At 35.5% G+C, this 1153433-nt stretch overlaps 1 protein-coding gene, 1 long non-coding RNA gene and 2 pseudogenes across 17 annotated transcripts; 2 read left to right on the top strand and 2 right to left on the bottom strand.

Annotated features, from left to right (window-relative positions):
* Positions 1–255755: 255755 nt before the first annotated feature.
* On the bottom strand, positions 255756–1026052 carry ADGRL3 (adhesion G protein-coupled receptor L3). Of its 16 annotated transcripts, none has more exons than XM_053655018.1 (26): positions 1024651–1026052; positions 1024215–1024324; positions 848984–849052; positions 752963–753172; positions 731562–731765; positions 664340–664553; positions 586377–586486; positions 540637–541437; positions 486318–486398; positions 413682–413984; positions 411561–411664; positions 403198–403383; positions 400183–400221; positions 379116–379299; positions 378100–378222; positions 371365–371573; positions 370502–370678; positions 348824–349033; positions 346004–346224; positions 333631–333697; positions 331979–332070; positions 303410–303578; positions 294942–295067; positions 290331–290427; positions 287912–287953; positions 255756–263874 (listed from the first exon to the last, which is right to left on the bottom strand). In XM_053655018.1, the coding sequence occupies exons 4-26, from the start codon at positions 753015–753017 to the stop codon at positions 263075–263077; spliced, it is 4614 nt and encodes a 1537-aa protein (XP_053510993.1). In that variant the 5' UTR covers positions 753018–753172; positions 848984–849052; positions 1024215–1024324; positions 1024651–1026052; the 3' UTR covers positions 255756–263074. The 16 variants fall into 16 exon arrangements, with proteins under 16 accessions (XP_053510993.1, XP_053511009.1, XP_053510992.1 ...); XM_053655034.1 differs by lacking the exons at positions 287912–287953; positions 1024215–1024324 and adding exons at positions 265760–265777; positions 270591–270719 and having other exon boundaries at positions 413682–413969; XM_053655017.1 differs by lacking the exons at positions 1024215–1024324; positions 1024651–1026052 and adding exons at positions 961755–961819; positions 961957–962056.
* Positions 386292–387224, top strand: LOC119041020 (heterogeneous nuclear ribonucleoprotein A1-like; annotated as a pseudogene).
* LOC119036507 (uncharacterized) lies at positions 976205–979474 on the top strand. The gene is made up of 3 exons (XR_005080008.2): positions 976205–976243; positions 977451–977921; positions 978942–979474. It is a non-coding gene; the product is annotated as an uncharacterized LOC119036507 (long non-coding RNA).
* A 96881-nt stretch (positions 1026053–1122933) lies between the features above and the next one.
* On the bottom strand, positions 1122934–1123528 carry LOC119036506 (high mobility group protein B1-like; annotated as a pseudogene).
* Between the last annotated feature and the right edge of the window lie 29905 nt (positions 1123529–1153433).

Raw genomic sequence — 1153433 nt, 5'->3', positions numbered from 1 at the left:
ATCGTCTTCCCTATGATCCACAAGATAAAATTCAAATTGCTTAACATGTTTATGTCAACTAGCTCTCCTCGTCTCATTTCTCACTAGACTGGCTATATGCCACCCACAAAAGCCCACTTGCTTTTTCTCAAACGAATGTCTGTTGCTCAGGATGCTCTGACTTTATGCATTCTCTCTGGTAACATTCCTCATCCTCTTGCTCATTACTCTTTATTACTTGGTCTCAGGAAAAAAATCACCATACATAAGAACTTATCTCTGATTAAGAAGTACAAATAGGTAATTACAGAATAGCCGTGGGGATGTAAAGTGCAGTACAGGAAATGGAGTAGCCAAAGAACTTATATGCATGACCCATGGACATGAACGATGGTGGGGGCACTGCTTGAGGTAGGGGGCTGCTGGATGGAGGAGTGCAAAGGGGGAAAATCAGGACAACTATAATAGCATAATCAATAAAATGTAATTTTTAAAAAAGAACCTATATCTGATCTACTGTGCTAGGATGGTGTTCCTCTAGGATTATGTTCCCAAAATTTAACAAACACAACCAAGTATTTTACAATACTTGTTATTCAGTGGTTTAACTTTTAATATTCTTATCAATATCCTTTATGGAAAATTTTTGAGACATTAAATGTCTTTGTCCTTGTTTATACTAGGCTAAGTAATTGACCAATCTTAAATATGTCAATTTATGGAGAAAAATATTTTAGTCTACAATAAAAACATATAGAAATATTAAATTAGCCCTGGCTGGTGTAGCTCAGTGGATTGAGCATGGGCCTGTGAACCAAGGGATCATGGTTTGATTCCCAGTCAGGGCACATGCCTGAGTTGCAGGCCAGTTCCTAGCAGAGACCCATGAGAGGCAACTGTACATTAACGTTTCTCTCCCTCTCTCTTTCCCTTCCCCTCTAAAGATAAATAAAGTATTTTTAAAAAATCATAAAAAAAGGAAAAAGAAATATTACATTAATCACAGATTGGTGTTTGAATAACAAAACCAAAATGCTATTTATTACTCAGTATAATAAAACTAAATAATTACTGGCAAACATTCAATCTTTGAGGAGGAATGTTGAGACCCCAAACATTTACAGGCAAGATATTCTTCAGCCTCTAAAGAAGGGATATTCTTCAGTAAACTCCTTTGATAAGTACAAAGAAAATAATAGAAAAAAAACAGAATTTCTCGAATGAGAAGCCAAGAGCCATGGCAAACAATTGGTTGAGAGCTAGAGCAGGTGCAGAAATGTGACCTAAACAAGGAATGTTTTTTTATTTTCATGGTGGAGGTACAACTTAATAATTTTTACCCAGAGGAATTTGGGAATTACTACTGTAATTCTTCCACCACATTATTCATATGAATAATGTTCATATGAATACCATTTTCAATGTGATAGTTGTCAAATAAGCTGCTGTTGTTAAGATAATGTTTAATCATAATAATGGGGAAATTGCTTATTTATCTTTAGTAGTCAGATTGTCCTTTAAAAATATGAAATAATGATAAGAATGGAAATATATTTTGATGGATATAAAGTTACATATGATTTTCCTTAAAATGCAGTAATTTCTGGGTCATACTAGTTACAGTGGATATATGCACATGTGTGACTTGCATGAGGGAGTGAGTGTCAAGGTCTGTTTAATTAGTAACTGCTGATAATGAAATAGTTTTACAAAGCAGAGTGATATTTTTAAATAAGAAATGCTATAAATGTATATATTAATACAAAAAACCACAATTGTACCATTTGCTGAGTCCCTTCAATTCTACCAAGAATTCTGCAAGAGAGAATTGTCAGCTTGATTGAATAAATGAAGAACTCCGGGTTTTGTTCTGGTATATAATATATGCTTTCCAAACATAACCATAAAACTAATGTAAAAGATAATCAAACCAAAATGACTTGTGTGAAATTTTCCCTGGTAAATATAAAAAGCAAATAGATGCATACCTATAATTATATTCCATATGTGGATATCATAGCTCATTCTAATCTATGCACAGATTCAATATACCTGAAATGGTGTCACTTACTGAATTTTAGGGGATTTATGATATAATTTTTATATTAAAAAGTAATTGGCAACATTTAATTTTTGTTGTTTTTCTTACTACTGCTTTGGGCTAATTTCAAGAGGGTAAACTTTGGGGTTCTTTGGCTTCCTCTTTGAACCTCTCTAAGTAAGTCTAGTGTAAATCTTTCATCATAGCCCAGAAGTTTCTAACTCTTCCAGGACAAGATTAGATGCCTGATTGATTTATAAACACAAGGACCTCGAGAACCAACCTAAACTCTAAGCACCTAGAGTAGAAGATTTAAAAGCTTATCACATCCATTAAAAATATATCAACAAAATATATGTGTCAGGAGTTAGGCAAAGAGTAGGAGATATTCTCATTTCTGGAGATCACGGGCTCTTCTAAATAAATACTAACATAACTGAATTAAAAGAGTAAACTTGCAAATTAAGTGTCAGTGAAAAAATGTATTCATATACTTGAAGAAATGTATTTAGGTCTTAGAATATAAAATAATGCGCATCGTATTTATAATCTTATAGCTGTCCACTCTATCCAAAATTATTTCAGCAAAAAATGTTTTCTCTAAATATATGTTAATGCTTTTCATGCCACAGATTTCTAAAAGTAAAATACTATGAACTATAAAGTAAGTCCCTCTATAGTTCTACTCAAAACAAAAATATATTAGCAAAGGAGTTCTTTGCCAGGGCATTTATTGAAATTGTTTTACTTAAATTCTGTAAATAATGAATCAAATGTAATATTCCTCAAGGCAGAAACATGCTTTCCAAGGTTTTATCCTTTCTATGACATCATACGTGGTCGGAACTGTCTGAACTGTAACTAGAGGTGAACAACTGTTTCCCATTTAGAGCTGGCTACAGCAGAAACTTCAGATTGAACCTTGTCCTAGAAACACGCTATGGGCAAGAGCTCAACAAAAGCCTATAAAAGAGGCACCTGTGGTTCTCAAATTAAGCCCATTTGCTGTAATTAGCCAGCTTTATTTTTCATAAGTCCACTTTTATCATTGTTTTTTAAACCATCCCAGTGGTGGTCATAAACACCATGCAGTTTTAATGGGAGAGGATTTTGTTTCTTAAAATCCCAAGTGACTTGAAATCAAATCAGTCAGGCCTCTGCCAAAGGGGGAAAAAATTGAGGGCTCTGCTTAATTCAGATCTAGTTGTAAGAAAGTCAATCCAAATAAAATGCACTGGCATTAGCACAGTTCCGCCTTGTACAGCCTCAGCAGATTTACCTTTCTCTTGGAGGTTAGCTCCCAGCATGAGTATTCTTGAGTCACAGCTTACTTTTTTGCATAGTTAACTCTAAAAATAAGTGCATCCAAAGGGAAAGATATTTTGAAATAACACCTCAGGGAATTTTATAGAAAATATGTGGTTATTAAAAAAAACTTTAAAAATATTTTAAGAATAACCAACGCCATTTAAAATCAATACAAAAATTGTATATTTGATATATATTTAAGGACCTTTTAGAATTGAGCTTTCATTTTTTTCAGGTATACTTGGATATTGGTATCCCTAAAAATTCACCTAGAAATGAGATTATTTGTATAAACATATTTTACATCTAGTGTTTTGCTTGGCTCTGGTCATAAAAACAGAAAATCTTGACTCTTCTGTGCACCAGAATAAAACTCTAGGACTTTTTAACATAAGAGTTTTTTCTTTAACAAAAAATAATCTCAGAAATCATGCACAATTAAAATAAAGGGTTTTCAGACTAACATAATTTCAATGTTCCAAGGAAAAATTAAATAAAAAAAGCATTTATACTATTTTGGAAAATTGCGAAACACTTCTGTTTATAAGAAGTAGCTGCCATACAAAAGAAAACATATAAATAGTATTCTTGATTCTGCCAAATCTATTTCTTCTTTGATGCTATTATACAGAAATAAAATGATGTAATTTATTGATTTTTAGGGAGAGAGAGGGAGAGACAAAGAAAGGAAGAAGGAAACAAAGAGGAAGAATTTGTTGTTCCAATTATTTATGCATTCATTGGTTACTTCTTGTATGCATCCTGATGGAGAATCAAACCTGCAATCTTTGCATATCCAGCCAACTCCCTAATCCACTGACCTAGCCAGCCAGGGCACAACAGACTTTCAAATAACAGTACTACACTTTACAAGGTGGCTTAGGTATTTGCAAAGTGTTATGAAAAATAACATACTTAATATAAACATATAAAGATACTGGGAGCCACCTTGCCTGGTTTCAGGAGCTGTAACCCCCCTTCACAAAGCTAAGGCTGAGTGAGTGACTTTCAGACCATAAGCCACTAAGGAGACAAAGCTTATCTCCCTGGCAGGAGTGCCACTTTGGCTCCTTTTTTCATAAATGGCCCCCAATGCTTGATCAGTTAGCCAATGATGGGTAAGATTCCCTAAGGGGGGAACCACCTAAGATAGACATGATCCCATAGAGGCCACAGGGAAAGACTTGGGGGGCTATGGAGAAAGGGGGTGATGGACCCTCGCCCTTCGGCTTCACTGGCGAAGCCTGAGTCCTCATTTCTCCTAAAATTCCTTGGCTATCTGCCTCCACTACCTGACTTAAGCCTGAAACAATGACAGAGGGCAGTGCAGCCCTGTGCTGGAAAGGGCGGGCTCCCCAGTGATGAGGCCTGAGAAAGGAGATGTAAAATCCTGTGAAGCCTACTTTGCTAAGAATGCTCTTAGTTAAATGATAAAGGCCCAAGCAGAAAATGAGTTTGTTTCCCAAAGTGTGTAGCCTTGTAGCTGATAGACCCTGACTCAGAAGAAGCCCTAATAGTTCTTTGTATGCTACTACTGTCTGATCCTTACTGCCTGACAATGATTAATGAGCTGTACCTGTATTCCTGTGCAAATTAAACCCAGTAAAAGCCTGTCTAGGCAAGGGCCAGCGCACTCTCCCCTTGAGAGAGGGGCCAGGATGCTCTGAGGTGCTGCCCCCTTGAGGGAGTAGCCGTGCCACCCCTTTTCCTCCACAGGACTTGGTAGTCTGTGTGAATTTGTCTCTTATCTCATCCATGAAGCCGAGAGCACTGCAGGTCAGTGTCTGCATCAGGATATTTGCAAAGCGTTATGAAAAATAACATACTTAAATATAAACATATCAAGAACCACAAAAACAATCAAATTTTGATCAAAGAATTCAAAAATCTGGGAACTGATTATAAAGAAAAAATAGAAAATTTGACATAGTGGCTAAAGGAGAACTTCTAGGCAAAATGGCAGCATAGGTAAATGTGGGACTCAGTTCCTCCCACAACCACACCAAAATTATGACTGTTGACTGTTCTACAGAACAACTATCATTCAGAACCACCTGAAATCTGGCTGAATGAGAGTCCTACAACTAGAACATTAAAAAAGAGCCACAGGAGACTGGTAGGAGGGACAGAAATGCATAGCAGGGCTGGTCCCACACACGTAATCTGACAGGTAAAAATTGGGATGGGCCCTGGCTGATGTGGCTCACTGGAATGAGCACTGGCCTGTGAGCCAAAGGGCTGCAGGTTCCATTCTCATTTGGGGCACATGCCTGCATTGCGGGACAGGTCCTCAGTGAGGGACACACAAGAAGCAACCACACATTGAAGTTTCTCTCCCTCTCTTTTTCCCTCCCTTCCTTTCTGCCTAAAATAAACAAAATCTTTAAAAAATAAAATGAAAAAATAAAAATTAGGAGGGATATCTTGGCTGCAGAGTTCCCCTTAGCCACAAGGGGACCCAGCCCCATAGCACATCCCCCAGCCCAGGGTTCCAGTGCCAAAAAGAGAAATTCCTATAACTTCTGGCTGTAAAAATCAGCTGGGATTGAGACTGAGGGAGACAGAGAGCTTATGCAGTCCCAGGCAGTTCCTTTGAAATGGCTCATGCATAGACTTACTGGGACTCCCTCTCTCTCAGCATTGGGGTAACTGAGGTCCCTGACCTGGCATTTCTTGGACTAACAAAAAGGAAGATCTTGTGATAAGAAGGACATACAATATATTCATTTTCTCTCAAAATGTAGCCCATTAATATGCATAACATGTCTTTAAAAAGCACCTCCCCAAAATATTAACACTATGTGGATAGAGTTGTTATAAGTGACTTGTATTACCTTTTTATATATGTTTTCCCTAACTTTTTTAGATTAATAATATATTAGCCTTATAACCAGGTTATAAATAATAAATACATTTATAAAATCTAAAAATCTGAATAACTATTTAGTACTAGTATATATATTTAGTATATCTGTGTACATTTGCATTCTATTAGTTTAAACTGTGGAATCACAATAAAGAGGCCCTACCTGCAGTGAACACTGGGGATTTGTAAACCATTTGTTCTGAAATAGAACAATTAAATGGAATACAAATTATTTATTTAAGCTATTTTTTAATTGAAACACTGCAGTAATCAATGGTATAGGTTCTGGAATCAAAATGAAATAAAACACACATATTAAAACATGAGAGCTATTCTCAAAAGAAATTAGATAAACATAACCTGAATCATCAGAATTCAGCTCACCCCAACGATCTCTGTGACTCTTTTTTACTTAAGATTAAGCACGTAGCATTTTAAATTGTACATTCCTTTAGTGCCAAGTAATTTTAGCAGCTTGATCAATAAAAGACATTTCTATTTAACAGCTTCAGTTATTTGACTATCACAACAACAAAAATAGCTAATCAACAAAAAGTATTTAAATTCAATCAGCCAAAGATAATACAGCCTCTGCCTTGAGCTCAGTAGGATTGTTGGTTATTTTCCTAAATTTCTGACAAAAATTTGTCTAGGATAAAATGGTCCTTTCAGATAAATTTTGCACATTTGATGTTGAAGAATAATTATCTAAAAATTAAGTGTTTTTTTACCTTCATAGACATAAAACTAAACAGATTACTACTGGTAAGAGGAGAAGAGATGAAGTTATTAACTTGAGTATTATCTTTAATTAAGCAGTTGTTTTCAGTCCTCACAAACAGATCCACATGAGGGCAGTAGACTATGACAAAGCCTGAAATGAGAAACATAACACAGAGATACACCCAGAGGAAAAGCATATTTAAATCTGCAAGTTTTTTCTTGGCAAGAGGCATAAACATCATGTTTCAGAAACCACAACTAATTTACGTTACCAATAATTTTCTCATTACAAATAACTTTTTCTTTTTATATTTCAACACACAAGTAAGCAAGACTGTTTTCTCTCACCCCTCCATATAAAAATCCATAAAATATCTAATCATATAGAATTCTCAAAGTAAAACACTATTCTTGTTCCACTGTTTTCCTGGAAGTATTGACTAAAATTTTTTAAAAATCCCAGTTAAATAAAAACTCATGCTATGCAGAGAGGAAAATTTAGAAAGAAAGTCTACTCAATTAACCATTTTTAAAAGCACCTTGAGAAATAATGACTTTAGTTAAAAACCTGGATAGAAAAATTGGTAAGGACAATTTTTAATGAGTCTCCATAGTAATCTGAGAAAAAGATTTTTGGATTTATACATGAGTTCTGTCCAGAGGTATCCAGCCATGTAACATAAAAAATAGATACATTTATGAAGAATATACAAGAAACATTGTACACAGGGCAACGATGCCTCAGTCCTCTTCAAAGGAGGCACCTTGGGACCTCACACAGTTCTCCCAATTGACATCAGCTGCCCTATGATATTTTCCTGAACCTCATCAATAGTCTGAAATCTCTTCCTTTTCAAAGGTGATTTTAGTTTTGGGAAAAGCCAGAAGTCACAAGGCACCACATCTGGGCTGTAGAGGGGCTGAGTGACCAGGGTAGTTTGATGTTTGCCCCCAAACCTTGTATGAGACATGATGCATGAATAAGTATGTTGTCATGATGAAGCTGCCAACCACTAGTTGCCCATAGCTGCAGCCTTCTGAATCATCAGAATGGTTTCTGTGGAGGAATGTTCAAGCTTAATGCAAAATTTGATGCAGATTCATTACTGTATCAGCTCAGTTATTTTGAATGCTCACTCAATTCATCCACAGCCCCCACTGATTAGCAGAGTAAAGTCTTCGTTGCTCATACATACACATTCCAATCCACCCTTGTTGGCTGCCAGGTTACATTGATGTTGTACAAACTGTTCTAGTTATATTAACAATGGCTAGACTTTTTCTGGACAGACCTCATATACCCATTGTTATCAGGATTTGATAGAAGTTTTACCACTATTTACCCTTCCTTGCCTCCCCCACAGTCCAAATATAATCTCCTACATGTTAGCTGTATTCATTTTCTACCACTGTCATAACACATTGCCACAAACTTGGTAAATTATAAAACTCACAAGGTTTAGCTCAGAAATCTGAGATGGGTTTCACTGGAGAGAACCAAGGTGTTCACAGGGCTGTGTTCCTTATTGTAAATCCTGGAGAAAAAGCCACTCAGCCGATTTACATTGTTGGCACATTTCTGTTCCATTAAAACTTGTAGAATTTGTTCCCTTTCTTGGCTTGCTGTGAGCCAGGGATACTTGAACTCTTAGATGCCTCTTTCCAGTCCTTACATGTTACGTCTCGTAATCAGCAACAGCATGTAGAGTTGCTTTCAGGCCTGGGGCCTATTTTCCTTCTGTGGCAACTCCTCTGCCATCTGCTGCTTTGCATGCTCCAGATTCCAGCCAGAGTTAAGGGCTCAAGGGATGACATTGAGCCCATCCAAATAATCCAGGATAATCTGCCTATTTTGAAGTTTCTAATGTAAATTACATCTGCAAAGTCCTCGCTGCCATGTAACTTAACCTATTCAAATGTTCCAAGCTTTGGGACGTGGACATCTTTAAGGAGTCCTTATTAGGCATGTCACATCATTTAACTGCAGGAGGCTCTGAGGGGACTAGAAAAGCATGCAGACAACAAAGAACAGGAATAAACAAAACATACATACAAACTTTACTTTTTCTGAGACCACTTTTATCCATGTTTTAAAATTCCATATGTCTTGTATGCTCATTCCTGCACTGGTGCCTTTTCCTCATGCTCTTTGTCTTTTGCAAATGCACACTCTCCTTTAGGTTCTGCTTGTCAAAAGCATAATGTTTTCAGTCCTGACTAGTGTGGCCCCGTTGGTTTGATCATCATCCAGCCAATGGTCAGGGCACATTCTTAGGTTGTAGGTTTGGTCTCTGGTCAGGTCAGAGTGTGTGTGGGAAGCAACTGATCAATGTTTCTCAACCTCTCTTTTCCCTCCTTTTCATCTCTCTCGCTAGTATATATATATATATATATACTAGAAACATTATAGAACAAACAAACATATATAAATATTTATTTATTTATTATAGAACAAACATACACAAATAAATAAATTTATTTATTTATTTCTATTTTTTAATATTTTATTAATTTTTAGACAGGGGAAGGGAAGGAGAAAGAGAGGGAGTGAAACATCAGTGTGTGGTTGGTTGCCCATCATGTGCCTCCAACTGGGGACCTGGCCTGCAACCCAGGCATGTGCCCTGACTGGGAATCGAACAAGCAACCCTTTGGTTTGCAGGCCCACACTCAATCCACTGAGCTATACCAGCCAGGGCAAAAAAACAAACAAACAAATATTTTTAAAAAAACATAATGTATTCAGGTTTCTAGGAAGATCCCTCTTCCTACAAGAAACCACTAATATTTATTCAAAACAGTATTGATTTTTTTTATTTCTCAGAATCTCTAAGCACATAAGAACAGAACCACCAGCACTTACAAATGATTTACTAATACAAATCTCACCTTCCCCAAGCCATTTACATGCTTAAGAGCATGGAACTGACAGCAGTGCCTAGATCTATCCCAGATTATGTCTCAGACCTGCCACTTACTAGCTGTGTGTCGTTAAGCAAGTTAATCAGCCTCCCTGTGTCTCAGTTTCCCCCTTTGCAAAATAAAATCAGTAAGAGTAATGTAATTGGTTCAAGTGATTTAATGTTCATATGGTGCTCAGAACAGGGTCTAGCACAAGGTAGATGCTCCATAAATGTTAACTTTGATTATTATTGTTAATAACTGTTTAAGTGATTTGAGAATATACCTTATTCTTTATATTAAATTCAATATGACTACAAATTCATTAGTTGTATCTAATTTCCCCTATATCATTTTGTGTATGTGCCAATAAAAATAGGTGAAAATTAACAAAGACCCACATATATATTGATATTCTGAGTCATTATTAAATATACTGAATTTTATGTTAATAAAATTTTCTACGCACATTAATTATACCTTGAGAAGCTATATTTACCTAGTTCTTTTAAAGTAAGGGAATTATCCTCAGAAAATTAAAAATGGATCTGCCTTTTGACCCAGCAATTCCAATGCTAAGATTATATTCTAAGAACCCTGAAATACCAACCCAAAAAAACCTATGTACCCCAATGTTCACAGCAGCACAATTTACAATAGCCAAGTGTTGGAATAAACCTAGATGCCCATCAGTAAATGAATGGATCCAAAAACGACGGTACATTTACACAATGGAATTCTATGCAGCAGAAAGAAAGAAGGAGCTACTACACTTTGTAACAGCATGGATGGAACTGGAAAGCATTTTCCTGACTGAAATAAGCCAGGTGGTGAAAGACAAATACCATATGATCTCAACTTTAACAGGAACCTAATCAAAAAAACAAACAAAAAAGCAAAATATAACCAAAGACACTGAAATAGAGAACAGGCTGATAGTGACTAGAGGGCAGAGGGGAGGGAATTTCAGGGGAAAGAAGGAAGGATTTGCAGGAACAAGTGTAAAGGACACAGGGACAAAAACAAGGAGGGGGATGGAAATAGGAGGGAGGTGGGGAGGGCTGGGAAGGTGGGATGGGAGTAAAAGGCAGAAAACTGTACTTGAACAACTATTAAAATAAAAAAATAAAGTAAGGAAATTGTATTTGATCATCCTAGACTACTATTTTCAAACAAACATAAATTTCACTTGGGTCTAAATGGTTGAAGTGAAAGATACATTATTAGTGTTGCAGTATCATTCAGAGTAGAAAATCCACAAGAAAATAAATGAAGCATCAATGTTATCTGTCCAAGGGCCTTCAGTTCATGAACATTTCAACAACCTTCTTTAAATGCTTTAAAATTCTAATGCCTTAAATTTCTAATAAGTGGTTTTTAAGCGATGTCTTCTAAAATGAATTGTGCTCCATTCTCCTTAGGGAACTAAACTTTAGATAAAATATACCATTATTAGTACCAATGAGAAAATCTACCACCTGCTCATTCATTCAGCTATTATTTATTGAGGTTAGAGATAATGCTTAAATAATAAATGAGAGCATTAATCTCCAATCTTTGAAGCAATATTAGAGGTAGAGATCACTCTAACCTCACTTTGCAGAGACTGAGAAAGCTTGCTCTGGCAATGCCAGATTAATGTTCTGTTCTGCAAACTTCCTAGTCCCATGGGATTTTAGAACAAAATGCTTAACTATCATTAACTAGCCTAACTTGTTTAGTATCTGCCCCCATCCAGTACCTAGTCTGTTTTGTTTCGCTTTTATATCTGAAAAACATGTGTTGAATAAAGGTATAAATGAAACATATCAATTATTAAATTTAAGCATTTTAGAGTATTATTTCTTTTTTTCTCATTTAGGACCTCCCCCCAAAAGAATTTAATGCAATCGTACATTTAAATATAGCTATAGCTTTAAAATGTTTTTAGCTACAAGTAATAGCATACCTACTATCCAGTTGCTTAAACATGTGGTTATATTAATAAATCCTGAATGACAAGAAGTTCACAGGTTAATTCAGCAGTTCAACCATGTCAGGCCTTTCTGTCATTTATGATTCTCTGGACTCTTCCCTCATGATTGCCAGAAGCTGCTGCAAACTCCAGTAGTTGCATATAACTGTGTTTGAAGGCAAAGTTGGGAAGGGAGTGAGTGAAGGACCAGCTCTTTTAATCAGACAGGAAACATTTTCCCTCTAAGTCACTCAACAGTGTTACTGTTATATCATTTTAGCTGGAACAAGATCACATGCTTAATCCTAAACCAGGTAAAACAAACAAACAAACAAAAAACATGATTAATTTAATTGACCAACCTCTCACTATTTGTACCCTGTGCAGAGTATATCTTGCCTCAAATGTGAACAAAATCAGAATTCTGTTTGCACAACTGAAAGAGGGGATGACTGATTGCTAGGCAACAAGCAGCAGCAGGTGCTGTTTCTTCAGTACTCTCTCTGCCCAAGAGATGTTCTCTCTTTGAACATCTTAGAGATGCAACACACTGTCAATAATGTATACAATTGCTCGTTTAGACATCGTGAGACAAATGCATGATGGTGTTAATACTAATTCACACAAGCCAATGCAATGGGTATTTTTGGTTTTCCCATTGCTGGATGCTGAAAATAAGATTTAGAGAATGTAATTACCTTGCCCAATATAGGGAATCTCAGCCATCTCAGCAAAGACCCTGAGTGCAACTGAGACTCAGGCTCATGTGTCTCTGACCCCAACACTGGTGTTCTTAATGACCAACATACATGCCCTAAACGTCACTGGAGGACTGTCATTTAGACTAACTGAGATACATTCTTCTTCCATGTCATTTCCCTTCTCTACTCTCTAACAGTTTTAGTATCGACTACTGTTCCTTTGGAATCAAAATGAATATCTATAAGAACACGATACTCTTAAAAGTATCACATGTAAACACAAAAATATAGTGTCTGCCTTCTTGGAGACAGCAGACTAGCATGAAAATGCAGCCTGGTTTGAGGGGCTGAAAGGAGGGGTTATTTTGAAAGTCAAAATAATATGAACAATAAAATTCTCTCCCCTCCATTCATTCTTTCTCTCTCTTTTCCTCTCTGCCTCTCTCTCTCTCTTCCTGTTTCTGTCTCCTTCTCTCATTCACCCACCCCCCCCACACACACACATACTTGACCTTGACCAACAGACAGCTATTGTACAAACTAAATATAATGTCTGATCCATTGTGTTAGGAATGAATAAACACCTGTCTCTCCAGGCTACAACTCTGAATATACGAGTGTTATTAATGACTGTGAATGTCTAGAAAATGTCTAATAAAACCAAGGTATCTTTCAACCAATGATAGATTAATTGAATTTAATATGGTGGGATTGGAAAAGTCGCTGTAACTAATTGCCTTACAAGCAGTGAATGCCTCTAAGTGTGATATATAGTATCACACTTCAGTATTTTAGTTAAGGGTCTTGTTATTAAATTACCTTGAAACATCAATGTTGGAGGGTATAGAGCTCATTTACTATTTATATATGTTCTAAGAAGGAAGGTCACCTTTTCTTTTAACATTTAGTTCTTATATTTTGCCTGTGCCTGTGGCTAATATCACTCTTAAAATAATGCAACAGTGATACCTAATGGAACAATAGCCATCAATCCCTACAAATATCAGGATTTTTTAATTGATTGATTGCCTAAACTACATTTTGTCACCCAATAGCTTGTAAGCATAATTTGACTGGATGGTGAGTGCAATCTATCATTTCTTTTCTGATATCAAATTTTGCAGCCCCAGAAGGAGCATTGTTTATTTGTTTGCAAAATGTCACTGACACTACATTAGCCCTTACGGTGAAATAAAATAAAAATCTGTCTTCTAAAAGCTGTGTGACTCTCACAGAGGTTTAGTGTTTACCATCTTTCCCCTGAAAGCACTTCTAATATTGAAGAACCATGAGTCTTTCACACACACATATGTACACCTGTGTAATTCTCCCCATGACAGTTCATTGTTGAGTCAATATAAAGTCAACTGGTAGAGATGTTAAAGCTTCACAAATATCTTATTGTTTTTAGGAATGAACACAAGAAGGACACAACTGAAAGAACTATAAAGCATTCTTAATACATACAAAGTACTGTCATTCTAGACTCTTTGATAAAGTCTATGTTACAGGTGAGAGCCTCCCTTAGTAGCAGCGGTGAGGATGGTGGTAATGACTTAAAGTGTTGAAGAGAAATACAAATAATTACAATAAAAATACTTATATAATTATTGAGTGTCTATCATGTGTTAAGCATAGGTAGTCCACAAGTATGCTATCATCTCAAAGCCTTACGAAGATCATACAAAGGCAGTTGATATCTAAATTTGTCTGAATTGGATTCTCCTAGGTGCAGAATATTAGCCAGTTACTTCACATTGGCTATGTAAATGTTAAAATCAAATTTTGCTTTAGCTCTGTAACTTTATTCTCAATTGTTTTATCAATCAGAAAGAAATTAAACTGAAACCAAAAAAGCAGCATTCTCTTTAACTTCTGAAGCATGATTATAATTTTAAATTATATGTTCCAACATACAGTTAGAGTTTTATTTCCCAATTCTCTTCCTTTTTTAAGCCATTTTCCATGTAGAGATTTTACTTCTGTGTTTATATACATTTGTATTTTCCAAAAATAAATAAATAAATAAATAAATAAATAAATAAATAAATAAGAATTGTATCTGTATTAACAAAAACATTCAGAGAGGGTACAGCCATCACCTTGAAACCAGTTGTCCTGTGCAGTGATGCTGTCAGTACTCAGAACGTAATCAATAACATTAGTGCTTGGTACATAGTAATCACCCTTTTGATCTCTTACACCCTGAAACCCACAACTTTCATTTGTGAGTTTTCTTTTAAGATTTTATTTTATTTTTTTAGAGAGGGGAAAGGAGAGAGAAAGACAGGGAGAGAAACATTAATGTATGGTTGCCTCTAGCACGCCCCCTACTGGGGACCTGGTCCACAACCCAAGCATGTGCTCTAGATTGGGAATGGAACCAGCAACCCTTTAATTCGCAAGCAGCACTCAACCGCTGATCCACAGCAGGCAGGGTTCATTTGTGACTTTTAATTAGTACAAGTGTGGAAAAAAAATAATCAATATGCCAAAATCCCCACCCCACCAACAGAGGTGCATATTCTGAGTGATGGCTTAACATGAGTCCACAAACTCGCTTTGTAAGAAGCCAGATGGTCAATACTTTAGACTTGTGGCTGTTCATATGTTCTTTGTCTCATCTCTATTCTGCCATTAGGAGGAAGGCAGTTAGTAAATGCAGAAGCACATAGGTGTGGCTGTGTTCTAAAAACTAGGCAGCAGACAAGTTTTCTTACATTCCATTTTCATTTTCAGGGAGTTTGAAATATTATATAAATTTCTATGTGATTCCTCCCTTGACCTACAGACTACTGAGAATTGTATTATTTAACTTCTAAATGTTTTTGAGGTTTTCCTAGACATCTTACAGTTATGGATTTCTATTTAATTTCTCTCTGTATCAGAGAACATACTCTATATCATTTTAAATATTTTATTTGGTGAGACTAGTTTGATAATTCAGCACATATTTTGTCTTGGTAGAAAAAATGTGTATTTTTCAACTATTATGTGTAATTTCTTATAAACATGAATTAGGTCAAGGTAAAGTGTTATTCAGATCATATGTTTGTTTTAGCAATTAATTATTCTTTTCGTGGGTGACATTTTATTTCTCTTTAACTCTCTTAATTTTTGCTTTGTATTTTGAAGCTTTGTTATTAGATGTGCCCACAATTTTTATAATAAGGCCTTCCTATTAATTGATCCTTTTGTCATTATGAAGTGTTTCTCTATATTTCATAATACTCTATCTTAAAATGTATTTTATCTCACATTAATATAGCCATCCAACATTTTAGTGCTGTCTGTTGCAAGTCTTCATTTTGCCTTCATTTATAAAGTATATTTTCATTGGTTTTAAAAGTCTGGTTTGACAAAGGTTTTTTTTTTTCAGTATAAAGATATTATGCCATCCATCATCATGGTTTCTGAAGAGAAGTTAATGACCATTTGAAATTTGAATTGCTGTTCCTCTGTTTGTAATGTTATTTTCATTAGAGTATCTTAATCTAAGTTTTCAAGATTATCTTTTGGTTTTTGGTTTTAGCTGTCTGACCTGAATGTGTGTATGATTTTCTGTATATATTTTTCTTGTTCAGGCTTTGCTCAGCATTAAAAAAAAATGTAGTGTCAGCATGTAGAAAAGTGCAAAGATATAGTAGGTAATTAGTAAACAACTTTTGAAAAATAAACATATTTCTTAGAAAAAATAAAATAGGCTATAAAATAATATATACCATATATAGATGTGCATTTAATTTATGCATATTTACGTGTGTATATGTATAAATGCATGCACATGTGTATACACTACTCTGTTATAGTTAGGATAGAATAGATTATGCTACTGTAACAGAAATCCCCTAAATAAAACAAATCATTTTCAAAATGGATTAAATTCCTGGAATTTTTTAATAAGGAAATCTCCATAGGTGACTTGAGTTTTATTCAGCAAACGTATCTACATGGGAATTGGAAGGCAAAAGGTTAACGTAAGTCAATCACAAGTGGCTCTTTTGATGAACACTGTGGAGAGGCAATTAATTATTTTGCAGCAGTTGCACAGAGGTGCTTTTGTCCTTGTGACCTTTTCATTTTCCCTCTATTTTATGAGTCCCTGAAGGCAAGCAGTAATAACGAGATTTTGTCTGGATAATCAATCACATGACAGTTGGATGCTTTCTGGAGTCTACCATGCTCCCATACTATGAAAACTTGGGTCCTTGATCCTCCTAGAGATTCTGTCAGGTAACTCATGCTTTCTGGTGAGTACCTACTTGCAAAACTAGCTGCAGTGGATACAGTTGCCCGCTAGTAAAATCAGAGGCCAAGAAGACAATAAGGAACAAAACTGATTGCCAGCAACAGATCAAGCAATGAGGAAACCTGAATTATTTCTAACCCAGATGAGTTTGAAGATACTTTGGATCCAGCTGACATTAGAAGATGGAACTCAACAATGGTATGCAAAAAGGTCATTTAATGTCATTAAAACTGTGGGCACATGGTAATAAAAGACTTATAGTAATGCTCTGGCAAACCAAAAGCCTGTCATAACAAACAACTAAGAGAAACTTGAAGAATTCAAAAACCTGAAAGAGGCAGTTCTTGAGGAACCCTATTATAAATGAAATGGAGTTGCCTATTTGTCTAAAAATTTCCATAGATGTAGTGACATGGAACTGTTGGAACAGATTTGTCATGAATACACACAAAGAGCCCTTAACCTTGTCTCAGGGAGGATGTGCTATGGTTGAATGTTTGTGACCCCAAAATTCATACATTGAAGTCCTTTTTAAAAATATATTTTAAGTATATTTTGTTGATTATGCTATTATAGTTGTCCTACTTTTTTTCTACCCTTTATCCCCCCTCCACCCCATACTCCTCTAACCTCCAACATCCCCTCAACCCAGTTCATGTCCATGGGTTGTACATGTAAGTTCTTTGGCTTCTCTGTCTCCTATACTATTCTTAACCTCTCCCTGTCTATTTTATGCTGTCCAATTAGGCTTCTTATTCCCTGTACCTTTTCCCCCCTTCTTCCCCTCCTCCTCCCCAGTGATAACCCTCCGTGTGATCTCCATTTCTGTGATTCTGTTCCTGTTCTACTTATTTGCTTAGTTCTTGTCTTTGCTTTTTAGGTTAAATTGTTGATAGGTGTTTTATCATTTTACTATTCATAGCTTTTGATCTCCAATTTCTTAGATAAGTCCCTTTAACATTTTATATAATAAGGGCTTAGTGATGATGAACTCCTTTAACTTTGACCTATCTGGAAAACACCTTGCCTGCCCTTCCATTCTAAATGATAGCTTTGCTGGATAGTGTTATCTTGGATGTAGGTCCTTGCCTTTCATGACTTCAAATAAGTCTTTCCACCAACTTCTTGCCTATAAGGTCTGTTTTGAGAAATCAGCTGATAGTCTTATGGGCACTCCTTTGTAGGTAACTCTCTCCTTTCCTCATGCTGCTTTTAAGATTTTCTCCTTAGCTTTAATCTTTGGTAACTTAATGATGTGTTCCTTCTTGGTGTGTTCCTTCTTGGGTCTAATTTCTTTGAGACTCTCTAGGCTTCCTAGAAGTCTATTTCCTTCACCAGCTTGGGGAAGTTTTCCTTTATTATTTGTTCAAGTACGTTTTTAATTTATTGCTCTTGTTCTTCTCCTTCTGGCACCCCTATGCTTCAGATGTTGGAGTGCTTGAGATTGTCCCAGAAGTTCCTGAGCTTCTTCTCAATTTTTCTGAATCCTTGTTTCTTCATTCTGTTTTGGTGGGATGTTTATTTCTTCCTTTTGTTCCAAATTGATATGAGTACTAGTTTCCTTCCCTTCACTCTTGGTTCCCTGTATATTTTGCTTTATTTCATTTTGTGTAGCCTTCATTTCTTCCTTCATTTTGTGACCGAGCTCCATCAATTCTGTGAGTACCCTGACTACCAGTGTTTAGAACACTGAATCAGATAGGTTGTTTATCTCCTTATTGCTTAGCTCTTTTTCTGGAGCTTTGATCTGTTCTTTCATTTGGGCCATATTACTTTTTTCTCTGAGCACCTGTTAAGTTGTTAGGTGGCAGTGCCTTAGGTATTCACCAGGGTGGGGCAACCCTCTTTCCTGTGCTTTGGTGCTGTCTGTGGGGGAGCAGTCAGAGAGGGCACAATGCTGCTGGCTTGCTTTACTCCAGCCCCACTTTCCAATGAACTCTCCTGTGAGACTGGGAGTTTCTCTCACCATCGCAACCCCCACAGTTTTTTACAACTAGAGGTGGTGAGTCTTTAGTTTCCCATTCAGCCTGCCCCATCTTGCCCCACATACTCTCTGCTCAGCTGCCCATCTCCACCCCTCCTACTAGTTTGGACGAATGTTTCTTTAACTCCTTGGTTATCGGAGTTCAATGTAGTTTGATTTTTCTGGTGCTTTGGGTTGTTTACCATTTCTAAATTTGTTGTTATCCTTTTGGTTGTGTGAGGAAGTAAAGCTTTTCTACTATGCCTCCATCTTGGATGAAACTCATGTCCATAAGTTGAAGTCCTATCTCCCTGGTAATGATGGTAAGAAGTGGAGCCTCTGTGAGGTAATTAGGTTTAGATGAGGTCATGACGGTGGGATCTTCATAATGGGATTAGTTTCATTGTAAGAAAAAACCAGAGTATGGTACCATTTTCTCTCTCTGTCTCTTCATGTGCATGCACTTGTGCATAGGTGCTGCTTCAGGATACAGTAATAGGACAGCTACCTGCAAGCCAGGGAAAGAACTCTCCCCAGACACTGCATTTGTCAGCAGCTTGATCTTGGATTTCCCAGCCCCCAGAACAGTGAGAAATAAGCATTTGTTGTTTCAGCCACTCAGTTTTTAGTATTTTACTATAGTAGCCTAATCTCACTAAGGCTGCATAAGACCTTATACCTCACTTCATAAAGTCATTAAGAATTACATTGGTGGCACTTTTAAAAAGGACCATGGTGACTTCCTGGAGTAGATGAAGATGGGAAAGGGTGTCATTGAAATGAATTCCAGGAGGATCACAGGCTCCAAGGATGATGCCAAGTAGCAGCACTTACCTGTGGAGGTAAGGAGAGTGCTGGTACTGCCATAAACACTAAGGACAGAGTATTGACAGAATTGTTTGACATGAATGCACATCTTCTGGTCTCTAAGGTCAGTCTAGATAAGAAAAGCCCAACAAGGACCACTATTTTAGTGTATGTGGAAAACGTCTAGTTCAGATGAATAATGCCTGACTTGAGCAACCAAAATATAGAATTAAAGCCCCTAAATCAGTCTGAAGACCCAGAACTCTGTGAATGAAGAGGAGAATGGGTACCCATGAGAAAAAAATAAACAGCATCATAAGTTCTTGCTATACATTTTCTTTTACAAAAGAACTTGCCAATATTAACCAAGCTAACCGCACATTGGGAAAAGAGAAACGTCTAGACTTTCCAGGATTTATGTGACATGAGCTCTGTATTTGTTTTCTATTGCTGCTGTAACAAATTACACAAACTCAAAGCTCTGAAAGTCGGGAGTCTGAAATGGGTCTCACTGGGCTGAAATCAAAATACCACGTGGTCACATTTATATGTGAAATCTAAAAAGTAAAACAAACAAAACAAAAACAAATTCATAAGTAAACAAACTCAGAAACAAATTGATGGTTGCCTAGAAGGTGGATGAGGGAATGGACAAAAAAGTTGAAGAGGGCTAAAAAGTGTGAATTACTAGTTACAGAATAAATCATGTGGGTATATTGTGCAATGTAGGAAATATGATTAGTAACATTGTATACCTTATCGTGTTGATCACTTCATAAGGTACGTAAATGTCTGATCACTGTATGTACACTTGAAACTAATATAATATTGAATTCAATATAATTTTTAAATTTACATGTGTATATAGTAACAAAATAAAATAAATATGTGAGTGGGACTTTATTTCTTGAGTCTCTAGGAAAGAATCTGATTTCCTGATTTTCCAGCTTCTAGAAGCTTCCCACACTTCTTGGTTCCTGGCCCAGTTCTGTCTTCAAAGCCAACAGTGCGTGGTCAAGTCTTTCTCACATCACATCATTCTGATGCATCATCTGCCTCCCTCTTCCACTTCACAGGGAAGCTTGTGATATACTGGGCCCACCTGAATAATACACTGTCTTTTCTCGTCCCAAAGTCAGGTAATTAGCAACATTTATTCTATCTATGTACTTAATTCTCTGATGTATTCACAGGTTCTGGAGAGTACCGTATGGGCACATATGGGGGGAGCATTATTCAGCCTACCACTGGGCTCTAACCTAAAAGCAATTAATTTCTGGCCACATGAGGTATTTTGGTGATTCAGCAGGGAAAGTGCAAATTTATGAGGGTCAAATAATCAATGCCATTCGGTCTGTTATGTTCTCTTGGTGCTCTTAGTAGGCCGTCAATATAATCATATTGGTTGCCTAACCCATGAAGTGTAGGTTATTTTCAAAGAAAAAGGCAAGTATGAGCTTCTGAAACCACACTTCTATGCCAAAGTAATAAAGCACAAACAATATCTGGGAAAACTGCAAAGATTAAGAATAACATCAAAGAGCTGAAAGAAGCATAGGTAAAAATACCTATTACCTCCTTTAACTTTTAACTTCTTCGGCTTAAGGGAAGGATAGGGGGTCTTGCAGTTATTTGAAATTTCAGTCTCTTTACTAAAACAAAGTAACATATTCTATTCTTTGATTCAATTAAACCACACATACTCACACAATGCACACATTTTTACATACATATTTACATTTATATAATAATTATTGTAAGCACAAATTATTATAATATACAGAATATACACATTTTTCTTTCCCTTTCTTCTTTTGTTGTTAATGGTAGTAGCTGTTATAGTTTAGTACTAGATTATGAGGATGGAATTCACAATTCTTTCCCTCTTTAGTTACCACCCATTTTAAGTAGAAGATTTAAATCCAAAGCAAAATAATTCCTTAGAGTTCTGAATACATTGGATAGGAGGATTTGACTCTCTGTGCTAGCTACAGGATGAAGGTGGACCTAACTCAGTTTTTTTACTTTCACCACTGGTTCTAGGAGACTCCTGGGGACATTAGTGGTGGAAGAATGCCCACTCATAGTGGAAATATATGTATAAATTATTAGTTATGTATATTTTAACTCCTCTTCCATGTAAGATTTTTTTGAAGTCAAACCATCTTATAGCTAATAGAAATTAATAATTGACTTCACAACTTGGGCTACTGAGATGAACAACTCATGATGTGAGCATTTTCCTTGCAACATTTGATAACACAGTCCCTACAATGAAATTAAGAACATTTGTCAATGACTTGCTTGAGACTATTCTACCTTTTATGCATAACAAAAATGGAAACAATAGTAGCACTGTAGGGCAAAACACAGCTTGATACAAACAGTTTAATGTGATCACATTTTTAGTCATTATTAATACAACTGTTATGGTATCATATAAGCAAAGACATGATACCAAACACAAGTAGATTATTACAATAATACTTAATACCTTCCTGGGGCTAAAATAAAGCAATATAAAATGATAGGTTTATTTGTTTTCCAAACATCAACTGCCAGAGGATGTTTACCAAAAAAAGTCCTTCCTTGAATCCTGAACTTGCAGAACAAATAAACCCCCAGGATGACAGCACCGGCTTGTTTCAGGTATGCAGCCTGACAGGTATGCAGTCTTTAGAGATTTCTTTGTAAAACTTGTGAGTGTCTAACATAAATATTTCAGTATTTCTCACCTTATACTGTTTTTCTTTTCCCTTAAACTTTGTTATAGATGATGGTGTAATTGAGATGTTACCTTTAAAACAAATGTTTCATTTCAGAAGACAAGCCATGAAAGTCATGACTCAGAGTAACAAACAGCTGAGAGTAGACAAGAGCATATTATCACAACATCCTTTCAACTTGAGATTTGTAATTGCATATACATTTTTTTATTTTAAATCTGAGTCTGCAAAGGCAAGTTTAAACTTTGCAAACTTATTTTGGTGACACTAAAATTATAATTACATTTATCTAAACAAAAGTTGTGAAAAGCAGTAACACTGCTTTTGTTTGCTGTACGTGTGTCTTGGTATGAAATTAACTTTTGGCAATATAAGTAATATATATCCTAGAGAAACACATATTATGCTGTTGAGGAAGATTAAGATAAACAGGAACTCATCCCAGATGGTAAGGTTCACCTTCATCACTTAGAGTAGCCAGAGGGTTAAAATGTACGGTTATTACCCAGAACCACTCAAACGTTTATACTGTTTGTCAGTAGTAACCCCTCACACCATTCCCACTGCTGAACACCAAGCTTTAGGCTGAGTAGTGACAGTTCTGAGCCTGCTATGAACAGACTGTAAGTGACTTGTTTCCAACTGGGTGCAGGGCCCAGAAAAACTTGCCTCTGTGACTAAAGGCAAGTTCGGAAAAGTCAGAAAATTCACAAAAATGAAATATATAGCCAAAGATGAGACTGAAGACTTTGCCTGACTCCAAAGAGTACTTCCTAAGTATGTGTACTTCAGGTCTTTTGTTTTATTAGCACCAACAGGCTGAGCCTCTTTTTCTCCTCTGTTTCCCATCACTACCAGAAAACTAAAACAGTATCTTCTTTATCATCCCCAAACTGAATTTGTAGCCTGAGATAATAATACAGTTTCTCCAAGAATTTTCTTTGGCCAGCTTGAAAAAATGAGAAACCTCTTTTATAATTTGGATCTGGACAAGTCACTTAAACTCCTGAAACTTGGGTTTCTCATTTGAACAGATAATACTTACCTAAAGATTAGAATGATGAGTGCCATCAGCCTAGCACTGTGCCAGATATACCAGGGTTCCATATAAGGGAACTATTTTTATCACCCACACGCACATACATTTTTATGAAAACAGTGGCACCCCTGTTGTCCAGGCATACCTTTAGTGATAACTCATCGTAATCAAATTAAGACTTCTACAGCACTCAATCTTAGAGCAAATACACTAAGCACTGTAGTTACACTACAAAAAAGAAAAACAAGAAAGTTTAATCTTCTAACTGATATCATAAATACTGCAGCTATTCCAAAAATTCCTGTTTGGATGATATAAGAATCCAACAGTTTGCTCTCTTTCTCCTGAGGGCACTGTACTCCCCAGGTATTTGGTTATTTTGGTTTGTAACAATATAGTTGCCCAGGGCATGAATTATTTGGAAGGAAGCAGAGGAAGAGGAGGGAAGAAGAAAAGGAAGGAAGGAGGGAGGGAGGGAAGGAGGAAAGGAAGAAGGGTTTCTCTTGTGAATAAATAGAGGAGGACTATCAGGAAAAGAATATAAATTCACTAAGCAAAACCATTATAGCTTTAGGGGCCTCAAAATCTGATTTTAACTAATAATCTGCCTGAGAATAGGTTTCTTTGGCCCATGGAGTCAGAAATTCAGCACTTGGGTGCTTGTAAGGATACGTGGCTAAGGAATTGTGGCTAAGATCCCTAGATCTAACTGAGTCCCTATAATATCTAATCACTCTGCAAAAGAAAAAAAATAAATTTCCAGAATAATTTTACTTTCAGTAATGATTGTCTAGAAAGTTTTGACCAATGCTCTGAGTTTACAAGTTGGACAAATTGAATATAAAAATTCTTAGCTGTGCTATAAAAGAGTTTATTCATAAGAATTAGCAGAGTGAGCCCCATACTTAGGGCTGCTTTTGCTCCAACGTCATTTCTTTTCCAGAAGACAAGATTGGGAGATTGAGCTGCAAATTTTAGCCTCACAGCGTTAAGGGGACAAAAACCTTGATCTAATTGGCCTCTATCATCCACTGCATTCTATGGAAGCTGCATCTCATAACAAACCTTTCTACATTTCCTAATTCTTCCCGAGTTTTCTATTTTCTAGTTTTTTGTTCCACATTTCCAGCTTTTCCTGTTTGAAATATGCTTTTCTGTTAAATGTTTTTTTTTCCCAGGGAAATCTTATGAACCTTTGTTTTTTTCTTTATTCCATGTACTATAAGGTCTCACTCATTCCTATAGATTTAGTTAATATCCAAATGTTAGCGACTCTCATAAACATAATGCCAACCCAAGAAACTCACACACAATCACCTAAATCAAACATTTGCTTCTCACTCAGCTTGTAGCATCTTTCATAATCTTCTGCTCTAGTGATTTCTGTATCATTCAAGGGCACCACAACAGTGTTCCCACCTACCTATAGTGATATTCAACTTATTACTCTTAATTCTTTTTACCCCTTCACCATCTACCTTACCCAGTTAATCACCAAATTGATTGTCAAAACTATCCCTGATAGTTGTCAGTACTATCCCTGAAATCTATGACATCTGCCAATTTCTCTCATCTGTTACACCCTTATTTAGGTGTAATTGGAGTACCAAAAGCTCCCCCTGCTGCCATCTGCACCTCCATTTAACCCATTCTCCACAATGATTCAACATAATCTCCCTAAAACTCAAGTATCATTGTGCCTAGTCTTCAATAACTACTAACAGGATCTATAATAAAATCCTAATATCAAATATTAAAATCATTTCATGATTTACCAGCAATATATTTCTGACCACTCTCATTGCCTGCCTTCAGATTCCTTCAAAGCAAACTTCTTTTAAGTACTAAGCATATTATCCTTATTACAGGTCTTTGCACATACTTTTAACTCTAAGGGGACTTGAACACAGTCATCCCTCTTATCCTCCCTGCTCATTTAGCTTAACTTTCACTTCCAGTTCTTCACTTAGTTCTCTTTCCCCCCACCCCCCAAAACAAGCATATTCTTACTCTCAGGCCTGAGTTAGTAAATTTCTTACATGTTTCCATAATACTTGGTAATTCCCCTGAAGTATTCTTAGCACAAAGTACTATAATTAGCAGTGGGCTCAACTGTCTTAATCACTTCTATATCTCCAGTGCTTCATACAGATCCAGGCACTTGTAATATTTAATTAGTAGATTAATGAGGTCAAAACTTTTGTGAGACCACAATTGAGAACCATCTGGATAATAAAGAGAAATGTGAAACCACTTATTTTTCTTCTAAAACACTTCTTTAAAAAAGTGATTCTCAATTAAGATCTCCCTTGCCATCAATAAAAAAGCATTGATTTAATTTTTCCCCACTTTTTTATTCTAGGTGTTTTATAAAGGATACGTGTACTAAGATTAACAATATTCTAGCCATGGCTACCAGCAATATTATGAAATTCTATATACTTCTATTAACATTAATTGGCAATGATTGCCATGATGGACAAGTTATTACCTGCATTAGCCCTGGTTGTGTCATTTTGAATGCTTACCTTTATCCCACTGTTAGAGCCAAAAGCTTTTCTATCGCTGTCTTCCTGAGAGGGTGATTTATTTGATTGCTTGCTTGCAAACACAATTTCTTCCCAAATTATCCTGTCCATTCCATTATTCCCTTTCTATTATCTTGAGACTCCAAAAGACTAAGTAAAAAGATGAGGTGCCAAATTCACTGTAAGTTTCAGAAACAGAGAGAGAGACTGTTGAATCTTTTGTGGAAATTTTGGGAACGTGTCCCTGTCTTTCCAATTAACTTTGATTTATGAGTAGTTGATGAAGAATGGTAGGGAGACTTGGTCAAAGAAGTTTCATACCATACATGTGTGAATATTTAAGATATGTCACTTGAAATGCTCTGGCAAAAATCTCAAAGTTTATCTTCTGCATTGCTTTCTAACATGAGTAGCACTGTATGAAGTGACTCTACAACTTTAGGACTGAAAGAGAAATGTATAAACGCTCCGTATAATCAGAGCACAATGGAGCAGTTGGTTTTGGTTAGAGAGAAACCAAACATTCAATGGTTAAGGAAGTCAAATATATGATATGTAAGGGTTTCGATAAGTTTAATGAGCTCTTTGAAATTAAATGCATTCCAGTGTGTACAGGAATCAATGATCTACTACGGTTTATACCTTTATATTTTACTTTAATTATTTCTATTCTGAAAGCCCAATTTGGTACTTTCCATAATGTTTTTTTTCTTTATTCAGTATATTAAGGACATTTTGTCTAAACTTAGTCTCTGAAACTGTTAATGGTTTCCAAAATGTTTTTGACCCTTTTTGAATTTCAGTTACGTATCAGCATTGTTTTTATTCACATATTAGTTACATTCAATTTTTAATATATTGTCTGTGCTGACCACTACATAATTTAATTGGCCTACTTCCATTTGGGAGTTGAAGTAATAGGTGCAAATTCTATAATTCTCTCAACCCTCAAAACTAATATGCTAATATTACAAAGGGAAAATATACCAGGTTATATTTTAAAAGATCACTGAAAAATTGACTTGATTAATGTTATCAGATTTTATCCTGAGATATTTACTGCTCATATTCAATATTGAATCTCCAGCTCGTGAAACCAGATATCTTAAACCTAAATAAACATTGTAAATTAGTTTGAGATATGACAATAATCCAATTTTCCAAGTCTGTTGGAATGCAGTCTTCACAGCACAATATATATTTCTGACAACAACCCCAAAACATTCTGAGTCAATAACCTAGAGAAACCTATATTTTTTTAATGTTTCCATAGAAATATATACATATTTGTCCATTTTAGTAACTGTTACATATATAAATACACTAAACTATATGCAAATTACTAGAGTCTACTCTTCGATGGTCAGAATCAAAATACAAATAAAGCATACCTACGTAAGTAGGACATATGCCAATATTTTAATGGTGACCTCTGGTGAGGGTAAAAATGGAATGGGATGGGGACAAGAAATTCTTTAATTCTTCTAGAATAAGAAATTCTTCTAACTACAGTATTGTTTTCCTTTATAAAAAAGGGGGTTAAAGAAAATATGTTAATTTAAAATATGTTAACATTTGTCAAATTTTGATATACACATTACTGTGCTTTTATATTATTTTTATATATTTAAAATATGTTGTAATATTTAAAAATACTTTCCCCAGATAATTCAAATCACTATCTAGGTTTGGGAACTTTTGGAGTAATAGCTGGAGAAAGGAATTTATCATTCCACACTGGGACATAGTTGAGATAAAGACGGTGTTACAGAACAACAAGGCCCCTCCCAAAGAGGGTATACTAATACTGTCCCAACCACCTACTGGACTTGTCTGTCTGCTGCCAGAGGAAAGACATCTCTCAATGCCAGATACTTGTGAAAAGGAAAGGAAAAATTTATTTATTTATTTATTTTGGGGGGGGGAATTAAATGCATACAATCTTTATTTTTAATTGAAACTTAAAAACTGCACTTAATGCATATATATGCAGTGTTATATTCACATTTTGTAATGAGATAAGAACTAAATGTCCAGTTTAATACTCCAAAGAGAATTAATTGGTTGGTGTTCTTGTAGAAAAGAGATCAAAAGGAAAGAAGTAGCCAGTTCCCTTTTTGGTGTATTCATCTATTCAAGCTCAAATAATGAAGACCTTTAAATTCAATGCTGACTATGTCTAATTTAAACAGAAAATAAAGGTTTTATCCTCACTTTTTCTTACTCTACTTCCTGCTAGAATCATAAGTAAGAAGAGTCACATTCTACAGGTCTTGAATATACATGGATATTCCAAGAGCCGAACTACTTTTTTTTTTCTCATGCCAACCATTTCTTCTCTAATAACCGGGGAACTAATGCTTCATCTCCTTTGTCATTACATGCACTGAACCACCAAATATATACAGAAAATTATAAATCATACAGTGTTTGAAAATATTACTTCCTTTTCACAATTATGTAGTAGACTATGCTTACCGTAATCAGCCAACAGAAAAATTTTTAAAATAGAAAAGGAAAAATTTATTTAAAGCTATACAGACTTAAAGTAGTGGCCCACTGTCCCCATTAAAATATCAAAGTCTTTCAAGATAACCGCAGATGCCCACAGCACTCCCTTCTCTCCCTGACCTACTTTGGGGTACCGTAACTTAGGAAAAGAGCATACGTCTGTGTTTGAGGCTGCTGGCACTGTTAGCTGTGTCACCATCCAAGCAGGATCTCTAATTAATCCACAGCCATGTGGCACCTTCTCATGGTCCTCTAGCAAGAGTTCTTTGTAGCCATTTTCTAGGCAAAGACCATTCTCCTGCTTCCTAGGCCATGTGGCCAAAGGGAGCACCGTAAAGTTGAATGGTCCTCTTCTACCAAAGCTGCAAGGGTCCCCACTCTGGCAAAGCCATGTGGTTCTCTCTGCTAAAGCTACATGGTGATTCGATTCTCTCTCATGTGGCTGTGGGAGTCCCCATTCTGGCTGAAAGCACGTGGTTCTCTCTTCAATGGCTGCCATGGCTGCCATTTTTAAATCCCCGCACCAATCTTCCTCTGCAGCCCCATTTCCGACTCCTCCCACAATAGGCTACACTCAACGAGATTCCCATATGTTCCAAGTTTACTGGGCTGCCATAGTGAGTCTGGCCAGGCCTGTCCCCATGGTGTGGAGCTAATCATCTCCAAGCTCTCACACAGGTGCTGTAATGGGGGCTGGGACTTGACTCCCCATTACCTTCTTGGGTGGAAGTCACTCCTTTCTCCCCTGGCTCAAATCATGGCCACAGCTATTTAACGTATCCATGAAACCAGTTAAGGATTATGTTAAATGACCATGCCAGAGGTTAGCTGCAAAGCTGTTGCTTGCAAAACTGTTGTCAATGGCCCTGCTCCATTTGTCTTTTTCCCCAACTCACACCTGAGGCAGAGAAGGGATGAGGAAATCTTATACGTCTTTCTAATATTTCCTGAACACCCTGAGTCCTGGGCCCTATTCCAAATCCCTTTTTGGGCCCCCCTCTTAGCTGCACCCTGTTACAACAGTGCTATTAATAATTTCACCAGCATAAAAGACAACCTAGAAATGCATGGTCACCCTAGGAATAAACTATTTTAATCCACTTAATGCATGAACTTCTTAACAGGAGAATTTCTATCATTTCCTCTAATCTCTTTCTTATAATTTATCATAGATGGAGGTTATTGATCTAATTTGCCCAATTTACTATCCATTTTTTAGCTGAGACACTTTAGGTAATATATAATTTTCAAAAGAGACATAAAATAAATAATGGAAATGCAGGAAAATTTTGAAGTTATAATATTTCTGTCTAAGATGCAGTAAGGTTTGGTTAGTCAGTCAACAACACTATTGAACATTTGTAATTCAAAGCAACAAACACATCAAGTGATACGAAGTTTAAAACATGTATGTGGTCTCTAACCTCAAGAAATTTCTCTTTTAACTAACTCTGAAGACAATTTATAAAACGAACCAAGAAATACAGATTCTATAACTTTATAAGAGCAAAATTAAAAGTAATCACTCTTTTAAAGCCAAGTATCAATGGACAGTAAAGTAAAACACAGTAAGTGGTATAAAGACTAGTGCTCATTCTGAGAGCTCAGGGTTTTTTCCACATGTATGTTCTTGCTATCAACACAGGCTTTGTCTGGACTCTTGCTTCTCCTGATTTCCGATTACCCACCAGGCAATAGGAATGATAACTGTTTTGTGCTGTTTGGACCAAGACAGAGGCTCAATCTTGTTTCAGTTAGATATTATATAACTAAAGCAGAAAAGCCTTCTCAAATGCAGTAAGTGAAAAAAAATTAGCTTAATCTAGGGCTCAAGTGACATGATCAGGACTCACTTCACTTTCCTGTGTTTTTAGTTCCTTTTCCAGTGTTGGTTTCAATCTCAACCCATCTTTCCTCATAGCCACTAAATTACTTCTAGTGACCTCCAAACTATTATCCTGAAGAATCACATACAGAGGAAAAATAAATTGACTGTTTCCTAGATCTTCCAAACAGAAATCCTAGAATTTTAAGCAAAAGTTACAACTGTGACCCATCTGACTTGAGTCAAGTGCATCACCCTGAATCAGCTGTGGCTGAGGATAAAATGTGTGGATGTGTGGATTGGTTGGCCCTAAGTCCTATGCTCTACTGAATGACTTCATCCTAAGTAGACAGGCTATTAGTACATGCAGGTGGTTCCCCAAAACAAACGGGACATTCTATAGCAATAGAAGATGAGAATAAAATTTGGATGGGATAAAAAGAAGGAAAGAAAGGAGATGACAGTGAAAGAAAGGGAGGAAGTGAAAGAAGGAAGAGATTAGCAAAATGAGAAAGGAAAAAGAAGAGAGGGAAAGAGGGAGGAAGGAAAGGAAGACAGAAATAGAAAATAACCCAGTAGGACAGTCGCATTCAGTTAAATGTTTGACAAGCAGCTCTCTAAACAAACAAACAAACAAACAAACAAACAATCTACTGTTTCTCTGTAATCCTTGATGATTTTCATGCTATAAATTCTTGCACTGATTAATTTCTGTGTATCAGTACACAGAATGCAGAGTTGAAGCGATGAGCTATTCTGCACCATTTCTACATGTGCGTAGAGACACAATTGACGATAATAACCACAAAAACAATGATAATAGTACTAGATGATGGTAAAAATGATGGTAAAGAATTAGAAAATGATATATTTTCAATTTTGTTTTCAATCTGATTTACTTGCTTATATGTTTATATTATTTAATTTTTAATGATTGCTGTCTCAGAAAACCCTTGAAAATTTACAAACTGGTTCTTTCGTTCTAGTACAGTCTGGCTCCAGCATATTCCTGGAAGAGCATCTTTTTAAATTTCTTCAAAAAATCACATGCACAAAGCAAACTCTGTTTGTACAATAGTTTCCACTAAAGATTTGGTGGAGAAAGGAGAGGGTTTTTTTTCTTTAATTAAAACAACACAAACACTTCAAGTTGACCATATATATTACTGTTCTTTATCCCCTGCACTGCTATAAATTTCACAATTTTTTACAATTCATTTGACCTCAGGAAGCACTCCTACTTTTCACATTCTGAGATTTCTTTCTTCTCACATTTGTTTCTCCACAAATATGTTCCCACAGCCCCTATCCACTCTACCCAACAGTTCTTCTCACTCACTTATGAAGAACAATTTAACTTGTTCAACCTTTATACCCAAATACAACTGCAGGCCTATTATTATATTTTAAAAACCAAATGTGACAGAGTTTATAAAACCATGATCTTTGGACTATCTGCTTAAGAAACAATGAGTGTTGTTTAAAATGATGACACCTCAATCCTGATACAGATCTAATTGAATATTTGGGGAGAAGATCGAGATACCTTCTTGTTTATTAAGCACTTCAAGTGCTTTGTGTAACCCCATCTGTAGAGGCCCAACAGAACTAATCGCGTATTTAAAAGACAATCCCTATTTGTACATACTGTTTTTAATCCATTATGTGGCCCACAATGTCTTTCACCCCAAGGCCTCGTGACCACCTGTGTAGCCTACACACCCTTGAAGACTCAACTCTAAGAGTGCTTTTTAGAAGCTCTTTCACCCCTATTTAGCCTCAAGACTTGTCTTGACCTTCACTTAACCCTCTCCATTTAAATTTAGTTGTTGTAGCACTTAGCCCATCACCTCAGTGCTTTAGTGATTGTTTTTCCTTCTACTTCACTTAATAGACTGAAATCTCCTTGAAATCCAAGACTGTTTCCTGTACATCTATGAATCCCCAGTTCTTAACATAGTGCTAAACAAACAGTATGTGTTTCATATCCTTTTCTTTTAACTGAGGAAGCAAATGAAAAAGAGAAAGTAAGGACTAGGGAATAAAGAAAAGAAATGTGGGAGAGACTTTAAAAAAGTAGAAAAGAAACTGAGGAAAGAAAACAAAATGGAGGCATTATGAAATTAAATTCTCATTCAGGCTTCAATCCCTGCTTCTTTGAATAATATGTTATTTTGAATTTAGGAAATTCAGAGCTCTAAAAACAAAAGACTATGAACTTTATTAGACTAGAAATTTCTATTATTTCAGATATCCATCAAGATATCAGATTATATATATATATATATAATAAATTTTAAATGCCTGCTCAACAAACCCATTTTTCACATTTTCATATGTATCCCAGGAAATATTTTATGTCAAATGAGCATAAAGTTAACAAATCAGGTTCAATAAAGTACAAAAAAAGTGGAAATGAATAATCGAATTCCAAGCTGGCCGGTATTACACATAGCTTCTCTGGAGCAAATAATAGAGCCCTGTTCCTTGTCTTCTATGGAGACATTTACCCTGTATTTTTATTTAAAAGAGAATTAAGAAAAACAAGTGAAGCTATTTCTTTGCCTTTAAAGAGCCCACACCTTAAGTCATTGCCTACCAGTTGGTGCACAGGTCAAGTTAAGAGGGTGGGCCCTGTATGTCTGTCTAGGTTGAAATCTTGACTATGCTGCACATTAACTGTGGCAGAGACTTGTCAGATGTTCGCCAATCCATTTCCTCCTGTGAGTCCATAGAACAGCTACATTTTCCATGTTCCTTTAATATAAGTTTGAACCATGTGACTGATATGGACAATGGATATAAGGAAAGAGATGTTTGTCCTTTCCAGGTCTGGTCATAGTCCTCCTGAGCTATTCCTTACTCTTCCTAACCCTTCCATGAAGACCTTAAAAAATAGGCATTCCTGATATTGTAGCTACAGTACTATAGCTACAAGATGAAAGCACCTGGACCCCTGAAGCACCACACTAAGAAAGGCTTCCCAAACCATCTGAGACTAGAACATGAGGAAGAAATAGACCCAATACACTTTATTCTGTTAAGCTCTCAGGTGCCTTACATTTCTTGGCTATAGAATCATGGCCTCAACTCTTCTGGCTAACAGAATAATCACACAGCCCTGTACAAGTTAACCTCAGTGATCAGTGTCACACATTTGTCAATCATAAAGCTAGAATAGGTGCAAGAATCAAATGAGGTAATTCACATAAACCTCTAAGAACAATACCTGATGCTGAGTAAGCATTATCATAGGTCTTTCTCCTTCCTCTATTACCATCCATTGAACTTGATGTCTTTGTCTATAATGAGCGGTAAAATAGTTTGCCTTGTCAATGAATCCAGTATCTGTACAAAACTGAAAGTCCTATCAAGTTCATCTCTGGGCTGTCTTTAATTTATATTAGTGTTCTGGCTTCATAACAATTATTGAGAATTTACTGCAGCAAACATACATAGAAAAAGTATTGTTTTCCATACTCTCATTTTTTTCCTCTGGATCTTCTTTTTCTCTATTGTTCTCTACTTTCAAGCATTTAAAAGTATCAATCTACATTTCATAAGTCATTAAGTAGAAATTATTCAATTAAATTACATACCTTAAATTAACTCTCTTTATATACATAGAATGGGTCTCTCTGACATCTATAGGATTATTCTCAAGTAATAAAATAGGAGAAATGCAAAATCTAAGTTTTATACAATCAGAACCTGAACAATTCTAATGAATCCTATTATTAGTCAGTTAGTGTAGAAAAAGATGACCTTATGAGAATTAACCTTTCCTTTGCCTCAACCTCACAGACCTACAATGTGGTTATCTGTCCTACAGCTAAAATGGGATGCATCCAGCTCTTCATTATGCAGGGATGCATCTTCCTGTCAGCTGCTACCCCTGCTCTCCTCTGGGAACTGCTCTTTTGCTTATTTACATATTAACACCTACACCTGGTGCTTAGGGACACAATTCAATGATACCCTATTAATACTTCTAGCAATTGACTTAATCAAGAAGGAAACTGAATTATTGAATAAATATATTAATTCATCTGTGGATTTCAAATATGCATACCACCATCACAGTTTCCACTGCAAGTTGAGTTGAGAATATCAGATGAATGACCTGAGATGTGAGGTGAGGGGAATATTTAAATTAATAGGATAGCAAGATTTTGCTCAAGTGTTCGGACAAGAATCACAAATACTGCAGTCTTTTTTGCAAGGAAAGGATAGAAAAATCAAAATACCAAGCTATTAAATTGCCAAATTTACCAACAAATCCACAAACTTTCTCAACTACACTCAAACATCCATAAGGAGTACCTTTCTTGGAAGCATCTTTTATAAACAATTAACTGTGTGTTTCTTGATAATAGTTGCAAGTGAACTGATGAATAGGGACACTTAATGATTTCCACTTATACTCATACTGGAAAATGACAAAAGTATACAGCAAATACAAATTCCTATTTTGCAGCACCTGTTTGAAAAAGTAAAAGAAATAAACAAATAGGTAGAAGAGACGATAAAGGGTTCCAGAATGGTCAGATTATGCTCAATTTTAAGTATTCTCTTTAAAAACTATCTCTTCTTAAAATGTTTTTTTTCCTTCAACTCAATTCTAATTTTAACTTTAATGTTAAGAAGAAATTGTCAAAAATACCTGCCCTGGCTGGTGTGGCTCAGTGGATTGAGCACCAGCCTGCAAACCAAAGGGTCACTGGTTCAATTCCCATTCAGGGCACATACCTGGGATGCAAACTAAGTCCGACCCCCAGGAGGGGGTGCATGAGAGGTAACCACACATTGATGTTTCTCTCCCTTTCTCCTTCCCTTCCCCTCACTCTAAAAATAAATAAATAAAATATTTAAAAAGAAATTGCCAAATACAAACAGAAGTATTTTTGTATGGGTGTTCGGGAAGACCATACTAATATAAATCTATTTGCTATAAAACATTTATCAAAAGGCAGGTTGATTTTTATTTTTCTGAGAAAATTCTATACTTTAACAGGAAGCTAAACAACAAAACAAACAAGCAAGCAGAAAAAAAACACTGAAATAGAGAACAAGGGGACAGTGACCAGAGGGGAGAGGGAAGGGAATTTAAGGGGAAAAAGGGGGGAGGGATTTGGGGGAACAAATAGGAAGGACACAGGGACGAGAACTAAGGGGGGTGGAAATGGGAGGGAGGTGGGGAGCAAGGGGAGGGGGAGGCTGGAATGGGAGAAATAGACAAAAAACAGTACTTGAAAAATAACTAAATAAAATTACAATAAATAAATAAAATAAATAAATAAAACATTTATCAGAGAAGCATTTAAATAATTGAAGATAATTTTTCTTCATTTGTTTTTCTTGCTAATATTAACCTACTATTACTGGGCACTGGGGAGGGGTAGTGTGGTAAAAAATACACAGGAAGATGTTAGATATTCCAATCTGGTAAATTTAGTCTCATCTAATAATGGAATCACTGTGGGTAACTCAGTCTTCTTTGTTTCCCTTGATATATGTTTACTTGTTAGGGTTTTCTTTCCCTCTGTGCAGCCTTACCAGTTAGCATTTGTCACATATATAAAAAGTAAGTAACTTCCTATGCAGGGAGCGTCTATGTGGCAAGTCTACATAAAAGAGAATTTGTACCATTCTCTGGCTCCTCTGATTTCCATGATGATACTCATTTGGCCACTGAGTGTGACAAGGGCATCCAAAGCTGAGATCCAAGACAGGTTAACAAGTGGGGTAAATCTTAGGTGGCTCAGAACAAGTTCTTACCATTCCTCTGAATCGCCCCTTGATTCAATACTTGCTGGCACAGACTACTGGAGTACTGGCTGTGATTTTCATTTTTACCCGAGGAAAACTGATCATCCCTACAGACCTCCACAGTAGGAGTACTCCCCACCTCTCAATGGTTCCCTCTGGCTATTAACCCAGTGAGACATAGCAACTGCCTCATCCCCTTTCAGGGCACAGAGGAGTTTCTGACTGTCTTCACACTGCCTGAAATCCAAGGGCAGCCCAGGCGCACTAACCTGCTCTGCCTGAATGCCAGTTGACTGACACAGTGTCCCAGGTTCTGCCAGGGACACTGAGGGTAGGTGGTTTCTCCACAGAGGCCCCCCCACCCGTGGGAAGTGAAATTTGACTTGGAGCAGGATTATTGCAAAAAAAAGTCTCACTAGGTACTTCCCTGCCCTCTACCCTCAGTTATCAGACGGTCAAATGGTGCGGGTTCTCTGCTGCAGTCTCCCCCGCAGCCCAGACTTCTTCCTTCCAGTGGTGGCGTATACATATGCTTGTACTGTGTACACATATGCTTTACAGACAGAAGGGCTTTCCACTACCCAACTTTCTAAGAAAATAATACAAAGTACATTTAAAAAATATTTATAATATTGAACCACTCATATTTCATCACCCATACAAAATCAGGGTATTTTTTTAAAGACTACTCTGGATCTGTTTTTACTCTTTATCAGCTGTCTCTCCTCTCAAATACCAGGCCAAGACCATTGCTAAATACTGAGGTAGGAACACAAAATTAATAAAACCTTTGATTAATAATAGAACTTTCTATTCATTAATAAATGGGGCTTTTACCTCACCCAATAACACTCAACACTTGGAAATCGAAATAAAGAAATGAACTGGGGCACAATGTGATGCAGGCACTTACATGAAAATGCCGCCTTTAAAAACCAAACGTTGGTACACATGCAGCATCCCCTGGGAGACTGGTGCTTTCTTTTCTCTGTTTTTACTTAAATAGTAAAATCCATAAAATGGTAGCCACTGTACCTTTTATGATTTTTTGCCACATTATTTGATTGACACAACGAATACTTTTATAAACATTACAGCAGTTTATGAGATTAAAATTTAACTAATGACAAGAGGAAGTTAGAACGCTAGGAGCAGCTCCACTTAGATGCTTGCTAGTCACACTCATATCTCATCCTATCAGTTACACAGTAGTCTAATCTACCTCTGTATATTTGGAGGGAAAAATTAAAATTGGGTAATTTCTATCGAAATATCCATAGGAAGAGATAAGATTTGTTTATGCAGAATCATTTCTTTATATTCCAGACTGTTTTGGTTAAGATTGTGCAGCACTTTCTATGTAAGAAAGGGAAGATGAAGTTTAGTGTTAGCCCAACCCCACCCGTGTGGTAACATTTTACTTAGTGGAAGTCGAGAAGTAGAAACAGGTGCCCTTTCAGGGATGCAGAGGGCCCACTACACTATCCAGCACCAACACTCGTGATTCTACAGGACTTCTAAATGCACTCTGGAATTCGGCTTAGCATTTAGAGTCATCAAAAGTACAGACTAACCTGCATTTACTTTTAAACTGATTCCTTTAATATGATTCCAGGAAATTATTCATCAGTCCCTGTGCTATATGATAACAGTTTATCAAAATATTCTATGAATCAGCCTATCTTATTGCCCAAATATTTTAAATAAATGTAAGTCTAATCTGTTTTAAAATATTTAAAATGTTGCCCTGGCTGGTGTAGCTCAGTGGATTGAGCACGAGCCTGCGAACCAGACAAGCGCGGTTCGATTCCCAGTCAGGGCATATGCCTGGGTTGCAGACCAGTTCCCTGCAGGCCAATTCCCAGCAGGGGACACATGAAAGGCAACCATACATTGATGTTTCTCTCCCTCTCTCCTTCCCTTCATTTCTAAAGATAAATAAATAAAATTTTTTAAAAAATAAAATAAAATATTTAAAATGTTTACACTGTAAAAATTATTTTGGGTTTTTAATATTTTATTAATATGGTGGATATAACTTACATGAGTAATTGAACTATTTCAAAAATTAAAAAAAATAAATTTAAAGCTACCATGACATAAAAAACCGTAGAGTTACATGTATGTGGATTTTTAAAGATTACAATCAAATTGTTTTAAAATAGAAATAAATTTAACTATATGATAAATGCTCATTTAATTAAATAAATACTTTGGTTTCAATTCTGCATTCAGTAAGTGTATTTAGTACATATGAGGTACCAGGGTTTCAGTGGTAAACTAATTTACTACTCTCATGAAATTTATAATCTGATGCAAGCCACAGACCACAACAAGCAGACAAATCAATAAATAACCTCATATAATGATAGCCTATATGAAGAAAATAGAACCAGTTGATGAAGTAGAGAAGGATAGAGTGGACTCACAGAGGACAGGCATAAAGAGTCACATTTAAATTATGAGATCGGAGAAGGCCTAACTGCTGAAGGATGGTCTGTACCGTGATCTGCACTTTTCGAGGAAACAGCCATAAAATCTGGGACAAGATCATTTCAGGTTGGAGAAACAGTGCTCTCTGACAGAAGTGAGACTGGAATATTCTAAAAATCAAAAGTAAGGCAAGATGTTTGAAGAACAGGGGTTAGAGAGATGAATGCAAGAAAACATGTCAGTGAATTGGGCAACAGCCAAACATATAGATCCCGTATGCTATGGTCAAGAGACTAAATTTTATTCTAAAGGCATTAAGAGGCAATTGGAGGGTTTTAAGCAGGGACTTGTCACAGTCTAATTTGAGCTTTTTAAAATATGGCTGCTGTATGGGAAACGGATTGAAAAAGAGACAAATTGTGTCTATAAATTCTAAGAAAACAATTTGGATAACAAAATTTCCTGTAACTGGCATGTTGGAATACCTGATTCATGAGATGAGATCAACACACTGATTTCTCTTTTTGACCCTCTTTAAAACTTTGTCCAGTAGGGGTAATCTGTCCCTCACCATGGGTGCATATTTAGTCATATCCCATGAATTTCTTCATTCATTTTAGTCAACAGACTTTTTTTCTACTTGCAATACAACTTAGCTATTATTCAAATGTTTTAAATGCTAATTCTACTCAGAATTAGAATTTTCAACACTTTCCAGGCTAAGATGTATAGGAGATGTTGCCTGCATTTGGGGAAAGGGATAAGGTGATAATTTATACTCTCTCCTTGACCTACTGTGTTACCTCTTCCTAGCCAGTGCTATTAACCTTGGCTAAAGCTAAAAGAAGCATGGAAGGGAAGGTGGTGGGGAGAGTAAAGGGGGCAGGATGCTAATAAAAGATATACAAAGGCAATTCTTCATCCCCATCATTTTACCTGAATAAATGGCTTTACGCTCTGTGGGCTCAGAGGATGTTTAAAGCTGACACCCTCTCCTGTGGGCTTCCTTGGGTCCTTCAGAGAGTTCCATGTTTAGGGGTTCTCTGTCATTCCTTAACCTTGGTACAAGGATCTTTAATTCTTAATAACTGTGACTCTTTTCTAAGCTCCTAGGAATATGTGTTCCTCTCTAGAATGAAAATTGCTGAGAATGTAAGTCACTCTCAAGTCTATAATTTTTATCGGCTGTCATTCTGCTGCCCCGCAGACTTTGGATTCCCTGGGCTGAGTTAATCCCACTTTTATGTCTCTTCCATACTCAAACTGATCTGATTTGTGTTCCTGTCTGAGCTTTAGAGACATAAATGAGGTAAGAGGTCAAGGAACCAGTAGAATAACAACTTACCTTAAAGAAATAATTTCACAAAGTCCCCCTGCCTTTCCTACAGTCTAACCAGCCTTCCTTCCTTCCTTCCTTCCTTTCTTTTCTTTCTTTCTTTCTTTCTTTCTTTCTTTCTTTCTTTCTTTCTTTCTTTCTTTCTTTCTTTCTTTCTTTCTTTCTTTCTTCCTTCCTTCCTTCCTTCCTTCCTTCCTTCCTTCCTTCCTTCCTTCCTTCCTTCCTTCCTTCCTTCCTTCCTTCCTTCCTTTCTTTCTTTCTTTCTTTCTTTCTTTCTTTCTTTCTTTCTTTCTTTCTTTCTTCTTTCTTTATTCTTTTTTGGAGGGGGATCCTGGATACAGGCAAAGGGTCAAAAGATGTCCACAATTCCCTTTTGTAAATTCTGTGTATGTTGTTTATGTCACATTTACTTTGGAATCTGATATGTATCGTTATTGACATTTCATTTAAAATAAAGCAGAAACTATGATATCATTACATGCCTGATTTTTTTCTAAGAACGTTACTCTCTGATAACATTTTGTTTTGACCATCATGAGCCCACTGTTTTATTTCTACTATTTCATCAAGAAACACAAAGTTGTTCATATTTTGCGCTAAGGATGCAGCTATGAAACAAAGACTGTGGGGGGTTCTTTGTCCTAAGGAAGCATACTTCCTCATGGGGAAAACAGACTCACTCTGAGTAAATAAGTAAGCAAAGTAATTTAGCAACATAATGTGGATGCTGAGGAAATAAAGTGTGTGTTATGATAAAGAGCAGTGGACCACGGATGAAAAGTGTGATGAGAAAACCTGCCATATATGAATGGCCTGAAATAGCTTCTTTTAGGAGAGTGAGCCATAGGAGAAACAAGAATATGGTGTTCCAGGCCCAATGGAACAGGAAGTGCAAAGGCCTTAAGATGAAAAGTCCTGAAGGGATCAAGGAACTTAGAAGGCTAGCTTGACCAAAAATCACAAACAGCGAGGAAGGAAGAGACTAGTTCAGGATGAGACAGTGTTCTAGAATCATCTACCACTGCAAACTATTTGGAAGGTATGTAATATTCCTTAATAAAATCTAGATTGACAGTGTGTCTCCTCTGATATGCACATTAATGCATATAAAATATGTTAATTTCAATATGAGAGCTAATTAGTGTCTAGCTTGATTTGTCAATGATCATTTAAACTAAACCTTGAAAGAAATAGATCCACTTTCAGGAATATAATTCAATTCTTTGCTGAACAAAGAAACTCCCAAAACCCTCAGGGTATAGAACTGTTTCTCTAATTCAGCACGCTGAAGAAAGCCCACTGTGCTCAGAGTGAATTTAGCTGCCAAAACCCTGCAACAAAAATGCTTTGTGATTTGCTGAAGCAAAGATTCTACTATGAAAATTTCAAATGGAAAAACTGCATGGCTCACAGTTTAAAGCACTTAAAAAGACTCTTCTAAAAACTCTGCACATTTAATCAGACAAATAGTCATATATTATGATTATAAAATAAAAATCTATCTGGGGGAAAGAGATTTTTTTAAAGACAACTCCTCAGACTAGGAGGGATCTCAATGCATATTAGGTTTCACTATAAAATTGAATCCCCCCTTAAGTTTGCAAATATTTTGGAACCGAGCCTAGAACAAGTTCCACCTAAGCCCCAAGGTGGAGCTTCACACATCTCTTTAAATTTCTCTCTAACTACAGCAATTGCTCTTCTGGGCCAAATTTCTGGGCAAGAAGTAGGCATCTGGAGCATCAGTGAACCTCTGTTAGATTCAGGTGAAATGATTCACTTCCTACTCTCAGGTCCCTTGACAGTTTGTAAGTATCTGTTACTTTGCTTCTCCTGTTGCAGTCTAGTTACTTGACCTTATGTCTGCCCCTTGTCTTCATTTCCTTTTTTTAAAATTTTTACTATAAGGTATGTGCTCAGTAGGTTTTTAAGGACTTTTTCTGTTTGAAATTCAGTGTGATGTTTAAATTCATGTATCAACTTGGCTAGACTAAGGGGGCCCAGATGTTTGATTAAATGCCAGATTTGATGTTGCTCTGAAGGTAATAGTTTAGATGTGATTGATATTTAAAACAATAGACTTTGAGTAAAGCAGATTACCTTCCATAATGATGGTGAGCCTTGTCCAATCAGTTGAAGGTATTAAGTGAAAGAGACTGACATCTCTCGAGGAAGAAGGAATTCTGCATCTAGATTATCTTCACATTTGAGCCACAATGTCACCTCTTCTCTGGGTCTCCAGCCTGTCAGGATGCCAAAAAAAAAAAAAAAATCAGCCTTGCCAGCTCCCAGAATTGCATAATTCCTTAAAATCCATCTCTCTCTCTCTCTCCTTAACCTCTCTGCCTTTCTCTGCGCATGTGTCTTGAGAACGCTGTCTAATAAAATAAGTAAATTTTAAACTAATGAAAAAATACACAAATGAATGAATCAGTAAGTCAATCATTAATCTAATAAAACACTGGTGCTATGAATTAAAGAACAATTTATAAAGAATATATTATGCAAACCTTTGCAATTTCAGATTGCTCCAAACACCAAAAATTAAAGAAAACAATTATTCACTAAGTCTAAAATTTAAACAAAAATTCCTGTGCTTTGTTTTTAACCATGATGTTTTCCATGGAGCACTGCATTCTTTTGTAGTGTTTGGTTGGGGAGAGGTGATGTGTTTGGGAAAGTCGGTTCTCATCATCAAGGGAACCCAGCCAGGGGTCAGGTCTCAGCAGGGCCCGTGTGAGTGAGTGGCTAAGGAGAAGCAGGTACAAACAGCACAATGATCTGACAGCACCCAGGTTTCACTTTACACATGTCCTCTACTTCTGTGGTTTTAATAACTGTCTTGTCACCATATTACCTCTAAAGTGTTGATATGTGGCACTTCTGGGGAAGGTGCTCAGGAGAAGAACTCATCAGTTCTGCTTTATCTGTCATTGAGACTGGATGTGACTGGGCAAGACTCTTGTTTCATGAATCTGTGTTTCGATATTTCCCTTTTTCCTTCTCCCTGTCCATTTAGTATTGGAGCACCTAGTGAGGGTACCTGAGCTCCAGGAGAGGCAAATTGTGGACACCCCAACACCTCTAGGTCATCTTAACACCCACCTAAGCTGAGACTGTGACTGTGATGCCTCCAGGAAGAAAGGATTCCATTTGCTTAAAAATAGTGTATACAGCTAAACTAGAATATCAGTAATATATATATATATATATACTTTTTTGATGTTAGAAAAATGCAAGATTCATGGTAAATCATTCTAACTGGAAAAAAAGCATAGTTCAGAATGATAATCTATTCAAATACACAGTTATTCCCCAATTTCTCCAAATTAAATTTAACAATCAGTACATTATTGACCCTCTAATTATTCATATGCACTAAATTTAAAAATAGCACACACAGTTAAATTTTTATTCAAATGGTCGAGTGGAATTGATCAATTTATGATGAAATTATTTGTTAACTTATATTTACAGAGTGAATTTTTAAAATAAGAGGTGCGAAGTTAGGGGCACAGAATATGTTTATAATGATATTAATATTTTTAAAACATTTTACACTTTTTAAATTATTTACATTTACTCCAATTGTCTTTTATTTCCACATCCCTTGTATTAAATGTCTCTTCAACATTACAATGGTCGAAATCTACTGTCTGTAAACATTTGAACAATGTATAAATCAGTAGCTGTTCTAGAATTCCCGCTCCACTCTCTCAATAACAAATAGTAACAGACTGATATGTTTCTTTCTATAACACTAATTCTCTGTCTCTCTCTCAGGATTTTGTTGCTGTTTTATTAAAATGCAATAACTGCTTTTCAAATTATTCCAAAATTGATGGTTGTTTACTCTTTATTATACATAGATTATATATATACTTAAAATACAGCAGGTCAAAAATTACAGGGCCACCTCTTTTTTTGGTAATATTCTCATGCTATGTAATATTTTTACACCACAAAAAATGATTTTATCTTGGTAAATATTAATAAACATTCATTTTTTGCCAATATCTTTTCAGAAAACCAAGGCTGATTAAATATATTATATATAATATATATTTATATAAAAGGTGTATCTAAGATATATATATTTATATATATCTTTCATTCAACCTCTCTTTCCCAATCCCTTCTCTCTCAGTCTATCCTGTGTGTCATGTATGTTCTCATTTATTTACATGGCATATATTCCCCAAAACAGGAATTCTAGGAAAAAGTGTAGGTGGTAGGCTTATTGTTTCATAATGTTACAGGTAGAGGCAATTTACATTTCATAAAGGTTGTAGACATTATTATTTTTATTAACAATGTATGATAATTATTTCCACACATTTCACTAAAATTAGAGGCTGCAGTTCTATTTTTTCCTAAATGATGGTAAAATAAAATAAACTATACTTCATTGTTATAGATGGTGTACAAAAATGGTTTAGGTTCTTATCATAAAGTTTAAATATTAGATTTCCTTCTAATTCAAAGTGATCACTGAAATATTTTGCCAATTTGGGGAGGGATATATCATTTTTCATCACTTTGAGGTATTCTGTGTACTAGGGATACTAACTCTCTGTCATATACATTTTAAATATTTATTGTATTACTTGCTATATAACATTTTATGGGACTTGTTTTCCATGTTAAATCAAATAAAATATTTGTGTGGAACAGAGTAGCTCTCTTGCTGTGATCTATTGAAAATCAGCCCTGGAAAAAGGGTTTGTTAAAAACAAAAAGAATAAAATAATATAATATAACTAGTTCTGTGTAATTAACTATGTCTACTTTTCCAAAATTAGATTGCTTTTAGTTTTTTAATATATCCTGTCACTCACCAAAATCATACAAATTTTCCTCCGTTAGTCTAGTGCTTAATATTTTATAGTTAAATTTTTAATCAAATGAATGTAAAATATTTTATTTCAAAAGTATACAAATTGAACATAAGCTGTATTATCAATATTAAAGATGTGCAACATGTTAAATTGATTAAAAACATTTTTAAATATATCCATTTTGACTCTAGAGCTAATTCCAGCTTAAAGTTACAATGATAGATTACATATTAGACTTTAATATTTTTATATAAAAATAACATTTATTATATGATTTATAGCTATAAGTGCATTTAGGGTGATAAGGATTTTCTTGTATTTGCATAAATCTGCATTATTTATTGGTGAATGAGTCACAAGTAAAGTAGAGAATTATGCTTAAAATTGTTCTGGAAATTAGAGCAAATTAGAATGAAAATAGATACAATCTTCATATCATTCTGCATTATGGAAAATACCACCTATTACTGGATTTTCCCCTCTATAGATGTATTACAGAGTAGGAAACACACAATCTTTTGAATTGTTTTTTAAAGAGATGCTTATCAAATCCTCCCTATCACAAATACTTCTGACTCCTCCATTTTCCCCAGATTTCTTATTAATGCACTCTCTTCACCTCTTTTTGGCTGTTTAAGGCTCACCTTCCTTCACTCTCTGCTGCCTCTGAGCCACCCTAGAACATTATTCATCTTTATAGAAAGGAAACATTTGAAAACCACTAGTCTAATTACATTACCCCCCAGACTTCTTTTCAATGTAGAAAAACTGTGGAAGTTAGGAATATGATAGCTATTAAATAATTCTGTAGTGAAAAAAAGGGGGGTGGATTTTTAAACCCTGTATCTTGAAGCCATAAAAAACAGGAAGAAATTTAGCTGCATAAAAATTAAAAGTGTATACATGGTAAGGATATATATATAAAGAATAAGTCAAAAATAAATGAAAGAGTAGAGAAATATTATTTGTAACACATACAATGAGAAAGAATAAATTTCTTTAATATAAAAGAAGCCTTTACAAATAAAATTTTAAAGAAAAAATAGGAAAGTGTAGGGCATAAATATGAAACTTATAGAAAAACAGATAATAAATGTATGAATTTTTGCTCTATTTCATGCATATAAAATAAATAGAAATATAAACAACTACTCAGATGCCATAATAGAAAAAATAGTTCTATACATTATTGTCATGAGAATAAATTAGTGATCATTCTGGACAGTATCTTGGAAATATCTATAAAATTTTTAAAGTGCGAAAATATTCAGCTTAGCAATTTTTTTATACAATTACCTTAGGGATAAATTAGACAAATATGCAAAAATATAGCTACAGATATTTCCATTGAAAACTTATTGTAAGTACAGAAGTCTAGAAACAACCTATTGCTCATTGATAGGTTAAATAAATAATGATTTATGGAGGTCTATAAAGAAACCTAGTAAGTAGTTAGGTTCCCAACTTTTTCCCCAGGTCATATCTAAACAGATTAATATTTGAGTGCAATAGTGTTATCATTAACTTCAATAAAGAGAGACTTAGGATACATAGCCTAATTGGAGATTGGATATTCAATCTATCAGTGAATCTCAGTGTTAGACAGACATAATTAGTCAACCACCGGATAATTGGTCTCAAGCAGACTTTCCCACGAGGGTATAACAGCTGACCTGAGAAGACCTAGAACATGAAGTAGAAGCTAACTCATGTTCCCTGGAGACCTGATAAGTGTTTCCAAGTTTCCCTATCACATAGGTAGTTTTTCTCTTGGGACAATAGGCAGGAGTAGTATTACAAAGCAGAGGTCCAAGGCGGGGCAATATTTGGCCCACCCAGGGATGCCAAAAAAAAACTGTTAAAGAACAAATACACTGGGGCCCCGAACTCTAGAGGATGGTATACTAATACCATCCAGACCCCCTTACTGGACCTGATCATCTGTCACCAATTGAAAAGACATCTCTCAATGCCAGAGATTTGTGAAAAGGAAACAAAATGTTTATTCAATGCTATTCAGGCCTAATGCCTTCATTGAAATATAAAAGTCCTTTAGGGTATACCCCTACACACACACACATACACACACACAGCACTCCCTTCTCCCCCTGTCCCAACTCCGGGTCTGTAAATCAAGAAAAGAGCACACGTCCATTTTTCCAGGCCACTGGTATTGTCAGCTGTGTTGAGGTCCAGGCAGGATCTCCAGTTAATCCAAAGTCATGCAGCACCTTCCACTGGCAAGAGTTCCTTGTACCAATTTTTCCAGTCAAAGTCTCTCCTGCTTCCCAGGCCATGCGGCCAAAAGGAGCACCCCAAAGCCACGCGGGCCTCTTCTACCAAAGCTGCAGGGGTCCGCACTCCATCAAAAGCACTTGTCTTTCTTCTTCACCTGACTGCAGGGATCTCCATTCTGGCAAAGCTGCATGGTTTTCCCTTTCACCTGGGAAAGAGGGGGTCTGCACTCTGCCAAAACCGCATGGCTCTCTCTTTTACCTCGCCAAGAGGGGGTTCTCACTCTGCTAAAACCATGTGGCTCTCCCCCAATGGCTGCCATGTCATGTCTGGGTTTAAATCCCTGAGCCAATCTTTCTCTGTACCCTTATTTCCAACTCCTCCCACAATCAGTTACACCTGCCAGGATTTCTGTTATTGCAAGTTTACTGGGCTGCCATTGTGAGTCTAGGCAGGTATGGCCCCATGTCCTAGAGCCAATCTTCTCCAAGCACCCACGCAGGCACTGTAACTCTGGGGACCTGCCCCCAGTTACATCTTGGGGGAAGTGACTTCATCCCCCTAGCTCCAAGCCTGGCCACAGCCATTTAACATATCCAAATGACCTGTTAAAGGCTATATATATGTTAAATGACCATGCTGTGGATTAACTGCAAGGCTGTGGCTATACAAAACAGCCCTGCATGTTGCTATTCCATGTGTCCCTTCCCCCAACTCACACCTTTGGGGAAAGGGGTGAGGACATCTTATATGTCTCTCCAATATTCCTATATACTTTGAGTTCTGGACACCATTCCAAATCTCCCCCCCCCACCCTTGGCTGCACCCTATATCGGTAGGAAGAAGGGAGAGAGAGAAAGATTAGAATGTAGTTAGGTCATTTTAGGAAAAAATATCTCATCAAAATAAAAATTGTGGAAGATGAATGAGTATTTTTTTAAGTTTGTATTTAATGATAACAAATATAATTTGTTAAAACAAGTAATTTACTGAGTAGAATGGAATGTTTTGCACTTCAAAAAGAAATAGGGAAACAAATACAAAAGTTTGTGCATGAGATGTATTTATATTTGTATAAGCATGAAGATATTTGGAAAGAGCCTTGTGAAAATGATACAGAGGTTATTGGTAGGAAGAAAAATTATGCAGGAGATGAATATGATTAAGATAAAACACAGTCTATGGTTAATTGTGATAGAAAAAAAACTAGTTGGAAATAAAATAAGTTAAAGAGAATATCAAAACTTAAAGCAAATGGATGTATATTATAACAGTATTGAAATAGATGTCTGAAAATTAATATTTTAAATTATTTATTTATCCCTTGTCAATAATAAACCAAAAATGAATATAAATAAAAAGTTAAAGGCATTTGTATTACAGTCCATCTTCCACAAATCCTAATAAAAATTATATTGATTGATAATTAGGTTTACTAGAAAAATGACCTTACATTGCATTAATTATTGGGTTCTTAAATAAAAGGTGAATTTTTAGAAATATGTGTGCCTAAGAGCAAAATCTTATCATTTTCTCATATGCTTAAATAATAGCCATTTTAAGTGGTTGTGACTTTGTATTTTTCATCCAGTCATGTATTCTTTACACTTAGTCTGCCATGTAGTTAAAATATTAGAAATATTCGATGCAAACTGACAACACAAAAGATCAGATTGTTAAATCCCACTCACAGGAATCAGACAGCTAACCCAGTAATATAGCTATATATTAGCTATATATCAATGGTTTTGATGATATAAGTTGTAGGGGCAACTTTCCTTGCAAGTCCCCCCATGTGCCACAGATGAGAGTAAACATGACTGAGACATGATGTGATCTGCTTGGGGAGGAGAGGTGGCCAGTTTTCCAGAGGAAAAAGGCATTGAGCCCCTTCCTCTAAGGGCTTTTCTTGAGTTGTAATACACAGGAATACAGGGTGGCAAGGATCAAACAGTAGATAACATTACAAAGAGATCTGAGGGCTTAGTCTGAGTCAGAGTCTGTCAGGAACAAAGTTTTAGGGTTTCCTGTTGGAACCCTTAACATATGAATGAAAGCACCCTTAGAGCAGATTTCACAGGTTTATCAGGAAGTCTTTGTGATGTCAGATTGTTCCCCAGGACACACTCTAGCAAGGCAAGGAGTTGCACATCTCCCCGTCAGGTATTCAGGCTTAAGGGGATTAGAGCTAGGAAGCACTTCTCGGACATGGGGACTCTGGCTATTTCAAAGCTGGGGGGCGAGAGTCCATTGCTCTTTGTTGCAGTCCCCCAAGTCTTTCCATGAAGGCCTCCCAAGTGATCCAGTCTGGCTTAGGTTGCCCCCACTGTGAGGGGCCTTACGCGTCATTGACTTCTGACCAAGCTTTGGGGGCAGGGAGGAAACTGAGGCAGCATTTGCTACCACAGACAAGCTTTGTCTCCTGCAGCTCGCATTCCAGAGGTCCTTAGCCACAGGGGGTAGACTTACAATTCCTAAAACCAGGCAGAGCAGTCCACAACAATAAATAATTTCAAGGCACAAGCTAACAAAGAAAGAGCCAATATAATGCAAGCATCTGTCTCTCCGTATGATAGAGCCTTGTCTGGGCCATAAAACCTCTGTCCCTTCTATTCTGATAGATAGCTTATAGGACATTTTCCAGAGAGCTGTCCCATAAATACAGAGGTTTTGTTTGTTTGGTTTGTTTTTTGCTTTTTTTTGCCCAAATTGGTTGACAGAACTTTTTAATTATCAGTATCTTAAATACATATACTTGTTAATTTATAAATTTGTTTCATCTTCTACCTTCACCTTCTACCCCAGTCATGTTTACTGGGGTCATAACCAAGGGCAAAAGAGCAAAGATCTAATGTATGTTAATTAATAATAGTCATGTGAGACAGAGTTCAGTTTCAGGATTGATACAAGTATATAACTGAATAAATCTGTAATTTTTTCTGCTCACATTTCTGTTTGGCCTAGGACTACAAAACTATGCTAATAGTATAAATCTGTGCGCAAGACTAAAATAACCATTAAACAAAGCAAATATAGACAGACAACAGCATATTATTGTCAATTAATGTAGTTAATGTGGTAAATATAGTAAGGTGTGAATATAATTTAAGCATTTCGTACTCATTTTATAGGATATTGTTTACACTATAGATGTATACCTATTTTATCATGCTGCTATAATTATATACATCTTCTTTGATGTATCTCAATATAATAGTAAGAAAACCTCTGACAGTAGAATTGTTCATACAATATTTGTTGAAAGTCAGTAAAAAGAAATAGACTTTTGAATAACTTTCAAAATCCAGATGTCAAAACCCAATGATATTTTAAAAAAACTAAAATATTGCCATGCCTCTGACCAAGACAGCTCATTTCAGCTGCTAACCCACCAAAAGGAATATCCAGTAGAGCATGCTAGATGAAAGTCCCATTTCCTTAAAATGTGTTCTTTAACAATTTTTAATATATCATATTTTATGCTCAGCCTGCTCTATTCTTTTATTTTTATTTATTGATTTTAGAGAGAGAGAAGAAGGGCGGGTGGAGAGAGGGGGGAGGAAACATCAGTTTATTGTTCCACTTATTTATGCCTTCACTTGTTGCTTCTCGTACTTGAATGTGCCCGGACTGGAGACCAAACCCACACCCTTGGTACATCTAAATGACAGTCTAGCCAGCTAAGCTACCCAGCCAAGGCTTGTGCATATTCTCATTAAAGGACTTAGCCTAACTGTTTTCTTTTCTTTTTTTTTTAAATTAGGGTCACACAGATTAACAAAATTATACACGTTTCAGATGCCCAATTCCACAGTACCTCATCTATACACTGTATTGTGTGGTCACTACCCCAAGTCAAGTCTCCTTTCATCACCATTTATCCCTCCAGCAGCTCCCTTTACCCACCTTCCCTTGGAAATCGCCACACTATTGTCCATGTCCAGGAGTTTGTTCTCTTTCTTCTTGTTTTCTCATTCCTTCCACCCCCAAAACTCAGCACGCTAACCCCCACCCCAACAGCTGCCATCCTGCTTTCCATCTATGAGTTTGTCTCTATTTTACTTCCTAGTTCATTGTTTTCATTAGATTCCACATATGAGTGAAATCATATGATATTTGTCTTTTTCTGACTGGCTTATTTCACTTAGCATAATGTTCTTCAGGTCCATTTATGCTGTCACAAGTGTAAGATTTCCTTCTTTGTTACAGCTGAGTAGTTGGTGGGAATGAGCAGACACTGTGGAAAACAGTATGGAGTTAACACTAAAAAATTAAGAATGTAGCCCTGGCTGGTATAGCTCAGTGGATTGAGTGTGGGCCTGTGAACCAAAAGGCTTCCTGTTCGATCCCAGTCAGGGCACATGCCTGGCTTGCGGGCCAGGTCCCTAGTGGGGGACACCAGAGAGGCAGCCACGCATTGATGTTTCTCTCACTCTCTTTCTTCCACCCATCCCCTCTCTCTAAAAATAAGTAAATACAATCTTTAAAAAAATTAGGAATGCAACTGTCTTGTGGCCACTTCTGGGAATATATCCAAAGAAACCCAAAACACTAACTTGAAAGAACATATGCACCCCTATGTTTACTGCAGCATTATTTACAACAGCCAAGACATGGAAACAGTCTAAGTGTCCACCAGTAGATGAGTGGATAAAAACACTGTGGTACATTTACACAGTGTAATACTACTCAGCCACATTTTATCTGTCTTCGAAAGTGTGATTATATAATGTTTACCACTTAACTAAAACCAGGATGAAATTGGACAGTTTTTGAAATGAATTAACTCTTGTTTAGCCCAACAGTTTTTTTTATATTTCACACAGACTTAAATTGAACTGTCACGTGATTCTTTACTAATTTAACATATTACATTTAAATATAAGCTAATGATCACTTTGCCAATTAGTAAAATATATGTGGGCTTTAAAAATTGACTGAATTATCTTAATTTACATGTAATCTGTTAAGTAAAAACTGCTATTCTAATTAGTGATAATGTAACAAATCAAGATATAAAATTTGATTGGTTCCTTGAAATTTAACTTAATTGGTAATTGCTAATCTAATTAGCAAAAGCCATAAACTTCGTGAAGTGTTTCATCTGAGAAAAGAGAAAAGTGCAATAATACCAACTTAAAGGAAGAATAATAAATAATTTAAATTGTAGCCACCTCATTACCTAACACTTGATGTTATGAACAGGGAGCTCTCTCTAATACTTAATTTAACTTATGTAACTCTAACATCATTTTGTTATTTAAAGAACCCACCAGATGTACATGTCTGTGTTTGATAGTAATAATAATTTTGAAGGTTTGTTAATAAAAAGAAAGAACAGCCTGGAGAACAGCCATTCCTCAATAGGGAATAGGTGCCAGGAAACCCTCTAAAAAATTCCTAATACAAGTCTTAAAAGTCCTAGCAACACCATTACCTCACAACATATGGCATTTATAGTCTGTGTCTATGATGTTAAAATATAGCAGCTTATGTGTGCTCTTTCCAAGAGATATGTTGCATATCTGCAAGGAAGGAAGAGAGAAAAATGAGTCGTCTACAAACGCTTTGTTAAAGGCTCCTTTATTTAAAAATCAGGCTTGATTACTTGCTCTTTGATCTAGAAAGTAATCCCAATTTATCAGAGAGTAAATTATCTGAGTCTCAATGTCCACAGAATTGGGAAGATAAAGTATCCACAGCACAAAAGCATTTAGTCATCCGTGCACTTATTTATTGACTGCGTGCTATCAACAAGACAGTGCAAAAGTTGCTGGGGATGCAACACCAAGCAAGACAGACAGGGTCCCTGCCTTCTATGACCCTATGTGGTATTGGGGAAGGAATACAATAAACAAAAAGCCAATTATGTCAAAAGGGGACAGATACAGGAGAAAAATAAGAGTGGGAATGTTACTACTTTAGATAGGACTGTCCTGGTAAGCATTTTTTTTTTTTTATGGAGCAGAAACCTTGGTGACATGAGGGAGAGAACAATATGAATTTCTGGGAAGAACTTTGATTTGTTATCGGGACAGTAAGATCAATGTTCCTATAACAGAGTAAGGCAGAAGAAGAGTGGTGGATAATAAGGTTGGAAAAGTAGTGTGAATGAAAAACAGGAGTTCTAGGAAAAGTAACCTTGCAGGGTAATTTGATCATAAATTCCTAACTGGGCAGGTCATGATGGGTAGTCATGCCTCAAGTATAACTTTTTTAGTGGAAGGTTTTAAACAAGACCTGTCTGTTGTTCTTGTGTTTCTGCATCTAGGTTAACGCACCTTTGAAATACCAGAAGTAATACCCCTCCAGGGTGGTGTTAACCTTCAAGAGAGCACATAATCTTGTTAAATATTCTGTAATCCAATCCCTACCTTGCTTTCTCCAATCTTCTTTACATCCTCTACTTAATTTCAAATGCCTAAAAGAAGCTGCCAAACTGTTATTCTGCTGAGCATTTGAGCTCTTGCTTTCTGGCATATGTCATCAATTTGGCTCAAATACACTTCATAAAATTCTCTACAGGTGTGGGTGGTTTTCATGTGGACAGTAGCTGGGAGCCAATCACATGAATTGTTTAAGTCTTACTAAGGGTTTGCAAGTTTTGTTTTGTTCTGCTAGGTGTGGTAGGGAAACAGGAGTGTTTTGAACAGCAGAATTATGATTTGCATTTTTAAGGGAGCATATTTTAGTTGTGAGAAGAGACTGTTAGGACTGGAAAATACAATATAAAGAGTGAACTTGTTTGGAATCCATTGCAATGATCAAGGTGAGAGATTTGGGTGATTTTGCTCCAGAGCAGTAGGTCTGGAGGTGATTAGAAGTAGTAAATCTTGTTGCTCGCTGGGATTCAAGACTGATAAGTAAGAATTACTTATCAGTGTGATGTCCTTAAGAAGTCAAGTGAAGAGCTTCTGTTTTTTTTGCTTGAGCAACAAAAAGAATAGATTGTCCCTTACTGGTATAGGGAAGACTTGGGGAGGATAAGATTTCTGTTGTGTAGGTATGGAAGATTATCAACAGTTTAATTTTGGATCTGTTAATTTTGATTTGCCTCTTGGTCAAGCAAGATAACATAGTAATTAGAAGTTTAGGTATATCAGCCTATACGTCAGGTGGGGGTGGAACTGAAACTGGAGAAATGCATTTGAATATGATCTGTATTTAAGCATAAGATAATGTTTGAACCATAGAACTGGATAGATTAGATCGGGAGTGCGTGCAGATAACAAGGAAAAGAGTATTTGTTTCTGACAACTTATACAAACAAAAAAAAATCTCTACTTGTTGACATCCACTAAGATTATAAATGGAAAATAAAGCTTTTTAAATGATTTGACTTTCTATGATAAAGAAGCTAGAGAATAAAAGCAGCCAGGAGAAAAAGACACACTTTATGCAGAATAAGACTGACTCATCAGAAATAATGTACAGATTTCCGTAAAGTGTGCCAACACAGGCTTCCACATCCGATGCAACTGATGCTAAGAGCAAAACATTTTGAGATAAAAACTGCAAAAAATACAGGGTCCAGCAAAATTAACACCTATTTTTATTAAAAAATATTTATTACAAGATCATAAGCATGTAATTCTCTAACAAAACAATATCACATTTGAGCCTATCGTTGTCATTTTAGGTGAAATGTTCAAATTAAAACTGTAAATTATTACACGCATTTTATTACCTTACCAACCACACTCAATTAAGCAGGTGTTACTTCTGCTGGACCCTCTATATTGCCAAAAGATCACAATTAAATGAATATAAATGCTAAAAAAGGCTGTCAAATAAAACAAAAAAATACAAGAAATATAAATATGTAGGTAAATATAATTTTTCTTTTAATTCATTTAGAACCGCATTTTTAAAAAACAATAACATTATATTATATTGTTATACAGCACATACAAGTAAAATGTATGATGTAAATAACAAAAATATTAAAAGATGAAAATGAAATTGTAGTAGGTAGTTAGGCATGAGTAGAAAAGACAGGCCAGGTGCAGGGGTTCACCAGGTAGAGAGTCCCAGGTGCCCTTGCCTAGACCACTCACTTAAGCATTAACCCCTGGAGATGACATTTAGGCTTTAGCTGTGTTTCTGCTCCAAGCCCAGAGAAGAAGCAAATTCAGAGGGAACAACAACATGGTTGACCTCAGGACTAGTTGCTCTGGCCCTGGTCATATAACTAGTAATCCGATGCCCTGGCACTGGCCGGCCAGAGGAGACACAACCCTGAGAGGGTAAGCTGATGAATATTCTTTTGAGATCTTCCCCTGAGACCTCCAGACAGAAGCCCTTCTAAGCTCCAAAGGCCCTTCTTTTTTTGCCTCCATGTTTCCTGACCCCATTTCTTCTATAGCTCGCTCACTTCTACCTCTGTGCCTTTTAACATAAACTTCCTCTTATAGTTTGAGTCTTGGATCTGCATTCTTTCTCAGCCAGAACTTAACTACCATGGTTCCTGAAACAAGGCCTTATACCTGGTACAGTTTCACCGCCAACAAAATTATACTTTTATAAGATTCTTACATTTCACATGAAGTGGTCCAATATTCACTAAAAGTAGACTCTAGCATGCTAAAGATGCAATTATAATAACTAGAACAATTACTAGAACAAAGAAATTTAGGAGTTACAGTTATAAAGAGTTGAAATAAACAAAATGTTTAGTTAACTCAAAATTATGAACACAGAAAGAAAGGAATGGAGAATAAACAACACAATTAAAATCTTTTAAAAATAGAAAATAAATACCAACATGATATATTCAAACCCAGTAATATAAATCAATAATTACATTAAATATAAGTCTATTAAACACTACAGCTATAAGAGATTGTCATATTGTCAAAAAAGACCCCAAATATTGTTATCAATAAATGTATTTAAAATATGTGCTAAAGAAGTATTAAGAGAAAGAGATACACCATCCTCTTTGTTCAGCTAAATTAGTACCAAGGTACACTTTTAAGCTGGAGTATTTTCAGAGATGAGTAAGTATATTTCAAACAACAAAAGGAAACTATTATCAAAAAACCATACAATATTCTAAGTATATGGGTCAAAATATCAGAGCTTCAAAATACTTGAAGAAGAAGCTAACAGAACTAGAGGAAAATAAGAAAATCTAAAATCCTAATGGGCATTAACATCAATTTCTAATTATAGGTAGAGTAACTAGACAAAAAAATAGGAAGAGCATAGGAGATTTGAATTATTAACCAACTTGAACAAATTAATATTTATAAAACATGATACCCTACAACCTCAGGACATGCATTCACATTTTACCAGCACATGTGAAATTCACCAAAGCAAACCATACAATGAGCCATAAAAAGGGCCTAAATATACTTCAAAAGACTGAAAATGTGCACAGTATATTTTGTGACCATAACTAAATTATATTCAAATTCAGCTATGGCCAGGTGGTTTAGTTGGTTGGGGCACCATTCAAACAAAAGTTTGTGGGTTTAATCCCTAGGTAGAGCATGTATAGGAGGCAACTGATCTATGTTTCTGTCTCACATCGATCTTTCCCTCTTTCTCTCTCTCTCAAGTCAACAAAACATATCCTCAGGTGAGGATTAAAAAACACTAAAAATAAATTATATTAAAAAATCAGTAGTAGTCATTTATCTTTTAAAAAATCCCCATGTTCTGAAAATAATAAACAACACACTAAAATGACCCAAAAGACACAAGCAAAATTTTTTCAGAGTAAATGATAATAAAAACATGACATATAAAAATAAATTTAAAGAAGTACTAAGTGTATATTTAAAGCTTTAAATGCTTCTATTAGGAAAATAATGAGGTATAAAATCTGTATTCTAAACTTCCAACTAAAAATCTAGAAAAAAACAGAAAAACTAAACTCAAACTAAGTACAATAATAAAATATTTAAGAGAAGAGCAGAAATCAATGACACAAAAAACCAAAAATATGGAAAATAATGAAAGGAAAGCCACAGAAATGGGAAAAATGATTGGTAACAACTATGTCTGATATCTGCATGCATATATAATGTATACAGTTGAAAATGCATGTATTTGACAAGGAATTATATCTTTGTATATATGTATAAAAACGTCTAGATAAATATAACAAAATGACCCTATAAGGTAAAAATGTAACAACAAAAAAAAATCTTGTTCAGGCCCCGGCTGGTGTAGCTCAGTGGATTGAGCGCGGGCCTGCGAACCAGACAATCGCTGTTCGATTCCCAGTCAGGGCACATGCCTGGGTTGCAGGCCGGTTCCCTGCAGGCCAGTTCCCAGCAGGGGACACACAAAAGGCAACCATACATTGATGTTTCTCTCCCTCTCTCCTTCCCTTCCCTTCTAAAGATAAATAAATAAAATCTTAAAAAAAAAAATCTTGTTCAGACACCCTACCAAAGAGGAATAAACACACACAGACACACACACACAGTAATAAGCTTATAAAAAGATCCCAAATCATTGGTTTTTAAGGAAATGCAAATTGAAACTATGATGAGATATCATTTCAAGCCCAGAAGAATGGCTAAAGTTAAAAGACACAACAATGGCTTTGGCCAGGTAGTTCACTTGGTTAGAATGTCCTCTCAATACACCAAGGTGGTGGGTTTGATCCTGGGGAAGGGCACTTAAAATCAGCAGCCAATAAATGAATAAATAAATGGGAAAACAAACTGATCTCTCTCTCTCTCTCAGGTGATTTTTTTAAAGGACTGACAACAACGTATATTGGGGAGAATTTTGATAAAGCACAACTCATACATTGCTATTGCTAGCAAAACTGTAAAATGGTACAACTACTTTGGGAAAGAGTTTGTTAGTTTTTTTATAAACTTAAACATGCACTCTATGACACAGTAATTCAAATTCAACTATTTATCAAAAATAAAGGACAACATGTGCCCACAAAAAGAATTATTAAAAATGTCCAGAGCAGTTTAATTCACTAGAGCTCCAACTGGAAACAACCCAAACACTCACCAAAATGAGAATGGAAAAACAAATTTTCAGTAATACTCATCCATGGTTATTTTTCAATAATAAAAAGAATGGAACATTAATAAATGCAAATTGCATAAGTCTCAATGACATGTTAATCAAAAGTGGCAGACATAAGCTATGATTTTATTTACATGAAAATCAAGTGTTGGCAAAACTAATCTATGGTGTGGAATATCGATCATCTTTGGCTTTGGGAGTGAAGATGGACTGCAAAGGTATAATATTCAACATCGTTATTGGGATATTAGTTACACAGGTGGATACATTTGCCAAACTCAAAAAACAAATTTCATTCTATGTGAAACTTCAATATAAATAGTAAACATACACACACATCTATACTTCATCTGACGACCTATGTAAAATAGTCACTACTTCCAGCACGCTATAGTCTTCTTTTGGGGGGTTCTGTTTTGTTTTATTTCTATTGTTTATGATGTTTCAGTTGTTCCCACTTTTTCTCCCTTTCCCCACTTCCTCCCAGTCCCACCCTTTCTCCAGCCCAGCCAATACCCATATTGCTATCTGTGTCCACCAGTTATGCACAAATGTTCTTTAGTTAATCCCTTTACCATCTTTCATCCTAACCCCCACTTTTTCCAGTAACTGTCAGTCTGTTTTATGTATCCAAGCTTCAGTTACTAGTTTATTCATTACTGTGTTCGTTAGATTTGACATATAAGTGAGATCATATGGTATTTTTCTTTCACTTAGCATAATTTTCTCCAGGTCCATCCATGCCGTTGCAAAATGTTAAGAGTTTCTTCTTTTTTTTACTTCTGGATAGTACCCCATTGTGTAAATGTACCATAGTTTTTTTTAGCCACTCATCTACTGATGGACACTTAGGTTGTTTCTAAAATAGTGCTGCTCTAAACACAGGGGCATGTATATATTTTGTATTGGTGTTTCCATATCGTTGGGGTATATTCCAGGAAGTAGAAACACTGGATCAAAAGGGAGTTCCATTTTTAATTCTTTGAAGATACTCCATACTTTTTTCAGAGTGACTACACCAAATTACATCCCCACCAATAGTGCCCTGGGGTTCCCTCTTCTCCACGTCTTTGGCCACTCTTGTTTTATGTTGCTTTATTGATGGTAGACATTCTGACAGGTGTAAGGTGACATCTCATTGAGGGTTTAATTTGCATTTCCCCAATGATTAATGATGTTCAACATTTTTTCATATATCTATAGGCCCTCTATATGTCCTCTTTGGAGAAGTGTCTATTCATATATTTTGCCTATTTCTTAATTGAGTTGTTTGCCTTCCTGGCATTGAGTTGTATTAGTTCTTTGTATATCTTTGAGAGTAAATCCTTGTCAGCTGTATTATTAGCAGAAATGTTCTCCCATACAGTGGGTTCTCTGTTCATCTTGCTGATATTTTCTTCAGCTGTACAGAGCCTGTTTTAATTTGATGCAGTTCCATAAGTGGAAGCAAAAAAACCTGTGCACAGCTCCTGTTGCACTGAGTCCAGATAGAAATAATTTTCTTTTTTAGTTAACAGCAACTTGTTGTTACTTAGTATAATGTTAAGTATCCATTATTTTATTTGTTTACAGGCTGGCTGTCCCATAAGAATATAAATTGTCAGAGAAGAAATGTTTTCTTGTTCAACACTCAATCAACAATACCTAGAACACTGCCTGGAATGACGTAGGCACTTAATAGATGGGTGCTAATGAATGTGAGTTGCTTTAGCATTCAGTATGCAGGTAATGTGACATTCTCTTGTCCCCAAATAATCAAGATCTGTATATCAGCCCTCCACTTACTAAAGTCATTGTAAGTTTTTTGCTTTTAAGTGATCCAGAACTCTGTAGTTTTCAGTCTAGAAAATACATTATACTGTATGTGGCCTCCACTTACTAATCCCTCTTAGTTGCTGCTGATGCTATTCATTGTCCACATGACATATTCAGAGGGAACTAGTTCTAGTAGGAAATATACTCCCTTCCAGGCTCCTCCTTCCAAATCATTCAAACACAATTTTTATAGACATAGGGCTTACTGCACTATTCTTCCTAAGAATAGTGCTACACAGTCTTCTCCACCTTGAGGAATTTCTTTTCCCTAATGGATAATTATAAAGTCAATTTCTTCTCCAGGTTGATTTTTTTCTCCAAGAATCAAAAATTACATAGTCATGTTTCCACTTATTTATTATTCATCCCTTCAATGGTGGTGCAAAAAGACATCAAATTGAAATAGCTGCTTGATCCATCAAGTTACCAGGGACAAGGGCAGCCCTGTGAAGAACAGAGGGACCTCACTTCTAGCTGAAAAAGGGAAAGTGTCAAGAAGAGAGGAACAAAAGATACTGCACTGAAATTTCCAGGTGTGTGGTTATATGACTACAAACCACTTATTTCCTGTGAATCCCCAAGCCTCAGACTGTGACACTGTCCCAGGGAGAGCTGTGCAAACCTCAGGAGGTACAAAGTTTAAGTTTTTTATCAACTTGTTAGCACTGAAACTCAGATTTATAATTTAAATTATATTTATGTGTGTACATATATCATGCATATATTACCTACATATACCTATTAACACACAAATACATGTATGTGTATATGTACATGTAATATCAGTCATAGTTGCTACAAAAGAATGAAATAGATCTTCTCCCAACAATTAGTAATACACAATTTAATTCTTCTACAGCCAAAGAAAATAATAATACAATACATGCTTAAGCCTCTCCTATATTAAATTTTCATATCCTATGGATTGCACTAAAATTTAAGCCACTGAATATATGTTTTGCCATATTTATATGTTATAATACCAAAGCATAGTATAAAACCTAATTTAATAAAAAATATTTTTAAAAATATAAAAATATATAGGTGCATCTTATTTACATACAGCACAGTTAGATGTCCAGTTATGTTTGTTGATCAAACCCAGACATTGGAAAACACTAGCAATATATTTTTCAGAAGTCCTGACATCATTTTGGAAAAACTTGAGTCAAAAATAAAAAAAGAGGTTATATATGACTTAAGATCATCTAAAGATTAAAGGTCTATTCAAAATATTCAATTATTTTAATTGAATTAAATTCTGGGATTGGCATACTATCATATAATGAAGCCACAGCTTTTAAAAATCAATTATTTGATTTCTATTTTACTCTTGAGGTAGCCAATGCTCCAATTACAAATATATGTGTAAAGACTGAGTCTCTGGGTTTTGGTGATGGAGAATCAGAAGACAACACTTCCTGATTAAAAAAAAAAACTTTTATTTTTATAGTTGATGCTGTTACCATTGTTCCAGCTTTGCCTCCCTTTCTCCACCTCCACCGAGCTTTATCTTTCTGCCTTCTTGCCTCCCCAAGCCAATCCCACATTTTTGTCTGTGTGCATGTGTTCTGCATAAATGTTCTTTGGTTAATCTCTTCATCTCAGAACTCTTTACCTCCAATTCAGATAACTCAAATGGTTCCATCATTAATTCATATATTTCAGTTTCTGAGCACATAACTCAGAATTTTAGCATGCTTAATCAATTAATTTTCCTAACACAATTGATTTTGGATCTACCCCATTGGCCTTTGCTTTCTATCGTCTACCTTTCTTATCTTCACTTACTTATCCTTTGTCATTTTGCCCACCTACCTTAAAAATACCAAAAGCATCTTATTTATCCGAGTGCCCACCTCCCCAGGTCTCTGGGCATCATTGGAGAACAGCATAACCAGAAACATTGGTACTTGCTTCTCATACTCTGCTGGACACCCAATAACCCTGGCAATGCAATAACCTTTTTTCTGGTCTTTCATTTTCCCATTTTCTGCAAGAATGATTTCAAAGCTTTTCTACTTTCCTCAACCCTTGACAAGCTTTCTTCATTTTCACCCTAGGTAAATGACCTTGCTGGCTATTTGATATAGAAACTAGACGTTACCAGATCCAAACAATCCTTAACCTCATATCTGTATTTGCAGCTGTTCCTTGTTACTTTTGTCATGTTACAGTGGAGTAAATACACAGTCTCTCCAGCTGTGCCTGATCTAATTTCTTTAAAGAAAATAATATTTTCAATTATCTTTCTCTCCTATGTTATTAACCTCTCCCTGTCTACTGTCCCCTTTATATTTTAATGTGTATATTCTTAAATACTGTCCTTTTCTATTCCTCTACACTTTGTTAAAAGTTTAGGTATAAGGTTTATTTGGAATTACATGGTGTTCAGAGCAGGAACCCAGAATTGTTTAAATATTATTCTATCTATTAACATTCTGCATTAGGGTCTCAACAGAGAGACCTGAATACAAGAAACTGTGACAAAATGAATCAGCAGATAACTTTATTAGGGGTATATAGGAATCTGGTTACCTAACTAACTCATGCTGCAAACTGGTTTGGAGAATTAGTTGTTTCTTAAGGTCTGTGTGAAGCCATGTTGTTCTTATCTGCTGAGTAAGAAAGAAACAGGTTTGGAGAACAGGCACTGGTCTCACTCATACCCATTTTTCAGATAGTCAGAATATAGAGAACAAATTAAGACTGAGCACTATTTGCTGTAGTACATATTCCATACCTAAGACTGAGTAGGTCTATCACATAAAATATCACCTAATTAATGTCCTGGGCTTCAACCAATCATACTAATGGCCACTCTTTTCTTGGAGGTGGAGAGAGAGAAAGTAGTCAAGAGGTAGATAGAGGCAGAATAAGGGAAGAGAGATGCATTTGACTAAGCTAACTTTTTTCTTGTCTACATGTCTACTCTTTCTACCACTCCTCAATTTTTGTCAATATAAAGAAAAAATGAATTTTTCCACAACAGAAACTTTTTAGTGTCTCTTGAGGTCTCCATGTCAGCCTGTCTAATCGTCATCTTTCAGACTTTATTTTACCCCACCCCACTCTATCCCTGGTTTCACTTGATAGGGCTCATCACTAGCTAATTCTCTAGCTACACATCCTTTCTTTAGCTTTAATAACAACATATATCCTTAAGTTTTCTCTTGTCTTTCTTGCTGTTCCTTCTGAGAAATGTTTGACAACTCAATGGTAATAAATAGTAATTAATATTATCTTTAATTAGTAATTAATGTTCCTCCACAGAATTCAGAATCATTTACCTGAAATTTCTTATTCCACTTTTTTTCTGTGTCAGTAAGTGTCCATGCTGTCTGCCATGTTCCTCAATTTAGAACCCAATTATTGGATTATTATCTTTGACTTTTTACTCGCCAATGTTCCAATGTCTTCTAACCTTAGCGCAACTCATAAACGTACTACTTAATTTCATCCATTTCTTTCCATCCCCATTACTTCTTGTCAGGAGTGTCCTTATTTCTTACCTAGCATGTAATCCTTTATGGCTTTTATAAATCCACTTTGACCCAGTCTAATTCATTCTGATTACCTTTAGATTAAACTTCCTGAATGACATATCTGATTTTGTCACTCCCTTCACTAAATTATCTTTTGGTCGAGTCCCACAGCCAACAAGGTCCTACATTCTCTGGATGTTACTTTTTCCCCTCTCACACAATTTTACTTTTGTTCTTTATGCTCCAGTCACATTTTGTTTAATGAATGGTAATGAATTATTTAGACCAGAGCCATATTTAGTTACTAATTACATATTGTTAAAAAAAACAGAAATTAATTTTTTCACAGTTCTGAATTGAAAATCTAAGCTCAAAAAGTCAGCAGGTTGATTCTCCTGAGGTGCTGCTCCCTTGCTTTCACGGGATCTTCTTCTGGTGTCTATTTGTTCAAGTTTCCTCTCTTTAGAAGTACACCAGTCATATCAGATTAGAGCCCACCCTAAAGATCACATTTTAACTTAATTACACCTTTAAAAATCTTATCTCCAAATATGGTTACAGTGTGAGGTTAAAACTTCAAATTATGAATTTTGGAGGGACACAGTTCAACTCATAATAAACCTCATAATGCTTTCCAAAGTTCAAAGTTTTGAACTCTTGATTTTGAAGATTTGTTTTTCTCTTATCAAGAAAGGTAATTCTATGATACCCACATGGTATAATTTTCCACTCAGTTTATATAGTCACAGTTAAAAATACAAATATTTGGGGCTGAAAATGACCTACCTGCTAGAATATAAAGTATAAAGAAATGTGTATGTGGAAGGAAAATGAAATCTTTTGTCAGAGCCTCAAGGCTTTAGAAGATTTTTATTTCCAAAATTAACTCATATTCTCCAGTTTTATTAGTGAATGAAGTATTTTTATTATTGATATTTTACTTGCTCCCCCGAGAACTGTTTTAATAGTATTTTAATAAAATAAAATGTAGACAATATGTTCTTCCAACTATCATTCATAACAATACCCTAGAGTATATGTCAAAGGTATTTTTTAATGAATACATAGACTATGTTTAATAGGCAATGACATTATAAAATATTACCTATGTAATACAAATGAGAACATTTGTACAATTTAAAGATAAGTATTGGAATAATTATAATTGTTACTCCATATTCAGAAATTACTTTCTGATGTTGGAAATGTTTTTGTTTAGAACAATAGCTGAGCTTTGAAAAATATGTATTATATCATATATTACATACTCAATAACTTTCTACTACATTTCTGTCTTTCTCAAAATCTTAATGTCTAAGGTATCATACTCTGCCAAGTTATCAAGCTTCCAAACAGTTGCTAAATCAAACAGTTTCTGGTGCCATCTTTCATATTTGGGCAATTACATTTTTCAAGTCTTATCTACATACTGCCACACACCAAGATCAAGAAGACTACAGTGATGTCTGTTGTTTGTGTTGCCCAGCCCTTTCTGATAACCACATCCTGATTTTCTTCTCATTCCATTTGCTTCTGTGAGAGCCAAATCCATCTTCCAATACTGTGTGACTTAGCCCTGGAAACGCAGAAGTTTGCATTTGCCTGGCCACAGTGATAGTCAAGGATTGAACAGATAACCCAAACTGAGCTTATGCTATGAAAGGACATTTTGCTCTCATTTCCGGAAAAGATATTCCTGCCCTTTCCTGTGAGGCTCGAGGTTATGTAAGAACTGAAGATTCTATAATCATCTTGTTACCATTTGGATCCAAGTATATGAAAACAAGCCAGGAAATGGCGAAATGTTTTAATGACATGGTTTGAATAGTGAAGCAATTGGACTTCCTAGTTATGGGATCCAATAAATTTAATTTTGCTTAAACCAGTTTTGATTAGAATTATGTCATGTACAACGTTTAGTCTTGACTGATAATATGGAGAAAGATGCTCTTTTAACTAAAAAAATGTACAAGAGTTGTGCCAGAAAATACATGTGCTCTTGGTTATACATGTAACAGAAAATAATTCTATGACATACAGATGCAGACTCAGAAGCTGTGAGAAAGTTGTTCAGTCTCAGAATATAATTTTAGCAGATGAATGCAAGAAGTTTCATGTTTTAACTGTTAAAATTCTTGCTGATAGGCAATGTAAAGTCTGGAGCCATAACCAGGAATGCTAAGGCTATGTACAGAAACATCTTTATGTATTTACAAACGAGTCCACAGTGTCACCTGACCGGGTCTGGGCTCAGAGTGGGTCTGCCTCACACCTGCTAGCATTGTGTGGATTCTTCATTAAGAAAGATTTCTCAACAGGAATCCATGTGAGTTGGGGAGTACATTCACTAAAGCTGGAGACAATAAAGCAAAGGGAGGGCTTAAAGTTGAAGAAGCAACTAGAGAGAGAAATAGCAAAAGGAGGACTTGGAGACAGGTTCAAAGGCTTGAGCCTGGGATTAGTTGCCACTGTCCACTGTTCCCCTGGTAGCAAGTAACCTGGGGTCTCTTAAGAGTTTGGGAGATGTACGCTTGTGGGGGAAGAACTGAGAGAAAGGAAAAATGTAGGCCTGTTCCTGGGAGGGAGCATGTGCAGCTGATTATTTGTCTTGAATCTTTTTATTTTTCTTTGGCCTTTGGCCAGAATACTTAGGGAGGTCTTAAGGGAACATCTTAACAGAATATTCATTAGCTTTTTCAGATGTGTCCTTCAGTATGTTGATTCATCAAATTGTGTGTATAAATGGATCAAGATTATTCTGGCTAGTTTTATTTTTAAAGAATGTTATTGAAGAGGGACTAGGACCAAGGCCAGTCTGCCCCAGAACAGTCTGGAATGTGTAAGACATTTGCTCCTAAGTGTCCTTGGTTAGGAAAGATAAAATCTTGTGATTCATTAGCTGGCTGCAGATTGCTTAAATTGTTTGGCCTTGTTTGATTACTTTGTCTCAGCTTTCCTTTTTCAACTCGTCAAGGAATTTTTCTAGCCTCTCACTATTTTGCTTCAACAGGAGAATGTATGCCACCTCACAATTGGGCAAAAACTTTGACATATGCAACAGATAGTAAGAGTGGAAGATGGTAATGAGTCTAGAAACCAGAGAATATAGGTTCTGTGGAGCACTGGTTGAGATGGCACATTTTATTTCTCAACACTTGCCTGGTGCAAGCCCTCTTTGGTAGAACATATTAAAGGAACAAAGTCTGGGCTTTGAATGAAATTAATGTATCTTAAGGGAGAAAAGCAATTAGAAATCCATGACCACTGCAATAAGATGAGTACATTCAAAGGATGATGTATAAAATAGACAATTTACAAAGCAAAGTAATAAATGACAGCTTCACATAGATGGCTAACCTAAACCGAGCAAGCTAAGTGTGTAGGGGTGATAGAAACTCCCTTCTGTGCAATAAGCTGTGGATAAAGCGAGTTCATTTTTCTTTGCTATGAAGTGAGGGGGTGGTTGTGTTGGCAACTTTCCTCGCAAGTCCCCCCGTGTACCACAGATGAGAGTAAACATGACAGAAATATGATGCGATGTGCTTGGGGAGGAGAGGTGGTCATTTTCCCAGAGGAAATAGGCCATGAGCAGTGGCCAGTTTCTCAGGGGAAAAAGGCATTGAGCCCCCTCCTCCAAGTGCTTTTATTGGGTTGTAATACAGGATGGCAAGGATCAAACAGTAGATAACATTTCAAAGAAATCTGAGGGCTTAATATGAGTCAGAGTCTGTCAAGAACAGAGTTTTAGGGTTTCCTGCTAGAACCCTTAACATATGAATGAAAGCACTCTTAGCAGAGCAGATTTCACAGATTTATCAGGAAGTTTTTGTGATGCCAGATTTTTCCCTAGGACATGCTCTAGCAAGGCAAGGAGCTGCACCTCTCCCCAACAGGTATTCAGGCTTAAGGGGATTAGAGCCAGGAAGTGCTTCTCACAGAAGACATGGGGACTCTGGCTATTTCAAAGCTGGGGGATGAGAGTCCATTGCTCTCTGTTGCAGCCCCCCGAGTCCCTTCCATGAAGGCCTCCCAAGTGATCAAGTCTGGCTCAGGTTGCCCCCCACTGTGAGGGGTCTTACCTGTCATTGACTTCTGACCAAGCTTTGGGGGCAAGGAGAGGAACTGAGGCAGCGTTTGCTACCAGAAAGAAGCTTTGTCTCCTGTGGCTCGAATTCCAGAGGTCATTGCTAGCCCTTAGCTACAGGGGGTCAAGATACAATTCCTAGAACCAGGCAGAGCGGTCTATAACAGGTGGTAAATCCTGAGGGCTTCCTCCAGGGCAAGAGACAGTGGTGCACTGTTTGGTCCACTGCCCTCTTCTTGGGCAACAGAAGGAGAAAGACATCATTTTCACATCCTAGAGGCAAAATGAGAGCAGCAATATTCTAGACGATGAAAAAACTTTGACCCTTTATTTACTCTACTCTGAATTCTGAATCCAGTCCATGGTCAGAGAATTATTTTCAGCCTGCCACCACCACCCCCTACTGCCTTTAACCAGCAACAGAAGTAGAGGTCCCAGAGTGACTAAATATAGACACAGACCACAGAGGGGCCAGAAGAAGTAGCCTGTCAATAAGACAGAAAATAATTTAAGTGGGCTGAGAATTAATAAGAGAAGTCCTGGAAAGAAGGGTCTATGCTCACTGGGAAGGTGTGGCCAAGTGGGTCTTCAAAGTGGAGAATCAATTACCTAAATCTTTGGTAATGGGCCTGGTGGGGGTGGATGGTCTTATGACAGGGATGAGTACTCCCAGATCTCCAACGCTCTGTGAGCTCTGTGAATAATATTTCCTCATTTGAGCCTAAAATAAAGGAATGTTTTTTTTTTTTATCCAAGAGTCCCCCTTAACATTCATTTTCAATTGTTTACTATCCTTATTTAAAAAGTATTCTTTCAGTTGGGTGTTTTTCATGAATTTTCTTATCTGCCTGGATTAGTTCTATTTAGTTCAAATTCTTTGTTTCCAGAAGCTAGAAATGTTTGTCATATAACTTATATTGTACAGATCCTAAGATTGTGATATATAAGGGTGCTCTTCAGGCTAATTTTGATAAAAATTGATGTACAAGGTAAAAGTTCTTATACCTTCAGGACAAGAGTAATGATCCTTCTCTAAAAGAAGGGAAAAGACATAAGAATTAGTCTGATAAGAGTAGTATAAAATATAATTTCCTTTTCATTTCACCTTACTAAAAATTTATCATCAGATAAATTCTAGTGAAAAACCATGTCTGCTTAGTATTTTAGGTACTTGGTGAGGCAAGCTGTCATAAACAGATTGTGTTCCAGCTATTGTTATTTCTGGTGTCTTGTAAAATCAAACTCTATAAAGCATAAGATTTTATATCATCATATTCTGAATAAGGAACAATGTGTTTCTTCAGTATTCACTGAATTGGACTAAATAATTAAGATTTTGAGTATTTTGCATAAAAAATAATAGCATTTATATTTGTATAATGTATTACAGCTAACAAAAACACTTATGCATATAAACAACAAGGTTATTTTGAGTGAATTTTAACCCCAAGGTTCTAAAATCATTGGTGAAATGAGACAGAAAGGAAATTAAACTATGTCTTATCAGCCCACAGGATAAGACTGCTCATGTTCTATGTATGGTACTGTTTATACTGATGCTGTACTATTATGTTATGTTGCTTTGTTAAGGCCATAGAAATAGATCATAAAACTATGAATAATGAAGGAAAATGGACATGCTCTCTATCATTCAGGTTTCAGAAAGTAATCAAAACTCAAGATGCAAACCTTGTAAATTGTGCTACTGTGAACATTGGAGTACATAGGTTCTTTTGGATTGGTGTTTCAGGATTTTTAGGATATAATCCCAGCAGTGGAATTGCCAGGTCAAAAGGTGGACCCATTTTTAGTTTTCTGAGAAAAATCCCATAATGTTTTCCACAGTGGTTGCACCAGTCTGCAATCCCACCAACAGTGCACTAGGGTTCCCTTTTCTCCACAAACTCTCCAACACTTGTTTGTTGTTTTATTTATGATGGCCATTCTCACCAGGTACTGGAAGCAACCTAAGTGCTCAGCAGTAAATGAATGGATCAAGAAACTATGTTACAGCCATGGCTGGTGTGGCTCAGTGGATCGAGTGCTTGCTTGTGAACCAAAAGGTCACTGGTTTGATTCCCAGTCAGGGCATATGCCTGAGTTGTGGGCCAGGTCCCCTGTTGGGGGCGTGTGAGAGGGCAATTGACTCATACATCAATGTTTCTCTTTCTCCTTCCCTTTTCTCTAAAAAATAAAATAAAATAATAAATAATAATAAATAATTCAAAAAGTAAACTTAAAAAAAACTATGGTACATTTACACAATGGAATTCCATGCAGCAGAAAGAAAGAAGGAGCTCCTACCCTTTTCAACAGCATGGATGGAACCAGAGAACATTATGCTAAGTGAAATAAGCGAGGTGGTAAAGGACAAATATCATATGATCTCACCTTTAACAGGAACCTAATCAACAAAACAAAGAAGCAAAATATAACCAAAGACACTGAAATTGAGAACAGGCTGATGGTGACCAGAGGGAAGAGAGGAGGGGATTATAGAGGAAAAGGGTGAAGGATTTGTAGGAACTAGTATAAAGGACACATGGACAATGAGATGGAAGGGGTGGTAGAAACAGGGGAAAGAGGTGGGGAGGTCTGGGGTGGGGGGGAGGGGCGGGGGGGGGAGGCAGAAAACTGTACTTGAACAAAAATTTTAAAAATGTAAAAAAAAAAGATGCAAAGCTTAATTTGGACTGAGAGAAAAATCTTCCTTTGCTCTCTAGAGCTGAAGGGAGATTTAGTCTTCATTTAAGGTGTCATGATACTGAAAAATTACATTGTGGAAGTTCAGGTACTCCCGACCACACAAAAAGCAGTGGTCAATGAGGCAGGATAAGGAACTCTAGAATGATATGCAATCCACAAATTATTGTATATTAATTTCTGTGTTTTATTTCACTGGAACCTGGTTCCCTGGATCTTTTGAAAAATACCCTTAAAAGTTACGGCCTCGTCTCAGCTGTGCTTTAGAGAAATAGGATCCCCAAATCATATGCTCTCCCACACCTCTCCTACAGCAGCAGATAGCTGAGTGGTAGAACAGAGGGCTCTCCTTACAGCCAGGAAGGTAATAGCAGCTACCAATCCAGCAGAGGACCAGTGTGTTCAAAGACTGGAGACTGCAAAATGATATAGAAAACAGGCAGGCATAGGGTCTCGTGGCAGAGGGACAGAACTGAAGGACTTCCAGGACTTGACCTTGAGCACACAAGCAGCAGCAGCCTGCAAAATCCTGGACTAAAAAGACCTTTTTTGAAAAAAAATTTTATTTAGTTATTTTTCAAGTACAGTTTTTTTCTATTTCTCCCAACCCAGCACCCCCTGCCCCATGCTCCCCACCTCCCTCCCATATCCACTCCCCTAGTCCTCATCCCTGTGTCCTTCCTATTTGTTCCTCCAAATCCCTCCCCCTTTTTTCCCCTTAAATTCCCTTCCCTCTCCCCTCTGGTCACTGTCCCCTTTTTCTCTATTTCAGTATCTTTGTTTTTATTCTGCTTACTTGTTTGTTTTGTTGTTTAGCTTCCTGTTAAAGGTGAGATCATGTGGTATTTGTCTTCCAACACCTGGCCTATTTCACTTTACAATAGCCAAGAGTTGGAAGCAACCTAGGTGCCCATCAGCAAATGAATGGATCAAAAAATTGTGGTACATATACACAATGGAATTCTATGCAGTAAAAAGACCTTTTGAACAGGATGAATTGTTAACAATTAGACCAGTGAACCCTCAACCTATGATAATCTGGCTATTAAAAATAATTTTGTAACTATAAGCTGGCAAGGTCTGGAAAAATTAATAAATTTTTTCAGCCACATTTAATTAGTTTCCAAATGCCATTGAGGCTATTTCATTAAACCCTCAGATCTCTGCATTTTATTTCATCCAATACCATTGTCTTAGCTCAGCCATTATTATCTCTTGCTTAGGTTATCATAACAACTACCTAAATTGAATCTCTGCCCACTTCATATAATGTAGCCAACTGACCTTTACAAAATGCGAAGTTAATTGTGCCAATGTCCCTTTAAAATTCTTCATATTCCATAGGCTCTGCGGAGATACGGCATGGTTTATAGAGACTTTACTGTTTTGGTTGCTGTTTACAGATTCATAATCTCTCAAAATTCTGCCTTTGCTTCAATTAGCACATCAATTCCTTGTCGTACCTTAATGCTTAATGCTCTTTCTTGCCTCCATGTTTTGCACGTTACTCATTCTACTCAGAATGCCCCACCCGCCACTCACATCCATTATAGAATGTTTCTTCCTGCTTTAGTTGCATCTTTCTTTCAATACAACACCTCTCTGGGACGTCATCCCTAATTGTTGACCACAAATATGCACACAAAGTGAGTTATGTGCTCCATTTACCCCCAGCAGTAGCGCTACTGGAATTGCCTATTATTTCTTAAGGGAAATGCCTTGTTCACTTGTTCTCTAGCTTCTAGCATCATACCAAACACATAGTAGGTGCTCAAAAATGATCAGTTTAACGTATATATTTTTGTTAGTAACACAACTCTGTGAGTTAAAAGTAATTAGCATTCCACTTTGCAACCAGGATGACTGAGTATAAAAAAATACTAAATGATTTTTCTAATGTAGTAAAGATAGTTCATGACCCAGACAGGATTCAAAATCATAGCTTTTACTATAAACCCAGTACTTTTTCTGCTATATTGCACTGCCTGATAGTCAGGTGTCATATACTATAGAATTTCTCTATAAAAATGTCATTTTGCTAGAGAGATATAATCCATATGTGAAAATTCAACATTGCTAGTACAGAAGAAAGAGTACATATTTGAATAGGGTATGTCTGTCCATGTGTTTTCACACTTTATTATACATCAGAATTTCCTGGGAGACCTGAGTACACAGGTTGCCTGAAGATGGAAAAGGAAGTTACAGGGGGACTGATTGAGCTCTGTCACTCTATAACTCCATTTATGGAAGACCGTAAGAGAGTGTTCCGTACATGTTTTTAATTTTTTAAAACATGTGTTTCTGTATTTTCCTTGTACAGTAAACTAGTGATAAGAAGGTGATTCTGAATCAACTGGGTACACAGAAAACTGGTCCAAACAAGGCCCAAACCTAGGTCTGGTGGGAACCCATATACCATCACACCATTGCCAAGTTAATTCTGGCAATCCAAAGTCTCTGCAAGTGTGGGAGCCATGGGCATGGCCACGAGGACCACACTGTGGGCTTTGCTACATTCCCTTGACATCTTGAATATTAAACGTCCAGAATCCTAGAATGAATGGCAATACTCCCTGACATTCTGGCACAAGTGACATCTACATTGGGGAGAAACTCAGAGTTGGAAACGTAAAAGTTTTTATGCTGATCACAGATAACTACAAAATTATATTTGCCAAGAAAACAAATGGACAATACTCTGCCACACCAGATATCCCAATTTAGGGCCATGATTCCTTTTTACTTCATTTTTTTAATGTAAAAATTCTTATTCCAAATGTTTGTTTTGCTCATTTTGTTTTCTTTTATGCATCTGTTCATTTGTTTACGTAAAATAATCTATTTTTTGCTTCTGTTTCCTCTAGTTAGAATGTCACATCTGCTTACCATATTTATTTTTAATTGATTTGTGATACATAACAATTTTATTTTCAATTTGTTAGCTTACAGTTTAGAATTAGTATATATAAACCAAAAGCTAAATTTTACCCTCCTGCATTAAACTAGGATTCTAGAGTCAAAAAAATTAGATTTTTGTCACATGTGTGTCTTTCTTCTTTTGGATTAGGTTACCAACTAGGAAATTTATATTGTTTATCTGCCGCCTAGCCTAGTATAGACCTTCAATATGAGCGTGAAAAGTAGTTTTAATAGTGTAGTAGGCTGGTATGTGTAGCCTAACTTGGAAGAGCCTGGCCACAGTGGATTAGAAGAAAATTTTCTTAAAATTAATAAAAGGGTTAAAAAATGCTGTGTTTTGCATCAGGCAAATCATAGCTAATACAGTACCCCATTTAGCAAATATTTCCCAAAGTTGTCCCCAAAGAATTCTTTCCAAATGAGCATTAGAATCAACAATTCCCTCATGGTCAGCTAAAAACTCTCTGCTGAGTGTGGTTTTGTAACCAAATGCAGGCCCCGCTGCAGCAAAAGCCAGACTGGTAAGACAGGTGCTGGTGAGGAGGAAAGGGGTTTATTCAAGTGTTGGCATCTCAAGGATACGGGGAAGTCTTATCTCAAAGTCCATCTTAATATCTCACTGTGAGCAGAGGTTTTTATAAGGAGAGAGAGAGAAAGCAGAATAGATCAAAGGAAAGGGGTGGGAAAGTTCTCTATGTGCAGAGCAGTACAGTCCATTCTGATAAGGACCTCAAACTTGGTCAAGTGGTGGTCTAGCATGAGTATCCTGTTTTTCATCCTCCTGGTTTTATGTTATCCTGAGTTTATAATGGAAGGTCAGCAAATCTTCCAGAGCTGGGATGACTGAAGGTCAGAGCCTGTACCTTTTGAAGTTAGTTTTTAGGATTCTTATACAAACATGCTATTTATCTACAAGCTACACAGTAGTCAGTCAGCATTTATAGAAATGATGTCAAAAGAATGGTGGGTGGGTTACAATTCCCTACAGTTGCAATTCCTCACTGTTCAGCTCTCTCTGAACCATCTCATGCTCTCCCCAGTGACATTAACCACACTTTCTCTCCACGAATATGCTTCTCTGCTGGGGTCCCTAACTAAACGGATTCTCTCAATCTCAGTTATCTGACAGCTTCATGTGTCAACATAAGAAATATCCAAACCTGCAGAGAATTTTTAAGAGGTTTTTTTTGTTGTTGTTGTTGTTGAGACAAACTGATGTATGTGCCAGGGAGCAAGATCTCAAATGCTCTGGAGAATAACAGTTTTGCAGCTTCTTTTATGCATTTGAAACTAAGGGAGATTATAAGGGGAGTGCAGAAAAGCAAGCGGGGTTTGGATTACAGAATAGTGAGAAAGATTATGTACTCTCCTGAGGGTGCTTATGGCTTACTTCAAAGGTGTGTTAACCCAGATGCACAGATATGCACAGATATAATGAACAGGGCCTACTTAAGGTAAAAATAAACCTTTTAATGAAGAGTTTATAGTAATATAACAAATATGCCTGGGGCAAGACTACCCACCTTGTCCTGCCCAAATAGGAACTTATGATCAGATCGCCCTGTGAGGTTATTTTCCATAGCTACCCTTTTTTCATAGTCACACATAGATATTAAATGTAAAGGAGGTCCCCTACTGTTCCTCTTGATCTAGCCTATGACTGCCACGCCTTCAGGGAAGTGTCATCAGAACAATAAATGCCAAGTTGAAACTTCCCAACTTTAATACACATTTTACTCTCTAACTTTCAAATGCATATGTCATATCATAGGGAAACAGACATGACATAGTACAAGGAAGAGGGGGGAGTTTCACTCTTGTGTGCATCAAAATCACCTGGAGACTTGTTAATAGATATTGCTGGGCCTCATTCCCAAAGATTCTGATCCAAAAGATTTGGATTAGAGCCAGAAAAAAAAAAGCAAAACTTGCTTTTTTTTTCATGTGATATCAATGTTGCTGGGCAGAGGACCACACTTGAAAAATCACTGTTGTAGGAGAAATGTTGGCAGCAAAAAAACACCTATTATTAGAACAGCAGAGAAGGACTTTGGTACTTGAGTTCTGGCTAAGAAAGGTTTCAGAGCCAAGACTCAAAAGTATCAAAGTGTATTTAGAAAGTCACAGAGGTAGAAGAAGTGAGCCATAGGAAAAATGGGCTCTGAAAACAAGTTACACAGGCAAAAGCAGGAGTCTTGGAGCTTAGGGGGAAGAGAGAGGCAAGAAAAAAATACCTGGGGAAAGGAATGAGGAAAGACTGGGGTATGTTTCCTAGACAGAGACACACTGGGCCCTCCATCCTAAAAGTTCTTCTTTCCATCTGGAAGTCTCAGAGGAGAATCTCAATAGAATATTTATGTTTTCCACATGTATAGCCTCAGGGTCCTGGTCTCCACTGATTAGTCAGCACCAGAGCAGGCAGTCATTAGTCACTGCAACCAATCCTGATGTTGGCCATAGCATCCTTGTCTGGTTTTTCTGTTTTTCTGGGACTGGAGCTGAAAACACAGCTGAAACCTAGATGTCACCTCCAGGGGTTAATGTTTAAGAGAGTGGTTGTGCAAGGGCTTGTAGTTTTACCCACTGATAAGCACCAGGGCTCTCTGTCCTGGTGAACCTTGGCACCTGGTCTATTGTTCCTACTCTGCTTATGCCTGTCCACTTACTAAAAAGAAATACCAATTTTAGAAGCAGGGGCTTGACTTTGAATTGTGTTATTTACTAGCTGTGTGACGTAAATAACGTGAGCAAAGATAGTGTCTGAAATCCTCAGAATCCTCACTTGTATATATCAAAGATGGCAATCAACACTACTATGGTCATATTGCGGTCAATTAAATTTAGAAACATACACATTAGCCCTGTATATGACTAAACTGTTCTCTTTCTCCCCTTTTTCTCTGGATAAGGGAGGAATCGTCTTGAAGCTAGCTCAGCTGGTCTCTCCACAATAAGCTACCTTTCCACTCTGAGCTACAGCAAAGACAGTATCATGAACTCAATCCCACTCTACATTCTCTTTCTCTTAAGTACAGAATTAGTAATCCTTCCCTAAATAAATCTGGCTAGTTTCTCTAAGAGCTGTCAAAGAACTCTGGGTGCCTCCCAATTGCTCCTGTTATTTTCTCTGTGAAAAGAGCCAAATGACAAAGATATCTAATAACAAACACTGATCACAGGCTATAAACTCATTTGGAGGTGGGTTAAAAGTCTGCTCAAACTCTGCCTATCTTCAAAAGCCTTCCTAAATAACACACAATTAACTTGAGCAGAAGAAAAGAGTGGTTAATTATCAGCAAAGGCTAAGGTAGGCAAGCGAGTCTTTCTCTTAGTGTTTTATTTTCTTCCTTTTGAGAGTAGTTCTAAATTGAATTAAGTACAGATATATAAAGCAACAGAATTATACTTTTTTCAAACTTTTCCTCAGATTTCCAAATTTTTATATTTAGTTCAAATTTGATTTCATGTTAGCCATGAATACATTATACTTGAACAGTAGGAATAGCAAGCAGTAAGGCTAGAGTGGGGATAGATGAGAATACCTATGAACAATGTCACTCCTACTGAGCACTCACTTTGTACAGACGTTATGCTGAGACAATTTGTATATATTCTCTGCTTTGATCTCACAATAATCCTGTCAGGCAGAACAGTATTCCATTCCCATTTTACATATGATGAAACTGACGATATAAGAGGTAAAGCAGTTTTGTGCACCTAGTAAACAGCAAGGTGAGGATTTAGACTTGGTTCTGTACTGATTTTGGTCTTAATCATTACATCTAAATCTCTCTGGTTACCAGCACTCTTCATTTCTCATCTACGCAGTAGCTCCTTTCTTTCAGCCTTGCTTCCTCCAGGATCTTCCCCAGATTTTAGGGAAGGACACAAAATTCAACCTATAGTGGTCAGGAACTTCAGGGTGGTTTACCAGGGTAACTTTTCAAGGTTTCTACAAGGCTACATTTAAGGTGTCAGCATGAGTACTGTCTCATCTGAAGACTTGAATGTGGGAGGGTCTTCTTCTAAGCTCATTTCTTTGGCAGACCTCAGTTCCTCCCAGCTTGTTGGGCTGAGGGCCTATAATTCCTTGATGACTATTGGTCAGAGGTCTCCCCTTGCTCCTTGCCACATTGAGCACCTGTATAGGGCAACTTGTGACATGGAAATTTATTCCCGCAGAGCTAGTGAGAGAGCAAGAATGAGAAAGAGCAAGAGAGAACATAACGCCAAAGTCATGGTCTTTTTGTAACTTAATCTCAGAGGCGAAATCCTATTAGGCTTGTCATATACTATTCATTAGTTGTGAGTGACTAGGTCCAGACTGCCTTCAAGGGGAAGTGGTTACACAAAGGCATGAATGCCAGAAGGCAGGGATCTGCCTTAAAAAAAATCTTTAAATGAATAGTAAAAGGCTAAAACAGAAATTAAGGCACTAGGACCAAGGGAATAGAAAAAAACAATAGCAGACAAGAAATCAAGAAAGTAAATGGCCTAAGAGCATATGGTTTAATAGCTCAGGAAAAGCTAAAAACGTAAACCCTTAAAAGATAAAGCCAAACAGAGGCTAAACAATTCATAACTCAGAAATTTTCTTCAGAAACTAGTGGTGAATGTACTCACCAAAATGAAGGAGAAAACAGGAGTTCAAAAAACAATAAGATACTAGTCAAAAAAAAAAAAAAGAGAGAGAGATTTAGAGGACAACAGAGGAGAAATGAGCTAAAGAGCAAACAGTCCACTAGAGCAGGAGAACAAAATGTGCTGACAGTACTTTATGGTAAAAGAACATTAAATGGATAGAATATCTAATGACCATTTCTAAGACTTATTTTCAATTCTATTAGAGAATTTAGGAATAAATTATTGATAAAATGGATAGAAAGCTAAGCAAATGAAAAACAAAGTGTTATTGACTATATTAAAAATCTGATATGCAAAGTTAAAAGGAAACCATCATAGCACATGGTATATATCTCAGCTATAAAAAACAAGCACAGTGTTTTTAAGGACTATTTCACCAAAAACTGTGGTGTAGGTATATTGGAATAATGGAATGTGAAGTTGTACATATGAAGGAGAGAGAGTAAAAGATACATTTCATTTTGCATTAGAGGACATTCGTTTCTAAACCTATTTTTAAATCTTAAATAAACTTTTAACAAATATCGTGAACCATGTAGACAAATTATTCAAACTATTCTGAAATCTACTGTGCAACCTAATCCCAAAGACTTAATGTTCTATGTAAATCATGAAAGCAAAGTAAATTTCAAATAAATCAACACAGAATGGATCATTTAGATTTTTTTTTTACACAGGAATTCATTATTAGATGCAACATACTCTAGTTATAAATTTATATAGGATTTTACCATGAAATGCCAATGCAATTATTGTCCTACAGAAAAAAAAAACAGAACAATATTGACATAGTTTTCCTAGTTTATCATATTGGCTTTCATTTGCTTTGTGTAGAAAACTGCCTGACTTTATTTAAAAGTTTTGTAACTTCTCTAAGATAAGGTAGGGGAATATGTATCTCAAACCTAGTGAAATATTTTTGAAACATGACAAAAAATCAAATGTATGAATTTTTTAAAAAAGAACTATTTGTATATACATATATTTTAGAAATATGAAGATAAATACTAAAAGAAACACCAAAAAGTAGAAGCATCTCGGTGGAATTAGGGTCCACTGTTATACTTTTACAACACTTAAAAAGAATTTTACTTTTAAAACTTGATATACATATTAATAGAGACAATACTTAAAACTGTTTAAAGATCCTTCAGAATTAAACCCATTATATGAAAAAATGGCTTTGATAATCTTTTCATACTTGATCTCTTCTGACTTCCCATCATGCACCAATGTCCCAGCAACACTAAAACCTGCCTTCTTCTGTCTTTGTGGCTTTTCCCAGGCCATTTCACCCCCTGTGGGTTCTCACCCTCCCTCTACCCTGTGGGTTCGCCTTTGAATTCTGTCCCCCTGGCTGGATGCAGCTCAGATTTCACTCCCTTGAACTTTGAACTGGGTAGTGGACCTATTGTCCTACTTGTTTACTGTGCACGCCACAACGGAAATATGTATCACATTATGTTGAATTCTTTCAACTTTTATTAGTAATTTTTCACCTTGGTCAGAAAGATACTGGCAATTTCTCTTGATGTGTTTTTAATTTATTGTAATTCACTTATGAAGTGATTCTTCAAACGTTTTCACTGATACTTATTTCAATTTTACTCCATTGAACCATAAAAAAAAAACCCTAGGTAACAATTCTTAGTAAAATAAGGTTTCTATCACCCCTGTTCTTCAGTATTTCTCTTTCTTTTTATGTATCTTGATAATCTCTTACATTTTGCATTGTAGCTCATTGTTTCATAAGAGATACAATGTGCTTATGGACTGTACTATTTATAAATATGAATAGCCATCTTTTTTCAATTTAATGTTTTCTACTTTGAATTGTACAATATTTTGCCTCATAAGAATATATTAATACTTGCATTTGAACTTGTTTACTTTTTATTTTGGATTTGCTTTATGAATTCTTTGAATTTTAGCTTTCTGTGTCATCGTAAATGCAGCCCTATACACATCATATAGATGATTTTTGCTTTGAGACCCATTCCAAGGAACTTTTTGTTGTTGCGTAAAGTTTAACTGTTTACATTTGTTGTCAAAGCTAACATGTTTCTTCTTTTGTATTTTATTTAGTAGTATATTTTGCACCTCTTTGCTATTCAATGTATGTTTTTCCCTGTGCACAATGTTTCTTGTTTTTTTAATCCTTGTAACTACATAAAATACATGCTATTTTTATCTTTATGAGGACTGATGTTTAAGTATTAAATTTGTGTTTAGACTTACAATTCTCAAATAATCATCACAGTGAAAGAGTATCCTGATTCTCTGTGAATTATGAAGAAATTAATAGCAACTCCACATTCTTGTGTGTATTATTGAAATTTTATTAATATCTTTATAATTCATGCATTTTTCTCTGAAAAACTAGCTTTTGAAAATTTAGTTTTTATCAGATGTATTTTTTCTCAACACAATGATATATGAAAATGATATTTGAAAAATATCTTTATAACTGGAAATAGTCTGTACTTCAAAACCCCATTTTCTGTGTTTACAAAAAACTGAACCTAGATACTTTCAGGAAAACTCAGTAATTTTTGAAGTTTACTGATAATTTCAACTTGAAAAATCTGTTACTAGAGAATTGCCCCTTCCTCTTCCTTTTCCTTGTGATGGCACTAGAGGTAGCATGTAAGGAGTGCAATAGGCTTGTATAGTGCCCTTGCATTAAGAACAAGCTGGCTTGCCCTGGCTGGTGTGGCTCAGTGGATTGAGCATGTGCTGCAAACCAAAGATTCCCTGGTTTGATTTCCAGTCAGGGCACATGCCTCAGTTGTGGGCCAGCTCCTGGCTGTGGGGCATGTGAGAGGCAACCGCACATTGATGTTTCTTTACCTCTCTTTCTCCCTCCCTTACCCTCTCTCTAAAAATAAATAAATAAAACCTTAAAAAAATAAAAGATATTCTCTCTGATTCTTTGAGAGTCTTTCAAATCCATTATTTGTTGTTATGAGGACTTTTCTATCTAGAAACCACATGCTACAATTTTTTTTCTTCTGGGGGCACCAGGCTAGAGCAATGTAATGCAATTCCGAGAAGGCTGGTCACGTTTTGGGCACCACCTGAGAGGTGAGAAGGTATTTCCCTTGTGTTCTCAAATCCCCACCATCTCAAAAAGTTTCCATCGCATACCCCAGGGCCTGGCCTGGTTGAGGATAACATTTCTAATGAATGCCATCTCTCAGATCTGTTCCCTTTATTTTGTATACAGCAGAAAATCTTCTATCACAGTACATTTCCCCCAAATGTATTATAGTATATACCTTGACTCTGAATACTCTAAAGTTAAGCTATTATCTATGCCAAACATTTCAGAAGTCCATTTTAAAAGGCATAGTCTCAAAACTTTTAGTGGTCTGCTTTTTTCACAAACATTTCTGTCACCAAAGGCCTAGGTGCTCAAGTTTTCAGAAAGTATGATACAAGTAACACATGGAAATGTAAATAGCAGAAGCAAAACTATAAAATAAAAAAATTAACTCACTTTTCTAATAATATATTTTTAATGTATTGATTTAAGTCTACTTAAGTGTTCAGAATTTAATGCAAGTCCTTTTGTACAAATATCACTACTTTTGTTTGTGTCTCACTGATTTCTTTCAGATGATATGAGTACTATGTTAGACTTATGTGAGAAATTATCATAAACTATTTTTTCTGCTGTATTCACCCCTGACATCTTTATAGTCTTCTTATTCTGCCTTCTAGAATTACACATGCCAAGAAGTCAACATCTGAAAACCAAATACAGTGTCAGAAAAAGTGAGCAGCAGTCCTATATGTTTCTTGCATATGTAGTCCAAATTAAAAGGATAATTTATTTAAAAGTACATTGGATAATTGTTAAGAAAAACCAAAAGACAAAAATCTCTTATACAGTGTCCTTTTATTAAGCTTGAAGTACTCTTAATGGTCACATATATTAAAAATGTTTTTCTGTCTAATAAAAAATATTAAAATGCAAATTTTGACTATTAAATTTTCAAGTTAGTTTCACTTAGATCCATGTACACATTTAAATTTCACATTATTGTAAAATTATAAAACTTCCAAAGTCCATAGTGAAATTTTGTGCAAATATTTTTCTTATAACTTAATGAAAATTATTTAGTATGGCTCCATGTACAATGTTGTAAATAACCAATAGACATAGACTTGCCCATCAACCTGCCCTAAATGGAGTCGTGGAGTTATGATTGACTGCTCCCACCACTATCATTTTCAAAGATGTATCAAGCTCTTTCCTTTATTCGAAGGACACAGTTGTAAGCAAAAAACATTTTGTCTGCCTCCATAAAGGTGAGAGCCCCAGATTTGCTCAAATGTATAGAAGAGAACCAAAAGGAAAAGAAAAATCTTCACAGAGGACTGAAACGTGCTGATAATGTTTCAGTGCCTTTAACACTGTTTCTGATGGAGAATTATCGGTCTACCCCATAGTTCATTAATTGAGAAAATAATGCTCATTGTCCCATAATCACAACACATGAAAATATTTTTGCAAAATTAAACCCATGAATAGATTCATTAGGTAGTTCTAAGTGTTATTATAGGTTATTTTTTATTTCAGTCTTACTGATCATTTTCACAGGAAACTCACACAGGAAATTAGACATTTGTTATCATTTTAACTTCTTACAAGGAAATTTATTTATTTACTTATTTATAGTCACAGAATTTTCATTTAAATTTTTATGTTTGTTTTGAGTTAAGAAAAACGTGACAAGTATTCAGAAAGAAAATGGCCTTACCACTATTTCTCACCATCACTAGGCTTCACTGAAGCCTTAAGTGTGCACACAGGTGTGTGACAAAGTGATTTTCACTGGAAAACTCACTTGAGTGTATGGGGTTTACACTTGACGTATTATGCAAATTCTATTCTTTTATATGATTTGACAAATTGATTTTAAAAGGTGTTCATTGTTATATATCTCCTGGAGGGCATACGATGTTCATTTCTTGTAGGTTATTATATCATATTCAAAAAATATTTTAGCAAATAACCTGTTACTCAAAATAACTAATGGGGCCCATGTTTGAATTAGAAATGTGATTGTTGCAATGATGGCATAATCTACTCACAAATAACTAAATATTTATTATAACTAACAGGAAGTCTACATCTAGGTATTTCCAAAGACAGTTTAATGTCTCAATTTCACCAAGATCCAGAGTCTTCCTATACCATTGTTCTTAGAAAACCAGCTTGTGTTTTTAGACCTTGGCTTCATGATTGCAAATCATAATATTGAATTTCTTTGTATAACATCCTCAAATTTCAGTGTCCAAAGAAGAAAAGAAGTGAAGGTTCTACCCTCAAAGCACTACCTGTTCTAACAAGGAGAATATCAGATGCCATGTGTGTGTATACGCACTGATTTGACACACACACACACACACACAGTTCTGCTTTATCTTTTTGGCTGGAACTGTGGCCTAGCCTTACTGCAAGACAGGCTGGAAAGTGGTAAGTTGACATTCAGCCTTTGTAATGAGAAGACAACATTGGCAGGAAATAAAAAGAGAAAAGGAAATTGTAAGACTGTCAAGGCACAGTGTCTGGCACTTCATTATTGCATTGAATTTCAGCATCGAACCAATTTTTAAAGTTGATATATCCAAGAATTGAATTGATTAAGTATTGAACTATCAAAATATAATACTGTGCATTTTTAAATTTATTTTTAATTTATTTGGAAGACAATAGTTAATTTTCAGAAAATAAAAACAAAATCTTCAAAATCATATGTAAATACTCATATTATCTACAGGATTATTCTTAATAACATTAACATTTTATTTACAGTTGAGGTGTAAAATATATTAACTGTTATATTCCCCAAAAGACCATAAAATTCTGTTATTAGGACAAAGCTCTACTTATTAGCATTTTGGCTATAAGGGAGAACACCACTTTGACAGAGTCTTAATGGCATCTTGGAAGAAGGAGATCAAGAAAAGCTACTTACAAAGTTTGGGAGACCCGGTTCAAGGTTGAAGACAAGAAATTGAATGGTATTGAGCATAGTTTGTGACATAACAGTTTAGAATTGGTGGGCATAGCAAGGTGAGGGTTTTGATGAGTGAAATCTTATATGACATGTGCACTCTTTGCACTAGTGATCATTCTATTTTCCAGAGAGAAGAGCTATTTTGCCCAGAGGAGCAAACTGTTTGCCCAGATAAATTGGTTTACAGCAATTTCCTGAAGTAAACAGTAAAGTATTTTCTTTTTGTTATGTTTTTGGTTTTGGTGGCGGTGGGTCTGGTTTACACTCTTAGCTTCCTGGAAAGTAAATTTTTGGAACAAAAAATGTGTCATATTATCATCGGTAGCCACAGTTCTCTATCCTCCCTTGCAATTAGTTCTATCCCTGGTCTGGACAACAAACCAGCATCATCTGGGGACATGATCACTCCAGTTCTGATCAACTCTTTTTGGAGCACGATCACGTAACAGGTTTCTGGTCGTGGTCATTTCAGTCTCTATAAAGTTTAGGTTTTCCTATTATTTTTGTTGTATGACTGATTAGGGGAAATGGCTGTAAAATAGCATTGAAGACTAAGGAGCTCACGCATTTGAATACTATGACATAGCAAATACTAAGAGAAGATTATCAAAGTTTTTAGCTTTTATCTAGCCCAGGAGTTAAGTGTGCCCGAATTAAACCAAGAGAACAGATCCTTCCATCAACTTAAAAAGTTTGTAGAATGAAATATTGAGGATTAACCAAACCAAATTCATCATCTTGTGTATGTGTATAGGTCTGTATACATAAATATATATGTATGCATGTTATGAGCTGAATTGTGTCTCCCCAAAATTCATATGTTGAAGTCCTATCTGCTATTACCTCAAAATGTGGCTGTATTTGGAGATAGGGCCTTTAAAGTGGTAATTAAATAAAAATGAGGTCATTAGAGTGAACCCTAATCAAACATGGCCAGTGTCCTTAAGAGAAGAGGAGATTCAAACACAGACACAGAGTGAAGACTGTGTCAACACACAGAGAGAAGGTAGCCACCTACAAACAAGGAGAAAGACCCAGAAAGTGTCAGCTGTCTTGATACCTTAACTGTGGACTCGTAGCCTCCAGAATAGTGAGAAATTAAATTTATGTTACTTAAACCACCCAGTCTCTGGTATTTTGCTATGGCAGGCCTGACAAATATATTAATACTTTTCTATAACTTTTGAACCAAGTATTATCTAATAGTTTATTTTAATTACTAATTTTATCTAAAGTAACAAAGTTTTTGTTTTTCCAAACTCAAGATAAAGGTAGAAATCTAACATTTTTTATAAGCAGGAATCTATTAGATTAATACATTTTAAGGTAGATCTTTTAAATGCAATTGCATATACTTTTATTATACAGATGTTCTATAATACATAAAAATAAAAATGGATCAATATAGACAATGATTATTAACCAGTGTTGCACAGTTTTCCTCTAGAAATTGACAAGGTATCCAAAGATTAGAGTATTAACTCAATAAAATATTGCACTAAGACCTAAAAGTTAAGTAATGACCAGTTGAAAAATTAAAGTTAAATGAATGTATCATCTATATAATTGGTAATATTTTAAGTACTCATAGACTTAAACATTTAACAGTTATTCATTATTACAAGTTCGTTTAGTTAAGTAAAATTGTATATTTTCTAATATTGAATCAATTTGTGAAAACACTGATAACCTATATTTATATACACTATGTATAATTTAAAAATGAAATACATAACACAATTTTTGAAAGTCTGTCTTATAAAAAATTAGACTCAGTCATGTACTAATTAAAATATTGTACTAAAATATGGTGATAAAATCAAAGAAGCAATTTAAAGCTTTTTCTAAGTTAAAATAATATTAAGAGTTCTCTCTCGTGTGGAATATTACATGGGCTCAAGATTTTATAGTCCCACCAGCAATGTATGAGAGATCGAGTTTCTCTGCAGTCCCATCAGCATTTGCTATGGTCATTGTTTTTAATTTTACCTCTTCTAGTAATTATCTAGGGATATGTCATTTTGTTTAAAATTTGGCTTAGGGCTAGTGATATTGAATTTTTTTATGTACTTATTTGCCAACCCTATATTCTTTTGACTGAAATGCTGCCTTGTTTCCTCACATTCTTTGCCTAGTTTCTAATTGGAGTGGTTATTTTGTTTTGTTTTTGTTTACTACTGAGTTTTAAGAGGTCTTTGTACATTCTAGATATGCATCTTTGCAAATATTTTCTCAGTCTGTAGCCTGTCTTTTAACCCTCTTACCAAACTCCAAATAGTTTTAATCTCTTAAAAATTTTACTCAATTGTTTAAAATTTATTTTTATTATTATTACTCTTTTCAACATAATTTATCCCCCATATGCCCTCTTCCACCTCCATACACACCCCTCACTGCCACTCCACCCCCTGCAATCACAACTGCTGTTTGTGTCCATGAGTTCTTTCTCTCTTTGTTCTTTTTTGATCAACCCTTTCACCCCAAGCACCACACCCAGAGATGCCAGTCTGCTCTCTGTTTATGAGTGTGTCTTTATGTTGTTAGTTCAGTTTGTTCAGTATATTTCCTACATGAGTAATCATATGGTAGTTCTCTTTATCTGACAGGCTTATTTCATTCACTTAGAGTAATATTCTCCAAATCAATCTATGCTGTTGCAAAGGATACAATTTTCTTCTTTTTCATGGCCAAGAAGTATTCCATTGTGTAAATTTACTCCCTGGGTCACAACATGGTTCTATTTTAAATTTTTTTGAGGAAACCCCAGACTCTACATTTTTATGTTCATCGATAATTTTATTGATTTGCATATTTTGAATATGTCAGCTATCTCCTGTGTGGTATACCATTGGTTGTTCTTAATTAATGTCTTGATTTGATTACTACCAACTTCAACTCATGTACCTGACCTTGGAGCAACATCCAGTGAGAAATCTCTAGGATGAAACTTTGCAAGCCACTTTTGACAGTTCCAATCAGTCACAGCACCTCCTTCATATGCTGCACAAAAGTTTTCATTTTTTTACATTTTAGTTGTTTTGTACCTTTCTTAAAATAATAAAGCATAATATGCCAAAAATGTTGTGTATTTTTCCAATCTTCAATCTTAAAATAGCTATACAAAACAACATCAATTTTGGTAAGTTTTTTTAATACATGCTGTTAAAACAGTGGTTACAACGCAACCTAACAAAATTGTTTTGAATGAAGTTAAAGACAGCAAACTTTCACTAGAGCCATATTTGAAAAAAACAACATGAGCCTTTTTTGGCCAACCAAATATTTGGGGTTTTTTGTGATTCCATATACATTTTTGGAATATATCTTCTAGTTCTGTGAAACACACCATTGTTATCTTGATAGGAATTGCATTGAATATGTAGATATCTTTGTGTGATATGGTCATTTTATCTGTTACTTCTTTCTATCCATAGACACAGTATATGCTTCTGCCTATTTGTATCTTCTTCAATTTCTTTCTTCATCCTCTTATAATTTTCTAAGTATAGGTCCTTTACATTCTTGGTTAAATTTATTTTTTGGTATTTTATTCTTTTTGAAGCAATTGTGAGTGACATTTTTTTTTTAGTTTCCCTTTCTGATAGTTCATTATTGGCATATAAAAATTCAACTGAGTTCAGGATATTAATTTTGTCCCAGCTACTTTACTGAATTTATTTATCAGTTCCAGCAGTTTATCTGTGGAATCACTAGTGTTGTCTATGTACAGTATCATGCCACCTGCAAATAATGACAGTTTTACTTCTTCCTTTTCAATTTGGATGCCTTTTATTTCTTCTTCTTGCCTGATTGCTGTGGCTAGGACTTCCAGTACTATGTTGAAAAAGAGTGACGAAAGAGGACACCACTGTATTTTTTCCGGATCCTAAGCATAATGCTTTAAGTTTTGCTCATTAAGTATGACATTGGATATGAGTTTGTCATATATGGCCATTATTATGTTGAAGTGTATTTGTTTTTTCCCACTTTGCTGAGAGTCTTTATCATAAATGGGTGCTGGATTTTATCTAATGCTTTTTCTGCATTTATTGATATGATTATGTGGTTTTTATCTTTCACTTTCTTATGTGGTATGTCACTTTTATTGATTTGTAATATTGTACCAACCTTGTATCACTAATATGTGATGTATGATTTTTTTTATGTATTGCTGTATTTCATTTCTAATATTTTGTGGATAATTTTAGAATCTGTGTTCATCAGGGATATTGACCTATAATGTTCTTTCTCTGTAATGTCTTTATCTAGTTTTAAATTATGATAAATCTGGCCTTGAAAATGACCTTGGGAATCTTTCCTCTTCTTGAATTTTTTGGAATAGGTTGGGAAGATAGGTGTTAGTTATTCTCTGATTCTTTGGTAAAATTCACCTGTGAAGCCATCCAGTCCAAGGTGTTTGTTTGTTGGGAGATTTGTTTTTTACTACGCTTTAATTTCAAGAGTTGTAATCTGTCTATTAAGATTGTCTGATTCATTCTAATTTAGCTTTAGGGCATTTTATGTTTGTAGGAATTTATCCATTTCATCCAGACTGTAGCATTTGTTGGCCCACCGTTTTTCATAACATTATTTTACAATCCTTCATATTTCCTGGTGTCAATTGTTACTTCTCCTCTTTTATGTTTGATTTTACTTATTTGGGTCCTTTCTCTTTTTTTTCTTGATGAATACGGTTAAAGATTTTTCAATCCTTTTTATCTTTTTAAAGAACTAGCTCTTGGTTTTATTTATTTATTTATTTTTTAGACTCAACTCAGTTTTTTTTTTGTTTTTGCCCTGATGTTTATTATTTCTTTTCTTCTCCTCACTTTAGGCTTCATTTTTTCCCCTCAAATTCTTTTCACAAGTTCAGGAAGCACAGGAGGTCCCAATCAAGATGAACCCAAAGAGGCCTACTCTGAGACACATCATAATTAAAATTACAAAATTTAAAGAAAGATAATCTTAAAGGCAGCAAGGGAGAAACAGCTAATAACATACAAGGGAGCTATGATAAAGCTATCAGCTGATTTCTCAACAGAAACTTTATCAGCCGGAAAATATTCATGATACCATAAAAGTCCTAGAGGAAGATATATGCAGTATAATTTCAGTCAACCAATGTAGCAATATTTTTGCTGATATATCTCCTATGGCAAAGGAAATAAAGGGAAAAAAACAAATGGGACTACATCAAATTAAAAAGTTTCTGCATGGGTAAAAAATCATCATCAAAATGAAAAGAAAACTGAGACTATGGAAGAACATATTTGCCAATGATACATCAAACAAATGTTTTATCTCCAAAATATAAAAAATAAAACTCATATGACTCAACAGGAGGAAGATAAATATCCTAATTAAAAAATGGGCAAAGGACCTGAATAGACACTTTTCCAAGGAGGACATGCAGAGGGCACATATGCACAAGAAAAAATGCTCAACACGATTAGCCATCAAAGAGATGCAAATTAAAACCACAATAAGATATCATCTCACACTTGTTAGAATGGCTCCCATCAATAAATCAGCAAGTGCTGCTGAAGATGTAAAGAAAAGGTATTTTCTCTACGAATGCATTATTGGTGGGAATGCAGACTTATACAGCTGCTGTGGAAAGCAGTATGGAAATTCCTCAAAAATTAAAAACTGCCTTATGACCCAGCAATTCCATTTCAGGAAATATGCCCTAAGAATCCTGAAACACCAATTCAAAAGAACTTATGCACTTCTGTGTTCATAGCAGTGCTATGTACTATAGGTAAGTGTTGGAAATAGCTGAAGTGCCCATCAGGAGATGAGTGTATTAAAAAACTGTGGTACATTTGCACAATAGAATATTAAGCAGCAGAAAGAAAGGAGGAACACCTACCTTTTGCAATAGCATGTATGTAACTGGAGACTACAATGCTAAATTAAATAAGCCAGTTGGCAAAAGATAAAAAATACATGACCTCACTTATAAGTAGAATCTAATGAACAAAATAAACTAATGAGAAAAATAGAACCAGAGACCTGCATACATGGAACAGACTGATAGCTATAGTTGAGGAGGAGTGGAGAGGGGAAATGGTGGAAGAGAAAGGAAGAGACTAGTCAAAGAACATGTATGAATAACTCATGGACATGGACGATGGAGAAGGGGTTGACTGTGGGTGAGAGGGGCAAAAGGGAGAAACATTGGCAAAACTATAATAGAACAAACAATAAAAAATTCCTTTCAGTGTAAATTGCTTATTTGAGCTTTTTCTTTCTTCTTGTGTCAAGCTGGTAATGCTATGAATTTCCCTCTCAGGACTTTTTTCCCCATGTCCCACAAATTTTGGGTTGTTGTGGTCTCATTTTCATTTGTTTCAGTGTATATTTGATTTTTTTCTTGATCTCATTGTTAACCCATTTATTATTTAGTATTACGTATTTAGCCTCCATGTCTTTGAGTGCTTTTCCATTTTCTTCTTGTGATTGATTTTTAGTTTCATAGCATGATGATCAGAGAAAATGCTTGATAAAATTTATTAAATTTATCGAGATTTGTTTTGTGTCCTAACATGTGGTCTTAGAAAATAATTCACATGTACTTAAAAACAAAACTGTGTATTCTGCTGCTTTGGGATGAAACCCTCTCAAGTTATCCATTAAATCCATTTCATCTAATGTGTCATTTACAGTCACCATCTCCTTGTTGATTCTCTGCCTGGAAGATCTATCCAGTGATGACAATGAAGTGTTAAAATCCCCTATTATGACTGTATTAATTTCAATCTTTCCGTTTATGTCCAGCACAATTTTCTTTACTTATTTAGGTGCTCCTATGTAGGGTTCATAAATGTTTACAAGAGTTACATCCTATTGTTGGATGATTCCCTCTATCATAATGTAGGGTCTGTCCTTCTTTGTCTCTTACTATAGACTTAGTTTTAAAGTCAATTTTGTCAGATCTAAGTATTGCTTTCCCTACTTGTTTCTTTTAATTTGCATGAAATATATATTTTTTAATTCCTTTACTTTTAGTTTGTGTGTATCTTTTGTTCTGAAGTAGATGTGTTGAGGACAGTATGTATATGAATCATGTTATCTTATCCATTCAGCTATTTTATGTCTTTTGATTAGAGCATTTAAACCATGCACATTGAAAGTGATTATTGACAGGTATGTATTAATTGTCATTCTATTTTTTAACTATGTTTATCTGTTTGTTTTTCTTTTGCTTTTTACATCAAGCCCTTTAACATGTCTTATTCTATTGGTTTTGGTGGTAACATACTTTTTTTTTTAGCTTTTTCTTGTCTGGGAAGCTTTTTATTTCTCCTTCAAATTTAAATAACAGCTTTACTGGGTAAAGTAGATTGCTTGTATGTCCCTGACTTTTATCATTTTGAATACTGAGTGCCAATATCTTTCACTCTGATATGCTTCTGTTGGGAAATCAACTGACGGTCTTATGGGAGTTCTTTTGTAGGTGACTAACTGCCTTTCTCTTGTATTTTTTTAAATTGTCTCTTTGTATGTAAATTTTACCATTTGAATTATATGTTTTGGTGCAGGCTTTCTTCAGGTTCATCTTTTTTGGGACTTCCTGTATTTCCTGGGCTTATGTATCTTTTTCCTTCACCAAGTTAGGAAAGTTTTTGGTTATTATTTCTTCAAATAGGTTCCCTATTCCTTGTTCTCTCTCTTCCCCTTTTGGTATCTCTATGATGCAGATGTTGTTTTACTACTTATTGTCCCAAAAGTCCCTTAAACTAGTCTCATTTTAAAATCCTTTTTCTTTTTACTGCTCAGATTGAGTGGGCTGTTTTATTTTTCTGTTTTGTTTTTGTTTTTTTACCTTCTCTTCTAAATCAGTCATTTGATCATCTGCTTCATTTAACCTATTTTTTATTCTTTCTAGTGAAGTCTTTATTGTAGATATTGCATTTTTTTGTTTCTGATTAGCTCTTTTCATAGTTTCTATGTCCTTCTTTGTCTTCTATGACTCCCAGTCTTGGTAGGGTAGTCTTATGCATATGTCTCCTATAGTCCCAGTGGTACTGTCTCTGTGATCAACTGAGATGAGTGCTCTAGGAATGTCCCTTGTGCACATTATGTAGTCACTTGTAGTCTAATTGAGTCTTGATCGCTATTAGCCCATTCATGCATGATATTGACACTCAGGCTGGTGACTGCAAGGCTTAACCCCCAACATAGGGTACAAGCTGCTGTGCAGGTACTAATCACATGAAGCAGAATTCATCTCAGCATGGTTTGCTGAGATCTCCCTGTAGATATGCTGCTTGTGAAGCATATTGAATCTTGTCCTGTTGTTGTCTGAAGCTGCCCAGTAGATAGATGTATTGGTTCTGGGCCTCTTTGGAGGAACTCTGGTGTAGATCTATGTCAGATGCTGCCTGTGACTGACCTTCGGCAACCTGATTGGAACTATCAGTGAATCACAGCTTGTGGTTCCCTCTGTTGGGTCTGGGTTTATGAAGAAAGAATCAAGCAACCAGGTTTAATTTTTATAAATTCCAAAATATTAACTTTTTATGGAACATGTTTTCATTTTCATGTTTAAGAACATTTTACCAAGCCCTAGTTTTTCTTCTATGTTAATTTCTCCAAGTATTATAGTTTTGAATTGTTTACTTTGAGTTAGTCTTCAAATAAAGTGTAAAATGTTGATCAAGGTTCATTTTTTATGGATGATTACTTACTTCTTTATTTGAATGGGTGTATTTCTGGGTTTAAACTGCATTTAACTAAATTACTAGAATTTCTTACATTAATTTTCCACTAGTTTTGTTGCTCTGGTGTAAGGTTGTAGTATACATTTTTTGTTCATAGAATCCTAAAGACGAGTAAACTGACCTGAATCTTGTAGCTCAGTTGGTTGAACATCATGTCAAAAAAGTGAAAGGTCATTGCTTCAATTCTTGGTCAGGGCACATGCCTACGATGTGACCCAGTCCCTGACCAGGGTGTAGTGAGAGAGTGTATGAGAAGAAACTGATTAATGTTATCTCTCACACATCAGTATTTCTCTCCCTCTGTTTCTCCCTTCCTTCCCATCTCTATAAGAATAAATAAACACAATATTTTCAAAAAAGATTAGTCCAACTACAAAGTTTACAATTGTTTTCTAATATAACCTATTTTACATTGTTTTAAATGTTTATTTACACATTTATTTCTTAATCATTCTTTCATCTTCATTCAAGTAATAAATAGAAATTATATCCTACCACATTAGATTATATTCACAACATAAAATATCTGTTCTCTAATTAGATGAAATATTCAAAACAGTGATTGGGAAAGCTTTCCTATTGTACTGGATATCATTTGGAACATGATGCAATTAGATACTAGAAATGAGCTATTGCTGAATTGAGAATACTGTCTAAATGAATAATCTTTACTTTCACAATCTTCACAATGTTTAAATATTGTCCAGAAAATTTTGGCTTTGTAAAAATGATCTGAAATGTAATGTCTTCCCATTGAATTCTCCATACAGAATGAAACTAAGAGGAAAGAGAAATTGTTTCATTGGTGATCAACATAGGGCACCTTTAACTGAATTACTCTGGAGAAACAACCACTAGTTCCATTTAAATCATCAAGAGTTATCTCCACTCCCCAGCAGTTTATAGAGGGTGCTGTCTAATTCTCTACAAAGGAGAAAAGAGATAGAGACCAGATGAGTTAAGAACCGGCCTTCTCTTTTCCATCTAGTAAATTTTCTGAATTGATTGTTTAACTGATGCCCAGGTTTAAGACTGGTCCTTTTCAATGTTCTTCATTTCATTCTTATAGTTCAGATTAAACAAGACTTGTGCAACTTAGTAAATGGAGAGTCGCTTATACTCTTTTAGGTAAAGTCAGAACAAAGATACATTACTAGTATATAAATTACATGATTCCTTCATTTTGTATATGTTTGGATTACAAATATAAAATAGTAGAATTCCTCCAATTATTACCATATTCCTTATGATAGTTAATTTTATGTGTTACCTTGATTGGCCATGAGCCCTGGCTGGTGTAGCTTAGTGGATTGAGCTTGGGCCTGTGAATCAAATGGTCACCAGTTCAATTCCGAGTCAGGGCACATGCCTGGGTTGCAGGTCAGATCCCCAGCAGGGGGCATGTGAGAGACAACCAAACATTTATGCTTCTCTCTCTTCTTTCCTTCCCCTCTCTCTAAAAATAAATAAATAAAATACTTAGAAGGAAAGAAACCATATTTTAAAAAAACTTGATGGGCCATGAAGTACCTCGATTAAACATAATATCTGGTGTGTCTGTGAGACTGTGTCTGAATGAGAATAACATTTGAATCTACAGACTTAATAAAATAGGTTGCCTTCTTCAATGTGAGTGGACATAATCCAATTCATTGAAGACCTGAATAGAACAAGCAGTGGAGGAAAGAGGAATTGCTCTTTTTTTCTGATCACTGTTGAGCTTGGACAACTCATCTTCCCTGCCCTGGGACAGGGACTTACAAACTTCAGCTCCCCTGATTTTCATGCCTTGAGACTCCAGCCGAATTATACCACTGACTTTCTTTGGCTTCTAGCTTACACATGGTAGATCATGGGAATTCTCAACATGCATAATCATACTATACAATTTCTCATAATCTCCCTGTCCTTTCTCTCAACTTGGTTCTCTTGACAACCCTGAAAAACACATTCTCAAATCACCTCCAACTACTGCAAGTTGCAAGTGGTCCTGTAAACTACTCTTTAATATAAATGCATATGATAGCAAAACAATACAAGTGCATCAAGAGCTCATACTGTTCAGTATTATATGGCTAAAGGAACCCTCAGTTTCTTCTCTTCAACAGAGATGATTAATAGAATTATAAAAGTAGGAGGATCTCAGCTACCTTATTACAATTTTGGTCATATTAACTGTGGTAGGCATTATCCTACACCCTTTACATTTCTTATCTTTACAAGATACGAAATGGAGTACCCGAGATCACACTTTTAACAAATGGCAAAGCCAATTTAGTTCTAGCAGCCCATCTCAAGGACTCATATCTTCAAACCATATGCCTAGGATGCCTAAAACTGTACAACCTCTAGTGGAAAATTCTTTCATAGATATGAACCAACCCTTATAGAATTTTTAATGTTTTATAACAGAATTTGCAAGTATTAATGTCAAATAATCTACATTTTATAATCTCCACTTAGCATGCTGGTTAAAACATTTTTTAGTAATTTGTTTTATAATTATAATTAAAATGTTAGAGTTTGATATTCTTATTTTATAAGGCTCAACTATCACTTAGGTCAGAATGATAACTTATAGTCTAAAAGTTACTATAAATCAAAATGTGCAATTATTTGAAATCATTCCAATGCTTTATGGATGGATATATATACTCTGCTCCAGACCATATATTATATATGAGGATGGGTAGATGGATAGATGCTCCTTGACATACGGTGCGGTTACAGCTGAATAAACTCATTGTAAGCAGAAAGTCCATTTAACATGCCTAATTTACCAAACATCAGAGCTTAGGCTAGTCCACCTTAAATGTATGCAGAACACTTCCATTAACCTACAGTTGGGCATAATCAGTTATACTCACAATCAGTGCACAGTTGTACTCACAATTAATATACACAGTTAAAAACACACTGACACACATATGGGCATTTCATAGACATGATGGGGTGCAAAAATAAAAAGCACATTATCTAAAAAAAAGCACTGGCAACAGAGTACATTGTGGATTATTGGTGTTTACCTGCATGATTGCATAGCTGACTGGGAGCTGTGGCTTGCTGCTGCCCAGAATCAGAAGAGAGCATAATGACACATATCACCAAACCTGGAAAAGATAAAAATTTGAACTACAGTTTTTATGAATGCATATTGATTTTACACCACTGTAAAATTTAAAGATCATAAATTAGCAGAAAAATCATAAATTGACATGTTGTAAGTTAGGGACTGTTTCTACACACACACATACACATATACCATTGACATCATTGTATCTATCCTTCCAGTTATGCTATACATGTATGAGTACATGTGTACACATACCTATATGTGTGTGAATGTATGTGTATGTATGTATGTATGTATATACATTTATATATATCCAGAAGTTATCTAGTCATGTAATATAAAAAACAGGGACATTTATTATAGAAGATACAAGATGAAAGAAACATTGTATGTAGGACAATGATGCCTCAGTTCCCTTTAAAGTAGGCAGCTTGGGACTGCACAGATTTCTCCCACTCACCATCAGCTACCCTACTATATTTTTCTAAATATCATCAATGGTCTGAAATCTCCTCTCTTTCAAAGGCATTTTTAATTTTGAGAAAAGCCAGAAGTTGCGGGGAGCAAAACATGGGCTGTAGGGCAGCTGAGTCAACTGGCTGATTTGATGTTTAACAAAAACTCTGCATGAGACATAATGCATGAGTGGGCACAATGTCATGACAAAGCTGACAATAACCCATTGCACATAGATGCAGCTTTCTGAATCATCTAAATAGTTTCTGCAAAAGAATGTTCAAGCTTAATGCAAAGTTTAATGAAGATTTGTCTACTCAGTCAATTTGAATGCAATGGCCATGCAGTACACACACTCACTCAACAGCGTCTACTGTCCCCAGTGACTAGTACAGTGAAGTCATCACTGTTCACACATGTGCATTCCAGTCCACTCTCCTTGTCTGCCAGGTTACATTGTTGTTGTGCAAACCATTCTATTTATGTTAATAATGGTTAAACTTTCTGTGGACAGACTGGAATATATATACATATACATATGTACACATACATAAACACATATATATGCACATAAATGGAAAGAGAGTACCATTAATGGCATTATTTCTAAGATGGTAATAAATATGAAATGTATAAATGCTCCTATTTCCTTTTCATGTTGATGCTTATGTAATTTTGTCTCTCTATATAGTCAAATGTACTAAAGAAATTAAAAATATTTGAACAGTTTTCTTTCTCTCATTTTAGACAAAATTATTTAATTGGCATGTGTGGCAAACCCAATTGAGGTATGTTTTCCAAAGAGAATTGCTAGCTCTGTAAATATAGCACTTAAATCTTAATAGTCTGTGATTAACCTTAAGCTCAGTGGTCTGTAAACTTGAGACCTAAAATTTCCTCCAAGCCCTAAAACTAGCAGTAACTAAATGGGAGATTCTCAGTAGGTAGACTGAACTTGGTTATTATTAAAGTGTTCTTCTAATTTTTTATATTGCTTCTTAATAAAACATGTTTTATGTCAAAGTTATAAATTATTGATGATGTTTTATAGCTAAGATGGGCTTTAAAGATAAATCCCCACATCATGTAAATGAACAAACTCTAACCTCTAGATAGTACATAATTTATTCTGGAAGCAGAGCTAATTAATGGCATAGAAATGATTGCATAGCTGGAAAAGTGTTTATTCCTGTAAGCAAATTTTCACCTAACAAGAAAAACAATAATATATATGTGCTTAGACCCTTAGCAGGATGATCAGGGAGGATTTTCTACACATGACCTTAGGAAATGACCTGGGAATGTTAGAAAGTGAAGATAAGATGTATGTTATTACGGGGACAAATCAAAGGTGGGGGTTATTATATTGGTTTGGTCAAAAAGCCATCTGTGTGTTTTTTCCACAAAATAAAAGACACATTTTTTTATTTTCACCAATAACTTTATCAATTTGGATATTTTGAGTATGTTGGCAATCTCCCATGTGGTATAATATTGATTGTTCTCATTTAGTGTAATTATTTGATCACTATTAACTTCAACTGGTCTACCCAACCTTGGAACATTATTCAGCAAGAAACCTCCAGAACAAAATTTTAAATGACTTGGCCAACTAGATCAGTCACAGCACCTTCTTCACACACAGCGCAAATCTTGTTTGTGTGTTTTTACCTTTTTCGAAATAATAAACCACAGTACACTAAGTGTTGTTTACTTTCTTCCATCTTCAGTATTAAAATGGCTGCATAAAAATTTACCAATTTTGATAAGTTTTTAAAAAAATATACACTGATACAACAGCAATCACAATACGAGCTAACAAAATAGGTTCAAATACAGTTCAAGAGAAGTAGACATCTACTAAAACCATTGCACAGAAAAAAAACTAAATGGACTATTTGGCTAACCCAATATTTTATTCTTTATGAAAGGATAATTCCATATTTGTATCATTATCAGAGAACAAGCTGGTATTGGTTGCTTGAGACTAACATTGGTTAACAAAGAGTTATTTTGTTATAAGAATTCCTGAAGTTCAGCTAGATCAAGATGTAGTAGTAAACAGTTCTTGTTAATAGCAAAGGTTTGAAGCAAGCATATCTGTACAGTGTTCAGCTAATGATGAGCCAAAAAAGGTAGCTGGTTAATTTTATAGAGACAAATATACTCCATTTATCTTACTGCACAATCATTTTAACAAATAAGCCTGTATCAGCTATTCATTCTGGTACTAATAATGGCAGTATGTTCAATAGTCAGTGGCCACTTGTGGCTATTTACGCTAAAATTCATATTAAAGTTAAATAAAATTAAATTGTTTTGTTGCACTAGCCACATTCCAAGTACTCAATGTACACATGTATCTAATGGCTACTTATTGGATGGCGCAGATACAAAATGTACCCTTGTGAGAAGGAAATACAACTAGATATTTCTCCTATAGAGAGTTCCCAGCAACAAAGTACTATAGCAAGGGTGTCAAACTCATTTTCACCTGGGGCCACATCAGCCTCACGGTTGCCTTCAAAGGGCTGAATGTAATTTTAGGACTGTGTAAATGTAGCTACCCCTTAACAGTTAAGCGAGAGCCTGGTGCTGCCATAAGCACTTATGAATAAAGGTGTAGAAACAAGGTGCCAGTCCAGATTTAAAAAGGTGGAGGGCTGGATTCAGGCCGTGGGCCTTATGTTTGCCACCTGTGTACTATAGGACTTGTCAGATACTTCCATCTTGAAACTGGCCTAACAGCTTAATATTATTTACTCCATTTTGGTGTTAATAACTTCAGTTGCAAATTATAAATCAGAGAGTAATAGCTATTTGGGTAAAGAGTGTACTTCTTTCTTTTTCTTTTAAACATACAGCATTTTATTTATAACTCTTTATAATCATTTCTATTTTGTGTATTCATATATATGTGTATTTTAACAGATATGCATATTTTTACAGGCCAAGATGAGGAAATTCTTGAATCTCCTTTTAAGAGAGATTTTAAATCTTTCCCATCTCAGCTCATGAAATTCCAAAATCAATGGAATCAACTTTAAGGGCTTTTTTTGTATTACAGATTCTCTCTTCAGCAAATATTGTTAACCCTGTCTCCAAAAGATATCCTGTGTCACAAAGCTCACTGTGAATCAAGCTGAAATAATATTCTTTCATTTGATTTTTGAGTTGTCATTTATATATGGTCAAGTATGTAAATCTTAAGTTAACAGCATCAATAATATTTATGTATGTGTAAATTATATATAAATCTATATAAATAATTTACATAAATTCTACATAAAATATAAATCTATATGAAATTTGCATAAATATATAAATACATATATAAATACATTCAAATTAAGATATAGCACATTTCTAACACCTCAGTAGGCTGCCTCATGGACCACTCGCTCAATGTATCTCCCAAGGTAGTATCCATTCTATAATATTTGGCTTGTTCTTGAATTAAATATAACTTTGGTCATACAACATGGACACGTATAACTAGCTCTTTTTGCTCAACCTTAGATCCGTAAGATTTATCCATGTTGGTATGTGTTATGGTATTTCATATTTTTTTCATTTCACTCTAAAATGGAAAACACGAAAAACAAGTATACTCTGAACTTCTAGTTTGAAAATATACCTCAATTCATTAATCTTTTCCATTGCTGGGTGGTTGGGTGATTTCCAGTTTGAAAGCACTTAGGAATAAAGCTGCTCTTAGCTTTCTCATACATAAGTTTTGATGTTCAAATACACTCCTTTTTCTTGGGTAGGTCAGTGAAAGTGGAGTGGCTGAGTCCTATCACACACATATATTCTGCTTTAGTAAATACCGTTGAGAGTTTTCCAAACGGGTCCTAGCAGTTCACAGTCACCGTCCATGTGCATGCGTGTCTGTGTGAGACAGCCACAGTAGTCTGCCTGAATGACTGTGACAGTCTTCACACCGGTCTCCCTTCCTCAACCCTGGGATTTCTGTCATCTGTTTTGCTGTACGACACTCAGAAAAATGATGATCTACATGAGAAATTAATATTTGAACAGAGACATCAACGAAGAGAAAAGTAAACTGTGTGAATAATGGGTAGATAGAAAAACAAACGTGAAGAGCCTGCGAGGCCATCTCGTGACCAACACACTTGACGAAGACCAGGAGGCCTTTGAGGCTGGAGGGACGTGGGGACCACAGCAAAGGTGTGAGAGATGAGAACACAGTGGTAACCAAGGACCCAAATGTAGGTCATATTGAGAAACTGGGAGTATTTCTGAATGTGATGGGAAGCCAATGGAGACTACTTTTTCAATGACATTCCTTTTAACCCCAAAGACCATGCTTTTTAAATGCATTCAAAAAAATCATTTTATATCTGCTGTGGTTTCCTCACCCATGCAAGTTAAATAAGCTAACATTTTCAACTTATCATTATGAATCAATAGTCCTTTAAAAATTGAAGAAATGAAAAAAAGATTGTGGGTATGGAAAATTACTCTGAATAGCTTATTAAAAGGATAAACTTTTGTATTTTTCTCACATATCAAGCTGGGCAATTAATACAGCTATGGCTGCTCAATTTTAGTGTAGTTTATTAAAATTTTAAAATTCCTAAAATAACTATCCTAAAGTACATTTTTAAAATAGTAATCAACCTGTGGATTACAAATAATTATTTAATGATAGTGTGAATTTGCAATTCCACAGATTTCAGTGACCTTTCTCTAAACTTTCAGAATATACCCACCCTTTAAATTTCCACCTGTTCTCTTAGCCAGTGATTATTAAAATTTACTGTTTCCAAAGTCAATCAGGGAATTCTTAAAAATAATGCAGAGTTTAAAAAGTTTGTCCTAAAGTTCACATGGAAAGAAAAGCATGCAAAAATAACCAGGAAAATACATTATTTTTAAATGAGAGAAGGTGACTAGCTCTGCCATAAATTAAAGTATGCCATAAGACATCTACAATTACAACAGTGTGGTAATGAAGTACAAATAGAAGATAGACTGTTGTAATTAAATGGAAGTCTCAGAAACAAACTCGAGTTCATATGAAGATTAGATATATGGTAAAGCTGCCATCTCCAATTTATTGGGTCAAAAGATAAACTTATACAAATAATAATACAAATGATTTCCAATTGCCCCTCCATATCTGAAACACTCTTACTCTCTAGAGAGTGGGGATCTACTATCTTTAAAGCTCTTCAACCAGTAGCCTGACATGGATCCTATGTTGGTTTCCAATAACTATTATAACAAATTACCACAAATTTAGGGGCTTAAAACAATAAAAATGCATTAACTTATTGTTCTGGTAGCCAGGACTTTGAAATGGGTGGTCAGATGTCTAGTGGTCAAAGGTTCTCAACTCTTGGCCAAACCACTTTGGCCTATGATCCCATCCTCACATCTTCAAGGCTCACCCTCCCGACTCCCTCTTATTAGGACCCTTGTAGATGTGTTGGAGGCACTTGAATAATCTCCCCATCTCCAAATCCTTAAATTAATCCACTGGAGGTAAAACACCCACAGATTTCAAGGACCGGGATAAATATTTAGCAGATGTGAAATGCGATGTGCTGTCTTGGCTAAAGCATGTACAGAAAATTTGACATCACACAAATATATAGTTAGGAAAGGGAGACTACCCTCCCTACCACAAGACATCCTTGGACTACAGTTAGAAATTCACTGGTGTAGAGGAAATTCACATATAATTAAGATCAGCAATTAAGGATTGCCTTCATTTAGAAGGGAAAAATACAAAAGCAGGAGGAGACAAAAAGAGGATAATAGGAGAAAATAAAGAAGAGAAAAACAGATAATCAGAAAAAAAGGAAGAGAAAGTAAAAGTGGAAGAATAGGCTAACAGCAGGAAAAAAGTAAAGACAGAAACATCATGTGGAAAAAGAGAGAAAAGGGGGAAAAAAGAAGGAAGAACAAAGAGAAGTGGTAGATACCAGAGGAGAAAATAACAACTGTGTAAGCTACACTAGAGGAGTGATTTTCAACCTTTTTCATCTCATGGAACACAGAGACTAAATTCTGCAAAATACCAAAAACATATTTTTTGTCCATCTGACAAAAAAACAGGTATGATTTTGATTCATTCACACCAGATGGCTATGGTTGTGTTGGCTGTTTTCATTAATTTTTATTTGATAATCTAAGGGGAAAAGGTCAGTGTCCCTGATAAAATAGTCAGATATCGCATGTTTTAAAAATTCTGGTGGCACACCAGTTTTTTGAAAATTGCTGCACTAGAGATATTGAAGAATAAGTATAATGTTGTAGAACTATAATAAAGTAATGGTGAGAGTTACAATAATATTTCAGCAGTATTAAATGCTAGAGAAAACAAGTGATTTTAGAAAAGAGTAATTGATTTGGTGGCAATTATTATAATAATTATTATAATCAATATAATCAGTGACCCTAACACATATGTTCCTAAAATGAAATCAAAATAATAGAAAAATAAAATGGCATTTTGCAGAGTTAAGATATAAGCACAGATTTTAAGCTATATTTAATTAGATTCTCATTCATTTAAATTTTTAGTTTCAGTTAAAGAATTATAGATTGCAATTGCCCAGTGAGTTAACTGAAAATAATTTGGCACAACTTCAATATCCAATAGTATGGGTTTAATTGAGGAGTAAAATTAAATGTCTAACAAGAGGGAATTAATTGGAACATAGTAAATGTTCTTCACACCTAAGCATAAAATGAAAACACAGTCAAATGAGCAGAAGGGAAATAATTGGTTTATAATGAATTGTAATCTTGAAGTATAAACACCAAGATTCCCCCAAACTCACTTATTTTCCCTTTATAATAAACTTTGTTTTTACATTAACTCTAAGCTTTCCTTATCATAAATGCAATACTTAGTTCAGAATAATTAAGATGTAAATATGTGGGAAAAGTCTTAGAAAAATCACATATACCCAGATACCATCATGAATCCAGATGCTACAACTGACACAACTTTGATGTTAAATTTCCAAATCCTACTCAGTGCTTAAGAAGTTTTATTTATTTTGGATACACTTAGCCTTCCATAAATTTTGGAAACTTTAAAATGTTCCACCAAATAAATAAATAATAATAAAATAAACAAAACATTAAAAAATAATATTAAGCCCTGGCTGGCGTAGCTCAGTGGATTGAGTGGGGGCCTGCAAACAAAAGGATCGCGGTTCAATTTCCAGTCAGGGCACATGCCTGGGTTGCAAGCTAGTTCCCAGCAGGGAATGCACAAGAGGCAACCATACATAGATATTTCTCTCTCTCTCTCCTTCCCTTCCCCCTCTAAAGATAAATAAATAAAATCTAAAAAAATTTTTTGAAAAAAATAATATTAAATAAAAAATAAAGTGTTCTCTACCCAAGAGACTATTGTTAACATTGCTCCACCCAGTATACTAGAGATAGATATTTTGGGGTTTCCAACTCATATCTTACTGTTTAGTATTAAAGTTTTTTATGTTATAAATGGTATATGTATAACTGACTTAAAATTGATTAGAAAAAAGTACAAAGTCTAAGTAAGTTTAAAAAATAAAGTAAAATAGAGATCCATAAAAATTTGCAAAAAAACACAACATAATACATCAAAATTGCAAATGCTCAAAACACTGGTAAGGGGAACTCAGTTCTCAACAAAAAATATTGTGATCAATTTGTTTTCTCTTAAATTATTTCAGGCACTCAGCAAGGGAAAGGCTTGGGAAGCTGGAAAAAGAACAAAAGTTAACTTCGCAAAGCTTTTCTCTTCTGAGAACTGAAATAAATGATTTCCCCAGGTACTAGTTGGATAAGAAAATAAGTCATTCCCAAGATTTTGTTATTTTTAGCTTATGGGGTTAACAATTAACCCTTAATAATAAAAACTGGGGTGTGGCTGTGCCCCTGGATGGAGGAGGTCATTGCTGTCTCAGGTTAGTCCTACTCTCCCTAATATAATTGCCCTATACCAAATACATGAGTTTTTAAATATCACTCTGGGACCACTAGATGCGGGGTTAGCATTTGTCTAAAGAACATATTAGGTTAAGTCAATATACTATGCAAAATTAATTTCAAGTCCACACTACTGTCACATGCATATAAAGTAAAATAAGCTAAAACTGTTTCTTAGAATTATTCCTACCTAAATATACAGCATGTCACAAAAACTGGTGCAACTTACTTAAAATTTGCTCATCAACTCCATGATAGCAGAAGTATACCTCAAAGAACACTTTCATTCATTTCTCTCCTCTTTATCAAAGTTCAGGAAAAAAAATAAAGTCCAAAATTTAATTCCATTTCAAAATTACTAAAATTTCAGGAAATAAATCCCACAATTACCATTCTCAATTTCTTTCTCTGCTCACACATTGCCAGAAGAGTCTCATGGAATCCAGATAATTATCCTTTTGATTGGTTGTCTCAGGAATAAAAAAAAAAAGCTTTTTTAGTCTTTAAGCTTGAATTAATTAAACTCTATTTATATTTTGCATTATAAATAAAGATCTTAAAACAGTGCCTGGCACATATTAAGAATAATTAATGCAATTATTATTACTATATGTATGCACTGTTGCATCTAAAGAATCTTTTAATAACTACAAAGACATACCATTGTGACTTCTGGCCAAGATGGAGGCGTAGGTGGAAACATTGTGCCTCTTTGCACAACTAACTTTAAAGACAACAAAGTTTTAGTAGAAAAACGCAACCAAAACACAAGAAGTTGAACTGTACAGAAGTCCCACAACAACAAACCTTCCATATAGACCGGTAAGAGGGGCGGAGTCAGCAGCAGAGCGGGGTCCGCAGGAGGGATCAGCCGGACTGACCTGGGAGCTCAGGCGCTCAGGGGGCAGTTGGTGGATCCCAGGCGTGGGGTGGCAAAGGACGAACCCCGTGAGGGCGCAAGGCGGCTGGCTGACCGTGGTCACACATTCTCGCGCAGATAAACCAGGCGAAGGAGCTAGCAGTGAAACAGACCTCTCAGGCTAGGGCCCCAGTGACAGGAATTAGAGCCTGAAAGCACCAATTGGAAAGACTTTTGGGGTCAAGGTGCTGGGAGAAGCTCCCAGGCTCACAGAGAGTTCGTTGGAGAGACCCACAGGGTCCTGGAGGATGCACAGGCCCACACACCCAGGAACCAGCACCAGGGGGCCGGGTTTGCTTCTGGGAAGCAACAGAGGGGACCAAGGTCTGAGAGACAGCAGAACGAAAGCCATTGCCCCTCTCTGACCCTGCCCCCACATACAGTGTCACAACCCAGCCACTGGCTTGCCCCACCCTGGTGAAGACCTAAGGCTCTGCCCCTTGTATGTAACAGGCACAAACAGACCATAACATTATGGCTCATGCAAAACACCTCAAAGCCCCAAAGCCAATACTTCTAAGCAACCAAGAGACAGCCAACCTATCAGATTCAGAGTTCAAAACACTGGTGATCAGGATGCTCATAGAACTGGTTGATTTTAGTCACAAATTAGAGGAATATATGAAGGATAAACTAATAGAAATGAAGGGAATTGCACAGGAAACCAATAGTGATGGAAAGGAAACTGAGACTCAAATCAAGGGAGTGGACCAGAAGGAAGAAAAAAATGACCAAACAGAAAAGGATGAAAAAACAAAAATTCAAAAAAAATGAGGAGAGGCTTAGGAACCTCCAGGACATCTTTAAATGCTCCAACATCTGAATTATAGGGGTACCAAAAGGGGAAGAGTAACAGACATGAGTGGAAAACTTATTTGAACAACTAATAAAGGAGAACTTCCCCAATCTGGCAAAGGAAATAGACTTCCAGGAAATCCAGGAAGCTCTGAGAGTCCCAAAGAAGTTGGACTCAAGAAGGAACACACCAAGGCACATCATCATTATATTAGCCAAGATTAAAATGAAGGAGAGAATCCTAGAAGCAGCAAGAGATAAGGGGACAGTCACCTACAAAGGACTTCCCATCAGACTGTCAACAGATTTCTTGAAAGAGACCTTACAGGCAAGAAGGGGATGGAAAGAAGTATTCCAAGTCATGAAATCCAAAGATCTTCAACCAAGATTGCTCTACCCAGCAAAACTTTCATTTAGAATGGAAGGACAGATAAAGTGCTTCTCAGATAAGGTCAAACTCAAGGAGGTCATCATTACCAAGCCCTTATTATATGAAATGTTAAAGGGACTTATCTACGAAAAAGATAAAAAATATGAACAGTGAAAGGACAGCAAACTCACAGTTATTAACAACCACACCTAAAAGAAAGCAAACTAAGAGGACAGCTAGATCAGGAGCAGAACCATAGAAATGGAGATCACATGGAGGGTTAGCAACAGGGGAGTGGGAGAAGAAGGGGGGAGAAGGTACAGAGAATAAGTAGCATAGATGGTAGGTAGAAAATAGATAGGGGTAGGGCAAGAATAGTAGAGGAAATATAGAATCTAAAGAACTTGAGACACGTGGACATAAACTAAAGGGGGAATGGTGAGGGAGGAAGTTTGCAGGGTGGAGGGGAATGAAGGGGGAAATGGGACAACTGTAATGGCATAATCAATAAAATATATAAAAATAAAAATAAAAGAATGGTATAAGAGATGGAAAGGCCAAAGAACTTATATGGTATGACCCACGGACATGACCTAAGATGGGGGATGCTGGATGGGATGGGGGCACTGGGTAGAGGAGGATAAAGGAAGAGAAAAAATGGGACAACTGTAATAGCATAATTAATAAAATATACTTTTAAAAAAGACATACCATTGCTATACGAGACTTATAAAATTTAAAGAAAACAAGAAATTCCTAAATATCTATAAGTGATATTACATTCTCAGTGTTATCTGTACTTTGTTCTAAAGTTACCAAAGGTTTCTGTTGTTGAAGGAAAGTTCAGAGCATCAAGGTGCTACAAATAAAGGAAAAATCTTCTTGGTTTCACATCAGCAGGGTGCCAGTTAGCCTGCACAGACTGATGGTGTGTACAATCTATAAGTTTAATATCAATGGATAAAACAAGTGGTTAATTATGTCACCAAGTTTACTTTATATCAGGAGGTGAGGAATGATGTCTTTCCTTTGAGTTCTAATGACATATATTTCCCTGGTGTGCTATTTAAGGATGTAATCATATTGAAACTAATCTAAAAATAAGATGTGTCAATATTATCTTCTTAGGCTCCTTTCAAATATATCCTAATTTCTTTTTCTTATCATGTTAATGTGCTCCGTTCCTCAATAAATGATTAGCCCAAAAGCTTTAATTATTGATTTCATGTCTGAAATTTAACAGGGAACCCCTCAGTACTTCCTCAGTATTTTCTCTCAGTACTTCTCCAGGGCATCACTCCAGGTTATTCCATTAGGCCACACCTCTTCTTTTCTGTTAGGTTTCACTAGCTCAAGCCAACCTAGTAATAACTTATACATTGTTGCCTTTAGACCATTTTAAGAGCAGTAAGTTCTCAGTAAATCTGCTAGAACATGAGCTCTATAAAGGGCAGGGATTTTTGTCTTCCTTTTTTTCTTTGATGCATTGAAAAGTGCTTAAGAAAGCATTTTTAAATGAATAAATAAATCTATATTTTTATCCTGTCATATAGATCATACAGATCTAATTTGGCTTCAGCGACCTTGCTCCCTTTTAAGTATGCTCCTCCCTTACTACCTGACACTTCCCCAGTGTGCTCGCTGCTGTTTCTAGACTTAAAATAGTGTATGGAGCTTTATTCCTGTGACATCTTAAAGTTTATCTGGTTTTCAAAGTTCTTATACTCTTTTGGTGCCAACAGATTCTCTACAATAAAACACCCCACATGCGAAGCTTTCTTTACTGGCTTTGACCTTGAGATGTGGGGTAATCTCATTTTTCTCCTCCTTTAAAATGAAAGCAATATTTTCATAGAAATAGAGAACCCTTTCTATTTATGTATTCATTAATAAGTATTTACAACTCCTGCATGATTGAATATGCTGACTGGCTCCTGGAGGCAATATCCACGGTCAGAGCTTATATAATTAATAAATCAGACATGATTTGAAACCACGTGTTAGGAGAGAGGTAGGGATGGCCGTCCAACTGACGACAGGCCACATAAATACAGTCAGTTATCTACTTTGGTCCTAAATACATCTAATGACAAGATTAAAAGGAACACTGATTTTGGCTACTGATTTAATATACTAATGAATGTTCAACACTGAAATTATACTCTAATGCTCTGTACTCATGTGACACATAGCTCATCTCCGAGTCCCTATGCTTTATCGAGGAAATACAGGGAGGAAAACGCCCCCCAGCAGCCAGTGTATGCCAAACCCATATACGGTTCCCTTTGAGGTAGACTCCAGGGAAACTGAAAGGCTCTCTTTTCTTGTTTCTCTAATCCCTGGCTTGGTGGTACCTACTTAGGTTACCTCTCTTATTCAAGGTCAGCCACAGAGGCATGGATAATCATGTTAGCTAAAACAACCATTTTTTCTCCCTTTTAGAAATAAACGCCTTGAAGCTTATTACTAAGTCCTTAGAAATGCTGAATGTATTTATTTATCAAACTGATATTTATGAACACAAACTAAATGACTGAAAATACTTTAGGTGCTAGAAATGCAGTTGTTCCCAAAAACCACATGTCTTTCCATCTAGCCATAAGGCAGATGTTAAAAGGGTGTTAATAAATAATGACACAAACAATTATTATATATAGTATATTATCAATCTTAAAATATATATCTTGCCCTTGGCTGGTAGTTCAGTTGGTTAGAGCATTGCTCCCAGACTCCAAGGTTGCGGGCTTGATCCCTGGTCAGGGCACATACGGAGTCAACCGATGAGTGCACAAATAAGTGGGACAACAAATCCCTCTCTCTCTCCCCCTTCCTCTCTCTAAAGTCAATAAATAGGTTTTTAAAAAACAAACATATTTTTCACATGTTATTGCACTTTATCATTCTAATGTGTCTTAACAATCGATGATGTTCCCCGATCTCTCAACACCAGCCAGGCAGTATTCTTCATACAACTGTCATCACCCACATGTGACTGAGCTGCCCATTGTTGTCAATGGATTTGAATTCTGGGCATCGTTTAAAACACACTGGTGAGTTTCAGTGGCATTTTAAATGTCTCCAAAAGATAACAATGTGCACAATATTTTCTTTAAATACCATTAAAAAAATGGTATTTTTATACAAAAAAAAAAACCAGGGCAGGTTTTGTTAAGTGTAGTGTGAGGGAAAAGGTAATTAATAGAGCCTGATGAAAGCCTTCAGACTATGTTAGTGAATTTTAGTTTTATCCTAAGTGTGATAGTGAACCATCAAAATATTTCAATCGGGTAAATAACTTGATCCAATTTGTATTCTAAGAGATCAGTCTGCCTGTATCGTGTAAGCTAATTGAGAAACAATACCAGACGGAGAGCCACTTAAAAACCTATTAATAATGTAGGATGGTGGAGTAGAGATCGGAAAAAGTATACAATTTGGAATACATTATGGAGTTAGAATCTGTAGGATTTGACAGTGAGCTGAATTTAGGGGGAGGATGCCTCACAGATTTCCAGACTGAATGATTGGCGTATGGTTTAATAAGGAGGTATATTTTATAAGATGATTAAGACTGGAGGAATGATTAAGGCTAGAGTCTACTTGAAAACCGAGGACAAGAATACCTGTAGAAAAATGTATTACTCACTCATTATGTCAGTCAAGGTAGTTAGGAGACAGAATCTACACTGCCTATTTGAAAAAAAAAAAAAGAAATTTCAGTATAAAGAATTGTTAACCAGTAAAACATTGTTAAGTACTAAAAGCAATAAGGGAACTTTAAAGGAACCCAGAAGCTGTAGGTGAGAGAAGGCAGCTACTTCCCCTAGAATGAGGAAGAAAAATGATGAGGAACAAAATGGAACTAAGACCTCCGAGACACATAGTTCAGCCAATGCCAAGGTGCAAACTTTTGCAAACAGAGTACATGGCTGCCACAGGGAAGCACAGCCTGTCAGTGATGAGGACACTTGTCAGAGAGCTTGGGCTGACTGACAGTAGTTTGTACAAACAATCAGCTTTCAGGATGTGAGCCTTTAGAAGAACTGCTGGTAGGGAGAACATGGCCTGAGGGTGCAGCTGGAGCTTGTCTGTGCTGGAGGTTGGAGTTTCAGGCTCAATAATAAGAATGGAGACCTTGAACCTGGAAAGAAAACCTTTTCCTACAGCTGTCACCTTGCACAGTCACTTCAGTGCCCTCTGTTGATGAATCATAGCATTCTGCCAGCTGGCAAGAGTTTACATATCCCAGCTCCATTATCACAAAGATAAACAAGCGTAAATTTGGAGCGGAAAGACAATGAATTCATCATTGGCACAGTAATTACATGTTAAATCTTTTGATAATACTTTATGGTAGATATATTAGTTACTTTATTTATTCTATCATACTTAGAGGACTGGCTGAATATAATACCATCATCAACTAACAATTACCAACAGATGTCAAGTAAAAACAACCCTGACATAATTACTAGAAGAATAAGTGGAGTGATCACATTATTAGGTGTGAAAATGTTGAATTACTATATTGTACACCTGAAACTAATATAACTAATAGAATATTGTATTCCAATCATATGTAAATTAAAACTCAATCCATTAATCAATCTATCAATCAACTAAAAAACTAACTCTGGACCTTGATAAGGAAAGACTTTATTAGAAGAAAATATTGCAAAAGAGAGAAAGGGACTACTGCAATAGGGCAGAGGATTATTGCATAAGGGGAGAGCTCCGGCTGTGAGATCCTGAAGTGCCTCAAAGGTCGGGCAGAAAATTTTTTTTGTTTTTTGTTTTAAATAAGGAGTAACTAAAGCCAAAATGGGTGGGGGTATAGGACTAAAGGAGAGTAGACAGTTGATCAGAAAATGTTTTATCCTGAGGCCTCAGCAAGAGCTTGGAAGAGGTTTTAGGAAAGGCTGTATGCTGCTTCCGGTTGAGGGTGTGTCAATGTCTGGGGGCCTGAGGGAAAGGGAAACTCAACCAAAGTTTGGTAAATGAGCATTTTGTTCAGACTGATTAGTGGACAAGCAGTTGAGCTAGTTATTTAGAAAGCAAAATATAGAGATCTGGAGGGTTTGTGTCTGGTCTTGCCATAGGTAAATGAAGAAGCATCCATGTATCTTGTCTAAGTCATGTGGGGAAAGATGGTTTTTCAAAGTAAGGCCATTTCGGATACACAGAAGCACTGGAGGTTTTTCTTTAACTTTCCCTATTCCAGGATTACATGGTTCGTTTAAAGTTTAACATTGTCCTGGCGGACCCAGCGAGGGTACAGGGCAGGAGGCTGACTGGGGTCACACATTTGAGCACAGATAGACCAGCAAAAAAGTGAGCAGTGAGATAGATCGAGCAGGCCCCAGCAGAGAAGCAGCAGAGGGGACTGCTATTGCCCTGCTCTGACCCCACCCCCACATACAGCATCACAAACCAGCAACCTGGGTGGCCCCGCCCTGGTGAACACCTAAGGCTCTGCTCCTTATACCTAACGGATGCAAACAGGCCAAAAATGGCTCAAGAATATCTCAAAGCTGCAGAGCCCATAACTCTAAGCGATGAAGAAATTTTCATATGCCCAGTTCAAAACACTGGTGATCAGGATGCTCACAGAACTGGTTGATTTTAGTCACAAATTAGAGGAATATATGAAGGCTAAACTAATTGAAATGAAGGGAATTGCACAGGAAACCAATAGTGATGGAAAGGAAATTGGGACTCAAATCAAGGGAGTGGACCAGAAGGAAGAAAAAAATGACCAAACAGAAAAGGATGAAGAAACAAGAATTCAAAAAAATGAGGAGAGGCTTAGGAACCTCCAGGACATCTTTAAATGCTCCAACATCCAAATTATAGGGGTACCAGAAGGGGGAAAGGAGCAGCCATGAGTGGAAAACTTATTTAAACAAATAATAAAGGAGAATTTCCCCAATCTGGCAAAGGAAATAGACTTCCAGGAAATCCAGGAAGCTCAGAGAGTCCCAAAGAAGTTGGACCCAAGAAAAAACACACCAAGGCACATCATCATTACATTAGCCAAGATTAAAATGAAGGAGAGAATTCTAGAGGCAGTAAGACATAAGAGGACAGTCACCTTCAAAGTAGTTCTCATCAGACTGTCAGCTGATTTCTCAAAAGAGACCTTGCAGACAAGAAGGGGCTGGAAAGAGGTATTCCAATTCATGAAAACCAAAGACCTACAACCAAGATTACTCTATCCAGCTAAGCTTTCATTTAGAATAGAAGGACAGATAAAGTGCTTCTCAGATAAGATCAAATTCAAGGAGGTCATCATTACCAAGCCCTTAAAGGGACTTATCTAAGAAAAAGAAGATAAAAAATATGAACAGTGAAAGGACAGCAAACTCACAGTTATTAACAATCACACCTAAAACAAAAGCAAACTAAAAGGACAGCTAGATCAAGAGCGGAAACATAGAAATGAAGATCTCATGGAGGATTAGCAACAGGGAAGTGGAAGAAGGAGAAGGGAGGAGAAGGTACAGAAAATAAGTAGCATAGACAGTAGATAGAAAATAGGTAGGGGGAGGGTAAGAATAGAATGGGAAATATAGAATCTAAAGAACTTGAGACACGAGGTCATAAACTAAAGGGGGGGAATGGTGGGGGAGGGAGTTTGCAGGGTGGAGGGGAATGAAGGGGGGAATAGAACAACTGTAATGGCATAATCAATAAAATCAAATAAAATTTAAAATAAAGATTAAAAAAAGTTTAACATTGTCACAATTGATCTTCATGTAAAGTAAATATTGTTCTTTTCAGGATGGTTTCTATAATAAACAAGTAAATCACCTTCTTATTACCTCCCAGTAAGCATGTACAATTCTGAAAGTTAGAACAAGCAAAAGGGCCTCTTTGAAATTACTTGAATCTTATAGTTGAAAAAACATAAGAGGAAAAAAGACCTAGAATGAAATTATACAATAAGACTTTTATATAAAAGCATCCTTTTGCACCAGATTTTAACTAAAAGGACTGAAAGCTGAAATTTTACGTAGAACTCAGTACAAATCTTGACACTGCTTATGCAAAACACTGTAAGAGCCCTGGCTAGTGTAGCTGAATGGATTGAGCATGGGCCTGTGAACCAAAGGGTTGCTGGTTTGATTCCCAATCAGGGCACATGCCTGGGTTGAGGGCCAGGTTCCCAGCAGGGGGCGCATGAGAGGCAACTGCACATTGATGCTCTCTCCCTCTCTTTCTCCTTCTATTCCCCTCTTTCTAAAAATAAATAAATAAAATCTTAAAAATATATATATAAGAAAATAAATTTGTAATTAGAGCTAAGAGAAAGGAAGAAGATAAGAAAATAAAGTGCAGAGTTCAACAAGGAGCTACGCTACTTATTGCTTCCCTAGCTAAAGTTCTGAAAGACCAAGGAATGCCTGTGCTTTTAATTTCCATGCCTCCCTTTTTGCTGTGTTTTCACATGTAGACCAGAACACAGAAAGCCTGAACTGTGACTATTTAGAACTATTTATTCAGCATATGCTGTTAGTATCTGGAGCGTGTCATTGAGGATATTTCAATATGCAATGCCAACATGACTACTGCAATAACGATGAAGTGTTGATGAAAATAATGCTGTTAAAAATGATGAGGAGTGTCCTGAAGCAACTGAAGGCCAGGCAGGTTCCCACAAAATTTGGGCAGACAGAAGAAAATTGACGGAGCCATGGGGATGTCAAACCTGCCTTTATTCCAGGGCGGTGAGATCCATGTACCCAACAAGCTGTAAATCCTGCAGAGAGTCCTGACTCCCTTATATACCAAGTGCACACAATGCCAGCAAGGTGGGAATACTGACCTTCAGTTACATAACAGCTTCATTCTATGCATGTGGGCCCCTATTCAAGGTTATATGAACACTGCTAAATTGTGCTTTCCTGGACATCCCAGTGAGGGAGCCTAACTGACTCTACTTTCCCTACAAGGTGGATACAAAGGGTCTCTGCCTGAAGAAGGCCATAACCTTTAACAGAAAAGAAGAGGTTTTAACATCACGTCATGAGCCAGTATAATATTCATTCCTTTTTCTATGTTAACATTTATTTTAAATACATTTCAATTTTAACTGCCATTTATAGGAGGACAATATTTTTCTGCCCAAAACAGCCATTGCAAGGGAGAATTAACTTAATTTGTGAAGCCCTTTGTAATTTCAAGTTATCCTGAAATCGTCTCTTTCAACCATTCTAGTAAGAAAGTATGTCCAATGTCATGCTTTTAGAGACAATTAACTTTTAAAGTCAGGGAGATGCAAACTAGATGTGTACCTGCTCTGAAAGAATTTTGTTTTTTTGCTCTGCCTCACAGAAGTTTCCGAGGTTAGAATAAAAGGTACATCAAAATATATTGAAAGTCACAAACTATAAATTAGCCAGAAAAATGATAGTACTATTTGCATCTCCTTGTCTAATTCTCAGTAAGAGGCTTTTATTCTGTGTTACTGCAAACCATAAAGAACTTTCCTTCAGTTCCTTTATCACTGCAATTAGGCACATAAACCCACATGTACCAATTAATCAGAAGCACAGACAGTTCCATAGTGCCCGGAACATGGTCAGTCCTCAGTGACTGGACCTCTGTATAACTCTGCACTCATTCAAATACTCAAACAAGAGTACTGCTGGGTCCAATGTTTGAGAATCTTATTACCTTCTATACTTCTTTTACTGGTTATTCTGGAGCACATTTTAATAACTTCTCTTGCTTTACTATTCTTTTCAAATAGGTAGTACTTAATTTCTTAACACTTTCTTCCACTATTCTGTGAGATTACTGCTGAATAATATCTGTCTTTCATAAATGTTTAGTTTATTTTCCCATTCTCATTTATGACTAATCCAGGCCCACACAGCAACAACTCACCATGAAATTATTTTTAATTAGAAATCCATCTTGGTTTGGGTACAAAGACTAGTGTACGGTAACTTTTCATACTGGACACATATAGAGAAATTCATTTTTTAACAAGAAAGTGAGTGAAAAGAATAGGGAGCTACTATTAGGGAGCATGGAATACTGAAGTGTTCATCTTAGAAAAGTTGAATTTTGTAAATATAGGAACAAAGTTCCTGAAAATAACTTGCAACAGTTTTGATTTGATGAAGGGAAACTTACAAAAACAATACAGAATGGAAGTTCTCATATTTCTGACTGAGAAAGGTTAAATGAAGAGAATTTGGGGCAAGAAAAAGAAAATGGTCAGGTGACTGGCAATGAAGGTGTGAAGTAACGGCTGTGAGACAAGAAGTAGAGCTGAGGGAAGGCAAAGCTGCCTCGCACTGTCTTCCACGCAGTGCTGGCCTCCGCAGACCCCAGACTGTTGGATGTGCACATTGAGCCACTCCGATGTGGTCTGACTGACTCAAATGGGTCGTCCATTCTTTTACATTTCTTGCCTAAATGATCTATACCAAGCTTTACTGAGCAAACGCAACGATTCATCATGAAAACAATTTCAGACAAAGGAGAGAATATACTACGCTTTCATGAGTATAGGAGTCACAATTGTTAAGTACCTAGTAATCTGTTCAGATGAAAGGTACTATACTGTTGGGGACTGCTCTGCCTGGTTTTAGGAATTGTAACTCGACCCCCTGTGGCTAAGGGCGAGGGACACCTCTGTAATGTGAGCCGAAGGAGACAAAGCTTGTCTCTGGTAATAAACGCTGCCTCAGTTTCCTTTCCCTGACCCCAAAGCTTGGTCAGAAGTCACTGACGGGTAAGACCCCTCACAGTGGGGAGCAACCTAAGCCAGACTCAATCACTGGGGAGGCCTTCATGGAAGAACTCGTGGGGCTGCAACAAAGAGCGATGGACTCTCGGCCCCCCTGGCTTTGACCTAGCCCGAGTCCCTGAGTTCTCTGGGAGAAGTGCTTCCTGGCTCTAATCCCCTTAAGCCTGAATACCTGTTGGGGAGAGGTGCAGCTCCTTGCCTTGCTAGAGCGTGTCTAGGGAAAAATCTGCCATTGCAAAGACTTCCTGATAAACCTTTGAAATCTGCTCTGCTGAGTGCTTTCATTCATATGTTAAGGGTTCAATCAGGAAACTCTAAAACTCTGTTCCTGACAGACTTTGACCCAGACTAAGTCCTCAGATCTCTTTGAAATGTTATCTACTGTTTGATCCTTGCCACCCTGTATTCCTGTGTATTACAACCCAATAAAAGCCCTTGGAGGAAGGGGCTCAACACATTTTTCCCCTGAGAAACTGTCCACTGCTCAAGGCCTTTTTCCCCTGAGAAACTGGCTATCTCTCCTCCCCAAGCAGATCTGTCTCAGTCATGTTTACTCTCATCAGTGGCACACAGGGGGACTTGCTAGGAAAATCACTCCCACACTATACAATGTAAGTCTAACATTTACATAAATAGATTATATCTACAATTGGTTTGCAAAAGTTTCTTAAGAGATTTCCACATCTTAATTATTTTCTCTGAGGTCCTTCTTGCAATAACCATTCATTATTGACAACATCCTAATGCAATTCTTTTTTCCCATACAGGGTTTTATTGATTTAACTAGCAAAACACTGTAACCCAGAGACCCATGGAGAAGCTTCCATAATGATAACGAATGATAAAGCAATGACAGCTAGGGAGGTGGGTTAAGGAATGAGGGTTAGAGCAAAAAGGAAAAGGACTCATGGCCATGGGCAACAGTGAACAGTGTGGTGGTTGCCAAGGGGAGGGAAGTAAAGGGGGACTAAATGGTAATGAGAAAAATACAAAATAAAAAGTAAGTCAAAAAATAAAAGAAAGATAAACAAGCAAAAAATAAAATACCCTTAGATAATGAAATACAAGTACCAGCAAATGATTGTGTATTCTCTTGTGTATTTTACACCGAAAGAAGGGTGTACTAAAGGTAGATAAAAAGGTGTTCATTTCAATTGCTCCTATATTTTCCTTCATTTTATCCTGAATGGCTCTTTAACAGAGATTGCAAACACTGCTGGGAGGAAAGATGCTTGGAAATAAAAAGCCTCGGTGGTACATGTTTGTGCACATGGACTGCAGCTCTGAGATTTTGAAGCATGGGGTTGTTGAGTCAAAAAGCTCTCCAAGAGTGTTATTGGGAAAATGACAACTCTTCTTGAACGAATCTCATTAATGGAGAAAGTCAAGCCTAGCAAACCACTTGTAGTAGGAGTGACAGACTCGGAAAAAAGGAGAGTAGGACATATTGATGACACTTGTTTTTGTTTTTATATGCCTTTAAAATTGGCTAGCTAGAACAAACACGATTTTTTGTTGATATTTCAAAGCTTTCTACAGTTTTTGTTGCCTTTCTAAGGATAAAATATTTTCTGTTTTATTCTTTTGCTATGAATATTCACTGCAAACAAGTAAAGAAGTGTGGGGAAAAGAATGATTTCTCCAAGAGAGTTAGATTAAGGAAACATAGTTTTCACTAAAGTGAGATATTCCCTGAAGTTTGCTGTTTATTTTAATTTTGTTTTTGCTTTGTAACAATACATAAGGTAAGACTTAACAGAACACTTAAAGATTTAAAGGAGGGCAAAATATAAATCTATTATTTTGTTTATTTAAATCTATCTCACTTATGCTGAGATTTTGTACTTAGTGTACCTACTGTTGCATAATTTCACTTCATAAGTTTTACTTCTATTGATCTTATCATAATAATTTGCCTCTTCTCTGTACTTGATTTTAGGACATTTAATTTGTAAACAGCATTCTGATGTTTAATGTTACCTAGGTACTACCTGAACACCAGAAAAAATAAAAAACATAGGCTATGTCTTACAGGACATGTGCATTTTGAGGTTAACAAAGCATGAGGAGATATTTTCTGCTGTTTCTGCTCAAAGGCACAAAATCTACAATAGCGCCAATATAGGAATTTAGGGCTCCCTCTGGAGTTTAAAATCATATGCCACATAAAAATGACCTACATGGCTTAATTGATTTTTACAACATGCAACACATTATAGCCAGTTACAATTTGCACAAGCTCAAAAGAAAGATAATTTTCTTCTCATCTAAAGATTGTTAAGCAAGAATTTGAATTTTCTTGTATTCTTTCTAACAGTGTAAATCACTAAAGAATCATCAGATTTTTGGCCTGAGAAGGAACTTTGGAAATGATCCAGTCTGCTCTTATTTTCTAAATGTGTAACACAAAGCCAGGAGAGACTGAGCAACTTGCCTGCTATCCAAGGAAGGAGTCAAAGTCAGGTCTCCCGACCACTAAATCCAGACTTCTTTCCACCAAATGTCTTGCCTTCTTAGCAAAATTATTGTTTTAATTTCAGTCCTGCTCCTCAATACTTTTTCTGCCTTTTGACAGTTTTATGCATATTTCTTTCACAGCCCATTATCACTGATGCATTTATTACCACACACCTTGATGTTTTATAGTCAGTCTCAAATATTTAAGGCAGATGCATTGTGTAATGTTTTACCAGTTTTACAGTACAGGAAGAGACAGCAGCTGAGGTACATACCTGTTCTATTAAAAACAGAACAGTGGGACTATCAAGTGTTAAACTGCTTTGATGGCTTATAATAGGAAGCCTTGTCAGAATAGCAGGAGCTCAAATTCTGATTGATTAGTGTGGTCTGGTACATCATAGCTGACTGCCTTAGACCGGGGCCCTTGTGTTCGTGCTATCTCTGGGTTACTGAATTCTGTGAAAATGCGATCACGGGACTGCTGTTCCCCTGCCACCATCACAAAAATAATGTGATAAATTTTGCAAGAGTTTCTCGGGGCACAACGTTTTTCAATAAAGAAAAAAATATGACAATGGCATGCAATATTTCAAGCATACTGTTCTGTTTGCCTACTTACTTTGTAAGCTATTGTCTTCTCATATGTTTCTACTTTCACTGCTTATCATTTTCTCCACCTCGGGGTCTACAACATGAGGGATGCTGAGGTTTAGTAAATGTGTTTTATTGTTTCGGTTGCCGTTTTGTTTCCAGGAAATATCTGATAAGGTGGAGAACAGACCACTGTACAATTTTTCCCCTGGGTTTCTTCCTCTCTAAATTTCAATATATTGTTTCCTTTTTAAAAGTTATGCAAAGTCTAATAAATAAAGAAAATCCTGTTGTATACATAGTATTTAGGATGCAGCTGAGTTACTCTAACCCCAAAAGTTACTTTATAAATTGTTTACACATATTTTTGCTTAATTAGTTCTTGTTTTCTTTACTTGTAGTTCTTATGGGGAGTTTAAAATACAGCAAATATCAAAGGTGCTGGGAAGGAGGCAACTGTTGCTTACAGTATATCCACTTACTAGATTATTTTCTGTGCTGACACCGATCCTACCTCCTCAGATCAATTCTATCAATGGTAAACTTTCATGAGTTCAACCAGGATCAATTAGGCCTTAGTGCAGGTACAGCTCATCCTTTCAAAGTATTTAACATTCATCAAATGAGATGCAAATCTCATTTATCATTTTTAAGGCTTTTACAAATGCACTTGCTTCCGGGGCAAAACTCATCTACCAGTTGTAATTAAGATCTCTACTTTAAAACATACACTTACAACCATGGAATGTATTCATATATTGACGCCAGGTGGAATTAAACCTCTTGGGGCCATTGTTCTGTAATACGTAAAGTGTGTACCTCATTTTGCCCAATTTAAGCATAAAAGTTTGATTGTAATAGAGAAATTTCACCTAAATCAAGAATTTTTAACTTAATCACCTTATGAGGACAAGGATTTACTGTCCTCATAATCTATAAGGAAACTTTAATAGATTATGGCTATTTAATATAGTATGTATATAGGTATGTGTGTGAAAGAGAGAGAATTCTCATATTCTTTTTCAGTTTCTCAATAAGGTAACCTATTGATCCTTAACTGGTGGTGTTAAGATTATTCTTTCTATTATTACTTAGTATGGACTTCTCTACTAATGCTTCAAGGCAAGCTATGATTTCAAACAGGTTATACTTTATCTCAGGCTGTTTGTATTAGGATATGTATTTATTACTTTAGGAAACATTACCATTTAAATTTGTATTTGTTGAAATTACAGAAATCAAGTGCCTGTTTTAAAAAGTTGATGTACCAAAGGGACTTATTGAGGACTGAAAGAGCATGCTATTCCCTCTGTCTCCTCTCTGTGAATTTCTACTAGCAGAGGATGAAGACAGGAAAGGAAGGGCAGGGCTGACATGACTGTGCCTCTGCAGAAAGGAATCAGGGGTACCGACTGCCATCCTTCAATGATGGCCAAGTGATATCTGTCTGATCTCCTGGGATGAGTGGCAGCAATATAGGCATCTCGGTGGAGTCTTCGGTTTAGCACATAGATTGCAGAGTGTATGAAGGTGATGTATGTGTCTGTTAAAAATTACAGAGGACCACAGGTTGCAATCTGACTGAAGAAACATTGTAAATATTTGTACATAGGACAATGATACCTCTGTTCCCTTTGCAGCAGGCACCTTAGGACCTCACACAATTCTCTCAATCACCATCAGCTGCCCCATCATATTTTTCTGAATCTCATTGATGGCCTGAAATATGCTCCTTTTCAAAGGTATTTTAGTTTTGGGAAAAACCAGAAGTTGCAAGGTACCAAATCTGGGCTGTAGGGAAGCTGAGTCAGCTAGGTGATTGGACGTTTCACCAAAAATCTCTGTATAGGACATGATGAATTAGGGAACACATTGTTGTGATAAAGCTGCCAATCACCAGTTGCTCATAGCTGCAGCCTTCTGAATCGTCCAAACAGTTTTGCAGAGGGATGTTCAAGCTTAATGCAGTTTGATGCATATTCATTGCTCTACTTGCTTAGTCATTTTGAATGTGATGTCCACACAGTACATACACATGCTCAGTCAATGACATCTGCTGCCCCCACTGACTAGTACAGAGAAGTAATCATTGTTCACATATGCACACTCCAGTCCATTCTACTTGGCTGCCAGGTTACATTGATGTAATGTAAACCATTCTCATTATATTAACAATGGCTGGAGTTTTTCCAGGCAGGCCTCATATACCTAGCTTAGACAGGGTGCAATGATTCGCCTTTAAAGGATCATTCTGGTTTCTTCTGGGAACTAGAACCTACTCAGACTTCCTGCATTACAGATAAAGGCTCAGTCATGGCCACATGTGGAAGTCATAACAGGAATGTAACAACTCAGAGAAACATGACAAGGTAAATCCACAAGAATATGGAAAGTAGACTTACTTATTACCTTTTCTGATAAAGATTTCTTGGACATTCAGGCAAGAAGAGAGCCCTACAAGAATATTACCATAATTTCAAAGGCTTGAGCAGAATTTAATTCCATTTAAGCATTAATTAAACAAATGAGACTCGCATGTAATTCAGAATCCAATATTATTCCTCCCTCCTCAATGCTCATCTAAACCCATCTGTATATCTGGTTCTTTCCTGTCCCTTAGTGAAATCTTGGATAGGCCTAAAAACTTATCTTCTGACTCATAGAAAATAAAAGTTCTCTCTTCACCTTTAGTTGCCAGCCTAATCTCATTCATGCAATTAAAATGTCCATTATTTATAACAGTCAAAAATCTGAATTATATTTTAATTATGTTTCTCCCCTTTCCTGAGTTGGACATGAATGCCTTACATGACTACTAGTGTCCTGAAAGTCATGGTTATGCTCCAGGCAGGATAGACATTTAAAGCTCCCTTTGTTTCATGGGGTTTTATGGTCCTCTGGGTCTCCCCCATTACTCAATTTGTCTTTTGCTCTTAGATAGAGTAAGATAACCCAAGACTGGCCTTCTCTTTGCATGAGGCCTATATTTGGTCAACGAGAAACATATAGCCTTGATCTATTGTATTGGGAGTGACAATGCAGTTAGTTTCCTAATGCAGCACTATATTCTGCTGTGACAGGCCATTTCCTGCAGCCTTTGACTCTGTTTTTTCTTTTTAAATAAAGAGAGCATGGGAGAGGAGGTGTTTAGATGTGCATCTGATGGCACAAAAGTCCTCTATGTTCCCAAACCGCATATACCATAAATCAAGACCCATATACAACTTGAACTGAGGTAAAGCATAGTCTCCATTATTTCTTTTTAAATAAATAGTGTGTGTTAAGCAATTTTCCCTCTAATTCCCAAGAACAACCTTTGAAATTGAGGTAGATCTTGAACTAAAGATTGAAAAATTGAGTTATGGTCTCTTCAGTTGCATGTAAAGCATAATTGTCTAGCACCTCGCTTTGGAATGCCAGCGTCCTTACCACCTGACATTTTATTCTTGGTCTTCTTGGTCACTTGGACATTCTAGTACATAGACACATAACTACATATAAGAGCACATACACCTTAAATTAGTAAACCTAGTCATACCAGTTTCTCTCCTTCCAATATGTTATCCAAAATTGTTGCTGCCATCGTAGTTAATTGAAAAGGACTGGGTATTTTAGCACTCATTCACCTCAGATTTCTTGTTTTGTTTGTGTTGATTATAAGCTACATTCTTTCTTTCCCAGTCAGTATTCTTATTATCATCACAGTATTGCCTACTGTGATGATGATAGAGATGTGTAAATTCCTTTGGCAGAAACATTACTGTCTTACTTGAGTCTGTTATAGGCTGAATTACATTCCCTAGAAATTTAAGTGTTGAAGTTCTAACCCTACAATATTTCAAAATGTGACTATATTTGGAGATAGAGTTTTTAAAGAGGTAATTAATGTTAAATGAGGCTGTGGGCTTTAGTCCACTGTAACTGGTGTTCTTATAAAAAGAAAAGACTTGGACACAGGTGCATAGAAAAGAGCATGTGAAAAGACACAGAGAGAAAATAGGTACCTACAAGCCAAGGAGGAAGGCCTCAGAATAAATCAACCTTGCTGACATCTTGATCTTGAACTTTTAGCCTTCAAAACTACAAGATAATCATTTCTGTTGTTGAAGTCATATAGTCTGCGGTACTTTGTTATGGCAACTCTGGCAAATTAATACAAGGTCCAAGCAGAAAACACATCCACGTTGGCCAGAAACAGGGACATCATGACATTGTTTTTGCGCAAGTCCATTAAAATAGCCTTGTTTCTTAGCCTTCACACCACAGCAACTCAGGAAGGATTTTTATTTCATCGTTCCAAATGCATTATCATATAGTTCTGACAGTTCATGCATCACAGAAGTGAGTATGATTGTATACCAATATCTTTCCTTAAAGAAAAAGGAATACATTTTATTATGAACCAGGTAGATTTGTGAAAAGACAAAAAGACTTATTAAAGTATCTGTTAAATTAGAATATTTGTGTAAAATGCATTTAATCTAGAAATGTGGAAGAAGAAAATAAAGGTTTAACTAACTGTTTAAATTTTGTATAATGTGTAAATATTAAGCTTAATGATTTTTTATTCCATATATTTGATTACTGATAAATATCTACACATATTATATAACTAATATATTTAAATATATTGCTTTGTGTGGACATAGTTCAGTTTTACTTTCAATAAATAAGATAATAATGTAAGTTGGGTTTTTGCCGCTCTTTTGATAGTAGTAAAGATAAACATAAATAAACAGTTCATGTCAACAAGTAATTCTCTTATCTGAAAGAAGAATTTCATTCCCTCATATGTTCAAAGATAATATATCCAGCAAAATGATCATTTTAGGTCTTGAATTAACACTAACCAAAATAAAGCCAATTGTTTATTTGAGTCAAGAAAAGTTTTATTAGTTTTTTCTTCCCAAGAACAAAGACAGCAATTCCTTTTAAAACAGCTCATACAATTTACCTAAAGACCTAGTATTGGCATGTAAAGCCTATTTGATGGATAATAATATGAAGTTAAAGATAAAAAACAATTACTACACTATCGATTTTCTCATATGTACTTCTGTATCGTCTTTGTGATAAAGACTTTTCATATTTGTAAAGGCAAACATATTATTAAAATTCAAAAAAAGCATTTCATGTTTTTTTCAAAGACAAGGTTTATCTTTTGGAGTTAGTGATCAATTGCTTGAATACCTGAGATCAATTGCTCTGTTAAGATAACATTTGAATAAAGTCAGCTCTTTTAAAGAACTATGAATATTCAATTTGAATTAAAGTAAGTTTTTTCCCAAAATGTAATGATTTCTAAGTAGCTAGCAGACATTGTATAGTAGTTGAAATAAAATATGTTCACTTAGGCACTCTAAGAATAAATAGGAAAAAAAGAACTGTAGAAACCTCTTGGATGGCAGAAGAGCAGTAAACTATATTAAGCAGAAATACACTATTGGGAAGAACATAGTAACAAAACTTGAGAGGTTATAAAATAGACAAACAGGTTTATACATATCATATTGTATAAGTGCTCCAGGACAATGTCCTGGGTTGATCTATTAGAACTTATGACTAAAGTCATGATTTAATATTATCCATGATGATGTAATTATGCACATTATAGATGTGTCCATCCGCAGAAAACCTATCAGTATAGTGTGAAAAAGTTGCCAGTTATAATAAGTCTTCTATGAGTAGAAACTGGGGGGGTTGTGTATGTTGTGGCTTAATTATTCTATACGATCAAGAAAACATTTCCCAGTTAATGACCTCTTGTACCCCACCACCCAGTGGCCAGGCTCCAGTCATGTCCTCATATTCTCTTTCTTATCTCTTTTATTTTAAAAATGTTCCTGGATTTTCAGCTGTTTTCTATGGTATTTTAACATTGAGAAAGTTTCAAAACTTTAATCTTGTAAATTTATTAGTCTTTTCATTTCCTTGTAATATAATTTTCAACCAAAAATTGTATTAAACATTAAGCCTCAAAATAAGCTAGTTAATAGAGTTTACTGGGTTTGTTAAATTAATTTGTTTCTTATTTGTTTGATTATGCATTTACTTTAATACTTTAATTCATCTGTAATTTTGGTGTTTTGGGTATGACAATGGTCTAACTTGATATTTGTTTTATAGACCACTTTTCCATATATTTGCTAAAAGTTTTACTTTACTCTTAATAGTTTGTAATGTCTTTATATGGACTAAATGTATGATAAGTAATACATATGTATATATATATAAACATATAAAAGTTTGTTTTATGAAAATTTGTTGTTTCTATGGATCTGGTTTCTAATCCTCATTATTTTTATAACTGCATTATTTTGTTTTTGATAACATGATAATGTTTTATATCTGGCAGGGTAAATCTATCCTTGTTACAGTTTTTAATATCTTATATTGTGTCCTTATACTTTAGAGATTAAGTTGAAGAGGAAATACACATTGGCATTTCATTGGCTTTAAACTAAACCAATGAATTAATTTGAGGATAACTGATTTTTAAAAACCATTCAAAGAAATTGGACCCAAGAAGGAACACACCAAGGCACATCATCATTACATTAGCCAAGATTAAAATGAAGGAGAGAATTCTAGAAGCAGCAAGACATAAGGGGACAGTCACCTATAAAGGAGTTCCCATCAGACTGTCAATTGATTTCTCAAAAGAGACCTTACAGGCAAGAGGTATTCCAAGTCATAAAATCCAAAGACCTACAACCAAGATTGCTCTATCCAGCTAAGCTTTCATTTAGAATGGAAGGACCGATAAAGTGCTTCTCAGATAAGATCAAATTCAAGGAGGTCATCATCACTAGGCCCTTATTATATGAAATGTTAAAGGGACTTATCTAAGAAAAAGAAGATAAAAATGATGAACAGTGAAAAGACAGGAAACTCACAGTTATTAACAACCACACCTAAAACAAAAGCAAACTAAAAGGACAGCTAGATCAGGAGTGGAAACATAGAAATGAAGATCTCATGGAGGGTTAGCAACAGGGGAGTGGGAGGAGGGGAAGGGGGGAGAAGGTGCAGAAAATAAGTAGCATAGACAGTAGGTAGAAAATAGGTAGGGGGAGGGTAAGAATAGAATGGGAAATATAGAATCTAAAGAACTTGAGACACGAGGTCATAAACTAAAGGGGGGAATGGTGGGGGCGGGGGGGTGCAGGGTGGAAGGGAATGAAGGGGGGAAATGGAACAACTGTAATGGCATAATCAGCAAAATAAAAAAAATTCTATTTTTCATCCAAAATATAGTATAGTCTCTAATTATTAAAACCTTTCTCTCAACAGAGTTGTGTAAGAACTTCAAATTAATACCACGCACTTCTTTTTAGAGTAATTTCTAAGTATTTATGATTGATATTTGATAATGCTTATTATTGTTTCCACATTTCAAATTCTGAGTGTAGTTGGCATATAACAATGAATTAGATGTTGTGTGTTTGTCTTAAACATAATCAACATATAAATGTTTAATTATATCAAGAATTTTCAGTTGCTTCACTTTGGTTTTCTCACATTAATTCAAAACAGGAACTACTTTTGTCCTACACAATGGTCCTTCTTATCTTCCTTACTAAGAGATTCCTGATTTTATTTGATGTATCAGTATGACTTTAAAAACTGCCTCACCCTGGCCCATGTAGCTCAGTTGGTTGGAACATCATCCCACAGACTGAAAGTTGCAGATTCGATCCCCAGTGAAGGCACATACCCAAGTTTCCAGTTCCACCCAATCAGGGCACATAAGAGAAGGCAGCCAGCCAATTGATGCTTCTCTCTCGCATCGATGTTTATCCTTCTTTTTCTTTGTCTCTCTTCCTTTTTCTCTAAAGCAATGCAAAAAATCTCCTTGGGTGAGGATAAAAATATTTTTAAAAAATAAATAAAAACTGTCTCTCAGCCTCACTTACAGAGTACAAATGATCATGGGGCATAGTTTCTGTAAGTAGACAATTTCAGGTGAACCTTAAAGGAAAAAGAATTAAATAACAGGACAGACTCACCTAGCCATGATCTTTTTCCCCCCATTAACATTTGCCCTGACCCTTCTTGCCTGGGATAGATAATGATAATTGGGGTCGAGAGCTATCTTGAAAACAACAATAATCTTGCCCTAAAGAAGATGAAGCAAAGAAGAGAAGGAGCTTCATTCTCTAACAATATTAGGAAACTCATACAGACACTAAACACCCTATCTCTAATACTATTTATGTGAAGAAATAATAACAACAACAACAACAATAATAAATTCTCCTTTTTGTAAGCCATATTTTTTCAGGAGCCTTAGCTGAGAAGCAATTTCGAACAAATGCAATAGCTATGTTGTTTTGATATGCTGACATTTCTTTTACCACTTACTGTGTACAATATTACTATACCACAGAACTTTACAGACCATGTTAAGTAATAATGGGGACAGTTTCTTGAATCTAGAACTCAGACAAAACACATTTTCTCTTATATTTGAGTCTTGCCTATCTATATATTAATCCTGAATATTTCATGTATTCCAGCTCCTATTCTGGTGGGCATTCTTACAATTAGCAGGTCCCTGTATTTGTTGCCATGGCTAATCCCAAAGCATTGGCTCTACCTTGCAGAGGTCACTATTCATTCATACTCATAGTGATTGCACTGATCCCACGTTGACTTTCCTTCCACTGGTAGCTACAGTCAGTGTGAAGAGAAGTAACACACAGGGGACCATGATGGAGAATGACGTGTTCCTCATAATAGCCTGATCAATGGTTTGGAAGCTACATAGAATTCTACTACTATTTGAAGTTTAAAAATAAGTTGCTGAAAGAAAATTAAAACCTGTGATCATAATGTGAAAAATTGTATCAAGTAAGTGAGATAAAAGCTAGCATTTAGCCTTTTATGAAAAGGCTTCAGGAAATTATATGTGGTCATGAAAAGATTAGGTTTCAAAAGACTCTTACAAAAGAATAGTACAAAACTATCTTTGGAGGCACTTTTGTGATTATGAAAGAAAATTATTCCCTGTAGAACAATGCACCTGGCATAGCTGAAATGGGAAAATCATTTTTTATACATAAGTGCTTTTATAATTATCAATGGAAGAAATATTAAAGTGCATAACACAGAAAAACCTCAATCAGATAATAAATCCATTGAGAACTATGGTCTAAAAACATGAATTTCAATTCAATATCTGATATACTGAAATTCTCAATCAATGCCATAGAAAAAATATAATAATTTTATTAACACTAAATAAATATGATAACATTGCAAGGACTAACCACAATTACATAAAACAGATTATATAGTGCATGAAGCCATTGTTTGTTTAGAGAAATAATGACTAAAGAGCTATCCATAATAAGTAATAATAATGACTAATTACATATATAGATATATGGAGTATTTATTTGTGGTGGTTAAAATTTGTATCATGAACTGGTTAATTTTCATCTCCATTAAATACACTTTTCCCGTCCCTCATAAGGACATTGAAGAAAAAGAATACTACATTGTGATCTCCAAGTATTAAAAGAATTCTGTACCTGGTGTCAGAAAGAAAGGAGAGAAATAAAGACCAGTGATCATACATGAGTTAAGAAAACTAATTTTCCCCTCTCAGCAAAGAAGAATTCAACTAAGCTGAAAGCTAATGAAAAGAGCTGTGATAACAAATAGGCGAGAGACCAGGCAGTGCTTGTCTTCTGCTCAGATCTACCCCACCCCACTACCACCCTCAACTCCTGCCAGGAAAGGAAGGCAAAAGAGAGCTGTATAAAGTGTGAGCCCAGGAAAGTTGTCTGCTGAGTACAGAGTGACAGAGTTGGAGTCTAATGATTTCGGAGACTTCATCTTTCCACCTAGCTATTTCTCAGTACTTTGGCTTTGTCTGCCATCTAGTTCCTCATGTGGTTGAAGATAACATCTACATTACCAGCCACCTTCAAGTGCCCTTTCAACACAACACCCACAGGAGACATGTGCCTGTTTTTCAGGAATTTCCAGTATACTTCCTCTCATATCTCAATAAGAGAACTGTTTCTTATGTCAAGTGCTAGTATTTTTCTTGTGCCCAGAATTTGTTATTGTATATGTAATCATCTCGAAGAATGATATCATTACACCAACAGGGCAAATGATACACTGAGCCAAGTCTCAGGGATGGGTTTTCGGTGTTTTTTTGTACTTTGTTTTTAATTAGATTCTAGTTAACAATAGAGTGACAGTAATATTTACTCTATTCTGTGCCTACCACCAAATTTTAAAATGATGCTTTGTCTTCCCATGTTATTTGCCTACAATGCATATAATGTATAGCTGTGCAACAGGAATGTCTTGGCCTTTCACAGTTACCTCACTCTAAGGTAATAAATTGGCTTGCTGATTTCATTAAAGAAAGGTGAAAGGAAGACAGTGTTACAGTCTAAAGTTGAAGCCAACTTTGTCATACAAGCTCCTCCAAGGACACTTCCCAGGATATTATTTATAAGGCAGGAATAGAATGTGAGAATAAGAGTGAGCTGATTAAGTAGGCCAGTATCTAATGCTTTCCAAAGAGAACTCTAATTAAAGGGTTGTGTAAAGATAATAAGTAATGCTAAAGTGAAGCTTCTCTCTAGCTCTAATTTCAAGTGAAAATACTGGGATTATATCATGTTTTGGTCAGCTCTGTGCTACAAAAAATTAGGTTTTGACAAGATCCTTAGGGAGAAATCATGAATGTCATCAATTATCTACTGTATAAATGCAGGAGTGTGTGTGTATGTGTGTGTGTGTGTGTGTGTGTGTGTGTATATATACATGTCATCAAATCTAAGAAGTCATTATTTTTTCAATAAACCATTATTTCAGTTACCACTAAATAAAATGAAGCTACAGTTAGAAAATAAAATTGCCAATTAATTCATGACATCATCATCAAAAACTATAAGGGACCTAAGATTTTACTTTATTTGGGACCTTTCCACAGTTTCATGCATGCTGGTAGAAGACATGAGACTCCTGGATGAGAGGTGAAGGACAGTTATTATTCACAACAATAGCAAGGTCCACAGTGTCAGCATTCTTGTGTTAATTCTCAAAGGACAACATGCATAGGGACATGTGACATCTGTTCACATAGTGGATTGCATTGCCTTAGAGGAACTCTGAGTTAATGGAAACTAAACCTTTTATAATGGGTGGTCAAGTACTTGGCAGCCAAATCAAATAGGTAATTTTCAGGCCTCATTACCAAAACTATGTGTAATTTATAATATCATGACAATAATTCCCAGCTCATCAGGTTATTTTGGTCCTTAAATAAAATAAAATGTATAAATGTATGTGCAAGGTAACTGGCACGCAACAATAGCATTTAATAAACATTACTTTTCTTTTGTTCTTTCATATTTTCACCTGTGAAATAGACATTCTCTAAATGCCACGCCAGCTCCCCAGATTCCGTGCCCACCAGCAACTTAAAATTTGACTTTCTCTTAACAGGGAATGATGTTGCATTCCAAAATTATAAATACTGTTCGTAAATAATTGCCTTATATAAAGTGATGAAAGAACAGCAGGAGAGGTGGTTTCGAGGAGGCAAATGAATCAGTAAATGAAGAGAATATGGACAAAAGGGGAAAAAACATTCAGAAAGTGAAACTAGAATCACAAAAGACAAATGTAGTTTATTTTTTTAATTTAGTGTTTAGATGAGCCCAAAGCAGTAACCACTCACATAACCCCATCTAAGCAATACATTTCTCTCCATATGGACTCTTTTACAAACTATGGCATGGGAAATTTGGCCCACATTCAATCAGGAGCAACTGGGTAATTCCTAAATCAGACTAAATACAGAAATTAATTCAATCAGCTAACCAAGAGCCTCTTACTAAGCACAATAAAAATCATAAATGAATGAAAGATTGAATAAATAAATAAACACAAACAGTCGAGTACAGTTTTGTCCTTTAGCCCATAAGTCTTTTGTCACAATTTGGAAGATATATTGTGTTTCTGTCTGAATGCTAGATATTTTTTTAGTTTTTCTATTTCCTATGTTTTATCAAGTCCAGCAGATTTGAAATAACTAGGTAACATTTGAAAGAAATATGAATTATTTGTGGTTAAATTTTAGTTTTTTAATTAAGTAGTTTTATTTATGTTATTATCTATATAACTTTGTAAATTTTCACCTCAAATTGATTGCATTTTGAATACCATGCTGACCTATTTCCAAGTCAGGAGCTTAAACTGAGAGCATAAGTTCAGCTGTTCATTTTATCCTCCTTTTAAATTTATATTTAGTGCAAACCAAAATATCATTGCTTAAGTTACCCTTGTCTACAATATCCTCTTGTTTATTTTTACTTTTTATTATTTTATTTTTTCATCTTTTTTTTAAAGTATTTGATTGTTTAGGCTATTATTCCCCCCTTTGTCCCCTCTATCCAAATCCCACTGTCAATCCCACAGCATTTTCCACATCCATAGGTCATTCATATATGTTTTCAACTAATCCCCTCACTTTCTTTCGGCCAGTCTACAACTCCTCCCTCCCCTCTTACAACTCTGTCAGTCTATTCCACGTTTCTATGTCTCTGGTTCCATTTTGCTCATAGTTTATTTTGTTCATCAGCTTATTTTGCTCATTAAATTTCACTTATAAGTGAGATCATATGGTATTTTTCTTTCACTGCCTGGCTTATTTTATTTAGCATAATTATCTCCAGTTTCATCCATGCTGTCACAAATGGTAAGAAATTCTTCTTGTTTGCTGTTGCATAGTATTCCATTGTGAAAAAATATGTATTCTTTGAACTGGTGTCTCTGGATTCTCAAGACATATTCCCAGCAGTGGAATCACTGGGTCCACAGGCAGTTCCATTTTTAATTTTTTGAGGAGATTCCATTCAATTTTCCACAGTGGCTACACCAGTCTTTTTTTCCACCACCAGAGCACTGCGGTTCCCTTTTCTCCGCATCCTTGCCAGCACTTGTTGTTTGTTGATTTACTAATGATGACTATTTTGGTAGGTGTGAGGTGATATTTCATTGTGGTTCTGATTTGCATTTCTCTGATGGCTAGTGATGTTGAACATTTTTTCATATGTCTAAGAGCCAAACATAAGAAAAAGCCCACAAATAAACCCACATCTTTATGGTCAATTAATATTTAACACAGCATGCTGGGCACATAATGAAAAGAAGACATTCTTTTCAATAAATTGTGTTGAAAAAAATAGAGTGGTACATGCAAAAAAAATGAAATCAGATCACCAACTTATACTATACACCACAATAAAATCAAAATGAATATAAGACTTAAATATAAGTCATGGTACCATAAAATTCTAAAAAAAAAAAAAACCAGAGGCAATAAAATCTCAGATATCTCACGTAGCAATATTTTGTCAATATACCTACCAGGACATGGGAAATAAAGGAAGAAAATTAAAGCAACAGGACTACATCAAAGTGAAAAGCTTATGCACAGCTAAAGAACTCATCATTAAAATGAAGAAGAACTGACTATATTTCTTATTTTTCTAATAAATTTTCTACTCTGTGTCACATAAATTAACTTTTTAAAATTGAATGACAGATGCATTTAGACTTTCAATGGTACACTTATAGAAATATGCCACAATAACATATCTCTAAACATACATAACATTATATACACATTGGGAAAAGATTTTAAGTAACTATTAACCCAACCTTCAGTATATCACTATGCTTCAGAGCAATGTTTAACAGAACTTTTAAGGAAGTCATTAATGGCCATAAAAAGTATCATTCATAACTATAGAAACTTTCAAATGCAAGATTATTTATTCTGAATAAAAATGGTACCCTCAGTTTCTTTTTTAAATTTAATTATTGTTCAAGTACAGTTTCCTATCTTTTACTCCCATCGCAGCCCACCCCCCCAGTGCTCCCCACCTCCCTCCCATTTCCACCCCCACTAGTTTTTGTCCATGTGTCCTTTATATCTGTTCCTGTCAGTTTTTATATGTCAGCTGTAGTCTTTGGCTGTGATTATGACCTTACCAGAAAATAAGAAGATGATGCCTTTAATTAAGGTTTTCTTTGCTACTTTGTAAATCAAAGCCCTACTATCTATGTATTTCAACATGTTTAATCTTCATAACACTTAGATATCCAGTCATTTACAATCTCTATCCCCTTTTCTTTTTTACCAGTGGCTTCCAGCTCTGTCTATGAATTATTCTCTAAAACAGCTATTTCAAAATGGATTTCTTTCTGTTTCAACATTGTGTGGTCCAGAAAAGCCCATTCCTGTCAATATGGCAATAAAAGAAGAGGAAGTAAAGGAGCAGAAAAATACACACACACACATGAAACACACAGGCATCCACACAACGTCACAAGCACACAAGACAATGCCAAAGGTAATCACAAGAAAAATTAGTTGTGTTACGTCCCCCTCTCCAATATTAAAATTGCCATACTTAGTTGCCTCCCTTCCACTAAGTAAACACCCCATGGAATAAAATGATCCTCAGGCAGAGGGCTTTTCAGATGGAGAAAATGATAAATTGACAGTCAGCTTCTAAAGCAAAGGGTGAGAGAAGGCTGTGTGTGTGTGCTGGCCTGAGGCAAATCAGCAACTCTTATGCCACCCCAAGTAGACATCCTCATGAAAATGTGCTTAAGGTGTCCCAGATGAAACCCAGACTAGCCTGATAAATCCCTGCTCTGAAAGCCACAGCCGGTGCAGTCTACAATTGCTGCTCACAATGTGGCTGCCTCATCTGTCTTGTCAGGAAGACAGCACTTCACTGAACACAGCCTTACTGAGTGCTACACTTGAGAGCAAAGGCGAGTGATGCCTTTACACCCAACTCCTTCAGGAAGCCATGGTGTTAAATATCTGGCTTCCTGTTCACCCAAAAAAATGAGTAGGATAATTTCTAATGGCACTAATGCTTAAAAAAATTAGAAGTGGGTGGTATGAAAGAAAGCATTTAAAAATAATTCTTACCCCAGTATCTCCACACATGCTGTTCCTTGCCTGGAAATGCCCTTTCTTTTCTTCGCCTTTTCTTCAGAGGTTATTTTAAAGCTCACACCCTGTATGAAGCCTTCCCCACATGTTTTTAACCATATCAATTTATCTCATCCTTGAACCTGGAATTATGGTCTACAGGGGGCATTTTATTACTCAGTCTTTTTCTAGTTATTCCACTCTCTAACAAAATTATAACTTGCTATGAAGAGAAAGAACTACCTTCTTATAAACTTTAAAATAAGTTTTTGCTTTAGATACTAGGGGTATAGATTTCAAGAAAAACAGGAACCACATGGAGGTTACTTTTTATTGGAAAGAAATAACATATGGTGGAATAAAATATATTCAGTTAGTCACAGTAACATGGAAATTAAAAAACATGTTGCTATGATAGAAGCGATGGAGGGGCGGTATCTTACACCAAGAGTTTAAGAAAAGCCTCTCAAAGGACGTGGTATCTGAGTATGAGCTGATTCCCAACGTGAGTAAGAGCTAAGCAGCAATTGATCTAGAAGAGTGTACTGGGCAGAAGAAAGAATAAGTTATTGATTTGTAAATTAAAATTTGTTTCTTTTGGAGAGGAAAACATTTAGCTTTCTCTTTACAATTCAATCCATGATGCTTCTGATCTCCTTAGTCCTATTCTTAGCTATCCAGTTTATTTTTTTAATCTCTCCAACTATGATTGCTTATCTTTTCCTCACCTCTAGGAGTGGGTAAGTAAGAGTGGGATTGAACTAATCTAAGGGGAAAAATCAGAAAAGGAGAGAACAGTGGAGAAAATGAATATGAATAAAAGTAATGCAAAATGAGAAAAGTGTAAAATCAAACAGATCTAACAAACAAGAGAAGTTTTCTATGAGTATGGAGGAACAAAATTATTTAAAGGAAGAAATGTCTGCCCCATTTAACACACCCTGTTCCTGGTGGCTCATTTAGTAGAAATACAGCAGAATGTTTAAATTATACTGTTATATACAGATCAGAGATTAGCTTGAACTTTTTTTTCTGTAAGAAAAACATTAAATTCTAATAGTAAAGACATCACCTAATGAATTAGGAGACAATTAAGGTTTGCTTTAAACATGTCTTGGTGGAAGCAGATTATCACATTTATATTCAATTAAGAGAAAAAAAGTAAAGGCCTAACTTCAATAATCTAGGGGTCGATTGGTCTGTTGGAATACTTATTATGCCATGGATTCATTAGAAGTATATTCTAATTAAGTTCATTAAACACTTGTGGTTCTTGTTCTCTTCTAACTCTCCTATGTTTCTGAGGTGGGAGAATTATTTAACAATATATTCACTTTCTTTTCTAAAAGCATTGGGACTACTTAGAATATATTGAGGTGATTTTAATTTTTTAAGGAACAAAGAAAAAACAAAAATGTCTTTAAATTTTTTAATAAAGTTTCATGTTAAAATAAGCCTGTTCATTAAGGCTAAATGCACAATTTAAAGAAAACATAATTTCCCCCATTATATTCTGAGATATCTTGATTTTGTTTAACTAGTTCTAAGAACCTGTCAAGTGGACAGAACTGAAGAGGGCATTTTGGATAAGGGATGAGTGGGCTTAAAAGCATAAACTCATGAAATAACTGAACTATCATGATAACAGCCTGATAGTTTGGACTTTTCCCTGTAGTTAACAGAAAGCCACTGCAAACAATTACTGGAGAAACATGATCAGATTTTACTTTAGGAAAAAAATTCTGGTGCTATAGTAGAAAACAGATTGTAGAAAGACAAAGCTGCGTGCAAAAAGTCTAGGAGGAAAATAAGAAATCTATGAGATTAGTGAGTGAAGATGATGTTGAGATTAGAGAAATGTTTAATAAATAGGATCAACAGAGAAAGAAATATAGGGACACTTCCAGGATTTGAGTCAGTTTTATTAAACAAGTATCTACTGGTCACATTTTAGTACCTACCAATATTTCCCCACAAGAACCTATTCACCAATGGATCTTATACATCATCAAGTGGATTTGTAATGTAGTAACATTATTTTACATAAGAAAGTATTCTAATAGATCATTGTCTCATTTTTTATAAGATAAAAAACACTATTATTTAAAGAGGTCTAAACAAAATGACAAAGTAGAAAAACCATGTTGTATGTTCTCATCATCTTCTTCCCACAATTATAAGGCTGCTAATGAAGAGATGTTCATTTATGCACCTCACCCAAGTTTGACCACCAGCTGCTGGCTAGTTAAAAGATGCCTGTCGCTAAGCTAAGCATCTCCTCCAATGGTTTTCTAGTTCTCTTAAATGCTTCATCCAATCTCTTTCTCTCTCTCTCTCTCTCTCTCATTCATAGATAGCTCCAGGAACATTTACAATGTGATAATGTGCATAATAGCATGCAAGGCAAATTCCAACCAGTGAAGTGTTTTATTTATTTATTTTTGTCTCTTAACCTGTTGGAAAGTACTGTGTGTCTCCTTTTCTCTTTCTTCCCTTCTTCCTTCCTTCCTTCTTTTTCCTTCCAAAAATATGTTTTATTATCTAAAGGAAATTATCAGTTCCTTTGAGAAATGCTGCATCTTTTGGTCTCCCACTGCACATCCATGATACATATAAGCCTATTAAAATCTAATATTCCTAAAAATAATACAATAAAATAAAATCTAATATTCCTGAGGAGACAAAATTTATCTCACTTTATTTAACCCAGCATTTTACAAATATACATGACCTGTGAAATTTTAGTATATAATGTCAACATCTAACTAAAACTAATCCAAGAAATAAACTTGGGGACTATGATCAGAGTCTCTAAAGATCATTTGCTTATGAAAATGCCTGAAGAAATAGCAGAATGTTGTTGTTAAATGATTTGTAAGGACAAAAGTGTGTGTATGTAGGTGATTAGATGACTTTCTGTTACCTATTTTAATGGCAACACAAAAATAGTTAAGGTATTTCTTATGTGCATTTTAATATAAGGTATTATCTGGCCCTGGCTGGTGTAGCTCAGTGGATTGAGCACCAGACTGTGAAGCAAAGGGTTGCTAGTTCAATTCCTAGTCAGGGCACATGCCTGGGTTGCAGGCCAGATTCCCAGTGCAGGGGTGAACAGGAGGCAATCACACATTGATGTTTCTCTTCCTCTCTTTCTCCTTCTCTTCCCCTTTCTCTAAAAATAAATAAGTAATCAAATATATATATATGTATATATATATATATATATATATATATAGGTATCATCTGTTATATAGTAAAAATTATTAGAATTATTATTCTACCTATTTTATTAACTATTATATAAGTATACACTGATTTTATTTGGAAATTTTTTATATTTGAGTGTACATTTATATATATTTGTCTGCACATATCTATATATAAGTGCACACTGAAGTTTACCTATGATAAAGTAGTAAAGTTAAAAATACCGAAGCTTCTATATAACATAAAGGCTGTAAAAGACTGGATGAAAGCTGAGACTTCAGGCTGCTGCTTTGAGTTGTGAAGGTGCTAGTTATATAAATAATGTTGAAAGATTTCTCCTCTTACACAAATAAAAGGATCAGTGATGATAGAGGTTCCCGGTACTAGAGCCATAACACAGCAAAGCCAAGACTGACAGATCGATGTCAATACCCTTTGAGCAATTAGAACCATAGTGATGTGTACGAACCAGAAGTATCACACTATGCTGTTCAAAGGGCATTAATGTTAGGGTGGAATGTGTGGACAAAAGTCATGAAGATCAAGGCCGATGTCTTCTGACCAGCCTGTCTACTGCTGCCTGTTTGAGGCAGTCCAATCTGTATAGAACTAAGTCTCCTCTGAGTGACCTTGCAAGAGGGCCAGAGCAGCCACTCTGACTAACCTGTATTAATTTTATTACTTTAGACTAAAGTTGGGCAAATTATTTAGGAAATTTACTTTTTAAGAGAACAAAGTTTTTAAATGAAATTTATGTACCTTAAACATATTTTATGTTCCTATTTGGCCATTTAATAGATTTGTCACAGTGCAAAATCACATTTCTTTTCAAGTTCATTATTTTTATTCTCTGGCTTATAGGAATGACAATTATTATAGTCTAGTTTGATTATACCTAGAAAATCAGGGAGGGATTTAAGAGACAGAGGAAAGAACTTTCAGTAATTAATAATATTGTCCTTAGGTAACATATCTCTAGTATGATATTCCTGTGATATTTTAGGATATGATATAATTGATATAATTTGATATAACAAACATTTATTATCCCATAGAATTTCAGGGTTAGATATTCAGGAGTAACTTAACTGGGGTCTTTTTTTGGCCTCAGTGTCTCTCACAAGACTACAGGGCCACCAGGGGTGGTAGCATCTCAGGAGTCAACTAGGGAGAATTGCTTCTGAGTTGGCATATGGCTCACAGTCCTCAGAAGATCAATGCCCAAACTCACTCCCATGGGTATTTGCAGGGCTCAAGAAATACACTCCCAAGTTCACTCATATGAGATCTTCCAAAGGGTTGCTGTAAGACATGGTAACTGACTTACCTGTCCCAGAACAAGCAATCAAATAGTGAGAGAGAGAACCCAAGACAGAAACCATAGACTTCTTATAAGATAATCTCAATAATGGCTACCTATCTCTTTTCCTCATACTCTATTCATCAGAAGTGAATCAAATTTAAGTACATCTCACAGTCAAAGAGACAGAATTACACATGGGTATGAATACTAGGTGAGGATCATTGGGGGCCATCTTAGTGGCTGCTGACTGCATAAGGAAAAAAAATTAACTTGGTCTTCAAAAAGTTATATGACTTGATCATTAGAACCCAGATCCCTTGATAAGTTTGCATTCAAGTGTCCATTTTTAGAAATAATATATGGCTGTTTAAAATTCTTGGTCTGTGATTTTGGGCCATAATCTTAAAACTAATTATAAGTAATATCTAAATAATGAAGAAGATTGGAAGTATTTGATATGATGAACACAAGATATGATTCTCTTGATTTCTTACAGTGAAAATTATAAGATTTATAATGTGAACAATAAATGTATTTTTTAGATTTTTTGCTACATAGTATAAGAAAGTCATGGTATTTTTATCCTATAAATAGTGGTAATTGAATGTATGTTATTTGTAACTTCTTTGGTACTAGCACCAATGGTTCAAAATTCTCCCATCAAAAGTCAAATAGACATTTTGGAGATCAACACTCTAGCACTGCAACAGACACTGAGTTCATCACTTTTACAATGTTTTTTGAGAACATCTGATTCAATTCCAGGTATTTCAATGCAACAAATTCTTGTAATTACAGAACCAAAGTCATAAAAGTGTTCTTAGAAATCTTTTGGTCATTAAATTTATCTTCTAGTGCCTGATCTGGGGGAAAGGGTAGGCTAGTCCTAGTAAATAGGAAATGCAAAAACCCTGCCGTAGAAGCATAATAGCATGTCTGTGCACATAGCAAAGATTCCCAGAAGCCAGCTAGACCAGAGCAGCAAGAGTAGATTGGAAAGGGATGAGACCAGAGAGATAGTAAGGAGAGGGGGCCAGCCTGTGTAGGGTGACATGAGGTACCATATGGGGCAGGTCATTTGGGGTGTATGGGATATTGAATACCATTAAAGAGTCACCAACACAGAAGTGACCTGGTTTTACTAACCTTTTTAAAAAGATCAATCCAGCTACTCTCTTGAGAATAGAGTATAGGATAACAAAGGCAGACAGTTGGGAGGTTATTGCAATAATATAGGTGAAAAGACAATAATGGTTTTGAACATGGTGATTAACTGTGAGGATAGTAGGAAATGTCAGACTTTTGAAACTAGAAGCTGAAAGACTTGTGTCAGATATGGGCTGTGAGAAAAATAAAGGAATAAAGGTGATTCTCATATTATTTAAGAAGCAAAATCTTTTCTTCAATTAAAACACCTTCAACAACTAGGAACAAGCTGATTGAAGCAGAGGTGTTACACTCGGAAACCTCACCCAAGATATCTTCTTGCCCCTGTTGCCACTCTAAGGACCTATAGGACTTCTCAGAGTGTGAACATACTTGTAGCAGGCACACATTTCTCAAGCTACATACATAACTTTAAAACTATATCCAACTTAGTTTGAACTTAGTTTCAAACTTTCATTCCAAGTGATTGCCAAAAATATAATCTTATTCAACCTCAAACAGTCATTTTAGTTTATAATCAATCAGTTTAGAACCTTCTACAGCCCCTTTAGCCTAGGGGTTTGAAAGTGCGGTAGTGACATGAGTGGATAAGAGTCATGATATTTGGTATTATTATTTACTGTTTCACCATATGTACTACTGCAATGTAAATTATTATACTACCATAGGTACATGTCTGTTTATCTAAATGCCCCAAGTTAAATGCAGTTAATTGACCAGGATACAGTAAAATGTGGCTACATTCTTATCCCAAACTAGTGCTTAGGAAACTAGTTTGGTAGGGCTACTTAAAACCCTATTTGCTACTTATAGCTAGAGTGATCGTCCCATTTATAATTCAAAATTGGGACATGGTATCTGAGACAAATACTATTGAAGAGCAAATGTAAGTCAGGACTGTTTTGGGCAAACTAGATGATGTGGTTATCCTATGACCAACTCTGATAATCATCTATCTTTCCTTATTTTCATGCCCTAATTATTCAGTGAACGTCTGCATGACTGAAGTTTTTCAGGTTTTACTGACAAATTTGGTGAAGATGGCTTCTTTAAAATCTCAGATACCAAACTTATCTGGTAATTTTATTATATCAAATGTGAATGCTTGCACTCAGGAGTTAAGGGGATAGAGCACAGATTCTCTTCCTTCACTAGGATCTACTCCTACTTTCTTTCATTGCCATGTCTAAAACTCAGCCCAGAAATTCAGCCTCTTCTCGTGTGGATACAATTCACCAACTACCTTAGAGTGAGTGTTCTGGCTACTATCTAACAAATATAGACTGGTGGCTATAAACAACAGATATTTATTTCTCACAGCTCTGGAGTCTACAAAGTCCAAGGTCAACGCATATTCTGTGTTTGGTGAGAGCCCACTTCTTGGTTCAGAGATGAACGCTTCAAGCTGTAACCTCACATGGCAGAAGGGCAAGGGAGCTTACTGGGACCTCTTTTATAAGGGCACTCATCCCATTCATGATACCTCAAAATACTATCACACTGAGAGGATTTGACATATGGATTTGTGGGGACACAAGCAATCTGTAGCATCCAGGAAGCAGTCTTCCAGATCTCTTAATTTTACCTGTGCACTGTTAGGAAAGTTAAGCATGTGCTGTTACTATTCACTGGCTTGACAACTGTGACCATGTAAGCAACTGTGACCTCATGACTAAAATGGGCTCATGTTTGGGAATAAAAGAAGAGTAGGGTCAAGTAGAAACACAGTTGAAATGTATACTACCATTCACTCAACAATCACATGTAATCATTTTATCGATGACATTACTTGTACTCCTCCAGATCACATAGCTAGTACGTAGCAGAGTTTGGTTGACAAATCAGTTTTCCTAATGCTTCCTCTATTGGACTTAGTTCTTTGATGATACCTTTATTTCTGATGCCAAACCAAATTTAAAACTTTCCTCAAGGTAATAAATCAAAATAAATATTGTTGTTCTTATTGTTGCCTCCAAACTCCCACCAAACAATATTGTTTCAAGGTTTTAAATCCCTAAACTTTATAATATGAATGACAATTAGAGATAACCTAAAACTGTCTACCTACTCTTTGTATGTGTCAACCTCTTAATTTAATGAGCTATATTTTAACTTATCTCACTGTGTTCTAAAGGCTACTATAAAATATGTAGTGAAATAAATCAGGCAATTAGATTAAGTGAAAAAAGGAAATATATGTTAATATTGCCATTGACCACAATGATTTCAGAAATGTGTTCAATACCAAAAATTACAGGGGTTTCATAACTTACAGGGTATAGTAAAATATATCCACCACCTGACACTGATTTTTGGAAGATTAAATACGCAAAACTTTGACATTCTTTAGATTGATGGCATCTTGGGAAAATTAAAGATTATACTGTTCCATTTACAAAATGAATGTTAACCAGTAGAAAACAATTAGGAACTTTTTTCCAAAATATAGATTAATGGTAGCATAAAGCTAGAATGTCCAAGATATAGATGATCAACATCAAAAGAGAATAACTCATTTTGTAAATGTGAAAAAAATAATCTAAGGATAAAACTAAATTAAATTTTTATTCATATAAACTCTTAAATTCTTAACAGTGCAATTAGAAAGTAAATAAAAATATTTCAAATTCATTTACTTAGTCATATATTTATCTAACGAAATTTTGTATTTTTTCAATTATATTTTATTGATCATACCATTATGGTTGCCCCAGTTTTTCCCCAGTTTTGGCCCTCGACTCAGCACCCCTCACCCCCTCAGGCAATCCCTCCACCATTATTCATGTCCATGGGCCATGCATATAAGTTCTGTGGGTATGTCATTCCCTATACTATACTATGTCATTTCCTATATTTTTCATCTTCATAGCTATTCTGTAACTATCTACTTGTACTTCTTAATCTCCTCACCCCTTCACCCATTTCCTTACACCCCACTCCCACCTCATAACTGTCAAAACACTCATCATAACCATGATTCTGTCTCTGTTCTTGTTTGCTTTGTTGTTGTTTTTTTAGATTCAATTACTGATAGGTATGTATTTATTACCCTTGTATTGTTCATAGTTTTGATCTTCTTTTTAAAAACTAAGTCCCTTTAACATTCCATATAATAATGGTATGTTAATGTGAACTTCTTCAGTTTTTTTTGTTGTTGTTTGTTTATTTTTGATCTGGGAAGCACTTTTTCTGTCCTTAGATTCTAAATGATAGCTTCACTGGGTAGGTCGCTGCTTTTCACGACTTTGAGTATTTTTTGCCAGTTCCTTCTAGCTTACAAAGTTTCTTTTGAGAAATCAACTGACATTCTTATGGGAATGCCTCTATAGATAAGTAACTGCTTTTCTCTTGCTGCTATTAAGATTCTCTTTTTAACTTCACCTTTGGCATCCTACAGATCACCTACTACATTAGGACATACTACCAAGACAGGAGTCATAGCAGCAAAATGAGGAGACAAAGAAACATGGCCCAAATGAAAGAACAGATTAAAACACCAGAAAAAGAACTTAAAAAATGGAAATAAGCAATCTATCAAATACAGAGGTCAAAACATCAGATACAGAGGTTATAAGATGGCTCAAAAACTTAATGAGGACCTCAACAGCATAAAAAAATCCAGTCCTAAATGAAAGATACACTAATTGAAATAAAGAACAACTTACTGGGAAACAACAGTAGAGTGAACGGAGCCAAGAATCAAGTCAATGATTTGGAACATAAGAAGTAAAAAAACAACAGATCCGAACAAGAAATAAAGTGAATTAAAAAAAAACCACAATGGTGTGAGCAGCCTATGGGACAATTTCAGGCATTCAAACATTCACATCACAGGGATGCCAGAAGGAGAAGAGAAAGAGCAAAACATTAGAAATTTATTTGAAAAAATAATGAAAGAAACTTCCCTAATTTGTTGAAGGAAATAGAATTGCAAGTCCAGGAAGCACGAAGAGCTCCAAACAAGATGTATGCAAAGAGATCCACTCCAAGATGAATTTTAGTTTTAGAATCTATTATTGTTTAAGTCATATCTTATCTGAGCTAAGTTAATAAACAGTACAAAATATCTGAATACAGAATAGCTTAGAATCTAATTAGAGAATTATTTAAATAAATCACTTAAACAAATCATAAAATAATTATTTACAAATATAAAGTGGTTTTGAAATATAAAATAAAATAAAAAGGGTGAGAGGGTGAAAAATAAAAGGTCACAGGGAGAGGAGAGTACCATTTTAAATGTGATAGGACTGGTTCCCTGAAGAAAAATTTAAGTTGGGATTGATGTTCAAGACTTATTGGGGAAGTGTTCTTAGGAGAAGGGAAGGACTCAAAGTGGATAGAGCAGAAGTAGAAAGCATAATGAACATGTGGTCTTGTTAGAGAAAAGGGCCAAGCGAGGTACGATATACCATTACCTAAAGGACCCCCGACTAGGTTCGAATTGTCCACCACCAGAGGAAAGACATCTCTCGATGCCAGAGATTTGTGAAAAGGAAAGGAAATGTTTATTTAAAGCTACATAGACTTAAAGTAGTAACCTAATATCTTCATTAAAATATCAAAGTCCTGCCCTGGCTGGTGTGTCTCAGTGGATTGAGTACTGGCCTGAAAATCAAAGAGTCACTGGTTCAATTCTCACTGAGGGCACATGCCTGGGTTGTGGGCCTGGTCCCCAGATGGGGGTGTGCAAGAGGCAACCACACAGTGATGTTTCTTTCCCTCTCTTTCTCCCTCCCTTCCCCTCTCTCTAAGAATAAATCAATAAAATCATTATATATATATATCAAAGTCCTTCAGGATACCCACAGATGCACACAGTCCTTCCTTCTCCCTCTGCCCTAATTTGGGGTAGCGCATCTCAGGAAAAGAAGTAGATTCAGGCTCCTGACACTATGAGCTATGTCATTTGCCAGGATCAAGCCATGTGGTTCTCCCTGGCAAAGCTGTGAGGGGGTCTCCACTCTGCCAAAGCCCCGTGGTTATCCTGTTAATGGCTGCCACGTCTGGGTTTAAATTACTGTGCCAATTTTCCTCTGCAGCCTCATTTTTTACTCCTCCCATAATCAGCTACACCTGCCAGCACTCCCATATCCTTCCAGCTTTACTGGGCTGCCATAGTGGGTCTGGGCAGGTGTGGCCCCGTGGTGTGGAGCCAACCATCTCCGAGTTCTCATGCAGGTGCTTTAACTAGGGAGAGTTGCCTCTCAGTTAAGTCTTGGGTGGAAGTCACTCCCTTCTCCCTGGCTTGAAGCATGGCCACAGCCTATTACATAGCTATGAAACCAGTTAAAGGTTATAGATATGTTAAATGACCATGCCAGAGGTTAGTTGCAAAGCTGTTGCTGTACAAAACTGTTCTCAATGTTCCTGCTCCATGTGTCCCTTCCCCCAACTCACACCTGTGGGGGGAAGGGGTGAGGATATCTTTTATATCGTTCTGATAGTTCCTGGATACCTTGAGTTCTGGACCCCATTCCAAATCCCTATTTGGGGCCCCCCTCTTGGCTGCACCCTGTTACAGTCTCAGCTAAATACTAGCTTCAGGCTAATCCCATGGGAAAATTGGAAGACAACAAAACACCCACAAACATGGCCTCATTTCTCTGCCAGTCAGAGAATGGCTAGTGCTTTTTGGCTTATTATCTTGAGACAAGGGTAAATTTCAAGAGCTTCCTCCTGGCCTTTTCTTCTGACTCTTACTATATAGGTCAAGGAAATAAATGAGGGTTGTGCCAATAGCTTAATATATCCATTTAAGTGCCAGAAAAATCAGCACAATCTGGATCAAGGTGGGTCCAGTGAACCTCCTGCAAGAGGAATCTGAGGTCTTTTTATTACCCAGCCTCATACTTGGGGACCATGAGAACACTTTGGATCCAAAATAATCAGTATCAACTGAGATCCTGCTTCCAAGAGTCCTCTAAAGATGGATTATTCTCCCTTTCCTAGTGTATAGTTACCCAAATCAATGACCATAGTGTAACAGGGCACAGCCAAGAGGGGGACCCAGGAAAAGGATTTGGGCTGGGGTCCAGAGCTCAGGGTGTCCAGAAAATATTAAGATGTCCTCACCCCCCCAGGGGGGAGGAACAAGTGGAGCAGGGCCATTGAGAGCTGTTTTGCATAACAACAGTTTTGCAGCTAACCTCTGGAATGGCCATTTAACATATCTATAACCTTTAACTGGTTTTATAGATATGTTAAATAGCTGTGGCCATGCTTTGAGCCAGGGAGAAGGGAGTGGCTTCTACCCAGGATGTAACTAAGGGCTGTGCCCCTAAGTGACAGCGCCTGCGTGAGAACTTGGAATTGATTGGCTCCACACCATGGGGCCATATCTTCCTAGACTAATGATGGCAGCCATGGTATAGAGAACCATGTGGTTTTGGCCAGAGTGAGGACCCCTGCAGCCATGTAGGAGAGAGCCACGCGGTTTCAGCAGAGTGAAAGAGTACCACTTGGCTTTGCCAGAATGGGGACCCCTGCAGCCAGATGAAAGGGAGAGCCATGCAGTTTCAGCAGAGTGAGGACCCCCTCTTGGTGAGGTTGAAAGAGGGAGCCATGTGGTTTTGGCAGGGTGTGGACCCCCTCTTTCCCAGGTGAAAGGGAAAAACCACACAGCTCTGCCAGAATGGAGATCCCTGCAGCCAGGTGAAGAAGAAAGCCACATGCTTTTGGTAGAGTGGGAACACCTGCAGCTTTGGTAGAAGAGGCCCACGCAGCTCTGGGGTGCCCCCTTTTGGCCGCGTGGCCTGGAAAGCAGGAGAGACTTTGACTGGAACTGGGTACAAAGGACTCTTGCCAGTGGACCATGAGAGGGTACCACAGTACTTTGGAGTAACTAGAGATCCTGCCTGACACAGCTGATGATACCAGCGGCCTGAAACACAGATGCCTGCTCCTTTTCCTGATTTACAGTACCCAGAGTTGGGACAGTGGGAGAAGGGAGTGCTGTGTGGGTGTAGGTGTATACCCTAAAGGACTTTGATATTTTAGTGGAGGCATTAGGCCTGAATAGCATTAAATAAACATTTTGTTTCCTTTTCACAAATCTCTGGCATTGAGAGATGTCTTTCCAATTGGCGGCGGACAGAAGAGCCCAGTAGATATTAGTATTCTGTCCTTGGGAGGGGCCCCTGTTGTTCTGTAGCAGTTTTTGGCATCCCTAGGTGGGCCAAATATGGCCCCACCCTTGGACCTCTTGTTCGGTAACAATAGGTCTTCTGAGAGGAGAACAGGTTACTGCTGTTCAATTCACAATTTCTGGGCTTTAGAATTGCTCTAGGAACTAAGCAAGTGATTATGACTTCACATTGGAGCAGTTGACTTCCACTTCTGTTTGCCCATTCATGATTTTCTAATCATGTATTAAGTAGTAATCTTTTACCTGCTTATCTGTCTTGTTCCAAGATAGATGCCTTCACATCTCAGCAAAGCCACATGTCATCTAAGCTAATTTCAGTAATTTTTTGTCACCAATACTACCTAATTAATGTTACTAAATGATACTCATGTGATAATTTCATTTCAACCTATTAATCAATACAAAATAAATAATTATCTTTAACATAAAAAATGAACATCTACCTTGTATGAAGCTCTGTGCTAGGCATAGAGTTGATTTAGAACTGGAAGGGTTCCATTTGACTTCTGTGACAGTTTTAGAGGACCAGAGAAAAATTCTTTTAGTCTTAGTTTTCCCAGTCTTCCCTATGGAAATAAAAATATTTGCCCTATATTATTTTTCTGTTTTGAAGTTTAAATTTAATATATTTTTTAAAAACATAAAGGCCCTATGTACATACACTACATAATTACCTTCAGTCGAGTGAACCTATCATGTGTTCTATCCCAGAATATGTATTTATATACATATGTGTACAAACATGCAAATAGAGAGAAATTAATACATAAACGATGGCATGAGTTAGAACATTAAAAGAATTTGGTAAACTGATAGTTTTCTACTAACAACTGTTTTGTTAGCTCATAAAGAATGTTGCTTTTCCCCTCTTTTAAAAATTTACTGTTCTGGTCCTAAAATAAGAAACTTTATAGTTGAAATGTAAAACTGGCCTTTCCAATATATGACTTTTCTTGCTTCTGAAACGGCCTCCTTATAAAAACTACAAAGGACTCTGACACTTCAAATAGTTCCCTCAGACATTTTGATAAGTGTAAATGAATTTTTTAATCTTGTGGCAGATTCATATGCCTCGCAGATGTGTCCCTGGCTAAGAAAATCACAAAGACGTCTATAAGAGGAATGCTGTCCACTAACAGCTGCTATATGGCTTCCACTGCCTAAAGTGCTGTTCCCAGCTGCCATTTCATTCTTCCTGGAGTGCTTTTATGTTGCAAACTTCAAGCTAGAAGAGCATCTCTTATTATGGCCATTCAAGAGTGTCTTCCTCCTGACAAACTCCACTGCATCTGACTTGGGACTTGAATGAGAAAACAGTTGTTGAGTTGCTTTAAAGGTAACTTATCAGGAAGTTTCCCTGGGGGCAAGAACCAGAGATGGAGAGGGGGAAAAGGGTTGAGAGAGGTTTACACAGAAGCAGCTTGTTTATGTTAGAGGTGGAATTTATTTTTTCACCCAGAAGCGTGTGTATCTAAGGAAATATTACTGAGGCATGTTTTTCAACAGTCTTTGCTCCAAGGAACCTGGAGGGTAGATGGGAAATGTAAGAATTCAATCTGAACATTGCCCGATAGTACAATTCAAAACTTCTCATCTATGAATCATATCCTCTCATGAATTCTGTTTACAGTATCAGATTTTTAAAGTTAACTCTAAGCAATCTGCAATGCTATAGTTCATTCATATGAACTAAAATGACATAATTATGTAAAACAAAAACATATCTTGAGTATGACATTTGCTATATCACGTTGGTTTGTCTTTTAATTTAATGAGACATGGATTAAAAAAGGTAAATTTTACAGGTTACCAGATCTCATTTGTTTTCTTTGAACATCAGGTATTTTATTTCAGTGTCTTGCATTTCAATTTCTTTTTTCTCATTACACAATGTATTCATTTTAAAGAACTTCTAGTTTAATAGGTATTCATTTTAGAGGGCTTTTCTGGAATGGGTTTTCCACCAGAAAGGTAATCTATCATATTGAGTACTGTCTCTCAAACTAAAAAGGAAATTGGTAAATAAACATTCTCAAAGCACTCTTAGTATTTGCAAGTACAGTCTTTCAAATAAGATGGATAGAGTTTAAGCAGTTTAAACAATGTGGGATACAGTGCCTCACACATGTGTACATTTAGTCCAAACTATTTTTTGAAAGTGGCTGATATTCTTGGCATACCGTAATAAAGCATTTGCAAGGTTTGAAACTTAGCCATGCTTTAAGATACCCAGAAGTGGTACTTTTATTTTATAACACATGTACTTATTACAAATACAGTCTATTTTCAGAAATCCAGCTTCCTAAATATTCACATATTTCTAAGAGTTTATTTATTTATTTTTAAAGAAAGGAGAAGAGAAGGAGAGAGGGAGAGAAACATCAATGTGTGGTTGCCTCTCGCACGCCCCCTACTGGGGACCCGGCCCACAGCCCAGGCATGTGCCCTGAGAGGGAATCCAACTGGCAACCCTTTGGTTCACAGGCCAGCACTCAATACACTGAGCCACACCAACCAGGGCATATTTACGCATTTTTATAAAAATAATATTTAAATGGTAAATATAAGCTCTATTTACAAAAATGTTCTATTTTTCAAAATGTTTTAATAAAATTCACTTTATAATGAAGGTTTTAGAAACTTTTTATGAGAAAAATTTTGAATTTCCTTAAAATTTGCATTTTTAAGGAAAGAATGTTAAGGATTTGTGTCTAATATGTAAGTTGATTAACCAATTAGCATTTAAATGGGTGTTTCAGTGTGGAAGCTTTATTTAAGGGCAATACATCTCTTCTTATGTCTAAGTGCCAAAATATATTTTGTAAACACACATTTAATGGGAGACTGGAAAAAACACTTCGCAGAGAATTTTGAAGGACTTGCTTAGTCTTCTTCACCATTCCGGGTTTTCAGAAACTACTGTGTCATGTGGGACTGTGGCACCATACGCTGAACTGCCAGTGCCTCTCCAGAACTTCATTCACTGATGAAACGTACTCGTCAAACACCTCCCACTGGCTATACTTATATGTAATGTGAATACAGTGGTTAACAGAATAGTCTTTCCCCCATGAAATTTCATCTTATGGAAATTTTTCTTTTTTCTTTTTTGTATGTTTCCTTAAAGTAAACAAATATTACAAATAGTGATATGTGTTATTTAAGCAATGGAAGAAGATAGAGAAAGATTTAGGGTAGTGGAGTGGGAAGTGACCGTTGAATATTAATGGTGAGAGAGAGCCTCGCTGAGCAAGGGAATATGAAGAGAGAAAGAAAGAGTAAGCCCATCAAGATCAGAAGAGTCCTGTTCCAAGCAAAATAAACATCCCAGTGAAGGCGGAGGAGATGGTAGGAGAAACCACAAACTTAGATCGCATAGGTTAGAATCCTGTAAACTATGGTTTCTAGTTTTAGTTTACTCCAGGTACAAAGGGAAAATGTGTCTTTGAATAGTTTAAGAAAGGAAATACATGATGAAAAAGAAAGAATAGCTTAGAATCTTTGTTTTTGCATCTCCATTGTCCAGCACATTCCTATATACCATGGAAATTACTTGATAGGTATAGGTTTAATTACTAATTTCAAAGTAATTATCAGGACGACCCACAGGAGGCAACCTTAGTTCTGCTCGTGGTGGTGTTCTAAGTCTTTGGAGAAAGTTTTAAACAGTTGATCTGTTACTTGTAGCTAGGCCAATATAGTCCCTAGTAAAGTGTATTTTGTTTACCAAAGATTTCCTGTTTGAGGAGTAAAATATCAGTAACAGTGCATCATCTCAATGCACATAGTCTAAAAGGCAAGCTTTCCTCTCAGGAACAGCAAGACAGTTTCTCTCTACTCACAGAAGCAGCATGATTCCTAAGTATGATTTTTAAACGCTTTCACTCACAGTCCACAGAGGACTTAATATGCTCTATGCACACTTTTTAAAAGGGATACAATAATAATACAAAGATTTCAGAAGAAATAAGCGTGCGTGAAACAAGGAAACAAAGAGTGTACAATGTTTTTACAGTAATGGTATAGTCAAAGTCTCTCTTTGAAGTAAAGGGTAATTTTACTCTGAAATTTGTTATTTGACTGAATGTTTACAAATGTGGACCCAGTTTCTGATGAAACGGATAGCATGTAGTTAGAAATGATAGGTTTGCAGCTCAGTCATTACACGCGCATTCTTTTTCCTGGGTGTATTTTGTATGAGTTCGTTTTTCAAGCTTCACTCACTTACAGTCACTTTTCGGTTTCATTATTTGGGAAATAAAGCTCTAATTCATCACCACATGCAATTTACAACACTGGTGTTTGGACAGACCTTTTTTTTTTTTTTTTCATTAAAACACACACACACACACACACACACACACACACACACACACACACACACACACAGCTTCAGGGCCTCCTGTCTTTCCAAAGCAATCTCATCATGAGAGCTACCCGCTCGGTTATCAGTCAGAAATTTGATGACAGCACCTCAGCTCCCTGAAGCATTTTCTCTGTCAGAGAGACTGTCCTTTCACTCTCTACCTCTTGGTTAATTTGGTCTCTGTGCTTCAGGTTTTCAATTTATCCCGGTTGTCACTTTATACAATAGATCAGCATCTTTCAAGTGTCTCTCTGTATCATGCAAGGTGAAAAAAAAAAATATGGGCAATGACCTGATTCTTGGGCTCAAAAATCAGAAAACTATACTGTATAGGAAATGATAGAAATGGAAGATGAAAATATTGAGGATAACAAAAGAAATATAATTAAGGAAAACTTGGGGATAATTTTCATTAATCTCTGACCTACTAAAAATTGATATATATGAGAAGGAGGAACGCCATGACCTAGTCATTTATTCGGTCACTTCAGCCTCCCTGGATGCCTACAATGTGCCATGCTCAACACTAGTGCTACATTTTGAGCGGTTAGCCTGATAAGCTTCCCATATCTTAAAAAGCTTATTTTTTGTTGTATGTGTACTGATAAAAAATGAATTCCAGTATAATGAGAGAAACATTATCATGGGAGAAATGTGGATTAAACACACACACACACAGAGTTTTCAGTGGCCCCTTAAAAGAGCACCACTTGCAGATTTGAAAGTCTTTCAAGGCTTCCTGAAAGAAGTAATATCTATACTGAGACCTTTATTGCGAATAAGATTCTGAGTTGAAGGGCTCCAGGCTAAAATGTCACCTTGTACAAAGTACCAGAGGTAAGAGGGAATATGGTCTTCCTCAAGAAATGCAAGCTTGGTCTGAATGAAGCCCAGAGTGTAAAGAGTGAGAAAGAGAAGGAAAGGATGGAGATGTAGACAGAAGACAGAAGTACAGAAGTAGACAGAAGTTATTTCAAATCATGCAGAGAATTTCATTTAATCCATGGTCCATAGGAAATTCTGAAGAGCTTATGCAAAGATCATTCTGGATGTTGAGTTGGGAATGGAATGAAAGGAGTTAAAATTGAGACGAATGGCAGAAATACTAATTTAAATTTTCCATAGTAATCTAGCTAAGATATAAATTAACATATTCATAATGCAACTGGAGAAAAGGTGATAGATTGGATGGATATTTAGGAGATAGAACAAATCTCATTTTCTCAGGTAAATTAATTAAATAGCAGAGTTAAGAGTTATGAATGATTCCTAGATTCTTGCCATTCTTGACAGGTAACACAAGTTACCAGTCAATATCAGACAAACCATCTTTTCATAAACTATGCTACTTCCCTAGTAACTCAGCATAGGTTTTTGTTTCTCATTGTTCAGCAACTTCAAACCCCTGTAACTCTGTTATGGATCGAATTGTGTTCCATTCTATGTGGTAAAGCCCTTTGCCAACAGGCTTTTGGAAGAGGTAATTATGGCTAAATAAAGGCATAAAATATGCCTTAATCCTGTAATTTCCTTATAAAAAATGGACATTGGATCCTACAGAGAGAGACTCCGTGGAGAAGACAGCCATTTGCAAACCAAGGAGAGAGGCTGAGGAGAAACCAAACCTTCTGACACCTCGATCTTGGACTTCCACCCTCCAGAACTGTGAGAAAATGAATTTTTAAGGTTTAGGCTACTCAGTCAGTGGCAGTTGTTACAGAATTTCTAGCAAACTTGTATACACCCCAAATCAGAATTCATCTAAAGAGCAAATTCACCATAAGTATATAGGAAATGCATCATATTTATCAGAGGTCATGCTGAAGTAGTATATATGTTATAAACAGTCTGATAAGGAAGAATAGCAAATGCTATTATACAAATATTCTTTCTCAGTTACTGCCATTACAAGTAATTTTAGTATTTGTTCAGGCCAGTGGATAATGTTCCAGGAAAGTAATCATAAGAAATTAAGTTATTTAACATAGTAAAACCTTCAATTGATGATGATATCATGCAGTGATTATGACATAGTTGGCTTGAGCATGGTGTCCCCTCCATCTCTATCAGCCACCTAGATTCCCCAATGCACCTAAACTATAAGAAAAAAATATTGAGCTTCCTAAATAAATATAAGTTCAAGGTAAGTCCACTGATCTATCTTCCAACCAGATTTCTGGCCCTAAGACTCTAGTTTATAAATCTCTAGTCCCACCATGAATCTCCTGCTAGCTTCAATTTTTTTTTCCTGGTAGCTGTAGCAGTTTAAATACCAATTGGTTTCTGAAATTATAAACAAATGATTTAGCATCTTATTTATAATGGTCACACTATTCTTCAATGGACTGAAATATTTTACACCAATAATTTTTACCTTCTAAATTTATAGTAATTTATGTGGGTTTAAAGCACATGCATCAGAATATTTTCTTTCAAAGAATTAAATACTATACCAGGCTTTTCGACAATGTTCGCACTATTTGCTAAAATCAAGTAAAACTAACAATTGTACCCTCTTTGGTCAAAAGCACCATATTTATAAATAGCTTTTCTTCAAGAATATTTTGAAATTAAAAATGTGGTGACAGAAAATTTTGTAGAAGGTGTCTTTAAAATAACTTGCCATACCAAAACCTCAAGTATTTTAGAGATATCCATGTATTATTATGTGGGAATAGAATAACGAACGAACAATGGCAAACCTCCCTTCTTTGTACTCCAACAGTGCATCTTACCATTTTTAGAATATTGTCTATGTTTTAATTTTAATACAGTTATTTGCAATTATCTTATGTTCCCTAATACATTATAGTAACATGAGAAAATTACCTAATATTGTTTTGTCTTTTCATGTCTTTTTATTCTTACATTGTATCATTCAGAATAGCTCACATACAATATATAATTCTAGATTGAATGAAAACAAATATACTCACATACTTGAAAATCATATTTTCTGTAGAGAGCCAAGGATTTCAGACAGACCACAGAAATGGACTCAGTATTATTCATACTGGTTCAAAAATGAACCACGAACTCCAACTAGTCTTCACCATCGATGTAAATCTTACCAAGTAGCTATTACTGAGAAATAAATTAAGCATAAATAACAATGAATAAAAGAATCTACAAAGAGTTTTTATTCTTTTTAAATTATTAGCATCAAAGGGCAAGTTCAATGGCATTAATCCAGGCTTGAAAGAAGGCGCACTACCTTTGAAAAAGATAGTTCCATGGAAATCACTTTATAAAACCACTGCAACTAAAAATTTAATAATATCCAGCAAGTCTAAAAAGCTAAAAACTGCTTGCATAAAATAATCTAATCTTTTTCCAAAGTAGTGGCGCAGGAGGCTCATAAAAAATAAATTTAGGGCTCCAAACTATTTAGTGGTGGTGGCAAGAATTTCTGTTCTATTTGCTACTGCGTCCTAAGGATGTTTCCCATGTCTAGCCCACTCAGTAATGTGTTGTGTGTATGTATGCATACACAAAATGGTGATGGAAATAAAAGTGGGTCACAGAACAAAAAGATGCAAAAAAATGTTTACTGTTAATGCAACAATTGTATTAAAACATGTTCAAAGTGCAGCATTTATAGACATTTTACATACAAACGACAATATAAACAGTATGTCAACTAAATCAGGAATTTATGAGTACTTGGGTTGATAGAATTTAGATCCTAAGATACTTGGTAGGTTCTCAAATATTGGTCTCTACACATTCAGGTATCTGGTTTATTTGGTCTGGCATAGTCACTTGAAGAGAGAAGGAAGCATGAACTAGAGCAAGGGGTGGAGGTTGCATGAATGAAGCACTAAAGGATAAAAAACAAATAAAGGATAAAAGACAAAAGACGGCAACTCACAGACCCAAACCATAAGAATCTTGAGATTCCACAGAGAAAGGGCATTCTAGTGACACTGTGCTACTCACTATTAAGGAAGGTATGGAAAAAATGTGACTAGGGGTCAGACTATGGAAAGCAAACTCAAGGTTATGGAATTTAGAAGACTACTCATGGGCAGCCAGGAAATAAATGGGTGATGTGGAATTTCAAATACCAAATTCCACCAGTTCCCAGAATACTGGACATTTTCTAAAGTCATTTTAACTTGCAGATTATTTTCTTGTAGCAATTCACAGAGGTTTTATATCATGTGAAATTTCTTTGCAGCTTTGTTTCTAACACCTCCTGCTTTGGGAACAACCAATGCACACAGGTCTCTTGTCAATGTTCACCCATTCAAATAATCAGGTATTACATCATACATAAAACTTTCCAACATCTAACTGTGCTATATTTCTTTCACTTCTATGAGTATCAGTAGCTCATAAGAACAGTGCCACACAAGCAAATGGTAACAGAAAACTTAATTCAGTGTGAGCAGTTGGTGCTCTAAGATAGGAGTATTAGAGATAGCTAATTAACCAGTGATTGAGTATTTAAGATGAGTCAGAATACATTCAGGCATAAAAACTAAACAGAACAATGGCATTCTTTTTTTACTTGTGCATATGTGTTCAATTTAGAACTGAAAGTATGACGATTGAGTTTTTACTAATTCAATTATGGGTTGTTTTGAGAAATCTAACAAAAAGACTCCTTGAAAAATACATCCCTAGTTTATAAAATTAAGATTTTAAAATAAGTTGTAATCCTTGAACTACCCAAACCCTTTTTGTTTGGCTACTACTACATAGCTGTACAATTGGCATAGATTTTTCTCAATGAAACATGGCACCATCACAGATGGAAGAGTTTAAGGGCTTGTCTTTGCACAGAGAGTAGGTGTGAGAATCACAGTACAGCAACATTTCTGCTAAGTGGCATGAGCTTTTCCTTCTTGCAAATAAACCAGGTGATAATTTGAAAATTTTGCACCTATTTTGGCACCTGCATCAGTATTTGTCACAAAGTTTAAATCACAATGTACTCCCAGGTTTTATCTCCCTAGCTTCCATGTAGTGCTTGTATCTGTGGTGCCTCATTTGTTATATCAGTAACAAAATCAGTGCAAGTTCTAGTGTACACACACCTAGTACGTAATAAGAAATATTTTTGTTCTCTTAAGTAGATGCTAAATTTCAGTTACTTTCACTAATGAGATTTTTTTTGCTTCAAAAATTCACAAAGGAGATTCACAGATGCTATCAACGTTGAAAATGATTCAGAGCATTTTTCTTCACAAGAAATTTCTGCACTTGAAATTTGCTTCCTAAATAATTGTCACTTGAGTTTTACTTCAGAAATTTGGACATTTTTTCTTCCCCAAATTATCGTTATTAAATTAAGAGAACCATTGGATTTTATGTGAATAATGGGATGTACCACTACAAATTCAACTCTAGAGTGAACAGAAAGCACAGATTTTTATCCTTTTTTTAAATGTTAGAACAATATACAATAGTATTGACATTTTATTAAATACTATAAACACCTATAACATCAACACACTAAATCCAAAAAACTGTAAACTTTTTGATATCTTTAACAAACTAAACTGACATTAAAATAGAAATTATCTTCATCAGTTCAAACATGCTTTTTATTACTCTGCAATGTCTACTATTGCTTTAGGCCAGTAAATTTACCTTGCTGTCATTAAAATAAATTATCTTCTACATCTGACCTTGACCAGTATTGCACTTCACTTTGGGAATCTCTTAACCACCCTTTCTACGTACTCAAACATCACACTTTTGATAACCCAGTCCTATCAGTGATTTGCTATTTCAATAAGAAGTAAATAAGTAAATATTTAAAAGAAAGATTAATAATGATACATGTTCTAATTATCCAATCTTTTTTATATTACATTTTTATAGAAAAATTAAAACTTTGCTAAATAAAATCTTGTATAGGTTCAAAGCCATTTAAAGAAATATCTCAGTAAAGAAAATTGTGAACATTTTACTCCATATATGTATATATTTTACTCTATACTGATATATGTTTGTAACTGTGAAAATCAAAAATTGAGCTGTAAAACAAAGCTTTGGGCAAAATGTAAACGCATGTATGTGCCTGTGTCATTATGACACTCATTTAGATTGATAGCTTCTCCGGGCTCAAGCTGTAGCCCGGGCACCAAAGGCCACCTCGGAATGAGAGCTCCCAACTCTGGGAGAGCTGGGCTCATCAGGATTCAGAATTTCTTGGCATGTTTATTCACCCTGAGAGAAGTCCTCAGAAAATTTCCTAAGGGCAGTTTTAGTGAACAATTATTACAGAACGTTTTTTATTTTGATCTTACTTCTTCCTTCCCTCAAATGAAAGATGAACTTGGAGAGTTGGTGGGGTTGCCACACAGGAGGTCCAAGAGAAATAGAACAGGTGGGAAAGAGCTTGCAGGAACCAAAAGCAGATACGAGGGAGAAGTGTGGCAGACTCCAGCCAGCAGAGTCTGCATGGCTGGTGGCTGAAGATGAGAGCAAATGCACACAGACTGTAGCAGTCCTGAGGAGAAAAAGAAACGGAGTGGGTACTCTCTTAAGATTAGTCCTGCGGCCACTTCTGTGAAGGGGAGAGCACCCCATCCCTTGCCTGGACAGGATTTTATTGTTTCTCTTGGGTTTACATCAAAGAAGGATTTATTATCTATTCCATAGAATGTTGTAGTCTACTTTTTAGGTACAATCAAGGAAACAAAAATAACAAATGCAGATGGGAAAGGTGGCAAGCTAATTACACTACATCCTTGGGAAAATTCATACAAGACTTTGGAAATTACCTTGAAGATAGGCAATAAACATAAACTGTTTCAGATGAGGGCAAGGGAGTTTTTGCAAGCCATAACAATCTGGATGCATTTTCTGGGCCTGGTTCCCACAGGGAAACCAGTCTGAGGGTCTGGTTCCCACCTCCCACTTCACTTCTGTTGGCTTTTCGATGAAGGGCTGAGCCACATTCCCCATTGCCAAGCAGACCAGTTCCCTACAATGAAGGGACCTGCAGTAGGAGTACCTAGCTGCAAAGATGGGTCAGAAAAAAAAAGGTGGGGGAAAGAAATCCAAAAGGAGAATGGAGTTGTTGCCTGATAACACACCAACTAAAACAACGGCAAATTTTGGACTTAAAAATAACATGGTATACCAGATTTAGAATAATGAAAGTGTTATCACAATCATAACTTAAGAAATAATTTTAAGAATCTGAAAACATAAGAAAATGGCTTGCTTAGTCTATGCTAACCTTGAAGAGATGGGACCTGAATAAGAGACCATTTCAAAGTCTCTTTCTTTTTAGGGGAGGAGAACTGAATCCCTATGCAAGTTGACAGGTTAGAGATTAAAAGACTTCTAGTTCAAAACCTCTGTGAATATATTGAATGTGCAGACCCTACAAACATTTAATTGCATTAATTAATTCAATATACCTTTATGTGTCAAACTCTGCTGGGTGCAGGAGCAATGGGATTGATTCTGGCTCGCACAGAGAGGAGCTTTACTGAGCATCCTTTTAAAAGTTCTTTGTATTGTATTTCTCTTCTATTGTTCCCAAGCCTTCAGTAAAATCTTGTTAAACATCACAACCTGTTCTCAGTGATTCCTGTGGGGAACTGAAAATCCAGCTTTCTGCCTAAGCTTAAAGCAGTTTGGACCTGAGAGAAGTTAATCTTAAGATAAAGGATGAGAAGACGATACAGAGCACATAGTAAACTGTGAGCAGTGTGGAGGTCAGGACCCTAGAGCCAGGTGGCTACTGAATGTGGTGAACAAGGACCCAAAAAGTATGCAGACAAACTTCACAGATGTTGTGGGTTCAGTTGAAGATCATGAAATAAAGCAAATATAGTTAGTCACACAAATAATTTTGGTTTCCCGGCACATGTCAAAGTTATGTTTATACTATATTGTAGTCTATTTAGTGTTATATAGCAGTTATGTCTTTTTTAAAAAGTACATACTTTAATTTAAAAATACCTCATTGCTAAAAAATGCCAACCATCATCTAGGTCTTCAGTGAATGTAATTTTTTTTGCTGGGGGTAGACCTTGCTTCAGAGTTGAGTTTGCTGATCAGGGTGGTGGTGGCTGAAGGTTGGGGTGGATGTGACAGCTTCTTAAAATATGAGAACAATGGACTTAGTCACATCAACTGACTATTTCTTTCATGGATGATTTCTCTGTAGCATGTGATGCTGTTTGATAGCGTTTTACTCACAGTAGAACTTCTTTCAAAATTGCAATCAATTCTTTCAAATCCCACCACTGCTTTATCAACCAAGTATATGCAATATTCTAATGCTTTGTTGTCATTTCAACAATTTTCATGAAGTCTTTACCAAGAATAGTTGTGATCTCAAGAAACTATTTTTTAAAAGATTTTATTTATTTATCTTTAGAGGGGGAGGGAAGGAGAGAGGGAGGAAAACATCAATGTATGGTTGCCTCTTGTGTGTCCCCTGCTGGGAACTGGCCTGCAACCCAGGCATGTGCCCTGACTGGGAATTGAACTGTGATCCTTTGGTTTGCAGGTTCGTGCTCAATCCACTGAGCTACACCAGCTGGGGCTCAAGAAACTATTTTCTTGCAACAATTCGATCATATCATACAGCTCCAATTCTAATTCTAGTTCTCTTGCTATTTCTGCACATCTTGAAGTTACTTCCTCCACTGAAGCCTTGAACCCCTCAGTCATCCATGAGAGTTGTAATCAACATCTTTCAAACTCCCGTTAATGTGGGCATTTTCACCTCTTCCCATGAACTGCAAATGTTCTTAATGATATCTAGAATGATGAATCATTTCCAGAAGCTTTTCAATTTACTTTGTCCAGCGGCATCACAAGAATCACTGTCTAAGACAGCTATAGCCTTACAAAATATATTTCTTGAACGATGACACTTGAAAGGCAAAAATATTCCTTGATCTATAAGCTGCAGAATGGATGTTTCAATAGCAGGCATGAATACAACATGAATCTCATTCTGTATCTCCATCAATGTTCTTGAATGACCAGGCTCATTGTCCACAAGCAGTAATATTTTGAAAGATTTTTTTCCAATCAGTAGGTGACAACAGTGAGCTTAAAATATTCATGTAACTACATTATAAACAGGCGTGCTATCATCTAGACTTTGTTGTTCTATTTCTAGAACATGGGCAGAGTAGCTTTAACATCATTCTTAAGGGCAGTAGGATTTTTAAATTTTAAATGGATATTGGCTTCAACTTAAAAGTCACCAGCTGTATTAGTCCCTAATATGAGACTCAGCATGTCCTTAGAAGCCAGGCATTGACTCCTCCAAACTGCAAAAGTCCTACATGGCATCTTCTTCCAATATAAGGCTGTTTTGTCTATATTGAAAATCAGTTTTGTGTTGTCATCTTCAGTAATTATCTTAGATAGAGCTTCTGGATAATTTGCTGTAGCTTTTACACTCAGCCCTTATTGCTTTACCTTGTACTTTTATGTTGTGGAGAGGGTTTCTTTCCTTAAACCTCATGAACCAACCTCTGCTAACTTCAACCTCTGCATCTGCAGCTTCCTCACCTCTGTCAACCTTCAGAGAATTGAAGAGAGTTAGACCCTTGCTCTAGAATAGGCTTTGGCTTCAGGGAATGTTGTGGCTGGTTTGACAGTGTACTCAGACCAGCAATGAAGCTCTTTCACTTTTTTATCATTTGTGTGCGCACTGGAGTAGCACTTTTAATTTCCCTCAAGAACTTTTCCTTTGTATTTATAACTTGGTTAACTGTTTGGCATAAGAGGTCTAGCTTTCAGCTTTTCTTGGTTTCTTTTTTTTAAAGCATTTTTTATTTAGTTATTTTTCAAGTATAGTTTTCTGCTTTTTACTCCCATCTCAGTTCACCCCCCAGTGCTCCCTACCTCCCTCCCATTTCCACCCCTGTTAGTTTTTGTCCATGAGTCCTTTATACTTGTTCCTGTGAATCCTGCCCCTTTTCCCCGAAATTCCCTCCCCTCTCCCCTCTGGTCCCTGTCAGTTTCAACATGACTTTCTTACTAAGTTTAATCATTTCTAGCTTTTGATTTAAAGTGAGAAATGTGTAACTATTCCCCTTACTTGAGCACTTAGAGGCCACTGTAAGGTTATTAATGGGTCTGATTTCAATATTGTGTTTCAGGGAATAGTGAGGCCCAAGGAGAGGGAGAGAGACCAGGGAACGACCATTTGGTGAAGCCGTAAAAGCACACACATTTATCACTTAAGTTCACCATCTCATGTGGATGTGGTTCATGGTGCCCCAAAATAACAAGAGTAACATTAAGTATAACAAATATGACATGTAGTATATAATATAAAATATGTATGACATCAAATATAATAACATAAGATACATAAAATATAATAAAGTAAATAATGTATGAATTTTTTGTCAAAGTGTAACACAGAGACACAAAGTGAGTAAATACTGTTGGAAAAATGACATCAATAGACTTGTTTGATGCAGTCTTGCCAAACCTTTACTTCTTAAATTGTACAATAACTACAAAGTGCCATAAAGTAAAATTCACTAAAATGAGGTCTGCCCGTGTATAGCAGAGTCCTCGGATTGCCAGAAGTTCTAAACTTCTGGTTTACCAGGATAACCTGGTAAAAGTCTGGACAAAGAGTATTCAAGTGGAATTCCAGCTATAGACTGTGCATTATAGGGAGAGCTCATGTGACTCATTATCAACTGCATTACCATTGGGTTATCAATTTCTGCACACAGCTATATGTTATGAATATTACTAACCACATGCATAATTGTATATACTATGAATAAGTTAGTATTTTTAAGAGCAAATGGGTCTGAGACTTATTTTTATTTTACAATTTTATATTCCATGGTGTAATAAAATTTAAAGGATATATTCATCTTAAACTAAGTAACTTTAATCCTGTATTCATTTATTCATTTCAAGTTATAAAGTCCTTTAACTCAGAGCTAATGCCTTTTTTCACTAAAATAACTAGAAAAATAAAAATCATTATACCCCAAATGCCTAAATGGTGTCCTGCCACTCAGTAGAAGTAAATGGATGCACTTTAGTAGCAATTCCAGAAAAAAATCTGACCATTATTCTTGGACTCTGTGTGAACCAGGGCTGTGCATAGGTGAGATGAGGCAAGGAGACCAGAAAAGAAAAAAAGAAATCAAACAAAGAAGAGTTTCCTGCATTTTAGACACAGTTGCAACTTCAGGCACATTTTAGTTATTAATGAACTACTCTACTGTGGACACTGTCAGATGCACATAGGAAATAAGTTAACATATTAAAGTTATAACACAAGTTATATGTTAAATAAGTTAACTTTATTATATTTATATGTAACTTTATTATATTTAACATATAATAAAGTTATATGTTAAATAAGTTAACACATAACACATTTAAAAAGAAGTTATGTCTTCTTGGACCTTAGTAGCTTACACATTACTCAAGAAGGATGAGAACTGAAAAGATATTTCATAGTTGTACTTAAGGGAAAAAGATAGAAGAATTTTTACCTAAAATTTTGGTGGTAAGGAGTATAACACCATGCATTTTTCTCTTGTTGGCTCTACAGTGTTTCAATAAAATAGAACATATTTAAAATAAAATATTATAATAACACCTTACCCCTATCATATATGTTTACTAATTTTGAGTTTTAAGGTACATTTTCTAAATTTATATTTTAGGAATCTTGCAAATCAATTATTCAAGAAATTAAAGACAGGGATATTTCTGTGCTTGGAAAATAAAAAAAATGATCTAATTATAATTGTTAATATGAATTAGAGTTGCTTCACAGATGCTAAAAGTAGAAATTGCTAGTGAATGTTTTAATAATTTCATAGCTATTACCATGTGTGTAGGTTCTGATAATGTGACAGATTTATCGCTATTTTAACTTAATAGAATAAAGTTTTATACTTATAAGACTATAAAGTTTTATTCTAACTTAAATTCTCTTTAAGATTCATTGTAACTATAATTTTTACCAGTGGTAGTATAAATTTTAAGACTTTAAAATATGTAGATTTTAACTTAAATCCTTCATTTTTTTCATCTAATTTAAGCAAGTCACAATGTAGTTAGGTAAATTTCCTGTCATTCACAAAGATTAAATCTGTTCAGAAAGAAGGATCCCGGTGGTGTTGAAAAGACATGAATTCAACAAATGTGGAGAATGACTGAATGAACAAGTGAATGAATAATGAATGAGTATTACTTCTAATTGACAGTAAGTTATTCCAAATACGCAGATATAAAAGCTTAATCTTTAAACTTATTGTGTTTATATTTTTCAGTGACATCTCAGTATTTCAATTCATACCTTTGTTGAAAATTAAAATTTATATTTTAAATCTACTTGTTGTTAAAATCCCCCTGATTCTTAATGTATAATTTCACAAATAGTTTACATATTAAACTGCCATTTACTAAAAATGTCCTCATTGTTCCTATATAATTTATTCTTTATGGATTTAAAATATTCATAAATATCCCACATTCTAGCTATGTGTTCCTTTGGTTAAGAAACAAAATATTATTTCCAACGTCCTTTAGTTAAAAAAAGCTTTTTACTGAATTTGATGTTTCAAAAAACAGTTTTATTGTTGTCAGTATAAAAGTTAACTCAAAAAAAAAAAAAGAAGCGAATGTCCTTTACTCTCAGAGACAAGGATATCTCATGTCTTGAACGCCATCACAGCCAGGAAATTGCTAGCACTCGTTTGAAACAGGGGTTTCAGGGAGGAAAGGAAAGGCTTCTTGACAAACTGCATTCTTTAAAAATTGTCCATCAATCAAAGAAGGAAAAAAATTCTTTAGAGTCAATGTTAACTTTTAACAGATTCATATGTTACATAAAGTTTCTTGCATACAAAAAAAATAGCCAAGGAATTGTAGTAATCAGAATGGCAAATTAAGTTGTATCCACTTTGTTTAATTACTGTTAGTTAAATCACATGTAATAAATTGAAACTATATGGAAATACACATGATAATTATAACTTTAAATTATGTTGATTAAACACCATGACAAAACATATAAAAAAAGCTGAAAATAAGTAACTTTGACTTTTTAAATTTTTTAAACACAATTGGAATTTATAATGCATATACCTAAATAAAATGTATGGGATAAATCACTGAAATAATTTAAAGATTACCCACTAGGAAAACAAATTTGGGATACTGTCTCCACATTTAATGTTACTGATGTCTGATCGAGGGTGAAGTCTCAATTGACTGGCAACTGATTATCCAGGTACTTTTGCTTCCAGAGCAACAAGATGTTTTATTGCAATTGCTTTTCTTTGCACCTTGCCATAGTCTTTTTTAAAAAATCCAGTTATACTGTTGCAAGCATGTTCAGCACATTTTGAGGAAGAAAAGTGTTCACTTTTCAATTGTCTTTGGGATTTGAAAAGAAAATTATTAAATGTATCATAGCATATTATAGATTGGAAAACTTCAATGCCATCATTTACATTTCTCAAAATATTACTACACTTTACAAAGGCAAAACTGATTTAAGAGACAACTCTTAGCCCATAAGGAATGAAATTAAAAAGTAGTTGCTCACAAATAAGTAGGATTTTATAAATAATCCTTGGTAACCCATCCTATATGAAAGTTATTGCAGAATCCATATATATTTCATGATAAAAAAGATATAAAGTAAAAAGACAGGGAAATAACTTTGTCTCTGAAATTAATAGAGTAAGAATATAGAGATTTAGGAAGCATTTGTATGTTTTGGACTCTTTGTAAGTGCGGTGTTAGATGAATTGGCTAACGAAGAGCCTATGCTTAAACCTGTAACTGAAGCGGAAAAATATTGTCACTAATGGAAAAAAGGGCAGAGGCTTTACATCTTTCCTGTATTCCATCTCACTGTGAAGTCAATGGGGCGAGAAATATAGGCAAGTACAAAGATTCATGACTGAGAACCTACTGAGAAACAGTTTAACATCTTAGAAAGAACAGAGAAGGCATCCCTAGTCATTAATTATAGAAATGTCACAATAAAAAGCATTGCATCCAGTCTGTTATCCACCAGACTGGTAGCTTTTAGCTGGAGGCAATATTATGTAGGACTCAGCTAAGATTTGCGTGTCAGACAACATAGGCTTTTCTCCCATTTCTGTCACTCCAATGTTTTGTAATCTTGGCAAACTCAATTAATCTTTCTTAGCCTTCATGTCTCCATATTGACAAATGGAACTAATAACGATAGCACTGAAGTATACCTATGCCTGCAAGTCAATTTCTGTGGCTTTACACTCTGCACTGTTGAACCTTGTATATTGACTTACAATAACTTCCTGCGAGTCATCAATAGATTAAAATCGCCATGGTACTCCATTAGTTAATGCTAGTCTCTTAAGATGTCAAAGTAAAGAAATGCTCAAAAGTGATAACACTGAAAGTTTTACAGTAAGTTAAAAGGTAGATACTTGCCAATTCTTCCAGATACAAGAAAGGAAATCCATGATTTGAGCAAAAAGAAAAAAAAAAAATCTTATCAGACAGCTACACTAGGGAAACAAGTTCAAACTGTGCAGGAAAGCTAATATAAAGAGTACACAGTATTTCCTTTTATATTCAAACAAGAATATTTTAATGGCATTAGCAGGAATTTCTTGCTCCATAGTACTGATAGAACTGTATATATAATTTTGGATATTTATATCTATAATAAGAGATATTTCTTATGAAAACAAGCCTCATTCTACATTTAGAACATGACTTGATTTTGCAATGAGTATCTAAGAATTATTCACAATTTTTCTAATTGTAATAATTCAAATAAAGAAAAAAGCTTAATGTAAAACAAAGCTATATTTTATTGTTATTTTTATTGTCAGTGAGTGCTGAAAAATTGAAAAGGCCAAACTGTTTATATAATTATAGTCGCACTTATTCTAGCAAATACATTAAAATCATAATACTAACTATTATGCTCTATGCCCCTCACATGCCCCTAGGACTTATTTCTATTCCACAAAAACCTCAAACAACGTCCCTCATTCTAATCTTTGCACTTGCTGTTACTTTGAATGGTATGTTCTTCCTATGAATGTTCAGGTAGTTGAACATTGTCATCTTTTACATCTTAACCAAAACACCACCTTTTCAGAGTCCTAGCCGACCACACTATTCGACATCCCTGCCCTAGTCTCATTCTATGAAATGACAGTGATTATGTGCTTTAGAGAATTCATGACACTCAGAAGTTACCTTTCTAAATTCCTAGTTACATAGTTACATCTGTCTCCAATACAGTCCAGCCAATATAGAAGACATGCTCCAAGATTAATGTCCAGGATTAGAGTGGGAAGAGTGGGAAGATTCTACACTTAATTGCTTGTGGCCTTCTTTAAAGATAAGGATGTTTAGAGCCCATTTATCTTTACCTTTTGACCTCATAGTCAATTCTGGAATGCCAGAAAAATTTCAAATAGCTTACATTTTCATTATTATTTAATAGAAATTACTCTGCGACCATGAACCGGTGAATTAGAGGTAAAGCACAAGACATAGTTTTCCTCACTTCACACCTGAGAAAAGACATCTCATTCCAATTGTATATTAATTTCTGTTTACAGAGTAAAAAATTGAACTAATGGCAGAGATTCAAATTTCAGATGAACTAAATCCAAAGACAAATGAATTTGTCTTAGTATCCTGTAATAGTTTATTTATCAAACTTTAATGTTCAATATTGTAAAAAATATATAAATAACTTTTTGTGTAGATATAACAAATTTCAAAAGCTTTCTCAACTCCCTAAGTATGTTAAACAAACTTTCCTATAATTTTTTCTCATCAGTAATTGGTAGAATTACTTGTATCTTCCATTTTCCCCTCAATATAATTAAGTTTATTGGCTTAGGTGTTTTATTGTTGTTTATATTTTATTTACTATTTTTTTTTGATGAGCAGAAACCCAAGTCTCAAGATGTGAGCAAACAGGTTTCAAGGGACCTGCACATGTTCTTTCCATCTCTCACATGTGCTTCTTTCTGATACTATGTTTAAACGATTTTTTCGACATTCCTGCTATCTCTGCTACTCAGGCCACATAAAAGGGAGAAGATGGCTACCAACAGTCCCTTAAAGTCACACAAAAAAGCTCTTGTTGCAAAGAGAGAAACACAATTTCAAACAAAATTTTAATCTCTATTTTTTCTCTCTCCATTTTTCTAGCCCAACTGTAAGTTAATCTTATACCTCCTGCCTCGCTCCCCCCATAAAAACAGGTCTCAGGCGGCCTTTTCATTGTGTACTGCCCATCCCTGGACCAATCATATGTTGCTACGATAGCTCAGTAGTGGACTCTCTTTACAGTTAGTTCTTCTGGAAACCAGGGAATTCTTCTGGTTTGTAGCGTAATCCCCAAAGATAGAGGGGGTCAAGATGGTGCACCTAGCATGCACCCCTGTGGCATCTGGACATTTAACAGGTGGTGATCTAGTGGCACTTAAGGTTTTCTCTGGAATCTGGAGATAACATATCTGTGTTTTGTAACAAAAATTAGGAAGAGGAAATAATAGTTTATAGAGATACCGATTGTGGACATAAGCACAGGTATCAGGGAGCTGTTTGAATAGTTCAGAACACAGATGTTGAGTTTCTAAGGTAAGTCAGTGTTGGTGAGGTCGTGATCAGAGAGGACAGATTTCAAGAAGATATTTCATGGAGAATCTTGACAAGGCTCAATAAATAATTAAAGTTAAGAGATGTTGCAAATGTTAAGGATGATTCTTGTTTACACTTTAGGTCATGAGTTAGGTGACATTTCCATGCCTTGATTCAGAGTCAGAGGAACAGATCTGGACTGCAAATAGGGTGAAGGCAATGAGTTGAGGAAAGAAATAATATTAAATAATAGATATAATAACGTAAAACTAGGCAGGCATGCTCTAGCTGTAAAACGGATTCATCACAAAGAAGCATGAATCTAACTCCTTACACAATGACTAATCAGAAGAGATTGAAAGTAAAGTGCAGGGATTTCACATTTGCGCTACCATACTGGTAAGCATTTGAAAAACTCCCTTTAGACCTGTATATTCCCACGTTTTGTTTTCAGGGTTTTCAAAGCCTCTCTTTCCTTCCACTTGTCCCAGTACCAGCACACTGTCACAAGGTTCACTCTTCACTGCGTTTCCTTCGTTCTCAATGCATTTCCAGCCATGACTTTGCAAAATGTCACCCATCATGTTAACTGTATTTCTTGAGGTGAGAATTTTGCCTAGAATTCTAGCAAGTAAAATCTTCTTTTTAAATTCGACAGTAATCAATATATGTAAATACCATAAGAAGTGATCAAATCAATGAAAAATACTAGAGAAAAGTTTACTGAATCTAGCTGGGTCTAATTTGGGAGGAAACACATAAGAACATAAATAGCAGGAGGCAAGGATCATTGGCAATTACCAAAATGGGCAAACTAGAGAAATCATTCTCAAAGATTAGAACTATGTTAAATTGAGTCTGAAGGGTCAATAAAGCAATGCTCCAATTCTTTAATTTAATTCCAATTCTTTACTGATTCTAATGAATGGAATATCTTTACAGGAAAGTAAAAGAATAGAAACAGGCAATTTAGAAAAAAGAAATAATGCGTGGTAGCATACTCTAGTAGAAGCTTCGAGAAATACAGAGCAAAATTAAGAATTGAAATCAGATAGGACAAGTGGAGCAACAGAGCAGAATAGAGATTCCAGAAACAGACTCATGGGGCGTATAAACAAGTACAAGTAATTTAGCACATTAATAAGTTGACCTTTAAAATCAGTAGAAAAATGCACAGCTTATTTAATAGGTTGGAAGTTGTTTATATTTTTAAAATACAGTGAAATGCTTATTTCACATTACCTTATATTATACCTAACAAAAAATTGAGTAGCTTAAAGAGCTGAATTTGTGAAAGATAGAAATGATTTATTTTAAATTAGTTTAGAGGTAACAAAGTCTTTCTAAGCAAAACACAAAACTTAGAATCCATAAAGAAAAATGATAGACCTATTGAGCTACATAAAAATGTAAAATGTGTAAAGTATAAAGAACATCATTAAAAAGTTAAAAGTCCAATGTCAAAATAAAGAAATTATTTTAATTTAGATAAGCAAGATTAATATTTTTAATATGAAGATTACTTATGAAAATCAAAAGGAAAATATAAATAATCCAATAGAAAAAATGGGCATTTATTAAGTTATTTCAAAGAAAAAAATGTATGTGGCCAGCTGCTAAACAAATGAAAATTTGCTCAAATATACTTAGTAATATTTTAAATAAATATCCATTTTCACTGCCCAAATAAATAAAAATGCAAGAGGTATATATGTATATATATATATATATATGTGTGTGTATACATATATATTTTATGTGTATATTTTATACATATATGTGTATATATGTGTGTGTGTTTGTGTGTGTGTATATATATATATTTTCCAATACAGTGAGTTGGTGGATTTGCTAGTAGTTACACTCAGGAGCTCCTGGGTAAGATCTGAAACTGACCCCTGCACATAGAGGGCAGGGAAAAACCTAAGATGTAGACAACTCCAGATTTGTAGGTGGCAGGTATCATACTTAAGGAAACTTACCTACCAGGCTTAGCCTGAATAGCAGCAATACAAGATTTCGCATGCCCATCAAGCCTTCAAAGCTTACATAGAGCCCTAACTGGTTCATTCATATATTCAGTCCACATGGTCTTAACATCTTACTGTGTCAGAACCGTCTTTGAAACAGTTCCCACTATAGGAATGTTTCCGCAGAAGGTCCATTCCAATAACAGTGGATGGGGCAAACAAACTTCCAGTCACCAGCATCCAGCTCATAAGGTCAATCAGCAGTCTTATCCACTGCTCTTAATGACTTCCTCCAACAATTTATTGAGTAAAAAATTGTAGAACCTTGATGAAAGACAAATTTCTAGTGTTTATTACCTCTAGGAATTTATTCTGAAAAATTCTAATATGTTTACAAAGATATGTACAAACTATCCACTCGTTTAAAGAAAATAAATTAGAAACAATATGTGTCCATCAAAATGCATAAATGGTTACAAATATTACAGTTTATATATAAAGCAATTTTATGTAGTAATTTTAAAGAGCAGAATAACTATTCTAAATACAAGAATTCCTCCACATGTAACAAGTTAAAAAATCAGATTGCAGGGAAAAAGGTGAAATTATTTATTTTTATCATTCATTTACAAATAAATGAATCAGACACAGCACTGTGTGTGAGAGAGGGAGGGTATGTATGTACATGGTTTTTTGTGGCTAAAACCATAGAGCTGTGTCTGAATGATTCACAAAAAACTGACAAAGGTTATAGATAGAATAAGGAAGAAAAGTGACTTGCTATTTTAATTGTTGCATCTAAATAATTCAAATTATTTATTTAAGATGTATTTGTAGCCCTGGCCTGTGATGCTCAGTGGGTTGGAGTGCCATCCTGTAACCAAAAGGTTGTGGGTTTGGTTCTAGGTCAGGGTACCCATCTAGGCTGCACATGTGATCCCCACTCCAGACGTGTCCAGAAGGTGGCCAGTCAATGCTTCTTTCTCACATCAATGTTTCTCTCCCTTCTTTTCTCCCTTCCTCTCTCTCTAAAAGCAGTAAAAAAGACACTGTCTTTTGATAAGTATGATAATATGTCTTTATAAATTCTTAATTAATTTAATAAACTTTATTTTAATATGGGCCAATGAAAATTTTGCTTTTGAACAAATAGGAAATCTCAAAATTTTTATTTCATTATATATAAAAGAGGTTGCATTACCTAGATATTCTAAAGATTCAAAAGACCTAGAATCAAGTTCACGTCTGGTACCACAGTGAAGATGAGTCTGAGACTGTTTCCACATGAGTAACTGGGATTAAAGGAAAGTGGCTAATTCACAGGGTCTCTGTGAAAAATCAAAACTCTGCAAAAAATTGCAAAAAGTCCAAAAAATTCAATGCATTATCATTATTACAGTACCATAATCCTATGATTCTGTCAGTGGTATATCATATTGCCTAAAGAATAATATAAATTATATATATGCATATATATGTGATATATATGCATATTTTACATGTAAGTGTATATAATTTTGTCTACTCTTACAATATTAACTTCTTTCTGACATATACTACTTTGTCTTTTGGTAAAACCAAGTACAACATCCTTACCTATAAAGAGTCCATACTGGTAGTATTTATAAATTATGTATTAAAATGAAGTTCTGTTTCAAAAGAAGTTTCATGTACTTTGAAATCACATTTTACCTTTATTTATAAGTAAAATGTACATTTTAACAGAAAGTACCGATTTCCCCCTTTTGAGAGAAAAAGAAAATAAAAAGCAACTTAATTTCTTAGAATGGCTTTCACACATCACGGAGTATTAAATAGATGCCAATTGATTTTTCCTCACTTGATTGTCTCCACGTCAAGGTAAGTCTAGCCAGCTTCACCTCTAACTTATTCATTCCCCGAAGCGCTAACAAACTGATTCTTCCTAATAGAACAATTATGCTCATGTAACGAAATCAATCACTCTTCATGAGGCATGGGCTTGCATTTACCTGTCTGGATGGAGAAGCCTAAGGGTAATGGGCCATTAAGAACTGTGCTTTCTTAGCCACAAAATATCATGAGATTTACTGGCAAAGAATGAATTTTTAGATAAGAATGAAAATCTTAAGAGGTCAATTTGCTTATAATGCGCTTGGAAGACTGCCCTTTCTTTTGAAGTCCCACAGTGAGAGTTCCTTATTTTTACTTCAGAACAATCATTTCAAATTAGGACTATACATTTATGGCAGCACAGACACTGGAACTTTCTTACTAAAAAACAAACAAAATCATCTCAACTTTAATATCAGATTAATAACTTAAAACTTTTTAAAGAAAGAAAATGTTCTTGTAAAAGTTCATGTTAATTGTATCCAAAGTCTGGAGAAAAGGGTAACTAAACATTTAGAGCACAATTCCTCTTCCCCAAACTAAGCAACATATTAGAGTTGATAATCTACTAAACAAACAAACAAAAAAGAACAGCCTTCACTCGCACTTGAACTCAGTCATTTGCAATAAAAAGCAGTAAGTACATAACTTTATAGTTTTAGAAAACTGCAAATGTGAAGATGTTTCTCCTCTGTAGAGGTTTGTCTCTAAGATCCCTTCTACCTATGAATTCCTATAAACAACGAACTTAAGATGACCACACTGCAGAGACATCAGAATAACTCACTGATGACTTATCAAGAGAATGAGATATGGGAGAACTCTCCTACTATTCTATGGAAGCACACAGAGATCAAGCCCTTTGTTTCCTCAGACCAGCACCACACTGCAGTCTGTTGTGATAGCCTGTTTGTGGAACACTTCCTCTTTAATTACTCTTTTCTTTTTTTCTGGCTCATACCACTCAGAGGTAGCAGCACAATACCTAGAAGCTCTTTTTCTGAGAGGATATTTATTTACGGAGAGGAGGGCTAACTATATTGATGGGTACAGTTGGCAGAAGTTTGCCTCTCACCTGAGCGTCTCACCTGAGCACATATTAGCCTGGTAGAACCAGGTTCTCCAACTGTCCTATACCTGACAAAGTGACCTGAGATTTGGCAGCCATCCCTTCAATTTAAACCCTCTAGCAAAAAGAAATGCCTTCTAAATACAATGCAAAAAAAAAGACATTTGAAGGTGCCAAAAAGTTAGCTTTCATTTTTCTTTTTATTGTAGTATATTGAAATTGATCTAGTTGAGGAGAATAAAGCATTGGATGAACTCAAGCGATTTAGAAGGCTTTCTGCTATTATTAATAAAGGGAATAGACAGCCTTTTCTATGGCTCATGATTTTTTAAAATTAATAATGATTCCTTTCAAAAGTCCCTAGCTAAGAGTTATTCTTTGTTAATGATTATTGTGGTGTGTAATAAACAGTGTCTTATCAAGAACTGCATTTCTAAGCCACAGATTCGTGGTTTTAAATTATTTTCAAAAATGTTTTTTACATTTCAATAAGCACTTTTTTATAATTTCATAAATATAAAGTGACACACAGATGGTAAATATAGGACCATGATTTTGTGGGTGAGAAAGCTAAAACTTGTGTGCAAATTAGGGATTTTAGAATCCCAGCTGTTGATTCAGCTGCCACAGCAAAATCTCCCAAATGTGGTGTTAGTGGCAGCTACTAGGTGCTGAGCTCACTCACCACTCCTGTTTCCAAGAGTGACCTGAGGTGACCCCAATTTAAAAACCAACTTATTAACCAAGTATCTGTTACCTAACGAACAGGACTACATCACCTCTTCAAACCTTGGTCCCACTCAAAACCTGGGCCAACGGTAAGGAAAAATCACTCTTCCAAGTCACACAAGAAGGCATCTAGCAAATACAACTTAAACTGAAATCTCTTAAGAATATAAGGTCCATGAGAGACAGGACTTGTCTGTTTTGTCTGATGTTTTATTCACTGTCTAGACCACAGGTTTCAAGCATAAGACCTGTGGGCCAAATCCCACCCTCCACCTGGTTTTATTCTGCCCAGCACTTTGTTTCTACCCGGAGACAACACTAAGCTCCCGCTTAACTGTGAAGGAGTAGTTACATTTATACAGTCCTAAAATTACATTGGGCCCTTTGAAGGCAACCACGAGTCTGATGTGGCCCCAGGTTAAAATGAGTTTGACACCCCTGGTGTAGATCAACAATGCCTTAAAAAATCTGTTTGCTAAAGGTGAGATCATAGGAAACTAAACAACAAAACAAACAAGCAAGCAAAATAAAAACAAAGACACTGAAATAGAGAACAAGGGGACAGTGACCAGAGGGGAGGGGGAAGGGAATTTCAGGGGAAAAGGGGAAGGATTTACAGGAACTAGTATAAAGGACACATGGACAAAAACTAAGGTGGGGGGGATGGGAGGGAGGTGGGGAGCACTGGGGAGGTGGGCTGGGATGGGAGTAAAAAACAGAAAACAGTACTTGAACAATGATTAAATAAATTGAAAAAAAAGAAATTATAAAAGGAGAGTTTTAGAAACCAAGTAGTTTTCTCCCATTAAAACCATTGATATTCCTTATTAAAAAATATTTGTTTGCAATTGGGAAGCTGGGAGATTTATTCAGAACACACTAAAGGAATTTTTGGTGCTGGGTTTTGGTTTGTTTCTGAATGTAGCATCTTCCTTGACTTGCTGCAGAAGCTGCAGGCTTAGTGCATGAGGATGATTATTCTTTTTTTTCTATTTTAAAGATTTTATTTATTTATTATTTTGGAGAAAGTAGAAGGAAAAGATGGAGAAAAACATCAGTGTGTGGTTGCCTCTGCTGCACCCCCTGGGGAACTTTCCCCCAACTTAGGCCCTTAGGAATCGAAATGGTGACCCTTTGGTTCACAGGCTGGCACTCAATCCACTGAGCCACACCAGCCAGGGCAGAAAGTTTATTCTTTATACTGATGAATAAAGCAGAAGAGAAAAGAACATTTTCCAAAAATTATAAATTATTTATAGCATTTTCATTTCTGAAAATTTATCACCTCTAACCAATCAATTGTGTCTGTTAAAATATTAAAAAAAATTAAAATATCAACAGGAAAAAACAGTTTGGCCACAAGAGTGGAAAGAAACAAGTATGATTCGGCTAGAAAAAGGGATTCTGCGTTTGGGGCATGATGTAGACAGGCCATCACACGGCAGGGGCAGGTTGCATCTTAATGGTAGAAAGGCCCTAAGTAATTAGATGTGCACTGTAGACAATCTTATGCAATACACTGCCCTTTTTAATTGCTCGCTTATTTAAGACATGCTGATACGGCAAATAAGTTTTTGCATATCTTTTAAGTAAAAATTAAAAGTTAATAAAAATATTTAATTGGAAGTAGGTCTTCTATGACTGAAAGAATTTGCATGCACCCATGGAGGCAAATCATACCCATCCTTCTCACTTTATCCAATTACTTGCAAAACTTTGTTCTAATGCACATGATTATTGTAATTCATTCTTACTAGATTTTGTGGATAACCTATAGTGTGTGAGGTGCTCAGCTACTCACTGGATACAGTGAATAATAAGATCTGTATCTTTTCCTACCCTAATAGAATTCGTGATATATAGGAATGAGAGACATCAAATACAAAACTGCATTGATAAGTGAGTGAGTGAATGAATACATAAATGAATGAATACTGTCAATTTTGATAAAACCATAAAGGAAAGTTAAAAAAGAAAAGTAAAATAGAAGGCCATGAAAGAAATAACAAGGAGAGTATAGCATCTGCAGGTAAGGAAGGCTTCCTAGCAAAAGTGAGATTTAACAAGGAACCCAAAGATGCATAGGGTCATCCAACTGAAGAGGTGAGAAAGACACTTTCCAGGAAGGGTAGACAGGTCAAGGGACAGAGGCCCAACTGAAGAAAAGTTACAAAGTTCACAAAAGAATGCCTTGTCCTTTCAGCATAGTTACATGTTTCAATTTGTAATTTTAATGTAAAGATGGGACTTACAAAGTTAAAATCTGGTGCTTGAACAACTCTGAATGGTCTTCAAACTCTGGAATCTGTTTTTCATATAATTTCTTAAGGAAAATGATTCAGATAAAAACAAAAACTGAAAACGAACATGAAAATAGCTTCTATCCACTATGGGGTGGCTAACCAAATGTGGTATTCTAAAGAGAACTATCTAAATACAAAGTCTCAAATTCTGGACTTTATCTGGGGAGTTGTAATTAATGCAAATGAATTTAGGATGGCTTTTTTTAGGACTGATATTGAAAATTATAAGCTGCTTTTAGAAAAAGAAAAGAGAAGCCACACAATATATACATACATAATTGTAGGACATAATTTGTAAGACAGACTTGATCAAATGAGTAATAGAAAAGATATCTCTATTTACTTTTCTACGTGTTGAAAAAGTCTGAGTTATAAACAATTCTGTGTTCTTGGAAAGATTATATTTATCCATTTGAAGTTTCTCTATATAGTGTATGTCTATTACCCGCCATACCTTATGCTTTGAACTGGAGCCAGAAAAAGGAATAAAACCATTACTAGCTTTCTGTTAGGAGACAGATGAACTATCTAAAAACACAAAAGCTTCTTGGAACACATTCGTGTTTTTATTGATGTAATTATTATTATAATTTTTCTACATGTGGGTAATCTAATATAGATTGTTAAAAGATATTATAAAGAAAAGCACAGAGGCAAAGAGGAGAACCTTCTATAAGATGTGGTATGATGTGTGTCAGGAGCCTAAAGAGGGATTACATGTTTTATGCAGAAAGAAGAGCATGCATGAGACCATGGTGGTGAGTAGAAAACGTGGAACATTAAGGTAAGAATAAGCCAAGGCAGGCAGCATCTATGTAACTAATATGGGAATGAAACTAGGCAATTATAATTCTTTACCAAGACATTGATGTGAAATGAATCACAGACACAATGTTCATAGAAACAATGTTACTTTTTAAGGCATTAATTCCATTTAGTATTATTTTGCAAACTTGAAAGGAGAGTTTTAAAGTGAAGCATAAAGTCTCCCTCCATGTGCCACAGGTATGTAGAGTCCCAAATCACAAATATTACCACTGTTAGTAGTTTGAGTGTCATTTAATTACATTAATTTAATCTTAGCCTTTTCAAGCCTTGTTTATAGGATGTTTCTAAGGTGGGGGAAGGGGAAAGAATGGGGGTTTAGGGCACAGGGCCTTGGCTACAACTCTTAATCTGAAAATCTGGATATACCGATTACATGCTTTGGAAGGGTACACAAGAGAATAGACATTGCCTTCAGATCAGTCTGATTCCAGACTAGTTCGAATTCAGGATTATTTAGTATTTTTCATGGAACAGATGTGTGCTACACATAACAGAGAGGTGTCTTAAATCTCATGCAAGAGGACCACCTGGGAGTGTGCTATTAACCTACAAAAAGAATATACGTGGAATAGACTGACAAAAGGTGGGGCTGTTGGCAGCTAGGGAAAAATGCATCAACCACATCACAGATGCACAATTTTTTTTCAATAAAGGGTTCTTCAAAATAGCTACAAAATTTCCTGCCATAGGAAGAGTTTTAAACATTTGTCAGTCACAAAGTATACAAACCATCTTTCCAGAGCATCATCAAAGTTATAATAATAATCATAGTAATTACAGTTAATACATAGAGAGGACTTAATATTTGCCAGACACTTTCACACATGCACACACACATACAGGGGTGCACATATCCTGTTTCATCAGTTTCAAGACGTCCACACGCTCACATGTAACCCTTCGGAAATCTGGCTGCATCTTACAATCAGTTCTATGATTCGCCAGTGGCGGTAAAGACACAATTGTCACTGTCTGTACATACTTTTATCTCATTGTCCCTCTGGCATGACTTGAGAACTGCCCCTCTAAAAAGCATTTTAAAAACATATGACTCCTAAATTTCCTTAAACCCCTTTTCCCCCCATAACATTTCACCAATGTAAAGGGATACATAAAGGTTTGTTTGAGGGGTGGGGAGTCTTTATCCTGCTTCCACTGTTCAAATCTATGTTTACCACCAGTCCCGATGTGCTTCTTTCTCAGGACCCAATGAACTCTTCCCTGAGGCCAAACTGAAACCTCTTTCCAGAACAGTGTCCTGGCTTGAGACTCAAGGGTAAAAGTCATTGCTGCCAGTCTATTTATTTACATGGAAAAGAAAGAGGCAGCCCTTGAATGAATCACGGCGCTGATTGCTCCCTGGCCCGCTCTCATCTGTACTTGCTGATTCTGACCTTGGAGTTTCCAGAGAAGATCTATGCTTATGTCTACTGTCCAGGGCCACCCTTTTCTTTCTCCTTCAGCATCATTACTTGATTTCTCATCTTTGGGAATCCCTTTAATCCTTTGTTGTTGTTTTTTTCTGGTAGAAAATTTCCTTGATCTCTAACAACAATATTCTTTACTTGGCAGAGGAGGGTTAAAGTTTTTCTGTAATTTCAGGAGAATCCTCACACAAGATGAAATAATTGCCTGATCGGAGTATTCTGAGATTCTCTTACATGGCTGGCTTCAGCCTGAGGTGTTTACTTGTTTTTCTAATAATTGCAGTAATTCATAATAATATATTAACTGGACTTATGGAAGAATTTGACTATTTTCTAGATTCAGCTAAAATAATTCAAATATTTTAGAATTTTACTTTTTTTGTACATAGATCATGGTGGAAAGAAATAAAGCTATTCTTCCATTTTCTAAGAATCAAAACAAAATTAAAAATGCCTTTTGAATCTATCACTTACTTGCCTTTTATACTTCTTTCAATAAAAGGAAGAAAGGAAACTCATGATTTGTGTGACCAAAGAATGGAGGAAAAAAAACAACCCAGGGCCACCGCCTCTGCCCCTTTTGAATGCCCTTTCTCTCAGACGAGACTTTTCTGTTTTCCCATAAGTTGTTTACCTGTGGCCTGGCTACCTCAGGCTCGACCTCTAGTACACTTGCCATTTGGTATATCACAGATAAAATCTAACTGTTTCTATATTATTTATTGTGTTTTCTTTTGTCTCCTGACAAAAGGCTAATAACGTGAGGTCAGAGGTAGTTGTGGCACAGTGGAGTGAATAATGGACCAAAAATCAGAAAAATCTCCGTTCAAGAACTAACTCAGATGCTCAGCCAGTCATTAACCTCCAAAACTTTTTCTTTCCCTGGGATATGTGATTAATAATAAATTTCATAGGGATAGGTTAGGATCCCATAAGTAAGAAAACAGATGGGGGAGATATTATAAAATATATATAAGGCTCGGTTCTTAACTGGAAAACACTATCTTTTATAATCACAGATGATGTAATTTGGCCAAAAACTTAATTGATAGAAATTACAAACATGAAAAAACGACATTTTTCTCTCAATTTCAATATAACAGAACACAATTCAGAATATACATTCATTGCCTTAGAAAAACACACCTGCCATTCTTTGAAATTGATGGTTCCACTTCCTCACTAGTAAGCTAAGAAAACAGGTGTGCAGGTCACATGTAACAGATACATATGTACTTGCATCTCCTGACCTGAGAAGGCATTTGATTTCTCTAGAACAGTCTTCAAACACTAAAAAATAAACTTGTTCAGAAGCTCAGAAGGCCAGTATAGCTAAGCACTCTCAAAATTTGGCAGTTGATCCACATGCTATTTAAACTTTTAGAACACATATAATTGTACAGAAAATCTCATTAATACCAGATCACTATCTGATATTATTTCCATGAATTTGCTTCTTGATATAAACATAACAGAGAACTACAAACATATGTAAAATTCATTCACAAAAATACCCACTTTTTTTTTAAATACAAGAAAAGACTCACTTCTGCCAAGATGGAGGCACAGGTGGAAACACTCTGCCTTCTCGCACAACCAAGTTTAAAAACAACAAAGTTTTAGCAACAAAAAAGCAGCCAAACCACAGAAAATTGAACTATATGGAAGTCTGAAAACAACGGACCATTCAGCCAAACCGGTAACAGGGGCAGAGCCAGCAGCAGAGTGGGGTCGGGCAGGAAAGATCCACTAGACCCGAACCAGGTATGCAGGCAGCCGTGGGCGGATCCCAGGTGTGGAGTAGCAGCCAGGGGACCCATTGAGGGCTGACTGCAGTCACACATTCGTGCTCAGATAAACCAGTGAAGGAATGAGCGGTGAGATGGACCACACAGGCCCCAGTGGCGGGAAGCAGTAGAGGGGACTGCTATTGTCCCTCTCTGACCCCGCCCCCACATACAGCATCACAACCCAGCGACCAGGGCAGCCCCTCCCTGGTGAACACCTAAGGCTCTGCTCCTCATACATAACAGGCATGAACAGAGCAAAACACTATGGCTCAAGAAGAACTCAAAGGCCCAGAGTCCATAACTGTAAGCAACGAAGAAACAGCCAAACTTTCAGATGTACAGTTCAAAACACTGGTGATCAGGATGCTCACAAAACTGGTTGATTTTAGTCACAAATTAGAGGAACATATGAAGGCTAAACTAATTGAAATGAAGGGAAATGCACAGGAAACCAATAGTAATGGAAAGGAAACTGGGGACTCAAATCAAGGGAGTGGACCAGAAGGAGGGAAAAAATGACCAAACAGAAAAGGATGAAGAAACAAGAATTCAAAAAATGAGAAGAGGCTTAGAAACCTTCAGGACATCTTTAAACATTCCAACATCCAAATTATAGGGGTACCAGAAGGGGAAGAGGAACAGCCACGAGTGGAACACTTATTTGAACAAATAATAAAGGAGAACTCCCCCAGTCTGGCAAAGGCAATAGACTTCTGGAAAATCCAGGAAGCTCAGAGAGTCCCAAAGAATTTGGACCCAAGAAGGAACACACCAAGGCACATCATTACATTAGCCAAGATTAAAATGAAGGAGAGAATCCTAGAAGCAGCAAGAGCTAAGGGGACAGTCACCTACAAAGGAGTTCCCATCAGACTGTCAATGGATTTCTCAAAAGAGACCTTACAGGCAAGAAGGGGATGGAAAGACGTATTCCAAGTCATGAAATCCAAAGACCTACAACCAAGATTGCTCTATCCAGCAAAGCTTTCATTTAGAATGGAAGGACAGATAAAGTACTTCTCAGATAAGATCAAATTTAAGGAGTTCATCATCACCAAGCCCTAATTATATGAAATGTTAAAGGGACTTATCTAAGAAAAAGAAGATAAAAAAGATTAACAGTGAAGGGACAGCAAACTCAGTTATCAACAACCACACCTAAAACAAAAGCAAATTAAGAGGACAGCTGGATCAGGAGTGAATCATAGAAATGAAGATCACATGGAGGGTTAGCAACAGGGGAGTGGAAGAAGGAGAAGGGAGGAGAAGGTACAGAAAATAAGTAGCATAGAGGATTGGTAGAAAATAGACAGGGGGAGGACAAGAATAGTATGGGAAATATAGAATCTAAAGAACTTGAGACACGTGGTCATAAACTAAAGGGGGGGAATGGTGTAGAAGGGGTTCTGCAGGGTGGAGGGGAACGAAGGGGGGAATAGAACAACTGTAATGGCATAATCAATAAAATATATTTAAATAAAAATACAGGAAAAGACTAAGAAGTTGGGCCATGCTCATATATAAAGTTCAAATTGTTTTAAATGTATTCCCATGCAGCAGTTCAAGGAGATAATACATGAATGAGTCAAGTAACAACTTTCTCCTACACAGAATTGTGAAAACAGATTAAAATGGCCAAGTAAGAAAAGCCACCAATATTTTTCACATATAATAAGAATTGTCATTCTCTATGTAAAATACACAAGAATACAGGGTGAGACAAAAGTAGGTTTACAGTTATTGGTACACAAAAGTTTATTTTTATATTGTTATTATCTATATGAACAACTGTAAACCTATTTTCGCCCCAGCCTGTAGACACATATATGCATGTGAAATACCAGTCTTCTTATAGCCTGATAGAGATTTACTTGGTCAAAGATTTAAAAGTCTTAAAAATAGAAATTTTCTTTTCATAAGATGTCGCCTAATTTGACTTTTATCTTTATTCAACTGAGAACAACAGGATTGCAAATGTAGGATATATAAATCTAATTCTCCCCTTTTCTAAAATAGTGGTCTACAGCTTAACTACACATCCCTATCAGTACTTTCATTTTACAACAGAAACAAGACCAGCATGACCTTCAAAACATCTAAAAAGAGCTCCCAATCCCTCTGCAAACCCTGAGAATTCTGTCTACTTCATATCCCAGAGGAAAGACAAAGAGGAAATAACATTCTCCGAGTGCCACTCTGCGTCAGGTTTTGTTTTCTCATATTTCATCGTCATGAGTCTATTCTTTGATAAAAGGGACTGTGGATCATGCATATAAGTGATACTGTTAAAACAGGTGGTAGAGAAAAACATGAATACCTCTCACACAGAACCTACAAGTTGAAGTCAAGCTTTATTTTCTTTCATGCAAAGTGTACTTTGGTATATGCATTCTAAGTCATACAGATATATACGTATGTATCTTCCCAGACCCCCAAAAGAGGGGATGAGTTGAGAAACAGACAGAGAGAGAGATTAACTCTTGCACTTTGTCCACTCCAATTTGCTTAGATAAATGTATTAGTATAAACAAACAAGTCTTACAGGGTTAAACAAACAGCTGTAATCTTTCTCACAGATACTCTAGGATGGGGATGGCAGCACCGTGGTCCAGCCATCAGGTCTCCAAGTTTCCTCTCCCTTTTGCTTCCAGGTCCTGGCTTCTGATCTTGAAGTAACATTATTCCTTGATATCCTAACAGTCTTACACACTAAAATTTCTTATTAAAAATGTCATTTTCAATAAATTAACATAGGTATATATCTAACTATTACCTTGTATTTTAAGGAGCTTTCATTACAAGTCAAGTTTCCAAGGTGTCATCCTGTATATTTTGATTACCAACTAATTCAATATTATTCTTTAAGCTGAAAACTGAAAGCAAGTCGCCTTGGAGTGTAGACTCACAAGGTACAACCCACAGGAAGACTCACAAGGTACTACCCACAGGAAGAAAGAACACCTGTGCTCTGTACTTCAGCTCTTTCGGCAGGCAGGTGGCAGGAACTATCTGACTCTTAAACATTTTGCTTCTGAATCATTTTTCACCACTCAGTCAAAATGTGTTATTTCTGCAATGAATTTAAAAATTCACACCTTTTTTATAGAAGAACAACAAATAAATAAAGAAACCCAGCAATTCCACTGCTAGGATTATATCCTAAGAATCCGAAAACATCAATTTCAAAGAACCTATGCACCCCAATGTTCATAGCAGCACAATTTACAATAGCCAGGAGTTGGAAGCAACCTAGGTGCCCAACAGTAAATGAATGGATCAAAAAATTGTGATACATATACACAGTGGAATTCTATGCAACAGAGAGAAAGAAGGAGCTACTACCCTTTGCAACAACATGGATGGAACTGGAAAGCATTATGCTGAGTGAAATAGGCCAGGTGTTGAAAGACAGATATCATATGATCTCACCTTTAACAGGAAGCTAAACAACAAAACAAACAAGCAAGCAGAATAAAAACCAAGACACTGAAATAGAGAACAAGGGGACAGTGACCAGGAGGGGAGAGGGAAGGGAATTTAAGGGGGAAAAGGAGAGGGATTTGGAGGAACAAGTATGAAGGGCACAGGGACGAGAACTAAGGGGGGTGGAAATGGAAGGGAGGTGGGGAGCACGGGGTGAGGAGGGCTGGGATGGGAGAAATGGACAAAAAACTGTACTTGAAAAATAATAAGAAAATAAAATAAAGAAACCCAAACTAGTTTTTCCAATATCATGTAAAATAAGAAACAAAATAATCACGTAACAGAAAAATAACCTCACCATTGTGGTCTCAATATAGAAAGCACTCTCCACCTACAAGACAACCTGCATGTGTTTAGAAATCTACCAGGGCATGTTCCTCAAGTTGTGTTTAAATGGGTATTTGGCCTGAAATTTATGTGTGCTACAAATCCAACTCCATTTAGTAATTCTTCACTGTTATTCCAACTGCCAAAGCCATTCATTTGAAGTTTATATTTATAAATTTATTTTAAGAAAAGGGGGATTATCTGATATTGTTATTCTTTGACTCATTGTAAATTTTAGATAAAATTGGCTGTCAATCTCTTAGAACTACCAAAAAGAACCCTGAGATTAGAAATAGTGGGTGCAGAGCCAGAACTAGCCCATAAAAGACTTAGAGAATCTTTCACCTGGAGGTACATGTTTACTCATATTAGTACCAAAAATGGCTGAATGTCATTTTGATTCTCCAGTAAATCTAATAGTCCCCCAAATGTCAAATATTATATTTGAAACCTCGCTGCAAGAGACAATGAGTTTTAGCTATTTACTATCATCTGCCATGGCTGGTGTAGCTCAGTGGATTGAGTGTGGGACTGTGAAGGGTCCCTGGTTCTATTCCCAGTCAGAGCATATGCCTGGGTTGCAGGCCAGGTCTCCAAAGGAGGCACATGAGAGGCAACCGCACATTGATGTTTCTCTCCCTCTCTTTCTCCGTCCCTCCCCTTCTCTCTAAAAATAAATAAAATCCTTTAAAAAAACCATCAATTCATCTTAAATCTTTCTCGATTACCTTAACTGTATTGTTTTCAAAATAAATTTTTTTTCTTAATTGACATAGTCTCTGAGGAAGGCATAAAATTCTTGCCCATCTTTATTCCAAAAACTAACTTTATACTGAATTTAAGTACAAAAGGTGAAAAAATATCTGGGAAATTATATAAGAAAAGTTATATTCTCTTTTAATTTTTTGATAATTGATGTCTTCTTTGCAGACTCCCTAGAAATCCTACTGCAGTGTAGGTCTTAAACCGACACCTGTCAGAGACAGGCAGCCCCTCCAATTAACAGCAAATCTTTATTGCTACTAAATCCCGGCAGCAGGCTCTTTTTCTGTGGAAAAAGAGCCTCCAGAAATCTCATGAATTGCTTTTTCCTCGGAGGGCAAGAGAAATGAACCTCTATATTAGCAGAAAGACAGCATTGAACAGCTGCTCACAAGTCTCTCTCCAAAAGCACTTGATTTCTATAATAAACAGAATTAAATTGTGTCCATTTCTGGTCCTAAACAACAGGGTTGGGCTTTAAAATGCAGGCCAGGCACATAAAACACCACTGTAAAACCTAGCCTCTATCATAAATAGGGCAGTCTAGGGAAATTCCAAATTGAAATTGTAAGCCAAAGCTTATTAACCAACCACTTTAAAAGGACACAGGCAAGTTTTGTTTTAATTATTGTTTCTTTATTCCTAGAAACCAAATTTTAAAACGAAACTTTGTGTTTGAAAAAACAACAGGATCTTCCTTCATTCCTTTCTTTCTTTTCTTTTTTTTTCTTTTTTGCTGTGCTAATTTGAAATGAAGATAAAATTAAAATCACCATTCTTGTATAAATGCCAACATGTCATTTGTGCCAAATGGCTTTATCCTGTGTACCAGCCCCATCCATTAAAATCCACAAATGGAAGGGAGCAGGGGATTTAGTGCTTTGCCTGTTGAGAAGACAATGAGCAGAGTAGAGAATTTATTTTCTTTTATATGCAATCCCTGCTGATGACATGAGTGTACACACACTCCTGTGAGAATAGCTGTATCATTTCCAGGTTCCTTACACCTGCCTGAAACCCTTGGAGGCCCAGTTGCCGTTTTGCTCTGTGTGCTCAGAAGACATCAGAACTGAGCTCTTGGATCTATACACCTAGGACATGATTCCTTTGGTCTATTTATTTTAAGTATTCCATCTTCAAATACTTGAGTGAAAGAAAGCACTAGAAGCCAGAAGAAATAAAGACAGAAAGCCCAGAAGAAATATTTGAATGTCAAGAGACCTAAAGAGTAGATATTTTGGAAGTGCTCTCTATTATTTGATTTTTCTTTCTCTTTAATTGTAAATAAAATACAACATAAACTGCAAGAAAATGCAACAGTACTTACGATTACAAACCTGCACAAACTTTATGCCTTTCAGATTCCTAACTCAGGTGTGAGGGCCTAACAAAGACAAAAGAAGATCTGTAAAATTAAAAAAAATTAAACCAATGATAGCACCAAAAAAAAAAGACTAAAGAAGAATAAGATCTTGCATGAGAACCTGGCCATTCAGAGACAAGTGCCAGACTGCAAAGTGGCCAGTTTATTAGCTTGGACCATTGGAACAAGTGAAAAGATTGCCTTTGATGGGATCTTGCTTAAATAGGACTTGATATGCAATGAGAAGAAATCATAGCAAACTTTTACATTTCTTATAAATTTATGTTTCTAAAATAAAATGCATCACTAAAATACAAAAAAGCAATAATAAGTACTGGGACTTATCAAATCACCGGGCACAGAATAAAGAAAGTAATCTCAAACCATTAAAATTATTTTAAATAAGAAATAATGTTCTAAAAGTCATATTTGTGATATACTTTTATATTATGTAGTGAAATAGAGAATCTTCTCTTGTTATTTTTAGATTAATGACTAGAAATACTTTGAAATTTAAAAAAATGTGACACTATTTCAAAAAGTTCAATTGGGTGATGTTGAGAATTTCCTAATCTTTTTTTCTATAATTAAGACATTTGGAAAATGAATAATTTATTTCACCAAATAACTATAAAAATTAAAAAGTATGAAAACTTACATGATAGACCTTCTAAAATATTCAAATTGAATTAATTAAATGACATACATATACATACCTGTGTGTGTATGTATATTATATATGTGTACATATATATGTAAATATATATGTTCTTCTGGATTACTTATTCTTTGAGTTCCACTATGTTTTGGAAGCATATTATAAATAAATAGACAATATGTAAAATATGTATTATGTGTGTGTCTAGATGCATGTACTTACATGCACACATACACATACAACACACACAGTATATGTTTATTTATATGTTATTAGTGAACATTTGGTTTACAGATCACTTTGCATAGACAGTGAGAGGTATTGCTTGAAATTATTTCCATTAGGATAGTTATTCTTCCTCACTATCTTTCAAGATATTCTTGAGTACTACTCTAATACTGTAGAAGCCCATGTTTCTGATCTACCACACAGAATAATCTCTGAAAAAAATCAAGCTCAATTTTTTCCTCCTCTTTTAATTACTCATTGAAAACTTCTTATAAGCTCTAAAAGTGGTGTGAATCAGTGGGTTGAGCATCCTCCTGAAAACCAAAAGATCACTGTTTCAATTCCTGATTGCAACATGGGAGAGGGCACATGCCAGAGGGCTGGGCTATGTCCCCTGTTGGAAGCACACAAGAGGCAACCCACAGATGTTTCTCTTGCACATCAATGTTTCCCTCTCTCTTTCTCCCTCCCTCCCCCTCTCTACAAGAATATACATAAAATGTTTTTAAAGATTCATATGAGACTATAAATACAAATTCACAAATGAATCAACACCACTGATGGTGGAGAGTTAAACTACATGCCTAAATTCACTGCTTAGTACATGAGGTAACAGTCAATATGTGATGGTAGCTCCTCTACAGAATCAAAATCTTAAGTAGATGGTTCTATTGGTAGAGCCTTCTAATTCCATAAACTAGTTGCAAGAAAAGCTGGGAAAAAAATCCTTGGACTCTTCTCTAAGCAGGTAGGTCTTAAAAGGAAGAAAAATTTTCCCTGCCTGGTGTGGCTTGGTTGGTTGGAGCATTGTCTCATAAACAGAAAGGTCAAGGGTTTAAGTCCCAGTCAAGGCACATGCCTAAGTTGCAGGTTGGGTAAAGAGTTGGAGCGAATACAAGAGGCAACCAGCTGATGTTTCTCTCTCACATCAGTATTTCTCTTTCCCTTAACCTCCCTTCTCCTCTCCCTAAAATCAATAAACATGTCCTCAGGTGAGGTTTTTTTTTAAAGGAAGAAAATTATCCCAAACGTGATGAATGTTCAAAATGTGGTGGATGGCTAATCAGTACAAAAAAATGGTCGTTATGACATAACCATAGATCCTGAATGTAAATGGAAATGGAATTCTAATTGAAGGTATTGGAGGTAAAATGTCAAATAAGAACACATTCCATACTTGTAAAAGATAGTAATAAACAAAACAAAACCTCAAATTGTTTGATCTATTTATAGCATATAACATGATTCCTTTATTGCTAAGCAATAAAAGTAGAACAGAGAGCTTGTATTCCAACAGGAAACCTTAAAGAATCACCTAATTTGAAGTTACATAAGGCTTTATGATGCAGACCTTCAATACATAGCCAAACATAAGCCAGTCCCAGCAACTGAGGCAGATCTGTTGTTGGCTGAATAAAAGTGAGCAATGACTGCAAAATTAGAGATAAAGATAATAAATAATAGAATGTAATTTAAAAATAATAAAATTTGATGTCATTATAAAAATATGCTTGTTCAGAAATGACTTCTATTGAGTGACCTTAATTTCTAATTCTGTCTAATAGTAGTTAATGAGTTTAAGGAGATTTCTTGGTCCTTTCTGGCCCCTAATGTTTTCTGTGCATTGCTCCAGCGTAGGCTAACAGTTAGAAAAGATAAAAATGACAGAGTCATCGATTTTCCGGTCAACATTTTAAGTTGACAAAGTATTTCCAGGTCAGGCTTCCAATGATGTTGTAAAACATTTTTCTGGCGGGAGTTTTTCAAACAAATACAATCACCATTTTACATATGTGTGTGTATATATGTATGTATGTGTGTATTTGCTTATGAACATTTTTTAATCAACTATATGGAAGGATGTAATTTATAAACAGTAAAAATCATCCAGTTTAGGTATACAGACAGTTCTACGAGGTTTTGCAAATGTACACATGCATTTAAGCACCACCAAAATCAAGATATAAAACATGTTCATCACCTTAAGGTAATCCTTTCTTCCCCTTTCTATTCAATGTTTCCCTGGACTCCTAGACATCTTTATTTTTATTTATAAAAGCTAATATTTGTATTCTAGAGGAAATTTTCTTTGACTCTGCTTCTCTCTAACCTTCTCATAAAAGCTTATAACAGCTTTCACAAGGTTAAACTCATTTTGCATTTGGCCAAACTTCATTATGCATATCAGGCTGTATGCTGTTGTTGACTCTGTACATGTACCTCTTTATGCCTGCCATAGGAATAATTCACTTAAATCCTCATATTCATATACATTAAGCAGTACCAAGAATTTGCTTTGTGCTGGGCATTATATTTAGCCCCAATCTCAGAGTTTGGTGTTTAAAAAATTAGATTCATTCCTTGTCTTCATGTATGTTACAAAGTGAATAAATTCACTCTAAACCAGACCCAATATAATTAATTCTACTCAATCTAATACATCATGTAGAGTTTTAATACTTCAAAAAATGCCCAAACTATTTCAGCTATACAGAAACTTGTATACAATTAAATATACATAATCAGTAAGTACTTATACAAATCATAATTGCATATTGAAGAAGTAAATTAATTTTCATATCTTATTTATTGACTTGAATATTTGGATGATTTAAAGAATTATATGATCAATGTATATACACACACAACAATTTGGAAAACTAATCCTAAGAAGCTTTTCTTTCATTAAAAATAATTAACAAAATTAATTATATGGCAGCAAAACTCTTCCACAACATTTGATTTTATTTTCAATATTTACCATTTTACTCATCAATTTGACAGTTGAAAGGATTTCTATACTCTTCTGTTACTTCTCACAATGTTATGACATTAAAAAAAAACTTTTAAAGACAAACTTTTTAAATGTCTTCTCTGAGTAAAAAAAAAAGTTAAAATCAATTCTATAGCAAAATATAGCAGTGGCTCAGCTGAACGTGTGCAAGCCAGGGAGCAACACAGGCACAGTCTGTGTTAAGTGTTACTCAATGAAATAGAAATGGGTGATGAAGTGAATGAGAAAAATATACAAGCAAATATGGAAGACAGCCAAAGAGCTAGTAAATGGAAGGTTGTAATTAAGCAGGCACCTAGTGGATTAGAGGAAATGAGACCACTGCTGCTTCATTTCTGCTGCCAGCACAGAATGCCTTTTAACTCAAAATAGTCAACAGCCTACCAAGAGGACTGTAATTATATATTTTTAATTTTATTTCATATGCAGTGATTGCAGGCAAAATAGAGTCAACAAAAATTGAGGAAACTGCCTACTATCAGTGATATTAAGTTTGATAAGAATGCCTCTGTGAAAAGAGTTATTAGATTTTAAGTTAAAAAGTTGGATTGCGTATTTGTTTCAATTCCAGTCATGCAGTACTCAGTCAAATCCTCCCAGATAGGAATCGAAAGGTAAATATGTGAAGAATTTCATTGCCAGCATTCTGCACAAGAAACATCTGGCATCATAATCCTAAAATAACATATAGAGAAAGCAAATGCCTTGAGCTGAATAAATAAATTCAAAGCATCTCCAGCTAGAGCATCTCCATTTTGAAGTAACCCAGTTTCCCTGGAAACTTTGATTAGGACCAGCTTTCAGGGAAAATATAACCTCAAAGGAAGTTTTCAGAGAACTTTTCTGTTACTTCTCTTTTTCCTTTATACATTGTCTTCTTCAAATCAACTCTGCTACCAGCCAACATATCGATAATTACCAATAAGTTTTCTACTGATCATGAGCTCTCCCAATTCTAGATGCCCATGCTATTCCTCGAAGTGGCTCTGGTTTACTAGTCTTGAAGCCAGACAGAAACAAATCTGACAACTTAAATTCCAAAAGTTAAATAAATAATGTTTTTATGTGCTACTTGTCCTAAAGAAGATCTACTTACAGCAAGTGATATTATTACTGAAGATTGAATAGTCAAAGATAACAAAGGCAAAGTCTTTAGGAGCCTGGGGAATTTTTTTCTGGAAATAATTGTTTTCTAGTATAATCTCTTCCTTTCTTCCCCTAGATTATGTTACAGATTTATTTTCTTCCTTTTCCACTGCTAATTCTAACACCAACTGTTGCAGATTAGTTGTTCTGACTCAGACTCTTTAAAAAGAGATAGATTCCCCGACCAGTGTAGCTCAATTGGTTGAGTGCCATCCCACAAAGCAAAATGTTGTCAGATTGATTCCCTATCAGGGCATATATTTAGGTTGCAGATTTGGTCCCCAGCGGGGCACATACAAGAGGCAACTGATTGATGTTTGTCTCCCTCTCTTTTTCTCTCCTTACCTCACTCTCTAATAAATAAATATATAAAAAAAGAATAGAGCGAGTCAGTCTATCATCATCAAATGGCCTTTGATCTACAGAGACTGTCAGGAATACCTGCAGCCAAGTACAGCTTTTGGATTAAATATTCACTTAGCATCTCATCAAATTTTTCAAAATTAAAAGTGTGAAAAGGTTTGCAATAAATACAATTGAGATGTAATATTATTCAACATAAAGGGTCAACTCAGTTACTCTGAAGTGTTTAGATGTGACTTTCTTCATTAAATCTAGAAGTAATTGATTATGAGCTAGTGAATAACCACTTTCAAAAAGGAAAAAAAAAGACTTGCTTTAGAAAATGGAAGTACTTGGGTCAACGAGAAGATCCAGGAGAAAACAAAAGACACTTTGAAACAAATGAAAATAAAGATACAACAATCCAACATCTGTGGGACACTGGGAAAGCAGTCCTTAAGAGGGAAATTGGTAGCATTACAGGCCTCTCTCAAACAACAAAAAGCTCAAGTAAACAATCTAACTTCATATTTAAAGGAGCTTAAAAAGGAACAACAAACAAAGCCGGATGTGAGTAGAAGGAAGGAATGATTATGATTAGAGCAGAAACAAATGAAATATAGTTGAAAAAAAGATACAAAAGATCAATGAATCCAAGAGCTGGTTCTTTGAAAAGATAAATAAGATTGAAAAACCTTTAACCAGATTTATTTTTAAAAAGGAGAAAGCACCCACATAAACAAAATCAGAAGTAAAAGAGAAGAAATACCAAATGGCACTGGGGAAATAGAAAAGATTGTAAGAAAATATTATGAATAATTATATGCCAACAAACTGGGCAACCTGGACAAAATGGATAAATTTCTAGAAACATACAGTCTTCCAAAAATAAATCAGGAAGAACCAGAGAATCTGAATAGACAGATTACACCAATGAAATTGAAGCAACAATCAAAAAATTCCCAACAAACAAAAGCCCTGGATCATATGGCTCCATGGGTGAATTTTACCAAACATTCTGAGAAAAACTAACATCTCTCCTTCTCAAACTGTTCCATAAAACTCAACAGGATGGAAGGCTCCAAAACTCATTTCATGGAGCCAACATTATCCTAATTCAAAAACTAGATAAAGACACTACAAAGAAAGAAAAGTATAGGCCAATGTCTTTGATGAACATAGATGATAAAATTCTCAGCAACCAAATACAGCATTGCATAAAAAAGATTATACACCATGATCAAGTAGGACTTATTTCAGGAATGCAAGGATGGTACAACATTCATAAATCAATCAATGTGATTCACCACATATACAAAATGAAGGATACAACCCACATGATTATATAAATAGGCACAGAAAAATCTTTTGATAAACTCTAGCACCCATTTATGATAAAAATTCTTAGCAAAGTGAGAATAGAAGGAACATACCTAAGCATGATACAGCCATATAGGACAAACCCACTGCCAGCATCATACTCAAAGAGCAAAAGCTACAAGTGTTCCCGTTAAGACTGGGAACAAGACAGGGATGTCTGCTGTCACCTGTCTTATTCAACATAGCACTGGAAGTCCTAGGCACAGCAATCAAACAAGAAGGAGTAAAAGGTATCTAAATTGGAAAAGAAGTAAAACTGTTTTTATTCACAGATGGCATGATACTGTACATAGAAAATCCCAAAGAGTCTATCAAGAAACTACTAGAACTGAAAAATAAATTCAGCAAAGTAGAATACAAAATTAATATTCAGAAATCAATAGCATTTTCATACACTAATAATGAACTATGAGAAAGAGAAATTAAGAAAACAATCCCATTTACACTGTACATCTTTAATCCCATTGTAACAAAAAAATAAAGTCTGTTAATATTTGATGAGGCAAGAACATACAATGAGGTAAAGACAGTCTACTTAATACATAATGTTAGGAGAATTGTACAGGTACATGCAAAAAATAAAAACTAGACCACCAGCTAACAGCATACACAAGAACACAAAATGGATTAAAGACTTAAATATAAGTCTGAAAACCAAAAACATTCCTAGAAAAAAAAATAAGCAATAAAATTTCAGATGTTTTGCATAGCCATATTTTTGCTAAACTATCTCCTTAGCAAGAGAGACAAAGGGAAAATAAACAAATAGTACTACATCAAACTAAAAAAGTCTTTGCACTACAAAAGAAACCACAGCAAAACAAAAAAAGAACCCTTGAGTGGTAGAACATATTTGCCAATGATTCATTGGATAAAGAGATAATTTCTAAATATAAAAGAACTTATACTACTCAACACCAAGGAGACAAACAAGCCAATTAAAAAATGGGCAAAGAATCCAGGTAGACACTTCCCCAGAAAGGACATACAGATAGTCAATAAACATATAAAAAATGCTTAACATAACTATTTATCAGAGAAATGCAAATTAAAACCACAATCAGATATCACCTTACTCCTGTCAGAATGGCTACCAACAATAAATCAAACAAGTGCTGGAGAGGATATGGAGAAAAGGGAACACTCGTGTACTTTCGATGAGAATGCAGAGTGGCATAGCCACTCTTGAAAAGAGTGCGGATCCGTGGCTGGTATGGCTCAGTGAATTGAGTGCTGGCCTGTGAACCAAAGCGTTGCTGGTTTGATTTCCAGTCGAGGCACATGTCTGGATTGTGGGCCAGGTCCTTAGTAGAGGGTACACAAAAGACAATCAAACATAAATGTTTTTCTCTCTTTCTCCCTTCATTCCCCTCTCTAAAAATAAATAAATAAAATCATTTTATAAAAAGAAAACAGTATGGAGTTTCATCAAAAAATTAAAACCAGGCACTTCCGGCCAAGATGGAGGCGTAGGGGGAAACATTGTGCCTCCTTGCAAAATCAAGTTTAAAAACAACAAGGTTTTAGTAACAAAAATGCAACCCAAACACAGAATATTGAACTATACAGAAGACCGACAACAACGAACCTTTCATCCAGACCTGTAAGAGGGGCAGAGCCAGTGACTACAGGAGTGGGGTTGCACAGGAAAAATCAGCCGGTCTGACCCAGGTGCGCTGGTGGAGGTTGGCAGATCCCAGGCGTGGAGTTGTGATGGGCAGACCCAGTGAGGGTGCAAGGCAAGCAGGCTGACCGTGGTCACACATTCATGCGCAGATAAACCAGGCAAAGGAGCGAGCAGTGAGATGGACCACGCAGGCCCCAGCAGTGGGAAGCAGCAGAGGGGACTGCTATTGACCCGCTCTGACCCCGCCCCCACATATAGCATCACAACCCAGTGACTGAGTTGTCCTGCCCTGGTGAACACCTAGGGTTCTGCCCCTCATATGTAACAGGGGGGAATGGTGGGGGAGGGGTGTGCAGGGTGGAGGGGAATGAAGCAGGGGAAATAGCATAATCAATAAAATATATTTTTAAAAATCACAAAAAATACCCAGAACTGCCTTATGACTCAGTGATCCCACTTTTGGAATATAGCTGAAGAAACCCGAAACACTAATAAAAAGAATATATGCACGCCTGTGTTCATTGCATCGTTATTCACAACAGTCATGATCTGGAAACAGTGCAAGTTCTGGACAAAAAAGCTGCAGTACATTAATAGAATGGAATATTACTGGACTGTTTAAGAAGAAAAGCAAAGAACATGTTACCTTTTGCAACAGCATGGATAGACCTGAAGTTTATTATGCTAAATGAAATAAGTCAGTCAGAGAAATACAAATACCATATGTATAATCGAATGAACAAAATAAACTGATGAACAAAATAAAAACAGGCATAGATACATGAAACAGACTGACAGTTGTCAGAGGGGAGGGCTTGTGGGGATGGATGATAACAAGTAAAGGCATTAAACAAACTAACAAAAAAAAAAAACATAGGCACAGACAACAGTATGGTTTTAGCCAGAAGGAAAGAGGGGTGGGGCTGGATGGAGGTGAGCAAAGGGTGGTAAATGGGGACAAAAAAGAAACTTTGCTTGGGGTGATGGGTGCACAATGAAGTACAGTTGTGCCAATGATGTTTTGTTAAGTTGCATGCTTAAAACCTATGTGGTTTTGTGAGCCAATGTCACCCCAATAAATGTAATTTTAAAAAATAAAAATGAGCCCTGGCTGGTATAGCTCAGTGGACTGAGTGCAGGTTTGCAAACCAAAGGATCGTGGTTTGATTCCCAGTCAGGGCACATGCGTGGGTTGCAGGCCAGTTCCCAGCAGGGGACGCAATGAGAAGCAACCATACATTGATATTTCTCTCCCTCCCCACTTTCCCTCTAAAAATAAATAAAAATAAAATATTTTTAAAAAGTATAATAAATAAATAAATAAAAATGAAAGTTTTTTTCCATACTGGTCATTCTACAGAAATGAAAATGGTTATTGAACAAATTTTTCATTCAAAACTAAAATAATTTAAACAAAAAAGTAAAATAATTTTATTAAGACTATGAGGGGAAAAAAGTATTTTCAATACATCATATTAGTAACAGAAGATATTTCTGAGGTGCATGATCACCAAACTTCACTATGTTGCATATACAACCAGAATATTCCAAAGTAATACAGCCTTCCTGAGTTAACCTTTATTAATAGCCTTATAAAATCAACTCAAGCCTCCACTGCATGAAATTGGAATGGGTTCATTCATCCTCTTACTATTTCTGAGCCTTTCTAAGATGCCACACAAAAGGGACATGAAGACACTTATAATCACCAGAATACATGACATTAAATCCTTGTTCCTTGTTCAGTTTTCAATTACCTAATGAAGTCAATTCTGCTATAGGTTACTCAAGTTCTCTATGTATTATTTTATCCCAAAAATTTTATTTAAATTTTTACTATGTTTTTTGCAGTGCAATAAGAACTTCGTGTGCATTAAGTGATTTAATCCTATAAACATCCCTATGAAGTAAGTATATTTTACTCTCATGTTGGAATGAGTTAAATGAACTCATTTAGTTCATTTAACTAAGTTAAATGAAGACAGAGAGGATGGTAATTACATGTTGGAGCTGGAATTTGAACCTAGGTAAGTCTGGCTGCAAAGACTGCATATTCAGGCATGTTCGTACTGCATTTTTTAAATTCTATTTCATTTCCCAAGGTATAACACAATGCTGTTGTATGGATGTTCTATGAAGTACTCATTAAACTGGGGGATGATGATTGAGGAGCAATAGTAAAGATTAAAAATTAAGTGGTAGCCATATTGTTTCCTTTTTTACTTTTTAATTAAATTTATTGGGATGACAGTTGACAAAATTATATAGGTTTCAGCTGTACAATTCTATAACACATCATCTGTATACTGTATTGTGTGTTCATCAGCCATTATTCCTCCTAAATTCCTATCTTTGCCACAAAAAATCTATAAACTGACTTTCTTTTCTTTATTTATCAATTTCTCACATTGTTGTTCCCCTTCTAGGGCCGCCCTTTCCAATTTCTCCTTGTTTTTTGAATCTTTGGAGACAAATCAAAGACCTTCATCCTGAGTCTTAATAGACAGAGGACAATTTGATTTTTCTTCTTATTTTATTTTTAAAGAAAAATTTTGGTCACTACTCCACAGTGGCCTGATCTTCATTCCCAAGGGGGCTATTATAATGAATTTCCCCTTTAAAAATTCAATTACTCCAGGTCAATTCTACTTTTCACCCTAAAATTAGGGTGTGTATTCTCCAAAATGAAACTATTGTTTTGGGAATTAGAAGAAATTATTCTAAAGTTATTAAGCTTGGTTTATACTTAATTAATTTCTAAAAGTATCAGTATAAAAATTAAAACTGTTTTCTTGACACTAAAAATGTAATTCAGTGATATGTTTTAAAAGGTCTTTTCTACATTTACTTCCTAAACATAAGAGAACTGTACCGCAAATCTAGGTCCACTCATGTCTGTTATGCTGTGGGGTATTAGGTGAATAATCAAAAAAATTCTACCCATGTTCATTATTATGATGTAAAAGTTAGAAACCATTATTATCATCTACTATGCAATCATCATTTCTGCTATTAAAAATTAATTATGTATGATTATTTAAGTTTTTTTCCTTTTTTGATTACTTAGAATTGCATAAAAATTATAGACTCTCTACAGAAAAAATACACATACACATATATGAAACGATTTTGTATAAAATAAGTTTATCCCAGAAGGGAATCCATTGATCTCATTCTAAATTATACAGTGTTATATTAAAATTATTTTTAAATGTATATTCTGTTTATTAACCTTATTTTTATTAATGAACATATTTTTCTAAATTTAAGACCTAATACCATATTCAATCAAATCTAATTTGCTTTCAATTGTATTTCATATTTCATGAAGGAAAAAATTATCTAATTTTAATTATTGGATGCCATTGATTATGATGCCTCCAGGTTTCAAAGACATTAAAAATGTGAAAAAGCACATGTTACAATCAATGAATTATGGTATTTTTTATTTTAGACATGAGAAATTTCTTTTATTTCAGGTATATGAACATATGAAATATTAGGTCTTGGAGTCTTTGGCATTTTTCTTTATTATTTTCCAAGAACTGAATTCACTTTCCTTCAGAAACTCATACACTTGTACCTAATTTTATCGTAGACCTATTACTTCCAAAAGATTATTTTAACATGTCTGACCTTATCCTGAAAGCTTCCAACCTTCTTGCTTAAAATGATATCTCAGGGCCTGAGTCTGCCCACTCTAAGAGGTAGTGAAAAACGGAGCAGAGGCCAAGCAGTCTGCAATTTCTAAAATCAGTCATACTCATTCTCTGATTCCTTAGATGTTGAATCCTACTTTCTGGTATATTTCCACTGGGCCTCTTCAAAGTCTAAACTGCGGTGTCCACCAGACCGCTTCTACCTGATGTGATTTTTTTGGTTCTCTCTCCCTCCTTCGACCTTATGTTAGTGTAAAAGCCTCTGCATCCTTGATCCAAGGCTTTGTGTCAACCCAGTCGTGTTTCTGGGCTCTGATCCACCTTTGCCAGAGGTGTCAACAATGCTAACACTGACTGTGGAGGCCGGCAAGATTTTCCATCTGCAACAAGGTTTTGGGATCTGATAGAGTTTCCCCCTCATTTCCTCCTGAGATGTAGCCCATGTCATTATCTCTGTGGACAAACCAAATGCCAAAAGTCAGTGTGCAAAGAGAAAGCTGAAAGAGACTGAAGATATTAAAGTACTCAGAGCACTAAGCCATACCAACGTTGTGCTATTTTCCCAGAAAGAACACACAGGTGGGAATGTTGACAGGAGTCAGGCTTATTTGTGTTTTAATATCTTGAATTTGCCAAATGCTTAGGAAACTCATTTTTCTGATGAGGTCTACCCAAATCATCAGATGTGGATACAAAGGAAAAACTTTAATTCATTCTGAAGTATCCTTGAAGAAACGAGAGCAATTAATTAGTTAGATAGTTACATTAAATTAGCTTAAAATCTGAAAATATTATACAAAATTTGGACACTAGGTTTTCATAATTAATACTTGAATATGGCTAAAGGATTTTGACATATCCAAGCAAAACTAAAACCCACAAATGATAAGCAAATTCATAGGTATTAAAGAGCTTTTCAAAGTGTGAGCAATTCAAACGGACAAATAAAGGACAAATACATAATTTCCCACATTATCACATTTATCTAATGATAGAAATATACTAAGAATTTTAAAGGTTAAAGGTGACAATACTAACACAAAATTCTTATATATGTTAAATCACTGACTTACATTAATTACTATGATTTCAGTTTTTATATACATGCATGTGCTTTGCAGATTTCAAAATCACAGTAGTAGTTGTTAATTCCACATACACAGGGTAAGGTAAAAGTGGATATACAATTGTATTTGAAACAAAGTATATTCTTGTATTCTTATGTATTTATTATTGTATTACTTCCCCTATGAACAACTGTAGACCTAATTTTGTCCAACCCTGCATCTGCATATGTATGTATATATATAGGGTCTACCCTCATGACCATATTTTATATTTGTATTCATCTACTCCCTAAAACTTGTTTGTTACCCCCAAATCAATACTCAGTGCACTTTTGCTGTCATCTGCAGGTGTACTCAAGCACAGAATAGTGACAAATTTCAGCTGCTGGACATTTACTTGTCAACAGAGATTGAACGAGGTAACACTCTGCCTTGTTTTAGCTCTCATACTATAAATGAGAGTCTTTTTCACAGTTTATTTCACACCACATTTTCTGCATTTTTGTGCTTTTTGTTGGTGGTTTTGCTATTTAAAATGTCCCCCACGCACAGTGTCATAGTGTGGTATAGTGCCCCTAAGGCAAGACGGCTGTGATGTGCCTTACTGAGAAAATACATGTGTTAAAGAACCTTCATTCGGGCATTAGTTATAGAGTTATTGACTGCGAGTTCATGTGAAAGAATAACAATATATATTAAATAGGGTGTCTTTAAACAGAAACACAAATAAAACCACATTATACATTGATTCTCTCACAGGAACTCAACCTTGTATTTTTCCCTAGTTACAAGCCTGAGTAGTTACTAATTCACTGTTTAAGGATACTTTTTAGAATGAAACTACCACAAATAACAAGAATCAAGTCTCTGTCTATTATGGAATGACAAGTTTAGAGGACATCTGTTTTTATTTAGCTTCCCATTAACCAAAGTTTCCTCTTACTTGCTGGAAGGTATTCTCCCCTTGTTTAAGTCTCAGCTGGAGTGTAAATTGGCAAACTGAAGGGTATCAGATACCACTTCTTTGTAATGCTGGCAGTAGGGTAGAGGTATCTAATCTAGGTTCAGTCAGTTGAACTAGGACACTGAATATTGAGCTTTAGATGTGAGGCCAAAACAAAGGCATGATTTTTAATGTCTTCTCAGGGGGGAAAATTTCAGAAGCCCCCAGTTTGCTCATGGAGACCAGACCAGGCAACTCTGCAATGTGACTATAACTGAGAATCCTGATGTTGATGCCTCGCTTGGTTCCTGTTACCTTAGACTCATCTACCAGTCTCCCCATCAAGCCAGTGAGTGGTGGTCTATACACTTCCAATAAATTCCTTTTCTGATAAGTGAGACAGAATTTGTTTTTGTGCCTTACAAATCAGAACCCAAACTGATATAACTATCATATGCCAAGTGTTATGCCAATACTGTCAAATTATATTGAAAACCCATATGAATTTTGGATTGTTTTAGACAATGGAAAAGATGTGAAATAAATATGTTTCACCCAAAGAACATATTGTTTTATGTCTACCCTTTATCTAAAATTTAATCTAAATTATAGTGGAGAGAACCAGACATTTTAAAATGTGTTTAGATATTTTAAAAGATTAATATGTACTCAATAAAACTATTTCAAAATATGTTAAATGCTTGGAGTTACTTAAAATTAGAATCCAGATTCTGAATCATTTCACTAATTAATTGATCAAAATATTTACTTCCTTAGAAAGATCTTTCAAGAATTTTTACCTCTCTACAATCCTCTGAATTTTAGGGGTTAACATTTTTCTCCTGTAGAAAAATCTTGTAATTATAAAACATAATTGAATTGTTTTTCAACTCCATCATAATGTGTAAAAATATATCCAATTAGGAATTAAAGGTTAAAAAGCCAAACACTGTTCTATAGATGTTTTACAGATATAAGTATAAGTAATTTGACCTATACTGCTTATCAGTTAGCTCCAGATAACTCGGTATCTACAGGGTTACATTCCTGGTAAGAAGCACGAAGCTTTTGCTTATACTCTTTTCTACATTGGCTGCATGTTAAGTATCTGGAGCTACCAAAAACATGCAGGCTTTTGTTAATTCTTCTATTTTATAAACATTCAGTCCCGTGGTACTTTGGGGTTTGTTCTGTTTATTTCATTTCCACATTTCAGAAGTGTTGAATAATAAAACTGTTTTCACAGATTATATTACCTAAAAATTCTTCAGATGCACTTGCAATTTCTCTCACTTCTTAAAAAAGAAAGTTCCTGGTCCCACATGTTGAAGTGTTGAAGGCCCCAGGGGGAAGAAATAAGAGCTTTGTTACTCCTAGATTAAGCCCATCACTGAAAACAATAAGAAACACTTCTTACAACTGTCAAGTCCTAGAAAGAACAACCGTCAACCCCACCTGAGAAGCACAGCTGAGACAGACCAGAAAGAGCCTCTTGGGTCCTGACTGTCTTGGCATCTTCTAAACACAACATTCCTGAATATTTGTAAGCCCACAAGCACACCAGGCCATTACAGAAATACGTAAGCACTCAAATAAAACTTATTAAAGTTAAAAAAGGAAAAGTTCCAATAGAAACACAGTGAACAACCAAACTGGCAAGGCTCTTTTTCATCCTGTTATCTATACTCTCCTGTTATCTGTCATCTAGATCAATTGGCCAAAATCTTCGTCTTTATAATCATGAGGTAGGGAAAGGCATGTTTATCACTATTTGATGCTTAAAAGTTGAAGAAAATCTTGTTTATCATTGTACGAGAAAAAGAAAGAAGAATGCATTCTTTTCTCTTTATTTTTTCAGGTTAATATCATTTGTTTCCAATTCAAAGTGTAAAAGGGTATTGCTTTCTATAAGATTACAAGAGACCAGGGTGAGATCAACCACAAAGCTAACATAGCTTCAACATCAGGGCCATCACTAGAACACATCCTTTCCAAAAACATCCCAGAGTTGTGTGTTTGTGATTTTTGTACTTCTTTAAAAGGACTCCCCAAATTTTACAAGCTCCAGGCACCACAAAATTTGTATCTACCGCCCACCTAAAAGTCTTCCATCTGGTGGACACAGAGTGAAATAAGTGTAAGTGAACCTACAAAGCACTACATATTATTAACTAATATTTGTTGAATAAATCAGCCCTCATAATAGAAAGATAATTGTTTATAGTTTGGCCTTTACTTTTTTTTTAACATGCTAATGGTTTTATTTTTTTCCACTTTCATTTTTTTTATTGTTGTGCAATTACAGTCACCTCCATTGGCCCCAGTTACTCTCCTCTGCCCTCCCCTTCCCTCCCCAATTCCCACATTCACTATCCCCCAGCCCATTGTCTTTGTCCTTGGGTTCTTTTTATAAAAATTATTTTTCAACTACAGTATTCTGTCTTTTACTCCCACCCCAGCCCATCCCCCATGCCCCCCACCTCCCTACCATTTCCACCCGCCTTAGTTGTTATCCATGTGTCCTTTATACTAGTTCCTGTAAATCCTTCCCCTTTTTTCCCTGAACTTCCCTCCCCTCTCCCCTCTGGTCGCTGTCCCCCTGTTCTCTATTTCAGTGTCGTTTTTATTTTGCTTGCTTGTTTGTTTTGTTGTTTAGGTTTTTGTTAAAGGTGAGCTCATATGGTATTTGTCTTTCACTGCCTGGCTTATTTCACTCAGCATAATGCTTTCCAGTTCCATCCAAGCTGTTGCAAAGGGTAGGAGCTCCTTCTTTCTTTCTGCTGCATAGAATTCTATTGTGTATATGTATCACAATTTTTTGATCCATTCATTTACTGTTGGGCACCTAGGTTGCTTCCAACTCTTGGCTATTGTAAATTGTGCTGCTATGAACATTGGGGTGCATAGGTTCTTTGAAATTGATGTTTTCGGATTCTTAGGATATAATCCTAGCAGTGGAATTGCTGGGTCATAAGGCAGGTCCATTTTTAGTTGTCTTAGAAAATTCCATACTGTTTTCCATAATGGTTGTACCAAGGGAAATGGACAAATTTCTAGAAAAAAATATAATCTTCCAAAACTCAATGAAAAAGAAGCAGAAAACCTGAACACACCAATAACAGCAAAAGAAATTGAAGCAGTAATCAAAAAACTCCCATCACACAAAAGCCCTGACCAGATGGTTTCACAGGAGAATTCTACAAAGCATTTAAGGAAGAGCTAACCCCTATTCTTCACAGACTATTCCAAAAAATCCAGAAGGATGGAAAACTCCCAAATTCTTTTTATGAAGCCAGCATAATCCTAATTCCAAAACCAGATAGAGACACGACAAAGAAAGAAAACTTCAGGCCAATATCGCTAATGAACATAGATGCACAAATCCTCAACAAAATATTGGCAAATTGCATCCAACAATATATCCAAAAGATTATACACCATGACCAAGTGGGATTCATCCCAGGGATTCAAGGATAGTTCAATATTCACAAATCAGTAAATGTAATACATCGCATAAACAAAAGCAAAGATAAAAACCACATGATCATATCAATAGACGCAGAAAAAGCTTTTGATAAGATACAAGACCAATTTATGACCTTTACTTTTTTGAACATGGAAGATAATGACTCTGGAATGGTAGTAAAAGAATAAAATTTATTATGAAGAAAATAAGAAACAAAACTGTAGGTTTATAGAAATTTCTAAATATTTTTTAGGATCAGTCTCTCATTTAAACTGATTATTTCCTTCTAAGTAGAAAACAACATGATTCAGTTACATGTTAACGGTATGTAGGTTTTGTAATTTGGTATATTGGCCTTCAATAATAAAGATTGGATATTAGCTCTTAAGAAGATTTTAAACTGGCATTTCTTTATGTGAACTTAATATTAGTTTTAGTTTATCTTTGACTAATCAAATAATATCTATGAATACCTATGTCTGCCAATTGCCTGCAAAGTATAGTAACTTATTTTATGGGGAACCTGTCATTTTGAGACAAAATATTATGTGAAACCTGAATTTGCCTGCTTTGTCTATAGTGATTTGTCATTCTTCGAGGTTCTCACCAACCCTCCCCCAACCAGCCCATAATTTTAAAAGTAGTAACAGGGACTAAAACAAAGTTTCACTAAATATTGGTCAGTTTTAGAAAAAGTACTCATAGTTTCAGGTGTGTAAGTTCTCTTTTTCTACACATTCTCCCAAACCCCAAATAATGAAGCAGAATTCAGTTTAACTCTGGCTCTTTTTTCCAAATAGTATCTGTCCCTGCATCTGTTTTTCTTTTCCAATTCCACACTTGTTAAATAAAGTACAATTTCAAGTTCAAAATGGAGAAAATATAATTCTTGTTTTGTGTGAAACTCTGGACCAGATAAGTAAACATCCTATCCACATAAGGAATTAAATAAATGTCTCTAAAGCATGTGCGTGATGGTGGCCCTTTCTATTCAGTTGTATTTTATTGTTTTACCTATTGACTTGAGCATACTAAAGCTCATGCAGTTAATTTCTTGCACAGATAAAAACATTAGGCTGAAAAGAATAAAACTAAAACCTACTTACACACATAAATTATAATAATGCCAGTCTCTCACTTTTTCCTCTCTCTCCATACAATTTTCCCCCTGGGGTTAAGAAAATAGCAATAGAAAGAAAATGTTATTAATAGGAAACACCACACATGTGTGGGCTTCTCCTTTGTCCTTGAAAGCATGTGAGACAGAAGCAAAAAGTAAGTTTCTTATTAGTCCCCATAGACCAACGTGATGAATAGAGCCGAAATACATCCTTTGCGTAGTGTTACAGATTTGCTGGCTCTCAGTTCAATCTTCTTTTTGACTATGAACAGACTAAATTTTTTTCTGTTTATTATTCAAGTTGTAAAAATAGTACTCTGAAATTTGAAGAAGATTTCACTGCTCATCAAATATGTCGCTGACCATTTTCAGTTCCATACATAGCTGTGTATTTTAAATGACAACATTTGTGTCTCTGATCTCTCAGGCTCTTTCTTTTGCAATGTATTTCTGTCTCTTTATTCTGCCCTCTGCAGAATCACTTAGAAATTTTAGTTTATAAAACTGAATTTGCTCAAAGCAGCAAAAAAAGATATTGGGAGAGATGGGCATATAAGATGTGTCATCTAAGCTATAAAACTTAATAAATAATATCAAAACTTAGTAGAGAGAAAGATTTGAGTCAGCTATCCTGGCAATTTATAGCACATTACCCACAATGCCCAGTACTTGAAACAGTATTTAAAGAGTCATCATGATTACACAGGAAAGAATAAAAAGAAAACCCTAACAAATATCCAATCAAAATTCTTGAATCAAATTTGTGGTAATCACCTATTAAATTGTGCTGGGAAGTGCCTTTCCATGTTGTTTGTAAATAATTTTTTTAAAAAGAAGATGAAAAAAAGGTAATTTCATCAAACAATAAGGGATTGCATTTCAGTGCAAAGGCAGGCCTCTGCAGAGCCATCAGACAGATTCCTGGAGTGGAATAATTAAGTTTGAGATTGCTGGAGGAGACTGCAATGGTATTTTAGTTTATAGCCTCAAAGCCAAGGGGAACCATTAAAATGAAATAAGTGAAATTGTGCTAGTTCCTTGTAGGCCAAGTACCTGAGTGACGTCACTACCATCAGGGCAACATACTTAAAGGATACCAGACTGCATTTAAAAACAGCAGAATTTCAGACAGCCTTTCTGCCACACTGAATAAAGAGTGGTCTGTGGAAAAAGACCTGACAAAAGTTGAGCCTTCGAAAGGAGGAACAGTTAATGAAAGAACCACTTGGGAGTTGAGAGAGCTGATAAACAGTCATGAGAAAGTCATTAAAATCTGATATTAAATGTGACATAGCTGAATTTGTTTGGGAGGTAATTTCACACTGTGACTTCCAGACAGTCTGTCTTTAAAAGTCAGAGTGTTGTCATCTCCAGTGGGAGATGTGGGGGGCATGGCAGTGTGGAGTCATGAGGTTTGACCCTGGATGACAAAGTCTCAGTAACATAAGTAGACCCAAATTTCTCTGAGAATCACAGTTTCAAAATGAACTATATTATAACCTGAAATAGTATGACACACACACATGAAGTATTAAGCATGTATGTTGTGAGCTTTTTAATAATAGAAATGATGGAGACTAAAGTATTTTTAGTTGTAATCTACTATGAGACTTCAACATCTCTTCACCAATAGCATGGTAAAAAAAAGATAGTACATTGCATTAAAAAAAGAGTCAGTTATCAATATGAATACTAATTGCCTGGATTCTATTTAAATAGCACATACAGTATGAGAACAAGGAGGAATTGACACATGAATAAACCAGCTTTCTTTTGCTCTCCCACCATTTCTTTTGATTTTCTTCAATAGAGACCATCTTCTTGTAGCCCTGAATGGAAGTTGAGCTAAGTCCTAAGACTTTTTTGCACATTTTTAGGGGATAGATCACAATAGGGTTACTCTGACTTGCAAATACTATTTCGGTTTGGTAATTAGAATATCCGCAGTAAGATAGTCAATGCATTCCAATTTTGATGTAGCTTTAAATATCTTCCTTTCCCACCCACCCCCCCAAAAAAAAGCTCAAGGATGGTGGATCACGATTTTGCCTAATGCTTTTGCTATCCACTACTGGCTCCTTGCTTCCTTTACTCGCAATTTGTTCTTTGGCTCTCTAGCAGATTTATTTGATTGGATATCTTTGTACTCTCTGGGCAAGATAGATCAGTGAACCTGGATGTCCTTAACTAAAGCTGAATCTCATAATCTTTATTTTATAATTTTTGAGATGGTTCCCTGTTCCTTCTCCTGACTGAAATTTGCTTGTTCTGGGTTGATCTGTCCCTACTACATGTGCACTCTTGTGACCCTTCCCTAATCTCAAAATGTACTTCCAGCCCTCGTTCCTTCTGCCCAACCCGCGCTCCAAACAAAACCCTGATAGCATGGCCTACATCTGGTTCACCAGAAACAATCACTCATCCCTTGTTTTGACAAGCTTGGAGAGGGCGGGTCAGTCCCAAAGCACCCACCAAAGTTGTCATTCACATCTTCTCCCTTTCTCTGGATTTCCTTAGGATGCATTTTGCGTTTCCATCTTTTGTTGTGACCAGGCATAAGTAAGGAATCAAAGTTCTGTGACTGAGAGAACCTAGAAGTCTGTCCTTTTCAGCTTGGGATTGGGAGGTAGCTTCCCTCTAAATGTCTCTCCATCAAAAGAGAATGGTTCAGCCAATAGGACAACAGTTCTCTCCAAAGGTATTCCAAATAAGTATCTGTATTAATCTCATTTATAAAATCCTTTCTTGAGACCACGATCTTCTTGTATATTCTCTAAGTACATGAAAGTGTTCAAGAAATAAAAGAATAGGTTCTTAATCAGTTTCTTTTAAAATTTCCATGGGTCAATTAGTCTCACAGAAATTTTTGGTATCTGATACCATCAAAATACTGTCTAGGCTGACACTGAAGTAAAAAGAATCCAGCTCTATTACATACCCTGGAGTCATAGAAATGTCATATTATCATTGACTAGAGATAAGCTTATTAAGCTTACTGAATTAAATCATTAGAATGAACAAATGAAATGCACAACTTTCAGGACTATCACTCGGATGGTATTCAAGGGCTTGGAAATGAACTGGAACTAGTCTTTATTTAGGCAGAGCCTATCAAAGCCAATGGTGCTAGTGCAGTCTAATGACCAAAGTAATGTATGGCCTCTATCAGTTAAAGGGCACGTTAATTCATTTATTCAGTGAAACATTTAAAATGAAGAAATTAATTTTATTTTATTGTAGAATGATACAGAGAGAGAAAACTGAGGTTTTAGGGAATTTTAAAATTTGGGGAGTGATGAACCCTCAAATTTTAGAATATGATAATACCTAATGGGTGACCCCACAAAAAATCACAAACATACAATATACACACACAACAGATGCTTAAAATATTGCATACAATTTCAGCCTTGACCTTTAAGTTAAGCACCCATGAGGGATATAATAGTTATAGGCTCCTTCAAGGCAGACTGTTGTTGCCTCATGGAGCAATTTGTATGTTATATAACACTGTGGTTAAATCCTCTGCCAAGCCAACCTTTGTTAGTGGATCCTCTTAATAATTATAATCCAAAATAGAAACACTTATGAACAACAATATGAAGACATTCCTTCTGAATTATAATTCTGCTCATATATAGGGTTTTATTTCAATTTCAAAATTTAGACATTACATCACAGAAATATAAAACTTTATGAAAGAAGCAAAAATAATATAAAAATATGAAAATGCAAAATGAGAAGAAAAGAGATACATAAACGCTTAAACTAAAAAGCAATTCATGTTACCAAACTCAATAAATGTAATTAAATTAAAAAATGTCAGTTTTTAAATGATAACATAAGGTAACTGTTTCTATAAATGCAGAATAATGAAGAGAGACAACAGGTGTAAATTTTGTCCTACACTCTCTATCCCTGTGAACATCTGTGCTGTCTCATGAGAGTATCAGGTGCTCCCACATTTGCAAAGTGAGAAAACTTTTAGTTTAAATTTTTGGTAGATATTCCTGTCTCATTTTGTTCAGTCTTATCACTTTTTTTCATTTGTATTTAAAGGGATTTAAAGAAATGAACAAAAGGAAGATTCATTTATAGATAAAAAGGAGAAAATAACTGAAAGGGGAAAGATCAGATAATTGGCTTCCTGCAATTTTATACCACCTATAATCTCTTTGGGGAAATTTTATGACAAGTGACACAATTATCTTACATAATGAGAATTTTCTCTGTAATATATACATATGTATATGATATTTGACCTCATTCTTTGAAACATCTATGAATAGCTCATTAATATTTTCACCTTTTCCAGCATGTGCTCACTAATTAGAAATTCATTTAGAAAGATAAAATATTTGAAAATTAAGTGGTACATTCTCTTTATAATGTTGAAAATTCTTTGCCATTTAACAATGAGTTTGTCCAATTTATTAGTTTGAATTTTAAAATCTCAATCTCATAAACATGTTAATCATGACAAAAATGACTTTGTATATATCTGAAAATATCCATAGAAAATATTTAGGGAGCTGTACTTCTCTTTTATTAAATATAGAGTTGAAAACTATATTTATTCAGCAAACCATCAAATGTACAGGTTCTCTGGCAGTTGGTCTCAGGTTAAAATTTTCAGTAGGCTGCAAGTAAGACTAGACTATTTTAGGGCCTTAGTGATTCAAAAGAAATACCATACATAGTCTTCCACTCAAAACAGCACAGTAAGTAAATGCTGTTACTTACTTGCCTCCTCCCACAGCCATATCAAAATTACAACTACATTAAAGGAAAACTATCATTGAAAATCATCTGAAGACTAGCTGAACTGAATTCCTATGACTAGCGATATAAAGAAGAAGGTTCATTGAAACTGGTAGGAAGGGTGGAAACATGGAAAGAGCAGGCCCCACAACCATAGTCCAGTAGATGAGATGGGGGAAGAGTACTGGTGTTGCAGAGGTCTCCCCTGAGGTGTTAAGGGTCCAAGCCCCACACCAGGCTCTCAGACCAGGCTCTGGGAAGAAAAGTTCCCATGACTTCTGCCTTTGACAATCAATGGGAATTTCAGCTGAGCGAGACAAAAGACAGCTGGAGCTCCAGGCATTCCTGAATAGGCTTGTATTCAGAAGCTCCAGCCTACAAGAGGAAACCATCACTTCCCACTTAAACAATGACTGGTCTTGTCCCTTAAGCTTTACCTCTAATTCCTTACGGAGAAAATTTTGGACCTGGAAGAGAGAGGTAGAGGATGTATTCTAGATCCAGCCTGTCCCAACCACTGCTGCTTTCAGGTCCTAGAGCCAGGAATCTGGTTTGCTCAATGTAGAGGTGATAAAATTAGATTTAAATAGAGTTTGATTTGTTTTGTTTTAATAGAGGACTCATAGGCATGGAAATGGGAGGGAGAGGGGTGTCATGGTCTAGGGGTAAGCAATGGGGAAAAGGCGGGACAACTGTAACTGAATAACAATAAATAAAAAAATAGAATTTGAGGTTTGGTTTTAAAATTGGACTATTTTAACATGTGGGTATAATTGGGAATAACAAATTTTCTCAGATATTTTTTAAGAAACCAGAAATGTAGATCTGGTACAGAACTAATTAGAGAAAAATGAAGAACTTCTGGACATAGATTTAAACTAGAATCTCCCTGGGTTTTATGTGGCTGGTTTTATGTGTTTTGCAAAAAATTCAGCTCAGAGCAGGAATCCTCCCAGCCCCAACAAATTGGGAACATTGTTAATAAAAACCTATTTCCTTCCCCACAAATCTCTGTGTTACGCAAGGTGGCAAGCTGATAGACCGCATGCCCAGTTACAATTCTAACAACTAATTTCTACATCTCCTACAGTGTCCTCTTTTGTCATTTTGAGCCTATCAATACTTACAGTCTTATTGTTAGGGGCTTCATAGAAAACTGGGCCAAATATACAACTGAAACTTATTTTTAGTTAAGTAACTAAGATTTCATGTTCACTGAACTAAATGAATGTTTTAAATTATAATATTTAATTATAATAAATTAAAATATTGGGGAGATAAACATTTTATATAGCCAGAAGCTCATATAATTTGGGTGACTGATAAGAAAAATAAGATTTTTTAAGAAGCTAACTATAGCACAAACATAAAATTGAAGGACAAAATTATTTGTGTTAGTTAACTGCCTGATACTTTTATACACATTTTTTGGTACATTTTGAAAACGATACAAAACTAAGGGAATTATGACCTACAAATCTCCTTGTAGGTTGCATTGACCTACACAGTTGTTGAATCAAGTCACTCTTATATTGTTTGAATGAAAACGGAATATGTCAACCAAGATATGCCTCTCTGGCATTAGCATTATACTGAGTTGAATATTTTGAGAAACAGAAGATGCAGAAGAAGCTCTGTGAACGAGGAGAAATTATTCTTTCAAAAGGGAAATGCACATTTATAAAGGAAATCTTTATTTGTAAGATTGTCTCTATCTCTGTTCCAGGAAGAGAAGCATGACTTTGATCACCAAGGAATCTTATCAATGGAGAGAACACTCATTTAAATCTGCATAACAAACTTTATCTTTGTCTACCCAGTTTTTACTTCTGACCTCCCCATAATTGGCCTTCCTTGCCCCCTCACTAAATGCACACCTGTCTTTCTTTTATCTTTAGCTGAAGATAGCATTTAAGCCTTAGTTCAAAGCTGCCTCACAGAATTGCTCACTTTCCATTGAGTATCTTCTATGTAAAAATGAGGTATGCATGTTAATAAACTTGTTTGTTTTCTCTTTTTTTATTATACAGGATCTCAGTCAAGATCTCAGAAGGGTGGAAGAAAAAAATGATTTTTTCTCCTTTGTATCTGTATTCTTCACATTTCTGCAATAATACATTGAAGTGTAACTGAGTTACAAACAAATTAGCAAAGGTCACAGTTGCCCACTTGTATGCAACATCTCCCTCTACCCATCCTCATTTCCAATATTCAGCAGAGTATGGTGGTATCAAAAGAGGCAGAGGTGACGAGGCAAGCACTCATGTCTTCATTCCAGTGGCATCTCCACTCTTCCAATGAATGAAGGAACGAATGTATCCCATTTAACATTTAATGATAGTCAACATATTCTAAGCACTTAGGCTGGATTCCCACAGTATTGAATTATTCTTTTGTATTACTCCAGAATTCCTTTCTCAGTCAAGATAGTCTGTTACTTAAGAGTCTTAACTGGTTTTTATGGTTTATTTGTAGCCCATTTCCTCACCTGGCACGATGCCTAGTGCATAGCAGATACTCAATGCTTTTGATAGATTGTTCCTTCAGCTACCCCTAAGAGCCCTTTAAAAGCTCAAAGATCATGGAAATAGTATATTTTTGTGATTACCTCTTATTCTTACATCATTTTTAGTGAACTCATGAGTTTAATATTATTAAAGACGTGAAACTGACAAAGATGACCTTAGACTCCCTCTTCCCACTATGAGCAGCCATGTGTGATGCTTTTACGCATGTTGAGTAAGGCTGAGATAGAGTAACAGGGTACAAAGTGTATCCCCCCACAATCCTTGATTGGAGGAAGGAGGGAGTGGATGACACATCATTCATGATACATTGCATAACAATGGCAAGATAATAGCTGTGCTTTCCTGAAAAGAAGAGGGCTGCCACCCCAGGAAAAATTGTTTATGTGACTGAGAACATTCAGGGACTAGTGACATAGCCAGGACATAGAACCTTCATGAGAGGCAAGGGGCAGATGCCTGCACAGGTGCCCGTGCATCACTGGAAACTTTTGTCCTGACTAGAGATGGAAGCCAAAAGATACAGGGGAACTGGCAAAAATGGCAGATACTAACACATCATAGGAGGGGCTAGATATAAAATCACACTGGAAGTACAAGCTGAGCATTTAAATGAGGGTGGACTAAAAGAGAAGAGAGAGAAAGCACGTGGTCTGGAGTAAGAGAAGGAAAGAAAAGCCATGTGGTCTGGAGTAAGAGAGAGGAGATCCAAAAGCCAGAAAGTTCAGAACCACCAGGGCTGGGGGTGCAGAGGGAAGGTGAAGGACCTGCCCAGCCACCCAGATTCAAGTCTGCTTGGAGAAGGCTGCGGCAGAGCTGATGGAGCTGCAGGGGACCAGCCTAGCCACCTGGATTAGTCAGTGAATCTTGCTGCTGAACCGTAACCAGGAACACTGATCTGCAGACTTCAGCTTTACTGAAAGACAGGACCTCTGCATGGTGCATTTGGAAACTGGCCTGGTTTGGCAAAGGGAGGCAGGATTATGTGTTTTGGGGTGTTTTAAAGGGAGTGGGATTTAACAGCAGAAATCTGCCATTATTCTAAATCTGTGTAACCTTTAAATAAATAACCCATTTCCTTTTTCATTCTTGCATGCTGCTTGGAGGAGGGCATTGGAACCCCACAGTTGTTCTAGAACAATACTAGTGGGCTCCTGTAACAATAGCACTAACAGAGGTATTTGAAATTATCAGAGACCTTTTGATATGTTGCCACATTTGAGCCACATTTTATTACCGAATCGCATGCATTGCCTGTATCCAACTATTTTTTTCATCCTCTTACATTTTTTGGTAGCCCACATACCTGCAAAGTATTCCTTATTTGACCCTTTCATTTCCTAGTTCAAGATTAAAGTAATCCTAAAAGAGGCATCATAAAAAGAAAATTTCATTTTATAAACATAAAATCTCAAGTCCAGGGCATTCTCCAAGTTTGATTATTTTTCCACATTAAAATGACAAGAAAGAGTATTATACTCAATATGCATAAATATTGAACAAACTGAACTCGCCTAATCCAACTGTGAATTTTAGTCAGTTTTAATGGGGACTCATGACAATGACACAGCTTCCTTATATGTCATAGACTTAAAATACTGCCAAGTGCACTTTTACTAAGTCTTTAAGTCAGGTGTTGAGAATATGAAGGTGAAGGATTCTATCAATTTTATTCCACTCTTCTTCTGCCTTCTACATTGCACATCTCTAAATAGATTTTTCAAATAATTTCACTGAGATCAGGACTCTCAGAGTACCCTCTGGCAGACCTGTAAATCACATACTTTAATAGTGACTTCTATTTTCTGGGCCTTCTCTGTTTTTTATTAGTTTGCACGTAAGATTTTGTTGTCTACCTCTCAACTTCCATAACATATAAAATTCCATCTGTAAGTACAGTGTTCTCATTTTCTTCTGGATCAGCTAATTTAGCTCTTTACTTTTCTCACGAGAGTAACAATAATTTATCTTGTACTTCTATCTGCTGCTGCTTCTGAACTTTCAAAATTTCTATTTCTCTTACAGACTGCATGTCCACAATACTAATGATCAAAAATCTTTCCTCTAAGCCTGCTAGCCAACAAAACAATTGTTAGGCCAAGGAATCAACTTATGATAAATGGTCAAGTGCTTTAGAGTTGTTGTCCACATAAAACAAAGAACTCTTCAGATGACCTTGTAGAGGCCTCAACACCAGCAAATGAATAAATAAATTTGATGGCCAAAGATCCACACTTAGGAAGATAAAGGGACAGAGGAGACTGAACCCATACAGATAAAACTGTAAACTTCACTTAGTCATTAGACTCAACCTTCTCCTGTTTCCACAATGAAGCTTCTGATACATAGTACATACAGCAGGCAAAAAGGGTTCTCTAAGAAAGACAGTGAGAGTAAAACAGTGGCAGGTACAGAGATTTCAGTTTAGAAACGTGGCAGAAACTTATTATTATGATTTTTTTAATTAATGAGAAAGATGTTAAAAGCAAATTTGAGCCAATCAACAGCAAAGGAAACACTTTTTGCAGAATGATATACTTGAGTCTATTTAAATATATGAAAATTAGAAATCTAAAAGAATATCATCTGCAGACTCTCTGGGAAAAAAAGAGAACTGAGTATGAAGATTAAAATGTAGCTGAACACTATTATGAAACAGAGACATATTTACTTCTAAGAATAGCAATTTTCAAACTCAAAACAATTGTGTTTTTTTTTGCATTAAAAAATGCAAACGTAAGATTGAACTGAAAGTTATATTAACAGTGAAACATGAATTGCTTGAAGAAGAGAGCTTGGGTTCTTTTGAAATATTTAGCTAAAAATGTTTGCATTCAGTGGGTTCAAATCAACACCTTATCACCACCCCATTATTATTTGGAACACTGTTTCATTATTGGAACCCCATCCTGTGGTTTAAAGACATATCCTTTCAGAATTTTCATATAAAATATTTTAAAATCATTAATTCTTTACCTTTCCACTCCAACACATTCATTGTCAATCTAGAGGATTCGTGTGGTGACATTCTATGTTCCAATTTCAATCTCAGTCACAAAAGGGAAGCTTTCTGATTCTGTCACCATTTAATGATAGATAATTTTGCACTCATTTGACCTTTTCCATGCTCTCTTGTTTAATTAGCAGCCTATTCCTGTTCTCTTACAATAAAGGTAGAATGGATTTAGCCAGTCAGAATTCAGAATATTTAAGTAGCTAACCACAGACCACTGCTGGCATGTAACACTGACATTAAAATTCTAATGACTCATTCCCCTGTCACAGATGAGGAAAGGAATAGAAATAGACATAACACGGATCTGTTCTTCTGAAACAAATTATAACAGGAATTTGAGATGGTAAAGACTTCATCCATTGATGTAAATCAGTGTTTCATTTAGATTGTTTAGCCCTTGGGTTTTATCAAAATTCAGACTTTCTGGGTATGGAATCAGGTTAGTACAGGGTTCAGTATTTTAAATAGACATTTTGAAGATGAAAGAACAGAATGATATGAAAGAATGAAAAAAAGGGAGGTTATGAACATATTGAGAGGCATAATATAAGAGAAACCTTGATTTAAAAAAAAAATCAGATTCTAAGAAAAAAAGTTAAAATTACTCTGACCAGAAATGAGCATGTATACACAATGTTTTCTTTTATGTTGTTTTTTGTGCTACCATAATATAAGCTTAGATATTATAAAATATTTTAAATACACTATAAGAAATAAGTTTAATATTCTAATAAACATAATTCTTGAACTTGGGGAAGGTGCTTTGCAAGATATAATGATATCCCAGTGACTGATACAGCATATTTCCTGTCTTTTTAGAACCCATAATTGATTTAATAAGAAAGACATTAATAATATTCACACAATAATATGCCTCCTTAGCATATGGATTATTTTGAGCTATAGGCCATTGAGGACTAACAGATAGAGGAAAGGCTCTAAAAACAAGGTACCTTTTTTTATTTTGTAAAAGAAATTGCCACGTGTAAACCATGTCTCTTTTGCCTGCACCAGGAAAAGGAAGACTCCAAATAGTTGTTATTAATGAAGAAGTTATGGTACTCACTGATTATAAATCTGCACGGTAAACCTTGCTAAACAACCCTTAGTCACAAGAGTTTTCCTAGTCACCCTCCAACCCAGAAGTTTAAGCCCCCTTTCCCTTTGTTTTAGCCTCGGTTGGTGTTTAAGTCTAAGTTGTAAATACCCTGTTGGGTTGCCTCTCATCACTGGGTGCTCTCAAGTATACATGCATGATACACATGTTAGTTAACCTCTCTGTTTTTCTCTTATTAATCTGTCTTTGGATAGCCTGCATTACAGAGTTCCAGCCAGAGAACCTATCACAAGTAGAGGAAAATATTTATTTCTTACCCTAAACACGTGTGAAGAAGGTCCAGGGTCATTGTGAAATAGGTGAAATGACCAGGGTGAAAGGTCTTGGCAAAGGCTTGGCCAAGCAAATGGTGACTGAATGAAAAGGAAGGAGAGGGAGATTTAATTAGTGAAGGTGAGAAAGAACTCCTGGTAGAAGACAAATGGATATAAAAGTTGTAAAAAATGGAAGGGAAGGATGTAACACGGCATGGAGGGAAAAGGGGGAAAATAATATGCAAGACCGGTTATCTAATAGCTGTGCTAACTCCTCGGTCATTTAAAGAGGGTGAAATGTATATGTGTACATCTGTATGGTTAGGTTTCTCTTTCAAGTACTACGTTCCTACATTGCGTAGAATGGGTTGGTAAGAAGTAAAGCAATAGCAGAAAGGAGGTGCCCAGTAAGGGAACTGGAGCATATGAAGAAAAAGAGAAGTTATGGAATACAGGTTATTAAGCCTTGAAAAGTTCACGGCTACTGTCCAAACTGATAGGGAGTTGAATAGATTAAGAAAAAACATGGCAGTTGTGAAATTTAATATATAAATGATGCTGGTAAAAAAACCCACAATATATAAAATTGGGAATTATTTAATCATTCATACTATCTTCTTTACTCATCACCACTTTTCAGCGATGTGGAATTTATTACTCTTTATATTCACATACGAGGACATTAAACTCTAAGAAAGTAGAGTATCTGGCTCACGGTCACTCAGATAAAGGGCAGAGAGATAGATTCTGACTCTAAGTTTGAAACCTGTTTAAAGTCTTCACCAGCACTTGTCTAAGTAATTTCACTGGTGGTTGAAGTAAACCATTAGAACTTATCTCTGGCCCGATAGGTAGTTTTCTGCCCATTTTTCAAATTATTGTCCTGATGTCATTTTCCCCTCCTTGCAGCCATACACTTGCCATTTACCTCATTGTGGGTATGTGTCACCACCTCCTGATTTCAGGCTCAGCCAAATCACTCCCTTTTACCAAAAGCGGCTATGTAAAAGTAACAGTGTGCCAATGCCAAGCCTGGACCTGAAGGGGCCACACGTAGGGGATTTATGAACTTGAACTTCGGCCGGTGCTGTGGGAGGAAGGGACCTCTTTGGTTACCTCTCAGACACAAGGAAGATGAAAGGCATTGAAGCAAGGCCACCTAATCTGCCTCAGTCCTTAACTTAGAAGAAGGACCCAGTCACCACTGCTCGAAGAACACCATCTAGTCAAGTTCCACTGAGACCAAGCAAATGCCAGATGACAAACAGATGCTCAAAAATAAATGAATGTTAATTTAACATACTGGATTTTGTTGTGGTTTTGTACAGAGCATTCTCTTGATTTCTCAGAATGTTTAATATGCTGGGAGTCTGAGGATCCCTTCTTTGGAGGACTGCTTCTCTAAACCAGAAATGGGAAATGCTAAATTAGAGTAAGACCTATCAATCAGAAATAATATTTTTCTCTAAGTTTATCTAAATTCAATACACTTTAGTTTTTGTGGGCAGCAAATTAGCTTAGTAATATATGTCATATGTTCAAGGATGTTGACTGGGACATTTTCTATCCACTTGAACAAATTTGGCTAACTCCCCAAAGCTGAAGACAAAGTGATATATTACTCCCACATTCAAAAAAAGCAACACACATAGTGAACAAAATTTACTGACATGATTAAATCCCTCCTTTAAGTATCAACTACCATTACCACTTTCAGTCTTTGCTAAAAATGACTGGAAGATTTACTGAGGATATTACTTAAAGGAAATATAAGAGTAGAGAATGCTGTGCCCTCTATCTCTCCATCTTCTGTGTCTCTACTGTCCTACCACCATCAAGTTAAGAGGTGCCCCCAAACGTCATTTATCGAGACAAGAGTTGTCCATAGAGGGAGGAGTAGCATCTTTCTCACTATCTGGATCTTAAGCTTGCTAAGCAGCAAAGCTCCTTATGTATAGGGCAGGAGATAATTCTTAGGAAAAGCTGATGTGTCTCTCTAGGATTTGGGGGTATATATAAGGAGAAAGACTGGTCCACACTTATTTCTGGAAAGTCAGGAAGTAGGATGCCATCTTTAGTAAATTTAATGACAAAGTGAAGGGAGAAGGCAGCCCAGGAAACAGGTAGCTCTACAGCATTTTGTGGAATCAGGGGGCACGAGTTCCCTTGGGCCACAAGAATGCTGTTGTGGGTCCGCAACCTTGATCTGGAGCTGCGGACTGGGCAACAGAACTAAGAAAAGAGTGGGAAGAGGCCAGCCATGGCCTGTCATGTATGACTTTACATAAACTCATGAATGACTAATATGACTGAGTACACGGACAACTGGATTACAGGAGTATCCAACCATTAAACTATTTGCTCTGTTTTTTTATTGCATCAAAATCCTATCTGGGAAATACATCGAAAAGATTGGGGGAACGGTAGAGGCAGAGGGGAAAAGAGTAAGTTTTGTCCCCACTGCAGGGGCCGGACCACTGATTTGATGTGAAGAAAAGGAAAAGCTTTAAAATTTATTTAAGATCAGATAGGCTGTTGCAGTCTATAGAGCTACAGGATCTGCCAAGATATTGTCAGCAGGTGGAGAAAAGAGAGCCTATATCAGAAGACAGGAAAGGGTGAAGAATAATGAATAAAGCTGTTTATAGCACTTTACTAAGTTAGATAATTTTTTTTAAAGCAACTGTATGTATGTTTGCATACCGTTGTGTATAGTGAAGAACATGGCCTTTCCCAAAATGAGGTCTGACATTGCCTTCAGCTTCTGTGCAGTAATCTGTTTTGCTTAGGCTGGGGGCTGTCCACACTAGATCTTAGTGTAGGGCTGGCCATGCTAGAGAGACCCATCCTGTGGTTTGAAATAGGGGTCTTTAGTCATGTGATATCAGCTGACCTGGTGTTACATGTTAAATGTTTGTGCCCTCCTCAAAAAAATTGATAGTTGAAGCTCTAACTCTTTATGTGGTGACATTTGAAGATGAGGTTTGTTGGGGGGTGACCAGGTAATACCTAGTTACAGCATTTTATTATGGCAATGCATACAGAGTGATACACCTGGTAAGTGAGTTAAACTATGGGAGAAACCAATCAATGAAGCTCTATAAAAACTGTGAACACTGCCAAGAAAGAACTCAATGGGGAGACTACAGAAGCTTTGTGTCTGGATCCTCACAGACTCTACACTATGCATAGTTTCCATTGGCTAATTTTTTGTCTTTATTTTTTCCTGTAATCATCTGTAACTGTGAATATATTAGCTTTCAGGGAGTTCCATGAGTTTTTTTTAGTAAATTATTAAAATTGAGGGTGGTTTTGATTACCCCTCCAAACTTCCAGTTGATGTCAGAAGTCTTGGCAGACTCAGCAGTCTGGAGGACCATGTCCTCAAGCCTCACAATTTGGTAAACTCTGGTGACACCTGAGAATTAATGTTTGTTAAGCCTAATTGAATTCATATACCTTAAGTCATGTTGTCCATACAATTTATCAAATTAATTAACACATTAGAAAGTATATATTTCTGATTTATAAAAGTAATACAGAGACAAAAAATTAGAAACAAAAGGAATGCATGCCATCTTAGAAACAAATAGGGAATAAAATAGAGTATAATAAAGAATATTACAATCAGCAGTGTGCCTGTCACCCAGATGTATGCAATATGAGTATGTTAACACATTAGTGTATTAAGTTATATCTTCTGGGTCACCTGAAATAATATCATTTTTACCATACTGTTCTGCAGAAAGGTTGCAACTACTTTCCAAGCCCAGCTGGATTTCTAAGCTCAAAAACTGTCATCATCTCCTAGTCTTTTTATTTGCTTACCTGCTATGCTGTTTCTAAAATCTGTATGTATTCTTTATTCTCCACACTGTGATGAGATGGCTGCAGTCACTCCAACTTTATATATTCTCAGGTTCAAGTTCAAGTTCAGTGGAAAAGCCTTTTTACTACTGGCTCCCAGAAAGAGACTGAGATCCGAATGGATCCTCTTTGGACACATGCACAGCTCTGAACTATACATTGTCTTGAGCCTAAATCATGTGCTTTACCACTGGGGTTTGGGGTGGACTCTACAAATAAAGTTCAAAATCTGGTGTTAGAAGAGGGAAAAATTACTGCAGGAGAATTCGAACATCAACAAAATGTTCATCACAATATGCTCAGAGACTGTTGCTATTTCTCTGTGAACTATTTCCAAACTTTGTCTTCAAGTATTAAGATTTCCCTGTGGGTTTTCTTAAAGTTGTTAAGATTATAAACTATTTTCTTTTTTTTTAGATTTTATTTTTCCAGTTTTAGAGAAAGAGGGAGGGAGAAAGAGGGAGATAAACATCTGTGTGCAGAAGGCACAGCAGTCAGGTGCCTCTCTCACACCCGCAGCTGGGACCTGGCCTGCATGTTTCCTGACTGGGAATCAAACTGGCGACCTTTCGTTTGCAGGCTGGCACTTAATGAATTGAGCTGAACCAGCCAGGGCTATCTTCAGTTCTTAATCATATAACTTATTTTTAGTTTTTCATGTACATTCAGTTTGATAAATTTTGTGTGCAGAAATTTTTCCAAGGGACATAACTGTCCATCTTTTGTGATTTCTCCCATTTACTTTATGATTTTTGAAGGTCCTCTCTATGATGCAATAAAATGATCTTTTCTTACGTTGTTTTTATTTTGATTTGTTTTGTATTATCTTTGAATAGTAATTTCATGTCTTCTGTATAACATACAAAGAAAAAAAACATTGGCGTGCTGAAATTTGACCTGCCTATTTTTTAGTGTTTGAGTATTAGGACAGCTGTGTAAACTTAATATCCTTTAATTGAAAAATTACAGAATTCTGTCACACTTTAGAAACCTAAGAATAGTGCTTCTCCCACATCATTTGCAAAGACTAGCAGTGTAAAGAGTATTGCAATCACACGTCTCACCACTTTCTGTCATAAGGGGATGAATTCCTAATGACTGGGTTGTGGTGTTGTTGCGTACAATTTGACAGTCTAAGATCATTCCTCACAAGGGAGAGAAAAGAATCCATCAGATAAAGATTTTCTCTCATCTCCTAGTTGGGAAAGCTGTTACTCTGCCTTTTTCTTGTTTGGATTTACTCATAATTCAGCACCTTCCAACATTCTAGAATCACACCAGGAAACAACCCTGAAAAGAGTTGAAGAAAGGAGCAGAATGGGAAAATGTTGTCTCATTATCTCTAACAAGACCATTCTTCCGACACCTCTTAAATCACAGGAGGAAACTGTCAAGGGTCTCTCACAGCTAAAAGGTTCCCTGGGGCTTCACCAAAATGCCTTACTCTTCTAAATAGCTAGACTTTCTGACAAATTTGTAGCCATTTCTTTTTCTTGACTTGTGGGCCCTGTGAGAATCAGTACCATCTGATTATGTGGGAGAGTTGGAGAAACAAAACCAATATAACAGTTAAGTAATAATGATCATAATTAAAAATGTAAATGTGCAACAAGGGATTGATTGAAGAGCCATGTCTGTGAGTATGAGATAAATTTTATACTTGATCTTAGCCAAAAGACCAAGAAGTGGTGTGTGATACATTTTAGTTTGTCAGTTCTTTTAATACAAAGGTAAAGAGTCTCCTTAGAAAACTTGTGAATGCACCCTAAAGTCTGACATTTAATTTAGAAAAAAAGCAAGACTCTGTTTAAGAGACACCAAGAATTCCTCTCTTTCTCTGATTCAACCCAACATCCACAGTACTGCATACTGTGGGATTTACCTTCCAAATAATTCTTAATCTTGTCCACTTTACTCCTTCAAAACTGCCATTTTAGGATGAAGCCACCATTGTGTTTCAGTCATATGTCTGTAATAGCCTCCACACCAGCTAAATCAGTCTATCTCCAGTCTTGCCATTTGCCCTTTTTCCATTGTAATATGCATGGAGAATAATTTTGCGAACCTTAGTCTTAAAACTAGCACCCCTCTTTACAGGATGCCCTTTACTCTTTATATAAAAGGTACACTTATTAAAATGACTCTCAAGTTTCTCAGACGCTGGCTGACCTCTCCTGTCTTCTCTCTTCCCATTCTCCTGTCATACCCAATGGTTCAGTGACTCTGAAATTTGCTCAGAACTTTACACATCCCATCATCTCTTTAATTCTCCAAGTCTTTGCTACAGGCTCTTCTTTCTTCTTTAAATACTGTATTCTCCTTGCAGTCATGAATCCTTTCCTCTCTAGACTGACAAAGTGTTAGTCTAAAGAGAGCTGATACTTTAAATTTCACCCTACCAACCATTTTTCTTAAGAATCTCTCCTCAGACCCTGCAAATCAGGGTCAGTTTTTTCTCCTATGTATTCCCATCCATAGCACCATTAATATCATAATTTTGGTTACACCACCCTGAATTATAATGACCTATTTTTTTGGGAACTTACAATACTTAATACTTCCTGGACAAAGACTGTGGCTCTCATGTTCATCAACATAGGCCTAATGCACACTGGGTTGTTAAATAATTAAGCATGTCCTGACTCAACAGAGAACTCACCACATGGTTGGCAAAAGGAAAGCTTTCATCTGAATCATCTGTTACTGATGCAGCTGATGGGCCTGTCACTCAGGCTCAATTTAGCCTAGGGAAATTTCCTTGAAGTGCCTTCTGAGGGAAGGCTATAAGACACATTTATTATTAATTAATCAACGAGTGTACAATATAAGTAAAAAATATAATAACAACAACAAGAAAAAAATAGATAGCTACGGGAAGAAAAGGGCTCAAAACTGTGATTGAATCATCGGAGTGTTGATGACAGGAAGAGCACGGCATCTCGTCCATGGCTGAACACTAATGGGGAGCGGAATAAACCCAGTTGTCAGGGACAGAGCTGAGATGCATAGTGCCAAAACGTCAGTGACACATGAAAAGGCAAAGGTGGACATTTTTACAGATCAAAAGATCAAGAGTGAAAATCAGAAAAGAGGTGAAAGAAGATTTAAAATAAAGCTGGTTATAGTTTGAAACAAAGTATCATAGAATACAGAGGCACCCTGTTAGGATCATGTGAGGGAAAGACAGAAATTTGGGATGTGTCTGGAAGCCCAGCTGTGCCACTGCGTGAGGCTCAGAGACAGGTAATTGAGATCTGTGTTGCTCTTGTCATCCACATTCTTTGAATGACGTATTATGCAATGGTGTGCCTTTGAGAGAAGAAAGTGATATCTGTATACATAACTATAACTTGGCCATATTTCATAATAATATATTTGTTAGCATTTTATTGAACATTTACTAAGAGCCTGGCATGATACAAAGTATTTTATATGACTCAACCCATTTGCTTTAGGCTGAATCATGGCTCATAATTATCTATATTTTAATCTCCAGGACCTCTGACTATTTCCTCATCTAGTAATAAATAAATAAATATATAAGTAAGCAAGTAAATAGACTTTTAAAATAAATTAAGTACATTGATATGGAAGGTGATTGTGGATTTTCTGTGTGAGTCCTAAATATAATCACAAGGAATGCAGATGGCCACTAGAAGTTGAAAAAAAGCAAACGAACAAACAAATAACAACACAAGAGACTTTCCCCTCAGAGCCTCTGAGAGAAAAGAACCAGCTCTGCTGACACCTTGACTTTAACCGAATGAAATTGATTTAGGACTTGTGAGTCTAGAAGTGTAAGAGAATACCTGTGTGTTGTCTGATGCCACTTTGTTTGTGGTAATTAGTTATAGCAGCAACAGAAAACTTAACCACTATTTAGTTCTATAATCACAAACTATTACTGGAAGCACAGTAAAGTTAAGCAAACTGACAGCAGGATCCAGTCCAGACGGTCTGATTCCCATCTCTTGTTCACCACTACACTGCACTCTGTGGTGGAAAAACTGACTTGCCCAGGGTATATCTGTGGTTGATTCAACTACATGTGGGTTTTTGATTAAACAATATCACAAGAATTCAAAAATAGAAATGTGCATTTGGGAAACTTTGGAAATGGTTTCAGGTATTTTTGAGCTTCAGTTTCTAGCTTGTCTACTATAATGAAATAAGTATTCCTTCTATTGTATTAAAGATTTTGAAAAAGACTTCCGCCAAGATGGAGGCATAGGTGGAAACATTGTGCCTCCTCTCACAACGAAGTTTAAAAACAACAAAGTTTTAGCAACAAAAATGCAGCCAAACCACAGAAAATTGAACTATACGGAAGTCTGACAACAACAAACCTTTCAGCCAAATGGGTAACAAGGGCAGAGCCAGCAGCAGAGCAGGGTCGGGCAGGAAAGATCCACGAGACGGACCAGCGAGAGATCCAGGCGCACCAGCAGCTATGGGCAGATCCCAGGTGTGAAGTAGCAGCAGGTGGACCCACTGAGGGCTGACTGTGGTCACACATTCTCTCGCAGATAAACTGGTGAAGGAGCGAGCAGTGAGATGTACTACGCAGGTCCCAATGGTGGGAAGCCGCAGAGGGGACCGCCATTGTTCCTCTCTCACCCCCGAATTTTGTTTTGAAGAAACAAAAATTCAAAAAAAAAAGGAGGAGAGGCTTAGGAACCTCCAGGACATTTTTAAATGCTCCAACATCTGAATTATAGGGGTACCAGAAGGGGAAGAGAAACAGTCACGAGTGGAAAATTTATTTGAACAAATAATAAAGGAGAACTTCCCCAATCTGGCAAAGGAAAGAGACTTCCAGGAAATCCAGGAAGCTCAGACAGTCCCAAAGAAGTTGGACCCAAGGAGGAACACACCAAGGCACATCATAATTATATTAGCCAAGATTAAAATGAAGGAGAGAATCCTAGAAGCAGCAAGAGATAAGGGGACAGTCACCTACAAAGGAGTTCCCATCAGACTGTCAGTGGATTTCTCAAAAGAGACCTTACAGGCAAGAAGGGGCTGGAAAGAAGTATTCCAAGTCATGAAATCCAAAGACCTACATCCAAGATTGATCTATCCAGCAAAGCTTTCATTTAGAAATGGAAGGACAGTTAAAGTGCTTCTCAGATAAGATCAAATTCAAGGAGTTCATCATCACCAAGCCCTTATTATATAAAATTTTAAAGGGACTTATCTAAGAAAAAAAAGATAAAAAAGATGAACAGTGAAAGGACAGCAAACTCACAGTTATTAACAACCACACCTAAAAGAAAAGCAAACTAAGAGGACAGCTAGATCAGGAGTGAACCATAGAAATGAAGATCACATGGAGGGTTAGCAACAGGGGAGTGGGAGGAGGAGAAGGGGGGAGAAGGTACAGAGAATAAGTAGCATAGACAGTAGGTAGAAAATAGGTATGGGAAGGGTAAGAATAGAATGGGAAATATAGAATCTAAAGAACTTGAGTCATGTGGTGGTCATAAACTAAAGGGGGGGGAATGGTGGGGAAGAGGTGTGCAGGATGGAGGGGAATGAAGAGGGGAAATAGAACAACTGTGATGGCATAATCAATAAAATAAAAATATATATTTAAAAAATGAAATTACTGAAACACTAGGTGAACCAAAAATGAATATGTTGTTCTTATTATTTCTTTTAAATAGTCCCTCACTTGCATCTCTTTTCTGAAGCCAGGCAATTTAAAAATTGTTTTAAACCTCTTTGGAAATAGGTCAATAATTTTACTAATATTAAATGTTAATCTTACTTGCTTTAAATGTGAAATAATAGGAACAATAATATATAGATTCACTAAACCTTTTCTATACCTTCTCAGTTATAATACACAGGATTTTTTAAAAAGGAGAATATTCTCAGAATAAATCAAGTGTTTTGATTGGTGCAAAGGACATTTGAGACTAGTTTGGAGATGTTGTGCCCTTTAGTAGTAATTTAATATATTCAAGTGCCAGCTAACTTCCTGAGAAATTTTTGTCAATGATAGAATCTGGCTTACAATGAATGAAATGGTTGCCTTTTTTAAACCAAACATATGTTTCTAATAACACTCTTGTGTATTCAGTGCAGTGCTTTAAATGAGATGAGGTACTCTGGTGACATCATCCTTGAAATTCCCTTTAGGTAAACCAGATGGTTGAACGTGTGTGCATTAAGAATGCTGTTAAACTGTCCAGAGAGAATAGTTTAATCATCTTTAAGAATGTCACTAATACCCAACATGTGTATTTTAAGTGGATATTTATATTGGAAAAAACTGATGTGCCCGAATCTGTTTCACACAATTTTCAATTAAACTAAATGATAAAAGCTACAGTTTTTTTAAAAAAAAGTCTTGAAAACTACAATTAAGGTATAAAATTTTATATACTAGAAAGGATTTTGTTACCTATGACAAAACTAAGAGCACTAAAAGTTGTACCATACTACAAATAGAAGGGTGGGCAAATGCAGGTTTATAGTTGTTTGTATGAAAAATAATATAATAATTAGTAAATTATACAAAAATAAACTTTGTGTTTTATGTACTCATAACGGTAAACCCATTTTTGTCCAACCTTGCTTAAGAAAAAGAAAAAAAAGGCTTAAAAAAGTTTGTAGGTGAAACAAACTAGGAAAAAGAAAATAAGGGGAAAACAGAAAAAGAGAAGGGTAACTTAAGCTTCTTTGTCCACTCACGAAAACTTAGAGCCTAGAGATTTGAAAAACAAATCTTGTCTCTGAGGCTTTCTTATGCATTCCATATACACAGTGTCATGGGAAGAGATTAGCTTCTTACTGTGCTGTATAACTCAAATTGGGGTTGGAGACGGAGGAATCAAAGTAAGTGGAGTTGATATCATGAAGAGGAAAAGTAAAAATAAATTTGATACTTGAGATTTTCATCCATGCAATTGCATTGCAATTAATGGTTTGCTTTGGATCCTACCAAGTGAGCTTCCTCTAACCCTAGAACTATTAAAACATTAGAAAGTTAAGCAAAGAAAATACATAAATTTAGAAGAGGTTTAGAGAAGAAGGCACATCCTTTAATTGTCAACGGTAAAAGGGATTTAACAGCATTTTAATTACAAATTAAAAATTAAAATAAGTTTGAATTCATAGTTTCTAAGCATTGGGCTAAATTTTACTTTTCTGAGGGTATGACAAGTTCTCATTTAATATTATGTAAAATATAAAATAATAATCAAAACATTACACATGAACAAGTTACCATTAGTTTCTGAAAACTACCCTGACTGTTAGAATGTTATTATTTACCAGTGCATAGTATGTCTTCAATTCCATAGCAATACTCAGGTTTTGTGGCATCTCACCTTGAGAAAAAAATAAAAATAAAACTCAAATTATCTTCATCATAGAAGGAAGAATGTTTTTTCTGATTCCGGAAGAAAGAACTGAATGTAATTTTTTGGGTAGCCTTTGTGCTTCCATTTTGTCTGCAAGAGGCATGTGTTCTGGTGTTTTTGCTGTCTCATTCATAAAGGGGTGGGGAAGATGTCTGGTATATCAATTCTGGGACTGTGTAATTCCCTTTTTTTAAAATAAATTTTATTTATTTATTTCTAGAGAGAGGGGAAGGGGGGGAGAAAGAGAAAGAAAGAAACATCAGTGTGTGGTTGCCATTTGTGCACTCCCAACTGGGGACCTGGCCTGCAACCCAGACATGTGCCTTGACTGGAAATCAATTGAGCAACCCTTTGGTTCACTGGCCGGCACTCAATCTACTGAGCCACACCAGCTAGAGTGTAATTTCTCATTAGTAAATTGAGTTAGTCCACTACAGAGATAGATTACTAATAAGTTAACTTACCCTTCTATCTAAATTCACCTTTTCCAATTAGTGATGGCAGAAGCAAATATGACATTCTGTTCTTTGTTTCCTCTAAGGCTATCTGTCAGCTGCTTTCAAACTTGAGAAAAAAATTAATGAATAAATAGTTGACAAATGAATAAATAATTCAGTGCTATTATGTGAGATACATTTTACCTGAATTTTCATTTTATAAAATGTATGAGAAATAATAAAACAAAATATTGAATCTGAATAATATTCTCCCTAACCCAATGTCATACAGAGATATTAAATGATATTTGCCAAGTTCTTTAAAATCAATTTTTATGAGGTTAAGGATTGCCTTTATGTTTATAGGAAGTCATAAATTTACCACAAAACTTCTAACCTGAAGGTTCTGACCTCTAAAATGCTGCATGGATTATCTTCAGCAAATCTAATACTGAATGAGGAAATCAGGAAGCTAAAGTTCTATTTATGGAAGGAAGCACAGCAAAAATATCTACAAACATCATCAAACAATGTCATCCATGTTGATTTTTTTCTGCTTACCTGTTTCTGACATAGTATATATTCAGTAGAGTAAAATTACATGAAGTCAACCTAAATGAAGGATCAAGTTAAAAACTACAAAAGGACTTTACAACCAAATACAGGTAACACATAGTATTTTCAAGAAAGAGACCTAATAGCAATAACCCTCTAACCCAAACCAGTCACAGGCTGACCAAACAATACAGCTTTTCCCCCCAAGTGGTCAGATAGAATAAAACTGTTTTCCAAAAGCAACATGAGAAAACTTGTCATGAACCAAATGAAATTAAGGATGAGCATAAAATCAGGTAAATAACTATAATAATATTAATCTTTACTGATGAGAGCTTTATGTCAAGACCCATTAATTTTCTCTTTAATTCTCACAACTCTGTAAAAGATTATAATTATCATTTCCACTTTTCAGATAGGAAACTGATACTTAAGGAATTGATGTAAGTAGCTCAAGTATATGCAACTTATAACAGGCTGAACCCAATTTCAAATCCGGTCAGTCCAACTCCATAGCCCAAGCTCAAGTGGTAAAAATGGAAAAGAAAACCTAGCTAAAAACAATTATATTTGTAAAAATTTAGTTATGGTAGATCATAGTCTATACACAACCAAATATGAACCAGAAAAAAACTGTATAAGCTACCTAGAAAAGTTTTAGGCATGTAATAAGCATTAATAACACTTAACTAATAACATTTTATTTCATACTATATGATTACATAAAAATTAAAGTATATGATACCTAAGAGTTGAGGTTTTTGTCTTAATCATCTTCATCAAAGTTACCTGGATTACTTGTTTCTTCTGAGATGTCCAATGAGCCATATTTTTGGTAAGTAATATAAATATGTCATAGCAGTAAAATTTAGAAATATTACAAGTACATTGTCAATGGATTTATTATGCTATCCTTCATATATAAAATTGGAACTATTGGTTCAGATTATTAGAATGTGAAACTTAAATTGTTCGATTTTTTTCATTAGTGGGAATGAATTTGCAATGATCTATACATTCTCAGACTGCTTTCATAAACTAATGTTTTTATATGTGTATATGTGTGAATATACATATGTAGAATGAAATGTTTGTCATATGTATGACAGTTAATAGGGGTTCTGCCAAGGATGTGAAGGGTTAACACAGGAAATTAAAGGATTATGTCTAATTAGGAGTAGAATGTACCTTGATATCAGACCTATTTTTTATGCACCTGGTCCTGACTTTTTAACAGAGTAGAACCATGTTATAAAGTTTAACATGGACACAAATCATCTAAAAATCTTCTTGAATGTAAGTACTGATTCTTAATGGATAAGGTTGGTCTGAGAGTCTAAATATCTTTTTTCTCTTTTTTTTTGTATTTTTTATTGTTCAAGCACAATTGTCTCCCTTTGCCCTCTGCCTCTCTCCCCTGCCCCACCCACACCCACTTCCAAACTTCAATCCTGTCCCCTTTGGGCTTTGTCCATGGGTCCTTTATACATGTTCCTTGATGACCCTTCATCTTCCCCATGATACCCTCCTCCCACCCCTCTGGTTACTGTCAATTTGTTCTTTATTTCAATGTCTCTAGTTACATTTTGCGTGTTTGTTTTGTTGATCATATTCCACTAATAGGTGAGATCATATGGTATTTCTCTTTCATCACCTGGCTTATTTCACTTAGTATAATTCTCTACAGATCCACCCATGCTGTTCCAAAGTATAGGAGCTCCTTCTTTCTTTCTGCTGTGTAGTAGTCCATTGTGTAAATGTACCACCAGTTTTTGATCCACTCATTTACTGATGGGTACTTAGATTCCTTCCAGCACTTGGCTGTTGTAAATTGTGCTGTTATGAATATTGGGGTGCATAAATTCTTATGGATTGATGTTTCAGGGTTCTTAGGGTGTAATCCTGACAGTGGAATTGCCAGGTCAAAAAGCAGTTCCATTTTTAGTTTTTTGAGGAAATTCTCTACTGTTTTCCACAGTGCCTGCACCAGTCTGCATTCCCATCAACAGTGCACTAGGGTTCCCTTTTCTCCACTGCCTCATCAGCACTTGTTATTTGTTGATTTGTTTATTATGGCCATTCTTACTGGTGTGAAGTGGTACCTCATCAGTTTTAATTTGCATCTGACAGTCTAAATTTCTAATAAGCACCCTGGTAATGCCAATGTTGTTCTATTAACCAAATATTGGGTGATAAAGAATAAGAATTGCAGCCTCTGAACATACACAAGAGACACGTATTAAACTGTCTTCTAGGATCTCTTTCCTGGGAATATTCCTCCCTCTCTCCATCAACATGTCTACAGTGGCAGCTATCATGATAGCTGATCATCATTCACACCAGGGGTAAGCCCTTTACTCAACCAATTGGTTCCTTTTCAAATATTAAGAACCAAGACCCAAAGAGAGTGAATTTAGCGTTTCTCAATTACCTCCTAACTTTACGTAAATTCCAGAGCAAGTGTTGGTAGTCATTTTCTACCTAGGGACAGGAAAAAGAAAAACTGTTTTTGCAAATTCAGCAGAAAGAGCACCTTACACAGAGAGAAACAGACAGGAGTGGCACCATGAGAGTAGCTTAATGGATTCTTTAGTGTGTTCCTCTTCTAATTCTGTTCTCATGGCCCAGGTATGTTGTTCAAGCGGAGCTAGTTTCCATCTCGTACAACCTAAGAAGTATTAACTTTATACTTTAAAGTATAAAGTACTTTATCTCTGTACATCTAAAAGCACATTAGTTTGGGAATCATAATCACAGCCTCATTTATGAAAAGTGCTAAAAATCTGTGCTAAGCAGGCACAAGTATATACATAATAATATATTGCACACATGCACATTATTCTAATGAAAATTTGCATCAAGTATATTATTTAAGTACATCTGTTACTTTAGAATTTGATTCTAAATAAATAAAGATAGCAATAATTAGACTTACAGATGTGCAATGATAGAAAAATCTATTAAGTGACATATGAGTGAATATTATATATCCATAATCTGAGCAAACTGCCTTTTAGAATCATTCATTTTCCTTTCATAAGCTCGGTAGTTAATTATAATGATGAAAAGTCTTATATTAAATACATATGTTGATTGCTAACAAAGGCACCAGAATGGCATTTTCCCTTAGATAAAGGTGGTTTAAATTACTCTGGTGCTTACATTATTATGCACACAATATCTATTCATATTTATCTGCTAAAGGTTTAGCCTAATTAAGCAAAATGTTTACAAATAAGCACTGTCATTGAAACATACCCAGTTTTTGGGCTCTGGCCAAGTCAACTTCCTGTAAACATTCAATGATGAATTCTATAACTGAATAGCTAATAGACCCACCTAACCTTAAATCTTAAACTGAACCCACATATTTGTAGCAATCAGATCATTTCAGTAACACAGGTGTTATAAAACTTTCACAGAAATGAGGAGCTGAAGGAAATATCAGGCTTCCTGTTCTCCAACTGCGTAGATTAACTTCAATGCAAACTTAAAGTCTAGTTGTTAATCCTGAACACAAGCAATGACACTGCTTCAATGCTCTTAATGACAAAAATTGAAATTATGGCCATTCCAAGAGAAGGAAACAGACACAAATTCAGACTTTGCAAGGGGCCAGTTTATTTAATTTGCAGTTCTCTAAGAAAAACAAATAAGGATAAATTAAAATTAGGTACAAATTTTAAAATTATTAGAATGAGAGAAGAAGTCATAACAAATTACAAGTTTTAAAAAGCTGATAAACACCATTATCCAAAATAAATGAACCTTTAAAAATTTCCTTTTGGACACACCTATATTATATAGTATTTGCCTAAATTTTTTGCTGCATATTTTTTATTACTCTCCATGCAATAATAATTTGGAAAAAAAATTTAATAAACAGAATAGAAGTACAATTCCTGGTTGTAAAACATGACCAGCATATGTTTTTAAATATTAGTATTATTGAAAGTTTATGTCTTATTACTAACATGTTGATTTTTAAATGATTTTTGTCAAAACTAGAAAAACTTTTCTGAATTTGTTTCATATATGAGCTGTGAGACTTCGGGACATTTAAAAAAATACTTGTGCAGGTAAATAATGTTAAATAACAATGTACTCATTAACTGAATTACTGTTGATAGACTTACAGTATAGTATATTTTATGACATGTTTACCCATGTTAGTATTTTGGGTCACATCAACAGAAAAATGTTTTTAAATATGGACCATGTCATCTGGGACTTAAAGGACAAGATACATCAAACATACTAACATGTGCTCCCATATCGAGGTACATAAAACATAAAACTGAACACACTGATAGTCTGATTTCTACATCTGTAGGTTAGTGTCCTACAAAACACAGGTCTCACAGACTGTATCATGTAAGGCACTTATTAAGAAACATGTATATTTATAATCATACATATGAATTACTAAGTAATGTGAATTACTGAGTCAGTGATTCACCTGATACAAGAGAGCTTCTGTTTTGACTAAGCATTAAAAAGAAGCAAATCCTCTGCTTACAATGTTAAATCTCTTTGATTGGAAGAATTTTCTCCAGATGAGTTCCTGCATTTATACTTCTCAGAACTCCTTTCTCCTCTGGTTCCCACACACTCTTGGTGCCAGGCAGAGTGTGGCAAGCTCACATGGCAGTTCAGCGTCAGGGCCTTGAGTTCCGTGCTGTGATGCAAGGTGCTTCAGCCCAGTGCACTGTCCAAGGGCACCGACAATGCATTCCGAAGTGGCGAACTAGAATTAAGGGTCCAGAAAATCGTGTCTATAAACCGCATTAACACATCCTTTAACATCTAAAGTACTTACCACATTAGCTGAGCCCCCCATTCCCACAGCCACTCCATTGCCACGCAAGAGGGAACATATGGCAGAGGAAACAGTAGAAAAGCGGCGATTTTAAACATTTACAGTCAAAACACCTTATAATGCGAATTTAACCAAACATATGACCAATGACTGTGTCACTACAGCCTTTCCAAGAGCCTTGCACCTTGTAAAAGAAACATTTTGAATTGGAAAACAAGAAAGAAGAAAAAAAACAGTTTTTAAAAAGTCATAATGAGCCCTGGCTGGTGTAGCTCAGTGGATTGAGCACGGGCCTGCGAACCAGACAATCGCTGTTCGATTCCCAGTCAGGGCACATGCCTGGGTTGCAGACCAGTTCCCTGCAGGCCAGTTCCCAGCAGGGGACGAAGGAAAGGGAACCATACATTGATGTTTCTCTCCCTTTCTCCTTCCAAATATAAATAAATAAAATATTTTTTAAAAAGTTATAATGAGACAAATCTATATCGAACAAACCGGACATAGTTATATAAATACTACATGAACGACTCTCAAGTCAAAAGTGTGGGCAAAGATGATTATTAATGGTAAAAGGTACAACTCCTCAAAAAGGTACAGCCATTTAAATTTCAATGAATTTTTACTTTAGCTGTAAAAACTTAAAATGTAATAGGAAAAAAGAGACAAATTCACACAGAGGCAAATAAAATTTTCTTACAAACTTCTGAGGCATAATTGTCATGTAGCAAAAAAAATCTCTCATCTGAAGTATACAGTCTAGTGGTTATTAATGTTCATAGAATTTTGCAAACATAACTACCCTCTAATTTCAAAAGATTTTTATCACTCTCCAACAAAACTCCGTTCACATCAGCAGTCACTCTGAATTTTCCCCTTCCCCTGCCCTTGGCAACCATTAATCTACTTTCTACTTCTATGGATTTACCTATTCTGGACCTTTCATATAAGAGAATACTATATGTAGTCATTTGTGACTGGCTTCTTTTGCATAGCAACATATTTTTGAGGTTTATTTATGTTGTAGCATGTACCAGTACTTCATTAGGTTATGCGGCTGAATAATAAATATTCCATTGTGTGAATATACCACCTATTGGTAAAACATTAGCATTTACTCCAGGTATTCACTTCAAGGAGCCGGATGCACAGGATCATCTGAAACCATCTAAAAATTATTATATTCTAATTAAGACCGTTCAGTTGAGTGAATGCGTCCTTGTGCTGCAAAGCCACCTCCTGCCAAAAGCCTTCCATTCCACTGAGAACACGGGCACGTGACCTGTCTTCCTCTTAAAGGCAGTGCTCCTGCACCCTGGCATGAGCACCACAAGTTCAATTCCACTAAAGTAATGAAGTAGGAATGTCAGTACAATTATCTGCAAACTGTTTGTGTCTGCTCAAGTTGTTTCACAGTTCAAGGTAATAACCGCTACAGGCTAATAAAATTGCTCTGCAGCTGCTGCATGATGTTTACATGGACTTTAAATCATTACTGGCATTTTCTTCCAAACAGAACCTCAAAAGTCTACCTCCAAGATAATCTGGGTCTCAAAATTAGTTATTACCAATGAAGTAGACTTTGTCCAATTCACAATATTTAGAGAGACTATAAAAAAACACACAACTTTGTTTCCAATGTAGTAGTGGTGATCATGGACTTGAAAATAGGCTGTCAGGCTTTTACTAGATGTCTGACTTGGAATCTCTGTACCCCGGCGTCCTCAGATGTAATGAGGGGACAAGGGTATTAGATTGTGCCTGTAACCTGGTGCGAATACTAAATGAGGTAAAACTTGTACAGCATTTAGTTCTGAACTAGACAGCCTATGAAGATGACCTCTAATGACTCCTGCTTCCTGCTATTCATGTCCTTTGTATAAGCCCCTCCACTTTCCCACGAGATGAGCCTAGTGACCTGCTTCTCATGAATCAAATATAGCGAAGGTGAGGGGCTGGTACTACTGAGACTGGATTAAAATCTGACTGCCTTTTACTAGTACTCCCATCTCTTGTCTCCTTCCTTGCTAGCTCTCTTGAAGCAAGCTGCCGTGTTGTGAGGTGTGCTATATATATACAGAGGTCCAAGTGGCAAGGGTTGAGGGGGCAGCCTCTGACCAACTGCCAGCGAAAAACTGAGGCCCTCACTTCTGTCATCCACCCGGTGACAGAGCTTGGAAGCAGTTTCTTAACTGAACATTACAGTGACTGTGGACCTGGCGGACATCTTGATCGATTACACCTTGAAGCAGAACACCCAGTTTAGCCTCACTTGGATTCTCGACTTACTGAAACCATGAGATAAAAAATACTGTCATTTTATCTCTGGCTGGTGTGACTCAGTGGATTGAGAGCCTTCCTGGGAACCAAAGGGTTGCTGGTTCACTTCCCAGTCATGGCACATGCAGGCCGGGTCCTCAGTAGTGGAGGTGTGAGAGGCAGCCAGACGTTGAAGTTTCTCTCTCTCTCTTTCTCCCTCCTTTCCCCTCTCTCTAAAAAATAAATAAAATCTTTAAAAATACATATTGTTGTTTTAAGTCACTTTCAGTGTAACAATGTATGCAGCTATAAATAACTATTATAAGGAGAAAAGACGTGAAACCTGAGCCTCTTTTCTAATACATCAAATAATCTTTAGAGGGGAATTAGGAAACATGAGTTAGGAGTTAGGACTTTTATGTAAGAACACCAAATGCAATTGTTTTGTAGAAGACATTACACTTACTGTTATTTTTAAAATGTAAACCTTGCTTCTATTTCTTTCTAAGTATTCATCTCCTATAAAATAGTTGCAGCCAAAAATTATTTTAGATATTATCTCTGTGCCCAATTGATATATTTATGATATTAAAAAGGACTACTTTTATGGATTTAAAAGGCTTTATAAAGGTTTAAATATGATTTTCTAGAGGGAAATTGGCAATAAAAAAGGATAACAATAAGATATTAAGCCATAAGCTCTTAAGTCCAGAAACAAAGTAATTTATCTTTGTAGCCTTAGGAGTTAGCACAGAATCCAGCACATGTGACACAGCACAGGTTTTTTTTTAAATTTTATTTAGTTATTTTTCAAGTACAGTTTTCTGTCTACTTCTCCCATCCCAGCCCACCCCGCCCCCTGCTCCCCACCTCCCTCCCTGCTGAATGAAAACAGTTGGATTCTTATAAAAGAGGAATTATGTAAATAAACCATACATTTTGAGTAGATTTTATTTCTAATGCTGCCTCTACCCACACCTAGCTACATGACCTCAGGCAGGCCACTTGTTTCCTTTGAACGTGAACATTATAGTTAAAGTTCTATATTAAAAATATAGGAAAATGTGTTGAAAAGGATATAGTTTTGTAGATATTAAACCATATCATAAAGATAGTAACTTAAAGTGAACATTGGAAGAGCAGACAGTTCAGAAAATCAGAATTGAATGTTCATTAGTCAACCCAAGTACATTTTTGTAATTTAAGAGTGAGAAATATGGGATTTCAAGTCACTGAAGAAAACAGAGAAATTTTAGATAATAGAATGTTTAAATATCATGTTATTTACAAGAAAGACATAGATACTTTTTATATATGAATTACTATATTAAAATTCTCTAAATAATCTAACCAACTTATTAATATATTAAAATAATAAACCAACACAAAAAATCCACCAACCTGTTAGAAATGTGTTCAAAAGATATAATGTAGTCATCCATAAGAAAACATACGTAGTTGTTTCCTACATCCATGATAATAGCTCAACATATCTCTTCCTTCTTAATTTGCAATCACAAAAGGCAACACTAAAGAGTGACATACAACTGTTCACTTGTTAGACTGCCAAAGATGAAAAGTAATGATACTATCTAAAGTTAGCCATGGTAGGGGAAGACAAACTGTCACAAACCGTGTGTGAGAGTACCGTGACTAAGGTTTTACTGAGGAATATTTGTTACTATCTATTACAATTAAAAATCCACACACTCTTCTAGAAAATTCTGTAAAATGGTTATAGTGGCATAACGTTGGTTCTTCCCAATTCCCTCATCAAAATAGACACAGAAACAAGATAGCAAAACCAAGGTGTCACAGCTAGCAACTATAATAAAAATGAGAGAGAATCTTCATGGACTTCAAAATACAAGCAAAAGGAGATGAATCACCAATAGCTATGAAATTACATGTATACCATCTATTGGAGGGTTAGGAATAAAGCAAACGGGCATCTAAGTGACTTGAAGAGAGGAGAATCCCTGACTTATAACAGATCTTCACCAGAAAGCACAACTGCTGAACGTGAAAGGGATTTTCATTTTTGTGCGTTACATATCCTCGGTGCATGAGTTCCATGGTGAGTTCTGACAGGATAGTTCGGTCTAATTTCTGTAAACATTCAAAACTGCCGATCAAAACTTCCATCTAGGACAAAGTCCCACCCTGAGAAGAAATCGGTGGGAACAGAATCCAAGTTGAGCAGGCAGGGATGACACAGGCAAAGAAAAGGGGAGGTACAGATAAAAATAGAGGGGGACCAGGGCAGGAAGGTTAGAAAGGACAAACCCATAGTTATTAACTATAAAAACAAAGAGGAGTCCTATGAAGCTAGACAAAATACTCTGACACACCTCTCCTTTCTAAAAGTTCAGGAAAACTTATTTTACATAGAAATGGACGTCAGGTAATAATTAGTTTGAAACCCAAGCAGTTCTTGGAAGGAGCAGCAGAAAGTGGAGCAGAAAACCTTCTGTAGACATGAAAGAAGCTAAACGTGCTCAAAAAAAGGCAAAAATCATAATCTGAAGTTTTTCTTTGAACTCAAAAACATAATAACATGATAGAGGTTATGAAATAACAATATATACAGAATTTTAAAGGTTCTAATAAGGTGATTTAACTTAGAACAAATTAGAAGAAAAAGGAAATGCAGTAATAAAAACAATTATAGAAAATATCTGAGTGACTAAACTCAGATAATTTCTTCAAAGAAATACAATGAAAAGGATTTTTTAATGGGAAGAACAGATTAATACATTTTGAAGGAAAAGACATATAAAATATATGAAGAAATAAGTTTCAGTATATCTTTAATAATATTTGCTAGCCCTGGCTGGTGTAGCTCAGTGGATTGAGCTTGCTGCGAACCAAAGGGTTGCAGGTTCGATTCCCAGTCAGGGCATATGCCTGGGTTGTGGGCCAGGTCCCCACTGAGGGCGTGTGAGAGGCAACCACACATTGATGTTTCTCTCTCTCTGTTTCTCCTTCCCTTCCCCTCTCTAAAAATAAATAAATAAAATCTTAAAAAAATAATATTTCCTGAAGAAAAAATGCAATGAAATAGAAAAATATAGTAAGTTTCAACATATGTATAATGATGTCCATAAACAAAATCAAAACCAAAAAAAAGAAAACTAAAAATTATAGTTCAGGAAAACTCTCCTGAAATAAAAACAATAATGAAAAATTATACATGCTGAAAAAGTTGACCCAGAACTGCAGACACTGGGGACATATTTTAATGATGCCACAGTAATTTAAAGAAAAAGAAAAAGAAACTGTAACCATTAAGACAAAAAGACCAAGTTGCTTATGAGGAAACAAAAATCAGATTGTAATCATATTTTCAAAAGCTGCACTTTATGCCAAAAGAAAAAAGGAGTAACATATGTACCATTTTGCATACTCAAGAAAAGCAAACGTAAGTTAATTTTTATAGCCAAACTGGCTTTAAAATATAAAAAGGCACAATCAAACTTTTTAAACATCTATGAACTCAGCAACAACTGTTCCTGTGAATCTTGCTTGAGAAATCCACTAGAAAATAAGTTTTGGGTAATGAAAATGACTGGAAATATATTGACATACAGTTTGATGTGTTTATCAACATGATTATCAGTGGCTGCTAAGAGCACATAAAGGGAGACAGCCAGGTATTGTTTGCTTCCCAGTGAAAGCAAACATCACCAGTGAAGAAGTCTTGCCAAGCAACTGAACCTTGATCCAACTGTTATTGCAAAGATAATGTAGAGAATGGAAGGACCTGGAGATATGCAACCACAGTGATGCATAAAGCAAAATCCATGCTGTTCTAAATTGCACAGGGCAAACAACATGGTTTTACTTTTTAAATAAATAAAAGAAAAAGAAAAGACTTAAAGAGACCCAATCAGCCTTGATGATTGAACTACATGTGATTCCTGATTCCAACAAACTGTAAAATAACTGGCAATTGAAAATATGAACACTAACGAGATATTTGAGGATTTTAAAATAATTTCTTTTAATTTTAAGGGGTACAGATAATATCAGTTATGCTTAAGTAAAAACAGTTGATGTAACATAGAAATTCAAATATGTGTGGATAAAATGACATGATATACTGCACAAAAATTTAATTCATAAAAAATGTCTTCAAAATAAAACGGGAAGGAGATTGATAGTGGTACAGAAAAGACAATTCTGGACAGTTGTTCATAATGGTTGATGGTAGAGGAGATTTCATATTTATCTGTGTATTTTAGTATGCATTTAAAATATTTCATAACAAGTTAAAAATACACACACCTTTAACTTGGCTATTTTACTTCTAGAAGTTTAGCTATAGATATACTAATGTAAGATATATGTAAAAAGAATAGCAAAAAACTAGAATTAACTTAAACTGGAAGTTGAACTTGCTTGAAAAACATACTGTTATAAAAATGATGGATTTAATGAACAGACTGAACTAACAAGCAAAATAGAAACAGACTCATAGGTAGAGAGCAGGATGACTGCTAAGATGGGGGGTGGTACGGGATAGAGATATTGAGTAAAAAGGAAAATGGACTCATGGACAGGGACGACGGTGAGGTGATTGCAAGGGGGGTAATATAGGGGAATAAATGGTAGTGAAAATAATACAATAAAAATGATATTAAAATTAAAATTAAAAGAATAGAAATATTCGTGTATTGGAGAAAGTTATCTGTGGACGTCTTATAAAAATCCATTTGCATAAAAGTATTTTTATAATTAACATTAAATCTGCAATAAAATGTAGTTTAGCAAAAATATATAATTATAAAACATGTGCACATAAATACAAGTAGTCATAGATATATGTGGGTATAAAAATATACATAATCACAAATATACATTGGCATATCCATAGAAAGTATTTAGAAAAATATGCACCAAGTTGGTTTTGGTAGCAAATTTTACAAAATGCTATTTAAAGTATTTTCATTATTGCTTATCCATACGTGCTTTCATTCATTTAACAGATATTTATTTAGTACCTCCCATATATTATGTATTATTCCAAGTTTTGGGAATAACACAGGCATAAACTGCTATTGTCATGGAAAGTAACCTGGAGAGACAGAAAATATGTCAGATAAATAAATTGAAATTGATATGTCACAAGAAAAATTAAACAAAGAGTTAGGAGGAGATTCCTAGATTTTTAGAAGGGTTGACCATCAGAAGAGTCCCTGAGGAAATGTGGTGGAAGCAGCTGGGCATTTTCGGGGAAGGAGCTCTGCAACAGAGGGAACAGCAACTGCAAGGTCCTCTGGCAGGAGCTCCTCTTCTCTGAGGACCAGCAGGAGAATAGTGTGGCTAAGAGGAGAGAATGAGGGCAAGAGCACAAGAAGTGAATTCAGAGTGAAGAGGGGAGTCTGATCATGTCCTAGTAAGGACTCACTTTTTTCAATGAGTAAGATGGAAGAGGCCATCACATGTGTTCCTGGTTTTTGCAATACTAGCTTTGGGCGTTGTTTTTATGTAGTTGTTTTGTTGCAGTATTTAAGTGGGTATTGTTTTCATATGAACATACTTATAAAAATAGTCTACAGTTGTCCTCACTTAACTTGGATGTCTGCCCATTTCCAGAAAAAGTACTAGCCCAAAGTACTAGCATAACCGCAATGAACAGTAATCTGTTTAAAATCTATCAAATGAAACCTTGAGTCATTTTTAGGATTTACATGTTTAGCTCTAATAATCTTCAATTTTTTTTTTACATAAACCACTTGCTAAAACTAGTTTCTTCACCTGCCACTACACCTAATTATATTCTTCCCATTGGCTTTTCTTCATTCCAAGTAATAGAGGTACCTACATGTAGGCAAAAGATGGAGAATGTAGATATGTACAGAAATGTCCATCTAAACTACATTTTACCAAGTGATTTTACCAATAAGATAACCATTCTTCACCTATAAGCGATATATACTTCTAGTCATGTATGGCATGTGTTACTTTAACAGAGAGTTACATCCTACTAAAGTCTTACAGTAAAATAAAATGGTCTTAATCAGGAGAAATGTTAAATCACCTATGTTGCCATCACATCCTTAGTAGGATCATATATAGCATTCGTTAGGTCACTGCCACTCAAGGTGTGTTTGCCATTTTGGTCCCTGCTAAGCCTTATCTAGTGCTGGTTTCTGACTGAGTAGTTAAGAGTTGGTATAGGCAGATTTTATGCATGAGTCAAGAAAGAAAAGAAAGATTTGTGTTGCTATCAGGTTTTAATTGAAGCACATTTTACTATCTTTTGACTAAGTACTTCGTTACCATTACCATAATGATTACAACCTTGAGAGGGAACTCTTCTGAAACTGCAGGACAGTGATGGGAAATTATGCTGTGGTGGAACAAAATGAGAACTGCGGTTTCCCCCATAATAATGCATAATCCATGAAGAGATTAAAATTAAATGGACTCGTCCTGTTCTACCCGGTCTGAAATGGGACCTTGATGCAAATCGTCAGTTGAATGTTGAAATTCAGAGCCCTGTCACTATTATATTTAAAAAAATGGCATTATTATTACTTCTTCCCAACTTGGTCAAAAGATGAAAATAATATTTTAATTGACATGCTGCTCTATCAATTAGGGATTACATTTAGTTGCATGTGATGAAAAACTCTAAAAAAACAATAATTAAAATAAGATAGAAATTTTTTTGGTTCAGGTAGATAAGGTCTGAACATGAACAATTCAGGGTCACTCAGAAGTTGCACACTCAGCAGAAACCAATGTTCCAATTGGTGTGTCAGCTTCAACATCTTTAGCATATAAATTTTTTTCAAGATTGCCGGATGTTCCAAGATGAAGGCTGGAGTTCTGACCACCATCGCTCAATTCCAACAAGAATGAGGAGGCCAGAGAAGAAGGATAAAACACACACTGTTCAGCTGAGGCAGCCCCCATTTAAGAAGACTTCCCAGAAGCAACATTATCAATTATTTCTACCAATATCTCATTGATCACCTTTAGCTACAAGAAATGATTGGTCATATAGACTTCTAGATTGGTCATAAGGACTTTTAGTTGCAACCTTAAAATAATATCAGAGTTTTATTAGTAATAATAGCTTACTTATACACATTGTATATACATCAGTCACATACGTGCATCACAAATTCTGAGTGATTTCCACAGATTAACTCATATGTTTCATATGAGGTAGATAAAATTTTTATTCATGTTTTTCAGATGAGGAAACTGAGGGTTAAATTACTTGCCAGAAGTCAGGAATGAGGCAAGATTTGAAACTTGCCTTTCTGGTTCAGGAGTGTGTATCCCTAACCACCAATGCAGAGTTTGTCAACCTTCCCTTAAAAAGGATCAGTTACTAAGTGTTTTGGACTTGTCAGACAAAAGTCTCTGTGCACATATCCAACTCTACCCTTGTAGTAGAAAGCAGCCATAGATGACACCAAACACATGGCCATGACCATTGGAACGACAGCTGCAAGCCATACATTGTTTGTCCCCTGCCTCTCTGAGAGGAACAATGATGACTGTGAGGTCCTCATTGGCCCAACAGAGGTCCAAGGGGGACAATGTTTGGCCCACCCAGGGATGCCAAAAACTGCTACAGAAAACAGGGGCCCCTCCCAAGGATGGTATACTAATACCTCCTGGGCTCATCTGTCTACCGCCAGAGGAAAGACATCTCTCAATGCCACAGATTTGTGAAAAGGAAAGGAAAGGTTTATTCAAAGCTATACAGACTTAAAGTAGTGACCCAATGTCCCCATTAAAATATCAAAGTCCTTTAGGATAACCACAGATGCCCACAGTGCTTCCTTTCTTCTTGCCCTAACTCCAGGTACCATATCTCAGGAAAAGACGCACATGTCCATATTTCAGGCCACTGGCACCATCAGCTGTGTCGCCGTCCAGGCAGGATCTCTAATTACTCCAAAGCCCTGTGGTGCCTTCTCATGGTCCACTGGCAAAGAGTTCTTTCTCCCTTATCTCGTTTGATTCCCTTCTTTTAAATCCCATCATTTATCCTCTTAATATTTAGTCGATGCTTTCTTTGAAGAGACTCAAAATAAAGGTCAGTGTAGTAAAGCTTCTGCAAATCTTGCAGTTAAGAATTGTGTTTAAATTTATTTAGTCTCCTGGAATTTATTTGACACACGGAAGTCCCCCTCCCCCTTCCTCACACATACAATATCTCAATGAACAGAAGCTTGTCAAAGATTTTGGGAAACACTGACTCAAGCCTTCGAGTAATCGCTTGTGTTTCAATGCTGCAGAAATGTCATCATGATAGAGATTATTTTGAAGCCTTCATAACTTTTTCTAACCTTTTTTGAGACAAAATGTGTAACAAAAACATCAATTTACTGGGGAATTTATAAGCTTAATTTGAGATCAGTAGATCATTCTTTTCTCCTTTCTTCTGAGGAACTACAAAATGGAAATAGTTTTTAAAAGGTTTTTCTCCTCCTATGTGCCTCTGTTTTTAACAGTCAACATTCTCTTGCCCAGCTTTTGGCAGAGAAGATAACCTTGTAGGATGTGTGAAAAAAAAAGACTGTTACTTATAAGCAACCCTCTACATTCTTCCTTTTCTCTGTTTTACTCTCCTTTCCCAACCTGGTTTAATGTAGATTGGGGGTCAAGTTAAAGTTCTAAGTGGGTTGCTATAACGTTTATTGTAAAGAAGATCAGATAAGAGCAGTCTAATAAAATGCAGACCAGGATGTCCATCTTCTCATTAAAACATTTATATATACATTTATTGAATGCCTACGATGGGCAACTCATTGTTCTGGGCATAGTGTTAAGTGATTGTGAAATGATTGGAAATAATTAGTTGTCTAAGCTGTTTCCATCTAGCAGTGGTTATGTATTTATTACTCCACCAAATTGTAACAATGTACTATATACTGTAACTTAATATGTGGTAGTAAATAAATATTTAATGAGATAATTAAAATGCAATAGGAAATGATTGCTGAATAGCTTCTAAAACACTGGGGATATCAGATCTTCAGCTCATTTAGTCAAAAAGGTTTTAGTATTTGCATAGACCAGCAGTTTGTATCTTCCCTCTAAAGAATGATCTTCACAGCACCTCTTTTCTCTAACAGCCACATCAGGATTTATATGTAGTACAATACGCTTAGTTACAGTAGTCTTGAGAGTTATAATCCTTTTAAGCACTCCTGTCTCTTGAAGCCATTTTCAGACACTTTGGGCATTCGAATTATATACGCCCCAAGTGTGACTTAATCTGGTTTGTTCTTGAAGTTGTTATTCCTCTGAGAAAAGTGAAAGTACTGCATATGTTGATTTTGTATGCTGTTAGCATTTATGTAGGGTGACAAGAAATGGTTGATTACTCTATCACCTTAAACATATTAGGGTCCCGAAATTAGGCTTTACTGCTTTAATATAAAGCCTATCTACATTAACAAAGGAGTAGGAATCTTTTTTAATAAATAACTTCTCTGATTTTGAAATACAGGTTTTTACATCTAGTATACCTTCAATAAAGTAATATTATTCAATTAGAATTTATACTTTGCAAAATTTAATCTTATCTGTAATTAAATCAAAATTAAGCTTTAATTATCCGAATGAGAGATTTGTATCATTTTCTTATGATGATCTCCCCTGTAGCTTGTTTTAAATTAAATCTACTGGACAAATAATTTCTTCTGAGGTATGTCCAAGTTTCTGCATGTCAGCCTTGAAATTCTTCAAAATGTTTCTTTTTTTTAATTTAAACTATTCAATTACTTTTAACATTTGTCTAGTTTTTAATACTTGTGGAAATGTTTCAAAAGAAAAATAAAATATTAGTGTAATTTTTAGTTTGTTTATCCACAAAAATCTCAATAACCATACCCACTTACAATAAAACTGAAGGTACCAATACATAAAATACAACTCTGCATACATAGAGATCATGGAGCAGAAGAAGCCAAAATGTAATTCTGTTTTGCTTCTGACATTCTTCTGACAGAGCTGGAAATCCTATGGCGTTCTTATATGAAGACCTGAGACTTCTTGGCTCAAGAATGTGTAGGATCCCAGAGTATATTCCATAAATATTCATCCTCAACTCTTCGTGAACTTGGCAGGAAAATGCTAGGATTCTTTTTTTCTATTGCCGTTGTTTAGTTTTGTTGCTAGAATTGTATATATTTTGTTCACTGTTTTCCCTTCCAATAATTACGTGTGTGTGTGGGCTTGTGCATGCACGTATCTGTATTGGAAAGTCGGGTCAGCCATTCATACTCGAATAAAATACTTAAGTGCAAATTGCATACCTGGATAAAAGTTCCACAGTTTTATCTGAAAGACTGCTTCAAACTGGTGGCGGCATTCATTCCTTCAAATGTAACTGGTCTCTTATTTATTTGTATGTGTTGTAGTGGAGTGTATACTTCAGCTCTAAGCCTTCAGGATTGGTGAGAATAACAGCTTTTCCAGCTATCTCTTGCACTAATCTTGGATTTAACCTAATAACATTTTTATTTCTACCCTTTTTTCCTTCAAAAAGAGTTTTCATCAAAACCAATTTAATTATCTTTTGAAGGACACATAAGCGTTTAGAAAAAAGTGGTGTTTCTCTACTTGCAATTTTCAATCTTACAGACTGAAATTCAGGACTTTGGTAACTAGGAGAGAAGGGCAGAAGAACTAAACATTCAGTTCTGATTTTCTAATATTTACCACTGAGGATTATTAAGGAAAGGATAGAAAGTAATTGTAGCCAGTAGAAACCAGAAGCTTTGTAATATTGATTGGATTGTGGGGTTAATACTTGCTTTTGATTAACATTTCACTGATGAGATAGAAATGGATCTGAGTACAGATAAACAAAAAGTTAAGGTCATTTGGATGTGCAGCATGGTTTGGATGTGAGACAGTGAATTTTATGAGGCTCATGTTTCAGACAGACTGGGCAAACTGGACCATTGGAAGAACTGATACACAGATGTGTATGTCCACCTTTCTCCTCAAGCCAGATTCTGTTAAGACTGCTGTCCTAGCTGGAGATATATGAAGAGTAACCTAGGATATGCCAATCCTGGTGTTCAATCCCCTGGGTAAAACTGGTATAAAGTTTACGAACCAAGCATGGTGCATCTGAGCACTTTCTTGTGGTAGCTCTAACCAGAGCATTCTTTCATGTTTCCATGGAGATATTTGACTGCATGTCCATAGCTGCTGCCAAATGACTCTGTCTGCAAAAATACTGTCCTGTTGCAACAATAAGAATAAGAAATAGTTCTTGAGCATTTATTATGTGTCAGGCACTGTTCTAAATACTTTAGTAAGTTATGCTTTTACCTTTATTATCTCAATAACTCCATTTGGTTGATTTTTTTATTATCCCCGTTTTACAGAAGAGGAAACAGATATGAAGAACTTGGTCAAAATCATAAGACTAGAAAATGGGGAAAGAAAGCTTCTAATTTCCAGTCTAGATTCAATGTCGATACTTGACTGCCATAAAATACGGCCTTGCTGTAGGAAAGAATCAAGCTAGCACACAGGGAAAAACAAAAGTCAGATATGCACAGGGTGCACGCACAAGGCAAGGCAACCGATTGACGTTTCTCTCTTACGCTGATGTTTCTCCCCTTCCCCTGTCTCTATAATAAAAAAATAAAATAAAATTTAAAGAAATTCTGGTTAAGTGCTGAGGCAAAGGCTGGTCTGGGAATATTAAGAGAAAGAAGTCGGACAAGGGAAAGGATTGACTGATGAGTAAATCTCAAGACTGAGTGAGAGAAGATGTTACTGATTTATGGAACAGATAAAAATCAGACAGAAAAAGAATGACCTGTGTGGAACACAGAAACAAAGGGGGGAGTATAAAGTTAAGATTAAACAAAACAGAAAGACTGAGAATGAGGTAGATAGGGAGATTTAAGAAGAGAAGAGAGATCCCCTATTTCTGTGACATGGGATGGTGTTTAGTCTGAACCTGAGGAAAATGGGTCATGGATGTGGTGAGATGGAAGTGATCATTGGCTAGAGGACAGGAAAGTTTAATTACAGCTTTGTGAAGAATAATAGGAAAGAAAATCACCCATGCTTAAGCCAGTAAGTAATATCCAGCAAGCTAAGCTGAGAGTTATATTGAATAACTTCCATTTATTATTTATTATGCATTTCAAATAATACAAAATATCCTTCATCAACTCACGATTTTGTTCTATGCCATATAGGCAATTCATTTTACAAAGTGCAGAATCTTGGATAGTTGTGACATTGTGATAAATACCAAGTAGATATGCAGTCTGATAAGTTAAACATCCAAGGAACAGTTGTCACATCTTTTGTTCCATGTAAATAATTCCTGATATCTGTCTATGAATCCTGCCTGATGTAAAATGAATAACTGACTTCTTTCTAATATGATAGTCTTCACAAACCTTGAAAATGGTGATAGAAACCCAGAAGTTTTGAATAAGAATTTTTTTCAGAGTTCAGCTTTTTACTAAAGGTGCTATACAAGAGGCATAATAAAAAAAGACCAAAGCCTATGTTATTATCAGACTCCTCAGATGCTTCTTTGCTTGTGTATTATTTTCCTCAGCTGGGGCAAGTCCACTGCCCCTACATGGTAGATGAAGCTCCCAGTGTTGACACTGGCCAGAGCCTTTGCAAACAAGCCTGGCCAGCAAGGTTCAGCATTTACACCAGCTGCTTTAATGAAGGCATGGGTCATATTCTCCATCACTGTCACCTCATGGTCTGCAGGATGTGAGCTGAGTAGATGCAGGCACTCTCCGAAAGGAGGTCACGTGCGGGCGAGTGCTGGGGGGGCACTGCTGGGAGTGGTGCTAGATCCCGGACGAAGTGAGGGCCACACCCAAAACAGCCTTGGCTTCAATGACAGGACTGAGTACATTAGCAGTAGCTGTGAAAGGGGGCTGAATAACAAGTTTTGCCCTATGTTACATTGTGAAAATATGATTTAGTAATCCAATTGATTTTTATTTGAACAATACAGTACTTATCATTTTTAATTAGGAGAAAACCTTAGGTGATTAGCTAGACTCACTTGAGGATAAGAATTTTTTTGTATTGGGCTTTCCTATGTATCTTTCATATTTTAAACATGTTTTACAATACTTTGAGAGTATTTAGACATGATTAATGAAAATATTTACTCAATATGTATTAGACAGTTAACTCTATGATTGTCAGCCCAAACTGCACATCGAATTGTCTGTGCCCTTTAAAAATTATTAATTAAAATTACTAATACCTGGGTGTCACCCCAGAGTTTCTGATTTAATTGGTATGGAGTGAGTCATAGGCTACTTTTTTTAAACAAAGTTTATTTGAGCCACTGATGTTAGGGAGGATAGACAGCAAACAAAGGCAGGGAGGAGGAGGGATACATGTCCCAATGACTGACTTGGCAGTCCTTGACATTCTTTTACATTATCTGAGAACTATAGTCTTTGAAACTCTGCTTTCATTCCAGAGCCTGAAAGGCCTGAAAAGGCCCATAGTGCCTGAAGGAAGAAGCCCATTAATACCTTTGGATGTTCTCGACTCCCCTCCTCCTAGAGAACTATATGTAACTTCTTCATCCTGCCCCATCCCACCAACTACATAAGTTCTCAGGACCAAGGATTATATTGTTTGGCCTTGGCTCTCTGGCTCCCTAGCCAGACTGCTCCAGCCTCAGGCCACGTGACCTCTGGCAACACTCCCACTTGCCACCTGGCCCTCATCACCCCTATGCTTGTAACCCCGGCTTATGGCCACACTTACCTTTGCACCCTTTACCCTGCCTGCTTCACCCTGAACAAATGACTTTTATCCCCCCACCCTGACCTTAGCTAGGCCCATTTTCTTCCTTGAGAACAGATCAATAATAAACTGTGCTTGCATGCTAATAGACTCACTGATCATTAATTCTTTACAGTATTGGCAAGAAGAACTGAGTTTCTCAGAGTTTCTTCTGGAACACTGACAACATATGCTAGGGAGCAAGATCTGAAATGCTGCAGAGAATAACAGTTTTACAGCTTCTTTTATGCATTTAAAATTAAGGAAGGAGCCTAAGAAAGATTACATGGAGGTAGGAATAAAGAAGGTGGGGACTGGATTACAGGATAGTTAACAAAATTATGTGCTCTCTTGAGGGTGGTTGCAGCTTATTTCAAAGTCGTGTTAGCCTAGATGCACAGAAACAATAGTCAGAGCTTTCTTAAGGCAAAATAAGGATTTTACTAAAGAAATTATATGCCTGGGGAATGACCATTACAATGACCTGCCCAGTTATGAATTTATAATCAGGTCACCCTGTGAGGTTACTTTCTATGAAATCCAGTTTTTTCCATCTACAGTTCCCCCTTTGGGCCATGAATCAGTTTGAAGCATGCATTGATGACCAACCATTTGGTCAAAGAGTGTGGCCTCAGAGCCAGGCAGTTTCATTCCTAGGAAGTCTCAGTGTCAGTATTACCTTCTTAACAATTGGAGAGGGGGAGATAACCATGCAATCTGAGTTAAGGACCAAGTTCTCAGAAAAAGAAAGGACGGGCAAAAGGAAGGCAGTCAGGTCTCATGACTTTCACTGTAAAAAACAAAACAAAACACCCTGGATGGTTGCTATCCTTTGAACCATCATGATCTGAGTTTGGCCTTCTATCTCAGTTTTCTGTCTTTGACATCTAGTGTTACATTTACATAAACCAGGAAATGAGCATTCATACTTATCTTATGCATCTTCAGTAATCATAAAGAGTTGGACTATACAGAAAAACCCAAAGAACAACTATAATGATTATTGTGACCAATATCATTAGCAGACAGCTAAAACCAATCAGACAATTGGTTTCTGAGTTCAATGTTAATCTCTGGGTATACAGGCCTCATAGATATCTTCAGATAGCTGTCAAGCTCTGATGTCAATAGCTTCTCATTCTCCATGAGTCTTTAATGTATGTAGACAGGGGTAGACGTCCACGTGCAGTTAGGCATCTGATAAGTTTCTTTCCAATAAGTTTGGAGAGTATCTGTTATTGACATCCTTTCCCATAAACTAAATCTTCGGTTGGCAGTCAATGATCTTTAAAGTCTTCCTTGGTCCTGGGAGTTTGCTATGAATGGAAGTAGTTACCAGCTTGACATGTTCTTGAGGTGAGTCTATCAAACCTTGGCAATAGTTTAAGGTGTCTCCTTTCAATAATGTCAACTCATAAATTCCTTCACCTAAGTCCAGCTTAAATGCACGGTGATGCATAAAAGAATACAAAAAAAATAGACGGCTGTGGGGATCAGGGAAGAACCAAGTAGCCATCTTGGGTTTCCCATAAACTGACAATTTGTTTAACTTATAACCATTTTTTTTAAACCCATACAATATACCCTAGAAATTTTTATTGCTTGTTTTATAATGTTTGCCATGCAATTTCAAATCTTTTGAGGTGCTCCAGGAGCCCTTCTGAATGATCACAATGTTATTCCTACATGTATTCCTACAATGTCTAATAAAAATTAAGAAGCAATCAATAAGTATCCATGGCATATATATGAAAAAATTTTATAAGCTCTAGCAACATATTTCTTGGACATCGAGTGAATAGTTAACATGGGCTGAATTCAAAGACATGTCTGTTTTACTTAAACCAACAAACTTAAGGTAGCTTTTATTTACTGAAGATTAAATTTAGATCACATGAACTTAAAATGCATTTGAATTAGTTTCTATATTTCTGAGAATTTTAAAATATCCAATCCTTACAAGTTATTGTCTTTAAATTAATTTTAACAATACCATCTGGAGGTAGAAAACTGTCTCATATTTACAATGTGTGTATATAAACCTACATAGAAAGACACAAAGAGAGAACATTTGGAGCCAAATTCCCTTTAGGAGGCATCTTATAATTTATATCTGTGCTTAACAAGTCAAGTTCCAAATGGCCTTCCCTGTTTTAGAACCAAGATTGCCATCTTTAATACCTTAAAGAAATGAGTTGACACTTAAACCACATCATAGATAGAGTCAGTTATCTAAACTCTTTATCTCTCTCTCTCTTCTTTATAATAATAAATCTTTTTACATAGTCTCATTTTTGATTAGGGGAGAAAGCCTTTTTAACTTCTGAGACAGTCTCTAATAATTTTCTTTCTATTAATTCTGCATAATTTTATAGCCAGCTTTTTCTAATTGCACAGGGGGATAGGCTGTGTTACTCATCTCTGCCACCTCCTATTTGGAGTCTGAAACAACTGTCGTCACTCCATTGGCTATTCAGGATAAAGAAGCAAGTGTCCTTTTCCCTAAAACTAAAGAGAGTTAAGTCTCTCATTTAATCAGCAAAGACTTTGCCCAGACTGTCAGCAAGACATCCAATTAAAAGTTGAAATGAAAAGCAGCAACCCACTTTTTTTTCACCCTCTGGGTTATTCCACTTTTATCCACCTTGAGGATTTTCTAGGATCCGTTCAAACTTGCTACTTAAAACAGGAGGCCTGGAACACCAAGAGAAACTCACCCAAGTCCACCCCAGGAGAAGTGAAGAGCCAGTGCGGTACAGTGGGCCCTTACTTGTACCTAGCACCAGGTCTGGTCCAAAGGGTGGAGCTCAGTGGGCTTCTTCAGAATCCTGCTGTCTACACCAAGTAAGTCCATGTAAAAAACATCCAAACCTGTAGAGAATTTTTATGAGTTTATTTCAGCCAAAGTGATGACACATGTCAAAAAACAATATCTCAAATACTCTCTTTAAGAAAAAAATGCTTTAGATACTTCTTTAAAAAAAGCCAAAAATGAGAAACACTGACCTAATTATTTCATTGGCCTCACAATAACACATGAAAATAGGAAGATATGTTTATTCATCCTCTTTCCAAAATAAATGAATAAAACATAACACTGAATTATTTTGTTCGTCACAGAAATTTAAATTAGTCTTTACTCCTCAATTTTAGGTATTTATAAAATTAAGCTTATTTCAACTTGAAGTTTTAAAAATGAAAGTATCATTAGTTATTCTATTTAACCTTTTAGTCAATTAATGATACATAGGTTACAACTGTAAAACAATTACCATTAATTCAAATATTTTATATTATGAAAACATAACACATTACACTTCAAAATGAAAATTTAAAATACAAGATTGAACTTACTAATGAAGTTTGTATTTTTTCAGTTTGAATCTATTTCTTGTTTTTCTGAAGTAAGTGAAGTAATGGAATTCTGATTTTATCACTTACAATGGAATGGTGAAAATTAACACAAAAAACTTTCCAAGATTGTGAGAAATGATTAACTTTAAGAAGTATAAAGTTCAAGATAAGGAGCTTATATTTTAATACACCTTATCTTTTTTCCAACACTTAAAAATAACTGACAATATTTGGAATATAGCTTAATTGGTAGAATTAACATTATGTACTAAACATAAAATACATTTTCTTACATATTACATAAGCAAATCATAAATTTAAAAACATAAAAGCATTTAGTGAAGTTTTTTTCTCCAACTGAAAATACACAGAGAATTAATATTTTGGATATTCAGACACGAGTCTTGTTTTTAGAGAATTGTGATTATCTGAAAGATCACATGAATTAGATAATAAGGATTATCTAATTCATAAGTATTCATTTTTTAAAATATTGAGATGTGTTTTGACTTTAACACACAATCACCAATGTGGACTAAATCTTGTTTCAGTTTATGCATAAAACCTTCAGAGCACATTAATTAATATTCTTGATACTTCATTACTGATACTATAAAACGTGTTTAATTATTAGGTTCTGGGGGGAATTTTTGAAACAGAGGGAGGGAGAAACACTCATTTATTTGTTGTTCTGTTTATTTATGCATCCATTGATTAATTCTTGCATGTATCCTGACTGATGGTCAAACCCACAACCTTGGCTTATCTTAACAATGCTCTAACCAGCTGAGATACCAAGCCAGGGCTAACATGCTTCATACTTTCAACTCTGACGTTTATTTTTTCTGATGCTGTGACTGGAAGTAAATCCTGGATGAAGAGCTTCAGGTCAGCAGAGAAATGCGAGTTGACTTTTGTCCTTCCCTGGCAATAAATACTTTAGTGTTGTAATGAAACTCATGCAGCAGGTACTTGATACCAGTTTAGGTTGAAGTCATTTCATATAACATTGATGAGATGCCATAGGAACTTAATTCCTGTCTATGTCAATTAGCCTTTGGTAAAATTGGTTTCGTTCTGTTGTTTGGCTTAAGGTTGCAAAACCTATTGATTATTTTAAGTGAGAATATACTGTATTTAATTATAACATATTTTTTAGAAATGGATTTATCAATAAATTTCAAAATACTGTTACTTTTTTGAACATTCTTTAATTTTTCACTTTTTGCCATAATCTATGTGATCATTCCCTACTTTGCATATAAATAGATCAGCAAGTATCTCCAATCGCAATAGTAAGATCCTTTACATACTCAAAAATTAAATTTCTAATAACTATTTCTAGTGTGTTTTCAATAGGTGTTTATTAGGAAACTATCGCTTTGCTAAAATCTTTCATAATAAACAATTACCACATATATGTGTGTTGTCTGATATATATATGCACGGACATATAGATACAAACACATATATGCTGTGTATATACAAATATGTATGGTATGTATTGTGTCTATGTATAATAATATAACTGTGTATATATGCATCGTGATATATATATATATGTGTGATATATATATATATAAAGACAGTCTCTCCTTTTCCAGGTCCTTTCTAACCCAAAATGGTGGGGTAGCAATGTTTCCATCACTAACTTTATGAATCTACTCTCTATATTTCCAACAATGTTTACACATTTTTCATAAGGTTGAACACAATCTAGTAATTCCGTTTCTCCTCTCCTTTAGCTAATACATTCCCTAATGTTTAGAGATAGCCATGAAGGGGAAATCTCCCATAGCAAGGCATAGTGCGTTTCTGAGGAAGAGACAGTCCAAGAACCTTGGTGTTCGGTGGAGTAGCCACACAAGCACCCCCAGAGCTTGTTTGAAACCCAGAGCCTCAGAACCACCTCAGACAGACAGAAATCAAAATTTTCATTTCAACATGATTCTTCTGTAATTCATACGTATGTACAAATGAGAAACACTGTTGTTGGGTATGGACTATGTGCGCCGTTGCTGAAGCCAAACGGATCTTTGATATGACAGGAAGTTCTACTCAAATAAAAGAGTTCTACGGTGAAGACATTTCTTCAGGAGCACTCTTCTCATTAATTGTTCTTTTTCTACCTAAACACTGGGGCCAGACATTTAGTGAAGAGACTTTTAGAGCATTATTTTATTATGAATTATAATAGGCCAATTAATATTGATGGAATCACAGCCGAGTGTTGCTTTGATGTAACATACAGAAAACAAACAAACAAAATTTTGGTTGTACCAAAAACATTTTGAGTGGTGAGTTCCACGAAATAATACTTCTCAGTTTATTGTTCTTCAGGATTTCAGGGTCAGATACTTTTAGGAAACATATATGTGTGTGTGTGTGTTTGTGTGTGTGTGTGTGTGTGTGTGTGTGTAGTTTTGCAATGTATACTCTGAAATCCTACAATAAAAGTCTATTTTGTTTAGCCATGGCCGGTGTGCCTCACTGGATTGAGTGCCAGCCTGTGAACTGAAGGGTCACCAGTTTGATTCCCAGTCAGGGCACATGTCTGGGTTGCCAGCCAGGTCCTCAGTTGCGGGGTGCAAGAGGCAACCACACATTAAAGTTTCTCTCCCTCTCTTCCTCTCTCTTTACATAAATAAAATATTTTTAAAAATCTATTTTGTTTATCCGGGCATCTCCTAAATATGTTTAACTCAAAACCATTTTTTCCAACAAATGAGACCTGCTGAATACTTACAAAATGCTGCATTTGAGCACTAGTAGTTGGTAAAACTTGTATACAGATAAATATTGAGAAATTGAGTACATAAAGACTAAGGAACTTGCAGTTATTATACATACTCTGGTAATGAAATGAACCAGTCGTACTTAAAAGAATTAAATTTAAACTAGAATTTGATTAGAAATCTACTGTTAGTTATTCTTTAACTACTCTGTGTATGGGAGTGGGGGGTGTAATAATCGAAATGAGAAGATAACATGCACAGAGTCTACTTAGTACTGAAGCAGAATCTGTTTAAGTATTTTCTGGACGAGAATTTCATGTCTGCCAAGTACAGTGTACATGGCATACAAGACAGCTATTATATTTACTTTAGATCTGAGTAACACTATTCTTAGAAAAGCAATTTGTTCAAAGATATAGAATCGAGTGCCCCTCATTCTTTCTCAACAGACTAGTAAAATACACTTTGGACTTTGAGCTCCTTAAAAGCAGGCTCAATGTATTTTCAATGTTTCCTTGAATGCCAGTTATTGCCCCCTTATTTAAATGAAAACAGATGGGCTAATTTCTTATTTGATTTAGTATAAGATGGTTAAAAAGAATAAAATGGACTTTAGACTGAGAGATTTGGGGCTCAAAACTCACTATCTCTATGATTGCAAATCTGAATTTACATTTCCTTAAATGTGAGCATAAAAATTTTAATTCACCATATTATTGGGAATATGAAATGAAACAATATAACATGCCAGGCACATAGCAGGCAATCAAGAACTGCTGATCTCTAATATTTCAGAATATTAAGCATATGCTGTCTATCTCTGTGACACAAAACATGGACTGATACTTACTGTGACCTTTATTCAGAGAAGAGTGGCGTGGCATAGCACAGATCTCCAAACTCTCCTTGGGAACGGAGGTTCAATGATGACTGAGTGACCTCCTCCCCAATTGGCAATGAGAAGTAAGATCAGGCAGAGAATGTAAGATTACATTTGATTATACCTCATTAGTGGCCAACTTTACAGGCAAACTGTAAGTTAATTTAACTTTCTACCTTCCTGAAATGAACAATTAACCTTGCAACACAGCAGTTCTCTGAAAACATAATTTAGAAAAAGACCTCACTTTTATTTCCAGTGTATGAAAAGGAGTGTAGTAGGGTGTGAGGAAAATCAGGAAACATGTATTAGGAGTCCAGCAGTTGGAAACACTGTCCCAAAAGCAAAATTTTGATACTGCCATATAATAAGAGTGACTACATCACTTATTGTTTACTGACACTTTTTATTGAGATTTGTAGCTCATGATTTTACATGTGATTGTACAGAGCATTAAAGGGGAAAAAAAGTTGGAAAGATTGTACAAGGAAAAAATCCAGTAGATTGAAATCTGTAGGTGTATAAGATTAATGCCATGTGTAAATATATGAGAATACGAAGAGACCAAAGCCTGCAATAGCTATGTTCTTGTTCCTAAAAAGTTATTTTTCTTATCAGTGAGAAATAGCTTAATTAGTTATTAGTTTTTAAAATAAACTACCATTTTTTTTAAAAAAGATATATTATCTTGAATTAGATTTAACGATTGGCAAGTGGGAAAACAGTATGAAAATCTTTTCCAAATTGTCTTTCTACTTTCCCACGCATTCACAGAGGCCAAAAGAAGAGAAACCAAGCTCTTTCTACAGTTCTGCACAATCTGATTCTTTAGTTTGTTAGGCAGAGACCGGTGTTAGAATATACAAAGAGGACTTGTTTCCAAAGGAACACGGTCTGACTGTCTACAGCTCTGCTCCGAGACACATCATCCTTTATTACTTAGGATGGGAAAGGAAATCTTTATTCTCAAGTGAGGCATGACAACCAACTTTAAATGTTTTTCTTCATCTTTCTTAATTCATAATGGCATCCAAAACATAAGACATTGTGACAACTCGAAATTCGAGGCATTAAAAAAATGCTCCCAAGGACAAGACAGTGGTCAGTGTAAGAGGACACCCTTCTCTAGGCATTGCAAAAGAGTTGATGACATTCATCAATTTTGCCAAACATTTTTAGAGGTCAATGGTATGTCTCATTTTGAAGCCAGGAGCTCTTTGCCATTTTTACCTTGAGAAGAATCAGAGGAATTCTTAAACTTTCAAAAGCCACTTTAGGTGTGAATTTTAAATATATTTTTCTTGCCAATGGAGGGTGAAATTCTGCAGTCTTGGGCTGTTGAGACAAACTTTACACCTTTAAAATGTAAAATTCTCTGATATTAGACTAACCATAAATCTTTATTAACCTCTCCCTTAGATCACAGAGTAAAACATTCTAATTTTTTAAATTATTTGTTCTGAATGACAATGTTGATATACATTAAATCCTTGAGAGTTGGCTTTACTCTTGTCTTTCAAGTTCTTTCCTTGTGTATTCTAGAATGAGGATAATAGGGGATACTTTTAGACACGTTTGGATTATGGAGTACTCTGATAGCACGTCATGTGTACAACTGTCTGCAGACTTTTATCAATTGACTACAACAATTGAATAGATAGGACTTGAGAGTAATATTTTCAGAAGTGTAATTATTTGTTCAGCCTCAAAGTAATATTCACATACATAATGAGTTACCTGGTAATATAAATATTGTTTGGCTATGAGTTCTTTTGCACAATGTACATAATTCCAAGTTAATATTAATCAATGTTTATTAGAAAGATTCATAATAAAGCTCTAAAAGGTACAAAGCTATAAGTAGCATTAACTGTGTTGGCATACAATAGAGTAAGCAGATTAGAGAGTGAAAGTGAATTGAGGCAAAGATACTAATATTTAAGTAATATTTATAAAATATTTATGTTTCCTTGAGAGAAAGTGTAGCTAGACAAGAAATATTTAGTGTTAAAAGTGTTTGGGTTTGCTATGGAGTCAGCAGGATAAAATTATAATATGGTAAATTCCAATTTTTTTTCAGCACGCCAATAGAATTTCACACCATGTTTGAAAATTTTACCACTCTTAATTATTTCATTACTTCTTTCCTGGAATTTTTTATCTGAAACTCTAACTTAGGACCTGCTACCTCACTGTAAACTTGCCAACTTGATTCCACCCTCCTTCTGCCCATATTGTGACCGAACAGACTTGGTTATCACAATCTTTTTTTTTTTGTATAGTCTTTCTTGACATCTGCATATAAATCAGAGTTCTCTCCCAAGACTTCTTAATAGGCATACTTTGCATTTAACCTTGATATACTCTAATGGGGCATTTAAATGAGAAAAAATCTCTATGACCTAATATTAAAAGAAAGAAACATCAAAACATAGTTGAAATGAAGACACTTGAATAATAACTTAAAAGGTTTTAAACGTTAAAGAAGTGCAGAATTTTAATTTTTTTAAAAAAGAGCAAACAGCAATAACTTTATTTCAAATGACAATACGCAAAACCATAGTAACTACCTGTTTTATTGCAAAATGGCAAAGTTCATGATATGTAAATAAGCTATTTCCTCTTCACTCTATGAGTAAAAGGAAACAGAGTAGGTGGATGTGTGTATAATTGAAAGTTAAAGATCAATTTCTTTTTTAAAGCAAAGAGGAAGTAATCAGGTTAATTAGCAAATAGAAAAGATTCCTCTTATGGCCTAAGCAGGAAGAAGCAGCCATCAATGCTTTTTAATTTCTACTAGCCTAAACAAAATTTAGATATCTAACAATATTTTTCAGATGGTTTAAGAAGACATAATTGCTGATTACAAAATTAAATTTATAGCTGGGATCCATCAAATCTATTTTATGAGCTCAAAGAGGCTTCTCATGCAGAATTCATTTGCACAAAAATGCTTCCATAAGCTGTTTTGCGATGTTGCTGCTTCACTGTTGTGCTTCCATGTTCCTAACTAATTTATGGAGGTGTAGAAATCTAACATATATTTAAAATGTTAGGAATGCATAGTAATTGTTTGTGTTTTAAGTTATAGTTATGAATTACTAAACATGAACTACTTAAATTTAATACCTTGGTACTACTACAATATTCTGGAAAGATCATACATATGGTTATTTTTATCTCAAATATTTTTGCTAAAGAAAGGACGTTATGTCAATATTTTCAGAATTGCTCAAAATCAAATTAGGGTTGGGTTCTTTTTCTCACTCTGAAGTTGAATTGACATGCATTGACATGCATGTAGGTCCATAGTGTTTTATTTTATTTTTCTCTCCAAAACATCCAAAGCAGTAGCACTTTGGTACAATAATGAGGGGCATCTTCTAGAAACTGATCACTCTCTTACTAACAGGAGATGATTATTGATTAATTTGAAATTGATGTTTAGACAATCCAGAAAATATTTCCCCTCCCTTTTGGACTATAATAATATAGAAAGTCAGTCTTTAAAGTTTTTAATATATTTTAAAGTGAGCAAACCAGCCAATAGGTTTGAACATATGTGGGGAAAAGGCCCAAAATCATTTCCCAAAATCAAGTCTATGGGTTTGTTATAAATATTACTAATTTACATATATATGCTTATCTCCATTATTATGAAAAGTCTCATCACCTCTGTTAGTATTAAAGAATAAAAAAACAGTAAATTTTTAAAATTTTTCAATACGTCAACATTTTTAGATTAATAGGCCTTTAAAAATACAGATCATAAAATATATTTTAATTTAGAATCAATGTGAATTTTTTAACAGAAAGTTAAGAGTATTTCCATTACTTGCATTTGATTAATTTTACTGATTATATTTATTTCAATATAATTATTCTTATGCCAGGATTTTGGCATTACCATTATTTTAGTATAATAATTTACTGTTCTCCTATAGAGTTTTAAACTTTAATAACATGGAAACAAAGAGAGATGATAAAAAATTTAATTGGATTTCCAACCACTTTCTCCTTCACAAAATTTAGATTTCTCTATAAATATTATCAATTAGGAACATCAGCTGTGCAATATTTCCACAGTTTTTGAATCAACTAAACATGCAGTCAGTCCGTGCCCTGATAAATTTTCATGTGAAATAGACCTTAGAGAGAAAAAAAAATTCAAGTGTAAAATGTTATAAAAACATTATTTCACTAAGAAGTAATAATCAGTTTGTTTCATTGACATCACTTTGATAACTCTCAGATAATGTGTATATCTGTTTATGCAAATTTACTTCTTAATGGAATGTCAGATACACACATCAGAAATATGCAGATAAGGTCATGAACATCACAGGGTATTAAAAATAAGTCAACCAAATGTAGTAATAAGAACAAGACATCTTTCAAAATTATGAATTTATCAATAGTTACATATGAAAATGCATGTAAAAAAGATTCAAGTTCAGGAATTCAACCCCTGCTAGGGCAAAGGGGACTGAATAAATATATTATAGATATACACAAATTTCTGTTGAAATGGATATAGTTAACTCCTTTATCCACTGTTTATTTTTCTTATCATTGCCTAAAACTTGGGGGAACAACCTTTTCTTGTGAAAGTCTTGGGATCTTAAGTATCTCAGAAAGTGCACCAGTTAATAATGTAGGACAGTTCCAAAACCTTACCCTCACCCTTACCCTGACAGTACTGGAAGGCCTTCTGCACCAGTGTATGTGTTCAAGAGATTTTCTTCTACTGGGTCTATGGAGAGCTGGGGAGGCACCTGCTTCAAACTTCCATACAATGAAACAAAAAAGATAGTGGGCATGGAGGTAGCAATATCAGAAAATCAGAATTGGCAGCATCAGCAAACTGAATTGAGGTAGTTTCCTCACTGAGCTGTGAAACTAGCTTTTTTACTGACAGAGATTACTACTGGATTGGCAAAACAAGCTTAGGTACTCAACACCCACAGACCGCACTACTGTTTTCTGACGTTACCTCCAGTATGTCTAAAAACGGGTCTTTCATTGCCAAATTGGATTCTCTGTTCCAGGCAAGCTAATCATCTTTCAGGTGCTAATATTGCCATAGTGTCGTGTGAGAAATCTAATACCTGCTAAAGTTTGTGGTTCTCCAAAACTTTACATTTTAAAGAAAATCTGTAGACAGAAAACACTCATGTCAAGGGACTAAAAAAGTTAGATGCATAAGGAATTTTTAGTTGATAATAATGTTCTGATGTACTCTGACCCAGCATAAAATGTTTTCTTTTCTTATATTTTAAATTATATATATATACACAATTAAATATATGTATATATATATAATTGGTGAGTCTCTAAACTACTCCTTCCCATCTTATTTTAAGAAATCATAGGTGGATGGTGTTTTCTGAGGAATGTAAAAGAAAAAGTAAAGGAAATCACCAAGATATTACATACTACAGGAGAAATTATAACTTGGCAAATTCATTCTAGCTTTGCCCTAGGCGAGATTCCATGCTTGGGCACTGCTGATAAATGTTCTTCAGTAACTGGAGATCTAGAAAGTCTATCTGAAAGGACATTTTTCCTTTCATTTCTCCTTATATATACATTAAGAAAAAATAGCCTTAAAATGTCTTATACTATCTTTAGAAACTGGATATTCTCTTTGCTCTTTTTCTTGCAACATTTTGCCAATTGTGTGAATTTAAATTTCTAACATCAAAATGGGGTTCGCAAGGGAGGAAAAAATATGATCTACCTCCACTCCCCCCCAATTTAATACTTAAATCTTTTATTGAGAGTGGTTTTTATAATAAGCACATGGAGACTGCAGCTAGTTTATAAATAACCACATGGTAACCTATAAATGAACCTGCTCATAAGTAAATTATGCATCTTATTTCAGCCAACATAAACATGTCCATCCCATTTTTTCTGGTTTAGTCTGTCTGCAAAAGCTGTATCATTTTGTGCTTAGGTTATTCATTTAAGCAGATTGATTTCTTTTTCATGCCTCATTTGGGCCACAGAGGATTAAGTTTATATACTGAAAACAGGAGGAAAGAAAGGTGAGAAAAATAAAAAGAATAATTAATCATATAGTACATACATCAATACAATATCTACTAAATCTCAATCAGTTGTTTATTGGTTGGCAAACAAGTTTCACTTTTACAACAAATATTAGTAATGAGGTCATCCAACTTTGAGACCATACAAAATGGATCATAAATTTAAAAAAAATTATATGTGCTGCTAATTTACCTCTTGTTTTCCTACATTACTTAAAATCCTGTCAAATAAATAAATTTTCCTGTTAATAAACAGAAGAGGTTTTTCCCCCAAAAAAATCACTTCAAAATAACTTGATCTTGATTCTTACTACAAGGGTGTGAATTTCCTTTAAAAAGTGGTAGTGCAGGTACCCACTTCGGTTCAGACTGAACATTCGGTACTTTAATGCCTATTGGATACCATTTTTTTCACATGCAGAAGCCCCACTAGTTCTATTGACACCTCTTGACTTCTAGAACCATAGCTACCATCTTGGTGGATGAATTGCTTGCCCAATAACTTGCATTACAACAGATGTGCACTGTAAACATAAAAGTTTGTCCTGCTCTAATTTGCAAAAATGCTCTTGGAATATTCTTACTGAATAAAGATATATAGTTAGGGAAGTAAATCTAATTTTATTTATTTTATTTTTTGTAAAAAATAATTTGTTTGCATTACTAGAAAATGATTTTTATAAAGTGATAGTTTTATTTATTTATTTATTTACTTATTTTTTTGCCGGGTGACATTCTAAAGAAATAAGCAAAAAAATTTTTAAAAAAAGATTAAAAAGAAAGAAAAAGTGAAGAAAGAAAGAAAACAAAAAAGGAAGAAAACTTTGCTCTCTTACTGGTAGACAAACTTGCAAGACCAGCATGAAAGAAAAAGAAAATTTCTCTCTCTCTCTCTCTTTTTTTTTTGCACTACATTAACAGGACTCAAATTCTGGAGGAACAGAAAGCAGACTATATGTGCAATGCTAGTATCTGTACATTACATAGAAATTGTTCATTTTTCTCTGCCATTAGTTTTATCATCAGTTAATACAGCAAATCATTAAATATGCATTTAGCATATAATCCTAGAATTCCCTTCCATGTTGTTATTAATTTTGTTGTTTTATTTTGTATACCACAGCTATTACCACTGTGATGAACTCAGGTTGAGAGTGACTAAAAATCACTATGCGATACAGTTTTGCTTTGCTTTTATGTTTGCTTGTGCAGCACTCCAATCTAGATGCAGCATTGTTACTAATTTCCAACAACTCTTCTGGCCTTTTAAAAATCAGGTCCTTGTAATTATAGTAACAGAGCATCAGAGATGTTAGAACAAACACAACATCATTCAACAAGGCCACAATGAGCGCCATTTTCTTCATATCTCGTTCATTAACATAATGAAGTCTCCATCTGAGCGGGGAAAGGACAGGAAAGGACAGGGTGCCGGGGAATTTCAGCAGTTACCTTTCTCCCCTGGGCTGACCTAAAAATCCCAGTTGGAAAAAAAAAAAAAAAAAAGAAGAAGTCTGAGAGTTTGTGTTTGTCATTCAAGAACAGCATAAAGATTTAGGAGTACACATATTATTACCACTGCTTATAGCAACTCAGAACAGTCAACCAGGTGTTAGCAGTTTTGTCGATTTAAATTTCTTTCATCTTCTATAGACTTGTGACCAAATGCGCAGGTCCTTTTGAACTTCCCTCTGGAGGGGTCCCATCTTTGTTTGGAGGAACTATAAATCCATCACTGCTCCCGCGACCTAGCTGGTAGTAGGTGTGCAGCTGATGGATGTGGTTTCTGGAGCCTAGGTTTGGCATGCTTTTGTAGTAAACATCTTCGGCATCACCACATTTGGCCGGTGGGGGTTCGGTCTGGGTGCTGGTGGTAACACTCTCTGCAGCAGGCACACCAGCCAGTGCCGGCATGCTGGTGTAGCGAGAGTCCCTATGGGGTGACTGGAGATCTTCCGTGTGCTCGTTGGTTAGCAAAGGGAAAAAACTTTCACTGTGGTCTTGGGGGATCCGCCTTCTGGTGTAATGGTGTGGCTGGTGGTTCTCTGTGGAGTAAATTCTTGGGGGCAGTAAGGGAGCATCGGATTCCTCATGAATGAGTTCCAGACCCAAACTCTCCTCGTGGCTAAAGGAAGTGGCATCATCCAGGACAATGGCATCATCTTCACTCCCACTGCCGAGGTTATTCACCAGCTTGTTCATCAGATTCCTATTCTGTTCGCAGGAGCGCTCGTGGTTGTTCAGGTAGGAAGGTATATAGTTGGAAGTGAGTTCCTTCAGAATCTTTTTTTCTAGGGCGGTCTCGTTATGGTTATAGCCTCGGTCTATGATTTGCACACAGTTGCTCAGGTATTCGCCGCCGGCAATGCTGTAACTATTGCCATGGTTACCATTCAGTGGTAGAGTATCCATGACACTTGTATCCCTGGCATTGTTCAGAAGCCCCTCTGGAAAAAAAGAATGACAAAACACTATGACATTTATATCCAAGTACCCAAAGAACTCACACAAACACAAAAGCAAAAACAGATGACTATGAAGCATGTATAAATTGCTAGCATTTTAAATTAAGTATAAAATGTTTGGAAATAAACAAAAAACACTATTAAATCTAATATACATATCTATCTATATATTTGGAAAATTGATAGAAATCTTATAAATGGAAAAGATGGATTTTAAATAAATGTAAAAAACTATGAATTTGTAATTTACAAACAAATACTGCCTAAAATTATTTAAAGTCTATTTCATTAGAACTTAGAAAAAATAATGCAAAATTCGGGTTTCAGCTTTCAATTTATACACATCAAAGTCAATGTAATAATTAATTACCTTTGATTTAACATGTTGTTTTAACACTGAAATAGATATAACAGTAACATAATTTCTGTGTGGTATTTTAATTATACTGGTCAAAGTGAAAGAATCAAGCAGTTTCTAATAATTTGATATATAATTTTATAATACTAAAAATAATCCCTACATAGAAAACCACATAAGGATTACTTTTAATTTGTCAGAATGATGTAGTCATAAAATAATGTTTAGTCAAATAAATGGCACATCAAAGTAATTTGCACATAGGAACTTGTAAGACAAAAATATTTGTCATTACTTTCTCCTTTTTTTTCCTGCTACAAGCATTTTGGTTGCTATTTTATATTAACCCATTAGTAATTACTTAGGGTCATTAGATAATACTACAAAAGAATGTGTAAAGACACAGAATTTGATTTCTAAAAACATAGTGTTTCCATTTCATAATGAGTGATGACTTTGTATATTATATTAAACTCTGGGTCTAAGAAGAGATTAAACATTGTATTCTGGGAAGGAACAGCTGTAGTGAAACAAATTTGAACACATGCTTATTCAAGTTTTTCCATTCTTCTAAAGGAACAGAAATCCAAGAATCTATAATAATTTCATAACTCACTTCAAATGCAACCACGAAAGAAAATTAAACAAACATTCAATTAAGTAAGTGGTAAATAAGCAAAGGTATTTCTTTACAGAACAATTAATTGAAGAATTCTATTAAACCTCTCAATATACTGCTAACTTGTGAAAATACAGCATTCATTCTATGTCTGTGATGCAGTGATGTTTATCCAAACTGAATTGTTCACTGCTGGTTTAAATAAAGTGCCCCAAATATGTCAATTTTTACATACACTTCCGATGAGTACTCTGTATTCAAGTCACAGTTTTCAAAAACAGCAATGCATAAAATACACAAAAAAGCAGCCATCACAGACATAGGGTGAAGCAATTTATTTTCATGTTATAAGATATCTTGTAGACAAATCCACAATGTCCAGAAAAAAAAGGAAATGCTTTTTAAAGGGCCGTATGTGATGGGTGATCGCTGCTGCAGAGAATGCGTGATGGTTATGGTCGAGCAACTGATGCATTGAAACGTTTTTATCATTTCTGTTGTCAATGCATTAGGTGCAGGTTGAAAACAGCCATGGTAAAATTAAAGTGGGTATGTTGCATATGACATACACTTGTATGATGGAATGTACCAATAAAAATGAAAAGTTTGTGAATTAGCAAAAATAAATGCTTCATTTAAAAACAATTTAACTCACACAAACATTACATGAGACTTAACAACTATGCTGATTATGTGACACAGTAAAAGAATCAGACAACAAAAGCGTCTAATCTCTATTAACATATTAATATAAGTCGGTTTATAGGTTCTTTAGTTTTTAAATTGTGAGATGAACTGTTTTTAATAACTACATCATCTATATGTGATGCAATAAAAGTGAACTGAAAAAAATTACATTTGATATGCAATGTTTAGCTTTACTCCCATACTTGTCTCTCTGTAGGGCTCTAAACGACAGCGTGAAGAAAAAGAAAGAAAAAACAACAAGTAAGCTTACAGCGACAGTAGAAGAAACATGAGTAAAAAGCAAATTGATGATATGCAGAAAAAAGAGTCAAAGGAATAATTTCCACTGTCCCCAAATTTATGAGTCTGTGTTACATGGTTTATCTTAATTAAAAATACTGAAATGTTAGTTAGAAAATAAGAACCCCCCCCTTAATACATGCTAATAAAATGAATCTTTAATAGCATTCCTGCAGTTTGTAGATTTCGAACAAATACACATTTTTTTAAAGACTATCATACCAACCAAAGAGAGTAAAAATTTCAGGGAAAGTCATGACTATTTCCACAACTATATTTTAATATATATATGTATATGTATGTGTACGTGTGCATGTTAAAAAATGCTTGCTCCTAAGAAATGCCATTAAATTGAAACTTTTTCAGTAAAATTATAGTCTTCAGCTTATATACAAACAGCAAACTATAGTTGAAGGTTTTCATAATTTTTCCCGTATCTTCTCTTTCCATTTACAAAGATTATTTTCCTTCTACTATACTTTTACAAATGTTTCTTTTCATTTGTGAATAATACTGATCAATACTGTCACTTCCGGAGTTCACATTCAAGAGTTGTTTAACTATGAAGAAAAAAAAGGTTAAATCCAATCATTATTCTGTATCGAGAAAATGTGAGGAGGGGAAACATACCACCATCAATATTGATTTCTTCTGAGTAGTTGCACAGTCATATGCAATCAAACTTTTTTGAGCTGACTTACTGAAAACAGTCCTAGCAAAATTATTTTTTAAATCCCATGTTTTAATCAGGTCAAAAGAACTACTCTTGCTGATTTTGTTTATAGGAAGATAAACTCATTCCCTTCCCCCCAAGAAAACACCCAAACCTCCAGAAAAGTCATGGGGCTAGATCATTTCAAGGGATTCTGACTTGCTACAATTTAACTACTGCTTTATAAATAAGGTGTTTGTACTTTAAATGTTTATTTGCTTTTGCTCAGCAAAAGGCTAACGATATTTCAAAATGCAGAGGGATTTCTTTATGTTTTCAAAATAGCTTTAAAAAGAGAACTGGAAATCAAAAGCCAAACAATAAAGCACAGAGGAAAATCGTTTGCAGATTCATTACGGCTCCCTCCTTAAAAGACAGAGTTTTAGAACCAAAAGCGCATGAGAGATAAGAAGTTCAATTCCTGCTTTTCAGAGATGAGGAAACTACAACCAAGAGAGGCCAAGCCTTATCTAGCACCCTGTGAATAGTGGGGTCAGACAGGGAATCTTCTGGGTTTGCTCTGGGTATTGTCTCTTTCTCTTCCTATCTGCCTTAGGCTTTGAATATTTATTTATGTATTTTATAATAAAACCTTGTATTCTTACAAACTATAGTCTGTAATATGTTCGTCACTCTGTCCCATCATAAGGATATGTGTCTACAGTTTCAGAATTGAATTAAATTACTTTAAAATAGAAATTATTTTATGAAATTTTGACTTCTTTCTTATCTTTTGTGAACAAGTTTTTCTATAAGAAACTGATCTCACAAAAATTGAATTGCCCAGTTTTTGCAGAAGATAATGGCCCAGAAATACTATGCATGAAGTTTTAAGTGTTTCCACAATCTAAATCCAGTATGATAAAAGTATATTATTTATCTTCAATCCTAATTCAGTAAACACTATAAACACAGCTTTATATATTTTAAATAAAGGCACTACAAGTAAAAATGGATACTTTAAATCTGAATGCTTCCCTGCTTGATGGCATTGGTGCAACTGAATCAGAGGACCCATAGAACAGAACCAAGCGGCAATTCAATATAAACCACTCTAGTACATACCGAGTCACCTATATTGCATGTAAGATTTCACCTTGCCAGTAAGAATACAAATGCATTCATCTGAAAACATAAGGTTAGTAGCAATATGACAATCACCAAGATTAATTTTTGGATCAGTGGTAAAAAGAGTTATTTTAAGCACTACCATAGTTTAACATCTTAAAAATATTAAAACATCACATAGCTGAACCATTGCACTTCTGACTCTGAAAAACAATCAAATTATTTACTATATTTAAGAAATTCAGTAAAATTTATTTAATTTACTGGCATAAACTACAAATCCATTCAGAAAAATCCTTTGTGTATTAAATGGTACTCTTAATAGCAATGCCCAGTAATAGTTCCATAAAACTAAAATTTTAAGTCTATATGTTATTATTTTACAGTTTGCATCATAAAAATTTTAATTTTAGAGTGTTTATAGAAGCGTTCCAACCTTAGAAAAACCTACTAATTTAGAATATCAATAAAAATAAGACAAGAAGGTAGGTACTGAATTAGAAAAAACATATAAAATGGTAATTGTTAACTTTTTATTACATAGACACTAAAATTATATCAGAATAAGCAAAGAAGCTGACTAAAATGTGATCTAAATTGATTACTTGTTTTAAAACAATTTCCAACAACTTTTTGTGTGAATACTGTAAAATAGTTTCAATTTGTGGATATGCTGTAAATCTTCATGTAATATCTTTCAAAACTTACTATGCCAGCATACTTTGAAATGTTTATGATGATGCAAGTAATTCTGTCTCATACCATTTTTTATAAAGTCCATTATAAGGTCTGCTAAACTGTTCTGTCAAACCATGTCTGGTGCATAGTGTAATGAACAGTTTGTTGAAGGACACGATGAAATAGGGACATTGACAAATGCGAGAAAATTTAGGGGAGGGATGACCATGAAGAAGGACCTAGAAACTATCTTGTATGGATGCTACTGAGGTTATGTTGTCAGGGACATGGAGGACTGAAAGAACACAGCTTAGCTGCTTTCAAGTACTTAAAGTATGGCCACAAAGAGCATAACTCTTTGCTCTTTGCTCTAGAGGGCAAATCTTAAGTGTCATGGCCAGAGGCAAATTTCAGCTCAGTGGAAGGAAAAAATAGATATGCAACAAATGGAGCATTTCAACAGCTGAATTCAGTTGACCCTTGAACAGCAAGGGTTTGCATTGCATGGGTCCACTAATCCATGGATTTTCTCAATAAATACTGTAAATGTATTTTCCCTTCCTTATGATTTTCTTAACACTTTCCTCTAGGTTTATTGTAAGACTACATTATAAAATACATATAACACACAAAGTGTTAATAGATTGCAAATGTAATTGATAATGCTTCTAGTCAATAGCAGACTATCAGGAGTAAAGTTTGGGGGGAGTCAAAAGCCACATATGAAGGTTGGGTGCTCCTATCCCCTGATGTTGAAGAGTCAACTGTATATGAAATCCTGAGCTGGAAAAGGTCCCAGTAGAGAAAATACTTTAGTGCAGGCTGACAGAATTCCAGCAGTGTTGTAAAGAAGACCCAATGCGCTCTGTTCCTTCTTCTGATTCCAAAACTCTGATTCCTGGACGTGTGGGCCTTAAGAAGGCTGATCGAATTTAAAGCTGGCTTAATTATGCTCTCCTATTGACAAACATCTGTGCTCCTGAAGATACTTCTGAATTACTGACATTGATATTCAGAAATAATTTGAAATCATCCTTTGTATTTGGCCAGGTATCAAGTGGAAGCTCAGATTGTTTTAGATAGCCAAAGGCCACGGTGAAACAAGCATGCTTTTCCAGAATAAGGATTCACTCCAGATTTTATGATCTCATGTCCCTAATCTTTTACCTCTGACTGAGAAAGAAAAACAAACAAAAAACTCCTTCAGAGATTCTTACAGAAGGTAATAAAAATTTATTCAAAACTGGAAATGTAAAATACTGCTAATCTATCACATCCAAATAGAAGGAATCTTGGAAGTTTCTATATAAAGCTTGGAAGTTTTAAGTAAGTAGATCAGTGACTAGGATTATTCTTTAAAAAACTTTTTATTTGAATATTTTCCTGTGTTTTCTTTACATATGATATAGGTATTTTCAATATCTTGTCTTCAATATTGTAAATATCTCAATATTTACAATATTATAAATTTTTACAATATTTTTACCAATTTTTACAAATATTTACAATATTATAAATTTAAACCATATTGTAAATGGTTTAAAGAGATTTATGCTTATTCGTTTCATAGACAATTAAATTTTATATCATTTAAAACCAGAGGATATAGAGGAACTATGTTCAAAAAGTATTGTTCTGAACATGTAGACACAATAAAACCCAGATTATTGTAACCTTCCGGAACCAGCTCACATGGGCAATGGGAAGCTGGGGTAGAGCCTGATCTGCTATGTCCCATTCACTCGTCTTTGCTCCATGTTTCAGATCAGTTCAATGTTCTCTGGAGTCAGTATAAATACTTGATCAGTACTGACGTTTTGTGCTTAGAATGTGCTTCAACGTATAATAGTGCAACTATTTACTTGATCTTGGAACATTGAGACCAGTGGCTCAAGTGTTAATCCTACTTACCTTAGGTAAATATCTCATTTCTCAAAATAAATGCATAGGTATTTATTATAGAAATCAATCAACAACAAGAAAAGTATTGACAAGTCACAACACATTTTATAACATTACAAAGAAGCAAACGCATATTGATGAAACAAGCATTTGTTTACCAGAAGGAAGAACTCCATTTCTTGGAAATGGAAATGGAAAGCCTAAGGAAAATGGAAAATAAAAGCACCAAGAGGGGTGGAAAGTGAAAGAAATCTGTGTGTCTGCTTCCAAAAGAAAGAAAAGGCAGGCGGAAGGAAAGAAAAAAAGAATGTGGCCATAAAAGCTACATAAAATGGGACTCTCACTTGAAAAAAACAAGATAAACTCCAGCACACCTTGTGCGTTGTACATGCTGGCAGAAGGGTTGTTACAGACCGCCGGTTCCCCAAGCAATGTATTATAGGGATTGTTAGTACCATGCGGACGAAGCAGAGCATTGCTTATAAGATGATTAGCCATGGCTCCTGGAGCAGCCCCATAGAAAGACAGAGAAAAAAAAGGTCAATCAGGCAAATGTGTTTGAAAAAAAGGAAGGAAACATTTAGAATGACAACAGTTGATATAGCCCTGATTATAGGCAGGCAGCTAATTAGACTAAAAAATATAGGCTGCTAAAGCACACGTTTCCAACAATGCACATATTCGCGTCGATGGGAAAGAAATAAAATGATATACAGTGTTGATTAAGCCACATTTAGGGTATTCTTTTTTTCAAAGTATAAGCAAGAGTATATTCCCATGCTTGCTAAAAATAAAAATTAAAAAAAGCAAAGTTGAGTCTTTCACACAAACAAAAGACAAAACACAAAATAAAAGCTGAAAAAAGTTAAAAACAAAGAAAGGCTAAAATTAAATAAAACATACCCTCATTCACAGAAACCCTTGGGTTGTTTTCAATAAAAGTAAAAAAGCAGAAACAGCAACATTTATGATCAGACACTCATTTGGAGAGCAGTTGTTGACACGACAGAAGATTCTGACATATTTAAAAATTGTATGAAGAGTAATATATTCAATTAAAATAAAATAAAATATAATCACTCTCATTAGTACACCATAGTAAGCATACTAATTAAGTGAATATACAAATCTCATAAAATGATCATATGAATATTATTTTAAAATATTTAAAATAAAATGTTAGCTTCGTGGTATCAAGCAAATATATATAATTCTATTTTCCATTTTCCAACTGGTTGCTTGGACTTTGGCAGACCAAAGTTACAAGGTTAGATTATTTCTTCTCTTGTGAACAGAAGATATTCTTATTTTCTAACATACCATCAGTATGAGTTGCAACCTCCTACCCTCAAAAGCCACTTAATCAAAAAGCAAAAAAAAAAATCAGATGAGCAGTTTTATTAAATATAATTAGGGCAGGCATGGAAATGATATACAGAATGTATTAATGTTAGATGATGAAGAAAGAAAAATGATTGAGGAAAAGAAAACACATTGTATAGACACAAGGGGAACATACTAGTATATGCTAATTTAGATATGGAAAAGAATAAAAGTATAATCTATAAATGAGGTGAAAATATTTGCAAATTACAAATATTTGCAACCAACAAAGAGTATCTGGAATATAGAAATAACTCTCAAAGTCAACAATAAAAAACCAACAAACAAAACACACACAAATTTTTTTCAGTTAGAAATTGGGCAAAGGCATAAACAGACCCTTCATGGAAGAGCTGTAAGGATGGCAAACAAGCTCATGAAAAGAATTTCAATTGGCTCTTAGGGAAAAACAGACTAAAATCACAATGAGACATCATTACATAATTAAAATAAAAATGGTGATAATGGCAAGCAAATGCTGGCAAGGATGAAGAGGAACTCGATCACTCAGATTTTGCTGGAGGGAATGTAAAACAGTATAGCTACTCCGGAAAACATTTTTTTTTTTAAAGATTTTATTTATTTATCTTTAGAGGGGAAGGGAAGGAGAGAGGGAGAGAAGCATCAATGTATGGTTGCCTTTCATGCGTCCTCTGCTGGGAACTGGCCTGCAGGGAACCAGCCTGCAACCCCAGTATGTGCCCCGACTGGGAATCGAACCGCGATTGTCTGGTTCGCAGGCCCGTGCTCAATCCACTGAGCTACACCAGCCGGGGCTGGAAAACATTTTAACAGTTTCCTATAACACTGAAAGTACAATTACCATACCATCCCCCAATTGTACACTTGGATATTCAACTGAGAAACGGAAATTAATGTTTACACAAAAACCTGCAGATGGATGTTCATGGCAGATTTATTTGCAAGAGCACATAATGGGAAACAGTCATGATGTCCTTTAACTGGTGAACAGTTAAAACAGTCTGTGATGCATTCATACCATGGAACAGGACTCAGTAATAAAAAGTAAACACTGAGGCATGTAATAGCCGATGAATCTGTAGAGAATTATACCGATAAAAGAGATAAATCCAAAGGTTATATACTATATGGTTCAGTTATTCATCTATCTACACACATGTATATTTGTATATATATGTAAGTACACATATACACACATATACATACACACATGTACATACATATATATTCTGAAAATGGCAAGATTATAGAAATGAAGAATATGTTGGCAATTGCAAGGGGTTAGAGATGAAAGGGGGAAGTGAGGGGGTACAGTCATAAAAGGGCAGCGTGAAGCATTCTTGTGTTAATTGGAACTACTCTGGATCTTGATTTTGGTGGCATACAAGGTCTGTCTGGAAAAAGTCCAGCCATTGTTAATATATTGAAAACAGTTTGTGCCACATCCATGTAACCTGGCAGTCAAGGAAAGTGGATTGGAATGTGCATGCATGAACAATGACGACTTCACTGTACTTTTCAGTGGGAGCAGTAGACACTGTTGAGTAACCACATATACTGTGTGGCCATCATATTCAAAATGACTGAGCAAGCAGAGCAATGAACCTGCATTAAATTTTGTGTTAAGCTTGAACATTCTTACATAGAAATGACCTGGACGATTCAGAAGGCTGCAGCTATGAAACTGGTGATTAGCAGCTTCATCATGACAATGCTCATGCATCATGTCTCATGAAAAGTTTTTTTGTGAAACAGAATAACTCAGATGACTCAGCCCCCCCACAGCCCAGATTTGGTGCCCTGAAACTTCTGGCTTTTTCCAAAACTAAAATCACCTTTTAAAAAAAGAGATTTCAGAATATCAATGAAATTCAGGAAAATATGTCAGGGCAGCTGATGGCAATTGGAACTGTGTGAGGTCCCAAGGTACCTACTTTGATGGGAACTGAGGCGTCATTGTTCTACATACATGTTTTTTGTATCTTGTATCATCAATAAATATTTCTATTTTTCCTATTACATGGCTGGATACCTTTTGGACAGACTTCATACATTATAAAACATTCTTTTACAATAGAACTAAACACACAAATACATATAAATATAAAAAAAATTGAAGAAATCTGAATTAGATTGGAGAATTGTAGTAGTGTCAATATCCTGGTTGTGATATTATAGTATAGTTTTATAGGATATTTTTGAGGGGAACCCAGTAAAAGGTAGATGATGTCTGTATTATTTCGTATGACTGCCAGTGAATCCACAATGATCTCAAAGGAATATGTAATTGATGTTGAATAAATAAATAAACATTTAGTCACTTGTAGAGTATGTTACACAAATGAGAAGAAAAAATTTGGCCTGAGAGTAATAAACTGTTGAAATCATAGCTTTTTGCTATATGGTAAATTCTCAGTCAAATAACAAATATTTTAACCTCCAACCTGTGTAGTTAACACCTCTTCATTTAAAGGACAGTATAGCTTGTCAGATCTGTAGAACTGGAAAGCTTCAGTTTGTTCAGGAAAAAAAAAAATAAACGTGTTTGCATCTTATACATCCGACAAGAATGAGCATAGAACTAGAATCAAAATTTTTAATATGTGCTAATGACTATTGGCTGATATTATATAATATTTTTATACATTGCAAAGGAAGATCATCAATTTATCATATAATGGATGTAACAGGATATTATTTCCCATTAGCAAATTAAATATATAAAAATTAATACAAAAAGCTAAAAAAAGAGTTGGCTATAGTGCCTTTCACTTAAGAAATGATATATTATACATCTTAAACATGTATATTGACATTTCAGATTAATTATTAGATATAGAATTTGGTCTGCACAAAATTTTTAAAAAGCAAATTACATATAAGTTATACCTGCTACTACATATTTATTATTCTAGTCTATTTTTCAAGTAAAAGAGAAAGTTATTTTCTAATAAAATCATTACTTTCTAACATTACTCTAAGCATTTTAATAGAAAATGAAAGATATGAGTAACAATATAAACTAGGGTAAAAACCTTAAAAATATAAAATAGTTCATATTCTTTACAATCCGTCACAGATCAAAAGAGGGGTAAATCTTTGTGGCTGGGATTTATATCCACATTTCTATGTATTTCTCTTCATCACTACACATTATTTCATTTAAACTAATTGGAAAACAAACAGTAGGTTGAGAAGATTGCAGGCTACTTTTCCCCTTTATACAGTTTATAGAATAAAAAATTCCTTTGTTTTTTTATACATTTTTTTCCCAAGCTGACGTAAAGGAAAGTGATCTGCTTAAGTGTTCTCATTACAAGCAAAGAAACTTTGTAACTATGATGACAGGTGTTTACCAGACTCACTGGTGTGGTTAACTAGCAAAATAAATATGGAATTATTATTTTGCACTCCTATAACTAATATAATGTCAAATATCAATCATACCTCTATAAAAATAAATGAAATATAAAAGACATTTTAAAAAGATGATAATCTGTGCTTTAGAATAAAGAAAGCATTCAGTTGTGTTGAACCAAGCAAAAGCAAGAAGCTGGTGATTTAATACTTTGGTTTTTGTTTATCATTCAATTTATGAAAATTTAAGAATAGCAGAACAACAGCAACAAAACACCGTAATCATACCAAAATGGAATAATAAAATTATAGTAAAGCTATCAACATTTTCCTAAAGAACCCATCTGGTTATATCTTTTACAGCACAAAATTCCTTTTCAGATTTTTCTAACTTTAAAAAAAAGTTTGGGGATGTACTTTAAAGTACTTTTATCTGTGTAACTATTAATGTAGGAAAGAAGACAGTTTTTTTCCCCAAACATGATCTGAAAATGTTCTATTCAAGTGACCTTCCTATTTTGCAGAACTCTAGGATGACAGACTTTCAAAGTTCATTGTATTTATGATCAGTCCCCGGTAAGGCAGGAAGGCCAGCAACAATGGCAGAAACGCTATGGGCACACGACTGTGCCATGACACAATGTTGGCAAAACGGGACAATATTCAGTCTCTGCGACATGGCTTCAGTTGTGTGCTTCCTCAAATCTAGGTACAACGCAGGATCAGTTAATTAATTGAAAACTTAATGAAACATTGTCCTCTTTATCCTTGGTATTGAGGGCCTTTTTCTAATAGAAAAATAATTGTAATTTATTTTTTACTATCACTCACTATTATACACCGTGCACTATTTGAAACCAATGCAATCAAGGTTACTGAAACTAACTTCAGTCCTGAATATGGAAAGTTATAATTCAAGCAAGGGCTCAGTAACAGGAAATCCAAAGTAGAATGTTGAGTTTGTGATTAGTGTTTTGCACGGAGTATAGTTATGGAAAAGCTCTATGGGGTTTGCTGGTTCTAAAGAAAGAGAGATATCAGCCAATAGCCAACCACATATTCATTTGATTAATTTGTTGAAAGAAGTCAATTATTTTTCATGCTTTTCCTGGACACTCAAGGCTTACAGTGACTTAAAGAGATCATTCTTTCTGTTACTCTCCAAAACAAGTGCGGTTTTCCTAGGAGTTATTACCACATGGTTACTACATTCCCCATTCACCTTTAGGCATTTCAATTATACCTTGAAAGGTGGCAATCACTGTGTTGAAAAATAAACAGCTTGTTGCCAATGCCCAGGTCTTTCGCCCTTAAACTTGTAAAGAACCTGTCTTTTTCTGCCTTTTATGTGTAGTTACTTTTGACTTTACTCTTGAGCTATGCTGCATTTCACTTGACTGCTAAAGTCTGTTGAGTTTGTCTCTGGTTGTCTCCCAGTTTACTCAGGTTTCTTTGAATACTGATGCTGTTTTCCAAGGTTCTATACACCCTGTCTATTCCACTTCCCTCTAACTAACTTCTGATTTAAAACCTTTCCTTCTAATAGCTGTGGAATCGGCGATGACTTGCAAGATCATTGTTTACAGACCACCTATCACTGTTTTTCAGGTGCAAAGCTAGCTAAGTGTACTGGTTAGTCGGTGTGAAGACAAGAATAAATTGATGCTGGGGTGAAGAGGAAGAAAGTTACAACTCTACATTGTGAAAAGAATGTTTATGTGCAAATTTCAGTAGAATGTAAGCTCCAGGAAAACGGGGAGTATGTAGGGTTTTTTCACTGTTCTCTTCCAAGCATCTAGAATAATTGCTATAGCTCAATATGTATGTGCTTAATTAATGAAAAAATCTTAATGTGAAATCGATGGCATCAAGAAAACACAAAACCAAAACAAAGTCATTTTATCAACTATGAGTAGTTTTATAATTTGAGCACATTTTTTAAGGGTGCCTATTGTGCAATTCCTAATGCGATTTATTTTCTTCTAACATTATACCAGGTCTTACGATAGTGAAACTTTTAAAGTAGAAATAAACAGTCAATACTAAATGTAGTTAATAAGTAGGGGGGAAACCATGAATCAAAATAAAAAGCTCCAATTGGAAAAAGAGGCAGAAAGTGAAAAGCTTGAAGTAGATATGTAAAAATAGTCTTTCCTTAATGATCTGATTCACTAAATCCTGGCTGTAGTCTAGTAATACCTGCTTATTAGCCATAGGAGCCAAGGGTCAGCTCCATAGAAAATGAATTAGCATTGAATTTCATTATATGTGAATCACTACTAAAGCAGTCGACAAAAAGCCAAACCACATAATCTTTATTTCTGGTGAAAGTGTGATACAAAGGAAATAGGGTTTTCATATTTAATATGAAAAACTTAGGAATGTTTTTCTGAGACTTACTTGAAAGTCAGACCCTAAAGCTACTAAAATAAAGATTAAGTGTAAAATCATACTCATTTTAAGAAGTCTTTTTCTGTTTATGTATTTATTATACCTGAAGATGGAGACTGATATAAAGTTTTGGTTTTTATTTTTTAATATTTCATTTATTTATTTTTTAGAGACAGAGGAAGGGAGAGAAAATGGGAGAGAGACATCAATGTGTGGTTGCCTCTCATGCTCACCCCCTACTGGGGATGATCTGCCCCGTGACCCAGACATGTGTCCTGACTGGGAATCGAACAGATGACTCTTTGGTTCACAGGCTGGCACTCAATCCACTAAGCCACACCACCCAGGTCTGATATAACTGTTTTTCAATGAGAGAAATTTATGTGGAATAATAATGACTATGCTCTTTTTGAATGTACAGTTTTACCACAACACTGTTATATATCTTTCCGCATGAAAATAAAATAGGTGATTTGACATTGGAAGGCTCTGAATGACAGTACTGTCTAGGCCAGTTCAGTGTGATACACATAACTGAGGACTGGAAAAAAATAATCTAAGGCAGATCGGCGTGCTTTGAAATCATGAAGTAAAGAACAGATCTGAAAAAAAGCTGACAGTTGGATCCCACTTGAATCTGTATTATATCACTCAGAAACATAATTCAAACAACGTTTCTTCCCGACAGCAGGCTAACAAAGGGGGACTGCAAAGCTCTTAAAATAACTTGAATTGTCATTCTGCTCTGCCTCATACACTTCTCTTTTAAAAATGTACTACATTTTTAAAAAAATGTATTTACATTCTTATTGATCATATCGAATGGGCAAAACTCTGTATTTGAAGACCTTGGTGATTTAATGAACCAAATCAATACAACCATTCTTGAGCAATCACATATCAATATACCTCAATTTTCAAATTCTTGTAAGTTATAAATACATAGGATGGTAAATGTTCTCTTTATTTTATTATTTTATATCAGTAAAATACTTTTAACCAGATAGTTCTTTCTTCCTTAATATACCTTATACTTCATCGTCCATTCCGTTCACTCTCCCTTGGGAGAGAGATGATTCTCTCTCCCTTGATTTGATGTATTTTTTCATTTATGAAACCATCTCCATGATATACATGGACTGATAAACATAAATTAAGAGTTATAGATAAAGCAGAGTTACTATTGAGTAATGCCACCCCATTTGTTTTCACACCTTAATTTGGGTCCACAGTGGAGACTTCATTTTGTGCAAGTACATATAGGGTGGGGCCAAAGTCAGTTCACAGTTGTGATGTGAACAGAGTTCATTCCTGTATTACTTATGAATTGCATCACTTTCCATACAAAAAACTGTAAACCTCCTTTGGCCCACATTGTAGAGTGTCACTAGTGATAGTGTTTTCTATAGAATTAGAATACTAACTTCACTGTAAGGCAAGGGGCATTTTACCAGGAGATAGCATCTATGAAATTATGAAACTGCCACAATTACATGTAAAATGCATTAGGTATATGTGTTATATAAGTTGTATAACATAAACAAATAAAAAGAAATGCAGGTATGCAAAAAAAAAGGCTTCTAGAACTATGAAGAACTGATTCAAAAGGCGTTGTCTATTTTAAGTATGTTGTTGCCTATTTTTTTGCTTTTATGTATAACAAAACAATATCAACACACAATCTATGGAAAGACAGTTCAGATAATGATCCATTTCAAAGGTTACTTTGTATACCAGAGACAGCCATATAAATCAAGATGCAGCTGTTCATAATAACAAAACTAACAGAACCTGAATGCTATACTCAAAAGTTAAATAAAGTAACTTTAAAAACCACAGACACCATAACTTCATATATTTTTTTACTCTTAGTGTCCAAGCAATCAATAAAATTACAAAATGTCAGAGAAGAAATATTTTCTTGAAAGCCAATGACTCTTTCATCATTTTTTTCTAAAGTCATAAATTGAAGAGCTGACATCTTGATTTATAACACTGTGTACTTTTAATAGCCAACACGTTTGCTATTAAAATTTAATCAACCTGCCTATTAAATTTCTTTCAAATGGTTCTGAGATACTTTAGGTTCTTTTAATAGCTAATTCATTCACTGTGAATCTATTAATATGGATTTCAATGATATGTTTTCTCCAGAGTACAGATTGGGTTATTGTTAGTTCAATAACAAATGAAACATTCTTAGTGTAGAAGTAATGCCTCCATTTTAATATATATAAAATTAAAAGATTTAGAGTTGTGAACCCTAGATTACCTAGTTTATTCCCCCTTTTTTGCATTAATTGCCTTTATATATGTTTTGCTGTCCAGACACATGCATTACTCTACAACAAATACTATACTTAGAAATGAAATGACTGTCCACATTTTCATTGTACTACATATTGTCAAATGCTGCCAAATGTGTTTGTGCCAGTTTACACGTCCATGAGCAGTGTATGTTTCTCTGATTGTAGCCAGGACTCACTACTGATGGGCTGACACATTTGCCAGTTTGATAATGTTACATGTTGCATTTCCCTGACTACCAGAGAGATGGGGTAATTTTTTATGTTTTTATTGACAATAAGGGTTTCCTATTCTATGACTGGCCTGTTTTTTATCTTTCTCCCACATATATGTGTATATTGAATTGGTGAATTTTGTTTACTGAGTTTTAGACATTCTTTATACAATGCAGGCACTAACACTTTGTTGGTTATTGTGTGTCCCTGTGCCTTCTCCCACTATTTCACCTGTTATGAGTGGGGTTTAAATTTTGAGAAAAGAACCTTATATGCCTTTTTTTAAATTAATTAATTTATTTAAAAATTATTTTTCAACTACAGTATTCTGTCTTTTACTCCCATCCCAGCCCACCCCCTTTGCTCCCCACCTCCCTCCCCTTTCCACCCCCCTTAGTTGTTGTCCATGTGTCCTTTATACTTGTTCCTGTAAATCCTTCCCCTTTTTCCCCTGAAATTCCCTCCCCTCTCCCCTCCGGTCACTGTCCCCTGTTCTCGATTTCAGTGTTGTTTTTATTTTGCTTGCTTGTTTGTTTTGTTGTTTAGCTTCCTGTTAAGGGTGAGCTCATATGGTATTTGTCTTTCACTGCCTGGCTTATTTCACTCAGCATAATGCTTTCCAGTTCCATCCAAGCTGTTGCAAAGGGTCGGAGCACCTTCTTTCTTTCTGCTGCATAGAATTCCATTGTGAATATGTACCACAATTTTTTGATCCATTCATTTACTGATAGGCACCTAGGTTGCTTCCAGCTCTTGGCTATTGTAAATTGTGCTTCTATGAACATTGGGGTGCATAGGTTCTTTTGGATTGGTATTTTAGGGTTCTTATGCCTTTTTCTTTTAGGTATGAATTTTATTTTGTTTTTAAGAACTCCTTTAACTAAATCTAAAATATTTTCTTCTAAAAGCTTTACATTATTATCTTTACATTTTATTAGATATTTTTGTGGCCATGAAATGCAACATGATTACATTGCCGATAAAAAAATTGGTGCAATTAGATAGCCATTGTTGTATTTTGCATAATTAACTAAAAGCAAAGCAGCTAAAAGATTTTCAATCTTCTGATTGCTCAAGCCAACACAGGTAGAACTAGAACACAGAATTCTTGGTAAATCATTGTTTCAGAACAGAGGAAGTAGTTAGTCTGCAGAAGAAATGATGACCTATACTATACAGTCATTCATCTCTAAAAGTCATCTTTTGTGGCCAAATGCATGTATTTTTATGTGCTATTAATTTGGATATTTTGAATACACTGGCTTAACTCAAAAAAAAAAAAAAAGAATACTGAACCTAAACCAAACAGACCAAGCTTGCTTCACCACAGGCAATACAGTAGTAAATCGCATTTATTTTTAGGAAGAATACTGTATGTAGTATTTTGTTCATAGTGAAATAAATTATATTAATTTGTAAATCCCACATTGCTTCTGCATATTTGCTGAGTAAAACAAAACTCAAAACAAAGAGAAGTATAATAACTTTCTAACAGTATAAAATAATTTACCAACATAAAGAAAACATGACTTTTCATATTAGTCTCTGCCTTATATTAACATGCTTTCTGATATTGTGCCAATTATTTGAGCGTACATGCAGAAGAGAGTACATGCTAAAACTTGAATTTTAAATTTGGCACCTACATTTGAAAAAAGTAGGTCTGAGCAAAGCAGGTAAGACTTTAAAAAGGTTTCTGTGAATAAAGATATTCTTGACAGTGCTGTTCAGGGAAGACTTACATCATAATCATAATCAAATCTGTTTTTAGACTGAGGCTGTTTCAGGAAAATTATATTGTTTCTACTTTTCTATATCAAGATTAACTATCTGCCTTCAATCTGTATATCCTCTCAAATCTTTCTTAATTCACCAGTTGTTTTCTGGGGCTGTAAATTGCTTTTTGTCAATGTCTTAGTTCTTAAAGCATTGTCATTCCTTATAATGATAAATTATGAAGAAAGCCTATTATGAAAATTGTGGGAGAACCTATCATATAAGCACTTACTTTTAATGTATTTTTAGAGAAGGAGGAGGAGCCATGAAGAGAGAGAAACATCGATTTGTTGTTCCACCTGTTTATGCATTCATTGGCTGCTTCTTGTGTGTGCCCTGACTGGGAGGAAACCCATAGACTTGGTGTGCTGGCATGATGATCTAACCAACAGAGTTATAGGGTGAGGACTAAACACTTCCTTTTAACTAGCATGGAGTATATAATAAAGTTGAGTTATGTGAAATGGAAGTCTTTGTATACAATTCAACACGTTCTATTTTAATCGAATACCACGTAATTATTGGTAATAACAATTTTTCTTTTCTTCTAAATGTAGATAATATTCTTGCTAAATATAGATTCCCCTTCCACATTTTAATTTTTCATGCAGTTGAATTATTTTCTATGCACTTTCAAAATATCAGATATAAGTTAATATGATCTACTTCTTGACCTGGCTGGTGTAGCTCAGTGGATTGAGCATGGGCCTGAGAACCAAAAGATCGCGGTTCCATTCCCCAGTCAGGGCAGTTAGGGCACATTCCTGGGTTGCCGGCCAGTTCCCAGCAGGGGACTGTTCCCAGCAGGGGATGCACCAGAAGCAACCATACATTGATATTTCTCTCCTTCTCTCCTTCCCTTCCCTTCTAAAGAGAAATACATTTAAAAATTTTTAAAAATCTGCATTAAAAATATGATCTACTTCTTAGAAAAATAATTTGAAAAGTGACCATTCTGTTAATTATTATATATTGCATTTTATATTGTCACAAGTTTTATGTTTATAATAGAGTAGGAATATTTTTTCAGATGAGAGATATGGGTAAGTTTTGCTTGTTTTTAGATTTTAAATTATAAGACTTTCCAGTTTTTGTTAAAACCAAATTAGCACATACATAGAATAAGAAATTCAGTGTATAACTTCATCACTGTCTATATGAAGTTAGCTCAAATAGATTTTTTACTTGCTCTAGGCATCGCTCTGTTGTCTTGAGAGAGAACATAGTTTCAACGAATATCAGGTTCAGGAGTACAAAGATCTGGGAAAAGTTATATATTTGGTTTTATTACTAAGGGATTATAGGCTGAAGTTACTTGTCTGATTAATTAACAAAATTTTTCCCAACTAAAATGTGCATTCTTTTATTGAAATATAAGAAATTACAAATTAACATAAAAGGATTTTCCCAGTAAAATACCTTGAGTGCTTCCAGGAAAGAAGAATGATTATAAAATTCTTCTTGCAACCTAAGTGTTACCATTGAACAATAATCTACAGTAATTCAGCATCTTCCATATCAAATAGTTTTGTAGAAGTCATATGTATTGGCAAATCTATCCCCCCATATATCCACAGTATTTTATTTTTTTAAAGATTTATTTACTTATTTTTAGAGAGAGGGGAAGGGACGGAAAAAAAAGGGAGAGACAAATCAATGTGTGGTTGCCTCTCGCATGCCCCCTACTGGGGACCTGGCCTCCAACCAAGGCATGTGCCCTGACTGTGAATCAATATATCCATAGTATTTTAAAGTTTTTTTCTTTCTTTAAATGATTAGGATAAACCCACACTAAAGAATTATACTTAGTAAATAATTAAGGAAAGGAAATAATTAATGGAAGGAAAATAAGAAGTAAATGTATGAATAATTATGCTGTTAAGAATATCTTATATTCATGCAAGGTGATGAAAATCATTTTGAAACAATTCTTGGAAAACTGTCTTTATTCTAAGCTTTAGCAAGATTCATGAAAAACAGTTAAAAGAAAAGAATACAAATTTTGTTATCATGAGTAGGGCTTTGTGGTCAGAAAACCTTGTTTGGAATCTAGACTTTGCCATCTTATCTTAGACAAGTTACTAAAAAAAAAACAAACACAACTTCTTTATAGACATGAAGATAATGGATAATAAATAATTAACAGTGTGCAATAGATAAGTAATGGCTGTACGCGCCAAAGGAGAAATCCTGTTTATCAAGAACTATAAAGGGACAATTGTATTCTATTAGAGAAAGGAATACCAGCAATTTCTGATGTTACATTGGAGTATTCACATTAAGTTCTAAAAGAGATGATATTTTTAAATTATCACATGCTTAGAAACTTATGTGAAACAACAATAATATTTCAAAAATAAGTGATATCTCATTGTAGCTGTTTGATGACAAAGAGGTAAGAAATACTTCTAATTATATAAGGCAATAATATAATAAATGATAAAATAAGAAATTTATTCTACATAGATAAAGAAGTCTCTTTGTGAAGAAATCCATGAAAGATGTAACAGTAACAATAACAATAATGATTCTCACTATTGAATAGCTGGCTATGAGAGGCTGGATCCTTTGACGAATTCATATCAAAGAGAAAATTAAAAGCAAACCAATGAAAGGAATCACTGGGTAAGCATTTAAAACTTTTTATTTTTCAGTTCCTGCTAACAGTTTACAGCAAAAACATTTGCCTCTGACTGACTAGAAATCAATATTTAATATTTTTCACTTTTCAAAGGAGAGTTCATTGTGAAAATTATTCCATCTCCTTGAGTTAGAAATCAGGATATTAATAGCATTGTTTAATTATCTATTTGGCACAGCATCTCACTTAAAATCTGTACCTGTTTTCCTCTTGTGCCATTGAAATGGTTTTCCTAATGCAGTGTTTTTTTTATTGTACGTTCTCTGACTCTCTTTATTGATGGCATGTACAAAGGAAAGAAATGAATGGTACCGTTGCCTCAATCATGAATAAAAGATATAAAGGTAAAATAACAATAGGCATAAATACAATGACAAATCTCAAATAAAACATTTATACATGCTATAATATACTGTATTTGCACTTGTATCTCCATAGCGCTTGCTTAGAACAAAAAGGATCTCACCATACAGGCCACTCTGATGGCCTTAGTTAGCTCTGCAAGGACTCTTAGGCACATCATTAACTGCTGTTAAAAAATTCACAAATGGGTGTCTGATTCTATTAGGATCTGGTTAATATTTACAAACAGTGATTTTACAATCCTTCCTAACAGCAAGGCTTCGGGGCTGTATGACATATTTCACGCATATGAGCCAAACTGCATTTACTGACATTAATGAAGCGAATGAGCAGGAGTGCTTTACTCTAGTAGCTTCAATTTATAGAAATAATTAATTACAGTAAAACACCACTTACATGTTTTCATTTGCATTTTTCCTCAAAAACATAAAAAACAAAATATGCTTAGTAGCTTGAATATTAATGAGGTGGCAGGTGATGTATTGTGGAGTTTCTTCTGTCTCAGTGACCAGCCCGCTGGGAAAGAGAATGCAGGCTCAGAGTTTAAAAGGGGAATGAGTCACAGCTCTGCTCCACTATAGAGCTGGTCATTCAGCAGGGCTGTCTGAATCGAACTAGTGTTCTGGAGGGCAGGATAAGGCCTGAAGGAGACAGCAGAAGACAGTGCTCGCTTATATCATTATCTAAGGCAGGGAGAAGAAATATTTTACCTGTATTTCCTAAGTGCTACAACAGGGTCACAGACCAGAAGTGAAACGTGTAACTAAGGCAGATGATTAACTTCTGATTTAGAAGAGACAATTTAATTGTATCAGTTTGTATCTTTTGTTACCATCAAGGGTAGCAACACTTTAGGTAAATTATTTCTTTACTTGGTATTCATATAACAATCTCATTCATCCTACCTATTACTAGAAAATAAAAAAAAGGAAAGAAAACCTTCAGTAGTGAGTGATAAATTTTAACATCTGATTACTTGAGAACACTGGCAAGAACCAGTTTTCATTTGTAGAAAGTTTAAGTAAACTTCTGAATAAAATAGTAACAATAACGTTTATGTTTCAGGCACTGTTGGAGCCAATTAACATATACTAAATGACTCAGTGCCCTCGAGGTGCCCCTGAAGTGGGAATTATTTATACCCCTATTGTTTGGCTGTTGAGAAGTTAAGCAGTTTACTGAAATCTCTGGGTTAAACTCCATTCTCAAAACTATTTATTGTACATAAGTCAACTCCTTGCAAATGTCTATTTGATGGCACTTCTCTCCTTTTTATTTACTATGTTTCTAACAAGGAAGATCACTTTTCAGTAGGTAATGTGCCACTGAGAGTCTAAGTTTATCCTTAAAATTTATGAAAAGATTTGCCAAAGACCATCATAATTTTATTGATTACATGAATTCACTGAGAATGCAGGTACAGATCAATACAACTCTGGACCTCCAAAGGAGAATGCATTAGTGTTAATAAATACGTGCTTCACCTCTACAGATTAGTCTTCTGCCACAGAAGACTTAAATCGGGCTTATACAAGTGCAGGGTTAGTGGTCAACTCACCACGTGTAAAAATCTACACTGTACTGTGTGGGAGGTTGATGAGATGCACGAGGAGAGGTAGGGGGAAAGAAAAGCCCACGATGCTCACCAAGACATCCTTCCAAAATAAGAAATGCCTTTTTGCTAAATCTGCCACACAGGTGGGGCGTGGTTTTGCAATAAACCCACACTGCGGTGCAGGTGGGGACCACCTTTTTGTAATTCACACATCCATAACATACTGATAGCAGCGACCTAGCAAAACTTAATTTTATACTGAAATTTTTGATATCAATTCAACTGATTAAATAAGAAATGGCTATTGCAATTACATTATTCATGATGAAAAAAAAAGCCTAATAAATTCTAATTTAGAAAATCTCCCAATTTCTACATAGATCCATGAAAAAGTAGGTTTATTTAACAATTAATTGAATGACCAGAGAAATTTCTCAGCAAATGATTGATTTGTGGGTCAAACTCGAGTTTTAGAGGCAATGTTAATCTAAACTGTTCAAGAGGAGACTGGGCCAGCAGGCATTGTGGGTGAGGGGTACAGGGGTGAAAGATGACTTTACTTACACTGTTTCTACTTCTACCACAAAATTGGAGCTACTAGATATTTGGATTAGATTTCCAATAGACCTGAAAGGAGCTTGAAGATTGAGGAATGACTTGAGGTGTGTGAAAATAGTAAATATTTAAGTGAACGACTGAATAAACCCTGTGGTGGGGTTTGTGAAAACTTGGGTTTGGATCAGAGTTAACCTTACTTGAAACTCTGTATTCAAGCATCATCTTAGGTCTCTTGCAAAGCTCCTTCTACCTGGTGTGTATACAGTGGCATAGGAGAAGTGAACTTGATAGTCGTCCTAGAGTATTGGGCTTGGAGTTCTGGATCTGTGTGAGAGTGTAACATAGTAGCAAATAAGTTAGCAGGGGAAAAACATATTCGAAAATGTATAGGAAACATTTGGAAATCATGTTCATAAGCATAGATATCCTAAGGGCAGATGTAATGGAAGGTTTTAAGGGGATGAGATGACAAGTAACAAAATCCCCAAGAGAATATATAAGAATGATTATACAAATAGAAAATGATCAATAATCTTCCAAGGTCTCCTATGATTCCAAGGAGTAAAATCCCAATAGTAATAAAGTTTATCACATTGGGGAATGTAGACAGCTAATCTGATATATAAGAAAGCAACAAGATTCTTCAAGAACAGAATAATAGAAATGGGTTTTTTAAAAATCAAAACTATTGAGAAGGAATCTGTACTGCATGGTAGATACTTTATTCTTAATGGATCCCAAAGATGATAATGATGATTTAATTTTTAGAAGAATAGATGATAAGCCATACAGAATTTTGAAACAATCATTATTTTGCTGAATTAAGCAGTGGTAGGAATAGAAAAGAAAATCTTCAGTGAAAATGGGACTAATTTTTAGACAGTGTCTTGTAGTTTTCAAAGGCCAGATCTGTTCTAAAGGCAAAAGTAAGAGATTTAATATAACTAACTTAGAAAGTAAAATGGAGTTTGAATTAAAAAAAATGCTAGCTGTAAGAAACTAAGAATGAATGGGAAGTTAGAATATATGCAGATGTAAAGATGCAGTACCTAACATTTTTATTTTAATAATAGAGAATATGATCTTTGGAATAAACAGAGGTGATAATTATGTTGCTGAGGTGACTGATGTGTTTATCCGGAAAGGTGAATCTTGGACGCCACGTACCTAAATATGATACACACGCCTGAATGCAGGGAAGATAGGACCCTGGGAAATAAGACAAGATTAAAGAAGGAGGTTAAAGACTATCTGCAGAGATATAATATGAAGAAATAAAATTTTAAAGTATTCTACCCATCTAAGAAAAAAATAATGAGATGAGGATAAATTGAGGAGTTTCTGAATTGGGGAACTAGAAAATTGGTACAGGAAATCAGGAAGATCACTATGATGTCTATCACCATTAAAGTCACTGGGTGAAAGGAAGCATATACGTCTTGAAGGGGCAGATCACTGCCTGGACACACTTCAATCATCAATTCAATTTAACTCTCTCCCAAAGTCATCATTAAGGGGACTTACCAGATGTCACAAGAAATTTTTTACCTTCTTCAGTAACTTTAAGAAATGTCTTTTGAAATGAAAGATTTTAAAAATAGATCAGTTAATATAAAATGTTATTTTCTATAAATATATTTCAAATTGATCAGACTCATTTACACATTATATATTCCAAGTTGATAAAATTCTTGAGAAGGATATAAAAAGGGCTCAGCAATATTATATAATGTGGTTGACCTTAAAATGAAGGTCATAAAAATTAACCATTTAAAATAGGTTTTGCTAAATGTCTTATTCTTTTTACATAAATTTAGATCATTTTGCTAGACAAAACAATTTTACATATTTTATCCATCAGCATAGCAGACAAATAAACAGTACATCTTTAAAATCATATTATTTCATTTTTGGTTTAAACAATAATTATTCTATGGGTTCTATAATTATTAGGTTATATAGTTACTTCTGAAAATAATCTTATTAATAAAGATAGTTTTCTTTCTAGAAACACACTATAAATTTTCTCTCTATGGGATTATCTAAACTATGGAAGTAAATTAGTTTTTTAATTTTTTGAAGCATTTTTAAGTAATTTGTTCTCTACAATTTGAAAGTTTGTCAAAAGTATTCATATTTAAATAAAATTTTACAAACTAACAATAAAAAATTAAAACTAAATGTTAAAAAGAGAAGCATACTTGACTGATAGTATATACATCAAAATATTCTAGCAAATAAAAATAGATTAATAAAACAAAATATAAACACAAAATTATTTATTTTAATATATTTTCTTCATATTTGGAGGTACATTAGTATTGTGTTCTTAGCTATGCAAAAGTGATGCCAACTATTTAATATCATCATCAGATGATTGTAACTCTATCAGTATCCAAACAACGTGAAAGTCAATGAAGGTTATATATAACATAGACCCCTGTATCACATTCAACTTGGGATGCTACATGTCCTAACTTCTTTTATGTAAAGAAGATACAACTTATTTGAGTAAAAGTAATTCAAGAGCATGAGCATGTGAATCTTTCTTCACCATAAGCTATAACTTCATTAAATTATTTATTTGTATGTAGAATTTTTTTAATGTAACAAGAAGCTGACAGACACAGGTTTCAGACAAATTGATCATCATAGCTTGGTAAGAAACAATAACAATGTTGATCATAAAGTAACTTCTGAATATATGTATCAAAAATGTCTCTTTTAAAATGGTGTGATTGGAATAAATATACAAATCCCACCTGCCTAGATAAAACTATACCGTATTCTAAATATTTGCCATCACTGACTGTAGTGTATTCTAGTTCTCCACCAATATGCCTCTATGCATTTTTATTGCAGTAAGATTAATTGTAATCTCTCTCTCACACATACTATAAGAGAGTGAGAGAGAGAGAGAGAGAGAGAATAAAACATAAATCAACCATAAACAAAACAGAAACAAAATAGCACATTAAGTGAACTTCATTTAAAAATACTGAATTTTGCCTTAGGAATATTTTAATTGAAGCACAAACAAAAATTATAACATACACGTATATGTACATATAAAGTATTTTTCTTTTACATCTGTAAATATTGCATATTATCTGAATAAGTCTTTTAGATATTCAGATGCGACTTTTCTCCCCAAGTACACAGGTTGCCTTAAGTATGTATAAGACAGTGTATTTGTACTTCCACAAAGACTATGAAATTGCTCAATGTGTGGGACAATGTGGAACTCTATGATGCTTAGCAGACTATATAGCCACATAATTGCCCATTTTCACTGCTTCCAGCGAGGCCTGACAGCTCACCAGTTTATAGCAGTGGCAGATGACTAGAAAAAAGAAAGTTCTTGTTTTCTAACTTCCTTTCAGAAAAGATTTCCTGAAAATTCAGGATTGAAAGAAAAAAAGCTCATGAATAATGGAACACACTGCTATACTCAACCAGGTTTTATATCCTTGCAATATTCCTACCACATGCAAAAAGGGCCAGAAGTTACAAATAAAGCACTGAGTTTAAGAACTTCTTAAAGTAATCACAAAAGTAATAAATACAAAAAAACATTTCTAATTACCTCTGTTGAGTGACGCTGAACTGTTTACATCCCCAGTGATGAAGGAAGACTCGGACTGTTTTCGGACTGTGTCATTCCACATTCTACGGATCCGGCTCTTGATGGGGGGAAAGGAAAGGGAAATCAACACACAATGCAGGGGATTTTGACAAAAATCTTTTTTTTCCCTTTTTGAATTGTATGAGACCTTTGTTTTTGCATCTGGAAAATATACAATTTCTACATGCTTACAGTACAGGTGCATGAGAACATTAGAAGCTAAATTAATAATAATTGGTACTTATTAAGTATAATTCTAAATGCCTATGCCTAAAACAATTGTAATTATAAAAAAGAATAAATGTAACTTTCTACCAATTTAAACATGTTGAAGATGTACAGAAATGTACACAGATAGAATGTATCATTTTATTTTTCAAGATAAAACAAATAACTTTCGTTGTACTTCTCATGAGAATGGTATATTGAAATATGCATCAAATTATCAGTTTTATTAACACAATATTTAGTTCAAAAATTCAAGATCTTGTGAGAAAGAGTTGGGTGAGAAAAGAACATAGAATATTATGAAAATGCTTCTGAATTTAATTAGCATTTCCACTAATTTGTAAGAATACCAATGTTATTTTATAGGTTTCATACTATTTGACTTTTCATTTTTTTGGAAGGAGATGGAAAGAGTTGATTTATTCTTATTCATTGTTTCACAGTTTATATTATAGAGAACTGAACATTCTTCCATAGTTACTTATATTCTCAAATTCAATATTCTAAGGGCTGGACAATTCAAGAAAGCAGTGAAGCAGTTTTCCATTTGGGGGGAACTACTTTTCTGGTTAATTTTATTTTGCTATTTTGTTGAGTTATGGATCAAAAGAGTATTAACAATCTTGTGAGGAGGAAACAAAACCTTTTCAGAGGTTTTTTTCAAGGATAAATAGTTGTAAGGACTATTTATTACTGCTAGCAATAGTGAAACCAAGCTCACAAATGGGTTTTGCGCCAAGTATATCTAAACTGTTTGAAAAATAGGAGTACCCAATCTAGAAATTGGTTTTATGAATCGAGGGACATGTTTATCCTTCAGCAACACTGTCTATTTGTTGTTGGTCAGCAAACATGCACACACACACAGCAAATCTAATAAAAAAGGCACAATAAGAAAACTGGTATAGGATTAGAGACACTGAGAAATTGAGAATGTCTCCACTGAAAAATATTTCAAAGCTTCAGAATGAAATATTGGGAACAAAGCTTCAAACTAAGATATTGAGAGCAAGTATTGAGAACATCTGTTTTATTGTTAGTTGATGAATTAAAAATATTAATTAACTTTTACTATATACCAAATACTAACCTAGGAAATACAAAGGAGAAAAGCAAACCCCAAACATCTAATAATGTGCAGAAATCTCCATAGAAACATTAATCATGACAACCCACAACTATCAACAACCCAAATGACTATCAGTGGTACAAAGGATAAATGCATTATAAAATGATTACAAAGCAACAAAATTTAAAAAAAGGAACATAGGCTTCTGCAGCAATGTAGATGTCCGAGAAAGGAAACAAAGTAAAAAAGAACATGTTCTGGGTGGTTTCATGTGAATAAGTATCAAACACATGAGAAACAAAATGTAGTGACAAAGGTTGAGATAGTCATCCTGTTTGAAGGTAGATGATTGAGAAGGGTTCAAAGGGTTTCTGAGGTGCCCCCAATATTATATTATTTAACGAGGGGAGGTGTAATAATTCATTGTGTCATAAACTTAGGTTTTGTGCACTTTTGCGAATGTCTGTCATACTACATAAAGAAAATTTCAGTTGGTGCACATAAAATGGGATATGTCCTTGTCTAGACACTGAGGATATTGCACAGAAGAAGTGACATTGTAACTGAGAGTTCATGAAACTGTGATCTTGTTAGGTGACATTTATGTGAGCTGCCCCCATTATCTCATTTTCTATTAGCTTCTCCTACCTAAGCTAGCTACACCTGTTCTTTTTCCATTTTTTAGCATGCCAAACATGCGTCTACTGCAGGGCTTGGCATAGCTGTTCCTTTGCCTGGAGTGTTCTTTTGCCATATATAGATAGGTGTGGGGCTCCTTCATCAGTTTTAAGGTTCTGCTCATATTTTCTCCAAGAGACCTAACTAGGCTACCTTATTTAGAATTGTATTGCACACACTCAACTCAGCTATTACCTCCTATAGACATTAGTATTTTCTATAATACCACACGTTATAATAATTACTTGTTTCATGTATTCATATTTAATGTTCAATACCTTATGTCTAATATCTGCATGATACAGGGGGCAAAATAAATATACAATTATTCATATGGGAATACAGCAATTAATAAATGATACAAGAATGCATTCTGTTTTTTGTGTACCCAAACTGTTAACATGCTCTTGCCTATCCCTGTATTTGAGGGTATATAGAAACAGATTTTTGTCTTTTTTTAACTGAGGTATCACACAACTGAAATAGTGCCTAGTACATGGCAAATAGCATATGTGGTGTATATAATGCATAGTTTATGTCAATTCTTTATGAGTTCTAGGTCTATAACACAGCTTCTAGGTCTTGGTACTCATCAGCTTCAGGATTTGTCAAACCCTGTACTCATCATGATCTTATGTGGAAAAAATGCACTGGCATTCAGCACTTGCTCAGGACTCTTGCACTTGCTGGAATTTGTATGAGTCACATGTCACCAGCAAGAGAAAATGCTTTATCATTGGTACTCGTCAGTTTTGGCACTTGTCACTGGTTCCAGAATGAATTAACAATGAGTACCAAAGTACGACCGTATGGGGTTTTTATGTATTCGTTTCTTGAAACCTCAGGAAAACTCCCTGAAATAGGTACTCTTTTCTTCATTAGCCCTCGGGCTAATGAAAATGTCCAATGTTATAGAGCTAGGGAGTGGAATAATTCATATTTGAATTCATTTATTTACCTCATGTTCTAGGAAGTTAATGACTCAGCTCTCTCTACTCCATAATACAATAATTAAATATGAAAATAAGGAAAGGGAAAAAGTATTGCCAGCAAAAGAAAAACATATATAGTGGCATATATGTTTTATGTGGCATAAAGCCAACACTTAAAAATTCATGGAATGAACCAGGGTGAGGCTTAGAATATGGAGGGTAAAAAAAAAGCAAAGTACAGAAGACTACATATTATAAGGTATTACTTAAAATAAAGAATTAATAATGGTATACTAAGTAACATCCTTTTTGGAGATAGAAAAATATTAGAATAAGTGAAAAAAGAAACACAAAAGTTAGAAGTTTTTCTCTGGTGGAATGGCATATAGATTTATTGGGGAGAAGTTTCAGGAGGAAAAAAAACAGACTCTGGAAAACGTTCTTTCGTAACCTGGATGTTGATGCACAAGTGTTCATTTTATTACTATGCTTCTCATTTAATACATGTTACATACATTTGAAGATATCAAATATCATACAATAAAAGTAAATACACCTAAAAAGTCAATGCAAATAAAAGATGAATGACAACAATGAAAGGAAGGCCAAAGTGGGGAGGACAATGCTTCACACACGATTTTTGCACACACATACTCACACCAATCCTATACACTTCTTGGTGAACGGACACGATTGTGTGATTATAGATACTTCCAAACTTTAAAAAGTGATTAGACAGTAGTAAAAGGATAGAGGAGCAACAGGCGGATAGAGCTTTCACTTCTTAGTCTTGTTGGTAGATTTTTCTCCATTGTTTACGTAGTAGCTACGGGATTTTTATTACATGTGAATGATATCCTGTCACTTCCTTTTTTAAAAAGCCATCTCACTTGCTTTCTAAAGTAATCAAAATAAGGTCTATTCTTGCATGCTCTTACAAATACTCATGGATCTGGCTTTAGACTTTTCCTTTGAATTTGTCTCCCATTCATGTTCTCATCTACTTACCAATGACATTCTTTCTATTTTGGAATTTGCAAGTTCTCGCCTGCCTTAAGGGCTTGGCAGGAGATGTTGGAGATGTTCTGTCACCTCAGAAAATGGCTGCCAGGTTACCTACAAGTTTACAGAGTCCCTGGTGAGGGACAACACGGCCACTCTAACTAGTGCTGGGCTGATGGGAACAGCATTTAGACCCGTTTAAACAATAAGCTGCTACAGTATCCTTTACTGCCCTGACTTGTTCTTCAATTAGTGAACAATATGGTATGAGTTATAACTGTTTTTACTAAACTTACCATTTAATAAGTCAATATTTTCAGTATGTGATACACAATTATTACACTGGCTAAAAGATGCAATTAAGATATATATATATATATATATATATATATATATATATAAAATGTTAGTTTTTTATCGATTGAAGTGCTAAATTCCTTTCCTGATCTAAAATTCATTCAACTGAATCAATCTGATTTCATTATTACACAAATGGAGAACCTACATTTTATGATTTTATTGCACATTGGTTTCTTAAATGCGTGTTATTCGGTTGATGTGTAAATACTTGGGGTAAAAACTGGAGCTGATCAAGAAAGGACAGCAACCCATAACAAAATATAGGTAGAAGATGTTTCATTTTAATTAACGACCATGGTTTACCTGTGAGCCTGTGGAGTAGCGTCCAGGAGTCCGAGAACCAGATGTTTTCCCTGAGCCGATGGAACTCTCTGTACTTTTGCCGCTACAACAATGCGTCCGCAGGCACTTCCCGTACTCTTTCCTTACCTAGCCAATTAAACATCAGCTTTTGTTAGCAAGTCATTCATTTCTGCTAGGAACTATGGTATAAACTATATGGGTTTCATTTTTAGATGATATAATTAATTCCTTGCTCTACAGAAATAAGAAAGTCTGTTCAGCATATTTTTACAATATAAAATAATGATATTCATACCATCGAGCATGAAATTTTGCATACTTTAGCACACACACAAACATATACACACTTCTAATCATACCACAATACTACCTCTTAGTTCAAAGAACCAAAATGTACAAATCCTCTGGCCACCATTTTTAGGTTCATACATTTAATATGAAGTATCCTATTGGTGCAATGGACTTTACACAGAAGTCAATGAGGAATGTATGGAGAGAAGTAGGGATGGAGAAAAGGAGGGAGGAATGAGAGAAAAAGAAGAGAGGGAATATTTAAATACAGGGAAAAAAATAATGTGTTGGGCTTAAGCATTTTTTAAAATCTGTATTTCTTTGAAGTTTACTTCTTTTAAAAGAGATCAAAATTGCAACTTGAGAATATGAGATTAAATATTTTACATTTATTTTCTTATAATAGTTTTTGATTCAATAATCATAGAGAAATGTGATTGCTTTTCTTTACAGAATTGCTGATTAAATTCTTAATCATGGTTACAATATAAAATCACAGGAAAAGGGAGATAAGCATTTTTAGCGGATGTTTTTAAACCAGGAAACTATTACATCTACAATTTTGGGATAACTTTGGTCACATTGAAAATTCATATAATTGCCTATTTAATAAAACAGGATGTAGAAAAATAAATTGCAACTGCCTTAAATCATACCTCTGCTATCAATATGAACAAAAATAATCTGAACCACAGGTTTACAACCTGAAACTACATCCTGGAACATGTGATCAATTGGCTTCACAGCCACAAAACTTTATATTCATTATGAAATAACACTGTACAAATATTGTTCTTAGCTTTTTATACATTGATTTCAAACAAGTTTATACATCCCACAACTGTAGCAATGTAACATTCCAATGTAATTTTATTTCAAATAATGAATATGTGCTCTTTGAGGAATGTTATTTCTAATTAAAACCAAAATAACATATGAGTGATATATTAAAATTAGTGATCAAACCTAAAATCTTATGCATTAATATCCTAAAGCTTACTCTATTAAAGCTATAGCACACCGGAGACCGAGTATGTTCAGACTTAGCGGAAGGAGTTATGCATATACTAAGTGGTTCCTCTGTGATAGGGACAATGACAGGGAGTCAGACGAATCAAAGTGTGAAGGAGGGCCTGTTGACAACAGGCAGGGGGACCAAGAGAGGCTGCTTCCAGAAAAGGACTTCTGCGAGAATCTTCCACAGCTATGCTGGTATCAGCCAGTGTAGAGGATGAAGTTAAAAGAAGAAATTGACAAGAGACAGGAAGGCATTCCAGGTGTTTAGGACGGCATGAGCAAACTGGAGAGGCATGCTGCACCCAGGTGAGGCCTCTTTATGGAATGCAATGTCAAATTATATATCCTTCAATCTATGTCAAAGGATACTGATCTGTTTTCAAATCAATCTCTTCCATGCTACATTGATTACTAATTAGAGATAATTATTTGTATTCAGTGTGTACAAGCCAATTCATGTTTTTTGTTTTTTTTTTTTTAATAAACAAGCCTGACCCACATGCATGTGCCCAGGACATGTGTGAGTTTGGGAGCATGGGATAAAGAAACTTATTAATTTTGATCGTGAAGTCACGGGAATTATGCTAGGCCCTGTCCTCATAATAACTCTGGAAAATAATCATTACCTACATTTTACAGATAAGTAATGATGAAAATGTTAAGTAATAAAAGTAACCTGAAAGACAAATAGGTTAAACTATGTGTCTTATGTGAATAAAATCCAAAATTCATAGATGCATTATAGTCAGAAAATTCTTTCTCAGAGACCACATTTGTAATATTAATATATGACTGAATAAAGCATTATATACTAATACCATTATTACTAAAGTAACCTATTAGGTTATTTCCTTCTCTGTATCTGGAAAAAATAAGGAGTACTGCTTTAATTAGATTTGACAGAGCTTAAAATGACCTCTCCTCAAAGGTAGGTACTATCAATCACAGTTTAGAATTTGTAATGAATTCACGAGCATCTCCAAGAACCTCAACTTTGATCATAACCTACATCCTACTTTGTTTTCCTAATATACTCAACAAGGAATATTCTTTTTGGATGAGAAAGTGTTTTGTTTTTTTTTTTTACAAAGTGATTTAAATCTAAAATATTTTAGAAGAGAGACAAGAAAGAGAGAATAAAGAGAAAAAGAGCCCTGGCTGGTGTAGCTCAGTGGATTGAGGCCTGGAACAGGTCTAGGAATATGTTTCTCTCCCTCTCTCTTCCCCCTTCCCCTCTAAGATAAATATTATTAAAAAAAAGAGAGAGAAAAAGAACCACTTCCCTTCCTGTTACAAAGGCAGAAAAATTAAATATGCCACAGGAATTCATCATGGACTATTTACATTTTCCAGCAAAGTTTAAATGTTCTGAGCTGATTATATAAACAACCAGCAAATCAAGATATCTAGTGATGCTAGGTCCCACACTGAATTATATTACTCACTGGACCATGACCATGAGATATTTATCATTAGATTACAATAAAAGTTATTTGATTTTTCAATCATTCGTATACTGTAATCCACCTGATATTCCATTTTACTCCAATCAGGTATTATATGTTACTCTTTCAATATGAGGTTGTTTTAGAATAAGAAGATGGGAAAGAAAATATGCCTGACCAATGGGACATTTCTTTTAGATACTCAGGTCAGAAATAAAATAATCATGAGACCCTCTGAGATGTAACACATAATTGAATGCATAACGAAAGAAAAACTGACAACTTTAATGTCACCAGAGGAAATACTAGTGACGCAAACATGCAATCTATACTTTGATAAACAAATGACAACTCAGAGTTTGATTTTAGTTAGAGTTGGATCCTATAAACCAAAATATCTCACAAAAAGAATATTTTATATTTCTCTGATGAAAACAAATTAGCAACTACAGTGGCAGGAGCATATTGCTGAAATTCAATCAGATGGTTTTAAAAAAACCTCCTAAAAGAATTTTGATGTAAAGAATACATAAGACCCAAAGCCATGTTTAGATTTAAAGCAATCAAAATTTCAAAGGTATTTTTCACAGCCTTAGTAAAAAATCCTAAAATCTGTACAGATCCACGAAAGATCCACAATATCCAAAATAATTCTGAAAAGAACAAAGCTACAGGTATCATCATACTTATCGACTTGCAAGCATGCCATAAAGCTATAATAGTAATACAGTATGGCATTGTTATAAAAATAGGCACATGAAAACAAAATAAAGAGTCCAGAAATAAAGCCTTGTGTATATAGTTAATAATTGGCAATGAACCCAAAAATACTCAGTAGGGAAGAAATAACTATTTCAATAAATAATGTTGGGAAAACTGGATAAATACATGCAGAAAAATAAAATTGAACTCCTATCTTACACAACTCAGAAAATTTAAGTAAAAATGGATTAAAAGATTTAAACATAATACATGAAACCATAAAGTCCTAAGAGTAAAGAAAACAGAGGGGAAATCCCCTGGACATTGGTCTTAGTAATGATTTTATGAATATGACATCAAAAGCATAACAAAAACCAAAAATTAAAAGGAAAATTACATCCAACTAAAATGCTTCTATACAATTAAAAAAAACAGTCAATGAAAAGAAAAGGCAATCTATACAACAGCAGAAAATATTTGCAAATCCTATATCTGATAATGGGTTAATATCCAAAGTTTATAAAGAACTCATACATATCGATAGTAAAATCCCAAAACTATCCACTAATAAAATTGACAGAAGAAACAAATAGTTATTTTCTTCTCAGAAGACATACAAATGGCCAATATGAAAGATGCTTAAAATCACTAATATGAGCAATGCAAATCAAAACCACAATGAAATCTCACATTTGTTAGAATGGTAATCTTCATGAAGACAGGAGACAAGTGTTGGTGAGGATATGGGGAAAAGGGAACCCTTGTGCACTGTTGGTGAGAACAAAAATTGGCACAACTATGAAAAACAGTATGGAGATTTCCCACAAAATAAAAGAAAAAGGAACTACCGTATGATTTAGCAATATCCACTTATGGGTATATATCCCGGAAAAAAATCAGGATCTTGAAGAGATATGTGCACTCCCGTGTTCTCTGAAGCATTATTCACAATAGCCAAGATATGGAAACAACCAAAGTGTCCATAAATAAATGAATGGATAAGGCAACATGGTACATGTATAGAATGGAATATTTTTCAGCCAGAAGAAAAAAGGAAATTCTGTCATTTGCAACAACATGGGTAGACCTGGAGGGCATTATGTTAAATGAAATAAGACAGAGACAAAAAAAAGTATGACCTCATTCATATGTGGAATCTAAAAAAGCTGAACTCATAGCAACAGAGTAGAAAGGTGGTTACCAGAGGTTTGGGGCATGGGAAGACATGGAGATATTGGTCAAAGGATATAAACTAGGTCAAAGATGAACAAGTTTGGGAATCTAATGGACAAGATGATGGTTACAGTTAACAATACAGTATGATATATTTGAGAGTTGCTAAGAAAAGATATCTTAAATGTTCTACACAATAAGTAATTATGTGAGGAGATGGAGGTATTAGCTAACACTCCAAGGGTCATCGTTTTGCAACATGTATGTGTATCAAATTAATACACTATAAACCTTAAATTTATAGAATGATATATTTTAATTATATTTCAATCTAAAAGGAAAGAATAAGGGGGACTTCCACCAAGATGGAGGCGTAGGTGGAAACATTGTGCCTTCTCACACAACCAAATCTAAAAACAATAAAGTTTTAGCAACAATAAACATAGCCAAGCTACAGAAAATTGAACAATATGGAGTCCAACAACAAACCGCTCAGCTAAACCAGTGGTGAGAGGGGCGGAGCCAGCAGCAGAGAGGGTTGGGCCAAAAAGATCCCCGACCCAGGCATGCAGGCAGCCAAGGGCGCAGATCCCAGGTGCAGGGTAGCTAAGGGTGGACGCAGTGAAGGTGTGGGGCAGCTGGCTGACTGCACACATTTGTGTGCAGATAAACCAGTGAAGGGACGAACACTGAGACAGACTGTGCAGCCTCCAGCACAAGGCGGCAGGCTGACCTCGTTCCCACGCAGATAAACAGGCGGGGGGTGGGGGCAAGCAGTAAGGTGGATGGGGGCGGGGGGGAGGGAGTAGAGAGGACTGCTATTGCTCCCTCTCTGACCTCACTCCCACATACAGCATCACAAACCAGCAACCTGGGTGGCCCTGACCTGGTGAACACCTAAGGCTCTGCTCCTCATACCTAACAGGCACGAACAGAACAAAACATTATGGCTCAAGAAGAACAGGTCAAAGCCCCAGAGCCAATAACTCTAAGCGATGAAGAAATAGCCAAACTCTCAGATGCACAGTTCAAAACACTGGTGATCAGGATGCTCACAGAACTGGTTGATTTTAGTCACAAATTAGAGGAACATATGAAGGCTAAACTAATTGAAATGAATGGAAATGCACAGGAAACCAATAGTAATGGAAAGGAAATTGGGACTCAAATCAAGGGAGTGGACCAGAAGGAAGAAAAAAATGACCAAACAGAAAAGGATGAAGAAACAAGAATTCAAAAACAAGGAGGAGAGGCTTAGGAACCTCCAGGACATCTTTAAACGTTCCAACATCCAAATTATAGGGGTACCAGAAGGGGAAGAGGAACAGCCATGAATGAAAACTTTATTTGAACAAATAATAAAAGAGAACTTGCCCGTTCTGGCAAAGGAAATAGACTTCCAGGACATCCAGGAAGCTCAGAGAGTCCCAAAGAATTTGGACCCAAGAAGGAACACACCAAGGCACATCATCATTACATTAGCCAAGATCAAAATGAAGGAGAGAATTCTAGAAGCAGCAAGACATAAGGGGACAGTCACCTACAAAGGAGTTCCCATCCGACTGTCAGCGGATTTCTCAAAAGAGACCTTACAGGCAAGAAGGGGCTGGAAAGAAGTATTCCAAGTCATGAAATCCAAAGACCTACAACCAAGATTGCTCTATCCAGCAAAGCTTTCATTTAGAATGGAAGGACCGATAAAGTGCTTCTCAGATAAGATCAAGTTCAAGGAGTTCATCATCACCAAGCCCTTATTATATGAAATGTTAAAGGGACTTATCTAAAGAAAAAAAAGATAAAAAATATGAACAGTGAAAGGACAGCAAACTCACAGTTATTAACAACCACACCTAAAACAAAAAAGCAAACTAAGAGGACAGCTAGATCAGGAGCAGAACCATAGAAATGAAGATCACATGGAGGGTTAGCAATAGGGGAATGGGAGAAGGAGAAGAGGGGAGAAGGTACAGAAAATAAGTAGCATAGATGGTAGGTAGAAAATAGATAAGGGGGAGGGCAAGAATAGTATGGGAAATATAGAATCTAAAGAACTTGAGACATGTGGTCATGAACTAAAGGGGGGGAATGGCAGGGTGGAGGGGAATGAAGGGGGGAATAGAACAAATGTAATGGCATAATCAATAAAATAAAAATAAATAAATTAATAAATTTAAAAAAAGAAAAGAATAAAATAAAAATCTCCTAAGACCACCTCTGCAATTTTTTTAAAAAGTACATTTTTTTTGTAGAAAAAAGGAGAAAAATGATTCTGTGTTCTTCATGTTCTTTGATTATGCTGTGTTCTTGATGCCAATAAAAATGTCACAAAAACTGAAAAATTCCAAACACAGAATGAATGAAAGAACAATATGTTAATACATGTTATTATAAAACATAAAAGTAAGCTTCTATATAAAAGCTTGGCAATTTTTTTCATGAATGGCCAGGCAATCAGTATTTTAAGCTTTGTAAGCCAAGAGGCAAAACTAAGGATCTTGTTATGTACGTATTTTAAATTTTAATGTAACCATTTAAAATATAAAAGTCATTTTTGACTGATAGGCTGTAAAAATTAGAGGTGGCTGAATAAATTTGCCCAAAAAGCTGTAGTTTTCTAAACTTTGTTCTAAGGAATGAATAACAAAATTGAGCTTGATTACACATTTTTCATTTTTTTTCCATTATGTTAAATAAGTTACATATACTAAAAACGTTAGACTTGGCTTTGGGTCACAATCTATACCTGGACATCAAATACAATCAAGCTATACCAGCGTCATGCATTTGTAGGCTCCCTTTCAACTTTTGTTTTTCATTCCGCTAGACTCTCAAACCAAAATTTTAAAGAGAAAGACGTCTTTACTCTTCATTTTCTTTGTGTTAAAAAAATTAAGCATTTTTATTTGTATCTTAGAAAAAATGCCATTTCCTTTTCAGAGCCACCTCTTAATGTCTCATAATTACTGCCCCATGTTACACCTGAGGAACCTGGAGCATAAAGGTTAATTACCTTGCCAAAGTCACATACACTTTAAATGGAGGAACTAGGATTCTGACCAGACAGTCTTAGCTAGGGGTCTATTTGATCATAAGTATGAATACCAAATTTTTAATAGAGTTAAAGAGTATATCTTGAGATTTAAAAATGCAACAACAGTATTTAGTTGTTAAAATTAACATTGACAATAAATATTTTTAGGTCCTGTAGATGTCAAAAATCACAAAAGTATACTAGTAAAAAATTACTTATTGCATTCTACATCATTCAATCCCTGCATTGTATAAAAGATGCTTTGGAAGGAAAATAGAGACCATTACTAAGTACTGTATCATTCATTCAAAAAATAGAAATGACATGTATATCATAAAATGTTTAGAAATATATATTTTCTAGTATATAAAAACTAGTTTTAAAGAAACTAATATATATCTTATGTCATGACACATATATGTATATATAATTTTATATGTAATGTGTATATATGTATATGCACATATATACCATGACTCCATAACATCTTAGAAAAGCTACTTCCTATTACAGCAATTTCAGGTATCTTCCAATAAAAATATTAAAGACTATAAATTCAAGTCTACAAGAATATAATTTTTGTGCGCTGTTCAAATAAATAATATTTTGATTTTGTTTTCTTAGGTTAACCACATATACCAACTACTATGCTTATATTTTGTGTCTGTTTTGTCCTTACTATTTTCAAGATTAAACCAATGATGTAATCGCCTTCTTAGTGACAAATCTATCAGGAATGGTTTTGTTATGGCTGCTTTGCCATCATAGGAGGTAGGTCATTTATTCTTAAATAGAGGAATCTAGCTTACCTTCTTTTGTAGAACACAATGGAAAATGAATATAAACATTCCCTGTAGAGAATTGAAAATAGTGAAGAGATATGCCATGATGACTGTGCTTTCATTAATATACATGAGTCCAAAGGCCCAGGTCAGTCCTAATAGGCAGAGAAGAGCTATTGCACCTATAACCCATGACCTGTAGAGAGAAAAGAAAATTAAAGGTTATCAAATAATTGGCCCTTAATTAACACAATCATATCATACCAAGAGAACTGACACTAAAAAATAATGTTACAGTAAGTTTTATTCACAGAACATGTAAGACAAGTGGTAGTAAGTACTTTAACGTTTTCATGGGGATGCAAGTTTTCAAGTTTGAGGACATATACATGAAAATGTTATGAACACAGAAATTCATTTAAGCCAAAGCAGATTCGTACTGTTAAATTATTCATGTATCTGCAACACACATGTAAATGATATGGAGATGTAATTAGGGTGCATGGCAAGGGAAAAAAGTCTACAAAGCTATGAGCGGCTCCACTGGTCTCATTGGTATAATGACATTTGTTTGATTGGTCTCTTTCCATTAGTGCTTCAACCAATACCCTTTTGCCCCATTTTTCCATATTTCCTCTTTTCCATAAAAATTTTAGTGTTTGCTGATAAACACAGAACTCTTGAAAGGAACAGTGTGTACATGGAATACATATATGAATTTTAAAAGTTTCATCTGACACCATAGTTATGTAGAATGTGTGTGAGGTATAGCAGATGGGGAAAAAATAGCTCCATTCTAGGTCATGATCTGCTTTCTTTCAGCCTTTGGATTGATTGCTCTCTCTCTCTCTCTCTGCATATACATCCACATATGCATATATGTACATACATGCATATATATACCTGCATATATACACATATATTCATATATAGATAAATATATAAATGTTGCACTAGACTTTGGAAATCAGGTCATTGGCAGCTCTGTTGAACAGAAGCTCAAAGGCTCAGGGCACCTTTACCTCTTTGAAGTGTCTGTAAATTCAAGGAAGACTATGAAGCTGAGAATGGGGATGGAGTGGTATGAACAAAGCAGTCTAGAAAGGAAGACAAATTCTCAATTGCACTCCATTCCCTTAGTTTCTTCCAAGCTGCCATTCACAATAAACAACCAGTAGCAAAAGTGTATATATTTGTGATTCTGTGTTATGTATTTACTATCAATATAAAATTAATATTTTCAATAGACAAGAAATCAATAACTGAAAATGGAATACATCTCAACTGCGAAGTCCATAGGCAAACAGGACCAAACCAGTCTAGATTGCTATACACTCATGAAAACACCCCACCTTGCCTTTCCCAGTCACACCCCTTTCTTGAATAGGCTACACTAATGTCTATTTTCACCAGACTACTGCCCTCCACTTACACTAAAGGAGGGAGAACTATTTATGGGGATTTAAACTTTGCAAAATGAAGAGATACAAAATCACATTATGTTTGCCACAGTTGAAGCTGGGTTTAATAAAGTTTTCAGAGACAATTACATCTTAAGAAAGATATGGTCCCAAAGTAGTCAAGTATTAGAAAAGCCTTATCCAAATTAATCTCTAATATTTACCATTTTTCTTTTACATGAGCCACTGTTTTTCAGATTTAAAGATCCACTGAAGTTACCATGTGTAATTCAGAACATTAACATTCTTTTTTTTAAGATTTTATTTATTTATTTTTAGAGGGGAAGGGAAGGAGAGAAGGGAAGAAATATCAATGTATGGTTGCCTCTCCTGTGTCCCCTCCTGGGAACTGGCCTGCAACCCAGGCATGTGCCCTGACTGGGAATCGAACCATGATTGTCTGGTTTGCAGGCCCGTGCTCAATCCACTGAGCTACACCAGCCAGGGCCAGAACATTAACATTCTTGAATAAAGAATACCTAAGGGAGGCTTGCAGTTGTATGTGGCATGTTGGCTTATGTTTTAGAAAGCATCTTGGATATTCATATTTTATCCTAGAATTTAGATACAAATATGGGAACTTTCACGGTAAAGCTCTCAGCTTCTTACAGACATTGGAAAAAAGGAAAAATGGGAAGAATCGCCATTAAATCAGACAAACTGCTATTATCCACTAGAAAATGCATTATGGTCCCAGGAGTTAATAATATAAAACTTCAATGAGCCCAATTTCTCAGGAAAAAAAATAAGCAAGTGCATGAAAAAATAAGTGAAATGGCATTGAGGAAAATGAAAACAAAGGACTCTTCACCAGAAGAACAAACTGAAAGTCTAGAACAAGGTCACCCAGAGGTTGCCAATCTTAAGTGTTTATTGTTGCAGGACATATAATGTTAAAATGCTCAAATAAAAAACCCCAAATATTAACATTAATGTTCATTTTTATTTGATTAGTACAGACTTGTATCTTCAGAAATTTAGAAGTACATTTATAAACAATTAGATAATTAATCAAGTGATGTGCTAAACTGAACAATAATATTAAACATGTAAAATTTAATTTTACAAGGAAGCATGTTTCCCATTTTGGGGTATGTAATATAGAAAGTCATTAATATCAATTGTAATTGGGTAGTTTCATACCCATAGATCACTTTGAAAATATAAGAAAATAATTTCAGATGATGTCCAACTGAACAACAGAAATGAGGACATGATGCAGTACAGAGGAACACATCACAACAAAAGGAGAAAGTTATCAACAGTAAAATAAGTCTGTACCACATGAGCTGCTAATATTGTGGCAATGAAAGCAGGTGACGTCCAATTAAAAAGGTGAAGCAGAATTTTTTTGGTAGTACACCTGCAGCATATTAATTCTGCAAAGAAGTTGTATGCCTGTTGTTTTTTTTCCTGCACAGTTTGCTCTTCTGCCTCTATGTGCATGACAGAAGCTCTAATGACTTTTTAGTACAGATCTGACAGCTGGTTCATGGGACCACACTGATAAATGGGATTTATCAGCCATTCAGGTCATTCTTACTTGATGAAGGGTCTGTTATCCTCATAGCTAAAGAATGCATAGACATAAAGACAAGAACACCAACATTAGCATTTTGTGACAAAGAATTTCATATGAAAAATATTCTCCTGGTCCCCAAAGGCCTCTGAGTCCCACCTCCCTAAGAGGCAGCATAACCTTCCCTTTATATCAGAAAGGCAAACCCTAAAATGAGCATGAGAACTTAAATAACAAGAAATAAAGTCAATTTTACAAAACTGTAATATCCCTTATGAGAATAAGAAATTCCATTTTTTTCCATCATGTGCTCATATTACTTGTGACTTGACAGAGACATTTATTTCTTTGAGATTGCATTTCTCTGGAGAATGAGAAATCTTATGAGCAATCTGGAAAAGGCTTAGGGGCATACTTAAAATGACAGATTTCATGTCACCTTATTCTGTAATATTAGTAGGTGAGATTACTTAATTATGGGCAGTATGCTTCTAAGTAATTTTAACTTCAGATAATTGACCTGAGTTAAATCTGAACATTGTAGCCCTTTGAAAATAATTGATCCTGACTACTTCAGAATTCTGTTAGTTTACTGAGAAAAATTTGAATAATCTTTTGTAATAATAGGAGCAAGCATACAGCACCTGTTCATGATCACTTATTTTTACTAATTTTCTTAGTATCATTCTGATAAAACAAGATCCCAGTGCAAGCAAAGGTAGGGGACATGTTAGATCATTTTTTTTATAAACACAGATGCTGCTCAGTGAACTGAGAGAGAAAAGGAAGAGAAATTGCCTGCTCTTTTCTCTTACCTCTTGCCAGAGGCAATAGTTTCTGACATTATGCACACACAAATAAGCTTTCAGAAACACCCACTGTGATGCATTTTGAATAAAGAGAAGTACTGATGAAAACCTCACTGTCCAGAATGATGATAGAGTAAAGAATAGAGAGAGTTTGAGGTTTGAAGCCAGTTTGCTTGGCATTTACACCCTAACTCAGCCACCTACTAGCTATTTGATGTAGGCAAAATTTTAACTTGTGATTTTGTCCATTTATCTATCTACAAAATGGTGATAATTATGTTTCTTGTAATAATGAAATAAAATGTCACATATAAATGGCCAAAAACAGTGCCAGACATATATTGTGTTTAGTAAATATTACATAGTGATTATGTTTTTAAAGGTAGAATACAGATGCATTGAAAATACAGAATTTCTCCTCTAAGAAGTAAAGCACCATATCATAAACGTTAAGTACCTAAATTCATCTGAACATGTTTCAGGAGTAATATTATGCAGTAAAGGAGATATAGTGGAAATAAGTTTGTAGATGGAGCAGGCAGTGACTAACTGTGCTGTGTGATGTGGTGACTACTGGCCACATGGGCGTATTTAGGTTTAAATTCATTAAGATGAAATCAAGTTTAAGGGTTAGTTTCTTAGTCACTCTAGTCACATCACAAGTACTCAAAAGCTTCCATATCTACCATATTGGTCAGTGTAGTTCTAGAACATTTCTGTCCCCACAGAAAGCTATATTGAATAGTGTCTGACTAGGGCATTAAAAAATGTTTAAACTAGAAAATGAAATTCCAAAAGATATTTAAATAATGCCATGGATGTGTGAAAGAGAAGCATTTTGAAGAATCGATCATATTTAACATTGTGAGTTGTGCCTCAAAAGTCTTGTACATATATTAACATTAAAAAGTTATGTAACATGTGATAATTATTTCATTGCATGCATTCTCATTGCATCAGTATATCACATCTGTGATGTCAAGTTCATGATTGGAATGACTTTCTACCTTAATTTGAATAGTACAATATCCAGTAAAGAAAGTTACAAAGGTTAACATACAGAAATACATGCTAAAATGCTCTACAAAACTGTACTGAGCTTTCTAAATGTTTCAAACTATAAGATACAGTCCTTGCACTACAATTGCTGAAGTGAGGTGTTTTACCTTTGACGTGAAATATCAAAAAGAGAGATATCAAGGTGTGTGGCGGCAGATTTTATTGGCAATTGTGGGGATCAGCCAGTTGTGCCAGTCAATAATAAAGATTGTAATTCTTCTTCCACTTACAGTTAGCTATAGCCATGTGCATAAATAGTGTCCATTGGGATGTGCAGGGAAGTGAATTGTGACATTTCTGGGTCTTGCCAATTACACGGTTGGAATTGGGATTCCCTTGACCATTTTTCTCTTCACTTTTGCTCAGAGAAAGTGACAATGGAGCCTGGATCTATACATTGAAGCTATTTATTGACATGGAGCTAACACATTAGATTTACACCAGCTCCTAGATTCTTATATAATACGTTTAAGCTGCTATATTTTAGGTTATTTTCATAGCACCTTAGCCTGTGTAATAATCAATAGAGCACTTAATTTTACCTTTTATCAGTTCATGTCCAAAATAAAATTTCATGTTAATGAAAAAGAACCTTTCATTAATTTTGCTTCTAGAATGACATAAATAATATATAATGGTTCAAAACCCAGACATCACTAAAGATCATCTGTAATAAGTCAGTGCCTTCCATCATTTTGTCAGGTTTTCTCCACTGGCTTAGAGAATCTACCTTTTTTTCACTGTCTCTCCACAAATCCAAACTAAAGTGATTGTGATGTTGCCACCAGTTATGCTGGGAAGGCTATGCACTCTTGATTCATTATTTTAATTCTAAAAAAAAAATCTACAAAACTAGTTTCTAAAGCTAAGTAAAGCTATTCCCATTCTGACTTACCAATGCAGGTCTACTGACACAAAATCTCATTCCAGGAAGTAAGACTAAACCAATTGTTTTGCAGCTTCTAAAATATTTTACAAAATATGGACTCAAAGGTCTAAGATACTCTTGGCAATTCTTAACAGACATGTTATCTTAAAATTTATAATAAATGACATGTTGAAAATAAAGTTATTTGTACATACAATTTTGAAGGAACACATAATAAATGGGTCCTCCTTTAGTAAATACACTTTCCTTTTGTAAAATATTTTATTATTTTGTTCTTACTAACATCTAAAATTAGTAATAATTTAAATATTAATGTCACATGATTATATTTAAAAATCATTAGAATCAAAATGAAATTTTTATGAATCTCTACATAGATAATAATTACACAGATTTATATATATTCTATAACAATTCAAAAGCACAAAAAAGGGCTATTAATATCTAGTCCCACAGAAGCATAGCTCAAAACACATCTTTAAGAGAACAGATTTTCAGACAAAAATACTAATTTATAAATTAATGTTATAATGTAAAGACTCATAGTATATCAAAATAGATGATGAATGACAAAGTCAAGTTAGTTATAAAATATGCTTTCTCTAACTTCAAGTCCAAAATAAAATATTTTAATCTAAAATTTAATATAAAGGAGATAAATTATTTTAAATGGTTTAAAACTTTCCCTTATATTTCCCTTCTATAAGGTTGGCCAAAAAGTCTATTTAATTTTTTTCATAAAATAAGAGACACATTTTCATTTCACCAATGACTTTATTGATTTGGACATTTTAAGAATGCCGGCTATCTCCTACTATTGGCTTCTAGTAGGTGGAGGCCAGGAGTGGTGCTAAACATCTTCCAATACATAAGGCAGCCCCACAGCAAATAATTATTTGGCAAAATGTCAATAGTACCAAGAAACTTTGCAGACCACGTTTGACACATTTGATCAGTTACAGCATCTTCTACATATACTGTACAATTTCTTTTGCTCTTCCATTGCATTTTTGCCTTTCTTGAAATAATAAAGCATCATATGCTGAAAATGAGTGTTTTCTTCCATCTTCAATATTAAAATGTCTGCACAAAATTACCCAATTTGGTGTTTTTTTGTTAATGCATGCTGTTATGACAGCTGTCACAACACAATCTAACAAAATTATCTTGAATGAAGTATAAGACAACTAAACATTACTAGGGCCAGTGTATGAAAAAAACTGAACAAACTTTTTGGTCAACCTGGTATTATATTTAGATGGAATAGAACCTTTTAAAATAGAAGATGGGTAAGCTTTGATATAAAGAAAAATGACCAGATAAGAGGCATATTTGCATAGTTAATCTTCAAGCTAAAAGACCTCATTATTGATAAGTCACCTACAAGGAAAATGAATGATTAGGCAGAATTATTGTCCTTATCAGTTTAAAAATTGACACATTCTGGGATTCTCTGGAATTGGTGGGGAATCGGCCATCTGGCTTGCTGACTGAGCTCAGTGTTTAGTGGTAAGAAAGACAGTTATCGTGCTGTATATCCTGATTAGTATACAAGTATTTCCAAGTACACTATGCAGCTACAATTACTTTCCCTGGTATAAAACTAATTATATCAAAGGGATAAAGACTTTTCCCTTGAATTTGGTTTGTGTTACCTTAGGAATAAAAAACTGATGTGGGTGAGCTTCACAAGATAAAATTATTCTTTGTTCTTCAAAGAAGGAAAAAGGTAATAAATACTTACATATCTGTATATTAAGCAGGGTTTTCCCTATTGCCCTTCAATCCACAATGAATCTCTCAAGCTGAGGACTAAGAAGACTTAGTTGCCCATATTCTAAAAGAAGTCAAGTTAATGGACTTCACTTAGAAGTGATTTCTGAGACTATGTTGTGCCACACTACTAACCGAGGGGTCCCCAGTTTTTAAAACTGGAATAGTAAAGACAAGGCCTGTAGGACTGCCATGTTCACAGAATATGTGAAACAGTGGAAATAGGAAGGACAGAGATGTCTCTACTTATATCAATGCTCTAGCCACAAATTTTAGCAGGCAATGGAGGAAAAATGTTTTATTTATTTATGTTTTTAAAGATTGCATTTATTTATTTATTTGTTTGTTTGTTTAGAGACGAAGTTATGAAGAAAGAGAGGAAGAGAAGCATTGATATGACAAAGAAACATCAATTGGTTGCCTCTCACAGGAGCCCCATCTGGGGACAGGCTGGCAGCCCAGGCATGTGTCCTGAGCAGGGATTGGACTGGCGACCTTTTGCCTGGTGGGACAATGCCCGAGCAACTGAGCCATGCTGCCGTGGCCTAGGAGGGATGTTTTAAATGGATGCTATTTATTTTTAAATTGATCAGGCATTTACTAACCAGAATGGCAAAATATCAACATCTAAGGTAACATTACAAAACCTGCTAACCAGTAGTTAAGAGATATTTAAGGTAGTATAGCTACAAGAGTAGTGATCAGAGAAAAACCTAAACATTTTGTTTGTACCTCACCTACAGGAAAATGCTCAATTAGTAACACTGTAGAAATCCTGACTGATTTATATTTCTTTCAGATGTAGTACATATTCCTGGGACCATACCACCATAAAATTATATTATTTATTTCCATCCTGTCTCTGTTTTTTTTAACCATTATAAGAAGAATAAAAGGAAAAGTCATGAAGATTTTAATTCAACATTTCTGAGGAAAATATGAATTATTTTCACTACAGTTATATATTTAAATTACTATTAAATATATAAATATATAAAATTCCTTAAAATATTAAAGTCATGACATGAATGTAAAATTGTGAACAACAGAGATGATTATAGTCCAATTCTCAATTTTATTGATATTACATATTACTGCTAAAAGCCACATATTGCTGTTTTGTTCATATGAAATCTATTAAGAGGAGAATGAAATGAAGCAAATAAATAAAATAATTTAAAATATATCAGAAACATTTTCATTTCCATGCCTCAACATCCCAATAATAATACTGTAGATTTCAGAGCACATGTCAATATTAAAATTTTAATCATGGGTTTCACACTGTTGATGAATTGAATATGTGAAATTAGGCTGAATTGAGTATAATAAATTAAGATCAATAAACGTTATATCAATGACTGAAAAAACTTTAATTGTATCTCCACAACTCAATTTATGCAATGTTTTTATTTTTTTTAAATTTTTATTTATTTATTTTTAGAGAGAGGGGAAGGAAGGGACAAAGAGTGGGAAAGAAATATCAATGTATGGTTGCATCTCTTGCGCCCCCTATTGGGGACCTGTCCCACAACCCGGGCATGTGCCCTGACTGGGAATCAAACCAGGGACCCTTTGGTTTGCAGGCCCACTCTCAATCCACTGAATTACATGAACCAGGGCAATGTTCTGAAAATTTTATAACTCTACAGAATATGGTCAAAGAACTTATTTATACATATATAAAAAGGTATTGATTATAAGAATGAATAATGAATTATTATATTGTATATAGACAGCTACAAACATCATATTTAGTACCTCCATCTATTATAAAAATGTATCAGTAGGTTTCATGAAAATAAGATATAAATTTTTGAAATTTCATGTTGCAAGGAAATAATATCATTATATGATTATTCATATTGATATAACAAAGCCCAGTTTATCATAGTGACTGGATGCATGGACTTCTGTATCAGCCTGCCTGAGCTAGAATGCCTGCTGAGCATTTACAACCCTGGGATAATTATTTAACCCATACGGGCCTCAGATTCCTTATCTGTGCAATGGGGACAAATACAGAACTTTCTTCATAAAGCTGCTGTGTGTGTTCAATAAAAAGTTCAGGTTCTTTATATTTTGTTCAAAGGAATTTTATAATGCTGGGACCATACCACTCTAATGTTTATTTATTTCCATTCTCTCTCTCTCTCTTAACCACTATATGGAGATGAAAAAGAAAAGTCCTTTTCCTTTGAAAATATACAAATACACAAAAATTTAATATATTAAAGCACTACATAAATATTTGCTGTTAAAATTGATGTTGTATATTGACCTTCTTAACTCAAGAAAGGGGTCATAGGGAAAATATAAACACAGTACTACATTATGTTTGCTTTTAAGTGTTTTATAAATTCATATATTAACTAGAAATCCAAAGAGAAGGATGAAGTCATTGCTGCTTTCTGAAATTATCTTTAATATTTACACTTAAAAAGCCTGTTTATACAATGTTTCATTTTAAGATTTCTTTAAGCTTAGTAAGTGCTAGGATTTTTTATATTTTCAATTGAAATGTGGTATATCCAGATTCCTAATGAACATTAAAAGAGAAACCTAGATTTATGTGGATTACACAAGAAATCTAAATTTAATTCATAAATACAATATACCCTCAGTGTCGAAAAAACCCACTAAGTTACTGTAACATTTCACTAGATGTAGTCACTGAACCATATGTGAAAAAAAAAGACATAGAGTCATACAGGAAATGTTCATTAAAATTCATTAAGAGATATACATTTTAAAACTCAACTTCATTCATCTCTTTTCTTATAATTTGAAAATCTGAAACTGTGAATATGAATGATCACATAATTGACAATATACCTATGTAAAGAGAAAGTTATATTTATTTTCAAATTTTTTATCTTATAATCAAATAAAGCTGTTCCTTTAGTCAGTAACATTTCAAGATCCATAAAATATTAGCTACAAGTTGACATATTATATTTATTGATATTTATAATTAAAATCACAATGTTTCCTGGCTATCAATGGCCCAATAATTTAAGTCTCAGAATTCACTGACCCTTTAAAACATATGACTGTAGAGCTGATAAATTGAGGTCATTGGGATGCAGAAAGATGACATACTTTCGAGAATATAGTACAGTCTTTCAATATCCCTTTTTTCAACTTAGAAGACATACAAAGTTTTACAGTTAAGAAAAATAATTCAGGAAATTAATAACTTTTCAATGTACGCTTGCCAAATGTGTTTTGACAGGTTGAATTGCTGTTACACTTTCTCATACAACATAGTATCATCATCTCTCCTTTCAGCAACTTGCAACAGAAACATTCATCGTATTCCCTCTGTGAATAAATACCTTACTATAAACTATTTGTAAGAATAACTAAAACATAAAAGAGCATGACTATTTAAAACATGTCTGTACTCACTAAATATCCTAATAAATGGAATCAAGGGAGGCCTTTAAACACAGTCGGGAGCAGACAGGTTTTATTTAATTTTGGATGAGTAACTAAATCTTAATAAGCATTAGTTTATTCACTTCCACTATGAATAAATTAATCTCAATAGCATCTTTTTTGGAGTCGAATGAAACCAAGGAAAGAATAGTCACTCTATGACTTCTTAGTTATCAATTGGTAAGAGTATTGATGAGAATTCTGAATCCTTGAATCTGTGACTCACGTGGAACAGTGAAAGGCCATTGCAGAGGAGTCACCCAGCACAGAGAGTATGTGAAAGCCAGGTGAGGAGGGGGGAGGCCTAATGAGAGGCCCGGGATCTCTGCTTCAGGTCTGCTTTAACACAGAACCTCTGTGAGATACTGTTCTTAATGAACTGTGTTACTGCAAGTTTAAATGTAATATCTTAAAATTGTGTCAATGTGAAAAAATAAGAGACGTTATACAAAATTTAAGCAATATAATAAATAAGTTCCATTTTGTTGCTAAATACAAAGTTCTAAGTAGCAAAATAACAAGTCTTAACTCAATCACATTTTAGGCCAAATGACAACCTTGATAAAGTACTGAGAATTAACACTGGTCAGAATGTATCTCTGATGACAATAGACTTTAATGAGAAATCAATAATAAATATGCATACATATCCATCTACCACTACCTCCCAAAAAAGTCTCCAGCCCCAAAACATGTTACAAATATGATTTCTAATATTCAAGTAACAAATAATCCTTTTTTCTCATATAGGTTAAAACTGAATAGAAAAGAAGAAAAAAATTATGAGATAACTATAACTTACCGAATAAGTACAGTGTAAGAAAATTTAAAGAATATTTTACTTAAGAACTTAATAAAAATCCTATATAAGCTGCTAAGCAGGAAAATACAATTGTGCATAAATACCATGATTAATTAAAATTTACCCCAGAATTGTAAGAACTATATCAGAAGAGCTTTAACAACTGATTCTGAAATTTATGTGGAAGAATAGTAAAAGTCCAGTAGGATAATGACATTTTGAAAGAGGTAATCAAAATAGAAGGACTCTACCAGATTTTGAACATGCTCTGGTACCAGTGTGTTATAGTAAAGGAACAAAGTGTATGTCCAAGGAACAGAACAGAGGGCACAGAAACAGAGACCTGACGTAGGACAGCCCGACAGCACAATTCTGGGGAAAAAAAGGATGGATTATTTAGCTAATGATGTTGAAAATTTGGATCATTTAGTAAAGGAAACAAAATGTCTTCCACAGAGATGAAAGGATGTAAGATCTTAATGTGCATTGTAAAACTCTAGTACTAATACAAGATAATGTAGGAAGTAAAAGGATATAAAGGAAAATATATATTCTCTACTCTTAGTTTAAAAGGATTTCTGTTAAAGGACCTCAAAAGGAGACAACTAGAACTGAACAACAAAAACAAAAAAATTTTTAAAGACTTCAAAATCACATACCACAGAGGGGAATATTGATGATCTAATTTAAGTATTTCCCTTTAACAGAGAAAAAATTAAGAGTCATGACATTCTGGAGGAAGTTACATACAATGGTAAAAAAATTCAAGTTGTTTATCAGCAAGTAAAAGGAAAAACACAGAAAAGCTAACAAAAAATGAAAACACTAAAAAAGATAAAAATTCTAGGAGAAACAAATGAGCATAATAATTTTATTAGCAGATGTCCTGTGAGCACTGAGATGTTGCTTATTTCCTGTTTCATTATATTGCCTTAAGAAAATTATGGAATGAGAGATCTGGCAATTTTAGAAACCTTTTTACAGTTAATTGAATGAAATATGATAAATTCAAAGAAGGCAGAAAAATCAGAGAACTGCATCGACAATGACTATTACAGAAAAAAATGTGCTATTTTTTTGACTTGGTATATACAAAACATTAATAAGCATTAATGTTAATTATTGTGCTGATACATTTTTAATTTTCAGGCTTATGGCTGTTTTCTTAAAACCATAATTAAAAAGTTTTAAATTATAACTTTAGATTATCAATCTCAGTTCTGGAATTGAGAGGGGTTTTGTGTTAGCACATTGAAGTGTCTGATTTAAAATATCAATTTTCGGCATTCTTCTATATAGAATGCATACTCACACAGCACATTTATAAAAGTGCCAGGGCCTTGGATGGTAGACCTTTTAAAAATAGATAATTAAATGCAGTGGAAAAACTCAACAACTAGGACCTAGCCAAGAGAAAATTAGATTAGGAAATTTTCAAGTGTGGATTGAGCAGATCAAGACACCTACCATTTCGCTATACTGTCTGCACTTTTTAATTACACATCTAACTATTTTTTTAAGATTTTATTTATTTACTTTTAGACAGAGGGGAAGGGAGGGAGAAAGTGAGGCAGAGAAATATCAACCTGTGGTTTCCTCTCACAGCCCCCCAACTGCTGGCCTGCAATCTAGGCATGTGCCCTGACTGGGAATTGAACCAGTGACCCTTTGGTTCCCAGGCTGGCACTCAGTCCACTGAGTCACACAAGCCAGGACCAAGTCCAATAACTTAATATATTGTTTTTTAATGTAAAGTAACTATGGCTTATATGTTTTCACCAATTTCAATGAGGTGAAGAAAAATATTTTATAACAAAGTAACACCTGTTAGCACACCTAGAAAATAGGAGAATGAGTAAAGTTGAAGACTGAAATGTATTATCTTTTTGTCGTTTTTACTTAAATGAAGTATTCCCTTGGAATTGGGGGACACTAATATGCATTCAGGGTAAGTTAAGTTTTTCAGTACATTTAGTTAGTTTATGACCTTAATTTGCCAAATCACTGGTGATCTACTTATTACCTTTAATCCTAGAGCCCTTCAGTTTCTTTTAAAGAATTGGGTATAGCTTAAGCTATGATTCTTATCAAGATCTCCGTATGTTGGTTTTTACCAGAATTTGGGAAGAACATGTATGTCTCCAAGGCAGAGTCTAAATAGTGTTGCCGCCTTTCTAGGGGATTTTTCCATAGCTACTGGGCAGGACTCTATTGACCACGATGGTAATCGACCGTGGAAAGACAGTAGGTAATACACGTGAACAACAAAAATGGTTACAGGTTATGGCTTCCATTTATTCCAATATGTCTTTGTATATCTCTTTTCTAGTTCACCTTTGCACCATTCCCTTCTTCCCTAAAAATTCCACCCTGTCCTTTAAATTCACAGTGCAATAGCAAGAAATCCCTCTACATCCTAAACTTTATCCTTGGGTCTTTCTGTCACCTTCCTGATCTAAGTGAAAACGTCCCCTGCTGACCGTGTTTTCCCTGAAGATTACGTAAATTTTAGTACTGGTTCTATTGCAAACTTTAGGCAGTAGAACCATTGGTAAGTCATGGTTCACCCTTTCTCCAAAACCCACTCCTTTGATGTTCGTGTCATCAGATATACTCTGTCACCTTTTATTCCTTGTTATTCCTCTTTACTAACATCTCTACACCTTCTGTTCTTCTGACTCTCATTTTCCACGACATATCACTCCCTTCATGTTCATATTTTCCTCCTTGGCCAGACTAGATCCTATGGTCCCTTACTTTCTAATGTCCTCTTTCCCCTTCTACAATTTTAAAAAGCCCACCCTTGGATATACGAACACCGCTCATATAATACCACACAACCATGATTACTGAAGACATTTTAAATTCATGACAACAAATTTCTAATGACATTTAGCAGTGATCGATAAGCCAACTCTATTTCCCTAGCACACAGGTTCTCCCATTCTCCATAAGGATTATTTCACCTCTCCCTTTAATCCCAAACCTCCTCCTCAGACCAACCCCCTTAACAGAATACCGCCTCCTGTTCCCTTAAAACATTAGAAACTATTGGACAGTTGCTGATGCACCAGTGCACTGTCTGGACATCACAATCCCTTGTACAGCTCCTGAACTAATTCTTCCAGCTGCTAATTCCAACTAATTCTTACCTGCTAAAGGCTCACCCCTGTGATTGTCCTTAGGCACTACAGCTGCCATTCCGACACAGCAGGAAGTGCTTGGGAATTTACATTTCACTCCCACCTCCAAGCAAGTCTGCAGTCAATTACTAACAGGTGTGGAGTTACATCATCCCAGCTCCTTTGTCCCAAAGATGGACAGCTCCAGACTGTAATTTACACTCCACAGATTCCTTTGGGATCAGGGTCAGTACGAAACTTTACACAAAATCACAAACTTGCATATAGCTCCTTCCTCTTACCTATCCCTCTCCTCCTTATTTTCTTACTGATATCTTTTAAAAGCATTTCTTAATAAACTGCATTGAATTCTTCTTGGTTCATGTTCTTTTCTGGAAGAACTCAGCCAAGAATAGTGGCAGAGACGTTCTCATCTTTCCAACAGCAAATCTATCATCTGTATTCAACAGCACTCACACACTGCCTTCCCTCCTAGTATAATGAAAGAAGGGCCTTTTCACAAGGCCAGCATATCCGCATCCTGTTGCTTCTCAAGAACTGTGCTCATGCAGTGATCATTCTCTTTGCTCACTCAGCACTATCTCCCTCTCTCTGGCTCACTCCCATCAAACAAACATACTTTAGTGTTCCTTACTCTTATAACCAAACAAACCCTTTTCCTACATCCCGTAAATTCTCTAAGAATCCTGTGTGTATTAAACATTTACCAAGCATTTTCTGTGCTTGTAATCCATACTTGCTTACTTCTTTTCTTAAAATTACTGTATTCAGGCATGATTCCCACAATGCACCTCTCATTGCCAGTGTTTTGTTTCATCTCCTCACACTTGACCGCTCAGCGATATTCTACAGGTGACTGACTACTCCCTTCTATTTTGGGCTCTGATGACATACAGCCATGTTTTTACATTTACCTGGCTGACTGTACTTTCTGAGTCACCATTACCAGAACAACATTGCTCTTGGATAGCAGCATTTGGTAGTTCTAAAATCTTTATTTCTAATCCTGAAAAGACTGCTACAACATGAAAACTTCTGACAATTGCATTTTGCTAGCCTGCTTTATAGTTCATAACTTAAAGAATTACAATAATCACAGGGTTTTAAAAATGGTCCCTTAGTAATCATGTAATCCAATCAATATTGGGATTTAAAGATTAAGCATGTGTTCTGTCCAAACTGATGCATAACTGAAGATGAAATTGTGCATTTTAAAATTAAACAACTTAACTTGCTTACAGATGTGCAATCGATAGGACAAGGGGTATATAGTAATGCTTAAGAAAATGGAGGCAAATTTTTCTGAAGGCAGATTGCCTGTTGGAATTGACACTAACTAGCAGTGAGGTCTTGAGGTGAGTTAATCACCCTCTTAGAAATCTCCAATGCTATAGCAAAATTACATTTCCACTTGTAAAGGACTGAGAATTGTGCCTTGCACATGGTAAAACTTCAGTACATTAACTACTATTTGTCATTGTTTTTTTACATACTTTCAACAGAAACAACACATATAATTTCAAACTGATGTTTGATTATGTACAGCAATTACAGTTGGCTTGGGGGCAGAACCAGGGAGTATCTATCTTTTGTTTCAGAACCTATGACTAAATTTTTACTTACAGTATGTGACTCAAAATACAACATAATATTTAACTTATCACCCAAACAACTTCACTTTAAATATCTCCAGAAGGCATTCAAAACCTGAGTTGATTAGAATTGGGGGCTAAAATCTTTTCAGCCCAACATTACTTGTTCAAAGTTTCTCACAACAAAATCATAAAATCAGTAAGTTTTGGTCAATTTTCAGAAAAATTTATAAACGTATAATCATTGTGCTAAATAAAAATTTTAATTTAAATTAATTTCCATTATTTTAAATAAAGCTATGTTAGCAAAAATGTATTTCTAGTTGTTTCTGATTATAGTATCCAAGGCAAACTCTCTAAAACCACAAGAGGATGGTATCAATGAGATTTCCTGTGCACTTCACTCATTAAAGACTTTGAAAAATTATGATCTTAAATAATCACTGGGTAGAAAATGGCTTATATATTTTAAAATAATGATTCAAATTCCTTTATTTATATTTGGATTGTAAGTTCCCAATCTACTCATTCCTTGTGTAATTATTTATAAGCTGAAACTATATTAAATTAAATGTTAAAAGTGAATGAAATAATTTTAGAATAATATTTTAAGTTTCACCCATAGTGTATAAGATTTAATTTTACCAGATAGAATTAAATGGTATTATTAAAGATATGTAGCTGCTTTTAATCTTTAGTGAAATGTTTAAAATCCAAGGAAAATAAATAGCAATTACATGTTAAAAATAAGCAAAAAAATATAAACAGAGTAAGTTTTAAAATATTTTATCTCAAAATCTTAACTATTATGGCTCTTCCATTAATTTAAAACAATTTTTTAAAGATTTTATTTATTTATTTTTACAGGGAGGGGAAGGGAGGGAGAAAAAGAGGGAGAGAAACATCAATGTGTTGTTGCCTCTTGCACCCCCACTACTGGGTACCTGGCCTGCAACCCAGGCATGGGTTCTCACTGGGAATCCAATAAGCAACCTTTTGGTTCACAGCCTGGCACTCAATCCACTGAGCCACACCATCCAGGACCCATTAATTTTTAAAATTATATAAATAGGCAATTTAACACACCAGAACGAGTTATACCTCACAAAGAATTTGAAGACAAATTAATTACAGTAATTAAATATTCTCATTTTCACAAGAATTCATTAAATTTTCATTATATAGCTTTATCCATAGTACCATATTCACAATAGAAAATTAGACTTGATTTTGTAACACTTTTTCAGGCTTTAGTTAGAAATATAGGATAACTCAGAAAAATGATATTCTTAGATCTCTCTAGTATGTTTATGACCATAATGTGAAGCAAGTCATTTTTTAAGAATATCTTACATTCAGTATACCAATGTCAAAAATTCAAAATTGCTGCGGTATAATAAAAATAAACATTTAGTCTTTGTCCTTTTTTACTGGCACAGAGCTCCTAAAACATTTGGAGCTCTCCTAAGTGATGACAGTGTCTTTTACAGGCTAATGAGAGAATGGAGGGGTAGGAAGGCTGGGGAAGGTTGAGGGTAATGGAAGGGGTTCAGTAACTTCAGGATGAAGGATAGTGTCTGGAAAATCAAGCCAAGATTAGAGGATTGCAATTTTCAGGATCCTGTAAAGCAGGGTGTCAAACTCATTTTCACCAGGGGCCACATCAGCCTAACTGTTGTCTTCAAAGGGCCGAACATAATTTTAAGATTGTACAAATGTAACTACTCCTTAACAGTTAAGGGAGAGCACCATCCTGCCACCAGGTAGAAACGAGGTGCTGGCCGGATAAAAGAAGGTGACAGACCAGACTTCACCCATGGGCCTTTGGTTTGCCAACTGTACTTTAAAGTATGCTTAATAAAATTGTATAATATATTGATTTGTATTGGAATATAGCTAAATAAAAGACTGTTTCTAAGTTATTGAAGGTATCAAAATAATAATCAAGTGATTATTTCTTAAAGAAAAAGAAATTGTGCTGTTCGAATAATTTTTATTGATGATTAATTCTTCTCCAAACTGCATAACCTATTTTTGTTTCTTAAGTTCATGAAATTACACATAAATATTACTACATCTGTTTGAAATACAAAATTTTTACTTGTTAATAAAATCTTTGGACATCTGCATTTATGAAAAGCATATACATTATATAGAGTATATGTTATATAATATATATACATACATGTATAGATATAGATAAATCTTATAAGCAGAATACTAAATTTATGACCTGTGTGTGTACACACACACACATATATTAATAAAAAGGATTAAACACTCCTGTCATAATGTTATATTTTTAAGATTATGTAACTTTCTTTCTAGGTAGATAAATGTTTCTGAACACAATAAATACTTGCCGATTCTGAGTCATGATAATTTATCACATGGCTTTAAAGGAAAATATTTGCTGCTCAATAAGGTATTATAACTGTGTCATAATTTCATCACATAAAGGATGAACTGTCTTGTCTGTTTGTTCTCCTTCTTATTTAATATCTAAGACCAGCCTTCACTTGTGCACTACATCTCACCCTCCCTCGCCTCCTCATCTGTAGACACCATGCAATTGTCCCTTTTCGTGTCAACATCAATTGTCCATTTGTGCAAGCTTAAAAGAGGCTGAAAAAAAAAGATTAAAAGAGGCTGTATTGTCTCTCATGCTAAAATTGAACCAATCAACAAAACAAAAACAAAAAAAACTAAAGAGTCTCTTGACCTGGTTTGTTCTTCCAGCTACTATATTTCAACTCTTATTAAGAAAAAAATCTGAAAAGAGTTGTTTTTACATGTGGTGTTTAACATCTCTCTTTCCATTTTATTTCCAATCTAACCTATTTTATTTTTAGGGATAGAGCTAGGTAAGTGATTGGTTCTGTGATATCAAAGGTTTCATCACCCACTCTACCAAAACAGCTACTTGTCAAATGCAGAAAGCTTTCTGTTGTTAAATCCAGTGGCCAAGTCTAAATCCCCATTTTAATTAAAATGCTTGATTCGCCTAACTTTCGGATCAAGCTTTCTTTCATTTTCACTGGCTACTCTTGCTAAATCTACTTTGCAAGCTCTTCAAGATCCCTAAAAGTTAGCATCACTGAAGATTTGCACACTTGGTATTTGCATTTTATGTGTCTATCTTCAGTCTCTTTATTTTGCCCAGTCTCATGCATTTAAAAATAAATCTACCCTGACCCGCTCTTCCAAGAAAATAGTCAGTTCCCACACTCCTATAGCTGAGGAGTAGTCAAGAAGCAGCTGTTTGTGGGAGGGATGGTCAGAACTTAGATATACAGGCTGAAGTGTCTATGTCAACTTGCCTGTGTGTGAGGCCTCACATGTCAAATGGTATGGGACAGAAATGAGGGTAGGAGGAGAATGAAGATGGGTATTGAACCAGGGGCCACATCCTGGTATGAAACTGAGGAGTCCAAGGATTCCAAATTTAGACTTAATTTTCCAAGTGGTTTATAAGGTATATCTGTCAGAGTAGGAGATTAGAGCATGTTTTATTTACAATTTTGTACTCTTGCCCTGAGCTCTGCAAATGTTGAGACTGGCTTATTTCTTTCCACAGGGGTTTGAGCCTGTTCCCTTTGCCAGAACATGCTCTCTTCCAAACTCTTGCAATGACAGGTGGTGATGTGATCCAGATATGTGATCTAGCAAGGAGCTTCTGGGAAGTATTTCCTACTGTGATCACGGAAGAAAAACCCATGAAGAAAGGCTTAGGAAAAGAGGCCTTTTTTTCTCTCTCTTTTTTCCTGCTTGTGAATGAGGCTGAAGGAATGATGCCTGGAGCTGAGGGAGCCATCTTTGGGCCTCAAGCTGACACAGTGAATGACAACAGCAAACATGGAGGGGAATGATAAAAGATAAAAAGAGCTTTGGTCCTAACTGACACCTTTGAGGCATTGAACCAGCACTGGAACCACCTATCTTTTGACTTGATGTTCCATAAATCATTAGCGTCATTGTAATTCTAACTACTGTATGGACCAGCAGAGACCATCTTCACAGAAACATATACTACAGTCAGAGAAACAATTTGGCGACGAAGTCACTCTCAATTTTTTGCCATACTTGCATACTGCTTTTACTGTTATTACTTTTTCAATTTTCTCTGTGTTAGTTTTTAAAGAAACTATATCAGTCATAAATTTAAAAAAAGAATCATTTGCCATTATAGAAGATGATAAAGATATATAAAATGAAAGCAACACTGAAAATAAAATATAAAGCAAACACTAAATACAAATTAAATCTAATCAAATTAAATCTATATAGTTGAGGACTCCAACTTTAAGTCTCCAGCTTTCACTATTTCAACTGCCTACTCAGCATGTACAATGCAGTGTTTATTAAGTGTTTAAAAGTTATGTTTCACCCACTCCCTTCTGATCAACCCCTAATGTGTTTTGTCCTACAATTTTGCACATTTCAGTAATAATACTTCACCCTCCCAGCACTCTGAACCAAAAATCTTGGAATCACACTGCACTCCTTTCCCTTATAGCCCATGTAAATTAAATTAGCAAAGTCTGTAAATTCTCTTCAAAATATACTCACAATCTTGGCATTTCTTATTAAATAAATTAATGAATAATTAAAGGATAGACAATAAAATCAAAGATCATATGTTAAAAATTAAGTAAAATAAGTGTTCGTCAGTAAATGAGTGGATCAAAAAACTTTGGTTCACCTACATAATGAGATACTAAGCAGTAGAAAGAAGGAACTCCTACCCTTTGTGACAGCATGGATGGAACTAGAGAGTATTAGGCTAAGTGAAACAACCCAGGCAATGAAAGACAAATACCATATGATCTCACCTATAAGTTCAACCTAATCAGGAAAACAAACAAGAAAATAAGACAGAACCAGAGACATGGAAATACTGACAGTGATCAGAGGGGAGGGGCAGGGAAAACAAGAGGATGAGGCAAGTCAAGGAACATGAATAGAGAACTCATGGGTATGGACAACAGGAGGGATTGACGTGGGAATGGGGGAAGTAGGACAGGGAAGAGCAACAGGAAAAAAGGTGGGACAACTGTAACTGAACAACAGTAATAAAAAGTAAAAAAAATATAAATATAAATCATTGTAATATAATGCCATTTACAGTGGGAAAATGTGTAATATGAAACAAATGTTATATAGTCAGTTATTCTCATATGTCTTCCACTCTTATGAAAATTACCATGTTACCATTTCAGGGGAAAAAAAACTAAGAGTCTTATGAATAGTTAGTTTAGATTAATTCTGCTGTGGTATATACAATAACTTCAGAAATGTTGGTTTCATAGAAAAAACCCACAAAAACCGATTTTCAACCTTTTCTAAAGTCTGAACTCACATTTTATTTTGGATATAAGGTAATCTGAGCCCAAGCCAAATACACAGAACGAAGGAGCTCCTAATTTTTTTTGTTTTTATTATAAAGAAAAAATATTTTTCCCTTAGGTATTGTTTCAGGTTTTCTCGATCTCAGACTAAAATTGATTCTCCTAAGTCTGATATAAATCTAATTATGCTGGGGATGAGTGAAACTATTATTTGATCTCAAGGTATAATGCACACCAATTCCAGGGTGCCTGTGACAGTCATCCTTCAAACTTGTTTTCTCAAATGTCAGCTCCCAGTGCGTGAAGTACACTGAGTACAATGACACATAAAATGCTGGTTTCTAGAAAGTTTATATGAGAATTTGAGTGCATGTTAAAGAAAAGGCCCCCCAAAAGAGATCACCCATTTTACATTTTAGAAAACTTAAAGCTACAGCCAAATAGTGTAATACAATGAGATTTGCAGTAAAACATGCAGAAGGCTGAGATTTGTGAATTGATGACTAAAATTTATTTTCTAAAGAAATGGTTGTTAAATACTGGAATTAAGTTAATCAGCAAAGGATTAACCGCTACCTAAAGAAGCTCTGAACTTGTTTGAAGCAAATCTAGTGACAGCACAACAACACAGAGAGCTCCAAAAAGTGTTGCTTGGATTGTATTACACTGTAAATGCACCCAAATCCTTTTGATAAGGGTACGATGCATTTCTGGTGTCATATACCCACGGACCAAGGATATGGAAGAAGGCTGGAGAAAATGAGAAAACTGATAGATGATATTCATTTTCAGAATTTCCTTAAACATTGTTTTACTTTATTACAATAAATATAATAAACCTATTCCAAGTTCTAAGTCTTTCCCAGAATTGAAGGTTTTGGGGTACACATGGGCATGCAGTAGTATACAGATTTTTTGGTAAAACACATCTTCAGAATAGTCTGTCGACCTAATAATCTTTTTACAAGAGAGATGGCAGTTTTTAAACACACCTCTAAATACTGAAATTAATTTGGAATCTCTAAAATTTTCATTCTAACTTAGTGGTTGAGTGGTGAGAGGTAAACTATAACACAGTCAATTGAATGGAGATGTAAGCTAATTTTTTATGAATTTTATGGCTATATTGAGCTTCCTTTTAAAGAAATGCAAATTAACATGTCAACATTTTATATTGTTAGTTAATATTTTGAAAAGAATGGGAATTTACTAAAAATAATTTCTTCAAAACATTCAGAAAATGTTGAAGTGGATGAATATTTTTGTTAACACATCTCAGAACTAGATATATTGTTCTCAAAAAGGCTCAAACTCTTGGATATTGCTCTAACTACAGTATAAAGATAATACATTATAAAAAGAAAGCTGTACATTAATATATTATTTAATAGTATAAATGATCATTATTAATATATTATTATAAAGTAGAAAACTTAAAGTGTTAAAATATTCTTGTGAGATTATTGCATTTTTCATGGTTGTATAAATTTGCTTTTCTGTCTTCAAATTTTAGAACCCTACAACCCTTGATTCTGGAATAGACTAATATAATACAGTTAGTCAAGCTGAATGAAATTCTGACTTAACCATTTCTACCAATATTTAGAAACAGTCCTCAAAATGAAATTTACCTTCTACAGTAACAAAATAAATTATTATGGGTGCATTTTCTACTCTTCCCTGAAGTTATTCAGAAGATGTCTTTGATTTCTTTGCATGTGGTAGATGTCCAAGCTCCCTGAAGACACTTTTTTTCCCCTTCAGAACTAACTACAGAACTTGCTATTTGTTAGTCAAATGAGCATTTCACTCCTGAAGCCAATTCTTCATGATAGTTTAAGTCTGACTTTAATAAAAACGGAATCATGTCATACAAATTCTTAATTATACCATATGGTAAACAGAGCCAATAAATTTTTAATGAGGTTTTAATAAGAGGTTGAGCAAATTTCATGATAAAAAGCACTATGGACCAATTGCAGCAATATATTTCCACATAGAGTATTAAAAATAATGAAACTATTCTATATGGGCATTCAATTATGTGCTGTATCCTTTACATGTATGATTGTATCTAATTACCACTCTACTAGGAGCATGTAGATAAAATTATTCCTGATGCAGAGGAGACACTGAGACAAACAGCCATAATGGAACAGAAATTGTTATAATCCTTATAGGACTGAACAGAAATTGAAACCCAAATTTGTCTGACACTATAGTTATTCCTCCTCTCTAGTGTCTTCCTTTAGCTGCTAGAACCCAGGGAAGAAAGAAAGTGAAAGGTGTTTGTTCAAACCATCTGACAATGTCTTTGCCGACCCAACACTCAGGTAAAACTTAAGTGACAGGGAGGGGTCAGATCAAAAAATGACGAGGACAAAATCAGAAGTCTGGACACAGAAGTCAGTCCACGGGAAAGGGAAAGATGCAGTAGAGTGACACAGGAGATAAAAATTGAGTACATTCCTCGTCCCTCCATACAGGTACCAATTTTCTTTCTTAGTCTTAAAAGCTTTTATTATTACTTTTTAGTTTTCAAAGTACTTATGATATGATTAAATACATTTTCCAAAAGTAGATGTAGTTGACAAGTACAGAAATGTCATTTATGTTTTAAAGATAAATGTCAAGATTGTCCTAAATGCTTCTCAAGAATTAAAGCTCTATATATCATAACACTTCAGGGACACCATAAGTTAATTTTGTGATGGTAACAAGTCAGTCATTGTTTTATTCACCTTTACATACATATTTGCAAAATTAGATTACAGTTTTGTGATGATTACTGTAGGTTCCTATTTCAAATTATCAAAAATTCAACCAAAAAGTTTAAATGATTGGAATTATTTTATCCTTCAAAATATAATTACTTATTTTAATGAAAAAGAGACAAAGTACAAGTAAACCAACAGCAAGTAAAAGATATTGTTTAAATTTAATTATTTTCAGTAAAATTTAAAAACTGTCATACCTCATTTCTTCTTTAATCATACTACATAATTCACTTTATTTGTTTATTTTTCCAGAGTATAGCATTAATACAGTAACCAGCAAGCCAAATGTATACTTGAAATCAAACGTGTTTATAATGAGTGAAGTAAATTTGGAATTAAAATGTAATTCAATTATTTTTTTAAATGATAATTAAATTGTGGTCAATTGGAGTCAGCAAAGTATAGGATCAAGGAAGAGAACATTAGTGGAAACACAGCAGGGATAGAACACAAAGCCTAAGAAACACATCTAGAACCGCCAGAGAGACACATGGATTAAAGAGAGGCTGATGAAAGAACAGGACAGTCAGATCAGGAGCACTTATTAGGCCACTGTGGGGGAGCTGGACTTTCACGTAAGAGTAACAGGAAGCCACTAAAGAGTTTTACCAAAGAGAGTTGCATGGTCAGATTTAAACTTTTGAAAAGATCACTCTTGATGATCAAGACAGGGGCAAGAATCAAAATGGGGAAGGCAGTGAGGAGACCACGGCCATGGCTCTGTAAGGAGTTGATGGTGGCCTAAAAGGAACTGGTGGCAGTGAATTTGGGAGAAGCAAACACGTTTCCAGTAGAGGGCATTTTTGGTGTGAAAGAACATGTATAGTGAAAGCAATACAGATTTTGAAAAATGAAGGAATTGTTGAAAGACAATAACTTCTAGAAAGTCTTATATGGTATACTTTTCTTTTAATAAACTGAACAAAATGGTCTGTTTATTCCTCACTTTATAAAATTACAGAAAACCAAAGCAAGCAAACATAACTAACTTCTATGTTCTATCTCATGTACTAGAAAAAAAAAAGACTTTCCAGAGAAATGATGTTTATACCTTTATAAAATATTCTCACATCACATATGTCATTTAAAAATACAACTATTTATTTTTGTTCAAAAATTTTAAATGTCAAATTTTGTGATTTACTTAATGTTCAAAATAATTATTAGTTTTCTTAAATTCTTCTTTCCTGATTAATTATGCCCTATTGATTTCTTTACAGGCACTTCTTAAATAGTTAACATATTTAAAATAAAATGAAATGTCCTTCAGATTCTGAAAAGTTCTAAGATATATTTTCTTCCTTATTCTTTCTCTTTTCAATAGTCCCATATATTCTGTAGATGACCATCTTCCCTACTTCATAGAGAGGAATAGACAGAAATCCCTCAATTGACTGCATTATACTGGTTCGAACATGTCTACATCACACTTATTTATTTCATCCAGTCTCAGTGGAAAATGATCCTCCTTCCTGGCTTCTGGTAACTCTGGAAAAAGGTCCTGCATGAAATCTAATGTAGTACAGTTGCTTTAACACAGTTCTGGCTCTCATTTCCTACACTTCCTCAGGTCACAAAGGTAACAATGATTCATTTTCTTCACTTTCTGCCCAATCTATTCCTTGTTTTTTCCTATTTGAATATCCATCTTCCTGTTTCCTACATCTTAAAACTACTTTCTATACCTTTTCTAATAAACTACCCAATTATTCTGTTTGTCTTATTGACTTTTTAAAAAGCATCATCACAAGCTGTTTGATTTCCTCTGCTCATTTGATGCTTGGGTACGTTTCATAATTATGCCATTTTAAATAGGACAGGGAGGCTCAGTAAGGTTAATGAACTTTCCAAAGTTTCTATAGTGTGGAGCAGTTTAGACAGAATTTTAATCAAGATTTTCTTATTTAAGGCTTTGATTTGAAAGATATAGCTTGATGCCATCAATGCCACGAGGTAATGATTTCCTTTTGTATATTTGTTTTTCTAAATAGTAATATCATAAAGAGTTGTTTCATACTACCTAAAGAAATACATATGAATAATGAAAGAACAAATCTATCTTTTAAAATACACCATTGCACTAAGTACATGACCTTTTTCTGATTCTGAACATGTTAAAAGCTAGTACATAAATATCAATGTTTTATTTGCTTATTTTTGGTTGTACTTTAAAAACATGACAAATGACAATCATTACTTTTATATTGTTTTATACTAAAGAATAAGATATGAAGGTGTTGTAATTATACTAAGGTGAGTAAATGTACATTGTGATAAAGAAAATATGTCATTTAATTTACCCAAACACAATTTTACCAGGATCATATAGTCCAAGGAACTAAAGCTATATATTTTTGTTTTTTAACTATGTTTTATTTTTTAATTATATATTTATTTTTAGACAGAAGGGAAGGGAGGGAGAAAGGGAGGGACAGAAACATCAATGTGTGGTTGTCTCTAGCACGCCCCCAACAGGGGACCTGGCCTGCAACCCAGGCATGTGCCTTGACTGGGAACCAAACTGGTGACCCTTTGTTTTGCAGGTTGGTGCTCAATTCAGTGAGCCACACCAAAGAGGGCTGTTTTTTAACTACATTTCAGAAGGGCAGTCTAATTGTACACAAATCAACAACACAATGACTATTATCTCAACTCAGTATTATAAGACTTACAAAAGACTATTACTTGCAGTAGATAATTTTTAGTTTACTCCATTATATTACGATTTTCTAGTTCCTTAGCTATCCTTCTTAATTTATTTAGGCAGATAATTGACTCAATGAAATGAACCACTTAATGTCGATATATTTTTTCACTAAAGTCTTTAATGTATTAATTTATTCTGTAGACTTTGGTTGAGGCTCTACTGTGGGCAAGGAACTATGTCAGGGACTCAATGTAGAAAGATGGAAAATGGGTGACAAAGCTGCTCTCTGAGTCATTCAAGGAGAATGTCAGCAGCACGTGAAAATCATAGGCGACTTCAGGAAATTTCAGAAAGTACATTCATTTCAACCCAAACATTTAACCAAATTAACACACAGACAGATTATACACAAAGGCAATTTAATACACAATATGTATTAATGACTAAAATATATCTGAACGCATTTGTCTTTCTCAAACATCATAGACTCTAAAGATAAATATTTTGGTTATGCCAAGAAACCGTATTTCTTCTCAGACAATGTAAATTAGCTTCTTTTTTTCTGTATATATAAAGGAAGTACTACTAGGGTGGAAAGTAAAGTGAATATTTTCATATATCTGCATGGCTAGGGTTTTCTGCACTTCGACAAGTGGAATTTGGGTTAAAAGACAAACCTGGGAAGTTAAAAGATGATTTAGTGACTGAGTAGATACTGATAGACGTCTGGAGGGATTGACTTCCCATGAGGTAAAAAGGTTAACATTTCACAGGTTAGAGAAGGTAAAGCCCACATTTATGTTCCAAATGATTTTATACCAGGGAGTTGAAATTTCTCCTCCTATCTCAGGAGGAGAGATGGGCATCTGTATAACGGTTCCTGTATAAATGCCCAGAGTAGTAGTTAGGGGCTCCTCTCTGCGGTGTAGAATCCCTTCTGGTATCCACAGATGCCACCATCTGGCTCTCTTCACACTGTTCTGATGGGGACATGGAATGATTGGAACCGATGCCCTTGTGATTCTAAGAAATAATACTCTGCCTGGGTCCAGAAATTTCATATTTGCTTTCAGAACAAAATAAACAAATGTATATATTAAAATCTTCTCATGCTATAAATCAGAGTTGGGGTGTTTCCTTGAAAACAGAGCTTCAGTGGACTCATTTTCAGGCAGATCCAGTTACCTTAATAGTCAATAAATGATTTTATTCAGCAAAGACAACACACTGATTTTATCATTTTGTTATAAGATTTCAATACAACTAAAAGCAAGGATAGTTTAGTGTATCCAAGTAAGGCAGCTTAAAAAAAAGAAAGAAAAGGAAAAATCACTTACTTGATATTATCAAGACAGCCCGATTCAGGTTTCAGAATGGCAGTATGATGAAACATTTTATACAAAGCAATCCCAAGGAAGATTACATTAAGCTGAAATGTAAAAGGTACTGTTATGTACCATAACTGGAGTAAAGTAAGTCTATTCAACATAACAGATGAGCTGTTCTGGGAAATTAGCTCTCACTACACTTTTAAAGAAATTGGATCATAGATGATTGCCTAGTCTTTTAGTAAAGGCAAGAAGCCAGTTTGGGGAATTGGAATATCAATGAGGTACAAAGCACTGTTATGCCAAGTACACACAAATACTAAAATCGATCTAGTTTTGAACCAACAGATCAAAAGGGTTATAAAATTCTGGTTAAATTCTGATGTTAAAACGAGCAGGATTAAAGTAGAAGGTGCATGTGAAGAGGTTGTTTTATTACTGAAGTCAAAGAGAGTATATGATTTAAAACAATACAAAATAAATACTTCTAGTGTAGATTCCATATACCATATATATGTAAACTCTAGAAAACCACCATGTCAAGTAGCCCTTGATTGCCTTAATTGTTTATATATTCCAGAATCTGAGTTTGGGGAAACTAAGAAAATCTAATACTAAGTCCCACAGAAGCTCTTTAAGTAATATAGGGTTGCAATCATTTATCACATTCAAAAAGCATAAGAGAGTAAAAGTTTAAAAAAATGTATTGGGTAGTCAAAAAACAACCTGAATGAAATCCAGTAGGTGGGAGACATAATTTGAATGGACATAAGGCTCTTCATGTCTTTATTTTAACTTTTCACTTTTTTTCCTGCTGAATTATTAGTGTCTGGTTACAGACTCTTGTCTAGTCTCTCCTGTGAGTATTAGTTGATACGTTTGATTTGGTGTGACTGCTTATTTATCACTAGAAATAATATGCAATATGTAGTATATGTACCTTATTACCTTTATAAAGTCTGAAAAAATGTCTGAATTTCAGAATATATCTAGGATTTCAAAATATAACAAAGGATTTCAGAAAATGACTTTTGAATACTTTATTCAAAACCAAGGCTATTTTTTCAAACAATGGATAACAACTTTTTATTTTTAATTAAGTCTGCAAATGATACTAATAATTGTGTCTAAATGAGGATTGATAATTCATATTTGAAATCAAGATATTATGCATTTAAAAATGACAACAAAAAGAATGACTCCAGAATGCTTGCTTGTGGCATTTTTACATGAATTTTTTTAATTTAAAAATTTCAAGATTTATATTAAAACAATCAATAAGCTATTTTGCCACTTTTCCAATTTTTGGTTCAATCCATACTTCAAATTACCCATTTGGAACTGTAATGTTGGTCAAACTTAGAGTCATCACTATTCAAAAATCTACAAAAACCAAATGGATTATGTAAACTCGGGCTCCTGAGGAGCCACAACAGTGCATAAACTTGTAAATAAATGTTTTCTTCTCCCAGTGGCTTTGGTTAAGTATTTTAGGAATACAAAAGTAGACTATAATGAGTGTCTAATTGTTTGAGTTATGTAGGGTCAAATAAGTATAGGCTTTACCCAAATTAATCTATGTAAATTAAACATAGTCAGTAGAGGGATAGTGAAAGCTTTATTTCTTGACCTGGAAAATACAGTTAATTAGGAGTTCTTACCATAATTATCAAGGTTGCTGGTCCTATAAAACTCCAAATGAAGTAGGTGTCAAGTCGGAGCCAACATCTGCAATGAAACACAAGGGAGAGAAGGCATTCAAGGACTGGTTATGGGATATACATCAAGAGTGAGCGAGTGACAGAGAAGAATGTGAGCTGCAAAGCATTCCACTGGGAGACAGGAAATATTACATTGCTTGTTCATTTAAATGCTGAATTACTTGCCCAATTTCTGACAGCACTATTGATGGAGTAAGATAATTACCCCTGGAGGAAGCAGGGAAAAATGGCACAGAGCCTATTTGCTAAAGCCTTTGTCTGTCATAGAAACCTTAAAAAAAAAGAAAAAGGAAGAAAGAAAAAGCCATACACACAGCCATTAAATAGAGTAGCTTTAAGCTATCCTTTTCTCTCCAATTATGGTGCTACATAACCTGTCTATCAGCTGTCAGGCAAAGTGACATTTTCCTGTCAAGTAGATCTCAGGACATTCTGTACAAAGAAGAAATAAATTTGCTATCAGAAGATTGAAGTTTAATTAGGTTGGGCAGCCAACCTTTGAGAGTTCTTGAGTCTTAAAAAGTGCATTGTTACCGCTAGTGCTTCTGGGGTCGCAAATGATCCTTAGCATCCCATGAAGTTGATTCATGACCCAAAGTAAATTATTAATCACTTAATTTCAGCTACATTTAATACTCCCCAATTCTTAAAGCCTCTGGGAAATTACATTTTCATTCTTTGGGATGACAGGAAGACAAAATGGAAGTGACTAGTTAGGAGAAAGATTAATGTAAATTTTGAACAAATTACATTTGATGTTAAAAATCATATCTTGAATTATTTGCCATTTTGCTATATTGGAGGCATAATTTAAAAATAAAACATCTCCAGATGAAACTATTCAAGGGTGACTTGCTAAGTGGTCTAAACCTTATATCTGAAGTATGTAAATATACTGCTTTTGAAATAAAAATGTTATTTAAATCTTAGGAATAATGGAATAGGAAAAAAACTATGAAGAAAGGAATTCATAAATGTCCATCAACAGAGAAATAGGTAAATAAAATGTTTCCACTTCATATGATGTAATGTTACACAACACTTAAAAGGGAGGAAGTAGATCTTTATGTCAGTAGGATTGATCACTGTAACAAATTTAAGTGAAAAAGTAACATAAATAATGTATACCAAATACCTTTTAACTGTATATATACATACTTAAGGTAATACATTTTTGACAGATACATGTGTGTGATATATCTTTTTATTGAAAGGGGGAAAATAACCAAACTCATTTAGTAGTTGCCTCTCACGTGGAAGTAGGAAAGATTAGAAGTGGACCAAAAGGGCTTCAGCCATGTTTCATTCTAATAATTCCTGAGAGCAGTGTGCCAAAATACTAATAGTTTTAACATATGATTGATAGAAGCAATGATATTTATAATTTTTAAGACTTTTTTGTGACTTTTAAAATCATAAAAGGTTCAAAGCCAGGTTTTTAAGCAAAAAATTCCCATATTACCGGAAAAAAAAATTATCTGAAGTCAACAAAATGTGGATGCCATCTAAGTCAAACATAGTAACAGATGACTTCTCTTTATTCAAAATAGACATAAGAATCCTATTTGAAAAAAAACACTACTTGAGAAACAATTAATACTTAAACTATTAGCCATTAGGTTAAGTAATTGGTTATTTTTTTTTGTGCTGTTATTAAAAAACTTGGTCACGGAAAGTAAGAGTGTGGTGCTGCCAATAAGCAGAAACAAACTGGAGATGTTGAGGTTGAAATATGAACACTGTCTTTATTCTGACCTCGGGATAGTTTGTCACCGTAATAGAGATGTGTATGGTCAGAAGGGAGATCAGAGCAATGGGAATATTCATGGGTCTAAGTTCTCAACAAAGACCATATTTTCCCTCAAAGACAGGAAGAGTAAAGGACAGAGCATAAAGCATGGACGTTTTCCCAGATTAGAACATGCACACACATGTAGACCTCAAGAATGTGGCTGAAATTACAACATGGTACCATACTAATATTTCGTTTAAGAATGAAAGTTAATAGTACAGCCCCTGTTCTTTTGTAGGTCAAACAAGTTTTTGAAACTCAGTCTGAGAATTAAAATAGACTTGCAGCAAATTCTTTTTAAAAGAAAGTGCTTCAAGAACTTCTGAAAATGCTGCAGCTTATGGACTTCTTGAGAAATAATTTTAATTACATTATTACAGGGTATCTTTGCCTCAGTAGGGATTTTCAAATTATAAATCACCTTATCAAATATTTTGTTAAAATAAAATAATGTAAATTTTAATAAACTAAATTTTAACATTATAATGTTTTACATCTTTTAAAAACAATCTCAGCTTAGCAAATGCTTTATTTGGAAATTAACGTGTTTTGGCATAATTATCTCTAACTGTGGACGTGAAATCATTTAGAAGTTACTAATTTTATTCTTTAAGAAAATTCTTCAACTTCTGCGTGCTGCAGTAGATTTAAATTCCCTTCAGATTTGAGCACTGAAAGAGGCAATATGAAACACTTAAAATGTACCAAGTAAATCATCCTTCCCTGAGAACTGGTTGGACTTGACTGTCTCCTTAAAGGCAGTGTGGCAAGGGTCCCTTTTCTAATTTGATTGCCATATGGCCACACCTGCTGTTGCTTTTGGCCATGTGCTGCTTTCTCAAAGCTTTTTGTATTTCCTCTCTTTCCCATTAACTAACTACCTTAGAAGTTTTCATGATTCTTTCCCTGAGTTCCCTGTGTGGATGTAAAAAACAATTCACTCTGGCTTAAAGATGAAGGTGTTGTCTATTACACGTATGTTACATCACACCTGGTACAGATTACATGCCTGGGCACACATGTCCCATTTCATAGTATTCTATAACCCCTGACTATTCAGTGTCACTTGGATGCAATGCAAAACCACTGGTTAAGACAAGGACAGATTAGAAAAACAAATACTAGAAGAATGACTTATTGCACTAAGCACAATAAAGCCCAGCTCACAAAAGGCCAGATAGACCTGCTATTGAAGAACAGAATTTATTCTGTTAAATAATTTATTTTAACATGCCATTATTATTAATTTTTAATGCGTCTTTCTTTTATAAATGAAATCCAGTCATACGTGTATAATTTATAATTTATGTTTACAGTAGTACTATAACAAAAGAGATTACTTGGAATTCAAAAAGCAAGTGAATTCTGACCACACTGCCTGTTTGTTTGAAGCAATACTGGAAAGAAATTGTAGGACAACAGATGTATTCTGTAATGCAAAAGAGCACTTGTCATATGCCATAAATCTTGAGTTTTTAAAAAGTTTATTTAATACAAAGATGTTATTAAAATTCTTTTATTAATATTTTATTTAAATTGTAAAAGCAGCATATATAGTTATATATATGAGATCTGTCAGGGAAAAGTTCAGCCATTATTAACATAACAAGAACAGTGTGCATGATATCAGTGTAACCTGGCAGCCAAGGAGAGTGGACTGGAATGCACCTGTGTTCAAAATGCAACTTCATTGTACTAGTTGGTGCAATGGTATCTACCATTGAGTAGATACCATTGAGTGAGCATGTGCACTGTGTGGCTGCCTCATTCAAAATGAATGAGTGAGTAGAGCAACACTCGCAGAGAGTAGAGTACCAAATTTTGCATTAAGCTCGAACATTCCTTTGTGGAAACTTTAGGGATGATTCAGAGGGCCACAGATATGGGCAACTGCTGATTGGCAGCTTCATCACTAAAATGTACCGATTCATGCAACCTACCTGTTGCAGAAATTTTTAGCCAAACATCAAATAGCCCAGGTGATTTAGCACCACTACAGCCCAGATTTAGTACTCTATGACTTCTGGTTTTTCACAAAACTAAAATCACCTTTGAAAGAGAAGAGACTTCAGACCATTGATGAGATTCAAGAAAATACAATGAGGCAGCTGATGATGATTAGAAGTGTGTGAGGTCCCAAGGTGCCTACTTCGAAGGGGACTGAGGTGTCATTGTCTTACGTACAATGTTTCTTGTATCTTGTATCTTCTTCAATGAATGTCTGTTTTTCATATTACATGGCTGGATACCTTCTGGACAAGCCTTGTATAATGTATTCTTACTGCATTAATACAAGTTTATGAGCTTAACACACTGAAGAAATGGATCTAACCCACAAGGATACATTATTATTTTTTCCAGAATTATTCTCTTCCAAAATCTAAGAAACATCACTACAAATCAAGTGGCAAAGATGTTGATATCTGGATAAATCTTCCATAAAAAATGTAAATTACTAATCCAGTAAAGACCACTTTCCTGTTTACGCAAAACGGAGCAAAATTAAACGAACCAAATTAATTTCCCCAAACAGGGTAATAGAAAACTATACCTTTAAAGTTTATTCTCTTCTACTAGTAAACTATTCATCACAATTTCATTATCATCAGTCATTCTGAATCTGTATTTAGGAAAATAGTTAGGTCAGGTCAATTGCCCATTTATATAAATGTCACCCAAAACATACATTTTAAAATGCTTTTAGATACCAGTAACATGTAGTTCCCTATTCAAAGTTAGCATGTTTAATGTAGTACTATCAAATTGGCTTGGGACATTGTATTCTCTTGCCTGTTTAAAACACTCTTATCAGAGTAGACATCTGGCTAATAACAAATTTTCTGAAGTAATATAAATTAACAGTGATATTTGCTATTTTTCTATAGGACCCTAAATCAAAGACTAAACTACCCTTGCTTTCAAACGTAACCAGTAAACACTTTCTGGCTATTATTAGACAATGGAATTTAAAAGAGTTAATTATATTAGTCTGTTTCTGAGCATTTGTAAACTATGTAATCTTTTTTCTGTAACAGATGCAAGTCTCCATTTGTACTACATACAACTGTCAAGATTGGGGTGAGAAAAGAGGAAAAGGGACCAATACATACTCCAAGCATAAACTTACTTTAGGTCTAAGCTTATTGAATAATATATGTATTAAGAATTTTAAAATCCCATTTTCATCACAGCAAACTCAGACATCTCATCTTGAAATAATTTGTGAACAAGTGCATGAACAGGAAAAGAGGGTTGGCAAGCGATGCGGGAACAGAAAGTGATCAGCTGTGGTCAAGACTAGCATTCGTGGTCCAGCTAAAGTGGCGGATCTTAGAATTAAAAACTAGCTCCCATACATCAGATATAAATTATGTTATCTTCTTATCCCAATAACCTATTTTTTTCAATAAGGGTTTTGCTCTTTTTTTTTTTTTTAGCAAAATAGCTTCTGTGTTTTTATAGTGGACTACAAAGGTGAGCATAGCACTATCTGTTATAAATTACTAAGACTAAATATTGAAATCATTCCCATAGTCCCATGTTGCTTAAATTAATAGGAAGCAATTGTGTAAGAATTGTAATCACTAGTCATAAATGAATGCTTTAAATGCAATTTATTTTAAATTAAATTAAAATTAAAACTGTACTGAATATAAACTTTGAATTTCTGCATTAGTGTCAACCAAATAACAGTACCAGTAAATATAGTTCTAATTTAATACATACTTATATATGTCAGATGCATGACTAATGGTTGGTTGAGACTGATTTCATTCTAGTCTACATACTCAAAAGTCTGTGGGGGCTACTGTATGTTTCTCAAAAAGAATAAAGATACAAGTTATAAAATAAATAAACACTAGTTTTGTGGAAAATTATATACTTGCAATGAATGGATGAGATATTTATTTGCTGTGCATCAAACACAGATTGTAGAAACATGTCTCCAGTATAAATATTAGATTTTTCTGAATATAAGGTCATCATCTCTTGATAAGTTAGTACAAATTTTAGTACTTTCATTTTAAATTTTGATAGTTGAAAACAGTTGTATTGTAATGTACCGCTGGCCCCTGAATGGAGCAGGGGTTGGGGGCACTGACCCCTGCGCAGTCTAACATCCTTGTATAACTTTTTGACTCCCCAAAACTTAACTGCCAGTATCTTCCTGTTCACCAGAAGCCTTACTCAAAACATGAATAGTGACTGACAAATATTTTTATATCATATGTATTATATCATATATTCTTACAATAAAGCTAGAAAATATGTTACTAAGAAAATCATAATGAAGAGAAAACACACTTGCAATATTTATTGAAAAAAATCTGTTTATACTTGTACGTGGGCCTACGCAGTTCAAAACCATGATGTTCAGGGATCTGTTTGTAAAGTGTACAACTCAAGGACATTAGTACATTTACAGTTGTATGATGATCACTGTAGTCTAATTTTATAATACTTTCATAGCACCCAGATGAAAAAGTGGACCCATCTACAGTAACTCTCCCCAGTCCTTGACACCATTTCATATACATGAGATAATATAATATGTAATCTCTTGACTGGATTTTTTCGTTTCACAGGATGTTTTGCAGACATATCCATTTTGAAGAATGTATCAATGATTTTGCTTTGTTTATTCTGATTTCCAAATAATATTCTATCATCTACAAAGACCATATTTTGTTTCTTCTTCTTCAACTGATGGGCACTGGGTGTTTCCACTTTTTTGCCTAATATTAATAATGCTGCTATGAACACTGTGTACAAGTTTTCGAGTGGATTTGTTTTCATTTTTCCAAGGAGTGGAATTGCTAGGTTATATGATAAGTTTGTTTAACTTTTTGAGGATTTACCCAACTGTTTTACAAAGTAGCTAGCTGCACCATTTTACAAGGCCACCAGCAACATATGAGGATTCTAATTAGTTTCACATCCTCACCAACATGTGTTATTATTGTTTCATTGTAAACTTCTAGTAGGTGAAGTTGTGACCTAAAGGGATCTCTAGCTGTAGAAGTTATCATACTCTTTTTGTTCTAATAAGAGCTCAAGTCCAATATTCAACTTCGTATATGCCAATGAAAAATCCTTCCTCATTATCTTACTATTTCCCATTGACCAAGATGGAGTTGAAGATATCTGGTGGTAATGTACCAGCAAGATAGAATATTCACCTCAATGAAATATTACAGGCAAGAACATTTTACAACATCAAATAAAATAATGTGTTTAGAAAAATATTCCAAATATTTTAACTTTCTCTGAGTGGTCTGCAGTGCTTTGAAACTATGAAACATATTAAATAAACCTGTGCACACAACTTGCAGATAACTATCAAGTTCAATGTTCCTTGGCTAGGCTCTTCCTTAAATAATACTACAATGTAGTATTTAAAAAAATCAATAATCGCTTTTATACCCAAATGACTAATGCTACTGAGGCAATGATGTGAAAACAAAAAAATCTCAGGGCTTTTAACCAGCAGGGGAAGGCTACCCCTTTTAATGCTGTTCTTAATCTAGTGAGCTGGGAGACAAATCTGACTTAATAGATGACTTATACAAATTTTCAGATCATAAAATGTGACTTCAATTATTTTTAAGAGCTTGGCTATGCTTTTAGTACTAAAGGATGTTCTGATCCATTATAAATGTTCATAACCCAATCAACATCTTCCAGAAACCCCTTCCCAATTTCCAAGCCTACACACTTGAACTCTTTGGCTAATCTCTGGGCTTTGCTCCTTCCTAACATGCTCCCTCCTCTAGAAATCAACTTCCAATCCTTTTCCAACCTACCCATCACACGAATTACTGCTCTTTCAGTTATGTTTTAACATTACAAGGCAAGTGCTATAAGCTATAAATGTGACTTTTTCTTGGAAAAATATCAGCTGTGCAGACTGTTTGCATTTTGTGGTAATACCAAGGTAATCAAAGTTTAAACGAAAAGATTAGTTTCAGGTCATGATATCAAAGCATTTAGCTCTGAATCTGTATTTCCAAATCTGTCCTGTCTGAATCATTGGAAAGTCAATGCCTGCCTTTATCTTCTGACAGTACCATATTAGGTGGCCTCACTAAATGGCCATCTATAATGATGTAAATGAAACTAAGGGGAGATACACAAATAGATAAAATGGAATAAATGCCAATTGTTAACACTGAAATTTAGACCTGTGGTCTACTTACTGGGTGTTAGTATTTTTCAAATGACTCCACTGGTCTTTACTCGAATTTTGTATATGTTTGATTATTGTGACTAAGTGTTAAGTACATTCTCAGTAACAATGTCAGTACAGATAAAAAAATTATTAAGTAACATCAGAAAATAATAGCAGGCCTCTCTTACAAGCATTGCAAATTGATGGCAAACTGAGCCACTGCTCAAAATCACATTAAGTATGCTTTTGTGTGTGTGTGTGTGTGTTTTGTACATAATAATCAATTTAACATCCCTAATAACATTTCATAGTAAAACAAATCCCAATCCATCAGTCACATGGAATATGATAGTTACCACTATCTGTACCAAAAAATATTTATTTAACCTACCAAAACAATTTTTTCTCTTACCATTGATATAATTTGCTACTAGAAATGTAAGCTATTTCTATGATTAAAGGTTTCAGAGATAAAACCTCACTGTCACTACAATAAAATACAGCCACATAACTTCAGAGGAGAAAAAGGGGAGCCATATCTATTATTTGGATTACGGTACTATACATTGAATGGCTTTATTCTGTATGCATTCTACGTGTTTCAGACTAAGGAGTAAACCTTTAATAATGATGAGGTTCCAAAAATAAATGAAAGATACTCCCAGGGCATACAAATCATTGATCTTAAGAAGAATTTACAGAAAATGGCTGATCATATGTGTCCAAATTCTTGCTAGGTCTAGTTAATTTAAGACTGTGATGTTTACATATTTGCATTAAAAATTCATGAGAATTTTTAATAGCACATGAGAACATGGGCAAAAAAAACAAAAGTCTTGAGATAGTAGAATTACATTTTAAAAGTCATGTGGTGATGAATGAGCAGGAAGGGGAAATGCCATTTGAAATAAACAGAAGAGGAACAGGAAAGGATTTTGAGAATAAGGAACAAGATATACATGCAGCCATCCTTCCAGTTGTGTAAAAATTCATTGTTTACATTTTTCTTTGGGAAGATATCTTGATTAAACTGCTGATGGAGCATGAGCTTCTCATTTTAGCTCCTCAAGTAAATAAAAATGGCGGCATGAGTTTTCTTTTTTCAATACCTGCTTTATCAATGGGCAAACGGCAGTGTGTAGCTATTGGATTGAATGAAGTCTCATAGAGTAGAAAAACATTTTTTTCTATGTATTCTAATGGCCCATATGTGGAAATTTTATTTAAAACATATAAACGAGACATTAAATGTTCTATGCTTGTCTGTAATAGCATTTTAAAATACTTTTTAAAATGCATTAATTTTAGAAACAGAGAGAGAGAAACATAGATTTGTCGTTCCACTTAGTTATGCATTCATAGGTTGATTCTTGTACGTGCCCTGACTGAGGATTGAACCTGTACATATTGGGATGACATTCTAACCATTGAAATACCCAGCCAGGGCTGTGATAGAATTTTAATGCAATTACCCCTATCCTTTCCTTTTCTCTACCATCCCTTTTGTCTTTATCTGTTTTATTTCTCTTTGAGGCGGAAAAACTGTGATTGTGAAACTGAACTATTATTAAAGCTTTTTTTTTTTTAAATCAGTGCCTGGGAAATAAATTAGCCTCTGTTCCCACAAAGTAATAATGTCAGTAAATGAGAGTTTCCAGTTATGGTGCAGGAAATTAAAGCAATGATGGCCAAAGCTTTAACAAAGTCACAAGGGACTGCACGTTATTGATTCTAAGAAAAGATAGATTCTTACTACCCAGAAAATGACATGTGTCTCAAAATAAATGACTAAAACACAAAGGAAAAAACTTGAGTCGATTCCCTAAGAGGAAAATTTGCAAATATCCAAAGAGAACAAAAATCAACATGAATTATAAATAAAAACAAATGAGCTGCAAAAGAGCAAAACCAAACTACTAAACACAGTATTTAAAGTAGAATAAGTTCACACATAAGTATGACATTCCATTTAATATCTTAAAGAGGAAATGCTTTAATTAAAACATAAAATCCTATGATCTGAAGAGAGTTATTTCTCACGGGTTTCTTTTTGGGGGTGATGAAAATGTTCTAAAATTAGATCAAAGTGATGGGTGCCTAATACAGTGAATGTTCTAAAAATGATTGAAGAGTGAATTTTATAGTATGTAAATTATATCAACAAAGATGTTATTTGTAAAAATCCTATGATCTATCTAATACCTCTTCCTTAAAATGTTTGAAGAGGCAACGCTAGATAATTTTTTATGTATTCCCAATCTGTTCCACAGTTGTCAGTGGAATCCACAAAATAAACCACAATTCACAATGTTAGATTTCAGAGTAATGACTATTAGTTACATTTAGACAAAGGGCTTTCTGCAACCTGTCACTGTACTCAAGAAGAATATTCAAAAGAAGCGAAATAGCCTTTGAATCATATACTTGTCTCCCTGCACCAGCATATATTCTATTTGAACTATCCCCGCAATAATTTTGGAGTCCTCTTCTTATTGTGTCCTCCTCGAGAATCATTTCTTGCAGGAAGTGAGCGGCTTCATCACCAGCATATTCAGGCTGCTGACTGATGGTGGAAAACTCATGAAATTTGGCCTATTAACTCCAAGAAAAATGGATATTACCTAACCTCACCTGAGCCTTCACTATTGCTTGGGCATCTTTTTCTTAATGTCTAATGAGCTCCTTAACACATTTTCTGTAGTGCTCATTTCAAAGCTTTCAAATCTCCTGTGCTGTCAAAATGACCTCACCTGACAACTCAGCAGAAGTCAGCATTTCCTCCTTGATGGAAAAGCTCTTCCACCTCAAAATTTACCTTACAGGGTGGGGCAAAGTGGGTTTACAGTTCTTTGTGTAGAAAATAATATTATAATTAAGAAATAATAGTGCAAAAATAAATTGTTTCATGGACTCACCACTGTAAACTTACTTCTGCCCCACCTTGTGTGTTCTCTCCACACTCACCTCAGGAGAGAGGGGGTATTTTACCATCTCAGAAACATCACAGTGTGGTAGAAACAAACATGGCTGGTTTCGTCACGCATCTGCCACTATTTAGCTCTATAGTCATAGGCAAGGCAATGAATACATCTGGAGTCGGTGCATAGTAAAGACATTTCAATAGTAAATCAAGGTTTTTCTCATCTTACATCCAATCTTAGGCCTTTCTACCCTTCTAGAAATATATATATATATATATATATATATATATATATATATATATATATAAAACAAATGAGTCATTTTTCTCTGTAGGATTCTCCTCCTATCAGCTTGATGCTTTGCAGACTAGATAAGCTCAGAGCTCCATTTTTTTCTTAATCCTTCTCTTATCTTGAGTTAATATTTTCACTATCTCTCAATCAAACTTCCTCAAGGTATAGATTATACTTGAACACTACTTTTTAGTGACTTATCTCCTTTCACACATTCTAATTTGGCCTTTGCTTCTAGCATTTTATCAAAATAGTTGTTGCAAAGGTCAAACGATTTTCCCTCAATGCTTACCTTATTGGAGTTAACTTTGACAGAAAACACTGTGGTTTTCAAACACCATCTTGAAACTTTCTTCTCACTGACCCCAATCTGGCAGTGTTCTTCCTAAGGCTCTGTTCACCTGTTCTCCTTCCTATTTTTATTTTCAATTTTCAATCTTCAATCTATGTCCTAACTGCGGCTCTTCAGCAGAGATCTATCTTGGTCACCTTTCTAATCTTGTCCTGTTGAATTTTTTATTCATTCTCAGGATGCCCAATATTATACTGAAGTGGATTACAGAACTAGTTTTCATGGAGCTCCTTAAAAGTATGCTAGACAGCACCAGATATGCCTCTCACCTATATAAAGTTACACTGACAAGGAAATGTATCACTATACCCCAATACCCACCTGGGGAAAGGAAAGGAAACACACAAATTCCCCATGCTCCTTTCTCCCTGTTAATGACTAATGAGCTCGCCAGGGACTAGAACTGACACCTCTGGAAGAAGAGAAGCTGTTAGTGTCCGGACAGCACTGTCCTCCGAAACAGTTTTAATTCCCATTCACCACATGCCTCAATACCCTGAAAAATATTAAAATAATCATCTCTCCCTAATTACTCAGGGTTATAATTAAGATAATGAAAAAGTGTGCTGCTTGAAAACAGCATCAGACTGAGTCTCAGTATTTCTCTTTTCTTTTTGTGTCATAACAAAAAGTACAACCATGAACTGAGTTACCCCATTTGGTTCTCCAGTTCCTTCATTAATTGCTGTGAAGTGATAAAAAGACCTTAGCTATCAGGGAAATTCTAAGCTTTTATTTCCAGTAGATTTAAAAGTGAGGGGGAAAAAAAGAGACTATCAACTCACACTTTATCTGTTCCATAGCTCCTATAGTCTACGGCAGCAGACACCGCCACAATGAGCGCCGGCATCCCGTAGCCGACCAGGTAGAAGTATTTCCTGCGTGAATGTTCACTCTCAAAGACCTCCACCAGCATGATGTAGAGCTGCACACCCTCCAGGAACATCCAGGTGAAGGCGGCCAGGAAGAAGAAATGCAGGAGGGCAGCAAAGACCGCGCAGGCAATCTAGGGGGAGGGGCAGACGATTTAGTCGAACAATTCCTCCATGAAATAGCATCAACTACCATAAAATGAAAATAAATATTTATCGAGACTTCAGTAAAAATATAGGTCTGCAAAAGAATAATCTGCATGAGATTCTTAAAATTCAGATGCTAAAACTTATTTAAATAAAACCTGTCTTTGAAAATTATATTGAACATTGTATTAATAATATTGAACATTGTATTAATAATGGCTGGTGGAGGATAACATAGCATTTGGAAAAAGGTTGAAGAGCCTGCTGACATTTATTGATGGGATTAGTCTAAAGATTTTACAAATAGATCTTGGGAATTTTTTTTCTTGATCATATCACGTGTTAATATATTAATTATTAGTAAATAAAAGAGAAATACTAAAAGAAAAGTTCTTAAAATGAAATAATTACAGTATTTTATAATAGATTGTTGATCCCTCATTCCTAATTCTAATTTATTTCTGCCCTGCCTTATTCCAGAAAGAATATAAGGTAGCATTGGAAAGTTCACGCTACATAGGCATAAAATTAGGTCTGATTAAAATACAGTGTTCCAGATGTGCTTTCTCTTTCAATTTTTTGTTATTGTGCTAAATATTGTTCTAGACAAGCTTGGTCAGAAAATGCAGCCAATAGTTTAAAACAGTGTGAACTATTTTGTTTGGCATATTTTATAATGTACTACAAGTTCCAGCTGACCATATATTAATTTTCTCATGTTAGTTCCTAAAATGCTTACTCCTTTGGGGGCATCTTCATTTCTTATAAAAAGTCTTAACTAAAATCTATAGCTCCTCCTGGAAAGGGGAGACAAATTTATAGGACTTATCAGCTTAGTATGGATTTTCAATGACCCTGTGATCCTTGAGAAATGAGATAAAAGAGGTCAATTTTTTTGGTTTTGAGAGATGATGGTGAGGGTAGGGGAGGAAGTCCAAGGTCAGAGGGCTAGAGAGAAAGCAGAGCCTGTGCACCATGTGATGCAGAAAAGGACACCTGTCCAACGGCGAGACTAAAGACAAGTTGGGTTGGCCGCACTCTACCCAAGGTTTTCATATCAAACATTGTCATTTATACTCTTGTCAGAATTAGTTTTGTAAAGTACGCAACACGTGGGTGTGTAACACCAGGAAACAAAAATGAGAGTAAGGTTGCTAAATGAAAAGAAAGAACATGCCGTTTGCATTGCTAATTAAAAAGAAAATAAAATGATTTCTTTCTGAAACATAAAACAGTTTTCCATTTCTTGTTTTTTAGTTAGAATTTAAACTACCAATTTTTATCAGAAGGTTTTACTTGTGGGGCAAAAGAAATGTGTACATTGCGTATTCATGTGTATGTGTTTATGGGAAAAGCTGTCTGTCACATTTGTATATGATAACCAATTAAAAGCATAATCAGCATAATTGTAGCCTTTACAGCCATTAATCATGAATGTGTAATCACAAACACAAATGCAACTGCATGTTTATTGTAAAGTACTCTATACATAAGGACACATACTAGAAAATAGCATTAAGTGAATGAATTATTCATTATGCCTACAAGACTTTTAAAAACGAAAGTTTTCATTTGCAATTTTAGACATGAGAACAAACTTTACTATGTGCTTGAATCTTAAATAAATATGAAGGGCTTCACAAAATTATAACTGGGCATGGTCTGTATAATATATTATCTATTATTTACATTTATGGCATCATTTTACTAAGAACAGTTAGCCAGTACTGTTACTTTTCTCTCTCTCTCTCTCCCTTCACCTCTCTCCTTCGCTTTGTATCTTTCTTAATGTGATTAAATGAAGGTAGCAATAATATTAAAGTATGAAGTTGGCACTTAAAGATGTGAGCAGAACTCGAATATAAATTACCAAACAAAATCTGGAAGAGTTATATATTGAAAAATTTACCTGCAGTTTGATCTGTTTTCCAAAACATGTCAATTAGAAAAGTTATTTAGGCATACAATTTTAATATCATATTCACAGTTTTTAAACAAAGCGTATTATAAACTTCAAAAATAACAATTATATATATTAGAAAAGATACTACTCCATTCCCCAAAATATTTTATTTAACTTTCTTAATATTCAGCTCTGTAAGTTTTTTTTTAAAGATTTTATTTATTTATCTTTAGAGGGGAAGGGAAGGAGAGAGGGAAAGAAATGTCAATGTATGGTTGCCTCTCATGTGTCCCCTGCTGGGAACTGGCCTGCAACCCAGGCATGTGCCTTGATGGGGAATTGAACCTCGATCTCTTGGTTCACAGGCCCAAGCTCAATCCACTGAGCCACACCAGCCAGGGCTATGGTGTTTTTTTTTAAAGAATAAAAAAATCTGATAAAGTTGCACAATTCTTTAAAAGTATTTATAAACACATTTCTGAGGAAATGTACATCCAACACATCCAAAACATTTGCTGCTGCTTTATGACAACGGAGCACGATGGGGGAGACTGAGTAAGATTTGAAAGTTAGTATCGGTCCTGCATAACTGGGAGAGAGGGTGTTTTCAAACTTGAGTACTGCCAGTACTGCACAGCTGGGGGTGGAGAAATTCTTTGCTCATATCAATGTAAGTTGCTTACTGGTTGGTCAGTTCGGTTGATCCCAATGAGGAAAAGCAGTTCTGCTACAAAGAGGCTGATGCAGAGGTTCTTATGGATGGTGTTACGGTCACTTTGGAGCCCACGGAAAAAGCAAAATGTGAAGATGCAAATCAGGAGACAAACAAGGGACAGCAAAATTCCAACCCACGTGATCACATCCAGAAGGAGGTCATGGACTGCATCACTGTGCTGGAAACACAACAGGAAAGCCATAAATTGCAAGTGTGCATAACCAATTATAAAGAGTTACAAGGGCCTGGATTCATGAAGTACAATTTTAATAATGTACTAAATATTCTCTACATACACAATTAATAAGATAATTACTTGGGTTTTCCAGTCCATAGGTAAAATATTTTATCCTTTCTCTGAGGGATTACACCCATTTGATACTCAGGATGTCAATAGTGTTTGCACCTTGAGTAGCTACATACATTTGCAGAATATAAATAGCTGAAGCAAATCCACTGAAATCTGGATAATGATTTCAAAAAAAATTTTTTAAGCCATATCACTTCTAGTCAATTTTTTTGACAAGTACTATTATGGAAATACTCCATTTAAAATTAAGCTATACACTTAGCATAGCTTCAGCTGTGGGAAAGATTTTTGAATGATTGGGAGATTTTTATAAAAATATAATTCTTTTGCCCTGTAAATACTTTGTCAGAGTTTCCAAGGTGGAGTTATAAAAGTATATTTTTGTAAAGAGACCAGTTAATTCTAACAGATAGCCACATATTCATACCATTTATTTAGTGGAAGATCTAAAAGAATGATAATTCTAACAGATAGCCACATATTCATACCATTTATTTAGTGGAAGATCTAAAAGAATGAGGATATACCTGGATTTACATTCATATTGAGTGGAGATCAGGAAGTTTGAACTGTGAAGTATTTTGCATGAATAAATCCTGTTATACATGGATTCAAAATAAGTCTTTAGAATTACTATATCTGATAACAGCATATAGAGCTAAGAAAAAGCTCAAGAAAAGTTCCGAATGAAACTGTGTGCTTTTTTTCCTGTCAAAGTAGTCATGTGAGCTCCATGCCTGCCATCTTCCTTGGTCTGTGCACTATCGTTTTTGTCCTGGGTCTAAGATTCAGACCTCGATTTCTGCCCCACAGATATGTGCCTCCACTCAAAACCACTTCCGTGAAGATTCAGAATGTACAGTGCACCAAGATGTTGGAGCAGAGTTGAGAAATCACCTGTAACTGTCCATTCCTCTTTTCTTTCTAGGTTTCTTGGAAACAACTAAACACCTAACTTCCATTACTAAGGGAATGAATAAACTAATAATGATTAATTTGTTCCAAAGAGTAGTAGAAAATCAGTATTCTGCATATCTATAGTGGGACACATGGATACTTCTCAAAAGTCTAATTTTTCAAAAAGATTTGATCTATTTATTTTTAGAGAAAGGGAAATATAAAGAGAATGAGGAAAACATTGATGTGAGAAACATCAATTGGTGCCTCTTGTACACACCCCGACAGGAGAAGGTGCTTCCCAGGGATGTGCCCTGACAACTGAACCAGCAACCTTCTGCTTTGTGACATACCACCCAACCAACTGAGCCACATGGGTCAGGGCCTAATATTTTATATTTTTAATAAAAAAAGATGTGTACAACATAATACTATCTATGTAAAATTATTAAAAGACATAAATCAATGGCATTGATTTTTATGGATATGTGCCTAAATACTAAAAGTATAACATACGCATGGGCAATTTTTCAGTAGAAAGTCAAAAGATGTGTTTCTAGTTGATGCCTTTTTAACTATGTAAATCATAAACACTGATTTTTAATTTAGGATGAGAATTACTATATTTAGTTGTTTTCTACAATGCCAACTTTCCCTAAATATACATAAATATCCAGGCTTTTCATTTTTATTTATTTTTATTCAAACATCACACTTTTACATTTTATACAAACCACATATAAAGAGTATTCTGCATGTGAAAATTCTTCTTACAACTGAGGTACCACGCTGTAACTTGAATCATAGCACTTCTCATATTGCCAGATATGACTTCACAGTTGTTATTTGATTAAAAAAAAACTCTGCTAGAACACTGTCAATGAAACAGTTTTGAAATATTCCTGCATAACTCTAGATATATTTCTCAGAAGGAGCCGAAATCATGAAAGAAAACCACACAAAATTTTGCTTTAACAGCTTTGTTCTCCAGGGGAAACCACTAAAGTAGTGTTGGGTCTCTGATAGCTTAAATTACTTCTACTATTTGAGAGCGGAGAGTGGTTAGTGCTACCTGGTTCCCCGAACAGAGGGCTATTTGCTCTCTGCTTTGACTCAAAGGAAAGATGCTGTGATTGAGTATCAAGCACCAACCTTCAGCACAGCAGTCTTCCGTAATGGGAAAAATCACAGGCATAATACATTCTCAAATGTATCCTAAAGACCTAAAATACTAAAAGGAAAGAGAAAAAAAATAGAAGCAAAAAATCCTGTACTTCTCTGGGTAGTCGCCTTATTAAAAATGTATTTACTTTATTTGGTACCTTCACAGGTCCTTCAAAAACCCCATGCAGAGTTATTAAGAGGAGAATGCCAGATGTTGAAACACCAGCACAAAAAGTACACAGCACTCAAAGAAAACAAAAAGTCTGGTGATTAGTTCACCTTTTAGACACTACTGTGTAGCTCCGAAAACACCAACATGTCGTGTCTGCTGCACTGTGACAGCAGCACTCGTTGGATACAGCCCACAACTAGAATTTTATCAGTAACATGAAGGGATAAGGACAATGGAGATGAAATACCAGTAAGAGCTATTAGTACAGCCTTCTTTATAATCTTCTGCCTCTGCCACCCTAGAACTTCCAGGGGAATCAAGCCATGTAAACAGCCAAACCCCCTTCAAGAGGATGGCCAACTGAATAAAACACCTAAGTATAGTTTTAACGATGTGCTCATGGACCAAGCACTCCTGCTTCCAAAGTTCTGCATTGCTGAGTCCCATGTAACTCAATCACCTGATACAAGAATTTTATACCATTATGTGCCTTGAGAACTTTTAAATCTTATACCTTGTTAATATATCCATGACTTAGTACTGAGTTTGACATATAAAATTTTTAATAAATATTTGTTTTTGAATGATTATAATAATCTCAGAACAAATCACTTAAAAAGAGCTGATCCTTCTTATGTCAGTATGGCTTTAGCATTCATTTAATTTTGACTGTTTAAAAAGGTATCAAAGATTATAGGTCCAAGACTGAGCCCTTCATCTTACCCTATTTCTCCACTCCCCACCCTCCCAAATCTGCTCTTCCCTCTGTTTTCTCTATTTCAGTAAATAGCAACTTCATTCTTTGAGGTGTTCTGGCCAAAAACTTAGGAGTCATAGTGATTCCCTTCTTTCACACACTATTATCAACCCATCAGCAAACCTTGTAGGTCCTGCCTTCTGATTCTGGCAGCCTTTCATCATCTCAATTGTACCAAACTAGTTTGAGCCACCTGATTTTTTTAGTAGCTTCCTAACTGATCTTTCTACTTTGACCCTCATATCCCCCTTCTACATTCATTAGAACAGTTTTTAAAGTGTATGTCATATAATATGACTCATTGATGAAAGCATCCAGTGTCTTCCATCCACCTCAATAAAAGTAAAAAAAAAGTCTTTATAGAGGTCAGAAAAGAACTATAAGATATGTATCCCTGTGTATCATTGTCTATTTCCCCCTTTATTCAGTTCATTTCACCCTCATTGGCCTGCTCTGTTCTTTGAATATGTCAAGCACATTCTAACCTCAGAGTTTTTGTACTTGAGTGCCCTTGGCCTCGAATACTTTTCTGAAAGATATCTGCATGGCTTACCTACTATCTTCAGTCCTTCCTTCAAAGGTCGGGTCACCTTCTCACAGAGGGTTTTCCTGATTCACTCTACCTAAAATTGTAAACATCTCTCCCCATTCTGATTCTCTATTATTCCTGAACTGTTTTTTTCTCCTTAGCACTTGCCTAGATTATATATTTTGTTGATACTTCTTATTTATTGTCCACTAGACATACCCTCTAAGAAAACAAGTTGTTTTACTGCCTCTGATTACCAATGTATCCCTAGTGTCTTAAAAAAATGTCTACCACAGTAGATAATTAATATGTTGATGGAATCAATCATTCTCTTTAATTATTCTTCTCTTCTACAATGGATTTAGATTATAAACTAGAAGTTGCATCATGATGTCATTGCACAGTTTTGGGAACTCTTTGGTTCTTTCTTCCATCACTTACTCTAAAATCTTGGCTCAAAATTTCAGAAAATTAGAACTGGAGAATGAAAGGGTTGTTACAACGTACTATCTTGTCAGACAATTATGACAATGGAGGTTACTTATGTATAGAAATAAGAGAACAATGAAGGTAGTCTTAGCATACACAGACATGAATTTAACCTTGTCATTCTAACTTTGAGTTGTTACCTTCAACAAACTACTCATCTATCAGAAGCCTCATATATTGAGAAATAAAATAACTCTCAGGCTTTAGGTTTCTGTGATGAGTAAGTAGGATAATATATATGAAGGTTAAAAAAATCTGTGCTTCTTTCCTTTGTAATCTGAAAATATTCTGGATTTCTTCATGTTTGATAGCAACCTTCATATAAATAATTAAAAGTCTGTATGAATGATACAAGATGAATCAGAAAAAGAATAACTATAATAAGAATAAATGTCAGTGTTATTTTAACTAAGGACAGAAAACATTATTCCAACTAACTGTTACTTATTTTCACTTTATAACATTGATGCTTAGTTAATGTGATTAATACTATTTGTGCTACAGGTAAGTTTAGACCTGTAAATACCCCAAACATATAAAGGAGGCAGATTTTAACTTTAGAAACTGAATTTCTCTTTAATTCTATACAACTTTTTTCATCACTTCTAAATAATAGAGGAGTCATTTTTACCTACATGTTCTTTCTTAAATTATAACAAAAAAGCAAATTAAGACAGATGTATATTTTAAAATGTTTCCATAGTCTGTATGATAGTCTAGTATAATTTGTTGCAAAGAATGCTTGGAAAGCTCACAAAAATAAAAATAAACCAAGAATTTTTTAAAATTAATTTAAGAGGAGATGGGGAAGTATGAGGGAATTTAAGATACTTTTAGGAAGTTCAATGATTCTATATTCTCTATAATAAAACTTTTTATTAAAGCAACATTTGTATTTTAGGCTTCCTACAAAGTTTCTATTTTTATATAAAATGCCAGGCATGTTGTAAAAACTACAGAAAATTTATGATTTTCCTTTTTTATTTTTAGCCCAAGGACTCTGCTTTGTCCCATTACTGTGGGTTACTGAGTAACGCAAACACCTCTTAAGGGTGAATGCCACATTGCGGGAAACAATACGGCTGAAACAATGATGTGTTCTAGTCACTCTGTCAATGAGAATATCTATAAACACATTAAATAAAACTAAGTCGAAATTCATGGAGTAGAAAAATGTGATATTTGCCTCATGATTTGAAAATAATCCAATCAGAGTATACTAAGTTTTTTTGTGCCAATGTTGATATTTCTAACTTTATTATCTAAGAAACAAGTCAGCAAACAGTATAGAGAATGAGATTTTGAAATGGTTTTCATTTAATTAATGGGACATAAAAATGCATGAATTAATTTTGAACACCTCTGGATGTTGTTTTCTTTTTTAAAAAATAATTTTAGAGAGTTGCACTTTCCAAACATTGCTTGAACATTTGTGTTGCTGCAGGTAGCAACCAGTAATGAGCAGCTGGAGGGAAGAATAAAGCAGGGCCCCCACCATTACAATCTAACAAATAAAGCAGGAGACTGGAAACAAAAGGAAGTCAGGCCTCACCAATTAACTCAGCAGCACTGAGCCAGGGCCAATAAGATCACCAGCTGATCTGAACATCACAACTGGGATAGCGTACGAGGAAGGGAGCCCTTGAGACTCTGTGCCGGGAAAGGGAGCCTGGGTAACAATTTCACTAACTAAACAAAGAGCCTTTACTAACAGAGAAAGAAAGCCTTTTTAGCTGTGCATTATTCCCAAGGTTTAGAAGGGAAAGAAAGAGGGAGAACCTAGAAGCTGCTAAAGGCATGTAACCCCTGAACCCCAATAGTTGGCATACTTCTATTATCTAGGTTCCTGCTTATAGCCCTGGCTCAAGTGTATAGAACAAACTTAATAACAAACTTACTAACAACTTTATGGCCTCTGTTCACAGGGCATTTAAACTAGCCAGGTGCCTGCTTGCAGCTTTGTCCTCGTGTTTCCTAAATAAACTTGCTATCTTACCTTATTTCCATGCTACATGTTTGTCTCTCGCTTGAATCCTTCTCTTGCAATCAAGTCAAGAACTGAGAAACAAGTTCCAGGGGGCCCCTGACTCAGACCTCTTCCAGATAACAATTACCCTGTGATAATTATTAACTCTTGACCAGTAATCATCAAGAACCTGTTTTATTATCTGCATAATATTATTTTAATGTTGAGTCAAATTCCTTAAAGCACACTAGTATGATTTTTAAATTGTCTCTTAAACATACCTTGTTCTGAAGTATTTGTAATATGGCTAAAGTGAGTTTTCTTTTTCTCTTTTGTAAACTTATGAACACTTGATTTGTTACTCATGTATCACATAAGCATTCAGGCATTGGTTTGAATCGCAAATTTCACTGAAGCCAGTAAAATTACGAAAGGTCTATGTTCTGACAAATGTGGTATGAACTCTGTGAAATCAGTTCTCAGGATTGCTCTAAGTCCTGGGAACCATGTCATCAGACACAAAGGTCAGCCCACAAATGCTTGGGAAAATAAAGAGCTCAATGATCTGAGGAAATTAGGATTTACTTTTTCAGAAGAGGATAAAGGTCAAAGTTGAATAACACTAAGGAGAAAAATATAACTGCATTTCTTATAATTTTTACAGTAAATAAACCAAAAGAACTCAGCAACAATTTTCAAATTTGTGTCAAATTGACAAAAACTCAATCTAAATCTTTTCAGGTGTGAACTGTTGGGAGAGAAACACCAGCAAAGTTAGGTCACATAAAAAACATTCATATTTAGTTGTCCTCTGGATTTAATAAAACACATGCAGCAAATCTCTTTGATATCAGAAGCACAGCACAACATACTCTAAGTTATTGAGATTTTAGTCGCTTTGAATTTTTTAGAAAATTGACTGTCACCACATCTGGTGAACCAGATCTGCAATATCCATAATGAAGGAAACAGAAAAGAAAATAGTAGAAAATGTGGATATTTAGTGTCTTGCAGTAGCTGAGAATTATACATTGATATAGGCAGGAGAAAACAATAAAGCTGATAAACCAAAAAATGATTAGTGATCAGTAAGAAATTTCTATAGGAAATGAACTGATTAAGCAAAGTAAGAATAAGATTTTAGGAGTATTTGGAGCCTCTTAAACATCATACATGTTCTTTGACCAGTCATTTTCTCATCTTTCCACCATTATTCCTCTCTCCCCACCCATCTGGTCAGTCCATTCCATGTTTCTGTGCCTTTGGCTCTATTTTGATGGTGAATTAATTTTGTTCATTAAATTCCTATTATAGGTAATATCATATGGCATTTGTCTTTCACCCACTGGCTTATTTCACTTAGCATAATATTCTCCAGTTACATCCATGCTATCACAAAAGGTAGGAGTTCCTTATTTCTTTCTACTGCTTAGTAATCCACTGTGTAAATGTACCACAGTTTTTTGATCCATTCATTTACTGATGGGCACTGAGGTTGCTTCTACCACTTGGCTATTGTAAATTGTGCTGCTATGATCATTGGGGTGCATAGATTCCTTTGAATTGGTGTTTCAGGGTTCTTAGGGTATAATTCCAGCAGGAGAATTGCCAAATTAAAAGGCAGTTCCATTTCTAGTTTTCAAGGAAAGCCCATAGTGTTTTCCACAGTGGCTGCACAAGTCTGCATTCCTAACAACATACTTGGGTTCCCTTTTCTGCACAACATCATTAGCACCTCTTGTTTGCTGACTTGTTAATGATGGCCACTCTAACTGGTGTGATGTGGTATTGCACTGTCACCTTCTATTAGGAGTACTTATTTATTTTATTAGCATATTCAACCCTATAAAGCACTATGATATGATAATATTATTTCCAATTTACATATGAAAAAACAGAAGCACAGAAAATAAGTAATTTTCCCAAGATTACTCAACTAGTATGCAGTAGATACAGAATTAGTGCTAGGCTGCCAACTGCCCAGGTTTGCTCAGAATGTCTTTGTTTCAGCAGTTAATTTTGTATCCTGGGATAGCCCTGTAGAAGAAACAAATTTCTAGCCCTCTAGAACAAATTTCAGAGATCAGAGATGGGCATAGAAGTTTAAAAGAAAAGTAAAAAAATCCATATGAGAAAACAGAGACTGGAAGCAACACTGTTTTTAGTGCCAATGGATGTAGTATCAATTATCCACCTTCCTTAGTGACTGCTGCTGTTTTTCACCCTGGCTATTAATGTAGGCAGTCATGCCTGCATTGGACATTCTCAGTAATGGATCATTTATTCTTGCACCAGTCTGTTGTGATCCTCAGTTCTTCTTTGACTTTGCATTAACTGTTGTGTTTTATGTCAAGACTGTGCTACTTTAATTTATAATACTGTGAATACTGTAGTCACATTTTCTAATAGCTTGATGAAACTAAGAATGATATAACATAATAAGGTGATAATACTGAAAAAGAAGGTGGACATGTTTTACTTTTAAGGACTCATGGAAGGACATACAAAACTTGATGAGAGAGATAACCAAAACGCAGCATACTGCACAACATGCAGAAGTGATTCTGGGGCCCTGCATGACATCGAAGGTTGTGTGAACATGCACAGGGAGGCTGAGTCTCACAAGTCTAGCATAAGACAGGCGGTTTTCGTAGAATCAGAAGTTTTTTTTTTTCTTATAATCTTCCCATAAAAGACACCAATGCTGAGTTGAAATTAATGGTTGTAGAATAAGCTTGAGTAGACCACAAGGATACACACACATTATTGCTTTGTTTCCTTGTGCACCAAAGTAAAGTCACTTTTCCTAATTCAGAGGATACAACTAAAATGTCTTGTGAATAAACAAAAGATTGAATTTTTGTAACCAATACTTTGGCTTCTTAAAATGTGGAACTGATTTTGGCAGATCTTTCTAAAGATCATGCTTTCTAAAGTATATCAATCAAGCAATGTGTTGAATCATAGCAAAGAATAATGTTGCCCTTAGTTCTTATGTATTTTAATTTGAAAAATGGAATTTCAAACCACCTTCTTGTTTTTTATAAAGATTTTCATGAAACGTCAGAAGACATAAAGAAACAAATTGATAACTCGATGCAGTATAAAGTAGACTTTTCTCATCTATCTGCATATTCAACAAATAGTACAAATGTAAATTTTGGATAAGTCCACCCAGCCTGTATATTTCTTATATAAGAAAATTAACAGTTCATACCTACTCTATGTCCTGTACATCTTAAAAGCAAGGCTTCTAAAAAGTGGATGTGATTTGCTTACCTGTAATAATGAGGTTTTGTATTGAAATGTTCTGGTCGTTCTTTAGTTTCCTCAAAATGTGCAGAAGTACTTAATAGGCTTTTTAGCCTTCTTGAAAATGAGATAGTCTCTTGAGACATGGACCTACAAGATTGCTATCATTGTCTGGACATAGAAAAATATTAAAATATTGGCCTTCTATAAAATTATATTTCAAAGTACATGACAAGAAGAATTTTATTTTTTTTAATTATTATACGTATTTATATTTAGAGAGAGGGGAAGAGAAGGAGAAAGAAGGGGAAAAAACACCAGTGTGTGGTTGCCTCTCACATGAGACCCTCACTGGGGACCTGACCTACAACCCAGGCATGTGACCTGAATGTGAATCGAACCAACAACCCTTTGGTTCATAGGTCGGCACTCAATCCACTGAGCCACACCGGCCAGAGAGCGACAATAAGAATTTTAAAAAGAGAAGAATTTCTTTCTCTAATTTTGAGATATATGACAGATGAGAATGACAAAAAATTACAGTAAAAGAAATTTATACACTCTTTCTTTAAAACTATGTGATGAATGCCAAACAGGCTATAAGGAACAAGATGAACTAACTCTATTTGAGCTGCATGAAGTTGTGCAGGTTCAGGACAAAAACTCATATATAGAAAAACTTAATTATTTGGGGGATTTAAGATTGTTTCCAAAATATAACCAGAAAAGAAATCAGATTAAATAGGACTTTCTTATTTCTTTATTAAAACTATATCTTATTTTGGAATTCAGTACAGATTCCATAATGCAAAATTACCTCACGGATTTAAACTATTTTCCATGATAGTATTTTACCTAGTGTTGACATCCAATATGCTTGGAAGCATTAGGAAGCAATGGACATTTTGGACACTGGCAGCCTATATGATGAATTCACAGACGTGAAAGAACTGATTGACACACAGCTGATCTACCAGAGCCTATAGATACAAAGTGGGTGGCCATTTTTAGAGGGCTGGGGACCCATTCCTACAAGCCTAATACTACGAACCGGCACTGTTAAGAAATAATAACACATGTGCATAATTACTTGTTACATAATAAATACATTTTTGACCTTCTCATGCTATTTCCCAGTTCCCTCTCTGAAATGTTGATCGCCCCTGCTGGTGGCCACGTGCTCCATGCTCTAAAGGACTTAGCTCTCAGTGGGGAGGACCACAGATCCTCTTCTGTATTACCTTGTGTGACCCAGTTATATCAAGCTTCTTACAACTGAGCAGAGCTAAGGTTTCAGGGGTGAGTATATCTTCAATATCCTTTGAATGAAATAATTTAAACCCAGTTTTTTTAAAACAAAGTTTGATAGGGATCATTCAGAAAACTTGCTAATTCTCAAACAAAATGGGTAACTTCTAATAAAAAATTGCTAAATTGATTCTAAGAATATACATTTAATGCCTAACATGAGTCAGGTGCTGAATCAAATAGAATGGGAATATATACACACAACCCCAGTGCACATACACACTTGCACACACAACCTATTTTTACTCCAGTGTTCCATTTTCATTTGTTTTTTTTAGCTAACGCAGTTTCAGGCAAAAGAATAAGGAAATATTTATTATATTTTTATTTTTCCATCCTCTTGACTACATTTATTACATTTCAAACAGAGTAGGGGGTCTTCCAGATAAAATCCTTGCGATCTATTATCTCGCAGGCCTAGAGACAATAAGTAGGGACTACCATTAAATTTTATAAAATTACCACCTTAAAAAGTTCCAAACTTCCTTGAACTGGACTTTTAAATTATCAAGTAATGGATCATGGAAGATCTTTTTTTTAAATATTTTATTTATTTGTCTTTAGAGGGGAAGGGAAGGAGAGAGGGAGAGAAACATCAATGTATGGTTGCCTCTCATGACTCCCCTGCTGGGAACTGGCCTGCAACCCAGGCATGTGCCCTAACTGGGAATTGAACCACGATTGTGTGGTTCGCAGACCTGCGCTCAATCCACTGAGCTACACCAGCCAGGACTGGACCATGGCAGATCTTTAAATAACAATACTTGTGCTTTAAAAAGTATTTATATAAGGTGACTTTATTGCCTGTCTTAGAAAGTTATATAAATATAAATTTTGGAAAATGTAGCCTAATACCTCTAGAGTACAGTAGTTCTTTAGTTTTATCACCATATTTACTAGACATAATGGAATGAAAAAGGCCAGGGGAAAAACACTGAATACAATCAATGTTTAAAAAAGGGCAACCTTTTGTGACCTGAAACAAAGACTAGAGTTAGTAAACACATCAGCCTAGGACAACTCAATTATTACTAAAAGCGGTATAAGAAATTGTGAATATTTTTAGAACATTAGGATAGAAAAAAGGGTTTTATACTTGTTTTGTTTGCTTGGTTGGTTGATTATACTGTATTAAGCATGAGTAAATTGGGTGAGTACTGCCATTATAGTTAAAATAATTAAAAATATTTCACTTTTTAGTTAATGTTAAAACTCACCTCACTAATTAAGAAGCAACCCAATCAATGAAAGAGTTTATGTACACTTAGTATCAACTTATGATTATATCTAAAATTGAATTTGGAGGTGCTGACATCTTGGGATTCCGTAGTGGCTATGTGAACAAGCTTTCAGAGAGTTGGGAAGTTATATGTAGTTATGATAATATCTTGCTATAAATCCATTATTTGATACCTTCATTGTGAAGAAAAAGTATTGCTTTAAAAAACAAGGCAAAACACTGTCTTAGATTTCTCTGTTCAGAAAAAGGTTACCTGGATAGAAGTAGATCAATGATAATTGGTTATTAAAATCTCGACTATTTTGGCCTTAACAGTTATCCTTTCTCCACCCCCTCTAGTATCAAGAGCTCAAGGACTTTGAGGACAGTGAAGCAAACAGTGAATTTAACCAATCATATTTGTAGAAAAGTTTATAATTCTTAGTAGAATTTTATTATTCGGTTCCTAAAATAATCCTGAGATATGTTAAAATTTTAATAGAGTTATCTAACTGATTAATAATGAGAACAGGGAGTTCAGACAATCTGCTGAAGAACAACAGGCAATTATTTAAAGAACAGGAATCAGGATCTGGAGTCTCTTGACTTTTTATTCGTATTCTGACTACCCTTCAGATTACAAATGAGGCCCATAAATCATGGTAACAATATCTGTTGTGATGTTTTGGATTAAATGAGTTAGTGTAAGCAGACATTAAAAAATGATATTTATTCCTATTATTGGACATGCTGGGCCCTTCTGAGGACTGAAGTCTTCACCCAATCTCTACTTTTTATATCTCCACACACTTGGTTAATAACTTCTAATAAAATATTTCTCACTATAATTACAGATGCATATCCGTCTCTGATTTTAAGCCATGCTTATTTAATGAAAATTATTTAAAAACCTAAAAACTGTAAGGAAAAGGACCCAAGCTGCATATAAGACTATAGGTCTTTTTCTACTTAAAAATTCTGCTATAAGCCAGAAATAAAAATGATCAGCATAAGAATGTTATTGATACTAAAAAATATAAAATTTGCTAAAAATGTATGGCAAAACCATAAAACTCTGGCCTTATTTTATGCTACTTCAACCCTGCCACTCTCTTTTGCTTAAGCAGTTATGTCACTTCTACAGCACTTTCCCTGACCCTCCAGGTCAAGTTACAGCTATTCCCCACGTGTTTCTGCACCGTCTTCCACTACAGCAATAGGACACTTCTCACAAGATACAGATTTTGCTGATCACTTATCTACGTCACTAATTAGACTTACACTTTGCCTGTGACACAGATGGTACTCAATTACTTAAGAACCAAATAAAGGGTGGGATAAGTATGTCACATTTAAAAAAAAAAACAGGTGGGTTTTAATTACAAAACATCCTCAATGTTCCTGTAGAAGGTAACTTTAAGTAAGTAATCAAACTCAGTAAGAGGCCTCAGGATACAGTGGGAGGTATGCAGCTTCTCCTACATCACACACCAAATATGTTTAACTTGAATGTAATTATGAAAAAGCAATCAGGAAGATTACAACTGTGGAACATTCTATAGGACAAATGACCTGGATTCTACAAAACAGCATTTTCATGAAAAATTACATGCAGGAAGGCTTGTACATTAAAGAAGACAAAAGAGATCTGGCGACTAAAAGATACTGGTCCTGAATGGGAAAAACAAAGGTTTTAAAGACATTGTTGTTCCATTCATTTACTGATGGGCACCTAGGTTGCTTCCAACAGCAGAGAGAAAGAAGGAGCTACTACCCTTTGCAACAACATGGATGGAACTGGAAAGCATTATGCTGAGTGAAATAGGCCAGGTGCTGAAAGACAAATATCATATGATCTCACCTTTAACAGGAAGCTAAACAACAAAACAAACAAGCAAGCAGAATAAAAACAAAGACACTGAAATAGAGAACAAGGGGACAGTGACCGAGGGGAGAGGGAAGGGAAGTTAAGGGGAAAAAGGGGGAGGGATTTGGAGGAACAAATAGGAAGGACACAGGGATGAGAACTAAGGGGGGTGGAAATGGGAGGGAGGTGGGGAGCATGGGGCGGGGGAGGCTGGGATGGGAGAAATAGACAAAAAACTGTACTTGAAAAATAACTAAATAAAATTAATTAAAAAAAATAAAGACATTATTGTGACAACTGGCAACTTTTTGTATGGATTGTAAAATACATAATATAACATTTATTTTATTTTAAATGTCATGTATGTTGATGGTAGAAGAGACTATCCTTGTTAATAAAACATTTGCTGAAGGATTTAGGAATTAAGTATTATAAAGTCAGCAATTTACTTTCAAGAAGTTAAACAATATAGCAACATATTTTGCAGCAACATACACAGAAAAGTGGCAGTCAAATGTGTCAAAAATTAAATGTAAATTCAGAAAAAGGGGTAGATGAATGTTTATTGCACCACTTTTCAATTTTTCTAAAAAATTTCTATAAAATAAGTGATAGAAAAAAGTAATAAAATAATTTTAATGGTTTATATTTATCCAAATCCATAATTTAACCTCTTCTCTCCCTATAGCTAATTTTGGATATGTCTTTTCCTTTCATAAACTTAAGAAGACATAGTAAAATCTAGGTGCCAGTTTCTCTTCTCAAATACAGATGCAAAAGAATATCCTCTCTATCATTAGGTAGGTTACTTTTCCTTTCTTCCTTCCTGCCCTGTACAGAGATAAGCAGAGGAGAGAATCCACAGAACTTTCTTCTGCTTCCTTTAATAATTCCCCCTACTGGGGGGGGGGGGCGGGAAGAGAAAAAAGAGAAGAAAAAAAAATGTACTTGAAAAGTACTAAATAAAATTAAAAAAATAAAATAATAATTCCCCCTACTCATAGCAACTTGCCGGAGATGAATAAAAAAATGCTTTATGCAATTGCTGATTCATGGTAGCATGGGGGGAGGAATATGGTCACAGCATCCTTTATTCAGGTTATCTGTCAAAGGACAACAGAGATGAGGTCTTGTGGTGTACTCTGAGGGCCATGGTGGTTGGGGGCAAATTCTCTCATTGCATCAATTCATATTTTGAAATACCTGTCTTATTCCTGTTACTCAAAAGTGATATAAAATTCTAAAAACTCTGCCTGAAAATTAAAAGGTATGTATTTGCAAATTTCTGGTACAGGGGAAGGGGTGGGGACAGATGAAGAAGGTGGTAGTTGTCACTCTTTTTTAAGTAAAATGGATGCATTACTCTTGGTTGTCTAGACAAAAATTTAAGCAACTGGAGAATATCTTAAATTGTTACAGACTTAGTTCTAGGTATTTAAGACTCCAGAATAAATATACTGAATGTCTCAGAGAACTTAAAATTCAGAGGGACTAAAATACATAAAGGTAAACTTTTTTGCAAAATACATATATCTTATTGAAAAATCTAATTCACACTTTTAGATAGTATATATTGCATTGACCAAAACCCCTTTTTTCCCCATAAGATGGCTCTAGTAGCACTTAGTTGTCTTTAATTTCATTCCAAATAATTTTGTTAGATTGAATTGTGACAGCAGTCATAGGGTGCATTAAAAACAAACAAACAAGACAAAACAAAACAAAAGAACATTTGCCCTGGCTGGTGTGGTTCAGTGGACCAAGTGCGGGCCTGTGAACAAAAGGGTTGTTGGTTCAATTCCCAGTCAGGGCACATACCTGGGTTGTAGGCCAGGTCCCCCATAGGGGGAGTGCAAGAGGCAACCACACATTGATGTTTCCCTCTCCCCCTCCCTCTTTTCCCTCTCTCTAAAAATAAATAAATAAAATATTTAAAAACATCAAATTTGTTGAATTTTTATGTAGCCTTTTTAATACTGAAGATGGAAGAAAATAAGCAATATTTTCAGCATAATGCACTTGTAGGAACACAACAGAAACACAGAGAAAAGATCTGTGTGTTGTATGAAAAGGTGGTGTCACTGATCAAATGAGTTAAAAGTGGTTTGTGAACTTTCCTGCTGGAGGTTTCTCACTGGATGGTGCTCAACGGTTGGGTAGACAAGTTGAAGTTGATAGCAATCAAACTGAGATATTAATTGAGAACCATCAACGTTCTACCATGTGGGAGACAGCCAACATACTCAAAATATCCAAATCAATAAAGTTATTGGTGAGAATGAAAAATATGTCTTATCTTTTACAGAAAAATACTAAATGGATTTCTTTGCTAACCCAATATATTATTTAGAGTCAGGACATGGCTGAAGTTTTCTTCTAAATAAATATATATCTCCTGGTAGATCTCCTTAATAAATGCATATCAAAATGGTATACATAAAACATTAAATATATTACACATATATATGGCAGATCATGCAGCTCCTCTGCTCAGAGCTCTGCACTGAAGTAAAACCCACGCCCAACCCATGCCCAAAGTCCTTCTGATGACCTACAAAGCTTTTGTCCCAGACCCTCTGACTTGTTCTGCTAACTTGTTCTGCTAACTTTCTCTCTGTTTCCATTCTAATGACCCTGTTCTCCCTGCAATTCCTCCGAAACATCAGGCTCACCCGAGGGTTCACCAGGGGTCAGGGGTATATGTTTATTTCATTTTCTGGGAAGAATCTTTCCCCAGCTGATCTGCAAGGCTGATTCTCTTACATCTCTCTGCTCTTAACACTGAACTTAGAGTCTAGTGGAGGAGGTAGCCAATAAAAATTCATACTGGTAAATAAAGAATGTTAAATTTAAATAAATCTATGAAGGAAATGCATCCTTATAAAACTATTCAATGAGAAAATCCAAGAATAGTTCTTGGTTGGAGAAGGCTGTCAGTTGTTTAATACAAAGTTATTCAAGATATTTAATATAACAAAATATTTCAATTTGATCATTTTTGAAACTATTTTGTTTTTATGAAATAATTCCATATTTGGAGGATATTCAAATCATCAGTTATCTAATTTTTTCTCTAAATAAATACACTGTTTAAAGCATTATACCAGTTATAATTTTTAATCTCTACCTTCACCTCAAGTCTATTACACTATAAATGAAAAAATATAAAATTAGCACAAATATTTTGGAATAGAAGTGTACAGCCTTTAGCATCGTACAATAGACATTTCATTTTTCACTAATAAAACATTTCTTAAGCTCGAAGTAACTTTTCTTTTGGACTTGCAAGTATAAAGTTATTTTCTTTTAAAAAAATAAATATTTTCATGGGAATCTTCAAAATCTTGCAATGTAAAAGTACCTCATGTTTTATTCTAGCCTGGACAAAGTATGTCTATAAAATTTTTGACACACTGTATCTATGGTAGAGATTTAAAACTTTCCAAATAGTCATTGTTTGAATCAATACTAAATTAAGAAATCATTTAAAACAATGATTTTAAATAGCAAAACCAATGGCTACACTTAGACAAGCATGAAGTTGGGATGGAAGTAATAAGACATACTAAGCTAAAGAGACAGAGACAGAGAGACAGAGGAGCATTAGCATCCAACTAGAGGAACTGAAGCCTTTTAAAGATAAAAATCAACGTCAAGTTAAACTGCCAGAAAAGAATAGGGAAACTTTTTATTTTATTATCTCCCAAAGAATTATAATTTGAGTATAAGAAAGAGGTGATATAAATCGTCAGATTCTTTCTAAAGCATTTACTTATAATGCTCTACAGAACCATAGTAGAAATGTTCATTAGTCAATTAGTTTGAAATGTATGCTCCTGTGGACTAAAATAGTTCTACAGTTGGTATTCGCAAGAAGAATTACCAGTAAGAGAAGAGATACCCATTTCAATTTAGTGTGTGTAACATTCTACTGAACAACAGAAAAACAAAGCAACCTGTAGATCATTCCCAATAATGGAAATATTTTAAAATATCATGAATACCATGTAAGTTTAGTACAGAATCACATTACCCAAATATCTATAATGATTAGTCATATATATATGTATATATATGTGTATATATGTATATATGTATATATGATTAGTCATATATATATATATTTTTTTTTACAGAGAGGGGAACAGATGAAGAGAGGGAAAGAAACATCAATGTGTGGTTGCCTCTTATGTGCCCCCTACTGGAGGACCTGGCCTGCAACCCAGGCATGTGTCCTGACTAGGAATCAAACCAGCAACCCTTTGGTTCACAGGCTGGCACTCAATCCACTGAACCACCCCAGCCGGGGCTGTAATGATTATTTTTCTGTCTACAAGAAAAGGTAGTCATGTGTTTCCTTAAACAGTAGACAAGAGAGAACTGGCAAGTAGTTAAACATCTGGGTTGCCACTTTGGGACAGAAGCATCCCCTTCCTTCTCTTACCTGCCCATATTGACCTGGCTGTAAAACTCTCTCAGCACCACATTGAAAAATCAGCGTCAACACTTTTCTGCATTGATAAACTATAAATTCACTGAGGCCAGGGGCATGGTTTTCTTTACTCCCCACAGTATTTTGTGCAGGTGTGGTAATATAAATTTTTTTAAAAAATAGGAACAGAAAGCATCTTTGAGAAGGTGACACAGGAGCAAAGACTTTACGAGATGGCTCTTAAGTGTAAGACACATGATGTCTTTGTGGAAAGGCAATGAGACTGGTGCAGCTGAAGCCAAGTGAGCAAGGAGAAGAAGTAGGAAGGAGGTCAAGAGATGCTAATACTGCCAGGATTTGGAATTTTGCTGTTATTGAGATAAGGAGTCCTTCAGATTGGATCAAAGGTCTGAACCACCTAATTTGCATCTTAAAGGGGTTACAGAACTGCTTTTTGAGAATAAATCAGAGGAGTGACACAGTCTGACTCACATGTTCAGAGTATCCTTCTGGGCATTATGCTCAGAATAAACTTCAGGGGACAAAGAGGAATGAAGGGAGACCAATTAAGGGGCTGTGGCTACAGAGTACAGGAGAGATGCTAGTAGCTTGAACCTCGGTGATGATTATGAAGATGCTGGGAAGCTGACAGATGCTGGATCTGGCAGGAAACATTCACAGGGCTGGATGTGAGCATGAGTGGAAACACACAAAACAAAGCAAATCAAACAAGGTTTTTGGGGCAGGCCATCTGGAAGGCTGTTACTAAGATGAATAGAATCAGACGAGAGAATACCAACAGTGTAGTTCTGCAATTGTGACACTTAATAGAAGTCTAGGTGGACGTGTGAAGTCAGCAGTTGAATCTACGAGTCTGTAGTTAAGAAATGGAGATAGAATCTGGGAATCATGAAACGCTGTTTAGAGTCATGTGACTCTGTGAAATCACCGAGGGAGAAGAAACCACTAATAGTGCCCAGATTACATCTAGAATAACATTCAGGGTCAGAGCAATTTTGGGAGGTCATGGAGATGAAGAGGAACCAGCAAAGGAAGCTACGAAGGGTGAGCTGCTGAAGGAGAAAGAGAATGGTGAATCCAAGGCAAAGTGAAAAAATGGTGCAGGAGTGTGGTAATTGTCCAAAAGTTACCTTACAAAGTATATCCACCCATCCTTCAGAGAAGGGTACTGGTTTGAAAAGCTGTGTTAGAGCAGTCCCGCCTTAGCTGGATGATCCCCCTGTGTCCCTACATCATAGTGTTGACTCCAGCTATAATACTTCTCAGAGTCATGAACACACCTTCACTTTCAACTTTGACTTCCCTTCATATATGAGCTCCTTGAGGGCCAGAAGCTTCACTGCAATGTGAAATCTAGAAATATATCTGGCAGATGGGAGGGGGAAATTATGTTGAGAACATACTGTATAGCAGGCAACTTGTCAATACCTCTACTCAGATATTAAAACAGATGGTAATGCAAGAATGAAGGAAGTGCTGAAAGAACAGCAGAGACCACACAGATGAAAGATGACAGCAACTCACTACACAGGTTGATCCCTGGAGTGAAGTTCACGCATCAGGGAACCACAGCTTTAATAACAATGACTCAAGGTTATTCAGCTAACTCTTCTTGCTCTTTTTCCAAGATTGTCAACCAAAGTCTCCAAAATAATTTTATTTCCATTACCAATTTACCTGCAGAATTAGAAAGTGACAACTACAAACATAAAAAAATAACTGTTCCAATTACCTGTGTATTTCCCTATGTGCTTGTATAAGTTAGCCTTCTGTTTTAAACATCAGTGTAATGAAGGTTTGGTTATTAGTGAAGTCCAAATATTGGTTATTACTTGGACTTCATTAATGTAATGAAGTCCAACTCTTTGGACTTCTAGATATGATCAATCTGCTTGCTTCCTGTTGTTCAAGAGTCAAAATCATGTTATAAAATCAAAATGGGACCAACTGAGGTAATCAGAAGAGTATGTGTTACAAGAAATGCAAGACATACATGCTGTGTGGCTGACTGATAAAGGCAAATATTGATTTCCACTTCTATATCTTGTTGACACACGATAACAGTCACAGTCAAGATTCTTGTATAATAGACTGGGAAGACGTTGTTATGAAATGAACTGAGCAAAATGGTATTTGTTGTTGCTTCAAATGCGATCTCTTTTTTTTTTTTTAGTTTGAATTTATTCTCTAAGCTAAAAAATAGGATTCCAGAGCCATACTGATACATGCCAAGTTTAAAGCTAGCATTTGTTAGTGTGGCTAAATTGCTAAGCTAGATCAATTTTCGATGCCCTGACAAATGTGTTGTAGTCCTTTAAAGACAAAAATCTGAACTGTGCTGACACAGCTAAGGCAATTTACTCTTAAGGCATAACTGGGCTTGCATTTGGTCTCCCTCTGGGACGCTTGTACCATCTTTAACTTCAACAGTGTCAAAGAAAATTTTGGAAGGGGATATTTGGATCAATGACAACAGATAGATACAACTTTGCTACAGTTTTCCCTCTTCCAAATTTGTTACACAGTAATACTTCCTCTATATTTATTGATACCAGGGAGATGAGAATTCACAAGTACATAATTTTTTGTTAATGACTCATCTATCAATCTCCATAAGCATGTTAATCAGAATGTTCTATTTTTATGTCCTGAGTATATCTAAAATCTAAATCCTCTTCACATCCTCCACAATAGCCAGAGCCATGCTGGGAAAACACTGGTGCTGCCAAGTCAGTGATGTCTCTGACTCTGGAAGCTATCATGTGGGTTTTTCCTTAGGATAGTGTCTTCCTGCATGGACAAAACCCATTACATTATGTTAAAATGCTAAGCTCTTCGCATTACTATGCATTTTGCACTGTGCTCAATGACTGCTCTCCTGAGTCGTTTCGACAGAATTTAAACCCACCCCTACTTCCTTAGTCTTCCACGTAGCAGATCCCAGCTCCTAACCTCACCACACTGGCTTTTGATCCTGGGGTCTTTTCTTGCCCTGTTCATGAGGTCTGACATTAATTCATAGAATATAAAAGCAGGGGAGAGACTAAGCAAACTTCAATTTTAGGAACTACGTTGACAATAGAAAAAAGAGTTCTTTGAGTCATCTAGAAGTATATGAGTTAAACACCAGAAAGCTCCTGAATAAAAATACTATGGAAGTAGAAAAACTCCAAAGTGAGACTTGGGACTGGCCCAAAGAGTCAGGACTTCTGGCAGTTAGTGTCCTGATTGCATCCATTTTCATTTCATGATATGTATCTCACCTTAACTTCCACATGTGCCATCAGTACTGCAAAATTGGTTAGGTGGTTACAAGAGCATGTAGTATGTGTCTTATTTGTTGCCAGAAGCCGACAGCCTTGGGTTGACCAATAACCTGTCATTGTGCGCTTGGAGTAGCTCCAAAATGAGCAGTTTGGGTTGAAATTTTCCTCAGACTGCTGCAGGAAAAAAAATCAATAAAACCAATAACTACTTTATGATCACATAAATTAGGTAGACATACTCTTTATATCAACACAACTTCATACTCTGTTACAATTTTTGTGAAGGTGTCTATTGATGTTTTCCTATTAAGTGGGACTCATCATTTCTAAGCAAATTTGTTGTTGTCTATTGCCCTCCGCTTAGCGGTGAGTTTACTTTTTCAAAAATTGATACTTAAGTGATACTAATACCAATGTCTCAGCATCATCACATCCGTTAACTTCAAAGTATCTTGCAGAGTAGAGAAGTTAATTCAATTGCTCTAAATGATAAACTTCCTAAAGGATCGTCTTTAGAAATCTGTGTTCAATTTAGAATACAATCTTAGCACAGCACAAAAGTATATCTATACACAGAGACATAATTACTTGGAATATCCTACGTGAAGTCATGTCCAGTTCTACTGAACATATTGCTATTTCTTTTTAATTATGGAGAGGCATTTATAAATCTATCTCTGAATGTTTTTGCCATAAAGCATTTACATATTCAGAAACATTCTTCTTCCTCATTTCAGAAAAAAACTACCACTATCATGTACTAGGTTTTGAATTGCTATATTACAAACAAATAATATGTGTTCATGCTATGACAAATATAGATAATGCGGGCACCTGAACTTAACATACCATTTTCTTACCTTAATGTGTTTAACAGTGAACACCACAGGATCAGCCAAATAAACCTTATTACTGAATTCCTTGTTTATTGCTGCTGTAATAACAGGGGAATTGACAATAACAGAATGATTGGTGGACATAGCTTCTGTTCCCAACTTCATGCTGGCATTCTCCGTGGATAAATAAGGACCCAAGTTGTTATACAGAACAAAGGCCACTCTGATCTCTCCTAAAATAAATGCAAATGAGAAATATAAATTGGGGAGAAACTGTGATCACTTTGTACCTTCTACTTAAATTGTAGAGTTCTAATTATATTGTAATCAAATTGGATAATACATATTCACAACAAAAGTTAAGCATTCATTTTAACCAAAGTGCTAAGTCATTCATTAGAAAAAAATTAAAAGACGCTGAAACAACTACATATAAGTATTAAAAGAAAGAAACTGCAATCCTTTTCTCATCCCATACTGAAAACTCATTTCAAGGTCGTTCACAAACATGAACATAAAAAGCAGAACAATAAATCTTCCAGAACAAACTATAGAATATCTTTGTGATCTTAGGGAATGCAAAGATGACTTGGTTAGGACCCCAGAAATATTAATTATAAAAGAAAAGAATGGTAAACTGATTTTTACCAAAATTGAAAACTTATGTCTATCAAAATGCAGCCTTAAGAAAATGAATAGCCAAACCACAGACTAGAAAAAAATACATGTGACTCATAAATACATAAAGCATTTCTGTTAATCAACAGCAAAAGAATAAATACCAGACTAAAATGACAAAATACATAAACACACACTTTAGAAGAAAAGATAGAGGATAGGCTAAAAGACATATGAAAATTATCAATCTCATTGGTAATGAGGGAAATAAGAATTATAATTACATTGAGATACCATTTCATATCTACTGGAATACCTCAAGTCAAAAAGGCTATTCCTACTAATGTTGATAAGGATGTAGAAAAATTTGAGCTCTTACACATTGCTGGAGAAAGTATAAAATGTTCAACTATTTAGAAAAAAGTTTGGCAATTTCCTATAAAATCAAACATATATCTACCTTTTCTAGATCAGTGAAAACATATAAGAAGAAAAAACTTGTGTAAGAATGGTTATAGCACCGTTATTCATAATAGCACCAAACTGGAAACAACTCAAAAACCTATTAATAAGCCCTGGCTGGTGTAGCTCAGTGGATTGAGTGCGGGCCTGCGAACCAGACAATCGCGGTTCAATTCCCAGTCAGGGCACATTCCTGGGTTGCAGGCCAGTTCCCTGCAGGCCAGTTCCCAGCAGGGGATGCATGAAAGGCAACCATACATTGATGTTTCTCTCGCTCTCTCCTTCCCTTCCCCTCTAAAGATAAATAAATAAAATTTTTTAAAAAAGTGACAAATAGGTGTTATGTGATATCTTAGATGTGATTCCAGAGCAGGAAAATGACAATAGATAAAAACTAAGGGAATTTGAATAAAGTATGAATTTTTTATTAAAAAAAGCCTATTAATAGGAGAATAAGTTATAGCATATTAATATAATGGAATATAATACACATCGATAAAGAAAAAAACTACTATAGTGATTAATGGAGCATCATGATTGCATCCCAATAATATAGAGTTAGACAAGACAGAGAGAAAAGACTCCACACTGTATGATTTCAGTTATACAAAGCCTATCGTTTCAGTTATATAAACCCTAGAACAGACCAAAGTTGTCTATATAATAGTAATGAGAAGAGAGTAGTTTCATCAGGTGGGGACAGTGGGTGGGCGGAATTGAAAGAGCCACCAGGAAATTTTCTGGGTAATAGAGATTTATAGCTTATGTTATAAGGTATTTGGGAGGATATGTAAAACCATCAAATTCACTAAGCTAAACACTTTTAAGATATGTGCATTACAATACATAAAAGTAAATATAAGGATTCAAGATTTTTACCTGTCTTAAACCTCAATTATGTTATTTTAAGGTCACCCTCTGCATACATCCTCCCACCTTATTTTTTCCCTTATGATAATCTCTTACAGATAATCCTCTGTAAAAGGAACCATCTTTTAACACATTCTTAAAATCATCTTTCCTTTCTTAAAGAAGTCAAGTCTTCTATTATGAATTTATATCACTCCAATAAGAGGTACTGCCCCGATTACTATGGATATTAAAATAAGTAAGTCACTATTTTTGTCAATTAAATCTTAAAATCAAGTGGGAATACAGGCAGATAAACTATATATTTTTGAGGAGGGAGAGGACTGTCCAATATCTAAATTGTGTTCCCATGTTTGGGAAATTCCATACTCTTAGGGATTTATAGACACAAAATTGGCATATACTTTCCCAGACTGCCATGCAAAGAGGTTGCTCTGGGCTCCTCAGCTAGATGCACCCAGTCAGATGCTCTAGCCTCAGACTTCCGACAAGGATTTAGTGACACAGGAAGCAGGGGGTGGAACAGCAGCAGCCTTCACTTGTGACACTGGTGACGGCTATGATTCTGGGCAATGGTACACGCTGCTATCAGCATTCTTGCTTTTGTATGTTTTGGGTCCTGATTCTTTAGCCCGCTCATTGATTCTATGAGGTAGGTACATGAGGTATCTATTATGAAAAGAGCTACATAAAGGACAGGGACATTCTCTAACTTCCAATCCACATCTGTTAACATAGTGCAGAGTAAAACAACAGTAATTCACCAAAGACTTTCTGGGTTCTTACAACACAGAATTGAATTTTAGTTCTTTCCTCTAGATTTAGTATAAAAATGCTGATTTTTTAGAAGGCTAACATAAGACCATCTATGTATTTTTCTTCTTGACAATAACAACTTTTATTTCATTGATTTATAATTGACTGATACTCATACCAATATCCACTTGAGGAATGGTGTCATGTTGCTGTTACTGTAGGCAGCAGCCAGAAATGAGAGGCCTGAGGAAAAATGAAGCAGGGCCCCCACCATTACAATCTAACAAACAACTTAAAGCAGGAGACTGGAAACAAAAGGAAGTCAGGTCTCGCCAATTAACTCAGCAGCACTGAGCCCGGTCCAATAAGATCACCAGCTGATCCGAACATCACAACTGGGATAGCGCATGAGGAAGGGAGCCCTTGAGACTCTGTGCCGGGAAAGGGAGCCTGGGTAACAATTTCACTAACTAAACAAAGAGCCTTTACTAACTGAGAAAGAAGGCCTTTTTAGCTGTGCATTATTCCCAAGGTTTAGAAGTGGGAGAGAAAGAGGGGAAATCCAGAAACTGGCAATAGTATACAACCCCTAAACCCCAACAGTCAGTGCACTCAGATCAGCTGAGCGCCCATTTGCAGCCTCGGCTCAAATGTACAGAACAAACTTACTAGCAACTTTATTTCCTCTCAACTTGGGGCATTTAAACTAGTCAGGTGCCTGCTTGCAGCTTCCTGCTCCTATGTGTTTCATAAACAAACTTGCTATCTCATTTCCATTATATGTCTTGTCTCTTGCTTGAATTTTTCTTTTGAGAGACAGACAAGAACCTAGAAACAAGCTCAGGACTTGAGAGTCCTGACTTTGATCCCTCTCCAGTAACATGATATCTGACTTTGTTTTACCAGTGCCTTTGGTGATTTGAATTTATATATCATATATATATATATATATATATATATGACATATATGTATTTTAAAAATCCTCCACTCCAAAATTAATGCTTCTCTCTCTCACACGCACACACATACACACACACATTAACTTGGTCAACAAAATAAATGAACACAAGGCATAACATGATTAATATAGACATATATTTCAATCTTCATTGGTTTTGTCTCTGAAAGTTCACATATTTATTTGATAAATTTTTAGTGAGTGGATCCAGGCACTAGTGTTATATCAGTGAATACATTAGCAAAGGTCTCTGCTGTTATGGAGCTTATGGCCTAGAGAGAGAGTCAGACGATAAGCAGGTAATAATGACAATAATTCTATATGATGGAAAATGGGTAAGTGCTATGAAGAAGAGCTGGCATAAAATGGCTAATGGGAGAAGTGTCCATCTTTAGGGAGATAGGGAAAACCTTTCCAAAGAGGTAATATTTATACTGAGTACTGAATGATGAGCAGCTTCTATACAAAGAATTGTGAAAATTGCATCCCAGGAAGGAAAAAAAAAAGCACAAAAAGCTGACACAGGGACACTCTTGGTGTGTTCAAGAAACAGCATCCAAACCAGAGTAGAGAACCCTTGTGCAGCGTTGGTCAGCACGTAAATCGGTACAGCCACTACAGTAAGCAGGATGAAGGGTCCCTCAAAAAATTAAAAACAGAATTACCACACAGTCCAGCAATTTCATGTTTGGGTATTTATCAGAAGTGGAAATACTAACTTGAAAAGATTTATGCTCCAGACCTTCACATTCCCTGAAGCATTATTATGCAAGAGACGAGTCATGGAAATAAGCTAAGTGTTCATGGGTAGATAAATGGATAAAGAAAATGTGGTATATACAAATACAATGAAATGTACTTGAATATTCAACATGAAAGAGAAAGTTTGCCACTCGTGACAACATGGCTAAATTTTTAGGGCATTAGCTAAGTGAAATAAGTCAGACAGAGAAAGACAAATACTGTATGACCTCAATAATGAAGTATGTCCAGAAAGTATTCAGCCATGTACTATGAGAAAGAGACATTTATTGAAGAAGATACAAGAAACAGTGTACATAGGACAATGACAACTTGGTCTCCTTCACAGGAGGCACCTTGGGACCTCACACAGTTCTCCCAACTGCAGCACGATGTTCCTTCTGCTAGCAGAAGCCAAGGAATGAACTTGGCACAACATGTTTCATGCCAAGATCCTGTGTCGAACGTCTTTGACACAATAGTTTTTGAAGTCCCCAGATCACTGTGAGTCAGCAACCTTTGTGGATTGCAGCTGTACACATTCAACATTCTCAGGCGCTTTACTTGTTGCAGGCCTTCCAGAATGTGAATCACTTTTAACAGATCCTTGACCATCTTTGAAGCATTTGGGCCACACTTTTATTTGCACTGCACTCATTGCATCATCCTGAAAGCCTTCTGAATCATCTGAATGGTTTCCATGGAAGAATGTTCAAATTTAATGCAAAATTTGCTGCAGATCCATTGCTCTAGTTGCTCATTTTGAATGCAACTGTCACACAGTGCACATGCTCACTCAAGGGCATCCAGAGCCCTCACTAACTAGTACAGTGAAGTCAGCATTGTTCACACATGTGCACGCTGGTCCACTTCCTTGGCTGCCAGGTTACATTGATGTCTCACAAACCATTCTGGTTTCATTAACAATGGCTTGATGTTTTCCAGACAGACCTTGATATGAAAAATCTTAAGTAAAATGCTGACTGGTGGTTCCCAGAGGTGGGAGTAGGGAAGATATAGAAAAAAAATGGGTGAAGGGGAGCCAAAGGTACTGTGTGTTGACTGTGGTTAATACTGTATTGCATATTTTGATAGTTAAGACAATAAATCTTAAATGTTTAAAAAAATAGTAACTCTGTGGTGGTAGATGTAAACCAGACTTATTGTGCTATTTATTTTGCAATGTATACAAATATCAAATTATTAGGCTGTGTACCTGAAACTGGTATGTTATATGTCAATTATATCTCAATAAAAATAAAGAACTGAGACTAAACTGTTAGGATCACAGAGCCAATGCTAAGCACAGGCGTGACGTGGGGCACATGAGGCAGGAAGGAAGTGGACCAGGCCACACACGGTAGGACTAGTTATTTGATTTCATTCTAACTGTAAGCAAACTGGGAAGATTACTGTTTCAGGAAGAACATATGTCCATAGGATATGGTATTTGAAGGCAAGAGTGAGAGGGAAGCCAGTTAGCAAGCTAATATAGGACTCTGATTTTGTTCTACATCAAATCCTATTGCTGCCTCCAAATCCACATGGTCAAATTAGCAACACAGTAAGGATGTACAATTTCAATCTTATAAGATTGCCAACACTTAAAAAGAATTTTGCTTGGCTGACAACAAACATAATTTGTTTTCCTTGATATTATTTAACAGGCTATTTAAAAAAACCTGTTTACCCTGCAATACGCCACATCAGCTTTCAGTTGGTTGCTAGGACATGAGGTCATCTTCCTATCACTAACAGGTTAAAAGATCTTACTTCCTTGGCAAAAAATATACACTTTCAAATGAATATTAGTGAGGCTTGAGATATACGGTCTCTATGGGATTATTTATTTATTTAATTTTAAATACCTGAATTTAATCCAGTCCTAACCTGGCCTACATTTACGAGTTCTCTTCCACAGGAGCATCTCCTCACAAGAAGTAAATAAAGAAGAAACATGTAATCTTAAAATTACAAGTAAAATTTTTGCTGAAAATTTTAGAAACCAAATCTGACAACTCAGTAAAAGTTATGCCTTTCAAGGGAAAAAGTCAGATCATCTGGATTTCCTAATTTTCAAATATCTCTCATATTCCACTTTGTGACATTTTACTGCAACTGACACCATTTCCAAATCTTAGAACGTTGTGAAACAAATGCTATTGCCATACTGTTTTTGCAGGACATAGAAAGAGGAGGAATAGCAAGAGAATGAGGACAGTGGAGCAACAGGAGACATACAGAAGATGACTTGGATATTAGATTTTGAACAACACATTTAAAATTCCAAGCCATGAAGCTATGGGATGCATTGACGGCAGGTGTGATCCTACCAAGCTATACTCTGACATACCATTTCGGCCATTTTGCTTTAACGTATTTGCAGAAAGCTGGATAGTGCTTCCGTGAGCCATGGTTTCTGGAAATTTTAAGTCTTCTAAGTTCCCTTCTGTGCTCAGCCTTGCAACTTCCAACTCTGTTAATAGCAAAGAGATATGAGTGCTTACTGAGAAATATTACAGAGCTAAGGTAATTACCTAAATCACTGGAATAGTTCTGAAATCAAAATATTGGAATTAATCTTCTATTCATTATGTTTTACAGTAGTTCCATCTTTTATTTAGGAAGTATTACTTTACAATCACAAGTTTTTTTCAAAATAAAGCAAACAAAAGCTATGAAAAGTAGGCACATAAGAATTCAAATGTATCAGTTAGGAGTTGAAATTTAAAATTCAAACTCAAATCCTTACACTTTGCCATTAACTTAAAGTTTATTTTCAAAATAATATCTCTATTTTATGCATTAGATAAAAATACTTTCATAATCTAGAGCTGCGCTATTTTGTCAATATTGATCTGTCATTAAATTTAATAAGTTGGAAACAGCTTTATCAAATCTTTTGAAATAAAACTGTCAACTACATTCTTATATACAATAAAATAGATTTATACTCTTTATGAGCCAATAACAAAATTATCAAAAATAGTTTTAACCCCTAACTTCAATGACTGATTTCTTTACAGTGTGTAATTCAGAGGCACTCCTATAATAACTGAAGTGAATCATAAGCCCTGCATTATGGAGCTTATGCATATCAACAAATATACATTAAATACTAAAATAAAATTAAATGGACCTCACTGTAAGTAATCTCAGGCTAATACATTCAACATTGGCATGTCCTAAGGAGGATAACAGAGATGATTACTAGGGCTTTTGAAAGCCAATGACAGGTGATATCTTCATAATTATAGGAAAAGAATAGAGTACCATTCATAATATCTAGGCTACCACAGATACTTTTTTCTTTTCCCTCTCCTGCTGTACAGTGGTCTTCGGCCCGTCTGTAGAACCAAGGCCACTTACGAATATTGTCTGTGTTCTCCCTGACAATGTCAGTCTTCAGAAGGTTATCAGCCAGCACGAAGGCGCTTTCCTCCACAGTGTCCAGCAACATGGTGGCAGCACGGAGCTGATCACTGGTAGTCAGGTCTCTCCATGCATTCAAGGCTTGTGGCTGGAGGAGGTTGTTCACTGTCTCCACCATTGCCTACGAGAGGATGAACAGAATGACAGAGGTCTCTAGTGAACCCACCAAGCTGTCAGACATCCAGGTGTACATGCTGCCGAGCAAGCAAGGATCAGCAGTGTGCATGAGTTCAGTATTGTCCCAGCCTCCCCTGTGACATGCCGCAGCAGAAGCATTCATTATTTTGTTCTGTAAAACCCGAGCTGAGACCTTGCAAGGCAAGAGAAAAACCTGCTTTTGTTTGGAAGGACAAAAATATAGCCATGCTTGTTTCTTAGAATGAACAGCAAAGGCTTCATTAAGGCTATAATCAGAGCTTTAAATTATTTGGCTAGTGAACTGCTGTCAGGTAATTTAAACCAATACTTTTATTACATCATCCACAGAGAATAGTTTTTTCTATATATCACCATAAAACTAGATGCTGAACACAACAAAAATTTAAAGGATATCTACAGATAGGACAATATAGGAATTTTTTGACTATAGGTTGAGGCCTTACTCAGCAAACTATTTTTTTTTCCTTAGCCAGCTGGTGAAATGTCAGAATGGGGAAAATATCAAAGCATACATACTCCCAGGAGCTTTGGATATGTTGTGTGTGGAGAGAAACCTTCACACTGGTTACTGTTGTGGAGGGGAATAAACAGTTGGAACTTGCTACTTATGGCCCTCAGGTGTTTTTCCTTAAAAAAAAACAGCAGTAGGTACACTCACACGTAGAGATAAAGCACCACATTTCACATTGCTTCATCCAAAAGAATCATCTCTGTAGTCATATTTCCTGGGGATAGCTTTATGTGCCAGGTTACAAAGAAAAAATAGCTCTCCAAATAAGGCCTTCTTAAGGTTTCATTCAAACACAGAGAATTGCAAAATAGAAAAATACAACATCTGAAGTTTGAATGGAATCGTCCCTGAGCCCTTTGATTTTGAAATACCCATCTTTTCCAGGAATGAAGTTGAATAAACACCCAACACAGGTAACTTCTAGGCAGCACTAAGGCTTTAAAACAGCGTTCGAATTATTGACAGGTTGGTAGAGGGACTAGGAGAGACGGGAAACAGAGAGTACATGTTTCCCTCTGGTTGGTGTTTTCATAGTAACCAAGTAACAACTCTTAAACATTCAGCTTCATAATGAAACACCTTGGCTGACAATTAACACCAGCCTCGAAAACTAATTTGCCTTTTGATAAAAGTTATTTTTCTTGATATTTTTCCCAGTTATTCCAAGTTCTGGCCAAGTATCAATTTCACTGGACTTTTATGTAAAATAGTCTTACTTGGAACTTGAGGACTTTGCACCATTTAAAAAAATCTTTCATGGGTCTAACGAATGGGAGTTAAACCATGACCCAGAAGCCAGACAAAAGCATCTCCGGATCACACCCAAATGAGCTGCTTTCCAGGAAGCTCTCTAATGGAGCGATGCCAACAGGGTAAGCCAAAAAGGTTGGTGCCCGACAGAAAACAAACAAACAAAAGTTTTGTTATTTTCTAAAGCCAAATAAAGAACACCAATGTCTTAAATTCAAGGAAGTGTTCTTTCCGGGATTAGATTAGATGATCCTCTGAGTGCATTAGAAATGGTCTGAAAATCCCACTTGCCACAGGAATTATGCCTGTCCTGTGAGGAACAGCCAATTTAACAGTAGTCAGTAATCTTCCATTCATTAATTTTAACCTCATCCCAGGGAAAAACATTTTGAGGACAATACAATATTTATGTCCTGGCATTTATTACTTTTAATTTTTTAATTAAAAAATACAGAAGAGAAAGGAAGAAAATAAAAGATTAAACAACTATGATCAACCCTGTGAAGGTTCTAAATAGGAACCTTTTTATAGGAGACTGCTTTAATTAAAATGCCAGGTCTTTGAATTGATAGCAATGAAACAAAGCTACCCCTTACTAATCTATCTTAGTCATGCAACTGAAAATGTATAAAGGGCAATATTCCTTCATAGTTATAAATTATGAGTACATTTTCAAATACTGCATCTTCCCTTGAGAGACAGGCTTTACAGAAACCTTCTATTAGTGCCCCCAAATTTTCAAGTATATCATAGAAACATCAGACTTAAACTATGGTCCTAAACTGCCTTCTAACACCACATACAAGAATCAATTCAAGATAGATTAAAGCCTTAAATGTTAGACTCAAAACTATGAAAATCCTAGAAGAAAACACAGGTAGCAAAATCGCAGACATTGCTTGCAGCAATATTTTATCAAATATATCTCCCCAGGCAAGGGAAACAAAAGAAAAAATAAACCAGTGGACTACATCAAACTAAAAAGGTTTTGTACAGCAAAGGAAAATATCAACAAAAGAAAAGACAACTCACAGGATGGGACAACATATTCACCATTACACTTGATGAGGGGTTAATATTCAAAATTCATAAAGAACTTACAAAACTCAACACCAAAAAAATCAAACAACCCAATTAAAATGGGTAAAGGACCTGAATATGCACTTCTCCAAAGAGTACATACAGATGGCCAATAGACATATGAAAAGATGTTCAACATCACTAATCATCAGAGATGCAAATTAAAAACATGAGATATCATCTAATACCTGTCAGAATGGCTATCATCAATAAATCAACAAACAGTAAGTGCTGGTGAGGATGTGGAGAAGGGGAAACCTTTTTGCATTTTTGGTGGGAATACAGACTGGAGGGGCCACTATAGAGAGCAGTAAAGAGTTACCACAAAAAATTATAAATAGACCTGCTTTTTGACCCAGGGATCCCACTTCTGGTAATATATATCTGAAGGAGCCCAAAACACTAATTCTTAAGAAAATAAGCACTCCTATGTTCATTGCAGCATTATTTACAGTTGCCAACTCGTGGAAGCAGCCTAAGTGTCCTTCAGTAGATGAGTGGATAAAACAACTATGGGACATTTACACAATGGAATATTATGTGGCCACAAAAAAGGAAAAAAATTACCTTTTGCAACACTATAGATGGACCTGGAGAACATCATGCTAAGTGAAATAAGCCAGTCAGAAAACGACAAATACCATATGATTTCACATCTAAGTGGAATCCAATGAACGAACTGAGCTAACAAGCAAAACAGAGACAGACTCTTAGATAGAGAGCAGGGGGAGGACAGCTAAGGTGATAGGGAGTCAGGGGGTTGAGCAAAAAAGCAAAAGGGCTCCTGGACATGGACAACAACGAGGTGATTGCAGGGTGGAAGGAAGTATAAGGGTACTAAATGGTAATGGAAAAATACAATAAAAATTAAAATGCTTTGTTAAATCTTAGATAAATAAAAAGTTTTTGTTTGTTTACTTCTTTTCTATGAGAAAAAAAACATGGCCCTAAAATCTGGATGGGTAAAGACACAAATATAACATTTATTTTCACTATAAAAACATTTATGATTGTTTAAGTATAATTGCAAGGAAATGTCAATTCAAGACTTGAGAGACAAAGTTCTGTAGAACCAGAATGGGGGATTTGGAACTGTATCTGCTGAGATTCCACTAGGACTCTGCCACTTACTAGCTGTGTGATGATGGGCAAGTTACCTAACCTCTCTGTACTTCATCTGCAAATTGGCAGTAATAATACAATCATTGTAGGTTGCCTGGCTCTCTGAAATAGTTGAAGAGTAATCTTTATGTTAATTTGACATAAAAGTCCAGTGTAGGGAGAAGAGGTCATCATGGAAGCAAGCACAAGTCCTGTTTGATAATTGCAAAATATTCCATCTGAAGTGAGATGTGAAATGCATAACTCTCATGCAGTGAAATCTTCATGAACAGACTTTACCCACGACTTAACTTTAAAGACTATATACACTACAAGAGCTTTGAGGAATGGGAGAGTATAGTAATGTGTGCAGTCAACAGTTAATATGTGTTCAAAAGGTTTGAGCAAACTAACATGTTTTCTGCTACTGAGACAGCCCAATTAAGTCAATCTTGATGATAAGTTTATAATGAATACAATTTGTTTAAGCTTTGTAAAGATTGCTGACACATCTCTGTTACCAATGTAATGAAGGCCAATTAAATGGTCACAACTTCTCAATGATAAGAAAAATATATCTATATTTTGTTTTCCTTATACACTTATGCAATTGTACATTTTAACCCACAAATGATAACTTCTGATTATAAAATATTTTTGACAAATTGTTATTTACATGGTTTTCATTAGGTCAATACCACCTCTTTAAAATAGGTTGATTTTCACTTTATTTGATTATAAAGAAATGAGCTTAACTACACATAGAAGAAGGTTGAACAGAAAGGGGCAAGGAATTTGAGGTACTGGGACATCACTTTAATGTCCATCAGCTCTCAGTGATTTCTCTTTTTTGCTATAAACATTTTTCTGACCTAAAAGTTACATTCTAAAATTGGAAGAAAATAAGATTGGTCCTGAATTTATCAAAAAGAAATTTATATTCTCATTACAATGTGTTGACCTGGAAAGAAAAACAAGTCACCTAATGGTTTTGACATATAAAGATTGAAATAATTAAAAATTTTGAGACCTGACTTTAATCAGCAATGTCCTTGTCAGACTTTGAATGGTAACTCACTTAGGTAATCATTTTTAAATGATCAGAAATTAAATAGGAGATGGGCACTGGAAATTTGTATTCTATTTCTGCCACTAAATTTCAGTGTGTCTTTGGACAAATTTATGTTTTCTAACCAATCAATAAAGTCAACTACACACAAAAAAAAATGTGTCATAATGTTTCATATGAGGCAAGACAGGGACAGCTCACTATTAGATTACACTATTCTCATTGTACAGTCCATTCACTAGACTCTGAAGTGACTTGCAATTGTTTCTAAAAATGAAATATAAATTAAAAACTGTCAAAAGTCACTTAGGTTCATACCAGGCACATGGGGAAACCATGTCCTTCTGGACATATATTTACTTTACATAACATTGTTGGGTGTCTTATAATTAATTATTCAGACCTTCAGTGAATTCATTTGACTAGTTTTACTCATAGTATATACCATATTTTTTGGACTATAAGATGAACCCTCCCCCCACAATTCGGGAGGAATAATGGTTATTAATGCTGCTGTTGAGTTGTTTACATTTACATTGGTGAAATATTATGTTATTTATGTTATTAAATATTTTACCACATTTTTTTGATTCAAAACTTTTTTCCCATTTTCCTCCTCTAAAACTTAGGTGTGTCCTATGGTCTGAAAATATGGGAATTGTAGTATGTTTGTTAAAGAGTGTAAACTGTACAACAAACTTTACGTATTTTTAAAGGGAGGACTTAGTTGTTTTAACTACTGTGAAAAATTTTGGGGCAACCAGTTCTGTAGCCTTCCAATAACAAGATTTTTGAAAAGTGTTTCTAAGAGCATGTGCTTGTGAAATAGCTTAGGATGCCTTAGCAAGAATACACAAAAGGATCAAGGGTGAGAACACACATCACTGTCACTTCTTACCCAGGAGAGCAGTACATTTCAAACTAGGTAAGCAGAATACCTGGAGAACTTACCTACCCCTCCTCCTTCATTGAAAACCAACAAAATAAAGATCTAAATCAGATGAACACCTTGTGAAAAGATACATAACCTTATTACCACTGCATTTTTCAGAAGACAAGCTTTTCAATCATGAACTCATCCAGGTTTTAGCTCAAGTTATCAACTATTCAAAGAGGTCTTTCATTATCAGTGTACCTAGGAAGAATGACCGCACTGTTAAATCTATTACCTGGTTTGTTTTCTCTGCATCATGTATCCTTATCAAAAGTATCTCATATATTTATTTACCTAAACAACTCGACTAGACCATGATGTCCACAAGGAGAGATCTTGCTCATTTGTGTTTTCCCTGGGGCAAATTTTAGTACCTTCAGATATGTTGGGGTATTTAATAAATGCCCATTAAACAGATAACCTATTTTTACTATCAAATCATTAGTGACCTTATATAAAAAGAAAAAAAACTGAAAGCATCCTCTTCTAGTTCTAGAACTTTTTGCCATGTCTTCAAAGACATCTTCTGAGAGACTAGGTGCTCAGATACCACTATGGAATGGGAAGAAGACACGCTGAGTTAGAGGAAATTAAGAATATAATCAGAGTTCAAAGAGAGCAGCAGAACCACAGGTTATTGCAGTGAATGCACTATGCACAACAATATATGTCCAAATGTTCCGTGTGCCAAAGCTCACTTTCCATGAAACTCAATGAGGTTTTATTAGATACGAATGATATGCAAAGAATTAAGAAATTGACTGCTTGATGGAAAAAAAAAAGAACATATGGAGTCTGCCTCACTTTGCCTAAGGTCCAAGGCAGAAGGTAAGCCCAGAATAGAGGTAGAAACACACAGCATACAAGACAAAAAGTAACAAATTCTTGCTGAAGAAGATAAAGAAAAGATCCCAGATGCCGTACAATTTTGAGTTAGACACTGAAAGAGAAATACTTTCTTTGATTATGATGAGCAAGTTTGAGGCTAAAGGACATAATTAGCAAGTTGATGGTTTTTTTAAAAAGGTAGAAAATGTGTGGGGTTTGGGATAAGGAAAATATATGTTTCATGGAAAGAATGTGAAAACATCAGTATCCTAGGAAATGGTAGGTAGAAGTCAGATCATTGAAGATCTTCAGTATCATAGAATTTAGGGCTTTATTGTATAGAAAATGTATGACCATTAAAGCTTTTTACGGAAAGGAGTTATATGGTTACGTCTCTTTTTAAACAAAATTTCCTCTGAAAATATATTAAAGGATAAATGGAGAACAGATATATGAAGCCAAGAAAAGTAACAAAATAGGGAATAAATTCTATGTAAGTTCATTTTGTGTTAAAACAAAACAAATTTATAAACATGGAGATTATTATTAGGCAGCCCATTAGAAAATTAAGAGCAATTATTTCCTATGAGTAGATAAATTTAAATTAATAGCTTCCCTGCTGGTGCGCACTGCTGAGTAAGTGTCATTGAAGTCTCCCCTCCTGCAGTCGTCACGTCTAAGTCAGAGTCTCCCAAAGAGCCAGGACAGCTACGGAAGTTGTCTATCGAAGGTGTGAGCTTGCAAACAACAGATGAGGGTGTGAGGAGCCATTTTCAGCAATGCAGAATGATCACAGACTGTGTGGTGATGTGAGATCCAAACACCAAATGCTTCAGAGGCTTTGGGTGTGTCGCACATGCCACTGTGGAGGAGGTGGGTGCGGCCAGGAAAGTGAGGCCACACAAGTTGGGTGGGAGAACTGGGGAACCAAAGAGGGCTGTTTCAGGAGAAGTCTCTCAAAGACAGGGTGCTCACCTAACTGAAAAGACTTTTTTCACTGATACTACAGAAGACACTGAAGAACCTCACCTAAGAGATACTGTTCATTATTTTGAACAGTATGGGAAAATTGAAGTGATTGAAACCATAACTGACTGAGGCAGTGGCAAAAAGAGAGGGTTTGCTCTTGTAAACTTTGATGATTACGACTCTGTACACAGATTTGTCATTCAGAAATACCATCCTGTAAATGGCCATAACTGGGAAGTAAGGAATGACCTATCTAAGCAAGAGATGGCTAGTGCTTCATCCAGCCAAAGAGGTCGAAGTGGTTCTGGAAACTTTTGGTGGGAATGAGGACGTCGGTTGTGTGAGAAGCTTCAGGGGTTGAAGTGGCTTTGTCGGTAGCCTTGACAGCAGTGGAAATGGTGGCAGTGGGGATACAATGGATTTGGTAATGATGGAAGCAATTTTGTAGGTGGCGGAAGCTACAATAATTTTAGTGGTTACAATAATCAATCTTCAAATTTTGGACCCATGAAAGGAGAAAACTTTGGAGGCAGAAGCTCTGGCCCCTATGTTGGTGGAGGCCAATACTTTGCCAAGCCACGGAACCAAGGTGGCTACAGCAGTTCCAGCAGCAGCAGTAGCTATGGCAGTAGCAAAAGGTTTTAATTGCTGCCAGGAAGCAAAGCTTAGCAGGAGAGGAGAGTCAGAGAACGGACAGGGCAGCTACAAGCTACAACAGATTTGTGACCTCAGCCAAGCACAGTGATGGCACAGCCTAGCTGCTACAGAGAAGACACGTTTTATTTTAGACAATACTCATGTGAATGGGCAAAACAATTGAGGACTGTATTTGTGACTAGCGTGTAAGAGGTTACTTTATTTCTGTTCTGTAGAAGTGTAAAGCATTTTACAAAGAGTTTTTAATGCAGTGTTTTGTTTTGTTTTTTCACTTATGCTGTTGATTGCTAAATGTAATAGTCTAATCATGGCACTGAACAAATGTGTCTTTAACAAAAAAACCCCAATAAATAGCTGACATGTTTGAAATCACCTAGAAATACTTTACTATTTACTTCCACATCTCTGTATTTTCATATGTTCTGATAGTAATATTTCTTTATCAATATATACTGTAATAATTTTGCTGAATATTGTTGTTTTAGTCTTACTATATGTTATATAGAGCTATGTTTAAATATTTTTCTTCATGATTAAAGATCAGCAAATAGAGAGCGATAAAAATAAATTTGCAGGTCTGCTCTGCTCTCATCTCTTGTTTTATGAATATATTTAGGTAGCTACTTTATATTTAGTTATAATTTTTTAAAAATAAGAACTTCAACTCTTCATTTTTGTCATCTTGATATGAAATTTCTCAGTTGAGAATAAAATAATGTAGAGTATAAAGTTAAAACCATACTGAATAGGGAACATTTTCCTTATGTTTGGATAATGACTCAAATCAAAATTTCAAAGGTCAAGTGTTATAAGTCTTCAAAACTGTTTTAAACTTGGTTTTTATTAGAAGTCAAGTGACTGATATTTACACATCTGATCAATAAGTCTGTTTCCTTTTTATAATCACTGTCATTTAATATTACTAAGCATATAAACACTACTAATGTCTAAACTCCCCTTTGTATTACAGTGAAGTGTTGGCATTTTCAAGTCCTAATTAATATTAGACTGTATAACAGAACTGATGTTAATACAGTAATAGGAGTGAACCTCTACGAGTGGAAGAAGATGGAACTAAAATTTCATATAAAGCACTCTGCCCCTTCAAGGGCCCACTTGTTGTTTTAAAATGATTTGTTTTTAGCAAGCTATTATTGACTTATTTTATAAATCTGATTTGTAGTTAGATAATTCAATCCTCCCAAATAAATATCTATTGTGTTACCGGAATTAAATGGAGGTAATATACTTAATCAAACTTCTTTCTAACTCAACATTCATTCAGCAAATATTAACTAAGTAACTTCAACTGGCATGCTGAAAGAAAAATAGATATATTCTTTCTCTCTCAAAATAATGACAATAGTGTGAGGCCAGATAATTAAACAAGTAATTAAGATACTACGTGAGAGGCATTACAATAGTGGAAACACAGGATTCAAGCTCTGTATTGGAAAGGTTCCATCAGAATAATCCCAAGCTTAAAATACACATTGACTAGACAAGCAAGGGATAGAACATGTGCTTATAGGTACACAGGGGAAAAGGAACGTGCACCTCAGAGGAACTGAAAACAGTTCCTTATGGCAGAGCAGGGTGCAAATGGTTCATTGGCCAGATTAGGGAATGAGTGAAAGCCAGTGTTCAAAGAGGCTTGTAAACCATGTTCAGTACGATATGTGATATTCTTCCTAAAGGTAACAAGAAGGCAATGAAAAATGAAAATAGGGGACTGATGGAAGTTATCATGGTTAATAATTATTGAGTGTGTTCCAGACTCTCATCTGAATGCTTTCTATGTACCCATTTCTTAATTTGGACAATAACCCAGTGAGGTAGATATGATTATTACCCTCATCTTGCAGTGAGAAGATTGAGACTCAGAGAAGTAACTCTTTAAAAGATAATTAGCTAACTAACATAAGGCAGAATCAGGGTTTAAATCCATGCCTTCTGGCTCTGGGAGTGAAGAAAATAGAGATTCCAAAGATATTTAAAAAGAGTTGTTGATTAATTAAAGTCAGTTGGTGAGAGAAATAAAAACTGCTGTGCACAGAATTTAGAAATAGGCAATGAAGTGGCACTTAAAATGGTAATAAAGAAAGAGAGGCAACTTTCTATTCATTAAAAGGTGGAGGGTATAAATATATTTGTGGGAAGAATGTGCTAAACATGATAAATTCAGAGTTGCTTATTTTGAATGCAAAATACTTGAATGGCACCAATTAGAAAGGTTTCGATAAGCCTGGTAGGTGAGGAAAATCCTTTCTTCTACCTTGTTAGGCACCGTGACTGGGCTTGAGAATTAAACTGACATAAGACAGATTAACAGGAGAAGAGCACAAAAATTTTACTTAATATTATGTACACAGAGGAACTTTCATAGGAAAAGGGAAGACCTGAAGAAGCAGGTAGCACTTAGAGCCTATATATTTTTTAGACAAAAAATGATAAATCTGTGGTGTGACAAGATAAAGAAAAATGGTTTAAGCTTCTAGCAGTAGTAAATTGAGGAAAGTGACTAGAAGATGCATAGTGGAAACAAATGGAAGATAAGAGTTATTTTAGTACGTTTGTTTGCAAAGATCCATTTTGGCCTTGACTGACAGCCTCTAGTGATAAGAATGTTCTTCTCTGACTAGTACATGGAAAATTTTATGGTCTTGCTTTTAAGTAGAAAGGGGGAGAACATCTACTATTTTTCAATTGCTTTCATCTCAAAATATGATTATGAGGTGGTATATTTGAGGTGGCATGTTCTTAACTCCTTCAGCCTGCAAGTTACGCAAATATCTGAACTTGAGGTTCAGTCGTCATAAATGTGTACATAAGCTCATGGAAGCCACTGAAATGTCTGACACTGCCCAAATAAAATGAGTACATGGAGAAAAACTGATGGCTCAGAAGCACTAACAATAGCGGAGAAAATGCAGAAGGGATAATGGACAATAGAGATGAAGAAAAAGTAGCTAGAACTGTGTGGTATTACAGAAATAAAGGGAAGCGAGTTACTATCAGCTTCAAAATGAACTCAGACATAAGAGCATCCAAAAGGCCCTTTTTAAAATAATAATAACAATAGATTGTTTTTCTGGGTAAGTTGTAGGATGGTTAGAAAACTAAAAGAAAAAAACAAGGAAAAGATGCTTTTGAAGAAAAATCAGTTCAATATTGTATATTTTTAATTTGAAGTAGGATATTTTTCATCAATAAATATTTCTTTAGCATTTAATATGTGCCAAGATTGCTTTAAATACTTGGGATACAATTTAAACAAAGTAGAGAAAAATAAAACCCAAACTTTCTAGCAAGGAAATGAAAAAATAGATAGATGATTGATAGATACATAGGTAGATACATAGGTAGGTAGGTACCTAGGTAGATAGATAGATGATAAGTACCATACAAAATAAAAGGGAATGTGATAGGGAGACCTAGAGTAAGGGGTCAGGAGTAGGGTTGGGGAGATGGTGGCTTGTTATTTTAAGCAGAACAATCCAGGTGGGCATCATTGAAGAGATAACAATTCAGAAAAGACAAAGTTGTTGAGGGAGTTAACCATATAGATGTTTAGAAGAGATATTCCAATCAGAGGGAACAATCAAAACAAAAGTTGCCAAGTGAGCACATGCTTTGCATGTTCCTTCCAAAACCTGAAGGAGGCCAGCCTTTTGAGCAAACAGAAAGAAAACAGTAGGGTGTGGCTGAACCACATATATTGAGATGGTGAAGACTGAATATAAAACTAGTTGTGGGTAAACATTAAAAATTCAGTTATGGACATGGAATGGTTGAGGTGTCTATTTCTCAATAAAATGAAGATATTGAGAGGTTTGCTTGAAAATCAATTTAGGAGTTCTGGAGAGTAGTCTGTGCTGCAGATAGTATTTGTGCATCACAGCATGGAAGTGGTTTTTAAATCAGAGAGATTATCAAGGGAGTGACTGTGCAAAGAAAAAACAAGAAGATTAAGTGCTGAGCTTAGAGGGCACTCCAACCTTAAGGGTTTGGGTGAAGAGAAGGAAGCGGCAGAAAAGACCCGAAGAAAGCATCAGAATAGGAAAAAGATCAGTGGAACGAGTTTTCATGATCCAAGTGGAACGAGGAAAAGAGAGTGATCAACTCTATCAGATGCTTCTGATTGGTCAAATAAGAGAATGACAACTGACTATTTAGTTCAGGAGCATGATGTCATTAACAACCTTAACAAATGGAGGCACAGTAAAGTAGTGGGGCAAAATACTGATGAGGCGAAGTTAAGGGAAAAGGGGAGAGAGATGGCAACAATGAGTGTAGAGACATGTTTTGAGAATTTCTATGGCTGTGGACATACTAGTAGGCAATAGAGAATACAAGCCTAAGGCTTCATTTAAACAGTAAATATTTAGAGGTCACTTTGTACGTGCTAAGTAACAATTTAAAAGGTCTTGAGAATATAGAAATAAAAGTGGCCCTGTTCTTCCCAAGGAGCTCAGAGATATAAAAGAGATATATCTCTGAAGAGATATTAAAATACAGGCTGATCATTGCTATAATAAGAAGAAAACTGAAGGTGTTATAAATTCACATAAGAGGGCATTTATCTAGACTAAGTGAGACAATGAATGCTCAAAGTAATTGACATATAAAGTGGGTGTTGACAGATTAAGTCAAAATTACTGAAATGAAAGGATGAGAAAAGAGAATAAATCTAGAAGTAATTCAGATACAAGGTATTATGACCACAAAGGCTTAAAGACATGAATCCCAAGTACTTAGGTGGTTTGGGAGTGTAGAATCCAAGGATGTGGAAGGGGATGATTAAAAGTATGGGGAATCAGCAAAAAAGAAAAGAGTCAAATTCTCAAACACTGTAGTCCAAAAAAGGAAATTTTTTAAGAGAGAAAGAGAATAATGAAGAGTCTTTGAGTAAAATCAAGTCATGATCAGATCTGCATTTTTAAAACACTATTTAGCAGTAGAGAGAATGTATTAACAGAAGTTCTAATGTGTAAAGTAGCTGGTTAATATTTTTGAGAATCACATATATAACAGTGATAGCTGAAGCTGTAAGAATGGACATTAGAAGAAAACTAACTTCGCAACAAAAATAATCTTGCAAAAATATAACATCCTGTCCCTAGTTAAACTTTTTTTTTTTTTTTTTTTTTTTTTTAGGGGGGGATTTTCCTGGGGTTTTTTTGTGTAGTTAATGGTATTCAGAATATTGACTCCCTCCCCTAGTTTTCCTGCACTTGTGTTCTCCTTCAACTGACAGCTGCAGGATATTGGCCTTCTTTCTATTTTCAGAACTCTCCAAACACTCCTCAGATGACCTTGTTTGGTCTGGGTGACCTCTCATCATGGAATGCTTTCTCTCCTGATAGGCATATATATGGCTGATCTCATACTGCCAGGACTCAGCTTAACCGTCATCTTGTTAGAACGTCTTCCCTGATAAACACAATCTAAAGTAACCAACGAGTCACTTGGACTCACATGACTCTTCATTCTCTGCATAGTATTTCTGCCATGATCCTATTTTATTATTTTGATTGACTTACTGTCTATTTCCTTTTCCAAACTCCAGTCTGCTGAAATACGTTGTGAGCTCTACAAAAGCAGAAATTCCTACTGTCCTTACCCTGAAATTGTTGCACCTGGAACAGAGCTTGAAACATGTGAATCAATAAATACTCTGATGCACTTCTTAAAGTATAGAGGTTAATTATTTTTTAATGGAAAGTATGTTTTTCTGAAATTAAAAGGGTATTCTTATGGAAAGTCTAAAAAGCTATCATAACTAGAGGAGCCTCAAGAGACATGACCATTATAATATTAGGTATGTATGTAGTTATGTGAGTATGTATGTACACATGTATGTATGTATATATATAATGTAATGTGGTACCCTGAATAGGATCCTAAAACAGAAAAAAAAATGGTAAAAACTAAATAAATCTGAATAAACTAAGCACTTCAGTTAATTATATGTCAATATTGATTGATTAATTGTAATAAATGTACACTGATAAATAAAATACATTATATTAAATATAAATACTAATATAAGATTTAATAATTAAGGAAAGTGTATGTGTAGGGGGAAATATGGGAATTTTCTCTAATATTCAGTTACTATTTCCATAAATCTAAAACTGTTGGAAAGAATGTCTTTAGTAAAAAAAATTAAAGTGAATGCTAGTAAAGTTACAAAATACAGAAATATGTTAGTTACCACCTGAAAGTTTAGGAAATAATAACTTCACCTTGCCCCAAAGGAATCACTTTGACATTTGGTTGTAGTTCCCTCCAGACTTGGAAATATTTACACATACACACAGACAAATGTGATCATGATAATAATGTGGTTATCTGTTGGCTTTTGCTTGCTTGTTTGTTTTTACTTCATATCACATTCTAACTCAATACAATGTCTACCTTATTCTTCCCGTGGCCCAAGAGTTCCATTAATTGATATAAGCAGGTGAATAAGCAGTTTATTCACCTGAATCCCTACTGATGAAGAGTTAAGTTGTTTTGTTGATATAAACCATGATATAAGTCTACCTTGTGATCAGCTCTTAGTTTGTTCTTTTCAGAAGCACAAATGTACCTCATTTGCCACAAGCTAATTCCAAACTCGTCTTTAGGCAAGAAGAAGAACACTGTTTTGTGGCTGTATGAGAAGACTTATAAAGAAACATTATAAAAACATGAATGAGACTTCCAAAATTTTCTCTGGTAGGATATTTAAAAGGCTGATGGCAGTGACTTGCTTTGAAGGAGAGCTGAATGACAGAGAGAAATAAGATGTAAAGTTGCTCTATGTCCTCCAAGTGGAAACCATGCAAACACATCTCAAAGCCAGAGGCATGCCCTGGAGGTAGGAATGCATCCTCCCTACCTTCTGGATTTTAAACCTTGTGTCCATATTAGCAATTCAAAAAGCTACTTGAAAAAAATGCTACCTGAGAATAATTTGCAATAATTGTTTCGTTGTTTAAATAAAATGATTGCCGTAAGACTATAACTAACAGAACAATCAAAATAACAAAATAACTGGTCTTAGGGTGTAAATGTAACCATACTATTGTTATAAATCTGTGGCAGGTTATTATGTCAAAACTAGATGAAGATATCAATGTTTACCATTAAATAAGAATAAAGAAGTATTTCTGGTCGCACCCACTCAATAACTCTCTTACTTTAGGTGCAGAATCACTGGACACTATGCCCAGCTGCAAAACCCTATCAATTAATGTAGTGTTTAGCTATTGAGAATGGCTAGCCCATACAATACGGTCAGAAGTATTTGGGTGAGACTTCTACAATACAAAGGCTGAATCTTTGGTTACTTGTCTTTCTTCTTCCTGTTTCAGAAATTAGCATGAAGTGATGATTAGAAGCTCAGTAGTCATTTTGTCATATTGAGAATGGAAGCTCATGTGCTAAAGATTATAGTGCAGAAAAACAGATGAAACCTTGCTTTTTTGATGGGGAGTTTTCATGCTAATCCTGGACTGTCACATCTGCATTTCTTTTTTATGTGAGAATAAAGCCCTGGCTTGTTTAAGTTACCACAGTTACGTTTCTGTTACTACCAGCTGTACAAAATTCATACATTCAATAAGGGAGAATAACAAAATTATAACTCTGTTGGGAGCGGTACTAAAATATCATTTGTTTGGTTCCAAGCCATCAGGCAACTACTTCACTGCAAATTACCCCTTAAAATTTCCATTTCTTTTCTGACCTGTACCAGAAAAGTTAATGATACTTCCAGAAAGTAGGATCTTAAATCTGTAATACTACTTTAAATATCTTTTTTTCCTTCTGGTTTGCTATGTGATCATAAAACTGTTAAAGCAATAGCAAAATAAATTGATGGGTATTCTCTTGTTTGCATAGAACTATCTACTTACATTCTGTGGATTTAAATTTGTTCTGAGGGTAAACTCCTGTTTAGAAAGCAAGGATCATTTGAGTAAACTTTACATTAACAATTTTACAATTAAGTAATGACCCAGGGCTTTCATCAGGGATTATAAGACAGAAGAGAATATCACTTAGTAAAATAAGTGAGAAAATACTTTTGTTTTCGATGAAAACATTTTAGTTAGAAACAGAGGCCTTTTGTTTTTTCATCCTCATTAAATTACTTCCTGAAGCTTCGGAAAACCAGTACACACAAAACGAAAGCCAGGGCATTCTGCTTATTTAAAGGAAACGTGTAAAATAGATGAGCCAGTCATAAATGACTTTGCAGCTCTGCCAGTTCTGCTAACCTGACACTTTAACTGCAGAGATTTTGAGAGATTCCCAGAATGACTCTCCTTGCAATGTCAAAGCAGGATTTCCACCATCAACATCTGTCACTGTCCTTTGGAGGATTCTGAATCACTACGTTTATAAACTGACCTGTCTAAACTCTTCAATAATACCTGGATAATTTACTCTGCTTACATCACATATGGTTTTATGGACTTTTGAGTCAATGATTGCCTTATAAAAGCATTTAATAACTACAATTTACAGAAGAGAATTCTTATAACTTCTTAATCTAAAGAAAACTACTCTGGATTTGTAGATAGAAGTCACTTTCTTTGATCCCAATGTCTTTTAGCAATAGGTTCAGGACACCAGAAACATGCAGGGCACAGATTTGTATTTTCTCTCTTACTGACACAAATCAAGTGCAGATTTATCAAGCTGTGAAATATATTAAGTTCACATGGTTTTAACAAAGGGTTACCAAACCTCAAGAACCCGCTGTGATTCAAACTACTTTCAGATGTCCTTTTAATTATATTAAATGAAAGTTTGGGTTGGCTTTGATGCTTATGGGCAAACACTGAAATCTCTTGAAAGAGCTGCTAAAAGTACTCCCTGTTGCTGTAGTTAATACACTACAATTTATGCACACTGCTGGCCAATTTATTCTGGCCACTTTAACAAGGATATCCAGCCTGACAGGCCACACAGAAGAGTATCACAAGTCAAGCAAAGCACGAATCATTAGAGAACTCCGAAAGTTGTTTGACATGCACCACAGAGCTCTTTGTCACACAGCCAATTAAGTGACCAAACAAGGAACTCAAAAATACTCATTAATTTCTCCGTAGCAGTATAAATGGAGGTTAGCATCCTTCTTGCCTCATATACCAAAAGCACACAAGTCACACTGGCATAATTCAATTTGCACATTGTCAAAGGTGCAAGTAGCAACTTTGGTTCACAAAAAGTCTGGATTAAAGACAGAAAATTAAGGAATAGGTAAAAATGTTTAGATAATACCTATAATAATAAATATCTGGACTTTGGAGTTTTAAAATCAAGTATTGACTTTATTTTTATCCTTGAAAATCTGTTTCAGTATTTCTGAGCAGATCCAGCAGCACTTGACATCATTTCCTTCGCTACGAAACCTGAACTTGAGTGGACTCCTGGATGCTTTCCTCTCTAGGTCTTCCTTCTTCTTTAAGGCTGCTCCATCACTGGTTTCTCTTCTCCCTGATGTCTTAATGTGACAGTGTCCTGGGACTCAGTCCTAGATTCTTTTCTCTAAGCTCACCATCTTGATGGATTTATCTACAACATGGGTTGTAAATGTCACTTAAAGTGAAACATTATGAAATTATCTCAAGTCTGACATCTCAACTGAACTTCAAGCTTATATATCTAACTGCATGTTTAACACCTATGTTGCATATCTAATAGGAACCTCAAAGTTAATATGCTCCAAATAAATTGTTCTGCCCTACCCAATAGGTCACAAATTAGGTCATCTTAATAAATGGTGTCTTCATTCTTCAAGATGCTGAGGCAAAACACTTTCTGTAATTTTAACTTCTGACACTTCACATACAATCCCTTAGCAAATCCTGTTTTTCCCACTTAAAAAAGTCCTGAATGTGTAAGCCCTGGCTGGTGTAGCTCAGTGGATTGAGCGTGGGCCTGTGAACCAGAGTATCACAGTTCAATTCCCAGTTGGGGCACGTGCCTGGGTTGCAGGCCAGTTCCCAGCAGGGGACACATGAAAGGCAACCATACATTGATATTTCTCTCCCTCTCTCCTTCCCTTCCCCTCTGAAGATAAAGAAAATAAAATCTTTTAAAAAGTCCTGAATGTGAATAATTATCTCTGCATCTCATACTCATTTTTTACTATAAGTGACCATTATTTTTTCTTTATTATTGAATTTATTTGGGCATCATTGGTTGATAAAATTATGTAGGTTTTAGGTATATAGTTTCTATAATACATCATCTGTGTATTGTACTGTGTGTTCACAATCCCAAATCAAATCTCCTTTCATCAACAATTATTCCCCACTTCTACTGCTACCGTCCCCCTAACCCTCTTTCCTTCTGGTAATCACTGTATTGTTGTGTAGGTCTTTAAGTTTTTTTTGGTTAATGTCTTCACCTTTTTTACCTAGCCCCATAACCTCCCTCCTCCTTGCCCCTACAGACGTCAATCTCTTCTCTGTATGTATGAGTTTGGGAACAGTTTGCCTCTATTCACTATTTCTAAATTGTACCCTTGTTTCAACCCTTAGTTTTCCTGCTGTAATCTACCCTCCACTTTTTCAATTTATCAGTTCATGTCATCTCTCTGGTCAGAAACCTACAGAGCTTTACACTGTCCCTCTGAATAAAGGCCAAAGTCCTTGCAATGGTCCATCAGATCTGGGCCCCACTGACACCTTCATTTGGCTCCAGTGGCACTGGCCTCATGGAATTTTTAAAATTTCATTTTATTTATTTATTTATTTACTTACTTATTTATTAGACAGAGGGGAAGGGAGGGAGAAACAGAGGGAGACAAACATCAATGTGTGGTTGCCTCTGGAGCACCTGCCACAGGGACCTGGGCCCTGATTTGGAATCCCATGGGTGACCCTTTGGGTCCCAGGCTGTCACTCAGTCCACTGAGTCACACCGGCCAGGGGTCTTTTTTTCAAATTGAATATGCAAAGTTCTTCAAGTGTATTTCATTCCTATTTTATAGAGAGTTCAGAACATGCTCTGAACATAGAAACAATAGTGAACACAAGTGTTTAAAATTCAAATAGACTAAAGCATTATTCACTCTAGAAATTCATTGAATAATTAAGACTAACAGAAGTAATGCCATGTATTAATGAACACAGCATTTCCTCTTCACCAATATTCTGTGTGTATTTGGTGCTTTGAAGATGTTTGGTCAATAGAGGAAACATTTACCTATAGCCAAGCAATTATAACAACAGGAAATCAGCCACTGAATAAACCATGCTATTAATTTTCCATCAGAGATTTGTGTTTGAATGACCGTGCATTTCATAGATTTACATACTGAAAGGCTAATTATCTCCAAGGCCCCATTGAGGGGTTAGCACAGATTGCAATCAAAAACAATTCTAAAATTGCTCAGAAATGATCTTCAGCTTTCATTGCTGGAGAATACTTTCATTACTCTATTGCACATACTAAGAGGAGAGGATATATATATATATATATATATATATATATATATATATCCCCCAAAGCAGTTTTATTTCCTTAAACCTTAGAAAAATAAACTTGAACAGTTTCTGACACACAAAGATTCACTATTTCATAAAGTAAAATATAAAAACTTATCTTCCTAACTTCTGTTTGATATTCAAATTATTCCTTCTTTCTTTTTAAATGACTCACAAAGTACCCTCCTTGTGAATAAACTGATCAGATTTAGTTTCTGAACTGCCAATCTGAGAACCAACAACTTTGGTTTCTGAGGGTATCTCTCTTTATATATGCAAACTAGCCTTCCTCTTTAAAAATGATACAATATACACAAAGAATAAAGTTTATAGTCCCAGTTTCATATTTTTCCTTCCTTCTTGATGAAGGAGAGCATCATATAGCACCCCAAACTGTTCACTTTGATGTGTGGACAACTTTCAGCTGAAGGTCATGAAGACCAGCAGACTCAGGACCATTTTTACCTCTCCCTTAACTACCTTAAAGAATTTAGATGGGGAGCCTACATCAGAAAAAGAAGTATTACCAGAAAAGTCATTATTTTTTAATTTGAAAGATTTGTCTGCTCAGCAGGGCCAGCATCTGTTTACCGAACATCTGTGCTTCTCGTTCTGTTCATTTCCCTCCTCCCCTCTGAAGCATCGGGCCCCATCCCTTTCCGTAGCCCAGAATGGCATGTAAACCCCAACTGCGCCACTGCCTTTGAGTCTCCTGTCTTCCTAGGGCTCCCACACATAGTTAAAATTCTTTTTTTTCCTGCTAATCTGTCTCACATCAATTTTATTATTAGACCAGCCAAAGAACCTAGAACGGAAGAAAGGAAAAATTTCCGCCCCTACACTGCCTTTCTTCCTTTCTTGTAAAAAGAACTATACAGCTTATTACTGGGATTTTTTGTTTCATGAATAACTCATAAATATTGAAATGGTTTTTATCTTGCTTAGAAACAGACTGCACCATGTCAACTGCAGAAAAGTTACATTTCCTTTGGGATTAGTCGCAGCCTACCTTGGACACTGTGGTACAGAAGCACAGTGCAGCAAGTATCCCGGACTGCCCTATCTTACATGACTCTGATTGTCATTCTGGATGACTTGCTACTGAAACATTAGCTGGCCCAATATATTAATGAAATGTTTTTATACACACCTCTATGAAGAAATCAGAGAGAAATACATTACACCCAACTCACCTTTTAGTGTGGATCACATTTCTCACGGCACAAGCTGCACCTTCTTCTTAGTCTTTGGGTCTCTTGTATGATGGAGCATTGGCATTGCCACATCTTTCCAGCACATACCCTTCCATACGATTTCTCCATTCCCACCCTTGGTGCCCTCCCTGAAATTTCTTTAGTTCATAGTGTTTACTACATTGTTTTTCAGATGCCCATACATGCTATCACCAGCAAAGACAATTCAACAACTTAACACATTTATAAAAACGCAGAAAGTACCTGGACATAGGCTCTGCAAGAGCGCTCTCTTTTCTGAAGCTGAATCCATTAAGACAGCAGATTAAACACAGAATAGAAAAAACAAGTTAGTGACAGAAGGAACAAGAAAAATAAAAGAACACATCTACACAAAACACCATATTTTGTCATGTGCTACTTTCCAGAAGAGAATGAGAGCTAAGCAGAAGCAACATGTAAGCCCTGGCTTGAAAAATAGTGGCCAACACACTTTCCAAACAACCCAGGTGAAAACTCGATGGTGTGAAGCTGTTAATGACAGAAAGAAATGTTGGAATAAACTTAGTAGAAATTAGTAAAAGTCAATATACTTCATTCATTTGAAATGATACATTTCCCATCATGTTAGTTATTAATTCATGGGCCACAAGTGAAGACATATGAAGTTAAGGAATTTATGACAAAAATTTGGAACCCACGTTTCAAAGATAGGATGTTGTTTGTGGTTCACATATTATATAGAGGGTTAGTATGCAACCACAAACTATGTGTTCAAACATACAAAAAATTCTGTTTATTAGAAAAATAGAAGTGCCCATTCATTATGACTATTTGATTCTAAGGGACAAATACCAAGGGATAAGTAACTTCTGATTAAAAGACTGTAAACAATATCCTGATTTACCACTGCTCTTATTTCTTCAATAATTTCTTTTGACAGTTCTGAGCAAATAAAAGTGTATACATTTTAGAAACTTCTGGGGGATAGGAAGCCTGTTTTTAATTCTTTATTTGCATACACAATGATGTTTTACTGAACAAAGATTAACAGCAAGTCATGTTCAGTCCCCAACAAACATTTTTTTCCAATAATAAAAAAGAATAAAAAAGCTTATTTGCACTATTTAAATAAATGGCCCCAAATTACATAAATTAGATTGCGGGTTTCCTACTCTTTCTTATTTTTTTCCTTCCATAGCCTTGATTGTTGAAGGAGAAAATTGCTCAGTTTTGAGAAGCAGTCACTGTGATGCCTTTTGTGTGGCTAACACTCTCCCAACTTTAGTGCATATGTTCTTCAACGGGCACAGAGCTGTTACTCCTCTAAAGAATTAAGTGAGGAATGAGTGCAAGTAAATTACCAGTGCTGTCATTTGGATCACTGACTCGCATCTTGAGTTTTGCAGGACTCTAAACCCTCCAGAATTTCAACATGGAGCACGATTGATTTGTAAGGAGTTGACTTTGCAAATGTGATGGGTTATAACTGTTTCAGGGAACAGTGCAAACCGCAGGAAATGAGAACAAGCCAGCAAGCAGGTGAATAACCTTTGCCCTCCCATCTCTTTACTGCACCATGCAAATTAACATATGACAAACCACATTATATAAACAATTGAAAAGAGCCAAATGGAAAAAAGAGAGAGAGCATTAAAAAGCTTCACAAATGGAAATTTGCCCATTATGTAGTTATTTGATATTCAGAGAAGGCAAGCTGATTAGCTGTAGCCAGTTAGAATGTGACATTAATTGCCAGCTTTACCTGATATTTTCAGACATCAGCACTACTTTTAAATAAATATACAAAGTATTGCTATAACAAGTAATGTTATGGATATGTAACATTAATAGAAATTACTACTCGCAGTACATTATGATAACAATAGCTGGCAGCAATATTCATTAATAGCATCTAGTCAGCCTGCATAATAACACATTAAAATCACAGCACGCCCAGATTACTTAGGCAACTGTAGATTATATTCTACCAAGGGCTTGGTTGATTTTATCATGGATTTAACTGACAAAAATAACTACTTTATGCTCTGTAAAAATAATAATTTTATCTAAAAGATAAAACTGAGTATGCTTTCTGAAGATGAAATTGCAACAAAAAAACTTGCCAGATAAAATCAGGCTTTCTTGTCATACCATCACTATTTAAAAAATTTCTTCCATCTTAATGAGTGAAATCCTTAGTTTAATAATGCACAAAAGATATATATATATATATATATGTATATACACACACACACATATACCATGCTGCAGAGTTGTTTTTCATTTTAAAGGGAAATGTTCATTTAGTGAATTCCATGGAGGACATTGTCAGTGCCAAATTCTTACTATTTAAATAGTAAAATTACCATGATATTCAAGGCTTTAAAATGCAGTTTTAATAACTGATCACAAATAACTAGCACACAAATACTTTTCAGAGAACACAAGTCATTTGATGGTAGCAATTCTAATATATCTTTACCATGAAGTTGATTCACCATGTGATGTGTTGTTACATAAATTATATTCATTATGAATGTAAAATATACATTTTATATATTTAATAAGTAAGGTGCTTGTATAGTATATGGGTTATATACGATATACATATAAATGCTTATATGTGTGTATAATGTATACATTTGCATTTATAAATATAAGTAAAATATATAAAATGTATGCTTTCTGAAATTTAAAAATGACTATTAAATTGGCTGAAATGCATTAAACCTTTTAAGTTTTATTGTAGTGATATAAAATCTTAGCAATTTAAATATCAAAAGCAAATAAAAATTAAAACCTAGTTATCTGCCTGGGGAGTTTTTAAATATAATAGTAATTAGATTAAATTATTTCATTTTTAAAATACCTAGATTACTTGCTAATATCCCTTCTCATTGTTTCTATTTTCTAAATTTCTACTTATTGATTAGACATTTGTTTTACTGTTAATCATTTTAATATAAACATTTGAAAGAAAAAAATAGAAACAAAATAAATTACATTTATTGATCCTGCCAGAATTTAGCACACAGAGCAGAGTAAACAGTATTAAAAATATAGAAGTGTAAATTTAAAACATATATGGAGAGATTATTATTTTGGGGGATTAAAAGCTAAACCGAGTCATAATTATAATGAGATAGTGAAACAAACTGACTAGGTAACTAGCAGTGCTCTTTAGAATGATCTGATTTTATCTGAAAAAGAAATTAACCAAGGAAGTCTCACTGACTTTACTGCAAATTGAAAGTTCTGTATCACTAAGGTCTTTACCTTGTTCAAGCTGCGTGCAGCGCTGTCTTTTCCACCTGGGGTCAAGTTCCGGAGCTGGACGTCCAGGAGGCCTACCAGCTGGTCCATGGCACGGACAGAGTAGGTGATGTCTCCAGCATTCAAATGATTCCGTGTTTGTTCAGCCAGCTCTCTAGCAATGTTGGCAGCTGTCTCTCCAGATTTCAACTGCAATTTTGAAAACAGAATAAGAAGGAAAACCATCTTAAGTAATTTTATTGGTCTCTGTGGATAACTGTTTTGCATATAAGTATAATCATTGAGCCAAGAAATAGTGATGAAACTCCATCTTTGTCTGGAATATATTCTCTGAGTTTTCCTGTTAATCCATTTTTCTCTACAGCACCTGATTTGAAATTCATGTCTTTATGAAGCTCCTCCTGAGGAATCTAACTGCAAAAACTTGTTCGTACCTTAATTATCCATTTGGGTGGCTAAGTCTATTTGCCCTATGATTTTTCTAAGTTTCTAAATTGGATGTTGATGAGGTTGCATTATGAATCCCCAACCGTATTCTTAGTTCTCAGAGGCAAGTACAAATTTTCCATTGTGCCTAATTCAGCACTTAGTATACAATGAGTACACACAGCCTGCTAAGCTCTGTGAAATTTTATTCTAAATAAAATCTCTGCCTTTCAAAGTGGTCTTCATCCTCTTAACTACTAAATAGATATTTTGCTCCTAGTGCCCTAGGTAGCAAACTATTGCTGTTTCTAGCATTTTTCCTTTTCTGAAACTGTATGCAGATTTTGCAAGTACATTCTACAAGAATATATCAAACACCAAAATTCCAAAGATGTTCGAAGAGATAGAGGCTAATCCCATAATCATGTAAAGAAATATAATGGCTGTGGATAATAACAAGATAGAAATACCTTGCTCCATTATAACTTAAACATATTATTGTCAGTGTTCAGCAATTATTTTTCTTTTTTTAATGACAGTGCAATATAGAACTTAGGGTCATGAACAGAAAAGTCCTCTCTTTTCAATGCAGTCTTGCTCATGGGTATTCGGAAAGCTCTTAAAGACCACAACTAACACGCCTCGTCAAGGAGATCATCACTATCCACTCAGGGATGCTCAACAGATGCTTGCAGCAGGATTGAATATTAAACAAATGAATCAACTGGAGTGACATGAACATCAAAATTGTTCATCGCCATATCCTCAAGTGCATAGAACAATTTCATTCACAACATTGAAACATTTAGTAACATTAAGGGTTGGCAAGGATTTGGGGAAATGTGTATCTCCCTCAGAAACCACTCCTGTGTATTTGCACAGCCTGGGTAGTGCAAATCATCAGTTTAATGTATTTATTATATTTTACGTAATATATATAAAAATGAGTTTAATGTTTTTGTAGAATCATTATTGTTTTACTTTGTTAATCATTCTGGTCTTGTGTAGTTGTTTTATTATCATTGATGTTGTTGTTCTTGTTATTATTACATTGTTTTCTTCTGTTGATTACCACATAAGACTGCACTGACTTTCATCACATCTATCAGGGAACATTGTGAAAAGCAAATTATTTATTAAACAGAGAAAAAAGAAATAATAGCACTCATATTTTCATAATCTAATTTCAATTTTTCTGTTTAGATGTACATGCATAGTTTTTATTATTAATTATTACAATATCAGGGGGAACATGATAAGCTGGAAAATAAGGCTTAGGTAATTCCTTTATGCAAAGCTTTAAATTTTTTTATATATACAGTGAGGAAAAGTTGAAAAATGTAGATGACTAATAAGTTAAAATATAATTGTTCTCAACATTAAAGATGATGATGCCGACTATATATGTATCAATAGCAGATAAAAACAGAGAGTCAGCTATGAAAATTACTAGTTCAGTATCTGAAAAGTCATAGCTACATGGTAGCATTCAAGAAGTACTCCTTTATGAAGAATAAATCTAATTAACTCTGCAAAAGGACTCTTAAACTCAATATGCACCAACAAGAAAGTTGTAAAACATATCCCAAAAGTATAAATTAGTTATAAAATGGTTGATAATAAAAAAATATGAGGAGCATGTTTTTAAAGTAAAATAAAAATCATGCAACTATTCATCTGGATCCCGTTTTTCTCTTATAATTGCAGAAACTACGGTAAAAAGTATTTCATTCACTCAGGAATCATTGGGGCACTCGTTATTCCTTGGGTAAATGAAAACCAATGTTATGCAGCTTTTGTACTTGGGAAGCTCACCCTACCAGTTGGGGTTGGGTAGAGCATGAAGGGGATAAAGACATGATATTAATTCAATAATGCAAATTTTAATAACAGGAATGTATATGAGGTATTATGGAAATATAGCACGGGGGTCATAAACACCGAGAACTGGGATGGGAAGGCAAGAGCAGGTAACAACCAGTAAAGTTTAGAGGAAGTTCAAGGTCACTTTGGGAAGACAGGCTTTCCCAAGCCAAAAACATGGCTTGGGAAAAATACGTTTATTTTTACCTTCACAATTCCGTATTGATATCTACATAGCATAAGTTGTATATGTACGTAATGAATATATATTATATCGAGTCTTTAAAAAATAGTATGAATATATCTTTTTCTACCTTTTATTTCAACAATTATTTATTCTGTCTGTATGTTCCCTTGCTTTTTAACCAACCTGAATTGATTGCAGAAGTATTTAATTCAAATTTTATGTAGTGCAATACAGAATTTCAGTTTAAGGGCATTTTAACCTGGTGTATGAAGTCAGGGAATAATTTCAGAAATGCCTCTCTAAGGAAAGAAGAAATTGGGTTGGGATGAGGGTGGGTGTCTCCAGGTAGAGAGGACAGCTTTGGCAGGGGCACTATAACAGGTTCAAGCGGCTGGGGAGCCGAGCAAGGAGAGGATTCAATAGCCCCCTTAAGTCATTATGAAGATTTTGAGAACCATGTCAAGAGGCAGGTAAGGTACTAAAGTGTCTGACGAGGAGTGGTCTAATCAGATTAGCATTTGAAATAAAACTCAGGAGAAAGAGTTAGAGCAGCAGTTTCAACCAGCTTTCTGTGGCACTCTGGTGTGCCACAGAGATTTTTAAACATGCAATACTTGACTATTTAGTCAGGGGTACTGACCTCTTTTCCCTGAGACTGTCAAATAAAAAATGACAACAGCCAACAGAACATTAGCTGTCCAGTGTGAACGAATCAAGTTTGTCCTTATTATTTTTTGTCAGTCTGGCAGAAAATACAGTACATGTTTTAGTGATTGGCAGAATTGTAGTAATTAATGTGTGCCATTGCACAAAAAGGCTGAAAATCGCTGAGTCAGAGGTTTCAGGGAGTGAATGAAAGGAGGCCTGCGGTGAGAACAGGCTGCTGTGGGTCAGGGTGGCAGCAGTGAAAAGGGGCCTGACAGGGAGAGACTCCCAAGTTCATGGACAGGCGTCCCGTCTGATAGGGAATGGGAGAGGAAGGAAGGCCAGGCCCAGGCTTCTTGTTTCCGTGAGTCAAAGGCGTGCCCTTAACTGGATTCTCCCACAGCCACTGAGACCTCAACGGTCAGGGCTCAGTTAAAGGCTGCCTTTCCAGACCTGGCCTTCACTGGCCATATTCTTTCTGCTGGCATCCGGAAGCTATCCTACAGTCTTTCCGAGACAGTGTGATTCCTTTTTATCCCCATTGTTATCATGGACAACAATTATCTTACTTCCACTAAAAACTATGAACGTATCTTTAATCTGCATCAAGTCTTCTATGCAGAGGCAAAATCGCAACAGTTATCCTGCATTTTCTAGCTAACAGATCTTGCTAAAATGTCTATCTCTAATATTTCTTCTACCAAATTCTACTAAAATTATTTCTGAAATAAGCACATGCACATGGAGAAAGTGCATGAGTTTTCTGAGTTAGTAAATTAATGCCTATATTGAAATGGTGGGATTGTAGCTAGGATTCAAACAGGTGAGGGGGAAACCCTGCGGCTTCACCCAAGGAATACAGTCATGACAGAGATGGATATTTCAACTTAGTTACATCTCAACTTTAGACAAAAGTAAAAACAACTTTCTTTGAAAGAAGCTTGACATTTGATGAGGTTTATTACATCCAACATTAATGTGGTTTCGAAACAATTCATGAAGGATTTACTCCTAGTGTTGAAGTATATGGTACTATTTCACTGAAAGATCTATCTATTTTGCTATAAATCCGAGCCACATAGATATGTAAACAATTAAATGCTTCTTTCTTACACCTGAAAGAAGGTTAAAATAAGACTAAAGTCTTGAAAACCCCACTAAGTTCTGATAACATGAAGAAGCAATTTACTTTCATATTATGTTGAAAAAGAATGGAGGAATTGAAATCTAAGTAACAGGTTTGAACCTAGTCTTCCAGGGCAAGTAACTGGCTTACTTCACATTGTAAAATTGCAATAATATTTTTTTACATCTACACATCTTTCCTTTAAAATTGCAGGAAGAACCTGATTTCCCTCAGAATTTGTCAATGTCTTGTGTACAAACAAAGGAGACAGTTCAGTTTGCTAGAAATAGAAAGACTTTTTCTTAGTGACAATTCAGGCATTTCTTTTGCATACAATAGTTGGAGCAGGTAATGAAATAGGATGCACACCTCACTTTACATGCAAATAAATATGAAAGCTATTCAAAACTATAATCTCACAAATTTTAAATTGAAACAGAGTGGAGAGATTGTAAACTGCAATAAACTCTTTAAAGGTATGCAAACCAGAAAATATAAACCTTTTTTGAAAATAGGACTCTAAGCAAGAGATCAAGCTGAAGCTGGAGACCATAATTTTAGTAAACAGTCATTAAGAAAGGTGAGAAAATAGAATATTTTGCCACCTAATGGATGTTTGGGAAGACAGAGCTCTGGATTAATTTGTTTGCTTTCAATTAAAACTCAGAAGTATTTGTAACACATTAATGTGAAGACGTAGCTATCTTTCCATCCATCCATTTATTTTTGCCCGCCTTTCCTTCTATCTATCCCACCACCTCTCTGTCCACCCCCACCAGCTTTTCTCCCTCTCTCCCTCCCCTCCTCTCCTCTGTTGGTGCCGAGGTAAAAGGGATCTTTGTGCACAATTTTTGCCTTTCCCTTTCTGTATAAATTATGCTTTTAATTTAATTTCATCACTCTGAAAATATTCTGGCTAGTGTGTTTCTAATAAATTTCTTCAAGATATTTTGATTTTTAAAGGCTTACATTTTTCTCTAGCAACATGTAATCTACTCCCTATTACCACATGGAATTTAATTTATTATGCCACCACTATGCAAGTGGCCCAAATTCATCTGCGAGTCAGAAGCCGCCACGATTCTTTGCCTGTTTTCTCCCTCCTGGCTTGACTACAGGGGAAAAATCATAACTCATTTCTTAGGAAAAATGAAAATATAAAGTTTGCTCTTCCCCACTAAAGTAAGCCTCCTGATCCGTTTATTTGTGTATGCTTCCTGTCTACAATGCCTGACATACGTGAGCCAATATCATCGATAACGAAAGGGATGATATTCCCATAGTGAAGATGAAGACTGTGACCCAGAGCTGTCCTCTCCTTTCAAACCCTCAGAAGTACTATGAAGCCAGAAAGGTGCCTCACACTCCAGGGTGCGCTCACCAGCAATCCCTTGCAGAGTGGGAACTGAGTACACTGTTTCAAGAAGAGAATGTCCCTGTCCTTTCTTTTTTCACATATGCTTTCATAGGGGCAAACAGCATTCCTTCACTTTAAAAGTCTGAAGTTCACAGAATTACAGTGGAGGAAGGAGGGGAAGAGTGACTCATTGAAGACTTCTATTTCACTTTAATCTTCCAACATGGCATTTAAAAAACCCATTAGAGAAAAGGGTGGGGGAGGCCAGAGCAAAGGACAGGGGGTGGGACAAGGGAAAGGAAGGAGGGAAGTTGCGTGAATGAAAGAGAGAAAGGGAAGAGATTTAGATGGAGACAGCCAGGGTATGAGAACAGGAGGTAAAAACTGAGGCAAACTGGGCATTTTCCCTTTGCTAGTTCAAGGCCACTTTCTATCCTCCTCCATCAGGTTCTCTGTCTCAGCAGGAGGACTTACATGTACCTAATATTAAGAATGTCCCTCTTCTCTGGCTTCCTTTTGGGTTTGGCCAATGAGGAGCTTGGGAAGGTGAACGAGCAAAGAGAAAAGTGAGGTCAGGGATTTATTACCCTGGATTTGTTTTTGAAATGTTTCTTGAGGCTAGGCTCTATCTCTTGTCTATATATCATCTTTCCTCTCAGGGACACCCTGCTTTCAATTTCTAGTCATTCCTTGGATCCGGCAGCCACAGGCCTGAGTTTGGGAATAGCTTTACTCCCGTTACTAGCTCAGGATTCCTGATCTGTCTTCTGCAGTTCAGCTCTGCTCCTGAAATTCCGCTGTAAAAATAACCCTCTTCCAATGTTCCGTCTGCTTGTTGCTGGGGCTCTGGCACAGAGGGAGGAAATGAGCAAATGTATGGATTTGGAAGAAGATGCTTTGAGGAAGAGGGAAAGAAAATACAAATAATTTTGTAAACACCGCATTCTAACTCTCTTTTAAGAAGAAACCTGTGCAAGTGTCATTTTCATCCAAAGAGTAGCATACGTATTTAGTGGTGTGAGGGACACACCAGGTAAAAGGGTGGGAGGAAGTGAAAGAGACTAGGTCAGTGAGTATGTGATATAAAGGCAATCATGATCTATCCCCAATTAGCCAGTGTGGGGGCTGCACATGAAGTCTTGATAAAGGCAGACCCAACCGAGACACCAGCTCCAACACGAACCTTGGGTTGGTTACATAAGCCAATCTTCAGTGCTCTGAAGACTACTGTTATCCTTTTGAAGATTTTATAAATTTAAGTAATCGTGCAAAGGTATTATTATAAGTTCCAATAAGCCTAAATCCTAGAACGTTAATAAAATTATAAGAGCATAATTTTATCGTTCTACAGTATTAAATAGAAATGCTCAGGAAGAATGGAACATATTTGTTAGAAAACAAAAGCACCCCATCCATAAATCAAATGGACAACAACAGCTGTCTGCTCTTTGCAAGGAATTATCTCTTTTGTCATAAGATTAGCAGGTCTGCAGAGGAAAGAAGAGAATTAAGCATTATTAAAGTCGCCCAGTAATTTCTGCAATAAAATACCCCAACCATATTCAGGAATTGTCATGAAAACTACTCAGCGTTCTAGATGAATTATTACTGAATTAATATTAACCCCTGGGCTAAGAATGTAGGGAGTATTTCTTAAAAGACAGTAATGCAAGGAGATAGGTTACTGATCTCTTAATCTGATCACATCTAGCAAGAGTTATTTGCCCTGGGGTCTGAGCTACATTGTAATAAAAATCAAAGGACATAAAAACTGTGGCAGGAACAGTGCTGAAATTGGAGAAGATCGTTATGAATAGCAACAAGTATGGAGATGCATATGTAAAAGGGTAACTAGAGTTAATATAACCACTGTTCTTCCATGATTTAGGGTAAATAGATAGTTACGGCTCATCTGCTAAATGATCTACTGGGTAGATATTTATGGATTATTATACAGTATATTATTGAGGATCAGCCTAGTTAAAAACAAATAGAGGAAAGAGCAAATGGCACAGACAGGCTTTTAGTGAGGCCATCATTTGTAATATTTCTCAGGAAAAGTCTCTTTCAGAAATTCTGTAGCATAGCTAATGTGCCATAGAAGGACTCTCCATTTTGGGAGTGAATAAATCCACACAAATTGCTATAATAAAGATTCATCCCACAGCCCTTTTGGCATAAATGCACATCTGGTCTCTGTTTGTAATGAAATCAATTCGAAGCCCCACAGTGCATTAATAATAAAAATGTTCAACATATTGCAACCAAATAAGCCTTGCAAATTTGAGTCTGCAAAATTCTGTCACACATGTGTATACTTTTAACACTGATAAATGATTAGGTTACAGGACATTTATCAAATGGCTTAAATTCCAAAGGTAGACAGTTTCATTGTAATTATTATTTTCACAGGGACACCTCCATGTATGTGTGCTAGAAGCTTTTGCATGCTTGATTTATAGTATCTCTTGGACTTTTTTAATATCTCTAGTTCACAATACCACAGAAATTTTATCAATAATAAAATTATTATGAGTAATACTGCCTGGCTTAGATAAAGTTCACAGATTTGCCCTTTAAAATGAACACAATTCCAGAATTAGCTTACAGAATATCAGAGGTTGTTATTAAATTGTAAATGAAATTAAAATGAGATAATTTTTATACATTAAGAAGATCTTGACTATTTTGTTTGTATAAGTGAGGATCAACAATACAGGCCCCAGGTTTAGCAAACCTTTTTAGTCAGTTGTATGACTTACCTTCTGTGTGATATGGTTGACCCAAGGAGAAGAGCAGTTGCTCAGATCTGGTCCTTGGGGGTCCCAGATTCCATCAGGAGCCAGGCACAGATAAGTCGATACTCCTAAAATAATGAGAGAAATAGGTCTTTAGATATTCAAACCATTTTCTTATAAGGCCTTTATGTCCATGCTATGCTTTACTATGAGCAAAGGTAAAAATGAGATCATTAAACTGAGATAATGTCTATTTTAACACCATGTATAGCAACTGGCTGTGGAGAAACGTAAATGCGACAAACAAAAACACTCGATATTTTGAACTATGCGGGGAACTCTGCTGGGTACAGGGAACCACTGAATGAACCAGATGGCTATGGTACCTGTCTTCATGGGCTTCTTGCTTGAGTTTTCAGAGGCAAGGGAGCAAGTGAGTCTTATAGCAGTTTGCCGGTTTTTCAGGAAAACAATGTGGAAATGGGCATGTGCTGTGGAGGAAAAACATGCTGTGTTTGGGCAACTTCAAGTGTTTCATACTGAGGTCTTCTGGATAGGAGAGTTGTTTAATGGAGTTGGAAAGGCAGGCAAAGCCAGACTATTAACTCCCTTGTGTGTCCTCTGTGTGTGTTGGGAAATCAATGAAGATCATGAAGCAGAGGAGAGCAATGAGCTCATTAACAGAAACAACTGGGTGGTCTCATGGAGGATGATTTGAGGGAGAGATGTGGAGGCTGTGGGAAGCAGCCTGGGCCTGAACAAGAGCAAGGCAGGAGGAACCGGGAAGGGCAAACGTAAGGCCCTGGTTTATGAACAGTCACATGGGGGTGGAGGCCTCTGAAGGCTTCCTTTAAATCTCTTCCTCAGTTTTCACTGAAAAAATAATCACTTATTTCAGAGAGCAAAGTGCTTTCAAATAAAGTTACCTCGCTAACTTTGACAACAAATGTCAGAAGTAGGGAGCTGTGATAACATCATCAGTGAGGAAGGAACTGAGGTCCAGAACCAAGGGGACAGCACAGACCGTGAAGGTTTCAAACTGTTTCCTGATTCTGTCACCACAGAAAACTTTACAGCTAAACATGGCCTCCTTTCATAAAGGAAAGGTAAATTTCTGAATAGTTTTAGTCACTCTGCTGAAAAAACTATAAACATGCACCTTTGTAAAAGCCAATATACCTCTGTACTTCCCACCAGTTCATATAGGATGGGATTCAGAATGATGTATCCACTTTGGGACTTCTCTAAGAAAGACCTGCTTCCTTAAAGTAACCAAATCAATAAACAGTCAAAGATATAGCCTCTAAGAATGCTACTCCAGTAACATGTATTGTGTATTTGTTTTATTTACATACGTGGAATAATGCAAATTTTATTCACTGTACTAAGAAAAGTTTCTTGAGGATCAATGCATGTAACATTAAGAAAACCATTATTTCTGGTTTAAAAAGTGTATGTAAAATATATTTACCAATTGAGGATATTATGAATCATATCAATGAAAAAGAAGGAGTGAAGAGCTAGTTAGTTCTTAAATATCCCTTGGAGAAAATGCAGGATTGCTCACTCTGTAGCGAGTCCTGTAAGCAGGACTCTGGCTTCTGCCTGCATGAAATCTGACAATGTTAAGAGCTTTTGACTACTCAAGGACAGCTACAATGACTGGTAAAAAGAATAGTCAAACTTCTACTTTGGTAAAACTTAGGTAGTTTTAGTGCTTGTCTTCTAACAGAAAGGTGCTCAACTTCACTTTTTGCAATTGATATTTGAGGCCAGTAAGAGAGACATGAGCACAAGCCTGCAGGATTCCAGAGCTTTCTCTCTAGCTGTTGCACAGAAGAGTTGTCTCCCTGGAGTAGCCTGGACATCCACAGCCTAAGTGTAACTCCATCCACAGACTGCACACCATGGAAAAAAAGTGCTGATCTCAATGTCTTCCCATCAAATTCTCACCTGTGGCCTCTGAAGAATGCATTTTCAAATTCTGAAAACACACTGCTTTAAATTGACATTTAGATGAGTCCAAAATTTAAGTAGATGTGAAATAACAAAACAAAAAAAGAAAGAAAGAAAAGAAAAAAGTGTTAAGAAGAGGAAGCTAAAGTAACAACACACCTTCAGCTTAGCTCTGCAGGGCAAACGTACCTATAGTTCCTGTGGGACAAGGCTGCTTTGCCATCTGTCCTTGGCGGGTCTTAAACCACACAATTTCTCGGGCTTCCACAGCCTCACAGCTCTCTTCCTGAGCTGGGATTTGGGATGATGCTGATGGAAGGTGTGTGATAATGTCTTCAAGCACTTCAACAGCTGGAGATGGGGTGCTGGTACTCCGGTTCCTTCTTCCCGACACCGACGGGGTGGTACTCCTGCCTGAGCTCCAAGTTGTGGTCCGCAGGGTGGTACTGGTGGTGGTGCTTCCCATGCCAAGTGGTCCTGTAGTAGAAATTTCTGTAATAAAATTCAAAAGAAAATTCCTACATGGCTTATTCATAGTAGGACCTCAGAATGTCCTAATACTTTAGACACCATTTTTATTGGCCAGTTCAGTGTCTTAAACATGCAAAAAAATAAGCCAATTCCAAGGTCTCAGAGTGGTCCTTAAGTACCAGGACAGCCATTTAACCCATACCTACCATAGGTTTGTTTATGGTTCTTCTCAAATCACAGAAAATAAATTACAGCACAATTCAGCTGTGCAGTAAGCTTCTTAATGTTTCCTGCCTTTTATATAGTAACAGGGTTATAATTTAAAGCTCTTTCCTTAGAATTTCCAAACTTGGTATAGAAAGAGAGACAGCATATACAATATTCCCTTTTTTTAAGATTTTATTTACTGATTTTTAGACAGAGGAGAAGGGAGGGAGAAAGAGAGGAAGAGAAACATTAATCTGTGTTTGCCTCTCAAGCACCCCATACTGGGCACCTGGCCCACAACCTAGGCAAGTGCCCTGACTGGGAATCTAACCAGCAACCCTTTAGTTCATAGGCCGGTATTCAATTCACTGAGCCACACCAGCCAGGGTACAGTATTCTTTCACATTAAACATAACATGAGTATCTAAAGGTACAGCAAATAGGGGAGAGGCAAAAGAAAATCAGAAATTAAAGGGCTCATGAACTGAAAAAGTAAAACGCAATTATAGTATCCTTAACACAAATTAAAGTAGCTTGATGGATCTACCCTGATGCTTTAGAGCTTACCCATGTTATCAAAACATTCAAACTTGACATTTACTAATGTAAAATGATAAGTAGTTTTAATTAGTTATGTCCATAAATTTTTTTCCAAGATTATTTTTAAAAGGGGAACACGTATTTCAGGTTTCACATAAAAGTAGTTATGAAGCTTGATGAGGTAGCATGGGTTATTAAACCAATAATGTATTCAAAGGAATGTCCCACCCATACTATGGAAGTAATCACTGTAGCGGACCATCTTTCTGGAAAAATATATTCATATTCTAATCATAAGAATGCAAGAGTACACGCATACATACACTGCACTCCTCAGTATAAGATGAGAAACTACTGTAGTACTCCTAACCTCAGAGACTGGCAGGAAGTCTTAAGGGAATTGACTCCAGCCAGATTCAAAGTAACTCAGGTTGAAGGAACTGAAAGGAATCTTGCAGTGAGCTTCCTGATGTCTGTGGTTCATTGTCTTTCTTTCTTTAACATGTCCTCAACTTGACTGGGCTATCCCAGAAGTGCCAAATCCTTCACAATCTATCTGATGTACCTAAAGCTTCCAAAAACAGTATAGAGACGGCAGGGAGGAGTGGGCGTGAATTTCCTGTACAGTGATTCATTGAAATGGTAGCATTTTCTAAATGATGCTATTTGTTACTTGTCTTCTTGCTTGTTCTTCTGTTTCCTTCCTCTTTTCTCAGCGTTCCTCCTCTTTCTCTGTGTTCCCTCTCCATGTGAATAATAATGTGCATAAATATATTTATTCAAAGTTCGCACAAGAAGCAGAATATCTTTTTTCCTCTTCTTCTTCCATGGACAGCATCTGCCTCATTCATTTATTTTGGTCCCTCCCAGTCACCATATTCTGCTCAGCTCACCATCATCAATGGATGAAAATAGCACTTAACCTTTTTTGCTAATGAAAGCAATATCCAAGTGAAATGCCAATACTGGCATTTCAATATCTATATTTGGAAAATAAAAATTCAGAATTCATAAATAAAGTACTGACACGAACCACTTAACAATTCAAATGTAAATTTAATATAATATTTAAAAAAAAGTATAATTGGATTCTTAAAATTATATACAGTAAAAATAGGAATATAAAATATTGTATGCTTCAAAATGTTTGTTTCAAAAAGAAAAAACAAAACAATTAAGAAAACTTAATGACAACTAGAAATTTATCAATATTAAAATTAGTTAATAAATTTATATTGAATAAATATTATTTTTATTAATATTAATCATTAACCCTAAAAAACATGTGTCGGTGGTGTTGTTGCTAGGATATAAGTGTGCATTTTGTGCAAATTTTCCAGTTCATGGAAAAACTCTTTTTGATTTCATATTACTTGATGTAGTTAGGCAAGAGTTAAAAGTTAACTGCAAGTATTTTTTCCGCCTCCTTTAATTTAAAAAATTTCCTATCCCCTTGTACTCTTGAAGGGGCCATTTCAAGTACTCTGATTTTTTGACAGAGCCACTGAACTCTTCATTGATAATGAGCTACAGTTTTGTTTCAAACAGAGCATTTCTAGCTCTTATTTGTCTTATTTTGTCCTAGCAGGTAAAAATAGCGATTTATTGCAGTTAACTAGATTTTTAACTAATGCTCAAAAGTTAGAAAGTTCCTGAAGCACAGTAAAACCATATAATTCACATGCAGTGAAAAAAATTTGTTAGCCCATTGTCTCAATCACACAAATCATAGACAATCAGCAATGACACACTATCACAAGATTTTTGTTCACTCTGAATTTGTACTTGGACAATTTTGAATAGAGCTATCACTTATCATAGAGCTTATGTACATATATACACATATATGTATACATACATATATACGCACATATACATATATCCTCATATATATGCATATATCATATACACATACATATATAGGTGTGTACACAAATTATACATATCACTGCCCAATATTTAAGTGACCTAGGTTTCGGGTTTTTAAAGAGCACGCTATGACACCAAAATAGATTTAACAACAGCATCGCAAAGTAAAAATCAATGTCCTTTATTTTTCTCTAAAGTTAGCCTGTCCAACCACTCTCTACCTTGTGCCAGAGACATCTTATGTGCTATTAATTGGAATAGGTTACTCCCCAGACTAACATCCTTAAATGGTTTCTCTCTGTTTTCCAAAGGCAGGGCTCCTTTTCTCTGCTCCTAAAGCTCTTCCTAAGTCTCTATATCCAGTTTGTTTATAATGCTTCTTTATCCTTTAACTCCACACTTAAACCAAAGTTACCAGTAGTTTCCCAAGTGCACCCTTTTTCTTCTGCCTCAGGCTCTCTGAATATGCTGTAGTTTCTGGTCACATTTCCACCTAGTTAATTACCATTTATTGTCGGGCTTGGATTGAATGCCCCTTCCATCAAGGGGCCTTTTCGAATTCACCAAAGTGGGGTTTTATATGTGCATGTGTTTTGTTCAAGATTATTTCCTGTTAGCCTTGTGCCTGATCACGAATAAATTAAATCTCAGTCAAGACAGGTGAACATCAGCGATGGTCAAGAAAGGAGAGAGGGTCTAGTTGTGAAATTGCACAAAAGAAGGGAAAAGATAAATAGTGGGAAACAGTAAATAAGGCAGCTGAAAGTTCCTACAGTTAATAGGATAAAAAAGTGGTTTATTTATTTATTTATCCATTCTCATCTGAGGATGAGGTTTTTTGTTGTTGTTGACTTTAGAGGGAGATGGAGGGAGAGACAGAGAGAGGCAGAGAGAGAGAGAGAGAGAAACCTCCATCAGCGCCTCCCATTAGCACCCCGACGGGGGATGGAACCCACAACCTAGGTGTGTGCCCTGGCTAAGAATTAAACCCACAAACCTTTTGGTGCATGAGACAATGCTCCAACCAACTGAGCCATCAGGCCAAGGCCTGGGGAAGTTATTTTATAAATGCATTTTTCTCTACATTAAAAAAAATCACTAGAAATCTTAGAGAGAAAATAAGCAGGGATGATACTAAACCCCCTCTTTCTCAAAACGATTCCATTTGACAACAACCACATTTATATTGACTCTTTATAGTCCTCTTACAAAGCACTAACGCTGACAAAGAAGATTTTTTTAAAGTTCAATTTGGTGTGGCATACATTGTAAGCACTTCATTTAATATAGACATACTAATATTAAGGCTCAGAAAGGAATGTATTTCCTTGGAACGGTGCCACGGAGAGATGTCCACACGCAGGGTCATATCATCCCGTTTGAGTTTAAGCAGAATAAAAGTCAATTTTTAAAGTCATCCTTGATCCCCATCCTTCCCTTCCCATTTACTGCTGTGTAAGACTCCCAAGGGATCTGCTCAATGCCACCTTTCGACAGAGTAAGTACTCGTGGTATACAAGTTGTCACCAGTGCCCCAGAAAGAACTTGTGCCGTTGCTAGATGCTGCAAATAAAGATCTAGATTCACTGAAGAGTCACGGCACCCCCTTGGCGAGGCTCCAGCCTGTATCATATGCCTTGGGAGTGTGTTTCTCTCTGTTCTCCAGCAGGGGAGAAGCGAATGACACATTTTGGATGTGTACTCTTATCAAATCTTACCTGGTGACATCGCTAGTAATGAAATTATATGGTATTAAGTACCCCACGTGCCTGTATATCAAAGAAAGGTCACTGTGTAAAAGAAAATAAGTTTGAATAACCACTTACATATGAAACCTTATCAAAATTGTGCAATTTTCTTAATTATTTTGTCATTGTGCTCATAAGATTACTGCTTTCATAAAAGTAACTAAAAAAACTTCAACTAACATTTTCCTCTCATAGTTAACCTTGTTTCCAAAAGAAAATTTTAATTATCCTGTCCCCTGAAATGTATTGCCAATGGGTTATTTCATTCTTTTATTTTGATTTGTTTTATTTTTTCCTTCTGCTTTGAAAAGAATAAATATCATTTTGAATACACCCACAGGTTGTAAGTTTGTGTTGTATACTAATAAAAAGCAGTAAATATAAGCAATGTTTCTATAGTGTTTTACCTTTTGCAATGTTTTTATTTACCTTTATTATCTCATTGAATTCTGAAAAAATACTTAGAGTAAATGTAAGTATGAATTTCTACTATTACAAATGAGAAAACATAAGTTCGAATGGTACATGCATCATAATCATACATGCAATAGGTAAACCACTGTTCCCAGATTCCATATTCTGTCATTTTCACAATAAGGCATTGAAATGATATTCTCGGGGCAACAGCCTGCTGCCCGGAGCAGCTCTCTCCCCGCAGGGCAACCACGTGGGTGCGGCAATGCCCTGGCCTCCCTTTGCTCCATTAGGGGGAGACAAAAGACTCAGGCAACCTAGGTGGGAACGTGAGGCAGTGTCTTGCAGTTTCTCCAACAGTTTCGTTTCTGTGTTTTATCTCGTCTGGATGGGGAGGAGTTCCTTAAGGCCAAGTCAGACACTGGGCTAGACTCGAGGGAGCATCATCACATCAAAAGGCCCTGGTCCCTGCCTTCACTGAGGGAAGATTGGGAAAGGGAGGAACTGAGGCACAGAGAGATTAGTTTCACAAGGTCACACACCAAGGTATTAATTTCACAAGGCATTACCATTTTCAAAAGGACTTGCTTAAGACATGGGATTTTAAACTGCAATTTCTGAAAATGCCCCAAATCCCTTTTCAAACTTTGATCTATCTACAGCTGTGATATCTTTGGATCCTGGTTTGGCTGCTTCATTTTTGAACCACTATTTGAAAATGGTAACAGAGGCTCCAATGGTGCCCTGCAACCAGCTGGCAGGGCCCACAGATCTGCCTGCTAAATTTTCAGAAAAAATTTTAAACACTGTTAGACAAATATATTATTACTGGTAAACTTTACAGATTTACAATTAAAGAAATGACATCAAGACAAAGAAAGATAACATTCTGAATTATGTCATACATTTATGAGCCTTCCATTAAAAAAGAGACTGAAAAAAGTAATTCTAATGAAACATTATTATTCTTGAGCACAAAATATATTTATTATTTGGGAGGGACCTTGTTATGGACTTAACTGTTTTCACCCCAAATTCCTATGTTGAAGCCCTGGACCACATGCAGCTGTATGTGGAGATGGGAACTGTAAAGAGGTAAGATTTCAAGGAGGTTGTATGGGTGGGACCTAACCCAATAGGACTCCTGCCCTTATGAGAGGAGGAAGAGCTACCAGGGATCTATGAACAAAGAAAAAGCACAGTCCATGGGAGGGCACAGTGAGAAATCTACTATTGCAAGTCAAGGAGAGGGGCCTCAGGAGAAACCAACCCTGGCGGCACCTTGACTTTAGACTTTTAGCTGCCAGAACTGTGAGAAATGAATTTCTGTTGTATAAGCCACCTAGTTGATGGTATTTTGTTGTGGCAGCCTAGCAGGCTAATACAGGCATTTATAAAAATGTGGCATTTAAAACAATATACAATACAATAAACTTCACAATATTGTTTACCCTCTTTTCCTAAAGGGCATGAACTTTCTTCCTGATTCCCTTTCGCTTTTTTTTTTCTTTCCTCTTTAACGTACATACCTCCCTCACAATTTTCCCTTTAGGAACCTTTATTTTATTTGAACTTTCTTCCAACATACCATATTTTTGCTGATTACAAAAGCAGTTCCTTCTCCCCATCGTCCAAGTATTTATTTAAACCCAAGGTCAGTTATTCAGGAAATCTTCCCAAGGGCCTGATTGAGGAAACAAGAAAACTAAAACCATCACAACGAGGCAAGTAGCTTCTGGCCACATGTGCCAGGGCTCTGGGTGGGAGAGAGAGACTCTGCCTGGCCCCATGGACCTCAGCTGGTAGCAGCAGCTTTGATTGCACCTCATTTTTGTTTTTGTTTTAACATTAATATTACCAGTAATAAAATGATATCATTGTTTTCCAAAGACATTTATAGTACATGCCTTCATGCCCTCTCAAGACAGTGAAAATTTCCCTTGTTATCAGCCATGTGAAAGTATCTATATTTCCGTAATTTGAGACATTTATATTTTCTGATTCTCTCACAAGGTATATTCTTATTATAAACAGAGGAAACTATTTTTTCTAACCAACCTGACCCTGCAGTGGCCCCATCATGAACATTTATAAGCTAAAATGTAGAATTTGGGGGCCATCTTATTAAATTTATCTGAGACATATTTGGCCCCTATCATACCAGGAACTCTGTTGTATGTGTTATATATTTGTCCTCATTAGTATTCCTAATAACCTTTGAATAAGTATTCTTCATTTTGGAGAGGAAACAAATCAAATTGATTAGTTTTTCCAAACTTACACAGATAGCTGGCAAATGATAAAATTCCCTTCCCGCTAGGACTGTATGCTATATGTAAAAATGTATGCAAAATTAATGACAGGAACACCTGTAAAACCTCACAGTGAATTTGGAAATTAATTTGTCCCAAATACTTCCCACAAACACTCTTAATGGTACTGGCACGGCCCCGATCTGTTGGTACTCAACTGACCACTCATTATGTGGTCAGTGAGTACCATAGAACTAGGGCCTATTCTGTGCACTTTCTAGGAACTGGCCCATTTAATTCTGACAACCAATTCATGAGTAGGTACTATTAATTATCCTCATTTTAGAGATTATAAAACTGCAGTCTCAAGAGATTCAGTAAATTTTCAAAGGTTAAAAACATAGAAATAAGCTAAGCATTGTTACAGAGACTCCCCATTCTTAACCACACTAATTTGCACAGAATATTGAGAAACTCGGCGTGATCTGCAAGAAAGCAGCCTGCTCACTGCTGATCAGAGGGGAGGAGTGTTGTTCTCTTTGAGCTCATTTTTTTTTCTGTTCATGGCATTTTTGATTCTCTAGAAGGAAGGATTCAGGGCCAGTTTAGAAAACACTGTAGAATGCAGAACACTTAATACATTTTCCAGCACATAACCAGGCAATAAATCATCAGCAAACAATACTGTGAAATAATCGCTGGCTTTTTTCATACCTATATTATATATCAGGGAGTGTGCTAATGCTTTACATACAATTGAGGTACAGTGAGGGTAAGTGAATTTCCTAATATCACACAGGTTTGAAGTCATTTTTGAAAGTGAATGAACTGTGGCATATATTATTTGCCTATAAGAGGGCTCAGCTCTGAAAATTACAAGATTATTTCATTCTGTCCATATTTATTAATCAACTACTGTATGTCAGGCATTGTATTGTGAATAAAATACAATTTTATTCACAATACAATAAAATTATATTTTATTGTGAATAATAAAATACACAATAAAATACGTTGTGTTTTTATGTACAAAAATGATAAATTAATACAGTCACCACAACCTTCAGCCACCACCTCCTTGTTCAGACAGCAGCCTCAACACCAAGGTCAGGCCCTCCACCAACAGAAAGATTACAACTTGCTGAAGGCTCAGATGATGGTTAACATTGTTTAGCAATGAAGTGTTTTTTAAATCAAGTCATGCACATTGTTCTTTAGACACAGTGCTATTGCACACTTAATAGACTACCTTACAGTATAAAACATTTTTACATGTACTAGAAAACCAAAAAATAGTGTGACTGGCTTTATTGTGATATTCATAGATACTATAGAACTATTATCAAGGAACATAGATATCATGTTCCTTGCCTTAGAAATAGGTAGGCCCGAGGACAGGGAGAGAGACTTGGGAATGGCTGATTGGTGAACCATTCAGAACACACAATGTTCACAGATTAAGTGTGCTGTCTTATATACTTTGTGGTGTTCCAAGACAATTACCATAGTAATATCAAAGATGAATGATCAATATAACAAGTACAGTAATAATGAAGAAGTTTGAAATCTTGTCAAAATTACCAAAATATGACACAGACGCATGAAGCAAGCTAATGGTGTTGGAAAAATGGCACCAATGTAAGGCTGCCACAAACCTTCAGTTGGTAAAAAAATTCATATCTGAGATAGCACAATAAAGGTAAGTGTAATAAAATGATGCATGCCTATAATAATATACATAATTATTAAAAAATGGCAATATGGATTTAGAAGTACCTGGCAAAGCAAGTGACAGAATAACGGATTAGTAAATATTTCCTATAAGTAATAACATTGTTATTTATTTCTTAATTCAACCAAGGATTATTCATTGCTCACTGTGTGCCAGCTGCTGTTGTAAAAGACAGGGCTACAGAAGGAAATGAAACACTGACAATAATAACAACAAATCCCTGCCCTCACAAAGCTTACACGGTAGGAGGAGAGCTAAACAATATGTATGACAAAAAGTTAAATTGTATTAGATATTGCAAACTGCTATGGATAACAAGAAGAAATAATGCAGGGGAAAGTAATGGGAAGTGTTGGGGCAGGGGCATTGCAATCTGTAGTGTATCAGGCCTGGTCTAGTTGTTAAGATGACAAGGAAGACCTGCTGGGAGTGGCTGAGTGAGAGAGATGAGTAACTGAAGGGCATCTCAGGCAGAGGGAGCAGCGTCTGCAAGGGTTTAGATGCAGTGAAGTGGCCAGTGTGGCTGGACCAGAGTGTGGGAGGGAAAAGAGGTATATAAAGAGGTCAGAGCAACCGTGGAAGATAGTAGCACAGAGGACTTTACAGGTAATGATGAGGACTTTGGTGATAACTCCATCTGGGGTGGGAAGCCACTGGACAGTTCTGAGCAGAGGAATGAAGTGATCTGACTTACGTTGTTTTTTTTTTTTTTAATCCTCCACTGAGGTTATGTTTTTATTGATTTTAGAGAGGAGAGAGAGAAAGAAACATCAAACCAAGAGAGAAACAACAATCGGTTGCCTCCTGTACACCGTACACATTCTGACTGGGGAACTGAACCCACAACCTTAGGTATGTACCCTGACTGGGGATCCAACCGACAACTTTTTGGTGTCTTGGACAGTGCTCCTACGAGCAGAGCTACTCAGCCGGATTTCTCAAAAGAGACCTTACAGGCAAGAAGGGGCTGGAAAGAGCTATTCCAAGTCATGAAATCCAAAGACCTACAACCAAGATTGCTCTACCCAGCAAAACTTTCATTTAGAATGGAAGGACAGATAAGGTGCTTCTCAGATAAGACCAAATTCAAGGAGTTCATCATCACCAAGCCCTTATTATATGAAATGGTAAAGGGACTTATCTAAGAAAAAGAAGATAAAAAAAAACATGAACAGTGAAGGGACAACAAACTCACAGTTATTAACAACCACACCTAAAACAAAAGCAAACTAAGAGGACAGCTAGATCAGGAGTGGAAACATAGAAATGTTTCCCAGTTATTATGACTTACGTTTAACAAGATCATTTGGCTTGCTGTGTTTAGGAGTGACTTTGAATGGGAGGAGAAAAGTAGGGAGGGCAGTGATCTATTCAACTATATATCTGAGGTTGCAGCAGTGATGATGATGACTAGAATGTTATGGCACACATTCATATAAAAAAGAGCATAGTGATGACCCAGGAGTATAGGTGAAAATTGGAGACTCTAGCTTATTAAATACTAGAGACAGGCAACAATGGCTTTTTAATATGAATATTACGATCCTCACCAGCATATCGTAGATGATCAATAATTGTTGGTCGAACTGATATTTTCCTTCTTTAAAAAGATTTATTTGTTTGTTTATTTTTAGAGAGCAAGGAAGAGAAAGAGAAAGAAAGGAAGACAAACATCAATGTGTGGTTGCCTCTCACAAGACCTCCGGTGGGGACCTGGCCTGCAACCCAGGCATGTGCCCTGATTGGGAATTGAACTGGTGATCCTTTGGTTCATGGGCCAGCACTCAATCCACTGGGCTACACCAGTCAGGGTGTCCTTTAGTTTTTTTAATAAAATAAGACTCAGAGTCCTCACATAAATTCTCCAGTTCCCTCTCAATTACTGTTATTTATTTAAAATTGAAACCACTACATAAATATACACTTCACACAGGAAGTTTTATACATTTTTCTATGAGAATATGCCTAAGGACCCCTGACTTACAAACAGAAAAGTTACACTGGTGTTCTCATTACTGTAAAATTTCTATCAAGTGTTAATTTATGTGAATAGCAAGTAAACCTTGGTGGTGAGAAATCAAACAAACAAACAGGGGGGATAAATTCATCTGAATTTCACTTTACTGATTTCTTGACAACCAGCAGCCCATCCAAGAAGGGTAAATAGTTGAATTGTTGTTAGGATTTAGAATAATTTCTTACTCCTAGCTTTGATATTGTAATTTATTCCCCAGTTTTGACGTTAATGTTATCTAGTTACTGGAGTTATTGCCTGATATCTGCAGTGACATGTCTTATTATTAAGTTGTGAATTGTAGTTTACCTCTGAAGAGACAGTGATACTGAGATATAGGTGTTATGCATGACATTTGCAACTGTGAAGTTAAGATAATTTTTAAAAAATCATTCTCTATTTGAAAATGAAATATTTAAATTGAACAGTAAAGAAGAGCTCATCATTTAAGCTCTTGTTTACTTAAGAACACAATGTTAGAAACTTCGATCCATTGCAGGTGCTTAAAAATGTATATTTGCTCATCCTTGTTACAAATGCAATGGTTTCTGAGAAACTGATAAAATATAAGGCCCTATTTTAGGGTAGCCACTGTTATTTATTTTGTTGTCAATGGTTAAAATCTAGGGGGAAAAGAATGATATTATATTTCTTTTAAGTGCCTTAAATATTTCTAAAAAATAAAAACAACTCAAGCACCGATTTTTCCTCAAATACACCTAAGTGTGACATAAAGACGATACCCAATGAGCTGCTAGAATGGAAATACCAGGTTGCCCCAAACAGGGTCCCACTCCTACAAGAGCTGATAAGGCGGGCAGGCTTCTCTGATGATGAGAGGTACCGGCCAAAGTGTGGCTCTTCGCTGTGCCCACCATCTAACTGGTCAGGCCAACAAACAATTCATCTGGTGATCTCAATAATACAGAGGAAAAGAGAGCTCCATATAAATGATTCTTAATTTCAAGTGAAACCACACAAATATTGGAATTCCTTCGAGATCACTTAATTAACAGCATACAGATTATAAACGATAGATAACATCATCCTGCCAAAAATACATTTACACTCTGCAACAGCAATTTTCAACCTTTTTCATCTCATGGCTCACATAAACTAATTACTAAAATTCTGTGGCACACAAAAACATACGTTTTGCCTGACTAAAAGTAATAGATACAATTTTGCCCGTTTCAGAAAAAATGATATTAATTACCTTTTTTTGCTCCACATTGACTTTTTAAAAAATCAGAAACCTATACTTGTGTATATGGATTTCTGTTAAAAAAATTAACCAATCAGATGCAAACTGATTTTGTGGTATGACCAATCAGATGTCACTCTGTTATATGACCTATGTGTTTATGGTTCAAGACAGGAAGTTCAGGCCAGATGACTATGATTGTGGTGGCTGTTGTCATTTTTTTTAATTTGACAATCTAAGGGGAAAGAGGTCAGTGCCCCTGAACAAACACTCAGGTATTGCATGCTTTAAAAATCCTCATGACACACTGGTTGCAAACTGCCACTCTATAACTCTTCTTGAGTGCAGAAATATTTGACATTCTACTTTGTTTTCCACACACATATGCTACCCGACACAAACACTCAATAATGCTTGATGGGTAAGTGGCAGAGTGAATATCTATCCTGTATTCTGAAAAGTATTTTCAGTATAACCATGTATACTACTGTACTTCAATTACCTTATTAACTTAATAAAGTTGGATTAAATAATGTGGTCACCTGCTTCAGATTAAATTTTGTAAGATGATTTAATATACTAGAGTTTCAAATTTCTTATTTACTTTATGGCTAAATATCAATAGCCATAATATGAGTATCAGAAGTTATAGACCTAGGCTCTCAAGAAACTTAAATATTTATAGATACTACTAATTCATAATTACTTTCACCTAAAATAAAGGATAGGATATGAACTGTCTATGTCGAACTGAGGATTAAGTGGTTGAGTAATTTGGCCCAGGTATTTTCTGTTACAGATTCGGGAACACAATGTGTGACATTTATCTCTAAGTCAAATGTTTTCGACTAATCCTCAAGTTGAGAATTTAGCAGCTGCTCCTCACTCATGTGTGCACCGAAGAATTTATTTTCCTTTAACATTCATGCAAAGCATGCCTACCCATCACCTTCCAAATTAATAGAGTAACACAAACCTCCCCATTCTGCTTTCTCCTGATTATTCTCTGTTTAAGAGACTGGAGTTGTACACTCCACAAACAGTGAAAAAGGAGTCTAAGATGCCAGTTGATTCTGTGAGGAAATCTGCCCACAAGATAATACTTTCCATATTTCTCTAGAAAACAACAACAATCATGGCAGACCATCCAGACATATACATATGTCCACACAAATGTGTGCACATCACATACATATTTCAAATTGTTAGAGAAACAAATAGATAAAATAGATATTGGTTATACTGGACTCCTCTGCTCCACAAAAGCTTTATGTGTGAAAACTTGTGAGGAGACCTTGAAAGCTTCCTAAAACAGTTCATTTACTGCAATAATAATAAAATAAAAGGCAGTGAGGAGTCCTACAAGGAGCACTGATTTTAGGTTCAAATATCAGATACTTATCTACTAGCAAAAGTGCGGCTTTAAGCAAATTAATCTCTCAGAAAGTCAGCATTTCCTTATGTTTACCAGTGTGATGATGGCAGTGACTGTGAGGGTGGGCAGACAGGGGTGGGAGGAGGTACAGGAGGAGGAGGAGGAGGAGGAGGAGGAGGAGGAGGAGGAGGAGGAGGAGGGTAGAAGGGGGATAAATGGTAATGGAGAAACTATCATAAATATTATACTGGAAGAAATATGGACTTCTATATTTACTTTGACAATACTGACATATAATAGACATTCAGTAACAATAACATTATTATAATCAAATTTAATTATCCAAAGATGCCATCAACTCTGTTTCAGAGACTTATAAATAGCCACCTAACTTAGAAAGGTGAATTATTTTCTGCCTTTATATAATAAGAAGGCAAGCCAGCCTGAAGTAACATTATAACACTTATCCTTTTTTGTTTTTGTTGTTCAGTTACAGTTGCCCTGCCTTTTTCCTCATTGCTCTCCCCTACTCTGTCCCCCCCACTCCCACAGTTAATCCCCACCCATGAGTCAATTGCGTGGGGTTTACTCCCACAGTCACTCCCACAGTTAATCCCCACCCATGAACAATCCCCAGTTGTCCATGCCCATGAGTCCTCTGTTTGTGTTCCTTTGCTTGCCCCTTTCTCTTTTTTCCCCCTTTCTCTTGCTCCCCTCTCTCCTCTGGTCACTGTCAGTTTGTTCTTTATTTCCAAGTGTCTGGTTTAAAATTTTGCACATTTGTTTGTTTTGTTGATTATGTTCCAGTTAAAGGTAAATCATATAGTATTTGTCCCTCACTGACTGGCTTTTTTCACTTAGCATAATGCTCTCCAGATCCACTCATGCTGTCACGAAGGGTAGGAGTTTCTTTTTTTCTGCTGTGTAGTAGTCCACTGTATAAATGTACCACATCTCTTAGATCCACTCATTCATTGATGGGAACTTGAGCTGTTTCCAACACTTGGCTATAATAAATAATGCTGCTGTGAACACTGAGGTATGTAAAGTTTATCTTTTTCACCTCAGTCTCTGAAGGACATTGAAAACCCCAGTAGTGATCTACTACCTACTTTACCCAAACCAGTTTAAGATGTGTCAGCCTGTTATCTCTCTACAATGGAAGTGAGTTATTTTTTTTAAGAGGTAAATAAAGAGAAAAATATCTCTTCAAAATCATTTGCTTGCTATGTGGTATTTCAATTTTCAAGATAGATTTTGGAGGCATGTAGGGTATACGATTTTTTAAATTTAGTATTTAGCATCAAAAACAAAATAGAGGGGGACATGGGACAGGAAAGGGACATTTTAAATCAATATTGAAATGTATAATATGAATAAGATCCAACTATTGTGAAATCCAAAGTATACATGACCCATATACTTTTGGAGTTCACAAGTGTAACAAAGCACTACCAGTAGTTTCATCTCTTGGAAGCACAGGGTGGTCTTTAAATAGGGGAGTGTAGAAAATTTGTGTAACACTCTCTGTAGGCCAAACTTTAGAGTCTTTTTGGCAGCCCAGGGGTCTGAAGAAAGATCGCTGCTGTTTTGCTGAGCCCCCATCCTCAGTGCCTTGAGCAGCAAGGGGCACAGAGGAGATAATTAATATTTTGTGTATAAATGCACATGAATCAACTTCTTGGATTCACTTCTATTTGATTGTAACAATGTTTTTTAAAATTACTTTGAAATATGTATAATCTCACAGGAAGATGCAAAAATAGTACAAATAACCTTTTTCCTCAGCTTCCCTCAATGATGAAAACTTACAATGCTACACTATAATATCAAAGCCTGCAAATAGGCTTCAATACATGACTGTTAATTTGATAAATTTTTAATATTTAGTCTTCGGCATTTTAACCTACAATCATTTATGCATTCATGTGTATATGCAATTTTATCTCATGTACAGATTTGTGTGACCACCACCACATTTAAGGCACATAATTTATCTTGTACCTTTACATAAGAAATGCCTTTTGCCATACCTTTTCGTGTCCATCCTCACACCCCTGTTCCTATCTCCAGATAGCTACTTATCTACTCTCCATTTCTATAGTTTCCTTTTTTCAAGAATATTATATAAGTAAAATCACAGGCATGAACCCTTTGGAGACTGACCTTTTTTCACTAAGCATAATGCTCTTGAGGTCCACCCAGGGAGTTGCAGCTGTCAATACTTGGCATCTCCCTGCGTCATTCCATGAATACCCAGAATCTGTCTTTCATCTTGTACCTGAAGTGATCTCTGAGAAAAGTGATATGGTCTTGTGGCTTCTTAGAAGCTCCCACCTGGTCTTATTATAAATTTGAAATCTTTAAACATGGTTTAAAAGCTTGCTAATCCCCACCCTGCTACTTCTCAAGCCTCCCTGCCTTTGCTCTCTCCCTTCTAACCACTAAATTTATCTCCTGTGTCCCAAAAAGGCCCTTTCTCATCTTCAATGGTGCAAATGTTTCTTTCTGAAGTATTTTCACCTGAATCTTAACTACTTTCTCTTCCACATCACCCTTTAAATCACTAATCCTTTCAATATATAATCTATAGTTATCACAAACAGAAAATGGGAAGGAATGAGTAAAACTGTTATTCTAGGTTACTCATATTTGAATAAAAATATATGCTTACTATTTTTAGAGTATAATTTAAAACAAAAACTCAAGATCTTATTACTCCCGGGAGTGACCATTTTTTACACCCCCAGCTAGGCAGAGCCACGTGAAGGGGCCTCTGCAAATGAGTGCCAGCTCCTCCACTTTCTAGGGGGGAGACTTTGGCAGGTATCTAAACCAGAAGAAGTGTTAGTTCAATACAAACTATTGGGTAAAATACAGTTATGAATAATAATACAATATTGTACATCTAGTGCAGTTTCTGGCACATACTATGTGCTTAATAAATATTGGGTATACTTGTGAATACATAAGATACACAAATGGTGCAAACATAAAAGAAAGTTATTTGAAGGAAACAAAAGAAAAATCTGTTTGACTATATAATTTCCATGTCCCTAAAAAGTATGCACAATACATACACCTTTCTTCTATGAAAGTGAGAAGCACACTTGGTGTGCACCATAGCAGAATTTCAGCAGTCATCATGCATGCATCAAACAGCAGAGAGCACGTCTTACAGTACATCTAATAGTGAGAATATCCGAAAAGAACCAGTTATTTGTACATCTTAGAAGAACACAAATGGATAAAATTCAATGCAATCATATAACTCTTATTCATTAATACTTGTGCCTCCTTGCTTAACAATGAATCTCTTTAATATTTTAACCTTTGTAGTATCACATTCTCACCACTGAAATTAATTTCCAACAATGTGAAATTAATTTCCAATACTGTGTATAAACTAATCTGGTTTGTATGAAAGGCAAAGGCAAACACTTAAAGTAAAAGTAAACAGAGAAAGTTTCCCAGCAAGGTTCTAGCAAATGAATTTTGTTACAACAAATTAAATTTAATTTATGGTAGAGGGAAATTCAATACTCAATTTTTATGTTATTTAATTTTATGTTATTTAACAATAACTTTCGGTTATTGTTATTCCATTTAACCTATTTACAACTACATATTTTAAAGGTAGAAGAATCTTCATCAGTAGCAATGAAGCAGAACCCAAGATGTCTTTTCCGCTTCCCAAATCCCCAATCTCGAACCCTCCATCTACTGTGAAAATTCTTAATACAGAGCTAGAAATCGAAACAGATGGGGGGGCAGGCAAACAATGATAAAGTACAGGCTGGCAGAGAAGCAGGGCACTTTGATGTCAATGCAAAGATTCCACACAAATGAAACAGTAGTGGTGACAGTCATCTGTGGCCTCCCCTCTAGATCCCTCCATGGTAATATGCATATTTGACAGGCAAGTTTTTAACAGTTAGCCTATTAACTTTTAATAAATAGCAACAGTCTAGAGAATGCAAAAACAAATAGACAAGAACCTCCCTCTGGCAGACAGATTTCTAAATGTTCCCCATGATCCCTACCTACTGGTATTCACACTTCTTAATTTTTTTTTTACCTTTACAGGTGGGTAAGATCTGTCTTTGCTTCTACCCTGCAGAAAATGGCAAACATGGTGGGATGTATGTGAACATGTGCACAATTGATCTCACTTATAACTGTAATGTCTGTCTTGTGAGAAGGCTTTCCCTTATGGGTTGGAAAAAGCAAGCTCCCATTTTGTGAGTTGCCTGTAGAGACGGCTATGGGACAAGGGGCTGAGGACCTCAGCCAGTAAGACAATGAGACCCTCAGTTTTCCAATCCACAAAGTACTGAGTGCTGCCAAGGACCACATGAACTTTAAACAGATTCTTTCCCAGCTGAGCATTCAAATGTGAACTCATGGCTTTACGACTGCAGCTCTACAGAAGACCACCTAAGCTGGGCCTGGACTCCTGAACCCAAAAAGATGTGACATGACAAATGTGCATGCTTTAAACCACCAAATTTTGGGTAGCATTGTCATACAGAGTAGGGCAAAAATAGGTTTACAGTTGTTCATATGGAAAATAGTATGATAATACATAATAACACAAGAATAAACTTTATAACTGTAAACTTCCTTTTGATCTACCCTGCATACCAGTAGATAATACAAGGACTAAGTCTTTCTAGAGTATGTGAATTAGAATGAAAAATTTAGGATATGATTTGTATTCATATCTTTATTTAGAGAAGTAATTCCCAATGTTAATGTGGTTAACATTTTAGAACATCCAAGTCTTTGTTGGGTGGGTGTGAGTGAAGGGGGTTGTCCTGTGCATTGTGGACACCTACCAAAATCCTTGGGTTTTACACACTAGATGCCAATGGTACTACCTCGAGCTGTGACAACCAAAAATATCTTTAGAGCCCTCGCTGGTGTGCCTCCATGGGTTGAGTGCTGGCCTGCAAACCAAATGGTCACTGGTTTGATTCCCAGTCGGAGCGCATGCCTGGCTTGCCAGCCTGGTCCTCAGTAGAGGATGTGTGAGAGGCAACCACACATTGATGTTTCTTTCCCTCTTTCCCTCTCCCTTCTTGTCTCTCTAAGAATAAATAAATAAAATCTTTTAAAAAATATATCTCTAGAAATTGCCAATGTTCTTCAGGGGTAAATCACCTCTGAGAACCAGATGTACAGGCATTTATTTGCCTCTACTTTCTGTTTGTTCCTGACAGAGCTACTGTAAGCTGAACAAGTTTTTAGAATCTTTTAAAGATACATGAATCTAAACATGAGATGGCTGGATGGTTGCTTTGCAAGTTGTGAAATGTCTCAAAACCTATAAATTAGAGGAAGTTGAATGGCTTTCATAAAACACAGACTATGCCTTTTCAATTTGTAGTGATCCAAATACTTCTAAGACCCACTTCCACAAATCACACATTAATATTTAAAATGTGGTTTCCTTTAGTTGTTTTACTTAAGGACAACATACATTCCAACTGCATGCTTGAACGGGGTCAAGGATGGGCAAGGGAACTGGTAAGAGAAAAAGAAATTGTAGTAGCTTCATGCTTCCTGATTTCGGCGATTACACTGCACAGAATGAACTCTGCTACTCTGGTGTTTACTGTGTCAAGTCTGCCTTCCAGAGATGTTCAAATGCCTCTCATGTCCAGTTGCTTTCTCAGTGAGAAATCTGAGAAGGAAACTTCTTGCTTCATTGCCACTTCTTCATTCAATGATCACAAATTTGTACCTTTCACATATGCGTACCTCATAGACACGTTCTCAAGTTAAACATTTAAGGAAAGAATCGTCAAAAACAAACAAATCTGCTCTCTGAAACCAGTTTGCTTCTTCCCCTTCTTGTTTATTAGACAGTTGGAGTCACATCATTAACATGCAAATCATACTGCACTACAGTGCATTTTAAACAAAGGATTGAAAGCAGGACTTGTAATTTCTATATTACAAGAAATTTGGGTTGACAAAAAGATTTTACCTCAAGAGCATAAAATAAACTCTGATCGCTTTGTGTTTACATTTTAGAACTAAAACATAATTTTAAAACTGAACAGAGAAAATTAATACTTCTCTCACCTTGCCCATAGACAGTATTTAAGTTACCCTGATCCCAGTGTGAAAATCTAAATACTGCTATAACCAAGGTAAACAAAAAATACTGACTTTTAAAATGCTGTGTGCTTTGTTCTGGGAGACAAAATGTTTTACCTTGTTTGAACTGCTATGCATTTTTAAAAATAAGGTAAACATTGAGACTAGCAACTGACTTGAGATGGAGTAAATAAAAATCTGAGCTTGCCCTTGGGAAAAGTCTAAAATAAATAATAAACAAATGTAAATCATCTTACAAATTATAGATCTTTAGTGTCACTAGCACTTCTAAGTAGATGGTAACATAAACTAGTATGGAAAGAATGGGAACATTAAAAGTTTCAGAGACTCCATTCTCTCCTCTCATCCGAGAGGGTGAGAAGTTTCCTTCCCTCTAAGAAGGCCACACAACTAACAATGATCATTACACTCTACTGCTCACCTCCATTCCAGGGTTCTTCCCTCTCTGTAGGAGATATATCCCCTTAAACTCCTTAGAGTGTCTATAACGGATTCTTCATAACAGGGCTTCTCCTTTCCTCAACAGCCTTTTTGATAATCACATCTCATTAACTATCCTCTGATCCAGTTTTTCGTGGTGTCTGAACACACCAGTCTGTCTGAGATCTGTGTCTGTCTCTTCCTTTATGTGACAGAACAGCATGAATCAGTACTTCATTCTTTTGAACCTGCTGGATTATATTCTATTTATGAATGCACCACATTGCATTTATCTATTCATCTGTTGATGGGAGTTTGGGTTGTTTCCATTTTTTGTCTGCTATGAATAAATGCTGCTATGAACATTTGCGTACACTTTCTATGTGAACATATGTTTTCATTTTTCTTGGATATACCCCAGGAAGTGAAATTGCTGGATCATATGGCAGCTCTTTGTTTAAGCATACGAGGAACTGTCAGACTGTTTCCCGAAGTGGCCACAGTGTTTTGTAATCCCACCAGCAGTGTATGGGTGTTCCAACGTTTCCATGTCCTTGACAACACTTAAAGTTATCTGCCTGTTTTATTACAGCCTGTCCAGTGCTTACAAAGTGGTATTTCACTGCAGCTTTAATTTGCAAGTCCCTGATGGCTAATAATGTTGTCCATTTTAGCATAGTATTGATATTTTATATTGTCCTTGGATAAATGTCTATTCAGATCCTTGGGCCAATTATTAATTGGATTATTTGATTTTTTTATTATGGAATTGTAAGAGTTTTTTATGTATTCTGAATACATGTCTCTTTTTAGATACATGATTTACGAATAATTTCTCTAGTTCTGTGGGTCTCTTTTTACTTCTTTAACAGTGAGATCTAAAGTATAATTCTCATTTTAATGAAGTCCAATTCATGTATTTTTCTCTTCTGCTTATGCTTTTGGTGTCATATTGAGGAAACTATTGCTTAGCTCAAGGTCATGACAATTTATTCTTGTGTTTTCTCCTAACAATTTTACAGTTTTAACTTGTATATTTAGGCTTATGAGTTAATTTTGTGTTTTATAATGTACAAATCGAACTCCAATCATTAGGATGATGCTAATGAAGTATCCTGGCAAGATTTGTAAAAAAGACTACTATTCTTTTCCCATTGAATTACCTCGTTTATAACTTTTTTGTGTCTGGTGTATACTTCTTCATTATTCAAAGAAATTCAAGTTCTACTCATGCTGTCAACAATTACACATCTGTGTTTTAAATCTTACATCAGAGAAATGAGTATCACCAAGAACAGAAATTAAATTTTTTTTCCCATTTTTGAAACTCTCAGTGCCTGCTACATAATAGGCATTCAGTAAATGTTTTGTAAATTAAAGAAGAACCTTTTCTAGGTTGAACTGGGATGACTGGCAGTATTCTGATGACTAATAATATGAATGGGAGGCATTTAAATTTGGATTGAAAAGCTATAAAAGTAAGCTGAAGTGATACTTTCCAGTATTTTGATTGTCTTGCTAAGGACTTTAATTGCCTACTAAATTAGTTAGAAACTAAAGCTACTATTGAGGTTTATAAGCAGAGAATGAAGTTCTGTTTTAGGAAGATTAATTTGGCAACACAATACAGAAGATAAGAGAAAAGAGAAAGAAGAAGTAGAAAGAACAGCTAGTAGGTTATTATAATAAACAAACAGGCTAAAGGACAAGAGGGCCACAATGGCACTGGTAATGGAAAAGGTAGCATGCATTTTAAAATGCCTTCTTATTATTAGTTTATTATCCAGACAGAGCTATCAAACAGGGAATTAGAAATTCATTACTGGAGCTCAGGAAGAGTTTGGGTTATAAGAGTTTGGGTAGATTTGGTAATTATCTATTCAAATGTGCTAATGATAGATGGGGGCATAGATGAAGATGAGGAAAGAACGAAGAGGGAGAGAGGAGAGAGGAAGAGATTTCTTGACGTTTAGAAGACTCCGAACTGGAATTTAAGATTTACTGAAACCCAGAGGGAAAGAAAAACACGGAAAAATGAGAGAAGCTAGAGAATCTTGTTGAAAAACGTAATCCCTAACTTATTTTCATATTTCTAGGACCTTTAAAAATCAAAGACATATTTTATTTATTGGCAAACAAAAGAAAAATACACATATTCTTGGAAACATTTATGTCCCAGTTTCTCTTTCTGTTACTTGTGCATGGCTAAATCACTGACTAAGCTGGATTTTCCATAACCAACTAACTTGAATGAAAACAGGAATTACAATAAGTTTCAAACAAAGCAATCTGGGCTACAAAATAAGTAACAGCATACAGAGAAGGAAATCCTTTTTCTTTATACTTCTACCTAAGGGGTACATCGTAAGAAAATTTTACAAAAGAAATCCATACCTTTATATAAAGTAATGTGTATTTGTGTTGTTACTAAGGAGGAAATGTAAATAATACAAATATGCACAGTATGAGAATTGTTGAAGTGGCTTATAGATTATTGCCACTGAAAGTGATAAATATGCAAGCTACATATCAAGATGTTCATGAGTTTGCATAAAACATGTTTAAAATATTTAATAAGTGCAAGACCTCACATGTGTGACCAGTAAGTATCACCATGTAAACACTGAGTAACTGGCATAGCACTGGAATAGAGTATAAATAATAATACAAAACAAGTTATATTTTACATTTCTGGATTGAGTTAGATATATTTGTTAAGTAGTCATCCTATTATTCTGTATGGAATGTTTCATGTTTCTTGATTTCATCTCAAGCTCTGTAAGTCATTGGGATATAATTTTTTAGTATATTTATAGATACAACTTTATATAGTAATGTTATCAAGAATAATATTAAATTTATCATAGCAGTATAGTAACTTATATTACCACCAATTATCTTATATGTTGAGTCAGAAGACCCTTAAACAAAAAATAAACCTTACTCTTACATATTGTACTGACCTAAATAAAGAACTGACATTTCATGTTAACCTGCATATTATGAAAGACACTTAGAACATAAAAGTCATTTTGAAAGTTTCTCCACTTCACCCTTTCATAACATGAGTTAGATTATATCCCCTTTTTGGACTATGGCCCATGTCCATACAGATGCACTATCAACTGCGCTCTCCTCAGAAATGCACAACAGTGGCATCTGCTTGAGTGACATTTCCTGCAAAGAAGACAAGGTGTAAATTCAAAACACCAAGTGCCCATTATGTCTTACAAGTATTCCAAATGTGTTTAGTAAAACTCTAATATAATGGTTATTCAAAGGACTTTAAAAAGTAAACAAATAATAATGTCCTTCCCCACTGGAACAACTTCAAGTAGCAAAACAAGCAAACAAACAGATGACCCTTTGCTCACATTTTACCATAGACACTGGACGCACTGACCAGTTTAATGTGCTGCCTGACATATTCTGCAGCACCGATGCACTGGTCAAGTTCCATTTCACGGCCCCCACTTTGAAGGACGTGCACTGTCTGATCTTAGATTCCACTACACGCCCTTAATTGAACTTCACTCACATTCTTTGGTTTGGTAATGACTTGGGAAAATATAATTACAATACCATTTTGGAAGGGCAATTCTAGTAACTATCAAAAACAGCTGTATACCTAGAAGTATTTCAGGGAATCTGAGGGCAAATCTTCTCCACGTGGCTGGGAGAAATTTGGTCCTAGGTCATCTGCCAGAATATCCTCTCACAGGTAGGTGTACCTTTTGGGCTTCCTGCCTCTCTTTCTTTCATAATGGTCTCTCCTCTCATTAACTTTTATGTTTATTTAATTAACTATTGGGTGCTGATATGCTTATCTCAAAAAGTCATTTACATTTAGATGTAAGTTTCTGTTGGTTTAATCTAACCAGTAATAATGTAAATATACCCTGCCACATCTGTTAGGAAAAAAAAAAGATATGAGTTGATACCATAATCCTCTTTCTGTTATTTTTAACCTAAGAAACAGAATTTGAAGGCCAAGTACACAAGAATTTTCCATATTGTAATCAAAAGAAGCTTGAGACAAAGTCAGTAAGATCCCTATAGAATCTGTGCACGATCTCCACTGTGCCTGCACTTGCCTCTCGGGGAGTCCAGCTGAATGTCACGAGCTTCGAAAGAGCTCAGGAGTCTTTCTTTTGTCTCACTTAATTTTGTGTTTCGACCAGCATGTGGAGGGGTGATCCATGTGACACTACCTTTAATCCCTAAAACAGAATTGTAACAGACATGAGAAAATAATATTCCCTTGAAGAGGGCTGGAGGGAGAGATGCATTTTAGCTCATGCCAGAAAGTGCAAGGAGTCTTTGGTCAAAAGACTAACTGTCCAGGGAGTTCTTTAATTATGAGGTTTCAGAAAGCATGCTGGAAAGCTTGGGGGCTTGGAGTGTTTTCCAGCCTCACTGCTGACAGGAAGAAAGAGAATGAAATAGTTCTGGGCCAGTGCCAATCGTACCTAAATTTCTCCTGACACAGAAAACATATAGGCTGAAGACAGGCTGACCAGTTCCAGAGAACAAATGGGATGTCACGGAAGACTGAGACAGTCCAAGGCAGTTCACTGCGCTGCCGCAGCCGGTATGGTAATGTGCCTGTGAACATACTTGTATAAGACGGGGGACATCTGCCACCATCCAATCTATTTAAGTTACTGAAGGGCTGGGCTGTTTGCTTTTCCCTCATTTAAACTTAATGAGAAAGGGGCTTCATAGGGGCTTAATATGTATTCCCAAGTTTGGGGGGAGCAGAGGAAAAAAGGCCAAGATGCATTATGAATTAGCTCCAATTCTACTTTACAGCTGAAAGCAAGGCTGCATGAGTTTCTCGGGAGCCAGGGGAGGGCCTGGCCTGGAAGTCCAAAGGGGACTTTGTGAAGGTAAAAAGTTGTACCAGCAGAAGACATGTACATCTGGATTCCCAGGGGCAGAAAGAGGAAATGCAAGTAGTCACCCAGCTGCAAGAACATGCATCATTCCATTTTCCATAAAGCACACTCAAATGTTCTTCAATGGGAGCCTTCAGTTTCAAAACTCAGCCCAAGCCAGGGATTCATCTTTATCCTTCCTATAAAGAAACTTCTTTTTAGTGCCGTCCAAACCCATCCCATAAGAAATTGCCTGTGTGCCTTCTCTGCCCTGCCTTCTTTTCCTCATACACCTAACCATGAGGAGCCAGAGGCAATCTGGCCAAGCCTGAGCAGCAAGTGGAGAAATGGAGAGGAAGCCCAATAAGCAACCATTTTTCATTTCAAGCTTCTCACCTACAGTACTAAGGAGAAGGCGAAGTTTTGGAGAAATTTTACTCTCAATGAACTGTAGAAATTCTGCCACCATATGGAACTGTACATTGAATTTTAAATATGGGATTCTTGTGTGGCAAAGGATACCCATAAAGTCAGGAAGACTTAGGGCAGGATTAAAACAAAGTTGTTTCATGATTGGACACCAGATCCTTATGTAACGTGCTGATTACAGTCTAGTTGGTTACACTGTTAGGTTGCAATGTTGAAGCACAGCTTTGCAGATATAACTTCTGTTTTAGAGACACTGTCCAGAGGACAGCCCTACAGGCTCCAAGCTGGTGGAAAGAGAAGGCCTAATAATTTTTTTGAAGTGACTAGGATCTGAGATTTAGTGGGTTTGTATGTTTGTTTGTTTTTAGTAACTTTGTTGGGAGGGTTGGGATAGGGGCGAGGGTAGGGAATTGCTACTGTTACCATTTACAGTTACTAGTCAACCAAACATGTCTTAGATACTTCTTTGTTCCACAGAAAACTGACTATGAAATTAATGGTCCACGATACTGATGATGTGGCAAAAAAAATCATGTCTAGACACAACCATTACAAAAAAAAATGCTAATACTAGTACAGTAACCAGTCTTCCTCAAATATAGTCTAGGAGTTCATGGATCTGAATGGGGAAAGGGGTTTCCCCTTGGGATATTTGGCACTATTTGGAAACATTTTTGGCTTTGACAACTTGGGGAAATGCTATTGCTTTCCAGTGGATGGGGGCCAGGGTTGCTGTTCAACATCCCAAAATGCAGAAGACAGCTCTCCTCAACAAAGAATTATTCTACCTCAAAAGGCAAAATGCCAAATGGGCACCTGCTTGAAGTATAGAAGCTGAGAAACCCTGAAGCAGGCAAGGAGGAGAAGAAATACGAATAAGCTTTTAAGGATTAATATTTTGCTATTAAATACAGTTGGTGTGTGTGTGTGTGTGTGTTGTTTCAGAGATATTTGGCAATCTACCTGTTAGCTGAAATGACACAGGGTGAGATTCATAAAATAAAAACATTATTCTACATTAGTAGGGCTACTAAAAACTAATTTCCACTTTGTTTTCTGTGCTAAATATTTGTTGTTTTTGCTTCCCTGGCTTTTCCTCCCTTCTTTTGTGGAAACACCTCAAGTTTGCTTTGAGATGCTTTCCTGTCCCTACAAACTTGTGAAATGCCACTCAAGGTGCCCTGCTCTGCCCTGGTCCAGAGGTGCATCTGTGAGTTAAGCTTGGCCAACCATACTTCCTGGCAACCTGTATCTTTGGTGACATGATACCAGGATACTGGAGAGCTACCCTAGACCCTGAAGAAAATGATGCCTTCAATTGTTTTTTTTATTTTTCTTGGATAATTTCAAGATTCTCATCTAAAATATTCACTTTATTATTAGGGCCAAAATTTAATTTCATATTTTATGCTTAGTTTTATGGCAACCCCATTCAGTGAGATATAAATAAAATACTTAGCAAATTACAAATATTCATTCATAAATAATAGCTTCTATATTTTATTGAGCAAGCCAAAAGTTCCTAGGTTCTGCATCCTTAGATATTTGAGCCATTCTGGGTCAAAGTAACAAACTCCTGACAGTGTACATCCCCCAAACAAAACAACAAGAAAACACACTGAAACCAAACATTACTTAATATGCTTTTGATTATTGCATTTTGTTTCAATGGCTTCACAGTTTTACCAGTTTTTCTAACCTGTTCCTTTTATTTGTCTTTGGGGCACTATTCACAGAACTCTCTCAGTTCAAATAAATGTATAATACCTTTTTTTTTCAGTCAGTTCAACACCAGATTCAAAAAATCTTGCTTGAAAATTCCATTATTTGCTCCAGCTTCTGCTGGTGACCTTAGGTTGATTTGTTGCCTCAGAAGTATAAAGTTATTCTAACCACAAATAAAAGGGATTACTAGATCAAAAGCCTGACCTTCCACAGCCAGCATTACTATAGTTTCTGCATGTGTCTTAGGTAGTGTCTTTCACAATAACATCTGAAACATGGCTTTCTGGTGATCTCAGTTTAACCTAAGTATCTGATACTCTGGGGGTTTGAAATGTTTGAGTCAAAAGTAAGGCAGGGAAGAACTAGGATTTTATGCTGAACATGTGAATATTTACTGAGGCTCATGAAAGGCCTTTTGCACTGAGGAGAATGCTAGTTAATGCGCCTTCTTGCTCTGATTGGGAGTCTGAATTCAGTAGAGAAATCATTATTGACTTAGAAAAGTTATCTTCGTAGATCAATTTCCAATATATCCTGCCAACTTACGATAAATTAGAATGCATGGCAGTCATTCACGAGTTAACTGATTTGAAAAGAACTAAGCGGGTTACTTTAAGTTTTTAAAGCTAAGGACTTTAACTGAGGAACTGGAATTCCAAGGATAAGCTACAGCTCGGAGTACACTGTCTCTCACTTAAATGTATGGACGCTACTTTCAAGGTTTTGACAATAACCTGCTAGTCATACAGAATACAGCTTATAAAAGTTTGTCTATTTAAAAAACACTTTCCTTTTGGTCTCTTGCAAAGCTAAACAGAATAATCAATGCCGATCAAACTCTCACATGGATGACTGCAATACAGCATTTCAATCCAAACACCTGTTAGAGCCTAATTAAAATATCCTTTAAAAAACCAGTCTTTTCTAACTATGTCACACAAAAATCGATGTTTATGAAGTGATGCTTGTAGGATTGCAATTGCTTCAGACTGGGCCCTCATGCTGGCAGTGAGGTTTTGTGTCTTTTCTCTCTCTCTTTCGCCAGTAAGAACTTACTGCCCTGTAGTTACAAGAAATCTAAATTCCTCCCACAACTAATGTGATATATGTAGAAGACTTGCATTACATAATGTTTGAGAATAAAGGAATGACCTGTGTACCTATGTGTGTCACTGTGTGTATACTGCTACCACCATAAATATTCACTTTATCATTCTTCTTTAAGGACAAGGGACAGGAATTCCTGAGAATGAATGGCATCTAGACATGACGTGCAGTAGAATGTCTCCTTGTCAATAATGCATTGGTCTTTGTCAGTGAGTTCAGGGTATCATGCATATTACAAATGTCAGAACAGGAAAGGGTCATACTGTTCATCTGGTTCACCTTGCCCTTCTCAGAGCAGAGCTGCACCATGTTAAAGGGCAAAGCTGGACTGCAAATGCCGGTCTCTGAAATCCAAGGCCTGTGTTCCTTCACCCATCTTATGTCTCCCCAAACTACTAAATCAGAATCATTTTGGTGATGGTTCCTAGGAAGCTGAATTTAGTCTGATCTACAATTTATGTCCCCACCCCACAAAACTTGTTTGTATGCACCCCTAGGATGAGAACCACTCACCTAGTAGGCGTGTTGTGTTGTGTTGTGCCGGAGGGATGTTGGAGCAGTGCTTCTCAGAACTGAGTGGACATCAGAATTCCCTGCAGAGCTGTTTAAACACGGATTCCTGGGTCACCTTGCAATGACTCTGATTTAGCCAGTCTGGGACAGAGTCCAGAAATTTGCAATGCCCCTAAGGGAGGCCAGTGCTATAGTCCTAGGGAAACGAACCTCTGTGGAGACTAAGGCCACAAGTGTACGCAGAAACTCAGAGCAGAGGTTTCTCTACAGGTACAAGCTGCTGCACGTAACAGCAAAGACCATGAGTGAGGGGACAACAGTAGGCTTTGTTTCACCCAGGGCCAGATTACTCAGTATCCTACCAGAGGCCAGTCTCCTTCTATTCTAACTCACATTTGACAATGTCAAGAAACGACACTAGTTAAAAGTGAGCCAACCCAGCTGCAACATGCGAGTGCTTGTGCTAGGGCTGATCTAGATTCTGGCTTGTCACAGAGCTAGCTCTGCCCCCTGGTTTCCATCTTTGGTGCACCTTTTGAATGTGGCCTTGGCATAAAGAAAGCAATCAGCCCTGGTTTTCCTGTGACTTTCCCAGTTTTAAAACTGAAAGGCTTATGCCATGGTAAGCCCCTAAGTCCTGGGGAAGCCAGGAAGATTGGCCACTCTTCCTTGCCCTCCCCCACCATCAAAAGGGAGAGTCTAATTCACCTCTCTTGAGTCTTTGCTGTCCTTGTGACCTTCTTGTACCAAGAGATTATTCCTGAAGGGATGCTGCAGCTCTTGCAGGACAAGGTCGTAAAAGGCTGTGTGGCGGCTGCTGTTCTCTTGGAACACCTGCTCGTCTGAGAGACTGGGGCATGCTCTTCCCGAAAGCTGACACCGTGCTGAGAGAAGCCGGCCCCGCGTGGAAAAGCCACATGTAAGCATCCCAGTTGTCAGTCTAGGAACGTTTGGACGTCAAGTAATCAAGCCCTGTAATAAAGCTTCCAGATGATTCCATTCCTAGTCATTCAAATCACCTTCAACGTTCAAGTCTTCTCAGCAGGAGGGGCCATAGACATCACAAAGCAAAAATAAACTGATTCCCCTATGCCTTGGATGAATGGCTGACCCCAGAATTCATGAGCAGAAATAAAATGACAGTTTATGTTACTAAATTTGGGGTGATTTATTATGCACCAATAGGTAGTCATAACCCCATCTAACTGAAAAAGTATCATCTGTTTCCTGATTTAGATGTGGCTCTGTGCAGACTGCTGTTCAAGCATGCTGCTTTTCAGCTGAATGTAATCTTTCGTCCCTTTGATTCTTTAATTTATTCCAACCCAGTAATCTAATCTTTCAGAATTTTTTTCAAAACAAACCTTCACACACACTAACTATTCCTCAGGCATTACTTCAAATCAATAACCTCTATTATTCTATGCAATATTCATAACACCCTGTGATGCTATTATTTATGCCCCATTTCCCAGATGCCCGGGATGACATTTTATAAGCACTGGATTCTGTTTTACTACAAATCCTTGTTTTTAACAATCATGCTATATTCCTCGGCTCCCATCTTCCCCTGGCCTTTCCCTAGTCACCCTGAAGCTGGTTTTCTTAATTGAAACTATGCTTTAAAAAAAAAAGATACAATTTTCCTTGTATACCCATTCTATTTCAAAATTGTGTCTCCTGCACACAGCGACACCCTGTACCCTCACTATACTAGAAAACAGATTTTAATATTTTATATGTAGAAATACTTGCCAACTTGACATGACAGTGTGTTGTGCTTTAACATAATAGTATTTGGTAGCATAATGTAGGGAGAAAACAAAGACCTAAAGGTTAGAATGAACACAGCTCTTATCCAGGTTCTGTCATGTTCTATTGCTGAACTTGTCACTTTATACTTCCTCAGACTCAGTTTTCTTGTTTGTAATAAAAGAACGATGATAAAAAAGGATGATGACGATAATGATAACAACTGTCCCATAATACTACGATCATGATATGAGAAAATACCAAGTGCCCAGAAGAGCAGCTGCCACATGGCAAGCTCTCTCATTGCAGCTACTAGTAACTTGAAGAAGCTATGAGAGACCTGATGCTAGAAGGGGGCGTTTCAGTGACCCCCCGGGGTAAGTACTGCAGATGGAGTAGCGAGGCTGACAATATCTGTGCAATGCTGGCATGAACACCCGGGCCCAGACACTGCACTGGCGTCCGCACACTGTGCTGACTGCCAGCATTGGAAAGGTCTTCTGCTCCACCCAGATACCGAGTGATAAAAGGATTAGTTGGCAGCTGCTATTATCCTATGTCTGCTTGTGGGCAAATTTGTTCATTTTCAGATCAACAATGCAGATAATTCCACATTTTGCTCCAACTCTGATAATGTGATTTTGTACAATGCCAGTAAATAAAAGGGCGGAAGTTTATCTCCACATTGCTACGGCAAAGGACCAAAAAAAAAAAAAAAAAAAAAAAAGAGTAGAAACGTGGGCCTGTTCTTCAGGTTAACTGTGCTAAGTAAGCTACACAGTTTAGGAAGAAGGAAGCCAACAACCTACACACACGTACCCACACACACATGAGAACCGCACACACACATACCCGCCCGTGTTTCTCAACCGAGGGCTGCATGTTCGGAAGGACTGGGGGGATTTTAGAAGGATGTGTGCTGCCAGCCTGAACCCGGTGAATCAACACTCAGTTCTGAACCCACAGGCAATTCTGAAGTGTGCCCTGTGGTTGGAAGCTTCGCTCCAAAATAATGAACACAGACATGTACCTTTCTTTCTGTTTTTTAAGGCTAAGATAAGGACTTCTACCTTGAAAACCACCCACTAGCTTTTGGTTTAGGGTTATCAGTCCAAGAGCAATGAGACCTTAACGTCTCTAACTCAGACAAGCATCAAGAAAAAGAGATACTGTCGTTCTATTTCTTTAACATGAATGATCAGGCACTAACTTGCTTTCTTTAAAATTGGTCTCCCTGGTGAGCTAACTGAGCCCACGTACTGGCCGCCTGTTCCATGAGAATAAGGCCCCTTTAAGAGTATGTGCTGCAGAACAGATCATTACTGCAGATCCATTATCATGGTTATTTCTCAGTGTTTAATCGGAACTAAACCATAAATAACTTCTAGTAGTGTTTTTTATGTTTTTGACATTTGAATTTCTACTTCTTCTAGAACTGCGTGAAGCTATTGTTGTTTCTAGGTCATGCCTTCAAAATCTTACAAACTGGAAAGAGGAAAACACTTTTGAGGAAATGTGGAATAAAATTCACTAAAATCTACTTAATGGTTAGGCTTCTTATGAATAAATGTTTTTCCATTAATCATTTTCAATAGCAAGGAATTAGGAAAAACAAACATTTAACACCCTCATGACCAGAGTATGACAAATTTACATTAAGCCGCTAATTGGCCATATTACCATTATTAATATTTTTATTATTACTTGATCTTCAAATTATTTCAGTTCTAAGCATTTCCTTCCCACTTGTCTAAATTAACAGGTAGAAAAAACACACTGCCCACAACGTACAGCGTTAAACAGTTCTAAACAGAATGTTCAAAACCTTTATTAACCATCCACCCCTTAAATATTTTCAAACGCCAGCTCTGTCAAAAGCAGCCCACTTAGCCCTGAGAAGTACACGAAAGAATTGTTACCAAACAGCAAGTGGGGGCCCACTGCCTGCCATTGCCCTCTAGGCAAAATTCAAGAGACAAAGGGTTGGCCATAAAGGAAAGGCATCTTTACTAAAAAGCTACACAATATTGGAATAAACAACTTTCCACAATGCATTAGCCACTTAAGCCTATCTATTAAGGCTAAACTCTTTAACAACTCAGTTTCCCTATCATCTCCCCCCCCCCCCATTTTTAATTACTATCTCATTGCTACAGGATTAGTTTACAAACTAAAATAACAAAAGATACAAAGGCTACACCATTTTGGAAGAATGGTAGGCTTCTGCCTCAGAGCTCATCCCCTCTAGAACAGCCAAAGAATGACCCCACCACCCTCTGCCAGGTCAGCCCAATCCTAGGCTGTGCCAGGAGTGTCTTCTCCGGTCCAAAGTCCATCCAAAATAATCACCCTTTGGGAAACGCAGGCAGCGGCGGCATGATTAGCCAGGCATCCTCTAGGAAGTGAGACCCAGAGCCAGTCTGTCCTCTTTTTATTTTAAATCTTCTGGCCCATAAATAACAATGAGCCGTTCAGCTTCTCAGCTGATCCCATCCTGGACTGTTTACTATTGCCTCTGGCAACCTCTTCCTATGCCCTTCCAGCTCCTCCTTAGTGATCTGATTGCTTTTCTCTGTATCAGAATCAGCACAGAAGGGCTAATAATTCATATACAGTAATTTCATACATGTATATTATACAACAAACATATGTATAGAATAATAACTATGAGATTATTTATAACAATACAGAATGTTCTTTTCCTTCCCAAGCCTTATCCTGTACATTCTGGCACTTCCATAACCATATTGTAGCCATACTCTCTTCTCCATTAATCCACACACATGACCATATTTACAAGGATCACTTCAGACTTCTCTCTGCATATCGATATAAAAACATTCCTATTTCTCACTCCAACTTCTTTCTAGATCTAGGGTAAGAAATAAAGGACCTTGGGCTAAATGTGCCCTGCAACCTGATTTTGTGTGGTCCATTAGTGCAGATTTTTCCATTTTTTAATGAGGGGGAGAAGAAGACTGCTTCATGATGTGAAGATAGTACGAAATTCAAATTTTAGTGTCCATAGAGTTTTATTGGAAAGCAGCCACACTCATTCATTTACATATTGTCTATGGCTGCTTCCCACTGCAACAGAGCTGAGTAGCTGCGATAAAGACCTTACAACGCCTTCACAGACAGAAACACTGACTATCTGGTCCTTTACAGTGAATGTTTTCTGACTCCTGCTCTGAATCATTTCATTTACTAGCCTTTTGGGCATGGCGCCTCTGCATCCTATAGGTATGGCAAACTTCATATGCTAAAAGTTAAGGGGGAGGGATTTGGAGGAACAAATAGGAAGGAAACAGGGACGAGAACTAAGGGGGGTGGAAATGGGAGGGAGGTGGGGAGCAAGGGGCGGGGGAGGCTGGGATGGGAGAAACAGACAAAAAAACTGTACTTGAAAAATAACTAAATAAAATTAATTTAAAAAAATAAAATAAAAGTTAAGGCGCTATCTTTCCTCACAAACCAACCTCTTTTCCTTTCAGTAAGGAAGTAATCTGTGACATCTTTACTTTTACCTCTTATCAGGGATCCAGCTCCAAATGATCCTGCTCGGTCCATGTTTCTCAGATTAGCAGTGCTAGGGTGATACCAAGTTAAAACATACGCAAGACATTCTGAGTGACAAGTCACCTTCATTGTCCTTGGTAAAAATGTACTAGAATCACTGATTATCGTATTCCCTGATTTAAAACTCTAGTCAGTTTTATAAACACCCCTATAATTGGGCATATGTCTCTATGTCCAGATATTTCTCTTATAGAACCCTTTTTACTATAAAATCTTGATACCAAGAATGACCTGGAAATTCTCAAACACCAGCAATTGTCTAAATTTAATGTACTGTTCTCAGGCCTGTGACCACACCTCCGGTTTCCCAACTATTTTGGCGTGGTAAAATATGCTTAAGCTCTGGAATCACCTGTTCTGCAAAGCTTTCTCCAACTGCCCATATCCTCGGAAATTGATGAATCTTTCTTCAATGTTCTCGGTGGAGCCAGAAAAATAGTTCACTTAATTACTGTTATTGATTAAATGCTCATTGTCCTTTACTAAACTGTAACCTCCTCGAAATTAGGGACTAAGTTTGTATCCCCAGATCCTAGCATTTGGTACACATTCAATAAAGGTTGGAAAGGGGGGGGAAAAAGAAAGAAAAGAAAAGAAAAGGAAAACAAAAACAATCAAACAACAATACAAAAAAAAGGGATTATATCTATCATCCTTCAGTGACTATTAGGTAAGTATTTTCCTCATTGAAAGCTCACAACCCTTATAAATGATTTAAGGTGGATTATTATGTCCCAAACTGCATTTTATTGGTGACAAGTTTCTGATATCTGAAGGGACATATTTCAATCTGTCATGATACTTTCAGCATTCCCCTACAAATTTAAAAGTGAAAAATAATCTTCACTCTTCTTCCCTGTCAACCTCAATATTCTTTATTAATAGTCAACTCACTAAACAATGTCTTTTACATCAGAACACTTATCTATTGAAATGTAAAGCAAATACAAAATGCTATTCAGAGTTACTGGATTTGACTGCTTTTAGAAAATAATCTTCAAAACAAAACAGTCACTAAAACTCATAAATGTGAGACTTTTGGTCTTGTAATTTTCTTTAAAATTAACGTGTTACTTCATAATAAGAAGGTGGTTTCTAGCTTATTACATAAATTTTGCAGAGAGAACATTGCAACAAGTTTCCTATATACCCAGCACTCAGTTTCTTGTATTTGTAACATCTTATATTACTATGGCACACTTGTCAAAACTAATAAACCAAAATCAGTAAATCATTATTAACTAAACTCCATAGTTTATTTGGATTCCATTAGCTTTTTCTTAATGACTTTTTTTTTCTGTTCTAGGATTTAATATTACATTTAGTTGCCATGTCTCCTCAGCTTTCTCTAGACTGTGACACTTACTTGCTCTTTCCTTGTTTTTGAAGATCTTGACAATTCTGAGGAATGCTAGTCAGATGTTGCATAGAATGTCCCTACATTTGTGCTTGTCTCATGTCCTCTTGTCATGGTAAGGCTGGGAATGTGAGTCTTTGGAAGGATGACTGCAGAAGTGAAGAACCATTGCAATCACATCATAGCTACCACGTGTACTGTGAAAACGTCTTATTGGTGATGATGTTTGTGTTGGTCATCTGGCCGAGGTAGTCTTTCCCAAGTTTCTCCACTGCAGACTTATTTTTCTTTATCATTCCCATACTATATTCTTTGGTATCAAGTTACTAAATGTAACTAGCCCACACCAAAGGTGTTAGAATTAAGCTCCATCTCTTTGACAGGGGATATTTACACAAACTATTTCGAATTCTTCTTTACTGGTGATTTGTCTCTCTTTCTCCATTTATTTGTTTAGTAAATCATTTGTTTTTATCAGTATGGACTTGCTGATACTTATTTCAAATTGTAGGTTGCAATTTAATGTTGTAATTAAATGTGCAATTTAATCAGTTACACAAATGATTTTAGCTTTGGCCATAGGAGTTCTTTTGGGTTGATTGTTCTGGTCTTTCTTTGATACACCCTCATCATTTTATTTTTCAGCATTTCCTTACTTTTTCTTGCTATAAGATTCTCAAAGCTTATTATGTATATTTTCTGCCCCAGCCCTGTGGCGGACTCCATCCAGCAGAGTTCACCTGTTGTGGCTGACAACAAGAATCAACGTACAGGTGACACCGATACGGTGGAGAAAAAGGGAACTGCACGACTACTGTCTCAAGAGGTGAGTGCCCCGACCCTTGCCTAGACAGGCTTTTATTGTTTTCCTCACACCTTACATCAGAGAAAGATTTTTTATCTATTACACAGAATATTACTGTCTACATTTTAGGTACAATCAAGGAATTGAAAATAATATGCAGAGGGGAATGGCAATGATCGGATTAGCTCTGTCCTTAGAAAAATTCACACAGGCTTTGGGGATTACCCTGAAGATAGACAATACACATTTGTTGTTTTAGACCAGGGTGATGGAGTTCTAGCAAGAACAAGCCATAACAGTCTGTATGCATTTTCTAGGCCTGATTTCCTTGTGAAAACTCAGTTTGAAGGTCTGGCTCCTGCCCACCACTTTGCTTCTGTAGGTTTTCCATACAGAGCTGAGTCACATTTGCCAGGCCAAAACAAACTGGTCCCCTACACAGTCCCAGAAGAAGACATTTCTCCAAGGAGCCTGGTTCATTTTAGTGGGGAACTGTATTAAAAATGAGGAATTGGGTGCTAGATGTTTTTAGATTTTTGACTTTAGCTTGAAATTGGTGAGAAAGATATTGACCAGTCAACTTTCTGGATAACCATTTCCATTAGACTGTAATTTCCATGAGAGTCCATCACTCCTAATGAATATGAATACAAGCATATTCACATGTATATGTATTTCTACCAATAAGGAGGCAAACCATTCCCAGATTATCTGGCTTATAATTATACAAAAAGACTTCTTAGAAAATAAACCAAACCACATCTGCAAATGATAACTGCAATGTAAGAATATCCATAACTACTCAAAAGATTAAATATGCTTTCAACATCAAGTGATCAATTTCAGATATAGACTATAGAAAAGAGAACAATTATGAAGGAGAACAATTATGTTCAGGAATCATTATAGCTCATACCTCCCATATCTGGCTCTCCGTTGTTAAATTTTACAAACAAATCTGTCCCTTGGGGCAGCAACTGGGGATCCTGGAAAGTATGAATAATTCTCAAATATTAGGAACTATATGTAAGCATCAATTTAAGAAATGCAAATCATGCAAAGGTAAACTGCTTCGGCAGGTGGCTTTGAGATTCAGTGGGTGGGGGACAGAAGACACCGACATGCTTTTTCAGTGTTTCTAGGAGAGGAAGAGGTTCTTCTCCTTGAAACATGCCAGGAGAGGAATTAAACTAATTAATAATGTTTTATAGACATAAAGTACTTTTTAATTTTTCCAAGTATTTCCACAGCCATTATGCTGTTGCCAAAGACGTCGTATATCACACCAGAAGGAGATGAGCAAACAGTGGTGCAGTGAACACACTGTGAAAGCTCACTGATGGTTCGGGGAGAGCAGAGCATGGCAATCACACTCCACTCTCCTCAGAATTCAGACTGCGGTATAATACAACACGGCATTTGGTCATTGTCTTAGTTCCTGGCATAGATCTCTTAAACCCTCGGATAAGGGTGTTTTTGGTAATTCATAGCGAGTCTCTTTCTACCACATAGAAGCTTATACTAAAGAGGTGGTGACTCTGGGTGGGTCCCTATGTAAGGCTAGTTACGAGAAAGACCAAACACATGCTTAGGGAGTGGAAACTTTCAACCTCACCCCTCAACCTCCCGGGAGGGAAGTGTGTGTCTGGGAAATAGCTTATAAAACTTTTAGACAAGGACATTCAAAGAGCTTCCAGGTTAGTGAACACATTGAAATGCTGGCAGAGTGCGGGCCCAGCCAGACAGCTCCTGAAGTTCTGGCGAACCCCACCCTCGATTCCATATAGTGCCTTACACATCAGTTCTACTTGGCAGTTCCTGACTTGTACCCTTTATAATAAAGTTGTGATCTTAAGTGGAGCACTTTCCTGAATTCAGAGTTCTAGCAATTGTTCTACTAAATTATTGAAACCAAAGTAGGGGGAAGGGAGCCATGGGAACTTTCTGAATTTGTAGGCATCTGGGTAGAAGTGTGGTCACCTACGCACCTATTTGTATCTGGTGTCTGAGATGGAGGCAGTCTTCTTGGCTGAGCTTTTCAGCTGGGGGGGGCTGCTCTTATTCTGGGAGTTAGTGTCAGAATTGAATTGAATTGTTGGACACTTTAGTTGTCAGAAGACACACACACTATGGAAACAATCCTTACAAATGAGAACATTTATTAAAGATATTATATTTGGTCCCTAGCTACTCTCTAATTCCAGATTATTTTTTAATTTGTGCCTTCAGTTCAGTGGTAAGAAAAACAAAGAAAACCAAACAAATTACCTATTGTCCTTAATTTGAAATTGCAACTGAGAGCTTCTTTTTTTTTTCTTTTAAAGATAACATCAGGCACCAATGGCATCTTAAATATGTTTTTAGTAAGAAAGGAGAATAACCACCCAAGAGAAAAATGCTAGAGATATATAAATATATGTTAGTATAAATACAAATACATAAATATATTTTTACATAAATTAAAAAAAAAAACACTTGTGAGAATACAAATTATTTCCTACCCAGAGAGGAAATGGTGCTACGATATCACAAAATTTTGAACTCTAAATGGAATGTGAACACGGTGCATCACCTCATACTTGTTGAGAATTTCAAGAAAAGCATTTTATAAGTAAGTTTAAAAGCAGGAAATTGAGAATTAGAAAACTCTTAGAAAGACAGCCTAGGTAACTGCCTGAAAGAGCGGCTCTGGGGCGCCCGCCCAGGAAGGAACAGAGTGGAACCATCCAGTGCCCTTTTTTCCAGAACTGAAATAATACCCTTTATTCTGAGACTCTGACCTTCCATCATTCTGCGCTTCATCATTGGAGAAAGGTATAAAATATTATTTCCTCTTATGAAATGAAGGCAATAATAATTTTGTTTAAAAATATATATGAAATTAATATCCTTACTTGGCAGATTTAAAAAAAAAGTACTCAATCTTGTGTTTCTCAACCCTTATTTATGGATATATGTATTTTTTGTCAAGTTTTCATTTAACTTAGAGGATGTCTCCTTTAGGACGTGTAAGCTGGTAGTTTGGGTGAACTGTGTGAAGGATAATAAATTAAGTAGTAAGTGTGGAACATAGAGCTAGATAAAAACCACTGGCATTATTTATCACCAAAAAAGCAATGCATTTATTCTAGTCCTTGACATTAGTTAACAACAGGTAAATCTCTACGGGGACTGTGGACGGCTGTGCACACCCTTGACTGGGAAGAAGTGGTCAGTGCCTCAGAAGGGTTTATTGTGATTCAGACCAGTGAGGGAGGGGACCTGACAGAACACCTGAGAGGATCTTTGTTTGATTTTTGCATTAAAAATCAATGCCATTCCAATGAGAAATAATGAATTCATTGTTTAATAGATATTAGATTGAGTCTATAAAATGTACGTCAGAGCAGTCTGTTTTATTGTTTTGTTTGTTTCACCCATCTTGTAAAAAACCCTTGAGACCTTTACTAATTGTTAAATAAATGTTAAGATTTTCATTTTAAGGCAAGGGGTTTCCATAAATTTACTTATTAGTTTTGTAACTTTAGGCACATTACCTCACTCTCTGGGTTTCAGTTACCTCGTCTATAAAATCGGGAGAAAAAGCTACATAAAGTTGTTGGGAGTCTATAAAAACAGTACTTTATAAAGTGTACACAATGTTGCCTAGCACATAGCACATTTAATAAATAGTAGTAACACAAACTGTCAGTAACAGAGGTAACATTAGAGACAAGAGATAAAGGGGCTACAATGATCAAAATTTCCTTAATTTGCTTACCAATGCATATTCTGCTTCACCACCACCAGACTAAATTACCAGAATCTCAGACAGAGATGGGCCAGGGCAAACACATCCCAGGCTGCTACTATGTATCTGAACGTGTTGTCCACCTGACCCCTAAGTTGCCACTGGTTTACATTAGTCTCCATGTTTATGTTTCTTTAAGATATATTCATTGCTCAGGGAAGTCAGTGAATACTAGATTATTAAATCTTGCCCTGGAGAGTTCAGACTGTAGACCAGGGATGTCAAGCTCATTTTCACCCCGGGGCCACATCAGCCTCACGGATGCCTTCAAAGGGCCAAATTTAATTTCAACTCCTTAACAGTTAAGGAGTAGTTACATTTATACAGTCCTAAAATTATTTTGGCCTTTTGAAGGCAGCTGCGAGGGTGATGTGGCCCCCTGTGAAAATGAGTTTGACACTCCTGCTGTAGACTTTCTGCTACATAACAATAGGAGAGGAGATATAAGGTTGAACTGCTGGTAGGGACATTGCTCTGGGGCACAAAATAAGCTTCTTTCTACAGCCAGAGGCTGGTGATGCCAAAAAAAAAAAAAAAAAGGGAGTTGTATGTGTTTAAAAAAAAGTAAGAAGCTGAGCTCTAAAACAGAATTCTTCTCTGAGCAAAACTATCTACCTGGTAATTCCACACATGTTGAGACTTGACTCATAAAGATTTTTCCATATTTAATTTTATATATTCTAACTTAATGCAATAAACAGACCAAATAAACTAACTATGGCATCTGCACTCTAAAAAAGTTTTTAAAAATTATACCATATAATGCATCAGTGTAACATCAATGTTAACTAAGCAGAATTCAGAGAAACCAAAACAAACTTTTTTCTTTTTTAGTACATCAAAAAACTCTCCTAACAAGTAAATGAAAACACAGCAATATGACCACCCTCAAATTTGTTATTTTTCATCCTGGGGGGCCTCCCAACATATAAACTTCCCCATCTAAGTTTTAAATTGCTTTGGAAAAAGTTATATACTAACATTATATATTTTAGCTATGACTTTTTTCTCCATAAACATATGCATAACTACATAATCAGCCCTGGACAAACTAAAAGCTCTCCCATTCTTTTTTCTACTTGTACGGCAAAATAAGTCTTTACTACTACACATTCAGAATGTCTTTCAAGATTTAAAAAGTAAACCATTGCATCCATTATGTTATGCCAATAACGCATAAACAGTTTCACATGTCATTGGAGAGGAATAGCTCAAAAAGAAAAAAATAACTTTAATGTATTATTTCTGGAAACACTGGTCTAGAGAAAAATTCTTCAAAAATCTCTACCCAAGTTACTCTGTAGTAACTGTCCTCTAAAACTGACACTCAAATGCATTGAATCAAGAACCTCAATTTGTTATTCACATTACAGGTACCTAATAAATGCTCTTGAAATAAATATATTTCCCTTTCTGAGCTTTACATCTTTGTTCAACTAAGTTACTGCTAAAGGTTTTCATAATTTCTTGGCATAACATGACTTTTGGTTAAATAACTATACTTAAAAAGAAACAGATAAAAATTGGATATTAAAATAATATATGTGGTAAAATAGTAGATAACAAGATAAAATAACACGTGTTTCAGAATAATATAAAGCATTTAATTCAAATTTCAATTATGAAATGATTAAAATGTCATTGGTGATCACTGGGGGGAGGTGGCTGTAAGGGGACTAAATGGTAATAGAAAAATTACAACAAAGATTAAAATTAAAAAACATGCCATTTGGTGTGCACTTCTTAATATACTTTCATAATTAGGAAACTTGCTCTATCTAAAATTATATTTTGGCTTTTCCTGTTTGTTGAATAAATGACACTATCTAAATAGTATATTGACAAACATTTTTAGTTTCCTTCTGTATTTAAAATTCCGCTTAAATACAATCTTATATAACATGGAAGGTATTTAATTCTGTTAAAGCATTAAAGAAGTAAGTAACAGTGCTGTCCAAATAGAGTATCTATTTTAGGTGTAAAATGCTGCAAAGAAAATGCCCTCTAGAGAGATCCCAGAGAACCAGTATTTTTAGGTTTACATTTAATCTGTCGTCAACAATACAATTTCCCTGCACAATCTGAGACTGTGGCCTAGAACAAAATTAGGCAAAGGGATCTAAAGTGGATCAGACTATTCCCTTAGTTACTCAACTTAACTTCATTATCTCACTGAGAATAGTAATAGAAACTGAAGTCTGAGAGCAGAACCCATTCTACTCTCTTTATTTCACTGATTATAGGCATGTAGTAAGTTCGACAATAGCATTGAAAACTGGGGCAAGAAACTCAATTATTTAATTTACCTGAGATTCAGTGTCTATACTTTTAAAATAAAATAATAGTAAGTCAAATTGGTTGTGAAGACAAAAGGAGTTGAAAAACATAAGATGCTTAGCAGAGAGCATATGGCCCATGGCATGGATTCAATAAATATTAAGAAAATGTGGACTGACTACCACAATGTTCTGGGTCAAAGAATTCCTCTAGTTATTGTTTTTATCAACACCTGAATCAATGGGCACTACTACATTCCTATTAGGAGTTAAGATGCTGATGTCTGCAAGAGGAGAAATTAGAAAAATTAAATTATGTTGAAAACCTGCCTGAACATGCTAGATATTATTATGTCATATAAATCAACTGAATATTTTTCAAGTCAATCTGTTTCTGCCAAAGCATTCTGTTTACATGTAATGTTTTTATACCTAAAATACCCACGGCAGTGTTTACTAAAATATGAAAATATTTTAAGCAGTCCTCAAATTAGGAATAAACTAAATGTGTTTGGTTATGTTGATTGCATTTTCTCTTTGTTTATAAGAAATAAAGTTGCAGCTGGCATTTAGATATTAACTGAGTATAATATTTGTAAGAAAGAACTGGAAGTTTAAACTAAAGACAATTGAAATCAGAGATGAGAAACAGAAGTACAGAACTGTTTGTAAAGCTTACATACAACTTGAATATAAAATGGATAAAAAAAACCCTCAAAATACTACAGAGAGAACGTTTAATGGGGTTACACAGTAAGAGTTAAGATAGATCAGTTTGTAGCCAATGACAGAAGGGGGCATTTGTTGAACCACATCTATACAAAATCTATACAAAATATGCTTATTTTTGCCCTGGCTGGAGTGGCTCAGTGCATTGAGTGCTGGCCTAAGAACCAAAGCAGTTCCCATTTGTTTCCCAGTAGGGCACATGCCTGGGTTATGGGCCAGGTGCCCATCACGGTGCACGTGACAGGCAACCACACACTGATATTTCTCTCCCTCTCTTTTTCCTTCCCTTTCCCTCTCTCTAAAAATAAATAAATAAAACCTTTAAAAAAGATTCCTATTCTCCCAGAAAAGCAGAAAACTAACTGGATGCCATCCTAATGGAGCAGAGAGCTTCAGCACTATGGGTAATAAAGACAGCACACAACACTTAGAAGTTTGTGCCCTAAGGAGGTGAACACTTGGCAATGCAATGCTAAAAAATCATTGGTTTTAAGTGAAATTGGAGCATCTTTATAAGGACACTGGAACTTATACAAATAACAGTAAGGGCCTTAAGTAAAATAAAGTGACATCCCATAGTAGGCTCCTGTGAGAAAAAATATAAAGAGAAAAGGATCAATAGAACTTAAAGCAGGGGAAAACAAATTGAACCAGTTTAAAATAAATAACTATTTTATAACAGCAGCTAAGATATTTCACTGGAAGAAAACCGGTTATTCTTACCACATCTTGAACGTGTATTGCTAAAATTTGAACTTGTTAAATATGTATACTTCCTACGTAGGTGAGTTGGTTAAGTTATTCTGAACTACTTAGACAGCTTCATAAAGCATTTCTGTAAACACTGTAATGGACTGAGATCTGAATGAGCTGGAACTGTCTTCACTGCCTTCTGCTGTGAACAAGACACCTGTCACATCAATAGCATGTCTCAGAAAATCCTCAGTGGATTTCCGTTTTGCTGTTACGTATTTGTATATAAGAAGATTCTGGAAAAGACAGTAGTCCTAGAATGCTAAATTAAGCCTTTTAGAAAATGTAGTCATTCCATTAATATCTCCTTGCATGAGGTAATAGTAATAAAATTTCTAACCTATAAGAACTACTATTCTCTCCTTACTAAACGCACATTATAATTTTTAGAATAAAATTTAAGATACAAGGGGTTATGGGTAGAAATGTGTTCTCCGGAAAGAGCTTGGGTGAAGTTCTAATCTTGGTACCTGTAAATGTGGCCTTACTTAAAAATAAGATCTTTGCAGATACAATCAGTTAACATGGGTTCATACCAGAGTAGGCCGGGCACTCAGTCCAATGGGACTGGTGTCCTGACATGGAAACACACGGAGAGAAGACAGCCATGTGAAGGGTGGGGGTGGCGATCGAAATTATGCTGCCTCAAGCCAATGAATTCTGGGGTTACCAGAAGCTTGAAGAGGCAAGGAAGGGTCTTCTTCTACAGGCTCTGGAAACATCACTGGTCAGCTGACATCTTGATGTTTGGACTTTAGGGTTCAGAACTATGTACAGAATAAATTTACATTGTTTGCAGCCATTAAAATACATAGTGATTAGTTATAGCAGCCCTCGGGAGCTAATATACTTGGCTTCAGCCTTAGAAGTAAGAATTATTATATCTCATTATGTTCCTGGAAATTGGACTTTCCAAGTACTGTGGGCATGAAACCGGTTAAAGAAAGTCTTCAGAAGTGCCCAGGGTCATGGTGAGGCCACACTGCCTGGGTAACCGTGCACGTGCCTTGTGAACTCCCCACCCCTCCGTCTCCCTGCTGCTGCCTGCAGATGCCTGGTCCCTCCCACTGAGGTCCACCCGGGTGCTGCCTGAGGCGCCATGCAGAGTTTCCAGAGTTCTTCTGCTTAGACCTTTGGATGAGTTGCTCTCTGTTGGTGGGTCTCGAGTGTGGGCAACTCACTGCATGTAGGAGCTAAGACTTGGGAGGTGTGGAGTTGAGGGTCAGGGGAGTCTGCCCAAGCAGCCAAGAGGGTGGCAGGGGGAGGTTCGTACACTGAGCATGTGCAAGGCTAGCAAGATAACTGGATAGAGAAAAAGCCCTCCCAGCTTTGGCACCAGACTAGGGGTGACACCAAGAGAAAGCAAAGATATGCACCATAGAGGTCAAAATGGTGACGGGGGACATGCTGCACCAAAAGGACCTGTCAGTATAGCCTAGGGAAAGAAGAAGAAATTGGTTGGGAGGTAGTCCCACCTGAAGTGTGAGAAAACTTGGGAAGGTGATTAGTCATTTTGAGAAAGCCCCTGGCCTGCACCATACCCAAGCCAACACACACCCGGATGGGACAAAAAAACCCTCTCTCTTGCTTGTGGATCACTGCTTGGCACCTCTACTCAACAGCACACTGGTCTGTTTTCTCCATGGCCATGTGGCCCATGGCCTCCAGAAGCAAGCCTCTCTTATCCTCTTGCCTACCTGGTAATTCATTTGCCTGTGTGTTTGCACACTCTCCAGCCCAGGAGTAAGTCACCTTTCAACCCTAGCAGCCATGTGGCCCACGCCTGCCCGGGTTCTACATGCAGCCCCCCAGGAGGGAGCTTGAAATGCACAGCTGCTGGAACAAGCTAAGCTACCTAAATGACCACTTAGCAGCTGCCTGCCGGCTTCAAAAGACTGTGCTTGACTCTGGAGCAAGAGCTCTGGACACTGGCTTTTCCATGGTTTTGCTCAGCCCATGGGTTTTGAGACGAGGAGTCCACCGTTCTTCCAGATCATATAAACCCTCTTTCCTGTTTCACTAACCACTGCCTCACCAGTTTGGTTTTCATGGCAGCAGGAAGCCATCTCTATCTACCCTTTTGTTCAAAAATAAAACCAAAAATAAGACTATGATTTATATGATAAAATTTTAGAACCTAATTTAGAAATAGTCTGCCCTTCTATCACTATTTAAGTATTATTAATTCTTTTAATTTAACATAAATTCCTCATTTGGGGCTTTTAGGCCACAAAATTCTATGACAAAAGTGTACTGACCCTTCACACAAAAAGTGTAATATCCACTTTGATGTCACACACACATACTCATACCCTCCCTCTAATATGGGAAACTTTTTCAATGGCTCTAAGGAGTTGGTGAGATTTGGGGGAAAGCCCTGCCCCCACACCTTATACTGCTGCTCAGATGGTAAATTGGTGTAATATTTCTGTAGGATAATTGTTAATGAACATTTAAAAAGATGTTACAGCATTTTGCTTAATCTTTAATTTAGAAATTCCATTACCTAGGAATTTATTCTAAGAACACAATTACAGGTATGTACCAAAAATATAATCACACAATTTGTGAGAGTATTCACTGCAGTGCTATTTGTAATATGAACTAGTTGGAATTATCCTAAGTATCTCATAAAGATTGATTTAATACATTACTTATATGCGTACAAATGAAATACTACACCAACGTTAATAATATTGTAGAAAAAGATTTACTGATGTGGACAGTATTTTTCATGAACTATTATTTTAAATAGCACAGTACAGAGCGATAATTGTTAATAAAAGAGAAGAAAAATATATAATGGAGATCTGACCACCAGTCATGAGTAGTTTCTTAAGAGATAGTATGAAAAGTAGCCCTGGCTGGTGTAGCTCAGTGGGCTGAGTGCTGGCCTGTGAACTGACAGGTTGCCAGTTCGATTCCCAGTCAGGGAACATGCCTGGGCTGTAGACCAGGTCCCTGGGTTGGGGAGGGGGGCATGTAAGAGGAAATGTTTCTCTCCCTCTCTTTCTCCCTGCCTTGCCCTCTCTCTAAAAATAATTAAATAAAATCTAAAACAAGTCCAAAAAATAATAGGTAAGGGGGATACCAAGATACTTTATGCCTCACAGAAAATTAAAATGCAAAAAAAAATCTATCAAAACACAGAGTAATGAAAAAGTTTATTGTACATACTAGAATATATTTGATGACTGTACCTATCCACACAAAATTTAAAAAAAAATCAATATAAACAGGGAAATTGGCTTGCTGTAAGAAAAATCCCTTTTTTCTTTCCTAATATTTAATGAATAGCTACTTTATGTCTTGAAGACACACAGATGCCCTTAGGATGAATAGTTCAGTTGCTTTTGACTGACATGTACGAAATAAATGCACAGGATGTGGTCAAGTGTTAAAGAGATATTGATGCACAATAGCACAAGAGAATGAGGGGGTGGTGAGGGAAGGGAGAGAAAACAGTCCAAAGGCAGCCAATGTAGGCTGACTCCAGAATCGCAACATCGAAAGGTGGGTATTTGCAAGAAGCGAGGACAGTTGGAAAGGGTGTGAAGCCTACATCAGTGGCATGGTATTCAGACTATGACACTGCATTTATTGCCATTTTTCACTTTCAGCCAGGTTTTCCCAACTTACAGAGAGAAAAAAGCAAATATATAGGCTTTAATTATTCTGAAATCTTTGTTATTTTTGTTTTACTGATACAAGTTGCTACAATAAAACTAGCACAGAAAAATATAAGAAAGCAAAGATGGAAGGCAAATTAATTTTAACAATTTTCTGCAGTATGGAGAGGCCGAGACTCTCATGAATGTAATACAGGCTCTGCCCACTAGTGACATTATTACTGGATCTAATGTGAGAGTATGATAGGAGGTTTAGCTGTTAGCAACAGAAAATCCTACGTAATAATGGCTAATTCAAGAGATCATTTCATTTCTCTCTCAAGAGAAAACAGGTTTCTGGGCTAGCATGGAATCAGGCATTTTCTATCATGGTTTTTTCCTTTCATTAATGCACAAGTGTCTACTTTGTGAGCTTATAGAATGGCGCATATAACAAAGAGCCAGTCAGAACTATAATAAAAAAAGGCAAGAAGAATGCCACCTTAACTCAAGAACAGCTCCTAGAAGTCGCACACAGCCCCTCTCTTTATGTACCATTGGCTAAGACATACCTTAGCTACAGGAGAAAAATCTCTTTATTCCCCGTAGCAAGAGTCCAGCTAGAAATGAGTGCTCCACCATTGAAGAAAGTGCTTAACAGTTAATGGTGCCTGCTTGTTTCTATTAGATGATTTTGCATATCTGTAAGTTTATATCTATACATTGAGAAATGACATCGACTTGGCCCGATTTCTAAGAGTGAAGGGAATCAGTAATTCCACAGCATGACAGATACATCTGTCTCCATTCCTCTGCCTCTGTGCTATTGCAGCTTTCCCAGCTAGACCCATGTTTTGAAATATTTGATCCCCTGGTGTTCCGATTCCCTTTTCCACTTGAGTCACTCAATACTTGTATAGATGAGCTAATAGTCCTAAGATTTCTCAGTTAGCCTTTTTCTTTTCTTACATGTGTTTCCTCATAATTTACTACTGCAGGCAATTTGTAACCACCCTTATAAAACCAATGCTGGGACACCTGTTTCCAATCTCTAACATATAAACTACACCTCCAGAGCAGACTGCATGCATTCATGACTAGAAGCCTCCATTTGGCTGATCTTTGTACGAAAATTATACTGAAGTCATCAGCTATTGAAAACAGCAAATGATACAGCTTCACATAAAACACAAATTGCTTTCAAGTAGAGTTTATATAGAGTCCTACTTCTGTTTCAGGATTATGACAAAGTCGATGGGTTTCATTCACCTGGAATCTATACATTAATGAAATTTAGATTTTTAAAAAATTATACAGTGAATTATTACTTTTTTTTTAAAACCAGGAACACCTGAGAAGATGGTTCTTTGGCTAGATGCGTTTTCTCTCCCGTGGGGAGATGACTCAGTGCACAGCTGTTTTCGTGCCTCCATAACCAAATGCAAAGGAAAACCTGGCTCACTGGCCTCTCCAGTGACTGTCCACCAGTTACCTAAATCTAAACCCTGAAAGCACTAAAGCAGAATGATGCAAATGTTATAGGCTTTAGAAATACCCTTCCAGTTGTTCTAAAAGCAAATATCCTAGATTAAAAAACACCTTGGATGAGAACAGAATGTAAACTTGATTATACATTTTGCTCTGTAGAAAAATCCACAGGAAACAAGAAGGGAGGGAAATGGAGGGTGTAAAAATATCTTCATAGCCAAAATATGATTTTCTTAGTCATCTGGAAGCATTTACATTGTTTTCCTCATATGAAGAATATTTAAACCTATATAATTTACTTTCTCAGTTCTCAGTAAGACATTGCTTTTGGTATTAGAAGGTTTAGACTGCATGGAGTTTTATTCACTAGTACCTTTTAAAAGTCTCTGTATTATGAAATTCTGTCATACATAGACAAGCAGATTTAAGTTAGGCTTTGGGAGTTTGCCATTTCATAAAATTTTCCCTTAGGAGTTTCAGCTAATTAGACAAATGATTGCAAAATACCCACATGTCAACTTTGCTGGCTCTTACTATGGACAGACAACTAAAGCCCAATTTCAGGCTATGCAGCCTGGCCTCTTTCCATACCCTCTCCCTCACTCGATGGAAGTATGGACTATAATAACAATGTGTGCAAGGGTAAGAGCAAAATTCAGCTAGCAAGAAACTCAGAGCTTTAAGGAAAATACTAGGCAGGTACAAACTGTTTCATTATTCATTCGGTTATTCAGCATGGAGATGACTTTCCTCATGATAAATATTTTTTATCCTGTCCAATAAATTTTTTCTTCTATTCCATAATTTTGAAATTATTTCATGGCTGTTTTCCTTTTTCTCCTTAGAATTTGTCCTTCTTTGAAACACACCTGTTCTGTCTTCTTTAACACCTTTTTCTCATTTTGGTCAATGAGTGGGTAGATGAAAAGGTGTGGAGAACAGAAAAATCAAAAAGAACTTCCTTAAAAACCCAGGCTGTTGTGGTTTTGACTTGAAAATCACCTGAGAATATTTGTAAGCCCTAAGGATGTATACGGAAATTTAAAAAACTAAATAATTTATATGCAAATATACAAGTGAGCCTCCAGCTTGTCAGAAACCTGTGCTGAGCGACAATTTTTTAGGCGATTTTTGCCTAAGTTTTATGATAGTGTGAGTTTTCCAGTGTTTACAGTGTGAACTAGGATTTTCACTGTTGTCATAGTCGTTTTTGTTTAGGCAAAAGAGGAGAAAAAAAGGAGATGGCCTAGGGTAGGGGAGGCAAGAAAAGAATAAGAAGAGGCTATCTAATAGTTCATCTTTTAATGGTACGTCTTTTATGAGAATGTGGAGTATCTGATTTAAAAAACCTAGGCGATGTAAAATTTTAATGTACACTGAAAAACTATAGCTAGATTTAATTATTACTCTCGCTTGAGAGTAGAGGAAGTTCAGGGAGCAATTATTTATTAGACTTTGAATAGAAAAGAAGGAATGGGGAAAGGAAACAATTCTAAAAGGCACAAATCTAAAACAGAAAACAATCTCATCTTTCACTGAAAAGGGAAACCTTTCCCTCAGTAGCATATTAGAATAGATAATCCAGAAAAAAAGGCAATTCTTTTAACCTTTTCTTTCCAAATCCAGATGCCAATTCACGAACATTGGCTGTTTCCAAAAGTATCTGGCTCATTCTTTCAAGGAAAAGGTCTCATTTTAAGAGAGTGCAGCAAAACGACTAAACAAACAGAAAACAAGAAACACATTTATTGTAACATCCCAAAGCCCCTAGCACAGTAACTAGTAAAATATACTCTTAAAAAGAGCAAAGCAAAAATAGAGAATCTCAGTAGTGTCTGACCAGTTAAAGAGATGCTGATGGAGTTTTAGAGCTTGAGCTCAAGCTAAGATTCACAAAGGATACACTCAAAATGTGTTATTTCCAGTTGTAAAATGTTAGAGCTTCTGTTTTCTCATATGCAAATGGGATTTTTATATCACTTAATGTGTATTGGTGAAAATTAAAGACACAAACTTGTTAACCATTAATTCCTTAAATACAAAAGTTAATATCATTCTATTCCATTACATGAAACCCTGGATTCGCCTTTTTTTTCAGACTAGTTTTTTATATCTTATCTACAAAACCTAAAACTAAGTAAAAACACAACTTACCAATTAAAAGGAAAAAAAGGATCTCATAAGTTATAACAAAAAGAAAAAAAATTACCACATGAATTTTTTGTCCATTAATTCAAGAATCACAATATGATGATAAACTTTGTAGTTATGAGGGGGGACCCACCAAAATGAAATCAATTTCTATGAGGAAGGCCTCTTGTAGTACAGGCTTCCGCCGCTAGGTGAGTGTTCTAGGGATGCATTGGCATCAGTGTACCAGCTGGCGTTGTTTAAGAGGCTGCATTTGGCTTCAGTGATTTTTTTTCTTCAGTGAATTTTTTTTAACACCCTTGCAATGCATTTGACCATTCCATGATGGGCAATTTAATGAGCGCACCTGCTCACATCACGCTGAGTGTTTAGCGGTTTTTGACCAAAAACAAACAATATGATTTCTGTAACTCACCTTCCCTATTCACCTCGTCTTGCCCTGAGTGACTTTGTTTGGCTTCCCTGGATGAAAAAAGTCCTCAAAGGAAAATGTTTTGCCACCGTGGAAAAGGGTTACAGATGCATCAAAACTGCCTCAAAAACTGTTTGGAGCAGTGGAAAAAATGTCTTCATAGTTGTATTGCATCAAATGGAGAACATTTTGAAGGTGACTGAAGTGTAAACATGCAATAATAAATACACAATTTTGATAAATAAATTTGGTTTTTGGGTCCTTCCTCATATATAAAAACAAAGGGAAACATGAGTAGGAACATGCATTTTAAATCTACTACATGAAGCAGCAGTAGATAGGTTTATATACTCCAGCCAACATCATCCTCCTTTTTTTCATTTTACCACTCCACTCCACCAAATTTCTTTAACAGAAGTCATTCTACCAACACAACTCTCTATATGATTCTGAAGATCACTTTTTTGTCAGTTCACTAGCATTCGGTTCAGATTTCTTAAAGGATCAATTCCATCTGCTGTCCGTGCACTTAGACAAATGAGTAAGAGTGAAGGTATACAAGCAGCCTTTAGTTTTCATTAAGTTGAACCAATCCCTTTAGCTCACTCACAATTAAATACAACAAAGGGGAAAAATTAAAGACATCGGCATCTTCAGACCTTTTCTTAAACATAAAAGGCACAGACCTTTTTTTTTACTTTCAACTGAAGAAATTACAGTTTTTCATGTGATAAAACTTCACTCACTGATACAATAAAGTGGTCGACTCTTCTATTTTTCTACTGTAAGATGTGACACACATAGTTATACATAAAATACCTGTATCCATACACTTCCTGAAAGTGTTGGCCTGTGGACTGTTGTGAGCTGAAGGCAATCCAGACCCTGCGCACACAGGAGAACTCCTGCCCCTTCCCTCACTACCCAGAAGACTAAATTGGAGGCCTTGCCCACAGTTAAGATTTATTACCAGAAATAACGTTTTTATGACCTACCTATGTGTCAGGGCAAACATCTAATTACTGAACACCTGCTCTTCTTATCACGCTGTAAATTACTGTCTGCCCCTCTTCAGCCTCGGGCTCTTACTTCATTCCTCAGATAAGAATGTCAGGTGTACCTCATTGTACCTTTCTGTCTCTGCTCATCTCCTGTATTGAGTCTCTGACTCTCTCACACAAGTGGGATTCCTGTTTGTATGTATGTAATTAAAGTTGGTTATTTCCCTTTGTTGATCTATTTCCTGTTGATGTAATTATTAGACCAGCTGAAAGAACCTAGAAGGATAGGGAAAAATTTTTTCTGCCCCCACAAAAGCAACTCATTTGTAGTGTTCTTATGTAGTTCTCATTTACTTCATACCAACAAATGTGAAGTGTCAACAAAGAGAAGAACAGTCTTGAATTTACCTACTTGACAACCTTATACGAAATAGAATCCTAAATAAGACAAATGCTTAACAACCATGAGAAAGCCCATAAAACATTTTCCTGTTTATTTTTGTTTCCTTTTTATAGAACGAGGCTCACATTGCTTCTGGTAAGTAATTTTAAGCCACTATAAACACATCCTTAAAATAGCTCTGCATTTTTCTGAAACTAAAACATGCGGTTACTTGATTTAAAATTTGATATTTATCTTTATGAATAATGAGATGGCCAAAGTGGTTCATGAACATTTCTTCCTCTTTCCCCCTGTGATAGAATCCAACAAGTGTAATTATTACTAAATATCATCACAATGTTGTTTACATTTAGTCACAGACTGGGGTCTGGGTAATATGACCCATACTGATGAGAGTTTGATGAGAAACAACAACAAAAATCTTTGTCGATAACAACAAAACACAATCTAAAGCTTACTCCTAACTGCATATAGACATAAGGACAAATGGAATTCAATTCATTTTATTTACCTTTAAAATAATAATGCAATGCCTCCTGCCAACTCTACCTCTGGGAAACAAAGCTTATTCACTGATAATGATGTGTGATCTTTTCTTCCTAGAAGGCTATGGTAATTGTGATTTGTAAAGTTGTTTTCTAAGAGATGCTAGTATTTCTCCACTGGTACATCATTTACTGACTATTAAAGCATAGTTACTGTTCAGAATCGGCTTCAGAGTCCTAGCTCTAGCACTTGATAGCTGCATAACTCTGGAAGATGAGCTAACTCATCTTCTCTAAGCCTCAGATAAAGATCTATAGTGAGGATAAAGATACCTACCATCCCAATTTTTCATAAGAATTAGAAATAACCCATGTGAAGCACCAAAGTGCATTAGGCTTAAAACTGCCATTGAGTCAGTGGTAACCTTCCTTGTTTTGTTTTATTTTATTTTATTTTATTTTATTTTATTTTATTTTATTTTATTTTATTTTATTTTATTTTATTTTATTTTATTTTATTTTATTTTCTGACATTTCTAACAATATTTCCTAAATCTTAGATTTCTATTTTTCTTCCTTTATTCAGTCTTACTCCTATAGTTACAGATGGCTAGATACTGAGCAAAAGTCATATTTTAAATTGCATGTTTATAAAGGCAAAGATTTTATGTGACAGAACAAATGGAAATCACTTACCAATTTCTTTCAACATTAAAAAGTTCAACAGAAGTAAATCTGTTTCATGATAAATAGTTATTTAAAAAACGAAATGTTAATAAGTGCTATAATAAGTGCTCATGAATAATATTTTATTCAAGGGAAAAATGTTAGCATAAGGAAGACATTTGGGTTTTACATATTTCTTGATTTGAAATCAGGGTACTTCGAGTTCACATAGTTTTAGAAATGCACAGTGTCCTGAATATCACGCATTCAAATTCATTGGGAAAATTAACAAGAGACTATGAAGTTCCATATCAATACTTTAACTCTATCTACTCTAAACTACAGATCCCACAAAAACAACAACAACAAAAAACTCTAGTGAATTTTATACAGGAAACAATGCCCTTAAATTGTTTCCGCTTGGCTTTCAGAACTTTTAATGACTGCAAGGTTCCAGTGATTTGCATTACAAATGTCACTCAACAGTGCATACAATAATGAGTTTACACACTTTACTAGGTACCCAGTTATAGAATCTTTTTCTCAGTTATCATAGAATTTTGGAGTTTTAATGTAATAAATAGTTTTTCTGGTTCAGACAATGAAGAGATTAAATCATTTAACTTATGTGAGAAATATAAAAAGAATAAACTCAAAGTGAGTTGTGAAAAATTGACAGTAGTCTCCCCTCCCCCTCTTATCCACAGTTTCCCTTCCATGGTTTCAGTTATCTTTAGTCAACCAGTCCCAAATATTACATGAAAAATTCAAGAAGTAAATTATTCAAAAGTTTTTAAGTTGTGTGCTGTTCTGAGTGGCATGATGAGGACTTGTGCCATCCCACAAAATCCCACCCAGGAACTGTGGGGGGGTAGGTACCACCCACCCCTCAGAAACATAATAGCTCTCTAGGTTTTCAGACCAACTATCCTAGGATCACAGTGCTCTTGCTCAAGTAACTGCTACTGCGCTTGCTAATGGCTACAAAACACAAGGGCAGTGAGTGGTGCTGGAGATGCCAAAGGAAAGCCATAGTGCTTCTTTTAAGTGAAAAGGTGAGAGTTCTCAACTGAAGGAAAAAAAAAAAAACAAATTTTATGATGAGGTTCCCAGGTTCTTTGGTAACAAAGAATCTTCTACCTGTGGAGTTGCCTATTTATAAATTAAATGTGATTATAGGCAGGTGTGCATAAGAAAAAAATATAGCGCACATAAAAATCAGTACTGTCTGCAGCTTCAGACGTCCACCGGGAGTCTCGGAACACGTCTCCAGAGGGGAAGTGGGGAGGGACTACTGCAGGGCATTTTTCTTTAGATTAGATAGCCTTCAGTTTCTGCAAATGAACCTAATTATTGTTCCCAAATTCCCAGCTGTTTAATGGATCTGATTTAATAATGGTTCTAATTATACCCAAGAGGAAAAAGAGAGCTGCTTACATTTTGGAATTATTTTATTTCTACTGAACTGAAAGCAATTTATATTTTTGTGGTCCTATAGCTTAAAATAGGTGCTACGTCTCAAATTTTTCTATGAAATTCAGCACTTATTAAATGATTAGTGTTCAAAGTAATATTTATAAACACCATTATTCATAGTCTCTTGATTGTGATGGTATACACCCTGAATAAATTATAATTAGACCATGGGCTTCTTTGATGTTGCTATTATAAATGTATACATTACTATTTATAAATTACTATTTTCTACCATGTGCTATTTCATTAATATAAAAATACTTTCATTAACATTTTCTTTTCTTTAAAAAGATTCAAAATATTTTAAAGTGTATTTTCCTGAATTTGCTTTGTTCCTTAGCAGAGGTTAAGCCCAATTTCAGTGTGTAAGATAACTGCATCCAGTCACTAATGTGGTCTTTCAACACTATAAATAGGGCTGGAAAGAAAAAGGCAAAGCGTTCACCTTTGCACATTTTAAAAAATGTAGTATGAACTAAGTGCCCTGGCAAGAATCATGCTAATTATTTTGCATAAAAATCCAGTGTGGCCCATTTTTTCCCTACCACTTATGCAATATGCTACATCTTATTCACAAGCCAGTCTTGGCATAACCAGCAAAAATAAAAAGAATTTGAGGATAAAGATAAAAATAAATATATTTTTTCTTCTTATTGTCAGATAGTGATGGTTCTTAATGGTTTTTATTTTGCCACAAAGACACTCACGATCTTGCTGGCAGGGCACCCCAGATAAATATGTGGCTCTACACAAACCTGATGGTCAGAAAAGTGAGAAGTACAATGATTCTGAACTAATCAAGAGATTATAATACCAGGTTTTCCAGTAAGGTCCAAATGATCAAGCTAGATTTTTTATGTGGCAAATCCAATGAAGACGTAAGAAAAAAATGCGAACCACAACAGGAAAGGGAGGGGAAATTCCCAGAGGTCCCTGCCAAGTACCAGTCTGGTGGTTTAGAATAGGCACTGAGGTCTAGTCAGCTGTCTAGTGTTCCAACTTCTCTGTGAAGCTTCCTCTGCAGGTTTTGCAATTTGTTGCCAGCCAACTGAGCCTTGCTGCCAGCTTCCCCTGGATTCTGGTTACACTTGCCCAGGGGTTCAGATCTGTGGAAGGCAGCATCTTGATCAGTTCACCGGGAAGTCTGCATCCCGGAAGCGTCCCAGCCGGAATCATTCGGAGTCACCTTAGGATGAGTTTTCACCAAATAAACCTTAATATTATTTATATTCATCATTAAAAGATTACCTACTAAAACATGAACACCTTAATGGGCTTTCCTGTCATTCAAGTCAACGAGGCATTCTATATGCTAGTGTGTCTATGGACCACTGGTGTCTACACAGAGAAGAAACCAGAGGCAGCTCTGTCAGTGCCAATTACAACTGTAGCCATGTAGTGAGATTTTGCAGTTGGATTCTTCAACAGTATCAGAGCTTTTTTTTTTTTTTTTATTTTTTTTTAGGGGGGAGGCGGTGGCACGAGCGCCACCCAGGCGTGGGCGAACCGCCGGGGTGTCGGCGCCTCACAGCCGGGCATAGCTTTTTAATTTTTTAACTTTTTTTTCTTTAGGATATTAGGAGTAACTCCCTGTTGTTCCCACCTGTCATCTAGGCCTTATTTCTCCTCGATGACACTTTCTAGTTGTGTAAAATTGTGTAAAACATCCCTTCCAAAATGCATGGCTTATTTAAGTTTACAACTCCACTGAAAAAGTTAATAATCTGCCACTGTGTTTCCAGTGTGAGCAATACCATGCACCGCACTGAGAGGGAAAACTGGGTGGAAGCCTGCAGGCCCATAACACTATGATCTAGGCACTACCAACTGGTTGGTAGCTCTAGCCTTGCCAATGGTAAGACAATCCTAATATGGTGTTGCTACTAATGTAGATTCGTTCTCTCACCATCCAACTCTATTATCAGATTATTAATATTTTCTTGTCTGCAATGTTCAGGTTTTTCCCCCTAATCTGGAAGGGCTAATATTTTATTGACTGCGAAACTGTCTGTGAGATTTCTTTTCCAAAGAGTGGTTCCCACCATCACCCCAGTCCTAAGGACCTCAATAGTCAGCAGCTGATATAACTCTGAAAGGAACTTTTCCAGATACTTATTTTGATCGGGAAGCTTCCCAATAACTGAAGCTCTCACTAATAGTAACCTTGAAAATAGACACAGTGAGGCTCTGACTGTATGTTTCTAACTCCAAAAAAAAGGGCCAGAAGGTCTTGAAGGGCCATTACGGGACATTAGTTTTGAAGCACCCTGGCTCTTTTGCATTTCACTCAGCTCCTCTCTCCCAAACCTAAGCTTCTTTTTCTTTTTTCACCATCTCTTTGGTGGGTGTCTTGTTGACAGTGACACAGTTGAATATATACTTGTTTATGTTGTCCAGCGGAGACACATCATTTTATTATTATTGTTGTAACAAAAATACATAAAATGAATTTACTTTCTTCAAGATTTTAAGTGTGCACTAAAGCATTGTTGACTACCTGCACACTGCTGTGCAACAGATCTCCAGGGAGTTCTGTTTTCCCAAGAGCATTGGTACTTTACTGAGATCAAATTTAAGTTCTATTTTAAAGGAAACTAAGGAACTGCATTATTACTGCAAACAGATATGTCCATCAACACATGGAATTTTATGTCGCATGTAATTTACATTTGCCCTCTTTTAAAATTTCATAAATATAAACATAGTATCTTGTATTCTAAATTCCCAAAAGGGGATGTCAAGTTAATTCCATGTGTTTACAAAAGGGACCAGAATGAGGAGAAGGAAGTTTAGCTTCAAAGTGACATGGATGGACCATTCATTTGTATGGCCAATAATTCCATAGGGCAACTGGTCATAAATTAAGTGCCTGACATTCAGTAATAGATGATTATATCTGACATAATGAAGTTTAATGGAAGGTTCCCGCACTGCCTGACTATTAAGTGCCCATTCATTGTCCCTGCACCAGGTGTGATGGTGATAGGCTATACAAATCACCCAGAAGAAATGTCAAAATAGGCTCCTTTGCTGATAAAGCACCAAGCATGTTTATTAATAGAGCAGCTTGTCTTAGAACTGGCCCATCTGCTCACTTAAAACAAGCCTTTTTCCTATAAATATGTTAAAGTTAAGGACATGACACGAATAATGGTTTTAGAGTAATAGGAATGGATAAGGAAGAAGAGAAAAAGGGGGAAAAAACTAGAGCTTCAATAAAATATTATGCTCTTTCTTCCACCTTAGATAGGTTTAACAGAGGACAGGGGATTTGCTTTAAATCAGCGTAGCAAGGGCGTAGGTCTTCAGAAAAGGTCCAGGCTCCGACAGTTGCTGGTGCCATATGGAAGATGGCAATTTTCACCAATATTTTCAAAGTACACATTTCAATAAAGTGTACAATGAGGTACTCAATGAAGAAAGTCTCCTGAGTAACAGTTCATAGGCATTTAAACTCATCCAAAACCATTTCTAGCAGGGTAGATTTTATAAAGAAAGATAATACCACAGACTTTTCTGGAGGGAAGATTTTAAAACTGAGGATGTGCTTCTTAAAACCCATTTCCTACAAGACACCAACATTGTGTTTTTATATAACAGGAGGAACAACAGAAGCAAAACTTAAATGCTTGCTTCTTTTCACCCCCCCTTTTCCCCTTGAAGAAATCAGAAATGCAAGGCTGACACATTTTCCAGCTGGTATTCCATGCTTTTGCAGTTTCATGCACTGGCAGGGGCAAGCAGCAGCTCTGTGCTCTGTCTCCAAGACTGGTTTTATCTAACACACAAGTATGCCCCGAGATGCCCTTTTCAAATGAATGTACGCATTTGAAATGAAGAAGGAGAATTGTTCAAAAGAGTGGAGCAAAGGAAAGGCGTGGGCCACTTGGTAACCTGAGGTGGTTTTCTCTCTATGGCCATGGCTTTATTTATTCAGCCATTAACACTGAAATAAAATCGGGCAGGCATGCCTTTCAGGTTCCAGAAAAGAACTTCATCAAACTCAGTATCACATAAATCCACTAGTCATACTTTTCCTAAACAAATGACATCTTGAAGTAACTATCTGGTAACAAAAGGGCTGATTCAATTACCTGCAAAAAGCTAGAGGCCTCAGATAGCCCTGAAATTATTTTTTTGTATCTCTGATAAACTAAAAGAAAGCAATTTCCAGTCATATTTCAAGTTATTTTATTTCCAAAGAATTAATAATGGATAATTTTTAGTTTGAACATGAAATTAATCCTCTTCCAGAACAGTACCAGTATCTATCCAAATTGATGCAAATTACAAATCAAAGAATTGTCTTTTTTTCTTTCTCAACATATCCAACCAATCAACGAGATTTTTTCTGTTTTACCTGTAGTATTTAAGACACCCTGTCTTCTTTAGCCCCATTGTTAATGTCTTTTAGTTTGCACTCTCAAGAAACAGATCTTCAACTAACCTACTAATTCTCTCTGCTCTCAACCCATCCCAAACATTGGAGTCAGTGGAGGTTTCTATGCAGGAGTTATATTAATGCCTTTTGTGCCTGAAGTCCTTTGTGGTTTCCCAATGTCTACAGGATACTCAGAATTGCCGGGCTTAGTACACAAGGCTCTGTTATCTCAGCTACAAACCCTTTAGTCAGTTTCTTTCTCCCTAGTTCACGACCTGCCAGCTATGGACACTGAAACCCTGCCCTGTTCCAGAGGTGGGGCAGACTAACCTGACCATTAAATTAATGGTCTTACCATCACCTGCCGTGTCTCCAACTATTCCTGTTTTAACAGGATCAATACTCAGTGTGCCTAGCATAGAATTTTTAACCTTATGGACTCAGCAGATACGGTCTTTTCTCTGGTTATCTGCAAGCAGCCAGTACCCTTCCTCTCTGCAGGGACTGTACCTCTAAGGCATGAAGTGGAATCCAGGCATGTGTTCCCTCAGATCCTGCTTCTAAAGGGCTTAGCATTCAGCCCCACAGCTATCTGAATGCACCTGTTTCCAAATTCTTCTGCTGCTTCTGGAGCAGAGATGAGACGTCACACTTAACAAGAGGGCCGTAATGTGGAAAATGGAGGAAAAAGGAGGAAAGTGAATCTTCAGAGAATTTAAGTGGTTGAGAGGGGAAGAATTCCCTCATGTAAGTGAAATTTTAAAGAAAAACCACACCAATAAGATGGAATTTACCTCTTTCTAAGCCATTCTCCATTCTCCATGTAGCTAGAAGCATCTTTTAAAAATCGAAATCAGATTATGTATTACTCTGTAAAACCCCTTCAGGGAGCCTCACAGCTCTTAAAACCCCAACTGCTTCTGTGGCCCACAGGCTCACAAAGATTCTTTGCTTGACCAAACTTCAATTAGGCTCCTGAACCTTCTTCTAGGCCCATCTGTGCAGTTCCTTGTAAAACCAGTTTTAGCATGACTCTCGCTAAGGCAGTTTAACCAGAAGCCCCACCCTGGATATCCAACTGCCCTCCTTACATGATCTGGCTCCTCATTCCCTACTATCCCCTGGTGGTATCCGATCACCCTGCCCTGTCTTCAGCTAAAATCCTATCAAGTGCTTGCAGAATCCCCTTCCCTCCTGATTTTGGTAATTTTCTATCCAGTGACACCACCCCTGCCCACCCCCCCACCCCGCCCCACTCTAATCCTTGACTATAAATTCCCATTGGTCTGTGCTATATTCCAAGTTGATGCCTTTTCTATCCTATGGTCTCTTTGAAAACAAAACAAAACGGTTTTTAATACTATCTAGCTCTGTTTTTTTTTCTTTAAAAAGGCTCTCTATAATCTGAGTCCTGCCTAAATACTCTGACTATATCCCCAGTACCCACCCACATGCACTACAGTCCAGAAATTATCATGTCCGTTTGTTTATTTTTATTGATTTATAGTTTGTTTCCTCTGTCTGGAGTGCTGCTTCATGTGAACGTAAGTCTAGACAGACTTGCAAACTGCTCAAGTCCATCAAGGCTGACACATAACAGGCCTTGGTCATTATTTGCTTAGTGAATACACAAATTGACACTTTTGTACTTGAGGACCTTTGATTACACTAGCCTTCAAATTTAAACTTGACCAACCCATTCTTATCTTCATAGTTCGGTTCACTAACCATCTCTCTTGAGTGATTTTCCTTGATATATCAAGAAAAAAAAATATATATATATATCAAGAAAATTATGTGTGTGTGTATGTACGCACACACGTGTGCATGTATATATATATGATCAAGATATATGTGCATACCTCTCTCTCTCTACACACACACACACACACACGCACATATACCTAATTCCTAACTTATTCATAATCTTGATTGTTTAATCCACAACTGATCTATTGATTAGCTCCCTCCAGGACAAGGCAAAGTCCATGAGGGCAAACATTTTTTCTCTCTTGTAATTCACTATATTTCCAGTACCCTGTAGAGTGCATGACACATAGTAGTAACTCACTATAGTAGAGTCTCATGATAATTAATTTGACTTGCGTTAAACTATACACATTAAAGGATTTGTGGGGGAGATTTCACTTCCCATTTTACTCAATGAACACATGGCTGGGGCAGTAGAGATAACGTTCTTTCCCTTTTAGGTCTCCCTACACCACTCATCACATAAGTATCCCTACACTCAAGAGAGGTTTGGGGTTTTTTGTGTGTTCACATTTTCTGATATTAAGAAATAACTCACTGCTGGAAATATCATTTTTATGGATAATTCAGAGGACTTTTTTCAAGTTGGGTTTTGTTTTTTTGCATTTTTCAGCCTTTCCCACTAACCTCAAAGTCTAAACCATGCCTGAGATTCAACAGCATAGAAAATATTAGGTGAATATCAAATGAAAGTTCATCTTTCAGGAGAGCATGGAGAAAAGCTGCTGTACAGTGCTGTTGTTTGATGCACGTTTGAAATTTTAAATGTATAGACATTCACAGAGAGTATGGTGATTTTTCATATAAAACTGTAATATAATGAAACCAGTGAGATTTAATGAGGATAAGAACATGGCAAACTCCCTTGAGAACTTATTTTCTTGATCTTAACGTGCAACGGAGAGTTTTAAACTAGAGCAATGAAGTGTTGCTACTAAATTATATTAAATAATATTTGTAAAGCATTCTATAGGGTTTGGAGTGCTTTCACATGTCATATTATATCTAATATTTAACAACCCTGGGGAAGAGATTGTTGTTCTGGCTGTGAGATTTGTCCATGCTCATACAGTTAGCAAACTGCGGTTATCAGGATTAAATGTAAGTATTAATATTCAAGTTTCACACTGCCATGTAACTCCATCCAGAAAAATGTGATGCCAAACACAAGAGGGACACCTGCTCCCACAAGAGAAATAGATTTTTGTTGGACTCTTAAGACCTAAAAATAATTGCTATTCAGAGTTATAACAAACAAAGAGAACAGTGCTTAGTACTGAGAAGGTGAAGTAGTTTTTAGCGTGAAGCCAGTGCTGTTTGGGGTGTTATAGGATGGATGATAACCAAAGTCAGCACTTCCCCTACAGAAGCATATGCCTCTGCACAGTTGAGGACATGAGCCCCTCATCCTTCATGTGGTGATAGGAAGGTGGATGTTGCATCTGTAACAGTCCCAACCCCTGCTGTGCAGGTATAAAAATGCATCCATAGAAAACAGGTCTTTAGCTGATCTCAGACAACTGAATCCAAGAGGAAATGATATTAAAAAATTAATTTATCAGATATAATTTTTATAATAACCTATTTTCTAAATCTACTGTTCAATAAGAATAGTTATATTAAAGAATATACTTCTAAGTGATGTGCATGCCTGTGCATGTGTGTACACCAAGGAATTGGACCCTTGCAGCTGTGGGTATACAACATGTAGATGTGAGGGTAACCGTTATTGGAAGTCAAGGTTAGTTTCTTCTTCACCCCACCCCAGGCTTTGGTGGTGGCAGAAAAAGTGGTGGAAGTCAACACAACTATTAGCCTACTGTCTCTCTACTTTATGCAGTAAGGTCATTAAATTTTCATAAAGATGTAAAACATTATTTTCTGGTAATTACATAAATAATACCACATTGGGGAGAAACTTAAAAAATAGAACATTTCATCACAAATAAAACATAACATTTAAGTACACTAATATATAAAATACTATTGGAATGGCTGACTTCTTTTTCTACGGTATGATTTTAGGTAACTCTTTGGAGCCAAACAGTAAGACATTCTATGAAAACAGTTAAAGATAACAGAGCAGCAGTAGAATAAAGACTTTGTAATTTATAAAAGAAGACAATAGAAACACCAAAAATTTTTTTGCCACTTGGCAATAAATAGCATTAGATGTTCAAACTCTTCATGTCACATTGTGTTATTAAGATGAATAATAAAGATGGCAAAGGATTTTCTTATATATACTATGGAGAGTCAGATTGCTCCCATCCATGGCTAATAATATGTTTCATTACTAATTACCTTCTTTAGTATGGAGTTTTGGAAATTAGGTCAAAGTTCCTTTTGTATAGCTGAAAAACTGCCATAGAAGGTTTTTATACATGCCTGAGTTTGAATCCTGTTGAATCTGACTCTAATATTAAATAAACTGTCTCAGTCTTTCCCCCATCACTAAATTACTATAATAAACTTAATTTCTTCATGCATTTGGCAAATAATTGAAATAATAATCCATGTCAAGTGTTTAGTGGAGTTGTATAGATATTAAATACTAATATTTAGCATTCATAGCAAGTCCACTGAAAATGGTGGTATCTATTAAAATGTGCTGAAGAATATAATGATAGGCTCTTTTTGGGAACTGGGAGAGAAGGGGTCATATATAGATAATTTTTAGTTTGAACATATGATTTAAAGTTAATTTGCTAAATAAATGTTACCTATTATTATTACTGACTAGCAATATCTCAACGTGAAAAGTTCTGACATTTAGAAAATACAAAATAATTTCTCTTGGAACAAGACAAAGTAGTTTTTATTCTGAATGAAAATAAAAACTAAAAGAGCAAAAGTAGTATGTCCTGGAACCTAGAGTAGCAATATTAGGAGTGGGACAGGGAGCTGGGGAAGGGAGGAAATGTGAATCTCAGAGAGCAGAACCCTGAAATTCTGAATAGCTGCTTAGAGACATCCTAATTCCCATGACCTCCCCTTGCCTTCAGCAACAGTTCCATGGGGAAACCATCATATTCAAGTCAAGGATCATTCTCATGGGATCTGCCATCTGCCACGTCGATTCTGAAGGATAATGTTCAAATCACAATGGCATTGAGTCTGCATTAATGTCCTTTGAACACTAAGAATATTAGCCATGAGCCAATAAGGAAGTAGATCCAAATCCGATCTCTCTACTCACTCAGGCTCACTGAGAGACTGCCATGATATGTTGACTAAGAACCTAATGTAAAAAACTACCAGATCACACTACTTCCTAGAATAATTATTTTCAATATATGAGGAGTATGCCAAGTTATTTCAAAAGACAAAAGTTGGCTCTTAAGCAATAACTTAATACATATTTGAAAGTATAATTTAGAAAACTCTCACACTTATTCCTAACAATATTGAATAACATGTTCAATTTATTATTAAATTTATATCTAAGTTCAATTAAATTCAACCCAAACTGAATTATTACTTCATAGTATCACAATAGTATGTTTCATGCTAGAAATACAAGCTATACTCACTTCTTCTACCTTGTAGTTATTCACGGTGTACTTTAAATGCAGCAAAAATGCTTGGCATTTACCAGTGTAGGAAACTGGTGTTTATTTAACATGGTTAAAGCACTCACTATTCTATATTCAGGGGTTTTTTTGTGCCTTTGAGTTAAGAGTGGCTAAAGCTAGGGAATTATATTCTGCCATATAATGTCTGCTAACCAGCTAAGTTATTGAGGTAGAGAAATACCACTATGCATATTAAAGAACAGGCTTGGAAACTCCTCACTAAGAATGCCAGATGTCTTGTTCCTATTTTATTTTAATCAATTTCAAATGTTTTTACATTTTGCTAGATAATGTCATGTGTTAATATCTCTAATTTGTGATGCTAAATCTTTGGTTATAGCTTATTTTTAATATAGATGCAGCAGGAAGGACCATCTGTTTATTTTAAACGTAAAAAAATATTTTCACTGTGTGGACTTGCTGAATGTAATTCAGTTTGCCTGTGGAACTTACTGCCTGGCATTATTCTAGCTCCCTGATTATGTGATAATTAAACAATGTTTGTATTACTCAGTGTATTGCATAAAAAAGTAAAAACATAGATGTAGTTTTTCAAATGCCTCCAAATATTTTCAAGTTTTCCATGAGTATAAATGGTAACTATCAACAATTACCAAATGCATAAATTATATTTAGTAAATATTACTTAATTATAAGACCCTACATAAGAAAGATTATACAAATATTATCCAGATTAAAAATAATGCTGTACTCAACAGCTTTATCACTAGCAGTTTACCACTTTGGAAGGTGAAGTGTATCCGGTAACTGTCAAATTTTTTATGTAGCAGAACATAAAGATATCATCTTAGCAATAAAGATGGAGAACACTTTTCAGAAGTTCATCTTTTTTTGATTACTAAAAGGAATTTTTCTGACTTGAATTGCTGGTTACATGATAAAGGATAACGGGGTTAGGTTCTATAATTGATTGTTAAGATTGTCACCAAATTCTATAGGAAAGCAAAGAAACAAAACATAGCCAAGAACAAAATACAAAGCTACAACTGAAGGGGATGCCCCAACTATGTATTTGATTGTCAAATAATGTTAACTAACTGTTCAGGATTCTGAGTCAGCTTCCAACACAAAGTCTTGCCCAACTACCTTCAATGGGTGATTCTGACTGTAAATAGACGCAATTTTGGGGTAGAATGTTTTCCATGTGAATAGCTGGGAGGCAAAATAAGGTTGGGGAAGAAAGGAGAATTGATCAGGGGGGACACATACCTTCGGAACTACAGCACTTAATGAGCCCTCCCAAGAACTCCATTGTGCTTACTTACAAATTCACTATAAAATTATCAAAGTAGCCTTTCATTTCTAATTATAATATATAAAATTGGGAAATACATCTGAAAAGCATATAGGACTTATTTGCATATGGGAATATATAATCAATACCATTAAATTAACAACAAAATTATAACAAGTTATTTTCATAATGAAAGGGTTTAAAATAATAGTGCTTCTAGATAAAGCTAGTTTTTTAAAGTCCTAATTATTGAAACTTATGGCAAGAAAAATTACTATAATGGTGAATGCTGATTCAGGATCTTTTATAAAGTACTTTATAGTGAGGGCTGTGACTATTTTTCTATTTATAGTGGCAGCTCTGGTTAATTACCTTGTAATGTATTGTGACATTAATGCACTAGTAAACTATTGGAATTTACACACCTATTCAGTAATAAAATCTGTAAATTGAAAAATACATATAAAGTCACCATAGACATAAATTACGGGACCAAATGCCATAGGATCACATTGGAATTAAAGAAAATCTCTCAAATTTACTCATCAGTGGGTAAGAGCCACTGAATGGATATATTTTGGCTACTTTGAAATGCTGATTACAACATTTTATTCCAGGCTATTTGGTAACAGTACAGAATTTTCCATATGGTTACTAAAAGCTTGTTGGCCACAGTTAAAATGCATAATTCCAAAGAAAAATATACTGTGACAAATATATTAATTTCCCAAAATATTTCCCTAAAAAATGAGCAAACCTGAAATAAATCAAGAAAATTGAAAGGAGGTAGAATTGTGAAACGTGAATTAAAACTAAAATGTTTCATAAGAAAGGGGCAAAAGAAAAAGGAATAAAATTGTTATATCTATATCTATGTATATTTTTAAAGCAATTATATAATTACTTTTCAAGATAGGGCTTTAAGTCACAATTTCAATGTTACCAATAATTAGATCATTGTCTCAAATATTCAAAGTACAATCACTATTTAAAAAAATGCTAAGTAGTCCAAAATATTTCAGATGAAAACAGAATAAATGCTAAAATACCTGAAGCAATATGATGTGTTATTGTATGTTAAATAGTTCATATTTTCTGTTAAAAAGTTATGTTTGCTGATATTTATAACTATATTAATACACTTAAATTTTTTTGGCTAGCTTGATAAATATTAAAAAAAATAAGTATGGTTTCCCTATAAAAAACAGTCAAGACTGTAAAATACACAAGAATTAATTCATAAAGCAATAATTCCCAGAACATTAACAACATGTAGACAAGAAACAAAATACAAACAGCTACAGGTCAATGTGGGAGAGGGAACATCTAGCTGTAGCTTTTATATTCATAATATATATATACATATATAATTATAGCAAAAAATAGAAAAAGAAAAGCTAAAATGAGTAGCTAATGTTAGTTTTCAGGCATGTTAGAGGATATTGCTATGTAATCTTATAAAAAGTTATTGGAGGTAAAATTTCAAATTATTTAAAGAAACTAATTTATCTTATTCTATTAATTCAAATAAAAACCCATAATGTACATGAAAGGTTATCTCTCCTCTCTCTGTATAGATATATATAGATAGAGATAGAGATATAGATATAGATAGATAAAGATATATAGATATAGTCTGTCCAGAAAAAAGTCCAGCACTGTTAATATAATGAGAAGAGTTTCCATGCAACATCAATGTAACCTGGCAGCCAAGGAGAGTGGACCGGAATGCACATGCATGAACAATAATGACTTCACTGTACTAGTCAGTGAAGGCAGCAGATGCTGTTGAGTGAGCAAGTATACTGTGTTGGCATACCATTCAAAATGACTGAGTGAGTAGAGCAATGAATCTGCATTAAATTTTGCATTAAACTTGAATATTTCTTCATGGAAACTATTCAGATAATTCAGAAGGTCATAGGTATGGGCAACTGGTGATCAGCAGCTTCATCATGGCACAGTGCCCACCCATGTATCACATCTCGTGCAGAATTTTTTGGCAAACATCGAATCATCCAGGTAACTCAGCCTTACTACAACCCAGATTTGATACCCTGTGACTTCTGGCTTTTTCCAAAACTAAAATCACCTTTGAAAGGGAAGATATTTCAGATTGTCAGTGAGATTCAGGAAAATATTATGGGGCAGCTGATGGTGACTGGGAAAACTGTGTGAGGTCCCAAGGTACCTACTTTGAAGGGGACTGAGGTGTCATTGTCCTATGTAAAAATGTGTACAATGTTTTTATATCTTGTATCTTCTTTAATAAATGTCTTTTTTTTCATATTGTGTGGCTGGATAACTTCTGGATAACTTCTAGATAACTTCCAGATAACTTTGGATAACTTCCATGGCTGGACAGACATATTTTTAAAATATTTTATTTATTTTTAGGCAAAGTGGAAGGGAGAGAGAAAGGGAGGGAAACATCAATGTGTGGTTGCCTCTCACGTGATCCCTGCTAGGGGCCTGGCCTGCAACCCAGATAGGTGCCTGGAGTGGGAATTGAACCAAGGACCCTTTGGTTCACAAGCTGGCACTCAATCCACTGAGCCACACCAACCAGAGCATAATATTATATATATATATATATATATATATATATATATATATATATATATAGTATAGTTTATTTATAAAATTTGACTGCATGTAAATTCCAACAGTTTACAGTATAATTTAAAATAGTAAATAAAGATGATGGGTGATAGTTGAAAGTTGAAAGAAAATACTTGTGTTTCCAAGGTAATGGTATTATGCCATATCTATCCCATTCTCAAGACTATTTTAGAAGTAAAATACTAGATTTAAGAAAAAAAACACATGATTTTTGCAATGTTATTTTGGTGATTTTTACAAACCCCTTGATCTAATTATTATTATTTTTTAACTATAAGACTACAGCACATGAGCTCGTGACTATAGCTGCAATACTATTAGTCACCATACAGTTTAGGGGAATCTCTGGGCCAGTGTAAGCAGGGAAGTGACATGAGAACTAGAAGGTATCCAGACAATCATTCTAAAGTCGTGCTGGTCTGCTCGGCTCCAAAGCCCAATTTCTCTCCATGTGCCTCTGCAATGAATGCAAAATTACACAGTACTAGCCACATCTTATCTAGGGCCCACCAGATGCCAGGCTTTGCTCTATATTACCCCTCATCCTCACAAAAAGTCACCGTGAAGTTCTTATTTCTGATCTTCTGTGCACCAGTTGAGTAAACTGAAGAAAATTCTAGGATTCTCAAGTTTAAGTGTATTCGCTCTAAATCCTTTCATTTTATCAGTCAATTTTTGTCTTACTTCATTCTCCATTTATTTTATTCTTTATCTGCCTAAGGATGGTAGTCTGAAATGGTCCCCAAATCCTCCCTTTCTGTATTCAAGTTCCTTTGGGTTGTGAAATGGAGTCTATTTCTGCTCTCTGAAGTCTGGGTTTGGCTGACTTGTTTTGGCCAATGAGACACAGCACACAGGACACAAACAGAGTCCTGGAAAATGCCTGAATGTTGGGACTTTCCTAGGTATGGCTAGAAATCCTGTCACCATGGGAATATGGGAATATGTCTGCGTGAGTCTGCTCGATAATGAGAGCCATATGGTCCTCAGCCCAGATGACATCCAGTCGACTACCACATGTGAGTTCCCTCCCCTGCAAAACCAACCTGCCTGCCAACTGCTAAACATCCAAGCGAGTGCACACATGACCAACTCTGAGAACTATAGCAAATGTTTCTTGTTTAAAGCTGCTAACTTTTAGTGGATTATTACACATCCTATCCAAGACTTTCTAGTACTCTTCCCAAACCATACTGAGATCATGTCTGAAAAACTGAGTTACATTAAGGTCACCAACTTGCATAAGTAGCCTTCCATCTTTCACAGGAACAACATGCTGCTAAGCATTAACATAGCGAAGACAATGCATCAGTTTAAAATTCATCTATTCCTCATGTATGGTGAGGGATTATGTCATAAGCATCCAAGCTGTTAATTAATATAAAACCCTTAGAGGCATTTCTCTTTCTTTCTCTGGTCTCTTTAAAATATTGCCCAGAGTTGCCATTGCTGACAACACATTCCTGCTTTTCCAGTCGTCTTTTACAAGTCCTACTGAAACAGCCTCCCTCTGCCAATCTCTCATCATCTATTCTGATGTCATGGATATTTTTCTCATATCAAGAACTGATAATGCTATGATGGTGCTGTGATGTAACATCCCACTGACTTAGGAAAAGTTTGTAAAAATTAAAAATATTTCATCATTTTTTCCAGGATAAAATACAAACTCCTTGGTGTGTGATACAGAATCCTTCATGAGCTGCCCTATTACACATTTCCTGTCTTTTCCTTTAGAACTGTTTCCACCTTACTGTGCATTGAGTATATTTCCTTAAAAACACCACAGCGTTCACATACTTGTGTTTTAGTTCATTCTGCTTCCTTCTTCTCAGGATTCTCCTTTTGTCCCCACTCCCTTTTCTCCTTTAAAACTGATGGGTAAACCTTCAGAACCTAGGTCGTCACCTTTAATTTTAGCCACTTAGAAACGGTCCTATGAGAGCTTTACTATGTGCCAAGCACAGGCCATTGGTTGGAGGAAAAATAATAATAATGACACTCTCTGCCTTCAAGGACCTTACAAAAGACATAGGGAAACACGCACACTGAAAAATAAAATACAATGTCTTATGTGTAAACACTGAGCCAAGCACAGGGGCATTTGAGGAACAGAGGCATTCAGTTAGCTCCTCCCTGGTACAGAGTCACAAAAGCTTAACAGAGGACAGACTGACAGCACTTCAGAGGAAACGGGTGAGGCCGGAGGGAGGACGGTGAAGGGATTAGTCAAAGAACAGTATGCATGACCCACGGAGAGGGAGGATGGTTTGGGGATTGACTGTCTGAGGGAGGAGGTGCTGGCTGGAGGCGGACAAAGGGGAAAAAAAGAGGGCCACTATAATAGCATGAACAATAAAAGATAATAATGATAATAATAATAGCTTTGAAACACTGGTAAAAACTTAATGGCTGAAATAGAAAAAGAGACCCCTGGCAGAAGAAAAAGCATGTATAGAAAACGTGCTCATAAAAATAAACCTAATGGTTTTATTGCATCAAGTAATTAATACTTCTGAAGGTATAAGGGAATATATTACCTTGCTTTAACATGAAAAATTATTAACCTTAGGATATTTGATATTAATAAAATAAAAAGACATGTCTATATCACATGAGCTTTACTATAAAATGTTTCAAAACCAATACATATTTCTTTTTTTTTTAAGATTGTATTCATTTATCTTTAGAGGAGAAAGGAGGGAGAGAAATATCAATGTGTGGTTGCCTCTCCTGCATCCCCTGCTGGGAATTGGCCTGCAACCCAGGCATGTGCCCTGACTGGGGATTGAACTGCAATCCTTTGGCTTGCAGGCTCATGCTCAATCCACTGAGTTATGCCAGCCAGGGCTCCAATACATATTTCTTAAAAGCAGAACAACAAATTCTGTATGTAGACTATGTAATTATAAATCTTATTTTAATTTTTATTGACTAGTTTCTTGAAAAAAATCTTAAATAGGCGGTATCCACTTAAACTACATGATTTTAATTTATACATCTTAAAACTAAATGCTACTAATACTAATTTTTAAGAGAATGATAATAAAATATAAAATATAAATTTGTAAGGAAATAAATATGTCAATACTTAGATTAAGCTATCTTAATTTATTAAAAAAACAAGATAATATAAAAAGAAAGTTCCAATTAAAAATGTAATGGTGATCTGCTAATCTCTAAATCTAGGTTGGTCTGCAACTGAGCTTCCACTAGTTGAATCCCTATGCATTTCTAGTGCTTATTTTGCTTTACAAACATTTCTCGGAACCATATTTCACATTTTAGTGTAGCTCATAAGTAAGACTCATTCTGTCATCAGATTTCTTACACACCATTCCCCCTGCTTTTAAAACAGATTCTACATAGTAAAATACATATTTACAATTATCTTTGACTTAATTGATTGCCTTCATCAAAGAACAGAGTTCCACTTTCCTTAAATTAAGAAGAAAAAAGAAAACTCACCTCTCACAGGGGGCCTTTCTAGCTCAGAGTCAAGGTGAATTGGTGGAGAGATGTACGATACCTGCCCATGATGTGCCTGTCCTGTGGACCCAAACATAAGCATTAGAGACTTAGCCGTTATGTCCTTTTACTTTTTTCTGTTTTATGACTCACATTATTTCTCTCTACACTGAATTAATAGCCATTATACAGTGTAGACAGGTCAAGCCAAACATAGAAACATTGTATCATCCAAACATCAACCAATTAAATCAGTCTTTCTTACACAATTCAGTTTTTGTTGTTGGTGTTGTTGTTATTGTTAAATTATAATTTTATTGTGGAATAATACTTAAAATACAATTAAAATGATTTAAGAAAAATGAAATGGAAAAACCCAAACCCAAAACATGCAAATTATAAGTCCTAATGTTTAATTGTTAGATTAAACAGATACTAAGTACTCTGTGAGTCTGTGATACATTTCCTAAACATTCTTTATTCCTTCACTTATTCGTTGCAGATTGGCATCAATGTCAAATAACACTTTGATTAGTACTTACTTTAATAACTTTACAATCCTAATTAAATTTTTTATTTTAGGATATACTTACATTCTTTAATAAAATGCTACTTTTGCTTATGACATTTGATGAGGAAAAAAATGACCACAATATAAAAACCAGGTAGATGAAGCCATTCTCTCTTGCTTACAAAACGTTCTGCAAGCTCATGTGTTTGTAATGTACTTTCTGTCTTATGAGCTAAAGCATTAAAGTTGATTTGAAGGATGAGCATCTTATTAAAGCAACTGCTATATTAAAACACCCCCAAATTTTTCCTAATGTTCAAAGCAGCTGTAGTTTGTATAATGATGATCCAGCAACCAATTTGGATTTCATAACAAGAAAGCACAAATACAGAATCGGTTCAATTTCTGAAGCTACTTTATATAAAGAAGGTTTGAGTAGAATTGGAGGACCCACTACTTTCTTCCTACGATGGGAATATGCAGTTACATTTTACACATTTACTGCAGCAATTTACAGGGTTGTTAATCTCTTTTCCTAAACAAGGAAAGTTAATGATACATAGACTATGATAACAGTTAGAGTAACCTTCCCGTTTAAAGTAATATTCAACTTGTAATAAACTGCTGATTCCTCTTATGAGGCACATTTCAAATAATTAATATGGCTCCCTGTTGATAGTAGCTGCTGTTGCTCCCAGCACTCTTCTAGCTAACGGCAGGCACAGCGGAGTCGCTGTAATATACCAAGCCCCTCATAATTGTAACTGGAGTATTGTGCACGCACTGGCCATGTTTCAGTGGAACAATAAAGGTACTATTATAAAGGAAATAAGATAGGGATTGTGCATTGTTGGCAGTCTGTGTGTAATATAGCTTATTGAAAACTTCAGATTATCTTAATTATAAAAACATCTGACGCTTACCTCTGTTGCATATTTAGTTGCAAAAACATTTTCGTTTTTAAGTTCCTGTGTCATTACCAATGAATTGGTTTGAAACTTTATAGATCACGTAAATGAAAATAAGAATCATTCACTTTATATGTGTTCACCATAACCTCATCTTATAAAATAATATTGATTTCTTGTCTAATCAAGGAACATGGCTTTGACCACAAATAATAATAACTGCCATGTACTCAAAAATACCTCAGCTCCTTTTATGCATCCAACATCACTATGAGGATTTAAAGGTAGGTACCAAGTTAATATTCTTATATATAAGAAGGAGAGGAAATTAAGCAAATTGCTCAAGCACATGCAGCTAGTAATTAGCAAGGTCAGAGGCATTCTGACTTTAAGTCTATGCTAAACCTAGAAGAAATATGTATAGATTTTAGTGACTAAACTTTGACAAATACAGCCTTTGAAAATGCCAGCTCTATATTCAGGTTTAAGTAGAATCCCTTTAAGTCCACATTAGTCTCTGGTCTTTAGACAAGCATGAAACGCCAAGAGTGCTGACCAGGGACACTTCAGGCAGCACTAGATCACCCTGTGGATGTCCTGAAAGGGAATGGGGATGTTAAGGAACCAGCAGAACAGGATGGGGATTATTGATAATCAAGTCTTAAACTTACACTGCCATAATTTTCATTCTCTCTCCAAGGAGAAATCTAGCAAACCACAGGGGATGAGGCATGGCAGGAAACTCCACCTTGGGAGGAAATGACCGAAACTCTTAAGATTTAGAGGAAGATCTGAAATGCAGTAATAGGTTTCAGTCTGGGGATGGAGATTTCTGACTGAAGAATAAAAACTAAAAATTATGGAGGTTACTGTCAATTGACTAAGTATAAGAAAAAGCTTTTTTGGGTTCTTTTTTCTACTGTCAATACTTTACTTGCATATCGGATCATCAATATAGTTTTTCAGAACCACAGAAAGATATTTGATAGGGCCCCAAACCCACATTTTAGACTCAGGAAACTATCTTGAGAAATTGGTGGCATTCAAGAGTGAAATGAGGTGGCAGTTGTCAATCCTCATGTCAGAGAACAGGAAGACAAGCAAACCCTTTACAGGAACCTATAGAAAATTGCCCACAGCCCTCATCCTCTCTTACCTTGGAAGCCTTTCTTAGTGAGCCATCATTTTCAAGGCATGATCTTTCAGTAGTGTGGAGACATTAAAAAGAACCAGAGCTAGTTTTTTATGAGAACACATACTTTTCCCATCAGGCTTTGTGTGTAAACTAAAGGCAGTTTAGCATAAAAGTGCCTGGGAAACATAAATGCCTATGTCAGTATCTGGAGTGTGCCACTATTAGCCGTATAACTTAGCCATAGAAGTTAGTTGTTAATGCCAGCAACTATCAAACTGTTTAACTTCTATGTGCCTCAGTTATATAATGGGATTATAATAGCACTGACCTCATAGGGATGTTCTGAAGACTAATTTTACACTTCTGTTGTAATTAGAACTGTGCTTAGTACATAGTACAGTACTTAGCAATTTTAGCTATTACTATTATACATCAATTATTTATTCATTAATCCATTAATCAATATTACTTCAGTGCCTAATACATGACAGGTGATTTTTTTAGTTGGTTGACACACATCACAGAACAAAATGAATGATGATCCACACCCTTATGTAGGGGAAGGCAGCAAAAAAGCAATTTCCATAATAAATACATCAATGATATTATATGCAATGGTAACAAATTAGAACAGGCTCATGTGGACCAGGATTGAGAGGGGTAGGTTGCAATTTTAAATAGGATGACCACAAAAGGCCTAACTTAATTTCCATCAGCAGTATTTGAAGAGTTCAAGAGAAGACAAGAGATATCGGACTTTTATAAGAAAACTAAAAAGATAAAACTATAGATAAGGGTGCAAACCTAATTTAATAACTAAGAGTAAAGTAATGAAATGGTGCTGGTAGGGGATGCTTTTTCCTAACAGATTTATTTCAAATATTACACATATTCTTAGTCATTCATGTGACCAATGAATAAGACAGATAAAATGTGAAGATATACGATTGGAAATATGAACACAACTTTTTTTCATAAAGTAGAAACAAATTTTACTAGCACACAGCCCTCATTGGTTTCTCTGCTTATACCTTTTTTTTTCAACTCAAATTTTACTCATTTTCTATATAGTGTTATAAACAAGTTTAACAGTTTATGTCCCTCCTGGCAGATTTGATGACTTTGTTTTGTTTGTTTGCTTTAGAATTTCAACTTCTGATCTTGATTATATGTTCCAGAGATATTACATTTCTCCTCCCTACGAAAAATAAAGTAGATCTCAGATTTTTGCTCCTGGGGGTTTTAATATTATCATTTTCCTTTACAATATTTAGTATAATAGGCAGTTCCATCTCTACATCTGTGCCCTACTACAACCATCCATGCAGATTGAGGGAATCTATACGAAACTATATTTAAGAACAGCATGGAGAATTTTTCAAAGTTTTTCCAATACTCTGAAAGTAACTAAGCCTCCTCAAAAAGGAGTTTATTTACTCATTAAGAATAACCTTAGCTACTGATGAAAAACACCAGAGGTCAGTGTCTTGTTTGTTGCTGATGGAAAATTGGGCCTGCGTAGCATTATAGCAGCTTGCTTTTTCTGTCTTCAAATCCCAGTCTGACTATAACCATCTGGCATTTATAAAGTCAGTTTTCAGGGGAAGATGTAAACACCAATCAAAAGTAATCATTAAAGAAAAGATTTGTGAAGCTGCCGATTTGATACCTATCTTTTCATTCAGGTTTCTTTCCCCCACCCGTTCATCTTATTATTCATACTTATTTTCAGTGAATTTAGTAAAATAAGAGGTAGCAAAGAAACAACTTCATGCTTGATTTATTGAGGATATAAAGTTATTGATGAAGAAGCAAAGGTCAGTGATGGGCTTTTCCCCAGTGAATATTACTTGAGACACAGAAAACAGAGTGATGTGAAATTAAAGTAAATTTCTTGTGGGGTGTGTGTATGTGTGTGTGTGTGATTTCAATCAGCAAGTATTTCTCCAGAACCCACTCCCTCTGTGTGGTCAGTAATAACGATACCATATGAACAAGTCAACAACAGAAGCCCTCCACTGAGAGATTTAGTTCTAGATGAAAGGTTGGGTGGTGACTTGAAGTATGATATGTAACCTCAATAAAGATGATAGAGAAGGGCATGACAATAGCATCTAACTGAGGTAAGTGACATGAGGGACAGTACTGAACGAGGCTGAGACTGAGGGAAAGGCAGGTGGTACTTAGTGAAAAGCTAGGGCTGGGGGGGCCCAGAAGGAATGTTATAGGTGGATAGGAACAGATCAGATGAGGAAGAGGGACAGGGGACAGGGAACCACAGATACAGTGTGAGCAAAACGGTGATTAAAATGATAAAAATATTCAAAAAGGTACAAAAGCAGAAAGAATGAATACACACGAAGGGAAGCAGAATATGCCACTTGAAAATATGCCACTCTGGCTTATTGGTTATTTTGAATTAAAGTTTCTTGAGAAAGAGCAAGTACAAGAAGGACCCTCTGACCCTGCTATGTCCCCCTGAAAGTGGGAAATAAATCTCCCATGTTAGGGTACCCTCCCTGTACCAAGAAGGTAGAAGGCATCCTTATCAACAAAGGTAGGGAATTCAGGGCCAAGAAAGACATATAAGCAAACCTTGTTACTTCTTCACCCGTCTACTTCTCCAAACCCAAACTCCTTTGTCCTGTCAGTTCTTCAGAAAACATGGTTTCTTAGTCTAAAAGCTTCCTGCTCTGTCCACTCCTTTGAGTTTCATAGTTTGATGGGTCTCTGCTTCGTTAGAAATGAAATTTGTCTTTCTCCTGTTCATCTTTCTAATGTCAACTTAATTATTAGACAAGCCAAAGATCCTAGAAGGGAAGAAGGTGCAGTTTTCTACCACTACCTGTGCCTATCACCAATGGTCAATTCAGGGTCTTTATTGTCACCTGTCGGTTCCCATGTCCCCTTCCCCATTCCAGAATATGCTGAAGCAAATCTCAGACTTTGGATAATGTCAATTGTAAGTTATTTGAGTATGTAGCTATAAAATAAAAAAGTTCTTTAAAAAACAATAATAATATCATTATGGTACTAAGATACATTATGAAAAAACAAATTTAACATAAAATTTAATGCAGCAATTTCCAGAAAGAAATCAGCAAGAAATGAAACCTTTCAGCCTGCAAAATATCGCATTTGTCTTGGTGCTGAAATTTTGTTGAATGGAGAAATTCTTTATGTTTATGGTGAATTTCAGATGCTCACAAATATAGAGGGAAATATAGTCTACAAAACCATACAAATGCATTTCTTTCTTTCACAAGCATGGAAAATAGACTTGGTCATCAAATGACAAACACTGCATTTTGGAAGCATCACTTCAGAATTATTCCATGGAAGTCGCAAAAACCTCCTGTAGCAAGCATTACAACCATAAATTAGAAGAATATATGGAAAAAGAAGTCAGAGCACTTATCATCCCTGAATTTCTAGTTTTGTGTAATCCTTCAAAAATAAACAAGAATGAACACATTGGAAAACTGAAGATCACGTTAATAAAAATGGCTATTTTCTAGGAGCCCGATACTAAGACATAGTTTGAGGTAAACATTGCTTTCCATAAAAAAAACGAAGTTACTAAAGCTCTGTAAGGTTAAGTGTATTTTCAAGGTTACACAACAGGGTGGATGGGAATTAGGGTTCAAGTCCAGAGACCATGTTATTAACTACATAGCTCACTGCTTCCACATCCATGGGGGTGAGAAGAGAAGTCAAATATAATATAATTTCTAAAACTTTAAGAATATTTAGTTTTCTTCTGTTTCTCAGCTGCTTAAATTACTATAAGACTACATCATGGTCCAATCAGGATTCTAAAATGATGTTTCTCAGACAATGTATAAAGTGTTACATTCTACGAGAGTAAAGTATATGATCCTTTTCCTGGCATTTTTTTAAATGGAGGACTTAAAAAAACATTGGGTTTTAACATGTATAAAGGACCCGTGGACAAAGCCAAGGGGGGTAGGATTGAGGGTAAGAGGTGGGGGTGGGTAGAGCAGGTGAGAGTGGTGGTGGGAAAATGGAGACAACTGTAGTTGAACAACAATAAAAAAGAAAAGCATTAGGTTTCAGTAATACAGATCTACTTGAATTATTTTGATTTCTAGAAGCTGGATAAAGGACTTCTGAAGTGGATCTCTCCACCCTCCAAACACATACATGTTAACATATTTTATATTACTTTTAAAAATCATATTGAATTTACTGGGGTGATATTGATTACCACAATTATGAAGGTTCCAGGTGTACAATTCTAAAATACATCATCTGCATATTGTACTGTGTGTTCACCAACCCAAGGCAAGTCTCCTTCCATCCCCATTTATCCTTCCTGTACCCCCTGCTATCTTCACCAACCCCCCTCTCCCTCTGGTAATCACCATGGTATTGTCCATGAGTTGTTTATTGTTCCTTTGCTTAGTCTCTTCACCTTTTTGACCCAGCCCCCTAATCCTCCTTCCCTCTGACAGTTGCCAGTCTATTCTCTGTATTTATAAATCTGTTTTTATTTTCTTTGTTAGTTTACATATATTTTTTTCATTAGATTCTACATATAAGTGAAACCATATTGTACTTGTCTTTCTTTGACTGGCTTATTCACTTAGCACAAAACTCTCTAGGTCCATCCATGTTGCTAAAAAAGGTAAGGCTTTCTTTCTTTCTTTCTTTCTTTCTTTCTTTCTTTCTTTCTTTCTTTCTTTCTTTCTTTCTTTCTTTCTTTCTTTCTTTCTTTCTTTCTTTCGTATGGCTGAGTACTATTCCATTTTGTAAATGTAATACATCTTTTTTACCTTCTCATGTACTGATGGACACTTGGATTGCTTCTATATCTTGGCTACTGTAAACAACACTGCAATGAACACAGGTGTGTATATATTCTTTCAAATCAGAATCAGTGTTTTAGGTTTCTTCAGCTATATTCCCAGAAGTGGAGTCCTTGGGTCATAAGGCAGTTTCATTTTTAATTATTTGAGGTAACTCCATATTGCTTTCCACAATCACTGCACCTGTCTGCATTCCCACCAACAGCGCGTGAGGGGTTCCTTTCTTCCACATCCTTGCTGACACTATTCAACAAACATCTTTCCTATTCTTTATCAACACTGTACAAAGCCCGAGTTTGTCACATAATGGAGTAAGAAAACAATAATGTTGAATCCATTAATATTAAGGCCTATTCCATTAAGCATGTGAGCATTCAGGGTGGAGACCTGTGAAAAGCTAGATTAGAAATATCAAAACTGGTTAACAAAGACAAACCTAATCAGATAGACTATGAACACAATGGTCAGCGACTACAGTTGGTCAATTGGTATGAGACATACAAGGAGCTGTTCCCAAGGCTTCTTCTCAGCCAGAGCAAGTTTGATTTAGGAATAAAAGTTACCTCAAAATTTTGCTTATGACTTATGGTAAGTAGGTTGATAGTCTGCTGAATATGCTCACCTCCTAATTCCCAGAATCTGTGAATGTGGTATCTCACATAGCAGATGGGACTTGGCGGATGTGATTAAGGTTAAGATGTGGAGATGATGCTATCGAACTACAGGAGCTCTTAGAAGTCAAAAAGGAAAGCAGAAGAGTCCTTAAGAATGATGCTATGTGAGTAAAACTAGATAAGCTATTGTTGACTCTGAAGATGGAGGGAGGGAAGGAACCAAGGAATGGGGCTACTTTTAGAAACTGAAAAGAACAAGGATCCTTCTAAGAGTCTTGATGAAGAACTGATTTTTAGCCTGGTCAGACTAGAGTAATGTAAGATAATAAATTTGCATGGTGTAAGCATTTAAATTTGTCATGATTTGTTCCAACAGGGACAGAAAACTAATACACAACTTAATAACTGGTATTCACTTTCATTCTAAAATTCCTGTTCTTATTAACTGTACTAATTATTTGAAGAGGTAGCACAAGAACATGGTACATATTGAATGGGGACAAAATGACAGCATAGGGCCAACCCGATGACCTTCCGCAGATGGCCTTTCTTTCCTGTTTCCCGCATATTTTCTTTCTGGCATTACTCCATGCTCTTAAACAAATTCTCCTCTCTGCCTCTCCTTCTTTCTCTGTCTCAAACACATATTTATTTATTTGAGTTTTTGCTATATTAAAACATATGGATATTCTGCAATTTATCAATCCTGCTCTTAAAGGTAATTTAGACCTTCCACTGCTTACCATGCCTTCCAATACATTTAGATCCTTATATTGCATTTAGATCTTAATATTAAGGATCCAAGAATGCAATATGCAATATTAAGAATGTACAACATCATAAAATATTACAAATAGCACAGATAACACAACATTCTTTTAATCAGAAATAGGATAGCACTTCACAAGACAGTGTAATAATTTGATGACTGCAACTAAATGTAAGCATAAAACACAATTACACATATAATGACACAGTTAATTGGACAAAACAAAATACCAAAAATGGAATGGTTTCTTTATAAATCCTCTAGCTCAACTTGTATAATTTAGGAATAAATAGGCCCAGACAACATACAGGACACCTCTAAGGTCACTCTCTAGTGCAGGGCAGAGGCAGACACACGAAAATAGTTATATAAATCCTAGTAATGTGTTCTTTCCTCTGTACTACTCTGTCTATTTATTTTTTAAAAAACAATAGTACTAAGACTTTTTATTTTTAGAGTAGTTTAAAATTCACAGCAAAACTAACAGGGAAGGTACAGAGATGTCCCATATACCCCCTTCCCCCAGAAGAGGCGTACCCATTATCAGTGTCCCCACCACAGTGGTACGTGTGTTACAGCTGACGAACCTATACTGATACATTGTAAGCATCACAGGACTGGGGCTCACTCTTGCTTTGTATATTCTATGGGTTTGGACAAATGTACAATAATATGTGTATATCATTATGGTATTATATATAGTATTTTCACTGTCCTAAAAATTCTCTATGTTCCACCTATTTAATCCCTGCTCCTTTTTTATCTTTTTTTAATGATAGAAAATGTAGAAATTACATAAATGCCATTGGCTAACAAAGTTGAGCTAGGAATGATGTATAAAAGGAAGATTCTAAGTCAATTCACTTTTTTGAAATTATGTAGGTAACAGATTTACTCTGAGAATGCAATTAATAGTGAAATAATGATTATCAGTGTCTACTACAGAATCAAGTTTCATTAGATATGAGTTCCTTTATCCTCCCTACCCCTTTAATAAGTATTTCCTTTTGGTTCATTTCATTGTTATGATGTTCATTTCAGACAGTTTTAACCAAAATAATAAACATAAGGAATAAAAGTAACTTTTTAAAAGAATTTTCTGTCACCTAATTTTTGGAGAGATACTAAGACAGTCATTTTGGGTCAACTTGGAATCGATCGTAACCATGATTTCTGGCAGTCAAAATCTGACTGTGTAAGTGGGAGACTGAAATGTAGGCAAGCTTAGCTATTGCTTTGGATCGTCTAATATATCAGCTGCATTGCTCATAGATATTCAGATATTTCATGGTGCTTAAATAACACTCTGTGCAGGACTATGATAATGAAGTAGATATGGTCTTCTTGATGATATATTTTTGTTCAAGGATTAGTTGTTCTAAAATTGTAAGATTTAAAAATAAATTATTTAATGTTAGTTTTATAGCAGTTACTGATTCTGGAGCTTGCAGAGACAGAGTAAAATAAGTCTTCAACCTGAATAATGACAAAAGAGAAAGGCACTATGAATGAGCTTTCATTAATTTCCTTTATTACACTTTCATCCATTAGGACGATATTTAATGAGTGCCTACTAGGTTACGAATACCAAGAATAAACCAGGAAACTGTCAACTTTTGGAATTTACAATCAGAGATATAAAATTATAGGCTTCAACTGGGAGATTCATTTGTTAAGGTAGGTCTAATAAATATTTGTGTGACTCACAGTTGGTGTTCAGTAGATACTTATTTTTATCTATAAAAAGGACAAAAATAACCTTGATAATTGAGAATTAAATTTCCTTGGGTGACTCAGGAAAGCCTGACAGAAGAATGAACACAAGGCTAATGCTGCAATTCTGTAAGGATGAACTTCTCTGTTATGTTCATGCTGCTAATTCACTTGTACTATTTGGAAACATGATTCACCAAATTACAAAGTACTTTTGAAGAGAGAAAAAGATGAGGTATTGTCCATGGTATTTTATTTATGACATAACTTCATAAAGAACACAGTGTTGATTTACTGAACACATATTTTTACTTATAATTCAATTTACCTCTCAAAATAAGTAAACTAATATTTTTAACATGCCAATTATTTAACCTTTTTCAACATGCAGCATAGATAGCAAATTCCAAGGTAACAAAAAGGTGAAATAGACTTTATATTCATTATTTCCATTACTAAAAGTTGTATAATATTGAAAAATTTGTGTTCTCCAGCAATTGTGTATTACACGGGAAAATGTGAATAGCAACCAAGTGCATATATTTTATACTTATATTTGTATGTATAGTTATACATGCACATAGCTTGGATACTCTCAAATTATTCTAGAATTCCTTAAACTTATTTTACAATTTGTTATAGTTTTAGAAATAATCAAACCAAACCTTCCTTTCACTTCTCTAACCTGCCTTTATTGAAGGAGTAATCTAAATGAACACATTTAGTGAAGATTTTACATAGAACAGTTCAGACATCAGAGTCCGTGAGGACGGGAGGCATAACAACTACAGTTTCCACGTCTTCTCTGACATCCTCGGACGCACTAAGGTGCATTACACATTGTATGAACTCAATGCATTTCTGGTGAAAGTTCCTATGAATAATATTAAACAAAATTAAAACATGTTAACATGGCTAAAACTTTGGGAAATTTTCTTTCAAAAATAGAAAGAAATCCATAGTGCAACCAATATTGTTTAATTGGGAAATGTGACACATTTGATTACTATGATAAGCCTGTCAGCCTGTTCATTTCTAGCAGACAACATTCATGGGGTTCTTGATCGTCTCTACAAAATGAGACACATCCCAATTCCCCCAAATAATACTTTAACCAAATGCATTTATATAACGTAGATTTATTTTATATGTTCTTCTAATGCATTTTATCAATTTCATTTCCCTGAATAATATACTTATTAAGTAGGTGACAATTGCATTAGTATGATAAACTGAAAAACTTGGATAAACAGAACTGAAAACAGTTGATGCCATAAAAGAAGACTGAAACTATGTGTTCAGAAGAAAGGGTTCTGGTGCCTGAAAAGAGATATCAGAATTACTTCAAAGGAGAACTAGCAGGCGAAAATTTGCCTCTAGAAAACCACAGGAGCAAGCAGCAAGAGGAAAAGTGTAGACCAGAATATTCACAACAAAGAGGTTTGTTCCCTAGAGTACAGAGCCAGGATGCTGGCCTGCTGTGCTTATGTTTTTAAAGTTCTGCTTCAAAGCCTATCCTAGCATGCTAAGAAAAACATGTTAAATGTTCTTCTCCCTGCTGATAGATCAGAAAACATCCAGTAACACTAACTCCAAAAAAAAAAGCTTGTTAAAGGAATCTGACATAGGTGGATAGAAAGAAAATGCTAACACTTCTCCCTAAGACCCCACTCCCAAGGATACAAAACTAGCAGCTGGATTTGACAAAAAAATCATCAATGGAGTAGTGTGACAATATAGAGCTCAAAGTAAAAGCTACTCATTGTACATTACTCGCAAATGGTGCTCATTGGGTACTTTCTCTCTGGGGTCCTGAGCCAACAAATCTCAGAGAAGAATCATAGCAAGCATACTTCAGAGAACAACAGAAAAATTCAAATACTCCATATACTTCTTATAGGTTCAGTGTGCAAAGAAGTATTTCATACATATTATCATTAGGCAAGACAACAGAGGAGATTTTTATAAATATACACATATGGTTTGTGATATTAATTGTTCTTTTAAAGAAAGACCGAAAGACATTTATTGTCCCCACAATTAGGTCAGAATTTCTCCTTCCTTTTCATCAATCCATGTGACCTGTGAGAAGATCTCTCAGGAAGACATCTCAGCAGGACCCAAGCACGCTCATTTAGTTCACAGAGACTAATATATGCCCCCAAAGCCCTGAAATGAGAAAATTCCTTGCAAATGTATTGCATGAATAGGCTGACAAAAGCAGAATCAGAATGACCCAAGCATAATAAGACTAGATTGGCACATACAGAAATAAAAGGATATGGATATTGTTGCAGGATGATGACAGTGAATTTTGCCATATAATTCTTTTCAATAAAGTCTAAAATATATCATTGCATAGAATGAAATTTCCTGTAGTGAACTTCTGACAGCTCCCTTCTGTGTGCTAAAAGGCTGTCAGATGAAAAATCTGAACTTTTGTAAAAATTGTTCATTTTTGACATTTATCCAACTTTTTGTTTGCAGTCTGAATCAAAGGAATTTGAAAAAGTTACAATCCAGCTTTACACTCAAAGAATAAGAAGCATTATTAGCATAATTTGAAGGTACTAGGCATTTATATTATACTTACCTATAAAAAGTGAAAATTATCATAAAAGTGGAAATGTTTATAAAATAACAGTATAGAATTTGACTGATTTTAAAATACTCTATATTAGATTTTAATAAAAATATTTTTTCATAGGTTTGCCATTTTATTTGATAGTTTTGTTTTCCCCTTTAAGAGACAGAAATACTATTTTCATATTTCTAAAAAGTCATCTTATTTTTTATTGTAGTATCATGTACAGTTAAATGAATCCCTTGGATCCTGTTATATCTCAATTTGGGTAAAAATTTTGCATAGCACAGTTTTATTTTTTTTCCTTCAGACTTCACAAAATAGTATCTGATAAGACATATTTCAGCTTGTCTCAAGTGAGATTAAAGTGATACTTATTATTCATAAAGGATTTTATTTTAAGATTTCTATTTGGGGAAACAGCAAAGAAGCAATAAATATTATTCCAATATTATAAAAAATCTCTGCTAATGTAAATCTAGATGATTTTATGGTATATAGAATAATATGTCTATTTTCTTTTCCAGCATTCTTTTGTTTCAGGATACATATAGCATTCAGTATTCATCTTCCTCAGTTTAAACACAACAGGTAGGCTGACCCTGTCCAGTGTCCTCTAAATTCTGAGATGTGAGTTCATCGCACAGGTTTGCTTGCTCAGAGGTTCTACATATCAGAAGACACCATCGGATTCTTCTCTGGAACTTGCTAGCACTAACAGGGAGAAAAGAAATTCCTTCTATGAGAACCTGAGCTCCATGAAGAATATAGGCTTGAAGATACCAGTGGTCATCTGAGGCCATGTGGAAGGAGTGTATCTGGAAAGTGGGCCAGTCAGAAGATGGAGAATTTAAGGACTGACATAAGGCCCTTGATAATAGAATATAAACACTTCCTTTTTTAGGCATGAAGCAAGCCTTACTTTTTGGATGTCTAGTTAACTGGACATTCAACTCTTTCTTTCAGTGCTAGCTAATTTGAATTAGGCTTCTCTTACTTTAAAAGGAAAGCATTTCTGCCCTGGCTGGTGTGGCTCAGTGGATTGAGTGCTGGATTGTGAACCAAAGGGTCACCAGTTTGATTCCCAGGCAGGGCACATGTCTGGGTTATGAACCAGGTCCCCAGTAGGGGGTGCTTGAGAGGCAACCACACATTGATGTTTCTCTCCCTCTCTTTCTTCCACCTTTCCCATCTCTAATAATAAATAAATAAATAATATTTTTAAAAAATCATTTTAATTAATACTGTCTGCACAAGCATGTGCATGTTGTCTGGGAAACAGAACTAAAAGAAAGCTAATTACTTCAGCTTTTTTTCCTTGACCATTCAAAAATTTACTAGTATCATTTCAAATCAATTAATTCAGCCATATATAACTCAACTAATACATTTTAATCTTTTATAGGACTTTTTTGAATAAGCATATTTGGAGGGCTAACATGATTCTTTTAATGTTACACATTATCAGTTACTCAAGTGCTTATGAAGCAGCAAGAAAGGGGAGACAAATTGGAAAATTTAGATAGCAATGTTATAAAAAACTAGAAAAAAACTTGCTAAATCATTAAATAACATATAAATCACTTCATATATGAGCAAGGGAGAAACCTTTATGGATATTATTTTATATACATTCAAGATCATGAAATCATGAAATCATCAAGGAGCACTGTTATATCTTGATAATGCACTTTGTGGACATCAGGCATCACGCAAGAATCTTGACGCAGCCTGCTTTGAGGATCCGTTGCTTATACTATGTGGGGAAGCTAGACTTGTCATTGTATCCTCCTTCCATATAGAAGGAACAATTGATGCTAAGTCATTATAATTACTTTTAATGCTCACTGTAGGACATACTTACTGATTTTAGAAAGAAGCAATGAGAGAGAGAGGAGAGAAACATCGATGTGAGAGTTAAACATCAATAGATTGCCTTTGTAGGCGCCCCAAACAAGGGACCTCTCCTATGTGCCTCAACTGGGGATCAAACATGCAACCTAGGCATGTGCATGGATGGGGAATCAAACCCATTGCATTTCAGTTTACTGGGCAATACTTCAACAGACAAAGCCACACTGGCCAGGGCTCTTTTCCTTTTTGTGTTTAAACTGCCACAGGGTTTAGAATGTGATAGTCCAAAGATCTACTTATAACAAGAAGCTATGGTTTCAATGAAGGGATGTTGGTTTTCTCACTTTAATGTAGTACCCAACACCTGACTTTCATAAAAGTAAAATTCTATTAATTAATTAAAAAGATTAGAAAATGAATAGAATTTAAATCTACTCTTAATTAAAAAATCTGTTTCATATTATGATATTCATAAATAATTTTATTAATAATATTTTACATCAGTTGCTGATGGTATATTCAAATATCATTGAGATTCTAAATGCTTAATTCTCATACAAATGCTAGACCAAGTTAAAAAGTCATACAAAACTATCAGAAGTCATAATTTATAGCCTCCAATTTCATAATAGCTTTACCAAGTAATGATCAATGACCTCATTTCTAAAAATGAGCATACAAGGTCTGTCCAGAAAAAAGTCCAGCTGTTTTTAATGCAAGGAGAAAAGTTTGCACAACATCGACTTAAACTGGCAGCCAAGGAGAGTGGAATGGAATGTATAAGTGTGAACAATGACAACTTCATTGTACTAGTCAGTGGGGCGGTAGACACTTTTGAGCATGTGTGCTGTGTGGCTCTTGCATTTAAAGTGACTGAGGGAGTAGAACAACAAATTTGCATCAAATTTTGCATTAAGCTTGAACATTCCTCTGCAGAAACTATTCAAATGATTTAGAAGGCTGCAGCCACTGGTGACTGGCAGCTTCATCATGACAATGCACCTGCTCGTGCATCACATCTTGAGCAGAGTTTCTGGTGAAACATCAAATCACACAGGTAACTCAGCCCCCCTATGGCCCGGAGTTGGCACCTAGCAACTTCTGGCTCTTCCCAAAACTGAAATCACCTTTGACAAGGAAGAGATTGTAGAATGTTGATGAGATTCAGGAAAATACAATGATGTAGCTGATACCAAGGAAAAGAACTGAGTGAGGTCCCAAGGACCCTATCTTGAAGGAGGCAGGCTTCATTGTCCTGTGTACAATGTTTCTTGAATCTTGTATCTGCTTCCATAAATGTCTCTCTTTTTCATATTACATGGATGGTTACCTCCTGGACGGACCTCATTCTCAAGTGGATTATTTTGCAGAAGGGAAAATAGTCTTACCAAGAGGTGCCAAAGCAGAAAAGCAATGTCAATACTAATGGGCACAGTCATCTGTGACTGAACACCATGGATGACTCTGTGCTACCTTCATGGAAAGTTTGAGGCTATTGGACTTTCTTAACTATTTTTTCAACCTAATAAAATCACAGAATTAACTGTGTACAAAAGCAGACTCATCTATATAAATCATGTACAAAGGACAAAATCTGTAAACCTGATGACAAAAAACCCCACAAATGAATAAAGCAATCAAATTTATTTATTATAAAGGCGAAACATTAAATTGTTATTCCAGAATATGGTCACCACATTATCTTGAAAATATTATACACCTGGAGGAATCACTTTCACGCACTTCTCCTCAGGGTTATGCTTGATGGCTTACAACTGGCTCTGATATTGAGAAGGTTCTACAGGAGTTTAGTCCAAACCTGGCTGTTCATGATAACCCTTTACAAGAAATTCCATTATTAGAAAAAATCACCAAAAGTATCCAAATATATACTAAAATACTTCTTGATTTTAGTAGATTAATTAAAACGATGAGAAGGGTTCCAAATTCTACCTTTAGCCTCTGCTACCACCAAGCCCGCTTTGAGTCAACTATTTTCAGTACATAGATGGCTGGATATTAACTTTTTCTGACCACAACTGCAGTTATCTTTCTCAGTCCATGCAAGTAACTTTAACTATAGTATCCTTATCTAAATACCACTTTGCTTCATATCAACAAGCAGCTAATGACTTCTAGTCAAAACAGCAGCAAAGGCAGACATGGCTCACCTCCTCCAATGACTGCATCCAAATTATGACTAAAATGTAGCACAAGGACTACTCAAGAGCTGTCAGAATTTGAGTTGAATGGAAGTCTAACAGTTATGGAATTAAAGAAACCACATCTAGCCAGAATGGTGGTGGAGAAGTGTAAGAGAGGCACAGACGCAGAATGGGTTGGTCCCACACCCATATGTGGTAGATCAAAAAAATCAGGAGAGACATCTCAGGAACAAGGAGTCCCAGCCCCAAATCAACTGTCCCAGATCAGGGTTCCAGTGACAGGAAGATAAGAACCCCCAACTTCTGGCTGCAAAAACCAGCAGGGATTGAGTCACTGGAAGAAACTTCTGAAGCCCCAAGCAGTTCCTCTTAAAGAACCCACACATGGACTTACATACTCAGACTCACTCCCTCTGAGCTCCAGCACTGGGGTAGCAGCTTGAAAGGCACCAGTGGTATACAGTGAGAAACTGAAGTGCCTGGCATAGAGGCAAGAGGCCTTTGTCCCTTTTCTAAACCCTGTTCCCATAGAGCCGGTAAGCTGGTGCCATACCTGAGACTATATCAACCTGGCTAACACAGTTTGACCCACCTTGCCCACCCAATGTATGGGCCCAGCCAAGCTCCTTTTCCATATTAATGGCTGGTTGTGACTCATGCTTCACAACTTCCTAAATCCTGGCAGAGGCTGGTAGTCACAATCAGTCCTTGCAGCTGACTAGCCTGGGTAAATGCCTCCCATTGATCTGCGAACAGCAACCAAGGCTCAACTACAAGAGGGAGGTGGACTCAGCCCACATGAAGGGCACACCTTGAGTAACAAGCTTGGGTGATAGGAGAGGCTGTACCACACGACCCTACAGTACACCTACTATATTAGGACATACTACCAAGACATCGAGTCAAAGCAGCTCTACCTAATAGATAGAAACAAACACAGGAAGGTTGCCAAAATGGGGAGACAAAGAAACATGGCCTAAATGAAAGACCAGATCAAAATGTCAGAAAAAGAACTAAACAAATGGAGATAAGCAATCTATCACATGAAGAGTTAAAAAAACTGGTTAAAAGGATGTTCAAGGAAATTGATGAGGAGCTCAGTAGCATAAGAAAATATCCAGTCAGAGCCCTGGCTGGTGTAGCTCAGTGGATTGAGCGTGAGCCTGTGAACTAAGGGATCGTGGTTTGATTCCCAGTCAGGGCACATGCCTGGGTTGCAGGCCAGTTCCCAGCTGGGACACATGAGAGGCAACCATACATTGGTATTTCTCTCCCTCTCTCCTTCCCTTTCCCTCTAAAGATAAATTAATAAAATCTTAAAAAAAAAAAGAAAAGAAAATATCCCGTCAGAGCCCTGGCTGATGTGGCTCAGTGGATTGAGCAGTGGCTTGTGAACCAAAGTGTCAGAGGTTTGATTCCCAATCAGGGCACATACCTAGGTTTCAAGCCAGGTTCCCAGGACGGGGTGAGTGAGAGAAAACCATACACTGATGCTTCTCTCCCTGTCTTTCTCCCTCCCTTTCCCTCTATCTAAAAAATAAATGAATAAAATCTTTTAAAAAATCCAATCAGAAACAAAGGATACACTAATTGAAAAAAAATTACAATTTACAGGGAAACAACAGTGGAGTGGATGAAGCTATAATCAAATCAATGAATTGGAACTTAAGGAAGCAAAAAAAACAACCAATCAGAGCAACACCAACAAAAAGAATTTTAAAAAAAGAGGATAATATAACCAGCACCTAGGACAACTTCAAGAAGTCCAACATTACCATCATCGTGGTGCCAGAAAGAGAAGAGATTAAGATAGAAATTGGAAATCTATTTGAAAAAATAGTGAAAGAAAAATTCCTTAATTTAGTGAAAGAAATAGACAAGCAAGTTCAAGAAGCACAAAGAGTCCCAAACTAGATGGATACAAGGACCGACTTCAAGATACATCATAATTAAAGTGCCAAAGGTTAAAGACAAAAAGAGAATCTTAAAAGCAGCACAAGAAAAGCAGTTAGTTACCTACAGAGGAATTCCCATAAGACTGTCAGCTGATTTCTCAAAAGAAGCTTCACAGGCTAGAAGGGATTGGCAAGAAATATTCTAAGTTATGAAAAGCAGGGTCCTGCATCCAAGAATGCTGTAGCCAGCAAAGTATCATTTGGAATTAAAGGGCAGATAAAGAGCTTCCCAGACAAGAAACAAACTAAAGGAGTTAATCATCACCAAACCATTATTATAAGAAATGTTACAGAGACTTAAAAAAAAAAAAGATCAAAACTATGAACGAAAAATGGCAAAAAATACACGCCTACCAACAATTGAATCTAAAAAATAAAGTAAGCAAACAGGAAGAACAGAGAAAGAATCCTGGAAAAGGAGAGCATTCTGATGGTTGCTGGATGGTGGAGGGGTGTAGGGGAATGGGTGAGGAGGTGAGGGGATTAAGAGGTATAAATAGTGAGTTGCAGAATAGCCATGGGGATGTAAAGTACAGTCTTGGAAGTGGAGTAGCCAAAGAACTTATACACATCCCTCATGAACAATGGTGAGAGGATTGCCTGAGGGACTGGGTGGCACTGGGTGGAGGTGGCAAAGGGGAAAAATTGGGAAAACTGTAATAGCATAATCAATAAAATGTAATTTTTTAAAAAGCAGCCAAAAGACATGCAGACAAGAATGAAACCCCTACAGCAGATCCATGAAAATAATTTGTTAACAGTTTTTGCCAAGTTCTCTCAGTATTCAAAAGTGTCACTCAGTATTCCCAAACAGTAGCGATCCCTGCTTAATCTCATGTGGATAGCTCAGGTCCTGCCTCAACTCTACTCACTAGGGAAATCTTATACATACATATATCCACACATATATGTGCACATATCTACATACATGCATATATACACTTTTTTTTCTGTTTCACTTTCACTTCTTTGCTCACTGTCACTGATTGAGATAGGTTTCACTAATTTAACCAAAGTTGTGTATCTTAGAACACATGAGCTTCAGCGGTTAGGTGACGTAGTGCAATGGTTAAGAACACAGGTTTTAATTACAGTGGTCTTGTAATACAGTTTGGTATCAGGCATTGTGACCCCTCCTACTTTGTTCTTCTTTCTCAAAATTGCAGAAGCTATTTGGAGTCCTTTATGATTCCATATAAATTTTTGAAGTGTTTGTTTTATGTCTGTGAAATATGCCATTGGTACTTTAATAGATATTGTATTCAATCTGTAAATTGCTTTGGGTAGTATAAATATTTTGATGATGTTGATTCTTCAGATCCATGAACACAGTATATGTTTCCATTTCTTTGTGTCTTCCTTGATTTCTTTCTTCAGTGTTGCGTAGTTTTGTGCATACAGGTCTTTTACCTCCTTAGTTAGGTTTATTCCCAGATATTTTATTTTTGTTTTTGCTATATTGAATAGAATTTTTTCTTGATTTCTGCTTCTGATGTTTCATTGTTGGTATACAAAAATGCCTTTGCTTTTTTGATATTGACTTTGTATCCTGCTGTTTTGCCAAATTTATTTATTAGGTTGAGAAGTTTTGGGGTGGAGTCTATAGGATTTTCTAGGTATACTATTATCTGCAAACAGACACATGGACCAGTGGAACAAAACAGAGCCCCCAAATAAATCCAAGTCTCTATGGTAAATTAATATTCAACAAAGGGGGAAGCAACATAAAATGGACTAATAATAGCCTCTTCAACAAATGGTGTTGGGAGAACTAGACAGCTACATGCAAAAAAATGAAACTCGAGCACTAACTTATACCATATACAAAAATAAACTCAAGGTGGATAAAAGACTTAAATATAAGCCATAACACCATTAAAGTCCTAGAGGAGAACACTGGCAGGAAAATCTGATATTTAACAGAGCAACATTTTTACTGACATGCCCCCTAGGGCAAGGGGCATAACGGAAAGAATAAACAAATGGGATCTCACCAGAATAAAAAACTTCTACACGACTAAAGAAAGCAGTATTAAAATAAAAAGAGAACCAATCATATGGGAAAACATATTTGCCAATGATACCTCAGACAAGGGTTTAATCTCCAAAATATACAAAGAATTTACACGACTCCACTTTAAGAAGACGAGCAACCCAACTAAAAAATGGGCAAAGGACTTGAATAGACACTTCTCCAAGGAGGACATACAGAGGATCCAGAGACACATGAAAAGATGCTCAATATTGCTAGCTATCAGAGAGATGCAAATTAAAACTACAATAAGATACCACTTCACACTGGTCAGAATGGCCATCATGAACAAAGCAACAAACAAGTGTTGGAGAGGTTGTGGAGAAAAGGCATCCCTAGTTCACTGTTGGTGGGATTTCAGACTGGTACAACCATTATGGAAAACAGGATGAAATTTTCTCAGAAAATAAAAAATGGATTTGCCTTTTGACCCAGCAATTCCACTGCTAGGATTATAGCCTAAGAACCCTAAAACACTAATCCAAAAGAATCTATGAGCCCCAATGTTCACAGCAGCATAATTTACAATAGCCAAGTGTTGGAATCAACCCAGATGCCCATCAGTAAATGAACAGATCAAAAAACTATGGCACATTTACACAATGTAATTCTATGCCACAGAAAGAAAGAAGGAGCTCCTACCCTTTGCAACAGCATTATGCTGGAAAGCATTATGCTAAGCGAAGTAAGCCAGGTGGTGAAAGACAAATACCACATGATCTCACCTTTAACAGGAACCTGAACAACGAAACAATCAAACAAGCAAAATAAAACCAAAACACTGAAATAGAGAATAGGCTGACAGTGACCAAAGGGGAGAGGGGAAGGAATTTCAGGGGAAAAGGGGAAGGGTTTACAGGAACAAGTATAAAAGACACATGGACAAAAAGTAGGGGGAGTGGAAATGGGAGGGAACAGGGAGTGCTGGGTGGGTGGGCTGGGATGGGAGTAAAGGACAGAAAACTGTACCTGAACAACAATTAAAAAAAATAAAATAAAATTACTTATATTAAAAAAAGAACAGAGGTATTAGAGACACAAGATCTGTGTGTACTGATTATAGTTACATCTGTGGTCTTGTGTATATTAATCTTAGTGTCAATTTCTTCATGTGTAAAAAATAGACAATGACAATCCCATGTCACTGATGGAATTGTGGTAAGGGTTTAAAAAAAGAAAAAATATATAGTTTTTATTTATACCATTATATATATATATATATATATATATATATATATATATATATATATATATATATGAAGCAACGTGCCTGCCATAATATAAGCACCTTGATGTTGAGCTACTGTCATCATCATCATTTGCATCATCACTATTTCACACTTGTTTCTTCTGAGGCAATGAGGTAATATCAGCACAGTTAATCAAATCCCTTCTGAGTCATAAGGTATTTTAGCCTGATTAGGAGATATTTACAGATGGTAATCCTAGCCAAGGATCGAAGTATTATCCTCAGTGGTAGCAATGGGCAAGTTGGTTGGCCTCTTGGAGATTCCATTGCCCCATCTGTAACACAGTGATCATGATAGATATTTCATAAGCAGGGGTCACCCAATGGTGGCCCGTAGGTCATCAGATGGTACCCTAATTTTGTGTGACCTGTGACATAAGAATTGTACTTTATTTTTAAAAGGTTAGAAAAAAAGAAGTAGAAGGAGAAGAAAAGAAGGAGAAGATGGACAAGGAATACCAGCAGCACCATAGGTAGCAGGCAAAACCTAAAATATTTACTGTCTGGTCCTTTACAGAAAAGATTTGCTGATCCTTGTCTTTGGAGTATTGTGAATATTAATGGAGCCAATATTTGAAATATGCTAAGCAGAGAACTTGGCATAATTGTAGTTATTATTCTTGTTACTAACCTTCTAAGCCTTCATCTAAATGTCACATAAAGGAAGCAGTAATTCTTCTTGTGCCACATTTAACTGCTGATGTGGAAATATCTGGTGTTCTAAACTCATTAGAAAGAAGCTTCCAAAATTCTCCTTCTTTTCTTGCTTAAAGAAATATGCTAAATAAGCAGGGGTGGATGTATAATATTATCTTTGCCAGGAATTTTTTGGCAAAAATAGGTTAGATCATTTTGACTGATGTAGCTGCATTTATGGGGACTTAGTCCTACATCAAAGATCACCATTCAGGCACATATGCACACAAATACATACACACATAGAGAAATTATTGTGGGTGCTGCTTCATATGTACCTCCTGTTTTCTCAATTTTATCATAAAAGACAGTCACATACTACAGGATGAAGAAATAATAAAAGCTTCAGTGTGATTTCCTATGATTTTATCTCTGTGAAGTTTTTGAACCTATTGTTGATGGTCTCTCTTGTTATTTCATTAGTAATCAGTACATATAGTACAAGTCAAGAGGCGGGGAGTTAGTTGCTTCAGAAAAATGCTTGCTCCTGGCTTTGTCCATAAGGTACAAAGGTAAAAATGAAACAGAGTGTGAATAATAAAGATTGAGATACATTTCTTAAGCATCATTTGATCATGTTAATCCTTCTATTTTCAAAAAGTAATAGAAGGAAGGCAATGCCTCCCACTATTAATAGATGGGTGTTCCAGTGACTTTTCTAAAGACACAAAACAAGTCTACAGAGGTAGATACAAAAAATAAAGCAGACCCAAAATGACAATACATTAATTAGTTAGTGTTAATAATGACATGGGTCCTGATATGCCATATGGACATGAAAGAGGAAATCAATCCATTAACAGAATTAACTACATGATAGTTAAATTTAATCTAAATAAGATATATCTTTTGGGTTCTTTCCCTTGTAGATTGAATATTTGGCTAAACGTTTAGACTTTTTTGTTTTGATCTTTTATTGGTTTTTGTACAGGTAAAGTTATAACAATAAAATAAAACAATGATAATGATAATGTTGATATTTGTGGACACGTTAACTCTGTGCTAAATTCTCTGTTTTTGTCCTTACAACAAGTCAATGAGGTAATCATTGTAGTTCATTATTATTTAACCAGTGATACAACTCTCAGCTTAAATTGTTTTTTACCCCATAGAGTCTGCCTCAAATCTGGGGTAATTTCAGAAAAAATATGAGCCCAAAATTAATACTAAGAATTTTGGTTTAGAAATATGCTTTTGTAGGAAACTTAATTTCCATAATTGTTTAAAAATTAAAAATAAAAAAATAAAAAATTTTGAAAGTCATCATGCATCATAAAGTTCTAAGACACAAGATTTCTAGCCAAAACTATGACTGTCTTGTTATAAAATTACTTTGGTTAATTTCCCTGTGAATGCAAAGCAATGAAATAACTGAAAGAAGAAAAGTACCACCAAATTTCCCTTGAATTGGCCATGCCAAAAAAAAAAGCAAGAGCTACTGAGAAATTACCTTAATTTTTTTGAGAAGCAAAGGTAGATCCATCCTGAGGGAAAAGGAAGGCTGTGAATGGTGAACTTTAAAAATTTTAAAGAAAAGAGGAAAAAAACCTCCACCACACAATCAAAATGTTCAATTAAAAAAACCAAAGTATAGGAGTGCAAAATATTTTTGTTGTGTTTTTGCATGTGAAATTTGTTTCTATTTTGTTAGAATGAGATCCATTAATGTTAAAGCTATTTTAAATAAAAAAATAAATTATATCTGGTAAATAACTAACAATGCTGTGTTAAAACTAAAACTATATAAAAATAAAAAGACAGGCATTTAGACTAGCATGAAAAAAAGGTAAAAGAGGCCCTGGCTGGTGTAGCTCAGTGGATTGAGCGTGGGCCTGTGAACCAGACAATCGTGGTTCGATTCCCAATCAGGGCACAGGCAGGTTCCCTGTAGGCCAGTTCCCAGCAGGGGACACAGGAAAGGCAACCATACATTGATGTTGCTCTCCCTCTCTCCTTCCCTTCCCCTCTAAAGATAAATAAACAAAATATTTAAATAAATAAATAATTCCTTTAAAAAAAGGTAAAAGAGAAATCGGTAAGTCTATTTTCAAAAGTATAACGCATTTAATCAAGTATTATTAGAAGATATATTTCTTTTATTAATCAATAAATATTTATTAAAAACACATAATGTGTTAAGCCAATGAGTCTCCAGTCCCATTTCCTTCAAAAGTACCATCAAGGCATTTGTAAATATCATAAGAGCTCTTACTTTGGTTTCTGATTTGTTCATTTTCAATCCAGAAGGACAGCTATTCCATCTCCACCAAGAATTACTTTAGTAATGAGGCACAGCTAATGATGAGAGGAGAAAATCCCTCAGATACACTGGGGTAAAACAAATTGAGTTCCCCTATTTAAAAAGTATGATAAGAATTCAAGGGAACTTTTGGCCAGGATGGAAACATAGGTGGAAACGCTTTTCTTCCTTGCACAAACAAAAAAAGGACAACAACCAATTTAAAAAGAAAAAAACAATCAGAATTGCCAGAAAATCAAACTATATGGAAGTCTGACCTCCAAGATTATTCTATCCAGCCAAGCTATCATTTAGAATGGAAGGGCAGATAAAGTACTTCTCAGATAATATCAGGTTAAAGTTCATCATCACCAAGACCTTATTCTATGAAATGTTAAAGGGACTTAACTGAGAAAAAGAAGAACATCAAAACTATGAACAGTTAAATGACAACAAATTCATAGCTATCAACAACTGAACCTAAAAAACAAAAACAGAAACAAACTAAGTAAACAACCAGAACAGGAACAGAACCACAGAAATGTCGATCACATGAAGGGTTATCAGTGGGGAGGGGGTGGGAGGAGAATGGGGAAAAAGGTACAAGGAATAAGAAGCATAATTGGTAGGTACAAAATAGACAGAGGAAGTTAAAGATAATATATAATAGAGAGAGGCCAAGGAAAGTATATATATGACCCATGAACTAAGGTGGAGAATGCTGGAGGGACTGGGAGTGAAGGGTGGAGGAGGGTAAAGGGGAGAAAAAAATGGGACAATTGTAACAGCACAGTCAATAAAGTATACTTAAAAAGAATTCAAAGTGATTATGGCATAAAACTCTTTCTAAAATATTCCATTCTAATAGGAGATACAGGCATGTATTCAAAAAAAAGTTTACAGTGTGTTCAGTGTCATATCAGAAGTCAAAAGCAAAAAAAGAAAAATAGAAAACAAGTATCTCTGTATGGAGGAAAAGCATCACAGAAGAGATAAGCTCCAGGTGGGTCTTAAGTAATGTGACCATTCTACCCTGGCCCTATTGACACCTGTTTTCAGACTTCCTGTTTGGTTAGCCCACCTTTTCTTCTCAAGTGTCCCAATTTGAAGGATAAATTACATGATCATTCCAGTCTTAAAAGCTACATTGGAGTCTGACTTCTGAATAAGGAGAGGCAGCATTAAGGTAGCCGCCGGTGCAGAGATTGGTTTGCCTGAGAGAGCTACAAGGACAACACCAGTTCATTGTGTTGGACTACAAACTGCAAGAAGTTTTGAGAAGTGGGATAAGTGATAACAAAATAAGCAGAATCGGCGTACAGTGGTATTTTCCAACAAGGCTGCAGGACACTCTGTTTAGGGAGTCAAATAAAAAATGATCTTTTACAAAATTAGTAGTTCTTTTGGGTTTCCCTCTGGAAATCAACACATTTCTAAGAAATAATGTATATTTGAAAGTTATTCCTTTGAAATGGAAGATGGAAAATGACCTTTCTTTATGTATACATATATTTAACATGAATAGCTGAAAAGTATTCATTTGCAGATGGTCATTGATAAGTTAGAAAAATGATCATTTTCTTTATGTATATGCATTTTATTTCCCAAATTTACATAATATGTGTACTCTACAGCCAGAATTAAATGGAAATGAGTTAAAATTATTTTTGTCAAGGTCACATATGAACTGAAAAAAATGAAACTTAAGAATTCTAATCAGTACTTGCTCTCTAATAATTCTTTGATCTGTTCCTTTTTAAATCTAGGTTGAGCTCAAAAGATTTTTTTAATTTTGTTTTAGAAAATAGTTATTATTTCTATAAGACACACAAAAAGATCCAATGAATAGCTCTTCAATTTCTCCTCAGTGGCCTGACATAAAATTATTCATGTCAAATGCACTTATTTCATAGGAATTTTTGAGCTGCTTAGGTATGCAAAGAGGTTAGGGGATAAGAAGTTATTCATGTGGAAATAATTTTAATGGCCATAAGTGACTTTAGAAAATTTGCAGTTAAGATCTATTCTGTGCTCAAAATGTTCATTAGTTCACAAGCAAATGTGACAGAAAACTGAAGGAGCCATCACCTACTACTGGTTTACCTCATTTAGGCTCTGGGACTCAGAAATGAGCAAGTGCCTCTTACAACCCTGCTACCCTATTCTTTAAGTAAGTCAATCATCACCAAGTGCATTTGAGTTCCTCTTTACTAAGTATATCTCCACAGGCAAAGTGAACAATCACTTGTCTTTTGTTTCCAGGAACCTCAATAAAAGGAAGCTTCTAGTTGTTTCAAATTGGAAGAAATAGACGACTAGAAATGAATCATGGCTATTCAATTAGCATTATCTCAAACTGAATTCATGGGAAAACATAACCCTCATTATTTAAGAAGAGACAGGTGTTCCCTTTACAGATTAATTAGTTTAAAAGCCAACCAATTTGGTCTTTTCAGAAAGTGCTACAAGCAGAAATTCCCTTCCGGGTTTGAATATGTTAGTAAAGGGCATCACAGAACTATAAACTCCTGCAGTGGGAAAAAATACTAAAGACAGGATGTTACGATAATGCATCTCCTTCACAAAGTCCTTACCTTGTGAGAACAACATGACCCACTTGTAAATGTTCAGGTCACAGTGATCCTTCCACCACCTCTGGTAAAACAAGTTTATAAGTAGATGAAATAGCTAAATGACATTTTTGTGTATTGTCAACTAACCTTGGTCACATGTTTAAGTCTCTTGTTACTATAAAATAAATACGACTTATCTGGTTCTTTCCAGGCGATATAAGCTTACCAACTATGACAGTCTCTGCAAAATAGGTTATAGCATCATGGGGATGGCACTTAGCATCCTGTTTTGTAAAATAGATTTGCCATGATTCGATGTGCTGATCATTCTGTATTAAGGGCTTATTTTACCTTCTTTTAATCTTTGATGAATTTAAACTATTTTTACTTAAGTTTAAATTAATTTTGTTTTTAGAAATTACAGGGTGGAACAAAAGTTGGCTTACAGTTGTGAGGATGCAAAACACAGAGTTTATTCCTGTACTATTATTTCTTAATTATTGAATTGTTTATTTTCCATATGAACAACTGTAAACCTAATTTTGCCCCACCCTGTATATAAAATTCATTCTCAACAACAGAATAAATTTAGATGAAATTATGACTATACATTGTTTATGGTTCAGACTATATGTTGAGGTCATATTTCTCATAAGTTTTGTGGTGTTTATCATAGAAACAATAAGAATCAAGAAAATGAACTACAGGATTTAAGTTACTGTTTTGAGCTGTGGAAACATCTGGTAGCTGTGTGGAGAACAGCCTGAGAGGGGGAATGCGGAGGGGTAGGTTGAGACTGGAGCCTGGGAGTTCAAATATCTGTTGCATGGAATTAGCAAATGATGTTTGGACCAATACTTCCGGGTCCAACAGTTCTCCTGCTTTTCAGACTCCAAATACTTAAAGGAAAAAACACACGTGTCAGAAACAGCGACTCCCACAGCAGCCACTGGAATTACATAATGTATGTTCTAGTGTATAAACCTATTTTGGCAAAAGCAAAAATAATTAAAAACTACTGCAATTACACCTGACTAGAAATGAAAATATTTCATTCCTTAGAGAATTCTTTCAAAGGAAATTACCAGTCATTTTACTATAAAGTACCGATTAAATACTTAAAGTTTAAGATGTCGGCTAAAAGAAAGTTTAGTATACTATCACATGGCAATAATACCTCAAACATAATTAGAAAACCTAAACAAACAGCAATACATTTTAACTTCTAAAGAAAAAAGAAAGCTTCAAATGAGTAAGATTATTGTAAATTTTTTCCATGTATTTGATAATCCTTTTGAGAAAAAGCAATAGTGGAATCTGAGATCTTCCTTTAACAAGTCACAAAGCAATCACTTTATTCAGCACATTTGGCAATAATTGGTCAGCTTTTAAATGTGTCATATAAATCCCTTATGTGACAGTTTCTCCTATGAGACTTTATCCTTTTGTGAATAAAGGCCAACTTACATCCATATTTTTCCTGATATCATTAAGTAAACACTGTTCTAAAAAACATAAAATAAAGTAAATAAATACAAACCTTTCATTCTAATGATAGGTATAATATAAAATTTACAGTATCATTATCTTAAAATATTTTGAAAATAAGTGGAAAAATAAAGTCTAGGTAAGTAGCAACCTTTAATGTATACATTTATGCCATAAATGAATGAATTTCTAATATAATGGCTCCTATTAAATTTTATGAATGGCCTGGCTGGATAGCTCAGCTCGTTAGACCATCCTCCTGATATGCCAAGGTTGCAGGTTCAATCCCTGGTCAGGGCACATGCAGGGCGCATGTAATAAATGCTAAACAGGTAGATCTGCAAATCTACATCTCTCTCTTTCTTCTTCCCTACCTCCCTCTCTCTAAAGTCAACAAGTAAAAACATTAAAATGTTCTTATTCCCTAGCTCAATTTTAGAAGTGAGGAACTGACTCTATTTAAGTTCCATAATTGGATTAAATTTAACTTTTAAAACATACAATAGATTGTACAGATATATAGGGTAGGGGAGGCATAGTTCAATATTTCTCATAAAGAAGTCATACTTTGGAAAGCTCTAGTAGTTTTCTTAGCATAAACTCATCATGAATCAATAAAGGATATAGATGCTTAAATTTTAAATACACTCTCAGTCTATATCAAAATGGCTTAATACTCAGAGGTAGATTGAAATCCTGGCTCTTAAGCTTAGGAGTAGTTTAAGATTTGCCACTGCAGTTTCTTTACCTGTAAAATGGGGAAAATAAAACTATACAGTTCATTGAAGAAGGTCAATGAATTTTTGTGGTTATTGTTGATGATAGTCAAACCACCTCTCCACTGACCACATTATAACTTTACTTTATACTGAGTTTTGAGAATGGAAGTAGAAAAGGAGATGAGAAGTCTGAGAAGCATGTCATAAAAGATACGTAGTGGAAAACTAAGGATGCTCAGGCTCAGAGTACTGAAAAGGGATAATTATTAAATTTGTGACAGGCTAATGTATTTAAAGGAAAGTTGATTTATTGCATCCCGCTCCAAAGGGAAGTGGAAAAAATCAAGTGGATGAAATGCACAGAGAAAAATATTGATTCAGTGTAAGGAAGGACTTATTACATTGGAACAATGGAATCAATTTTGAGCAGTACAATCCATTCTCCCAAACTGGAACCCTTTTCACACAATTAGAAAGAGAATAGCCATCTGCACAGAAATTACAGCAGATATTTTGTATAAGGAGAAAATCTGGATATAATGACATCTATTTAGATATATTTTTTATTTTTTTAATATTAAATTTTATTTAGTTACTTTTCAAGTACATTTTTTTTTATCTATTTCTCCCATCCCACCCCCCCCCGCCCGGTCTTTTTTTTAAACTCTTAATATTTGGTAATTCAGATAAACAATTTTTGGCATATTCTCCTTTATAGAAACAGTTCCTAAACATCAAAACTGTAGCTAGGTATCAGGTTACACAGCATGCATTTTAGCCTCATTACTTTCTTTGTTTTGTCTACTGCTTTTCTTAGTTTTTCTCAGTTTTAATTTATATGCCTTTAATCTTTTTTATGTACCAGTATGAGACTTACTTTTTTTCTAGATATTTTGGGAACTCTTCTATATCTTGATTGTGGTGGTGAATTTATGTCTGAGTTTATAAAAAGTTACAGAAACCTACACTAAAATAGGTAGATTTTACTGTATATAATTTATACTTTAATTTTATAATATGGAAAAATTCTCTTAGAAATAAGGTTAGGTCTTAATAAAATAAATATATATATATTGTAAGGAGTTTTGGAATGCTTTGAATTAGCAGTACACTGAAAAATAGAATTGTTTTGAATAGTTTTGTTTTATGTATTAAATTCCACTTGCATCATTTGTTTTCTCCCTTCATAGGCAGACCCTAATACTGACATCTCTAAAGACTCTGTGGTGTTACTCCATTATATGGTAAAAAACACACAATAACATTTCAAAGAACACAGTGCTAGATGTAATTGGCAAAATATGAATACAAGTTCACTATCATATGTACCTGTGACTTTTTGTAATTGAAAACTTATTTATTTTCATTTTTTTCTTTTTTCTTTTTTAAGATTTTATTTATTTATTTTTAGGCGAAGGGAAAGAGTGGGAGAAAGAGAGGGAGAGAAACAACAGTTGTGTGGTTGCCTCTCGTGTGTCCATTACTGGCGACCTGGGCCACAAACCAGGCTTGTGCCCTGACTGGGAATCTAACCTTTGGTTCACAGGCTGCCACTCAATCCATTGAGCCAACACCAGTCAGGGCATGCTTTTTTTCATTGTTGATCAAGTACAGTTGTCTCCATTTTCCTGCAACTACTTTCCCCTGCCCCACCCAACACCGCCTCCCTCCCTCAATCCTTCCTCCCTTTGGCTTTGTCCATGGGTCCTTTATAAGTGTTACTTGATGACCTTTCTCCTTCTTTCCCTGATATTGTCCTCCCCGTTCCCTTCTGGTTATTGTCAGTTTGTTCTTTATTTTAATGCCCCTGGTTATATTTTGCTCTCTTTTTTGTTTTGTTGACTAGGTTCCACTTATAGGTGAGATCATATGGTATTTGTCTTTCACTGCCTGGCTTATTTCACTTAGCATATTAATGCTCTTCATGACTTTTATATTTATAAAATGCTGGAATGTTTGAAAAATAATGTGAAATGAACGGGACAGTTTTACAGATTTCTAGTATGCCCCAAATTACCTGGATAGCATATGTAATTAGTAGAAAACAATAATTCATCTTGCATGACATATCAGTTATAGAGAAATTATACCTTCCATTGTGATGTTAATGAGTTACTCATAAAATTTGTCATTTATAGCATAAAACAGCAACCGCTTGCCTTTTCCCTTGCCTCTAACAACCTCCTAGGGCATATCTAGTACAGGAAATTAAAAAAAAGTTAATACATTTATTTTAATTAATTAATTTCTATGCCAGATTTCTCTTTATCTTTTGTATGCTGATGATGCTATCAGTATTGGCACACCAATTTTTTGAGAGCTTTTATTTCCTCTTTTTAAAACTAAAGAAACTTTTATATAATCAGAATAAGACTTCACAAAGATGTAATTTTAGTTATTGTTATGGTAAAACGAGAGTCATTGAATATAAAATGTTTGCTTTTATCAATAAATTAATAAGCCTCTCTTGACTGTATAGATTATTATGATTGTAACTCAGTGATTATTTGGGGTACCACAGGATAAGTTCCATTCTGCTTTTCAGAAAGCTCGGAGGCTCCCAGTCAAATCTAACAATGAACCGAGAAAGAATAAATGTGTGAAAGTACAATGGGCAAAAGGAGTATTTCTCTCATCAAAAACTCATTTAGGGTAAAACATTCTATTACTTCATAATTTCATTTGGGGAAAAGAAGTATGATTTTTTAAATTCAGTGTTTGTACTTTCCAATATGATAGCCTTTCCAGATAAGGTATTTGTTTAAAAAGTAAAAACAAAGAAAAGCTATGGGAAATGTAATACTCTGTGGACAACAGCTATGGTAGATAAGCTAAGGGTGCCTCACCAAATATTTTACCTCTTCTTTCTTTCAGATGGTCCCTCATACCATTTAAATGTTTGAGTATTAACCCATCGTTTTATTAAAGTTTCCCCCATGCTTTTTCTGTTTGGTTTATTTACTTGAAGCCAGTGTTCCCCACAGGACTACATGCATTTTGGGTAAGAGTCATAACATATACATATTTAATATATATGTTAAATGCACACGTAGGCCCACCAAATAACCTCCCTCAAAACAGAAGGATCGAATGAATGAATCAATGTGTAAACTAGAAGAAGAGAACTATTTACCAAATGCAAAACCCTGACTCCTTACCAATCACAACTCAAACCTTATACATTTCGAATAGGGAGATATGGCCTTTTTGAAAACCACAGTCAAGGCAACATTGAGTGGCTTTCTGTTAGCAAGAATGTAGATATTAGCAGTGGGGACATAAACTAAAATTCTACAACTAAAGCTGTAAATATTATCCAGCTAGTATATATAATTATCTTATGTATATAGACGTCCAATTTATCAGAAAAAACCTCTGTTGTCCAATTATATAATGTTACACACCCAGTACCACGGAGTCACGGTGTCAGGAGATAGGGTGACACGTTTATTTGTCTGGATTATTTTGTGTGGCCCAGAAATATTGTTGGCTTAGCACACCTGGGGAGAAAGCAATTCTCTTTTAAGGAAGTACTTTCTAGAAGTACCACTTCAAAAGCACCATTGTTTCCTCATAGCCAAGGTTTTACTCTGAAAATGTTACTTTCGCTAAGTTAATGGTAGCAAAAGAGGTTTCACAAAAACCATTAAGGATAATCAAACACTATGTGAATTGTAAAGTCACTGCAGGTTAACCAGTTACTATGAGAAATCTCTGATAATGCTAGCAACAACATGGCCTTGCTGAGATTTTATTTGTTTAAAGAAAAAGAGAGACTAGGAAAATTATCGGAGTTTGTTCAGATCACTTCTGACAGTGGAGCTCCTGGAAAGGACAATGACGCCAGGTTTCCACCGTAAGTCAGCTAAACTACCAGTCAGTAGGCAGTCAAGCCTGGACTGGACATGTGCTCAGGCTCCGAATCCTTTGGTTTCCACATTAGGCATTGAAAATAATTCTGAAATGTGTTCAGATCTTAATAGTACCGCTACCTACTTCATACAAAAAGTGTCAAGTCACAAAGTTGTTAATGCAAATTCTGCATCATTTTGGAAATGACCAAAATGACAGAAGGGGGAGAGCATTGTTAAACTAAAACTGACTGAATTAAAATGTTTTAAAATTATATTTTACAAAAATTATAATTTGTCTTCACCCATGAAGACAAGGTGAAGATTTTTTCCTAAGCTTTTAAGATTTTATTTATTTATTTTTAGAGAAAGGGGAAGGCAGGGAGAAAGAGGGAAACATCAGTTCATAGTTTCCCCTCTTGTGCCCCTTACTGGGCAAGAACAGGCAACCCTCTGGTTCGCAGGTCAGCACCCAGTCACCTGAGCCATACCAGCCGGAGCTTGTCTTCCCCTGTAATTTCTAACCACTTGTTCATGTTCCCTGTAGGAAGAAATGTATGAATACGTACCTTCAGATATTTGAAGACATCTCTTGATTTAGCTCCTAAAGCCTCTTCATATACCTATCAATATGTCTCTGTATGTAATGTATCTATCATCTATCTATCTATTCTCTACCTACCTATCTAGCCACTTACACATTTTTATCACTTGTTTCTCACTTATCACGCCCCATTCATTGTATTAAGTGCTTTGCAAATATTAATTCATTAACTTTTCTGAACAAATTAAGATGTATGCAGGTTCTATTACAATTCCTATTTTAAAGGTGAGGGCGCTGAGGCAGACAGAAGCCAAGTAATTTGCCTGATGCCACACAGCTAGTAAGTGAAGGGGCCATTCTGAAACCCAGATAATCAGATTCCATAGCCTTTCATTAAACATCTTGATCCATGAGCCTTTCACCCAGCTGAGCATACTTCCCCAGAATATTCAACAAACTAGGCATTCTTCACTGGATGAACCCTCACATATTGACATTGTACAGAAAAGTGATGCCAAGAAGTTCTAAACCAAATTCTTAGGAAAGGGTTTGCCCAAATGGGAATAGCATGAAATTGTGTCCTTTATTTGCCTTACCATCATCATCTTCTTCCTCCTTATCATCAACACAGTTGAAGACTTCATTCATCCTTACAATCCCCAACCCCAAACTGTTGGTATACATTTAATCTGTGGTCCCACCTCCATCCCCTGAAAAAAAAACCCTGTAAGCTTGTGAAGATAGGGACTGACTGTGTTTGGGTCATTGCCTTGCCAGTATGATTTGCAATGACTGACAAAGAATGAGTCATCTAAATATGTATGTGATAGCTCAGAATGAGCTAACAGTTTTGTCGTTGTTGCTTTTTTTTACATGAACCACTGTCTACCAATTTTTTCATTTTGAAATTATGCAATAAGCAAACAAGCCTAAACAGAGGACTTTACATTTATCTATGTTAGATTTCATCATTCCTGTTTTACATCATTAATACAGATTGTCCAGAACCATTTGATTCTTGGTTTTACTATCTAGTCTATCATTCTCATCAATCTGTCATCCAGCAATGTGAATTGCCATGTCTTCTATGCCTGCATCAAATTTCTTGATTAACAATAAGAGCCAATGACAAAACTTGTTACATGCCCAGAAGACCACCTCTTACACTCACTCTGATAAATCAACGTATTTATTTAATGTCATTTGGTAGTTCAAACTATTTATGGAGACACTGCATTCATTATATTAGTTCAACTCATATGGCATTGGTAATTTTGTACATCAAAACTGTCAAATATTGGCAATTTCCTATAATTTAAAATAAATGAATCTAATCCACATCAGTTTATCTTAAGAGTGGTGTGTAAAATTTTGCAAAATGCCTACTTAAATAAAACTAAATCCATGCCAAACATGACTTTGGAAAGATTGATTGATTGGTTGATTGATGTTTGTTGGTATTCATTTGGTAAGTTTTATAAAAACTAAAATATTTGTTTATTTGGCATTATGGTAGGCAAACAGACATGAGCAGGGCAAGGAAGATGATGGGCCAAGTACAGAAGGTCACTGGGGCTGAGGTGCCTAGCAATGGGCAAAACTGGAAAAACAAGGACCTCTCCCATGGAGGGTGACCTTTTCTCCCTAGCATGGTCATGCAGTTTAAACTCCCTAATATCTCATATTGCTGGCCCTGCAGCTTGGACCCTATTCTGACCTTTCAAATCACAGGTCATGCAAGTCAGATCCTCCCCTGACCTTTCCTCTTCTGGTATGATACTAGTCATGTGGTAGACTCCCTTAGAGGAGGAAAAGAGGGATGGAAAATAGCCTTATATGATGCCCATACGAGGCCTTGTATGACTACTTCCTTAAGCTGTAAGCAGTAGAGATAATGTCTAAGCTTCAGTTGCATTTCATTTCCAGGCCCCAAAAAGCAGCAAGACCAGATGAAGTGATGCCACAGCTGACATCAGGATTGGCTGCATGAATAATGACAACCTCTCCTGGAATTGACCAATCAGTGAAGATCACAGCCGTGAAAGGACACACCTGGAAATAATGAATATTCTACTGAGATTCTCCCTTGGGACCTCTCCTAAAATCCCTGCCCATAAAAGCCCTTAGGACAGAAGACCCAGCTTGGTTCCTTTTCTCTCTCTTTCTCTCTCTCCTCCCCCTCTCCTGTGCCCATGCCTTCCCCATCCCCTTTGCCCAGGGCATTTTCCTTGCCTCTCTGTCTCCCCCAAGCTTCGAAGGCCCTTCTTTTGCCTCAGTAACTTGTTTCCTGAGTTCATTTCTTCTACCTCTGTGACTTTCTAAATAAACTTTTTTTTTATAGTTTGAGTCTTAGCTGTAAATTCTTTCTTAGCTAGAACTCAAATAACGAGGTTGCTGAACCAAGTACTAACACCTGGTACCATTTCACCACCACAAACATGACTTTGTTCAAGTGTGCTTCTCAAACTAGATTATAAATTTATTATCTACAGGGGCAAAGCTCTTACTTTATGTCCCACAACATTCCGTAACACATTTTGCACATGATGAACATGCACTAAATGTTGAATAAAATATTTTGAGTGTGGTCATAACTCACAAATAAAAAAAAATCTCCATTGTTAGGCTTTATATATAATTTCCTGGATCTATCTCTTTTCAAAATATCTCCTATAACCAATCTACCTTCTCTTGGCTTTAATAACTTTTGGCATTTCCCACTCATATGAGACTCATATCTGACAGGTACAGACAAGGGGAAAAAAACTTTTTCTCATTAAAATAACCTCTTTGGGCCTGTGGGAACTGAATATATACTTAATCACCTAGTCGCCTGGCCCAGATAGGAAGATACTGCTGATGGTGTACAACAAAAGAATAAAGCAACACCACTTACCACAATCATAATGAACCCCCAAAATAAGTTATAATATCATACCCTAAGTTACTGTTTCAAGATATGTGTGTTTAATCTGCCTGGCCCTCAGGCAAAATTGATTCCATATTAAAATACTCTGATATTAGCATTTCAAATCATTGTATCAGATACTATATGACACTAATGTACGGCCCACAGAAGTGAATTTTCTGATAACACCAGGTCTAGTAGATGGAGTCTGAGAATACTTTTTTTTAAAATCAAAATCCAGAGTTCTTAAGTGCACTTATGAGACAACAATGTCACTTATAATTAGAGGAATAATATCAGCAGTGATTATGGGATTCTTTCCAATTATGGATTTCCTAGTGCTTGAATTAAGACTTTTTGGCTCTAAAATGAAGCAGACTAACACACTCAGACTATGTCTGTCAATATTTCTGGGCTGGAAAGCTCCTGTAATTCCAGGATTCTTGGTAAGCTGTCTGCCTCCTTTACTGGCAGTGTTCTTTTTCTATGGGAGTTAATTGATTATTAAAAGGTGATTGTTTATCTTCAATTAAAGTTATCTTCCATTTTCTACCCATGTTGTAGCTTTATGTTAGGGGGAAAACAGGGAAATTACATAGACTGTTATTGATATGTGAAGGAATATGTGTTTATCTGTACTGGTCTTTTAAAATCAAAAGGCAAAGGATTCTATTCAGATCCTTTGCCCATCTCCAAGGAGGACATACAGAGGGCCCACAGACATATGAAAGGATGCTCAACATCACTGCCTATCAGAGAGATGCAAATTAAACCCACACTGAGATATCATATCACACCTTTCAGATTGGCCATCATTAATAAATCAACAAACAATTGCTGGTGAGGATGTGGAGAAAAGGGAACCGTAGTGTATTGTTGGTGGGGATGCAGCCACTGAGGAAAACAGTATGGAAGTTCCTTTAAAAACTAAAAATGGGAGCCCTGGCTGGTGTAGCTCAGTGGATTGAGTCCGGGCCTGCGAACCACATGATTGCGGTTCGATTCCCAGTCAGGGCACATGCCTGGGTTGCAGGCAGGTCCCCTGCAGGCCAGTTCCCAGCAGGGGATGCGCGAAAGGCAACCAAACATTGATGTTTCTCTCCCTCTCTCCTTCCCTTCCCCTCTAAAGAAATAAAAAATAATAATAAATAAAATAAAATCTTTAAAAAAATTAAAAACCCTTTTATATAAAAAAAATTAAAATTGAACTGCCTTTTGACCCAGTGATTTCACTGCTGAGAATATACCTTAAGAATCCTGAGTCACCAATTCAAAAGAACTATGTGTCTCAGTGTTCACAGTTGTGCTATTTATAATACTCAAGTGTTGGAAGCAACCTAAGTGCCCATCAGCAAATGAATGGATGAAAAAATGTACATTTACACAATGGAACACTAAGCAACAGAAAGAAGGAAGGAGCTCCAACCTTTTGTGACAGCATGGATGCAACTGGAGAATCTTATGCTATGTGAGAAAAGCCAGACAGTGAAAGACAAATACCATATGATCTCACCTATCAGTGGAATCTAATGAACAAAATAAACTAAAGACAAAACAGAAACACAGGCATGGAAACCTGGAGCAGACTGAAAGTGACCAGAGGGTAGGGGTGAAAGGGACAGTGGTGAAAAGAAGGGGAAGGGGCTACAGAAAGAACATGTATGAATGACCCACAGACATGGACACCAGTGTGGGAACTGAACTGTGGGAGCAGGGCTGTGGGATGGGAGAAGGAGGGCAAAGGGGGAAAAATTAAGACAACCATAACAGACTGACAAAAAATGATTTAAAAAGTCAAACGATTCTAATGTAATTTTTCTTGTAATCTGATGATTTCCCCTATTTGTCTGAGGCTCATTGTGTTTGTATGTAGATGACTATTGTAATATTTTTAGCACTACTTATTAAAAGTCATCACTTGAAGCTTTGCTCAATATTGCTAATTTATTTCTTCATTACCAAAAGCATGCTGCTAAGCACACCACTGTCATAAAATGTTGAAATGAATAAGCAAAATCATGTAATATAAACAATGAAACAGCTGTTCATTGTTTATACAGCTCAACAAATAATAGCCAAGTGCCACAGACTGAACAAGTGAATATTATTCCTACTCATTAACGGAAAAGGAAAGCAATTTCATGTAAGCTGTGCATGTCAAAAACCAGGGAGCTCGCAGAGCTTGGCTGCAGGCAGCATTGTACTCCTGCCTATGGTACCCAACCACACTCCGCCAAGAGATGCCTGTGTCCTACTCATTTCATTTAAAACAGTGTAGTCAGTCCACTTTAATACTAAAAAGAATGCCTTTCGAGTTAAAAAAATCAATTCTATTACATAGTCATTCTAGTTCACTTTAAATCTTGAGTAAAGAGATGAACACAAAACTAAGAATTCAGTATTTGTTAACAGAGTAAACTGCATAAAATTTTTAGCCATATACATAAAACAACTGCACGTTATATAATAAAAGGCCACCACATTATCTTCTAGAAAATATATGTAGAATCTAAATGTATAATCATGGTGGTTATTAGTGAGATAAAAAATGGATCCATATTTTAGATTTTCCTTTTTCCTATAGTTTACAAATGCAAGGACATCCAAGATATGCAAGGCTTTACAACATTTTTTTGCTTTTACTAGTTCATATTATTTTCTTTATTTATTTTCTATAATATACTTTATTGATTATGCCATTACAGTTGTCCCATTTCCCCCCTTCATTTCCCTCCACCCTGCACACCCCCTCCCCCACTATTCCCCCCTTTAGTTCATGTCCATGTGTCATAAATTCTTTAGCTTCTATATTTCCCATATTATTCTTGCCTGCCCCCTGTCTATTTTCTACCTACCGTCTATGCTACTTATTCTCTGTACCTTCTCCCCCCTGACTCCTCCTCCCACTCCCCTGTTGCTAACCCTCCATGTGATCTCCATTTCTGTGGCTCCACTCCTGATCTAGCTGTGCACTTAGTTTGCTTTTGTTTTAGATGTCGTTATTAATAACTGTGAGATTGCTGTCTTTTCACTGTTCATATTTTAAAGAAGATAAATAATAAAATATGAATATTTCATATTACTTTAAATATGAACAGGAACAGAATTGCTTTACATCCTAATTGAAATACAGTACAATTTAAACTAATAAATCAAGTTTGATGCAACCAGAATTAATGATTGTATTTTCTGTTCTAAAATGAAGAAAGTGAGGGTTAAAGTTTTTAAAATTAATGGAAATTGAACAAAAGATCTTTGAAACAAGTAACTACTACACACTCTAGTCACCAACACAAGTATTTCTAGAAATAACTCTAATAATGCACATAAAAACAAGGAAGTGAAGCAAAATTTTAACATAAAGTTTCCATAAAAATTACCATAAAATGGTTATTTCTTTAAGTAAGACATCACTTCCATGCATAATTTTAATTTAAAAATTAAAAATATGTAAATTTTGGAATCCCTTTTAAGCATAACAAGAAAATTCACATCTGAAAACATGCTTTTAAATTGTATAGTCTTATTGGGTCAAAGCCACCAGAGGTTTTTGTCTTTTGAGGGAAAATTGGGAGCAGCAGGGTTGAGCCAGACCAGGTTTCCACACCTGGGCCTGGCCTGGTGCAGGGCGGGCACATTCTCTGGGTTCACTCTGATCTCGGCTAGCAAAGCTGAATCTATTCCTGCTGGCCTTAAACCACCAAAGTAAATGAACACAGTCAGGAAGAGTGACTGATATCAGGCATTTGGAAACAGCTCTGCATCTGCCCGTGTTTAGAAAAGTCAGTGGAATGGACAGAAGGAGTCATATGTTAGGACCTATGCCTTCATATACTTGGAAAGTTAAAAATAAATGAAAAATTCAGAAATCTACCTACTCCCACTTTTAAATATGAAACATATATTTCCTGTAAACTAAAATGTGGAATTAAGAGGTACTGGTTACTGTGACAATGAGACTCTATGGTGACTACATTCCTTTAACTATGTGACAGGTCTAATTTATTTTCTTGCCCATTGGTCACCTTTTTGTTGTTGTTTGTTTTCTCAAAACATGAACACGAGCAGCTGCAAAGCCCTGCATGATTGCCTAGTCTCAGCGTTCCCCTCACTATGCTAATTCATTCCAGCTATTCAAGGTGAAGATGAATGGCACCTTGCTTTGCCAGGACAAGTCTGAGAGGCAACATGTCCATCCTGTATCATACTGCTGTTCTTTTCTGTCAACCACACAGGTAGTAATTCTACGAGGATACAAAACAGAGTCATTTAATAAAGCAAAGTGATGCATTTCACTGCCAAAGCAGCCTTAGCCCAGAGATGGGCTTGTTGGTATATATTGCTCCACAGATTCTTAATGTAGTGAGACAATATTTATGCTAATATAGAAATTCTACTGAAACATTAGGGAATCTAAAGCAATGATTATTTCTCAAACCCAGAATCACCAGCTAAAAATACTATCCTGGGGCCTCACTTCTCATCCAGAATCAGTATTTTAGGGCTATAATTTGGTGGAGTGGGAAAAGGACAGAAAATCTGCATTTTAGCATGCTCCTTGGATTATCTGTGCTTCTTCTTTGCAGTAGTCATTAGAAAGAGTGTTGGGAAACACTTATTTAAAGGCAACCAACAAAACTACTTATGGAAATTTAAATATAAAAAAAACAGTTTAATGGCATACTCTGTAGTATATACTAACCTAGTAAAAATTAGGCATTATGGCCCATACAGTAATTCTCGAATTCAGCAGCTTTTTAAAGCAGATAACTGAGATACATCCCAGAGTTTCTGACTCAGTCTGTGATGAGGCCTGAAGTTGCTGTTAGAACACATTTTGAGATCCATTTATCCTATGAACCTAGGAATCAGTTACCTATAATCTACTTGCACATTCTTTTTTTAGATTTTATTTATTTATCTTTAGAGGGAGAGGGAAGGAGAGAGGGAGAGAAATATCAATGTATGGCTGCCTTTCGTGCATCCCCTGCTGGGAACTGGCCTGCAGGGAACCAGCCTGCAGGGAACCAGCCTGCAACCTCGGTATGTGCCCTGACTGGGAATTGAACCGGGATTGTCTGGTTAGCAGGCCTACACTCAATCCACTAAGCTACATCAGCCAGGGCTATTTGTACATTCTTAAGTTTTATTATAAAGATAAATATTTTAAAAGCCTTCTAAGTCACTGAAGTATTTAAACCCACTCATCACTAGAACAAAATTATTTGCCTCCCAAAATAATTACAAAAATATTGTGGTAAATCATTCTAATACTTTCTCTACAAATGTTTTTCAATACCATTTCAATATGAAAATGACCCTTCTCTTTCATTAAAATTAGCCATTGAATATCTAGTTTTAATGGCTAATAGTTAATGTTCAATTAACATACTTACCTACTGATTCCCAGAAACATAAGCATGAACATAAAAAGATATAGCTATACAAATAAAAGATAATATTGGATATATTTCAGACGGGCAAACATCTATTTTACTGTCAGAATAAAAAGTTTTAAATTTCATTTCTGGTTAGAATGGTTGCCTCTCCTTTCACTCAAATTCAACCCTGGTGTATTTAAACTTATGATTTCCTTTTTATGTTTTCCCTTTTGCAATTTTTCTCCATATAAACAACTGGTAAAAATTGATGGTTTGAACAGTTAAAAGTGAAAATCAATAGAGAGTACCACTAAACCAAATAATGTAATGGGACATTAGAACTATTTATTAAGTCTCTGGAGTGAAAGATGAGCCTACTCTGTGATTCTGTATTCCCATTTAAGAGTAGATTCAATCTTGTGTAACACAATGTAGGACTCTGTTATCAAGGAGTAGAAGGAGTTGCTAGGTACACCCAATACTTTTAAGAACTACCAATATTTCTTCCTTCACAAAGAAAACTACCCTAGAAATGAGAAAGGTTCCTCTGTTACTCTTACTCTCTTGCTCTGGCACTTTGTTATTTGTATGTCCGAGTCACAGGAGTAACTAATTAGTTACTTGGGTAATTCTCCTGAACAAAATTAGAAGGACTTTTTACATTTGAAATAGATTATCACTTCTCTATTCTCGATGATGATTAGATTAATTGTCATGACTTTATTTTGCTATTTCAAAAATTGGACATATTCACTTGGAAATATGGTAAAACCCAGAAAAAATGAAATTTGAAGTATTCAGGAATTAACTACCATTAAACCTTTGGATCATATGCTTGTTAAAACAGGTACTCCATGTAATAAAAATAGGCATATCCAAAAGTAATAATTTTAAAAGCATCTCATAGAGATTTAAAGATACAAACAATACTATAGAATGAATAATAATTTAAATTCTAAATCATTTAAACCTAATTTTTAAAAATCAGGAATGCAAAATGAACATTTGTCATATCAAATCATCTTATATCACATAACTGTTTAGTTGCACTGTTGAGACATTTAATAAGTGGCCTAATAATTGTATACACATTTAATGAAAAAGTAGAAATCAATATATTCATGAAGAACATACACAGTGTTTGGGGAAAAAGTTTTCACAGTAAGTATTTATCTGCACAGAATACCTATGGAACTTTCTTGTTTAATACAGAGGAGTTGCATCATAAATACATATAATTTACATGAATTTAAATAGCTCTGTTATGAATTAAAATACTGTAAAATCATACTTTGTAAAGGTGCTTTTTACTCTGTATGATATATATCACACAGTAATATGTAATACTTCCTTTGAACCCTAGAGGAATGCATTTTTAAAACTCACTATGTTTTATAAACTATTCAAGAAGTTTGAAAAATAATTTTTGATTAGTTAATTATTTAATATAGGACTTCAAGCTCTAACTCCAATATACATTTTAACTCCAATAGATGATTATTTTTTGTATTTCCTATATTAATTTTATCCTGAAATTCAATATTTTATGGTATATACTAATTCTGACTGACTTATCTTTTACAGTAGTAGTAAATCAGAGAAATAAACCCTCACCCTCATTTACATATACTGTATTTTGGGGCCATAAGATGCACTTAGGTTTTGGAGGAAAATAGAAGAAAAAATGAAGCAAAAAATGTAGTAAAATATTTAATAACATAAACAACATAACATTTCATCAACGTAAATGTAAGCAGAACTCAACAGCAGCATTAACAATCATTATTCTTCCCAAATTTGAGCGGGGAAAGAGAAAACAAATGCATCTTACAATCCAAAAAATAGAGTACACTTTCCTGTTCACCATTAAGTTTTAAAATTTTAGCTTTTCCATGCTTGAACCTCTGTATAGGAATTTCAAATTCTTAACGCTGGAACATGATCAGCCAAGTCATTAGTCTTGTTCATCTACTGAAGTGCTTTGCCACGTTGCTGAAAGCTTAAAAATTATAGTTACACTAAAAGCTATCATAAGAATTTGGAGTGTATAACAAGTCAATATATTTACACTTAAGGGAAAACTCAGTGAAGATGATATAATCAATGATTTTTAGGCATTTAAATTCTTAAGAATTATTTAATATATGCAGTAGCTAAAACACATGATAGTTACTATTCCAGTCACAATCAGTTACAATTTCAGAGCAGAATTTTCCTTTTTGACAAGAAAGGGCTTCTTTTATTATCAACTTTGTGATTTCATAGAAAGAGTTATGGGTGATGAAGGTTGTTGATACAGGGAAGTTGTAATCCTAGGTCTGTGAGTTATTCAAGCTAGCTTGATGCCCCATGGGCCTCCATTACCTATATTACTAGGAAAGGGAAACTCCACTGTAGGAGCTTTTCTCATCGCTTCATAGGTGCCAATACTCGACTTGGTGTATTCCTCTCTATGGAATAGCTGATTGTGCATATGTCCCTCTACTCTCCACACTGGGCAGGATTTTAAAATATCTGGTGCTAGTGCAGACAGTTGTCCATGTATATCTCCTGTTTGGGCTGCTTATTATTCCCGAACTGTGTTCTGTCTTCCTTCCCTAACCTATCCACTGTTCTCTCCCCTACTGTGGGGCAGTGGGGCATACTACATTTTTATGTTATTTTAAAGATTACAACCAAGAACATCCTTGCACAAGTTTCTCTGCACACAAATATGACTGTATCCCTTGGGAGGAAACTTATAAGTGTTTTGCTAGTATATAATGAATGCCAGTAATCTAGACATGGGTTTTATTGGATGTAGCCAAGTTGCTCTCCAAAGTGGTTATAACAATTTACATTCCAACAGGTAAGGTATAAGCATTCCACACTTTGTCCTTAATTTTAACTTTAAACATGAGGTAATTAAATAAACCTTGGGAAATAATTTATTTAAATTTTACAATGTGTGGTCTTTCATCAACTTTGATAAAAAGGGGAATCGTTCATTTCTGATATTTAGTTTTAGTAAAGGTTTATTTATTTCCATTTTATTCCTCTCCTCTCTGCCTACTTTCTTCATTTTACTTTTTCAACATTCTGCCAGGCTTGCTCGTGGAAAGGAACCATGAAAGTATTGCCAGCAATATATAAACTAAGCAAATGGAAGTAAAATATGTTAAGTAGAATTAAATCTAATTGTACTTTACAATTTTCTAAACTTTTTAAATCTACTTCTTCTTTTTTATTAAATCCAATAAAAAGCCAGCCCCTAAGTCTCTCAAGTACTTCACATTGCTCAGAATTTCTGAAAAAGTTTCATCTTCGAATCCTCCAATAATTCAACCTGTTTCTTCAAGCATTGCCTGGACACACACACACCCCTCACACTTACAAACACACAGGCACACTGCATTACAGCCATTCGCCATTACATCATATGCTATTGTACAGTTGTGTGCATATAATTTCCCCATTGTAAATATAAAGTGTTTCGGTTTCATGATTTAAAGTTATATAAACCTAGGTTTCTTCGAAGCCCACACCTACATTTACAAACTTGTTTTTTCTGAGCAGGTGACTTTTCGTTTTTGAGTCTCATTTTCTTCATCTATACCCACTGGCATTTTTTTTAAGGATTACATCCCTGTTCACATCCCTAGCGTAATCTGGAGGGGATGGTGAGAGCCCACAACATTAGTTATTTCGTGCTTATTCTTCAACTGACTGAAGGTGCGCAGGTCCTTGCTCTCTTGCATTTGCTACCTTAGCTCGCCAGCCTTACTTACATTCTAGTACGTGTACACTATTTTTTCTGTGTTTCTTCTTGCTCCGTAGCTGTGCCACCTATAGCTCTTTTAATCATTGATGACAAAGACCTTTGCTATGACATGACCCAGCAGAAAGTCAAATTAGGATCTGTTTCCAGTAGACTGTCTGTCCAGAGTGCCTTGGGAGTTTAGCCCATCAGCCAAGATGGCTGCAGGGGAAGGTATTACAAAGAGCACATAAAAGGCTAACAAGATAATTGGATAGAGGAAAAAGCCTCCCACCCCTGTTCTAGTACCAGATTGGGGTGGGACCAGTAGGAGGCAGGCCCATGTGCTACAGAAGTCAAAATGGCATAGGGGAAGGTGCTAAACCAAAGAGGATGTCAGTTTAGCCTGGGGAAGAAAGGGATTGGTTGGGACTGGACCCAACCAAAGGAAGCAAAAGTTTGGGAAGCTAATTGATCATTTCGAGAAAGCACCTGATCTGGCCCACACCCAAGCTAATATAATCCCAGAAAAACAAAGTCTTTGGCTGGCTTGGGGCTCTCTCTTCTGCTTTCTGGCTCTGGCTCGTGAGATGCGCTGGCCAGCTCTCTTCATGGGCTGTGTGGCCTTAACAGCCAGCCATGTAGCCCATGGCCACCGGGAGAAATCTCTCTTGCTCTCTTGCTAACGTAGTGATGCACTTGTTTGTGTTTTCATGCTATCTCTCCCTGGAGCATGTGACCCTGGGGCCACAGCATCCACATGGCTCCTGGCTGCGCAGGCTCCATACACTGGCTCCAGGAGGGAGCCTGACATGAACAGCAGCCGGGAACAAGCGACACTACCTGGATGCAGACTATGACCCCTTAGTAGCTGCCTGCAGGCTTCAAGGACAGTACTTTACATTGGAGCAGGAGCTTTGGACTCTGACTTTTGTCTTGGTCTTGCTGAAGAGATGGGTTTTGAAACAGGAGTCTGCCATTCTCCCAGAATGCGCGGCACCTGAATAAAACCTCTTTTCTTTTACCCCAGCATCTACTTCATGAGTTCGGCTTTTGTGGTGATAGGAAGGCCAAATCTCTGCTTTTTTGTTAGGTCACATGGTGGCAACTCTGAACTTTATATATGACATTAGAGTTATTTGCCTTCTCTTATCCTCACTTTCTTTTTTTAAAAATTTATTTAATGATTGCCTCACTTTCTTCATCTGGGAATTAGGACATTGTTTTCTTTGCATGATAAATTTAATATTCTACATAAATGGTCAGAAAAAACAGCACTCAGTAATAGTAGGTACTACTACTATTTTTGAAATCCCCCTCCTTTCTGTTTTTTCTTATTTGTTATTCTGTGAGCCCCATTAGGATAGGATCAATGCCTGCCATGATCATAGTTGTAACCACAGACCATAACATAATGCTTGGCCTCAGCTATGCTTAAATACATGTTTTTTTGAGTAAAGGAAGGAAGAAAGGAAGCATGAAAAGAGGGAAGGTGCAGGAGAGAAATAGAGAAAAAATGTGGGACAGCATAATGGTTATGGTAAAAAAAAAGAGAGAAAGAATCATTAATCAAATAATAACAGCTTCTCACTTAAGCCCAGTTTTGACTTCTTGCTTCTGCTTTCCACAGAAGATTTGTATTTCACTGTTCATCTTCAGTTTTTGCTTAGTATGTTCAATTTCACTTCCAAGCTTTTTCTCCAGAAACCATTACCCCTTATGTCTCTTAGTGAGCTTCTCTTTAAAAAAAAGTCCAAACTTATTCTTTAATATTTAAGTATATATGTTATCATTGATTTTTGAACAGTTTAATGTTTTGAAAGCACAGTCTTTTATATTTTTATTAGCAGAGTATTTTCAAAGGCAGTACTGTTTTCTTTTTTCTCAAAGGTAAAAACTTCTTCAAAGACAATTCTTTTTGAAAAAAAATGGAGTGGGTGGTCATTCTAAGTCATGAAGCCAACAAATGCTTAAACCTTCACTTGCCTTTGTATATTTTTGCTGAAATTAATCTTCTAACATTATTTTTAACAATACATATTTTAAAGCTAAATACTTCTATAGCAATATCCTTCAGAGAGAAAGCACTGAATAATTTTCACTTATATGTTCAATGGGCTAAGATGAGAAGTGTTTGGTCATGAATTTTTACTACTGAAAGGCATGAAGATAAACAGGCAGAATACTTATTAAATGAAAAAAGATACTTTTCATTATTTTCAATGAAATCTGACATGTCTCATCCCATAAAATTATAGAACACAGTAGCTTTTCCCTGCCATTTGTGTATCATAAATTATTTACTCATTAATCATTGCTATCTGAGAATTTAGCTTTTCATTGGAAAAGTAGTTATTACAAGGGAAATATCTTTGTGCTTAAATTCACACTTTCTCTTGTCAGTTTATTCTAAGGTGCTAGAACACTGTAAAATTCTAAAACAGAGATAGAGCAAATGTTAGCCTTCCTCATGTGATAAAGACGATCTCTGTGCTAATATGGGTAGAAGTTGCAACATCCTAGATAATCAGAAATGTCATTTTAGCCCCCTTACAGTAGGCTGATAATGCACAACAGAACTATTTCAGTCCCAGCTGCCTGCCCTTGGACGGGTGTGCTAATGAGCAGGGACTTGGCTACAGGACGGACAGCTGGTGCGAGTGGGAAGCATATTCCCAGAGAACTCATCTTTTAAAATTATTTATTTATGTATGCATTTATTTGTGTACTTATTTATTAATTTTTTGAGAGAGGGGGAAGGAAAGGAGAAAGGGAGGATGAGAAACACTGATGTGAAGGGAAAAACATCGATCAATTGCCTCTCGTACACACCTCAACTGGGGACCAAACTGGCAGTCTAGGCATGTGCCCTGATCGGGAATGAACCATTGACCTTTTTGGTTTGCAGGAAAACGTTCCAACCAACTGAGCCGCATCAGTTAGTGCAAGAACTCATCTTTTTATGACTGTGCCTTATATGTAAAATATGATTTTCATTAGCTTTCTCATAATTATACATTTATCAGGAACATTGTTCTGTAGGAAAAAATGAATAACTTAGTAACATTTGTGAAACCACTCTTCCCCTGTGTCTTGTCAAATTTATTAGTAAGGTCACCTAGATGTTAGATTGATGGCTAACACTGGGCTCAGCTGTAAGAGCTAGGTTCAGTTTTGCTTTGTCCATACAGGAATGTGATTTTAATATTCGGAGCCTGAAAACTAAAAGGTGCCATTCTGGAAAGGTTTAACTTTCAATTGTGAAGGAGAAGTACAAGAAAGGCACAGCAAACATAACACAATTTATCTGATGGTACATGGCGATGAAATAGCTACTGCAAAAGTGGCAAGTTTCGCCTGTGCTCCCTGAAAAATCACCAGAAGCAATGCCCTTGAGGCAGTGACTGCCACTATAGGTGATGAAGAAAATAAGAATCAGAGAGAAAAAGAGAGGGCTCCTTAAGGGAAACAGCTGATGCATAAAAATAAAGACCAGTACGAAATTAGCAACACGTAGCTGACTATTTTTTTTCTTTTTTTTGTAAAGTTCACTCAGCTACTAAGACAGATATAAATTAAACTTTAGAGAAAATGTGGCATCCCAAGTGGCAATTTGAAGCAATCATAACCCATAGGCTGAGAACAAGTTTGGTATAAGATCCCACTGTTTTCTGGCTCTTTTTGTGTTGAGGGCGCACCATATTGAACTACACCATTCAAAAAGCAAATTCAGCTACCTGTTAAACATGTCAGTTTCAAAATGTTCAAGATTCTCTGCCTAGCACTCACATTACTCAGCTGTCAAAGTAAAGGGCTCAGATATATAATGTAAAATTACATTTTAACGAGGTGTCATGTGTGTTTAAAGTTCTTATTCATCATTACATAGCCACAGCTTTTACTGGAGACACAAATTCACTTAATTAGCATATTATAAGGACAGAAGGTTCACCTAATCTGCATTGCTAAACTGTTGTATGTAGGCTTTCTGTTGTTATTTTAGAGTCTACTATCTTCAGCACATATACGAATGGTCACATTTACATGATCTCAAATGGCTTTCATGAAAATGTGGGTTGTGTTTGGGAAGCAGAAGAGCAGGTACAAGACAATAGTTATGTGTCTTCATCATTGGATTGCTGTACTCATTGCTTGATATATTTCACTAAATTTCAACCAACAGATTTTATTTTTATCTCTTAGAGGCACTAATTTTAGGTAAATGTTGAAGCTAGACTTCTTTGGCTATTCTTGTCACCAACTTGAGCCTTCTCCCTTCCTCTTAGGTAGGAAATATTGGAAAACATTTGTATATTTGACAAGTTTATATTTTTGTATGAAGAGCCTAAAAACAAATCGGAAAAGTCAAGAAAAATACCTCACCTCACTCCTATTTATCAATGAATAATGAATAGTGATCTGGCACAAGGTGGTTTGAGACAAAGAACTAAATAGTGAAAGTCAACAGCAGTCACTAATAATAGAAAAGGCAAGGGTTGGAATTACGTGATTCTCCCACACTGTGTATATATATCTATATCTATATCTATATCTATATCTATATCTATATCTATATCTATATCTATATCTATAGATACATATATATATGGCAGTAATTTTCAACCTTTTCATCTCATGGCACACATAAAATTAAGTACTAAAATTCTGTGGCACAACAAAAAATATGTAACATTTTTTGCCAGCCTGACAAAAATAGGTATAATATCGATTCATTCACACTGGATAGATATTGTTGTGTTGGCTGTAGTCATTTTTTTTTAATTTGAGAATCTATAGGAGAAGAGATCAGTGTTTCTGACTAAATAATCAAGTATTCCACTTTTTAATAATTCTTGATATTTGCCGGTGTAAAGTATTGTTTTTGAATCACAATGTCAACCTCCAAATCACTCAAACCACCTGTGAAGTAGCCAAGTATTATTTGGAGTTTTCAATATATATCTTACAACACATAGCCAGTTGAAGACAATGATGAATATATAATTTATATCATATCTTGGAAGATAGGAAAAAGTCTCACTTAAAAATTCTTTTGAAGAAAATTCTCGATCAGATATTTCTAAATTTGGTGCTCTTCTCAGGAAAAGTAGAGGAAGCACTTTCACATTTGTATCAAACTCAGGTGCTAAGGCTTATAAGCATGTATGCTATAAGTGTCTCAAACTGAATCACCTGACCTATACACGAAATGTATTTTTCAATAGAGCACAACTTTTACTCATTTCTTCATATACTATACTTTCTACTTTCTCAAGTTGAAGAAATTTCTGTAATTCATCAACTGAACAATCTGAGACTGTATTCTGAAGACAAAATACATTGAGCAGTTGCTCACTTTCTCCCCTATTGCTTAATACTATAACTTCAATTTCTTGTAATTATTTCTAGGAGAAAAGAGCATTAGGTCTTAATGTGCTTTGGCACTTCTCCTTATTGCCTGCTAACCTTCCTTTAGGTTGCCACAGCTCACCACAATCTGAGCAAAGAAAGGAAGAAGTTATGTGTGGGAAATGGCGGTGGGAATAACCGAGGTGACTTATAAATCCTCTAGATTATATTTAAGTGTGGGGAAATATAAAAATATATCTAATCTATATAAAACAAAATTTAGGATTAATTCCCATAACATTCTGAATAAGAAGATTTTAAACATATACACATATACAGGATCCAGCACAAATAGCACCCCACTTTTATTACAAAATCTTAAGTGCATAACATAGCAATATCACACTCAAGCACACCATATGACATTTTAGGTGAAATGTTCAAATTAAAACTATAAATTATTAGCCTCATATTATTATTACCCTACTAACCACACTCAAGCAGGCCTTATTTCTGTCAGACCCTGTATATAATTCACTCATTTATTTCTTAAAGTACTCAGCAAGTCCTGAGAGATCGCCTATTATTTATTAGATACAAACTAAGAATCTGTAAATAATAATTACTGAAACAATATCAATTTGATTATTTCAGTGTCTGTCAAAGTCTCTAGTTTGTGAACAAACTTTTTAAAATTTAAAAATTATTTTATTTGTATATTCTTGAATGCATGAGATCTAATTATATTATTAAAAATTGTTCCTACAAAATTTATAAATACAACTATGTGTATAGCAATACCAAACAAGTTGAGATTCATTTTCCCACTAATTTCATGCTGGAAAACTTCAAATAAAGCTGGCAAACATGCATTTAAGATAATGCAGAATAACTAAAGAGAATATAATGTTCTGAAAATGTTTTGAGAGTAAAGTGAGAACAAGTTTTAGACTTTTCAGTACTCTGCCCAGAAGAATAGGCCCATTAAATAACTCTAGAATGCAATTCCAGGCAATTATCTAATTGAGAGAGTTACAAATTAGATTTGCATCAGTAACCATTCTTTCCACCCCTAGTGAGTGTCACAGAAGGGAGTGGGAATGTAAAACTGGGCTGCACTGTAACAGATGGAAGATTTCTGACTCAATTATATCCTGGAGTATCTTATATTCCTCATTTAGAAAATATGGGTAATAGTGGTTTTTGTAGGGTTGATATGTAGCTATTAGCTTATTACATTATTTATTATTTCTCTGGAGACAAGTAGAAATTACTTCCTGTTCCAATTATAAGTGAAAAAATAAACATGCCAAGTACTACTCATCAACAGAGTTTTCTTTGTCAAAATAAAAATTGTGATCAAGAATATCACAGCTCTGAAAAAATTGTTTTCCCACAATACTCTGGATGATTGATTTTTGCTTAGGTTTTCAATTGAAAGGTGTACTGGTTTAAGAAACCTCACCCGCACAGAGGTGAGTCAGGTGCTGCACTTGAGTTCAGATACTCTAGAGGACTGAGTAAAGAGAAGTTTCTTTTGAAGCTCTTACATAGTTGGGACTTCTTCCATAAAGGCAATTCTAAATAATATCAGCACAGCTGGCCATGGAAAGAATGCTCTCATTCTGAAGCCTCTCAGGCATTAGAGAAAATGCTACCTAATTTGGCATTCTATTATGGTAAGAAATGAGAAGGAATTCATTCATTCATATATTCATTCATTCATCAAAGAGTTATTGAGTATTTTTATATATGCTATATATTACACTATTGTCTGAGAAGACAGAAATAATGGTCAAATTTAAATATAATGAAAGGCTGGGTAAGACAAGGTTATTGGACATATGGGATTTTTAATCTAGTTGTCTAAGAAGATACATAAGTAGAACTGTGCACCTGAAACCTGTATCATTTTATATTTTCATTAAATAATATCACCCCAATAAATTCAATAAAAAGAAGCTATGTATAAAAAGGAACAGAGTTAGAAAGCAGATTAGATTAGCTTAATAGTAAAATTATGGTAAAAGAAAGAGAGAAAATAAAAAAATAACATTTAAGCATCAAAATAAAAAAAAGAAACTTTGAATTGCTGTGAATATATTGTGTAGGACTCCTGAAGCATTAATACAAGCCAACCCTTTGATGCTTTCCAAGTAGAGAACACTTGTGAAGGCAAGTCACAGTTAATTAGACAGATAGCCTTCTACCTTAGCAAAGATTTTGTGTACTACACTACACAGGAATTAATCGGCTGATAATCAAAATGCCTTTCAAGAAGGGCTAAATATTGAATTCTAGCTGCCCAAAGGAGAATCAGTTTCTTATACATTTTTATAGCTGAATGAAGGTTAACAGCAACATTTGTTTAGATGAAAAGACAATGAACCATTGTTCACTACATAGGCCAGAAAAAAGGCCACAAAGACAGTCAAATTGGAAAGTACAATAAATAAACTTGTTGAGAACAAACTGTAAATATTTTTCTGCTTGAGAACAATGAAAAGTCAAACTTACCTGATCTACTATCCAGAGGTCCAAAATCCAACGAATATTTCACAACGTGATAGTTATTCCATACGTAAAGCAGGTTGTCTCTGGGGTTGTAATCCACAGCTGCTATGTATTGGTATGAATTGGGAAAGGGCACATCCACCACACTGTCCTTACTCTGATCGGTGTTGTAAATGTAGTCAATCTTATTCCCTGTGGCCTCGTTGTCATCATCCTCATACACAGATTTGACCACATACAGAATCCCACAGATCATAAAGGCGTTGGAAGCCGACCTTTTATCATACGCAGTATCCCACGTCCCTTCAATCCGTAGGGTGTAAGGATTTAATTGACTAATGACAATTTTACCATTGTTTTGTTCTGTTGCATAGATGACCCACAGCCCATTCTCATCCACTGCCAGGTCTATGTCAGATTTGCCTCCCCATCGGTAAGGGGAGGTATCATGGTAATTGGCATTTGCTATGATAGCCTCTCCGCTCTTTATCCTAGTCCGCAAATCAAACTTTACTATGTTCCTGGTACGCTCTTTGTTGAAAAACAGAGCTCCATCATACACTACAAATCCAGTACCATCCACCCTGTGAGGGAGCTTGTAGGTTGTAGTTGGCCTTCCAGCAATGAAGTCATCCTTGGATGAGTACTCGGTTAGGGTATCAGTTCTGTATGGCGTCCAGGGCATGTAATAAATCTTGTCAGAAGCCTGCAGAGGGTCTTTGCACCATGCCCCAGATTGGTGGTCAGACTCAAACAAATGTTCACTCTGGTAAACTCCTTTTAGTAGTCCAGGACAAAGAAAAACTGTTGGAAGAGAGAGAGTTAAAATAATAGATATATTAATTTTAATATTTTGCCATTTATTCTTATTTTTCACCAACATGAATGCAACTCTAACAAGAACTACCCACCACCACTTAATTACTTTGCTGCATTCTTCTGAGAACATCATATTGTCATACACATTAATTTTGACTTTTGTTTAAAATTATTTTTATTTCACTTGCTGAAAAAAATGTCCTTTTTATGAGTAGCTGTGCTTTCCTTTGGTTTTTACCTTTGTACACATGTATCACAATATTTTGGGATATATTTCTACAAATGTGATGTATATATTCCAGAGACATAGCAAATGCTAATGTTTATACATGATGGTTTTATTCGTCTTATTTAAAATTTCAAAAAAATATTGTTTTCATTCTGATGATATTAGCTATTCAATACTTATCATTAGGAAATATGTAGAAATCCAGTACTAATTAAATATAATAACAAAGGAAGAAAAGCCCTGCAAACAAGCCACTGAATCTTCTAGCAAAAAAGTTCTTCAAGCTGCTAAAGCACACACAGAGCATGCAACCCAAACAATTAAAATGAGTGATGGATGAATACTGGAAGGCAAAGGAGAAAGGAAGAGGAAGCAAAGAAAGAAGGAATAAGGAAAGAAGAAAAGGTGAAAGGTTACAGAGAGGAACCCAAGATCTAGATTTTAATCAGTTAAAAATGTCCTGTTAAATACAGTAGTACTGGAACTTAAAAAACATGTACCTTTTACTGTTACATGAGAAGACCATTAAAAAACAATATTACTTGCTATAATATTTTGCTGCTCATACTTCAGACTGAAATGGGCAAGAATTATCTGATGCAGTTGATTTTTAGCATGACTCGGTAGCACATCGGGTCAGTGGTTGTGGGAAAGCTTGGCTGATTGATCTGTAATGAAGGGGCTATAAAGCAATGTTTCCCAAAGGGTGGTCCTCGAGGCACCTATTTCTAGAAGTATAGCTACGTGTTACACAGAAAAAAAAAAAGGATCCCAAGCCACACATAAACCCATGCTGTGTTAAATAGAGTAGTGGAGGAGATTCCAATAGCTTAGGTACATTAATGAATCTCCAAGAGCATGAGCAAATTTGGCCAACTACTTTGATCATGACCCTTTCTATAGAGCCTCTTAGTAGTAGAGTATTCTTCTGAACCTGCTATGGGAAACACTGCTCCGATATTTTTGCAAAGCAAACACACTGAAATATAATCATGCAGTCTGCTGTTATGTTTGAAATGGTAATAAGTGTATTGGGTGGAGGAATTAGAATTCACAAGGAACTTGGATGTTTACCTGCATTTTAATGATTGATGAAAAAAGGTATTATTTTCTTGATATTAGTCATTAGCTCTAAGAAAAAACATAAGCCTAGATACAATAGAAAAAGCCTAAAATGAAACTCAGCTAGGATTTGGAGGTTATTAAAAAGGAAAGTACCTTATTAAAATGCCCGAAGTTTTACTTCAGGAGAAATGAAAAGTTGACTCTCGAACTCTTACATATCAAGGGTCAAGAGCCATTTTCAATTTATACGGAATAATGAAACTGATTATAATAACTTCTCAAGATTGTTAATGTGATGACTGTAATTATAAAGGACGGACAGGCATTGTTGTCAAAATTGTATGTAAATTTTGTTAGTTAATAATCAGCTCTCGGTTACTAAACTGGTTTATTTTAAGGTATTTCAAGAAAACCATTTCCTCTTTCCCTCAACAGTTAAAAAATAAAGGAACAGGGGAAACCATATTGGAGCTATGGAAAATCAGAATAGAAAAAAACAAATTTGAAGCACTCACTATCCACCACCATCTAATGGATTTCTAACTACTTATTTAAAAATAAAGAGGAATAGAACACACAGTTGAAAAGTTCACACTATTAAACGGTTTTAGGATAAAAGAATCGAATGAGCACTGGTCAGTACAACAAATTACAGTGAAGCTGAGCAGCGGAAGTGGTAAATAAATTTTCGTAAATAGATGAGAATTAATAACAAAATTAATTTAACTAAATGTTAAACTGTTAAATAACTTAGCCTATAAATAGATAAATAGTATATAATTTATGAAAGGTATTTAATTACCTTTTTGTTCCACTTCTATTGGAGAAAGAGAAGTAAAGAGAGAGAAAGGAGAAAAGAGAATAGATTAATGGTACGGTATTGGCCAAGCACTTTTTAATCACCTCTCCCAAACTGAAAGTAAATTATTTATTTCACTCATACTTGCTTTATTGAACATTATATGTGTTTTCACAAACCCATTCCTCTAGCAAAATTCTTTTTAAAAAACAATCATATTATAAGCTTGAAAATACAGTACAAACTTGGAAAAATAAGGCAAAAATTAATCAAGCTAAGATTAAATAATATATCTTTTTCAGCTCTATTAATTGGAAATATAATATTCATAATAAGAACACCAAGATTTCCATTTGAAAGGCATCTCAGTAATATACACAGAAAGCTTTTAAATTGTTTAGCTGGACTCATTTTTGAAATACCAAAGTTTATACCACTACTTATTATAATAGTATCACATTTTATCCACCTCAGAAATGAATCTCTTCAGAAGAAAGGACTCTGACTCATTTCCTAAGGCCTACGATTTTCCATAGCTTGTCAGTCATATGAGAAATGGAGCTCATGAGGCTACCCATTAACAGGGAATGCTCTCACCATGAAAAATGAATTTAGAATCCTATTGAAGAAACTCTCTTCATCCCACTCATCAATATTTTATAATATAGTGGAAAAATACTGCCTTTCTGAAAAACCTGTATTAGAAGTTTGATATAAATAATAAGTCACTGCTCTGACCTTTTCTGAAAATCTTAACTGAGTTTTTCAACACTCATGTAAGAATAAATTGAGATCCTCAAACATGGTTACATATCTTTCAAATTAGAATCCATTATTTTATATTTCAGGTACTGATCTATATAAGTCAGGGGAAATTCTGGGAAACTGTAACATATTCATGAAACTCATCAAGTAGTAGCTTCACTATCCTATAAATATTTGTCTCATCATGGACAATTTTTCCTAGATCACAACAAGGGAAAAAAAGAGAGCAATAAAAAAGAGAGGAAAAAAGTCAGAGAAGAGTGGGCCCATATTACAAACTTAAAAATTAAAAAGCACATATCTGAAGTTATATAAATCAAAGGTAATTTCAGAGGAAGGAATAAACTGAGACATTATGCATAATAAATAATTTAAAGTTCTAGGAAAGTTTCAAAACAAGGGAGAAATATTGTTTTGTGTAATTATATTTGAGTGAGGTTTTTATGCTTTGACCTAAGCTCACTGGCCTCGACTATTGTCAAAATACACTCACCTCTCTTCACTGATTTTTCTGAAACCTCAATCATATTCTTACATATCAGGTTATGCTTAAGAAGTTAAAAATGGGTTTATGTTTTTTAGACTCCTTACCTCGCTAATATACAAACCTCATTTTTAACAGTAAATATTTCTAGGACTCTTAAAAAAACTATTCTACTGCTAAAATTTATCATCATCCTCAAGTAATCTTTACTGAATAACTGCAGTGTTTTCTGACGTAAGTGGAATGTTTTACCTAAGAAATACACTTCATGCTATGACTGAAATACTAATAACCTTGGGTTCAGACTGGCAACTGGAAGCATAACTAAGAGCCTCAAACAGCTATTTAATCAATAGTTTCAAAGGCTTGGACTTGAGGCCCATTGAAAACCATACTGATATTGACATTTCCAAACACTACCCCACAAAGAAATTTCTAGAATTAATTTCATTCTTTGAAATAGCTCTAAATAGATATCTTTTGGGGAAGTGTAAAGGGAGGCATTTATATTCTAAAATATTAAATGTATACCCATACAACTTTATTCTTATTTCAAATAAAATTCTTAGTTGTTCTTATAGTTAAAAGCAAATATCCTAACTTCTTGGTGACTGGTATTTCTCTCTTCAAGAAATACTTAATGGAGAAAATGGACTATGTGATAGGAGGTATTGTTAAGGTATTATAGTCTGTAAATACTGTGTTATACTTTAATGGACCCTTTTTTAAATTTTTCAAAGACCTTTCATCTCTATTTTCTTAATTGTCATTAGCTAAAAATTTGCTTTTAATTCTCTGAACCTGACCTAATTTCAGAAATATTGGCATAAGCTCTACCATAAGTAACGCTTGCCTCTGTTTTTTGCTGGTTACTCAAAATTAAGATTTATTTGGCAGTTCTATTTTGGAGAAAATTATTATGGTCTTGCTTATGTCCTGACTGGTTGTAGCTCACTTATCTATCATGCATTTGCTATTTTCAAGATGGAAGTAAAACAATCCCATAATTTAAGTTGAAACAAGCACACACAAATCATATTCTCATAACAAAAACTAACAAGGCAAACAGAGCTTGTCATTGAAAACCTTAGTTACATTTAGGATTAGCCAGTCATTTGCCCATCGTCTAATTCTAGAAGCTTCCTGTCCCTGAAAACAGACAAATAAACACACACTTTGCGTAGGTACAAGAAACATGATTATCACTCTATCATTTACAACCTCAGTGCCTGGCACATAATAAATTCTCGGTAAACAGCTACTGAATTAATACATAATTCAAAGAAAGATGATTAATTCTGCTTCTTGATATTTTAAGCATATAGTAAAAAGAAAAAAGTGGTAAAAACAGAATCTGGATTCAGTATATCAAATCATATGTGCAATGCATAATCTGCATAATACCTTAAATATTTCAACGGTCAAGGAAGGAAGTAAAATGAATGAGCAGTTTGTATCTACAACTCATTAAACATGCAAGTTGGAGGGAAAAAGGAAATGGAAAAAATGTATAGATGGTTTGGGGGGTTAGTTTGGCAAGAAAAATGTGTTGCTATAAAAGAATCTGAAATGATCTACATATGTAGTCCAAAAATACTTCTTTCTCTCCTCTCTGTATTAAGATCATAACTAAATGAATTGTAAGATGTCAATTGTGTTAGGCTTTCTTTAAGACCTCCTGTCTTTTTGTCTGGGCCAATATCCTGACTTCTAACATTATCGCTGTCATTATTCATTTCCAAACCTCTTTGGAAATAGTTTCTCTTTTTCCTCTCTTCACTTTTAATCCCCAAACTATTTTTATTGCCCATTCAGCCTCTGCAAATACATTTATATGTTTTCTTAAAGCGATTTTGTTTTTGTCCTTTGTCAAACTTAACATCAGAAGCTATATCCTGTGGTTAGGATAAATGACAAATTTAAACTAAGGGTAATTTTACTCTGTATAAAAGGACAAAATAGGAAAGAAAAAGACTCATGCAATTTCCCTTCATTTCCCAACAGTTCATAAAATAAATGTAATATATAGTCATGTTACTGTTTAGAAAATAAGATGTTATTAGTTCTTTCCATTCCCGTACGATATGTAATATAATACTTTTCAACTGTATTCTTTAATTAGAAAAGGTACGGATGAGAGAGCATTGCATACATTGCCACGCATTTTCTAATTGTACTGAGGATTAGAGTCAAATGAAATTGGTGTGTTCCAAAAATTGTTAGTGTCATAACTAAGACCTATAAAATTGTATCTAATTCTAATATAGCTTAAGTTTTCTTTTAAACTGTAAGCCATACTACATATTTTCTATCTACAATTTAAATGTTTGAAATAGAAAAGGTTACAATCCAATGATACCTTATATTTCTGCAATATAAAAGTGAAAAGCTAATTATTAGAAACACGAGATGGCTCTGATATTAAATAATTTATAAACGATTATTTTTTTCACTGAAAACATAGCATTATTTCAAACAGAAGCATTTTCTTTTACATTGGCTTAGACTATTAAAATACATTTGGGTACCCTCATCACAGGGCCCCTGGGCAGCTAGAGGAATGACAGAAGGCAAACTAGTAGTTATACAGTAAAATAAAATAAAAATCAGTCCTGCATGAAAATTTACTGGTGAATCAACCACGGATGAGCTCAGGCATAGGTAGATAATCAAAAGCTGACAGTAATAACTTTATACCTTTAGAGCAGTTTATAATTTTAAAAAATGTTTTCACATGAATATCTTGCTTCAGTTCTTTAAACAACCCTTTGCTGTTGTATTTATTATTTCTGGAGCAGATACGAGCCTACCAAAACTGAAAGGGTGAAAAGGACCAAGATCAACACCCTGCTCGGTGGCAGAGCATCATCCACTGGTTCTCACAACACATCAACCCAATGAAACATGGTTGCATTCTGCTCTTCATTTCCTCCCAGTCACCAAATCCACATAAAAGCATGTTTTAGAGGAGATGAAGCAACATAAAAGGAATCTCCCTGTGTCTGTTATAAGAACATACATTGAGCATGTATCACATGCCACATATTGCTTTCAAGTTTTGCCTGCAGTACCAGGTAATTATCTTACAGAAACTTTATGAGGTAGGAATTCTCATTATCTTTATTTTTCATGTGAGGTAACAGGTACAAGATGCATGGCTCTTGTGTCCATAAGTGGTAGGGTTGGAATTCGAATCTATGTTTTGATCTTATTCATTACTGCATCTCCAGTGCCCAGCACAAAGAAAGTGTTCAATTAATATTTCTGATGCCTCCATTCAATGATGACTTATACTGTGGTATTTCTACAGAGAGGGACTGAATGTAATACTTCCCAGGGTTATCAACCCTGAGGTTAGTGATACAATGCATCTTTCCTGAGAAGATAAAATAATATTTAAAAATGAGTTAGTTACTCATTTCTTTGCCAAGGAAACAGGATATTTCTTATTGCCCAAAACAAACTTATGCCAAATACCTCATGTCCTATTAATTCTTATTGTTCTGAAACAGAAAATTCTCTCTTATTCCATTTCACTACCACCAAGAAAATACAGAAGCACTTCAGTAAATAGAGATAAAAATCTGTAAAGTTCATCATTATTTTTTGTATACTGCATATCAAAAACTCTGACAGAAATCTGTCTCCTTCAGTAAATAAAGTGCTAATCCTTTATTTGATGAAAGACAGGGGTAATCACTGTGGCTCAGCTTCTAAATTGTGATTTTCAAATAATACCTGTGCATCAGTGAATAAAAGTGCCACTCAAGTACCTTGTATGGTATTGACTTTATATGATATGTTTCCAAAATTAATACCTCCTAATGAATTTCATCCTGGAGTGTGTAGATTGAAAATGTAAATAATTTGTAAAATGATTTCACTAGCCACAATCTAAATTCAACACTTAAATTTGATATCTATATCATCAAAATGTCCATACTACCTAAAGGGATTTATAGATTCAATGCAATCCCTATGAAAGTACCCATGACATATTTCACAGTATATAACAAACATTTCAAAAATTTATATGAAACCATAAATGAGCCTGAATAGCTGCTGAAATTTTGAGAAAGGAGAACAAAGTAGGAGGAATCATAATACCTGATATCAAACTGTATTACAAGGCCACTGTAATCAAAACAGCCTGGTACTGGCATAAAAACAGGCACATAGACCAATGGAACAGAACAGAGAGCCAGGAAATAAACCCAAGTCTCTATGGTTAATTAATATTCAATAAAGTGGGAAGAAGCAAAAAATGGAGTAAAAATAGCTTTTTCAACAAATGGTGTTGGGAGACCTGGACAACTACATGCAAAAAATTGAAATTGATCACCAACTTACACCATACACAAAAATAAATTCAAGGTGGATAAAATACTTAAATATAAAACCAAAAAAGTCCTAGAAGAAAACATTGGCAGGAAAATCTCAGACATTCCATGCAGCAACATCTTCACAGGTATGTCCCCTAAAGCAAGGAATATAAAAAAAGAATAAACAAGTGGGACCTCATCAAATTAAAAAGCTTCTGCATGGCTAAAGAAAACAGCATTAAAATGAAAAGATAACCAATTATTTAGGGAAGCATACTTGCCAGTGATATGTTGGACAAGGGCTTGATATCCAAAATATATAAAGAACTCACAGGACTCCACTTCAGGAAGATAAAAAACCCAATTAAAAATGGGCAAAAGACTTAAACAGATACTTCTCCAAGGAGGACATACAGAGGGCCCAGAGACATATGAAAAGATGCTCAGTATCATTAGCCATCAGAGAGAAGCAAATTAAAATCACAATGAGATACCACCTCAACTGGTCAGAATGGCCAACATAAACAAATCAACAAACAACTGTTTGCAGAGGATTGGTGAAATGAAAACCCTGGTCCATTGTTAGTGTAAATGCAGACTGGTGCAGCCACTGTGGAAAACAGTATGGAATTTCCTCAGAAAACTAAAAATGGAACTGTCTTTTGACCCAGCAATTTCACTGCTGGAATTATAACCTAAGAGCCCTGAAACATCAATCAAAAAGAACCTATGCACCCCAGTGTTCATAGCAGCACAATTTACAATAGCCAAGTGCTGGAAGGAACCTAAGTGCCCATCAGCAAATAAGTGGATCAAAAAAAAGTATGGTGCATTTACACAATAGAATTATATGCAGCAGAGAGAAAGAAGGAATTCCTACCCTTTGCGACAGCATGGATGGAACTGGAGAGCATTATGCTAAGTGAAACAAGCCAGGTGGTAAAGGACAAATACCACATGATCTCACCTTTAACTGGAACATAATCAACAAAAGAAAAAAGCAAGCAAAATATAACCAGAGACATTGAAATTAAGAACAATCTAATAGCCAGAGGGGAGGGGTTAGGGGACAGTAGGGAGAAGGGTTTTCAGGAACTACTGTAAAAGACACATGGGCAAAACCAAGGGGGAGGTTGGAAGCAAGGGAGGGAGGTAGGTTTAGATGAAGTAAGGGGGAGGGGTGGGGAAAAATGCAGACAACTGTAATTGAACAAGTAATTAAAAATAAATAAATAAATAATAAAAAGCCAAAAACAAACAAATAAACAAAATTTGATATCTATAGACCCTGAAGAAACTGAGGTCGCTTTTTATTTTGTATTAAAATTTTCCATCCATTGATGGATCTGTAAAATCTTTCAAACGATTTAGTCTTTTCGAAGAAAATGGTGCTATTAGTAAAATCTTTTGAGGATCTGTTGATAACAGCTCTAGTAAAAATAATAATTTTTCAGTTATTATTGGTAAAAATTAAAGTCAACATCACACTTCCTTTAAGGATGTACCTTTCATAGTCAGTTTCATCAATATGCAAAAACCGTGCCGCATTTATACATGCTAAACAAAATACAAAGAGATAGCCCTTCCGAGTGGATAAGTATGTGTGTGTATATACATATATATGCATGTGGATGCATATGTATATGCTGTTGATTACATTTCGCATGTGCAAGGCCCTCAAAGCTATGAATACAGAGACAATAATAAACCACAGTACTTAAGATTTACTGAACATGTACTATGTGAATAGTCCACCTGTGCATTATTTTATTTAATCCTCAAAAAAACTCTGCGGATTTGGTGGTACTATTATGAACAGGCTACAGAGGATGATGAGCTGAGCTCTGTCTTGGGGATGCTAACAGTCTAAGAATCTGTGATTTTCAGTGTACTTATTTAGCAACATAAGCTATTTTCAAAATCTTTCAAAGAAACCTGTATACATAGATTAAAAACAGACAAGAATAGACTTGAATGACAGAGACGGGGGGAACGGTTAAGAGAAGCTGAAGTTAGAAACATGAAACAGTCTAAAATGAAACTTCTTCAGAAAATGTCCATTTGTTCCTGAGAAATATATAGATTCTTGATTGTGACTAGAACTAGATTCTATATACTCAGCTCTGGATATGCAATAAATTGGACATTCAAAATGAACTTATATCTAATTACAGGTATCTAATAAATACTTTATAATTGATATGCCTGGGGTTTGGGCACTGAAATATATTTTAGGTGTCATTGAGTTCCAGCTGATATTTTACAAATAAAAAATGAAGCCAGAGAATTAAGATATTACTCACAAATCATTTTTTTAGCTTCATAGAATTAAACACAAATAAATATGTGATGATTTTTTGATTCATTTACTTTTATGTATTTTGAGGGCAGAAATGGCTATCCTAATTTTACTGATGAGATAAACTAGAAGCTGAAGGAAGTCAAGTTATTCTACTTCTGGATAAACATTGTTCTTTTAGCCTTTGCCCGAGCTCTTCAACTACTGTGGTTAACCTCACAATTAAAGGGTTGTTTTTTTTTACAATCACTTGGTACAAAACAGGACAACGAAACACAAGAAAGCATTAAGTAAGGGATCAAACTCCCAACATTCTGAGGAATAGATTGGGAATCTGAGGAGCTACCACATACTCTGCCACTTGGTAGAAGTCTTCCAAATAGTTCAAACCACCTGAGACTAGATTCACACTAGCCAAAGATAGGAACATATTTTTATTTCATAATAATCTGGTTAACAATACACATATGATTTCTACAACTGCAAATAAAAACAAACACAATTAATTTTAAGATTCATATGATCCTTACTCAGTTTTTTTGGTTTTAGATAAAGTTAGGATGTGAATACAAATTCATCTAAATAAATTCCAGATTTTAGATTCCTTTCCAAAAGTGTGTTTCTTGTAGTATTATTGTAATTTTGTGCCTTACTAACCCTATACACTAACTATGATCTTCACAATGGTTTATTCATTTTTGTGGTATATATTCCACATTCCATACCCAAAGTCATCCCTCAACACTTGCTCACATGGTTGGCATGGTTAGAACTCCTCATGCCTCTTATTTCCTAGTTAAACCAAACTCTATATTTTGGCTCTAAGTTATTTTTTAATGAACACTGCTTTATTTACTAGCCATATTGAACAACTGTGTAATTTTAACATAGTTTATGGGAGAGTTTTTTTAAGATTTTATTTATTTATCTTTAGAGGGGAAGGGAAGGAGAGAGGGAGAGAATATCAATGTATTGTTGACTCTTGTGGGTCCCCTGCTGGGAACTGACCTGCAACCCAGGCCTGTGCCCTGACTCGGAATCAAACCACGATCCTCTGGTTCTCAGGCCCACGCTCAGTACACTGAGCTACACCAGTCAGGGCTGGGAGAGTTTTTTTTTTTAACAATGTTCTAATTTAGGGATTCACAAAATTTTTCTGCAAATGGCTGGATAGCAAATAATTTAGGCTTTGTAAGCCACCTACAGGTTGCATTGCACAGATGTGGTTTCTTTGTTTGCTTGTTTGTTTTACAGCTCTTAAAAAGATAAAAGGTATTCGTAGCTAATAGGCTAGTACAAAAGCAAACCAGCGGATGTTTATTCTATGGCCACAGTTTGCCAATAGCCTAGTTCACGTCACTTATACTGCCTCATTTACTATTCTCTTGGTACTTGGTATTTTTACCTTCTCTCTGTCTTCCTTCGAGAAATACTTGGAGGTCCTGGCAGGCACAGAACCCTGTATCCCTCACCCAGGCATCATCAAGTGCTAACTCAACGTATTATTGTAACTGCTGGTTATTAAGTGTTGGCACAGAAATGCTTTCAAGATCACAGAGAAATGGCTCCAAAGATGAACGTGGTATGGTTTGTTCAATGATGTGAACAAGGGAGGAGGCAAATCTTAATAATGAAAAAGGATGGATTTTACTTCTGCTAAGTAGGCACATAAAATCCTCCTGAGGCTCTAACTCTTATCTCTCTATGGAGTCCATTCGTTTTCTCATTATCTACTTATATATCTACTCTGCAAAACAGTCATTCTACAATCAACTGTGAAGACATATTTTTCAGTCTCTGTAGCACTTCTACTTAATGATATTGAAACAAATTATTTTTGGTCCCACTTGTTTAGCATTTAATAATATAAATAAAGTATTCAGCAAATATTAGTAGCAATCAGTAGAACTGGTATTTGAACTTCTGCCTACACTCTGAGCCTCTATGCTATGTTCTCTAGCAAAGAAGAAAAAAATAATGAGAATAACTAATATTAACTAGGTACTTCTACTTACAATTTTTCTTACCCCAGAAATGAAGTAACACAACATTTGGATGAACTTATTTCAAATGTCAACACATTTAAAAAGTAGATTCAAACGTATGATAGTTTTTAAGATTTTATTTATTTATCTTTAGAGGGGAAGGGAAGGCGAGGGAGGGAATATCAATGTATGGTTGCCCCTTGTGCGGCCCCTGCTGAGAACTGGTCTGCAAACCAGGCATGTGCCCTGACTGGGAATCGAACCAGGATCCTTTGGTTCACAGGCCTGTGCTCAATCCACTGAGCTATACCAGCCAGGGCCAAATGTATGGTATTTTGAATGAAATCTCAAGTTGTAAATTTTGACTGTAGAGTGTTAAGAGAAGGTTTAGATATTTTAGATTTCTCGATGGCATCTTAACTCCCAAATCTTTTCTAAACATCGATTCTCTTGTTACATGCATGGCATGAATTCATAAGACCACTGTGAGGTCCCATGCTTGGGAGGCCTACAAATTTTGGAGAACAAGAGAGATTTGTGATGAAAAATTATAACTGCTTAGCAACAAATATAAAAATCAAATGCTTCTTCTAGAAAAGGAAGAACAGAACGTAATATTCTGGTGTATGGCAGTACTAGGAGAATGGGGTTTTCCTTTTTTTTGAAATCAAATACATTTTCTTCAGCTGCTATAAAACGTATGTCTTAATATAACATCTAAGTTAAGTTTAAGCATTTGGAAGAACCAGCAGTCTTTTATGAATGTTCAGCTTAGTAAACCACACATCGCCTATTTGAATTCAGGCCCATTAAATTCTCGCAGTGTTTACTGCACAACATACACAGCCCCGCCACTGAGCAGTGCCCTCTCTCTGTTTTGTAGCCAGTGGAGAATTTATCCATGGCATCAATAGATGAAAACATTTACTACTAGAGAAAGTATGTGAAAATGGAACAAGTTCTTTTTGCTACAAGCTAACTCAATAAATCTGTCTACTTTGCTGAAGTTCACTTCCATTTAAAATCAATATATGTTTATCTTGAAGTCAGAGAGAGAAGTTATTTTTCAAGAAAGCAACGCTACATTATTAACCTTAATATATGGCAGTTTAATAGGACCAGATCTATATTCTGATCTGCACTTGGAAATATTTAGAAAAGGGTCAATGAGGGGTATATTAAGATTCTAAGAGATTCTATTGTTTCTTGAGCTACTCACTTCACTTAGAAAAGGAAGATAGCTTAAGTTAATTATTTGGATTTTAGGTTAGTTGGATATCTTTCTTAAATTTGTCCCCAGAACAACAGGTCATTAACAAACCTATTTTATTTACAATTGGATAAAATAAAAAAGTATATTCCTATGCATTATTCTTAAGATCTTAATTGCGAAATAAACAAAATGTTTTAATATAGTTAGTAGTTCTCATGACAGCACTGTAGAGCAAAAGATTTGTATACTCTGAAGACAGACAAACTCTTACTTTTTTCTAGTCTCTTATGTCCCACAGTAAACGGCAGTGAGTTGGGCTTATTAATTGATCGCTTAGAGCCATTTTGACCAATTGGTCAAGCAGCAATATTTAGAATAGATGCTTACAGAAAACAGACCCTGCTCTCTCCCAGTTCTGTCTGCCATTCACTTTATCCTTGGTTATGACAGTACAATGGAAGAAAAGTGGTGATGTTTATTAAACCGGATTATGCCCACAGGTGTAAAATGCTATACTGTATTATCTACATACCTACCACAAGTACAAAATATTTCTCTCAGTAGATACATGTCAGAATTTTTATGACACACTTGATTTTACTTCTGAAAAGCTATGTATAAATGAATGTTTTCTTTCATTTTTATATACTGGTTTATTTCGCATAAAATTCCCTTTCTCCCAAGAAAACAAACAAGCTGGCTCTAGAGACACTTTCTCCCTCCATCTCTTCTGGGCTGAAACATAAGTCTCCTACACCTGCATCCTTGCACATACCACTTATCATTTCATACCAACGTTCATGATCTCCAATACATTGACCTAAGACTGGGTGAAATTCCACTCTGCTATGAAGTGTCCAAAAACTTCTTGTGTGACCCAACTATATGGAAACCCTGCTTTTGAATGATACACCTTGGGAAGAAAGCTTTTCTGCAACTGGGAGACTGCCTTGGGAGATCTGGAGTAAGACATCACTCCAATTAGTATGTTAACAAGAAATGTGGTAATCAGTACAATGCCAAAAAGAAGCAGATTTTCTGTAATATCAGCCAACTGTTTCAAACATGTAAATGTTACTTCACCAACCAGATTTCGGCTGCTCTCCAGGAAGGTAGGTAACATATTAAATGTTAAAAGAGGTGGTAAGATTATTAAAATTTTGTCAAACCAGATTTACAAAACACTAGGTGATATTTTTGCAACACTGAATAATCACATAGTTGTTAAATACTCATTGATTGGTGATGCCTACAAATGTTTTCAGTTGCTCAAATATAATCCAAATATTCCTATGCGTATAGTGTCCTAATTTGGGATACCCAGTGAGCAGAAGGCGAGATGATTTTGATGTGGGTTGTTTATTTGGGAGGTGATCTCTGGAAAGCAGGATGGAGGAACAGGAAGAAAAGTGCAGAAAAGGAAGGAAAGCCACATTATGTATCATCACTGAAGTTGCCACTGTTGGCAAGGAGGACCACATTCTGCCCGCATCTCTGAGAAATCTAATGCAGAGGTAATGGGGCATGGGTCCTTCTTCCTTAGTGTTTAAGGCCAAATTCACTGGCACAAACTCCCCTGAATACAAGCAGAAGGCTGCTCAGCTGAGCAAGTTACTGGCCTTGGGGAAAGCCTTATGGCTGAAGATTAAAAGACAGACAGAAGCGGTCTGAAGTGAGAACTGGGTAAGTGAGGTAGACCTGACTGCCCATGAAGTAGTTCACTTCAGGTCTGGGTAAAGTCACAGCTGAGCCTCCTCTAGGAGTGCCAGCAGCATCTGCCAAGAGGGTAAAAGTGTGTCTGTGTACACATGTAAACAAAACAGTACCTAGACTTTAATCTTTAACTTCTATAGTCTCATGAAAGTGACTTTTTATGTTTATTTAGCACTCACTTCAATTTCAGATACTGCCAGAGATATTGTTAATCTCATAGTTTTTTACATATCAACTTTCTTTACTTTCTCCAATAATTTATTTTTTATTACTGCAATGTTACTACTGTGTTTTGGTTATGCCCTTTTCAGGTACATTGCAGCTAGAAGTCTAAAACTTATACAATTCCACAGAAATTCTGGTCAAGACCTAGAAAGGGAACAAATAGAATTTGTTGTGGCAGACCTGTCTATTCTCCTGTTAATCCCAGGAATGGAGAAAGAGAAAGATAAATCACTAAGATCATGTATCTTGAGTTCATAGGCAGCTAAGACCCAGCTAACAAGTAGGGCTTCAGCAGAGGTAATAATTCTTTTCTATCGCTTTATTTTATACTGTGATAACATTCATTAAAATTTAGCCTTATTTGGACAGCCCTTCCTATTTTGATAAGAAAATGTGTTTAGATAGACCTCCATTATAAGACTCTATAATAAAACTTCCTAAAAAAATGGCCATTTTCTATGTTATTTTCTGGCTTTATATTATGTCATACGAAGTAACATATGTCATAGAAAGTTACATTAAGAAACTGTCTGCTGTTCAGTATAGTTAAAGAGAGTCCAGGATTCTTTTTTTTTTTTAATATTTTATTTATTTATTTTTTGAGAGAGGGGAAGGGAAGGAGAAAGAGTGGGAGAGAAATATCAATGTATGGTTGCCTCTCATGCGTCCCCTGCTGGGAACTGGCCTGCAACCCAGGCATGTGCCCTGACTGGGAAGCGAACTGCGATACTCTGGTTCGCAGGCCCGCGCTCAATCCACTGAGCTATGCCAGCCAGGGCAGGAGTCCAGGATTCTTGAATAAGAAGAATGAGATGATGAAGAATTGATATTTCACCTCATACATTTGCATATACTAACTTACATATAGAAAATGAGCCTTTGCAATATTTGGTACTCTGAGAATATAATTTATGCCTAGACTAGAATAGGGTCAGTTAATCTATCACAGAAAATTAGTAAGCCATCTGAAATATTTATGGTATTTAAAAGCAAAAGAATGTATTGATATGTTTTAATGAACACAATATACAATAAACACTTTATGACTGATTGACCTAATGAACATAATGATGAATTAATAAAAACTGACCTCTAAATAGAAGAGGAACGCACAGAAAGAATTTGAGTATACTCAGTGCTCATCATACAAGCATAATTGGCTACAAAATGTTTTCTCATTGAAGGAAATTAGCACAAAAGGCCATTAACAACTGGTATAATTAATATAAAAGACAGGATGTTTATTAAGACAAAACTAGGCTCCACAATCAAGCTGATGATACAATAATAGGCACTCACACTTACATGCTTACATACTTAAATATGGATAACATCTCATCATTACATGTACATATAATTACTGTTTAATGGGCAGGGCACTTGGCAGTAGCTGTGACATTAAGTTCTCATCATCTTCCACATTCATGGGTATTACGCAACTCAGATATGTACCTGGGTTTAACTGACAGAACATCTGGAAAGCATATGACAATCATTTTTGTCAAAATGGCAATCTTAATTTTAAAATAACACATTTCAATGCAGAAACACAGAACATAAGTGCATACAGAGAGAGCTACATTAAGAGACAAAAGGAAACAAAACTACAGTGAAGAATTGGGCATCAGTTGCCTCCAGGCAGACGACAGCCATCTCTTGAATTTCAATAGGTAACAGGTATGCTCATGCAGTGGTATCAGTTATGTAACTGTGGACCGTAAAGAGGATTTGCATATACCACTATAAAATATGGAGCAAACCAAATATTTTAATCTGAAGGGCTGTGAGAAAAAAAAGTTGCAAGAAGAACTCTGACCTCCCTCTTCTTCCCTGAAGCAGGTCAAAAGTCCCTCTTTTGAGAGGTTGTCCTACCTATCCCCTGAAGAATGGAGCACACCCATCTCTGAGGATGGAGGGATACTGAGAGGAATCCAAGAATAGAACTAAGTTTTCCTCCATGTACTACCCTTAACTCCTACCCTTTGTCCTATCATGGTTTTCCACAGCTTTCTACTCCACATCAAACATAGAATAAAAACCCTCAGGTTTAACCACTAGCTCAGGGCCTGAGCTATAGAAAATAGAAGGGTAGAAGGAAATATAATGTTTTCTCCTATAACCATAAGTAAAATCTTCTGAAAATTTAGATACGTGGTAGTGAATTACATACTTTAATTTTTTTAATTCTGTTGCAGTGATTTCTGTATACTTGGCATTGAGTTTAATATTTCACAACTTCTCATTTATTCATCTAGTAATTACCTTCATTTTGCAGATGAGCAATCAGAGGCTCAGCAAAGTGACTGCTGACTATGGGTCTAAGGACACATAGCTCACAATGGGCAGACATGGGTTTTCAATCCAGATTTGTAATATTCCAAAACCTATATGCTAAAAAATATGCTGATACCATTATTTGTGGATATACCAGATAATAGAATGGAATGCAAACATAATGTTTTTGGGAATGATCCCTAGAAATCTCTGAAAATGTTCTTCATTGACTGTGTCAAAGTCAGTGTATTCTATCTGGCTGACTGAAACAGTGGCATCCATTTGTTCTACAATTGCACTGTTATAGCAAAATCTCTAAAAAATATGCTTCAAAGTAGCACTCTTAGTTTCATAGCATCTGCTGTTGCCAGCTACACCCTAACCTCAGCAATGGACAGAAAGGAAAGAAAGAAGCTCCAGCAATCATTGTATATTCTTTTCATAGGAGAACTCAACTTTGCAAACTAAATATCATTTATAAGGAATGCAATGAAACATATTCTCCTGGTGAAATGGCCACAGTCAAATAATATGTGTTTGTATTTCCTGTGAATGCTGATGGTGATGCTACAATATGTAGTTTGTGATAAGATCAACCACTGATGTAAGAGGGAGCTGTATGCAAAAAGTTCTGCGTCTAATCACAAGCACCTCCTGGGTGGAATGGTAAATCATGTGGAGTCATGAGGTACCACGTGGGGTGTGATTACTCAAAGTACTGACAATGCCAAAACACCCCAAACATGCAAACATCAACAAAAAACAAAATGAAAACAATACAAACAAAAGACAAACCAGTTATATTCATTTGAAATATATGCCCTTTTCTTGACATATAAGTATATATAAGTATAGAAGGTCAGTAACTAGTTATGTTGAGAGGGCAACAAAATAAGTGAATATATAATGCTGTATTTGTGAGTGAAATTTGATTCATTCAACAGAACTGGCAAGAATCTGGTAGTAGTTAGGTATGTTTTAAGCATATACATGTAAACATACAAATTCAGGACCCCTGATAGATGCTCTAAGCATTACCTAGAATACCCTTACTCAGTGGACAGCTGACCCCTGAACAACACACAATTGAACTGTTCAGGTCCATGTATATGCAAAATTTTGGTGACTGCTATAAATGTCTTTTCTCTTTCTTATAATTTTAATAATATTTTCTTTTCTCTAGCTTAACTTATTATAGGAATTCAGAATATAATACATAAATCATACAAAGCATGTGTTCACAGACTATGTCACTGACTGGCTATTGGAGCTAAGTTTTTTGGAGATCAAAAACTACATACCAGTATACAGGAATTTTCAACTGCACAGGGATTTGGTGCCCCCTAAAATCCACATTGTTCAAGAGTCATCTGTCATCCTTTCAAAATCCTGTTTGGGAATTCAGAAAGTCAACAAACTGTGGTCCTGTCGGCCTGACACTGGAGCAAAAGCCTAAGTGGGCCCCCATCCACAACAGGAGGCAATGGCTCCAGTGGGGAGGCATCTGGGATCCTGCAGGGAGGGGTGGGAGCAGAGTGCAGGGCCATCATGAAGAGAGGACCCTGATGGCCAGAGCCTCCCTTGTGTAAGTTTAAGAATACTTTAAATGTCAAGACTGTATCGATGACCAAGACCCAAGACTGACTCATTGGCTTTTCTCTAAAAATCACTTATTGTTTCCAATCAGCAAAGTCCTTAATACACTTTCTTTTACAAATATAGAAATATAAACTTCATACAGGCTTTGCCTCCAAAGCTTGGGACAAACCTACCACCCAGGCACTGCCTTAAGAATTACTTTTAAGGGCAGAGTCTACATATTTGGATAAGATGAAGAGACCTACCACATTTTCAAACAACCGTAGAGTCACTTCCATTAAAAATTTGTTTTAAAAAGCAATAAGTGAGTTTTCCATGCTAATCATTTTAAAGCTTTAGGCATAGTAAAGTCAAGTTGGCTATGATAAAAAAACATATGCTTCTTTAAATAATTATTATGTAGATCATAGCACTCCCACACACTGGTACAGTTCACTGGGACTTAACCAGTAACCTAGGAAGTTTGATGGATTTATGTACTTAAACTCTATCATGTAGTTTAATGCTCTAGCTGAAGTATTAACTCTCCTTAATACAACATATTTGATCCTAATTGTTAATAAAGTTTAAACTAACCCTTATTGGCAGAATTAAGATTGATCCATTTAAAAATAATTATTCAAGAAGTGGGAGGTGGAGAAGGGGGAAGAAGGTACAGAGAATAAGTAGCATAGATGGTAGGTAAAAAATAGACAGGGGGAGGGCAAGAATAGTATGGGAAATATAGAATTTAAAGAATTTGAGACACATGGTCATAAACCAAAGGGGGGAATGGTGGGGGAAGGATGTGCAGGGTGGAAGGGAATGAAGAGGAAATGGGACAACTGTAATGGCATAATCAATAAAATATATTTAATAGATAAATAATAAAAATAATTCATTCAAAAATATCTCACTGTGTGGTATTTTGAGGGGTCAGAGTATTGTAATGGTTGAGAAAATAGACTTTTAACTCATTTATTTTCAAATGGGTTCAAATTCTGGCTCCGTTACTGTCTAGGTATGTTTCATTGGGTGGGTTATAGAATCTTTCTATGATTCAGTTTCCTTGTTGTTAAATCGAAGTATAATAAAAGTCCATACCTCTCTGGTTTATTGCGAATTCTTTACTTTAAACTGTGAACCTTAAACAGGGTCTGGTACAGAGGAAATGCTCAGCATTTCCCAGGTATTGTCGCTGCTGTTGTTTTTATTACTTTATGCAAAATGACTCTCATAAAAGGAGGACCAATTCTAAACACAAAACAAGGAAAGAGCCTTTCTTGCTTTCATAGTTTTATAATTTTACTAAAGACATGAATTGTGCTCATTGAAAATTAAATCCATGGGCCAATTAGGCAACATTTAGATGTAAAATAAAATACCAACTTAAATAACTGGGCAAAAATAATGGGCTCGATTTGAGAAGCAGACACAGTGTGCTACACGTGGTCAGTAGGGTATAATACGAAGATCGCTGACTCTTTATGAAAGGTTCTATGGGTAAAGTGGGTCTTAAACTGAGAGTTTAAGAATTGTTTAGAATTAAATAGGTGATCGTTAACTGAGATCAATTTTTATTGTTAACTTATGAACTGTAAGTAGAAAACAGCATATGCTTCTTTGAATTTTACTGAGGTGTCCTATTCCTCCTTTTTAAAAAAACAGGTCTAAGAAATTATAAATTTTCAACTTAAACATTTTTCACTAAAAAAGCATCAAAGACCTTAAGATGTGAAACAACCAGTAAGTTAGTAAAAAAAATTACTTTTAAAAACATTAACAATCTTCAAAGCTTTCTTGCTAATGACACAGAAAAAAAGGAAAAGTACCCAGTAACTACAATTAAGGAAGGGAATTTGAAAGGTAAGATTTATGGCTTTGATACTTTACTTAGAAGGAGACGATTTATTGCTGTTCTAAATCTCCCTGCAGCCCAAACGACACTTACTGTTGGCACAGCGGCCACTTTCTTCCAGCGCCAGTGTAAATTCACATGGTATTTTTCAGAAATAAGCATGAAAGTTTCATCGGTGCTAAACAAAAAGGACATGGCAAGTTTGGAAATAATCCAATACCTCTGCCAAATGACCCACGAAACTTGGATTTCCGAAGGGAAAGTCTAAACTATGGGTAAATTGAAGGCAGCATCCTGAAGGACCTTTAGTTAAATTTACAGCAGAGCATGAAGGAAAGGGAAGAACAAAAGTGAGATGTGATGACCCACAATAAAGTAACACAGGCAGTGGCACGGTGAAGTAAGCCGTCTGCAGTGCCTGTAATGGGGTCCTTTCAGGCTTTGCGTCAGGTCTGCCAGCACATATGGGCCCACCATCAGGGGGTCTCCCAGCAGTGGACCATCTTGCATGCCACGGAGGACGTGCTGGGATCCACACGAACAGAGATAAGTACACGAAACTCCGGGGCTTTCATTTCTTTTCATTATTCCTCATTTGTTGAAAAATATTCTCGGCACATGTACACGTGCTGAAAAGTATTTCTAGGTTCTGATTAGAGAACTAAAAATGTTCATGTGCTTGAAAGAGTTAAACTAACATAGCCGTAAGGAAATCAAAGTCAAACACACACGTTTAAAATTAGTTTAACAGATAGAACTGTTAATACATTAAAAAGATAACAACAAATATTAAATTTTAACTCAAAACTCTGACTCTGTATTTTACCTCTCTTTGACGGTATTAATACTCAAAATAAGAGGGCACATCACATGGAAATGCTTACTTATTGGTAAGTGGAGAGACTATGATACATTTTTTCAATCAATCTTAGATTTCCTGTGATATCAAATAACAAAGCCTGGGCAAAGGGCATTTTTTAGCGATTATAATTTTTATGTCCCCATTAAAATCCTTCAGCAGTAACAGTGTTGTCCCGGGAAGCATTGTTACTTAGATTTGAAAGACTATTATAGAGTAGGTCTCTAGAGAGCATAGGTACTACCCCAGAGAAAGAGTATCCTGTTCAACATTTCTGAATTAAGTGATTCTGAGCCCATACTGACAACTGACCACCTTCTAGAACACAGATCCCATTCTTCATCATTTCTCCACTTGAGCCTCTAAACAAACCCTTTTTCATGTAAAAAGGAAAGTGGTTACAACAAACATCAGAGAAACAGCAGAGATCTATCATAAAGGGGCACCACGCAGCCTGGTGGGGGGGGTGCAGTGATGGCGGTTTGCTCTTTTTTTTAGCACCACTGTCTCTGTCATCTGCCTCTCTGAGTCACTGCCCAGCAAGACCGTCCTAATTCCCTCTCCCTAACAATAGGCATAACAGTCTTCATGTCTATGTCTTTTACTAAATTGGTCCACTTTTCCTAAAACCATACTCTATCTTTCCGATACTGGGAATTTTAACTTCGAATTCGGAAAGCTATTTTCAGATGTTGGATGAATCAACAGAACCCTCCATTAATGAATATTTTTAACTGGATAGGTATCTCCCACAAGCTGTTTATGTAAAAAGAATTAAATACTAAGTTTGCAGCATAATGCTTTTTCTTCTCAAGCTTCGTAACTGAAAAAAACACACTTTTGCATTTATCAACAATTTACAGTTCCCCAAAGCACTTTCTCAGTAAGGCTGTAAATTAGCTTGACTTCTTAGTCAAGACTAGGGTAATGAAAAGATAAAAACCAAGATTTATTAAGCTTTTACTTTGTGTAAGATATAGTCTAAGATTTAAATCCTTTTAATTCCCACAACAGTTTTATAAGGTAGATACTGCAGTGATTCCCACATTACTGATATAGAATCTGAGGTGCAAAGAATTTGAGGAAATTACTTTAGAATCCAAAGCCACTATGATATACTAATTCACAACTAAAAAGAATAAAACACAAAGAAAACTTGTGGGGAAACAAAAATAGAGGCAAATGCTGTTTGTCAAAAGGGAGAAAAGGTATGTTTGGAAAAACATATTCGTGATACTAGGTTAGGCACTAGCAAGATTCTAGAATGAATGAAGAGATGGCCACTAAGCACCCAAGCATGAAAATAGAATCACAGATTACATCAAATTAATATCACTTACTTTATAGACAGAAAACCAGGAAATGCCGGAGTAAAGATTTTCCTGGACTCCATATGTTTCTGACAAAGTTCATGTTGGTATATAAGTGGGCAGATTGTAGAAATAAAAACAATAGTGATGCTCCATTGAAGAGGACTCAGAGTTGTACCCAAGGAGCTGAGCACAGGTAATGAATGTACCCACAGAGATTCCCAGCTAAGATTCAGTCAGACAAAGATTGTGTGGCTTTCAGCAAACCTCTGTCATTATGAAAGGCATGAGAGTAAACTCTACATTTACACAAAGCTGCGGGCTCTAATGAAAAAGAAGTCTGAATGAGGATCTGTAGTGTTTAAAAGCCTGGCAGGAATAAAGGGCTGGAAGTAAGGAAGAGACAATGCAAATGCTAAAGTTATAAAATAACCTTGAGAAGGTGTTCTATCTCCTGCAAATGTTGCACAGTTACTAGAAGAATTATAAAAAAAATCACCTAAATCAGGTAAATTGACCAAAATTCAAAGGAAACAAGACAACATGACCTCTTTTCATCATGCTGTCAAAAGAGATAAACCACACAGTGCGGAGGAAAGAAAGTGGGAGTGCTGTTTCCATTTCTGAGCAACAACATATTCTCAGTGCAACATCGTCAAGGTGGACTAGTCCAGAGATTGATACAAGATAGGGGTGGTGTCTGGAAACCATGAAAAAAAAAGGCTGGAGTAATTTGCAAGAAGCAATAATTCAGGGCCTGGCATTCCTACCAGGCCCTGTAGAGCATCTATGGTCAGCCTGGTACCCATCCTGGCTCTGGGGTAATTGTAACACACACAAGTCACTTATCTAGTGGTCTTTCTGTTTTATTCTAATTCTGTAAAACCACAATTCTCAGTCTGTTTCATGACTTTCCTTCACTTTTTCCTCCAATTTTTATGCTCAGATTTAAACTTTTCTTTTATCTCCACACTGTTACCATTAACATTCCTCAGATGCTGCTAACTTGAGGAGCCTTTTATCTGATTCTTCATCCTATCCCTAATTATGATTATTTTGTTAAAATATGTTCAAATCTGTAATTTTGAGGTTAAAAAAAAGCAAAGATGATGCCTACACTAACATGAAGTTAATAACCTGATTTAATTAACTCCCTGAAACTTAGCATGCTAATGCGTGCTGTGATTCCAGAAGATTAGGGGGAAGTCACATTGGCAGCTTATTTTTAGGCTGGTCAAAATGTTCATACAAGTTTCTGCAATATAAAAGACAAGTTTTTCATTTTTACCACTAACTTTATTGATTTGGATATTTTGAGAATGTCGGCTGTCTCCCGCATAGTATGACGTTGATTGTTCTCAATTAATGTCTTGATTTGATTTCTATCAACTTCAACCGGTCTACCTAACCACAGACCATCATCCAGAAAGAAATCTCTAGCATGAAACTTCACAAGCAAACTACTTTTGACATGTTTGATTGGTCACAGCATCTTCTCCATACACTACACAAATCCATTTTTGCCTTTCAGTTGCATTTTTAGCTTTCTTTAAATAATACTGCATAATATGATGAAAATGTGTATTTTCAATGTTAAAATGGCTACACAAAAATCACCAACTTTGATTTTTTTAATGCACAGATATATATGACAGCTGTCAAAATACGCTAACAAAATTGATTTGAATGAAGTTAAAGACAACTAAGCATTACTAGAGCCATCTTACTGTAATAAATGAACTTTTGGGCTAACCCAATATTTCATGTCTTACAAGTGTACTTGACAATAAAAGTAATCTTTTACTTCCCCACCAAATATAGTGAGGGGCTAAAAAATCCATAAGTGAATGTGCTTCTTTTTCTTTGAAGTTTTTTTCCTAGTTTTTGTGACATTAGGTTCTTTCCTAGATTTTGGTTGAGCTGCTTTCAACTCTGACATACCTTCTCTGTACACATTTTCAGCTCGTTTTCCTTCTCCAGACCTGCAATTTCATTTAATTTTTGTTCTATACCTTTTGCTTAGTTATTTTCAGATTTTCCCACAATTCTCAAACTTTTAATTGTACCTCCATACAAATAATTCTCAAATGTTTCATTCCTTCCTCGGTGGCAGCATGTGAAACAGGTGTAATAACTCTGAAGACATCGAACCTCAGGTCTCTCTACTTATTACTTACATCATGTTGGGTTTAAGTAATATTTGCTCAAAACCTTTTGAGAATTAAATTAGGTTGCAGATAAAATGAGTCAGATACTTCACAGCCATTCTTTTTCTTCCCCAACCCAACCTTTTGCTGACCCCAGGCCATCAACACTGTTGACCCCTGTATATTTCACCAGCACCTCAAAACCATGATGTTTAAGACTAACTCCTAACACCACATCACACAACTTTGTAAAACAACATGTCATGTCAACAACATTTCTACTTTAAATACTGGCATCAGCACTTATACAATCACCATCATTCAACTCATTACTGAATTTTTACTGCATTTGAGCATTTGCTGTTTCTGTCAAGTTTTCTTCACCACTTGTTCCCCTCTCATCTTTTTCCATCACCATATTCAGTGCCATAGGCTCACTGGAATTGCTCAGCCTCTAGACTGTGGCATTCATCTGCTAATTCAGTTGCCTGCCTATTCTTTTCTAAGAATCTAAATCACTCTAAAAGCAATAGCCATAGTATTCTCTGAAATTGTTCTGGTAATACTCTTGTCTTCTTTAAAACCAACAAAGGAAGATATTTTTCTTCTATCAAAACTTGCTATCTTAATTTCTACTGTTTTCTAATGTAAAATCTACATAGGTTCTGTAGTTGAATTAAATTTCTTCTTCCATATTCCCATTTTGTGGTACTTATGGGACTAGGTCTAGTACTAGAGTTTTCATGTAATTATTTCTTCCAATAAATTGTATGCACTTGAATGCAGAAACAATGTTTATGTCTATATACTTTACTACTTTCCATAATATTTGTAAAATAAATGACACAGTATTTGTGAACTTATTTGTGTACATTTACATACATTATTATCTCATATTAGATTATATTATTTGTCATTTTCTCAAGTGATGATTTCTTTTCAGAACTCCTCTTATCTAACAACACAGGAAATAGATATATAACACACACACACATATATATATTCTTATTATCTCAGCACATATCTGAACTTTCTTATCAGAATATAACTTCTTGTAAGCATGATTTTTCCCACAATACTTTCAAGTTAAGCAAGTATTTTTCAAGTAGTTCTTGAATAAATGAAATAATATATTTTATTCTAAAATGTAATACATTGAACATTACTTATTTTCATATAATTGAATGTATCTCTGTAAGTGATTGTTACTTGTTTGGGAACCACTGAGCATTCAGTTAAGAAATAAGAGCAAAAACAACTAATATATAATGTTAGAAATAAAAATTATAATGAGTTTTCTCTGTTCACTCTCCTAAATCCCCTATTTTACATTCAATGAAGAGTACGTTTTAAAAAATAATCCAAAACCTGATTTAAGCCGTTCACCATACTTTCTATATGCCTTTGGAGTACATATGATATTCAATTTATTCCCATCCTGTTTTTCCATCATTTTTAAATGCTTATTACATTATATCTCAGTGCCCTCTTAAAATGGCTTCTGGAGAACTCTGCCCTTCTCCTTTACCTGATCTTTCCATTTGTAAACCTGAAGGAATCCTTCTCAGCTGTGACAACATCTCAGATGTCACATACATTAACAAGGTCATATCTGAAAGTGCTCAAGACTTCTTTACATGAAAGCTGTTACCAAATAAAAGATATTAGTGCCATTACTGACAGGACTGCATTCTGAATGGAAACGTATACATAGAAGCTCCTAGAGAAGCACGCTAATGGTTTAAGATGCTGAAATCTCAAGATAAATTAAGCCAGAGCTCCAGAATTAAAAAGAAAGCAAATTTAACTGGATTAAATAATGCTACCGTTGCATAAGAACAGCCATTTAAATAAGATAAAATTTTAGATTGGATTTTCTGGAAGTGTCTGTAACACAGAATTATCTGTTTGTAAGCTAGGACTAGAATCAAAGAAAGTGATACCCAGTGACGTTGGAGAATTACACACCAAAGTCATTATAATACATAATCATACATGTTTCTTAAGATAAACTCACCCACTACTAAAATTCTGTAGATAATTTATTTAATGTATAATTAGTGAAACTTTAAAAGTAGGTATTTGAGAATGTCACCAGAACTTGAGTAGCTGTCATAAGAACTTAAGTGAAAATCTCACAAGAACTCTTTTTCACTCTGTAAGATCAGTAATCAACTATTTTTTTTCACATCAGCCTTATCTTTTCACCCAATACCTAACACACAGAGCAGTAGAGATTAGCAAATGTATTTTGAACAAATCATGGAGTTTAGAAGCATTAATACTGTATAACTCCATTGAAAATAATGTTACAAAATAAGAGACACCCAACAGAGAAAACTAAGATGAGTCACATTCTAATTCCTAAAGGTGTGAAGCCCCCTGAAAAGTATTTATGTATTCTAACTATTACTCCATACCTGAGAGATAAAGGTCTAGGTCAGAATAATCTGCTATAGCCTAATGATCTCTCCTGGGCTATATGTGTCAGAAATATCTTTAGTGGTAAATAAAGCAGGTAAAGTAAATTTCATTGACTTTAAATTAGTAAGTGAGGTTCCATGCTAATAGCATAGGCCCTCTGAGAAAGAACTAGAACAAAAGTTTTTTATTTACTTTGTGAATTTCCAAAGAGGACAGTAGCTGAAGTTCAAAGACACAGCAAAGTCCCCTAAACTTAACCAAAGGCCAGCTCCTGGATTATTCAGAAATGAACAGAAATCCAGATGATAGTGTTTCCTTAGTAATTACTAGGGCAACTCCTGAAGAATTATTATTATTAATCCAACTCCTGAAGACTTTTCCTATAGGGCTCTCTCTAATAATTTTCTTATTAGGTGATGTCCCACCTACTTATCAATTTTTAAATAATACCAAATATGTTTGATTCAAAAAGATTCTTGAGGTGTATTTTTAACTCACTCACCACCATTATTGTATACCTTAAAATCTTCATTTATATTCATATTTTGAATATTTCTCTCAACTTCTATAAATCCTGGTACATGGTTTTTGTTTTTGTTATTTTACACATTTAGCACTATAGTAATTATTTGTAAATTTGTATAATTTAACCTATTTGGTAATATAGTTTTTTTAAATATTGAGGTAATCTTTCTATTTAGTTTTCAATTAAACATTAATCCTATTTAGTGTCTGCTGTATTTTGGATAATGTAAAACATAATGGGATATGGAAAAAACAAAATATAGAGTTTTTGACCACATAGAACTTGAGGAATATATGTCATTCATATGGAAGGTACTTAACAGATATTTGTAGAATGTAGATGAGAAAACTTTTCCCCCCTGTGTAGTTGGGATTGTAAGATACAGCATCTGTTGCAATTATAATTAAAATATAAACTAGTTGGACTTAAATTCTACTAAATAAATTACTAAAATGTCACCTAAATCCATAATAACAGCGGTATAAAAAGAAAGTAGATAATTAAAATGACATTTGATATACTATTTTCTTGTCCTGGTTCATGTGGATCAGTGGACTGAGTGCCAGCCCGTGAACCACAGGGCTGCCGGTTCAATTCTCCAAGTCAGGGCACATGCCTGGGTTGCCAGCCAGGTCCCCAGTAGGGGGCACATGACAGGCAACCACAAACTGATGTTTCTCTCCTTCTCTTTCTCCCTTTCTTCCCCTCTGTCTAAAAGTAAAATAAATAAAATATTTTTTAAAATATACTATTTTCTTAAGGAAGAAAAATCAGCATGAAGAATAACTATCACTTGCAGGTAACTGTCAACTCCTAGGCAGGCAAAACTATGTCCTAGAAATCACAATACTTTCTGAAACAGATGTCCCTGCTGACTTTGTAGACTGAAGTTAAATATTGATTCTGAAATGATAAATTTAATCATTGAGTGAATGTTGAGCGAAATAAGTCAAACAGACAAAGAAAAATGGCATATGATTTCACTAATATGTAGAACCCATAAAATGAAATATACAAGCAGGAAAGAAGCAGGCTCCTAGATACAGAGAACATTTTGATAATTGACAGATGGGAAGGTAGGTTGAGGAGGATGAGAAAAAAAAGATGAAGGGATTAAGAAGCACACATTAGTAGTTACAGAACAGTTATGGGGATGTAAAGGACAGCATAGGGAATATATTCAATAACATTGTAATAACTATGCATGGTATCATATGGATACTGGATGTATCAGGGTGATCATTTTGTAAGTTATATATAATATTATAGGTCATCTGTAAGTGAAAAAATTTTTAAAAATCATTAAAAATTCTACCCTAAAATTTACCACCCAATGCATATGTTTTGTTACAGTTTCCTTTTTAATAGTATCTACCATAAACATAGCTGATACCTGTTTGTATTTAATGACTTCGTGCTACACTAGAAAGAAAATACTATAAGGGTAGAAAAATGAGATGATCATATGATGGGTGCCAAAATACAAATAAAATGTACATAGAAAACATACCTTTTTGAAGTCCTTATCACTTGCTTTGTTCAGAAATAATTTTGAGAATTATAGAAGGTATACATTTTCCCCAATATTTGAAGTAGAACACTACAGCTTATCAAAAACCAGTCAGAAAATACGTATCATACTTAAGAACTACAGACGTGATTCAATTTTCTGACTCTAGGAGACTACAGAAATTATTAACTATCTTGACAAAACTTTTGGACTTCCTAATGCTCTTCTAAATAGACTTGCAGTATATCTGTTTCATATTACTGTAGATAATCTTTACCAAATTTCACAAGATGATGTTTAATATTAACCTGCAGAAAGCTGACACCACTTGTCCTTCCTTGCCAAATACTGGAAAATCTAATTAAATAGACATTTGACTTCAGGAAGGCAATGTTGAAAACTAAATAAACTTTATCTTTTTAACCTTATTGACTGACCAAAGTAACACGGAAACATCAATACCTCATTCGCATTGAGAACTCACAGTGGATGAACTTGGTCTCTGTCAAAGATATGATTACTAATGGGGCTGGTGGAGCCAGACTTAAAATCAAATTACTCTGATGTGACAGCTTAATCTCAGACTTAACTTAATCTTTATTTTACCACTTTGAAACTTCTTGGTGATTTAGTGATACTGATTTTAAGGGTCTAATATCATAAGCTTTAGGCATGCCAGTCAGCATTCTGGCTTGTTATACCTTTGGGTTGTCTAAAACACACATGAAAAAATGAATAAAATTATTCAATATTGGGTTGAAACTAAAGTTATATATTTCCTTTGAAGCTTTAGAATACTGAATATGATAGTTGAAAGGTTAATCTAGTTGCTTATTGTAGGAAACTAAATAAACAATGGGTAATATTGAGTAAAAGCATGGTAACAAAGTACAGCAAAAAGGTACCTTTTCTGCTATTATTCCAATCATTGCTTTTCTTTTCACACAGGTGAAGATTATTAGGTCTTACAAAGCTACAAATGAAAGAATTTTAAAAAACTGTCCTTAACTGTAAGTACTCTTATTCATGAATTTTGACATTTTCTCTTTAGGTCTGAAGTACTCTCACACAGGGTAGCATTATAAAAGATAAAATTATACAATAGTTTGGGGATATGAAAGGATGCTAAAGATCAAACAAATTGGAGCATAATAATTTTCAAGAAAAGAAGTCATATTTTCCATGTGACTAGTCAGAAACATGACTAGTCAGAAACACTATGACTGAAGTTACCTGCTATGTTTGTTGAATATTAGGTTCATTGAATTTTTCAAAGAATGATAAATTTAACAAAGTAAAATAATAATTATGAGATTCAATTGGAAAGGGATTCTTCAAAATTAAAAAAGTGTTGACATTATCAATATGAGAGAGAGAGAGAACAACTGAAAGAATAATGATCAGTTAAAAGGCAAATAAAAGTCAACAATCTGGTACCTGGTTGTATAGTTCCTTATATGGGGTTTGAGGACAAAGAGGAAATCAAAAGGAAGTGAAGAGGACAGAAAAAAATTTCCGAAATGAAATAAAAAGAAAACTGAGAGGTGCAATTAGAGAGACATACACATAGAAGATAATATTTTCACTCAATGCAGAGGAAATGCTTGGTAAAGGACGAGAGGGTAAATGGTCATATTCACTGCAGAGATATTGAAGAATGATTCCTGTAAAACAAAGTTTGAGTCAATGGAATGTTTCAAATAATTTTTGATAAAATATCATGAATAAATTTGTGGAGGAAAAAGACAGACTGCCATGAGGTACCTACTAACTGCTTACAGTATAAAATTAGGATAAAAACCAAAAAATAAAATCAAACTTGCAGCCTTGCTGCCACTACAGAAATGAAGTCATATGGGTAATGGTCCCTCCTTTCCTGTGTAGTTCAAAACCACATTGAGTAAGTGAGCTGTACTACCTGTGAAAAATGTTATGATACTCCCAAAGTTTATTAAATAAAACCTATCCAAAGCAAGTGACTGTCCAGATATTAAAACAAATGTCTCAAACACTGGCAAAGGCTAAGAATTGTCAAGGGTGTTTGGTCGGTCACTCTGGTGAAGAATTAAAGGTCACAGGTTCAATCCTACTCAACTTTACTCTATAGCTTGAACCATTAGCTCTAGTCAGCAGACAGGCTCTCCTGTGTCAAGTGCCACACTGATGTTTGAAAAGATGAAGCAAATGATTCTGAGTAAACCAACTAAGATAATCTTTCTGGAAAATATTTAAACATTCACCTTATTACTACAAAGCAAAATAAAAAATCAATTTCCATAAAAAGAAGAATGACAATATATCATCTACATCAACCTGTAAACTAATAAAATTCTATTGGCTGACTTGTGTGAAATTCACAAGATACTGTACAGTGAGAAAAGCAAGATGTATATAATTCGATTGATCCTGTTTTTGTAAATGCTTACACACAAATCTCTATGCATGCAAAGGTCTCCAAAAAACACTTGAATACAGAAAAAATTGTCAAGAAAGTATAGTAAATTGTGTGTGTGGGTATGTGTGTGTATAAATCCTATCCTTGTAAAATCATACTTTGTGCACGTATGCATTAAAGCAGGACTAAAAGAATGCTCACTACTAAGCTAGTTGAATTTATCTCCAGTGATAAAAAGTCAAGTAAACTTCACTGTCATCTTCATACAAGTTTTTGAAGTATTTTAATTTGATTATTTAGTCTTTATTTATGTGACCAGAAAAAAAAAGACATTTTGCTGTACAATAATAAGGCAAGTGGCCTTGGTTCAATGTAATCCATCAGTCTGAAATCAGCCATGAACTGCCCATTTTCTCCTTAACATTCATACACTTATTAAAAAATCACTGATAACTGAGTTATCAGATATACATCCTCATTAAAAAACAGAGCTTTACATATGTTCTGTACTGAGCTATACTTTTTAAAACACAAATTTTACTTAATTTAAACAAACCTAAGATAGGCTAAATAAAACCCTCCCAATTGTTCATGTCTTCATCTCCAGAATGTGTGAATGTTGACCTTTCATGGCAAAAAAACACTTTTACAGATGTGATTAAATTAAAGACTTTGAGCCCTGGCTGGTGTGTCTCAGTGGATTGAGTGCCTGCCAGCCTATGAACCAAAGGGTCACTGGTTTAATTCCCAATCTGGGAACATGCCTGGGTTGCTGGCCAAGTCCCCAGTCGGGGGGCACACAAGAGGCAACCACATATCAATGCTTTTCTCTCTCTTTCTCCCTCCCTACCCCTCTATCTAAAAATAAATTAATAGTCTATGGCCATACCACTCTGAACGTGTCCAAAATATTAATAAAATATTTTAAAACATTAAAGAATTTGAGATGATCCTAAATTACCCAGGAGGGCAAATCTAATCCCAACATCCTTTATGAAAGGGAGGCAAGAGGGTCAATGATAGAGCAGTGATGTGCGAACAGAAGTAGAAGTTGGAATGAGGTAAAATGAACTTGAAGGAAAGGGAGACATGTTGTAGAATGCCAGTGATGTGGGGAAGATTAAAGGACAAGGACTCAACCCTAGCTGGTGTGGCTCAATGGATTGAGTGCTGGCCTGTGAACCAAAAGGTCACTAGTTTGATTTCTAGCCAGGGCACATGCCTGGGTTTTGGGCCAGGTCCCTGGTGAGGGGTGTGTAAAAGGCAACAACACACTGTTGTTTCTCTCCCTCTCACTCTCCCTCCATTCTCCTCTTTCTAAAAATAAATAAATAAAATCTTAAAAAAGAAGACAGGGACACGGATTCTCCCCTGAAGGCTTCAAAGAGAAGGCACCCTTGAGAACGCCTTAATTTTAGACTTTGAACTACTACACCTGTAACAGTATAAACTTGTGTTTTAAGCCATCATATTTGTGGTCATTTAATGTAGTAGCAGTACAAAACTAATGCAGAAACTTCAGAATTATTAATAACAAAAACATTATAAATCAGTTTCGGTTCAGGGCAAGGGTTACAGTATGAGTGACAGTGATCACCCCACTCATCAACTCGTTTTTCTGCCTCCTTGATTCAACATTAGGTTCCTGACAATGACCCCTACCTTGTGATGAAAAATCTTCTGCAGTCAAGCTAACTTCCACAGACATTTTAGGCACCAGGCCAAGGAATAGTAAAATATTTTGCAAAAGATAGGTGTATAGCCTTGTTAATTCTCAGACAAGAAGATATTTTATCTACTTTCTTCAGCAGAATGAAAAAGAACAAAATCACATGAGTCAAAGAGACTTGTATGCCATTCCTGCTATTTCCACTTGCCACTCCTCTAACTAAGCATTGGAACTTGGACGAGCTAAGGACTTAACTAATATTTCTGCCTTCCTTATTTTGCAGTGAGAACAAAATGCTATTCTATACAAAGAATTTAGCACAGTGTTAGCACTTGGAACTTGTTCAAAGAACAGTACCTACTTTTAGAAAAATGGTCACTTTTTTCCTCCAGAAATTTCTCTTTCTTTTTTTGATTTTGACAAAGAATTAAGAAAATCAAGTGGATAATTTATAGTCTATTTTTATTAAATCCCCAACATATTCTTTCTCAATCAGTTATTTCCTGGGACATCAGCTTCTAAGTCACCCCAGTTTCCACTACAATAAGAGAATAAGCTTCTAAATGCTTAATGATTAATTTGCATCAAATCATTAGCTAGCAACCATCACTAATATAAAATTAGACCTGAGTTTCTATAAAAAATTCTATAATCTACTAAAAGAATACTGATTAATGTCAGAATTTTTACTCTTAAAAAAACATCTGGAGTATCTCAAGTGCTTACCTAAGGAGTGGACAATATTTTATATAACTTGGTATTCAGAATTTTATGATTTAGTGTTTTCAACAATAAGCTACCTACTCCATCCATAATATATAGAAAACATTCAAATAATAACAGTAAAGTTTAATAAAGCGGTAATCATGTGCTAGAAACTATTTATTCTGTTCTGTATATTATTTATTTGAATAGTCAAACATTTTGGAAGAAAATGCTTGCATTAAATAAGTAAACTAATCACATTTCAAAAGCATTAGATTCATTTGGCTATTTCTAGTAAACAATGAGACTCTTCAACCTCTTATCCATGAAAGAGGAAAACAAGGTCCTGGCTTTCAACTACTTAGGTAAAATAAAATGGTCATTGTAGGATGGTCCCCATGAGCTTCAGATCTCCAACACTTTTAAGAACTAATGATAACAGGATTTTTAAGGAAGAGCTCCTACTGTATTCAAGCTATTTCCTGAGGATAAATGTATTTTAGAAAATACATTTGATACTTTCAAGAAGCAGCAGCTGGTAAAATTCAATGAAGTAATATAACTCATCATAAACTCTTAAATTTTGTATTAGAATCAGTGCTAATCAGAAATACAGGCCAATATTGAGACAGGACAAAGATTGCCAAGTCCTAAAGACACAGAATAGCATTATATTTCATGCTTTACACACTTTCATTCATTCTTAAAAAGGGTAACATGTGCCATCTGTTGTAGAGCATGCCATTCATAATTTATAAGACCCAAGCTTGGATTAAACCCTTTTAATATTAGCATTAGTAAATGAATAATAAGGTGAAATAAGGATTCTTAGAGCTTTGCTTCAACAATATTCCCAATAACATTCTCTTACTAGGTAGGTATTTATTTTACTAAAGTTAAGCTTGATGAGTCTGGATGAATAGCTCTTCTTGAGTAACACATAAGGATAAGACCAAAATACTGTCATAGAACACACTTCCTGTTGCACTCTGACATACATAAGGAACTGGCTACAAGGTTTATTACAGCGTTAGCAAACAGAATGAATCCAAAAGAACAAAAATGAAACCCTTCTTGCAAAAGTAAATGAACTCTGTTTCCAACAAATTTGAATGCGATCTTTCTTTCCAAGCCTTCCCTGTTATGTTGATAAGTTAACATGGATGGGCTCTCTAATTGGTAAGGAGAATTGGGGAGACAGCAAGTCCAGGGACTGGTTCCCTACCATTCACAGAAAAGCAAGTGGTAGGTTCTGCCTTTTGGGAGAGATTCATTCTTCTTTCCATAATTCCACAAGATTTTTTTTAACTGCAAATACTTTTACAATCTGAAATATCAGTGTTACTGAGTACTGTACTTATTTCAAGCTACTGTAGAAACTGAGACCAGAAGAGAATTGCCACATAAATTTGAATGCATGTATGAAAGCTTCCAAAATAAATGGTTAATGTGGAGATAAAAGCAAGCTGCATATTCCACCTTCTCTAAAAGGTTCACTTAGTAATTGTGAACTAAACTTATCAGTAAGGCCACGAGACTTAGAATCAAGCCACACAAACAAAAAGATTACTCTTTTTTGCTTTTTTAAATTATATTTTGTTGATTATTCTATTATAGTAGTCCCAAATTTCCCCCTTTGGCCCCCTCCACCCAGCAACCCCCACTCCCTAAGACAATCCCTCTACCTTTGTTCATGTTCATGTTCATGGGTCATGTATATAAATTCTTTGGCTGCTCCATTTCCTATACTGTCCTTTTCTTTCAAAATATTGAGAAAGTTGTGGGTTTTTTTGATATCTCAAAATACCATCATTAATTTCATTAATTATAAGACATATTGAAGGCAAAAAAATACTGAATGACAAAACAGTCATATTAGGATCATTTTGAATTCTGAAATCTTTATGAAAAAATTTGAATTAAAATGAGAAATTAAGTTTGAATGCCAAATTTCAATGAAAGAGAATGAATATGTTACAATCTTTTTTATTTTTTTTTATCTTTGAGAGTAAGTCTTAACCACTCCTTCCATCTCCAGACAGTAAGTAGTAGAGAAACTACTCTGAAATTTAAAGAAACAAAAACTTGTTGGAAAAGACAACTCAACCAGCAATTAAGAGTCAGTGATTTTAAATTACATAATCATTGACTATTTCATTTATTCTCAGTCTCAGTTTTTTTAGTATAAAAATTAAAAGATGGGTGTAGACTGCTTTATAATTAATTCCACTGTTACTGCCTAAACCAGCATGTGAAGACTCATAAAGCAGTTGTTCCACCATTGTTTGTTGAGTGAAATAAATGACATGACCGAAGTCCACCTGGAAACATTTGAGGAGACTGGCAGCTTGTCTTCTATTGCTATCTAATTGGAGAAATGGGGTCGCAGATAAAAGCTAACACCAGTAGGGAAGTTCATGTTTAAACTTAACAGCAGGCTTGGGTGTAATTCATGCAATTACCATGACCAGCAGGGCAAGTCCAAGGGGTATGCAGATTAGGAAATGTAAATGAGAAGAGAATCCACAAAAACACAGTGGGTTGAGTGTGGATTTAAACATTTGCCTGATCTGTCTTAGTATCACTTGGCATTAAACAGAGCAACCTCTAAAGTGAGATCTGGAATGAGCACTAAATAATATAGAAAATGCCCTTGTGCCCTGGCTGGTGTGGCTCAGTAGACTGAGCTCCAGACTGTGAAGCAAAGGGCTGCCAGTTTGATTCCCAGTCAGGGCGCATGCCTGGGTTTCCAGCCAGGTCCCTGGTAAGGGGTGTGCAAGAGGCAACCCCACACTGATGTTGCTTTCCCTCTCTTTCTTCCCTCTCTAAAAATAAATAAAATATTTTTTAAAAAAGAAAATGCCCTTGTGACTAGCTCTGAAAAAACTCAGAATCCAGAGGTGATCCAAAATAAAATAAATAGATAAAGATTTAAGACAGAGGTCTTATCTGCAAAATTATACAAATAGACAAGAGCACTATAGAATGCTTACTCATTGATGCCTGGGGCTCTTCAAATCCTGGGATAAGTTAACAGTATTACATAATTCCCATCCCTGGTGCACAATAGCATTGATTGTCAAAATACTTCAGAAAGTGCTGAAATTCAACAGGCATATTAATTTGAATGGCTGTAATATACTGAGTGCTGCTAATATGAATATCACTGTACAAAGCTTTTTACATATGTTTAATTTTCATGGAAATTGTTGAAGTGATTATCATTCCTATTTTTCTAAGTGAAGAGACTCATTCACTTAGCAGTAAAACAGTTTTATTATTATAACACAGGTGGTAACTTCAAGGACAGAACTGAAATTCTGAGGCTCTGGCTCTTTACCATGATGTTACCCATTCTCAGAGGCAAAGAAAGGCAAAATGTGGTAGGACCTGACAGAGACCCTAAGCAAGAATTAGAAATGTACCTTTGCCATAGGCATATACTTAGAAATAGCCACTTGTTATTTCTCTGTATCATTTACTGGTCTATTCTGCATTGGTTGATGTTGTAATTGAAGCAACTAGTGTAGTGAGAAGAAAATATATATTAATAAAAACTAAATACTATTGACTTCCCTTTCCAGTCTTTGATTTTATGTTAATCTGATTACTTGAAGGATGATAGAATGATGAAGAGATTACAGGTTCTTGGAAATTAGGAACCAGTCACATTTATATCATTTTGGGTATTTGGACATTGTATAATGTTTTAAAGTTAACTAGGTTTTCACTAAGTGTAGGTAAACTAAATCAAATTACTAGATACAGAGCAGACTTGGAAATCCATAAACATGAACTTCATTCAATGTTTATAGGTCAGTCATTGTGAGAAATTCCTTTATGTTTAAAGATGTAAGGAAATGTAAAAGGACGCTCACTACATTCATTCATCTTATTTACACAGCTCCTATATTAAAAATCCACTTCTTATTTCCCCATTCACTATTGTAGCTGCCTTATATAAATGGTAGATAAATGTAATATAGTAAAATTGATTTTACTAAACATTCCCTTGACTTGGGTTTAGTAGATTCATAAAGAGAATTTAAATGACTTTTGCCTATAATGATATATTGCACATTCCACATCCAGCCAGTCCAAGAGAGACTCACCCCCACGTTAACTGGACTGCATCAGGTATTAGATGAGGCCAACCTCTTCCCAATCTCGGGGTCTTTGGAAGTGACAGCCTCTCCGCTTCCAAAGTTCTTTCCTAGGCTCCTTGCCTGAGTGTCTCATTCTCATTATTTATGTTTCAAATATCTATCTTATGAGCAGACTTTCATTACCATACATAAGTTGGCCCTTTCATTACTCTCAAGATCATATGATCATGTTCACTTTCTTCTTGCATGTTATCACTGATGAATCTATACATTGGTTCATGTGTTTATTATTTGCCTTAGCCACGAGACTGCCAGCTCAAAGGGTCCAAATCTGTTTCTCTCCAGCACATAACACAGAGACTGACCCATAGCAGACACTGATAAACTTCTATTGGTTGAATTATTGTTGGTGCAAAAAGTTACTGTTATCTTTTCAAATTAAAAAAAAAACATGTAGTAATGATTCAGACTGCTTTTACACCTATTAGCATTAATTAGATCCAGCTCTAGAACAAGAGTTGTAATGTAAGTATCTCCAGAAGCCAAGAGACATTTTAAATGATTGCGGTACACCAGATATAACACAGTAAATGCTGGAAAATACAGCAAGTAGCAAAGAACAGACCCTGTTTAAAAAGGGCAGCACCTCCTGAGCCCTAGCTTATCATTGCCTAAGAGAAAGCAAGCTCAGAGCAGCTCCAGACTTTAGGTGACTTGTAGGTATCAGGGAGGCCTGAGGAATCCTGTGCAGGCTGAATCTGGCTCAGAGCCACCAACCTGCAGTCCTTGCTTGCAAGTCCACTGAGGGGCCTCAGGCTTTCTAACCACTTGTGAGCTTTCTGTCAGTCTCATTCTCCTTCCTTGGAAACAACACTGACCCTGGATCTCATGCAGTCTTGATGAGCCAGCATAGATCATTACAGGAATTAGATTAGAGGGAGCAATTTGAAATTCATCACAACATGAAGTCCTTAAGAGACTGTCCACCACATGCTTCTTCCTCCCTAGATCTCTGGATTGCAATTTTTTGGACCTGTTTTTCACCTTTCTTTCCTTTGATTCTATAACTCCTCCTTTAAATCTGCCCCCCTAACCAACCTCCCACCAGAAAAATGCTTCTTTTTGTAACTTAAATTAGTCAAAATTGGTTTTTAAAGCTTTCCAAACAATCATCTTATTAATATGACAGTTAATTACATTCCGAAATAGTTTATTGTCTCTGTGCTACACACTGTGATGCATGTTAGGTCCCAGAGGAATTACAGCATGCAGGGAGTTTATGATTTCTACCTTGAGTTTTCTACTTTATACAGACAACAAACTGATATGGTTTCACATTTACCAGCTTCTGATCTCCCATTGTTCTGTCTGCTAAAAACGACTGTCCAGCTCACTAAAGTATATTCATTAAGATTCAGCTCAAGGGTCATCTGTAGAAAATCCTCCCTGAAGATCCCCATCCTACCCCATACAAACAGCCACTCTGGGATGTCTTCTCTGTAAACTGCTACTACAAAATGTTCAATTGCTTTGCAGAGCTAGTAACACAGTAACTTTGGGCCCTAGAGATCCATTTGACTACATTCCTTAAGAGCTGAATCTTTATCTTACCTTTCTACCCTAATGTTTAGCCTATTTCCTGGTCTGCAATAGATGCTCAGTGATGGAAGAAAGATAAGGTGAGAGGCATTGAAAGCAAATGATATAATGTAATCGAGAATAATTTTCATGATCATTTGAAACAGCCACCTGAAAGTATGAGAGAGTTTAGTATGAGAAACTCCAAGAAAATATAGCCCACCTATCCTTCCTGGTTTCTAAAGTGATGATAGTAATTTTTCATAAATATATAATAGTTTGAGAATACAACATTTAAGTTAAATACTAAGGAATTACTGATCCCTTTGCAAAAGCTTTGTGGATTATCTTTTAGGTGTAAGAAATTGTGAAATCGAAACTATTCAACAGAGATAGAAAGGAACTGGTGACAGAGAAAAGGGAGAAAATAAATATAGTTCCTCTTGTTATAAATATTCTAAAATAAAATAATTCGGATACTGGCACTGCTCTTATAGAAGGGATGATAGTTAAGGGCCCATACTCACTGTATTATATGGAGGGATGTAGAAGACTATGAAAAACAAATTGGTTGCTAGCAGCATTGAAGAATAAAACCACAATCACCAAACGACTTGGAGAAACTCAAATTTATATAATCCTCATTTTTGCAATAGAGCTTTCCTTTGGATTAATAAGATCTTATTTTTAGACAAGTATTTCTTACATTTATTGTTTTAGTAATGGATATAATACTTCTGGAACCATTTAACTAAACTTCCCTTTTCCTTTCAATCATGCAATATATATATTTAATGTTTTCTAATGTCAGAAGCTGAAAATGATATTGAGGTGTATTGAGTATCAGATTGTATCTTGTCATTTGTGTGATATTTTAAATATTAAACATATGGTTTCCTTTAAGCACAAATAAGTTTTAAAATATGTAATTACTTATTTATAGAATAAAAACAATGTAGGCATATATTAAAATATGCACTTATTTGGACTTTAGCTATAATGTAGTTATTTATAATTACTTAAAGACTTTTGTCTGTTTTAAATGCTAACAATACATTTTTCTTATAGTTTAGAAGCTAAACTAAAAGATCATATAATTTCTTAAAATATTTAGTTTTAATAGTACTTATTTTATACATTATTCCATAAAGACAATCATTCACATAACTCTTCAGATGGCTAATATAACTGGTAAAAAAGTTCTTCAGTGCTATAATATAAGATTGATTTAATCAAACACTGCTTTTTAGTAGCTCTAAAAATTGAATGTTTCCTCCCTCCACTTCTGAACAAAATCCATCATGATAGAAGGCTGTTAGAATAAGTAATATGTGCTTTGTATTTCTGAAACAAAGAAACAAAGAGTTGAAGAGAAAGGCAAGACTGTGAGAGAAGATGAGCACTTTCTGAGTTTAATGTGCGTGAAATTGTATGCCTTGGAAGAAAGACAAATTGTCAGCAGGATACAAAGTGTCTTTGCTCAGAAATACTCTATGTAGGTGGTTAGTTGTTTTCTTGTTTTCTCCCTAACACAAGTTATTTCTGTAAACTGGGTAAATGAAAGAAGCTCTCCTTGAAGGAGCCACAACTTCAATCCCAAATCTCACCAGAAGGGAGCAGGGTAGGGTGAGAAGGAGCAAACCAAGAGAGCAAAAATGGGGCATTCGTAAACACTGAGGTTTAGCCCCTGGAATATCTGTGCCATCTCCTGGGGAGAAAATACCACTAAGGAGAAAAATCAAACCTCCAAAGAAAACACACAGTCTGTAAGTCACACTGGAACTAAGGTGTGACAGAAACAGAGAAAAGAATCAATTTGTCTGTCCCAAATTTGGTCACTAACAGGTTATCTGTGAATCCAAACAAGAATGTCTGGGCAGGAAGAAAAACGTTAAAAGATTAACTACAGCAATTCAGAAAAAATGAGTGCAAGACACTCAAAGAAGGTGGCCTCATTAAATTATTTTCAATCATTAATTTTTCTTAAATTTCTTTCTGGTCAGTATCTTTTAATAAAAGCCATATCAAATGTTCGATTCAGTCTCAGTCTCTTCTAAAACTACCGATGCTAAATTATATACATATTTACTGACTCTTAAAAATCTGTGAAAATTTATTGCAAGCTTCCCTTTGCTATTTTTAACTTTATATTTTTCTGTGTAACATAATAAAATTTGTTGAATTTTTGTCTTAATTAGCTGTGATATGCTTAAATATCATTGATAGTAATATATTTTCCTAAGTATTTAAGTGTTTTTCTATATTTTCATTTTTTCTCTATTTTTCCTTTAAAAAAGTATCACCTTAAAAATCAGTATTACTGTGGAAATGCACAGAAAGAGTATGTTTAAAAGAAAATGTCGATAATACCTGTCCAAAAATAAATATTAAGAAAACATATATCACTATATACAGTGAATTTTGTTGTCTTAAATTCAAAAAGAAGCTGAATATTACTGAATTGTATAAGAAATAGCAGTTAACATTTTTCTTTGTGTATTCAAGTTGTTCAATTTGAAAATGGAGACAACTGCACTCGTAGAACAATAAAAAATGAAAATCTTCAAACATTAATTAACCTTAACTCTTAACTTGATATTCTAATAATGCATTAGGGATATTTTAACAAGTGTTAAGCACAAAATTTACTCTTACAGTACAGGTAATTTAAAAAACTTCTTAATTTACTACTTTGCTAAGAGCCTGATTCTAAACAGTGGGTAGCATTTTTTTTATGGAAAGTAACTACTTTATGTCATAAGCCTTTATTACGTGTTGAGAAAAATAAAAGTTTGTGCTGATTCATCTGCTTTTAGAAAGACATATAAATCTCTTAAAAGTAAACAGCAAAAGAACTCAGAAAAGGGAATGGGTCTTTAGAGGACTTGCTTTCAGCATGTGCCATTGCTGTACTGACACAAAATTATAAGTCAAATATCGAAGATTTACTAAGTCATAAAAAATATAAAGAACAAAATCTGTGAGGACAACCATAGCTGGGTCCTTAAGCACAGGTATTAATGACAACTCAAGTCTTGGTTCTGCCGTTTTCTAGGTATTCTGCATTTTCCAAGAGACATTTACCCACCCAGTGGAGCCTCAGTTTCCTCTCCAGTACAATGGTGATGCTCATGCCTAACAGTGAGGATAGGGTAAGAACTAAATAAAATGGGCTGTGTAAATACTTAATCCATGTTGTAAAGGGCATGCAGTAGGTGTCAATAAATGATGCCTATCATAAGTAAGTGGATATTTTCAGCATTGGGAAAGACTATTTGCTTTTTGCTAGCAAGAAGAAAAAGAGCTCAGTGTTGGTCAAACTCAAAATTTACTGCAGATCAGGGAAGATCTATCTACAAGGTGAGATCTAGAAAATTTCATGAGCCTACATGAACTAAAGGACCCAGGCTGTGAGTTTCATAACCACACCCAGGCTTCCTGATCTCTGCAGATCTTTCTCCTAAATCAATCTACATTTTCAATGAGTCCCTATAGTTTATTTGAATGGTTTATATTTTATTCTGGATTACTTTTTAAATCAAGTTAAACTTACTAAAGGTATTACCAATTATGCTTTTAACTCAAACATACTGAAGATAATGTAGATGAACGCAACATGCTGCGCCATGTAAGTTAAACTGGACCTCAAATAGTGTTTCCTTAAACTATTAGTAAATAAAAAATGTCAGTATAAGCTTCCTATTTTCATAGAAAGGTTCCTGAGATAACAATGCAACAAGCATGACCTCAGTTGATAGTTTGGCCAAACCTACAAACTGAGATTTTTTATAACTAAAAAAAAATCAGCTTTGTAAAATTTCACCGAACTTTATCTAGTCAACTGCACTATTTAAAAAAGCACAAATAAAGCTTTGTCTTGTTTGTTTTCATTATTATTTGAAAAAATTCAGTTCACTTTTTGCTGGTCAAATTGTTCACTTACAACTCATGAGTAAATGTGCTGCTTCTTAAAGAAGCAGGAAAGAGACAAGCCTATAGCTGTCTCTTGGCAGTCGATTTGCTTATCTCTAGACACTTTGCTTCTTCTGAGATGTCAAAGGAAGTTGGAACTTTGGTTCTGTTTATGATCTCAGCTGTTTTGTACCTCTGGGATTAACTAAATCTCTAATAGGAGAATGCAGGATTCCCTGAGTGAGCTTCACTAAGGAACCTCATGAATAATGAACTAGACAGCTCAAAAATACTTCCCTTTGAGATGGTGATATTTCCCTTGGGTAAAATAGTCAGAAAATGTTTCATTTTTCATTGTTTGATTCTTCATTATTTCTAAAGAAAAAATAAGTTGTTGGTATATAGCATATCTGACATAAAGGTTGCAAAGACTTACTTATTGTGGCTGTAAAAGATACATTCTGAAGAGTATTTTAGTCCTTATAATGCTATATTTTTTTCAGTCTACTCTCCTTTGATGAACATATTTTTTATTCTTGAAATACTGATAGCACAGGAAACTGAGATAAAATAGCTTCGATCAAATTCAAAATTTACCAATTTCTATACATGTGTGTATATATATATATTATTGATGCTCACTACTTTTTACTTGGACCTGAGGCAATGTATACTGGCATACCCCTTTCAACCTTTTTTAAAAATGTTTCACATTCTTACATCAAGAAGTGAATTTTAGAAGAGATATCAGTGTACAGAAATGTATAGTCAAAATTAAAAGCTGCATTATCATATAAGTAACATCTAATTCTTCCAATGGTGAGAAGAGTTTATGATCTTGAAAAATTAAATTACCCATTTTTTTCATATAATTTCTATTAGTTTACTGTTTTCATAAAGAATATTTTGTCGATGCATGCAAACAAAACTTAATATCTTTTTTATTTACAAGAAAATGATAGAAATATACATACTGTAAGGGACACATTCATACTGCACTTCAAGGTATTTATAGGTTCCTGGACACGGGTCTGGAAACACATCAGGACCTGCCACGACTGCACACTGGGTTCTGTTATTGCACCTGAAGTAAAAAAAAAAAAAAGGAGGAAAAGAAAAAGAAAGAAAGAATGTGCTTATGCAAATTTAAATCATTATTAACACCAATGCTAATTTTATTTTGATTCCTATCACAAATATTTAGAATTTTAGACTTACTATGGAAATTAACTCATATACTTTAAAATAAACTAGAGGTAAAAATTAATTTATTCAGTCTACCCATGTTAACTAATTTAATATCTGATTCAACACAACATGATTTTGATTTAAAAGTTAAATAATGCTTAAGCACAACTCAGTGGCCAAAAGAATATTGGTAGGAAAGACTTACTCTCATTATAAAAGAAGTAAAGAAAATATAACCACAAAGTTTTATTAGACAGTTGTAAAATAAACTTACCAATTATTATGACAATCATTTTAAAGACAATAAAATACGGTGTTAAAAATGTTTAGGCAAACAAAAAAGAATAGTAAAAAGTTAATATTTAAATACTAAAATATATCTAAAGCCTTGATTTATAGAAATGAATAATATCTACCCCAGAAGTAAAACCATTTTCATGAATTGATTCTCTATAACCTCTTCAACACTTATTATTACTTCTAATGTTGTCAACAGCCATTCTAACAGGTGTGAGAGGTAGTATCTCTGTAGTTTTGGTTTGCATTCTTTAATAGCTAGTGAAGTGGAAAAAGGGAAACTTAATTCACTGCAGGCAAAATGTAAACTGGCACAGCCATTATACAAAACAGTATGGGGCTTCCTAAAAAATTAAGAACAGGGTTACAATATGACCTAGCAACTCCACTTCTGGGTATCTATCTCCCCCCAAATTGAAAACATGTATTTGCAAAGATATATGCACCCCAGTGTTCATTGTAGCATTATTCTTGGTGGCCAAGAAATAGAAACATCCAAACTATCCTTCAATAGACACCTGGATAAAAAAAGATGTGGTACATTGGAATACTACACAGAAAAAAGAAAGAAGGAACTCCTACCCTTTGTGACAGCATGGATGGAACTGGAGAGCTTTATGCTAAGTGAAATAAGCCAGGAGGTAAAAGACAAATACCATATGATCTCACCTATAAGTGTAACCTAATCAATAAAACAAACAAATGAGAAAAATAGAACCAGAGACTTGGAAATAAAGAACAAAATTACAGTGACCAGAGGGGAAGCTGGAAGGGAATAATGGGGGAAAGAAGGGGAAGGGTCAAGACAAGAAACTTGTACAAAGGACCCACGGACAAAGAAGAAATTGTTAAAGGGAGTCATTTATATGATGATTGAAAAAAACAGGTGTAAACACATGATCCAACCTACAGATTATGTATTATAGAATTATACACTTGAAACTTACATACTTTTACTTATCAATGTCACTCCAATGAATGTAATTTAAAAGAAGAAGAAAATTAATTCTCATTTTCTTATGTTCAGCCTAATAATGACACTAAGCTTACAGTTTATTGTCCACAAATGTCAATATCCTATAATTTAAAATAACTTGAAATCTCTAAAGAGAATAATAAAATATTACTATTGAAACCAATACAAAGTAGACATCTTTTGTGGTAATAGAGCTAAACAGAACTGGGCTAACCTGATTTAATCATGGGTAAATACAAGTGTAATAAAATTGATTCCTACTCTGAAAAAGGAACACATTTTATTTTTTTTAACATTTTATTTATTTTTAGAGATAGTGGAAGGGATGAAGAAAGAGAGAGAGAAATATTGGTGTGTGGTTGCCTCTCGAGCACCCTGCACTGGGGGCCTGGCCTGCAAACCAAGCATGGGCCCTGACTGGGAATTAAACCTACAACCCTTTGGTCTGCAGGCTGGGACTCAATCCACTGAGCCACACCAAACAGAGCTGAAAAAGACTCATATTTTAGAGTGGCTTTTTTAATGCTAAATTTTACTAAAAAACTGTCAAAATTTAATAATTTATCAATTGATAGACATTTCTGAAGAAAATAATTATTTATTTTACCCAAAATATTGACACTGAGATTACAGAATGAGACAATCTAGTTATCCTGTGTTTATGTTCTTATTTATTCATCTCAGAAATATTGCACCTCGGGACTAGATTTTTGCACTACTTTCTTAGAGATACTTCATTCTCTGAAAAAAAAAACTATACTCTTGATTCCTTGCTAGCATAATGCCAGAATAGGGAGCATTTAGGGTAGAACTCATTTTGATTTAAAGTAAAATGCTTTGTGATTACTTTAGACTACTACTTGTCAGGTTTAATGAGGATTTTATTTAGTCCCTAAATTAAAATTGATTCTTTATTGAACACCTTGAGCTTAAAAATATAGTCTGTGTTATCACCGAAAGATTAATAAAAGCCAATATTCCATACTCATCAGGCAATTGTGCACTGCAACTAATCCTGAGAGTCAACATGCTCTGAAGTTCTGTTGCGTGGATTTAATGTCTGAGGATGATGGTCAGACAACCAGCCATATAGTGGCAGTAATGGGCATGTGGCTGTCTTCACACAGGTACTGCGAACAGGCAGCTTGGCACTTCGGTGTACTCAGACTTTTGAAAGAATAGCAGTATATCCCTATCACATGCAAAACATATATCAATATGCTGTCCCAGATTAAAAGACATGCTTTTGCAATTAAAGTAATATAATTTTCACATTACCTTAAAAATAAACTCAGAAACCTGAGGATTTCATACAATGAGCAGCTATATAAATGCTGTTATTCTTATGATTATTATAAAAAATTAGCGCTTATCAGGAACACATATAAAGTATAAGTAATTAAAAAATGAAAGAAGTATATACAATAACATGTTATGATATGTAAATAGTTCATAAATATAATATCATTGTTGATCTACAGTTTTGGCCCTACTGTTGTTTTACTTCATATTAATAATCTTTTTTCTAATTACTGTATATATAATAATAAAATTCATTTATAAGCTGTGTCCATTCTTATAATGTTCGGGTAGAAACATTTAACTGCAACTTCCGCCAAGATGAAGGCGTAGGTGGACGCACTGTACCTCCTTGCACAACCCAGTTTAAAAAGAACAAAGTTTTAGCAACAAAAATGCAGCCAAACCATGGAAAATTGAACTATACGGAAGTCTGACAACAACGAACCCTTCAGCCAAACCTGTAAGAGAGGCAGAGCCAGCAGCAGACAGGGGTCTGGCAGGAAAGATCCACCAGACCAACCCAGGCTCACGATCCAGGCACTCCGGCAGCTGTGGGCAGATCCCAGGTGTGGAGTAGCAGGCGAACCCACTGAGGGCACAAGGCAGTGGACTCACTGAGGGCTGACAATGGTCACACATTCGCGTGTAGATAAACCGATGAAGGAGAGAGCCTTGAGACAGACCTTGCAGGCCCTAGTGGTGGGAAGCGGCAGAGGGACCACCATTGTCCCTCTCTGATTGTCCCTATCTGACCCCGCCCCCACATAGAGCATCACAAAACAGCGACCTGGGTGGCCCCACCCTGGTGAACACTTAAGCCTCTGCTCCTCATACATAACAGGCACAAACAGTCCAAAACACGGCTCAAGAACAACTCAGAGCCCCAGAGCCAATAAATCTAAGTGACCAAGAAATAGCCAAACTTTCAGATGCACAGTTCAAACACTGGTGATTAGGATGCTCATAGAACTGGTTGATTTTAGTCACAAATTAGAGGAACATATGAAGGCTAAACTAATTGAAATGAAGGGAAATGCACAGGAAACCAATAGTAATGGAAAGGAAACTGGGACTCAAATCGAAGGAGTGGACCAGAAAGAGGAAAAAAATGACCAAACAGAAAAGGATGAAGAAACAAAAATTCAAAAAAATGAGGAGAGGCTTAGGAACCTTCAGGACATCTTTAAATGTTTCAACATCAGAATTATAGGGGTACCAGAAGGGGAAGAGAAACAGCCACCAGTGGAAAACTTATTTGAACAAATAATTAAGGAGAACTTCCCCAATCTGGCAAAGGAAATAGACTTCCAGGAAATCCAGGAAGCTCAGAGAGTCCCAAAGAACTTGGACCCAAGAAGGAACACACCAAGGCACATCATCATTACATTAGCCAAGATTAAAATGAAGGAGAGAATCCTAGAAGCAGCAAGAGCTAAGGGGACAGTCACCTACAAAGGACTTCCCATCAGACTGTCAGCAGATTTCTCAAAAGAGACCTTACAGGCAAGAAGGGGCTGGAAAGAAGTATTCCAAGTCATGAAATCCAAAGACCTACAACCAAGATTGTTCTATCCAGCAAAGCTTTCATTTTGAATGGAAGGACAGATAAGGTGCTTCTCAGATAAGATCAAATTCAAGGAGTTCATCATCACCAAGCCCTTATTATATGAAATGTTAAAAGGACTTATCGAAGAAAAAGAAGATAAAAAAGATTAACAGTGAAAGGACAGCAAACTGACAGTTATTAACAACCACGCCTAAAACAAAAGCAAACTAAGAGGATAGCTAGATCAGGAGCGAACCATAGAAATGAAGATCACATGGAGGGTTAGCAACAGGGGAGTGGAAGAAGGAGAAAGAGGGAGAAGGTACAGAAAATAAGTAGCATAGATGGTAGGTAGAAAATAGGGGGGAGGGCAAGATTAGTAGGGGAAATATAGAATCTAAAGAACTTGAGACACGTGTTCATGGACTAAAGGGGGGGAATGGTGGGGGAGGGGTGTGCAGGGTGGAGGGGACTGAAGGGGGGAAACAGAACAACTGTAATGTCATAATCAATAAAATATATTTTTTAAAAAGAAACATTTAATTGCAAATCTTTAAATAATCAATGTTTAATATCAACAAATAAGATTACTAGTCACACATATGAGTAGGGCATAAAGGTTAAAATGTACAGTTACAAAAATGTTTATTTCACAGGAAGCTGTTTTGAATCAAGAAGAATTTCAAGTGATTATATTTGTACAGATTTGATTAACAATATACGGGCACTATACACATCATCCATCTGCCCAATTATCTCAACAAGTGCATTGACCAATGCACATATTATTTAAGTTTTAAAAATACTAATGATTGATGTATATGTCAAAAAAAATGAAACAAGCAGCCATTTGTTATAAGTGAGACAGTGTTGTGACATGGTGTATGGGAAGGGGCATGAAAACCAAAACATGCTGTACCAGTAATATGTTGCTGTCATTGCCATTGCTACTTGATAGGAACAAAAATGATGACAGCGAGTGTAATGTATTACTGGTGCAGCATGTTTTGGTTTGTATGCCCCTTTCCATCCACCATGTCATTGCTACTTTATAGAAAACCAAAATGCTTTACAACATTCTCTTCTAAACATAATTTAGGCACAAATTTATAAGGTTTTTATAAGTTAAGATTCTGAAAAATGAAAGAGAAAGCTAATCAATCTCTGGAATATTATTTATCTACAAGGTACATTATAAACTGATTATTTAAAGACTAGCTGTATTTTTAAAACAAGACTTTAAAGGTCTGTCATTTTCCTTTTTTGTGATTTCAATTACTATGAGTAAAAATAAAATTATCTTTAATATTAGAGCAAAGATCATTAACCAATTTACAGCAGCAATACTTTTACAGTTCTACCAAAATTATCAAAAGTAAATTCATTCAAAAAAGAATATAGATGATAAAAGTTTGAAAAGTTAAATGCTTTCATCTGATTTAAACTCATATTTTTCATAATGTACTTTAAATATAAATATAAAGATGATTTTATTATCCATGATATTAAAATGTTTTCAACATACAATATGAGAAAAAGACTGCAATAATATAGTCAAATGCATTCTAATCTACTAATAGTCACAGAAAAAATATCATAATCTATTGAAGTATTAAGGCTTATCCATGATGAAAGCCTCAATATTTTTCATCAGAAACTTTATTCAATAAAAATTTTTCTACCCTGAAACTTGACAATTTATGAATGAAGTATGAGCAGGTAACACTGACAAATAGTGGGTAGAATTCTCAAAGAAACTCCTGGAGCTTCACTTGTCACATATATTACATGCAGGCCAGTTATTTTACTACTTCCTAAAGTTGATATGCTTATAAAATGCACAAAAAATGAAGAATATCTATAAATAACCATTTCGTTATTATAGTTATTATCATGTTATCATTTTTAACATTGCTTCATAGTGGATTAAGAACACTTCATTCCAGATGGATTGATGAGCCTCTTGAGAGAAACTTATAATACAGATAAAGTAACACACAGAAAGACACATTTTTTTGAGAGTAGAAACATGAAAAATGATTTCATATTAAGAACAAACTGTAAACCCTAAGTAATTAGCTGCATGCAACCTAGTTTTCCTGTGATGCCCTAACTCCAAGATTTATAGAAACAATGCCCTCTACCTGTGTAACCTTTAAACTAAGAAAGCATGTTCACAAATAGCACACTACTTGTTCCTTCTTTTTTGAGATGAATATCATTATTCCCAATTTCACAGAGAAAAGAATGGATGTAGAGACACCAAATGACTTTTCAGAATCTCAGTAACCAAATAATAGCCACTAGACTCCAGAACAGCGACCTGAAAGCCACAATCTTGTTGTGTGGGACCGTTGAGTCATGCGTGGTACAGTCGCTCTGGGAAACCAATGTCATTTACCGTGGGAGATTCTCAGGAGTACTGTGATGATCTGATGAGGTAAACACCAGCTGCGAAATAGCCAAGTGGCCCAGGATTCATTCAGTCATGGTGTTTTGGTTCAGGCATCCCAAAGAGGATCTGAATTTGAAATAACATTGCAGAGCCGAGCTCTCTCAATCAGAACTAGCATGCAGCAACTGGAAGGATCAGTCTCTGAACATAAGGCGGAAGGAGTCATAGGATGAATGAATATGTATTTCTGTACATAAACTATTCTAAAAGAAAAATAAACTAAAAAATTCTGTTTTAATTCAGCCCATATATAAAACTCCCAGTTAAGTACAGTTGCCACCTATTGAGGAAGATTATTTGATAAATGCTATTTAATTTATTGAATGCTATTACTATCAATACATTTAAAGAACTATTGTTTAACTTTAAGAGATATCTCATGATGACTGCCAGGGAGGTATACATAATCACAGGATTAGTAATAGGATTCAGAATCATTTGCTGCTAACTTATTCCTCCCAATATGGCTCATATAAAAACAAAATTAAGGGCAGTGAAGAACGAAATTAGTTAAGAATGATAATGAAAAAGTCAACTCTGGGCAAAAAAGTTCCTCTATTTGCCACAACATACAATAAAAAAGGTGCTGCTGGGTTTATGAACTATTCAGATAAGCTCTTAAGATGTATAAAAATAATGAGTCTCTTTCCTGCTAAATTCAATAAGGTAATATTGATTTTAACTTCCATTATCCAAACAAATATTAGCAGCTTATTATCTCACATTTGGTTATAACACTTATACATGAAACATATAAAATAAGTTTCTAACATAACTATATTTTAAAACACTCTCATATAATAGACACAGAAGCATGGTTCTGGTAGGTTCCACAGCTCTTGTTATCAAACTCAGTATCATTAAAATAATTTAAATAAAATACTGCTGTATTTATGAAATGGGAGTGTAATTCACAGGAGTTCTCCATTAATAAAACCTCTTCAATCACCTACTCTTATTACATTCTAAAATCAATGTGTACAAACAAGCCATTCCTGGGGATGTGAAGAAACTGCTCAATTGATTCTTCAGCCATGTAAATAATATATAAAACTTCTTTGAAAATCACTGGAATGATGAATATAATAGTGTAAGAAACAAAGGTGCTTTGTATCTTTTTGTTAGCAAAATTAGTCATATGAATTTACATCAGCATGTATTTATCAAACAACATTTAGACAAAAGTATCTGTGTTGAAAAAACACACATATACTTAGTATCCCCAAGTAGTCCCCAGGATCTAACGCGACAAAGCGGTGTTCGCATCCTATAAGAATAAGACCCTAGGATCTAACAAGAAAATATTTTAAAGGTGTCTATTAAGGCAAAAAAGGTACCACCATCACAATATTGTAATGTTTAAAAACTGAAAATGGTTTAAGTAATCAGGGTAACTAGGAGTTTTTAATTCTCAGGAAAACATGGAGTGATGGAAAAAATCATAATTTCATATGCGAATAATAACAACATTTTTCTCAATGCCAGTGAAAAGAACAACTCTCTTCTCCTGCTCAAGACAATATAGTATTTCCCTTATTTTATACTGTCTGCCACTCTGAGACCTGCTGCCTTCATTGCCGACTTAGAAGCCTGAGAAAGCTAAGGCAACTATCTCACAGTGAAATATGAATGCATACATCATAAAGAAATCTAGCTCTCAAAAAAAACCCAGAAATCTAGCTCTCAAAGAGTAAAGAAAACTAAATGGTCAGAGAAAAAAAAAACAATCACCATGGTTTAAAAAATAAGTTATCCCATTTTTATATTGTAGCTGTATACCTAGAAAGAATATTGCCACTGTTGTTATAATTTAAGTGGCAATTTAAGATGAGCAGGATAATAAGCACTCATAATTTTTAGAAAGATTTTATTGATTTGTTTTAGACAGAGGGGAAGGGAGGGAGAGAAATGTCAATGTGTGGTTGTCTCTTGAGTGCCCTCTACTGCAGACCTGACCTGGCCTGCAACCCAGGCATGTGCCCTGACTGAGAATCAAACCAACAACCCTTTTGCTTTGCAGGCCTGTGCTCAGTCCATTGTGCCACACCAGTCAGAGCAGAGCTCATGATTTTTGATCCTAAGCTGTAAACGAAAACTGTTGTGTGATCTGACATTGTGACAATGCGTGTACACCAAGTTGTGTAATCCATAGGATGATTCTTTAGAATCATCTCAGGTCTTTCATTTTCTTTTCACTTTTATATGTTATTTTACAATCATTCCTTTATATTAGAGAAATGTAGTTTAATATAACCAAGTGAAAACATAACCAAAGTAGTGAGTGAGTGAGTGAGGACTACAGAAACTAGGGTACCGAATTAGTGTTCTTGTGGCTTTTGAAACAAAATGTCATAAACTCTGGGGCTTAAAACAATGAAATTATACTGTATTATAAGTCTGGAAGTAGAAGTCCAAAACGAATCTTAATGTGATTAAAAGCAAGGTCCTGACGGGGTTGGCTCCTTATGGAGGACCTAGGGAGAACGTTTTCTTGCTTCCTCCAGCTTCTAGAGGCTGTCCCCACATTCCTTGGCTTGTGGCCCCACCTTTTCTAAACCTGATCCTGAGGTGATATCACTTTCTGTCTTCTTTCACCCTCTTCCCCGCCTCTTACACTGTGATTACATTTAGGCCTCCCTCCAGAATCCAGAATAATCTGCCCATCTCAAGAACCTTAAGTTCATCACATATGTAAAGTTCCTTTAGCCACATAAAATAACATCCCCAGGTTATAGGGATTTTGATGCCAATGTTGGGTGGGGGCATTATTCAGCCTACCAGAAGCACTTAAGTAAAAAGACATAATGAAAACTGTGCTTCCTGAATTGGGCACCTTGCAAAAGTCTTACAGAGATAGATGCATGTCATGGCAGCAGAGCCTGGCCATGGAGTTTATTTTCTCCATGATATACAGTTCTATTTACTGAAAGGATGCATTATTTATTAAAAGGTTGCACAGACCACTACTTACATATTTATATATAGTACAAGTCAATGTTTTTAGTATAATTTGGCTAAACGACATTGTATGTTTTGTTTGATCACAATGCAATTCTCAGTTTTATAGTCTTTAATTTACAACTTAATGAACCTGAAAGGCTTATTCCTGGAATTTCCCAAATTAATTTTGATAATGTTCTGAAAATATAGAAAGATATTTGAAAATGTAATAATCTTACCAAGAAATCCAATTCCCAAATATCCCACATGCTTTCTGTGCAATATTTCATAAGAGACATTATTATGATCATCATTCAACATCCATAGAATATTCATGGAGCCCATTCCAAATATAAAATTATTAGCTATGTCAGGCGCATGACTACAACTCATAGAATCAGGCATCTGAGAGAAATGAAAACATGCTTTCAAAATCAACACATTCACAAACACTGCTTGGCAAAGCATTGCGGTCTGGAGTTCTGTGTCAGTGATGTCTAAGCTGTAGTCTTCTAGTTGTAGTTGAATACCATTTACAAAGGCTGTACAGAATAATGAAAAAGTGTTCACTTAAAAATAGCTTGCAACTGTATTAGTTTACTACCATCTTCTTGTGGAAGCATGTCAGAGCTAAACATGCTTTACTTGCATGTACGGCTAACCATGTAAATCAAAGTGTGTATCCACATTCCTTATCTGAAAGAGTAGCAAATAGAGGCCCTGCTGTTTTCTCCTAAATAAAAAGGCACAATACTTGTATGAATATATTTCATGTGTATGTATTTTTTATTTTAATTTTGAGAAAGTGAGAGGGAAAGAGAGAGAGAGAAACATTGATTTGTTATTCCATTTATGCATTTATTGGCTGCTTCTTGTATGTGCCCTGACCAGGGATCAAACCCTCAACCTTGGTGCTCTAACCAACTGAGCAATCCAGCCAGAGTGGTATGTAGCATTTTTCTGAAGCAAATATAACATCTAGTTTGCTGAAAATTAGTTAGAAAGTTAATAAGACTGCTTGTTTACTTATTTAAGTCACAGACAAATTTATTTAACTACACTTCCTGAGAATGTTGCAAGGCAGTATTCCCTGAGCTACAAAAATGTCTTGTCTGCATGAAAGGGCTAAGAGGAAGGGTGTTACACAGAGTCATTTTGGTGTTTTTTTTTCTTGTCCATATGTGGTATTTACAGATCAAGCTGTTTATATATGAGAAAAATAAAAAGAAATAAAATCAAACTATGAGAAAGAGAATTGGGAAGATAATGGGATTTTACTAATTTTAGCTACTGAAGTAAGTTCGCATCAAAATCCATAAAGAAAACATGCAAACAGCTAGAGAAATGCCACTGGCTTCCTTATATTTGCTTTTTTCCCCAATATAAAAAGATAGATTTTTATTGTACTGTTATTAAGTTATGGTAGGAACTACACACACATATTCGTTTTGAAAGTGCTAAATGGGAGCAAACTGCCAAATCTGTGCGTGGGTGCAGGTGCTTGCACCCACCTGCACACACAGGTAAAACAATCTCCTGTATATATTAGAAAAGCCTTCAACTGCAAGATTATCGAGAGAAATAAACGTTTGTGTCTAACTCTGTCCTTATGTTGATACATAGATTTTTGGAAGAAGTGCTGTGTTTTATTACATAAAAATAACTTCAGTTGTCGGTGTCCTTTGTAAGTATAATGCAACAGACAAGGTGTTCATACAAACTATGCAAGCAAGCCTGTGTGTGCCGGTGCCTGAAGACTGATAATTCTCATGGGTCCCTCTCCTTTTAGATGCTTCCCTCACTTCTGATACGGAGGCTTGTTGTGCTGGCTCTGTTAAGTGATGTCTATTCATGACCCCAGAGAGACTCATCTCAAGCATATATTCTATCTGTTTGGATTTATGGTATCATCAGAAAGCAATAAATAGAACAGAAATTGCAAAGACATTTCTATTTGTACCAGAAAAATGTAGCTGCTAAACAACAGCAAATACAAATTAAAGTGGCTAAAAGTAAGGATTGTATCATTTCACATATTAAAAGTTGGAAGATGAGCTGATTCAAGTTGATAAATTCACTCAGTTTACAAAGTCATGGCCGTGATTTAGAGTCTATGAAATTCTCTTGGACTTTGTCCTATGGTGCTAAGATGTCCAAGGCATTTGCCGTATCACATGAAAAAGATAAAATCCAGAAAATGTAAAGTTTCTGGTGTTTCGTTTTAGGAATAAGGATATTCTACATATGAGCCACTCTGCAAAACATAAAACACTTAGAAAACAAAAACATTGGTCCATATGAGCCAACATGTATGCCTACGCCCTAAAGCAATAACATAAAGGGAATGATCTCCACATGGCTACTTTTACCCAACAATGGTTCACCATCACAGGGCCAGACAGCCACCTGGTCTCCTCTGAAGCACCTAGCCACTTACAGGAGAGTGACCCAATCAGGTTTGTGTTAGTGAGGAAGAAGCCAGGGGTGCAGTTAGGGTATTGGTTTACAGCAGGCAAACAACACTGAGATATACTATTCCCTCAAGTTTCCTTCTCTAGCAAAAGTGATTCATATTAAGATACTAGACAATTTAACCACTCCTGAATAGTTCAGTTGCTTAGTGTGCCTTCCCATGTGCCAAGGTTGTGGGTACGATCCCCAATCTGGGCACATACAAGAACAACCAATGAAGGCATAAATCCACTGCATGCAGTGGAACAACACATAGATGCCTCCCCCTCTAGAAATCAACAAATACAATTTTAAAACAAAACAATTATAGAAGAGTTTCCCAAAAAAGACATCAAAACACAATATTTTACTTTGAAAGATCTATGGCACATGCATTTTAATGTATCTGGTTAAATACGTTAAAGTGCATCCCTTGTATGTGATGCTTGACACCACTGAAGATGATGAAGTAACACTTTTCTTTATCAAACTGGAAAAAACAGTCCAAATTGGAATATAAAACAAAAACATTAAAAATAGTTATGTAGCTATATGTATGCATACATATAGAGAATAGCTATGAAAAATTTGCAGCAATAATGATTATCACTGAAATGTAAGGTAATGGTAATTTTCAGTCCCTTAATACCTTTTGTCCTTTTTTAAAACAAAATGAACATTTATTATGTCATGATCAGTCCAAAGCATATTTAAAATTTAAATAGAATAGAATAATTATTTCCAGACTATCCATATTAATTCCTTCATATTTTGAAAGCCTTTTAACTCAAAATTTTTTCAGTTCTTTATTTAAATTATTTTATTGGTGTTCAATTAAAGTTGTCTGTATTTTATTCCCACCCCTCCCCCACCCCTGAAAACCTACCTCCCTCCCTTGCTTCCACCCTCCCTCTTGGTTTTGTCCACCTGTCTTTTATAGTAGTTCCTGAAAACCCTTCTCCCCACTGTCCCCTCCCCCCTTCCCTCTGGCTATTGTTAGATTGTTCTTAATTTCAATGACTCTGGTTATATTTTGTTTGTTTTTTTCTTTTGTCAATTATGTTCCAGTTAAAGATGAGATCATATGGTATTTGTCCCTCACTGCCTCACTTATCTCACTTAGCATAATGCTCTCCAGTTCCATACATGCTGTCACAAAGGATATAAGCTCCTTCTTCCTCTCTGCTGCATAGAATTCCACTGCATAAATGTACCATAGTTTTTTGATCTACTCATTTGCTGATGGGCACTTAGGTTGCTTCCAGCATTTGGCTATTGTAAATTGTGCTCTATGAACATTGAGGTGCATAGGTTCTTTTGGATTAGTGTTTCAGGGTTCTTAGGATATAATCCCAGCAGTGGAATTGCTGGGTCAAAAGGCAGTTCCATTTTTAGTTTTCTGAGGAAATTCCATACTGTTTTCTACAGTAGATGCACCAGTTTGCATTCCCACCAACAGTGCACCAGGGTGTCTTTTTCTCCGCATCATCTCCAACACTTGTTTGTTGATTTGTTTATGATGGCCATCCTGACCAAGTGAGGTGGTATCTCATTGTGGTTTTAATTTGCATCTCTCTGATGGCTAGTGATGCTGAGCATCTTTTCATGTGTCTCTGGGACTTCTGTATGTTCTCCTGGAAGTGTCCAAGTTTTTTTGCCCATTTTTTAATTGATTTTTTGTCTTTCTGGAGTAGAGTCATGTGAGTTCTTTATATATTTTTGAGATCAAGCCCTTGTCCAAGGTGTCAGTGGCAAATGTGTTTTCCCATATGGTTTAACTCAAAATTTAAAAAAACAGCATCTATACAATGCAACTTTCATATAAATTATTTTTCTGTTAAATTTCTCAAAGTTTCTCAATGTTTAGGGCACATTTCTTTGTCTCTAAAACATTACATAAACATTACATTGTTTTCAGTATTGAGTTGATAAATAGCCTCTTTCTAGAGATAAATAGTGTACAAGTGTAGTTTACCTAGGAACTCAGTTACAGTGCAAACCTAATTTGCCACATGTCCATAAAGCTGACATGTATCATTCACAACTGCGCAATTTCTGCTAAAGTTGCTCTGGGCATTAAGATGATGTGTTGGTTGATCCATCTTAAAATGCTCTGATAACAACTGATGACAGCTTATAATGAGGACAGACATGTCTTCAGGGAGTGTTTCACATTTTTGTTATTCAAAGTTATGGTCCTTATTCCACATCCAGCAGAAATATTTCAAGTGGGACTATAATTTGAGGTACAGAAGCAATCCACAGCCAAGAGGCTAGAGACCATTAGTGATATAGAAAGTGTCCTAGAATTAAACTCAGAAGCCTACCTGTGAACCCATACTATTGAGGGAAACAAGATGAGATAGGTGACTTCTCAGGGCCTGAGTTTTTATTTATTTGTAATTGCAATTTGTGATTACTTTTGGCTTTAAAGCAATAACGTGTAGGACAATATCACATATAATTTAGGAAGGTATAAGTACTCAATCTATGTTGTTACTGATAGATGGTACTATAATTACTACTAAATATAGTATGGCATAATTTATGAAAAATGTAAAAATAAAACAAATAAGTTTTCTTTAAAAATTTGGTCTTTCTAAGTCCTTAATTCAGAGTCTCAGATGAAATAAAACAAGTTCCTAGGCAACTAAGTAAAGCATTCTACCATCTAAACCGCAGTTTCCCCTTTGGCTGGTCAGTTTCCACGTGGAAATGACACTGAGCAGAAGGAGGTCCGTCAGCACTCCCTGTCTCACTCTCCCTCCCTCCCCGCGGGTGCCATCCGCTGAAGTTATTAATATGTGGTGATCTTTGCATCACGATGGCATTAGATTTTATTCACAAACAGCTTTATTAACATACTCTTGATCGACATAGACAAAAATGGAAACCGTTTCTGAGGGGAGAATTGTGCTGTGCAGTAAAATCATATCCCTGTCCAAACACAAACAAGATTTTTGTCTATCTAAAACCTCCCTGAAGCCTGATAATGATTAGGAAATATGATATTTTTGTAGTTAAATGAATGGAGTCTTTGTGGTACGTGTAGTCAGAGAAAGGAAGATTAAAATTACATATATGCCTTAATAAAAACATCTGAACCAAAATAATACATTCAAAGTAATAACTGGGTAAGCCAACCATTCATCCTTCTGAGTTTTACTCACTCACGTGTAAAACAACTAGAACAGGCTTTACCTCCTTACATCCAAGGTAACCTAAAGTGGGAAATGCTTAGGGGAATGTAAATATTTTATAATTATGAAGTTTAATAACTTCACTAGAGGTTTCACTGAAGCTTACCTGCATAAGAATGTAACGTGTTCTACATTTAGTATAGTTACCCAAAATTATATCATTCTATCAAGGTGTGAAATTTTAGATCCCAGCACCTGTATAGCCTCATATCTGGCATGTGATGAGGTATTCAAAATTCATTCACCAATGTTCCCTGACTCTCCCCTGCTCCCTCCCAACATCCAATCAGCCCCATTACTGGTGTGTGCTCCTTCCCCCATCTCTAGTATTTTCTCAACCAGCTTCTTAGTTCAGTTTTTCTCATAATTCTCAATTATTTTCCATGCCCCTCATTCCCTCCAGGATAAGAACAAAACATGACATACTAGGCTCTTCAGAAGTAACCTCTGCTCTCTGATTAACCTAAGTCTCTGGTGGGTCTAGAATGGAAAGTACAAAATATAGATACCTGTATGTGAGTCTGGAAGCTATAAGTTTCTTCATTTGTATTTTATAGATAAGCATTATGAAATTAAGTAGTTTCCCCAAGGCAGTACTCATAATGAGGACCCTGGGAAAAGAACTAAATTCTCTCTGTTCTTGGTTCAAAGTATTTCTATTTCTGTTCTCTTTGTAGTAATTTAGAAATAAAAATTAGATTATCAAATATTATGTGACATTATTAATCCTTGTAATCTTTTGTATTGTAAGACTTGCTTTTTAAACAGTGAACAATGATTCATCCATAATGGGTGGGTATTAAAAGTCCACCATGTGCCCTGTGCTAGGAACACAATGATGGCAAATATGTAAGACATGGAACAGGCTCGAAAGAGCTTGAGAGCTAGAGGAGACAGACACATGAACAGATTATGAACATACTATGAATTCAGTGTACATGATAGATGTGTGCATGCAGAAGTAATATGAAAGTACACATAAGGATCGATGTTATAAGCTGAATTGTGTCTCTCCAACGGATATATTTAAGTGTTAAACCTGGTACCTCAGAGTGAACCTTATTTGGAACCAGTCTTGTTGCGTATGTTCTTAGGTAAACTGAAGTCAGACTGGAATACGGTGGGCCCTAATCTAATATGATGAGCGTCCTTTGAGAAGAGGGAAATTTGAACACAGATACTAGATTCACAGAGAGAACAACATATTATGAGGCAGAGATTGAAGGGATGCAGCTGAAATCTCAGGAGTACCAAGGATTGACAGCCACCACCTGAAGCCAGGAAGAGGAAAGGAAGAATAGCATTCAGAGTCTCAGAGGTGGCAACTCCCTGCTGACATCTTGGCATTTCTGGCTTTCAGAACTTTGAAAGAATATATTTGTTGTTTTAAGCTACCTAGTCTGCAATACTTTGTTAATGCAGTCCTAGTAGACTAACAGAGACAACCCTGGACAAGATAAGAGATATCAGGATAGGTTTCCTGGACATCGGAATTGAGTGTTAAGAGATGAGTACCTCACCTTGGTGAAATTAATGAGAGAATAGAAAAGACATTTCACTAAGAAAAAAAGAGAAATGGGATTGAAACAGGTCTAGATGCCATTTGGTGCTTTGGGAGTAGAAGGTACAGGCTAACAAGAGAGGAGGGTAGAGACTCTAATGTAGGATTTTTTACAACAAGTTAAGAAATGATAGTGGCTAACACATATTGATCGCTTCCTCTATGCTCCATACTGGGCAGAGTGCTTTATGTACATTATCTTGCGTAGCCTTCACAGCGACCCTAATGGGACTCTGTACGTTTCTAAGTGAGAAAACCAAGGCTTTGAGCAATTCCGTGCTTTATGTAAAGGTTACCTAGCTCATAATTAAATGAATCTGGACTTGGTCTATTTGGTTAAGTGAAATCATAGAATATGTAATAAGCAAGGAGGTAATAACCTCTTATGCTTTTTATATAGGTTGATGTGCCATTTTGAGAGAAAATAAATCCGTGGAGCACAAGCCTACAGGCATAGGGATCTCATAACAGAGAAGGCAAAAAATGGGTGAACCCAAGAAATATTTAAAGTGGTAAAAATTGGAAGGTCTTGACAATTATTTGGAATGTCAGGAATTACAAGGGAGGCTGACTCCAGTTTTGGAAATTGAATAGCTAGAGGTACAAAGAAAGACAGTACAAAAGGGGGTAGAAATTGCAGAGGACCTAAAAGGAGGAACTGGTTGTGTGCAGATGTGTACACAGAATGAGCCCTTCACGGCGGCTGGCCATTCTCCGGTGCCCTTCCACAAGCACTGCTCCTTCACTGTTCCGAGCTCCTCCGGGCTGTGATGTGGGCTAATTGCAGGAGTAGACAGCAGAATTCTGCTACCAACAGACTCCTGTCTCTGGCTCGCCAATGTTTATTGTTATTCCCCCAAAAGATTAAGATATAAACCTAAACCTCAGATGTCAAAATAAATAACTTTGCCATCTTTCTTTGATTTTAATATGTAGTCTACAACATTTAGCCATGTCCTATATGCCGTAGTACAGACAGATTTCTATAATCAGAATTTTGTTTTTTCGTCACTGTTTGTTCTTTCTCCAAAGAAAGAGATGTTTTCAGAATTAGTCAAAATACTCAAATTTCTCAGAAGAGCAAATGTAAGAAATGGCTTAGGCAATCGTTTAGCTACAGAATTAAAAAAAGACAACCTTGTTTCTTAGCTCTTACTGTTAAAAGGAAATTTTTTACACCATATTTAAAAAAATAGAGCCTCTAGAAAGAAAATACATATGTGAATCAAATTCCCATACTGTCAGATATTGATCTGAGTTACCGGCAATTGGCAATATATTTTCAAACATATGCAATTACAAATAAACACGTATTTACCTAAGGTGTGCATGTATATCAGAGAATCTAGCTGTGAAGGGTGATGAAGTTTGAGTGTGTTGTGGAGATGATAGTCCCTAAAGGAGGGGAAGGAGGTGGCTGTTTCCTTCTGCAGCATTCCCTGTGGTCTAATTATAGAGTGGTTCTTGCATCAGCTTGAAGGAAAGCCGCACTGGTGGCTTCTCAGCTGGAAGCAAGTTACATTAAAATGATGGAAAGTCCAGAATGGACAGGAGCAAAGGGGGAACAGCACATATGCTCCTCATTGGTGACCATATTTCAAGCATTTTAATCCACTTGATAAGCAAACACATTTTAGAAACAAAAAGTATCACAAGAGTAGACATTTGGCAAGTGTATGCAAACTGAAGAATGTGTTTGCTGCTTTTACAAGGGACAAAGAATACTGGGAGACGGCCATGAATATAGCACACCTACTTAGAAAGGCAATGGGCAAGTACAAAGAAAGAAAATAGCAGAGGATGAAAATTAAGTATTTGTAGTGGCGAACGGAACATAAAATGCCTAAATGGACAGAAGCAAGCAGTTAACTAGCAAGCATGATGGGATATGCTGAGTGCGGAGGGAGGTAAAGCTAGGAAAGTCATGTTTCAGCTCTCTAAGCCTTGCATTAGCTTTCTTTCCACCAGAGGAAAGAAATGCCACTCTAGGAATGTCGCACACAACTGCTGCATCTCAACTCCACAAAATCTACAAACGGTAAAGCAAAAATACAATTGCACACTTGAAACCTATGTAATTTTATTAACTAACATAACTCTAATAAATTCAATAGAAATTAAAAATAATAATTTTGAAATGTTTCATTGACTTGTATTTTACCTAGGAACCAAATAATTCATTTGTAATAGTCACTTGTAACTGTACTTGGTTTTGAAATTTGGATTCCAAAATTAAGGAGTGTAGGTTCCAATACATATGTATGCTAACCTTCAAGGACTTCTTGAGTTCACTACATGCAGCAATAAGAACAAAGGTATTACATAGAACATATTTTTGTATGTTTCAATCAATTCATGTACCTTCATTTTTTTTCACTCAGCAATGGTCACATGTGCATTTAACCTCATAAAGAAAAACTAATGATTCCTATTAAACTTTAAAAAAATAATTTGTATTCTTCAATTATATTTGACACCATATATTAGTTTTGAGTGTGCAACCCTGTCATTAGACATTGATATAACTTACAGTGATCACCATGCTAAGTGCAATATCCATATGATACCATATCATACTATTATATTATCACAGTATTATTGACCATATATCCTGTGCTGTACTTTACATCCCCATGATGATTCTGTAACTACTAATTCATACTTCTTAACCACTTTGTCATTTTTACCCATTTCTCCCAAACCCCTTCCCATTCAGCAATCTTCAAAATGTTCTCTTTATCTACGAGTCTGTTTCTGTTCTTGTTTATTTTGTTTTTAAGATTCTATGTAGAAATAAAATTATATGGCATTTATCCTTCATATTAATCTTTTAAAGACACTGAGATTCAACAACTTTGTGTCACTGTCTGCTGAATAATAAAAAGTATGCCTCACTAAAACCATGAGTACCCTTTTCGGCACTGAAATGACCATTTCACGTTATATTTTAACATCAAAACCACATGACTAAGAAAGTTCATCAAAAGCCACTGGAGGAAACCAACCTAAGGGGACTAAGCCAACCACCAATCTTGATTTCTACATTGACTAGGATGCAGGTATTTTTCTTTTCTGCCAGTGAGTCAAATATATTTCAAATGCACGTAGAACATCAGCAATCCAAAGAAGATGCATGTTTTTACTCAAAAAGCTAAAGTTATAATGACATTATATTTGTTTTAATTAAGGTAAATCTAAGTCAACTATAAGAGAAATCTAAATTTTACCGAAAAGTTACAGTAAGTGTAGTTTTTTTCCCCCTCATAGAATACTTATTTAATGTGTTATTGCCAAAGGCATTCTTCTTAGTTCAAAATATCTCAAAGATTCTTGGGGGATATACTGTCTATGAAATTGAAACATTATTGAAAAGTCTTCCTAAAACAACTTTTTGGGTTAATTGAATGTAGTCCGAGTCCATTTGCCCATTTGGCACCTGGTCAGTGGCTGGTTGAAGGGTAGCCATGCAATCCAAGAGAAGCCAGCCATATCCAAACTTGAAATTTTTGCTGAAAAGTCTGAAAAGAAAAGATTCTTAGAATCTAAAACTCAGATTAAAAAAACAAGCACAAAAGCCTTGTGCTTCTAAGGCCATTACGCCGATACTTTCCAATGCTGCCTAAACCAAAGGCCGAGAGGACTGGGGACAGACCAATTTCTGACAGCCTCACTTGAGAAGCTGGATGAAGAGAGACCTAAAGTCAATTAAATCTGGGCTTTTTTAGTTAACAGAGCAATTCCTTTTTCTGTAAGTCATTTTAAGTTAAGCTTGAGCTTCTAACAATCAACAGTTCTCAATACGGCTGAGTTTCTTCAGGCCTGACTCCTTCACATCTCCTGTGCACAACACAGATGTCGACTGATTCACACCATTTGTGATTCTGCCACTGGAGTGCAAACATCATTTACTTTTACAACACTGATGCTGATTTTTCTTTGTTCATGGCAAGTGTTTGGTAGTTGAATATATTAATTAATAATTCTCTTTATAGCTCATATATGAAAAAGTGCTCATATATAAAAATGAAGGGGTTATACTTATGAAAGAAATATAAATATGGTGGGGTCAGGAAAGTATAAAAGAAAACAATCTTAGAATAATTTATACACTCTCTACACAAACATTTTTCTGCAAAATCATTCTTAAATATACCATAATATAGTGATATCACATATAATGTATGTATGTATGTATGTATGTATGTATGTATGTATTTCTTTGAGGTCAGCATAACTTTTCTCGAAAAGATCAGACAGTAAATATTTTAGTCCTTATGGGACTGAAGGGCTCTTGTAGCAACTATTCAGCTCTGCCACTATAGCAAGAACATCTCATACACAATAAACACATAAATAAGTTGTGCTGAAACAGACCTCATTTGGAATGTGATCCACTGCTTGCTGTTTGCTGTGGTAAATCTATTCAAAGGAACTTCCACTATGATTTCAGCAATGACAGCTACCTTTATCTTTCAGATTGGGTAAAAAATATATGAAAATAATTATTAAAAGCCTATGTATACTATTATTCAGTAATTTTTAAAATTCCCTAATTTAATTAGATAGCTTTACATACATATATATGGTGGTATTAATATTTTTTCAAGTTATCTACCTTATGGGTCATCCCTTACCTATTTGCCAAAACACAAAATATAAATTGTTTTCTCTTTTACATTTTCCAGTTCTGTTGGAGGGTATTAAAGAAGTTATTTTATGATATGCTTGTGCAAACTTTATCAAAAGGATTGGTTAAAAATAAATACTTAACACAGCTACCAGTTTTTTGCCTTAATAATATTTTAAATAAAACTTATATTTTTAAAACATTACTAAAATTATTCTAAGAAGTAAAAATAATTTACTTTAAAAACATTGCTAATATTTTAAACCCTCCCTAAAAGAAACACTAATCTCTCTATGAAGAGTTTTCATTCCTAATCTCCAAAGCACTACCACATAAAATATATTTTCAAATTCACAGCTGCTGAATAAGGCTACTGTATATTAGAAGTGCTCTCATACAGCAATTAATGGCACAGGAATGTTAGTAATTTAACTGGTTTAAGAAACTGATTTAACTGATTTTTTAACTGATTTAAGAAACAGTATATATTATACTGCATTTAGTCATATATATATATAAAATGACACATAGCATATATAATTATATATGTAGTGATATTTATTTTTATAATATATTCAGTTATAGTGATTTAGGAAATAACACACATACACACACACATATGAACATCACCCAATATCTGTTGTTTGGGATTGCAATTATTCTTGCAATATGATCCAAACAAGAGTCATTTTTGCTTTGTAATAAATCACTGATGATTTGCTAAGACTTCTAAACTCTTTTTTATATGGAAATTGCTTTCATAATCTAAAGTTTTTCCTCCCAACATTTTAAAACTACCAAATTAGTAGAAAAAAATAATTCATTTTGGCCAAGAATCACAGTAATTTAGGCTGATTATATATTTAAATCTCCTTGTTCTTTCATTGATCCCAAGATGCATTTTTCTATTACTCCTTTTTATTTTTCTTAAGCAGGCAATCAAAAAGATTCTCAAGCTATACCTATCCTAAATTAGTTATTATTCATGTCCAAAATAAATATAGATTTTGCCAACTCACTCCCACTTTATATATAAATATTGCAATCATATTAACTTTCATTATTTTCATATTTTAATTTATTTAAATCATTTTATATACTATAGATAAGGTAAAGGAAGATAATCCTATAGTCAGCAGGTCAGATTATCTTCTTCCATTCATAACAACTCAGATCAAATTATTGACATTTAGTCATTTATGGCAAAATATTCCAAAATATCAACAAAAACATAGAAAACATGTTAAAGAGAAAATATTTTTAATTACAAAAACATGAAGGTTAGTATTTAAAGCCTATTTATATGAACAGAGTGGTAAAAAAGTTATGATTAGAATTTATTATTTAAATTTTAGCAGTATACCATCACAAAAAATATACAATTTAAAATCTTTGGTCAAGTGTTAATAATACGACTATTTAATGAACCTGGTAAAATCTTTGGAAGCCTTGTAATAGGCTTTCATTCAATACATTTTTTCTACTGCTAGTGAGTATGTATTAGCAACAATTATAATTGACTTTAAAAAGTAACAAATATTTGAGAGAGGATTAATCAAATTTAAATTTTATTATAGTTTTTGAAATAGTATTTTATTTTATTTTATTGATTATCTTAATAAATTCTATTGTACATCCTGATAACAGGAGAAGATATATGAAACCATTTACTATTGTTCAAGACAAAAAATAAAAGCTCTTATTTCTCTTGGTAGATATAGTCACTGTGAGTTGCTTCTCCAATTTCAGCTTTGTAGTTGTTTACAATATATATTCTTGTTACTTGAGTACAATTCTCTTCTCTCCAGACAGTAGGTTGTAGCTCCACCCCTGACTGCCCATCTTTAAAAAGGTCACAGGGAAAGTTGGTTCAGTAAATCTTTGTGACCCTAACTAGAACAAAAATCACAATTCCCTCTTAAAATATGAAGGCTCGCCATAACACAAAAGAAAACTGAGATGTGGACTCAGGTCCATAACCATACACGCAGGTGAGTGAGCAGCGTAACATCGTGTAGAGGTATAGCTGACACAGGAGCTGTGTACCGCAGGTGCTTGTACTTCCCCTGCCTTTGTACCTGTCAGGCTGACAAAGCTTGGGATGGATACAATAATTTTCTTATCTATAAAAAAAAGAATTGAATTCTCTCTCTCTAAAATTTTCATTTAAACAACAAAGGCTGTAAAATGATAAGATAACCAATGTCTAGGATTAGTCCTGGAGAGCTTTTGTGTTTTTCTAATTGGTAAAATAAAGGATACATCATTAAAGGGATGGGACAAAAGGTTAAACCCACTACAAAGTACAAGTGTAAACTATAAATCTAGCAAAAGTAATATAGGACCTCTAGAAAATAAAGAATAACATAAAAAGGCAAACAAAGCAAAGTTCCACCTATAAATTTACTGAGGATTGAATGCATACATGTAAAAGACAAACATATTCTGGGAATAAAGAGAGACCTAAAGCCTTACATTTTTATCTGACAAAGTTGTATGATGCTGCTATTAAGGATAAATTAATTATAGACCAACATCTTATTAATAGAATACTGAATATTGAGGAATACAAACTTGTTATATTATAAAAACTTATGAACTTGATTTTTAATTAATAAAAAAGTGAAGGTAGATCCACTTATAACTTAAAAACAAAGAAACAGCATTATATTTCTAGCATACAATTCCGAAATTTATTTTAACTGCAAATATCTTGTTGCAGAGCAATATATACAACAATATTTCACTTTCTTACATGTGGTAAATATATGTAGCATTAAAGTATTACTGTTTAAAGTGATTACTTCTAAACAGTCAGATTTGATGTTGGAGAACTTTATTTCTATAAATTAAAGAACTTAAAAGAGAGAGAGAAATTATAGAGTACTAGAAAGAAATAATTGAAGGCATATGAAACTGTATTCTTACTATGTCCCTAGTACTTTTAAGGTATAAAACTATAAAAAAAATCACTATCCACTAGGCCCCAATTTCCTCATCAGTAAAATTGGAACAATATCTAAATGACAAGATATAATGAGGAGTAGTTGACATGATATATGTAAGGTGCTTAAGAGTTTCTGGCACATGGTGGCTACTAAAAAAATGCGAGTTTGCTCATTATCCTCCCACGTTCATTAGCGAAAAGCAATGGTGTTTCATATTCTACACCATTCTTTCTTCTCTAATTAGAAAATAGAAACATAACTTATTATACATTTAGCTTCACAGACTTGAAAGAAGAATACTTAGTGCGGGAAAAGACTTTTAAAAGCTGAAAACAAAACACAACAAAAAACCTAATACCAACAGTATCTGTGATGGATAAGAATGAAAATGGAGACAAATCCTTAACTAGATTAATTTACAATGTAGAAAGGAATATGTCTAATTCCAACACAGATGCACAGAAAATCACTCATTAAGCATTGTTGTCAACTGAAAAATATATGCAGATCTCATTCCCGAACTCTTAAATGCTACTCATTAGAATACTAGATTAAGTATAAAAGATTTAAAACTCCTGCTCCATGAAAGACAATGTCAACAGAATGGGAAGGCAGTGCACGGACTAAAAGAAAACTTTGCAAAAGCCACATCTGATAAAGGACTGTTGTCCAAAATACAGGATGGGCAAAAGTAGGTTTACAGTTGTTTATATGGAAAATAATACAAATATTAACAAATAATAATACAAGAATAAACTCTGTATTATGTGTACTCACAATTGTAAACCTACTTTTGTTTTACCCTGCATACAAAGAATGTAAAAGTCAACAACAAGGAAACAAACAACAGGATTTTAAAAAATGAGCCGAAGACCTTCAGATACCTGACCAAGAGGCTCTTTGATGCAAATAAGGACATGAAAAGAAGCTCCTCATCATAGATTATCAGGGAATGAAAATTAATATATTAGGACCTAAGATACCACTACCTACTTATTTGAATGGCCAAAATCTGGACCACTGACAACATTAGATGCCGAAAAGGGTGTGGAGCAACAGGAAGTCTTCATACAGCGCCAGTGAAAATATAAAATGGGAGTCAGTTTGGAAGGCCAATTGGTGGTTTCTTACAACCTAAACACACTCTTACCAAAAAATCCAGCAATTATACTCCTATTTACCTAAAGAAGTTAAAAACTAATGTCCACCTTAAAATCTGCACAAGGATGTTTATAGAAGCTTTATTCATAATTACTGACACTTAGAAGCAATCAAGATGGCATTCAGAAAGTGACTAGATAAACTGTATTCATCCAGACAATGAAATATTACTCAGTGATAAAAAGGAATGAATTATCATGCCATAGAAGAAGAGGAGAAAACTTAGATGCATATCACTAAGTGAAAGGAGACAATCTGTAAAGACTATATGTTGTATGATTCTAATTACATGACATTTTGTAAAAACTCAAAGTATGCGGACAATAAAAAGATCAGTGGCTGCTGAGGGGAAGAGGGTGAATAGACTGAGCATAGAGGACTTTGAGGGCAGTAAAAGTATTCTGTATGATATGTAACAACAGTTAGATATCATTATGGCTTTGTCCACACCCATGGAAAGTACAACAGCAAAAGTGAACCCAATGGCATACTATGGACTTCGGGTTTTATGATTTGCTTTGATTGTGATTTATAATGTAGGTTCCTTGGTTAAAAAAAAATGTATCATTCTGGTAAACGATGTTGATAATGAGAAAGGTTATATCAGGGTTGAGAAGGGCATATAAAAGTAATCTTTGTTCCTCTGAATCTTATTATAAACTTAAAACTGCTTTAAAAAATAAAGTCTTAAATTTTTTGAAAGATGTATCAATTAATCCAAAAGACTAAGTATCTGAAGAAAATTAAATGGAGCCCTCCACTCTTAAACTCTGGTTAGTTCTCACACATGCACACAAAGTAAATTTATCCTAGAAAAACAAAGTATTTTTGTTTAAAAGAAAAAAAAAGATGAGGCCATTCAAATAGAACTCAAGAATGAAAATGAGACTTGTTGACTACATTGTATAAAAAACTATTTTAAATGATCTCTTTTTATAAGTATAGTGGGTGCAAGTCAGTATTTTTTTAAATAAAAAGTGTGTAATACAAATAATAATACATACCAAGTGTGTAATACACACCAAGGCCTGAGCCACAGATCACTATCACCAAAAGATAAGTTAATGCAAAGCAGTTTTCACACTCTTAAAATTAATACATGGAGAAAAGTTAGGCATAAACAAATAAATCAAAAAGGATGATGGAAATGTGTCATATCTACAAAGTCACATGGAAAATAGTGAGAACGAGGGCTTGCCCACAAAACCCCACATTATCAGGTAGGTGATCTGCCCTTAAAAGGCAGTTATGGTAGCTCTGTATACAGGAATCTTCTGTGGGACATCATTAACCTTTTTTAGTTTCGGTCCACAGAGGGCAAAAGTAGCTTCCAATGGATGTCATCAATGGCAGAGTGACCTGTGATATAAATTACTCTTGAAAGATGACATCTGGTAAAAGCATGAAATTAGTATTTAATTAATCTTTCCCATTCAAAATAAGCCACATCCAGTGATTTCTTCTTACCATATTCTGCTTATTGAACAGCCTTAGTTGGAGGACCAAATAATCTGATTATTTGGTCACATCAGTTTAAATGATTTTAGCTAAGTCAGTTTGCTGAAAGTAAAAAAGAGGTGTCAATTGTTCTGAGCACTTCTTGTTTAAGGAGGTAAAGATATGATACTCTGAACCACTCCCTAGTTTCCAGTTGTCAGAAAGAAAGTCTGAAGTAATTTATTCAGACAATTCCAGTCTCCTTCAATGAGTATATCACACAGTCTCTGTGAAATACACAGGGACTCTGTGAAATACACAGGGACTTGATTGTTTTTTCATATAACCTGTAACATGAGGACTAAGCAGCAATCCACTTGGATAACAAAAATTATTTGAAAGATGGTCAGTATTAATTAGGACCTAATATAGGCCACATGACTGAAGTTTAAAAATTATGGTTACGAACACATAATTCTGAATGAGAAATATGCAGACTCATTTACTTTAATTTAGCCCACTATCGAGACTACAATTTTAAAATCCTTTTTAATGAGATTTTATGACCTCTACGCTACTTCAGTTTATACTTGACTTGCTTCAGTTGAGTCTTAAGCAAGATATTATATTTTATTAATTGAGTAAAATAAATTCCCCTAATGAATCAGTCCTACTTTGGATAATAAACCTACTTTCCAAAGAGACTGTAATTTATATTCACCCTTTACTGCACTGAGTTGCAAAAGTAACTCTTGAAATGTCTTTTCTGAGTTCTCCCAAGGATGAAAGTTTTCACAACCAATTTCAGAACACAGCGATGATATTTAATCCAATTTTAAAGAAAGCTTTTCTAGCTTAAAAAATTTTGCACAATCATTTTATAAAGACATGAAATTACTCACATAGTACACTAAATGTCACTTCAAAGTCTTATCATCTTTCTAAGAAAGTTGTGGAGACCTAAGTCCTCAACAGCCTGAGGATCTTTTAACAATCATCACAACACATCTGTCAGCCTTGAGGAGGCTGGAGAAGGAAGGATGGCAGAAAAATATGGTTGAAAATAATGGGTTTGCAATGTTAGAATACAAAGACACGCTGGGTTGGCATTTTGCCCACTTCTAAGACTACTGCATGTGCGTAGAAAATAGTCTCTCTTGCCATTGGTCTCCTGTCTGCCTTCAATAAGCAGGTTTCATTCTGCTTATTGAAGAAGCAGACATAAAATTTGAATATGACTGATTTGCTCAGCACGTATGAACAGTTCGATAGGTCACTATGTCTTATGCCACATAATGCTCAAGGAGAACTATGTTCTTTACAGAAGAGACCAAGAACATGAGACGTGAGGGCAGGTTGAGTAACAAGCAGGGAGGAACTAAATTTATACACTAGAGCTTTCCAGAATCATTCACTGATGTGAGTCAAAGCCAAAATGCCATCATTTAAGATTTGTCCTGGCCACTGATCCCCTCACTGCTGCTGGATAAATAAACATATGAGTGACATCATCCCTCTTCAGAGTAGGAGAACCATACTGAGCCTTTTCCTGTTTAACTTAGAGTCTACTTTTTAAGCATGAGAAAACACTATGTATATAGAACACTCTGTAAATTGAAACTTGGAGTATAAATATTAATATTAAATATTTATGGTAGTAGTTTACTAGAGAATGAAAACATGCAGACTGGTTGCTAAGAAAAAGATAAACTCAATTTTAAAAAGTTTGTAGGCCACACCACAATACCACAATGAAGCACAGGATATTCACATTACCCCAGGTCTACTCAATTCCCACTTCACTAGCTGAGAAAAATAACTCATCTGATTCTTACTGCCAAGAAACCATACAGTATATCCTTTGTGGTGTCTGGCTTTTCATTCAGGAATTGCCCATTTGTGGCATATATCAGATTCTTTTAATGCTAGTGAGTAATCTCATATTGTAGGAATAGATCACAGTTTGTTTATTCATTCTCTTATGAATGAACAGACTATTTCTTGTGTTTGACTATTATAAATAAAGCTTGTATGAATATCCTTGCACAAGTGTTTGGGTGACTATGCGTTTAATTACTCATAGACAAATATTTAGGTTTAGAATTATGAGAAACTGACAAATAATTATCCAGTCTGACAATTTCTTCCATTAAACTGGAGTGTTTGGCCATTTATATTCAAATAATTATTACAATGTTTGGATTTAATTCTACTATCCAGGTGTTCCAGGTGTTTAATTTTGTTTCATCCAATTACTATTGTGTTTTTTTTTCCTTCTTTCTGCCTTATTTGGGACATGGGTTAATTTAGCATTTTTACTATTCTATTTTATCTTCTCCACAGACTTTTTATTTGTTCCTCCAGAGATTGCTAGGGCTGCTATAATACAATTCTACAAACTAAGTAGCTTAGTAACAGATACTGTCTCATAGTTTTAGATGACAGTATTCTCCCGAGTTCTTTCTGAGGGTAATGAAAAAAACTTGTACTAAATCTTTCACCTGGCTTCTAATGTTTTGCAAACAATCTTTGGTGTCCCTTGGTTTGTAGAAATATCAGCCTGATCTCTGCCTTTATCTTGACATGTATTTCGCCCTGTGCTCATGTTTATGTCTAAGTATCGTTTTATGACACCAGTCATAGTGAATTAGGGGTCCACTCCACAGCATCGTGACTTCATGTTGAATCATTATGCTATTTCCAAAAAAGGTCACATTCTGAAGTACACAGCATTAGGACTTAAACATAGAAATTTGGCTGAAGAAGACCAAATTCAACTTATAACAGTGTCTCTCTGTGTTGACTTCAAATATTGCTCAAAATATTGGTATGTGTATCTTTAACTTATCACAGCCTACTTTAAAATATTCTATTACTTCATAAGAAAGACAAGAACCTTACAACAGAATATTTCCAATTATTACCCATAGGTCCTTTGTGCTCATACCACATTTACTTCTATATATGCTACAAACACATTATATTATTTTCCTTAATCAGAGAAATACCTTTAAAATCTTAATAATACATATAATCCAGATATACTTTGTATATGTAATATTTCTATATATTATATATTATATATTATATCAATAATCCTATATATGTCAAAATATTCACATATTTATGTCACTTGAATAAGTTCTTTTATACATGTTGAAATGTGATTCTTTGAGGTACTTTTCACATCAAAGATCAACAGATAGATAAATCTCTGATATCATCATTTCCATGAAGTCTGAAGAATTTTTTACAACATATCTGTAATGAAGAAACTTTAGAGAAAAACAGATTTTTTAATGGAAGAAAGTGTCTTCCTTTAACCTTCTCTTTTGAAAACTGTTCTTTGGCATATAAATTCTTGGCTGATAAGGACTTTTGGTAAAAATGGAGGCACAGGTAAACACGGCTTGCCTCCTCCCACAACCAAAGCAAAAAGTTCAGCTAAATTACAGGACAACTATCACTGGAACTGTCAGAAAATTGAGCTTCATATGTGAGGAATTAAAGAACCAAGGAATTAAAGAAGTCACATGCATTTATTCAAGTAGGAGAGGCAGAGATGCGAAGATATGGAGACAAGGAACAAGCGGGTCCCACACCCATATGTGGAAGATAAAAATCGAGAGGGATATCTGGAGAGCAAGAATAGTAGCCCCACACCAGGCCACCCATCACAGGGTTCCAGTGCTAGAGGGAAAAGTCCCCATAACTTTTGAAAACCAGTGGGGGGTTGGGACAGAGGAAGAAACTTAGAGATTCTCAGGTGTCTCCTCTTACAGGGAATGCAGTAGACTTAGGGCTAACTCAGACTCACTCCCTCTGGGCTCCAGCATGGGGAGAGCAGCTTGAAGGGTATCAATGATATATAGGGAGAAACTGAAGTGTCTGGCATCAGGAATAAGGCCTGGGGACATCTTCCTCCCAGACAAAACTCCAGAGATTATGCAGTGGCAACTGTTCCTCTTTTGAACCCTCCCCCACAGAGAGCCACAGAGCAGTGGAACCATATCTGAGACTCCAACAACCTGGCTCCCACGCATTGCCCTGCTCTGGCAATTATATATGGTTCTGCCCAATCCAACTTGCCACTCACTTTTCTACATTATTCCATGCCACTAAGACAAGGGGTCAAAACAGCTCTACCTAATACCTAGACATGAACATAGGGAGGCTGCCAAAATGAGGAGACAAAGAAACATGGCCCAAATGAAAGGACAGATCAAAACCTCAGAAAAATAACTAAATAAAATGGATAAGCAATTTACCAGATGCAGAGTTCACAACACTGGTTATTAGGATACCCAAGGAATCCACTGGGTTCTTCAACAGCATAAAATGGATCCAAGCAGAAATTAAGCATATACTAAGTGAAATTTTTAAAAAATTATGGAGAATAAACATGGAATGCATGAAATTAAGAATTCAATCAATGATTTGGAGCATAAGGGAGAAATGAACATTCAACCAGAACAGCAAGAAGAAGAAATAGTCCAAAAAATTAAAGACTGGGTAAGGAACCTGTGGGGCAACTTTGAATGTAGCAATACTGGAATCATATGGGTACCAAAAGATGAAAAGAAAGCAAGAAATTGAAAACTTATATGAAAAATAATGAAACAAAACTTCCCTAATTTGGCGAAAGAAATAGACACACAAATTCAGGAAACTCAGACAATCCCGAACAAGATGGAAACAAAGAGGACCACACCAAGACACATCATAAATGCCAAAGGTTAAAAGATAAAGAGAGAACCTTAAAAGCAGCAAGAGGAAAGCAGATAGTTACCTACAAAGGAGTTCCATTAAGACAGTTTTGATTTCTCAAAACAAACTTTGTAGGCTAGATGGGATTGGCAAAAAATATCCAAAGTCATGAAAAACATGGATCTATGCCCAAGATTGTTCTACCCAGCAAAGCTATCATTTAAAATTGAAGGGCAGATAAATATGTTTCCAGACAAGAAAAATCTAAAGGAGTTCATCATTACCAAACCATTATTATGTGCTATCTTAAAGGGACTTACTTAAGAAAAAGATCAAACTGTGAACATTAAAAGAGTAATAAATTAAATCAACACAACTATTGAAAACTGAATCTATAAAACAAACCAAACAAACAACAGAAACTGAATCATGGATGTAGAGATCATTTAGATGGTTACCATTGCGATAGGGAAGGGGGAGAATAGGGGACATGGTGCAGGGACTAAGAAATACCAATTAGTAGCTACAGAAAAGGCAGGGGAATGTTCAGAATAGTATAGGAAATGGAGGAGCCAGAGAACTTTCATGCATGACCCATGAACATGAACTAAGGTGGGGAAATTGCTGGAGAGGATGGGGGTTGCTCGGTAGAGGTGGGCAAAGGGGGAAAATTGGATAGTATAACCAATAAAATATATTTTTTAAAAATTTAGGTGGAAAGATATATCTTTCAGAACTTTAAAGTTAGTACACTTACATCATGGCTTCCATTGCATCTGATCAGAATTTGATCATGGTTTATATCACATGCACTCCAAGAATGTCTTTTGTCTCCGGTTCCTTTCACGAGTTCTCTTTATCATTGATATTCAGTGTTTGATTATAATTAGTTTAGATGTGGTTTTTGTTTCTGTTACTGTTTTGTTTCTGTTACTGTACACAGACCACGCAGGAGCCCCCCATCAGCCAAGACGGTGGCAGAGGAAGGTTCTTAAAATGAGCACACAAAATACTAGCTAGATGAGTGGGTAATAAAAAGGGATCTTCCCTCCTCCACCTTCCAGTACTTAGATGCGGGGGGCGGGGGTAGAACCAAGAGAAGGCAGGCATTGTGCCAGAGAAGTCAAACCCGATGTAGGAGAAGGTACTGGACCAAAGAATTCTGTTAGTACAGCCTAGGGAAAAAAGGAACTGGTTGGAAGATGGACCTGCTTGAAGAGCGTGGAAGTTTGGGAAATTGACTGGTCATTTTGGAAAAGCACCTGATCCATCTCATAGCCAAGCTGATATAATCCCAGGAAAACAAAGAGGCTCTCTCTCTCTCTTGCTCATGACCTGCACTCACTGGCATCCACCTATTCGCTTCATGGGCCACGTGGCCTTAACTGCCATGTGGCTTACTGCCTCCAGGAAGAAATCTCAGTCTCTCTGTTTCTCTCTCTGTCTCCACCCCCTCACCTGGTGATGGACTCGCCAATGCATTCACACACTCTCTGGGAAGTATGTGACCTTACAGCCCTAGCAATCAAAATGCCCATGGCTGAGCTGGTTCCACACACAAACTCCAGGATGGTGTCTGAAATGAAGAGAAGCCAGGAACAAGCTAGGCCACCTGGATGGGGACAATGGCAGCCACCTGCTGGATTTAAAGCAATGTACTTTAAATTGGAGCAGGGACTCTGGACAATGGCTTTTGTCCTGGACTTGCTCAGGGGATGGGTTTTGAGACGGGAGTCCACCATTCCCCCAGACTGTACTGCACCTGAATAAACTTCTTCCATTCTGCACCAATATCGGCCTCACGAGTTTGCCTTTTGTGGTGACAGGGAGCTGAATTTCCTGTTTGTTTGGTTGGTTTTTGTTCAGTGACAATGCAAGAAGCATTCTCTGTTTTTTTATCTCAGAGTTTTCATGAATTTTGTAAAATTATTAATTATTATTGAGGTATTTCTTCTCTCCTTCTTTCTTGTTTTCTCTTGGAGCTCCAATTAAACACAGTCACATAGAAGTCAGTTACTCTATTTCTTCATGTGTTTAAAGTTAGAAAATTTTCTTTGCCCTGTCTTTGGTCAGATTCACTAATATTTCCTTTCATGTTAGATTACTGATAAGCACATGAGAGAATTGTGTGTGTGTGTGTGTATATGTGTGTGTGTGTTTGTGTGTGTGTGATGCAGTATTTTTCATTTCCAGCTTTACATTTCATTCTTTCTCATAATTTCTATCTTTCTATTGAAATCACCCATCTATTCATACATGTGGTATACCTTTTCAAATAATTCCCATATTTATTAGACACATCTTTAAAGATTTTATTTACACATTTTTAGAAAGATGAGAGGATAAGGAACAAGAGAGCGAGAGAAACATTGACGTGTGAGAGAAACATTAATTGCTGCCTCTCGCATGTACCCCAACTGGGGACCGCAGCTCACAATCCAGCATGTACCCTGACCAGGAACTGAACCAGTGCCATTCTGCTTTGTGAGATGATGCCTAACTGAGTCACAGAGGGCAGGACTATTGTAAGTGCTTTAAAATTCTATCTGATAATTACAACATCTTGGATTTGGGTCTATTGATTCAATCTCTTTTCTCTAGACAAACAATCAGATTTGTTGCCCTTTTCTGTATCTTATACTTTTTTGATTGAAGTGAACATTATGTTTAAAAGAACAGTAAGGCCTGAGGTTAATAATGTTTACACACAGAAAAGAACACATCTCTTGTTAGTATAGCTGTCTGAATCAATCTACTTTAAGGACACAGTATGAGCTAAATGACCAGATTTTGCCATCTGTAATGTACACCCATGTTTTTGTGCACACTATACATGGGATTCTCATACCCATTTGTACACCCATGGTATGTACCCATTATACAAATGTATAATGTATATCTTTATTGTTCCTTCAAATATTTGGGCAAAAAAGTGTGCATTATGCATGGCAAAATACAGTATGTCATCTCTAAATTTATATGTTGAAGTCTGAAGTCCCAGTACCTCAGAATACAATTATGGTGGAAAATAGGTACTTCAATAACTGGGTAAGGTTTTATGAATTTATTAGCATGGGTCCTTATACAATATGACTGGTATCTTTATAAGAGGTGGCAATCTCTGCACAGAAACACACAGAGGAAACCATTGGAAGACAGGGCGAACACAGCCAACTATGAGCCAGAGAGAAAGGCATCGGAAAATAACCAACTCTTGTGACACTTTGATCTCAGATTTATAAGCCTCCAAAATCATAAGAAAATAAATGTTTGTTGTTTAAGCCACTCAGTCTGTAGTTGTTTTTTATGGTTTACCTAGGGAACTGATACAATGGATGTGGGCTTTTTTGTTGTTTCAACCAAATTCAGTTCACCACAGCCTTACATTACAAGATGAAACCAGAACATTCACTTTTTAATGTCTGTCTGAAGGTTTGGTCTTAGTTTTCATACATATTCTGTCCTCCAGTACCTCGCAGGTGTATCTCAACAATCCATTTCCTGCCCTAGTGGTACTTGGCCATTTCCTGGTGTTAGATAGGACAAGGGCGTCAAAGTCTGGGCCATTCTTACCAAATGCTCTTTTTACTAAAGGCTAACATGTAGCTCATTATTTTGCAGACCATCTGCAAACAGGAAGAGCTTGACAGGAACTCAACTGAACAAATGTAGCCAACTACAAAGAAGAAATCAATGCATAATTGACCAACTAGTATATATAAGCAATGGCTAAGCCTCCCTTTGGGATGTGGAACTTGATATATGTATCCCTTCTCCTTTACTTGTTGCAAGTAAATGACACAGTCTTGCAACAACCATGTCTATTTCTTGAGTAGGGCATCCCAAAGTGTTGAACCCCGCTGAATTCAGAAACGATGGTATTCACAAGAACCCAGGGTGCCTGTGGGGGTTCTCTGAGTTCTGATCTCAACCTCCACTCCACTGCTGGCACCTCCTCCTGCTCCACCTTCAGACTTCAATCAATAGGTTCTCTGCATCTGTGCCTTAATGGACTTTTCTCTCAACTTTCATTTGTTTCCCTCAGTGGAACACAGACATTGACACACTCAGTGAGGAGTACCTGCAAAAACTTCTCGGTTCTCCCATTGCCCTCAAAGGTAGGCAGGCAGGCTGCGTGGGAAGTCTTAGCCCTCCCCTACCGCCTCCAACACAGCTCAAGGTACAGCCTTGTGCACATGCATCTTCAATGGAGTTGGGGGTCATCTCTCCTGCCCCTTCTCCTGTGGCAGGCTGTCTCTGCCACTAGTTTTATGTAAGGCACAGAATGCAAAAGTATTATTTCTCTTAGTTCTCATTCTTGAGATTGTCTACAGCAGAATCAGTGTGCCTGCTCCTCACTGGACACACTTTTCAGCCCTTGCCCTCACCCCAACCTTTGTCATGAGCTCTTAGAGTGAAAGCCAGTGAAAAAAAGATGGGGAGTGAGTAAAAATTCTCCTTGTATCTAGGACTCCTACAATTCTATTCCGGGTTTAAAAATTTAAAAGTTCAGCTATTTTATTTTTACTGCATCTATCGTGACTTACTCCTCCTGCATTTCAAAAATGAAAGCAGCCGTGGGTCCGGTACATCTTAGGAGAGGTTTAAAAAAGTTTGGGTTTTAATTTATGCAGCTGACTCTTTGATGAGCTAAACGAACTGATTCTGTAGTATATCCAGTTCAGCTTACTATTAGGTAAGTGGGGGCATTCCCTTGCAACATCCTACATTCTAAGCAGAAACAGCACACCCATCACATTTCTATTTGTCTTTTCTCATGGTCCTGTTTCTTTACATTTTTATTCCCCTCTCTACTTCTTGCCTGTGTATTTTGATGTTGCAGTGGCCTCTACATAGATTGAAGTTTTTGTTTCACTATTTTTCATAGCTAAAAATTAGTATTTAACTAAGTAGACACACTGTATTCAAGGCATTACACCTATTATGCTATTTAATATTCAGAATAACTGTACAAGGGAAACCTTTAATGGTGCCCCTTTCCAAGTAAGAGAAATAAGTCTTAAGTAACACAGGCAAGGTCACCGAGTTTGGACAGGGCACCATTCAAATGAGGTGGTTCAACCTTATAAGGAGCACTTGGCTGGTATAGTGGTTTCACTTCCCAGTACACTGATACTTGTTTCTTTTCTGTACCCTTAGAATATGTGAAATGATATGCTTTCAAAAGGTAATTCAAGTGATTTGCAATTAGCATTAAACTCAGAATTCTGCTCACTTTAATCATGCATTATGGAAGGGAACACACAAAAGGGAGAATAAACTCTGGACTTGTACATGAAATAAACACTAAGCCTAAGTTTGAGCCCCAAACAACACCCACACTTAAAAACCCGAACTACCACATGGGTCTGGTTTTATCAAATTATTACCTCAGGAATAAAGGAATAAGAAAAACTAGCCTTTGGAGCCCCAGCTCCAAAACTTACTATGTGTATGAGAACACAGTGCAATCGACCCTCCAAAGTGCAGTTCTTCCCTTTGTTATAAGGAATAATACCTATACTCTCCACAGAGTTGCTGCAAGGAACAAATAAGATAATATATGTGAAGGCACATGTAAAAACCCATAAATTACTTTTAAAATTTAAGATATAAACATCAATGTTATTACTGGGAAGCGCCAAACTTTAAAACCTATCAATGATACATCTTAAAGAAAGTAATGAACCTACTGAACAAACTCATATATAGCACATCAATACCAACCACATATGAGAGTTCAACTAAGGTGAAAAACATTCCAGGAACTCAGGAAGGTCATTTACCTCAGCTAATAATTACAATTGATTAATAATTTATATTTACACCTTTAAGAAAAGCAGTAAGATCTATGGGTAATTATCCTTAGCAAGAGCAATAAATTAAATACAAGAACAAAAAAGTTGTCTGGGGGTAATGAGGCTCTGAAATAGGAGGCCATAATTAGCTTCCTGGTATGAAACATCAAGGACCAGTATCTAGATTAGACTCGGACACAAGTTCATTTTTATCATGGGCTTAACCAGCATGACACCAGACTCTACATCTAAAGGCTAAACAAAGACTCTTCCTAAGGTTCTGGGCAGGGGATACAATTTTTAAAGTGGAAAGAACAACACAGAAGGCAGTTCTCTCATTGATTTTTATGCAATATATGCTTTGATGATGACTACTGCTTCCTTTTATTAACTTAAAAGAACAAGCTAATACTGAGGGAGATTTAAAGACTCAGTAACATCTTCTTATCCTTAAGGTGACTTTTATAATGTACACAGACATTTTCTGTAACATGGAAAAATGATTACAGCCTTAAAATTTCTAGTATACAAAAGTAAATGTTTTTCTGGATAAGAATTTAAAATGCAGATATTTCCTAGCATCATCATTTAAAATAAAATAATGTATGTAGGTATAGTCACATAAATATTACAGAAGCAATGATCAAAATCAATGGTTTGGTTTGTCCTACTAGAAATTATTATTTTTGAGTGGCTGTGTGTGTTCTAAGAATCTCTCCAGATATTTTATTTCATAGTTCCCTTAGGGATCTAGCTAAATAAATAATTTTTAAGTAAAACAATACTACTTAAATTACTCTCTTTGAAATTAACTTCAGCTGTTTTCAGGTAACAAATATTACATTTTAGCAATTAATTTCTGATTTTAATTAACTAATTTTCTTTCTCCTCTAGGTAGCTATTCTAGTAAATATAGGTTTAGTAACTATTTTCTATATATCCATTACATGGTACCATTTCATAATTTTTATTTCAGCAAGGTATAGAATTCAAAGACTATGAAAAGCAACCAAGAATCGCATCTAACAGTCTGCATCAGCAATTCCCAAACACTGATCTATGGAATACAAGTCTCGTGAGATACTGACAGATATTCCATGAAAGTGGATTCATGGTCAAACACTTTTTTTAAATGCTGTCATAATCAACATTACACATTTCTTTATTGTGCATTTCAAAGCACTAGTGTCGAGTTCAAATTTCCGGGGGTTCATACAGTATGCAGCCAAAATTTATTTAGCCTTAGAAACTTTTCATTATTTTTTCCCAGAACACTCATTAATATATGACTGGGTATGACTACTTCACAAAACCAAATTTAGAAAGTGCTGATCTAGGTGAAGTCAGGATTAGAGAGATGCCCCTGGAAATACTGAGACATGTACAAATTTATTAATTACGGCAAAGAAGCAACAACAGGAGAAACCTTTAAGCACTGTGTATAGAAGCACAGAGGAGAAGCACTAGTCAAAGGTAACTGCCACATTGGTTTTAGCTTGGGATTTGGGAAACTAATGCAATGAGCAACATAACTTGAGACGCTGCTGGGTATACCTGCCATCCCTTACCTCATTCATTAAATCATGCAATAAATATTTATTTAGCATTCACAATTATTTAGGCTATGAAGGTGGCTAGTGAAGGAAAATTTTTTATCCTAGTTCAATGACAATAGCTTAATAATTGAATTACAATATGCACTAACAGATAATGTAAGTAGGCAACTTTCAAGTTACCTGCCCACCACTTCTTTGAGAATTATCACCTACATTCCTGTCCAGTAAAAGGTACTACATTTATGTATGAACTTTGCAGAAGTTCATACATCTACTTTATAACCAAGATTTACAACCTAACCCAAGGACACTTCTCCCAGTGTTTGGCTAGCCAGCCTTGGCAGGTTTTTTTTTAAACTGCTGACATGCAAACATGATTTCAATGATACTTTTGGGGGACATTTGCATACTTTCACTATAAGAAATATTGAAGACTGAGAAAATTAGAGTTGTAAAAAAAGAAAGGATTATAAAGAGACTAAGGGAAATGGAGAAGCTGAGAGGAAGGAAAAGCTATGTAGCTTTCTGGGTCCCTGACATCTGTACTATTCTTTATTCCATGATAATATCATGTCAGTTGACAACACAATATTTTTTAAGAAAGTATTTTTCAATCAAAATATTCTTTACTAAGATCCTATTACTTGTAGTAAAGATACATGTAACAAATACAGAAATGCCATGCATTATCATATGCAGTTTTTATATCATTAATAAATTACTTCACCTTTTAAGTAATATTACATTCAAAACATGCCTTATTTTCATCCTACTAACCAGTTTGAAAGGTTAAGTATGTCTGAAATAATGACATGTGTGTAAGCATACTATAATAATTTAATGGCCAAAGTTAAACAAAAACTAATAAAACACTCCTCCAATCTCTATAGTACACTAAGATCCATAAAAAGTATAATATCTTTGAAGCATGAATTTCACAGGAGTAATCTTCCATATTTAAACAAGGTACACATGCAAAATACATAGATGAAGAGAAGTAACACGTTGCTCTCACTCTGGGGTGTGCAAATGGCAGTATGGGGAGCCATTTGCCCAGAGATTGGCGTGAATTCTGTCAACGATTTAGCACAGTAATTGATGGAAAATCCAGAATGTTTAGACAGAATTGATTGGAATTAGTCTCTAAAGAATGTCATGCCAACACATGGGGACAATTAGCACACATGTTCAGTGCAAATGACTCTGAGTCTGGCAGTCTGCATTATGATTTTTGGATGAATCCGAATTACTTGGGCTTTTTTAAAAATGGAAGAAAAACAAGTAGTATGTCAAATACTAACAATTTATGGCCCTGAATAAAGATGAAAGATGTATGCTGTTAAACTAAAAATACAAGTCAAAACCTAACAATAGGGGCAGAAATAACTAATCTCACTATATTGCCAGGAAGATATACACTATCCCATTTCTAATAGTATCAGCATAAATTTTTGTAAATAGTACATGTTTTCCTTTTAGAAAATGAAAATACCAGTAAATCTCTTCTATTTCCATAACACCTTTAAGGCAAATGAGTTTCTAAAAGGGGAAGGGGGATAATGGGGAAAAGAAGGGGAAAGGTCATCAAGGAACACATACAAAGGACCCATGGACAAAGACAGTGGGGGGAGGACTGAATGTGGGAGGTGGGTGTGGGTAGGGTGGGGAGAGTAATGGAGGGAAATGGGGACAGCTTTCATTGAACAACAATAAAAAAGGGAAAAAAGAGTCTCCATCTGTATATGGTAACTCTCACTCATTCTTGCCTTGCTGATCTGCAAATCATATTATTCTCACTAAAGCCTCACTCATCTTTTCAGCATCAATTTGTTCATCAAGTATGGCTGCAAGTGTCCCATTTCCCCGACTCAGAGGCTGCTGGTCATGCAGACAAGGATGCATTTATTTTGTAGGCACAGGTGTGTGTACACAGAAGGTACCACTAATGTGAATTGGCAGCACCTATTCTCGGGTGGTTTATATACCATCAGAACACAGTGATATCCACTTTCACCTTCTCTAACACTGAGAATCTCAGACAGGACTGCCCCCAAACTATATTTTGAAGTAGAAACTGTTAAGTTTTGGCAAAGTAGTTCCCAACCTCTACACAGCTATCTCTTTGAGAAGTGACACTACGATTTAAATTTTTTATCCTTCTTTTGTAATTAAATTAATCATCAGTGAGATGCAGTGTTAAATGGAATTGCTTAATGAACTTGGCCATGAGTAAATCATATTTTAATTGCTCATTATCCCTCAAGAACACCTGTGTTTTAAAATACTTAATCAAAGAATTCAAAACATGCATTGTTTTTGTCCAATTTTGTCATGAAGTCACTGTGCTACAGTAGCAGGAGTAGGTTGGGACAGTAAGGTGTATTAGGTCGGCTGTGCAGGGTAACATTTAAGAACAGAAAAACCTGGCTACTTAAATCTGTATCCAGGCTTCTCTACTTCATGAGCGTGTGATTATTGACCAAGTTATTAAACCTCTATGTCAGAATTTTCATACTGTGATAACTATTTATATAATGATTGTTATAAAATTAAGTAAATTAATAGCAAGCCTAGCACATAACTGTATTAAGTATTAGCTGCCATTATTATTATCATTATTATTATGCTGGCTGCCTCTTTCTACCATACTATCAAGTTAACTACAAAAAGAGCTACCATGTAATACTATACTAATTTGGCCTAAGAGTCACTGTGAGCCAAGTTTGCTGTCTAGGTATACATCCTTATTTCTCTATCTCCTCTTTTCCCTATGTTCCCCTATCCCATCCAATCACAGAAAAAAAGTCAAGATGCAAAATTTTGTAGAATAATAGAATTATAATGCCCCTTGATGTATGAAGAAAATGAAAATTAAAAATTAGTATTAATCAGAAGCAATAAAAGAATATATTTAGGTTAAAATAATAGTAAAATAATAAACAGTACCAGGCCTGTCCAGGAGGTATTCAATCATGTAGTATGAAAAATAGAAGCACTTATGGAACAAGATACAAGGTACAAGAAACAGTGTACATAGGACAATGACACCTCAGTCCCCTTCAAAGTAGGTACCTTGGGACCTCACAGTTCTCCCAACTGCCATCAGCTGCCCCGTCATATTTTCCTGATCTCACTGAAGGTCTAAAATCTTTCTTTTCAAAGGTGCTTTTTCTCTTGGAAAAAGCCAGAAGTTGCAAGGCACCAAACCTGGGTTGTAGAGAGGCTGAGGCACCTGGGTAATTTAATGTTTCACCAAAAATCTCTGCACAAGATGTGATGCATGAGTGAGCATGTTGTGATGAAGCTGCCAATCACCAGCTGTCCATGGCTGTGGCTTTCTGAACCACCTGAATGGTTTCCAGAGAGGAATGTTCAAGCTTAATGAAAAATTGGATGCAGATCCATTGCTCTACTTGCTCAGTCATTTTGAATGTGGCGGCCACACAGTACACACGCCCTCTCAGCTGTATCTACTACCCCCACTGATTTCTACAGTGAAGTCATCATTACTCAGGTCTTCTCATTCCAGTCCAGTCTCCTTGGCTGCCAGGTTACACTGATGTCACACAAACTGTTCTCATTATATTAATAATAGATAGACTTTTTCCAGACAGAACTTGTATATCATTACTTTACGTGGTCATACATAATGTTACATTTCTACTTTAATAAATGAGGATGATAAGTAAAAAAAAATTGTGCACTATTTTATGTCAGATACTTTTCAGGGTGACAAGTATTTGAAATTTCATGTAATTTTCATAGAAACTATATCTTTGTATTATTATTACTCCCGTTTTAGAGCTTAAGACAGTAAATTTCAGAAAGATTAAAGATAATTTCACTGATAAACAAAAATTGATATTAAACTATTATTTAAATGTTGATATCACTCTAAAGCCTATGTTCTTTCATTAACCCCAAACTACTTCCTAAGTTTGCTTTCATAAAGATATAATAGAAAATGGAATTAGAATGTGAGTAACTTATAAGTATAAATTAGAAAATATCCTTGGATCTGAAATAAAATTTTTAATTAATGATTAAGTTTTTGCTGTCCTTCATCCCTCCAAAAGAATGAATTTTGCTACTTCAGTCTTGCCACAGGGAAGACAGTACTAACAGGATAATGCAACAGAGATATAAAAGAAGAAATCTTTAAAAAAGTGTGGAGAATAGTGCTTGCTGATGTGGCTCAGTGGATTGAGTCCAAGCCTGTGAACCAAAGGGTTGTTGGTTTGATTCCCAGTCAAGGCACATGCCTGGGTAGCTGGCCAGGTCCCCAATGAGGGGAGTGTGAGAGGCAACCACACACTGATGTTTTTCTCCCTCTCTTTCTCCCTCCCTCCTTTCCCTTCTCTCTAAAAATAAATAAATAGCATCTTTTTAAAACGTACGGAGAACATAGGTAGCATACTCTCAGTGACTCCAACTTGATTTTTTACCCAGCTTTGTCTTTTAAGAAGTATGCTGAATTCTCAATTATATGCAAGCATGAATACTTCATAGTAAGTGGTTGAATCCAAATAAATAGACATCTGGAGAAAAGGAAATGGATTTAAAGACTTATACACAAAAGGTATTCTGCATAAACCATTCTTTTAATTACTATCGCACTAATATTTCTAAGTAAAATGAGTCATTAAATCATGTAAAAATTAGTCTTTTAATTATTTAGATTTGAAAGTGAGAAAGTATTTGACATTTCTATAAATAGCTTTCTCATTTTGATATGAAGATAAAAAATGACATGTAAACTTGTAACTGTAAAATGCTGGAAATAACACATAATTTAATGGCATTTAATTTACTTGACAATCAGAGTTCCACCTAATAGTTACACATTTGCAGAAACACTTGATCTTTGTTCTATGGTATGCAGAAATATACTGTATATAAAATAGAGCATAAGAAAATACTGTCAATCAATACAATATTTTCCCTTTTTGTATTTATTGTAAAATTAATTTTGAAGATGACAAAATGCCCACACCCACACCTCTGTTTGGCTTTATTGCTCCTTCAAGTACTTTGTATCTCTCTGAGACACCTTGCTCACCACACCCATGCTGAGTGACATGCCGTACAAGTGTGGTCTTCTACACTGTGTGGACCCGTCCAAGTGCTTAGCTTTGTATTATCATTTTCATGTCTCTGCCTGACCCTCCTTAGGACTAACAGGTCTGTGAAAGGACAAAGGATCTACATTTAAAATTTTAAAACTGGTAAACATCTAAGCCAAAAAAACTACCATAAAAGTACCTACATTTTGTAAACTAGACCCATGTATTTTTTGTCACAAATACAATAGATTTTTTAAAAATATATTTTATTAATTATGCCATTACAGTTGTTCTATTTCCCCCCTTCATTCCCCTCCACCCTGCACATCCCTCCCCCATTATTCCCCCCTTTAGTTTATGACCATGTGTCTCAAGTTCTTTAGATTCTATATTTCCCATACTATTCTTGCCCTCCCCCTATTTTCTACCTACTGTCTATGCTACTTATTTTTTGTACTTTCTGCCCCCTTCTCCTCCTCCCACTCCCCTGTTGCTAACCCTCCATGTGATCTTCATTTCTATGTTTCCACTCCTGATCTAGCTGTTCTCTTAGTTTGGTTTTGTTTTAGGTGTGGTTGTTAATAACTGTGAGTTAGCTGTCCTTTCACTGTTCATATTTTTCATCTTCTTTTTCTTAGTTAAGTCCCTTTAACATTTCATATAATAAGGGCTTGGTGATGATGAACTTCTTGAATTTGACCTTATCTGAGAAGCACTTTATCTGCCCTTTCACTTTAAATGAAAGCTTTGCTGGATAGAGCAATCTTGGATGTAGGTCTTTGGATTTCATGACTTGGAATACTTCTTTCCAGCCTCTTCTTGCCTGTAAAGTCTCTTTTGAGATTGATTTTGTTGATGAATATTTAACAAGGACCTTTCCAAATTCCTTATATAAACAGCAACCTGGCCTACCCCAGCCACAAACATATACTTTATCTGGTTTGTTCACTGCTTTATTCACTGTTTGGCACATACCAAACACCAAATAAATAATTGTTGAATGACTGGATGAAAAACAATACTTTACCTTAATGTAATTACATCTCAAGTTCTGAGTTCAGATGGCATTATTTCATTTTCCACATTTCATTTTTAATATATAAGGTTCTGAGGGGCCTATATCACTGCCCTGGCCATTAAAAAATATTTTTTAGTCCTCTGCTTCAAAAATAATAATAATGTATGCATGCTTCTAAAAGAGTTGTAAATATGTAGAATCTGAATAAATTTTTCAATGTAAGAGAAAACTTGATCTCTAAATAATCTGAGAAAGCATATATTAATTATGTATATCTACTATTCTAGTATAATTTTATTTTTTTTTAATTTTTTAATTTATTTATCTTTAGAGGGGAAGGGAAGGAGAGAGAGAGAGAGAGAGATTAACTGAGCTACACCAGCCAGGGCCTATTCTAGTATAATTTTAAAGAGATATTTTATAAGTTTTTAAAATATATCTCTTAACTATATACAACAAAATAGGTAAGCTGTTGGGAGGTACGTTTGCTGTTACATAAAATGAAGTTGTTATAGTTAATTAACCTTGTCATGCCAAAGGTTTGTTTCTTCAATTCAAATGCTGAAAAACATCTCATATTCATTACATTCCAGACATAGGTAGAATAATGTCTGGCATAAAATAAACCAGTCTTTTTCAAACATGCTTCTGCAAGATCATTAAACCCTACATAAAATGACTTAATTGACTATTTTCTCAATTTTTCTGAGGATGTTACAAGACTGGTATCATTCTAGGAAAGGTAATTCAGTACATACAATGAACACATTAAATGGCATTTAGGGCTTAATTCTTTCAAGAAACCCAGGTTGGGAAGGGGTTGAGTAGGCACACAATTAATATTTGTTGAGTTTTCTATCCAAAACTGATCTCCTTTCAGTTTTTACTTTTTTACTGTCATCTATTGAGTAATGTAAACCAAAAAGCCCAGGGATTACCCTGAACATACAGCTTCATGTTCTATATACCATTCATCCTTCCTGTCCAGCTATCATCCCTCCATAGGACTCCGATATCTACAGAAGCTGTTTTCCAATTCCAGTCTGAATATCCTCCCATCAAACTGCACACTGAAGCCAAATCTTTTCAAAATGAAAAATCTAACAGATTATTATGCACCTTTGTTTAGATCTTTTCAACATAGTTACTGTTGGTTTTTCAGTTATCATCTGAGGATATATTTTTACTGATTTTTGAGAGAGAAGAAAGGAGAGAGAGAGAGAGAGAGAGAGAAACTGGTGTGAGACAGAAACATTGATCGGCTGCCTCCAATACTCACCCTGACCCAAGATGAACCAGCAATATAGTTATGTGCCCTTACTGAGGATTGAACCTGTAACCCTTTATGCCAAAGGCATTCAGGACAATGCTCCAACCAACTGAGCCACCTGGCCAGGGCCAGATTGTTACTGTTTTTACGTATAAACCAAAATGTTGTAATGTGCTCAGCAGGACCTTTCACGATCTGAGGTATCCTGTATCACTAGTTGCACTGCGTACTCCTTCAGGACCCAAGACTCTGAGGGCCAGTCACACATTTTATGTGGAATATTTAGTTCTTCGAAAGAGCCTGTGGTCTACTCTTTCCTCTTCTAATCACCTTCTGACGCTTCCCCTGTGTTTTAGCTCATTTCTCTTTTAGGGTGGTTTCGTATGACCAGTTCCCACCTCCTAAGCTAACTCAGATTGCTTTTTTTAAGACAATCTTACATACAACTTCTATCTGACTGGTGAATATATTTGTCCAGGTTGTTATTTTAGTATTTGTTTCCTAGGTAGAGACTATGTTTTCCCTATCACCTAGCACAATGCTTATCACATATCAGGGACACAGTAACTACTGGGTGAAATTATTAAAATCTGGGAAAAACTGAATATAATTATTGGCAAATACAGGTAATTATAGTAGAAGAGACTAATTTAGTCCCCAATAGATTAATGTGTTTTATTTTAGGAGAAATCTACAAAAACATATTCCAAAGTGACTGATTCCTAAAATTGAAATTTAATGAAGCACGATGACAGTATTTTGGGTCAACAACTCAGTCCTACAAAAATCTTTTTAAAATTATATGGCTTTAACCATACAGCTCTGCTTGAACATAATTCCTCTTTTTATTTTTTGTTAAAGTCACCTTTTCTTTTGCCCACTTTTGAAATGTCCAAAGCATGCAGACTGTGATGGCCTTCAGGAAAATTAAGACATCAGTGAGTAAAGATAGGTTTATCAGAAAGGTTTGAATGGATGAACTGAGTCAGGGAAGGATCTTAAGTTACAAAAAAGTCATGTGGCAAAGGGAAAATGGAGAAGCAGAATTCGATTCAAGGAAGACGAGACTGGGTCATTCCGTCCCACTGCAGAAATGTTACTCAGCCAGCTGTTTTCACATTTTTATCTCATGGTTCACATATAAACTAATTACTAAAATTCTGCAGTACAGAAATTCAGCAGCAATCCAAAAATATTATATTTGTTGATGATCTGACAAAAAGTTATAATGTTGATTCAATTGACACTGGACAGCTATTGTTGTGTTGGTTGTCATTCTTTTTGACAATCCAAGGGAACAGAGGACATGTCCCTGACTATAGTCAGGTATTGTGTGTTTTAGAAAGTCTGCACACCAATTTAAAATTGCTGCCATGAGGCACAGTGGGAAAGAATAATATAGTAGCTGGTTAAAAAGGCAGACAACCTCAAGTTAGCTTTTAAAACTGTTACCTATTTAGAAGACTATTAATATGACTTTGATAAGATACTAAACATTTTTTGAAAAAAATCTTTTTTTCCCATTCTGAGATAAAGAGACTGGAGACTGAACAGCTATTTTTCTCAATTTTTGCTTAATTCTTACTGAGAAAAATAGCATCATCCTAGCTATTTTGTGATTTGGGTAAACTTACCATTGAGGAGGCGGAGGGAGGAGGGCATTACGGCTCTTAGAGAGGATTCTTGAAAATGACTTCTTTGATTTCAACTGGAGCTTCTTTGATTACAAACTATATGACTTTATAAAACATTTCAAAATTTTCTCTGGTCCAATTCTTAAATGGAAGCAAAAACTTGTATCCACATAAAGCAAATACCAGAATGCCTAGCAGACAAAGTATTTAATAAATGTTAACTGCTCTTTTTCTTTGCCATCATTATCATTGTATTATCAGTAGTGTTATTTTCATTATCATTATCCTGCCACATATATTTGTAAAAATCCTAACTGATCAGACTAAATTTGTAAAGAAAAGCTGAGGGGAAGCGAGAGGTAATGGGGAGAGTGCTAAGATATGAGATCTATTAAAATCCAGTGAGGACATTATATGGAATTTTCTTTTTTAATCCAAAAGCCATAACACCAATCTTAATATTGGTTTGGGTTAATATTTTTTTTATCTTAGTAGAATATCACTAATCTGAGTACAGAAGAATTTATAGAATGTTTTCAATGGAATGAAGATATTTGGCTTACTAATACCAAGTCAATTAATGTATAATAACCTTCCTTTAAAGTACTACTTTTTGGCAATATTTAAAAGACATACAGTTTCAAAATGTTCTTCATTTTATATACATGCCTGAAACCTGGTTCTGCAAACTCTCAGAAAACAATGAAAGCAGCACTGTTTTGATATAAATATCTCAAAAGCAGCCACAGGCATGAATGCAGGCTCTTGATGAATAATTACTGTGGTTTAATTGTCTGACTAAAATTTCGTTTCCAAGTACAGACATAGATGAATACAATTTCTTCTACCCTGAGTCTTCATTTGAGTAAATTTTGCTGGTAAAGAATAATTTGCCTTTCCCCTTTTAAAGCAGGAAGGAGGCACAATTGATTTTTTTCACTTTAATTTTAAATTTCACAGCAAAAATTAAAACTACACCAAACACACGCACACTCTAAATCTGCCTTGTTGTACTCAAATTAATTGGTTCTGCTGTCCTGGTGGCAGTAAGTAAAAGAAAAATTAGCTGTTTAGAATAATTAAGTAAGTACTACTGAGCAAAACAAAGTAATGTGTTTGTACAGGGAACAGTTAATATATGAATATAATCTTAAAATTGCTTAGATCACAATATTTTTAAAGTTGTGAATAGGAATGAAGTATTAACATATATGATAAAATCTCAATATTGAACATTTTTCAAAAATAAAATAAATCAAAATTGACAAATTTTTTCATTCAGATTTTACTAATTTACCAACAAGACATTCTCACAATCATAAACACTAAGAATTTTCCAACAAAGCAACTGTACCTTGAGATCAATAGGAGGAAAGAAAGGACCATCTTGCTAGAAATTATCAATTATTACCACATGTTCACCATCAATGTTATTGATTAAACTTCATATAAAAATTTAACCTGTGATACTTTCATTGCAATCTTTAGCCTTCAATCCATTCAGGTGATTAATACGAAGTATATGAAGTCTGCCTGGAAAAAGTCCAGCCATTGTTAATATAATGAGGATGATTCATGCAACATCGATGTAACCTTGGAGCTAAGGGGAGTGGACTGGAATGCACATGTATGAACAATGATGACTTCACTGTAATAATCAGTGTGGACAATAGACACCATTGATTAGGCATGTGTACTAGGTGGCTAACTCACTCAAAATGACAGAGCAAGTAGGGCTACTGATCTACATCATATTTTGCATTAAGCTTGAACATTCCTCCACACAAACTATTCAGATGACTCAGAAGGCCACAGCTATATGCAACTGGTGATTAGAAGCTTCATAATGACAGCATGCCAACTCATAGAATTTTTGGTGACACACCACATCACCCAGGTGACTTCAGCCTCCCCATAGCCCAGATTTGGTGACCTGTGACTTGTGGCTTTTCCCAAAACTAAAATAACTTTTGAAAGGGAAAATATATCAGACCATAGAGGAGATTCAGGAAAATATGATGTGGCAGCTGATGGCGATTGGGAGAACTGTGTGAGGTCCCAAAGTGCCTACACTGAGGGGGATCTAGGCATTGCAGTCCTATGTACAGTGCTTCTTGAACCTTGTGTCTTCTTCAATAGTGGGGTACCTTCTAGACAGACCTCATATAATAGTGATATAGGTAAAGAAATAATTTAAAATAATTAGAGAACATGTGAAAATATTTAAAAATTAATCAAATTAAATAAGGCTGAAAAGTCTATTAATTTAAAAAGTGCATTCTTGAATGAGGACAATCCTAAAAATTCTAAGGAAACTGTATTGCTTCAAACAAAAGAAAAACAAAAATGAAAAGCAAAACAAACAAAAGCAACAAATAAACTCATAAAATCATAAGAGTTTCAGATATCAACTATCCTTAAGGAAGTACAGCTAATTTATTACATTATCTATACCTTATATGAGGGAGGAAATAAGTCATCTAAACCATTTCTTTGCCTATTACTGAAGAAGAGATGAGAAAAAGAGATAAAAGGCATATAAGAGACAGGAGTAAATTCAGGTATTGAGCATCTTTGTGAGTCTGGCTTATTAAGTAGTTTTATTTTTATTCTGTTTCCACTTCCAGGGAGACATGGCACCAGGAATACCTTAGACCTTTAGATAAGATTAGTTTTAGACTTTCTACTACGTCAGCTTCAAACTGCAATTTCTCAGGTCTGTCTGGTCAATTAGTACTCATCCATCTATTTTCTAGTTTCCAAAGTATCTAGCTTTTCTCTCCTTTATTATTCTGTCATTGTTGTAAATATTATATCTTAGAAATTTCTTTACTGCCATTTTAGTAAGGGTTTCAGAATGGGGAGAAATAGTTGTATGAGTTAAATGTTACATTTGTTGGAAAGTGTTCCTGTTTGTACACATTTTCTATAGATACAGATATCTACAAAGGACTTCCCATAAGACTGTCAATTAATTTCTCAAATGAAACCTTACAGTCAAGAAGGGGCTGAAAAGAAGTATTCCAAGTCATGAAAGGCAAGGACCTACGTCCAAGATTACTCTATCCAGCAAAGCCATAATTTAGAATGGAAGAGCAGATAAAGTGCTTCCCAGATAAGGTTGAGTTAAAGAAGTTCATTATCACCAAGCCCTTATTATATGAAATTTTAAAGGGTCTCATCTAAGAAAAAGAGTATCAAAAATATGAACAGTAAAATGACAACAAACTCACACGTATCAAAGACCGAGACTAAAAATAAAATGAAAACAAATATGAACTAAGCAAACAACTAGAACAGCAACAAAAATCACAGAAATTGAGATCACATGGAGGGTTATCAGTGGAGAGGGGAAGTGGAGAGAATGGGGGAAAAGGTACAGGGAGTAAGAAGCATAAATGGTAGGCACAAAATAGACAGGGGAAGATTAAGAATGGTATGGGAAATGGATAAGCCAAAGAACTTTTATGTGTGATCCATGGACATGAACTATGGGGGGGGTGATGGTGGGAGGGGTACAGGGCAGAGGGGACTAAAGGTGAGAAAAATTGGACAATTGTAATAGCATAATCAACAAAATATATTCAAAAAAGAAACCTCCATCTATTTTTCTAAACCTAATCTTATTTGCTTTTATCCAGATAAGCAGTGGATCATTTTTGCTGAGAATTCAGTGACTTCTAAAATTTAAATTTGACTTCTCTAGAACATAAAGTCCTTTGAAGCAGTAATACTGAATCCAATATTAAATGTTTTTAAGTGGCAGTATCAATCAAAGTTGAATTTTCTAATAAGTTCTTGAATTTGGCTGTTATAGAACAGAGAAACTATAGGTAGATAATAGAAGTGAATAGTTAGGATTTATAATAAAAACAGAGAACAAGAAGGAAGGAAATACTGAGGATGCCTTCAGATTTCTAGCTATATCAATAAGATTCATAGTTCAAGAACTAAAAAGTAAAGCTATAGATCGAGAAACATTGAAATGATGTGAGTTTGGGCACCTGCTGTTTGGACACTGCTGTTTCTTCCTTGACCTTTTTACTTGTTTACAGCTTTGAAGGAGAAGTTTCTTTCTGATTGAGCAGCAAAGGCGTTTGCCTTAGATGAAGCTTTCGTAATAATTTTCAGGGGAAAGAAAGAGTTGGAAGTATCAAATGGTGATTGCCAAGAATAATGAGAGGAATAAAAGACCTAGAAAGAAAGTGTTTATGAAATGGCTTTGAGAAAATTAACTGTTTTTAAGTTAGGAAGCTTAAGAAAATGTAAATACTGCAATGAAGAGAAAGGTTAAAATGAAGATAGAAGAAAATAACTAAAATATCAATGCACTCAATCAGTAACCAAAAATTCTGAAGGCCATCAATTGTCATATATAATATATGTATCAAAGTCGATAGCTATTATATTAAATAAAAATGCTATACTTTATATATGTATATGGTTATTTTCCCATGTATTTAAAATATGAAAAAATACCATTCTAATGAACAATGCAGACCATTTGCACTTTGTGTTGAAATCCTTTAAGAATAAAAATTAATATTGTTCCCATGAAAGTACCTCTGCAAGTCTTGATTTTTATAAAATTTCATAAATACAAGATACAGTCCCTGTATCCTAAGTTTAAAATTTTACCTTAGGAAGAAGTCAGAAATTACAAAATTGTGGTTAAGTATGACAAATCCATCCTAATGAATAATTTTTCTGGATTCTACTACACACTTGACAACACCTCAATTCCAGGGCTCACAATATTAAGCTGAAATTATCTGTTGATATGACCTTTCTGGAGACCAAAATAAGTGACTATAATTCATTTGTAACATAATGAATAAAAGCACAGTCATATTTGAAAGTATGAAGGACAGAATTGAAAGTCATGAATTAGTATTCGAAATCTGGGCTTTTCTATTCCAGATATTGATTAAAGTTATACCAGAAATCTTTGTCGACATAAGAGGATATAGTCAATAGTTGGATACAGACTATATATCCAACTGGCAGAATAGTAGTCTATAAAAAAAGACTAAAGGAAGGAAGGAAGGAAGAAAGAAAGAGAGAGAGAGAAAGAATCTTCCACAAATCAAGTTGTTATTAAACAACAAGTCTTCTGCAGTCCTTGTGTTGTTTCAAATTCTACAGGTCTTTTAAGGACAGTGCAATTTAAATTCCTTTCTCTTGATTAGTACAATGAAAATCAATCTCCAATAGTGATGAAATTGTTTTGCCTACTAGACTATTCAATAGATTTTCCTTTCAAAATAAAATTTTTAAAAATACCTTAAATTCTATTTTAAAAATGTTAATTATATGAGTTTTAAGTATTTTTTGTATTTTCAGTAAAACTCTGCTTTTAAAAACTTATTTCTAATAATATTTTAATTTTCAATAAATCCTTAAGTCATAGTTATTAGCTAATTACTAATAATTCTGATCAAATAACTTATTTAGGCCAATATTTTTTTCCAACAACTTACATTGTCAAACTTTAAAAATAAATATGTTTTGGACAATTGTCTCTCTACGTGTAATTTCCCCATAATTTTCCATGTGATATTTATGTATTTCTATGTCTAAAGTCTTTCCTGTGATTTTATAAGACAGCTGGATTATTGAAAGTTATATTCTCAGATTCCGAGTTACAAATGCTTCATACCCATTATTTCCTAAAGAACAAGTTTGCTCCTTATGCCAAGATGCCCCTGAAAGAGTTTGAACAGAACTAGACCTTGATTGCATGTAATTATGCAGAGAAAAAAATCAGACTGATAAATTCAAATATATATCTTCAATGAAGAAAACGTATGATGAGTTAATTAACACAAGTGGTGTGATCAGCTTCAAAATATTATGCAGCAGAAAGAAATAAGGAAACCCTACCTTTTGTGACAGCATAGATGGAACTGGAAAATATTACACTAAATAAAATAAACCAATTGTTGAAAGACAAATACCATATGATCTCACTTATAAAAGGAATCTAAACAACAAAATAAAATAACGAGCAAAATAGAACCAGAAACATAGAAACATGGAACAAACTGACAATGGCCAGAGGGGTGGGGGAGAAGGATAATAGCAGAAAGAAGGGGAAAGGACTTAGTCAAAGAACATGTACGAATGTCTCATGGACATGGCCAGTGGTGTGGGGATTGACTGAGGGAGAGGGGGGATGGGTAAAGGGGAAACTCAGTACAACTGTAATAGAATAACAAGAAAAAAAGAAAAATAAATATGTAGATGAACTGATATGATGTCTGAAATTTGCCTCCAAATCATAAAGGATGGGGGGACCATAGTATATTAAGCATTATCTTATTTCTTTAGAAAAAAAGATTTCTCTGTGTAAAATAACATATTATTTAGACTTTAGGAATTGGTTCACTGGAATAAACTCACCCCGCCACCCTTAGCTCCACACTTCTAATCCCTCAGCTTTCCAGGTGAGACAAAACTGAATTCCAGACCATTTACAGTAGAAGGTCAAACTGAGACAATTCCCTGAGCCATGGTGTTTTTCTCAAGGTGTCCACATTGACCAGTAACAGCTCAGGCTCTCTCCCAGTGACATTGTCACAGCAACAAGAAAATATATTGTGTCTTTTTTTAAGTCCAGGAAATATATTTTATTGTTATTGTTATAAAAATTTTGAAAATAAAAAAATACATAAAAAGAAAGTCTAATAATGTTTCAATGTAAGCTACAAATTCACACACACCCACACACATACACATGTGATAAATCACCAAAATGTACAAAACATTCTTTTTATCACCACTGCTATTGCCTTAGCTCAAGCTCTCATAATTTATTACCTCTAATGGCATGTCCCAAAGCATGTTCCTCTCAGTCTGGGTCCCATAAAAGAACAAGTTTCCAATGGCCAAAGGCATTCAGTGTATGTATTGAGTTGCTTCTCTCTTTATATACATTTAGACTGGTACTACCTGTGAATCATGATAGAAAAAAATTGCCAAAAGACACACTCGGTTTTCTGTAGGGCTTACTTTTCTCACAGAAGACCAGTCGAGAAATTGACAAACCACTAGACTCAGTGAAAACTCAAGAGTGTCATGTAAGATTGGGTGGGTGGGAGTTGACAGGAGGAGAAAAAGCAGATGGTTCTGTGGTCAATCATGTTTGGAAACTTCTGTATGACATGCCCCACCTGAGAGATTCACAATGCATATATTGAATTTGCTAAGAAGTTCTCCAACAATACTTACAATAATACTACTAATAATAGCACAAATAATAAACCTCTTTGGCTTTATTTAACTTACTATTTCCAAATGTATCTGATTGTGCAATCCTTTTTCATAGACAGTCAATGACATCCCCTAAAACCAGCATTCCACTGAACAAACTTTGGTAAATACTGAACAGCTAAGATATTAATGTCCTACCTTGTCACACTGCCTCCCTGCAATCTATTTGTCACATTCTGCCTATAGAAATCATAAAAAAAAAACCCCACAAGCCTGTTCAAGTTGTATTTTCTTGCTTAAAATGCATTGACAGCTTCCTATGACCTAGAGAATAAGATAAAAATGTATTCTCCAGCCAGGTATCCAAAACCATAATTTATTTCCTTTCTCCATCAGAGTTTGCAGCTATCATATCACATCACACATACACATGTACACATACACATACTCACACATGATTTGAAACAGAATATATAAATTACTTCTCACATGTTTTGTTTGTCTTTTTGAGTAACCAACCAACAAAGCTCTATCATATTTCAAAATTCAACTTCAATAGTACCAAGATTTAATAAGACGAGGACTTTCCACTCTTTTTCCCCCAGAGCCTTGCACCAGCTTCTTGTATAACATATACATTATTGATTAAATATATTTTAGTTATTCTTGACTCCCTTTAAACTATGAACCCCTGAAGAGGGGTACATACACTTTACTACTCTTCTTATACCTATTGTCTAGCTCAATGTCGGGCATATTAAAGATCATTTAATAATTATTATAAACAAATACAGCAATCATAACTTAAGACATAGATTTTCTAGAATCTTCATCCTTAGATATAACTCAAGTTAATGTCAATGTTTCTTTCCTTTCAAAATCTTCTTATCATTCTCTTATAAAAAAATAGCTTCCTTTCATTAGAAAAGGTTCTCTGTAAAATTCTTTGTATATTCAGATTGCTTAGAAAAATTCCTTATACTAGTTCCAATGAGAAAGAGGGACAATCCCTGGCTAGTGTACCTCAGTGGATTGAGAATGAGCCTGTGAACCAAAGGGTTGCTGGTTTGATTCCCAGTCAGGGCACATGCCTGAGTTGCCTGCCAGGTCCCCCATTGGGGGCACATGAGAGGCAACCACACATTGATGTTGCTCTCCCTCTCTTTCTCCTTCCCTTCCTCTCTCTCTAAAAATAAATAACTAAAATCTTTAAAAAAAAAGAAAAAGAAAGGAGGACAATATATTCCTTCTTGTTCCACATCTTTCACCCATTTTACGTCTTTTATGTCCCAGGCACTGTTTTAAACACTGACATATCACAATGAGCTAAAAACACAATGTCTCCGCTTCACAGGGCTGACAGTCTAATTGAGTCTAACACTTTATTTCGTCAAATTAACTAAAATAAATAAAGAATTAAATACACTATAATGACCGATAGTCATGTCTGAAAAAAACAAATCGGCAAGAGAATCAGTGTGTCTGATGGATATGTGGAAGCGGTGTGATTGTTCTTTTTAGACACAGAGGTCAAGGAAGAATTTTTTCACAAGGTGAGTTTCAAGCAGAGACTAAAAAAAGTGAGCATTATTCCAGGTGCAATATGCCCTTTCTTGGCACCTTGCATTTCCTTTGTCTATTAGACTTGACAAATTTACCTTAATTCTCTTAGAAATATGTGATGGCGATGCTAAAGGATGCTTTAAATTTGGTGTGGCTTGTGGAGACTATCAGAACCTGGCCTTGACATTTTACCATCAGGCCCCCGATTGATTGTTCACATCCTGCAGTGAAAGTACTTGCAGTAGAAATGAATGGAACATGGACTAAGCAGTGACCTTAAGCATCAGCTGCCTCGTGCCAGACAACAGCAGTTGCTTAATAAGATCAATCACTTTCTAAACTGCATGCTACAAAGTTGGGAAAGAGATCCTTTTGAAGTTCGCCACTTGGGATAAATTCAATTTTTTGAGATTATTCTCAGTGTAAGCATGCATAATGCTATTAGTGAGAGTACTTTATCTATCGAGTGGTATGCTGGCAGCCTTGGAGACTGCCGGTGACATCTTTCACTTCTGTGCTGGCTCGTGAGGGTGACTGTGATATTGCAAATGCAGTGAGCAGTATTTTTACTTTGTAATATTTTCTTGAGCTCTAGATGTTTTATTTCCTTTGTAAAAACTCCTTTTTTTACCTTGTTAAAAATTAAATATGTGGAGAATACATTTCATTATCCATCAAGTATCCTAAACAATAGATTTTGAACAAACTCACACTGATAATTGTGATGCACACCATTTAGGAATTCTCTTTCTTCACATTTGGAATCTTCCACTCAATAGTACCCAGCTGCAGTGTTGCCATGGCACTTTGCATTTTTATATGTCATGTATTCCCCAGTTTGCATCTCAGTTTGTATGCTTGATTTAACAATGCACTACTATTATTACAACTGTATCTACTACTGTAACATATCTACCTTTGACCAATTTATAAATATACAACAAGGTTAAAAAGTAACTATGGAAGTTTTCAAAGGAACACAGATTTTTACACATAGATCTTCATTATACCATTCTCTGTAGAAATATTAAAAAAGGAAAAATAGAAAAGAGAAATAGAATATATGTTCTCATTTAAGTCAGTTCCAAAGCTTTTCCACACCAATATACAGAACAATAACAAGAGAACATACTCAGAGCCATAAGCTACATAGCGGTAGACTTTGGTGAACAAGGAGAACGTGGAAGGAGATGAAGTCAGACAGGAGTTGGGGTTCACTTGCTATTGAGTCTGGAAGGCAATGGTAAGGCAGAGGATGCGATTATTGAATCATGAGAGCTACTATGTCCCTCTAAAAATTTTGCTAAATTAATACAACTCCATGAGGTTAGGGACTTTGTCTCAATTGCATATAGACATCCTGTATAGCTATTTAGGATGATAAAAAGAGGAAAACAAAACAAGTAAATTCCTGTGTTGAGATTTTTAAAAGTCTTAGGATTTGTTTTCCACTTTCTCCTGGAAGAACACATGGCAACTTTTAGTCATGTCCTGGGAGTTACAAATACTAAAACCTAATGTGGGGCTGCCCATCTTGTGTTCAAATTGGCTAGACGAACCATTTCAGACATCACGGAAATAGCTGTAAATAATTTAGCAGTACTCAGAATAGTGAAATCTATAAATGGCCCTTTTTTCTGCATACTAGGTTGCAAAGGGCCTAAATCTATCATTTTTTTTGTAAACAGCAACACAATCCATTTTTCCAATAATAAAAAAGAGTCATTTTGTACTTAAGGATTTTAAAAAGTACTTATTTTTTAATTCTCTCTCAAGCTGTGTTACCGTATGTACCAGAGGTAATAACCATCCCATAAAAGTAAGGAAAATGTCATTATCTAAAGTGAACTCTGTAGAAACTAGTTAAATGTCTTCATATTTTTGGTTGATAAAACAAATAAGGTCTATATTTGCAGGACAGAACACAAGAATAACCATCGTTACTTTCATCATCTAGTCTCTGGTGAGTCTTTGACTATTGTTTCCTGTTTTTAGTGAGTATTTTAGTAAACTATGTCACATAGAAACATTTTAGAGGTGAAGCAAGCAGCCTTTCCACCAATAAATGCTTCCTTTGATAAAAGTTATAATATCCTCATTGCTGAAAGACAAAATGATATCAAAATGCTGCCAAGTGATGAGCTATATCTGTATCGACTTTTGTTTCTAAAATGAGTATTTCTAAAATACTCATTCTATGCTTAAATTGGCCACATTTCAATTTAACTAGAATAAAGGAACTCTTTTTCTTTCTTCATGTGAATTAGTGGGGACATTTTCCAACAGGAAAGTAAAACAAATGCTAGTCCATATTTTCAACTTTTATTCTCTTTAAATGGTCAAATCTCCATTTGGTAATGTACTAAGTGCACAGGAAACGCACATATAGTTTGTGCTCCAGCACTAGGGTGGACTAGTTAGTGACTACTAAGATACTTTCCCATTAATTTATGCACAAAAATCTTAAATACAATTAATATTTAATCAACTAATTCATGCATATGGTGAAGACACATTTACTTCAGGGACCCAGCTTACCTCCCTGGATATTTGGAATATCCTTCACTCCAGAATGTGGACGCGGCCACCCTGGGAAACTACAGACCAGCAGCAACCCTTACCAGGCAAGGTTATGTGATTAGTTCTTGCCAGTGGATCATGATCAGAGACAACTAATGGCCATTTCAGACCAGGGGTTTTTTTGGAAACTTTTAGCATCTCTCTGCATCTAGTCCATGTCTCCTGCCTATATTGAGAGGTGAATACCAGGGACTTTTAAGCCCTAGAGAAAATGAGAATCACAAGTTGGAGAGCCCCTAGGTTTCTGGATAACCATACTACAGAAAATCACCTGCTAAAGCATCAACTGTGAGGCTGTATATGGAAAAGAAGTACACATCTTTCTGTGAAGGCATTGAAGGCACTGAAAGGTTGGACTGATTTATGAGAACTGAAATTCCTGCACATATAGACCTTTCGACATAATGGATTTAAGGGACACAAACAAATAAAAAAGAACACTTACTCTATGCCTAAAAATATTACAAAAATTTGGTAAGTATGTTTGTCACTTTTTAGTCAAATTGCTAATGCTGATAATATGCACATTCTTCATTTCACTATCTCATCAGTATTTATTTTTTAAACCTCTAGGAAATGAATTTCTAACATGAAGGCAATAAAAGACTTTCCCTTTCAATGTAATGGTGTAATGTTTTGTTACCCATGGTGAAAATATTTTTGTTTCTTTTTTCTTCCCACTGAAAAGCAGATAACATGTTAGAAGAATAAACTGAACAACTGAATGTTTGCCTATATTCTTGCTAAATATCAAGGAAAATATTATATGCTTTAGTCGACTATCTCAATATAGTCTCAGTGGTATTATTTCTTGAGGACATCTCAAACAAATACTTAGACTAAGGTTATTCCTTTCATCTGCCAGATCATTTATACCACTGAAACATTAAGCTGTATTCCCCAAAGGTTGAAAATAATGTTTTCCTCTTCCTGATTTCCTTTAGAGATCAGTCCTGATATAAGAAGGTGACCTATCATGTCTAAATTTGAAATTATACATCTTCTAAACTGCAGCTTGTTGACCTACCCCTGGGCAATCTTTGGTAATGGAACCCATTAGAGTTGAAGAAACAATGCATTACTCACAGAAGCCTAAAGTTCAGAATGAAGTTCTGAAATGTGGCACTGGTTTAAAAGAGAAATAGGTTAGACAGTTAATGAAAACATATGTTAAATTTTTGCATCTGGGGTTCTTTTATAAGGGGCACGTGTATCATCCTTCTTATTTTAATATGAAATACGCATAAACATATTATTAATTTTGGTGGTTAACTTCCATCCACATGTTTTGGTTAGTGCAGGACTCTCTGGTATATACTCTTATGATCTTGACATAATGTCTAACAGCAATGATTTTCATTTCAAAAGTGTCTCTGTTTAGACAAAAATACAGACCACCCTACATATGACACATCTTTTGTTGTTTGTATAGAAAATAATACAATAATTAATAAATCAAAATTAAGAATAAACTCTATGTTTCATGTACTAACAACTGTAAACTTATGTTTGGCCCTACCCTATCTGGGTATTTGTATCATTTGAATTTTTAGGGGGGAGAAAGTTTATGGAAAGTAGCAAAAGTAACCATCAATGATATATAAACATTTTATTTTATATATTTAAACCAACTGTGCAGATAATTTTTATAATTCAGATCAGAAGCTGGAGGGTCCTAATTTGATATATTTGTTACCACAATATTACACATTTGAAAATAAGATGGGGCATGCCCAAGGGAAAGGATTAAGGCATAACAACATTAGGTGAGGCTGGGTTGTACAATCAGGATTGGACACACAAAAACAGAAAAAGGAAATTCGGGAGAAAGAATCCTAACATACCAAATACAGAGCAACTGAACTAAATAGCATCAGTTAAATATGAAACAATTCTTTGAAAATATATTTAGTGTTTTCTTCTTTAACTTTAAAAAGAACCACGTTTACTTCTTTAATTTTAAGAGCTAGGCTATTATTAAGAGCAAAGAAAATTAATCAGACACATTCTTACACATAAGTGACTTTATGAAACCTGGTAAAGGTTTTAAAATAGTTTTTAGAGTATAGTCCAAAATAGTATATACAAAAATAGTATATATGGCATATTATACTTTGCTTTTTAATTATGTATTTGCACAAATTAGTTCATGGTAGTCAATGAAATAATAGTTTTCCCCAAAAAATAATAATCTTTTTTCAGGAAAAATTGCCACATGATTGAGCTGACAAGAAACCACTAGCAATACCCTTAGTTACAATGGGTTGGCCAAAAATTTTGTTTGAATTTTCTGTAAAATGGCTCTAGTAGTACTTAGTTGTCTTTATCTTAATTTGAAACAATTTTTGTTAGATTGCATTATGACAGCTGTCATTCAGAGTGAATTTTAAAAAACTTATCAAAATTGGTGAATTTTTGTATAGTTGTTTTAATATTGAAGATGGAAGAAAATATGCAACATTTCTGGCATATTTTCAAGAAAGTTAAAAACACAACTGAAACACTAAAGATTCGTGCAGTGTATGGAGAAGGTGATGTGACTGATGGAACATCTTAAAAGTGGTTTACAAAGTTTTGTGCTAAAGATTTCTTGCTGGACTTATGCTCCAAGGTCATGTGGACCAGTTGAAGTTGACAGTGATCAGATCAAGACATTAATTGAGAATGATCAATGTTATACATGAGGGGTGGATAACTGACATACTCAAAATATCCAAATCAATAAAGGTGTGGTGAAAATGAAAAATGGTTCTTTTATGAAAAAAAGAAAAGCTAAACAGACTTTCTACCCAACCTAGTATTTCTAATCTAAATCATATCTTTATGCTGTTGCATATATCAGTGATTTAGGCTATTCTAAAATAATAATACAAATAAAAAATACAGTGAATTACACACACCTATAACCTTGTAATGCTTCCCATAAAAGAATTAACCCCATAAAAGGAAAGCAGACACATGTTTAAAAAGATAAAATTAACAGATGAAAATTTCCCCTCCTCACTCATTCTCTCCTGTACACATATAGTTAAATAGGTAAAAAGATGAGAAAAACAGCCAAATTAATACAAGAATAACCAAGTAACAGATTTGAGATGTTTGGCCCCAAATAACAAAATTATATTTGGAAATTTACAAACAGTTATATTTCTATATTTTTCAACTATGAAAATCAATGACAATGTGTCTTCGCCTCATTTGACTTAATTAGGCAACATCTCAAATTACTTAATAGTAATAGTGAAAGGTATGATTACTTAATAGTGAAGGTATAGTATTTCCAATGATGTCATGTCTGAGGAAAAACAATTTCTAATAAGCCTATAACAATTTATTATTTTTCTATCTGGTTCTGACTAAATTTAATTATAAAAACCCAGCTTTGACATAATTTCACATTGTGATACGAAGTGTTATAACCTGATGGTCTTTAACTTCTCCTTTCAAAACTTCCACCCAAATAGCCTCGCAATATGGGATATGCTACTGAAGTACATACTGAAACAAACTTTGACATTGTCTTTTCTTCATTGGAGACTGTTTATGCTAATTAAAACATCTGGGTGATTAAAATAAATTGTAGTAAAACATGAAATAGAGCCCCACTCATTGACTTGAAGTAATCATCATTCATGATAATTCATACTTCAGTCCCTTCAGACACTTAGCAGATACCAATAAAGTACAAGCTAAAAATCTTCTTCAGGTATATCTTGTTTTACTCACAAGTGTATTTTTGAAGATACCCACGCTTGAGAATTTAGGAGATTTTCATAAAAATTCAACTTCTAATTTCTCTTTAATAATAAAAAAATCCCTGTATGGCTAGCACTCCAATAGTGCACTGTTCCCATATACTCACTTTAACAGAGTTCTATCTATTTACCCTAAAGCCACCAGACTTATCTTTGTATGTCAATAAATATATAAACACAAAAACATCCACTGGATGTGTTTGCAAAACACTCTTTCCTTTTGCACTTCTAATATTTGTCTACATATTGTTTGATAGCTTTGAATTTTTTTGCCTTCCAGTTATTTATGTCAAGGGTTCTTAGAAGTTTTTCTTTCTCTTTTCTTTTCTCTCTCTTTCTGTATATACAGTTGAAATCATCTACAGTATTTCACTGTAAGTTAATGGCAACAATGCTTATGTTGTTAATTTGATCAATGGAGGAATTAATAGCATTGTTAGGTGGTGTGTGTCTTTCATGTTGAAAGACACCATGATGGCTGGATAAGAAGGGATAAGATTGGAAGTACAATGAGACAAGACCAAAAGGGCTAGCTCCATTGCAGGTGTGCAATGGAGGGAAACTGGCCGGCTATGTAGACCTTACAGATACTACCCCCTTATCTGTTCTTGGCATCCATTTTCCTAAGACAGAAGGTAGGGATTTATGATTCCTGGCAAAGTAGTGTATGTGGAAGCATCTTTAGCAAGAGCTTATGTCTATGGTTAATGTGAGTCTGCTCATGCTATCAAACTTGGCATTGCTCAGCCTCAGCTTTCAATACTCAATTCACATACATAAGCTTTTAAGAATGGCCTACTGCAGTAGAGAAACCCTGGATATTTGTTATATATTTGAAAAGAAAAACATGGATGTTTTGTATCAAAGTAATTTTATTGGCAAAATAAAACAAACAGACTTTGGTTTTTCTCATACATTTACTTTGAAATCAAGAATCTTAAACTACCCATAATTTAATCGTATCCTTAGACTATAAGGAGAACTACTTGTATTTCAGTGTTTATGGAGAATAGCAATGACTGAGAGTGCATATTCTTGAAACTTATTATGATCGACTCAAGTGGAGTTGCCAGATGCTTCTAGGAAACAGCATCACATTAGCTATTTAGTTTTGCTGCAGACACACATTTGTTATTGACATTTCTCATAAAACATCAAGCTCTCATAAAATTAACAATCTTTGCTCAAAAAGTGGAAAATATTATGTACTTTCTGAAGATCCAAATTTATAGAAAAAATACTTCCTCATTTTCTGTGGATGTGAAAGTCATCATAATACAACTTTAAAAGTTCCAAAAACCAGAATAGTAAACCTTTGATTTCCACTTAAGTAAGGTAGTTTCTTCCTACAAGTTTTCTTTTTCTTTTTCTTTTTTGCAGATTAACAGCCTCCACGTGTTTGGTTACTGTTAAAATCTACACACATGTACATATATAGATATATGTATATATATGCGTGTACATGTGTTTATATATGCACATACATATTTATATACATCTATATATTTTCATTTAAAATGAATGTCATTTATGATACAATATTTAACAATGGTTCATTTAGTGTATGTGTTAACAAATAAGAGATGTTAGTACTCTGTAAACACTATAGTAATTGCTTTTACAGTGGAATATAAAAAATTGTTTTACTGAATTTTAAAAGTGCAATTTGGACTAGAGGGAAGGAAAGGGAGTATCATTCGAGATTTTAGATTATTTTAAGACATTTTTACAAATCATAATACACAATATTAAACATTTTTAAAAATCTCAGCATGAGATTCACAAATTTCATTAAAGGAGCAAAACATGATGGCAGTTCTTTTTCCTCTTATGAACGTTTTCTTTCAGAGCAAAAATGCCATTGATTACAAAGTTTAAAGCTAATTTAAAAAGTGCCAGTTAGTGTGAAGCTTGGCCTCTGCTCCCACATGCGGTTTCTTTCATTAGCTTGACCACAACACCCAGGAGCAGAGAGCGGATGTCAGCTTTAAGGAAGCATCTGGGCCTCATGTCAGAAGCCCCAGGACACACTCAGGAACCAGCATCAGCCCAGGGCTTCACTGTCAGTCTCGACAGACCAGTGATGGAAAGAGTGAGAATTCACAAAGGCTTTAGATACAACACTTGTAACAAAGCTAAAATCTTAATTCAAATTTAGTCAGTACCAAATATCTCTCCTTTTATGCAGGATCTCCATCAGATCATTGGGCATCCTGTGCTCTAAGAACTGTGAGATTTAGAGAAAAGCAGTTTTATTTTTAAATCCTCACCAGAGGATATGTATATTGATTTTAGGGTATGGGGGAGAGAGAAACATCGACCAGTAGCCTCCCATATACGCCCCAACCAGGAATTGAAACAACAACCCAGAGATGTGCTCTATACAGGAATGGAACCTGGAATGGAACCTGCAGACTTGCGGTGTATGGGAAGATGCTCCAACCAACCGAGCCACCTGTTCTGGGTTAGCTTTCTTTATTTCTAAATTGAAACACCACCATGCGGGGACATTCTTCTTCTTCAATTGATCGTGTTTGGTTTACATGGAGGGAGGAGGTCCTGTAGAGACTTCTGAGCTTCTCAGATTCTTTGTAAGTGGCACTGCCATTGCTAGTAAAGTACAGACCATTTTCTGAATTCCATACAAAATACTAAACTGCCTTTGGCATAGGGGATGAATAGTTTTGCCTTATCCTCCCACCATCTATTTACCTTGTTTTCTCTCAAGAACATACAGATTTACCTTTGGTGAACATCCTTATCTGATTTTTAGGTGTATGCTTTGCTTGGTATTGGGACCATTTTTAGGCATTGGTGACCTTAAACTAAATGTCAGATGTCAGCAAAAAGGTGGAGGAATCAAGATAATGCTGTTGTTCCTTGTTCAGTGTTTTTTTCTGAACGCCTTCTGAGTGCTGAGAGCTGAATCTTCATTCCCAAACCTGTGTGTATATGTAAAGTGACACAGAGCAACAAAATACATGTGAAGAGTCCTGACGTCTTTAAATGCTGAGACTACATTGTCCAGTAGGCATTTCCTTACAAGAATGCTTCTTGTTATTTTCACCAGTAACAAACTTTGTATGGAAGCCCTTCCTTCTGATTCTGAATAGTTTCTATCCCACAATTTAGCCTGCTTAAATTTAAAAATGCAGCTTGCTCCACACTGTGTCAGTTATCTCATTAAGAGAAAAATGCTGGAGTGATGATATTGCCTATAATCTCTCCTAAAATTCTATCTGTTAATTACTAATGTAAACAGTGTGTGGGTAACTGTTTCTTATGTGATCTATCAAAATGTTTTCAACAATATTGGTAGGATGAAATGACCTTCCTACCAATGACCTCCTTCTCTAAAAATCTCTACGTCCCTCTCCTCTAAAAGTCGACCGAGATCATTGTCTGATGTATCTTACTTAAATGAAGTCTGGGAATTTAATGAAGTGAAAGCTTCACCCCCAGAACAGCAACAGCTGCAGCAGCAGCAACACTTCATGGTTTTATGGGTGAACTGCATATGATATAAGGATTTCCCCACCACCTGATGTCTTCACCAAAAACTCATAAAATAAAAATAAGTAGAGAGGAAAAATTACCAATCTGAATCATCATGAACTATTTCTTTAGAACATGAAGCTGATGTATTGCTAAAGACCAAATGCAGAGAGACTCTTTCTAAGACAGGAATTCTTTCAGCACACTTTTATTTTTTAATGGGAAAACAAACAATATCAAAACCCAGAAACACGCCCCTTATTCGAGGGGGGATATAAAAGATAAGAGATAAAAGATAAGAGATATATTATCTCTTACAATAAGAGATAATATAAAAATATATATTTCTAGTCATAATAATAATGACCACTTTAGCACTGTAGGGCTACAGATATGGAAAACAGATTTTTCTGTTCTCATCAGGGCCTTCCATATTGCTCAGTACCAATGTGTTTAGGGCACAGGGCTTTAATTTCAAACCAAAATCTGCTGCAAAGATTTCAAAGCACACCTCAACCTACAAGATAAGGCATATGTATTTGAAGAGAAGTGATTTCTAAGCATCTTCCCAAAATTAATATAACTTTGAAGTTCCAAGAGACATCTCTTTCTTTAAAAAGTCTTCACACAACTGCTGAGTATCCCATTTCTAATTTGTGTCCTTTTATAACAAATTTTTAATTGTAAAGTCCAACATTTTAAACTAATGTTTAAAAAGACAACCTTGCCGATAAAAGAAAGGTATACTTTTATCCCATAAAAATACACGCCAGTTATTCTGCCTTCCAAATAAACTAGTGATGAAAATAGATTTATACAGTTAAATTTAAAATAAAGTTAGATTTGTATTTTACCTTACTTAATCATTCTACCTGTTTAAGCATCAGTATTTTCAACAGTAAAATAAAATAATTATGTCTGTTCTATCTTCCTGACACACATTTTAAATAAATAAAATAAATCATTAAGAAACATATTCCTCTACTTCTTAAAAAATAGATTAAAGCCTCTGAAATATTGAACCATTATGTAACAATGTAACTGTCTGTTTCCAGGAAAAATATATCATTTTTTATTAAAGTAATCTGCATCCAGAAATACACATTATAGATCCCCTATACATTTATGCCTCAGAGGCATGTGCCCATTTATTTGTATATATGAGTGTATGTGTGTGTGTACACAAAGGTATCCCCACATTACTGGCATAGTAATTTCAAAGTTGCACCTCTAAGGATACATTGAGTGCATGTGATAACCATCAAAACAACATGTTCTTCAATTATTTCCCACAAGAAACTGGCACAACACACTGAAAGAATCTAGGTATAAGATTTATGTTGATATTTATCTTTGTTTTGTTGCTCACATCCTTTTTAATTCAACAATTGCCATCACGCATGTATTCTGCTGCATAATATCAATAACAGATTTTTTTTTCTATACACACAAGTGTATAAAATTTTAGGTATATATTATGTACCTAAACTAAGACAAAATTTTTTATGGTTTTGTATAAGGCTTATACTCCATTCTAATACTAATGTGGGTTTGTGCTGCTTCTATTAATTTATGTTTTTCCACTTCTATCACTTACAGTGAAAGACTATAATACACATAATATTTATTGTTATAGTTGTAGTATTTTTAAAATGTTACAGCAGAGAACTAAACAAAATGGAGACAAGCAAGGCACTAGATGTAGAGTTCAAAACACTGGTTATAAAGATGCTCAAGGAACTGAGAACCTCAGCAGTATAAAAAAGATCCAGTCAGAAACAAAGGACACACTAATTAAAATAAAGGACGGTTTACATAGAATCAACAGCAGAATGGATGAAACCGAGACTCAAATTAGCAATTTAGAATATACGGAAGCAAAAACAAAAAACAAAAAACCTAATAAACTAGTAAGAAAAGAATCCAAAAGATGAAGGTAGTGTAAGGAGCCTCTGGGATAACTTCAAGCACACCAACATTCACATCATAGGGCTGCCAGCAGCAGAAGAGAAAAGGCAAAAATTGGAAACTTGTTTGAAAAAATAATGACAGAAAACTTCTCTAATTTGGAAACATCAGTGTCTGACTAATTCATCAGTATGAAGAATGTTAAGGGAAAAGGTTCTGTTCAGTTTAATTTCCATCTACTCACCCTCAAACCTATAATCATCTAGTTTCCTCTTTCTGAAACAACCATCTCTTCTCCTTTTCCTCATTACCTTTGAAGTTTATTTCTCTCTTTCTATCTTGCAACATCCCTGTGGATTTAACATTCTCTTCTGAGTATTATTTCCTCAATATACTAACAAGTCTGAGAAACAGCTCCAAATGTTTATTTTCATATGATCGATAGTACTAATAGCTATGAATGTTAGCATGTTTGGAAAGGTCTCAAGTCTTTCAAGCCAAAACACCCATACATATATATTGAAATGAGCCAATGTGCATGAAAAAACATATTGTGCTTTTACTATTTGGTAAACCTGGTTACAAATAAATATAATTTACATATAGCCCTGCAAAACATGTAATAAACTAAATATCTAATTAAAAAAAACTATTTCACAACAAGTATTTGAGCATTATTGCCAGAGAACTTATTTTAAGGCAGAAAATAAATACCAGATAATTTAATAATCTCCATACCATGACCTCATATTTGTATGTGGAAATAATAAGCAACCACTAAGACATGTGTATGAAGGTGAACACACAGGCACACACAAACATGTACATATTCTTTTTGGTAACAGTGACTGGTTCATACTTGCTCCCTAGGTCAGTTCTATTTATTAAAACCAGTACTCACTTTAGACACAGCTCACATGGCAACAGATTGGAGTAGTTATCATGGATTTTGGAACAGGACTGACTAGGTTAAAATTGCAGCTTTCCCAATGACTGTGTTCTTTAAACTTTCTTTAGTTCCCCTTCAGTGAAGTAAGGATGATAACAGTACCCACTTCATGGAAGTGAGGGAAAGATTAGATGAGTTAATTCATATAAAGGGCTTGAAACATTGTCTGGCTCATAGGAACTTCTCAATAAACATTGTTAATATATAGTTATAGCTGGGAATATTTAGTAATATAATCAGCTTTTTCCTATCAAAACTTGTTTTTTTAAAGAATTACTACATTATCCAAGAACACTTTGTAAATATAATTGATTCAAATAAAAAGGGGGTTTAGAGGATAGAGTTTCAAATCCATGATGATATTAAATTGTTTTTATCAAAAAAGTCAATAATAAAATGTGTGCATGGCTATAATTGCATATTGATAAAACCTGAGACAAATAAATTTGATATTTGGTTAAGTGTTTTCATGAAAGGAAATGAATGTCTTTTCTCACCATCATGGTCATGATCAGATGCAGTTTTTAACTACTCTTAAAATGCCATCATTTACTCAGCCTTGCTACAGTACTCAAAGCCCTGAATCTCTCAAATAAGTCATGTGATGGGTTAAAAGACTCAGCAAGTAAATTTCTAAGTGCTTTAATGATCCCATTGTAAGTGATATGTGCTTTAATGATCCCATTGTAATGATCCCGCAATATAAGTGATAACAAAATGTATTTTCTTAGTGCTATGGGGAGGATTAAAAAATAATGAAAGGCCTTGGCTGGTGGGATTTAATCTAAAAGATTAAAGAATAGCTGCACAAAGGGTGGATACTTCCCATGGTCCATGAGAGAGCCCAACATAATTCTCTTTAACATTTACCCAAAACTATGCTTGAAATATTTGAATCACTTACTAATTTTTTAAGTTAAGAGTTACACATACAGCCCTGGCTGGTGTGGCTGAGTGGATTGAATGCCAGCCTGTAAACTGAAGGGTCGCTGGTTTGATTCCCAGTCAGGACACATGCTTGGGTTGCAGGCCAGGTCCCCAGTAGAGGGGGTGTGAGAGGCAACCACACATTGATGTTTCTCTCCCTCTCTTTCTTCCTCCCTTCCCCTCTGTCTAAAAATAAATAAATAAAATCTTTAAAAACATATTACACATATTCAACATAATTTCATTCAAAATTAAATTAATAGTAACAAGCTCTAGGATGCATTTTAGCAGGATAGTATCAAAATGCAGTCTCAGAATTGCAATGAGCCAAAATAGTGGAGGAGAAGAAATAAATGCCCCCCAGATAGGAATTGTCCTGTTTTTCCATACTCTCTACATTCAGGCTTTGGGAATGGGAGTTATCGTCCTTTCTTTTCTCATCTCACCCCCAACTCTTTTTTAAATAAACATGCACACAGCAGTGATCCTTAAGGCACTCAATTATGGATGATAGTTTCTATGTCTATCTGTTCTTTTTCACTGCAAAGAACATTAATTCAATGGAAAAGTCCCTGATATGAGAAATTGTTTTTGATCTATTAAAATTCATAAGAGAAATATAAGACTTAATGTAATGAATCTGTCAAAGGAGTAAAGGAGACTACTCACATTGAAAAACTCACGTATACATACACACAGTTATCGCAGAACATTCACTCAGCTATGTAGGTACAAAAATTGCCAATGGCACTTCTTCTTCTGCTGCTATTGAAAGACTTCTTAGCTTCACCAGGAATGAATGCAACAGAAACCACGATCTTTTGTAAGCAGTAAAATCCCCTGCAGTGGTACTGATATAAACTGAAATATAACTTTTTCAGAAATGTGAGAAAAGGTTTTTCCTCTCCCTCTTTTTTTGCATGTCCCTGATGTGACTATGATATAAGAAAATGTAATATTGCTAAAATATTCCAACTTTATACATTTAACATCTCTATTTGATTGGACACTCTATAAAGATGGTATTTTTAAAAATGCCTAATTCAAAATGTAAGCAACACACAGGGTAGGACAAAAGTAGGTTTACAGTTGTGAACCCATGAAACACAGAGTTTATTCTTGTATAAATATTTATTAATTATTGTATCACTTTCCATATAATCAACTATAAGCATACTTTTGTTCTACCCTGTATTTACCTCCATAACTCTAGAAATAACTGGTAATATTTCCTTGATATTTTCCTTCCTGAAAAACCCACTAAACTTAACTTGATCTCAAATATTCATTTTTCCACTTAAGAAGTAAATAATGCACCGAGGGTGGTCAAATAGACAGAAAACAGATTACTCATTGCATGCGGTAAGATTGGAGATAGAGTTTCACAATAATGGGTGTTCAGAATCTATGATGGTGATGGAATTCTCTAAAATTGATGTATGGTGATGACTGCACCATTAATAAATTTACTAAAAATATCATTATACACTGGAGATGGGTGAACTCTGTGGTATATAAAAAGGTTTCAATATAGTTAAATAACAAATGAATCCATTGAATGAGGGAAGTCGGACACACAAAAAAGCATGTACTACATGAATCCATTTATTTAATTTAGAAAATGAGCAAAACCTATTTAGGGTGTTGCAGGTCAGAATGGGGCAATTTGGGGGGGAGGTGGGTATATTGCTGGTACAGGACACAAGGCGGGTGTCTGCAGTATTGTTACTGTTCTGTGTCTTCCTGTGGGTGTTAGTTGGAAGAACTTGGTGAAAATCACTGAGATGTACACTTATGATGTGCACAATTTTGCTGTTGTGCTCATATGCATATTTACATATGCATTCACAAATGCCCTTTTAATTGGAAAGCTATATGCAATTCTATGTAAAGTAAGACTGCTATATCACATGTTTAAAATATGAGTCATCAAAAGATGCTATGAGGCACCATAGTATATGATATTTAAACTTCCCACACTTATACAATTTTTGTCCTGTTTTTCAAAAGGATTTCAAAATAATTTTTATTGGCAAAAGGATAATAGCATAAGCTAATTATCAAGGCATGTTAAGAGCACATGCAACAGATCTCTGGGGAGGACTTGGGGCCAGAGGGAGGTCTGGGTGCTGGCACCTTAGAAAGCAGTGGCATGTTAGGAAGAGGCTTTGGAGAGATTAAACAGTGCCCAGTAGAACACCCAAAAGCTTGTGGAGCCATGATGGAAAAGGTTCCATGCATGGTAACTGAAGGGAAGCTATTGTCTCATATTCTTTTTGTCCATAATCCACTTATGTATCTAACACCACCTTCATCTCTTTTGGTTCCATCATTGCTATCATGTCTTTAAAAACCAGCTCACCACTTCCTCTCCACAAACATTTCCAAACACATAGCTGAAAGAGTGTTCTTTCTTCTGGTTTTATTTTTTAACCCTTCATAAATGTAAATGAGATAAAAATAAAATAGTGGGCTAATGATACAGTTGTTTGTTATTTATCTGCTCCAGAAAACAATAGTTTTGGAGGCAGGAACAATGTCTGACTAATTTATTGACCAAACCCAGAGTAACTGCCATGGTACATTGCATTATTATTGACTTTCAAGTGTTGGTAAAGTTAAAAATGGAAATATTCTCATTAATGTCTGAATTAAACATGAAAACCTCAGTTTAATTCATAGTACAAAATTTCTGCAGTTACCAGTTGCCAACAACCATGTTCACCTTTAGACTGCAATGTTATACAAACTATTTTTTAAACTGCTGAAGTGTGTAAACATAAAATAAAAAGAAATAAAAATCATACAGTTAATAGAGTTAAGAAAGTTTTTAAGTGACAAAATTGGAGAGCATATTTTTTCATTCATTTATACTTCATTACATACCAAAAGTTATTTTTAGATAAGATGAACAGAAAGCCTGGCCTCTAGAAGCCTACAATTTACTTTAGACAAGGCAACTGTCTAAAATGTGATAATACAGGTTTTATAAGTATTTAGATGTAATAAAAATGGATATAGATGATAATGAGTAAGATTAGAAGTTCTGAGAAGGAGAAATACAGTGTTCTGGCAGCTTAGCAAGTCTTGTGGAATGACTTTCAAACACTAACGCCCAGGAAATCTGTGGGGTGTGGGGCAGGAAGGTGGGAGCATGCACTTGGATTTGAGAGCAGGAGGTGCCATCAGAACAGCAGGGAAAACTGGCTTCTGTGGAGCAGGCATCACATTGCCTACTTCTCCTGGGGGAAAATGTACAAATTCAATGCCACATACTTTTTGATTCAAGTCCCCAGTTTTTCACCTTTAACTAACATTAGTACACACTTTTATGTATGCATTTGTTCCATGTGTATGCAAAACATCTGCATATTATAAAAGTGTTTCATGTCTGTCCTTGCCTGTGACTTTTGTCTGATTCATGAGGATGAAACAAGTTACAAAGCCTTTTTAACATGATTATGCAAGGATACACAAATGACTTTTATTAATAATCTTTCCATCTAGAGACATGCTTAAAATATTTTGAACCTGACACAGGATCAGATTTCTAGACAGAGAAAATGAAAGAAAACGATTCTTAACCTCTTTTAGAAAAGATATTTGCCATTATGATTTAAGTTCAAATGCATTAAACTATCTATATCATATTTAGTAATGTTAGCATTATTTAACCTTTGTCAATAGCATGACTGAAAGTTCATTATAAAGCAGCTTATAATGTGGACATGGTGGTTCTATCTCTTAGGGGATTAAAAATTGGAACCCAAGTTCTTCTTTCCTTGAGTCGAAAGCCTTTATTTTGGGCAAGTCCAAATACAAGCAAGGAACTTGCCTCCACGGAGAATTAACCACAGTTATTTCAGCTAAGTGACAATTCTTACTTGAGAAACCACCAGGAGAGCGTCCACAGATGATTTACTCAGGGTGCTTTAAAGCAATTTTACTCTGCAGATTTGTCACTTTATAGTTGCATCCCATGTAATTCAGGAGGTCCAGATGATTTTTTTGCAATAGTTATAAGATTAAGGGCTTATTTGGGGAGCCATTAATAATATCAATGAAAAAGTTAAAACAATTTCAATGAAAATCATGTTGTGATCAAAGACCTAGTGAAGTTGGTGCTTCCACTGCATTTTAAATGAAAACCCAACCACAGGAAAGCAGAATCTCCTCCTTGATCTACACCCCAAATGGATTCTAAAATTTGGTGGTTTCTGACAGAAACTGTACCCATCCCTTACTACTCATGGAAAACTACTTCTGAATGATCATTACAGTATCTACATGAAATGAAATAATTAGACTTCTTTTAGGCATAACAGCAGAGAACGTAACCATAGCTGGTATATGTCAAATATATAACAATGAGAGAGATACCAAAGGAGAACCAAATGAAACCAAACTAATATCAAATAGTATCCATAATTTTAAGATCTTACTTCTTATAAAAACTCATCTTAGCATGAGCCAATATTTTAAAAATAGACAAAAGCCCTCAGATGTGCCCAGAGAGACCACTATCCTTCAAGTATATCTCACATGTTTTGATTATTAAAACCCTGGCATGTTATAATTTCTTTTATTAATGATATAATGGCAATTTATAAAAATAAGACATTGCCTCTACCAGTTTATTGATCACATACAAACATACGTAGAATTTTAAGTATATCAAGAATACAAAAGGTTAAAAATAAGACAGGTCTTTCTTCAACATAAGAAAGGAGATCCTTAAAACCTGTTGTTTTTACTTTTATTCTTTAATTTGTGTATCTTTTCATATGGTATGATTCTCCCCATACTTTAAGAAATCTTTAAACAATAGAAGAAATACCTAATTAAAAAATCCTAATGAGGAAAATAAATTCACCAAATAAAATGATTGATAATTTAAAAATCACTGTGACCAAGTGCTCAGATAGCAAGAAGGCTTAAATAAAATGAATAAATTCCTCTTATTTCTGATGAGTCACAGGGATAGTAAATACAAATGCAATATTTAGTAAATTTATCAAAAATTAATATAGCTTAAACATTCTATATTATTGATCACTATTGACCAGTCTCTTTAGAGTTGAAGATTTTCTTTTCCCCATCCAATAATATTATATGGCACCTTAATTTATACTGTTTTAATATGGTGACATTTTAGAAAAACTTACATATTAATTATTAAAAGGATAACTTTTTTCATTGTTTCCAAGGCCAAACAATCTTTAATCAAAATTTTTATATGCATTTTGATTAATGGTTATAAAAATTGCCTGTCAATTCAATTTTTACTGTCTTCTTCTTACACTGATAGAAAATAACTGTTAGCATTAGGTAATTTTTCTGTAACTTCTGGAGAAAATTATAAAATTCTGCTTTAGTAACCATAAAAAATAAATTTAGTTTCTTATCTAATGAACCCAGTTCTAGAAAATATACAACAGATTATGAAACTGAATAAATAACCTAATGAATTTTAATAATTTCCCAAAGGCATTTGCAATTTTAATACTGTCATTTCAGTGATATGGGGGATAATTTGATATTGAAATACTAGTTCAATTATCCCAAAATAATACAATACTTACTATGTTCTTATGTAAGCTGAATATGTCACACAGATACATACTGGAAGTTTGTGTTAAATACACAAAGAAAAGAATATTAGAATTTATTCTTGTGTGTGGCATAAAAAAGTGGTTTAGTTCCATTTTCTGCAAGTATCTGTCCAATTCCCCTAACACTTTTTATGAATAAACTATCTTTAGGCCACTGTATGTACTTGCTTCCTCTGTCAAATATTAATTGACTATAATAGCATAGTTTTATTTCTGGGATCTCTATCCTGTTTTATTGATCTATGTGTTTGTTTTTATGCCACTGCAATGCTGTTTTGAGTACTATGGCCTTATAGTATAGTTTGATATCAGATAGCATTATTCCTCCAACTTTGTTCTTCTTTCTCAAGATTGCTGTTGCTATCCAGGACCTTTTGTGGTTACATATAAATTCGTGAAAACTTTATTCTAGTTCTGTAAAATACAACATTGATACCTTGACAGGAATCACATTGAATCTATAGATTGCTTTGGGTAGTATGGTCATTTTAATGATGTGAATTCATCCCATCCATGAACACACTATGTGCTTCCATTTATTTAAATCTTCTTCAATTTCTTTCCTCAGTGTCTTATAATTTTCCAAGGATGGGTCTTTAAGGATCAATTTAAAATAGATTAAAGATTTAAGTATTAGACCCAAAACCATAAAAACTCTAGGAAAAAAAAAAACATAGGCAGTAATACCTCAGAATTTGATTGCAGCAACATTTTTCTGCTATGTCTCCTCAGGTAAGATAAACCAAAGAAAAAATGAACAAATGGTACTACAACAAACTAAAACATTTTTTCTAAGCAAAGAAGACCATCAACAAAAGAAAAAGACAACCCATGGGATTCTAGAACATAATCACCAATGATATATCTGATAAGAGGTTAATATCCAAAATTTATGAAGAACTTACAAAACTCAATACCAAAATAACAAACAAGCCAATTAAAAAGGGATTGAGGACCTGAGGAGACACTTCTCCAAAGAGGACATACACATGGTCAACAGACATATGAAAAGATGCTCAACCTCACTAATCAAATAAATTCAAATTAAAACCACAGTGAATTACTACCTCACACAGGTCAGAATGGAAATCATCAATAAATTAATGAACAAGTGCTGGTAAAGATGCGGAGAAAGAGGAACCCTTTTGCACTGTTTTGGGGAATGCAGATTGGTGCAGCCACTGCAGGAAGTGGAATGGAGTTACCTCAAAAAATTAAAAATGAAACTGCCTTATAATCCAAGGATTCCACTTTGGGAATTGATCCAAAGAAACCCAAAACACTACTTCAAAGGAATATAACTACCCCTATGTTCACTGCAGCGTTATTTACAATAACCAAGATTTGGAAGCAGTCCAAGTGTCCACCAGTAGATGAGTGGATAAAACAATTTGGTACATTTACACATGGAATACTATGTGGCTATAAAAAGAGAAGAAAATTTTACCATTTGCAACAGCATGTATATACCAGGAGAACATATTATTTGAAATAAGCCAGTCAGAGAAAGAAAAACGCCATATGATTTCACTCATCTGTCAAATCTAGTAAACAAACTGAACTAACAAGCAAAATAGAGACAGACTCGTGGATAGAGAGCAGGCTGACAGCCCTGGGCTGGGGTTAGGATGTGGAGGGACTGAACCAAAAGGAAAAAGAACTCATGGACATGGACAACACTGTGGTGACTGCAGGGAGGGTGGGGTGCTGGGTGGAGGGAGAAGAGTGTCTAAGGGGGATAAATGAGAATAGAAAAATACAATGCAAATAAAATTTTAAAAGAATATCAAAAGTATCATACCTTTGAGACATAATCTTATAGGCATCTGGCAGATAGCATCGGATATTCTCCATCTGAGCAGGGTCAGAGTCACAGATTTTGTCATCAGTCCTCCCATAGTTGGCACTTTCAATCATGATGACGTCTGTTCCTGGACAGCGCAGCTCTATGGGGTAACTCTCACAGGAGAGCTCTCTGCGGACCACGGCCATCGGTATGGGGGCGCGGCTAAAAGCTATGGGGAGGAGGAGGAAGGAAAGTAAGTCCTCTTTATTACACAGAAAAGCACCTATGTTTGCTTGCCCAGTGTTTGGGGTAAGCCATATTAAAGAAGAAAGCTGTTGCAATTCATAATTTTCATTGAAGTGAGAGAGAGAATATCTCTCACTTCAATAACTTTACAGCTATTATTTATTCTAACAACAGTTATCTCTTAAAAAAACTTTGTTAACAGTTTTTTTTCCTTATACATGGAAAAAAGCATTGTGAATTTTCTGAAATGTTGGCAGGTATGTGAAGTAAAGATTATATAGACATTTCCAATTTGCTGCATAAGATTCTCAGGTAAGCCTCAGAAGTATTAAGGGTGCAGTTTGTTTTTTGCTTTTCTTTCTTTTGGAAACCATTACTCTGAAAATGACACTGTTATTGTGTTTATAAATATGCTTAGTTAAATAAACTGGCCTGTTTCAATTTTATGACACAATGATACATAATTATATAGTTTTAAGTAATAATTAATGTAATCTGTATACATGGTGAGTTAATTATAGAAATAATGAATGTTGTTTATTTAAGAAAAGGAGATGTGTATAGAAAAAAACTTCCTTTAACTCATTCCTCAAATCTTTTAAAAAATGTCAAGAGGTAACCAGTGAACAATATGATAACCTTCCTATTAGAAATTCCCAAAGGAAAAATGGACATTAGATGTTCCATCCCACCACTTTTTTAATTTTACTCAAGTAAATTTTTCTAAGATTACATCACACTACACATATTGTCTCATAGCTTAATATATTTTATTAATTAATTTAACAATACATGATGAAAATATTTTCATTTTTATATTATATTCCCCATGGTGAATGGCTACATTATTTTTAAATATAAAACATTGCTTAATTGGTCTTATGTTGATAAACATATAGGAATATACCAATGGTTTTTTTGTCATATCACTGCAAAAAAAGTATTAACATACTGCATACCATGGCAATAATATCTTGGAAAAATAAAATTTTCAAAATATGTTTAATGACATATTTCTATAAATATATTTTGTTTGGTAAATACCAATAAATAAATGTCAAAACATTTAATAAAAATGTGTACTTTCACCACTATTACTTTTCTCTTCAAAACTACATAGTACCATTTCTTTTAAATTTTTTCAAAGTGCTAGACAAAAAATTATATAGTATCCCTATTTTAATTTTCACTAGTTTATTTGTACAATAAAAATATTTTCATACGTTTACTCACCCTTCATATTTCTAAATTGGTTGCTTAAATCCATCCATAGTTCCATTTTAAAATATATTGTAGAAAAATGTAAATGTGTTCTTTATATTTGTGGCAAATGTTTTTGTAGTTTGAAGTTGATTTTAGATGTTTGCTGAACTCATATACATTTCATTTTTATACACCCAAATATCTATCTTTTCATGTGAAGTTTTACAATTTCCTACTCCAAAACTGTGAACATAATCAGTACAGTACTGGAAGAAAGTCTGATATTTAATTGTAAAAGCTCAGCAAGACTTCTTTTAAAATGCACATAAGTTAAATTCTAAGCTGTTTTCCAACAACCTAATAAAGTTGCTTTCCATACAAGAGAATTAATTTTAGAGATATGTGACATTTACAGATTATGTGACAGCTATAAATTTGCACTGATTATTTAACTCACATACATTATAAAATGTATTTAAATACATATACGTGACTTTTCTTGCTGCTTTTTTATTAAGCATGAAATGTGAAAGGAAATGAAGTGAGAGGAGAAATAAGGAGGTAAGAAAAGAGAAATTTTATTACTATAAATATTTTCACGTGAAACTTAGAGAGAATATTGATTTGGTTTGTGAAACCAGGACCATTGTTTAAAAATTGAGGATGACATTACTTTTGACCATATTTATTTTGGAAAAACTATAACTGTTCCATAGACCCGTGCGTAACTTCTGAGCAGGTCACTTAAAGTTCTCAAGCTGTGTAGTCATTTCCATTCTGCGTGACACTCAACGTGTTGTTTGTTCTCTCTCTCTCTCTCTCTCTCCCTCTCTCAGCATATTGACAGTGTTTATTAAAGAGAGTTAGCATAATTAGAAGTGGTTGTAACATTATATAAAACATAGAGAAGGGCACTATGTATCTATTAAAGAAATATTTTGACTAAATGGACTAACCCTCCAGCCACTGCATTAAGGGGAAGGTACTTAGTTACAGGACAGGTGAATCGGGCATTTACATATATCAAGCTACCAATGCCCTGTTTAAATCTGGTTTAAATCTGGTTTAACCATGGAACTCTTCTACATCCTGAAGGATTCACTCAAAACATAAGGGCTGCAGCTTAATCTGAATTTAGAAGAGAATGAAATCTCTAGCCTGCCTTATATGTTTGTTTGTTATGATACAAAAACATTAGCAAAACAGGCTACATTTGTATTTAGTTTCCAATTTTTACCTTTACACTCCATTTACCCAAAATTGTGTTTATTTAAATAAAATCAAATTTACTAGAGAAAAAAATTAAAGGCATCAATAAGAAAATGCATATTATAAAGCTATTTTGTACAGTAAAGACAAAATGGTTGCTTTATATGAGTAATGGCAGAGAGCACATTTCATCTCTGTTCATAAACAGAAATTACATCATTTGATGATTAAATGTTAGGATAAAAGAGAGGGGGCAAGGATTTCTTGCCTGACCAACAAATGGTTAGATGGTAGTGCCATAAATAAAAACTGGACATAAATTAAATACAGGTCAGTGACTCAGAAGAGAGGGTTTTTTTTTTACATTTTACAAAATATATTTTATTTATTATGCCATTACAGTTGTTCCACTTCCCTCATTCATTCCCCTCCACCCTGCACACCCCCTCCCACCCACATTTCCCCCCTTTAGTTCATGCCCATGTGTCACAAGTTCTTTGGCTTCTATAGTTCCCATACTATTCTTGCCCTCCTCCCTGTCTATTTTCTACCTACCATCTATGCTACTTATTTTCTGTATGCTACTTATTCCCCCTTCTCCTCCTTCCACTCCCCTGTTGCTAACCATCCATGTGATCTCCACTTCTGTGGTTCTGTTTCTGTTCTAGTCGTTTGCTTAGTTTGCTTTTGTTTTAGATGTGATTGTTAATAACTGTGGGTTTGCTGTTCTTTCACTGTTCATACTTTTTAACTCCTTTTCCTTAGATAAGTCTCTTCAACATTTCATATAATAAGGGCTTGGTGATGATGAAGAGGTTTTAATAAATTTGAGAATTATAAGTTAGTACTTAAAAGCAAAGTAGAACATAAGATACCTAGGAAAGAGTATGGATTTTATTAAGGAGGCCCATTAGGCAGTTTTAAAATATGTTCACAGTTCTTGGGTAGGACTTGGAGGACCATTTGTATTCTCTTTCCCCTTGAATGCACCCTTTACTTAGTGAGTCTCTTCTAATGCACACAGTACTGTAGAAGTGAGAGTGTGTGATTTCCCAGACTAGTTCATTAACAAGGCATTGTAGCTTCAGCATCTCTCTTGGATCACACACTCTGCACAAAGCAAGTCACCATATCTTCAAAATACCCAAACCCCATGGCAAGAGCCAGACACAAACCCTGGAGTCCTCTCCTGAAAGCCACCATGAATTTGCAAAACAGGTGAGTGAGGCACCTTGACGGATGATCTTCCAACCACCAGAAAGCCTTCCTTTGGACAACTGAGCAAGAGCGACTAGTGAAATTACACCCAGATTCTAATCTAAAGAAGTTATACTATGGACAATAATAAATGTTTACTGTCTTAAACTACTAAGTTTGGGGCAATACATTACAAATAATAGAGAGCCTTCAGTCAAGCCTAAAGGAATGTTTAGAGAGTGGACTTTGAATATGTTGGACAGATATTAAAAAGACCAAATCAATAAAAGAAAAAATATTAATTACCCACACAAATATTCTAATATGACCATCAATATAAATAGGATATATACTTTTTAAATTTTAAATATATCAAATGTTTTATTTATTATTTATAGATGTGTATATATAAAACCTATTAAATCAGTTTTCAGCACTGAAAACTGATTACTAATAGGTGTTTAAAACATTGTTTATCCAGTGATCATAGGAAGCGGGGGCAGGAAGGGGCTCTTTCAAAAACTTTAGAATGAAAAACAAATAGATCTGGGTCCTCCTGAGAGAAAAGCACTTAAACTACTTGTAAGTCAAGGCTAATGATTTGAAAGGAGTTTCTTAATTTGAAGAGGGACATTTACATATCCAAAAGTGGGCTACTTTGTCATTATTATCAATGCCTTTTAATAATACTTCATTACTTAACTGCTGCCAAAAAGTAAATATCCCTAATTTTAAGTTTGAACAGAGCCTATAACATAATTTGCAGAATGAGATGCATTTCTCTGTGCCATTTTACATGCCAAATTATTTATCCAAGTTTTAAAAAATGTGCTCCAATAATCTAGTCCAAAAATGTTGGCACTAAAAATAACATTGGAAACCCAATAGAATATCACCCTACCATCCACTTTCTTTAAACTTATATCTGCTAACAATAAGCTTCTAATAAACTGAATTTCAACAGGTTTCAGTCAACAAAGAATACATTTAATTTAAATGATATTTTAGTATTTAATCAAGTTTAACACAGTGACAATCAAAACAAAGGTAATTATGTTCTGAGGTAAAAAATGAAATTTAGAATTACTGAAAATACAGGGGGGAAGTTATACTGAATTGAATATCATAAGAATAATTGTTGCTCAGCTTTCCTTTTGACTTGTAGACCTTCAGCAAGAGAGTAGCATTAATTATTCTTTTTGAAGATACACATATACAAAGTGGTGGCCTTAAAGTAAAACTGTCCACACAATTATGCCTTAAAAAGGTAGCAAGTATTTGAATAAACGAATTCATATCTACTTGTTTAACTTCTCAACATTTAATAAAATTATATTGCATACTGTATCCCAAGTTTATTCATGAGGAATACAATTTCTAAGATGGTTTCAAATTTCACATATCACAATTATCCCAATGTTTTTCTAAATGTGAGAAACTACCAACTGGCTGTTTAAAATGTTCTTCAGAGTAAAAATTATAATTTCAAGAATCCAGTAAAAACAGTTCTACAATTCAAAAGAAATAAAAAGATATGCTAGTTGAATGCCTATTAATCACCTACAGAGTGTCTGCAGGGAGATAGTAAATATAAGACATGGACATTGTTTAAATTCTCTCTCCACACTGGGGGTTATCTCAGGCCTAGGAGTAGTCCTATTCAGAATGGCATTCTGAAATCATCAAGGGGTTCTTAAAAGTTATTACATAAAATCAAGGAAGTGATCAACATTAATGTATTATGGCTAATATTGAATGTCAGCTTGATTGGGCTAAGAGTTGCTCCAATAAGCTAGAAACACAATCTGGAGAACACTGACTAACATGGTGTGTGGCAAAGTCCCAAAAGTCAAGAGATGATATCAGGAATAAATGAAACCAAAAGGTTACAGGACAAGCTCAGCTGGGTGAAGGCTTGGGGTAGGGCAGTGAAGATGGGCATCTGACCCTCCTCACCATCTCGATTGGATAGGAAATGCACACATCTATGCAAGTTTTTTACATATCATAAAGCACAAAGAATTATGTGGAACAGATTAAAGAGTACTGAACATTTGTTGATTAACGTGTTTGGGTGCTCAAGAAAGATTTCTTGAAGGAAGCAATCATGAAAAAATGAAATATGATGTGAATATAGAAGAAGAGACAAGATAATCCAGGCAGAAATTCTGAACAAAGAAAGATGTACTCAGAGTCCCGAGTGAGGGTCTCGGAGAGACATCTGCACTCACATGTTCGTTACAGCCCTGTTCTCAGTAATCAAGGCATGGAAACAAGCTGAGTGTCTATTAGTGGGTAAATGGATAGAGAAGCTGTGGCACATACGGGGGTGCAAAACTAGGTTATAGTCATGAGTGCACGAAACAGTTTATTCTTGCACTATTATTTATTAATTATTGTATTGCTCTTCTGACAAACTGTACACCTACTTTCGCCCACCTGTATGTACAATAGAATATTATCCAGTCATGTGAAAAAAGAAAATCTGTCATTTGTGACAACATGGACGGATCTTGAAGGCATCGTAAGTGACATAAGTCAGAGAAAAACACATACTGGATGATGGTATTTACATGTGGAACCTGAAAAAGCCAAAGGCCCGGAAACCGAGAGCAGAACGTGGCTGCAGGAGGAGGCTGAAGAGCCTGGGCAGATGTTGGTGGTCAAAGGGCACAAATGTCCACAGAGAAGATGAGTAATTCTGGGGTCCTCACGTACGGCATGGTGACCGCAGTCAACAACACTCTATTAGTAATATAGAGTTGAAAGTTCTCAAGAGAGATCTGAAATGTTCTCACCACACACACACAAATGGCAATTTTGAGGTGATGGAGTATTATTAACTAAGCCTTCGGTGGTAATCATTTCACAATATATGTGTTTTAAATCAACCCATGGTACACCTTAAATTTACACAAAATTTCTGTTATATCTCAGTAGAGTAGAGGGGAAAAAGAGAGTTATATTCAGTAAAGAAACAAGAACAGATGGGAGACAGAATTAAAGAGCAGTCGGATTGAAAGAGCCTTAAAATCAGATTCAGGGTGTAGGCGCAACATAATAATGTATATAAAACTGTCTTTAAAAGCATTAGACAATAGATCAAACAGATTACAATGAAAGATAAAACAGTCTAAGAATTATTGTGGAAGACACTGTGCTAAGCTCTTTAGGGTGATGTGACCACGATAATTGCTAACAATAATCAAGTGCTTTCCATGGGTTGGTGTTTGAAAAGTATTTTGTGCCAAACTGTAAACAGTTAACAACTCGGCAATATTTTCATCCCCACTTCATATACCAGGAAACTGCAGCTCAGCCAAAATGGTAAGGCTGGGAGGCTTGACGGGAAAATCACAGAGGGGAGCTAAGAGGCAGAGATCCTTGTGTGTGGCAAAGACAGAAAACAAAAGGGGACTTATTTCAGGAAATACATAAGGAGTTGTGAGAAAAACTGCACTAATCGTTATGATGTAAATTTCAGTGAAATAAAGTCCAGTTCCTGAATATGAAATGTTAAATTAAACATTCCATTTATTGTGTTTGACAAGGGCTTTTTAAATAAATAGTACAAAACATAACACTGTTACTATTTTTGGAATTTCAAGTATCCGTTTGTTTAACACACTAATATTATAGCAGGAAAAAGTTAATATGAAGATTGTCTTTGTGTGAAAATATACTGTGTAAAGGTGGAACATTGCTGATTTTCAAATGTAGCATTAAGTCTCAAGTGTAGTCAGTATACTTTTCTTGCAGTATATAAATATAATTTTGTGAATAATACATTTAAAGTTTGTGTCATTCTTACTATAAATCCAAGAAAATCTATAGTCATGCAGATTTTAACAAAAGAAACATAGAGAAAATTTAATGAAGGATAACATGTTTCGAATAAACCAGCACCTGTTTATATTCTTTCCCTCCTTTATTCTCTCTCTCTCTCTGTCTCTCTCTCACTTAACTGGAAAGCATAAAGAGCTTTCAGTGGTCTATAATTCAACAGCATACATCTACAGAAGAGAGAAACCTTGTAATAATAACCTCTTTGTTAATAACTTAAAGATTGGAAAACATATACAACGAGGTTTAGGAATCCTTTCTCTTTAAAACAGCCTTATATATCTAGTTAGTGTTGAACTGTCTCTACACAATCCACCTGTCGGCAGAACAAGCCTAACCCTAAAGAGGGCTGAGCAAATCTGTACCTTCACATTGATATGTCCTCTAACCTATGTTTTCTCTCATCTGCTTGTAGCATCTAAAAGTTAATATTCATTCCAGTAGAATGTATCTGCTAGGAATAAGTTTGTAAACTGAATATGTTGCTTAAAAACGAAATGCTTATTCTTGATTTTATTCCCAATGAAAATTTTATTAGCAATAATTTCAAGCAAACATATTTTTATTAAGAAGTTAACTAACACTAAATACTGAATGTAAACCTTGGTTTAAAGACAGTGAATATCTACTGAGTAATATTAGTGTATTAGCTAACAAAATCTCTCAGCCTAAGAAAGTCCAGATATATCCATAATATTCAAAATTTGGAATAAAAAGACTAGTTTTTAAAATAAGCACTAAATAAAAGAATGTCATTTTTTTTCTTTAAAGCAGAAAAAATCAGGAAGACTAAAAATCTGGCCAAAAGGAAACTATAAACCCAAGAGGGGAAAACAGCACACACTGAATAATTCTGGACACCAGTAAAGATGTTTTGAGTGAAAGTGAATCTGTTGGGCTAGTGTGGACGTGAACTCTCACCTCTCTCCAGCTTTGTGGGGCAGCCCCCGGGAGTGTTCTACACAAATAGATTTTTTATCTCCTCTCTAACAATAAAAGAAACAAAAAAAATATTCTGAAAGGCAGAAAAGCAGCTCACACATTTAACTTTCTAAAGCCATATAAAATGACTTCTAAAACCACATTTTAAAAAAATATGGGAAACAGGTGATAAAGGATAAACCAAGGATTATTTATATATGTAGGGAAACAGTCATGAAGTGACACAGAGCACATACAGCCCTCAATTATACTCGTTCTGTTCAACCACAAAATACACCATTGAGGTTAGCAAAACACATTTTTCCACCTACAATAAAATTTAATAGAAATGACATAATACATTTGCAGGGCCACACAACAGGTTTCTTGAAATAGATTAAAATGAATGTTCCAAACACCCACTTCGATGTCTCCTGCAATCATTAAACAAATAAATTATGAAATAAAAACTAATCTTTTAAGTGGGGGGTTGAGAAATGCCTATTTTGACATGCCTGCATGATCAATATAAATCCTTCACATCAGTGATTAAGTTCATTTTTTTCAACACATATAAATGGAGCACAAGGGAAGTGCCAGATACTTCCAGGTTGTGGTTATTGAAGAAAACCGGGTTTGCCACCCTGAAGCTGCCTTTCTGGTGTATGGGTTTTAAGTGGTTTATTGAGAAACAAAAGACTCAGAAAGAACCTTTGACTCCTTCCCCGCCTTTTGTCCAACTGACTCAGACACAGCAAACTCCTTCAGGAAGGAGATATTAGAATGCTCACCACAATCTAATTTGAATTAAGAATGATAAACAGGATGGCTTTAGGAAGGGGTCTCAGCTAGGTCCCCAGGGTGCCCTTGGTTTCTGAGTTTCCGCCATGTCTGTTCCCCTCGTCCTCAACTCCCTGTGAAATGCCCATTCTCATTTCCAAAATCTAACCCTCCTTCCCCCTTTGCCCAAAATGTCACATATACCCAATGTTGCTCCAATAACTTTAGAATCCCCATGCTTATATGAATGCCCCCTGTGCCTGTATGAAAATTTTGATTTTCTCCTGTTAATCTGCCTTTGTTAATTTGGTTGTTAGCCCACCTAAATGAACTTCAAAGGTGGGAGGAAAAGTATTATTATATTTTTAGCCCCACAGCCTTCAATGGTCAATAGAACATTGACTCATGACCTTATGGATTTTACAATAAAATGGGGTAAACCTTAAAAACAATTAAATACACAATAATTAAAGAACCTCAGAATGACCATATAAACTATGATGGAAAATGAAAACAAAACAAAATATGACACTATGAGAGAAAATGGCACATTTTCACGAAATGGCAGCTTGAACAACATATCTATTTGTGGATTACCACCCAAAGTTGGGAATATTCAAAATGACTTTAACAAGAGTATTTTTTAAACTACTAAAACACAACTTTAAAATCTCATAGTGCTTCATGTTATTCAAAATCACTTATTAAGTCTTGGTCAAACTCTTAGTAGAGGACGATGAAAATGTGTTATTACAAACAGACATTAACTTGAATCAATAAGTTGGTGAAGGGGAGAGAACAAAGCCTAATAACATTCACAAATGTCTTTCAGTGGCTGATGCCAAAATAAGGTAGATGAAAACATAAAGTACATTGTTTTTCCCAGTTTAATCAAACCATATCACTTTGCAAGAATATCTAAACAAATGAGGAAAAAATGCTGACATTTGTAAAAAGATTTTCAGACCTTTGATTTAAGTGGTATAGAAAAAATAAATTTTGTTGAGAAAGCATCCACAAGAAGATCTACACAACTTTTAATAAATATTTTAGGGGGGATCTTCTAATATTAATAATTAATGATATACTAAGGTATTCTAATATGAGTTTGCCAATCTATTTCTAAAGAGTTTACATGAGCATAGATATCGTGCAGATTTTAACAGGTCTCCAAGTTATCATGTCAGGATTATAAAGTAAAATGAAAGTTGTTTTTTTAGGAAATAATCCTTTTAATTCTTAGAAATTTGCCCAGCTCCAGAAAACAAACTGATCATTAGAAATACTAAATCCAAAATGATTTCCGATGTGACACATCTTCCTGTCAACCGTATCAAACTGATTGAATTGAACTTTCAATATGTCTTGCTTATCATCCAATTTCACATTTTTTATCACTTGGATATCCACTAGTATTTCGTAGATCCTTGCTTTTAATCTTGACTGCTTTAGCTATATTTCCTTATTATCTAAATAGTATTCTCTTAATATCTGAGGCAAGTTTTGTTTGCTTTTTGTAATTACCTTGTTCATTGAATTTACAGTGTGTTCAGAGGCACTTTGCCATCTCTATTTAAAAACTAAATCTTCAGTCCTTTTCTGGTCCCAGGCACTTGAAGGGCTGCAGGCTTGGGTTCATGACCAAGTCCAAGAACCATACTATGCACATCCAGTCCCCAAAACGGCATAGAAATGGCATCATGAAACCTGGACCACAAAAATACAAATCTCTCAAGGGGGTAGACCCCAAGATCCTGAGGAACATGGGCTTTTCCAAGAAGCACAACAAGAAGGGCCTAAAGAAGATGTAGGCCAACAATGCCAAGAACATGAGGGCACACAGGCTATCAAGACCCTGGTCAAGCCCAAGGAGGTAAAGTCCAAGATCCCAAGGGGCGGCAGCTGCAAGCTCAGTGGACTTGCTTACATTGCTCACTCCAAGCTCAGAAAACATGCTGGTGCTTGCATCGTCAAGGGTCTCCAGCTATAATGGCCAAAGGCCAAGGCCAAGGCCCAAACCATGCCCCGGGCTGCAGATGCAGCTGCAGCTGCAGCTCAGGCTTCAGCTTAGGCTCAGGCTCCCAAAGGTGCCCAGGTCCCTGCAAAGGCTCCATGGTAGAGGCCTCTGTCTGCCCATGTGAGGACAGGAGGACTGATGTGTCCCCAGGCCTGGGGTCCTCCTGTGGTGTTTGTGCAAATAAACCTGAGGCAGGGTCTGTCCTTCAAAAACAAAAATAAAAACAAAACCAACTAAATCTTCAAATTAATTATTGAATTCTAAAGTTATATGTTAGTAAATGCTTATGAATGATGATTCTATACATATACCTTACTGGAATTACTACCTAATTATTTCCTATATTTGCACTTGTATTATCAGTATATTCAAGGTGTCATAAAATATCTCTCTCTCACACACATACAAACACAACACACACACACAGGGTTGCTACATAAAAATGTGAATTTTTAAGTTTTTTGTTTTAGTACTGATGATGGTTTAGGTCTGATGAATCCATACTGTTTTTCTCAGTTTGATATGAAATAGCTTTCAAAGTGACTGGTTATGAGTAAATGCCCTAGTAATAAAATATATTTAAGCTGAATGACAGAGTCCACTTGGTTTGAGAATGAAAATATTTCATTTTAACCTAACAATTTTAAAAATAATCATATGCATTCATTATTTTTCTTGTTTTACCCGTATTTGGCCCACATTTTATATTTTTCCCTCACATACTCTCTCAAAAAAGAGCTATCAATGGTTATTTTAAAAGATCATCTATCATTTTCTAATAAAGTCCATAATGTCCAATTATTCACAGTTAATAAGCTTTCTCTGGTTAGTTTTACATCTGTCTAATTCTATAAAACAGTGAATGCAGTTTAGTAGGCCTTTTTAAAAGATTTTATTTCTTTTTAGAGAGAGGGGAAGGGACAAAAAAAAAAGAGACAGAGAAATGTCAATGTGTGGTTGCCTTTTGAGTGCCCCCTACTGGGGACCTGGCCTGCAACCCAGGCATGTGCCCTGATAGGGAGTCAATCCAACAGCTCTTTGGCCAGCACTCCATTGAGCCGCACCAGCCAGGGCTAGTAGGCTTTTTATAGATACCTGTTGAATGCAAGTCAGAAGTATTTATTTAAATTTTTTGTTTACCAATTTTAATTGGACAGGTTCTTTGCTGAAAGTCTCTACCAAACAACAGATTCTAATTCATAACTTCATGAAAAAACATTAATCATTCAATTACTATTTTGCAGAAACAATTTAATATTACATCAATATCAATTTAGAAGAAAACTATTTTATTACGAATATAAAGGATTTTGCTCAGGGGAGTCATACTTCAGAAATGGCCCAAGAATTTGGCACAGAAAAAAAATCTGAACTCTTGGCAAAAGATGATCATTTACATAAAGATGCTCAAGGATTCAAAGTGCCAAAAGCATCTCTTTACATGGGCGGTCTCAAAAATGAGGTCAGATCACAGAATGGATCTTAAAAATACATGGAACACAAACATCTGTAATAATTACAAATCTCTGCAGTATTAATTTAATATGACCCACATTAATGAATTGTTATTTATAGGGCAAACCAACTGTGATGTAAATGAAGTTTGTATTAATGACAAGTTGCTAGTCTATTATTTAATTTATAGAATTTTGAAATATCATACTGCTAAATCACCAGTCACATAGTTTAAATTTTCTAAGGATTGGGAAATGTATTTTTCAACATAGGTATTAAAATAGGATCCTCTGTTGTCTCTTAGATAATTCATAATGACTCATAAATTGCTCTTCTAAACTATATTCATTTATAACACTGTTTCTTTTCCCACATCACAACATCTGGGTAAGCTAAGAATTTCACTTCTAAATCTAAGAACAGACTGAGCTATAAATTGGTTCACAGAACAAAATAGAAAGCCATGAGAAGCTGAATGAATGGTGGTTTCCACTGGAAAAAAAAAAGACTCAGGTAAGAGTAACTGCACAGATAGAATTTACTAAGAGGTAAAGTTCCTTCTGCACTTAGAGTTCCCCAGTCAGTTTCTGTAGAGGAATTGCTAGCCCACTGGAATAATATTTACACTTAAAAAGATTGATGAATTGCATGATTATAATATTCCCTATAGTTTATGGGCTTATTTACCATAACAGTAAATCTGTTAAAGCAAATTTTTCCAAGAAAATGAATTTAAAACAGGCCAAAAGAATTTTTAAAAACTCTTTAACAGGTATTATTAAAATCTTTAAAAATACTCAAACAGTTCATTTGGGAAAAATCATTTGATGTGAACCTCTTATTATTTGTAAGTTAATACAATTTATTTATCTATCTACTCAATCATTCATTCAACAAACAGCTGTTGAATTTTATTATATGCCAAGAAGTAAGCTTTTTTTCTCCAGGAGATAAACATGAATGTACTGAATATAAATATTATGGTTCCCATCCAAAAGCTATTTATTCATGAGCAACTTCCTTAAACCTGAAGGAACAGTTTTTCTGTATTAAATGAGGATAATTTAAACCTCTTTCACAGAAATCAAATCACTTGTTAAATACATAAGTGTCAATCAAAGTTGCATATCAAGTATGTTTTGATATTGCTATGGTTGTAAGCGAAGATATAAAACATATACAAAACCATTCGGAACAGAGGGAATGGTATGGACAGAGGTACAGAGAGCTACCTGGGGGTCCTAAATGTACATAGATCCCAATGAAATTATGATTTGCCTCCATACTGCCCCAAACCTCTGCTTCCTCTTATCTGAGCCCTTGAATTGTCTTGTTGTCAGCAAATGCATTTTCTTATGTTTGCAGTCTCTTCTTCAATATAAATCTCATTAGATTTTATACTATTTTTTAGAGCACATCTTGTGTCCTTTTCTATGTCTTCACTGCTTAAAGATATCTTCTGAGATAACCTTGACTCAGGACCACTTTAATCAAACTCATCTCATAATCCTGTGCCACAGCCCTTGGCCCAGTCATTTCCATGCTCACCCATTTCTCCATTTGGCTTAAATTAAAATAAACATAGAGGTAAGAAAACACAGGCTTAGTTGGGAAATGGCAACATGTCTAGTTTTTTTTTAAAGATTATTTATTTACTTATTTTTAGACATAGGGGAAGGGAGAGAGAGAGAAAGGGAGAGAAACATCAATGTGCGGCTGCCTCTCACACACCCCCATACTGGGCACCTGGCCTGCAACCCAGGTATGTGACCTGGATGGGAATCGAACCAGCAACCCTTTGGTTCACAGGCTGGTGCTCAATCCACTGAGCCACACCAACCAGGACTGAAAATGGCAACACTTCTAGTTTTGCTATAGCTATTGCTGCATGATATGAGACAATATATGTCACCAGTGAAAATATATTTTAGATTATGTTAAAGACAGCACTGTGTTTGATTTTTACCTCATTCAACAAATAATGATTGATTTCCTACACATAGTGCAAAGGGCTGGTGCATAGCAGTAAACTAACAGAAAAAGAAAATCTACTCGAATGAATTTTAATTTCTCATTGGGGATACAGAAAATGACGCATAAATTCATGGTGTACCCATTACTGGTCAGTGGTATGGGACATGTGTGTGTGTGTGTGTAAATTTCTAACTTTTTTTATTATAGTGACATGCCTGACCTTTAACTTTTGATTGCCAAGGCATCCATTTCATAAGATATCATCTTCAATAAGCACATTGCCACAGCTACTAGCAAAACAACCAAATAGGGAACTAGACACTCCTGCCTAATATCTCTCTCTCAGAAATCCCAGGGCAACCTAGATAACCCAATGCTTGAGTAACCCCGTTTCTCCCTTCCTGAGGCCTGATTTCCACTTGCACTTTAAATTAGCCAATAAAGACTGAACCCACAAAACCCTAGACACCCGTTCTGAAACCCCATTAAAGACAGAACCCTATTCCATACTCCCTCTCTCCCCACAGTCTCCTTGTTTGGCTCATGGGAGTGTGGTGTCCCCTCCAGCACCCAAGACTAATAAATCCTTTTCCTCAAAGTTCCTTGATGGTTGTTGCTGAAGTGTACCCTGAGATCCTAAAAGAACCACAAAGGCAGACCCAACCACAACATTGCACTAAGGTAATGCAGGCCTGGGTGAGTGCCTCAGGTGTTGGCTGAAAGCACTGCCCTGGATAGGCAAGGGCCCAGGGCACGTAGACTAGAGAGAAGGGGAGATGTTTCCATAGGAGGCACTGCTATCTTTGAGTGGAGTCTCAGTTTGGATGTAACTGCACATTAGAAAGAATCATCTGCCTGAGATGAACAACATGGACTTGAGAAAACTTAGGGGAAATACAGTCAAAAGAATAACCAGTCATTTTAATCACCCAGAAAAAAGGAAATAGCGATATTAGTGAAGACAATAGAGAGCTCTAAGAGGCTTGCGGAAATTAGTTGAAATGTTGTGTCCTCTCAGGATGTGGGAAGAAGGATAGAAAGGTAACAAAGTGGCGAGTGGTGGCTGAATCAGTGGCAGAAAAAAGAACTGTCAGGGGTACTTAAGTTGGTGGGGAGAGAGACAAAGATAAAGTAAATTTTAGTTAAGTCTTTACGTACAAAAAGCTCGATAACAATTAGCCTGTAAATCTCAAGCAGATATACAATGTCAAGAAAATGTAAATGATGGTCATCTGAATTAAAAATGAAATGCGAAGTCCATGAGTTAAAACAGATTGCCAACAAAACTTGTATTAAATATTCATAGCAGCAATATTCAGAAGAGCCAAGAATAGAAATGACCCAAATGTCTACCAACTGACGAGTGGATAAACAAAATATGGTACATTCATACAGTAGAATATCTTTTGGCTATAAAAAGAAATAAAATAGATGATACAAATGTTTTAGAACTTGGTATGTGTAGTAGCTTCACATCACTGTGAATGCATTAAACGCCATATAAGTGTATGGGTAAATTTATGCTATGTGACGTTCACCTCAAGAGAAAAATTAAAATAAAATACTGACATACAGATACATTACGCGAACCTTGAAAACACTATGCAAAGTACAGGGAGCCAATCACAAAATACAACACAATGTATTATTCTATTTAAATGAAATATCCAGAGAGGTGCATGTACAGGGACAGACAGTAGATTCGTGGTTGCTGAGGACCTGGGGGTTTGAAGGAAAATGTTGAGTGATTGCTGATAGGCACAGTATTTCTCTAGGAGATGATGAAAATACCCTAAATGTTTGATTTTTTTAGTTGTGATAGTTGGACAATTCTGTGAATATAACAAAACCACTGAATTGTAGACTTTAGGAAGATAAATTTTATGGCATGTGAAGTATATCTAAATAAAGCTACTATTTTTGTTTTTAATTTCCAAAGAAGATGATCTAGACAGATGTGTTTCTGAACCTTTTTTGACCATGACCCTATACTAGTATGTATAATTTTAACTTTATCTCCATACAAAACTCACACACTCAGTCACACAAAATGGAAGCAAAAGGTTCTCCAAACAACACCAGAGCTCACTTCTAAGGTGAACTGTATTCTGCTTTACTAAAATAATTTTAGTCTCAACCCATTCAATTGATTTTATAATTCCATCACCGGTCATAATTCGTATTGTGATAAAAACACTATTTTAGAGAAGAGAAGATAGCTAAGGATTATCCCAAGGATTAGAGCAATTTTAGGGGAAAGGATAAAAATAGAAGGAAGCATGAAGAAAAATAGAGTGGGTTAAAGAAGCAGAGAGAGCCATGGTTATGCTTTATAGAAGCGAATGAGGTAAAGGGGATCATGAAATAACTAACAATCAATATCAGATAATGAAGAGCTTTCAATGACAATGAAAACTAAAAAAGACCATTAACTTTAAAGCTTTAGACGAAAGTGTGTGTTCCCCACCACTATCCACATATTGAAACTTAACCCGCAATGTGATGGTATTTGGACGTGGGACCTTGGAGACATGATGAAGTCATGTCTAACCCTAATGCATAACCCTAATGATTAGGATTAGTGGCCTTATAAAAAAGACCACAGACAGATTACTTCCAACTTGCACCATGTGAGAACACAGCAAAGCAATGGCCATCTATGAACCAGAGCACTGGCCTTCATCAAGCAATGAATCTGCCTGCAGCTTGATGCTGGACTTTCCAGTCTCCAGAACTAGGAGAAGTAAATTTCAGTTGTTGATAAGTCACCTTGTCTATACTGTATCTACCATGCAACCCAAACCATCTAAGATATTTATTTAATGGACTTTGTTTCAGGTTATTGCAGTGGGACTGACATAAAGAAATTCTTTGTTACAGAATTCTGACTTCATCACTTATATGTAAAACCATAGTATAATTTCTTAATTCCTCAGAGCCTCAAGTATGAATAAAAGCAATCATTACACAACTTTCTTCTACAGTTTCCATTTATGAAGGACTGGTTCTACAGTATAGTCTGGGGGTGTCAAACTCATTTTCACTGGGGGCCGCATCATTCCAACAGGTCGCCTTCAAAGGGCCAAATGTAATTTTAGGACTGTATACATGTAACTACTCCTCAGCAGTTAAGTGAGAGCTCGGCGCTGCCACCTGGTAGAAACAAGGCGCCAGGCTGGATAAAACCAGGTGGAGGCCGGATTCAGCCCGTGGGACTTGTGTTTGCCACCTGTGTATAGTGGGAAAGAAAGGAAAACCTGAATTTGGAGCACAAATGATAAACAACAAATTTAGTTACAAATTATTAGTATGATTTGAAAAAAAGTTTCTAAAGAAACATTTTGAAGGTTAGTATGTTGTATAGATTTTTAGAAATTATTACCACTATTATTTTGTTTGCTTGTTTGAGCATTGTGTGCTGAAAAGCCTTAAAAAATGTTTGTAGATACTTGGTGTGGAGCCATGAAAAGAGGATTAAACATGAAAGATGATAAGATCATACACTAATAGGGAAGAAAAATTCAGATAAATAGAGATAATACACTAATAGTATAATTGAGTATATTCAAAGATAAATTAAAATGGAATGAGAAAAATATGACACCAGGTAAGTGGAAAAACCATAATAAATTAACAATTAGACTTAATTTATTTCTTGCCCCAACAAGAATAGTGTACAAAAGACATCAATGAATTCAGTGGATGTTCTAAAAGGAACTGAGGAATGTTTAGATTGCTGCATTAGATGGTGGGAAGACCGAGGGGGTCGTGCCTTTAAACTTTAATACATTGTCTTCTTCCTGATAAGAGGCCACTTACTATAATAGCAATCCAAATTAAGCTGTGATTTAAATAGTATGAAGATTGCAGACACTCTGCCTATCTCTCCTACTCATGTCTGTATCTCCTTCAATATGTTCTTCCTTATATCTAGAGTTATTTGGAGGTGATGAAGATTAGTGAAGGTTACCTGAAGGCCCCTAAACTACCCCCCTTAACACTGACCTTGCTTGAACTGATTTAGAAAGCACTGCAGTAGTTAAGCCAGTATTCTTTGTTTTAACAGGCTTTTTTTTAGTATATTTTATTGGTTATGCTTTACAGTTGACCCAATTTTTTCCCTTTACCCTCTCCCCCTGGTAACCTCCCTCCCTATAGCAATTCCTCTCCATGGGGCATGTGTGTAAGTTCTTTGGCTTCTCCCTTTCTTATACTATTCTTATCCCCCGTCTGCTTTTTTCTACCAAGTCTGCTTCTTGATCCCTGTACCATGCCCCCCTTTTTTCTCCTTCCCTCTCCCAGCTGATAACCCTCTAAATGATCTCCATTTCTATGATTCTGTTCTTGTTCTGGTTGTTTGCATAGTTTGTTTTTGGTTTTGCTTTTTAGATTCAGTTGGTGATAATTCTGAATTTGTTGTCATTTTAATGTATAGAGTTTTGATATTCTTCTTTTCCTTAAATAAGTCCCTTTAACATTTCAGGTAATAACTTCTTTAGTTTTACATTGTCTTGGAAGCACTTTATCTGCCCTTAGATTCTAAAAGAGCTTTGCTGGCTACAGTAATCTAGGAGGTAGGTCCTTGCCATTTATGACTTTGAATACTTCTTGCCAGCCCCTTCTTGCTTGCAAAGTTTCTTTTCAGAAATCATCTGGTAGTCTTATGGGAACTCCTTTGTAAGTAACTCTCTGCTTTTATCTTGCTGCTTTTAAGATTCTCTATTCATTTTTAGCCCTTGTAATTTTAAATAGGATGTGACTTGGTGTGAACCTCTTTGGGTCCAACTTGATTGGGACTCTCTGTGCTTACTGAACTTGCATGCCTATTTCCTTCATCAAATTAAGAAAGTTTTCTTTCATTGTTTATTCAAATCAGTTTCCAAATTCTTGCTCACTCTCTTCTTCTTCTGGCACACCTATGATGTGAATGTTGGGCCTTTTGAATCTGTCTCAGAAGCTGCTTATACTACCCTCATTTTTTGGTGTCTTTTCTCTTCTTTTTATTTCGATCGATTGTTTCTTCCTTATGTTCCAAATCATTGATTTAATTCCTGGCTTCATCTACTCTACTGTTGTTTCACTATAAATTGTTCACTTCAATTAGTGAATCCTTTCATTCCTGACCAGATCTTTATTATGCTGCAGAGGACCTCACTAAGTTCATTGACCATTCTTATAATCAGTGTTTTGAACTCTGCATCAGATTGACTGCTTATCTCCATTTAGCTCTTTTGCTGGAGTTTTGATCTGTTCTTTCATTTGGGCCATGTTTCATTGTCTCCTCATTTTCACAGCCTCCCTGTGTTTGTTTCAATGTATTAGATAGAGCTGCTTTGACTCTGTATCTTGGTAGTATTGCCTAATGATGCAGTTGTTCTGTAGGATCCAGTGGCACAGCCTCACTTATCATCTAAGCTGAGTACTTGAGGTATGCCATTTGTGTGGGCTGAGTACACCATCCTCTTGTAGTTGAGCCTTGGCTTCTGTTGGCAGATCAATGGGAAGGATATGCCCAGGCCAGTAGCTGCAAGACTGGTTGTGACCACTGACCACGAACCTCTGCCCTCTGTTGAGGCTCAGCTGTGCAGGACCAGGGAGGTGGTGCTATGAAGTGGTCTGTAGTTGTCTAGTGAGTGAGCTAGCACTGAAGTTTCCCAAGTGGGCCAAGGTCAGCCTCCCTTCGTGTTTTGCCCAGGGCCACTCTTCCTCAGCTATAAAACAATCTGAGAAGGCTGCTACTTGTGCTGGTCTTGGAGATTCTAGATGAAGCCAAGCTGTGAAAGTAATCTGCTTGCTACTAGTGCCTAGCCTAGAGTTCACTGAGACCAGCTGTTGCTTTCTGATAGGATTTAGGAAGTTGCGAGGGATGCACCAGGACCAGGCATTCATATGGAAAAGCTGCTTGAGTGGGCCTGTAATTTGGGTGGGGCAGAATCCCTGTGCTTCTCCAAGGCAGGTCAAACCATTTTAGCCAGGTTAATGGAATCTCAAATATAGCACCAGCCTGCCAGCCCCATGGCTCTGCAGGGAGAAGGTTCAAAACAGAGACAATGGCTTCTGCTCACCCCAATGCCAGTATTCAGCCTCTCCCAGTATGCCACTGGTACCCTTCAAGCTGCCACCCTGTCACTAGAACTCAGAAGGAGTGAGTCTGAGTAAGTGAGTCTGTGTGTGGTTCCTTAAGAGGAACTGCTTGGGGTTACAGCCATTTCTTCCACTGACTCAGTTCCTGCTGGTTTTTTGCAACCAGAAGTTGTGGGGACTTATCTTCCTGGCACAGGAACCCTGGGCCAGGGAACCTGGTGTGAGGTTGGGACTCCTCACTCTCAAGATATCCCTAATTTTTATCCACCACTGTGGGGGTGACTTTCCTTACAAGTTCCCCCAGCCGCCATGGATGAGAGTAATCATGACTGAGACATGATGTGATCTGCTTGGGGAGAAGTGGCCATTTTCCCAGAGGAAAAAGGCCGTGAGCAGTGGCCAGTTTCTCAGGAGAAAAAGTCATTGAGCTCCCTTCTTCAGGGGTTTTTATTGGAATCCAGGGTGGCAAGGATCAAACAACAAATAACATTTCAAAGAAATCTGAAGGCTTAGTATGAGTCAGAGTCTGTAGGGAACAGAGTTTTAGGGTTTCCTGCTCGAACCCTTAACATACAAATGAAAGTACTCTTAGCAGAGCAGATTTCGCAGGTTTATCAGGAAGTCTTTGTGATGCCAGATTTTCCCCAGGACACGCTCTAGCAAGGCAAGGAGCTACACCTCTCCCCATTAGGTATTCAGGCTTAAGAGGATTAGAGCCAGAAAGGACTTCTCCCAGAGGACATGGGACTGGGGCTATCTCAAAGCTGGGGCAGGGGGGAGGCACAAGAGTCCATTGCTCTTTGTTGCAGCCCCCAGAGCCCTTCCATGAAGGCCTCCCAAGTGATTGAGTCTGGCTTAGGTTGTCCCCAGCTGTGAGGGGGTCTTACCCATCAATGACTTCCGACCAAGTTTTGGGGTCAGGGAGAGGAAACTGAGGCAGCGTTTGCTACCAGAGACAAGCTTTGTCTCCTGTGGCTCGAATTCCAAAGGTCGTCCCTCACCCTTAGCCACAGGGAGTGGAGACAGAATTCCTAGAACCAGGCAGAGTGGTCTACAACACACCACCAGTGTGTGAGAGACTAGCCCATACTGTTTCTGTACCCCTCCTACCAATCTGGATGGATGTGGTTTCTTTAATTCCATGGTTGTTAGATTACCATTCAACTCAATGTCTGACAGTTCTGAATGATGGTTGTTCTACATTTTAGTTGTAATTATAATGTGGTTGTGTGAAGAGGAGAGCCATGTCTGCCTATGCCACCATCTTGACTGAAAGTCTAAACTAGCATTCTTACATTTATTTTACCACTAAACCAGCTGTATGACTGCCATGTTATTTAACTTCTCTGAGACTTAGTTCCCTAATTGGAAAAATTACAAAGCTGATGAAACATGAATGTCATTTAAAATTTGTTGAGTTTTTATTCTATAAATTCTGGTTCTGACAAGTCAGGAATTTATTTCCTTATCATAAAACACAGGAAGTGAAGTAATGATTAATAATATTCTTCAAGTTGAGTGGGTGATTGATGATACAGTACTGGCAATTCCATGTTATCTAAGTAAGGATGTTATAAGTTTTTGTTGAGTAAAAATAGGTCTCTGTTCCAAGCAAGAAAGAAAGAGAGGACAGGAGGGTGGGAGAAAGGGAGGGATGGAGGAAGGAAGGAAGGAAGGAAGGAAGGAAGGAAGGAAGGAAGGAAGGAAGGAAGGAAGGAAGGAAGGAAGGAAGGAAGGAAGGAGTATATTTCTTACTTTTTAAATGATAACAAAGAGAAAAATAAAATTGGCACACATGTTGCTATTGAGAATATAAGTGGTACAAATTTTATACTCAATCTATTATTTAAAATATTGTTTAAGTAAGGCCAAACTTTCTTGCATAAACTTTCAAAAGTGCATGTTACATTTGACTCAATTTTATTTATTAATCATACATGTCTTAGCTTCATCAATCACACATATTAAAAGTATTAAGTCTATGCCAAAACATATTTTGTTAATCTCCTCTAATATAAAACAGATACCAAGAGAAAAGGTTTATATTTTAAGAAGTTAGTTCAAATAGCAGACACAGCCCTGCTAGTTGAAATTCAAATTTTCCTTCCTGTTATTTGTTGATACATGTCCATTGCCAAAATTCCAATGTTAAAGTCCTAACCCTCAGTACTTCAGAATATGACCGTATTTGGAGGTGGGATCTTTACAAAGATAATTAAGTTAAAATGAAGTTATTAGAATACAACCTAATCCCATTTGACTAGTGTCCCTATAAAAGGATATTTGGACGTAGAGACACATATACAGTGAAGATTACATGAAAAGATACAGGGAGAAGACAGCTATCAGTAAGCCAAGGAGAGACAGGGACCTAAAACAGATCCTTCCCTCACAACCCTTATAAGGAACCAACACCCTGTGGAAACCTTGATCTCAAACTCCTGGCCTCCAGACAATGAGACTATAAATGTCTGTAGTTTAAACCACCCAGGTTGTGGTACTTTGGTCCTGCAGCCCTAACAAACTCATAAACTTTCTGTAGTTCAATGGGCCAAATCCTCTGTTTTCCCTCTTCTAGAATCAATATACTTTTATGCTTTTCTCTACAAAAATGTAAACTACAAATAATGAATGCCAAGAACACAGTTTAGAAATCCATAAAAATCAAACCAATAAGGGAAATAAGAATTATTTTAGCAATAACACAATGAATATTAATAGATCCCTAAATCTAAGTAAGTTGAAAGGACCATATACACAAATGGATATATCCGACTTCCACTGTCTTGGCTTTCTATTTCAGTTCCAATTTATTGTCAGATAAGATTTATTACCCTACAGCATCAGTACTAAAATAGCATAGGATTAAATGTAAATTTTAAGTTTATTTAAAACACTAATGTAGAGTTAGGGCAATCTTATGAGAAAAAAAATTTGAAAGGTGGAAAGCCTGAGATTTTTAGAATTGCAATAGATGATATGACAAGAACAAGCAATCATAATAGAAGTATAAACACTGTGTTTGTATGTGTGTGTGTGTGTGTGTGATGAAATAGGATCCCCCAGCTAATATGAATTTCCCATCAGCTTCAATGATAGTTTGTATTTACACAGTAAACATTTCTGAGATTTATAGATTGTAATTTATAAATTTCTAAGGAGTAGAAATGAAACAGTAAATGTGTTTCAAAATGGAGAGAAACATGTGCGTGGAATCTCAGTAGATTGAGCGTGGAATTGTGAACCAAACAACCACAGTTCTATTCCCTGTCAGGGCATATGTCTGGGTTGTAGGACAGTTCCCAGTAGGGGGCCCATGAGAGGCAACCATTCATTGATATTTCTCTCGCTCTCTCCTTCCCTTCCCCTCTAAAGATAAATAAATAAAAGCTTTAAAAATATTTCTTATTGATTATGCTATTAGAGTTGTGTCACTTTTCCCCTTTTACCTCCTACACCAGCACCCCCACCTCACTCAGGCAATCCCCACACCATTTGTCATGGCCATGGATCATGCCGATGAGTTCTTTGGCTACTCCATCTCCTAAACTGTACGTCATCATGGCTATTCTGTAAGTTCCTGTTTGTACTTCTTAATTCCCTCACCTCTTCACCCATTTCCCTACTCTCCCCTTCCATCTAGCAACTATCAATACATTCTCTGTATTCATGATTCTGTCTCTGTTCTTGTTTACTTTGTTTTTTACATGCAGTTGCTTATATGTATACATTTATTGCCATGGTTACAAGTTTTGATCTTCTTTTTCTTAAATGGGTTCCTTTAACATTTCATATAATAGTGGTTTGGTTGTGATGAACTCCTTTAGTTTTTTTTTGTCTGGGAACCTCTTTATCTGCCTGCTCTTCAGTTCTAAACGGTATCTTTGCTGAGTAGAGCAATCTTGGCTGTAGGTCCCTGCTTTTTGTGACTTTAAATATTTCTTGCTAATTCCTTCCAGCCTGCAAAGTTTCATTTAGAAATCAGCTAACACTCTTTGGGGAACTCCTCTGTAGCTAACTAACTGCTTTGCTCTTGCTGCCTTTAAGATTCTTTGTATCTTTAACTTTGGTATTTTAATTATGATGTGTTTTAGAGTGGGTCTGTTTGCATCCATGTTGTTTGGGACTCACTGTGTTGTCTGGACATGCATGTCTATTTCCTTCACCAAATTAGGGAAGTTTTCTTTCATTATTTTTTCAAATAGATTTCTAGTTTCTTGCTCCTTCTCTTTCTTTTCTTTTCTTTCTGGAATGCCTATGATAGTAATGTTGGAATGCTTAAAGTTGTCCCAGAGGCTGCTTATACTATCCTCATTTTGGGAGATTATTTTCTCTTCTTATTGTTTTTTTTTCTTCCTGATGTTCAAATCATTGATTTTATTCTTGGCATACTCCACTGTACTTGTTTCTCTGTAAATTGTTCTTATTTCAATTAGTGTAAACTTAGTTTCTGATTGGCTATTTTTTATGCTGCTGATTTCCTCACTAAGTTCCTTGAGCCTCCTTATAACTAGTGTTTTAAACTCTCCATCTAATAGATTACTTATCTCCATTCTCTTTAGTTCTTTTTCTGGTGTTTTGATCTGTCCTTTCATCTGGGCCACGTTTCTTTGTCTCTTCATTTTGGCAGCCCTTGTGTTTGTTTGTTTACATTATTAGGTAGAGCTGCTATGACTTCCTGTCCTGGTAGTGTGGCCTAATTTAGTCGGTGCCCTCAGGATACAGTAGCACAGCCTACCCTATCATCCATGCTGGGTATTTGAGGTGTACCTTTCATGTAGTATGAGTATACCTTCTTCTTGTAGTTGGGCTTGATTGATGTTGGAAAGTCAATGGGAAGGATTTACCCAGGCCAGCCAACTGCAAGGACTGGCTGTGACTACTGACCAACAACCTCTTCCTCCTGGGAGGAGCAGCTGTGCAAGGGCAGGGTGGTGTTATTCCAAAGTGGTCTTTAGCTGTCCACTGGGTGCACAGGCTCTGGGATTTACTGGTAGTGCAGGCCAAGGTAATACTCCCCCTCGCCATCTTCTGTCCCGGAGCCCCCTGTATGAATTATAAAGCAAACTGTGATGACTACTACTTGTGCTGAGCTTGGAGATTCCCAGGCAAAGTCAAGCTGTGAATCTTGGCTGACTGCTGCTAATGCCAGGCATGGGCCCACTTAGCAAGACGTATCGGGGCCCAGAGTTTACTGAGGCTGCCTGCAGCTTCTTTGATAGGATTTAGGAAGTTGTGAAGCATGAGCCAAGACCAGCCATTTATATGGAAGTCACTGTTAACAGCTTCAACAGGTGTAAATTAGGTGAGACAGAGTCTAGGGCATCTCCAGGGCATGGTAAGCAGTGTTAGCCAGGTTGATGGAGTCTCAGATATGATCATTGCCTACTGGCTCTGTGGGAGGCAGGGTTTAGGAAAGGGACAATGACCTCTACCCACCTTTCTGTCTGGAAGAAAGCTGTCCCCCAGCTCTTACCTTGATGACAGACAATGCAGTTCCAACCTGTATAGCACTGGTGCCTTTCAAGCTGCTGCCTCAGTGCTGAAGCTCAGGGGAAGGGAGTCTGAATAAGTCCATGTTTGGATTTTTTAGGGAAACTCCTGGGAATTCCAGCCATCTCTTCCACCGACTGAATCCTTGCTGGTTTTTGCAGACAGAAGTTATAGGGACTTATCTTTCTGGCCCTGGAACCCTGGGCTTTGGGGCCTAGTGTGTGGCTGGGACACCTGACTCTGGAGATATCCCTGTCAAACTTTTATCCATCGCAAGTATGTGAGAAACCAGCCCATTCTGTGTTTCTGCCCCTCCTACCAGTCTGGATGGATGTGGTTTTCTTTAATTCTGTAGCTGTCAGACTTCTATTCAGCTCATTTTCTCATGGGTCTAAGTGATGGGTGTTCTATATGCTAGTTATATTTTTAATGTGGTTGTGCGAGGAGGTGAGCCATGTTTACCTATGCTGCCATCTGGACTGGAAGTCTCAAGTGTTTTTATTTTAATGCACACTAATATAACAGTTGTCACAATACAATCTAACAATATTGTTTCAAATGAAGTTAAAGACAACCACATGCTGCAAGAGCGCTTGTACAGAAAAAAATAAACGAACTTTTTGGGCAACCATAGTGATCAAATATCCTGAAGATGCTTTTGTCTCTCCTTTTTCCTAAGACCCCTGAACCATTTGTTTAAAAAAAAAGCAGAAAATTAGTTATTTTCCTTCTTGCAGAAGAAAAGATGTGTCAGGAAACCTTCCAATGTACCTAGACTAAATGAGATCTTAAATAATATATAGTTGGAAATTATTAAACCTCAATCAATCAGAAGTCTATCATCTGCCAAGACATGCGTTATTTCCTCAACAATTTTCCTAAACCAGAGTCTGGTAATGAAATACATGTTCATTTAGAATTATTTTAAAATGGCATTGTTGCCCCTTTTATTTACTACCAAATAAGGTATTGAACATGGAGAAATATGTACTAACAGAAACGAGTCTTGAATGGCAGAATTAATTTTACCTGGGTAGCAAAAAGAATTAATAGAAGAGCTTGCATTGTAAGTATTCATCAATAGTATTAGTAAAGCACACTCATACTCTTAAGGCACCTTGACAGTTCAAATAAAGGATACCATGTTTCTTTATCTACATAAGGCCCTACCGTTCTCCTACTACACCTTTTTCAAGTTATTTGCAATCAAAGCTGCCATGACATTTTCCCTGAAAGAAAATCTGACCACCTTAAACAAATCAGAGCAACTGTATTTTAGTGACAATGACGATGAACATATAACTGGAGGCTCATCCCTTTCCCACTGTCTTGCTACCACATTAAGGGAGATCCCACACACATTACACCGTAAGTGGTGTGGGAGGCCATATAGAGTCAGTCAGGTGGAGACAAGAGACTTCTTTAGGTTCCTAAAAAAGAGTATTTTATCTTCCATTTTTAAAAAGCAACATACGAATTTAAGAAAATTCAATGGGATTTGGAATACTGGGCAGATTCAGTGGGACTGGGATTTTCCATCTGTATACACTTAGTGACCTCCAATGCTGGTCATCTACTGTAGTTACTTTAGAGACTCAAATTACTCCACCATTTACAAAAAGATAAACCAATCATCACAGCAATTTCAGGACATAATAACTTGACCCTAGGAAATTGAGCTTCCCCTAGTCACTTAAAGGTCAAATATCACCAGATACACATTAGTTATTACAATATCTATTTTGAAATGCAGAAAAGAATATTATAGTCCAAGTGATTTCTGAATACATAAATGATACCTTATTTAGCCATTATAGTCAACAAGCATTGTCTCATGAAACAAATAATTATTTATTACATATCACGAACCAGTCCACATACTGGGCCCCAGAGATTTAAAGCAGCAACAAAAAGGCATTCAACAGTCCCTCCGAGTTTATGCTTCTATTTTTCTTCCAGGCAAATGAACAATAACAATGTAATAGGCTAAGTGACTTAATAGAACTGTGCAGCATGGTCCATGGGGAGCATAGAGGGAGGGGTCTTGAATCTTCAAGGATAATAAGGAGTTTGCCATGTGAATCAAAGGGAAATGGGTGAGCTGCAAATAGAAAGAATATAATTCCATGTGGATGGAATAGGCACGAATGAATATGGCCTGTTCAGGGAGTATCCAAGTATCATATTTTATTCCTTCAGAGTTAATTCTGTTCTATACAACATACATAACACTGGACTATTAAAACATGGTTATGACTATGCATAAATACCTTATTATTTCCTCTTGAGGTCAGTAAACTCTACAGACTAATATGAACATAAGCAAAGAGTAAAAAAAAAGACAAATATTTTACTAATGCTCTTCTTGTTTCCTACATTTTTAGTCACACGTTCATACCCTTATAGTACTGCCAGAAAAAAGTAACACATAACAAATATGTCCACACACTAAGTACAAAATATTACAAGGCATGAACATTTGTGCTGAAAAAATCTACTGCCAAGGTGACAGACACACTGACTATTAGTATACAAGTCAGAGCCAAATTCAGACTAATCATATTAAATGTAGGTGCACTCCAAGCTTTTATTCACGAACTTTTTAATTTTCTAAATGTTATTTAACTATCCAGCCAGGCCATAAACATAAGCAACATATATTGGTAAAGGGAGGGCAGATGGCAACTGTCATTTAAGTCATGATGCAAAAATTAATGGGAACCAGCCCTGGCTAATGGGGCTCAGAGAATTGAGTGCTGGCCTCCAAACCAAAGGGTCGCTGGTTTGATTCCCAGTCAGGGCACATGCCTGGGTTGCAGGCCAGGTCCCCAGTAGGTGGTGTTCAAGAGGCAACCATGCATTATTGTCTCTCTCCCTCTATATCTCCTTCCATTCACCTCTCTAAAGATAAATAAATAAATAGATAAATAAAATCTTTAAAAAATTTAATGGGAACTGAAAAACAGTTCATAACCTATGACTCATTTCTATATAAACAGATTATTTTATTCATTATTTAGAAAAGAAAATTTTACATAGTAGGAAGTTGTCAATGGCAACGGATAGTGATGATGATGATAATAATTAAGGAGCAACCATTGGAGATCGCTTCTCTGTACAACACAGCACTGAATGTATTACATAATCGTCTCATTTATACACAAAATGTGATGATAGTAATAATCCATAAGTGTAACTAAGCACATATTCTGCACCAATGCCTGGGTTAAGTATTATTCTTATTTAATCTTAGTACAACTATTATTTACACATAGTATTCTCCTTTAACTCTTATGATAACCTAAGGGGTCATCTGCATTTACCACTGTGAAAAGAGGAGTCTAAAAATTCAAGCTATGCCTTCACTGTTCAACAGCACTTTGAAATTTTGTTATGTGATTTTATATGTCCAATGTGTCCTTTATGGCCCAGAAAAAGGTGTCATTTCTGCCAGATGTTTAATGGTATCCCTCTTTAAAATAAAATAGTCCCACAGTAGAACTACTCAATGTTTTTTTTAAAAAACAATTGAATAATAATGATTATGTTCATTAAGCATTTTTGAAGTCAGGGAACCTAGATATAAAAATAAGTAGACAAGTAAACATGTAGAAAAGAAGATTTTTCTTTTCTCTGATACTGGTAAGAGGCAGTGGAACCAAACAGCAATAGTATAGATTAGAGGTTTACTAAAGGGCTAAACATCTATTTCAAAGTGCTTCTTTCCTTAGTCAGCCCCTAAAATGGGCATCTGGTGCAGACTGGGAATGTCTATGAAGAAAGGAGCCAGGAACATATAAGAAAGATGACTTTAAAATACTACAATTCTATCAGAACCTCCATTCAACTAAACTATCATCAAATTTTGTAGTCAGAAAATTCAGGATACTGTGATGGGGAATAATATAAATCAATAACTTCATATTTTGAACTCAGCAGGGGTACTAAAATGCAAGATATAGGTTCTGACATTCCAAAAAAAAAACTTGGGGCACTTTTTACAACAAATTTCTAGACTATATCAAGATTGTTGTTTTTTACCCACAAGTCCTGCATAGGGTTTTAAGGTAAATCCCCATATTACCTCAGCTGTTTTGTACATATTCTTATCCTGGCAACCTGTTATTCCTTTTTCATGAAAAATTGCTAGAGTCAATCATAGTTCTTTAATATCCCTTATAAAACACATGCACAGGTGCACAGGTTGAAAATCTGATCAATCATTTAAGACAAATTTGCCAAAGTATATACTCTCATACTAAAGGAATCATACCCTGTGAGAGATTCCTATCGTTAGTTTCTCAAGGTTCTTATTAATTAAAACTCTGGGGACTTGAAGCATCTGAGCACTACAGAGTCGAAGACAGGTAGGCAGCCTGCTAGATAATTTTACAGTAGTTAATGACATAAATGCCACTGTAAGGCAGCTCTCTACACTGGAACAGGCGATGCCATCATTAAACTGGCAATGTGTATATAGAGGGTACACATTGATGGCAAATGGGTTTTTGATGCTTATTGCTTTACTTTTTACTAAAACCACATAATGGGTTTACAGACTTTAACATTTCCTGGTGTCTAACTTCTGTGACTCAATGATGTGTTTATAATGCAAGTGACTGTATCACGCAGCCATTAAGGATCCGTAAGGGAATTTGTTTTAGCTTAAATATCTGTGTAAACAGTTCTGCTATTAAGAATTAAGTATTCTAGTGTGTATCTGTGTTAAGCAAAAAATAAATATGATAGCCAATTAAAAATTTTAAGACAAAAATGCATTAATTTAGATCATCTCACATTTGGATTATATCTAAATATTTTAGGAAAAATTTTGATAAAACTTTTATCTGAAAAGATCTGAATTTAGGGAGATCTCTAAATTTATCTTAATCTTACCTATCATTTACCAGTGTTCAAACTGTCTGCTTTATCTTCCATTGATTAGAAAATGCACTCTATAGGCATCTAGTGAATCTTACCCTCAGAAATGCTTTAATCATCCCAGAAAATAAAATTGGGCTGTAGAGTATTTTAAATATATGTTAATATTGATCCATGCATGTGTTTCTCAATGATAGGGATACTTTCTGAAAAATGCATCCTTAGGAAATGTCCTTGTTTTGCAAACCAGGTAGAGTACACTTACTCACACCTGGATGGCATAGCCTGCTACACACCTGTATATGGTGTAGCCTACAACTCTGGAGGGGGAGAAAAGTAATTTTCCCTCTACCCTAACACGTTCTTGGCTGAGATATCCAGGTGATAAAAGACAGACTAACAAGCCAAAGTACCTGAAACCATCACCTTAAATACCATCTTCGGCTAAAGACAAAGGATGCTGGTGTGGGGGAGGGGGCAGTCAGTCATAGAAGGTTACCAAGAAAAGCATGGTAAACAATGGTAAGGTCGTTTTTCGGATTTAAGTTATTGTCTTCTATACTGATAAGAAATTTCTAGACTAGGAATCACCCCAGTCTTACTGATACAGCAGGGAGACAACCAACAAATGAGATTTCCTTTACAAATGTAAATATCTTTCACAAGGGATAACTTCTACTTGGTTTTCAGAGCTTCTCCCATGTCTATAGTTTCTTCAAATTAATGAGCCTAAAATAATTCTTATGTCAAAGAGATATATTTTAGGGTGACAAATTATGTTCCCCTACAGCTGCTAGGCTATAAACCTGTACTGCATGTTACTGTGAACAAAAAGGTTATGAACAATTCAGTGACCAAAAGTAACCTCACAGGGTGATCTGATCATAAATTCTTAACCGGGAGGTCATAGTAAGTAGTCATGCCCCAGGTCTATAAAAGGTTTTTCCTCGTCTCAAGCCAACCCTGTCCATAATTCTTGTGTACCTAGGTTAACACACCTTTGAAATGCCAGAAGTAATCCTCTTTTTCAGACCCCTGGGAGGCATAACCACCCAAAAGGGAGCATTTAATCTTGTTAACTATATTGTAATCCAATCATAGAGATTTCCCCAGCTTGCTTTCGCTTACCCTCATGTAATCTTTCTTATACCTGCTTCTTGCCTTCCAAATGTATAAAAAGAACTGTTAAAACTCGCCACCTCTGGAGCATCTGAGATCTTGCTTCCTGGCATGTCCTCCGTGTGGCTCAAAGAAACTCTCAGAAAAATTCTCTACAGGTTTGTATGTTATGCTGGCATTACTCTACTGAGTACTGTAGATAATTGTATCACAGTGGTAATTGTTTTTGTGATTCATTGTGCTATGATGTTACAACAGCTATGATATTAATAGGAAACAGTAATTCTTCAGCCCCATTATAATCTATGGTACCACTGTCATATGTGCGGTTCACCTTTGAATGAAACATTGCTGTGCAGTGCATGACTGTTAAAACATTTAACATAAAAGTTCATATTTTTTATATCTGTTGCAAAATGTGAAGACCTAGCAACACAGGGTCATTTTGCCACATTTTAACAACTGAAGATAAGCAATGACTGCCACACAAAATGGGCATGCTCAACCAATTTGGTGCAACCTCTATCACTCCCTGGAATCCACATCACTGAGTAGCTTCTTGCCTTTTATCATTGGTACATGCAGCTGTGTTCACTGCTAAGTTTTCCTCCCTTACATTATCTACTAGTGAAACCAAAGGTCCTTATATGTTGATTTCTCACTATAGTTTTAGAAATTATTTTTCCCTGCTCTTTCTGCACACCTCTCAGACCTAGTCTTTCCCCTGGTTAATCACGAACTTTTCAGGCAACAGAAGACAATAGCCCAGTCCTGACTAAAGGTCACAGGGTTGAGTCCCAGGCTAACTAAAGATAACATCTTGACCAATGTTCTGTTCTAGCATCTAAGCCCTCAGATGCAATGACCTCCTGGATACTTTTGCATGAATCCAGAGGGACTCTGGAGCTGACTTCAAAGCTACTCTTAAGACATGAAGAAATGATTTATTACCCTACTTCACATATGACAAATGACTTCCTAACATGAACCTGAAACCTTAACCCATGATGTCTTGTGATTTTGCCCTATATAATCTGTAACGTACATGCTACTGGCGAGCTGGGTCTTTCAGGGAGTAAACTCATGTTACTCCAGTGGTATTACAGGAAAACAATTTGAGGGACACTCACAGAGGAGGTGTTTTAAGCAATGGTGGCAAGATTTACTAGAGCAAAAAGTAACAGTACAATCTCAGAGACAAAGAGTGGGTGGGCTATCATAGTGGCAGAGGCAAAAAGAAATTGTGCTACTGCTGCTCGCTGCTCCCCCAGTTTCAAGTCTCATGCAGACACTTGGACTTCAGGAGAAAAGAAGGCAAAAAGGGTATGTACCTGAGAAAAGGGTACATGCTGGGTTCATGATTGAGCTTCCATATATTTCCTTGGATTAGAGAAAGAGCAGGCTCTCTTTCAAATATCCAGTCTCTTTCCTGGATTTTCCAAAGCTTGTGCTTGTGCCCGCCCCCTAGTCAATCTCTTTTTCCAAAATTTTCCCAGGCTAGCACCCTTCCCCTGTTATGGTCACCATCTTGGCTCCTACTGCACCTGCCTCATAGTTCAGCTTCATCATTTGACCTGCTGTGCAAGTACTTAGTAAAAGGAATTCCCTCTGGTGATTTTACACTCCCACACCCTGTTAACCCAGCAGAACAGGGCAGGTTTACCTCCACTGCAGGGTGTCTGTAAAGCTTTCTTTCCTGAATAGAGTAGGCAGGATGGTTTGCTCCACTTGGCACAACAATGCCATAAGTTCCTACACTCCACTGTTCCATTCACTCCTCTTTTGTGAATATCTAACTAACTGCCTACTCTAACAATGTGTTCTCCAAATTGGTCAGTCCTATAATGAACTCCTTCCTTTCTCCACTGTACAATCTTGCTTGTGCATTGCTTTTGGCTGATGCATTTATGTGAACTTTCACATTGACGTTCGGTAACTCTGGCCATATAGGCATCTGTGAGCTTTAGTTATAGCAAAATCTTTCATTTCAAAATAAGAAAGGCCCTTCCCAATTGCAATCTATTCTCTATAAAGCAGGCAGGATGATCCTTAGAAACCCAAAAGTCAAATCACATTACTGCTCTGCTCAGAGCTCTCTCATTTTCCTCTGATCCGAAGTCCTTGCTCTGCCCAATCTAACTGACCCAACACACTATGACTCCAGCTTCCATCACTCTCCCATTTCCCATCCCCTTGCAATTCTGCTTTAATCACACCTGCCCCTTGCTATTTCTCAAATACACCTCTGTCTCACATCCTTGTTGTTTATTATTTGATCCTTCTACGTGGAATGCTTTCTCCCAAGATATGCCAGTGATCAAAATTCACTTTTTTATGGATATCTTCTTTATATTTTTTGTTTGTGAACTCCCCATATACCAGCAATATCTTTCCCCGTCTCCTAACTTATCACCACACCAATTTCGAAGATGACATACCATATTTTTAAACTATATATTCATTCTTTTTCCTCTGTCTGTTCACCCTAAACTGCCTTTCCATGAGGGAAGAATATTTCCTGTTGCTCATTCCTATCCTGCTGCCGTGTTCTCAGCATCTAGAACAGCTTATGGAACATGGTGGTACTCAATGTTTATGAAAAATGTGGAATGTATGTAGCAACGGCTTTATTGCTTGTGTAGCTTCATTTGTCATTTCATTTACTAGGATTTCTGCAAAGTTTAAGTGGGAAATAGAAAGGTAAGGTTTACAGTATGTTAAAAGTAAAACATGCTAAAAAGTTGAGATTTTTTTTCTTAATGGACATTAATGGTATTCTAAAGCAAATGAGAGGGATCAGAATATATCATTCCAAAATATGTGATATTGGCGTAAGGATTATTTTGATACGAAACAATTAAGGGAATAGCAAACACAGGAGGAGTTCTCTGCCTTTGCACTTTCTACCTAAGAGCAGGATATAAACTTTGCTTTTCTAAAGGAAATTTATGTCTGTAAAGAAATTTACATTTGCAAATGCGTCCTCTCCTTTTTCAGAAATAAGAGAACCGTTCAGAAGACAACTCTTCTCACCTAAGGGACACTTATTACTCTAGATTTCCTACTCACTTTCCCACTGCCACCTCCCACAGAAGCCCAGACACTCTTGTCCTTATCTTCCCCACAGGGGTTCGCCCTTTGTTAAAATGGTATATAAGCCGCCAGGTCCAACTCCTCCTTTCCTGTGAAGCCTGCCCTGGGCAGATAAAACAAAAATTTCCTCCTGCTAATTTGTCTTCTGTCAGTTTAATTGAGGGGTTCCATCCTCTGAATCTAAGAAAACAAAGAAAAGTTTTTTTTTCCCCTGCACTAATATACAATTTAATCTACCCCAATTACTAAAATTAAAGTGCAGTAATGTCACAATTTAAAAACTTGGGTTAATCAGTAATTGTTTTTTAAACACTTATGATTCGAAATCATTTTTTTTCTTTTATCCTTTTTTTGGCCTTTCTCCCTTTCTTTGTTTTGTCTCTCTCTGTCTCTGTGTCTCTCTTTCTCCCCCTCCTTCTTATAGGTTCTCTGGATAAATAAGGAGGTGGGGTGGGATTCTATGGAAAGTAACCTCTTTCTCCCTCCTTCTCTCAGGTACTCAGTGGATTTAAAAAAAAAAAAAGAGGGAAGAAGAAAAGAGGGTGGGATTCTGTGGGAAGTAACCTCACAGAGGAATCTGTTTATAAACTCCTAACTGGGTAAGTCATGGTGGGTAGCCATGCCCTGCAGGCATGTAACTTCTTTAGTGAAGGTTTTAAGCCAGCCTGTCTATTATTCCTGTGCATCTAGGTTAACGCAGCTTTGAAATACTAGAGGTAATATCTCTGGAAGGTGGAAAGGGGAACCTAATTTTGTTAACTATCTTGAATTCCAGTCCCCAAACAGCCTTTTCCAAACTTTCAATCTACTTTAAGTCTCCTCCTTCATTTCGAAACCATAAAAGAATCTGTTATTCACCAGCACATTGAGAACTTGCTCCCTGGCATGTGTTGTCATTTCGGCTCAAATAAATTCATAAATAAAAGTTCTCTACAGACTTATGTTTCTTATATCTATTCTCTCTATCTCTCTGTTATATGCACACTCAGACATACACGGACAAAAACAGATGGTGATTATGAAATAGGTGGTAGAAAATATTAATACAAATGAGAGACTCAAACACATAAAATTAGGGAAAAATGTCTAAGTAAATGGGATCAAACATGTCAAATGTAAAAAAAAAAAAAGGTCCACTTCTAATCTACCATAGAAGTCTGTGGGTAACATGAAGTTGAGATTCTTACTGAAGAGCTAACATTTCAAATTGGGTAAGGCTAAATATAGTTCTTAAGAATACAGTGAACTTTTAAAACAAAGACTGACAATGCAGGCAATGATATATACGTGTATTTTTTTTAAATCTTTCACTCAGAAGCTTTCTCCTTGGTCCTCCAGTATGTAGAGGCATGGAGAAAATACTAATTTGAAAGAAATTTCACATATCATCGGCATGTAAATTATGATGGTTTCATCTCAAATACTTATTTGCATATACTAATTTTAAAATGGGCTGTTAACTCTGCATTGAGTTTAAAAAGCCAAAAACCTAAAGATGTCAGTTAAAAGAGTTCATTGATAAGTTTAGAAAAATTCCACCAAGTCTAGAAAAAAATCCTGTTTCCTAGTCACTGATTAGCCAAGTTCCTCCCCTGGGTGAGATGTTTAGAACAACAGGGTAAGTAAGCACTTGATAGAAAAACACCAAGTGACTTAGACTCATCATAATTCCCTTTTATGTCTGCACTGTTTCTTAATGCCTAGGAAATCATTCCTTTTATTATATTTGAGGTAGGCAAATAATCAATTAAGTCCATATGGAGAATAAAAGTCAAATAGTGATTCAAAATCACACAACCAGTCAGTTGTGTAATCAATAGGAAAGGTTGAATCTATTTAATGCTAAGTCCCCTAAACTGTTTAGCTTTCTGTATTTAGCATTTGGGAAGTATTGTATGATTGTGGGAGCATAATTAATAGTTATGCTATTTTTTCTATCCTAAAACAACAACCACACACACACACACACACCCCTTTACCTTTCTCCTCTGCCTAAAAATCTCTTTTCCTATTTTGTCTACTGCATATTACACTTATTTTTATTATTTTTGATCTGTGTTTCATGTTTTAGATACAGATGCTTAGGCTCATAGACATGTTTTCTCTGGCTTTGCAATGTCAAGCTAAAGAAGAGTGAAAATATAGAAATAGCACCGTTACACCTTTGTCACAGCCTGTTGATAGAAGACTCGATTAAGAGAAATTTGGCCAGAAAACTTAGTAACATACCCAAATGTGAAATGTGTATGTATGACCTATTCCCATTTCTAAGTGACTAAAGGTAGCTTACACTTTAAATGGCACAGGTGTAAGAAACCAAAGGACTTTAATATGCATTGAAATTACCTGTGCTGCTTCCTTTTATTAGACAAAGATTGATGGTACATGTCTTTGTTTCTCAGAACGCGGTGTGGTGTCACTGCCACCACACTGCAGGGTATTAATAAATATCCGTATCAATGATACAGGCTTCAGTGTCAGACAGAATGCAAAGAACAAAAAGAAAGACAGACAAAAAGGAGATAGACAAAGAATTAATTTTGATACTTTTACCATATGAAGTCTAGTAGTTTTGTCCCTGATATAACAAAACTTAGTGATATAAGACATTAAAAAAGAAAAATATAACTTAGTTTAGTAGTAATACTGTATGATGCAGTTTGTTAATCTTCTGAAAATCTTCCTCTTTAAAAAATACATTCGAATAAAAAAATTTGAATTGAATGTCTGTAATCAGTCACCTAAACCATATATTAGAAAATAAAAATCAGTGATAAACTCTGAGATGGATTATGATGAAACTGTACTGGATAATTAGTAGGTGTTCAATAAACTTTGGTAAATGGATTAGTAACATCTGTAAGCCTTTTATTGTTACTAAGCTGTTGCTCCATTTACTGAGTTCATTCCCTAGACTGTCACTTATTCCATATTTATAATCAATATATAACTTAAAATAAGGGAGAGCAGACTACTCCAGCCCAAAATGTGCCTCTTCGTCAAGTGGACTATTCTTGCTAAAGGCAATCAGGACCCAGGAAAATCTTTTTTATTTCCACTCTAAACTACCTAAGATAATTAGATAGTGGGCCTGTATCAGAAGAAGAGCTATTACCAGATACATTTTGGTTTTCCTAAATCTGAAAGATTTACCTGTGCAGCAGGGCAAATATCTGCTCTTCTCATCTTCCTGTGAACTGCCTCTTTTCCTTTGAAGCTCCAGGCCCTATCCTTTCCCTTTGTTCAGGGTAACATGTAAGCCTCATTTGCTTGACTGTCTTTGAGTCTGATATTTTTATGGTGCTCATGTACATATGAAATAAATTTTTTTCCTCTAGTTAATCAGAGTTATGTCAAATTAATTATTACCCCTGCCAAAAAACCTAGAAGGAAAGAAAAAATTCCACCTCTATGCCTTGAAATTACAGTTGTGAGTACACAAAAACAGTTCATTCTTATATTATTATTTATTAATTATTGTTATTTTCCATATGAACAACTGTAACAACTGTTACAATAGGCAGCTAGTTAGATATTAGCCAAAGAGGAGGGAGCCAGAAATCTCATTAAGCTGCATTAACTAGGAAAAGGCAGCTTCAGAGTCACTGCAAATAATCCAGTCACTGAAAAGACTGCTTTCCAATCTCCCCAGGGGACAACCCGACCCCACAACCCAGAGTAATGGGGGGAGTAATGTGAGGGGACATGCCTTTGCTGAGGCACGTGCAGAAGTGAACATGGTGCAGGGGAAAGGAGAGGAGGTTCCTTTTACTATGAAGCATACACTGCAGGAGCCAAAATGCCAGTCATGAAGGGGAGGAGACAGACATGGGGAAAAAATGAATAGGTAAGAGCACTGGCCTAGGGGAGATCCACCTAAGGGATAGTTTGAAGAAAGCTACTCTCTCCTAAGAGCAAGGAAATATAATCAAAACTTAAAGGCCAGAGTGTCTCTCTTACTGGCCCTTTCTTTAGTAGCTGTGCTGTCTAGAGGGCAGTGCTGATCAAGGGTTGGCAGGAACAGAGATTGTGCTGAACTAAGGTAGGAGGCCCAGATGCTGGGCTAGTGGCATAGCAGCTCAGGGTCCTGCCCCTCTCCATGGCCTTGGTGGGGAACAGTGTGGGCCTGGAATTCTTCCACAGCGAGAAGGAGCTGAGCTGCCTGGTTGTGGATGAGACATGGCCTGAGCCTTTCCTTTGCTTTTGCTCCGGAAAAACTTGCCATTACACAGCAAATCCTCCTAAGCATGTATCCCTAAAATGCAATTTTTACAACAATGTGGAAGAATCCTATTTCCTTTGGCAAGGGAATAGGATTCTTTTGCTCCACGTTGTATAACCCATTTAACAAAAGGGGGTGGCTTCACTTCTCCTTAGTGGAGTGCTAACTTCCACATTTCAGTCAAAATTATGAAGAGCAGCAAAATGTGCCTTTGAGGATAAGGATTATTTTCAGAAAGAGCTGATGCAGAAGTTCTAAAAACAGAGAAGTTACTCTTTTGTAAGGGGCATTTCCATCTATAAATGACATCCCCCTTTGTAAGGGTGTCTCCCTCTCTATACCAGGAGGAGAAGGATGACTAACAAGAGCATCTTACTAATGGATGGGTGCCAGGTCAAACCTGCACAGAGACTATACACTTGTTTATCTTGCTTTTCCTGGTTAACTCCTAAAACTGACGCCCAACAAGCATACACTCACCTTTCTTCTGTCTTCAACTGAGAATAATATTTATGGTGGTGGCTCAAGCCACCTCTCAGGGTCGCTCATTTTTCCCTATTTCCCATGTATACATGAAGTACACATGTTCATAAACTTCTGTTTATGTTTCACTTTTTTACGTGTTTTTATTACAGGATATAGAGGGAATTTTGTTTCCTAATGTATTTATGTAATGAAATTAATTTAAAATGTATTCACACAGATTCTATATTATATAAATATAATCTGTAACTATGTATGTAATATGTATTTATATAATTATATATATTTATATTATATATAAAATTATATATTTTATATGTATTCTTCCCATGTATACATGAAGTATAGATGTTCATAAACTTCTGTTTGTTTCACTTTTTTTTTTAATATTTTTTTTATTTATCTTTAGAGGGGAAGGGAAGGAGAGAGGGAGAGAAACATCAATGTATGGTTGCCTTTCGTGCGTCCCCTGCTGGGAACTGGCCTGCAGGGAACTGGTCTGCAACCCAGGCATGTGCCCTGACTGGGAATCGAAACGCGATTGTCTGGTTCGCAGGCCCATGCTCAATCCACTGAGCTACACCAGCCAGGGTGTTTCACTTTTTAATGTGTTTTTATTACAGGGTGTAGAGAGAATTTTGTCTCCTAACATATTTATGTAATTAAATTAATTTAAAATGCATTCATACAGATTCTATATTATATATATATATAAATAATCTGTAACTATATCTGTAATTTATGTATTATATATAAATATATATATATAAGTATTTGTATATATTTATATATATAAATAATCTATATCTACATCTATGTTTATATAATGATATATTATATATAACTATAGTTATATATATATTACAGATACATTTATATATTATAGATGTATATATTACTGGTATATCGTTATACATATTTAACTATATATATGTATGTTTCTGTGTGTATATATGTGTATATATATAAACACAAATTATCTATAAATTCAGCATTTCCAAAATATTACAAAATATTTTCTTCCTTTGACTAGCAATATAGATAAAGGGATGTCCTAAAGTTTTACTTATTTCTCATCAAATTGTTCCTCTCTCTGATTCCTTGAGTAATCCAGGAATTACTCACACACCATGTAATATATAATCACTAATTATTACTCTAGAATTACAGATTCACTAATCCTAGGAGTGAGAAAAGATCTTGTTATCCTAGCTAGAGGAGTCATACCCAACCAACTCTTTATCTAATGAGTTTTATATAAATGCAGTAACAGCTGGTATAAATGCTGACATTGCCTCATGTAAATACCATAGTTTAGTGTTGCTCAGCTGCCCCCAGTGTTAACCTCTGGGCTCCTGAAGTGACCAGGGTCCCTTCAGTCTCCTCCCGAATTATGACACACTTTTGATATACAATGAAAACAAAGCAAAGAAGAGGCAAATGATACAAACACTTTTTTACCATTAAAATACCCAGTATCATGACTTTTTAAGAGATATATTTAAAAGTCTAGCTAAAATAAAGAATTCTGATTAATGATGATCTTTGAGAGATACTTTTGAATAACATATATAACTCTTTCTAATTACACAAAAAATACTATGCATCTGCTAGTTATTGATAGGAAAATTTTGAAATAATTAAATTAAAAAATCTGATGAATTACTTTATAATTACAGACAGTTACACTTGTCTCAAGTACTGCACTGGAGAAATATCCTCAGAATCCTTAGTTTAATCTAAAAGGAATATGTGCAGTGAGCCTTAGGTCAAGTGTTTTGCTGATATGAAAGAGGACAATACAGCTACAATGTGATTAATATCACCAACATAAAAATCTTACAAGTGTCTAGTCACACATATATAAGCTTACAGTGAAAGGTCTTAGGACTAGCTCAACTTATAAATAGTGAGATAGCTAGGAATTACCTAGATTTATAGTGCCATTATTAACAAAGCAACCACTTAGTTGGCCAGCTCCCTAGATTAATGATCCATAATTTAATAAATATATCATGACTTTAAAACTATGCCTTAGCCATGCTCTCAAAATCAATTAGCCTCACAAGCAAGAATACTTCTTCAAACATATCTATTTTCCTTCCCTTGTTATCTCTTGACTACTGCCAGTATCACTGATTCATCACATACCACAGCAAAGTACCTAAACAACCTTGTATGCTGTTGCACAAAATGAATCAACAAAGATTACAGACCACTGAAGTCATCTGTATTCCTATATGTTATTGTCATATCCAATTAAAACACAGACACATGAATGCATATCTGAAGTGCTACGTGAATAAGCATGCCTCTTTCTGAAAAAGTACACAGATTCAAAATTCTCTTTACTAAGAGATGAGAGTTATTTTAATACCATGTGGTATTAAATACTATTTTTAACAATATTGTCTTCTTAGCTCCCTCTATGAACCTACTTATCTTTTCAACCTCAACTGAATCCCAAAGTAAAACTATTCTCATCAAAACTATTTTTGCAAAGAAGACATAGTATGACTTTAAAAAATAAATACATAAAGCAAACTCATTTGATGTACTTCAAGCCCAGAATCAGCCCCAATGTAAATTTACTCCACAGCAAATATGCTAGTGATCATTCCTGCAAATCAAAACACAATAAACTTTCATGGGACATATTTCAAGATATTTCTGCATTTTACCAATAAGTAAAAAAAATTATTTCTTCCTATGGCATTGTAACATGATAAAATACTCTATAAATAATAATCCATATTAATATTAGTTTTGATAAACAATATCACCCATTTGAGTATTAAATTCACAGCATTGATATTTTTTTTAGTTTTGATAAACAATATCACCCATTTGAGTATTAAATTCAAGCATCTTTAAATGTACAACTTCTAAAATAAAAACGTCAAAAACTTGTATTTAAATATAAAAACCTATTGCCAGATTTAAATTTATATTAATACTGCTTGAATAAACAATTCCATGAGCTTCTTAAATAGTCACATCATTTAATAATCACTAGATTTACAATCTATCTAGTTTTAATTATATTAATTAATTTAGTTAAAACTACTTCTTACTGCCTAATAAATGCTAGATATTGTTCAAGGCCCAGTGATTAAACCAGACAAACACAGAATCCCAAGTCTCATGTTATTTTACATTTTACAGGGATACAAAATGACAAACAGTATTTAGTTTTTGCAGAGAATTAAAATAGGACTATGTAATAAAGAATGACTAACAATTTTTTTTGTAACAAAAGGTCTATAAAAAGGTGGCAATTAAGCTGAGGACTGCAGAGGGACTGCCTGTGAAAAACTGCACAATCTAGACCCAGAGTACAACCAATGCAAAGACTCTAAAGGGAGAACAGGGGATGTTAAAAAACAGAAGGAAAGAAGTGTGGTCAGATCTAAATGGATAAGTGGGAAGTGACTGCAGAGCTGTGGCGTGCTGGTAAATGCTTAACCATCTTTCTTGAATAATGCTTGCATGTATATAAAAAACATACATCAAGTTTACTATACATTTTACCGATGTAAAAATTTTCTAGTATACCATGTGCAAACAATAATAAAATACACAATACCCGATGATATAAAGTCTATACACGTAATTATCTTCACAGAACTATGTTGCTGACTTTCGCTGAATTGTTTTATCTGTAGACAAACTATGGTTGTAACTGATGAATGAGTATCATTACAAAATAAATGTTGATTGATTTCTGTTTGCTTTAATGATCAAGATGAAAGTAAAACAACAAAGATATATGTTGGAACTTTAGTCATTTGCCAGTGATATGTGTAACTTCTTTGCTATACTGCACAATAGTTTTCAAATACTGGAATTTGTGCTCTACTTTTTGTGCTATCCGCAATGTAAGAGTTAGGCACAACACACTATTAAGTTTACTTTGAAGTAATAAAAATTTCTCCAGCACTTTAAGTCTACAAAATAAAAAAAAACATTAAGTAACTTTGATATTCAGTGTTTGCCTACTTCTACGGTGTAAATACTCCCTGCAGGGTTGATTTCAAGCTATCAAATCAAGCTATATGACTTCACTCTACATAAGTGGGGAAGAGATGTGCAAAAGTAAATCACTATATAGTATTTCCATCACATACAATATGCATTTTTAAAAACTTACCCAAGAGCATAGAGACTAGTAAAATAATTAGGAAGTGATTAGCTTCAAGAATTTATTGCATTTGTCTGCAACCTAATTTACTTCAATGTAAGATGATTAATATTTTTAATAATTCATTTTAAAACTTGTTTGAACAATTCCTGAAATTGTATCTATTGGTTCTCACAGGTTAATGCAAGCTAACTCCAGCACACTGGCTCAATACTGATACACTGATATAAATGAGGCCGCAGATGCAAAGAGGGACATAGTTGGCAAGGGCCTTTTAAACCAATGTGGGGATTTTTATTTCATTGGAGGAATAGAGAAAAACCATTGTACAGTTGAAATCCAGAAAGAGATGTGACTCAATCTGTGTTTTAAAATGTTCCCTCTTATACTCTGGAGAATACTCTGATTTCAAGAAGGTGAGAATAGATGCAGGAATGCCAGATGGAAACTACTGTAAAAGTCCAGGTGAAAGATAATGAGGGCTAACAGCAGCTCAGTAACCAAGGATAATTACAGATAGAGGCTCACAAGAGCTAAAGGTGCTCTACATAGCAGAGGAAGCAAGCCTGAGAACTAGCTAGTGGGGCTGGGGTGGGGAGTGGAATGCAGAGACTGGATGAAAACTTCACAGACTATGCAGCAGAAAAATGAGAGGAAAGATGGCTGCTTTTGTCTTGTTTTCCTCAAATCACCTAGAGTCAATGTCTAGGCAAACAATTTCCTCTCTCCTTTTCTTTTCTTAGAAGAGCCTAGAACTGTCTAGAAATCCTGGAGTGTAGGAGAGGCATTGCCCACCCTTGTCTCCCTAACAGGTTTAATTATGTCAGTTCTATCTCTGGATGGATCCTGAAATGAACCCATCTTCCCACCTTTTCTTAATAGACAGACAGTTCTACCTTCAAGTTTATCAGTGTTGTCCTTAAAATGAGGGGAACTCCTTTAGCCTCCAGATTTCAAGAAAACACGGGGAAAGAAAGTACTGGGAATAGCTTGATCTGTAACTCTTAACTAGGATGTGTAATATGAAAGCTTCCATTTACACTCCTGTTCTAGACCCCATAAACATTAAGAGGAATGTGAAAGGGGAGAGAAAGAAAAAATTAAATCCAAGATGATTTCTAGATTTTCAAGTGGATATGGGTGTGGTTCCCTTTATCAACTTCACACAAATCAATCTTAATTCAATAAATTTCCAATTGAAATCTAATCATAAGTTTTGGTAGGAATTTGACAATCTGGGTTAAACATTTTTAAGCCAATTTTGAAAAAGCATTAAAAAAGACATTTCTTAGGCATTAGTCAATGTTGCAAATCTAATGTGGCATACTAGATTTGATACAGGCTAATGAACCAGTGAAAGAGAATAAAGAGGCTACATTTGTCACATAGAAGTAACATCACAAACCACTAGTGAAAGCTTGCATTATTTCATACTGTATATTTTAAAAAATGACTCAGTATATCTAAAAATGTTTTTCCAATTCATAACATAAAACTTCCAGTTAATCTATTTGAATTCTAAGTGCAATTCTAAATGCAAAAGGTACAGTATTTATGATTGGGTGAGAAATGGTTTTTTACACACCTGCAAATCACAAAACAAAAAGGAGAAAATGAAATATTTTATCTCAATGAAAGATTCTGACACAAAGGTTTCTAGAGGACTGTGAAAATGAAGAATATACTTGCACAACTGTAAATGGCAAAGGAGTAATATGAAGAGTTCTTACAACCTAGGGGTAAAAACAACTTAACAGAAAAATAGGTAACAGCTATAGAGAGACAATTTACAGAAGCCATCCAAACAGCTAATTAGTATTGAAGGAAGATGTTCAATCTCGCTAGTAATCAGAGCAATGAAAATTAAAACAATGAGATACTACTTAGGATCTCTCAGGCAGACAAAGTCAAAACAAAATCTCTCAGGTTTTTATTTTTGTGGCAGCCTATAAGAAAGGGAAGCTCTCCTCACTTGTTTTTTCAAATGAAAACTGTTGCAGCCATTCTCAAAAGCAATTTACCAGTGTTTAATGAAGTTACCTATGCGTGTAATCTACCTCAGAATACATTCCCAAGGAAACGCTCAAACTGATTCTCAAAGAGGCATCTTGGACAATGCCTGGCACGTCTTTGATTATGAAGAATTTGAAGCACCCTTAGTACCCATCACTGGATAAGCAAAAAGTGGTTTCACTCAGTCCAGCCATGTGATGGACTGAGGTCAGTGGACAAAATCACTGAAGACTAGATAAAAATGATAGGATAATCACAACTGCAGTAAAAGAGACATAGATTAAAAAAAGACTTTTACAAATCCTTGAGAGTCTTCATAGGAATTGCCTGTAGCAGGATGATATATGATTTTTCTTTACAATTTTCCTGTTTTCTCAATATTCTATTATGAACATAAATTATGTTTTTAATTCTCAGAAATAATGTCAATCTGTAGACATAATAAGATTCCTCAAATGTGCTTTTATCTGAACTACAAATAAAATGTAAAATATCTTACTTCAAAATGTCCATGTGTTCACAATAAAGATGCTGCAAAACTTAAATGGAAATGGAAATGGGCTTCACCACATTAGAGATGGCCAAGTTCCTTGACCCTCCTGGGCTGGTCTCCTCATTTGTAAATCATTGGATGTTAGTTGTGATCTCAAATGTTCCTTCTAGCTTTAATGTTTTATGAGAATATCCAGGTTTAAATTACATTTCTCCTTCATAGAGTCATCTTTATTTACATAAAAATCTATGTAATTTACTTACATCAAAAATCATCAGAAAAAAGAGCGACCACTCCTAGTAATAAGGGTTTTTCAAAGTTTGGATGAATTTGCCACAACCTCACAGCACGATATCAACAAATATGTTCACAGGCATGAATAGGCTAAAATAATTTATTTTACAGTGGTTTCAGAAACCCAACCATCTCTGCCACTGAAACACTGTTGTACATATAGCAAAGGCTCAGTATATACATTTGCCTGGCTAGTTAGCTTTCTTCACAGATTGTTTGCTTTGATAAAAAGGAAGGCCACCTGTCTGGACTCAAGGGAACTTGGGATCAGCATCTATGGCAGTTTTCTGGCAGAGAGTGCCCTCTGGAAATAAACAGAAGAACTGCTCTTCAGGTAATCCAGCTGAACAGAGCTCACCTGTATCCATTCTAAGGCTTTCTTGGGAGCTCACAGCTTTCTTATCAAGTCACTGTGGCATTTAGCTATGAGATGGGAGCAAATCAGCCTTCCTGAAGAATATCAATACTTAATTTCCAATCCTTTATTTACATTTTCTTGGACATATCAGCCCTGAAGGATACAAGAAATGCAGCACACGGGCATGGATTAGAGGAAGGACCAGTAGAATGTGTAGCTAAAACAGTAAACTACACGTGACCTGCCCAGCTGTCAGGAAAAGAAAAAAAAACTCTACCAGAAAAATAGCATCTGCTCTACCCCTGCCTTCACTAACAGCCAGCTGTTTTCCGTTATTCTCACCTGCTGGCCAGGTTCTCTCAGGATGAACTCTCACCAGGGGTGAAGCAAATAAAGACAGCCAAAATGAGCAGTCAAGCTGCTTCAGTACTTTTTTTTTTTGCTGCTGGGGCCATGAACTCCTTCTGCCCATATTGCACCGGACCTTTCATTTCCCATGATTCTCCAGGCTGCCAGCAGTTTCTATGAACTTTGGACTACCCCTCTTACTCAGCCTGTGATAACAATGTCCTCATTCGTTCTGCTTATCAAGCCCCTGGGTCATTACCTCCTAGCTCCGTCCAGCTGATCCTAATTATGCTGTGCATAAAAATGTGTGGCTACTTTTTTTTCCTTTGGGGGAATCTGTCTTACACCAAAATTAACCTTAGATAAAAGTCTAGTCATAGTAATGTTGTATATTTTACTTTCTTTTCTATGCCCAAAGATGCCCCTTTCTGTCACTAATCAGTTGTAGTTATAAGTGGTGCCTTTCAATATGCCCTGATTAAATTGTTTTTTTAATCTCCTTTAATATCTCAACGTAGGCATTGAAATAAACCTAGGTTTATTTTTAGTGAATTCAATGAGACAGTTGTGTTATATTCTCACATCTTCCCCCTCAAGATTTTGCTTTACTTAGTTCAGTTTTAGGTAAGTGTTTAATAATTCTAATGTATAAACCATATGAGGATCTTAGATGCCTTGAAGAAAGTCTATTGTATTTCACTCAGTATTAGTTTTAAAATATGATATAGTGATAAAGATTTCAGACTTTGTGGCAGACTGCCTGAGTTCTAATTCTGCCATAGTTTTGGACAAGTCATTCAGTTTTGTTGTGCCTCAATTTCCTTATCTGTGAAAGAAACAATAATGAGCCCTGGCTGGTGTAGCTCAGTGGATTGAGCACAGTTCTGCGAACCAGAGAATCGCAGTTCAATTCCCAGTCAGGGCACATGCCTGGGTTGCAAGCCAGTTCCCTGCAGGCCAGCAGTTCCCAGCAGGGGGCGCACTAGAGGCAACCATACATTGATGTTTCCCTCTCCCCTTCCCCTCTAAAGATAAATAAATAAATAAATATTAAAAAATAAAATAAAATACTGTCACAAAGTAACATTTAAAAAAAAAAGAAACAATAATGGTACCCAGCTTAGGTTGGTTATGAAAATTAAATAAGTTAACAAGTGAAGTGCTTAAAAAAGAATACCTAATACATATATTTTAAATAAGCTATTGCTATCGCTATTGTTGTTCATGTGTACCTACTTTTTGATGAAAGTGTCAACAATAGCTTTAATTTTCTCATTATGAAGTTATTTTTCTAGGAGAACCTTACTGGACATTAAAATGCAAAATTATACATTAGAAATTATATATTAGAAAATTCACAAATAGGGACAAAAAAACCTGGGTAACCTAACTAATCGTTTGAAGGTGTTTAACATGGTGAACAAATAATAGTGTTGTGATAGTAGAGAGGCTAAGTTTGGAGAACAAAAGAAGAGACCCCTTTATTTAAAATGTTATTCGATGATTCTCATAGTCACTCAGGCCAGTAATAGTGACAGATAGTTTAAGTAATGGTGACAGAGAAATGCTGAGATTATGATTTCAAAAATTGCAGTTTCCAAAGAATATGACATCATCCAAGGCGAAGCTAATCCTATCGTTTTCACAGGTGAGAATGCTGAAGCACACAGGGCAGAGGTCATGTCCTGACCAGGTGGTTGGAAAGGAAATGAGTCAGCATTAGAAGCCAGGACACCTTGTCCTACATCCAGAGATTGTGTGCATCACATCACAGTGACTTCACATGTTTGAAACCTTAGGTGGAAACCATCGAGGCTGCGTTTTAAAAGCTTCATCATATATATGCTACACTGACAAGACTTCCTGAAGAGTATAAGCTATAACTCTGAGACTTAATTTGCCAGAAAAGCCATGATCAACAACAAAATCCATCGACCTTCTTATTGATTTGCTCGTTCTTTGTTTTCTGACAGATAGCTTTTTCCTGATTAAGTCTCCTTTCAGATTACAAAGATTATGCACTACACCTCGAGAAAGCACATCCCTTCTTCCTAAGAGTCCCGTGTTCTTAATATCGAAAGGAACTGAGGCAAAGAAACTGAACATAATCCAGTCCTTCTTTTCCAGCTGAGCTTTCATTTCATACTTCACTACGGTTTCTCTAATCCCCACTTTCTCTCTGGGTTGCAGTGTATGCCAAGCACACAGCATGTTTCAAATCCCTGCTGATCCGCTGAGATGCTACACAGTGCGTGACAGAGTTTGGCAAGCATGTGCATTTTTTTCTTTTAGTTGAAACATCTAAATAAAACAGAGCCTGCATCACCACCCGTTTTACTCTGGTTTTGAGTCCTATTAAACCTTCTTGCTTCTCCCAGGAATGCCCCTGCATTGAACAGGCACCAGCCTAATTGAGATCTGACCCAACAGCTGGATTGACACGGAGGCATCACCCACCAGTGGATTCCTTACAGACATGAGCACACACACACACACACACACACACACACACACAGAGCATCCTGCAGAAACAAGACTGACAAATGAGTGCTCGGAAAGTCATTTCTCACTCTGACCCCTGGAGTCAATGATGTCAGGGAAACTATTTCTGAAAAGAGCTCAAGGGTGGGAGTGAACAATCGGGAACAACAATAATGAGTAGCTCTTGAAGGTCACAGCTGCTGAGCAGCTAATTGTAACTTGAAAAGCAGAGTCCCAAGTTATTAATGAGCTTGCTGATAAACTTTTTTTCCCACTCCAAGTCACACGAGCTTTTTATTCTAACTTCCAAGATAAAACAAGAGCTGAGGAGGCTATAAAGGCAAGACCTTTGCTGTCTCGACGCAGCCGTGCACATCTGGCTGCATCCGCTCCTCAGATACTCAGGATAAACTGGTGACCTCCATGTAAAGGGAGGTAGGCCTTCTAATTCCAAGATGTCTCTTAGGGGAAGAGATCATCGAGTCTGCCAAACATTCTGTTTTAGCTTGTTAACTGCTCAGAATTGTAAAACAGACTGAATGAAATAAGTAACATACTCAGAGAGCCAAAATGATCCTTCCCTTACTTTATATGCATGTGGTAGAAAACACATCACTTTGATTTGAATCACAGACACTATATTACATACTTTACAGTTGGGTTATGGGAGGTGAAAATAATCCTTTCACAGGCTAACAAAAATACAGAGCATCATAAAAAGAACTGTCTGCTTTTCTCAAAAATCACTCAGGGCAAAGTTGTGCAGACATAAAGAAATATCGGAAAATTAGAGAGTGCACGGCACATGGGAATTCTACTCCAACAAGCATCCCAAATCCCTCATGATGACTTCAATCAGGCCTGCTCTCCTGTAGGCCTCATTTTACGTTTTATCTATTAGTTTGTAATTTCCCCCCAAGTCAGAAGTGAAATCTTCAGATTTCTATTGTTTATCTAAAGAGAGTCATTTATTTACACACAAGAGGTGCACAGTAAATGCTTGCTGAATAAAGGAAATGAAATGCTTTAATTAGGAGGCCTCACCACAGCCGCCACCAAAGTTCTTGAATGAAGCCCTGAGACAGCCCCAGAATGATGCAATACACTCACCTTTCCTCACTGTCCTCCCCCAGCCCCAGCCCCAGCCCCAAGGGAATTAATGAACAGCTTCCAAAGGCTCTGAGGCAAACAAGTCAAACAGCAGCCATTAGTATAGTACAAGTTAGCCTGGGAGAAAACTGGTCTCTTGTAGGATACAACTGGGAGCAAAGCATCTGATCATTTTACTGAGATTCAGGTCCATGAAAGAACATGTGTGCAAATATGCACGTGCACTTTATTTTCTTTTATTTCCTTAATAGCTTCATCAGGAATACTCCACATAAGCATGTCGATACTTTATTAGCTACTCTTGCTTTCATATATTGCAGATCACAAACACTTTGCTGTTTGCATTATAATTAATACAAAATTAAAGAAATATCCATTAAGTACCATGAGCCATAATGTTAAGAACCCTGGCAAATACAGTTCCTCATCTCAAAAATGTAAAATCAGGTAAGGAGGAAAAGGCACGCATATACTTAACTGTAACGGAATAGTTTGGTAAGTTCCCTAACACATTGAAGTGCCAAGTGTTGCCACCTGTACTAACAATCCTTCTTAGAAACTTCTAATAATACAAAGATTAATAAATTTTCTTTACTCCTGTTTCTTTGTACACCTACAAAAACAAAAAAGTGTTCACCAAGCCCAAATCTCTTGATATTTCTTTTGAAAATTAATGTGGTACCGCAGCAGGCTGACAGTGACATTTTTTTCAACAGTATCAGATCCCCTAGGCGGGGTGCAGGGGGGCTTAAATAACAACTGAATGTATTAGTCCCACCCCCATGGTCTGTGTTCACCAAACTCAACACTGAGTTATGACATTTTCTAGCTGTGAAAAAAGGAAATAAGCAGTGTTGCACTAAATTAAAACATTCAGCCATCCTCGTATTCTGGGAAAAACACTTTTTGGGAGCAGGGAGCAAACCCAGTCACTCTATGGTAAGATTTTTAGCTGTCAGTCTTGAAAGATCCAGGGAACAACTAACATTCAAAAACAGAAATGCCATCCAGAGTGTCTTCCCTTCCCTCTAAGTCCACTCTAACCTTTCCAGGACCATTGACACATTTATGTATTTTTTTTTACCTCTGTAGGTGATATCCAAATCTGTTGCTAAAGATCTGATTTACTTGAATTCCTATCATCCTTAAAATCCCTACAGAACTGGCTCATGAACACCTGAAAATATATCATAATGAAAACTAAAATCATTACCTCCTCAGAAAGCAGTATTCCTTGCCAACTATTTAATTCAATGTACAGATAAGGAATACACGCCCAGGTTGAACTCACAACCATAAAATATTTTTAAAACCACATATAGTTATTTAAAAGCCTTTTATTTAATACACTTCCTTTTTAAAGAAATTAATAAAAGTGCTTTTAGTTTTTCAACTTTAAAGACTATGGACACAATGTCTTAAATATGTTGCCCCAAATATAAATTAAAACTGTAATTTTGCACATTTCAAAGTAGTTAATACATGCATTTATATGCAATTTGTATTTAGATCTATTTTTAATGGAAAAAGCACTTGTCTTCAGGGTAGTAATCATGAATAGACTCAAGAAAGTAAAAAGCTTTACATTTTTTTCCATAAATATCAAAGAATTTTAGATTTGGCAAGGGCTTTACAAATAACAGCCAATCCACTAATGTTATGGGTGGGATATTATGTAATTTACCTCAATTCACACAGTTTTACAAGTAACAGATGGTGGATTAATACTGAGGTGACTATATAGATTATCACCCAAATCGGGATGCTTTTGAGAATGAAAGAGGACACCAGTAAGGCCGACTGCAGGACAACAGGTGTGCACTAGGTCTCTCTGGGGAAACCAGGACATATGGTTAGCCGAACGATAACACATGCAATGTGCATTTGCTGTTTCAATGGACAATTTTCAATCTGCTATAGAGATAAGAAACAAGTAGGATAGATAGAACTTAGGTATTAAATATACATGATGTAGAGGCAAGTAACCTGGGAGACACAGGCAGAATTCAGAAGATGCATGAAGAACAGAGAGTAAGAGAGTAACCACAGACATACTATAGAAATGAACATAGGTCTGCTGAATATCAATAACAAAAGTGGAACAAATTAGAATGTTAATTAGAAAGGGACATAATCACCATTCATAAAGCTTCTAGGTCAAGTTACTCATTCCTAAATCTGCCTTCTTCGGTGACATCCATTATGGCTCCTTTCTGACCCTGTACGTTACCTGCTTGAGAAACAAAGATGAAGCCAGAGCAGCTCAACTTGCTAAGCAGTGAGCTACAGCTGTGGTCAGGTGTGTGGGTCTCTGCATCTCTCCAACAAAGTAAGCCTGTTTTACTATTGAGATTCCTTGCTTATCTGGTATTGGTAACCACACCATCAGCAGAAGTAACTGATGCATCAGAGAATGAATCAGGAGATGGCAACATCGAACAAAACAGAATTAAGAAATTGTGATCCATCCATCCCATGGACTCTATGCTAACTGTTTATACCTATCCAATAGCTTTTTCCTGGGCTTCCAGCCCACTCCTGAATAAATAAACCACATGATTCCAGAATCTCAGCATCTTGCTCTGTGAGTCTTTCAGTTCAATGACCTTTGTTACAGCATGCCTGGTCATTTATGTAGAGACCATTATTTCATTGATAAAAATACCCACACAACAGCACATATCTCCAAAATTCCCATTAATTAATATGCTCATTCAACAAACGTTGAATACCTTACATACAACATACTCAATTTTAGGTGCTTGGGAATTAAAGATGAAAGATACAGCCTTTGTTTTGAAACAGAGTCCAAGGAAGAAACCAGAGGAGTAAACAGACAAAGTGTAATAGTGTTGTCCGATCCCAGCCTCCAGGAATCAAGGAAGGTTCCCTTGAGGAAGTGACTCCAGAGAATATATTAGGATCAAGTAGAACAGAAAAAATAAGACTCACTAATCAATGCTAACTGCATGCTACAATATTTTTTAAGTAATTCATATGGATTAACTCATTTAATAGAACAACCCTGTGAGCTGTTATTGTTATTAGTCCTATTTGGAAAATAAGAAAAGAGAGGCATACAGAGATCACACATCTAGCAAGTGGAGGAGTCAGGACTCAATGCCAGGCATTCTGACCCAAGAAACCACCCTCTGGGTTACTAAATTACACTGCCTCATACCCAAAGTGCCAAGAACTAAAATATAACCTGGAGTTAGGAAGGCAACAAAAAGGCGAGAAGTGCATGGTAATGAGAACACAAACTAAGACAACTAACTGCCCTAGTTCAATCGTTGGAACAAGGCATGGGTATGAGAACTGTAAGAGATGAAGCCGCTAAATTTGTCAGGGCCAGAGAACAAGACTACCAACGCTCTTACCAAAACACCCTCTCACATGGCCCCATAACTCAAAGTCAGCATCACAATCTTATAAGGAAAAATAAATAAGACATTATGTAGCATGAAAAACAAAAGCCAAAAAATAGGCCTTGAAATTTTCAATTAATATTTTTGATTGACAGCAACATCTTATAAAAGTTCCACATTCTCTGAATGACAATACAGCACAAAAAAGAGATTTTAACAGAATGTCCATCTAGAGTTCTATTCATGTGTTGCCTAACCAATTCTGCCATTTAAATCTCACACATATTCTTGTAATTATAGGTAAGCCTATGGATTTGCACCATATATACGCAGGTCAGCTAAAAATGAGGTGAATGCAAAAACAGACCTCATACAAGTAGCTCTTCAATAATGCTATGTTGTCATAGATATTTATTTTAAGATGGTAAACAAATTTATAAAACAGAAAAATAAAATATCAGTAAGAAATAAACAAATATCTTCATAGACCATTCAGATATCTTCTAATTATAAATAATCACATTTTATATTGTTATAAATAATCATATTATTTAATATAAAGTATACAACTTTCCTTTGAGAAGTGAAACTGTAGAAATAAATTAATTTTATATGACTAACAGTTTCTAAGAAACTTAAAAAGTCAATTTGTTTTTATATTCTTAAATTTTTAAAGAATGAAACTCTTAACGTATTTACTTTTGAAAATAAAAATTAAGGTGGATATAAATATTTTTATAGCTAAGAAAGTATGGTGCAAGTAATTTATTTTTCTCATATTTCAAAGCTAGTTTGATGTACCTCTCATTAATGACAGATATTTTTACTATAATTCTTAAATCTTGAAATGACTTAAGTATTTAAACAAGGCTTCATATTTTGCTACAACCTATATATAAAGATATTTACATCTATCCACTTAAAGTTTATTATAATATATAATATTTAGTTTAATTGTTAATTTCCAAGTATGATCCCAAAACATCCCAGTGTTTTTTGACTAATCTGAAAAAGTAGCCCTTGTGGGGTCACTCGGTTGGAGAGTTGCCCCACAAACCCCATGGCTACAGGATTGATCCCAGTCAGGACACATCTAGGTTGAGGGTTTGATCCTGGGTCAGGATGTGAACAGGAGGCAACCAATAGATATTTCTCTCTCACATCAAGGTTCTCTCTCCTTCCTTCCTTCCTTCCTTCCTTCCTTCCTTCCTTCCTTCCTTCCTTCCTTCCTTCCTTCCTTCCTTCCTTCCTTCCTCTTTCTTTCTCTCTCTCTCTCTTAAGTCAATAAACATATTCTCGGGTGAGTATCAAAAAAAGTATTACAATATCCCAGAAATGAACATTTTTAAATATTGTATACTTTTAATGAGTGATCATGCCAGCACTACTTTAGCCTGACAGTTTACACTTAACCAATGATCAAAAACAAACAGGGGACTTAAGTTTCAAAAATGGGAGAAATTCACTAAACTTAGTCATATTTTCTCAATACCATTGTATATTCTCATAAACCCAAACCCATATTAATTGCTCTACTTATATAGAGAGCATTTGAGAAAGATCACTGCATCACTAATTTATCATTGAAAATCAAAAACACTTTCACTTTCTCATGCTCTGGCATTATCTTCCTACATATGTACGAATGTTGTATGGATTAGCATTAGCAGAGGCTTCTGTAGAGAAAAAGCATAAGAAAAATTTGGGACTCCCTTTCAATTTACGAAATGTACCAACACATGATTTGATCACTTTCAGTGGCTCATAGTTTGCCTTCTCTAAATGTAAGGGTATGCTCATTCTCTTCTCTGCTTTAGCAATCTCATAAAACTCAGTGGCTTTACCTATCACCATTATGCTGAAAATTTCTTACTCCTCTTGATATTTAGAGTTTGCTACATATTCACACCTCTAACTCAGTATTTCCTGGGCCAAATTTACCGTGTTTCCCCCTAAAACCAAAGCTTCTTGAATTCTAATTCTGTGAATGGTACCACCCAGTCACCTAGGCATCTTTGATTCTTCCCTGATTCTCACTTCCTACATCCAATTGGTAGCCAAACACTGCAGATTCAGTCTCTGTACATTTCTCACATCACCCCTCTTCTTTCCATCCCCATTGCTACCTTTCTGGCTCAGACACTCATTACTTTCTGCCCTACAGCAATAACCTAACTGATCTCTCTACTTTCAAGTCCCCCCCTCTACCCTAAAATTTCCCACACTATCTCCACAGGTTCTAAACTGCAACTCTGATCAGAAGCTTCCAAAGAGTCCCGACCACAGACAAAATTATGTACTAAGTCTCACCCTGACATTTAAGACCCCTGATAAAATAGCTACAACCTACCTTCCACCCACACTACTTCATTCCTCATGTTCTTATTGTTGGTTAAACTAGACTATTCACTGTCTGAGGAAAATGTCATAAGTTTCTCCAACTATAAATGTGTTCACATATAATTCAATTATAGAACATCCTCCTTCCTCCAGCACCTCCCATCTACGCTTGCAAAGGAACCTAGGGATTTCTCAAGACTTAGTTAAGATACCGTCTTATCCTCCCCTCTTCCCTGTCCCCATCCCACACTGAGAATGCCAGTTCCTCCTTCTTTAAAGTACTACATACAGCACTTGCACAAGACCACATTTCACCAAATCAGAGTCAAATGCATACTGGTTTAGCTATTCTCTCTGTCAAGAACAGCAGACTGTAATTCCTTGAGAAAACAAACAGCCTTATAGAGCATTCTGTGTACATTATAGGTAAAACAAATGCATGAATTAAACTGTTACTTTTTCTCCTAACCATTTATACACAATGTTCACTTACCCAAGCTATGAGTGCATGAATGTGCCCAAAATATAAAGGCAGCATTTTAGAACATTGCTTTTTTTCACCTTTTTTTTTTGGCTACATCCTTCCACCTCCCTTAGCAGCTCCCACTCTCCACCCATGACGGCTGTCAGCCTGAGTCTATGAATCTGTCTCAAAAACTCATGAACATGGACAACAGTGTGGTGAGTGCTGTGGGGAGGGGGTCGGGGGGATACATGGTGATGGACTGGAGACTTGACTTGGGGCGGTACCTACACAGGACAGTGTGCAGATGATGTGGTGTAGAACTGTACACCTGAAACCTGTGCATTTTGGTTAACCAGTGCTTCCCCAGAAAATTCAGTAAAAAGGAAGAAAAAAGAATGTTGCTTGTCTCATCCCCAAACTAAAAAGAAACATTTAAGAGTAACTAAGTAAATTCAATGAAAAATTTTTGATGGATCATCCACTATATATCTTTGGTATGATTATTATAAAACAAAAAGCCAAAAGGGGTAGAGGTGAGGGTGGTATATGGTCACAGGAAATACTAATTAGGTCTTAAGAACTAAATGCTTAATTATATTTAATAAATTAATATATGATGCTTAATGATCAGAACAATAACATATGTTCTTCTATTATCCCAGAATATAGATGAGATTAAAAAAATTTTGAAAATGTAAGCCCCTGACCTTGGTGAAGACAGTTAATAAACAGTAAAGCTATGAATCTCTCCAATCCTGAAGCTCATACAGTAATGCAATTCTACATTACTTCTCACTCTGTAGCAGTAAAAACAGAACGGTAAAGAATTAAAGATGTATCTAATAACTGAAAAAAACAGTTTCTTAAGTAGTAATCATGAATGGAAAACATCATCAATTTAGTTAACTATACATATATATTTAAGACAGAAGTTCTGCCAAAATGTCCACACTTCTGCACCATAGCACTACTTGAATAACACAAAATCTAAAAACATGGGTACAAGCCTACCTACCAAAGTATGATTTTATATGCACAACGATACCTTCCTTCCCTCCCCCTTTCACCTTAATATGGTAATAAGGCTTCTGTAAATATAATGGAAGTTCCCTCTCTTCATTGGATGTACTTCAGGTCTCTTTTCTTACCACACATTGTTTGAATTGGAAGGAAGCAGAAGTAAAAGGAAGGAATTTCCTAGTAATTAACTAACTGATTCTGAAAAGTATCTGTCACTGGGAGTTTAAAATTTGCTCCTTTGGAACATATATACAATTATCAGCATGTGACAGATAATTAAGGGAACAACCTGCAACACACTCCTAATTAAATGAAGGAAATAAAATATTTCTGGCTGAAATGTCAAAGTTTAACATTTATTTTCCATTATTCGTATCCTTTGTAACAAGAAAAATGTAATGATGAGAAATATAATTCCCACATCATTTTGAAAAGCTACTCACATACTTCTCAGATAGAGAGGGGAAATAATTTGTAATTTACACCAAAAGAAACCAGAGTTTACCACATTTTTTCTATAAGTACTTGAAGGTCAAACTCTCTAATACATTATTTTCAATTGGATACATTATTCTGATATTTATAGCTTTGGGGAAATGCACAAGATGCCTTTAAAAAGCTTTAAAATCATGGTTAGGACTGCAAGTTTTTTTTTTTTAGCTCAATGCTTCACTTCCATAGGTGCCTATTATCATTTTTCTCACATGAAAATATAAGGCCCTAAATGTATATTATAGTTTTAGGAGTGATGTACAAAGAATGTATTTTGCGTACCAATTAGATCTGCCGTTTTGCACAAACTGGCAAACCTCACTGAATGACACAAATAAATGTGAACAAGGGCTTTTATCTGAAATAATATTATATTGTCATATAAACCAAGAAGTGAACAAGCACGTTGAAGGCCACATTATATTATTCCCTTGCAGTAAGTTATAGCCAAAAAACTGACCTTGTTAAAACAGAAGGTTGTCCATTGCTATAGCAGCATTAATCTCTGTTCTTCTGTTACAAGTTCTTTCATCTCCTTACCTCCCCACGAATTCCTAGACTTTGCCTACACACTTCAGACTATAATGTATTAACACAAAAAGAACCAGCTTTTCCAAAAATTTGGGAATAAGAATATAAGAATATACCACAAGTTCAACTCATCGAAAAGCCAATATAAATAACTCCAATAAAATACATTAAGAGTAACAAAGTCTCAGATTTTTTAGGGATCATTAATCATATCATATGAAACTATAAAAAGCCAGAAGGAAGTAAAGATAAATTGTTAACATCATGTATACGCACAAGTGTCAGGCCACTCTAATTCAGAATCAGGGGGAAATTAGAAATTGTTAGTTAAGAGCAATTTTGATGGGGTGGGCTGGGATGGGAGAAATAGACAGAAAACTGTACTTGAAAAATAACTAAATAAAATTTTTAAAAAAGAGCAGATTTAGGGTAGGGTGAAAGTGGAGGAAAATCAACCCAATTCAACCTGTACAAATTTTTAGCTGAGCTGAAGAGGTCCCAGGTGGTACAGAGCATTCCAACCAGCAAAGACAATATAATTTGCCAAAGATCTAGAAGTGAACGGCTATGGTTTGTTTAGTAAATTAACAGAACTTCCTTGGAGCTAAAGAATGAGACATGCAAGGATGTGGTTTGAAGTCAGAGAAAACGTGTTGCCTACTAACCATGTTTACTGTGTGTATGTGTTCAGGCTGATTGATCTTAAACCACCCTGCATTTACCTCTCCTCATTTATTCCAGTGTCCATGACTTATCCAGTAATGTTGGTGAGTTCACACAGTATAAATAAGAATTGGGTCCATTCCCAAATCCTTGTGTTACCAGTAATCCAACAAATGCACTTTGCCACCCCTTCCCTGGCTCTAGCAGTTCATTAAAACACGTTTATGTGTACAATTAAGTGAGCTCTGCAACTGTTGTCTTGGATCTACAACTTTAAAATTGCTTGTTTTTATTTCTTTTTTTTAATTGATAATGCCATTATGGTTGTACCTGCTTTTTCTCCCCTTCCCCACTGCCCCCAGCCTCACCATCTCCCCTCTCTCAGTAAATCCCCACATTATTGTCTGTGTCCATGGGTCATGCATAAATGTTCTTTGGTTAATCTCTTCACTGTCATCCAGTTCCCTTCTCCTCTGGACATCATCATTCTGTTCTAATGTTTTTATGCTCCTGTTTCTTTCTGCTTGGTAGTTTATTATGTTCATTATTATAAGGAAGATCATGTGGCATTTGTCTTCCTCTGACTCATTTCATTTAGCATAAAATTCTCCAGGTTCATCCATGCTGTCACAAAAAGGTAAGAGTTCTTCTCTTTTACTGCTGTGTAACATTCTACCTTGAAAATGCATCCCAGCCTTTTTATCTGCTCATCTACTGATGGACACTTGGGCTGCTTCCAGATCTTGGCTATTGTAAACGCTGCTATGAAGTTTTGGGGTGCACATGTATGTGTGTGTGTGTGTGTGTGTGTGTGTGTGTGTGTGTGTGTCGGTGTTTCAGGATTCTTGGTACACATTCCCAGGAGTGCGATCACTGGATTAAAAGGAAGTTCCAATTTTAATCTTTTGAGGAGGCTCCATACCGTTTTCCACAATAGCTGCATGAGTCTGCATTACCACCAACAGTGGACTAGAGTGCCTTTTTTCCATATCCTCAACATTTGTTGTTTGTTGATTTATAAAAGTGCTATTTTTTAGGGCAACTTTCATTTCATAGACTCTTAACCAATGAGAACATTAACTATTTCCTTAAGAATGCATTGCTTTACAATGGCTTCAAGGGATATAGGTATTTTAATAATTACTGTTAATCAGGCAAAAGTTATAGGAGTCAAGATTCCTTTTTGAGGCACCCTAAAAAGGTACATAGAAATTACTTTTGTTACCTTTTTATTAAAATGTGTGCAATGTTACATCGTTAATGACTGTAAATATGAGGGAATTACTTTCCAGCTTTTTTCCAAATTTTTGCATGCAAGTTTCTATGGAGAACTAAATCAATGTCAAATATATCTAGTCCAGCAGATCAACTACCTTAACTTTGTTCAATTTATCTTCTTTTCATTGTACTGAAAAGTATATAATGCAAGTAGACATACTTTATAGTAAGAATCCTTTCAGCACACTGGAAAGTACAAAGAAAAAGATTGAATGAAAATTCTAGCAGCTATTCCTTTGTTACAGAATAGCTTATTACACCTAAGCCAAAATAGAATGTATAACAAAGAATAGTAATAACATTTTCTCTTTGATGAATAACTTTTGCCTGACATAGAACATTTTTTTCAGATTTGTATATTATATTTATGTGTTATTAAATTTGGGATGAGAAATTTGAGTTTCTGCTCAAAGGAGAATGTTGAGTAAGTCATTTGTAAATTTTTGGAAACAATACCATCATTCCTTTCCCACATTTTCTGTCTCCTCTTGTTTTTCTTATCTGAGTAAGTGCTATTATCATTTATCATACAATCAATCCAGCCAGAAACTTGGTTGTCCTTTTTGGACTTTTCCTCCCTCTTACTCACATACCCAATGAATCTCTAACTCTTTTCACTTGGTCCTCATTATCAGTAATGTCATTCACTCCTGAAGGCAGGACCACCATTATTTTTTATCTAGGTCAACAGAATAACCTCTCCATCTTCAGTCTTGAAACCTCTAGCTCATTCTTCATATCTAGGCAGGAGATCATTCTTTGCTTATTCTTCTAAGAATAACTTAATTATTCCCTTGTTACCACCAGAAAAACTCCAAACTCCTCATAATGTTATATAATACCATGCTGATCAGACCTTTGATTACTTCTCAAGATCATTCTGTACTAATGTCTAGATGTCATCCTTTGGACTTCTATACTCCAAATAGTGAACTAGGCATTTGTGGTATTGTTTCCTCTATAATAGTATCTTTCTTCTACCTCTGTACTTGGCTGAGTACTATTTGCTCGTCAGTCACAGTTTAGATAACACTTTACGTTCAGTAGTACTTTCTCTGACCCTCCAGAACTGGGTAGATATTCCCTCCACAGTATTTTATACTCAGCTTCTGAAATAGGTATTACTGGTATTGCTTCTTCGCTACACAATTGCTTCTGTGTGGATGTAGGTCATGAAATGGACAGTGACATTAAGAGTAAGATCAGGGATACTGACCTAACCTAATGGGGATTAAATTCCCTTTATTGGAAATGTAAACTAAAGGCAAGAAGAAAGTGTCAATTGGTGGTCAGTACCAAGAGGAGGGTTGTACATTTGGGGTGACAGACAATGCTAATGAACAAAGAACCTGATGGAAAGTTAAAGAACCAAAGAAGAATTAGGCCTTTTTCTGGGGAGAATGGTGGGGAATGATTCCTTGATATTATTTATTGATATCCAAGTTCCAGGACTTGAGTCCTTAGATTCCCATGAGAATTCTGTATTATTACCAACGCAGTTCCTACATTGAGCACTCTCCCCTAACACACACACACACACACACACACACACACTGTGTTAACTACCATTTACAAACATGGCTCTTGCCTCTTTCAATACAAGGGAGACATATCCCTTGGCAAGAATTTGCCACATAGTATAGTCTTATTGTCTCCCCATACTCGCTGAGAAATCAAAAGTTTGTGAATTCTCCATCTTTGTCTTCCTGGCACTTTGTGCACTACCCAACATGCATCTGCACTCCATCCAATGTTGTTAAAAAATGATAAATGAGAACAAAACTAAATGAAGGAACCTCTACTATTTAATAATTCGACAGCTGGCTTTTGTGTAAAGTACTAAAAAAATCAAATGGAGTTTCTCCCTTGCTTATAATTATCATAAAAGCATTGCCATCTATAATCTTAAGAACCCAGAAATTGGGGTAAATGGGAAAAATATTGATTCTCCAAAGGACTGACAGAATACAAAAGCCCCTTGGAAAAGCATTTTGGCTCTTGCAAGAGGTAGAGTTTATGACTTGTCAAGACTGGAATGCTTTAGCTGTATTCTGAGAGAACACTTTGTAGGAACCCTGTACTCTCTCTGTGTGCCTGGCAGGAGGGTTATTTGTAGAACATCTCAATGAACTTTTTATGCATCTGCATGAAAATCACAATTAAAGCAAGGAAAGTGCTGATAAAAAACACATTAACATTCTTTTAGCTTCAAGTAAGTCTTGATATCTAGTCATTAACTGGGCAATCTGCCCTCAGACTTCCTTCTGCTTTAATATGCTCAGGAGAAACATGTCTTCTGAGAACAAAGGTTTTTTTTTTCCATTCTTCATGTTTTGCTGCTCTGCTATGAAGCCCTAATTCCTATGAATCCAAATACTCATTAACTCTCAAGAACTACTATTACTAACTGGGGTCAAATGAAAATAAAGGGAAAATGGGCAGAGTGTAATTTCAAACCAATATAAAGGTTTGTGTTATGCTATGTTGTTATGGCCGTTTTTGTGGGATTTCTTCCTTGCTTGCTTGGCTCTCTATAGAACAAACAGAAGTTAACATCTTTTAAATTACTAGTAATCAATTGTATTTTTCGGTCAGATTTATCTATATCAGTCTTTATCATTTATATGTATTTCTGAGTTTTCTGTGTCTTAAATTATTTTGTTTCTAGAACAGACTGTTGTTTTTGTTTTGAGAGGTATGGAGGAGAGGAAGGAGGAAAATGGAGTGTACTGACACTTTCTTGTCTGCATTCTCCCATGTCTTTTCAATTTGAACAGCTCAAGATAATGTGGTATCTCTTATTTCGATTTCACTTTTAATATCTGACCAGGCACTCTAGCTGTATGCACCATCTTCTATACTAAGAAAGATTATATCCCTATAATATTTGCTTATTCTTCTTTGTTTTTTCCATGAAGCACTCAAAGATAACCTTCAGTTGCCTCTGTCTTACTCATAAAATTAGTTTTGCACAAATGCAACTTTCAAAAAGTATTGTCTCATCATAACAGATTAACACAATACTGCTGGTTCCTTTTAATCACATTTACCTCCCAGTCCAGTTATGAGATCAAATGAGGGTTGCCTTAGACCCTCATTTCCATTTATGTCCAAAACAGAATATAATTTTCCCCTTTGTAAACTGATAGAGAAACATCATTCATAACCCATTATTATATTGCAACTTCCCTCATACATAGCAAAAGCAAAAGTGCATAATACACAGAAGTCTTATTAAGCTGTAAAAGTTGGGGAACAGTTAAATTCAGCCAACTATTCAGTAAAAGTTCTACAGAGAAAAAGTATTCTAATTGGCTAATATTCTTAATTTTTCCACAAGACAGAATTGCTATTCGGTAGGGTGTGTGTGTGTGTGTGTGTGTGTGTGTGTGTGTTAGTTGCTGATTTAAATACTTACAACATCTACTCAAAAATTAAACTTCATTCCTTCTTTCTACTTCATTAGTATTAGAAATTTTGATGAATATGCATTGGAGTAAATTAATGAATGTTAATTTATATTATCTTATAAGTCAAAAGGCAATATCATGATGAAAACTTTGTGATTCTTGAACACATTCTGCAAAAAATATAACTGCACCCAATTCTGAGAATTTCAGGTTTGACATGGTAATACAAAACAGAAAGCAGAAAAGAACAAACAATGAAATTCTTAAAGAATTCTTATTATATATTCTTGAATTATCAGAACACATAGGAGCCATTTCTACAAACTTCTCTGGATATGTATGTACCCACCTCCATTGCCCCCTGCACCAACCATCACCACCAAGGAAAAAATTCTAATCTGAACAGGCCATCAAATGAATGTGACTGAGTGGACAGAGCCAGAGTGAGTGCCATATGTCCCATAGAGCTACTCTTTTTATGTGGCTGCAGTAATTGAAGAGTCAGGTTTAAAACTTACTGGTCTCTTAAATCTCAAGTGGATTTATGATGCATCAACTTCAGTAGGCTCTGAACTGAAGCAAAGTATTTCAACTTGTTTTATCAGAGAATTCTCCAATGGAGCTTAGAAACTCAACTACTACCATGGCATTTCATGTTCCTTTGCCAGTATTTCTTGTATAACATCTTGGGAAATTATGGAATAGGAGAGGTGACTCAGTTTTGGGACAAGACTTGATATTTATGGTTCAACAGCCCAAATGCTTCCTAGCTTTCTCATTTTATAGAACACAAAGAAAATTTTAAGTATAAGATGACATAATATGGTATCAGATGGTACATCAGATGGTAGCTGTGCATTCAAAATGACTGAGCAAGCACAGCAACAAATCTGCATCAAATTCTGCATTATGCTTGAACATTCCTCTGAGGAAACTATTCAGGTAATTTAGAAGGCTGCAGCTATGGGCCACTGGTGATTGGCAGCTTCATCATGACAATGTACCTGCTCATGCATCGCATCTCCCAGAGCTTTTTAGCAAAACATCAACTCACCCAGGTGACTCAGCCCCACTACAGCCCAGACTTCTGGGCACCCTGTGACTTCTGGCCTTTCCCAAAACTAAAATAACATTTGAAAGGGAAGAGATTTCAGACTGTTGATGAGATTCAGGAAATATGATTGGGCAGCTGATGGTGACTGGGAGAACTATGTGAGGTCCCAAGTTGACCTCACCCACTTTGCAGGCTAGTAAGGTGTCATTGTCCTAGGTATAATATTTCTTGTATCTTGTATCTTCTTAAATAAATGCCTCTGTTTTTCATATTACATGGCTGGATACATCTGGACAGACTCCATAGCTCCCATATTATATGTAATTATATATGAAGGCAAATGTTGGTTTACAGTTGTGGGTACATGAAACAAAGTTTATTCTTGTGTTATCATTTATTAATTATTGCAATATTTTTCCATATGAACAACTGTAAACCTACTTTTGCCCCCCCATTCCCTGAGGTAAATTAAAGAAATGAAAGTGACTGTATAGATTTTAATGAGAAAAATAAAAGTTACATTGCCTAAATATCATGGATAAAATAGAATATAAAATGCCGAGGGGAAATAGCATTGGGTTGTGTGCAAACATGTAACTTTGTCCAGTGGAGTTTCATGGGCTGCATGTCACTCCCTGCCCTGGCCAGCTGCAGAGACACTATTAACAAGGCACTTCCACTACGTCCGCAAGAACATTAGCTAGCTTCTGTAACCGTCATTTTTCTAGCAGGTTTTATGCTTTAACTGCTTATACACAATTTCTAACCATGATGTTTTCATCATCGTCTCCAATTCTGGTAGGTCCCACTGATGGGAATTTTTTTTCAAATAAGTAGATAACCAGAAATGTTAAAACTTGTATTTTACAACCACTTGAATTCCACAAAAGTGGAAGCTATCACTGACAGTAATTTTAAATTTCCTGTGATAATGGAAAGATATTTCAAATTCAATTGAAGGTCAACATTTTGAAATAATGATAAGGCTAGAAGGTAGAACATGCATGCATTGTTAAACAGTGGGCTAGGGTACAACTAAATGCACATATTAGCCACAAATACATGAAAAGACACATTAGGGGCACTGCCTGGGGCCAAGCTTCCCAGGAACCCCTGCCCAGCCACCCCCAGCCCTCTCTCCCCACCACTGGCCGCACCTTGGGCTGGGTTCTGGGCTCCTTGGGAACCTGGACCACGAACTCCTCTGGTAGCTCCACGGGGCCCTTGTCCACGATGAGCAGTGGCGCGCTCTGCGGCTGGCTGCTGAAGGAGATGTCTGGGTGGCAGTGCGCCGCCGGGGCTGCGCTCGGCGTGTCGCAGGGGAACAGCGAGGGCTGGATGTCGCTCATTGTGCTTGGCACCTGCGGGGACCGCAGGGCGCACCATCAGACTCCGCTCAGCTCAGGACAGCCTCAGAGGAGCCCTGCTAGGGCCGATTTCCCAGACCTTGCTCAGCTGCACGCCACAGGCCACAGGCCCGGGCCCCAGACCCCAGCCACCCCAGGCCCCATCAAGACAAACCTGGAGTTGAAGAGATCCTGTCTCCTGGTCCCTAGTGTGGTAATGACGGTGTAGTTCTGTCCTGCTTAAACACTATCTTAAGTGAGCCCAAACCTCACCCTGATCCCTAACAATGATTAGAAAGTTAGACATAATTATTGAAAGCAGATAAAACTACCTGAAAAATATAAATATTATCTATATTTTTACAGATTCACAGCACAAATTTTGTTTGTATCAATTATGGGCACTCATATCAATAAGTGTAACTAGAAATATTGGTTACTGAACTAAATATTTTCAGGTAAATAGCTTCAACCTTCTTAAGGTAACGGGTGAAAAAAGGTTTGGTGAGGTTTTTTTTTTTTAATTTTGTTTGTTGTATTGTTACACTTGCATGGACTGTTTTATATTTATATGTTTCAGGTCCTTTAATATTTTTGAAGACACTGTATTAAAATCTGTGATGGACATTGATGTGAAAAGGATAGGCACATATTTTTGTCAATTGTATATACAGTGACTTAGTGACAAATGCACATATTACATAAATGGTAAATATGAAAGACCAAGACAATAATGAAAAAATAAAATTTCACACACACATATATATATATTTAATAATTCACAAAACAGTCATATAGTATACTATGAAAAACAGCTCTTTAAGTACAGGCTTTTTCTGGGAAATTGGTACATTAAAGACATACTTTTCTACACTAATCACAACTTGTGTAACAATCAGGAATGGTATTAAAAATGTGCCTGCTAAAGACAGGAAAAAACATACAGGAAAAAGATTTTGCTTTACACTGCTATTTTTAAAATACTATAAGATGCATATTTAAAAACATGTTATATGACCACCATTCAATAGTCAGGAGAGAAACTAAGGGATTTAATAATGCAAGAGAATTTTATAATCATCTTTTTAATACTGGAAGTTTATACCACGGGGCAACAATTTCTTACATAAAAAATATTTGCAAATTAAGAATGAAAATACAGTTTCTTTCAAATCATAAGAAATAATACAACCTTATAGAAAACAACAAAAAATGATATGAGAAATCTGTCAAACAACATATTGATAATGAAAAAGTTTAGATTATAAGTAGGGAAACAATATTTTTTACTTAAACTCATTATAATGTATGAGTACCAGGCAAAAGATAGTCTAAATGCTATTTCAATAGTTTGTGTAAATGAAAAAGGTGTCAAAGAAGGAAATGAGTTTTGAAGCCAAAAAAAGTTGTGAAAATCAAAATCTCTAAATAAGTGCTTCTTTTAACATTTAATGTTTAAATCCAGTGGCATCTCTTCTGAGTTTGTGACTTTTGAAACATTACTCTCCTCACTACACCAAATGACAATATTAATTATTCTTTACATAAATACATACAAGCACATTTCCCTAACATCTTCATAACAACTCTATGACATGAAATTAGCAAAAGAATATAATGATGTATTATCCTACAAACTTCAGTTATAATAAAATTGAAAGAGTTCACCAGCCACCAAGTTAACCTATAAGGACATTTGAAGTGATGAAGTGCTTATATAGTCATTCAACAAATATTTATTGAGTTCCCATTATATCTCGTGTCCATTTCTAGGTGCTGGAAATATTGGTAAGCAAAACAGATCATGTACCTGCTTTAATAAATCATCCGTTCTTGTGTGGGAGACAGAATATACACATCGAAAATTTGCTTTAAAATACCATATATAGAGGAGTAAGTTACAGAAGGTTTAAACAGGACAATATGTAAAAGCTTCTCTAATTAGGTTTCTATGGAAGGTTTATCTATGGGAGTAAAATTGAAACTGAAGTCTCAAGTTGACAGTTATGTAAAAATCAGGAGTAAAGAGCACTTCAGGGTTCTTCAGAGCCCTCAGACTGGAACCACCTTAGCCTGTTCAAGAAATAGCACAATGGCCCAGGAAGCTGTAAGTGGTTGGCTGGGGAAAAGAATGGTCAGAAATGAGATCACAGAGGTAAGCAACAAGTGCATCATTAGCTTTGTAAAAGAGTGTAAATTTAGTTTTTGAGCAATCAAGCATCTATTTAGGATACAGAATAAAGTTCCTGGGAAAAAAGAATAGAGCAGGATAGAAGAAAAATTGGGAATAGTTATCTCTTAGAGATCAGTTATTTCAGGAAAGGTCGATTTCTAAAGTAGGCAGAAAATGACTATTGATTTAAAATGTATATATAATAGAATCACGATTAATTAAAAATATAATAGTGTCTGTATTAAATGAAAGAATCTTAGGTTAAACAAATAAAAAAAAAGAAGAAGAACATGCTCAAACTAGAACAAGAAAGCTAGGTCTACAAACCTAGAAAGAGTAGGTATGAATCAGAGAATAAAATGATTCTATAGAGTAAGATTAAGGAATATAAAAAACCAGGAAGCTTAATAGAATTTGAGTCTGGAGTTAAAGGAAAATAGACTCTGATATGTTCTATGAACATAGAACAAGGAATATCTTGTGTCTTTAGAATAGACTCTTTAAATTCACTATCTCTAAGAAAGAAATCCAGAATCATCTATCAGTGAAAGCAAAAGTGGAGGGTCTATTACAGTGTCTACATGGAGAAGGGCTATTAGAATGGAGCCAACATCTTAACTTTTGTTATAAAAAAACATCATACCTGTCAAACTTAAAGACACTGTATAACTTTGGAGGAAATATTCTAGTTATAAATATAAATCTTTCTTCCTGAAGCGATTATGAAACTACGCCTTCATGATAAACACCATTATAAGACTGTATTCCATTAGAAGCATGGAATCTCAAGGCTGGAAGGAATCATTTAACTAGCATGCTACATATTAACCCTTAGATCAACCCTGCTAAAATTCTCCCACATTTCACATGAAAAAGCAGTGATCACTATGTCCCTAAAACACTCAATTTCATTTGAAACAGCAAGTTCTTCCTCGTGTCAAGAAAGCTGATATTTACGTACCTTGGCATTCCCCACTCACTTGTCTAAATTCTATCCAAGTTTGCTACGCAAAACGGTACCTGGAAGGTACTTGTCTTCAGATATTTGAAGCTAGCTTCATAACCTAAATGTTCCTTTTCTTCTCCGGATGCAGAAGAGACACCATTTCTTTATAATTTGCTATAAAAATACCTCAGAATGTTGTAGCATTAACTAAAACTTAAAGGTCCCTACCCCTTATACTTTTTTCTGATCTCCATTTGAGGCCACATTTTCAGATTCTGTTATGTGAAATTGTAAGGTGTCTCAAAGCAGTTGGTGCTAGAACAGAAAGTAATGATAAGGCCAACACACCTTGTTGCTTCCCCTAATCTCCTTCAGAGAGGAAAGCGTTCTTATATCCTTTAAAAACTGTAAGTCTAAAATTAAATTTTTTGAAAAAGATAAAGAAATTAATCCCATTTACAATAGCACAAAAACAATAAAATACTTAGGAATACATTTAAGGAGGTGGAAAATGTCTACTCTAAAAACTACAAGACACTGATAAAAGAAATTGAAGGAGACAAAAGTGTACTGTGCTCATATATTATTGTTAAATGTTAAAACTACCAAAAGTCATCTGTATTTTCAATACAATCCCTATCATGACTCCAAAGACATTTTCTAGAAATAGAAAAATAAATACTCTTAAAATTGTATTACTTATTGAATGATGAAAGAAATCCTGAGAAAGAACAAAGCAGGAGGCATCGTACTTCCAGACTTCAGCTATACAATAAAGGAAGAGTCATCAAAACAATGTGGTACTGCAAAAAAACCTGACAAGTAGACCAGCGAAACTGAATTAGGAGCCAAAATGTATTCTCAACTAGTATTTGACAAAAGAGTCAAGACAACTCAATGAAGAACAGATGGTCTCTGTAATAAGTAGTGCTGGGGTAACTGGAGATTCACATGTAAAAATGAAAGGTAACATCATGCCTTATACCACTCACAAAAATTAATTCAAAATAGATTCAAGACTTAAATGTAAGACCTGAATCCATGAAACTACTAGAATAAAACATAGGAATAAAACTCCTTAGCATGCATCTTAGCAATAATTTTGGTATAGTGCCTAAAGCATGAGCAACAAAATAAACAATGAACAAGTAGGACTATGTCAAACTAAAAAGCTTCTGCACAGCATAAGAAATGAGGAATAAGTGAACAGACACCCTATGGAATGGGAACAAATATTTGCAAACCGGGTATGTGACAAAGGATTAATATTCAGAATATATAAAAATTCATGAAACTCAATAGCAAAAACAAACAAACAAAAAACAAATTAAAAAAGTAAACAGAAAAATCACACAATGAGAAATCACCTCCTACTTGTAACAATGGCCAGTATCAAAAAGACAAGAGATAATAAATATTAGCATGGATGTGGAGAAAAGGGAACCCTTGTACACTGTCAGTGGGAATGCAAATTGGAAGAGCCACTATGGAAACAGTATGGACAGTTCTCAAAAAAAAATTAAAACAACTACCCTTTGATCTAACAATTCCACTTCTGAAAATATACCCAAAATAAAAAAATAAAAAAACTAACTTGTAAAGATATTTGCTCACCACGTTCAAAGCAGTATTATTTACAATAGCCAAGACACAGAAAAAAATGAAGTATCCATCAATGAGTGAATGGATAAAAAAGTATGTTGTATATATACAATATATACACTATTGTTCAACCATGACAAATTAGGAAATCCTACCATTTTCAACTGCGCTGATTGTCCTTGAATGCACTATGCTAAGGGAATGAGTGAGACTAAGAAAGACAAACACTGCGAGATCACACACATAGAAAACAAACAAACAAGGAAACCCACACAGATAAGGAGAGCAGTTGTGATTACCAGAGGCAGAGGGATGAGGAGAGTAGGATTTGAAAAGAGGGAGTAAAAAACTACAATCTTCCAACCGTCAGCTAAATAATTACTATGGATGCAATGTGTAACATGATGCCTGTAGCTAACACTGCTGTAGGATGTATAGGAAATTTGTTACAAGGGTAAAATTCTACAGTTCTCATCACAAAGAGAATTTTCTTCTTTTTTTTTTCACTTTTACTGTGGTGATCATTTTACAATATATGTAAATGAAACTATCATGCTGTATGCCTTTAACAAATAGTCTGCCAATTATTTCCCAATAAAACTGTAAAAAATTGCACATCTAATTAAGACTTCAATTTTACAAAAAAGATATTCACTGTTTTTTTTAATAATTGAACTACTTTAATCATTGAAAATGGTTAATATTCATCAAAAGTAATATGAATTATTGCCATGATCAAGTTGTCCACATAATTACTTCAGATATTCTCCCTACTTAAACACTTTGATTCTGCTTTCCTAGTGGGAAAGCACTCAATATGAAAATTAATATTTCATAATCTTCCAAATGATCAAAATATTTCCCCCATGTTTATGCATAGTCTCCAAACATCAAAGGGATCACAGCATCAAAGTTCCTGAATTTTGGTTGGTCCTGAATGAGGTAAGAAAAAAAGGAAAAATAGAAAGCATTTAAGAGGCTAAATATTTATGGTGGTAGTGCTGTAGTTTCCATCTGATTTGTGGAACTAATGATTTAAATAAATATAAAAATATCAGATTTGAATGGTACATACTTTCAGAAATCAATACTGATTTATAAATGCTAATTTAAAAAAACAGTAAATGAGCACTATTTCTAACCAATTCCAACTGTTTCTGTTTTCTTGTTTCTTATATGAATGAACCACTATGTAATTCAGTCAATTATTTAGCTTCTTTTCCCAAATATCTATTGATCATAATATCAAGCTTGGAATCTAGACAAACAATCACCTGCAGTACTAAGATATTCCTAAGGTGAGAGAAATGTTGAAAACAAAACACCACCTGAGTTAATTTATCAGTGTTACAAGTGATTTACTTTTTCACCATCTAAGAATGTTTCTCAGAAGTCACTGGTTTTTTGTGTTTTATGGTAATATTTTACCATATCATTTAATTAATTAATTAATTAATTAATTATGGCCTTGTAGGGTTTTAAATATACTGTACTTATTTATTTTTAAGTATATTTTATTGATTATGCTATTACAGTTGTCCCATATTTTTCCCCCTTTATCCTCCTCCACCCTGTACCCTACCACCCCCCAGGGTCCCTGCCCCTTTGTTCGCGTCTGTGGGTCATACACGTAAGTTTTTTGGCTTCTACATTTCCTATACTGTTCTTAACATCCCTCTGTCTATTTTGTACCTACCATTTATGTTTCTTGTTCTCTGTACCTTTTCCCTCATTCCTCCCCACCTTATCTACCAGCTGATAAACCTCCATGTGATCTCCATTTTTGTGATTCTGCTCCTGTTCTAGTTGTTTGCTTAGTTTGTTTTATTTGCATTTATGTTCAGTTGTCAATAGTTCTGAGTTTATTGTCGTTTTACTGTTCATAGTTTTGATCTTCTTCTTTTTCTTAAGATAATTCCCTCTAGTATTTCCTATAAAAGGGGCTTAATGATGATGAACTCCTTTAACTTGATCTTATCTGGGAAGCTATTTATCTGCCCTTCCATTCTAAATGAAAGCTTTGCTGGCTAGAGTAATCTTGGCTGTAGGTCTTTGGATTTCATTACTTTGAATACTTCTTTCCAGCCCCTTCTTGCCTGTAAGGTTTGTTTTGAAAAATCAGCTGATAGTCTTATGAGGTAACTGTCTCCTTTTCTTTCTGCTTTTAAGATTCTCTCCTTATCTTTAATCTTGTATAAAGAAATTATGATGTCTCTTGGTATATGCTTCCTTGGGTCCTCATTCTTTGGTACTCTCTGAGCCTCCTGGACCTCCTAGAAGTCTATTTCCTTTGACCGAGTGGGAAGGTTCTCCTTTATTTTTTTCAAATAAGTTTTAAATTCTTGCTCTTCCTCTTCTTCTTCTGACACCCCTATGATTTGGATGTTGGAACTATGACTCTGACCTACATATTCAGTTTTACTTTTCACTATTAATTTCATGGATACAATACCTGTCCTTCTAGAAATGCCTGCCTAGTCCTTTGTTCACACTATCTTCTCTATAGGAAACCCTTTCCCCTACTTCTCAGGCTTTCCAAATATCATTCTTCCCACAATTTCCTTAAGCTATTCACTATATATATATATATATATATATATATATATATATATATATAGTGAATATATATATGTAACTCAGCTTTCAATATCACTATTTCCCTTCCTTTCTGTACAAAAATGTGAAATTTTAGGTCTACTTTTAAATTAAAATTTAATTCTTCTTATAATTTAAAATGTTTTATATTTTTAAGATTGAGTCAATATAATACTTTTTCTTAAGTAAAAATTTATAATTTTTACTTGTTTTATTTTGTAATATTCTAGCTCATTCTCCTATACATATTTTGGTTGGTTTATTTCTAATTAAAATCAAAGGTCTACAAAACAACGCAAAAGCTCAGTAGGTTATTAAAATGCCTTGGGAAGAAGTTTCCACCAGATGGCTAAGAGATTTTGGTTTGAGATTGTTTTCTAAAAAACTATTTTTAACTCCATTGCATCATTAATTTGATGGCTCTGAGTTTATTTTTTATCTAACCTATGATATTACTATCTAGGACTCGCTGAATTGTTACAAGTGTTCACACTAAGCTATTGTGTGAAAAAGTATTTAGCTAACTACAAAGTATTATGTCAATGCTAGAAATTATATTGAAATAAAAAATGGTTGATTGATACGGAGTGTTGAATCCAACTTCTGAGCCACACTATATATGTAGGGCTGTTGAAGTGAGGGAAGAAAAGAGGGAGAGACTATTGTTTAACTCATTTTTTGTAAGCAAAGGCCTTTTTTCTAATCCTATTTCTTTATTCGTACCTGAAAGGCTCTACTTTTTCCCCCAGCCATATAAAAATATTACATCTTTTGGCCATATAAAAAGATTACATCTTTCCTAACTTCTCTCTAAGGTATATGTGACAGTTGCATAATTTCTTTATAGGGTGGGCTGTAATCTCTAACAAAAGTCATAAAAGTTTCAATTTAAGTACATGACTAAGGATGCCACCAGGCAGAAATTACTACATGAAATTTCAAACACAGAGAAAAATATGTTTCAATTCTGGGCCTTATAAGAATGTGGCTCAATAGTGATTAATTGCCCACCTGTGTATGATGAAGCAACTTTCATAGCACACCTGGATACTATTCAATTTAACTCAACAGATTCCTTCAGTAGTCTGAATTGTTTCATTAAGCGTCAATATATCCTATGTGGGTTATCAACTCTTCAAGATAGGTTGCTCACTCTTCTTCTATACAACACAGCTTGTTACAGTGAAATAAAATATATTTTGGCTAAATTTTCAGTCATCAAAAGACTGAACAGTCAAGTAATCAAAGTTTCTAAGAATAATGAAAGAGTCAAAGACTTGGTTATGAGTAAAACTAAAAGGAACCTTAATTCCTAGTGTTAGAAGTAAAAGGAATAACATTGAAAAATTACTTTTAATTGGCTTTCAAGTCTGCACCTTCCAAGTTCTAAAAAGAAAGGGAAGAAGTGTGGCTTATTCACTATAATGGTTGCCTAGATTGTAATATCTCAAACACTTGTTAAAATGAGTAAGCAGAGAGTAAAGCTTGTTATGCAAGTTTATAAATGATAATCTTCTTCTGATAAACAGTATTTTCATTAAAATCAAACAAAATTCATGTTACATATCTTATTCATCGGAGAGTGACAACTAATAGATTTTCTTTTCTAACTAAAAATGCTCCCCTATCTGTAAATATATTGCAAACTGATTTAAATTCATGGCAACAAAACCAAAATTCTGAAATGTATTGTTTGAAGAATACTGCCTTTCTTTTCATTACTTTTCCTCTACTCCTCTCTTTAAGAATATAAATTTTTAACAGTATAGGAAACTGCTTTCAGAGTGTTGCAAAGTAAATAGTTTCTTAAAAAAATCTTTATAACTATAGTTACAAAGCACTTTCCCTTAATTACACTTCCAATTATACTTGATGTGTGGGAAAATCTAGTGGAAAAAAAAACCATTTTGACAGAATATGTCTTGTTAGTGAGTTCTTTTTCCCTATACTTAGTTAATCATAACTGGCATCTCTGAAGATAGTTGGGAAGAATGAAAGCTTTTTACTTTTTTTTTTCTGGTAGTAGATATTTTTACTCCCTTTATTCCCTTCTCAACACACAAACAAAATGAAAGCAACATGCTGGTGAACAAGAAAGTAGATATGTTAACAAGCTCACGTGTCAAAATGATCGATTACATTATGTTGGTAGTACACACAGAGTGTGATTATTACTGGACATCTACCTGTAAAAATTGGCATAGGGGGTTTTTTATCTGTGTGCAAAGGTGGGACATCAAGCCTGACTCCTAATGAGAGCCTGTGACCTGTAAAACATATGGACTATCACAGCTATTCTCACTGTCCTGAGCTATTGTGACTAATCTAAAAGGCTTCCTTTTAAGCAAATGTGTATTGTTCTCTGAAGGGGCAGCATCATACCAGCCCATTGCTTTGAAAGTTATGTATATTTGTCTTCATTATTAAATCATTTGCCCTTCAGGCTTGCATGGTTTCACCAACTTCACTATCAAAGGGGGGAAAGGGTCATTGTTAAATACTCATCACCATTGTTGATTTGTAACAATAGCTACAGGAAAGAATAGTCCTAATCTAAATCAGGTAGTGTTGAGAACTGCCACTTTCATGATAGAATTCAAACAGCTTGCAGAGAAGCAGTAATGTGTGAAAGACGACTATTTGTTGTTTCTTAATATAGAGGTTTTTTATATATTTATATCATCTAATCATAACTGGATCGGATCTTATTTTCCCCACTCCATCTATTGTTCACTAATGCCACAAAATTATTCTGTGTTAAAAATCTGCCGAGTCCAACAAAATATTAGTCATTGTAAAATACTATTTTGATTTTGCATGTTATTTTTATCTTTTCATTTCATCAAAACAATGATTTCTCTAATTTAGCTCAATGTATTCCTTCCCTTTAACTTCACATTAAACTAATAATACCATAGTAAGGTACATGTTTCACTCACTATTCAAGTTTTTCAAACCTGGGGTAAATAGTGAACACAGGAATTTTATTGGGCTTACAGTCTAATTAAAAGCAACAGGCTTGTACTCTGAATAGCTTTTCAACACTCTTTAACATTTTTAATGTTGATCTAAGCTTAAAATCTTCATTAGTAACTCATTAAAGACTTAGTTACAGTCCAGTGGGTGAGTCCCAAATATAATGATGGAATGTGCGTACAAATGTGTAGGCTCATAATTAGGGAAACTGTCACAATTGGGGATTAAGAACACACAATGAAGTCTTTGAACAACTCTATGGAGAGTAAGTGACCCCAAGATGGTGTTATATTATAAATTTTGCTTACTATCCAAGTCATTTGTTGTTGTTTTTTTTTTAGTTTTAATTCCAAAAGGTATGTTTTAATGACCACATCCTCCCAGGATTAAATGAGTGAGGCTTTGTGTTAGGGTTTTCTGCACATTATTTTACTTAATCCTCATACTATAACAAAGTAAGCTTAATTACCCCTTTAACAAATAAGGAAACTGTGATTTGGATCGGCTAGATTCATGTATCTTGGAAGCAATAGAATTGGAATTAGACTCCAAGGTTTGAGATCTTTCTTTTCACTCAGTAGAACCATGCAAATTAGGACTCTAACATATCTTAGATTAGACAGTACTGTAAACTTCAGGGCTTTACATAAATACTACTTTCTATATATATGGACATCCTTCTCCATTCATAGTTAACTGCAGGATGTGTTCAGTATCAGTATTTGGAATTCATTATTTTTACTTACTTTTCTCCTAATTTTTTTCCCAAATGGTAGTATTTCAAATAAACCCACTTGCCTGAAATAATGCAATTATGCCAGGATTCATGCATGTAAAACCTCATGTTTTCTTCCAATTCTCATTTTTGTTTGTGGATACAATGTGAATAGTCACAAATGTACAATAAATAGGTCTGAGAAAGAGACACGATGAATTGCGATGAATTGCAGAACTTTCTGGAGATGCAGTAGAAGGCATCCAGTAGTTTTCCAATATTAAAGACTCGATATTTATAGCAGAATTTGAGCAAAAACACAAAATAAATAAATGAAATAAGAGGACTTCCAAAGTCTGGAAGAACAAAAGAATTCAGACTAGAGCAAAAATAGAAACTTTTTGCCACCAAAATTAAAGTTTAATGTTCTTTATCATTTTCTTAGGGGGTAGTGATTGTAAGCTACTAGAGGAACAGAGTAAATCACCTTGTTTTATATATAAATCACTGCTACACAGTTCGCACATCATAGTAAAGTTTCAGTCATTGTCAATTACTAGTTTTTATCATCATGAAAATCTGAATTAGAGAACTACTTTAAGGAATCAAATATGTAAATAAAAAGGCAGGTTGAGTGAGGATAGGAACATCATATATGATTTCAAAGTGAATGTAAAATAGAGAAGATTGAAATGGGTAAATCCAGGCAAAAAAACCTCCCTTAGAATATGCAATCTAAAGAAATCATACATCTAAATGTATTCTAACAATAATATCCACTAGTCTTTTCTACAAAAGGCATTTCTATAAAGAACACATAGAACTCAATAATGAAAAAGTAAACATTGAGAAAAGGTTATATAATATTTCTCCAAGTAAGATATAAGTATGGCCAATGAGCACATGTAAAGGAGCTCAACATCATGATGCATGAAGTGCAAATCAAACCTTGGGATGTCACTTCATCTAGACTAGGATGGCTGAAATAAAAAAAAAAAAACAGTGAGTCTGGGTGAAGATGTGGAAAAATGAGAACTCCCATATTACTGTTAAGAATGTATAACTGCACAACCACTCTGGGAAACAGTTTTGCAGGTCCTCAGAAAGTTAAACATAGAGTTACCGCATGATTCAGCAATTCCATTCCTAGGTGTATAGTGTATATGAAAGAAAAGTAAAAATATGTCTACATTAAAACTTGTAAATAAAATTTAATAAGAAATTATGCAGAATAGAAAAAAGTGGAAATAACCCAAATTTCCATCAACTAGTAAGTACAATATGGGATATCCATAAAATATAATATCATTTGGCAAGAAAGTAGAATTAAGTGTTGATACACATTATGATATGCATAAATTTTAATTGCATTAAGTGAAATGAGTGAATAACAAAAAAATCAAAACTTTATATGCAGGAAAAACATCCAGAATAGGCAAATCCATCGATACATAAAGTACCAAATACAATGGTGTTTGCCAGGGATGTAGCTGAATGGGGAGACTGGGTGTGAGTCATAATGGAATGGGGTTTCTTTTTAAAGGACTAATAATGTTTTAAAATTGTGCTGATCACTGCACAATGGTGCACACACTGAAATCTACTGAACTGTACACTTTAAAAGGGTGTTTTATGGTATGTTAAAATTCAATTTATGCATTAGCCTTGGTAGGTGTGGCTCTCAGTGGATTGAGTGCCTGCCAATGAACCAAAGAGTCCCCAGTTGAATTCCCAGTAGGGCACAAGCCTGGATTGCATGAGGGCCAGGTCCCCAGTAGGGGGCGCGTGAGAAGCAAGCACACATCGATGTTTCCCCCTCTTTCCCTTCTCCTCTCTAAAAAATGAATAAATAAAATCTTTTAAAAAATTCAATTTATGCATTAAAAACATATTAGTGCCTTAGATTCCTTAAAAAAATCCATGAGGTATGTTTTATAATTATCTTCTTCCTTTATCACAAGAGGACTATACTTTTCAGACTATTAGGGGTTTTTTTGTTGTTGTTTTGTAATGAAAATGGAAACAGATATAATGTGCATTACTTCCAAGAATATCAATAAAAATTTTGTATTAGAATCTCCACAATGCTCATTCTTCATTCTTGTGGACAAGAATGGCAATGACCCTCTGAATGACTTTGTATGCCTCATGGCATTAGCCCAGATTTCTGAATAACTATGAGAGCAACAGAATGACACACATCTCCCACCCCTCACCGCCCTACACACACACTGACCAGAAACACCTACGTGCCTTGGAATGTTTGGTGAACAAGAAATTATTCATGGAAGCCATGACTCATTTTGGAATCTATGGTGACTACAGCCTAGTTGGTCCTATCTAATACATTGGTCAAAAATGGAGATTAATGTAGGTAGCTGAAAGAAGTCTTCCTCTGGAAGATTTATAATATATAATCTGAAACACACACACGATTGATTTCATCCCAACTTAACTACTTTGTGTTCTAGACACTTGATTTTCTGAGGAGGCATTTCTAGCCCCTGAAACAGAAATACATAGACTGCAGTGGTGTTTCAGAGATTTCATTTTTATAATTGACTTTTATGATCAAATGGGTGAGTGCCTTACTATTCCTCTTTTCATTTCTATTGATGTTTCTCTTGTTTAATATTCAATATACATCTTACAAATTTTATTAAATTTCTAACTAGAAAAGCTCACATTGGTACGATGAATGCATTTGTGTAAAAATCTTTGAAAATTAATTTAAAATATTTGTGCATTTTATTGACCTCAGACTTTTCATCCAGTAACATGGTATATTGCCTGTCTTCTTTTATAACCCTCAGTAAGGTTTCAGAGTTTTCATTTCATAGGCTCCATACATTTCTTCCTATGGTATTCTCAAAGTCATGCATTTCATTGCTGGTTTGACTCAAATGAGCAATGAAATGAATGAGTTACTTACAGACAGTATGTATGTGAAAATCACCTAGCTGAATCAAAGTGGTCTCATTAATTCTGAGAAAGTTAGTATTTCTTGAATCTACTGAATGTATATCATCATAATCCTTCAAATATTAATTATATTCTATACTTGAATATCTAGCCTTCATATCTTGTTTGGTTCATTATTAAAGTAGCCAAAACTTGTGGAATTCTTTTAAACGGATCATAGTAATAACTAGCAAGATCATATTGACCATTTCCTGTCATTTATATAACATAGTTATTTTAGTTAATTAATCTGAAAAGAAATCATTCTTTAACTTTCACTTCTCAAGATATTTTCTTCCAGAGATACGAAGATATAGTCAAATTTATATAAAAGCATGTTACTTATAGCGCTATGTGTAAAGGTAATATACCAATGACTTTCACTGCTAAGTCATCACAATATGGTTAGACAAACCATGGTCCTTCATATGAAACAATATTATAATTTTTAAAAACTCAATGAGAGTTTAGAAATGTCTGCATTTTGAGGTTAAGTCAAATGAAAGGTAAGTTTTATTTCTAATAACATTATAGTGTAACAAAATACATGCACACACAGGAAAGCAGGAAAATCTCACAAACATGAATATTAAGTATATCACTGGGTCATGAGATTATTGGATTTTTGCTTTCTAATTTAAATTTCTATGAGGTGAATTACTCTTAAAATAAAGTAGGTGACTCTAGTAATGACAAAGGGATCTGTGAGACTATGTTCTTGTACCTGAACAGTAAACTACATCCTTGACTTCAGCACATTCAAATCCCAACAAACTATATTAGTTTATATTAGGTGATGACAGGCTGTTTTTGTTCAAAGCCCTGCATCTCTTACTTTTTAAAAGTCTAACTAGTATATTTCTCTTGCAAATCTTTAAATAACCGTGCTTATCTGATGATTCGTTCATATATGATCATTTTCATTTTTCTGATAGAAAGAAAATTTTCTGTGGTTAAAGAAACCAACCCTGCTCTGATGGCAATATTAGGAACATAGACATTAAATCAAATCAAATAAACATGTCATTATTAACAAAATTAGAAGGCAAAATTACTCATAATCTGTATGAAGATAAACCACCATTCTTTGAATACTAATATATTTTTTTAATTTCTGAAGTGATTTTTTCTAATTCATGTTTTGTCATTAGCTTTATCAAACCCATTGACTGATCCACTAAAAAGTAGAAAATGAACTAACCTTATTTTCAACAGGGCCTTACTCTAAACCACCAAATTAAAATAGAACATAATAGAACACATAGTCTCTATTTAGATGACAAATCAAGGAGACCCTCTCCTATTGCATTTCAATTTTTTTGACTGTTCACTAAAGAGTAACTTCCCAATCAGAATGGAGGGAATAAATGCATGAAAAAATGTACCACAGCTACTTAAATGAAATTAGAAAAGTAAGAGCATTCTTACATTGAGAATGAAAGTAAAAAGCAATGCAATAAAGAAGAAAACAGATAAGTACTTATATATTATATTTCCAAGTATTTAAAATTAATTCAACATCAAGGGTATGATTACCCTACTGCATCCACAGTCCACCCTGTGTCCAAAAAACACTTTAAAAAGACAGGACTGTAGCCCTCCCTACCCAAAGAGGCAAACTATTTAAAAACCGGATATAAGAAAATACTACTTTACTCTCAAGATATATATACTGGTCACTCATGAATATCACTACAATAAAAACATGTAAGTTTGCAAGTACAGAAGCAAAAGAAAACTTTTTTGCAAATTGCTAACTGCATACTGAATGTATAGGGAAGGTTTCTAAACCCATTCTTACAAAGGAAAAGCTATCAGCCATGCATGTTTGTGCTTTCCACTGTGGTATCAGAGACTGCATCCTTAATTTACAGAACACATGCATTTGAAATTCAGTACGATGTGTCCAATGAAGATGGTGTTGGATGTCTCGGAAGGAACCACATGTATCATGACCATGACAAAGCATTTCTGTATAACATATTTGACCATAAAATAGTGATATTACTGCAAACATTACAATTTACCTAGTGTGGCAGACAAACATATCAAGGATGATTAATTTCTGAAAATCACACAGTAACAAAGTTTAGTAGAGCTTAGAAGGCAACCTGGCTTTTTCACACTTAATAAAACATAACTTCATAAAGAAGAATTATATGGTAAGATGTTATACAGTAAAAGTAATTTTCTACTTTCTCAAGCTTCGTATCTTATTAAAAGTTAAAAAAAGTATGAGTAGTATTTTAAATCACTGACACATGAACTAGTATTATAACTGTTAAAATAGATTAATAATAAAATGCAAATCATATAAGAAGTACAGTACTAAATATATACGTATCTATATACATATAGATGCATGTTAATTGGTTTGTCCCTGCTAAGAACTGTTTATTGCAATTACCTTGTTGAACATATTACCTATATTAAGACCCTGTATTCTATGCAAATGTACCATAAAATATTGTTTCCCATCACTCATAGTGAGCTCAAATAATCCTGTTTTCTGTCTTTCCCATAAAGACACAATTTATAAGTACAGTTAAAATAAAATTAGATACATTTAAAATATCTAAGCACCCCAAACACCTTCTCAGCTCCAAATCCATTGTGTCTCGGGTGAAGTCCCAGCCCGACCATGTCTCCTAGCCCAGGTCCAACACTGGACCACGGTATTCCTTTACAGTGGGCGTGAGCCGCAGGTGCCCATGTTACCATCGTATATTGTTCCCCAATTCCACTATTTTCACTTGTCTCCAACAGCACCAACAGAACCAAAAAAAGTCCTTTATCTTCATGGAACAGTACATCAGTTAACAGCAAAGAACTGGCCATCTGCTTTGGCTGCTTTTCTTTACTTCTGCCAGGTCTCACTGCATAATAGATAAGGGTTTTACGGCTGTACAGGAGGAGGGCACAGTCATGGAAAACAGAAACACAGAGGCACATGGAGACATGGAATATGGACAGAAAAACATAGAACTGGAGACAATTCCTCATTTAAAATAATTGTGTATATATGTATATATATTTATATACATAATGTAGATATACTGATTAATTTTGTTTCCCTATATAAAATACTAGTCTGAATCTTTATGATGGTGTGAAGATTATTCAATTAATGTAAATGCTATTCAGAATTAACTGTTTAGCTTGGTTTCTAATTTTATCCATGTAAAGATCGTGCAAAAAATGCATTACATACCACTATCTATGTATTACTACCACTGACAATTACATACTCATATCACTGATAATTATACACTATAATTATGTTTTTATACATTGACCATTATATACTAAACCTTACAGTATCTACTAAGTATATATTAAGTTTTGATACATATTGATTTAATAATAGTTTTGTTCAGAGAGTAGTATTTAGAAATTTCTGGCATAACTTGAATGCTGAGGTTTAAGTAGAACAAGATTCTTTCAAATCTCAGGGCAAGAATAAGGATAATTATTCATTTTCCTTATTAAACTCTCAGAGGCTTAGCTCTATCTCAAGATGGTTAAGAGTAGAAAAATCAAATACAAGGGAGATTCACCAAATGCCAAGCACTGTATAAGCAGCTATATGTAGTATATTATTCTATCCATTCTTAAAAATAACTCTGCATGGAATATGTATTTATTTTTATAGATGAAAATTAGGCTTATAAATTTTTAAATTACTGAAAGCTCCTGGGGGGAAGAATAAAACAAAATTTTCCACTAACATATTTTTAGCAGCTAGCACAGATTTATGACTCACAGTGGGTTAACCAGTATGTAACTAGTTTACATAGTGAAAGGGTTACAGACCTAGCAGGTGGCAGAGTTGGAATTTTATCTCAGGTGTGTCAGACTTCAAAGCTCAATCTGTCTGCGCCCACATAATGAATGGGACAGGTGATCTGGACTTCTGCCTCACCTCTCCCAGATGAGCAGAAGAGTTGGTACAGGATTTTGTACTGGGAAGAATGGCCTTGATGGGAATCCATTATCTACTGGCAGTCAGATTGAAGCTCACAAAACCCCCTGATTTTATATCCGCTCTGAATCCCATAAGAGCTGTGTAACATTAGTCAAGTGTACCACTCAATAATTCAATATTTCTACCATAAAGAGTTAATGATAAAGACTATAATAATAAATGTTGAAACCATAAGAATGTTGTATGAATTAATTGTACCAATAATCTAACATGCATGGCTATAAAATCATCATTATTACTTGCTCAAGAGAAAAGGATAGGTACTCAGGCCATATCCAGAAAAGTTAATTGTCCATGGTCAGCAGGGCAAAGAAAGCCAGAATCACAACAGTAGCCAAGGACATGTTATCAGGGGAGGTCTAGGAAACAAGGGTACTTCTGTAATTGTGACAATCATTTTAATTCAATCATCTATGGTTTTAAGTTATGCAGTATTCCTGTAAGCCAAGATTGGTGGAGACTCTAAAGATATCATCTGAATAGATTTCAGCATTGGTGAAAGGTTAACATATTCCTCAGTTTATGAGTAAGCTGGGTTCTAAAATATGAAGCTCTTTATTTACAAGTCAGGAGTGGTACCACATAGGCAATGGAGCAGCCTTATAGGGAAGGTAGACAGTCATGAATTGAATTTTCTTTGGTGCAAGTTTTAGAATACCTAAGCACAATAACAAGGATAAAGTTTAAAGTGGAAAGCTTCCACATTGTTTACTCATATATGGTTCAAGAAAAAGGTGATAGAAAGTAATATACAGTAAAAAGAACTATTTACGTTTTTTGGCTATAACATTTTATATACCAGGTCAATTTCATATGTCCCCTACTAGGAGTTTTAAAATATTTCCCAGTTACCTGGAAGAGACTGTGTGTTTGGGACCCAATAAAATATATAGAAGGTACTATCAGTTTTGGGAAACCAGACATTTCAGAAAAATAGTATTTTTACTAGTTCTGCTATTTTAATCTACTTTCCTCAAGCAAGTATAATTTTAGTCTAACTTTTAAAAAATAAATAGTATAGTGTATATATTCTTTTCCCCTTGAGCATAAACATCAAAACAAATACTTCTCATGGTAACATAATTTCTGAGCTAATCCCTGGTTGTTAAAATTTACTGGAACTAAAAGTGCAGCGACAGATAGTATGATGAAAGAAATTAACATGTTAAAGCACTTAATATTCATCATGTATTGTGCTAGAATTTTTATACATGCTATTTCTTCAATCCGTAAAGGAACCTTATGAGTATAGCATTTGTACAACATCAAAAACCTAACTAAAATCATCTTTAGATATATATTAGGTTGGCCAAAAAGGCTGTTTAGTTTTTTTCCTTAAAGTAAAAGACTCGTTTTTCATTTTTACCAATAACTTTATTTACTTGGATATTTTGAGAATGTAGGCTAACTCCTGCTATTGGCTTCTAGTGGGTAGAGGCCAGGGGTGCTGCTAAACATCCATGAATGCATAAGACAATTCCTATAGCAGAGAATTATTTGGCCAAAATGTCTATAGTAGCAAGAAACTTTGCAAACCACTTTTGACACATTCAATCAGTCACAGCACCTTCATACTCTGCACAAATCTTTTTGTGTGTATGTTTTACTTGCATTTTTACCTTTACTGAAATAATGAACCATAATATGCCAAAAATGTTGCATATTTTCTTCCATCTTCAATATTAAAATGCCTGCATAAAAATTCAACAGTTTGGATTTTTTAATACAAGCTGATTTAACAGCTGTCAAAATACAATGTAACAAAATTATTTCAAAAAAGTTAAAGACAAGCCCTACCAGAGTGATTGTAGGGAAAAAAAACTGAACTAACCTTTTGGCCACTCCAAAAGAAAATGAGAAAAGTACTTATTTAAAGTGCCATAATTATCTGATTGTCCCATGTCACAAAATATCATATGTTCCCAAGTGTGTGAATGTACTGCACCAGTACATAAATTAAGTACATATTTTGAAATTTTTGACAAAATTTAAATTGTTTATGGTTTTATAATCTTCCTTTCATTTAAAAACAGTACTGACCTGTATTATAGTGATTTGTTATATGTAAATGTGTGACGTCAGGGGAACTTCAGAGAACAACTCAAAAGAGACAGGTTACTTTATCCAGTTCTTACAATGACAGAGGAATGCAACTCAATTTGAAACTCAGGAACATAGGCCAAATTTGGAACTACATCCTAATGAACTACAATAGATTTCTATAATCAATTAAAAACCAAAAGTAAATGAAAGAGGCTTAAAATTCATTTCTGCTGCTTGATACATTATGATATTCTGAGACTTCCTAAGCACTGGTATGTACCGCTGTGTTCCCTTTTCTTTGATTCAATTACCATAAACGTATGAGATAGTGGCTGTATTATACCATTTTCTTCTTAGTGAAAAAACAGTGGTAATTAGTAGAAATCTTTAAATTGTGAAAAAGAAATGTACACGTAGACTTCACCTTGCCAGTTTTTACTGAGATTCCGTGGATGTTATATACTAAGTTGCATGGATATTGTCTGGCATACTAACTAAACAGTCATGTTTTGTAACATTTACAAAGGTATGTAATTTCTTATACATCTGTGTTGTCAATACCAACATGTTTAAATAAACAGAGGTTACAGTCTTTTATGAATATATTATCATGCATCTGTAAAATTACCTTTCTGTATTTGTTCATATTATTTTGATGTGTTTGTTTCTATTTTGCTTTGAAAGGTATATGACAAAAATAATTTTCCTTTAATGAGAGGTTTAGTTTTTATTCTATGTATTAGAGATTAAACATTATCATTACTAGGAGCTATTTGTTTTGTAAGTAAAGACTTACAAACAAATCATTACCCAGTTTGGGAAATCAGATTTTGGGGGTGTTTTCTTTCAAATGTTCATACTTACATTAAAATTAATTTTAATTACAAAAATATATAAGTGAAAAAATTCACAATGAGTAATACAGTTTAATGATTCAGCAGAATTTTCCTAAGTGTGGTATAAATAAAGAATAAAATATCCAAGTGTTTTTTTTTAAACCTTTGGTTATACATACATTTCAAAAGTTACCTTAAAAACTAAATTTCAAACTCATATTTACTGCAGCTCTGGTTCACATTGTGGCCATTTACTCCAACTTCTATTAACATAGGGTAAGCAAAGGCTGCAAAATTCTAGAGAAAAGATTTACAGAAAAGGGAGCAGTATAACTGAGACAGCATTAAGCATCACACAAAAAACTAATTAAAGGCCTTACCGTGAACTATCGGTGCTGAGAGCATCATGAAGACAAGTAGCTGTGACGGCCACATGGTTGTGTGGTTGAGCGTGAAAGTGCCTCAAGAGTGTTTGAAACGTGTAACAAAGGAGTGTTTCGGGTTCCTCTTCCGTATTGCAAAACCGATGATTAAAAAAAAAAAAGAAATATTCCTCAAAAACAAAAACACCAATATCCCAAATCCGAATCCTGCAAACAAGAAAAAAAAAGAGGTTACCAAATAGAGGTTTTCTTAATTCGTTGAAAATTCATTTCCTCATTAAAATATTTGTTATACCTCATTTCATTTTAAAGAGTACAAGATTCATATATAAAAATGAACAGATTACCTAAATGACAATACTTATGTATACATATTAACAGTGGTTATTTCCCAGACCCCAAAGAGACTGAAATGAATAATTCAGTATCACTGGACAAATTATATAAATAATTATATTAATTTTAGTGACTAATGTGTATTATTCATTAATATGTATAAACATATGTGGCACTATGTATAAATATTTTCAACAAATATAATTTTTACTAACTTTACTAAAACATTCATTCATTATCATTACTAGGAGCCTAGTTTTCTTTCTTTATTGGTTTTGAGAGAGAGAAAAACATTGGTTTGTTGTTCCACTTATTTATGAATTCACGGGGATGAAGACCCCAACCTTGGCTTCTCCAGACGAGTCTCTACCCAACTAAGCACCTAGCCATGGTCATTCAGGTGAATTTAAAATAAAAAAGTTAAACATATGAGTTTTGCTTTCATTCTTGGTCCTGATATTTATTGAGAAATCATTCTACATATTAACTACACTGCTGTTCTAAGCATCTTTGTAAGTAAATCTGTGACACCATAGATTTATGTTAATTAATTATGCTCAAACATAATTAATCAATTCAGCAGCAGTTTATAGAGTACTCACTGAAATACAAAGCACTGCACTAGGAAAACAGATAGAATATTGACTAAAACCTTTGACCTCTTCTCCAGGATCTTACAACTTAAGGTGAAGAATCTTGCTTAAAAGCATTCAATACATACATATGAGGCATTAATTTTTTAAGCATAAAAAAGTTATGTTAATGAATCAAACTGATATACCTGCCTCCGTCTAAGTACGCACAGATTTATCTTAGAGAACAAAAATACTGAGGAAACATGACCTAAATTTTAATGATTCTGTCTTTCCTCGCACCTCTAAAATGGATCAGTCATGCAGGGACTGCGTCTTCCTTCTCCCTCTTTCTCCTTTGTACTCTAATGATTAATATATATTTTATGTCATTTCATATTTTGAGTATGAATTTATTTTTTCTGGAAAGGGACATTAAAAATAGAGATAATTTACTAAAGACTATATTATAAGCCTCATTTTGACAATATGAATTCCAAACTATTTCTGAAGTACTTGCATAGGTTACAAGGTGAAATCACACATATTTGTCTGAATTCCTAGCACTGTGGTTTATAGCATGGAAGTTAAGAGCACAGACTCTGGGGCAATACCACCCTATCTCAGTGACTAACTCTTCCAGTACTATAGCCTTGGGTTAGTCATTTAAGCCCTCAGAGTATCACTTTCCTGTCATATAATGGGAAATAGTGATATTACTTAATGCATATGATTACATGATCATTAAGCTAACATTTGTAATTTCCAGTTATATAAGATACATTAAAATATGTATTTTCCAGAAGAGTCTAGCATGTAAAAAGTGTTATATGTATTGCTAATTATACATTACATTAGTTTTCAATTTTATCCTTTTAGCATGTGAGAACAAGATCATTTTATAGGTTAGCTAAAAAATATTTACTGACTCATTAGTTTTTAGATAGGTTCCAAGAACTGTCAATTTGGACACAAAAGATATTTTAAAACCCTCAATCACACAGATTTATTTTTAAATGCAGCTTATAATAGACATACTGATAATATTTTACTTTTACAAACAGGAAAAGCATTAATGGGAAAAATGTGATTTAGATAAAACCAAAACTATGTGGGAAAGAATCATACGAAACATTTCATTTCATTTTCTCTTATTCACTCTCTGACTCACAAAATATATAGAGAACTTATTTATTGTAATTATATAACTCTTTTCAAAAACAAATTTTGAAAGAAATTGGTAATTGAAAACAACATTATTTAACATGCACATAATAATTAATGGATATTTAAAGAATACTTAAACTGCTTGATAGACCAACAAGTAAACAATACCCGCACCATCAACATTCAGGTATTGTTTCTCTTTTCTCTACGGCCACTGAGTTTGTGAGTGACAAAAACTGACATCAGTGGGTGTGTGTATACATACAGACCCATACATAAATTACATAAGTACACACAAATAAGATAAACACATACAGAACTGTTTAGCTACTGAAAAGTTATGGGTAGCCATCTAGGTAAATTACTTATTCACTATCCCAAAAGTATACACTAAATATTCTTGAAAATACAAATAAAGTAGAACGATTTTTGTCACAACTCACACTGTAGTATGAAAAACACAACATAGAAAATAAAGTCACATAAAAAAGAGAAGAATGAATATTTTTAGTATGTATCATATGCCAACCAATGTTCTAGAAATTAAATAATTTACTGATTTAATTCTCCATTCAAATATGTAAAGCAGAAATACTGTCTCACATTTACTAAAGAGGAAAATTTGATGTTATGCAGCAAGAATTTCAAACCAAATGTCTGACTTGAATATCAGTGCTCTTTTCTATTTATATAGTAGAAATAAACAAGAAACTGTATGATAGTAATATGTTTATTAGTTGTACAAAGGAGGGAAACAGTGTAGCAAGCTTCTGGATAAACTTAGGCCTTGCTGAAATACTTTCATTGTGAAAAGAGAAGAACCTGAACAGTACAAAAGTGGAAGGACAAAACAGAAAAAACATACAGGTTTATAGTTTATAAAGCATAATAATTATACAGTTCCCTGTGGAGATTCAGGGAATATTATTCCCAAAGAGAAATAGGAGTATTGCTATTGTGAAGTTTGACTTTAGTGAAAACCAGAATAGTTCATTTTATAAGATATATAGTTTCACATTGATGAAGCAATGGGAGAAAGTTACCTTATAAAAAAGGAAAGAAATTACCTATGTGGTATTTATAATGGTTTAAGATTGAAGAAAGGGCATAAAGGCACTACTACCATGATATTTTACCTTTGATTTAGGCATAAGTATTTGTTTTTATGATTATTGTGTAAACTGAGGTAGAAAAAAGAATTTGGAGGAACTGAAGTTATTATTTGAGAAGGGTAACACGCTCTTCTCACATTGCAGCTCCAGGGCCCGCCTATCTCTCACACCCAGCCTCAAAATAATAGGCTAATTTGGGAGCACATATAATAAAATTCCACCACTTAAACTACATAAGTTTTACTAGATAAATGAAAGACAAGAATGCTCATAACCCACAGGAAGAAAAACCCTCACTCTTTGAAAACTAATATTAAAAAAATAAGAAAATTTTCTGGAATTTTTTTCCCAATGTATGTGTTACCACTAACTTTACCAAACCAATCACTTTTCATATAAAAGGGATGGATCTTTACTCAACTTATTTCTAAAACCTATCATTTCAAAAACACACAGAAGGGGGAAAAAGAAATGAGAAAAAACATTAGAAACCCATTTTGTAGCATGACAAGATAATCACTCATGAAAAAAGACTTACTAAAGATATAAAGCATTTAACAAGTGAATTTCAAGAAAATTCCCATCTCCAGTGAATTTGTCTCAGCCTTCTCTGTGCAGAACGCTCTGTGCTGCTGCAATGAACACAATGGGGAGAGCGCGGCTTCAGGTCTGAAATGTGACCGCCGTTCTCAAAGGACTTGCAATGAAATATGAATGCCAATAGTATGCTCACCAATGAATCACGCTGCTGTGCAAAATGCGATAGGTGTTATGTGAGATGTTCTAGAAACAGAATGTTAAAAAAATGACAGGTTTTCTTTTGTGTGTAAAGTAAGGGATTTAAACTCATGCAGACTTAATATTCTGGTGCTGGCAAAGTCGTATACCTCTCTAAATCTCTGTTTCTTCAACTTGAAGACAGCAACCAATATTCACCTTGTAGGCTGACTTCGAGCATTAGATAAGTACTCCACTGCCTGATGCAGAGGCTGCCACATGATCCTGCATGTCTGTCAGTACAAGTCTGTCATTCACCAACTTCCTTTGTTTCCTGTGTTTTATCAAAATGACAAAGACCATACGCCCCTAACATCCCCTCACATGCATGTTTGGGAAACTAACACAGGTGTCTAGACATGTACGATTTCCTTGAAAATTCTAGAGATGAACAATTTGTACTAAACGTGAGATTTTATAAAGGATTTTCAGTGTTTTTGTTTAAACCATACTTTATGATGTATGTCACTAATATCCATTAAGAAATGATCATGGTAATATTCAAAAATTATTTTCAAAAGATGGCATTTCTAACTGTTGTCAAAGATAATCACAATACAGCAATTTTGCCTTATTAACCCAAGCCAGGCTTGGAAGAGATATATTTCTAGTGTAGTCCTTGATTGGGAACTTGAAGTTTATACGTACTCAAGTAAAACTACCTAACTTCATTACTCTTCACAATATTCAAAATTTAAAAGCAAGGTTAAAGTATCCTAATTTGCATCATTCATATTTAAGATTATAATTATAAAGCTGTGTAATTTGAGGCAAGTTCACTAAATATTTTTTAATCAATAAATGAAAAAATGCTACAAATGTATTGAAAACCACTTATTCGTTATATTTAGACCAAATTTCATTCATAACTAGTGCTGCTATACACTAAAATTATTTGAATTACATCTCTTATTGATGAATTGAAGGCACTGATTTTACTTTGGGGAAACTCTCACCTTAAACTCTAGTGTCATAATTCATTTCTCCTGCTCGTATCCTTCCTATTGTGTTTGAAAACTTCTATCTTTATTTTATACAATAGATATAAAACCTATTTCTACATAGATTTTACACCCTTTCTACACCTTAAATACAGATTAATATTAAATCTGATTGCCACTCATGTGAAATTGTTTCCTTCGTTTTAGCTATTCTTAATCACATTTCTGTAAAATGACTTATTCTAAATATTTTCCCAAACTGTATGTTATTATATCTTTCTCCTCATGGTAACCTTGAAAATATACTTTAATATCTTCATTATAATACTTTTAAACTTTCTGAAACAAATTCTAATTACAAAGTTTATTCCATATCAACTTTATATGTTTTCATTTTATATTTTATTTTGCATCTTTTACTTGTTTTTGTCATATAAGTCTTCTTAGAGGTCCTATACTTTTACATAATTGGCACCTGCCAAATGTATAAAATGCCATGCGGTAGTCTTTTAATTATTAATTAGTATACAGTTCTATAACCCCACTGCTGATTTTAATACTGTAATTTTCTATTTCATGTTTCCTTTTTCACATTTAGAGAAATTATAGCTATTGCACAAAAATTCTCTTGGAAGTGTTTATAAATATTATTCAGTGTTATCTGTATTACTCCAGTGTTAATACATGGATTTTAACATTTAAACTACATTAATTAACAATCAAATGTTTATCATACTCCTCCACAAATTCACTTTTCAGTGATATAAAATTGACATATAGTAATTTATGAAGAGTGATGTAAATTTCAAGTAGATTTATGTAGTTATTACATTTTGTCATTTATCACTACTTTAACAAGTAAATTTCTTTTATCTTCACAGAGCATCTAGGTAATTATTATTTAGGTGAACATGGCTCATTACATTTATAAATAAGATCCATCCATAGTAAGCCAAAGAGCCAAGTATTTCTGACAAATATTTATTTAATAAGGATGGAAAACATGTTTAATAAACAGTAATCATGCATAGATGCTTAGACCAGAAATTTTAATGCTCATTATTCAAATTTAAGATCACCATATTTTCATGATTTACTAATATTGTACAGTCAGAAGCACATATACTGCAATGCTTTATTGCCCATGCACTAGGAAATGAAGGATGGCATATTTTTCTCCCAAAAATGTCTTTCCACAGCAGTTCTATATAGAATGTTCCTTCTGATATGAAAGGGAGATCTATGATATATTATCTCTTAGGGAAAAGATGAAAAATTAGATGACCATAATACAACTTTCTCCCATTACTATCTTACAATATTTCAAAATGTTTGCTGTGATGATCACCAGGTAGGAGCAAAATAAGCTTTAGACAAGTTTAAGCTGAGTAAAATACATATTGATAATTTTTAAAATGTTAGCTATAACTTACAATGTCAGAAACCAAAAAAAATATCTTTCCTTTAAAGTTTTCTTATTGTTTGCTAAAATAATATGTATTAATTCTTTTCCAAGTAAGTGCACTTGAATATACTATGTGAGCATGGTATGAAATTAAAAAGCCACCCTGGCTGGTGTGGCTCAGTGGATTGAGTGCTGGCCTGCAAATGAAAAGGTAACTGGTTCTATTACCAGTCAGGGTACATGCCTGGGTTACAGGCCAGGTCCCCAGTTGGGAGTGCGTGAGAAGCAACCACACATTGATGTTTCTCTCCCTCTCTTTCTCCCTGCCTGCCCCTCTCTCTAAATATAAATAATCAAATCCTTTGAAAAAGCACTATGTTGGTCCTACTATTGATCATAACCATAAAAAAATTAAATTCTTTCTCATAACATTTTGGCTCTGAAGCCCAAAACTTATGGCTAAATAGGCTTATGAAAGTTCCTTATTACAATAACTTACAAGAACCTTTCCCTTCAATATTTATGGACTTAAAGCATATTATATTAAATATCAAGTCTAGTAACAATAAGAAACCGAATGTTCTCAAAATTAATACCTTTTAAAATAGCAACAAATACCTTGAGATTCATAAAGGGGAACTTCTCAATCATCTTGTTTAATATTTTCAAGAAAAACTGAGTTGAATCAATCCTCATGTGTTTTTGTGGCAATAGTGTGCCAACAGATCATTATTTAATACAAAACTATGTAAACTGAGTTTGGCCATAGAGGGTGTAGGAGATATTTATAGCACAATGCTTGTGTCAAAGAAGGAAGAGGAGAAGAAAAGATAACTGAGGAAATGATAATAATAAAATACTTCAAATATGATAAAGAGTATACAGAAATAGATGAAGCAACATGGCTTGGAAGAACTGAAAGAGGTGAAAGAAAAAAAAAATGACAGTTGTGCCTGAATTTGATGAATGGTCACAATTTCACTAAACTGTGCTTGGAAGAGGGGTACTCTCTAGGTTGTTATAAAAAAGGATGAAGAGCTGGTACACAAACAAACAAACAACTGAGAAAACAGAGCCCACTACAGAATGGCAAAGTGTTTGTAACGTCTACTGAGTGAAGAGCAGCAGAAGTAAAGTAGACGATCCACCAGGGGAGAACAGAAAGGACTTTGAAGGCTAGCCAAGAGAATTTTAATTCAATTGAGTTACTTTCAAAGCTTCCGATTTGAGATATTTAAATAAGACTTTGTAATATTTGAAGGCACGCATTACATAAACACACAGAGATCACTGCAGGTAATGGGTTTTAAGATAGAGGATAAATATTTATAGTGAGTATATTCCAAAATTTTTTATAACCCTTTAAATTACTCCTAAATACTTGAACATTTTGTTTTCAATTTCATTTGTGTATATTATTTTTGGCTTCAAATAAAGAGCCTGAGTTAATAGAGGCATTAAGCAAAATAGAGGTATTAAGTGAATCATTAAATTTAAAAACTAACTGGTATTTAGCTGGTACCTAACATGACACCACACAAAAATAATGCAGCCTTTGCATTTTCATAATATGATGTTTTGTCTGGGTTCCAAACTTGCCTAATACTGCTTAACAGCTATTATGCTATTTGAGATCAAATATTGATTCCAGAGAATTACAACACTTATAGATACAACGGTATTATTATCCATTTGGCAGTGTATTACAACCAAATCAAGGCTATAATTGGACTACTTATCTGTAGAGATGCACATTTTATAACACATTTAAGTCAAATACAACATAGAAGACATTTCATACACACTAAGTATGCATATACCCTGACCTAGAACTGGATATGACAATGTTTCTTTTAGTCTTTTATGACTGGACAGATTTTTTTAAATTTAAGCTTCTTCACCAAGTATTAGACATCGATTAAGTCAGAGCCATCAGAAACACCACGAATAGAAGGCAGGACATAAACTCGAGTGAGAAAAGGCATTTAATCCCTCTCTCTTCAAGCTGTATTCCATATGACCAAAGGTAGATTACTTATATTTTCTAATGTTTGAACCTGAAATTAATGCTTACTAATTCCACAATTAATAATAATTATCTATTAGTATTATTCCACAAGGTGGTTATGAGGTGATATATATGATGTATAATGATTTCTGGTAAGAGTGGGCATTCAATAAGTGAGAAAATCCCAGCAGTAGGGTTATAATAGTGAACACATTACATTTGATTGTAAATGGAACAGAACAACATTTGATAGGAGTTTGTGAGTGGCTGGGTAAAAAAGGGAATAGACTGAGAAGGTACATCATAAACGCTATGCTCTTAGAAGATCAAATCAGTTGTGCTATATGGGAGAAAATGGAGAGGAAAGAAAAATACCATTAGCTGATGGTGTCAGTAACAATATTTGCTAGAGTCAGTATGGTGGGAGTTCACAGTCACCTAGTTTAGGTGGTGATTTAAAATATAGATTATTTGTAGAAAGTCAGGATAACACTTTTTCAGGTTACAGAAATATCACAGTTATGTGTTTCATCAGGGTGGAAGAAAAATAAATCAGGACAAACAATAGATGGGTAAAACCAAGGATGGGTAGAAAATATACAGAAAAAAAGTTAAATCAAATTGGAAATAGGGAGAGTAGTTCAGAAATAAAACTACATTTCCACTAGAACTTTCATTCAAGTTTCCACTCTTTCACTTTTTCCTTATTATCTACTCCAAAAATTTCAGAGAGATGAGAGAAAATACCATACATATTTTTTAAGTGTAACAACATTTTTGAGGCAATAGAATGCTAGATCTCTGCACACTGTCTAAAACACTAATGATATTTTTTCTTGCTTAAGTAAAACACATATTCCCCTTATACTTTAAACATAATTTGATGCCATAATAGAAAACAAGTAATCTACAAAGGTAATAATAATAAGATAATTCTTTAGAGTATAAGTCTCATCTAATTGTCTTTCAGATAATGTTATGATTTAATAAGGGTCTGTTAATGTTTAGAAACAAATTTGCATTTAATGAACATGGCTATTTTTAGCTTTAGGGCAGCATATCATTTAAGCATGAAATAGATTAATGTTTTACACAGGATCATTTTCTCATGAAGTATACTTGAGTTAACCTTCCCAGATATTTCACTAAACACTCAATTGGAGTTTGTTTCCAATAGGTTTTGATTAAGATAATTTTTGTCACTGTTGATATGTTCAATAGAAAATAAAATCTATGAGTCTGAAATTAAGAATAAGTATTAATAATTACAATAATGCAACTAGATTGGAAAACAATTCAATTGCTTAAAATGAGATAATTAAAATTAGAATGTAGGTCTCATACACTTTCATGTATATGATTTATAAAATAGTTATGATTTGAAAAATAGATTCCTAACTTTGCTCTTCAAAAATTGAAATACTCATAAAATCTCAAATTTTTTATCATCAATGTTAACTATTAAAATTAATTATAAATGCACATAGCTATTATTTAAAATGGTATTTTAAAGTCAACAACTGCTTTACAATATGTCATTTCTGACAATAACTAATAACTGATTCCTATGGTCTTAGGAAAGTAGAGATTAGTAAGGTCAAGCAAGCTGCAGCTAAAAATTCTGACTATAACAAATGTCTATTTTAAAGTAAACAATTTCATATTTAATAGGAACATTTTAATCTATTTCAAAACCTACAGAGCACCAGGCAAATAACAGTCGTCTTTATAACAACTGCTAACATTTATTGAGCCCTTACCACATCAGGCACTATTATAAGAGCTTCTTACATACATATCATTTAACTGATTTTATATACACACATTATTATCAATCCTATAACAACTCCAAAGAATGAGGCTATTATTATTCACAAATGAAAATAAGGAAACTGAGGGACCAAGAGGTTAAAAAGCTTAGTGAGGTCATATGACCAAAAATCAAGGAGCCAGATCAATTCCTGGACAGTGTCCCATTGGTTTGGGCTATCATTCATTTGAATCTACTGCTTTTTCATCACATCTATTGACTACTGAGTCTGCAGCACACCTATTATAAACTCAAAGTTTGTGTCCCTCCAGAATTCGTATGTTAAATATTAATCATCAATGTGATGGTATTTGTAGGTGGCACCTTTGTGAGGTGATTAGGTCTTGAGAACCCTAATGAATGGGATCCATGCCCTTATAAAGGAACTGAAGGAGCTTTCTAGCCCCTTCCCATGTGAACTTCAATCAAGAAGACAGCTGTCTATATAATTCAGGAGGTGGTCTCTCACCAGATCCCAACCATGCTGGCAACCTGATCTTAGACTTCCAGTCTCCAGAACTGTGAGAAACAAATGTCTGTTGTTTATTAGATACCTGGACTATACAGTACTTTTGTTACAGCAGCCTGTAAGAGGACAACACTTTATGTAAATGTAAGGAGCTTATAGCTAGGTGTGATTAGTAGGTTGAACACAGTAAGATAAAGATTTGGGGTGCTCTAAAGTGTTTAAGCAAACTTCAGATTGAGAGAATTGTCATAAACAGAAGGCCTTCATTATTTTCCCTCCTGAATAATTCCTACCTAGCATCACATATGTTTTTGGTGCATTTGAATAGATACCAAGGACCCATTTTACTCATGCTTGTTTTGGCTGAGTGAGGGGCAAGACCATAGACTTCATTAAGCAAGTAACATGGAAATGTTTCAACTTAGATATTCTTAGGAGCCAAGCAGGTACTTCTTAAATTATACAAAATGTTGAAAACAATCAGAAAATTTAAAAAATCACCCAAATGAAATTTTTTAAAGATTTTAAAATCTATGCAATTCCAATCAGCATGATTATCTAATTCTGTACCTATTTTTCCCCAAATAGAACTAAGATATTATGAATGTTATTAAGGAGAAGAAAATGCATCTTGAAGTAGAGTTATTTGTGACTTTATCATACTCATTTTAACTCCAACGATGAAACTGAGCAGGCTGGATGACTAGCTCAGTTGGTCAGAGGGTCACCCTGATATGTCAAGGTTGCATGTGCAATCTCTCTCTGGTCAGGGCACACACAAGAGACAACGAATGAATGTGTAGATAAGCAGAACAACAAAATGATGTTTCTCTCTCTTTAGAGGCACTATGATTGAAATAGACTAGTATTGTCTAAATTTTTTCTCTGTGGCAATTTTATAACTAAAATTACCTGAGTATTTTATGGTTGACAATCATGACAGTGTATCTACTGTAAGTTTGTGTTATAAGTGAAGTTCCAGGGTTTGATTTAAAACCCACATAATCATATGTTCTCCTGTAAAATTCTAAAATTTATTATTATCCTTACAAATAACACTAAGTTAAGACTGGTAAAAAAGTTATTGCCATAGTTGGGACAATAAATCTTATCAAATTTAATGACCAAAATTGTACCAAGCAACAGTATGGGTATAGGACACTACACTTGGAAAGATCTCATTTTTTCCCTTATATTTTGTGGATTATGCATAAAGTTGCCCCATTTTTCCTCCCTTTTAATCCCCTCTGCCCTGCACAACCCCTCCCACCAGGATCCCCACTCAGTTCATCTCCATGGGTCATACATGTAGGTTCTTTGGCTTCTCCATTTCTTATAATTAACATGATTTCTCTGAAAATAATGACTGTTACTAAATAACTGACTTAAAAACAGCAACCAGAGGGGAGAGTGGAGGGAATTTAAGGGGGAAAAATGGGAGGGATTTAGAGGAACAAGTATAAAGGACACAGGGACAAGAACTAAGGGGGGGGTGGAAGTGGGAGGGAGGTGGGGAGCACGGAGCGGGGGAGGTTGGGATGGGAGAAATAGACAGAAAACTGTACTTGAAAAATAACTAAATAAAATTTAAAAAATAAATAAAACCTGGAATAAAGAAATAAGAATCAAGATAGTAATGTCAAATTCATTCCATTTCATTTCCTTCAAACAGATAAAGGAAAAGTGGAGATGGTTGGGGCAGGTGGAGCAGTGGGGGGGGAAATGGAGACAACTGTACTCAAACAACAATAAAAATTTTAAAATATATATATTTATATAGCTTGTCAACAGTTTATAAAATTTTCTTTATAGTCTATTATAATATTAATTAAATTTTAATTTAAACTAGAAAAAACTACTTTCTTTGCAGTCTTCCCAAACCAAAAGGAATGCAAGGGAAGATAATTCTCAGTATGAGCTAGATGCCTACCTACATCAGAGTCCCAAGGTGGTTTAGTTAACATGACTGGTCAGTCGAATTTGTCTCTTTCATATAACCAATTTGACGAAACCTTGCTATTTACATTTCTTAATAATTTAAACAGATTTCTTAACACAGTTTAAATAAGTATTAATAGGAAAGAGATCATTGCTAAATAGTAGAAAACTTTAAAATAGTGGAAATAGAGTACTATGAAATAGTGTATAGCAGACAAGATCTAAAAATAACTCCTTTAGAATCTCCTTACACACAAAGGATATTTATATGTATTAAATACCTTGTTCTTGAGATTATGAAAGAAATCTAAAAGTATCTTTTGTGATACAAAAAGTGTTCCAAGATAGCTTTTCTATATTTCATTCCTTGCAATTAGTGTAAGAGTAGCAACCATGCAGGAGAGAAAATACACATGTTTTGAAATTATCTCATCTCAGTAGGGTGCACCTGGATAGGTCTCAAATTAAACATCTTCCCTTAATGGCCCATTATGGAGTATCAGTGCCTAAAATATCCAAAGGGAGTCAGGGACCATTACTGCCAAGGGAGAGTTTCTAAGGTTGTAGTGTATGATGCAATATTTCTCCTGTAGGTGTAGCCTGACTGGGAGTTTATTTAAATATACATTTAGGGTTTTAACATCAATAGCTACAACACTAAGACTTAGTATAACCACAGTGACACAGTTAAAAAATCAGTGAATCAATATATTTTTATACTAATGTTTTGATAATGAACATTTATAGGTTACTAGCAAATTATAAAATTGCTCATTTTCTAAAAGTTAACTTTAAAGATAGCTACTTGAACCCCAAAGTATACTATTCAAGGAAAATGTAAAAAAGCCCTAAAACAAATTTCATCTTAGAGCAGAATGCCTATAATTAAGTAGTAACAACAATCATCATGAAAGCTAAGGGCTAACACACTGACAGCATTTTTACTTTTTATACATTATTGAACTTACTTTAACTATAATAATATAAAACAAGCACAGGTTGGAGCTATTGGCATTCCAGCTTTCAGGATAAAAAAACCTATTTCATCATCAGAAATGTGTCCTCAACTTCCAGGGTTTTAATAGGTAGGCAAAATGGCAAACAGGGAATGAAAGGAAATCAGAACAAAACCATTCATTTGGTTTTGCTCATGTTTCACTCATCCTGTTTCTGTTATTTCTGTCACCTAGAAACTGACCTGGAGCTGCATTACAACAGGGAAAAATAGCACCAATTAAGTCTGAGGATAAGTAATCACAAGGTTATGAGGAAAGAAAACACTAAAAAAAAAAAAAAGAAAGAAAGAAAGAAAAGAAAAGAAAGGAAAATTTCCAAACAGAAGTCCTTGGAATGAAAAAGGAATCACTAAGCAGAACATGTGATATATACTCATTAATATACTCATTTATCCATTCACAAATGTATAATGTATATTTTATATAACTACATATGATAGCATATAATTGTTTACTATACAATTTATTCATATTTTATCCAATAAATAATAGAACTCAAAATCCATGTGATTTTAATAACCTAGTACAACAATAGAATATCCAGGATAAAGAATTCAAAGCTATCATTATTCAACAGATTTCTCTCAGTGTACCCTCTGTGTATTTGCTATATTTTATAGTGGCAAAAATGTCAAGCACTTGTCATTTCAGAAGATACACTGAGTGACTCCTAAAGATGTCTAGGCAAATAATGCTATATTTTTGCTATATTTCTGGAGGCAGACAGATAAATCAATCAAATATACTGATAATTAAGATAATTGACAAGGATCAAATAAATTTTTGGTAAATGGGAAGAATAATACTTGAAAAATAACAGCCTCACTGAAAATGTAAAAGTGTGTGAAGAAGAGCTACCCACAAAAAATGAGCATGCAAATCTCACCTAGCAGTCTTTCCACTGCATTCTCTGGGTGTCCAGTCTTTTCCAAAACTGGAAATTTCAATGAAATCATCCCACGGATTTGAGCAAGATAGTATTCTATAGGGTAACTGTTTTTTTAATTTCTCATTAGGTAACAGGATATATTATACAATTATCTCCAAATTAAATTTAAATGAATTTAGGCCAAACAGCATCCCATTCTAAATAGGGATTTATGCAACTGAAATGTATAAGAAAAAATTTGAAAAAGAGAAACATAAAAAGGGCTGTCTGAAATTATTCTGAAAAAAGATTAAGATAAATGTGTGTAAAAAACTTTCTTATAAAACTTTATTTTCTTACTAATGAAGAAATCTAAAATAGCTCAAAGTCTCCCATTTATTTAAACACACCACTGTTTTGATCTCCACAAAAAGCTTTCCCTTTTCCTTTAGGAAAAATGTCTTTAAAAATTACATGGATGTTTCAGAATATAAATCATTTCTTCGTTCAATTGTTTCTCAGCAAAATGGTGATTTGCAGGGACAATTCAGGATCACAGAGATTCTCAAGTAACCAAAATTGGCAATTTGTACACAACGATATACTGTGTCATTGTTTAACACTTGGCTCTGGTTGGAAATAAAGTAAGAAAACACAGTTTGACCACAATGGAAAACCCATCAGAAAAAGCCAAGGTGGCAGATTATTATTATTATACATATGCTATTTTTTAACTAATATATTTCTTATCCTCACCCAAGGATATGCTTACTGATTTCATTGAAAGAGGAAGGGAAGATATTAGGGAGAGAGACACTGATGAGAACAAGAAACAGCGACTGGTTGCCTCTCATCCACACCTGGGCCTAGGAAAGAGCCTTGACCAGGAACTGAGCACAGATCTGTTGGCTTATGGGACGACTCTCCACCCAACTGAGTCACACCAGCTAAGGTTTAACTAACATTTTATTTAAATATTCTTATAGTTTATTTCACAATGATGGCACAGAAGAAGCCAAAGTGATAATTCACCACTATGAAAAATGCTAATTCATTTTTAGGTAATTTTTAACAACTGTATTTGTATTAATTTTTGGAGAGTTAAACAATTTTAGAAGTTACAATAGTAAAAAAACTTTCTTTTACCCGTTTTTAGAATCAATACTTATCTACATTTTCTTTGCTTTACCAAGAAGTCTGCAATTACTGAGCAAGATGTAGTTGAAAGCAAACTAAAGATAATTTTCTCCTTGCATTTTAGACACTTATTTATTTTTAAATGGTTTTAAAATATAAGGTGTTCCCTAAAATATCTCGAAACAATTGCATTCAAAAAGAAAATACAGCCCTTGCTGGTGTAGCTCAGTGGATTGAGCATGGGCCTGTGAAGCAAAGGGCCGCTGGTTCAATTCCCAGTCAGGGCACATGCCTGGGTTGCAGGCCAGGTCCCCAGTGGGGGACACATGAGAGGCAACCACACAGTGATGTTTCCTACCCTATTTCTCCTTCCCTTCCCTTCTCTCTAAAGATAAATAAGTAAAATATTTTTAAAAAAAGAAAATACAGTCTTGTTTTTCTGAAGATTTAATATACCTATGATTTTTAAGTGGCAATTTAAACAGAATTTTCATCCTTTATTTTTTATTTTCTAAAAATGTTAAAATAAAGAGAAGATCATTATTTTTCTTTGTGAAAGAGCAAGATTATTTAGTCAACTAAAACAGTGGCCTTCTCTTTTGTTCCTCTGGAACATGTTTTAATTCTACCTTTAATGAAAATGTATATTCTAATATATAGATTAGAATAAAACACATGAAAACATATTTTTTAATCATCACCTGAGGACAGGTTTACTAATTTTAGAGAGAAAGGAAGAGAGAGAAACACTGACCAATCGCTTCCCAAATGCGTGCTAACTCGGGGTGGGAACCAGAACCTAGGTAACGCACCCTCATCAGATACCTAACCTGCAACTTTTTGGTGTAAAGAATGATACTCCTTCCAAAGGAGCCACCAGGCCAGGGTACAGGTAAGCACTCTTTATCTCAAATTGCCACACGGTCTGGAAAAGGGACCTTATTTAACATGTAATGTCTGTCTGGAAGAAAGTCACACCATTGTTAATATAACAAGAACGATTTGTGTGCATCTGTGTAACCTGGCAGCCAAGGAGACTGGCCTGGCACGTGCGTGTGTGAACAATGACAACTTCACTGTACTAGTCAGTGGGGGTGGTAGACACCGTTGAATAAGCATGTGTACTGTGTGGCCATCACATTCAAAATGACTGAGCGAGTAGAGCAACAAATCTGTTATCAGATTTTGTATCAAGCTTGAACATTCCTCCAAAGAAGCTGTTCAGATGATTCAGAAGGCTGCAGTAATGGGCAACTGAAGATTGGCAGCTTCATTATGACAATGTGCCCACTCATGCATCATTTCTGATGCAGAGATTTTTGGTAAAACATCAAATCATCCAGGCAACTCAGTCCCACTTCAGCCAGATTTGTCACCCTGTGACTTCTGGATTCTCTCACAACTGAAATCACCTTCGAAAGGGAAGAGATTTTAGATCATTGATGAGATACAGGAAAATACAACAGGGCAGATGATGGAGGTTGAGAGAACTGTGTAGGTCCCAAGGTGCATACTTTGAAGTGGACTGAGGCATCATTGCCCTCAGTGCTTCTTATATCTTGTATCTTCTTCAATAAATGTCTTCACTTCGCTTAGTACATGGCTGGATACTTTCTGGACAGGCCTCATATAAATCTAAAACATTCCTAACATGAGGTCTCTGTGTATTTATTGTATTTAATGGTGTTTCATAGTTTGTCTTCAGTGTAATTTTACCTTAAAACACAGCATCATTCTTGTCCCTAGAAAGGACATGTACATTTGTGGTAGGTCTCGTTGGTCATTTAAAATTTGACAATTCCAAAGTCTATTTTCCTCCAGCAGCCTGAGAGAGCTGAGAAAACCCAGAACTTGTACTACTGGCATCATTAATCAGTACATGCTCTTTAGAGACTATCATAACACCTTTCTTTCAGTTCTTTGTGTTTTCTTCTTATTCTTTCATATGCTTGTTTTATAAATAAAGCCTTGCAATTACTAATGATTTTTATTACAAATAACAAATGCATGAAATCTTTTAATTTGATCAATCTCAATATTGAGTTTACTATAACATATTAATTAGCTCATTGACAATTGTACAATTTCAAACTCTAGTTGTCTAAAATAAATGACGGGTCATTACCACAACCAGTATATTATTAAAAGAATATAAATTTTATAAATTATATAATTATATATAAAATAGCAAATTGAATGTGATACATGGTTCAGCAATAAGTCAGTATCTTCCAGAATAATTCAGTATGATTTAAAATTAGGAATTCTGTGTACACAGAGACCTAGAAAAAGAAGAAACATAGCTCAGAGTTAGTAGAAGGGAAAAAATAAGAAGGGTCAAAGCAGAGTAAATGAAATAAAGACTAAAAAGAGAATGAAAAAGATGGAAAAAATTCAAGATCTGGCTCTTTGAAAAGATAAACAAAGTTGACAAGTATTTAGCTCAAACTGAGAAAAAAGAGAGAGTGTTCAAATGAAGAAAATCAGAAATGAAAAAGGAGATATTACAACTCATACCACAGAAATACAACAGATCACAAGAACTCTACTATAGACCAACAAACAGGATGAACCAGAAGAAATGGATTAATTTCTAAAAACGTAAAACCTTCTAATAATGAATAATGAAATAGAAAATCTAAACCCACAAACTACTAGTAAATACATGAAATCAGTAATTTAAAAACCTCCTATGAACAAACTCCAGGACAAGATAGCTTCCCTGATAAAATCAACCAAACAGTCAAAGAATTAATACCCAAACTTGTCAAATGCATCCAAAAAATTGGAGCATAGAAATACACCCAAACTCACTTTATGGGGCCAGAATCACCTTGATATCAAAAATAGATGAGGATATCATAGGAAAGGAAAATTATAGTCCAATACTCCTAAGTAACTTAGATATAAAACTCAACAAAATATTGGCAAGCCAAATTCAACAACACTCTAAAAGAATCCTTTTCTATGATCAAGTGGTTTTTCCAGGGATGCAAAGATAGTTCAATATTTGCAAATCAATCAAAGGATATACCACATTAAGAATAAAATTATATAATCATCTCAATAAATGTTGGTAGAGATTTGACAAATTTCAACACAATAAAAATTCTCTAAAAGTGTGTGTAGAGGGAATATGCCTCAACATAACAAAAATCATATTTGACAGTCCTACAACTAACATAATACTTAATGGTGAAAAGCTGAAGGCTTTTCCTCTAAGAACAAGACAAAATACTTACTATCACAATTTATATTCAGCATAATAATTGGTCTTAGCCAGAGCAATTAGGCAAGAAAAAATAAATAAAAGAATATCTATATTGGAAAAAAGAAGTAAAACTGCTAATATTTGCACATGACATGATACTACATATAAAAAAACTCTAAGAACTCCACCTAAAAAGCTTTCAGAACTAACAAATGAATTCAGTAAAGTCACAAGATACAAAATCAATATAAAGAATTTTGTTGAGCTTCTATATACCAATAACAAACTATCAGAAAGATAAAAAATCCCCTTTATAATTGCATTGAAAAATAAAATACCTAGGAATAATTTAAACCAAGTAGATAAAACACCTGTGTGCTAAAAATTATAGGAAGGTGATCAGAGAAATTGAAAAAAGACAAATAAATGGCAAGGTATTCCATGTTCATGGATTGGAAGAAGTAATGTTGTTAAAATGTCCAACATTACTCAAAGCCACCTATGGCTTAAGTGCAATTCAGATAAAAATTCCAACAGTATTTCTCACAGAACTAAAAGAAATAATTGTAAAATATGTATGGAACCACAAAATAGCCAAAGAAATCTTGAGAGAGGAAAACAAAGCTAGAGGCATAATGCTCCCAGATTTCAAATTGTATTATAATACAAAACTACAATAATTAAAACAGTGTGATATAAGCATAGATCAGTAGAATAGAATAGTCCAGAAATAAACTCACACATTTATTAATTAATTAAAACAAAGAAGCTAAGATTATACAATAGGGAGAGGAGAGTCCCTGCAATATATGGTGCTGGGAACATGCAAAAAAATGAAACCGAACCACTATTTTAAACATACACAAAAATGAACTCAAATGAATTAAAGACTTGAATGTAAGACCTGAAACCATAAAACTCCTAAAAGAAAACATAGACTTGATAAGCATCTTGATATAGCTATTGGCAATATTTTTTTTTTAATTTGGCACCAAAGAAAAGGCAAGCAAAGCAAAATGAATAAGCAGGACTACATCAAACTAAAGCTTCTGCACATAAAACAACAACAAAAAGAACCCATCAACAAAATAAAATCAACCTACTTAATAAGAGAAAATATTAGCAAAACATACATTTGGTAATGAATTAATATCCAAAATACTAAACGATTCATACAACTCAATAGCAAAAAACTGTATAAAAACAATTCAGTTAAAAAATGGGCAGAGGATATGAATAGACATTTTACCAAAGAAGATACACAGTGGCCAAAAGGTACGTCCTTTGCAAAAACATGCATTGAACTTGAGGGCATTTTATTAAATAAATATCAGACAGAAACACTAATACTATATGATCTCACTTATTCACGGAATATAAAACACATCAATCAAGATCATAAAGTACAGATTAATAGATGCTAGAGGTAGAAGGTCTGGTGGGAAAAATGAGCTCAGGGAGTCAAAAGATACAAACCCCAGCCATAAGTAAATATAATGTACAATGTGGAGACTATAGTTCATGCATATTTGAAAGTTGCTGAGAGTAAGTCTTAAAAGTTACCATCACACACACACAAAAGCCCCACAGACATGTATGTGTGTATGTATGTATATATGTATATATGTATGTAACTATGTATGGTGATGAATGGTAACCTGATTTATCACAGTGTTCATTATAAAATATATGCAAATACCGAATCATGTTGTACACCTGAAACTAATATAATATTGCATGCCAATTATACTTCATTAAAAAAATATCCTGCATCTTTGCAATCACAATTACAAAAAGGAGAGAAATGACATTGTTGGAAATAATATTAATGTTTCACAAATTTAGCATATTAATACATACTATAACTCACATCACCCCTTGACATACATGTTATAGAGAATTTACACTATATTTTTAGCCCTCAAATTTCCTAAATTACATTAATCAAGATTTATGCACCATGGTGTTTTTCCCAATATGAGCTCAATAAATAGTTTCTGATTTACATCATTTCCAATTTCCTAAACATTTCATATTTATAGAAACATATTTTTAGAAAGGTTTCCCAAGAAGAGATCCCTTTACCAGTCATTGTAATAAGTCAGCAAGGAGGGTGATACCTACAGTGTATAATTGTATAATTTGAGGAAAGCCTTATGGTCAATCATATTTTCACCAAGAAATGACATAGGAAGAAGGTAGTTAGGTACTATAACCAAATATTTCTCTATCTGCCTTCCACCTGTGTGTGTTTATATATGCGTCATCTTCCAAGTACATAAAGTTTATACATGTCTAAATAACTGTTCATGGGTCCTTTTTTTATATATGTAAGTTTTATTGCATGAGTAGTTGCTTATTAATGCCAATTTTCTTCTTTTTAAAAAATATATTTTATTGATTAGGCCATTACAGTTATTCTATTCTCCCCTTCATTCACCTCCACTCTGCACACCCCTCCTTTACCATCCCCCCCTTTATGTCCACCTGTCTCAAGTTCTTTAGATTCTATATTTCCCCTACTATTCTTGCCCTCCTCCCTATCTTTTTTCTACCTACCGTCTATGCTACTTATTTTCTGTACCTTTTAATAGAAAGTAAAACTTGCCCTGGCTGTTGTGGCTCAGTGGATTGAGTGCCAGCCTGCGAACCAAAGGGTCACCAGTTTGATTCCCAGTCAGGGCACATGCCTGGGTTGCAGGCCAGGTCCCCCCCAGTGCGGGGCATGTGAGAGGCAACCACACACTGTTGTTTCTCTCTCTCTCCCTCTTCCCCCTTCTCCTCTGTCTAAAAATAAGTAAATAAATAATCCTTAAAAAAAGAAAAATGGCTGTTTAAAAAGAAAATAAGTAAAACTTAAAGAGCAGACACACACGTATATTTAAAAATTTTAGATAGAAAGGTTTATTATATAAATCAATAGTTAAAGGCAAATTTGATGAATACTGCCAGTGTCAAAATCACTCATCATTCACCATAATCCAAGAAATAAATATAACAATGACCCATTTTTTCCTCAGAAAAATAGCCCCATACTGGATTCTTCAAATTTTTTAGAGATTCAAATATAAACACGTAAAGCAGAGTCCAGAAAGAAATGTGACTGGCAATTCTGAGGACGCCAGTATTCCCCATGATTAAAACAATTAATGTAATGAAAACGTTTCTTTGAATTCTAAAGAGGATTAATGCATTTTAGCAATCAGTAAGACAAAAAAATCCATTAGCTACTCTCAGACATGACTCCATCATATTTCTTTTTCTTTTTTCTTTTTCCTTTCTCTTTCACTTTTGTTGACTCAGTGTTCCAGCCCAGTCAGCAAAGGTTCACTAACATTATTACCAGAATCATACCAATAGCAGTGAGCATGCCTTCATAAAAATATGTATCTCAGTGTAAGCCTGTGTCCCTTCAAATTAAACAGAAGACCAAATTATCTGGAAGACATGTAGCATTAATACTTTTAGCATGGAGTTCATCCTAGAAACCCATAAAAATTATTGTGACATAGATCAACTTTTTATTGGTTTTGTGAGATTTTGTTCTAGAAAGTGATTATCATTTTATGTTCCATTCTTCAAGCAAATTTATAAATAAAAATGAAACATGTGACTCAAGACATTTTATGGAGAAATTAACTAAAATAGTTTAATATAAAGTACAAAGTCCATATTTTGGCTTCTATGGTATATCAAAATCAAGGAAAACTTAGAATTATATACTTCATGCCTCCTTTTATGGAAAAATGGAATTCATTAGGAACTACTAGATTTTCCACAAATTCTCTAGTACAGATATATTTTTGAGCCAAATAATTAAAACATTTTTAAATAATAAAGATATATAAGGATTTTTTATGGCAGAATGTACTGATTGCAACCCCAAAATAAACTCCAAGGCACATTTTCAGTAATACACAGCCAAGTGAGGAGATGTTATATACTTTGCTAAGCTCCATGCACCCTTCCCCCGCCACACTTTTTACCACTGGATTACATTTGCCAAATGTCTATGAGAAAGGAAAGAAATTATAAAATATGAGTAATTTTGAAAACAAGGAGGTAAAGGGTACAGTCCAAATTCCTGATTCCACATATTTTTGTACCAAGCACTTTTGTCCAGAGAATTTACTGATTCATGAAACATTAATATCATTATTTTTTTAAAGTAGACTTTTGATTCAACTCTTAAAAATTTTTATTGTTCATCATTGCTATTTTAAATACGATATCACTATTTCTTACAAGTAATTGCTATTACAGCTTAAAAACAATGAAACAAAAATGACCATCAGACCAAGCTTGACCTATTGCCAGATGAAAATTCTGGCCATCAATAACCTAACAGAATAATGTGGAATGACATTAATTTTTCTGGTGCAGTTAACTTTTTTCATTTCAAATTACTTATATGGAGGTTCAAACTGTAGTTGAAATTAGTTTAGATGTACTGAACTTCAAAATCACTAAAAAGCTGTGAAATACAGATTTTTAAAAATATATATCAGCTATATTTTTGCATAATGATTTTCAGACCACAAAGAGTGAGATCTGGTACAATATCTTTTTATTTTCTTTTCTATATTTCTTCAGTGTTTTCAAATGAACTAAGTACAAATCTTTTACTTAATAAATGCATAAAGTAGGAAGTAGGAGGTAGAAGAAAGAAGAGTCCTGGTGATCATAATTACCCTTAACAACTAATGATATGCAAGGATATTTGTTGAATAATTGATTATGGTAACACAGGGTAGAAAGAACAGTTAATTTAGAAAGGAGTTAGCCAGATGATAGAATACTATGACTACTATGCAGCAGAAAATCTGATTTATCAACACAACAATAGATACGAGGAGTATGGTGACCTAAACTGAGAGCAGCCCACAGAAGTGCCCCAGGGCCCAGAAATATTGTAATGCTGCTAACTCCCTCAATTTTTAAAAAGGATGTTTTATCTTTTAACAGTAAAGTCTAAATTCTTAACTAAAGTACTTATGTAACATCATGGACTTTTTGGAATTAATGGCTGCCATTATCTTTTCATCAGCATATGATTTGCTTCACAATGAATCTGTAGATTTTAACACTAAATACACAGTCTCTAAATCTACTGAGGTAATAATATTTAAAAGTTTTATTTATCCCTGATTTAATATTCATGAATTAAAATTTTAATCCAAGAAATACTATCAAGACTCCTGAGGAATCTATGCAATCACTGGAGTTACATAAGATCTTGGTAGGTATTTTGACAAAACAAAGAAAATGTGGGATATATTTTACGAATATCAATCAAGACTTGCACTTGGTAGTCATAATTCATCACTGTTTTGAAAAATCAGAGTGGCTTTGCTAACATTTCCCAAACCCACCTTTATAGAAGCTATCTTGCCAGTAGCACTGTTTCTCACGTACTTCAAGAAGGATACAGTACCATGGGGACTAAGTGAACTGACAGAAAAGAAACTATAAATCTTTGTCATTTTCAGAAATGAGCTCTGAATTCATCCAGAATGAAGTCTTTGCCATCTCTCTTGGATGAGGTTACATAGTAGTTTTGTTAATGGTATCGCAGTTTATTTCACCCACTTCGGATTCTGACAAAATGAGCTTAAAATTGTGTGATTCTAACAACTACCCTTGGCTGTTTTTTTTTTTGTATAGAGTTAAGGGATCCTGTAACGTATGGAATGCAATAAATACTACTATAGAACACCTCAATGATAAAGAAGCTTTTAAAAAACTCCCCTAGCTTGTGAAAAGTGTTCAGAAGGTTCAATTAGAATACTGTGGGATGATATTTATTTCACATTTCCCTCCCAATTCTAAAGTAGTTTTTTAGATGGGTCTAAAATGGTTTAATTGATTGTTACAGACTGCATACACATTCTTTGGTGAGACATTAATCATTTTAAATTCAAAATATAACTTTATGCAATTGGGCAATAGTGATTTAATGAGAGTTGGACAGTAATTTATATTAATTTAACCAGCAACAAAATCTTGTGGGGAAAAATAATTTATCTTTGCAGAAGATACACTACATTTAGATAAATAAGTGAACTAAAATAGCGCTCAAGTGAAATGTATTTATGCTTTAGATACTAAAGAGCTGGTAATTACTTAGTGCTAAAGCTATGAGATGTGAAGATTTATTTCTGTTAAAAAAATTATCATGTTGCAGAGGAAGTTAGCATATTCATTGCTGTTTAGATTAAAAAATTATAGAAAGAACACAAGAAGAACATTCCTCATTTTTGTTTATTCTGCTACTTGCATTGTTCTCACTGTTCCTTCTTATTAGACAAATGTATATTATAGCTTGTTATCTCTCAAAAAATCAGCACTTTAGGGCAATGATGATACTGCTTTGGTTTTACAAATTTACTAATTATATATTATAAATTTCCTGTATTCAACAAATAATGTAAAAAGTAGAGGAATAATATCAGTGTCCTCAAAGTCATATATATCAAGGTGGGATTTGTTTGTTTCTTAGATGTACTTAAATTTTAGAACCTCACATGGTAGCCAGGCAGAACGAAGCCTCCCATAGAAAAGACAGATTGATTTTTTCATTATCATTCACAAAAGGTGATAGAATCTTCTTTACATTCTTTTCTTTTCCCTCTTTGGAAGTTATTCACATAAGATACATAAGACTACATGCAAAGACTGCATCTGAATATTTCAAAGGGATTCTACACGCTGTCTTAAATTCTTAGTGTACACCAAAACTCCTGTCAAATGTTCTGTCTGCTGGCTGTACTGTAAATGAATGTAGTCTTGTAGAGACTTCCTAAATATCTATATTGCTAGTCCATTTGGCAATTTCTTCCCATCATAGATTAATCCCTACTTCTATAATGTGTATGGTCTTTTTTTTTCCTGGAATGTTTTGCTGACAATTTCTTAAAGTATCTATTCATAATTTTTTTCACAATTCTACTATACTCCTTGGTTTACATATGTATATCTCCTCCTGGACAATAAGACCAAAAAGGGCAAGGTCATGTTTTATACAGTTTTTATGTTCCCATCAAGTAGCATAAAAACTTGGCACCTAATAGAAGGTCATTAAATTTTTGCTTACCCAAACTGCAGTAAAACAAAACAATAACTAATATTTCAGATAAAGAGAAATTACAGTTGGTTAGGTCAAATAGAAAATGCCTAAAAATTATTGCATCCTAAATAAAACTATGTATTAAATTCTTAGCATGCCATATGCCCTGCTACAAACATTATATATCTTGGACTTGTCTGTTTTTTCTTCATTTATTTACTGTACAGCCTGGAATTATGCCCATTTTACATGTGGAAAACCTGACACACAATAATTTTAAGGAAATTGTTCAATCCATGAACATGGTATACACTTACTTTCATTTGTACCTTCCTCAATTTGTTTCTTCAGTGTTGTATAAATTTTTGAGTACTGGTCTTTTACCTCCTTGGTTAAATGTATTCCTCCTGGCTATTTTATTTTTCTTGTTGTTATAATAAATGGGATTTTTTTCCTAGTTTCTTTTTTTGATATTTCATTGTTGGTATAAAAAAATGCCATCAAATTCTGAATATTGACTTTGTATCCCACTACTTCACTTATTAGGTTGAGTAGTTTTTAGATGGAGACTATAAGGTTTTCTATGCACACTATCTGTCACCTGCGAATAATGACAGTTTTATTTCCTCCTTTCCAATTTGGATGCCTTGTATTTATTTTTCTTGTCTGATTGCTGTGGTTAGCAATCAGACAAGAAAAACAGAACTTCCAGTGCTGAATAAGAGTGGTGAAAGTGGGCACCCTTATCTTGTTTCTGAAGGGGAAAACTTCAGAATCTTAAGGGGAAAACTTCTAGTTTTTGCCTGAGTATACAGTTGGCTATAGTTTTCTCACATATGACTTTTAATATGTTGAGATATGCTCCCTCTATTCCCAATTTGCTGATTTTATCATAAATGGGTATTGGATTTTACCAAATGTTTTTTTAGTATCTATTGATATGATCATGTGATTTTTGTTCTTCATTTTGTTTATGTGGTATATTACATTTATTGATTTGCAAATATTGTACCATCCTTGGATCCTTGGAATGAATCCCACTTGATCATGATGTATGATCTTTTTAAAGTATTTCTAAGTCCAGATTGCCAGTATTATGTTGAGGATTTAATATCTATGTTGATCAATATTGGTCTATAGTTTTCTTTATTTATTGTTTTGGAATTAGGATGATACTGGCCTCATAAAAAGAGGACAGTTTGTGCTCTTTTAATATTTACTTATTTTTATTTTTTATACTTTAGTTAATTTTCATTTTTATAAGACAAGTTCCAGCATGGATGTGGAGAAAAGGGAACACCAGTGTACTGTTGGTGGAAATGCAGACTGGTGCAATCACTATGCAAAACATTATGGAATTTCCTCAAAAACTAAAAATGGAACTGCCTTTTGATCCAGCAATTCCACTGATGGGAATATACACGAAGAATCCCGAATCTCCAAATTCAAAAGAACTTATGCACCCTTATGGTCACAGTGGTGTTATTTACAATAGCCAAGAGTTGGAAACAGCCTACGTGCCCATCAGGAAATAAGTGGATCATAAAATTGTGGTACATTTGCACAATGGAACACTAAGCAGCAGAAAGAAGGAAGTCCTACCTTTTGTGACAACATGGATGAATCTGGAGAGTATTATGCTAAGCAAAATGAACTAGTCAGTGAAAGATAAATACCATATGATCTCACTTATAAGAGGAATCTAATGAACCAGACAGAACAACAGGCATGGAAACATGGAAAAGACTGAAAGTGACCAGAGGGGAAGCGGAAGGTAGATAATGGTGGGACAAAAGGGAAGAGAGTAGACAAAGAACATGTAGGAATTACCTACAAACATGGACAACAATATGGGAACTGACTGTGGGAGTGCAGAGCAGGGACAGGTGGAGGACGGCAAAGGAGGAAATACTGGGACAACTGTAACAGAATAAAAATAAAAAAATAAAAGAAACTTGTTCAAATACATATCACCAAAAGAGTAAGTGCGGAAGCCAGTATTCAATCTAGGAGGTGTCAGCCCAGAACCTGCTTACTCATATATCTCCTGCCTCCAAAGATTATTGAAAGAAAAGGTACTTTCATACATTTATCAGACCCTTATCTTGTGCTTGCTTTGCTTCGGCACTGGACAAAGTAACTAGGGCACATAGTGAATAGGAATGAGGTTCCTTTTTATCCTTGGTCTCTACCTTTCACAAGAATATACAAAAGTCACTCATGCTTTAAAAAAGACACACACACACAAAGTCAAAAACGTAGAAATAGGTGTCTTTTTCCTTTCTCTACTAACATTTTCAGCTTAGCAGCCAATACATGTTGGCTCCAATACCTCATAGCCACTTGAATTTCTAATTATTTGTAGTATAGGTTCTGTCACTTTTTCTCACTGAAAACCATCAGAAAAAAATTCTCTAATGGCCTTACTATAATTGTTAAGTCCAATGGCCTCTTCAGAATTTTTGCACTGCTGACCGTGTTACCCAGTAGAATTCCTTGGCTCCTAAAATTCAATCAGATACAAAGAATACAAGGAAATAATACCAAATAATAAAGAAACCTTTGGTATAATGGAGACCAACAGCTCACTCTGCAAAGGGAAAACCTACAGCCTAAAAAAGGTAAGCTCACTCAAGGTCATATCTTGAATTAAATATAGAGCCATGGTTAACATTTGGGGCTATCTATCCAATGTTTATTAATACTTTTGTAAACATAGTTCTTTCTTTCTAATTCTCCCAAATCTCTCTGTCAGACTGTTATCTGTGGTGAAGAGCCTTAAGATAGATACCATTGGTCCTGGCTTGCAGGTATCCACACTGTCATGTAATCTATTCTCCTTCAGGGTGGACTGGACTTAAGACTCACTTCTAACAAAAAAAATATAGTAAAAGTGACAGAAAGTCATTTTTGAAATTAGATAATAAAAATAGTGTGGCTTTTGTCTTAGCACTCTTTACTGTATATGGCTCACTACGGAGGAAGCCAGCTACCATGTCAGGATGCAGAGAGCACAAAGTAAACTTGGAAATGAATTCTTCTCCAGTTGAGCCGTCAGATGAGACTGGAGCTCTGGCCAACTGGCTTGACTGCAACCTCGTCAGAGACATGGAGCAATAGACACTAACCTAAGCAACACTTGGGCTCATGACCCACATAAGTTATAAGATAATGCCTATTTTAAGATGATAGAATTTTTTCTCATGCAGCAATGGAAACTAATTCAACATCTTATCCCCAAACTACTGTAATAAAAATTTTTCTACCCCAAAGCATTTTGGAGTGTTCTATTCCTTCATCCTTCCAACACCAACACAGTGACCATGATTTTCTACTAATCAATGTCTCATTTATATAATAGAAGAACAATGATATGTTAAAAATACTTAAATTAGCACTCAAAGCAAAACACAGTCAACTACTGTGTGCTGACTGCTTTACTGTTTCTCAAATATACCAAGCAGTTTCCTTGTTCTTTTTGATCATGATGTTTGAGACCTTAGAACAAATATCTTACAAGAATCCTCAGAATTAGTAAAAACTCTGCTCAATAATAACTACAGTAACCACTTCTGGAATTCCAACAAATCCCTGTTATATGAATGCTTCGGTCAATAAGATAAAAACTGTCCTGTTTATTGGTTCAACTGTTACTTACAGTCATTACTTATGTAGTTAATACAGGTGTGCCCACTCTGGGAATACAAAGACTCTCTAAAAGTTATGGGCTCGCAAATAATTTTCACATAATGAATTTTTGAATCCTAAAGTTCAACATGTTCTCTTTTTTAAAAAATAAATATGCTTTGGAAAGTACTGGGAATCAAGATTTTTCTTCCTCAACCCCTTTAAAAATCAGGTTTTCTGATTAGATTTTAAAAATAAAGACTTTCCTGTCAGCTATCCAGATCTTACTATGATGTATTGTGTAAAAATATGACACATAAAGTGCTTGAAAAGGAAAAGTTGAATTTAAAGTATCCTTACCCATTCAGTGTATATTATGGATAGTGAAAAAATAAAGCATCCAGCTTTTAAAAAGCATGTCAGTTGCATTATATTATTGTTCCTAAGAAAAGGCGAAATGAAATTAATTTTATTGGGGTATAAATGATAATAAAAGTATTGTTTTCCTTCCTAGACATTCATAGTTAGGGGTCTTAAAGTTATATTTGAATTCTCAAACACATCATCCACATCTATACCCTCAATAAATTTCCATATTACATATTCTCTTGGCACTTGTATTTTGTACAATGTTCTCATGATGTAAACTATAAATGGCCTTGAAAGGAGATAACATTTAGAAGGTAGAAGATTCATAAGGCCAAATATACTTACCTATTTTTCTATCAGAATCAACCTTAAAAGAGTAAATAAGAATATTTTACAAGAGATAAATGTTATTAGGAAGAGATAAAAGGCACATTTTAATATAAGATTTAAAATATTTAAGAGTACTGGCTTCAAATAAAGAGACAAATGTGAATCATACACAGACACACAAACACACAGCTTCAACTCTGATCAATGCTCGTAAAGAGAAATCCATGGGGCCATGAGAGCTTATAAGCAGAGTTCTTCACTTTGTCAGGAAGCCTTCCCCTGTACCTCCCTATGTGCTCAGCTCTGTTCAAAACACTGGGCGAGTTTAATTCGCTTAAACTGCATAATAATTCTTTAAGTTATACACTTCTTATTTAAGTTAAATTATTTAAATTATTTAAGTTAAATAATTCTTTAAGTTATAATGATCCCTTTTACAGATTCAGAAACCGAGGCACAAACCATTTCAATAATTTTCCAAGAAGATTATCACTGTTCATTCACAAAGTCATATGGCGGGAAAAAGAAAGAGACTCAACCCAGGCAGGATGATTCCAGAGCCAGAACCAAAACACAAAGCCCGACTGCCTTTCTATGATCTGAGGGCGGAGCAGGAGTCAGGAGGGCGTCATGGTAGCTGGACCTCCCATGAAGAACAGAAAATTTCAATACTGTAATGCTCCCCGAGTGAGGACAACTCTATCACAAAGCCCAGCCAAGTAGAGCACAGTGCAAAACTCTGAGTCTGGCTCAACGAACACATAGTAGGAAGAGTTTAGTTACAACTCTTACCTATAATTTAGTAACCTAGTTTACTTTTATCTGGCATCTTAACCTGTTACTGAAGAAATGGGAGCTCTGTCAGTACAAAGGGGCAGTTGTGTGGTTAGTGACTGAAGTAGAGAAGTTAGGTGCCCTTTTTCCCTGGTGGAGTCCACACACTGTACTAAAAACATTCACTCCCATTATGCCAGCCACTATAACAGAGACTTTATTATTGAGTTCCTTAAACAAGAAACAATAACTTCACACAAGTGTCAGTAATTAACCTCCTCCTGTTTCCAGCCTGTGTTCCAAGACTATCACATCTCTCCCCTATTTGCATGCAGATTCATAAGACTATTATTTTGGACAAAGGGTAATAATTTTCAACTCCGTTGAGGTAAAGGTTTTAATAAAGTAAAATCTTAGCTACGCTTTATTCATCTTGGATATTACAGAATATTTAGGACACTTTGAAAAAGGTTTAGAGAAAAACGGTCCCCTTCAGGGTGATTTGAGGAAAGCAGACCTGTTGAAAAAAGAGGTCCGACTTAGCTACCCAGCACCAGTATTCCAGCTGGACCTCATGATTCACCAGAGCCACAAAGTCAGAAAACAACTGCCGGGAGCTCAGGTAGCCGGCATTTGCATGCCTGGCAGTAAAACAGAGACATTGTTTCTTTAAAAAGTTACCTCGCTATTGCTTTTTCAATGATAGTGACTGCTACATGGGGAGGGGTGTGGGTGAAGGGATGGAAGACATCATGCCACTGTGGTTTCTACTTTGTTTTATTCCCTTTAATGTTTCATTCTTTTGCAGCACCTGTTGCAAAATATGCTGCATTGATTTAGAGAGCTGTTAGCCTGGAGCAATTTTTATAACTATAAAGACTACAGGGGAAAGCCTGTTAGAGTTTGGCTATTTATTGCTTCCCCAGCACACAAGTAAAAAGAAAGTGATATGTGCTATGAATGTGCTAGATCATAAGTTTCTGTATGTTAAATGATTTAATGCTAAATTATTGTACACTGTACATAGCATAGAAATGTTATGGAATTTCACAATGCATTATTTTGTGAGGATGATAACAGATGTTTAAAGAAGATAAATAATTTGATATAATTAGGACTTCTGCACAGATATTCAATGCCATTTGAAAGTCTCCTCAGGTCATAAATCAATCATCATTAAAATCTGAAAATATTTTGAAGCTCATACAGAATTCTAATAAACTTGTCAAAATATTTACAGAAGACAAAATACCAATATTAATGAAAAGTATTATTAATGAGGAGAAAAATCAATGTGATTAGCATTCAAATAGTCTGCCAAGAAGGAAAATAAGTTCCACTAAAACCTCTAAGTCGATTTACTCTAGACTAAGAAATTACTTAGAAATGTTTCCATCACACCTTCTATTTAATAGAAGCATAAAATTTCTAGTGGTTATTATTCCATAGCAATAGGGGTTTAAGTTTATTTTTCTTTCCTTTGATTTTTTAAATACTAAATATCAGAAATAGGAAATCAATGTGTCCAAAATAAATCTATCCAAAGGGTACTAAGCAAGTCCTCAGAGCCCTAGTAAAGACAAATGTACTCCTATCCAACCAGTATCACCAAGGCTTTCAAAGTAGTCAAAAGAATTATAAACCGAATGTTCCCTAGCACTTCTTACTGCAAAAAGCTGGAAAATAAAGGCAACAGTCTTAGTAACAATGCTTTATCTCTTAATATTAGCAAACATTCTCACCTGAATAAAATTTCACACAAGATCACATAATTATACTTAAATACCTGGAGAGTATTTTTCATTCTATCAAAAACTCCTCATGGAGTTATAATTTTGATATATTTAAATATATGTCACCTTAAAATAAACATTCAATGGATGTTGATTTTAGACAATTCAAAATTCAATATGGGTAATTAGATCCAAAGGAGCTAATGCTACTAAAGTTTTTAAAGCATGCTACTAGGTATATAAACTTTGAGTCATCTCAGTCCCCTGAGAATATCTGCCCCTTCATCCCCAACCCAAAACTCTTGGTTAAGAACTGCATGGAATTTCAGCTTTGGATAAAATTACCAATTGCAATATAAAACAGAAATAAAGATATATTTCTGGAGGCAGGGCGGGAGAGTTGTCCTTTTAAATCCAGTTAATAGTTTTAATTAGGAGACTGACCCACTCATATAAATTGTCAGTATAATTTTCCTCCAAACTTTAATATATTCAGAGAACGTATGTTTGAGTGAAACAAGAGCATGCAGATTAACACAATATTCTAGAATGTTTCACATCTTCTTTCATTGTGAGGAACATTTGTATTTCTTATAGTAATTACTCTATCAAAGAAGTCAGGTCATCCCTTCAGTTTTTATATTACATTTAGCAAATATATTAAAATAATTATTAATTATTAGAGTTTAGAGGACAAAATATAACCCATTGTTTATGCTTTACATAGCATCCTAATAGGGTTTTTGTTTTTTTTTGCCTTGTTTTTACAGCTTCACCTTCCTCCTACAAAAGAGGCACTTGACCAGCCAAGTTATTCCAAAGCTTCAAATACAAGCATTTGTCTTCTGCAAGTTTACTGAGTAATGCTGGGTAAATCACATCCAAGGTAGCTACCTCTCTCTTCTCTAGTTCACCCCTTCAACACACAGCGAGAAACACACACTGTCTCTTCTCTGAACTCCTGTGTTCTTCTCCATGTCCCTTTCAGTCCATTGCCTAAAATATCATGGTATACTTGCTTCAACCAGGGTCTAATCTATTTTTCCTTTGACAGAAGCCAAAAGTATGACAAACCACATTTAAATGACAAGAACATAATTTTTCCAATTATTACAATATTTTCCCCTGGTGATTAAATCAATTTGGTGATTAAAAGGCAGATAAAAATAAACAGACATGTAGTCATAGCCATAAATAGAGAAAAGAATATATGTATTACTATATATTTTCAATGTTTTAAAAATAAAAATATGAGAGACAGAGAGAGAATGAGAATTAACAGTTTCTTAAATAAGAAAGGAAAATTGAAGAAAAGCAAAATCTGCAAAATTTACAAAAGGAATAATGAGGTGTCAAATAATTAGGAGGTGATTTAGCTATATTCACAGAAACTGTGACATGGAAACCAGAGATCACTTCTACTCCAGAGTGTTTCAATTTTAAATAGGAGTGCCTTTCAGTGACACACTTTAAAAAAGATCATTCTTCATTTATATCACATACATGTGTCCACATATGCAATGCAATCAAACTTCTCATTAATGCACTCATTCATTCATTTATTTATTCATTCAAAAGCAAAGATCTAAGTAGTGGTTACTGAAACAGCTCTAAATAATTCAGGCCCAAATGTGACTAATCTTTAATCTCTTTGGTGCAGGGATTGTGTTGTGTATCTTTGGCTGTCGGTCTTTGCCAAGCAACAGGTACTATACAACCATTATACTCTTTGAACAATGGCTGTTTCTCCTGGGCAACACCAGAAAACCTGGCTTGGCTGAGTGGCTCAATATACTCGGCCAAGTCTAAAACAGAACTCTCAACTTTCTGTCTACTTTTTCTCTTTTTTAATGTCTTACAATACTCAACTCATATTACTTCCTTCTGGTGACATTCAAGAAATCGTTTGTCAATGGTCAGTAACACTATCAAGTCATTATATCCATTCCAATTATCTTTTAATATATAACATGTTTTTCTACTGATTCAGTGAACAGGACCAAACCAAAACCAAAGTCACCCAGGCTCCTCTAATTTGCAGCTACTGTTTCCACACGAATAATTTCCTTTTCCCTTCAGAGGCCCCTTTTTACTAAAACTCACTAAAACAGATAAGAAAGATCTGTTTTACCTAAGAAATAAAGTGTTAATACCTAAAGCATAATGTTCTGCTAGGGTTAAAGTTGTTATCCTTTCTAGGAGCATCTGCATTTAGTAAAAGCCAATAATTTATTTTACTAGAAATTTCACTCATCAGAAAAATTAGGATATTAGTGGGGTCAGGGGCTTTCTGACATTCTTGAAATGACAATAAATAAACACAAAGACAACAATGTACTGTACCTACTTTTTAGTTCAAGCCCATATTGGAAACACTTGAAAAAATCACGTTTCTTTCTATACCCATTTATGTATCAAACAGAGATAACCAGGGCTATTAATGAAAGTGCAAGTATAAATTTTATAACAAGATGTTATTTAATTGCATATACAGTGAAAATAAATGCTTAGGCATTTATGATGTTTTTGTTTGATTTTTCAATTACTTTTTTAATTAGAAAAAGGCAGTGTCTATGAGCAGATGAATAACAAAATATGAAGGATGCATTTGTGAGCTACTCACACCAGCTTAGAGGCATGAAACTGAAACTGCTATAATCTTGATGAAAAGCATTGATCAGCCTGGGTTTATTTTTTATATGACAGTGTTTATATAAAATGTGAATGTGAATGAACTTAACGTTTAGGATTAAATATGTGTCTTCAATATTTAATATGACAATAGGTTTTGAAAAAGCATTTGACAAAATCCAACACCCATTTATGATAAAAATGTTCAGCAAAGTGGGATTAGAGGGAGCATACCTCAACATAGAAGGCCATATATGAGAAATCTACTACCAACATCATACTCAATGGGCAAAAACAAAAATGCTTCCCTTAAATCACGAATAAGACAAGGGTGCCTGCTTTCACCACTCTTACTCAACATAGTACTAGAAGTCTTAGCCACAGTGATTAGACAAGAAATAGAAATAAAAGGCATCCAAATTGTTAAGGAGGAAGTAAAACTCTTATTACTTGAAGATGCCATGATAGTGTACATAGAAAACCCTACAGTCTCTGTCACAAATCTACTTAACCTAATAAGTGAATTTGGCTAAGTAGTGGGATACAAAGTCAATAATTAGAAATTGATGGCATTCTTATATACCAACAATGAAGTATCAGAAAGAGAAATGAAGAAAAATTCCAATTTACTATAGCAACAAGAAAAATAAAGTACATAAAAATAAATTTAACCAAGGATGTAAAAGACCTGTATTTGGAAAACTATAGAACACTGAAGAAAGAAATTGAGAAAGATGTAAATAAATGGAAGCGTGTACCATGTTCACAATTTAGAAGAACTGTTAGCATTAAAATGTACATACTAACAAAAGCAATCTATAGATTGAATGCAATTCCTGTTAAAACACCAATAGCATTTTTCATGGATCTGTAACAAATATTCCAAAAAAAATTATATAAAATCAAAAAAGACCCTGAAGAGCCTCAGCAATACTGAGAAAAAAGAACAAAGTTGGAGGAATCACAATACCTGATATTAAGCTATCCCACTGTAATCAAGACAGTCTGGCACTGGCACAAGAACTGACACACAGATCAATGGAACAGAATGGAGAGCCCAGAAATAAACCCATATATCTATGGTCAATTAATATTCAACAAAGGGGGAATGAGCATACAATGGAGTAAAAACAGTCTCTTCAATAAGTGGTGTTGGAAGAACTAGACTGGTATATGCAAAAAAATAAATAAATACATAAACTAGACCACCACCTTATACTATACATTAGAATAAACTCAAAATGGATAAAGAATTTAAATATAAGTCAAGCCAAAGAAGTCCTAGCAAAAAAAAAAACATAGGCAGTAAAAATTTAGATATTCCAATATTTTTGGTGATATATCTTCTAGGGCAAGGGAAATAAAGGAAAAATAAACAAATGGGACTACATCAAATTAAATTTTTTTCTTCAGGGCTAAAGAAACCATCATCAAAATGAAAAGGCAACTGACTATATGGGAGAACATATTTTCCAGTGATACATCAGACAAGGGTTGATCTCCAAAATATATAAAGAACTCACATGACACAACACTATGAAGACAAACAATCTAATCAACAAATGGGCAGAGGACCTGAATACTCACTTATCCAAGTAGGATATACAGATGGACATTTGACATCTAAAAAATGCTCAACATTACCTCACAGCTGTCAGAATGGACATCATAAGCAAATCAACAAACAATAAGTGCTGTCGAGACTGTGAGGAAAGAGAACCCTAGTGTACTGTTGGTGGAAATGCAGACTGGTACAGCCACTGTGGAAAACAGTATGGAATTTCCTCAAAATATTAAAAAATGGAACTCTCTTATGACCCAGCAATTCCATTACTGGGAATATACCCTAAGAATACTGAAACACCAATTCAGAAGAATTTACATACCCGTATGTTCATAGCAGCACTATTTAGATTAGCTAGGTGTTGGAAACAGCACAAGTGCCCAACAGTAGATGAGTGGACTAAAACACTGTGGCTCATTTACAGAATGGAACACTGCAGCAGAAAGAAACACAGAAGCCGTACCTTTTGTGACAGCATGGATGGAACTGGGGACTATTATACTAAGTGAAACAAGCCAATAGATAAAAGATAAATACCTAATGACCTTACTTACACTGAAATCTAATGAACAATATAAACTAATGAAAAAAATGGAACCACAGACATGGAAACATGGAACAAACTGATCGCTATAGGAAGGGAGGAGAGACAGGTGAATGGTGGATGGAAGGGGGAGGGACTAGTCAAAAACATGTATGAATGACTCATGGACATGGGCAACAGAGAGGGCATTTATTGTGGGGGAGGGAGAAAGGGAAAAGAGAAATTGGGACAACTCCTATAGAATAAATAATTAAAAAGAGAAAAGAAAGAAATCCAGGCAGATAGCCCAGTAGATATTTTGATCACAACAAGGGCATCCATATAGACCACTAGACCCCATCCATATAGACCCTGATATGGGCAGGGAAACACCTGGTATTTTCACACTCAGGCATAGTTCAGAATGACTCTGGAGAACTTGGTTGATGTGTCAGAAAATCAGAAAGCCATTTGCAAAGATAATCATCAAGAACCACATTGCTACACACTGAATATGTCCCTCTACCTTAAATTCAAATGTTTAAACCTAATTTCCAACCTAACTGTATTAGGAGATGGGGCCTTTTAGAGGTTACTAGGTCATAAGGGTGGAGTCCTTATGAATGAAATTAGTGCCCTTATATAATAAAAGATCCCAGAGTTCTCCCTTGCCCTTTTTGTCATGTGAGAAAACACCAAAAAGATGGTTGACTGTGAAGGAAGAAGTAGATTCTCAGTAGACACTGAATATTCTATTACCTTGATTTTGGACTTCCCTACATGGAGAAATGTGAGAAATAAGTATTTGTGGTATATAAGACACCCCTCAAAGGGGGGTGTATATTTAATGTAACAAATTTATAACAGTTAATTCATACACAGTAGAACATGAGCTAAAGAAGATAAATTAAAATTCTTTTCTGTGATGTAAAATTCATCCATTCAGTTTAGTAAATGCACATTTATTAATAACCTACATATATGATTCTGTATCTTATTTCCCTCCATAGCATTTTTAAATAAGTGATGTTACTTTATTTTCAATAAATTGCTTATTGCTATCCCACTAACTAGAATATATGTTCTAGGAGGACACAGATTTCACTTTTCTATTGCCATATGTAAATTACTGTACCTGAAAAAGTATCTAATCAGATATTATTAAACATTTAAACTAAATAACTGAGTATAAAAACAGTTTAAAATGCAGTCTCTGTACAAATATATTTTTGATACCCATTTAGAAAACTTCAGTACAGAGCATACATTATATATATGTTTATTTCCCTCTATATTTAATAGAATATGAAGAAAATAATATTTTTAAATGTTAATGTGTTTAATATTCAACAGAATTCCAAAAAAATTATCAGTTTTCACGAACATGAAAATTTTTTTGAGCAAATAACTTATTGGTAATATTTTAAGTGCATTATTAACGCCGTTTAAAGAAAACATGATTAATGGAAATTAGAAAAATAGATGGAGTTGAAATTCTGAGATGATAGTGTTATGCAAATCACTTTAGAATTTTACTATTTCAAACGCCATATCTAGAGAACATATAGAAATAACAAGCTTTCAAAATAGAAATAAATGCTTCATATTTTAAAATATATTTCCTATATAATTAAAATTACTTTTTGTAATATTAGGTATTTCAACCAATCTGTGTTGAATAATTTGATGAGGTAAATACAATCTCTTGACAAGAAAGCACTACATATATATAATTTTACATATATAAATTTAAAAATTAAAATAAATAGATATTTAAGATCACATCAAGAATTTATTGATTTATATTCTTATTATTTTCCCAAATTCTTCTAATACAAATTATTATTTGGAAGCTAACAAAAATATTATTAGACCACACTTACATATTAAGAAAATTTGCACATCTAGTACATAAACAACCATCACTGAGGGTGGTATTTCTGGTATTAAAATTGTTAATCTTTCTGATGAAACAATTATTAATAAAGATTTTTTATTACTGTATAAATCTCCCTTTATATCAAACTAATCCACTCATCTCAGATTAAAAACACAAGGAAAACAAATTATTATAGGTGAATTGAAAATAATTAACAACTGTTTCATCAGAAGCAATGGCTTATTAATATTAATAAGCAATATTAATAATTAACATTATTAATATTATTAATAATCAAAACACTAATGTTTAATTGTATCTATGGACATATCTATTTAATTGTATCTATGGACATATTATTAATAGTTAAAACACTAATATTTAATTGTATCTATGGACAGATCCAATTATGTGTTTTTACTTCCCAAGAAAGAGATACAAATCAAACAGAAGTGATCCAAAACCGTAGTGCAAAGTACCCACTCAACTGTGACAAAAAGGAAGAACTATCAAAAGCAATCTATTTTCAGATGGTTACTATCTACAAACATGTTAACTCACTAACAAAGCATCCTGAGAAATCTGTAACAAAAATGAATTTTGTGGTATTTGAAGAACTCCAAAAAGAATGAAAATTAATTCATCTTTGCAAGAGATCATTGGGAACCGCTCTGCCTGGATTCAAGAGTCATAACTGCCCCCATGGATAAGGATGAGTGAGCGACCTCTAGAATGTGAGCCACAAAGGAGACAAAGCTTGTCTCTGCTTCTCCCCTGCCCCCAATAGCTTGGTAGGTTAGTCTAAGATGGGTATGACCTCTGGGGGGCAGGCAACCTAGGCCAGACATGATCACTTGGGAAGCCATCATGGAAGGACTCAAGGGGCTGCAACAAAAAGGGAGTGATGGACCCTCACCCCCACCCCGACTATTCTGACATAGCCTGAGTCCCCATGTCCTTTGGGAGAAGCACTTCCTGGCTCTAATCCACTTAAGCCTGAAAACTTATGATGGGGGAAGTGGTGTAGCCCCTTGCTGGCTAGAGCAGGATCCAGGGTGATCAGGCATAAGAAAGAGTTCCTAAAATTCCCGTGAAGCCTGCTCTGCTAAGGGTGCTTTCATTCATACCATAAGGTTCTGAACAGGAAATGAGTATGTCTCCCAAAGTTTCTGCAACCCCCTTACCTGACAGACACTGAGTCAGACTAAGCCCTCAGATTTCTTTGAAATGTTATCTACTGTTTGATCCTTGCCGCCTATATCCCTGTGTATTACAACCCAATAAAAGCCATTGAGGAAGGGGCTCCTGGCCTTTCTCCTCTGAGAGATTGGCCACCTCTCCTCCCCAAGCAGATCATGTCTTAGTAGTGGTTACTTTCATCCGTGGTGGATGGGTGGACTTTGTGAGCAAAGTTACCCCCACAAGAGATCTTAAAAATCAGCAGTTGTTTGTTTACTCTTGAAGATTAGAAACTCCGGGACAAAAATCTGAACACATATACACATGATTTTATACTGAAACCCAAAGCCTTCAAGAATACCTAGGCAACTTCAACCCTGTCCAAACTAATCCTTTTATAAGTCAGTAAAATAAAAGATGCTAAATGACTTTCCTAATATTCACACATATGGTAGCATACCTTAAAAGGGAACACAGAAATCTTAATTGCCAGCTCAGGTCTCATTTAGAATAATATACTGAATCTGATCTGTCACAAAGAACAAGAAACAAGTCAGAAGGGATTAAAAATGTAAATTAAAGCCCAATTAATTGGATTAAATTCCCATTATTCAACAGTATGTAATTTGCATTTTAACAGAGGTTTTCAAACTAAGCTACTGCAGAACATGACTGTTACATGATTTAAACTCAGAATTCTGCCATCAAAACTGTATTCACAGAAAAGAATGAGCTCCTGAATATAATTTTTTGAATTTTAATTTGTCTCAAATATTTTCTTAATGTATCAGAAGGTAAGTGATTTGATGAAATTCATATTTTACTACTTTATGTTTAATAATCAATTTCCCATAAGCTCCTAAATTAAGCACTATGACAATCAGTTACTAGATATAAATATTTGAGAATAACTATATATAACATTATGAAATATCTCTTTAAACTATTAAATAATCCTATTTTATATCTAGAAATAAGTATCATTGTTAGGTAATTATATTTTTTAAATTGTGATTTAATGAAGGGAGACTGTTTTTTAGAAATAAATAAAAACCACCAGTGAATCATACTCCAAAAACTATTTAAGGACAAGGAGGATATTTCATAATACATAAGTTTAAGTAAAAAACACAAGATGTACATCAATCTGCACATGTATTCTGGTCCATAAAAACTATATAGTAGAGAAAAGTTACAGGTACATATGGTTTCAAAAGACTAAAAAGTATATATATAAAGTCCTGAATTTTACCATAGTAAACTTTATGTAACTAAATTTTAACTGATGTATGGAAAGTCATTTCCAACCTTATGACAAGTTTTTAGTGAATATTTTAAGATTCATCTTAATGCAACTCATTTCAAAACTGTTAATAACCTCATTGAACCCAAAACATTCTCTACATATCATTTTATCTGAGCCACTTATCATTTTGTTTGTCCTTATACAGTTCCCCAAACTCTAGGGACTATGTTTCACTTTATATTTGTTCTGGCTAATTCACACAGCAAATATAAGCATGGAGCATCTTTAGAAAATCTTTTATAATTTTTCATTCAAATATCAGGTTTGTTTCATTATTAAATTTATGAGGAATAAAGAATTTGGTAGACATTAAGTAAATGAAATGCATATAATTTCTAGTACTTATGTGAGATTGTTTTTCTTTCATTAAACAACTAAACATACTGATAAAAGGTGTTTCATGGCTCATTCCAAAATAACATGTATATTGGATTTTAAACATCTTTATATAAAAATGTGTTTACATAAAATAAGGCTATTATCTGGAAATGTCTTTTTCCTTCCTTAATTCAGAATCTAGTACAGAATAAAACAGAGTGAAATGGTATGGCAGAACCATTTCTATTGGAATAGAGTAAAATGAGATAGAACATAGCTGAACAGAATAGATAGAGTAGAATTAGAATAAAAGAAAGTAGAATAGCAAAGTAGAATAGTTGTAGTCTATTAATACAATGATGCTATCTGTTGTAGTATATAATCATTTACTTCCCCTGAACAAATATATATTCCAAAGGAATGTGCTGTCTGTTTTGATCATACCTACACAATCAGGGTCAAAGAGGGGTGTCCTATCTTTTGGTGTTTCTGGGCCACACTGGAAGAAAAAGAGTTGTCTTGGGCCACACATTAAACACATTATGACATGTAATCACAAAAAACACCTCAGGATGTTTTAAGTAAATTTATAATTTTGTGTTGGGCCACAGTAACAACCATCCTGGGCTACAAGTAGCCTGTGGGCCACGGGTAAATACCCTTGGTTTAGCTCATGACTGATGATTAGTAAATTCACTGAATAAATAAATATTTAGACTACTGTGATCTAGGCATCCAGCCTCAGACTATAGATAAGCTCTTATTCTATTTTTACTTTTTCTTGTTTCAACTGCCCACCTCCATAACACTTGTCATAGAAGAACATATTCAGCTTTGAAAATATTCCAAAGTTATGATTAATTCTCTTTTTTTAACTTTTAATAATGCTACATTGATGCTTTTCCCACTATGCTGTCCACTCCTCCAGCTTTCGTTTGATCTTTTGGCTTCAAGAGTCATCACTAGTTAGAAAGTAACCTCTTTGAAGTATTTAAATTTAAAAAAAAATTTCCCCAATCACCACTTCTATTTCTGAGTGGTTAAACTTAGGTATACAAAAGGAGAAATAACTAAAACTTAGTCAAGATTTTATTTTTTAATATATTTTATTGATTATGACATTACAGTTGTTCTATTTCCCCCCTTCACTCCCCTCCACCCTGCACACACCTCCCCCACCATTCCCCCCCTTTAGTTTATGACCACGTCTCAAATTCTTTAGATTCTATATTTCCCATACTATTCTTGCCCTCCCCCTATCTATTTTCTACCTACCGTCTATGCTACTTATTTTCTGTACCTTCTCCCTCTTTCTCCTCCTCCCACTCCCCTGTTGCTAACCCTCCATGTGATCTTCATTTCTATGGTTCTGCTCCTGATCTAGCTGTCCTCTTAGTTTGCTTTTGTTTTAGGTGTGGTTGTTGATTACTGTGAGTTTGCTGTCCTTTCACTGTTCATCTTTTTTATCTTCTTTTTCTTAGGTAAGTCCCTTTAACATTTCATATAATAAGGGCTTGGTGATGGTGAACTCCTTGAATTTGATCTTATCTGAGAAGCACTTTATCTGTCCTTCCATTCTAAATGAAAGCTTTGCTGGATAGAGCAATCTTGGGTGTAGGTCTTTGGATTTCATGACTTGGAATACCTCTTTCCAGCCCCTTCTTGACTGTAAGTTATCTTTTGAGAAATCCACTGACAGTCTGATGGGAACTCCTTTGTAGGTGACTGTCCCCTTAGCTCTTGCTGCTTCTAGAATTCTCTCCTTCATTTTAATCTTGGCTAATGTAATTACAGTGTGCCTTGGTGTGTTCCTTCTTGGGTCCAACTTCTTTGGGACTCTCTGAGCTTCCTGGATTTCCAGGAAGTCTATTTCCTTTGCCAGATTGGGGAAATTCTCCTTTATTATTTGTTCAAATAAGTTTTCCACTCATGGCTGTTCTTCTTCCCCTTCTGGTACCCCTATAATTCGGATGTTGGAATGTTTAAAGGTGTCCTGAAGGTTCCTAAGCCTATCCTCATTTTAAAGTGGTTTTTAAAGGGTTCTTTTTATTTAACTAACAGGTAAAATATATATTAGTAATCACATAATCAAGTTTCTTTAATGTAAAACACCATTGTCACTGAATGAGGATTTCTGATGTGAAAGGCATCTCAGTCTCCTGGCCAAGTGATCTGTAAACAGAAATTTCAAACATAGATATTCTTCTCACTTGCAGATTAAGAAAAAAATAAAACATCTTCAATTCTGTCTAATCATATATTTGTAGTAATGTCTGGCTTGTGATTTAAAAATATTTGTATGAGTCTACATAGACAAAAGACTAAAGACTGCATTTGTGTGTATGTGTGTGCATATATATATATACATGTACATACATATGTGTATATATATGCATACAAACAAAAAGCTACCACTTGTTCAGCCAAATTCATTCTGACTATATGCAAAATAAGGTAGTACAAATCTCTGAAGCAGCTCACTGTTATAATGCATAATTTATTCATATAATTATCACAGGTTATAAATCAAGCTCTTCACACTCCCGTACACTATAATAATACATCATATGGTGTATTACTTCACCAAAAAATAAATCCTCTTTGTATACATTCACATTTTTTTATTTTAAAAATAAATTTTTATTTTGAAGTAAATTTAAAATGCAAATATTTGTGTCATGTTAAAAGTTATCTGAATATTATTCATAAAAACATAGGAATAAAAACTATGTTTAAAAAACCTTATTTTTTCTAAAGATCCTCTCCTGCCCTGGCTGGTGTAGCTCAGTGGATTGAGCGCGGGCCTGCGAACCAGACAATCGCGGTTCAATTCCCAGTCAGGGCACATGCCTGGGTTGCAGGCCGGTTCCCTGCAGGCCAGTTCCCAGCAGGGGATGCACAAAAGGCAACCATACATTGATGTTTCTCTCCCTCTCTCCTTCCCTTCCCCTCTAAAGATAAATAAATAAAATTAAAGATCCTCTCCTTCTCTCTCTCCCTCCCTCTCTCTCTCTCTAAAACTTGAATTCAGAAAGTAGTACAAATCTTACCTTCTTTTCCAAGGCTACTAAGTTAAGCTGAACCTTAGCCATAGTTGTTTAATTAAAAACTCATGGTACTCAGAGGAAGACCAATTCAAGGACAGGGAACCATGGCAGATGAAACTGTCTATTCTTCCAGGCACTGTGCTGAACACTGGATATATGCTATTCCACTTAATACCCCCCAAAAAGTTACAAAGCAAGGACTCATAGTATCCCTAATCTGTAGGTAAATAAACCGAGGAGCCGGGAAGGTACTGACTTGTCCAAGGCCAATCATCAGACAGGCGCCGAAGCCAGGTTTTAAAATCTGGTCCACATCATTCTCTTCACTAATACATCTTATTTCCCCATTACAAATTTTTCTTTGAAATATTGTATGACTTTAAACTTTTTTGCCCAGCATATTCAGCACCTTTTAAAAAATATTTTATATTTTACTTGTTCTTCCCAGTCAATTGATATGTCTAGATGTGGGTTTTCATGTCTGTTTGTGACCAAGTACTTTTTTCTTGGAAAAATGTGGTAATATTGAATTTTTCAAACCAAAAGTTTCAAAACAGTCTAAGGTCTACATATCAGCTGCTATTCAAAAATGATCTCTTAAATTGCAAGCACAAAGCCATTATATTGTAATGAGCAATTTTAAATCCTGAAAGAAACTTTCTCAAGAGCCTTTTATTATTGTCAAAGCACATAATTGTTGATTAAAATATTTTATTAAAAACCATAAGCATTAATAACTTTGTTATCCCAATCAAAATATTAGTTAATATGGTGATATATACATGCAATTAAGGATAACTGACAGTTCAGAATAAACATAGTATAAAGTGTTGCTTTGTGTTTACATGAAGCTATGAAAAATAGCAAGCCATTATAAAGTCATAGCAAGCTTGACACCCACAGAACTAGCTCAAGGAGCTACTATTCACAACTATAGCTGAGTGTTTTTCCCCCAGTAGAATTATTAGATGAGTGTAAGTTCATGCTACATGTTTTAATAAATGTATCTCTGTGGAATAATTATAATTATAATTGTCATTGAATAACATTCACATGCATCATATCTGTGACACAGTATTCAATTATATTATCTAATGCCATTGTCTTCTGTACATTAGATAAATGCCAGACCCAATCATTCAGGGCTGCTGCTAGCCAAGAGGGTAACTTCATGCAAACTCATTTGAAAAGGACGTCCTTTCTGAGCTAAATGCCCCATACTAGAGTCTAGTTAAACCAGGTAAAGCCTAGTTAAAGCTTAGTTAAACCAGAGTCTGGCGTTCAAGCTTTATTTGCCTCCTTGATTTGTACAGTAAATAAATCGCACATCTGTACATTTTAAACAGGTAAGTGCTAAGAAGTGATACAATGAACAAGTTGTCCGAAAATATCATGTCACTAAATATGTTTTTATAGGCTTTGAAAATACACTAGTATGAGAAATATCAAATGGAACACCAGCAGAAAGAGAGAAAAACTCAAAGGATTATTCTGTATACTTTCTTATCCCTTTTCTTTTGTTTCGTTTTAGGTAAAGTAGAGGCAACTTACCAATCCATACTCCATTATTCTTAGTAAACTGTACACCATACAGATGATTAGCACCAGAGGTCAGTGACTAGGAAATAGTATATTAGTTTCCCTACAAGTACATTTTTATCTGGTCTGACACATTCACACAGTATCATTCCAAATTCTCAAAGTGATTTATCAAGGTTTCTTACTAATTATTTATCAAAAGAAGAATCTAGTCCTAATAAAAAACTAAGTGAACGCTTCAATTTTAGCGATTTGTTAACTCATAAACCCCCAACGACCCTTAGCAAAAGAGATGTAGTGCCAATTTCAACACTATGCACAATGTCCACAGCCCACTGCCACTGTTGCTCTTTAAGGCTGCTAATAATATATATTTAAATCAAATTTCAACTTAATTACTTAAAGTTATTAGAAATGAGGTATAACACCAATCAAAAGCTGAAAATGCTGATAAGTGCCCCAAGCACTTCATATACATTTTGTTATCTATAAAGTATGTACTTTCATTATCTTCATTCAACAAATAAGGAAAGAAACAGAGGCATAGAGAAGTAATTTGCCCCCAAGTCCCCCAAACTGTAATAGACTAGGATTCAAATCAAGACAGGTTAATTCTGAGCCACTAGGCTGCTTATAATTATTTCCCCAAGCCTTTTTTTCCTCTTAATATTGTCCCTATTTCCACTTATCTTTCCTTTTTCAGCTTTGTAACAGTGAACATTTTGCTAACATTGTTTTGTTCTAGTCTAGGCTTACAAGAAGTTAAATAAATACACAACTGACTATTTACAGCTGGAAAAAAAAGCCGGGAAAGATTTTATCAGAACACCATTAGTGATTTCAGCCAATATATATTACTGTGGATTTAACAAAAACAAGATTGCCCTTGCCTTTATATAAATCTTTTCCAACTCTCAGTATGCTCATCTATATTTTCTCCAACTACCCCAGGCAGGACAAGCAAAATGCATCCTCTCCAATAGCTGGAGCCTCGGTGAGGGACTAGATTTCCACCCAAGGTGTAGAACCTAAAACAGTAAAGGATACCTTACATAAAAGTCCCATGTTTTAATAATTTGACAGATTCAATCTTGTGTCACAGATTTGAGAAACCTAGTTCAAAATGTTTGTTCTAAAAATCCAGGGGTTTCGGAAGAAAACAAAGCTATAAAACCTGGTTCATGATTAGCTTATAGGCATGGTAGGTCCAGAGGCAACATAGGTCGCTGGGTTAGTTGAAAGCTAATAATCAATCATAAGACAAGAGCAGAGTGACTGAAGTGAGAAAATGACCCAAGGGATGTCTATAATCAAAGATCAAAATACAAAAGTAAATGTTATACAGAATGAAAGAATCACCAAAAAGTAAGCCCCAGTGCCAAGACAGGATTCCTGGAACTCACGTGAAGATTAGGAAATAAGCAAATATCAAGAGATCTAGTCTTGCAGAAACTAGAGTGAGGGAACTAACAATTGGGTCCTTTAAGACCCAAGCTATCTTAGCAAATACTATCCAATTTCTAATAATGGAATTCTTTGTTATTTTGGGTAGAGGTATGCCCATAAGTAGGCATTAAGACAGTCACTGAGAATGGTGATTCTATGGCAGCTACACAAGCAAACAGCTACACAAACTTGGCCACCTACCTTTTATTGTAATCTAATCATTACTCTTCTGTTTTCAGGGGGAAAATTAACAACATTTTTTGAACACCTACCAAGTATGATACCAATTTCTGTATAGCCCATAATATTAGACAAGCCTACTTCTCTTCTTTTTCACATTATATGTCCCCAGGCTGATAAATTAGACTTGGAGATCCATATTCATAAACAGTGACAGACAGCCTTTCTCTTGACAAGATGAACCAACATATTATCTTAATTTACACAATTAAAACCAGACAATCAGCCTTGGCTGGTATGGCTCAGTTGGTTGGTGTGTCATCCTGTAAACCAAGCACCCAACTGAGAAATTCTGTCAACAAGAAGTGACCTAACTCGAGCACAAAACAGTTTACATTCATCAACAGTTGTTAGCTTTAAAATGTACTATGAAAGGTAGGTCAACATCTAATTCTGAAAACTAAAAGCCTAATTCAGTAATAAAAGCACAGTGAGACAGTGTGAACTCAAGTCAAAGGCTGGCTCCAAATATCAAGACAAAAACCATTCATAAAATCTGGTGGTGGTTGAGGAGGTCGGGCAGCCCACAGCCAACTCGAGAGTTTGGAAAGGAGATTGAGGCAAGGGATTCCACAGAATTGGCAGGCTGGGGAAACAGCATGAAAGGCTATGACCACAAACAAAACAAAACACAACACGCAAGGCTCTACTCTTCCTAAAAGCTGCTCATCTGTAGGAATTAAGCCAACAAATAGACCAAGTGAAGAATGCAAATACATCTTCATAAATGGGATATTACATCCCAGAATCTTATGATATTAAATGCATAAAACGGATTTCATATTGTGAACTAAAAGTGTCTTTTTAATCCAGCAAAGGTAGCCCTTTTGCACATGTCACAAAATATAAAATAAAATTGTCATTGTTCTTCATTTAATAGCACATGATGATTCAGGCATCAGGATCAAATATAGTTGCAATGTATTTAAAATGACACCCACTAAAAATGAAACCACCTATTAATAAATCTAAATTAGTGAATATATGAGTTGTCACATAAATCTCACAGAATTTATAGTGGAAACTCCCCCTCTATCCGCCATCACTTTCACTGAATTACAAGGAGAGGTTTTGATATTTGAATTTAGTTGTGGCTTATCTTCACCCTATTTTTTCTTTGAAAAACAAATATAGGATTTTTCCATTGAATAGAGAGAGTATAGAAAGCCAAAAAGTGTTGATTCTGTATACCGCTCCTACATCACTGGTCTGGAGTAAACAAAAACCGTGATCCCAGGAGGTGTATACATAATATAGAATCACCAATATCTTCAAATTTAAAGTAACATGAAAAAACTGAATCAAATATGGATATAAAGATGATTATTTGGGCATTTTAAGGGTTTCCATAGATAAAAAAGAACTATTAAAAAATTAATCAGACAGTGATAATCAATACCCTTGTTAATGGTAAAATGACATAGCTCTACTTGCTTGGAAAAAGTAACTGTTAAGTAAGATTAAATAACAAGTACTGAAGAATTCTTTAGAGCATTAGTTCCTGCAAGTCCTCATTTCACATTTAAAAATAAATAGAGTGATTGTAAAGAAATAGCTGTGTATATAGCAATGGAATTTGGAAAATTACTTCAGTTGCTGGTAAACAGACTGTGTTGCATAAAACAAAGACTAAGTGGCCTTTAGTTGAGAAAACGATATGACTTCATTGACATAAAACTGACTGGATTTGGCCAAGAAAAGGCTTAGAAAGAGTGCACTAAATTTAGAACAAAATGTTTTCGTATCTGTGTCTCATTACTTCTGTTTAAAAAGCTATGCAGTCCATTTTATGTTTCCAAGATGCATCATATTAAACATAATTCAGGACAAAAATGGATTCAAATTGAAAAATGCCCCATAGCAGTGAGTGCCTTGATCAGGGGAATTTTGTTTCCTCATTCTGGCTATTAAAAACAAACAAAGAAACAAACAAAACAACCACAACCTTGGGATGGAAAACTCTAATCAAACATGCACAGTGACAAAATTATCACTAATTATCACTTTTTTACTTTTTTATGTACAATACTATGTACTTTTTAAAATACAAATTTTTAAGATGCATAATCATGTTTAGACTTTGAGGAACTTAGATATAAACCTAAGTGTTTAGTAAGCTTGTAATAAATTCATTATAATTGCTCCCTCTCCCAAGCTCTTCTGCCTTCTGTATTAAATTGGTAGCACTATCAACCATCCAGTGTTCAAGATTAACATTAAAATCACCCTCTAACCCTACACTCAGCTAAGCACTATATTCTTTTACTTCTCACACTACCCTCCTTCCACTCTTACTCCCTGTCCCAGTCCAAGCATTCTATGCTCTCCTAGGTTACTGGAAGTGGTTTGTACATGATCCTCCTTCTCAGTTATTCCCTCCGTTCAATCTAACACCTTCAGTATCATTCTATGATCTTGCCATCTCTCTGGTTTAAAATCTCCAGTGGCTCTCTTTATCTTTTCCAATCTAGTTTTTAAGCCTAATCTTTTGTCATTTTTCTCTCCTGTATCTGATTCTCTAACCTCATCAGCTGCCCTGACTCTTCCCTGAGCACATAGTCATTCCTTCAAAACAGGTTTACCACTCTCCCCCTTACTTGGACCTTCTTTGATATTTTCAGATTTCTACTTCAAGGTTCAACTTAGCTATTACTCTGCCATGTGAATTAACTAACTCTCCCATCTACTTCCCTAATACTTTAATTGATGTTTGATTTTAAGAACAGATAGGGGAGCCTTATTTATCTCTCAGACACTTAGTAAAATGGACACTCTTAAGTGCTCTAAATATTTGCTCAAATTCAAACTGATTGAACCAATATGCTTTACTAATTTAAGTAATACTTCAGATGGAATAAAATAAAATATTTACAGTTTTAAGGAAGAAAGATTTTTGCTCCCTGGAATTCAATTTATTTGTTCAGTTGAAACTATTATTCATCATTTTCACTGGGTAGCATAAAAATATTCTCAATTTTTGAAAAAGGAATCTATGTACATCAAGTTGAACCGTACCATCTATTTCAAAGCAGTGTTACTAGAAAGAAGGCATCTTCAACTAATAATCTCATAATCAAAATCAATATGATTCAGGCAAAAACAGTGCGCCAAGTAAACAAAGAGCTGCAACATTATCTGTATCTTAATAGCTTAGCTTAGAACTTGAATCAGGCTTTTTCAATTCAATAAACATTTATTGAACATCTACAATAAAAAAGAGAAAGCTGAATCAGGCATGGTCCACTCAGCCACAGAAAAGATCCCTTCCCCCCATTGGAAAATGTCATCTGAACAGAATGAAGGGAGGACAGAATTCAGAAAGACAGTTAATACTGGTGTATGGAGAGAAGACTGTTCAAGGGAGTTAAAAGAGCCATAAACAAGAACCTGGACATATTAGTAGGTAATAAAAAAGTTATCTTGTTGATTGACATTTATAATTGGTGAAGGAGATTTCTGGATGTAACCAATATTTGTCGGCATGCAATTATAAAAATCGTGAACACCAACATGGCAAGGGTGCCCTTTATAATTCTTTTATAGAATTATAAAGAATAGGCAGTGAAGACTGTTGAAATACAAAAAAATGTTTATAATGAATTCAAAAATATTCTTCAGCAATAACATGTACGAGTAATTAGTAGGGCTATTTGCAGGCTTTAGAAAATGCTGAATAGCAATGATATTCAATGAAATTTTATGCATTTGTGAGATATGTAGATACAGAACAATTATGGAAACTAGGGAATGGGATAAAAATCAACATTTTTGCCTTCTATTTTCTAGATAGCAATTAAAAAAGACAATAGAAACAAAGCAAATATTGTGAATCTGGGTATTTAAAAGGATAATGATAATATTAACCAAGGGGGATATGAGTCAGTATTGGTAGGAAGACAGTGCTATTTCTAGAACATTTTCAGGCAAAGACATTAATCTGACATTTGTAGATACAGATTGAAAGTCAGAAAAAAGACAGGGATGGGATTATAACTACAAATTTAAGAACTATCTATGAAGAGATAAACTTGATGTAACAGGAATACAGACTTTGACAAGAAAGATGAAGTACAAAAAGCAGGGAAAATTAATTTTAGGTAGTCACTCTATAGGCTCTCAGACTTGAATTTACTCATTGGATTTTCCTTTATCAGTTATACAATGTTGGAAAAATAATTCAACCTAAGTCTTGCAAAGTTGTGAGGATCAAATGGAAGAGTGTTCAAATTAAATAGCACAGGATTTATGATATTTTAGGACCTCAATAGTGAACTATGATTTTATTATTGTTGCTGCTGCTATTGTTGTTATCATCATCACTATCACCTCCACTACTGTTAGGAAAAGAAAAAGAGGAAAATGCAAGAAATAATGAGTACCAGGATAAGGTAGCACAATACAAATCATGATAGGAGAACTGAGTAGAACATCCTGTGTTAAAAACAACATATTGTGTTAAACTTTCTAAATACTAACTCAACTTCTACCATCTGCAGATGTTAGACTCATAAAATCACACTCATCATGCTCCCTTAAGAAAAGCCACTCACAAACTATGAGAAATCTACTGGCATGGTTGATAAATCTGAGGAGTCCCTTGAGACAACAGATGGTGTTTTATAAATAGTCTTTTAGAACTATTGAATCACCTGTTACATGGCTCAAGCAGCCTAATTACTAAGTGTTTCTTCCAAAAGTTATCAGTTTCCAAAAGAACTGTGGAAAAAATATTCTAAATGCAAGAACTGTAAACTTATATTAGAAGAAATACAAGACAGATACATTATTGATGGGAGTAGTTAAATTTCAATACTTTCTTTAATTGCATATGACACATGTATACACCTTAAACCTACTCCTGTATGTGTGCTGTACACTCATGTATGTGTGCAAGTGTATAAGAGGTGATGAGGAGAATAAAGGTGAGGGTACACAATGAGTAAACAGAAAAAAGTAGATTATTTTTTGAAATATATACTTATAAAGGTCATCATAAGATAAAGAAAGCTGTTTAACACAAAAAATTCAGCAAATGTCATATTTACCCATATTTTTCAGACTGTAAGACACACTTTCCCCCTGCAAAAATAATGGTTGTTAATGCTGCTGTTTAGTTCCGTTTACATTTACATTGGTGAAATATTATGTTATTTGTGTTATTAAATATTTTACCACATTTTTTGCTTCAATTTTTTTCCTCTTTTCCTCTAAAACCTAAGTGTGTCTTATGGTCCAAAAAATACAGTGCATCTATTTCCTTAGCAAGAAAAACGTCACCTGTGATTTACAAGGGGGTCAACCCCAAACATGACCTGAGACTACATCTGGACAGATGTTTGAGCTAATAATAACTTGTTCTTATCAAATACTGTCTTTCAACTTCCTAAGTTCTATTTTCCTTTCAGTGATTTTTAAGTATAGTGACGTCAGAGTGAAGACATCTCAGATAGATTTAGAGAGAAGCTTCCTTACCAAAGCAGTCCAAATCAGGAAGTTTTTTTTTTTAAATTTATTTATTTATCTTTAGAGGGGAAGGGAAGGAGAGAGGGAGAGAAACATCGATGTATGGTTGCCCTTCGTGCGCATCCCCTGCTGGGAACTGGCCTGCAACCCAGGCATGTGCCCTGACTGGGAATCGAACCGCGATTGTCTGGTTCGCAGGCCCGAGCTCAATCCACTGAGCTACACCAGCGAGGGCCAGGAAGTTTTAATTGAATACTACATGACAATATAATAATTCTTTCACAAGTATCTGGATTTTGCTACACTAGTATAATTTATTTAGCTCAAAATTTTTCTCCTGGGTTCCTCTTTCCTCCAATTTAATACCCAGTGAATAAGAGTAACACATCTGTAGGTGGTGTCTTAGGGTATTAATGTTATATGTTGTTGCTTAGTTAGTTAATTGATCATTTCAACTACTGTTTATCAAATGACAGATACAATGCTTATGCTGGGAACACAGGAGTGAGGACAAACAAGTCTCCTACAGCGCCTAGTCTATATAACAGATAAATAAAGGGGCAATGCAATAAATAACCAAGTTCCCTTCAGATAACTTAGTGCTCTGAAGGAAATGAAGTGGGCGAATGTGAAAGTGACAGAGTGGTTCAAATGCCTATAGAAGGTTTTATATTTTTATACGGATTTTAGCGTGAAAATTCCTAAAAGCAGCATTAAAATATTTATACCACTTTTCCATTCTGTCATAATCATATCCATCATCTCACTGAGGGCACATTGGCTCATAACTCCATCAAAAAATGCTTCCACAGGCCCTGGCAAGGTAGCTCAGTGGGCTAGAGTGTCATAGCCCCAAGGTTGTGGACTTGATCGCCAGTCAGGGATCATACAAGTATCAAGAAACGAATGCATAAATAAGTGGAACAAATCGAGGTCAGTCTCTCTCCCTGTCTCTCTCTCTCCCACCACTACTCCTTCCTTCCTCTCTCTCTAAAATTCAATAAATTTAAAAAATGCTTACAGAAAGACTATACTCTAAGTAATGGGCAGAAGGAATTCAAAGAAGTATAGAATGTGCCATCAACCCCTGGTGAGTTTTCCAGGCAGCAAGGGGAAAACAAGGTATAGAGGCCTGAGAAGCTTGTACCGAAAGGGAAGTTCCCTTTAGGAGAAACTTATTCATGATGAAAGTGGTATTTCACACGACTCTGGGCCACTGTGTGACTTCATAGTGGAGGACGAGAAAAAAACAAAAATTAGAAGGTGAGAGCTTTAATGTAAACTCAAATAGCTGTGTGAATAAGAAAGCCACATATGAAAACTGTTACAGATCAAACAAAACACAGTGACTGATAATATGAGTAGCTTACAAATACGAAAAAATGGAGTTGTCAAATTTATTATCATTGCCATGAAAACAATACAAGCTTCTGCCTTATTGCTAGTAATATAATGGTACATTAGGGACTACCCTTGAATAAACTTGACAGTCACAAAATTGCAATGAATATTTTTTAGGATGTCTTCACATTTTTTAACATATATCCTAAAGATTTTCAAAAGTATTCATTATGGTGCATAGGTTTTATGTAAGAATACACTCACATTTTCAAATTTTGGAACACATTTTAACTATAAAATAAATTTCAGTTTTGGATCAATACTCTCCTGGTCATTACTTTCTTCAGCTCAAATGTCGTTTTCTATATTCATATGTAACAATATTTTTATAAACTCATCTGTTTTCCTACCTTTAGGGTACTAGCAACATTATTTAGTCCAAAATTACTCTGATCTTCAGATACTTATACATTACAAAGAAACAAATTTGGTAACTGTTAAAAGTTCCAAACTTTTAACTGGACACTAACAAGTTCCAGTTTCTCGAAAATGCCAATCCCAAGTCTCCTCTGCTACCTATTTGCTAATCAATCCTAAATGTTTGTCTCCAGCCTAGACCTCACGCTCCAACATGAAGCACCACAAATTTAAAAAAAAACAGTCTCTGTAATACATAGACAACAGCTTGGACCCCACCCTGTATTTAATATGAGGTATGAATTTTCTCATCTGTTCATCTTATCACTGGGATTTCCAGAAAACTGGTCTCAAAAGTGACAAGAAGATGGCCCTCCTGCCATACTTTTAACTTTGGGGGCCACCATACTGTTTCACACTTCTGTGCCTTTGAACATATTGTCCCAGCCTGGAATTAGCAACTCATAACCCCCTAGTACTTGCTTTCTCCATGCACTTGGGCCAATTGCATCACGTTCCTTTATTTCAGAAATGCTCCTTGTATATATACATCTCTTGAGGAACTGAATACATGCCCCTGTAACTATTTCTTTAGAAGTCAGTCTTCTCAATTCAACTGTGATCTACTAAAGTATGACCTACTTGAGAGTAAAAACTGCCTGGACAGATGTGCATGACAAGCGGAGGAGACAGTAACAGTTGATGGAGTAAAAAAGGGGCGTGATTTTGGTTATTTTAGAAGATCCAAATTTATGAATGGAAATTAATCTTCATTCTGTCAATTTTGATCTTAGAGATAGTATTTCTTCTCAACATTTATTAGTAACCACTTTTTTATCATCATTGTGAAATGTTAAAGAGCTCAAGATAATCATTTTTATTATTAGATTATGTCAAATATTTTATGAATATTTGAGGATTCAAATTAAAAACCTTTGGAACACCGGACCACCTAATATTCCTTTCTGATGTTTACACAACCACTTATTGCCTATGATAAGGACCATGTTAACATTTCGAAGTGGCAGTACTAGAGCAATTTTCTGCATTCCAATGACCCTCTATGCGTTTCACTATGCATTCCCTGTATCTGGTGCTGTCCGTGTTTCATATGTGTTATTCCTTCTATTATGTTCTGGGCTCGTTTTATACAAAGATAGCAGCTTGTGTATTTCTCCTATTGGAATGTTTGACCCATGGTAGGTTGTTACATAGCAGGAGTTTTAAAACTTTTGTTAAATATAATTTGCCAACTTATATATAATGTGTAAGATATTTAGTTTTGTATTAGACAGTGAAATATTTACAAAGGCATGAATTTTGATAATTTGTAATTTTGAGATTGTGAATATAATTTTATTTAAATTAATCTATCAAGGCAACTCTTTCCCCACCACCACTGCAAATTCTCTGTTGCTAAATATAATGGCTAATTTTCAGTCCCATCTTACTTAAGTCTTAGTAGTATTCAAAGTATTTAATGAATCATTTTTTCCTGAAACACTTTTTGTTTTTTTATTATGAACCAAATCATGTCTCTTGAATTTTCTTTTCAGCTGTATATATTATCCGATTTTCCTCCCTTACCTATGTACTGAGTGCAGTCTTCTGCTTTACTATCCTCCTTGACCTCTTAGATCCTAATTCTGTAAATACTGACTCTATGCTACTGACTCAAATTTAGATCAATATGGGCTTTATTTGGTTTTTTACCTCCAGACTCATATTTTCAGCTTGACACATCAAATTGGATGTCTCATAGGCTTCTGAAAGTTAACATTTTCAAAAAGATTTTTAAAAATCTCTCTGCCTTCCTACACTGTTCTACCTCCACTGTTCACCACATCAAATAAGTCATCCATGATGCCAGAAACGATTGCATCACTCTTGGTACTTCTGTCTTGTTCATTCTAGAAGCTATTCTTTCATGAGGTCTTATTAATTTGACCTTCCAAAATACATCTCAAAGGAATCCATTTTTTAAATTCCTAAATACCATTTACTTAGTTTTCTAATTCAGTCTCCTTCACTAGAATATAAGCTTATTGATGTCTGGGGTTAGATGTGCTTTATTTCTTTTTGTTTCTTGTCATTTTTCAAGTGATTAGACCAGCATCTCTGAATATGAATGACATTTAAGTAAGATGAGAGTGAAAGTTATTCATCGTATTTGGCAACAGAGGAGTTGATGGGGAGAGAGTTGCCTTGATAGATTAATTTAAATAAAATTCTATTCACAATCCCAGAATCACAAATTATCAAAATTCATGCCTTTGTAAATATTTCACCATCTAATACAAAACCTAAATATCTTACACACTGTGTATAAGTTGATAAATTACATTTAACAATTTTTTAAAACTTCTAAGTGACAATCTCCCATGAGCCAAACATTCCAATGAGAAAAATACACAATCTGCTATCTTTATATATAACGAGCCCAGAACATAATAGTATGAATAATACATATGAAACATGAACAACACCAGATGTAAGGAATGCACAGTGAAAAGCACTGGGGGGGGTCACTGGAATACAGAAAATTATTCATTTAATCTATCTATTCTATGTATTTTTACTCTAGTACTCCAACTGCTAAGTGTTAAAACAGCCCTTAAGGCTACTGGTTTTGTAGCATACCTTGCTTCCGAGCTTTAGGAAGTTAACTTTATAACTAAATGAAGTAGCAGAAACACAGAAAACACCAAATGTAAGTAAGAAAAATATTAAAATTAATGAGACACTTGCAACAGAAAGAATTAAGAGAAATTACAATGCACTTGTTACTTATTAGATTTTATTTGTCTTTTATGTTAAAGCCTGGCTTATATTAACACCGTACTGCATGATGGGTAATTTATGGATATGAAATGGACAAACATGGATGAGCATGGAAGAAATATGTCACAGGGGACAGTCATAACCAGGTTAACATGATATAATAACTTGAGTTAAAAGAATCAGCTTTTTTATCTTTACAATTTACTACAAACAAAATTTTATGACATTCATGAAATCGTAAAAGCGGCAGTGCAATTTCAATTAGTTCTTGAAATAAGCCAGTACCAAGAACATGGTCTTACACTAATTCTTCAGAGAAAAAGATCAATTAGTTTTCCAAACAAAGCAGGTGATTCTTCAAAAGGCTAAAGGAAAGGCAAGTAGGTCCAGGTTGCTATTATTAATGATTTTAAAAATAGCAAATATTTAACTTAGTGTTAGAGCCCTTCTGAACTCAACATATATTGACACAATAGCCATAAAAGACTATGAAGTAACTCTATTATTGTCATTTTAGTTATGAAGAAAATTAAAGCAAAGATAAATTCATTAGCTTATCATAGGCACTTAAGCAAGTAGTATTATTGCTATTATTATATTTTATTAAAAGCTTGTTATTTTAAAATATTGTGATAAGTCACTATTAAATAAGCCCATTAAAAGCTACTATTGACATCACTAATATGACCTACAATACCTTCCTTTCTCAGAGAAATTTAATATTAATCTGTCTTTTCAGATTTCCTTACTCCTATTCTATCCCAATTATTTCATATATGGTGATATCACAACAAAAGTTTGTTCTAGTCCAATTAATTTGGTTAACATTTAGTTTGCTCTCTGCACTACACAAAATAATTTAGAACAGTTCAATTTCAATGGAATTTGTTAGAAGTGGCAGCAAACAGGTCCAGTTACTGAGACCTGAGACTGAGGTAACTCTTATAAAACACAGTTGACCTCTATCTCAGTAGATCATCTTCTATTGAGTGGCCTCAAAAGAGATGGAGGCCTCTCAATAGAAGTAGTTTTTTCAAAAGAGAAACTACTTTTTCTGAAAAGGAAGGGGTGCCTATTATCCAATGAGAGAAGCCAATTGTGGGGTGGGCAGCAGCTGCTGCAGGCAGATGGCCCTCCCATCTATTGGTCTTGTGTTTTAAAGGGATTGTTTAAAGCACCCTAAAGATCTTATTTTATGGGCGATGCAGTTCACCCCAGACACCTCCCGGAGACAGAGTGTTTTAATTAAAATAACAGAAACTATATAGACTGCATCCTTAATCCACCTCTTTCTTTGGTTACAAGTGATGATAATAATGATTACAATGACAAGTCATTTAAAATTAAGAGAGAGCCAGTTTAACTGACACTATCTGTGGCTCCAACATCTGGGAAAAGGCCAAGATTTGTGGAAGGAGAATGGATATTAGTGGCAATCAATGATTATTTGAACATCAGACACTGAATACAAAACTACTATTTAAGACTCATTACTCTTCTAATAATTACCTTGAGGCTTTCCTGAGCTCAAGGTTTTAATGTCACTAAACTTCTGCTATCCTTACTATCAAAATACTCAGTGGAATATACTCTGATATTAATGTATCAGATACCATAGTTCATTCACAAGAAAAAAATTATATCTAAGTAGTCAGTTAGTGGTGGATCCAATTTCTTAAATCCATAAGTACCTAAGTAAGGGGCATTGAGAAGTAACACCTTTATAAAGAATAAATGGCTAAAATGAAGTGCCTCTTTCAAGTTTTATTTATTTATTTTTGTATTTCAGTTTTGGGTTTTTTTTTATTGTGGCTTTTAAGTATAAGCAATGTTAACAAGTGCACTGCAGTAGGAATACAATATCTGGGCTAAAAGAAGAATGAAAAGTAGGAATAAATTTTCATTTGAATCCAATATTGTAAATGCAAGTTGCATGTACATAGTCTTATTCTCCCTACAGAGGTTGTACTCTGAATGGAAGTTCTAGTTCGTGTTTATTTTATTCTCAATACCAATCCTTTTAGGACATAATTAAATGCAAATGAAAAGAGAACTAACTTGCATCTGTGTGTCCTCCTGAATGACAGAGCCTTCATTCCTGCAGAGCCATCTCATCACTTAGACTATTGTCTCATGCTCATAAATTTGACCAGTTTGGTTGATTGCCTTCCAATCCCATTTCCATTTACAAATATGGTAGTAGCTACATACCTTATTTTTGTATTAATTTGCAAAGTGGCTCAGTTACAAAGAAAGGCAAAATTACTTGTTTGATGCCAAAGCACAGGTTCACAGTTTAGCTTGATTATCTTTTTAACTCATCGCTGATGCACAGGTTTTGAATATAAATGAAAATATAAGATAGGTTTTGTGGTATTTCGAAAGAGTCAAAGCATACAGGTAGAAATCTCCAAAGCAGTCAATGGGACCATCTTTTAGTGGGACCAGTGAAGCTAAAATATAAATAAAATGATTCATCACTTCAACTGTACAAGCCATAATTTCTAATTAAAAACTATCCCATAAATACCTATTTTATTGTGATATCTGTGTGGTAAATAAATTCAAGCGATCAGTAAAACACTCACCAAGGAAATTACCTTAAAAAATTACCTCATTCCCAAGTGTATCTTCCTAATTAAAATGACTATTTCCCATTCATATTTCTGAACTGTAATTTATAATACCTTGAGAGTCTCTGAATATCCAGCACTTAGGCAAGCTATTGCCCTAATTTCTTAAATCATACTGCCTAAAAAACAGAAACTTTTAAAACCACTTATTGGGTTTCCAAAAATGTGTACATAAGAATTTATAAAGCTACTCTCTAATGTTGAAAGAAAAAAAATAAGCTGATAAAAGTCCATAATCATTTTCCCCACTTCTACACACAGTGTTGGAGATAAAATCCATTTCAATTACATTTATTGGAAAATTACCATGTGCAGTACCTAAAATATATTATGCTACATCAACCCTCAAATTTATGAAGATTAGAGTCCAAAATGTCTTCTCTCTACAACTACTTACTTAATAAATGCTTGATTCTTCTTCACCTCTAACTTTCCAGGTTTCTTCTACCCATACTTTTTTTTCTAGAGAAACAGTGTGAAAAGAGCTTGAAGATTGTGTTTCTTTAGATACAGATAGGAGTCTTTATTTTGCCATTCACTAGCAGTACTTCTTCCGGGAACACCATTTCCTTTGACAAAGTCTCAGTTTAAAATTGTCAAGCTACAGTTCCCTTTATTTCCCATGCTCCCAAGTCAGCTCTTACCCAGGATGTTATATAAACTGCCTCTCAATATCTAAATATGAGCTGTATTTTCAGACAACACAGTCTTTTCAGACCTACCTTTTGTGACCTTTGAAACTGTTATTTTCCCTGAAATACCGTTTAATGATATCTCCTGTGACATTGTCCTCTCCTTCTGTGTTTCCTCCTGAATCTCTAATTAATATCGACCCTTCTCTCAGCTTCCCTAACTCCTCATTCTCTACTTTTTAAAATGGAGACATTCATCAAAGTCCTATTTTAGAAAACGTTCTTACTCTACAATCCTGCTCTGGCTTATAGCTCCTATATACACATTTGGCCCAACTCTTATCTCAAGTTAACCTTGCCCTTGCCTCTCTATGTTCCAAAACAATGCATTCCCAAGTGTATCATCACCAACAAGCACAAGCAAGATTTTCAGGTCTTACAAGTCTGAAACATCCCATGGTCATGAGCACTCTGCTAGCAATCCTAGCTCTATATCCCCTATGGTTTCAATATATTAAAATAGCACCACTAGCCTTCAAGCTAGCCACATCACAAATTCTGCTAGAGTGTAGGAGATCTTCCTATTCCACATTCCTCTCTCCCAGCTGATCATGTGAATTCCTTTAAATCCACTGCACGATGTCTCTTAACACCATCTCCTTCCTTCCAATGCTAGCATTCCAGAAGCTCAGGGTCTTGTGACTTCCTGCTTGGCTCCTAATTGGAGTCTTCTACACTGCCGCCAGACAGTGTCTACTTGAAATGCCCCCCACCGAAGCTTTCATCAAGCCTCAGATGACTTCATGATGCTGCAGTGTAAATCCCAATTCCCTACCATAGCATTCAATAACTCCTAATAATCAACCTTAATACATCTTTCAGACCATCTCTGGCTAATCATCCCCATAGTGGATTCATATGCCCTGAAATATCACAAAAGTTGGTGGCCTCTTAACTTTGTCTTTGCTGTTTCCCAAGTCCTGTTCCCACCTATTCCTTCTTCGTTTATCAGAATCCCAATAATTTTGTATCTGTTTCTTTACTGAAATGATCAGTGCTTTCCTAGCTCTTTTACTGGAGTAACAGACAATCAACTTCAAGTTACCTCTCTTTACAATCTTCAACTTCCACTGTAAAGAAATAGTATGTAAGCCTGATAACTGAAATGACTCATTTTCAGAGTAATCAAGATGTACTCAACTCAGAAAAAAATTAGAGAGTTTTACCTCAAAACTCTACCTAGTTATTTGTCAATTTGAAAAAGTTTTAGCCATGCCCCCTACCAAAATTGATGTCAAAACTCATAAAATATAGTCCCCTTAGATTTTTCAGCAGTACTTCATAGTATTAAGACTAAGAATTAATATTTTATCTATCTTTATGTTCATTAAAATTTCATTGTGAAAATAGCTATTATCTATTATCTGCTTAACATACATTTTATTAGTAAACCAAGACAGCAACTCAAAATTCCTGTCAAGCTAATCTTGAATATCTATCTGTCCATCTGTCTCCTATGTACAATTCATATATTAAGAATATATAACAGGAACTAGTATAAAGGACACATGGACAACAACTAAGGGGGGTGGAAATGGGAGGGAGGTGGGGAGCACTTGGGGGAGGTGGGCTGGGATGGGAGTAAAAAACAGAAAACTGTACTTGAACAATAATTAAATAAATTTTTAAAAGAATATATATTTTTTTAATTTTTTATTGTTGCTCAATTATAGTAGTTCCCATTCTGCCCATTACTCTCCCCCACCCTGCCCACACGCCTTCTCCCACATTCATTGTCCTTGTCCCCCCCGCCATTGTCCTTGTCCGTGGGTCTTTTATACATGTTCCCTGGCTTGACCCTCCCCCCCACTGTCTCCCTCACTCCTCCTCCCTTCTGGTCACTGCCAGTTTGTTCTTTATTTCCATGTCTCTGGTTCTATTTTGCTCACTTGTTTGTTTTGTTGATTAGGTTCCACTTATAGGTGAGATCATATGATATTTGTCTTTCACAAGCCTGGCTTATGTCACTTAGCATAATACCCTCTAGTTCCATCCATGATGTCATGAAGGATAGGAGCTGCTTTCTTTCTGCTGCGTAGAAAATTTGTAAATGTACCACAGTTTTTTTATCCACTGATCCATTTACTGATGGGCACCTAGGTTGCTTCCAACTCTTGGCTGTCGTAAATTGTGCTGCTATGAACATTGGGGTGCACAGGTTCTTCTGAATTGGTGTTTCAGGATCCTCAGGGTATAATCCCAGCAGGAGATTGCTGGGTCAAAAGGCAGTTCCATTTTTAGTTTTCTGAGGAAATCCTATACTGTTTTCCATAGTGCTTGTACCAGTCTGCATTCTCATCAACACTGTACTAGGGTTCCTTTTTCTCTGCAACCTCGTCAGCACTTGTCATTGGTTGATTTGTTTATTAGGGCCATGCTTAAAATAAAATCATATAACCTAAAATTTTATGTAAATGAAAATTGTGTTGGCAGAATTTTGTTAATTAGTATGATAGTGGGATACCCTCCAATGGAATTGATTAACCTTTATAATATCAATGACTTAGACATTATGAAACATATATAATAGTAACAAATATTTATTTGCATATCCTATGCAGAAAAGTAACTAGGACCCGTTTTGTTTTTTCACGTTTAAAGAAAATATTTGAGATACCCTAATACATGATATAACCAAGTATTCAATAAGAGGCTTGATAATAGTTGCATTTTATCTTATCCGTGTGTATGTATAAACATCGTATGTTTGAGAATATGTTAGTATATACTGAAAAGCAGAGTAATGACATCTGTTTGTCACAGTTTTAGCTGAAAATACATGATGGAAAATCAATAAACAAGAAACCAAAGAAATATTATTTCTTACTGAGAAAATTTTAAATATTTAGGAATATTTTAAGGAATGTATTTTAAAGATTATATCCTAGTTGGTCACCCTTTCAGATACTAAATTAATATTTGCATAAAGGGTTATACATTCATTTGAATTCTAAGGCTCTAATGGTTATTTTAAAGGAGAGATTCTCAAGACCCCTTACCTTCTGCACATACACTGAAATTTGATAATGGTTCTACTTCAGACATGTAAAGACATGGATATAGTCACTACATGCCTTTGTGGGGAACATTTTTTTTTACTACATCCTTGTACAAGTTATGACAGTTATGTAAACTAAAAGGTAAGTTAGGAAAAGATTCTCAAAGGTGGTAATATCTTACTGAACTTAAGGACAATTAGATGTTTTCAGGCCAAGAATAAATGATGGAATAAATTATGTCTAAAGAAAACTCATATCTGATTATGAACATTGTGAATCACAGTTAGTATAAATATATGAGAGATACTTATCCCAGTTCCAAGTTGTATCTTTTCTTATTGAAAATAGATACAGTAATCTTTTCTTACACCCTTCTATGAAGGATGTATACATTCCAAGACCCCCAGATTTTACCAATAGGATGCAACTCAATACAGACTATGATTTTTCTATACATACATACCTTTTCCTTAATCAAAGTCTTCTCTTCTACTAGAAATGTGGCAGCAGCTTCTTCAGCAGCAGATGCGGCCACCACAGTATTTTCAATAAACCTATTCCTGTCTGTGTAACCATCTCTTACTTCAGTAAATGGCTTGGTGTCACTAGTTTCAGAGGGTCTCTGGCTGAAGTCTTTGTATAAGCTCGAAACTTTCTGATGCAATACATGGCCATCTTAGAAACATGTTTTCTGTTCGTGTCTTCCACCCACAAATGCAATGCCTTTTCCATGTTAACTAAAAGCTTGTCATACATGGTGGCCTTAACTGTTGCAGTTAAACTATGAAAGCAAAACCAGAAAACATTTATTTTTCCTTCCTCAGAACTTTGCAAATAGAAGACTTGTTCATAATGCAGCTTTTAGCTACCTCATATATTACGTTTTTCCTTATTAAGTCAAGAACTTTCACCTTTTTGCTTCAAGTAGCAATTTACAGTTTTTATTTGGAATATCAAGCTGGCCAGCATCACTAGTCTTGCACTTATGGGACATTATCAAGTAAAAACAAGGGTGACTTGGACACAAGTATTGCAAACTTCAATGTGACTCAGGCGCTGGCAGCATACACAGTGTGCCAATGCTGGACAAAGGGACGATTTGTGTCCCCAGAGGGATGCACAAGCTTTCATCAAGTTACTCAGAACAATCTGGAATCTTAAAATTATGAATTGCCAAAGATTAACTTTTTAAAAACAGTAAAATTATGAATTTCTTATTTCCAGAATTTTCAATTTAATATTTTTGGACCATGGTTGACCACAGGTTACAGAAACCTCTGAAGCAAAACCGGGAATGAAGGCAGACTACTATACTTTAAATCAGCACCATCAAGGTGTTCTGATTCATAGGTACCAATCACCTTTGTAAAATTATCTAGCATCATGCAGTATTAATACCTATTATTTAGTTATTTGAGGGAATATTTCACTATATGTATAAATGAAGCTTAATTTATAAAATTAATACATTGGAAAATTGAATTTAATCATGCTGAAAGTATGTGATAAATTTCCCTACCTGTATTTAGCATCATAGTAAGTAGAAATATTTTTCATGATTTCTCTGTATAAAATGTAAGACAAATAAGAAGGTCAAATGAATAAGGAACTACAGCAATAATAAATAGTACTTTCTAAAAGTGCCATAGAGATATAAATTATTCTTGCTATTGATACTATTATTAGACCTCTAGTGCTTTTCACACACATCTAATTTGATCTTCACAGCAATTGTGTGAATTTGTTAGTAAGATGGCATTTTCTGGTTTATAGAAAACTGGTAACAGACAAATATCTTGCCCAAGGTTATACAGTTCTTAAGAGACGGGGCTAAAGCTTGAACATAGGTCCTTTCATAAAGCATTCCAAAATAACTAGAGTGGGATTTCCTATCAGGCAAAACAATTTCTACTTTGAGATGGGTGATAGTAAAAGATTTAGAAAATGAAGCTCTAATTCACCTCATGAATAAATGGCTTTTTCAACCTTGGGCATGAAAAGCAATATTGACTACATCAACATCATGTAAAAGTGATTTTAAAGCAAAGAAAGTTATCATAGGCAGACAGGGACACTATATAATGATAAAAAGAAATCAGTACGAAAAGAAGATATATCAGTCCTAAATGTATTTATACCAAATTACAAAGCTTCAAAGCATGTGAAAATCTGGTAAAACTAAAAAGTTATTGACAAATCAACAGTTACAGTTGAAGACTTCAACATCCCATTCTTAATAATTGATAAAACATCTAGGCCAAAAAAATAAATAAGCAAGGGCATACTAAAACTCAACTAAAATACTCTAAATGACATTGTAGAATACTCTACCCAAAAGAGAATATATAATTTTTTTAAGGACCCACAAAACACACAAAAATAGACTATATCATGGGATATATAATAAACATAATCAAATGTAAAATAATTGAAATCAAATGGAATGTGCTCTCTCAGTAAATGGAATCAAATTAGAAATAATAAAAGAAAGATAATGGTAAATTTTGAACACATGGAATTTATAAAAACCAGATAATCTAAATAATTTAAAAGGTCAAAGAAGAAGTTTCAAGTTAAAAAAACAGAAATAATAAAAGGTGTAAGACATATCTAAAAACAGTGCTGAGAGGAAAATGTAGAGTTAAAAAATGTTTATTTTATATAAAAAGGCAAAAAGATACTCTTAGCTACCACCTAAATAACCTAGAAAAATATGAGCAAAATAAACTCAAAACAGGCAGAAGGAAGACACAATATAGATAGGAGCAGAAGTCAATGAATTTTTAAATACAAAAATACAACAAAAGATTGTTCTTTGATATGAATGTTAAAATTGACAAACTTTAGCAGACTGACAAAAATATGGCACAAATCACCAAAATTAAGAATGAAACAAGTCATATCACTAAAAACCCTATATACATAAATAGGATAATAAAATAAAAACAACTCTAAGCACAAACTTGACAACTTAGATGAAATAGATCCTTCAAAACAAACAAATCAATAAAAAAAAAACAAAAGAACAAAAAACCCCTCAAATTAACACAACTCAAATTATTGTTCCTTATATCACTTGCCTCCTGGTAATGATGCACTGAGAACAACACATGATTTCTGTGCTATTCCTGCCCTAAAATGTATAATACGAATCTAATCATGAGAAAACATCTGAAAAACTCAAATCAAGAGACATTCTATAAAATAACTATCTTATATTATTTGTAAATGTCAGAGTCATGAGACACAAAAGAAAGATTGAGAAAATGTTCTAAAAATAAAGAAGTGTGGTCACTGAATTTAATGAACGATTAAAGATTCACTTTGGCTACAATGGACAATTTAGGGACAGGTGACAACATCTGAATAAAGTTAATAAACGGGGTTGGCTTCATGAGAATGTGACCTCTGCAGTCATGTGTGCCCCACACTCAAAAGGATCAAAGTTGGGGTTAAATGGCCTTCAGTAATCATTCTGGATTATTAATAACTTTATCTCTCCATTTATTTATAAGTAAGGCCTGGTAGAATGAGAAAGCATGTGTATTATCACCATGCTAAATAAAATGGTTGTCTGTCTTTTTATCAACTTGTGCTAACATGTAAAATTTTAATATTTGGGGGAATATAGTGGGAAGATATATAAACATTCTTTGCATAAGTCCTTCAATATGTCCAATAAAGTAAAAAATAATCCTATGTATCACATCATCAAATATTGCTTTTTATAACTCATGTTTAGAGGATTACAATGATAAAGTTATGGAGAAATTCAAGTTATTTTAAAATGCCCAACACTAATTTTTTCAAAGGAAATCTTACCTTTTATGAGAGCATGTATGGACCTGGAGAGTTACTATGGTAAGAAAAATAAGCCAGTCAGGGAAAGACAATCACAATATAGTCTCATTTATATGTGGAAACTTATGAATAACACCAATTATTTTAAAGTAATAACTGGAAGTAGCTTTTAGGGTTTTATTTTTATTTCTTCTTATGCGTTTGCCAAAATTCTTATTTAAGCAAGCTTTGTTTTTCATAAAGAGCTTAAATATACTTGGGCACACAAAATCATGGATTCATTATTATAAAAATCTAGTATATCTATGTTCATACACAAAAATGGAATTATAATATGTGATTTGTATCCTAAGTTTCCTATTCTGGGATCCATTAATTAAGTTCCAAGCCAAGTTTTAATTATACAAAAACTGAATTCAAAAAGTGCATTTAAAATATAAAGATAACACTTCTTTAAGAGAAAGGCACAGCAAAGACTTCTAGTCAAAATGGCGACACAGGCAAACATGGATCACCTCTCACACAACCATATCAAAATTACAACTACAACATAGAACAGCCATCACTCAGGAACCTCAGAAATAAAGCTAAATGGAAGCTTGACGACTACAGAATTAAAGAAACCACATCCATCCAGATGGGTAGGAGGGGTGTAGACGAGGAATGGGGTTGTTCAACACCTATGTCCATAAAAGTTGGGGAAGGATATCTTGGGAGTAAGACAGCCCAGACCCACACCAGGCCCCCACTCCAGGATTCTAGTCCCAGAAAGATAAGTCCCCACAACTTCTGGCTGCAAAAACCAACAGGGATTGATTCTATGGAAGAAATTTCTGGAGCCCCAAGCGGTCACTCTTAAAGATCCCACACACAGACTCACCTACTCAGACTAACTTGCACTGAGCTCCAGCACCAGGTTAGCAAGCTTGAAAGGCGCCAGTGGTATACAGGGAGGAACTAAAGTGTCTAGCATCAAGATGAGCAGAGACCATCGTGCCTGTGCTAAACCCTCCCCCCATGGAGCCTATAAACTGACGCTATATCTGAAACTCCATCAACCTGACCCCAGCTGTTTGACCTGCCTTGGTGATCCCTAAAAGCTCTGCCCCACCTAATTTATTTTTAATTAGGTACACCCAAGTTGATTTTCCATCCAAATGGCTGGTCTTTATTCCTAAATCCTATCAAACAAGCAACAGCTGATTTCGGTGAGTCCCAGGCCTGGCACTTGCAGCAGCCAGATGAGATTCCAATCTTGGCTTCGCCTACAAATCTCCCAGCACAGCAAAAATAGCAGTCACCTCAGATTGCTTTATAGCTCAGGTAGAGTGCCCAGGTGAAAACAGATAGAGGCTGACCTTGGCCTGCACCACCTAGGAAACCCCAGGGCCAGTGCACCCAGTGGACAGCTACAAGTCCACTTTGGGCACCCTGGTTTTGCACAGCTTATCCTCCATGGACAGTGGAGGTTTGTGGTCAGTGGCCACAGCCAGTACCAGCAGCTAATTGGCGTGGGTAAATCCCTCCCATTGATTTGCCAACAGCAACCAAGGCTCAACTACAAAAGGAAGGTATACTCAGCCCACAAAAAGGGCTCACCTCAAGTTCCCAGCTTGGGAGATAGAAAAGGCTGTGCCACAAGATCCTATAGGACACCTACTACATTAGGGTACACAACCAAAAAATGGAGTCAAAGCAGCTGTACCTAATACACAGAAACAAATAGGAAGGCAGCCAAAATGAGAAGACAGGAAAAAATGTCTCAAAAGAAAGAACAGATCAAAACTCCAGACAGATTGCTAAAGGAAGATAAGTAATCTATTAGATACAGAGTCTAAAACAATGTTAATATGGATACTCAAGGAAATTAGTGAGGACCTCAGCAGCATAAAAAAGACCCCATCAGAAATGAAGGGCACACTAATTGAAATAAAGAACAATTTACAGGAAAACAACAGTAGAATGGATGAAGCCAAGAATCAAATCAATGTGCTAGAGCATAAGGAAGCTTAAAACAACCACATAGAACAAAAGAAAGAAGAATCCCCCAATATTGAGGATAGTATAAAAAGCCACTGGGACAACTTCAAGAGGTCCAACATTTGCCTCATAAGTTTTCCAGAAGGAGAAGAGAAAGAGCAAGAAATTGGAAATCCATCTGAAAAAATAATGAAAAAAACTTCCCTAATTTGGTGAAGGGAATAGACATGCAAGTCTAGGAAGCACAGAGAGTCCCTATTATGATAGATGCAGATGCCCACTCCAAGACACATCATAATTAAAAGGCAAAAGGTTAATGATAAAGAGAGACTCTTAAAAGCAGCAAGAGCAAAGAAGTTAGTTACCAGATGGTTGCCAGATGGGGGAGGGGAGAAGGAGAACGGGTGAAGAGGTGAGGGGATTAAGAAGTACAAATAGGTACTTATGGAATAGACAAGGGGATATAAAGTACAGTATAAGAAATGGAGCAGCCAAAGAACTTATAGCATGACCCATAGACATGAACAATAGTGGGGTGATTGCTGAGGTTGTAATGGCTGCTGAGTGGAGGGGAACCAAAGGGGGGGAAATCAGGACAACTGTAATAACATCATCAATGAAATACAATTTTTTAAAAAGGCAGAACAAAACCCATTCTCTTTTTGGGTTAACCTTATAAAGCAAATCATTATCAACATTTACATTTTAATCAATAAAAAATAGTACAATTATTTTTAGAATCCCAGTAAAGGTTGTATGGTTCCATGTTTACAGATTATTTTTTAAAAGTACAACATTTAATTTTGTGGTTCACTTTTTGGTTTAAAAATGCTTACGTTCTCCTTTTAGATACTGCTAAAACAGAGTATAAGTGAATTGAGGTGACTTTATCTAACACTGAAGCATTTATACCCCTACACAGTTTTGTTCTGATTCCATTCTTTGGTTCATGAGGACTAGTACTTTGGAACTATAAATTAATCCAGGTCATCACAATGCCTTATATGTAAAATTAGAGAAAATAAAATAAATGGTATGTATCCTACTTGATAAACATGAAAATGAATAGCTAGGGGAAAATAAACATAGATATTATAAAACTTTTCAACAAAATGGTAACTTTTAGTGACTGTTTCTGAAGCATAACTTTGCTTTAATTAAAAAGTAACTGGAAAAATAAATTAATGAACCAACTAGAGTTAGTCTTAGAGCAGAAGTTGCCAGTACCAGAATACCACAGCAAAAATTATTGTTCTTATAACATGGTAGGATTCGAGAAGACAAAATTAATAAGGAAATTGCATTACTTTGAATTAAAAGTCAATATATTCTAGCTGATGAACAACCTTTTCATTTCTAATGAATCTTTTAAATTTTTTCATAAAAATAAGTATAACTATCTTAGAACATGCTTAGTAATAGCATGTTAGGTGTGGCAAGAGGTAATACACTTCATTAACATACAAACTAATGTGTTCTTATTATTAAACTTAAGAAATCCAGCTATCACTGAATTTGGACTTGAATCTCAATCTAAACTTACACCTGTTCATTTTGAAAATTTTAAAATGTACCATTACTGACTTTATATAAATAAATTGAATAATGTAAGTTAAAAATGAATTTCCAACTCAACTACTGATAGGGTAAATTTTTGCAAGGCTAAAGACAGAAAACCAGGTTATAATCCAAAGTTCATCTTGATAATAATGAGTTGGAAAATAGACGTGAGGTTTCTGGTAACTTATTCTCATAAGCAGAGACAAATCAAATTAATCTCTTTACAGGCTGCAACCAGGCAATTTACAAGCAGTACAGGAAGGGAGAAAAAAGGACAGCATCTAATACCCCCAAGGGCTGTAAATACCCAGGTGCAAGGTCAGGAGATTAAAATAGCCTTCTCGATGGCCAACTGGGGCCCAGCAAGATAAGTATGGGCCAAGCTAATAAGTTTGGCACATTTGGAATCCATTAGAGGCAAAAAGAAGGGAAAACGTCCACAAAAAGAAAGCATACAAAATACAATATTTATTTAATGCAGTCTTTAAAATACCCTTGCTGGGGTGTTAAATTTTGTGACATTTCTCTGAGATCTATAAATCCATAAGTAGTACTGGGATAAGTAGATCTTATAAGTAGTACTGGGGCCCTTCATTTTAACATGTTTTCTTTTATTTTCCTTTTCTTCTTCCTCTCCTTGACACCACCTTCTATTCCCGAAAATTATGTAATATAGACTCACCATCAGTCATATTTAGATGTTTATTTCCAGATGCATTACTCATAAATGTAGTCTTAAAAAATGTTTGTTATGGAATAGAAAACATTTAAAATTTTGAGTCTATCCCTTAAAAAGCATCCTTTCATTTACTTATTTATTCACTTATTTTCTGGTGAATTCATCCATTCAGTTATAGAATGTACACATTTACCTGAGAATCCGAGCCAAAATCCAAAATAATTTTTGTAACTAAGTTATAGTATTTGTGAAATTAATGGGACATATAAGCTAATCCAGTCTCCTTTATCTCTTGGAATTTGGATCTCAATTGCTTTTTTCAAATCCTTCAAGATGTTCTATAATGATAACAGAAAACTGTAGTTATAGAGCTTTGCTTGGAAGGTAAAATAAGATGCAATGTAAGCTAAAAATTCATTTACACAGCTGCCACTTTCTTTTGTTTCTTGTGGTCAATTCTAAGACACCATCAAGATGTTACAAATAAAATCAGATTGTAAGACTCTCAAACCTTACAGGCTTCATAGGAAATGAAAGGAAATTAAAGGATGAACTATTCTATTGATTTTATTGTGTTTTCAGGCTTTGCCCTAATCTTAAAGGGCTGGGATTATTCCCTCATTATAGATTTGAGAAAAGAGGAAATTAATATGTGAAAGACAAATGACATACCCACTTCTGCAGTATCAAAGCAAGTCTTTTTAAAAGCTATCATTTTCGTATAATTCTTTAATGTGGTATTTCCATGTGACTATAATCTTGGCTTCCTCCTGGAAAACAGTTACCTCAAATTACATTTACTGTTAATTTTTTTAAATTATACTAAAATATTATAAGGTTTCATTGTATCAGATTTAGGCTTTGAATATAAATTTTACCACTGAAAGCAAAGAACAGAAATCCTGCCAGATTTACTTAAACAATTACTCGCCCAACTCAGAATGCCACAGCAATGAAATAAAATTATACAAATCAGACTAGAGTAGTCATACCCATAACATTGTATTTTGTTATTTTTAATCTTAGTTGTAATGTAATACCTTACACTGTATTTCATGACAGTGTAAGGTACCATTGAGTGATTTTCTGCATACAGCATACTGTTATTAGCTGAAGGAAATACCAAGGACATCATTTAGCCTTTACAGGAGATAAGCTTACCTATTAAAGAATAATACTAACAGTGTTTTATATTTGCACTGGCCTGGTATGTTGAAAAAATTGCACAGAATATTTTCTCCTAAAACCACATTATAGTTAAAATATTTGAAATACCTTTCCTTTTCAAATATAAATGGGTACTATTACAAAGGTTTGATAGCTCCTATGACTTATCAGCCAATAACCTATCTTATTGAGTTTTCATAAGTAAGTACAGAAAAATATGCAAATTTAAAATAATACTAATCTGGCTTTGGCTGGTGTGACTTAGTGGACTGAACACCAGCCTGCAAACCAAAGGGTTGCCAGTACAATTCCCAGTCAGGGCACATACCAGGGTTGCAGGCCAGGTTCCCAGCTGGGGGAGCCCAAGAGGCAACCACACATTGATGTATCTCTCCCTCCTTTCCCTTCTCTCTACAAAGTAAATAAATAAAATCTTTAAGAAAAGTAAAATAATACTTATCTGGAAATGATATAACATTCACTTATTTTTTTATGAAAGTACATTATCTAACAACACAAATAAATATGTTCAAAATAATTTTAAACACAGTGAAATAAAATGTTTATGTTCACCAGAGAAAGACATCTTAATAAAATGTCTTATCTATTATTCTTAATTATACATAGTGTATATATATTTAAAATGTGCTAATTCGTAGAAGCAGCCTGTAGTACCTCATTAAATATTATAAGAATTAGGTAATTTCATCTGTGAAATGTAGCCACTCAAGTTATCCTCATAGGCAGAGTAAAAGTACGCTATCAACATAGATGGAGGGTTTATTGTGTAGCATTTTGCTCTCTGCTTGGTTTCAACATTAGTTGTGTAACCATTCACAACTTTTTTATCCTCAGTTTCCTCATTGATATCACAGAAAACAAATACAACGTTCTTACAGAGTTGATGAGAACATTAACAAGGAATTATAATATATATGCAAATACAGGAGTCCAGGGAATTCTCAATAAATGTGAACTATTTTCATTATGAATGATTTTACCACTTCAGTAAATGAATATATAAATGGTTTGAGGTTTCTTTATTCATGGTAAATCTTTGACTTCTTTTCAAATACATTTGCTGAATAAAATATAATGTAACCATAAGTCACATCTGGCAAAGTGTACTTGTGGTAGGCTTAGCATTACAGTGTCAACCAGATGTTGAACTATACAGATGAAAATGCATTCTTTTTCTGCTGTGGCTGACCACTGCACTGAGTAATGTTAATTATTTAGAAAGCTTAGCATTTGGCAACGTGAAAAGCATGTTTTCATTTAATACAAAGCAGCCTCTCAAGATGGCAACATTAGGGTCAAAATCTGATCAAATTCCACTTTGCATTCCTAAATATAAAAAAAAATGTACATCCGTCCCATAACCATTACGAGTATTTACCCATAATTTTACATTTTATATGTTTTTCTTCAGGATTATGGGGGATTTCAATCAACTCCAATAAATGATATGAGCCAGAATAGAGTATGGAATTCCAGTCAGTTTAGTGAACAATTCTCTTGCTTTGAAAAATACAACAAAAGGTTTTCTTTTCATCATATACCACAAATTAGAGAATCCCTTTGGGTATTATTACAGATATGTATCTAGACAAGGTAAATGATAACCAATGTGATTAAAATTCAGTACTAGGACTTTACAAATAGTACCTTTTATAGAATTGTGCCCTTTACTTACAGTAATTAGAAATGTAATTAGTTACTATAATGCTAATTACAATTAAGACTAAGTTGCTGACACACATAGGAAAAAACTGTCAAAGCATACAAAATGTTCCTAATGGAATCCTTTATTCACAGTTAAATGATAATTGTTTTTTAATCTCCCAGTATTTTTGTATTCTTCACAATAAACAAGTAGCAATGATCCCAAAGAATCTTAACATCTACATTCCCTTTCAATTAATTCCATCTCTTTTCAAATATGTAAGTAGCTACTATGCAAACTTTCCAAGGTCAAGTCTGCAGAAGGGTTTAGCAAAGAACTCCTGGTCAAATGGAGTGCTTTGTGAGCACACTCAACACATCTGTTTGCATCTCAGCTGTCTATATCTATCCTATCATTTGCTATGTTAGTATCATAAATATTCCAAATATGTAGATTTTATTTTGTAATATCAGGACACAACGTTTATTAGGGTCCAAAAATGGACAATATTTTTTCTTAAATGATTCTGATACTTTCTGACATGATTATAGAAAACATAAAGAGATTTTCCCTTTCAGTCACTGACATTAACCACTTTTTTTTAAGAGGACAAAAGTGAATATGGTATCAATTTATGCTAAACTATTTATATACAGCATGAAGATTTTTATTTTTCATTCAGTACAGTGATAAAAATGATGAATTTAAGAATCTATTTAGAAGTGATACCCAAGTGAGGAATCCTCAATGTTAATAAAGATTAATGCCAGGATAAAGAAGTGTCAAAGTGATATGATTCTGAACTTTTTTCAGGTAAGTTGTTTCAAATTCAATTGAGGAACTGTTATATAGCATGGACTTATTCTTGTATTTTTACATACTAAAAAGAAGCAAGTTGTAACTGGAAAAGAGCAAGATACTTTTTCCTTCATAGGAAAGATTACAGAAACATGATACCTACAGGGACTAGGTTTTTCCCCCACCAAACCTGATTCCTTTCTCAAGAATATTCTCCTCCTCAATCCCCAGGGAGGGCTTTTCTGAATCTTTCTGGTCAAATTAGGTTCTTTATGTCACATATGCATTCTGTATTATTATAATGGTTTCAAAATTAGTTTCTTTCTTCAGAGAACTTACTTAAGTTTGCTATTATATATTAACTAGTGAAATTATTTAAGTAATGTTTGTTTCTGCCAATAGACTATAAACATCATAATACCAGGGACTTACTGACTAATATATATTTAGCAACTAGAAAAGAGCCTAGCACAGAGTAGATGTTATGGACTGATCTGTGTTCTTCCAAGATTCAGACCTGGGAGACCTAACCCCTGATGTGTAGTACTTGGAGATGGGGCCTTTAAGAATTAAGTTTAAAGTCATGAGGATGAAGCCCATATCCAGTAGAATTAGTGGCCATATATAAAGAGATACTAGAGAGCTCCTTCCCTCCCTCAATCTCTCATGCACCGACTGTCTGAGGACATAGTAAGAGAAGGCCATGTATTAGCCAGAAAGAGAGCTCACGCCAGGAAACAAATAGACACAATGAGATGGAGCTCCTATCCCCCGGAACGGTGAGCAAATAAATTTTTGTTGTTTAAGCTACCCACACTCTGGTATTTTGCTATGGCAGCCTGAGCAGACTGAGACATTAGGTCACTATGAAGATGTTTTGAATGACTGAGTTAATAAATAAATGAATACAATATGGAGAGAAAAACTTTTTCCCCTAAGTTCATTTTTCATAGGAAATAAAAGCATTTCATGTAACTCTCCAGCATTTGCTGGCCTTTCTACACTGGCTGTGATGAAATGAAAAAAGTGACTTCCCTAACTGATGAGTGTAGGAGAGGGATCTGTCATACCCAGCTAGTTTCTCCCCCGTCCCATCTGTGGGCAGCCAGGAGCACACAGGAAACAGGTTCTAGTGTATTACTCCATCTACAAAATTTACAACAGCATCACCCTACATGGGGAGACCTACGTGCCCCTCTTAGCTGGAAACTGGTTATTTCTGGGATACAATACCAGGGAGCTCATCACAGCTATATGTGGGAGCTACACACTCCAAGCCCTTTATTAACATTTTAATCTGCATCCACAAAAGTGCTTGTTAGCTCTCACTTTGATTAAAACTAACATGGGAAAAAAACATGAAATTATTTGTAGCTTTATGCCCTACTTTGACATCTGGAACGGCTACCTACCTCTCTTGTTCATGTATTTTCATATGTTTTGCTAAGCTCATGAATTTTTATTTATGTATAATTTATAATAAATTTATTTATTACCAAAAAAAACACTTGTGTTGGTATCACATAAATCTTAAATTAAGTTTTTTTTGGTTTTTTATTGTTTTTCAAGTACAGTTCTCTGTGTTTTCCCCCAACCCTTCCCCACCACCCAAGCCCTCCCCACCTCCCTCCCCCATTTCCACCCCCTTGTTTTAATAGTATTATCATCTTTCCAGTATTAGTCTTCCCACAAAGGCATGTTTAACATATACAAAATTCATTAATGCTCTTCTCTGTGTTTTAATAAACACAATATTTTTCATATAACCCATAACCATTATTAGGTGTATTGTTTGGTGTATGAATTTCTTTAATCAAAAATACTCAGTACCTATAACATGTCAATATAGTACTCAAAAGTAAAGGATAGGAATGTAGAGCAAATATGGGCATGAGATCTGTTCTAATGAAAGTACCAGCCTAGTGGGAGAGACAATATTGAGTAAATAATCACACAAATAATTATAATGGTGAGATTGCAAGATGCTACAAATGAGTGGGACATAAGATACTGTAATAGAGAAATGTGGCCTAATCATAAGATAACATTAGTTATTTCGTGTTGGTTGATTACTACAGGATTTAGTTACCTGTGGAATAATCTGTGCCCATGCTCTGTGGCAAGCTGGATCATGGATAAAGGTACAATCCATGCCAATTGGCCCAGAGACGTCCAGGTTTGTCCTTGCTGTCTCAGAATAACTATTAACGCTATTAATCTCATATCATAGATGATATGACCATTGTTTCAAAATAGAATGAATCATCAAATTTTGAATCATGAAAACTGTGTTGAATTTTGACAAATACATTTCAGTAGAGAAGCATTTAATCCATGTTACTGATTTCAATGTTACAACTTTTTGAACTATTTCATGAGAAATTTCAGTCCAATTCACATTTTCTATGTTTATTTTTTTTTTTTTTTTTTTTACCCCCCTCTTTTTTTTTTTTTTTTTTTTTTTCCCCCCTTTTTTTTTCTCTTTTATTTTTTCCTTTTTAGAGATGCAAAAGTAAAAATTATTTGTCCCTGTTTTTACTAATTCTCCGTAAAAATGTCACTAGCTGCTATGCTCCTGAGAGCATATAAATGCAAGCGATGACCATCTCAGCACGACTAAGCTGTAACAGATGCTGAGTAAAGAAGTACCACAATACATGAAACATTTCTGATCTGAGCCAGCCTCTAATGGTCTTACACCAAACGAGAGTTTCCCATCATGCCTGCATAATACATACGTGTCCGTTTATTGGTATAACACATATTTACTTTTCATTATATACTAAATACCACATTTCTAGAAAAGTGAGAAAGGAATATTTATTGTACCCATCGTTAACTAAAATGTACTCTTGGAAAACAAATCTTCCAGCCCTGGCTGGTGTGGCTCAGTGGACTGAGCAGAGGCCTGGGAACCAATTCCCCCTGGGGACGTGCAAGAGGCAACCACACCTTGATGTTTCTCTCTCCTCTTTCTCCCTCCCTTCCCTTCTAACCAAAAATAAATTTTTAAAAATCTTAAAAAAAATGAACCTTCCACAATTACTTTTCACTTTATTGATCAGCATCTTCAACGACTTTCCACTGTTACAGTGGTTTTGCAGATGGAATGATCTGCATGCCCTTCATCCGTCAATCTCATTTCTTGCTTGTGATTCTTTTTGTGTTGGTGATAAAGTTATTAAAAGTGAACCTTAAGTAGCTTTCTCAACCCAAATATTCAAACTAAGAGCTTATAAGCAAAAACCCAGTATTACTATTCTATTCACACATTTTTTAAAAATAAGTAAAAAAAAAATTGTCTTCCACATGAATGATCTTAAGTTCCCTAAAGTCAAATTTGTACATATTTTAAAAATGAAAATAATAAATTTTAAAAATGCGAATGGTGCTACTGAAGAATCATTTGAAACCTAATGAAAACACAGCATCCTCATGAGAATTACAACAGACCTTCAGTGTACTGCGCAAACACGTGACATACTATTAAGCAAATATAATTAAGAACAAGGGAGCTGGACTTTTCTTTTTTTTTTTTGGTAACTTTAGCTGCACATATGGAGCATTTTGTTTCACTTCTGGTTTACTTTCTTTTAATCAAAGCCCCTCACTGTAATGCCTTCACACAGGGCTCAGTGTTACGGTTACCATGGAAACCATAATTCTGAATGTCCTAACTTGTGTGATTAAAATTTAACACAAAGTAACATTGATAGTCTCCCTCATTTCCACTACCACCAGTATCCAATTCTAATTAGCAGCACAATAACGGGTTTGGAAGGGACAAAGAGTCCTGACTACTGTAACCTCACATCGCCAGTGATTCACAGGCCATCTCATGGACAATAATATATAGTGATGCTTCTCTTTCACAAAATGCCGGATTTAAACACAGGAATTATCTCTAGTTGAATTTCCAGTCTCCTCTAGATCATAAAGTATACTTTTTTCTTATTTTTATATACTGTATGAGAGTATTTTCTGTATGTTCCATGTGCCCATTTGACTAGAACAAAAGCTTTTTTATGTTGGTCTAATAATACTAGGGTAATAAATGAAACTATATGACATTTTAGTTCCTCAAGTCCACTAGTATTAATTGTATTCATTTCTATAACTATTACACTTCTAGTTTCAACATAGAATTAATGCTTCTATATATATCTTTAAGATATAACATACGAAAACTATTTTTTTAAATAGTCAAGATCTTTTCTGGATCTTTTCTCATTTATTCCTTTCTCTTTAAGGAGCATTTTAATAGGAGCTGATATGCTGTTGGGCTGATTATTTTCATTTGCAGAAAATCATATTGTCTCAGGGGCACACTCCCACTGGTCATGTGCACTGTACTGACTGATCACTTACACTATCACTAAGTACAAATTAATTTTGCGGCAGTCAAAACAACATTTTAAACTTGGAACTCATTCTGTCATTCTGATTGAGCTTCTTGTCTGCCTTATCATATATAAGAGCAAACATGAATGACATTCCTCTCCAGGCCTAAAACCCCAAAGGAAGATATTTAAATTTATAGAGCAAGAGGGATCATTTTAAATGTTAAACATTTAGAGTCGGGAAGATACCTTAGTGATTAAGTCCAATGCTCTCAAAATTTAGGGTAGAACTGAGGCCCATAAAAGTTAAATGCTACCCTTAATACATCAAGAACCACTAGAAGGAGTACTAGTAGTTTTAAGTATTGATTTAGAATTTTAATCCATTCATTATAGAAGAGTGATACCTCTCTTATTACTTTACTTCTTTTCCTACTTTTTATTTACTGACCTAAACACCTTAAAATATAGAGTGTATCTAGTATTTGTAAAAAATAATGCTGAAAATTAATGGGATTAACCCCAAAAAAGAAATAGGTATAAATTAGCAATTTTGTTATATATGATTTATGTAATTAAAATTTTTTTATACTGAAAATAATCTGTTTTACATTTTAGCCATAAAACACACTTTCAAATAATTTCTAAAGTAATCAGCAGTATCCTTTACTAATTACTATTAATACTGTGAAAAATATGAAGTATCTTTTCTATTCCTGAGATCTTTGCACAGTTCATTTAATGCTATTTATCTAATAGCAAAGATATATTAACTGAAGTAAGTAATTTTTACTTAAAATACCACTTTGAAATTTACATAAATAATAATTAAGTAAAGTTTGACTCTATGGACAATTTCTATTTCCGTATACACTCTCCTTACAAGTAAGGGATTGTGTTGTTCTATAAATTGTCCATTCAGGACTTTTATGTGTAATTAGAATATGTGAGTAAATTCAAGTAACCCTAATATAAGTTATTGTTTCCTTTATAATAAGAAAGAATAAAGGAAAGAAAAGTATCAGAACCAGGGGTTGGGAAGACACTGGGGAAGGAGGGAAAAAAGCACATGCAAAAGAGAAGAAAGGAAAGAAAAAAATCCTTTATTTACGGTTTCTGCATCTCATTTGGTTTTAAAATAAACGTTAGACTTTGAAATATCCTTTAATTATGTTAGTTCATATTTCAGGGGTACACCGAGAAAGTCGAAATGTAAAACAAACAAACAAAAACCAGTGTTCTGTACCAGAGGCTCCACAAATGGAGTCAGTGGAGAAAAGCCAGAAAAGGCACAGGAGACATTATTTTACAAAGTAATAACGAAGCAGATTAAGGTTGATAGAGAGAATTATCATGACTTAAACTTACTAACCAAGTCTGAGGACTTTAAATAAGAAATTCTTTGCCATGTTTTAAGTGTTAATAGATAAAGAAAAAGATAAGCTAGCTCATTTCAGTGAAAAAAACATATTCTTCAAGTGAAACTGTCATGCCATTTACTGCCACTACATTTACAGTGGGCAATAATTTTCACTCTATGATATCTCAGGGAAGATCTACTAAAATGGGTATTTTCAATAAATCAACATCCAAAATTCAAAGCTAAAATCAAACAGTTTTTATCTTTAGAGTTCCACAGTCTGTTTCCTCATTTTAAACCTAATTTTATCACATTCATTGCAACTATTCCTTCACTGGAATTCTTGGAAATATCAAAAAGATAGTGACGAATTTTTAGGATTACGGTTTTAGTGAAACATTGTTCAAGGTTTTTTCAAGGCAAAATAAAATATGAATATATCAAAACTAACATCATTTTATTATTTCATCATTCAGAGACTAGCCTGCTGGGTGTGATAAAAAATGCTTCTAAAATAATATGAAGAATTATTCACTCCAGAAATCTCAGCAGAGTATCTACTTACAAAATCCAGATTTACTCACCTGTTCAATGTACAGAATGTTATGGCTCTCCATTGACTGATTTATAATTCACCCATTCTATTTCTAGAACTACACATACAAGAACCATCTTTGAGTATAATACTAAAAGTAGATTCTTTCATGTAAATTGTAAAATAATGTCTTTGAAAATCAAATGATTCCTACAGATAAAAGATTCAACATAGCCCTCAGGAATGTGAAAAGAACAGTTATGGTTTTCTTTTTTCTTTCTGTTTTTTTCAGATAGTAGTAAGTCCTGCATTTTCCCGATGTTTCTGAGACAGGCACTCATATGTAGCACTTGGAAAACACAAGGAACAGAACAGGACTAGTCTCAGCCAGCAACTTGGAAACACTGGTGGTCTAGCTCTGTTACAAAAGAGGTGAGGAAATATATGGCATGGCTAACTAAAAATGGAGGGGTAGAACGATGCGGTTCTCTGGGGGATTATAAAAGTAACCCATCAGATGTCTAAAAGTGATGTGCTCTCATACTCCCCTATCGCCATATCCGCCCGCTCCCTTTCAGACAGCTTGTCAGCTCTGTGTTTTTAATACTACCCAGGCCAGGAAAATGGAGAGTCTCTGCTTGTCTCATCTGCCCCAGTTCTTAAATCCTTTTGCAAAATTATGCAATCTTCAGAAAATGTTGGGAGAATAACAAGAAGGCAAAATTGCTACAGAAAAACATCTGGATTAATATGCAAGGAAGGAAAATTTTGTTGTTTAAAAGCCCTAACTTTATATAATCTGTAATAATTGATGAATTATATGACTTGATATTTTCTGAAAAAGTTAGCTCATAGAAATGGCATTAGTATTGTTACATATTATAGTTTCAGACATTGATTATTGAAAACTGATGACGAAAATAAGACTTTGTACTATATCAAATTTTCACTTCCCTCAGAAATAAAAATAATCTCTCCCTTATTAGATTCATGGATCACTAAAAAAATTACATGAAAATGTCTCATAGTTAGTACCTGATACGTAACATATTCAGAGATGTGAATTTGAACAAGAGGAGTATCAAAAGTCCAGTCAGAGCACTATATGAATGTGTTACTAGTGCAAATTTATAAACTAAAAGCTGAAAAATAGATTTATAGTAAATTTGGTAACTACGTAATATATCAATATAACAGCAATAAACATGTTTCCTCCTTAATGAGTTAAACCTGGAAGTGACCAAAAAGGCAGTAACTGGAAAAGACAGAAGTATATTGTATTTAGTCAAAGAACAAAGCCCTTCAAATGATAAAATGCCCAAGAACTCACTTCAAATGAGTCAAGTTGGCAAAATTTTGAAATGTAAGTCAAAATAGGAATCTCTCCTTTCGTATTAACAAAACAATGATCTTTTAATATAATTTGCTACATGTTCACTCCCATAAAAATTAAAAACGGACAATGTTGGTTGATATAGAGAATTATAAAAAATATAAATAATTTTTCTCACTCTAAAGACTTTTATCACTTTTAATGGCAGAAATGAGCCATTATAATTGAGTTTGTCTTCTAAATTTTCAAACATGAATACATAATGACGGGGGAAATCTAATAGTTTTCATTAATCACAACTTTGTTCACAGGTCCCTTGCCGCTATAGTTGAAGCTAAAAGAATTTCATCACTGGACACCATATATGTACAGAAAATGTGAAAGCATTGGAGTGAAAGGCATGATGTAGGTAGCACTTCACAAATAAACCCTTCTCCTCGTTAGCTAGAAATAGGCTCTAGTAAATGCAATTTATAAATGATCTCAAATCGGGTGTGCTTTTCAGTTTATGATGAATAGAATTTGGTAGAGACCATTAGTTCTTTATTCCTCTGTCTCAACATCAGCACAATGTGCTCTCTCAAAGATGGAATAAAAAGAAACTATTAGTAATAGTTGAGCTATCCCCTCCATATCAATGTTTTTCAAATTGATTTACGTTAAACATATTCCTTGGCATTTCAATGTAGTCCATGGCAGTTTAAACTTTTCCAGCTATCTTATAATTTGCTTATCTATTTTGAGTGGATTACAATTGGCTACTTTTTAATAAAAAATTTCACTCTGTTATATTTTGCTGAATGGATTTAATAACATATACTAACCCTTGTATTTTTATTACACTTATGGCATTGGATTAACCTAATAATATGTTTTAACTGCAACAAGGAAATATACCAGTTAAGATAAGAAGCACCTGTATTGACAAAGTATAGACAAACCAATTATCAGAAATCATCCCCACAGCCTTTTGCACTGGAACAACTTTTCTGAAGCTCTATCAATAGCAAAGGCTTTTTATACACTGTCTCCTCTCTCAGTGGTTTTCAAAGGTGGTATCAGAGGGAGCTACTGCTACACTAGTTACTGACAAAGGTGTAATGATCAAATGCAGTCATTTTCTTTGGATATTTATATATGCTGAGAATAAACATTCATTTCTATAACATCACTAGATTATCCATAAACAGACAATCCAAAATATTGATAATCTAGTTTATTTAATCAAGGATGATAGCATATAGAAATGAAAAAATCTATTATCTATCAAAAATTCATTTGTGGATTCACTAATAACAAACATGGCTGACAACACTAACACTCAATATAACAAAAAACATGTACTAATTTGAATTTCTTTATTGAAATTTATAACAGAGAGATTAAATGTTTATACATACATTACCACAAAGTTTTACAAAAATCTAGTCATTCACAATTTTTGGCAACAACATCAGGACATAATTACTTTTTTCCATCACACTTAAGAACCAATTTGAGAAGATACTCCCCAAGAATTAAATTTTGTGGATAAACATTTTAGTTAATTGTATTATCATTCTCAGAACACTGAAGGCAGCACTAAACCAAACCAAGAGATCCACTTTCTTTATTTCTTTTTCTTTCCCAAGCAATCAAATTTTTTTCCACTAACATATTTTAGGAGCTAAGAGAAAACTGCATACACTAAATATTAGATGGATTGGAAAGATATAAAAGAAACCTTTATTTAAGTAAAACATTTATGATAGTTTAAAGAAGAAAATGTAGTCCTCCCAGGAAAAATAAGTTCTAAAAGTATATATTTCAAAGGTTTATGTAAAAGTGCAGTGCTGAGAGCAGGAACGGTCTGAACAGCTCACAGAGCACTGGTGCTGTTAGTCCCAGCCCTCCGGTTCATGTTCTGTACCTGTTTTACCCATCTTCAATGCAATGCATCTCTCACACATGCAAGAGATGTTGTTCTTTAAACACAGAAACACATTAATGTCTCTGTGTTATAATATATAAAACATTTTGTAATATGTAAAAATATATTCCCCAGAACAGACTATTATTTTCTAATGAACACTCTGACTTTGCCAAATCCATTCTCTTGAAATGTCCACTCTTTCTTCTCTAATAGTAAAGTTCTTCTCATATGATACCACTTCCTCAAAGCTTTCCCAAGGCCTTTTAATCTGCATTAATTACTCCCTCTTCTCGTATTTCTATTATTGTGTGCAACATAGTGTAGTATATCTACTTATACATGTTTCTGGGCTCCCAACTAGGCTTCATTTTCTCTAGGTCAGAATAAAAATGGAGATAACTGTATTTGAACAACAATAAAAAAAAGAGCATTATCATTACCTCAGAACATAGTAGAGGTCTTATGCACACTAGATACTAATATAAAATAAATTTTAAATAAATTAAAACTGTCCTAATTCTTCCTCATCAAGATTTATGATGACATTCCTTAGTCTTTGAAATATGTTACTTAATGAAGTGGAAGTTATTCTACAGTAAACAAATGTAACCAAAGGAGATATTTTTCATCTATATCCTCTTCTTGTGAGTATATTAGCTTGAAATTGTTTAGAAAAGATGCATATTTACTCCAAAAAATGGTTAGTGTATTCTGAAACCTGTTTCATAGTAAACAGGAGGTATTAACTAAATAAATTTTGACATTAAATTCTAAAACTTTTAAAATACAATTCTCAATAAAATGCTATAATATTAACAGAAGGGGATATGATTTTCCATTTACCTTGTATTTACTTAATATAAAATTATTAAATATTTGAAGAACAGTAGAGAAATCAATGATTCTGTTACACACACACTTTCTGAACTACTTTGTGGAACTTTTCTAAGCACAAAAACTAGTTTTCAACTTAAAGTTTCTAAAAATGTAATATATATATGACCCAAGATCGTCACAGAATTGCAGCATCCTATTTTTTAAAAGCAAGAATGCCCTTTACAGACAATCTAGTGCAGTCCTCATTAATTGGACAAATGAGAATTCTGCCATCCAGAGAGATTACCCCAGTATGATGGACCCTGGGCCTCAGGGCAGGTTAATGGCAAGACCAGGATTAGAGTACAGGTAACTTGATCCAGCATTCTTCCTAATAAAAACCACATTTGCAAAATGTGTATTGCTCAGAGCCTCTTAGATAAATAAGAAAATGTTTCTCTGTTATAAATAGATCCAGCTGGCTATATTTTCTAAATTTTTATGACTTTTAATGGTTATTTGGTACCTATTTTATATACTATGTAAGATTAATATTTAATTTTCAGTATTTTGATTTTTTGAATAATTAGGTGAATTCAGTCTGCTGTGTCTTAAATGCTAGTGACCATGTTTGTTAGAACATATTGTAAAATATGTTCTGAATGAGGGCATGTTGTGTGTAAAAAATAAATGAGCTTTAGTTTGAACAAAAAAAAAAAACAGCTAAATTACATCCACTGCAGAAACAGTTAAGCTGTGGTTACTATGGTTGGTTATTTTGGGATCATTCACTAAAGGATTCAAGACACACTCCTCTAAGAAAAATAAAGTGAATATCAAGAAAGGGAAAAAATCATAAAAGCTGCTTTTTGTACTTGGATGATGTAATTTTTCCTACCTCTGTTCAGAGACTAATAAAAGCAGGTCTTTCCATAGTCAAGTTAGTGTTAAAAAAATTCATAATTTAACTCAGCACAATTCCAGTTTATATAATAACAATGGCACTTAAAATAGAAATAAAATGAAACAGGCTCAGAATCCAATCCAGTAAGAGAGACAAAACATAGAAATGATTTAAAAAATTAATGTATACATTTGCATATGACCCAATTCAACTCTTGGTTATTTACCATTGAGTAATAAAAAGTTATGTATACACACATGCACACACAGCACATGTGTGTTTATAGGAATTTTATTATCACCAAAAATGAGAAAAAATCCAAATGTTCTTCAACAGGTGAATGGATAAATGAACTGGTATATATCAACAAAATGGAATACTGCCTAACATAAAAGAACAAATAAATTATTGATTACTCCAAAACAAGGATGAATCTCGAAGGTATTACAATGGGTAAAAGAAGTTAATCTCAAAAGGTCACCTCCCGTATGATTCATTTAAAGGACATTCTGAAAAAGCTGGAAATACAGGCATGAAGAACAGATGAAGGGTCCCCAGGGTTAGGGACAGAGGCAGGGAACGACTACAAAGGGGCAGCGTGGGGGGATGTTTAGGTGATGAAAATACTTTGCACCCTACTTGTGAGGAAAACACAATTCTATCAAGTCTCACATCTCAGACCTATACATAGAAAACAACACAAACAAATAAATAAACAAACAACTACAAGTACAGATAGATAGACATATATGCAGATAGAACAGAGTCACAGTTATGTGAAAATTCCTCAAACATTTACAATGGGTAATTTTTCAAAGTGTGCTCAATAAAAAATGTTAAATATAGACACTCAGTTTAAAATATCATGAACAAATCCCTGCCCTACAAAAAAAATTGCCAATAATAAACTGCTTTTACCCTTTAGCTGTGGTACAAAATCCCCAACTATAAATATTTATAACTTAGAGCAGCTCTCACTCTATTCAATATAGCATCCTGATTCAGACAGAAATGAACAGCCTTTTCTGAATCGTAATAAAATTTTTTCAATGCCATAGGTTAAAGACAACAGAGGACAGTTTAAGATAAAGGAGATCTGGTTAAGCACAAGGATGAGGACACAGGTTTCCATCTGGGCCACCACTAGTTCAGGGTTTGCCCTTAAAACTAATAAATAATGGAAAGTGACCATCACAATTGACCTTAGAGGCTGGACTTCCTACATAACACCCAAACTCAATTTTAACTACTTTAGCAGTAAAAAAGCTGTCTCTCCATATACCATGTTTATGCTCAATGAGCCTTTTTTGTTTTATCTTTCCAGTACTGAGTTAAATAGCATGTTCGGGTATTTTCAAGATGCAACAACCTGAAGGAGCTCTGGTGGCACCCCCAAATTACAGCTGTCACTGCCCTCTTTGCAAAAGCAGGAAGATACACAGGTGTTTGAACACCCAGAGATACAGTGTGAAAAAGAAAGACAGGAGATGAGTAATGGACTTTCTTTGCTCTGAAAGTCCATCTGACACACATTTTTATGTATAATTATTTTGAATGTTCAAAGTTTTAAAATTGTTTGTATTATTTTTAATTTCATTTTAGGTTATCACTGTTCTGAATGAAACATGAACATTTTAGTTTTAGGTTGATGGCTAAGGTGAGTGATAAGGAACAGGCCACTATACAAGGAAATTGAAATTTGTAATAATAATCAAAGAAAATTAACTTTTTAAATTGAACATTATTTTTCTGCCTTAGTTTTAATAAAGTACTTACCAAATAACAAGCTTTTACCAGACATTTAAAATATAGTTTTTAAAAATGATTTAAAAATAGAAGGTAAGGATACAAGTAAAGTGACAGCTTGTAGAAATGAAACTTGAAATTTTATATGTATCAAAGACTTTAAAAAGTCATATACTTGGACCCACTAATTCCTCTGCTATATTATAGCTATTCCAGGAAATATTATGCACCAAAAGATTTATGTAAACCTATGCCTATCACAGTAGTATTTATGATGAGTAAAATGTAGCATGTTGCTAGTAAAAAGGGTACTTCTGCATGTTAAGAGGCAATAAGTATGTTTATTTATTTACTTAAAAGATAACTAAGAATTTACAATAAACTATTAGTCATGGTTTTCTCTGGGCATGAGATTATGGATAACATCAATATTCCCTCTTTGCAATATTTTCTAAATTTTCTATAATGAGTATACATTAACTTTATACTATAAACTATAAATTAAGTACATATGGTTATATGGTTAGCTTATAAATTTAGTCACTTTAAAACAAATATTCTAACAGGGATGTTTAGTGAGAAAAGCTATATACACCAAAAATACTCATCTAGGGATATTCAGCAATTGGTTATACTTCTTTAGCTGTTGTAAAGCTATTACACATAGGTTTTATTTTTGTTTTGGTGAAAAAGGTATTGTTTTGTACACACTCCATTTGCTGTTCACTGCTTCAAAGCCAATTCCATGGTTTAGGCAGTGGCTGACAACATTTGATTTCCTCAACTGACTGGCAGCTATCATTCGAATGCCAGACTTATCTTAATGCAAATTTTCCAAAAGGTCACCATTTATGTATGTAAATTCTGAAGGGCACTAACTCTACAGCTGACAGATTCTGACAGCCACTATATCTCCAAGAATGGAATAAGCAGGGATAACTGTCTGAATAATTAATGTGCTTTTCCTCTGCTCATGGCCAGTTTTTACGTCCCGCACTTCCTAACTGTATTTTCTAACTTAATTAGAAAATGCAATTTCCTAGGAAACCAAATTTTTAAAAAATATCTATAAACATTGAATAAAAATGTGAGACGCCTTCAGTTTAAAGCGTTATACTTATAGAGATAACTCTAACCTATATAAAAATTAACATCAAGCTCTAGATATTATTTCTTAAAAAAAAACAAGCACTTCTGTAAAGAACATTATTTTGTAAAACAAAACAAACAAACAAAAAAAAGCACATACACAACCCTGATCCCTTAAGGTCAGTAAATGGTGCCACAGCCATTGGGGTGCCAGTTTCAAACCTTAGACTCACTCCACTGAGACTTCAGCTCTCACTGTTCAAATGCAATCAGACATGAAGACCTCTCCGTTTCACTTTCTGAAGAGTCTCAAATGTGTTACTACCTCCCGATCCCCAATGCTGTGGCCTTAAAGCAGATCTTTATTATACCTCATCTGGGTTATTCCCAGTATTTCCCAGAGAATCCTTCTGCCTCTAGTCACAAACCGTAATCCCCGTATCTCTAGTTCCATTTCTATATACTATCCAAATCCATGAGCAATAGCAATAAAAACACAAAAACTAAAATTCAAAAATACTACAAGGGGAAATATTTAGAATATATTCATTAATGGGATGAGACAATATACAGAATTCTGTGGAATGTGGTAATATGTGTTCTGGAGAATAGTAAAGCAGGAAGACTGGACAGAGGGTGTCCCCAAGAAGTTTCAATTTTAAATAGGATGTTCAGGGAAGGCTGCCTTGAAAAGAGAATATTTGAAGCCTGGGGAACAATCCATAGGTATAACTAGGGAGAATGTGATTGGTAGAGGGAACAGTGGGCTAAGGTAGAATGGCTTCGTGTGTTTAGTAAATGGCAACGTAGCCAGGGCAGCTGGAGTGGAGAGGAGGTGGAAAAGTGAACACTTCTCTAAGGGAGGTACAATGAGAACAGTGCAGCCAGGGGCAGAGGAAGGGTGTTGTAATTCCCCAAGCAAGATGGGACTGTGCCATGGACCAAGGTAGTGGGACTGTGCCATGGACAAGGTAGTAAGTGTGACTGTGCTATGGACCAAGGTAGTAAGTGGGACTGTGCTATGGACCAAGGTAGTAGCCAAAAGGTGCTCAGAAGTAGTCGGACAGAATGTAAAGATGTATGTGCAATATGTCTGAAAGGAAAATTCAACCAATACCCCAAGGATTAGTGCCTAAGGATATGGGAGAATAAACTATTAACCAAAACATTTTTTAGGGTAATGATTCTTTCTAAATAGGCTTTGTAATTTTGAAAATTTCTTGGACACTGTGGTTAAATATATTTAAAGAGGCCATCATTTACAGTGGAAAATAATTTTCCAGTACATCTTTCCTTTGAGGTTCAAGAAATTATTATAGAAATATATAGTGTTAGAAATGCCAAACTCTATTTCTTTGTTTGTTTGTTTGTTTGTGTTTAGTAAATGGCAACGTAGCCAGAGCAGCTGGAGTGGAGAGGAGGTGGAAAAGAGAACACTTCTCTAAGGGAGGTTTTTTGAGGGGGCTGACAAAGCTAAAACTTAATTTTTTTTAATTTTATTTAGGTATTTTTCAAGTACAGTTTTCTGTCTATTACTCCCATCCCAGCCCACTGCTCCCCCATGCACCCCACCTCCCTCCCATTTCCACCCCCCTTAGTTGTTGTCCATGTGTCCTTTATACTTGTTACTCTAAATCCCTCCCATTTTTCCCCTTAAATTCCCTCCCCTTTCCCCTCTGGTCATTGTCCCCCTGTTCTCTATTTCAGTGTTTTTCTATTTGTTTTTATTTTGCTTGCTTGTCTGTTTTGTTGTTTAGCTTCCTGTTAAAGGTGAGATCAAATGCTGTATGGTACGTGACTCTGCCAACCCCTATGACAAATGTGGAAGTTGAAGCACAGAGAATAAGTGACACCTCCAAGGTTATATACTGAACCTGTCTTCAAAACTTGACCCCTTTACTCTGCTTCCTCTCAGATTTTCTTTCATATCTTATCATTAAAATAGAATTTGAGTTTCCTAAGGGTAATGGTGGTGGCAAGGAGCCTACAAAGGCTCGTGACAGAACCTCAGGGAGGGATGGGTATGTTTTTTATCTGGATTTTGGTGTTAACTTACACAAACCAATGTGCTGATGAAAACACAATTTTGCATTAAAGAGTTTACTAGACATAAATTATACATCAATAAATGATTTTAAAATAACCTAGCAAATATCATACATTGCCACATGCTGGAAATGTATATATTTTGTCCAAACGTAAAGTGAATGTCTCCTGGTACAAAATTTGTCCTAAGACTTATTTTTTTTTCTGAAAAAAGCAAATGTTCTTCATGTCACCCTCCAACAGTATTTACTGACAAAGTAATAAATTTTTATTTGTTGCCATATAATTGTCCTTGCATGATTTCATCCATATTTATCATAACAGGAAGAACTAGGGTTTTGCCTTTATGATCTTATTCCTTCCCTGCAAGAAATCTCAAATAATTCTGCTAAACATTTGTCATAAAGTTCAGTGGAATTTTGTTGATGACTCAAATGAACATGACTTTAAATGTTGCTGAAAATGCTAGTCGGGTTTGCATTTGCACTTCAGATGTTAAGTTATTAAGAATGGTGCTATTCTTGCTGGAGTATTCTATCATTAACTAACAACTCAAGACAAAATGGGTTCTCAGGATAAGTTTAATTGCTTATGATACAAGAGACAAAGCCCTATTTCATAGTATTCTTGATAATTTTAACATTTTACTTCTTTGATAATAAACCTGAGATTATCCATGTTTATATCAGATAATGAATATGAAAAAAAACCCTATAAGATGAATGAAAAAAAAGGTCAATTTTGTAATTTTCTTAAATTATTGACTTGAGTATTATTCATCAAATAATCTTCATTTGGTAATTTTTATTTAATACTTCATAAAAGCGATTGTCTAAAGGAGGACTAGTGTTATTAAAAGTTGACAATAATTCCATTAATGCACTTATCCAAACACATGCAATATCAACACACTAAAATATTCTCAAAAATAGACATGGTCATAAAAATCCAATGAGATATCACTCAGCATGCATTTGGAGGCTATAATCAAAATGACAGACAGTAATAACTCTGGGAAGGACATGGCGAAACTAGAACACTCACGTATTTCTGTTGGGAATGCAAAACGATGCAGCCACTTTGTAAAAATAATTTTGACTTTCCTCAAATGGTAAAACACAATCACATATGACTCAGCCAAGTATGTGTCAAAAAGAAATGAATACCTGTAACTAGATAAAACTTGTGTACACATATTTATAGCAGCATTATTCCTAAAAGCTGAAATGTGTAAATAACCAAAAACAGAATGTGATATATCAATACAAAGAAATTAAGTATTGAATTATATAACAAGGGTGAAACTTGAAAACATCATGTAGAGAGAAAGAACAGATACAAAGGGCTACATATTGTGTGAGTCCATTTAACTGCTAAATCCACGGTGAAGGGGGGGGGGGGCGGAGAATATTTTAGTTGCCAGAGGAGGAAAGAGAGAAGGGAAATAACTGCTCAGGGGCACAAGGTTTCTTTTAAAGATGACAAAAATGTTTTGGATTAGACAGTGGTGATAGTTGTACAACTCTATGAAAGTATAAAAACAACCCTCTTAAATTGTACACCTTAAAAAGGTAAATTTATGGTATATTAATTTTATCTCAATTAAAATACAAACGGTGCCAATCATTCAATACTATAAAAATCCCTATGAGCCCTGGCTGGTGTAGCTCAGTGGATTGAGCGCGGGCCTGCGAACCAGAGGATCGCGGTTCGATTCCCAGTCAGGGCACATGCCTGGGTTGCAGGCCGGTTCCCAGTAGGGGACCCACAACAGGCAACCATACATTGATGTTTCTCTCCTTCTCTCTTTCCCTTCCCCCTCTAAAGATAAATAAATAAAATATTTTTTAAAAAAATCCCTGATTCCTCCAGGAACTTCATATCTGGGAGCTTATACCAGTCATTATATTAAATGTTATGAGGCCTTAATTTTTTCTTATTTTCCTAATGAAAATAAATGTCAGAAGAAGCACTCTGGAGATTAGGCTGGAAAATTAAGCTTGAGTATGGCAAATCTGATATTTCATGGACTATTCCAAACCTACTTTTCCAGACTCATTTCTTAACATTGTCCAATCACATGTGGCTAATCCTTTAGACACACTGGAAATACCAATCCTTCATTGGCCATCCCTTGCTCCTTTATGAGCCTCTTCACAAGCCATCCTATTGGTCAGGAATGCATGACTTCACCTTCCCAGCCTACAACCCCCCATGTGAATCTCACAGCTTCCATGAAAGTTTCAACAGCCTCTCCCTAAGGTTACCTTATACAACCTTTTTGTTCCTCTACAATTTGTCATTGACTGTTTTAAAATGTACATAACAATTTCCATAGAGGATCAATTTCCCACCCACATTTATTTTCTTCAGAGCAAGCAGATCAGATCTAAGTCTCACTTGCCTTCATTTCTCTAAATGATTAAATCAGCCTGTTTTTCTTTATTTGATTTACTTATTTAATTAAGTACCAAAAACCTATTTTCCGTGCAATCAGTAACAGAATGTCTAAAAATGTATGTTAATGTATAAATAAGCTAATAAATACAAATAAAGTAGATTCAACCATATCTACTCTGGAAGATAGAATAATACTGTTTGCATTGTGAATGAATGTATAAAGGAAAGCGGTGACAAAGAAATTAAGGTAAAAATATCAAAAGAAGGAATAACAATTGGAAAACTTAGTGCCTACAAAGGTGAGTGCAATATTTTTATAGTCTATATCACTCAATACCTTCGAGTAAAAGGAAAAATAGAAAACTTTTGCAAATGGATTGATAGTAATTTATAATTCATATCAATGATATCAGTAACTTAAAAGGAATTTGAATTATTTTACTATAAAAAGTAATAAAGTCAATATTTCTAACTTTAGCTGTATATTTACAATTCACATTATACACTTTATAATGTCACTCTACAGAAATTAATTTTAGCAACTTCAAAAAGAAAAGAAATTCCACCTTTACTGTTGACTTTTATCTTCAAATGATTTGCTAAAGAAGATACGCTTATGTGTGCTGGCCTAAGCTTATGTTCTTTGGAGATTTTTATGTCATACTCTATAAATATATTTGTGATAAAAACATTACTCTAAAAATAATTAACTGTATATTAAACAGCGTGTTGCTATAAAATGAATACACTTTATTTTCTAACATTCACATTCACTGTTGGATATATAATTAAGAAAAAGAAGACAGATTAAACAAAAATCACTTTAATTGATTGTGTTGGTATACATGCACAGATTAAAAAACACTTTGAATAGTTATTCAATATTAAACATTTAAGAAGGTAATATGGTTATTAGTCTTTCCAAAGAGGTGGAGAGCCAGTAATTTTTTTTATTTTTAGTGGCTCATTTATGTTTACTATAACTGGAGTATAGTTCCTCATGACAGCAAATATTTTGAATTATATTATTTACAAATTTGTTCACAAGAAGTGTCAATTGACTTTCCAAAAAACATATAAAATTCAACTTTAGTAACACATTAAACAATATAATTAATTTTCAATGTGATACTCATAAAGAATATACTAATTTGAATATAAACATTTTAAATATACTTGGAAATTACTAACAAATGCATTAGCAACAATAATCTACTATTACCTTAATGTGGTTTTCAGTAGCTAAATATCCATGTTTTCTTCCTCCAATTTACAGAACATTTGAACATTTCTGTAGAAAAAAAAGACATGTAATTAATGGTGAGAAAAGATTTCATGGTTATAGTTGTAGAACTATTTGAGCTGGTTTTATTATTTCTTATTGTTTGCCAGTGTATTTTTTTCCCCACAGTGCTTAAGGAAAACAGAAAAACCGTGGCATGAAAACAAAACACAATTTACATATGCCACATTTTCTCCCATGATCTAATTTATTATAATGTTCACTGAGAAAAGGTAATTAATTTGGTAAGAATTTAAATATCTTCCTAATTAAACAAGCACGTGATTTTCTTAAATATACGTCAAGATTTCCAATGAATTTGTCGCTTTCTTGAAACTGGCACTTCAAGCTAAGATCCTAGGATACATCAAATCACTTTTACCTTACATAGAACTGCTATGGGGAAAACCAAAACAAAACAAAAGAAAAACTGGGAAATTCCTTAGTGCATTTTGCTCCCTAAGTATACATACACACAAACACACACTTAGATACATGCTATGTACTAATGTATACATACACTGAGACTGTAATATAATAATATAACATAATCAATTTTAATAATATTAGGAAGAAATAAAAATACAGTTTATTTAAACGGTAGATTTACAGAGGAGGTTGTCTTCATGTTCTTTAAATTGTCACAATATTTTTTATATATTTTATTCTTAAAATAATGATCAAAATGTCATATATTTTACAGAAAAAAGGATATGTCCTTCAAAGTATTTCCTTTGGAATTTCAGTCTTCTAGTGAGTCTATAATTGGCCACATCAATTTTTGAACTTTCTAGTGAACCTTAAGTGCTTTCACATAAGCATCGGCTGCATTAATTATGATACTTTGTATTATCCCATGCTATTAGTAGTATTATGCTATTATGCTATTTGGCATGTATATGTGCCAAAACCATGACAATTAATTAGCTATTTAAAAGTCTCATCCTCATTTGGATAAGAATATGGTAAGATACTGGTTAGTATAAAATTAAATTTGAGTTCTCCCTTACAGAATTACTACTGATTACCATCACACATACACACTCACCAATTAAAGGAAAATATTCACTAATAAAAGCACTGCATTTTGTTCGAGTATTTAAAAATATTAAAGGAAGCTCACTAAAATTTTTCTAGTGAGTGTCCATCCATGCTCGGCCAATTTGTGAGTTTGTGCACAATCTAAGTCCATATTTGAATGGCACTCTTGCTACTTCAAAAAGCAATGAAAAGCAATTATTTAGTCACCTTCTTGGGTTTTCCTGCACAATGCTTTTTTCAACAAATCAAGCATATTCAATAAATACTGGCCATTAACTGAGGGCATTTTTCTCTGCTTGTGGAAGACCAAGCCTATCTCTTCAGGACTGAACGATCATAGTTAATAACAGTACAGACTCTCTACAAATATCTGCACTTTTAGACCTTTTCTCTCTCTTTGGAAAATACATCCTGAAACCCCCACATTACCATTTCCACAAAGTTTCCCTGGTATACTAGTGACACTGCACCAAAGACAGAACCAGGCAGTCCTTCCCTGATACTCCCACGCCTCTTTGCACATCTTCCCGTTTTGCCAAACCCTACACTGAGACATGAACTGCTTGAGAACAGGGCCTCAGACTACTTTTTCAGTTTGAACCACCCCTCCTTAAAGCACTCAAAATGGCCTGAAAAATGCTGACTGGGTACACAAAATATTTACTTTGTTTTTTGCTTAAAAACATTAGTTATTGAAAACTGTCTGTATTGGCCTGGTGTAAATCAAAATCAAGATAAAAATCAACCATTATATGTGCCTTTGAATTTGTTTATATAGCTATCTTTTGAAGTCCTTTTGTCTTTTCTGTTTCTACAGAACAATCTTCAATTTACAGCTTGAGTATTCAACATCTCAGTGATTCATTCACTCACTCTCTCTCATCCACTTAAGGCATGTTAGAGTTAGTAGACAACTCAATGGAAAGAACTAGCTTACACAAATCAGTTAGCCCCTGAGAGGAAGCAAGCCAGGCCAGAGGTAAAACACAGGAAAAGAAAAGGGTGGAGGGGAGACAAGTAGGAAGAGAATTAGAAAGCCAAATAGGCAAAAGAAGATATCATATCAAATTACACTATCAGTATGAATAAGGTAAATTTCTAATTACTGAACAGTCTAAAAGGGATTGCAAAAAGGAGCTATTAGAATTATTTTTTGAGCAATGTGACTACAAAGAAAAGCACTAATGGAGAATAGAAAAATTTCATGTGTTTTAAATAAAAGTTAATCCATACAAACATATTTTCATTACTGTTCAAAATGACATAAAAAGCAATTCCCTAGCAATTAGCATTGCAATTCCTTCTAGGTCTTTTGAATTATATGAAAATACTTTGGTTATCAATACTGAACTACTTTAATGAAAAATTAAATTTAAATTAATCCAAGCTTTAGATAAAATGTCAAAATTAAACACTTTAAAAAATGAATACTAATAAATGATTTTTCAAGGTAAGTTTTTCCTAATACCAGAGATAGCAAGTTTACAAAATAGAGGAACTTCATTCATTCATTCATTCATTTGTCAACTACAAGATCAGCACCCAGGTACTATTTGAAAGTGCTGTGGATTCAGAAGTGACCTGAACAGACAAAAGTAACACTCAGAGAGTTCACATTTACTTTCTCAATGGGAAATAAGAACAATATGTGAGAGAAAGTAGCTAGGTAGGTAGGTAGGTAGGTATATAGATAATAAAAGAGACAGAGTGATTTTATATTCATTTTAAATATTATTTTACATTTTAAAACAGTTCTGTTTTTAACTCTTTATAGTCTCAGTTATCTTAAATTTGTTTTAAGGATTTAAACACTTTGTTTATATTCTTGTTTAACTTTTGCCCAGAACTCTGAGACTGTTACAAAGAAAATCTTTGTAACAAACAAGTCTTGTGACAGAGAACAGCGAGAACTTAAACACAAGGATCCCGAATTCAGAGTCTATACTCTCAAGCTTCTTAAAGAGCACCGCACTGATAACGCTTTGATAAGAGAGTATTTATAAGGTAAAAAAATGAGCTCCCTGAATAGAATTTTTCAAAAAATTATCATCAGAATTTCTTAACACCAAACCGTGTTAAAATGAAACTTCACATTCTAGTATTTAAAGGAGATCCCCAAACCCAGTAAAAATTAGTCCAGAATTAAAATAAAAGGTACTTATTGTCTTTCTATGACATTAATTACAAAACTATGTGATATTTCCTACTAAACTATTCAGTAAAGTTTCATGAAACAATGAAGTATCATGTACAAATACATTTTTAAAAGATCATTCTGGTGTCAGTTAATAGATGGTTTGCTGCCTAAAATGATAGTGATATTTCTTAAAAGATCAGCAAGGACTGAAATTCTTTTAAATAAATATCTTTACCCACACCATTCAAATCATTTTTCCAAGTATCTTTTTTTCAGTCTCTCTACCTACTTCGTCTATGAGCTCTCTTCAAATATCAACTACTGTCATTCCTTATTGATAACCATCATCATGTGCTACCATATTATTTCTGCAGAATGTTCAGATTTGTTTTTCATTTCCTTTTCAATACCATAATCCTTATAGGTTTCTGAGTTAGGCAGAGAAGAAATATATTCTGTTTTACAGATTAGAAAGCTGCAACTTATAAAGATTACCATGGTTATCAACTGATAGCGCCAATACAAGATTCCAAGGCATTGTCCCCTTTGTGTGGCCCTACATGTCATCCCTGCAGTGGTATATTGCAGTGGTATTCTTATCGCATCATTCTATTTCGTCTCAGGTCTATTCTGGTAACAGTTCACAAGGTAACCTGAGACCTCATTTCTTCATGATGGTTTTGTGCTCAGCAATTCACAAAAGCACCCTATTGCTATCCAGAGTCTAGTCTTCAAGACCCTATCTCTATAGAATGAATATTCTTTCTTGATGAAAACATTTTTTGGACACTACTTCACCAAAAAAGGATTTCCACATCAACCAGTCTGCACTGCTCGCTGGCCTCTCAAACAGATTGTAACAGACACAGTGGTTTGTTAAAGCAATCCTCTGGACCAGGAATGCCCTCTGCACTTGTCTATATTCTTGAGTTAGACATTGAATACCACGATAATACAACACTAAGGTCTCATTTTCTCAGAAAATTAGCCTCACTATTTTGAAGAAACCAACCCTGGTGGATTTTAATTGGGGACTGCAAAGTTTAGTCCTAAATGTACCACATTTTCCATGTGTGATGTTTTATGGACCCACAAAAAGTAACCCATTGTAAAAATTTTAAAGAATGCCTTCAGGCATAACTTTTACATCAATTACAAACTAGACAAAATTGCCCAAACCTACAGTTTCAGGAGTATAGAAACTGACCAGTCAGGCAATAAAATCACTGTTTATTTCAGAAACATTATTCCTCCTGGTAATGAGTGGGGACCCTGTGGAATTTCTTCCTGGGAATTCTCCCATCTTTCCCCTTATCCCCTGCTGGGCTTTTAGGTCATAAAACAAGACACTTTTTTTTTTGCCCTGGCTGGTGTAGCTCAGTGGATTGAGCATGGGCCTGTGAAGCAAAGGGTCTCTGGTTTGATTCCCAGTCAGGGCAAATGTCTGGGTTGCTGGCCAGGTCCCCAGTGGGGGCCACGTAAGAGCCAACCACACACTGATGTTTCTCTACCACTCTTTCTCCTTCCCTTCTCTCTAAAAATAAATAAATAAAATATTTTTAAAAAACAAGACACTTTTTAAGATACAATAGAGGACCTTGATACATTTAAAAGAATTGAAATCATACAAAATGAGTTGACCAAATAAAAAAGTAACTTGGAAATCCCTAAATATATGAAAATGTAAATAAACACTGCTAAATATCCCACACTTCAAGAAGAAGTAACAACAGAAATTAGAAAATATTTTGACACAATCAAAACTAAAGTACCACATACCAAAATTTACATACTGTGTGACTAACACAGTGCTAAGGGCATTTTTTTGTTTTAGTTTTAAATACCCATATACTACTCAGGCATAAAAAAGTAGAAAATTTTATCCTTTGGGACACTATGGATGGACATGGAGAACATTATGCTAAGTAAAATAAATCAGTCAGAGAAGACAAGTACCATATGATTTGACTCATATTTGGAATCTAATGAACAAACTGAACTAACAAGCAAAATAGAAACAAACTCATAGATAGAAGGATGACAGCTAAAGGAAGTGGGGAAGTTGGGGGATGGAGAGAGTGAGCAAAAAGGAAAAAGGACTCATGGACACGGACAACAGTGTGGTGACTGAGGGGGGAGGCAGGTACAAGGGGACTTAATGGTCATGAAAAAAATACAATTAAAAACATAAACTTAAAAAAGTTCTCAAAGCAATAAACAAAGCCATTGCCTTAAGCAAGTAAAAAATAGCAAATTAATGCAGAATTAGCAAAAGAATAAAAATATTAAAGTAAACAAAAAAGAATGTTGATCGGAAGACCAATATTAATATTGAAATTCTTCCACTAATCATTTATATTATGAAAATCCTTACCTTTGCTAGCCCTTAGTATCTTCATTTTTAACATAACAATTAGAAGAAATTACTCATAACTCCCACAGGAAAAAAAATTTGGAATAATAAACATATCTTTAAAAGACATAAATAATATAAAACCTATAAAAAACTCGTAGTTTATTATTAGGAGAAAAAAACTGCAGATACTAATTCTCAAACCTTAATCAATGTATTACTCAACATTTTACTTATAAAAGGCTGAACTTTTACATTTGGTATAAATGAATATCAGAATACGTTATAATCCATGCACAGTAGGAGATCTATTGTGGTGACAGTCAGTGTGCCGGCCTGAATACGGAAGATGGGGCGCAATGAGCAATTATTTTTTTAAATCAAAACAAAAGACTAGGCCTTTTACTTATTTCCTTTATTTTACAATTCAATTACCGAGATGTGTCTATCCCCATAGATAGTAATGTTTTGATTAGTCAGGTAATCAGAAGCGCATGGCACATATAATATTAAAACTCTCATCCCAGCAGGTATTTTACTAAGACATTGTACATAAGTGTTTCATTCTGCCAAGGGTCTGCTTTTGCTGTACCCTCTCAGTCTTGATAAAGATATTAAAAGGCAAGGCCATCACTTTCTTCCAAGTATCCCAATACATCCAAAGCTCTCACACGCACGGCACCTCTTTTTTGAGTCTGGACTATGACTCATTCACAGATGCGAAGGCCTGTTCCTATGTAAGAATCTATGCAGCTATTGCCTTGTGCCATAACAAAGGAGAAAATGTGACCTGCTGCCAATCATTTGCCCTCAGAAGGAGTTCTAGCATTCCGTCATACAGAGAAAAATGAGATGCTGTCTCTGATGGGAAAAAAGGTAGTAAAATACAAACAGAGTTACTACTGAAAGCCAGAACCAAGACCTACAAAAGGACTCACTGCTAAGTGGAGATTCCGTGTGGTCTAATGGCTGGGGCCAAAATAGTTTAAGCAGCTCACTGCTCTAACCCTAAGAAAACTTAGTTAGCTTCCAGGAGAATCATTTCATTAGCAATGTACAAGGTGAGGCAAAAGTAGGTGTATAGTTGTCCACATGGAAAATAATATAATAATTAATAATAATAATATAGAAACAAATTATCTGTTTCTCATTCTCACAATTATAAAACTATTTTGATATAATTTTTCCTATGTTTGAGAAATAGCTTTGAAGTTAACAATGTAAAAAAACACTCAATTTAATATTTTCACCTTCAAAATGGCTCTTATCATTATAATTATACATAATAATATATATTTGCATCTTAATCAAGGCTTCCAAATACATTAGTAATAAGAATTATCTAGCCTCTTTCATTTCCAATAAAATGCACCTACTCTCTATACTTTTAAAAATAATGTTTTATTTATTTTTAAAGAGGGAACAGAGGGAGAAAGAGAAAGAAACATCAATGTTTGGTTGCCTCTCACCCATGCCCTACTGGGAACCTGGTCTGCAACCCAGACATGTGCCCTAGACTGGGATTTGAACTACAGACTGGGGGGACCCTTTGGTTCACATGCCAGCACTCAATCTGTTGAGCCACTTCAGCCAGGGCACTACTCTCTATACTTTTAAATAGTCATTTTCTAGTATAATACACTGAAATATACCATATGATTTATATTATAAAATAATACCTGTTAAAAGTACATTTATATGTTCTAGGACAGAACAGTTCAAATTTAAACAGTTTGCTTTATAAGTAATGAAAATATAACATACTATTTTAGAATTTAAGAAGTTTCATTAAGAAGAGGATTATACAGATCAATAATCATCTGTTTAAATTACACTATCAATATACTGAATTTTTAATAACAAATGTATTTCAAAATAGTTAAGAAAAAAGTCTCAAAATTTCCTGTTAAAATAGAAAACTGCAATTCATAAATTATATAGAATTTTCAAATTATACCTCAACCAAGTGAAAATAACTGTTATTGCTTCTTTGAATTTGCACAGTAAAGCTCATATGTTTTTTTTTTGTGGACATACAAAAAGAAAAACTGCAGTTACCGTGTTCTTTATAATAGACGTATTTTTGAAAGACTGCATAAGAATTAATTCACTTTGAATGTATTGGAAGTATTTGCTATTTAAATGATATGTACATAATTTTGAAATACAATGCATAATAACCACCATTCAATGTATACATATTATTAAACTCTGTTCTGTATCACCCTTCCTTTAACACCGGGGCACAATATGAAGCATGGGTGCTAAGACAGCATCAACCAGAATAATTTAAGAGAGTACACTTTCTGACTCATATGAGAATTATCTCAGAATTATGAATGCAGGAAATCTTGACACATTTTATTTAACGTTCAAATTTAAACATGAAAGTTTAAAACTACATTACCCTATCCTTAACTATCAGGTTTTTGGTTCCCAAAAATGTACTTTCCTTTTATGACTAATTTGGACAAATAAAACAATTTAATCTCAAGCTATTAAATGTAGAGAAATAGCCTAAAACTAAGTTGTGCCAACACACACTACCAGATAGTTTCCACAGACTCCTGATTGACTTTTTCAAAGGAGTTACTGAAATTTTTATATATTCATGTAGCTTCTGACTCTCGGTTCTAAAAAATAAATTTTATCTCCCATGTCTAAGAGGCCCAGTTGTCAGCTGATATCAATCCCAAGGAAAACCCAACATGCCAGAATCCTAAGTTTTACTGCGTATGAGAATCTGGTGTCTAATGATGTGTTCTCAAAGGTAGAAAAGAGTTTAGACTGCCAAACCAGACCCTCGATCTCAAATGAGCTCTTTCCAAAAATCCTCATTCCTTGGTCATTAAAAAAAATCAATAAGTGTATTCTAACTAAAGTTTAAAAGCTTTTGAGAAGTGACCTCTGCCAAAGTCTTTTGGGGATGTTCCAACTGTGCAGGGGGCGGTAGGATCAAAAGGCAGAAAAAAGAAAATAAAGAGACGCTTCTGCACAGTGAAGAAAGAATCTGGCTGCAGGGCTAATGGATTAGCTTACATATCAAATATCAGCTTTCCAGGGTATGGGTCCTCTGCTCTCTCCTCTTTTTTCTGTCCCATTCTCACATTGCCTGTAGTTCGTGGCATGAAGCTTTATTTCTCATTTTGTATAAGATTTCAAGCAGAAAATCTTCAGTATCAAGATCGTTAATATGGTGTGCTTCATGTTCCACAGTAATAAGTCCCTTATCTGAGACTCCAACATCTAGAAATCATACCAACCCAACACACAGTCCTAAATCAGGAAATATGTTTTATTTATTTATTTATTTTTTAATATTTTATTTATTTATTTTTAGAGAGAGGGAAAGGGAAGGAGAAAGAGAAGGAGAGAAACATCAATCTGTGGTTGCCTCTCATGTGTCCTCTACTGGGGACCTGGCCTGCAACCCAGGCATGTGCCCTGACTGGGAATTGAACCGCAATCCTTTGCTTCACAGGCCCGTACTCAATCCACTGAGCTACACCAGCCAGGGCTTAGAAAATAAGTTGTTTAAAAAATAAAGTCACACTGTACTACAGGTCCTTAAACTTGACTCATGGAAAGGCCTTCAATCAAGACTCAGTCATTATTTTCTACAGATTTCTAACAAACAGAATTCAGAAGAAAGCAAACCGACAGATTAGCAACCACCCCCAGTACCCAAAGATCGGAGGAAATCTGAAATTTACCTAGAAAGAACTGTGGGAACAGTTTGTTCTTTTCATTTTGTTTTTTTTTTTTTTAACTGCCAAACACCTAGAGTGATGTCAATTTTCAAAAACTTTCTCTCTATCCTAAGAAACGCTCACCTAAACAAGATTCTATATCGCTGAAGTTTTACCCAGGTATAATTAACACTAATTATAAACCAATAAGCTCAAATTATATTGGTAATATATACAATTAAAAGTTAATACCCATGATGAAATTTAGAGGATATGTATATATGTGTGTATTTTACCCATCCTTTTTGTGGACTTTAAGTATATCTATTTTATTTCTATATATAATTTTAAGTTATTTCCATATCATAAAACCATAGGGAGAAATGTCTATCACTCCTTTGAAACAATGTCCACTAGAATTCCTTTTTGAATTAGCTAAATCTTTGGAAAGAAAGCTTATTTACTCTCAGATTTATTAAAAAATAATGAATGTTCCCAAAAAACTGTCAACACAACTCTTTAAAAAGTAATCAAGTAATTAGTCAAAAATATAACACAAGGCAAATTACTTAACCTAAATTAAAATATTAAGTTTTTAAAATCTACTTGGTATGGAATTAGTTTACATTCCTATTTTTTTAATATTGTTTATTTATTTATCTTTAGAGGGAAAGAGGAGAGAAGGAGAGAAATATTAATGTATGGTTGTCTCTCATGCGCGCCCTGCCAGGAATTGACCTGCAACCCAGGCATGTGCCCTGACTGGGAATCGAACCACAATCCTTTGGTTCACAGGCCTGTAGTCAATCCACTGAGCTACACCAGCAGGGCTAATTTACATTCTTATTGAATATAAACAATTTATTTTATAGTATGCATTCAGGAGATATAAAGGGAATAGCTATAGATAAAATAAAAAATATTTTTCTATTTCTTCTTATATTTCCCATTAATCATGTAAGAAAAGCCAGATGTATGGCTCTGTTTTCTCTAAAGCATGTTTTCTTGGTTTTAAATACTGTCTTAAAAGAATAAGGACATGACCTGGCTGGTGTAGCTCAGGGGATTGAGGGCAGAACTAGAGGATGATGGTTTGATTCCCAGTCAGGGCACATGCCTGGGTTGCAGGCCAGTTCCCAGAGGGGGATGTAGGAGAGGCAACCACACATTGATATTTCTCTCACTCTCTCCTTCCCTTCCCCCTAAAGATAAATATATAAATTCATAAACACACACACACACACACACACACACATATATATATATATGAATAAGGACATGTAAAACTTTAATATACAGTTATAGGTTAAGTTGGTTTTGCATATTCTATCCCATACGAATGTCAAAATTTAAATTTATTGGTTAATATATACCTATGATAACTGTAAGGATAGCATGCTATGTTATTACAGTGAAACGTGAAGATCACAGTTGAACAAAGTATTTCTGGGAGAATGGTAGAGAATGTTAAAAACCTAGGCTGAAATCATTTTTCACCCTCAGAATCATTTATTTTTCTTCTAGAGCTCAGCAAAATTATTACCAAAAGGCAAAAACTTATAAATTCTGTATTTTAACTTGCAAGTTTAACCTTCACTCTATTAAAATGAATAAAAAATTAAAACAGATTTTAAAAGCAGTCGTAGCTAACAGAGCTACAAAATAATCAGACAATATTCCACCCCCGGGACACTCCCAGGCAATTGTGAAAATTATCAGCAATGTGCAACATCCCTGGTTTGAAACTATTTAACTAACAGCACTAAGGATAAGAATAACAATAATATCAATAACTAAAACAGAAGTAATAATTTATAAGGCAGCTACTTTAATGAAAGCACAATTTAGATTATAATCTAGACAACCTGTGTTAAGATCGCAATGGAATACAAAGGTAAATACACTAAAATACTACATAAATATTAAACAGCAAATGAAAATAAATATTTTCTCGACTTCACTGCAGTCCAAGTCAAATGCAACTTAATCAAATTAAGCCAATTTAGTATCTACAACTGCTTAAAAGCCTGAGTGATACCAAGTGATGAAGTTGATGAAGGCTAGATGGAGTCAGTCCAAATCTGCTTTATTTGCTTAGATGCTATTTATTATAGCCACATTTTATTATACAGTACTAAAAAAATTACAAGGCTACATCCTGTTCCTTTCCACCGGGAAAAAAATGATACGATGTGCTAAGGAAACTCAGCACCCACATCAGCGAGGCAGGCTGCATTGCACTTGTGCGTTTACAATGCGTCTGTACACATTGTTGTCTCTGCCTCTGATAGTAAAGCTAGACAAATTACTGCCTCTTAAGTGTGCCATAAAACTGTGGCTTCATAGACATCTAGAACCTTTGTAACATCTGTACTAACGTATTGGAAGAAGAAGAGTTTTTTCCAAATAAAGCAACTAAGCACCTTTATTTCTTTAAAAATATAAAATAGAATTTCTTCATTTTCCCCTAACACTACTGCCCTGTTTTCAGGAAAATTAGCTAGCCTATCATCAAACTGTAAATTTTAAGCCCTTGTTCACATCAGCTGTCTAAATTTGTTGAGAAAGTGAATGAGCTTTACCACGGAATTAAGATAATAGCTTTTCTAAGCCCTATAAATATCATCTTTACTCCCTTCATCAGTATTCTCATCAATCTGCATTCACTGTATGATGAAAATGTTGCCGGCATTGTATAGAATTCTAACCACACAAAATAAAAATATTCATTATTTTTTTGTTAGTTGAGACAGAGCACAAGAGAAAGAAGAGATTAAGGGAAATTGGTTGTTTGGTTAATATTTGCAGCTTCTAAGGATACTAACTGGTTTTCTGCAAGTTCTATACACTTTAGGCAGGAAAATATGGTACTGTAGAGCTTAAGGAGTTCCATGAATTGCTTTTAGTTTTGAAATAGGAATAACTCCATGATTGCTGCCATGAAATATTCCCTCAAAACTTCTGCCAGTCTTAAAGCTGATGGCCCTGCATGCAGCAGCACCACTGCCAACTCCCCTCCAGCCAAACTACGGGACAGTGCAGCAGGCAGATCACGCCCCTGGCCACCAATGCATGGGCGATGCCATTCTTGTTGAGATGGTTTAGCTCTAATGATCTCGAACATCAGGTAGCCTGTGTTTGCTGAGAGTCTCCTCCATACCTTTTGCATTTCCCAAAATACTGGTCACTTCAGCAATCTCTGTAGAGCTAAAAAAATATATTTTACATTTATGAGAAATCAGTTAAACTTCTGAATGGTAGATTGTAAACGTTTTTTGTGTTTTATTCTGATGCTGCGATCTCCAAAGTCATGTAAACTCGATAGTACCAGTCTCCCCTTTATTTTTTGCTTTGTTTGTTTGTTTGTTTGTTTGTTTGTTTTTCCTGTTCAGCTACAGCAAACAACTTCGGTTTGGAGGATGCCTAGGCAGCAGCATCTGCATGACAGTCATAATATTATTACCATAGTTTTATGGCTTGGGCATAATGAGGTTAGTTTATAATACCCATCTCATCTCTACCCAATAAGCATTTTTGTGGGGTCATTTAGAGAATATCCTACTGTTTAAAGTTCCCTCTAGAAATTCCACCTAAGGCCTAAAGTAAGGTTTGTCATAATTGCTATAACAGCTTTAAGAACATCAGAGCAGAATTTTTCTTTATTACATTTTTTACAATATCATCACAACACAGCTGTTCAAAACTGGCTGATGACTTTGAGGTATTGTCACTGTTGAGAAGAAAACACCACCACAAGTCACACATTGCAGTAACCATGGCTATTACTGAGTTTGGTGATCTCTCCAATGCCCCAACCTCAGCTCTGCTTCCAACCTGTGTACAAGCAGTGTCCCAGGGTTAGAATGCCCCCTCTGTCTCTCCATCCACATTAGTGGGTTCACTTATTGGATCATTCATGCTGCAACATTTATTCAAAACCTGCTGGGGTCTAGACACTGCACTATTCTACGTGTGACACAAAAATAATATGAGAGCCCACTTTTGAAGAAGCTTTCTATCCTGTGGAAGAAATGGCTGTGAAAATAATTATTCAAAAACATGAGGTACATATTTTGGTTTTCAAATAAAAAGAACTGAAAGCACTGGAGATGCACAAAAGGTTTTTACATGAAACAAATATAACATAATGCTGCCTTGTATAGTCAATATTTCACATTGCATTTAATCGCCCACCACATGATAAACCCAGAGAAGACAGGATATACCATTTATTGAGTGGTTTGACCACTTTTCCAGTTATTTTTCATAAATCATACATATGAGTTATAAAATATATATGCAATAATAACAAATAATCCGTAATGCCCAGCCCTGGAGACAGGCTATTTAATGACAAATTCTAACTCTGACACCAGCTGCATGAACTTAAATGACCTGAACTGGTTTTGCCTCAATTTGCTTATCTATAAAGTTGGAACCATGCGCTATCTTAAAATGTCATTGAAAATATTAAAAGAAGTAACCTATGTAAGACCCGGAACTATCTTGAGAACATAGTAGGCACAGGATTTTTTTAGCTATTAAAGCTGTAAATGTTACATCAGATGGTTTATATTCATGTTTTTAAAAATTATGTTTTAAACTAAGTAACATTACACCATTCCAAAGATGATGAGTTTGCAGCACAGAAAATGTAAAATACTGTCAACATGAGTTACTAAATGGCAGAGTCACAAGACAGTATAGATGTACAATGTTAAGAATGACACAAATGGATGTCATGTTCTTTGGGGCCTCCTAACCTATACACTCACAACCGTTTCAAGAGATAAGTATCGCTTCCAGAAAAAAGGTCAGAGAGTAAACAAAGAGTAAAATTTTTTGAAATGTTAAAAAATGTCCTAAATAGCTAAATATAACAAGCTTTAATTCAGTGGATTTTTTTAAAAATTGGGGCCTTTGTCTCAGGAATTCTGACCAAATGAAGTAAAGAAATCAAGTATCCTTTATTAATAAACAAAAAGAACTTTTATATAACCACTTCTGATAATATTTTCTATTATAGCCATCACAAAATACTTAATGAAATTTATATTTTCAAGTCTTTTGGAAGAAGACTATGTCATATACAATTTAGATAGAGGAAGGCATGCCAATTTAGATGTAGTTTTGTATCTACTTGTTTTCATTTCTTATATTAATCATTTAATTAATTCATCAATCTAGTTATTTCATTAGTTAAGTTCATGCTAATACCCTTCTCCTGTAGCCTTAGAATAAATAATTGCAAGATGTTCCAACAATAATTTCAGAAATACAGTAATCATTTCAACAATTGAAACAAAAGATTCCCTTCACAGGGGTAGGAAGTGAGAAAGTCACTAAAAGTACCATCTAATTATTATTATCACAGTTATCTCCTCTAAAACTAACATTATTTACAAAAAGCGTTACTCATACACAAACTGCTTAAATAAAGAAGCCATCATTCCAGTATCAGAGGGAGTCAATAGAATTCTAAAAGATATATTTCAAATTCATCGAGTCGGACAGTTGTGTCAAGAATACAGAATTGAAACTCAGGGCACAGGCAGTGAAGGGCTAGTCAGGGGAAAATGGTGTCAATAGGTTATGTTTTGAACTAAAAGAGAGGAGAGTGAGGTTTTTGTTGGTAACTGGTTAGACAAAGCTTTGAAAAATAAACATGAACAATAAGCATTGGGGTATATTATAGCATTTTTGTTCAGGAAGTAATCATTTTTCTTAAATATTTTATATACATATTAAACATAGCATTTTCAAATATATGTGTATCATACACTATTATTCCTCCTTTATTCAGTTCACACATAGTTAATTTCATAATTCTATTAATTGTTTTGGATATTTTCTCCCATTTTATGATTAAACATATGTTTTAAAATGTATACTTCTTTCTAAAAATAACACTGAACTACAGTATTCTTAGTAACATCTATAACATTTTTTGCTCATTTTCATTTACAAAAGCCTATTATAGTTTTCAATATATCATATTCTTTTTCTGTGAATTCATATCATTTATTGCTATCCTAAAAATACAGGTAAATTCATGATAAAAATAGCTAACTTACTACCTGCGAGGCCCTGTTCTAAGCCCTTTTGCATACAGTCCCCCATCCACTCTTCACAACATTCTGAGAGTAGCAAAGATCACTGTCCTGACTTTACAACATAGTGGTGGAGACCTAGAAATTTATCAGTGATTGGCAGGGCCTGGACAAGAAATCAAGCCCATTTAACCCCACAGCCCACGTCCTTAACCACTTCATTTTTGTTCTACCCTTTCCTTGACTGGTTTAATGCTATTTATATTTCCAGGCTAAAATCAAAAGCAGATATTTCAATGAAGCTTTCGGCACTCATGAAATCAATCAGTCAAAACAATGCTTCTCTCTGTCTTGTCATAACATTTAGCTATTCTTTGCTGACCCTTACTGAGTAATTCCCTATATGCTGGGCATTGTTTCCATAAATGAGTCACCTCACAAATGATACAGGTAACATAACTTTCCCCACTTTATAAATGAAGGCCAAACAGAAAGAAGTCCCAGGGCTGGTAAAGGACTCACACCAAGCAGCTGTGCCCCATGTCATGCCCTGCACATAGCACTGAGTACCTGATTGGAAAGAACAGAACTGGTTTGGGAGCACAAGGCTCATGTCTGGATCAGCATGCTATGTATTAGACTCACGGCCTTTGGTGGGCTGCAGTGCCTCCCAGCCTTAGTGTCTTCACTGATAATATGAAAATAAAAATAAGGTCTACCTTGGAGCATTGTTTGAAGAACTAAATGAGAAAATATAAACTCACCAAGTAATTAATTAGCCCTGGCTGGTGTAGCTCAGTGGATTGAGCACAGGCCTGTGAAGAAAAGGGTCACTGGTCTCATTTCCAGTCAGGGCACGTGCCTGGGTTGCGGGCCAGGTCCCTAGTTGGGGACACATGAGAAGCAACCACACATTGATGTTTCTCTCCCACTCTTCCCCCTTCCCTTCCCCTCTCTCTAAAAATAAATAAATAATTCTTAATCAATTAATTAATTAATTAAAGCCCATAAATTTAGCTGCTATTATTATCACTCAATTTCATCTTCTAGAAGAAGAGCTACTTTGTGGTATTTTAGTTCTTATTTGTTTATTGAATTTATTGTGGTGGCGACATTGTTTCATAAGATGATATAGGTTTCCGGGGTACGGTTCTACAACACACCGTCTGACCTTGTACTGTGTGTTCACCACCCCCAGTTGGCTCCTTCCATCCCCATCTATCCCCTCCTCACCCTCCTTCACCCCCCTCCATCCTCCATTCCCTGTGGTAATCACCACACTGTTTGTGTCTATGAGGGTTTTTTTGCTTAATCCCTTCCCCTTAGAAGCCTTATACTCAAAAATGTCATATCTCTAGTATTCCTTGTGCTACAAAAAGATGCTCATAAAAGTCTACAGGATTTTTAGCCTTTGTTATGTGTTACTATACAACGGAAAAGTCCCACCGAAACAGGTTTCATCCAGTGGCTATTTTTACTCATCTAAAATCCAAATTCGTCTTAGAGTTTAGTTTATAGATTCATTCTAGGAAAGATCATTAAAAAGAGCTACCATGGAAATATAATTTTATTAATAACATATCTTCATATTTTAAAACTCTGACTTTAGGAATTTTTACAGTTTGGGCCGATGACTGTTTCTTAATTTCTTTTGTTTCACATTTGGTAAATGCAGAAATTATTTGGTCAGTGCCCTCAGTCACGTACTTAAAGCTCGCCATTTCTCTCCTTCGGGCACAATGATCTCAGTTCCTTCAGGAGTTTCACATATATCATTTCTAGTGATTTTTTTCTCTTTTAGAGTAATAAATAGCTCATTTGACATTGGATCGAATATTATAAACTGTATTCAGAGTTATCTTAGAAATATTTATAATCTTTCAAACTACAACACGGAACTATCTGGCTTCCAAGTGTTCCTCAAGCCTAGACTATTTCCTTTGACAACCCTCTCATGGACCTCTGTGGAGTTCTATGTCTCATAGATTTTATTAAATGAAAGAAAAAATTACCCTCGCTTCTATGCCTCTCTCCACTGATAGGAGGGTACCAGGTAGGTAATTTACAAGCTACTTCTCCCATAGAAATGTAATCAATATGTAAAACTAATACTGAAGATAAAAACGATTCAGTACTACATACAACACTCTGTATTAATTAAAACATTAACATGATAGTAGTTCAAATTATGAACTGAATATGGACTAAGTAATTTAAAGTCATTCATTTGATCAAAATTTGATTAATTCAACAAATGTATTGAGTGTCTTCTGCATGCTAAGTTCCCCCCACCCCAGGTACTAGGAATAAAACAATGAAGGAAACAAATATTCCTAAACTTCAATGAACTTAGATAACAACAGACGCTACGTAAAATAAATAGTATGTTTCACAGTGTGCATGGTAATGACAGTGTGTGAGGATTTTAAGTTTTTAGGGAGTATAACAAAAGAATCTTTTACTGAGAAGATGACATTTGAGGAAAAACCTGAAGGAACTAGACGGAGGTAGCAAGCTGTGTGGGTATCTGTAGCCAAGAGCATTCCAGGCAGAGGCCCTCAGGCAAGAGGTGAAAAGGATGTTTAAATAGCAGCAAGGAGGCTACAGGGCTGCAGCAGAGTGAAAGGGGCAAGAGTGGTAGGAGGAATCAGAGAGCTAAAAAGGGGCCAAATCCTCATTCTGGTTCACTTTGTAGCCTACTATTCATACCCCGTCAAGTATTCCATGAGACAGAAATCTACTGGAAATTTTTTAGCAAAGTAAAATTACATGACATATTGTAAAATGATGACTCTGGCTGTTGTGTGGAGGACAGACTATAGGGAGCCAGGTGGACTAGTTAGAAAGGTACGATAATAATAATCCAGGTGAGCACGGTGGTTTACTTGCAAGGTGGTGGAAGTGCAAGCAGTAATAAGTGGTGGAATTCTCAGTGCACATAGGGAAAAGCCAAGAGGATTTGCCTGAGAACTCTATATGACGTGTTCGAGAAAGAGAAGTCTATGTTTTTTACATTTGCGACTGAAAGAAAGAAGTTGACATTTTTGAGACTGTACAGGCTTCAAAAAAGTCATTTTAGGTGTGTGGAGAGAAAGTACAATAGAAGTTTAGTTTTTATTTTTGTTGTTGTTGCTATTCTATGGGTTTTATTTTACTTTATTTTATTTTATTTCATTTTATTTTATTTTAATTGTTGTTCAAGTACAGTTTTCTGCCTTTTAGCCCCATCCCAGCCCACCCCGAGCCCTCCCCACCTCCCTCCCATTCCCACCCCCCATTGTTATTGTCCGTGTGTCCTTTATACTAGTTCCTGCAAACCCCTTCCCCTTTTCCCCTAAGAAGTTCAGTTTCAAACACATTAAATTGGAGATATCTATTGCAAAACCTAGTGGATCTATTTAAGAAAATATGTACAAAACCTAGTCTATATGTGACCTAGAGCTCATGTAAATATTTGGGCTAAAGATAGAATTTGGGAATAACTATCATTTATATAATATTTAATACTAAAATGGAAGAGATCGCCAAGGAACTGAATACAGGCCAAAAAAGAGTAAAGAAACAAAAACTGAGCTCTGAAAATCTCTGAAATTTACAGGTTGTAGATGAATAGAAACTCATGAAGAAAAGTAAGAAATATGCCAGAAAAATACACAGAAAACTTGGAAAGTAGGGTGACCTGGAAGGCTTTTTATACAGTTCCTCTCTCCTTGAGAGACTTCATCGCTTGAATTCATAACGTGATCATTGAAAACAACTGACTGGTAGGATGGTCAGGATTTTAACCTGACAGTAATGGGTTTAAAAGAGAATAAAAGGAAAAAAATTCTATCAGTACCTTTTACCACCCTAACTACGCATGAGTTTCTAGGAGAATGCAGAACCTAATTAAATTGCCCATAAGTAATCATTCTAAGGTCTGTATCTTAACCTCTCTGCAATACTGTAGCTTCCTTCCTATATCCTATGTAAGTGAACTACTGTATATTTATTTTAATATATACATTTATATTTAATATACACATTTTAATATGTGTATTTTGTATATATTAAATATAAGCTCCTTGGACTGTTTATTGATTTTTGCTTTTTTCAAACAGATCAAAGCCTTTATTGGTTTTCAATAACTTTCATATGGTATCTTACAATAGTCATATCTGTATATTTTAATCAAGAGGCTCACCAGTTATTAATACCAAATTGGTACAGAAAATGTGGCTTTTGATGCCTAAATAAAACCATCCCCAACATGTAAAATTGACTTTAAAATATTTCTAATACAATGGAAACTAAATAAATCAGGAAATCAAGGTAGATATATATAATATTGTAATTTTGTTTTTTAAAAAAACATAATTATAATTGGCCAAAAATGGCTGGTGTGGCTCAGTGGATTGAACACCAGCCTTTGAACCAAAGGGTCACAGGTTCGACTCCCAGTCAGGGCACATGCCTGGATTGTGGCCCAGGTCCCCAGCAGGGGGTGCATGAGAGGCAACCGCACAGTGATGTTTCTCACCCTCTTTTTCCCCTCCCTCCCCCCTCTCTAAAAATAAATAAAATATTTTTTAAAAATTTAAAACTAGAAAAAGATGAAAATAAGGGAACTTAAGGGGAAAAAGGGGAGGGATTTTGAGGAACAAGTATGAAAGACACAGAGATGAGGACTGGGGGGGGGGGAATGGGAGGGAGGGGGGAGACCGGGCGGGGGGGGGGTGGGATGGGAGAAATAGATAAAAAAAAAATGTACTTGAAAAGTAACTAAATAAAATTTAATATTAAAAAAATAATAATAAAAAATAAAATATATAAAATATCATTAAAATTTGGTTGACTTTGTAAGTGAAAAGTTCTTAATTTCTTATTTTCTGTTTTTGTTCCTTAATAGACATGATTAATATGATAAAAAGATCAACATGCTCTACTATTATGCAATATGACAAAAAATTCCACTTCATTATTTAGTTCTTATTATGTGTACTGACATCCATGCCCTTAAATTTTTCTTATTCCATACTATTTTACTTAATATCATATACAAACTGAAATATAGATTAAATTTGATAAGTAACTACTTTAGTACATTCTAATTATAAAATCAGAACATACATCTATTTGATCAAGGAAAGCTATGAAGCCCTGGCCAGGTGGCTCATTTGGTTGGAGAGATGCCCTGTGCACCAAAATGTTGCCAGTTTAATCCCTAGTCAAGGCACACCCCTCGGTTGTGGGTTTGACTTCCAGGTCAGGGTGCTTAGGGGAGGCAATGGGTTGATGTTTCTGGTCACATCAGTGCTTCCCTCTCTGTCTTTCCCCCTTACTCTCTCTCTCTAAAATCGAAAAGCATATCCTCAGGTGATTTAAAACATGTTTACAATTTCTTTTAAATATAATTTTAAAGAAATATTCCAATGAGTCATAACTTTCTCGGAATCAACACAATATAATAAACCTTAAAATTCTTTAAAGCCAATGAATAATGAACTGTATTTGTAATGATGGGATTTAAAATGAATGCCACTATAATTTTACTAAGTCAATCATCTTCGCACAAATAATCTGATCATTTTATTTTTTTAAAAAATATAAAGAAGCACATCCTGTCAGTGAATTGTATCCTCAAATTGCCAACTGCCAATGCTCAAGCTGACATGCAGCCTGAAAGTGTCCAATGAGGACAAGTGCCCAGTGTGGCAAACAGAAAAAAACAGCCAATTCAGGGCAGGACTTTGCAGTAATGGTATTTTAATTGGCTCTTTTTTTATACTTATCTTTTCCTGCCTATTGATAAATGATAAAATGCATTTGCAAGCCATTTCACTTATGAAAAGAAACAGCAAGGAAAATTTTAATGTTTGTTTTTAATTTAAAATGAGACTGAGCAAAGAAAATTAAGCAAAAACTGAAGAAGCTATTTAATGCAATGACCTTGTCAAATGTTCCATGGAATGAACTGTGTTTGCTTCACTAGAGTATTTCAAATGCTTACAAAAATAAAATAAAAACTAGGATTAGCATTATGGAAATGAACAAAAGCTATTGTACATGGTCATTAGTTACATAACTGAATTTTTCCTCTTTGAGGAAAAATAATATTGAATTTTTGTCTTAATGTGTAGAGTCATTTTTACTGCATTAAGAGAAACAATGTTCCATTTCACCAATGATATATCAAAGATAGTGCCCCAAGTGTTCTTCAGAATTTTACTCAACTTATTTCTTGAGGCTTAAAATTATTCTTTTTCAACATGATTTTTTAGGAATGCAGAAATCTGTAACCTTACCAATGAGAACACTTGTATGTTACCAATCTGTAGTTAAGCTGTGGCAAAAACCTTTTATGTTCTTCCACTTTTGGGGGAAAAATGAATTTATCAGAGATAACGAAAACAGAATTGTGGTCAACTCTGTACAATCTCGACCCTATCACATTCTCCTGCAAATAAGCATCTAGTGTCAGAGTTTTCATGTAGAAATAGCACCTACATATTTATTTTTGTAAGATCTAAAAATAAATTATTAAATTGTTATCATCACTAAGTTTTAAATTAATGAAAGCAACCAAATTAATACCACCCTAACTAATATATTCACGTTTATACTTCAAAGGGCCATAAAAAAGATAAAACTTTTACTCCTTGAGACAACATAGATGGACCTGGAGAACACGATGCTAAGTGAAGTAAGCTGGTCCAGAAAGACAAGTACCATCTGATTTCACTCACATATGGAACCTGATGAACAAAGTGAACTAACAATCAAAATAGAGGCAGACTCGCAGACAGCAGGCTGATAGTTCTGGTGGACAGGAGGTTGAGGGGGTGGAGGGATGGAGCCAAAAACAAAAAAACTCATGGACAGGGACAGCAGTGTGGTGACCGCAGGGTGGGAAAGGAGGTTGGGTGGAGGTGGAAGAGGGTGTAAGGGGATAAATGATAATAGAAAAACTACAATAAAAACTATTTAAAGGGATGTTATACTTCAATAATAAAAATAAAAATAACTTGACTATTGCAATGCATATTACTTCTAAAACCAAGACTATCCTTGAAACATAAATTACTCTTCATTCACTTAACCACCATTTTATGAAAATTGCCATTTCTTTCTTCACTGATAGATACATTACTCCCCAAACAAGAACAGCACAGCTGTGCTGAGAGGTAAAATGGTCAGCAACTACATACTACATAGAAATACACATATTCTGTCAAAATAGACATGGTGACAAAGTAACATACCCTACACAGATTAAAGATACCCAATTAAATATTCAAATCACCAATTGTAGAAAAATAGGTTAAATCAGGTTTCCATTAAACTTTGGTTTATACTTTTTCTTAAGAACGTAAAAAATGCTTCTAAGCCAAGTACAATTGGTGTGTTTGTACATAATAGGAGCCAACTCAATTTCTGCAAAGTAAATAATACATTATTATTATTTAAGGATGAGAAATTATCAAAACGAATAAGTAATGGATTATTCTGAGAGTAGAATATCTGTCTCCAAGAGGAATTTTTTTAGAATAGGCTTAGTGTTAATGTAAGAATATTAACAAAAATCAATTACAATAATATAATAAACTCAGATGTGAGACCTGTTTATAGCTTATGAAAATATTTTATTTTACTTGACCCTTACTACATTTCTGAGCAGTAAACAGATTAGATTTCATTTTATTGAATTTTAAGATGAGAATATTAAACCTTAGTCGTGCCTCATTTAATATCACCCATTGTGTCGTTAAAGCTTTGATATTAGAAAAGGTCTCCCAGGTTCCTATTTTCAAAAGATGAATCTACTCTTGATATTTTTGACTTTTAAGAGCTGCAGTAAAGGGCCACAGACAAATTATTCTGGTCCATTGACCTTAAATATTCTGATCAATTCAGACTGAGAATGTAGCAAAAGTTGAAAACAGAGACTAGCCCCTCCAGCAAGTATGAGCTGAGAAGAGAAAGAGGCCATAAAACTACACCAGTGTTCAAACCAAGGCAGAACAGAAACTCAAGGTGAATGCTAGAGGCTTTTAAAGAGTCTTAGCAAGGTCGTGCTGATAAATTGAAATGAACACAACTTGGAACTACTAATAAATCATGCTAATTTCTTCAGAACCCACTGTCCTGGCCTCTCTGAACCCAGAGGTAATAGGCAGAGCATACATATTCCTGATTAATAATTTTGAAAATTTTATATATCTTACAGTAGCCTACTGAGTCAGAGTCCAAAGTCGGTACTCTATTTGGGTCACTACAACACCAGAAAAAAAAAGTCTTATTCTCTCTGGGTATATGAGCCTTTATGCTTCATTTGCCAAATAAACAACCTTAGTGACTAAACTTTCTTCTCAAGTTAACCCTTCCTTCATTCCCAGAATTATATGCATTGCCCTTAACATAATGTTTTCTTAAACAATTTTGTTATCGAAAGTCCATTTTATATTGCATGTAATTTACTTAGAACTTCTAACTATTTTATAGGAGCAGCACAGTTTACGGGTAATAGCATGACTAATGCTAATGTAGCAAGACATCCTAGGATCCCATTCCTGGTCTGCCAATTACCAAGACAAGCCACTTAATAACTCTAACCTTAGTTTATTCCCCTATGAAAAAAGAATGTATCACTGCCCTATCATAGGGTTCTTGTGAAGATTAAGAGTTAACACAAGTCAATCACTTAGACCCCACAGCACATAGTAAACAACCAATAATTATTTGATATTATAGTTATTATTTAGATACTGATTCCGGAAAAAAAGAACAGAGACAAATACAAAGTATGGATGTGTATAACTTCTACCTAAAAAGAATTAAGACTATCCATTTGTGGTATTAGAAAGAGGAAAACCATACTGGTAACCTTAATGACTTAAAAAATTATTGAGTCAAAAGTTCATTTAATGCACCTAACCTACCAAAGAGTATAGCTTCCACAGCCCACCTTAAAATGTACTGAGAACCCTTATATTAGCCTACTTGGACAAAATTATCTCATCGCCCCTGCCCAACAGTTTTCCTGCATATTGGTAGCCCAGGAAAAGACCATATTCAAAGTATGGTTTCTACAGAATGTTTATTCTTTCACAGCACTATAATATTGAAAAACATAGGTCTATCTATTGTAAATCTGGGAACTTCTTTACTTCTAATCTTTTGAGGAACCTCCATACTGTTTTCCATAGTGGCTGCGCCAATTAACATTCCCACTGGAATTGCACAAGGGCTTCTTTTACTTGACATCCTCACCAACAGTTGTTACTTCTTGTCTGATTTGATGACAGCCATTCTAACAGGTGGGAGGTGCCTTCTCATCCACGTTTTGTGTGTATTTCCAGAAATGGATTCTTTAGTGTAAAATAAACAAGAGATGAAAAAAAGTATTGCTTTCTCCAAGGTCAGGGTGACATATCTGTTACTTTTATGTGACAGAGAACCACAAGACAAACAGGAAGTCTCGGCATTCTAGTCACTCCAGCAACAAATATTTATTGAGCATAAACTTAAGAGTCACAAACAGGAGGTTACTCTAAGGCATCAGACTCTTCCTTTCTCACTAAAGGAAGCTTCAGACACCATTAACCAATTAATTAGTCTCTCACTGTAGTTTCATGTAACATTTTTCTTAATTTCCAATTAATTTATGTTAAGAAGTACGACGGGAAAGAGAGCCTGTTTAAGGAGAGGAGCCTTGTACAACCTGCTTTCTCTCTAATCAAGATTTTATCTCCTCCTAGAGTTTACTCTCTCCACTTCCTATGCTTCAACTAGTTTATTAATATGCCAAAGCCACCAATTAAAAAACCCACAACTTCTCAAATCAATCTCACAGTATTTGACAGTTTTACCTACACTAAAGTTTCACTAGTCAAATTATATGCAGTAATGTCTCATATTAAATCCCTCCTTTGCCAATTACCCTTTAACAAATTTGATATCAAAAACCTAAGTATAAATATTAAAATGATATATGAGAAAACAAAATTAGCTGCTTTGCTTTTGTCCCAAAGTCATAAGTGATTAACTTAGAAAAGTGTATATAATTGTTTAGAAAATGCATAGGCAAACATATAGAGACATTCATAGGAAACTGCTTTTAAAAGATAAAGCTACCTATTAAGACATCCCCTTGGGATAAAAGTGAAAACTAATATTGGTCATTTTACATGATGTTTTTATTTATGTCTACAAATGTCTGAATAGCTAAATGGGATTTTTTTTACTATGTTTCCCATGGACACACACATAACATAAAATCAAATGCATTAAAAAAGAAACTGGGCCTGCAAACTAAGGGATCGCGGTTCGATTCCCAGTCAGGGCACATGCCTGGGTTGCAGGCCAGTTCCCAGCAGGGGATGCATGAGAGGCAACCATACATTGATATTTCTCTCCCTCTCTCCTTCCCTTCCCCTTTAAATATAAATGAATAAAATCTTTAAAAAATAAATAAAATAACATTACATGTTAGAACATTCAAAGAGAGAGAGAAAAAGAAAGAAAGAGGAAAGGAAGGAAGGGAGGAAGGGAGGGAGGGAGGGAGGAAGAGAGAGAGAGAGAGAAAGAGAGAGAGAGAGAGAGAAAGAAAGAGAGAGAGAGAGAAAGAAAGAAAAGAAAAGAAAGAAAGAAAGAAAGAAAGAAGGGAAGGAAGGAAGGAAGGAAGGAAGGAAGGAAGGAAGGAAGGAAGGAAGGAAGGAAGGAAGGAAGGAAGGAAGGAAGGAAGGAAGGAAGGAAGGAAGGAAGGAAGGAAGGAAGGAAGGAAGGAAGAAAGAAAGAAAGAAAGAAAGAAAGAAAGAAAGAAAGAAAGAAAGGAAGAAAGAAAGAAAGAAAACTGTGGCCTGGCTAGTGTGGTTCAGTGGATTGAGTGCTGACCTGCAAACAAGAGAGTTGTGGGTTTGATTCCCAGTCAGGGCACATACCTGGGTTGCAGGCCAGGTGACCATTGGGGGGTACATGAGAGGCAACCACACAGGGAGTTTCTCTCCCCCTTTTTCTCCCTCCCCATCTCTAAAAATAAATTTAAAAATCTTAAAAATAATAGAAACTGTATAAGCCTGCCCAATGTAATATGTTCACAGATATGTGCATATGTATATATAGCATACACACTTCTCATATACACACATAAATATGCACATGCCTGTGAATATATAGATATAGTTGAACAACATAGTTTTGAAGTGCACGGGTGCAAGTTATAAGTGGATTCTGTTCAATAATACAGTGGGATGTGAATCTGTGAGATTCACATTCACAGATTCAATAAACCACGGGTAGAAAACTGTATTTTAACAACCCAGCCATGAGTTCTCAACCGCATACCAAAAAGACTATTTTCAACCCGGGGTTGGTTGAATCCTTGGATGTGAAGGCTCAATGTAGTTAAGATTTCAAAGAGTCAAACATTATACAGAACTATTTAGCTGTGAGGGAGTCAGCACCCACTATTTAAGGTCAACTGTATATAAATACATATGTAAGTATAAACTTATTTATTTGCTTATTCAAAACAGCACACAAATAAATGGTAATTCAGACCCCTTGGGCCACTCTGTCTGCACAACCCATCTGGGAAAGGCAAGAGCCTGTGTCTCGAATCTAGATTAAAGTTTCCTTTAACTTTGAGCCCAGGTCAACTAGATGGGAGAGGTGCAACCACGTTCAAGATATCTGGGAACTAACAGGCATTGAATATTTTCAATTCCTAACTTATTGAAATCATGAGGTGCCTGAATGTGCTAGTAGTAATTAGGAATAAAGAGTGCTGTATCACTGCTCTTAATTTTCTACTTCTGAAAAGGCAGTTACTACAAAGGTCTCAGTTCAACTAGGCAGAGAAAATATACTCCATGACAATATTTTAAAGAGGCATACCATTTCATAAAAATTACCCTTTGTACTTGATATTTACTCTTCACTCTAGAATGGAAAAGCCAGAAAGGACCATGGTGGCCGTGTTAACTGAACTGCAAATCTTACACATACAGATCATGCTCTATGGGCATCAGAACCGAAGATTACTTTCTCTGATCGATATCAACATTATGTATAAACTTTCTCCCTTCTCTAATCTGATCCCCTTATGACACATTTTCTACAATACTGGCCTATACATAACAGGTGCTCAAGATATCTGTGAAACTGATACAGTTTAAAAATAACAAAATATATTCTAACATACTGACAACATTAGAGTGAGCCCTGGTTCTGAGTGACTACTCAGTAAATGTGTAGATGAATGTAAGGTGTAATGCATGTTTATGTTTTTAATGACTAAGTCAAAAATAAATAGGAGCAGGTTTAGTGTGGAAACACCATCCATAAAACATTCCATCATCCATTTACTGATTCACTTAACGAATACTAACTATGGGTAAGGAGCAATTTTAAGAGTCATGGGGAAATATTACAAAGCCTTACTGACCCACAATTTAATGGAAAATAATGACATCTAGTATCTTTTGGTAATTTTTAGTTTATAAAGATACTGGTATTTGTTAATCTTCATTTAATTTAATCATCACTACAACCAACATATGTGAGGATTAAATGAAATAGGTTAACAGTTACAGCCTTGTATGACACAGCCAGAAGTACGGAACTGATCAAAGTTTATAAAGGGACATTGTGTTTCATAGTGTGCTGAGCCTTAAAGGGATACTAGGGAGAGAATTCTGGTTCAACATTTAGGAAGCAGAAATTTATGGTTAAAATAACCATGTGTTATTAATGATGTGTTGTATTTTCTGTAACAAAAATATATTTTGTTATATTTGTTTTATTTTCACTCACAGTAAAACAATAACCAAATAGTTAATTATTTAAATTGTTATTGTTTTCTGCTATTTGGCGAACAGCTCGTAAATGTTAAAAATTGTGGAGGAAAAAATTTTACATATCTAAACACCAAAATAAGAGCCTATTTATTATTAACTTTCACTACTTCATAAGATTAAAAATGGTTTGTTATTTTGTGAAATGGTGCTGCCATTTTGCAGATGATAACTAGTAATAACATAAAATTTACTTATGACTCAATCATAATCAGTTCTTAGAGAAACAAGATAATTATTTTATGGCAGTTAATTAAATATATATGTCTAAAACAACTACCCTCCCAAAACTTTCTCTTCATTTTTTTTCTGTAATTATACCAAAAATTTTGCTGAAATAGGTTTTACTTTCTATGTCCAGAATTTTTTACTTACATTTGTATTATTAATTTGCCATGACTGCAGAGTTCCATATTCCTTAAGACAGATTAGGCTAACTACTATAATAGAGACAAAGGAATGATCTATTTAAAAAATTAAAAACTGAATATTAATAGGCAGATTTATCAGATTGCCAGGTCTTCCAGTTTATGAAACAATGTCAAATAAAATGGCAGAGTCATGATTTAGTAAGGTTTTTAAATTCATTATTATATCTACCATTTTTTACAACTTTGAGTAGTCCCCTTCACACATTTAAGCGTTTTGTATTACAGAAATTTATTTGCACCCATTAAATAACCTTAATTCTGTCTTATAAAAGTTTAATTTGAGAATTATGCTTCCACATTCCAAAGAATATAAGTTTTGTTAATTTATTTTAAGAACATACATTTATGCCCTGGTCGGTGTAGCTCAGTGGATTGAGCGCGGGCCTGCGAACCACACGATCGCGGTTCGATTCCCAGTCAGGGCACATGCCTGGGTTGCAGGCCAGTTCTCTGCAGGCCAGTTCCCAGCAGGGGACGCACAAAAGGCAACCATACATTGATGTTTCTCTCCCTCTCTCCTTCCCCCCCTTCCCCTCTAAAGATAAATAAATAAGAAAATATTAAAAAAAAAGAACATACATTTATTCTGGCAATACTACTAGGATATCATTTGATATGCCATGTTTCTTTCCTCACAACTCTGCTTTGTAATCATAAAGACTATTTATTGCATGATCTCATTGAAGTACCCATGGAAGAATAATTAGAGAATGTTAAAAAAGAAAGCTGTGATTCTTTTAAATAAAAAACAACAATTGTCTTCATACATATTTTTAAATTACCCTCATAACAATTTCAAATTATGACATAAATACATTCGAAATGAAGAATCACTTACATAGGAAAATAATCGTAAGGTGATCACTTTGATTACAAACATTTACACGTATATATAGAAATGAAAGTGTCTCTCAGTTTGGGGGTTTGATTTGATTTAGTTTGTTTTTGGCAATCCATATTTTCCATATTTTCAATAATATTTGCTTTTATTATGTATATAAAAAGGGATAAAATTAAGAGTACTCTCATGTGGTTTTAGATAATGAGGAAACATTAACCAATCAGCTTGTCTGCTTTTAATAAATGATAAACACAAAATGATTCATTAGGGGAAAAATAATTAACCAACAGAGTCTGTTTAGAGAAATGAGAAAAAAAGATCCTAATACAGTCTGTTAGAATGATACAGATAGAATGAAGATACAAGTTTGCTAATAATAGTTCAAGAAGTATCTCAATCTGATGTTTTACATAAAGCAAATGTACATTCTGCATATATAAAATGTATAAAAATACAGTAATGAAAAAAGATATGATGGATCAAACTTCTAAATCCTTATCTTTTGACTCTGGTCTTGAGCTAGAACAAAGCTGCAATGTTTTTTCTCACATAACATGCAAGATTTTCTAGTACCTAACTTAATAAAAAAAGAAATCAACACAATAGGTCCTTTCATTTCAATCAAGCTATTATCGATACTTTCTCTGGGACTTTCAATTGTGAATCAGGGGGTTTAATCTAGGCAGACATTACACTGGCTTTCTTCCTTTAGGGGAATTCACACATCATACTGTAGGACTATAGTTCACGACACCATTCTAGTAATTGTGAGTTATATACTGAAATCCAGAATGGTATATTAATAACATGATGGGCTCTGTTACTTCAATAACTCATTAAATGATACCTGCTGGCCTTAAAGAGCTAATGCGCCTTCTTAGCGCTGTAGGAAGTGACTTAGTCACCAGGAGGAATCAAATTTAATATACCTTCCTAAGTGTAGCAGAAAAAAGAATAAAAACAAAACTTCCTTTTTTTAATTCCTGAAGCTGGAAATTGTTATTTGGGTGTAATGAAAAGCACACAGACACCTTAAAACAATTCTCTTCATTACCAATATTAAAAAATTTTTGCAAAGCAGTGGGGATGCTTAAGGTTCCTAATACACTCACCTTAGGCGCCTTAGGATGCTCTGAAAGTTGCATTGACTCTAACACTGGAAATTTATAGGAGGACATAGAATAGTAAGAGCAAGGACTGTGGCATCTGCCAACACCCACAGAGCCCTCATCCCTCCCACGGGTGGTCCAACCTTTTGGCATCTCTGGGCCACACTAGAAGAAGAGTTGTCTTGGGCCACACATGAAATACACAAACACTAATGAAAACTGATGAGGAAAAAAAAAGGTTTTAAGTAAATTTACAGTTTTGTGTTAGGTCACATTCACCGCCATCCTGGGCCGAATGCGGCCTGCAGGTTGCAGGTTGAACACTCTGATAGGCTAAGCAGTCTGTCAGTATTTCTTTGTATAATGTGGTCTAGAACATCTTCACCACCCTATTTTTCATAATTAGGGGCTATTTTTTATGTTTCTTTCTGTTTGCTATAAATATAACTGCCTTATTCTGTACATATTATTAATTGTCATTGATGACACCACCTTACCAGTGGGAAATTGTGGTGAGGTAAATGGAAGCTCATTTTTCAAACTTCCAAAGTGGTGCCCATGATTGAAATGATTTAATTTGTTCCTATAAAGCCACTCTACTCCAACAGATCATCTATGCTATTGAACTGTGCTACTTTGTATATATCTATTCTGTTATTCTACATTCCTGGAGGGCACAAGAGCAGCTGAGTCTGCAGGGAGGAAGCCTTCGGTCCGGTTTGACCAATGCTTAAAAAGCTCTCAGTCTCATGTGACATTGAGCAGCTCCTAACCCAAGTCATCCCAACCCAGTAATTCCTTAGATGGTTTCTCCAATGAAAGTAAATAAGATACCATAAACCTCTTCTTCAACTCGTGAAACTTTATACCCTGCATAGACAAACTTGGGAAGTTATTCTGAAATGTAATACTTTGCTACCAAATAAGTGCACTCTGTAAATATGGAGAAATTCCTTTTGATAACTTTGTTCAAGGCATTCATGGCATGTCGAACAGTTTATAAGATGATAAAAGAGACAGAAAAGTGCAGTATGCCCCAGAAAACGTGCTTTCAGAAAGTATCACTAATGACCATCCTCTGAGGACAGTTCTTGCATCAGTTACTTATGTGCGTAACTGGCCTTACAGAGGACAAAAACGTTTATTCTTTTCTGTGCAATAAACATAAGATTTTAGCATGGGCTTTTTGTTTCACTTAGAAAATGTTTCCCATAAAACAAAAATCAATAAATTAAGTGACTGAGAACTCAATCAACATCACAGCCAATAAAATAATTAATTTTTAGAAATAACAAAATATGTAATTATTTAATCATAACAGTTATCAAAATTAAACATAATTTAATTGCTTATTCAGAGTCATTAATTATGTAGAGTTGAAAAATTACACTATTGAAGCAATCATTTAATCATTAGAGCTAGAAAAAAATTCTAAGTACTAATTCATTATTTCTGCTATGCTCTTGGGAAATTATATCCCATATTTAAAATAAAACCAACATAATTATTTTAAAATGCATAACTAATGACATTGGCATGAATCTTTAACATGCTAGCGATAGAGAAAAAATTCAAATTTAGAAATATTTTCTCAAAATATAAATTGAAGACAATGAAACAAGCAAAGAAACTAAAGGGGGAATGCATACAATTTATGGACCTCTGATTCCTATGTAGTACACTTAGCCAACTTAATTAAAAGCTAAATCACTTTATTAGGCTCAACTACTATTCTCACCATTCTCACATTGCTTTAACTTGTGAAAGAAAAAAAAAAAAACATGCCTTATAGCTCTCTTGACTTCTGTGATGCCAGGAAATAGTGGAATTTGAAAATTGTCTTCAAGGGAACAGTAGACAGAAGCAGGACTTTGGCTGACCTTTTAGGGGACATTATTCAAGGATTCATATGGTGCAGAATTACAATTAGTCTCTGACAGTGACTTTTGTTAATCAAGTTTGCATTTCCTTTGAACTTTACAATCCTCTACTTACGTGTGTGTTTAACTTGTACATATTCAAGCAACCTATCAGAATCACTCAATTATGCAAAGTAAGTATTGGCAACTATTATATCTACACATTTCCCACCCCTCCTTTCCCCCAAAAGTTATCTACCTTCTCATTTAAGTGACTTTGAAATAAGGTCTTAAAGAAACCTTCATTCTCACTGAGTGATAACGGTGGAATGAGAGATTACTTGCCACTCTGTCGTTAATAAATCACATACATTGTTCTTTTCTTCCTCTGATAGAGCATATAAAATACTGCTGACCTCAAAAGAATGCTTCTTAAAGAAGGGCCACTGTCAACGCACTATTTTATTTCTGGGTGCTGTGTAGCATAAATCTGCCTTACTGAATTGTGAAGATGCTACAGTGTATCTATCCTAGACACTCTCAGTGACTGAACAAGCACAAAAAGTGAATTAGAGAAACTAAGACCAAAAACAAATAATGCCAAAGACAATAGAGCCTAGAATTTCTCAAACTGCATTTAACTAATCCCAGAGTCTGCAGATGTGAATTAATTGTGTATCTCTAATCAAATAGGTTGAGAAAAGCTAGGTTTAATAATGTGCATTGTTTTTTTCCTCCCTATAGGGATTCCTAGAGCCTTTAAGATGTTGTTTGGACTGTATATTTGTAGAGGGAATAATATGCTGTGTTTTGCCAAAATCATTTGACTGTGGGACTCTTTTTATTCATGTAACGTCTGGGTTTAGGGTCTGTTATATTTTAGAAAATAATGATCTAGTCCAAACACTGCAATTTATGTAGCCTAGATTAGAGAAGTAACTTGTGGAGGTGGCTATACGGCCAGCCAGCATGACAGCAAGGACTAGAGCCACACTGGGACAGGGTCCTTCCAACACATCACTTTCGACACAGGCTAAAGCAGGCTGTTGTGATGGGATGGGGAGAAGGAACAAGGTTTCAAGAGAGTATTTGCAAAAATGAAGACCCCAGGGTCTAACATGGATAAAGAAGAAAATTAATGCATTAGTGGCACTGATGCTATATGACAGTCTCTGAGAAAGTAAGTTGAAAGAATAAGAGACTGTAGTCAGAGAAGTAGGTCTGATTTTTGTGGTTTTGAAAGAAGAAAAATCTGGTAATCATTAAGATTTAGGATAATCATGTCAGGAGGGGAAAGTTAATGAGATAGTTAGGCCCTAAATACTGAGATGTGTTAAATCCATCTGTTTGAAGTGACTGAAAACAAAGATAAGGGTTGAGTGAGCGGAGAGCTATGAGACTGACCCTAATGAGAAAATGATGAGATCAGGCATGTCAGGGATAAAAAGAGAATAATGACCAGTGACAAAAGTCTCAAAACAATACAGTCTGTCATACACACCAGAAAAGAAAAATAGGAGAGAGAAAATGGCAACCTAGGAAGACACTTACCCCCTTATCCCACCAGAAGTACATGGGATGTATGAGGAATGGATGCAGAAAACAGTCTTCTCACGGTCACCCGGAAATATAAGCATTAGAAGGAGATCTGTCTATACCGCATTCATCAGGAGAGAGCCTAGGTTTTCATCATCACTATTAATTATTTATATAATTCAGTAGTTTTGTTGGGGACCGCTCTGCCTGGTTTCAGGACCTGGAACTACCCCCCATGGCTAAGGATGAGCGAGTGACCTCCAGAATGCGAGCCACAGGAGACAAAGCTTGTCTCTGGTAGTGAATGCTGCCTCAGTTTCCTCTCCCTGACCCCAAAGCTTGGTGGGAAGAGACAGGTAAGACTCCTCACAGTGAGGGGCAACCTAAGCCAGACTCGATCACTTGGGAGGCCTTCATGGAAGGACTCGGGGGTGGGGGCTGCAACAATTCATGTAAAGGTATACAATAAGTAAATAATCATGAACTGTTTCATAATTCTGGCCAACTGATAGGCTCCAGAGACTTAGCCCAAGTTGTAACTAGAAGCCAAAAGTACGAAGTGCCTGTAGCAAGTGAAAAAAAAATACTCTGGGACTTAAAGAAGTGAATCGAATTGTAGCCCTTCAAGCACCATAAAAACCCTTCGGCAGCAGCATGCTGCAACAGGCACTCTCTGATCCTAAGGAGGGGTTGTAATTGGTGTAATTTTTGTGGAAAACAATTTCACAAAAGGCATCAAAATCCAGGATAATATAACTACTATTTGATCTAATATTTCTATAGCTCTTAATATGTCCTAAGAGAAATATGTAATATAGAAAAGCTTTACATGAAAGATATTTTCCTTATTTACAATTGCCAAAAATGAAGGCATTAAATATCAAAATAAAAATAGATATATATTTAAAGTATTATGCTAGTGGTATATAATAAACTTATATAGTATGTTGGTATGGTAATCAGTATGTTGGTATTTCAATGTCTCCAGTGACGCAGGTATAAATGCCGTAATAAAAAGTAAGAAAATAGAATACTATAATTTACTATACTATAGAATATATAGTATAGGATACTATAGAATACTATATTTTACTATAATAAAAAGTAAGAGAATCAGAATATAAAATTGTGAGATACCACCATAGTAAAAGTTATGTATATGAAAATATGGACTAGAAGTAAATGTATCAAAATAGCAATAGTGCTTGCTTCTAGATGTTATATTATAAACTGTTTTTAAAATTATTTAACAGTTCTATAATTCTAAATTTCTATAATAAATATACATTATTTTATATTCAGAAAAAAGTACCTGCCCTAAAATATAAATTTCTTGGTTTTAAAATAACCATGTATAAAAAAGAGCTTCCATATTTTAGAGAGTGGTTTTGGCAAAATATTCATTTATATGAGGTCTGTCAGAAGGTATCCAGCCACTTAATATGAAAAATAGAGACCTTTATTTAAGAAGATACAAGAAACATTGTACATAGGACAATGACAACTCAGTCCCCTTCAGTGTAGGCACCTTGGGACCTCACGCAGTTCTCCCAATTGCCATCAGCTGCCTCACCGTATTTTCCTGAATCTCATCAAGGGTCTGAAATCTCTTCCTTTCCAAAGGAGTTTTTAGTTTTGGTGCAGGGCACCAAATGTGGGCTGCAGGGGGACTGAGTCACCTGGGTGATTTGCTGTTTCACAAAAAAACATGATGTATGAGCATTGTCATGAAGAAGCTGCCAGTCACCAGCTGCCCATAGCTGTGGCCTTTTGTATCATCTGAACGGTTTCATGGAGGGATGTTCAAGCTTAATGCAAAATTTGACTCAGATTCATTGCTCTACTCACTCAATCATTTTGAATGTGATGGCCACACAGTACATGTGCTCAGTCAAAGGTATCTACCACTCCCACTGACTAGTACAGTGCAGTCGCCATTGTTCATGCATGCGCATTTCAGTCCACTCTCCTTGGCTGCCAGGTTACGTGAATATCATAGAAAACATTTGCATTACATTAGCGATGGCTGGACTTTTTTCCAGACATATCTCATATATTTCATAATTTCCCCTGTAATTTCTCTATTATATACATAGTCCCCCGAAATACTTAGATAATAAGTATTACAATGATGTTTACTGGAGCTAGTTATATACAAAGTACGAAAAGAGGGAAAACAACACAAAAGTCCAAGTATACGAGATTGAATAAGTAAATTAGGGACTTTGTATATATGAAACTGTAGAACTGATAAAAAATACCTACATACTAACAGAAGTATTACTAAAATAAATTTTGAAGCAACAAAAATATCTAAAAAACATTCTATATAATTGCTCTATTTTTAATGAATTAGTAGTTTACATAACAGATATACATAAACATATACTGCATATATAAAAACCGTATCCTATATATGACTCAGTAAATACAGAAAAAAGTCTAGAAAAATACATATTAAATCATTTACCACATTTACCATGGGTAATGGGAGGGTGTAGAGGTTTATACTTTTAACTTCATATGTGTCTGTACTCTAATTTTTTCCTAAGTGTGCAAAAATGACTTTTGTAATAATATATTAAAATGAAATTTATCTAAAGGAAAATATTACTATATTCTCATGTTAATAAATAACTCCATAGATCAATACCTTTGAAAAAATGAAAATGTAGTTATTCTTCAAAATGATATTGATTTCTGCCTGGTTGGTGTGACTCAGTGAACTGAGTGCCAGCCTGCCAACCACAGAGTCACCGGGTCAATTCCCAGTCTAGGACACACGCCTGGGCTGCCAGCCATGGCTCCGGCTGCAGGTGTGTCAGAGGCAACCAGACACTGATCTTTCTCTCCCTTCCTTTCTCCCGACCTTCCCCTCTCTAAAAATAAACAAAGTTGTTTTAAAAATTATATTCATTTCAATTTATTACACCTTTAACAAAAGAGTTTTGCAAATAAACAAATGAGAATACCCACACACAACTCATTAAACTGAATGTAAGGCAAAACACATATATTTTTAAAACCTCAATTTTATTTTGCCACAATTGCATCTAAGTGTATATAAAGCAAACTATTTTTTAAATTTTTTATAATTTTTAAAATTTTTAAAAACTTATTTACTTATTGTTCAAGTACAGTTTTCTGTCTTCTACTCCCATCCCAGCCCACCCCCCCGCCGTGCTCCCCACCTCCCTCCCATCCCCCCCACCTTAGTTTTTGTCCATGTGTCCTTTATACTTGTTCCTGTGAATCCTTCCCCTTTTCCCCTGAAATTCCCTCCCCTCTCCCTTCTGGTCCCTGTCAACTTGTTGTGTATTTCAGTGTCTTTGGTCATATTTTGCTTGTTTGTTTTATTGTGTAGGTTCCTGTTAAAGGTGAGATCATACGGTATTTGCCTATTACCACCTGGCTTATTTTGCTTAGCATAATGCTTTCCAGTTCCATCTATGCTGTTGCAAAAAGCAGGAGCTCCTTTTTTCTTTCTGCTGCATAGAATTCCATTGTGTAAATGTACCATAGTTTTTTGATCCACTCATTTACTGATGGGCACCTAGGTTGCTTCCAGCTCTTGGTTATTGTAAATTGTGCTGCTATGAACATTGGGGTGCATAGGTTCTTTGGGATTGGTGTCTCAGGGTTCTTAGGATATACTCCTAACAGTGGAATTGCCAGGTCAAAAGGCAGGTCAATTTTTATTTTTCTGAGAAAATTCCATACTGTTTTCCATGGTGGTTGTACCAGTCTGCAATCCCACCAACAGTACACTAGGGTTCCCTTTTTCTCACAACCTCTCCAACATTTGTTGTTTGTTGCTTTGTTTATGATAGCCATTCTGACTAGTATAAAGTGGTATCTCATTGTGGTTTTAATTTGCATCTCTCTGATAGCTAGCAATATTGAGCATCTCTTCATGTGTCTCTGGATCCTCTGTATGTCCTCCTTGGAGAAGTGTCTGTTCAAGTCCTTTTCCCACTTTTTAATTGGGTTCCTTGTCTTCTTAGAGTGGAGTTGTGTAAATTCTTTGTATATTTTGGAGATTAAACCTTTGTCTGAGGTATCATTGGCAAATATATTTTCCCAAACAGTTGGTTCTCTTTTTTATCTTAATACTGTTTTCTTTAGCTGTGCAGAGAAAATCCTATAAACTCTACCCAAAAACTGCTGGACATACTAAATGAATTTGGCAAAAGAGTGGGATACAAAGTCAATATCCAGAAATCAAAGGCATTTTTGTATACTAACAATGAAACAGCAGAAGCTGAAATCAAGAAAAAAATCCCATTTGATATAGCAAAAAAGAAAAATAAAATATCTGGGAATAAACCTAACCAAAGCAAACTATTTTAAAAGAATTATTACTTCCATTTTTCCCTTCAAAGTTACAGTGGTTTCTCATAGTGGTATAACTGCCACCATTGCAAGGGCCTTCCAAGCTCCCATGCACACAGAAACAATAAAAAATAAACAGAAAAAAAACCCTATGAAAAACCATTCAACAAACCAAAAGACCCTAAGACCTCTGGCTCTTGACAAATTGTTATTTATTTCTGTTGTTGCTAAATACTGGTGAAAAAATGCTTTATAACAAGGTCTTTAAAGGAGAAAGTTGAGCAGAACTCACCAGATGAGTAGTAATATTCCAGAACAAGCCAAATAGCTGAAGAGAGGTGGTCCCATACAAATCACACTTGCTTAATGGAGTAAACATGGACAATGGCAGCACTGTTCATTCAAGGCCAGTGATACTATATTAAAGCTTGCCTTCCAAAAAGGGATTCAGACAATATATTCATTCATTCCACTTTTATTAAGCACTTAGTATGTATCCCTGACATTATACTGGGAATTTGACAAAAAGTAAAGCTGTACAGAAAGAGACAGTGTGAAAATGCCTATCTCACTCTCTTTCCACTCCAGAAGTGAGACAAAAAATTAGAAATCACATATTGCTATAATAATGAGGAACACAGGAGATATCGTAGGAGAGAGAAAGGAGAGAAAGGATTTGCTGAGAAGGTGATATTTGGGTTGGACTTTAAAATTCGGATTAATAGGGCTAATCGGGCCACCCGCAGGTAAGCAGCAAGCAGTCGGCTATGAGTGGAGTAGAATTATTCCCTAGAGCAGAATGTCCAATTTCATTTGAATCTGAGGGATGATGGCTCTGATGCATATCCTATCTAAAATACAAGCCTGATCACCACATCACAGCTGCCAAAATAAAGCCCTGTGTCCTCTGATGAAGTACGTTATACAGTGTAGATAAGCACAGCTACGTACCCACGCCACGTCAGCTTCCTCGTTACAAGGCAGCCAGGGCCAGTAGAAAAGGAATCATCTTTAAAAGTGTTTCCAATAGCGTAGTTTCTCGGTTATTTTGACAGAACTGACTCCTCTCTGTGTGAAGAGTTACTGCCAGAGTTCCTCCTCTGAGCACAAGCCAGCGGGCAGCAGAGGAGCTCCGAACACCAGAGCCTCACAAACCCAAGGACCAGATCTAGCATTGCCCTCCACCCCCAGCCCAGGCTCCTTTATCATGCAGAACCATTGCCAAACTATGGAACCACCTTTGCTAATTTATATTAGTATACAAAGGGCAAGACAATTTTAGCAACAATGTGGTTCGCAGCTGTAAGTTGTTACTAGAACAAATTAGAAGAAAAAATTAAGTACTAAGTGCTTTTGAAAATTAAGTACAAAAGAAATGTTATATTCCCACTAATATTTAAAATACACACAGAGGTATCTTGCACAGTGCAAATGATTTTCAACTGGGTTTTTGATGACAGAGACCTTAACCTCTGCGAGTTAAGGCACCATAATTTAGCATTTAAAATTATAGTAAGCTTGAAAATGTGTGTTCCATTTCAGGATCGAATACACCAAATACAATACCAACTCACTCATTATTCTGTATACATTTCCCTCAGTGTCTGAAGAGAAAGATGGGGGCATGGATGTGTGCTTAAATGTCTCTCAGACCTCTTTTAGGACAAAATAAACTAAATTGAACTGCATTGTTGAGGTTAACAAACATCTAAAGTAAACAAAACTGTGCTGGTACTCACAATCAACAAAACAGTAGACTGATGTGTTTCCTTGACACTCTTGACCACCTGATTAATCATTTATGGAAGGGTTAGTATGTGTGAAGGCCTGTGCTAAGGGCTTGTGTGTATATATTTTCAAGTCTGAAAATAAACCTATGGCTTTGGAATATTCTTGCAATTGTTTAATAGGAAGCACTAAGAAATTAATATTCTGAGCAAACACTAGAATGGATCAGTCACTGCTAACACCAGTCTAATGGGACAGCCCTTCAATATTACATTGGTGAACACAGAAAGAAAAATTTTAAATCTCCCCTATACTACCATCAATACTAATGAGAGCAGGGACATGGGCTAGGCATTACTGCAGATGTGTGAAAAGGAAGAATCATGAGTCAACTCTGGTGACACACAGAAATGGTCTTATTGGATAAGCTCAATATAATGTAAAATATACTTTCCTAATACTGTTCCATTCCTTTTGGGGGGGAGTTTTTTTAATGTTATTTTTCAATCACAGGTTGCAGTCAATATGATTTTGCCTTAGTTTCAGGGGTACAGCACAGTGGTTAGACAATCATATACTTTAAAGTGTTCCACCCATATTTCTAACATCCACCTGGCCCATACACAGTTATTACAATATTATTAACAATATTCCCTATGCTGCGTCCCTGTGACTAATTTGTAACTACCAAACTGTTATTGTTACATTCTTTTAGTTTACCTAAAAATTGTTAGAAGTCTAGAATAATCCACCTTCATATAAAATGTTCACTTTCATTTACGCACTGACTTTCACTTAATAGCCACTGAATAGTTTTTGAATGAGAATGAAAACCAATATATGGTATTATCTATATAATATTTAGTACATAATTTAAAATGAGAGTATATATAGAGTGTTCTTCTGGTGACAGAATTTAGAATGTGCAGTGAAATCAGCTCCATTGATGAGCAGAGCCTCAACACAGAATAATACATTTTTAAGGTTAGATGCCACACATGGTGACTTTTCTGAAATCCTCAAACTATGGTTTCTGAGTAGCTCCTTGCATGAAAATCAATGTGTTTATTTAACTTGCAAATCTCTGTGCCACAACAGAGTACCTACTATGTCAAATCAAATCAATCAATCTCTGAGGCACGCACACACCAATGAAACATAGTCAAACTTAATTTTGAGAACCACCTAAAAACAAACACACAAAAAACAAGAAGACAGAATTCCTCCATTCTATATCGTCATGGAAGTCTTTAAAGAGCTACTCTGAAGATGTATTAAAACTCAAAGTTAAAGAGACCATGATATAATGAGAATTTTTTTCTTTTAATTACTGGCTAAAAACCTAGGGCCTGCCCTGTACTTGTTATCTGCACTTGTTATGATGTTAGCAAACACTGCTATCTTTAGAGGGTGTACATGTGGATAAATATATATATAAGAGTTTATGCAGGTCAATACTCTGCCCAAGCACCCAAAGTTCAATAATAAAAACAGACATATATGTCTTAAAATGCCAAAGAATCTCCAAAGGAAGCACCGACTTTCATGGTCATATATAAGCTCAGTTAAAAGAGAAAGCAAATTACTAGAAAGATGCTTAATACTATAATGTGATTATCTGAGTATCAGTTTAGACTAATTTTTCACACAGAAAGGTGATTATATCATTTCCCTCTATATCACACATTCCAACAAAACAAATGAAAAAGGGGGAAAGAAGAAGAGAACACCTTGATCTTCTCAAAGCTTCTGCAAGTTCCCGGGGAGGTGCAGGGGAGAAGAACCAGAGGCATGGCATTTTGCTGGGTTTGCTTTAGCATCACAATTGTGTTGCTCTTCTTCATGACTCAGGGCTTCAATTCCATCTCTAAAGCAATGGGTGGAAGTGTGAAGGGAAGGAAAATAAACCTTCCCTATTGAATTTGTAATTGTCACTTGCTGGCTGATTGATGATTCTGTTATTTTTATTCTCAAAACTACTTCACACACCCACGCACAAGAGAGAATAAACAAAAGAGGCTCAGAGGAGGCAACCATAAAGAGGTCAAAAGGCACATCTCTCTTAGAGAAGAGAGTTCAGGGTTAAGAATCCTACAGGAGTGCTGAGAACAAAGCAGGAGCTCACAAGGATCAGAGAGGTACTTCTAAAGCACATGCCAAGAATAATCAATGTGGCCACCTGCCAGGAAAGGTAACTGCAGGAAAACAAAGGAAAATTCACCTACACCTTCAAAGGTGGAAAATTAGCCTCTAAGAAGCCCACTTTAGTCTAAGAACAAATCAGGTTTTAAAATTAGAAACCTCTCCCCTTCCCAATCGCCGCAATATAAAACTATGGCACAGAACAGTGACTGCATGTGTTTTCCTTCCTATTTCCAGAAAATCCCCTCTTCAAAGCTAGCTTTTTTTTTTTAAGGGGGGATTATAATAAGACTAAGAAATACAAAGGAAGCCTTTGTGGCTCAGCACACTGTTTATACCCAGATATCATGAAGCTTTGCATTCAAACCCCAGTTGTAATAGAGTTCCACAGTAGAATGGGTACAGTGAATGCCACCACCATGAATGTTGGCAGATTATTATACAAAGAGCAGTTATCCCACTGAGAGGGCTGGCCGGTTGACAGGGGACCAACAAACGAATAAACTGAAAGGCATAATGAGCCTGATTTCCACCCTCACACTTCCCCACACACTTACACCCTGAGGAAAATAAGCCACCAAAATATCCCGCTACCCTCCACACTCTTCATTCTGCTTTTAGAGGAGGAAGCTCTGAACAGACAGACTTTCTCAGGACAGTACAGACCTACCCCGAGAAATAAAATCAAAGACAGGGCCAGGGCCTCTGTCTCACCGCCCCTACAGGACAGCACAGACTCATCAGAATCTCATGGCATGAGTGCAGAGGAGGGTATCTTTGGCCCACACGGATGCGATGAAGAACCCAATCATTCCTGAGGTCCAACAAGTTCCGAAATGTGTGAGTGGGGGGAGGGGGGCCACCCTGATTCATTCTCTCACAAAAAAGGAGAATTTTCAGAGATGTGACAGGAAGTTTATTTGGGTTCAATGTCCAAGTTGGAAACGGTGCAGCTTGTGTAGTTTCCATTGATTTAAATAACATGCACAGCACTTTCAAAAAAGTGAAAGGTGTACAATGGGATGACTTATATTCGTACACAATGTGAAATGATTACCACAATTAAGTTAGCACATTCATATCTACAGCATTTCAAAGTAATTTCAATGTTGTAGATATATGATTCTTTTACATATTATAATTGTGTACTTATAGATTATACATCTTATATCTGTTATTAATATATGCAATCCTTGTTTTCTAGCCAACATCTTTTCCACATATATATATGATATCCTTGATTTCCTCATTGTTAATATTTTCAAAAAATAAAGTTCGAATTATCAATGAAAAGCATTTAATCACAGAAGTAAATATTTAGATAGAAATAATACATCTAAAAACTTCTTTCGTGCAATCATAATAATATGCTGGTTTGCAGTACAAAAGTCACTTAAGAGTTAGATACAAATAGTTAACTGGAATGAAGAAATGTTTCTCAAAACCTGAAATTTAGAAACCAGACACAGCTTTTGCTGTACGTACACATGGATCATTCTGATCCGTGTTTCCATTCCTCATGCATTGTCCTAAAAACAGAAGGTGTGGGCACCCTGATACATATTTGAACATTTACTACGATTTCCTCAAATCATCAGCCAGTCTTCACTCTGATGGCAGCAACTGTCAAATCTGTTGCTTTTTTGCAGAGTAAATTGCTCTAAGTGAAAAAAGGAACCAACATGCTGGTCTTAAAAAAAAATGAAGCTTTTGACATTTTGTGGTGTTAATAGATAGATAAACTGTACTACCAGAACATTAATCCTGAAAGTGAATTTGACCTGAATAGCCATACACTGTGCTCATGCATTTGTAATTATAGTAGGAGATGAATGAGAAAAGATGAAGTGGAACCATTTCTCAAGATGCATGCTGTGATTTCTCATTACAAGAATAATCTTAAACAGTAATGATATTTCTTTAAAAGTTGAATAATTTAAAGCACAAAACAGAATAACAAGGAATCTATGCATTCAGTACTGCTTCTGCAGGTATCCCCCATTTATGACGGTCAAGGCCACCTTCATAACCCAGTACAAATTCTCCATGAGAACACGATTCGTTAAATGTTGTTTCTTCAACCAAAGTTAGATAACTAGCTATTAATCAATGTTTTATTAGTTTTTAATAAACTAATTTATTATTCTAAGCCAGCTCGCCCATGAAAAGAAGAAATCACTATTTTTTCATAAAAATAGCTTACTAATATGCTTTCACAAGGGAAAATTATAAATTCAAGTCATATATAATAGTCATCCTTTTATGTTTAATAAGGAAGCAAATGTATCAACTATACACATTTGCAAAATTGTATTCAATATTATGTTGGATACAACTCAAGACTAGATATTTTTCCCATTTAACCTATTAAAATGATAGTTGTCTTTCTAAATCCAATTTAATAAATTTAAAAAAAATCATACCAAACCCACCTCACAAACCTAATTCAATTGAATTCTAAAAAGACATTTTATAGTGTTGTATAGGAGTCTTTTAAAAATACACATCATAAAACCATCTGTTCATGTTCATTGTTCCTAATCCCCCAAAATGAGATTAACAGAGTAAAATACAATTGGAGACATCTGCAGAAGTCTTCCCAGGATTCTAAAATATGGCTCGAGAAACCTGGCTTCTAAGGCACATTTTCCAGACCTGTGGAAACTGATCACAGTTTGTATCAGAAAAAGAAGGTTGCCCCAACAATATTTCGCAATGGTTAGCACTCAGAAAGCATTAGGTATCTAATCTGAATTTGAAAATGCTGTCTTTTACTTTTATCCCATAACAAATATACCCTTTTAAACTTCCCTATAAGTCATGAATGTCCACCACACAGTATTCTTTGTAGCATTTCTTCTCTGATAACTCCAGAGTGAAGAAAAAATTTACAAAGTTCCAACGGTGGAATTTCTCTCCCTCATCCTCACTGTTCCATAAAGTCTATTCCAGTCCTGGAATTTAGAAATAAATTTAAATTATTTGTAAACTATGGGGATATTTTAAAAATATTTTTGCAATTGAGATTTTATATTGAAGGATGTTATGGTAATAAAAAGTTCAGGGAGGTCAATAAAATGGAAAGTTTAAATAAGAACTGAACATATCCAGAATAGATAAAACAACATATAAGTGACATACTCAAATAAAATTAAGGCAGCTTTTAATTTAGTACATTTCCAGGAGTGTGTGTGTGTGTGTGTTTTCTCTAAACCCTAAACAAAAGAACATTAAATAAATTAGAATTCCATTAATTCAGTTATAAGTATTCAAAAGTTAGGAGCTCAGATTATGTCCCGAGTCATTACAGCTCTATGTGGTAAAACCTTATATAACCTAGCTAGTTTATCATTTATCATTTATCATTTACCTTGCCTCATTTCCCCACAGCAGAGGAAATAAATCTCATCATTCCACTTCTTTGTAGAGCATACTATTTATCACGTGGGTGAGAAGTTCAGTCATTAATGGAATGCAGACTCTCACCATGTCAGAAACCCAACTGTCAGAGACTTCAATAACAATAAATTCTTTAGCCTTGACCTAACATATAATAAAATGTTTTCTCAAGCCAAATCCAGAGTTTGAGACAACAGTTCTATTTTCATTGGTGCTTAGTGTATGTATATTTTCAAATTAAAATGAATTATATAAAGAGCATAAGAACATCCCATTTTATTAGAATTATGTAATAATTTGATCTTCCTTACTGCCATATATAAGCATATATATTTTATTTACTTATTTATAAGCTAAAAGCAAGCTCAGAAATATATGTATACATATGTATAATAAGAAAATAGCATTTCATTAATTTAAGTAATTTTCATGTTTTTCTAAACCTTTAACCATTTACTTATTTGAACAAAGATTTCAAAGATCATTTTGGTCATTAGCACTGATCAGCAAAAGAGCTTATATTTCTTAGACACATTAAAACCTTAATTATCAATAAGACCCAATTAAAAATCAAACTTATCTATTAGACACAGTTTATAAGAGACAGAAATAAGTCACAAGAACACATTACAAATTATTCTTAAAACATCATTATCCATAGTAGACCCTGCACTCAGGAAATATGCCACATGATTTCATTTATAACTGACGGTGACAATTAAAATTTTCATATTTCAAAAAATGATTCTCAGGCACTAAAAGATCCTATATCAAATAAGATGTATGATTCTTATAATGTTCTACTTATAAATTAATATGCTAAGGCATTTTAGAAATATTTATAATACAACTGTAAAACTGAGGTAACTGGCTCATACTTTATCATTTTGAATCTAAAAATTCTTGACTATCCACAAATGCCCTTTGTCAGTGACTTCTTGCACTTTTGAACTTCAAATATTTGTATTATTTATAGTAGTTGCACAGACCTACTAAAGTTCTCCTTGGGGGATTCAGTTAAGATATAGTCTGCATGTAAGTCAATTTACGTAGTGCAAGATAGAAATAGAAGTCACTAAAAAATGTCCAAGTGTTCTCTCTTACTTATGGGTGTTAATTCCTATTCCTGGAGTAGTATATTCGGTTTGCTTACAAAGTATATTCGGTTACATTCTACTTTGAACAAATTGCTTATTTAGAACAAACTACTTGATTGTTTTTAAGTAGAATAAAACCTTTGCAGAGATCAAATTTTAACAAAGATTTAGCCTTATAATCCATAAAACATACCCACTGCCAAACATGATAACAGACTTAAAAATTCATAATGGATTTAAAGCCACATAAACATCACTTTTTTGAAGAGGACGTACAATAAGATTTTACAAGGTTTATGCCAGTACAGAGAATACCAAGACACAACCCACTGTTTGGATACTTTGAATTGGTGCAAGGGGCAACTTGCTGCAAAATCACTCTCAAAGTTTTTACCCTGGTGATAGAATCATGAAGAATTGTTCAAACATTCATTTAATTCCAATTATAGGGTAAGTACTCAACAATCTTTTACCTACTGAAATAAACATTGTCCCGTATCTTTAAGAATCAAACAAGCGAGAGGGAAAACAAGACCAGAAAACTGACATGCAATGAGTGATAAATGCCTTAAAAGCAACAGAAACAGGATATTCTGGAATTACAGATGAGGAACTCTTTCCCCTGTACCTTGGGCTTCAGGGAAGACTTCCAGGAGGAGTAAGTACTGAACGACATATTTAAAAAGTGGGTTAGATCTACTGAGGTAAAGAAAAATGGGAATGCCATTGCTAGTAGAGAAAAGAATGTGACCCAAGAAAGAGTAACTCGAAAGGGCACAAGTGGAGGGTTCCCTTGGTAGTTAAATATCAACAGAATGCAGTGGGAGGAAAGGAAGTACTTGGTGAAACATTCTGAGGAGGGAAAAGTCAGATATTATGAGCAGATTATGATGTAAAATCTAGAGTACCACCAAGGCTTTGGATAGTCTCTTCATAAACAAATGTGCCTAGGATTAAAACTCTGGATTAGATGATAAAGGGTGGCAATAGCTATTGTCCCATTAGCATGGTGGTTCCTATGTGTGGCTCTATGACTCCAGGAAGTTTTCAGTACATATATTAAAGGACCAAAGCTAAAAGGCATTGTATACATTTTACTACGCAGGAGTAATACAACAGGAAGAATGTTGCTCAGAGATATCACAGGGGAAAATAGTGTTTCTCAGTGGAAGTGACAATGGAAATATGTGGGGAAAAATTCTTTGTTATAGGGGGCTAAAGTAGCCATTGCAAAATGTTCAACATTCTGGTACCCCAATCACGAAATACAGGTTGCAGCTCCTAGTCAATGTGACAAATGAAAATGTTCTTGCAGATTTCCAAAACCTCAAGGGGGGTTGCCATCCTAAACATGAATCATTGGCCTACATGGCATATATCTGCTAAATGCATGTTCTTCCCAATTAGAAACCAGGTTTCTAGATCACAGGGTCTGTATCACTTTAATATGTATATGACATAATCATGGAAATGAGGAGTTTTAAAAATAACAGAACTAAATTCGCATTTTAGTTCGATTACATACTAACTGTATGATGATAAGAAAGTTAGTTAATTTATCTGAACTGCAGATTCTCCAAACCTTAAAAGCAGGCAATAATACCTATCTTACAAGTTTGAAATGATAAATAAAAAGCCATATAAATAATCTGATAAAGTATAGATGCTCAACACATACATGTAAAAATTACAGTTCCAATTATTTTGGTTTACAGCAGATGAAATGAAACCACACTATTTAAAGAGACTTCATTCCAACAGACGAGTGAAGATGCCCACATTTTTATAAATAATCACTTGAGCCCTGGCTGGTGTGGCTCAGTGGTTTACCAGTTCAGTTCCCAGCCAGGGCACAAGCCTGGGTTGTGGGCCAGGTCCCCAGATGGGGGCACATGAAAGGCAACCACACATTGATGATTCTTTCCCTCTCTTTCTCCCTCCCTTCCCCTCTCTAAAAATAAATAAATAAAATATTTTAGGACTTCCGCCAAGATGGAGGTGTAGGTGGACCTACCTTGCTTCTCTGCACAACCAAATCTAAGAACAACTACTTTTAACAACGATAAACACAACCAGACCACACAGAAAATCGACAATAGGGAGTCTGAAAAAAAGGACAAAATGCTCGGCTAAACTGGTAAGCCAGCAGCGAAGCCGGTTGACCAAAAAGACGCCTGACCTGGTGCCGGGCAAGCAGCCGAAGGCGCAGATCACGGTCTAGCTACGGCGCACACAGGGAAGAGGCGTGGCTGGCTGTCCTGCGGTAGGTCACGCACTTGCATGCAGATAAACCAGTGAAGAGGCGAGCATTGAGACCACACTGCGCGGGGCAGCAGGCTCCCACAATTCTGCTTGGATAAACAGGCTGGGGTAAGTGGTGGGACGGACTGGGCTAGCCGAGAGGACCGCCTTTGCTCCCTCTCTGACCCCGCCCCCACACGCAGCGTCACAAACCAGCGAGGTGGGTGGCCCCGCCCTGGTAAACAACTAAGGCTTACCCCTCTTACTTACCTGCGAAAACAGACCAAAAATGGCTCAAGAACAACTCAGAGCCCCAGAGCCAATAAATCTAAGTGATGAGGAAATAGCCAAACTTTCAGATGCACAGTTCAAAACACTGGTTATCAGGATCCTCACAGAACTGGTTGATTTTAGTCACAAATTAGAGAAACATATGAAAGCTAAACTAATTGAAATGAATGGAAATGCACAGGATACCAATAGTAATGGAAAGGAAACTGGGACTCAGATCAATGGTGTGGACCAGAAGAAAGCAAATATTGGCCAAACAGAAAAGAATGAAGAAACAAGAATTCAAAAAAATGAGGAGAGGCTTAGGAACCTCCAGGACATCTTTAAATGTTCCAACATTCGAATTATAGGGGTACCAGAAGGGGAAGAGTCAGGAGTGGAAACCTTATTTGAACAACTAATAAAAGAGAACTTCCCCATTCTGGCAGAGGAAATAGACTTCCAGGAAATCCAGGAAGCTCAGAGAGTCCCAAAGAAGGTGGACCCAAGAAGAAACACACCGAGGCACATCATCATTAAATTAGCCAAGATTAAAATGAAGGAGAGAAGCAGCAAGAAGCAGCAAGAGATAAGGGGACAGTCACCTACAAAGGATTTCCCATCAGACTGTCAGCTGATTTCTCAAAAGAGACCTTACAGGCAAGAAGGGGCTGGAAAGAGGTATTCCAAGTCATGAAATCCAAAGACCTACAACCAAGATTGCTGTATCCAGCAAAGTTTTCATTTAGAATGGAAAAACAGATAAAGTGCTTCTCAGATAAGACCAAATTCAAGGAGTTCATCATCACCAAGCCCTTATTATATGAAATGTTAAAGGGATTTACCTAAGAAAAAGAAGATAAAAAAGTTGAACAGTGAAAGGCCAGCAAACTCACAGTTATCAACAACCACACCTAAAACAAAAGCAAATTAAGAGGACAGCTGGATCAAGAGTGAATCATAGAAATGAAGATCACGTGGAGGATTAGCAACAGGGGAGTGGGAGAAGGAGAAGGGGGGAGAAGGTACAGAAAATAAGTAGCATAGACAGTAGATAGAAAATAGATAGGGGGGAGGGTAAGAATAGTAGGGGAAATACAGAATCTAAAGAATTTGAGACACGTGTTTATGAACTAAAGGGGGAAATGGTGGGGGAGGGGCATGCAGGGTGGAGGGGGGGATAGAACAAATGTAATGGCATAATCAATAAAAAAGTTAAAATTTAAAAAAATATATTTTAAAAGTTTTTTTTGAAAAAACAATCACATGAGACATATTCAAAGTTTGTGCTCTTAATACCCCAAATCAGGAAAGACTGATTTACATTTCAACTCATTCATTCAAATTAGAAAAACACCAAACTCTGGAAGTAAATTTTTTATATATGTACTGTCAATTTATACGTAGCATAATCAGAAACTATTATTTATAGCTAAAGTTAGCCTTGAGAATCTATATTCCCTCAAACCCAAATTGTACACTGATTAATAATTGAATAAATTTTAAAATGTAATGTCTGTATATCAAAACCATCATAAACAAGATAGAAAGCCTAAGTGGGAAAATAACTTCTAGTCAATGATATACAAAGTATATATAATCCAAATACTAAGAAAAAGCTCCTATGAATTGAACACAAAAAACCACTAAAATTAGTCTATGAAAATTTAAATAGAAGAAAAAACATTGGGAAATATATGTAAAATAGTTTTAACCTCACTGTTAAAGAAATTTTATTCAAACATAATTAGTCATAATTTTTTGGCTATTATAGGTTCCAGGTTAAAAGATTAACAAATAAGTATTGTTGGTGTAAGCCTCATGAAAAAAAATTTCAGGTACTATTGGAAAGAATGTCTACTTTAAAATCCTTGCTGATCAGCAATTTGGCTGGATATGTTAAAATTTATAATGCATACATTTCATCTTAAAATTTGAATTGTGGGCATTTACCCTACAGTAACAATCACATGAGCACCGAAATACATCCATGCACAAGCATGCTCTCTATCATCAGACCTTCTCACTAAAAAGCCTGCATCTATACCATCTCAATTGTCCCTGCTAATGGTGCAAGCTTTGCTACCCCTGCGTGAACCTGAGTAGAAAAAGCAAAAGCCACTTGACCATGTTGACCAAATTAATGTTTCTCTACTTGGATTTTGGAAATACAGTCATACCTCAGTACTCATCTGCTTCAGAACTTGTCAAACCCTGTTCTCATCACATTTTGATGAGAAAAGAAGATGTTTCAGCACTCTGCGCTTTGCTTGTCCCTGAGCACCCCTGTCTCCCGAAGAAATAGATCGTCAGGCCCAGGGCAGCTGGGGAACAGTTCAGCATTCCTGGGCACTTCCAGTTCTGGAAGGAATTAAAGATGAGTACGGAGGTACCAATGCTAAAAATTTTAATCAACCTGAATTTGTGAGGAAACTTAGTAGGAGAGCACTCATTTTCCATGAAATTCCCAGATGCAAAAACTTCCACCAGATGCCAAAATGAAGCTGAGGATGAAATGTGCTCACATGTGACCCCAACTTATTTCTTGATTCCAAATACTAAAGGATGTGCAATTCCAATGAACACCCTTAAGTTGCCTAACATGGGGCTGTCCTCTGCTCACACATCTCTACATGCTCAACTTGAATAGCTCTGTCCTAACACCAACAATAAATAAGACAAAGTTATTATTCTGCTTTGATTATGATATTACAAAAATGGGAACATATTCATATGCCCACCATTAGAAAATCAGTAAAGTAATTGAATCCTGTACAGGCATAAAAAGAAACATGGACCTGTAATTACTAAAAGGTGGTAATGTTGAGTAAAGAAAAGCAGCTTATCTTACAAACATCATCAATTCAGTTACATGAGCACAAAGGGACATCTAAAAGGTTAGTGATCTAAAGTTAACAAAATTTTATTTTGGTAGAGATATCAGGTGATTTTACTCTCCTCTATCATTTTCTGTATTTCTGACTTATCTTTAAGTATCTTTTTAAAAATAAACTAGGAGAAAAACTAATTATTATATTTTAAGCAAATAAGAAAAGAAACAAAAAGCAAAAAGTAAGAGGAAGAAAAGCCTCAGTGAAACATTGAAGGACTGATTTCTCATTTCAAACAAAGGATGGTTTGATCCCTGTAGGAAGGAAACTCTGAAGGTTACTATCGGGTTTCAAGAGTAGGTACAAGCAAAAACAAACACTCAAAATTTTCTTTGGCTTTCTATTCACTGGGTAAATATATATTTTTTTCAGTTATAAAACTTGATTCATTTTATTAACTGATATGAAATCATATCAGGAAGACTTGTAAGAGTAAAGGACTTTTTTACTTAAATATGAGAGGAGAGCCTTTAAATTTCTGTCCTATCTTCTAGCTGCTGTGAAGCAAAGGGGAAAAGAAATCAATAAACCTCAGTCCTTCATCTCTGCTCAATTTAGCTCTTTTGGTGAGCAAAGAATTCCTTGTGGCTAACATCCAAAGCATCCAAATTTCAGGCAGCTTGACAGCCCTTTCAACCAGATCAGTCCTGATGGAGATAGTAATCAACTCCCCCACGATGAATTTCATTCACAGAGCGGTCCTGATTATGGAGCCAGTTGAATCACACTGCACACTATTGACTGGAGGTCAATTTTCAGGAACTATGGAGAACCGTACACAATAAGGCAGGAGGAGGACCAGGGGAATTCAGCCGTGTAACAAACTAAACCAAACGAGACCCTCTTAGTATGAAGACAGGCCAATCATATTGCATAATATCCTGCTCATATTCATGAGGCAAGTACTCTACTTCAGGGGGAAAAAGAAAGCTTCAAATACACAAGTAAAAATGTATCTAAATCTTAAATTGCCCAGATTATATCTGAAAAAACTTAACTGTAATTCTAAATAAATTAATTAATTAATAAATCTCAAAAGAAATCCTGCAATTCTGGCTAGTTTTGCCTGTGATATATGGTATTCTCTGTCATATCTCTTTGTATGCTGTGAATACTTGCCTATGTAAAAGTTGTTTACAATGTCATATGCTGTGTTTCTATTTTTCCCTTTCATTGCAAGGAAAATACTCTTTAATTTTAAATGAAACAATTAGCATAGGCCTTGCAAGTTTTGTCTACATTGTGACAAATCCTGGGGTGTCACTGGATCCAATTATCTCAGTAATAAATGTCACAGTGTTTCTGGTCTCCATATCATCCAAAATCCTAAAAGCTTTCTATGATTCCCCAGCCTGTCTACCCAGTAGATTAGAATTAAAAATTACTAGGCTTAATTCCTTCTACCTATAAATAGTGTATCTTTTATAACCTGGTTTGCTGGGCAAAGCTCCAGTATATGCCTATTGTCCTGGAGTAAATTCTAATGGCCTGTCTTCACTGTCGGAGATGACCCACTTTGGACTCTAAATTAACGCATTTTCCTATTGAAAAGTACACACAAATCTTGCCCATACCAAATAATCAACTAACAATATTCTCCTTTAACTACTGCTCTATATCATGGTACCAATGGACTTGATTCTTGTTCTCATGGCCAATTGGACATAATTTTTGAGAGTTTTAATGGCAGCTTCCATTTCTTCATTTTCCATTCACACTTCAATATTTAAGAGCCTAAATTCTCTTTCAAGCACTTAACCATATTCATGAATTAATAACTGACTTGTCTTTTCTTAGGTGTTATGTCAACAGCACTAGAACATTGGATATTTGATCACTTCATCTTTCTTAAAATTGTTTCTTCCTTATATATTATTTTTACAATCTCTTCCTAAATCTTCAAATTCTCTTTGTACCCTTTCCCTTATGTGTATTGTTTCTCTAGACTTTTCACCTCTTATTCTGCCTGCTTTTCTCCAGTGATCTACTGCAATCTTAGAATTTCAAATACCACCAGCATGTTCATGACTGCAAATCTGTCCCTTGAACTGACCTCTGCCAATACGACAGACTTCCAATTTTAGTCTAAATAGGAGGTACTTCTTTATGGCATATAAAAGTATTTTGAACTAAAGAAGTCCAAACTAGTTTCTATCACTCTTCAAAGTATAATCTCTCTCCAATTACAAGTGCTTTATTAATCATTCTAGAAAAGTATCTAAAGGTGATTTTACCCTACAGTAATACTGAATGGCATCATTTGTGAATGAAAGTGTGCTCCACATGGGAAAAGCTAAATATTTTAAATTAAGCCTATTGTGGAATCAGTCTATATTTCCTCTACCAAAGTAAATATAATACCTTCAAAACTATCCATTTCCTTTAACTCAAATGCTATATCACTATGATAATCTATCACATTTAATATATATTTTCAGATTATATTTCTTTCTTATATTTCTTCTGAACCTTCCTATACTGAAATTGTTTCAAACAAATACAAAACAATAACAATCAAAGCAAAACTCAGAACTCTGGCTGGTATAGCTCAGTGAATTGAGCATGGGCCTGTGAACCAAAAGATTGTGGTTTGATTCCCAGTCAGGGCACCTGCCTGGATTGCAGGCCAGTTCTCAGGGGGAGACACATGAGAGGCAACCATACAGTGATATTTCTCTCTCTCTCTCCTTCCCTTCCCCTCTAAAGATAAATAAATACAATCTTTTAAAAAAAGCAAAACTCAGGATAATTCTTACTTAGGCTCTGTTAACCAGAAAGTATTAAATAAGAAATATTCTATTATCATTGATCTACCAGTAATCAAAAATTATTTTTATTGACTATTTAAAAACTCACAAGTTTCTACAACTAAAGAATATCATTCTGAAACAACAAATAAGAAAGTAAAAATCTTACAAATTAGCTTTACAATATATGTGAACTTGTCTAAATTAAGCATTTAAAATAGGGGAAGTGGCAAAGCATTTTAATGATAAAGCATCTATTTAGAACAGAATGAAGCAAAAAAGAACTAATCAGAACAACAAAAAGAAAAAAGAATACAAAAACAAGGATATTATAAGCAGCCTCTGTGACACCTTCAAGAGATCCAACATTTGCATCATAGGGATGCCAGAAGGAGTACAAAAATAGCAAGAAATTGGAAACCTATTTGAAAAAATGAAAGAAAACTCCCCTGGTGAAGGAAATAGATATGCAAGTCCAGGAAGCACAGAGAGTCCCAAAAAAGATGGATACACTGACACCCACTCCAAGACACATCATAATTAAAATGCCGAAGGTTAAAGAGGGAATCTTAAAAGCAGCAAGAAAAAAACAGTTACCTACAAGGGAATTCCCATAAGACGTTAAGCTGGCGTTTCCCATAAGACTACCCAGCAAAGCTATCATTTAGAATAGAAGGTCAGATAAAGAGCATGGCAGACAAGAAGAACCTAAAGGAATTCATCATCACCCAACCATTATTATATGAAGTGCTAAAGGGAGTTACTTAAGAAAAAGATCAAAACTATGAACAATAAAATGGCAATAAATACATATCCATGAACAATTAAATCTAAAAAAACAAACTAAGCAAACAAGAAGAGAAGAGACAGGATCATGTTTGTGGAGAGTGTTTGACGGTTGCCAGATGGCAGGGGAATGTGGAGGAATGAACGAAGAGGTGAGGGGATTAGGAAGCATAAAAAGGTAGTTCCAGACTAGCCATGGGATGCACAGTACAGTACAGGTAATTGAATAGCCAAAGAACCTACACACGTGACTCAACAATGGTGTGGGGATAGCCTGAGGGAGGGGGGTGGATAGGGGCAAAGGGAAAAATATTGGGACAGCTGTAAAGACATAATCAATAAAATATAATTTTAAAACTCTATTTGTACTAAAACGGAAAAAGGAAATGAAGCTGGGGCACACTTCACAGGGTATATGTACTTTGCCTCAACCAGCAAAATGAAGTAAAACTCAATGTGTAGCTTATACTAGATAGAATATTCTTGAAGCCTTCAATGTACTTAGATTAAAAATAAGGACAATGGGGAAAAAGAGAGAAGCTCTAAGAATACTTCTAACATATGGCATTACATTAACAAATCCATTGGGTGCTCTCAGTTTGTGCAGTAGTAGTTCCTTTTCAGAATCATAGCAAGGAGTAAAATAAAGTCAAAATGAAGCATAGCCTCTCTGTCTTGTTTGAAGTAAAATGCATAGTTTAGTTCACTGAACACTATTATTTTCAATAGTAAGAGGTAGTGTATTAGATTGGAGCTCTATATCACAATTCATGAAACCCTATATCAAATAAATATTTTTAAAACTATCTAAATATACATGTATACGGTGGGCCATAATAACTCTATTTTAGTATCCATGATAGCCGAAAAACTACTCAAACATTAGGGGGTACATTTTCTGCACAGCGTGACTGGATTTAGCCCAGAGATTCCCATTAACTTCAATGAGAGTTTCATGGTTCAATCCTAGCACACACTGTGTTGACAATTTACCCCAAAGCAGCCGAGAAAAAGCTCCCCAAAAGAAGGAAAATTTTTAATTTTCCAAAAGAAATCTAGCTTTTTCAGTATTCACCATGTTTAAACTCCTAAGATAAAATTACACTATTTCCCTTAACACTAGTTATTTTACCTTCAAAGCATAAATGAACTGGTTTGGTGGTAATTTTTAATTATGATGACTCTGTTCCTCATTAATATTAAACTCATAATGAAAAATCTTCCAACTACTTTAGAGATTTCACTGAAAATAATACACTGTCAGATGGTTAAAACAGTCAGTCTCATGCTAACCAAAGTCTTAACTCTGCAGCTCTCTGCTGACAGTTGATAACCTTCAGTACAAAAAGAGTACCGAATGTTTGGTGCCTTATATCTACAACTCTGTCTTACATATTTTCCCAAGTTTGAGCTCATATAAGTATAAATTCATGTTTGAAGTTAGAGCATATTGTATAAAATGCAAAAGTAGGTTACCAAAAAAATGCCATTCGCGAATAATACCAAGTCTTAGACAATTCTTGGCTGGATATATTTGGACATCAAACTTTGAATTCTTTGTTTTAATTACGCTTTTAAACTGGGTAATTGGTCAGCTGCATATCAGTAGCATTGCTAAAGAAATTCATAAATCACATTAAATTGTTCTAAGTAAAACCTATCTAATAAAAGTTCATGGGTTTTTCCATATTAAGCCATTAATGGTAGCTTAATGGTAAGTTATATTAGAAGTAATATTAATTTGCTGCCTCATTTTTTTTCATTTTTATGATTTCTTTTGTAATGGTTCTAAAATAAATTAAATGAATAGATAATTATAAACAGTTCCTCTGGTCTAAACAGCTAATAAAACAAAACACAGCAAAAGACTGGATATCTTCTAACGACTCTGAGGCAACATTAAGCAAAGGGAATATATCTTAAAATATTTAGCTCATGAGGATAAGACTGGGGAATTCATTTTCTTCCACCCAGCACACAGCAAATTGTAACTATACAAGTAGTGCTTATTGTAAAATCTTGTTTAATACATAGCACTTTTTAGGTTAACAAAATAAGCTTTTTTTCACATTGGCATTTTTTTCAGATATGTAAAAATTAAGGAGAAAAATTTACCAGAAATTTCAACTACAGAAAATGACTTCATGCTTACAAAATACTCAAAATTAAATTTCTCAAAAAAAAGTAATAAATATTTGCTTTCCTATACTATTCTCAAAGATTTAAGTGCATATTTTGAAACCTATATAAAAAGCATATATATTTCCGAGAATTCTCATTGAGACACACACAGAATTCCCATTCTGTTTTCTTACTTGTATGTGGATTCCAATAGGTTATCACGGTTCCGAGGTCAGAGGGCTCCTTCTGTGTGGTAATACATACAGTGTGGTCAAAGAGACTTCTAATTCCTCAGAACACTGTACACATTAACAGCATACACACAGTAGACTCATCTCACTGAGAACAGGTAACTTCCAAACCAAGTTGCCAGCTTTTATTTGGGTTAATAGCACTTATGTTGGAATAAAACGCCAGGTCGCCAGTCTCAGCAGGGGGACTCTGCTTCCTCCCCAATATAACCACAGGCAAACAACTGAACTCTCTAGGTCCCAGTTTCCCTGTAGTGCTATTTCTTAATGCACTATATTAACGTTGTACTTTGCAAGATAAATAGTGCTCATATTCCTAAAGGAATGCAATGCTCCGTAATACAAAAGTAATCAATAACTTTTCATTCTCTTAGTGTCCCCCCTCTCTTCCTATTTTATAGTAAGCTATTTAATCCCATTAGTTTAAAATTAGCTTTTTACATAACACCTTATTATTTTAAATATGCTTTTACTCAAATAACTTAGAATTAGTATTGAAACACACTAAAAATATTTGTTAAATTTAAAAAAAAACATAAAAATGAAAAGCTTGTTAAATAAGTCACATGCAACTTTCAAAGTGATAGTTTTCTGTTGAGCTACTTAAAATTCTTCCACCCACACTTTAGAAGTACTTCTGCCTTAGCATGTGACATATGTTAATATCCAAATACTGCACTACATCATAAATAAGACAACAGAATCTGTGACAAATTTTGTATATGGTACTTTTCAGTAAGGCTTTCAATAAAGTAAACTGTAAAGTCAGAATTCCACACGATGAGAACTCTACTATCACGATGATAATAATGTCATTATTTGAGGCTTTCAGGATTTAGTATCTCCTTTTATGTATCACTTAATAGATTATATTATCCATGTGCTTGGTTAACATTTAGCTTCTCCCTATCTATACCAATGTAAATACTAAATTCACAATATTTTTCATAAACAAGAATTGTAAGAGTCAGGGCAGAAAGATGCAAAAAATTTAAAAAAAGTTTAATATTGTGTCATTGCTGTCAAAAATCTTAAAATTAAAAATACAAGCCAAAATGTTCTGTAAACATTTTCAAATTCAATATAAAGAAGATTGCCTTGACCAGTGTGGCCCAGTGGGTTGGATACCACTCACAAAGCAAAAGGTCTCTGGTTGGGTTCCCCATCAGGGTACGTGCCTTGGTTGCAAGTTTATCCCTGGTAGGGACAACTCCTTGATGTTTCTCTGGCACATTGATGTTTCTCTCCCTCCTTCTCCCCTACCCCTCTCTAAAGATAAGTAAATAGAATCTTTAAAATAATAATTGGTAAAATACTTAGAAGATTACTTCTCATTTCCAACAAGAAAATTACAAACACATATCTATGCCTGAAGTCAATTTTGTAATCAAATCTGAGTTTGCTTTTGATTTTCTATATGAAAACTTAATTATTTATAGTGCTATATAGTCTTAAAAATAATCAATCCTACCTTACCATATTGTTCTAAAACCCCCACCTCCCCCTTTAAGTCAAGAGAAAGCCAGAATACAATAAACCTCTACTTTAAACACTTATTTTAATATGCTCTTTAACCTTGTATTTCCATTTCCAAGTATGAAGTATTTTTTATTTAGTAGGTACACATGCATACATAAAAAGGTCACAGTGCCTCTAGATCTCAAGATAACTTAAAACAGAAGAAGTGAGTTACCCTGGATTGTGCCAAACCTAAAGAAAAGCCATGGAAGGAACTAATGATTTGATGGAGAGCAGGATGACGGCTAATGGGGTGCAGGGAGGGGAGTATGGGGGGAGGGATTTCGCAAAAAGGGACAGAACTCATGGACACTAACAACAGTGTGGTGATTGCTGGGGGTAGGGGAGTTTAAGGGGACAAAAAAAGAAACTAGTTATTACATCTATCTCCTTCCCCTCAACCAATTATATTACTTTAAATTCTCTAAAGCAACCACATTTGAAATCCATAATAAAAAAAGGAACAGATAAATGAGCCAATTCCTCGATGTGTGCTAGTCACACTTTTAGGTGCTTTATGGGTTATCAACTCAACCTCTCAAAAACAATTAGATGAGAAAACTGAGGCACAATCCAGTCACCTGTCAGATGAGCTCAGTTAGGAAGAACTGAGGCTGCCAGCTCAGGTTGTTTCAACAAAGACGGTCTGTTCTCAAGAATTATGACATGCTTCTTTGACCACAAAGATCCGTTGGTGAGGTGAACAGAAGGAAGCCTCCTGCCAAGACATCCTTGTCCTAAACCCCAGAACTTGTGAATATCTTATTTATATGGCAAAGAGGAACTACGTATGCAATGGAATTTAGGAATGCAAGTCTGCTGACCTGTAGATGATATTATCTAGGTAGGGGCTAATCAGATGGGCCTTTATAAAGGGGAAAAGGAGACAAATGAGATAGAACTAGAGATGGTGTTACCGTAGGTAGGTAATTAGTTATTAGTAAGAAAGAGGGCAAAGATATTAGACATTGAATTAATAAATTGGAGAGCATAAGCCTTTCACTTAGCCAGGAAGCTGCAGCTTCATGTACTTTAGGGGACCGCCACTGCGGACACTTAATCCTAGGAGCACGGAAAATCTCCCCAGGGGCACTGTCCGCCCTCAGGTACCACACTCTGGGGGGGATGCAGGGAGCGGTGGTTGAGCATAGAGGCCTGTCAGTCTAATTATGATGTAGACACATCCATCATAAGCTCTCAAAAACTTGTTGGTTGGTTGGTTATGATGTAGACCCATCCATCATAAACCCTCAAAAACTTGTTGGTTGGTTGATTATTTTTTAAAAGCTACTGATTATAACCCCAGGGAAACAAACGATCTCTTTCTATCTCTCACTTAGTGACCTGCATTAGCCCTATTCATTTGTGCGATCTCCTCTTGCCCAGGAACATGGGACCGTGTGGGTCTAGCAGCCACCTGTGGCTACAGCAGACTGTGGGGCTCCAAAGCCCTGAGCTTTAACGTGAAACAGAAACTCTGGGCACTGCTGTTTGTTGTAGCCTTACTGAAGACAGGGTTGGGCTTTCTCCTTGGTGTGAAAAAGGGAAATGGGACTCTGGAAACCTGAGGGCAGATTCCACCCAAATAAACCTTGATCTCCAGTGTTTGTGTGTTTGGGATGTTTTCCTCATAATCCCATGGAAGACCCTGATTTCCAGCAGCAACAATGGCAGAATAAAGATGGCTTTGAAGATGAAGTGCTGAGGCCATAAGCCAAGGACAGTGGACAGCCTTTAAAAGCCAGAATCAACAAGGAAATGGAGTTTCTCCTAAAACCTCCATAAATCCAACATCTGGTGTTTAGGCCAGTGAGCACTATTCCACACTTCTAACCTCCAGGCTGCAAGGTAACAAATCTGTATTGTTTTAAGCCTCTAAATTAGTAGTAATTTGTGACAGCAGTGTAATGCTTACATATTTATCTTAACTTAGCTCAACAATTTGACCAAACACTAGTGTAGAGGTTGTTCTAAAGGTATTTTGATATGTGATTGAAATTTAAAACCAATGAACTCTTAGTGAAACATCTCCCTTCATAATATAGGTGGGCCTCATCCAGTAAGTTGAAAGCCCTTAGAGCAAAGACAAAGCAGGGCTGTCCAACCCAAGGCCCAGGATGGCTATGAATGTGGCCCAACACAAAACCATAAATTTACTTAAAACCTTTTTTTGCTCAGCAGTTTTTGTTGGTGTCTGTGTATTTAACATGTGGCCCAAGACAATTCTTCTTCCTCCAGTATGGCCCAGAGACCCTAAAAGTTTGGACACACCTAGAAGGAACGAAGGAATAAGAATTCTATCTCTAGTCTGTAACACAGAAATTCTATCTCAGTAACCACTCAAAATTGCAACATCAACTCCTATCTGAATCTCCAACCCATGCAATTCTTTAAAATCAATCTCCCTGACTTTATCTTTCTGAATCTCTCCATCTCTCTTTCTCTGTGTGTAATTTCCTGCTACTAATTTCCTATCAGTTCTACTTGCTAGAACTATTTTTAGGTAAATTAGTATATCAAGGGGGTATATTAGTTAGCTTGGGCTGCCATGACAAAATACCACTGACTAGGTGGCTTAAACAACAGAATTTTTTTTCCATTGTGTTCTGGAGGCTGGCCAGTCCAAGATCAAGGTTCCATCCAATTTGGTTCCCAGTGAGCCTTTCTTCCTGGCTTACAGACAGCTGTCTTCTCACTGTGTTCTCACAGGGAAGAAAGAGCTCTGGTGACCCTCTTCTAAGGGCATTAGTACCATATTAGATGAGGGCCCCAAAGGTATGACCTCCTCTAACTCTCATCACTCCTTCACAGGTTTATCTCCAAGTGTGGTCACAATGGGGTTAGGGCTTCACCATATGAATGGAGTGGGGGGTGGTAAGGAGTATATTCTGTTCATAACGGAGAAAAGCAGTTCTTTAAAGCATGTGCACATAAAGCAAGTGCTTTTATGTATACGGTGTAAGAGACTTTAACAGACATGAGTAAGACCTTACTCAACTACTGGGGGTATATAGTTTATTAGATAATAATATAATTAATTTAATTATTTGTATAGCATTTAATAGTTTACATAGCACTCTTAAACAGATTACAAAAATGTTTTAATAGTCATTTTCATTTTTATGTATGATCAAGTTTGAGCTCAGTGGAATGAACTGAATCTCAATGCACTGGTCTCACAAACTGTGCTGGGACTGAACCTACACCCACTACTTCTAGGGGTCATAGGCTGTGTATGATCAGAACTGCACATCAGCTACAACAGGCGGGATAAGGGGAAAGAGTTTATGGATTAACACAATCTGGTAAAGGCAATTTTTAGGAATTAACCAGATATCCCCATCCTTTTCTTAGTTCTCAGTATAAACATGTAAAATATACCAAGGGTTTTAACAGAATAAAAGATCAACTTTAAATATTTGGGGCATATGGGACTGAGAGTAATACTGATGTGAAGATTTCTATCAAATTACTTAGTGATTTATTTCAACTGGTTGTAGAGAGGCAGAATTTTTCCTTCACCAAAATGCAATGAAAGTGAAAGATTGTCATATGTTTTCCTTGAGTGGTGCTTGTGAGTTTCTAAAAATGCTATACATTTCTACCTCATTCTTTTCTTAGGTTTTTCACCAAAAAAAAAATACCCTGGGAGGTAGAATAAGGTAATATTTGGGGGCCTATTTTTCCACATTTAGAATAATAACTTTATTATACTACTTAAAACATATCAAGCTGAAGTGTATCTGGAACTACATATATCTTACAGATACATGAGAGCATCTAATGTATATTATCAAATTGTCCACTTCAGCTACACAATCTCTTTTTGAATTGAATTTATTGGGCTGACATTGCTTGAATTAAAACCAGGCAGCCTAGTCCTTTATTACACAATTTACAAATATGTTGTTACCCGGACCAGTTACTTAATATCTCTAAGTTTTATGGTTCGGTTTTTGAGAATTAAAATAGACATAGTTATGCAAGATTGCAATAAGTATTGAATTAGAGAATTAATTTCTAAAACCTGGCAAATATCTGATAGCTAATAATCGCTAAATAAACATGAAATTTAATTAGTAACATGACTGTCAACACAATTCTACTTATAATATTTTATATTCTCTGAATTATTAAATTTGTCAAAAAAATTTGCTGAGGGAGTTTCCATTCCATCAAACCTTTACAGAGTTTGTAACTGGGCAGAATAGAGGTATGCACTACACTTGTTGTTGTATCATATTGGGTGATGAGGGATGCTGATGCTGCTTCTTCAGAGATATATTCAGAGTGCCTTCTCATTTTGCAGACTAGCATAGCTCACTCCATAAAACAGAATGAGAAGACTTCAGCAGACAGTGTAGTATGGGTAGTTCATTCTTCTGAAAAGGAGTGATGATTCAAATCGTGAGAACTATAATGTCATTATGCTACTTCACAATGCACAGGCTTTTCCGAGCATTACTTAATTTGATCCTCAGAATAATCTTGACATAAAAGGAAGGCAAGTATTCGATATTATGGCAGTTTTGGCTGCTGGGCGAATTGGAGTTCAGAAAGGTAAACTTTGGTCCATTAACAAAACAGAGTTAAATTATTTTATTGAGTCTCCTTGTCCAGGGTTACTTCTAACTATATTCTTCCAAAGTTAAGAAGAATAAATTTAAAAAATAATAATTTACTTACCATAATATTCTCTATATATATTCTCTTTTCATGAACAGGATAAAAAATAGCTCTTTGAGTTTTTTTTTTCCTTTTTTTAATTCTCACTAGAGGATATTTTTTTTTCATGGCTTTTAGAGAGAAAGGAAGGGAGATGATGAGAAAGAGAAGCACCAGTTGGAAAGCCTTCTATATGCGCCCAGACCGGAGGTCGTACGTGCCTGTCCTGGGGGATCGAACCCACAACCCAGGCACAACAGGGAATCAGAACTGCAGCTTTTGGGTACAGGATGATGATCCAACCAACTAAGCCACACCCACCAAGGCATTCTGTGATTTTTACATCAGAATGAAAAAGAGTGAAAAGATTTTAAGATACAATATTTTACAATTAATACCGAGGGTGTGGCAGATTGGAAAGCTAATATAGTTCCTGGCTACCCCATAAGGATGGAAGCTACAATCTTTGCTTTCACTTCTCCTTCCACAGTCAAAAAAATATAACTGAAAAACAAGCTACTTCACTCACGACTAATCTGCATTCACATTTCACAATTTAGTCTTACTGTGCCCTTCAAAAAAGTACCAACCCCAAGACACAAAGAAAAACCTGCTAATGTATGCTTTATGCAAGAAAGAAAAAAAACAAGTTAATAGCTTTTGATGTAGGGAAATCCATTTCCAGCCTTTCTGTAAGCCCCTTAAGGATCCTGGCAGTACATAATGAATGTACTCTAACCACTCCTTGAATTATGACATGGTGCAGAGCCTTTGTAAGGATCCTATTAATTTTGGCTCAAAGGTGCCTTATAATATACAAGGGTACTCCCATGATTCCACCAAAAATCTGCTTTATATTTTTAAAAGTTAAAATAATTGATGCTACTTTAACAAGTACCAGTAGCTAGGATAGTAGTCTGCCAGATCCTCTTGCAGATTTAATCCTAACAAATATACTAATGTACTTGAACAACATGTAATTCAGCCTTGTGAGTTATAACAAAACAATCACAGTCAGAAAGTGACCAAAGTTTTCAGAGCTGTAAGGGAATTTAGAAATCAATAGTGCTTTCATCTACAAGTTTCAGGATTTACTTCTCTTTTATACCTTTTCTAGATAAAATATAAATACCCACAAAAGATTAAGCCCTGGGTGGAAGCTTAAAAGTTTCAAAGCCTTAAGAAAAAACTTCAAAAGAAATCAATTCACACTGTTTAGTTCATATATTATCTAAAATTTTACTATAATCTGTAACAAAATGAATCTTGAAAAAGAGACATTAGAAAATTTGCTTAAAATTCTCTACTTCCCTTTACATAGTTTCCAGAAATATAAAGAAGGAAAGAGAAGAGAGCCCTCACTATTTATAAGACACTTAATATCTTGGCAAAAAAATGTACTCAAATAATCAAAATGATCCCCAGATAAACAATCCCCAAAACATTAAAATGACACAGAACTGAATGGAGTAATTCCAAATCACTTTTGTAATCACACTAGTCCTTTTCATAGTTCAATTCTAGAAACTTATCATTATCTCTCACCTACAAAACTGATCTGCCTTCTACTCTTACCCCAACTCACCGCAGATCATTATCCATCCAGTAAGCAGAATGACATTTTATGGTGTGAATCAGATGTCATTCTTCCTTTTTATAACTCTTCAAAATGATTTGCAAGAAAAGAAGACAATTCAAATTTCCTGCTGTGGCATTTTGGGATCTTACATAATTTAGAGCATGCCTGTTTTTCTAACATTATATTTTAGCCCACTTCTCCCACCAAACTAAATGCCAGTCAAACCAACCTTTTCTGCCCCTGAAATAAGGCAAATTTGTTTGCATTTCAGGCCCTTTTCATGTGTTCTTCATCCAGATGCTCAAGAGGCTTCCTCTTTCTTATCATTTGGATCTTATCCCAAATCCTACTCCTTAATAGGGAGTCCAGGTGAACCTCATTCCCAGATCATTCAGCATACCTTTACCTTACTTTACTTTAATTACATGTTTAAGTATATATTATTGATTATGTTTTGTACCAATTTTTCCCCTGAGCCCCCCTCTGCCCAGTAACCCCTTTCCCTCCATCAATACTTCCCTCTAAGCTTAGTTCATGTCCAAGCATGCATGTGAGTATTTTGGCTTCTCCATTTCCTATACTATTCTTATCATTCTCATCTATTTTGTACTTACTAATTGTATTTTTAACCCCTGCGTATTTTCCTTCATTCTCCCCTTCCTCCTCCCAGATGATAACCTTCTAAATAATTTCCATAGCTATGATTCTGTTCCTGTTCTGCTTGTTTCTTAGTTAGTTAGTTTGTTTTTGGATTCAGTTGTTGATAGTTGTGAGTATATTGACTTTTTAAAGTTCTAGTTTTGATAATCTTTTTCTTACATAAATCTTTTTAACATTTCATGCAATAATGGTGGGGTGCTGATGAACTCCTTTAGGTTTTCCTTGTCTGGGAAGCACTTTATCTGTCCTTTCATTCTGATTGATAGCTTTGCCAGATTGAGTAATCTAGGTGGTAGGGCCTTGCTTTTCATCACTTTCAGTATTTTTTTGCCAGTGTCTTCTTGCCTGCAAATTTCTTTTGAGAAATCATCTGGTAGTCTTATAGGAACTCTTTTTTTTGTAGGTGACTCTCTGCTTGTCTCTTGCTGCTCTTAAGATTCTCACTTTATCCTTAACCTTTGGCACTTTAATTATGATGTGTCTTGGTGTGGTCTTCTTTGGGTCCAATTTGTTTGGGACTCTCTGTGCTTCCTGGACTTGAATGTCTATTTCCTTCCCCAAATTAAGGAAGTTTTTTTCATTACTTTATTCAAATAAGTTTTCAGTTTCTTGCTCTTCCTATTCTCCTTCTGGCACCCCCATAATTCAGATGTTGACACCTTTGGCGACGTCTCAAAGGTTTCTTGTACAATCCTCATTAATTTGAACTCTTGTATTTCTTCTTTCTATTTCAGTTGAGTGTTTATTTCTTCCTTATGTTCTAAACTATTGATCTGAATCCCCATTTACTTCCCTTCACTGTTGGTTCCCTGTGTATTTTTCTTTATTTTGTTTATGGTAACTTTCATTTCTTCTTTTATATTCTTGCCATAATCAATGAGTTCTGTAATCATCCTGATCATCAGTTTTGAACTCTGTATCTGATAGATTGGCTATCTTCATTTCATTTAGTTCTTTTTTTCTGGGGTTTTATTCTGGTTTTTCATTTGGGTCATATTTCTTTGTCTCCTCAATCTGGCAGCCTCCCTGTGTATGTTTCTGTGTACTAGGTAGAGCTGCTTTGACTCCCTGTAAAAGGGAGTCACCTGTAAATTGTATAAGACAGAGACTTTGGTAATAGTCAGAGTGGACAACTTACTTCACTGCTTTATGATTCTGTTTGGGGTGAGGGCTCAGAGTGAGGATTATGCAATTGCCTGGCTTCTAGGGCACTGCCCAGCACTCACTCCTTTTCACCACTTCACCCACTCCTGGTATGGGACTGACACCCTTCCAGCTGTTGCACTGGTGTTTAACCCCAGAGTGGACGGGTTTGCATACATTTTAAGGCAGTGTGGGGCCCTTAAGCACAGTTTCCTGAAAATCTGGCAGTTTCTTCTGTGCCTTAAACCCGACTCATTTTTACAGCCCAAAGTTAGGGGGATATATCTTCCTGGTGCTGGAACCCTGGGCTGTGTGGTCTGGCCTGGTGCTGGGATCTCTTGCTCCCACGGTATCCCTCCTGATTTTTATCCACTGTCCATGAATGTGGGACCACCCCCTCCCATTCTGCAACCACCTCTCACACCACACAGTGTTTTCTTTCCTCTCTACCGCATCTCCGTGTCTCTGCCCTCCCCCACAATCGTGGTGTCTTTAACTCCTTGGTTGTCAGAGTTCCATACAGTTCAATTTTCTGACAGTTCTGGGTGTTACTTGTTTTGAGATTCGGTTGTAATTCTTTTATTCTTTTTGTGGTTGTGTGAGGATGTGAAGCATATCTACCTATGCCTTCATCTTGACCAGAAGGTTTTAGTCCACGTTAATTAAATTTAATATTATCTGGAATTATTTTATTCACTAAGGTAATTATAACTCTTTTCATACTCTGTATCCCTCAGATAGAATTAAATTTCAAGATAGCAGTCATAAACTTTCATTTCCTATTACATTCCAGTGTCTCAAACACATTTGGCACATAACAGATGCTCAATAAATATCTATATACATAAGGTTAAATTATGATATTCTGGAACTATATTTATATGCATGATATATATATATATATATATGAAAAATGGGAGAAAAAGAGATACAGTTATCTTCTAAGTTCTTTGGCATTTAACTTGCTACTAAGAAGTACTATCATTTTGAGGACTCTTTACTAAAACTGGTATGTCTGAAAATGGCTTTTATGGGAGTTTAAAAAACAGCAATCAAAGCGCCATGAAAGCCAAACAAGTCTGGCTCCTGTTGTGGCTCTGGGTTCCTTACCTCCTTCCATGGTTTCCAGAAGCTTCTGGTAAGAGGAAGAGTCCTACTCAATCTATATATCTAAAACTTACACTCAAGCCCAATCTGCTTACTTACCTCTGCAGCCTCTTGTTCAAGATCGCTTGAAGTACACTTTGCAACATTGTCGTTCTAGTCTGTTTCTGACCACATACAGAGCCCATGCCTAACATCCTGAGGCTTACTACCAAGGTATTGCTGGCTAATCTAGGCTGGACATCAGAACACCCTATTATTAACTTTAAGTAATTTACAGGAACCTATGAAGCACAGTCCTTATTTCTTTGTCCTGGAATGGGGATCAAGAATCAAACACTTCCTGCCTATGCCCAACCATCAGACTAGATACCAGATCAGAAGTAAGGGAGGAGATTCAGGAAAAGGGCACCTGGGAATTAAGATCTTGGTCAAGAACGAACAGGTTCTTGTCTTGAAAAGTTGGATCTTATTTTTGTCAGTCTCGGGAGTATTAGCTCAAATTCGAACACTGTTCCTTCGCCACACCCTTTCCCATGCTACTCTTACAATTTTCTCTCTTATCCTTCAAATCTCAGTTTCAATATCCCTTCGTTAGGTAGATTTCCCTGATACCCCAGGTAACATTAAGTCCCCACATATATATATTTCTGCTTACAAACATTAATTACAAATTTTATAATGGTAGTTATCCATTAAGTATCCAATGACTGAATGACTGAGTAGCAGATGATTGGATAATAGATTCCATTTTCAACAATGCATGAAAAACAATAAGGCTAAGCAGAGTTTCTTAACCATAGCACTACTGACATTTGGAAATGAGTATTAGCTGGTTGTGAGAGGCTTCACTGCACATTAAAAATGATTAGCAGCATCTCTGGCCTCTACTGTCTCACACACACACACACACACACACACACACACACACACCCTCAACTGCGATCATCAAAAATGTGCCCAGACATCGCCAGATGTTTCTTGGAGAGCAAAATGGTGCCCAGTAAAGAACCTCTGGGCTTGAGTAAACTACTACAGCAACATGGCTCCTCATGTTGTTCCAGAAGGAATGACATCAAAATGGAAGCAACCTGACTCTACACGTGATGAATGGAGACGTGCCCAAGAGCAGCACCTGATATGCGCTTTACACAATCAAGAAACAAGTCTTTACTGTTAAAACTTTTCATTTTTCACTGCAACATAGTCTATGCTGTCCTGAATAATACACTAAAAATAGTAGGTTGGGATTGTATTTGGATTTTCATCAACATCATGCATCAGTAAAGATGAGAAGCTCAGCAAACAGACTTATTTTCCCTACAGTTAAAATTTGGCACAGAGTAGAATGTTCTTGCCTAGGAACCTGGATACCTTTTTAATTCCTTTCATGTCAAAAATGATACAGATACCAAAGAGATGAACTACTCATCTGCAATCACAACCTACACTGGAAATATACTCATTCTACTCTTTGTAAGTTCTATAAAGCATACATAATTCATTTAGCAGCATTAAATTTGTAGGGTCCACAAGCACTCAGCCTGAGGTGATTCAATCATTTTTCCCTGAAGTGGGATAAGTAAAAGGCAGCAGATAAAAGAAAAAGGAACAAAGGAATTCTAAAAAAAGATAAGCTGATCTTAGAGGACATGGAAAAAGGCTTTCTTAGAAAGTAGTAAGTGTAATGAGGATGCTCAGTATTTTCATATGATATCTTTATTCCCCAAAAGCTCAAAGGATTTTGGATTTGATCTTGTAATTTCAATACACATGTGACTGCTTGGGAAAACTAATAATTCCAGCAAAATATTCTCTTTGAAGGCACCAAAGAGCAGGACTTAATTGTGTGTCCCGATGGACTGATCACTTGACTACACCCTGAAACAACCCATGCCCTTGGCAAAGAATGAAAATCAGTAGTATTCTTCACATGGAAAAAAAAGGATAAAATAGATTGGGCATTTAGGCCATAAAGTCTGGAGAGACATGAAAATTGTACATATATCAGAAGCCAACACAGTGAACATAGTTCACCAAGAGCCCAAGCACTCTAACTCCTCCACGATCCTGGTCATTTTATAAGTCAACAATCATTGAATGGACAATCAGAATCAGAGTCAGTCAATTGTATACATTTTTTATACATTAGGTTTTAGCTAGGGAAAAGAAAATTTCTGCTTTCCTAAAAATTCTCATATCCTGCTCATGACCTTAGAAATTGGGCAGCAGGAGAGACTCCCTGGAATACGCTCTAGATTTTAACCATTCCATGACTTTTTAAAATTTAGCAAGAAGAAGACCCTTTAACAAAAATGGCATTTATACTTAATGTTTAAAGATTAAACAGTACACATACAATCAGCACACATAATTTGTGGTATGCACCAAGTGCCAAAAGATAACAACTTAGATCCCAAAATGACTGACTCTCTTATATGTAAAATTGCTTAGAAAAGAAGCAAAACAGATAAATTAGCATAATTCCTTCTTTCCTTAATATCCTTGGCAGCAGAGAACAAAACCCCCTACTGGTAAAAAGCTGCTCCATCTGCCATCCTACAGCAAGAACAGCTTGCTTTCTTGGAAAAAATGATTTATGGGACAACCAAATCCTGTCTTCATTGTATTTGTATAGGACATTGCAGTAGTGAGGATTTTGTGGACAATGACCATCTACTGTAGGTCCACTGGTGAAAACAACTAGACACTCATACTCTGGACGAGAGAGTTATCAGCAGTCTACCTTCTTTCTTCTCCTAGACTCTTTAAAGCATGAGTTGTTATTCTCTGAAGATCTCTGAAGATACTGCTATGCTATATCTCTGAAGATATTGCTATGCTATACGTGATTTATTAGGAGAGCTGTGTACATGAGGATGAGTTTTTAGTGTGGATAAATGATCATGGCTACATAGCAATACAGGAGTATTATGGTGGAAGTAGCTGTCTTGCTAATTTTCCACACAGACAATGTGTAGATAAGGTGCAAGTAACAAACCCTTGTGCTTACCTTCCTGCATTTTAATTTGTAGAGGTTTGGTAGGGAGGAGAAAAAAGAGAAGGAGGAGGGAACATGGTGAAGAGGGAGGAGGAGGAGGAAGAGGAAGAGAAGGATTTTTAAACAATTTGACCCAAATCCCTACTGTACAACTGTGCCAGAACCAAATTAGGGTACCAGATGTCTTGACTTCAGATCCTAAACCATATAGCAAACCAAGTCATCTCTTAATTCATTGAATTCAAATAGATTCCCAGGAAAGAAATGGACAGATGTGACTTCCTTTCTTCCCTTACCTATTCCTCCCCTCTGGAAAATCAATTAGAAATGAGCAAATTTAAAGATCTACATGTTCATGACTCAAAAATAAACTTTGATCTCTTGAAATTCACTCTAAAGCCACACAAATTGAAGCAGTTTTCCTGTCTACAGGAGCAACAAAAATATAGCTTGACAAACAAATGCATCTTTTATTTTATTGTAAAGAAAAAAATAAAAGGGAAAAATTAAATAGTATTTTCCACTATATTATCTCTTTAAGAAAAACAGTTATCAGTACACCCTATCATCAATTCAGTAATGTTGGCTGTGCAAATTCCTACTCAGCTGGCCTCATGACCTTCACAATCTATTGCAGTCTATTGTTGAGAGGAAAGTTGCAGAGACCCTTGTAAGACAAGGTAAATCTTTAGAACTAGTCTTTCACTCGGTTTTACATGTGCATTTTAATTGTTTTCCTTTATGACTCCATTAATCTTTCATTTTTAATAGCCCCCACTTTTTAATTAAAGTACAAGATTTGCAGACCTTATTTTTATTAATAACTGATGCTTTCAGTAATGGTGTTTATTTTATTATGAATTCAAATGCAGTTATACTACCAGGATGAATTAACACACTAGCAGCAGTCTCAAGTGAAGAAAACAGGTTAGGCATAGTTAAGTATCCCCTAAGGAAGTGTTAAAACCACTCAAGTATGAAAATACAAACATTTTGTTGTCATTTACACTAAAATCTCAAGGTGTATATTACAATGAGCAGCAAAGCAACATAGATGTGACCTGACCCTCCCCCATTCTCACCGTGGCCCATCCGGGAAAGTGTCAGTGTTCCCTACTATTACCTTTCCATTTCAGGAGCAGTGTTACAGTGGAGATCCTACCCTCTCTCCATCCCCTCTTTGTTCCCACCAAAGCAGTGGAAGAATTCTAAGAGACCAACTTTCAGTGAGTAATACTGAACTGAGAAGAGCTTTTGTGCCAAGGTCATTGTTCCGACATGGGGCCCTCTCTGGGTCCTTTCCCTTTTGCACAGACCTGCATGACCACAGACTCTTTTTCTTCCCACCAGGAAGTCACCAGGATACCTCCCGTGTGTGCTCTCAGGAAGATCTGGATTCTCCAGCTTCTCCCTCTACAAATTGGGTAGTGACATTATTTTAGGGGTAAATAGTTAGATACCTCCCTTTTTCACACAAGCTACATTTTCTAAGTTAGCCTTGTCAATTCTAAATATAGCAGTTTTATTTTAATTTCCCAACTGCTTCACAAAGAAGATAGAAGAAAAGGTATGACTAAAGTGTACTATTCAATCCCCAACCAATGGTATAAAAACTCAAAATTGCTAATCATCCAATGTCTGGACTATGAAACTCATCCTTCAATACAATATGCTGTATTCTTTAACTGCACTTTAATTTTTTTCTAACATTATGTCATATGAGTATACAAACTATATCATTTTTCATTAATATTGTTTCCATACCTTTGAGAACATTATATTGTTTGCATACTTTCATAATTCATATCATTAATTGATATCTATAATTTATGAATATTTGTCACAGGATAAATAAATAACTCATCAAAAAAGTTTTCTTTCAAATCAAAATTAGTGATATTAAAATATAACAACAAATTACTTTCATAAGAAGCACAGTCTTTAAATTTAAAGATCCCCATTTAAATTCCAGCTCCTCCGTATATTAGATATGTAAATTTGGGCAAGTATCTCTAATACCTATTTTTTAAATCTGTGGAAATAAAAATAAGGATATGACCTCACCAATGTGAGTGTAGGGTTAGAAATGGTGGTTTAGAATGTTGTAGATAATTCATAAAGATCAAGATATTTTAGGTATCACCATCACTATGTGGTAACAACATATGTAACCATTTTTCATTATTATATGACTTTTCAAAAGTGTATTTCAAATCGAATATAGTAACAGAAAAACGATCTTTAAAACTATGGTTCTGCTTTTTCTTTGGCACCTTGGCCACTAACTGTTTGATATTGGGAAAGTCACTTTTCAATTATGAACCTCAGTGCCTACACATAGAAAATTGTGCTTTAAAATTTTCAGAATTATGCCCTGGCTGGTGTGGCTCAGTGGATTGAGGGCCAGCCTTCAAATCAAAGGGTAGCCAGTTCCATTCCCAGTCACGGAGCATACCTGGGATGCAGGCCAGGCCCCCAGGAGGGAGCACTAAAAGGCAACCACACATTGATGTTTCCCTCTCTTTCTCTCTCCCTTCCCCTCTGTAAAAATAAGTAAATAAATAAAGTATTTTTAAAGAGCTACAGAATTTTTACACACAGAAACTCAATATGGAAATAAAGTAGCATAGAGTAAGCCTGAAACATTATTTCCTTTTCCCCTTTTCCTTGACCACAGACTTGAGTTTGTCTTGTTTTCTTTTAGCAGGAGACAGCAATGGGAGCTGCAGCCCATGGGCTTCATCTGATGTAAAGAAGAGATTTCTTCACCCTTTAAAACAAAGATCTAGAAAACGGCTACACAAGCAGATGGTGAGGAATCGACTGGGAAGAGCCAGCAGAGAACTTTCTGGGGCAATGAGAATGTTCTAAATCTTGCTTTAGGTGGTGGTTACACAGTTGTATATGAGAGTCAAAAACCATCAAACACTTAACAGGTGTGCATGTTAATTTATGGTAATTATATCTCAATCTTTCAAAACCCAGACTGATATGAGAAGAAAACCAAAAGGGTCTACAGAAAGACACTGTACATCTTTTTTTTTCCCTATTAACCATTTACTATTAAATGGATATAGAATTTTTTTTTCTTAGTAGGAAAGTTCCCATGGAAATCTAGATGCCCTACTTATTTTTTTAAAATCAGAGGATCTGGAAAGAGTGAACGTACCTAACCTTGAGGCAGAAATCATCAAAGCTGACTAAAAGCGAACCTGTTAGTAACAGCTGCCCTGGACCTTACCAAAGCCACTGTTTCCTACACCAACTGCACACACTTATGCAAACAGAAGCCTCACTGATGTCATCACTCATTCTACAACACCGTATATAATAGTTGCTTCGGTCCTTTAACCTTGAACTCTCCTCAAAAGGGGAACAAGATGTTTTACAAGTTCTGTAACAATATAATATATATCAAAAAATTCTAATACATGTGGCATAGTACTGAACACCAAAATGTGGACTAAAACCCATTTTTCCAAGAAAGATTCACAAATGAAGGGGGTGTGTCCTGTTTATGACACAGTTAAACTGCAATCATTGAAAAAATTATTTGCAAATCTGCTTCTTCAAAGAACTACTTCAAATTATTCCTGAAAATGGTTTATGTAAAGCACAAGAATAGCAACACTAGTGGTTTGATTTTGAATAATACAACCTTGTTTTTAGAATCTAATTACTCAATCTTGTCTCATGATTTAATGAGATATACAAATGCCCCAGAACTCTGCTTTCTTGGCCTCCAGCTTGGGCAGGGGTATCTAAAACAAAGGATTCCATGCAGGCACCAATGCTGCCCTTTGTAAACAGGACTCTTCCAGGTCACCCTTTACTGAAGATGGGAAGAACCTTCCTATCAGAGGTCTACAATGCTCCGGGATTTCAGTAAATACTCACTGTATTAGTGATACTCATTAATAAGGTGTTAAATCAATGAGAAGACACCCAAGAGAAGTTATTCCAAGGCCCTTTGGAGCTTGTTAAAACAGACGTGATCAGATCCACAGAAGCACATTATTATGTACACCTACACGCACTCTCTCTCTCCCACTTCTAAAATAAAAATCAGAAAATTATAACAACCCAACCCAAGAATAGAAACAAAATAGTAAGTATACATAAAAGCCAAAAATATTCACACGATAATAAGTGTGAGAACTTACAAAGCAAAAGACTTTAAGTATAGAGCTTAAAAATATTTTTAAGTGCCTCTTCACTGCCTGTAGCCACACAAGAGTTTGTTTTTCAGTAGCATAACCCAAAGGTGGAGTGAGGTATTTAATCACTTTCCGAATATTATAAACCAACAAACTGGAAGTCTTGATGTCTAAAGCTCACTGAGAATTTCGCCTCAATAGTACAGAGGGTATCCCCCTTGAGATGGCACAACCATTGAATTAAAAGCAAATGCATTTCAACTACAAAACGGGAAACAAGAATGGAATCAACTACCTGAAGGCAAAACCAATCACACACTGAAGTCTTTACCACAGGAATGCAGAAGAGCAAGGTAGGAGGGCTACTGCACACCTATTCAACAATTATCAGCAGAGGCTGCACAAACAACCTTGTAGCTCTCATTTACCTGGAGTCTGTCACATCTGTGCACAGCAGCCACAGCTGCTACCCAAGGCAGAGAAGGAGCATGTTCACACCCTTGAAAAAACAAGCCATCCATTATCATCTGTTAATACTGAGAATGCTGCCCTGTGAACAGAGCAGAGTTGGGTTGTGTTTAAGCACATTTCCTCCCACTGTGATTTTTCTACAAGACTTAATATATCTTTCTTCTTCTGTCAATCCATGTTTCATGGGACCATCCAAAATAGTGAGAGAATCAAACTGTATTTACTATTTATGTTTAAGAACACTAAATTCAGTGTACAGATGATGTGTTGTGGAATCGTGCAACTGAAACCTGTATGATTCTGTTAACCAGTGTTGCCCCAATAAATTCAATAAAAAGAAAACAAGAACACAAAATGAATGTTAAAACCTGAGAAAGACAGCTGTGCTGACCTTAAAAATCCCACATTTCAGATACTTAATGCCCCCACTCAGTATGTTAAGTCCATAAACAGTTAATTAAGTAGTCTTTATTATAAAGGGCAAGACTCCAAACAGTTACAGAAAATGACAGATTTAGCCACATAACAATTCTTTTCCAGAAAGTTTCTGTCACAATTACTTTCAGATGAAAATCACAAAGAGGACCACTTAATATTAAATTTGCTACTAAGGGAAAATAAAGACACCTTAATAATAGCCAACCTTTAGATAACATTTTCTGTGCATCAGGCCCACACTCCACACATACTAATTTATTAACCTTTATTAATTTTGTATAAAGATTTTATTTATTTATTTATTTTTAGACAGAGGGAAAGGGAGGAAGAAAGAAAGGGAGAGAAACATCCATGTGTGGTTGCCTCTCACGCACCTGGCCTGCAACCCAGGCACGTGCCCTGACTGGAAGTCAAACCAGAGACCTTTCGGTTCACAGTTCAGTGCTCAATCCACCGAGCCACACGAGCCAGGGCTAATTTCTTAACATTTAAAACAACCTATGAGGAAGACACTATTACTGTGCCCAATATACAGATGAAACTGGATTACAGAAAGATGAAGTGATTTTCCCATTAAGACCATGGAGCTAATAAAGGATGAAGCTGAGCTTTCGAAATAGGATTTCTGTCTCCCAGGCTCTCAAAGTCAAACTTCTGAACAATTCGTATCTAAGCTACTCTCCCAAGAAGCAAATGCTTGGTGTGTTAACTCCATAAGGAAAAATTATATATATTCTGGTTTCTCTTCACAGTGTATTAAACCTTTCACCTTTCACTAAAACTTTCCATGGAAAGGAAAAATTATAAATTTGGATAGTTAAATAAATTGCTATTAGAAAATCTATTATTTTTTAAGTATTTATTGGAATTTCCACATAGTAAGAAATGTCCTTGTAAGTTAAACTTTATGCCATAATACAGCAAAATTCCCACTTATTTATAAAGATATATTGAGCCTCTTCTTTGACTTTAACACTTCTGTTAGAATTCATCTTCATATTCATTAATCAAAACATCGGGGGTGGGCGGGGCAATGAGGTCCATATTACATTTAATATTATATTCCTATTTTGGGGAGCAAATTTTAGTTTTTGAAATGTCAAAATATATTTTGAGCCAAGCTGAGTGAGTGACAGAAAAAAAATACTTCTTGTAGGTTTTTGCAAAGCTTTGGAACTTTCTTATCCATTTTTGGTTATAAAGACAATTCCAATGAGAAGTTTTAAAAATGATTGAGCAATATCTTATCCTCATCATAAGACTAAGTGTATAATTTTCCAAAATGACTATTTTAAAAGAATACCTAATTCACACTAATCTCACAAATTCTAGAAATTTTGGTTTTAAAAATTATATTATCTTATAGTTATAATCTAATATGAATGAATTAGAATTTTATTGTATGAATATTGTTTAAACATTATTAATATGTATAATAATATGTTAGCCATTTTCGAACTTGAATAATAAAAATTCACTAAACTTTAGGGGTGAAATTAAATATTTCAAAAACTATCCATGACTAAAGGAGTGTTTTTCAGCACTATGCAAAAAAAGAAAAGAAAAAGGGAAAACTGTTCAAGTAAATAATATAGAGTTCCACAAATTCTTCAACTTTTAGTAAAAGAAATTCCGAATACCTATTTGTTATGGAAGAGATTTGCAATCATTTGCTTCAAAGTGTCCACTCATAGACTTTAGCTCACCATCTTAAACTCTGGGCAAATTCTCATTCTCCAAGCAAAGAAGTCCCCTCTTATCCTCTACCTCACCCTCATCTTACTGATCCTTCACTCTTCCCCTCACCATCCTCTCCCTAATATTGCCCATCATCAGTAACCCTTTCAATAAAACCCTCCTAGTCTAGGAAACAAAGCAAAGCTACAGCTAATCTCATCTGAAGCACAATCCTCTTCCAACTACCCTCTCAATTTATGTCTGTAATGAAACCATGCCCTTTCGAATCTCATCTGCCTTAAAGAAAACGACTCCTTCCGACCACAGATCGTAATACAATCGCTTCACTATAATCTAAGGATTGAGCACATGATTACTCTCCAGCGTGTAAGTTTAATAGGTACCTTCAAATGATTTTTGAGGTATTTATTTCTTGCCCTTGTCAGTCTTCATTTATAAGTTTCTGAAGGTCGAATTCTGGACTCTCCTTCTTTAAAAACAAAAGCAAACAAGAAAAGTTCTAGCAATAAGAACTAAATAAATAAATTCATTACACAAACAAGTATTTGCGGAACTATTCATGTACTACATGATATTATTTGACATTTTTCTCGTGGTTGTTAATGTTTTTGCTCTTTTAGATTTGTCCTCATCAACAAGTTGAGATTTGTTCTTACTCCTAATATTCAAAGATGTTTCTTTCTCTTATTAGGCTATCTCACCACTAGGGGAGTATTCGCATATAGGGAAGTGAAGCTTGGAAAAAAGTTGTCTGTTGGTCTTTTAGGGGGAAAGAGGAATTTTAACACCAGTGAAGATGGTTACAAGTGAATTTAAAATATTGACACAAGATTGGCAGCTGCTCACATGCTGCCTGAAAGGTTTTCTACTGGCAGGAGCTCCCAGCAGCTGCTTGTTTGAAACGTGAGAAAACATTTGGACAGTTAGGATAGCCCGATTTTCCCCTTAAAAATCTGTTTGGCAAAACTTCTTGGCAGTTAATATGATCCTGTGAAAAGGCTTTTTAAAAAAAATGTTCATATATCTTCACAAAACTTGTTTTTCCAGTATAGTCCATATTTGTTTAAACTCCCAATTTTTTCACTACTGGCTAATATTTTTCTTCATTTAGCCAGTACAAATGTAAAATGGGTTGAAAGGTTTGTTTTTATATTTTAAAGAGTGGGTATATGGTCCATAGTGAACTATGTTTAAGAGATTACCAGTATCCTTCATGAGAGTCAATTTTCTTATACCAAACTGAGATTAGTGATTTGCAGCTTTATCAATGAGTTCCAAATCTTTATTAAGAAAGTACTTTAATGACGTGATACAGAGAGCTCTTTCTTAAACCTTGGGGCAAATTTGCAGGAACAGTGCCAGCATCTTCGCTCAGTTCTGCAACAGCCACAGGGTGAAAACCAGCACCAACCACCTCATTGGTCCACCTGCTCCCCATCAAACCACCACAGCCCTGGGTGGTGGCATCTGTGCACTCAACTTTTAGAATAATTTTCTGAGCATTTCCTTCCCTTAATGGGTGTTCTTCTCTCCCTTTAACTGCTTTTCTCTCATCACTTTCAAGTATGTCATGGCCTCTACAGTGCTACCCTTTATCTAAGGCAGAGCCATCTAAGGATACTGATTTATGATGGCTATGTAATTTACACACTCTGCAATTTTCCTGTATGATTTATTCAAAAAATAGATTGTACATTAAGCTTGGCATTCATTGGGCTGGCCTATTCCAGTTTCATATTAATCCTGTATCAGATCTGTTTGGAAGATTTATGCATTTAGCGTACATATAGTTGTTTGGCAGATTTTAAAGTATTTGCAAAATCATAGTAACCCTTTAGAAACATTTGCCTTGAAACAATGCATGAAAGCCATGACACCAATAAACTGGGATTAGATGGCGATAAAATCTTGGCATTATACACGATGAGGTACTTAGTGAACATGACCTCTAAGCATTTGTTAAACATCACCTAAGTTCATTCTTTCATTAAAATAAATAAGAAAATTGCCAGAATTATCCATTATAAAGCGTAAGAAATATATTCTTAACTGTAAAATATGTCCACCCTTCAGCACGCTATTAACTTTGTCTACAAAAAGAAAACTGGATCTCTCCCAACATGTGATAATAACTAACACAATAGATAAAAACTTGAAATGAAATAATAATAATAATAACAGATGCCATATGCATTTTTTACCATAAACAACAGAATTTTCTTGGTAACCTTTCAGGATATCATATCTATTGCTTTGAATTTGCTAATGAACAGTGTGACCTGCTAATTGTTAAGCTCTTGCCTGCAAGCTTAATAACTAAACAAATACACAATATAAATCTTTAAGGAGAGGTCCCCAGATCCTTACCAACAGACTTCACATGCATCACAAAAAAAGAAAATGAGTCTTCAGGTCATCTGACATGTGCATCTTTTTTTCTTCATATAACTCAAACTGAATTTAAATTCACATGAAGCCCCTGGTTTGTTCACGTCAATACTGACTCCAAAAGTAAAAACGATCTTTCCCAAGATGTAAAGTATTCCGCAGATGGTGGCAACACTGTGCACACAGACCGATGTCTCTAATTCCATAGATGACTTAAAAGCAAATTGCCAGCAGCCTAACAATCTGAGTCGGCATTTACATCTTATTTCCTTTATTTTTAGAATAAAAAGAAAATTACATGAGAATGCTAACAAAAACGTGAGCCTTCCCTTTAAGACACCTAGTAGAGAAGAATAGGATGGAGAACATTTAAAAGAACAAGAACCTGACATTATACACACGAGTTCTTTTTCTCCCTTTTATTGAATTTACTGGGGTGACACTAATTAACAACATTATACAGATCTCAGGAGTTCTATGAACGTGTCCCTGACACAGCCTCATAATGATGCCATATAAATTAGTATGATTATTTATACTTTGATTATAACATATGAGGTGTTATTTCAGCATTCTGCACATCACCATGGAATGCCAGAACTGACACAGGAGAAAAAGTGGGGAAGGGTGAAGGGGAGGCTGCACGGGGCAGGAGAAGGGGGGGTCACTCCAGCTGTAATTTAAAGTGATTATTTCCTAATTCTACCACACATATATCACATATTCAAAAGCAAGCTAAATATTCAACCTGTAATGTGCTTTTTATGTTTAGTATAGGAAAGTGGATGTGTGATATTCATGTGCATTAAAGTGATTTCAAAATTTATAATTATCCAAATGGTTAGAGACTTTTTGATTGCTCACTGACCAAACTACAATAACAAAAGCCAACATCTGATTAAATTATGGTAGCCTGTAATAAATCACTTGAAGTCATTTATTTGGCAATGGAACCCTTTGTAACCTTTTCTGTTATTAAAACATATCAATCTAATCAATTTAAGTTTCAACACAGATATTGCTTTTCCCTACCTGTCAAAATGTACAAAGGGATTTCTACTGAATGTAAGTAATTAACGTTTAACTACAGAAGTAAAGAACTCTGCTATTTAAAAATGTAATTGTATTATTATTTGCGATGCAGCAACGGGTTATCCGGATGGTTGTATTATTCGGCTGAATGAATTGAAGTGAGCCTCCCTGGACAGCTGCTGACATAATGACGGATTGTGTGTAGAGCAGAGAATGTGAATGATACATTTGAAAGGCTCTGGAATTTGTGAATAACAAAAGTAGTCACACTTCCTAAAATCTAACCATTTTTTTCCCCAGGCAACAAAAGAAGACTCAAAAGCTTTTGTCTAATGAAATTATTCAAAACCAGGATACAGAGGAATGAACAGTTATCGCTACCAGCACCAGGCAGCAAGCAGCTTGTGTGCCCAAGTAGATGGATCACGAATGTAGGTTGGTTAAATGGAATTAATCTGACAATGTTCTCCTTAATTTTATCATAGTACATTCATGACAGCTTTCTTGATATAATCATGCTTTCTTAGGGAAAAAAGAAAGAAAGAAAAGAAAAAAAGGAAAGCACACAGAAAAAGCCATTTAAATATTTTTCACATGGACAGGTTTTTAATTAATTCAAGAATACCCAATAATTAAAACATACACTCAAATTAGTTTATAACAAAAATGGCATAAATTGTTAAGATTTTTTAAATAGCTAGAAGCCTTAGCTAATATATACAACAGCTGTATATCCTTTAGGAGCTGGTCCTTTACACCTCAGTTTCCATATATGTAAAACTGACCATTTGGAGGACCATATAAGATTCTGCAAGTAAAACACATGACAGAAAGTCTGGCAAATGAGAAGTATTCTAACACAGGACAATGGCAGGGGCAGCTGTAGTAACAAGGGTGACAGTACTAAGTACCACTGCTGCGACAGTATATCCGATTTAATCCTCACAGGAATCTCTTATAATGATTAAAACAAACCATCCAAAGGGAGCAGATTATGCCGCTGCAAAATACAACTGTAGGAGCTGAGGACATCCCACCCCAAAATATGCTGCTCGATATACTGATCATTTTGAGCTGAATGCACACACACAACAAAAAACAGCAAATGCAGGGAGAGGCTTTCTCTAAACTCCCTATACCTACCTAAAGACAGAGCCTCCAAAAGGAACTCAGCTGCCAGAAATCCTCATCCTTTTGCCTCAGCCAGGGAAGATTGACATTTATAACAGGGGAGGAAACTACAGTTGACATCACACCTGGGCACACTTTGTCACAAACACTCATACCCCCCACCTATTCTGCTCAAGGTCCTGTTCATGGTTCCTAAAACTCATCTATTCTCCCCTAACAGGTCTACACCTCCCTAACCTTCTACCACTAAGATGGTACATAAGACTAAATTCTTAGCCACATCAGTCAGTTACTCATTTTTCCCCCCTGGGCCTATCCCATGAGTACATTATATAGACACCTTCATAAACTAATATTTGTTTTTCTCTTGTTCATCAGTTTCAGTACAGGGGTCTCAGCTAAGAACTAAATGGTAATAAAGAACATAAAAAATAAAAATAAAATGAAATAACAAAGAAAAAACTAAACACAATTTAATTAAGAAGAGATAAAAGACTATACCCTAAAGCTTTGCAAAGGTTCAAGAGAGAAACTAAAAATAAGGCAAAATTTTATCATCACTATTAATAAATTAGAAATTAACTTTCAGCGGTTTTGATTTTCCCAATTTTTCTTTTTTTTTAAGATTTTATTTATTTATCTCTAGAGGGGAAGGGGAGGAGAGAGAGAGAGAAACATCAGTGTATGGTTGCCTCTCGTGCGTCCCCTGCTGGGAACTGGCCTGCAACCCAGGCATGTGCCCTGACTGGGAATCGAACCATAGTTGTTTGGTTTGCAGGCCTGCACTCAATCCACTGAGCTACACCAGTCAGGGCGCCCAGTTTTTCAAAGTACATATAGACACCCTTCTTCCAATGACAAAAGCTTGAAAAGTGCAATTTAGCATCTATAAGGCATAGGACCAAAATCACACACTGATTGGTGGGTGGCAGTATATTCAATACATCTAAAGAAATACAAGAAAACAAACAAACAAAAGTAACTCCCTTTTCCAAAAATATCTCTGAGATCTCTTTAGTAATGGTTTTCAGTGTTGCCACTCAGAGATCAGAATTATCCATTTTATGCAGACAACAAAATAGATCAGTTTTAAACTAAACTGTCTATAGTGAAAAAAGTACAACAGACAGTGTCAGACTCAAAAATAGGCTCATTGATTTGACTTAATGAGTCAAAGAGACACATAAATTACATATTTGAGCACTGCTACTTTCACAAAGTACTATTTTATAAATATAATTCAACAAGTTTTGCTTTGTGAGAAGCACACTACTTACTTTCAGAAACAAAGGTACACAAAAGTGTATGCTACAATAATAATATATTTTGGAAATATGAGAGTCTTCATTTCCAAATGAAGTTTCAAGTAAAGCCTTCTGCTATTTACACTTTCTCAAGACACTGTTTTGACATGAAGTAATCTTGGTTTTCTGGGAAAAAGAAGACCAAATAAATCCCTTAATTCTAATTCAGTATGTATCATCCTTATGCGGACAGATTTTAAATCCTTATGCAATTTATCTATCAAAATATAAAGCTAGAAAATGACTACCAACCGCTGATTTTTATTTCATATATCTACTGAATTTACAAATCTGTTGAAAGGCACACCAGGGTATCAGAAGCTCCCTCATAACAAGGTTTGCAGACATTTACCCTGAAAGGGCAATGAGTCGGTCTGTCTCCAGCCCCAGGCTTTCAGTGAAGGGCAAGATTTGTTCTGAGGGAAGAGGGACGTTACCTTGTTTCATACCCTGTGACTCCCAACATGTCCTACTCTGGTTCTCATGTTTCATCACTGCACTCAAACACAAGTCTCCCTCATCACATAATTTTCCAAAGGAAAAAAAAAGTTATTAAGCTAGCTTTGCTGTTGTTTGTTATCAAAAAATAAATAGCCACTATTTCATAATATGCTTTTTGTACTACATATATCAATTACACACACATGCATACTATTCAGCCACAAAAAAATTGGTTACCTTAGATGAGAAGCTATAGAAATATCCCTTTAAAAACACATAACATATACTATCAATGCCATACTTGATTCTTATTTTTTTTAAAAACTGATGTATCATGACAAAATCAGCTGTTTTATAGGAAACATGGGTATTAAAATAAATCATATTAAATTTATCAAAATCATAGCATTAACTTGATGCTCAGTTATAGAAATTTCAGTACTTCTATTATGTGCTCTATATTTGTGAGGCTTATATTTCATTCATCAAAAATAATTTATCAATATGTACAAAAGCATTTATTTATTTCAAAAACAAAAGGAGCCTAGATTAAAACTTAGATAGCCATTACTATTAAAACAAAGGCTGGCAGCACCAAGGAATAGCTTCACAGAAAAGGAAAGGGAACTGATAGTTAAAGAGAACCTATTTCCATATCCGTATGATATTAAAACACTTTTCATTAAAGGGCAGAATATTATTTTACATGCCATCTTATGAGTCATATTTCAACAAATGTAAGATGAAGGTGTCTCTGATTATAAAACAGAACATAGTTTTATGTACCACTGAAGGAAAAAAAATGTTGTCATTTAAATTCACAGACTATTGATTATTATGATGCATCCAATTTCACATGTTAAAATATGTATATAATGTAGAACTTAGAAAGGATAAATTATATTATGTTCTGAACACTGTGTGAAACTTTTAAGTTCATTAACCTATTTCATCCTCAAAAACCTCAAGACAGCTCTTCATGTTTATAAAGTGGAGAAACTGGTGAAAGGGGATTCCGTTACTCGCTCTAGTAACAAATAGGAAGATCAGAGCTAGAATTTAGAAGTAATCACACAACAGTTGACCCTTCCTCAGTGTTCACTCCTTGTTAGATCTGAATTCTAAAAAGTGAGTGAGCAAATATTTGCCCCGGCCAAGTGGCTCCATTGTTTGGAGCACTGTTCCCTACACCAAAGAGTTCTGGGTTGGATTCCTGGTCAGGACACATTCCTAGATCGTGGGTTCAATCTCTGAACAGGACACATACAGGAGACCACCAATGAATGATTCTCACACTGATTGTCTGTCTGTCTGTCTGTCTGTCTGTCTGTCTCTCTCCCTCCACTTCTACCTCTAAAAATCAATAAATATATCTTCAGGTTTGGATTTTTAAAAAATGAGTAAACAAACCTTTGGAACCAATAGCATTAATCAGGTTCATAACTGAGCCTATTAGCTTCTGATTATGAATGAGGTTGTGATGTGTTACATATAGGTAAGGCATTTGCTAAGATTATATTCAGCACAAATGTGTAAACCATAATGAGCAAAATAAGTCATCAGTCTGACTTCTGAGGATCTCAGCTATTTATATACTTCCATTTACAGGAAAAGGCAGAGTTTTAATATCATTGTGAAGAAATAAAAATAAATCAGTTTTAGAAATGTCTGAGCAACTGCATTAAATCATATGTTTGCAGGTAAAATCAAGAAGACCTTCTTCAACAGATTTAGTAGAAATGTAGCAGAAATCATGTTTTATGCCGATACCTTTTAAAATGCTCCAGGTACCCACACACTCTTCTGGTAAGTGAGCTCCTGGCCCTTTTCCTCTTAACATAACCAGTACTTGAGCTTGACTTTGGTGTCTTGAACTTCACAAAACCTCCAGCTGCTACACTATATGTCCCAGCAATTTACCAAAAGTTTTCTGCTCATCTCTGCCCTTCTGAGGCAAGTGTTGTGTGTCTAAATATGGATGGGACTGAACAGAGGAAGCTAATAAAAGCATTCACTTGAGTTGTCTGTGAAATCCCTTCTTCCTGCCCCTTTGGGGCCTCAAATTGGACAGGTGATCTTAAGAAATTGTAAGTCAGAAGATACAGTCAAACCACTCAGTTATACATTCTGTTAAAATGATTCTTAGCTGGTTGGTCAAGAAGGCTCTTTCCTGTGGTGTAATCTAAAGAAAGAAGAGCATTTTGAGAATAGGCTTTTCTCTGCATGGAAAGTCATCTACCTCCACTTCATTCACCGAAGGCTCCACCTCGACATTTAAACTCAGTACTTCCTGCCTTATAGCTCACTACCTCCCAGCTATTAGGATTTTCTCTACTTGACTCTAGGTCTCTAACAGTTGTTATTAAAAAAGACAAGCCCCCAGGCAGACCCTTTCCCCTTTGTATCATTCACTCCAACACCGCGTTTTTGAGGTATAGCATAGTATGAACTATGAATAGACTATGTGTAGGCAGGCAATCTTAAAATCCATTTTTGAAAAAAATTTTTCATTATGGATACACCGTTAAACATAAACACATACATGTTTCTATATAAGCAAAATATAATTATAAATATGTACGTGCTCACTATATCTAGTTAAACAATAGTCTCATTTCCACATCACTAACAGGACCTTCCAGAAAAGCTGTAGTAAATATTACTGCTCTTATAACTATAACTGCAAAACTCTCAGGATTGTTTTGTTCTTATATTACTTCTTGTCATCAAATTGAGAAGAAGTTATCATTGAAATAAACAAACTTGATTAAATTTCCTGTTTTTTCCTCCAACTAACAGGTTATACTTTAGCCATAATGAAAAATGAGTATACCTCAGAAGTGTTAGGGTTGCTGTAATTCTAAAGAGATTTTGGCCTCTCTATAAGTTGTACCTGTTTATTTATGGAGATTCATGCTGACTTCATTACTACTTGTGGCTTTATACTTTTGACTACAAACTTACACCAGTCAACTGACACTGAAGAGAAGCCATTGTCCATCACACTTACTCAAAGAGAAGATATTTGCCCCTCCTTTCTTAGCTGCATGATTTAAAAATTAATGATGATTAAAACTGCCTTTTTTTTGTATTTTTCTTTTTTATTTTATTTAAAAAAAAAAAAAAAACCCTTTTTTTAAACATACGCATGTTGACCACAATTTAGAAAAAAAAAAAAAAATGAAAGATTTTAAACATTTCTTTATTTTTTTTCCGGCGGAAAAGAAAAGTAAGGTGAATTTTTCTTCTTTATTTATTTTTTTTTCCTGGCTTTTCCTTCTCTTCTTTCCTCCCAATTTATTCATAAAAATAAAAAATAAAAAATAAAACTGCCTTTTTTTTAAATGAGAGCTTATCATTGATACTCCCCACAAAGAAAAGTGGTGTATTTTCAACTACCAAATATTAAATGATGACAAGCGCTAACAGTTACTAAATGTTTACCATATTTTACACACTATGTAAGTATTTACAGAGGTAATTTCATTTAATCTTCATAATAGCCATTTTATAGAAAAGACGGAGGAAGAAGAGCTCAAGTAAGTGACCAAGAGTCATAAAGCCCTTAAGAGGAAAGCTGCATTATCAGCCTAAAGATTCTGTCTTCTGTCTCCTGTTACTATCTCCTTATATTATATTGGAATCACTAAATTTTCCTTTATTCCTTTTTAAAAAATTTATCCAACCTGAACAAAAATAATAATCATGAAGGGACTCTTTGGTATATCAATACTCAAATATCTGCTTAGTTCAAAAGTTTGAAAATTGATTTAGAAGTTTTGATTCTCATGACATGAGAAAAAAATATTATGTTAGAATTTATAAATGGGTGGTTTACTATAATAAAGCTTATGACCACACCTTTAAGATAAGTATTGCTATAATGTATATTCCTATAATTTACTATGCAGCATGCTAATTATCTTCTAATTTTGGAAATAACCAGTGAAACAATTTATTTATGTCATAAGTATTTAATTCTGGTACAATGATAAGAATCTCATTAGTCAGAGATAAAGTGTGAGAAAGATAAAAATGATGCAAACATTTCTCTGAGATGATGCTAACATTTTCTATGGATGAAAAAATATCTAAAGCATTTCTTACTAATACACTATACTGTTGACATAATTCAAATGGAAAGATAGTGTTACCTCTCTGAATCTATAAAGAAAAGCTTGAAAGTCAGGATATTAAAGGAAAATATAATGAGGCTATTTTCAATTACTAGAATTCCTATATCATGAAAATGTATACCTCCACTACACATAATATCATGTACACATATCTAAGTATATATTCTATTCTGTTTGTGTATATCATATATGTATACTTTTAATTTTCTACAGCATTTATTTTGATGCATCCTGTTTTTACTGCTAGTGCCCCAGTTGAAGAAGTACATGAGGATAACAACATTAGCATATCTAAGTACAGTTATGTGAAATATTTTACTAAAATGACACTATCCTACAAATTCAAAATGAAGTAAATATAGGAACTAAAACAGAGAAAGTGGATCTCATCACAAAGTGTTCAACATAGGACTGGCCTCTTCTTTCCATGATTCTATAAAAAAAATGGAAGGAGCCACCTATGATTCACTTTAAGGAACTGTGGGAGACAGTGGCCACACAACTATTCTAATTAACCTTCTCCTGGTACAGTCCCTACTAGAGGTATTGAAACCCTGACATTTATCAATCTGTCTTCCAGCTAGGAATTATTAGGTGTCCTAGTTGCAGCGAATGAGGTATAGAGGGGTTTTCCTAATTGACTTCAGAAGAATATTTGTTCAATCCACTGTACTTCTGCCTTTGAATCTTGTGTCAGGACCTGATGCCAACTTGTCTAAAAACAATCCTATTACCTACAGTTAAAACACATGCACACCAAAGATACTGAAGAGAATGAGTCTTTGATAATTCAGTTGCAAGGCCAAACCACCATAGGTATCACCTTCTTTTGGAATTGTTATTAAGTAAGTAAGTGTCCCTTTGATTAAGGTCACTGCTTCTGTTCTGTACAGACGAGAGCTCCTAAATGGCTCAACGAAGTAGAAGTATTTATTCGGTGAAATAAAATGACCTTGGAAACCAGATTTTTTAAAAAATGTTTAGTGAGAAGAGCATTGCGTCTAGACCATAGAGCAAGGTTTTCTTCCTTGAAAACCCTTTCGGACTGTTCATGGTAGAGAAATGAGAAAACACCCTTCTCCAAACAGTCCCAGGTTTAGAGGAGGTCTAAAAGAAATATGTTATATTCTGCCCCAGTTATATAATGTTCCATTCCACTTTTACCAATACACTGTATGGGTGGATTAATATGAATGAAAAGATCTAAAAAATAAGGTGGAGGTGTTAATGTCACTGTCCAAAAGCATAAAAACATGTGCATTCCTCTCAATCCATCAACAGTCTCAGAGTCCATGAGCTACAAACATGAAACATGTACCATTACTGCAGTGAAGACCTGTTGGTTGCCACTCTGGCATCCATTAATTTTTCTAAATAGTACCCAAATACCCCAGTGATGGGAAACTGGCCTCACACCATCTAGACATCAACCAATCAGTACATGCCATCCTCACTGCCCTCTAGATGGATTAAGGTAGGTATACTCTCTAAATCAAGCTGGTCATAGACAAGGGCATTGGTCCCAATATACTCATAAGATCATATGGGATGAAGACCTTCCCCCTACCTATCAGAATTTGAAAGAGAAAGTGTTCAGTCATGGTTCTAGTGACCACCATCCTTGGATCGCTCGAGAAGAGTCAACACTGAAGAAGTTAAGACCAAGAAACAGAGAAAGAGGTCCTAATCATACCTCTTGAATCTTTTTTAAAACTGCTGTTGAAACCAGATATACCTTTGCAATTCATTAGGTAAATCAATACAATCATATATCTTATTAAGTCATCTGGGTCGGATTTCTGTCTCTAAAGTCATCATCACTTTATTCTACTAAGGTATCTCAAAAAATTGTCTCAGCCACTTAGCAAATATTAAACAACTTTTTTCTAGTTTACTACAGTAATATATTATAAAAACAGGTAATATTTGTGAAGAAGAATAAATGTTTCTCAAGTTACCAAGAGTATGAATACATAATCCTGTATTATCAATTTCTTTAAAAACGTAGAGCTAAAAATGGTACCCTGAAAAAAAGTCGGGTCAAGCAGACTCTGTATGTCTGTTTCCAGTTACCATTCAGAAAGTTGCTTAAAGAATTCACTTACACTTTAGTTCACGTACATACAAGAGTTATATTTATTTGAACAATTCTATTCCTGTAATGAAAAAAGTAATATATTAAATTACCTCTAACACCTTAAAGGGGACTTTTTATCTTTTTGTTAGGTACCATTTTTAATGTTTTAAGAGCACATTACAATTATATTCACCAGACGAATACAATGCATTAAAATATATTGGAACAGAATATGTCAGCTTAAGATCATCAAGCATATTTACACTCTGGGAGGCCTTGCTACACCATCAGAGAAGACTGCATTCACTGTAGCTGTCTGTCATTAAAGTCCTAAGATGTTCAAAGGGCAAACAGTGATCAATGCACAACTACTACACTTCTACAATATGACTATAACTACTATGAATAGTGATGTTGAATCATTAAACATAAATTAGTGAAAGTATAGCTGGACAATGTTTTCCTCCAATAAAATGAGAGTTGCCTTTAATTTTTATAATTACTAAAAAATACAGACATTCTGTTTACCAAAAGTAAGAGTATAGAATTTGAGAAAAAAGAAATATACATAAAACTAGTGACCTCTATTTAAAAAGAAAAGTGATGAATTTTATAATTTTTAATGAAATATTTTTCTGATATATCTCCTGCAACATGGGAAACAAACAAAAAACCACAAATGGGACTTCATCAAACTAAAAAGTTTTTACACAACAAAGAATGTCATCTATAAAACAAACAGCTTATTGAATGGAAGAACATGCTTGCCAATGATACATTCAATAAGGGTTGATACCCACAATTTACAAAGAACACATAATTCAACACACACACACACACAATTCAATCAAAAAAATGAGCAGGGGATTTGAACAGACAGTTCTCCAAAGAGGACATACAAATGGCCAACAGGCATATGAAAAGATGCTCAACACAACATTGTCAGATAAACGCAAACTAAGACCACAATAAGATGTCACCTCATAACTGTCAGAATGGCTACAATCAGAGACTGCTGGTCAAGATGGAGGCATAGGTAAATACGCTTCACCTCTGTGCACAATGACAGCAAAAATTACAATAGACCACAACACAAATATCACGCGGATTTGTCAGAAAATTGAGCTGTACAGACATTCGAAAACCAAGGATTTAAAGCAGGGGTGTCAAACTCGTTTTTACCAGGGGCCACATCAGCTTCACAGTTGCCTTCAAAGGGCCAAATGTAATTTCCACTCCTTAACAGTTAAAGAGTAGTTACATTTATACAGTCCTAAACTTATTTCAGCCATGAAGCAATGAAAAGGGTTGCCCCACCCTGGTGATTACCTAAGGCTCCACCACTCACAATTTGCAGGTGCCTTTTCTACAATAGTCCACACTGCTGAGACAGGGAGTCAGAGCAGCTCAACACAATACAGAAACAAACACAGGAAGTCTGCCAAATAGAAGAGACAAAGAAATATGACCCAAACCAAAGAACAGAACAGAACTCCAGAAAAAAGAACTAAATGAAATGCAGGTAAGCAACCTATCAGATGCAAAGTTCAAAACAGTGGTTATCAGGATGTTTAAACAAATCAGTGGATACTGTAACAGCATAAAAAAAAGAGCCAGGCAGAAATCAAGTTTGCATTACGTGAAATAAAGAAAAATCCACAGGGGACCAGCAGTGGAGGGGATGAAGCCAAGAATCAAATCAACAATTTGGAACATAAGGAATAAAAAAGCATTCAATAAGAGCAGAAAAAAATAGAATTTAAAAAATGAGGACAGAATAAGAGGCCTCTGGGACATCTCCAAATGTACTAACATCCCAATCATAGGGGTGCCAGAAGGAGAAAAAGAAGAGCAAGAAACTGAAAACTTATTTGAACAAATAATTAAGGAAAACTTCCTTAACTTGGTTAAGGAAATAGACGTACAAGTAAAAGAAGCACAGAGAGTCTCAAATAAGTTGAACCCAAAAAGGAACACACCAAGACACATCATAATTAAAACACCAAAGGTCAAAAATAAAGAGAGACTCTTAAAAGCAGCAAGAGAAAAGCAGAAAGTTGCTGACAAAGAAGTTCCCATTAGACTATCAGCTGATTTCTCAAAAAATACTTTGCAGGCAAGAAGGGGTTGAAAGAAGTATTTACAGTGATGAAAAACAAGGAGCTACATCCTAGATTACTGTAGCCAGCAAAGCTCTTTTAGAATTGAAGGGCAGATAAAGTGCTTCCCAGACAAAGTATAGTTCAAGGGGTTCATCATCACCAAGCCATTACTACATGAAATGTTAAAGTGAATTATGTAAGAAGAAGAAGATCAAAGCTACAAACATAAGAAGGAAACAAATTCACAATTATCAACAACTAAATCTAAAAAACTAAGTAAACAAGCAGAGTAGAAACAGAGTCACAGCTATGGAGATCATTTGGAGGATTAGCAGCTGGGCAGGGGAAGTGGGGAAGGAGGGAAACGGTGCAGGTATTAAGAAGTACACATTGGTAGGCACAAAATAGACAGGAGGATGATAAGAATAGTACAGGGAATGGAGAAGCCAAAGAACTTACAGGTACCACCCACAGACATGAACTAAGAGAGGGTATAGCTGGAGGGAATGGGGGTACCAGGCAGAGGTGGGCAAACAAGAAAAAACTGGGACAACTATAATGGCATACTTAATAAAATATATTTAAAAGAAAAAATGGCTATCATAATAAGTCCACAAATGACAAGTATTAGTGAGAATGGGGAGAAAAGGGAACCCCTCCGTACTGTGGTGAGACTGCAGATTGGTACAGCCATTATGGAAAACACAAATAGAGAATCCTCAAAAAATTAAAACTAGAAATACCTTATAACCCAGTAATTCCACTTCTGTGTATACATCCAAAGAAACCTAAAACACAAATTTGAAAGTATATACGCACCGCTGTGTTCATTGCAGCATTATTTACAATAGTCAAGCTATTAAGGCAACCCAAGAGCCCATCAACAGACGAGTGGGTAAAAAAGTGGTAGTAGCCTTGACTGGTATGGCTCAGTCGATTGGGCGTTGGCCCGCAAAGCAAAATGTCCCTGGTTCAATTTCCGGTCAGGGCACATGCCTGAGTTGTGGCTTCTGTACAAGCTGGGACACATACTAGAGGCAACCAATCAATTCTTCTCTCTCATATCGATGTTTTCTCCCCTTCCCTTCTCCTTCCTTTCCCTTCTCTGTAAAATTAAAGTCTTTAAGAATAAAAAAATAAACAATAAATAAATAAGTGGTGGTACAGATAGAGAATGGAATATTACTGGACCATAATAAAGAATAAAATCTTACCATTTGCAAGAGCATGGATGGACTTAGAGGGTATAATGCTAAGAGAAAATTTTGTCAGAGGAAAACAAATGCCATATGATTTCACTTATATGTGGAATCTAAATAAGAGAATAAATAAACCAAAATTGAAACAGATTCATAGATACAGAGAAACAAACTGATGGTAGGCAGAGGGGAAGGGGGTTGAAGGACTCCATGAAGGAGGTAAAGGAGTGAATGGATTAAGAAATAAAACTTGGTAGTCACAAAATAGTCACAGACATATAAAGTACAGCATAGGGAACATCGTCAATAATACAAAGTAACTATGTACAGTGCAACGGTGGCTGCTGGAAATATTGGGGGAAACACTTTGTAAAGTACATGATTATCTAACCACTATGCTGTATACCTGAAACTAATACAAGATAATATTGAATGTATACTGTAATTGAAAATAAAAATTTTTAAAAGTGTGTATGTGTATAGCTTGGGGTCCCCCCTTTTTCTTACTTTATGTAAATTAGGACATCAAGAAAAAATATATTGACTTTTTAAAATTCAGGAAATATAAGGAATTTAAGTAAGAATTTATAATCATCCAATCATCCACAAGATTTTGTCTCCCTGTACATATACAAAAGAGGAGAAAAAAATCATGTCAGACTGAACAATTATATTTAACTACTTGCACAGTTTCCCAATTCACTGGGTAATTATATATAATTCACCAATATGCTTTAGTACATAAATACTGTGCCATCTTAAACTGTCAGACTGAATTTATCTTCTCTTATTTAGTGACTTCAGTCACCCATCTCAAATGCTCTAAAATTGTCTAGAAAAAAATTAAATTTTACTTCAAAAAATAAACGACTGTCAAAAATCAAGTTTTCTTTTAAAATTTCAAGGTTGATGCCAGCTAGCTTCATGACTAGGTGAAAATCTTAATTGTTGAAAAAATACTAAACAAGTGACTCCAATATTCTAATCACAAGATGAACGTCATTGCTTTCTGAGGATGACATGAATTTGGCATTGGAACCCATATGAGATATTCTATGGGTTCAAATATTTGAGCCAAAAAATAAATCAAGTTCCAAATAAGTATATTTAAAAAATACATTATATATCCCCATTCCAAGGTACTGTAAAATAGCTGACCACAAAGAGAATTAATTTTGCAGCAGAATAAATCAAAGTATTTTAATATATTTAAGATCTAGTTTCATTCTTTTAAAGGATTCTGAGGGAATTAAATAGTCTTCTGTAGATCTATAAATGAGTTGGAGGAAAAAGAAAAGGTAAAGTAGAAGCCTCAGTCAAAGCTGTCAAGTAAAAGCAAAGTATTTTTTTTTTATTTCCCAATAGGGACTAGTCTCCTCTCTATGCTTATTTGCTACCATCTTATGAATTCAAGTTCACTGTGTCAAAAGGTCTAAGCATTTCGCAAAATCTGGAACAGTTTCTAGCAGAATGTCTCGCTCAAAATTGGGTACTTTTAAATCCCTAAGTAAAGTAAGAATAGGTTAAAAATGGGATTAGAAAACACATAGTTTCTCTTTGTTTACAACAGTGAATGACTGTCCTGCTTTACCAGCCCAGAAGACAATTTACCAAGTGGCACAGAACAGTACTGAGATTTGGGATTTGCAAAAGGTGAATGTGGGACAATATTGCTCAATGAAAACTTCGGCATATTAACAGCCAAACATATGGGCTCGTCAGCAACCTAGGTCTATGGGTAGTCAAGGAAGGTTAAAAAATACTGATAAACACTGAATACTTTAGAAAATACCTTAAGTTGAAGATCAATAAAATTACTAATATACTTCTAGCCACCATCAAACAAAGTATAATACATATATACAACTACCCCTCACTCTCTTTCTTATATACAAAAGACTTGAAACTCAGCAGTATCCTAGAGAGGGGAAATAAAACCATAGGTGTCTGAGCTCCCATTTGTTGATAAATATTCTATATTTTTACTTAATAAGATAAATTTATAATTTATTTTCAAAGGTCAGTTTAAGTGGCACAAGAGGTAAACCTTTTGTTGTAGTTAACAACAGACATGGTCTTTTTTTAGTGTGGTTACAGCATTATACTACATAAAGCCAGAGTCATATTTATTTCTTTACAGATTAAGTAGTTCTTTCATTGCCAGAAACTATGCATTACCTATGGCCAACCATCTCACAAATACATATTTTTGGACATGAAGGTCATCAAGTTATTATAGAAGAATTAAAGAAAGCCCTTGCCATGATGCACCAAAAAATAGAGAGAACTAAGTGTTGGGTGGGGTATAATTTGCTTGAGATGAAGAAAAGAGGAAGGGAAGAAGGAAGGAAGGAAAGGAAGCATAAACACTATCTGTCCATTCACACACACTGGCATTTGTTCTACTTTGATTTCCCACCCCCCAGTATGATGCAATTTCACCATTTGTTTAGGTGTTTTGAAGGAAGGATATATTTTTCAAAAATGTCTTTTATTATACAATATAATAAATAAATGCACCAATGCTAAAAATTCATATTGTCCAATTACTTTGACAGCCAGCCAAAGTTCAGTTAAGAGCATCTACGCTGAATTTCTAAAAGTTCCATATTAAATCCAAATTAATAAATCCAAATTAATAAATCATTTAAAAAATACATAACTCCCAATTTCTTTAGTAGACAAAAAGTTAAATAAGCTTTAAAACTCTGCATACTTTTAGACATAGGTAGGACCATCATATGCAGACAATGGTAGATACCTTGAATAGGTGCTAAGCTTTTATTTAAATTTGCATTACAACTTTCTATACCAATGGGTGAAGATGTTGGCCCTATTAGTTATGTTAGATTAATAGTAAGCAAACAACTGCCCATTCTCTAAGGCCTAACAGCAGAACAACCTGATGCAGACATTTCAGAAGGGGTATGAGCAATCTCAATGGTTAAAGAAGTTGGCTGTACCTCTTCAATGAGTGACTGCTCTATAAAATGTGTTAAATTGTTATGATGAGCTATTACTTCCAGAGAATGTTCTATGACTGAAAACCATTGCTTCTTTGACCAGTTGTTTGCAGGAAATCTGGAAATAACTGAGTAAAAATCACTTTTTACATCAATAAAAAGGGAATTGAAACAGGCAGGTGATTGTATCAAGGATAGACAATCTAGAATGTACTGGGCTCAGTAATGTACTTGGGACAGGCCCCCAACCTTGTGGTTGCGGACACAAGCAGGTATGGTTATACAGTTGTGAGACTACACGGAAGGGGATGCTCTGGAGTATGGAAACTTACAGTACAAACCATGTCAACATATAGAGGAGAGATTAAAGTCTCTGAGCACAACCCTCTGAATTCTGGGCCATAATACAGAGGCAGTGAGATGCTGGAACCATTCCACTGGATAGAGAGTAAGCAGTTCCCAGCATTGTAAAGCAGCTAAGAACTAGAAGACCCTGTGAATACACATAAGCTTTTAGGATCTGAGATTTCCTTAACAACATTTATAAATTACCACGTTATTTGTTTCCTCTGTTATCCTTGAACTTTAGCAGCAAAGTCTGAACCATTAGTCTGATCTCTACTGTATTTGAAGAATTAAAGAATCTTTAACATTTCTGAAAGTAACCTGTGAATAAGGAGAGCAAGGCCTTTCATTTTCTCTACTACAGAGGTGACACTATGTGTGGTCAGCAGAGCTGAGGGAACGAAAAAAGACATCAGCCCCTTGGCCATCAGCCCGAGATAGCTGCTGTGGAGATGGGAAGGAGAGGACAAGAATCAGGATGAAGGGGAGTGGGGGAGGTGACAGGGAAAAAAAGAAAATGTGAGCACAGTGGAAGGCTCCCCTGAATAATGCTCAGTCTTTAGGGGCAATTTCCATGCAAGGTCAGATTTTGCCATCAAGCCAGTAGTAGCTACAGTACTCATAAGCAAGAAGACTAATCAATACATTTGTTGCTTAACTTGCAAAGAAAACATGAACTCAGAGTATAAAGAGAGGAATGCTTTTATTTGTCTAAATCTTTTTGGTCAGTGTGTGGTACAATTATTGGTAAACTTACTGAAGGCAAAGTGTGATTGGCTATTTAGCTAACCATAACCTTCTATTATGACTGCTTAACGCTCCCTTTGGCTTACAAACATACAAAGAAAGAACTGTGTAAATTTTTTTAAACCAGGTGAGCCATGATTAAACAAGAAATTTGATCTGTCTTATAAAAATTTGTGTTTCATAGTAAGAGGAAGTTCTTCACATCTGTGTGGATAACAAAATTTTGAATGCATAACAAAATTCTGGGCCTTCCAAGGAAGAGTGAGTAAACGAAACAACTACTGGTCCAGACAAGGGGTATCAGCTGTTGATTAAATTCTGAGTTTAAAGTCAATATCAAATCCCAATTACTAGAGACTTTCAGATTTTTATTTGTATCAATGCTAATTATTTTAAATCTATGACTAATATTAACTCTCAAAAAACAGTTCTATACAGTATGAGATAAGATTAGAAGGTAGGAATTTAAAAATTAAGTTACTATAGAATTAAAAAAATAATTCACTATATTAAATTTAAAAAGTATTGGGGTCTCCTTAATGAAGCCACAACTCCTCCAAAGAATTATGCAAAAAACTAATAAAATGTTTAAGTTGTAAAGGACCTTCCACTAAGCATACTACCACATGTGCAAAAAACACCCTTATAAAATTATCTTATATGAGTGTTAAGATGATTACCAATCAATTTAATAAAAAAATGTGGACTTTAATGTGATATAAAACCTCATTAGAGTCCTAAACTTGATCTTGTGAAAGCAGTCATTAAAAACAACCACAATTAAAATTATGAAGCTCATACTTTTTAATCCTCTTTGACTAAAAATTCTATTATCAGCTGTCAGTATTTCAGAAAAAGAATGGAGGCATATTAAATGGCATTCTTTACAGACTATTTATGAAGCCTTCACTTTGAACTTCAAGACAGGCATATTCCCAAACTTCATCTTAATGAATAATTACAGGAAACTGAAATTATAACTTTTTATTTTATTTTAATATTCCATTTTAGGAAGGTAAGCAAAAACAGCAGTCAACCACCCTATTTAGAGTGTAGATAGAAAAATGAAAAGTAGGCCGGATGTAGTTCCCAAGTTAGAAGACCTGCAGACTAAGGGCCAAGCACAGAGAAACCAAATGTGTAGTTTCAACGATTTAATAATCACTTTGGTGACTCTAGAAAGATGATATTGACAATAATAAGCTGAGAAGATTTTCTAACCTTGGAACACACCTCCTTTTTAAATCTAATATTCCCTATTACATTTTTTCCACAAGTCAATATAAGAAATGGAATTCTGTACAGGATGAGACCAGATAAACAACCAATGCTCAGTCAAGGTCAGCCAACACATCCAGATCTGAAAGTAAAATTCTACAGAATTACTTTGCCTTATTCTCTCCTGCCCTTGTTTTATTGGCATTAAGGCATTTAGAAGTAATCAAAAGGAAGGAAAACTTCAGTCTGAGGTTTCTGAAGTCTAAATCCTGCCTTCTTTCCCACACCTGCTCATAACTTAATGCTTCTTCCAAAAACCAAGTCCCATTGCTCTTTGTAATGATTAACAATTACTACTGTATAAAGTATAGGAACCTATGAATATATGCACCCTCTTAAAACATTTAGTTCCTTATTAGAATACTGCCTGATGTGCAAGAGATTTTACTCTTGAGATGCCAAAAAGTTAAGTCAGAAAAAAATTATCACCAGATTCATAACAAACAGAAGCTTATGTGTGAAAAACTTAAAAATAATAGCAAAAATGAAAATAACTCAAATCTGGTTTTGGATATCAGAATCTTACTGATCTTTGGAAGAGCACCTAATTCAGACAATGTAGTTCACACAATCCAATCTTTTAGAAAATTGAAAAGAGCTTTATTGCTTTGTCTGACAATAAAGTAGAATTTTCTAACATTCAAAAGTCTAGACATGTCTAAAAGTATATATAAAAATAAAGAATATCAGAAATTACTAGAAGCCTTAACTAAAAATAACATTTTGATGTATTGTGTTTCAGAACTTTCTATGTGATGGTATCATTTTATTAAAAAGTAGGTCATTTTACATGACCCATGATTCTTATTCAGTAAAATATTTCAGGTATTTTCCAGGTCAGTAAGTGTCAATTTCGCAACAACACTCTCAATTGTTACAATGCATTCTACTAAGTGGAACTATCACAATATATTTAATTAATCTCTTTTTGCTAAGTATATAAACTGATTCTGATACCTTGCTATTAAACTATACATGGACTTACATGACTACTTGTCTATTTCCATTTTAAAAGGCATAGGATACCTTTTTAGTCATTAGATAATAAAAATCTTTTTAAAAAATATATATTTTATTAATTATGCCATTACAGTTGTTCTATTTCCCCCCTTCATTCCCCTCCACCATGTACACCCCCTCCCCCACCATTTCCCCCCTTTAGATTATGACCATGTGTCTCAAGTTCTTTAGATTCTGTATTTGCCATACTATTCTTGCCCTACCCCCTATCTATTTTCTACCTACCGTCTATGCTACTTATTTTCTGTACCTTCTCCCCCCTTCTTCTTCTCCCACTCCCCTGTTGCTAACCCTCCATGTGATCTTCATTTCTATGGTTCTGCTCCTGACCTAGCTGTCCTCTTAATTTTCTTTTAAGTGTGGTTGTTAATAACTGTGAGTTTGCTGTCCTTTCACTGTTCATCTTTTTTATCTTCTTTTTCTTAGGTAAGTCCCTTTAACATTTCATATAATAAGGGCTTGGTAATGATGAACTTTTTGAATTTGATCTTATCTGAGAAGCACTTTATCTGTCCTTCCATTCTAAATGAAAGTTTTGCTGGATAGAGTAATAATCTTGGTTGTAGGTCTTTGGATTTCATGACTTGGAATACCTCTTTCCAGCCCCTTCTTGCCTGTAAAGTCTCTTTTGAGAAACCCACTGACAGTCTGATGGGAACTCCTTTGTAGGCGACTGTCCCTTATCTCTTGCTGCTTCCAGGATTCTCTCCTTCATTTTAATCTTGGCTAATATAATTATGATGTGCCTTGGTGTGTTTCTTCTTAGGTCCAACTTCTTTGGGACTCTCTAAGCTTCCTGGATTTCCTGGAAGTCTATTTCCTTTGCCAGATTGGGGAAATTCTCCTTTATTATTTGTTCAAATAAGTTTTCTGCTGGTGGCTGTCCCTTTCCCCCTTCTGGTACCCCTATAATTTGGATGTTGTAGTGTTTAAAGATGTCCTGGAAGCTCTTAAGTCTCTTCTCATTTTTTTGAATTCTTGTTTCTTCATATTTTCCTATTTGGCCATTATTTTCTTCCTTCTGGTTCACTCCCCTGATTTGAGACCCAGTTTCCTCTTCATCACTATTCGTTTCCTGTGCAATTCCCTTCATTTCAATTAGTTTAGCCTTCATATGTTCCTCTAATTTGTGACTATAATCAACCAGTTCTGTGAGCATCCTGATCACCAGTGTTTTGAACTGTGCATCTGAAAGTTTTGCTATTTCTTCTTCGCTTAGATTTATGGGCTCTGGAGTTTTGAGACCTTCTTGAGCCATTTTTGGTCTGTTTACACCCATTAATTATGAGGAGTGGAGCCTTCGGTGTTTACCAGTGCAGGGCCCCCCAGGTCGCTGGGTTGTGACACTGTATGTGGGAGCAGGGTCAGAGGGGGGAAATGGAGGCCCCCTCTGCTGCCTCTTGCCCCTGGGGCCTGCTCAGTCCAGTCATCTCACCGCCCACTCCCTTGCTGGTCTATCTGCGCACGAATTCGGGACCACAGTCAACGCGCAGCCCTGCACCCTCACTGGATATGCTGGTTGCTCACTGGATGCTCACTGGGTCTGCCCTTTGCAACCCCATGCCTGGGGTCCATCTGACCAAGTTTTCCTGTGCAACCCCGCTCCTCCAGCTGCTGGCTTTGCCCCTCTTACCGGTCAGGCTGAAGAATTTGTTGTTATCAGACTTCCAAAAAGTTCAATTTTCTGTGTTCTGGCTGTGTTTTCTGTTGCTAATATTTTGTTGTCTCTCAACTTGGTTGTGGGAGAAATCACAGCATCTCCACCTATGCCTCCATCTTGGCGGAAGTCCTAAAAATCTCTTTATAATTTAGAAAGCTAATCTACTCTGAAATAATTTTCTCAGAAAAAAAAATAATCTCAGATAATAAAAACCTGTAAATTGGAGGGAAACTTTATTTTTCAATATTTAACCCCTCCTAATATCTCCCAAAGTGACACAGTATATTTAAGAGCAATATAACATATTACAGGTATCATGGATGAAAAACAGCATCCTATATAGGATAGGATCTTTTACTTCCATTAGATTATCATTTTCTTAAAAAAAACTTTAAAGTTATTTTAAACAGCAATAAATCGGGCTTTATATCACCTTCAAGAGTGTCAGCTTCTTCTGTGGTAAAGGTATCCCAACATGTATTTTCAGCCTAATTTCTACTTGGCAGAGTCCTTTCACATCTATTAGCACATTTAAAACTGAAATGTTACTTGTTTTGTAGCGCTCATGAAAGAGTGACTACACATAATTATCCTCACTTTACAGATGAGGCAACTTTGACCCAAAGAGGTTAAGCGACCTGGCCATAATCACAGAACCAATATAAGAACAACACCCTGACCTTCTAAACCCAAACGCCTTTGTCATGAGACAAGAGTGGAGGTGTTAGGGAAAGAAAATGAAATAAACAACAGATGGAATAGGAAGGGATGAAAACAGGAGCAGAAATCTGGAAAGTCCTCAAACTGGAAAAGTGATCAAACATGGTAAAGCCAACCACAGGACAGCATTATATTAGTCAGGCGCACATGGAAATTACATATGTGACCTTACAGATCATAAAGTCCAGCTGTACACAGGGTAAATCTAGCTTTAATGTTTTAGGTCTGAGCTTAAATATTATCTATTTAAAGACGCTTTCCTCCTCCATACTCCCGACAGTCTCCTGTTGTATCACTGTTATAAAAGGTGCATACTAAATGTATTCAGAATGCATGAACGGGAAAACAGTCACCCAACTGACAGGAGAAAGTGAACCTTGTTCAGGGAAACAAACACTGTTATCTAGTAATCACAAAACAAAACACCACTTAGAAATATTAATGAATACCCCACTTTTGATATAGCAGTTTCGTTACTTACAAGTAAACTACATTTCAGAAATTATACCTTTTTGGCTTCAAGACCCAGCACAAATAGATCTCTATACTTCAAAAGGAGCTGCCTCTAAGATGAAATATTACAACTTCCATTATCAAATAATGCAGTATCCTTTCTGAGACCAGTCTAGACAGCCAGGATCTTCTGGAGTCTGAAATATTTTCCTTTTATGATCATGAACAGACATGGAACAGCAATGTTTAAGGCACTAAATTGTAGCCACATAAGGACTTTATTATTACAGGAGTTTTGTTCAATGGGAACTACAGTTGGCTTCTCTGTATGCAAAATATACAGAACCTGTGGCATAAACTGGGTTTCGATACTGCACTGTGCTTGCACGCGCTCCTTTCCATGGCTGCTCAAAATCATCTCTGCAGTTTCTTCTCCCTCTGAAATACCACTGCACTGTTTCATAAAATATGTTGCAATTTGCTGTCATGATTCTAGTTTTCCACCCAAATTCTAACAGAAATAAGACACATTTAATAGTCTCAGAAAAGCTGAAATGAAACTTGTTACTGGCTCATTAATACGTTTGCTCAGAACTCCAGAGTTTTGATCTAAGGAGAATATACCTTTGAGAAGAAAAAAAAATAATTTCAGACCTTAGCTGCCTGTTGGAGGGCGAGAGAAAGGGCAGATGAAAGAGACCATCTTTTCAGAATATAAGCATGATTCATGCTATGACTACAGGCAGCCAAACTCAGCTACAATGGTTTTTAAAAAAATGAAAAGATCAGCTGTGTCTCAGTGGAAAATTTTCAAGTATAAAGATCCAGGGGAAACATTACCCAATTTTACTTTAATCTGTTCTCTTAATTTCTTGACCAGCCCTTTGGAAATTGTTGACTGCTCCCAGTGGCAAAGCCTCACAAGTGAGAATTTACCCAGCAGGTATAAATTCTTAGCTGTCTTCCCTCAGGGGATCAGGCCACCACTGCTTCTTCTACAGATCTGAAGGTCTATCTGTCTTCTCCCAAAGGGTTCCCTCCTAATACTTACATTGTTTGGCATAATATAAAGAACAACAATAGAGATTATAATTTGTTAATTTGTTTGACCCTTATGACAGTCTTTCCAGGTACACAAAATAGATATGTTTATCCCATTTTTATAAATGAGAGAGACGGATTTTAGGAAGGTTAAATAAATTTTTCTGAACAACACAGATAGCAAGGTGTGACTCTGAGACTGGAATTAAAATTTTTGAGACTCCTTTTCAAACATTCTTTCCACTAAATTCTTGTGACTTTAGATTCAGGCTTCTAGTCAGTTCTATGCGAGATGTTGACTGCACCAGAGCAACTGAAACTCTGACAAACACACAATATTTAAAGTAAATACATATACTGTAACTTCATGAGAAGGGGGTAAGAGAGCAACGTGGGTGTGTATCTACATAGATCATGACCTATGCTGGGTACTTCATATGTTATCTGCACTCGTCCCATTAAGGAACAGCAACCATTTACTGTAAACATACATATATGAACCCAAGAAGTTTTAAATCTCAGAAATATAAATGGCTTAAAAATGTCTATACACACCCTGGCCGGATAGCTCACTTGGTTAGAGCAATATCCTGATACGCCAAGGTTATCCGTTTGATCGCCAGTCAGGGCACTTACAAGAATTAACCAACGAATGCAGGTAACTGGCACAACAAATCGATGTCTGTCTGTCTTTCTCTCAACCTCTATCCCTCTCTCTTCCTCCCTCCCTCCCTCCTTCTCTCTCTTCCCCTCTTTCTTTATTTCTCTAAAGTCGATTTAAAATGTTTTAAAACATCCATACATGTGGATGACATGGGTCTAATGGGGTTGGGGAAGCTCTGGAGTTATGAGGAGGGAAGAGCCCTCTTTGTTTAGAAAGCAACATTTTGAAGATGCTGAGAAAAATGTATTATTTTCTGTCCAGTAGCATGACCTTTATTTAAATGCACTGGTTGATGAATAATAAAATCAACTTCTTTTGTCAAACAGTCTTTGCACTCAGGTACCTACTGCTCCTTCTGCCAGAATAAATTGCCCATTTTCCTGCTTTTGGCCCATACTCTTACATAATGAACTGCGATGCCAGTTTATTGTCTTTTCCATAACACCTGTCTTTGACCTGTGTTACAGTCTCAGACCTAATGCTTAAAAAAAATGTAGGGTCACAAGTATCTACTTCTTTAATCTTTATTTAGTTTTCTACTTCTATTTTTAAGAGAAAAAAGAGATTCAACAGGGCCTCCCCTGAGGCCAACTGACATCACTTTGACTTCAGATATGTAAGTCACCAAATGCCCAGGCTGATCTGTCCGCACAGGGTTCACACTTGGGGGCCTGCAGGAATAAGGCAGGTCATGGAAATGAGCCCAGCAGCTGGGCGAAGCAACAGTGAGAGCTATGGAACGCTACAGCATGCACGCTCCTTTAAAGTGATCTCATTTAAACGTGTAAAGTACTCTGAGAGACAACGCTGCAGACTGGATAAATCCTACAGGGTATTCTGAGATGCCTGAAGCAAACAGAAGAACCAGAGGCCCAGTGATTTTTTGGGGGGTTACACAGTGGCAGGACAGTAAACTCCTTATTAACAAACATGAATTCCTGTATGCCTGTCCTATCAGAACAGGAGCAAATACCCTTCTGCTACAGTAGTCAGGTGCCCTTGGAAATATAGTTATTAATAAAAGGCACTTTGTTGTTGTTACTGAAGAAATTACTTCATGGAGTACAAAAAAGCACAAGGACAGACACCGTCAAAGCTGATAAAGAAAAGATCTTATCCTCAGATAAACTGACAGTGTCATGGAGGAGATAGTTACCTGATAAAAGGAAGAAGTGAAGTGTGAGTCTAAATAGTACAGCAGGCTATACTGATAACAGAGAAGGGTGGTCTTCCCCACTGCCATGGACAATACGTACTGTTTAGGGATAGTAGAGCAGGTTGATTCTATTCCCTTTATAACGTTCAAGCTGAAAATACCCTGAGTCACAAAACTAATTATTGGCAAAGCCAGGAGCAGGTTTCTTTTTGTCCAGTCAATGTTCTTAACTAACTTGCACTCTACCTTTGATAGCCAAGGAAATCTACAGAGAAAATATATTGTGAGCCCTAAACTTAGAGGTTATGTTGAAATCTATCATTCCAATAAATACAATCTTCATTCGAGACATTTACTGAGGAATTCTAGGCTGGATATAAGAGTATAAGTTGTTAAATAAAAGCATAAACAGGTCCACCCCGCTGGAAATTCAGTGTCATAGGAAATCAGATGCTTGCAATTTGGGACCAACATAGTTTAAAGCTCAGAACACGTTCTTCTCTTCTTGTCTTCCACTAATGGGATACAATTTGGAAATCATCAATCTCACACTGGAGAGGGCAGTCACTCCCGTGGTTGATATAATAGTGTTAGCATTCATCATTTTTATATTTGCTCATTAAACTCTTGGGGATTCTTTCTGTTGAAAGGTAGGGCAAAACTATTTATACCAGGCCTCTGTCATCAAATAGTTCTCTTTTACCCTTTAGCTGACTTTTTTGGCTGAAGCAATTCAAACCGCAGCAGCTACTTCCTCTAGCATTGCTCCACCCGCACTTCATGGTTTCTCAATTCTGTGCTCATTGATTATGGTGCATTTAGATTCTCCTTTTAATAAAAAGCCGAAGGTCATTTTAGCATCCTTTATGATAACTAAGATGGCTGAAAACAGATTATGTATTGAGGAGTCAGAATTGTCATAATTTTTGAAGTCATTAATATTATGTGAATTTCTCTTAAAACGGCCTAAGAACAGACACAGTTGTAAGAAAAAATAGTTTTAAAATACTTACTAAAATGTGTATTAGGTAAATATCAAAGTGCCATTTAAGACTTCTACAACAAATTGCATCTGGGGGACAGACACCAGGAACGTAGAAAGTATTCGTTAAAACCCGTTTGTGTAACAGGCAGCTGTGAACCCGTGAGTTTGAAATGGTGAGTGTGGAAGTCGTGTTCCTCTCACATGCCACGTGTTGGAGGGTGAGGGTGGCAGGTTATAAACGACACTTTTACCATGGCTTTTATGAAATGATGTTTTCGTTTTCTAATGCCACTTCTCCTTTCTTATTCTTTGTCTTTTAACATTGGCTAAGAAACAGATGGTAGCAATTCAGTGCACTCACTATGCCACAAGGCCCTTCCATACAAGCCCTGTTTTCATCAGGCACAAGATACCTCTGTACAGCTCTACAGCAATGGCTGGGCAGATGGGCCCTGGTGGGCAAAGAGTGGGAGTGGAAGACAGGAGGCTAGCGTTCCTCTCCATATCCAGGACATGGAAGTGGCTTGCCTTTGCCAACGGCAGAAGGCATACATTGTGCAATTTCCTCCAAATAACAAACTTAAGAAAAGAGAGGTTCAGATGTATAACAGTGGTCCTGTTTAAATATTTTCCTCTCCACATCAAATGAACTCAACACAGTAACAAAAATAAGGTCCTGAGTGAGTCAATACGTGTCCTTTCTCTCTTGTTATAAACAACAGTAACAACAAAAATAAGGGAACACTTATGCCTGAAATTGTATTAAGCTTTCACATGCACCTTCTCATTCCATATCCAAAGCAAACAAAGAAAGAAAAGAAGAACAAAAATAATTAGATTTTGTTATTAGCCCTGGTTTACTGGTGAGGATGGCGAGACTTAGAGAGCCTAACTAATTTACCCCAAGTCATACATAGCAAACAGAGTAAGAAAGAAAATCTGGCTATCCAATATTAGAATCCATTGTATGATACACTACACCACACCAGAATACCACATCATAATTTAAACCAGGATTTATTTATCTTCAACTGCAATCGACATAGAATATACTTTACACTGCGCTCCAAATTCTCTTCAGTGGGCGTTTGATTATGTAGAATCTCCAAAACTTTAAATGACGATTCTCTTCTCACAAACTATCAAAATAAATTAAATGTTGTTGACCATCACGGTCGTTCAAAATCTGCTTTCCCTTCTAAACATTTCACATGTCAATAAAACAGCAGAAATAAGTGCTGGTTTTCAGCAGCACCGCGCTGTGGTGCCCTGCAGGGGCCATAGCTGTATTCTCATTGGCAGTGTGCATCAAGCTGGCTGAGGAAGTATTTGAAGAGAGCATTTCCACTGAATGTACATAGAAGGGCTTTGCACGTATGAAGGTTTTATTTGTAAATTTTCCCATTTATTTTAAGATCTGAAATACTAAAAATATTTGACAACAATCTTATTCCAAGCACCAAAAGCTCTAAGGTGCTTACAAAGAGTAGAGCAAAAGTAAGTTTACAGTTGTTCATTGAGAAAATAATGCACTAATGACTAAATAATAGTACAAGAATAAACTGGTGGCTGTAATTACACTGTAAACCTGCTTTTGCATAATCGTATATTTCATACTGCATAACTTCACGTGAGATATGTTTCAAAAGTTGGGTAACATCTGATTCTGTGAAGTCTTTTTATTTTAGATTTTATTTATTAATTTTTAGAAAGGGGAAGGGAGGGAGAGAAACATCAATGTGTGGTTGCCTCTCACATGGCCCCTACTGGGGACCTCACCCGCAACCCAGGCATGTGCCCTGCCTGGGAATTAAACTGGCAACCCTTTGGTTCTCAGACCCACCCTCATTCCACTGAGCTACACCAACCAGGGTTGATTCTGTTACGTTTGAAGGGTATTGACTTAGACTTTCAATGCAATACAATAGTAAAGAGCAAACATTTACAACCATATACATTTCACAATTTCACTGCATCTTCTTTTTGCTTAGACATGAGTTGACAGACCTGACTGGGACTTTAAAGACCCAGATTTGAATTCTTCTTCTTCTACTACTACTACTTATCTGTGTTCCCTGGGCGTTAATGTTACAGAGAAAGTACAATGACAGCTATCTTCTGCATTTTCTTAGAGAAGGTCTCATGTATTCCTCTCATATAAGACATAATCAATTAAGTGTCTTTGCTTTTCTGTTGTTTCTGTTAAACAAAGGTTTTCTCAGTTTGTTATGACACAGAGTTTCCTAGGAGGAAATATAGCAAAGAAACATTACCATTTCCTGTATCATTAGCATGATATAAAGAGCATTTAGAAGTCACCAGCATCAGGTGCTCCAAATTAAATCCTGACATAACTATGGTCAGTGAAGGAATTGTTCAGAACAGTCATGCAAAATAACAACAGGTGTTTCTGGTACAGCAAGCACCAGCCCCACATTTGAAGAAAATGCTGCCTTTCCTACTGTGTGTATTAGTTGTTATCAATAGCAGGTGTTTAGGACATTCTGCCTTTCTTGGCCATTTTTATGTTTCATCTGCCAATGTAAAGCGATAATAAAAATATGCTTCTGATAACATTAATGTTCTGACAACCTCTCCAATTGCCTCTACGTTTTATTCTTCTTTCCTCTGACACCGTTTACATTCGAAGTCCAACCTAGGACAAGTGCCCCTCTCCTGCGATGTTTAGGATCACCACGATTACAGGTACATGCTTCTAGGGACGTCTGATCTCAGGTAAGCAGACATGTCTTCTCATTAACAGTACTAACTGCAAAATCATACAAACCACGTAATTCCAGTGTGGAAAAGATTGGTGCTAGTTGCCTGTAAAATTCTCTCCAAGTTCCACCTCCCCCGTGGTATTTAATGCCATGCAACAACATTCAGTGAGTACGTAAACCTTTAATATTTGTATTTAAGAAAACAGAGAAGTGCATAGAATCCATGCAATCAGAAATCTACAATTTTCAAAATTTTTTTATTTCTTTATCTTTAGAGGGGAAGGGAAGGAGAGAGGGAGAGAAATATCAATGTATGGTTGCCTCTTGTGTGTCCCCTGCTGAGAACTGGCCTGCGACCCAGGCATGTGCCCTGACTGGGAATCTAACCGTGATCCTCTGGTTCGCAGGCCCGTGCTCAATTCACCGAGATACACCAGCCGGGACAGAAATCTACAATTTTAAGTGTAGGGTTAGAAGCTATAATATTATTCCTGGCTTCTAACATTTAACCTTTGCATACAAGTATTCTGACCTTTCAATGTGATTGTTCTTGCAAGCTCCATAGGTCTAAATTATTAGTACTGATAATTCTAAGCGCATTTTGGGCTGAAAACAAATAGGTTTTCATGAATTTTAAAGAATTAATATTTCTTATAAACAGTAACAAATCTCTTTGACATGATATTTTGAAAAGAAGTTAGGGGAACTGGCTTTGCTGGCTTTTTTTTATAACCTTGTACTTGCCACTTAATTTCTCTTGGTCTCAGTTTCTCCATCTATAAAACAAGCAGCCGACCTAAATGATTTGTAAAGGTTCCTGCCAGCTCTCAAATCGATGATCTCACTTGAGTCTTTTACTTAGATGAATTAAATGGCAAGTTAATAAATCATCTATTAGATTAAATGTGATGATCTGCATAAGTTTTTGCTGGGGAATGACAAGGACTTGCATTTTGGTTTAATTTTTAAAATAATAGCTCTCACCAAATTAGAGTGAGTCAAATCTGACAGCTTGCTCTGTAAGTGACATTAATACTTGAATACAGCATTAGGCCATATTTGGAAAGTGCTTTAAGTAACAAAGCAAAACAGATTTTTATTTAATGCCATGCTTCAGAAAAAGCACAAATCAATTTCATTAAATTTAAACACAGATACATCTAAAACTTGGCAAAGATGACTATGACAAAGAAAAAGGATCATTTCTCTACCTCCCTGTTATAACCAGTCTTTACACTACCACAGAAAGGTTTAATCTACTGAAATTTGAAACAAATGGCTTTTGTCCAGAGTTCAAGTGCATGGTAGTTAAATTTCTCAAAATCAGACCCATTGTTCTCAAGCTCCCTTTTAGAAATCTCTTCAAATAGAAGGGAGGAGAATGCAAAATGTACTAACAAAGCATATGTGCTACTGAAGAGGGAGAAAAAAATGTCTAATTAATTATAATGTTGCAATTAGTCATACAGCAGACAGTGCACCTGCCAGCCACAAGTTTATAATGAACAGAGAGACTCACCGCAGTCTCTTACCAGTGTAGCTCCCTTGGGGCCAAAAATATTGATCCCTTTCATTGAATAAATACTAAAGTAACAACAAGAATCCATTATGTCTGACCTAACAAGAATTTTTAATTGAACAAGTTACTATCTGAATGCCTAAGAAACAGTGGGTATAGTATCACTTACCACTGACTTCTTAAAGTTCTAGGTACGAAGGGTAAATAACAAATAAGTTGACGGAATTACTCATTTTCCTAAGATTGCTCTCCAAATTAATGCCCTTAGTTTCAAAGAATGAAAAGAATTTTGACATGTGAAAAATCATATACTTACCATAATATAGCATCAGTGTTTCTCAAAAAATTAGTTTGCCCAATTAATAAATGATGTATTATAGGTTTAACACTCAACTTTATATAATCTCTCTTTCCAAATTCATCTCCTATTTTAATACGTCATACACAACTGAAATAAAATGAAAAGAAAGGCCATTTCTTTCTATTTAGAATAGGTTATTAAGCACTAAAAAGGCATGCTGGAAACTTGATGTTAAATATTTCACTGAGCATTTCCATAGGACATTAAGATACATGAGTATCTTTCTTAAACCATAAAATTTACCTCAAAAAAAAAAAGCCAAGTCCTATAAAGTCTTATACATTTTATTAGATTCCCAGATCAAAACATAACTGATAGTAAGAAGTGGTAGATTTGATCAGATTAATCAGCAGATAAAAGGGATAATTATTCTTGAGATGAAATTTTATATTCTTCATCTACATGGAAAAAATGAATTTAATAGAAAAATGGCAATTATTTCAAATTGGAATATTAAGCCTGTGACTTTTACATTAAGAACTTGACTTTGCCCACTCAAAGTACAAATAACTTTCAAAAGAACTGAAGCAATATTAACTTACTGAGACACAATTATTTTCCCTAAATACATTTTTCATTTTGATCAGTTAGTAAATTGAATTCATAAGAAAAGCAAAACACATTTTACAGACTCTCTCAAAAGTGAATCCATATGTTTTAGAAAATCAATCATACATTTACATGAGATCATAAAAATGGCATGTTGGCCAATCTAATAATTACACATACTCATAAGTTTTAAAGTCAGCCATCAATTTTTCCTTACAGAGATTTTAGACTAAGAGCCTGTTCACATATTTCCACAAAATTTACTATATTAGGACTTTGTGTTTTTACAAGCATTTCAATACCTCCTTGTAGATACATTTGCACTACCTACTGTATAATTACAACAGTTGAACCTAAACACTGACATAAAAAACTGAAGACAACTAAAATAGTCCATACCTTATTCCAATGTGAGACAGACGTTGCCTTCTCTGAAACAGAGATTCAGTCAACAGACAGCCTGCCTTTTAATCGAGTGGCACAGAGGTTTTATGAGCCAGTGCGTGAAAGAGAGGGAAAGATAAAAAGAAGGCACCTTTTTAAAATGCTTATCAAATCATGATATTGGAAGAGAAGTAGCTTCTTGATTTACCAAACTTACATCAAAACTCATGCTTTCCAGTCTGTGCTAGAACACTGAGAGAGCTCTGCAGGTAAGCTGAAACCAAAACAAGGATTAGAAAACGGACACTAGCTGCAAATGAATCAAATCCGGGCTTTCGCAACTCTCTCGAGCTCATGTAGCCCTGGAAAATGGGTTGGCCAGTCTCTGAGGTCAATGACAGCACACTGGTGTTGTAAGTACTGTCTCTGTGTAACTCTTACTTAAAACATGTACAATTAATCTTGGGGGCAGGGGACAGATTTTTATCCATGCTAAATTGAAGCTGTGACCCTCACTGCAAATAAAAAAAATTGCTGATTACTGACTCTTAAATATCACATGCCGGTAACTTATTAGATGAGACATCTGTTTTGTTTTTAGGGGAAAAAATCTTATAAATATATTCCAATAGCTAAAAGCATCATTTTCCAACTAAAACTGTGACTGGTGAGCTACAACTGGAACTGTAATTCACTCATGCAATTTGTTGGACTCTGCTTATATCTCAACTATATGTTAAAATATGGTATTCAATACATCAAAACTATTATTTGGCTCAGTATTATAACACTTACAAAGTATAATACGACAAAATTAAAAATATTTACAAAAGAAAATTTACAAAAATGCTGTTCAAAACAATTAAAATTCATTTATTAGCAACAGCCCAGCACATTTTCCTTACTGAAAACACACTTCTGCACACTAACTCTCCACTGCCTAACTTCAGTAATGTTCCTGGGAATTTATTTTAAAGAACAAAGGCACTGAGATTAATCAACATGGGAGACGCTACAGAAAATTCCCTGTCTACAAATTGTTCGAAATATCCAATAACAATTTAGAGAATCAAAGTAATATTTAGCAAATGTCTTTTTCTAACAGAAATAATTTTAAAATTCAATGTCATGCTCTCAAGAGTCCAGAATCCTTACTCTATATAAAAAAGTATACCCCCAATAAAAAAATTTAGCTTTATATTCTACCTTATGAAAGGCCTGGGCACAATTTAATATTTTTAAAGTATCTCTAAATTCTTCCAAAGGCAATATAGTAGTGAAATACAGAAAAAGCCTGGAAAATGAAGCTCTGTCTAATGTAGTCTCTAGCAAGAAAGATCCTAAAATGGAGAACCAAGTTCAAGGTCAGAAAGACCCTTAGGATATAGTTGTGCAAGGTCCACAAAAGGAGGAAGCCCTGGGAACTCTTCTGAGAATGGAATCACTTTAGACTTACCATAAAAATAGAAATCTAACCTGAATTGGTACAAATTACTGTTGAGTTTGTTATCAAATTCTACCTGCTTTAATAAAAGTTCTAGAAACCTAGCAAGACTAAAAAATGTAAATTTCAAAAGTCAATAGGGAAGAATTCCTTATTAAATTGACACCACTGTGAATAACTTTCCCAAAAATATCTGTGTCCATCGATCTATGTGTTTTTGCAAGGACTCAGGGAAAAAAATTCCACAATGCAAATTTTGGAGATCTTTTTTTTAAGTTTACCTCTCTTAACTTCGAGTGAAATTGCATTGAAGGTCAAAAATCTGAGACTGAAACTAATTTTTCCTATTATCCTACTGTGTGTGCCAGGACCTTCCACTTACTGGAGCTGACCTCCACAGTATGTTATATTGCTTTGACTCAAAAGCCAGTGAGATTCAGCACTTTTTATCATTGTTCAAGGCTAGTAAATTTCAAAACTTTCCCATTTTAGACAATTATCTCACTTTTTCCTCCCTAACAAAACCCTGATGCTATGCTTTTTCATCTTATATTAGTAAGAGCTTTTGCCCACAGAGATAAGAGGATATTTACAACACGAAGTACAACTGCTACATTCTTTTGCCACTGTTCAAAGCCGCCATGCAACTGCTCTTCTTCTGTTTAGCCTGGGGAGATAGGGAGTAACGGCTGCTATGGTAGAGTAAACACAAAACCATAAGGTACAGCTTAGATCTGCCAGGTACGTACCAACCCCACCATGGAGCTGGGGTCAAGTCAGTCAGTCAAAACCAACTTGGAAATAATCTTTTGAACTGTGAACATGATGAGTAAAGGTCATCAGCAGATAATGAAGCTTCACTTACAAAACCCAGTATCTACAGCAATGTCACAAATGTGTTTCAGCAAGTTGATTTGATGGTAGAGTCTAATTTCCCAGAAATATAGAAATATTATTTGAGGTGATGCAATTAATAAAAATTAGCTCAAATATCCTATATATGAAGATAGTATCTACTATTGCTCCTTGAAAGGAGCACGATTTAAAGAGCTTGTCTTTTTGTCTTTCTACCTTTCCGAGGTAGGGATGGATGATTGTGAAATTGCATTAACACTTTCTGCCCGCTTACTACAGCGATCAGAAATATAACTTTATATGTGACTGGCTGTATTCATGACATGTAGATGCCCTTTACTGTCACATGTGGTTACCAGGACCAATGACCCTGGCCTTTCTAGCTTGTACTGGTTACTTACTAAGAAAGTTTTGTTTATTGAAGGAAACTTTCTTTTTCTGGTTATACTGTATACTTTGAGCACAGTGTGTTTTTTCCCTCTCCCACTCTACAGAGCACAAAAGATAAACAACGAAATTTCAGTACTGACAGTACTGGTCATAAGCCAATCATTCTACTCTGATAATGTAGTTTTTCCATTTCACTAGGAAAAAACATGTTTGACCAAGTTTCTGAATATACTGCAAGCACAATATTTAGCATTATGGATTTATAATTTGACAAAAAGAAAGTATACCTTTGTATAATACCCGTGGGTTTTATTTTAGTTGAAGACACACAATAGTGACTTTAGGATGGAAAGGGATAATCTGAATTTTAATGTGACTTCGAAAAACAACACCCTTCATACCCTTCCTCTGTAACTCAAACACATTTTATAATGTCTTTCAAGTTTATAGTAACTCTGAGCAAAATCTGAATCCAGATACCATGGTATTTTGCTTTGTTTGCCCATTTGGAGTTCTGTGTAGAGAGGGTAGTTTAAGGAAAAGGTTAATTAACACAGCTGAGGCCTACATGGAACATTTTCTAGGCTAAGGCAAATTCAATTCAGTTCCCCTAGAAATCAGTTGACTGCAGTTCTTGGCTATCTCCCAGGCAGTTTCTTAAAAAGGTTACTGGCTTAATTGAATGAAATCAGTGTCTGCAACCATCAACAATTATCTATAGAGCAATACTTGTTATTAGACTGAATAAAATTAAAGTTAGAAACCAACCACAATTATTTATGGAGCAGTAATTCACAATATTGGACAGTTTGCATCTGCAACTATTATGGACACTTTCTGAAATCTACTTGCTTCTTTTTTTTTAGATTTAATTTTTTTTAATTTTTTAACATATTTTTTAAAATTTTATTTAGTTATTTTTCAAGTACAGTTTTTTGTCTATTTCTCCCATCCCAGCCCCCCCGCCCCTTGCTCCCCACCTCCCTCCCATTTCCACCCCCCTTAGTTCTTTTCATGGATAATCAAAGATACCAACAAGTCTATCCCAAAATGATTTCCATTTATTTTATTTAAAAAAATCAGAATTAACCTGGAACAAATTTTTTAAATTCTCCTACATGGGTAAATCAACAAAAGCTATTTTATCTGCAACAACGAAGCTCTCTGCATTACACTTGCCTTTGGCCAGTTAGTTGTACCTCATAGCAAGTTTGTTCCTCACTATTTCACTACTTACATCCTCCTGAGCTAGAAACCTTTTAAATTCGTTTGAGGAAAAAGTGCACATAGTTTTGATGCATTGAGCTTGAGGTGACCAAATAACATTGTCCTAAGGACACTGCACTGAATGCTTCATTAGATGACTAGAAGCACATGACATGTCATTTAAGTCTTCTCCTGGCACCTCATGGTAGTCAGACACTCCATCCAAATGGGAAAGGTTTAGAAATATTTATTCTTCCTGCAAAATGAAGGGCCAAAAGTATACATAAAAATTCGCAGAGATCACACATTTCCAGGGTCTTTCTAATGTACTATATATAAAGATAATTGTTCAATGATTTATATTTAATTACAGTTAATATAAAAAATTAAACCCCAATCATCAGGTTCCTCTCATTAGCAATAGCCCATTCTTTTAAATGGTGGTGAATTAATACAATATTTATTTTAAATGCCTTCTTTCTGGGAAAACTAAGACTATCTTTACTACAAATTCCAATTGCTACTAAATGATATTTTACATATGGTAAATTTCACTCCAACTATTTTTATTTAATAATGCTAATGAAATGATCTACATTATATTTAAGAAATAATACAGCATGGAACAAATTAATGATGAAATGTTTCTGCAATGATTTTACATTTGTCTACCTTTTTAATGTAGCCATTCATTATCCTCCTAATGAGTATATCTATCAAAACTGCATGCAACAATTTTCAGAAATCTCAAATGTGAAACTTTCACCTTGCACTGGAGTCTAAACTCATCGATAGACACACGATTCTTAATGCATCTGTGCGCTATTCATAAAGCTCTTCCCTCACTGCCTGAGGCCTAAGGTGCTGGTAGTTTGCCCAGAATTTTTTTAAAAGACATATCATTCAGTTACAGCAGTTTTTAAGAGTATTGGTGGTATATTGCAACACAAAGATAATAAATTGGTTCCTCTTTATTTAAAATAAAAATGGAAAGAAGTCAATGAGGAGGTGCCACTGTATAAAGCAGAACATTAGAGAAGAGAAACAGTATTCCTCAAGGCCTACTTTCCCTCTCTTTTCTCACTCAGGGCAAATGTTCTCACTGTTGACAATGACATTACAACTGTGATAGAAATTTAGAGCCCAAAATAAAGATAATGGGAAGCAACCGAGTAAGGCATTTTAAATAAATTCAGGATGCTGGCCCCAGCAAGAGGCCATCTCAGGTTATGCAAAGTTCTCACAGTGATGATTACTGATAATACCATACAGAGAATGTAAAAACAAACACTGCAAGAATTTAGAAATAACACAATAGTCAGATTAATATTTCATCCTGGTAAAAGTGAAACAGCTATAAAACAGAACCTACAAAAAAAAGGGTAACTCCTAGGAAAGCTGCGCCAAAGAAACTTTATTTTCTAATTTTTAAAGACTTACTCCATCAGTAAATGAATGGATCCAAAAGTTATCGTACATTTACACAATGGAATTCTCTTCGGCAGAAAGAAAGAAGGAGCTACTACTCTTTGCAACAGCATGGCTGGAACTGGAAAGCATTATGCTGAGTGAAATAAGCCAGGAGGTGAAAGACAAATACCATATGATCTCACCTTTAATAGGAACATAAACAACAAAACAAACAAGCAAGCACAATATAACCAAACACACTGAAATAGAGAACAGGCTGACAGGGACCAGAGGGGAGAGGGGAGGGAATTTCAGGGGAAAAGGGGAAGGATTTACAGGAACAAGTATAAAGGACACATGGACAAAAACTAACAGGGGTGGAAATGGGAGGGAGGTGGGGAGCACTGGGGGGGTGGGCTGGGATGGGAGTATAAGACAGAAAACTGTACTTGAACAATAATTAAATATATATATTTATATATATATTATATATTTATATATATAAATTTTATATTTATATTCTATATATTCTTATTTATTTTCTATTTATATTTATATTCTATATATTCTATATTTATAAATACTTCTATTTATATATATATAAAAAGAAGTAAAAATAGGTAGTTACAGAATAGCCATGGGGATGTTAAGTACAGTATAGGAAATGGAGTAGCCAAAGAACTTTTACTCATGGCCCATGGACTTGAACAATGGTGTTGGATTGCCTGAGGGAGTAGGGGGTGCTGGGTGGAAGGGAGCAAAGGGATAAAAATAGGACAACTACAATAGCATAATCAATAAAATACAATTTAAAAAGTTTAAAAAAGTTACTATTATCAGGCAGAATTCAGATACTCAGCATACTGGATTTCACAAAGGTCTTTATTTTATAAAAAGTAATACACATAATACATAAAAGAAAAATGTATTATCACTGCATGATCATAGATAGCTGGACTACCACAGCACATAAACAGAAACAGCTACAAGTGACCACTGATTTCCCAGAATCTGAGGCACTACTAAAAAATAAAAATAATTTATGACAGTTGCATATTAAGATGACGTTCCCAGATAAGTTGTGGAGTAATGTTGGAAGTCAAATCTTCTAAACAGGGCTTAATAAGCCCCTTCCTGATGTCTGTTTTACTGCTTCACTCTTATCTTTCCTTAACATCTCTATCTCCCACAGAAGTGTAAGATTTAGCCCCCCTGGGGCTAAACTAACTCGGTTGTTTGAAAGAATAATCCTCCCTTAGCTTTGGACGCCTACACAAGCTGTTTCTTTCTGCCACAAATACTTGTGTCTTATCACTCCACTTGGCAAATCCTAGTCTTTCAGAACTCAATTTAGATGTTACTTCTTTTCAAAGGAGATGCTCCCGTAACCTCCCGGGCTGGTTCCAACGTCCTTGTAAATGGTACATTGAAACACTGTATTATGCTTTGTATCACACTTGACTGATATTCTTGCATTATTTTTCTCCTCTTTTATTTAGCACTGTGCTTATAATAAACCAGCTCTTGAAAGAATAAAGATGCCTGATTTGTAATGTTGGTCCATTTTCATGGTAAATATTCCCCCCACCATAGCTGCCACACACATACCCATAGCCAATTTCAAACCCCATCATTTACATCCTCAAAATCACCTTGGTAAATTGCTAATTTTCTCTTATATAGAGGAAGAAACTAGACTCAGTTGCGTAAGATTACAAACGACCTAAACAAGTCTCTTAATACAAGTCATAGTCAAATGCGTATGAGTTCAGGTGTATTCTACAGCAAACACTCTGCTAAGCACTTTTTCCTTACCTTAATTTTTACAACCACCCTGAAAGACATATTTAGGGATGAAAAACAATTGAGAATCAGTGCTATTTTTTTCCAAAATCAGAAGGGTAGTAGCTATCAGAAATAAAATTCAAAGTAACATTGTCTACACCAAAGCCTTTCTTCTTATCCTTACCCTCTGCTTCTGACATTAACTATACTACACTACACTGTTGCTAGTAATTTCATGGTTTATTAATAAGTGAATCAAGAAATGCCCAGGGAAAAGAGTAGACAAAAATGCACACTTTTCGTTCTTCTTATAAACAGTTGTTGGCTAACTACTTTGGTAGAAGATAGAAAAAATAACTGTAGAAGATATATATATATATAGTTCTTTTGAGTCTTTATTCCATCTCTCAACTGAGCATAAAACAACCAAACCATTATTCAGTTCTAAATACTCTTCGAATGTTTTTTTGTCTTCATAGGTTAATATTCAGCAAAATAATCTTCCAATATCTGAATTGTTCTGATCTCTTCCGACTCTGACATCGTATGGTATTAGTACCTAGTATGTTCATCACATATTTTGACATTTAATCATACACATCTCATAAACACCAATAAAACCAGAAGTCCCTTGATTGTGAGAAAGTTTTATCCTACACTTTAGGAATTCCCTGAAGTCTCTGGCACGGTGTTAAATACCAAGAAGTTATTCAAATGTTTCCTAAATTGAATCATAAAATAATGATTTTTTGAAATTGTAGAAGAAAGGAACTGTAATATGTCACTGGCATATATCTTGGTAATCTATCTGAGTCTGCCTTGATTTACATCACTTTCTAATAAAATCTCAAAAGATTTCCAATGAAAGTATTTTAGAATATAAACACATTCCAGGAAAAAAAGAAGAGAAAGGACAAGAGGAAGATGCATAAGCCAACATGCAGCTGGCGTCCTTTCGCTGACCATGTCAGTGAGATGTCAGGACTACGACCCCTGCAAGGACCGTGTGGCGAGGACTGTCAGCCCTGGGGAACCGCTTCATGTGGTTCCTGGGGTCGGGGAGAGCACTGACCAACTCTGGGGAGTGATGGTCTTCTATTAAATCACCATTCATGTTGATTAAAATATAATTAAATATGGTGACAATAAGAAGATGCTGGCCAAAGGTTTTATTAGAATATATTATAAATTAGTTTTAAGATAAGCCCAATTGATGGAGAAGCATTCATGAACTGATGATAGGGCTAATGAGACAAGTGTGGGATAACTTCAAAATTGGGGAAGGAGAGAGACGAAAGGCCAAATCAGTATTTATCTTACGTATGAGATTTAAAGAAGCAAAGTAGATTACAGACTATTTTTATTCCTATTGCTGTTTTCAGTATTATCTAATTATACTTGTGAAAGTGAGTAACTTTATTTTGATGACATACAGATATATTATTATTGCTGAGGTAGTTAAAATGTATTGTTTATAGACACTTTGATGTTTTAGAAGCTACAAAAGATAAGTATAAATAGTACCCTAGGTTTACTCATTCATAGGTTAGACATCTCAGGAGGGTCAGTGACAGTTAATTGATTTCAATAACATTGAGCACCTACTAGGTGCCTGATACAAAACTAAGCATATTGTGTGCATTGTGCTATTTAACATAACAAAAAAATCAGGAGACAGGTACCATTTGTATTGTCCGTAGACAAGGAAGGATAGAGATCAGGGAAGTCAAGCATTATCCCCAAGGTCACGCATTCCAGAGGAGTAGATCAAAAACTTCACCCTAAGGCCCCGTGAACCACCTTGTGATGATGTAATACAAGCCACATGCTTATGTAGCACAGGGGACCCCAGGGGGTCCCAAACATTAGAGGAGGCCAGTACAGATGGAAATGTCATCATCAGTACCAAACCATCACGGCCTGCAGAGCAAAGTGCGTCCTCATTTGGGAAGTCCGTGCTGTTGTAAAAAGAAGGAGGCATTATATTTTTTTGTGCTGGAACCCCGAGTACAATTTATCAAGTCTGAGTCCATTCAGTTACAACCATGGAGACTCCTTGGGATTACCAGTATTTAGTCTTGGGTACAAATGCTAACACCTAGACTCACTGAGGTATATGAAATGCATTGGTCCTGGGAAAACAGGGTGGAGATAGCTAAAGTGAAGACCTTGGGGACCCTAACTTGTACCTACTCACCTTCTCTTACTCTCAAAGAAAAAAAAAGCAGGGGGAAGATTGGGACCACATACACATTCCACAACAAATTGCTGTGCCTTCTGCCCAAAAGTCAAGTTCATGTAACCATACACCTCTCTGCATCAAGTAAGCAAAATGTACCCCAAATGGCTTCAAGTGAAATGACCCTTAATAAATTCATATAAATGGACTATACAACAGCAGTGATAAAACAGTAACATTAAAAAGTTTTCTTTACTTTAAGGTTGTTAATTATTATCCCAAAACACATCAGCTATGGATTTTTCAGTTGGCTTTTAATACTTACCACCATCTTTTTTAAAATTGGTGCTCATATTATACATTTAAAGTGTTCCTGGGCTACCCATGTTAGTGTGTCCAATGCCAAATTTTAAAAAAACATTGATCTTTTAAAATTCACATTTGGTCTATGAACTTAAAATTGTTCACTGGCCTATACAATATAAACTTGTTACCAAAAGATTATAATGATTTTTAAAATAATAATAATAAACAGCACTAATTACGAAACATGAATAGAATATTAAAATGGTTGTTTTAAATAACTGTCCTTAGTCTTCACTCCCAAAACTGGAAGGAAATGAAATTTCTTATTTCATCTAACAGAGCTAAAAATTGGACCAAGATCAGTTTCTTGACACTGTGATCTATCACAGACTATAACAATATTATTCATAGGAGGGCAAATGTGTCAGGGATAGACTTGGGAATACAGATCTAATAGAAATACCTCATTTCAATCCCAAAGTACTCAAGATATTAGGAGATGAAGTAAAATTATTGAATATATTTTACAATGAAACTGATTCTAAGAACTATGGCCAAGATTTGTCATTGGCTTTGTGAAATGTACATTAAGATTTTTTCTGTATGCTTTTGTGTTCAGCTGGGAAATACTGCTTTAGAACTTGCATGTTTCAATTCATGCTAAAATTTGATTCTGTGTATGTGTCTGTGTGAGTGTATAAAATACCTCAAGCATAAGAAATAAAAAAGGGAGTAACAAAAGTGTTAGGGTTTTCAATAGGAAAAATATTAAATTCAGGTTTTCAAAAGTAGATCTTATGAGGGAGACCCCCACCAAATGGAATTTATTTATTAAAAATTATGTATTTCTTCTTACATGTTTAAACTTCAGTCACCTCCAAAGTACTCTCCATTTGATACAATACGCCTATCGAGAATTTTCCACTGCTCAAAACAGTTTTGGAACTCGTTGATTTTGATGCCTGCCTTTCAGTGCTTCTGCTGTTATTTCACGACTCCCACATCGGCAAAATGTTTCCCTTTGAGAACTTCATTCATTTGGGAGAAACAAAAAAAAGTCACAGTCGCTTGGGGGAGATTCGGTGAATAGGGAGTCATGCTTTTTTTTGGTCAAAAACTGCTGAACGTTCAGCTCCGTGTGGGCAGGTGCACTCCTACATCACCCATCAGGAAATGTGAAATATGATGAAAGAGTCTTTATAAAAATTCACTGGCACCAAATGCAGCCTCTCACAACAACGCCAGCTGGTGCACTGGTACAGATGGGTTCCTAGAACACTCACCTAAGTGGGGGAAGCCTGTTATCGCAGGGGGTCCAGCCTCCAGAAGATAATTCTAGGTTTGGGGGGTCATCCTCATATTCTTCCATAAATACAAATAACAGAATATGAGACTACAGAGTGTCAAATGTACTAACTACAACCTTAAGTAGGTTATAATGTTAACAATGGGATTTTATCCAGAATGTTCTTAGTCATCCTGAGAATTTAGAAACTCAATTCGTTTCTAGATTACATTTATGGAAGGTAAAAAAGTAACATAAAGTGAATCATTGGCAAAGCAAAAAATGTGCTTCCTGTGCTGAATTTAGTGTTCGTTAACTAACAGTACTTGTCCCTACAAAACAAGCAAACACAAGAAGCTAACTTCTGGAAATTTATCTTGAAGGGACACAAATGATGTTCCTGAAAATATCAAGTCCTTTCACTTGCTCATGCTGAGAGAACAAACAAAAAAAAGTTAACAATTATGGCACCAGGTCTTTGAATTTGTGTAAAATATACTCAGATTTGCAGAAAAGATTACTTCTGGTTTGCTTTACCAGCTTGATACCAAAAAAAATGTTGCAATAATTTAAAACAATATGCAAACACCCACAAACAAGAAAAGAAATAAGGCATATATTTTGATATTAATGATATAAAAGGTAAAGGATAATATATAGGCAAATAATTGATGTTCATTTTGTCTCAGAATTCCCTGTCAAAGGAAATGACCACTTAACTGAGAAGAGTAGATACAAAACCGATCAGAAGGAAAAGTGGAGCACAGAAAGGAACATGGGTTTCAGGGCAACACCTGGTTGCTGGAAAATTATTCCAGTCCCCTGGACCTTTTGACTCAGGACCTGATTTTTTTAGAAGGCTTGCAAGACAGGAACTTGAGACTGGAAAGGGGCCAGAAGACAGTGGGCAAGCAGACCAATGCATTTTCAGTTTAGAAAAGAGAACAGGAAATTTTTTAAAATATCAGCACGAGAGTTTTATGTTATTCTTTAAAAACCTTCCATAACAACTTGTTAGGAATGAATCTGCATGGTGCTAGAAAAGGAGTTATTATGTCCAGGGGTACCCTGGCCACACTACCCATGCATTATCTGAAAGGAAGAAGTGAGAGGCACACAGCACAGCGGAATGGGGAACAGTGAGAGCTTATGTGTGAGCTCCCAAGACCAGTCTGCCACCTGCGGAATATGAGCAACGTATTTCCACTCCTTACATTTTGGTTCCCCTCTGTCAAAAAGTAAAAATAGAACCTCTTCATAACACTACTATGAAAAATGCATACACTTAACAGACCCCCAGGAAAACATAAGATAAAAATGCAAGTTTCCCTCAGAGAAAATAATCCAGTGTCTCTAATGCCACCCTTTGAGAACATTCAGGACATGCGCAGAAAGGAAATGCAGAAGACAGAGTTTAACTGGTCCCAACAAGGCAACTGACAAGATCACACATGACAACCTAGTTCATACAGTGGGAAACACGGAAATAAAATCAAATAGATGTTTAGTAAGAGAAACCATTTCATAAGAGGACCAGCTGAGTCATTCCAGGAACTCCAGGACACCAGTCTATAAATACTGTAACTTCTGTGTCATAAGCGTGACTTCAGAACAGAAGCGCCTTTCTTGAAAACTCCCCACTTCAGAATTTCATGGAAATGAGCAAGTCTGTGTTCACGAACAATGGGGTATCAACTCTGCTACCAACCCGAATGGATGTAGTTCATTAATCTGACGTGTTGTCACCGTATCTATGGGGCAGTTTGAATTACTTTGGGTGCATTATCCTTCCCATTCTTTGCAGTAATGTAAAAAAGTCCAGCAAGTGTGTTAAACACCGCAAGAAGGGGTACCTTAATGACAGACGTGAGAAGGAAGGAAACCAATGTGCCAACATGTTCACTGGGTCAAGAGCAGGGATGAGTCTGAATGAACGAATCAGAAAATATGTCAAAAGTTTTGGGCCCACACGTTAGAAAAGTGATTGGCCAAAAGAAGGGCTTTGAGTGTGTGGATAACCAAAGGATCAGCATGAATCTGTGATGCCTGTGAAGCTGAGACTCAAGAGACAGAAGTTTGTCCAGGAACTTAATTAGCATTGGAACTGCGACTGAGGGACTCCTGTAAAATCCAGGGATAATTATAGTTCCCAGGCAAGCTCGTACTTGTACAGCAGAGCAGTGAGGAGTGGGGATCCCTGAGGGCAGGGTCTGCTTGGGGGAGTGACTCTCAACCGATTCCCTACCAGCAAGGAACTGGAGAGCATGTCTTGTTTACAGCAGGGGTGAACGAACTAGTAGACCTGGTCTTGCAGAGTCATATAATTGTTACTTTTTTTTAAATTCAGAGTTGTAAAATAATTTCAAACAGCATTAAGGATGTGGGTTTTTAACAATAAAAATAGGTGATTCTGGGAAAAAATAGTCTAAGGATCTGGCAGCAGTATGTCTCTCTCTTAATGATTCCTGCTTGGCCCTTGAAGCTTCTGAGTTGAGGATTCTGGGTTTTCAAACTTTCAAAGGATGGAACCCCACTCCAGCACAAAGGGAGTGGACAGGAGATGGAACAGTGAACACTTCTTAGGCACTCTGACTGCACACAAAGATTGAGAATGGAAAGGAACTCCTGAAACTGGGGGGGATGAGGGGGAAAGCACAATAAGGTCGAGAGTGGTTGGAATAGGAGATCTAAAGGTAGAGAGCCTTCCTTTTCTCAGCCATTGATATTGATAATGCTACCTGATTGCACAGCACTTTGATCTGGGAGATGTTTACACTTCGAATTAAGCAAAGGTAAAACATAAAATAAGATGTCTAATTTTGGAAAAATAATCAGGATCACAGAATCATAGGGATTTAGAGCCACAAAAGCCTTTGCAGATCATCTGGTTTGATCCTGGTGGTATTAGAATTAAGTAACTGATACATAACATTTCAAAGCCTTTGAAGCTTTAATTATGAAGTAGATAATAACTCCAGACATAAACTTACTAATTTGTAAATGTATACAAAGGCTGACTATATACTACATACTAAATCATAAATACATACAAGTACAAGCAACAATGAACACATCAGCAAAGATGTATACATGGCCCACACTGGGCTCCTCTCAGCAATCTTGGCTCTCCCCCGTGGCCCAGGGGGGATGCTCTAATGAATACCCAAGGGGGCCCCGCAGCCCAGTGTATTCCCTGACCTGTTTGGGAATCAGACAACAGTCCTCCTTGGAATTAAGTCATTGGCTCCAAGATTTTCCTATTTTCCTAGCAAATGAGAACTACATTCACCACTAGTGTAGAAGAACACTGGTAACCTGCCTCCAGTAAATACTACCCGGGCCCAGCACCCTGAAGGTTTGACACAGTCAAGGGGGCTGATAATGAATATCCTATTCATAGCACAAATACAAAAGTAAATGACCAAATAATAAATGCTGAATCTTTGGAATTTGGAATGGCCAGGTTAAAAAAAAAAGCCTTGTGCATGAGTCAGAATCATTAACATAGCATTGTTGTGTCTGCAAATTTCGGGCAGGTTAATTTTTGATAGCTGGGGAAGAGCAAAGCTCTCAACCAATTTTCTAAACCGTCTTTCCGCAACACCCGGGGGCAATCACCTGTAGAGTCCTGACTGAAGGCCCAGGTATGTTTTGAGAAAGCAGTCAGATTCCTAAATGTTTTACAAGGTTCACTGCCAGAGCTGCTTTTCTAACTTGCTTAGACTGAGAATGAGGAACTAAAAAGAAGCATGACATTCTTGAACCTCAGTGTCCTCACCTCTCGCGGAGGGGACAGCATCAAGATCAGGCACAGCTACCCTGGCTATTCAAATCATTTTTAGACTCCTACTTATGCAAGGGGATCCTAGCATGAGGTCACCAGAAATAAAAATGAAATAGCAGGCTTGATGGTGAGCAGAAGAGAATATGGTCATTCAGATGTAAACATAGTTCCTTTTTGCTTTTAATAAGTTTAGAATAGGATCATTAAGCACTGGGTGCTTTAATCTTAGGTTTCTAAATAAGCTATCAGGGCCCTTCAAAAAAAAAAGTTCATTTAATTTGAGAGACGGGAAACACAAATAAGAAATGATCCAAAATAAAACAATCCTAACAACCGAGCTATTAACTATGTTTGATGATATGCTCTTGCTTCCAAATAAATAACAGAGATCAATTTGTAAATTAATGAGACACAACTGAAATATAATTATAAATACAGCCCTTAAAAGAATATTCATTCGCTGTCATTAAATAAAAAAGGCATCAGTAGTTACTGACAATGAATGCTGACCTTTAAAAATATTTATCAAAATTAAATTTTTCAAATCTTTTGACAAAATATGGTAGTGATAATCTTAGCAGTACAATATTGATAAATATTATATTTACTTAAGAATAATTTGCTTCCTATTATTCCTTATGGCATTTTAAAAGGGGCTTACAGGTGTGTGTGTGTGTGTGTATATATATATATATGCATATATAAAATAAACACTTACTTTGCACTTATAGTGCATAGTATACCTGGTACTGTTCTAAGCATTTTAAAAATAGGCAATTTAATCTTCATAAAAATCTGGGGAGGAGAAAAATTTTATATGAGAAAAATAAAGTATGCTGGTCTGAGATCCACAATTAATTTTAAACTTTTTAAAAGAAAGACTTATCCTGGAGTTCAGATTACTAGGATTAAAAATAAGGATTATATTGACAGTGATTTTTAGGCTTTTCATGAAAAGCTTTAGCAGTCTGCCCATATTAGATGGTTACTTTTGAAAATAGTTTATTGAAAAAACTATTTCCAACCCAAATCATGCTCATTCTTTGTCACCTTTCATCCTACTACAGGGAACAGTGGGGCACTGGAGATGGCCCCAAGGTCTCTGAGACTCTTTCCAATGGCATGTGAAGTCTATGCTTCTTCTTCTTGAATAGAAAAAGCTTACAAATGCTTCAACAAACAGAATGTGGCAGAAGTAATGGCATGCGCCTTTTGAAGGGAGGTCATAAAATGCCATACAGTAGCGACCAAGGGGAAGCTCCAAACGTTCCCCCTCCAAACACAGCTGTCATGCTGGGAGAAGTCCAAGCCATATGGAGAGGTTGCATGTAAATTCTGGAGTCAACAGTCCAGCAGGACACAGCCTTCAAGCCACCACCACCCAGAAAGCAGACTCAGAAGCCTCCAGATGATCCGTCCAGACCTCAGATCTGCGGCACCCCATCTGTGGAATCTTCCTCACTAAGGCCCTGGACAACTGTGCAGCAGAGTCAAGCTGCCACCTCTGTGTCTTGCTCAGAATTCTGTCCACATAACTTGTAAGCATAATAAAACGGTTGTTGTTTCATGCTTTTAGATTTGGGATAGTATGTTAGTAGAGTACAGAGAGATAAATGGACTATTGCCCCAGTTAAATTACCTAGCTATCTAAGTCCATTTCCATCATAGTAACAGTAGATGTGCCAATATAAAAATAATGATTACAATACTCTCTTCCTCTAGATATATGGTTAATGCTTCATATTCATAATTTTATTTAACTTTCTCATAGACTTATAAAATGTATAATGAATATTCCCATTTTTACAGCTAATAAAATTAGTCTTTGAGAGTATGAGTACACTCCCAAGGACGGAGAACTAGATATACCAGAACCAGTATTTACCTGGAGTTATTTAGGAGAACTTGATTATTTGTAATGCACTGCTCATATGGGGAAAAGTCATCCAGTTCCTTTCATAAGAGTGCATGCTGAAAATAATTATCGTAAAGAACGATAACCAATTCTATAACCATTTTACAACAAAAAGTATTAATGTATAACTAAACTATTTCATTCTCAGAAATACTTACTTTGAGTAGTTAAAATCTGAATAACTGGCAACTCTCAGAACTCAAGAGAGGAAAATAAGTCAGTATTACAAGCATTAAAATTCAGGTGTGTAAAATTGTAAGGGCTCCTTAAAGCCCACCAGGCTGGCCCCTCACTGTTCATCTTTATGTATGTGGTAGCAAAGACCACAAGAATTTCCATGGTCTTACAGTATCTGAAGAGAACAGGGTTCCTACAAGCGCATGAGGAGGTAAGAAGAAGCTCAGGGATCAGCCAGTCCAATCCCTCCCCAGACAAGGAGAACAGCCCTGTGACTTGCCTAAGGCAGCCCTTCCAATTCTGACTCCCACTCCACGCCCTGTGCTAATGAGCAGGCTGCTACCATAGATAGACTGTTTCAGTGAACTCTGTTGTCCCCAAAATTTCAGAATAGATTAATCACTGCTGCTGCTAATCTTTTTCTAATTCAAAGAGTGACTAATCCCCAGTTCTCAATTATATGCAGGGCATGAAGATGCAAAGGATCCATGCTGTGAAAGGCATAATGGAAGAGAAACAATTGGAAATACCAACTGCAAACAGAGCGCATAGTCCCGAATGTGAAATAATTTACAAGTTAATGTGGGTCATCATATGATAAGACTCCATAAAGCTTTGAGACTTCCTGCTGCTCTGATGTTACAATAATTATAAGGGAAATGAGAATTAGCAAAGCAACTACCATAACGTTCACTGTGTTCCAGAACTAAGCACCATTAATGCAGTATCCCCCTAAACCATCATACAAAAACCATGCGCAACATACTCTTATGCCCGTTTTACAGATGAAGAAACTGAAAATCAGAAAAGTAACCAATCATGTATATAAATAATGACAGTAAGTGCTAGTTGCACACAAAATCCATTTGCCCCTTTCTTCTTCATCTAAGGAGACAAGGCACCCTGTTAAAGACTAGTTCTCCCAACTAACTACCCTTTCATCTAGGTGTAGTCATGTTATTCTGTTCAGTCTAATGACATACTAAAGTGTGCTGTGGACTTTCCTGGAAGGCTGTTGATGCAGCTAAAACCTGCATTACTTTCGTCCTCCTTGCTTTGCTTTGTTCCTTTCTGCAATATGGAATGTAGAGGCGATAGCTCCAGCTCCGGAAGCCATCTGGTAACATGAGGGGACCCTGAGGGTGAAAGCTGGAGTGAAAACACTGAAGGAGACAACAGCCTTGGCCTCCAAAGATCATGAGGACAACACAGAGGTGTGCATCACCTACCCATTGACTTCTTTTACAGAGTGAGAAATTCCTACTGTTGAAGCCCCTAATATGTCTGATTTTCAGATAAATGCTGTTAGATATAGCTAATCCTTCCTAATGCATTATTACCTTTATAGGAAAATGTTGCCAAACAAAATGTTGAACAGGCCTTAAAAAACATCCATTTATACCTAATAGTCAACTTCACTGTAATTTCCATTTCATCCTGCAAAGGGCCTATATTTCATTTCAAGACTGAATGTACACCTCCAGAGATGGACACTGAAGACTATAACTGTCTGAACGGCGTAATTCTCTTTGGATCGTATTGCAGGCAGGAAGGTTAGATGGGAAAGGAGCTTGGCGAGAAAAAGCCAGCCTGACAAAGAGTCAGAAGTGCTACAGTTAGTTGACTCTGAGCTTTATGCTGTGCACGTAGGATACAACCAACCAAGAAATTCTACCTATTATTTACACAGTGACAGATAAAGGAAAATGAGGTGTAGCTCGATCAACAGACTCTCCTAAGCAGATTTAGACACTATTCATCCCTTCTTTTCAGGCTAGAAGCCTGCTTAGCTGGAACTGTAAAATAAATTCCAGCACTCAGAACATTTCAAGGAGGAATAATTTTCGAAACTCACTCCGGCTTTATTTCCTTCACTTTGAAATTGATTAGATGTGCCGTTAAAAGAAAAATTGGTTGGTGTCTCAAAGAAGAGTATTTTAGTATTTTAGACAAATATAAGGTAGATAATTTTAGACACTTTAGCTATTAATCATTTTGGCCCATGTGTCCCTAACCCACAAACAAATCATGTCAGCTTAGGTTTTATAGCAGATCAAATTGTTTACTAAAAACTAAAACAATCAATACTTTTATATTAACCCAGTATTTACCATTTAGTCAACGAAATACAATAGCAGTGAAAACTCTTTTAGAGTTCTTTAAACAAGCAATAAATGGACGAAGGCAGTGGAAATAAAATCACTCCTGAGTTGTCTGGTAAGTAATGGAAATCAAACTCAATACTTGAAAAGAAATGTTACATAAGTAGTAATTTAATTTAACTTTTCAATTTAGAGCATGCCTAGTCATATGTAACTTTCTGAAATGAAGCATTTCAACAACTCGCTGGGAGTCTGTTTTAGAAGATAATCTGAAATCTATAAGAATGACAAAAAAATTTGCAGCAGCGCTTGATCTAACTGCTCAGGAAGCAAAGACAAGTAAATGAGAATGTTTCAATTTGGGTGAGTTGACAGTGCATTTCCCACATACCGCAGCTCGCCCCTCAAACTTTTAGATGGGACTCAAATGAAGTTAGGACACTCTTCCAGTGGGGGGTGTCTACAGTAAATAGAAAAACTCTAAAACATAAAGCAAACGGTTTTATTTGAATGGTTCATGTTTTCAAAGGATTACTAATAAACTGAAAATTCAAATTGTGTTTCCTTGCTATTAACTCTATCAGCAAGGAAAAATCATGGAATAGAGTCAGCATGCAGTACATAATTTCTGAATGAATAATGAGTCAAGGGAATGATGTACCAGATTATGTTCTACAAGATCTGTGTATTCCAGCTCTGATAATAACCGGCAGAATGACTTTGGTAAGCTCACAGGGGAGACATACCGTGGTATGTATGGCAGAAAGACACACCAAGGAAGTTTGAGAGGCAGATCCGCATTCAAACCCCGATGTAGCCAAGCAACAGGGGAGACATTTACCATGCCTGAACTCCAATTTTCTCAAATGTAAACTATGTATATCAATAATGCATAACGTCCATGGCTACTATAATATATCGCTCCTGGTATTGTTCCTGATAAATATTTGTTCTTAATCTATAAATGACAGCCAGCATCATCAGCAGCAGTAGAAGCAGCATCTTCATCATGGATATCTTTTGAGTATCATTTTATTACCTAAGAAAGGGGAATGATAATTTTCGGTACACCTAAGTTACAGGGACATTGTGGGGATGTGATTCTTTCTTTTTATGTGAAAACGCATTTAAAATATAAAACTCCAGAATGTAAATGACAGCAGAATTATTATTTTATTGTTCAACTAGAAACCCCTCTAAGTGACTGAAATTTGTCAGAAAAGTATCAGTGCTTAAACACAATTCTGAGGCAGGGAAATGAACAAATGTGAATTATATAGGTGAGGAATATGGTTAAAAAAATAAACCTTTGAAATGTTTTTTTTAACTTCCACACAAACTATAAGATATTCAGAATCCCACGTAAGATTTATGATTTGTACCATCCAAAAGTGATTATCCTGTGAACTTTTAGAAAAGAGTTAAACATTTTGCAGAATTCAGAAACACACAAATTGCCATATACATCTTAGTCTGCTTACAGGGGAAAGTATAAAGGCAAGGTTTCTATTTCTAAAAGCACCTTGAATTGCAATGGACTATAAAGAAGACTCTGTGTGTTGTGCTGAACTCTCTGTCCCCAAGATATATAGCTCAGTGCCTGGAAAATTATAAGAATTCAACAAATACATGTTAAAGTAATGGCTAAATGAATATAGTTGAGACAACGTGATTGCTTTTCATCATGTCTTGAAAGCCAATATACTCATGACTGTATTTCTTTTTCTTTAAAAAAATCTCCATCTCAAATTGCTACATTATTATATATGTTTACTTAAAAGATAATATATTAGTGGCAACATTCAATTTGTTGTCTTACATACTGTAAATTGAGTATCTTTCCTGTAATCACATGGTAAAATTTGAAGCCACAGAATGGGTAATCCTAGTAAAAAGCATCCATCCCAATTATGAACCATTATAAAAAAATTGAAACCTCATTTGGTTTCATAAATCTATCATTCAGGACATAGTGAACCCTCATTTATTCATTACAAAATAAAATGCAAATAACATGACAAAGACAAATAAAAACATGTAAAATTCACATCAAATCGGGTCATCTTCAAAGCTAATATTCCTAAATTTCAACCTAAATTACATATTTAAATTTAACTGCATGGAAAAAGCCAACAACTCTCTGGGTACATGCAAATAATCAGGTCCTTAAAGTCTGTGAACTTTTTTATGAAATCATACTCTTTACCAGTCCCAAACAGCAGCAGAATAGTCATTCAACTGACTCCTAACACGGGTACTTGATCCAAGTTCTGTTGGACACCACCCAGCTTCCCCAGAACTCGTCCCACTATTAATCACCCTACAAAAACTCTTCCCTGGTTACCTGCTACAAAACAGATAGCAGTTGGGAGACTTTCTGTAATAAGGAGCCTGGGTTTTCAAAATGGTGAGAGAAAAGAACCAGAAGCTTGGCAGCTCTGAACCAGGAGCCCCACCCTTCCACTATGTATCAGAAATCAGCTGTTCCCTCAGCAGCTGGCAGGTGGCTGATGAAAATGAGATCTGAAGATAGTTGTCCATCTTCTGTAGGAGAGTTATAGTTAGGAGGCAACAGAGAGTAGCAAAAAGGCAACGAGGGTAAAAAACACACACACAGAGAAAGCTAATGTATTAATAAGTAGTCACACACAGATGCTAACAAACTGTGCGGAGACTGTTCACAGTAATTAGGGGAGCCTACAACCTAGGAAACCTTGTTAAAAAAATAGGAGAGAGTAGCTGCCTGAAGGTATTTTATTGCCCTATCTAAAATTAGAAAAACTGGCCCTGGCTAGCGTAGCTCAGTGGATTGAGCATGGGCCTGCAAACCAAAGGATCTCGGTTCAATCCCCAGTCAGGGCACATACCTGGGTTGCAGACCAGTTCCCAGCAGGGAACCCATGAGAGGTAACCATACATTGATACTTCTCTCCCTCTCTCCTTCCCTTCCCCTCTAAAGATAAGTAAATATAAACCTTAAAAATTAGAAAAACTGGATTATTTTTTTAATGATTTCCTCCTCTCCCATCTGTTTATTGCTCAATGGTACTGTGTTTAAAATAAAGTGCAATAATTATATTTGTGACCAATGTTAACAGGATGATGATGATGGTGAAGATGATGTTGATGACAATGACAACTCTGGCTTCTCCAGCAGACTGCATTTTGAAACTGACAACAACATATCACAGGCTTTGGTTTACTTAGTAGAGACTTACACAGATAACAACCATGCAGCACACGCCAGACGCAAGTTCACAAGGCATGGGCGTGGCCTCAGTGATTGCATGTGGGACAGAGAGGCATAAACACTTCAACACCACTGCCCATGAGATGCTAACCGCACACAAAAGGAAGACAGTAAAGCTGCTGGGGCCCAGGCAGGCCTGCAGATAGTGGGCAGAAGGAAAGGGCAGACCAAAAGCTTCCTAAAGTACTGTTACCTTCCAGCCGGTCTTGAAGGATGACTAAAGTTTATCTGAAGAGGAAATTTTTAAAAGATATTTCATGAAAAGAACATTACAGGCAAATACAAAAACCACAACTGGGGAAAGGGAGCTGACTGGAAGACCAGTGGAAGGAATTTGCTGAGCAGTGCTCAAGGTGCGGCTGGGGCTGAAAACCTTACGTGTGTAATAGCACTGATCCAGGAGACTATCTGATTTATCTCTGGCTGTTCCTGACAGTCTGGCACAGAAAGCAGGAGTAAAGACAGCAACACTGAATGTGCTTCAGTCGGAAGAGGGCAAGAAGTGAAAACATGCCCAAGACGCTGTCTCTCCATTTACCATGGCCTACAACCCACTCACCAGCCTCCTGCCCAATTCCTCACACCAGAATCTGCAGAAAACAAGCAGCAGGAAAGTCCCCTTTTAATAAGCCCCGTATCTCCCTTAACATTATTCATTTAAAAAACAGTATAGAGCACAATAATCACAGATGAGGGGTGACAATAAGAGTAGAAAAAGCAGACAGATGGAATAGATCATCCAGTGAAGCCACAACACAATAGTGCAAGTGTTTAGGTGAAGATTGCTGGGCTACCTGCCTCTCCAATCGCTATAGAACAGTCCTGATACCATTCTCTCCCCAGTGGAGTCCATAATTTTGAGAATGGATTTGATGGGGTTGATTCCATCTGTGCGTTCCCAATTACTGACTCAGGGTACATCCGCTCCATAGCAAGAAATCCAAAACCAGGCTTTATTTGGCTGTATTTTATGTTTATGCTGTTACTGCATAATAATCTAAAAGATTAAATGCTAGTTTTATTTTCTTAGAATTATAGATTTAAACTCACACAATAGAACATGCCGTTGTTATATATTTAACGCTTGCATATATCTGAGTGAAAGAGAAACAACAGTTTTATGTTTATTACTTGTGTAGATTTTAGGCTTCAGGAAGGGAAAAAATTAGTTCAGCAACTCTTCTATAATACCACTGAAATGACTTTTATTTCTATTCTATTACATGGGTATTAAAACATTTTTTTAAAGGGAAATATGCTCCAGAGAGTGGATGACCTGAAACACAAGTTTATTTCCAAATCTGTCTTCCGATATGTAAAACACAATCCTTCCCTTTTCATCATATTAACTACTGCATGCATCAGTCAACTAATAAACTCTTATAGCCAAAGTTTTCATACTAATATCCACAACCCACAAATATATGCTCTATAAAATATGACAGATAGAGAAAGTTAGGTAGATCTGAATAGCAACAAATGACCCTAATCGAAGCATTCCATCCATGAACTGTATTTCAAATATCCAATACCAATTTACCTTCACTGTCGGGGAAAAAAGAACTGTTAAGTCCAAGTGTGAGGCTGTCTAGAAAAAAGTCCAGCTGTTGTTAATATAGTAAAAATGATTTGTGCAACACTGATGTAGCCTGGTGGACAAGGAGAGTGGACTGGAATGCACATGCATGAATAACGGTGACTTCACTGTACTAGTCAGTGGGGGGTGGTAATGCTGTTGAATGAGCATGTGCACTGTGTGGCCATCACATTCAAAATGACTGAGCAAGTAGAGCAACAATTCTGCATCAAATTCTGCATTTGGCCTGCTCATTCCTCCACAAAACTTATTTGGATGATTCAGAAGGCCACAGCTATATGCAGCTGGTGATTGGCAGCTTCATCATGACAACACGCCGGCTCATGCATCACATCTCCTCCAGAGTTTTTTGTGTGTAACCTCAAATCACCCAGGTGACTTAACCCCATTACAGCCCAGATTTGGTGTCCTGTGACTTCTGACTTTTCCCAAAACTAAAATCACCTGTGAAAGAGAAGAGATTTCTGAGCATCAATGAAATTCATGTAAATACAACAGGGCAGCTGATGGCAACTGGGAGAACTGTGTGAGGTCCCAAAGTGCCTACTTTGAAGGGGACTGAGGCATCACTGTCCTCTGTACAATGTTTCTTCTATCTTTTTATCTTCTTCAATAAATATCTCTTTTCCTAATGCGTGGCTTGATACTTTCTGGACAGACCTCATCTAGTATTTCATGAAACTACTTCAGCAGTAAAGTAAAATTGGATTTAAATCAGTATTAACAGTGCAATCTAGCTTTATTAGATTGCACTGTGAAATAATGTCCTTTAACTTATTTTATGATAACGATATTAATATCAACCTCGGGCTTCATTCACAAGTCACACATAAGAGCCTTTTAATATTACTTGCCAAAAATTCCCACTAATACAAGCCTGACTTCCCTTTAAAGATCTTTGAAGGAAGAAGAACCGGAATGGATACTAAAGAGTTTCCCTTCAAAACAAAAAGATAGCTTTAAAGAAAAGCCAATGTTAGAACTAAAAAGTCCTTATTTAACTATCATAAGTATATATCAGTTAAAACGGAAGCCCATTTTTATTAAGGTTATACTGTTCCCCTCTCTCATGTTTAAACTTCTGTTCCCAAGAGAAAAACGCATTTGGCCATTTTTTCATTCCTTAAGTCACTGCTACCCATGAGAGAAACCAGAGATCACATCAGGGGTATGACCCCGAGGAGTCTACATGGACATCTACATTCCATTTAGCAAGAGAAAGGTATAAAAAAGCCAGAGTGACCAAGGTCTCTTTTCTCTCTTGGTCTAGATTAAGTTTAACTCCAGGGAAGCAGTTTTTTTGGAAGACTATTTAGCCTCAGGTCTAGACACTGGTTTCTTATTAAGATCTACCAATTACAAAGCAGACAGTTGATGTGTACCTAATGCTTGTGTGCAACTCCCATTTGGTTTGAAATCCAACTTTCTACATCAAATGCACAATGGGATCAAGGTGTTCTCACCAACCCACCTCCTGAAATTCTACTCATCTTTAAATGTGCATGTCTAATGTCGCCTATTTCAGTGAATATTCAAACAACTATTGAAACTGTTTTTCCTCCATGGTCCCATGGTCTTTGTAGTTTGCTTATAGCACTTTATTTATTTCCTTACTAGATTACATATAAACTCCTTGAAGCTAGAAACAATAAATTATTGTTACGCATTTTAAACAGTGCTTCGCACAGAACTTTCAACAATAATTTGTTATAATAAACTCAAATTCATATATTCCTTAATTTTAAAATATTAAAATTAAAGAACAAATTTATGAATTATAAGGAGAATGACAGTCTGCAAAAATAAAATCATCACATATATTCTATTTACCCAACAAATAAGAGCACATTTTAAATAGTTCAGGGGAAACTGTTATCCAACAGCCTTCAGGCAATGATAACTTGAGCACGGGGAATTTCTAGGTATTTGCTGCACTGCTAGTTCTAATGGTCATGAAAAATGCATGAAACGGATTCACTGGAAAAATCCTCACTGATAAACCCAAGGCCTGGTTTTTCTTGGGATTTCAGACATTCATCCTAATTTTAAACTTATATATGAGACTTAGTATTTAAAATAGTGCAAATACCCATTGTTTCAAAATAAATCAAATTATGACATAAAAAAATAAAATGGCAGAAGCACTCTGATACATACTCACAGGCTTCCTTGTGGCCATTAACAATCCTGTGTGTTTAAAAAACACTGAAGCACAACTTCATCAGTCTGGAAGACATTCATTCACCTCATTTAACAGATATTTACTGAACACCAACTACATGCTTGGTCCTCTGCAGGGATTGGAAATACAGCTGTGCAACATAATAGACACAATCCCCATCCTCAGGGTGGTTACAATTGGTGCAGAGAAGTAGATATTAAACACATAATCAAGCAAATAAAGTCATAACTGTTTCTCAGGAAACAGGGAATTAGGTAGGTATAGGGAACCTATCTGTGTGGTATGGAGAATGTAGCTCAGCCCCTGATTCAGAAAACTAAGGGGAAGTGAGGTCCACCACAGGAGCCAAATCCATTTCCCATGGGGAATCAGGTCTGCATTGTACGTAGGCTGCTATGAGGTTTGCCATTGCTAAAACTCCATCACCCTGAATTGAGGCAGATAATGTTTACTGCGTATCTTTAAAGTAACTTCCTAAAGTCTGTGCTAAACCTCCCAAGTATGGAGTATTACCAGTTCAACCACTTTTCCCCTTGATCTGCAACATCCTTCTCTTTGAAGTAATTAGCAACATTCTTTCCTTTGTTATCTGTAAAAGGTAAGCACCTACAGCGAACCTGTGCATAGTAAATGAGGACCATCCTGATGTAATGTGCCCAGAAAAGCAGTAAAAGCTTGTTGAGGCAGGGGTCCAGGCCCTCTCTTTCACTTAGAGAGCGGCAGTTCTGTCCCTTTTTCTCCACAGGACTTCTGTAGTCCGTGTGAATTTGTTTGTCACAGCCACAACACACAGGGCCTGCAAGCCAGAGTCCACATCAGGTAAGAGAGGTGAGCAAGACATGACCTGTTCAGATATATCCTGAGAGTCCAAATATGCCACATACCCTAGCACATTTAATAATTTTTAAATTGACACATTTTATTAATTATAAAAAATGATTTACTAAAATTTAAGTGAAAAATAGACAAGGATGTAAGAAAGGTTACTCCCAATTCAAACTACATATTCTGTTTATAAATAACTTACATGTTTTCTAAAAATCTAATATAGAAAGCACATTTTTTAAAAGTTCATCATAAATTCATCTAAAAAATAAGAAAAGTAACCTCCTTCAGAAATATTTCCAAGCCCCTTATAGATCAATTTGGCTAACACAGGTATTGATGAAAGTAGTTTCAATATACTGATGCCTAATCCAAGAATCTACATGGCATCCGATTTCCTGACAAAGTAAAAAAGCCTATGCCCGTCACTCAAGGTGTTCTGGAATCTATCTTGGCCTACATACTCTCTTCCAAAACATTTACAATAAACATTGATATAAGCCATTATAAATGTCATAATTCATTCTCATAACATCATTCTCATTATTCATCTCATGTCTAAATTATGTCTATCCTTTAAAGCCATATGTACAAGATATTATGTACTCAATCAGGTGATTTATCAATTATTCCCAGAACTTTTCAAATATTTATACTCACTATTAATCTCACCATATGTTTTATATCAGCATGTGCCTAAAGATATATTTTTATCTAAAAACAAGAATTACAGAATGTAATTAGTATGATTTAAATGAAATAATGGATAACAGCAAATTCTCAATAAGTATTATGTTATACATGGATATAATATCCAAAAATAATGATCATTAGTTTCAACAAAACTTTCATTAATTCACTATACAAATATTTGTCAAGAATATACTATGCAAAACATTGTAATGAACAAGATAAATTGAATTTATCTCATTAAACTGAAATTAAACAGGTAAGTAAATTCATGAACAGAAAATTACTTCTTTTGGCAAGTGTTAAGAAAGGAGCATTTATAAGTAACCTGCTGGTAGCTCTTAAGTATATCCCTACCAATATGTCTTATACATAGCTCTATGTATCCACCAAACTGCCCTAATATTTGCTAATATGAAGTTAGAAAACATAGAAGTGTCACATAAACAAGTAAATTTTATTGCAGCACTAAAAGAGCTAAGACAAGTTTAAGATAAAGATCTTTACATATTTTACATATGGTCAAGTAAGCTCTACTTTATTTGAAAAAACTGGACATTTCTTTACATACAACTTGTGGAAGAGAAGGTCCTACTTAGAGATAGGAAGACAAGGCAATCTTGTGGATATATGTATGTTAAGGGAATTAAGTTATCCTATAGGCATTTAATAAGAATAGCCCTAGCTAGGCTTATCTAAACTACATTAAATCTTTTTTCTACATTTTTGTAAAATGTAGGTCATTAATGGATACTACTTAATATACACAGCTTAAAAACAGTAATAGTTACCAGTTACTTAATGTACTCTGTGTGCTTTATGGAAAATATCAGTTTTAATCTTCACAATAATTCTATTATAATTTTAATGGTACAGAGCAGAACACTGAGAACTAAACCATCAAATAATAAGGTCTAGGAAGTGGCACAGCAGAGATCTGAATTTAGGCTTGCCCGGACCCAAACCCCAATTCTTAACTCCTTCATCCTCCCGTCTTTTCTTGGGCCTCATAGATTTAACGCTAATTTTCTTAATAGCTTTGGGAAGACCGTTAGTGTTACTGAAATAAGTAAAACCTGGAAACCAAAACTTTGAATTTTTCAGATAACTATACATGTATGTATCCACACACGAGTAAGAATGTCTACATATGTAGAGATGGTATAAAAGAACTGAAAACATTTTTCTCTTATGTGAATCTTCAATTCGTTACAATGCTTTCAGTGGCACAGGGATGAAGTATGTCGATAATTTTTACCCTCTCTCATAAAGCAGATCTAAAGAGCCAAAGCAAAGAAGATGCTGTAGCTCCATTTGCTACAGCACTTAGTTCGTGCTCCTGCACTGTAAGAACAAATGCTAATTACTGTTCAGCCCTAATGCTAATCTCAGCATCTGCTAATTAAAAGATCACATCTTCTGCAAAGTCAGCATTACCATTCAAATGACAACATTAATCAGTTTGAAAAATTCAAAATCAATCACCGAAAAGGAAAAAGTTGTTGGCCTTCAGAGCAAACTCAGGAGAGCAAAAGAGCCCATCCACACACAGGCCTCAGCAGCACAGTCGCAGTGTGACAAGCTACTCCCACACCTTGTTTTCCTACTTTACCCTACCCACTCATTCACTGAATAATATTTTTAGATGCAACAGCACAATATCATCTGGCTCCTAAAGAGAACTTCTTTTACATTGAATGCACTACAGATGTGATTACTGACCAGATTTTAAAAATAGATGTTGCAGAGTTTTCAAAAAACAAGTGCAACTTAGTGAGGTATTTCCAGAATAGTAATAATTGCGGAAAAGTTCAGCTGCGTAAATTCTTTTACAGCTGTTTGTTTTTGTTTTTTAAAGCTAACCAGTAGGTCTACTTAAAAAAAATCCTTATCAATTTCAGACTGGAGTTATACTTCAGGTCAAAGAAAAAACAATAGCAGCCTTCTCAGTTTCACTCACACAGTTGTCACAGACAAAAAAAACCTCCTGAATTGTGTTAGCAGTGACCTCTTCCATCTAATTTCCTACACCACCCTGCGTCAGGGAGCAGAAACTAACCAGAACCTCCTCTCTGTGCATGAAACATGCAGCTAGCTTAGCTCTATTAGCCAAAAGGATATTTAAATGGCCAACAGAAACTCCTCCTACACGACTAAAAATCGTGACATATATATAGATAACAGGTGGCAACATACACATAACATTTTATGTAGTGCTTTCGATGTCTTAAATTTGAAAAATTTAATATACCTAAAACTTCTAGCAGCCCAAATGATTATACATTTGAAAAATATAAAAATCCCTAACATTTTTAGAAATCTAATTGTTTGTGAATTAGAAGAAACACTTTAGGGAAAATAACCTTAAGTTACTAAGTTATTTTACTATTCATCGACAACAGTAAAGTAAAATACAAAACTATAATTCAGATAGGCTACAACTAAAAATAAGTAAATAAAGTTCCTTCTCATCTTGAGAAATAAATGAGTAAAAATTATGTGTAAATTCACATATAGAGCACAAGAGACTCATGTAGTGATGTCTGAAGTAGAAAGCCAAATTCACAGCCTTGTTTATCTAAAAAGAGTGGAAGAATGCAGCCTTGGACAGATTTACAATAATGATTTCATCAAGCAGGCAACAGTTTTGATATATACCACACTGAGGAAACTTAGCTCTATTTCACTGTATTGAGCTATGGAATAAATAGTACTTTTTCCAAAACAACTTCATGTGACCATCATAAGTCACAGGAATTATTACTAGAATTCACCATGTTTTCTTAAACTTAAGACAGACAACATGAACTCCTATTTCTTACAGTGGCCTCTAGTTACAAAGGCTAAAAATCACTAAAAATAGTTTGCTGTTTTTAGAGCATATTGATGCATGCTCATAAAATTTATTTCATATATATGCAACTCCTAAAAGTTTCATTAAAATAACATTCATATGTAGTAAATATGTTTTCATATAATACCAAAGAATAAACAAGAAGAGCTTTCAGGCCCTGGCTGGTATGGCTCATTGGATTAAGCACTGGTCTGTAAACCAAAGAGTCGCAGGTTTGATTCCCAGTCAGGGCACATGCGTGGGTTGCAGGCCAAGTCCCCAGCTGGGAGCACACAAGAGGCAACTACACACCGATGTTCCTCTCCCACTCTCCCTTCCTCTGCCCCTAAAAATAATTTTTTTAATCTTAAAAGAAAAAAAAAGAGCTTTCAATGGTATAAATTCTTACTTCCATGATGCATACAGTAGAAAAATGGTTGATGTGTTCGTGAAAGAAGCTTCAAGGTATCTCTGCATTTTACCACATTCCAGAGAGAAGGATTTTCACATGCTTAAAAATACTTATGAAGGCTGCATATGTAGGAAAAAAGCAATCTAAAGAGCAGACTCACTTTTTATAAACCCACAGAGATGGATATAGATAAATAGAATGCCAACTTATTAATTTACAAAGAGACAGAACCTTCGCAGGGACCACAGTACTAGAGGTCTCAGCCATCAGTCTACTCTCTATCCAAAGGTAGAATTAAGGTAAAGTCAAATAAATAAGGAATTGGAACAAGAGAAACTAAGTGACTAAGGTATTTAAAGTATTTGGTAGTCGATATTTGATAGTCAAATGATTTATTAACAAAGGTGATGGTCTTACCGAGGGGAGCAGAATTTATTTTCTACGTTTCAACAGTTAGCCAGTTCTGAGTGATACAGCATTTCATTAGATCTAGTAATAATTCAACTCAAGTCCTAAAAGGCTTCAGGCCAGGGAGAAGTTCAGTCACTCTGAGATAGCTCTGCACACCTATACTTTTTTTCATTCTGTGCTCATCTCTCTCTTTAAAGCATTTTATTTCCCTTCCTTGTGACTTCTTTAAGCAACATGTCGGTTCATAAGCTCTAACACATGGCACTATCATTCTGAACCATAAGCATTATATTAGTAAAGCTTTATACAATCAGTGACCTAGCCAGGAAAGATTTGGCTTAAAAAAACTTAGCCAAATCAAAGAACTACAAATGAATGCAAATGAAGAACTACAGACCAAACAGTTCAACCCTTTTCAAGCTATCACAAATGTAGGGTAAGTAAAAGCATAATGCAGTTGAATTATTTTCATGCTAAGTGCAAACTCAGACCAGCAAGGCACATTTCTGCAGTGAAGATTTGGAGGCTGAATCAACCTAACATTTACTGAGTGCCTACTACCACTAGGCATCTGACTAGATACACAAGAACATATTCTCTCATTAATTCCTTAGAACCATAAGATAGTTACTGATCTCTCTACCTGCAGAAGAGCAAGGTAGGGCTCTCCTTCCATCTCCTCTGGGAACTTCTGTTGTTAGTCCTTCTTCTGCTTGCATTTGTACTTCTGACTTCTACAACTGAATCACACTCCAGCCTCACACATCTTGAAAGTACAAGCTGAGCAAGGCAGTAAACAAATAAAAAACAACACACACAGCTGTCTATAATTCTCCTTTGTACAGAGCCAAATTTTCTCTTTTTCTGCCCCCAAAATGGGGAAATAATTTGTACTTGCTGTCTGCCCTTACCCACATTCAATCCCCAAACCACTGCAATCATTTTTCGGTCAACACCACTTTTCACTTAAACTGCTCTGGAAAAGGTCACTAATTACATTTCAACGAGAACTTCTGAAACTTTCTTTCTTTGCTTCCATTATTAAATTGAAGTGTTTCTCCTCCCTACTCTTTGACCATTTCTCTGTGTTTCCCTTCAATATTTGTATCCATCCATGTCAGAGTTCCCCATGGATTTATCCTTGGCCATATTCTACACACACACTTTATGTCTCCTAGTAATTTAATCCATAACCTTGGCCTCAACCCCCCACTCAAAAATGCCAAAGTCTATTTCTCTGGCCTGAATCCTTCCCTTAGCTACAGAACTCTGAATCCAGCCCATTGCCACATTTAAAGGAAAGAAAGCTCTTACTGAATGTTGTACCTTTCTCACCAATTATTTCATAGTTTCGTAAGACCGTAAAATGGCACAATCTTCTCTATCCCTCAATTAAGCAATATGTAAATCAATCTTGACTTTTCCTTTACTGTTGACATGTAATCTAATCATCAACCCCTGAATATTTTACTTAGAATTTTATACATCAGTACACTTCTCACCATTCCCATGCATACTGCCTGACTCAATACTTAACATCTTGCAAAGTGATAACAAGCCTCTGATCTAGGATGAACGCTCTCCATTCAACCCCTTCACCTGCTAACTGCAAGAAAGCACAAACTCCATCAGAGTGCCAAGGTCAAGCATCAGGCTCATACCTACCTCTCCAGCTTTAATTCTCGGAATTCCTCCTGATCTCTTCTAAGAAATTCACACCAATATACACGCATAAAATTCATTCAAAAGTACATACTCTTTCTGCCACTCCACACGGCACAATTTTCAGGTCAGTGTCACACTGACCCAACACCTAATGAAGTCTTAGGAAACCAATTTCAACTTCTCTGTTGATTGGTAAGACCCACAATATATTTTTAAACTAGAGTATGACTATTAAAGTTGCATAATTCTCTTCCCAGTTAAGCATCAACAGATAGTTCTCACTTGGCCAGTTCAGATGGGCCATACAGCTCCCAAACTACAACAGCCACCATAACAAGAATTCTGAACAAAGTGTAGTATTACAATATTATTCGCCATCATAAATTAAGAGCTTTTCTATCAACAGTCACCATTTTTAACAGATCTTACCCTGTACCTTCAAGGCTTCTGAATTAATGGGCACTTTTAGCTCACCACAATAATAAACCTCTACACTAACTATATGGTAGTAATGTTACTTAAGTTGGGAATACAGAATATGCAGCTATATGACTCAGAGTTATTAACACACAGTTCTGACACTTACATCTTCCAATGTCTAGAAACAATTTAAATGTAGTGCTGAACCCCTACTTTCAGTCAGATAACACTTCCATGTGAAATTGGATGCCAAAATTGATATAAATATAATTTAAAGTATATTCAGTAACTATCATACCAAACACACTTTAAGATATAATTAATGCACTATGAAACTGATGAAAATTTAATTTTTCAAAATAGAAAATCTTTTCTTCCTAAATGACTGTTCTCATTGTGTCAGTGAAGAGGATGCTAAAATTCTTAACCTAAGCAGGTCACATATCTATCATCCTCATTCTATCAGTAAAAGTTACCTTATTAGTAAATTAAAGTTTTCCCTAACAAATACACTTGAAACTCTACTATTTACCTATAGAGCAAGGATTATATCTGTAACTATTAATTGTGCTGTGCCCAAAAGATAGAGATAATGAGTAATAAATTTCCATTTCCACATTCATTTCTAATTTCTGTGCAATTAAATGTTGTATAGAAGGTTGAATTAAACTCCCTTATATCCTCTTTGTTTCAGTGTGACCTTCTCAATGAAGCCGATCCTGACCTCCTATTAAATATGACAATCTAGCTTCCATCCCCTCAACTATCACTCCCGTTTCCTGTCCTGCTCTGCTACTATTTTCTATAGCACAATATATATTTCCTTTCTAGAACAACATTCTATGAGGACAGGATCTTTGTTGTTCATTTATGACCCCATATAACCAAACCAATGCCTGGTTTTGAATAGGTACTTGAATATTTATTTGTTAAATGTTAAACACACAATTTAAAGTCACCTGTTTCATAGTCACTGGTGAACAGGCATTGTAGGAATCTCTGATGAATGTGACCCTGGCAACACTGGGACATTCCCACGATCAGCACCATGGCAACCATCCTCAATATATCTTCTCGTCTATTGTGTGGACCACCCCCAGAACTCCCCTCAACCTCCTTCTCCAGGGTCCATGGACTCCAATCCAAACAGCCTTCTGCCTGCCACAGGGACTTCTCAGATGAGCCAGGAGACATAATGCCTTTCACACTGACTTCATTATTGCCATTTGTTCCCTTTGCAGTATTCTAACAAGTAACTTTAACCTTTCAACAACTTCAACTGCTTGATCTGTAAAACAAAGTATTTGATTGGTAAATGTAATATTTTGTCCTGCTCACAAATTTTAGCAATATAGCCTAGAGAGAACAGGCAACACATGTGGCAGTTAAAGAGGAGAAGGAAAAAACACATAAAAGTAGTATATGGTAAAAAGAGTAGGGGAGAACAATGGCCTTAAAAAGAGAGAAGTCTGAAGCAGAGGAAACTAAAATAGAGAAGATGAAAGAGATTAATTTGAAAAAGAACTGTAAGAACTTAACCCACATGACTTCAACCACTGACAAATTGTCTAAATAGTCGGCACAGTTCTGAGTAAAATATGTGCATGGAAGCACTTTAATAAAACCTAAGTTTAATATATTGAATGCGATTGTATAATTATTATTAGGGGATATTTACACTGTTATCAATGTATTCAAACAAACTAGAGAATGGCTTTTATCATAATGAATTTTAGTACTAATTATAGAATAAGTTTTAAATAAATAAGAATTAATTTAACTAAATTAGTTTTAAAACAAATGTTTTAAAGGTCTATAATAAATCCTCAAGCACATAATTCAGCAGTGAAGCTCTACTGAAGAATTCCTGAGTCATCATCTCTATCCACATTCAAGCTGACTTGGAGGTGAAGTCATCTTCACTGGTGACAACCTTGAATAAGTCATGGTGCTTGTGACAGTTCCACAACACAGTATGGCTCTTTGGGCTGTATTCTGGTGGGTGCCCTGGGGAAAGCTGAGGGCCTATTTCCAATATAACATTTTGAGTGTTTACCTGGAATAGTAACTAAGTGTTGTATAGCACATTCTCTAAGTGCCAGGCACTGTACTAACCACTTTACACCTATGAAGCAATTGAATCCTTGTAACGGTCCTGTGAGGCAGGTGCTATTGTTAATCCAAATATAAAGATAAATAAACTTATTTTCCCAAGTGACACTGCTAGTAATTGGTAGAACTGAAAGTCAACCCTAAGCAAAAAGGCTCCAGAATCAATATTCTATCTCTTTAAATCCAGGTAAGAATAATATAGTGTGATGTAATATGCATAAAAATACTTGATCGCTTAGTCTACAAAAAGCATTAATTCTGGGTGTTTCATATATATCATCACACTTAACCTTGACATCAATCCCTGGTAGGAGATACCACCATTCCCTCCACTCTTTTCATGTTAGAAAACTAGGCTCTGGGAGTTTAAGTAGCTACACAAGGTCCTATCTCTATAATTTCCCCATCTATCTGCCTAGTGATGCTTCTCTCAAACAGTGTTCCCTTCACTCCCTTATTCTAAGTTACTGGTCTCATTCTGGCTTGTAATAGGTATGGCATAGTTATACTTAACCTCCTCGGTATTATATATAAATATTGACTCCCATCCAGATACTATAAATTACAACGTAGATTATATAAGACTATGGATACCTTTGATTAAATTACAATTTTCATGTGCCAGGCAGTGGGCTAGACCCAGAGGATCAAAAGAAGAACACAGATACTATTTCTGGGAAATAAAACAAGTTGCTAGTGGTTACAAAAGCCCAGATAAGTGCTGCGGCTAGGAGAGTGCAGTTGCTAAGGAAACACATAGAAAAACAATATTATTCAGATTTGGAGAGGCAGGTCTAACCTGAGACCTAAAGGATAAGACTGAAATAGCCAGGTGAACAGGCAAAGATGAGGAATGGAAAGAAAGTGCAGTATTTCCAAAGAAAGAAATGGATAAAGACCCACCATTGAGATTGTTTTTGTCGGTTTGTTTGTTTGTTTGTTTTCTACTCTCAACAACCTCCATACCTTACTTCTCCACGTGAATCATTAGTAAGCTCTTGCCCTCTTCCTTCTTCAAACTCTCTCACCTGGAATCATAGGATGTCTTCCAACTTCAGTTTCTGCCCCACCCAATTACCAGTGAAGAATGGGACTGTAGCAACAGCTTAAGTCCACCCACTGGACTCACAGGGATTTGAGTTTTATTGCCACGTATTTGGCCTCCCTGGGTCCAGCCCTGGGGACTGCTGTGACCGTCTCATCACAGACATCCTCATTGTGTCAGGCCACTCCACACACTTCCGTTTCCTTCTTTGCCCAGTAAACACCTGTGTGGACCAGGTGCCTGCATGAGACAAAAGCCTGGCTTTCCTGAGCCCAGGCCACCCTGCCTAGTTCTTATAAGCAATTTCCCCCCAAGAGGATGTGGTCTTTTAACTAAGACTAAAATATTTAAAACTGATTTTCAAGTTTGATAAGCCTCAAGATATTATTAGGCATATCAGGTTATAAACTTCTAATTAGAAGTTATGTGAAGTTTATATTTAAACTTCACATAACTGTTTGATTGAATAGATAAGTAAAGCTATACTACTATAAAACACATATCACAGGTGGTTGGGAAAATGATAATAGCGCCTTTTTTGTAAATATAATATGCAAATAAAAGAAACACACTGAGAAAGAAGGTTTAAGCAAACTGGAAAAATCTCTCTCCTCATTAAAATGTTTTAAATAACTTAAGCTATCAATTCCACATTACAACTCAAAAATAATAAAGACTACAACATTTAAAATATTTATAATACTTGAGAGTTCTACAAAGTACTGTTTCATTGTAATGAGACAGGGACTATCCTTAATGATCTAAAAGAACTCAACTGCAATATGGTAACAATAATAACACAACAACGAGATGTTGAGGAGGTATTAGTTGTCAATAATTGTGTTTCTATAGATAGTACTGGTTGCTCATTACTCATCCCCCTTTACCTAAGTAACAATCTTAACTATGTTCAGGGTAGAAATGTGCTTATTTAAAAACTGCTTGCTTCCCCAGATACCTTGGTAATTAGGGGTGGCCCTAGGAAAAGGTTTTTCCAACAACTAGTTTCTCCTCCTTTGTGTGACTAATAAGAAGGTCTGGGATATGAGGGGCTGAGAGTGAGGCATCCACAATGCAACCAGGAGGGCTCACAGGGTAGAAGGGTGACACATGAATCAGGGACCAGAAAGCAAATGGAGCTCCCAAATTTTACTACCATCATGAACCTGCTACACTAGGCTTGGCCTACTCACCTCGGGGTTTATTATTGCATAAAAGAAGGAAAGCTCAATTTGGTTAAATGTCTTGATGCATATTTGCATACATTATCTCTTCTGAATTTTTACTTTGTTGGATTTAGCGATATTCTTATTCTGTAGGAGACTAATAAGATAAAAATGCCTCTATGTAGCATTTTTTGTACTATGGTAGAAAGGAGAAATTTTATTAAAGTCACTGTTCTTTTATGCCTTTGTATTTTCTTATTGTCATTATCACTCCCGATTTACTCCCACCTCTCTCCCTCCCCTACTCCTCCCTGAGGCTGGTGGGACTGCCTGGTGAGCCGCCCTGGCTGGATTGTGCTTTGACAATCTCCAAAGTCATTCAAAAGTAAACTAACCAATCTTGCTTAAAAGGAAACTAAACACATACCAAAATTAAATACAGTAGAAACTTGGTTCTTGAACTTAATTTGGTCTGGATGGCTGTCCAAGAACCAAATTGTTTGAGATGGGAGATGTCCTGAAAACTGAGGTCTGACTGTCATATGAGTTTTAATACTGTAACTTCTCATTACCCAGCAATGATAACTCTGCTAATTTATCCTCAATACTATTTCAAAATATTACTATATGGACATGGCTATTTAAAATTCCAAAACTGAGGTTTTCCTTTAAAAATTATAAAAATTATTAAGTCCTTTTTTGAAGATAAAACACTGTGCCATGTGCTTTACATATATTACTTCATTAACCTAAACACTATTGATGGAAGTACTATTTAGTGTCCCCAATTTTCAAAGGACTCAGGTACATGGCAATGTCACATGTGTTATACTTGCTAAAGCCAAAACATACACTCGGGGCATACTAACTTCCAGACATTAGTAACCCTCATGCTTAAAGATCAGACATAAAAATAAGTTTTAAAAAAACACTGTAGAATTCTATTGATAAAGTCATTTGATGTTCGCCTGGCTTTAGTATACCCATTTACAAAATTCACATCGCCACATTTATAGTTAAAAGAAAAAAATTACCTGGAAAAAAGCAGTATTTACAGTGTTAATCTGAAGATCAAGAAATATTTTTTTAATTCAAATCTAAAAAATCCTTGCTAGCCAAAAAATTCAAGGTTTCTTAAAATAACTTTATGAAGTTTATAATATCTAGATAGGGCTACCAAAATAATTCTTTTTGTTGTCTTATTAATAACTATTTGAAAGCTGTACAACAAAAATGTCCCATCTATTCAACTCACTTGGCATAGGCCATTTTATAACTGCTCATTATTTAGAAACGGATAAAGTAGGCTCTGATAAGCGCATAAGCAAAGACCCAAGCGCATGAAATGCTTAGCATACTGGGGCCAACAGCTGATAGTGCAATATCACTGGGTAGCAGTGAGAATGTACTGGAAATCACTTTAAAATGGTCAGGGCCTGGGCCTCCAGGCTAGAAGATAAGAGGGCAGACCTGCACACCGCCACCTCCTCCAGTAAACACGTATTGTGCTCCTCCCTGTGCCAGATGCCACGCTCGGCTCCGGCCTGTGAGGATGAATGGGGAACGCACCTTCCCTCAATGAACTCACCATCTATTAACTGCTGTTGACAAAATAAGAAGGATTTCATTTATGCTGCAGCATACAATCAGGCATAGAGACAAATTTCCCCACAACACAGGTTGTTAAACACGTTAAGGACTGAAGAAGACCTTTTCAAAATGATCCAAATTTTCATCAGTCAGGGTTTACTGTGCATACAGTTCCTTTCAGCCCTGTTTATTTCTGGAAAATTTACATTTTACCACTTTTTGTTTTCTACTGTAACACTGGTTATTATGATTAACAAAATTAATGAAGTAGATAGCTTTTATAGTCTTACAGATCTGAAAAACAAACTAGAATATTAAACTTGATTCTATATCCACAACCACTTGGAAATACTGAATTTATCATGCTATTAAAAAGATCATTTCATGGGAATACAAGCAAAATGTTAATATTGGCCATATTTAAACATTTCCTAAAATAGTAATGACATTCCTTTTCTCATATGCTAGCACCCAAATATGTAGTTTGGGATAAGACTAAAAGAATACCATTCTCATAGCATCACGTACTAAAAGAGGCTGGTTGAAGTTTGGTCATTACTATTTTAACAAAGTAAATAATGCCCCAGAATTGTCAATCTCACATTGCTCCAACTGTAAGTCACTCCACATTTTTAAAACTCTCTAGACATGAATGGAAAACAGTCAAAGTTTGAACAAAATTTACAATTCAGTATGAGTTAATGGTGTTGAATCAATATTAATTTTCAGATTTTGATTGCTGAATTATAGTTATTATTAGTTGGTTCAGGATGCTATGTCAAAATGCCAGATACAGGTAGCTTATAAATGATAGAAATGTGTTCCCCACAGCTGTGGAGGCTGAGAGTCCAAGATCTTGGTGACACAGATTCGATGTATGATGGCACTTTCTGGTTCATGGCCTGCCTTTTTTGTGCCCTTGCAAAGCAGAGGGGAAAAGCCCTGTGGAGTCTCAATTCAAAATAGCACAAATACCAATCATAGGAGGGCTCCACTCTCAAGATCTAAATGCATCCCAAAGGCCTCACCTTCTAACACCACCACAAAGGGCCTTAGGATTGTAACATACGAGTTTTGGGGAAACACGGCAGTTATATAAATCATATAGGCAAACCTGATGAAGGGATATATGGGAACTCTTTATTATTTTTACTTTATGTTGAATATCGATTTGAAATAACATGTTTAAAACAAAACAAAACCCTCAGTTTTTAACATAAAATTTTAGAGTGCTAAGCAGTCCAGATGTCACAGAACATGAAATGATGACCATTTCAAATATTCAAAGCTTTAGAATACCAGCATATCACAACTTCTACTCACTGTGTTTAACAATTAGGGCTTATTAACCTTTGGTTTTTGACAAAAGAGTGGTTTTGCAAAGATAGATCCGTGAATAAAAAATTAAAATCTACATTTGAACTTCAGAAGAGAAACACTGTATTTCATTAGTTATAAAATTCCAAAGCACAGCTCAGTCAAGGAAAGAATTAAAAATGGATCATTCTTTTCCATTATGACTGTAATAGAATTCTGAGAGATAAGAAACACTTTATGGAAAAATGTGTTGCCAGAATAAAAGGCAAAAATTCCCTAGGCCATCTTCTGCGGACATCTTTGCAAAGGCTAATCTCGTTCAGGCCACATGCATTTGGGAAGCACACGTCGTAGCCCAGGCACTGGGATCCACGCTGAGCTCCAGGAAAAAAAATTAATCAAAATGTTCTATGATCATTAAGATAAATAACTTACTCCTAAAATACAGATTAGTAAAATAATATCATTCTAAATAGCTAAAAGAGGTCAAATATAATTTCTCAGTAGGCTATCTTTCCATTTCTCTTTCACGGAGATTCCAAATACCTCAGTTCATGAAGATAACAAAGTTCCATTTCCATATGCTCCTATGTATTCTAGGGATAGTAGAGAAGAGTTGGAATGTGTGGTTTTTGGTTTTTCTATCAGTTGTTTTTTAAATCTCCAACTAAATCCTAAGGATCTCCAGAGTGGGGTGAAATTACAGATTCATGCCACATTCTCACTAAGCTGTTGGCAATTTGAAGTAGAAGCAGGAAACCTCTCAGGGTTTTCAGCTCCTCCATGTTCCCAAGCAATAAGGCCGATAAAAAGTCAGTTATATTCTGTTTATATATAAAAGATTATTCACCTCAGCAATGTTACATGTATTTCACCTAAGGCTAAGAATCTGAAAAAGTCTCATAAAATGAATGTTTTGCTAAAATCTCAGTGCTGTTATTAAGGACCCTAAAGTTAAAATAATCACATATGCATAGAAAAAAAAGATTTCTGACATTATGGAAAGTAAAAAATTATTATTGTCTCTAATACTTCAAAATGAAATGATTCATTTGCTCTTACAAATTTGAAAGACTGTCTCATTATAGCTAAAATAAAACCAGTGTTTTCTTTTAAAGAAGTAGTCATTAATCTCAGCCAAGTGGCTCAGACTATAGATTCTGAGACAATCCTCACCAAGTTCGGAGGAATGGCTATGCAAATGTCGGATGGGAACAGTGATAACTGTAATTGGGCTTAGAAATGTTAATGTTTATGCTAATATTTAAACTGAAAAGAACAATAGAAAACTAAATCTAAGCTTAGCAAAAGTGACTCACCCCTAACCCAACAAGAGTCTTCATAAATTCTAGTTGGTAATAATTCTTCCACAGACAAGGACTCGGGGTGAGGCGCATTCTGAGAGGCTGTTATGAAAAAATAAGAACTTGAGAGCTTTTAGAAAAAGAATTCAGAGAACAAGAATTTTAAAAAGCAGTGATGGAAAAGATATTAAAGGGAGAGCAGGGAAACAGTCACTGGATTTTCACTCTGACCATGGGCCAGGAAAGAAAATAGAGAACCAAATTCAAAGAACTTGATGCTTGAGGGTTGTCACTGAAACAACAATTTTGACTAGTGACCTTGCCTCTCTAGGAATGCAGTAAGCTTAGCTCTGGAATTAAACTTGATATCACTGAAAGAGCAGAAGGAAATAAAAACAGAGAAGACTATTAAACAAATGTCTGTTAATATATAGTAATCTATATTTTGCTAATTTGAATAACACTGTCATTTGTAAATATCTACACAGATAAAATGTGTTGACTAGGTTATTGGGACTGATTTTCACACATCCTGCAAAATGAATCATATTACTTGATAGTTAAATGATACTGTGTTTATGCCCCTCGGACAGAACTGAGGCTGAAGAGGATCAGGTGAGAAGAACAGTATCTGTATCAGTATAGAGATAAGAAGGGGGAGAAATGAAAAGGCCATGCATTTCCTCAGTAGCTACCACAAGAAAGTGGGTTTGGTGGGAAACTAGTCCACAGTAGCATAGCATCCTGAAAATGTTAGGTCACAGCTTGTTACTAAAAGAATGTGCCTGTTTCCATCCCTGGGACCACTGGGATGTCCTTCCACTCAGCTGTGCAAATGGCTAAATCCCAGGCATGAATTACAACCTAGGGGTGAAATGATAAAACTGATTTTTCCCCTCCTTTTGCCAAGGGATAAAATACAAAGCAGATCTGGAGAACAGAGTGAAAGGAGCGTGAAAGACAGGCGCTTTGCCCTTCTCCACCCTCCAACAATGTTTGGTGGCTCCTGCAGGCAGGGATGGCTGGCTTTACATTTAGAAGGTGGGCTTTAATGAACAGGAGGACTGTTCCCTTTTTGTATACAGACTGTTTCAAGCTCCACTGACCTGACCGAGGCATCAGAAATGGTTAAGTGTCACTATCTAATTGGATAGTGTCACTATCCAGGCTTGCAGAGCCTGGGAGTCCACTGTTCCCACTCAGGGGCCCGGTCAAGGATTCCCAACTGCCTCTGAGCCTAGGCTGGCACCGCAGCCGGCCGGGCTGCTGCTGATCCTCGCCCGAGTCTGCAGAGGTCAAGACAGTGTCCTCAAGTGAGCACTTCTGCACCCAGAACTGACCACTGTGAGTTTCTAACCTCTACTCATGCATTTTAAATACCACTATTCCCTAGGTATACACTTTTTTTCTGTCCTTAAAAAATGTAAGGTTTATAACACAGCTTTTCTTTATTTCCTCCAGAGAAAATCTGAAAGACCCAGTCCATTTTACTTTCTATTTTCCCCTTCAGTTAAAAAAAAAGCTCAAATACATGATGCTTTTTATACAAGTAAGAAGAAATCTGTAAAAATTGTAATAAGTTGTAAAAGAACAAAAGTGGCTTCCACATTCATGTAGCCTACATTTTAATGTCAATAAAGACCCAAACGAAGGCATACAAATACACTTTAGATATGTATGTCTACCCCCCAAATTATAACTATCAAAAATAAATCTATTTAAAGCTTCTTGAATGCAAGAATAATAAAAGTAGTTTATTAGATATGAAATTTTTATCAATCTGACTGTGAGACCTACTCACATATACACAAAAGTTAACTGGAAAAAAATTAAAGTATAATTTTTTAAAATTATCTCAAAAATAATTTTTATTTACCAATATAGAGATTTTATGAGTACCAAAAATACTGACCAAGTAAGCAATGAGTCAAGAAACTAAAATGCAAGGTTAACTCATTCAAAGACACTTACCTAGTACTTCGTGAACTTGCATTCCTGAACACAAGACTGGGTCACTTTCACAAATCACTCATTTACAGTCTGGAATCCGTTAGCACTTTGCCCTTGGAAGCGGATCGCTTTCTTTCTAAAATGCTGTTCTTCACAAGGCATAGGGAGGCAGAAAGAAACTGAACAACGTAGGAAGGACAAAGTAACTCAAAACAACCTTCCTCTTCTGCACAGGTAATCACCAAGTCACAAACACTAAGACACACACCCTCCACACTATGGTAAAAAAAAAAAAACCTCAAATACATGCTGTTACCTCAGAGTGTGTGGGCAAAACACCCACGACGCTGACAGACAAATCTCCCACACAAGTGTGCATTTGACTGAAGTCACCGCTCGCCAGTCTGGTTCTACACCTACATTCAAAACCACTGTGTTCCAGAAGAAGCTAGAAGTATTGTCTTATTTTTAATTCATTGGGTCACTGAAGCAAGAAGGTCAATGAGGAACCCATAAAAGGACAATTTTTGTCCTTTGTCACTCTTTCCTCATTGCTCATATTGTAGGCCATATTCATAAAGGAAGAGAGAGCCAATCAAATATGCTTTCTACTCTTTCCTCAAAATGCCACAGTAAAAATAAGCGGAGATAAAACTGTATCTATGATTTCCACCTTTTCCTCATCATTCTACTTCCTCTCCATAAAGAATTTTGTGAAATGCTTCCAACCAATTTTCTGTCTACCAGTTAAAAACAGCCCTGTCAATACCTGCTTTCTGAAGAGGACATGATAAAACCTGACACTTGTGTCCTGAAGAATTATTCTTACAAATGGAAACAAAATTTGGACTTCAACCTTTATTTCTTATATTTCCTCAATAAATACACAAGACAAACAGCCACATAAACTTGAACAACAAATTAGGTCTGGTAATTGTTACAGCTTATAGTGGTTTTCTGCTGCACTAACAATTTTCCTTACAAGCTTTCCAAACTCTACGCAAATCAACAATTATACCCATAATATCAAACACCGTACAACAGTCCCTTGTATATAACAATACTGGAGGCTCCTACGACAGAGTATAAATGTAAATTCAAAACTCTTATTAGTATTGAAAGTGAGGTTGTTGATACTCTATTAAACAAAATTACTCACTTTTGGTCTGAGTTTTCCTTTCCACAGCTCTTGACTGCACAGAAAGAAGACTAGAATACGGAAACTCATTCACTACCAATTTGGTCCCTGTACCTGTCAGAGGCTTTCCTGTCATTCTTCTCACTGGCATTTCTGATGGAGCTTGAAATTAACATTTTTTTTGGCCTTATGCCTTATTTTATTTTGTTTTCTTGGTCTGGGTTTGTTTTCCTTCAGTGTTTTACCTTATATTTATCTGACAAGTAAGCACAACTCTGGAAACATTGTATCCTTAACTAATGTTATAGAACAAAACAGGAGACATATAAAATATTAATATTCAAATTTCTCCCATGAATGACAACATATTTCAAAGAAAGGTCAAGATACAGGTTTAGGTTTGGGAGGCAAAAAGATTCTTGACCTTGCACAGCATTATGTTTGAGAATAAACTATCCAAGAGTGTTTTAACGAGTATAGCTTCTAGATACTATAAGATTATTAGCACAAACCAACATGAACCTATAACCTAAATGAAAAAGAGAATCTACTACAATGCTTCCAGAAGGATAAAAAAGATGCAAAATTCATAAAAATAAAAAATCTAAAAGGCTTCTTCTCTGCAATTATGGTTATGATAGAATTGGCACAGCATGGTTTTAACCACATAGAAGATTAATATTTATTTTCAACAAATGTAGCCAGAAAAGTGTTATTTTATTTCCTCTTTTTTTTTCCACTGGGAGCATGCTGATTGAAATGCGTTCATTTATGTGAGCTGACAGCTACACCAAACTACATTGAGAATATTTTTTATCTCTAATTAAATAAGAACTTAGCAACATCTGGTTTGCCACAATTACCCAAATCTATTCCAAATAAGTTTTTTAATATGTTTTACGTCATACTGTATTTAACAGTTCTTTTCAACCCAACATTCAAAAAAAACAATTTAATTATGGAAGATAGTGTTAATTCCAATAAAAGACTCAAAAATGTATGGAAAAAAATGTTAATTCACTTTTAAAGATGTTGGGACTATAAGTTTGATTAGCCAGAACAATAACTTAAGGATTTTTATGCTCTTTCGAAAAGTCCTTTCAGCTGTCAAGAAAGGTTTAACATTGTATCTTCTCTACATACTATAATTAGAGAACAGAGAATTTCTTATATTGAAACAGCAGTTCCTCAAGAGGACACAAATACTGACATCATCATACAAGAGGACATTTGAGAGCAAGTTCTCACAAGCCAAGTGCAAAGGGCACCAAGTCCTAGTTCGTACACATCTGAAATTGTTTCCAGAACACCTGGCTTCATTATAGTTTTGAAAACTACTTTTATTGTGTATGTTAATAATTTTTCTTGAAAACAGTCAATAAATTTGCTGAATATCATGTATTATTCTTCACTGCATTATATGTGTTTATAAAACTGAACTCCATTCAACATGAAATTCATTCAAGATAAAGGACTCTGAGCTCATACTCTGTATGTAACATGCTTTTTTCTGATGGTCATAGTATTTTTTTTAATTGTCTCTTTTAATATAAGTAATTTTCTGCAAGTCCTAAAAGTAGTGGATTAGGAGGTAATGCACATTGAGAAAAAGGGAAGACTCAGTGTGACCTGAAATTGCTTATAATCTATGTATATGCCTACAGAATGTATGAAAAATAAGTAATAAAGGCATTTCTGGCATTCTTATCTGAAAGTGCCTGTAAGTGTTCTGGCTTCCATTTGTATTTCACAAATTGCAGATAACCATTCCTTTCGGAATATACCGGAGATAAAAAAAAAAGATAGTACGGTGTGGACACAAAGTAACATGACAAAATGATTCCAGATGGACGGCCTTGAAGGTTGAAGGAAACATAAAATGTGGCATTAATCTGACAAAAAGTTGGGGAGCAAAGGAAAAAAAGAGATGGATTGAATCATTGTTTTCCACTCTTCCTTATGTGGAACAAGGGTGAAAGCACCTGTTTTTCTCATCTGACTCTTATAATGAAAATGACCAAAAGTCACATACCAGTATGTACTGCATAGCAGTTCCAAGGTTTAGGCTCAAGTTGATCTCATCCTAAATTTCATAGTCAAAATTACTAAGAGTCATTAACAGAGCCAAGTTATTAGCATCTGTGCTAGTAATGTTTTAAATCGTACAAGATGCATTTCATGCACAATGTTTTATGTAACATATTCCATCCCATCATTAAAAACAACCAGGCTATCAACATAAAACACAGACCTCGGTCCCAGCCTTTGGTGAATTTGTACTTGCATAGAGGTGTAAAACAAGAAGAGAAATAATCAAGACCCACAGCAGAATGTTATAATCCCATAGGAGATCTATAACAAAGGGCCACAGGGAATTAGAGGGCAGGATGCAAGAAGGAAATAAAATAGTGCAACTATTAATGGAAAACGTAAAAGTAAAAAAATGTCTTAGACTTTGTTAAGTAATACCATCAACTTTCTACATTTGTCATTGAGACCAAAGGACCACAGTCGCACCTATAGAAACATTTGCTACCATCTTCTCATATATGATTAAAACAGGGGTTGTTTCAAATCACTTCAGTAATGAGGATTTATAAGTAACTCATTTGGAACAAAAGGAAAGAACTTTATAGTCTGCACCCTCTTAACTAAATTAAATGTAGTTCCAACATCTGACTGCCTGATTTCTACGCAGCATTTAAAATACAAACAGAATAAACTCTAGTCATGTGTATTATAGGTCTCCAAGGAATAGGTTTACACTTTAAGGTAAAAAACAAGTTAGATTAAACAAATGCAGCATTACAACAGTATATCAATAGGTAGATCATTAAACATTAACAAGTTTGGGCAAGGTCATTTCAACAATGATCACTATCACTTAGCTCCTCCATATCTTTACAATGAAATTAAGGGTAGAATACATCAGAGTCGACCTGATAAAAGGATATTATTTAATACGAACCCCTTCTTTATGCATGAATCGGCTGAGGCCAGAAAGAGGAAAGCTCTGTCCTTCACTCCCAGCTGGGAAGGGGCACAGAGGGGCTCAGGCACTCATCTAACTGGACTCTCCTCATCCCCAACTGATGCCTCCTCCAATTACATCTATACAGAACAGCTAACATGATCTCTGTAAAATGAAAATCTGATCTTATCACTGCCCTGCTGAAAACCTTTAATGACTTCCCATTGCTCCTAAGATAAAGTCCAAAACAATTAACCTTAAAAAAAAACAGTACAAATTCTACTCCCATTGACTTCCCTAGCCAGATTTCACACCATGTCCTCTCTCAATCCTTTCATTCTAACTATGGGATGTTCTCTGAGTTCCGCACTTGAACCAAGCTCGTTCTTACCCTAGGCCCTGAGACAGATTTCGTTCTCTGTCTGCTTGGCTGATTCTTACATATTCTCCAGGCTTGGCAGGATGAGAAAACCTTTCCTCTGGAATGCCTGAGATCCCAGAGTCAAATGTTCTCATAAAACTCATTATGTCCCTTTTCTAATAACTAACACAATTATTACATATTTTGGACATAGGAAGCACGCAATAAGTATTTGTTGCTAAATGCATGAAAAAGATGAGTGATTTCAAATTTACTCTTATTATACTACTTTCCGGTATTAAAAATTTTGTTCCAGTAAGACAGTTTGCTTAAACCACACTAATCATTTTGCCCAAATTCTTGAATATCATTTCTTTTCTAGAACATAATTTACCATCATTTAATTAATATTAAATGATTTACTCTAAATAATAATGACATCAGTTTTACCATGACATGCTATGGAAAACCTCCCAAAAATTCAAATAATAAATTTAATTGAATAATTCTGTCTCTACTAAATGAAAATACTACAATTCTCTTATTGATTGCTTTCCAGATCGATATTTTGCTATACTCTCCTTTGACGAGAGTCATAATCATAGCACTGCCAAGTTCAGCATCATTATACCTAAAGAATCCCTGCATTTCTACAGAGTTCCTCAGGACCAAAAGACACCAGACACTCAATAAGCCAGTGGCGATGGGAAAAGTTAGAATAAGGATTAACAGAAACCAGCTTTCTGGACCAAAACTCCTTCTCAGTCACAAACACAGATGTATATCCAAAGCTAAACTAAGAAATCTTTGGTTTCTATTATTTATATAAATCTTAAGAATTCTCCTCATTTCAATCTACAATGTCTGGTCATTCTTATGGCCAACAGTTAAGTTTATCTTATGACATTCTGAAATTTAATATTACAGGCAGGAACTGATATTCAAACCTTCTCTATGTTGATTCACTTTCTCTGTAAAATGAAAAATAAGGCGTGTTGTTCCTATTGCCAAATCAAGGCAACTACGCTCAATTTTCTTCCCTTTGCTCAGCTCCATTAACTTCCTTCACTGGAACATGCTTGGAACTGGGATCAGCTTTTGTGATGACAGAATTTGAAGGGAGCAGTGAACCAGCACATTCTCTAGGGCCGCCTACTCAACCTTCGGATCTCAGTTCAAATGTTATTTGATCTGGGATGTATTTTCATATCCCACTCACCCTCCAACTCAGACAAGGTGTGGTCCTGCTGCCGTGATACTCACAGCATCCTGGACTTGACCTCTGTCACACTTACCACAATTTTAACTAAATAACTAATGATACATACATTGCTTATTAGCTCTGTATTTCCATGACTTTGCAAGTCCTATTAAATCAGAGGCTCCTTCTGCCATGCTGTGTTCCATATCCCCATCATCCTACAGACACTTGGTGCTAACGAATACATAGTGAATGACAAAATTAATGACTCAGTGAAGCTGGTGTTTAGGGAACTGCAGAAACGAGCAGAACAATTTAGAGGCACATTTAGGAGAGGATTCCAGTTTCAACAAATCAAAACGGTAACACAAACATTCTATAAAAGCTATCAGTGAGCTATATGTTTTATGTATATTATCTCATATAATACAATAACTCCGAAAGGTAGTATTTATACTCCCATTTTACACATAAGGAAACTGAGGCACAGAGAGGCTAAGGAACTTTTGCCAGGGTCACACAGAGAGAGGGTTAGAAATCATGCATTTCTGACTCTCAAGCTGATGCTCGCTTTCTAATTTCCTTTTTGTTGCTTAATAATATACATTTTATTCTGTATGTTGTATTTCTCTACATGTATGTTTATGACTTTCAGTAAAAATCATTTAATGTAGAACTAAATGCAAGTTAGTTCTTAATCCTTAAAACAAAATGTCATAATTCTATGTAAGTAAATTCACCTTAAAAAAAGGAAAGTAAGTACTCAGTATTCAATGAATATACTTCTGCTTTATAAATGAAAGGATGTTATCATTGTTTTGACCTAAGATAAGTAGCACCATTGAACCAAAACCCTAGGAGTAGAATTTACTTGATGTCTAAACATAAGGCAAAGAAAGCTGATATAAGGAACTACATAAAATCCCATATTGTTAGAAAACAAAAGACTTATTAGTACCCTTAATAGTAGACATATGTAATATAGAGAAATGTGAGAGAAGCTTTATTAGAACCTTAATGCTTTTAAAGATTGTAAAATAATTTTGTGTCAATTTCTTTTCAAACCTTCACAAAAAAAGAGGTCTAACCTATTTTGATTGTTAAAATATGCTATTACCACATGCACTACTGTACCCTAAGTCTGTAAGAAGGATGTGTTATGGAAATTTTTATAAAGGTGACTGCCTACTAATTTAAAAATTTTTGAAAAGATAAACTTTCAAGCAGAGATATTCTATCACAATGAGCTTTACCTTTTTATTATCTCCTAGCTGTTTTAGAGAGAAAGGACCCAAGTCTTACCCCCTATTTACGTAAGGAACTAAAGAGGTTATTTGATCAATGTGATACAGCCACTTAGAGACAATGTCAGGCCTGAAATCAGAAAAGGGGGCCTTCAAGGGCAAGACAAATCCCTTGAAAGAAGACAACAGAAGCTATTACCCAACCATGTCACTTGAGCAAGTAACAATTTTGACAATTTTATTTTTATTTTTATTTTTATTTTTATGGTGATAAGAACACAACATGAGATCTACCCGCTTAACAGATTTATGAGTGTACGATACATTACTGTTAACCACAGGAACAGTATTATAGAGCAGATTTCTGGAAAGTCCTCATCTTGCATAAATGAAACTTTATCTCCCTTGATTAGCTAATGAGAAATTTTTTTGTTTGTAATATTTTCTTAAGAAATGACTGTGTGCCTTTTAAGATGCCTTCAAGGCCTTTATTATTCGACATGCAGGTGCAGAGCAATGTTCAATGGCACTTGAATTTATCTTGCAACAGTAACTTCAAAAATTGCTTTCACATTCAGTGGTTTCTTCCTGGACCATAAAGCATATTCATGCAGCTATACACTCATTTATTAATCAACCATTAAACTGTTCTATAAGTATGTTCTGATGCAGATTTAAAGAAAATATAGAAAGGGGGGTGAAAATAGACTCCAAATCTGAATGCTGAAAATATTAAATATGTCTTTATTACTGGAAAAAGTCACAAAGATGGTGTTTAAAATAGAGCTGTTAGTATCTCTGATTGAAGAATAAATTAATTAAATCCATTTCAGTAGGTACTGCATTACTGTAAAGATGATAAGAAGTCACATTATACAACTGCTGTTTTTCTTTTCCATTGTCCTTATGAGTTACTAAACACCTCCTACATTGTACCTCACTCTGATCCCTACTTACAGATCTGTAGCTGACCTTATATTTAGCAAAACTTGGGTGCATATTTACTGATTACTAGCCATAAGGTTCTGTTTAGCTACTTTTCTTTACTGACCTCCCTCTTGTTCTATAGACAACCTTCACTTATGATACATGTGTTCATTAACAATTTACTCCTACTTTTTATACTTACATTTTGGGGTTGCCCAAACAATGCCCACCAGTATTCTTTTCCATAAGAGCTTTACTAAAGGACTTTAAGTTCATATTTCAGATGAATTTAAGAGATAAGAGGTTCATTCAGAGCAGAGAACTAAACTACGAAAGTTTATGGGCATATAAAGTGGATGGTGAACTTCTTAATTCTTCAAAAATCAATTTCATTGATTAGTTTTGTTTTAATATTATGTTAAATTCAAAGACATTAAGCACCACCCTATTTAAGTAGCCAGTAAATTTCATTTTTTACTCTTATTTCACTGACCTCAGCTTTTATACATTAATATCTATGACAGTAATTCTTAAGAATCACCAAACCATTGGTAAGTTACTAATCTTTACTAACTATACGTAACTGATTTAATTTCTGAAAATTTAAGAGGATCAGTTATACAAAGAGGACGATGATGCACATGAATCACTGTAACCAAGTAGTTAAGGTCAAACTAATTATTTGCTCCTAGTCCCAATAATTGTACTTGGACAACTCTGCTACAGAAATCACCAGAGGATGGGCCAAGCTTGACATTACTTATCTTTGCCAATATGACAATCCACATGAATAAGAAAAGTTTAAATAAATCGTAGCTATTCACATGATGATATATTTTACAATATTAAAAAGGATGCTTTCAAAAAATGACATGGGGAAATTGAAGAGAATTACAAAAAGTATATATGTATATGATATAAAATTTTACATCAATTTGTGCTATATAGAACAATTTGGTATATATAGTTTCGCCTCAATTCCCCCAAATCAAACATACATACCTAAAATACAAGTATATTACATGAATAAAATACATGGATAATCAAGTTAAAAATATGTGTGAAATAATATCTGTGAACAATGTGAGGTACCACTGTATTATGAAATATTGGATGACTTCTGTTTTAGTTCTATGTATCTCTATATTTCACAGTTATTCAACATGAGCAGAAAAACGATTAAATCACGATCATTCAAATGTAGAATAAGCTGCATTGGGAAGAATGAATGGGAATCAAAATTCTGCTCTTAGCAGCAGAAATTCCAGAATAACATCCACCAAGCTGAGAGAGAGTAGTAGGGAAGGAAATTAACACAGAAATATTAACACAAAGCAGATGGACTAGCATACTATCCTCTGAGAGTGATACTATGAATCCTTCATACAGACAGTTCATTCATTTGTAATAAAGTAGGCTAAGTTCTCGTTTACAAACCGAATGTTTTCTTTCATACCCCATTACTTTTTTGTTGTTGCTGTATCTCAACACCCCTATATTCGAGGAAGAGAACACACATACATACCAGTGCATCTCACTGTCATCCATTAATTCAAGAAAGGTCTCATTGAATAAATGTCTGCTCAGAGGCTCTAAGCAAATTTCATTTCTGAACACTACTGTTGGCAGCCCAGCAGGCTATTTCACCAAGATAAGATCACACATTTAATCAAATGCACCTAAAAAAAGGAATGCTCTCAAAGTTTGCTTAATAATGTCAAATCACAAAAACGCAATGTTGACAGCCTACTAGTTTTTAGTGCTCTCTATTTTTCAAGGATTTGCAACAATAAGGAAGGTCCATGGGACTTCTTCTAATTAAGATTTCTTTCTACTAACCTTTAAACATTTACCAAATTATCTTCTGCACTGCTATTTATATTGGGTTGGTATGAAACAAAAATGAAAAGTCAATACAATTTTCTGTTTTGAATAAAGAAAAATAAGAAACAATAAATTCAGGAGGTGTCCCACCTTATACAGCTAATACCTCTAATGCACCATTTTACTTCGGCTGGTCAAGTCTCAGCACAAAACACTACCCAGACTCTAGTTTTTGTAACAATGGGTCCATATTAAATGTCTGTCATTTGAATAATGTTATTACTGGAGAGATTGAAGTACATTTTCACTGGATTCTTTAGACAGCTTTAAAGTTATCCATACTCAATTATTTGAAATATCCTACTTAATGTACTTTTGAGAATTCTGCATCTTCGCATAAAATTAATTTGAATAAACATATATACCTACCAGTAACATGACATCACAGGTACACTAGAAAGAGTAAAATAATGAGATGTTTCAGATAGATGGATTCATATCTACAAATGCATTGTTTCTACTTTTGCTTCTATTTGCATTTATTTTATGCTGAATTTACTCTGACACAAAATGTTTCTGTTTCTTTAATTTCTTCTGGGATAACTTTTCCCTCTGTGCAACCTCCATCTCTGATTTAGAATCAATTTGCATTCTTTTTTTGTAAGAACCATCTCAATGTGTGGCTGGTGGAGCTCATACATGATTAATCCAAACATGAGCTCTATAGCCAACGGTATATCACAGGGGTTTTGTTCACCTGGAGGTAGTCAATGCCTAAATAATCCACATGTAAACCTGTAAGATTGGCATTATTTTCTGCCTTTTTTAGGCATGAGTAGCCAAAATTCAGCACTCTGCAGGCCACCAACCCTTTGTCCAGTGCCCTTCTGGCATTGTACAATGGCAACTCCAAGATCATATGATGGAATGCCATATGTTGCTTATGAAAATGTCATTTTTCAGATATTTGGTGGCTTCTCAGATATGCACAGCCTCCTTGATAATCTGGGCATCTTCATAGGTGTTTTTGAACCTGAAGATTTGAATCCCTTGATTTGCATGTTTTTGTTGGGTTCTGGGTCAAGTGAGTAAGAAACTATTTTCTATTATCTCTTTTGCTGCTTACAGGAAAAGAGTACAGCCATTTTTAATGGCTTTCCTAATCAATTCTTCTAATGGCTGGTCTGTCTCAGTTAACAAAGGATCACTGTAGCGGACACTCAGGTTTTATTGGGCCCTCTGTCTTTTTCTGTGTACAAGATCCCTCCCCTAACTGAGCCTTTCTTTCTTCAAGCTATTTTTCCATCCATAGAGGAACCACAATATCCTCACTGACTCTACTAAGCTGATGATAATAGATTGGTCTAAAACTGGGTACCTAATTCAGACTATGGCAAGAGGGAAAAAAATCCAGTAGGCAGAGGAAAGGAAAAGTGCATAGGGATAGGCGACTGGAACAGAATCCTAGTGGTATTCAAGGTAATTTTTTTTCTGATGCCTAGGTAAACCACCATCCTTCACCAAGATTCCTTAGGTGAGAAAAATAATAACCTCCCAATAAATTAATCATTTGGCCTAAAGATAGTTGGAATTATCTTTGCAATTAAAAGAGAAATAATGAATTACCCCTGATCTACTAAATATTTAAGTTGAATTTAAGTCCATATGACAACTGAGATGTTGCAGCATTTGGAATGACTGTAAAATAATATTTAACTCTCATACATAAGATTATTGGAAATTTACATGAAATTCCAATGAAAATGATTAAAGTTTAAAAATGATTGTGTTTTGTTTTAAAAGAAAATGATTGCCTAAGGTCTTCTTCCAAAGTCAAGTACAGTTAATAACATGATTAAAACTCAAGAGATTCAACAGTTAGAGTCAATACAAAGAAGTCTAGATATACACATGCCTCATGTAAACACAAAACTATTTCTCAATAGAGTCTTTGTCCACTCCTTGAAGTCATGATCAGTATTCTGAGTCAAGGTTCAGACAACCAACATCAGCCACTGACAAATCAAGAAAACTGAAAATTGGAATAAAACAAAAAGATATAAGTGTAAGCCAGTTGAGCCCTTCCATTCTTACCAGAAATAAAATCTCATACAAAAGATGACCAGCGGGACCAACTCCTCTTACTCGAAAGAATTTGGAAGAGTTTGGAGGAAAAGGAAAGGAGGTAAAAAAAAAAAAAAACAAGAGAGGGGACTGTTGAAAAAGCTCTTACAGGGTCAGCTGTCAATGGAATGCATTTTAGTATTCAGCTTATCCACCCAAGCAGAACATCAAAAACTGGGCTTGAGTCTCTCCCCCATTCTCACAGGCTCAGACCACTGTGGAGCTGCTGGGCTGCCTTGAATAGTAAGGCACTCTGCCTCTCTGGGATGCATAAACACCAACACAAGCTGATGAAACAGAGGGGGGTGTCATTTCTACTTGACTTCCATTTTCTCAAATCTTTAAAACACTTAAGCCTGACACAATTTAGCAAGTCAGCTGTCCAATGTGCAGCCTATTTTTTCATTCCTTTTTACTACCTACCACGTTGCACATTCTTCATTTTAACAGAAATGCTGGGTAACAGCAGGTAAAACTCACACCACTTAGGAACTTTTCTTATCAGCAAATGTTGCTGACATACAGATGTTAATTCTGAAATTTGGACTTATTTATTACCCTTTCCATACTTGTAAGCCTTTAAGGCAACGTTGGGATCTGAATTTTAAGGGTTCATCTGCATTTATAGCACTCTTATGAGGACATGAATTTTGGGATCATGAAACTTTTAAAAGGATTAGAATCCTTAAATCTTAAAAGTTTATGATGACTTGATTTGGTGACAACATTGTAGAAAATTCTGATGCACTTAAAGAGCTGCTGACGCCATGTGAAAAGATGAACAGGAGTTTAACTTAAAATGTCTGAGGTTAAATTGCTACTTTCATTTTATATGTGATTTAAAGTCAGTCTTCAGGCACAGCACTTGGCGACTGTAAACAATATTTCCCCATCAGGATTATGATTTTTGGTGGGAAATTAGTAGCAGAGCATAACATTTTAAGATTAAGAGCTGAGAAATAGGTAGTTAACAAAATATTTAAAATAGGAGAGAGAGGGAAAATCATGGTAAAGACAAAAATATAAGTGAAACCTTTCTCAACTACTTAAAAAAATAAAGCTCACAGCTTTATCCTCACAGCTCATTGAGAACTCTTCAATTAATGAAACATTTGATTTAGCTAAATTTTATTGATAATGGTGGTTAAGGACATTTCTAATAATACTATGGCTCCTAATGACAGTTATCTTTCGTTAAATGCTGAATCCAAGAGGTACGTTTCTATTTACTTCCTATTTCTCACCCCGCACCAGCAATGTGGACGTCATTAGCTTTATTTTACAGATAGAAATGATAAAGATAGAGAGTTATGGAACCGGGATTATATTCGAGTGTCTCTCATCCCAAAGGCCATTTTTGAGACATTCATAAGTAGGGCAACCCTCAACAATGCCCATCTGAAGAGGAAAATTTTGATTCTACAAAATTTGTAGAATTTTCCTGTAAATCAGGATTAATCAAAACACTGGAAAAGATAAGTACTGCAGTACTAATTTCATTGTGACAGGTATAAGAGAGATTTTAGCCATGGATACATATAATCTACGAAGTTTTCAAATAGATGTGTAAGTACCATTCGGAAGTATTACAGTTCACCATTGAACTGAAGTGTCTAGCCAAACTAACCTCTATATGGGAGCTTCTGTTACTCATTAGGCATGTGACCACTCGCAAACAACCTGAACTGTAGCACATAATTACCCTGAGGATCCTTTTCCCTGAAAACAGCCTGTTGTGATGCTTAGATAGTGATTAACAGACTGAGAGTGCAGGGAGTCGTCTTGATATCACTTCAGAAAAGTGATTTCCTCCCTAATAATTCCCAGGATACATAAATATTCAATAAGGGTCTTTGAAATCTAGTTTTAATTGGGCATTTATACTCTACCCAACTGCAAACTTAGCCCAAGCCAGGAAAGGTGTTTTATTAATTCATAGTACAAAAAAATCCCAATAACTCTTCATCAGTTTTAAAGTAGGAGGGTAAAATAAAGCCAAGATTATCATTTATAAGAAAATTTCAAATTTAATAGCACTGTAAGCAATGAAGTGCAACATAACTACCTGTCTGAATCACATGGGGAGTTGACCAATGTTTCTTGGGGCCCTCATGAGACCTAATAAATAATACTGATAATAATAATAGTAAAAACAGCAAATGCTTGCAAATGTATTATGTGCCCAGAACTATTTGGAGCACTTTGCATATATTTTTTCCCATTAAATCTATACAACCACCTATGAATTAGGTACAACTGTGATATTGATTAAAGCATATCGGGAAATTGAGGCCTAGAAGATCTCATATCTTACCTAAAGTCAAGTAATTTATCAAACCTAGTCAAACACACCACAGAGTTCCTTTTCTTCACCACACCATTCTGCCTCTGAGATACTAGAATATCAAGACCTGGGGCGTAGATTTTAAAGTTTCCCAGTAGCTCCTTTGCTCCTGGGAGGATATCATGCTGGAGACCTGGCAGAACTTTGGAGTTTCAGTTTCACTAACTGAGCACCCACACGGTTAAAGACAAGCTTTCAATGCTGGGAAGAAACTAATGAAAATGACAGGCAGTAAAATTTCCAACCTGCTTGCGTCTTTTTAAAACTTGAACAATGCCCTTGTTTTCTCATCTTAGATGGCTTCTTATATGGATAAATGGGGTGACCTATGTGAGTACAAGGAGACAGGTCTTGGAAAGTCAGTGTCACTGGTTCTCCGACTTCCCGGTCTCAAGACCATTTTACAGGGGTAGAAAATGATGACCTAAAGCAATCTGGATTATGTTGCTTGTAACTATCAATATTTATGGATTCCTAGTTAAACTGAGAAAATTTTAAGCGTGTTGTACGCCATCAGAGCAATGATGTCATCGCACATCATGTACCTTCTGGAAAACTCCACTGCTCACTTGGTAAAGTAGGAGAGCGAACGGCCAGTAACACATTAGCATTATTTTGGCAATGTCTTCCCTTAACAGGCCTGAAAAGGTTTTAGGGACCCATACATTTCCCCAGAACACACACTGAGAAGAGAGAATAATCTGCTCTCCAAAATAATGGACACGAGAGTTTTACCAAACAAAACTCTTGCATGACTTATTTTTCCATCCCTGTGAAAATTTGCATGATAAATAAGATTACCACCAACAATATTCACTTGTAACCCTTGAATAATATAGATAAAATATTAACTTCTAATGCATGTAAGTACTCTCTCATGAAGAAATTTTAATGTTAAATCCTTGTTTCCAGTGTCAACACCACATGAACAGGACATACATTATTAAGATCGATAGAATCTGTCATGACCAGCTTTAAGAAGAACTCTCCCCTTTCACCCACTCCCCCTAAAACAGTAAAGAAGTTCAATTAATTCGGAGCAGAACAGCTAATGTTTAAATATATTTTGCATTTGTGAATGTGGAAACACACTTAAACACACATTCTTAAAAAAAATACACCTGGCTATTTCTGCAGAAGTAGAATGAATAGTTAGATGAGGGCAATGACATTTACACAGTTGGGGGAAATATGCACATCTTAGGACTCATAGTTGCTATCAAGAGGCCAACTTACCTACCTTCTCAAACAGGCCAATAAAATCCAATGTCAAAATCACAATGAATGAAAAATCTGGGTTTTTCTCCCCACTGATGAACAACTCCCTAACTACACACAAACACACACAAGATAACAAAGGGGAAATGTCAGAAGGACCTTACTCATATTTGAATGTTGTACATTTTATTATAAAATATGGTATACTATAAAGAAATGCATTTGCATAATAGAAAAAGACATCATTGCAATTGTAATCTAAGTATAAATATGTCCTTGAAGGCAAACAAATGCTAAATTACAATACAGCTTCTGTCTATGTGAGCAAGTGCCTATTTTGAATGTAATGCAAATCTAAGAAATCAAAGGGAAAATAGCCATTTGCAAAATTTAAGGAAAGAGCCTCTCCCTGTAAGTCCAATTGCTCTAGCCATTCATACCATGCTAAATTAAGGCTGCAGAGCATTTCTCAAAATCATTCTTTGTTCTCAAATATAAAAATCACAACCGGTTTTCCTGAATTCGAGGCAAAAATGTTCCACTTTTAACAGTAGCTGTCATTCCTACTCAGCAGCCCTTTTCAAAGACAGTTTCAGCCAGCGGTTAAAGTGGTCCCAATAAAACCTGAAAAACAATTCAGTTTAGCATTACATATATTATTTGACGAACATCAATCCTTTTGACTTTACAGCCTTTTTTATTTTCTATTTAGGGTCTCCTTGGCTATAGTTCCCAAGGAATCAAAGGTAAATCAAGTTCATCAAAATGTTGCCTGTTCTAATGACCAGAACCAATGCCAGGCACGGTAGCTGCAGCCAGTAAATCTCATACTATTATTTGCAGTGAACAGGAATATTTAACTCTCCAAAATGTAAGAAGATCATTATAAAGAAAATCATTCCTAAAAGATCCTCCATGCATATTGTGAGGAGAGCTCCCAATATAAAAGATAATCAGACGAAACAACTTGAAATGAGACATCAAAAGCACTTATCCTTCAGGCAAATCACATGTTGGCTTATCACTCCTCCAGCCAAGGATGCCTGATGCATCCTAACATATCTGTCTAAAAAAATGTAAATAGTTCACGTCAACCTTTATACTAATCATTCGTCGTACCCAGAGTTCATAGAAATAGTCCAGTTAACCATATCCACCAATGGGGCAGGTTCTTGGACATTTAGTGATAAAGAACTGCTATGGAATGGCATTCAAGCTCTCTGACACGTTCACCTTCAGCTTAAGAGAGCACAATACATGGACAGACACTGTTCTAATGACATCAGGACCTGTGGAATGTACGACTGCTAGGAAACATGCTGCTAGGAAACAAAGAACAGATCTGATCAAATCTTCCAATAGAAGGACTTGGAATCAGGACGATTAGATCTTCTAAAATGAGAGGACAAGTATTCTTTAATCTTCAGAAATATTTGCAAGTGAAAAGAGTTTAACACATACTCTCTAGAAATGAAACAAATACTAAGCTAGATTCTCATGAATTAAATCACAATTCTCTAAGTTTTCTTTTAAGATGACCATCACTAGCAATATCTCATAAAAATACAACTTAATCAAAATCAGGTATCAGTGATTCAATATTCCTTTTCTTTTTCATCCTAAGCTTTTTCAAAAAGTCAAGATGTTAAAAGATACAAACCTAGGAATTATAGTACCTGGAAACAAAGTACCCTTTTACATTTACAGTGCTACACTTTTAAAATAACACAAAACACAGCCATTGGCAACAAACACAGGAGAAATCAGAGGTAACCTACAAGTAAGGAATTGAGTCTTTATCGTTTTAACCGAAAAGCAGTTTCAACTTTTGGAACTGTTTATGTTTGTATATTTTTAACCCTTGCTTTGGTTACTGAAAAAAAAAAAAGTCAGGATGAAACAAGGCTGAGAGATATGTCAATGCAAATATCTTTTTAACTCCTACACAAATTATCTGCAAACCTTTTTTCTTTTGATGATACTATAAAAGAGTTGACAAGTCTGTCTGTAATCCCTGTACATGCAAACTGGGTGCCAGGAACTCCAGGTCATTTGGTGTCATTACAGACTGAAAAATGTGCCAGGAAAATCTGGCTAAATTCTATCTAATCTCATAGGGGAATAAAGAACATTCTCCAATCAAGAAATGACTAAAGAAGTGTTTCTTTGCAGCGTCTAAAATGAAATTCTTTAACTAGTGCCGCTAGACCACATGACACTAAATTCGCCTATTTACTTCAGAGCAAAACCCAGGAGGCAATCTTTCCTTCCTGCCACAGTCTATGCCTCTCATTTCCCCAGCAGCTGTCTGGAAGGATGTAAAATCAGAGGTGCAAGCCTTATACTTCCTAATGAGTAATCCACCCAGGAAGGTAAACACAACAGACTCCAGTAGGTCCGGGTGTACAGAACACCGTTGTTTACAATGTGCGCGAACTACCGCAGGCAGGATCACATACTTGCACGGGAGGAGACACCCAGAGGTGGCTCCCATGCCTCGAGTTCGCCCAACGGCTGTGATATCTCTGATCATAAATAAAGCAGGGAATGTATCTATCCGAGCGAGGAAAGTGGCCAGAGAATTCCAGGGACCAGGGGTTGTGCTGGCTTCACTCGATTGTTTCAATCTTCCAGAGAGATGACTACACTGTCCCTTGGTCCTCACAAGGGCCAATCTGAGGCGCGAGGAGCGCTGCACCAGAGACACGCGCCACACGCATCTCGTGGAGGTGCTCCTCACCGGGGGAAAGGGGACGACGTGAGGCTTCCCCGCAAACCCTATTGGCCCCCGCGGCCTCCTTAAATCAGATTTTCCAGTTAAGCAGATCCTAGGCGACTTGGATAAGCAGGCTCTGCCATCCCCGCAAATATCTCCCGGCCATCCCCAGAGCGTAGGAACACACACTCACTCACACACACATACACACACACACACACACACGCACACGCGGTACCGTTGCCAACTAATCCTGGTAGGGAGGTCGCCCCCCATACACGCCCACCCATACTGCGGGGGGCGGGGGGGGCTGGCACACTTGGCTTCCCTGAGCTCCAGTGGAGGGGGCGCAGTAGCACCCTCGCTCCGAGGCAGCCCGAAGCCTCCCCTTCTCCGGTGAGGAGCTCCGGGGATCCTGCCCTCCTACCTGTAACCTAGCCGACCGCGGCCACCAATGCTCTGCCCACCCCGCCCCGCTCCCCGGCCACCTGGGTTCCTGCAACATCCCCACCCACCCTAACCCGTGCACACTCCCAATACCGCGCCGCCCTGGACCACCCAAGAAAGTGGCACCTTTCTCCAACCAGAACGCCTAACGAAGCCCGGACAAGCAGGTCTAAGCCAAACTGCCGTGAAGGGGACACAACGGGCGGAGTGAAGGGAGGCATCTCCGCTTCACGACTCAGGGGCGCGACCTGGGCAAACGCGGCCACCACAGATGCTCCAGGCAGATGTCTAGGGAGGAGCGCGGCTCGCTCGCCATCCCGTCCTCCCCGTCACCCCAGAGCCCAGCTTCTCACCCCGGGTCTATCGGTCCTCTAGCCTGCGCTCGCCTCCAGCAGCACCGGCTCCGGGCAGGCGGAGAGAAGGCGCCCCCTGGTCTGCCTTCAGCCCCCTCCAGAGGATGACACTGGGGTGAGAGAGGAGGGAAAATTCCCAGGGTGGATGCCGTTCCTATTCCCCAGCGTTTCGGACTGCGAATGCACCGGGTCTGCTCTCCCCTTCATCCCGCTTGGCCGCCAATCGCCCAAGAGCTGGAAAAACCTCAAACCAGCGCCAAACACCAGCGCCCACCAACCAAAAGGCTCCCTTCCCAACCCACATCACAGTGGGATGAGTGTGTGTGCGGGCGAGTGTGTGAGTGGCAGAGTGAGTGTGCGTGAATCCCGCACCACCACCCCGGGTGCCCGCCCCGCGGACGCCGGCCACCACTATTCGGAAGTAGGAATAAATTACCTTTCGCAGCCGCCGGCTCCTGAGATCGTCCCATCAGTTGCTCAACAACCTGCAGCCGGGTGCAGTTTCCACAATCCAGCCAGGGAGCCCGGGGCAAAACACCGACCGGCCCCAGCGAAGACACCCCTACCACAGTCGGCAAAAGAATGAAAACCAAAGCGCAGAGAAGGCAGCGGGAGGGTGGAAACCCCAGCCAAGGAAACAACAAAAAGTCTCTCCTTCTCCCTTTCTTCTGTTACACAGCTACGGAGAAGGGGGGGTGGGGGGTGGGGGGGGAGAAGAACCAAATGCTTGTCTGCCTTTGCGTTTCCTGGCTTCACACTCACCGAGGGGGTAAAAACGGAGCCAAGAGAGAAGAGGGTTCAAATGTCTCTCCCAGTGCACAGTTGCACAACTTCGGAGTCCAGCTCTCCAGCAGCAGCCGAGGGACCCAGGCGGCAGCGATTAACATGCGGCAGTCGTAGTGGGACTGCTCTTCCTCCCGCTGCTGCTGCCGCTTATGGAAAGACGCTGCCGAAGAGACCAAAAATCTTCCACCATCCCCCCCAGCAGATCTTTAGATCCAGTTCTCCCAACCCCACCCCCTTCTCTTTCTTTTTCTTTTTCCTCGTCCTCCCCTTTAGGTCCGAGAGCAGGAGCGATGGAATAGGTAGGGGGAGCCGCAAGGGCGACGAGTGGCTTTTCCGCCAAATCCTCTTCCTTCTCCCTCTCCACTCGAGGTTTTCTCCACGCCAAGGGTCTCCTTTCGCTCCAGCAACCTGCGCCGAGAGCCGAAGCGAGGGCCACCAAACTCCTTCGCGGGTGCACAGCCGCGGCGCGCGGGGCGGAGCGGTCGCCCGGCCGCCGAGGGCTGCGTCCGGGTGGCCGCGGAGCCCGGAGCCCGGGAGTTCGCTGATTAGCTCGCCGGCAGGGCCGGGCAGCTGCGGGCATGTGGGTGCTTCATTGCGCGGCCCCGGGCTCCGCGCCGCCGCCTCTTCGGTTCTTTCTCTTCTTCGGCTCCCCGAGAACGAGCAAGGCTCCGGCGCTCTCCAGACACGCACACTCACACACGCGCACACGCGAGGGAGCTTCTGCCAAAGCAAACCGTGCAGCCGGCGCGCGCGCGCGCAATCGGAGAAAGAGGACGGAGGCAAAAAGAGAAGAAAGAAAGGGGAGGGGGCGAGTCACAGGCAGCGGCGGCGGCGGCGGCAGCGGCGGGAGCGGAGGCAGCGAGCAGTCCAGAAAAAGCCAGCAGCGGCGGCGGCGCCCACCCGGACCAGCGGCGGCATCTGCATCCCCGCTCCCGGGAACTGGGGCGAGCGGGGCCGGGCGAATAGGCGGCCGGGCGACGCTCCAGAAGCCGGTCGGGGCGCGGGCGCGCAGGGACCGTGCAGACCGCGCGCGCCGGGTGCAGCCGGGGCCGCAGCCAAGGCCGGAATGAGCCGCGGGCCGGCGAGCGCCGACGGTGCCCAGAGCCGGGAGGGGGCTCGTACCGGGGGAAGGGGTGGCAGGCAAAACCCGGATCTGGAGTAGTCCCCGGCTCCGCCGCGCAGGCTCCACCTAGCAGCTCGGTAAACGCTCGGAGGTGGGAAGGAGAGGGCTGCCACGAGAGGCTTCTCTTTCAGGGTTTGTCAAACAAAGGGTACTTCTCCCGGCGGCTTTGAGGCATCTCTCTCTCCCCGCTCCCCTCTCCCCAGCACCCCACCCGGTCCCCCGCCCCATTCCACTCCCCCTCTCTCCTCTTACTCTCCCACTCCACCCCAGGTGAGTAAACCACATCAGATTCTAAGTCCTGACAGCGTCTCTTTTTCCAGGTGCTAATTATTCTGTAATTCCATTAGGCAGGTACCGAGTCCCCTTGCGTTTTCTGCCTTTGGTCCATTTTATGTTCCTTCACACTTGCCCCAGTGTAGAAGTTCATTGCAAACGTTAAAGTATCCTTCTCTGATAATGAGATGTGGGGATCCCATAATTTTATTTCATAATATCAATAAAATTATCATAATGGACATAGAAAGGTACCGGTTCCAAAATAATACCTCCTGGTACAAGAAAAATCTGCTCAAGTTGGCTGAGTGACCTTGGTCAATTACTGAACCTCTGTGTCCCTGCTTTGTAAATGAGACGGTTAAGTAGGTAATTTCTAAGATATTTTCTTGCTCTAAAATTTGATGGTTTGAAATAGCTAAAGTGTTACTTTCTAAGTAAATTCTAGTTATGATTATGAGAGAAACTAAGCTTTATTATGAGTACCCAACAAGCAAATTATATCCAAATTGTAATGAAATGTATGTGTTCAGAATGATCCAGTACCCTTCCAGAGCTCTTAAGGAGGTGACTCAACTTCAGCAAATCTGAAAAACCTGAAACCTCATTAGAATTAACAGACCGTACCCAACACAAGTGACTATCAAAATCTCATTCATTCTTCAAAGCTCAGTCCCAGTGCCAAATGTTCCAAAAAAGCCTTTCTCACCAAACCAGATCAAAATAACCACCCCTTCCATTACATTTCTGTAGCACTTTGGTGATATCTCTACAATAGTCTCTATTTCATTCTGCCTTTTTCTTGTTCTTTTAAAACAGTTGCTTGTCTATATGCCTCCTCAGATTATAGGATCTTCCTTGAATGCAAATTCCAAATTTTAACAATCTATGTAGTATCTTATTATGCTGTATCCACAGTACTTTGCACAGTTTTTCTTTTTTTTTTTAATGGTAAGGGGTGTTAATGATGTTGAATTAAAACCAACTAGATTTTCTGTTAGGCTACTTGAATTTGCCTAACATAAGGCATCTATGAACTCATCTAAGTATTTAAAGAAAATATAAACTGACATTTGGAGTACTTGTTACTTAAATAATTTTGGAAAGAGGAGACTAGCCAGTTCTGACAAGAGGCTCTTATTCGTAAAAGATGCAAAATGAAGACTATTTAATTCATTTCTCAAATGGATATATCTAGAAAAGTATAAAATAATTGAATGTGGAAGAAAAGTGCTATGCAGATATTAAATGTCATAGAGGTAGCAGATGAAATATAAACAGAACCTATAGGCCAATTTTTTTAATCAACCTTATCACATTTTGACAAGTCTAAAATTCAAAGGGAATTAAAATTCAAAATGAAACTGATATATTTATCAAAATATGTAACATCAACTGAAAACTAATTATGCTAAGTTAAGTAATTAAATATGAAATGTGAACTGAAAAAGGAAGCATTTAAGTTAAATAAGTTATGGAAAGTATTCACCAAAGACAAGTCTAAAAAAATAATAATAAAAAGAAGAAAGAACCAAAAAAGAAGAAAATGAGTAACAATAACGGATGGTTAAAGAACAGCAGGGGGAAAAAGAAAGTGAGTTGTTTATAAGATTTAATCGAATGTTAAGACAGCAATTTTATAGTAACTACCTGTATTTTAGACTCAGACTTCATACTTTTAAATTATTTTTAATCTGTTGAGCTTAGTCTTTCATATTTACGATATAAAGTATTTCACTTTATTGCTAGTAAATCCTTTACTCTTGCCAATGTTTTTCTAAGGTAAACCTTACACAAAAATACAAGTAAATCCTGTGCTCTTTTCACTACACAACTATATTTAACAGCTTCTCAGGGACAAGGTAGCATCACAGATGTTTCAGAAAATATACTGTTCTATGTGGTAGCTTTGTGTGCTAGAGTGGTTTTTGAAAAAAGATGGCACTGTTCTCTTTAATTCCCTTAAATTGAAAAAAATCTATATTTACCACATGGAAAAGAACTCCCCAAATGCTTTAAAGCTGGATTTCCAATCAAATTGGATTACCAAAATTAAACCATTTTATTAGCCACCAAAATATCCTAACCAAAGAATTCTCTTCAAATAAAAAAAATACACTAAGATCTTCAACAGCATGAAAGTCAGGAAAAGAACATGGATAACCTGTTCAAATGAGTAATAAATATAAGGAAATATGTTCTGCCTATACAAATCCACTACAGAAATAAGTACAGAATCACCAATTCCATCATGTTTCGCCCATGAAATTAGCTGAAAAGTAACATGACCTAATACTAAACTCGAACAAAAGTATGCTGAGATAGGGATGCATAGGCTATTAATATACATTGACACAATTTGTATGGAAAGCAAGTTGACAATATGTATCAACTGCCTTATAGAATATATATGTTATCAATCTAATATTTCTATTTACAGATGTCCCGTTTACAGGGGGAAAAGAGGTATGGGTAAGAATTTTGTACAATGATCTACATCTCAGTCATAATTGTTATGTAAGGGAAGTGAGTATGTATGATACATAGATATTCAGAGTAATCTTGTTTTTGCCTACTCAGTAAAAGCTTTCTTATCTGAATAGAATTGATAGTTATTCAGTTAAAGCAGGGGAGTGGGTTAAGGCAAAAAAATATTTCTGAAATGATTGATACAGTCTATATTGACTAGAGTTTATTTGGCTGCAAGCAACAGAAACACAAAATAACAACCTGAATAAGTCAGAAGTTGATTTCTTGTTCAAGTGAGAGCCTAGCCATGGGTGATCCAGGACTGTCATGCCGCCCAAAGCAACACAAAGTGAACGTCTCCTTATCTTCTGGCTCAGCTGCCTATGGCCTTTTCTCCCAATTCTAATTCTAGCAATCGTGTCTACATGGCAGAAGCAAAGAGGCAAAGGGAGAGAGAAAGGCATACACCCAAGGACAGTTTCCTAAAGTCGCACATTCCTTTTCCCCTTTCATTTTATTCTCAGAAACGGTGAGGTGATAATGGCTACAAGGTTAATAGGAGAGGTTGACTATTCCAGGAAGTGATGTATCAAAAAATAAACAAGGATTTTTTTCATGATTTACCTCTTCCTCATGACTTAACATCATGTACCACCCTGGGTTGAGCTTGCATATGTTTGATTTTCAGTAACAAAATGAATGGCTAATGCAGACACTAGATAATGCCATCTTGATAGGAAAAAACCTTTAACCAGATGTAAATGTTTACAAGATTTTTAACTACTGAGCTTTTCCATCAAGAAAAATACCCTCTAATAACCAAGCAGCTATCAGCGGACCGTTTTATCTTCAATGTTACTGGTCCAAGATACACTGGCAAATCAAGGTAATAAGGGTTAAACCACCTCTGTAAAGAAGGCAAAAAGGCATAGTACTCAAATTCCAGTATGCCATGGCATATATAATTAGAATCCTAAACAATCTTGGGTTCGCTAGAATAATGACTCGAATATACTAGGAATAATGGCTCAAATATCAATTATATAGACAGTCAGGACATACTCACCTTCCCTGTTGTATAGCTTACTTCTAAGAACTACCCAGAGATGTTCTCTGTTCCCTGGAATATACATCAAAGGACCATTTATATGTGGACTCTAGTGAGCAAACTGAACTAACAAGCAAGATAGAGATACTCATAGAGAGCAGAATGACAGCTGCAAAAAGGAAAAAGGACTCATGCACATGGGCGGCAGTGTGGTGATTGCAAAGGGGAGGGAGGTGTAAGGGGGTTAAATGGTACTGGAAAAAAACACAATTAAAAAAATTTAATAAGACCATTTATAAAGATTGCAAAATTTTACCCAGAGATTACCTTTGCTAATTTTGTTATCACCTATTTTCTCCTTTGTTTAAGCAAGTCATGCTTATTGTTTTTTAATCCAAAAGAGGATCTGTATATTCCATATTAATGACCCAGAGGCTTACCTTATAGATCTAGCTAACACGAACCTAGATCTAGATTTTTTTAATGGCCTCTCCTAACTAAGTTGGTAGTGTTTTCCACGTCCTGACTTTTTTCTTCCCCATGGGAGCATCTCTCCTGAACTCTTTATCCTGATTTCTCTGTTTGTGTACATGCATGCCAGTTCTGAACAACTGTGAGAGAACAACATTTCGTCTTTTTTTCTTTTTCTGCAACTTTTCCAGCTTCGTTGTAGACCCATAATTAAATTACCTTTTATAACTCCAAAGTAGCTTCAACACCAAATGCTTTCAGCCACTTACTATAAATGTTAGCGATAGGACACTGGCTTTTGCAGAAGTACTCAGCACTCGCACAAGCATAGTGGACTTAAAAAGCGTCACATCACACTCTCTAGATTCTAGTCTCCAGAAATCTGAACATATTTCAAAACCCTACACTTCTCTTAAGGTCTCCCTCTTATGAAGGCAAATGTGCTTTTACTTTACATATGAAAGATCATGGTCAATCAGATATTGTCAATAATGACTTTCATAACCTGGAAAGGAAAGAAATAGACTATTCATTGTCTGTAAATTATTGTTGTTCCCCTGGGATTTGCTTCTCAGCCCTGCTCCTTTAAGACTATACCAGATACCAACAGTAGATAGATACCTGACTCACAAGTATTCCCCCTTCTCTGGGAGTGGTTCCTACACATACATGTGTGAGAAGGCTTTGTTTGTACTATTTGGCCTTGTCCTTGACCATGGTTGATTGATCCTGGCAAGGGCAGCTGACCCAAGCTTGGCTACTCAGAATCCTACCCCAAGATTTTTCAGACAATAGTATACAAAGGGTCTCCATACATCCCTGATGGTAGGAGAAGCTCAGTAGCTATTCATGGTTACATTTTCTACTATAGGGAGCTATGTAAACCTGACTTTGTAAAATATTTTCCTGAAAGATACAATCAGATTTTTAAAACACTGCTAGCCTTACTCAAAATATTCATTACTTTCACATCTCCCAAATAAGCTGGGCCTCTTCTCCCTGCTATATTAATTCAAGAATCTGAGGTAATTCACTTTCGATAGGAGACATGGACTATGCTATCACCAGAAGAACTTGCTTTAAACTACCCAGCAGAAGTGAACAGAATGCTAGTCTAAAGAAAGAAGCATAAACCACATGTTCAGACATGAGCCTAGATGAAATGCAGAGAGAGATTTTGATGGCTCTCTGGACCCTGGTTCTATTTCCTTCCTGACATCCAACTACATTTCTGTACTTAGATTCTGGAAAACAGTCTTGATATTATAGATCATTCTCCTTTATTGAGGAAGCCAACACAATATTGTAGTGGTTATCAACGGGTTTTGTCTGGTCATTTATCTCTTCCTACTTCTGGAAAAAGCAAATCTCTTCATTGAGTGACTTTTTGTCTTGACTTTCTATATTGGTAATGATCTATCCATTGTGGTATCCAAACCACAAAAGGAAAGGAAATGATGCAGGCGAAATTAAACACAGTAACCAGCTCCACCCCAGTGATTTGTTATAGATCTCCAGATAATGTAAGCCAGGCTAACTAGGCTTCAGCCCAGCCATTTTTTAATGACACTGGAATATAGATATTTCCCTCCTTTTTCAGTGTGTTTTAAAGTAGAAATTGTATAAATCTGACATATATATATGAACTATATAGATGAATAATATATATATATATATTCCCACATTGTCTCTCAGACATTTAACAAATAGAAAAAATACAATAATAATTTTCTCCTAGTTCATCTCACAAAATGGTGGAAAGAATAAACATATACAGGCCAAAAGCTTGGTATCCTCTTAGCTCAAGTTATTCAATATAGATTTAAATAAGATACGTTAGTTATACATATGTGAAATGTCATGAAATAAAACTCGAACTTTCTACTGCATCTCTAACATTCCTGCTGCACTTCTGCTTCTCCAACGATGAAGGTAATCCTGGAGCAGGACTCTAAACTACCGTTGAGGGGGCTGCTGTATTGGTATCTTTGCTCCTTTCAGACTAAGGAAGATTCCTCCATCTTTACAAAACACATTGCATTTGAGGTTGGCCAGAACGTGGGGAACAGAGAAAAGGGATAATTTCTCCTCATTTTATTTATAAGCCTGCATGACCCTTCTCACTTCTGCTCCTATTCCATTCATAAGAACTCAGTCTTCTGGCTACACCTCTCTGTCCAGGAGGCTGGCAAATGTAGTAGAGCTTTGGGTCCAGGAAGAAATTGATGTGAGTTTGGTAAACAACTATGCGGTTCTTGCCACTCACTCTTTTGGTGGTTCAGAAATAATGGTATATAAAAGAATATGCAGATTGTGTAGCCCAATCCCTGCCACATAATTGAAGGAATATTTAGGATCTGTGACACAGTACAAAGAGCTCAGGACATGAATTCATATTTTCAGTTTTCTCCTGATCACTAAATCATTGTGTTTTGGGAAGTCACTTGATATTTCTAGTCTTTATTTCCCCTATGGGTAAAAGTGACACATTAAAACATCTGTTCTACCTACCTGACAGGTTTATTGTGGCCACCAAATTAAGTATATTATAAATTTAGAAAGCTATTCAAATGAAAGATGCTTGCTAAGACAAACACACCCACACAGCAACCCCACATACACACACAAACTCCCATGGTCTCTACTCTGATTCCCATGTGTTCCCCACGCCATTTAAATCTGTCCTCTATAAATGCCATATCTTCCTTCCCATATGTGACGGCCCACCTTGTATATTCGTTCTCCCCAGGACTTAACTACTCATTTGCACCACTTGAAGAAGGCAGGTTGCTCACAGGAGTCCCTCAAGTATCACCCACACTCTGCTGAAGGTTGATTTCTTATTCGAGATTATGCTCCCTCCCTGGGAGTCAGCCCATATTTAACACTAGTCCTTCACAGGGTGCTTCCAAGGAGGCCCACTTGCTACTTGTAGATGACTCTAGATGAGTGCACTGCCTGAGGGCTCTACTGTAGTTTTACTTTTCTCTCCACCCAAGTCTGAGGACCTCATTTCCCCTCGTCCCCATGCCCACCTCTGTTGCTCCTGAGAGAACTCTGGGATGACCCTCCCTTTGGCAATTCTCTGTCTTAGAATCTGCTTCCCAGGACACTGGACCTAAGATCGTTTCCTGGTTCAAACCCGTGCTTTCACTGTAGTTTATTCTCAACACTCAGCCAGAAAGATGGTGTTCGGACAAAGTGACTGTATTCATTTTCCAGAGCTACTGTAACAAAGTACTACAAACTGGTGACTTAAAACCATAGTGATGTATTTTCTCACAGTTCTTCTAGAAGTTGGAAATCAAGATGTCAGTAGAGTTATGCTGCCTCTGAGAATCTGAATAAAATCCTTCCTTGCGTCTTCCTAGTTTGCAATGGTGGATGTCAGTCCTCAGTTTGCAATTCTATCACTCCAAATTCAGCCTCTGTCATCACACAGCACTCTCCGTGTGTGTCTGTCTTTATACGATGTTTGCCTTTCCTTATAAGGACACTGGTCACATTGGGTTATGGCTCACCCTAATGTCCCTATCTTAACTTGATTATACTCACAAATACCTCATTTATAAATAAGATCATAGTTACATCTGGGGTTAGGACAGCAGCATAACTTGGGAGATACACAATTCAAATCATATCAGTGACCCTGCCTCAAATCCTCCAGTCGTTACTTATCACACAGAGTAAACCCGAAGTGGCCTGCAAAGCCATATACAGTCTGACACCTCAGTGGCCTGGTCTTCAGCTCCTCTCTCCCAGGTCCCTTTGCTGCAGCCATAATTGCCTCCTTTTTACTCTTTCCACATGCTGAATACTCCCCTATCTCAGGACTTGTCATCTGCTTATCTTTGCACATAGAATGCTGTGCACAGAGAACTGCATGTACGTCTCTTTACCTAACCGCCTTCCATTCTGTGCACAAATTTTCCTTCTCCATGATGCTTTCCCTAATACTCTGTTTTAAATTACAAACAAGATTATCCCACACTTTATCATACTTCCTTTTTTCCACACAAATTCTCACCTTCTAATATAACGCATGATTTCCTTATTGATTGTTGATTGTGTTTCTTACCCATCTACAAAATAACTTCTGTGGTCTCAAGGCCGTCTTGCCTTCGTGGGCCTCCTCCTCCATAAAAAATATATTTAAAATGATATTTTGTTGCTGTACTGGCATGAAGAAAATTATAATCCAGGATGGATTCATTATAATATTTATATTTTTATTCTGTTTTTTAAAAAAATTAAAACATTTTTCTGGGCTCCTAGAAATATCATGGGCCTGAGGACCTGTGAGTAGTGGATAAGCTGGTCTTGGTTCACAACTGTCTCCCTGTCAGAATGTAGGCTTTTGGAGGATGAAGACCTCTGCCTTTTTTGCTCATTGATATTTCTCCAGCAAGTAAAACAGGGCCTGGCATATAATGGTGTTCAATAAATGTTTGCTGGACATATGAATGGCTGAAAAATCATTTTGATTTTCCATTAGAATTTATTGTCCACCTCTTAGTAAAACAGGTTTGTGTGACCTAACCCAGAATGCTCTGTTATTTCCACTACAACACTTAAAACTTTGAGAATAATTCTGCAATAAGTTAACCAACATTTGAACTAACCACAGGACTCCAGCCATATACACCTCTTGGGAACCCAAGCTTATATAAGCCTGTGGTAAGTGAGCTGGAGGGACACTCTTCTGTAGCCCACCTTGGTACACTGGAGGGTTCTGTGCTCTGACAAGAAGTTATTACAAATATTATGAGAAGCATTGTTTTTTAATATTAAAAAATTCCTCAAGTAATTATAGGGAAAAGTTCAGCTGGTACTTTAAAATAAGCCATAACATTGAAATATCTTCTAAGTAACAAAATAAATTAGGAAAAAATCTTAAAATAATTTTATAAAAGTAAAGTTGCGTGGTTGCCACATTACTAAGATACATTTTTAATGAAAAAAATTTTAAACTTTATGAAATCTGGTGGGTCTCAGGTGGCAGAGCAAGGGTAAGAGAATGACTATGATCTGTGTTTATTAGGAAAGGAGACAGCAGACCGTCAATGTGACTTGGGAAAACTGAAATGAAACTTGCAGGCGTGTAAATATTGCTTATTTTTCACTCCAGAATTGTGGTACTTAGGAATTTCTTAGGATAAAATGTGACCACTGGAATCCTTTGGAGAAGAAGTGTAATGTTATAAGAGGCCAACATCATCACAATGCCACACACATTTAATAATGTGCAGCTATTTAAATGTGCAGTTGACTGGTAAACATTGTGGTTATTTTCTTGCCCTCTCTGGAATTGCTGTAGGATTCGTCATTGTTCTACCTTCCACAGTTTCGTGTTCTCCTCAGAATTTGCCTGACGCTCAGTATTTATTCACATGTATCTGTCCTTCATTAGACTCTTGGGGAAGCGCATACAATTTATTTTAGCCCATGTGTTACCCAGCACGGTGCTTTTCATGTTGAGCAGCTACTCAATGAATAAACTATTGAATGGGAAAGGATTTAAGAGCTATAGACATAGGGTTATTTTCTTAAGGTTCTGTTCATTTTATAAACATTTAGGTTTTTAAAATTTATTTGAAGGTTTCTTTTTCACCACTGACATATATCTATTTCATTAACCTATTTAAGATATGGAGTCTTAACCTCATCAGAGCAGAGCACAGGATGAACCCATTATTTCTCCCCTACTTGCCTAAAAATGCGCTGGGACGGTATGCACATGATCTCACATTAACCATAACAATTCAGATCTGTGAGTTATTTATTCCACATTATAAGTAAAAAATAATAAGAGCTAACTAGCTCACTCAAAGCCAAACAGCAAAAAGCTGAAGAACTAAATTCAAAACTGAATCCAATCCCAAAACTTTCGTTCTTTCTCCTACATTTTCACATGAGCAAAAGAGCAACTCTATAAAGTAATATTACATTTACAAATGAAGCAAGATATTAAAAGATAACATAATAAATTTTTATAAAATGGCTTAAAATTTTATTTCAGTAACCACTACATTAAAACAAGAATTCTGAACCATAATGATTTCTGCCAGAGAGACCTATATGAAAATGATGAATACATTTTTTAGGGAAAATGTGGACATTTACAGTGACAGATAGTGGTCCATGGGATTTTACATCACTTTTCCATCTGTATTTTGTCATGTCCTGGTCAATTGTGAAAATGATTCTACTGCTTTTAATTTCTGTGTGTGTTTCTCTACCTTTTGTGATTACTTTCACCTGTCTGCTTTAGTCTTCTAGGTCTCAACTTCACTTGCATTGTTGATTTTTTTCTATCTTATTTCTATGAATTCTGTGTATCCCCAATGTTTCTTTATATCTTCTCTATTTTTAGTTCTCCTAAAAGACCTTATTATAATACTATCTATGTGATTCAAAAAAGTCCCATTTTAGATCCAGTGTTTTTTCTCAGATTTCAGAGTGAGGGAAATATCTCTTTTCTGATAATTTGGTTTTCTACTTTATTAGCTATTGAGAGCAATGTATCCTTTATGTTCCCTTTTACTTTGAATGCCTGAAAGATAAGCATTTGGGTTTTTTTTTGCACAATAGAAATAGTTTTTCTAGACTTCATTGTCTGGGATGATTATTGTTCTCATCATTACTTGTCTGTTGTCATCATTTAAATGATGTTACCATTCTGTCATACGTGACCTTAGTTCATGAGATAACTGCCTTCTTTATTTAAGGCAAGAAAGAAAAAAAGGAAAAGATGAGGAAAAACAGAAAGAGAAAGAAATAGGAAAATGAAACATCTCATCGGTTTTGCTTCAAGTCTGGCCCTGCCCTGTTTACTTCAGTTTACCTTAGTGATTTCTGTCCTGATTCACTGAATAAGTTCCTGCTCAGTATCTAACTTGGAGTAGCCGGAACAGCTGCTTTACTCTTTTGTGTGCTTGACAACATGCCTTTGTATCTCTATATTCTGTTTGACACACTTTTTCTACAGCCTTTCTTCTACTCCAATTGGAGCCCTCTTTCTGAATGCCAGATCTATACATGGGATCGTTTTACCATGGAGCAGATAACCCAGATTCTAAATGTATAGACTTCCTGTTCATCTTTAAGTTGCTAAATGTACAAACACACACCTGTATGTGCATGCTTCTCCCCAAACATGTATATTAGTGATATTAAGAAAGTCCAGTAGGAGGTGCTGGTCTGTATTTGTATTAATGCTAACCGCTTACCTGATCTGTTTCTGTTACCTGTCCCATATTTTAGTTGGTTGGCTTTTACTTACTATTTTTTGCAAGGTGCCTTCTACGACTCAACATCTATGTCCAGTTTGTGGATCATGCCCATCACTGCCAGCTTTAACCCACGGCATGTATTCTTCTTGTTAAATAATCTGTTTTTATTTTAAAATTTTTGATCACTATAAAAGTTAGAAATAAATATTTCTTTATAGCCCTTTAGTTTGGTTTGGGTATTGATGCTATGAGAGGGGACCTCCTCCAAAGCTGGAATTATCTTTTGGACGTCAGGGCCCTTGTAGCAAAGGTGAGCATACTCACCCCCACTAGGTGAGTGTTCTAGGAACCTATCTGTATTCATGCACCAGCTGGCCTTGTTGTAAGAGGCTGCGCTTGTGTTCAACCTCAGTGAATTTTTTGGAAGACTCTTTCAATGTGTTTGCCCATTTCATGATGGGTGATTTACAAGCTCACCTGTCCACACTGTGCTGAGTGTTCAGCAGTTTTTGACCAAAAAAAGCCATCCCCCCATTCATCTGATCTGGCCCCCAGTGACTTTTTTTTTTGTTTCCCCGGATGAAAAAATTCCTCAAAGGGAACATTTTGCCAGTGTGGAAGAAGTAAAGCAAAAAGTGGCAGAAGTACTAAAAGGCATCAAAATCAATGAATGATATCAAAAACTGTTTTGAGCAGTGGAAAACAATGTCTTTGTAGGTATATTGCATCAAAGAGAGAGCACTTTGAAGGTGAATGAAGTTTAAACACAGAAGAATAAATAGCACAATTTTTTATAAATAAATTCCAGGTTATTTTTGGTAGTAGATTAGATTAACCTGTGTGTATATGCATACATGTTTACATGTGCGTGTTTATATTCTGCCTTGTCCTCTGAGAAAGATACTTGTTTCTAGAAACTAGTTGTACTACTAACATGCTATCTTTCTCTGATTCAGGTCATCAGACCTTTACTGGGTCTCTACTAAGTATCAGGCACCATTTCAACTCCATCCTGCAAATATGAATTCTACATGGTATATTCTTTATCAAGTCACAGTCTATGCTGGAGACAAAATATCTATAATATGAGCATGTAAATATATGGAGCTTTACAAGGACTAAAATTCTGTGACTGAAAATGTTTCCTAGTGGCACATTCCTGGAACAGACCTAGGGATTTGTGTGAGTTCCTGATCACTAGCTCTCTGACTTTTTTCTCCCTACTTAGTGATGGTAGTGGGTTGTTTTAAGAATGATCTTAAATTCAGACCATTGTTTGCCAACTATGTGAACCTTAATAAGTTACTTAGCCTTTCTGTAACTCATTTCCTTATGTAGTAATATACATTTATTGAATGAATGAATACTTGTAATGTATGTACCTGTCACAAAGTTATTCTAAGGAATACACTGATGTACAAGACAGACAAGTTTCTGTTTGATGAAGGTTAAATTTGAAAAGATGGCCATACTGGTCACACTATAGTAACATATAGTTACATATGCAGTATAAAGTATATTATAGTAGTATTTTATGTAATTATGATAGCACATTTGAGATATAATTTAATTCAATATATTCTTTGTATGTGTTTGTGTTTATGGGTAATAAAAAGTGATTATTTTCTTGCACCATCCAGAAATCAAGGTGGCAAAGATTGTTACATATAATGTTTTGTCTCAAGGTATAAAATAGAATAGGGGTCCCCATCTCCCTTGCTCCCCTTCCGTGGACCGTGAACCGTGGCATTACCACTTGCGATCCGCCTCCTGTCTTCCCCGCCCCCAACTCGGTTGGTGGAAAAATTGTTTTCCACGACACCGGTCCCTGCTGCCAAAAGGGCTGGGGACCGCTGCAGTAGAATATAGTAAGTCTATATGGCAATTTCAGTCAATGCAAAGATGTCCTGGTTACTGGTACATGCTGCTTGGTTTGGCATTCCACTGATTCTAGAGTTTGGTAGTTAAGACAAATACCAGGGTTTGGCATGTGCTATGTCCTAAGTTTTAAATCACTTTCTGGCCCCTCTATTATTCTCTGAACCTACTAAGGATATTATGACCGTATGTTTTCCAGATCTCATAAAGCCTAAGGAAATGTAACCGAAGGTGTTAGAGGAAATGTCCTGATCACACTGTGTGGGATGCGAACACAGATGCAGACCTCTGGACTGGCTGTTTGCAGAGATGAAAGAAATGGGGGCGGGGGGGTGTTTTAAAAGCAGTCATTAAAGATTCGTCAGGCTTTCTACTATTCTTTTATCTTTTACCCAAACCTATGAGTGTGAAAAATTGTGCCACTAGATGTTTTTTTTAATGTAAACAGTGAGATATGTTTAATCATATGTTAGAGAGTTTCGAACTAGTAACTTTTAGATTGTTTTGGTCAGTGAGAAAAGCAATGTGTGTGAAGGTAGATATTTTAAGCCTCAGTTTACTTATCTGTAACATAGGGGCAATAATAGAGGGTTCTCGTGATTAAGTTAATAAATGCTATATATATATATAATATGTGTTATTATATATATATATTTAGTGTTTAGAAAAATACTTGGCACATAAAAAGCAATATATTATTCATAGATTGTTGAAAACCAGAATGCCTAAGTAATTATAAAGTAGCTTCTTGAAGGATATACATCAAAATGTTCATGGTTGGTCTCTGGATTATGTAATTATAGTTAGTTTTTATTTTTCTTTCTCACCTATCTGCATTTTCTAAATTATCTATGATCAATATGAATTTTACTTATAGAATAAAAATATTATTGAGAACATTATGCTAAGTGAAATGAACCAGTCAGAGAAAGACAAATACCATATGATTTCACCTACATGTGGAATCTAATGAGCAAACTGAACTAACAAGCAAAATAGAGACAGACTCATAGATGGAGAGCAGGTGAGAGCTAAGGGGGGTGAGGGTGGGGGTAGGGGGATTGAGCAAAAAGGAAAAAGACCTCATGGACATGGACAATGGTGTGGTGATTGAGGGGATCAGTGTAGGGGGTGTAAGGGGACTGAGCGGTTATGAAAATATACAATAAAAATATTGAAAATACTTTTAAACATTAATTATACACATAATCTATTAGGAAATATTAAATATATTATTATCAAGGGATAGCCAAACAGTCAAGAACTTCCTGGGCAAAATAAAAAAACAAGTAAATTCTTGATTTAGTACTCCACTGTACTTCAAAAGGCAGGAAGTGAGCTAAGCTAAAGGAAAAATACAAGAAGAAATCCAAGTAAACTCTTTTCGCTGCTGCTTTTTCCAGAAATAAGTGATTTCAGATTAGAATACCAGTTTTGAAAAGGATGATATCTTTGCTGTTTACCAATCAGATATTTTATAACTTATCTGTTACTGCATAACAAATTACCGCAAGCCATAAAGGCTTTAAAACAACATGTAACAATTCCTGGGAATCAGGAACGTGAGCTGTTCACCCAGGTCCTCCCAGTCAGGCTGTGTCATGTGGGTTCAATAATGTCAGTATCTGGAGCTGAGGTTGTCTCGAGGCTTGAGTGGGGTAAGATCACCTCCAACTCATGGGGTGCTGCTGGCCGACCTCAGGTTCTTGCTGAGTGTTACTGGAGGCATCTCTTTCCCACCATTAATGTGTCTACTTGGGGCCTTTACCACATGGAGGCTTGCTTCCCCTAGAGTGAAGGAGAGAGAGAGGGTAAGAGAGAAGAAGGAAGAGAAGAAGAAAAAGGGGAAGGAGGAGAAGAAGGTGGAGGAGGAGAAAGAGGAGGAAGAAAAAAGGAATAAGAAAAAGAAGAAGGAGAGGAGGGGGAGGGGGAGGGAACTGGGAAGGGAAAGGAAAAGAAGGAGGAAGAGGAGGTCCCAGGAATTCAGAAATCACAGAATTGAGGGTTCAGAATTCAGGGAATCAGAATGTCAGGAGGAAAAAGAGAAGGGAATGTTTTTTTGTGAAACCAAGAAAAGTGAATGTTTCAAAGAGGGAATAATCAAGGGTGTTAAATGTTGTTGAAAGAGCAAATGAAATAAAGATGAAATAACACGTTTGCATTAGGATTATCAGTACAAACATGACCTTTGCCAGAGTAGTGAAAGTGGAAGGTAGGTCAGACTTGCAGAGCAATGAGCATATGTGGATGTGAGGCAATGAGGACAGTGAGTAGAGACAACATTTGAAGGTAGTTTGTGGAGGGAGAAGCGTGAAATAGCTGGAGTGGGCTGTGAAGAAATCAAGAGAGAAAAAGTGGCTGATGACACAGAATAGAGAACAGATAAAACAAGTGAACACAGAGGTCTTCCCAGAAACCCTAGAGTGGAATCCAATATGCAGGACAAAAATTTACATTTTAGTCTGGAGGAAAGTGAAAAGCATAGATGGTGCTACAAATAAGATGCAGAATTATTTTAAGTAAAAAGTTAATGCTTTTCTGGTGTGTTTTATTTTTTTCTCCAAAGAAGGATGTAGAGTCAGCTGACTGAGACTAAATATAACTGAAGATTTGAATAGAGTCTTCATGATTTTAAGCATCTTCACTGAAAAGGCAGCCAGGAGTAAAATGAAAACATAACACAGGTCTGCAGCTTGGAGGACACAACTGAGGTTGGAGATCAAACACTTGCGCAGATCAAAAGCACTCGAATTTTGCATACTCTTTGATCCACGCTGTGTGGAGTAGAAATTTATCCTAAAGAAGTAATTATGGAGGTACTCAAGATAAAACCATTAGCGTATCCCTGGTAGAATTTATGATAGTGAAAAACTGAAACCAATTTAAATGCCTATTGATAAGGTTAGTTTAAAAAATTATGCTACATTCATAAATACAATATTACGAAGCCATTACAAGTTGTGTGTTAGCTTATTTTACAGCCTAGAAATATCTTTGTAGTAAGTATAATAAAAACTGGGGTTAAAGAACCTGCACTGTTATTTTTTTTGTTATAAAAATGAAAGTAATACATACAAAACTGACACAAAATGTAACAATGGGGTTACACATGATTTAAATTTCCATTTGTTCTTGCCTATTTTTATACTTCTTTTTAATAAGCATTTATGATTTCTATCTTTCAAAATACCTTATTTTTGGAGGACTTATTGAAAGTTGGCTGACAATCTAAAATTTGATAGGTTAATCAAATACCAAATAACCAAATAACCTATCAAATAACCAAATTTGATAGGTTAATAGGTATCTGTGGGGGAAAGTGCTTGTATACATTTGGAAAACTGTGTCCTAAGGTGTTACAGGTATGATTTGTAATGGTAGAAATACAAAAACTTCTAATATTCTAATTTTCATTGAAAATCTTCTTTCCCAATTTTAATTGATGCTGAATTCTTTTTGCATGAAGTTTTTTATCAACATCCTTTCAAATTAATGTCTCTTATGTTGTTTTCATAGAGATTGTGTTAGCATAAGTGTTCCTAAGGCTAGAGATGGTCTCACCAATGGGCACTTACTATCACCACACTGACAAGCAAAAGCAGGAATGTGAAATTTTATGGGCTGATAAAAATGGTCAGTTTTTAGAAGTCTATTTTTAAGAGTACACTACTCAATATAGAGAGTTTGGTTTTTCTCATTTCAGAGATACCTTTTTTTTTAGGTGACAGAACTTTTGCACTGCTTCAGAAATGCCACCCTTGTGCCTTTTACCCAATTTAAACCAATAAAACTATGTGACTGAACAGTGCTCATAAAAATAGTTTCTGAGAGATAGGCCAAACTGTTATAGAAAATGAAGATATATAAAATGTGCTAACATAAGACTTTAAAATCTAAGCTTTTTTAATGCATTTTCTCTTCATAGCATTTGAGAGATCAAAATGAAGACTTAATTATATATTTGATCTTCAAATTTATTTAAGATGCTTTATCTTGAACCTGTGGAGGTATGTTCATTCTCCTTCTGCTTACTGAAGCATGTTTTTTCTCCTCGCACTTATTCAAGTATTCTACTCATCATAACCTACTTCTTATATTTTAAATGAACATATGCCAGAAATGCTATATAATTTATTAAATAATGAGAAATACACTGGGCCCTGGCTGGTGTAGCTCAGTGGATTGAGCGCGGGCCTGCGAACCACACGATCACGGTTCGATTCCCAGTCAGGGCACGTGCCTAGGTTGCAGGCCAGTTCCCAGCAGGGGACTCATGAGAGGCAACCATACATTGATATTTCTCTACTTCCCTCCTTCCCTTCCTCTCTAAAGATAAATAAATAAAATATTTAAAAAAAAAGAAAGAAATACACTGGGATGTCATGATCAGTTTGCAGGAAAATCCAAAGAGCAATCCATAATACACATTCTAATAAATTTGCTTAATAGATGCTAAATTGGGAAAATTGGTCAATATGCACAGAGCAATAATTGGCTTCATTCCACTAAGCTTAACTAATTTGCACATCCATGCTCATGACTCATTTTTGTTACTTTGACTTACAAAATTATAAAATATAGTGGTCATTCTTTATTCAGTTTCACTTTCCTCAGTTTGTTTCCTGTGGTCAGTCACAATCCAAAAATATTGAGTGGAAAATTCCAGAAATAAACATTTTCGTAAGTTTTAAATTGTGTGCCATTCTAAGTAGTGTGATGAAATCTCATTATCTTGATTGGCCAGTTACGTGACTCATCCCTTCGTCACTGTCTCCACGCTGCACAGGCTCCTCCTCCGTTAAGTAGCAGAGGGTTACCAGATCCACTGTCTCAGTATCACATTATTTGTGTTCAAGTAACGCTTCTTTTACTTAATGATGGCCTCAAAGTGCAAGAGTACCAATGATGGCATTTCGGGTATGGCAAAGGGAAGATGCAAAGTGCTTTCTTTAAGTGAAAAAGCACGGTACGATGAAATATTTTGAGAGAGAGACCACGGTCATGTAACTTTTATCAGAGTATTTTGTTGTAATTGTAGTTTATTATTAGTTATTGGTGTGAACCTCAGACTGTGCCTAATTTTTAAATTAGACTATATCACAGGCATGAGTGTATGCATAGATAAAAAACACTGTTCGTATAGGGTTTAGTACTATCTGCTTTTGGACAGCCACTAGGGGTCTTGGACCAAAGACAACAATATGTGGGAAATATTGCAGGTCAAAGACAAGGAAAAGTACAGAGCCCATAGACTCAGATACCCATAAGGGTGCACTATAGATAACACATAGTTTTCCATTTAATATACCTACTAATTATTTTGGTACCTTTCAAATTGTTTCACAATTTGTAATCTTAATAAACACAGAAATATTTTCTTGCATACAAAATAATGCTGGTCTCACTAGATTAGGTCTGATTACTTACGCAGGTGCTGTAAGAGTATGAATTTACTATATAGGTATTCTTAAACTTTCTGCTAATCAAGATCCCTGTAATATTTAACAATTACAAAAACACCGCTAGCTTTTATCGGGAAATTTTCATCAGTAACTTCAGCTTTCACTTATAAAAGCTCTTAAATAAGCCCAAAATATCTCTTCCCTTCACATTACTTCACTTGCAGTAGTACTAACTTTGGGTGTTTTTTTTCTCATAATGTAAAGGGGTGCAGAACCTAGATGCCCTGAAAATAGGGGTACCCACATCCCCCCAAATCCTACAAAAAGGTACAGGGTAGCAAGGAAAGAATGCCCCCAAAGTGGAGGGTACAGCCTTTAAGGCACATTGCATAACAAAGGCAGGTTAAAGTCCCATGCCCTCCTGAAGGGCGGAGTTGCTGAATCTGCGAATTGTGTACTTGACTCTGAGAATGTGCACTGGCTGAGTGACTCAGCAGAGTGACTTGTGACATAGCCTGGTGTGTGGGATGAGCTCATCCAGCACTTGCAGGAGCTTCAGGAACACACGCCCACCCTGGATGCCCAAAAGTGGCTGGGAACTCTTGCCCTGACTAAAGATGGAAGCTGGAAAGTGGATCAAAGAAGTTGGGGAACTGATGAAAATGGCAGATACTAATGCACTGTTGGAAGGGCTGGACATTCGACCACTCAGGAAGTTCTGAGCCAAGCATTTAAAATTGAAGTGGGCTGACAAACTGGAGTTCTGCCGGGAGGTCTGCCACAAAGTCTGGAATTCTGCCGGAAGTCTGCCACACGTGGGGGACGTCTGCCACCAGGTTGGGAGGCCTGTCTGGGGGTCTGCCTGTAGAAGATAGCAGCAGAGCTGGCTGAGCTGCCAGGGGCCTGTCTGGCCAAACACACAGACACGTGAGAAGTGCATGGAGCTGAACTGTGACCAGGAATGCTCAACTGCAGACTTCTGCGTTTCTCAAGGATGGCACTTTAAGTGGCATATTCTGAAACTGATCTAGCTCGGCTTGGCAGAGGGAGACAGGGCTATCCATTTTGGGGTGACGTAAAGGGAGTGGGACTTGCCCTGGCTGGTGTGACTCAGTGGATTGAGTGCCGGCCTGTGAAGTAAAGGGAGCAGAACTGAACAGCAGAAATCTGCCATTATTCTAAGTCTCTCTAACCTTCAAATAAACAACCTCTGTCCTTTTTCACCAAACTCTTTCCTTGACAATACGCTTGTTGGTGGTGGCCAGCTGAATCCCATAGCTGTTCTAGAACAGCATTGGCTACGTTCTGTAACAGCAATGCTCCAAATTTTCTAAAACTCTTGACCTAGTAAGAAAGAATCTTTCTTACTACCTAAAAGATTGGACCCTACAAACCAGTTATCAGACAATTCCTGAGAGGGTTTTGTAGGCATTGTGTTTCAAATAAAGCCAGCCTTTGTTTCTTAAAAGCAGCTTGTCGCGTCTGTTTAAATGAACATTGTTCTCGAGATAAATGACACTTGAGATAAAGCCATGGTTGTATAATCACTTTGTTCTATTATATCCTGGCAAAGAGAAGCTTTTTCTCATCAAACCTATGCAAATAAATATTGTCATAAGAAATAGGGAAAAGTAGGAAGAATTTCTGCATTTAGTGATCAGTGAGAATATGTATGATTTAAAATATTTTATTTCCATTTTCAAAAGCAGAGTTTATTCAGTTGTTCTGGGTTTCAGATGGCCTAACAAAAGGAAAATACTTTCTTATATATTCAGGAAAAAGAACATTAAAGCAATATTAATAATATTCACCCCTCAAACAAAACATTAAATTTCCCTGGTCAGCTCACTTAGCCCTACATAATTCCTTTTTTTTTTTTTTTTTTTTTGGATGGTGGGTTAGCATTTTCAAGAAGCCATTTGCTTCTCAACTAGAAAGAGTTCTGGAAACCCTAACAGTCCACTGGTAAAGTCTAAAAGTGATCTTCACAATATCAGGTCAGAAGCATGCTCCTCACTTCTGTTCTTTGACGTATCAATAGCTTGAAGCACCTAGTATGATCCTCTTCCACAAGCATTTGAGAATGTCCTTTGTTGAAGGAGACCGACCTTTTGTTCCTTTAAATAAGTCAGTGACTGTCTTGACTGATTTCTAAAAAAATGGATGGACTTTTTAATAGAGGAAAAAAGATCTTGAAAGGTGACATAGAAAATCTTGTAATGTAACATATATATCAAGAGTATACCAAAAATATCGAGTAAACTCTGGATAGACCTTACAAATCTGTTTTTTTTATATATAATATCATAGATTAGTTTGTTGTGTGCCAAACCACCCTTTGAACCATGGGCCTAGAAAATGCTAGATTTAAAGTAAAGGAGATGATGGCTTATGGACATTTTAAGTAATAACTAAAATTATGACTGATAACAGCACATTGTTGTTGACTAACATTATTAAACAAAGCACTGTCAGAACTCCCACAAATATAGGAAAACTTATAAATACTGTTTCTTAAAAGTTTTGATCAATGTTCTCCCTGAAGTCAAAACGTTGATTAAAGCAAGGGCATTAACAAATACCCAAAGACTTCCATGAAGTATAATATTTCTAAAATGTTTACATTAATAACATTGTACTACTATCAATTTAACCTAAAGAAGTGGTAGCGTTTCTTCTGATTTGGCAATTATTCCCATGCAGCTCATCAAACAAACCTGGTTCGATACTTCTAGCTGCTGTTTTAAAGAAGTAAAAGAACACATTTTTGTAATTTCTCAGCAAACCTCTGATTAAATTCTGATAGTTTTAGGTGTAAAAATATCCAGAAAGTTTTATTATATTTTCCTATGTGTAAAATTGAATTTTTCAAGAGAAAAAAATAACCCCCTTTTTTAGGAAAGATTTGGGAAGATGCTTAACCATTTAAGTGACAATAATGCCTTAAAAAATCTCGATGGTGGCATTGTTGTAAAGGAACCTTAGTTTTCAATAAGTGAGAAATTTGGTTTTCTTTTTGTTTTCCCTTAAGAGATCAAGAATATAATAAAGTTAATATAAAGCACAGGAAATTATTCTGGTAAAAATGTAGAATATTACAATGCAGGTAGATTACATTGGAAGTTAAGAATTGCCTTTCATATTGAGGTAAAGGTACTTATCAGTAAACCAGAAAAACAAGCCAATCGGATTGAACAAATTATTCAATTTAATGTATTTCATAGCTTATTTGCAACCTTAGGTATTATAATTCAAGAAAAATAAAATTTGCCTTCCAACTTTTTTCTTTATTATGCTTTTTCATATTCTTGAACTAACACATTACTTTAAGGACAGCTCTTGGGGAATCCACCAGTTAAAATATTTCAAGACTATATTAATGTTTTATGTCAAGATGCAGTGTAGTCATCATTGTGGTCTTCGAATAAAAAATAGTTTAAAATAATCCGTTTTCACTTAATTAGTTTTAATTAAATATTGATAACTATAACTCACATAAATACAAGCTCTCGGGGACCCTCAATAATTCCAAAGATTGCGTAGACTCTAAAGACCCAAAAGTTTGGGAAACCCCTGTTTTGGGACCAATCTTTTCTTAAAAAAGAAAAACTTGAATTCTTAGTCCTCATTGTAGTGTTGTCTCAATTACTCACATTGATTATGATTTTTAACCGAGGAAACTACTTCTGTTTGATAAAGAACACGGGGTAGATTGGACTGAGGATGATAGGGACCCATCTGCCTTGCATGAGCATTTTAACAGATTAGCAAAATTTGTGAAAGTAAATACATAATTCAGATTTTGATAGTTATACATCCCTTTTGCACTCCCCTAAATTAGAAAAAATGAGTATTTGTTAGCATCACCCCAATACATAGCCTCTATATATAGCACAGAAAAATAAGTAAATCATATAAATGTTAAGTTGTGAGTATTAATCAGTGATTTGGATGTTTCAGTCTTCTACTTCACAAATTAATTAGGTACCCAATGGATATTCATAATTAGTTCAATTTAATATCAGTCTAAGTTTTTAACTTACTTTAAATGACTTGGGAACTATTTTAAAGTTGACATACTATAAAATATAACTACTGTTGAAATCAAAATTGCCAAAATAACAATTCAATGTAGTTGAACACAAATTTACATTTTAACATTCTTAAACATTATGTGGGAGTACAGTTGGCTTATTTGATCAGGTTTTTAAAAAGTAAAACCTGTTTAGGAAAAGCAAGCCCTAGTGTTGAGAACTCCTCTGCCTGATTTCGGGAGTTGTAACTGCCCCCTGTGGATAAGGCTGAGTGAGCGACCTCGGGAATGTGAGCCACTAAGGAGACAAAGCTTGTTTCTGGCAGCAAGGGCTGCTTCTGCTTCATCCCTTGCCCCCAATGCTTGGTCTGTTAGTCAGAGACAGGTAAGACCATTCTGGGGGGGGGGGCAACCTAAGTCAGACACAATCACTTGGGAGGCCATCAAGGAGGGACTTGGGGGCTGCAGCAAAGAGGGAGTGATGGCCCCTCACCCTCCTGACTATTCTAACATAGCCCAGTCCCCATGTCCTCTGGGAGAAGTGCTTTCTGGCTCCAATCCACTTAAGCCTGAAAACCTATGACTGTGAAGGCGGTGCAGCCCTTTACTGGCTAGAGTGGGACCCAGGGTGATCGGGCATAAGAAAGAATTCCTAAAAGTCCTGTGAAGCCTGCTCTGCTAAGAGTGCTTTCATTCATATGATAAGGGTCCGAGCAGGAAATGAGTATGTCTCCCAAAGTTTTTACAACCCCCTTACCTGACAGAGACTAAGCCCTCAGTTTTCTTTGAAATGTTATCTATTGTTTGATCCTTGCCGCCTGACGTTGATTGATGAGATTTACCTGTATTCCTGTGTATTACAACCCAATAAAAGCCCTTGAGGAAAAGGCTCTTGGTCTTTCTCCTCTGAGGGATTGACCACCTCTCCTCCCCAAGCAGATCGTGTCTTAGTAGTTTCACTTTCATCTGTGGTGGGCCGGAGGGGACTTTGCAGGCAAAGCTGCTCCCACACCCAAGCATAATAAAATGTAACCTTGCACTCTGCTGAAAACAAAGAAAACTTGAAAACGGTCTCAGAGAAAAGACATAGTTGTTTTCATTAAACAAAAATTATTAAACTGGACTTATTTGCCAAAGAGTTACTTTAAGTTTACCAAGTTCATATATTTTAAGTAAATCGAAGAAAATGATCTTGGATTTTTTAAACAGTTATGAGTTAATTTGTATAAGGACACAAATACACCCAATTTTCTCTCAGTTCTCACACAACAGAGGATAATTCTCTAAGGTTTACTAATTTAGTTTACTAAATAATGACACCGTAAAACCAAATTCTCAATCACTGCTTCCACCAATGGATAAAAATTTATCCCCTGTGAGCAAAGCAAAAACTAAATAAAACACAAAATTATCAAAAAAGAAATAGAGAATTGGAAAGTTCTGTTGATGTTTGTGATTCATCTCTGAGAGTTTAGGAAATGATGCGCCTGGGTTTAAGCTATTTATTAAGTGTGAAATTATCTGGCAGCATGTTGTACCTGCTCTTTCATGTGAAAACATTGGACATCTTGGTGGATAGTTTTTAAGAATATAGAATTAAGCCCTGGCTGATGGATTGAGTGCAGGCTTGCGAACCAAAGGGTCTCTGGTTTGATTCCCAGTCAGGGCACATGCCTCAGTTGCATGCAGGCCAGGTCCCCAGTGGGTGGGGTGGGGCATGAGAGGCAACCACACACTGATGTTTCTCTCTTTCTCTTTCTCCCTCCCTTCCCCTTCATCTAAAAATAAATAAATAAAATATTTATGAAAAAGAGTATACAATTAAGACTTTCATGGAAATACTTGTATAAAATAAATGTGTGTCAAAAATTTTATTAACTCATTACTGATGGAAGACATAGTAAGATATTAAAATCTATTCCTATGCTATTTTTGTTACTTCTTTATGTGAATTACCCAAGTTTTCTATTGATCTATATACTTTACTATGTTTGATTCCATATTTTCAGTCTGATTTCCTACTTTTGTCACTTGGCTATTTATAATTAAAATGAATCTTCATTTAAAGACAGATTTTCTATATTATATTGAGAAATAGCTTACAGTGATTTTATAAAAATCAGGTTTTGAATTTCCAGAATTGTATCAGTTATATAAAAGAGAAAACAACTTTGTCTATTTTTCTTATTACACTATTTTCCTCAGACCATTTTTTTGCTTGTTATACATCATTGCTGAATCACTCTTTTCACTTAACATCTGGAAACATCTTCCATTGCAGTTAATTGGGATTATATAATGTCTCTTGTTTGCTATTCTTGATGAATTTCTATTGGGGCAATATAAGAAAAAGTAAGTAGCATTCAGAAAATAAGAGAGAGGTATTGTAAAGTCTAAGGTCTCATGTACACAAAATGAGGTAAAAACATTGTTTTGCTTTCCCTCCCCTATCTTCCCTTCCTGTTCTTTCTCTTTTCATTTTTTTCCCATTCCTCCCTCCTTCTCTACTTTTCTCTTTCTTTTCCTTTCAGCATTGTCATTCATTTGTCTTACAGCAACTCTCTCTTTAGATAGCCTGCTCCTTTAAAACTAAGACAGCAAGGCGTTCAATTTGTTTTTCTTTCATCACTTACTTAGTGGGCGCTCAATAAATGTCTGCTGAATGAAACTGCAGGCATTTTATACATGGCCATGGTAGAGTCTGATCTCTGTGAGTTGTAACTTTCTTTGCACTCTCAGGCTTATATTTTAAAAAATGAATATTTTAAAAAAGATTTTATTTGTTGTTTAGAGAGAGGGGAAGGGAGGGAGAAACAGATGAATAGAAATGTGTGTGAGGGAAACATCAGTCAGTTGCCTCTCACATGCCCCTAACCTGGGACCTGTCCTATAACCCAGGCATTCAATTCCCTGACTGGGAATTGAATCAGCAACCTTTCAGTTTGCAGGCTGGTCCTCAACCTACTGAGTCACACCAGCTAAAAAAAAAAGGGAGGGGAGGTACTTTTAACATCCATACATATTTAAGTATGAATGTTTATATTTATATTCTTATATAGTTATAGAAATATTTTAATGGCTGTATGGTTAATTCTTAATATAAAACAGGCAGGGGTAGATCCAGGCTTTGTAGATCCTGAAGCTAATAACGTTTTGTTTTCTCATTAAAAATATATATAAAACTATGTATATAAAAATAACATATGATTTCACTTACACGTGGAGTCTAAAGAGCAAAATAAAAAAATAAACAAAGCATAAACAGAATCACAAATACAGAGAAAAAACTGATGGTTTGTAAAGGGGGTGGTGGAGGGTGGGTGTAAAAGGTGAAGAAATTAAAAAGTAAAAATTGGTAGCCACAGAATAGTCACTGGAATGTAAAGTACAGCATAGGGAATATAGTCAATGATATCATGATAACTATGTATGCGGCCAGGTGGGTACTAGGCTTATCAGGAAAATTGCTTTGTAAATTACATGAATGTCTTAGTGTTAGGCTGTACACCTGAAACTAATATAAAATAATATTGAATGCCAACTGTAATTAAAAAATAAAACTAAAAATATTAAATATGTAAGTGAACATTTATTTAGAATATCACAAGATCATAAAATCCTGAAAAATTGAAACATCTTTATTAATTAAATGTATAACACACTTCTATATTACTTTTTCTTTTGTCTTCATACTCTTTGATGACCTCTTCAAATAACAATTATACACTACCATTTTCTACAGAGATCATACAAAGATAATTTAGTCATCCTTCTTCCAAAACTAATTGGTTATTTTTTTCAATATTGACATTAGACAAACTTCATTTAGCATCACAATTCATTATTTATAATGCCATGTAAAAGTTCTGGACTGTTTTCATATTTGGGAAAACTTTTATTAACTTTATTTCGCATTAAGCTGCAAGACTTGAAAGAATTTTCTAGAAACTAACTTCTGGTTGAATACATTTCAGACATATTTCTTCTTAACTACCCACATACTTCCACTTTCAGATGCCATAGGACAAGCTCACTTCACTACAGGACAAATTTATCCCCTTTCTCTTCATGCCATGACACAGCAAACCAACCTGGTAAGCTAGGTGTGATCCTGGAAGGCAAACCATCACTAAAATAGTCAGTAATATCTTAACTAGATGTTATCCCACCGAATCTAAGCTCATCATGTCCTCACCTCAGCTTACCCTTAGTTGATTCCGAATGCCCAGAATCACTCCAATTCACTCGACATGAAATAAAGTTGATGAAGAGGGAATTGAAATGGAAACAGGCAACTGTCTTAAGTAATTATGGATAGGTGTCTTATCCCCAAGACTGGGGATGAGCGATGCCAGGGCAAGTACCTAATGCTAAGGTTTAGATCTTCATGGGAAATCCAACTCTGGTGTCAGACATTATTCTTTTTAACTGGTTTACATATGTTAGCTTGATTACTAGTCACATTAAATGTTATAGGATTATACTAATAAGAAGTGAAAGGTGAGGAAAATTGAGGCACATAGGGGTTGAGAAACTTACCTAAATTCACAAAACTAGTGATTGACTAAACAGGATAAACTGAGGCTCTGTGGCTTTAGAACCAGTGCTGTTAGCTATCGGTTTATTACTGTGCTTCCTTTCTTGTTACACATTTAAGTCCCTTTTTAGTATCCCTAAATTTTAGCCTGTAGGAATATATGTACTGTTATCCTATGAAGTTGTCAGGTGTTACCTGGCACACTATATATACTGCTTAACCATCATTTTAAGAAATATGGACAAAGGATGTGGTAGTGTTTGCCTTCCATTAGTAAAAAAATGAACAAATCAGGAACTATATGGTTTCACCAGTTCTGTGCTTGTACACAGTTTTAGATACATATCAGTATCTAAAAGTATTCAATCTAATGGCAACATTTTGCTGATTTAGGTCTATAATTTAATATATTGTTTATTTAATGCTATCATCTGACTATTGCCCCATATCAATCAAACACAATGCTTAGAGTCAAGTGTATCACTTGGAATCATGAAAAAGAAGAAGAAAAATTTCGTTTACTTAGTAACTTGTTTAGGTATTTTCAAACAAAAATCTTGACTTTTCAATATTCTTAAGTCACAGGTACATCCTAGATCTTTGGAATCTTAGGTAAAGTTAAAGAAGGCATCGTTTACAGTCTGGTGTTAAATATTTTATTGGCTATCCTGCCATCATCAGTGCTCTTGGTGTGAGTCATACTTGGTGTTCCTTGGTTCACGGTGTCATTATTCCAATCTCTGCCTCCATAGTCACATGGATTTCTTCCCTCTGCCTCTTTATATATCTCCGAGTTCTTCTGTTCTTTGTGGGGCACCAGCCATGGGATATAGTGCTCATTCTAATCCATCACAACTTCATCTTAAGTTGATTATATCTGCAAAAGTTTTATTTACAAATAAAGTCACATTCATAGGTACCAGGGATTAAGACATGAGCATATCTTTTTTGTGTGTAATGTAATTCAATGCCCTAAGTACTCCTTCACTCTGGAGAGTTTGATGATACTCTTCTCTCCATCTTGACTTATCAACATCTTTATACCTGCTTTAAGACTTAACTCAGGTATTATCTTATTTTAATCTCTCCTCATTTTTCAGTTAGAAATACTCTTAATTTCAGAACTCATGGAGTAGTTTGTTCTATGTCTACTTTATGACTCTATTCCTTTGTATTATTCACTCAGTTACATGTTAAGTATTTTACTGAAAATAATTACCTATTATATATACAAAATCACTTAACAATTTGTATTTATTTATTTTAAAATTACAAATGACATGCAATATTATATCGGCTTCAGGTATGCAATATAGTGATTAGGCATTTCTATCACTTAAAAAAATGAAAATAATCATTTCTCACATGTCTTTGTGGTCTATAATGTCTAGCCCCTAAGTAAATGTAATATGTAAACCTTATTGAATAATAAGGTTTTTTTGTTGAATGGATTAAAGTGTCTTCACTTTATAGTGGAACTTTTCATTTAGCTATTTCTGGATTTTGGTATAATTTTCATTTAAATTGTCTTTTAATATCAACAGATTATTTTAATTTAGAAACAAGAGATTTCTGCAAATGTTTGAAAAAAGGTGGGAAGTCTTCAAATTATGTAAATATGGACAATAAATATTAGGACTATTTGTTATAATCTTTAAACTGTCATTATCTGGAATAATAAATCACTGAAGATTGCTGGGGAAAAACAACTTTTTAACAATTTTTTTGGTAGAATGTTGTCCAATTCATTTCATTTAACATGATCCAATATACATTTATTGAAGTGCTATTATTTTAAAAAGTATAAAGATACAATCAAAATGACAACAAAAAGAAATAGAGAGAAAAAGAAATACCATTATGTATAAGAAGATTTGGTACTTTGAAAAGTGAGTAGAATATTCTATTTGATGTGTTGAAAATTAGATTTATTTGAGGTTTGGGGCAGAAGATAGACCAGTATTTACAAAATACTGATTAAGTTTCAGAAATTAGTCTAGATATTTTTTGATAAAATATCACTCTTAACTCATACAATAATCCTGGAATGGAGTATCATCATACATGTTGTAAAAATTAAAATGTAAAGAGCACAATAATAACATTTTAATAATATAATTATTATTGTTTGCTTTACAGGCTCATTCTCAATCCACTGACCTACACCAGCCAGGGCTAATTATTATTGTTATTATTGCTATAAAAGCTAATATTTTAACCCATTTGCTAAGTATGAGTAACTGTTTTAAACAGAATAGGAAATACCTGATTTATTCATCATAGCCCTTGTAAATTAAAAAACTATTGTCATCTCCATTTTATAGATGAGGAGACAAGGAAACAGAGAGGTTAGGTATCCTACAGTAAGGGAGCAATTGAACCAAGATTAAGATAACTATAAAAGGTTTCTAGCAATGTTGGGAGAAAAACAAAGGTTTCTGGCAATGCTGTGAGAAAGGTTTCGGCCCTCATCTAAGGCTGAAATGGGCTCCAGGCAAGTGTATTCTGTGCCTAAGCAAGAATCTTTACATGGGATAAGACCTGTCAGGACCCATTATGAAAGCAATTGATGACAAATTCATTGCAACACTTGTATATTAGCAAGACGATGTTCATTGTGCGATTTGATTCTAAGAGGCAGAACATGCCATGACTTTTATAAAGTATGTTTTATTTATTATACTATTACAGTTGTTCCAGTTTTCCCCGCTTTGCTCTCCTCTACCTAGTACCCGCTTTCCCTCCAGCAATCCCCCATTATTTTATGTCCACGAGTCAAAGATTTAAGTTCTTTGGCTTCTCCATTTTCCATATTTTCTTAACCTTCCCCTGTCTATTTTGTACCTACCAATTATGCTTCTTAATCCCAGTTCATTTTCTTCCTTTCTCTCTCTTCCCCTTTGCCACTGATAATCCTCCATGTGATTGCCATATCTATGATTCTGTTCTTGTTCTAGTTGTTTGCTTAGTTTGTTTTGTTTTTGTCTGGTTTTTTTAGATTCAGTTGGGAGACAATTGTTGTCTTTTTACTGTTCACAGTTTTGATCTTCTTTTTCTTAAATAAGTCCCTTTAACACTTTATGTAATAAGGACTTGAGGGTGATATATTACCTGTTATATTTATGTAGTAAGGATTCGATGATGTTTACTGCATTTCATGTAAAAAAAAAACCCCTTTAGCATTACCATGTCTGGCAAGTACTTTATCTGCCTTTCAATATTAAATGATAGTTTTGCCGGATACAATAATTTTGCTTTTTATCACTTTGGATACTCCTTACCAGTACCTTCTTACCTGCAAAGTTTGTTTTGAAAAATCAGCTGGTAGTCTTATGACAATTCCTTTGTAAATAACTCTCTTCTTTTCTCTTGCTGCATTTAGAATTCTCTCTTTATCTTTGACCTTCAGCATTTTAATTATGATGTGTTTTGGTGTGGTCCTCTTTGGGTTCAGTTTGTTTGGGACTCTCTGTGCTTCCTGGGCTTGAATATCTATTTTCTTCCCCAAATTAAGGAAGTTTTCTTTCATCATTTTTTTTTTCAAATAAGTTTTCAATTTCTTATCTTCCTCTTCTCCTTCTGGCATACCTGTGATTTACATGTTGGCACATTTGAAGATGTCCCAGAGTCTTCTTATACTTTCTTCATTTTTTGGAATTCTAGTTTCTTCATTCTGTCCTGGTTGAATGCTTATTTCTTCCTTATGTTGCAAATCATTAATTTGAATCTCAGCTTCCTTCCCTTCACTATTGGTTCCCTGTATATTTTTCTTATATCACTTAGTGTAGCCTTCATTTCTGCCCTTATATTTTTGCCATACTCAATGAGTTCTCTGAACATCCTTATAACCAGTGTTTTGAATTCTGCATCTGATAGGTTTGCTATCTCCATTTCATTTTTTCCTTTTTCTGTGGTTTGTTCTCTTCTTTCATGCAGGACATATTTATTTTTCTCCTCGATTTGGCATCCTCCCTGTGTTTGTTTCTATGTATTAAGTAGAGTTGCTTGGACTCACTGCCTTATCATACCTGTTAAGTTGTATGAAGTGTAGTCTCAAGTATTTTTCAGGAAAGGGCAACCTGTTTCACTGCTTTATAGGTCTGTGGGGGGGGGGGGAGAGGTATCAGAGAGGCGACAGTGCCCTTGCCTGGCTTCTGGACCCTTAACTGGCACTCGCCCCTTTCCAGTCACTTCACTTACTTCCTGTATATGGCTAACACCCTTTTAGGTTACTCTAGTAACAGCTCACCCAGTGATCCCCAGACTGGGTGAGTTTGTGTACATTCTACGTACCTGTGGACTCTTTAAATGGCCTCACCTGAGAAACTGGCATTTTATTCTGTGGTCCCAACCCTCCCTGATTTTTATAGCCAGAAGTTATGAGGCTTTATTTCTAGGCACTGGAACCCTGGGCTTCGCCATAAGGCCTTGGCTGGGATTGTTTACTCCCAAGGTATCCCTCCTATCTTTCATCCACCATGCAGGGACGTGGGACTGCCCATTCTGCTGTCACCAGTGCTGCCTCTCTTGTGCCACACCACATCCTCTCTGACCCGTCTCCCCGTCTCCACCCCTTCTGCTGGTCTGGATGAATATAGCTTCATTAAATCCTTGGTTGTCAGGCTTCCATACATTTTGATTTTCTGGCAGTTCTGGGTGTTTTTTATTTTGAGGTTAGTTGTGATTCTTCTTGTGGTTGTGTGGCAAGGTAAAGCATATCTTCCTATACCTCCATCTTAACCGGAAGTCCACATACCATGAATTTTAAGTTTAGTCATTTTACACATACCTCAGATTTACCATTGGTTAATGTTGTTTTCTGTTAATTAACTATTTCATGCCACTGAGCAGAATATTTGACAGTGAATGACCAGGACATCCAGGACTAAGTACCATTCATTGAATGCCTACTAAGGGCCAAGAGCTTTAAACATATTATATCTGTTCCTACATAGGTAGTGATAGGTACATGTATATCATTTTGCCAATAAAGAAACTCAGGTTAACATAAATTGATTTGTTTAATTTCTAAAAGTAACAAGAGGCAGGAGCAGAAAAGGAACAATGATCTATCAATTCCAAAGCTCATTCTCTTTCATCTATATTAAGCTGAATCCAAAGAATTTTTTTTTTACCCTGAAAGTTGAAAGGATCTCAGGCTAACCAAAATGTCATTTTTTTCTTTGCCTTGCCTACTGTAAAATAGAGTGCAAGCCTCAGGCATCTTAGACATAAAATTTACATAAACCACAAACCATATTTAATCATGATAAATATAAGTAATATATTTCTTGAATATTATCTCATTTATTTACTGTTTATTAGTCACTCTTTAACATAACAATTAAAATCTGAGAAGATGAAAACCTCAGTAATATTTGTTTCTCCATGTCATTTTTAATATACACTTATGACACAGTTTAAGATCTAGTTCAGAAATAAAAACCATTCAGATACCAATGTGAAATTTTACACTCGCCAAGCTTGAAATAAATACAAAATGTTGAATTATAGAAAGGGTCCAAAATACAGAAAAGGTATTCATGGTGATGTTGAAAGCTCAGGTCTTAAATGTTTCACAGGCTTCTTTCTTTTTAATGACTACTGCTAAAAAAAAAAGGAAGCATTGGCAGAAGGTTCATTTTATGACATTTCAAGAGACTTATCTTTATATTTAACGATGGCTGTAAGGAGAAAGTATTGGCTTGTTTTAAAGGTAAAGATGTATAATTCATCTGTAAAAACATACCTGCAAATTATTTATTTCATAACAATTTACTATAAACTTACACTTGTTATGATTTTAAAAATAATTTTATATTTGGTTTTAACTTGATTATCATGATGCCTTTTCTAATTTTATTTTATGTAAATGTAGTAAAATCCTGCAAATAATTGATTATGATAACAATTATTGATTGATTTTGTTTATTGAGAAAAATTAAATTATGGCCTTTTGATTACTACACATCAGTAAATACCTGCAGAAATTTATTTTTATTTGAGGATTAATAATTTTAAATTTGCAATAATAATAATATTAGTTAATATTCATTATTAGCACCCTATCTCAACAATCCTGAAAGATGATTTTTACTTATAAAAAGCAATCCTTCAGAAGAAAGTTGATATCATTTTGGGTTTGTAAAACTGTCCAAACTATAAATGAAAACAAAAAAAAAGTTTAGCCCAGGATTGTGTGGCTCAGTGGATTGAGTGCGGGCCTGTGAACCAAATGATTGCAGTTCGATTCCCAGTCAGGGCCCATGCCTAGGTTGCAGGCCAGGTCACCAGTCGTTCATGCATGAGAAGCAACCACACATTGATATTTCTCTTTCTCTCTTTCTTTGCCCCTTCCCCTCTCTATAAAAATAATTAAAATAAATCTTTAAAAAAAGAAGTGTTTAGTGTTCACGTCTTCTTGTTATCCTTATGTAAAATATTAAAACATTTCAGCTAGTTAACACGTTAAAAGGCTTCAACGTTATATTTAAGAACAAAACAAAAAACTAATATGTAAATGCATTCAATACCTCACAGGTAAATGAATATCTGTGTTTTCTTGGATCAAGTAGAATCTGTTAATTTTCATGGAGCTGTTTATTTATTCTTAAGCATTTTTCTGAATTCCTTTATTATCAGACATTAATCTTTGGACTAATTTCTCACATTTCTGAGGGAAATGAGATTAAAGACATTTCATAATAGGACATTGTGACAGGCTTCATGAACTTGTACAAAAGTTATTAGGAGTATCTTTCAAGATAACTATTAAATTTTTAATTTTGTTTTTACCTGAAGTCCTCAGGGAAGTTTAACTTTATATATGTGGGACTTCTGAAACATTACCAAGCTCTGAATTCTCGTGCCTTCAGTGCTCCAGTAAATTTAGTGGTGAGGCTTCGGTCTTCTCTTGGTTAACTGGTATTTTATTTTCCGGATTTGAAGAAGCAACATTGAGACGTTTCCTGGGTATAGTTGGACATAAATCATTTAAATAACTAACAAGCACTGTTTATCCTCTTGCCATGAGGAGGAATTTGGAAATTGGTTCTTAAGGAGTGTTGTGTAAAATCATGTTATAATTTTTAATTAAAAATGAACTACTTAAGCTGAGTAATGACTATTTGGTTATTTTTATTTATTTTAGAGAGCTCTGACATGAATTTTCTCATCAATAGTAGGAAACCATCTAAGATGCTTAATTTTAGTTATTGTATTATTTAAGTTCAAAGCTTCTACATGATTATATTTTTTCTTAGTTAAATTCCCTGGTAAAATTCTTTACTTTGTCATTTATTTTGTAGAACATATTAATAACAGCTATTTAAAAGATTTTTATTAACTAACTAATATCTATATCACTGTTAGATCTTTTTTTATTGTCTATTGATTTTCTGTGGTTTTCAATCAGGTGGTCCCGACTTTGATGTGACTAGTTGTGTTTGATTGATTGCAGGATATTGTACAGATACCAGATGATATTACCTTTCTCTGGAGAGTTTTTCCTTTTCTACTGGCTGAAAAGAAAAACAGTCCCTTAATTCATTCGGTATTTTACCATGTAGAGATGGTTATAGTCCTGGTAAGGCTCAGTCTGTTTCTGATTCATCCATATCTGTTCAGGATTTTCAACTGAGAGTCCAGTTAGACTTTCTTGGATCTGTTTTACTTACCTGCTGAAAAATCTGATCTGTTTTTCAGAGGCGTACCACTTAATTTTTAGTATATTACTCCACACAGAAACTGGGTGCACATTTAAAAGTCTAAGAAGTCTCCACCGAAAGCTTTTGGGTTCTCTGTGCAATGACCTTTCATCAGTATAAATAACCAGATTCTCGGCCTTCTGTCATTGCTTAGAATTTCTGCATAACAAATTACCACAACTTTAGCAGCTTAAAACAGCACCCACTTATTAGGTTATATTTCTGTATTCAGATGTCTGGGCATGGCATGAAAATTCCTGCTCAGTTTCACCAGGTTGACATCAAGGAGTCCACTGGCTCTGTACTCATCTGGAGGATTGACTATAGAAGGATTGGATCTCATGCTCATCAGGCTGTTGGAAGAATCTAGTTCCTTGCACTTGCAAGTCTGAGGTCTTTAAGTTTTGCCTTGTATGTTGGCCAGGAGTTACACTTAGCTCTTAGAGACTGCCTGCTGGGCCCTCCATTTTTAAATAGAGCAAAAGAGAGTATTTCTCACTACCTCTCACATCTGGATTCTTTCACCAGGAACGCCCAATCTATTTGAAGGGCTCACATGGTTAGATGGAGTCCATCAAGAATATTCTCCCCTGCTTAACATCAGCTGTGCCATGTAGATAACCCAGTCACAGGGGAGATAGCTTTCATATTCAAGGTCCCTTCCACATTCAGGATTGGCAAGTGCTTCTGAGTAACAATGGCTATTGAGGTAAACTTCGCTTTTCAAGCTTCTCTTTCTGGCATTTTAACCCCTCGATTCTCATTGTCTGAACAGCTCTCTGAGCTTCCTGTGTTAGCCAGCATTTTTGGTTCTTCTAGCTGGAGCACTGACCTGCTGCAAGCTCCTCCATTCACTTTAAAGCACACATTCCTATTAAGTTTTTAAAACTTGAATTACAAATTTCTAATTACAATAATATAAGTGAACAGTGATTTAAGTTTGCATGTTCATAACCTCACAGTTCACTAAACAAGAAGTGATTTTTCAAAGACGTCATTTGATTTGTTGTCTTGGTAATTTGCTCTGTATAACTCATTGTATCAGAATGCTAGTTTGTCAGATAATGTTGGGTGATGCAGATCCTGGCCCACAGGATCCATGAGTGTTGTAGCTGCAATGAACAAATACACACAGACTACAGAAGTCCTGTGGAGAAAAAGGGACAGCACAGCTGCTGTCTAAGTGAGAGAGAGGGCCCGGGCCCCTGCCTGGACAGGCTTTTATTGCTTTTCTAGGTACATTACATCGAGGATGGTCCTCATTTACTATGTACAGGTTAGCAGCAGGTGATTACCTTTTCCAGATAACAAAGGAAAGAATGTTGCTAATTACTTCATAGAGAAGGATGTTGCAGACCAAGGGGAAAAGTGGTTAAACTGGCTACACTCCATACTTGGGAGGTTTAGCACACACTTCAGGAAGTTACAGTAAGCCCTCGCTGCCCCAGTTCAGGGTGAGGGAGGTTTAGCAAAAGCAAGGCTCATAGTGGCCTAGGTACAATGTAGACCTGATTCCCCATGGGAAAACCTATCAGTGGGTGTGGTCCTATATGCTGATTCGCTTCTGATTTTCCACATGAATGCTGAGCTACATTTCCACGCCATGTGGAATGACTTTCTATAGTTGGGTTCTAATGCACTTATTTTATGTAGATTTATAATATTAAAACATAAATACTTATAATCACAAATGCATATGTATAAAATCATGTTTGAACTTTAAGCCTTTGGAATTTAAAAAAAAATTTCAGTTTCAACAAACTAAATGGAAGCCTCTATTAATAATAAAAAACCTCCAATTGAATTTAGAAAGTAGACAAATATTTTTAAAAAGGGGAGTACAAGCTGGGATAAATGAATTGTCTCAACAAACTCAGTCAATGGGATCATTAAAGGATCCTTAACTAATTTAAGGATCTTTTGGCCTTATTTTAAAGTTTTAAAGCAGTTAGTTCTAAGCAAGTTACCACATTATTTTACCTCGAATATATACAATTAATTTGAGAGAAAATTGAAAAAAATAATGAAAAAATTAAACTTCTTTTTTTTAAAGATTTGTATTTATGTATTTTTTTAAAGAGAGGGAAAGGGAGATAGAAAGGGAAGGAGAGAAATATTGATGTGTGAGAGAAACATTAGTTGGTTGCCTGTTGTATGCCCCCAACTGGGGACCTGGCATGCAACCCAAGCACGTGCCTTGACTAGGAATTATATACAGTTATAATGTATGTGATAAAAATACAAATGTCTCATATACAGACAATAATATTTGCACTGTAATAATTATTTTTGGCTTAGTAATTGTGTTATTTTTAACTTCATGTGATTGTTCAATTTGAAATGATCATAGAGGTACACAGTTCATTATATTCGCTGTCTTTGAAGCACTGTAATATATGTAGTGGGCTGAGAGTATGAGCTGCAGAGGCTGGGAGTCTGGTTTTCATCTACTTTCCTTTGTAAAAATAGGAAGGTAAGACCCACCTTGAAGGACTGTGAATATTCAAATACATGTAAGTAAAGCAGCTGGCCAAAGCCATATATGCATGCAGCCTCAAAAGCAACGATTATTTAATTGAAAGTTTTGGTAAATGGACATTTTTTTGGAAAATAATTTTGACTCAAATTTAAAATTTACTACCTACCATTCATTCTTTGGACAATTAGATATACATCCTTATAAGAGAAGTATTCAGAAAATTTATTTATTTTCATAAATTGTTTTAGGTCTATCACTGCAATAATTCCAGGAACCAGAATGAGTTTCTGAATATCTGAGGATATTTATACAGAGTCCCACTGTACTTTACACAGCTATAATTTTAGTTTCTCTGTTGACATTAACTTAATATATTGTTTTGAGTCTGAACTCTGATATTTATGAACTCTCAATGTCTCTAAGGATAGAAGCTATAAATTTTTGGTGACCAACTCTCTCTCTTGCTTCTGGAAGAGACTGAGAACCTGAGTGCATGGTTACAAAGACTATGTATGTATCTATATGTGTATGTATATTTTTCCATTTTTATTTTATCATTCACTTTAACCTGTTTTTTACAAAAGAACAGGACAGGAAAGGAGAGCTAGAGGATTCTATGAAAGTTAAAGCTGAGTATGTGTACACTTTTAAGGTTGTATTTTATATTTCTATATTTCCTGTGTGATTAAATTCAGTAAACATTTATTGAGGATTTATTATGTGATAGGTAGTATGCTAGATAGGGAAGAAAAAAACATAATAAAACCAGGATGCTATCATTGCCCTCTTATTTAACAGTTAGATAGAAACAGTTTGAAAAATATGTAATCAGTCTGGTTTCCAGAACTACTATAAGGGGCTTATATCCTTTTAGGGAACACATAAAAAGGAGTGATTACTTCTAATTTGATAATTGAGAAATGTCCAGTGTAACAGAGGAAGTAATTGATCTTAAGGAAAATTTGTCCCTTGGAGTTTTTTGTTTAATTGTATATGTATTTCCTCTTTAACTTCAACATTTCTGATACTTCAGTCCTACAGTTGAATCTCTGATAGGAAGATCTGAGAGAAAGACTCTCCTAATGTGAACATGGATCGGAAATGTTCACATTAGGAGATTGTAAATTGAAAAGCCCTCATAAATTGCCTTGGAAAATGCAATGCCTGTTTTCCTTTCTTGGTTCTTTCCCTTTTTCCTTTTCTTTTTCCTCTTCCACCCTCCATCCTTCCTTCCCTTCCTTTTTTTCTATTAAAGGGATATATTTAGCAATTATTCAAGGGCTATAATTTACTCAGTGTTAGTGCATTAATTTGACATATTTATTGATCATCTCTTATGTTTCTGGCACCATTTTAGGCACAGAGGATATAATTGTAAAAACTAGACAAAATCCTTGACTTAATGAAAGTTACATTATAGTGGAAAGCATTAAAATATAAAATAAAACAGAAAAAAAGCAGAGAAAGTGTATTTCATGTGTGTGGAAATATGGGTATATCTGGGGAAAGATCATTTAATGTGGAGGAAATACAGAGGCCCTGAGGTGGGACTATGTCTATTGCATTTGAGAGATGGCAAGAAAGTGTATTTGCCTCAAGTGTTTCAGGAGAGAGATCAGAAATGACTTTAGAACCTTAAGATTGTGGTGAAGATTTTTGGCTTCTACTCTGATAGGGTTAGAGGGCTAAAACTGAAGAATAACTACATAGGATTTTTTTAAGTCGCCATATTGCAAATTTATTTTGAATATCATGAGTTTGAAACCAAGAAAAGATAACAAAAAGGCAGTTATAATATACAAGTTTAGAGTTCAAAGAATACCCTATATTTGAAATAACATAATTTTAATATACTATTACCTATCTTAGTTTTGTGAGAAAATGTTTCATTGCAAGTGGTAGGTGCAGATGCTCAGATAAAGATGGTTATAGACATATTGGGTTGGCCAAAAAGTTCTTTTTTTCCCCATAAGCATATGAAAATATGCTCATCATCACTAATAAGTAGGGTAATGTAAATCAAAACAGCAATGAAACACTACTTCCCACCCATTGGGATAGCTGGTATATAAAATAATAACATGTATTGGTGGGAATGTGGAGAAATCGGAACCATTGTGCCCTGCTGGTGGCATTGTATAACAATACAACTATTGTGGTATAAAATGGTATGGCAATTCATAAATATTAAAAATAAAAGTACCATATAATTCATCAGTTCCACATCTGGATGTTTACTTCCCCCTCCCAAAGTGAAAGCAGGAACATAAATATTTGTACAGTTGTGTGACCAAAACATGGAAGCAACCCAAAAGCCCATTGGCAGATGAATGGATCAGTAAAATATGCTTTATCCATACCATGATATGTTATTTAGTCTTTAAAAGGAAGGGAACTCACACACATGGTATAAAATGGATGAACCTTCATAGCATCATGCTCAGTGAAAGAAGCGAGCCACACAAGGATAAACATTCCAGGATTCCTCTTACATGATATATCTAGAGTAGTCAAATTCCTAAAGTCAGAGAGTAGAATGGTGGTAGCCAGGCCCTGGGTTTGGGGGGTGGGAATGGGGAGCTATCGTTTAATGGATATAGAATTTCGGTTTGGAATAATGAAAAGGTTATGGAAATTGATGGTGGTGATGGTTTCATAATAGCTCAAATGTATGCTACTTAAATGCCACTGAACTGTACACTTAGAAATGGTTAAAATGTTAAATTTTATGTAATGCTATCACTTTAAAAATATAGTAGATGTGCAATAAATGTTTGTTGAATTAATAAATGGTAAAAAATCAACAGGATTTGACAAGATGAAGGAAAGTTAGGGGGAAACATTTAAAACCCTAGGTACCATTGATGGAAACTTGGTAATGGTAAAGATTTTGATTAATTTGCTTTCAATGGTATATTAAGTTGGCCAAAATGTTCATTCTGTTTTAAAGTAAAAATAAAAGAGTACATTTATTTTTTACATTATACATTAAAAATAAAAATACATTTTCTATTTTCACCAATAACTTTACTGAACAATGTATTCACTGTTTTGTTCCACTACTTTCTGCAATCTTTCCAGCAACTTCAGAATTCCATCTTCCCAAAATTTTCTATCTTTTTGAGCAAAGAACTATTCCAGATGCCTTTTGTAGTCTTTCAGGGAATTGAAATTTTTTTCCATCAAGAGAATTTGTAAAGACTGAAATAAATGGAAATCCAAAGATGCAGTGTCTGGTGAATATGGTGGATATAGCAGAACTTCCCAGCCAAGCTGTGACAGGTTTTGACTGGCTATCAAAGGAATGTACAGTCTTGCTGCATATTATCCCGATGGAATATTATACATTTTCTGTTGACTAATTCTGAAAGTTTTTTGTGGAGTTCTGCTTTTAGTTGGTCTAATTAGCAATAGTGCTTATTGGAATTAATTATTTGGTTTTCCGGGGGAAATCTCGTAATAGAGGACTCCCTTCCAATTCCACCATATACACATCACCTTCTTTGGATGAAGACAGGTTGCTGGTGTGGTGGTTGGTGGTTCATTTCCACTTGTTCCACTGTCTCTTCCATTTCATATTATTCTAAATCATCTGCTTTTCATCACCTGTCACAATTTGTTTTAAAAATGGGATGTTTCTGTTATGTTTAAGGAGAGATATTCTGCATATCATATGCAGAAATATGGTCAAGATTATTTTTACTTATGTAGAACCTAAACATCAAAGCGATTAACATAACCAAACTGGTGTAAGTGATTTTCAAAGTTTGATTTTAATATTTGAGTATGTCAGCTATCTCCTGCATGGAATAATGTTGCTTGTTCTCAGTTCAATTAATGTTTTGATTTTTTTCCCTGTCAACTTCAGCTGGTCTAGTCAACCATGGAGCATTGCATTGTCCAGGAAAAAATCTTCAGCACAAACCTTTGCAAACCACTTTTAACACATTCGATGTTACAGTCACAGCACCTTCTCCATACACTGAACAATTGTTTTTGCATTTCAGTTGTGCTTTTACATTTCTTAATAATAAAATATAATATGCCAAAATAATATGCCATTTCTTTCATCTTCAATAATAAAATGGATATCCCAAAGTTCGACAATTTAAAGTTCTTTTTAAATGCAAGCTGATATGACAGCTGTTGCAATGCATTCTAACAAAATTGTTTGGAATGAAGTTAAAAACAACTAAATGCCACTAGAGCCATCATACAGAAAAAAGGGAATGGACGTTTGGCCTACCCTGTATTAATTTCACATTAGCTTGTGGTTTTCTTATCCTTGCATCTCAGTATGTAGTACGTTGCCTTTCATCAAGAAGATACTCAATAAATGATTGTTGAGTTGAATGTGTATATATAGATCCTAGTTTACTGATTCTTTGACCTAACATTTTTCTTCAGTGAGGAATAATTGCCAGTCATCAAAAGTCATTCTGTTTTATATATTTACTCTTCACTTTTATTATCCCTTACTATTTAATAGCAGCATACCTCTGAAAGACAATTTTTAAAACAGTATTTTTTGGACTAAAAAATGTTTTATCTTTGAGCATAAATTACCCCCTCAGTAGTGGGAGGTCTAAGTGGAGGTGATTTGTCACGCCCTTGCACCAGCGTGTTAAAACGTCACCATAAATGTGCCAGCACTTTGCATTTTAAAGATTTTTGTGACATACTCTCTGTCTGACTAGGGAAATAAAATGTTTTCAACTTTTATTTAAGTGAAGTTAACAGATATTTTGATAATGCATTAGAAATGGAATCACGCACATAAATATTTCACTGTGCATTGATTATATTGATTATATTTAGGCCTTTAGAGCCTAAGAGGCAAATATGCTGTCGAGATATCCTTAGGAGTAGAAAACATTGACTGTATCATCTTTTTAGAAAGGTGAATAGTCATTGCATAAACTGCAAAATGAGGATTAATGGCTACATGTCTACAAATTAGAGAAATTTATAGAAAAAGAGTTGGGTTTGTCAATATGAATACAGAAAACCATGGGATACTGAGATGACATGCTGAAAGAGGTCAACCATAAATGTTTAGTGTGCAGTAAACTTCTACGAACAGTAACCTAGGCTGTGAATCTGATTCACTCTTGTGAGTGAAGTGCTACCCCAAGGGAAGGATCTAATGCAGCACCTATTCTGGTGAATATGTGCTTTACATGACAAACTATGAATCCTAAAATTCCAGCTCCCATCTTATTCATGGTCATATTCAGATAAGCATGCAGACACCTAAATGTAATGATTTTTGATACTTAAATTCTGGAACTCTTCTCATTTTTCTCTTTTCTTCAATTCTCTCCCACTTTTTATTGCTTAGAAATCTGCTTTCCTCTCAAATTAATGCTTCAAAATATGAATGCAAATAAATAATAATAAACCTTTTTTCAATATCTCCTAATCAATGCAGGTTTTTCTTTCTTGTCCAATCTCTAATTAGTTTTTAAAGTAATATTAGTGTTTCATAAAAGATTTTTTTCTACTCTGTCTGCTCCTCTCTTCTTTATGCCTATTATGTGATTCTTCATCATAATATTCTGACAAAGACTTACTTTGTAAAAGTGTAAATGGCAGGGAGAAAACTAAATGGGGAAAGAGTACATTCTCTTTACTTAATGAAGTTAAAATACTGGAAAATTTATGAATTAAAATTTTCACCCTATTAACAAATTTACCCTTGTCAGTCTTACAGATACCTTCACAGGCAAATCCAATATTTAAATGGGACTTTCAGATGGTCCTTTTATCGACAAACTATCACAGAGTGACTAGTCTTCCTTTCATTCTTTCACTGGGGTCTGGCGAGTGCTGAGTCACTCATCTGGAAAATCTCCAGAAACACTGACAAGCTGTCCTCACAGTCCCCCCCTCTCTAACTTTAGACTGTGGGCAGAGGGAGTAATCCTTTACTTCCCTCACTTTTAGGTATCAGTGAACAGTAGTTTGACAAAGAAATGTTTATGTCCTTGATTAAGAGTATTAATACTTCTTTAACCCTGAAAGATGGTCTTCTTTGCCCAAACCAGAGAAAATGCATAACTATTCTGCCCCAGCTGAATTCTGAATGGCCAGCCAGGCAAGCACAGTGAATTTTGGGGGGTCTAACCCTAACCTGTAACTAGTGGAGTTCACTGATACTGATTAAGACCTGGAAACCTGTTTATTTCGGCCCTCTGGGATCTTTCACTTGTTAAAGGCAAAGACAAACTTATATCCCTTTTGGTTTATCAGATTCATCCCTATAGCTCACTTTGAATTTCTTCAGATGATTCAATTTCTTGATAGCTTCAAATTTGTTCTCATTTTCCTCTTCTGTTCTGATTTCACTGACAGTAAGAATCTAGGAGATTTTGAAAGAGCCATAAATAACAATTGAGCTTATGAATTCTTTACTCCAAACCACTTCATTTTACCTTATTTCTGAGCCTCCATGCCTTGCTATACTGTTTGTGAAACTGCCCAGTAGAGTTATAAGACCTATCCAGGAGGCTGAATACATTTCCCCTGGTTTTAATGTACATCAGTGGAATTGACAAAGGCAAAAGGCTCTTCTATTCTGTTATATTCTTGTGCTAGTGTGGTGGTTGCCAAACTTTTTCTGTAAAAGATAAGAGAGTAAAAACTGTAGTCTTTAGAGGCCATGTGAGTATACGGTTTCCATTCCAGCCTCTCAGCTCTGGCCTAGAGTGTGAAAGTAGCCACAGATAATACATAAGTGAATGAGTGTGATGCTGTCACAATTAAAGTTCGGGACAGATGCCGAAATTTGAATTTCAGGTAATTTCAACAGGTCCCCCCAAATAATTTCTCCTTTGTGATGTTTTTTCCAACCACTTAAAAATGAGAACCATTATTATAAGTGGTAAGAAAACATATAGGAGCCAGATTTGGTTCCTGGGCCACAGTTTGCCTACTCCTCCACTGCAGCGAGTTCATGCCGTTATTGGAATATGATTCTTTACAGCTTTAAGTCCCAACGCAAGGCTAGAAAACTAATTAAAAACAGGCTTTTCTCTACGTGTAATTTTTACTTCTCTATTCAGAGTCCATGATATTTTCGTTATGGCTCAGTGTCTTACCCATTTTGTAAAATACTACTTCTTGCCTATTTCCAAGTTCTTTCAGTAAATAACTTGCATAGGAAACAAAAAATTTATTTCAGTTCTAAGTCCCCTGTTAGTTCCAACACCTCCCCTGACAAAAGGTTTGGTTTTGACCACAGAGATGGGAAGAAGCCACGCATTTTTCCATGCAAGGTGGGTCTGGAACCCTTCTTCCAGTCAGGACTCCAGTGTCCTCGGAAATTGAACACGTGGATGTGCGGTGGGCGGAGACTATGTGCCATTTCACCATCCGAAGGGGATATTTTAAATTTCCTCAATGTAGTGGACAGTGTAAAGCTGCATTTGTTTAGACCTATAGCTAGAATATCTACTTCAAAATAGATATTTGTCTCAACTTTGTACCCCTGACTTCACTGTATTGTCATCTTCAGGGCAGTTCGGTGTCTTTCGAATTCAGACTCTTGATTGTATCATCATTCTACATCCTTCTTAGTTCTGATTTTTGCATTGGGATTAGCTCAAAATCTTACACGAGCTCTCTAACTGTGCCTCTTTTTTGATTCCTGGACCCACATATCTGGAAAATTTCTATGTTGGGATGATAAAGCTTTCTGTAATAAAAAAATCAATGTATAACTATGGCCCGTTCTCACTCTGGGCTTCAGTTACCTTCACCACCAAACATTACAAAATATTTCTCTGTCTTCCTGTTACACCAGCCCAGTGACTTTTCCCCTCCTCTCTCCTCCCCTTTTTCTTTCAGGTTTATTTTATAGGATGGAAAAAATAGGCTTACAGTTGTTATTATGGAAAATAATACAATAATTAATGAACAGTAATGCACAAATAAACTGTGTTTCACATCCTCACAACTGTAAAACAACTTTTGCCAACTCTGTATGGATCTACTTGGCTTTTTCTGGCAAGGTTTTCTTTTTTCATCTGCAAAGTGTGAGATTCTGCAGCTCAAAAGAGCTGGATTATGCAAATTATTTGCAATGGATAGGACCTGGAATATGTTCAGAATGCTAGGACCATTAGTATATTATTAACTTTAGAGTTCATTACAAAGTCAAGAATTGAAGGAGGAGAAAACCAATAGCTTCTAATAATATCAGATCATACATATCTGCTCATGTTTTTCCATTTTATTTTTTCCCCAAAAGCTATCTTTGATTTTAGGAAGTATTTTGAGAAACTACCTTTCACCTCTCAGTTCAGAGGTGTATACTCTTGTTCAGGTAAATATCTTGCTTACTTGCTAGGAAAATACAAACAGTAGGATGACTGTTTTATTTACTATATTAAATTTTTCTATTTACACCAAGAACATCATGTGAATAAACTAAAAAAAACAATTAAAATATATTTTCTTTTAAAAATGGAAACACTTCCATTAATCCATGACAACTAGGGTGAATCCAAAGTAAATATGCATTGAATATTAAATGAAACAGAAAGCTGTAACACATACAAGCCTGGAGGACTTGAGAGATTGTCCGAATTGTGAACCCAGACCTTACAACACTTGCTTTACAGTTTCTCTTCACACCTAATATAAATGTCTGCAGCAACTTTTTGGGTTCAAATATTAAAGGTCTGTAAATATCAAGCAACTTGTATGTTAAAGTGTAGCAATATCAGCAGGGTTTTATTTTGCAAAAATTGTGGTTTAGTGTTCTACTTTTAAAAGCTAGCATTTCAATGTAGAAAATTTTTACGAGGCTGCAAAACTTTCCTTTCATTGGCTTGCATGGGCCCTACCTACTTTTCAATCCTCCTCTTTGCAAGTGTCCTGAGGGGAAATGATGCTTAGTATTCACACATTCTCTTCCCAACCATCTTACCTGGAGGCTACTTGACTATGTTCAGCCACACATCCATTTTTTGATGGCAATTAATTCACTCAACCAGTAGCACTTCTTGTTGGTTTGCAGACTGAATTGTCAGACAGTTTTTTCTAGTGTTTATCTTTTTATATCTCAGCAACTTCAAAATATAGTTATTTTCCACTTTGCTCTGCCTTTTCTAGGCAAACATTTTCTTTTTAACATGCTCGCAGTAGAGATTTATTACTGCGAGTGACACAAAGAAAAATCAGAAAAAGAAATAGGAGCATGGAGCAAAGTCCACCAGAAACTAAGAGTGTACTTCTATGAATCCTCTTCCCAGGAAGTCACACAGGATGCACTTAATTTCTCCAGCCTCAAATTGTTACAACACACGGACAGTTCTGTCTACAAGGGAAGCTCATTGACAACTCAGCCCATATTTTTTATTGGGGGTTGGTCACATGGGAACCCTTTTCCTAGAATGTCCCAAAACCCAAAATTCCAGATTTCCAGAAGGAAAGCAAGTACTCAGCACAAACCATTTACAACAGTGAGCCACCCAAGCAGTTAGGGAATGGTGGAAATGCTCTCCCCAGATTTGTGAACCTAGATGACAGCCAGTGGTTGACCTCGCACACCGGCCTTTTGAAGGATGGCAGCCTCAGGCCTGCTGTGTTAGCACTTTTCTCCATATCTACCAGTTACTGTTTCAGATCTGCACTCCCATAGCCACTGCACTCAGAAACAGATTCTATCATTGTGGTTCTATACGGCCACAAACTCTGATACTCCATCCAGCAGTAGATGGGCAGGTGAGAGGCAGGGAGATGTCTAATTTTATTTCAACACAAGGAAGTATAATTTATTAGTGCCTTCTATAATATCAAGTTAGGTTGCATTCAAAAAACAGTACTGAAAACTCGGTCAGTATCTAAAGGGAAAAATAACCTCCTACCATAATGTACAATAACAATAAATGAGATTAAGGCTAATACAAGTCAAGGGACTAAGTTGGTTTCATTTCTTTTTTAATTTTTTAACCTCATCTGAGGACTTTTTTTCATTGCTTTTTAGAGAGAACAGGAGAGAGAGAAACATCAAGTGAGAGAAGCATTGATTGGCTGTTGTCAGTTTGTTCCAGAACTGGGGATTGAAGGCACCCAGACTGGGGATTGAATTTTCAATCCAGGCATGTGCCCTGACAAGGAATCAAACCCACAACCTTTTGACTATGGGACAACGCTCAAACCAAGCCACACCAACCAGAGCTGGCTTCGTTTTCTTTAGAGAGCCCCCATTCAAATGAGTATTTATAAAATCAAATGTTATTGATTAGAAAACAAAACCAATGGTTTCCAAAAGAAGCCTCTGGTCCAGTAGAGGCTGGAAAAGCATCTTTTGTGGTCCCTGTCAACATTCACTTCTGATAACAGAAATCAATACGGGAATGTTTACAAATCTTTTGGTTTTGAATTTATGTCTAAATAGGCTAGAAAATCTTCATTGTTGTCTGAAACGGGTTTGTTATACAACTATGATGTCCAAATTATTTCTGGCAATCTGCTACAAACACAAACTAGTTTAGACAAAGAAAATCAGTGTAGCATTTTGTTTTCAAACCATTCCACCAACCATGTGTCAAAGTCCACCCAATTAAATTCTTATTTTAAGACTTCTAAAGCTCTGCAGTAAGGTAGAATTGACCTTCAGTTCCAACTAAAGGGTTGTAATAAATCTGAATTAAAGAGAGAGTTGCAATGTGAATTTGGCTCCAGAGAAAATTAAAAACTACTGTTCATTGAGCACGTACTATCTTAGGCAAACATTTTTTCTTAAATGAGGGAGTTGGCGTGGTGAAGGCAGAGAGAGATGCCAAAGTGGCTATAGAACAAAGTCTTTGTATTGAGTCGTGCTTTCCATGAGTTCTTTCCTTTTTCTCACTATGACTGTAATAGGCGGATTATTCAATCCTTGTTTCAAAATGAGGAAAATGGTGCTTAAAGGGGTGATGTCTCTAGTCAAATGTAATATAATAATATATAAAGGATATTAGAAAACTTGACCATAATTATAATCCTGCTATGTACCACTAACTGAACTCTCATAGTAACTTGATTCATGAACTTGCCCTAAGTTCCTTAATTTTGTAATTTTCCAATTTTTCAAATTATAAGTAGAGATAGCAATATATTTTCTTCTTGCTTCACATGAAATCAAACTGACTGCAAAATGATAATACGTAAACATACATCAAATGTAAAACATCTCTGCCTCTTTTTCTGTTCTTCCCTTTTTTCCACGGGGTATACTATTTTTCTTTATGTCTTAGCAAAAAAAGAAAGAGAAATCATTTCTTACCTATAGCTATGAAAAATAGTCTTACTGTTCTGAATTTAAAATTTATAGCAAACAATCTCTTAAGGCCCTTGAAAATACCAGGAAATGTCACTTAAAATCCTTATGACATGAAGTAATTCGGTTTCTTTTAAATTAAAAACAATTTATACTAAACACCATGCACAGATACTTTTATTTGAAAATTTGGCAGTAAACAGAATTTCTTGTCTTCTATTGGAATTGGGTCTAGGGATATAATTATACATGAGTCTGTGTTCTCAGCATACGTACCATCTAATAGAGAAAATACACCTACATACACCCATAACTACAAATTAATAAAAATCAATGCTAAAATCAAGTGCTATATTTACCAAGTAAATAGGTTTATCCAGTAAAAAGTATTTCATATGGAATTTGGAGGGGGTCATGTGAAAGGGGAGATGAGGGGAGGTGTTGGGAGGAATAATGTAGAATATTTTTTAAAAGGTGACTGATGACTTGCTTAACATAACAGGACAAAAAAGAGATAAGTGAATTAGTGATTGAATGTTCTATGATGATTAAATTCAATAATAAGGAAATTTACTGTTAAAAGTTTATTATAACTGGGATATTAAGTCTTTGAAAAGTGAAATGATTTTAAAAATCCAGGAATTCACAAGTTTCAAAGGAACCATCAGATGATTCAGATGATGATTTTCATTTTCTTTAACAGGATATTGGAAGAAAGACTTAAAGTTCATGAGCTTGAACTGATGTGTACAACCCATGCACATGAACTAAGTGTGAGGAATGCTGGAAGGTTGGTGGTACAGGGTGGAGGGGGGATAAATTGGGAAAACTATAATAGAATAATCATAAAAAACACTTAAAAATAAAGTTCATGTTCTTGAGAACTTAATTGTTGTGTTCAAACCTGGCCACTTCCCCAGGCCTAAGCTGTCTCTGTTGGCCTCTCTGGGTTTGGTTCTATTCCAGATTGTGGATACAGGACTGGACAGATGGCGATTTCAACCCCCAGTGAATTACACAGTTTTTGAGAATTGACAAATGGTCAATTCGACCTTGAAGTTCTTGAATGTAGGAATTACCCTGGATAGAGACAATGAGTCATGCTTAATCATTCATTCATTCCTCCACTCATTCATTCATTCTTCCACTTATTCATTATTCTTTCATTTGAAATGCAGCAAGCCCTTTAGCCAGAAGCAACAGTGCTCAAATTTTAGTTATATTTCATGTCAGTACATACCTTCATCATAGTGGGAATTTTCACTTTAGAAACAAGCAGCTTTTTATAGTCCATATAGAAGACACTGGTAGGTACAATGACCTTTATTTCCCTTCCCCTGTCATTTATGTCTTTTAAACAGAATTCATTATTATTTGAGGGTTGTATGTGGCATTCTCTCAAGCACCTGACCACCACAGGGAAGAGCATGTGATCTAGCCCTGGCCAATCACAATCCATATTCTTCCACAGTCACATTGATTGGGTCAGGAAAAGACAAATGCAATACATCTTTAGGCTGGGACAATCGGTGTTCCTCTGGAACACATTTTCTTGAGCTATAGGGGAAGAGACTATTTTGATCTTTGGGGCCTAACAAGTAATGTGGGAGCTTAAAGCTGTTCTAGGATACCACTTTTGTTACATGTAAGAGAATCTGCCTGAGATAAAAGCCAAAAGAGAGGGAGGCAGAGATAGGGGATAGAAATAGAGAGAGACAGACAGAGACAAAAAACTGGGGAGAGATAGAGATAGAAACTCATGGATTTGGCAAATATATTCAGTTTTCACTGTCATACCTATTGTCACTTTCCTTAAATTAGTTTAAGCTGGATTTTGCTCATTGCAAGTTTACTGACAACTTCAATACATAAAATGTGCTTTAATAATGAGAGCAGGGGAACTAACTCACCTAATTTTCTTATTGTAGTAAGTATAAGGAAGAGGCACTCTTCTATTTATAATTTTAGAAAAGAAAAATTTTTAAAGAAATGTGTCTTTCACATTTTGGTCTCTATGGTTCCTTTTTTATCAATGTAATTTTAAAATATATTTGCAAAACTATAATGGATTTGAATCGCACCATGTTTTAAATTATTAGTATCTACGTAATTCTTTAAGGGTTTTCCCATGTTTTTGAATGTTTTTAAATTCTGGACAGCTGTTATGATTAATATTGGGTTTAGAAGTTAGTAAGTGAAATAGTTAAGTATGGAAAACAGCAGTGGTACCTTAATATAGTTATGCCAGTATGAAACTAAATAACATTTCAAAAATTTTCTTGAGAATTATGAAATATAGAAAAAGCCTAAGAATCAAGCTTTATATGTTGCTTTAGGGCTATATACACTATATATTTTTTATTATCATGGTAGAATAATAGACATAAGAAACAGGAGAAGGGAAATGGATTCAATAAAGACTTTGAATACAAGTAAAGAAGCAGAAGTTTAAGATCACTGCTATGAAGGTCAAAGTTGTCCCATGGCTCTCAGGGATCAGAGACAAATTGAAGGCAGAGGACGGAGTACTGGGGACCTTGGATCATGTAGAACTGAAGGCCAAGATGACGACATAAGAGGCTAGCAACTGCACAAAGGATATATACATATACATCATATACATAGTATATAATATTTGCTAGTGGAGAAAAAAGTGAAATCCATAAAAGGAGCAGTTGTGTTATACTATTTTTCTGGACTATAAATATACCAGAGTCTGGGAGCTTGATATCTACTGCTATTTAAAATCTTTCTATAACTGCCAGATTAATTTAGGAAACCAAGAAATGGAGAGCCAAGCATAAGGGTTGGGATAGATGTGCATGAATCTTACTTAGGGAAGAGTAAGGGTATCTTCTTATCTCCTGTAGACAAACAAAGCAAAGATGTAAATGAAATCTGTAGGCTTTTGCATTACCAAGGTAGAAAATTGACTTAGCTTGGTTTAACACAATGATTGACAAACGTGTTCTGTAAATGCCATGTTGTAAATATTTTAGGGTTTGTAGGTCATAAAATCTGTGTCCCAACTACTCAAATCTGACTTTGTGGTGTGAAAGCAGTAATAGGTAGTACATGAAGGAATGTGTGTGGCAGTGTTCCAATAAAACTTTATTGACAAAAATGTCACTGTAGTGTGAGGATCAGATAGATCAGACAAAAATATGTGAGGGGTATCCCTGAGGAAAAGACAAATGACTGGGTGGGATGTCTTTGATGACTGCCATGATCAATTTTAAACTACCCGTGATTTGAAAACCTATTTGTAAAATTTATTTAAATTAACAATTATCACTTGAGGGCCCATGCAAGATAATTGCAGAACACCACAAAAAACATCTTACTTACATAAAAGTAGAGGAGGTGGTGTCCTAACAATTAGTTTTTAAATTTCTGAAACCTTGCATTGCTTTCCATCCTGCCATGTTTCCCTGTCCTTGACCCTTAAATCTGATTTCTGGAGTCACATTCCCAAGAACTATCAGCAAGCAAGCCTTTGGCTTGAACAAAACTCAACCTCAGAGTTATAAAATATTTATATTTTATATATTTTTAAAATTTAATGGCTTACTTATATTTCTTTAATACGAGTAGTAAGATTTTTGATCAAGTACTTCTATTATGCATTGTCAATGGGTTATTTAAGAAAAGTAGAGATCTCTAGCTAGAGATCAGTTGAAGAATTTATAGTTAGGAATATAGCAGAAATTACTACATCTAATGAGATGTCCACAATCAAAGTAAACACAGTACAAATAGAGTATGTTCAGAAGGAGACCACAGAATAGGCTGAAAGAGAACATAATTATAAAACAAAGAAATGATGAGAAACAAGCACGAGCTCATTTAGGAATGAATATAAACTCTAAGTCCAACTATTTGTTATTAGACCATTTTCATAATAAAGCTATTGCAAAAAAGTCATAGTGGATACGCACTTGTTACTAAATGAGTTTAGAAATAAAACAAAGCTGCGAGAACCTTTTATCCTCTATCAAATTAGAAAAACCAAGTAGGTCTTTGTTCTTGTAATAGTCTATTTGCTTAAATACACAGACAAGTGGCAGGGGAATCATTTAAATGTTTGCAAGCAGTCAACTGCACTAAAGAATCACAAGAAAACAGGCTGAACTCTTCAGTCTAACTGCCAACTTTATTCTAATTAATAACCTTAAATTATGTAGCTATTCATGGGTAGCTACATTTGGGAGATACAAATGTTGAGGTTAGATGCTGAAATTAGTGGCAAACTAAAAACCATCACCATATCTGAAATTTTTGGTAATCCATGTAGAGGTAAAAGGAGATTGAACATTTTTTGAGATTTAAAAAAATGTATGATATGAATAGCATGTGGCAAACAAAATACTTTTATTTGGCAGTTATTTTATAGTCCTATCTTCACATTGGCTTATCCTTCAATAGTCTATCATGGACGCACACAGTTATCCGTCTAACAAGAAATTACCTTCCTTAAATGTTGCTTATAAATGCAGTGTATGAGAATTGGGTGCATAGTCTGCAAAATAAGACTATTTAGTCTTTTTAAAATGTGTGAAATCCTGGGTAGTTAAGGTAACGAGATTCAATTATTGTATGTTAGAAACTTACGGTGTCCATCTCCACTTCCTCTGCTTCACTTTCATGGTGGGTCTTGCTGCAAGCTTTAATGAAATAAGGGTTATCATAAAGCAGACTGTAATTTTAAGTTGTAGATTATAATTAGTCCTGCCTCAGTCAATTTGAGATGATATAACAAAAATACCATAACTGGATGGCTACTAAACAACATTTATTTTTTACAATTCTGGCGGCTGGGAAGTCCAAGATCAGGATGCTGGCAAATTCAGTGTCTGCCGAGAGCCTGCTTTCTTATCTCCAGCCCTCTTCTCATTGTGGTCTAACAAGATGGAACGGGGTGAGCTTTCTTGGCCTCTTTTATAAGGGTATTAATCCCATTGTTGAGTGCTCTTCCCTCTTGATCTAGTCAGCTTTCAAAGGCCCCATCTACTAATACCATTACTTCCAGGCTATGAATTTTGTGGGGATGCAAATACTTAACCTATAGAATTTTCTAAGGGCTGGTAATGTGTCAGGTCCTTTCCCTCCTCTCCACCTTTGGATACTCTATCTTATCAGAGGGCTTGGCTCTTGGCGAAGAGTTAATACATTATTTTTATTATAATTTATAAATATTACACATATATACTTTATATATAATAACCACATGTTTAATTTTTAAATAATAAATTGTTTTTAATGAGTTTTGAATAAGTAGTTGGGGGTTCAAACAAGCAAGCGATTATACTACAGTGGGACTACAGCTTTAATATATGTCTCTTCCAGATGAGAGATTTACAGTAGCAGACTCAGGATCATAGGGCAATGCAATGCGCATTTACGATTCCACTGAATTTTGTGACTCTCCTGTCTGTGCTCTTTCTTTCCACATCAAAGAACAAATGCTCAGTAATTTGACAGAGAATTGGTAGATTTTGATGAAGGAAGTGTGACGGTAAAAGGAAAAAGGGCTGAAACAATGAAGTTTCTGAAAAAATAAAGTGCCATCTGACAGCCAGAGAAGAAACCTTTACTATCAGTCTTGGAGCAAATTGGAAGCATTAGCCCACAAGTCAGATATCCAACCTTTTGTTGTCTCTGGGCCACCCTGGAAGAAGAAGAGTTGTCTTGGGCCACACATTAAATACACATACACTAGCAAAAACTGATGAGTAAAAAAAGGTTTTAAGAAAATTCAGGATTTTGTGTTGGGTCTCATTCATAGCCATCCTGGGTGCATGCAGCCTGTGGACTGCAGTTGTACACCCTTATGTGATTCTAGATCTTTGTCTGCAGTCGGCTGGACCAATTGGACTCCTCCCCTGGGAATTTGCAGTTAGTGTTCAGTAATAGCTTGTAAATCTCTACAAACTACTGAAATGGTTGTGTAATAACAGAAACTCGGAGAGCCTTCACCAACTGTGTGGCGAGAGGTCTGCAGGGAGAGAATAAAGCCGATAAGCAGAGAGAAGCAAAGAAGAACAATGGAGAGACGACAAAGCATTGTCTTTGTGCTTGAAGGCTTTCTGGGCTCTGATTTGAGGGCCTTCTGGAAGATGAGCTAAGACCCTTTCCTGGGTTTTTATGAGATTCCACTTTGTTCTCACCTTAGTTTCAACTGGTTTTTATTCATTTCAAATTTAGTTTCTATTACAAAGTTGCAACTTAGGTGTTTGTCTTATAATTTTCTCCTTCCTCCCTTTGCCCAAAGGTTACCTTTTCATTGAGCCCCAACTTGATCATGCCATTTAAAATTCCAATAGCACTTTATGAGCTGCATTGTGAGCCCATCAAAATTTATTTGTTGAAGTTCTGACCCTTAGTATCTCAGGATGTGACTGTACTGGTGAGAGTATCATCAAAGGAGTAATTACTTTAAAGTGAGATCATTAGGGTGGGACCTACTCCAGTGTGACTGGTGTCCTCATAAGTAGAGGATATTTGGATGCAGAAGCGCAACTGGAAGGAAAATGATGTGAAGACACAGGGAGTGGATGGTCACTTACAGGCCCAGGGGAGACAGATCCTGATCCTACGGCCCTCAGAAGAAGCCAGCCCTGCAGACACCTTCACCTGGGAGTTTCAGCCGCAGAACTGTGAGACAATAGAGCCTTGTTGTTAAGCCTCCCTGTCTGTGGCACTTTTTATGTATGGCAGCCCTAGAAGACTAAAGCACAATCCCCAAAACTGATTTCCCAGACCTTGTACTATTGCATTAAACGCATTTCTTTTTTATTTTCTTTCTTCCATCGCTGTAATGTAACTGTGATAAAGGCAGGGAATTTTGCCTATTTTGTTCATTGATGGTTTCCTCAGTTCTTTGAACAATGCATGCATTGTTCACACATGCAGACACATGCAGAGACATGCATACATACCGGTAGGCATACGTGAGAATTTTTATTCATACATAATATTTTAGGGTACTAAAATTAGTCCATGTAAATACTACATGAAGAATGGAGATCAATGTGTAACTGGGTAAATCAACTCAATTTATGAGAATCCTAATTATCTTATCTGTAAAAATGAAATGCCAGGGCTCTTAACATATAATCTCATTTTGTGAAGGTGAGAATATTCAGGTTTTACCTTTTTGCTACTGGAAAAATATTTATCTTTCCTATTTTGAATGCCTTTGATAAAGTTTTTTGGATCCAGAGATTTAGTTTCTTCTATTTTTCTGTAAAGATCCTAGGGCAGATTTGTGTTTCTCCTACTTTTTAAGAAATTTACCAGTGAGTTTACTACATGGTGACTTGGTATAAATAAATATACCTGTATTTAAATTGTTAACTTTATTTGCAAAATTAGTAGTAAGTTGAGAATTCTTGTTAGATTGGGTAGAACTTTAATTATTTTCAAATAGATTTTTAAATTAAAGATTTAAAATTAATTTTCTTAAAACTTTTTTCAATCAGAGTTTATATTCAATATTATTTTATATTAGTATCAGATGTACAGCACAGTGGTTAATCAGTTACTTTATGAAATATTTCCCCTGATATTTTCAGTATCCAAACAGAAATTTAATTTTTCTTGAAGAAAATGTTTAAAGGCCACTTGTAAAAAGAAATGATTATTATAGAAAATTAGTTTTCATAAAACTACATAATTTCCTAGTCAGCCTAATTGGAGTTCCTTTCTTTTTTTATTTTATAAATTAACTAGTTAGCAGACATTCCTTTAAGGTTACCCAGCAATTATTTTGGAAGGAGTTACAACTTGCATTGCAAGGTTAGTTCAAATTTTATTATTCATTTTATCCTTGACCTCAGTGGTTAAAGCTATTAACTAAAGTAATGCTAATTGTGGTGGTGTTTTTTGATTTAGACACTTGTCCACTAGGAATTGGACTAAGACCAATTCATTTCCTCCTGGCCACAGAAAAGACATCATGCGGTAATGATTTTTGGTTACTGTTCAAAAGTTTGCATTAATATGAAGAGCACAGAGAGTAAAACACAATCATAAATACTACCTTAAACATTTATGTAGACATTTATATACTAAGTTGTGTGAAGGAATAGGGAAAATTATAGATAAACTTTAATATTTTGCAACTCAATGTGAAGCATCATTATGTATTTTGTTCTCATTACTTTTATCTTTTTCATCATGTAAAATGGCAGTGCATATACATTTTTTATTAAAATACTAAGAAAAATTTGTTTGCTTAATTCAACAAACATTTGACTGCCTAATATCCTTAAGGTATTAGAGAAACAATAATAAAAAATTCCAAAGTGAGTAAGCCATGATAATGGCCCTCCGGAGGCTTATGGTTTAGTAAAGGTAGTGAGATAAATAAATGGGTAATAAATGGCAGATTTAAGCTAACTGATAACATTTATTGAGTACTCACCATGTTGAAGGCAATCTTTTAAAATATATCTGTATATCTCACCAAACTTTGAAGTAAGTATCATTTAATAGGTGAGGAAACTAAGTCACAGAGCATTACAGCAAAATTCCAATGTCATGAGTTAATAAGTAAACCTGTTAGAATTTGAGTTTGTGATGTTGGTTCCTGAATTACATCCTTCATCTATTTTTTCTTTAAGAATTCCTTAAGAGCAATGTAAAAATAAAACAAACCCACTGCTCACAAATTTGTTCAGTGGTTCACATAAGGCAGAAATCACTTGTGTTGGAAAAACCCAGAAAGTTTCTTAAGAAGGTTGCGTTTGGAATGGTCCTCAGAACGTGGACACATGGAACTCTAGAATGAAACGTTGTCTTAAGACAGAGAGACTTTGTCTCAGGCCGGAGAACTTCCCCCCAGATCTTACTGTGCTCAGAGCTGGGTTGCTTTTCTCACTGTCCCTCAGATATAGGTATAACCATGTGGCTGAGTTCTATCCAAAAGGATGTTTTGTGTAGACATTATAATGTGTATAATGTACAATGTATGAGTATGGATACCTGCAAAACAGAATTTATTTATGAAAAAATGTTTATTTATTCTTCCATGTTTAAACTTCAGTCACCTTCGAAGTATTCTCTTTGTAGTCCAACAATCTCTCACAGCAATGCCAGCTGGTACACTGATAGGGGTGGATTCCTAGAACATTTGCCTAGTGGAGGAAGCCTGTATTACAAGAGGCCTGTCCTCCAGAAAGAGGTACATAAAACCTCCCATATTTTTCCCTGCTGTTCATCTTGTTGCAGATGGTCCATAAATATCAGAAGCCAAGTGACAAGGATGAAAGATCACATTCACAATAAGGAAGAGGTCTAGGTCCCTGGATCATAGCTTGAATGATAGCCACGCACTATTTAAGAAAATCCCATCAGAGGCATTTTAAATAAGAAATAAATGTTTACTGTGGTAAGCTACCAAAATTTTGACATTTGTGGACTATAGCAGTTAGCCTACTTTCACAAATACAAGGAATATAAGAAGCCGAGTGTCTAGAAGGAGAACACACTAACTTTGTTTCTCCCTAGTAGATGGGAAGTGCAATGTTGGGTTCTAAAGCCAATATGAGAGGTTGAAACTATCATTACATTTCCCTATATGGTTTGATATGTATATAACAGAGTACAATATAAAATGTAGTACACATAGTTGACCTTATACAAACCTATAGGAGATTATGTCAATTCTCCTTGCTTTTACACTGTTAATGTTTTTTCTAGTGGCATTTCATCATTCAACTTCTTCCTTTAGGATATTCACAAAACTATTATGACTTAAATTTGACCACCTGTACCATATGTTCTGCTGTGAAACTTGGGTAATTTGTTTAAATATTCTGAACTTCTGTTTTCCAATTAGTAAGTTGCACGTAAAAATACACATTATAAGATCTGAAGATATACACATATATTCATAATAATGAATACTTATCGAGTACTTACCATGTTGCATTTTCTGAAACAATTGTTCTATCACAAGTTTGTTACAGTTTCCAGGTTTCTGTGTCTTATTAACATTGGGTTTGATCTGTACAATCCACAGATCAAACCCAATGTTAATGTACAATGTACATAAAACCACTGTACAATGTACAGACCTGTACATTGTGTTCTGTGTTTGTAGAATTCCTGGCTCAGGAATAGACAATGTTTTGGTTTATCCTCTTCTCTGTCTCTTGTTTTTCTCTTTCTAGATTTTCCATTTACCATTACACCCACTTTTAACACATTTTTAACTCTACGTACTCTATCCCCTTTAAAACTGATCTGTTATATTAAAAAAGATCCTTTTAATTTAATGTGTAAATTACTAAAGTATTTAAACTTTGCACTGATGACAACCTCAGCAACAATTTAAGGATAGTGCTGTTATCTTCATTTGACAAAAGAGAGTAAATGACGTGCCTGATGTTCCATTATTTAGTGACAAAGTGAGGACTAAAACACTAATTAACAATTATTGAGCACTTGCAAGTTGTCTAGCACTTTTCATAAATTAACTAATTTCATGTTCATAAAAACTATATGAGCTAAGTACTATTATTGTCACCAAATCATAGGAGAGGAAAAAGTAGGCACAAAGAGGTTGGAGTAGATTGCCATGGTTACATAACTACGAAGTGATTGGTCTGCTATTTCAACTCAGATATTTGCATGTCTGAGCCATTTTAATATGCTGATTTTCATTAGAGTATATACAAAAGACATTTCAATTGGACAATTCAGTAATCTGAGAAGGTCAACATAACTGAATCACCCTGTTATTGTGCAACAGAGGGGAGTTTAGCTAGGAAGCTATAGTAGGCATGCTCATTCAAGACCTTTAATGCCATATTTGCATCTGAATGCTTAAAAATGAAATATTATTATTGTTTAATTTTTATTAACTGGAATTCATAAAAGATTAAAAAAATGTGCAATCCACACACACAAAAATCTTCAATTCTAGGACTGAACCTAAAAGTAAAAAAATACAGGGACTAGCACAAATAATACCGTTCTTATTATAAAATCTTTTGTTATAAAATCATAAGCATGTAATCCTATAATATAATAATATCACACTCAAGCACACCATCTGACATTTTAGGTGAAATGTTCAAATTAAAACTATCAATTATTATGCCCATATTATCACCCTACCAACCACACTGAAGCAGGCATTTCTTCTGTCAGACACTGTAAAATAAAATCTCCACTGTATAATTTATTAAAATATTTTTTATGTCATGGGAAAATGTTTCAGCTTTTGGAGAAAAAAACATAAGAAGTAAAAGAAAAAAATAGATGATTTAAATAATTAAAATTGTGATGTGATCATTTTTTATTTATACTGAATATTTATATTATGAGAATCTATAACTGTGTGATATATGTTAGCATAGTGAGATTCATTTAGATAGTGTGTTGGTAGTCAGGGAGAACTTTTCTGTCACATTACACGTTCCCTTTCTAGCTTTGGCTGAGATCTGAAATGTATTAGAAAATACACTATCAATAGTTTTATGTTTAACACAAGAGGAACTCATTTACGAGTTAAAGTTTATCATTTTCCTGCTGATGCTGTGGTCTCAACGGAGGCCTTGGGAATGAGGCTGTGCTGCTTCTCTCTCTCACGCAAGTGTGACAGACACGAATTCTGTGGCTGGAACGCAGCTGACAAATCTGGTCGTGATCCAGTATGGTCACAGAACTAATTATGCTGATTACAAATGCGCTGTTTTTAAAAAAGCGAGCTCTGTCATAGCTTTGTGTATGATATGCACTCCATTTATTCATGAAAAACTGATTCTTTCTGCTGTTTAGACATGCATGTAAAAAATTTCGTGTTTTATAATTTACTTGTGTGCTTACTTATAGTTTCAACCCACCATCTTGATTAATGCTTGTTCCTCAAAACCTTTATTTGCAACAACTTTTCATCTAACCAGTAGGAGGATTAGCTGTGGGTCAATGAGAATATTTTAAGGGAAAATGGATAGCGTTTTGCTTCAATCAAATTCTCTTCAAATATTTACTGTTTATTATGCTCAGAAAGCACTAGGATTAGAAGTGATTCCAGAATATTCTTGTGGGTGGTGCTTACTGGCTGCAGTTTGGTTGAAATCAGGTGAGGTTAGAAGCTTTGTATTGATACTGTTTTTGCATAACATTTTTGTTTTTTACTTAGATTATAAATTGACAGGGTATGGATGGGGAACAGTGAGAAATTATGGTACGGGCCACAATCCCAGCTACTCAAGGGCACTTCCACAAATTAGAGGATACAAAAATTATTAAAACATTTTCCCCATGCTCTTCAATCTACTGATGGAGAGCACAGATACACACAACTGACTCTCGGATTGTGAATTCATGCTGAAAGTGTAAACTGAATGTCTAAATGAGCACAAAATGAACAAGTAATTCTGACTGGTGAATTATGACCAGTGCCATCAAAAAGGTTATATTTGAACTGAATTTTGAAAGATAATTAAAATTTCAAAAGATCAAGAAGAGGAAGAAGCAAACACAGGCCATAGCCCTTTCTGAGACACAGAGGCATGGCAGCATGTGCTTGTACAACAGGAAGCTTTCATTGTTAGAGAAAGATACAAAGTTGGGTGGGAAGCATGGATTTGTGGGACATCGTTTTACAGGAGTCCGCCCAGGGTTTATTTTGAAGACAGGCATTTCATTGAAATGTTCAGATTTTGAGTAACTTAGGCCCACTGAGTTAACCCTTTCCTGTACATGATAACTCCAAAAATAGTAGAGGATCACTAATGTCCACAATGCTCGAGTCTATCAGAAAAGCAGAGCAAGACAGATGAAGGTAGAAGGAGTATATTTTAAGAGGAGAAATGGGAGGTGGGGACTGCCTGAAAGAAGGTGAAGGGTTTAGCTAAAGAACTTATACGTATCACCCATAAACATGGGTAATGGAGTGGGGATTGCCCAAGGGAGAGGGGTAGCTGGCTGGAGGGGGGCAAAGGGAAGAAAATTGGGTGATACGTATCATAACATAACAACGACATATTTAAAAAATAAACTTAAAAATAAAGTTAAAAAAAGCATGTGAACCAGGAGCCCATAGTGAGGTTAGGCAGGCCAGCAGGTGGGCTTGGAGAGTAATGCAGGACCAGCATCATTGCTTAGCTGTCATCTCTGATTTGCTTTTATGAGCTTACAGGGACTTGATGCAAAGTTAGGCTAATAGGGGCAGAAACCAAAAAATAAGTCAGGGATAAAGCTGAAATCACCAGAGAAGAATAAGTAAAGGTCTAAAATTTTGCTCCCTCTTATTTTCTCCTGGGTCTTGTTTATTTTTCCTTCCCAGGATTCCGAATTCCCCAGAGGATCTCCTCTCAGGATACCCCAGAGTTAGGTGAACCACTTTCTCTCTTGAAGACAAGAGCAGTCAGATCTGAGGTTGCAGGATCAGAGGGTGCTGTTTACAAAATACGTTGATTCTTCTCCATCATTTGCTGGACAAATAGGGTAAAATTTGAAGATTTTTATTTTATACCATAAAGTGAAGAAAACTATATTCTTTAAAGTCCACATTTTCCTAGTGGGTGCATAGAGAAACACTAGCTGTATGAAGTAAGGAGGAACTCTTTTTTCCATGGAGCCAGAGAGACTGTGATGTGAGTGGCAGACACTAAACATGCACCACTTCATGCTTCTGCATAGATCAATCCTTCTTTTCTCCATACCAGACCAAATCCTGTCTTCCTTTATTATATTCCCATTTCACTCCAATGTTACTTTTCTTGCCTGTGAGCTCCTAGCCAGAGCACTTATTCCTGACCTCTTCTTGATTGCACACCTAATTTACTAATCATTGATTGCTCTGCAGATGCGATGCTGATTGTTCTATATCCTATTTTCAGGAGCACAAAATTCATCAACTGAGCCAGAACAGATTCTGTTTCACGTGAATGAACGTTCCAAGTGGTTGGATAGATAAGCCCTCAGAGGGATTGTAAGTAAGGGATCGAACTGGGTACGCTTGCTTTGGAGTGACTCTCTTTTAAAAAGTGTGACTAATAAAGTACCTGACACGCAGCTGCAGCTCAGTAAATGTTTATTGTTGTTAATCAAGGCCAATGACTTCTTAAATAGCTTATAAAATAAAAGATCCAATAGAGCAAAATACTTGAATTGTCTAATTGTCCTCAGTGGAGAAATGGACCAGCTGTAGCATGAGTATGTAGCACACAAGAACAAAATAAAAATATTATTTTGAGATTTATTTGGGAAATAGCTATGTTCCAAGGCCCTGCAGATTGCGGGCCAGATTTTAGCCTTTGAAAGTTTGTGTGGTAGCTCTCTAATTTGCAGGGATCAACATACAATAGTTCAGGACAAGGCTTTGATATTATATACGAGAGCAACTTTCATTGTGAATACTTTGCAACCTCCCAGGATATTGAAGTATATGCAAATCAGCATGTACTCAATTTGTAAATACTATGATGACTAATCAATAAGTTTTAAAGTTTTATATGATTATATTAGAAAAGACAAACTGACAGATAATAGGAAGCATGAATTGAAATTTTGATTCTTTTTTCGAATCCTTGGTTTTTAAAACATATGTACATAATTGATAAGAATTTTTATCTCTATCAAACACTTTGGAAGTTTTCTCATTAACCTTTCTTATGGTGAGAGATTCGAAGTGGTCATCCAAACCATCCAACCAATGGAATGACATAAATTCAGATGAGACTATGAAACCTTCTTTATTACCCTCAAGATGTGACAGTGCCAGGAAGTTGTAATAATTTTATTTAGTTTGTCTACTCCTTTACTTTACTATCTGAACAGCCTAGCTAACAAGACAATCTCTTAATGAGTATGAAGTTATGGGTTTTTCATCATAAACTATTTTATGGAGTGGTTCTTCATTATACATGATTATAGCCATGATTTCTTAGCCCATTTATAAAGATGAATCAAAAGCTATTTGAAAGTCTTTTTTCTTCTGTCCATATTTTTTTTCTTTAAAAACTGGGCTAGAGCAAACAAGTTTACAAATAAAGGATAAATTCTTAGAGAAAAGCTTATCTTCATTGTTATAGAAATATCCATTTACATTAAAAAAGAACTATAACTTAACATACTGTGTACATTATGCTTTTTTGTTGTTTCACTCTTCTAAGTGAGAAATGGATTAGCAATTAACATATGGCAGCTCTCTGATGCCTTAATAAATGGAAAGGAGCTTTTGCTCAAAGCTGTTGGAGCTCTTTCACAAATTAATTGACCTTAACATGCGGATGGAGTGTAGCCCCATATGCCAGAGGGGGAAGGGGTATAGCCAGTTCAAAATAAATTCTAGAGTTGTAGAACATAACCGAAGATAAATACTAGAGAGAGGTGAATTTGGGGACAGCTTTACATTTTCCTGTCTTAGCCTGGTGACCGAGGCACCACTTCTATCCTTTCATTCTGACCTCCTGTACGATAGAATTAGTTTTATCTTCAGTTCCAAGTCTGTAGACAGGCATCTAAGCTGTATTTCCACAAAGCTACTTTAATGAATTCTGCTTGATTATATTAAGGGTATTTTATTTGTTTTTGGTTACTCTCATCTTACTGACATACAATATTTCACATGTAAAGGTTACATATTGTATATTTCATTTTATGATAGTCTGGAAAAGGCAAAGATATACTGAGGAGAACAACCCAGTATTTGCCAAAGGTTGGAGCAGCTGGGACTACAAAGAGCAGCTCTAAGGGGATGTTTGGGGGTCACGGATCTATTCTGAATCCCGATTGCTGCGGCGGTTACCGAAATCTCTCTGTTACAGTTTCTCGAACTAAACACAGAAAAGAGTCAACATTCCTGAAGTAAATTTGGAAAATTAAAAAAAAGTTTAAAAAGATGATTTGATTTTTGTTCTGTCAATTTTTATTTTTATTGTGTTAAAATAAGTTTAAATCACTTGTACAAAGAGTTGGTGAAATGTTTTAGCAGTATGCATAAATTCCCAAATCTTGAAGTGCCCATTGATTTTGTTGATGACTGAACAGATACTGTGAAATCCTTCTGTAATACAGGCCTGGAGGGATCAGAGCAAAAGATCATCTTAGAATTCAAATTCCGTTACTTCATTCACCTTCCACGCTTCTCTGGTTAAATGCAAACTGAACTTTTCCTGTGAGTTCTCAGGATTAAAGCATGACAGTGAGATTTAAGTGTATTTTGCCAACCATTTTTCATATTTTTTTGCCACTGTGGAGGGAAGAATGTTCTTATATTTTTAAGTCATCTTTTAATTAATTCTTGATTCTTATATATCCAACATCATCTTATTCATCTTCATACCTTATGTCTCCATATTTTAAAATCTGATTCATGTATTTCATATTAAGATAAAATATATAAAAATGAAAGTAGTTTATAAACAACAAAACTAAAAATAGGTAAATGGCAATCCAGCCCAGGCCATGAATTTCAAAGTGTGTAGCTTTCAAGTTCTAAGTGAACTGGATAATTCAGCACTTCTTTATGCCTGCCTGCAGAATGCACCTAAAAGCCCATCTCTTTCTTGAATAGTTTTGATAAACAATTAAATATTTATACTGTATTTTATAGCATGCTGAAATTAGATGATTGTTTAGTCATAATAGGAAACTCCGGCTGTCTTGATTTTTATTACTTATGAGACTTAGAATTTTCTATTTATATTAAAAGGTAATAGTTTCCTTCATCATTTAACGAGTATCAGTTTTCATGCTGAGGTATTCAGTTTGTTGCAAACTCATAATGAAAGAAAAAAATGGTTCCTTTATATACATATATTTTAATGCTTAAGGCTGACCTAAAATTTTTAAACAAAAGGAAATAAATATAACTTTGGAATTTGCCAAGCATTCAGATTAAAACACAAATTTTAGGATTTACATTGGTTGGAGTATGTTTAGGATTTCCAATCAATATTCTCTTTCTCTCTTATTGATTCATTTGCTTTTTTACTGAAAATCTAGCTCACGATTTTCAGGAATTGTGAGTATTTGGTGTTTTTTACCGATTCTATGTGTTTTTGGGTTGCTTGTAGAGATTTGCAGTGTTGGTGTTGATGCAGAGCTATCTCCAGCAGAAAGGCAGTAAGTGAAAGGACAAGATTGAATGGGAGCAATTTGTAAGAGTAGGATGATTAAAGAGCCAGTATTAGTTAGTTCCCTTTTGGACCTCTTTGTTTAATTCACTGTTCATTGTAGAATGCTTTTAAGTTCAAATATGCTTATCTGAAGTGAGTTTTTCATTGGTTAATAGATGGTTTTTCAACATGGTATATATTGTGAATTCTTTCCCTCACGGATCCTCCATGCATATCATTTGTCAAATTGCACTTATCATTCATTGTGTTGAATTGCATTTGTATTTCTATGCTTTTAGAGTGTTTAGTGAACCAGCAGGTCTGTTGTAAAAACAGAAACAAAAACAAAAATTAAAAAAACATATGTGATAGGCAGAGTTCCCCTTGAGTGTGGGTAGGACCCCTGAATGCGATGGGATATCACTGCTGTGATTATGGGACCTTACCTGGCAAAAGAGATTCTGCAGATAGAAATGAGATTTCTAATCAGTCGACTTTGAACTAATCAAAGAGAGAGTTACCTGAGCGAGCTGGATATAATCAGTTGAGCCCTTAAAAGAAGTCAGAGTTAAACAGTAGATCACCCTTCTGTCCTTGAAGCAGCAAACTAGAATATTGTGTGTGCCTAGGAGGTGGGAGTGCTGGGCAGTCTTGAGTGGCCTCTGGAACGTTAGAGCTTTCTGACCTAGGTTAGCAAGAAAATGTCCGTATAGCCTCAAGGGATTATTCTGCCAATGAGAGCTGGTGTGACCCTGTGTCTGAGATAAGATTTCAGTCCTGGCTGCCACCTTAATTTTGGCTTAGTGAGACTCTGATCAGAAGTGCCAGCTTACCTGTAGTACTCAGATTCCTGACCCAGGGAAAAATGCAAGGCAATAAATAGGTATGGTTGTGAATAGCGAAATCTGTACTAATATAGGGTACAGTAATAGAAACTGACTACATTACAAATGAGCTATTTTCAAAAGGGCATACTTAATGAAAATAAACTGTCATAGAATAAAACTATTAAAAATTAGAATTTATTAGTATGGTTAAGATATGTTTAAAAAAACATTAAAATTCCCGTGCTTGGGGCACTTTGAGCAAGGAGGATGTCCTCAGATTTTTTAGACAGACTGGTAAAATTCCCAGGAGGAAGGAACAAATTACTACACAACTTTTTCAACAGCTAGAGATAATTGTATATGGGTTTAGAAATTCCCTCACCATTAAAAAGTACAAAGTCTGAATGTAACCAAACAAAACGTGGAGGTTTGGCTTTCTTCCACCACAAAAGACAAACTCGTGAGGTAGATGCTTATGCAAAAGGAAAGAGGTTTTATTCAAGTGTTGTGTGCTCTGGGAGAAAGGTGGACTCCCATCTCAGAGACCATCTCCTCTTTCTGCTATGAAAAAGCCCAACTATGACCTCAACAAGGCCAAGATAAAAGCTACTGTCCAGAGTTCCTGCTCCATTTTAAACTAGACTCCTTTGGAATCCACGGACATTCTAAGCCATATTGGTCCCCCTCCACGTAGTTAAGCTTGTGCCCAGCTGCGGCCCAGTACCGGCTCCCTCCTGGATCCTGCATGTGTACCCATCATAGCCAGGGGTCATTCAGCTACCGGGGCTGCCAGGCTGTGTACTCCCTGGAGATAGCATGCAAACGCAGTGATGAGGGTATCACCAGGTGGGTTGGAGAAAGAGAGCCAATCCCCCGCCCCAGGCCATGGAACACGTGGCTGCTAAGGCTCCATGGCCCATGGAGAGAACAGGCAAGTGTACAGTGAGAGTTCAGGTCACAAGCAAATGAGCTCCTCTGTTCCTCTGGGATCGTATTAGCGTGGGTGTAGGATGTACTGGGTACTGTCTCAAAACAACCAATCAACTCCCGAAACTTTTGTGCACTTGATGGGTTCCTCTCCCAACCAATCCTTTTTTCCCCAGGCTAGATTGACAGGTCTCTTTGGTCTAGCACCTCCCCTTCTGCCACAGACTTCTATGAAGCTTGTGCCTGCCTTCACCTGGCCCCACCCACAAACAGGTACTGGATCGTGAAAAGGACTTTTCGCTATCCAGTTATCTTGCTGGCTTTTCACACAGTCGGTATAAGAACTTCCCACTGCCGTGTTCTTGGCTTATCGGGGAGGTTCCCTGGTGCTTTGACTGCTTTACAGTAACAAGAAGTTATTAATTACCTTAGAATACGGACTTTTAGTATCTATCTCTGATGAAGTTAAACTATTAATTCTCAAATAAAATATGATTCATATTTAAGTGCCAAACAATTATCCTCACTATGTTTATAAATTAACTACATTTATTTTATTAGAAGTGGCTGGCTAAATTTTAATGCTTATTTACATGATATAATACTTTGCATACTTTTTTTGTGTTGGGGAAAAAGTGGAGGTGAGCTGTAATATTGTGGTCATAATTATTTAAAACTAAATTGTTTGATGTAGATGAAGTAAAATTATAAATACATGTTAATCATAAATGCAAGCTTTGAAATCTGTTCACTGAGATGTTTTTAATTTTGTTCTCTCTTTTACTGAAGGATTCATATTTATGAAGTTGTAGTATACCTTTAAATTATTACTTGAAGTAGTCATACTTGAATACCTCTTCTAAATACTTAATTCATGATAAATCTGCCACCTGTATCCTCATATCTAAAGAACAAGCAAGGTGATTTGAAGAATGATATAAACTTCCTTTATAAGCTAGTGCTTTTATTTATTAGAGTCACAGAAGTATATTTAAACATAGGTAAATTAGAAAATTCTCTGTGGTAGATTATTTTGTTGTTCCTAACCATTTTCTTCCCTTTCTAATGAAGGACTACATATTGCCTTTCTTATCTCCTTGCTGTTCATCTCATTCGGTTTAAATACACTTTCTGAGACTTGACCCTTCTTGCCTGTGTGACTTGTGGAAGCCAACAGAATTGGAGCCAAAATGACCTTGTTTCAATCTACCAGAGACTTTAAGAACATTATGGGTTGCTGGGAGTTTGTTTTTTTTTAATCCTCACTTAAGGACATGTTTTTTATAGATTTTACAGAGAGAGGAGAGAGAGGGAGAGACAGAGAGAGACATGGACTGCTTGCCTCCTGCACTGCCTGACTGGGATCGAACTGCTGCTGGGACCTGGTTTTGATGCACCATGAATGAGAAGAGCACGCCCAGATAGGAGCTGCTCCTTCAGCCTGATCTGAAGATGGAAGAAATCCTGGGGAGCAGAAGTCTATCCCCACAGCCAAAGCTGAGTTGCAACTGATCAGCAGCCATTCACTTACAAACTTTTTGTTGTTTTATATTAGGTTTTGATGTTTGTTTTCATAACACATCTGAGCAACATGTTCTGAAATGTAATTTTCTAGGAAACGAAAAATGAGCATTCAGTTTCTCTAATTAGCACTTCTATAGTTTCTGTTGCATTTAAAGACCAAAGTCTTCACTGACCTGCAAGATCCTGTATGTGTAGCCCCCTACTGGACTTTTAAAATAGTTTCTAGAATTTACAATATATGCATATTCTCCCTATGTTAGGAATTCTTCTCCTATACTTCATTCCAAAAAACAAGAACAACATATGCAAAGAACTTACGGTAACATGTAATTCTATATGTGAATAAGTGATTCATGTCCTTTTCCCTACTTCATTTTTCTTTCCAAGGTAATAGGATTGTGTTGTTCTGTTCACTTTTTATCAACCATACCTGTCACAGTGCTGAAACATAGAAGTCTAATAAATATATGTTAAATGAAGCAAAAAATGAAATAATTTGTTTAATCTGCCATCTTTATCCCCCAAAAGCATCAATTTTGTTCTCAGAATTAGAGCTATTTCTTCATTAAGAAATGAATTCTAAAGACGCTGTAATGTTTCCATAAGAAAGGTACTTTTAAATATTATTAGAATACTTATGTAGTCAAAAGTGTAGCTACTATGTCTCATACCCTTCTTAATACTATTTCTCATAGAGCAGGAATCCATTTTCACTTTTTATAGCATAAGACTAGTTAAATGGTTTTCTGTTGCCATAGTAACACTAGTTGGTTTTTACAGTGCTTTTCCGAAAATTTTAAACAGTATATTATTTCATTAATAAAACTTAAGAATTTTGGGGAAAATAATATTGCCTGTTCTCAATGCAAAATACACATAATTTCATATACTTTCTGCATGTATTTAAATTTGACTTTTAAATTATACTTATTTTAATGTAACTCCACTCTTGTGTTTTGAGCTTTATGTGTTCCAATTTTCAGTCAATCTTTATTCTTTCTTAAGTTTATTTTTCTCAGTATGTGTTTTTAATAAAAAAAAACATTGCTTTAACCCATCAAATTCAACATGTAGCTATTCAGATCTGAAAAGAAACAGCTTAGTACAAGGTGGGTTCAGAGTAGACTACGAGGCCATTCTGTAAGACGTACTGAGTTCCAATACACTAATCAAAGATGGGGAGACACAGGGCTAAGGCAGCAATTTCAACCTTTCTCATCTCAGGGCACACATAAACTAATTACTAAAATTCTGTGGCACACTAAAAAATGGTCTCTGCCAATCTGACAAAAATAATTATAATTTTTATTGATTTACAAAAATATAGTAGTTACCTATATTTTTACTTCAAAGTAAATTTTTGAAAAATCAGCTCCTATACTTGTATGTAAGGATTTCTGCTACCAAGAATTAACCAATGAAATGCAAGCTTATTATGCAGCATAACAAATAAGGTACAACTTTATCATATGACCTATATATTTATGATTCAAGAGAAGGCATTCACACTCCATGGCTCTTGATGTATTGGCCGTTGTCATTTTTTTCTTTGACAATCTAAGGGAAGAGAGGTCAGTGTCCCCTGAATAAATGGTCAGGGATTGCATGCTTTGAAAATTTTGCAGCACCTTTGTTGAAAACTGCTCAGCTAACGTGTTGAAGGGGATGTTGTTTGATACAGTAAAATAAAAGTGTAAAACATGAAGAATTATGGACGAACGTGGAAAAATGAGTATTTTTCATTCTGACTCTTAAGCAGACATAGCCGGTGCTTTCCTTATTTTAATAAGAGATCCGTATAACATTACCAAAAAGAAAATGTTCGGAAGGGGACATAAATATGATTACATATGGTTGTGGTTGATCTTTCCACAAGATAGACTTTAGGGTCTTTTTACTTATTATTCAATCTGATCTAAAGGTATCCAGTCCTCTACCTTGATAAGAAGTATGGGATAAACTCATAATTTGTGATTTAAAAGTTATATATCTGATGTTCTGTGTGTTTGGTGATTCTATTTTGCTTCTGACAGTTAAATTTTTACTTAAGTTTTGAGTCAGTCAGTATGTTGAGTCTTTGTAAAGATGCAGCTATGAAAATTCAGCAAAGAGGTCACTCATGAGTTGTTCAGATTTGGGGAGGGGGAATTTTTATACTTGAGAGTGCTTGTTTGATGATTTAGCAATTTAATTTTAAATTGACATGAAAACACCTATTTTCTTCTTACAAACAGTACTGTAACTCTTATATAGACTAAATAAGTTTTTGAGACTTTTTTGGAAATAAAGGGACTCAAAATTTTTTGGAAAAGAGACGGAAAAAGTAAAAATGAAATAGGGGAGAAAGTCAGCAAATTGTTCTATTTTTTGGAATATTGAATGAATTTTAAATTTTGGAAATGAAGACAAAAAAGAAAAGCAAGCAAGTGAGCAAGCAAAAAAGTGAAAATTTTTGGTTAATTTACCTTCAAGGGTGCAAACTTATCACTTGGGTCTATAAATTTAGATTTTGCAGAAAAATAGTGTCGTGTCATGCTGATAGAACCCATACACTATAATGGATGATATCATACTCATTCTTGATTTTGTGAGGCATTTGTGCTAGAAAATCCTTTTTTTCCCCTACAATTGCTTTATGTATTCTAACTAATTTAAGGCTCATAAATAAGCAGGTATTACTTACAAGCTAAAAAAACATATATCTGTAAAATGCATATAAATATTAAATTATGAAGTTATTCTTTTTAAAAAAGATTTTATTTATTTATCTTTAGAGAGGAAGGGAAGGAGAGAAATATCAATGTATGGTTGCCTCTCGTGAGTCCCCTGCTGGGAATTGGCCTGAAACCCAAGCCTGTGCCCTGACTGAGAATCAAACCGCAATTGTGTGGTTCGCAATGAAGTTATTCTTTTAAACTTCATTTTATTGACTTGAATACTACTGATGGTGATGATAATAAGGTAAGAATAATCTATTATATGCATAATATGTAACAAGTACAGTGTGGTAAATATTCAGCTCCAAATTTTCCAGTTGTGAAGACTGAAATGAAATTAGTTATTTAATTTTTCATAAAGATAAAAACATTGTAACATGTATTTTTATAGATTTGAACAAATATTATTTGGGATTTCCATGCTCTTTCTGTTATGTCACATTGCCTGTTTAAATGCAAAATTAACAAATGTAAATGAAGAAAATGGTAGAGAGAATGCTAGTTACCTGTCCTAAAGCATGTTGTTTTTAGAACACTAAAAATGAAATTTTTTAATTGTATTGATAACGTAATAATATTTAGGGGAGTGGAACATTTTTCTTCTCTTCCCTAGTGGTTCCTCCAGCTGGTCTAAGAATTACATTGACATGAGACAGATGAACGGGAGATAATTACCAAATTTAGTTATGAATGTACATATAGGTGTTCCTCCCCTCCCTCCTAAATAGTTAATAGTTTATATGGTATTCATTCTTTGGAACTATATTTCGAACTAAGAGGTCAAAGGTTATCCATTCAATATTGATTTAGAACTATTTGTCACAAAGCATGATTTTAGGTCATGGAACAGAAAAATTACAAAATAGCTCACTCTATTTTGATAAGGTGAGCTATCTTGTTTGATAGGTCATCCTATCAAACAAGATCATTTTGCATAAATTTGATCCTTCAACAATTGTGTGCAAGTGGAGGGCAGATTATCCTCATTTTACATGAAGAAATTAGAAAACAAGTAGTAGTTTTATGAATCAGAATGAAAAACTGTTGGGGGCTGGGATAAGCCTGAAACAGGCTGATACAATCCGACCTGAAGGTTGCGCCTGAATAACAGGATGCTGCGGTTAGGAGCCATAGAACTCCCCCTCCTGGACATGCGGGTGGCACACCAATCAGTGCCTTGATCAGGCGCCCGCCATGCACCCCCCGGCCAATCGCAGGCTAGAGCACGCTTTGAAGCCACCTATCCACTGCACTTCCTCCACTGCCCTCCTCTATATAACTCCCTCCATTTTGAAATAAATTTGCAGCTTGATCAGAATCCTTTGTCTTGCTGCCATTCTTCGCGCCTCCTGTCCCATCCCCCTTCATCCGTTTCAGGTATATCGGCGGACCCCGTTGACTGCCTCTCGGGCCGAGGCAAAAAACTATCCCCTTGAAAAGATAAATTTGGGGTTAAGAACAATACGCATGCAATAGAAATATGAAATAATTTGGCCGTTATAGACCTCTAAAAATTAGACTGTTGTTTTCTAGTGTGTAGATCATGTGGCTTGGGGTACAGATAAGTGGGAGTTTTGTAGGAGACCAAAAGTTTTTTAATTTGATGGCTTGGATGACTAATTCAAGGGACAGGTGTATTGGCTAAATACAATTCAATTTTATTAATGAGGTAGCCTTGTCTAGCTGTGGAAAGTTCAGGAACTTTGGAGATACATATAATTTGCAACGTATATGTCTTCAGGGAAATTTACTAAATCTCTCTGAGATTCAGTCTCTTTGGATAATGCTTAATATATGACAGTAATACTTAATATCTAAAGTGTCAGGCACATAAGAAATTTTTGATCATGCTAGCTCTAATCTTGCCAGCTCTCTTCACTACTTGCTTGATTTCTACTTTTTCATTCTTTATGTCAGAATCTCCATTTTTCCTCTTTTCTCATTTTTTTAATCTCAAAAAACATGGCTTCAGTCTTTCTCGAAACATTTCGATAGTGTATTTATACATGTGACTATCATGGAAAATACGAAGATGTCTGTGAGCCAGTTTGGCTCATGTTTTATGAGCACTGAACCAGTTTGGTTTCTTTCTTGTACACTATTCTTGACAAGTTCAATAACATTAACTTTCTCCACCATGTTAGATGCAAGGAGAGGAAGAGAAATGCTTACTCCATATGTAGAACTGACAAGGAGGAAAGCAAAAGGCAAAAGTGAGATAGAGATGAAGATGAAGCTAGAGCTGGAAATAGAGAAGTGGTGATGGAGATGATGGAGCTGGAAGTGGAGATGGAGAGGGGGATGATGGAGTGGAGATGGAGACATGAATAGAGAGCAAGAGAGAGAAGGAGAGAGAGAGAAAAAGATTGAGACTGAGAAAAGTATAGAGAAATCTCAGCCTCCATTATTGAACAAGAAGCAAAAAATGTGACTGGGGAGCTTCTGAGTCTTAATTTCAGTGGGAATGTTTAGGGTTATCAATATATAATGTAGACACAAACTCATTTAAATAAATGAAATATATAACTCAATACTTAGACAAAAACATTAATCTATAAAAATAATCTATAATCAGGAACATTTGAATTCAAAGTAAAAACATTTCTGGATTATTGATAGCTAATATGACAATTTTCTATGAAGAATGTCCAAATGAGATTGGGAAAACAACTAAACTTTTCTGAGCACTAACTTTCTATCAGGTGTTATGGTAATAAGTTATCTTACTTAGTTTATTATGTTATATTGTTGCTTTGAAACCAGTCTCTTGAAATCCACACAATGGCAGGGGAGAAGTAATCAAAGTGTTTGGCAATATTTGAAGAGGTAAGAAAAATGCAAAGATACCACTGTGTTCTCAGACTTTCTTAGTACTTTAACATAATTTACTTAAATGCTTATCTCTGTCCCCAAATTTCAGGAGTACTTTTGTTTGGCTGTATAAAGACATGACTATGCCAGGAATAGATTAGAAGCCATTACCCATTTTGGAAATCGTTATACCAGCTATATTTTCTTGATGCTTATGCGTAACTTCCATTAGTGTTAATGAGAGTTGCATTCATGCATGGAGTAGAGAATAGATCCATTATCTCTAAAGGGCAGTTTCCTTTTTAATACATTACTCAAGTTTTATTACATGTTTCCCTTTTGTTTATATTATGGAGACTCACTTCTTCCTTTACAGCAAGGGGCATATAGCTATAGGGCAGAACACACCTTTGTTGGAGGGTTCTTCTGGTCAGTTTTTAGACCAACAGAGTGTGGAAGTGTCATCTTTTAAAGCCTCTGTTCTTATAAAACTGTTCCTGTTTTAGATTCATGTAGAGCCAATTAAATAGTTTAGATTTAAATCAAACAATCATTCCGGTAGTTACTTGTCAATTGTTGACATTTGCAATTATTTTTAAACCTATTAGAAGTAATTTCCCCAGCAACTTAGTTTGAATAGAAGGAAAAGAAAGCTATTAGTGAAAGTTTAGTTGTTTCTATAATGTTGGGTCAAGTTATACAGTCTCAAATCAAATGTTTGGAAAGTTTGAATATAGGTTAATAGTCTCTAAAAAGAAAATAAAAATAAATGAAAGTAATTGGGATGTTTTGGACAATTGTATGTGAGTAGATTTAAATAATGGTAGGAAATAATCATACAGAAGATTGTCCAGTTAGCTCCTCTATTCTCCTACTTCCATATGGATTTCCTCTTAGACATTCCCTCATCATTGGTGTGGATGAAGAAATGAATGAGCCTTGAATGAGATCATTGTTTGTTGATGCAAACAATACAGTGTTAATCTGTTTCTGTCTCATGTAGAAGTACTCTATTGCACAGTTGTTGAGCAGGAAAGACATCTAGTAGCACAGGTGGTGATAGCAGGGGGCCTCAGAAACCTAAAACTGAGAGGGGTAGGAAACTATCTTTTTGATCAAAGGACCTGTGCTCTCAAGAGAGTGGGGTAAATCCTGTTGCTTCCAGTCTCCCTCCATCCCACGTTGACTCTGCTCCATTTGCAAGAAGTGTGTGACAGAGTGAAGTAAATATAACCCCAGACTTCTGGATAGAGGACTGAAAAGGAGAGCTCTAGGAAACTGGAAAGTACCAGGAAAATCACGAAGAGGAAGGATTTTGAAAATCAACCCATATAAACTTATTATGAATTTTTGAAATCAACCCTGGAAGGTTATGCATGGGTTTGATTCCAAACAGCATACCAATGCCTTTGGAAACTGAACTAAGAGAATCCCATTCAAACCCCAGGCCGACCAATAAGAGGCACACACACAGGAGACATACAGATAGCACTGTGAAGGCTTTAAAAATAGAGGTGATCGTGAAACCATAACCCATGGAATGGTGCGATCTTGTCCTGGGTAACAGACCTTTGTCATATGTCTATAATTTGTCGCATATATATAATTAATAATATTAATAATACTGTATTATTATTATACTTATGTAATTTGCAAAGGTTTTAACCATCCATTCTGTGTGCTAAATTTTTACTTTTTTGATAGTATTCTTTGAATCACAAAAATTTTGATGAAATCCAATTTATTTATTTTTTCTTTGGTTTTGGTGTTATATCTAAGAATATTATTGTTTAACCCAAGGTCACAAAGATTTATACTTATGCTTTCTTCTAAGAGTTTTATAGGTTTAGCTTTTACCTTTAGGTCTTTGATCCATTTGGAGTTAGTTTTTGCGTGTGGTGTGAGATACGTGCCCAAATTCTCTCTTGAATGTGGTCGTGCGTTGTCCCAGTATTACTTGATAAAAAAAAAAAAGCCTCTTTTCTGATTGAATTGCCTTGTAGAAATCAATTAACTATAAATGTATGAGTTTATTTTTAGACTATCAATTTTATTTCATTTATCTATCTATCTATCTATCTATCTATCTATCTATCTATCTATCTATCTACTTAGTAGCACACAGTATTATTTATAGTATTATTTGTGTAGCTTTGTGGTAAGTTTTGAAACTGAGAAGTATAAATCCTCCAACTTTGCCCTTTTAGAAGACTTTTTTGCTTATTCTGGGTTCCTTGAACTTTCTTTTGAATTTTAGGACCAGTTTGTCAATCTCTGTAAAAAAAAGGCCAGTAGAGTTTTGATGAAAGTTGTCTTGCCTCTATGGATCTGTTTTGGGATGTAATTCTTTTAAAGTTATTTTTCCTAACCTAGTATATTCCATAAACTAATATACATTTTAAATGTATTACAATTTCATTACATAGGAATAAAAGGAGACAAGTTATGGGGGGATAATACGAAATCGATGGTAGCCTACAAGTGGCAGGTGAAAGAGGAGTTATGAATATACTTTGGGATGAATGTTCTAAAGCAGTTTTTTCCAAGTGCTTGTGGCACACTATTTTCACCATAAAAATTGTTATCTTTGCCATGAAACTAAATATCATAAATGTAAAGAAATTTCTAATTAAGAATTTTGTCTTACTTTTTCAGTATTATAATGTCATATAAAATAACATCACACTGAAACATCATATTCAAATATCATGATATATGTTTGCCAGCTCTACACTGATTCCATAAATTTTTATTTTCTCTTTTTTAGTGGCTCGAGAGCTTAAAATTTTGGAATGTATTTTTAAAGGACCTCAGTATCAGTCAAAATTCTCACTGCTAAGAAACATAAATATCTCTGGATAACTGAAAAAAAAAGAATGGATTAATTGAAAGGGTACTGGCTAGTTCATTAGCCAGAACACTGCCATCATGACCGCACTGGTCACATATACTAGTTATAGTCTACACCACAGGAAGTTTCCAGAAAGACCCAGGTAATCACATTCTGAGAATATGATCACAATTTGCCACCATATTTTAGTGTTAAAAGCTGGAGCTTATAATGGAAACTTTTTAAAGCTGTAGTTTAGTTTAAAGCTCTCTGTGATCATTCCATTAAATTAGACAAATGCGCCTTGACCACCCACTATGAGCACTTGGCGAGGCTCCGATCACGAGTGCTGCTATGTTTGACTTGGCTTGCAAACAGCTGAGCCATGTTAAATGTGTCTTGCCTACCAGTGAATGAGTAAGGGGAACTCTCCAACTCTGTTGGGTTTTGATACTAAACAGCACATCCCTCAGAGTCCTGCTGTATCTGATACATACACAGAGAGCAGGAGCAAGAATAATTGGCTGTGCTTAAGATTAACCAAGCAGCACAATGCTAATCAGTGCATTTCTGCACAAGCTTGTGATGAGAACTTCTATTTATTCACAGCAAGATGGACAGTTTGTGGGAAACAAACAGCCCTTGCATGCCTTTCCACTCTGTAGTGCCCCCACTTCAAAAAAACTCACAACAAATTAGGAGTGTAAAAGTGGTTTCCTATGGTGTTAAATACAAGGGATATCTTCAAGATGTTGCACTGTGGAGTTCTTTGTGGCAAGCCAAAGCAGGAAAAACAATCCACTCATAAATTTGTTTATATGTTATGATAAAAGCCTTAGCCAAGAAGTGTTATGTGTTGACGGCAAACTTATTCACATGTTTAGTCTCAGATGCAAAGTTCTTTGTGGTACCTGAGACTACTTTCATATAAAGTCAAAATAAGAAAGTTTCTGTTGGTAGTATAAACGGTCTGAGTCATGGAAACACCTGATGTCTGAGAGAGAGAAAATGAATTATTTTTTTAACAATATACTTATGTAATAGAGTTCAGACTTATTATTCTTAATAAGTAGTTGCTAACCATTAGAATAAATTCATTTTGGTATAATGTACAAATATTTAAATAGATAAATTAATTCCTGTTTTTAAGAAATGCAGTTGTTTTAGGATATCTTAAGCTTAGCAGATTATATATGTATTGAAAGTAACTAACAGGACATTATTGAGAGAACATGAATATTTTCTGAGTGCACTTGGAGTAGAAAAATAGTATTTAGAGTGTGTTTTCCATTTGTATATACACAAATGTGTCTGAGTGCTTGGGCATGTGTGTATGTGTGTGTCTGGTGAGGTGGTAATGACAAAATGCTTTTTCTTTTTGAGAAAATGAAAGTTCGAAGGTTCTTAGTGCTGTATTAGCTACCTATTGCTGTGTAAAAATTATTTATTAAATTAACTTATTAAAGCTATAAACATTTATTATCTCACAGAGTTCTGAGGGTCAGGAGTCTGGGGGTAGTTTAGTGGGGAGGTCTGATTGTGGGTTTCTCAGGAGGTTGCAGTCAAGATGTCAGAGACTCCTGGTTAAGATGGAGGTATAGGTAGACACACTTTGCATCCTCATGTACCCATAGAAAGAATTGCAGCCAGATCTCAAAACTAATAACACCCAGAAGTGTCAGAAAATCAAACTCTATGGAAGTCCAACAAGAAAGGACTTAAAGAAGATACATTCATCCAGACAGGTAAGATCGGTGGAGTAGTGAAGATGGGTTGAAAGATGGAGTGGTGAGGAAAGTCAGTGGCACTAGCAGTGGAATGGGTGGGAGGCATACCTTCCCTGGCACGTGAACCAAGTGCCAGGCTGCACAGTTCAGGGTTCCCACACCAGGAAAATAGGTCCCTATTATCTCTGGCTATAAAAACCAGTGGGGGTTGGGGTGGCAAAATAAACTGATGCATTTTCACCACTTAATAGGCCAGCATGGCCTTAGAACATGTAGAAACCCACCCACTCCAAGATTCACCACTGAGGCAGCAACTGGAAAAGTGCCAGTGGCACATAGGGAGAGAGTGAAGTGACTGGAAACAGGCTGAGTGATGGGTGAACTGCCAGAATACAGGCAGCAGATTTGTCCTCTCTCTGAACCTTCCCCATGCAGCCACAAAGCAGTGAAGCAGGTCCCTGCCCTGGCAATTACCTAAGGCTCAACCCCACACAATTTACAGGTGCCTTTTTGACAGGGGCCATGCTACTAAGATGGGGAGTAAAAGCAGTTCTACCTAATACACAGAAACAAACACAGGGAGGCTGACAAATTAAAGGGACAAAAAAATGTGGAACAGTTGAAAGAACGGAACAAAACCCCAGAACAAGAACTAAACAAAACAGAGATAGCCAACCTATCAGATTCAGAGTTCAAAACACTGGTCATTAGGATGCTCAGAGAACATCTTGAGTGAGGCAAAAAATAAAGGAGGAAATGAAGGTTACACTAAGTGAGACAAAGAATAATCCACAGGAAACCAACTGAGGAGAGGAAGCTGAGATTCAAATAAATGAACTGGAATATAAGGAAGAGATGAACATTCAACCACAAGAAAATGTAGAAACAAGAATTCAAAAAAATGAGGATAGGCTTAGGAACCTCTGGGCCATCTCTAAATGTGCCAACATCTGAATCATAAGGATGCCAGAAGGAGAAGAGGGATAGCAAGAAATTAAAATTTACTTGAAATAATAGTGAAAAAAACCTTCCCTAATTTGAATAGGAAATAGACATACAAGTCCAAGAAGCACAGAGAATCGCAAACAATTTGGACCCAAAGAAGAACACACCAAGACACATTCTAATTAAATCACCCAAGATTAAAGACAAAGAGAATATTAAAAACAGCAAGAGCAGAGAGTAACCTGCAAAAAAGTACCCATGAGACTATCAGCTGATTTCTCAAAATAAACTTTGCAGGCAAAAAGGGACTGGCAAGAAGTATTCAAAGTTCTGAAAAACAAGTACCTACAACCAAGATTATTCTATTTAGGACAGCTATCATTTAGAATTAAAGGGCAAATAAAATGTGTCCCAGACAAGGTAAAGCTAAAGGAGTTCATTGCCACCAAACCATTAGTACAGGAAATGTTAAAAGGACTTATTTAAGAAAAAGAAGATAAAAATTATGGACATTAAAAAGGCAACAAATTCACAACTATCAACAACTGAATTAAAAAAAAATAAGGAGCAAACAAGGAGAACAGGAACAAAACCACTCTGGCTGGTGTAGCTCAGTGAATTGAGTGCTGGCCTGTGAACCAAATTCCCAGGCAGGACACATGCCTGGGTTCTGGGCCAAGTAAGGGGCCATGAGAGGCAACCGCATATTAATGTTTCTCTCCCTCTCTTTCTCCCACCCTTACCCTCTGTCTAAAAGTAAACAAATAATAAAAACAAATGAACAGTAACAGAATCATAGATGTGGAGATCATTTGGAGGGTTGTCAACTGGAAGAGAGAAGGAAGAGAATGAGGAAATGGTGCAGAGATTAAGAAGCATAATTAGTAGGAACAAATAGAGGGAAGTTAAGAATAGCATAGAAAATGGAGAAACCAAAGAACTTACGTACATAATCCATAGACATGAACTAAGGTGGGAGATTGCTGAAGGTAAAAGGAGTACCAGACAGAGGGGAAAAATGGGGGGAAATTGGGACAACTGTAATAGCATAATCCATAAAATATCATAATTTTAAAAAGACCACTTAGTTGAGCTCCAAATGCTAGAACTAATAGAAAGGTGGAATTGGATGGGAGAAGATATTTGTTAATGATACATGCAATAAAATGCTAACATCCAAAAAATATAAGGAACTCATACAACTTAAAAACAAAACACACACACACACACACACACAAATAATTCAATGGGCACACACACACAAATGGGAAGAGGACCTCAATAGACATTTCTCCAGAGAGAATATACATATGAGCAATAGATATATAAAAAAGATGCTTAATATCACTAATCATCAGGAAAATTCAAATTAGAGCCACAATGAGATCATTGCCTGACACTTGTCAGAATGGCTACCATCAATACATCAACAGACAATGAGTGTTGGTGAAGACTGTACTGTTTCTGTTCTGCACAGAAAAGGAACGCTTGTGCACTGTTGGTGGGAATGCAGATTGGTGCTGCTACTGTGGAAAGCAGAACAGAGTTACCTCAAAATATTAAAAATAGAATACTCACTTTTAAATTCACAAACCGCCAAAGTTTTTCATAATTCCAATAAAGATACAACTTAAAAATTCAGTTAAGAGCTGGGAATACTGTTCAAATACAGAAGATGGGTGCCTTTTTTTTTCTTTACAGATTTCTATGACTTATCGTATGAATGTATGTTTAGGAAGCCAAATAACTGATTTTATTGAATGTCACTTATTTAATAAATATCTATGTTACATGACTTAAAAAAATAAGGTGTCAGCTGGCATTGTATTCATCTGAAAGCTGGAGGATCTACCTCCAAGATGGTTTGTTCAATACAACTGCTGTCTGGAAGATTTAGTTCTTTACTGGCTGTTGACAAGATACTTCACTTTTTAAATATAGATCTTTTAATAGGGTTGCATGTGTATCCTCACACATGGCAGCTTGTTTGTCATGGAATAAGCAACTGAAGAGAGAGTGTAAAATAGGAGCCACTATGTCTTATGTCTTCTATCAGTCTTGACATTTGCACTGTCATAGTCTTGATATCTACTAGATATGTACAATGAGGCCTGTCCAGAAAAAGTTCCAGCCATTGTTAATATAAGTTTGTATGACATTCATGTAACCTTGCAGCCAAGGAGAGTGGACTAGAATGCACATGTATGAACAATGACGACTTCACTGTACTAGTCAGTGGGGGTGGAAGATGCCATTCTGTGAGCACATGTACTGTGTGGCCATGGCATTCAAAATGACTGAGTGAGTAGAGCAATTAATTTGAACCAAATCTTGCATTAAGCTTGAACATTCCTCCATGGAGACTAATTGGATCATTCAGAAGGCCACAGCTATGGGCAACCAGTGACTGGCAGCTTCTTCATGACAACACAGCCATTCATGCATCATGTCTCATGCAGAGTTTTTTAGTGAAACATCAAATCATCCAGGTGACTCAGTCCCCCTACAGCCCAGATTTGGCACCCAATTACTTCTGACTTCCCCAAACTAAAATCATCTCTGAAAGGGAAGAGATTTTAGACTGTCGATGAGGTTCAGGAAAATATGACTGGGCAGCTGATGGTGACTGGGAGAACTGTGTGAGGTCCCAAGGCACCTACTTTGAAGGGGACTGAGGCGTCATTGTCCTATGTACATTGTTTCTTGTAGCTTGTATCTTCTTCAGTAAACGTCATTTTTTCATGTTACATGGCTGGGTACGTTATGTACAGACTTCATATCAGCTCTATCCAGTGTGGCTAGAGGTATATTAGGCATGAACATGGGCCTATTATAGAAAGTGGGGAGTCCTTGACGTTAACTTGAACGCTGACTGTCACAATAGGTACCAAGGTTTTAACAGGGGCTTCAGATCCTTTCCCATCTGTGGGTTACCCATTCTGAACTAGTCTTAAGATGCTCTATGCTAGTATACTGCACCAAATTGTTTTTTTGAAAGAAGCAAAAGAGTAATGAATCCTAAACCAGTCTAGGTTACACAAAGAATTCATTGTGCTGCACTGTCTAAATGAATGATATATAGCTTTGATTTCCTCACATTGTAAAACAACTATCTCTCTGTGAAAAGCAAATAATGTCAAACATTCATAAAATTGAGAAATATTTTATATAAGATTGTTGGAACTGTAAGACATAGTGTCTACTATTTGGTATATCTTCATTACTTTTTAAGGAAAAAATGACCACATTACTTTCTGATTTATATGTATTAATAAAAAATAAATTTAAGCAACAAAAATAACTGTGCTAAGGACCACTAAGCTATACTTTTATTGGTAAAACTTGCAACACAAAGATGTAACTAGTTAGTTCATTGTCAGAATAGCTGAATAAGTTTACAGTTAGATAAAAAACAACAAAACAAATGTCATGCTTAAATCTTCATTATATTCAAGAGGGCAATTCTTTTTATCATCAAATATGTTTTACTCCAAATGAGCCAGAAACACAACTACAAACATTATGAAGTTTTCTCATATAAGAAGTTCTGTTTTTAGTTATAAATATTTTAAAAATTTCCAGTTTTTATAATTAGTTTTTAACACATTTAAAGCTCTTGCAACCTGTAAAAATGGTCTTAACAAAATATTGTATCATCATATAATTTTATCAGAGTTCCTCATTTTGAGGGTTAAATAGCTGAGATTTGGGCTGTAAGGCTTTTGAATAGTGAACAGATGATCCAGGACCACCACTGAAGCGGTTTCTGACTCCAAATTGAGTTTTCATACCTCCATTGGGAATATCACTGGTATTTCTTGGTTCCTATCATTCAAACAATTGTTAGGGTGACCAAGCCTGAAACAGTTGTGTCATTATTTAGTAAGACATGATTTATTCGACTTTTGTTGTTTATGTCTTATTTCTTAACATATTGCACTTTATTTTATATATATATATATATATATATATATATATATATATATTTATCATTAACGTAGAGTAATATGTGGTCTTGTGTTTATATTGAACAAAAATATGCCCCAAAGCATTGAAAAATATAGTACTTTAAGTTTTGTGAGTACACCGATCATTCCTTTCTCTATCAAATTCAGTTTTGTTGAAAGAATCCACCATTCAGGATGCCTTTAGATTTAAAAAGAATAGCAACTTGCTAGGTTTTTCTTTTTAAAGAAGAGCTAGAGAATAGATATAATGGCACATTTCTGGAAAAATTGCAGGACAATCTTACTTTTCTTCCCTCTCTGTTCTTCTCCTACTAGAAGAAGAATAAATTGGGAATAAAATATATGTATTTTTTGGGGGAAGAGTCTCACAATATAACAACTCTTTAGAGAGGACATAAAAATGGCCTAACAACCTTGAAAATGTCTTTTAAAGTCTGTTAGATTCTGAAGTATTATTTCTAAATGGAAAGCTTTTCTCTTGCTTGATAGCTTTGATTTTCCAATATTGTATATGATTGCTTGCCTTATTGTGCAAATTCAAATTTCAAAAGGCATTTTATGTTTCTCCAAGAATATTCAGGTTGTGTTTTGTTTTGTGTTTTAACTTTGGTTTCATTTCTAGTCAGAACATTAGCATTTTAGAACATAATTTTCAGGTGTTTATACTTTTCAAATTTTTATTTACCTTAATATAATTTCATTGATGAAAATACTTCTTTTGAATTGAGGAAAATGGATGTTTAAAGTGGTTTCAAATGTAAGTTACTCTACTTTCTGACTTTTTCCTGTTTTCCTATTACCTTAAATTTAATGATATGTTTAAGTTAATTATTAAAGATACAGAACATGTATCAACAAAAAGAATAAATTCTAAGATATTATGATTTTTATTTTGATTTCAGTACTCCTTATTTTAGGCTTTTTTATCCTTAGATAAAAGTGGAATATTTCTACTATGTTAGCTAAATCTGTCTTGATCATATGCTTTGAATGTAATTAATTCCAGAAGGATCCTTGAACATGGATCATTGAACTATTATTATTTGAGAATCTTTTGCCTCTCAAATATCACAATGAAGATGATAACAAAAAGGACACACTTTAGAATAAGCAGTGTCTGAATCTGGTTGGAGTTTGTACACATTCTTCTAACTCAAAGTTACCTCCATTGTAGCTACAGACAGTGAGCAAAAGAGAATGAAGTTTCAGATGTAGCTGGGATCATAGTTGAGAGACAGAGCTCACCAACTCTGGTAGGCTCTACTAAGAAATTTTGTCTTCAATATGATATCATTGGAAAGCCATTTAGCATTTTTAATTAGGGTGAAAGTCATGAGACTGATATTTTTAAACGATTGTTCTGATATTGTATGGAGGCGCTATTAATAGATGGGAGTGTAGCTGAGGAAATTAGAAGTTAGGAAACTATTATACTGTTCCAAGTCATGTGAGTTGGACAAGCAGTGGTGCAATGGATATGGAGAATAGTGAGTAGATTCCTCAAGAAATAAATTGACAGAACATGGAGATGAATTTGATAAACAAAGGAGGAGAAGTTCGAGTTTGCTTCCAGAAGATATCAAGCCTTGTCTTTTAAAATTTCTTTTAGTCTTAAAAGTTGTTTTTTATTGTTCAAGTTCAATTGTTTCCATCTCCCCCCTCCTACTCCTGGTCATATCAGCCATTGAGTAGTGGCTCCTGAAATGGAGGGGGCCTTTTACTTTTTATATGGTGAAACCTGGAAAGCTCTACACCAAAAAGGTACATGTGATCTTCAACATAATTTTGTTGTGACAAACTTTCAAAATATACCCATATTATTAGCATAATGTGGGAAAAACTCATAGGTAGATATACTTGGGGAGTTTCCAAATTTACTTTTAAACTGTATTAAGTAGATTATTCCAGGCACACAATGACTTGTGTTTTTTTCATAAAATAAGTGGCTGTTTTATCTGAACTGAGGCTTAGTACTCTTTCCAGAAGTGGCAAGCAAATCTTATCCACTATTTTTCATTGTATATTTTAATGCACATAATGAAATTCAGGAGGTTGCTAGACATAATTTGTCAAATAATCATTAAATGTGTTTCAGAACAAATAAACTACATTTTAGATAGTGCTTTTTTTATTGATCTTGACATCTATCTGTGAGTGGGTCCTGTCTTTAAAAGGAACTTCTGTTTCTTTGCTCACTATACACCACATCCATTCCTCCCTAATAATAAATAAGCTGCATCATAGCAGTCAGGAAAAAAATTTCTTAGCCATCTCTTGTTTGAACACGTTTGTTCTCTTGCCACTTAGGAATGGGAGTTGGGGCAGGTGAAGTAGGTGAGGTTATAGAAGTCCCTTTACTTTTTCCCCCATGGCAATTCCTTTTCTCCCAGTAACATCTGGCATTAAACATTTCTATCAAACCATTGAAAACAAACAAACTAGTATTTTACCCCAATGTGAATAATTTTGAGATCCACTTACAATTGCTAAACAGAGACAAACTGATAAATTAAGACTGTATTATTACTTTATTCAATGAGCTCTGTATAGTATTTTTCAGTTTCTCCTTTATTTTTCTCCTTAGAAAGACTAGTTTATCCTGTAATTTCAACCAGACAATAATCTGTGCATGCTTTATTTCTATCTAGTGAAAGGCTGAACATTCTAGTTTATGGTCAGTGTTCAAGTAAGTACTTTTCCAGTTTGAGTTCTAACTCTATCACTCATTTTCGTTTAGAAACTGTTTGAATCAAAAAGGTCTTTGAAATCTGACTTGGTGGCCTCCCCCTGCATCATCCACATGATTTTCTAGTTTAAAAACTTATCTTTTCTAAATTTCAAGCCTTTAGTGCCAGTTTTAATATAGATATAATATGTATATATAATATATATTATATATATATATCTTGATTCTATATTTAAATAATTTTTATTTGAAATAAAATGGGAAAAATAATTAACAGTTGGCACCCAAACCACCCTTGGGAGAGAATCTAAGTTTACTTGAGAAAAAACAGGTACATATTTGCAAGTAGAATAAGAGTATGAAAATGCAGGATATCACGGTGATCATTCTACAAAACGGAGGATAAAGGATTTGTTTGTTGCCCCGGAGAAAGCAGGAAAAGTTAAAACAGGAAAGAGGAATCAGTGAGCTGCTGCAAAGTGGTCATGAGCCCTGACATATAACCATATAACCTCTACTTGTGATCCTTAGTTCCCCTCACCTCAACACACACACACACACACACACACACACACACACACACACACACACATTAAAAGCAAACATAAAGAAGAACAAAGCAGTGAACACAAGAACCTGAGACACAACCTTGGGTGTTAGTAGATATTGGGAAGTGATTTCAGTTGGCCTGTTTGAAGAATTAGAAAGACAAGATAAGAAACGTTAACAAGGCAATAGAAGATGCATGCTCAAAACTCCCAGAGAGTCCCACTTGGAGGACAATGTTGATGGGGAGGCTGAGGTAACCACTGAAGCTCTCTCCCTATTCATTTAAGGGTCCCAATAGCTCCTGCCAGGTTTCAGAATTGTACCTGTGGCAAATCCTTGATGCCAATGACTGAACAGGAAGGAAGAAAAGCAAACCAGTGGCCCCTCAGCCCGCTGCAGCCAGCAAGAACAGAAAAACTGGTTTGGCCAGTTTGAAACCAGCAAGAGTTTTGTTTTGTTTTGTTTTTTCTTTTTTGTTTGTTTGTTTGACTTTTTAAAAGTAATTTTTATTTCTAAATTTTTATTATTTTTATTTCTCAATTTCTTTTGCTTCTTTTTTCCTTCTTCCTATTTTATTCCTTCTTCCTTTCTTTCCAAGTTTACCTTTTATCCCTTCCTTAGTCGACCTTTTTAAAAAAAACCCACTAGTGAGTCAAAAAAAATCCAGAACTGTGAAAAGACCAGAGTAGGACTCAAAGAGGGGGCATCCCAACAGCTGAGACAGAGAGAAAAAATTCACTTTGCTATTACAAAGAACCTGCAAGTTACTGCATATTTGTATTATTATTTTTCATTATTCTTACATCTTTTATTTTAATAGTATTTTCGTATTCCTCTTCTTTCTGCTTAGTCTTCTTTGCTTGACTGGTTATATTGTATCATTTGACAGGTTTCCCCTGTTCTCTCATTCATAGTGTATTGCTAATTTACTGTCCTTCACTTCACCTGTGTTCCATTAGCACACTACTGAAGGTCCTACTCTCCCTATTTTTGTTATCTAGATTTCATAGATTTTGTCATATGATTGTTGCTCTAATATTATTGTAAATAACAGCTGCTGTAAATACTACAACAGGTCCCAGATCCTAGCCCACTTCATGGTTTCCTGAACTCTATTATCGTAGAGGTTAACTCTGTTCTCTCACACACTACATCTATTTACTATCCTTTACTCTCACCTTACCTCAGAATCTGATCTCCCACAACCTCACTGCTTTCTGATTCAACTCACAATCCTTCTCTCCCCAATAAGAGTCTTACCTTTTTTCCATTCTTTCTAAAAGGTGGCTAGTTGGGTGGAAGATCATGATTAACACTAGACATAGCCAAAGAATCTCCTATTTCTTCTCTACAGGCTGCTACTCTAAATAGCATAGAATACTCTGTTGCTGTCTTAAACCATTTTCCTTTACCCCTCCAACTGATCATAAAAAAGAGTAGGTGGAAGCAGTGAACAGCAGGATACCCAAAGGAGACTGCACCACTGAATATCACAGGTATTCTACCACAGAAGTTCATAGCATAAAACCAGGGAGCCAGAACAGATCAATTTAAGAAGCTGAGGCTAATAAGAAGAGTCTCACAAACAATGGGAAGATGAAGAAATGATCCCCAAATGAAAGGAAAGGAGGAAGCCTCAGAAAAAATGGTAAATGAAAGAGAGTCAACTAACTCAACTATCAGATATTGAGTTCAAAGCAATGGTTATCAGAAAGATCACAGCAAATTACCAGAAACTACAATAAATTCACTGAAAACCATATCAACATAAAAAATGAAATAGAAACTATCAACAAGGGCCAAAAGGAAATGAAGAATACAATATCTGGACTGAAGAACACAGTAGAAGGAATCAAAAGTAGGATAGATGAAGCAGAAGATTGGATCAGTGAACTGGAGGACAAAGTAGAAAAAACACCCAAAAAGAGCAAGAAAAGGAAAAGAGGCTCAGAAAGAATGAAGAGGAATTAAGAGAAATACAAGACAGTATTAAACGTAATAATATCCAAATAATAGGGGTACCAGAAGGAGAAGAAGAACTAGGGATAGAAAATCTATTTGAAAAAGTAATGATGGAAAACTTCCATAATTTGATAAGAGAAAAAGTCACACAAATCCAGGAAACACAAAGAATCCCAATCAAGAGGAATCCAAAGAGGCCCACTTCAAGACACATCATAATAAAAATGGTGAAATTCCAAGACAAAGAGAGATTCTTAAAGGCAGCAAGGGAGAAAAGAAAATAACATACAAGGAGCCCCAATAAAGTTAGCAGCTGACTTCTCAATGAAAATGCACCAAGTCAGAAGAGAATGGCAAGAAATATTCTAAGTAATAAGAACCAGAGGCCTACAACCAAGGCTACTTTACCCAGCAAAGCTCTCAATCAAGAAAGAAGGCCAAATAAGTATCTTTCCTGACAAAAGAAGTCTTAAAGAATACACCTCCACCAAACCAGCTCTGCAAGTCATGCTAAAGGGACTGCTTGAAGGAAAAGAAGGAAAAGAGAGAGATAGAGAGGAACACAGGTATGAAAATGACAGTGAATAAGTACCTAACAGTAATAACCCTAAATGTAAATGAATTAAATGCTCCAATCAAAAGACATAGAATAGCTAAATATATAAGAAACCATGACCCACACATATGCTGCCTACAAGAGACCCACCTCAGGACAAAAGACCTACACAGACCAAAAGTGAAGGGCTTGAAACAAATTTTTCAAGCGAATGGACAGGGAAAAAAGCTGGGGTAGCAATACTTATATCAGACAAAATAGACTTCAAAAAAAAGGACCATAAAGAGAGACCCAGAAGGTCACTTCATAATACTCAAGGGAAGAATCCATCAAGAAGACATTAACATTATAAATATATATGCACCCAATATAGGAGAACTCAAATACATAAAGAAAATCTTAGAGGACTTCAAGAAAGATATTGACAACAAAACAATTATACTAAGGGATTTTAACACTCCACTGTCAAAAATGGACAGATCTTCCAAACAAAGTATCTACAAAGATATTGTGGCATTAAACAATGACCTAGATGAAACAAACTTAACTGATATATATAGAGAGAGCCCTTCATCCCAAAGAAGCTAAATACACATTCTTTCCAAATGCACATGGAACATTTTCAAAGACAGGCTACGTGATAGGACACAAAACAAGCCTCAACAAATTCAAGAAAATTTAAATCATACCAAACATTTTATCTGACCACAAAGGACTGAAACTAGAAACCAACCCCAAGGGAAAAAACACCAAACACTCAAAATCATGGTGATTGAATAGGATGCTATTAAACAATGAATGGGTTAAGAATGAACTTAGAGAAGAAATAAAAAATTTTCTGGAAATAAATGAAAATGAACTCACAACAACTCAAAATTTATGGGACACGGCAAAGGCAATCCTGAGAAGTAAGTTCATAGAGCTACAGGCCTACCTAAAAAAGACATAAACATTTAAAATAAACAACCTAACCCTATGCCTATAAGAACTCAAGGAATAAAAACAAAGACACATCAGAGTAAGTAGAAGGAAGGAAATAACCAAGATCAGAGCAGAATTAAATGACATAGAGACTAAAAGCACAATTCTAAGGATCAATGAATCCAGGAACTGGTTCTTTGAAAAGATAAACAAAATCGACAAACCTTTTAGCAGCCTCATCAAGAAAAAAGCAAAAAAAAAAACAAAAACAAATAAACACAATCATAAATGAAAAAGGAGAGATTACAACTGACACCACAGAAATACAAAGGATTGTAAGAAATTACTATGGAGAACTATATGCCAAGAAACTTGAAAACCTAGGTGAAATAGAAAAATTTCTAGAAAAATATAATCTTCCAAAACTCAATGAAGAAGAAGCAGAAAGCCTGAACAGACAAGTAACAGCAGATGAAATTGAAGCAGTAATCAAAAAACTCCCAACACTCAAAAGCCCTGGACTGAATGGTTTCACAGTAGAATTCTACAAAACATTTAGGAAAGAGCTAACCCTTCACAGACTATTCCAAAAAATTTAAAATGAGAGAAGACTCCCAAACTCTTATTATGAAGCCAGCATCATCCTAATCCCAAAACCAGATAAAGACACAACAAAGAAAAAAAAAAAAACTTCAGGCCAATATCACTGATGAACATAGATGCTAAAATCCTCAACAAAATATTGGCAAACCGCATCCAACAATACATTAAAAAGATTGTACATCATGACCAAGTGGGATTCATCCCAGGGATGCAAGGATGGTTCAATATTCACAAATCAGCAAATGTAATACACCACATAAACAAAAGCAAAGATAAAAAACACATGATCATAATCAATAGATGTGAAAAAAGCTTTTGATAAGGTATAGTACCCATTCATGATAAAAACACTCAGCAAAGTGGGAATAGAGAGAGCATTCCTCAACATAATAAAGGCCATATATGAAACATCTATAGCCAACATCATACTCAATGGGCAAAAACTAAAATCTTTTTCACTAAGATCAGGAACAAGACAAGATTGTCCACTTTCACCACTTCTATTCTATATAGTATTAGATGTCTTAGCCACAGTGATCAGACAATAAAAGAAAATAAAAGCATCCAAATCGGAAAGGAGGAGATAAAACTGTCACTGTTTGCAGATGACATGATAGTGTACATAGAAAATCCTATAAATTCCACCCAAAAACTGCTTGACCTAGTAAATAAATTTGGCAAAACAGCAGAATACAAAGTCAATATCCAGAAATCAAAGGCACTTTTGTATAGCAATAATGAAACAGCAGGAGCAGAAATCAAGAAAAAAATCCCATTCGATATAGCAAAAAAAATAATAAAATACCTAGGAATAAACCTAACCAAGGAGGTAAAAGACCTATATGCAGAAAACTACACAACACTGAAGAAGGAAATCAAGAAAAACACAAATGAATGGAAACATATACCATGTTCATGGATTGGAAGAATTAACATCATCAAAATGTCCATACTACCCAAAGCAATATACACATTCAATGCAATGCCTATTAAAGTACCAATGGCATATTTCATAGATACAGAAAAAACACTTCAGACATTTATATGGAACCATAAATGACCCTGAATAGCACCTGTAATTTTGAGAAAGAAAAGCAAAGTAGGAGGGATCACAATACCTGATACCAAACTGTATTACAAGGCTGCTGTAATCAAAACAGCCTGGTACTGGCATAAAAACAGACACATGGACCAGTGGAACAGAACAGAGAGCTCAGAAATAAACCCAAGTCTCTATGGTCAATTAATATTCGACAAAGGGGGCAACAACATAAAATGGAGCAAAGATAGCCTCTTCAACAAATGATGTTTGGAGAATTAGAGAGCTACATGCAAAAAAATGAAATTCGGGAACCAACTTACACCATACACAAAAATAAATTCAAGGTGGATAAAAGACTTAAATATAAGCCGTAATACCATTAAAGTCCTAGAGGAGAACATAAGCAGGAAAATCTCAGATATTTCATGCAGCAACAATTTACTGATATGTCCCCTAGAGCAAGAGACATAAAGGAAAGAATAAACAAATGGAATATCATCAAAATAAAAATCGGCTAAACGTGTTAAAATAAAAAGAGAACCAACCGTATGGGAAAACATTTTTGCCAGTGACATCTCAGACAGGATTTTAATCTCCAAAATGGAGAAAGAACTTACATGACTCCACTCTAAGAAGACAAGCAACCCAATTAAAAACTGGGCAAACTTGAACAGGCACTTCCACAAGGAGGACATACAGAGGATCCAGAGACACATGAAAAGATGCTCAATACCTCTAGCTATCAAAGAGATGCAAATTAAAACCACAATGAGATTCTAGTTCACACTGGTCAGAATGACCATCATAAACAAAGGAACAAACAACAAGTATTGGAGAGGTCGTGAAGAAAAGTGAACACTAGTGCACTGTTGGTGGGATTGTAGACTGGTACAACTATAGAAAACAGTATGGAATTTCCTGAGAAAACTAAAAATGGATCTACCTTTTGATCCAGCAATTCCACTGCTAAGATTATACCCTAAGAACCCTGAAACACCAGTCCAAAAGAACCTATGCACCCCAATGTTCATAACAGCAAAATTTACAATAGTGAAGTGCTGGAAGCAACCTAGGTGGCCATTAGTAAATGAATGAATCAAAAAACTATGGTACATTTACACAATGGAATTCTATGCAGCAGAAAGAAAAAAGGAGCTCCTGCCTTTTGAAACAGCATAGATAGAACTAAAAAGCATTATGCTCAGCAAAATAAGCCAGGTGGTAATAGGCAAATACCGTATGATGTCACCTTTAACAGGAACCTACACAACAAAACAAACAAGCAAGCAAAATATAACCAAAGACACTGAAATAGAGAACAGGCTGACAGTATCCAGAGGGGAGAACGGAGGGAATTTCAGGGGAAAAGGGGAAGGATTTATAGGAACAAGTATAAAGGACACATGGATAAAAACTAACGGGGTGGAAATGGGAGAGAAGGGGGAGGGTTGGGTGGGTGGGCTAGGATGGGAGTAAAAGACAGAACACTGTACTTGAACAATAATTAAAAGAAAAAAAGAAGTTTAAATGATTGAAGAAGCTTTTAAAAAGGTGTATCTCAGTATTTCATTTTATTTTATAATTAAATCCATAAACTAATTTTTAAAACTTTTCTCCATAGTCCCTGTTCCCAGTTAGAAACAGTGGGAATGGCAGGGCCCTGAAAGTTGCATATTTGTTTTAAAGGGTAGCTGCTACTTCGCTCAAGTAGATAAACTCCATTGAAATAGTCTCAGTGAAATGGGGGAAATCTTTTCTTAGGTTCTTCATTTTTATCCCTGTTGTTCTCTGATATAGTCCCAGTAGTTAGAACAGTGCCTGGCTCATTGTCAAAACTCCGTGATATTTTGTCAATGAAAGGATAAATTAGTTACATGTGGGAATGCAGAAACATCATTTTGAATTTTTCAAATAGGCAAGCTGGGAATCTGAATTGTTACCGAATACCTTTTGATTTTTATTTTTTATAGATTTTATTTATTTATTTTTTAGAGAGAGGGGAACAAAGGGAGAAAGAGAGGGAGAGAAACATCAATGTGTGGTTGCCTCTCATGTGGCCTCCACTGGGGACCTGGACTGCAACCCAGGCATGTGCTCTGACTGGGAATCGAACTGGCAACCCTATGGTTCGCAGGCTGCATTCAGTCCACTGAGCTACACCAGCCAGGGCCACCTTCTGATTTTTAAATCTTGGAAACCAAGTAAAAATGTTAAATGACTCTGTTGGTCTGCTGAGAAGGACTGCTACTATACCACCTGGACTCCATGTTTCAGATTTGATTTTTTAGAGGTGTGTGTGTGTGTGTGTGTGTGTGTGTGTGTGTTAGCAAATTTGGCACCCAGTATAAGTTTCTCAAACTGTTAATTATTTATAGTCACCAGGGCATACTATTTGAGTCTCCAGTCACTTATCCCCACTTCTTAGATGTAGAACTTGATTCGCAATGATTTTGAAAAGAGTGTATGTCTACATAAATAAGAGTTTATATACTGGATGGGGAAAAAGTAGGTTTACATTGATCATGTGGAAAATAATGTAATAATACAAGAATAATAAATAATAAAACAAGAAAGTTGCATCTACTTTTGTCCCACCATGCATATAAATATATATAATAGATATAAGACTTTTATATAAAACCATATGTACATAATACTTGGAGAGGGGTAGAAGAGGAGGCAGGCTCTAAGTGTTCCAAAGCTTTCTCCTGTAGCTGCTACATGGTTTGGTGTGTTTTTTGTGTCTTGTGATGCTGATGCTTAGAAGCTTTCTTTTTTTTTTTTTTTTAAGATTTTATTTATTTATCTTTAGAGGGGAAGGGAAGGAGAGAGGGAGAGAAACATCAATGTATGGTTGCCTTTCATGCATCCCCTGCTGGGAATTGGCCTGCAGGGAACTGGTCTGCAACCCAGGCATGTGCCCTGACTGGGAATCGAACCGCGATTGTCTGGTTCGCAGGCCTGTGCTCAATCCACTGAGCTACACCAACCAGGGCTGTTAGAAGCTTTCTTGAAGTCCTCATGTTAGTGATGTAGTTAGCTAGTTATTGATAAAATGAAGAAAGGAAAGAGAAATTGAATGCTGGGCCTGTTTGCTTCACAAGGGAGCTACAGCCTTTTCACACCCCAGGGGACCATAGCATTGTGTTTCAAGGGGATAAACATCCTTCTCTTCCCCCTTTGGTACCAGATTGACAGGGGGGTGGTGAGCACATGTGAAATAAGATCAGAATAATGCAAGAGAAGGAGCTTGACCATAGCAGTAAGGAGTCTAGCCTGGAGAGCAATGGATTGGCTAGGGGGTGGGCCATTAACATCTCACAAAAGCTTGGATAATTGATTGGTAATTTTGAAAAAGCTGGTTAAAACCCAGAAGAAACAAAGAGCACTCTGTCTCTTGCTTGTGACCTGCCCTTGCCCCATGCACGGTGTGTCTTCTCTCCATAGCTATGTGGCCTCAGCAGCCATGAGACCGATGGCTGTGTGGACTCCACATGCAGGCTTCAGGTGGAAGCCTGAAAACCTCAGCACAGCAATGGATTGCATCTGGGAACTCAAGCTGAACTAGCTGGTTGCTGGATTGGACTAAGCTTTAATACGACATAGGATCTCTGGACATTGACTCTCTTTCTGGCCATGGTTTTTTTGTGCCAGAAGAGACAAAAATGAGACGTTGGAGGGGGATCCTTTTGATTTTGCTTCCTGAATAAATCTTACCATTAGATCTCATCCTCTTTAGTGGGTCCCTGAAAATGCTTTTTCTCACAACACTACAAGAACCCCACTTTGACCTGCAACACTCACATCCAGTGTTCTTTCCTTCAATAATTTTCCTCCCAACTGTAGTTCACCTTGTTGTTACTCTTTTCTGAATATCTAATGAGCTTGTAACCTTTATTTAAACAAAAATATTTATTTAGGAGCATTCAGAATATCAACAAAACAGCAGTGATTTTTTTTACAATTACAGAGTAGTATTCAGTTAACAGAACTACAATTATTTTGTACAAGGAGCATCAGACTGAAGATTTAAAAAACCCCTCCATCCCCATATATACTAATTGCTGCTGCATACCAACAAGAACCAGCTTTAAATGTCCAGGCCAATTTGTAATCCTCATACCATACCAGGTAAGGTTAGCAGCTTTTGAAAATACTACCAAGAGAGAGCTATTTAAAAGACACATTTAAGTAATGTCTGTTACCTGTACAGAAAAAGACACTGTAGAGCTTAAAACAAATCTTAAACAGCCTTAGTGTTCAATATTTTTTAAAGTGTGAGTTGTGTACATAGGGGGTTAAGTGCTTTATAGGCAAGAAAAAACTGCATTAGAATGAACTTATTCAGCATCTTCTTCTTCATCTTCTTCATCTTTCTTCTTCTCATTCTCTTCATCTTACTCTTCCTTCTTGCTTTTTTCCGCTTTGACAACCCCCTTTTCTGCTGCACCAGGCTTTCCTTTAAGCTCAGAATGCAGTGAAAACCTTTCCACATTTCTCCTTCAGCACAGCCACCTTCTTTTCATTAGGCTGCTTGTCACCGCGGCCTTGTGACTCTACATCTCTCCCAGAGGCTTTGCAGCATCACCGATGGACAGGCTGGGATGCTCCCCTGTGACTTTTGGGTTGATACTCAGAACAAAACCAGAAAAAGGCGGAAGTAGGCCTGTCGGGTGCATTGGGATCCTTGAACTTCTCTTTTGTTTCCCTTTTAGGAAGTTTATAAACCTTCATTTCTCTTTCAAACCAGGCCTTGTCCACCTTTGCCATGTCTTCACATTTTCCTTTCTCCTTAGCAGAACTGGTCTGCCAACTCTCCCAGAACTTTTTAGAAAGCCCTGAGAAGTTGACCGAAGCAACTGGGTACTCCTCCTGGAAAGTTTGCCCAAAGACAGCATATGAGGACATTTTGCCTCTCAACTTCTTAGGACCTCCTCTGCCCGTGTTTAATTACTCTGCCTCAGTCAGGCAGGGTCCATCTGCCTGGCATTTGCGCCAGCGCTGTCTCTGTGGAGCTCAGGGTACTGCAACGGCTGGGAGAGCGGGAGCCAGACACAGCCAAGTTCGAAATCTTTATCACACACTTTTACAGTCTTGTTGAGGAACTATTAATGTAGTTATTCAATAATATTTAAAGTTTCTTATAGACTGGCACCATTTAAAGTTTTTTCCTGGATTTTATCCAGCACCTAGTATAGCACTGGCCTTATAAGGGCATCTATTACTCATCTGTCAGAATTCATTCTGTCCATATCTGAACAGAGGGAGACACAGCTCTTTAGAAAACAAAAACTTTTTTCCTACTTGACTGACTTTTTCATCACCATTGGAAGCATCCCCATTTCCCATAGCTTGCAAACATGAAATCTTAGATTAGCCCTTGCTTCTTGAATTTTATCCCCCTGCATTGATTTCAGGTGAATTCAATTGCTTTGTTCTTTTTAAAGTCTGAGTCTGAATAATAAATGCAGGAAATTTCAAATTAATTTTTTATGGTTTATCTTCTACAGGTTTCCTTTCTTTGTAGTGCAAACTTATAAAATATACTTTTTTAGTTTTATCAAATTCCTACATTCCTTAAAATCTTACAGCTCCTCTTTATCAATATCTGAATAAAATTATTTGAATTTTGTACAATTTAATTTCCGGTCTTTTCATTGCTTATTTTATTTTATCTTATTTATTTTTTCTCTTAGCCTGGTACCTTCAAAACAAGCAAAATGGCCAGTTAGGGCTTCTTCTTACTGTATTCAATCTTCTTTCCTAAATTCTAGAATACCAAGTTATTAATTTTTAATAATAAATTTAATTATTACTTGGTAAGAACACCTCAGTTTGCATGATCATTGCAGTTTTGTCTCTTGGCAACTGGCATGGGAAATCACTCTATAATCTAAGCCACTTACTAATTTTGCCGTTAGAAACTGTTGTCACTGAAATGATAAATACTCTAAATCCTTTTGATCACCACATTTTTCCCTGTTGCAGAACCACATGGGAAGCCAATTCATAATCAGAAGGTTGCTTGGTAAGTGTGAAATTAGAACAAGTAGCTTCAGATGACTCAGATATTAAGTGGGGTGAAGCTGAGATTGCTTCTGAGCAACTGTTGACACTTGCAGGTTTCCCTAACAGTGTGTCCTGAAATCTGGTTAGGTAGAAGCTATAAAAACTGTCATGTAAAAGCTACAGGCAGGTTCTGTAACAGGTAAAGACTTGAATACTCCTTTGAAGCCGACTGTTCCCTCACTCTGGGGAAACCTTCTGAGTGCTCATTCTGTGGCACAGATGTAAAGCACAAATCACTTCTGAATTATGCCTTGTTCTTGGAGAAAAATGTGATGTTATTGTTCATCCGAATAAAAACATTTTGGACTGCGAAGCTAAGTGCACTCTTTGCCAATGTATGGCTTTCTTTCAGCCTGTGCTTAGCAAAGCTCCCTCAGCTTGTTTCCTCTTCATTAGAATGTGGACAACAATATTTGGGAAGGTTAAAGTAATGCAAGTAAACCTCTTTGAATCATGTCTCACATCTACTAAGTTACTTACTATTAGTGATGATGATATACTAGAATATCACTGCATTTAAAAATAAATATTTTATTTCTTTGTCTGAATTGAGACTGCACTCTGCCACTAAATGGGTTTTTGTTCTTCCTGGAGATGTGGGTACTCTGGAAAGAAGATGGCAGAATGAAATCCAAGTTTGATCCTTTCTGTGTGCAGGAAGAACATGTATAAAACATGGGGTGGCACGAGCAGGATGGAATTGACTGTTGATTCCACATGTGATTATCCTACATGTGTTGGGGATAGTAATGTGCACGACTGTGCTTTGATATGTTTGCCTGTTCCTGGAAAGGAGTTTTTCTTGTATTGACCTTTCTTACCATAACTTTCTAGAGTAGAAGATTCTGGGACAAAAAGTTAGAAGGCAAGCTTTTGAGTGAAGTGCAAGGGGAATTTTTTCTCTGACTAAAGGACTCTTTGGGTGTCTAGAGGTAAGGTGGGTGTCACCCTTTTGTGTGGGGTGGAGTATAAATCAGTCACTATCCCATGAAATTAGGGTGGGCTCAGGCTATAAGATCTATTATGGTTTGAGCAATATTGCTGCCTTTGAAAATGCCTTCTCCCTTTTTTCCATTGGAATCGAAGTATTGCGCAAATGGTTGACCAGCTACACTACATGCCCCAGCAACTTTTGCGGTTAGATATTGCCATATGCCTGAGTAATCTCTGACTGAATGTGAATGGAAGTGATGTGTCCCACAGACCTGGCCTGTAAGCCTCCAGAGTATTTTGCCGCACCATTTTTCCCTTCTGCCTAACTAGCATGACAATAACCAGGGGGTCTTGGAACGTGCATGTGATTTAAATGGCAGAGTCACCATCAGACTAATGCCCGAATGGCTGCATGGAGAAAAGCCAGAGTTGGCCTGAAACCCCTTTGATGTGAGAAAGACATATTTTTAAAGCACTGGAATTTTGGTGTTTGTTTCAACCAATTTGCCTGCTGTAACCAATCCAGAAATTAATGCGTGGGCAGTGGTGTCACAAGCTGAAAAGTTGGAGAAATACATGATATCATGGCAAAACATTGACATTTATTAAAGCTATCTCCAACTACAACTTGGAATGCAGACCACATGCTCATATAGTTTTAGGTGTAGTGGTTGGGAAAGAGCTGGAATGTTTATACATTTTGGCTGCTATTCATTGCTTCAAGTAAGGTACTATATTGCAAGAATCGGCTAGTTTGTGCACAAAGATTGAAGGGGAGAGAGAAAATTCACAGGCTTCACAGAATTGGAAAAGCTAACTGCCTCTGAAACCCAAACAGGAAATAGGACTTAAAACAGCTTCAAATGCAAAGGCCCAATAAGACTGCTAAGTTAAATTAAGGCACTTAACCTTGCAGCACAAATCTGAGCTCTTACCACCCAACTGTTTTAGACGTCCTCAGGGCGGCTGCTGCTGCTAAGCCGATACCCAGTTGTGTGAGTATGTGCATGTGTACATACCCGCTCCTGCCACACACATACACACACTCTTCAGGGAATTATTAAAACAAGAGCAGGCTAAAGAATTATGTCTAAGAAATTATTTTGAGTGTGAACACTGGTACTTGGAAAGGATGGGAAATAAATAATCCAAGAACTTCATTTTTGAGGGAGTTGTACTGCCAAAGAAACCATAACCCTCACCTGAGAAAGTTTTTGATTCTTTGGCCTGTGAGAGGGGTGTACACTCAGTGTTCACTATGGGTGCACCATGGAGGATGGCAGAGAAGGAGGAACTGCCCAGAGGGCAAACACAGGGGGCTCTGAGTTTCATGGACAATGAGGCTTCTCCCAGAACCCAAATCATGCCAGTCTGGGGATCCCGTCTACTCTCATTCAGGGCAGGGTCTCACACACTACTCACCCAGAAGGAGTTGGTTGTTCCAAAGAATTGTGATTGCTGTATCTTTGCCAGTCTGCTCTTTAAGAAAAATTATTTCTTTACTTTTGGAACAGTTTTAGGTTTACCGAAAAATTGACTGGAGAGTACAAATAGTTTCCATATAACCCCTCACCACGTCTCCAAAACCCACAATTTCCTTTATTATTTCCCCTATTAATCTCTTCCATTAGTGTGGCACATTTTTACAACTGATGAATCAACGTAGATACATTATTAACTAGATTCCACACGTTATATTAAGGGTTGCTTTTTGTGTTGTACATTCTATGGGTTCTGACAAGTCTGTAATGATATATACCCATTATTATAATATAATACAGCATAGTTTCACTGAAAATAACAATTCCCCATGCTCCAGTCATCCATCTCTCCCTTCTTCCTTAAACCTCTCTCCACCCACCCTCCTGCCCCGCACTACCCCTGGTAACCACGTAACTTTTTATTGTAAATATAGTTTTGCCTTTCCAAAATGTTATATACTGATAGTCATACAGTATATGCCTTTTCCATATTGGCTTCTTTCACTTAGCAATCTGCATTTGAGGTTTTCTCCTGTCTTTTCATGGTTTTATAGTTCCTTTCTTAAAATCACTGGGTAATGTCCCATTGCATAAATATACCACTGTTTGTTTTCCATTCACCTATTGAAGCATATCTTGGTTGCTTCCAGGTTTTGACAATTATGCATTTTTCATGTGTAGGTTTTTATGTCGATGCAAGTTTGCAACTCATTTGCTATATATCCTATGATAAGAATATGTTTACTTTTTTAAGTAACTGCCAAACCGTCTTCCAAAATGGCTTCACTTTGCATTCCTAGCAGTAATGAAAGAATGCTTCTGTTTCTCTACACATTCTTCTCTTTTTTACAGTGATTTTATTGTGCTTATCTTGCTCCATTAACACGTAATGATGGGCGCTCAAGCAGAATAGCTTCATTTTGACCTGGGGTGGAAAATCTAGCCCCGGGGGAGAAAGCTCACATTCCAGAGACACCTGGACTTTGAACTGGATGCAGCAACTGGATACGACTTTGAATTGTCCCCTTGGGAAGGGAAATGGGTCTATTTAATGTAAGGACAGATATTTGTGGGAGGGGTAGACGGTGTGGAGAGGGCTCTCTTTCCCTTAGAACCTACTTCCCCTTCCTTCCATTTTAATCGGGGGGCTAGTCGAATGGCTTGTTAACTACACCATTTCCTAAGATTCCCCATACTTAGCTTTAGTCATGAGATTATGCTCTCCCAGTGGATCCGCTATTCTTCTATTTGAGTAGAAGTAGTGTGTGCCATTTCTGAGGCTGGCTATAAAAACTTCCAGACATACCCCTCATGTTCTTTTTCATTTTTTTAGTCATAATATGGTGACGATCAAAGGTGACTAGAGGAACATTAAAACCCTGTGTCATACGTGACCAAGCCCTGTAAGTTTGGGTCCCTGCGTAACAGTATTGAGATCTATCCTGCAGACTGAAATGCTTCTCTCTGGACTGTTAAGTGAATAAGTAATGAACTTCTACCGTATTTAAGCTAGGCTTGGTTCCATTTGTAACAATACTTTTGTTCTATTTTTATGTATTTAACTAATACAAATGCATAATATAAAGTACATTATTTTTTGTTGTCCTGGGCACTCATAATGCAGGCTGCTTTTTTTTTTTTAATAATGATGCTGGACAGGCAGGTCATAGCCACATTCTAAATTGCTTCTTTTCTCAATGTCATTGATGGTCCGAGATGCAATGCAACTTTGAAGTAAAGAAGTTGGCATCGGGTAGTTTCTTTACTTCTTATACCTACCTATATTTAAATGTCAGATTTTTGTGCACTTGGGCAAATTTCTTTAACTTTTAAAACTTTCATTTACTTGTCTAAGTAAAGGGGATAATATTACTTACTTCATAGGTGTTTGGAAAATTAATTGAAATAAATCATGTGAATCATTAGCATGTCATTTTGCACTTAGGTGGTGCTCAGGCAACACTATCTGTGAGCTCTATCTAAACTCTGTAAAGTTAGATTTTATACTCACATTTAGTGGAAAGGCTGGAGTTTAAAATAAAATAAAGAAAAAAGTTCCTGTTTTGCTCATAGCCCCTGGGTAAAATGCCTTTTGACTTTTGTCAGAGTGAGAAAATGAGGAAGTATAAAAGACAGGAGTTTTGTTTGAATTCCTGGGGGAATAGCCAGTTTCCCCAAATACAGTAAAATAATAGCACCTCCCACTGGGCAGAGAGTTTGTAAAGAGAATTGTTGAACCTCTTCATACGGGAAAATCCAGCAGTTGGGGCAGATGCCAGAAACAACAGGCGGGGGTAACACAGTGAATTTCAAACGTGTACAAAGAGTTCAGCAACTGGCAACCGGCATGAAAACTGCAGTGAGCATGTGTTGCATGCAAGTTATTGGCAGATCGAGTTCAGAAATCTAGCAGCAGCTGAATCAGTGAAGATAATAAATAGTTCAAATTGGCAACCAACACTTTCACCGAACACATACACATAATAAGAACGACACAACAGATGAAGGAGAGTGACAGTGGGCTGACCGGATGCTTAGAGAGGTCACCCAACCTAGACCTCAGGATTACCGAGACTGCACATCTTTGTCAAGGGTTTCTGTAGACCTCCTACAAGGCAACAAGAAAGAAAGTAGAATACAGAAACTAAGGACAATAAACCAAATTTTACTTTAAAAAAGAAGACAGTAAAAAAACAATTGGAGAGATTTTCCAACTTCCTAGGTAAGGAGGAATTGATGATCATATCCAAAATTTGAAAAGAGTGTGTTTTTTGCATTGTGAATTCATTTACAGCATGCTTGAGATATTCTCAATTAAATTTCCCTTTATTAGAATTCCCAGTTCATAAACTTTACAAGAAATTATTCTATATGCAAAAACATGCAGAATTTGTGTTACTGAACAGAGATCCAGGGGGAGGGGCAATGTTTGGCCCACCCAGGGATGCCCAAAAACTGTTACAGAAAACAGGGGCCCCTCCCAAAGATGGTATACTAATACCTACTGGGCTCGTATGTCTGCCACCAATTGGAAAGACATCTCTCAATGCCAGAGATTTGTGAAAAGGAAAGGTTTATTTAGAGCTTTACAGACTTAAAAGTAGTGACCCAATGTCCCCATTAAAATATCGAAGTCCTTTAGGATAACCACAGACGCCCACAGAGCTTCCTTCCCCCCTGCCCTAATTCGGGGTACAGTATCTCAGGAAAAGCAGCACATGTCTGTGTTTCAGGCCGCTGGCACCGTCAGCTGTGTAGCTGTCCAGGCGGGATCTCTAATTAATCCAAAGTCATGTGGCACCTTCTCATGGTCTACTGGCAAGAGTTCTTTGTACCCATTTTCCAGGCAAAGTTTCTCCTGCTTCCCAGGCCATGTGGCCAAAGGGAGCACCCCAAAGCTGCATGGGACTCTTCTACTAGAGCTGCAGGGGTCTGCACTCTGGCCAAAACCACATGGTTCTTCTCTTCATCAGAGCTGCAGAGAGGGTAGGGTCGCCACTCTGCCAAAGCTAAGTGGTGATTCTCTGCTAAAGCCACATGGTGATTCTCTCTCACATGGCTGTGGGAGTCCCATTCTGGCTGAAAATATGTGACTTTCCCTTTTCACATGGCTGCAGGGGTCCCCACTCTGGCAAAGCTGAATGGCAATTCTCTGCTAAAGCTGCATGGTGATTCTCTCTCACATGGCTGTGGGAGTCCCCATTCTCCCCAAAAGTGCGGTTCTCTCCTTCACCTGGGCAAGAGGGAGTCTGCACTCTGCCAAAACTGCGTAGCTCTCTCTTTAATGGCTGCTGCATCTGAGTTTAAATCCCTGTGCCAGTCTTCCTTTGCAGCCCCATTTCTGACTCCTCCAACAATCGGTTACACCTGCCAGGACTCCCGTATCCTCCTGGCTTTACTGGGCTGCCATAGTGAGTCTGGGCAGGTGTGGCCCCATGGCGTGGAGCCAATCAACTCCAAGCTCTCACTCAGGTGCTGTAACTGGGGGGGGGGACCAGCCCCCAGTTACATCCTGGGTAGAAGCCACTCCCTTTTCCCTGGCTAAAAGCGTGGCCACAGCTATTTAACATATCTATGAAACCAGTTAAGGGTTATAGATATGTTAAATGACCATTCCAGAGGTTAGCTTCCGAACTGTTGCTATGCAAAATAGCTATCAATGGCCCTGCTCCATTTGTCCCTTCCCCCTGGGGGTGGGGGGTTAGGACATCTTAATATTTCCTGGAAACCTTGAGCTCTGGACCCCATTTCAAATCCTTTTTTAGGGCCCCCCTCCTGGCTGCGCCCTGTTACATTTGGACCCTAACAAAATGTTGTGCTATTATAATACCCAGCCAGTGCTGATTATATTGAGCTGAATCCATCACTTATCACCCTAAAAAGAAAAAGGGGAGATAAGCTTAACCAAAGTTGAGTTTAAATTCTTGTCTTGTATTTTGTCAATCAAGTGATGGTAGATAATGAATCAAATTTAAGTGCAGAAAAATACAATTTTGTAGGTGTATGACATGAAGGAGCAATGATGGAATGCTCTTCTTAAAATATTATCTTTTTCTAAGGAACATACCCTTTTAGAGATCAGATATAGTCTTTCCTCTTCTGTTTGTTGTACAGCAGGGCAGTCTAATAAGTGTTAGTTTTGGTTTAGCCAGTCTATCTTTCCTACTGTTGCTGACATAAAGCTTGCAGTCTGGGCAGACTGGCTACTCACTTTGGGTCACGTGGACCACACCCATTGCTTCTGAACCCACCTTCTGCACTCATATCATTTTAAGTCATTCTGTAAAGGTTCTCATTGTTCTCTCCTTCCTCCAAAACCTTGTTCATGTTTTTAGAGCTCAGATGAAATCCTCTGACCTCACTGAACTCATGCAGCATATAATTCCTTGAACCACATAATTTAGCACTTTATTTTATGGCTCTTAAATCATTTCATGTATGTAAATCATATTTTGCCAATAAGATGATAAATCCTTTCAGTGAAGGGCACAGGTCTTCTTTAGAAACATGGTAGATATTCAATAAATATTTATTTATTGATGGTTTAATATCCTTCCTCTTGCATATATAAGTTACTCTTCAGAAGTAATTATATAGTGAAAGACTCTTACTAAAAAAAAAGATACAAAGGGAAGTTGAGCTTCAATAAAGCTCTGATAAAAACAGAGCTTACATTAATGGTAGCAAATGACATGATTAACACCTTTTCTGGCAGCCTTGCAGCTTGAATTTGATAAAGGAAAGTAATGTCTTCAAAGAATCAAATGCTAAATTGAATGATTGAATTTAACTCCATAGTGTAGGGCTATGTTAGTAGATTTTTAAAAAGATGACATTTGAGTGTAATTTAAGTGCAATACATCAATCTGCCATTGAGCTAATGAACTTCAAGTAAAAAAAAAAAGTCGCTGAAGAGTTTGGTACAGATGACTCCTTCAAGTACCCTTGGGGAGGTAAGGTGCATAGGTAATTGAACGAAAATCTATCTTGACTGACCCCAGTGACAACAGTGTTCAACTCACATTACAAATCACTTGTAGTTGTTAATGGACTATTTTTTAAATTGGTTTGAAATTATTAATAGTGACTATAAGGAAGCATAGTGTTTTTTATTTATCTATACCTCCTTAATAAAATAAATTTTTAGTGCTTTCTTTTTCTAATACTAGGAGTTCATAATAGACTTCAGTTGCTCTAGTTTAAATTTCATCACAGGGGGTGGGGAAATGCACATTTGGTTGTCGTTTATTTGCCTAATCTTTCTGTCTTTATGAATGCCTTGAGATTATGGGATCAAATTAGTTCAACTATAAAATGTGGGAATAAATGGGTAATTGGTGACTGTAAACTAATAAAAAGGAAAATAAAACAGAGAAACACCTTTTCCTATGAGTTCTTGTAGGCCTGCATCCAAGTTCACAGCTCAATTAAAATACAATTTTCTGTTTTTCTGAAGGGAATCATAAATGTTTAGAGACTGTTAGACAAATAATATATTATAAAACTCATAAAATGAATGCATTTTTGAGAAATGGTGAAAATGTAGTAACTGAACAGCATTAAAATGTGTAGTAATATTAATAAAAACACAGAAACTGTAGTTAGAATATTTAAATTAATGCTTGGCCAAATGTGGCCTTGGGGTTGTCAGAACTCCTGGATGTTTGAAATACAGATTCCCAGATCACACCCCAGATTCTACTGAATTTCTAAAGGTGAATGATCATGATCTATACTATAAAATTGCATTCCCTGATGATTCTTATAAATGCAAGAATTTAAAAAATTAGTAAAATCCTCTTGAATTCTTAATTCTTGCCATTCAAAAATATGTCTGGAAGATAAGCATCACATTGCTGATAGTGTTACTACTGGCTGAAATGTTGAAGGAGGGCAAACTCTCACTTTTTAATTATAGATCTTTGCATCACTTTCTTCCAAAGATACATCATCCCTCAGTAATAAAGAAAATACATGTTATTTGATGGTTCTGATATAATGAGTTGTATTTTGTCTGTGAGACCCCCCTATCTTTTCTTAAGGAAGCATACGGGGTGATTGTGGTGTTTCAAGTCCAGCACCATCTTAGTTGGCTCAGCTGACATACATAACAAAATGCCACAGAATGGGTGGCGTAAACACAAGTGCTTTATTGTCTCACAGTTCTGGAGCATCCAGGTCCCAGATCAGGGTTTGGCAGGGTCAGTTCCTGGTGAGAACTCCCTTTCTGGCTTGGAGATAGCTACCCACTGTTTCCTCACATGTCCTTTCCTCCGCGTGTGTGTGCAGAGAGAGTTTACTACCTTCTCTCGTTAAAAGGACACTGACCCTGTTGGATCACTCATCCTTATGACCCCATTTAACCTCAAATACTTTTTCTTTTGCTTCAGATACTGCCATGCTAGGGTGTAGGACTTCAACATACAAATTATGGTTGGGAGGGACACACATATTCCATCACATGATTGAGTGAACTAATATATTTGAGTGCATTATGGAGGGAAGAATTGGGGGTGAGGATCTTCATTAAAATCCTCAAAGGGTCAAAATATAGACATGAAATGCCAAAGCTTAAGAGGTGAAAATAAAGTAATGGAAGTAAAACAGAACAGCGATAAGGAATTGGGAGAAATAGGCTTAAAATGAGAAGTACCCAGAATAATGATGAGAACTGGCAGTCGATTCTCCAGCTCACTTAAAGTTTTATGGTTAAGGGCTCAAGAATTGGGGATGGTCCCGAATTTGTTAGCCCTTTTACTAATTTAACTTTTTGAATCACAAGATAAAAATAATGTTTAATTCATTTGTATTTTAAAGAAAACTATGCTGCTTAGTTTAGTTTGAGTGCTGTGACGTTATTGTTGAACATCCAAGTTGTTGGGTATAAACATTTCTGAATATAAAGCAGTCTGTTAACAAGAGAAACAAGAACAATATGACTTAAAAACATGACTAGTAAGAATTTAGAATAATCTTGCTATATTCGAGGGACATAAACTAAGTGGCTAAATTTAGTTCATCTCAAAAAATCTTTAGTGGAAAAACACATAAAGAAGATGGACACTTGGAATGTTCTATTTTCTACTTTTTCTATCACTTTCTCCCTTCCTTTGGATGAAGGTATGTGTGATAAGTATCTTCCTGCACTAGAACAAGGAGCAGCTTTGTTATATATGTGGGTGGATGGCAATGTCTGCCTTTCCCATTTCTGCTCAGAAGCTTTCGTGTGAAGATACATCTCTGCTTAGTTCCTGAGCTCATGTTGATGAACACCAGGAACACATTTGTTATTTGGATCCTACCGATGCGATAGGGTCTAGAAATGTTTGATATTATTCATTCAGGATTTCATGTGTCTAAATAAGTTTCTTGGACCGACCTGCTTTATTAGTCTGTATCTTCCATAGGGCCTTTATCAGTTGCCTGCATTCTGCCCTCATACACTGGTAAGTACTGGTTTTCTCCCAGGGTTAAGTTTGGTCCTGAATGGCTCACCTAAAAAGAACTCTCGCATTTTGATTAGTTTTGGGTACTGCCATAACATAAGAAAGCATATCTTATTCTTGGAGTAGGCATTTTCCACATGTTATCTTTTGAATGATCAGATAGCCTGGTACCAGAATCTTGTTATAGACCTGATTTCAAGTCTTGCCTGCTTCTTTATTGAGTCTTCGTTCTGTGTTCCCATCTTGCTGGATGGAGTTCCTTAGTGTTTGGTGGTCACTGATACAAACCACGGCCTCCTGGGCACTATTCTTTGTACAGTAGTCCCTCTTCAGAGCCTTGCCTAAGGAAATGTCAGTTTTTTTTTCAGTTCTTTCTCTTTTTTTTATTGTCTTTGTTTCCTTCCCTTGTTCACTGGCAATGTTTCTTTTTCATTATGTTTACCTTGAAAACAAGCCCATTCAACACGGAGTTCAATTTTTTTTTGAGTTATGTTTCCCAGAGGTACCACACATGGTAAAAATGCTTCTGGTTCCATATGAAGGATGTGTGTGTTCTGTAAGAATTCTCCAGGACTTAGCAGCTTCACATTATCTATGGAATGAGATATTTAATTATAAAAATTCAGGAGAGAAAAAACTTCCTTGAGGAACCTAGCCACTAGAAAGTATCTTTCTCTAGACTAGTGTTTTGGGAGAATGACGGAGCTGGTGCTGGTGATTATTTCTGTTTTTGAGAGCATGATGCAGACCTGCATGTAACTCCTTCCTGAGCAGTTTTTGCTGTTTTGTTCTATGTAAGACCTAGAGTGAAATATTTTTAAAAAAAGAATGGGAGGTTTTATGCTCCGGTTCATTCTCCACTCTGCATTTCTTACTACATACCTGGAGTATAAGGCAGCAACTCATATACACAATTCGTATGAGTCTTTCACAATATTCCACTGGGGTTTATGTAATGCCATTCTTCTTGGATACAAACCTAGCAACAGCATTTCAACTTTATGTCTACTTACTTTTCATGACAATTTCATGCTTTTTCTAAGTGATTTCAAATAAGCTATATAGTTTTACACATTCACACTGAAACAGCGCTACTGGGAGCGCCCTTTCTGTGTGAGACTGGTTGTATACTCCTGTGCTTGCTGTGCACTTCCTATGCAGCTGCCTGTCATGAGAGTGTTGGGGTCCATGTGAATTCCTTTCCTCTTTTTCCTTTCTTCCTTTTTAAAGTCCTGCTTTATTTATTGATTTTGGGGTACCTTGAGCTGTTGTGTGAACTATGTTCCCTTTGCCTTAATCACAAGGGACCCTTTTTAAGTAAACTTCTCTGAATATTACCTTCTTTTCCTTACCTTCTTTCTTATAACTGGTGGTTTAGCCACTGTCTGTCTCCTTTTCCTCAGGCTTGTTTTATAAAGCATTTTGGCACAAAATATGGAGAAATTATATTATTTAGATTCTTTATGTGTCAGTGCTTTTTAGATTGTAAAAATACATCAATTTTTAACGAATGAGAAATGTTGAACTTCTGAGAATTTAAGTGACTTCCTCAAGGCCAAATCACCACAAAAGATAAACTCAGATAAAAAAATCTCTTTTGATTTGAAGTCCAATTTTCTTTCAACAATATTGTGCATTAATAGGTGGGGATTTTCTTTTTGACTGTCTTATTTTGTGGGAAAGTAAAAATATGAGTGTATAAGCACTCCCTGACTTGGGAGGTGGTCATTCTATGCAGCTGCTCTACTCACTGAAGGATGGCAGTAAAACCTCAAGCTGTAATCCATTACTGTCTCCCATCCCATCATGACTCTCCTTTGCTGAGGTCTTGATCTAATTAAATTGTCATCACCCTGTTAAAGTATGGTTAGAGGGCATTTCATAAAGTTTAGTTGAAGAGGAGGAGAAAATGAGGAATTAATTATCTGACATAACAGTATCACAGATTTCTTTGTTGATGCCTAATTTGAAGGTTAAACCATTTCTAGAAAAGAGCAAGAGACATGGGCATCCCACTGGGGGAAAAATATTTACACATACATTGAGAGTTTAAAAATCCAAATAAGAGTTTAAATATCTCATTTTTATTTATTTTTTTATGGAGTGAAGGACTATTGGAAAAATGTAAAATTTATGACCTATGTATTTATATTTGTAGTTGATCATGACACAAGGATAGATATAAGGGTTCAGCTAGCACTAGAATTTCAGAGGAGATAGTTTTGTTGAGTATGTATTTCTTTATTTTTATTAACTCTGTGCCAAGTTAAATCTAACTAGAGATATATGAGGCTAGGTAAACCAAAATTCCTGTGGAACTAAGTTATAGACTGGGCTTGGTTCTAGATAGATTTTTAGACTTTTAACTGGTTAGGTGTGGCATCATGCAAGGGGCATAAGTTAATCATGTACACATATTATCACTGGTGATTATTATTGAAATTGCTTTCATGTTCAGATTAAAATTTTTGAAAAATAATCTAATCTTCATATTCTTTAGAGTTAGTAATGAGTTTGTCATTAGATTATACTTTAATCACTTTAACCTGCATCCTCATGATGACTTTCTAACTGATCTCCTTGCTACCAGTCTCTCTTCTTCAAACCTATCTTTCATACTGTTGTCAGATTAAGCATGCTAACATATCACTTTCTTCATGTCACTCAATTAAAATGATCAATAATATATCATGAGTTTGGGTATCTATAAAAAACCAGGTGGCAGTATTGAAAAATTGGTTGTGAAGTTCAGGAGAGAGCTGCCAAAAAGATAATTAGGGGTTATAGATAGTTAGAAGAGAAGAAAAAGTCAATATCATAGCGGGTGTAAGAATAGGAACAAGCAAATTAAATTGAGAAAATATAGCTCTAGAGCCAAGGCTTGCAGAATTTTCACCATGACTTTGGATAAGAACTATATTTTGTATTTTGGCTAGGTATATACAAACACACCATAACCCATCTATACACACACACACACACACACACACACACACACGACAAATATGTCAACAATTTTTATTATAACTAGGATTATACAATCTGTTTTCAAGTCAATTCTATTTTATTTGAGTAAAAACAAAAACAGTAACAAATGTGTGTACTTGATCTACTAATTGAGTTCACTACTACGTCTTAACCCATAGTTTGAAAAATGCTTCTACAGAGTAAAGTACCCGCAAGTGTAGTGCCATTAAGACCTGGGATGAAATAGTTTCAAGGAGTGATTAATCAATGGAATCAAAGAAGCAGAGAGCTAAAGATAATAGTCAAAAGACCTCAGATGGGTTTAATAGTCATAAAGTGGTATTAACGGGTGCCCACTGCAGTGCTGATCCCAGGGGTTAGAGTGGGATGAAACCAGACTGTTAAGGGCTAAGAAATGGTCAAGAGAGGAAGGTTGGACTCCTAAAAGAAGCTTTGAAAAGTCATGTGAATATCGTTTAACTACATCTTACAAATAAGGAATTAAGTTCATAGAAGGTAATACATTTACCCACTTGCACAAGTAATAGGAACAGAACCATCATTCAAACCCGGCCAGGTCATACTCTGAAACCCAAGATTTTCTATCATATTACAAGGGAGGATGATGAGGAAGCCCATGGCAGGATTGATACTTTGTCTCTATCTTGCTCTGCATTAAGCTTTATCTGTTCATCTATCTACACCCTTCTTTTGGGCATCTATTGAAGACTGTTTTTTTGTAGTCATTAGACACTTTTCAAATACTGTGTTTTATTATAATGATTGTACATCTCTTATTTGCCCCACTAGCTTTTAAGTTGCATTTCAGCAGAAATAATTTCTTATTCTTGTGATTTTGTTGGCGATTGTGGCCAGGGATTAGATTTGGTGTGTTATTTTATCACTCAAAGCACTTAGCATAATATCTTATACTTAAAAAATCATTCAGCCTTGGCTGGTGGGGTTCAGTGAACTGAGTGATGACCTGTGAACCAAAGGATCACCATTTCGATTCCCACTCAAGGCATGCACCTGGGCTATGGACCAGGCCCCTAGCTGGGAGTATGTGAGAGGCAACCACACATTGTCACTCTCTTTTTCTTTCTCTCTCTTCCCCTTTCTTTAAAAGTCAATAATAAAATAAAATCTTAAAAAAGAGGTTTAAAAATAAAATTAAAAAATGGTCAGTGAACATTTGTTGAAAAGAACTACATGCTGCCTAATTTTTGAAAAGATTGTCACTTTGTGAATCAGTATGGGTTGATTATTTCATAATCAGGGACTTGGCTACATGCTATATGACTACTAAATAATATTAAGTTATTCACTGCTCTTTATGATTTTCAAGGATTTTATAAACATGTAGTCTTTTTGAAAATTTTCTCAAAGAAATATATTTCATCTTTTCTGTTTTCTTTCTGAATGTACCTCTAACTCAACTTAGTTAAGGAGAGCAGTGATTTTTCTCTTTAATGAGCCATCTGTATGTCCTCTTTGGAACAGTGTCTATTCATGTCCTTTGCTGATTTTATAATTGGATTGTTGGGGGGGGATTTGGTGTTGAGTTGTATAAGTTCTTTATACCTTTTGGGTATTAACCCTTTCTCGGGTGTACCACTGACGAATATGTTCTCCCACTCGGTGGGGTGTCTTTTCATTTTACTGATGGTTCCTTTTGCTGTACTGTAACCCTTTAGGAAAAAACAAAACACGAAACTCATGAAGCCGCTGGGTGGGGACGAGAGAACCCAGACTGGAGGCTGGTAGGGTTCCGTGGGAGAAAAGGCTGCACACTAATCTGCAGTAGGATTGGACAGGACAACAGGACGAGATTCTGAAGTTTCAGTTGAAGAAAAGATAAAGGAATTTTTTTAAATGTTTGATTTTACTTGGTTTGTGTTTCAGCAGCATACAATTTCTGTCTTCAGAAAAATTCATACAAAATACTTTAGTGGAATACTTTATAAAACAAGTGAATTTTACTTGGATCTATCGTGTGTAAAAAGGGGAACATACAAGAGAAATGGTAAAATCTTTCTATACTGAATTGTTCTTTTTTTTAAAAATGTATTTTATTTTAAATTTTTAAATATTTTATTTATTTATTTTTAGAGAGGGGAAGAGAGGGAGAGACAGAGGGAGAGAAACATCAATGTGTGGTTGCCTCTCACACGCCCCCTACTGGGGACCTGGCCTGCACCCCAGGCATGTTTCCCAGACTGGGAGTTAAACCACCGACCCTTTGATCCACAGGCAGACACTGATTCCATTGAGCCACACCAGCCAGGGCCGAATTGTTCTAATAGGCATAGATGGAGATGACCACGAGGATCACCCTTAGGAAAGACTGGCTCTTAACATCAGTGGACTGGGGATCTACATTTGCGATCTTGATTTTTAAGAGGCAGGGAGATCCCAGTTGATACCTGGTTTATGGTTAGTGAAAGAACTTTTTTCTAAATGAATTTTGTATTTGTTTCCTATCCCTGCATAACAAACCACCACATATTAATGACTTAAAGCAATACAGATTTATTATCTTACAGTTCTGTAGCTCAGAAGGCTGACATGCATCTCCTTAGGCTAAAACCCAGTGATCGGCAGGGCTGGGTCCTTCCCGGAGGCGCTAGAGAACAGTTTGTTTCCTTGCCCTTTCCAGGTTCTACAGGCTCACTATGCTCCTTGGCTGGTGGCCGCCTTCCAACATCTTCGAAGCCAATATTAATGAAGAGAGTCCTTTTTTATCTCAAGTTTCTGACCCTATTTCCATAGCCCTGCCTCCTTCTCCTTCCACTAGAGCTGAGAAGAGGTCTCAGGTTGTAAGAACTCATGCGATTAAAGTGGGCCCACTTGAGATCATCCTGGATGATCTCTCCTCTTAACATCCTTAATTCTGGTCACCTCTGCAAAGTTTCTGTTGCCACATAAGGTAACATATTCACAAGTTTCAGAAATTAAACCTGGGACATGTTGGGGTTAGGGTTAATATTCCACTTACCACATACACAAACGCTAAAATAATAGAGAATGAATGTATTATGTACTTAATATTACTGATTAATGAGAACCTTGGCATTTATTTTAATAATACTTAAAAACTTTAAATATGAAAACAATGAACTATTATTCTGTCAGTGATAATACCTTGACAGCAAACCTGTTAAAGTACATTTTCCTAACTATCAGGAAATGCTGCACTCCCACCCTAGGAACTAGGTTGTTGTGTAGGATGTACCTTCACCATGGAGAAAGAGCAGAACATATTGGAGGGGGGAGTCTTGTTTACAGACCTGGTGCTGAGATGTTTTCAGGGATTAATATCCTCCGGACTGTTTCCCACAGTGGTACTTTTATAAATAGTAATTAGGAGCTGTACCATTAATATTTCACTTCAAATGAGTTCCAGGTAAAATGCACTTATATTGGCTTGCTTGCCTAAAGGCACAATGTTTTTCCCAGGAGAAGATGTGCAATTTCTTCACAGCTGCATTTTGCAAAAGCACAAGCTTCTTGTCTGTTCAAAACAACCTGTGTTTTTAACCCCTGTGTATGTATGTAAAGACATACATGTACATAGAAGAGGTGATGTGAGATAATGAGACTAGTCCCTGTTTGGGAGATAGTAGCCAGAGTTCAAGCTCCACTGCTCAACAGCCATGGAGGAAATTGGACCAGAGGATGACCTGACTCTTCTGTTGGAGCATTTTATTCTTCTCTTTTAATTATTTAATAGCAGAAATCAAGAGCAACTTTTAACTCTGTTCTGTAGTGAAAGCCCTAGGCTTCACTAAGAGATGCTGCTGCAAATTTGTCAGTTTTCAGAATAATTATTAGGTGTAGCATCTCAAGACATCACCTATTTTTTATCTTCTTAGACTTAAAAAATACTACCATCTTCATTTCATGATCTATGGTACCAGGACTTTCAAACAAATCTAAGGGTAAGTAGGATAAGCCTGAAATATATGTTTTTCTTAAACTGGAACTTAGGCCCTTGATTGCATTGGAAAACATAGCTATTAAGACTTGAATTGAGTGTTGAACACTAGAAATCTCTTTTTATTCTACCAGTGGGGGCCATAGGCGGTAAACAAAGTGAACACTAAAAGATGACCCTAGACAGTGGCATGTTCCATGCAGACAATTATAGTATGTGGAACGGAATGGGGGCTGCACAAGAGTGGTCAGGAAGGGATTCTTCTAGGAAGTTGAATTTGAACTTCTCTGTGAATCATATGAAGAAAGCAGCCATAGGAAGATCTGGGGAAGAATATTCTTAACCCATTAAGTACAAAGGAACTAAAACAGAAAAACTCCGACATCTCAGTGAGAAAGGAATAAGAACAGTGTGACCGAAGGGTCGTGAATTAGGAGAAGTATTATGCAAGATGAATTGAAAAGGTAGGGTGGCATGTGAAGACCTTTTCTGTTTGTTTATTTCTTTTTTAATATGAAACCTTGGAAAGTTTTATCTCAGAAATTGATATGACCTTAATTATTATTTTTAGAAAGATCACTCTGGTAGCTGTACGTAGGATGGACAAAACAAGGCAAAGGGGGAAGCAAAAACACCATAGAAAGAGGCTTTTGCAAAAGTACAGTTAACTGGCTCTGGTGAGGCTGCCAGCAGCTGAGATGCCCAGATGTTGTTAGAGTGAAATGTATTTTTCAGTGAAGTTGATAAGATTCTCTGCATTTGCTCCCTTATCTTTTCCATTCTACCTCTTCCTTCCTTCCACACCCACTGAATGGCAGGGCACTAATACTAGAGATCCTACTGTAATTATAACATACTTCCTGACCTTAGAACAATGGAGACAGTGGTGGGGAGGCGCTTAGACGGGGTGAGTGCAAGAGCAGACTTGTCAATGAGGATGTGTGCTGTGTGCTAAATGTAACATGATGGTGTTTACACCATAATGGGACAGCGATGATTCTACTGGGGCAGAGGGGCAGGAAGGAGGGGTCTGGAAACTCTTCACAGAAAAGATATTGTATGAGCTGCATGTTAAAAGATGAGTAGGTGTTTGTTTGCAAAGGAGACAAAGCTGGAAAGAGCACTCCTGCCCGAGGGAGCAACATGTGCAAAGGCAAGGAAGCATGAAACATCCTGGCATTTTTGAAGAACTGCAAGTCATGCAGTTTTGTACAGTTTGAGAAGAGTAGGGTGGGTGAGTGGGTGGAAGAAACTGGGCAGCTAGATGAGAAAGGTAGCTGAAAAGGTTGGCTGGTGCTTGGACAGTGGATGTCTGGGATGCTCTAATCAGGGGTTTGGGCTCTGTCCCTTAGGCAAATGAGGACCTTTAGTGGGATATACAAATAAGGAACCTCTTGACCAGGTTTGATTTCTGTTTTAGAAATGTCATAATGTTAGCAGCACAGAGAATGGATTAGACAAAAAGGCAAAATAAGAGACAAGTAAGAGATTTTTAAAAAATTAGTAACTTGGTTTGTTTCAAAATCAATTATTAAATTAGTTATTAATTGGTCACACTTCACAAAAATTATTTTCTTCTTTCACATCTTCATGTACATCCAATTAAAATCAAAGAAATTTATTTTTTGTCCATGTGCAGTATTAATTTATAGAAAAAGTTCAAATTGTCTCATAAATTTTAGAAAACTTTTGTAGCTACATTTAAGTCCTATGTTGGGACCTGCCAGCCAGGTGACCTCCCAAGTCCCTCAACATTCTGCGAGCTTGTAAGTAAAATCAACACACAGCTCTTTCTCCCTTCACCAATGCTAGAGAGAGGTCCAGTTAAGATAGCATCTTTGCTGATATCATCAGCTACAACCTTAGTAAATTAGTTCTCAGTGAGTCAAATGTGCCTTGAAGTTGCAGCAACCAAACTCCATCCATGGCTGGCGAGGATTAGGTATAAGTCGTATGAACACCAGGCAGAGATAGATGTGTTGTCTAATGATGCTATCATTGGAAAGCAATGGAAAAATTAACTCGAGGTAAGTGTGTCCTTTGGAAGTTCAACAGCATAATAATGTAACTGCAACTACTCTTTTTATATTTGTATACATTTTTTGCAAGGTACCTTTATAAATATTTCATAGATTCCATATGAAACAAAGCATTTACAGTCATTTTCTCTCATCTGTCTTTCCATGACACCAGATTTACGTTTTGGTGAATATCGAGTGATAAGACAAAGTCAACGTAATCAACAACTTGGCCCTAGAACAGCCAATTTGTGATCACCCAAGCCCCAATATTTATAATTCTCATGTGCTGGCTATGGCATGCGTGAAAAGTAGAGTACAGCAGACTATGTGAGCACCTGCTTCAGGTCTTAGTTCAATTGGTACAATTTCAGAAATGGCAGGAGAAAATGTTGATGGAATTCTGAAACCACAATCTTAAACCATAAGGCACAGCTCTAGATAACTCTGAAGCAAGTGCAGCTGGAAAACCAGCCAATAAGGTCAGGATCAGCTCTATTGGGAAAAACAACCCGTCTGGATTATAGAAGGCAGCTTCCCCAGGCATGGTTGAAGCAGTCACCAAGTAGAATCAATTGTACTTGTCTTCAGGATGGGAAAGGGCTGTTAGTTTAACATCACCATGTTCCATCTTTCTTCTGCACAAAGTTGTTGGTTCCTCTTTAAGACCCAGGACAAATGCCATTATTTCCACATTCCAATCTAACAAGAAGAAATAAGTTGTCTTTTCTCATGGCAGGCACTCTCTGAACATTAAGTGAATTAATGTTATCTAGAAAAAGATAAACAGACATATCTGTTCAGATATCTTTAATGTTATATTTATACATGTATAGGACTTAAATCTGATGAATATGCACTCACCAATTTGTACTATGTTAAACTGTTTTTTTCTTGTTCCATTTCAGTTCACTTTCTTCTTTTGAATTTTTCCCTTTTCCTCAACACTGTTGCCAGACAGTTATCATATTCAGATGTGCAATTGAAGACTTTTATTTCCATTTGCATTCTCTGGTCAATTCTGAGATGCATGTCTGCTTTGCAGTGATTAGTGTGGAGAAGCAGCAGCTGTGAACAGGGAAGTGCTGGCGATGAGAAATTTGCTTAATTTTTTTGCTGTTCATAGAAAGTCTCTAAATAACAGGTGTCTATCATCATAAGTGTGAGAACATGTTATTTTTATTACTATGAAGGCCAGATCCAGCCTCTAGGTACTTATCTAAACTTAAAAAAAAGTCAGCTGTACTCAAAATCCCTGAAAGTAGATTTATCCTATATGATTCTGTGTTTTGCCCTTCAATTGCTTCCACATGTAAAAATTACACTCCTTAAGCATTTTCTACCAATCTTTGCCATAAATCTCATGAATATGAACATATCACTGGCTTTGACATAATACAAAACTTCCCTTCAAAATGAAATCAGACTATTGGCATTTAACACCTACAATTATAAGTAGCAGATGACGTCATTTCAGTCATGAAAAACCCCAAACTTCTGTCCCTATTCTCCCACCCAGCCCTGAAAACACTGGATGTGCAGCTGAGACACTTTCCCATTCCAAAGACCTATCTGAAGCATTTTTATGCTAGTGGAAACACAGCATGAGCAGCATGCATGATCCTAAAAACCATTTCTTATTAATTATCTTAATATAAAGTGACTAATTGTGTGGAATGGGAAATCCTAGCGCATGAGTGCACAGAAAAGCACAGAGCTGGGCCCTGTGCACGACTCCTCTCTGCACACTCAGAGTTCAGATGGCATAGCAAATTACTCTCTTTCCAATCATTTAGGTCATCAGAACCCACTTGCTGTGAGTACATCGCCTTTTAATTTTTCAGTGCAGCTTCTCTACCTAAAACAGCATGAACCAAGCAAACTATGCCTGTAAGAAACACAATGTGCTGATTGCTGTCGTCGCTTCAGCATGTTTTGCTGAGCCACGATGTGAAAGCGGAAAGGAATGTGACTGCTAGGTATCATCAGCAAGTATGGAGACAGATTGGGAAGTGGTATAATGATAACCCCCAACTCACCGAAGATGAAATGGATAGATGCATACTCTCTAATCTCTGGTAGCTCATTCCGGGAGAAATTATGTTTCTCATTTAGATTTTAAATTACTTTCTGCCAATAGGACATTTTGTGCATTTGTGTGTAACCACCTTCCATTCTTAGTGGTGCTGAGCTCACGGTAGGCATTCAATAAATGTATTACTTGATTTAGAATCATTATCTAAAAATTAGCTCTCTAGTTAATTATATATCTCCTATTTTTAGCAGTTACTGAGAGCACAAATAACATCTTTTGTGTTATCTGTAAGGATTATGCAAGTGCTTTGCACATAGTAGGCTCATAACACATATTTTTAAATACAATTTTATTGTATTAAAATTAAAGGAGTTTTTCTTTTCAGTAAGTTTAGTTAAATAAGTGCCTTTAATATGCATCTTGTTTTTTTAATTTTATTTTGTCTACAGATATAAATTTCATTGCCTGACTGAGATTTAGAGTTAAACTTGATTCCTCCTCCTCCCTCATCAAATACAAAACAAATCCTGTTTGTTCTATCACCAAAATGTAGCCTGCACTTTCTATTTTTCTCCATCCCATTTAATTCCTACTACCCTAGCCTGAGCTACCTTGACACTATCCCTGAGAACTGCAACTGCTTTCCCACTGGTCCCTGCTCCTACACTCCTGTCCTCCTGCAACCTATCTCTCACACAGCAGACAGAATCATCTTTTTAAAAAAAAGGTTATTTCGCTCTCCACCTTAACATCCTCTACTAGTTTCTGCTTTAACTCAGAATCAAATCTGAGTTCTTTACCAAGACCTAAAAGCCCTACATCATTTGGCATATTCTTGTTCCTCCCTGATCACTTTTTTCTTGCCTCCTCAGTCACTATACCATGGACACATCAGCCATCATTTAATTCTTCAAATCCTCTAAACCAGGGGTCCCCAACCCCCAGGCTCATGGACTGGTACTTGTTAGTGGTATGTAGGAACCTGCCCCTAGTAAACCTCACCTGAGCTCTGCCTCCTGTCCTGCTCCCTGCCCTCCGCCCCCTTCCAAGAATCTGGTCTCTGGTGCAAAAAGGTTGGGGATCTCTGTTCTAAGCTTATTTCTACTTTAAGGACTTGGAATTTGCTCCTCTTTGTGCCTGGAATCCTCCTCCTTTGGGTCCTTGCATGGCTAGATCCTTGGTGAAATTCACGTTTTCACTCAAAGGTCACCTCTTCAAAGTGGCCTTGCTGCTCTCCTATTTGAGGTGTCCTTCTGTCATCCACTGCCTGTTCTGTACTGTGTTTCATTTTCTTTGGAGTACCCATCTTCATATGATATTTATTATTTTATTTGTTCATTTTCTTTTCTCTTCAACTAAAATTTAAATTCCATGAAAAGGGAGACTTGGTTGATAGTTTTATGGGCATGTAAGAGGTCTATCCAGAAAAAGTCCAGCCATTGTTAATATAAAAACAATTTGTGCAACATTGATGTAACCTGGCAACCAAGGAGAGAGGATTGGAATACCCATGTGTGAATAATGATGACTTTACTGTATTAGTCAGTGGGGGTAGTATACGTCGTTGAGTGGGCGTATATACAGTGTGGCTGTGGTATTCAAAATAACTGAACAAGCAGAGCAGTGAATCTGTATCACATCTTCCATTAAGTTTGAACGTTCCTCTATGGAAACCAATCAAATGATTCAGAAGGCCACAGCTAAGGGCAACTGGTGATTGGCAGCTTTATTATGACAACATGCCCACTCAAGCATCACATCTGGTGCAAAGTTTTTTGGTGAAACATCAAAGCACCCAGGTAACTCAGCATTTGTATACCCCAGATTTAGCAAAACTTTTGACTTTTCCCAAAACTCAAATCACCTTTGAAAAGGAAGAGATTTCAGATCATTGATGAGATTCAGGAAACTATGACAGGTCAGCTGATGGCAACTGGGAGAACTTGCGAGGTCCCAAGGTGCCTACTTTGCAGGGGACTAAGCTATTTACATTGTTTCTTGTGTCTTCTTCAGTAAATGTCTCTATTTTCCATATTACATGGCTGGATATTTTATGAACAGACTTTGTATAAACACTAAATAAAAATTTGGTGCAAAAATGAATAAATGTGTATATTCAAAAGGCAAATAAAACTAACTAGTGAAGAAATGTAATAAAAACATACTATTTGTGGTGGTCAGCTTTGATCGCAACCCCCGTGTTGATCATAAACTTGCAAAAAACTCTCAGCCGTTTTTTTTTTTTTTTTGATGTGCTGGGAATCATATTACTGATTAAACCTTCCAAAATATAGTTTTGAAGACTTTTATATATTCTGATATATACATTGAAAAGTTTTGAGAGATTTGGCATTGACTTTCCATATATACAGTCCCATTTGCAGACTTGGGAAAAAGAATGAGATCAATTGCTCTCTAATTTGGTTTAATGTTTTAAAATATTTTAATGAATGACCAAATTTAAAACTGAAGAATACATGAATAATGGCATAGATTATATATAGTCATTCATATATTTACATATATATATTTAAATTATATAAATTTGCTTTCATTTCAGAGTGGGGAAAAGGTAGGTTTACAATTGTTCATATGAAACTAATACAATGATTAATAAATAATAATACAAGAATTAACTGTGTTGGGCATACTCACAACTTTATGTCCACTTTTGCCCCACCTTGTATATATTTATAAATATATGTTTTGATATAGTATATATCTATATATAATTGAAACATAGGTATATATTTATATATTTAAATTATTTTTACTATCTTGAAGAACTGGTCAGAAACACATTAAAATTCAGCAAGAAAAATGGTACAGAGCAATATGTTTTAGGATTCAGTGAATTATGTTATCTTTTTACCCATTTAGCAGTCTAAAGCCATTCTAAAACATATTATGCCAGATTTATGTATTATGGTAGATAGTTACATGCATAATGTGTTTTGGGTTTAAATATATTTTATAGTACAAGAAAATATAAAGCCTTTCTTACTACATCTCCCCATCCCAATATATTTTTATATGGTGTGATATACTGTCTGAAATTGCACCATTGCCGCGTTATTGCATTGGGTTTAAGTCTTATTATTCTAAGCTCTCTGTTGAAAACACAACTTCTTTCTCTTTCTGGAGTAGTTTATCAGAGTTCTGGGATCCTAACCTCAAATTTTGAGGGAAGTTAAAAGAGAGTCAGGGAGCCGAATAGTATTTATCGCAACGGGGAACAGTGGCAGGGCAGTGGGCCACCTGTAGTAGGACTGAGTGCTAACTACCTGCAGGGGTAGGCGTCGCTGGGGATAAACTGGGTCTGGAAAAGATTGGTCAGCAGCTGCTGAAGCTAAATTCACTTACCTTGCAATTGTGCCTCAGGCAGGGCCTGCCATTACGCCTCTTTTGATGCTAAGCCCAGATCTGTAGGGACTGATTAATGCTGAGTACCTTCTGGTTCTTACATTTTATGATCCTACTCAGGTATCCCACTATCATTTTCCCTTTCTTAACTACAGTCCCACACTGGTGACCCATTGTCATCTTATCTACTATGATCCCTAATCCTTTTTCTCCACATTCACACATCTGGTCCTATTTCACCTTGTAATTGGGCAGCCCTTTTATCTGAAGCAGCGAGTTTCTTTTCTTTCACAGATATTTTTTTAAATGAGAAGACCCGAATACACGGTTCTGTCAGTATAAATTCTGCTTATTATAAGTGGAACTGACAACCTGAATGAAACATAAGAAGTTAAAGATCAGAGTTTGAAAGTGGGCAGTCATATATTCAACCAGCTTCTGAGTGCTGGGGACTGGCGTCAGGGACAAAGCAGGTTACAGAAAAAACAATGGGTGCGGGGATAAACAGAGAGAAGCAGCAGACAGCCGGTGTAAGGTATACGATAAGAGAAGCCCAGGCAGGTGGCAGGTGAAGGAAAGGCAGGAGATCCCCTTCACTTTCATCCATCTCCCATTAAAAACCAAAACCAAACCCCAAAATAATTAATAAATAATATAAAGAAAAAAGAGGAGAGAAATAAATGGGAAAACCTTATTTCAAAAAAGAAAGAGTGAATTTGAGATGCGAAAGGAAACTCCTTCCTGGCCTTATTAATTCGATTCTACTAACTTCACAATATTTCTACCAAATTGATCTGTCTAAATGACAACCATGATTATGTCTGGCACCTGATTAAAGTGCTCTTGAGACATATGTGCAAGTGCTCACACACATAGCACTAGCATTTCACTGAATGACTCTTTTTACAGTGGGTGGTTCTGGTCTTATTAGCAAAACTTCCCTACTTGTTCTGCTCAGACTGTTACCAGACTGTGAACTTTATAATGTAGAAAATCCTTAATATTTATCATTTTATTGCCAGTGCAAAGTTCAGTGTCTGGCCTGTGGTAGAATAAATGTGCCTGACCCTTTACTGCTTCCAAGCTTTTGCTCATTCATTTCTCTGTTTGGATTCCTTTCTGTCAATTATCTGTAGAGATGATAATTACATCAATATTTCCAGACCCATTTCAGTTAGTCTTTCATGATTTTACCCAAATAAATGTATTTTGGGTGAATCATGAAAAATGATTAGTTTCCTCTAATCATTTCTCTATCATTTTAAAACATATTTTTAGTGTCTACAGCCATATTCTATCTTATATTATAGTCATCTGTATTATTGTCTTTTTGCCTTGGAGAATGTAAGTTTTTGAAATCAAAAGTCTGTTTCTTACTTTTGACATTAAAGGTATATATTTTTTTGTACAGACAAATGTGTCCACTATTTTTTATAATGAACTAATGAGTTGACCAATACAGGGAAAAGAGGCTCTCAGTTTAAATAAATTATTGTGTTCTGAAACCACTCTGTTTTTTTTTAATTTGTTTACCTATTACCTAGTAATTCAGGCTTCTAAAGAGATAAATATTTTTGAGAACCCTTCTATTTATTTGTACAGAATTAGAAATTTTAGGATGATTTTCATACCTTCTAAAATTAAAAAAAAACAACTGTGAGTCATTTCTTAGTTGTCTTCCTAAAATAAAAAATTTTCCTGTTAAAACAATATAAAATAATCACTCTTCAATTAAAACAAAAAGTTAACTAAAAAAAGACACTGAAGTGATCCATTCAGTTTAATACCTATAAAAATACACCTTACCCTGTATTATAATGCTGCATCATTTGGTAAGATGATGTGGAACTTCTAATTTAAAACAAAACAAAAGCAACTTAGAACTTGCTATTACATCATGAAACTTTAAAAACACTAACTTCTAAGGACGACAAGTAATAGCCTTAATTACACTCTGGGAAGGCCAACATGGATATTGTCAGGAAACAGGATGCAGGAAATACTATGCAGAGGCAAAGCACCATTCTGCAACACGGCTGGAATTAGTCTTGAAGACACCCAGAACCAACTGGCGCTGCCACCACCTTGGCAAGACAAGACAATAGCCCTCCCCAGCATATGTTTCTTCATGCTAGTTTTCTCTACGTCACGGTTTCCCAATGTTGCTTAGTCTGTGAAACAGCTGTGACCTTTCCCTGACAGGGAGAGAGATGGGATTTAGATAAAGAAAAACTGAGAAAGAAAGGAGATGACAACTAGCAGCTACAAAGGTGTACAAGAACACACACGTATTCATGTACATCTGGCATCCTCCCTTCTCACTTCATGGCAGTTATCACCACTCCTATTGTCTATGTTCCATCCTCCACCTTCTTGGTGAAAAGAAAAAAAAAATAAAACAAAGAGTATGAAGCAACCCAGAACATCAAGATGTCTTAATATACTTCTTAGAGATATCAGTTCCATAAATAATAATTTAAAAAACCTAATCAATCTTCTAATTTAAAAGAAAACAAAAGCCTCTTAGTACTTGTTATTATTAATTTAAAAAACTGGAAAAACATTAACTTCTAAGGAATCCAAGTAACGGACTTGCAAATTAAAATCCAACAAAGAAAAATAAAAATAAAATCCCAAAGAAAACTAAAATCCAACTAAGAGCAGTTGGAAAAACAAAACAAAAATATTAAACAGAAATTCTCAAACTAAGATTGGTATTCCAGAGAGTTTTATGCTTCATATCCTGACTTAAGGTGGTACTTATTAATATTTTCTATGAATACAGCTATTTTATGCCTGGATATCTTTCTTTCTTTATTGAAAATAAAAGTCTTGAAAGAATGTAATCTTGCAAAGCACTTTTGAGTTCTTTAGAAAAACAAAATGGAACGTGAATTTAATATGTAACTGCATTGTGAGTGAACATATTGTAAAACTTCTTTGCATTTAAATATTTTCTCAAAGTGTGTTAGGCAATAATTGAAGAGGCAGTGACTGTTGTGTTTGCCTTTATGCTTTTCAAAATGTACCAGTTTTATTCATCCCACTGTAATTTTGTTGTGTGAAGTTTCTGGATATACTCTGTATTTCAGGGAAAGGTTGTAACACAGTGCTTATCTGCTTTCTCAGCTAGTGCTGGATGTAGAGACATTAAACTACTGATGGTAAAATAAATGTTTTCATTACATTTATGAATTGGTGGGCCTTTCAAAATGCAAATATTTGAGTGCTCCTCTTTGACCACATAGGACTGTAATAAACACTCTCTACCAGTTCAAAAAGTTTCAAGCCATAGAATACATATGACCAGATACTTTTTATTTGCCATGTCAATTCTTGCTCTTTCTTTTACAAAGTTTCTTTTCAGCATTTTTCAAAAGAGAAAGTGAGTTGCTCCAGGTGAAACAGTTGATTTGTTTTCAAATCCAGTCTATACTCCAGCTCTGTTGGCATCTAACCCAGGGCTCTTTTGACTACATCATTTTGCCTCCTACTTTGTAAAAGAGCATGTAGACTATTTTTTGGTAAGAGACCTGAAATGTTAAACATTTCTCCAGAAAAATTTCAGGTTCTTAAAATTAAATTTTGTCAGTAAAATATTAGCATTTTCTTCTTTGTTGCCAATGTATATTTACTCGAAAGGAGCTATATTTTCATGAAAACTATCTGGAAATGTCATTCTGTTTGAACTATGTAACATAGTTTCTTAGGTTGTGCACTTTCAGCTTGCAAGAAACCAAAACAGGCTTAGGGAACTTCAGATGGTGGGGCAAGTCAGGCAAACAAGGTCAATGGTGGATAATGAATGGTGAACGGTGAATGGTGATGTAGCACAGAGAACGGGCTTTCTGAAACCACTTTTCCTGAGAAAACACACAGACCAGAACCATAGTGGTCTACTGTTGACCATCACCTTCAAGGACAGCAAACCAGATCTATCATTGCCAGCAGTCTGCCTGGAGTGTTCGTACCTGTTACACAACATGATTAGGAGATCACCAGTCCTCATGGAATGCTTGATCGAGAGCTGGGATTCTACAGCAACATCAACAATCGGCAAACCCTGGTTTGCAGCCATATTCCATCACTAC

This window comes from Artibeus jamaicensis, unplaced genomic scaffold (assembly GCF_021234435.1).
Source record: "Artibeus jamaicensis isolate MK-2021 breed Jamaican fruit bat unplaced genomic scaffold, CSHL_Jam_final contig_908, whole genome shotgun sequence".
Lineage (NCBI taxonomy): Eukaryota > Metazoa > Chordata > Mammalia > Chiroptera > Phyllostomidae > Artibeus > Artibeus jamaicensis.
This window is presented reverse-complemented; position numbering and strand designations above follow the sequence as displayed.

What these genes read in the sequence shown, in the direction of transcription:
- ADGRL3 (XM_053655034.1), bottom strand. Translation starts at nt 753,017, where the DNA reads ATGTGGCCGTCACAGCTACTTGTCTTCATGATGCTCTCAGCACCGATA. An exon ending in GTATGAATGTGTCCCTTACA is followed by an intron (nt 541,438 to 586,376) that starts GTATGTATATTT and finishes CTCTTCCAACAG; the next exon opens with TTTTTCTTTGTCCTGGACTA. An exon ending in GGAGAACACAGACAATATTC is followed by an intron (nt 378,223 to 379,115) that starts GTAAGTGGCCTT and finishes TGCTATTAACAG; the next exon opens with AGTTGGAAGTTGCAAGGCTG.